The sequence below is a fragment of the Microtus oregoni genome, unplaced genomic scaffold (assembly GCF_018167655.1).
Source record: "Microtus oregoni isolate MIOR12 unplaced genomic scaffold, Mior012 000001F_ref0000356, whole genome shotgun sequence".
NCBI lineage: Eukaryota > Metazoa > Chordata > Mammalia > Rodentia > Cricetidae > Microtus > Microtus oregoni.
In genome coordinates this window covers 78464675-79618107 of record NW_024543060.1, presented here as the reverse complement: position 1 = coordinate 79618107, position 1153433 = coordinate 78464675, and the positions used below count along the sequence as shown (strand labels likewise).

The 1153433-nt window shown below is 35.7% G+C and overlaps 4 protein-coding genes, 1 non-coding gene and 1 pseudogene across 9 annotated transcripts; 3 read left to right on the top strand and 3 right to left on the bottom strand.

Annotated features, from left to right (window-relative positions):
- The first annotated feature begins 440924 nt into the window (after positions 1–440924).
- Positions 440925–938760, top strand: Mgat4c (MGAT4 family member C). 5 transcript variants are annotated; one of them, XM_041674778.1, is made up of 7 exons: positions 440925–441155; positions 557987–558018; positions 671735–671845; positions 904300–904349; positions 927344–927496; positions 933353–933500; positions 935450–938760. In XM_041674778.1, exons 5-7 carry the CDS (start codon positions 927350–927352, stop codon positions 936589–936591), a joined length of 1437 nt encoding a protein of 478 aa, XP_041530712.1. In that variant the 5' UTR covers positions 440925–441155; positions 557987–558018; positions 671735–671845; positions 904300–904349; positions 927344–927349; the 3' UTR covers positions 936592–938760. The 5 variants fall into 5 exon arrangements, with proteins under 5 accessions (XP_041530712.1, XP_041530735.1, XP_041530727.1 ...); XM_041674801.1 differs by lacking the exon at positions 557987–558018; XM_041674793.1 differs by lacking the exons at positions 440925–441155; positions 557987–558018; positions 671735–671845 and adding exons at positions 773956–774167; positions 848883–848990.
- LOC121464826 lies at positions 568660–568785 on the bottom strand. Its single transcript, XR_005976569.1, has one exon. It is a non-coding gene; the product is annotated as a U6atac minor spliceosomal RNA (small nuclear RNA).
- Positions 649442–650443, bottom strand: LOC121462854 (glyceraldehyde-3-phosphate dehydrogenase-like). The gene has a single exon (XM_041674819.1). The coding sequence runs from the start codon at positions 650441–650443 to the stop codon at positions 649442–649444; it is 1002 nt and encodes a 333-aa protein (XP_041530753.1).
- A 34294-nt stretch (positions 938761–973054) lies between the features above and the next one.
- LOC121463718 lies at positions 973055–976620 on the top strand (annotated as a pseudogene).
- Positions 976621–986503: 9883 nt separating this feature from the next.
- Positions 986504–996189, bottom strand: Nts (neurotensin). Its single transcript, XM_041674295.1, has 4 exons — positions 995927–996189; positions 993740–993801; positions 989135–989362; positions 986504–987166 (listed from the first exon to the last, which is right to left on the bottom strand). The coding sequence occupies exons 1-4, from the start codon at positions 995997–995999 to the stop codon at positions 987014–987016; spliced, it is 516 nt and encodes a 171-aa protein (XP_041530229.1). The 5' UTR covers positions 996000–996189; the 3' UTR covers positions 986504–987013.
- A 20160-nt stretch (positions 996190–1016349) lies between these two features.
- On the top strand, positions 1016350–1043832 carry Rassf9 (Ras association domain family member 9). The gene is made up of 3 exons (XM_041673084.1): positions 1016350–1016365; positions 1016686–1016987; positions 1041210–1043832. The coding sequence occupies exons 2-3, from the start codon at positions 1016941–1016943 to the stop codon at positions 1042465–1042467; spliced, it is 1305 nt and encodes a 434-aa protein (XP_041529018.1). The 5' UTR covers positions 1016350–1016365; positions 1016686–1016940; the 3' UTR covers positions 1042468–1043832.
- Positions 1043833–1153433: the final 109601 nt, after the last annotated feature.

Genomic DNA, 1153433 nt, shown 5'->3' with positions numbered 1-1153433 from the left:
ATCACACACGTTCCAGCTCTGTTGAAGTCTCTAAGAATCGTCCATTTTCTTGGCTACTTCGAAAGAGCAACTGTTTTCTATAATTAGCACATGTGCCCAAATGTATCACTTCCCAGAATTCCATATACCTTGGAGCTTTGATTTTTGCTTTGTTTTCTGTTCAGTGAGTGGCAGGCAGTGGAAGTTATCAACTTACCAACTTCCAGGGCTTTAGGCCAGTGTGGCCTAGCTCAGCAGGCTATCCACTATTATTCTTTCTTTTGTATATATTAAATTTCATTTTGCTTTCCAACCTCAGTTATAATGGTATATGGTTTGTATTTTGATAAATAAACCTTGCTCGAAGACCAGAATCAAATCTAAAGCCACGAGAGGTCAAGCAATGGTGACTCACACCTTTAATCCCAGGATTTGGGAGACAGAGTCAGATGGATCTCTGTGAGTTCAAGGCCACCCTGGGCTACACCAGATCAATGCAGAAATAAATCCAGGTGGTTGATGGAGGAAGGTCATTGGCTAATAAAGGCACTGCCCTGGCCCATTTTATTGGTTAGAGGATAGGTGGGAGGAGAAAACAGGACAGAACGCTGGGAGGAAGAGGAAGTGCGGTCAGAGACTCGAAAGCTCTCCTCTCAGCAGCAGACGCCTGAGAGAGACGCCATGCCCGCTCCCGGGATGAAGCTCGACCCAGGATGGACTAGGCAAAAATCTTCCCGGTAAGACCGGTGCTCACCGATTATTAGAGATGGGTTGATCGGGATATCAGAATTAGCCAGTAAGGGCTAGGGCAGATGGGCCAAGCAGTGATTAAAAGAATACAGTTTGTGTGTAATTATTTCGGGGCATAAGCTAGCCGGGCAGGCGGCTGGGGTTCTGGGAATGCAGCCCCGCCGCCCTTATTACTACAGGTGGTGGTGGCTTACACCTTTAACCCCAGTACTAGGGAGTCATACACCCTTAATCCCAGCACTAGAGGGAATATAAAAGGAGAAGAGAGAGAATCTGTCAGTTTAGTCTACAGTTGCACTACCCAGGTAGAGGTAAAACGTCTCTAGTGGCTTGGCTGCTTTGCTTTTGTGGTTTTCAGGTTGAACCCCAAGTTTTGTCTTTGATTTTATTATTTGTGCTAAAAGCAGTTCTCCATCCCACCCCTTCTCCATCCCCTGAACTTGCCTACCCCACACAGCCTACCTCCCATCCACTCCTCCCAAATGATAAAGCCTCCCAGGGGAATCAACAAAGTCTGGCACACTTAGTTGAGGCAGGACCAAGCCCCTCCCTGATGCATTAAGGATGAGAATGGTATCTCACCATAGGGAATGGGCTCCAAAAAGCTAGCTCAAGCATAAAGGAGAGGTCTTGGTCCCACTGCCAGGTATACCAAGCTACACAATTGTCTCCCACATGCAGAGGGCCTAGTTCACTCCCTTAGAGGGTCCACAGCTGTTGGTCTAGAGTTCATGAGTTCCCATGAGCTTGCTTCAGCTGTGTCTGTGGATTTACCCATTGATGATCCTTTCTCACCCTTTCTTCAACTGGATTCCTGGATCACAGCCTGGTGCTTGGTTGTGCATCTCTGCATCCAGTTCCACTAGTTACTGGATGAAGGTTCTATGATAATAGTTGGAAAATTCACCAGTCTGATAACAGAGGAAGGTCAGTTCAGGCACCCTCTGTATTATTGTTAGACTCTTCTCTGGGGTAATTCTTGTGGATTTCTGTAGCAACAGGTTTTCTACCTTAGCCCATAATGGTTTCATCTATCAAGATATCTTTCACTTTTAATCCCAGCACTTGGGAGGCAGAGGCAGGCGGATCTCTGTGAGTTCGAGACCAGCCTGGTCTACAAAGCTAGTTCCAGGACAGGCTCCAAAACCACAGAGAAACCCTGTCTCGAAAAACCAAAAAAAAAAAAAAAAAAAAAAAAAAAAAGATATCTTTCACTACTCTCCAACTCTGTCTCTCCCCCAACTCGACTATTCCTTCATATTCCCATCTCCCATTCCATAACCTACCACTCTTGCCTTACTCCCAGATTGCCCGGGAGATCTCATCTCATTCCCCATACCAGAGCTATCCTTGTGTCCCATTGTAGGGTCCTCTTTGTTGTCTAGCTCTCCATGATCTGTGAATTGTAATCTGATTATTCATCCTGTGCTTGTCTTTCTGAGTCTGGGTTGCCTCACTCAGGATTATTTATTCCAGTTCCAGCCATTAGCCTGCAAATTTTATGATGTTATTGTTTATTTACAGCTGAGTAATAGTCTGTAGTGTTAATGTATTATATTTTCTTTAACTCAGTCTTCTGTTGAGTGCTGTCTAGCTTGTTTCCAGGTTCTGGCTATTACAAATAATGCTGCTATGAATACTGTTGAACATGTGTCATTGTGGTATTATTGAGTATCCTTTGGGTATATGCCTAAGAGTGGTATCACTGGGTCTTGAGATAGATTCCCAATTTATTGAGAAATGGTTCGCTTAACGCACTTTCTTCTAGAACCTTAGACCATCAGCCAAATGATTGGACCATCCAATACTTATTGGCCCTCCATCATTAATCACTAATTAAGGAAATGCACAACCTACCTGCCTACAGACCAGTCTTATGGGAAATAAAGAGTTCATCTTCCCACTGACTCTTGCTTTCATCATGTATACATAAAACCAACCAGTACCACAGCCAACTGGGAACTAAGTATTCAAATACATGAACATATGGGACATATTTCTTATTCAAATCACAACAGCGTCTGACCTCCAAAGCGAGGAGCTGATGAATCTGTGCTGTTTTGCTCACCGAATCTGTGGCAATCTGTTGTTAAAACACTGGAAAACTAAATCAGATTGTCTCTTTGCTTCTCATTAAAAGAGTGGCCCTTTAAGGCAGGGACCTGTGACTTAGAAGGTTCCTTCACACACTAACTCTCCTGTACAGCCTTGTGCAAGGCACATGTCTTTACCTCTGATGCCATCACTCACTGGGTTTTCCTGGCAGGAAAACAATACCATCACCCCATGTTTCCGATGGGAGATATTAGAATGGGAAACTAATTGAACAGGAAAGAGACAGGCCTGTGGCACCTGGATTGTCATTTGCCTGGCAGAACTGGAGGGAATCACCATGTGCACTTGTTGGTAGTGATGTTAACACTGTACTAATTAATTACTAGTTAATTACTGAAGGGGGGTCTACCTGTTGGGTTGACGATATGCCACCCATGCTATCATTGTGCGGGTTCTTTTAAATCTTTATAACAGCCTATAAGGTTTGTGCTTTGCTGATGCCTCATATGGAGCACAGGGAGCTAAAATAATCATTTGAAACACAGAATTAGAACCCACCCTCAGACAAGGCTGACATGTGATTGCACTCTTGAATCGACTGTAAACATTTTAATTTGTGTTATAGATGATAGCAGTGAGATTCTTTACTTTCACTTCTAAGATGAGGAAGATGAAGCCAACCAATCCATGAAAAAGCCAGTGGTACACATTTTAATTTGTGTTATAGATGAAAGCAGTGAGATTCTTTACTTTCACTTCTAAGATGAGGAAGATGAAGCCAACCAATCCATGAAAAAGCCAGTGGTACACATTTTAATTTGTGTTATAGATGATAGCAGTGAGATTCTTTACTTTCACTTCTAAGATGAGGAAGATGAAGCCAACCAATCCATGAAAAAGCCAGTGGTACCTGTTCAATGCCCATGCCTGATCTAACCACAGCCATGGCCCTAGCCTAGCATTATGGTGGCGTTGAATAGAGAGGACAGACATGTACATAGCAGTGACTATGTGCATGGTTATTTGCTTGCTTACTCCCCATAGCGACAACATGAGCTGTCACTGAAGTGTTTACTGGATTAGTCAGGCCCCACAGCTTGTGAGAGGGGGAGCCATGGCAGAGTAAGACTGAATTCAGTGAAAGTAGTTTACACGCCACTGCCTGTAGTTGTTCATGAGGTGGAGCTCTTCTAGGGCCTCTGGCTAGGACAGACCTTCTACTTAGCATCCCAGTATCTGAAGGACACTCGCTCTTCACCAGCTGCTGAATTATCCTGCCAGAACCTTCCTAGTTATTGGAAGTTTGAATTCTCTAAAATAAATAAACTGAATTTTCAAAAAAACTGTTGTTACAAAATAAAAGGGAATAAAGGACGTTGAAGGGTCTTTTTTCACTTAGATGTTACCTTTTGAGAGAATGTACTTCAGCTATGTGTCTGTGGAGAGCCTGGACCAGCTTCTGTTTTTGCTAAGGTCACTTCTTGCTTCTCTTCTTTTCCCTCCTCCTTCTTCTGTTTGTTCTCTGGTTTTGTTCTTGGTCTTCTTTCTCTTCACCTGTCTATCTTGCATTTTGTCCTGACTTAAATGCACAGAAATTCTCATCTCACATTGCTAATTTTGAAGCCACTCTTCATTCTGATTGATCCCTCACTAGAAGGAAGAGATAATGATTTATTGGACCATAGACATTAAATAACTTGCCATATTCACAGAGTTAAAATCTCAATGGACTTCCTACCTCCCTTTCCAGAACCGAATCTTACACGATATTTTATAATGATTGTATCAGTGTATATTATGTGGTAAGATATTTTATTAGTTTGTTTGCTATTGTTAATAACCTGATATTACATACTACATTGTTTATGCAGAAGAGACATTTAATTTCACCTATAGTTCTGGTAAAAAATTTAAGAGGACTGCATTCTGAGAAGCCTTTGTCCTATGTAGAATAGTAATTCTCTGTCCAGAGTAGTACAGAGAATAATTGGAAGAGACAGGGAAAGCCTGTATATATTGTTTTCATTGATTTACTCTCCATGGAATGCCACCTGTATGCATTCATGGGCCTGAACTCTGAAGACAGTATCTAATCTCAATCAACTATCAAAAACTACCTAGACTTAACATAGATCAAGTTTTCACTGACATAATAAAATGGAGACTAAAGTTTACCTGCATTTCCATAGGGAATACAAACTGTTCACAACATAGTAGATACATTTTATAAGAAGATTACTATTTCTATTAAACAATTTAAAAAGTAGCCAGTTTCCAGCCCACAGATGGACAGGAATCTTTACCATCTGTACATCTGACAGAGGGTTGGTGTCTGGAATACCCAAAGACCTCAAAAGACTAAACACCCAATAAATAAACAACAAAGTTAAAAATTCAGACAGGGAACTTAACAGGGAGTCCTACAACACTTTCCACGTGCTCCTGCCACTGTGCAGTGAACCATTTCACCACACTGTTCCTGCCATGAGTTACTGAAAACAGACCCATTCTGTTATCAACCACAGAATCAAGAATGGCAGCAAAAATCGCCTTCCTCTGTTAAATTTTGAAACTAATCCAGAGTTGTTTTAGATAATCCTAAAAGAGCTCCACTTTAAAATTAGAGTATGTTATCAACAGCACCGGATGTTAATATTTAATATGTTAATCAAGAAGTACATGTATTATTTTACTGAGTTGCAATTAGAATATTTTTGGCTTTCAAGATAATTATTTTATGTCATCTCATATGTTTTATTCAGTGAACTTAGATGATCATTCTGAGGAGAGCTAAGACCAAAAGCATTATCAAACTGTCAAAGAGGTCTGTGATAAAGAGAATTATTAAAGACTTCTATTTAATTAGTCAGACTAGGTGTGGATTTGCTTAAGACAAAAATATTGCTCCTTTTAGGCATAACTATTCTTCCTGAATGGTTTCTCTTATTTTGAGGCAGAAAAAAAAAAAACGAGCTAACTTTCAAGGTAATTGTCCATGTGAAGTTCCCAGTAAAGATTTCATATATTTAAAGAACATTTCATTAACACAATCTACAGCTACATGAATTCTGCACATCTGTATTAGACAGAATATCCCAGGAGACTCTTTATCCAGCGATGCCTAATGAAATAAAATGACCAAAAGTAAAGTAAGATTCTATATTGATCATGTTCTGAGATTGGTTGATATTATGATTCTAAGTCACTGATCTAGGGAATATTAAATATTGTATATTCTCCATGTTGTTTCATTATCCTAAGTTTTATTATCCTCAATGTTTATTATGGTAGCCAGTTACCCATACAGGCAGAGTGCCATATGTTTACCTATTCAGCATTTGCTTCGCATCTGCTTTGTGCCAGGTCTTACGATAATATTGACTCCTATAACAAAACAAAACAATTTGCACGTTACTCATGAGCTCCGAATGAAGGCATGGCTGCTCAACATCTCTCTTGATTGCTGCTCTTTTTCTTTTTCTTTTTCTTTTTTTTCCTGTTCGGCATCTTTGTTCACAGCTGTTTGCTGAATAGACTGTCCTTTGATGTCCTGTTCACTGAGTTTATAAAATATTATGTTCACATTCATTTAATGTTTGTAAAACCATAGCTCATCCGACAGAATGGACCTCAACAGTAATTGATTAGTATTATAATATGGTTGGGGCAAAATTTCATTTGTTCGCTGAGAAGATGAAAATTCAGGTGAATGTTTAGGGTTTCTATAAAAGATTATATAACTGAACAGCTTTTGTAAAATTTGCATTATTTTTATACATTTTAACTCAGTAAATGAGAATTCACTGATGAAAACTTAGCTTCCAATTCTTTTTAAATTTTTGCTTATTTTGTTTTTTGTTTTCCCTCTGTATTTTGTTGTTTAAATCAACATGTGAGATGAACCAACACAATTTTAGTGATACTCAACTCAAATATTTTTTGGCATAATTTATTTTTGAAAGTTTTGTGACTAATCTGTTACATTTTTAAACACACTAGCCTCTTTAATTCCCCTTCCAGCCACACTTTAAGCTTCTACTATTCCTAAGTTCCTTTCCCACTTATATGATGCTCGTTTTGTTTTTGACTTTGTTTTGTGAACCATTGAATTTAATCAGACCCCTCTCAATGTGGGTGTGGGTGAAGCTACAGATCAGAGTTCAGACAACTCATCAATGACATCAACACCGAATACATTAATTTTTATCACTCCAGTGAGCCTTCAGTTCCCAACAGATCTTAAGAAAGGGCTTTCGCAGGTCCCGTGACCCCCAAAATCCATTGGTAATTGAAGGAGGAGAAACTCAGTCTTGTTCAGACAGTATTCTGACAGCTACAGCGTCTCTGAGTTTGTGAGCACTATTTCCATGGACATGCTGAATCCAGAAGTCAGCAATTTACTGTACTCCTCCCCATCATCTTACAGTTCTGCAGTTCCATCTCCTCTTGTGAGATGTATCCAGAGTCTACGAAATCATAGCATGGACATCCCACTGAAGGCTAAACACATCTTTGCATTACCTGAGCTAAGCACTATTAACATCAAAATAAATATAAATAATATAAATATATATTCCCATCTTAGACACATTTATTACATTTATTTTGACAAAGATTTACTCCAATTCTGTGAGTGATTCATTTTCACTAGACTGAATACTTTAATAAACAGATTAATTTTTTAAAAAGCAAAGCAAAACAAAAGAGAAATAAAGACACATCCATTAATGTAAAACTTCATGCATAAACTACATAATTCACTTATTGTGGCTAACATAAAAATCTGAATCTATACTTGATGACTTTAAGAAAAATATACAATCTGGTTGATAACATTTGACCTAAATCTACTATATGAGGATACTTGAGAGTTATTTTTCTGTTTTTTTTTTTAAAAAAAGATTTTTAAATGAAATAGAAGCGAAGCATTCTCTCCCTTCCATTTTTTTTCAACCCCTTGCAGCTATCCTCCCTTCAAACCATTCCATGCCTTCCCACTCTCATGTTGATAGCTTCTTTTTTATTATAATCATTACATATACATACTCATGTGTGTGTGTGTCCATAGATGTGTATACATGCACATGTACCATACACACAGTATGCACAGACACACATATAGACAACCTACTCAGTCTTGTTTTGGGTGATGTGCATATAGGTTTAGACCTGATCAGTTTGCATTGAACAACCAATAAGAATGCTCATCCTTGGGAGAGTCTGAGTCTCCGTCTCTCAACAGTCAACAGTTTTCTGACTTTCTTTTGTCTCAGGGTGGGACCCCATGAAATTATCCATCTGTACTTGCATTGATGTTGTGATAGTTTCAATCTTCTTTCTGCAGTTAGTTCTAGGACAGTCTGTTTCATAGCAGACTTCCTGGTCTTCCGACCCTTACAATCTTTCTGCTCCTTCTTCTACAATGTTTCCTGAGGCACAAATGCAAGGCCGCTATGTAGATTTGTCTATTATGGCAAGACTTTGTGACTGTTTTGCTTCAATAAGCAGATGCTGCTCATTGTACAATATTGGTAATACATTTTACATTGGGTTCAAGTAACGAATCTAGTTTTCATCAGACTTATCCAAAGTATGGCCTTTAATGATATTCCAATACATATTGGATTGATGGGTGGGGAAGTAACTTTATTTTTACATACTGAGGAAGAGGCAGAAAAGGGCAGAATATCTCTATGTAGCCCACGGTAGCCTAAGACCCATGGTCTTCCTGTTTCATCTTTCACAGTTCTGGTATCACAGGTGTATGTCATAATTCCTGGCATAGTGAGAGCCACTTGATAGAATGGGAACTATCAGACTTCTTAAAGAGTTGTCCTGCACAGATCCATTCCAGAGTCATTGAGAGAATCCCCAGGACTGCTGTGTGATGTGATATGCTGCCCAAAATTCAATCTAAGGGAACTGAAAAGATCTGGAAACTCTATGAACCGACAGTTTATGAAGACAAATTTTTCTATCTTCTAAGTAATATATAATCATTCAAAATTTCCCAATGAGTTTCTCATTATATAAAGTCCAGAACAGAGGTTTCATGGAGCAACACCTCAGAAAAACCCTCTGGGAATTTTATTAAAGTTATTTCACTCTCAATTGGAGCTCCAAATTCTTATTTCGTAATGTTTCTTATCATTTCACAACCTTGTGCCTGCTCTGTAGTATACTATTATATTTTCAGATAAATAATTGAAATCTGGTTCCCCCTATAACCCAAATGCCTTGGTGTCTATGCATCAAGGAGAAATACAGGAGAAAAACTTAGTGCTACATTTTGCTACATTGAATCCTGTTCCTAGTAAATCATGACACATTTGATGTCTGCATTGTTTTCCCAACAGAAGTAAAATCTACTTAGGGAAAATTAACCACAAAATATCAGCAGTAATAACATAATGCACAAATAAATATAATTCGTTTCCAGCATACCATAACACATGCTTACACGCGTGCACATAACACAAATTAATAAAGAGGTATTTATGACCTACTTTGGGCCTGGAAATAAAGAGCTGTTAAATACATCCTGATATTCTCTTAAATTTTTCTTGTTTATACTAAGCTACATCTTTCTATCTTAGGTGTTTTCAAATCTCTTGGGAAATGCCATGTCTAGAGTTCATAGTAACATAGTAACCTCCTCTCTTTCTCCTTATCCTTTCCTTTGATCTATAATCTGCACTATGATGATTTCATTCATGTAGCACATATTAAAGCACATACAAAAAATTCTATAAAGTGTTTGACCAGTAGATTTCCCCATAGCATAAATGTTGCATGTTACATGGACGTTTTATATTTCATGATGTATATCTGAAGATATGCTGATCCATTCAGAAGGACATTCAGATAAAATGTGGTTTTGCATTTATTGTGCCATCCATTAGGAACTACATAATACCTGTCTGCTTTTATTCTGATGAATAATACAAGTTTGATTCATTAGTTCAATGGAACTTTGAAGTGATGTGGTTTTCCTGCTATGAATTAAATTTAGTAACCTAGGAATATTTTTTTATGATTGGGATCATCCTCTAAATCATTTGGTTTTCCAAAGGTGCAATTCTTATAGGATGTGTAATACTTTCAACCATGATGCTTCTGCTTTTTCAAGTGTCAAGCTTATTAATTATCTCTTTGTTATTCTCTAACATAAAAATTCATCAACTTAAAAGGGTTTGATGAACTTCAAACGATTGCAATTACTTCTGTTATTGAGGATTACATGTCTCCATCATGGAGCAGGTCTTTTTCTTTTGTTGTGCGCCTAAAATTTTAGATACAACTGCAATGTATTTGATAGCTTCTTTGTTACCGGAGAAAATGCTAAGTTATTTTTATATAATCATACATATTTATTGCTGCCTTTCCAAAAGCAGTCATATTTACTCAGGTGTGGGGAATACTTGCAAGTCTAATGTTTGAGATACTCATTGCTGTTGGGCTATTCATTTATCCTCAGACTTTTGGGTAGACATGCCAGCATATTTAGATATTTAGGATGTCTCTCTTTCTCTCTTTCTCACACACACAGACACACACACTCAGACACACACACACACACTCAGACACACACACACACACAGAGAGAGAGAGAGAGAGAGAGAGAGAGAGAGAGAGAGAGAATATCACCAAATATAAACAATTATGACAAGATAAATCAAAGATTTCAAGGTTTAAACTATTTTACATCTGTATCTCTTTTGTGGCTGCCCCCAAAATTGGTTTTGCTGTTAGTGGATGTTGGAAATGATAAAAATCAAAAAATCTCCTGATGAATTATTTATTGTTTCCATCATTCGACATCATGTTCTTTATACTATCAATTGAATAGTGTCTCTGAACATTTTATATAACAAAGGCCCAACTCTTGTTGTATCTATATTTAATTGGTAGGACTGATAGCCATAAAAAATGAAAAATGAAACAAAATTAAAAAAAAACTACACAAAAGCTTTGAGAATGCAGGGGTAAATACCCTTTAGAAAGCTGAAACTTTTCCAGTAAACATCCCTGTAATATCTTAATTTTAAGCATCAGGGAGTAACTAAATATTAAGAAAATAAATGTCCATAATTAGTGTTCTTATGGGTATCTTGTCAAGGCAGCTGCAGCAGATTAACATACGACTATGTCAAACTCGCATTTCTAATAGTGCCTTCAAACTTCAGAGGCCAGCTTGCCACTTTTGTACACCCCCTCCACATTCTCTCATTCTTCATCCTTGTCTATGGATATTCTACCCCAGCACGCAGACAGTCCTTATTTTCTCTGCTGTCATTCTGTCTCCTATTTTACCACCTCAGTTCGCTTTTAGCCCCCATGCAGTCCTTAGATCTGTGTCTCTTCAGTTATCTTGATTTCAGTTTACTCAAGTGGATTCTTGAGTAAAGCCCACACCAACAATAATAGATGACCTTTTACTTGGTGCTAAGTGTGTGGTTGCACCTTTGGGCTTTCAAGTCACTTTCTCAATATGTAACAAATGCTTTGTTTTATGTTTTCCAGTTCAGCATCTTTAATGTGTGACTCTGCTTATTCTATGGCATTATTGCATCTGTACTGTGAAGTTTGATAACAATAACATAGGTTATCCATATCTCTTATGAAGTCTGATAGCAATAACATATCCTTTGTTTTAAACATCACCCATCTTTTCTACTAAATCTCTAAAGACATGGTAATTTTGTTAGAATATAAATATAACTTTTACCAATCCGGGTTAATACTTAGAATGTTTTCACATTATCTATTTATTCTTAATTATAGAAAAGCTTCTTAAATAATAGTTTCCATTATTTATTATGTTCTCATATTTAGTGATGACTGATTGTTTTAAATGTAATGGATCCTATGTACATATATTGGACATTTTAAATTTTCTCTCACATTATCCTTATCTTTAGCCCTTTTCTAGGTTAGTGATTATCTGTTCTTGTACCTATTCATTCTAGTTTTGTCTCATTTGTTTAAAATGTTTTAATTCTATTCCATTTCCAATGTTAATTGAAATAGTCCTTCTATAGGCTGCATGATGCTTTTTTCATATTGTAGTTAAGTGACTTCATTGTTTATGTCAATGGTATGCTATTATGAAGGGTGTTGATGTTGTTGTTGTTTTGAGACAGAGTTTCTCTGTGTAACAGCTCTGACTGTCCTGAAACTAGATCTTATAGATTAGACTGACCTCAATTCACAAAGAACTGCCTGTTTCTGCCTCCCAATTGCTGGTATTAAAAGCATGCGCCACCACCACATGTCTGTTGCATATGTTTTTATTCATTTGATATGTGAATTTAATATTTATTCATGCCCTTTTGAAATGTAAAATTTTAGCATAATATATTAGAATAAATAGCACTACATGATGGTTATCAACCCCAGAGTTTCATTATTTTTCTTTAAGTCTTCAAATGTAGGCTGATTTGCATTCGGAAAGGAGTCATTTTAGTCATCTCTCCTTTTTCTCTGGGTTTCTCTTTATTCTGTTACCATGCTTTCAGCTTATGCTCCTTAGTGAAACTGAGGGATTTTTCATAATAGGGGATCATTGGTTGTTTAACCTGGACCACTTTAGGAACCTGAGACACTATTGAAATGCCTCTATATTTGCCCAGTTTTACATCAGGGAATGTGTCTTTTAGGTCCAGCTATGATGAATTCAACCTACTATACTATTCATAGCTCACTCAGAGTGTCTCCTATTTCCCATCATCTCCACTGCAAGTTTGTCTACCATATAGACTGATAGTTTGACTTCAATTGCATGTCATTTGGCCTTCTGGTTATACCTTGCTATTTAGTTACAAATACTCTTTTTTGATATTTTATCTTTCCTTTGTGCCTTTCTGATTCAATGTGGGTAACAGGAGATATTCAAACATTATGAAAGATTGTACAATAACTAACTCCACTTTAGAATTAGTACAACAGATTCTTGAGATTTTATTAACCGTTCACCTTTTTCTGCATCCTCTCACATATATAGTTTGCTTTTCTTGAATTTCGGTTTGTGTAGGCCTCTCATTTACCTTTATTCCTAACCTGAAATATAACGAATACATTTTGATTGATATAATTCAAGCTTGAGATGGAGGAAGGACAGAGATGAGAGTAAGAAAGGAGTTATTTTGTTTGAAGGAACCCTTATGGGGCAAGCAAGAAACCTGGCACTAGAGAAATTTCCAGGAATCCAAAAAAAAAAATGCCCCCAGCATATTTGTTTATTAACTTGATTCATAAACTATGCTCTGTTGACACTGTAGCTAGAATGTTAAGGTCAGTTGAAGCATTTTAACAATTTCCACATATACTAGCCATGAAAAAGTTTGGTTGGATTTTGTATACAAGAAGCAGGTGGAGGAAAAAATCTAGTTAAAATCATGGGAAAATGGAAACAAAATCTTCTCAATGGCTATCTTGACTCTGGGAAGGGCCAATTAAGACCCAAACACAAAACAAAGGTAATAGTTGTAGTGGTGGTGTAGTTTGTGGTCATGTGTATATGTTTAAAGTGCCAATATCTCAGAGCAGATATGTTATGTTACAAGTCTTTCTCTGTCCCACTAGCCAGATCCCAAATCATGATTTGGAGGCTTATTATTAATTATGAAAGCTTGGCTGATAGCTCAGGCTTGTTTCTAACTAGCTCTTACAATTTAAATTAACCCATTGTTATTAATTTACTTTCAGCCTGGTGACTTTATGTCCTCAGCTCCTGTTGGGAGCAGTGAGACCCTAGATCCTGAATTTCTTGTACTCCCCTGATCTGAGTGCCTACAGCTGCTCTGAGCACGAGACCTTCAGGAGTTCCTGATGGCATGAGAGTGGTTTCTGGTGGATTTGGCTGGGGCGTGGCTATCTCTATATAATCTGCCCCTGAACACAATCAAGGGGGCATTCTTGGGGAATTCAAGGATGATCCGTGTCTCTGCCTCTCTGTCTGTGTGTGTCTGTGTATTTTAACCTCCAGCTCCCTTGCCCGAAGCTCGTGAACTGGGTAATAGCGCACAGAGCGCAGACACGAGGGCACGGTGCGCGGCAAGCTCCGTATTGCTCATCCTGCTCACTCTCTGTCTACTGATATCTCCCCTTCTTCCCAGCTTTCTCTCTGCACCTCAGAATCTTACTTAGAAATTGGCCATTTAGATTTTTATTAATCCAATTAGTGACAAGTCTTTGCAGTATACAAAAAGATTATTCCACAACAATTTTACAAATTTACATGTTACATCGTTGCTTTTGGAACATAGAGTGGATAAATGTGAGTTCCCAAGGAGATCATTCTAAGACATTCACCAGATATCTTATATTTTTAGAATATTCACATTTCTCTTTTTAGGCTATATTTTAATTTTTGAAGGACTCTTTGTTTATGATCACAGAATATTTGTCAACTTGAAAGGAGTAGCTTTTACACATTGCGCTCTTGATGATGCAGGAAAGATAAAGGAAAAATGAGAAAAATGAAAAGTACAGTTGAGTTTTTAGCAAGACTTAGGTAGGGGAATACTAGAAACAAATGCAATTGTTTACTGACTTGAGACTCAAATTATGGGTCTGAGCATTCGAGCTTCTGCCTGAACTCTGTACCATCTTTTGCCCCCACATTGGGAAGGCTAGAAGAGACAATGCCCATTCTTTATTTGTGTGGTACTTGGGCACATCACAAGCATTAAACATTTACTAAGCTTCCCTCCTTTTCAACCGATTTTCTTTTATTTCCCTCCTAAAAGAGACACATTATGTCACCTTGGGGTAGTTATAATGACCACAACTGCTGATGCTGCTGATGGCAGAAGTAGCACCATAACAAGGAAGATGTGACCCCATGAACATGATTTTAGACTCCCCTTGTGCCTGCTAATACAGTCTCTGCCTGAGGAAAATGAGTCCCTTGGTGAAAGACATCCTGGTTCATAATCTGATTAGAAACTGTCTCATGGAGAGGAAATGTGACACCAGGGGATTTGCTTGCTAGCCCGTTGAGTGGGAATTGATAGGCATCTTGAGAAACTGTACTGAGTGTGATTCTACACACAATTTAAAACATATTCTATCTTGGCGTGCTGTTCAAACTTAGGTTTTCATGGGAGAATTGAAAGTCATGCGTGCAGATTGGGCAAAGTCAAATATATGTCATGGCTAAGACTTGCTCTATAGGAAGCACACACATTTTCAGTGAGCACCAGTTTGTTCTCTTTATATAACTTGTCAAGACAGGGTGAGCTTTGAAATTTCCTACAATCAAGGGGCAGGGGCCTTGACAGTTGGACCAGGACTTATCCCATGTGCATGAATTGGTTTTTGCAGCCTATCCCCAATGGTGAGAAACCTTGCTCAGCATTGGTACAGTGGGGAGGGACTTGGTCCAGCTTTAAGTTGTATACCAGACTTTGTTGACTCCCCAAGGGAGGCCTTACCAGCTCCGAGGAATGGATTTTGGGTGCAGGTAGGAAGAGGAGGAGGTGGGGGAGGACAGGAGAAGTGTAGGGACCGGAAACTGGGGTTGGTATGTAAAATAAAAAAAAATCTGGCTTTGTGGGAGCCTAGACTTTTTGGATGCCCACCTTCCTGGACCTGGATGGAGGGGGGAGGACCTTGGACTCCCCTCAGGGCAGGGAACCCTGACTGCTCTTCAGACTGGAGAAGGAGGGGGAAAGGAGTGGGGGGAGGAGGAGAGGAATGGGGGAGTGGGAGGAGGGGGAGGGAAATGGGTGGCAGAAATTTCCTCAATAAAAAATAAATAAATTAGATAAAACAATTTAGAATATAAATACATCCTAAAATAAAAGAAGTCAATTATAAAAAAGTAAAAAGAAACAAAGGATGCTCTCAAATATTGCCCTAAGATCAGTATGCATGGATCTGTGTTTTTTGGGTGTGCTGTCTTATGCTCCACAGAGAGTGGAAGACAGGAAAGGAACAAAATGGCTGTCTGAACTTGCATTTAAAATGCACTTAAAGATGGTGATACTGATCATTCAGCCTTCTGCCAAGAATGACAATTTAGTACAGAGAGTTGATTGGCTCCTTATCATACTGGTGCTTATGAATTCTTCGTGTTATATGCAAATGGTCAGCATTCTGTTTAACTGTGGAAGCTCAACTATTCGCTCTCAGCTATTTATTGTGGAAAGACTCCTATGACTGGAAAGATTTTAATTTATTTTTAGTAGTTATGGATAATAGATGATCATGTACCTATATATAGAAAGCCAATTCAACTTTATTATAAGAGCTGTAATCCTATTCAGAATTAAATTTGTTTTTGAGCAAGGATTAAATCATTGAAAAAGAACAAATGAACTTTGGAGTTGAGTAGTTGAGTTCATTAAACAGATATACATATGGATGTGTGGATATGAGACACTCATACCCCCACACACACATATGGAGAGAGAGAGAGAGAGAGAGAGAGAGAGAGAGAGAGAGAGAGGCTGAACAGGCTTTCTAGAAAACAAAATTGTATAAAACACTATAGACTTCACAAAGCTATTTTCTGAAAATTTTGTTAAAAACTAAAAGATCATTGTTCTTGACTTCTCAGCAGTCCTCATTGTCCGCTATGTTCAGCGAGTCCGGATTTGTCCCATGCTTTTTCAGACCTAGGCCAGCTGGCCTTGGTGAGTTCCCGATAGAACATCCCCATTGTCTCAGTGTGTGGGTGCACCCCTCGAGGTCCTGAGTTGGTTGCTCGTGCTCTCTCTCCTTCTGTTCCTGATTTGGACCTTGGGGTTGTAGTCCGGTGCTCCAATGTGGAACTCTGTCTCTGTCTCCTTTCATCACCTAATGAAGGTTAATATCCAGGAGGATGACTATATATAGAGAGGACAATGAGGACTGCTGAGAAGTCAAGAACAATGGCACTGGGTTTTGATCCTACTGCACATACTGGCTTTGTGGGAGCCTAGGCTGTTTGGATGCTCACCTTACTAGACCTGGAAGGAGGTGGGAGGTCCTTGGACTTCCCACAGGGCAGGGAACCTGGTCTGCTCTTCAGGCTGATGAGAGAGGGGGAGTTGATTGGGGGAGGGGGAGGGATATGGGAGGCGGTGGTGGGGAAGAGACAGAAATCTTAAATAAATGAAGAAAGAAAGAAAGAAAGAAAGAAAGACTAAAAGATCAAATTTGGAATCTACATGGTTGTGAAGAATTGCTTATATACATATATATTTTATTTATTCAGTTCATGGGCATTTTAAATTCATTTTCTGCATCAAATGGTAGGATAGATTGTAGCTGCAAGTTAAACATGCTGCCTGACCTAAGGAATTTTGTGACATACAAAGAGATGCTACCATCACTATGATAGAAGAAGATGTAGAAAACACACTAAGTCTTTATTACATAATTTAAATATTGTTGCAGTATAGGACATAAAATGTGTAAGTTGAACTTAACTTAAAACATGTAAGGAACTATAACACAGTTTTTAAAGCATCCCTTTTATATTTGGAAAGGTTTATTTTTATTTAAACACCTGAACTATCACTTTAAACTTTCAATAAATAATATTCTAGAAGAGAGCCTGTTTGTGATGCTGGAATTGTTTGTCCAGTTTGCACAATAAAACCATAAGATGCTGGTTTAATTTGGAGCCTACTGGGTGCCTATAATTTTATAACATTGCAAATAAATAAGAATTAAAACATACAGCATGGTAAACAGCTCACAGATGTTTGGCAATATAATAGGAGTTTACTTTCCAGGATGAGGTAGACAGTGGAAAATCAAAGTCAGTGCTACCTGGCATGTAGCCCTGGAGGCCAGACCACGGCTGCCAGACAATGAGGATGCATGAAAAGGCCCAAAGCTTTAACACCATGTTTTCAGAAGCCTTTTAATTATTTCCTTAACTCTATAATTTTACAAACTGTTGAACAGATGAGATTTGTAACAAGAAATATATAAATGTTAAAACTATTAAGCCTAAAATAGCACAGTGGACTTTCTTTGCTAGTGCATTCTGAATCATCCCAGGACCTAAAATGATTTAATTATGAGAAAGATGCGGTAATGATTTTCTTCTTTCAAACTTTAAAACCTGTCCAAGTGAAACAACACTTGATAAATCAGGGCTATTGAGACTCTCTTATCAGGTCCTGCCAGGTTCCTTCTGTCTCTTATCTTTGCTGACTCCCAGTGGCTCCTGGGTCCACCTCCAGATTCTTCTTGTCATAGTAACGTTGCAGATCATCCCATCTCAAAATGACCTGGCATATTCCAGTCAAGCACCTCTGATGACTCCTGTGGACAGAATCCTGCAGCTCTGAGCACCATATCAGGCTATAGTTGCATCTCAGGCAGCCGTGCACAGTCAGATGAAACTACATTTATGTTTGGGAAATATTTTTCCAGCTCTTGCTACAGCAATCTTGGCTATAATTATAAAGTGATGGGCACTAAGGTCAATAAGGAAAGTGGTGTTTTTCTGCTACTAAGTATGATGGAATTTCTTGCAATTTATGGTGATTGACTAGGAAATATAATTTGCCCAAAAATGTGCTAGCTGCAAACTCTATGTTCACTTGGTATATTTGGTTATTAAAAAAAATAGTTGGAAGGGCTTTTCTTTTAAAGCAGACAAAGAGTATAGGAAGGAATTAAGTAAATTACCTATTAATGTTTAATTGAATTATTAAATGAAACATCTCAGTGCATATGTAGTTTAATGAGAATATTCATTATGTTCTATTTTCCCCAGTAAAGTCAAAATGCTTCTATAATTAAGGTTAACAAAATATGCTGGCAACATAATCACGTGTCTACATTTATATCTTCTTGTATCTTTTATTGTAAATAGATTTCTCTCCTCATACAATACAATATATTTCCCCTCCCTGTTATCTCCCTGTTTCTCTCCACCTCCCTTCCTCTCCAGGTCCACTCCCTTTATGTCTCTCATTATAAAATTAACAGGCTTCTAAGGACAACAACCAAACCTGACAAAGTATAATAAGAAGAGGCAAAAGCTATCATATTGAAGTTGGACATGGTAATCCAAAGGAAGGGAAAGAGTTTGCAGGAGCAGGCAGAGGAGTTAGAGTTCCCCTCGTTCTCACAGTCAGGAATCCTTTAAAAATACTAAGCTAATAGTTATAATATACATAGAGGACCTGGAGCAAACCCATACAGGCCCTATGCTTTCTGCTTCAGTCTCTGTGAGCTCCTATGTGTCTTGCTTAGTCGTTTCTTAGGGCCTTGTTCTCGGGGTGTCCTCTGACCATGATGATTCTCATACCCTTTGTGTGTCCTCTTCCACCAGATTCCCTGAACCCCCAAAGGGGAAGAATTAGACAGGGAATTTCCACTTAGACTCTCTCTCTGCACAATGTCTGGCTGTGGGTCTCTGCCTCTGTTGCCATCAGCTGCCAGAGGAAGTCTTTCTGATGATGAGTGGATAAGGCACTGATCTAAACATGTAGCAAAATATCATTAGGAGTCATTAGGAGTCACTGTTTTTATTTTTAAGGAAAAAAGAACAGTATTATTTGGTTTTACTCAAAGCTTCTGGGTTATCTAGTCTCTGATTCTTGGTTACAGAAGCAGTATGTATAATGGGTTCCTTCTCATGGAGTGGGCCTTAAGTCAAATATGATATTAGTTGGCTATTCCCACAAGCCTGTTCCACCATAGACCTAGTATGATTTGAAGACATGACAGACTGTAGGTCAAAGGCTTTGTGTCTGGGGTACTGTTCATGTTTTTCTTCCAGTAACCTGCAGAGTACCTTCCTGCAACACAGAGGTTAGAATATAGGGATGAAGGTTCTATATAAACACTAACTTTACTTCTCCAAGTGGAATGAGTGGTGTGGGTGTTGTCATCTGCAGTGGGTACCTACAGTCAGTTTGTAGAGAGAAACTGTCTTGAAAGAGGCTTTCAGTATTTAAGTGAGGATTTAGGGACAGGTTGGAAGTAGGGGACCTGAAAAGGACTGGAGGGAAGAAAGAGAAAGCTGAAAAATATTTAAATATATAAGTATATGTGTATTAAAATTAATATGTATATATTTAAATACTTAAATATTTTAAACATATATATAACTTTTTTATACCTTTGTATGTTTTTTCCAGTGACTTTAATTTTTCTCATTTCATAAAAACATACTTCACTCATTTAAATCACAATTTCCAGAACTCCTTTCTGGAATTAGTTTGAGCATTTTATTTGAAATATTATGGCTCATACATTCATTTTATATGACCTCTAACTTTTTAAAATTTAGTTTTAGGATTAGAAAGTATAGAACCAATTCTATTTGCCCAAGTTTCTCAAGGAAAGCCTGCATTCTACCTGATCACGTCTGTGTAGAAACTGAAGTCAGTTGGCCTTTAAAACCACCTGCTACAACAACTGGACTTTAAGGCGTAGACTGATTAGGCTTCATCTCCGAAGTCACAGTTGCCAAGAGAGAACTCTGTTTCCATGAAAGAAGTGATATCTATTTCAATGGCATTTTCCTCTTTTACCTGTGTCGCCTCCTAACACTGAGTAGCATCTGTTAAAAAGATGTGCCAAAGTATAAATATTTGAACAGACAGAAATAGCTTTTGTTGCCAAAACCTTAAGTTGTATTACAACAGCTGGCAACGTCATTAGTGATGGGGAGTCATTTAGAGTGTTGAAATTTGCTTTAATGTGGAGATTGCCCAAAAGCAAAAACACGGAATGCTCTCTCATAAGGCCAAACATTTTGTTAGTAGAGAATGAGATGGATTTTTTCCACCATTCCAGCAGTACAAAGCAGACAGGAAGTGAGGATGAATTATCCTGATCCTATCCTTATGCCAAAATAGGTTTTACTCTTTTGCATCTTCATTTCTTTCCTTGTATTCCTCCTTTACCATTCAGATATTTGGGAAAGCAAAATGCCCTTGGAAAATAATTTTATTTATCACTAAACACGTAGGACACATTCTGATAAAAACATATGTATTGGTTATGCAGTCATTGTGTGGACATTGTAGAAATACAAACCCAAATAATATAGCCTAAGTCTACATATCAATAATATTGGTCACTGTTCCAAGGTTACAAGTGTATCCAGCATGTTATCGCACTACATACTACAGGGCATACTATTTGCATATGTAAGCATAGATAATGCAATAAAATATGTCTTAACGTATTTGTACCACAAAAATAGCAGCACACATAGGAAACTGACATTGAATGAGAACTTCATGATTGGAGGTTTTTCTGGTGAGTCAGAGAATGGATGGTGAGTGGGTACCTTGGGATATCACTGTCCATTTCTACAGGATTATAAACACTATATGTCTAGGCTGTACTAAACATATTGTAAAAATAAGTTGATAAGAATAAATTAACCTTAACTAATTACGAATTTGCTGTATTTTTTCACATAGTATGTCCTGATTAGAGGTTCCCATCATTTAACTCTTCCCAGTTATTTCCCATCTCTTCTCCCATCCAGATTCACTAAATAGAAAAAAAAAACCAAAGAGGTTTCTGAGCAAAAATAAATACAATATGATACGATAAAACAGAAACAAACACATTGGAATTGGATAAAACAAACCAACACAAGGAAAAGAGTCAGAGAGAGGTCACAAGAGACAGAGAGCCACTTGTTCACAAACTCTGGTACCCCATAAAAACACTAAACTGAAAGCCTGGGTCAGAATTATTTCAGAATGGCATTTGCATTTTTTCACTCCTTTATAAAGTTCCAGCAACCTCCTAAGACATAATATTCCCAGGCAGTAAAGTTTAAAAGTCACCGTAGGTCCTTGATCCTTTGGTTGTATTGAATAAATAGTGTCCAGAATGAGCAGTATTTCTTTGGCATAGGAAATCTGTGTCATTTATGTCACCATTTTTCTCCTAAGACTCAAGGAGTCAGTATGTCCTGAAATGATTAAAGACTGTGGCTTCTCACTATGTTAGATCACCAAAGGTTTTCACTTGTTACCAAGGAAGATTTATCCTGCTCACGGAAGGCTTGAAACAGCATTGTCTTAGCTCACTAAGGATGAAATTCCTTACAAACATCCATTCCAGAAAAAGAAACTTCAACCCCATTGGACACTTGCTCTGTCACGTCATTTTACGATGCCAGCTTACTTGGTTTTCAAAAATTCTTTGGCTGCCTTCAGATCAGCCCTCACAGACTCTTAACATTTACCACAGAGAACAAGATGCTTCCATCCGTCATAACTCACAATAAGTTCAACAATCATTGTCTGTGTCAATCTGTGTTTTAAATATCAGATACCCCCGCCCATGCTTTGGCGATGATTATCGCAGTGATGAAAGCTGTGTGTTTTGCGGCGTGGTCTTCAACATGGTTATTAGAAGTTTCTGTATGTCTGATGTAGACTATTTATTTTGGAGTTTATCCTAGTCTCATTGCCTTCAACAGAGCAGAAACTTTAACAGCTTCTGACAATTTTCTCTTGTACTTTAGGATCATAGCTCCAGTGGAATGGAAAAGGCCTGACCAGAGCCCAGCAACCGTCACTGATGTTCCCCTCTCCTAGTTCTTAATCACTTTTTAATTTAATTTCCAGGAAAATCACTGCTTATGACCTCTTGCTGACAATATGAGCAATGTAGGTTTTATATTAAGGGGCCATGATTAATAAAACGACTGAGATCAAACCAAGTACACAAAGAAATGATGATGCCAGGAGATTCACCAAGTACAAGATAAATGAAGCTACTAGCCATGTAACACGACATACTTTGTTACTTTTTTGGCTAATAAATAGGAAAAATGTATAGTAAAATGACAACAGTAATTTTTGTAAATATATAAACCAGTACCCTAATAATCTATGATCATATGCATGTATTATAGACCATTTATTATAATATTTATATAGTAATAATTTTTCATGGCAGAGAGTAAATACATTTCAACCATATGAGAAATATTTTGTGGTTTATAAGCTTGATTTTAAACTTCATTATAATGTTAAGCCAACTGTCACCAATTGAAAAATTACCGAGTAGGACCTAAGTACAAATGCATACTCTGTGTAGTCCGTTTACTTTGTAAGAGCCTACTGACAAGGTTTTTCTTTGTACTCCCTTTGTCCTGGAATTCCCTTTCTAGACCAGGCTGACTTTGAACTCACAGTGATCATCCTTCTTTGCCTCTCAAGTGTTGCAATTAAAGGCTTCAATTCACCACTAGCTGGCCCACTATATTGTTTACCAAAGGTGCATATTATCCCATGTTGTTAGCTATTACAAGCTAGTGAGTGAGTTTCCTCAAAGCTAGTTCTAAGTTTCTCATTTAAAAATAATGCTTAAAGGGATAAATATGCACAAGATCATATTTTTCATTATTCAGTATTACGTCCTAGTATGGCTTCTAAAGCATCAGACTACTGAGTGAAAAGTTGAATATTTATAGAAATTATGATTTCTAAGTTTTCTCAAGGCAGGTTATGTAAATCTACATTGCTAATTATAGTGAATAAAACAAACCATTATAGCAAATTTGGGGGCTATTTAACTTTATAATTAAGAAATATTTCACCTTATTATAATTGTTTACCACATTTTATTTACTATTGTACTAGATTAAGTATAATATCTTTTCACTGATTTATTAAATAAACTACCATATGTGACGTAGTTACTGTTCTCATGGCTGTAGGAAGCTACTAGAGGAAAGCGGCTTGGGCACAGTAGGATTGGTTCATTTTGGTTCACAGATTGAAGACATCGTTCAGTGTGGTGGGGAAGGTGTGGCCACAGGATCTTAATGCTGCTGCTACTTGCACATCATCACAGGCAATGCATCTACAGCCAGGAAGTGGAGATGGGGAAGAGTTCTGCTAGTCAGCTGGCTTTCTTTTTTCTTTTGCAATATGGGACCCCAGGTCATAGCGCAATCTGTCTACAGAATGGGTCTTCCTCCTCAGTGAAATTCTTTCTCGAAACATTTTCATAGACACTCGTAGAAATTTATTTCCATGGTGTCGGTAGCTTATCAAATTTGCAGCCAACATCATTACCCTTGAAGTAATAAGGGCAGCGGGGCTATGTCCCCAGCACCCCGGCTGCCTGATCGGCTAGTTTATGCCCCGAAATAATTACACAGACACTGTATTCTTTTAATCACTGCTTGGCCCTTTAGCCCTAGCCCTTACAGGCTAATTCTCACATCCCGATCAACCCATCTCTAATAATCTGTGAGCACCGGTCTTACCGGGAAGATTCTAGCCTAGTCCATCCTGGGTCGGAGCTTCATCCCGGGAGCGGGGCATGGCGTCTCTCTCTCAGGCATCTGCTCCCGAGAGAGCTGTGGAGTCTCTGTGCTCACTTCCTCTTCCTCCCAGCGTCCTGTTCTGTTTACTCCTCCCACCTATCCTCTAACCAATAAAATGGGCCAGGGCAGTGCCTTTATTAGCCAATGACCTTCCTCCATCAACCCTTTCTTATTTTTATTTAAAAGAATTTGAGTTATCTTAAAAACTGTTAAAGTGGGGTTGTTGTGGTCTCTCAGACACATTTCTTTCTAGGCTAGAGTTTTGGGTTGATTCTTTTTTCCTCCAATATCCATCTTTTCTAGGTGACTATGTAAAGCTGGGGAGGTACTGACCTTTGCTACCATCAGCACAGATCATGCCTTCTCATAGTTTGTTTTATATTTTCTATGTGCTCCAATTCTATAATTTTGGTAATCTTTGGTTTTAATAGAATATTGTATAATAATATTTATGTCATACTTTTGTATTTGGAAAACATTGCATAGTCTTTTTCATGGCCTCATGATTTCCTGAGGGAGGTTGGAGCAGAAAATGACATTTTGTGCCCAATGCGTTTATCTGTGGAAACATCACTACCAGCTGCAGCAGGGGGAGGAACCTCTGAGCAGGTGATTTCCTGAATGAATGTTTATTGTTAACATGGGCACAGTCACGTCATGGAATCTAAAGCCTCAGCTACACGAGAGAGGCAAAGCCTTCTCTGGGTGAGTCTCAGAGGAATGATAGAACTTTCCTCAAGGCTCTGATATGAGATGATTACCAGAGCGCACCAAAGCAAACAACTGAAGTTTCCTTTCCAAGATATTTACAGTCTAAGGCGGCTAGACTACAGAGACCTCCAACCCAGACTCAGACATGCTGACCCACCCAGGTGCTGTAAATAATATGCCTTCTTATAAATTTCCTTTCTTTCCCAGTGACCTGGAATGCTTCAGCCAGGGTTGTTCTCCGAAAATGAAACAGAACTGCTCCTGTGCAATATAGATTTTAGTTCCATATAATCGTCCTGTGAAGAAAAATAGAAGTCTCCAAACTTATTTCCAGAGTTCTCACTTTCTTCATATCTTTATAAAGCCGCTAACATAAAGTAATAAAAACCACAATGAGTTATTATTTTACCCTAGCAATAATGCTGATTGCAAAAAAAATAAAAAAAAATAAAACAAAACACTAAAAGTAATAAGTATTAGGAAAAGTGTAGGCAAAAGAGTATCTTTACACTCTGATCGTAGGTATGCATATTAGGACACCCATTATGGAAAATAGTATAGAATTTCCTCATAAAATTGGAAATTCAAAGGCCACCAGATTCAGTAATTCTACTGCTGGGTATAAATTCTGAAAGAAATGGACTCAGTGTGTCAACAGATGTCTGTACACATACATTCATTGAAACCCAGTAGCCAAGAAAAGGAAGCAATCTAAATGTCACTCATCCGAGTAACGGATAATGAGAACGTGCTACATGTACACAGTAGAATACTATTTCGCCGCAGGAAGATGGAAATCCTGTCATTTGCAGCAATTGGATGGAAATAAAGAAGCTTAATCTGAGTGAAGGAAGGCAGATAAAGAACAGAACCACAGGTTCTTATCAGTGTGAAAGCTAAAATCAAAATTGATGTCACAGAAGTTCATAGTGGGGCATTGATTAACACATGATGGGGAGGATGGAAAAAGGAAGGGATTAGGAAAAGTTAATCAATGAGTGATAAATTAGAGTTAGAGGCAAGACGTTCTGGTATATTGCTGGTTAATATGATTGCTATAGATAACAGTAATGAACTATGCCCTTCAAAAGCTAGAGAAGTCTTCGGTTTACCGCAAATAAATGTTTGAAGAAGTTGATATATTTAACTTGATACATTTAGCAATGTATACATGTGTCAGAACGTTATGTTACCAAATACACATACTTTTCGGCACATGCATACTATCTCTGTGTTTGGGAGGTAGAGGCAAGCGACTTGAATTTTAAGGTAATCCTGACTTACATATAGAGTTTTTAATGAGTTTATGATGTGATCCCCTCTCAAAATGCCCTTTAATTCCCCCAAAGAGCAATAACACCTGGAAGATTAGTATACATGCTTTATCTCCTTGTTATATGTGCAATACAGGAAAATAAAACACACACACACACACACATAGCCGGGCAGTGGTGGTGCATGCCTTTAATCCTAGCACTTTGGCGGCAGATGCAGGTGGATCTCTGTAAGTTCAAGGCAAGCTTGGTCTACAAGAGTTAATTCCAGGACAGCTAGGGCTGTTACACAGAGAAACCCTTTCTCAAAAATACAAATAAATAAAAAAAAAACATATAATATATATATATATATATATATATGATTTTGCAATCTGTGTATCCAGAGGTTTTCAATAAAGAAAACAGAAGAGAATTATATACACATAAGCACACATGCATAATTCACAAAATAATAGTATAAAAAGTATTGTTGAGTTCATGTTTTAAACATGTGAATGAATTGTGCTGTGATTATAAGTTTGGAGAGTTATAAAGTTTGCATAAAATTGGCTTTATAAGTTTATGATATTTGGATTAAGTATTTGATATAAGGTTATTTGGTAGTTTTTCTGGATGCAATTAGAAACCAAATCCAGGTTAGTATTAAGAAGTATATGCACATAACCATAAATTATTTATTTACCCATAAATAGCTAACTGCTGAATATTAGAGCATTACTTGTATAATTCAGTAGAACTCTTTGGAATAAATGAAATTAAGGAAAAGCCTTCTTAGAAAAAAATCAAATGCCAACAATTTTATAAACACATTTCTAACGTTAGCAGATATTTGGGTAAACATAAATTAAACTATCGAAAAGATTACTGATCTTTTCAAGTTGCTAAAACATTATTTTTTTTTGTGTATGTGAAGGACATGGCATCACACCAGAACGGTTCATGTAACCATAAAAGTTTTTGAAATAAACATAAATATTCTCCCATAACAGAAACACTATGTGTTTCACAAATCTGAAAGGTTTTCCAGAGTCGAGAAGCAAATTGGCTGTGGATCAAATTTGAACTTACAGGTGCTGGGGACTGGATGTATGATTCCCATTGTGTACTGTGGGAAAATGAGGGAAATGCCAGCCGTTCTGTGGCACTCTACTTCTCAAGGCTGTGAGAGGTCCTGTTAGTTTTAACTCGTACTTGTTGCAAAGACATTCATGCCATTTCTTGGCATAGAGGCAACCACGCATTTATTACTACAGGGTGCTCCTAGCTGATATGTCTATGATATGTTATGATGAATCACAGCATTATGAGATTGAGATGGTTGGAAAAAAAAACATGCACTATGTACAAGGGCTTGATGAACAATGAAACATAAATACTAAAACCATGTGTGTGGCTTCCTTTTCTCTAGATTGTGCTACACACATCTTTAGATTTCATCCGTTAGTCCAAATAAAGCTTCTCTCAACTCAGAAAAGGTTTTTACAAAGTCAGTCGATCCTAGCAGTGATTAGTGCTTTGATTTACTCTCTGTGCCTACCAGTCGCTTATATCCTTTCCCGGCCATTGACGAGGTTTCATGGTGGGTAAATCATAATTTATCGGATTTGCTTGTTAATTCAACGTTTATATTTCTGAATATAACCTTTCAGCCTTTGTCACAGAAGAAGAGGTAAGGGTTGTAATTAAGTTTCAAAATGTGTGTGGCTATTTTACTATTTATATGCTGAAAATTCTAAGTACCCTGTTACTGAGATCAGGGGTGATGTGGGAATCTAGAAAAGAGTTATGCTAAAACTCAGCAACTACATAGATTTCTGTAGGGCCATATTATATAGGCCTATATTTCTGCATTATATGGCAGCTAGACTTTCAGGCCATAGTTTGCACCTGCCACACAGGAGGTGGTCACCTAGCCTTTCCAGACAAACTGATGCCATCCTAAGCAAAGGGTCAGGGTATGCTAATGTTGCTCTGCTCCTTCTTTGTAATTTGGGAGGACTGCCTGGCAAAGAAATATTAATTCGATCTATGTGAGAGATCAGTCCTAGATAGGAAGACGGGACAAAATGGTCATAGAAAAGTGTGGATGTGATTGCTGTCATTACCTGGATTCCTAGGAAACAGAATGCTAATGAATTTCCCCCTCAGTTTATGTTTTGATATAAAAGCTGTTTGGAGAATAAACACAGGTAAATTTTCAGGATGTGAACTCAGGATTTCATGAGGAATCCCTGAAAAGGCCCTCCAGATAAAGTCATGTGAGTTGTGTCTTTATTCCCACGCCTCCCCGCTGATCTGAGAAATTATTTATGGTCCGGGTTGGCCCCACACCATGACAGATTTCTTGTTTTCTATCTTCACCACATTAAAATAGACTATAGATGATTACTGAGAGGGTTGAGAGTTTGATAGTTCGTGCATGTGTGTGTTCATGGGTGAGTGTGTGTGTGTGTGTGTGTGTGTGTGTGTGTGTGTGTGAGTAAGTCTGTGTCTCTGCACACATCTGTGTATCTTCTTGCAGGTGTATGTGGTTAACACTTGATTAATGGTGACCCAGATTGTATAAGCTTCCTGTTGGACACCCTCTTCCTCATTGATCCAGAAACTGTAACAGCAGGAGGTTTTAATCTGTTTATTCTGTACCTGAAAAAAGCTCCCATGTTTTCTTATTCTGTATCTTAATAGTATACACAATGTCTATCAAATCTTCAACTTACAATATGAGGGAAATCAATTTTACATTTTACACTTCTTTTGTAGTCATTGTTTATCCCTCGCTCCTGTGAAAGAATTTTGAAGATACTAGAAAGGTATCCTGACAACTAAAGAAGTTTTTCTCGGTCCCACAAGGTCGGACTAAAAATCCATTGATTTAGCTACAGAGCTTTGAATTGAATCAAGAAGATTGATTAACAGGTCAGGGTTTTATGACAGAGAAATGAGCTTTACTTGAACTTACGATGTGCCGCTAGACAGAATAGGTCTTATTTTCTTTCACTGTGGAGTGGGTGACATAGATATTTTAGATGGGCACAGGGAATAGAAGTAGGAGTGAGATATATAAACAAGAGCTTTGGGAGTTTTCATTGCTGAGAGAAAGGAAGGCCTAGATGACAGGGAGTGGAGCTTGAATTAAAAATTTAATTAACAAGCTAAATCAAATAAGTAGCGTACCTATGAGAACAACATAACCATACAGTACCCATTCTCTGTGCAGATTATAATTGGAGCCCTGAGAGAGAAAATGTTGACATTCCACGGGAGATCATAAAACCAGATTTTAATAAGCAGAGAGGTGCTGGAGGGAAGCAGTGTGCAGAACACAATTTAAAATGTAATCTTTTAAATCAGCTTAGATTTAGTTCATTTTTATAATGTAAACATAAAGTAAAAACTGTCAGCATCTTTTAAAGTCACATCATTTTTTATTATAAAATTCTTAGTGAAGGTTAAATGATTTCCTATAGCTTTTGCATACTTAGGTTCAAGGATATATTGTTTCAAACACTTAAAGTTTTCAATAACGGTAAATACAGGATCCGTTCTACATTTATCCAATGTGCTTGTTGATAATATGTAACAGTAGCTCCAGTTTGGAATAGATGAGACTCCAGTAAGGACTGCAACTCCTATTTATTGTGATTGCCCTAATAATTTCCCTTATCTCATGAAATATTTCAATTATTGTAAGGAAGAGCATGGTGGCCTTTCTGAGGCAATACCATGACTATTTTAAATCCGTACTCTGGAAGAGAGTTCTTCTTGAACACATTCCCGAAGACTTGGTATGGTAGAAGGAATGTTGTGAGGCTAAAAAAATGAGGAGTTTTAATGCTAGAAGATTAGTAACTAAGGCAGTTACAAAGTCAATCAACCGCAAGTCATGAATCCCTAGGAAAACAAGCTTAATTAGTTTGGGTGCATGCCTCATGAAGCTACATGTCAAGGAACTTAATTAATCTTATTTAAAAATAGCAAAATAAAGCTTGGATTAGAGGCAATAAAAATTCCTGTACTGTCTGGCCATAATACTGGTTCTGTTGACCTGTATGACACAGGATGTCATATTTCAGGATTATACTTTGCCACCTTCCAGTTAATGATATGGAATCCTATCGTTGACGGTGTCAGCTGCATTTTACTTTACATAATTATAACTCAGAGTGAAATATTCCTTTAAGAAGCAGCTTTCACAAAAAGGTGAATATTTAAGAATACACTACTCCAAATTACACTTGAGGGAGTCAACAATTTTATAAGACATCCTCACAGTGAGTCAAGTCCTCATTCCCGATCTTGTCCCAAGTATTCATTTTGGCTACTGCATCCATGTGAGTCACAATAGTTTTTGACACTGATAAAATAAAAATTGCTCACAGAACTTATAAGTATAGTTGATTTTATACTCAAAAAGTATGTATTTTCTTCTCAAGTCAGTTACATGATTGTAATTTAAATATCTTAGGTTCTTCAGTCATTTATGCTATAATTAAAGTTTGATATAAATATTAATCCAGTTTTTTTAAACTATTGATACATATGTGTGAAGAAAGTGTATTTAACACATTTTACTGAGTTAATGGAGCCAGAAGTCTAACTCTTTAAAACATGCTATGCAGACACTAGAGAGATGTTTCATAAAACAGTTTTAGTCATTTCTTTTTATATTAAGGAAAACTATCAACTTAGTAGAGAATTAAACATATTGTAAATTCTATCGCACGCAACTTTTATATTTCTTTCCAAAATTTATCATCTTAGACACCAAACTTCCAAAGAGGAAGAAAAGTGTAAATAACCAATAAAATTCAGAAAAGATATTGTCTATGTCAAACATGTAACCCAAAAGAGTGATGTAAACACATGATACTTGATAGAAAATGCCACTGAAAAGAATATTGCTCATTATGAGATTCCCAGAATGATTTAACAACATACAACATGCATAATTAAAAAAATCTATTTTTTACTATGTAGAAGATTAAAACATAAATTTTTTCCTTATTGCAAATTAGAGTTATTAAATTTTAAAAATTTTAAGGCATTCAATTTAATAATTAGAAACCATTCACAAGTAATGTATCAGACTAAGCCAGACCAAAATCTCAGCATGGAGAGGGTATGTGGGCACAAAGACCCCTGCAGTTGAGAAACTATTGATAATTGGTAGCTGCCAGAAGAGGAAGGATCATCCGGCATATGGAACCTGGTTGGTAGACCATAGTTTTGTGAATGGCCTTGTATCCAAACATCTACGAACAGCACAAGCACAACTGAACTCAGAATTTTTTGTAAGAAGACTCAAAGAGGAACAGGAGGATTTGGATGAGCTAGGGGAGGCAGGTAAATATTTTCAAAATATATTATGTAACATACTCAGAGATCTAGTAAAGAACTGGAAACCATATTTCATATTTCTAAAAAATGTTACTTTCCTCCCTTTCATTCTACCTAAAGTTGAGATTTGCATAATTTATAGAAAACTCTTTCCTTTATAATTTTTCTTCATAGATATCGGTAACATTTACACTCATTTGAAGAATGACAGACTGCATTTCTCCCTTAGTTAAGCTCTCCCTAAGCTTGGCATTGCACTTCTATTTAAAATACATGCTCTCTTGAGTTCGAGACCAGTCTGGTCTACAAGAGCTAGTTCCAGGACAGGCTCCAAAACCACAGAGAAACCCTGTCTCAAAAAACCAAAAAAAAAATAATAATAAAAATAAAAAAATAAAATACATGCTCTCACAACGGTGTAGATGTTAACCACTCTTCAACTTGCTTTTCTGACTTCTTGTATTTTTTTTTTTGTCGTCTCTTTTAATTACATTGTTATACCCATACTGTTCTTGTTTCTAATTTGATGGGGGAGAGTCTTCTGTTTTGTGTTAATTTCATTGGTTAAATAAAGAGACTGCCTTGGCCCTTTAATAGGACATAAAATTAGGTAGGCAGAGTAAACAGAACAGTATACTGGGAGAAAGAAGCTGAGTCAAGGAGTAGCCATGATTCTCCCACTCCAGGCAGACGCAGGTTAAGATCTTTCCTGGTAAGCCAGTTCGTGGACTACACATATTATTCGAAATGGGTTAGATCAATATGTAAGAGCTAGCCAATAAGAGGCTAGAGCTAATGGGCCAAGCAGTGTTTAAAAGAATACAGTTTCTGTGTAATTATTTCGGGTATAAAGCTAGCCGGTGGTGGGAAGCAGCCCGCCCCTCATATCACTTCAACACTAATTACTCAATAAAATCTTTTTCACATAGAGATTGTATATTAATTAAATATTTTTATTTCTATGTGTGAATGGGTTATACCTTTACTACCTCCAGTTCTCTGTTCACTACAGATGCTTTGCTCTGAAAATCGATATTACATAGCATAAACACAACTCTTTAAATTCATTATCAGTGTTCTCATGGGGAGTATTTTCTCCTTCATTCTACTCACCTCCATTTTATTTATTGAAATCTTTTTATTTTTAATTTGGTGATTATCTGTCATTACTCATTGGATGGGCATATTTCTCCAATGGATGACAGACTTCACTTTGTTTATTTATCTATCCTTCTTTCCATGAAAAAGATTTAGCATATATTTAACACAATAAATAATGGAGGAAATGACTGAATTGAATGATGATGTTGAAACATGAAAAGTATTTTTCTCAACAAGACCCTTGGAATCACAATATTGAACTTTATGGTAATTATAGAAAACAAGAGGTTCAAAAGTTTTTTCATGATATCTTGCAATATTTAATTAAAGTTTCAATAACATAATATGCAAAGCTATAAGAGGCACTAAGGGAAAAATATTATTAAGAATCTACCTATTTAATTTTCAACTCAACTCTTTGAGTAACACTTATATAGGAATTTATCTTTCAGTTATTAACAGGTATCAAATCTTATGGTACATATATAGAAAGGAGAGAGTACAGTGTTGAGTTGGAAGGAACTGCCTTCAAGGCAAGATGAAGAAGGCCTTATAAAGTATATAGAAATTGCTAAAGCACCAAGGAGAATAGCTTAAATAGAGTCGAGCAATATTCAGGCTACTAATTTTTGAATGATGGACACTGATGAGGCATTATTAGAAGTACATGGGGTTTGATTAAATGAGATTCATGTTAAAGTTGAAGAAAGTAAGTGAACTAAAAAGTAGGTGAAGATTAATTTGGGGTAACAATATGAATAAAATGAAATAATGAATGATTCTGATGGAGCAAATGCAATGGTTAGAGGTAAAAAGAAAAACAAACAAACCAACCAAAAGCTTCCTTCCCTAACCCAAATAGTAGAATAACATTAGGAGCAGTATGGAGGAGTGTTTGGGGCAGTGGGACTGAAACAAGTGGAACTATTGGCAATAGAAAAACATTGCTGTGTTCACGAATATGCAGGGTACCAGCAATATGACACAAAGGGCTGTAAGGGGGAGCAAGTTTGTAATGGAGATGAAATTGGATGTGCAACCATGGTCTCTATCACACAGGGGCATCTCCCTCATGAGAAATGTGTAGCACAGACCCCGGGTCATTTGAAGAATTTGTAATGGTTAATGTAATGATAATTTGGCTCTTCATTATGGGGCTCTATTATCTCTTCATCAGATTTATTAAAGTGACTTTTGAAAATTAAAAATTCTCACAGGTGTTAGCCTATTTGGATAATGCTATCAGCACCGAAAAGTAATATTAAACGAATCAAGTTTTGTCTTCAGTGTCACAATTCTTTACATATGGTTTGCATATTTATTGGAATTTTGAATTGACTGGTTTTTAAAAAGTAGTACTAAATGTTATTTATTTTTTAATTTATGTGGATGAATGCTTGATTTCTTGTATATTAATGCACCCAGTGTACACTATGCCTACAGAAGTCAGTGAAAGGCTTGGGTCCCCTATAATTGGTGTTAAAAAAAAGGTTGTGAAGTGCCTTGTTTATACTCAGAATTAAATCCCACTCCTCTGCCAGAGTAGCAAATATTCTAAATCACCAAGCTGTTTCTTCATTGGGAGTATAATTGACTTTTTTACAAAACTCTTCCATACTGCTTACCTTAATGTCTTCATCTTCACTTTCTTTGATTATTTTCAGGTTCATTTCCTCTTTCTTATTCACATTAATTGAGAATAGAATGAAATGGGTAGTCAAAATAAAGTCCTAGTTGTGCTTAAGCTGTGTACATGGTGATAACGTACTTGTGTATGTATAAGAGAGAGATAGTGAGAGAAGTTGTGGTGTATGAAATACAATTTTGAATGAGAAATCATATTGATGAATTTAGCAATTTCCTAGAAACTATTCCAAGCTTTCTCTTTCAGTGGTGATTGGTTTTCTATCCTTTTTACCCATGACACTCCAAGGTGTCACCAGTAGCCTGTAGAACCAGACTTGAAGGTTGGCTCCTGTACTGCTGCTAACAGACCAGACCACAACGTCAAAACTGTAATCCATCAGCTGATGAATGTTCCTTTTATTCGCTGTGTGCCCTCCCTTTCTAGTCTTGTTTCTTCTGGGGCCAGAGTCACTTAGAGTTGGTCATGTATTTACAGTAGTATTCACCTATGAAGTTTCTCTTATTAACTAGATCTTAACCACTCTTTAAAAAAAAGTGAGTCCAGAAGTTAACTTCTTTAAGAATCAAGATTTTATTCATTTTGTAACTTTTTTTCTTGTTGCTAAATTTAAGTCAGTGTTAGTAGCTCAACTTCTTCTATCACTGTCTTATGGTTTTTTTCAAAGACCTAGGAATTTTGTTTTATTACAGAACATGTTTCCTAAAGTGATTGTATCACATCTAGTTTTATAAGAGTGCTAATATGACAGATGGAAAAAGACCTTAGAGATAGAGCTTGAAAACTGAGGAGGGGAAGAAGTGAGTAAAGGCTTCATGAAACTAGTTAAGAGCTATGTCAATGTCAAGGTTTTAAAGAGCAAAAGGGTATGAAAGTGCTCTGTACACTGTAAAAGGTAACATGAATAATATCTTCTGAGCAGAGGTGGTGGTAAGCTGACAGTTGCTGAAACCCATGAAGTAAGTGGAGTTGTTTAAGTCACAATTTTCATCAAATTAGCAATGAAATATGCATTAAATTCTTGATATAATTTGAAAAACTCCTTTTAACCTCATAGATTTACATTAATGTTTCAAGAAACTTGAAAAGCCTCAAAAAATAAGAGAATTAAGATATATTTATAGAGATGACATGATTTATTTTAGTGTTTAGAAGGTGAACTTAATGGCAAAGTGCAAATTGCTTAATATAAGGAAAAGCTATTGCTTAAAGTAGGGAGAGAAGGTAGAATATATAGGAGTTTAGAAGATTTGAATTAAGATGCTTGTAGTTTCCTTAAATATGGAAGTTCATTCTCCAAAGCTACTTTTGGAGATGTCCTTTTAGCTATCTGCGAAAGCATGTTTGCTTACTTAGTAAGAGGGCTTAATAATTGTGTGGTGTAGGAGGTTCCTCTGTCTATGTGTTGCATTCATTGGTCAAATAAAGAAACTGACTTGACCTTTTGATAGGTCAGCACTTATAAGCCACGGCCTCATGGTGACATACAAATTATTATAAATGGGTTGAATCAAGATGTGAGAGTTAGCCAATAAGAGTGTAGAACTAAAGGGCCAGGCAGTGTTTAAATGAATACAGTTTCTGTGTGATTATTTTGGGCGTAAGCTAGCCGGGCAGGACAGAACAAAGGGCCTGTGCTCCTGTTACAACTATACTTCATTTGAATGTTTTTTTATGTGTGTGTATATGTCTGTGTATCACATGTATGCCTGAACAAGGTAGAAAAGAACTTCTCTTTCCATGGAGCTAGAGGTACAGACAGTTCTCCATTCTGAGTTCTTGGGTTCTGGTAACCAAACAGTGCCCTCTAGAAAAGTGTTCAAAGCTTTCATCAGCTGAGCCATCATTTGAGCCCAAAGTGGTTTTTTTCCCATCAGAGTCATCAGAGAAGGCAGCCCACTCAACCATCATATCATGTCTGCAATGATGTAAGAGGTGATCAGTTATCTTAGGACTAAACTTTCTCAAATGCAGAATCTGAGTCAATTCTTGGATCTAATTTTGTGTTTTGACATTCTAACATATAAGAAAAGCCTAATACATGGACATATAAGTACAAATAAGCAAGAAGAAAGATTAATGCACTTCTTCTGTAGAGAATGGAACCCAAGTAGATGGTGTTGGTGAGGATTTAGATTGGCTACTTCAAAGGTCTAAAGTATGATAAAACACACAGATAACAATATGACATGAGAGTCGAGATAACATTCATGAGAAAAAAATGAAGCATTATTTTTAAACTTATTTGAAAATATTTAAAAGTTTTATTGGGCTATAAGCATTTGTGGTTGACTTCAATAAATGTGCTATTTCCCTTTATAGCTGACTTTCATAAAGTCTATTTCTTGTCTTATGGAAAAAGAAATAATACATCAATTACATTGTCAACACATGGAAAATGTTTTGACTGCCTGTTGTCATTTAAGTGGTAGATATCATGACAAATAATATAAAATCCCTAAATAAGACATTGAAGAAATGCAGTTTGAAATCAGCTGGGAACTCATTAAAAACATAAATTTCTAATTTCATATATGCAAATTAGATGAGGATATTTTTGCTAGAAGAGCAAAGAAATGTTTTGGCTTGACTTATTGGAGATATCTTACTCTTTAGTCAAATGAGAACTTTTTCAACAAAAATAATATGCCACTTTCAGTTGGATTTTATGGTATTTATGGCTGTATAATTAAAATTATTATGCCCTGTATAATTTGTTCATTATGATGACTAAAATGTGTCTACTTGACTGAGCTGAAAAGATACTTAGATTCATGATAAAAATATTCCTGATAGTTTACTTTTAATTTTGATGAGTTTAATTTAGATTAAAGAAATGAGGCCACTATCCCTAAACAGGTAGATATCATCAAACTCATTTAGGATCTTAAGAAACAATACTCTCTTTCCTAGAACTGAGTTATACAACTTTTTAATATTTGAATTATTTTTGAGTTTTATTTGAGTATTTGAGTTATATTCCTTTGTTTATGTCAGTAACTCTGACTATGATAAGCTTTATTTATTGAAATATGGTCCTAGGAAAAATATAAAAATCTCTTTTTCCTAGTTTTTAAAAATTTGTTTATATATCTAATCTGATTTTATTTAGAATCTAATAAATCCATTTACTCTGGTACAGACCTAATTATAGAGCTAGGCAATAGACACCATTTTGCTTACCAAAAACAACTTTAAAAAACATGAAAGTAAGCTGGGTGGTGGTAACATACACCTTTAATCCAAGCATAGGATAGGGAGGCAGAAGCAAGCGGATCTCTGTGAGTTCGAGGCTAGCCTGGTCTACAAAAACTAGTTCTATGACAGGATCCAAAGCTACAGAGAAACCTTGTCTTGAAACACCAAAAAAAAAAAAAAAAAAGCAAAACAACAAAAACCATGGAGCTAAATGCTAAATGACTATGCATGTAATACTGTTAGCTAGTGAGCCAAAAGCAAATTTCCATTCTTGAGAGAATGTGGTGATTAATGTTATGACAAAAGGCACTAACTTCTAGTCCATAGCATGAGGCTATTGATCTGGAAATTTACTTATTTCCCAATATAAAAGAGTATCAGAAGAGTTTGCATTTAAAGACAAAGACAGGAACGCACCTTCATTGTCATAGCTTAGTAACATATCAAGGCTCTGTCCTCTGTCTCAATTTAGTTAGCAGTAATCTTATTTGACTTCCATTCTGCAATATGTAACACTGGTTCTTCAAACTGAAGACATTATGCTTATTAGACATAGCAGGATAGAAATGACAACTGCTATGGTGTTTATTGGAAAGATATTTACATGACGGAAGGTTGAAAATAAGACCAGTATGTATTCAGGAGCCTCTGTTAAATGTGGGTGATCCAATCGTGTGGTATTGCAGTGATGACATTTCTGAAACGAACGGTCTGTTGCTGTGTGATTTTATGTCTCCTTTATGAACTGATTATTTGGTTTAAGAAGCCATAACCTGGGTGTATGCAGCAGCACACTCATACTGCCTTGTCTTTCTCATTGTGGATGAGGAGCCTCATAGAGAATTCCCTATTAATACCCAGCACAAGAAAGCCAAATTCTAAGTCTGACACCTTGCCACATGGGCTTCTTGTATCTCTAAGTTAACAGCTAAGGAAAGAATCACTGAGGCCACTAGGGTGGAAGATTCTGACTATGGAAGAACTCATTACAAATCTCAGTAGCCTTAAAAAAAAGTGTATTTTTAATTTTGAGAGTTCTTCCTCCTTCCTTCCTTTCTTCTTTCTTCCACCCCTTCTCTCTCTTTCTTTTATTCCCTCTGGCTGTCTTGGAGCACTTTGTAGACCAGGCTCTTTTTACCTGCCTGCTTTTCTCTCCAAAGTGCTGGGATTAAAGGTGTGTGCCACCACCACCCTAGAATATTTGGGATCACTTACCAAATTTTAGATTTATTCCAATAATAAATAAATAAAAATCTATTCAGAAAAATATATTTTCTAGTGCTTGTAACTGAATCATTAATTTGGTTTTAATATAATACTTTTTAAGGCTCATATAAAACACAATTTCCTACTTAAAATTAATAATTTTGAAATCAGTGGGGACTTTACAAACTAATTAATTCAATCCCCATATGCATACTCAGCTTTTCAGATACATGATTTATTAAACATCATTCAGGGTCATCTGTGATGAAAATTTATTTCTCTATTCCACTGCATATAAGAATATTTTATAACTATTATGTAAATATTTTGAATATATCTTCACATTGAAAATTTAAGTGCACAAAAGCTATCTTCAAATGTTGCCATGTGTGGTACATGAATATTTCAATGGTTCTATTTTATAAAGAAAAAATTCAAGAAAATTAATTTAATTTATGAATATGTTTTTCATAGATAACTGTCATTTGGGTAATTGTTACATTTTCTGTATCAAGCATATTAAACATTAAGACAAAAATAGCTCCATGTGCATCATGGAGAACTCCTGTGATTTCTATGGCTTATCTTGGGGTGAATTAATTACATGTTCTTTCTGAGATATGTTAAACATCTAGTATAATTGTCTCCAGTCTTTTGGTTTGCTTCTTAAATGAAAAATCTTCCTTAGTGGAAATCAAAGTAAATGCTTTCATATCTCTTTAGGCTTGAGAATAATTAAATGTGAAATATTGCTTTTGCACATTAAAAGATATTAGATGCCAAGTGTCACAAGTAATTGTTTCTGTGTCAATTTTGCCATGGGTTTTAATCTACTTTTTTTTTTATCTCTTCTCTCCAATTAAATTTATCCTTCTTTCAATATACATATTTACTCACGTATCCACATATTTTGGGAAACTGAAACTTAGTGTTTAGAATGTCATGTTCAGTCTTTGTGAAAACAAACCCAATGCTGTTCCAAGAGAGAAATCAATTGCAAGCTCCATGCACCAAATCAAGCATGGTATTCCTATTACTACTCTACTATTTCGTGAGAAATAACTCCATGCCAATAGCATGACATTGGTCTTCAAACAAATCACAAGTAGCTTTTGTGCCTCTTTTTAAAAATATTTTTAGGTTTTGTGCATTTATCATGTTAAGTTTGCATCTTCATGTGCATGAGTACTAGTGTGTTACAGTCACATGCCAAAGCCCAATGTGGATGTCAGTAGAGAACCACAGGTTCTGGGGTTCACCTTCTGCATGGTTTGAGACAGGGTCTGTCCATTGTTCACCACTGCATAAACCACGCTGGGTTCCCCACTCTGGGTTTCCCACAAGGTTCCAGAGATTTTCTGTTTGTATTATAGATGTACACTGCTGTGCCTGGTCTTGTTGGGACTAATGAGTCCTGGCCTTCAGCTGCTCTTCCCTCCTAGAACCTTCTAATTGAAGTTACTAGAAGCTGTACCTAGCTTAGAGGATCAGAGGATGGGATTTTTACCTGTTGGCCATTGACTGCAGTGTATTTAAGCCTCCATGGTGCTATTAAAGAGGGGCTTTTGCTATCAGTGTTTAAAGGTCTGCATGTCATTCTGTCTCTGCGTTTGTATTCTCAACCTCCAGCCACTTGCCCCAAGCTCACGAACTGGGGTCTAGCGCATAGAGCGCAGACAAGGGCCACGGTGCGCGGCATGGTCTTAACATGGGTTCTGAGGATCATAACTATCTTTTCCTGCTTGCATAGTAAGTACTTTACTGACCCATCTCTTTGGCTCACATAGTGCTATATTAGCACAATAATACAGAAAGTTCTTACTATTAGAAAAATTGCAAGTGTAGTCTTCGCTCTACTCTGTTTTTTATCTGTTTTCATATAGTAATGCAAATTGTTCTCCTCTGAAGAGAATCTGAGGACACTGCCATGTAGTTAACATGTATGTTTGGTAACTGTGAACATTAACATAATTTAACAAAATTCTTCTAAAAGGTTTATCCTTTTTCCTCTGAAATCCCAAATGCTGGTAGACATTGGTAGGTAATGACAAATAGAAATCATTGCCCCTCTTCTTCTATACTGCTGTGGGATAATTGGATTTAATGCTCTTCTTTATCTTTGGAAAAGTCCTTGGTATCCCAGAACACTTTCCAAATGTGAGAAATCATTCTTATAAGTGACAGACTGCAATTTGTAGTCTGAGTGATTCCAAATCCTACAGAGGGACCTCTCTCCCAATTTCCTCAGCGATCTCAGCTTCCACTGAACACATGTGGTGCCTTCTCCCAGCTTACTCTGATGTGACTCCATCAATCATAACACTGTGAGAGAACACTGAGATTTGGTATGATGGCTAGAGGGATGAGATTCACTATATGTTGTTAGTCCCAAAGAACAGGTAGGACTGTTCCCAATCTTTTAAAGAAGTAGTAAATTATGTGTTGACAACACTATCATAGGTTTCTAAGGCAGCAGAAATTAAGTAAAATGTAAGGTTGTATTTCTACACATTGCAGGCAAGGCAAGAGTCTCTGTCCAAGTTCTTGTTCAACTCCTGGCTGAAGAAAGCTTACTATGTATACAAATCAAATAAGAAACAATAAGGTAAAATCTTTGAATTGGAGTGACAATTTTAGAATGTGTATCATTTCGTTTTCTTTTTACTAATTCTGATTATTTAAAATGATAATTTTATAATTATTCTATAACTATTTTTATAACTATTTTCTAAAGAAACAAGTAATTGTTCAGAAAATAAAGAAAATAAAATGAACATTTTAGGTTAGGTAGCAAAGAACAAGTTCATTCATTATCAAAGTTCCAGTATTACTGAAAACCTGAGAGAGGACAGATAAATTGAGGAAATAGTTATTTCCCATTATTCTCATTTTAGGCTTAAAGGTTAATTTCCACTATTTTCTGATAGTGAAATTGAAGAGGACTCAGGAGAAATTATTGAAGCTTGAAAACCAACACATTTCAAGAAAGCCTTCTTTTCCATTTTAACAGTGGGAAGTATATATAAATTGAATGCCCAGGTTATATGCTTGTAAACCTTTATCCATTTGTGGCTTTTGACTTCTTTCTGCTCCTTTTACACATTTATTCTTCAAATGATATTTTCATCACCATGTCTCCTTCCTCCCTTTCACACTCCTAGAAGATATCGACAGTTTCTATTGCCTGCATCAGACTCAAGGTTCTGCCTTGGACCACATTCTTTCCTTAGGATGGTGCTAGAATTACGTCCTCTCTTACTCTATCATCTGTTCCTTTTTCAAAGGCTTTGATGCTTTCTGCCACCTGTATTATCACAAAGCGATCTTCCAGTTATCTTGGAGCCCTTCTTTTCTTAGCAATGCCTTCTTTCATTTCTTCTCAATATTTGTGCTTTCAACAAAGGATCAGATCCATTCATCCGCATTTTCGAAATCTCAGTGCATGTTCCTGGAGCATTTGCTGCGTGTAAGTGTGCTGAGAGAGGTGGATTGTTTGAACACATCATGCAGAGACTTTGCATTCTTTGTTCTTTCTGCATCTTTCATCTTCCCCAAATAGCCTACTGCCTACTATATCATGTATAACAGGTTTCTCTTTATTGACTGGATATTTGGATTATCAGGATCAACCAGAGGAGCTGAATAAAGCACACATCACTTCACACTAACGGCACAGAATTTTCTTTTGATCTCTAACACCCTTAACATAACCCAGAAAGGTTTGTGTGGTGGTTTGAAATAAATTGACACCCAAAGAAAGTGGCATTATTTGGAGGTGTGGCTTTGTTGGAGGATGTGTGTAACTGTGGGGTGAACTTGGAGGTACCTTTTCAAAAGCTTCACTTAGAGTGACAGTCAGTCCACATCCTCTTGCCTTCTCGTCAAGATGTAGTAGTCTCAGCTTGGTTACCACATTTGCCTGCATACCGCCATGCTCCCTATCATGATGATAAAGGACTAAAGCTCTGAACTGTGAGCTACCCCAATTGATGTTTTTTATAAGAGCTACCATGGTCATGGTGGCTCTTCACAGCAATAAAAACCCAAACGAAGACAGTTTGTAATCATTTTTAATATTGTCTCTTAACTCTTCAAGACATGGTACATCAAGTTGCTTCTTGTTGCAGCAGCATATTATAGAATAGTGTGTAGCAGATAGCAGCCATTCAATAGATATTTATAATTATTATTCTTATAAATAACTAGTATTTAAATCATTACCAAGTATAGTTAGAATCAATGCTCAACATATTTAGTGTGTAAATTTGAGAACATCTAAAGTTCTTACTTTCAGATTAAAATCATCTGACAATTATATATTATTTCTGAAACCCAATTTCTTTTATTTCAGCATATAATTACTTTTTAAAATATAGAGCAATAGAGCACATGTAAATGTTTGAAAGTAGAGTTAAAAATACTTTACATCTAATCATCTCTCTTCCTTTCATTAGAACACAATACCTTCTTGAAATTAAATTCAAAATTAGTCAAGCAAGTTAACTTGAATTCATATCCAGAATGGTCCAGCTGTTTCATATCTAATTCTAAGTTACATTTTGAAAAAATTATTTCAATGCTGCTTCTGAGAGCTTCTTTGCTGAAATTACCATAAAAACCAAGTAGACACTCTTACATCCATCAAAAAGTCTCTGGATTCATAATTAGAGCAATTTATTTTTTATAACATATTTTTCCTTAACTTCATAAAATTATAGGGGTGGAGACCACACAAAACCTGTGCATGGTATTGAACCCCTTCCTCCCAGCACCTGGGCGGCAGAAGGGCATGTGCATCTCTGTGAATTTGAGTTCAGCCAACACATAGGGTGAGTTCCAGGACACCCAGAGTTGTAACAAAACTGCTTATGAGAAAACAAAACATCAATGAAATGCAATTAGACGGAAAGCCCTCAGATTTAGACTGGACAAGGCAACCCTACAGGAGGAAAAAAGCAAGCAAAAGAGTCAGAGAGACAGAGAGATAACCACTGACACTGTTAAGAATACCACAACACCAACAAGCTAAAAGCCATAACATATACTCAGAGGACCTGTGCAGACACAAATAGCCCTGTGCTTTTAGTCTCTGTGATTTTTTGTGAACCCTTCTTATTATTTGGGTTCATTGCTTTTTGTTTTTCGTTTTCCCAGTCGTGTTTGAGTCTATCCTAAGTATCAGAGCTTTCCTGTCCCTGGTCCCTGGCTATCCATGCAGAGTTCAGCTTATGCCTTTAGCTACTCCTTATCTCAAGTTACACCAAACACCGCTTAGCCCCTCCCACAAGCTCTGTGCCACCATTACCTCAGCACATCTTGCAGGTAGGACTACGTTCTAGAGTTTAGCTATTCTAAATGTAATGAATGGTGATTTTTCTTATTTGTGTCTGGTATTTGATGCCCAATAGTGATGATAGATTAAAATGTATGTTGTTGTTTGATTCTTTCTGTGTTTTTACTTCAGGATCCGTCAGGTGCTGAAATCAGTACAGATATTCTATCTTGTCACCGACGAGACTTCATTCTGCTTCAGCGTGCTTTTTTCTACATTTGCATATAAAAAGGAATATCCCATATCTACCTACTTATATATTCATACTTGCATACTTAGAGAGAAATACCTTCCAGATGTCTATGATCAGAAAAAAATAATATAAATTGAGTTAAAGCTCTTATGCCTATTTTTTCTAATATATATTCTCTCTATAAATCCAAATATAAAAATATATACAAATATATACATATATGTATGAGTTTTCATTGGATAAATAAGACATCTTGATGACTAAGCAAACAAGCATCCATTATTGTTTTTATTATATCCTGACTTCATATATGGAATTCAAGTTTCATGTTATATGGGATTGAATCAAATTTAGCCTGTTTTTAAAACCCGTAAATTAAGCATCGGACTGATGTCTCAGTATTTTCAAATTATTACGATCATTTGGCTGTTCACTCACTAGAAAAAGATTTAAATCTTCTTGTTACTTAGGTATTTAGAGGAAACCAAAGAAAACATCTTCAAGGCCATGGATCAAGTAATCAAAGCAATTCTATGAGGCCCTGTGCTACAGAGCAAAGGAACTGGTGTTGAAACGTTCAGAAAATTTGAAATAACATTCAGTCTCACTGCTCTTTCTGGCTGCTGGATTTGATTTCTCTTCTCTATTCCAGCAGAGGACCCTGATTTATGAGTCTATCCCTAACTAAATAGCCATCTATTTCTCAATTCTGATCTAGTGTGGGATTTCTTTAAGTGTCCAGCTTCATCTGGTGCCCATGTGGAATCAGACTCCACAAATAAAGGCCTAGTCAGTCCATGGCCCAGAAATTCTCCCAACCCTGCCTGCTTGGCTTGCTTATACCCAAGTGGTTTTTTGTAGAACCCCTGCCACAGCACAGCTGAGCTTTCTGTCATGTGGCAACTTGGAAATTTCCCAAGGGCATACACTACTGCCGCTTCTGCAGCTTCGGGTTTCTGCCCCCTGGCCGTGAGTTCTGGCTTTCTTGCTCCCTGTATGAACTGATTTAATTGCTTCTAAAAGATTCTTTTTCTTTTTTTTTTGTTTTATTATATTTTGTTTCTACTTTTGTTTAATTTTTGGTTTTTCTTTTAAACTTAGATTTGGTTTGTGGGAAAGGTTACAAGGGCAGAAGGCAGATGTGAGGGTCCAGGGATATAAGTGGAATGGGAATGTATGATATTAAACCCATCAAGAATCAATAAAGGGGAAAAAGGCAAATGTAGAAATGTCAAAATTAAATTAAAATTTAAAAGCAAATGCAAAATCACAGAGCTGTATTAAAATTCAAAACACAATTCTAAAGGAAAAAAAAAGAAGACTGAATTATTTTCTTAGAAATAATTGGTTCTAATGTGAGTGTCAGCTCAATATTATAAGCTGTCTTGAAGTCTTTGGTATCACTGAGCTCAATCGTTTTTGTAGTCGAGGAAATTTAGGATTAAATGGGATAAGATGCTTTCCCAGTTCAACTTGAAAGAGTCAGTCTTGAGCACTGAGAGATAGTTTTCTGATTTTCTTAGTCTCTCATACCTTTGGGTGGGAAGTTGAGACCTTGCATTTAATATACTGCACCATGAATTGTGAGTCAAAGCCTACAAATCATAAGATAAATAAAAAATGGAAATCATATATTTCATCAATTTTCACCTAGAAATAACTTGTACCCTGAATGTATTTGTTACCTCTGAATTCACTTTTTAACCTACATAATTTGGAGAATAGGAAACTGTTTTAATCTAGTGAGTGAAGGTCAGGGATTCTGCCCATCACCAGAATAAGTGCAAGAAAACTCACGCAATCATGAATTAGGTGACTCCAAATTGCAATAGTGTCCCTGTTAATAGAACCAAAGCAAAGACAAACAAGGAAAACTAAACTTCAAATAATTGCTGAGAGAAAAAGAAAGAATGAGTATGAACACATATCTATTTCATAAAAAAAAGGTGAAAATAACATGAAGATAAAGGCAGATCCTTATGAGTTTCAGATTTGTGTAATCAATGCACCAGCAATTCAAAACACTTGAAAAAAAAAGCAGCATCTGGGTTGAACACATAAGACTATTTTCATGCCATTATTTTTTGAAACAATGTACTGTCACAGCTATTCACACAACATTTGCATTTTTATGAAATGTGAGTAACACTGAGATAATATAAGGCCTATGGAGCTATATGTATTGGTTATATGCAAATGCTGCACCATTTTATGCAAGAACTTGAACACACGCAGATTCTGTAACTCTCGGATGCTTCCACCTCCCACAGACATAAAAGATTCCTGAATAAATAACAGGTAGAGGAAAACTGTAAAGAGCATAATAAATAAGAAAGTGTACTCATTCTGCTTGATGACAAAGAATATTGCATCTGTGTAAATTGTGCTTTCTGCACTGCATACTGCGTGTAAAATGCTGCTCAACAGTTTTGCTGGAGAAAAAACTGCTTTAAAAAAAAATCACACTTTCATGACATACTTGCCTTATACAGGATACCTACCCAGAGAGATGGAGTGTTCTTTTAAAACCCAATTATGTAGGAAATGTTACCACCTCTTAACAATCAAATTCCTCTGCTCTTGAGTGATAAAAATGCTTTATCACTTTTCCTTGTGAATGGCTGTGTCTAGGCTTTGAATTTTAGGAAATTCTTTGAGGGAAAGTAAACATTTTTTTTTTTTCCCATCAGATACAGCCACATGCATTACAGAAGGCTTCGGAGATGCCACAAAGAAACAGAAAGTAAAGAGATGAATTCAAACAGCAAACCACGTGACACTTGCTAGGTGAAATTCAGTAGAGTTTAGGAGTCTGAGTATTTTTCCCTCACATTTATGGTAGAGCATATTAGTTTTACATGGATATACAAGGAAAATAACAGACCCTAAAGTTAGAGGATTTGGCTATACTCCTGCTCAGAGTTGCCTAACAGGTTAGAACTTGTATTAAAGGTTGGGTTATCTACTAGTAGAGCTCACTCCTAATAATCATTATCATTTTATTTACATGTTTAATTATTTTCTCGAATCACTTCTGTATCTGTAGAAAATTGTATTCCTTCAAAAAGTCTTAATAAATAATTTCTATGATCTTTCATGTAATGGGATACAGCTGATTTTGAAGTAATGTTTAAAGTTGCAAAAGTTTCTTCAATATTCTTTGCAAAGTATATGTACAGAATTCCCTTAATGGAGAGATCACATAGAGATAACAGATATTTCACTAACAGATACTGACAACTGCTTTATTATTCATTAGAAAAATATAACTCTGGCAACCCTTCAAAGAGAGGCAAATACCATATATCCTTTTAGTGCTTGTAATTTTTGTTTCTGTTTTATTTCTAGAAAGTAGATGCTATGTCTAGAATGATCAAAACTATGTTTGAAGCAGAAACCAGACATATGAAAAATAACAATTCAAAAAATATATCTGGACCCTGACCATCACAGGTTTGTTATGCTAGCCCTGCTTATAAATCTTTGGACATATTTACAATAGACAAAATCAAACCCTCATCTCATTAAAGCTATAATAGTGGCAGCGTTTGCTTCTGACAGGAAATCTACGCCATGGTTTGCTATTTCTTTTACATCTCTATTAGGTAATTTTCTTGTGACAAAATGCTTGGCACAAGCAATTCTAAGAAAAAGTAGTTCATCTTTGCCTAAGAGCTCAGCCAATCAATCACTGTGAGGAAGAAAGGGCAGAGAAGCCACACCTCCATTTCAGCAAAAGAGTGAGGTGGCACCTTGTTCCTGTGGTGCAGAGAGAAATCAGAGAAGCCAGACAAAATCAGAAGGAGGTGCATCCCTGAAAAGGCCTACACCTGATGAGTTGCCTTTGCCAGGACCAGCTCTACAAATGTTCTTCAGAATGCAAAATAGATCCATAAGTTTGGAGTTAAAACCATGAGTATTTGGAGGCAATTTCAGATTCAAACCAAAGCATGTACGTTTTAAACATAGTGAAGAAAATGATATTTACAGTCTTTGGTTTTGACAGATTGTTTCTTTCTTGTTCAAGCAGAATAAATGTGTGCTTGACTGTTCACATGCTTATCTCCCCTGCCTGAAAGTCCTTTTGAAATCTCAGAAAATTAAATTTAAGAAAAGAAATAAACAAAGAATTCCAACACTGTTTATGATTTTGAAGTTATTTGTAAGGAATTTCTGGAAGATGTAAAGGAGATAAATGCAATAGAAAGAAAACATAAAACTACTCTAAACACCCATGAGAAAGCTGTTATTTTTTTTGCAACAATTCATTCATTCATTCATTCATTCATTCATTTGTTTTCTTGAGACAGAGTTTCTTTGGGTAGCTCTAACTGTCCTGGAACTAGCCCTGGACACCAAACTGTCCTTGAACTCAGAGAGAGCTGTCCTGCCTCTGCTCCCTGAGTGCTGGGATGGAAGGCATTTGACACCACTCTCAGTAGTTCTACGCAGAAGACCTTCAGATAAAATCTGTATTTAAGGCTCCAAATTGCAGCGAGGGCAAGGGACACAGACCTTAGGATTGCTTCAGACTTACTAACTAGATGGCCTCATGGAGCACACACCTGATTCTTTAGTAAACTCCAACTACTAGCAGGGCTGTAGTGGCACACACATTTTAACCCAGCACTAGGGAGGCAGAGGCAGGTTTGATCTCTTTGAGTTTGATGCCAGCCTGGTCTTCAGAGCTAGGTCCAGGAAAGGCAGGGCTACACAAAGAAATTCTGCCTTGAAATCAAACAAACAAAAAACAAAAACAAAACACAAAAACAAAATAAAATACCAACTGTAGACAGAGGCTATAAAATAGTCCCACACTAGATCAGAATTGAGTATAAAAAGAGTTCTTTATTTAGGGGTAGACTCAAAAATCACAGTCCTCTGCACTAGTGCCTAACAGGAACCGAATCCAGACATGGAGAGAGAGAGGCCGAGCAAGTTTTATTTCTACATTTATAGTACAAAAGACCATGCTCAAGTGGCTGGTATCTTTAAGACTATTGACTGAAGGAGTTTCCACAGCAAACAACTGCTGTCTCTGTCCAGTATGTCCAGGTTGTACACATTTGTCATATTTTTCAGATCTGTCTTTATTGTTATCCACAGTGCTGTGTGTGTATTGTGTTGCTCCCTGTCCTTCCATGGTTGTGTGCCGGAATCAGAGGGAACTAGAGAATCTCACAGTGCCTCATTTAAGCCTTTCCCCCAACAACCTGGCCCAAGTCACTCCACTCTCTGTCTCCTATTTGTGTTCATTTAGCCACGTTTATTTAAAGGTTATATGCTCATTGTTCTTTAAATCAAACTGTCTCAATCATAGGAAAGAATGTAAAATACAGCAAAGATATAGGGACATTTGATAATAAGAACATTACAAGGAAAAGTGTTGAGGAAATTTGTAAAGCCACCTTGTTCCTTCAAGTTTTCCTTTACAGGTCTTCTGTTGTGCCTTTTAAAACACTTTGTCAGGGGGCTGGAGAGATGGCTCAGTGGTTAAGAGCATTGCCTGCTCTTCCAAAGGTCATGAGTTCAATTCCCAGCAACCACGTGGTGGCTCACAACCATCTGTAATGAGGTCTGCTGCCCTCTTCTGGCCTGCGGACATACATACAGACAGAATATTGTATACATAATGAATAAATAAATATTAAAAAAAGTCCTTGTAAAACACTTTGTCATTGTACAACTTCAGCTCTCTACCTGAACTCTCCCCATCTGCTTGTTCCACATTGTTTTCTTAATATCTAAAGCTGACATTTCAACAGGCAAATAATGTAATGTAGATAATATATGTAGGTTGTAAAGTAGTAATGAAAACTGATTTCAATATAAATAATAAATAACCATGTACTTTTGAGTATGATTGGTGTTGCCAATAAAATTTTTGTACATGGCATTTACATGTGAAAAATATATTTTTCCTCATAAGCAACAAAGATTGGTTGGTTAAATTAAAGCAGCAAACAAAGCATATAAACTATTTTCTGCTAATTTCATTTCATGAATATATGGAATTGATACAGTATTTTTTAAAAGAATGAAATAAGAGGAAGAAAAAAAAGAAGAAGGAGGAGGTAGACGAAAGTTTGAAAGAGATTGGCATCAGGAACAAATATTTGCAGGAAAACTTCAGCGGTGGAAAGATGACTGAGTGGAGAAGATTGTAGAGGGGGGATTGATGCCAAGATTGAGTGTTGTTACGATGAACAAAAAGTCAAAAAAAGAGGAACCAGAAAAAGACAGCACAGTAGCCAGATGGCTGATTGCAAAGTCACCCTGGAAGTGCTTAGCTGGCTGGATCGTTGTTACTTTAAGTTACTTTAAAAATAAAGTGATTAAAAATGGAAGCAATGAATTAAGGGCGTTGTGTAGCTACAATCTACCACCTGGATGCTGAGAAGAAGCCAAGGGTTTCCAAGGTGTTTACAAGTAGTCTAGAAGCAATGAAACAAGAGGAGAAAAAAATGCAACACAGTCTGCACGTAAAACCACAATTCAGGAAAATGTTCTAAAGCAAAGGGGAAGCATAGATTCTTGAGTGGGTTTTGTTGGGGACATCTAGGGGAGGGGAAAATGGGGTTAAATGTTATCATATTTCATTGTATGTGTGAGTATGCATGTGTGAAATGCTCAAAAATTAAAAGAAAATTGCAAGAATTTACAATTCTTTTAAAGATCAAATATATATGTTGAAATTTTTGCTGGAACTGGATTAGAATGGCTAGTTCTGAACTAGTTTAAGCTAATAGACCTTCAAAGCAAGAAAAGTCCTGCAGACTTATGGCATAAAGATCAGAAATATTCATAAGGTTAATAAAAGTACTTCAGGAGTCCATAAAATATTATATAAAGAGTGAAAAAATTATTAAATTTCATTTGGAGTTAAATAATTCAGATTTGACCTTGAGAAATGAATGGGAAGTTTTCCATGTCTTTTATTTGTTTTCAGACATAAAATGTTAGTGAAGCATACCTAAGGGGATTTGGATTTTATAGCTATGAAATACTATGCTACAGAAAACTGCTTTCATCTTCTCAGTAGAAAACATTAATTTCTTGATTTTGGAGAAAGAGGTGTGTCTCAGAAATCATGCTACATGATCCTTGTGATATGACAAGTGAAAAGTGTTTAGATTCCCACATTTAGAACTCTCAAACTTCGTTCCATTTTTGTGCTATTTTGTAGGAAACCAAACACATATTTAAAAAGCTTATAGGTAAATATCTAATGGTTGCTAGAAATCATTTTTTAAACAGTCTTTTCAGAATATCAGTGTTTCTCAATATCAGCTCAGTTTTTCACTAGTAAATCCAATTTTTCCTTCAATACTTTGGTAACATTTATGTAGCCATTAGACTATTCATGGATCACAATTATCCTCAAATATACTGAAATGTTATTAATATAAGCAAATCATCTTTAAGAACTTAAAACTATATTTTATATATCAGTTTATATTCACACACATACACATATACAATATTTTTCTTTCTACAAAGGTGGATTTTAAATTGCATTTATAGAGAGCAGTATATTTAGAATGAACACTAAAAGAAATTAAAAGTACTTGTGAAAATAAAGGATTAGGGCAAAGAAAATGAATTTTTTTTGGTTTGGTTAGACCTATATCATTGAAAGAAGCAAGCAAGATGAGGGGGAGTAAGCACATGAGGACCCCAACCAGATCAGAAACTCTGATGCCATAGGAAGGAGGCTTGGGGTACAAATTATAAGATTACAATTAATAGGCAGCATTTAGTTATAGGTTTGATTTGTTCATAAAATTGTAAGTGGTGCTAACGAAACTCAGCCCAAAGTTGGAATTGTGAGCAAGTTGGGATTAGATGAGAAAAACAATTTTGGAGAAAGATAGTATGGTATAATTTTGTTGGTCCTGATGAAATAACCTCAGGATTTTCTGTACAGAATTGGATTCTAGGAAGAAGAAACAGATTTTTGAAAAAAACTACAGGCTAAAGTGTACTCAGTTGTACAGGTGTCTTGTTATTAGTGCTTCAAGAATTTTATACAATAATTTTGATCACACTCACTTCCTTTCATCTGAACTCTTCCCTGATCTGTATTCCCTTTCTTTCCCACCCAATTTTGTGTCTTTTCCTCCCACCAAAGCCTATTGGTGCTGTCCAAATATTCCAATATGTGTGGTCTTTGATTGGAGTGTGGTCAACTTCTTGTGGCTATACTTTTAGAGAAAACTGAAATTCCCTCTCCCAATAGATAAGCACTTTTAGAGTTTCTTCAGCTTGGGGTAGCATTGTGTGCCCGACTTGCCTCTCTATGTTGGAATTTTGTCCTGTTTAAGTTTGCATAGATCTTGAACATGGTGTCACAAGTGCCTTGGGTTCATATGTGCAGCTTTCCTCCTGTGTCCAGATGACACAATTTATATAATTATTTATATAATGATAACAACGTAGTTATCCACTACTTTTAGCCCTTACATTCTTTCTATTCTTTACTTGACAATGATCCTTGTGCTTGTGGAGAAAAAAGTTCCCTATGTACATTCCATTTAGGACTGGGTACTCTAGTCTTTTATTCTGAACCTTGGCCAGTTATGGATTTCTGTGATGCTCATTATTTACAATAAACAGAAACTTCCATGGTAAATGTTACTAAATGGTTTTATCTATAGTTGCAATGTTAAGTCATTATAGATGGGTTAAAGCTATGTCCATTTAGCGGAATAGTAGTAGTAGATTTTCTCATAGGATCTAGCCATAGGCTTTGACTTCACAATTGTACTGATATAGGTTTTATCCAGTGCAATAAACTGTAAATTCAACCAGAAAGTGGTTGTTTACTTCCATGACATTCATACCATGATTGAACTAGTAGGTATCACTTGTCAGGCCAGGTGCATTGCTGCTATTGAGGTTCACACGTTGCTAAGACTGATAATCATTTATATGCTGTAGTAACACACACATATATATATATATATATATATATATATATATATATATATATATCCTTCTAACAGTATGAAAGCTACCAGAAAGTTGAAACTTCCAAGTCCATACAAGATTGTTTCTCCATTTTCTATTACTCAAATTTGTGTTTTCTGTTTCTATAAGGTTTTACTGCCAAGTTCTTGGGAATAACCAATAGCATTGACTGTCATCTATATAATTTGGGAGATGTTTGGAACCACACTAGCCAGCAAAGCCCAAGGAGGTAAGTCATTTCCTGGACTGGACTTTTTAAATGTTTGTCTCCTGTATATAAGGTACCTTGTCAATCTACCTCAAGATCTACCCATACTACTCCTGGGCATATACCCAAAGGATGTTCAATCATAACAGAAGGAAACTTGCATAATTATGGTCATAGCAGCCTCATTTGTAATAGCTAGATGCTAGAAACAGGTTAAATTTCCCCTCAATGGAAGAATGGATAAAGAAAATGTAGTACATTTACACAATGGAGTATTAATCAGCAGCTAAAAACAACGACATCGGGAAATTTGAAGACAAAAGTATGGAACTATAAAAGTCACCTTGAGTGAGCTAACCCAGACCCAGAATGACAAACATGCTATATACTCACACTAAGTGGATACTATCTGTAAAGAAAAGATAACCTTACTGTACTCCACAACTCTAGAGAGGCTAGGTAACAAAGGGAACTCAAGGGAAAACACCTGGATCTCCCCAGGAAGGGCAAATAGAAGACAGCTCCGGGGTGGATTGGGGCCAGGTGGGGATGGGAACTGACAGATCAGGTTAAAGGAGAATTACTGAAAGAGATTACTGGGAATGTGGGATGCATTTCAGGTAAGGTAGCAACCTGATGCAAGGGAATCTGCCATGAGTCTACAAAGATGATCTTAGCTAAGATTCCCTAGCAATAGTAGATATGTAGCCTGAACTGTCCCTCTCCTGTGTTCAGATTGGTGACTACTTCAGTTGTCACCAGGGAGCCTTCATTCACTAGCTGATGGAAACAGATGCAGAGACCCACAGGCAAATATTAGGCCAAGCTTAGGGAATCCTGCCGAAGGAAGGAAGCAAGGACTGAATGAAGGAGCCAGAGCAGTCAAGGACATCACAAAAGACCCACAGAAATAACTATCCTGTGGCCATAGAAACTCACAGAGTCTGAACCAACATCTAGGGAGCCTGTGTGGAACTGACCTAAGCCCTCTACACATATGTGATAGCTGAGTAACTTGGTCTATTTGTGGGACTCCTGATAACAGGAGTAGGGCTGTCCCTAAAACATTGGCTAGTTCTTGGAAACTTATTTCTCATATTGTACTGCCTTGCCCAGCCTTAATACAAACGGAGGTGATAAATCTTAGAGCAACGTGATATAACATGCTTAGCTGATATCCATGGGAGGCCTGCCCCTTTCTGAAAATAAATGGAGGACGGGTGGATCTGGGGAGACAAAGGGGAGACAGGGGGAGGGAATGGTAGGAAATGAGGGATGGATAACTGCAATCAGGATGCAAAATTAATGTCATAAAGAAGATGCATAACTACCCTGTTATGGCATAATTCAACTTTGACTCTTTTGCTTTGTATGGGATAGATATATTTTAGAAAGATTTCACATTGTTATGGTTCCATATGATGATTTGAAAGGTCTTTAGTGTTACATGTTTTAGAGTTTGAATATCTTAGTAAAATAGGGTCTTAGGAAATGGACAAGATGGAATGGTTGGCTGTGAGTTTTAATTTAAATCATTAAATGTCAACACTAGGGTGCTGACAAATAATCAGACTAAAAATAATGACTTCTCCATAGAAAACCTGAAAATGTACTCTATCTTACTCTCATAACTGAGCTTAGCCTTTGGGAAGTGCTCAGTGGTGGAATCCTCGCCTGATGTGTGTAAGGCACTGGATTCAATCTTTGAAGTTACTTACAAAGCAAATGGAAAGGAAAACACTAGGTGTGAGGAGCTTCAATTTTCCCTCACGTTGTTTCCCCGCCAGCCTCACTAGTAAATGTTGAGTGTTGGGATTGCCCTGGTATGTAGTTCTGCAACGCACTTAATCTTTCCATTTTTTAACAAAGTGTGGGTCTTGAGCAGTCTTTGATAAATGTGCATAGGTAAAAGTAATCTTGATCTTCAGAAAATTTCTTTAAATTCTCTTGTACTCTTCCTAACCTTTAATGCTTCTTGTAGATGTGTCTAGGTGGTGTGTTTGCTTCCCTTACTGTCCAGTATGAAGATTACAATTGTCCCTTTTGGAAGTTCATTCCCAAATAAAGATTTTGATCATTCTAGAGTGTAGTACTCTTCTCGTGAGTCCTAGCCCACTCATATTTAGACAATTTGGGGTACTGGGTGAACTACCATGCTCTATGATTAAGGGCCATTCCCAATATAGTGTCAATAGGAAACACATCATCGTAAGTTGTTTAGAACAGCTGAAAATAATAACTAAATAGCATTGGCTAGCAGAGGTCTGAATTTTTCATCCAGGGAAGTTTTGCTGCTAAACAAAAGTGTTTTTGGTTCAGTTGGTCCCTCTTTTCAGCCACAGGAGTGCACACAGGCAAAAGTCTGCAAAGCACAGGACCATGCTGCTCCCTGGGGTTTCCCTAACTACAGAGCTGACAGAATAAAACTGTGTATTTGAGCTTGAGATGTGGATTACTCTTCACTAGAGGTTGGTGCTTAAAACGTGGAATTGAAAAGGTCAGCACTTTTATCCATTAAGCCATCAAGCTTTTTCCTATAATAAGAGTAGATGAAAGGTTTTAACTTGAATCACAAACGTAAAGTTCAGCAGACTGATCGTATCTCAAATTGAAAGAACAAGACAAAAATACCTTTGTCATTCTGTGGATTGGAATCCAGTGGGCTAAATGTCAGTGCAGAATGGCAGAGTATCAAACCTTGGATCCTATCACAAAAAGTCAGAGATATAGCAATTTTCAGCTTCTTAAGTCCACATTATATTTAAAAATAGGATCACAGTTTGAACTCTACTTATCTAATACTAGTACGAGTTTAGATTTTACAATAACATGCTTCTTTCTAATTGCATGCTAATAAATGTGACACCCTGTTTAGCATCCAACAATGCTATTGCTATTCTATAATATGCCACATACTGAAGACAAGCAAACACTGTGCCCACTTCCTAAGCAGGATTTAATTGCATACTTGATATGATGAAAATAAAGACAGATTTGATTTTATTGTTCATATAAAACAATAGTGTATAGGCACTTAGAGTTTGCACTGATATTTATAGTTCTTTTATTGAATTGTAACATCCAAATATTTTCTAAGACATTACCAAGCTATTGTGGTTATAATTTTCTTCCCGAGTGACAAACACTGGTTCCTCTTTATTGTGTTTTTCCTTTTTTAATACCTCTTTATTAAATTTAGTGTATTTATATAACAAGGCAAAGAAAAATAAAACGAAGAGGTTTATCCTAGGATACCATTTCCTGCATATTGGGAAATTATATTTCTCTCATGAAAAATAGGCTTTCATAACTTGGTCTTGATCAAATAGACAATTCTCTAGAATGGCAGCATATAAACAGGGTGGAAGAAAAACCACAGCAAATACATTAGATAAATAATTACTCTACCCTAATAAGATGATTCAGGAAGCAAGACAGATGAACCCTCTGCCATCTCATGTATCTTATTAGATACTTACACTCTGTGTATGGCTCATTTTGGGTGCTGATTTCTTAATAAAGTTAAAATATAAGACATTTTAGATGTTTATCTTTTATTGGATTCTGAATTATGCCTTTCAGGCTTCTATAGGAAGATTCTATGAACTGAGTTATTTATCTATAACAGAAATTGATACCTCATAATTCCAGAGTCTGGGGAGTCTAAAATTTAAGGTTTTGGCAGAATCCAATAAAGATTGTTTTTTGTTTGGTTGATTGATTTTTGGCTGCATTTCTGCTATTTGTTTTATTAGCAGATGACAGTTTCTCTTTGCTATCTTATACGGTAAAAAGAACAAAGCAACTGCCTTGCTACTCATTAGGGGAGTATTAAGGATCTATTACTGGGAACGTAGAGGTGAGTTAGATGTTATGACCACTTGCTGTTCTCACAGAGGACTGAAGTTTAGTTTCCCAGGATCCACATTGTGTGGGTCTAGAATTGCTGGGAACTGTAATTCCAGGGACTCAACACTCTCTTCTAGCTCCTAAGGCACAGGATAGATAGATAGATAGATAGATAGATAGATAGATAGATAGATACAGTAGGGGTGCTTTGTAGATGTTTGGTTTCTATGTGTTCAGTGAATTATGGAATTATTTTCTTTAGCAATAGGGCCCTACTACCAGTGTTTGGAGTACAACCAATAGTTTTGGCAATAACCTGTGTTTATGGGTTTCTATTGTGCCCCTTTGGCAAACAGATCTTTTAGATATAACCCATTCCTGGCAATGAAGGATTTGTTTGATGGTGAGCATTGTTTAGTTGGGGTTTTTCCACATTTGATTATTCCATTTAGATTGTTTCATGGATGTTTATTTTACAAAGCTTCTACTATATTAGGTTTCCATATGACCCCTCAAGTGGTCCTTAGTTTTCCTTCTCTCTCTTTGTATTCCTCCCATGCTTCACTGTCCCTCTCCATTTAATCCTCCCATTCTAGCCCCTGCCCCACGTCCATCCGTAACTATGTATTCTATTTCCCATTCCTAGGGAGATAATCTCCCCTGCCCCAGTCCCTTTCTCTATACCTGTATTGTTCATGGTACTGCAATGCAGTCTGAATGCAACCAGAGGAACAAAGTAAACACAAATCCAGGTACACATCCTGCAATCTAGGATGGTGACCTCCTTACAAGATACACAGGTACAATAGTTATGCGAATGATTGGCTACCATCTAATTGGAAATAAGGCCTCTTCCATAAGATGGAACCCATCCTGGACACTACCCGGTTATCCAAGAACCTGAGAGTAGATGAGTCATAGACATGCAGAAAAAAACAAATATTATTGTTCTGTGTAAGTAATGTGGTAATAGGATGACTTCTAATGACATTCTGCTATACTCAGAGATCAGTGTCTAAGACATAATCTTCTTCCTGCAATATTTTGGAAGCAACACAGAAACCTAGAATTGCACAGTGTGCAAACAGTGAGAGATCGTGGAATACTCAGCGGTAAATGGGCTCTCTCCATCAAATTCCTCCCATCCAAGCTCAAAAAAAAAAATGAAAGAAAGAAAAGAGGCTCAGACATTAAAGACTAGGCTAACAATCAAATTTATAGTTTCATTTTTCTTATTTTAATATTGGACCATGCAGTATAGGCAGTTTTTTCTTTCTAATAATGTTTAAATTGTTCAATTTATTTCTTTATCTTTTACAGTGTTATTTTTTATTTAATTTTAAAATAACTCACTTTTCGTTTATCTGGAATTTCTTTCCAATGTAGAATATTTTATGAGGAACTGGTGATGAGGAATTCACATCATTACAATGAATTTTCATAAAACAGAACATCTACACACATTAAAAAACACATTATGCAGAGAAAAATCAACAAAATTATGTATGTAGGTTTTATGCTCACTCTATTTCAGGTCACATTGAAGTTTGACAGGAAAATATCAGCAAAACAATGTACAAATATTTTTGCTGTTTGTTTTAAATCAATTTGTTATCACTTCATCGCACAGCTAATTTGATTTTGTTGTCAAGGACAAATGAAGCTTCAGCTTTTCTGGTAGTCATCTGTTTATGTGACTAAGAATAGCACTATGATACAGCTTATGTTATGTAAGACAGTCTTAGTAATTTGAAAACTTAATGAAAGGAAACAACAGTAGGGAAGGAAGTACCTTTGATCTCTGAAAAATATTCATGCTTTGAATGTATGCATCATTTCTTCATTAGTGAACAAACATGTAGCTTATAAGTCTACATGGCTTTATACATAAAACTCCATCATTCAAAGTAGTAAACCATTCCCTTAGCAGAATACATTTCAATAATTTAGATAAAGCCGGGCGGTGTGGCGCACGCCTTTAATCCCAGCACTCGGGAGGCAGAGGCAGGCAGATCTCTGTGAGTTCGAGGCCAGCCTGGTCTACAAGAGCTAGTTCCAGGACAGGAACCAAAAGCTACAGAAAAACCCTGTCTTGAAAATTCAAAAAAAAAAAAGAAAAAAAGAAAAAAATAATAATTTAGATGAAGTCCAAGAGATGGGATTGCAGAATGATATGGAATTTTATTTTTATTTCTTTTAAACTTCTATAAGATCTTCTATAATGAGTAAACCAATTCGTAATTCCATAAACAAGCTAAGGAAGGTTAACTTTCCTTCACATTCTTGCCAGTATTTAATTTTTTATAGTTGTTGATGAATTTCTTTCTTTGACAACTTCATACATATGTGTAATGTACAAAATTTGATCCCTTTAAAATAGGTGTCTCAGCAGATTGAAAATGATATTTCATTAATTTAATATACATTTCTATAATGGTTGGTAAGTTTTCATATACTTTGGCCACTCTTATTTCTACTTTAAAATATCTATTCAGGGATCTTGCTGGCTATAAAATTAGACATTTATTGCCTGTACTATTGAGTTTTAGGTAGTACCCATACATTTTGTAAGTTATCTTTATGCTTTGAACATGTAATTTTCAAATATTTTCTCCAGTTTGGTAAGTTAAAATTTAAATTCTGTTTTGTAAATTGTGCAAACCCCTTTTAGCTTCTTGTATTTTTATTTATTTACTTTGCCCCTGTTTTTCCTGTGATTCTTTCTGAAATTTAGTTTGGTTTAGTTGAGTTAGAGTGGCTGAATTCACTTTTGAACACACGTGCTTTGACAGCAAATATAGTGTATTTTTATGGACTCATTAAATATATTTTAATTCTTTTTCTAAGTGATAAATTTTATTTTAGTGTTATAATATTTATTTGTAAATAAATTTCACTTATTTTTATTTTATTTTAATTTATATAAGAAACTGTCTTTTCTCATTTTACATGCCAAATCCAGTTTACACTCCCTCCCCTCCTCCTGCTTCCTCCATCTCCATCTCCGTGCATCTCAACCCTCATCCCACCCACCATCCACTCCTCAGAGAGGGTAAGGCTTCCCATGGGCAGGCAAGAAAGTCCAACACATTGCTTTGAGACAGGACCAATGTCATCCCTACTATATCTAGGCTGAACACAATAGCCCTCCAAAGAGAATGGATTCCAAAATGCCAGAGGAAGCAGTAAGGATAAACCCTGGTCTCACTGACAGTGGCACCACAGTCTCCCCCAGCCACCCAACTGTCACCCACATTCAGAGGGCATAATTTGATCCTATGCTAATTCCCTCCTGTCTGGTTGCAGTTGGAAGACTTGCATTAGCTCTGGTAAGCTGTTTCAGTGAGTGTCACCACCATGGTTTTGACCTCTTTGCTTGTATTTTCAGTACCCCCTATCATGAACTGGAGTTTGGGAGCCCAGCCCATTGCTTAGCTGCGGATCTCTGCATCAGCCTCTATCAATTGTCCGATGAAGGTTCTATGATGACAGTTAAGGTAGTCATTAATCTGACTGCAGGGCAAAGCCAGTTCAGACACCCTCTCCTCTATTGCTTAGGGTCTTAGCTGGGGTCATCCTTGTGGATTCCTGGGAATTTCTCTAGTCTCAGCTTTCTTGCTAGTCCCATAATGGCTCCCTCAATCAAAATATCTCTTTCTTTGTTCTCTATCTTTGTCTTTCCCCCATCCCAACCATCCCAGTCTCTCAAATTCTCCTCCCTCTTCCTTCCTTCCTCCCTCTCCCCTTCTCCCCTGCCCCCACATGCTCCCAATTTTCTCAGGATATCTTGTCTATTCCCCTTTCCTGGTGTGTTTCTCTTAGGGTTCTCCTTGTTACTTAGCTTCTCTGGGGTCATGGACTATAGGCTCCTTCTCCTTTGGTTTGCAGCTAGCATTCACCTATGAGTGGGATCTCTTTATTTTCTTCTTTTATTTTTCTCTCATGCAATATAAATAAGTATTTTTGTCTTTCTGATGTTCCCATATATTGAGATGAATAGCATCGGAACCCAGTCTCTGAAAAATGGAGGATGGATGCAAAGTTAGGGTTTTCATAGTGAAAAATACACAAAATGTTTGGGACCATGAGAAATGGTCAGGATTAACTTTGTCTCAAAACGATCTCAAAGATTAGGCTTCTTCTCAACTTGCTTGTTTGAAAACAGCTGACTAATAAGTGTATTTTTCTTTTGTAATCTTATTATTAAACATACCTATATTTTCATAAATATTCCTTGAGGCTCATTTGGTTGATCATACCTAACAGCCCTATAAGGTCATTGCTCCCAAGTTTGAACCAAGTATTCAAACGTAGATATCGGGAGCCAAAAACGAGGCTACAAAAGATAACATAGTCTGTTATTTCCCAAAGTATTATATCTAGAAGTGATACTCATTTAAAAGCCTCATTTTATTATAAGTATAAACCATAATTCATAATTAATACTCTAATTAAGTGTAGCATATGAAAAATAATTAACACAGTTATTCATTTTTCTAAATATTTTAGAGAACTGTCAGTTTATATACCTATTATTATTCATTTTATTTTATTCAAATAAACAATTTCAAGATAAATTTTAAACATTTTTTATGAGTTTTGTAATATTTTATTTATGGTCAAGATCATTGTGTGAGATGTCTAAAGAAGCCTCTGTCTCAAAAGCACTAAAACCATTGGTAAAATTTCTTTTCTTAAATTTATAGCTGAGTATAAAGGCACACTCCTGTAAAGCCAGCTGTCAGGACTGTCGTGTGATTTCAAATCTGCTTTGTTTTGTTTTGGGGTTTATTTGGACCCCCAAACCTGATGGAATCAAGCAAACATTAAATCCTACAATTTCCAGTGTTAACTTAACTAATAATATTGATTGTTTCTATTTTTAAAACAGGATTGTGTTGAGTAGCCGTGGCGGACCTGAAACATAATATGTACAGTAGGCTGGTCTTGAAGTGACCATGAGCTGCTTGATGCCTTGCAAGTGCTAGGGTTATCCATGTGCAGCACTGTGTTTAAATGAATTGGGAGCTTACAATGGCAAATATATTCATCTTGAGAGCTATGAATGACTTATTAAGCAATATGAAAAATAGATATTTTTATGGCACTGCAAAAAGTATATAAATATTTTGGAAAATAATGGGAAAGAGTGATACTAGACTCTTAACACTGATGCAAATAAGTTTTTTGCATAACTTCTCTCTCTGGAAAATTCTTTCATAAAATATTTCACTGATGACTTATGAATACTGGTCTGTAACCAACAAATTGCCTTCCTGAATCTCTGTAACTGCCTCGGGCCTCTAGCCATTCCCATTTTAATGTTGTTTTAGCAGTTATTAATTATATTAGATATACCTACATTATTAATAACTTAATAAATTTGTTTACCAATCTTCTAACATCTTTGGAACCATAGGCAAAAAAAGTAAGGCTTGAAGAGATGAAAATTTCACAAAGATAAGAAAAGCATCACCCAAGTAGATAAGGTACCTTTAAAAAAAATAAGTAAAATACTGTAAGATAAAGCTAGACATATGAAGTAGTGTTGAGTGAGATAATACCAGGCAGCCTCAACAGAGAAATGTTTTACTTTAGATTATTTGGATGGTAAATATTTACTTATAGTAATGTCAAATTAAGATTACATCATTCACTCTGACATAGATCTTAAGTCTATTTAAATTTAGAGACTGCATTTATCTCTAAAATCCTCTTACTCTATTGTCTTACTCTATAGGAGGACATTTTCATTTCTCATTTCTTGTGTCCTTTGTCTGGTAGCAAGGAGGTAGAAGAAAAAGAGAAGCTGTTGTTTTCTGTATAATTGAGAAGAACAGACAGACTTTCTTTCTTTTTTTTTAAAATTATTTTATTTTATCAAGTTTCCACCTCCTCCCAGCCTCCCATTTCCCTCCCCCTCCTCCCACCCTATGCCCCCTCCTCCCACCCTATGCCCCCTCCTCCCACTCTTCTCCCCCTCCCCCCACTCCTTTCCCCCTCCCTCTCCAGTCCAAAGAGCAGTCAGGGTTTTCTGCCCTGTGGTAAGACCTAGGACCTCCCCCCTCCGTCCATATCTAGGAAGGTGAACATCCATACTGGCTAGGCTCCCACAAAGCCATCACATTAAGTAGGATCAAAACCCCGTGCCATTGTCCTTTGCGTCTCATCAGCCCTCATTGTTTGCCATGTTCAGAGAGTCCAGTTTTATCCCATGCTTTTTCAGTCACAGTCCAGCTGGCCTTGGTGAGCTCCCAATAGATCGGCTCCACTGTCTCAGTGGGTGGGTGCATCCCTCGTGGTCCCGACTTCTTTGCTTATGTTCTCCCTCCTTCTGCTCCTCATTGGGACCTTGGGAGCTCAGTCCAGTGCTCCAGTATGGGTCTCACAGACAGACTTTCAAAGCTGCATCGCTATGTCTTGGTCAGCACTGCATTGCGGGAGGAAGGAGAAGTAGAGAATCTCATAGAATATTGTGCCTGTCTCTTCAGCATAGCTTCACGATAATCTGCTTTCCTAGGTGCGGTCCCTTGGTGAGGTGATTGATTCTGCTCAGCTGGAATGTTAGGTCTCCACCCAGGCAAGAGATTTTATTCTCTTGACCAGAAGGAATCTTCTATTACTGAGCATTTAAAGCCACTACGACACCAGAACACACGTGATAGCTCACCATGACCATTCCTGGAGGGTCCTACATTATGTGTGGCTGTTTTCTATATTAATTCACTCAGACAGCTGCAAACTCATAAAATGAAAACCATGAAAATATATTCTTTTAAGGAACTACAGATTTCCTCTTTCTCTCCTTGTCTCTCTCTCCTCTCTTCCTTTTCTTTCTTTCTCTTTTTACTGTCTTTCTGCTGATCAAGACAGTCTTAGTATTCCCTAGATTTCTGGCTTTCTGCCTTTAGGCCGTGATCTTTCTTCTTTCAGAACATATTTTTTTTAAGGACACCTGCTGTATTAAATTTTTCCTGTGCTCTTTTGTGATGCAAAGCTTTTTTCCAAAAAACTTTTTTTCACTCCCACTGTCCAATTTTTTTTCTGAACCTAAGAATCTCTCTTACTATGACCTGAAAACCTTGCCTATGAAAGGCAAATATGAATTTCTCCAAAAGACATTATCACTGGTCACACCCCAGTTCTCTATGACTTCATTCTCATTATATTTGTAAAGATAGACTTTTACTAAAAGATTGCAATTTCTGGTACAGGAGTTTAAGGTTTCTTTATATCCTTTAATAACGGTTTTTGATAGTGACCCTGGCATAAATCACTGCTTCAGAATCAGACTGAACTGAACTATTCTATTTCTTCAAGCACAAGTTCTGAGGGGCTGGGAACAACCTATTGCCAAGACTATATATATATATATATATATATATATATATATATATATATATATATAGCGTTAATATGCTATGTGAGCTAGGCCATCACTAGACAATAGAATTCATTATCACCTTTGAGACAAGATGGTGTAGGAGGCATTTTGTCTCTGTGTTGCTTTCATTGGTTAATAAAAAAACTGCTTTGGCCCTGTTGATAGGGCAGAACTAAGGCAGGGAAGACAGAACTGAATGCTGGGAGAAAGAAGGACAGAGTCAGGGAGAGACGTGCTGAGAATATGCTGGTAGGCTACGACCTTGTGGTGATATACAGATTAATAGAAATGGGTTAAATTAATATGTAAGAGTTAGCCAATAAGAAGTTAGAGCTAATGGGCCAAGCAGTGATTTAATGGATACAGTTTCTGAGTGGTAATTTGCGGGCTAAGCTAGCCGGGCAGCTGGGATAAACAAGCCGCCTGACTCTCCCTGCAACAACAAGATCTGTAGGTATGGTCTCTTATTGACTGAAGCTAATATAGGGTTTAACTGTATCTATAGTCACTTTTTTCATTTCCTCTCCTTTTAGTTTCCAGTCTATAATTTACCTTTTCATCACTTGACCGAGTCTAATTAATATGGTTGGTGAACTATAGACTGTCAAGTCTACCAGTTATCTTTATTAGTTTTTCTCAATTCCATTCCTGTCTCTTTAATTCAGTTGTTTAATATGTTTGACTTACTTTAATTTGATGTAGCTTAAATTACTGTATCAGTCTACAAACTTTATTTCTTTCCTAAAATAGTCAGAACTTTTGACAGAGCTACTGTGGACTTTTCTGATTTTTTTTTTCATTCACACTCATTATAAACTGTCACTTAGCTGATGAGCTGACAGAGCTAAAATTGTAACTGGCTGTTAAACTGAAATATCATAAAACATCAAAGGACAATGTATATACTAACCTTAGGTGAAATACTAAGTTTTTAGTAATATTTGAAAATTAGTTACTGTGGAAGATCTATGTCCTTAGACACATGAAATTATAAATATCAGAAGAGGTGAGGGAATGTTTTTATCTAGAGACAATGGATTTGTTTATGTGAACCACTCCTTGTTGTTGTGGGATATTTGTACACTGTGTACAGGTGTATTGCTGTGATTGGTGTAACACAAAGGTGATCAGCCAATAACTAGGCAGGAGGGAAAGGATGGGCATCCAGACAGATAGAGAGGAAGTAGGAGGAGGAATCTAGGCACAAGAGAGACACGAGGAGACACAGAGGACGTTGGATGGGCAGTGTGACCGAATGTAGATCAATAGAAATGATTTGAGTTACGTTATAAAAAATAGTTGAGGTTAAACCTAAGCTAAAGTCAAGCTTTCATAATTAATAATAAGTCTCCATGTCAGTGTGTGTGTGTGTGGTGTGTCAGAGAGAGAGAGAGAGAGAGAGAGAGAGAGAGAGAGAGAGAAAGCTGGCAGCCCAAAGGAAAAAAATCTAACTACACCTAATACTTACCAAATGGGGAAAAAAAGTAAATTCACTATTTCAAATTAAGACAAATAAACTGGGGCTATGATATTAAATGGGCATCCATAGCAGCTGGGATGGGAACAAGTTTGGCATCCAAACTGGTAATCTAAACAGGATGCTAATAGTCATTCCTTGAGAGATCAACTCATTTTCAGATATTGTTTGGGAAAAGGACACATCGTTCTCATGATCCACTGAATGAAATTCAAAATGAACATAAGAACAAGGAGGTAAAACTACTGTGTGCTCAGACCCTATCCAGTTTAATCACCAGAGAACAAAACAGGGAAACTGAAGACATTAAGTTCATAGGAGAAATGGACAATAATAAATAAATAAATAAAGCATTCTTTTGAAAAAAAGATTTGTTTACATATTTAAGTGTTTTATCTGCTTGCATGAATGCATATCACACACATGTCTGTGTCAAGAACATCAAAAGATAGTTGTTGGCTCTGGGAACTGATTCCAGGTCCTCTACAAGAGTAACAAGGGCTGTAAAACACCAACTTAATTTTCCAGTCCCAGAAAACAATTTCTTGATTCTAGAAACATTCCCAGGAATATCAGCTTCATGTTCCTGGTAAATACTGCATAAGATAGTGAAAATTTATTATAAGGGCAGTGACTTGAAAAACGGAGAAGATGGAAGCAAAATTACAATTCTTCCTGGAAATACCCGACAGTAGAGAAGTGATGGATGATTTTTATCAACTACGAGATTCATTTAATAGGCACTCTAAGATGAGTCTCCTTCAGCTACACCACTGTCCACAATCCTTTTGACTCAATCCTCCTTTCTTCATCTGTGTCCAACCTACATCATGCTGTGAAGGCTCCTCCTGGCTGCTATAATATTTTCAAGGAATTTTCTCCAATAAATCTCTTGCTATTCTAATTATATCTTGACATCTGCTTCCTGGGATATTTGAACTGAAACAAAATCTATAAGGTACTTAATAATTTAGATTTTTTTCCTTCATTGCACTGGCCTTGCCCAGTGGAGTTTTCCGTTTTGATCTTGAGGACTGCAGAATCACTTACCATTCTCATGAGGTCATGTGCTAGAGCAACTTATGATTATAACAAATCATTTGTTCTTGTAATTTCTTGTCTTCTCTGCTTCATTTTGATCAGTTCCTGTGACTTTCAGGATAAGTTAGGTAACTTTCAGTGTTCAGTACTGAAAAATGTGTGGAGACGATTTTGTGTGAAATCGTTAAGAATTCATGAGAGAGAAAAGCATTAAATGAAACATATTCCCCGCCAAGCTCAGAGTTCTGTGTGACTGCAGATGTCACACTTACTAAAGGTTGAGCTCAATGTTATTTCACTAAGGAAATTTTGATGACTGCTCTGTTTATCAGGAGTCTGTAAGTTTGTGTTAATGACTCTTTTCTTGTTGAGTGACAATCAGCATTCACAAATCTTCAACTCATTTAGATTTGTCAAATTATATAATCAAGTCTAAGGAGAAAGTTCAGTGTTTAAAGCATTTGTAATGCAAGAGTGGACCGCTATTTGAAACCCTAGAAGCCCACATAAAGGTTAGGTGAGTCGGGACCACGAGGCGTGCACCCACCCACTGAGACAGTGGAGCTGATCTACTGGGAGCTCACCAAGGCCAGCTGGACTGCGACCGAAAAAGCATGGGATAAAACCGGACTCTCTGAACATGGCGAACAATGAGGGCTGATGAGACGCCAAGGACAATGGCACGGGGTTTTGATCCTACTTAATGTGCTGGCTTTGTGGAAGCCTAGCCAGTTTGGATGTTCACCTTCCTAGATATGGACGGAGGGGGGGAGGACCTAGGACTTACCACAGGGCAGGGAACCCGGACTGCTCTGTGGACTGGAGAGGGAGGGGGAGAGGAGTGGGGGGAGGGGGAGAAGGGTGGGAGGAGGGGAAGAAGGGTGGGAGGAGGGGGAGGGAAATGGGAGGCTGGGAGGAGGTGGAAACTTGTTTTTTGTTTATGTTTTTTTTTCTTCTTTTCTTAATAAAAAAAAAAAAAAGGTTAGGTGAGAGAGCAGCTTGTCTGTTATTGAAGCTTTGGATGGCAGAAACAGAAGATCCCCAGAACAAACTCTCTAGCAAGACTAGTTAAGTAAGGAAGTTCTGGTTTGATTAAGCGACCTTTCCTCAATGAATAAAGTCAAAGGGCATTGGGATGATCAATTTACTGCCTCTACATGTACCCACACGCATGTGCACACATACTTATGCATACCAAAACATGCACACACACATACATACACATCACAGCTAGAAACATGAAAATTAAAAAGAAAATCAGAGAGATAGCATAGTAAGTTTTAAAGTTGTTGTGTATTTTGTAGGTCAAAGACTGTGTAGGTAACATTTAAGTAAAATTTTATTTATAATGAACCAATATTTCTATTCAGTTCTTTCTTGTTAGGCTCTGCGTTATAGCTCTCTACTCTCCCTCTGTCTTTTCTACATGTACTACTTCTGGATTACTCTTTTAAAAAAATGCTATCAAAGTGTATGTTGTCCTTGTTTTGTCAATGTGTCCTTTCATTCCAAGGAGATGAGCTACCCTGATTTAAGTAGTCATCTTAATTGTTTCGAAACACACCCCCAATAAATGTCAGCTGAGATTGATTGTACCCTTCACCTTTGGTTTGGCAATTCTATCAATCTGAAAGCACTTATTGTTAATAAAATGCAAAGTAATTAGTGGCATTGTTTTAATGGTGGTACTTTTTTTAGTGTCTAGTGACAAGATAGAAAATAGAATTGCCCTCAGGTTCTTTTGTGTGTTCATCCATATTTAAGATTTTAGAATTAACCCCAAACTCTAAAATGTTAGGATATAACTCAGTATACAATTTCTGTTATTTGTTTGGAATGAATTTCTATAATTAGATATATTTACATAATAAAATCAATAAGGTTATTGTGATAAATATGAGTCATAGAAACAAAAATAAAAAATATAAAAATAAGCTATGGTCACAATTTATAGATATAACCAAAATTGATCATGTTTTACTTTTTCTGTATTTTTAAATGTATAATCAAGTTCAACTATGAATTATTCTGACATTAAGAAACAAAAGATTAAGCAAGATTGATCCAAATCTCTTTATTTTAAACTTCCTTCTTTTTCTCCCTTTCCCTTTCCTCATTCTCCTATTTTGCTATTTCCTTCCTTCCCATGCGATTCTTTAGAATTTCTGGTATTTACTTGTGTTAGAGTGGTAAAGGGAATTTCTGTCTTATTTCTGACCCTAAGAAATGGGTCTTTTGCCATTACTTATGATATGACTATATTCCAGGAGTACCAACATCCTTTGTGTGGAGAAAGTCCCATCACTCTGTTCTTTTTTTACTTAAATAACATTTTTTCGATTTATTTTACATACCAACCAGTTTCCCTTCCCTCCTCCCCTCCTGTACCTTCTCCTTTCCCATCTTCTTATCTCCCCATTCACCCCTCTTCCATTCCTTAATTTGTTGATAGTTTCTCTTTTTTAGAGTAGATGTTAGATTGTATCAAATGCTTTATCTATTGAGATAATAATATTGTTTCTTGCATGTATGTTTGCTAGTATGGTAAATTTTATCAATTTTCAAGTATATATAGCCTTTTGCTTTTCTAGGATAAAACTCAACTCATCTTGATGCTTCATCTTTCTTATATATTGGAGAGTTCTACTAACTATAATTTTGGTTTGGAGTTCTACGTGATTGTTCATAAAAAAATCTGTTATGATTATTTTCTTTTTTTCCATTCTCTCCTCCATTATTCATCTTTTTCCTTTTCTGATAGTTTTGAGTTTGGGAATTTCAAAAATGATGACCTTGTTTAATCAATTAGAAAGGATTCTCCCCTCATTAAATTTAGGTAGATTCTGTGGATAAAAGATAGAATTTCTTCCCTAAACCTATAGGTGGAATCTACCCAGTGATTCTGGTTAGTCCTGGAAGGTCCCAGTGGAAGCAGGTGGGCCATGGAAGGGTTTCATCTTTTTTCTCTGTGTCATTCATTCTTTGCCATCTTTCATTGCACTTTCTGTCATTGACAAGATAATTATTATTTTGCATATAATTTGTACTGCTTCAGTTGTGTCTAATTGAAGGGTGGTTTCAGTTCTCCTTATTTCATTTATTTCAAAAACAAAAGTTCTCTATTATTTAGTAATAAGTGTTTTGCATGGAATAGGTGTATTGGCATACATTAAATTGTACATATACATAAAGGCAAGAGATTGATTTGTGATGGAGGAAGGTCATTGGCTAATAAAGGCACTGCCCTGGCCCATTTTATTGGTTAGAGGATAGGTGGGAGGAGTAAACAGAACAAAATGCTGGGAGGAAGAGGAAGTGAGCTCAGAGACTCGACCGCTTTCCTCTCGGGAGCAGCCGCCTGAGAGAGACGCCATGCTCCTGGCTCCTGGGCAGACGCACGCTAAGAAGCTCCAACCCAGGATGGACATAGGCTAGAATCTTCCCGGTAAGCGCACCTAGGGGCGCAACACAGATGATTAGAAATGGGCTAAATTAATATGTGAGAATTAGTCTAGAAGAGGTTAGCTAGAAATGGGCCAAGCGGTGTTTAAAAGAATACAGTGTCCGTGTAATTATTTCGGGGCATAAGCTAGCCGAGCAGGCGGCTGGGGTGTTGGGGACGCAGCCCCACCGCTGCCCTTATTACTTCAGATTTGTTATCTTCCTTAATTGTTTCCCCTCCCTCACAGTTTTCAAGCAGGCAAGGGCTTTCATTGAATCACAAAGCCAGTGATACACCCTTAATGAAAAAGAGTAACGTTCAGGGATTCTCTTGTTTCAAGGTCCCCATCACCAAGATTAAGATCAGGTTAGACCACCCCTGACTATATGGCTTCCGGGCAAGCACACTCAGCTGTTCAAGCTTCAATGACAAACGTTTATTCCCTAAGCCATCTCTTAAGACTTTGATTCGTTTAAACCTGTTTTAAGTTGTTTCTATAGAAATTTAATTTCTTAATTTGTTCTTGTTAGCACTTACAGAATTACTCCAAACTGAGAAGTGAATTGTTCCTAGCTTTATAATCCCACATTCATAACTATAGCCCCAGTTTCAAAATCCTGACCTGATTTTGTTCTCTGAGGTACTACTGTGTACCAGGTAGTCGTCCCTCTTCAACTTACTTCTATGGTCAACGGATGAGTATGAAAACTCTAATCAACTGGCATAAGCCTCCATTCCTGATGTGATAGAAGAGATGATGTAGAAGAGGGAGAAAAGTGGATCTCTTCTGGCAAGGGCCCTTAGAGAGGCTGCACAAGTCTGTGACAGAGGCATCATGGACCAGTTGCATTGTGTGCATCTTTTGCTAGGTGCTAGAGACGGAAAGAAACATGGAGACACAAGAGTCCCCAAATTAAAAGTGGCAGCATGGGTTAATCTTTGATTCTTTCTAGTGAGAGAAGATATAGGAAATCAATGATGCAACAGCTTCTAAGGGCTGGTGATATAATTAGCACCATGGGGTCTTGGGCCTGAAGGACATGTGCCTCCACAGCCAGTTCTATGTAGTTATTGGTATAGGATTTCCTTCCTGGTGCTCTTTGAATTATGCATTTGTAATTCATTATTTTTTGTGGTATCTATTTGAAGAGAAGTTTAGTTATATAAATATATATTCATTGTTTGACATTAAAAAAGGTAGTTAATGTGTTTAACCTTGAAAAGAATATAATGATATATTTCACCAAGGAAAGATCTAAAAACTTCAAATAATTGTTAAAAACAATTTACATATATATAATTGGCAAAAATTAAAAGTTTAATAGCAATATATTACATTTAACATCTACATGTAAGTATACGGAGGTAGGGATTCTGGCCTCTAGTGCAGATACATTGTCCTGGCTTATATGACTTTATTTTATGTTGATGTTTAGGCATCCAAAATTTTAAAGGCTGTTATTTTAGGTAATTATATCTGGTCTTGCCTTTGTTAGGTGAGTGTTTTGTTTTTGGTGTGTTTCCTTTCCAGTTCTTAGGAGAATGTGTGGGCTGTGTGACCTGATAGGAAATTCCTTTGGAGGGCTGCAAGGTGTGGTCACTAGGATTCTAGGCAAAATGTGTTTCTGAGTATTGGGAGCTAACACTTAGGAATGGGGGGATCAGGAAGTTCACAGGAGGAAGGAAGGCAGATATTCTACAAGTATCTGCTTTGTCAGGTTCTCGGAATGGAGGCAGAGAGTGAGGAGAGGCCACAACCTAAAAGCAGTTTCAGAGTTTCTGATGGCAGTGGGAATTAGACTGAAGAATAAAGAGACAGGTGAAGATCTTCAATTGCCCTATCTTTTCCCTGGCAGGAATGATTAATATGTAATTTATAACCCATGTGATTCATGTTTTTTTAAATATATACTGATTATCAACATATGTTTTTTGTCTTTTTTTAAAGTTAGACAATTACCTTTTATTTTCTTTGGCATAGCAAGATCATCCTTTGTGTATCACAAGTATGACTTTCCTTGTTGTGAAAATTCTTTGTAGAGCAGGAACAGAAGTAAGTACTGAGTATTCTACCAAAGTGCAAATACCAATTTGAATGCAAAATATTTTCTGTGAGTTGGACAATTCCAAGAAATTTAGGCTGCCATCAGAGCTTTAGAACTCGGTGAACATCTTGATGAGTTAAACCTATGTAAGTTAAGTAAAATTTTAAGTTTTATAAATTTTAGCTACAGCTTAACTTTGAGTATAGCAGCATAGCTTTACATAAAAGCAACATTTATAGCATCAAGTAAAGATTAAGCAATGTCCTATTACCTGGAGTTGCCAATGCATTAAATATCACATGAACACAAATTCAGATATTTTAGTTCTAATAACACACTGATTTAACTTCAGGCTAAAGAAGTTGCTACAATAGCATATCATTCTATTGTATCTTGTCATATGGCACGTTTTGTTGAGTCAATTTTCCTCCTTCATTGTCTTTTGTTCCTGGTACTTACTCTCTTCCTTTGCATTCAGTTCCTTAGCTGTGCAGCTTGGTCCCAGTGTTTCTCTGCTTTTCATTCTTACTGAGGTCTCACACAGGATTTATGTAAAGAATCTTCTATTACGAATCTCTGACATCTATCATGGGTCTTTTTGCTATCTCATTTTTTTAGAGTTAAGAAACCTAAATGGGAAGCGTTCACATTCCTATGACAAATGACAGACGATAAACCAGTGTTCTGTCCTTGCTCATTTTTCATAAGTTCTATTCACTGTGAAAAAAAAAACACCAAGAACCAAACAAGACAAAACAAAAAAACAATCAAAAAAAAAACCAAAAATGAATAACACCCACTTTGTCTCATCCTTTTACTTTCTCCACCCAATGATACTACTAAAAATCCCTGTCTTGAATCTGTGAAATTTTCTTTCCAGTCTTCACGTTCTTAATTTCTGTTGCAGTCTTTTGGTCTTTTCGTCACCCATTGATTATCTATGTTCTTCTCTATCTACTCTTTGTTCTCTTTATTCTTTATTAAATGTCTTTGGGATTAGATATCCTCTCATAGGAATTAGAATCAGCAATCAACTCTACGATAATGATATCTATAAAGCTATTTCTCCTACAGTCTGTTTTCTCTATTTCTGCTTCACCTAACTACTAACTACACTTTCTTACCAGATTTTGCAGATTTTGCAGTGCAGTGTAAAACAAAATTGAGACTCCTCTGTCTCAGCTATTGCCTTTTCTTTTTCCTTAGGTTGTTGACTAAGTTACTTGAGAACACAAAGCCCTTATCTTCATGTTTATGCATAGATAACACTGGTCAATCACTATGGGATATTCTAAAGGACTCTAGGATTTGATTAGAGTTTTCAATCAACCTTATCCCTGCCTTTCTATTCCTCCACCACTGACCCTCCCTGTCTATGCCTCCACCACCAACAACCCTGCTTGTCTCTGTTCCTTACTGACCTGTACTGGTGGCTCACACATTATCAAAAGGAAACCTGGATGTCCATGTTAAGTGTTTTACTGCAGTCATATTTCATTTGTATTTCAATAAATAAAGCTTGCCTGAATATCAGGGAGTAAAGCAGCTGTGCTGGTCAGTCTTACAGACCAGGCAGTGATGACAGGCACCTGTAATCCCAGTAGTCACACTGCTTTGTTATAGAAACCAGGCAGAAGTGGTGCATGCTTTTAATCTCATAACTAGAGAGTAATATAAAAGAATTATGTTGCTATTCCTGGAGGCAGGATCACCATTTTTGGACTGAGATAGAGGAAAGAGCCAGTGGCTGGCTGCTTTGCTTTTCTGGTCTTCAGTTTAAACCCCAATATCTGTCTCTGGGATTCTATTAATCAAGCTACACTTTAATTTGATGTTAATTCTGCTTCCATGTCATCTTGTGGAAACTGAAATTTGGCTGAGTGTCACATCTGAATAAGTTAATTTTAGTAACCCATTTTCTTAAGATAAATGGTAAACTCAACCCATAACACAATTAATTAGTTCTTGCTTATAAAGTCTGCAGCCTAATTTTTTACTTCTTCAATCATCAGACATTTTAACTGTTTAAAGAAATGTCCATATTTACTGATTCCTTCAGTAAATAACACCTGAGAATGTAGTACACTTCAGGTATATAATGTTGGGTAACATATACCTGTAAAATACTTAATCATAAGACAATCAGACCGAAGGTGTGTAGATAGAAGCAAGGGCTGATAACTTGGTTAAGTTGAGGATGGAGAGTATTTTGCATAGTCTTGTCAATTTAGGTCACTTCAAAATAGTCAAAATGTAGACAGCACATAGAAGACTTAACAGCTTTTAGCTGTTTTCAGTGAAAGGAGATGCCAGACATAGCAGAAGCATTGCGACGTCTCGGTGTGAAATCTGTCTGATGTGTTCAAGGAAACGGATGGAGAGCAGTGTGTCAGGTGTGTTTAGCTGAGAATTTAAGGAAAGCAGAGGCATAACTTAACTTCTCAGAATTATCACTGGGTATGCCTAGTGATAAATGGGTACTAGGGGGCAATAAATGGATACTAGAGGAGCAATGATGTAGATAAAGACACTATGAAAAAACATAATAAATAATTTTTCTTTCTAGCACTATGTCATAACTTAGATGAAACCACTGCTCATACTATATTTCAAGTTTTGTACAGTTCTTACCTAATCTTAGTTCCTAACCCCGTTGATAATCTATCTGCTAGCTAGCCTATTTAATTTGTAGTTCATTCTACCACTCAAGATTTTTATTTAATGTGATATACTCCTTTATCTTGATAAGTGGGTTATTTTTCAGAATGTTTAGAAGAATATATCTCTGTAGATAAAACCAAAACTAAAAGGTGGGTGGATGACAGCAGAGAATTTGAAGTCAACAGTAGCTTGCTATCTTTTGGGAGAAGTGAACCAAGGTTGTTACCTGGCAGTAGAGCAGGGAAAGGATTAAGATAAGATGTACATGGGCCAGCTCAAAACATATATTTTAAAATGTTATATCCTGAGCACAATTTATTTCTTTGTATATTTAAGCAGTTAGAGATTGCCAACTAAATTTTCAGATGATGTTACTATTATTCTATTAATTAGAAATCTAAGAATTCCAATACAACGTTTTTGTTCCACCACATTTGAAATTTTCCCAATTCTAGGTTCATTCTGCAAACAGCTTGTGTCTAACCATCTTTCTTTTATGAATATGTGTTTCAAAATATATTGCATTATGTTCCAAAAACATATTACATTATTGGGAAATCTGTAATTATTTTATGTATTTCTGCTGAAATTTGAGTTTGCTCTAAAAGTCACTTTCTTGTAAAATATGAAAAACTATCCTTTATTTCATTAGGAAAAAAATCACCATTTATACGATTTCACAAGATTGTTTCTGAACATTCTTTTCCACATCACAATCTTCTATTTTTATGTCTTCCATGTTTTTCTTTATCTAGCTTGTGACACACATTAATACAACTATGGTTTTTTTTGTAATTTTATTTTATTTATTTATTTATTTATTTATTTATTTATTTATTTATTTTGGTTTTTCGAGAGACTGTTTCTCTGTGGCTTTGGAGCCTGTCCTGGAACTAGCTCTGTAGACCAGGCTGGTCTCGAACTCACAGAGATCCGCCTGCCTCTGCCTCCAGAGTGCTAGGATTAAAGGCGTGCGCCACCACCACCCGGCGTGGATTTTTTTATCTTCTTTTTCTTTGCCTAATCTGGGTTAAGGTTTAACTTTAACAACAGTGTGCTCTGAAAGTTTTCTGTTCCGATTTTATTTTGGAAGTACTGAATTCTAAGCACACAACAAACATCTCCTTTCATACAGGCCTATGATGCAGATGTGAACCACACATGGATTGTATTCTCCTGCAGGTTTAGTCCTAAAGGGAGAAGAGAGACAGGAAATGTACATGCCATTCTAGGGCTTACAACAGAAAACAAAACAGGGCCAGGTGATGGAAAAAAAAAGATATGCTCATTTTTAGGGTGGATCAACAATAAAAGGGTACTAAGGCAGTGAAATTGTTTTTTGAGGGAATGTTCTTCTATGCCCATATACAGCACCTGAGATATCTGAGGAAAAAAAATGTACTCATCTTTCATGAGTATATGGACAGATGTTAATGAGATAGGAAGACAAAAAAGCAAAGAGAAAAATGGTTTGAAGAAGTGATATGTTCTCTCTAATGTTATGTTTCTCTGTTTAAATATTCAATAGTTCATCAGTTTCCTCTGTTCTTGGTGTATGGTAGTTAATTCTCATCAGATCCATTCATAAGTGTCACCATGTTATTCAGTGAGTGTCATTAATTATTTTGTCTTATATTGATCATCTGTCATGTGTTCCAAAATTAATGTGCCCATCTTTCTAATTTCTCTATTTAACATATATATATATATATAACTTAATCAAATTAAAATTAAATGTCTAAGACATGTAGAATTGCCTCCGTGTATATCCATGTGTGTCTGCATTTTTAAAACCTCTGCTCTGAAGGACAAAACAACAACTAGTATTTCTATTCAAACTGTTCCCAATCAGGTCCCAGTGAAACTGAAACTTTTATAATACTATTATCTAATAATTACACCTTTGTATAACCACTTAATAAATGTGCCCATCACAAGAAACACTCAATATAATTCCTTTAAAGACTTAGTTTATAAAATAAATTTTAACCCAAGTCCGCACAAATTATGCAAATTCTGGAGCTAGCACACGAAGTTAAATTTAGGATTTAAAATTGAAAACTGACATAGAAACTAAGAAAAGTGTAATTTTCTCTTGGAGAGGACACTTTTCATGAGTGATCGCACATATGTTTTGACCAGATTTGCTTTGCTCTTTGTCCAAGCTAACATCTCAACACTTACAGAACCCAGCATCATGCATTTTGGAATGAATCATGCTCAGTTAACAGTGTGTTAACATTTTGAAACATAATTTCAGTGACTGCTTTCTCTGAGGTTTTCACAATTCACTTATTTCGTTTCTTAATATATTGATTTCTTTGTTTCTTCAGTTGGTTGGAAACAATATTACTGCTAAAACATTCCATGAATTGAAAGCCAACCTGAAAATTCTCTCAAAAATAGTAAGTATTATACAAACAATATATTTTTCTTAATATCATGAAGCTACAAAGTGTTGCACATTCATTACAAACAATATGTGGGAGCTATTTCCAGGATAACATTATCTATACAAACTGTTAATTGTTGTTATAATAAAGTCACTTAAAATAAAATACTTCACTGAAACCCAATTATTATGTTTTCTGATATCATTGTTGTAAAGATACCAGAATTTTAGTTAGAGTATGCTTAAATTTTGCTTTAATAATGGTGATAGTAATTTTATAATCTTCATATAATAACAAGTTGAACAATTACCAACTATTATCACCTAATAAAGAATAAATTTAATATAATATTTTACAAGGGTTCTGGCAACATTAAGAAACATATTCTTTTGTATGACTTCAATACTGTCAAGATAAAAAAAAAACTTACTGGTAAAACTATTCTATTTTATACACTAATGGTGAATCCTAAACTTTAGGTACTTTTAAATTTAATCTTTGATAGTTATACACATGTCTATAGTACATTTCATCATAGACAATCTCATAAGCCTCTTATCACACCCTGATCCTATTGAACCTTTTTTTCTTGATTTCTTCTTTCTTTTTCACATCCTTTTTTTTTGTTTGTTTGTTTTGAGATACCGAGTTTAATTATGGTTTCATGTAGGGACATGAAGACAGTTGTGTATTTATAAAAATTGCAGATTTATATGATTGGATACTACACAATAAGACTTTATTTATGCTTACAATAAAAATGTATAGATAACCATGGTAAGAAAAGAGGGAACTAATTAATGTGGTAATATAATAAATCAGGGTTAAAATATTGATGTCCTTGTACTTTATAGAACTCATATAAAGGTGGTTAAGTGTAGAAATTTCTAAAGATTATAGGACCATTTGTACATGCCTGTATATATCTGAGTTGTAACCACAAATATTTCTTCAGACCATCACGGAGATAGTCTAAAAGAAAACAGATCATCAGTGTCAAATACCACAGCTGTCACAGAGAACTTTATTTCTCTCATTAGAGTTGAACACCAACTTTTCCCCCTTTTTTAAATAGTTGCTCATATAGTGCACAGAATTCCTAGGTGGTTGAGTCATGAATATGAAAGTCCAACTATATAAGTGGTATTGTTTGTTACTTAAAGTAAAAATAAGTATTTATGCGTTTATCTTAACATAAATACATCAAGAAAATTACTAAATATATAAAGAAAAATCTCCCATTATTAAATAATTACAAGTAAATATTGTAGCTATTTCAGTCTGAAAGAGAATGGGCATGCTTCCTGTCCTGCAATGCTGACTGTGCATAGTAAATTTCTCCCACAGAGCAGGGCATGTGAAGCAACAGGCACAAATGAATTTACTGTTGGGCAATCAGCCAAACATGCCTTTAGTCGTGTGATCAACGTCAATATCTAATGTTACAGAGCTATTTGCTAGTATATACATCCTTAACAATATTTTTATAATATTTGCAATTTAGTCAATTTTGTATTTTTTTTTCAGAACAGTGTGTTTCTTCCCTTTGAGGATGACTTAACAAGCTCACATGTAAATTACATCATGTGATTGATTAATATCCATCTTGCACATGGCTATGAAGATATTTTGAAGGCAGGAGTTCTATATTGTTCTTCATATCACATACCCTCTTCTGTCTGAACACTACCTGGCTTCTACCAAATAATTATGAAATGAATAGAAAACAATCTTCATTAGCTTAAACAAATATGAAGTAGGGAAAGTTAAGACTCTGTTGAATAGATATTCTTGCCATTACAGTTTTTCACTATTTACTATTTCTTAGATTTTTCAGAATATATTTTCATTAATGGTTTTCTGAGAAGAAAAAAATGGAAAACATCTCTCACTGACTTGCAAATGTATACAGAAGCTTAACAGCAAACCTTATAACACATTTTCAAAGATAGATATTTACGTTGAATTTCGTAGTCAACACTTAAGATGATTTCTTACTATTTCTTTCCAGAGTAAAGCAATGCAGTCAGTAATGTCTGAACAACTCCCCTTTTCATTTCTAGGCACTGCATATTTTCAGTGAAGGCCACCAAAGCCTAGTCCTTAGGTACCATATGTGAATAAAATTTTAAACTTAACACAGGAGTATGGGAACATAAACCTAGGAAAAAAATCAATTCAAAATATTCTCAAGATTGGCATTGTACTATGGTTTGCATTTCTTCAGTACTACAATGATGATGCGTAAAGATCATCCATATGCATATCAATAAACAGCTTTCAAATCTTTTAATAAAAAAACCTCTCTCATCTCTGTCTGGAATAACATTAGTAGGTTTAGTCTTGGGAGAAGTGTTTGTAATTAAGTTTACTGTGAGTCAAAAGCAGTTCAAAGAGATTAATTTTAAGCATTGAAAACCTCAAGACACTTCATATGATGGCATGCATCCAGAAGTTAATCTAATCATTTGATGACAATTCTAGCATTGAAGATTACTTCACTTAATTGTTTTCACGTTGCCTCTTTGGGAATTCTTTACATGAAACAAAGACAGAAGGTCTTTTTTTTTTTATAGAGTAGGGGGGATATACTTCAGAGAGAGAATGAACTTACCAGCTGTATCTTCTGAGTTAAATAATTGTTGTGAATAATATTTTCAGTTATTTTATTATAAATTTTAGACAATTATTTAAATAAATCTAATATAAGAACTTTCTATTCCAGTTGAGCTTGATAACATTTGTGTTATAGAAATCATAATTATTGAATTAAAAGTATAAAATAAATCAGGGTATTGCCTCATCTTTGATGTTCAGAGTATGATCATCATTATCCCAGCTATGCCTCATCTCATATATCCCCATGAGAACACTTTGCTGGATCACTGATCAGGGATGAGGGTCACAGGAAGTTGAGTTAAAGCAGTTACAGTTTTATTCAGAAGTGTATAACATCAATTCCACTTATATTTGGGTGCTCCTTAATATATTACAAAGCAGCATATTACTTCACAGTTTGAAAGACAATATTTTCTTGCCTGGAAATTATGCTATAACTTCTGAGCAACAAACATAATGAAACTAATTTACTTTCTCTTTTATCTTCCTCCTTTAGGTGCTCAGGAGACAGACTTTTGGAGTAATTGCCTTGATCATCTTTCCACTCACAAGATTGATAAATGAACCTGCAATGAGTATATCATCTGCTACTTATCATCAGCATACTACACAACTAAACAGCCACTAGTTACATATGGTTTATTTCTCTTTTTAATTTCTGGGCAATGGAGACCTAATACCTATTGAAATCCTCTTGGGAGCTATCCCAGTAATCCTTAATATAGAGGTGTGAGTACAGTGTGTGGGCCCTTAAGAGTTCTGATGACAGTCATTCATGAAGGATGCTTTGACGACCCATGCTCTAGAGTCAAGAGGTTTCATATGCTCACTCAGCTGATAAATAAATTCAACTATACTTTTTAATCTAACATGACAGTTGAAGGGTTTAATTAAAAATGGGAATATCTGCTTTGTTAATTACATGCATTGTTTTTTCTGTAATAGACAGCAAAGTAGATGCAAAAAAGCAGAGAATTTTGAGACTGGTATATCCGGCCTCAGATGGTAATTATTCCCCTAATTGGACATGTGACATTGAGAAAGATGTTAACTTCTATAACTCACAGTATATTTCATGTTTAAGTGGAGATTACATTACCTAGACCAAAACGACTTGCGGAGAGGATCTAATGAGAGATAATTGCCAGGCAATTAGCACATAGACATTAGTCATCTCATTCAACATTAACTGTATGCTGCCAAGTATCAGATGTTATTTTAAATACATTTGAAAATAAACAAATTAGAACTCCAGATTTTTTAATCCTATTATTTACCTTTAGACAAATAAAAGTACACAGAACAGTAGGTGGAATTGCATTATGAGATTAAAATGCAATTTAGACAAAGTAATTTACCAGAGACTTCAGAGGAGAAAGTAAATTCAAGCAGAATTTAAGTCTTAACAATTAAATTCTACAACATAAAACAGAATTCTTCTGTTTTCTTTTTTGTCTCTCTCCGTTCTCTGATTAGGCTTATAGTTAGAATTCAAACTTATAAAGAACATAATCAACGAGGGTAATATCAATTTTGTTCCATTTTGTCTTAAGAGAGAAGGCATTCTGCAGTCCTATTAAAATGTAATTTTAGGAATCACACGAGAGAGAGAGAGAGAGAGAGAGAGAGAGAGAGAGAGAGAGAGAAGAAAAATGACAGCTGAAAGAAGCGTTACTTTTAAAGCTTTCTACAACACAGAAAATAACTTATACACCAATTTGAAAGAGAATGAGTAGGCTAACTTGATTCCATGGGGTTGGTTGCATTGCTAGCTTTCATATTCAATAAGGTTGAGAAAATGTCATGGAAAAAAAAACAGAGGTGATGGCTCATGTGTGTTGAGGTATGATAGGGCTGAATATTAGTGTGACAATCATATCATACTCAATTGTGTGGCACCTGTCCTGAAACCAAGAGGGAAGATCAACATAAATACAGAGATGAATGTAATCAGCATTTGATAATGAAATACATATCCCCATGAGCTTAAGCTGGCATATGGCATAGTGATGGAAATGCAAGTTATTATAAACAGGATTTTACCATGCAAACTGTACATCAGAACAGCCTAGGTGGTTAAACATGGATTAAGATTAGGATTAGATAGAATTTATTTTATGATTACAATACTACAGATAGTGTTGCTGAGATATTTCCATGAAATATCTTATTAATGATGTAAGCATATTTTAACCATTTTTGACAATAAAGTTGAGGTTGATTGACATTTAAAACGTTATACATGTAAAGAACGAAGGAGACAGAGTTGGAGAAATAGCTCGTTTGGTAATGAGCTTGGATGGCAAGCAAAGTGAACCCAAGTTTAATACTTAGAAAACCAGACAAAAAAACCCAACACCAGGTGTAGTGATTGACTCATATTTGTAACCCAAGTGCTCTGCAGGTAGAGACAGAGAAACAGCTTGGGATCCCTGGCCAGTCTGCCTTATTTAGTGAGTTCCATGCCAGTTAGAGATTCTTTCAAAAAGAATGATCCACGCCTGATCCCGATGAAAAAACCAGAGTTTGTCTTTTGGATTTCATGTACAGGCACAGACACGCATGCACACACACATGCCACACACACACATATGCATGCATGCACACACCCACTCACACATGGACACACATGCCTGCATACATGCACACACCCACTCACATATGCACACACATGCCTGCATGCATGCACACACCCACTCACACATGCACACATATGCATGCATGCACACACCCACTCACATATGCACACATATGCCTGCATGCACACACCCACTCACACATGCACACACATGCCTGCATGCACACACCCACTCACACATGCACACACATGCCTGCATGCACACACCCACTCACACATGCACACACATGCATGCATGCACACACCCACTCACACATGCACACACATGCATGCACAGAGAAAGCTAGGAAGGCAGGGAGAGACACAGACAGAGAGGCACAGAGAGGAGGAGAAAGACAGAGAGATAGATAGAGAAAGATAGAGATAAAAGAGAGAGACACAGACAGACAGACAGACTGATGAAATGACTACCTAGTGACTACCTAGTTGGAACTCAAATGTTCTTAACTATTGTCTTGGTTTTGTTTTTTGTGTGTTTGTTTTGTTTTATAATATGCATGCAAATCTAGAAGCCTGTTGCTTGTTCCCACAGAAACCACCAGAGACTCTGAAGTTATCTGCCTAGCCTAACGTTAAGACATTTAACCCATGAACTGAAGTTAATATATTCTGACTCAAAACTGGTCTTCATCTGTTTATCACAGATTGGAAACTAACTTCCTAACCTGGCTCACTACACTATGTCAACGTCCTTCTCCTCTGTCTCCTTGGTCTTGATTTTGCATTCTCCTGATGGTTCCTGTAGGGCTGTGGGTAACTAAGTCTGGAGTGAATAAACACTTCATGTTATCTGATCAATGAGATGTTTTATTGAATGTGGGGAAGGAAACCATACAAAATAACAGCTGAAATGCTACAAAACAAATTTATAGTAATGAAGAAGCAACTAAACACAGATGATATATGTAGTATACTCTAAAACAGACTTAAAAACAAAAAATAAACCAGAGATACTGATATACTATAGGGCATATAGGAGCTCTGATTTAACATTGAGGAATATTGTATTTGCAGCTAACTAGGGCTTTGGTTTTTTTTATAAGTATCTTTCATTATGAAATTAATTTTTTAAATAATTACAACGGTGTAAATGAACCATCATCTCAAAATAGAACACAATTTGCTACCTGCTAGTACCCTAAGGGGCCTTTTTGTGTAGTTTAGTGTAACCATGTCGTTGCTCCAATTCAAGAATTTGTGCTTCCTGCTTTATGGATTAAACACTGCAGGGGCTATAATGTTCTAACTACCTTTGTTTCTTCCTTTTCTTTTCTCGTGGCCAGGTTAGTATTTTACCAACAACTGACATGGTTTGAAGGGAGGCTGGAGGTAAGAACAGCATGTCTGCAGGGTAATTCAGGTTAAATATATGTGCATTTAATTATTTACACTCGGATTTCCATACTGCAATTTGGAGTTCTGGGAAAGCAATAGAATCTCAGTTTATTGCTAACAGTGTGACGCTTGAGTTTTCAGAGAAGGGTTGATATGGGGCTAATGAGATTTAATGTGGGATATTTGGCTTTGCTCGAAATTGCCTTCCCCTCTTTCAATACATAGTAAGATTTCGCTAAGTCCCTTATCTTCAGGATATCCTTTAAATTGAAAGCTGAATACTGTAAAAAAATGACTTTACAAGTAATTTTCAAAATGTATGGCAAGATTCTTTACTTGTTTCAACCCTGGAAGAGGCAGAGTTATGAAACTACATGAATTCTTGTTAGAGAAGGAGAAAGGAAAAAAGCAATATCATATATTAGGAACAATCAGATTTCTGAAGGATGTAATACTTTCATGCCTTATAGATGGCTGTGGAGGTTATGGAGTATGTTTCCATGAAAATAGTGATGTGTGGTTTCATATTTGTAGAATCCTGGATGGGAAATACTGATGTATTTCTGAGAATAGAGAGAATGGCCATAGAAGGAGCAGTTATAAGTGGTAAGTTGAGAGGCATGAAGGAAGCATTATTTGTATTTTATTAGTTTTGTTGCATGAAATTATCTCAGGATTATTTGTGTAATACAAATAACTTGTGATTTGGGGTGCTGTGTGACTCTCAGAAATTCAAAGTTTTCTTTCTGTGTATGGAACATTTCTTCCTATTCCTCTCTCCATTTAATTCTGTCCAGTTTCCCTATCAAGTGATTCAGCAGTTGACTTCACTCAGATCTCAGCTTCTTCATTCAAGACTAAAACATTAGTTAGTTTCCTACACAAATTTTGGCAAACTTGAACTACAGGAAAACGGCTTAACATATTTCTTGGGCTTGAGATTGTGGGTCTATGGCATCTTCAAGTTTGGAGCTTTTTCTTTAAGCCATATAGTCTCAAGTCTCCTTCTGTAAATAGGTTCTCATCCTGGTTCATGTCTTCATGTCAAGAACAAAATATACAAGGAAAGTTTTAAAACACTAGATTTTGGAGATATCCACATTCAGTGTTAGAGACTTTAAGAAACAACTTTGTCGTTGAAATGTGGCAAAGCCAAATATCGGTAAGAATTCCAAAGAAAAAATCATGAACACCAAAACCAATGGACTCATCCTACATGAAATAAATGTAACCTTACACAATGACAGAAAATATATTCTGTGCAGATTTCTCTGGGAGATAATCAAGATCTATCAGATGTTAAGTTAATGAAAATGTCTCCATCAATTTCAATAGCTTAATATACTTTGAAATTTATTTACTAAAGACCTTAAAATAAACTAAAATAAAAAACACCAATGATAGCTTTTGCTGGAGAGGCTGTGTAGGAAGGGGTACACTCACCCATTGCTGGTGGGAATGCAAACTTGTGCAACCACTCTGGAAAGCAGTGTGGCGGTTTCTCAGGAAATTCGGGATCAAACTACCCCTGGAGCCAGCAATACCACTCTTGGGAATATACCCAAGAGAAGCCCTATCATACAACAAAAGTATATGTTCAACTATGTTCATAGCAACATTGTTTGTAATAGCCAGAACCTGGAAACAACCTAGATGCCCTTCAACGGAAGAATGGATGAAGAAAGTATGGAATATATACATATTAGAGTATTACTCAGCAGTAAAAAACAAGGACTTCTTGAATTTTGCATACAAATGGATGGAAATAGAAAACACTATCCTGAGTGAGGTAAGCCAGACCCAAAAAGAGGAACATTGGATGTACTCACTCATATTTGGTTTCTAGCCATAAATAAAGGACATTGAGCTTATAATTCATGTTCCTAGAGAAGCTAAATAAGAAGGTGAATCCAAAGACAAACACATAGGCATCCTCCTGAATATTAACCTTCATCAGGTGATGAAAGGAGACAAAGACAGAGACCAACATTGGAGCACTGGACTGAAATCTCAAGGTCCAAATCAGGAGCAGAAGGAGAGGGAGCACGAGCAAGGAACTCAGGACCGCGAGGGGTGCACCCACACAATGAGACAATGGGGATATTCTATCGGGAACTCACCAAGGCCAGCTGGCCTGGGTCTGAAAAAGCATGGGACAAATCCGGACTAGCTGAACATAGTGGACAATGAGGAATACTGAGAACTCAAGAACAATGGCAGTGGGTTTTTGATCCTACTGCACATACTGGCTTTCGGGGAGCCTAGGCAGTTTGGATGCTCACCTTACTAGACCTGGATAGAGGTGGGCGGTCCTTGGGCTTCCCACAAGTCAGGGAACCCTGATTGCTCTTCGAGCAGATGAGGGAGGGGGACTTGATCGGGGGATGGGGAGGGAAATGGGAGGCGGTGGCGGGGAGGAGGCAGAAATCCTTAATAAATAAATAAATTAGAAAAAATAAGTTAGAAAGATGAAGCTTTGAGTCTTCTCCTTTTATCTTAATAAATAATATGTTCAAAGATAAGAAGTCAACAACATTAGGCTTGAGAAAAACCTCCTTAAAGATAAAAATAATGATCTGGAAAACACATTAATAAAATTTGTGACAGGTTGACAACTGAGAATGAGCAGTCATTCTAAAACATACAATTTATAAAGTTTGCATGACCGTGAATAGAAAACACAGCTATCTTTAACTAGACATGAAATTAAATTTTTCCTATGAAGGAAATTCCAGACACAGAGATTCAGTCATAACTGATTTTACTTAGTTGGGAAATAATTCAAACATAGTTGATGAGACCAAAATTAGAATATGTTGAAAACAGACAATGTAGTATTTAGGGCGGCGGGGCTGTGTCCCCAGCACCCCAGCCGCCCGCACGGCTAGCTTATGCCCGAAATAACGACACACAAACTGTATTCATTTAAACACTGCTTGGCCCATTCTCTTCTAGGCTAATTCTCACATATTAATTTAGCCCATTTCTAATCATCTGTGTATGGCACCCCAAGGTGCGCTTACCAGGAAGATTCTAGCCTATGTCCATCCTGGGTCAGAGCTTCATCCCGGGAGCGGGATATGGCGTCTTTCTCAGGCGTCTGCTCCCGAGAGGAGAGCTGTTGAGAGTCTGAGCTCACTTCCTCTTCTTCCCGGCATTCTGTTCTGTTTACTCCACCTACCTACGTCCTAACCAATAAAATGGGCCAAGGCAGTTCCTTTACTAGCCAATGACCTTCCTCCATCAAGACAACGCCAGTCTTCATAGATGGAGAATTTTACATGGGTTCATTAGTTGATGTAAAGTGTAAAGAAACTCAGTAATGACATAGATCACCTGAACAGTGACTGTAATACTGGTCCAAATACATAAATAAATACATAGAATTCTTCTGCTTTCAAAATACTCATTTCTTAAAGTCTAAACAAAAGAAGCAACATAATAGAGAGAGACTTATGTTATCTAATTTATGATTAAGGTTAGAAAGGAAGGAAACAAAATATTAACATGTATTGACTTTTCCCATCACTAATTCAGGGTTGTACAGCAAAATTGTGATGAATAAAAAAATTCTGAACCTTTGAAAATTTCACATATTTTCCATTTAATGTGAAAAACAAAATATGGATATTTTGAAGAGAAAAGATAGAATATTTTTATAACTATGGCCCTTCAAAAACATTTTCTTACATTAATAACAGCCTCTTAACATAAAGAACTATAAAACCATTTGGGAATTACTATGTTATTTGAAGAATTGCTTCAGCAAACATTAGGCTCTTTTCCAAGACATTTGAATCTTTTTTGATTACTATGTGTCATTTTTTATTAGAATATCACTTTGGAAACTATTATTAGTGGATGGGAAATGTTGTATCTGATTTGCATATCCCTGATGATAAATGAAATTGTCTTTCATATACTTAGTTTTGGTACACTTTGCTTAGAAAAATACCTATTTAAATCCTTTAGATATTTAAAAAAAATCATACTAATCCCTGGACACAAATCTTTGATCAGATACAAGAATTAGAAATATTTCTCTAGCAGGTCGCTGGTGGCGCATTCATTTAATTTCAACACTTGGGGAAAAGAGGCATATGAATTTCTGTGATTACAAGGTCTGCCTCATCTATAAAAGTGAATTCCAGGACAGCCAGGATGGTTACAAATAGAAACCTTGACTTGTTTCTGTAAGATTGGCAATCAACTCTGCTCTGTAGGTTTGTTCTGTGAAATTAAACTTTGTCTCTGAAAGGATGAAGGAAGTTTTAAGAATGGAGGTGTGGGGGAAGCTAGAAGGGGCAGGAGCATATGTATACATGTCATGAATACAGTAATCATGTATGGAATTCTCAAAACAAAACAAAAATGAATTAAAGAGATACAAACAATTCACAAAACCTCACATTGGTTAGGAAGTTCACTAAATTCAACCCACGTGATGCCTCCCCAAGGTTAAATGAGTCAAACACAATCCCTAGTGAAAGGACAAGACTCTCCAATGGGATTTGCTGAAAGGCCGGCAGAGCATGACCCAGCAGCTTTCTTGCATTATCAACTGTGCTGGGTGAGAATCTCAGTAATTCACCTTCAGTAACCCCTGCTCCCAGAAACCCTCATTTATGTTACTAAAACTGACATCAGTGAAGTGATTCTTTCTGAAAGCTAGAATTAGGCAGAATTATTTCTTCAGCATTCTATCAGTGACCTACTTGAAAAGATGATTTAAAAAAAATTCTCAACTGGAAATATCATACATTAGTGTCCCATCCACTGCTTTTAATATTGAGTAAGAAAAGATGAGTCTCTTTAGAGAAAAAAAAAAAAACACCATAGGAGGGGGGAAGAGACAAATCAAGAAAACTCACAAAGTATTAAAAACAGGCAGAGAAAAGTATCTTAAGCTAATACCTAAAAGATATAAAATGTGAAACAATTTATTATAAGGTATAATACTTGTGTATTTGAGACTCTTCACTAGATAAATCTAGTAAGATTTGTGACCGTCAAAAAAAACTTTAAAAAAATCATTAGATATTTTGATAAAAGTAGCTAAAAAATACAAATTAAATAAAATTAGCCTGTATTCAGGTTATAATACCAATGTATCATGATAAAATAAAATGGACTAACATGTGTAATATAGTCAATATTAGTCTATAATTTTATAGTCTGAGATTACTTTAAATTATAAAGCTATGCTCTCATTTTAAATCAAGGATTCTGATGCCATGTGACCTTTCTTAGATTTTATTCTAAAATGAGAATTAGAGAACTTCCAAATATCCACAAATACTTTGAATATAAGCACTTCCCTGAGTCTTGATAGTGCTATTGACTGTACTTCTTGTTTGAAGAAGAAAGCAGCATAAATAATAAATAAAGAAGCAAATATGTTAGTTTGAACTTTTAGTTATTTTTAATAATTAAATAATTGGCAGAAGTATTACTGCTTTTATTTTGGGGGGAATATTAGATAATATAAATGATTAATTGAGAGAAATAACAAATTTTTTATCCACTGAGTCTACAATAACAAGGTTTGTTCTGGCTTGAGCTTTTGCCAGTCTTGTGTATGCCGGGGTAACTTTGGAGTTCAGATGTATAGATTTTCAGGAAGATACGCAGGTTGTCAAGATGATATTTTTCTTGCAACCATCCCCCACTGACACTGGACACTGGTGCTTACATTTGCCCTGACCCCTCAAAAATGACGGCTGAGTCTTCAGCGTGTGATTTAGAGTTGAACATTCATTCCACAGTCTCTTATTCTCTGCTATTAGAAAAGTAAACAACATCCTTAGCTATGAGAGAAATGTAAATTAAAAGTAATTCGAGATTTCACCTTTCTCCAGTCAGAATGGCTAAGATCAAATAAGAGAAAAAACCAAACAGCAAACAAAAAATGCAAAACAAAACACCACCGACAAAAACAAAACAAATGATAGACAAATAAATGCTGGTATAAATCTGAAGAGAGGGGAACACTTATTTACTTCTTACAGAAGAACAGGCCAGTGTAGCTAGTATATAAATCAAGGTAGAGATTCCTCAACACTTACTGATTCTTAATGATAACCAGCTGACTTGGGGTATCCTCATGAGTTTATTTATTGATTGAATCGACTTATTCCACACAAAGTATCAGCATTGAGGTATATCGGGGCACATATTATCTTTCACATTATATTTGCAATAGGATTTTTTAAATCTGTTCCTTTCTTCTGTTCGTCCTCCCTTGATCCCTGGAGTGTAAGCTTTCAGATCTCTTTTTATAGATTGAAAGGTCAGAATTTATGGAAAAATAATTGAGGGACAATGACATATTGGATCTGGGCTAGAATTGGGTGAGATTAGGGATTTCTTTAGTAAGAGACAATAGCAAAAACAAACAAACAAATAAAAATTTAAAAGGAAAAAATCATGTTGTAAAGTTCTCTTCACATCATTAAAGCTATGCTAACATTATTTTTCATTTTTTTGTGCATTAAAAAATACATGGGCATGGGTCTAAGAGTAGACACTTGGATGAGAGGTTTATATGCAGAACTGACTTAGTTTAGAAATACCACTGAGAAACAAATCACTCCCAAAGCATAATGATTTTACGGTGGACATAGTGGTGCATGCCCATCACCCTATCACCTGACGGACAAGGTCAGGGATATGTATGTCTGCATATTTTTGGCACTTCTACATTATATAGTGAGGTTCAGGCCATTCAAAGCACAAAAAAACTATACAGTTGTTTGTTTAACCAAAAACCAATCAATTAAAGTGATGGCTTGAAATTTATTATCATTTAGTTGACTAGGCATTTCTCCTGCAATCTTTGCTTATCTTGTCAGGGTTTCTAAAGTTTTTGTGTAGTAGTTTCAGTTTTCCGTCAAGTATGTTTTCACCCGGCTGCAATAAAGTGCGGAGTGTTTCCCAGGCCAAGCATAAAACAGCTGGAAATAATGCCATGCCCTGTCTCTGGGCTACAGCACAGAAATGGAATACCTCCACTCCTTCTTTCTGCTTGCAAATAATCACTAAATTCCAAGAATGATAGTGGAAAAAAGGAGAAAATAAAAGAGAGAGGATGTGTCAGAGGGAGGGAGGAAGAAGAGAGGAAATGGAAAGGAAGATGGAGACTTGGAGACAGAGGGAAGAAGGAAGAGGGGGAAGGGCAAGAGAAAGATGCATCTTGAGGGAAGTATCAACCATAGGGTTCAGAGGTAGAAGCTATGAGGTAAGATCCTAAACTAAGTCATTTCATTACAATACCTAAAATAATTTAATAATTTTCTATGTTTTCTACTAAGGGAAGAATATTGGAATAGAAAGTTCAACTCTTTGTTTTCATATCTCAAGTTTCTATTTCATTTATAAATATCATCATAGTATTATGTTATTATTATTTTAATGGATATAGCAAAGGAAAAAGAAATACACAATTTTAGGATGTAGTTGGGATTCATCAAACTTTGCACTGACTTTGAAAATATTTTAAATGGTTTAATTATGTTTCCCTCTTGTTTAGCCTTCTTTATAATCTAGCTGTTTTTTTGAGGAAAATTAAGTTATGGTTAACATGCTTATGAAACTGAGATTATTATATTTAAAGGCAAAATAAGTTAGTATGAATGAAGTAAATAACTGTTTTTAATGGGAAATCTAGGAGACAATTCTATTGCATTTTCCTAAATTTTCTTTCAGCATTTGAAATGAATAGAAACATTATTTTTGTAAAACTGGTTTCCACCTTATCCTAACAAGGACTGGGAGCGGTGATATTAATCTGTTGACTGTGGCTGAGCCCATCAGATATGCTTCATAAATGCACACCTGCTGTGCTGTTCAGAGAACCCATGCTTTATGACGCTCCATTGAATACAACGGACTGACAGTTTAAAAAGGCAGAAGGAAAGATAGGCAGGTGGGAAGTCCAAGAGCAAATGAGTTAATAATATACCACAATACACTCTTCAAAGAATCTGGTTATTACTTGTAAGTAATAGAGTGACCATGGTCTTGAATGAAGTCTATATAAGACATGCAGTATTACTACTAGATATGATAAAATGGATAGACTCCTAAGACTGAGCAGATACTGAATATAAATGCTGAAATCCACAGAACCGTAGGATATTTTTTGCAAGTCTTTGAGTTATTTAGAGATAAAAGCCTTGACTGTGAACTAGCCAAGTTGTGCACAATACTTACACAGTATTAAAATGTACAGAACTTTTATCAAAAAATTGCCTTATTATAGTCCCTTATGTAATATTACATTTCTGAAGTTTCAACAAAAGGGCTATAAAACCTCTGTGTGGAGAAGCATAATGACTCCCAATTGTTCTAAGAAATAGCTCAGTCCATGGAAAACATTATAAAGAAATTTCACTCAGCCTGAAATATATTGATTCCTTTGATATAGTCATAGTAGTTCAAGCATGAGACTGAATATAAATAGGTCTTACTAAACTGAGCTGGGTTTTTAAATGACACACCCCTTCCAGCAAGTGATAAGTACTGGATATGGTTCAATTTAAGGTTTCTAGAAATGTGGATCTTAAGGTAAAATATTCCAAGGCTTACTCTTTCTTTCTCAATTGAAATTGTGGGAATGTATGGGTTTTTTGTTTTTTTTTTTCTTTTGGAACTTTTAAATTTGCCCCTTTCAAGTGGAAAAGCTGGCATATTTAAAATGATTTAAAAATTTACACTCAGAAAAAAGTGTATTCTGGACTTTCATGTTTCAGTTTATTAGCTTGTTAAACAGGGCCCAGTCACTTGAGCAAGGATCTCTTTTCAGATGTGGTGGTTCATGCCTATGATCCCAGCACAGGGGAGGGAAAGGCAGAAGTATCTGGAGTTAAAATCTTGCCTCATTATATAGTGAACTTGGATCCAGTCTGTGATCAATGAGGAACTGTCTCAAAAGTAAAACAAAATTGACTTTTGAGTCAGTGTTTCTCTTCCGATTCTCTTACCTCCACCTCCCAAATGCTGCCATTATAGACAAGCATTGCCATGCCTGTGTGAGCTATCTTTCTTTATAAGAGCATATTCCACTATTTTTGACAAATAATAGCAAGAATTTTGACTCAGTATTCGAAAAAAATATAAAGATAGTTTTCTAGCCAATTTTGACTACCTTATATAGCTTCAGTTTTGGAAAATGTAGACAATATACAGCCATTTGTACTCTTAGAATTTTCATATTCCAAAATTTTCTATTTTGATAACTTTCTCTAGGATTTTAATAAAAAGCAAACACTGTGATCCTTGTTTTACTGTGATCCAATTTTTAGTCAATTAGTTTCATGCTTATGCACACATTTCCAGTGAACTAGTATCGATTTTCTCAAGTGATGGTTGGCTAGACTGTACATGCAATATTCTTCACTCTTGATCTCTGCTCTTAAGACAATATTTCTGTCTTTGTCAGAATTCTAAAACTTGTGATGTCAGTCTTCTTCCATTTCACCTTTTGGTACAGGTATCTGCCCTTTGGACATGGTGATGGCAGGTTTAGATGTGGTACTTTCTGAGGGTTGCATCTAAATATTTTCACCAGGATTACACAATTGGCCTTTGTGAATTGATATGTCATTCTGTTTTCTACTATTTCATTTTTATGTGGTTAATAACTATAAACTACAGTGTGCCAAGAATGAATTATCATTATTACCTGTGTTACTTCTAATATCATTTCACTTTTATTAACACAATATATGTGTATAACTTTCCATATTAAGATATTATTACAGTGAAAGTAATAAGTTGCTTGTCTCTGAGTAGCAATTATAGTTTTTTAATGCAATGTACAGTTCCTTCAGGAGTGTTTGAATGTTCTGAGTATCAATGTGTATTCATGTGATACTTATTTCATATCTTTCCTAATTCATGCTCTCATTGATTTATTGACTAAATGAGTTTTTTTACACAATCCCTAACTTCTGTTAAGCCCCTCCTTGTATGCTTCTCCTCCTTGCAATCCATGCAAGCAATAAGATTTACTTCAATATATGAAGCAATAGGGAAAAAGATTTTGTCCTTTTTTTTTGAGACAGGATTTCTATGTAGCTTTGGAGCCTATCCTGGAACCAGCTCTTGAAGACCAGGCTGGCCTCACACTCACAGAGATCCACCTGCCTCTGCCTCACAAGTGCTGGGATTAAAGGCATGCGCCACCACTGCCCAGCCCTGATCTTTAAAGGTAGGAAATATGATATAATTGGAAGATTCTATTTGCATGGGTTTAATCCTCACCCCAGGGGTAGCATATTCATAAACTCAGATGATTTTCTTCAAGTATAGTCATTGACCACACTTGGAAAAATATGTCACAAACAGTGTTCTTTAAAGTTCTTTCTCGGGTCCTTTCCTTTAGTGATATTGTCCTCTCTGTTTTGCAATGGATCTAAAAAGGTACAGATGAAACCATATCCAGACATTATGTTAGCATAAAATGAAAAGACTGCATAATTACAATAGATCATCTGTGTTTTTTTTCTCCTAAACTATTGAGATAAACCGCATAAGGACAAAGCTGGAAAATACAATTAAAAAATAAATTCCCAATGGAATTAACTCAAAACTCTTTCATGTTGGCATTAGCTATATATGGATTAGAAATTCAATTTATATGTCTCTTTTTCTCTCTCTCTCTCTCTCTCTCTCTCTCTCTCTCTCTCTCTCTCTCTTTCTGTCTTCCTCCCTCCACCCTCTCCTTCTTCAGTGTGTGTGTTTGGATATCTTGAAAGTAGAAAGGGGACCATAAAAGACGAGGAAGAGATCTAAAAGGAGGAACAAGATACAGATGAGATAATAAAAAAATACATGGCGCACGCCTTTAATCCCAGCACTCGGGAGGCAGAGGCAGGCGGATCTCTGTGAGTTCGAGACCAGCCTGGTCTACAGAGCTAGTTCCAGGACAGGCTCCAAAGCCACAGAGAAACCCTGTCTCGAAAAACCAAAAAAAAAAAAAAAATACAGGTGTCACAAAAGCAGATTGTATGACTATTTGGGGAAAGGAGACTCGCCATGGAAGAGTATAGTAGGGGAAAAGGTAAGCGCAGAGCACAGTGATCATATACGTATGGAAACATATAATGGAACCCATCACTTGATTCGCTAGCTAAATAAATATAATAGAAAGAAAAAAATGGGTTTCCCAGAGAAGAGAAGAATGGGTGTTTGGAAGATATTTAATGTCTAGCTATCTGCTTATACAGAATGAAGCATTTTTTGTTAATAATTGCCAATAAGAAGCACCCCAAAAAGAAAGAGTATGTTAAATTTGAAGATCAGGTATTAGGGCTTCAATAATTCTACCTGATATGACAGGAACATGAATTTACTGTCTGAATTAAGTCTGTTACCTTTTTTTAAAATTAATTCTTTAAAATGACATAAAGTTGTTCATATAATTAGCTTGGAGGTCCCTAAAAAACTGGCAACAAGACATTGGGGAGATCAAAAAGAATGTGCATCAGCCATCTTCCACATCACCCTTACTCAGTTCTTTCTTTTGGGGCCCCACTGTTGTATCTTTTACATTAAGATCTGCTACTACCTTGGAGGGCATTGGCTCCCACATATAGGTCTCATCTTAAACTTAGTCTTCAAAAAATTTAGCGATTGTTTATTTCAAATGCATTCTTTATACCATTTGTGTTTTAAAGGCACTCACGCTGTATTTTAGAATAATAATATTCTTATTCATAAATTAATTTAACACATTTCATATATCATTTTGCATCTGCATATAGTTTGGGGAAAATGATCTTTTTTTCTTAAATAAGCACTAGAATGCCCCATCCCCTTATAAAATAATTTCCTTTCCCCTCAATGAAACTTTGTACTTTATCTATAGGAAGTTAACAGATATACTGGAGGTTGTATTCTGAATTGTCACATCTCCCACTGTTCTCCTTTAGTTCCATCACTAATCTCAGTGGTCCTAAATGACTCATCCAGTAATTGTTGTTAGTATCAGAAAAAGGAAGTATGCACTGGTCAATCTCTACTACAATTTGAGATATTGATTGAAACTTATTAATAAAATAAATTTTTTGATATCTTTCACAAATTACAAAATTACAATTTTACAATAACTTTATTGGTTTTAATTTGTTAAATCAAGAAATTGAATTTTTTTATCTTTCCTTTGTTCAAATATATTATGGTTTCTCTTCTTCCCTTCCTGAGTAGTATATATACATTTTTTACTCTTATTTCTTTCATTTACAGCACATTTTTTTTGTAAATGAAGCAGTATGTGGTAATCTTCAAAATGAAGAATGTGGTAGGTTCAGTTAAGAGGACCTAAAAGGTCTGGAGAGGCTGGGATAATATGGTGGAAATGCTTCAGCCTCCAAGAAGAGTTAGGTTCCTAGACAATAACACAGAATATGGTGAGATGAGTAAAACATCCATGACTATTCTAGACAGATACAACACCAGAAATAAAATAAATAAATAACATTTGAAGTAAGAAACTACTTAACATTAACATATGTAAATAGTGAGACATAAGAATTAGAGGATAAAACAAAAGTTTATCAGAAAGTATGGTTTGAAAAAAAATATCCTTAACTTAGGGTTACATATAGAAAGATTATAAATACATTATAGATCAATATGTTTCATTTCAAAAAGAACATCTGTATCTCCAGCTTTTGGGACTTGCTTCCTGTAGCTCAAGGAAATTCATAATTATGCTTTAATATCCATTCTAATTCTTAACAGAATTATGCATCTACCAAGTTAGAATTAATTTTGTAATCAATAAATATAATCACATTTCCATTCTTATGTAGGCACATCGCTATTCTTGACAAACCGTACATTTACCCTCTAAAATATAGTTTCAAAAAGTTTTTTCTATCTTCTATTCATAAAAGTTTAACACTAGAATTAATGATTTTAATTGTGTATTTGGAAGGTGCCTTTTACATGTAGACAATAACTTTGGAGACAGAGTCTCAAAGCACCAATTTTAGCTTAATTAGTTCATGTATTTGCTCAACTGATAGCTTCAATGTCTGTTCTCCATTGCAGAAATTACATGTCCTTATCTGTAAAAACAGAGAGAGTAACTCACACATATTAAATAGAATTACTCATGGTTGAATGTGATAACATAATATGTGTGTAAGCATATAATTTAAATTTTATTGTGTTTAGTCTTCGTTATTGTTAGCAGCTCCCATTTGGAGAGGGCATCTAAGGAGGTGGAAATTTCCTTTGTTTGGTTAGGTCCTTCATCTCAACTAAAACATTTAACTGCTTCTAGAATTTTGATATTCATATTGTTAGGATTTTTTGGAACATTGGAACTCTGGAATATTGGAAAAGTCTTCCTGTTGGAGGACAGTCCCACTTTGATACAATATTTTTTTCTTTATTTTATTGTATTTTATTTTGTCATGAATGGGAATTATCTCATAGATATGACAACAATCTATTTTAAAAAAGGAATATAAAAAAGTCTGAAAACAAGATTGTTATTTTAAAGTTGTTGGAGAAGTGTTTCTCAGTGAACTCGTGTTTTAAGTAAAATCTTCTTGATGACCAAGTCAACTAAAAAACTTCAAATATACTTGGCCCTTGACCTGTATTATGCTAATTTCTCCTTTATATCAGAAATGTGCAGAAATTATGTTCTATTGTAGCTTATTGATTTTTGTGCTATGCATATCATTCTTAAATGATGTAAGTCAACTGAAGTTGATGGATACAAATTACAAGCTGCCGATCCCTTGCAAACACACAAACACACACACACACACACACACACATGCACACACATCCCTCTTGAATTGAAGAGTGTGTTGGATCAGGAGAGAGGAGACACCAAATAGCGAGGACATGTATTATCCAGAACATTGTGTAAAACCCTGCACTGTTCCTCAAACCCCTCAGGAGGGGCAGCACTGTGAATTGAAGGACAAAGGAGGAATAGCAAATGAAGAAATGATGAAGTTGCAGGATTTTCTTCATTTCTTTGGTTTTTCCTACTTCTTCATTTTAGAAATATTTCTCTGAAATGTAACAGATTTCAGAGAATCAGCCTATAACTTCTGACCCAGCAATTCTGATGAGGCACTGATTATATAAACCCCTTACTCCATACCCCTCCGACCAGATTGGACACCCACATCCCAGTCTTTGTAGTAGGACTTTAGGGTACAATGAACCTAGAAGCAAGAGAAAAAATATTTATTTGTCATTATGCTTTTTAAAATACTTTCATGAGTTTTTTTTATTCTACTACATTGGTTCCAACTCTTCTCCTAATAGATTCTTTTGAAATTCTTTACTGTGGCTGCTATGTTTTATTAGGCAGTAAAGAAAGAGTTTCAAGTACAAATGTATTACTGTCTTGATGTTCTAGGAGAGAACATTCTAGACGCTACACATTGTCATGGGGAAGGCCCAACTAAAACTCAGACAAACTCGCTTAATTCTTCTTTAGAATAACTTTAAAACTAGCTAATAGGAGGTTCTGAGCTAAGATCTCTCACTCACACTTGGTAGTATCATTATGTCTATTTAGTATATTCATATGAAATTTTCTTCAGAGAAAAACAAACATGCCTTGGCATTGCCATACAAATTTTCTAGAGTTGTTATTTGTTACACAATCTCCCCCGAGAGTCTCCAAAAAAAGATAAAATCAGGAAAGTAACTGTAAAAGTGCTATGGGCTTACAAATTCTATCTGATCAAAGTAGGCTCAGGCTCAAATACTGACTGAGGCTGTATTATCCAAAGGAAGAATACAGACTCAGGGTCACATGCTTCATCGTGCTTATTTTATATGTTGTTTGATATATTGTCAGGGAGATAACATATTAGGAAGCTGTAGCATCCTATAGCATGCCTATTGCTTTCAAAATTCAAGGGAAGGTATTTGAAAATATACTCCCTACTTTATTTTTTACATTTATCTTTGTGTGCACATTTATCACAGCATAGAGTAGAAGTAAGGGGAAAACTCATGTGACCTAGGTTTTCACAACCTACCATATAGAACCCAGGAATTGAATTTAAGTCTTCATTCTCTGTGGCAAGTATTTCTACCTTCTAAAACTTGGTCTCACAGGCCCCCTTTGTAATCTAAAGTAAATAAATAACCTTTCCCCCTACAAACTGTCTAACCCTTCCTTTTTATTTCCCAGAGCTGTTTTTGTTCCTTAAAAGGTTTAAGATACGTTATTTTAAATGTCTTAAGGAAATTGTGAAGCAAGGCCAAGGAAAGATGAAATGTAGCTGATATATATATATATATATATATATATATATATATATATGTGTGTGTGTGTGTGTGTGTGTGTGTGTGTGTGTGTAGATTACAGGGACTTTTATAATAAGGGAGTTTTCAGATTTGTATTTATTGAATTCATTTTGTTTCTACTTTGTAATTTTATTTTATGCATTCTAGTAATAATCTTTTTATGACTTCTAGATTTATTAACACGCAAAAGTTATAGTCTTCTCAAGTGACTTGAGATTTATACCTTGCAATTTTAATCTGCTTTTTAGAACGTATTAAATAATAAGATAATAAGACATATATATGTATACACACATATATATATATATATGTATATATACATATATATATGTGTGTGTGTGTGCTTCTTGTCCCTTCCATGAATCTATATTAGAACTATACTATCAGCAGTAATGTAATTAATATGTAATTTTTCTCTTTTTCCATAACTTGGTTTTAACTAATTGGAAAAATTCACTATTCTTAAGCCCAAGATTTCTTACACATCACTAGTTTAACAGAATTCTCATGTTTTGAAGTAGCATTAACAAATATATAGGTCTAAGGAAATTCTACTTGTTGGCACAGCAATGTATATCCATGTAACTCTTCATTGCAGGTATATGATTGGAACTCTAAAAGATGATAATAAATAAGTAAACCCAGGTCCAAATGATGCATATTCTCTCTCTCATCTGGGGTTCCTAGCTCCAACACTTCAGATATGAGTATATAACCTGGAATAACCACAGAGACAAGGAATATATAAAAAGACTATTGTGAGGGTATAATGAATTAACAGAGAAAGCAAATACGATTTCAGAATCAATTAACAAGAGGAAAATCATGCCTGATACTAAAAACTTAGTCAACTACCCAGGACTAGTAAGATTTTAGGTCTTGAAAGAGAACCTATAACCACCACTTTACTAAGTCATCATAATCCTGGCTACATTCTAAATATTTCTATTTCTCCTTATACCCATGGATAGCTAAATATTTTTCCTTGTACCAATGGATATTATAGCCCTCACCCATCACAAATGAATTAGAAACCCTTATGAAAAATCCACAGGCAATCAAATCCAGTGTGGTGGATACTAGCTCCATGAGAGAGCAGGCATTATAAGAGCTAGAACATGGAGTTTGATGTAAGATTGTGTCTCCTAAAAATATGAGAAGCTACAACCATGAAGTTTTAACGATTCAACTGCCTAAGCATGACTCAAACACAGACAAACCATATGTATGCTGATGTGGATGGGGAAAAGCTCCTTTTTAAGCATAGACCAAGAACTACAGGCAACTAAAAAATGTTGGAAGAGGGAGAAACAGTATTCCTCAGGCGAGAGCACACCAGTTACTTTTATAGTACCAAGTGATCTGCCCTGAAGACAGACTGAGCAGGTTGTAATTATGCAGTTAGAGACAAACAAACAAACAAAAACACACATATATAGACACACACATATACATGCTTACACACATATATGCATGAATATACATATTATGTTTACATACATACACACACACGGTTGCAGCAAGTAAAGAAAAGCAGATCATAAATTTGAGAGGGCAAGGAGTTGATACATGAGAGGGAAGAAATGAAAGGGAAAATGAGGTAATTATATTAAACATAAACAAAAGACATAAAGTATGATGGGATACATTTGGAACAAAGAGTTCAGAATAAGCAAGAAGGGGATTGAAGAAGGCAGTGAGGGTAAATATGATCAAAGTACATTATATATGTATGAAATTGTTAAAATTAAGTCTCAAAAATTTTAAAAGACAATAAGAATTAAAGAATGACAGTACCCATTTTCATGACCACATGTTGGGATATTTCTCTGTGTTTTTCAGCACTGTATTTTGAAACTGACGATGCAATATTTATAAAGCTAAATGACACGTCAAATGATTTCTCTGATTAATATTTAATGGTGTAGTTAAATGATTTTGCAACACTAAAATATAAAGTGAAAAGTTGCAAGCAGTAATTCTAATTTCATGTCATATATAGACCAGATAAATAAATATATTTATTAAAAGTATAATTGTAAACAAAATTCTTCTATCAATATGCATGCATTTTTATTTATACACATATGGAGCATCACATATAAAAATGTTAGCAATATTTCATATTTTGTAGTTATTTTCTTCATATTTCTTTATTTAAATTTATTTTACAGTAAATAACTATTGTTATAATAGCAAAAAGATTTTTAAAATTAGAATCCAAGTTTATAAGAGAAAAGAAAAAAATTAGTAGTTTAAATAAGTAATTGAATTTTTATTTAATCATTACAAGGGAGGGATTAAAAGAAGCATTTGTTTGCAATTATACACTATTATTTTAAAAGTTAGTGGCTAAAGTACAGACAGGGAGCTTTTAAAAATTCATCAGAAAAACTGAATATTAACAAGAAAATGCTCAAAATACATAAACATCAAGAATATAAAAAATTTAAGCAGTAATGACACACCAATTTCATCTGACATGTCACAAACACCCAACAAAACAAAGAGCATTTGTTAAAACTTGGAGTCAGCAGAGATATAAGTTCCCAGTTTCTCTCAGGAACACAAGCTGGCCATAACTAACAAGATCATAAATATTCTTTATTTTTCTCTTATCCATTTGTCAAAGTAAAAGACACCAGTATAGAAAAAGTCTGCATTTTTTTTTCATTGTTTCACTTGCTACCGATCAGGACACTGCCTGACTGTCTATACGACATGATTATAGTACAGCGATTGAAAAGCAAATGATGTAAATACAGTGACAGGAAATGGTGCGTTCATGTATGATATTCTCCAACAGTAAATAAACAAAGCAATAATAAAAGCAGAACAAACAAATGAAAAAGGTAATGAGAATTTGGGAGAAAGAATAGTTGTTGGAGGTAAGGGGGGAATTGGCAGTGAGGAGGGAATGAGGGTTGTATTTGGTCCAAACACTTGATATGTATGCATACATATTAAATGAAATAAATATTAAAAGATGAGAACATAGAACTTCAGTACTGAAGGATGTTTATTCTAAGTACTTATAAATAACACATATAAAGATCATAGTTAGGGGAATGAGCTGAGAAAATTTTCAGGAATAGAAAGTTTCCATATGGTAAGGAGTAAAAATGAGTGATAAGGCTGGAGAGATGGCTCCATAGTTAAGAACACTGGCAGCCATATTTGATTATCTGTGTTTGCTCCCAGGAACACATTGCAGGAGCAGAGAAACTACTCCTGCAGGTTGTTCTTGACCACTACATGAATATCCTGGCATATTAAGTCCCCAAAACAAAGTCCAAGTTTTAAATGGATGCTTCCACCACTAAGAGATTGGTATGGACCATGATGGGTACACCCATGAAACAGTGTGCCTGAGCTAATGGGAGCTCACCAACTCCATATGGACTGGGAAAAAACAAACCTAAGGCCAAACTAGTCTCTCTGAATATGGGTGACAGTTGTAAGGCTGGGGCAGACTGAGGGGCCGCTGAGAGTGTCAACAGGATTTATTCCTACTACTTGTACTGGCCTTTTAGGAACCCATTCTCTTTGGACCTTCCCCAAAGCAATGTGCCTGACCCTCTCTAAGGAGGGAATTGGGAGGGATGTAAGTGGAGGAAATGGGAGTAGAGGAGGGAGTGGAAACTTGGATTGTATATGTATAATGAAATTTTAAAATTTAAGTAATTTTTAAAAATAAAAATTAAAAACAAATAAAAATTTTAAAAAAGAGCTTGGTACGGGATTCATACAGTAATGATTTTCTCAAGTTGTTGCTGAAATATATTGTACTTTTGCTTCTAGAAATTATAATACATTACAATAAATTATATCCAATTATATAATTTGTAAATTATATGATAATTATAACTGTAATATAAATTATGAATAGATACTGTATTGTATTTGGTAGTTTAAATATCTATGCTTCCTGATATCATTTGTTCTTTTTTGAATAATGTAATAAAAATTATTATAATTAAAAACACTGCACAATTTAAATGAGGAGAAATTGAGTTGTCAAAATATTATATTGACTTTAATTTTATAAATTAAAGATATTAGAAATTAAATAAATCTTACATGTGTGTTTGCACTTTCATAAGGAGAAAATTGAGTACATAGAGATGTTAATATAGGTGTCCAGAGGTCATGATTCACATTGAAATAGATCTGAATTATATATTATATAATAATCATAATTTATAATAAGAAAATTATTTTATAATGTTAAATTAAATGAATAAAATACAAACATATGGTATAAATCTACATAGAAAATTTGCAATGCAACTTTTTAATAAACATGTGTCCAAAAATTGAAAAATGAGTTGCATGAAAGAGAAATCGATTGATCAAACAGAAGGGATGTGATTTTGATCTTGTTTCTGTTGTGTCTTGCTTCTTATGGACTCCTAATAACAACCCCTAATCACTGGTGTGTGCTTCGTAAAATGTGGAGGAAAGCTTGTCAGCTGCATATATTCCTTTCCCTGGAGAAGACTGCCTGCCAACTCCAGAAACAGACTTGCCAGTCAGCACCCAGTGCCAACTTACACCGTGCCTCTAGAGAAACTTGTTTCATAATGCCACAACTTCATTATGTTGTCCTCATTGGTGCCCCCCTTTCCCTTTCTGCATTTACAGCTAAATCCCAGTCAAACTAGCCTTTGTTCTTTCTTGAATCTGTCAACCACAGTAAATCACAAGGTCAAAAAATACCTTCCCTCAGAGTCCCATCACATTAATTTCCTCATTACTATCCTTGTAATCAATCCTTATATCAATAATCACACTTGTTTCTCTCTACATGATGACAATGACTCCATTCAACATCAAACAGCATACCCACTACTATTACATTTATTAGTATTTCTATTAATTTTTCATATGACTTTTATTATTATTGCTATTAATATATCATTATCTGTTATGTGTATTTATCTATTCATTTAGTTATCACCCAAGATCTCTTTAATAAACTGTAAATAGCATGAGGAACTTTGATTGCAGTTGTAAATTCAGATCCTAGCTCACAGGTGTTGCTATGAAAACAAATTTTGAATGATTTAATTAATATATTTATGGGGCAGGATTAAAAAAATTGCTACAGTTTAAAAGTCATATCTCATGTAAGGAGACAGTTCTGTAATTAATCAGTGTCAAAATCGAGAATAAAGTGTAAGTAAAAGGTTTGGTTATATTTTCAAGTTTTGCTTGTAGAAATTCGGATGGGATAGGTCTTGAAATCTGCCTTGGATATAGGCTATCACTGTTAGACTCTATCAGACTTCTTTGTAGTACCTTGGCCTGACTTAATACATAAAGTTGGGCATTAGAGTTTGAAATTTCAGTCTTGAACAGAAGAAAGAAAGCAAGGAATCCTGAAAGTCTGAGATAAGCCTGGATCACATGGGCACCTGGAAATCTAAGTATACAGAGGCTAAACGCTCTCCAAATTTCCCCTGTGTACCATATCCATCTGTACATTTGCATAACCCATCAAAAATAGGGGACCTTCATATCATTTGAAATTAAGCTTCCAGTCCTCCTGTGGATCAAGATCTTGGAAATCTATGTAATTTGAAATAAGTAAAATATATATTGGAAAGTAATTTATTTGCTCTTCTTCTCTATCTTCTCCCACACAGGTTAAAGTAGGTAGATTGACAAATATTAAACTAAACACAAAAATTTTAAACCAGTCTAGAGTCAAGCAAACTCCATTATCTTTATATAATTGAAATATCTATGTTCTTCCATATTAATTTAACCCATCTCCCTTAATCTGTGTATTGCCACAAGGCTATGGCTTACCAGGTAAAGTTCCATCTGGCTCTGGTGGGGCTGCATGAGTTCTCTCTGACTTTGCCTTCTTTCTCCCAGCATTCAGTTTAGTTTTCCATGCCTAGCTCTGCTATGGCTCTGTTATGGGCCCAAAGGAGTTCCTTTATTAACCAATGACATTCACAGCGTACAGAGGGAAATCCCAATCTCCAGGGCATCCCTAGAAAATTCAAGAATGTAGATCTACCTTTGGGCGCCACATACCCTTGAAACTTGAAGACTCAAGGAAAACCATGATGAGAATGAGAGACCTCTGTTTAATAGCCAAGAAGAAAAAAAACCCCTATCAACACTATAAGGAAACAATGTAGTCTTGTTATCCTTTTGAAAAAAATGGGTATAACATTGTGTATTATATATTTTAACAAAATATAAAATAGACAATGGGGAATATGATCCATTGTCCAAAGGCAAAAGAAAAACAACATTTTCTCCCCAAACTCCCAAGTTAAGTAGACACATACATACATTAGTGTATATATATACATATATACATACATATATTCATACATATGTATCTCATGCAAGCACTAGACCAACTGAGCTACATGTTTTATCCACTGTCATCAATGTGTCAAGAACCAGCAAGGAATAGAAAAAAAAAACCAACCTGAAGAGCATAATGAATCCCTGTTGTGATGAGGAAAGGGACACCAATCAAAACATCCCCTGTACCATATAGAGTCTATCTTCAACTGACCTAGGCGTTTGGTATTTTCACCAGTTTTCAGAATTGGAAAGGCATGCTTAAACATTTGTTGTGGAGGATAAACGATACTACCTGTCAAAGTCAGATCCCAGTTGTAATTATGCTCAAAGCAAAGGAGCTCATCACCAACCTCCAACTCACAGGCCCTATTCAGTTAGATATGCAACTCTTTGACATCAGAGTGAAATAGAAAACTCATATCTAAGCACCCCTCTGGGTGGAGGACAGGGGCTATGTTAGGGTGGAATGTTAATCATTCTTCCACTTTTTACATCTGTATCCATGAGATTTAGGGTAGAGAAAGCCATATAATAACTGATACACCTTTTATAAAAATGTCATGAAGATGAAGAAAGAATAATAATGTGGACCTAATTTCTGTTGCATAAGTAAATGCAATAGGTTTCTTATATCTTTTTCTTCATATCGTGTTTGCATACAGGTGACTCTTTCCATATGTTTACTTCTAGTATCATGAAATTCTATAAGATATTATTTATTATTTTGACCTTGTTTTATATATTTAGGAAGCTTAATTCTTTCACGTCTCAATACATGTGCAACGTGTCTGTATGGTGACATGCCAAGTTTTAAAAGAAGTTGCATGCATTCCATGGTCTGTAATACTCATCCCACTCAACAATGCATTGAGTGTTTTGGTTGTTAAGCCATATCGTTCCAGATGTTCTTTACAAAATTGATTGTGAGTTTTTGGAATAGTTGCAAAGTTCAGAAATACATAGTTCAGCAGCCAAAGAGATTGCAGAGATTTATAGGATGTATAGGAGCTTCTGTCTGCTAATTATTCCACATTCATTATCTGTAGATTGAGCTCTTCTCATGAATCATACCATAAAGGCAGCTTAAGAACATGTTGGACTCTCTTTGCAATTTATTTCCTTAAGTTAAAGTAGCACAGACAACTATGTTTAAATAAAGAGAAAAGCTAAATTCTAAGCCAAAACATATTCCTTGGGTATCTTGAAACATGCCTTCCTATTTTTAAAGTGAAATGTATTAATTGTGATAAACTTCAAAGTTATTTACTGACTCAATATTATTATGTATGCCTGTGTGGTGGAATGGGTAATAAATATAAGCTACTATTATTTTTGTTTGTTCTGTCTAAGAATATCTCAGATTGCTTATTGCAAATATAATTACATATATACATATAACTAATTATACATATATATTGTACATTGGGTAATCTATTCTGAGGTTTTGGTTACATTAAAGTTCTAACACCAATTCAATAGTTCTTAAATTCCTTTGATTTATGATTATTACAATATTTTCTAAGACCAATTAAAATTTGATGTGTCTTTTTCTTCTTAATATTGAAATAACTGGGTTGCATAGTTAGAAACTACCCAGGGTTAATGACCTGCCAGCGTGCCAAGGGGTTCTGAAATCCAGACTTTCAGTTGCATAGATAAAATGTCTTGATATATTCCCAAGCAGCAGCACAAAAGGCAGAAAGATCTGCTATCTCCCCTACCTTGGGAACATTCCTGGGTCTAATGAAGTCTTTAAACGGTTGGGTAAACGTTTACTGATTGCTTACTCTTTCCCTTAATCTTCTTAATGTTCTGTATGCCATCCAGAATAGGTACTTTGTCAACTTCAAGTGCATTTCAGACATCAAATAAAAAGAACTCTTATTTTTCTGTTTCTTAACTTGTCTGTCTCTCCAGAGAAGCAAATCAAATACTTAAATCAATGCAGCATCCTATTACCGTATTTGAGATATAATTCAATTGTCTATTCCAAAATAGATAAATTTGTATTTATTAATGCAATGCCACATGTCTAAATTATAGATCTGAGATCATAAATCTCAAAACGTTGCTTATTAATTTACTGAGAACTCCCATGGAAATATTAAAATGTAGAACTTTTCTCATAAGATTCTAGATACATTACTACACAATTCATTTTGTTATTAAGTGATTAGAATTGCCTTTCTGGTATATATGATACAATTCCTGGTACCATCAGACATGCAGCTATCTAGCAATGCTGCATACCTTTGGAAACATTATAAACATTCTTATGCCACGGTAAGTCATGTAATTAACTTACTCAAAAGTGTGAAATATTTTGCTTTGATGTTTTGATATATTGTACACTTGACACCGTTTCTAAGTGTGTGCTCTAAGTATGCACATAACTGCAAGTGAAGGGACATTCCTAGTGGATTCTGGGTACTTTCCCTGTGTCAGGCACTTTGGTACATTATCACCAAAATCTTCAATCAAAACAACCATCAAAGAGGATATTTTTACTCTGTGTCAGAAAACCAGAGAGAGAGGGAGAGACAGAGAGAGTTTTTAGTCTATAGCTTGACACAGTCACCAGGTTCAAGGAAATGAATTCTTTAAAAACACAGTGAATTCCAAAGAGCTGTGTTCAGGCCTCAAATTGTTCCCATTAGGTCTTGACTGTGGATGCAAAGGAAAATTAAATTCACACATGTTGCCAAATGGCACAATGGTATTTAATTGAAATATCACTTACTTTTAAAAGTTTGGGGTATTTGTGACCTTGTAGCCAGCATTTTTTTCAAAGTAAACCACAGAATCAACTCACCTAGGCTCACAGGTGTTAGGATTTTAGCCAACCAGCCTGGCTACCGCTTCCACGAATCAGTCACGAGAGACTTACGACACTCCATTGCCACCCATTTAAGACCCCCAAACTCCTCAAGTTTTTATCATAAGCAAAAGGGTGGAATGTCATGATTTTAGCCAGCCAGCATGGCTGGCAATTCCGGATTTCAGGGCCACGCATGTGCAGACAAGGCAAAAACACCTAGCCGCCCTGGGGATCTTAAAAAGCCCTTTATGTCCCACATGCAGCATGGTTGCATCACCAATGTGCGACACAGTTATGTAAGCCCTTGCGCGCATGCTTGAGCTCTGCATCTGCATACGATGTAGCTATGCTAGGCAGCCTTTAAAAGCTGGACGTGCCATCTTCAGCCCTCTTTTTTTGTCAGCCAATTTGATAACGCCATTGTTTTATAACAGCTGACGAATATTCCATCGTGTACATGTACCACATTGCTTTATACATTTTATGGTTGTGTGGCATGTAGATTGTTTCTAGTTTCTGGTTTTTATGAATGAAGCTGCTATGAACATAGTTGAACAAATGTCCTCGAGTGTCTTATTAGATCGCTCCAGTTAATATTGTTTATCTGCATTATTGTATGGAAATTCCTTTCAAAGATTTTTCGAAGGAAGCTCATCAAGACACAAGATATTAAAGGAGAGGTAAAGTAGCACTATATTCTAAAGGGAGCTGAAATATTCCATTCTCCTAGCACTAAGCTCCAAGTCTCTGAAGCTGTGCAGATTTACTAGTAATCTCCTTATTCAAGCACATATAAGCACTTAGGATTGCTAAGAGCTGTGCTCTGATGGACTGAACAGCCTAAAATAGGCTCAGACTAACCAAAGTTCCACTCCCTTCCCTATGTCCAATCCCCCTTTCCAAAATCTTCCATCCCCACTCCAACTCTACCCCATTTACCCCTCCCCTAGAAGCCTTCCATGAGTATCACCCAGCTATGGTTTCCCAAGATGCAGTGAGACATGGCAAATGAGTGGAACTTAAAAAGATCATCCTGAGTGAGGTGACCCAGGCCTAGAAAGACAAACATGGTATGTACTCACTCATAAGTGGATATTCATTTTAAAATAAAGGAGAACTATGCTACAATCCACAGATTCAGAGAAAGTAAACAGCCAGTAGGTCTCAAGGAGGGGTGCATGAATCTCAGTGAGAAGGGGAAATAGAATAAACATCACCACTAGACAGGGAGACTGGGCTGAAAACAAAAGAGCATGCATGGGCCTGACGTAGGACCCTGCGTATTATATGACAGTTGTGCTGCTTGGTCTTCTTGTTGGACTTCTAAGGGGGGGGGGCGGGGCGCAGGTGCTCTCTCTGATTTCATTGCCTGCTTTTTGGACTCTTTCATGCTGTGGGATTGCCTAATTCAGTCTTAATACAAAAGGAGGTGTCTAGTCTCATTGCAGCTTAAAATACCATGGCTGGCTCTTATCCAAAAGAAGCCTGCCATTTTCTGAAGAGAGATAGAGGAGTGAAATTGGGGCAGAGGCAGTGGACGTTGGAAGGAGAGACTGGGAGGAGAGAAGGGAGGGAAAACTGTGGTCAGGAAGTAAAGACATAAAACAAACAAAGAATGATCTTCACTGTAAAAGATGACCTGCCTTGATCTGGGGAGTTAATGATGCAAATGAAGTATAGAATCCTCGAGGCAGACAATCAAGAAGGAAGTGGGGAGCTCTGAGGCATGAACCAATACTCCATTCTACAGCATTTCTCTGTTCTTGAGGAGAGCACCAGCTCTTTTCCATGAGTTAAATTTCATTTAGTCCTATGAACTAATATTATCCTCTGAGTGAAAACGACCTGTTTATGGCTTTAACCACCAATCTTCCCAACCTATTTTAGAGTCTACCATGACACAGAAAACTAAATGCCATGCTGCACTTCCTTACAGTATATCTTTGATGAGCCTTTAAATTCTAATAAATTTTAGTTTTTCTTGGTTTGTGTTAGAAGAAAGGTTCTAACATAATAAATCCCATTAGTGTTCCATTCATATTAATCATCACTAGGTAACTTGTTTAAAATGGGTGTTTTTCAATTTGCTTATTTTCAGTGTTTCTTCTCAGATGTTGCAATAGATTCATATCTGTTGATTTTGCCTATAAGAGTGGCTGCCTTTTCTGAATGCTTTAGTGTTATTTGGGGGAAAATTCAAGCTTCTACTCTTTGATATGCTAATATTAGCTTCCCTGAGTTCTGGAAATTTCAATGCCCTCAGAAAATGATGGTTTGAGAAAAATACATATTTACATATTTTGAATATTAACAAAGAAATTTGGTTTCTCACTTTTACATTCATGCATGAGCTTTTCAGTAGTAGCAGAAGTAATGATTACTTTTTCTCACCCCTTAAGTTTACTTAGTTGTAAAAAGACAAAAGAACTACCCTTCCTTTGATTAAATATGTATTTAATGACAAATAATAGATTCATCTAAATTAAGCCCTTTATAATACCATCATTTTAAATATATTTTTTCATATTCCTTTTAGTCTTTTTGGTGAAAATTTAACTATGTTCCATAATTTAAATATAAATGTGAATGAGGAAATAAAAAGGCATCAGGGGAGTTCAGAGAAAGGGCTGGGTGGCTCATAAAGGAGATTTAGAAAACACTTATTGACTAGGATTAACTGTCCACTTGGTCTTGAAATTGATGGGTGTGGGACAGATAGAAAATGAGATAAATTTATTTTCAGAGAATAAAATATACCACAGGCAAAAACATCAATTTGGAAAATGTATATACTCTTAAAATAAGGGAGAATGCTCAGTGTGATGAAGAACAGAGTGCAAGAAGTGGAATGAAGAATGATCAAGTATTGGTGTTTATTACATTTGATATTTGATTCACATCTATCAAGATGAACAGTGAACATATGACAAAAGACCTTGAGTTTCCCTAGGCTTGCTTACACTTTAGCAATGCTAATCTATATATCCATAAGATATCCTACATTATTTTCTTTTTTCCATCTCCAAACATTCAGTAAACACCTTTGGAGACTGACAACATATTATGATGCCTGTAAAGATAAGAATGAAAAAATAGTTTTCTCAGTTATAATAAAGAGTGGCTTTGCAAACTGATAGTGAGAAATTGGTTTGAGAAAGAGCAAATGGGAAGCTATGAAAACTCAGATTGGATTTGAGATCACTTGTTTTTTAAAAGAGATTTTGTGTAAGTATCAAAAGTTTAAACACGTTTTATATAAATAGGCTATTGTATATGATAGTATTAAATCTCATTGAAACCTGTCTGTGCACAATAATGTTTACAAAATCTAAAACTATATCAAGTAAATAACAGCATTATAGCATGCAGCTGAGTTCATATATTCATTTTTATTGCAGGTAATTTTGAAAAAATGCCTTTGAACATTGGATCAATTTTGTGTGCTTCCCAATATATTTTTCTGCGACAGCAAAAATATTCAAGAGATAACTAGAAATTGGATCTGAAATAACAGTTGAGTCCTAGAATTGCCTTTTATTTCTGCTGATGAATAATTGGTTTGTATCTAAAGGTAATACTTTCAGATAGACTGGGTATCCTAAGGCATATCTGAAAATATTTTTTCCTGGGCACACAAATTGAGCTCAAAGATTAAAGAATTCATGACTGTAATTTTAAGTTTGATTTATTGACACCCATTTTTATTGAGTGTGAGAACAGATTGATGAACAATTTGTTTTAATCCTCCTGGGGAAAGGTGGGATTACTCAAGAGGATTTTTAGTAGTTTGATGGTTTTCTTTTTCTAGTACAATCTGCCAACTTTAATAACCAAGAAGAACTGATTTGTTTTTAAATTATAAAGTTTATATTGCAGAGCAGAAATCAGAGAAGAAAGTCCCCTGGAACATATTCTTTGCTTAAAATTGCAAACTTGTTGAAAGAAAGACAGCATTAGACAGCATCAAACAGAGCAAAGCATTGCATTAAAAATGAACAGATGAGTAATTTAACTTTTAAATGAAAATATCCCAAAGAATCAATTGAAAGAAGTTATTTTGAGAGAAAAAGTTTATATATTTTCTGTATTAACATTGATATACATATCTGTCCAGTCACTTTCTGTTGAGAGAATGGAGCTTGATGCAAGTCACCTAGTGTGCTTATCACAATGCCTTCTCAATTATGGTGGATTTACTCTCAAACTGTGAGCTAAGGGATTGTGGTATAAGCATTAGGACACAAGTTTGTAGTTCCAGCATCTATTTAAAAAAAATCCTGGTATGTCAATGTACACATATGATCCAAGTGCTTTGAAGTAGATACAGAAAGGTCCCAGGGGTTCTTGGGCCAGATAGTGTAGACATTTTTTGAGACTTAACTTTAGTGAAAGATACTGGCTTATGAATTATAGTGGAAATGATTAAAGACCTCTACATTGGTCTCTGGCTTCCATACCTCTACCACAAATATGTAAACATGCACAGACACACACACACACACACACACACACACACACACACACACACACACACACCGACATTCACAGACATAGACACGAGAGAAAGAGGGGGGAGACAGAGAGAGAGAATGAGAATGAAGGCCAAAATGAACATAATTTTCTAAGTTTATAACCTTTACTGACATTATAAAGAAAAATGATCATTTGAGCACCAGGAATTATCAATGACTGGAGTTCATAAAAGATAACTTTGGCTGAGCAGGCATAAACAGGCACTGAATAGAAAATGAATTAGTGACTTGTAATATGATATAAACCTGTTTGTGTTGTGAAGAAATAACAAATAATGTAATTAATCAATTCCTTATGATTACAGAACCAATCAAATACCAATCAGAAGCAGAGACATATCTGATTTAGGGTATTTTCTCTTCACCACATCACTAGACACTACAAACTGGCCATACAACTTAGTCCAGATTAGTGTGTCCCAGATATGGGTATGGAAGGATTGACTAATATTGTGAAGAATTGTGTGAACAAAATCAGTTGCTAAAAGTGTGAGCAGCCAGTGTAACATTCTGTTGTCCTCATTTTCACTGCTCCCTAAAAATATCACCTTCTTATCTAGGGATGGAAAAGATGCTGGCATTGAAAACACTTTCTGTTTTCTATGCACTTTGATCGTGAGTGCTTCAATTTCCATTTGTCTTCTTCTAACTCAGATGGGTTTTAACGTGACCTGGGAGTTTATATACAGCAAAAGGGCATCATTTGCTTCTTGTGGAGATGAAAACCCAATCATTTCACCAGCTGACCTGCCTGTGGGCCTTCTGGGCCGAAAGCCAACAGCCACAGAGAAATAAAGCAAGAAAGAATTCTCTTGAGTTCATATCCAGGAAGGTATTTTTCAGTGCCCCCAGGGATCAAAAGCGAGGATAAAGCAGATTCTTTATAACTGGGTAACACAAATTGATAGTAGCACGAATAAATAGCAGTGTTTGAGGGTGAGTTAAAATATGAACAGTCCTTCAAAGTTCACATTTAGCTCTTTTATTGCAAATTCACAATTGAATCAGTTTTGGTACTTAATTATTTCTGATGGAAGATAAAAGCCCACACTTTCTTGAGCTTCCACACATGCTAAAAGTGTTTACAGAATAAAATATGAAGCAGAACACCGACAAATAGTGTTTTTATTTCTCAGTATAAAGCCAGGGAAAGGAAAGTATTCCTCCATAAATGGCATCATTTTATATATCTTTTGTTGGTTATATTTTATTGCACTCAAATAATTTCATCTCAATAATGTACAGAATATATACTCTGTTATATGTGTTTCCTTTCTCTAGAAAATTGCCAAGATAATGAAGAGATGTCATTTCTTCTTGCTTTCTGAGAAATAAAACATGGGACATTTTTTTTCCTGTGAATAATATTCCCCCCACATATTCTGTTACACCAGAAGCTGTCCCAAGAAATTGTAGCTGATAATTCCTTACACATTTACCATCCAGTTTTTCTTTCACCTCAAATGTTTATTTTAATTTAATAATAACCTCCAAAGTTATCCTCTCTCTTTGTTCTTTTGGCTGATGGACACGCTGGAGCAAATCCAGGGTGATTTGCTCTTGGAACCCTGACTAGGACCAGTTAAAGAACGAGGAAATGAGAGACTCTAAGAGGAAACAGACATATGGATACAGAATCTCTGGGTCAGATGTTTTATGTACACTCTGATGAAAGTTGGCCAATGTCTACCATACCCTATAACTTCAGTGTGTGTATTCAATTGCAGCACAGGGGAAGAAGATAACTAGCTAGCTTTTATAGTTTTAGTAAGCAAGTAGTCTCAGACTACAGGCATCTGGGAGAAAGAAGCTGCAGTTGTTAGTTTTTGTATACAATGGCCATTTTTTTCTTTTTGCAATTGAATCCCTGAGGAATAGTTTGCCATCCCTCTGCATCTTACCTTGCACTCCAATGGGACTCAGGCATTGTTGTCCTTGAATGACTGCACCCATGTCAACAATGCACATTCATGCAGGACATCACTTGCTTAGATTTCCTCCAATTTCAGCACCTCCTCTTCTTTTTTTTTCTTAAAAAAAAGGTTCAAAACTGATCTGATTGCCATGGAGGTTTGAAGCAATACTCTATACCAGACTGTAAAGACAAGAAGGCAGAATGTAACAGTTGCTGTGCCCCTCAAAAACAAACAAAAAAATTACCAATAAAGAGATTAAAACCTTTATACAACATCAATTTTATAATTCAAAACACTTTTTTATTTTCTGTTTCTTTATTGAATGTAGATTCTTAGAGAATGCATATCAAATATTGATTCCCCTCTTTCCACTCTACTTCCCCCCACATCACACCCTCAAATCTGTTCCCCTCCATTTCCTCTTCAGAAGAGAGTAGGCATCCAAAAAGGACAGTAAAACAAGACAAACATGATACAAAAGGACAAGACAAAAGCTCTCATAATGAAGCTAGTTAAAGAAACCCATGAAGAGGAAGAGAGTCTCAAGAGCAGGCAAAGATCCTGAGACAGACCTGCTCTACTGTTAGAAGTTTCCCAGAAACACCCAGCTAAACGCAGGCCCTTTACTTGCTCCTTCAGTCTTTGCCAGCCCATGTGAATCCTTCTTAATTGATTAGGTGTGCCATGTTCTCCTGGTGCACTCAATTTCCTCTGACTCCTACATTACTATCTCCCCCTCTTCTGAGGAATTCGCTGATCTCAGAGGGAAAGGATTCTATGAAGAACTCCAATTTGGAGACTGTCTGTATAATGTCTGGCTGTGAGTCTCTGCAGCAGGAGGAAGCCTCTCTGATGATGACTGGGCAAGGCTCCATCTATGAGCATAACAGACTATCATTAAGAATCATCCCATCTAGGTTGTTTCCAGGTTCTGGCTATTACAAATAATACTGCTATGAACATAGTTGAACAAATGCTCTTGTCATGTGATAGGGCATCTCTTGGGTATATTCCCAGGAGTGGTATTGCTGGGTCCAGGGGTAAGTTGATCCCGAATTTCCTGAGAAACCGAAACACCGATTTCCAAAGTGGTTGCACAAGATTGCATTCCCACCAGCAATGGATGAGGGTACCCCTTCCTCCACAGCCTCTCCAGCAAAGGCTATCATTGGAGTTTTTTATTTTAGCCATTCTGACAGGTGTAAGATGATATCTCAAAGTTGTTTTGATTTGCATTTCCCTGATTGCTAAGGAGGTTGAGCATGACCTTAAGTGTCTTTTGGCCATTTGAACTTCCTCTGCTGAGAATTCTCTGTTCAGTTCAGTGCCCCATTTTTTAATTGGGTTAATTAGCATTTTAAAGTCTAGTTTCCTGAGTTCTCTATATATTTTGGAGATCAGACCTTTATCTGTTGCGGGGTTGGTGAAGATCTTCTCCCAGTCAGTAGGTTGCCTATTTGTCTTGGTGACAGTGTCCTTTGCTTTACAGAAGCTTCTCAGTTTTAGTAGGTCCCATTTATTCAATGTTGCCCTTAATGTCTGTGCTGTTGGGGTTACACATAGGAAGCGATCTCCTGTGCCCATCTCCTGTAGGGTACTTCCCACTTTCTCTTCTATCAGGTTCAATTTGTTCTGACTGATAGTAAGGTCTTTAATCCATTTGGACTTGAGTTTTGTGCATGGTGATAGATATGGGTCAATTTTCAGTCTTCTACAGGTTGACATCCAGTTGTGCCAGCACCATTTGTTGAAGATGCTTCCTTGCTTCCATTGTATACTTTTGGCTCCTTTATCAAAAATGAGGTGTCCATAGGTTTGTGGGTTAAAATTCGGGTCTTCTATACGATTCCATTGGTCGACTTCTCTGTTTTTATGCCAGTACCACACTGTTTTCATCACTGTAGCTCTGTAATAGAGTTTGAAGTCAGGGATGGTAATGCCTCCAGACAATCCTTTATTGTATAGGATTGTTTTGGCTATCCTGGGCTTTTTGTTTTTCCATATAAAGTTGATTATTGTCCTCTCAAGATCTGTGAAGAATTTTGATGGGACCTTGATGGGGATTGCATTGAATCTATAAATTGCCTTTGGTAGAATTGCCATTTTTACTATGTTGATCCTCCCAATCCAAGAGCAAGGGAGGTCCTTCCATTTTCTGGTATACTCCTCAGTTTCTTTCTTCAATGCCTTAAAGTTCTTATCAAATAGATCTTTCACTTCCTTGGTTAGAGTTACCCCAAGATATTTTATGCTGTTTGTGGCTATCGTGAATGGTGAAGCTTCTCTGATTTCCCTCTCTGCTTCCATCAATGGAAGAATGGTGAAGAAAGTGTGGAATATCTACACATTAGAGTACTACGCTGCGGTAAAAAACAATGACTTCTCAAATTTTGCATGCAAATGGATGGAAATAGAAAACACTATCCTGAGTGAAGTAACCCAGACCCAAAAAGATGAATATGGGATGTACTCACTCATAATTGGTTTCTAGCCATAAACAAGGGTCACGGAGACTACAATTGGTGATCCCAAAGAAGCTAAGTAAGAAGGTGAACCAAAGGGAAAACATAGAGTTGTCCTCTTGGCTGTGGGAAGTAGACAAAATGGCCGGGGAGAAAATTGAGATCTTGGGGGTGGGGTGGGATGGGGGTAAGGGGTGATGGGGAGAGAAAGGGGAGAAGGGGAGAATGGGGGGAACTTGGGGAAAAAGGAGGATTGGGATAAAGGAAGGTTGGATAGGGGAGCACGGAGGCACAATTTTTAGTTAAGGGAGCCACCTTAGAGTTGGCAAGAGACTTGAACCTAGAGTGGCTCCCAGATGCCCAAGCCAAGGTCCCCAGTTAGTTCATTGGGCAGCTGAGGATAGGGAACCTGAAATGACCCTGTCCTATAGCAATACTGACGAATATCTTGCATATCATCATAGAACCTTCATCTGGTGATGGATGGAGATAGAGACAGAGACCCACACTGGAGCACTGGACTGAGCTCCCAAGGTCCCAATGAGGAGCAGAAGGAGGGAGAACATGAGCAAAGAAGTCGGGACCACGAGGGGTGCACCCACCACTGAGACAGTGGAGCTGATCTATTGGGAGCTCACCAAGGCCAGCTGGACTGTGACTGAAAAAGCATGGGATAAAACTGGACTCTCTGAGCATGGCGAACAATGAGGGCTGATGAGAACCCAAGGACAATGGCACGGGGTTTTGAACCTACGTAATGTGCTGGCTTTGTGGGAGCCTAGCCATTTTGGATGTTCACCTTCCTAGATATGGACGGAGAGGGGAGGACCTAGGACTTACCACAGGTCAGGGAACCCTGACTGCTCTTTGGACTGGAGAGGGAGGGGGAGAGGAGTGGGGGGAGGGGGAGAAGGGTGGGAGGAGGGGGAGAAGGGTGGGAGGAGGGGGAGAAGGGTGGGAGGAGGAGGAGAAGGGTGGGAGGAGGGGGAGGGAAATGGGAGGCTGGGAGGATGTCGAAACTTGTTTTTTTTCTCCTTTTCTCAATAAAAAAATGGAAAAAAAAAGAATCATCCCATCTATCTGTCTGTCTATCTATCTATCTATCTATCAGCTATCTATCTATCATCTATCTATCTGGTTTATTTATTTATTTATTTATTTATCTATCTATCTATCTATGTTTTGGCCATTTATGTTTGGATCTACCATAGGTCTTTGGGCTATCTAGTCTTAGCTTCTGAGTCCATGCATTTGTTTGGTACTCCCACAAGTTCTAAGCCACCAACACCCAGCACATCCCAAAGGTGGAACATAGTTTAAGTGGATTGTTTTGTGGCTAGATTGCTGTCCAAGTTTCTCTTTCTGTAATCTATAGAGTACCTTTTTTTGCAAAAAATTGTAGAACATAGGGATGAAGGGCTTAAACATACAAGAGCTCAACTTTTCTACATTCAATAAATTGTGTACAAGTTATACTAGGCAATGGAGCCCTGAAATCAGTTTCCAGAGAGCAACCCAATTTTTGTTTAAGTCAAATTAAGTTCTGTTCTATTTTCATAACTCCATATTCTGGAGTCTTTGAAAAGTTTGAAGACTGCCTATGCTTTTGAAATACATATATGTCCATCTAGAAAATCTAACTAACATATCGACAAGCTTGACTATTATAGATGATTATCTATTAACCTATATTTCTTAATTGTACATTACATTTGAAGAGAGCTGTACAAACATAATACCTTAATCAAGATCAGATATACATATACATAGTATAACAGAATTGATGTTAAGTTTGTATCAAATAACCAAGATTCTTACCAATGCAAATCTCTATAGCACACTACAAAAAGACAGTTTGCTCATTTTCTTCTGGTAATTCTCTGATTGCTCTTTATCATGAGGCAATGTTGCTAGGTACCACCTGTTCAAGCAGTGGGTTCCAAAACAAAAGAGGGAATTTAAAACTCAGGAAACCCCAAGGCTTCTATGATGCCTTTTGGAGAGAGGCATTACTTTATGACATGAATAGTGAACAGATTTGACTAGTGTTCTAAAGGGAAACACTGTCTCTGTCTTTCTAGTCTGTTTTACAAATGCCCTTAACAGGGGTTTTGAACAAATAGCTCACTATGCCACTTCTACAAAACTACAAGGATGGTAACAACCTCGCAGAAATCTCTAACACAACCACAATTATGAACATAGTGATCTGATTGGCAGATTTGGGTGCATAATACAAGTCTGTGTTATATAGGTTTATTCATTCAATTCAATAAAGTATGAAGGGGATTCAATATGTAAATTAGTGTTTATATCAATTCCTAATCTCACATGAATCCATAAACTATTATACATACATGTGTATTAGCATGCAACTTTATATAGATATACTTTTTAAACATACCTTCTGGTGGTACTCACTGTAATTCCACTATTCAGGAAAACAACAAAATTTCTAGACCAACTTAAGACTTCATTTGTAATCCCTTAGCTTCATCTACTCCATCAAATACAATGTTTATTTATAGGGCTTGGGATATAGATCAGCGACAGTATGCCCTAACCCACCACATGAAAATTCTAGATTTCATTCTCAGGAAAAATAAAATGTGTTTGTGTGTGGCTTAATAGGTAATAATTAAGTACAATATTAAAGGAAGCTGTCTAAAGGGCACGAACTTTGTAATCCCATCACTTGGGGACTGAGGCAGCAAGGTTAAAGCTCAAGGCTAGCCTGGGCTGCGTGGTGAATTTGAAATCAACGTGGGATGTTTGAGATTGTGTCTTTTAAGACCCAATAAAAACATTGAAAGAATTCTGAAGCCACAGATTTTGCTGCTTTTCCCCTACTTCCTGCTGTCACTTGAAATTAACCAACTGACTCAGCTTTGCAGATTTATATTTTTAGATTTTTTTTTCTTTAAATACAGAAAAGTGCAAATCCATTCTTATTTTGCTGTTCCTTTGAGATGTGGTTTACTTTATATCTCCTGTGATGTTTTATTACTATCAGATTCTGTGTTTGCAGTTCATTCATCTGTTTATATTTCCATATAATTTAATTATATGTATATAGTTTTAGTTAATAGACTCTTTAACTGAATAAATGAGACATATCAAATATTTTGCTCCTACAACAATGAAGAGATTTAATTTCTATATCTTTTTTATTGTTGGATAATTTCAAAGCTAACATCAGATGTAGGATTGGTGTGTCAAGGGAAAATTAGAAGCTTTTCTGGTTTATTTTGTTAAAAGTTATTATGATAGGTGGGAACAATTGATCTAAATATATTTAATTAATAATTAGCAAATAGAAAATGCATATATTTTTGGAGTACAATGAAGTGTTTAGGTGTGTTATTCAAAATGAAAAGCTTAATTTTTTAAACTAAAAATTAATCACCTCAATTTAAATTATGATTTTCTCCATGAAGGCATTTAAATTATGATTCTAGAAAATTTGAGTTATACAATGAACTGGCATGCATTATAGTGGTCATGCTGGGCAACAGATCACTCTATCATCCTGCCTGTTTGTTCTATAGACATCCTTGAAAAGAGAGTTAAAATAAATGGTTACCATCACTTCTGCTTCTAAGGTCACTGAGTGGCTATGGGTATGCATAGGTTTATTTCTCACATTTAAAGAAGCTTTATCATTTTTAATGGGCATTAACTCTGTATGTGTTCTAACATTATTCACTTTTGACAGTAATATAAGACAGCTTGTTTTCTTCTGAAAAAAAAATTAATTTGGTCCATAATACATATAATACATTTGTGCAAAATTCAAATGTATCTAATAAAAGAAGAACACAAAGCCATGTATATTAGAAAACTCAGGGAATTGTCTGCAAACCTGCGTGAATAGTGTGAACACAAACTCACACATAAGGAGATCTCTTCTTCATCCTTCTACTATTACACCGGAAGCTGGCAGTCTCACAAAGAAGAGAACTGGAGAAAGGGTGATTGATTTCATATTAAATTTAATATATCACAGGCATGTATATTACTGGATCATGAATACACAAAATGATGGAAGAATGGAAAAGGGAAGGAGGAAGGAAAAGAAGAAGAGATGGAGGAAGGAAGGAGGGAGAGAGGAAGAAAGAAGTGGGGAGTGAAGCAGATTCCTTTAGAGCAGTTAGTAACAGATAATTCAACCTTGTTAGAATTTAGCTTTTGCTCATTCTTCTAAAGATTTATTTCACAACATTCTTTCTTTTATAAGATCTCTTAGCTCTCCTTCCACTGAGATACATAGTCTTCCCCTATACCCTTGTATTATTACTTGATATTTCTCATGTATTCATACTGATCCATTTTTATTAATGTTTTACCTCAATGGTGAATGTTTCTAATGTCTGGTTTAGTGTATGTATATTTTACTTTTGTGTAGGGTTATTTATTTTTTTAAATAGTGCTCTTTACCAGTTTTCTATACTTACTCTGGTGTTTCCCTTTTTAGGTTGCTGGTATTTGGATGGGTAGCATTTGTGACAGATCAGCTTACTGAGAGAGATTCATACCTAACCTGTTAGGGGATGGGGGATACTGATTAATTCTGTCCTCTTGGACAGTAGCCCCTTTCTCAGTTGACACAATGCGCTCTTTCAAATGATTTTGCTGCCTTCATAAACCTCTAATCATGTGCAGATTTGTTCTCCTGGACACTTCCAAGAATTTCCACCAGCTAATGCCTGCCACGGATATCTTCTCTTCCTTTGAAAAGGCAGGCTTTTTTGTTGCTCTCAGCCTTCCTGCTCTGCCCATTTGTCCACCTTTCTGCTTGACCTTTATTCATTCGAATTTCAACAAAATCTGTCTGCTCCTAGTATTTCTTATTAATGGATGGGGCACTCACCTTTGGACAATATATTTTAACAGGAGCGTTCTGATCAGCCTTGCTGTGTTTTTGAAAGCGCTCGTGAGTCTGAACTCATTTTGTGTGTGTGTGTGTGTGTGTGTGTGTGTGTGTGTAAATTCTAAGAAATTCTTAGACAGCTTTATATACTTCATATACTCTATTTTGGCAATGAATCAAAAAAGTCCAATTATAAGTTATTTTGTTTCTTTAAACCCTTAGTTTTCTTTCAGAAGGAGAAAGGGTTGTACTCACATATTAAATTGTCATACAATTTATACCACAAAATACAATTGAGTATAAAGAACTTGATGTCTATTTTAAAATAAAAATATATAACAGGGACTAGAAAAGATGGGTCAGTGTTATGGCCACTGACTACTTATCCAGGAGTCCCCAGTTTCCATTCTCGTCATCCACATGGTGGTTCACAAATTCTGTAATTCTAGTTCTAGGCCATAAGATGTGTTCTTCAGTCTTTGTGGGTATTGTTCATGAGTGTACTACTTAGACATACATGCAGACAAACATCAATATGCATAAAATAAAATATAAATACAAAATTTAATCAGCACTAATTGATAAGCACATTTTGTACGATTTTTACTAGTTGGTATGTAATTTATGAAACTGAAATGTGTAGTTTCATCCTTAGCATGATCTCCAGTGTGAAAAGCTATGCTCTTTATGATTTGTGCCTCTCATCGTTACTACTGCACTCAGAAAGCACAGAGACAACTTTAGGAGCTTTGATATTCTCCGTAGGAAACTCTGGAATTCTATTTAATATGAACTTAAGCATGGCTATGAGTAGATGATATAACTTTGAGAAAATTATATCAAGGAATGACTCCTTGGCTTCTTAGTACCAATGTAAATCCCTTCCTGCAGCTTCAGCATTGCACAAGATTCTTTATGTGCTCTGCTGCTCATTATGTAATTTTACCATTATTTAACTACACCCATTTATAGTATTATTTGTAATTTAATTATGAATATTTTTATAAATGAGAATTTCAGTAGGCGTGCATTAAAATGTGATCACATCCATTCTTCATTTTCCTACTCTAACTTCTCCCATATTCTCCCAAATATTTCTCCCTAATAACTTCATGCCACTGTTTTTTTTTTTGATAACCTACTTAGGCTGATTTTGCTTCTCATATGTAGTAGGAGGCCATTTGTTTGTTACCAGCTGCCCAGACCACAAAATGAATTCTCAGAAATTATCTTATTTGCATTACTGTTTGGCTAATCAGTTAAGCGTATTGCTATCTCGCTCTTATATCTTTGGTTAACCCATTTCTACTAATCTGTGTATCACCATGAGGCTGTGGCTTACCGGGTAAAGTTGCATCTGGCGTCTGGTATCTGTCTTTGGTGGGGCTACATAGCTTCTCTTTGACTCCACCTACTCTCTCTATATATATATTTCTTCCAACTTGCCTATAGTCTCTTAAGCCATTAGCTGACAGCAACTTCTTTAACCAATAAAAGCAACATATATACAAAAGAATTTCCCACACCACTTCTGCTTTTTTTCTGTTTAAATAAAAAGGAAGAGATTAACTTTAACATAGCAAGATTACATATAATAAAACACATATGAATCAAGAATTACAGTTACAATATTTATATATACTTTATATTTTATTATAACTAAGGAAAATTATAACTATCTATTCTTCAGCTCGATCAAAGACTCCAGAGATATAATTTACCTAAGTAAACAGGAAGTACATTGTAAGCAACTTTCAAATCTCTAGAATTAACAGAGACATATTACTGTTTGGACAGTCATGCACTGATGCAGCAGGGAGAACTCTTAGAAAGCTTGGATCCGATGGTGGATAAGACCTTTGATTTCTCCTCTTTCCTGCAAACAACCTCTATAACCCATTATGGCACCATGCAAGCCAGCCAATAGGGTGGAAGTTTCCTGATTTGGTTGCGACTGATTTGTCTGTGTCCTTCAGCTAAAGTATAAGGTGTCCTCAGAAATAGAGCCATCCCATGTAGTATGGTGAGCAATCAAGGTCAAGTATATGGCCAACATCAGTATGCCAGGTTGTTTAGAGACTTCTAAGTCCCTCCTGATCAGCGTCTCTTAGAAAAGCAAACCCTGATTTCTGGCATTGACATTGCCTATACTATCACCAGTCAATGAAGTTTTATTTGATCACTTTTCAGTCTATGCACACCTGTGCCCTATATAATGCATAATTGTTTGATCTTTTAATGTTCCTTTATAGGATTTTTGGCAAGAAGAGTGCTCAATCTTAAAAACACAGTGGAACACTATTTTAATCATACTAATTTTCAAAATTTCATTATAAAGAGTTGTAGAATTATCCTACTGGATACTGAATAATTTCCTTTCACTAATCAATGATTCCATCCAGTAGGTTCACTAAAACTTGGGAAGTAAGGACAACCCACAACACTTGGGTAGCACCTGACATAGATTCACAGTGACCTTCACTAAGGTGATACATGTATTAGATATTGCTGAGAAGAGATTCCTACAGCTGACCTGCTGGGAGCAATGCAGAGAGCTTAAGAGAGTCAAACCCCTTGAGGTTAGTTATCATCCATGCAGGGGTACAGTTTTTGGGTTGTGCCTAATTCCTCTTGCTGAATCGCTTATACAATTTGTAAGTAGTCCCTCACTTATAGAACTGCAAGAAATCCCAAGTAAGAAATGACTCAACATTAGACTTGAGTGGGATTAATTCCTTGGTCTTTGATTTGTGCCCCATACAGAGTGACATTAGGTGACATCGTGGGGAAAGTCACCCAACTCCAATCATTGCAGACAAGATATAATTTCTTCACAGACAATTCTAATTAACAAAATTATATTTTACTCTACAACAACTATTTATTTTGAAGCTGTATCTTCTAGATATTTGACCACTGTGACCTACAATACTCTGTCTTCTCAATTCTTGCCCCATTAGGAAATTGTTTCTTTGATCACTATGGTTTCCATATACTGATGGTTTGTATCCCCATTTAATCCATGCATATATTTATCTCAGAGTATTGCATTCTATCTTGCCTCTGCTTATAATAATTTTTCTGTGACCATCATTGTTCATTTTTTCATATATTTCAGGTCTGTTTGTTGAATCACAACAATTTTTGATGGGTGGGTGAAAAGCCTTTCTCTTTTCAATGTACTCACAGTTTTATAATGGCAGATATATTGCAGTTTCGTTTTTATCTTATTTGTTCGATATCTTGTAAGTCTCATTTCATTGCAATTCAATTTTTATGAAAGTAGTTTCTGGTCTACTGTCCTCAATGTTTTATCTCCAGTGTTAAAATAGTGCCTGGCACTAAGCAAATAATCAATAAATATTTTTTAAAGTTTATTTCTTTTTTCTTCCATATTCATCCCTTAATCGAATCCCCCTTTCTTACTATTTTTACAAACAAACACACACATACACACACACATATTAGCTTAGTGATCTTGAAAAAATTATATAGTACGATATTAAGTGATTTTGTAGATTTCAATGATAGACTTAGAGGTCAGTGACAATCTATTTTTCCAACAGAATTTTATTTGTGAAAGAAACATGTCTCATAGTTTATTGTTTCATCCCTCCCTTGCTTGCTATTGCATACAGGTTTGTGAGTCTGCTCTCTGAAAAGGCTAGATTCATCCGAGTCAGTCACATTTGGTGATTTCAGCTATATTTACTCATGTGTCTGCCTTTAATTGGAGGGTTATCTGGGCTATGACTGGGTTGCATTACCTTGCCTGAAAGTGATGAACATGTTGTTTCTCTTCTTATAGCATCCTGGCTGATGCTTTTGCTATGGTAGTTGCAGGCATAAAGAAAGCAAAAGGACTGAGAGAAAACAACATGACGTCATCTTGGAACAAGAACAAGGAGCCTTGGAATCAAGAGCTACCCAGTCATACTGCAGCATAATGGATGTTGAAGTTGGTAGGGTTAGTGAATCAAAATCCTTAGCGCCACCAAAACAACAGCCTTTCCAATTGGAGTCTCCTCTGTTTCAGTCTTCATATTCCTGCCAATAACAGAGTTTGTCTTATTGCCTCTTCAACTGAAATGTAAATTCTGTTTGGGATAGACAATCAGGGGCCCTAAACCTTTCATTCAATAGTTTCTCAGAACTAAATATATGGCCACACAATCATTATCAAGTCTGGAGGTTAATGTGGAAACAAAAATCTCAGGAAAGTACCTCTTCTATTTACACTGAAAAAGGATACACTAAGAAAAATGAAAATCTGACAAAGGGAAGAAATATGGTCTTGGTTCAGTGCCATGGTCCCCACACTTTGAATCCCTAACATTAGTATAGTCCTAGTGTCCTAAAATTTATATTTATATTGTTTAGAAAATATTTTTGTTTCTTAACATGACTGATTTGAATCATTTGATTCAAATAAAGATGTGCCAACTAATATATCACAGATAAGTCTACAGAGCACAATTGCAAGAAGATTGATTTTCCATTACAAATTGATTTAAATGTTTCTGTCCTATTTTTGGTTCCATTTATTATTAATATGAGTGTAATTGACTCAGTGCCAGAAATAATATTTGTCATGCGTTAATAACATGAAGATTATCTGCCTGGTCATTTCACAATCACGCAAATGCCCATCCACCACACGATTCTGTCACTCATTCATTAGATGGAGCACTCAACCAAAAATATTTATTAATTGAAAAAAGTGAGTATAGGTTGCTATTTTACAATCAAAAGAGACCAAGTCTGTATTCTTATACAGCTTATACTCTACTGTTATTTAAAAAAAAAATCAGTGCAATTAGATCTTTAGAAAAAAGGAGCATTCTTATTACTCAAAGGTTTCGGTGTAGAAATGGCAAGTGGTGAATGATGGATTATTTAAAGTTAAGTTTCAAGAAAACCCATTCAGCTGTGTTTGAGACATGACCAGCAGAGTGAGAAAAATCTATTTTATTCCTTTTTTCAAAAGTTGCCCTTTTCTAATGTCAGGCAAGTACAGAACAGATGAACTTTGGAAGTGTCAGTCATGGAATGTTATGTAATTTGTTCCGAGTATGAATTAGTTGGGCTGCGCCTTTGAATGCATTAAAAACAAGGAAGATGAGCTGAACACATCCTTAAAGGGCAACATCGCTCTTAGTCTGCTCGGTTACTTTTGCACGCCAAGCCATTTCTCTTGGAGTGGAGATTTTGTCTTACTGTACCGTGATCTCATGTGCCAATAGAGGCTTAGGACTACAGGCAGGCCACAGAAGATGGGAGAACTGGAATAAAGTAATCACATGACACTACGTTCTTTTGATTATCCACCAGAAGTGAATAAATCTGCTTCCTGAAAAATTTGAAAATATGCGAACATTTGTTTTTGAAATTTCGGGAGTTGCTGAGGAATCCCATCTGGACAGGTGAGTGTGTGCTATCCAGGGGTGGATTGACCCGGAAGAGAGCACAAACCTCCCTCCCCCAGCTCCTTCTGCAGGGCTGTCTTTCTTCCACACAACCCAGCCCCCCAGCACCCCTCCCCAACCCTGCCCTGCTGTATGTTAGGACCAGTGCTCAAGAACAGTTTTCTGCTCCTACACTAAGGCTACCCACCCAGAGCAGTGAGAGCCTACCTACGGGGCAGGCCTCAAGTGTAGTGAGCCTGACAGGATTGCCATTACAAGATGGCGCCAACATCCTGTCTTGTTGGAAATAAATAACTCCATATTTGGCTATGCCTTTGAGAGCTGCACATCCCCTGCTTCCTGCATGCTTGGTGGATGAGGATCCTGGAGCCTATCCCGATGCGGTCTGATGTCAGCTGTTGGTGGCAGCCAATCACAGGGCGACCCATGTGCCATTTCCCTATTTAAGCAGCTGCCTAAGAGCCCTTCTCCCCTTCGCTTCATGCTCTCCCTGCACTTCCCTTCTCGCCCCTTTTTCTCCTGCCCCCCCTCGTTTCCTGCTCCACATCAATCAAGGGTACTCCAGTAAATCGTGATCTGAGTGGAATCCTGGTGTGGTGGTTGTTCTTTTTCGCCAGTCAAGAGGTCCACCACACTCAAGGACCCCCCGGTAAGGGAGCACATGCACCTTCAGCCTGTGCGGCAGGGTGTCCTGTGTTCTACTCATCCCCACCCTGCCCCCCAAGTTCCCCCTTTTGTCCTCGGGTCATTGGACTACCAGGCTTCCATGTTTTGGTGCTGAGGAGTTCATCTGGACAAGAACAGTTCCTGCTTCTACACTGAAGAGATACACCCAGAGAGTCAATCACAGCAAAGACTGGACCAAGACACCAGGCCTCTCCTGGCTCCATTTGAAGGAAGAGATGGGAAGGCGGCAATGCAAGAATTCCTCCAAGAAGCTGAAAGGCAACATGACATCACCAGAATCCAGGGATCCCGAAATAAGAAGAATTATACACCCTACTCCAGAAGAATTAGAAGAAATCGACTCAAAAGTGAACTATATGAAAATAATAGAAGACCTTAAACAGGAGGTGAAAAACTGCGATAAACAATTAGAGATCACAAACAAAAAGGTAGAGGAAATGAATAAATCACTCAAAGACACGCAAGAAAACCAAGAGAAACAAGAAAAAGCAATCAAACAGGTTAGGGAAGCGATTCAAGACTTGAAGAATGAAATGGAAGCAATGAAGAAAACACAAACCAAGGGAAGGATGGAGATGGAAAATCTGGGTAAACAAACAGGAACTACAGAGACAAGTACTAACAACAGATTAGAGATAGAAGAAAGAATGTCAGACACTGAAGATACCATAGAGAAAATAAACACACTGATCAAAGAAAACAGCAAAACCAACAAATTGTCATCACAAAACATTCAGGAAATCTGGGACACAATAAAAAGACCAAACCTAAAAATAATTGGGAGAGAAGAAGGAGAAGAAGTATAGCTCAACGGTCCAGAAAATATATTTAATAAAATTATAGAAGAAAATTTTCCCAACCTAAAGAAAGATATTCCTTTGAAGGTTCAAGAAACACACAGAACACCGAATAGACTGGACCAAAAAAAAAAAATCTCCTAGCCAATAATAATCAAAACACAAAACATACAGAATAAAGAAAGAATATTAAGAGCTGCAAAGAAAAGGGTCAAGTTACTTATAAGGGTAAACCTATCAGACTTACACCTGACTTCTCTATGGAAACCATGAAAGCCAGAAGGTCCTGGATAGATGTACACCAGAAACTAAGAGACCATGGATGCAAGCCCAGACTACTATACCCAGCCAAGCTTTCATTCACTATAAATGGAGAAAACAAAATTTTCCAGGATAAAAACAAATTTAAACAATACATAGCCACAAATCCAGCCTTACAGAAAATAATAGAAGGAAAATCACAAACCAAGGAGTCCAACAATGACCACAATAACTCAAACATCTAGAGACGCTTCACCAACACAACTCAAAGAAGGGAAACACACAAACTCTACTACTAAAAAAGTGACCGGAGTTAACATCCACTGGTCATTAATATCACTTAATGTCAATGGACTCAACTCACCTATAAAAAGGCACAGGCTAAGAGATTGGATACAAAAACAGGATCCAACATTCTGCTGTTTACAAGAAACACACCTCAACCACAAAGACAGGCGCCTACTCAGAGTAAAGGGCTGGGAAAAGGCTTATAAAGCAAATGGACCCAAGAAACAAGCAGGTGTGGCCATACTAGTTTCTAACAAAGTTGACTTCAAACTTAATCAGAAAAGATAGAGAGGGACATTTTATACTCATAACAAGAACAATTCATCAGGATGAAGTCTCAATCCTGAATATCTATGCCCCTAATATAAAAGCACCCACATACGTAAAAGAAATATTACTAAACTAAAACTCAAGGCTGCCATCAAACGGCACACACTAATAGTAGGGGACTTCAACACTGCTCTCTCACCAATGGACAGGTCACTCAGACAGAAACCTAACAGAGAAATTAGAGAATTAATGGCGGTAATGTATCAAATGGACTTAACAGACATCTATAGAACATTCCACCCAAATAGGAAAGAATATACCTTCTTCTCTGCAGCTCATGGAACTTTCTCAAAAATTGACCACATACTAGGTAACAAAGCAAACTTCCATAGTTACAAAAAAATATTGGTAATCTCCTGTGTCTTATCAGATCACCATGGATTAAAGTTAGAATTCAACAACAATGCTACCCCCAAAAAGCCTACAAACTCATGCAAACTGAACAGTCAACTTCTGAACCACACCTGGATCAAGGAAGAAATAAAGAAAGAAATCAAAGTCTTCCTTGAATTCAATGAAAAAAAAAAAGAAACAACCTACTCAAACTTATGGGACACTATGAAAGCAGTCCTGAGAGGAAAGTTCATAGCACTAAGTGCCCACTTAAAGAAAACAGAGAAAGCACACATTGGAGACTTAACAACCCACCTGAAAGCTCTAGAAAAAAAAAGAAGCAGACTCACCTAGGAGGAGTAGAAGACTGGAAATAATCAAACTGAGGGCTGGAATCAACAAAATAGAAACACAGAAAACAATACAAAGAATCAATGAAACAAAAAGCTGGTCCTGGAGAAAGTCAACAAGATTGATAAACCCCTATCAAAACTAATCAAACGGCAGAGAGTGAATACACAAATTAATAAGATCAGAAATGAAAAGGGGGACATAACCACAGACACAGAGGAAATTCAGAGAGTCATTAGATCTTATTACAAAAGCCTGTATGCCACAAAACTGGAAAATGTAAAAGAAATGGACACATTTTTAGATAAATACCATATACCAAAGTTAAACCAGGACCAGGTGAACAATCTAAATAGACCTTTTAGTCGCGAAGAATTAGAAGCTGTCATCAAAAACCTCCCAACAAAAACAAGCCCAGGACCAGATGGTTTCAATGCGGAATCCTACCAGAATTTCCAAGAAGAGCTTATACCTATACTCCTTTATGTATTTCACAATATAGAAACAGAAGGGTCATTGCCAAATTCCTTTTAAGAAGCTACAGTCACTCTGATACCAAAACCACACAAAGACTCAACCAAGAAAGAGAATTACAGGCCAATCTCACTCATGAACATCGACGCAAAAATCATCAACAAAATACTGGCAAACCATATCCAAGAACACATTAGAAAAATTATCCATATGATCAAGTAGGCTTCATCCCAGAGATGCAGGGCTGGTTCAACATACAAAAATCTATCAATGTAATCCGTCATATAAATAAACTGAAAGAAAAAAATCATATGATCATTTCATTAGATGCTGAAAAAACATTTGACAAAATTCAACATCCCTTTATGATAAAAGTCTTGGAGAGATTAGGGATACAAGGGTCATACCTAAATATAATAAAAGCTATTTACAGTAAACCAACAGCTAACATCAAACTAAACGGAGAGAAACTCAAAGCCATCCCACTAAAATCAGGAACACGGCAAGGCTGTCCACTCTCTCCATACCTCTTCAATATAGTGCTTGAAGTTTTAGCAATAGCAATAAGACAACATAATGGGATCAAGGGGATTCAAATTGGGAAGGAAGAGGTAAAACTTTCATTATTTGCAGATGATATGATAATGTACATAAGCGACCCCAAAAACTCCACCAAAGAACTTTTACAGCTGATAAACACCTTTAGTATTGTGGCAGGATACAAAATCAACTCCAAAAAATCAGTCGCCCTCTTATACACTAAGGATATGGAAGCAGAGAGGGAAATCAGAGAAGCATCACCTTTCGCGATAGCCACAAATATCATAAAATATCTTGGGGTAACTCTAACCAAGGAAGTGAAAGATCTATTTGACAAGAACTTTAAGGACTTTAAAGAAAGATATTGAAGAGGATACCAGAAAGTGGAAGGATCTCCCTTGCTCTTGGATTGGGAGGATCAACATAGTAAAAATGGCAATTCTACCAAAGGCAATTTATAGATTCAATGCAATCCCCATCAAGTTCCAAACAGCTTGGTATTGGTATGAAAACAGAGAAGTCGACCAATGGAATCATATAGAAGACCTAGACTTTAACCCACAAACCTATGAACACCTCACTTTCGATAAAGGAGCTAAAAGTATACAATGGAAGAAAGAAAGCATCTTCAACAAATGATGTTGGCACAACTGGATGTCAACCTGTAGAAGAATGAAAATTGACCCATATCTATCACCATGCACAAAACTCAAGTCCAAATGGATCAAAGACCTCAATATCAGTCTGAACACACTGAACCTGATAGAAGAGAAATTGGGAGGTACCCTACAGCAGATGGGAACAGGTGATCGATTCCTAGGTATAACCCCAGCAGCGCAGACATTAAGGGCAACATTGAATAAATGGGACCTACTAAAACTGAGAAGCTTCTGTAAAGCAAAGAGCACTGTCACCAAGACAAAAAGGCAACCCACTGACTGGGAGAAGATCTTTACCAACCCTGCAACAGACAAAGGTCTGATCTCCAAAATATATAAAGAACTCAAGAAACTCGACTTTAAAATGCTAATTAACCCAATTAAAAAATGGGACACTGAACTGAACAGAGAATTCTCAGCAGAGGAAGTTCAAATGGCCAAAAGACACTTAAGGTCATGCTCAACCTCCTTAGCTATCAGGGAAATGCAAATCAAAACAACTTTGAGATATCATCTTACACCTGTCAGATTGGCTAAAATCAAAAACACCAATGATAGCCTCTGCTGGAGAGGTTGTGGAGGAAGGGGTACCCTCATCCATTGCTGGTGGGAATGCAAACTTGTGCAACCACTTTGGAAAGCAGTGTTTCGGTTTCTCAGGAAATTCGGGATCAACCTACCCCTGGACCCAGCAATACCACTCTTGGGAATATACCCAAGAGATCTCAGATCATCTGACAAGGGCATTTGTTCAACTATGTTCATAGCAGCATTATTTGTAATAGCCAGAACTTGGAAACAACCTAGATGTCCTTCAATGGAAGAATGGATGAAGAAAGTGTGGAATATATACACATTAGAGTACTACTCAGTGGTAAAAAAAAATGACTTCTCAAATTTTGCATGCAAATGGATGGAAATAGAAAATAGTATCCTGAGTGAGGTAACCCAGACCCCAAAGGATGAACAAAGGATATACTCACTCATAATTGGGTTCTAGCCATAAATAAAAGTCGGTGAGTCTTTAATTTGTTATCCTAAAGAAGCTAGATAAGAAGGTGAACCCAAAGAAAAACATATAGCTATCCTCCTGGGTATAGGAAGTAGACATGATTGCCAGGCAAAAATCAGGATCTTAAGGGTGGGGTGGGATGGGGGTAAGGGGAGATGGAGAGAGAAAAGTGAGAAGGGTAAGATGGGGAGAACTTGGGGCAACGGGATGATTGGGATAAAGGAAGGTTGGATAGGGGTGCAGGGAAGCACATATCTTAATTAAGGGAGCCATCTTAGGGTTGACAAGAGACTTGGACCTAGAGGGGCTTCCAGGTGCCCGAGGCGAGGTCCCCAGTTAGTTCCTGGGGCAGCTGAGGATAGGGAACCTGAAATGATCCTATCCTATAGCCATACTGATGAATATTTTGCATATCACCATAGAACCTTCATCTGGCGATGGATGGAGATAGAGACAGAGGCCCACACTGGAGCACTGGACTGAGCTCCCAAAGTCCCAATGAGGAACTGAAGGAGGGAGAACATGAGCAAAGAAGTCAGGACCACAAGGGGTGCACCCACCCATGGAGACAGTGGGGCTGATCTATTGGAGCTCACCAAGGCCAGCTGGACTGTGACTGAAAAAGCATGGGATAAAACCGGACTCTCTGAATATGGCGGACAATGAGGGCTGCCTAGAAGCCAAGGACAATGGCACTGGGTTTTGATCCTACTTCATGTTCTGGCTTTGAGGGAGCCTAGCCAGTTTTGATGTTCTCCTTCCTAGACCAGGACAGAGGGGGGAGGACTTTGGACTTTCCACAGGGCAGGGAACCCTGACAGCTCTTTGGACTGGAGTGGGGGGAGGGGGAGGGGAGTGGGCGGAGGGGGAGAGAAGTGGGCGGAGTGGGAGAGAAGTGGGCAGAGGGGGAGAGAAGTGGGCGGAGGGGGGGAGGAGTGGGAGGCTGGGAGGAGGCGGAAATTTTTTTTTTCTCAATAAAAAAAAAAAAGAAAGAAATTTCGGTAGTTCAGCTTTGACCTGGACCTATCAGTTAAATATTAAACCATTCATTAGCATAAGCCTCAAAAAGACACAAAACCATTAGTATGATTTTACTTATACTGAGTTCATGAATAATCTAGTCAAGGTGGCTCTCTTTAGCACCACAGAAGTAAAAGTCATACTGTAAAAGAATGTGCATCACTGTGAAGTATTGGGTGTGCATAGTAATGCCAAATCACTATATAGCTAGAGTGTGATTCAGAGACGGTGGGGAGCAGACACCATTATTGGAGGTTACTGGAGAAAAGGAATTCAATGACCCCCCAAAGAGAAAGCACCAGAAGCTGTTGGATGCAAGAAACTGTAAGACAGCATCTCCTATTTTATTCATTCTTTTTCCCCTCTTCCCTGACAGCCGCCAGCTGAACACTGAAATAGAAATGGTTTCCCTTTTTTGCCAATCTAAATATTGTTGTCATTTAATTTTTTTAAATTATAAATCTGAGCACTAAGCTCAGATTTTTATAATTCCAGGGGCTTTGATGGAGAAAAAGCCCCACTCTGCCATCTGGACATTAGTCTCCTAGGTAGGTAATCAACATAGCAGAACATGTTGCCCAAACAGAAACAGTTTGATTCCTAATAATTCCAACACAGGGAGAAGCAGATTCCTATTATATTTATTACTTCAACAATATCAATGAATAGTTTCAATATAGCACACTCTAAAGCAGAAGGAATCATTTCATTGTCACCACTGATGATTTTTATTATTATTGTCATTCTTATGGAATGTTCAAACAAACTGAGGACAAATGAGTAAGGTCCTATCTTATTAGCTGTGAGTGACAGAATTAGTAGTCTAAATAATGATGGGACCAATTGCTTCATTATCATATTATTTCTTCTCTGAAATTATAAACAATATATATGATAAGCTTAATCATGCAAGTCCTTAGTTTTAATATATAATCAACATAATAAACTCACAAAAAATAAGAAGAGTAGTAACATACCAAAATGATGGAGAGGGAGAGACAGATTAATGGTAATATTGAACAATGTTGAAATGAATCTTAACGTTTTTGCCTTCTATGCAGTGTGTGTGTGTGTGTGTGTGTGTGTGTGTGTGTGTTAGTTTCTTCCTTAATAAATACAGGCAGAACATTTATTGTTTTCTTCTAAAATCTTGTATCTTAGGGACATATTGCATCAAATAATTTAAAAACAAAAAAAATGAGGATAAATGGTTTCCCTTTGGTGTTTATTCATTTATGTTCCCTGTCTTCATTTTTCAATTCCATGTTGCTATGGACTATAATTTTTTATATGGTTACATTCAGGTGACCATGAGGGATGCAGTCAACCTCTCTATATATATCACAAAATATTACATAGATAAAGGAAGCCATCTACTGAGGCTTTCATGCTCCATGGCCAGTACCACTTTGACCTCCTCCTAACACAAACAGTACTCTCTGTCCTTTCCTTTTTCAGCACACCAAAAGAGTCAGCATGCACACAGTGACAAAAAAAAAAGTTGAGCAGAGCATGCCCCATAGAAAGACATCCCTTGTGCATATTCTGTGTGCTATTTCTCCATGCCAGGTCTGACCCATGTTAAATCTTCATAGCTCTTCACGGCTGTCTCTGCATGGATCAACTACACAAAAGTATTTTTGGAATTTTCAGTAGAGCACTTTCTTAGCAAAATGAAAATATTTCCCCTGTTCTCCATCCCGCCTTTTAATAGCTTATTGGTAGAAGTACCTAAACAGGAAAAAAAAAACTTTGAAATAGAGAAAAATAGCAAGCTGGTTATACCTTGATATCTAGCTTCCAATAACACATAGAACACCTCTCACAAAACCTGAAATGTCTTTTTCAAAGACAAAGCCAGCCTTGAAACATACTTTCTTTGTCAACACCCAGGTTGTTATTCCTCAACAGGTTCTGAAACTTTGACTAAACTATCACTTAAAAAAAATCTTTTCATGTGTCTGCAAATCTTTTCATGTGTGAGTGCAAAAATGTGCATTCTATAGCACATGGAGGTCAGAAGGCAACCAGAAAATCCTTGCATGTTACATTATTTGAAACCTGGTCTATATATACAAAGCTGGACAGTGCAAATTTCCAGGGATTCTCTTGAACCTTTTCCCCACATCTCAGTGTGTAAGATCTGTGACTGCAGGCCCTAAACAATCTCTGATTTTTAATAAGTTCTAGGATTCCAATCCAAGCAATCATGCTTGCATAGAAAGCACTTTACCGACCACGCCATCACTTCACTCCCAAAGATAACTTATTACCAAACAGTTGCTTTCTCTAAACCTATGGCTGAATGCTTAGTTATTAAATAAAATCACGCTTACAATATTATTTTCAAAATTCTTGCATTTTTGTCCCTAAAAGCCATTCCCTATATAAATCTAGAGCCAAAAGATCAATTCTAACTGTTGAAACCTGTGTCCATCTTTCAGCCACTGAGGCAAAATCTTAAAGCATCAGTGCTATACTTTACTAAGAAATATTTTGTTTTCTTTCTGAGGAAACGCTATTTTAGAACTGTTTTAGCTACATTCATTGCAACAAATGCTTTTAGTGTGATTTTTTTCATGTTTTGTAAATAAAGATTTTTTTTAATTTTTTTACTAACAGTAATCTTTTATAACTTATTTCTCCAAACTCCATTAAATCAGCCATCATATTATAAGGCTTAATGTCTATGAAACACCTATGTCTGGGTGATTAAAGCTGAACTTGGCTGGGTGGCTTTCCCTAGTCCCTTGGCAAAGGGAGGTTCCCTACTCTCAGCATCTCTGAGAGTTGGTTGGCATAGCTGTGTCTCTTAACTCTTACATTAGTCATGCTGCTAGCCAGGTAGTTGGGGTGTCTGATGCCACTGAAGGATAAAGACATGAACTGGAACCTCATCTTTGCTGCCCCAATCCATTTGTTAAAGCAAATTCTTACTAGGTGCCAAAGAGATATAGTCTGTCTTATTGAAGTAATTCCAGGTACATGACTTAGCTACTAGAGAGCGTGAACTATTGCAAGAGATAATGCAGTCTTCCATCTAAAACATTTATGTAGAGTGCTAATAATTGTCACACCTGTAGAAGTCAGCTGTATTATTCTGTTAATTTATAAATATTTAAACATTTCAACAATGACTTTAAAAGCCGCAGTATCTGAAATGTTACTGTCTATAATAATCTCAGAATTGCTGGAAATTTACAAAAGAAACTCTGAAATAGAAATGGCAAATGTTATGAATTGAACATTTGCAATATCATTTCTAAGCAACCAATAAATGTTAATGCCATGAGTTGCCTAAGGAATAGAGTATAAAAACTTACACAAAATATATTTAAATGATTTCTAGCAGTAGGAGAGAGTTCCAAGAGAACATATTCTCCTGTATCATAGGTGGTTATATATAGTATTAAAGCTTTTCCTAAGAATTTAATTTAAATTCAGAGTTAGTCCATATATTTATAATAATCTATAACATAAACATAACAATAGTAAATGCTTACTAAAGTACCAAAGTCAAAGAAGAAAGGTTGTCTTTTTTAAGTGATGAATGACTAAATCACTAAAGAAAGCATCTCTGACTTAGTAGTTGATTAGGAAGAAATACAGAAGATACGGAAATGTGTAGATAATATAAACTTATAATAAGTAATATCAACTTTACACATATTTATATAAAATATGTTTGTATATATTGTGATAATATATATTGCAGGATATTTACTCAGCTACTCATTGTTGTATGTAGAAATGTGAGGAGTGCGGAACAAATGAAGAAATTGAGTCTTCATTTAAAAAAAGACACCTCTAATAAAAATGTCATTCTCCAAGTAATATGAAGCATGAAAATTTTTTTCATGTGTAGCTAAAAATGCATAGGAAATCTTCAATGTGGCCTTAGGAATCTGAGCTTCACTTCATAACTAAGGAGATTGAGTACTGAGTTCTACTAATGCTGCAGAGATATAGTCTGTCCTTTGGAAGAAATTCCAGAGGGAAGTGGAACTAGACAAAACTATGGGAGAAAGCACAACTAAACCAATATCATGATGCTGCCTCAGTGCCCTAGCTAAGAGAAGAGTATTTCCAAGGAACAAACGTTTGAGTGAGTCATACTTAATAACAATTTCTTGGAATATGCCTTTCTTTAAGCACACTCAGAAATGTTGGAACAGAGGGGTTATATTATATTGATCTAACTCTGAAGCAAGAGTTGGAGGCATTTGAGGGAGATTCATGGGCATGGAGCCTTACTCTTCCTTAGGGAAGCTTGAAAACAGAACTATCCTGGTAACTGTTGAAATCACACTGTAGTTGAATAAATAGCTCCCCTTACTGCATGCCACATTAAAGCCGACGTATATGAGCTTTTCTTGAAAGGCATGTTAGGTAAAAGAGTCTATAAAGGATTTATTGCTATTTGGGCCTATTCACTGAAGTTAAATCAATTGCATGTCCAGTCAGCTCTGTGGTGGGGTGAACAGTGAATAGGGTAACCTCAGATCTATCTACTGTGGGGAGATATGCAAGAAAACCCAAGTTTAGATATTTAAACCATTAGTTCATTAGAAAATAATGGCATTCCATAATAGCAAATAGACAGTTCCTACTAAATGAAGCCTTTCATATGTTCAATCATTCATCCATTCAAAAGAATAAAATGTAGACTGGGGAATAAATGACCATATTGTTTGCTATTTATTTGAAACGTAGCTCACACAGGCACAGAACTTTCTATGGAGCTAAAGATGACTTTGAACTGTTCATCTTCCTGTCTCTACCTTGTAAATCTTTATTCTTCTTTTATTGCTTTCCCTTGAACTGGGAGAAGAAATGAAATTGTATACTGGATGTAATAAATAGTACAGCAGTTAGTCAGGAGGGAGAGAGATGGCTCAGTGATTAGCAGCACGCACAACTTTTGCAGAAGAGTTGAGTTTGTTTCCTAATACCCATAGGAGATGAGTCAAAAGCATCTGTAACTGTAGCTCTTGATACAATGCATCTGGCCTCCACAGGAACCTGTACTTACATACAGCTTCCCCCACATAAATATAGATAGAAAATAATAATTAATATTTAAAATTACACTTATTGGATTCATGTCAATGTCTTGGTTGTCTAAACATGACTATTAAGCCTGAAATATGATCCCATGGCTACCAACGTGGGGAGAGTGAGAGCTAACTCATCTCTTCATTGTCTTCCTTTATTAGTGAAAGTTGAAAGTCTGCCTCACAGAGTTCTTCATTCTACGGTGAAACCAAGTCACTTGGACCTCTCAATGGACCAGACACACACCCACAGAGATCTTTAAAAGATCTGTCACTCAAATCTGAATATTTTCACAAAGGAAAAGGGTGTCAAACATGAAAAAGTCTGACAAATTCTATTCAAAGGAAATATATGTAAAATCAATAAACTCTCTGTGATTTATCCGTAATGTACACAACCTAGACACCAGCAAAACCCTACTCCCAACCCAGATGCACATGTGCACGTCATGGGGTATTCAGCAACAAAGACTGCTTCGGCGTGGGTTTAACACAATAGAAAGTATTAGTCAGCCTGCAACCATACTGGATGTTTGAGATCCCAGTATATCAAGGTTGGGATCCCAGTGTGTAGCAATGAGCCTTTCTCGGGGAGAGATTAAACACAACAATCAAGTTGTGGGTGAGCGAGCATACTTCTGTTGACAAAACAGTTGGCCACAAGCAGATCTACAGAAACTAAAAAGAGGGTTAGTACATTCTGATACTGTCACAGAACTACGTGAACTATGATGGATTAGACCTTTGCTTTTGCTGTGTCAGGTGATGCTGTCTGTGTGATGGGTATTACAATCTGAATAGTTCTTCCATCATAGAGTCAGTAGTGCTAAGTTCTTGGGGTCTACTAAGTCTGGGATTCTGTTACACTGCAAGCATGGACACAGAGGACGATGCAGACAGAATGTCCTCATAACCTTTCGTTATTAAAGTTCTGATATGCTGTTGACACAGACAGTCTGTGTGCCTCATTACAGTAGGAATCTCAATCAAAAATATATAAAACCTTAAGTATTCAAATATGCAGCCCAATCAACTAAACACACAAGCTGATTGTTAAAATATGCAGCCTATTAGTAAATCTCACTAAATGAAGTCTTGCAGGCTAAAATATATTCAAAACTTAGAAAAAAAGTGATGTCATTTGTCAAGTATATTCAAATATTTTTTTTAAAAAAATACAAGAATATGGTGTCCAAAGTGATACAAATAATAGAAATGAAAAGCAAGTGTTGAATCTATGGGCGTGAGACAATGTTTCAATGTTTGGATGGGCAGGAAGAAATGAGGAGGGTCTCTCCATCACAGATCATCTTTTTTTTTTTTTTTTTTTTTTTTTTTTTGGTTTTTCGAGCCAGGGTTTCTCTGTGGTTTTGGAGCCTGTCCTGGAACTAGCTCTTGTAGACCAGGCTAGTCTCGAACCCACAGAGATCCTCCTGCCTCTGCCTCTAGTGCTGGGATTAAAGGCGTGCGCCACCACCGTCTGGCTCACAGATCATCTTTTAAAGTTATGAAAATATGAGGCATTAACTTGAAAATTTTGTCCTTAATGCTTTAAAAGAAGAGCATCTTATTCTCACGGGGAAGATTTTTTAAGTGCCTAAGAGATCAAAAACAAGCCAGAGAAAAGCAAGCATTTATGTAAAATGGCAGGAATTATTTTATCTTCTAAGAGAAAGTTGTGAGGCAAAAACCATTAATTTAGCACATCTCTGTTTAAGTTTTTTGTCTTGCTTTGTGTGCTAATTTTTGAAACCTTTCTCCCACAATGTCATTTTGAAGCATCATCTCTGATGTTGATATCATATAGTTCAATTGTGTAACATTAGATATTTTATGTATCTTAATATAGGAAAGGCCATTTCAAATATTTATATCTGTCTCTCTTATTGAAATCTGCATGTAATAGAAAGGGATATGGCTGATTTCACAAATGCAGGCTCTGTGTAGCTTTTCATAAATGTGCAGATGGTTAGTTGATAATATCAAGTCATCTTTTGCACAGATGGTTACATAAAAAGGATTAGTGGAAATTACACAAAAAAGATTCATTCAGATCATAGCAGCGTAACAGTGTAGGGATTACAGTATATATTTGTGAGCTAAAATAGCACATGAAGAAATAGGAGTATCAAAATGACCGTAATCAATTCAGCAATCAGTACCCAGTGGGCCCATCCTATATTCAACTCATAGTCATTCTAGAAATACTCAGAAGGCTACAATTCAGATTTCTTCTTTATTCAGGATCTTCTGTACTAGTTTTGAGCACAATTTTGGGTAATCATATTTTCTAATAACAATAGTTTTATTTCAAAACACCTTTGGGGAAACTTGCTTCATTGTTTTAAATTTCTCTCATCTCCCCTCAATTAACAAGTTATGCAACCTTTAATGGCCACTAGAAGGTCAGAGGTTCTGGAAATAAAATGGCTAGTGAATGATAAAGAAGTTTTTAACAGAGAATCACTTCCACCTTCACAAAAGTTAATGTCTGTCATGTTTCCCCAAAATTTGTTAGACAAGGAGCTATCGTACTGACTTTTTTCTATTAAAATGATACTTTACAAATTTGGCTTTAGATGAACAACAACAAAACATTTGGTAAAACAACTTTACGACTCCCACACATCATACTATATAATTCCCCTCCCATAAAGAGTAAAGAAAAATCTTTTTGGTTTAGTTGTAATCTAGAGAGAATTATCTCAATTTTCTCTGCTCAGCTATTTCTTATCCATGCTTGCTCCTTATTCCTGGGTTATATAACTTTCATAGAAATAGACAACATGTATTCTAGGAAGAAAATTTTCTCAAATTTGGAAATATGATTCAACTATAGTTATAAAATATTGCTTAAGTATAGATCACTTAGACATATCTTAAGTATGTGAGCTTAATTTACAGAATTACAAATATGCTATTGTGATTACTGATTAATTAAAAAGAGGGAGGCAGGTTTTATCCTCAAGGTAAATGTAAGTGAATCATTTGGCTTTTGGCAATTAACAAATTTATGTAAACTTTTTTTTTCTAGAGCCTATGTTGTATTAAGTATATTCATCAATTGAACTAATGAAGAGTCAATAAATAGATATAAATGAACCCATTAGTTCAATACCTAATGATGTGTAGAAAAAAAGGATCAACCATGACTGATTGAAAAGAAGAAAAGCACATTCTTTAAGAGTATCCTATTAAACCTTCATTCAGTATTTTATTTCAATAAACATCTCAGTTTGCTATGGCTTTGAAATATACGGTCCTAAGGGCTTTCAACACAATAATGTTTTAAGTGCAGTTTAAAATACAGTTCAATATATAACAAATAGGAGTTGGAGAGGAAGAAAGAATATGATCAAAAGATATATGAAAATTTAAATAATAATATAATACAAAATTATCATTGGCAATGCAGATTTAGGCATAGTGTGTTTAGGTGTAGAATTTTCCCAGATATTCATGAGACAAATGTAATACACTCCTACACAAAGAAACAAATGCTTTTGAAAATATGCATGTATACTATCTTATATATAGTATATATATAATTTCAACTTCCAAGCATTTACATAGAATCAATGCAACTCTCAAATTATAATAGAATTTTCTGAAATTTGACTAAATGATTCATAAGATTAACTGTAAGAACACAAAGCAGAAACTCATTATGAGCATGTTCAGAATAATGTAGGACTGTGGGAGACTGAGAATTTCCAATATATTTAGAATCTATATTAATAATAAATGTGTCATACTGAATAAAATAGACACATTAATCTGTAGATGATCTCAAGTTTAATATCTACATTGCCAATAAAAAATAATGGGAATCAGTATAATAGTTCAGTACCTAATAAAGTTAGGCAATCAAACAAATGTTTGTAAAGGACAAATGAGGCTCCTGGAAGAATTGGACTCTTTCCCAGTTAGTTATCCAATACTAATTATTCCTGCAAATGTATATAGGCAAGTAACACTATATCGATTGAGCAGGATGTATTTACATATTTAGGAAGATATCTGTGCAACAAAAATGACAGCAATTAATGAAAAACTTACAGGCAGTGAATGTGAAAGAGCAAGGAGGGATTTGAGGGAGAGTTTGGAGGGAGTAAAATTAAGGGGGAAATGATACATTATTGTTATCATCTAAAAAGTAAAAGAATTTCAAAATGTAAATCTGTTTAATCTTCGATTGATGTTGTATTTCATGAGTGTCCACAACTTGTCAAAATTTGCTCTAGTTGCTTGAGGTGGAAAAGCTTGAAAAGCAAAGGGCTCACTGTCCTAGAATTTCAGTGCCATTGGGAAAGGGAAAGCTAGTAAAATCAAATGTATGGTGGTGTATGGGACAGTATAACAAATACTATGACAAAAGTTAAAGGAGGCAGAGTGACTGCAGAGGGTTTTGTTCTTGTTCCCCAAAAGAAAGTAAAGGAAGTTCCTCTACCATGTACTTCTGTGAAAATCAATGAGGCATTTTTATCTGAAGGTTTGGAAAGGCTAAGGGACAATATTATCATAAAGTCATGAATAGAAGAGGGAGCTTCATGTGATATTGGCGGAAGGAGAGATTAATGCAGCTCTTTTGCTCTGCTTTATTACTTTCTGGCAATGCACAGAAAGATTACTTTCTTGTTAAGGAGATAAATAAGTGGCAAGGATTCGTATCGAGCATTGTTTATATTCACATAAAAGGAAAATGTCTTCGAATTTATAAAAAGTAGTGGTAAAATGAATTTGTGGCACATACAGAGAAGACGATAACTTGTGCCCCTGGAAAAGCAGATAAAAATATTTGTTTACTAAGAAAAGCCTTGAAATTTGAAGCACAGTGTAAGTCAATGAACTTAATTCATATCAATTAGTATTATTTTCCCCACCAAGCCCGAAAGGTGATTCACTAAATATGAATTACTGAAGGACGATGGGATTCCTACTGCGTTTTATGTTTTATATTTATGGTTAGATTCACTTGGAGTAAGCATATATGCTTTTTACTGCAAACTCATTTTTCTGCTTTAAACCCTTTGTATAAAAATAACTTCTGTCTCAGGGACACAAATTTCAGTTATAGAAGAGAAAAAAGCTCACGGCCTCTCTGATACACCATGGTGACTACAGTTAATAGTAATATATACCATTGACAAACGTTTTAAACGGTACATAGAAGTGTTCTCATCACAAAAAAAAAATGATCAGTCAGTGAAATAAATAGTTTGACTTGTCTACTTGTATCACACATGCAAATAAACCCATAAACACACACTTATGTAAGCAAATTAATGAATTAGAAAAAGTCAGTTCTGCAACAATTACAATAGGTCGTTACTACACCGTTAACACAAGTTAATTCAGATAATGTTAGACACTGTAAAAACACACAAACACACCACATAAATTATAGGCACCAAAGTCATAGTCATGGTGTTGTTGGAATATTTCAAGAATGACTCCTGGTAAGTCAATAAAAGTAAAATACATATCTTTTGAATGTGTAGATTGTATAGGAAGAAATATCTGAAGGACAATGAAGCGGAAGACCTTCTAGTGACAAATGAAATCATTGCTTTAAAAAAGTCAATGATGGAAACAGATTCTGAAGAGTGCAGGTGTTCCATGGAAGATAAAAGAAGAGAATCCTTCTTCTTTGTTAGTTTTCCTACTTCTGAGATAGCTCCAAAGGAATTAGTAGACATTGGTTTAATAAAGTTGCTTTGAAGAAGACTTCATTGATTTGTTCCCCAGATTAAAATATGGTAATAAGGTTCCTATAAATAAAGTCATGAAGGAGAGGTTGTGGGGTAAAGGAAACACTCCTGTATGCTGGTGGGAGTGCAAGCTGGTACAGCCCCTTTGGATATCAATATGATGATTTCTCAGAAAATTAAGAAACAAACATCCTTCATCAAGACCAAGCAGTACCAATTTTGGGTATATACCCAAAGGATGCTCATTCTTACCACAAGGACATGTGCTCAACTATGTTCATAAATTTCTATCATAGCCAGAACCTGGAAACAAACTGAATGCCCCTTGAGCAAAGAATGAATAAGAAAAATGTGGTACATTTACACAATGGAGTAGTACACAGCAGAAAAAAATAATGGCAACTTAAAATTTGTAGGCAAATATATGGGGCTAAAAAGCATCATATTGAGTGAAGTAACCCAGACCAAGAAAGACAATTATCATATGCACTCACACATAAGTAGCTTTAAAATATAAAGTAAAGAAAATTAGCCTATAAATCACAATCCCAGAGACCCTAGACAGCAATAAGGACTCTAGGAGAGACATACAGGGCTATAATCTGCACTTTCCAAAGCAATCCCATTTTCTTAGCATGGCCTCGTCACACAGTGAGCTGGGCAATGCCAGTCTCCTTTTGTTACAGTTCTACTGTGTTTAAGTCAGTTTAATTGACTGTGACCTGTGACCCTTTAATTTTCCTTCCAAATTAACACTGTCGCCTTGATCCAATGCCTAAGGAGGAAAACCTGCACAAACAAGGCAACCAACAGTTTAAAGAATTTTTTTGCTTTGAAAAAAACAATAATATGAGAGGTAATTAGGATCAATATTGGCTAATGTTATAGTTTACAATAATTTTTTCTATTCCAAAAATTACAGTATTTCCCTGCTGCATCTTTTTCCTTTCCTCTGCTGTGATGCTATCTTTTAAAGCTCAGCAGCTGACAACATTTGAGGCACATCTGAGAACTCTGTCTGAACTGAGTCTGTCTATACCCACATTTGTAAAAACTTACTGCACTTGGTCAAAAAATTAATTGCCTATTTATTTACACTTGAAATTAATACAACTCTAGTTTTACTTTCTCAGCCTTCTAGAGATCAATTTAGAGACAGCATTTGGACACCCAACCCACTTATCAAACAACTATTATCTGAAAAGAATGAATATTGTCCAGCCTAATGAAACCCTAGGCCCATGACCCAATCTTCATCTACTACACAAATAACCTAAAAACCTCAAGATGTGAACACTTTATTCTGTTCAAATTCTTGGGTTGTGAACTGATTCTCAAGGTAGTTGTTATCAACCTGTGGGCGATGACCTCCTTCGTAGGGTTTGCCTAAGACCACTGGAAGACACATATTAACATTACAATTCATAACAGTAGAAAGATTGCAGTTATGAACTGGTGATGAAAATTATTTTATTGTTGAGGGTCACCAGAACATGAGGAACCGTATTAAAGGGACACAGCTTTAGGAAGGCTGTATAACCCTTTCGTATGTCCAAAAGAATCTATCAAAATCACTGTAATTCTTGCAACATATTGTCACATTGTGGCCATGCAGAAAACATTACATCAATTAAAGCTTATTTACAGACTTGGTAGAATTAAGCTCTTCTCACTTTAGTTTGCTGAATGTTTGAGTTTGTCAATAAACAGGTTTGGGGTACTTACTTATTCACCGTAAGTATATGTAATGAAATCAGTTACTGCTGAAGTATTTTCTGCAACTATACTAACAGAATAAAATTTCAGCTTTTACTATGTATAAGATATTCTGATAGACTTATGAAATGTATTTTACTGCAGAGTTCGTAAGATCTGGTTATCAATTTTCATTTAGACATACATTACAAGAACCATTACATTATTATCTGAATTGCCAAAGAATGATATTTTAATCTTACTTGGCATTGTTTATCTTGTGTATTAAAATATAGTCTCTAATGTTCAGTTTTTATGGCACCGAGAGGATTAAGGGACATAATAAATGGAAAGCACTTTCTGATACACTCTCCAATTTAGATGGACACATACTAGCTGGTAAGAAAAATGTAGTCATGAGGCATTTAGAATTAATAAAAAATATAACACATTACGGTGAAATACAATAAGTACACTACATTTTTTTTGCAAGCAATGGGACTTGACTTACTAGTTTACAATGATTTCAATGATTCTGAGACCTAAATTACACCAATGTAGTATGAATTTTTATTTTTTGTGTGTGTTTTTTTCAGGTTCTGCCTCACACAATTGTTTATTTTTATACACAAAAGCAAAATCTTATATCACCATCAGTAATACCTTTTTTAGATTTTGGAATTATATTTCTCCCTGTCATAAAGAGTAACATGCCATGGAAGAACATATGTAATTATCACAACTGCCTTCCCTTCACCTGATTCATTGAAGTGTAAATCTTTATGGAATAAAGCCACGAAATAGAAAGCAGCTCCATGGGTTTCTATTTAATAGGAAGGAAAACTTGGCGACATTAAGCACACGGATGTTCTTCAGACTGTAGGATAGATGATCGGCTTTCTGGTTTGTAATGCCCGGAGCAGTCCTGTGATTGAACCAATGAATTTCTCGGCTCTTAGTAGCAGTTTTAATGATGTCCATGTGCTGTTTATTATCCACTTTGTAGTATTTGAATATTTGGAGAATAGTTAAGCGAAAGGGAGAGTGATTTGTCTCTTGTTATTTTCATGGCCTACATAATTTCTGGAGAGAAAATAGGTTATTTTTCAATCATGGAAATAAAACTTTCACAAATGAATCATTATTAACTCAAGGGGGAAATATTCATTCCCGAAAGTACATACACAGATTTATTCCTTTGATTCCTTAGCTAATTAATGGATAATCCTATTATATTGCGAGGCATTATTGCAAAGTTAAATCACCAATTTCACATCAAGCCTTTGCTCCTTTGACTCCATTTCTTTATTCTCTTCCTAATATCTTTTTTGTACAAAATCTATTATCCCTCTTTGGCAAACTTGGTCTCATCACACACCTTCATGTCAAAACTCTTGCTTTTCTTTCTATCCCCATTCCCAGACTCTGCATAGACTCATAATTACCAAATACACTTTGTGAGTCAAATTCAAGCAGTTTGAAAAATTTAACACAAATGCCTATTGTGACTTTTAAAATCTCTAAGTTTATCATAATAATAGACACACAAATATGAAATTTTGAGAATTTCGTGCATTCTGTATTCATCTTTCTCCTGATATTCCTTCTGGATCCTCCTTGGATCCCGTACACACACGATTTGTGTCCTCACTCTTTCTGTTAAATATGCTACATATTTCATTACTTCTGTGTATGTTCTACCAGATGTTTGACATGCCACTAGAGCATGTTAGGTTCCCCAGTGACCGGACCTTTGAAGAAATGAACTCTTCCTCTCCCTAGAGTTCCAATCATCAGTTATGGGTGGGAGTTTTACTTTCCTCTTCTCTTTCCATTCTGAAACTGTGTTTGGCTTGAGCTGCCTTGGTTTTTGTCAGTGCTATCACAACTGCTGTGATTTCAGAAGTACAGGTATTCCACTATATCCAGAAATAATGTATCTTTTTAGTGCAAGCACAAAGTGCCTATAGCTCTTAAAATATTACTGCCTCTTCTCCACCATTATCCTTGAATCTGGGGAGAAGAGGAGGGAGATAAAGATGCTACATTTAGGATTGAACACCACATAGTCTTTATTTCTATGTACACTGACCAGTTGTGGGGGGAGTCTATGTTGATCTTCACACACATCAAAGCAAGTTTCTCTGATGAGATCTGAGAGACGTATTAATCTAGGGAGATAACAAGGAGTCCTCAGGGACCAGTTTAATAAAGTGTCCCATTAACAAATAAAAGTATTACATTTTCACATAAGGTGTATGATATATCTAGGTACAGATTCATAGGCTCTATAACTGTGTTAGGTGTGAGTTACATATGGTGGAGTAGGACTTAAATTCAGATACCACTATTGCCCAGACATGGTAGCTGAGAATTTCACATCAGGATCTGAAGGCAGGAAGACGACAGACACTGGGCTTGCGTTGTGTCTTTGAAACCTCAAATCCAACCCCCTATTTACACACTACCTCCAACAAGGCAACAGCTATGCTGCCAAGGCAACACCTCCAAATCTTTTCAAATTCTGACACTCCCCGTTGACCAAACATTAAAATCTATGAGTCCATGGGGACCATTCTCAAATGATCATATTCCATTCCTGGGCCCCAGAGACTTGTAGCCATATCATAATGCAAAATGCATTTAGTCCAATCTCAAAAGTCCCCATAGTCTATAAGAGTCACAACATGGTTTAAAAGTTCAAAGTCTCTCCTGGGACTAATGACAATATTTTAACTGTACTCCCTGTAAAATAAAAATAAAAAAAGCAGATGGCATACATCCAACATATATTGGCACAGAATATGTATTATTATTCCAAAGGGAATAAAATAGAGCATAGGAAAACCCACACTAGATCACACATGACTGAAAATTATCAGAGCAAACTCCAAACTCTGCATCTTCGTTCTGATGCAAAAGAACTCTTTATGGTTCCAACTCCTTTCAGCTGTGCTGGCTACAACACACTTCTTTCTCTTGGGCTGATTTCATTCCCTGTTAGCAGTTCTGTTTGACTGGTATCCCATAACTCAGGCATCTGCAACATCTTGGAGTCTCCAGTGAAGTACAAGATTCAGTTTTATAGCTTCACTCAATGGCTTCACTGGGCCTCCTTGCAAAGACATCCCTGGCACATGCCAGTCATCAATGGCTTTTCTTGAGCTGTGGATGGAGATTCCACAACTCCTTTCTCGTACCCTTGAATCTAAAGCAAGAACCACAATGTGGGAGCTTCTGAGTTTTGATTGCTGTGACTGGAACTCATTCCCCTTATTCAATTACATTTTCATCAGCTTTCTGTTTTAGATGTTTTTCTTTACTGCTTAAGCTTTTCTGTAATTTCTTTTTACAAGTTAGAGGCTTTAATGTGTGGATTATTGGCCCTGAGGTCACCACTACTTCTATTCCATTTAGCATCAAGTTTCTTTTTAAACATTTTATCACCTTAAACACCAAATTTAACCTCAACATTAAAATTCCAGGAGCTCCTTTTCTTCTTCAACCTGTATATTTTGTATTTTTCCTTGCTCAGATTTTTCCTTTTCATTACAGATATGAAGAAAAGTGGCCACTGATAGTCGTATGATATAGTCAATACTAGATTGTATTGGTTGAAATCTCCTGTGCCAATGTCATTAATCCAAAACTCTTCAATTTTGCGCCTGGCAGATTTTTCAGAGAAGAAAACTCATTTACGTTCTTCACCAAAATATCACATTAATGGTCTCTAGGTCACTTACTAATATTCTTTTCCTCTAACATTTCTTGAACTAGGCCCTTACAGTTCGAACACTTCTCAGTACTGTCTTCCATGTTCCTACTAATATTGCCCATTAAGCCCCACTTAAAGCATTGACTGATTTTCTAATCCAGGATCCCAAAGTCCATATTCTACCAATAAGCTTTACCAATGAGCAGGCTTTTCATGTAATACCCTGTTCTCTGGTACCAACTTTTGTCTTAGTTGGTGTTATAATGCCATGAAGAGACATCTTGTACATAGGAACTCATAAAAGAGAACAATTAATTGATAGTTTTTAGTCCATTATCCTTATAGAGGAGAACATGATAGCATGCAGTCATACCTGGTAGCTGAGAGTTCTATGTCCAGATGTGAAGGTAGGAGGAAAAGAGAAACACCCAACCTGGTTTGGAATTTTGAAACCTCAAAACTCACCCCCAGTGACATAGTTCTTCCAACAAGGCCACACCTATGCCAACAAGGACAAACCTCCTATTCCTTTCAAATACTATCATTTCCTGCTGGTGAAATATTAAAATCTATGAGGCTGGGAGGGCCATTCTCAAACCATCACAATATATAATATAAAGTTTTCTCAAATATTTCATAATGCAAAACTCTTTGCTTGTTTTCATGTTTATTAAAACCAAAGAATCAGCTTGCCATTGTCAATAAGACATAGTTTGTTAGTCTTTGCTCTATATAATTGTTATCAAATCATTTTTTAAATGCCATGTCTCATTATTATCTTTTGAAATGATAAAAAGTCCATAGGGATTAATGCCAAAAGAAAATCGAAGCAATATTTGTAAGATTCAAGAAAGAGCTCATGGTATAGCCATGCTTTGGAATTCCGCCAAGTCTCTTACGCGTGGGGATCAATTAGCTTCATTCTTTTCTGCTATATAATGCTACAATATAGCTTGGGTCAGCCAATTCACAAGGGTTATTATTTTCAGCAAGCCAAAAACAAATGAAAATTTTCCTGATTGTCATGTAGATACTAATTTATTTTCTTCAGTCAATATCACAATCTATCACCCCAGGTCTTTTCCTGAGTGCTCTTCTTGCCTAATTCATGCTGAATTTCTTTCTGGATTTGATGATATTCTCTTTCTTTTTCATGTGTCTTAACATTTTCATTGTAGAAATGATGGAGACTTTCAATGAATCAAGTTTACAGTTCTTTGTTGCACAAGTCATATCCCTTGCTTTTAGCCACTGTGACCCCAATTTGGAAATTTTCTATCCTAAAATCTGACCTTTTTCTGCCTTGCCCTCAAGCCTTGGACACACACAAAAGCATGTGACCCTTTCATCATATCTAAGCTACAGCCTCTTTTCAACAAATACTCTGGCAGTGCCTTTGGAAAAAATAGTTCCTGGGGTCTGTTTATACAAAAATCTAGACATGTAATGCTTCTCTCTAGTAATTGAAGTATGCCTATAGTCAGAACTAATATGTAAAATCTTGAAATATATGACTCTTACTTGTTAACCTGTGATTTTTTTCTCTCAAGAGTTCTATAGTTACTGCCAAATTCACTGCCTAAGTACTATCCTTTTTTCATTAGAATTTCTCACCCTCACTGAGTTTAAAGAAAGATTTATTTTTACTCCCACTGTTAGTCTGGTTTCCCTGGCTTCTTTATTCTTTTGTTGTTTCTTTGAGCTTGTGTCTTTGTGTTATGGATATTTTATATGGGTCATGTACTTTATAGGTATTATCACTGGCTGAGTCTCTTTGTCTCTTTCAAATGTTAAATACAGAGCTTAATTCTTTATTTAAACATTTTGTCGGGTTTTTTGCTGATCTATCTCTGCATATACTTTTGAAATTATTACATTAATTTATGTATGTGTTTATTTACATCAGTGGGCATTTGTATGGATTGGCATGTAGAGGTCAGAGCACAGGTCATAGGGACTGGATTAGTTAGCTCTTTCTACTGTGTGGGTCTTGGGGTTGAACTTAATTTGCTAGGCTTGTTGGTAATCATCTCTACTTGGTGGGTGACTATCATAACAGCTCAAAAGTTTTTTTTTTTTTTTGATTTTTCGAGACAGGGTTTCTCCATAGCTTTTGGTTCCTGTCCTGGAACTAGCTCTTGTAGACCAGGCTGGCCTCGAACTCACAGAGATCCACTTGCCTCTGCCTCCCGAGTGCTGGGATTAAAGGCGTGCACCACCACCGCCCGGCAGCTCAAAAGTTTTTAAATTGATTTGTTTTCAAAACCTTTTCTGTTGTTTATTTTCCCCTAGAATTTTGGTGTCAGAAAAGTTACAAATTTATAAGATGTATTTTTCTGTCCTATACAAAGAGATACATTCCATAATATAGCTATCTATATGAAGGTAGATAGAGGAGATGACAGATGATTTGTGGATGATAGATACAAAAATAAAAGATAAATAGACATAAATAGATGATAGATATATAAAGAAAGAGAAAAATTAAATATAGATAGATGATAGATAGATAAATGATAGATAGATAGATAGATAGATAGATAGATAGATAGATAGATAGATGTAGTAATACTAAAAACAATATCATATCTTGTCCTGGTTGTCAGAATCGATGTCAGATGTGCTATGACAAGACTGGAACTCAACAGTACAATGTTTATTAAGTTTCTATGCTCCTTTATAAAAAGTGAGGGATCTGTATTTACCTCCAGGCTGTTTATCTTAGGTCTTTATAAATGTCACTTCTTAGAACAGTGACTAATGTTAAAAGATTGCTATTCTAACCGAAATCCAGGCCTTGTCACTGTAGCTGTGTATCATATATTAGCTGTCAAACAAGACCAGTGCAGTTTACACATCTGATTTTTGTTGCTGATTTGTTGTGTGAAAGTTTATGCCCTCTGAACTTGCCATCTCATGTCTTCTGCATTACCAAGCCCCTCAGGCCCACTTCATTGTTCCTTGGCTCTCATTTCTGTTTATTAGCTTCTTTCCACATAGGCCACCAGAAGCTGATAATCAGCACACTCTAACTCTAACTCTAATGTTTCACCAACCATTTAATATTTTCCAATGGATACTCTTGAATCTAAGAAAGGTATGAGAGTCCTTAGGTCAAGAAAACTTATCTCCCCTATATAGTAATCATTTGGTTTTGATGTTATGTTGGGGAAAAAAAAAAGATGAATGTAGCTTTCAAACGGGATGCAATTGAACAACTTGTAGTCAGTTTGGACAACATGCATTTGTGCAATTACATTTGTACATAAATCCTGAGCTTAAATTATGTGAAGTGTGGGTAATTTGTTCATGGATAATTTGTCTGTTCTTCTCAGAAGTAAGGCTATTTTTAAGCAAACCATCATTTGGACACCATGATAAGTAAATCCTATGGTAGTCAGTCTGGATTATCTGCCAGGGGTCAGCCGCAGCAATTGACAGGTCATGAGAGGATGCAAGGTGTCAGTTATCGAAGGCAACGAGGCATGGTAGTCAAAAGAATCTTGCAGCCTGACTGACTCTCAATCAGGTTACTTCTTTACTTATACATACTCATAAGACAAACACAGAGTCATGTTTTTTTTCAAAAGATGCAGATTCTATCATTTTGATTTTGAACATATGTTTTATTTTCTATGACTTATCCAGGGTTGAAGGATCAGTTACAATTAATCTATATAGGTAGAACAGATTTTGCTTTTATCGCAGTCCCATAATGCTATTTCAAAGAATCTATAGACTGTTTTTGCTAAGCCAAGCATACTTAATATATAATAGTCTTTGCCAGGCTGTCTGAGCTTGTGGTTTTAAAGAGTTAGGTAAATAGAAAATAACTATCAGTTGAATCATTCAGATCAGTTGAATGGTTCTGCCTTGACGAGTGTACTATCAGTCCTTAGAGTACAAAGTGTTATTCATTAATTAGTATGTCATTGAACCTTTAATTTTCTAGGGTCATACACTACATATCCCCCTATTTAATATGCTACTTATTCAGCAAACTCAGCATAAGGTAAGCAGAGGCCTCTATTCTGTTGCCAAATCTGGTTAGTCAAAGTTCATCAGTCTTCTTTAAGGTTACAGTGTTTTTAATTATCCTACTGGAGTTTGCTTAGGAGCAGATGTATCAAGAAAATCCTGGAGTCATGGCCTCATAAAGAAAGGTACTTGGGTCTTTCTGCTGATCTTTCAAGCATAAGGATAAAGTTCCAAATGGGGTGAGAGGGGTAGAAAGTTCAGGAATTTCCTACAGAGACTCAGATATACTTTCTTGGGGAAAGACATTAAATGACTTATAATGTAGAAAGCCCTCTGCCACCCCTCCCCACAAGAATGCATCAGGTGAATGCAAAAAACAAAACTGGGAGATGTAGGGTGGCAGAGATTGTAGCATTCCGCTCAGCTATGCTCTTACTGTGTCAAACAGCTGTGCTGGCTTCCTGACTCTCGCCATCACTGCTTCCAGTGAATATGCCTGTGTCAGTTATCGACTTGAAAGGATTTAGAAGCACCACGTGAGCATACCTCAGAGTGTATTTATGAGGGTGTTTCCAGAATGCGTAGAGGAGGGAAGCCCCAGCCTGAATATGTACCATCCCCGTGAGCGGAAGACCTGACACTTTCTGCTGTCTCAAACTATCACTGCCATATTTTTTTTCATCAGAATAAATTATTTATTCCTTCAGTTATCTTTTCAGACTCTTTGTCACGGCAACACAGAAATATAGGACATTTGGCATCAGTAGTGAGACGGGTGCTGTAATCAACGTCACCATGTGAGTCATATATCCTTGCCACTGGTTCTATTCTAGAAAGAATGGGGAAGACGGTAAAGCAGTGAGTTCAAGAAGACATAAATGTTTAGGGAGAGGTCAATACCCTGATCTGGTGAGAACTTTGGAAGACCAGTATGCTTAGAGGATCGCAGGCAATGGAGTTATAGTTCCTGATGTTTCAGAGCAGATCAAGGACTCTATCAGGAAATGTGATAGAGATCATTGCAGCTAAATCATGAAAAATGTCTGTCTCCACTTTCCCAGTGGTTTGATGACTTGAATGAGGTGGAATTCAAAAGGGAAACAACCAGCAGGCATATATAGTTATGAACTTGTGAACCGCTACAATGCCTAGCATGGCATAGTAATCCTCAGTGTGAAGTAGTGGCACACATGTATTGGTGGTCACCAAAAGCTTTCTGTTTGAACTTAAGACACATACAACAAGAGGAAATTATTACCAATATTGGAATTTTAGGCAATTACTCAGGTGAAGTCATGGACCTTGGATGAGCAATTATAACCATCAATTTACTGAAGCAGCATAATCTCTGTTTTTTAAATATTTGTCTTTATACCTACTTATAAAGTGTAATCCTCATCTGTCGTGGAGGAAACTCCTCATTGTAACAAAGGAGACCATTACAGAAAAACACAACCAATAAAGAGGCAGAATCACCAAGTCCAACCCCAATAAAGACATCTACAATACAAATCCAGCTCATAAGGATGATGGCTCATTGTGGAAGAGGTGATGGCAAGACTAAAAGACCCAGAGAAACAGGGAGTTTTCTGTGAGATTCTGTGTCCTAGTAACATCAGAAGCTCCACACATAATGTGTCACCAACAGGGCTGTCCAAACATGAGTTAAACAGGCATGACATCAACAGACATGTTACTATGAACAGGAGAAAGCTTGGGAGGTTTCAGCTGCACACACACACACACACACACACACACACACAAAACAAATGCGAAACAATAACAAAACCTACAGTCACTTAAGGAATTTTGATGACAATGGGAGAAATAGTGTTCCTCAGGGAAGAGCATACGAACTGGTCAGTCCTAAAATCATATATATATATATATATATATATATATATATATATATATATGAAACATTACAGAATAAGAAGACTGTATCTATTTAACGTATATATTGTTAAACATAATTAAAATGTTCATAGAAAGCTTTGCAGATGTGAAGTAATAAGAGTGGCGGGGCTGCGTTCCCAGCACCCCGGCCGCCTTCTCGGCTAGCTTATGCCCCGAAATAACAACACACAAACTGCTTGGCCCTTTAGCCCTAGCCCTTACTGGCTAATTCTAACATCCCGATCAACCCATCTCTAATAATCTGTGAGAACCGGTCTTACCGGGAAGATTCTAGCCTAGTCCATCCTGGGTCGGAGCTTCATGCAGGGAGCGGGGCATGGCGTCTCTCTCAGGCGTCTGCTCCTGAGAGGAAAGCTGTCGAGTCTCTGAGCTCACTTCACTTCCTCCCAGCATCCTGTTCTGTTTACTCCTCCCACCTATCCACTAACCAATAAAATGGGCCAGGGCAGTTCCTTTATTAGCCAATGACCTTCCTCCATCATTTCCCCTTTTTCGGTTTAAACCAAAAAAAAAAAAAGGCTTTAACTTTAACATAGCAAAATTACATATAACAAAACAGTTATCAAGTAAAAGTTACAATAATCTTTATCATAACTAAGGAAAACTATTACTATAACTAACTATTCTTAACTCTATCGAAGACACCAGAAAGATATAATATTACCTAAGTAAACAAGAAAAAAGCAACTTTTAAAACTCTAGAAATGACAGAGACATCTTGCTGCCTGGACAGTCACCTAAGGTTCCTCTGTACCGTTGGGGCATCCATCTTCAGCCTTCAGGCCCATGGTATCCAGCAGACATTTCCATAAGCAGGAAAATTCAAGGTCAGTTCAGTCACTATCTGTTGTGTCCTGCAGAATGTCTTGCAGACGCTTTCAAAATGAATCAGGAACCCCGAAAGATCATCTCAACTTAGGCAAGTTCAGTAGTCCTCTCTCTGTGGGTTCTCTGTGTCCAGTTTATGCAATAGTCCAGGCAAGAGCAGTTTCTTGCCCAAATGGCTATCAAACTCCATAAGGATACTCTTCGATGCCCATCTTCCTCTTGAAGTAGATTGGCGCTGCCAGGAGCAGAGTGTCTCATTGTCATGAAAAGTCCTCAGTTATTAAAACATTAAATGTCCTATTCTGTAATCTTTGAAAGACATGAAGAATGTCTATCTAAAATATATCTCTATATATCTAGAAAATCTAATTAACATGACTACAAGCTTTACTATTATCGATGATTATCCATTAACAACCTATATTACTTAATTATACAGTACATATTTAAATGAACTACATAATCACAATACCTTAATCAAAATGAGAAATACTTATATATATAACAAAATTGACCTTAAATCTCTATCAATAAAGCAAAATCTATACTAATGTAAATTATTCATACCTATATCATATCCCCCTTTAAATGTAAAAGAACATTTATAAACATTTTTTGGGAATATGGGCGCAGTTATTTCTCTCCAAACTGCTTCCTGCTGAATGGGGGCGTCGTTAATTAGGTCTTTCATGGTATAACCTGTGTGCTAGTTTCATCTCAGTTGGCAGTTGAGCGAAGCAATTTTTTGAAGGCGTGCACAGGAACCATTCAGGAGGACGTGGTCCATCATACCAAATCGGAATAGAAGAAATGAACAGCGTCTCATCCTCTGTGAAAACAAAATAAGAAACTCCTTTCCAAAGCATCATGTCCTTAGATCCCAATTCAAAATATCTATGTTGGATTAGTTCAGCAGCATTTATAAACAAGTATCTTTTAGCATCTGTTTCTCCTTCCTCAGCATTTAAACAATTCAAAGAGAGCATAATAGCATACAGTATCAAAATTCTCTGTGTATTTTCCATCTTTGTACAGCTTTGTTTTAACCTCTATTTTGTTTATTTTTACTTTTAACTTTTTGCTTTTTGAGACAGGTTCTCTGTATCTTTGACCTGAAGTAACTCTGTAGACCAGGCTGTCTTTGAACTCTCAGAGATCCGCCTGTCTCTGCCTCCCAGGCATTGGGATTAAAGGTGTAAGCTACTACACCTTGAACTCACAGAGATCTGTTTGTCTCTGCCTTCTAGGCACTGGGATTAAAGGCGTGTGCTACCACACACAACAACTCTCTTCCTTTTTTTTTGTTTTTTACTTTAAGAACTTCAACTTTTAGTCTGCATATATTTTTAACACACAGTAAACCATTTAAACATTTTCTTTGTCTTTGAATCTCTCTTTACTGTATATCTCTCTTTTTCTGACCACACGAGTCTTTAATTTACCAAGCAATATGGGTAGGATTAAAGGCATGGCTTTGCCGGCTGGATCCAGCCCATTCCTTAGCTTTCCAGCCTCCTGGCTGAGGTACTGGCTGTAGCCATGTTTACTGTGACAACTCTATGGCATTTCAAGGTCCTTACCAGCAAGCGAGCTTCAGCAGCCTGTGCTTGCAAACCACAGGAACCGCCTGCGTAAAAGAGTCAGAGTTTTCCCTGGCAGGACAGCCCAGAAAGCTGGCATTTTTAAACGGCGCAGCTTTTTTCCTGCTACGGCTGAAAATCGAAAAGCATGCGTTCAGCTTTTCGTCAACACCATTTAAGTGTTTCGTGGCAGGACCTCTTAATGAGCTGCAGGCTTTGCAGCTAAAGCTGAGTCAGGAAGCCTCTCTTAGATGAGGTGCTTGCTTGCCTCTAGCAAGCAGAGTAGAACCTAGAAATTGCTGCTACCAAGAAACCAGGCACAATGCTTTCATTTTGTTCTAGAATTACTTCCCAAGCTGTCTCAGGCTTTATGTGGAAGCAGTTGTCCACGTGGGCGCCATATGAAGTAATAAGAGTGGCCGGGCTGCGTTCCCAGCACCCCGGCCGCCTGCTCGGCTAGCTTATGCCCCGAAATAACAACACACAAACTGTATTCATTTAATCACTGCTTGGCCCTTTAGCCCTAGCCCTTACTGGCTAATTCTAACATCCCGATCAACCCATCTCTAATAATCTGTGAGAACCGGTCTTACCGGGAAGATTCTAGCCTAGTCCATCCTGGGTCGGAGCTTCATGCAGGGAGCGGGGCATGGCGTCTCTCTCAGGCGTCTGCTCCTGAGAGGAAAGCTGTCGAGTCTCTGAGCTCACTTCACTTCCTCCCAGCATCCTGTTCTGTTTACTCCTCCCACCTATCCACTAACCAATAAAATGGGCCAGGGCAGTTCCTTTATTAGCCAATGACCTTCCTCCATCACAGATGTGTTACTTTTCTAATTTTATTGCTTGACTCAGATATTATAATACTATGAAAACTTGTTGATCTGAGGCTTCAATAGTACAAGCCCTGACTCCACGCACAGATTACCTGTTAAATATTAGATTCTTTTCGTTATTCCAATCTAAATTTTAAAATACTTCAGCTACAACATTTGTGCTAGACACTTCAAAATCAACTGATTTCAAAGCAAGCCAAGGACTGTGAGAGAAATAATAAATAATGAAAACAATATCAACTTTAACCCTGGTTCTGGCTAGTTTAAGAACACAGCTCTGAGTCTTTTAGATTCATTAGCTCATTATTTTTTTTTCCAAGTCTATTCATTTGGTATTGTTTCAATTTGCAAAGGAAATAGTGAAGAAGCGATATTAGTCTGGTCAAGCTCACACAAAGGGAAGCAAATGGCAAAGCTGTTGATGTTTTATGTTAATCCTTACTCTCAGACCAGTACAAAGCTCCAGAAAATAATAGAAGAAAACAGTTGGCAGGGCCTTTTAAAGTGGCTCTAGGTGACAAAGTGTAAATGTTTCTATACTGGAAAGGTAGAAAACTTTGAAAGTGAGTCTTTCTGTACATGTACTTTTGATCTAGCTGCCTGTTGAGAGCCGAAAGATTTCTGAAAGATGGAGTTTCACTTCTTTCTGATGATATGTTTACTCTTTACATGTAATCTTTACATTTATTAACCTGTAAGTCACTAGGGAACTGAAATGATAATGGATTCCATTGTTAGTGTTTGATTTTATTAATAATGGACCACCAGAGATTTCCCATATATTGATAAGTTTGAAATTTACTAACGGGTAAATTATACGTTAAACTCTTCAGCCCTGAACAGGTTTGTTACCTGGCCATGGCTGCTGACCCTGAGGCTGCTGTGTCTTATTCTTGCCTGCCACTTTCAGCAGCAGCCCTTGTACCTTGTGCTGGTTCAAAATGAAGCTGTTGACATTTCTGAAAGGAAACTACACAGCAAATAAAATAATAACTGTGACCAAGAGGTTGGAGCGTGGTAGGCTCAGGCACGACATACGATTCTGGTTGATGAGAATCCTGCCAGTCACAGTGACCCCAGGGCAGCTGTGGACATCGAAATCAAGGATGACACAAATGTGAAACCAGCTTCTATTTCAGGGGGAGAGCTGTTGATCTTATTCAATAAACTAAATGACAATGAATATGTAGTTCAGCTGCCAGTCTCAGAGCCCATTGATGAAAGATCTGCAGCACTTCTTCTGAGTACAGGGGTATAAATGGCATTCAAGTCATTAATGTGAAGAAATTGAAGTGATCCTATCAGTATTCTGTTACTAGTTACTCCTGGTATGCATGAGAGAAAATTAAACAAACTGGCATCCCAAGCTTAGGGGCTAATATGGTTGGACATGGACCTGTCAAAACATGTCAGAATTCCTTCTGAGTTATTGTTGCACAAAGAAGGGCACACAAACATCCAGGAGTTGATGTGCTGATTTGATATCACACTCAAGAGTTCCTAAAGAGCAGCTGAGGAGTCACATGACCCTTGAGGTGATTGTAGTGTTTGCCATAAGCATTCCAGATTTGATCACAGAAGACATGGTCAAGGAAGTAGTAGTCACAGTCACCATTTGAGTACAAAAAGAATCAAGATAGTGCCACTGTGAAACCCAAGATGGCTGGTTGGTGATACTGAGTTTGAAGGAGTCAAGAAGAAAAGAAAGCTGACCACATCACTCGAGTCACGGGATGTTGGTTTCAGGTCAATTCCAAGGCAATGAAAATGGCATTATTGCTGCAAAGATAGTAATGATTCCCAAAAAACTGAAAGTGTTGAAGTTCTAGGAATACAGAGTTGCCATTAACAATATAACAAGTCAATAAAGAGGCAACATGAACCAATAGATATGCAATACATTGCTTCATTTATTCTTCTCTCGTGCATTACATCTCATCCACACCACCCAGTTCCTCCCTCCCACCTTCCCTATCATTGACATCCACTTCTCCTATTTACTCTGTTGAAGTGGTTGAAAATGATGTATTGAGCTTACTGAAAGCTTGAATGTGTGGATGTGTGTTTTCATGGTTCTACAAAAAGCCTCCCGGGAGCTAGCTGTAGTCCTGCCACTGACCTGTCTAGTGACATGTAAAGGGATGTGACAGGAAACCACTCAGTCACTTAGTAACTCTAATTTCTCTTCTCATTTTTTAAATTCATGTCAATTATGTTTGAATCATTTCATTATTTTCAAATAGTCATAACATTATAAGCTTATATCAAAACTATCTTCTATGACTTTCTTTATTTTGATTATTTATTTAAAGCAATTTAATAAGATGAATGGAAAACAACAGATATATATTAGTAATCTATTAAAGTATTTTATCTTGAAACAAAGTTTTCAAACAAATAAATTACCATAAATATTTTTTTTTGTTGCTAGATACTGAATCCAGGGCATCATTCATAAAAGGTAAATTTTCTGCTACTTTAAATGCTTAGAAAATGATTAGAGTTCTGAAGAAATGTGTACACAAAATTTCTGAAACCTTTTGAAAATTTAATTGTACATTGGATAGTTCCATATATTAACATATCTGTTGCTGATAAAAGGACTTTTTTGAGAGTGAAGTGGAAAATGTAAATAAAGAGTGAAGTCTGTTGTATAACTCTTTTTAAACTAATTTTAATCCAAAGCATTATGCTATTAATTCCAATATATATATATATACATTTATATGTATATATTTGCTTTATTGTCTTTATTATAATGCAGAATTTTTGAAAAAGATTATTGATAATCCATTTATATTTTTCTTATTTTACAAGCTTAACTATGCCTATGTTTCCATAAAGATTATGAAAAAATTAATGTAATGAAACAAAAATAAGTATCCTACATGGAAAAACTATGGTATACTTTTAAGTAAATTAGTTCTCTTAATGATAATTAAATATGCCTTTCCTAGTTTGTTTTTATTTTTATTGCAGTCAAATATTTCTACTACCAAACTTAATATTATGAAAATTAATTAACACTATAATTTGTAATAACTTTAAAGTAACTTTAAAATTTAGTATGCTTTTTATATATAATTCTAATAGACACCAATAATTTTTTTGTGTGTCTGTAGAATAGATCTTCCTTCTGCACCTGGTTGATGTATCCAAAATACTACCATCATTGAAATGAATATGCTGCACTGGTTGGTTAGCATCTTAAGTAAAATAAGCAGATGCATAAGGCAGAGACTCTATTTCACGGTATAAATTTTATGCGTTTAAATCTATTGACCCTGTTCCCCTATGAAACTCTCTAGACCCCTGCTTCTAAAGAGCACAAACGGTTAAAGGAGAGAATATAGAAGTGTTTGTGCTTAATGGTGTCTGGTAACTACATTTAAAATGCAGTGAACTCCCTGCCTCACTGAGTTAAATGAGAGGAAGAGAAAGGAAAAATGGTTGTGTGGCTTTGTTTGGCCTGTCGTCCATGCCACTGAGCACTGGAAGCTATATTATTGGATTTATAGTAAAACCATCTGGGAAAAAATGTAGTCGTTGATCACAGAGAAACATTTTGAAACTTAGAAGGGAAAATCATTTTATGTCCTTGGGTCCTTTGAATATCTCAAGTCAATATTCTGCCTTATTTGTGATCTTGGTTATATTATTCATGCCTTTTGAGAGCCTCCTCCTTTGTTTGAAAGAAAACTGTATCTCTCTTTTTCTGGCAGGTCTTTAAATGTCATCTTGGTTGAAAATTACCTTTTGGCTAGTAATTCGTGATACTTGTAAGTTTATTCACTAGAGTCAAGTTTCCAAATTTTATAGATTAACATTAACATTGGTACATAAATGAAAATAAAAATCATTTAAATGAATAACCATATTTCCCATGAGCCTCTGGGTAATGTTCATGAATGTTCTTATATAGAGCAACACAGGTGATCATTATTAGATACACCAACGTGAGTGCTCAGTTGGTGTAGGCTGGGGACTGCTTTATTGTGAATAGCTTACACAGGTAGACTAGGGTTCTTCATAAGTAGACTGTACAATCATTTATCCTTTATTGTGAATACCTTACACAGGTAGACTAGGGTTCTTCATAAGTAGATTGTACAATCTATCCTTTTATCTCATCATTTTTGTACTGTATTCCCACATTTTCTCTTCAAGAAAGAGATCCCTGAATCTAATCTTTTATTCGGTATTTTTATCCATGACTAATAACAATTTGTAAGAAATCCCCTTAAATGATGATAAATGCCCATAACCCAATAAATGACCAAAACTATCTATTCTATCTCTTGGGAATATGGATATTGTGTTCTCTAGATTGTTTCTTATTCTCTGCAGGTGCTGACATCTTTGGGGGAACCTAAGACAATTAAGAAAATGGCAAAGTCCTGGAAGAGCTAGTTGTATCATTTGTTTTCAGCCTCTGTGAAATGGGAAAGGGTAGTTCTGCCTGGAGTTGTACTTGAGATTGGACCATCGCAGACCTCTGCACCTCGGACTGGTAAAGAAATCAGGGAAATAACTCCCTTCACAATAGCCTCAAATAACATAAAAAAATCCTTGTCTAAATCTAATCAAGCAAATGAAAGCATTGCATGATAAAATCTTCAAGTCTCTGAAAAAAGAAACTGAAGAAGGCATCAGAAAAGTGAAAGATCTTCCATGATCATGAATAACTAGGCATATCAAAGGAAAAATGGCCATCCTACCAAAAGTAATCCCCAGCTTCAATGCAATTCCCATCAAAATTCCAAGATAAATTTTATAGAACTTGAAAGACAAGTCTCAACCTCATATGGAAAAACAAATCTTAAAAAAAAAAAATCCTGTACAATAAAAGAGCTATTGGAGGTCTCATAATCCTCAATTTCAAGCTGTTCTACAGAGCTATAGTAATAGAACCCACCTGATATTGGTATTAAAAATAGACACATTATTCAGTGGAATAGAATCAAGGACCCTGAAGTAAATCCACAAAGCTATGAACAACTTTTTTGTTTGCTTGTTTTGGCTTTTGTTTTGCTGTTATTTTTTTTTTAATTGGGAAGCAAGCCATACAAATTGGGGAAAATGACAGAGTCTTCAAGAAATAGTGCTGATCAAACACAGTACCTGCATGTAGAAGAATTTAAAAAGATACTTATTTATCACCCTGTACAAACTCAAGTCAAAGCAAATTAAAGACTCAATGTAAGACCAGATATATCGAATCTGACAGAAGAGAAACTGGGGAATAGCTTTGAATGCATTGGCACAGGAGATCACTTTCTAAACTGAGTACTGATAGTAAAGACACTTAGATAAATGATTAATAAATGTAACTTCATGAAACTGAAAAGCTTCTGTAAGGCAAAGAGCACCATCAATAGAACAAAACAGCCTATTGAATGCAAAAAGATTTCTACTAACTCCACATCCAATAGACAACAAATATTCAAAACATATATAAAGAATTTAAGAAACTAGATATCAACCTCAAAGAATTCAATTTAAAATGGAGTACAGATCTAAAAAGAGAATCCTCAACGACTAAGAAATGCTTAAAGAAGTATTCAGCATCCTTAGCTGTTATGGATATACAAATCAAAATTACTTTGAGATTCTATCTTAGACCTGTCAGAATGTCAAAATTAATAACACAAATGCTTAAAGGATGTGGAGCAAGGAGAATGCTCATTTATGGGTGAAGGAGCTGCAAACTTGCTCAAAAAATTGGCATCATGAATTTTGAGGTAAATTGATAGAAATAGAAAAAAACATCTTCCAGAGTGAGATAATACCCAAATCCAGAAAGACAAAAACAGAACGTCTTCACTTATAAGTGAATATTGGCTATTCAATAAATGATAACCAAGCTACAATCCATAAACTCAGAGTGCTTATCTTAGGTAAAGAGATGGGCTCTATGAAAAGCATATGGCTCTCCCTGCAAAGGGGAAATAGTATTGGTTTTGCTAGTGTACTTGGGTAAGGTGGGTTTGGAGCATTAATCATCAGTTTGGAGGGAGGAGAGTAGGCCTTAAGGGCATGGGGCATAGGATAGAAGGGGAGAGTGTGGTGAGAGAAGTCTAGAATTGGAGGCCTCTTGGGTGGTGTGGAAATCTAGTCTGGTGGAAACTTCCTGAAATCTATGAAAGACATACTAATGAGAACTCTTAGTATTGGGGGGGGGGGTATAAAATCTTCAATGGCCATTTATTGTAACCAGGCAAGGCTTGTAAGAGTGGCCAACAAATGTTGGCCACTTAACTTGAGGTCCATGCCATGAGAGAAGCCCATGCCTGTCACTGCTTGCATGACTGGGAACCGGAAACTGAATAGCCCGGAGACCTAGGTAGAACCAAACACAATTGGTCTAAAAAACAATGAAATGATTCATACCGATATTATTTTATATTCATTGATTGGTATCTTATCCAGTCTTCAGCAGAGAGGCTTTCTCTGGTAGCAAATAGGAGTAGAAACAAAGACCCAGAGCCTAATATTGTGGAGAATCTACATAGGGTCAGGGAATCCCACAGAAGATTGTAAGAGTTGGGGGGATGATGGAAGACACCAGAAGATCACAGCCAACTGAATCAACTAAGAGGGGTGACTACGGAACCACAAAAAAATGAAACAGCAAGCATAGGCCCAGGAGGGATCTGCACCAATTTGTTAGCTTTGTGGTTTTGTGTGACTCCTAACTGTGGGAGCAGCTGTATCTTTGACTCTTTTGGATGCTCTTGAGACTCTTTCTCCTGTTGTATTACCTTATACAGCCTATTTTGTGCTATTGTGTTTTGTTGTTGTGTCTGGGAGACATAGGAAGAGTGGGCTGGGGAAGGGAGGAAGTGGGGAAAGAGAAGAAGGAGGAGAAACTGTGGTTGGATTATGTCGTATGAAAGAAAATTTTACCTTCAATAAAGATTAAAATGTTTCCCTATGTCAAGTAAATATGTTATGTGTGATAACTTCTTGAACATAAAGTTAAGGTCATCAATTTGACTTCCATAACTGTATTAAGTTATACAACCAAACCAAGGGAAATGAAGTAGTGATTAAGGTGCCAGATAAATTGACCTTTGCTTTAATCAAAATTAAGATTATCCTGGGTAAATCTGATTAAATAAGATGTGCACTTAAAATGTACTGGAGTTTTCCCAGAAGAAATACAAGAGTGAGATTCCTCTGATGGTCTGAATAATTCATCATAATTTGAAAGCCATCGTTCAGACTTATGGTCATCTTGGAAGAGCAAGGAGAGACCATTGTCACTCTAAACAAGGAAATGAAGACCTTATCTATAAGAATTCAATTACAACAGTCTGGAGACTAACCATGGAGGATTAATAAAGGCACAGGACATTGCTTGAATGTCAGGCGCTTTTTGCAACCCAGACTACTGACCCACAGAAAATATGTTATAATATATATGCCTTATTTAAAATGCTAATATTGTCGAACTGCAATTAATTATGCAGAAACAGAAAATTAATAAAGAACGCCTTAGATGTAATTATTTTTTACTGTCTCATTTCCTGGATTTTCAATGTATTTGTTGCATAGACAAATATATTATTTAATATCTTGCCACCATCATAGGGAGAATTGATTAGTAGAATTACTATGCATAGTCAATCTTACAAGTTTTCAGAATGTGAATGAAGCATCAGCTACAGTTATTTTTCAGACTTTTGATTAGAGGTTTAAACTTGTATTTTAGCAAAGAAAATTAAATACAATAGCACAATCATTGAATTACTGTGTTGTCAACTATTATAGACAAGTGAAGATATTTACTGTATAGATTAATCAATATTCAATTAATTGAGATATCTTGAAGATTATCTTCATTATCTTAATTAGTATCACAAGCAAAGATAAACAACATGTACCTTCTTTATAGAAGTCATGAGCAAACCCTTACATCACTAACATCTCAGCAATTGGCACTATATAAAACTTGTTACCTTTATTTCTTTATTGTCTCTCCACATTGTCATTCCTTTTTAATATTTGTCTAACCTCAAAATGATTTCTAAAACATTGCTCTGTATAGTTATTTTCAATAATCTGACTTTTCAATCACTATGGAAGGAAACCATTACCAAAGACAACTTGGGGAGGAAAGGGTTTGTTATCTTCTAGAAATCTCAGGTCACTTATTACTGAAGAAACTCAGGGCAAAAACTCAACGTCAGGAATCTGGAGGCAGAAACTGATGCAGAGGCCATGGAGGAAGGCTGCTTACTGGTTTGCTCTACATGGCTTGCACTACCTGTTTCCTTAAACAGCCCAGCACCGAGTGCCCAGAGTTGGCATCACCTGCAATGGACTAGGTCCTCCCACATCAATCACTAGTCAAGTTCCTAGAGGACTTGTTTATAGGTCAATTTGAGGGATGCTTTTTTTCAATTGAGTTCTCCCCTAGCTTGTGTCCAGTTGACATAAAAAGTAGACAATTCACAAATCTCCTTTTTACTTTGGGCAATTGTGTTTACTCCATGATTTCAAAAGTTCAATTTTTTCCATGCATTTTAGCAGTTAAAAACATAGTAAAAAGAATCTGTTTATTCTAGTTTTCTTACAATCTTAAAAAAGACTAATTGTATTTCTTAAAGTTTTAAAAGAAGAGTTAACAAATGTTAGAGGAAAATAATGCCAAACATATTTTTATTCTTTTTCTGATGATTTGCATAGTTTTGAAATAGCTATGTTGTTTCAAAACTGATTTCTGTCAGACCTCACTATTTCTCTCTTGTTTTGAAACATTTTTAAATTTACAACTTATACTACTTGAGACAAGTTCCTATCTAAGCCTTAATTGATTCCCCTGTAGGAGAAGTTCATATAGAAACATTGGTTCTAATTGTATTTTAAGATCAGTACTCTCAGTGTAACTGATGGCCTTTGTAAGAATTCGAATTCCAAATTCTCATCAATTCTTAGTTCATAAGAAGTTCAGGAGAAAGGCCTCAATGCATTTTACAACTAACAAGTTCTCCAAGTGTGGATGAAACACTTTTAATTCTTTGAATTATCATAAACCTGATGTGAACCTTCCTTCCACAATACAGCAAAATGTTGTATAAATTCACATGGTAAATAGAGCGACACTGTTTGCCCATGTTGAGAGCTGACACTGTATAAGCAAACATGCTTATTAAATTAACTCTTCTCCAAAGCTCCCTCTTGTCAGACAGGCCTGCCCCAGACCTTGTAGTAGAGAGAATGTAAACTAACAAAGTAAATTTATTATGACCTTAGGAACAGCTAGAGGGGGTAATTCCTTCTTGAAGAGAATGCTATATTTTGTTCCATGGTATAAAACTGCCCACAGTGGTAAAGAGAAGTTGGAAGCTCATCAGTTGAGAAATAACTCTCTCCCACCAGGAAGTGTCTCAATCAGGAAATCACATGTCCTTGTTAGAGAAAACCTTCCCCAATCCTCTTCTGTCAGGTGCTGTAATTTCCCAGTTTGATGATACAAGCTTTTGTTTTCTCACCCAGGCTTCTCCAGGTGCCCATGGTGAATGACATATGTACTCAGTTTGGTAACAGTTTTGTTATCTACCTACTATTTCTATCTTCTACTTTCTACTTTGCTCTCTATCTTTAAAAAAACTTACTCTTTTAAAATGTCATTCAAGGTTCTCTTAGCTAAATTTCCACCCAGAACACCAACCATGATGAGTTCTATTTTGTTCTCTTTCAGGAGAAGTCAGGTCTGGGTATTAAATTTTAAATTCATTAAATGCTTCCATTTTGCCCCTAATGTAATTCCTTTTTTAATCCATTTCCATGAAGATACTTGTCACTCAAATCTTATTGCAGTACACTTGGTTCAAGGAAGGAAAATCACTCAAGGGGTGGGTTTTAAGTTGGCTATGAGAAAGAGGCTTTCAATGTAATTTCAATGTGTTGCAAATAAACACAATTAGCATTTTACATGCTGTTGCAAACCTATTGATATTGCCATCGTAAACAGGACATAAAAAAGAAGAGGGTTTTACTTTTCGAATTAAACAGAACTAGGATGGAATTCTGACTCTAGGGCTTAAAATTGGGCAAAATTCTGTAAGATACTGGCTCATCTTTTTCCTTTATATGCTACGAAGCAGAAACACTGGCAGTCAGGGACTAAGAAAACGTGAGTAAAATTACCTGGCATGTAGCAGGTGCTCAATAAATAGTAGATTTGTTCTGTTTCCCAGACTCTAAAGTCAGGCATTTGGTGCCAGATAACTTCATTTTCCAAAACCATTTTCTGTGTGAGCCAGTTGGGCCATGTTCATAGCCCATATGTTCCAGCCAGATAAACCCTCATCTGCTGGCAGATTTCAGCAATGAGAAGTCATTTTTTTTTTCATTCATCCTATTGCTTTTGAATACTTCTGGCTTTATTTTATTTTTCCTTTTGTCAAGAATGTTCTGTGGTAGGAGGCAAGCAATTTACCTAAGGGTAGCATTCTGCTCATCAATATAACTTAAAACACTAATAAATATCTAATACAGAAATTTTAACATGATTCTGGAGGTCTTACACACAATGACTAATTTATTCTTCAAAGCTAAGTTTTGACATAAGTGATCATAATAATAGTATCCCTCTTTAATGGAAGAAGACATTGAAACCCAAGGGGAGGAGTGCTTGATTCAAAGTTACATAACCTACAAAATGACAGAGCTGGACTAGGAATAAAACAAGCAAATAAAATAGAAATTCCAACTTTATGTGATAAATCAAGCTTATAATCTCAATGTGTAAAATTCTGAGGAAACAGATTAGCAGTTTGAGGCTAGACTGGGATACATAGAAAAATACATTGTAGGATCACGGGGTGGGGAAAGAAAATTGAAGAAAGGAAAAAAATTCTTGCATCCTGAATTCTCATGATATTTACAAATATAATGGAGTAACTTCAAAATATCTAGCTCTTAAAATTTAATGATCAGAGAGACATTGTTGAAGAAAGTGAATTTCAGCTTTAATAATCTTCCTTTTGTCATGTCTCATTCTGAAATTCAAATTGCTTATAAAAGTCCAATATAACAAAATTGGATTATGTTGTGTGCAAGGAGGTTTTTACCTAAGCTCAAAAACAGGTGTGAACACTTCAAGATTTCAGAAATTATAGTGATGTATTTAAATAACCTGGGTTTATTAACAAAATCAAGTTGTCAAGTATTATAATGGTCAAGCACACATGTAGCTATAGTGATTGGCTATTTGGACTATATCTAAGCCAGCATGTCAGGGAAGGAATACATGTACTTATATTTACTTCATTGCCAAAGGTAGGGCCACACTTCTCTTCAGCTACAGTAAACATTTATACCATTTACTTCTTTTCTCCTCCATGAAAGTCCAATGTGAAGAAGTATTAAAAAGTCCTGTTAAAAAGGCATGAGAAAACATTTGAGAAATTTTTACTTCATTTTATTCTGTCGAATTATGCCAGTTGGAAATGATTTTGCTTCTCTTCTACCGTGTTGATATAGCTGTAAAATTCTTCCCATTATTTTTGGCAAAACTGCCACATGATCTCTTGTTTTAACATGCACATGAGTTTTATTCAATTTTTAAAATAAATATTCATGAAATCTCCTACATGGACACTGAAAAGCTTAATATCTGCAACATAGGCAACATGAGGGAGTTTTCTAATGTTACACAGTGATATTTTACAGTATGCTAAGTAGGTCGAGGAAGAGAGGGGCAACACATTTCAAAATAAACTGTGAGTGTAGGACAGAATAAAGCAGGAATGAGTCTATTTTAAATAAGGAAGCCAGGACAAGCACTTAAATGGTAATGCTATTTGTCCTATCTGGTTTATATAGTTTAAAAGACTTTTGAGGTGATGCATTGAGGATATATTGCCTGTAGTCAAGGCCAGAATATTAGTATTAGGAAAATCAAGGAAGGAGCTATTGTGTAGCTAAGACAGTGGCTGAAGTTAACAGTAAAGGGTAGGATAATGTAGGCCATCTGTTTAGATTATTCCTTAAAGATGGACGCATTCTGAGTTTACGGTATCAGAAAATCTGAAATTCCACGTTAATCCCCTTTTCAAAGGTACCACACACAACTCTGATTAGCAGAAAAAAAATCAAAATCACTGGAAAAGAAATGTTGGCTTGAGAGTAGCTAATAAGTCGAAAAACCCTTAATTTTGTCTGTCTTTAGAAACAGGGAATATAGCAGATTTCCAAAATAATTAACAAGAAGGGCCCATTTTCTTTGTAAGCAAAGAGCTTCATAATCTATGATGTGCATCAAGTAAATTTTTCTGGTATTTTTCTTCAAGTGAGCATTGGCGGGCTACAGACACACGTGATTACCTTTCCCGTATTTCCTTCTATTTGCTTCATTTTTTCTCTGACCTCCTGCTTCCAATTCCACTCATGTGTATTGCAGAACAATTTTCCTACTTCGTGGTTTATCCAGTCTCAGGAGTGAAGATAAAAATGCCTAGCATTTCTGCCATCGATAGAATTTTCCAGACAGTACTTGTATAAAGAATAATTCCAGTAGCAGCTATTGGAAAAATACATTTTATTTCCAGTATATTGTAAAGTCTATTTTGACTGGTAAAACTTGAAAAATACATGAAAATCCATGCCCATAATTATTTATATTTTCAAAATAATCAAAAACAATACATGTATTTAAATGTAAGTAACAGTATGCCTTACAAAATTTAGAATTACTGACATGTTAGGCAATTTTATATCATTCACATTTATTTTGGCCTTCAAATGAAGAATATAAATTTAATTTAGGAGATTGCTTGCTCTCCAGGTGATTTTTATAAATATTCTCTCAGGGTTTTACATCACACCAGTAGTGATTGAATTCTCCTTTTCCTTCCAATTGTTTCAAAGTTCAGTGGCAATTTTTACCATTATGCTCTATTACCTGATACAGAATGGACTTACAGCACAAAGTAAGGGGATTTACTCTTCTAAGAGGTTGTTTTCCTAAACCCGATAGATACAGCAGTATTTCACATGTCCTCCAGGCCCTAGTGACATTCTCTTGACACTAGATTTTGAAACACAGAAGGATGTCGTCATCACTTAAAATAGAGTATGAAGCTAAGAACATCTGAAGACTTTTGATCGCGTTTCTGCCTCTGATTTTAAATCTTCTGGAAGTTTGTCCCATAATTAAGTGCTAATGCATGTCTCCTGGATAGAAGTGTGAAATAGTTCTGTATAGCTTGGATTCTGAGAAGAATAGGTCAGGTGGCTAATGTAAATCAGACGAATAAAAAGGATTATCATTCCTGATTTTTTTTTTAATTTTTTTTTATTGAAAGAAAAAAAAAGAAGTTCCCGCCTCCTCCCAGCCTCCCATTTCCCTCCCCCTCCTCCCAATCTTCTCCTTCTCCACCCACTCCTCTCCCTGTCCCTCTCCAGTCCAAAGAGCAGTCAGGGTTCCCTGCCCTGTGGAAAGTCCAAGGTCCTCCCCCCTCCACCCAGGTCTAGGAAGGTGAACATCCATACTGGCTAGGCTCCCATAAAGCCAGAACATGAAGTAGGATCAAAACCCAGTACCATTGTCTTTGGCTCCTCATTGTTCGCCATGTTCAAAGAGTCCTGTTTTATCCCATGCTTTTTCAGTCACAGTCCAGCTGGCCTTGGTGAGCTCCCAATAGATCAGCCCCACTGTCTCAGTGGGTGGGTGCACCCCTCGTGGTCCTGACTTCCTTGCTCATGTTTTCCCTCCTTCTGCTCTTCATTGGGACCTTGGGAGCTCAGTCCGATGCTCCAGTGTGGGCCTCTGTCTCTATCTCCATCCATTGCCAGATGAAGGTTCTATGGTGATATGCAAGATATTCATCAGTATTGCTATAGGATAGGGTCATTTCAGGTTCCCTATCCTCAGCTGCCCCAGGAACTAACTGGGGACATAGCCCTGGGCACCTGGGAGCTCCTCTAGGTTCAAGTCTCTTGCCAACTCTAAGATGGCTCCCTTAATTAAATTATGTGATTCCCTGCTTCTCTATCCAACCTTCCTTTTACCCAATCATCCCGTTTCCCCAAGTTCCCCCCATTCTCCCCTTCTTACTTTTCTCTCCCCATCTCCCCTTACACCCGTCCCACCCCACCCCCATGTTCCCAATTTTTTGCCCGGCAATTTTGTCTACTTCCCATACCCAGGATAACAACTATATGTTTTTCTTTGGGTTCACCTTCTTAATTAGCTTCTTTAGGGTAACAGATTTTTTTTTTTTGTATGAAGTAGGAATAAGTATTGGGCCTTGCAGAATGCTCTTGGAATAAAAGTGAGTGAAATGGAAAAGTACAGCGTATATTTCTATATTTCTATTACAATGCTGATTAAAGATACCATTATGGAAAAATAGAGTCATTGGAACAGAGGCTGTTCATTTGCATCTGATACCTAAAACTTAAATATGAAGGAAGGAGCGATGGCTGGTAGTTTTCCCGTGATTATGAGAGGAGTAAGGAAAAGAAGAGAGGGAGCATGGAGGCAATTCTAGAGGGTCAGGATTCTGTCCTACCAAAAATGTCTTGAATAAATTTGTTTAAAAGTTTGTATCCCAGCATATCAAGATGTTTCCACATCTTTCAGTACATTTTCCTAATCTAGGGCTATTAAAAGTAACTGAAACTCATTCCAAGAAAAATATTCCTTCTTCATTTATAAACTCAAATATTTGAATATATATTCAATTTCTTCTTTATTTATATACTGTGGATATATATTCAAATACACTCATCAATATCAACTATGAATTCAGTCAAGCCAACTTCTACACAACTCCATATTTATCATGCTTGGCTTCAAGTTTTATGTTTCATTAAATAAATATTTTGCTTTTGAGACCCATTAACTACTCATCTTTCCTCACAGCATATAAGGACATGGTCCACTCTAGCTCTGTCTGTTTCTCTCCAGGAATCAGTTGTTCCCTGTAATATGAAGAGGGCCCACATTTTTACACTGCTTTAAGCTACCCCATTCCTGCACAGCTTCACAAGTGATGGGACAAAGGCCCACCAGTTCATTTGCTCAGGGCACAGCAGGCAGAATGGTTGGTGATTTGCATCAATTTCCTTTGCTTCACAAGTTCCATGAAAATAAGTGGAATAACCCAGGATGGTTCTTTGATTACATAACAGCTTTAGGATTTACTCCTTTGCAGTAGTGTTGGAAGCAACCTTGTCCCACCATTTTTACTGCAGAAGTTACACGTGGTCATCAAGCAAAGTGTTCTAGTGACTAGCCTTGGGTGCTATGTCTATTTTGAAGGCTGCTCCTATTCATACCACCTTAAAAACATAGTCCAAAACAAGTCAATATGTCATATTTCTGTGTGCTCCACACACAGGAGAATTGAGTTCCAACAGAGTGATAGACTTGAAGATAGGTAGAGGCTATCTCTTAACTTGATTAAATTTTGTCTCATGTATTCTTATATTTAATGTGTAGGAGTGTGTTTTAGTTTGTTCAAATCAGCATCTGTGAGTTTATAAACCATAAGTTCCCCCAGTTTTGACATCCCCAAATTATGAGGTGGACATGCTGTTGTATTTCAGTTCAGTAGCAGACTTCGGGGCTTTTGCTTTCTGTGGTCATTTTGAACGAGCAAAGGAAGAACGTTTGGGTCTTTTATTATACAATTACTAATATCTGGAGGGTCTACCCTCATAACCAAATTTCCTCCAGAAGGCACCATATTCTACTGGAATCTGATTGAAGTTCAAGATTTCAACATACAAATTTTGCAAGATCACATTCAGTCCAGTACATTGGAATATGCTTCTTCCTAATAGCAATCTTACATTTTGTAGAGCTCATTCCTTCAATATTTTTCATTTAGAAATAATTTGGTTCATGCTGTATAATTAAGTACTATTGAATCTGACACCTTACCCTCCTTTAAAAGCACTGTGCAAATCACATGCTATTAGTCTCCATGGAGATATCCGAACTGCCAACCACCTCTTAACTTCAAACATACATACACACAATCAGCGAACGGCATGGAAGAAACTTCCATATTTTAGAGCATCCAACAGACACATTCAGTTAAATTGTCCTCCCATATTCCTTGTGATACTAGCAGAAACTGGGTCTTGGAATACCAGTGACACATATTTTCATGCAGTCTGCCAATGCCTGTGTCTTTGCAGCAGTATTGATCAGAGAATCAACTACTCCTTTCTCTCCTGTTCATTTTCTTGATTTCTATCGGCGCAGCCCTCTATGGTTTACTTTGAATTATTTAAGCCATGTTTAAGCTTGAATGCCTGATTATTCCTCTTCCATTCCATTCAATAATATTTACAGATTATACATCTACAACAAGTTATTTTGAGGAGACACAGTGATCAAAGTAGCCTACTCAGTGCTTATGTCCATTTACAATTGTTTTCTCACACTAAATTTTGTACCCAAGTTGTTCCAAAGGAGTCAAAAAATCCCAAAGAAGCTAAGTAAGAAGGTGAACCAAAGGAAAAGCATATAGTTGTCCTCTTGGCTATGGGAAGTAGACAAAATTGCCGGGGAGAAAATTGAGATCTTGGGGGTGGGGTGGGATGGGGGTAAGGGGAGATAGGGAGAGAGGGGGGAGAGGGGGAGAATGGGGGGAGCTTGGGGAAGGGGGAGGGTTGGGATGAAGGAAGGTTGGATGGGGGAGCACGGAAGCACGGTTCTTAGTTAAGGGAGCCACCTTAGGGTTGGCAAGAGACTTGAACCTAGAGTGGCTCCCAGATACCCAAGCCGAGGTCCCCAGTTAGTTCCTTGGGCAGCTGAGGATGGGGAACCTGAAATGACCCTATCCTAGAGCAATACTGACGAATATCTTGCATATCATCATAGAACCTTCATCTGGTGATGGATGGAGACAGAGACAGAGACCCACACTGGAGCACTGGACTGAGCTCCCAAGGTCCCGATGAGGAGCAGAAGGAGGGAGAACATGAGCAAAGAAGTCGGGACCACGAGGGGAGCACCCACCCACTGAGACAGTGGAGCTGATCTATTGGGAGCTCACCAAGGCCAGCTGAACTGTGACTGAAAAAGCATGGGATAAAACTGGACTCTCTGAGCATGGCGAACAATGAGGGCTGATGAGAACCCAAGGACAATGGCACGGGGTTTTGAACCTACATAATGTGCTGGCTTTGTGGGAGCCTAGCCAGTTTGGATGTTCACCTTCCTAGAAATGCACGGAGGGGGGAGGACCTAGGACTTACCACAGCCAGGGAAATCTGACTGCTCTTTGGGCTGGAGAGGGAGGGGGAGAGGAGTGGGGGGAGGGGGAGAAGGGTGGGAGGAGGGGGAGGGAAATGGGAGGCTGGGAGGAGGAGGAAATTTGTTTTTTTTTCTTTTCTCAATAAAAAAAAGTTAAAAAAATAAAAAAAAATACAGCTTTTGGTATGGATGATTAGGGTAATAAATGCTTACAGCTATGTGCTTTAAAGATAGCTCTCAGAAATGAGGCAATTCGTTATTAAAATGTGCTTAAAAAGTCAAATCACAGAAAATATCCACATACATGCATATACTGCAATGAATTTACAGCAATCTGACTGGAGATTTCACTTACTTCAAATATTAACTTAAGTAGAATTTTCCCAGTCACTATTTTATGATTTGGAGAAATATATGATGAACAGAGAATGATAAAGGAATAAAAAAACATTATCAGTAGGTAATATATAAATGAAAATCTTCATTTTGTGATGATTAAAATGAGTTCAGAAAGACTTTATATGATGCTTACAATGATTCACTGGTGTTTAAAGGTTAGAATTTTGACTACATATATGCATTCTGTGGTTATATAAAGTAGATATGCATGTATAGCAATAATGATTGTTCACCAACCACTCAGCATGTGTTCAATACTATATATGGGTTTTATTTGGGTCACCTCATTTAATTTTACAGGAGCTCTACTAGTTAATATCAATGACTATAATTTTATATCCAATGTGCAACAGTGTTGTGATTCACAGTGAAAGTAAGAGCAAATCTAAGTGTATCAGGGTTAAGGTTCTTAGCTGAAGTACTGCCCTTGCAATGAAATATTTTGAACACTTTCCTATCACACATATTATCACCCATGGTGGGAGTATAGAGAAGCCCACTCCCCTGCCAAGCAAAACATGCATTTTAAGATTGTATCATTTAAATTTTAATAGAAATTAATTTAAAACGCAAATCTGAACACAGTCTTGTAGGCAAAGATTAAACCTGGAGGAAAAAGTACCAGAAAATCCTGTCAATAAAGAACAGCTTCCTTAGTGTGTAGTGATTAAAGTATAGTCAACCAACGCAAGGCTTCTCTTCTCTGCATGTCATCCTGAAGTGCGCTTACAGGTGAAATATTTTCATTTCCACTCCAGAGTAAACATTGCTTTCACTTTGCCTGGCATCCAGTGCTCATTTGGTTGGCGTTGTGATTCAGAGGCAGGAGCTAAGCCAGGGTTCTGTTTATTATTCTCTTCAAGTTTCCTACTACTCCCTGATAATCTGAAAAGAAAACAATTATTACTCATTTCCCAGAGGGAAGACCAAACTGTGCATAAAACTATAACTGGTCTGCCCCAGTTCTGCAGTAGCACGCTAGAGGAAACAGTGCTCCCTTATGATTTCTTTAAAGAAACAAAAGAAAAACACAATGGATTTGCATTTAAAACTTTTGAAATCCAACCCCTTGTGCCCACATAGGTAATCTAAATGTCACATTTTAAGGCAATGAGAATTCAGAGTGGTTTATTTTTTTATTTATTATTTTGAATTTGACACTTAAAGAAAACTCAAGAGCCTCTTTGTTCTGTCCTTACATTGCCAGAAATAATCAACTGAACAGAAGTAGAGCAATCGCAAATAGGGGCATCACCAAGATGGAGCCATGAGATTTGATTTGCAGTCAGAGAAGCATGGATTTGTCTAACTTATCATGTGAATCTGAAGATTTGTCTTGCGGAAGCAATTTTTACTCCTTTTCTCCATGGAGGAAGCAAGCAAATTTCTGTTTCGATTCAGTACCTGAAGTAGAATCAGTGAACTCTTGAAAACTGTTTTAACTCCTGATGTACATGCATAACAATCTGAAATATATTTAGAATGTTGAATATATATGCTTTTTATGGTAAAAAAAAGAGTAAAAACCTCTAGTTAGACAATTAAAGAAGAGTTGGAAAGGTCCCTTCTTTTATTTTTTTTAATATATTGAACCACTATGGTACCACTTGGGTTTTTTATGTGATATTATAAATGTTCTCATTTTTAAATTTCTACTTGCTCATTTATTTACTTATTTACTTTTTATCTTAAAAAATAAAATATAATAAGATAAAAAAGAAACATCTCATCAAGGTTGAACAAGGAAAACCAACAGAAGGAAAAGAGCCCCCAAAGCAAGAACAAGAATCAGAGATACTTTCAGGAGTCCCCTAACGATACTAAACTGAAAGCTAAAATATAAACGCAGAGGGTCTGATGCACAACCATGTAGACCCTGTGAGTGTTTGCCGCAGTCTTTGTGAGTTTATATTGGCTTCTCTCAGCTGTTTTAGAGGGCATTGTTCTCTTGGTGTCCTCCATTCACTCTGGCTCCTGTACTCTTTCTACCTCCTCTTCTGTGGGTTTCCATGACTTCTGAGGGGAGTGATTTGATGCCAACATCCCATTTAGGGTTGCATGATTCAAAGTCTCTCTGTGTGTACTGTCTGGCTGTGGGTCTCTTTATTTGTTCATATGTGCAACAGGAAGAAGATCTTTTAATGATGACTGAATAAGGCATGACTCTAAGAGTAGAGAAAAATATCATTAGGAGAATATTTATTGTTACTGTTTTCTTTAGACTAGTAGATTTGTCTGTATCCTAGGTGTCTGGGCTAGCTAGTCTCTGGGTTCTTGGTTAACATGCATTGTCACGGATGAGTTCTCTCTTACTGGGTGATCCTAAGGTGAAATCAAACATTGGTTGACTACTTTCATAAGCTTTGTGCCACCATCCCTGGTATATTTTACAATTAGTCCAGACTGTAGATCAAAGGTTTTGTAGCTAAATTGGTGTTTATGTTTCTCTTTTGGTAGCCTTCAGAATACCTTCCCTTAATGAAGACACTGAGGATAGACCTGCTCACCCTCTCCAGCTTAGTTAGTTGTGCGGGTGTTGTGTCTAGCAGTGTGGCCTTACTGTTGGTTACCTGAGTTGTTTGGGAATTTTTGTGGGTCCTCTTTGGTCAGCAGCTCCATTGGATGTAACCTAGTTCCAGAACTGGAAGCTTTGTTTGGTGACAAGAGAGCCAATTAGAATGCTGTCTCCCTCATTATTGGGAGACTTCACTAGAATTACCTTCATATACTTTAGGAAGTTTCCACTGCACTAGGTTTCCATGTCCTACCCCCCAGATGCCCCTCGTTGTATTACAGTTTCAGGATTAACAGATAAAAGCTGATGCACATGTTTTCAAATTACTTACATTTTTTTTGTAATTCATTTCTACATCTGCCTATTTCTTACGCTCAAAAACAAAACATAAAAATCAGAAAGAAAAGAAAGTAAATTGAATCAAATGTGTATCCCACTGCTTTTATATTGGCTATTTTATCTTATTGTGTTTTTTAAGCGTAATGTGTAGCATCACTCCCTTTAGACATAAAACTCTTGATATCACAGTTACTACATAGATATTAACCTATTAGTTCAAAGATATTGTATCATAAGTCACTCTCCAAACTTAATGGCATAGCTTACAAATATTGAAACTATAGTGTTTATTTGAAATGTTTACTTAACAAGACTAGTTAATTGCAGCAGCTTTCTTACTTCAGCCGTGAGCCAGCAGGTAGGGTGAAGGATGAACTGAAATGACATCGACTAATTTGACTCTTGTTTTAGATACTTACTGATGCTGAGATAAACTTTTCCAGCAAGAAGCAAGTCAGGAAGTTTTAGCTTACTCTACCAGAGATATAAAATTCATCGTTTTAGGGAAGCCATGGCAAACATGAGGGAAATCATGGCAGGAGGAGCAGGCAGCTGTTGTATATGTTCTGCCATATACAAGAAGCAGAGAAAGAAGAAGGGGAATTTCTGCGAGGCTGTGCAACCTCAAAACACCCTTACTGATGCTTTCCTCCAGCAATGTTTATGTCGAGAAGGTCCCAGAACCTCCAGTACTCAGTGCTTCTAACCAAAGACCAGGTGTTCCAATGTATCTGTTTATGGGGTCAGTCCTCATTCCACCTATCACAGGTCTGTGTGGTTGTACTTGGGCTGATGTTCTGGTTTGATTTCAACATTTTAGCCCTGGGCCTTTTCTCACGGAAGACTGAGTTGTTAGATAATAAGTGACCATGGGTGATGTGGGATTTCCCTCTTTATGCTGTGCATGCCATTGGTTAATAAAGAATTTGCTTTGGGTCTACTGCAGTGCAGAATAGGGCAAGGTGACTATTCCAAGCAGATAGAGAAGAGAGCTCCACGTGAAGCTTCTAGAGAAGACAGATGCCTGGAGCCTTGCTGGTAAACCATGAGCCTCATGGTAAAATATAAAATAATAGAAATGGGTTTAAGATGTAAGAGCTAGCTAGAAAAACGCCTAAGGTAATAGGCCAAGCAGTGTTGTAATAATGTTGGGGAAATGAACAAGCAGCCTCCACCTACACATTAGAAAATTCTAAACTAGCCCAAGACATCTTTCATACTAACATGGTAGCAATTCTGCTGGTCAAGCCAACCTGCTAAGCAGACAAAAAAAGGTAGAGAAGAATAAACTTTACAGGTCTATGAATGGCCAGTATGATTATGTCATTAATTAAATATTCAAATGTTGACTATACATGTAACAAATATCTGCATAAAATATATTTTATTCTTATTAACTTATTTGACTTATTTTTCTGTTCAGATGAATATGCCTTTTCACAAACAAGTTAACGTTACTTTTTGAAATGTATAAATACTATGATTATTCTTTATTCTGGTCTCTGTACTGAATAATGCAACTGTTGACAAACTGTTTTCAATACAAATTGCTTCTACATTATTCAACTATATATTTCTTTCCTTATAAATTCAAAATTCCTAATATTTAAGAATCAAAAATACAGAGATAACATTAGATTTTGTATCTTTTTTCTTAAATATGATTTCTTTTTCTTTCTTTTGTTAGTAATCCCAGTGGAAAAATATCAAACATAATTATCTAACAAAACTTGCCAGTGAGATAACTTGTATTTTAAAATTGAAATGATTATTATAACTTGGTAAATGTCTTCTGAAACTTACCTGATGCCCTTGATGGCAGAGAACAGTGAAGATATTCAATAGTTTCCTGTAATAATGTGCATATTTTTAATAACAGAAAGTGTCTTGTTATTTGGTTTACATTTTTGTTAATTTCTTCAAGGCTAGTATTTTTTTTATTTGTATTACAAATGCTTGTTGTTTGAAAAAGTAATAACACAAATAGACCTTACACTGTATCAAGTATTTAAATATGTCTACAATGAATAGTTTAATATAATTGTTATTAATCATAGTGCTGCAGTATTACTCTGTCTGAAAACTTATATGTTTGGAATTATTACATATTTGCCAAATTGTTATTTGTATTTAAATACAGATTTCTCTCTCTTTTTCCTTATTTTATACATGTCTATAGAGGCTCAGAAACAAAACAGTTGCTTATGAATTAGTACAAGGAATTCTAAGACAGTTTTATTTTTTCACTATTCAAAACACAATACTAAGCATCAAAGCTTGTCAGTTGTCTTTGGAATACCGTAATGCTAATTTTTTGCCCTATGAAAACATTTTGACATAGTATTATTTGGGAGTAAAAAGGCTGTATGAGCCTGAAGTTTCATATTAAAATTTCCTTAATTTAGGGCACATTTTGTAAAATTTGTTTATGAAATAGAATCCTGTGGACTTTTAAAAAATAAACACATAGAAGAAAATAAATAAAGCACTTTAAAGTTTCTTTTTTATTCATCTTGTTTAACATACACTATCACTTTACCACATTGAACAAAGAATATTATTTAATACAATCTTAATTATTAGTCTTGTTTTCTAAAGAAATTGCTAACTCATTATAACATACTTCTGGGAAACCCATCAAACAATTGAACACACTTAAGTCAGAGTAGTACCCGTGTTTTAAGTGAGTCAGTAATCCTTCAGTATAGTAAATGGAAGGGAATCAGTCTATTTCTATTCTGTGTATAAGAGGTAAGGACACGGAATGTCTACATTATCTGTGATTCTTCTCTAATGAAGCCATCTGTTACAAAAAGGAAATGGAGCTGCAATTGCTGGCTTGCATCTAATGTTGGAGCCATTCAATGTATTTGATGGAGGATCATAACAGTCTTGCTGTAAGGAATTGGATAGTTCCTAGAAATATGATATAATACCTCAGAACACATAATTTGTCTCTCACCAAGAAACAATTTCCTACTCAACACTGTTGAAATTCTGCAGTCATGAAATTCCAGCTACATAATTGCATTTTATCTCCTGCAAACCTAATTAACTAAGCTGCAAAATATTTTGTTAATATAATTGATTTTAGAAACAAATTATTTGGTTGTGATAGTCAAGTGAGAAAAAAAGTTAAGTTTAGAATAGGGAAATAGCTAAGTTAAAAATACAAAGGTTTAAAAGGTGTATAATTGTGTGGATATATCTACGATGATTAGCTAGCCACGATTTTGTATTGTGGTACCTAGTAACCTGAACGTGTAATGCTGCTTTTCATATTCTTTGATGTCTGCAATCTGTAGTAATTTTCACAAGTGTTGCTGGTTATTGATATTTTGTGTATTTTCAGTTTCATAAATCCTATTTCTAATTTTCTTATATCACTTCATGGTAAGTTACTAAGATGTTTGGTGTTGACATTTGGTGTTGCTTTCTTGATTTCTTGAGATTATTAATGTCAGTCATCCTGGGGCTAATAAGGGTCTCAGACAAACAACCCATTTCATTGTTTAATATCTTGGTTTTTCCTTAGTATTCAAAGAAAGGCAGGTTTCATAATGAATTGGTGGAAATTAGAAGATTGCTATCATGCGTGGAATGTAGTTTTAATTTCAGTTTAATATACCAGAATTGTAAAATTGAATGCAGGTCTATTTCAGAAAGAGAAGCATCAATAAAACAACTTTTCACAGAGAATAGTGAAACAGCTGTGTTTGTTGGATTCTTTAGCCATGCTTCCCATTGCTATCATTGAATCTATTCGACCATTCCTCACAGAGTCTACATCTACTGCCACATTGTGAGACTTTCAATTACAGACACATTTCTTCATATCACCATCAAAAACAAGACAGCCTAATCCACAGTAGACATTATGTTAAATTTTGTTGATGTTAATTAACTTCAATTATCATATCCTTATAAAAGCTTTATACTTTTAAAATTTACTATGCTGGGACCGGGACATATCTTAGATGGTAAAGTGCTTGCCTTCTGAAGAAACGGAGCTGAGTTTATTTTCATAATTTATGAAGGCCTGGACAGTGGTATTTGCAATTCCAGTTCAGAGAAGGCAGAGACAGGATATTGTGGCGAGCCTAGTCTACACGAGTCTCTGTCAACTTAGAGACCCTGTCTTGAAGCAAGAAATAAGGAGAGGATGAGGAAGAAGAGGAGGAGGAACATGGGTGAAGAAGAGAAAGAGAATGAAGAAAAAGAGGAATAATCAGATGAAAAAGAGGATGAGGCTCAGGAAAAGAAAAAGGAGGAGGAGGAGGAAGAAAAAGAAGAAAGAAAAGTTGGAATGTACATGAGGAATGAAATCTACAAATGTCACCTGTACAAAAGTGTATAAAAGGAGGCTGTTCATTCTTTTACAGCCACCCAGATCTGAATAATCACACAGAAACCATGTTCATTACAACACTATTTGGCTGATGTCTTGAGTGTATTTCTAGATAGTTCTTACATCTTAAATTAACATATTCCTATTAATCTGTGTTTTACCACAAGGCTGTGACTTACGAGGTAATGTTCTGTTCTGGTGTCTTTCTCCTTCAGCAGATATATGGTGTCTCTCTGACTCTGCCTACTCTCTCTATATATCTTCCAGCCTGCCTATTTTCTGCCCTGCTATAGGCCGAAAAAAACTTATTTATTAACAACGGTAATAAAACATATCCATAGCATACAGAGGGGAATACCACATAATCTACCCTTTTCTGTCTAAATAAAAAGAAAGGTTTTTAATTTAACATAGTAAAATTACATATAAAAATACAGCTCAAGCAAGAATTACAGTTATAATATTTAATCTATTTTATCTGAAAAATAAATAAAATATTCTATCATCTATTTTATCTTTGTGAGTCTAAAGTTATATATCTAATTAATTTATTTTTATAACTAAGAAAATCTATAACTATCTGTCTTCAACTCTTCAAAGACTCCAGAAGGATATAATATTTCCTTAGTAAACAGGAAGTGCATTGTAAGAAAATTCCCAAAACTTTGGAATTGACAGAGACATCTTGCTGTCTGGATAGTCAGCCAAAGTTCTTTTGTAACAGTGGAGCATCCATCTTCAGCCTACAGGCCCATAGTATCTGGAAGACTTTTCCATGAAGTACGAAATTTAAAAGGCTCTTTTACCTATCTTGGAAGTTTGTCAGTCACTTTCTCCTGTATCATAAAGAATGTTTGGTGGTTTCTTCTATGAAACAGAAACTCTGAAGAACCATCCTGTCCTTTGGAATCTTCAACAGTCACTTTCCTTTGGGTCCTGCCTGTGTACACACCTGAACACACAAAACTGTGCCTCCTCACATACACATTAAATTTAACTTATCATTACAATTTGAAAAAATAATCTAAATGCCTTTGAAACTATTTTTATGCCTGAATATTATCTTACCAATATTCTTTATACTTAATAAAATGTGATTTTTATTGTAATAATAGTCAGGAGGAATCTGTGTAGTTCAAATATGAACCAGGAAAGATATCATAATACTGGCATTACTTCCTTGGCAGTTTTAGTATTTGCTCCTGTGTCACTACAGGGTGAACGCCTATTAAGTGCCTTATATATTTAAAATAGAAGTATATACTCAAAGGCAGCTTTTATTTTTATTTTTATGTTTTTTTAAGACATAATTTCTCTGTAGCTTTGATGCCTGTCCTGGAATTAGCTCTTATAGACCAGGCTAGCCTCGAACTCGCAGATATTCGCCTGCCTCTGCTTCCTGAGTGCTCGGATTAGTGTGCCCCACCGCCGCCTGGTTCAAGGGCCACTTTTAGTAGTGGGATTGGGACACCAACCCAATGACAAAACCTTAGACCAACAGTCTATTCTTCCTGCAAGAACTAATGTGGAAATGGAGAATTAGAATTAATGGGAGTGGCTATATAAAGGCAGGTCTAATTTGAAGGTCACTTCAAGAGAGGATGCTTATGCCTCCACTGTCTTTTTGACAAGGAACAAGAGGCTGGATAGCTCAGAGACCTAGAATAGGAAAATAAAGGCAATAAAATGATTTCTAATGATATTCTGCTATACTCATAGATCAATGCCTAGCGCAATCATCATCAAATATGCTTCCTCCTGCAGCTGATGGGAGCAGATGCAAAGACCCACTTCCAAACATTAGGGGGAGAGAGAGAGAGAGAGAGAGAGAGAGAGAGAGAGAGAGAGACAGAGAGAGAAAGAGAGAGAGAGAAAGAGAGAAGAGATAAAGAGAGAGAGGAGCCAAAATTAGAGGTATCCATTGGATTCCTCCCCTTGGAGCTCAGGAAACATCTCAGGAGAGAGAGAGGAAGGAAGGACGCCAGGAGAACACAAGCAACTTGGAGGGGCTCACAGAGACTGGCTTGGCAATCACAGAGCTTGCATGCATCTGTGCTAGGCCCTCTGCTTGTATTTTATTAAATGATGTTAGCTTGGTACTTTAGGGGACTCCTAACAATTGAAGTAGTAGTGTCTCTGGCTCTTCAGCCTGCTTGGAGGACACTTTTTCCTCCTACTTGGTTACCTGGACCAGTCTTGATATAAGGGGTTATGCCTCATCTTATTGCATCTTGTTATGCCATGTCAATTGCTATCCCTGGGAGGCCTGCTCTTTTCTGGTTATAGACGTCAGCTTGCTCAGGCTCCACATCACGCATTACTAGGCATCTTCACTACAGTCACCCTACTAAATTCCTGGGGATTTACATTGCACTAGGTTTCTATCGTGCCCTGAAATGCTCCCACTCCTCATTTCCAGTTGGCTCTCTCAGTGCTCTCTTTCCATCCCCCACCCATCTGATCCATCTGGTAACGATTGCTACCTGCTCCATTCTACCCTCAAAATCTATTCTGTTTCCCCTTCACCGGGAGATTCGTGCAATCCCCTTGACCCCTCCTGAGTCTGGATTACAACATTACTGTCCTTTGCATAACAGCTAATATGTTACCCGTTTATAAGTAAGTACACATAATGTTTGTCTATCTAGGTCCAGGTTATCTCACTCAGAATTTTTTTTTTTAATTTCAACTATTTGCCTGCAAATTTTATGATATATATTTAACAGTTGAGTAATACTTTATTGTGTAAATGAGCCACACTTTATTTATCCAATCTTCATTTGTGGGACATCTAGATTATTTCCAGTTTCTGGCTATTATGACTAAAACTTCTACGAACATAGTTGAGCAAGTGTCCTTGTGGTAGGATGGATTGTCCCTTGGGTATTTGCCCAAGAATGATATAGCTGGGTCTTGAGGTAGATAATTTCCCAATTTTCTGAGAAACCACCATATCAATTAACAAAGTGACTGTTCAAGTTTGCGCTTTATCAACAGCAATGGAGGAGTGCTCCCCTTGCTTCACATCCTTACCAGCAGGAGCTGTCACTTGTGTTTTTGATCTTAGCCATTCTGACACATGTAAAATGGAATCTCAGAGTTGTTTCCATTTTCAGTTCCCGGATGGCTAAAGATGTTGGGTGTATCTTTCAGTGTTATTGACCATTGTGATTCCTTTGTTGAAAAGTCTCTCTTTAGATATGTACTTCATTATATTTTAAATTGGATTATGTCATTCGCTGATGTCAAATTTCCTGTGTTCTTTATATATTTTGGACACTAACTCTCTGTCAAATGTGGCGTGTGTAAAGATCTTTTCCCATTTGGTAGACTGTGCTTTGTCTGATTGATGGTGTCCTTTGCCTTACAGAAGCTTTTCAGTTTCATGAGGTCCCACTTATTAACTGTACTAACCTTAGTGCCTGTACTATTGATGTTCTATTCAGAATTGGATCATCAAAAATGGAAGCTTGAAACCCATACTTAAGAATGGTAAATGGAACACTGAACCTCTAGGCAAGGTTGAAATTAACGTTAAAAAATCGAAGCACCCAGCAAAGTTGATGAGGTCCAAAGACTTGAATTAATAGAAGAAGCAAGTCCCCATGGAGTTGCACAAATACCTGCAATATGCCATTGCAGAAGATTTACAAATATCTGGTCTGGATATTGTGCTCTGGGGTGTAAAAAATGTTATTAAATCTTTTATAAGTCAATAAGCAGGATCTGAGGAAACTGATGGTACAAACTCACTTAAATCCTTGTCAGTTTGATAGTTACCTCATATTTAGTTTTAAAACTGGTTGCCTACAGACAAGCTGGAGATTTAAATAGCACACCTGAGACTCCAGTGTAAGAAGCACTGTGTCACTTCTTGTTCCCTTTGGTGGGAGTTGATTTACTGTCCTCACGGTGCTTCCTGCTTCATCAGAAAAATAGCTTATCGTTGTGCCCACAGTAAATCAAGATGCCCTGCAGCAGTTTAAAATCCAAAGAAAAACAATGTTTTTTTTCTGACTCAAACATATATATTTTTTACATTAAAGTTCTTAAGGAATTAAGTTCCAATAAATTTCATTATTGTATATTGTTATTTTAGGAGAAAATTTTTTTTCTGTTGAATTAGCTCTTCATTTTACTGTTGTTTTTTCCTGCTCTGGTTCCATATACCCTAAATATACGCCCATGTGTGTGTCTGGAAGGGGTAGTATCTTGCTTCCTATATTTAAAAACATTCTTGGTAAATCTTATACCTCCTAATATCTTCAAAGTAATCCTCGACAGGCTGTACCACAAGAATAAACAAAAGCAGATGTTTATGAGCTCTGGCTAGCTTGTGTTTATAGATACAAGCACCATGTCTTTGCTAATCCTTCCTGATAATGACCATAGTAAAATTTACATGGGCTTCAGTTACTGACACAGGCGTCTTCTGTTCCTGGCCTTCTAAATGACCAATTATATGCAGTTGCCTCTAAACCATTCTTCTCAAAAACTGCCTGCAATTAATGCTAAGTACCAAGAAACAACCAGCTTATATTTTCTTAATTGTATAGAAAAATGTTATATGTCTTCAAATGAGTTTTCTATAGATACTCGTTATTTTCAACAAATACATCTTTAAAGATGCTAGTAATTCCCTATAAAATCCATCAAATGTATTTGAAAAATAAGTAGCATGTGAAATAAGGGAAATCCTCAAGGGCAAAATTTAAATAAATGAGAGAAACCAGAAAAGAAACAAATAGAAAAAAAATGTCATTCATCCTTTTTTAATTGAATAGGCCTTTATGCTTAAAGCTGCTAAAAATAATTTTAGAATCAAAAAGTAGGTATTGTTTTCCAGCAGAAAAAGTGGCATTACCTTTCTAGTTTATGGCCAGTGAGAAGAAATTTGGTTCCTTGGGGCCTTAATTTCTTCTCTCTTATACCTCTATCTTTTTAAGTTCTGAATGCCTTTAAGCAGAATAATGTTTATTATCAGTTCTTGATTGCAGTTGTGTGATTATTTTGTGGAATAAGAACTCTCATTTCATTACGAGGCAATCAGAGCTAGACAGAAATACCTGTTCAAATAGGTAAAAACAGGTTCTTACTAGTTTTCCCCCAATGGCTGTAGAACTCTGTGGAAATAAATAACAATAACAGTAAAATTAATTAGGTGCGTATAATGTATGAAGAGTGGAGTTAACAAATGGAGACTTAATTAAACTCTAAAAATATTATCTTTGGCGTATATGTAAAATGGTGATAAACAGTTGACCTTAGAAAATATTTGTTTATTTTAAATTTTGCATATCAAAATACAAAATCGTATGATAGAGGAGTACAGATAACAAAAATATAATATGCTAGTGGTCATTTTAATACTTTTAGTACAAGTCCAGTTATGAGTATTTTTATATTATCCCTTTAAGTTTTTGCAATTAAAATACAGTCATATAATTTTTCCTTTTCCTTCCTTCTTTCAAGCTCTCCCCTCTTAACCTTCATTGCTCTCCTTAAAATTCATGATCATTTTCCATCCATTGTTTTTACACACACCCACATGCATATGTAAGTGCATATATTTCTAATTATATAAATACAAACTACTCAGTCTGTGTCAAATAGTTAAAGTGCTGTGTGTCTGTTAATTTTGTTTGGTAACTTGACATAAACCAGAACAGAAAATGAAGAAAGTCTAAGTTAGGCATGTCCTAGACCTAGCTAGCCCATGGCCATATGTGTGGGCAATTATATTGATCATCATTATAATTAAATAATTAATAACCAATTGTATCAATATGCAAAGGACCAGCTCTGTGTGTGTATGACTAATCCCTGGACAAGAAATTCTTGATGTTAAAAGTGTAAAGAATCAGCTATCAATAACAGTGATGCATGCATTCATTCTTTTTTTGTTGTTGTATGTTGATGTGATATGATGTGTTATTTTAAGTTCCTGCTGCCTTTATTTGTCACCCCAAGGGTCATCATCAACTGCATGTCACTCTATTTAAATGGTAATTAGCCATCCCTTCCTTTCTCAGCTAGATCAAATAACTGCTTTTCTTTAGCCTAAACATCTTCTCCTGCATTCATAGTCCAATTTTTTAAAGTAAGAATATGTTCCTTACTTTAATACCATTTTAAAGTTTGCCTTTTAGTTCTTTGAGAATTTTGTTCAATGTATTTTTAAAATAATCCCCTCCTTTTCCCGCCTCTGCCACCTCCACCCACTTCCTGTTCCCACTCAAACTTTGTGTCTTTTATTCCCTTCACCAATAAAACATGATTTGTCTTTCATTCCCACAAATGGTTGGATGTGTGACTGTCCATTTCCCAGCAGCGGTCAATGGTCAAGATTCCTTGGCTAGAGGATGACTTTTGTGCCCACATAGTCTCTCCGTGATGGGATTTTTATCTGACTTGCATTTGTCCAGGTTTCCTGGCTGCTGTCCTGATTACTCTGAATACTTATTTGTAACAGGTCTGGTGTGTCTAGAACACAATTTTTCTGTAGTCATCTACCCTGTGGTTCTTACTCTTTTGCCCTGACTCTTGCAATAAACCCTGAGCCCTGGCAGGAGGAAGGTGATATTGACAGCCTATTTAGGGATAAGCAGTCCTCAGTCTCTTGTTTATTACTGCGCTTTGACTAATCAGAAGCCTCCATATTAATCACCATCTACGCCAAAAAGAAGCTTCCCTGATGAGGGTTGAAAGATGAACACTAATCAATGTGTTTAATGATGAGCCATTAGGGGATAGTTTAATATTATGCCAATTTAAAGTGTCATTTTAATGAAAAATATGTGCAGAAGACCATGACTAACCCTCAGTCCAAGTCACTCTATTAGTTTATTTGCAAATTATCTGCAGATTGCTTAATATTGTAACAGACCTTGAATATATTCTGTGGCGATAGTTTCAGTTTATTTATGAGTGAGCATACCCCTCGACAGTACTATCAAATTCAAATGAAGTGATTCTGTGTGTATTATATACGCGGAGATGAGAGAGAGTGTGAGAAAGGAAGACAGCAAGAGTGAGAATGAGAGAGAGAGAGAGAGAGAGAGAGAGAGAGAGAGAGAGAGAGACAGGGAGAGGGAGAAAGAGAGAGAGAGAAAAGAGAGAGAACTTTTAGGTATCAGATGAGATACACTGTGAAGTAAGGGTTAGATAATGTCTATGTCTTTTCAGTAATTCAGCATTGCAGGCAGTTGGTGCCACAGAAAAAAAGAGATAAAATATAGTAAAGGATATTTTTCTAATTTCATATTTTATTATCTACCATAAATTGATGAAATAATATAAATTAGTTTGAATTAGTGTATTCTTCTAACAAATATTTGAATGACATTTTATCTGAATTTCTTTTGGGAAATAAGCAGAAGCCCATGCAAGAAGGTGTCCTGCCCTTAAAGACCAAGTTCTTGGGGGAATTACGTGAACTGAGAAACAGTTTCAGTGAGGTACGGTGATAGAAAAGTTCAGAGGAAACAACTAAGACAAATCTGGAATTACTTGAAGAAGAATGAGTAGAACAGAAAAAAAAAACCTAAAGGAGGTACTGAATTATGATTAGAACATTATTAAAGATAGTTTAGGTATCTCCCAAACTAAAGAATTAGTTTGACTTAGTAGAAGAAATAAAAGTTTGTATGTAATTAAGTTTGACAGGGTCAGTGGGTAAATGTCAAAGTGATAACATGAGAAATGGCAGACAGATATTGGATAAATATTCCAAATTATTGTCCTTTACTATAAAATGCAATTAGTGTAAATGTATTATTCTTAATTTGGTTATCCAAACAAGTTGATTTTCAGATAAGTAAATAATATATGTATGTGTGTTGCCTTTCACTGTGAAACCAACTCTCCAACTCAACAGCAAAGAAACAGAATCATTCTTTCCAAAAGAGACCCTTATTTGTCATTGGGATTAATGAAACTTTTCTATCAACAATGGGCATTTAATCAGCAAACTCTAAAACTCACACTGTGTAAGAAAATAGGAGCAATTGAATATTCATGAGAGTACTGAAGGGTAGTCAGTAATTGTGTTTTCAATGATAAAAGCAATAATAACAATGGTCAAGTCTTATGTAGTGTACGTTGCTTATATTCTATCAGGACTCTTAGGGGGAAATCCATTAAGGCAAATCAAGTTAATAAACATGTTTCTCCACATCGCTGGCATTTATCATTTTAAGATTATTATAACATTCGCCATTTATTATTGGAATAGTGTTATTATACAACAGCATTACAAAATCAGCATCTGTAACTTCAAAAATAGCTGTCTCTTTTGGTTTCAATTAATCTGCTTGCAGGAGTCTGATATTACTTCAACATATCAGTATGAAAATATGCCCATGAATATTCATTCATGAGCATGGACTTCTCAATTTAAATAGTTAGCTTTTTAGTGTCGTTTCTTTTATTTTACTTGTCCAACCACGATCCATTATTACTTTGCATTTCCACACCAGTTTTTCTCCAAGGAGTCTAAAGTACTGTAGTTTAATTGCCCAAAAGAAATGGTGTCAGGCTAGAGAGAAGGGAGGTAGAAAAATGTGTTTCCTGATTGTCTTAGGGAATTGGGATATACTTAATTCTAATTCTGGCTTTAAGCCCAGACAGCCAGGCTGTGTCTACACAAGTAAGGTTGTGTGTGAGTTTTCTAAATTTTCCTTCCGTGAGAACATGTAAATGGTGTTCCATCTGAAGAAATTAACTCTATTTCCTCAAAGCCAGTAGATCTCACCCTAGGGCAATTATTTTCTCTTCATCCTGGTCTACTCTAGAGAAGTGTGGTATTGTGCAGCTCTGTGATGGGGCAGAAGCTTTGTAAAACCGGCTTGTTGGGCTGAGGGAAAGGGTACTGCTAAAAGACCTTGTATGCACAGAGCAGTCTCCTAGAAATAGAACTACCAAGCCCTTAAATCTCAAAAGTTCAAAGGTTAGAATTGAAGCGTTAATTCTGGATAACATTGATATTTACAGAAAACACTCAGTTTTTCTGGTATTGACAGAAAGTCTAATTGCTTGATAATAATGGGAGATACTATATATAATTCTGGTTTTAGTGGAACCTCATTTATAACGAGGAGAATTCCCAGACATTGTATATAGTATAATGTCAAGCTTTAATTCTGGAGTCCAATCTACTAAGAAGTTGTTCTCAGAAATGAAATTAATCTGCACCCTAAATCCCTGCAATGGAGCTAAAGTTTAAAAGATTTACTTTTTAAATTCCCATCTTAGTTGAAGAGTCTGAAATCCATTCCATGCTTTTTCTGGAATCATGTTAAGCTTCTAACTGATGTTCCCAGAAAACAACTATGGAAATACCAGGCAGCCTTCTTTTTCAGTGAACAAGACAGACAAATTAATTTTACATACTCAAACCACCTTAATTAAATATATTAATAGGTACACACGGAGAAAAGAATTTTATCTAGAGTCTCCATAAGAAGCATGACCTGCACAGTTAGGCACATAAAATAAAGATGCAATCATAGAATTCCTGTTCAGCTTTATGTCTGTGGTTTTTATCTGAATTTACTGGTCAGGTTATGGACTGGAGAGAACCCTGTTTCTTAATCTTGTAGCTAGAGAAAAACACTTTGTGTTGTAAAAATTTTATAATGTACAACTTTCCATTTAATTTGCCATGTCTTTTCCTAGGGAACTATTAGCATCTCAATTTCCCTATCTATACTGTTGGTTACCGTGTAATTTACAAGCAAACTGGAAAGTACATTGGAGACACATTAAACTGTCCTATATGTCAGTTAGATGTAAATCAGAACTGTCATCCCACAGGCTGTGACATTTGTTTATGCTGAGTACAGATTTCTCAAGTCATTTACCATTGGCATCTGTGTTTTTATTCTTCTTCCTCTGAGATCACTTCTGCCTGTAACAGTCCCTCAACTTTACTGGCCTTTGATTAGACAACAACTTCCACCTCTTCTGGAAATCCCTGGAGAAGACACTAGGCACATTTCCCCAAAAGGTGTTCATGCTTTCATGTGTCCCCTCTGAGTAATCACTAGTCTGTACTATGTATTGGGCACTACCACCCTATCGCAATAATCAAGAGTCTTCATGAGCCTAAGTTTCTGGAGCGATGTGGTAAGTCCAGGAGCAGAGGTGCTCTTCTTGCTCTTATTTGTAACACCAGGATGCACTCAATATGAACAAGATAGAGACTACCTTTGTCTCAGTGCACTCATATCTTAATTGCGATATTATTGTATGTGTGTGAGAGAGATAGAGATAGATATGGATAAATGATAGATAGATGATAGATAGATAGATAATGATAGATAGATAGATAGATAGATAGGTAGGTAGATAGATAGATGGATGATAGGTGGTTTATATGTATGTATACACACACATACACACACACAAAGAGAGACTTAAAGGATGATTTGAGGAAGTCAGTTCTTTCCTACCATGTGACTTCCCAGGTTATCTAACTCAGATCTTTGAATTTGGTGCCAAGTAATCTTGTGCCCCTGTGTTGTTTCTCTTGTGCCATTGTCAAATCTTTTTCATTAAATATCTTCTATGCTCCATACTAAGTTCATGATGATTATTTTGATAGATAATTGGAATTGACAAATGTGCTTCCACATAAACACAGAAAATCTTTTTTCTTTCATGTATTCTAAATAAGTTTGTGACTTAATTGTGAGTTTTCCCTTAAGAGTTCTCAGAGATCCTTCCCGGTAACCTGTAAACATATCCCAGCATGTCAATATCCTAAAGGTTTAAACAATCAATCACTTAAGAACTTATACTTACCTTGTCAAGAAGTATACTGACTGTGAACATAGATATCACAGAGATATGTTTATCCCTTGTACTCCAGATGTGATAACACCTGCAATTTCCACAAACATGAAAAGCTGAACTGCATAATTCATGGCAGTCTAGTGACTGCGTTCCAACTCTGCCCCCACCACCAAAAAAGAATTTATTACTATATCAGTATCATTAAATGTGTATTTAATCGTACATAAGAAACTAAAATATTTGAAGTGTGACTTTTTAAAATTTTCTATGTACTCAAACATTACTAACCTATGTTTCTTTGCTTCTACAGTGATCTTTTTTTGTCAACTTCCTAAGTGAATAAATATAAAAAAGTATTTTAGTTCATTACTTTGTTATATTTCTGTATTATGAATGGAATGGTATATTATGTGTATTCAAATTCATATATTCAGTCCCAACCCTCAACATTACTGCATTTGGAAAAAGAATCATCAAGGAGGTCATTACCATCATAAAGGAATGATAACAAGAACCACTCCAGTTTGTTAAGATTTGTATTTGAGTAAAGGGAGGAAGAAAAGGCAGAGACACAGACACAAGCAGAAAGACAGAGAAGTAGAGATAGAGGAACAAGAGTCTTCTTAGTAGAGAAGTGAGCTAAGAAGAAAGACCAAGTGAGGGCACAGAACTGAAGCTGCCTCTAAAGCAAGAAATGAGCCTTCGGTAGTAACCAAATCTGAACTCAGCAACCTCTACTCCTACAAGCAAAGCAAAGTGCTGTTATTAATCCATTCAGTCTCAAGCATTCCAGTAGATGTTCTGAATAAATTAATATGCCACTACAAACATCTATTTTCTTTTCCCTACACAGAGAGAGAGATAGAGAGAGAGAGAGAGAAAGAGAGAGAGAAAGAAAGAGAGAGAGAGACAGACGACAGACAGACAGAGACATTAGTCAAGGATATATTATTTCCCTGTATCACACTGAATGCCATCATTGTGTTATCATTAATTTCTAACAAGATTGACTTCTGGACTTGAAATCACACTCTGCCACTGCACTTTCATCAAATTCTTTGATCACAGTTTTAAAAAAACAAGTTAACCAGATAACAGGAATGTAGTTTTTTTTTTTTGTCTTCCTAAATACAACATTATTTATCAGATACATTTATCTGAATTGTCCTGCTCAATCGATTTGACGTATGATCTGTCTTGTTTAAAGGTTTGAAAATGGCTTTAGACAATTAACATTTGGGCAGTTCTCTAGCTTCTAATAGAAATGTCTCCAATGGTTTAATGATACCTACCCACCGCTTAAATTTCTAATTACATATTCTTTGGAGTATATAGGTAGATCAGTGCTTAAAATCTAATTTATTCATCTAATTATTTCTTTCAAAAAAGGAATTCTCTATTGGGAAGCTAGCTAGCATATGCATAAGATCTCCATTATCGTTTTCCAGGTACAGCCAGGCTCAGTAATGAGTGAATTAAGCCTAAACATTTGGACTGAAGCTGTAAGATAGGGCCAATTCACTTCCCCATGAGAACAAAGAGGAAGAGACTATTATAAAAATTCCTTAGGAGCACAGCGGCTTTCCTTTTTATGCAGGGTGTAAAAGAGCAAAGAAGAGGTTGAAGTCGGGAGCAAGAATGAAAAATAATCTTGGTGTGACGCCCATAGCAACTGATGAGGCAGTCTTGCTAATGAGCTCCTCAGAGGGGTACAACCGAAACACATTAAAAACCAAGTTAGCAGCATACGGATCCTACGCCTTGGCTTAGAAGTTTATTAAGCCTTTTCAGAGAAGAGTGACAAATATGTGTGGATTTGTGGCTGTCCGGACTGCAGCTTTTGCAAGCTTGGATATCAGCAGGAGTAATAGTGTAGGGGGTTATTGCAGCAGCATTACCACGACTTCCATTAATTAACTTCCTTCCTGGTGTCAGCGACTATGCTGGGCGTTTTATGGCACCATTTCATGAAATATTTTCACAACTTCTACAAAGTGAGAATCGTGATGCCTTCTATAAGGACAAAGGCATGGAGGCAAAGTGGGAAATGGCTGGCACTAAGGTGGATTTGAACGTGCATATATCTCAATTGATTTCCGATTAGATTATTTTAGTGCGATCAGCACACTCAGTGCCCAAACACTCAGATTGAGGCATATTTAGAATTGCAGAGAAAAAAAACACCTTGCTCTCTCAAAGCAGCTTTCTAGAATCAAACTTATTTTACTAGAGCTAGACAAGGTACATTTGCACATGACCTTTCCAAAATTATAAACACACATACACACGCACATACACACAAACACACATTTTTAAATTCATAAATTAGACCTGGTTCATTTGTCTATTGTTACTTGTAAGTATAGGTTTTTAGGACTGTACTTTTGGTACCGGATAACCAATTAATGTGCTGTTCTCTGAGAAAGACTGTTTCTCCTACTCTCAGCATTCCTTTATTGCCTGGACTTCCTTGTCTAGGACTGAGATTTCATGTTACCCGTTCATGTTAATGTGTCTACTGGTGCTATCATTGTAATGGTCTGCTCTCTCCCTTTAGGAGACAAGCCACACCCACTCTCTTCCTGGTCTGCCTAGGCATGCTGATCTTCAGCTTCCAGCCTGAGTCTCTTCCTTTTTCCCTCTCTCACCCTTCTGCTTTGCTCCATTCTCTCCAATTCTTTCCTTTCACCATCTCTCTGTCTCTCTGTCTCTCAATCTCTATCTCTGTTTCTTTTTGTTCTTCCCTCTTCTCCCCTTACTCCTTCTCCCCTTCCATTCCATAAACCACTAAATAAACATATAACATCATTTTGCATGGTGTGCCTGTTCCTCACCTACCATATGGCTCCCTGCTAAGGACCAGCCTCATTTGGAGACCTGCAACATGGTCTTGTGGGTGCCCATCCTTCTGTCTCTCTCTGCCTGAGACTCGCTGCTCCTCATGGCCCACTGCAGCCACTTGGGGAACTGCGCCATCCCTACTGGGACTGGCTGCTCTTGGGAACCGCAGCCCACTACCACCACTGGGAATCTGCAGTGTTTCTGCTGATGCATCCATTTTGGGATCCTCAGCATTTAAATTAATCCACTACAATCGTTGTTTACATAAAATTTCGGCAGCCATGTTGGTGAGACTTCATGGGTGAGGCTTCTGACATTTCTGTAAATCACAGTCTCACAGTAAACTTCTAGTTCCCATACCCTTTTCCAGCCTTAAGTGTAAGAATTGTACTAACATTCCTTGGGAGCAGGCTCCACAACTCTGTACTTTGGTTGGTTCCAGTTTTCTGCAATGATCTTCATCAGTTGCACAGAAAACTTTTCCTTGACAAGGAATGAAGACTTCACTTATTTATGTACAGTATAATGACAAATCTTTATAATGTAGTTAGGGATCATGTTGATTTAGAAAAAATGCCCATTGTATGTTTTCCACAGAGATCCCTGATTTTACTATGCCTGGGTACTTTGACAGATTTCCGGTTGCAAGTAGGGTTATCCATGCTGTGTGGGTATTAAGTCCAATTTGAGAGCAGCATGATACACATGCAACTACTGTAACCTTAAGATCACTGTGCTGTATTTGTTCTTGTTCTGACTCACAGGTGGACTGTTGGCTTTAAGGACTCTACATTTGCTAGTCTTCATTGTTAATGGATTTTACTTTTGGGTATGTTTCAAAAGTTGTTTTAATTCAGTCTGAGGAACTATAATTTCATTGTTTTCAGGGTGGGTTCTATTATGATTACTGAGAATCTTGCTATTAATGCTAACTTATAAGATTTTTCAAGCTTCTTCTCAATACCTTATTGTCAGTTTGTGGAGAGCAACTAATAGCTTTGGGAATAGCCAATGCAGTTTATGAGTTTCCATCGGGCCCTATTGGCTCATAACTTGATTATTTGTAACCCATTCCCTATCCTAGAAGCTTTATTTGGAGACAAGCAAGGTCCAGTTGAGCTTTTGTCTTCTACAGTTATTTGACAATTTTATTTAGGTTCTCTTTATATATGTAAATGTTTTAGGAAGCTTCTACTATACTTAATTTCCATACAATACTTTAAATTGCCTTTAGTTTTAATTCTCTCTCCCTGTATTCCTCCTAATACCTCCCTTTCCCTTCTTCACATTTGATCATCCATTTTACACTCTACACCAATTCATTCATGACTATTTGTTCTATTCTTAATCCCAAACCAAACTGATCATGTTGGAGGAAGCTGCTTGTTGGTTCCCAGCCACTAAGCCCTGAAACGATCACCCAGAAACTGTATTATTTAAATCAGTGCTTGACCGATTATCTCTAGCTTCTTATTGGCTAACTCTTACATATTAATTTAACCCATCTCCATTAATCTGTATATCACCACATGGCAGTGGCTTACCAGCAAAGTTTCAGCATGTCTAACACTGGTGGGGACTCCATGGCTTCTCCCTGACTCTGTATCCTTTCTCCCAGCATTCAGTTTAGTTTTCTCTACCTAATTCTGTTCCCCTATAGCTCTGTTATAGGCCCAAAAAAGTTCCATTATTAACCAATGGTATTCACAGCATATAGAGGGGAATCCCACATCACCTCCTCTTTTCTGTTTAAATAAAAAAGGAAGATATCAAGCAAGAATTACAGTTACAATACTTTATTATCACAACTAAGGAAAACTATAATATAACTATCAATACTTCAACTCCACCAAAGACTCCAGAAGGATAGAATATTACCTAATTTAACAGGAAGCACATTGTAAGCAAATTCCAAAACTCTAGAATTGACAGAGACATCTCATTGCCTGGACACTCACCCGCGTTCTTCTGTACCACTGGGGCATCCATCTTCAGCCTATAGGCCCATAGCATCTGGCAGACTTTTCCATGAAGCAGGAAATTTTTTTTTATTGCGAAAAGAAAAAAAAAACATAAACAAAAAACAAGTTTCCACCTCCTCCCAGCCTCCCATTTCCCTTCCCCTCCTCCCACCCTTCTCCCCCTCCTCCCACCCTTTTCCCCCTCCCCTCACTCCTCTCCCCCTCCCTCTCCAGTCCACAGAGCAGTCCTGGTTCCCTGCCCTGTGTTAAGTCCTAGGTCCTCCCCCCTCCGTCCATATCTAGGAAGGTGAACATACAAACTGGCTAGGCTCCCACAAAGCCAGCACATTAAGTAGGATCAAAACCCTTTGCCATGAAGCAGGAAATTTTAAAGACAGTTCTGCCTATATAAGTACTTTGTCAGTCTCCTTTTTCTGCATCCTGCAGAATGTCTAGCAGATTCAAATCAGCAATTCCAACAAAAATTTTGAAATCAGTCTAACACACTACATGATGATGTTTTTTTTAATTCACATGCTGAGGAAGTATAGTGATAAAGTGTTTTTTTCATTGTCCTTATAATATTAGGATGTTGTAAGACCAGAATATTTTATAGAATCACAGACATTCATAGCCCAGAAAAATACTGAATCTGAACCAAGCTGTTTCAGGCAATTTTCTTGGGACACAAAGATATGTATCATGTACGGTGCAAACGTATGGTACAAATAAGTGTGCATGACCTGTATTCAAAATGAGCGTTATTATGAAGCAACGTGAGGAAACAAGTCAACATTGTCAAAAAATAAATTGCAGTGCCTGAATTTGAATTAAATTTTAGTCACTCTTCTTTCAGAAACCACTTGCTTTTGAAGAGTTTTTAAACCTCATATTAAATTATAGCTCTATTCACGACCCATGATTTAAGAAACTATGTTTTATAAAATAAGAAAGTATATTGGTTAGGGCTTAGTATTTTAAACTGTGGAATCTGACCTTAACTCTGAACACATAGCATACATACATTTCCCCTGAGTTCATACAAACATTGTGGTTTTATTTGCATACTCTTTTATAGTTACTCAGGATCCCTTTAAGTTTTCTCAGTAAAAATGGTCATGAAAGAAAGAAGTTTAAGAAGTCCTAACATTATGTGTATAGCACATCTAATTTAAAGGAAAAGCTTCCTCTTTGGTTTCATGTGGGATATCTCATGTTAATAATATCAGAAATGAGTTTAGTATTCTTATACCTGCTACATATTGCCCTCTTAATTTTTTTCTTGTATTTTCAGTGTCAGTTACAGTAAGCTGGGAATTTTATATAGAAACTTTCATACCTATCAATAAAGCATAAATTTAAAGGAATCTATTCTGGACAGAAACATACCACAGAACACGTATATAACAGTGTTCTTCATGTGTGCGCTTACAGGAATGACTGATTAAAGCTGATCAATAAACTGAAAGTATTTCTACAGATCTTTCAGATACACCGTCCTGCATTCTGCTCCTAGTGCACGTCAGGTTGCTCTGATCGACTATGTTTTCAAAAGAAGACTTGCAGAAATCCCTCCTTTTATCCCAACTGACATTTCTTCCTTTCACTGAGAAATGGAGTTTAGCATTTTTCTCCACCAATTTGAGAGATATTATGAGTGATCTCTGAGATCAGAACTTAAAAAAAAATTGTCTTACTTTGTTTAGATGCATTTAGATTGCTGGATCTCAGTCACTGTTCTATGAGGAATTCAAATAGTGTCATAATAAAAGGTAGATAAGCACTTTAGGTGACAGACTAGTTGATATTCCAGGACACCAGCTACCAGGTACAAGAGGAAGGAAGCCTTCATATGTTTTTAACCCACGTCACTGTTTCACCTTTTGTGGCTGTGTCTGTATAGCAGAGATGAGCTGTTTATATTGAGCTCCGACTAAAAACCAACCTGAATATTTCTGTTTCCAAGTTATTGAGTTTGAGTTACAAAGTTAGCTACATTGCTAGAGACGACCAATCACTTTAAAAAAAAAAAAACAAACTCAACTCAGATGGCCCAACCTTCAGAAACTAAATTAATTATCTTTCAGAAGGTAATACAACAATTAAGTAAAGATATAATAATCAATTAAGATATCTAATTCTATAGATTTTGTTTACGAAAATAATTTATTTTCAAATAAGACTTAGATTTGATGATGCTAATATTATCCTCAACCTGATATTGATGCTGAACAGTTAATAGAAATTATCTAAATTTACACAGATGATAAGTGCTATAGCAATGCTTAAACCTGGTATTTTCATTCTCAAATGGCTTGCATCCATTACACAGAACAGATTTCCAATTTTTGCCCATGCTGCCAATCTTTGTCACCTTCCTGACAGGTCCTGTCATAGTTCAAAAGATAAATTGAGCTATATGCTTCATATCATTTGTGCAGTGGACCAAGATAAAAAGCTAGTAGTTTTAAAGACAGGTACTTATGAAACTGTACCTTTTCTATGCACAATAATGAACTCCTAGATTTTTTAGGAACTATGGCAAACATTAAAATTTCTTTCCTGACCAAAAAAATTAAAGAAGTGTCTGAGTTGTTGCAGGTGAAGTGGGGATCCACATGATATTTTCAAGGCAAAATAAACAGTTTTCTAATTTACATATTTTTTTACTTCTTAGGATCCATTTCTCACTTGGTAAGTTTTTGTTTGTTCGTTTGTTAAGGTATGTCGTTAGTTAATCTTTTGTTACTACAACAAAATGCCACAACTAAGGCCACTTATGTTCAGCTAGTCCGGATTTATCCCATGCTTTTTCAGACCTAGGCCAGCTGGCCTTGGTGAGATCCCAATAGAACATCCCCATTGTCTTAGTGTGTGGGTGCACCCCTCGTGGTCCTGAGTTCCTTGCTCGTGCTCCGTCTCCTTCTGCTCCTGATTTGGACCTTGAGATTTCTGTCCGGTGCTCCCATGTGGGTCTCTGTCTCTGTCTCCTTTCATCGCCTGATGAAGGTTAATATTCATGAGGATGCCTATATGTTTGTCTTTGGATCACCTTCTTATTTAGCTTCTCTAGGAACATGAATTATAAGCTCAATGTCCTTTATTTATGGCTAGAAACCAAATATGAGTGAGTACATCCCATAGCGGACAATGAGGAATACTGAGAATTCAAGAACAATTGCAGTGGGTTTTTGATCCTACTGCACGTACTGGCTTTGGGGGAGCCTAGGCAGTTTGGATGCTCACCTTAGGAGACCTGGATAGAGGTGGGCAGTCCTTGGGCTTCCCACAGGTCAGGGAACCCTGATTGCTCTTCGAGCAGATGAGGGAGGGGGACTTGATCAGGGGAGGGGGAGGGAAATGGGAAGCGGTTGCGGGGACGAGGCAGAAATCCTTAATAAATAAATAAATTTAAAAAATTAAAAAAAAAACACAAAAACCTAAGGCCACTTCTAAAAGAAGGGCAACTAGTTGTGCTTATTGTTTCAGAGGATTCATTTCCATGATGGTTGAGCAAAGGTTTCACGTCAGGGATGACAGAGCTCAGTGCTTGCTCCCAAAATAGGAAACAGAGAAAGGCACACTATGAATATTGTGAGTCTTTTGAAAACTCAAACCCATCCCCAATAACACACACTCTCAAAAGTTCACACCTTCTAATCCTTTCCATGTAGTCCCTACCAGCTGGGGACCAATTATTCAAACCTAAGAGTCAATCCACCCCCTGCCCCTCATAGGCTTCTGAGCATACTGCGATGTAAAATGCATCTATTCCAACTTCAAAAATCCCCATGAGCTTTTGTGGTTTCAATACTGTTTAGAAATCTAAACTCCAAAGTCTCTTTAGAGACTCATAGCCATCTATCTCTCTGTTGCCACATTCTTAAAAAAGAAAAAGAAAAAAAAAAGAAAGAAAAAACTACTTGCTTAAACCATACAAGAATATTCATTAACAACAAAAATTGGTGATTGGTGACATAGAACATACTCGAACAACGCAAGACTGAATTCTAAAACCTGTGCTGCGTGTCTCCCGTCAGTGGACCTAAATGACTCTACCCCATCAACCGTGATGGCTGTAACACACCTTTCTTTCTTGGGCTAATTTTAATATTTTTGGAGGTCTCCTTGCATTAACCTTACAGCTATCACATCTCCAGTGCTTTGGCGTCTCCAAAACAGCCAGTCCTCACCTTTACACCTTCACACAACAGCCTTTTGGGGCTTCCATGCAGTGGCACCCCTGGCATACACCTGACCTCAATGTTCCCCTTAACCACAGAGAAAGAGCGTCCAACTTTTCCTCATGCAAATTTATGACTGGAACGCCAGAGCCAGGAGACTATACATGTTTGTTTGCCAACTGGGGGTGAACCTGGCACCTTGAATCCTATTTGTAGCAGCTTTAATTTTTGCAGCTATGTAGAAAAAGAAAATTACCTACACCTTTTCTCATCACAGGTTAGAAGCTTGGCTGAGAGGAATTTGCCATGCCTTCGTTTACTCCAATGCTATTACGCCTGATTGTTCTCCTCCCTTTATGCCAATGATGGTCAGTCAGGTCTGAGAGGACTCCTGTTTAATCCAATGCCAACCATGCCCTGATTTCTTGCTTTGATCTCTGTTTCTCTTCTCAACTTAGTCTTCAGATCCACGATAAAATTTTCTGGAGTATTTTTCCTCATCACACTGTAGGTTTTGCATTTCATTTTGCCCTACAATCTGTTGTTTCATTGTAGCAATACAAATGAGTGATGAAAAACTGCCATTTAGGAGAATTAGTTTGTTAAGCTGACTTAAAATCTCTTCCACTGATAAGATTAGTCTATTATTTTCTTCTTCCTTTTATTGAAAATAAATCCCTTTACTCATACAATATACCTGATTACCCTTCCCCTGCCTCTATTCATTCCAGTTCATCTCCATCTTCCCCTGGGGTCCACTCCTTTTCTGTCTCTCATTAGAAAAGAACAGGCTTCGAAGAGATAGCAACAAGACAGAGCACAATGAAATGTAATAAGATGATGTAAAAACTATCATATGGAAGTTGGACAGCAATCTAACATGAGGAAGAAAGTCCCAAAATCAGGCACACGATTCAGATACACACTTGTTCACACAATCAGGTGTCCCATAAATATACTAATCTAATAGCTATAATATAAACACAGAGGACCTGGGGCAGACCCTTGTAGGCCCTGTTCTTGCTGTTCAGCATCTGTGAGTACTTTTTTTCACCCCTAGTTGGTTCAGAGGGCATTGTTCTGGTGTAGTTCATCCTCTCTGATTCTTAGATTATTTCTGCCTCCCTCTGTGGCGTTTTCTGAGCTCTGAGGGGAGGGATTTGATGGAGAACTTCTATTTATACTATCTCTGTCTCTCTGTGTCTCTGTCTGTCTCTCTGTCTCTCTGTCTCTCTCTCTGTCTCTCTCTCTCTCTCTCTCTCTCTCTCTGCATAATGCCTGGTTTTGAGCCTCTGTTTTCACACACATGGTTTCTGTTGGAAACCTCTCTGATGATGGCTGGATAAGGCACTGATCTATGAGTCTAGCAGAATGTCATTAGGAATCATTTTATTTTAGACCAATAGTTTGATTTTACCCTTAATGTCTGAAATACATTTCTCATCTTGCCCCATTTTTCAATTGCCTGCAGGAAAGTCTCAGAACAAGGTCAGAAAGCTGCCATTTTCATGGCCAAAACATCATAACAATGGTCGGTAGTCACATTGATACTATTGCTCCCCTCTGAATTTTCTTTGTTTGGTTTTTGTTTTGTTTTGTTTTTGTTTTTTTTTCGAGACAGAGTTTCCCTGTGTAACAGCCTTAGCTGTCCTCGAACTAGCACTTGTAGACCAGGCTGGCCTTGAACTAATAGAATCCACCTGCCTCTGCCTCCTAAGTGCACCACCACCACCCAGCTACCGCTGAAATATTGTGCATTGGTTCTCTACAATCTCTACAGGTCTCAGCATTGTTTTCTTCTAAAACTCTGCTAGTAGGGTCAATTAATACTACCTATAGTCTTAACCTACTTTGGTAGTTCAAATTCCAAAGTCTTCCACATTTCTCAACAAAAAAAATCTAAAAGCAAACAAAGACACCTCATATAACCAAGTCTACCACAGCAATAGCTCACTCCTTACTACTATCTTCTGCCTACTTGCTTTTCTATTGCTGTGAACCAAGTAAACTTATAAATGAAAGCATTGATTTAGGCTTTATGTTTGAGGGGTTAAAGTCGATGATGTTCGAAAAAGACATGCCAGCTGGTATATCTGATTACTCACATCTTGATTTACCAGAAGGACAAAAAGAATGTCTTGTGGGATAATCTTTTCGTACACTGTGAAGATGTGTCTCTACGTAAGGTGCCTTGGTTTAATAAAAATTGCTTTAATAAAGAGATAAATGCCAATAGCTACACAGGAGAAAAGAGGCAAGGCTTCTGTAGAACTAAAGGAAATATAAAAATATCTTGGGATCCACGGACTCTCCAGGCAGACATGGAGAGAGAAAAAAGTACAGGATAGGGGAAAGGTAAAGAGCCATGTGACAGAACGTAGCTTAATAGAAATATGCTAATTAAAGTTATAAGAGCTAGTTGGGAACAAGTCTAAGCAAAGGCCAAACATTCATAATTAATAAGTCCTCATGTCATTATTTTGGAATAGGTGGTCCAAAGAAAGATCAACTCAGAATGGCACACTAAGAATGACATGACTTTTTTGAAATCTCAGTGGCCACCCATAGTAACACACCTACTCCAACAATGATTCACTGTTGATCCTTTCCATGTGATTTCACCAATTGGGGACCAAATATTTAAGCATATGAATCTATGGGACTTACTCTCATTCATTTAACTGGCATAATTATGTTCTTAGTTCATCTTAGTACATCTTAGCTCTTCTGTATTTTAAATGATAAACAACCATTGTTACTCATTTATCTACTAAAGTAGAATTTGGACAAAAATTTGATTTTTATGAGAAATCAAAAAATATGCTACTTCTAAGGTGTTCTAATAGACAGAATTGATACCTGTCCACAAACAGCAACAATATTATTGTTCACTGCCTAGAAATTATATTTGGAAATAAACCATACTGAATGTCTACCAATTACTTCTTCAAAGTTGAAAATTTTGCTCAGATCCTATATACTCTAGATTTATCATCAGTAAATTGGAGAGAATAATATGCATCATTATATTAAACTTTAGAATTACATAAGTTGTATACATAGAGTTTCCAGAAGAACAACTTGCTTTTTGGACTACTATAGCAAAATACCAGAAACTTAATAATTTTCAAACAACAGAAAATAATTCTTACAGTTCTAGCGGATTTTAGGTCTACCACCAAGGTACCAGAGTAGTTTTGTTTTCTGGTCATAACTCCTTCCCTCATTTGTAGGTGGTATCTTCTATTTGTGTTTACTCTCACACACACACAAACACACACACACACACACACACACACACACACACACACACACAAAAACCAAAACAGAACTCTTGTCTTTTAACCACCTTTATGGATATTTATTACTCTTATTAAAAAAATTATATAAATAATTTATTCTTTTACAAAAAGTGTACCTCCCAATACTATTAGATAGAGACTGAGGTACATGCATGTAGTCATGTACATGTAGTACATGACTTTGGAGGGACACATATATTGTATTCACTAGAACCTCTCCTGATATGTAATCAATGTTACATAGGTTTTTGTGATATGTGGGAGCTTGTGGTATGAGCTTAGAGTCAAATATCCTTACAAATGTTGCTTTCATCTATAAAATCAATTCAATTTATTTTAAAGTGCAATCTTTGGATACATTTTTACTATTGACATCAATGCTTTTATTTATGCTGACATTATGCTTGATACTTCTTTTTATTTGATACTTTACATGGGAACAATGACATTAAAGTAAGATAGGAAGATTTTTTTTTCTCTCTCTTAGTGAGGCAGATCAAATTTAATACACAGCAATTAAACCAAAGCAACAATAAAATTGAGTTTGTTAGCTACAGTTACACTATTCAGACTGACAAATTATAAACTACCATGAGAAGGTCAACATGGATATATGCTGATGGCAAAGGTACAAAATGCATTTATAGCATATGCTTGAGTCTTCTGTGGATGAAGAATTATTTAGAAACATAAGCATGTATAGATAAACACACATACATTTAGAAAACATCTCATTTCCATCTGCTACCCAGTCTGTTTTGAATAGCAAATTATTCTAATACCTCACAGTAACATTTCCTTGCATTTCTACTTCTCTGAGACTGGCTAATTCAATCATGACTATTGACTTTTCGCCAGATATTAATTTACTTAATTTTTGCGAGCTGGTGGTTTGGAAAATCTCCCTCTTTTCAGCCCCAAAACTATATAAACAAGGCCATGTTCTATTCTTTCTCTGTGTCATTTTCATTCTAATATAGATTTTATACTTCATTACCTGTCAATCAGCTTTAAATGGCACTATTCATTTTATCATGTTCTGTAAAACCATTTTATGGTTCTTTCAATGCCTTACATTTATTCCAGGCTGAGCCTTATTTATTTCTCTAAGAGCTGTAGCCATCTGTAGCTGTGCACATTTGAACACATATTTATTTTAGCAAATGCAATATTTTGCTTTATGGTAAATTCATTTACTATATTTATTCAAGCAAGTGAATGCTGGGGAAGCCACAGTGTATAAATGATTTTCTGTGAACGCTTGTATCATGGTCCCTATTTTTACTCATCCTGAACTTTGAGGGATACAAATTCAATTTTTTTTCAAGATACCAAAGCTGAGGTGCCTGATTATTACTGATAATCAAATCAGCTATGCAATTAATAGTCAAAGTCCTAGGACAAATAAACATATGTTTTCTGCATGAAATATTTTACCTAAATTAACAATTAAATATGTAATGAAAAAAGTGATTCACTCTTAAAACTTAAAAAAATAAAAGCTGGGAATGTAACTTAGTTGTTTAGCATGTAGCTTATCATGTTTAGAATGTAGCTTAACTTGTTTATCCAGCACATGTAAAGCTACATGCTTGATCCTCTGCACTGTGATAACCATACATGCCAGTTATTTCATTTTCTTGGAGGTAGAAGTAGAAGGATCAGAAGTTCTTTGTCATCCTTGATAACCTATTGATTTCAAGGTCAACCCGGTCTACAAAATACCCTATAAAGAGCACACTGTGCTTCTGTATGTAGCAACAATTAATAGAAAAAGTGGTCATGAATTTGAAAAAGAGAAAGATGGGGTATGGGATAGTTCAGAGGGAGAAAGAGGAATGGGGGCCATGAGTAACAATATTATAATCTCAAAATGTAAAATAAATAATTTAAACTAATTTTGAAAATATTTCTTATTTTCATTGTTAAATGTTTTATTGAAGTTTAGTACATTAAATATTCACCAACCTCTAATTTCATCTTTTAAGAAATATCCAGACTTGGTGAATGTAGTGATGCATCTTTTTAATTGCAGCCCTGCTCCTGAGACAGACTTTACTGTGGCATGTCTGGCTTTGGGACTCACCTGACTGGGGCAATGGGAGATGAAGAAATGACAGACACAAGTAACGTAAAGACAGAATCAGGTTGGCAATGGATGAGATGGGGACACACTGTCCGTAACCTGGAAACTCAGCACAGTGACAGGAAAAAGTGTTAAGTACATGAACTGGGGCATTGGAGTGGGAGCTCCATGCCCAGAATAGGTTGAAAGGCCGAGAAAAGGGCAAACTCTCTGGCATGGGGGACAAAATAACTAGCTATAGTGCCTGTTGATATACCAGAAAAAATAAGCCCAGAGTTGTCAATTAATGGATTCCGTAACTAATACAGATCTAAAGTCCCAATAATACCTTCTTAGAATGGAGGACAAGCAGCAGAACCCACAATTGGGTTCTGTCATCGATGCTTGTGAAGGGGGAAATGTAGTAGCTAGCCATGATAAGCTTAATAGAAACTGAAGACCCAAAGGAAGTTATCACCTGCTAATGTAGGACTCAGCCATCAATAATTTAATGGAGGCCTGAGTCTCAGTATTTTACCCTGAAGCAATACCTGGTTGCAGGAAGGACCATGAACTGAGATTACCTAAGCACCACCCAAGAACAGGCTATGCAAAGGAAATGCCTAAAATTCCAACTGTTGTAGATAGCATCACCTGCCAGCACACACTCACCAGGGCACCCCTAGGCAAATGTCAGCCAATCAGGGGTCTTGAACCTTAGAAATTCCTCACCCCCACCTTTGCTACTATGAAAGCCCAACTCTAACTGAGCTCTGGGCTCTCCGATTATTCTAATGCATTAAACACACAGAGAGACCGAGTTTGCAAACTTGTATAAAATAAAGGCTCTTTGTTTTTACATAGGGACTCGATTTCCTTGTTGGTTTTTTGGGACTTTGCAGATCTGGGCATAACAAGGTGCTAAGTTTTACTGCAGTATGTTATGCCTAGTTTTGTTGATATCCTTAGGAGGTCTGTCCTTTTCTAAGGAGAAAAGGAGTAGTGGAAGAGTCTCATGGGAAGGGGAGGTAGGGTGGAGGGACTAAGAGGAAATGAGAGAGGGAAAACTGCAGTTTGGCTGTAAAAAAAATAATTAATTAAAGAACACTTGGATCCCAATGAATTAATACTTCCCCAGGAACATGCATGCAAAAAAGCTTATGCTGCACAAGCCCGTTTTATTTATGTAATGAAGAACATATATGTGGACAAATGTACATATACTACAACAATAAGTGAAAAAGAGGAAAAGAATTTAAAAAGAAAAAAGGAGGGGTAAATGGGAGGAATTAGAGAGGGAAAAAGGAATGGCATTTTTATCTTATCTCAAAACAGTCAAAAAAAATAATTAAGAAAATAAAAATTAAAGTTAAATAATCAAAAAATTTAAGCCTTGCTTATTAGCTGACTTTCTTTATATTCTTCCTATACAGTTCTAGAAACTACTGAAGAAAGACAGTCACTCATTACCTTTGTCTTCTAGGTTTAGCCAAATAAAAAAATAATTCTATTTTTTTGTACAATTTTTTTCTAAAATTCGCATAAAGTATAGGGAAACTGAGACAATGTGTTTTTGGAATTAGATGTCCACTTTGAGGAAGGAGCAAAATTCTTTTATTTATAAGCTCCTAGTACTGAGACCAGTAACTGAAGCAAATTCAAGACCTAAGCATCATGGCGATTTCTTTCACATACTATTGTACATTTTTGCTTAGCCAAAATACTTCAAAAGTATAAGCAGAATTTATTATTTTATTAGAGAAATAGTTCTGAAATGTTTTGTTCATGATAGGAGATCAAAATTTATTATATGTGTGTGTGTGTATATTTATACGTATTATCTATTATTCTCTCATCTATTACAACGCACTAAAGTTTCCTCTCATTCCTCTTTTCCTTGTATTTCCTCTTTTCACTTCCCTTCTGCCCCAGCTACCCTCCCATTCAAATTAGATTAAAATACAAACCAAAAAAAAAAAAAAAGCAGGCCTTCCTGGGTATCACCAAATATAAGAAGTTACAATAAGACTAGCCACTTAGCCTCATATCAAGTATGGATGAGGCAACCCAGAGAGAGAGAGAGAGAGGTTGGAGAAACTCTCTACTTGCATGGTCAGGAGTCACACAAAACACCAAGCTAAACAACCATAGTATATTGACACAGGACCTATATCAAACCCATACAGGCTTCGTGATTGTCAGGCCAGTTTCTGAGAGCCCTTACGAGCTTTGTTTAGTTGACTCTATGGACCATGTTCCTATAGTGCCCTTAAGGCCTCTGGCTCCTACAATCTTTCCCCCCTTCTTGCACAGGATTCCCTAAGCTCCATTTAACATTTGGCTGTAGGTCTCTGCATCTGTTTCTATTGTGGCTGGATGAAGCCTCTCAGAGGATGTTTATGGTAGGCTCTGGCATCATATGGCAAAAATATGATTAGGAAACATTTACTGACTTTTTGGCAGTCATGTTTGGTTCTGTTCTAGTCTCTGGGCTATCCAGCTTCTGGGTCATGACAGTCCAGGCAGTGTCAGGAGTGGGCTCCCTCTCTTGGCATGGTTCTCAAGTTTGGCCAGTCAGTAGTTGGACACCCCACAAATTCTGCACCATTTTTATCCCCAGTACATCTTGTAGGCAGGACAGATTGTAATACAAAGGCTTTGTGACTGGGTTGGTGTCCCAGTTCTTCCTCTGGAAGCCATCCTTACATAAGATAGCTAGTTCAGGCTCCCTATCTCTCATTATTAGGAGTCTTTGCTAGGGTCACCTTCATAGATTCATTGGAGTTTCCATTGCATTAGGTTTCTTTATTTTTTAAATTTATTCATTTATTTATTTTTTTTAAAAAAACAATTTTTTTGAGACAGAGTTTATCTGTAGCTTTAGAGGCTGTCCTGGAACTAGCTCTTGTAGACCAAGCTGACCTTGAACTCAGAGATCCAGCTACCCCTGCCTCCAGTGTTGGAATTAAAGGCTTGTACCACTGCCCTGCTTAAAAAAAAAAAAAAAATTCTTTTTTCATTTTACATACCAATCCCAATTTCCACTTTCCATGGGGAGTCAACAAAGTCTAGCACATTACGTTGATAAAGGACTAAATCCCTCCCCATTTTATTTAGTCTGAGCAAGGTATCCCTCCAAAGAGAATGGGCTCCAAAAAAAGCCAGTTCAAGCAGTAAGGATGACTCCTGGTCCCCACTGCTAGTGGTCTCAGAGACTGTCTTAGCCATACAACTGTCACCCACATTCAGAGGGCAGATCGTCTGAAATAATCACTCAGAAGCTTAATATTTATGAATGCCTAGCCAATAGCTCAGACTAATTACTTTCTTTTACATTTAAGTTAACCCACATTATTTGTCTACGTTTTGCCCATGTGCTTTGGTACATTTTCCTAGTATGACATGCCCATCCTGCTTCTCCCTGCCTCTGCTGGTGACTCCTGACTCTGCTATTTTCCTTCTCATCATTCTTCTAGTTTGGCTCTCCTGCCCAATATCCTTCTGCCCAGCTATTGACAAGTCAACTTCTTTATCAAACCAATTACAGTGCATATGTTCACACAGTGTAAATGGATATTCCCCAGCACCATTGTGTAAATGTATTACATTTTTATCCATTAGAATGGCAAATGTCATAAAGATGTGATCTATTCTCTGTTTCATTAATTTAATGTCAATATTCTGATTTGCATGGAGATTTTAATTTTTGAAGATTAGTAATTGAAGAATTGGATGCTAAAGAATAGGTAAAATTAAGACTTTTAAAACTTAAAATGAAAAGATCTGACTTTTCACAGATACTTATTTCAAGAGCCAGTGAGTTTTCTTGTGAATGCTATCTTCCCTGTTTGGAGGTGGTGTCATGTTCTCTTGTCTTCACATGGTCAAGAAAATCCTGTCTTCTTTTCCTGCCATTCCTAGTGGCCTGATTCCATCATTTTGTTGACCTAAAACCACATTCCATCATATAATTACCAAGAGGCCACTTTCCCTATTGTTATCACATTGGAGGTTAGAGTTCCACATGATGATTAGTGAAGAATACAAACTCTTGGCATATAAGAGAAAACACTTTAGACAATAACAAAGCATACATAAAATCTCATCCTCCCAAGATTTTAATTTTGACATCATTGTGTCTGCAAAGTCACACAGAAAATTGGGTAAAAAAGTGAATGGGTTATATTTTATCTGTTCCATTTCTACGGCCATTTTGTAGAAAGGAAAACACTTGTTTATGCTTATGAAATATTTGCTGACTAAATGTAAGCATATTACCATGGAAGAGAGAAATGGATGAAAGGTTGGATGAATCTGTCACTAATGCTTAAATTTAAATAGATCAAGAAAAACTAGAATTCTTTTTTCATACATTAAATACAGAAATTTTCTCCTGTTTATCTGTAAATAATTGTGAGCCACACATCCTATTCTATTTATAAATACATATTTGCTTGATCTTTACAAATATTTTCTTCCTGACTTTATGCAGTTTGTTTTTCTTCTTGGGTAAATTAGCTCCCTTTGACCTCGGTACTAAAACTTATCTTGTTGACATCTTCCTACACGTCTCCTTGTCAGGTTATTAAAATTTGATTCCATTCTCCAAGGTGCCAACAATCTCATCCAAATTAATGTTGTCGGTGATTTAATGAATAGGCTTTCTACTCTAGAATCCCCAAACTCTGAATATATTTCTCATGGCAAATGTCTGTCAGCAGTAGAATGACCTCTGAGCATCATTTTAAAATGCCAGTGTGAAATCAGGCTTTGTAATTCATACAGCTAGGTATTTTGCCCAGAAGATGAAATGGATGCAATTTGAATCAAGTGCAGACCCATGAAGACCTCGGAGGCTCTGAGGCTGTTACAACCAATAGGTTTCAGCTTCACACGAAAATGGAGTATTTGAGAATGTGCTTTATACATTTACTTACAGAGAGACATGCAATGTATTCTGGGACTGTAAAAGATAAAATCAGACCTCTGTATACACAAATTAATAAAAGATAATGCTCTAGGGCTGGGGAAAATACTTAGTAGTGTTCCAGTGCAAGTATGAATACCTGGGTTCAATCCTCAGAACTCTTGTAAAATTATTGAGTGATTTTGCAATTCCAACAACAATAGGGATGGACAATCATGCAGATTCCTGAAGTTCCCTAATCAGGGAGCACAAGCTAATGAGAGCCTCATACCCATGCATATGCCTCCTGAGGAACGATAAGAATAGTTAATCTGGCTTCTACACACATGCGAAATCATATGTACCAACTCACATGAAGACACAATACACACACTAACACACACACACACACACACACACACACACACAGTTTCACTTACCAAGAAGTTGTTAATGTGTAATGTATAGAATTTCAAAATTTAATTTTTAAAAATAACATTACTAAACCAGCATAATACTTAGCAGCGACCTGTAAACATTTATCCTTACATCCCCAGAGAAGTGTGTGGTCTTCACCCCTCATCAAACTCTATGTGCAACAGATCGGGACCTCTACAGAATATCAAAATGCAGAGGTTGTGAGGCTCAGCCATCTATGGATTACGTGAGTCCCTAAGACTAGGGAAGGATTGTTGAGACAAGGCTAGAAAGATGGCAAGAGTCAGAGAATGAGGAATTTGTTATAGGACTGTGTCTCCTAGGAATATCAGAAGCAAAGCCCATTAAACTCTCTCCAACCTGATTGCCCCAAATGAACTGAACAAGTAAAACACCAATGACTATACCAAACTGGAATGAGAAAAGTCCACAAGGACTCAGCCCCACATAAAGAACATTAGGAAGCCGATAAATCTGGGAGCAAGACACATGATCTCACCCAGAGAAGATGAGTGTCAAACACTAAACAACAAAAACATGCATTCCAGTAACATTATACACTTGGAGCAGGTTATATTAGGAATATATATGCAATACCAATTAATGAAAGAGGTAATGAATTTAAAGGAGTGAGAAGAGGGCTATATGGGAGGTCTAGGCGGAAGAAAGGGAAAGGAGAAATGTAATTAAATTATAATCTCAAAATTAGCATTGCAAATTAGTTTCACTATATGTGTGTATATAATACTGAACTAAGAAATATTTCAGAATCACATACTAAATTATAAAGAGAGATGACTTGGAGGTTAAGAGTCCTTGTTGCCCTTCAGTTTCTAGCAACCATATTGATACAGACAATTGACAGTAACTCCAATTTCAGGGACTCAGATTCCATACTCTGGCTTCCAGGGCATCTCCATGCACTAGGTTCACATACGTATATAGCTACATACACATAAAAGTATAAATGTGTTTTCTCTTAAGTATTGTTCAAAGTAAAAATTGCATTGCAGATGCACGTACAAATTGGGAAATAACATTCTCTCATCTCTTATGGAGCATGGTATTCTAAAATTGGAGAAAAATTTTGTAAATCTATAGAAAGATAAGCTTTGATACTGCAAGAATGATAAACATAAAAGATTCATAAACTTTTTCTCATTGTTTTCTGTTTTGATGCATGCAAAGCCCAAAAAGGTATAGATGACACTGAAGATAACCTTTGTAGAGGAAATCATACTGAACCAATGTAGATTTTTTTAATTTTCATAAATTACAAAAATATGTAAAATCTACCACAGCATGTTTAAAGGAAGAAAGACTGTAAAATAATTGATGTACCTTCAGAAATATGAGAAATGGTCTCTACTCTTATCAGTAAAGCTAGTATTTTGTGATTAGCAGAGATAATATGAAGCTTTTATCTTTATATATTAAATGTGTAGTTATGGGCATGTTTGTGTTTGGTTATAGGCACGAGAATGCAGAAGAGCTCAGAGGTCAGACTTGTTGGATTCGTTGGAGTTCGAATTATAGATGCTTGTAAGCCACTTAATGAGGGCTCTGGGGATCAGTTTTAGGGCCTCTGGAAGAGAAAAACATACTGTAGACCCTGCTGGGTACTTGAGTTCCGTTCCCAGCACCATGTTGACAGGCTCACAAGCATCTGTAACTACAACTCTATTGAATTCCACATCCTTTTCTGGTCTCCATGGATATCTGTACACATACATGCATCAGCCCCCACACAAACACATACATTACATTCATAAAAAAAAAGTTTTTTATAGTGAAAAATTTTGAAATTGCTATGGCTTTTAAATGTCTATACTTAAAGGCATATCATATTTTAAAGGATAATCTCACTATAATTACTTTCAAAATTCTGCTCTATTGTTGATACTTTAATTTATGTTTATTATTAGATTTATATATAGTTCATAACAGTATTTTCAATTTATAAATAAAATACTTCAAATATTTTGCCTATAAATGTGTCATTAGGATGTTATAAAACATATTAATGCTGCATAATATGGTTTTCTTTGATTTATTTTCAGACATACTTAAAACTGAGGTTTTCAAATAAATAAGGTTCTCTCCTTATTATAAATCAGCTTATTAAAGTTTAATTATAGAACTTCAAAATTAACTCTTATACTCAGTATTCATACACATTTTCAAGGCCTTTAGCTTAATCCTTACCTTTAAAAGAATAAATTTTAACATCCTCCTGCTTGTCACGTTTTTTAATAAGGCAATTCACTAACTATGAATTTTTAGGCCTTTCACAGATTAGCTTGAATATCTATTTCTGACTGATTGTAAATGAGATACAATCAACATGTAGTGGGTGCTTTACACATTTAGTATCTCTGTTCTGACAGTGTTGATTCAATGAGCCATTCTTCAAAGGATGAATTACTTTTAAATTTTGCTTGGTGGTTAAGCAGGCAAGAGCGAATGTATTCACCATGTTGTATTTACTTTCCAACTTAATATCAGGTTTGTCATGGTAATTTTGCCCTTCAATTTGTGATTATTTTTAAAAATAGAAGATTTTCCAATTTTCAGTTTCCATTTATTTTGATAAATCTTCTAACTTAGACTCCTGCTGTTATGGATTGTATCTACGACATAACCAATTCAGGAGTGTATTTTAGACTACTTCTTTGGATTTGCTAAGCAAATGAAAACACGTTGCCACTAAAACATTTATCTGTGACATTAAAGGGAAAATTCGCAAATGCATCCCCAGTTCTGACCTTTTCAATTGAATTCAGATCATTCGTGGAATCTCAAGTACTGAAGAATGGGCTTGCATTGAAAGAAGTCTTTACTGAGTTAATTTCATTGCTTCTCTCTTTAATGTGTCTTATGGCACATTGTAAGATTACTTTTCAAATCAAATTAATTTCTAGATAAATAATTATGTGATTGAAACAAACTTATTCACAGTCTCTCTTTCATTTTTCCTGTTTGCTCTGTTTTAGAACTTACATTAAATATATTTTAACGGATACAATATCATTTACTTAAAGAGTAATTTGCAATGTTAGATACATACATAGGTTGTAAAATGTTTAAATCATATTGTTTACATCTTTATGGTGAAATTTTCTATCTTGTTTTTGGAGTATTTACTCTCTGCCATCACTGTTAGGCACAGTGCTACACCAATCCTTTTGCCCAATTTAAACTGTCTCTTAGTAACTCACCACTGACTGGCCTTTCTCTTTCCATTCCTTCCCCCAACTCTCTCCGGTTTTGGAAGAACCATTTTCTTCTCAGCTCCTAGAGACCGACTTTCTTAGAATGGACACATAATTGAAATCATGCACTATTGCTTTTCTTTTTTCTTCCCTTAAAATGGAGATCTCTGTTTCCATATGGCATGCCAAGAATAGCAGAGTTTTATTTTGTGTCTTATTGGGATTGCATTGTATGCATGCACTGCATTTTCTTGATCCCTTTTGAAAATGATCAACAATCAGATTGTTTCTCCTGCTTGGTTATCTGAGCAATTCTGTTGTATACATGGAAGTGAATATGTTTCTTCCACATACTGGTTCTTTTCATTTGGATGAACACTCAAGAATGTGACTGTATTTTCTAAGTTAATGCAGGAATACCATACTGTCTCACATAGACTCCTTACTAATTTATAATGCTCCCTGTGTTGTGAATAAGTTCCATTCCTTCCACAGCCTTACAGCTTCTCTTATAGCTGTTGTTCCACTTCTCTTATGTGAGCCGGGGATTGCTCATGGACACAGTCACTAACAAAACCAAATGATAATCTCTTCACCACTTCCACTCTCAGATACAAATATGCATTAAAAGGTATTGAAATGCTTACATCATAATTTCTGCATTCAGTATGGTGAATTTTGAGATGTTTTCAGTGTGCCTATAGACGAAAGCCTGCTTCAAATGGCATTAAATAATGCGACTTTTCTTCTTGAGTGTTGATTTGCAAATTTTGTGGAAGAGCTTTCTAGCTTTGAGACCACTGCTCTGCTCATGGAGACCTCTCCTGGGACACTTGCCAAACCTAGTGAAAAGATTTTATTTTATTTTCCTCTTACAGAAAATTGAGGCCAGAAGTTCCGCACTAAAAGAATAATATCCCACCTTTTGACACTATATAGTTATCCTCATATATGCAATCTTCAGCTCATTCTTCATGGAAAACAGCTGCAGAGAAACACTTCCCTATTTAGTTTCACAGACTGTCAGAGACTGTCATGTGCTCATCTCCCTTTCTTCCCTGCAAAAAGGAAAACACATTTTATATCTGAAACAACCCAGGGCATATAATCAATTTCCAATGGTGGGTGATTCACTCCAACTGTAATTTCTGAACAACAGCTTTGCTTTGTCTTTCTGCTCTTCTCTTTCCTGTCAGCTTGTGAATTCATTGTTTCCCTCTTTTTCCTCTGTGCTAATTTTAAGCGAAATGTGCAATCATCTGTGACATATTTTATGTTGAGGTGCTACGAAATGCTTCATTTTGCTGCCGCCTTCCAAAGCCAAGTTACTTGTTTCAGGTAGAAATTAGCATTTGTCTCCTCCTGCTTTGCCAGGCTCAGTATCTCTTGTCCATCTTCCTTGTCTGATATATGTCATGATGTTAAAAGGATGTGATTTTCATACAGCTTCTATTTTCTCAGAGCTGCTGCCTAGGTGTTGGTTTCGCTTACAAAGAGGTTTTCTTTGTTTTGTTATTTCTTCTTTGTATGTTTGGCTTTGTTTCTGCAAATTATTGCTCATTCTACTAGTCTACACTTTCATATTAGGTCACTTAATTTTGAGATTATTTTTCTAGATGACAAGAAAAGGAAGGCGTCCTAGGAAGTGGATCAATGTGTATGAGATCTTGATAGAAAAGTGATGGAGGAAGGTCATTGGTTAAATAAAAAGAAACTGCTTGGCTCTCATTGGTTAGAGATAGGTGGGAGGAGTAAAGAGAACAGAATGCTGGAAGGAAGAGGAAGTGAGCTCAGACTCCACAGCTCTCCTCTCGGAAGCAGACGCCTCAGAGAGATGCCATGCTCCGCTCTCCCGGGCAGACACACGCGATGAAGCAAGCCGCCAGGTTAGACATGCTGAATCTTTCCCGGTAAGACCAGTGCTCACAGATTATTAGAGATGGGTTGACCGGTATATCAGAATTAGCCAGTAAGGGCTAGAGCTAAAGGGCCAAGAAGTGTTTAAATGAATACAGTTTGTGTGTTGTTATTTTGGAGCATAAGCTAGCCATGTGGGCAGCCGGAGTGCTGGGGACACAGCCCTGCCACTCATATTACTACAAATTGGCGCCCAGATGTGTGGACAACTGAATCCACTGAAAGCCTGAGAAAGCTTGGGAAAGAGAAGAGCATGTTTTCTTGGTAGCTGCAATTTAATAGAGGCTGCCTGACTCAGCTTCAGCTGCAAAACCCTGCAGCTCATTAAGAGGTCCTGCCACAAAACACTTAAATGGTGTTGACGAAAAGCTGAATGCATGCTTTTCAGTTTTCAGCTGTAGCAGGAAAAAAGCTGCGCCGTTTAAAAATGCCGGCTTTCTGGGCCATCCTGCCAGGGCAAACTCTGACTGTTTGAGGCAGGAGGGCTGGCTACAGAGAGAGGACTTGAGTGTTGTCTGCTGTAGCTCGCTGGCTGGCAGGGACCTTGAAATGCCATAGAATTGTGGCAGTAAACATGGCTACAGCCAGTACTTCAGCGATGAGGCTGGAAAGCTAAGGAATGGGCTACACCTAGCCGGGAAAACCACGGCTTTAATCCTACTGATATTGCTTGGTAAATTAAACGCTCTTGTGGTCAGAAAAAGAGAGATATACAGTAAAGAGAGATTCAAAGACAAAGAAAATTTCTAAATGGTTCACAGTGTGTTGTAAAGATATGCAGACTAAAAGTTAAAGTTCTTAAAGTAAAAAACAAAAATAAGGAAGAAAGAGAGTAGTTGGGTGTGGTAGTACACACCTTTAATCCCAACACTTGGGAGGCAGAGGGAGATTGACCTCTGTGACTTCAAGGTATGGTAGCACACACCTTTAATCCCAGTGCCTAGAAGGCAGAGACAAACAGATCTCTGTGAGTTCAGGGTGTAGTAGTGTACACCTTTAATCCCGAATGCCTGGGAGGCAGAGACAGGCGGATCTCTGAGGGTTCAAAGACAGTCTAGTCTTCAGAGTTACTTCAGGTCAAAGATACAGAGAACCTGTCTCAAAAAGCAAAGAGTTAAAAGTAAAAATAAACAAAATAGAGGTTAAAACAAAGTTGCACAAAGATGGAAAATACACAGAGAATTTTGATACTGTATGCTATTATACTCTCTTTAAATTATTTAAATGCTGAGGAAGGAGCAACAAATGTTAAAAGATATTTGTTTATAAATGCTGCTGAACTAATCCAACATAGATATTTTGAATTTGGATCTAAGGATATGATACTTTGGAAAAGAGATTCTTCTTTTGTTTTCACAGAGGATCAGACCTTGTGGATTGCATTTATCCCGATATGGTATGATGGACCACGCCCTCCTGAAGGGTTGGTGTGAACACCTTCAGAAAATTGCTTCGCTCAACTGCCAACTGAGATGAAACTAGCACACAGGTTATACCATGAAAGACCTAATTAATGACGCCCCCATTCAGCAGGAAGCAGTTTGGAGAGAAATAACTGAGCCCATATTCCCAAAAAATGTTTATAAATTTTCTTTTACATTTAAAGGGGGATATGATATAGATATGAATAATTTGCATTAGTATAGATTTGCTTTATTGATAGAGATTTAAGGTCAATTTTGTTATATGTATGAGTGTTTCTGATTTTGATTAAGGTATTGTGATTGTGTAGTTCATTTAAATATGTAGTGTATAATTAGAAAATATAAGTTGTCGATGGATAATCATAAATAATAGTCAAGTTTGTAGTCATGTTAGTTAATATTTTCTAGATGTACATAGATATATTTTAGATAGGCATTCTTTATATCTTTCAAAGATTATAGAATATGGCATTTTAAATGTTTTAATAACTTAGGACTTTTCATGACAATGAGACACTCTGCTCCTGGCAGTACCAATCTACTTCAAGAGGAAGATGGGCATCGAAGAGGCTCGTTATGGAGTTTGATAGCCATTTGGGCAAGAAACTGCTCTTGCCTGGACTATTGCATAAACTGGACACAGAGAACCCACAGAGAGAGGACTACTGAACTTGCCTAAGGTGAGATGATCTTTCGGGGTTCCTGATTCATGAAAGAATCTGCGAGACATTCTGCAAGACACATTAGATAGTGACTGAACTGACTTTGAATTTTCCTGGTTTATGGAAATGTCTGCTGGATAGCATGGGCCTGAAGGCTGAAGATGGATGCCCCAACGGTACAGAGGAACTTTGGGTGACTGTCCAGGCAGCGAGATGTCTCTGTCATTTCTAGAGTTTTAAAAGTTGCTTTTTTCTTGTTTGCTTAGTAGTATTGTATCTTTCTGGAGTCTTTGATGGAGTTAAGAATAGTTAGTGATAGTTTTCCTTAGTTATGATAAAGATTATTGTAACTTTTACTTGATAACTTTTGTTATATGTAATTTTGCTATGTTAAAGTTAAAGCCTTTTTTTTTTTTTTTGTTTAAACCGAAAAAGGGGAAATGATGGAGGAAGGTCATTGGTTAAATAAAAAGAAACTGCTTGGCTCTCATTGGTTAGAGATAGGTGGGAGGAGTAAAGAGAACAGAATGCTGGGAGGAAGAGGAAGTGAGCTCAGACTCCACAGCTCTACTCTTGGGAACAGACGCCTCAGAGAGATGTCATGCTCCGCTCTCCTGGGCAGACGCACGCCATGAAGCTCCGACCCAGGATGGACATAGGCTAGAATCTTCCCGGTAAGACCGGTGCCCACAGATTATTAGAGATGGGTTGATCAGGATATCAGAATTAGCCAGTAAGGGCTAGAGCTAAAGGGCCAAGCAGTGTTTAAAAGAATACAGTTTGTGTGTTGTTATTTCAGAGCATAAGCTAGCCAGGCTGCCGGGGTGCTGGGAATGCAGCCCCGCCGCCTCCAATTACTACAGATAAGCATGGAAACCTAGTTTGGATCCATAACATTCATGAAAACTAAGCAAAGAAAGAAAAACTGGTTGAAACTGTAGCCCAAACCACATGGGTAGCAGTGATAGAAGAATGAGGTTTGCTGGATGTTAGCTTAGTTAAAGACTCAGTGAGAGACTGTAGTGAGCCGGACAGGATCGCCTTTACAAGATGGCGCCGACATCCTGTCTTGTTAGTTATAAACAACTCCATATTTGGCTATGGCTTTGAGAGCTGCACGTCCCAGCTTCCCGTGGTGGATGAGGATCCTGGAGCCTATCCCGATGCGGTCTGGTGTCAGCTGTTGGTGGCAGCCAATCACAGGGCGACCCGTGTGCCAATTCCCTATTTAAGCGGCTGCCTAAGCGCCCCCCAGCCCCTTCGCTTCCTGCTGCCTCTCCCCTTCACTCCCTGCTCCTTCGCTCCCTGTCCCTTGTTTCCGCCCTCTTGTTCCATGCTCTCCATCAATCAAGGGCACTCCAGTAAAAGCGTGATCTGAGTGGAATCCTGGTGTGGTGGTCGTTCTTCGTCGCTGGTGGAGAAGTCCGCCACAAGAGACCCTGTCTCAAAGGGGCAGAGTACCCGATAGAACATCCCATTGTCTTAGTGTGTGGGTGTACCCCTCACGGTCCTGAGTTCCTTGCTTGTGCTCCCTCTCCTTCTGCTCCTGATTTGGACCTTGAGATTTCTGTCCAGTGCTCCAATGTGGGTCTCTGGCTCTGTCTCCTTTCATCGGGAACTCACCAAGGCCAGCTGGCCTGGGTCTGAAAATGCATGGGATAAAACCAGACTTGCTGAACATAGCGGACAATGAGGAATACTGAGAACTCAATAACAATGGCAATGGGTTTTTGATCCTACTGCATGTACTGGCTTTGTGGGAGCCTAGGCAGTTTGGATGCTCACCTTACTAGACCTGGATGGAGGTGGGCGGTGCTTGGACTTCCCACAGGTCAGGGAACCCTGATTGCTCTTCGAGCTGATGAGGGAGGGGGAGGTAAATGGGAGCCGGTGGCGGGGACGAGGCAGAAATCCTTAATAAATAAATAAATTTAAAATAAAAAAAATTAAAAAAAATAAAAAATAAACTGAACAGGGGAAAAAAAACCCAAAAACAAAGGGGTAGAGTAGAAAATGAGAGTGCAGGATCCCATTCATCCTCCTCTAGTTTCTGTGTGTCCATGCCTGGGTTTGTGTTCATGCATACATACCTGGACACATAGTATACTCAGACTTTCCATAAATGTTCATGTACTGGTAAGTGAAACCTGTGCCCTCTTTTGCTACTAAGTTGCTTTAGGCTCTTATAAAATATTCCTCCAAAGCAAGCTCATATGTTTGTTAACCTAAAAAAAAAAAAAAAAAAAAAAAAAAAAAGAGGCAGGCCTAGATCTCTTTCACACAGAACCTCAGAGGCCCTGGAGCTGAGCTCTGGTTCTAGAAGCAAGCATAGTGATGATAAATCTGACCAGCTGGATTATGTCTTGAAAATGCCATATGGTGCCGATGACTTGATTTGTTGTCTCTACTTCTCCCTTGACTCAGTGTGAATCAAGATGAGTCTAGTTATTCATATTTTGCCTCCAATTACCAAGGTAACTTGGGTATTTGCCTGAAAGTAAATGGATGTTTCCTACTTAGTACAGCATGCAAGATAACATTCATTTATTCTGTGTGCCCCAAGTCACTGGCATGCAGGATTTTGCCCATCTCTCCAACAGACTTTATATCATGTGGCAGACAGTTTGTAGAGATACAGTTACTCTTTCTATGACTTATTAGATATTTCTTCTAGTTAGATATAAATATGCTAAATAAAGGTAAAGTGTGCCATTTGCAATAGGAAAACTCTCAATTCCACTCATGAGCACTGTTTTTCACTGCTCTTAGCAGGAAAAGTAAATCAGAGATACGGTTACAATTCCAGGCCACATGCTAAGAATATTTAAGTGAAAAGGTATTGTTAGAGTACATATATATATATATATATATATATATATATATATATATATATATGTCCATATTGTATAATGCTCAAATAAAAAAAAGCGTCATAATAAATTGATTTTTCCATCTTTTTCCAGACACATTTATTTAATGGAGCACTGAAAAAGAGCATATTTAGCTAGTGCCTTTGAGCTTCTATGGAATCTATTATTTCTGTCAGCTTATTGGAGTGAATAACTCATAAGAAATAATGTAAATGAGTTACTCACCCATGGTATTGGGGGAATGATGAATCCTAGTGTCCTACGTTGTATCAATACATTCTGATTGTAAGAAGAATGGCATTGTGTGTAATAACACTATTAGCTGTTTTTGCTACTCATAAGTTAAGAAATTAGTTAGAAATGCATCATAGGACCTAGCTGAGTACAACCCCGTGAACAACTGGGATCCCCACTAGAGCCAACCCTAAAATGGATCCCTTAATGTAGATATCTTCTTCCCTGCTCCTATATTTGCCCTTCCTCCATCTCCACTCTCCCACTTCCCCAAGCTCTTGCCAGTCCTTCCCTTTTCCCTTCCTGCTCCCCTTCTCCCCTTCCCCAAACTTCACCTCCACCTCTGCTCCCACCGACATGCTCACAACTTTTGCCCAGAAAACTTGTTTGCTTCCAATTTCCAGAAGGATATATATATATATATATATATATATATATATATATATTTGTGTGGGGGGGTTCACCTTGTTATTTGGCTTCTCTGGGCTTATGAACTATAGGCTTAATGTGGTTTATGACTAGAATCCACAAATGAGTGAGTACATACCATATTCATCTTTTGGGGTCTGGGTTATCTCACTCAGAATAGTGTTTTCTATTTCCATCCATTTGCATGCAAAATTCAAGATGTCATTGTTTTTACGGCTGAGTAGTACTCTAATTTGTATATATTCCACACTTTCTTTGTCCATTCTTCCATTGAAGGGCATCTAGGTTGTTTTTAGGTTCTGGCTATTACAAATAATGCTGCTATAAACATAGTTGAACAAATGCTTTTGTAGTATGATTGGTCCTTGGGCAGCAGAGCAGAGAGTGCCTGAACCCTCTCCTTGCCCCACTATCACACTGGTGATTATCTTGAATATCACCATAGAATCTTTGTCTGGCGACAGATGGAGATAGAGACAGACCCTCATCAGAGCAACAGACTGAGCTCCCAAGGTCCAGTTGAAAGGCAGAAGGAGGGAGAAGACGAGCAAGGAAGTCAGGACAGTGATGGGTTGGTCCACCAACTGAGGCAGTGTGCCTATTCTAATGGGAGCTCACTAAATCCAGCTGGACCGGGTCTGAATGAACATGTGATCAAACCAGACTCTCTGATGGTGGCTGAAAATGTGGGCTGACAGAGAAGCCATTGATAAAGGCACTGGGACTTGTTTTTACGGCATGTTCTGGCTTTTTGGGACCCTAGTCTATATGGATACACAGCTCCCTAGGCCTGGATGTAGTGGGGAGGGCCTTGGACTTCCCACAGGGCAGGATTTCCTGCCCTCTCTCAAGCAGAGAGGGAGAGGGAGGAGGCAGTGTGGGGGAGCTGGAGGGGATTGGGAGAAGGGAAGTGTAAATATTTGAATGGAAAAATAAAAAATAATAAATAAGTAAATTAATAAATAAATAAATTAATCAATTAATAAAAGAAATGCATTGTAGTTTCCACTAAACTAGAAAACAATGATGGTTCTTTCCATACTATAATGTTATTAGTGTTTGGACATTATCAAAAATTTCTATGTGTGTTACACCAGAGCAGTAACATAATTAATTATCTTCTCATAATTCTTTCAATATAAAAACTCCTTATTAAATTATACTGCAAAAAGAACATGAAACATGCAATAGCTTTTAAACTCAAACTGTAAAATCAGTAATAGCCTTATTAAATGATGTTTAACAAGAAGCTTTATCTAAATTTCTAATATCTATTATCTATATACATATATGTCTAATAATTTCTAATATCTATGTCTATATACATATATATGTCTAATATATGTATGTATATATACAGATATTTATATATAGGTAGATATATATTTACAATGTAATCTCTTTGTCCTTAATCATACATTTCTTGCAAGAAGGGAGGTTGACCAGTACGCTAAAATTATACAGAATCATTTTGATTGATCATAGTCCTGGGCCTTTCACAAAATCCTAATTTTATGAAAGTATGAGTCCATATCTTATTATCATATCCCTGCTAAATACCATGCCATTTTAAAATTTACTCTTATTTATAACAGAAAGAAAACTTTGAAACTTCAAAGTTGATTTATTTTGAATTTTCAGGATTTAAACAAGAAAAAATACCTGAAAACTCAGAAAGTGTTCATGGATGACATTATGAAAAGATGATAAAATATGAGCATATATAATGCATAAATTCTGCCTTCAATGTAAGTAAAGGCTATGCTGCTTGGTTATTTGATGAGAATTTTGAAAAGACGTAGTGTATTTCAAGACATATTTTTACTTCCTGGAACAGATACATTTCTACATTCCTAAAGGACAGATGCTTCAGCTTAGGTTATTTGAAATATTTAAGGTTTTTTTTGTGTACTTAATTTCACTACTAATAGATCACTTAGATAACTGTTTAGTAGTTTGATAGTAGCATGATAATAAGAAAGCAATGAGGAAAAGAAAGAATGAGAAATAGAGGAAAATGGAAATTAGAGGTAAAGTGTTGAGATTCTGAATTAGATTACTCTTCCATGATCACATTAACAAAAAAATAAGAGCAATGTTCATGTTTACAAGGAAGAATTACTTCTAATTATTTCAAATGTGGAATTATTCCGAAGATGCATCTATTCTAATTCTATTACTGAGTTGAAAAATCTGAAACAACTTCTTTCGTTACATTAATTTAACAATAAGAAACTGCCTCTATTTTTGTTTCAATGACTCAAATTGCAAATAATTTTCATATGAAAATATGAATCATAGTATACAAATTCATAATTCTGACTTCAGAAAGTCTTCATGTTCTGAAGAGAGAATATGCTTCATTAGTCATTTCCATGTTGATTTCAAAAGTAATGGAAAAAGATTTTTCCTACTACAAAGATAAGACTATGAATAATTAACTCTGAATGAATATGTAGGAATTCTAAAAATACCTTTAAACCTGGGTGAAGGAACGGGTTATATGTATTCAGCCTAAAGTGTTATAGGTTTATGTCATTGATGAAAACTGAGCCTAAGAAAAATCTAAACTTAATTTTGGAGGCTGATCATCAATAATGCATTTTACTTTAGATTTTGGAAAGTTTCTTAACCTTTCTAAACCTAAGTATGCCCATTAAAGAGGTGATGTAAACATTCTGGTATAGATGTGAATAATGGGGAATTCCTCTTCAAAGGACAGTCTATCCTGTGTCATAATTCTTAATTTTTGCCTATCATTTAGCAAGCCCATTCACACTTATTATTTTATGTCAACCAGAATAGCTCATGCTTACCTGTAAAATTTATATGAAATTTATCCTAATTAGTGCAGCTCAAATGAACACTGAGATCTTGCTTGAACATGCCAATGTTTACATAGAGTGAATGATTTACTTCTGAGTATAATTTGTGCAATAATGTTTTTTAATCCATTAATGACTATTAATTTTACTTATGCTCTTTCAAAAGTTAAATCAAGGAAATTCAGAACACTCCAAGAAAAGTTTGAGTGGCAAACACTATATTCTTAGTGTAGTAGTCATAGTATTTTATACTAAATTATATTCAGTACTTTGATTTAGAATGCATTTTTTACTCTAATGTGATACACATTGTAGACAAACTTCCTGGATGTGGAATAAATGAAAATTCTTGGAAGAATAAATGATATTTTTTAAATATTTGATTAAGTCACATATTTCAAAGACAGCCAACCAATTTTGAAAGTATTCATAAAATGTAATGTATTGCTAGCCTGAGCCAAAAGCATTCTTCCTGTTTGGTATGTAAATTCTCAAATTATTGCTATGTAAATGCTCTTTTTTTAAACAATTATTGCTTGTATAGGTGATGGAAATGCCAAAGCATCATTACAATATAAATTATGTAAACAATGCTCAAGATCTTATTCCTAGAAATAATTTAGAGTTGAAGAAAAGTGTCAAAGAAATCATTGGCAGAACATGAAATTTCTTATGGGGAACTTTGCCGTTATGGACACCCTACCCCAAGAAGTGCAAGAGCAGATGGTGAAATGCCGAGTATGAATAAATTCATCTCTCTCTAGTATCCTAAGCCTAAGGACTTGGAGATGGACCAACACATACTACTGTGGGCCCAGTGAGAAGCGAAAATTATTCAGCAATCTTCACAGCGAGGAAGAGAGCCCTGAAGAGTAATAACAACACTTCAGCTAGCTCCATTACAAATCCTTCATAGTCTCTGCAAGGCCGTTTACAAGACTGGAACTTGCCAAGGCACTGACTTACATTCAGCTCCAACTTCGGAGGAAGCCTCTGGTAGAGCCTCACAAACTTTTGCACCTTGTTTCCCTTTTTAAGCCTCCTTCTCCTTCATCACCGCGGGTTATTGTGTGAAGCAATTAGGTGTTGAGATAAGATTACTTTGAGAAATGCCAAATGGTATGCAAGAGTTATTTCCTTGCCATGCTTATCACAAATTCATCAGCCAGGCAATATTTTTTTTCTTTTGAGAAATTGTCCCTAAAATTTGCAAAGTCTTTCAAAATAAAGTCATTTAGAATGCTGACGTTCTCAAGATGTTGTTTTCTCTTTCATTCGAAGAAGAGCAATGAGGCAAATTTTCCAAATGCTTTCCATAGTATCATATATTTATCAATGAACTAGTCTACAAAGCAGCTTAATTCTTTTTTAAATTGACTAAATTTATGAAATGACAACTGTTTTAATTTCTAATTGGTCCCGAGATTTGTTGGCTTTTATAACAGAGAAACACAAAAGAGTCATGTAATTTTCAAAGGGACATAGTAAATTGCCTTAAAATGATCAATGCAGTAAATAATGAATGAGTAATGAGGTTCAGCCTCATGGAAATTAGACTCATCAGTGCAAATTAAATACCCGAAATGATTTTCCAAATTGGAATAATAGTATGAGACTCAAAGTGAGTGCTACCAAGTAAATAGGACAAAAATAACTTATACAGGATGCCTTATCTAAAAAGAGAGAACCTGGTGGTATGGATTCTTCATTAACCAATGGATTTAATGATTTTTCAGTCACATAGCCAAGATCTAGTTGTTACTATTTGTTACGTCCTTTAATAAGGGTGATTTATACAGTGACATGAGAAGTGGCTTCAAATATTTACATCTATCTGGATATCACATGAAGAAATCATATTACATTTTCAAAAAAGAAAATATAGAATAACCTTTATTAGCAAATTGAATAAAACAATCTCTTTCAGTTTACTTGACTCTATTTTTTGCAACATAATAGTTCAATTTAATCTAATAGGAAATAAATAGTTTGTCCCATCCAGGCTATGCATACGAGTGAAATAGCTACCAACATACAAGTATCTCACATCTTACTGAGCACAATTGAAGTAACATTGCATTTATCAAGAAATAAATCCAATGGGTGATGATTTTATATTGAAATCATATTATTCATTATTTATAAACAATTATTAATTATTAAGATAGTGAAGACATATTGACAACTTTTTCAGAGATCAATAGACAATTTGACTATATAGACAGAGCCAATCTATTGTACATCCTCTGGATAAAACTAGCCAAAGGAAAAAAAAGCAAATAAGGGAGAATTTTTTTTTAATTTCAATTGTATTCTACTGTTTATATATATTAAGCTGAAGATGTTATTTTAGAGCATTATTTTTTGCAGATGATCATAGAAGAAAACTTGATCACATTTCCAAAGATATTATTTCAATCCCAAAGGACTGCCTGTGCAAAACTGCAATGGTCATAGGTTTGCAACTTATTTATTGTAGGATATCAAGCACACCAAACTTATGCATTTTTTGAAATTTTAAGTTTAGACTCAATGTTAAAGGCCTTTTGGCATAACTGTTAATAATATGGTTTACTTAATAAATAATCAAACTGTATCCTTTGATAATAAAAAATATGGTTTCATAAATGATTGAACCCATCTTTGCTAAGCTACACTGGAGTCACTCCACTGTGTGATGGCGTGCTGATGGAACACTTATTTGTGAACTATATGGCATAAGCAGAAAATGGTGGCACACACATTTGGGAATCATTCTCAGCATTTGGAAGGCTGGAAAAGGATACTTACACGTTGTAGACAAGCTTCTAATAATACATAGTAAGATTGTGTTCTGTCACAACAAAGAAACTTAACATATCTCTAAGCTGATCTAGGAAACAGAAAAATAAAAAAGTGTCCTTGTGGGCACTATAAGTTAGTAGACAGAGTTTAATAAAGTAACATGAAATTTAATAATGTAGCACACTGACTTCCTATTTCTTGCAATGTTATATTTTTCACTACTTGATTATATTTGTTATTGCTGCTTCTCTTTCAATTAATATCTTATTAATTTATCTGGAATTTCACGCATGCCTTCCGTATACTTTGATAATATTCATTCCCCACTCTTTCACCAACTTCTCCTAGCTTCACTCTCCATACCCTTTCCCTTCATTCTTCTTTAATTTTTTTTATAACCAACTATGTTCACTACGCTGCCCATATACTCACAAATGTGGAAACAATCACTGTTTCTGGAGTCTTGTCAATCTACTAGGAGACTTGCATTAAAGAAAACTAGCTTTCCTTCCCAAATGAGCTAAAATTGACTTTTCCTCCCCACAGTGCCCATTAGCTGTCAATAGCTCCTCATCTAGCATAGAGGACTCTTAAAGTCTTTTCTACTTCATGCTGAAATGTTGGCTTGCTCAGTCTTATGCAGCTCCTGTATACATCGGTATTGTGAGTTCATTAGAGCAACTCCCCGTTTATGTCCAGAATACAATGCTTTGCTCCTGTCCTACCTGCCCCTTTGATCTTACATTCTTTCCTTAAATACTTTCCTTATCAATGGTCTCTGAGTCTTGAGGGAAGAGTTATGGTCATGAGGAAGAAATTAGGAAAATAATACCTATTTATCTTAGATTATGTTTCCATTTTTTAAGAACTGTTTTGACTTGAATTGACATCTCTATACTCGTCAGTCTCTATGGTCCTGAAAACTGTATATTTCCCCCTAAATATTATTTGCACATCATTAGGTTAGGGATAAAAATAAATTACTTTATATCTTTGAATTATATCAATTTATATTTTCTATAATTCTTTTTGCTCTTATGTGAACTGCTCTGATGATTATTTTTGCAAGTTTATATTGAAACACTTTATAGCACAAGACACTTAAGTGGGACATGCTTATCTAGTGATTGTCCCCACCAAGTCATGAGACATAAGAAGCCATGCTCAATTCTGTTACATTACACAGGCCATGTAAATTCACGTTACTCATGAGAGACATGTGTAGGGATAAGAACACGCCTTAGGGGGCGTGTTCGCCTCGGGCTAATGTCTGCCTATAAATTTGGCGAGCAAGCTCCGAGCGCTTGCTTCTGCTTTCCTGGTCTCCGCGGGAACGGTGGTTCTGTAAGTCTATTTCTACATTAAAGCTATATATATATTTTTACACTCTGTCTGCATTCATTTACGCCGTTACATTTTGGCGTCCAACGTCGGGCTATTTTGCCCCCGACTCAAGCGGGTAGCCCGCTAGCTAACACAGCACCCTCCCCGGTGCTGTTTTTCAGTTCGTGACTCCGGCCCCAGTGCGGAGTCCGAGACACACTCGGCTGGCGACACAGGCCCATTCTGCCTGCCTTGGCTAAGTTTTGCAGCGGAACCCCACTGCCTGAATTAGCAGAAGCTCAAGTAATTGTGGTTTTGCAACAAAAGCTGCCACAGCGTCAGATTTGGTCTGTTACAAAGTGACTTGGCCGGTTGTGGTGGCCCACGCCAGTAGGATTTGCTGAAGGAGGCAGCGGCAGGAGGATCACAAGTTTGAGGCCGGCCAGGCAGTGGTAGAGCACGCCTTTAATCCCAGCACTTGGGAAGCAGAGGCAGGCAGATCTCTGTGAGTTTGAGGCCTGCCAGGCCTTGGTAGTGCACGCCTTCAATCCCAGCACTTGGGAGGCAGAGACAGGCGGATCTCTGTGAGTTCAAGGCCAGCCTGGTCTACAAGAGCTAGTTCTAGGACAGGCTCCAAAAACACAGAGACCACCACTGGCAGGAACCGATCATTGCAGGTAAAAAAATTTTCTTTTATAAATAAAATGTCTGAACACATTACTGTTCAAGAATTTAATGATTTTTTTAATTGTACCATGTGGGAGATTTTACAAGAGGTGTCTATCACCCCACATATATGGATCCTTCTGGGATTCGTAGTTTTCATTGGCACCAAATGGTTTGATAATAGAAATATGATAAAGTCTTTACGAGACGAATCCAGGATTCTTAAGGTAGAGATTGAACGCTTAAAAACAATTGAGAATGACAACAATCTTCTCAAGAATCAGTTTGAAGTTCTCCAGGCTGATAACAATCTTCTCAAGAATCAGGTTGAAGTTCTCCAGACTGATAACAATCTTTTCGAGAATCGGTTTGAAGTTCTCCAGGCTGATAACAATCTTCTCAAGAATCAGGTTGAAGTTCTTCAGGCTGATGTTAAGGAGAAATTCATTACCATGGAAGAGGGAACAGCTGATCTGGACCATAAGATTCAGTCCCTTTCTGTAGGAAATGAAACATTAACTGAGAGAATCAAAACTGCTGAATGTGACAATCGGATTTTGTCTAAAGCTTATGACAGATTGACGGAAAGATTGTCAATACAAGAAGGCACGGTTTATGCCATAAAAATTATGTCCAAAGATGAGATGTTATCTCTAACGGACAAACTTCATACATTAGAATCCTCAATGAAGGCTTTGGAACATAATTCTGGACAGGAGATTCAGACATTGCAGAAGGCAATGGTGAATAGAATTGAAAAGATTGAGGAATTTCTAAATTCTGATGAAGAAGAGCAAAGGGTAGAAAGGAAAATTTTAACTACATCTGTGGGTAAGTCTCTCCGGGACAATTTCCACAAAGCTCTACCTACAGCTCTACCTGCCTTTCCCGTAATAACAACAGAGAAGGTGATTGGTTCCAAAAACCCTAGGGTCATCAAGGAGGATACATGGGAGCCTGTGCGTATGAATGATCTCAAGGAAATAAAACAGGCTGTCATGACTTTTGGGATGCAAGCCTCTTTTGTTAAAGAGATGCTAAAATCTTGGGCCACGACAAGCAGAGCAACCCCTTCGGACTGGCTCCAGCTGAGCTCTGCGGTACTCGAGAGTGGACCACAATTGAAATGGAAATGCTTATTCAGGCAAGAGGCTAGACTCTTAGAACAGCAGGAAAAAGCGAAGGGAATTGACATTTCCCTAGATCAAATTCTAGGTGAAGGGCTCTTTTCCGATCCTCAGGAACAAGCTAATTTGGATGAAAACACACTCTCCATGTGTACTACAGCAGCCTTAAGGGCTTGGGACAGGGTACAAGACCCAGGACAGAGAATGGAATCATTTGTCAGAGTTAAACAGGGTCAGAGAGAACCCTTTAGTGACTTTTTACAAAGATTAACTAAGGCTGTACAAATAGGAATATCTGACCCAGAAGCAAGACGTATAATGATTGAGTCTTTGGCTTATGAAAATGCAAATGTGGAATGCAAAAGGATTTTGGGTCCTTTAAAGCTCAGATCAGCACCGTTGGAAGAATGGGTCTTGCATACACTCAATGTTGATACATTTGATTATGGCACTGAAGCATGGGTAGAAGAAGCAATTTCCAATGGTAAAAGGAGACACCAGAATACCAAATGTTTTAATTGTGGAAAAATGGGTCATATTAAAAGGAATTGTAAACAACGGATTTTCAGAAATAATAATAATAATAATAATAATGCATCTTTCAGAAATAATAATAATAATGCATCTTCTAGAAATAACAGAAATAGGAGGACTCAGCCTTCAGGTTTATGTAGAAGATGTGGAAAGGGCAGACATTGGACGAATGAATGCAGGTCTACAAGAGATAGACAAGGCAACCTGATACAGTCGGGAAACGTGAGAGGGGGGGCCTCACAGGCCCCCATGGCAAACATGGTTCAGTCATATCCAGTTTCTGCAGAGAACGTGCCTCATCAGGACAATTAGGAAGCCCCATGCCTACTGTTACAAGCAATAATGATCAGAAAGATAAGTTACGTGTGTTTTGGCAAACTTCTATAAATGATCAAAGACCTAAACTGAGAGTGTGTGTAAATGGCATTTTTATTACTGGCCTGCTGGACACAGGTGCTGATGTAAGTATCATTACCCCAGAATCTTGGCATCCGTATTGGCCTCTTCAGAATGTAAATGTTCAGCTCCTGGGAATTGGAACCCTATCTCGAGTAAGGCAGAGCACGAGATGGGTTGAATGTATAGGGCCAGAGGGACAAATAGGAAAATTAAAGCCATATGTAGCCAATATTGCAATGAATTTATGGGGTCGTGACCTATTACAACAATGGAATACTGAAATTAACATTCCTGCTAAATCTAGAGCCTATATTTCTGAGAATAATATTAAAAGATATTACAAACTGAGAAAACCGGCCATTCGGGCTGTAAAAGAACAAGCAATTGATGTCCCTTCAGAGATACCAACAGCCTTGCCTCTAAAATGGTTGACTGAGAAACCAATATGGACAAAGCAATGGCCTTTAGCTGAGGAAAAGTTACAGGCTTTAGAACAGCTGGTACAAGAACAATTAGATGCTGGACATATAGAAGAATCTACCAGCCCTTGGAATTCTCCTGTATTTGTGGTTAAGAAAAAATCAGGTAAATGGAGAATGGTGACAGATCTCAGGGCCATCAACAAGGTTATTCAACCTATGGGCCCTCTGCAATCTGGAATTCCTTTGCCCTCTTTATTACCAAAAGGATGGCCTCTCATAGTTATTGATTTAAAGGATTGTTTTTTCACTATACCTTTGCAAAAAGAAGATAGAGAAAAATTTGCCTTCACAGTGCCTAGTTATAACAATTCTCAACCTTCGAGGAGGTACCACTGGACCGTTCTCCCCCAGGGTATGTTAAATAGCCCCTCCCTGTGCCAATATTTTGTGAACCAACCATTGCAAATAATACGCAAGAAATTTCCCAAATCTATAGTATACCATTACATGGACGACATCTTGTTATCCGATTCAAACATGGATACCTTGAACAGACTGTTTGAAGAAATAAAGATACTTTTACCTAAATGGGGATTGCAAATAGCTCCTGAAAAGATTCAGAAGGGAGACTCTGTTAATTATTTAGGTTATAAAATAGGTTTGCAAAAAATTAAGACACAAAAAGCACAAATTAGGAGAGATCGCCTACGGACTCTTAATGACTTTCAAAGACTGTTAGGAGACATTTCCAGTCTACGACCAGCTATTGGAATAACACCTGATCTAATAATTCATTTGAACAAAACCTTGGATGGTGATAAGGATTTAAACAGTCCCAGAGAATTAACAGCTGAAGCAGAAAAGGAACTGACAATGATTGAGGAAAAATTACAACAGGCACATGTGGACAGGGTGAATCCAGAGCTCGATTGTATTCTCGTCATACTACCATCAAAAATTTCTCCTACAGGAATTTTAATGCAGAGAGATGATATTATTTTGGAATGGATCTTTTTACCACATAAACCAAGTAAGAAACTGAAAACTTATGTGGAAAAAGTCTCTGAGTTAATTATAAAAGGCAAGCTGAGACTTCGTCAACTAGCAGGCATAGACCCAGCAGAAATTATAGTGCCTTTCACTGCTGATGAACTAAAGAAATTATGGGAAGATAATGAACCATGGCAAAGAGCTTGTGCTAATTTTTTGGGAGACATTAATAACAACTATCCAAAAAGCAAGAGGCTTAACTTCATAAAGAGAACCTCTTGGATTCTTCCTCGAATCGTCCGTGATGCTCCAATAACTGGAGCCCGTACATTCTATACTGATGCCAATAAATCAGGGAAGGCAGGTTACAAATCAGAAGACTTGGATAAGGTGGAACAAAGTCCGTATAATTCTGTCCAGAAGGCGGAATTATATGCCATTCTTATGGTGCTAAGGGATTTTAAAGAACCTATTAATATAGTTACAGATTCACAATACGCAGAAAGAGTTATTTTACATATTGAAACTGCTGAATTTATACCTGATGATACTGAACTAACCTCATTGTTCCTCCAGGTTCAAGATTTGATCAGGAACAGGCTTTGCCCTATGTACATAACACACATCCGTTCCCATACGGGTCTGCCAGGTCCTCTAGCACAAGGTAATGCAGAAATTGATCAATTATTGATTGGTAGTGTGCTACAAGCCTCTGAATTTCATAAAAAACATCATGTTAATAGCAAAGGTTTGAAGAAAGAGTTTTCAATTACATGGCAACAAGCTAAGGAGATTGTAAAGAAATGCCCTACTTGGTCTTTCTATAACCAAACGCCACTGCCTGCAGGGGCTAATCCAAAGGGCACCCAAAGGAATGAAATCTGGCAGATGGATGTGTTCCACTTTGCAGAATTTGGCAAATTAAAATATGTACACCACACCATAGACACGTATTCAGGTTTTCAATGGGCTACTGCCCTGAGCTCAGAAAAGGCTGATTCAGTAATCACACATTTATTGGAAGTTATGGCCATCATGGGTATACCTGTGCAAATAAAGACAGATAATGGTCCAGCATATGTATCTAAGAAAATGAAATGCTTTTTTGAATATTATAATATAAAACACATTACAGGTATACCAAATAATCCTACAGGTCAGGCAGTTATAGAAAGATCAAATCGTACTATAAAGGATATGCTGAACAAACAGAAAGGGACCGAAAATACCCCCAGAAATAGATTACATAATGCTTTATTAACCTTGAATTTTCTTAACGCTAATGAGAAAGGAACGACAGCAGCAGAAAGACATTGGATAATGGAAAAGTCTGCTGAACTAAATCAACCGATTTATTTCAAAGATGTGCTGACCTCTCAGTGGAAGCCAGGAGATGTGCTACGTTGGGGAAGGGGTTTTGCTCTTGTTTCCACAGGAGAAGAAAAATTGTGGATACCATCAAAATTAATAAAGTTTCGATTTGAAGAGGAGAAACCTCTTGGAAAGGAGAAATGACAACTCATCCACAACGATGATATTCATACAGGTGGTAAGAAAAACATATAAAATGGGGGCAGGGTTCTGTTCTTATCTCCACAGGGAAACACTCATCTTTGAGAAATTCAAGGAACCCTGGTTGTTTGGATACTGACAGATGGAAAAATACCTGCCCAATAGGAAATATCAAGACAACTGAATGGGTTGTGTAAGTAATATTAAACCATATTTCTAAATTTATAAAGCTGGTTTTGAAGTTGGACTCTGGCTCAGTCCCTCTCCAATTCCAAGCCTGTTGGTAAGAGAAAAACCCAGAGTTTCTGGAATTTCTGTCTCATGTCAAGAGCCATGATATGGGACAGAAAGAAATATGAGTTTAGAAAACATCTTTGCATTTCTTCATATCTATCATACTTTTCATTGAATATATCTATCATGTCTTTCATTGAATATATATATATATATATATATATATATATATATATATGTCTATATGATTAATGTTTAAGTTTTTTATAATGAACAATGAGTTTTTCCTGAAGTGACATTTGAAGTTTCCAGGAAGAAGATGGGGCCCCATAACAACAACTCCACCTGGTTGATATGACGTCATGATACTGATAGCGCTACTACAAGACCTGCTTTTGATACCAGCTGCACAAGACAGTTCCAACTTGGTTAGCTGAAATGGTGCACATCTTATACAACATTTTGGCCAGACCTGCACGAAAATACTCAGAGACTATTTGCAATTTTAAAAGACATTATCTTGAAATTTAACCATCATTTTACTTTCACAGGATCCCCCAGAAAGAACGTCGCCCCTATGACAGCAGGAAGTAATTCTAGAGAACGACGTCCCCTCTCCCAGTAAAGTTTGCCCTTGGGTTTAGGGACATCATTTAGGGGTTGATTATAATTAGTATATGATTGAGGGTTGGGAGAGGAATTTTATAAGCTCAAGGATCATTTTGAAAAAAAAAAAAGAGGGAATGATGGGATAATAGATTTATAATTGTGAGTTACTGCTTTTAGACAAATATATTGGTATCAATTCTTGTATAATGAAACAAAGTTAAATTATATGGACTATTGTACGCATGCATGTTTCTACCTCTGTTTAAAACATTTTTATGTATTGACATATATTGTATTGATATATATATTGTATATATTTACCATATTGCAGTGTACATTTCTACCTCTGATTAAGATACTTATATAATATTTGTGTATTGATATATATTTACCTACTGCAATGTATATTTGTACATTGTTTATATTTGGAGGTCATTGTCCTCATTTGTTTCACAGTCGTTTATTGTCTTAGTCTTTAAGTTAGATAGATATTGAGAATTATATAGACTAATTGTCATCTAAGTTTGTCATTTATAATTAGACTAATCAGGTTCTTTAGATATATAGAGATTATACTCAGTATAGATAGATAGTCTTCAACCTCTTCAAAGAGCTGTAGAATATGGCCTTTAATCTAACTCAGAGTTTCGTGATAGTGAGACACAATTGCTCCTGGCAACACTGCTCTATTCCCGAGAGAATGTTGAGCACCAAAAACACTCCACCTGGAGCCTTTCTATTTTGGCAGAACTGGCCTTTGGGCAAAGAAATGCCCATACCTCAACCACTGACACAGATACAGAGCGTGCATCAATGGATAAAACAGGACTGTCATATCCTGCCAAGACAGGGTAAGATAGTTTTGAAAAGTTCCTTGCCTTTAATAATGGTATGTCAGTTATGTTAGGCCTTAGCCAAAATTGGTTGACTCAACGTTGCAAACGAGACTTTGGGTGATTGCCCAGGTAGTCAGTTGTCTCTGTCAATTGTTGCACATTTTGGATATATCTCGTTTGTTGAGTAGTGTTTATTCCCTTCTCAGATCTTTGACTGAGTTGAAGATTATATAATTGTAGTTACTCTTTACATTATTTGGATTCCTTGAGATAGAATGTTTAGCAAAGCTTTTGTTCTCAATATTGTTTGTTATATTTATTATTTGTTGTTATTGTATGTAGTTGTATTTGGTTTAGTTCTGTCTTATTTAGACAAAAAGGGGAGATGTAGGGATAAGAACACGCCTTAGGGGGCGTGTTCGCCTCGGGCTAATGTCTGCCTATAAATTTGGCGAGCAAGCTCCGAGCGCTTGCTTCTGCTTTCCTGGTCTCCGCGGGAACGGTGGTTCTGTAAGTCTATTTCTACATTAAAGCTATATATATATTTTTACACTCTGTCTGCATTCATTTACGCCGTTACAGACATGGACCTCTGAAGTTTAGGAAAGAAGTAAGCAGAAAGGCTAAGGCTTGATTTCTGTTTCTTTAGATTAAGGACTCTTCAGAATTACTTTTATCAGAAACTTTGACAGAGACCACAATTTGATTCATAGCTAGAAAAAGCATAAATAGTAGGCAACTTTTCTACAGATGGCTAAACAAAGTTCTATAGGTAATTGTGAGATTAATTTTCTTACATGCAACATTGAAAGGCATGTGTATGTGTGTGCGTATGTGGGTATTTTATGAAGGGATTCAAATTTTTCATCTTATGCTTAATTTTTATGAAGACCAATATGCCTCATGGACTTTTAATATTCCTAGGCAAGAGAGCATGCATCTACATTATTAGAATCTCATGCCGTATTGTTCTTGTTATGAATTATAGTTATTAAAATTTACTGAAGCAAATAGAGAGTATTTACTTTTAAAATGTAATTGTTTTCAACTTTATAACTGTTAAGGTATTCTGAATATCCTTCAAATAGTCTGAGCCCATAAAAATGATATACTTTGGTTCTCTAAAGCAAAAACCATTAGAGCAAACACTTTAAGACTCATTTCTGTATCCTGGGAAAATCCTAACACCAGCATTTTATTGGCTCTAAAATTGTCACAAGTACCCAAGCCAAGTTACCTTAGAAATGGAGGATAGGTTTAATTTGTCAGGAAATTAATGTTTTGTGGGTGTTATGGGATCTTAGAATAAAAAAAAATGTGCTATAGCAGAATATGCATAATATTATCATTCATGTTTGGACTGCCCTTGGCTTTAGATGACAATAGATTCAATTTCTTGAAGCTTAATTTACTTATAGGTAATTGGAAATAAAGTGAAAATGAACATAGAAGTATTAAAATGAAAGGGATGCATTGAAACAACAGCAACGATGACGTCTTCTGGTTCATACAGCTGCCATGTCCTGTTATTACTACCTGTCAATCACAAGTTAGCTTAAGAGAAGACAGGGATGAAACCTCACCAATACCCACAAATTTCTAATGACAACTTATACAATTTTACTAGAGTTTATGCTTGTCTAGTAAATATTACAGTTCCATTTTAACACTATATTTGAGTCTTAGATAAAGTGCAATTAAATATCAAAATGTGAGCTATTCTAAGGAAATTATGCTTCCTTGTGAAGGCAGAAATATCAGAGAATTATTTATGAAGAGAGAGAGAAAAACACTCAGAATTTTCAAACTTATGATATCTTATATAGTGTCCTGTGCAGTTTAAGTTCCTGTCCTACTTCCTTCAATGATAAACTATGATATGGAAGTATAAGCCACATAAGACGTTTCTTCCTTAATTTGTTTTTGGATATTGTGTTTCATTACAGCAATAGCAATCCTAAGAAAGACAGAAACTGGTACTGGGTAATCAGTCATGATGTTCCCTGGAATGAAATAGATCATAAACCTACTGTATTTTGGTTTGATCAATATACATAGAGAAATTCTCAAACAAATGAAATACAAGTTACATTGGATCATGACAACAGAAATTTTTATTCCATCAACTAGTCCAAATAAACCATAATTCCTAGTCCACTCAACCAGCTTTGAGACTCAGAACTCCTTGAATGAAGGGATCGTCAAGTTCTCTAAGGAACAATCTTGATAAAAACTCTCAGAATTTTCCTGAAACCCTTTTTCTCTAGTCCTTCCCCAGAGGGATCTCTGGTTTTTAACAAGGGTAAATGCACTCTGGGGGGAAAGGAAAAAAAAGGCTTTCTGGGATATATTGGATACTGATTCTGAATTGAGGTTAATTCAGTCAGACCTCAAGAAACATTGTGGCCCTCTAGTTAAAGAAGGGTCTTAGAATATCAGGTAACTAATACAGTTTGGTCTGAAGTTTGACACAAAGTGTATCCAGTGACTCTCCAAACTTATTGTGGTTCTTTTCCTAGTCCCACAATATAAAATTTGGATAGATATTGTGCTGGATGGTTTTATATCAACTTGACATAAGCTAAAGTCATCTGAAAGTATAAATTCTCAATTAAAATAATTCCTCCATAAGATCAGGCTGTCGGAAAGTCTATATGGCTTAATTAGTGATTGACAGGGAAGGGCTCGATCCATTACGGGTGGTACCATCCCTGGGCTGGTGGTACTGGGTTCTATAAGAAAGCAGGCTGAACAAGTAATTGATAGCAAGCTAGGAAGCAACAACCCTTCATAGCCTCTGCATCAGCACCTGTCTCCAGGTTCCTATCCTGTTTGAATTTCTGCCCTGTTTGGTTATACTCCTGACTTCCTTTGATGAAGAACAGCTTTAAGGAAGTATAAGCCAAATAAACCCTTTCCTCTTCAACCAAAAAGCATTTTGATCATGATGTTATTTAGAAGCAATGGAAACCCTCACTAAGACATGAATGTTTTATTAAATTTAATAGGCTCTAATTAAAAACTAAATAATAAAAAACCAAAACTAAGAAAAAATGCTAGGTTTTGTGATGCTGATAATATATTAGAAGCATAATGTGGAAGTCAAGAAGTAAAAGATATAAAAGTCTTAATAAAAAGTAGTATTGTATATGGAAAGCCATAACAAGCCCAATTCTTTCTAAAAACTAATAAATTCTTAACTTCAGTACTTTTGGAACCACTTAACATTCAAACAAATATAGAATAAGATGAAAGAATTTCTGGCATACTCCACTCAGTAATGGTCATCCAAAGTACCTGCTTTCTTGTATCTTACTGCTCTGCTACCTGTGGATTCACACATTTATAATGACAAGCACCCACTGTTGTATCAGAAAGATATACCCCTCCTTAAAGTCATTGATACTCTGCCTGTTCATCTTTATTTTTTGTTTTGTATTCAGTTTTACCTTTTCCAGATGTCAAAGAATTGGAACGCAACAGTATATAGTTCTTTTCAGTTTCCTTTCTTCCAGTTAGTAATTTGCCTTTAGGATCCTTTCATGCCTTTTCAAGGCTAGATCTCTTTTTGTTCCACTTCACCAAATAGACTTGTAGTGTTGTCTGAGTTGTTTATTTGCCCGTTCTTTGGCTGAAGGGCCTCTAACTTGCGTCTGAGTTGCAACATTTAAGTCAACCTGCTGTGAACAGCTGTGTGCAGGTTTATGTGTGCCCAAATGTTTTCAATACCTTTGTGTCAAGGAGTATGCTTTGTTTTGTGGAAGTTCCAAATTGTATTCCAAAGTGACGGCAGCAGTCAGTATCTGCAAGTCACTAACGATAAGTCCAGTCCTTCTAGCTCTTAGCCAGGAGTTGGTGCTGTCAGTGTTTCATACTTCAGTTCCTTTAACAAATCACCTCACCAGCCTTGTAATTTACATTTTGCTGATTCTGGATGACACAGGGTGTCGTTGTCTATGATTATTTGTCATTTGTACAATATCACTTGTAAAGTGCCTGTCAGAGTGGTCTCATTTTCAAATCAGGTCATTGGCTTTCTTCTGGTTAAAGTTTTAGTTATTTAACATCACACCAACAAAATTAAGTCTGATTAGACACGGAATGAATTCTTCCGATGCCGGGGGCAAAGGAGCATTTTTATTCTTTTCAAATAATATAATAAATAACAGGCATGCCTTACTTTTAAAATCAGCCACTGAACATCAATATTTTATGGAATTCATCTGCCTTGAGTCATAAAACAAATTAAATTTGTCCAATGAAATTCTAGGTGAATGTCAAAATGATGCAAAATGAATATGCATGCAATGTCAAAGCTGTATTCATTGCATTCAACAGAGACAATATTATTCAAAAGTAACACAAAAAATTATTATTAAAACTCCTAATAGGTTAATTTTAGATTACATGAAGCTTTAAGGAATGAAAAGGATATATTATTTGCATATGTTTTAACATTTCAATTCATGGTTTTATTTTTTGGCAGTGTCATAAAATACATGACAGGATAACCTTCACAAGCATCTTTATCTTTCGCAGTCAGCTGTTATCATTTTAGTTGTGGTTTTGTGTGTATGTTTGTTAAATTCTTTAAGATTTTGTTATGTTTGTTGAAAGATGGATCCACCACTGAGATACAGAACAGTTTTAACACTATGCCTATCCAGTATATTTTTAAGTAAAATTACATGAATTATTTTATACTATTTGTCTAAAGATTACCTTTTTAAGAAATAAATCTTTTTCCAGGGACTTTGCAAAATAAGCTTGTCATATATTGAAGATTTAAAATTTCAAAACGCAAGCACCAGGAACAGCCACAGAGCTGTAATATTTGACATCTTTATTTTCTTTCATTCAGTGAAATGTAGCTGTCAACTAGTTGTCTACAACCCGTTAGTGAGACCAATTTTCTACGAACACCAAGGCAGGTGTCAAAATCAAGTTAAGAGGTTGAGAGAGAGCTCAAAAGATCATGTACTCAGTTGATTTCTGGTTATAAGCATTTCTAGATTTCTCTGTGCTTACCTGGAGAAAAAAATAAAGCAAGCAAAAAACTTTGGCATCAGTTTCTGAGAAAGTGTTTTCCATAGGAAAGACTCTGTCTTTCTGAAACATCCATGTAAAATAACTTTCCACACAGCTAAGTAAGCTACACGTTTTACAATGTCTATTAAATAGGTGCAGTGGTAAGGATGGGAATGTTGTTCAGATGCCTTTGTCTTTGAATACATGACCAGCCTTTGGCGACAATGTTTGGAGAACTTTCAGAAAATGTGTCCTAGCCTGAGGAAGTACATCTCTGAGGTGTGAGTAGACTTTAAGAACTTAACGCCACGCCCTAATTCCAGTTTGATACCTCTACTTGTTGGTGTTTGAAGATGGGAGCTCTCAGATTCCTTTTCTTCTTGTGGCCATGCGTTCATACCAGGATGGACCCTTAACCCTGTGGTTCCAAAAACCCAATAACTCTTGTTTCTATAAGTTGATGATGATGTTTTATCTGAAAAACAGAAAAATCATCAAAACAAAATTCGGTTCCAGAAAATGAACTACTGTTATGAAAAACAGGCCGTGATGTTTCTGTTTGCTGGTGTGGGAGGTCCTTCTTTCTTTGTGTTACTTTTATTAGCTAATGAATAGAGAACTGCTTTGAGGCTATGGCAGGGCAGAACAGAACTAGAGGGGAAAAGCAAGGCTGTTTTCTCGGAGAAAGAAGGATTGAGTCAGAGAGATGCCATGGAGCAGCTGCTAGAGACAGACAAGCTGAAACTTCGCTAGTAAGCCACTACCATGTGGCGATACACAAATTAATGGATATGGGTTAAATTAATATTTAAGAGTTAGTCAATGAGAAGCTAGAGCTAATGGGCCAAGCCGTGCTTTAATTCAGGCAGTTTCTGTATGATTATTTTGGGTCTAAGTTAGCTGGAAACCAACAAACAGCCCTCCTTGAAACAGTTTGCTTGATTGTTTTTGAGAACGTTGGAAGCCTTTGGAGACAGGGACTCAAAACAGTTTAAAGTTGCAATTAGAGATTAGTGGGATGTTCTACTAGGAGGCCATAATACCCCATGTAGTACGGACTATAAATGTTCAACTCAAAAACTCTCTCAGAGAAATAAGGATTTTAATGGCAAGTGGATTAGAGGCTATTTTTGTGATATATTACAAATAATCTGGCTGTCTTCTACTCATGTCCTGAGGATTTTCTTGAGGCTAAATTTAAAAGAAGGGACTGAATTTATTTGACACTATATTTCAAAACAGTTTAAGGTTGATTTGTACTGTTTATTTGGTACTGATGCTTATGCAGGTCCATACTGAAAAGAGCAAATCGAGCATAAAGATATTCAATATGTACATTTTTAAGAGATATTGAGCACTTGGAAGCTTAATGGTACAGCCAAGGACTGTGCTGGAAGAAAGGCTACAATTTTTAAGAAGATTAATGTGCTTTGGAATTAAAGAAAGTGTGTCCTAGGGCAAGAGCCCACCCAGCTAAGCTTCTAACAAAGAGAATCTTGCAGATTATATCTCTTCTAGAAATCAACCAAGAAAAAAAAAAGTTGCTGCAAATGTAATTCAATGGACCAGGGACTTTTCCAAGCTTTTATCCTAACTTTACAGTGTCATTGATGTGCAGCTGGCTTTAGATGAATGGAGATACCATATGAAAAAGGTTATGAATGCTTCCTCTGTGGTTTCAGAGAACTGTCAAGGACAGGCACTTTGGAACAGGAAAGTTCCTGTTTGGAGGCTCTGAGAGACTAAGAGAACATGAAAGGCTATTGTTTGAGGGTTAAAGAAGAAAGTCGGAGTTGCAATGGAGACATCAAGATGCTGAGGATTGCATAGACATGAGACATCTATCAAGGAGAAGTACATACAGGTAATGGAAGCAGCCCAGACCAGAAATTTGTGCTTCAGGCAGCAAAATTGGAAGGACTGAGTCATATAAGCCCTTTGATACTCAAGATGGATCTGCAAGATTTGCTGTTTACACTGATTGGTTTTGTCTTGCTTTGGTCCATTATTTCCATATTATGTTCCTATTCCTCCCTTTTGGAATGGTGAGGTTTATTCTATACTATAATATGTAGAGAGTATGGAGTTTGTTTTTAGATTTTATAAGTGTTCCATTTAAGAAATTATACTGAGTTTTAAAAGGCACTTAATTTTGAAACTGTATTGAGAGTATAAAAGAATATTGGGGCTTGTGAAGTTGAATTAATTGTCTTCCATATTTGAACCCTAGGTCCCCAGTACGTAGTGTTATTTGGGGAAGTTGGAGAAACAGCAGCAATTATAAAGGAAAGTATTTCATAGGAGTGGCTTGCTTACAATTCAGAGCTTCAGTCCATTATCAACATGATGGGACATAGTGGTGTGCAGGCAGACATGGTGCTAGAGGAACAGTGTGCCAAATACATACATATATATGTGTGTGTGTGTGTGTGTGTGTGTGTGTGTGTGTATACATCAATCAAGTTTCATCATTGTGACTAACTCAGTATGAGCTGAGCAAGGACAACAACAGACATGCTAACGTGGGTGATGTAAAGATTTTGTTTTTTTTATTTCATCACGATCCTCTAATATTTGAATGACCTGAGATAAGATTTCTAGAAACCATGTGACTCACTTCTTCCTCCTCCTCTTTTTTTTTTGTGTATGTATGTGTGTGTGTGTCTGAATTCTGAATTCTTCCTCCTCCTCTTTTTTTTGTGTGTGTATGTGTGTGTGTGTCTGAATTCTGAAAATTCAATGCAAGGTCAAACATTCCAACACTGAAATATATCCGAAGTCAGTGGGAACACATTTGAAATTTCAAAAGTTCTAGGTTACGGTGGAAGGTCAAGAAACACATCAACTTGAATTGTATTAGTGAAAGACATGTTTTACTCCTGTGAAATATCTTTTTCAGTCAGTATTTGCTGCAAGAATACATAATTGACTTGAATAGAATCTTCCAGCTCTCATATCCCCCCAGTGCAAAGATGCTGATAGCAGCATCTGGATTCATCTGGAGAGGTGCAACAAAAACCAAATCCTGAGCTGAGTTTCCTTTTATGTTTATGGATTCTGGATATTGAACTTGAGGCTTTGCATATTATACTATTCAATGCTCTACTATGAGTGTTACACCCTTTTAAATTTATTAATCTGAGAAAGAATCTGTCAAAATTTATTGTTGCCCAGGAGAATGCCAATTCATTCTCTACTCTGTGTTAGCTTTGAACCTTGGATCCTTCTACCTCTACCCCTAAGGATATGGTATTACAGACCTGCACCACCAGACATAGGTTTCTAGGATTTAGACACAACATTTAATGTGAACCCTCTTATTTTGATTTCTCAGAAGCCTCATTGAATTGAGCTCACTCAGGCAACTGAACTTAATGAGAATTAAAGGATTTATCTGATTTCTCATTAGTAATAAATTAACAAACAAAAAGGCACAGGGAGGTCATTATGAGAATATTTTTAGCTAGTTTGCTGCTCGTCACTGCCCTTGGACAGATGAGTATGTTTTATAGTGGACTTTAACCCATTTTATTACACAAAATTTGATAGTGATTGAGATGTTTCATCTACAATTAGCGTTTCATTTGCTACTTTACAAAGGTAAATGTGAACTTAGACATCCGATAAAAATTAAATTTAATTTTAATTCCTGAAATATGGTCCATATTTATTAAATATTATTAAACTATTATTCTGGACTTGGGGAACTATACCTCAAAATTCAGCAACGGGTTTTCATCTAAGTATAATTTCCCTGTAGAACAAGAATGGTTTTACCAATTTATAAATTAAAATATTAATCACCTGTATATATGTGCCATGTATAACTTGTGCACTTTTAAGAATGTGCATTGATGAATTGGACAGAAGTATTCCTTTTAATAGACCATTGGGATTTATTTAGTAATATAATCAGAGATTTTTTCCTGCATATACTACCAATTATAATATGCACATCATTATCTTCTAGCTTTCAATGTTTTATTCAAATGGCTAGTGAGGCTCCCTTTCAAATCTTTTACTTCTACCCCTGAGACTCTGTTCTCCTAGGCATTCCCTTTCTATCACTCTATTACGGAGTTCAAAGAGTTCCATAAAAACGCTTCTGATTCTCATTAGTTCCATGCTTACTCGTTCCTTAGCTCCGTTAGAAACCTAAACTGACTTCCAAACTGCCACTGTGCGCTTCATTGCTGCGTGGCTGCTGTGGAGGGCTGCTTAAGAATTATGGTTATGCGCGTGTTAATCACGGTTTTATTGTTTGTAAAGAGCTGATGACTAACGGGTGCTTAATGGTTACCTGTGAGCGTTTTCAAATGGCACAGTGGTAATCAGGCCTCAAAGGACTGGATCTACTGAAGGTTAGCTGAAAAACACGGCAGCCTAATTAGCATCCCAAATCACCACCCAGCCATCTGTTATCTCTAGGCAAAGCAGAAGATGAGGCAAGTGACTAGAAAATAAGGGCTTGTATGAGGAGTCCATATTTTGCTGCCCACCCCCACCAAGCGTTTCTATTGGGACTGAGGCTGTTGACAATGAAACAAGGTTTCTCTCCTGTCATTCCTGTACTGTTGATAAGTGTGTGATGAGGAGCATCAGAAAGAAAGGAGTGACAGAATCACAACACATACACAGCACTTCAGTCTGCTTTCAAAGATCAAAACCAACAATTGAAGAGGGTGGACCAATAGAGCTTCATCTCTGAGAGCGCCCTTCTCTGACAGCTTACACTGATGTGAACGCATTATTAAAATGACACAGTTTTGAACAGGTAGCATATTTTGTTGCTGGATATAAAAATTGCATAACTATAATCTTAGCACTAACACCAAAATTATTTTTCACACAATTCAGCTTATTGTAAAAACAGTCTTTGCTTTGAAATGAAACACGCAAATGGTGTTGTCATGTTCTGGCCTTTTTCAGAAATTAGTTTGGCTTTTATGTTTTTTCAAAACAATATCCTTTCTTCCTTTAGACTTTCTAAAACCACAAAAACAACCAAACTTCAGTATATAAGAATAAGGGAACAGAAATGTGTGGAAGAGATCACATTTTTAATCAAGTTACAATGACTTGATTAAAAATACTTCTAACTTATTTTTCAGGGAAATCACCATCCTGATATCCAAAGCAGCTGTACCAGTTTGCTCCCACCAACAAATTCAAGAGTGCCTCCTTTACCCCACATCTTCTCCAGCATAAGATTTCGTCAGTGTTTTTGATCTTGGCCATTCTTACAGAGTTGTTTTGATTTACATTTCTTCAATGGCTAAGGATGTTGGGCATTTCCTTAAGTGAAACAACTTTCCTCAAGGCCGAGCAATACCACTTTTTGGTATATACCCAAAGGATGCTCAATCATACCATGTAGTAATAGGGACGGCGGGATGCATCCCCAGCACCCTGCCGCCCTTACGGTTAGCTTTACCGAAAATAATTACACAGACACTCTATTCTTTTAATCACTGCTTGGCCCTTTAGCCCTAGCCCTTACTGGCTAATTCTCACATCCCGATCAACCCATCTCTAATAATCTGTGAGAACCGGTCTTACCGGGAAGATTCTAGCCTAGTCCATCCTGGGTCGGAGCTTCATGCCTGGAGCGGGGCATGGTGTCTCTCTCAGGCGTCTGCTCCTGAGAGGAAAGCTGTCGAGACTCTGAGCTCACTTCCTCTTCCTCCCAGCGTTCTGTTCTGTTTACTCCTCCCACCTATCCTCTAACCAATAAAATGGGCCAAGGCAGTTCCTTTATTAGCCAATGACCTTCCTCCATCAATACCACAGGGGCATGTGCTCAATCAACTATGTTCATGGCAGCATTGTTTGTCATAGCCAAAACCTGGAAACAACCTAATGCCCCTCAACCGAAGAATGAATATGAAATATGTGGTACATTTACACAATAGAGTACTACACAGCAGAAAAAAAATAATGACATCTTGAAATTTGCAGGCAAATGGATGGAGCTAGAAAACATCACACTGAATGAGGTAACCCAGACCCATAAAGTATATATATCATATGTACTCACTTATAAGTGGCTCTTAGACATAAAGCAAAGAAAAACAAACTACAATTCACAATCTCAGAGAACCTAGATAACAATGGGGACCCTAAGAGAGACATACATGGATCTAATTCACAAAGGAACTAGAAAAAGACAAGTACATTGGGGGCATGGGGACCTTGGGAGAGGGTTGAAGGAGAGGGAAGAGGATGGGAGGGGAGCAGAGAAAAATGTTTGGAACAATAAAATCAATTAAAAAAAGAAAAAAATACTTCTAACTTGTCTCCTCTTTTGCCCTATCCCACAGAAACAGCTTCTTTGAATACCAAAGATGTTGATAAATAACACAGAGTGTATGTCTACAGATTCCATGTGTGAAATGAATTGTGGTCATCATTAATACAAACCAGTCAATCTCTTCAAAGTTAAAATACTTCAGGTCCCCAAAGCTTATACAGTCTAAAAAGAACATATCCATATGCCTTCAGAAATCACATGGTCATTGTCACATAACAGAAACAGGATAGAGTTCAAATAGACATGATTTTAGAAATAATATAAAACATACATAATTGGTGAGATTGAGATGTTGAATGCTTGAAACTGCCATTTTAATATGTTTTAATAGTAAATTGACATCTTGTTAAGTTAGTCCTTACTCTGTGTCAATGTATGAGTGTCGAGTGTGTAAATGTGTGTGTAGTTTCATACATGTGTGTGTTTATAGAGGACAGAGGTTGACACTGAGTGTCCTCTCTGATGGCTTCCCACCTCCTATTTTAACTCAGGCTTTTTAACTGATAATGAAAGACAGCGATTGGCTAGAAAGTTTGGTCAATGAGATCCAAGGATCCTGATTCCACCTTCCCATCACTGGAGGAGAAATTCTCTATAAGGCTTTTTAATAGGTGCTGGAAATTAAAATCTAGGCAGTCAACCTTGTTCATCAAATACTTCAATGACTGAGACCACTGTGCAGCCCTTGACTACTCCCCCTTTTCTGTACTCTGCTGAGTAGGGTGCTGAGTCACGCAGAACATAAAACTTTTAGAAATGCTGTAGTTTTCTGCCTTATCCAGTCAATAAAGATTATCTAGTACTTTATATCTCCTTAAGTGGCATGGCATGTATGGTATTATGTTTTAATATCTAGAAGGTAAGAAAGCTGTTAAAAAATCAGCAAAAGAAGTGGTGGGGGGCAGTAAGCATATAAGCCTTATATAATTACTCAATTTTTAAAAATGTATGACAGATTATTAAAAGGCTAAATGAATGTAGAGCTCAACTATATAAGATGGAGTTCAACAGCTAAAGAGGAATGAGGATACATATACTAATGGCCATTATCTTCAGCTACAATGTGATTTTAGCTCATATTTTATAGTAATACTTTTATACTTTATAAGATACTATTTGTACTGTGGAGCAAATATACAGTTTTGTTGTGAAACTGGTTTAAAGAAAACTATGCTATGCAAATATTACATGCACATGGAGGGATTGGGCACAGTAGCTAATGAGTCAGATAAGAGGGGTTAAGGTTATTTGGTAATATATAGTAAGTGGAATGAACTCTCATTTTCATCATAATCTTTTTATTTAAGCAATTTTTATTTTCATTATTTGGAGCATGCATGGGTGTATATGTTTGTGAATATAAATCACAATTTATTATGAGTAACAAATTACTCAGTATCTATGTGAGGTTAGAGTACAGTTTTCATGCCTCGGTTTCTCTTTCTGTCCTGTGGATCCGGGGGATTGAACTCAGGCCATCGGACTTTGCAGCAAATACTTTAGCCACCAAGCTATCTTGCCTGCACTTGACTTTTGTAGTATACAAACATTCATATGATTTATTCCTTTTTATATATTTACATCTAAACTCTGTTTATACATTACAATTTAAGTACAAGGAATCAGCAAATTGTAGTAAATGATATATCTTTTTTCCTTCAGACCCAGTGTTAGGTATGGGGTCCTTTCTCTAAGTGTTTGACAGATTGTGCTTTCACAGCTGAGACGTCCTCCAGTGGATGTGAGCTGCATCAACAAACTAACAAGGCTATCAATGAGGCCCAGCAAATTCTTCTTTCAATAGGAATAAAAACTACATAGGAAAAATAGGCAACGGGGTTTGATTAAACCTTTAAAATCTTAAAAAATATCATAAGTATAATGCAAAAATAATTCAAGTTCATTTCAAAACATGAAAAGAAAGCGAGCTTCGATAAAATAAAAGGAATAAAACAACTTAAATATTTGCTACATCTAGGATAAAACAAAAACAAAAATAAAAATTGTACATTAGAAAGCAATGTTTTATATATTTTCAATACTCACTGCAAATTATTAAAAAAAATGTTAACCTGCTAAGTAAATGCTTCTAGGAAAATTCTTAAATTAAATATAATCTGATGTTCTTAAATTAAATGTTCATACAATACACAGTATAAAATAAAGACCACCATCATATTCACTGAGCAGGGGAGGGCATGATATAAATGGTTTGCTAGGATCTCAACACTCAGCTATTTCTAATTCTCATCACCTTGACAGGAATGTACTTCAGGACTGACTTCCATTTATTGTGAAGAGAAACATTTCTGATCTAGCCTGAGTGTATCGTTTGAAAAGCTTATGAGAGAGAAACAAAAGTATTTGTAGACGAAACAGATTTTGAGCTTCTTCTCCAAGTAATGACACTATGCTAGAGTGATCAGCTTCTATGAAGAAGATTTAGTACAATGGCAAGGAATCCTGGTGTGAAACAAATGTTTATGCAAGCATTGAGAAATAGCTACTAAAATCCACTCTTGATATCAAAGACATAAAAGGGGCTGATGGTGGCCTGCAGCAAACAGAGGGCTCTCTTTTACTCAGGAGACTGAGCAGCTATTACTCAGTTCTCTTTAATTATGTTATAAGTATGTTGACCATGTTTCCAGACCCGCAGGCAATTTAAATGATTCTAGACATCTGTTTTTGTTTGTGTTTTAAATTGTCAAATTAGTCTTTGTTAATGTTACTCTAGTGCTTACAATATTATGCCAGCCAGAGAATATAGTACTTCCCTTCATTAGTAGCTTTTAAAACATTTATGCTTTTATTTAACAGTGTTCTGTGAATGTTTACATACCCAATATATAGTTTCTTTGATATTGTTGGTACATGAGTAGTTTAATTGCATCTGTTTCTTTCTGCCATTTTTCTTTTGAGCTACAATCCTTTATTCCACAGTCCCAAAAATCTGTAACAAATAAAACAGTTGCAAAATTTCTTTACATATTCTCATTGCATAGTGAATGTAAATATCCCTACAATTTATTTTATATTCAATTATATATATTTATAATCAAGTATATATAAAATGCACATATGTAATCTTGTTTTTGATATGCACATTATATATTAATATATAATATGTTATATGTATAATATAAATATATAATATAATATATATTACAAAGAGATCCCTGTTTTTGTATTTTAGCACTGGGTGCTGAACTTCAAATATATAATAATTATATACATTTGTTACCTAATAAGTTCTAAATTTCCAGATAATAGATGAATAAGATATTCATTTTTAATTTTAGGTATTGTGTTCACTAAATAAGGCCATCTCATAAACTGATAGTTTTAAAATATTTATTTAATTAAGAGATATTTCAGGAGGCACACACTGATTATCTCAGCACTCTGGAAGCTTAAGCTGTCCATTGAGTCTGACAGCAAAGTGAGAGGCACTTTTAGAAAAGGTCAAATAGACTGATGGTATTATGATTTTGATGTCAAACAGTCTACAAATACTTCTCCTAAAAGGTTGTTGTTTAATGTCCATGTGTCAATTGCTAAAGTCAGTACAAAAGGAGATATTGTTTAGTCACACTCTAGACTTTTTGGATGTGTCACTGGGAAAATGGGGACTCTTTCACTGTCCCTACCTCTCCTAATTGTTTCCAGGCATATAATGTTCATGGCTTCCCTGCCAGCAACACACCCCTCCAGTTGTTAATCTTAAGACTTAGTGATATTCCTCACTGGGGTTGCCTCTCTTCCTTCTTGTCCTTGCTACACTTTAGTTAAGCTAGTTTTCTCTGAGAAGAAGGAACCACGACTGAACAACTGGTTCCCTAAGGTTGGCTGGTAAGCTAACCTGTAGAACATTATCTTAATTAATTACTGACGTGGGCCCAGTACATTATGAATAGATTGGGTAGGTGATTCTGGGATATATAGAAAAGTAAGGCGAACAAACCAGTAAGCAACACTCCCCCATGGCCTCTACATCAGTTCCTGCCTCTGGGTTCCTACCCTTGCTTTCCTGGATGATGGACTAAAAGTATAAAATAAAATATTTTGTTTTGTTTTTTGTCTTTGTATTTTATTACTGTAATAGAAGCCCTAGCTTAGATACTCTAACTCCAGTAAGTTGGAAGCATCACAGTCACGCAACTTTGTATTGGCTAATTTGGTGGCTCTCTCCCCACATACCAGCCAGCTTAAACTAAGGAAAAAATCCAACCCTATGAAGCTGATGAAGATACCAGCTTGGTCCCTATGATGAAAATAAGCATTCTATCATTTCTGAATCAGTTGCCTTCACTTAAGGAAAGAACAGTGTTTATATGCACACATTCAAAGTCCTACTTTTCAGTCTGAAGTGTCCCTAAATACTCCCTGTATAGTCCTCAGCAACATTGCTGGCCCAGATTTTAAATGTTTGTTTTGATGTTGTCATTTGATTTGGGGGTTTTATTATTTTTGCATATATGTATATATGTGTATGAAAACACATTGCTTTATTTTTGAAAATAAATTACTTTCTTGACTTTCCTTCTCCCAACCTTGTCTTTTTCTCTCTCTCAAATTAGTAGCCTCTATTTTTTCATGTTTGTGTGTGATTAATAAAGTATATGGAAGTCTGTTTAACGTATGTATAAATACGGTCTGATGAATCTCTATAATATTGCTTACTAGAAGACTTCTGAAATTATTACTTATTATTTGATAACCATTTTGGGTGCTCTTCCTTGGGAAAGACTATCTCCCCATGTGCTGGTTCAATAATCTGCATTACTCACAGTTCTCTAGAAACACAGAAGTGATAGAATAGATAGATGATGATGATGATGAAGATGATAGATAGATAGATAGATAGATAGATAGATAGATAGATAGATAGATAGATATTGGATATTTAGAGTGGTTTTCAGGATATTTAGAGTGGTACAGATAGTCCAACAATGACTTTCTTCCAGCAGACAGTCCAAGAACTGGTGGAACAGGGGTTGTTCAGTCCATGGGTCTGAGTGTCTCAACATGTCTTCAGTATACATTAGAATCCCTAAGAAGGTTCTAATAGCAGTGAATTGATAGTGATGGCAAACAGGCCAAGAACTGTCTCTCAAAGGGAAAATAATTGTCTGCAGAGGATGACAAGGCCTTGTTCCAAAACCTCAAGGGCCTCTGTGATTCACCTAAAGGGGCCTACCACAGGCTCCAAATAGCATCTCTGCCAGTGACACCTCAACCATCAGATCTGGTGGATCATATGTTCCAAGTGGTAGAGCAGCCTATGTGACAGCCTGGACTTGTTGAAGATTGTTTTCCTGTTCCAGGCCCTGCTCAAACCTAACAGCTTTCTTTTTCAGTTTGGCATATGGACTGTATTAACACAATCAACTATGTGCTATGTCCAGAATACAATAGGCCCACAAAACACTGTGGAAATTATGACATCCAAGAATATCTGCCTTGGATAGTGTTTCTTTCTGTGACAGAATACCATGAACAAAAATCTTGGGGATGAAAGGGTTTATTTGGTGTGTACATCCACAGCACTGTTCAACAGCAAAGGAATCCCAGGATAGGAACACAAAAGGGACAGGATCCTGGAGGCAGGAGTTAATGCAGAGGCCAAGGAGGGGTGTTTCTAACTGGCTTGCATCCCATGACATTCTCAGATTGCGTTCTTAAAGAACCCAAAACCATCTGCTGAGGTATGGAATCACACATGCTGGACTCCCCCCACCCATCTATCACTAATTAAGAGCATGTCTACAGCTGGATCTTATGGAGACATTTTCTCAATTGAGGTTCTCTCCTTTCAGCTGACTCTAGCTTGGGTCATGTTGACAAAAGACTAACCAGAACAATAGAGTTGTCTTATATTCATATACCCTAACATGGTATTTTGATTGGAATGGCACCTCATGAAAGAGCCAATAAATGCATATATAAATGTTCACCACTTTCAGAGAATAACAAATCAAATCATAGAACTAACAGAAGATGATAAAACTGAAACATAATAAGAGACATTAGATAGAAATTTTCAGTGCTCTTTAAAAATTATCCCTGAAGGGCAATGACTAAGAAATGTATAAATTGAAGATGTACTCAATAAAATTCATATTTCAAAAACTTATTCTGGTCTCAGAAAAGTACAGTATGAAAATGAAGACTTATTAGGCTATCTATGTCAGAGTTAGAGATCCTTGAGAAGAAAGCTGATATATTTCACAAGAATTTCAATGGTCAAGCTGGCAGAAGAGCTTCTAATACAAGCAGAGGAGAGAAGCCTCTTTGGAATGACTGACCCGTGGGTTCCTTGAAGTTCTTAAATGCCAAAGACGACATTTAGTGAAGAGTTCCATAAGAAAGTGTTTGAAATTGATGCTTGAAAGTGCTATTCAATAATGAATAAAAGGAAATGGCTAATCATTTATTTCAGATTGAAAACTTGGGAGTTAGACACTGAGTTTATTGAAAACATATTGCATTCAAGGCGTTCATTAAACAATACCAAATAGACACTACAAATTTGCAGAAAATAATTTTGCAAGTAATACTTGCTCAGAAACTTTATTTCAAATCCATTTAGCAATACTTGGTGACATGGTTTACTTAGCATGTTTATTTAGAAAGAAAGAAGTCCTAGATTTCATCTCCTGAATTGTAGGGTGGAAAACAACCACTGCCATCACATACACAGATACACGTACAGACACAAGAACAAACACACACACAAACACAAACATACACACCAATGTAAAGAGGAAGATAGACAGAAAACAGAGGTAGAGAGAGATTACACACCCACGTAGAAACACACACATGAAAGGAAAGGAGAAAACGTAAGAAGGGAAGAGTAGAAACCAAACCTATGCAATTGGCCAGCATTTTAATAGAGTTCATTTCATATTATATTGCGGCACTAAGGTACTCACACACTCCCTGTTTAGAAAAACAAATTGTGTGTATGACTTCTGAGGAATATGTCCTGTTCATCTTCCTTCATTACTCCTTTAACTAAGTTATTCACTGTCAATCTAATTGTCAAGACGAGTAGCTATGTATCATACTTATTTGTTTTCTTATATACTTCCAATTTCAAAAGCAATCAACAAGTTCTCTTTTATACATTGAAGATTATGCTTCAGATTGATTTTCTTATGTCCTTTTGTATTTCCACAACTCTTTGCATTTATTATGATACTATAATATTAGATTTTGCATTTCATCTAGAAGTTGAGTGTGTAACAAAGAGTGATATGTGTGCTTTGTGCTCCTTTAATGTCTGCCATTATTCTTAGTAGTTTTACTATTGTTATTAGGTTGCTATATTTAAATTTAATGAAGCATTTATTCTCAATCAAGGAGACCGTTGAGATAATACAATTCTATAAGTCTGTACTATGAAGTCAGAGTAATAAACTTTATTTGGTGTGAGATGAGAAATGATTGATTATCTTGTCTATCTATTAATATTCTTTTATTCATCTTGGATGCAGTTAACAAGTGAAGCAAATAATAAAAGATATTTCATACTACCCCCTGGTCTTTTCTATCAACTTTAGTGAATAAACATGAAACAACAAATTCCCTGATCATATTCAGCCTGAGACATTTTTTTTTTACAGTAGTTTGGTTCTGAAAGCATATGGTCAAGCATGGTTTATCAAAATATAATTTCTTAAAATATGTAAAAATGTTTAAAACATAAGAACATATATATGCATATATATATATATATATATATATATATATTATATGGCCTCAAATTAGAATATTTAGGTTGTTAATAAGAAGCCCAAATATAGTAACTGTGGAGATATCTCAGTGTGTAAGAGAGATTGCTGCATTTGTATGAACACTGCTTCCGTTCCTGGAACCCACGTAGTTTCTATGGATGGAACATATTACTGTGTTATGTGGAGATGTAATTGCTACCAGCAGAACTGCAGGTTGAATAATAAATTCTGTGTCCTAGGAATAAGGCAGAAAGTACTAGGTCAGGACACTGGACATCCTCCTCATTGTCCCACCCACCCCTAGCATGAATGTGTTCATGCATCACATGCATAAATAAATATACACTCACATACACTGCATTATACTTACTTATACAGCCCATATTAACATGCATACAAATATTTAAACTTAGGTTCTCCATATGAAAGAGAACATGTGAATTTTCTTTCTGAAGCTGGGCCACCTCACTCAATAATACTTTTCAGTTCTATCTACTTTTCTGTAAATTTCATAATTTAATTTTTTGAACCCCCCCTAGAAAAGTCCCATGCCATTTTTTTTTATTATCTATTGTTCTGTTGATGGATAGCCAGGCTGGTTCCATTTTCTTGCAGCTGTGAATAGCATAAAATAAATAAGTACATATAAATATCTCTGTGGTGCAATAAGGGTCCCTGGTGTGTATGTTAGTGGTGGTGCAGCTTGATCATATGTCACTTCTATTTCTAAAGTTTTGAGAACTGACTTTAGCCGACATTATTCTAAATTGTGAAAAACTATAATGGTTCTTCCAAAATTTAGAGCAAGACAAAAATATTGCTATGTACACTTACTTAATATTGTGTTCTATATAATTTTAATTAGAAAAATTTACTTTTCATTTACATATCAACCCCAGTTCTCCCTCCCCTTCTCCCACCCCTCTCAACATTTCCTCTTCCCACCTCGAACTACTTCCCAGTGGAGACAAGGCCTTCCTTGGGGAGTCCACAAAGTCTGGCAAATCAACTTGAGGCAGGATCAACTTCCCCCATTTCATATCAAGGTTTACCAAGGTATCCCTTCATAAGGGGTGGGCTCTAAAAGGCCAGTGCACACATCTGGGGTATGTCCTAGTGCCACTGCCAGCCCCCCTGCAACACGTCAATCCTCATATCTGTCACCCGTATTCAGAGGATCTAGTTCAGTCCCATGCAGGTTCCACAGCTCAGTCCATTGTCCCTGAGCTCGTACTAGCTCAAGTTAGCTTTCTCTGCGGTTTTCTCCAGCATGCTCTTGACTCCATTGTTCGCATGGTCTGTCCTACCTCTCTTCAACTGGACCCAGGAGCTCAGCTCATTGCTTGGCTGTGGGTCACTGCATCTTTTTCCCTCAGTTACCAGATGTAAGTCCTCTGACGGCAATTTGGGTAGTCACTAATCTGATTTAAGGGGAAGTTCCTTTCAGACACCCTCTCCACTATTGGTAGGAGTCTCATCTGGGGTCATCCTTGTGAATCCTTTTAACACCAGGTTTCTCCCTAACCCCATAATTGCTCCCACTATCAAGATATCTCTTTCAGTGCTCTTCAGAAACGACAGGAGGAAAATAGAGAAGTGTTAAAAATAGTAAAGAAAACAATGGAATTATCTATTGTTGCAGGTGACATAATTCTACTCAAAAGACACCATAAACTCTATCATAAAATGATTAGACTTAATAAATATTATCTATAAAGTTGCAGGATAAATCAGTGTACACAAATCAGTTGCTTTCATATTCCTCACTAGTGAGGTTGCGTAGAAATACATTATTAGCATGAAAATCTATGCAGATATGTACTCCGAAAACATAGCTACTTACTTGAAGAAAGAGCTATAGAAGTCTCTAATGCCTCTATCCACCTCCTCCATCCCACTTCTTGATAAATAAGTTATGTTAATAAAACCACTTACAAATGTTTCTTTATGGATGTGACCCTTAATCTTAGAGGCATTTTAAACAAATGCTCATCATAAGCATAAATGGGACTTCCTACCACGTTATGAAGAAAGTGTTATTGGAAACTAGATGTGCCTATTTTTTTTATGTGTTGCTTATGGGTAGTTTTACATTGAGGCGCCAAAACTGAATAGTCGACACAGATAAAGTAAGGTCCGTACACAGTAAAATAGTCATTATCTTTTAAATCAAAGTGATATACACTTGAGAAGAATTATTTCGATCCCTCGAATGGGTTAATTTTTATTTGTTCCGAATTTGACAAACTTGTGTGAGAGACAATTTCAAAATGAACAGATAATCATGGTGAGAGAAGGCTAGAAGCGTGTGGGTAGCTTTTGAGCAACTATTCTCTACCCATATAAATAGAAAATTAGAGTAAAACCTAAAAGTAATAGTATAGTATCAGAAACTACAAGAGTACGCCTTTAATCCTTTTAAATTCAAATTATTTTAAATAAGAAAAGATGTAATTACAATTAACCCGTGACAACCAGTGATAATAATTTTACAATAATTCAAAATTAAGTGCTAATTTCTGTGAAATATTTGTCAAAATGTAATTTAGGTAAATGGCAAGTATATCACTGATGCATGTTAATTAACTCATTTTAACAAACACAATTAAAGAATTAAAAGAGATGATATTTAGGTGTTAAGTATGTTATTGGAGTATCTTTAGCCAGGAAAATCTAATACTCAGAGTTTCTATTCATTGCTTTAAATTTTAAACAGTAAAACCTCCAAGTGGCCTTAGAAAAATGGTGAATTTAGGCACTTTTTTATTTATACAACAACCTTATGATAGCCAGTACATTATTTAAATGCCAGACTAGGAAGTCACACCAGAACAGGAGACACCGTCTGGTGTCTGACACATCTGTAGTAAGCCTGTGCACTGTTCAGGTAGAATGTTTTGGATCTTTGAATAAACATTTATTAATTGGAAGGTTATGCGGGCTGTGAAAGTCAATAATAATAGCAACAATTACACTACAATGATTTTCGTAATCATTTGTTGTCCAGTTTTCCACACACTATAACCTGTTGTGTTAGTTCCATCTCTGCTGAGCTCTTTGCACTCTGATCTCCATCAGAACCTACTCCATGGTTTACTGTTGGCTATCTGTAATGTTGATTCTTTTATTCACATACACAGTAATATATTCGTCACGGTCAAGGCATGTTCTTTTCATTTCACTTAAAAAAATTTCCTTTACAGCTCTCAAGACACAAATGTGCAATTAAACTATTATATTTGTTATTATTGTTGTTGAAAGCAGTCCCATGCAGAATAGGCATCATTCCCTTCATTATGTCAATATTCTACTGTACCACCAGCTAATACTGGTCACATGAGGAAGAAGAGATGGAAAGATTGTAAAAGCTAGAGTTAATGGATGACAAACAGAGTATAGTGTCTTCTAGACACAAGAGGGATGATGCACAGGGAATTTACAGTGTAGTAGCATCCTTAGGAACTGCACAGTTTTCAGCCAGGTGAGATATCAACACTGAGAGGGTGAAGTGGACATGGGGTCTCATTCCTCATCAAGAAGCTACCTGAAACGGATACATCTCTTGGCAAAGGATCATCAGTGTTCTCCAGTGGAATCTCATCAGGTTTATTCAGGGCAAACACAATTCAGGGCAGGAACAGGACTGGTTGGTCAACACCAAACAAACTCAATAGTTGTAATTTGGACATTATGTTTTGTTTTTGTTTTTTTTCTTAATGGACTTTTTACTAGTTTGACTTATTTTTGTGGATTATTTTGTTTGTTGCTTTTTAAAGCTTTTCTTTTGGTTTTATTTTAAGAGAGAGAGAGAGAGAGAGAGAGAGAGAGAGAGAGAGAGAGAGCAAGTAAAGTAGGCATGTATGGATCCAGAAAAGATCTTAGAACAGGGAAAACATGATCAAAATATATTATATGAAAATTTAATAAAACAGTAAATCATTTTGAACATAAAATTGTACAAATCAAATAAAAAGAAATATTTCATTCTGTCTCCCTTTCCAACTCCTCTATCAACTGGATCTGGAGAAAAAAGCTTGTTGTAATCAGTACCACATCCCTGAAAGTGATATACATCATATTGTATTAGATACAAGTCACTTAATGAAGTTTCTAGGGATATAAGAAGCCATTAGCATACAATTACAAGTGGGCCTTATAGTGGCCTTTGCCTTGTTACAATTTATGATATTGAGCTTTTAAGTTTGAAACAACAAAGGTTGTTAGATATTGGAAGAAATAATGTGTGTATTGTATTGATTCTGAACAAACAAAATGCCCTCATTCTCTATTCTCTTTAAGTACTTCAATATCTTCTTTTCAAAACTAATGGTGCAAATTATAAACTATTTTTATGGCCAAGACTTTTAAAGTATCAATTGATAATCTTTAATACTATTTGGTATATTGCATCTTGTTATGTGCACTTGTGACATATACTTACTTTCAAAATAACTTTTATCCAAAAACAACAAAAAAATGTACTTGATGCTACAGAGACAAGTGACAAGCCACATTTTTGCCTCTGTGATTTTTGATAGAAACATTTCTGTTTTCCTTTTTCTAGAAACTTTGAAACAAAAGTTCAATCTCTTCTCCACATGGCATTGATCAGTTACCTGCCACCAAAGTGGCAATTAAATAGATGAGGGGCGGTATAAGCAGAAAGAGGATATTTCTTCAACCTGGAGAAATACAAATCCATCTGCTGCATGCTAACAGGAGATTTAGGTGTAAGAAAAACAAAAATAACATCCAGAGGGTAGTGAGACAACTAAGTGGGTTAATGCACCTGCTGCCAAGCCCTAAAACTTGAGCATCAATCCCTACAAACCAGAATATTGAAGGAGAGAACTTAATCCGGAAAGTTTTTCTGACTTTTATAGGTACACACACACATGCACATACACATGTGCACATACACACATAATAGATAGATAATTTGTTTCATATTCTTAAAGTGATAATATAGATGCATAAATAAGCAGTCATGGTGTGATCCTGCCCATCATTGGCTCACTATTGTGCCACCTCTATTTTGTATAGTATTTGGTAATAGCACTTGTTAGATGGCATGTTAATCTGTTACTCTTGGATATCGCTGAAGGGACCAACTTTGATCTTATAAGATGACTATTTCTGATCCAGGGTTAAGTTTTGTCCTCGGGGTGATGGCCTTCTACTGGATGAACATTATTTCCAATGGTACTTCTCTTCTAGAATTCAAGGGTGACTCAAGAAGATTAAGGACCATAACTTACCATTGCAATGGACACAAAACCAACTCAGAAATGGCAGATTTTCATCTTACTTTTAATCAAACCGGGGCCCAAGAGAAGATTCATTATTTTTTAGTAAAGAAGGATTCTAATAGCCCATCTCAATATTTGTCAATCAAATATAATCATGAATTTTACATACCCATATCAACTCATTTATTTCATACATTGTTGCAACTCATGTTTTTGTAATAGCTGTATGCTTAATTTTCTTACCAATATTAGTATAAATACTTTCCAATCTCATATGAACTCACAAATCACAGAATTATATGCATCATTGCATGATTTAATAATCAGTCCAGAGTTTAGATGCTGGTAAAAGATATTGTGGTTTTCATAACTGTGGCAGAGGTAATTTAATTAAAAATATTTTTGTGTTTGAAAACTTGAGAAAATATATTGAAACTATGATTATGTTAAGTAATTAATACATATTGCTTGATATACACTTATTTATTCCTTAATATTTTTGCTTGAATAACTTAGGAAGAGGGAATTAAAATTTTCTATAGTTTTATCAGTCATTATGAGCACACCTTTCAGGTTACTGATATGGTCCCAGTGTGTTTTATGTTATAATGTTCCTTTTTCCTATGATTTTTATTCCAAGATACTCCGTGAATACCTAATTCTATGATGTGTAATACCAGAACTCAAAAAAATATATATACTTTCCTATTGAAGTCTGCTTTTAGTACATTAAAAATGCACATTAGTCACAGTACGAGATCTAATAACAGCAATATAAAGAAAATATTAAATCCAGTACAAAATATTCGCTGGCATTGTAATTTTTATACTTCAGAGGCACTGCTACATAAGATAAGAATTATTTGAACAGAAACACTAGGATATCATGGCAGCTGATTTGATAACTATGATGGATGTCACAGAGCAGTGATCAACTGCCTGGCTAGGACAAAGCCATTCTGTATGCAACTTCACCTTGTTATTTAGCAAAACTGACTTATAAAAGATTTTTTTTAATCTATGATTTCTGTGAATTTTCCATTATTTTTTCATACAATATAGGATGGGTGATCAAAATAGTGGAAGTTGAAAGTATTGGGAAGAAAGTCCACAAGAAGGAAATATTAAACATTTATAATTAGTTTTCTCATCTGAGGTTGAAGTGCACATATGTCTAATATATTTTAGTAGAATACCAATATGAAAATCACAATTTTAGAATGACTAAGAGGCTATCAATTTTTATATTACCAGTCTCATATAGTTTTATTTTGAAATGTCATGTTTGTTATAGACGATTTAATTTAAAGTGCAACATGAAAACCTTGATATTGCGGCTAGGAAAATAGCTCAGTATTTTAAGGTATTTTGACATGAATCTTGATGACCTGAGTTTAAATTTTAGAATCAACATGGTGGAAGGCAAGAATTCATACATGTAATCTTCTGACCTTCATTCACATGTTGTACTGTGGCAAATATACACACTGACACACAAACGTACACAACAGACACACAAAACACATCAATACACGTGTACACATGTACACATACACACAGATACATAGGCACACAAATATCAAATGTACGGGCTCCAAATAATACATAAATATACACATAATCACACTAAATAATTATTATTTAAATTAAAATATAAAACCTTGTTATCTATCTCAGGTTAATATATTTTTCTTTATTAAATAAAGAAAAATATATTTTCCTCTATTAAAAGCATTTTTCTCACAGGATAAATGTTATCACCTAAAAGAAAATAACAATAATTTTACCTTCAACCCAAACATTCTTTATAATGTATCAATTGTCAACTATGAATAGCTAGAAAATATACAGTAGGAAAAAAAAACCAAGGAAACAACAAAATCTCATATTTTCTTGAATATGTACTTTTTAATAAATAAAATAATAAAAAGAACCATTTTTTAAATAAATGCATGAGCATGCTTGTTTACTTTTTGTGGCTTATATTGGGTGCTATTTTATAGGCCATAAAATGTTTTCACAATAGAATTTTTCATAGACAAACCATTCCTTTGTTCTTAGTTGTATGATTCTGGTCTTCCAGCCTTATGCCTTCTACATTCTTCACACAAATGACAATTAATTTTTTTCACTCAGTTCCATTATTGGCTTGTGAACAATTTGGGTTGCCGTCAGATTCAACACAGATGGTAGCTAATACTGCATTCTGGTTTTGGCTTGAGTCTGTGCTGTTTATTCAGTGGCAAACACAGAGGAAATAACTGCAGAAGAATGATATTCTTAGGACCTAATAGCCAAGGTAGATGGACACCATTATTGTGTTCACCAACCTGTTTTATACCTCAGTGTCTCTGAGTCCAAATTATTTTCAAAAGCAGTCTTAGAAAATGTAGCATAGACTTTGAAACAGAGGTCAAGTGTAAAGTTGAATTTTCTTCTTTAAATGAAATGTGTTTTAAACCTTTTATACTTATATGAGAAGTATTTAAGTAGAAATTAACTGCATATAGTAATGTATTAAATTTCTAACTCTTACTGACTTTTTTCACATGTTTGTAAAACAGAACTATTTTATTATCTCAAACAGGTTAAGAGACTATGTATAAATTAACTTATCATAACAATAATTTATTAGTCCTTTGATGAATTATCACAGTTATGAGTCTTGAGTCTTGATAGATATCAGTTTAGGAACATAGCATGGGGCACCTAGTTCCATAAACCATTCCACCTGTTCTAACACCACTGATGGATCCTCTTTATCCTAGTACTAGGTGCCTTCAATATAACAGTCTTACCAATAAACAGGTCATCTGAGCAAATTCCAACCAGAGAAACACTGCAGTTGAATGATAACATCAGTCAAATGGTTCTGATAGACTTCTACAAACACATTCCATCAAGATTGAGTGATATTAGTTCTACTCTGAACAGTAGACTATTGATATTTCTCCAAAATTTGGTCAAATTTTGGTACACCCAGAATTATCAACAAATGTAGCATAAGTGAAAAACTACTTGTGTTCTCCATACAATGGATTAAATTTAGATACTTTTGAGATTAAACAAGCATATTTCTGAAGGGTAATTAGTTACCGAAGAAATCACAAAAGGAAGGAAAATTTCTGCTATACTTGAATTAAAAAATGTAACATACTGAACCTATGGCATAGAAAAAGTCAGCCTTAAGAGTAAGTTTATAGAGCAGAGAGAATACTAGAAAAGAACCAAGAGATCTAGAACTTAAAATTAAACAAGAAACCGGAGTCAAATTCAACTAAATCTACTAGAAAATTGGACAAATTATTTAGCAGCTGTTGACCATTTGATTTTAAAGCACATTGAAAGGCAAGCAAAACATATATGTGGGATATGTGGATTAGCACAAGGTTGAAGAAGACCCTTAGAAGACTGAAACCACTCAGCTCAAGGCTCACTATAAACATAAATAATACAAAAGCAGCAATTAAGACCTAGCATTGCAAAACAATGCCCAAAAATTCAATGCAAAAGAATAGACTTTTGAAATAGAGTCCATTGATATTTGGCAGACTGTAGACAAAATTGTCTTGAACATTTGGTTCTGGCCACAGTACCATAGGAAGAGGTGCTGATGTGAGTATACACGCAGAGACAGCTTTTATTAAATTTATTTAAATGGGATTACAAACAGAAATGTAAACACATGAATATCAAGCTAAGGTCCCATACAAGGAAACCTGGGCTTTGATTGCTAAGATAGGCACAGATGATGGGTTTGGTCATAATTATATACATTCCCAATGAATATAATGGGTGTGAGTAATATGAAAAGTCAGTTGTGCAAATGCTTCATTAAGAAAATGAAAAGATGAGCCAAAGGTTGGGAAAGAACACTCACATGCAAAAGATAAAGGAATATTAAAATAGCCAGAGAACTTCTAAAACTAGGCATAAAATTTTAATCCAGTAAATTATCATGAGGAAATCATTTATAGCCAAACAGGTGACAAATCAGAATATAAAAATGCATAATACTATCCTTATTTTCAACTTGCAATTACACTAAGGTGTTACTGCATCCTTAAGAAAACGGAAAAATCCAATGTATCTATGAAAGCATATGTTTATGGTGAAATGAATGTTGAAAAACTCAACATTTTATACTAATCTCAAACTGAATTCACACACAAAATCTTTTTCTCTTCATCATAATCATCCATGCATAAATCTGTTCACCCATCATGATTATACCTCACACTGTAAGAAACTAATTCAATGTATTAGTAAATATTATTGCATTTTTCTTCAAAGTACAAATATATTTCATTCATCCCTATTTTTTCCTCCCTACACTAATGAAATATGGCCTAAACAGGTCTTTTCCATCTGCCACCGTCTCATGATAATTATCTCTATGATGACTATCACTTAAAAATAAATGCAACAGAAATTAGAATTTAAACCTTTGAAAAGGAACAGTACCATGAAAACACTAAAAGATCTATCATCTATGTATCTATCTATCTATGTAGCCATCTATGTATCTATGTATCTATCTATGTATCTATCATCTATCTATCTATCTATCTATCTATCTATCTATCTATCTATCTATCTATCTATCATCTATCTCTATCTATCTATCTATCTATCTATCTATCTATCTATCTATCTATCTATCTATCTATTATCTATCTATATCTACCTATCTATCATTTTATACATTCCAGATGTCAAGCTTTTAAAATTGAAAAGTTAAAATATACTTTAACATTTTCTGTATTTCATGGAAAACACTATCAGTTCAACTTACAGCTTCTATAAAAATCATAGAGATATTTAACAATCTTTTTCATACTAATTTTCAAAGCTTGGTGTTTATTAGCATTTACAGAGCATATCACATGAAGTTAACTGAACCCTCATCCTCAGTAGCTTCTGATGCAATTGGCTGAACAACATGTGGTGCCTAGTGCCCACTTTGAACCTTTCTGATCCCTGAACATATAGAATTCTTTGTCTTTTGCATATTCTTTCAGCACATTCCTCCTGGTTCCATGACGCTGTACTCACTATACTCTCTTTCATACTTTCTTTTAGATGTGAAGAATTTTCACTACTGTACCTCTATCTGGTGTCTGTTGAATGAACAGAAATTTTTGTCCTATTGTCTCCATAGCCCTTTAATTATTCTTTTCAGCATTTAAAATAATGTAACTCCTAATATGAAATGACTAACATTAAATAAATAATGAAGACTCTTTGTGGTTCTGATTTTGCATGTATTTATATATGATCTCTGGTTGGCTCTATAACCTAGAATGTAAATGATATGATGTAAAGATTTTGTCTGATTTGCACTCCTATATTGCCAGTACTGGGCAATGATGGATTACTTTATATGCAAAACAATTATATAAATGTTTAAAAATATTTGGTGATGCAATATTCTAATAAAATATCTCTTACAATCTAAGAGACTGAAACCTTTGCTGGACAGCACAGCCAGTTAATAACAAAACCTGAGTTCACTTAAGACTTAAGATTGCTACACTGCTGTGCACTCAGCCTATTAGTTTACCCCGCCTTAAGAGAACAATGTAACAAATAATCTTAATTGCCTCGGATGTCTCCTGTAATCAATGTTTACGACCTAAGCTAATACATAGCTGGAATCTTAAATTATGTACACTTTCATGCATGTGACTTTGCATATGTATCACTTTATGTAAATGGCAGATAGGCTGAAAGGAGTTTTACGACATGACTATCCACTATAAATATTGAACACAGCATTTGAATATTTTTGATAAGCAATGACATTTGTAGAACTTCTGATTGCCTGTGTAAATTGAAGTCAATGACTTAATCCCTTGAAGAACTCTTACATTGTTCTGTAGTGTTCCCCATGTGACACTTTCTGTGATCTGTTATTAAAAAAGCCCTATGTTAGGGACGTCCATTCAGGTACATTCACACACAGAGGCATAAGAGATAGATACACACTTGGAGACACACAGAGGAGGACACACAAGGGCAAATTCAGAAGAGAGCTTTCAGGCAGACACAGATCCAGATTTATTCAACAGAGAGATGGAAATTATAGAAGACATACAGAGAGTGAGGAAATATTTAAAATCTGGACCTTGGTCTTTGTTAATTGACACCAAGAGGTAGCTCTTGGATTTCTTCTTCTTCTTCTTCTTCTTCTTCTTCTTCTTCTTCTTCTTCTTCTTCTTCTTCTGTAATGTAACTCAGATGCCTCATAAATGATTTTGAATTTATTATTAATTCTTTTAGATCAAATATAAAATAACAGCAAATTTTAGAGGATGTAGTAATTATCAATTAGAAATAATAAAATAATGTAATAGTACATTTAATTAAAGCAAACATTATTGGCAATATTTTGCCATGTATGAATACTTACCAGTTCTATGTAGCAACCTACCTGATCTGACCAGAGAGTGGTTTAAAAGGTGATCAGTAAATATTATGTAAATGACTCATTAGGAAATGCTTATTCTTCATAGTAATACAATCTTAACGTCAACTATTTGAGTTTATTATTGTAGTCTGAAAACAACTATGGACAAATAAACAAAATAATATAACTCTATTCTAGCAAAACAGCATTTATTAAACCAGGGGGCAAACTATGGAGCCTACTTATCCAAGGTATAACATAACAATCACTGATATAATTGATGCATCTATAGTGTAGAGGTTTGGGTCTACATACTAGAAAACTCTGGTTGATCTCAGGTAGGTTTTGTGTTTACAGTCTGTTAACAAATTGGGGCTCTGACTCTCTAGTCTAGCTATACTCACAAGTATGTTGTTAGATTGGATATTGCCTAAGGCAATATGAGAAACTTAGCAAAATGTCTTTTATTTTCCACCAGGCTAGTCTGTGGCTAGTTCATGTGGAGACATTTTCCAGGGAAGGGACTAACAGCACATATTGTTGAGGCCACATTCTATCAACAGAAGGTAGATACAATACCTTAGGATATTGCTAATCCTGTGTGTAAGGCTTACAATCATAAGGAGAAACTATGAAGATCTCATTGCCAAGACACATGGATTCAGAGATGTGAAAAAATGCATTGGTTTTACAAATAATATATTAAACTCCAAATTTCATGCATTAAGCAAAATAAAGCAAGATGACAGGTCATTATTTGTGAAAGGTCATTATCAGAATTGCTGTAGATATGTGTCAATAGAATAAATATGAGCCAATGATCTTTTTTCTAGTTAAAGCAGTTAGCAATAACTCTTCTCACATAACATAATGAATTAACTAAAACTGACTCTTTGACAATGTATGTATTCATATTCTCAAAAATCTTATTTGCCCCATTTGGTTATTTTACACGTCGGAACCATCTATTCCTTTACTGTGTCTGGTGTCCTTGTTTTTGTAGTTTCAGATAAAATTCTTATTGCTGTGAATTGCATGTTGATGCTTGACATCCATCTCTTTTTAAAGAAGTATTAGTGCATGGTAGCCTCTTCTTATGATAAAGGATAATGAAACCCCAATCTCTGGAAGTGTATAACTTTATATTTTATTTTATAGTGTTCTATATCAATACAGGGAATTTTAGGGTGGTGACCTAGAGCGAGCGACTCAGTCAAATATTCTGTTGCCTACTTATTTCTGGTTGCCTCGCCAGGATTCCTGGCAAATGAAAGCAGATGCAACTGGCTAGAAATAGTTCTGAGGATAGTTATTGAACCATCAAAGTTGGTATAAACCTAATCAGGAAGAATAGAAGCCAACTGATTTTGATGATAACAATTCGTTTTCATTCTTCATACACTGCTTTATCTGCACAGGCAAAACCCTAGACCTCACAAAACACATCATTTCCCAAATAATGTATTCATAAAATGTGTATAAAACTGATAAAAGGTTTTTATGCCAATACCAAGCTGATTTTAATACTGTAGCTCTGTATTAGAGTTTGAAGTCAGGGATGGTAATGCCTCCAGACCATCCTTTATTATATAAGATTGTTTTGGCTATCCTGGGTTTTTTTGTTTTTCCATATAAAGTTGATTATTGCCTTCTCCAGATCTGTGAAGAATTTTTATGGGATTTTGATGGGTATTGCATTGAATCTATAGATTGCTTTTGGTAGAATTGCCATTTTTACTATGTTGATCCTCCCAATCCAAGAGCAAGGGAGATCCTTCCATTTTCTGGTGTCCTCCTCAATTTCTTTCTTCAAAGGCTTAAAGTTCTTGTCAAATAGATCTTTCACTTCCTTGGTCAGAGTTACCCCAAGATATTTTATGCTATTTGTGGCTATCGTGAAAGGTGATGCTTCTCTAATTTCCCTCTCTGTTTCCTTATTCTTAGTGTATAGGAAGGCAACTGATTTTTGGAGTTGATCTTGTATCCTGCCACATTACTAAAGTTGTTCCTGAGTGAGGTAAGCCAGACCCAAAAAGAGGAACATGGGATGTACTCACTCATATTTGGTTTCTAGCCATAAACAAGGGACATTGAGCATATAATTAGTGATCCTATATAAGCTAAATAAGAAGGAGAACCCAAAGAAAAACATATAGGCATCCTCCTGAATATTAACCTTCATCAGGCGATGAAAGGTGACAGAGACAACTCTGTGCACTTCTCTGTCTCCTTTCATCGCCTGATGAAGGTTAATATTCAGGAGGATGCCTATATGTTTGTCTTTGGATTCACCTTCTTATTTAGCTTCTCTAGGATTGTGAATTATAAGCTCAATGTCCTTTATTTATGGCTAGAAACCAAATATGAATGAGTACATCCCATGTTCCTCTTTATGGGTCTGGCTTACCTCACTCAGGAGACAGAGACAGAGACCTACATTGGAGCACCAGACAGAAATCTCAAGGTCCAAATCAGGAGCAGAAGGAGAGAGAGCACAAGCAAGGAACTCAGGACCTCGAGGGGAACACCCACACACTGAGACAATGGGGATGTTCTATCCGGAACTCACCAAGGCCAGCTGGCCTGATGTGGGAGTGATTTCTTATTAATAAAGAAACTGCCTAGACCCATTTGATAGGCCAACCCTTAGGTAGGCAGAGAAAACAGAACAGAATGCTGGGAGAAAGAAGCTGAATCAGGAGTCGCCATGATTCTTCCACTCCAGGCAGACGCAGGTTAAGATCATTCCTGGTAAGCCAGATCGTGGGCTACACAGATTAATAGAAATGGGCTAGTCCAGGTGCGAAAGTTAGCTGAGAAAAGGCTGGAACTAATGGGCCAAGCGGTGTTGAAAAGAATACAGTTTTCGTGTAATTATTTTGGGACATAAGCTAGAGCTAGCCATGTGGGTGGCCGGGTGCCGGGGACACAGCCCTGCCACTCCTACTACTACACTGGCCTGGGTCTGAAAAAGCCTGTGATAAAACTGGACTCGCTGAACATAGCGGACAATGAGGGCTACTGAGAACCCAAGAACAATGGCAATGGGTTTTTGATCCTACTGCACGTACTGGCTTTGTGGAGCCTAGGCAGTTTGGATGCTCACCTTACTAGACCTGGATGGAGGTGGGTGGTCCTTGGACTTCCAACAGGTCAGGGAACCCTGATTGCTCTTTGGGCTGACGAGGGAGGGGGACTTGATTGGGGGAGAGGGAGGGAAATGGGAGGCGGTGGCGGGGAAGAGACAGAAATCTTTAATAAATAAATAAATAAATACCTGATAAAATGTATAGTAAATTCTAACAAATTTACATGTCATTGAAAAAGTCAGTAACAAAATTAAATAAAGTCATGGAAAGAGTGCTAAGATTCACTTAATGAAGGAAATGTAAAGTTATAAATCAATTACACCAACAATTTTAGCCCATCAATGCAATTTTCCTAATCATTTTTCTCTTTTGAATAATTTATTCAGAGACTGTGACATTTTCCTTGTGATTTTATTTGAGAAAAATTGATGTACTTCACTTGATTAATTCATATGAATATTGAAATGTGCTTCAGTATTACTGTTTTAATATCTTCAAATAGAAAGATGAAAATGACAACAATTCACAAAAACCTGACATTAACACACTCTGCAGATAATTGTGGTTCAAGTGATCCATTATGAAAAAAAAAGATAAGACCTGAAATTCTAAAATTTCATTATTGATCACTATATGAATATAGGGTTGGACTCAAACTCTCTTAGATGTGGAATTCATTACTAGCAATAGGAAAAATTTAGTATGGAGAAACTAGGCAATAATTAAAATGGAATTACCCTTTATCAGGCCAACAATGCCCTTACTAACCACCACAGACTAACAAATAAATCTGCAGAGTCAGATATGTTTTATTTCTTTTGACTAGTGAAGTTCCATAAACTCCTAAAACATTGAAGGTTATTTCTATTGCTCTTGGTATCCTCAAATACATAACTGAACACTATTATGAAGACATCATAAGCCTGAGCCATCGAACATACTGAAACCAAGCTGCTAGGTGTGCTCAAGTAATTGCTATGCAGGTTTTGGAAGGAGAAAAACCGTCTTGAAGGTGCGTACTCAGATCTAAGCTCTGAAAGCTACAATAATTATTGGACAATCAAGATGTGACGTTGGTAAGGAGTGACACAAATGATAGAAAAGTAAGCAAATGTTTGTTGATTGAGTCGGAGGCCGACTCCAAAAGAAGTGACTTCTTTGTCCTGTAAACCTGGTCAAGAGTTGATGGCTGTGTCTCTGTCTCCTTTCATCGCCTGATGAAGGTTAATATTCAGGAGGATGCCTAAATGTTTTTCTTTGGGTTCTCCTTATTTAGCTTCTCTAGGATTACTAATTATAGGCTCAATGCCCTTTGTTTATGCCTAGAAACCAAATATGAGTGAGTACATCCCATGCTCCTCTTTTTGGGTCTGGCTTACCTCACTCAGGATAGTGTTTTCTATTTCCATCCATTTGCATGCAAAATTCAAGAAGCCCTTGTTTTTTACTGCTGGGTAATACTCTAATATATATATATTCCATACTTTCTTCATCCATTCTTCCATTGAAGGGCCGGACATAAATCTCAAGGTCCAAATCAGGAGCAGAAGGAGAGAGAGCACGAGCAAGGAACTCAGGACCTCAAGGGGTGCACCCACACACTGAGACAATGGGGATGTTGTATCGGGAACTCACCAAGGCCAGCTAGCCTGGGTCTGAAAAAGCATGGGATAAAACCGGACTCTCTGAACATAGCGGACAATGAAAACTACTGAGAACTCAAGAACAATGGCAATGGGTTTCTGATCCTACTGCACGTACCGGCTTTGTGGGAGCCTAGGCAGTTTGGATGCTCAACTTACTAGACCTGGATGGAGGTGGGGGTTCCTTGGACTTCCCACAGGGCAGGGAACCCTGATTGCTCTTCGGGCTGAGGAGGGGGGGGAATTAATTGGAGGAGGGGGAGGGAAATGGGAGGCGGTGGCGGGGAAGAGACAAAAATCTTTAATAAATAAATAAATTAAAATAAATAAATAAATAAAAACATATTAAAAAAAAGAGTTGATGGCTGGAGAGATTGCAACTCCCAAGAGGGAACTTACTACTATCTTTCTGCTTGTTGAACATATTGCCAATTTGTCTTCTCAATTCTTGTGTTTACAGCCATAGATGAATCTGGCTCTCATCCTTCATCATAGACACTTTTATTATATTTGGAAATGATTAATGCACAAACTAATAACTGGATCAAATATTAATATAAAGGCATTATAGAGTTATATGGATAAAAGGTCCCATGAATCACCCTCTAGAAATGCTCATATATATGATGGAAAACAGCCTAGAAAGGGGTATCACTTTTTTTTTACTGGGGTGGCAAACATAAAAGTTGCAAATGTAAAATGCTCAGTAAATAAGTCCCCACACATTTTCACACAAACTGCCTGATTATTGCGACTAAGCAGCTCATCAGTTAATTTTGTATTGATGTAATAAATTGATGTAATAAAAATGCCATGACTGACAGTTGTAAAGGGAAGAATGTGTTTGGCTTATAATTCCAGGGACATATGAGTTTATCAGACAGGTAGGCATGGCAACAAACAGCAGACATGATGAAGGGAGAAAGAACCTGAGAGATAACATCTACAAATACAAACAGGAAGCAGAAAGATTGAACGGAAATGGGACAAGATTATAAACAATCAAAAGGCCTTTCCCACTGACAAACTTCTTCAAACAAGTCTCCATCTCCAAAAGGTTCTACTATTTTCCCAAACAATGCCACCAGCTGGGTACTAAGTGTTCAAATATTTGAACACTTTGAGGGAGATAGTCAATAAAATCACCATATTCCATTTTTTGGCCCCCATAGATCTATGACTAAATTATAATAGCAAAGCATTTAATTGTAGTCAATAAATTCCTGTATTTCCTCATAGTCTCAAAACTATGAACGTTTAGTTCAAAATCTTCTTTGAGACTCAAGGTATTCTCTTAAATGTAAACTGCTATGACATCACACACACACGCGCGTGTTCACACACACACATGAATGCATGCATGCACACATACACACACACATATGCACTTTCACAGTAAAATGCCATTAGAGCACACATTAACATTCCAAAATTTCAAAAAGAAAATGGGCATAGTGAGGACACATTGGTCCTAAACCAGGTTGAAATCCCGCTAGGAAAAGGTCAAATTCTGTATTTCCATGTCAGTTGAAAACGGTTTAAATAGTTCTAATACTTCTTCCATTTTGCTGCTGTACTATACAAATCTGGTTTGCGCTGGTTCCTCTATCTGTATGCAATTCTCCGTGGCAGACATCTCAATACCCTGCCGTTTCCAATACTTCTGGGGCTCCACTCATCCTCAGGTCTCACTCTTACCACGTGAGCTTCACACAATGGCCTCTCACAGCCTCTTGAATTCTGAAGCCCTTCTCCCAAGAAGCCTCCTGGCACTTGGCTTTAGCTGCTCTCTGAAACCATGGGGGAAGATTTCACCACACCTCCACATATTCATCCTTCATGTGATGTGTCTAATGCCAGTACCATGCAAATGACACTGCCAAGTTCAGCAACCCCATCAGAGGACCTACCTTCCTGGATCCCATTATCAGCAACCTTTGTTTCCACATGTGTTCTAGGAGTGGAAAACTCCTCTAGCCTTTTGTTTCACGAGTTGGATTTCAGAGGGGTGGTGTCTTTTCCTGTGGGGACCCTTCCTTTATTCCAGCACAAAGTAGGTGGCCTCTCCCTCAAGGTTTTCCAATGCAATTACAGCCTTTCCTCTAATACGTGCCTTAAATATAACACCCAACTTCTAGTGTTCCTTTCCTCTGCAAACTTTACATTGTGCTTTTCAAATGCTCCCCTCTCTCTTTTTCACTGCTAGGCCTGGGATGGCAGAATAAACTCGCGGGTTTGCCCGGTGCTGTTAGGCCTAGGCAGGTAAAGTACACCTGAGATGTCCTCACCTATAGTCATATGGTGTGAGGAACACTGATGGCAGCCGTGAGGAAGCACTTGGCGGAGAGATGGTAGAGATGGAGAGGTGGAATGACTTGTGCACCATATGAGGAGAGGCAGAACTAGAGATTCGAGGATGGTGAGAAAAAAATCTGATGAGATTTTTTTCTGCACGGCAACAGAGATCCTCCATAGTTAGTTCACACTTAAAAACATGAAAGTGGTTATCGACCAATCTTTGTCATTCATTGCTGAGAAAATTGATCTTATCTATCTTCTTCTGGTAATTAGATTTAATACAGTAATAGGCAGAAAAATTTATTTATAGACTTTCAAGTCAAATTTGTAGAGTTGCTTGATGAACACTAAATTAAAACTATGCCATGCTCCAGAAATTAAATTCTGAGTATCCTTCTAAGATGTACATCCACAAAACTTTACCTTTATATATGATTTATTGATTCAAATTTGTGTTGCGCCTAGAGGCAACTTTTACTGATGGAGTACATTGTCCCCAACTATGACTTTTAATAATTTGATAACTGAACATGTTAGCAATAGTTGTTTCTAGCTTACTGTGGACCTCATCTTTCTGGTTTACATTCCAAATTTAAAAACAGCATTTAAAATATAAATCATAAAAATTAAAGCCAAGTGGTCAGATTTCTGAAATATTGTGATTATTTCAATAAGTAGAATAGTATATTAGGTATTAAATATCAAACTCTTTTCACATTAGTTACATCAGAAATGAACATTTAACTTGTCTTTCCCAGATGTGCAAGATCATCCCTACATATTGGAGATAGCAAGATCACAACAGGTTTCTGGTTCTTCAGATAGGCAATACTGTCCCCCCTTGAAGTGCATTCATTATCTCTCTCCAGAGTGTTCTCTCCCAGGTAATTTGATCTTCCTAAAGACTCACCCAATTATCAGCACTTCTATTAGCATTTCTGAGGTTTTATTGCCTGGAGTTAATTGCTTCTGTTACTCAGTGCCTATAAAACCTTGTGTTTAACCTTTATCATCACACATTTCCAAAGGTTTTGTAATTTCTACCTCAATATTTGTATCTCTGTGAGACTTCGAATTTCTCAAATAGAAGGTTGAATGCTGAGAGGTTTGTAGGTTCAGCACAAAGCATATGACTTGACCCATCTCAATTACCTTACACATGAGTCTTTAGCCGCTAGACATGCAATTAGCGAAGACGGTTGTCCAATCTCAGATTCGGGGCTGGAATGTATGAATGTACTTGTGACCTAGAAAGTTTGCTAAGTTACTTACTGACAAGCCTTAGGAGAGTGTTTTGTTAGATAGTACATTTTTTTTCTGTCTTGTTATTTTTGTATTTTAACTCTATGAACGAGATGAGTTAAATCGCAAATAAACTTGGTACTCTTTTTCTCTGGCTTTCTGAAATCCATCACACCAGGCTGCCTAAAAAGCCTGCTGATATATCAGGCCTGACATTTTCTACAAGTTAATGAAGATAATTCAATGTGTAAGAAAATGCATTTTGTGGTTCTAAGGTCACTGATTTAAAGTCCACAATAAAACTGCCAGGAAAACTGTAGCTAGCACAGCACATCGCCATCTGGGTAAGACCCACTGGAATATGTTGATCAGTGGAGGCTGTCAAATGCATGCTATTTTACAAATCCTACTCCGAGGTCTTTCATCTTCTTTGTATCACAAGGAGAGCATATTCCAAATTAATATTTATTTTGTGCTCGTCTGCCTTGTTCACTTTATTGTGAAACTTATTTATGTACGTGGTGCACACAGGACTTTAATATTTTTACTCTGAAAGTTACAATTTGTTTAGGTAGAGCTGAATTTTGTCAGGGGTGTCTTTAAAAGGCTACTGGGATTTAGAACACGTGGGGATTTATATTTCCACATTTGCACACAGTCAGTGAAATCGCCCTGTAGCTCCAACCGAGTCATGAAATTTTTACCCACCGCTTCTTATTGCAAATGAACAATCTAGTGTAAAAACATTTGGGCGTGCTCATTAAAAATGAAAAGCTTTTCTACAGAGGCACACCCTTCTAAATTGCTAATATGCAACAAGAAAGGGGTTTCTAAAAACATTTATCTCCAGCAGCTTCTAATAATAATTATAGAAAACATTATGAATTTTAGATGGAATTAGAGAAGACAGGAGGATTTGTACAGGAAATGGAGGAGTGGAAATATAAAATAGTAATCATATATACTACTTTTGCATAATTTTTAAATTTTAAAAATCCAATATATATAGTTTTTTTATGTTTTTATAATAGCATTGTTCATGGATTCTTTACTCAATATTATATTTCTATTGTATTTTGTACTTCATGTAAATCTTTAGCAAGAACATGAAAATAAGAAAATATGGGACATCTGTTTTTTGATTTTTGATAAATTATGTAATTTATGGCAAAAATTATCTCAGGATCTGTACCTCGAGGTCTGTAGGACAGAGAAAAGCCTGGCTTGTGTTTGAAGGAACCAAGTGAGGATGAGACAGCAAAATCTAGGTAGATGATCCTCCAGCCAGAGGGAGGGCTTGGCTGTCTCTCATTGGCTGGAGGTACCATTACATCATAGGATGTCATTTAACCTACATAAGCTGACACTCAAGTAATAAACTGAGTTCATGCTTTGCCTTGATTCCCTATAGCATCTGATTGTTCTGCTTCATGGGCCTGCAGATCTGATTGTCCCGCATTGTGGGGCTGCAGAAAGGGCGGATAGAACACTCACCTATAAGTGAATAAGGAGGCTAAGGAGGCCTAGCAAATGGCGCCTGAAAATGGGGCGACTGGTTTCAGGGCAAAGAAGTCATCAAGGTGAGTGGGACTCATCAGCAGCAGGTAAGGAGAAGGTTAGAATCCGAAAATAAGCCGGCGGTGGTGATGCATGCCTTAAACCCAGCACTCAGGAGGCAGAGGCAGGTGAATCCCTGTGAGTTCAAGGCCATCCTGATCTACAAGAGCTAGTTCCAGGACAGCAAGAACTGTTACACAAGAATATACTGTCTCAGAAACCAAAGCAAACCAAACCAAAAGAACAACAACAAAAGAATCTGAATATAACCAACTGTCTAGGGGAACCAGGGAGAAGGAGGAGATAGGTGAGGAACAGGAAAAGGTCAAAAATCGGGAGAGGTCTGAAGAATCCAAAGGTAACCAATTAACCAAAAGAACGCGAAAAAAGGAGACAGAAAAGGGGGAAGATCAAAAATGGGTGCAATTTACTGAAGAGTGTTTCAGGGGCAAGGAATATGGCAGGCAGACAAAGACTAAAATGAAAGTAGATACTGCCTATGATGAGTAGTGGCCACCTCTTTATGTCCCCAGCCACCCTGGTAAGGGTAAAATGGGAGAGGGGAATGGGACAAATAAGGGGGCTCCAACCTTGCCAGGAGGAAATGAAGATATACTTGGGTGGGGCTGAATGGAGCAAAAGAAAAGTTCAGGCCTATGATCACCCTGGTTTGTCTGCAAACCCCCTGGGACAAGATTTGTTAGGACAAAAGGATGCCGTTATTACCATTGACCACTTAGCTTTTTATGATGGAAAAACCGAGCAAGGTATCATCAGGCACACCCCTGACACCTGGATTCACTCCCAAAAGTAGAGGCCACTGGCCCCAGAGTTCCCCCCATTAGGTGGGTACCTGGTTAGCCAGTGTGGGTGGAGCAGTGGTCCTTACCTGAACTTAAACTTAACATGCTCAAGGAAATCACCAGAAGACAAATAAGACCCTTGATGAGCCTCTGGAACAGCCCCGTGTTTGTGATACATAAGCCCAATGGGACCTGGAGAATGTTACAGGACCTATGATCAATCAATGCCTGTATCGAGCTAGTAGGGGCTCCTTTAAGGGGCTTACCTTGGGTCCCAACAATCCTTTCTCAGTTTCACCTCACTATAATTGATCTAAAGGACTGTTTCTTACCCTAATGAGCCTTGGTGTTCTCAAGTCCTTAGGAGACATGCCCTCCTGCAGACAATCTTTTATGAATGCCCAGGAAGCAATCTGACTGTCTTCACTATGAGAAACTGCAGTGTGTGTGTGTGGGGGGGGGAGCAAATCCTTATTTTATTGTTCTCTCTGGGGATGCGGTCAATTGAAACAGACCTCTTAAAAAAAGTTCTTTACTTTCAACCATTATCAAGTGCCTAAGTAGGACCCAGCCATCTATGAGTTTAAAGGAGACCTGAGTCTCAGTAGTTTATCCTGAAACAATACCTGGTTGCAGGAAGAACCACAAACTGAGATTACCCAAGCACCACTCAAGAACAGACCATCCAAAGGAAATGCCTAATGTCCCAACCTGTAGACCTATAGATAGGATTGCTTTCCAGCACGCTCACCAGGACACCCCTAGACAAATGTCAATCAATCAGGGATCTTAAACCTCAAAAATTCCTCACCCTCACGTTTACTACTATAAAAACCCAACTCCAACTGAGCTCGGGGCTCTCCATTTATTCCAATACGTTGGACATGCAGAGAGACTGAGTTTGCAAGTATGCATAAAATAAAGGCTCTTCCCCACCGCCACCTGGATTGTTTCTGGAAAAAATAAAGGCTCTTTGCTTTTAAATATGGGACTTGGTCTTCTTGTTGGCTTTTGGGAGACTTCACGGATTTGAGCATAACGGACATAATTAGAAAAAACAGAGATTGCATCACGTTATTTACAAAAGTCTTTGGATTCCTTAACAAGGGCAACCTTACAAAATAGGAGAGGCTTGGACTTGCTGTTTATGGAACAGGGAGGAATTTGCAGGGAACTTGGGGGAAAATGTTGCTTCTATGTGAACCATTCCAGTATAGTTAGAAGAAAACTAGATGAGTTAAGAAAAGATATTGATTCATTAAAGTCAAGCCCCCCCCCCCCCATCTGACCTGGTTTAATTGTCCTCCATGGCTTACCACATTCAACTCTTTCCTAATTGGGCTGATGGCTATTTGTTTATTGATCTCTCTTTTTCTCCCATGCATTCTCAAAAGGCTGAAACAAGCATTTCAAAAACAAATACAACAGGTGCAATTCATGGCCCTTCAAGTACATTATGATAGGCTCAATGTATCTCACCCCACCAATGAATTCTCAATTTAAAGGTATTCAGACCAAAACGCTGTATAGGCCTGGCCCTGACTCGTATTCTCTCCCCAGTGGTATATTCTGGCTTGGTGACTGTATAGAGGGTGTGATATAAAAGAGGAAGATGTTGGGCAAAATTTACCTCGAAGCCTGTAGGACAGAGAAAAGCCTGGCTTGAGATTGAGGGAACCGAGTGAGGATGAGAGAGCAGAATCTAAGTAGAGGGCCCTCTAGCCAGAGGGAGGGCTTGGCTATCTCTCATTGGCTGGAGGTATCCCCACATCACAGGATGTCACTTAACCTATATAATCTGGTGCCCACAGTAATAAACTGAGTTCCTGCTTTGACTTGACTCCTTGATATGATGGTTTATGGCTAGTTTTATTGCATCTTGTTATGACACACTTAGTTGATATTAATAGGAGTGATGCTATTTTCTGAAGGGAAATGGAGGAGCAGAGGATCTGGGAAAGAGGGGAGGTATGAGGATTGGGAGGAAGAGAAGGGAGTCTGTGGTCAGGATATTTTGTATGAGGGAATAATAAAGAAAAAGGGAAAAATATAACAACCCTTTGATCTCATAACCTATTGCAATTATTGTAATATCAATAATAATAATAATGTAAGTATAGTTTGTGTTTTTAGAAACAATAGTTAATATTTTAGCCTTGAGAAATATATTCTCCATGTTCAAATCCTGTCTCCTGTTATCCAGTATATGATTACTCTACAACGTAGGCAGCCTTATCTTTTGCGGTCTTAATTTTATCATTTACAGAACAAGTAAAATAACAATAGCATCCACCTAGAAGGGTAGTTGGATAAATAAAATGAGTTAATATTTTTTATAAAAGGAAAGAGTAAAAGTTCAGTTTCTATACTCTTTTAAAACTACTGTTAGATTTTCAAAGAAAATCTGGAAAACACAGAAATTATCATTGCCCTTCTTCTCCATACCATATTATTCTCATGGAGACTCCTGTATCAAAGAAGTATCCCATTCATATGATACTATGTCTCACTCTTGGGCCAACAATGACACAAGGCTTACACTCTTTTTTGTATTCTAGCTTCTCAGTCTAGTGCCAAGTTTTCCACTTCAGCATAATTCGCTTCTGATGCCTACGCTATTCATTCTGCCTCTTTTCTGTACTTCTAGGAGCCAGTAATAAAATATTCTATTCCATAATATTACCTTTTTCAGAATGGTAAGCTATTGAAGTCATGTAAGGAATGAGCTTTTGAGATTGATATGTTTTGCTGGGTATATTTAAAAAATTTATTCCTTTCTCAACAAGTTTTAGTCAGGCAATATTTTATATTGTTTTTAGTAGTTTTATTGACTGTACCCTGACAGTTTTTAGTCCATTCATTTATTAAAATACAGACTCAATCAATTAGAAAACTGAATTACAACTACAAATCAAGTAAACTTCTTTACGTGGTCTTAAAACACCTATTCATAAAATAATATCAGCAAATTTTGCTTACAAGTATAATATACAATTTTCCTTTAATGCATAAATTTGGTAATTGTTCTGATTAAGTTTGTCTTAAAAACTCAGTACTATTTTATGTGATTACAATTCTTCATTGCAAATGCTGATACCCAATATTAAAAAACCTCACAACTTAATTAGTTACTATCCTTTTTGTTTAACAATTTGTAGTAGCTGTTTATATGAAACTTTAGACAGTTTACCCTACTTCGAATAACTATTAGCTCTAAACAATCAAAGAAACTTGAAAAAAAAACTGTTCATCTATCGTTCAGTTTAGACACAATGATAAAGTAAAAGGCTATAAACATTGCAATTGACCAACTAGAATATATTTTTAACCTCCCTGATAATTTTTTGTCCCCAATCTGAAAAATAGAGGTTATTAAAAGTGTGATCATGCTAAAATGAAAATGAGTTCTATTAAAAATAAACATGCTAACAGATGTTCAATATATCTCAGGACGTCTTAGTTATTACAGAATACAGTGTTCATTAGTCACTACTTGAGCGGGATTTTGAAATCTTTCTATATGCGTGTGTGCATGTCTATGTGTTGGTTTATCCTAGTATGGCCATACACATGCCACAGTGATGTGTTAGAGGACAACGTATATGTGTTACTCTTAGCTTTCAACCTTGCTTCAGACATACTGTATTTGTTGATCCCTACTGTATTTAGCGGGAGAGATAGCCTGAAATCTATTGAAGATTGTCCTCTTGTCATCTGCCATCTTCCCCCCTGGGTGTTAGATTACAGACAGGTTCAATTCCTCCTGTCAGGCGATCAAAACTCACGACTTCACCCTGTGTTGCAAGCACCTTTGCCACTGAGCCATCACTGCGTCTTTTTCCTTCTAGTTTCTGAATCTAGCTAAACAAACTTCTGGTGTTTTTTGTTGTTGTTGTTGTTTGTTTGTTTTAATATCTGGTATATGTCATTTGTTACAGCAACCAGATTCATTAACACAAGAGATTACTACCATTCTTTATCAATGAAGCATTCTACTCAACTTATATGAAGCTGTTTGCCATTGAATTACACACATACACATTTTCATTTGTTTGTTCTCACAAATAACAGGACAGAAATTCAGGTACATAATACAGTTGAACTGTTCCCAAACTATGCTGTCTGCCTGAATAAAACTCCTCCTTGGAAACGTTGGTAATTCACTGTTATAGAAATTCTACACTTATGAAAATAAAAATCTTTGAAAAATATTGACAGAAGAGATATTTCACAAATTCAGAGTAACTTTTACATCCTGTTGGAAAAAAAATAAAGCCCCGTTTCCATATATCACTTAATACCATTAGCGTTTATGGCTCCATTACGTTAGCACGAGAAATTGCACCTCTTATTTGAATGTGTAATAGATGAGACCTCTGTGACGCTGCCTCAGAGTGCATGCGCAATCACAGTTGTGCTCAAGGTGAGCTTTTGTTTCAACAGCATCATTTTATATTCAAGAGTTTTCCCCTTGGCCTTACACAGAGTTTTAAGCAAAGATCACGGAGCCAGTGTTTCAATCTCTTTGGTAAAATTAAAGTGTGAAGCTATAGCTTTAGATGAAGTCTTCTTTATCCTGTTTGTTTGGTCTGGTTTTGTCAGTGTAATACTGCAAATCTACATTGTTTTAAGCGAAGTGCATGAAATTTATGATAATAAAAATAAAAGGAAGCTTTCTTTTCTCTGTTCTTTAGATAGAGTCACAGAAACCATCATATTTTAGACTTTAGATTAGATTTATATTTTGCTTGACTTTGTCTTTCTGAAATAGGTTTATGATTTTTTTTGTTTGTTTGTTTTTCTTCTTTTCAGATTACTCGTGGCTTCTGACTCTTAATTACACTAAGAAATAACAGCCTGTTTCTTGTCACACAATCATGTGTTCATATTTATGTGGTTTGTTTAATGATGTCACTGACTGAGTTTTTAATATAGAATATATTTCTTTTTCTCATGCTAGTAATAGTCTTGTCGAATTACTTAAGAGCTCCATGATATTGAAGTATATGAACAGTTCACAATGTATTTGAATTTCCTTTCACTAGATAGTAACGTTTTATTCCCAAGAATTATTTTTTATTTACTTACTAGAACATGGTTTGAATTTTTTAATTGTTGTGCATATAGCTGAGAAAGTGTAAATAGCCCAGACCTATCTAGCATATATGGACACACATAGAGAAATAGACTGGCATACACCATGAAATCTGTTTGCTCATTTAGCATTTTACAGGATATAACCCAACACAATATCTCTCCGTGAGCTCCATTTGTAGATTTTGTCCCCGCACCAGAAAACACCCTTTTGTGACACTGCCCCATGACAATTGAATCACAGCCAAATTTGCAATGCTTTAGGCTGCACGGTTCACTTCAATGAACGCTCACAAAGGTCCTCTCCCAACAGGCTCATGCACAAATGCAGCTGTCATCTATGCACAAAACAGGATAAGGCAGCTCGTGGCTTAATTGCATCAAGGGCAGAATGCACACTATCTAATTTATTCTAATGATACATCATTTTAATGGGGTTTCAATGAACTCTACACAAAAGGCCCGGCGTTAAAAGCAAAACTGCTGTTTTTTCCTTCTCTCTGAAAAAGTCTAGATATTGATCAGGCCCATGATTAAATGCTCTGTGAAGACTACCTCCTGGAAGCAAAGATCGTATTAATATATCTTAATTGCAAGGTGATCATTCACTAAGTAGACACTTTGGCCAAGGACTATCTACAAAATCTATAAGCCTAAAAAGATAGTCGCTCTTCAGGTGACTACTAAGTATGTATGCCTGTATGTGTATATGTAGGCATTTGTATATATTTTTGTGGTATCATCATTTAATATTTATGAATGACCCCAGAGAATAGGAAAATTTCATTAAGATAAAATGTCAAATAAGTTTAATCGTCCACTGAATTAATTAAGCAGGGCTCACAAGGTCTCACATGGACTGTAGTGACAATCACTAAGCTTTCATGGATATTTATATTATATTGTAAAATCTGCATATATGTTACAATTGTTTGGTTTCAGCCCTAATATGAGTGCGGGTTTGTATTTGAACTTACTGCGTCTTGACATTCTATATCCAGTCGATATCCCTGAGAGTCCTGCTATTTTCTGAAGGGAAATGGAAGAGGAGTGGATCTGGGGGAGAAGGAGGTGTGGGGAAGAATTGGGAGGAGTGGAGAAAGGGGAGGATGTAGTTGGGCTTGGATTGTATAAGATAAATAAAACAGGGAACAGGGGAAAGCAGTAAAAAATAGTTCAAAAATTAACAAGACATTTATCACTCATACATATGTTTTCAAATTTCTTTCTTACTTCTTGTGTAGAGAAATCATTTCAGGGGAAAATGACTATGGTGAACAGGGACTATTTAGTGTGAGGAAGATTTCCCCTAAATTTGCTTTATTTCTCTTTTTCAGATCTTGTCTTCCCTCAGTCAAGTATGCGGTTAGAAAACACACATAAAAAGATATGGAAATAAACTCGGCAAACTCACAGGAAACTGCTGCAATTTAAAACCAGAGGCAACAATATGAAACTTTGAAATGCTTTACAATGAAGACTATGCTTCTCTTTGTGCCTTTGAACTGGGATATAGAAAAGCACATATAAAGAGTCGGTTCTTTCTGAGGAGTAAATGAAAGTGATTTTCTCTACAGATGATAATTAAATGAAACTTCAGGAGAAAATGCCTTCATGTGCAGTTTTCTCAACTAAATTTTCATGAACTGTGTGAGTCTGGAAAGTTAAGAATATCATTTCAATGATCATTATACGCTTGTTCAACTACGCATCCCTCAGAAGTTAGCTTCGCACGGTGTATAGAGCTGGCAGGTAGGAAATTTTACAAACTAAATATAAGCGACCCTGCTGTTTTACACCAAACTATTCTCCTGAATTTAAAGGAGTTTTGAGGTAAAGATGAAGAATAGTTTGTGCTAATGTTACTCTTTTAATTTTAAAAAGATATATTACCCCCTTCATCATGTTGCCCTGTGTTTACTTTTGTGTTAATAAGATTGAAATTATGATCCTTTCTTCTTTGGTCTTCCTAATTTATTCAGTCTTACATTAATGATATCCAAATGAAAACATAAATTAGAAAGATAAATTTAACTGGCTTGGGTTTTACATCCTAGAAAGCCAAGCACAAATTTTGATTGTGGTTTCTTTTATTTTTTGCTTTGGTTTGGTAGTTTGTGGGGACATTTTTAATTTAAGGTTATGTAATTCATATTTCAAACTTACCTACCCACTATTGCTAATTGTTTTATAGATAACATGATCTGTATTATTTGAAAATTTCATCGATACCTATAGCATGCTTTTATCAACCTACTACCATTCTCTCTTCAATTTCTCTCTTTTTTTTTTTTAAGCACTTTTCCCTCCAGACTTCACAGGTTCATTTTCTTAACTTACTGAGTCCACATACTTCTTCCATCATGCACATGAAGCAGGACCCTCTCTCTACTGGCTCATGGGTAAACTCTCAGACATCAATCACATTCCCAAAGAAAACTGACGCTCAGCTCTACAGCATCCACTCACTCCCCAGAGCGGAAAGCTGGGATTTTGCCTGGCTCAGTCTTGCTTAACCACGGTCGAGTTTATGTGAGCAATGACCTGTTGTGTGCAGACTTTGCTTAGCTGCTTTCATCCAATACCACCTGGCTCTACTGTCTTGCACCACCGTACCAGGAAGATCGCTGAGCATCGAGAGGAAGGGTTGAAGGAAACTGCCCATATAGGGCTGAGTTTTTCACAGTCTCTTAAGGAAATCTCTGTTGTCTCTATCTCCATCCATCACCAGATGAAGGTTCTATGATGATATGCAAGATATTCGTCAGTATTGCTATAGGCTAGGGTCATTTCCGGTTCCCTATCCTCAGCTGCCCAAGGAACTAACTGGGGACCTCGGCTTGGGCTCCTGGGAGCCACTCTAGGTTCAAGTCTCTTGCCAACCCTAAGGTGGCTCCCTTAACTAAGAATTGTGCTTCCGTGCTCCCCTATCCTACCTTCCTTTATCCCAATCTTCCTTTTTCCCCAAGTTGCCCCCATCCTCCCCTTCTCCCTTTTCTCTCCCCATCTCCCCTTACCCCATCCCACCCCACCCCCAAGATCCCAATTTTCTCCCCGGCAATTTTGTCTACATCCAATAGCCAAGAGGATAACTATATGTGAGACCCACACTGGAGCACTGGACTGAGCTCCCAAGGTCCCAATGAGGAGCAGAAGGAGGGAGAACATGAGCAAAGAAGTCGGGACCACGAGGGGTGCACCCACTCATTGAGACAGTGGAGCTGATCTACTGGGAGCTCACCAAGGCCAGCTGGACTGTGACTGAAAAAAGCATGGGTTAAAACTGGACTCTCTGAACTTGGCGAACAATGAGGGCTGATGAGAAGCCAAGGACAATGGCATGGGGTTTTGATCCTACGCAATGTGCTGGCTTTGTGGGAGCCTAGCCAGTTTGGATGTTCACCTTCCTAGATATGGAGAGAGGGGGGAGGACCTAGGACTTACCACAGGGCAGGGAACCCTGACTGCTCTTTGGACTGGAGAGGGAGGGGGAGAAGGAAGGGAGGAGGGGGAGAAGGGTGGGAGGAGGGGGAGGGAAATGGGAGGCTGGGAGGAGGTGGAAACTTGTTTTTTTTCTTCCTTTTCTCAATAAAAATAAACAAAATAAAATATATAATCAATAAAAAAAAACAACAAAGTGGGTTCGTGATCACTGTTCAAATGAAAGGTCTAGTCCTACTTCCCCTGCTTGTAACACACACAAACACACACACACACACACACACACACACACACACACTATATTGATGATATATTTCACATTTTCACTTTTGTATTCACTCATTATTGTACACGGAGTTTAATTTATTCTATAGCTGGGATATTATTAAAACAGAAATTCAATAAAATCTGAGCAGTAATTGAGTTACGCAGATCTTAGTCAGGTGCAGTAGCTTATTTCTCTGAAAGTTGATGTGTATGTGATTTAGATCCTAGTCCAAGTCATAGCGTTATCACAGATAGTGAAGGATCTTGTGAAATATGAATGTATTATAAATTATCTGTGCAAATAAAGTGCAGTCAGTCAAAACAAAAAAAAAACAAAAAAAAGGAAATCTCTGTTGATATTTTTGATTTATCACTCAAGTATGAAAGCCTAACTCAGAATTAAGTATATTAAGGGGTTCTTTATTTAAGGGGGACTCACGGGACTCACAAAACACAGTCGTCTGCACTAACAGGGAACAGGAACCAAATCCAGCATTCAGACAAGGGGGTGGTGGCACATGAGCACACAACTTTACAGTACCCAAGGCCATGCCCATCCTGGTCCAGCCTCTCAAAGGTCATTGGCTGAATGAGGTTCAGCGGCAGTTAATTGCCCAATTTAGGATAGAGCTTTTCATAGTCTCTTAAGGAAATCTCTCTTGATATTTTTGATTTATCACTCAAGTAGCCTTTTTAGAATTTGGCTGATGGTATCTGATGTTCATCAATAAAATCCCCAACACTGAGCAAATGTATTGTGTTATGCAATGAGAAACGCATCGTTACTTAGTGGTGTGGAGATACTGAACATACACGTTAGACAAACTGTGCTGTTGGTTTTTCCATAGTTTAAAGAAGTTTAACGAAGTTGCTTTTTATATTGTGTCTCACACACTCACATTCTGTAGAAATTACTGGCCAGAATGGCGTTAGCATAAACAATTTATCTTATTTAAAATCCTTGTCTGACCAGAATTCCCCATCTCTTGGGTGATTCTGCTTTCTGTTCCTTCCTAGGTTCAGAGTGCTTCACTGCCCCCTCATTTCTTGGTAGGAGGCTTTCCAATAGTCTGCATTCTTGCTATTTTGTCTGCATAGTGATAGTGTTCTCATCGAAGGTCATTTGAGGCTTTGTAAGGAATGGACTGAAGGAATTTGATTAGATTTTGGGCAAAGAACCTTTGCCAAGTATTATAAATATCTTATTTTCATAGGGAATTTTGTTTATGTGTTTCCTTTTATTTTTTTCATGCAATAAAATTTTCATCATTTACCATTAATAAAGTTACTTTCTCCATACATCCAGTTAGGCAACTAACCCTGAAAAGGATCCCATTGATATCATCATATGAGCTTAGAGTTGTGAGAAATAAAACCTGAAATGTTCCATCTTTATTGTGTTTTAAAATCTTGTTTTGTAAACATTCTACAGTACAGTGTCTCCTCATCATTAGGCACGCTTTATCTGAAGAAACAATTCAAACCTTGAAACATTCTAGTCTCTCTGTTGCTTACATTGGCATCTAACCTTCTGTGAAAATGAAAAGACATTAAACCACATTCATTATGGAAAATCTTTTCATTAGTCAGGTCGTGGTACCACACGCCTCGGGAGGTACCATACTGGAGGTACCACACGCCTCGGGTGCACTCGGGAGGCAGAGGCAGGCTGACCTCTGTGAGTTTGAGACCAACTTTGTCTACAGGAGCTAGTTCTAAGACAGGTTCAAAAGCTACAGAGAAATCCTGTCTCAGAAAAAAAAATATAATAAAGATAATTTGCTTCCTAATTCAGTTGGGTTTGATACCATTTCGGTTAAATAGAAAACAGAATGTGCATAGGTAGAGACTTCTTAAATAGTTGGAAATTCATATCACACAACGAAAACATGTACGAGGATTCACATTTGTAATCAGATATTTTAAAATCATTTCTAAGTTACATAAAATATGTAAATAATTATTCTAAATATTTAGCTACTGAGAAGAAAATTTATGCAATGGGATGTTCCACAAAAGCCAGGATTCTTACCCATTTAATTTGCTGCTCAACAATTACCACAATAAATAATACTTTGAGTATTGCTTCTGTATTATTTGTCAATAAATGAATGAGTGGATAAGTAACTAATTAGTTAAATTCCAGTAATTATCTTTCCTTTTCATCAGAATTCTATGTAAGTTGTTTAATTTATATTTCTCAAATATTTAAACATAAGCCAAGTATGGGCATTAGTGTTAGAATAAGATCATGTTTTCAAAATACTGAATTTTAATAGTGATTACAAGAGAATGGCTTTGTGCCAGTATTTATTATTTAACTCATTAATTAATTTGTAATTTATTTGCATTGGTGAAATGGAAACCAATTATAATGATTTAAATATCTTCAATTACCTCGTTAACTATTATGGATATCTCATTCTGCAGGAGCAAAATTAGAGTTATATTATCTTTCAGCCAAAATGAAATGCTTACATAGTAAGCAGAACATTTTCAGCTTCTTTTCTTTCGACTCTCAAAACTTTTAGCACACATAATTCGCTTGAAACTGTCTTGCTTTCAACTTGTAATTGTACTAATAAACTGAAGATGATTTAGTTCAGACTGTTAAAAGTACTGATGTGTTCATTAGAAATATAATATTAGATGAATTAGTTCAGATTGTTAAAAGTACTGATGTGTTCATTAGAAATATAATATTAATCAAATTTCTACCACTATAATGAAATACTTGAGAACATTTCTTCATAGAGACATATGGTTAATTTAGCTCACGGTTTCTGAAACCTCCACCTGCAATTGCGACTACCAATTGTTACTGTATCTCTGGTAGCATTGCTAGATGTCAGTAGGGGAGAGTCTTAAAGCCAGGTATCAGAAAAAGCAGAGGAGAATGAAAGGACAATAGCCCAGCAACTATTCCTAGACCTGGGTTCCACTCTGGAATATGCTTGTTATATTCAATTATTCTCTGTTGCAGAAAAATAATTTTCCCAGCAGGTACACATTGCTAATGACTTCCTGGTTAGGGAAGTGACTATGTGTGTACTTAACCTTCTTAGTGCTGGGAATTTGTATAATTTGAACCTGGGTATGTTTTGTGAATGTTATCGTAGTCTCTGTGAATTTAAATGTGTATCTGTCCTGTTGTGTCCAGAAGATGCTGTTTTTTTTTTGCAATCATTTCTCATCTCTGGCTCCTATATTCATCTTGTTACCTTTCTAATCCCAGAGTCCTAGTCCTGAGGATAGTTTGACCAAAGACATCTATCTATCTATCTATCTATCTATCTATCTATCTATCTATCTATCATTCTATCATCTATCTACCTACCTACATACCTATCTACCAACCTATCTATCATCTATCTATCTCTGACTCTTTCTCTATACTGTCCAGTTGTCAATCTCTGTTAATTACCATGTACTGCATGAAGAAATCTTGTACTTCTAGAACTAATTTAACAACAAAGATTGTATTTTTATTATTGTTTTATTACAGTAGATATTATTTTATTCTCACCAAATCAAATAGTAAATGGGATTTTTTTATATTACATTAAAGTGAGTGTTTACCTATTTTTAACAGGTTTAAATTGATATACTAGAGGAAGATGGAGAACAATAATGTTCTACTATAGCACCAACAGAAAATACTGCTAAATAGCATTTGACACATACATAACTCTTCAAGATTTTATTTGGACTTGAATGATGAGTTATACTCCAAATGGCTTTTTTTCTTTTTTCTTATAACTAACCATCTGGAACTGTTCATTATTGCTTAATTTTAACACAGCCATTGAATAACAACATGACAGAGGTCAGATTTTGCAGAGCTGTGTGTTTGGAAAGGTTTTATTAAATGTTCATAAATTTTTGTCAAGCATTTTTTTTTTAATTTTTTGATTCACCTAAGCTTGAATTATATCATTTACTAACTAATGTCAATCAAAAATAGTATTGAGGGGAAAAAACACTTGAAAGGAATAAATATAAAACCAGAAAAGCATATCCAATATGGAAATCTAATCCATATATGAAAAGTAGTAGTTAACTAGGAAACAAAGCAAATATCCTGGCTAGTTATTGTTGTAACTGCTTGAATACTGCAGATGCCCTACATGTGTGCCTTCTGTTGCTTTCCCTATCAATATGTAGTTTGCAGCTCAAGAGGAAACATTGCTGTTTAATCACTGAGACAGCTGTATTTGGGTTTCATCCTTTGTGGTACAGAACTAGCAGTTTGGAAAAATGTGAAATTGGGCGTAAAATAGGAGACTATATAATCAATAATGTATACTGACAATAGAACTATGCAGGACAAGACATATTTGCGAATAAAAGAAATCCACACACACACACACACACACACACACACACACATCTCATGATAATGAAAGCATGACTTCATATCTAAAGGATATTTTAATTTAATAAGCTGCCTCTGGAATCTCTTCATTTAAATGCCTGTCACTCACTTCAAGTTATTAATACTGAAAATCATAAACATATTTAAAAAATCAATTTTATAGAAACACTTCTGTTTCTAGGCTCCCATTTGTTTTGAAAGTATTTAACTCATGTTCTATTGCTTACTTTTTTGATATCTTATAGAATTTATTTAGAAATATTCTATGTGATCTTTTCCTCATAATCTGTTACATTTCATGTATTTCAATTTAAGAATGGCAGTTTTTAATCAATGCAAAAATGTATCCACATTTTAAAGGTACAAAAAGTAGATAAAAATAATGAAATTAAGTTGAAGAATGACAAACACAGCCAGTTATTTGACATTTTATCCTTATAATTTCAGAGAGCACCTGTAGAAGGTGCTGATATGTATCGTGCAGTTCAAACAGCAGATATTTAATTTGTTTGTACAACGCAGTAGTTTTCAGACACCTCATCCTGCTACACTGCGGTATATCACACATACGAATGCGGACAGTAGGAGACTGGCATCTGTGTCTCAGTTTGAGACTCCCAGCACAGTTTTATATATAAAAATAGTCAATAATTGCTTTTCAGGGATGTCAGTTTGATCTTTAATGACTATAGAAAAAAAAGACCACATGAATATCAACTTGATGTAGGAAGGATTATGTTATATATAGTCTCTCTATATATTAGTTATATAATATATAGTCTGTATATGTTAACTATGTATTCACAGGTTCAGAAATTTCATCCATAGTCACTTGGATGTGCTGCTCCTTGCTCCAGCTAGTGAGGCAGAACTTCATGATGAGGCCAATTTTGGCAGATCGAAGTAGCTCACTTCATGATAGACAGAAGCAGGAAGAAAAAGGTAGGGGGTCTAGGGAAATGTTTCCACCTCAAGAACCTGAGATTCAGTCACCTAACTTATTCAACTAGTCTCCAAACTCAAGTTTCTAGCACCTGCCAAAATCACACCCTTAACCAAGGATCAAGTCTTCAACCCAGTCTTTTTGGGGACATTTCAATTGAAACTACAGCACATGGCCAGAGAGAACTAATCCTGTATCTCTGTCCAGTGAAGTAATTTGAGTGATAGGAAATAAAAAGGTTCAAATGATTGCTTGTAAATAAATCAGATTATCAAAGTAAATTTATCATGTACAATCTGAAAATATATTTGTTAGTCTGTCTCCTAAGAGAACTCAGAAAATATTAATTTCTATAAACCTTAAGAAGTACAACTGAGACTGCAGCAAGGTGGCTCAGTGGATAAAAGAGTTTGCTATCTAATATGATAATGACCAGGATTTGTTCCCTGGGACCTACACTGTAGAAGGGGAAGACAATCTCTTACAAAATTACCTTTTGGCCTTCATAACTGATACACACATGCCCACATATATTTACACATATCGCCTTCCACACAAAATAAATAAACACAATTTGGAAGTGAAAATATGAACATGAGCAATCATTAACTCCATAAGCACCTTAATTATACACGAACTATATTATCTGAAGACAATAATAAACTTAATGGCTTTAGTGCACAGAGTAGTATCACAAGGATACAGAAGTTTCATGCTGACCCTGGCAAAAAATAAATAACTATAAAAACAAATTTCTCAAAAGTTTCTCTAGAATTATTCCTAAAAGCATGATATCTGTTGATAATAGTTCATATAACAAAGGCAAAATGTGCTAATATCACCGCTCTCATAGAGGATTAGCCCCTCTCATAGAGGATCAAGGACCTTACTCGTTTGATATAGTACAAGAAAGAGGGTATATAAAAGAAATATGGGGAAATTTCTAATATATAAGTGTATAAGTCTTTCATCTAAGATAAGACCACCAATTTTAAGGAAGCTCATTGAGACACAGACTGCTCTTTTAAAAAAAGGCAAAATATTACATGTTCACAATAAGCTCCTTCAGCTCAGGAATAAGCAACTCAGTAGTATCAGCATTCCCCTGAAACTTATCAGATTCACTAGTGGTTTATCTCTCAAGCATATATAAGCCTTAAAAACTGCCAAGAGACACCTGCAGACAGTTTGAGCTGCTAGAAGGCTGAAACCTGCCAAGCAGACTGGAAGGAGCAGAAATGAACAAAGCTGTCTAGAGAAGGCTCACTTCAACTCCCTTAGCTTCCTGGCGGAGGCAGTTTCCAGCCCCATTGTGCATGTGCTCCAGTTGTCCACGTTTCATGGGCTGTTCGTCTTTGGTAAAGCAGTTGTCTTTGTGTCTTGTCTGCTCTTCTAAGTAAATCTTTGGACACAGTCCTCTAAGTATTCCTAATAAAAAAATAATTCTAATAAAAGTTTACCAAGTTAGACTTCTGTGATATCTATACTTTGATATGTTGTAAGTCCCCTACCTGAGGTGCGTAAAGATTTCCTCATGTCTATTGATGATTAGTGTCATTCAGCATAGCAAAACACATAAGGAATTGGTGAGAGGCACAGGATAGGTGTTAGTTATTTCAGGTGCCTTCCCACACTCAAAAAGGACACAAGCTGAACAAATCAATAGTAACTGAAGTAAAAAATATGGAATATGGCATATGTTTTAAATATTCACAAATTGTAGAGAGCAGCAGATGCTCATGTTTATCAAAATATCAAGTCCAAAACAATGTTAAAACGTGTTTCCAAAAACTGAAGTGTTAGTGAGATAGCATTGCAACATTATTTACTCAGCAATAGGGAGGTGAGGCAGAAGGATTTCAAGTTCAATGCTAAGTTGAGCTACATACAAAGACCTACCTTAGCTCATAAAAAATTATAAATTCTCAGCCCAAGCCAGCGACATCTGTAGGAAAAGGCCAGAGCTAGCAACCTCTGCAACAGCAGGCATGCCTGAGCCAGGGACCTCTCAGAGCAGGTTTGAGGTAGCAACCTCCACAGGAGGAGCCCAAGGCAGCAAACCTCAGTGGGAGCAGCCAAAAGCAAGCAACCTCAAAACTCAAGTCCAAATAGATCAAAGACATCACCATAAAGCCAATCACACTGAACTCATAGAAGAGAAAGTGGGATGTATACTTGAATGCATTGGCACAGGAGACCACTTCCTAAGTATAATCCTAGTACCACAGACCAGAGAGAAATAATTAATAAATAGGACCCCCTGAAACTGAAAAACTTCTGTAAAGCAAAGGACATAGTCAACAAGATAAAATTGCAGCCTATAATATTTTTATACATATTACTATATAAAATATTTCAATACAAATATTTTACACATGAAATATGTGGTGCTTTGACAGATTTAACAGATGAATTAGTTGGATGAAGAAGTTCCAAAAATTATGTCTAAGTTACTCAATGATAAACTTTTTTTTTAATTAGTTATGGACCACTAGTGAAGTTCACCAAAAAGACATTGACACTTGCTTGTCACTATATACTCACTTCAGTACCACAGTAATTTGTAATAACTAATCTTCCTCTCGGGTGCACATGGGATATACACTAAGGTATATTCTGATCCATAAAAGAAACATAAGAAATGATAAATATCAGGAGAAACATTTTCTTAGAACACAATATGATTAAGCTGGATATCAGAGGTAGAAATACATCTACAACTAATTTATAATCAATTAGCACATGATTGGATCAAACATTTACAGAAAATAAAATGTTATAAAGTGATTAAAAATGAAAATTCTGTAAAAGTTTTATAGAATATACCAGGCACCATAGTAAAATCAATACTATTATATCAAAATAAAATGTGTGTTCATGATCCAAATTCTTATTTGTAACTTTATATAATCACTGGAAGATTTAAAAATTATAACAATCTTTGTTTACAAGGACGTAGAAGACAAAAAATTAAATTTATAATATATATTCATTAACAGTAAGGTAGCATCGAAGTAAAAAAGTAAAAATACCACAGAAAAATCAATGATACCTTATTGAATGATATCAGAATGAATTTGAATTTAGTGATTATTTGGTATGTGAAGTTAGGAGTAACCTATGAAAGGCATGCAAAGATAAAAGAGGAAAGGTCTTGGAAATTAGTCCTGAGGCATCCTAACACTTAGAAGTCAGAAAGAAAAGAGGAATAAAACATAAAGAAGTAGAGAGAAAACACTGAGAAAAATATTAAATAGAGAGAAATCGCTGTGCTGTGATTAAAATAAAAAAAACATTGCTGTAATGAATGAGCAACTACGTCCATGTTCATATTCTCTATGATTTACATTTCTGTTTCATCCTTCTAACAAAGATCAATGCATCTGTGCATAGTGTACAGCTGTTCTCGTCCATTGACTTTTGTTCGCTTTTGTGAATGCGTCTCATTGCGAGTGGACAATAATTTTCTTCTCTGCTTTGGTTATCATTTAATTAGATGATTATAATAATGCTTCAGTTGGACCTCCTGCTTGGGAATAGCTAAAAATGGCTTGTTTTAGAAACACACATTTGAAAAATGGCTGTTTATATGCATGGCTGGAGTCCACAAATGCATTTGAGTGTGACAACCGAAGGGAGAGAGACATTGTGTAAAGGTATCATTTAAAATAATGCCACTCAAGCAAAGACAGCCAGCTTAGAGCAAACGGACAAATTAGTGAGGGAAAGCATTGAAATGGGTGGTCATTCATCTTTACATTGTTATTCTGTTCAGGCAAAACAACTGAGGTTTTAATATAATTCTGGGTAGGATAGTAGTTTATAAACAAGGAAATCAATTTTCATCCCTCTTCTCAAATAGCTATAAATGTGTTATTTGGCATACACAAAGAGTTTAAAATGTAACATGATCTGCTTGTAGAATTGATGTTATTATTACTATGTTTTTGTTAATATGAATTTATGAATCTCTGAACCATGCTTGGTATTGAATGAATCAATACAGGAGCACATTTAATACAACATATCCATAGACATTTGATCAACTATTTGCTACCTGAATCACTGAAGATGAGATACAGTTGTGAGACTGTGAAATTGATTTATTATTCTCTTTTTGATTTTATATATTTGAATTAAAATATAATTTTGTCTTTTCTCTTCTTCTTTTCCCCCTGTTAAAAGACTTTCCCCTGGAAAAGGTTTATTCTTCCTCCCTCAGCAGTGATTAATCTACTACAGTTCTTTGTCTAGGAGTGGGACTCTGAAAAGTTCTCCTTTCCACGTTAACATATCTATTGATATTGTCAATGTTCAAATCTTGTTTTGGCAGGAATTTCTAAGATATAGTCTCATAGATTTCTGGTCCTCTGGCCTCCTGTGACTCTTATAAACTTTCCAAACCTTTTTATATCTTTTTCAGCCTTAGTTGTTGAAGTTGTGTTGCAGAAATATCTGTTAAGATTCTCAAAATTCTTCTGTTCTCATTGACCCACATTTACTTCCTGTCTGGTTGTCCTGCCTATACTTCCTGCCTGGCTATTGGCCAATCAGCATTGATTTAAAATATAATTGACAGAATACAGACCATTCACCCACACTTAGAAAAGTCTCCCCTTGTTTTAGTGTTTGGGTCTAATGGTGGGATTATGTATAGAGTTCTTTGTTAAGATACTTTTGAATAAGATCACCCTATTCATGAGGGACATTTCATATAGTCACAAGAATTTTTAGTTTGGTAAAAACCAGCAGAAAAGATGGAGATGATGTTTCTAAGACAGTGAAACTGATTTTTTAGTGTGAGCCTGAATTTGATGTTCATGAATAGTCTTTCATGGTGCCTGATGCTACCTACCAGGGAAATTTGTTTATTAAAGCCATGGATAATAACTCTGTCTCACTATCTTGAGACAGGCCACACCCACTGGATATGTCTAAGATTGAAGTCGTTAATATTGTTGCTTACTAATTGCCGCATGGATATATCAAGAGAATTTACAAGGTGCTTACAGATCAATATGAATGCAGGAAGCAATTCTATGTTCTACAACATTTTTTGCTTATCTTTTAAAATGTGAACATTCTAACTCACCTAGATAAGTTTCTTTATTTAAAAAAAATGATTCTCTGCAGGGTCTATAGGAAGGAACTATATATAATTTTGAAAATGGCTGAAAAGTGCATTCTATTTTAATTACACCGAAGATAGAAATCTAACTGCTCATGTTAGTCGAGTTCACTAACCTCCGGAAGCCTGTGGGGCCTCTTCCACACCGTGCCAGGATTTAACAGTGGAGAACGTTAATGAGATGACTCAGCAGCGATTCCGTTTATATATAGTGTCATTTCCTATACAACTTCAGCACATAGTGCGGGGAACATGTAATAAGGATATTAAAGTGCACATAATGTTGCTAGTAAAGTGAATTTCAGATGTTCCATTTTCGTACACAGCCTGCGGAGTGACCATTGAAACCAAGTGAAACTAATGCACTGTTTGCCTGCTTTGAGGTATAGATATTATTAAAATATGAAGTCTAATATAAAATATGGTGTTTCAAAGTTTGTATTATATAAATTTGCATAAAATTTTATGTGTTACATAGTAATCAAACTAAAAATAATCAAATTACTATAGCAATTATCACTAAAAACTTATAACATTTATTTATTACGAGTATAAATCTTACTGAAAATAACTATAAGCATATATTTTCTTAAAACTATTTAAAGCTGCTATAGCAAATTGGAATATTCTGGAACTATACCAGTGTTTGGATATTTCTTGTTTGTTGAGTCCATTTATTTATGTATTTATTTATTTATTTATTCTGATTTTATTTTACTAATATTTGGTGCCCCAGGTGATAAGTAATAATAATACAATTGAGTTTCTATTCAATGAGGATTCTATGGCTTAATCAAACAACTGTGTTTATGTTTCATGTAACTGTGCCTTTTGAAGCCATTTGGAAATCTGCCTAATTCGATAGCTAGAGTCAGGACTGTAATCTGTAGGCTCTCCAAATAGTATGTCCAAAGGGGATAGTACCTACAACAAATAGGACTTGCCCTCAAGTTCTGGACAGCCAAAGGGTATGACAATAGCCAACATTGCTTGAGGGTTCCCTTGGAACTCCTGACCAATAATTCAGAAGTATCCTATTCATAGCATAAGTTTACCCTAATTGATTTATCTTTTAAAAAGTTTCTGAACTGGTATTCAATTATAATCATATTAGTGACTAACATAATTGTCATAAACAGTACATCTAATAGCTGAGGGAAGAAGGTGCAGTGATCCACAGCCTAGCACTGGGCTAAGGTGAAGAGAGGGAGGAGGGATCATATGAGCATGGGTGGGTGACAAGATCAGAGACAACTGACTTGAGCTAGTGGGAGCTCAGGGACTCTGGACTGACTGCTGGGGATCCTGGATGGGACCAAACTAAGTCCTCTGAATGTGGGTGACTGTTATATGGCTTGATCTGCTGAAGAAAGCTCTGGCAGGTGGACTATCTTGGGGGCATGAACTGACCTTTTGGAGCCCATTGGCTGTGGTGGGAATACCATGCTCAGCCTTGATACAAGGGAGAGGTGCTTGGTTCTGCCTCAACTTGGTAAACCAAATTTTGTTGACTCCTCAAGGGAGGCCTTACCCCCTGTAAAGAGTGGATGTTGGGTAGGATGTGGGGAGGTGAGTGGTAGGAGAAGGGGGGAAGGGAAACTGAGAACAGTATGTAAAATTTAAAACTTGTAAATAAAAGACAGAAAATATTTTCATGAATTGATATTGCTTATTAAGTATTTTTAGAGTTTGCTTATTGTTTTTAAATTCACTTTGACATAAATGTTATAGAACAAGGACCGGCATCTATTTCGTTTTCTTCTTTGATGGTCATGTGAGCATTGCATAAAGGAATTCATCTGAATTCAAAAAGTAAAGATGCATGATACTAAATATATCTGATTTGATCAAAAGCATTTAGCATTTGTTATGACTGAAAGAACAAAGGTGATTTCATAATATCATCTTAGAATCCCTGAAGAAGAAACCACATAAAGCTAATTATATAATAATGGCCCAGCTCCTCTCTCCTTTTTATCCGTTCTCATTGACCATAGAGAATACCGGGATTCATAATGTTCAGAGTGGCACATATTTGCAATGCAAATTTGCATAAAGTATGCTAATATAGTAATTTAGCAAAGTCAAGTCATAATGCCAAATAATATTAGTGAATTTACACAAACGTCTATGATATGGAGATGATTTTATCTGACACATTACACAAGTGAGATGGCTTTTGCAAGTTATTGATAGACTCACATTAAAGATGACATTTGTACCTGCTTGTTAAGTTGCTACGTTTAACATTGATACGATAGCTTTTCCTTCATCATATCATATTGTACTTTTGTCAGGTTGGTTGTTGTCCCTTAGAAGCCTATTCTGTTCTAATGGGAGACAGAGAGGGAATGTTTCTGGATACGAGAGGAGCTGGGGAGGCACCAGAAGGAGTAGAAGAAGGGGAAAATTTAATCAGGATATATTTTATGAGGAATAATCTATCTCACACTTTTTAATAAAGAAAAAAAATGGTATTTATAAGGTGCACAGTCTTAAAGAGAATTTTGATATCGTACTGATTGTTGTAATAGCATTAAATATATATTACTCAGTGAAGCCTACATTTTGCATTTCTCAAGTATTATAAAAGGTCTTTAATTTTCCTTAGAATTTTGGAAAGAGACACTTATCAACCACGGGAAACAAGTTTTACTCTCTATGCATAGAAAGTAAAGACTGTTATTTGACACATACAGAAATCTACTGAAGACACTCTTGCAGATTTGATTAAAACTTTCAAGATATATCTGTCTGCTTATCTTTTGAAAGTGACATTGAAGAAGAACCTGCCTTTCCTAGACTATGATTTTTCCAAAATGTTTTATAATTTAACAGGCTATCCAAATGTTGTTACTCAATAGTGTGTATCAGAAAAAAAACTATATCATTGTGACAAAAATGTGAAAAATATTATCTATGTCTGACCAAGGATCAGAGATCAGAATATAGCCTGGTATTTCAATCCTAAATACTCTATATCAAAGATGGACTGCTCAATATATCTTTCATGTATGATGTTTATGGGGGCCCTTAATAACTTATCTGGAGGTATAAGACATTGATGTTTGAAATATCTGGAACTGTTTCATTTCAGATATATGACAATAGCCCTGTAGCGCAATATGGTTAAAGATAAGATTTGCTAGCTACATTCATGGTTTACCTAGCTGCTTTGTAAATGTGAATAATTAATTCAGTTGTTCATTTGACCTTGTATTCTGCTTAATGTTTTTGATTTCTGGTAAATGACATGGTATATATCTTGAAGCAAGCTATAATGTCTAATATCATAATGCCCTTTTAATTCTTAATATTGTGTTCAGTAATGGGATATTGCCATCAGTTTGTGGAGAGCAAGTTGCTTTACATAATATCAGCTCTTAAAATGGGAGTCTTTACACGTAAAGAAAATAATGAGTAGCGTTTTAATTATGGTTACTGAGAATAAGAACCTAGACACTTAGAATGAGTTCCCAGGGACATCTTTAACACAGAAGAGGTTAATTGGAAAATCATATCCTTTTTAAAAATAGTATTATGAAAAATCTGTAAATCTCATAGATCAGTGCCTCGCTCAGAGAAGCTACCTCCTGCAGCAGATGGGAAGAAATACCTGGACTCAGAGCTGGGCAATATGCAGGGTAAGAAACCTTGAAATACTCAGGTGTAAATAGAGTTTCTCTATCAAATCTATCTTTGGGGGGCTCAGAGAACCCTGTGGAAGAGGGGGCAAAAAGAGTGTAAGAGCCAGAAGGGATGGAGCACACCATGGAAGGAAATCTAGATAAAACAGTGGGATAGATGCACACAAGAGCACAGGGACACTGAGACAGCATGTATATGGCTTGCAGGGTTCTGCACCAGATGGCGTCCTAGAGCTGGAAGGAGACGGATATGTACAAATGTCTTTAACAGTCTTTAACCAAAATGCTATCTCTAACGGATAATAATTCGCAAATAAAACTTATTGTTTTCAATTGTTTGGGGAGTGAATCTGAATGGGAAGTGAGGAAGGGAGAAACTGGCAGGAGTAGAAGAAGGAAAAACAATATTTAAGATACCTTATATGTAAATAAAATTAATAAAAGAAAAAAATAAAGAAGTGGTATTTGGACTAAATAAAAGAGCAATGAAATGCAATGGTCTACTGTATACAAAGTTTTTTTTTTAACCTTGTGGTATAATTGTACACATAAGGTTAATTAGCACCGTCATCAATTCACAACAAACAGGGTTTAATCTTAGAATTTAAGAGTACACGATGGCATTGTTAGCACGATAACTTGTATTATTCCTCTAATTGAAGCTGGGTATTATTTGACCAATCAACACTCTGTTTCTATTAACTGAAATTCTATTTTCTGCTTTTCTCTTGCATCTGTTCTTAGAGTACACATAAATATGATCTGTAGTTTGATGTTTAGTATGTGTGGCATAATGGTCCTCTAGGCTTATTTCTGTTGTTACAAGTGATAAAATGTCTGTTTTATTAAACCCAAGTTGTACTATCTTACACATGTCAATCTAAATAGATAGACAATAGATAGGTGATGATAGACAGACAGACAGATGATAGAAAATCTTTACTTATTTATGTACTCAGCTAACAAGTGCCTTTGAGATATAACATTTCTTTAAGCTCTACTCTTAACATCATATCCAAATGATTTCCAAAATTAAAATAGGTTAAATTTAGTCTGTCTTATTGAACTAGATTTGAATGTTCAGGTATAACATTTTTCTCTAATCCAGGTTGAGTTGATACTTAGAAATTACTAATTTATTCTTTATTATTTTACCTGTAGGTGGCCACTTTTCTAATATTTGAATTTGATCCTTTATACTTCACTTTATTTCTGTTACATTTGTTTATGCCTCCTTAAAATTTTATAATTGCATTCATTATCATTTCTTTGACTATAGGCATTCATTATATTCATTTACATTTTAATATTGATATTTCTAACAGTATAAATTTGAGTGTGCAGCACTTTTGTTTTATTTTCTTGTATTTGTAAATTGGCTTTTGAGTTTGCATTTTGACCAAGTCATGGACAAATATACTATAGCTTGTTTACATTTGTGAATTTGCAAATTGTTATTCATGCTCCTTTTAATTTTCTGCAAAGGTACTTGGAATATCTTTGCTATTACTAAATTCATTAAGATTTGTTCATGACTAATATATACTCTATCCCGAAGAACTTGCCACACATATTTGAGAAGAACATGGATTTTCCGATTTTGGTGAATTTTTAAAGTTAATTTTAGCATTGCTGTGATAACATATTGTACAGAAACATCTAAGGGGGGAAAACAGTTCATTTTGCTTCAGAGTCCAAGTATACAGTCTATCATGGGGGAGGAGTCACCACACAGCAGGAGCCTGAAGAAGCTAGCCACACAGGGTTTTCAGTCAAGCAACAGCAAGTGATGCAAGCTTGTGTTCATTTCTTTTCTTCTTTTCACGCATTTCAGGATATTCAGGGAATGATGTCATCTACAATGAGGGGTTCTACCCACATGCATAGCCAAGACAGCCTTCTAGGGACAGAAGACTGTCATCACCAAGGTAATCACAAAGGGACATGTCCTGAGGACTCTCTCTCAAATGGAGAATAGAAACCAACCGTGATAGTGAAAAGATTATAAATACATGTAATGTCCATTTATTCTACTGTGCTTCTCGAGTCAAATATTTATTGATTTCTGACTGAGTATTCTGCCCATGAAAGACAATGATGAATTGAGATAATATACTATGCTTGCATTCCTGTGAATGTCTTCCTTTAGATTTTTCAATATTTGTTATTTTTTGATTCTTTTTTATCAATATTTTGATTTTCTTGCTCTTAGAAGAGCTTAGACTCTTTTAAAAGTCAATGTTGCCCAATATTTGTACAGTTGCCTTGCTTTCCTTCCATTGTCATTTACATCAGATGTTTTTCCCCTACAATGTCTTAATTATGCAGTGTGTGTCCTACATACATATCTCTTGTGCATATTTTAGTAACTTTTATCTCTTAAATTACCATAATTAAAGCGGCTTTAATAGTTCGGTAAACTTTTGCCAAGATGCTAGAACTTACACTTAGCTTTGCAGTCAGAATGATTTGAATTTGACAATGTAATCAATTTACTAGTGAGTATTTTCCGTTTTCATTTTTTCAAGATCCTTGTCAGTATTTGTTCTTTCTGATTGAATTAGTCATTTCAAATTTCCTATAAGGTAACTCTATAAGCATAAACTAGTGAACTCTGCTTAGAAAATACATGTTTCACATAATAAGAAGACAATGTTGCTTGATTTCTTATCTGTATTGTCAGGAATTGGAAGACATCATCTCATTTCCTTCTGGCCTTTAGTTTGTTCACTGAGAAATGTTATAGTTTTATGCAGCTATCATCTATGTGACAATAAGCTTTTTCTCCTGCTTCTTTCACATTTCTACATTTTTATTAATTGTGAGATGGAGTTGTCTGGTACTCATTGTTTTAGTTAGTGTACCATTGCTGTGAACTGTCAACTTTGTCCTGACTCTTACAAAGGAAATCATTTCTTGGAGACCTGCTTCCTGTTTCATTAGTTTAATCCATTGTCATCATCATCGCAGGGAGGATGGAAGCACGCAGGAAGACATGGAGCTGGATAAAGTACCTGGTTGTTCTACATCTGATCTGCAGGCAGCAGGAAGAGAGAGACTGGGCTTGGAACTGGTGTTTTGAAACTTCAAAGTCCAACCTCCAGAGACACAATTCCTCCAACAAAGCTGCACCTCCTAATCTTTTAAAATAGTACCATACCGTGGAAACCCAATATTCAAATCTTTGAGCCAATGGAAATATCACTAATCAAATTACCACATTTATGATTTTTTTTTTCTTAGCCATCAGAATGCTGAGGTTGTAAATTTGTGCTATCATGCCTGCCTTGTATTTACCTATGGGTAACTTTGTTGTGATGTAATTCTAAAGGCTTCTCTTGAATTTTAGGTTTTCTATATTTGTTTCTTCTGTATGCTTTCTGCCCCATTTATTCTTTTCCTTGACAATAATTTACATCTTCCATATGTGTGTATGCCATAATTCTGTAAGCCACTTTTGAAAGATTTTGTTTTTTAAATTAGTTTTCTGTTTTTGCTTCCTTGATTGGACTTTGAAGGTCAAATTGACATTCAAATGAGAAAATAATAACAGCAGAAGAAGTAAAACAAACAACAATCACACAAGAAAATAGTTAATATTGCCAGATTCTGATTTTAATAATAAAGTAATTAAGAAACGTATGTTTAATCTACGGTATACCTGTCTTCCAATCATGTTTATATAAGAGCTTTGCTTCATTTGTGTATCAGATTAAAAAAATACTTATGAGTCAATAACGTAGGTAATATGATGAGTCTATTTCCCAGCTTCTAAATGTACAGTATACCAGAATATCAACAGAATTTTGTTTAAACTAATGAGTTGTATGCACACATTTTGATAAAGTTTTTTTATGAATTATGGCTTTGATTTTTGATTTTATTAAGGATCTAGAAGACTATTACTTATAAATTGTTTACCTCCTTAACATAGAATATTCTTTCTTCAACCTAGAATGCATGTAATGACTGCATGTACTTTTTGAGTACTTTCCAAGTTAGAGAAATCATTTAGCAATTCCTGAAGTTTCTGTCCTCCTGAACATAAAGCATAAGTATGTGTTAGACATCATTACTTCATTGTAAAAGCAATACAATAATCAGAGACTGGAATGATTGAAACTCTAATTTTATAAGAGAGTGTCTAGATGTTTCATCTATACTCTTCATATGCATATACCCATAGGACTTTCTACAGAATTTTTTGAGAAAGGGTCTCATTAAAATTGTAGCTTGTTGACTTGGCTAAACGGATTGGCTAAACACTCCTAAAACTACTTTTTTCTCTTTTCCAGTCAAAGGGTCAGGGAGTGAAAAAGACATGTACTCCACAAGTTTTTTACATGGGTACAGGTGATCAAGCAAAGCTTATCATAAATTGAGCAAAGCAATCTCCTCATGGCCTGATTATGAGAGTTTACGAAATGGATACTATTTGGGGACATATACACATCATGTAGTTCTTAGCCATAATGTTTATCTAAGAAGAAAATAATATACAATACAGTTAATCTATCAAAGAATTATAATTTAATGATATTTATTTCTCTATAACTATTGTACACAGAAATATGAATTGCTATTATTAAAAAATAAAAAGAGGTACCATGATTGATTTTGTTAACTTTAGTTGATGTTTAGCAAAAAAACTTATCAATATAACACCTTTACTTTGAGCAAGGTCCCAGGTAAATCAGGAAATATCAAAACATCAAATTTACAAATGGAAATGAGAATTCTGACTTTCAGTTATATGATGCCCACAGAGATGTCCCCCCGTCATGCATGTGTGCATACACACACACATCAGTAGGCAAAAATATTTATATAAAGCTTATATAATATAAATTTAAATGTGATATATACATGAAATATAAAATATGTTTAATATTTGGCAACGGATTAATTTAATAAGATATACTTCAAAATACTGCACTCTTTCAAACATCGGATTATTTGTAATATCAAAAGAATCTGTCAAGACACAGTACAAACTATGCAATATTTCAAAGGAAAATTAAGATTTCTCATGTTTGCTTGAGATTTTGAATAACCAAATTAGAAGAAATTGGCACTGATAAAATCAATTCTCATTTCTCTTCTAGGGAATATTTGCAAATGCTGAGATCTCTATGCTTCTCTTGGGACTTTGTGATGAAGGCAATGTTATCTTGGCCCAGAGATTTTTCAAAAAATAAATTATAAGTTAAAGATGCTTAAATATTTCATTAGTGATAGAACTATCTGGACATGCTTACGTCTGCAAGAAAGTGGTACAGATGCTTATGTCCAACTACAGCAAGCTTTATTTTTTGCTAACATTTTTGAAAAAGTAGCTAATGATTCATGCCCATAATATGCAATCAATATAAAGTATAATATCAATAAAGCACGTAGTGAAAAGCCATTAATTTGTGCTATTTTAATCAACCCATCCTTTCATTAGGTGACTGATTGCTAAACTTGACAAACTCTTAATATGAAGATTTTTAAAATGATTAATATATTTGTACTATAAACTCTTGAAAGAGTTTATAACAGTATTTGATTATAAAGTTTAGCTATAACATGGTTTAATCTATTGCCAAATCTTTCTTAAGTAACCCAGTCTGTCAAAACTGTGAGAAATTGACACAAATTTTGTAGCATATATTTCATTTAATGGAACAAACTATGATTATATGCTTAAGGATGAGTGACAGATAATGTATTTCCATGATTCATATGTGATTATTATTTTTAATCTCTGACAAGAACACCCTTCATGCTGTATAATCTTATTTCTAGGAAAATAAAATGCTACTAAGCATTTGTGTCAGTCAAGATTACTTGCTTTGAAAGCAATAGAATATTACTAGGACTTTCAGTGTCCACATAGTTAAAATTTCATTTTCCACAATACAAATTCTGTATTTGATGTCTGACTAATTTGTTTTATGCCATGATCATAGTCACACCAAGACCTATGATCCCCTCTCTCCATTCTGGAATGTTGATTTCTATCTCACAGACAAATAAATATGATTGTTGTTGCACCAGCGGAGCATGAGGGGAATCTCTTCACTAATCGCAAAACTGCCTTCTGAGTTTCCCAGTGCCATGCAGATGCAGTAAGGAGTAGCCAAGCTTCCTAAAAGCATGCCCAGCATTCAGGATTTCCTGGGGAGATTCAGAGATACTGTGCACAGCTGTATTCATGACTGGTTTTTTATCACAGTCAAAAGAAACAAAAAAGAATAAATATAACAGATAAATAGGGCAAACTTTAAAATTTAAACAAAGCAAATCTCAAGTCCTTCTTAGTGGAGAAATACAGCACAAATTTTTTTCCAGCCATGAGTTATAACACTGTGTGCTAAACAATGATGTCTCAGAGAGCAACTCATTAGAGACATTTTAAAAGTATGTTACCCTTCCACACTGGAAGCTTGTGATTAATTAGATATGCTGTGATACTTATGTGATAGAAATAGTATCAATAAAATAAGTTATAATTATATATCTGATGATAGCATTAAATTCTTGTTTTTAGGTTCTTGGATGAAAAAAATAATTAACAAAAATGTAAATTTTAAAAATAAAAAAATATGCTTGAACACCGTTTAATTTTTTTAAAAAAGATAAATATGAAGCAAATAATAAGTTTGGGAAGAAAGAGTCCCTGGACAGAAATTTTGTCTAGTCTTGAGTTCACTATTGCTCTCATATTCCTTATAAATTTCTATTTTAATTTTGAGACAGCATTTCTCTGTACATAATCTGGCTGTCCTGGACTTGATTGTAGACAAGGCTAGTTTCAAACTCACAGAGATCTGCATGACTCTTCCTGCCTAAGGCTGGAATTAAAGGCATGCACCACCACCACCCAGCATCTACACTTCAAAGCCATTACAGTGACAATATATGTGTTCAAGATTACAAAAAGGAAAATAGATGTCATTTAAAAGTACATAGATAATTTGGGCATTGGGAGATGGTGCAGAAATTATGAACACAGTACACAGAGTTCTTGTAGAGGGCTTTGAGTTTGGCTCTCAAAATTCAAGGAAGGATGTTAACAACCATCAATAACTAAAAATCCAGGGAGTACCATGCTCTTATGTTCTTTTCTGGCCTCTGAACATGACTCATATGCACATACCCACCCCTATACAATCACATAATTTAAATTTTAAAAACTCATAAAAGCATACAGATAAAAACACAAAAATAAAACAGATGTGTAAAAAATAAGTAAAAATTTTAAACAGAAAAAGTAATCCAGTAATTGAAAAGAGAGAAAAGTATAATAAGTTATAAATTTAATAATTATGAATATTAAAATATAATTGTGAACTTTACATTATTAGAAAGGCTCCATTCACAGCCTATGATACTTTAAGGACTGAGGAACAAGAGTCCATGGTCTGCCTGGTCTTTATAAGGGAGTGCTACGGCAACATTACTACAGAGAGACACTGCTTCAAAGAAGTATCAGGATATACTTCCTGAAGACAATAATGGGGTAGTGGTAATTGGAAGAGATTTTTCAGATAAAAATGATTAAGGACCTTTCTGCATAGCCTAAAATAGCCTGGAAGTCACTAGGTAGACTAGGCTCACTATGAATCATAGGCATATGCCTGCCTGTGTCTTCCAATTAGAGACTTTCAAGGTGGAAACCACCATGCCAAACAGGACTATCTGTTTCATTAACAGTTTTAAAGTTTTGTATGCCACTGTATATGCAAGCAGATGTTTTATAAATGTTCCTTTTATCCAAATTTCTGATGTCCATTTGAACTCATCTATGAATTATCAAAATAACAATGAACAATAGCATTAATTTACACTGAACATTTGCTAACAAAATTTCTTAGATAATTACAAAGAAAAAATAGTAATGGATAGAAGTTGCTATATCAAATAAATTAGGCTTAACATAATTTATTTATTCTAATTAAAGTGTCATAGCATGTTTAAAAGTTTTATTTTTTTCTCTCTCTTATGTCAACCAATCAAATTTCCATATGAATTATAGCATCCATAACTTAGAATATAAATTAATATAGTGATTATTTTCTTTTTTTCTCTGCATGTGAAAAAGAAAGAGGGAGGGATGGAGAGAAAGAGAGAGAGAGAGAGAGAGAGAGAGAGAGAAGAGAGAGGACTTTCTTAATGTTCAAGAGCAAACAAGTTTCAGATATTACGATTTGGGAAGGGGCAGAGTCCTGCTTTATTGAGGGCAGAGATTCTCAATGTGATAGAAAGGTTAGGAACACAGAATTCAGTTTCTTCCATTAGAGAAAATGATGACAGAGAACCCTGAACCCTGACCTGACATCTTCATAGTTGATTTACAGTAACATTGGTGGAAGGGAAGGTCATTGTGCAGAATAAGCTGCTAGCATAGCTCCGGGAGAAGGTCATTTCTGTGTACTCTAGGTCTCATAAGTTTAGGAATAAAGAGAATTTGGGAACCAGAACTTGACATTTATAGAGAAATATTATAGTGTTCAAGAGTTCAAAGTGTTTATTCTTGATACCTGGGAAATAAAGTGCCATTTGCTCTGAAAATTTCAAACAAGATTGCTGCGCCAAATTGAATCAGCATTAAATCAAAGATACTCACATGAAGATTCAAGTTGGGTATCTGGATTTCAAGTAGTCCCACCTTCAGGATTCTATTGCCAAAAAAAAAAAAAAAAAAAAAAAAAAAAAAAACAAAAAACCAAAAAAACACATACAGTAGTAAGTCAAGAAAGTGCTTGAATGCGTTCTTCTAAAAATTTTTATTTGCATGCTAAAGGAATAGTAGGCTCTACCGAACTGCATTTGTTATATCTGGTATATTTATAACATGTCAAAATAGTCTCAGTTTAGAATTACTTGTAAATGCACAGAAGCATGTGCTCATATAAAGTGCACTTACATAAACATACACAGAGAGAAAAAGAGAGAGAACGTTAAGAAGTTTCATTTTATAATATGAAGCATCACTTAAAATATTATTTGAAGGCCTTGGGATTAAACATAGAATTCAGAATATATGAAAACCAAAAATAATAGTGGGAAAAATTTAAAAATGGAAACAGCTTTAATTTTTATTATTATTTTTATTTTATTGAAAACATAGTCTTTTCTCATACAACACATCTCCACAAAAGTTTCCCCTCCTTCTACACACCTCCCAGGTCCCTTCTTCCTCCCCTCTCCCCCAGATGCATTCTCCTTCGTTTTCCACTTCAGAAAAAAAGCAGGCCTCCAATATAGGACAGCCAAACAGAACAGAACAAGATGCAGTAAGACAAGGCATAAATCCTTACATAGAGGCTGGACAAGTCAACCCAGTAGTAGCAAAAGAGTCCTAAGATCAGACAAAAGAGTCAGAGACATACCCTTTATTGTTCTGTGTTTTCAAAACTAACGGGATTATTGTTAAAATTATTTCAAATTATTTTAAACAGTTTGTCTAAAACAAGTTTTATTAATTTTTTGTTATTTACAGTCCACAAATATACACCTACTATTAGCTGCACTTTGGAGCTTTCCTGTAATACTACTCTATCCAGTGTATTTTTAATGTATCTTATTGATACATAACATTCAACAACCTCACTGGCAGAAATTGTAGAAAAAAATAAAACCTGAATGGTCAGAAAGAGTAGGGAGGGATGAATGTGAGTGAAGCTCTTTGTATGAAATTGCCAGAGAATGATTTTAAAAATTAAAAACCAGAGCTAGGAGGATATGGCGCGCGCCTTTAATCCCAGCACTCGGGAGGCAGAGACAGGTGGATCTCTGTGAGTTCGAGGCCAGCCTGGTCTACAAAAACTAGTTCCAGGACAGGCTCCAAAGCTGCAGAGAAACCCTGTCTCAGAAAACCAAAAATAAGATATAATATAATAAAAACCAAATCAAAACAAAAAATAAAAGAAACTTGGAAGGGTAAAAACTCTCCACAGCTGTTTTTTGCTGCCAAGTGCATTCAAAGTTCTTCTTTTGCTTACATCACTCGGATTTGTGTGGGAGAACCGGATCTCCGTGCAACATATTATTTTATTTCTTAACTCAATGCTTTAACCATTTCACATTCTATCATTTCATTTAATATCAATTACCATAATTTTTGTTTGCCTTTAAATATTTAATTATTTATATACTTTATGCTCAGTCATTCACTGGATAAATTTTGTTTTCTCTAGTTTTCCCTTTCTTTCCCATTTGACAATACAGAATACAAGGCAAATGTTATCTCTAAAGCTATATGTAAAAATTCAGTCCACATATTCTGGGTTTCTTCTAGCAACTTTCTTCATTCAATTAAAATACTGACTATCATGTTGTCTGTAATGTAATATACTTTTCTCTTGCCTAAGCGTATTGCTTGCCTGCATGTCTACTATGAAGTTTTCTGGCATCTTTCTAAGGAGACATTTTTGTATACACCTGTTTATGGTTATCGTTTCTTAGTTTTGAATTTCAGCCTCATGTTTGCTAGATGAATTGTCTTTGTCTGGTTGCTGAATCTTCTTTGACAAAGATTCCTTATAAATGCATTCAAATGACAATATTATTTACTTCATGTTTTTATGGGAACATTAATGACAGCTCTATTGAAAGAGTTTCTCATAATGGAGTTGGAATTCATTAGAAAATAAGTCTTCTGTAAATGTTGACCACATATATCCAGAAAGATCTAAATGTTGACCACATAAATCCAGAAAGATCTAAATGGGGCCAGATATACAAGATGCATATTAAGAGTTTATCAGATCTGAGGCAAGCGAGATGGCTAAGTCAGTTAAGTCATCAGCCTGCGAACATGAGAAACTGAGTTAGGGTCTCAAAACTCAAAAATAAAGGGCAGTAACACAAGCTTAGAAACTCTAAAAGGGATAGCAGAGGTAAGTAGATCTCTCAAGCTTACTGACTAGCCTTCTTGCTGAGGGCAAAGTCAATGAAAAATTCTATTTTAAAAGCAAGGTCTGTGGTGCCTGAGAAATATCATATAAAGTTAACCTCTGACTTTCTTGTATACACAAGTGCACACATCTAGGTACCCATCATATATATCCACAAGTGCACACATGCATGTGCTCACCACGCACACACACACACACACACACACACACACGAGAGAGAGAGAGAGAGAGAGAGAGAGAGAGAGAGAGAGAAAGAGAGAGATTATTAGGTTATTTTATTCATTTTCCTTTCAATTAATTCAATCTTTCTCTTGATTTTCTACGGCAGGCATTTTTTGCTTTTTTGAATTAACAACAGAGCATTATGACCTACTCTGCAGTCCTCTGCACAGCAGTGATGTTGCAGGATATTTGATCAGTCTCCCAAGATTGTGTTGTTAACTGGAGGAATATGCTTCTAGCTGTCTGTCGTGCGGCTTAATCCTAGCACACAACGTTAATCTAAGACCTTTCTGCTTGGATATTACAAACAGGATTAAATAAAATCAACCATAGACTGAGAGGCAGAGCAAACAATCAGTTGACTTAAAAGAGCCATAGGGCGCGGGAGGAAGTCAGGAGGACAGAGAGAGAAGAGACACACACAGAGGTAGTAGAAGTTGGGGATGTCTGCTTGGAGTTTTTGTTTAAGAAGGTAGAGGCGAAAACTCTCCTTCATGGGAAAAAGGTGAAGAAAAAAGCTGCTGCGAGCTTTCTCTGCCTCTCTGAGCTAGCAGGTTTTCATCCCACCATCTAGTTCCTGAGTTTTAATTGATTAAATAGAATGATAGAGACTTAGTTTAAAACAACACCATGACTTGGAGTTAGCTGAACCTTTGTTTTCTTAGCCCAAATCCTATGCACTCAAACAATGTTATTGTTTTTTTTTTGTTGTTGTTGTTGTTGTTTTTGTTTTTTTTCTGGTTTCACAAAAGTGATTGCTTAGTAGTTCCTTGAAAATAAAGTAGAAGTTCAGGTTGAGCCTCAAAATGCAAATACAGGAATTGTTAACTGGCCTTTGTTTTCTTCACTGGTAATTTTTTTTTAAGTACTCTCCTCTTTTTTTTTTTCATTTTCTTAATAAATCTTCTTAGTTCATAAGCCTAATGAGGAAAAAACAGATGCATAATTAGAGTAGCTCAAACCGTTTAATGTTAATAAAGGACAGGTTTTTTTTTTAATTAAATGCAACAATTCATGTAATGGGAAAGCCAAAAAAATCCAATTCATTTTCTGTAAGGATGGGAAATGTTAGGCAATACCTACATCAAGGGCTCCAACAAAAGTGATGGCGTTTCATTGTGTTATTCAGCTCCAACTTAAAGAAATGTTACACTCTCAAATGCAAGAAGAATACCGAGAAGAAAGAAGCCCAATTCTTCATTTGACACTGGATGTGGGACACTCAAAACCACCTACTTTCTCTTCTCGAGTAGAATTACACAAAGGAAATAAATGCTGAAATTTGAAGAGAGTCTGAACTTTGAGCCTCTGCATACAGTTGTTCAAGATTTTCTAATCGTTTTACACTGTTAACAAAAGAAGACTTTCGGATACAAAAAGTGAATAACCTAGTTACGTAAAGCCTTATGGTTAAGTAGTAGGACAAGTGGGCAGGGTAGTCACTGAAAGCCCCTGGTAAGGATCACCTGTTGTGTGGCAAGCCAAAGAGTGAAAAACAAAACCCAGTGACGCAGTTGCCTGAGCCTTATATCCTTCTGTTTGGAGCTGTCCTCATATCTCTTTTGTCAAAACAACACAAAACACTGCAAGGTCTGCTGGACTCTGGACCAGAAATTTATAGTATACGTTCAAATGTTTTTTGTGTTAGTTTGATAATCTCTAGGCTGTATTCCAAGTACAGTCACCTCCTTGAGATGTGTCAATTAAGCTATCAAAGAGCATTTCCACTCTGTGGAAAACATTATCACAAAAGGTGCTAGTTAAGAATGGAAAAAACACAAACTAAAAGGGAGACCAAGAGGGAGGAAACAAAAATGTTGGAAATCTCTTGCTCATTTTCTTTATGAAAATTTCAATTGAAACCTAAAAAAAAGGGATGTTACTACTGGGCTTTACTAGTCTATAAAATACTGCAATATTATGTCTAGGATACACAGGATACATACCAATAAAATAAAAACACACCATTTGGAAAGCTTTCTCTCTCTCTAAACACACACACACTTATATATGTATTAATATACATATATAGTCTCTCTCTCTCTCTCTCTATATATATATATATATATATATATATATTTAACATACCAAATTTAGTTTTTACTATAAGGCTATGAATAATGTTATAAGAAACCTTGGACATTTGAAAATTTCCTACAAATTTAACCTCCTTACCAAGTTTTCAAGGAAATATTTATTATCAGCTAAATTTAATTACTAAAAGATTTTCTATACATTACTAAAACTCCAAAGATAACCTTTATAAAAGTAAACTGAAAAATGAAACAGTATATTCTGCAGCAAGCAGAGAAGCCAAGTACACAAATCTACTTCCAAGATTTGGTACACATCAACTCCAGATGTAGGATGGTAAGGTTGTCCCTAGATAAGGGAAATGATGCCTCTTCTTTTATATAATATGGTAAATTTAAACGTTCATTTTTGTAATATGGTAAAATTAAACTGGTACTGAATGATAGTGGTGTTGATTAAAATCAACTGTTTGCATAGCTATAAAAACTGTAAAGTTTGCGAAATATTTCATGTTCAGCAGTGCAATGTAGTAAAGGAAAAAAATGCAATTCCCAAAAGCACAAGGCAAATATAAGTTAGAGAACTAAATTAAATAAACTAGATGGACCAATACTGCACAAAGTAAGCTTCTCTCTACCTCAGTCCTTTAGTGCTGTGATGCATAAGAAACTTTTGAATCACATTGCGTTTAGTTTTTCTCTATTATATGAGATGGGTAGTTAAATGAACACCATAATGACATTTCAAGGATCAATCCATTTTCTTTATATGAATTTTTAAAAAATATTGCGTAGATTGTAAAAAAAACCATTTCCTTTTGGATCTCACTATTAGATCATCATCATCATATTATTATTATTATTATTTGGATTATTATTAGTAGTAAATATGAGCAGACAACCAAGGAAAGATGTAGAGCCAAATTACAAATATTTGGACTGCTGCAACCATTGCAGACTGCATGACAACTTTCTGTACATACAGAAACAGATACTTAATACTCATTGTTGTATTGATAATGATGAAATCCTTGAACAACTCTTCCACACACTATTAAAAACACTGTATGTGTTGGCGTATTCGGTCGGTACGATAAATAACCAGACCAGCTCAAGAACAACAGAAATAATTTAATAATTGAAAAAGGGGGGAACTCACACTACAAGAGTGGGAGGTCCAAAGTCCAAAATGGTCCAGCGAGCACCGCGTAGAGAGAGCACACTCCTACCTAGCCTGGGTTTTCGACCTGGGCTTCAGGCGGCAACACCCTAACCAGATGTGATTGATTGAGCTTCCCCATCAAAACACGCCTAAAATGTATCCAATAGGAACTGTTAAAATTAAAAAAACTGAAAAGATAATATCCGCCATGCAAATCCAAAATTTTTAGAAAAAAATTGGTATAAAATTCTAAAATACAGAATAATTTTAAATATGCATTGAATTAAGGTTTTTCAAAACTTAAATATTGGAAACATGGAATAAAAAACTCGTTGATCGCATAAGTAAAGATCAGTTTTTCACAGGGCTTGAACTGGTGTGAGAAAAGCAAAGGACAGAGCATAAGCTATATAATTCAGTTATGTATTAGAAGTAATACGTGGGACTCCTGACTCTGAGAACAAGTGGTTTCTGACTCTTTTGCCTGCTCTTGGGGGCTGTTTTCCTCACGTTGGGTTACCATGTCCAAATACAATATATAGTTTTTACTGCCTCTTACTACATTTTATTTTTGTCCAATTTGATTTTCTTTTTTAGATTCCTGTTCTTTTAAAATGAGAAACAAAAAGGGAGTGGATCGGGAGGGGAGTGCAATGGGGAGGAAATGGGTTGAGTAGAGGAAGGGGAAACTATAATAGGGTATATTGTATAAGAAAATAATCTATTCCAATAAAAGGAAAACTGTAAAAAATGTTTAAATCAGAATTATAAATAGGAAAATGAAAATGAGAATTTCACTGACTATAAAAACACTACAAGCTGTAGAAGAAATATATATATAAAATTTGAATAAACATGCAAACTTATATCATCAAAACAAAAGAAAAAATAATTGGTACTTGTTACTTGCTGATATGCCTCACTGAGAAAAAAATAATGATTTTGCTACATGGGTTTGTATTTGTGATTAAACACATCATTCCTGTCAATCTTAACTCTCAGAGTATAAATTGTCTGATGTTTGTAATAAAGTTGGTGATTGCATGAAACTTTAGTCTGCTTCAATGTTCAGCTCTATTTTCCTAAGTCTGATATCTTTTAGAGCAGACTTTTCATTCAAGGAAAATTAATAAAAGAAAATATGAAAAAGGAAATCAATATTCAAGGCTTTAAGGCAAAGATTTTAATTCCAAATTGAGATTCTAAATAACATGTACATAGTTTTGTTTCACTTCCAGACCACATTTTCATAAATAAAATATTTTATGATAATATCTTTCTGTATATAATTCTTAATTTATGTGTGTAAAGTAATGTCCATAAATTTCCAGAACATAAACTTTAAGTTTTTTTAAATAACAAATATTAATTGTACAACAAGAAAAATATTTCTTTTCTGAAAGCAACTATTTTAGTATCTTAAAGTTGGTAGATTCTAGGTCATAGAAACTCATATTTATCATGGACTTTGATATGTGGGAATTTCTATATTCATTTTTACTAATTTATTTAATATTAATTTTTTAAATGCTTTGTAAGAGATATTTTACTGGAGATACTCCCAATGAAAACTTACTTTGGTGATATTTACAGTGAAATGAAATGATTTTCTAATAACCTCATTTCTTTTCTAGCATAATTTACTTGTGCCTCTTCCCACATGCATAAATGTTCTGTTACATAAACTATTTTGACTAAGTATGGATCTGAAAATGCATCTTTATTCCTAATTTTATGCCCTCTATTTGCTACGGTCTGAATGTGAACCTTATATCTCATGCATTTAAATAAGATTCCTATTACCATAGAATTAGAAAGTGTGCTCTATGGGAGATGCTTAGGTCAGGAGGCTTTCTCTCATGAATGTATTAATGCCATTAAAGAGATCTTGGCAGAGAACGTTTGTTCTTTTTTGCCCCTACTTTATTCTATACAAGGACAAAGTTTTCCTTCCTTGATTGACATCTTCAAAGCTCTCTTTTGGAAGCAGAGAGAACTCACCAGACACCAACTGTGTTGACCTGACAGTGGACTTGGCTGCTTTCAGCTCTGTGAGAGAATCAATTTCAGTCCTTATTTTAATAAACCACACATTCTGTACTGTTTTGTTATAAGAGGACAAAATGGAACAAGGTATCACTGCTTTATCCCAATTTCAATAGAGCTGTCGCTTCATAATTTCAATAGGCTATTATCATTATAAAAGAAATACAGCAAAGACAGAAAAAACCCCGAGACAGATGCAAACGAATGGTCTCCAAGCATTCATATGTACTCCCAAGCAGTAGACAAAAATGACACAAAGCCTGGAAACTACAATCAGGTATATATAAAGGAGCAATTGTCTATAATAGTCTTGGTAACAATGAAAAATATAGAGAGATTCAACTATAATTTGAAATTTATAAGCATACTTTCCGTCAAATTTTTCTTTATTCCTTTAGGGATATATATATGAAAATTTTAAGATATATCATTTGTATGCATTTCATTTATTTCATAAATTGTTTTGTTTGAATTGAGGATCCTATATTTAAAGATTTGGTTATTCCATGCATGGGCATATACCCCGTGAAGTCCTGCCATAGACTTATCTTTATATGCATGTTACTTCTGCTACATCTACAATAATAAGGATAGGTAACCAAACTATATGTTCATCATTAGATGAATATATAATTAAAACATGATGAATATATAAAATTGCATCTTTTCAGCTTTATTTAAAGAAGTATAAAATTATGAAATTTGAAGGGAAAGGGATGGGTTTAAAAAGTATAGTAATATACAAAGTTACCAAAATGAAAAATATCTGTATTTTCTCTTTCATATAAGATCCTGGCCTATTTTTATATGTAAAGAATGATAAGATATGGACTCCACACGAAAATGTATGAAGGCAGAGTGAACTTATTTGGATATAAAAGAATCTCATGGTTATAAATTTTAAAGTTGAGAATAGATTTACTATTTAAGCATGAACACTTCTAGCCTAAAAGTAACAAATGATGCTACACAGTTAAATAAATAATATTAATTATAGTTGCACTCCTTGAGAGAAGAGCAAATGATATATAACCTCCATTATGGAAATCACAATGACATAGTTCTTATAAAAATATCTTCTATTTTTTTAAAATTCTTGAAAGTGTAGGGACTTTGTCAAGTCAATGTTTTTCCTGTGTAAGACATAACTGAATCCTTTTCAATACTATTTATAGAAATGAATATATTCAAATTGTTCACTTACTATATTAACTGAAAATTAAATAATAATGAAAACTCAGATTGTGTCAAAAATAATATGTTGTCCGTCAGAGCTGTGAGATGCTTTATTACATAAATGTATTTGCCAAACAAGTTCAGTACTTGAGACCAAGAGTCATTGTCACTCAGGAACACATGTCTGTAGAGACTATTTTTTCAGTATGTATTTCTATGACCGTCTTAGAGGAAAATTAAACAAATCGTGTTAGTATTAATATTTTTAACTAAAGTGATGAAGCATTTGCAAATATACAGTATAAAATCCCTCTCTTTGCAAAAATAAAACTAAGACATTTGTTTAGAATGACCATCACTTATCATGGGTAAGCATAATCCTTCTCTACAGCCATTAGAACCTACTCAGGAAATGCCTGACAAATATTCAAGTTTCCATCTGATAATGCTGATAAAGAGATTTTGATTGGAACAGAGATAAACGTGAAGGAGAATGTGACTATCACACTAGAGATGCTAAAATAAGTTGTGGTACCGAAGATGGTTGAATGATGTTTAGAGAAGAAAAATAAACTCTTCTTGTTGCTATAAGCATTAACATTCTCTTGCTTGAAACATGCCTTTTTATTCATATGGTGAATATTTTATTCATAACTCCCTGATCACATATCAGTTTCTCAGAAAGTCATCACTGACAAAGCTAAGTTAAAATAATCTCTCTTCATAAAAATCTCTGCATGCCTCTTCTTCTTTGCATTTATCACACTTAGCTATAATTTGGTTATCCAAGTGGCTCCCTCGATGGGTATTATGTTCTCTGAGAATGCAGGTTATATCTTCTCTGTATCCTAATGTATACATGCATAGCACCTTCAACTCTGAGTAAATTAAATTGCATCTAAGAACAGTGTATTAATTTTTTGAAGTGTATTTGATAGATAAAAATAAGAGTTTAAATACTGGAAATAAAATAACTTCAGAATATTTATGAAATTTTAAAAATTGAATTGCAAAAGATGTTACTTCATCAAATACATGAAGTTTGCAAGTATAGTCCAATTCATTGTACTTGTAAAAGAGCTCCTGTTTTTCAGGCAAGAACTACCAAAATTAAAATTTAGAAATAAGGCTAGTAATTCATTATAGAAGATTTGTTACCCATAAATATCCTCTCAGGCCAATCTTTAACATTTCCAAATACAGGAAAAAATTCATGTGCTTTATTTTTGATCAATAGGTTAAACAATGATATTTTGTAGACTTCCTCAGATAATATGATCAATACCTCTTACTGGCACTGCAAAATGTGAAAAAATGTCAGTCAACTATCAACTAATTATAATATGCACATAAAAATTTGCTCTTTTATACTGTAGAATAATGAACTTGCCTCTTAAATAATCCTCATTGTTCCCTGTATGCTTGTCTATATTTTGTTTTCATTTTCATTGCTTAAAATGTTTCTAATTATTTCTTATTTCTATCTTAACCCATTATTTATTTTTCTATTTTTCTGTCTGAATGATACTTTTACAGAAAAAACAGTTGCCTTCATTATGTGTAGTGTGACTTTTATGTTTGCTCTAAAGTTTCAAGTTACAGTTTCAGTTCCTGCTGACAGGAGATCAGAATATAGAAACTATGGAACCCATAACTAAGCCTATGTTTTAATTTACTTTATTTTTGTTTAATATATATCTTACGGAATAGCAAGTCCTCTTTTGAACAAGTTCATTTATGTGTCAATGGGTTTTGCTTATTAGTCAAATATTTTGTGCAATCGATACATATATTTTTAGTTTCACTCAATGTAAAGCCAAGCCTCAGTTTTATATTCTTTAATTAATATTTTAGTTTATTTACTTTAAAGAAGTTACATTTGATTAATATTAATAAGATATCTATATATTAAACATGTCAAGTATTAGTTTGCTATATATTAATATACAGTATTAGATGTCATTAAAATTCTAAATGTTGTTAATTTTTAACTAATATATACAAACATTGCTCCCAAGTAAATTATTTATAGAAAAAATGAAGTAAATAAAGAAATGGGACATGATTAATATTAATAAGGTCTCTACATTTAAAATATGTATTCTATATTGATTTAATATATAAATATATTATTATATATTAATACATAGTATGTATATCATTAAATCACTATATGTCATTAATTTTGTTACTAATACATAGAAACATTGCTCCTAAGTAAATTATTTAGAGATAAAAAGGAAGCAAATAAAAAATGGGGCATGATAAACATGTTATTAATATTTTTAACTAATACACAGAAACACTGCTCTAAAGTAAAGTATTATATAAAGGAAGTAAATAAGGAAGTGGGGCTTTACAAAGGAAAAGCAAAATAACAAATTAAAATCTAGGCACAACTATGCAAATTAATGAGTGTATTACAATTATACTAAGGTAGCATTAACATTTTATTATTAGACAATGTAACAACCTCATACCTTACTGCGTTGTGGATTATTATTTGTCTATTTTAGGAACAACATCTAAATTTTAAAATTTCAAATAAAACCTCAATTTTTGAAGTATAAATTGGATTTTTTTAAGTCACCATTTAAAACTGGCTAGGTATATGAGTTTTAAGAAATGAATGAAGCTATTCAACTCTCATCATAATTATGATAGAAACAACTCCAGCTTCATAAAAATATTGTCCATAATTTTGTTTGTCATGGCCCTCAACCCAAGTAATAGTCAACTACCATGACCCATTTGATAGTTACATCCATAATATTTTGTTTTGGCTGATTTTTGTCAACTTGACACAAACCAGGACATATTTAGGGAGAGGGAATCTTAACTGAGAAAATGTATCCATAAGACCGTCATTTAGGTAAGCCTAGGACATTTTCTTGAGCAATGATTGACATGGAAGACCTCTAATCCCTATGCACACTGGTGGATCTGGATTGCCTAAGGAAGCAAACTGAGCAGGTGTCTTATAGATTATCATATCCGTGATGAAACACCATTGACCACAGCAACTTGTGGAGGAAATGATCGATTTCGCTTACACTTCCATGTTACTGTTCATCATTGCAGGAAGTTGGGACAGGAACACGGAAGGAACCTGGAGGCAGGAGAGGATGCAGAGGACATAAAGGAATATTCATTATTGGCTTGCTTTTCCTTGCTTTGTCTGCCAACATTTTATAGTACCCAGGACCACCAGGAAAGACTAAACACACCCACAGCTGACTGGGATGCCTCACATCAAGTACTAATTAATGAAATGTCTACCAGGCTTGCCTATTGCATGATTTTATGGGTATATTTTCTCAACTGAGCTTCCTTCTTTTCAGAGGTCTCTAGCTTCTGTCAAGTTAATACAAACTACCTAACACAAGTCATAAGAAATAAACTCATAAACCACTTGTTCCATTTAGGTTGCTACTCGGCAGTCCTGTCTTTACTTTTCTCAGTGATGAACTGTAATCTATGAGATAAAATAAACTCTGTTTTCCACTGCATGCTTTAGTCATGATTATCACAGAAATAGAAACTATAACTAAGAAATCTTGCTTTTACATATAAAAATAATAATACACTATATGACTTTGGTTTCTCTCCTCTCATTTAGTAACAGGCTTTTGAATCGCATGATTATTTTTTAAGATTAATTGTTGAGTCAATTGACACAGTGGAGCAAATTATTATTGTATTTGAATGTGAGTGTCTTCTAATAAAGAATGTTGCTTTTTGCTCCAATTTAAACCTCTTTTCTCAAATAATGAGCTCTTAGATTTGTTGATACTGTGCCCTGTTTGCTTGATGTCTATTCATTAATTTTGTCTTTCACATTTATCATTTCTTCTGATCTACTAGGTTTGGTTTCTTTTGTTCTGGCTTTTCCAAATTCTTGAGTTGAATCATTAATTTCTCTATTTGCACTTTTATTTTTTTTGCCTCACTTTTGACAAATTATCTTTGGTAGTCATAACATAATTATATCACAAGCCCCATTCCCTTTTAACTTACCAAATCTTAATTATAAATCGATTGTGGTATACAATGTTACTTGTATGTGTGGTTTCAGGGTAGGCTATTTGGTACCAAATTGATAACTTCTTCTATGGGAAAGATTATTTCTCCTACTCTCAGTATTCCTTATTTGTTTGTAGTTTGTGTGTGTGTGTGTGTAGGGTTGACGCCTCATGGTCTTTTATTGTTTACTTTGACAAGTATGTTGTTACCCTTGTTCAGAGCAGGATTGTTTAGTACAGGCATTTAGTGTTATAAATTTCCTTCTTAGAACTGTTTCTAATGTGTCCCAGAGGTCTTGTTGTGAGGTATCTTCATTTTAATTTAGTCCAAGGAATTTGATTTTGATTTCTTTCTTGATTTATTCTTTGATCAAGTCATCATTCAGTAAAGAGTGGGCTAATCTCCATGAGTTTATAAATTTAGAAGAGTTTTGTTTATTGTCCATATTAAGTTTTGTTCCATAATAATCTGATAAAATACATAGGATTATTTAAGTTTTGCTGTATTTGTCATATTTTGTGTCCCACCTTATTCTCTGTTTCAGAGAAGTTTCCATGTGTTACTTAATTTGGTATTATCAATGGATATTTTCAAGAACCATTAATATAAGATGACATATAATTCTGATATTTCTCTCTACTTTTCTTTTTCAGATTATCTAGCTATTCAATAAAGTGACCAGTGTTAATTGGATTTGAGTTAATCTGTGTCTGTATTTCCATTGATAGGGTTCTTCTATTTGATTTGATGTCTTTTCTCTTTCTGAAGGAATTGAATATACCTTACGCTGAGTGGAAATGTACTAAAAGATAATACAATGTTACTCATGCATATAATGTTAATTGTATATGTCATTTCAAGTAATATATATCAGAGAGAAGTATTCTTCCCCAGGCAAGAATAATTCTCCTCTTTCACCATTTTTCTAATTGTGTCTAGTGTAAGTTAATTTTCTCCTGGATTTCTTCCATTAAGTTTAGCATGTCTATTATGATTGTCCCTGCTCTGATTATGTTCAGGCAGTCATGGTGTATTTGGGAATATAAACGAATATACATATATGTATGTAGTAACAATTACTGAAAAAAGAGTTCATGAATATGAATGAGAGCAAGGAGATGTATATGGGAAGACTCCGGGATTGGAAAGGAAATGCAGATTTTATAATTATAATATTTTCTCTAAAATAAAACAAACAGTAAAATGTTTTAAAGGAAAGTATTAAAGCTTCAAACTTTATCTAGTTTATTTCTCTTGTCTAAAAACACCTTAACTTATTCTATTATAGTAGGATTTAATATGTAAATTGTAATGCTTTATATAATAGAAAGGATGCCTTATAAAAAATAAAGCAAACAAGATTCTATCCAGAATTTAAAATGTCTTCATTTGTTTCTATCAAGTAATAATGGCAGTTATATTCATCTAGCATATTTAAAACAATTATTCTTTTTTAACTTTATTTTCTTATCTGTGATTAGAGAATTCTCAACAGAAGAATCTCAAATGACCAAAAGGCATTTAAGAAATTGCTCATCATTCTTAGTAAGCAGGAAAATAAAAATCAAAACAACTCTGAGATACCATCTTACCATGAGCTAAGATCAAAAACATTGATAATAGTTTATATTGAGAAGATTTGAGAAAGGACAACCCTCCTTCACTGCTGGTGGGAGTGAAAACTTGTACAGCTATTTTGGAAATCAGTATGGTGCTTTATCAGAAAACTGGGAATCAATATACCTTAATACCCAGCAATACGACTCTTGGGCATATACGCAAAGAATGTGCAATCATACCACAAGGATACTTGCTCAAATATGTTCATAGCAGCATTATTCATAATAGCCAAAACCTGGAAACATCTAAGATTCCCCTCAACCAAAGAATGAATTATTATTCGGGTAAAAAAATCCAATGACCTCATGAAATTTTCAGGATGAAAGCAGAAAAAAGATCATCCTGAGTTAGCTATCCCAGGCCCAGAAAGACAAACATGGTATGTGTTATGGTAAAACTGTGGAATTAGGGAGAAACCTGGTGCCAGGGAAACTTAATTTCTTTATTGAATGAAATTTTACATTATACACCCCAATTCTGCTCAACTCTCATTCCTCCATACCCTCCCCCTTACCTGCAGTGGCTCCCCAAATGAAAATTAAAAAATAAACAAATAAAATCAAACCAAACAGAAAACAAGCAAACAAGCAAAAACTAGGACAAAAATAAAGAGCAACAACCCAATCCAAAACAAAAGAAAAAAAAAGTAAAGAAAAAGTTATCTCTTAGCTCCTCCAACTTTCCTGCCACTCCAAAACCTCTTCCTTTATTCTGGTGACTTCGGGAACTGCAATATATCACACAATCTTCCCATTGTCCAATCAGTATTATGTGCAATTATTCATTGCAATGAGTCACTGATCTGGTTCATGGCTGCTGGTTTCTTGTACAACATTGTCACTGGATCCTCACCAAAGCTCCTCTAGAATAACGCAAGGTTGCCCATGGAAATCCTGCTGTTATCTTTCCATGGGACCATTCCCTTCATGAAGCCCAGCACATCCTACATGGGGTAGATATTAGAGTGGGCCAACTCTGGACCTGGCAGTGGACCTGGGTGGTAGCTATACTGATCAGTCTAGTCCACAGAGGATATTCCCAGGATTTCTCAACCATTAATATAAACATATATTTATAAAATATAATATGACATAATATAGTATAATATAAAAACAATACATTTTATATGATACAATGTGATCATATTCTCTCTTCCCTTAGAGTCTTGCTATGCATCTCTGTAAGGCCTGGAACTCACTATGTAGGTTCATGTTTGTCATTAACCTCAAGAGATCGTCCTGACTCTGTCTTCTAAGTGCAGAGATGGAAGGTCTATGTGATGACAAGAACTGTCTGGCATAACATTTATCAATAGCAAAGCTACCCATATGATGGCACATAATTTCACTTTTAAATTATGTCGACGGTAAGTTCTTACTGCACTGAGCGTACATTGGTGTCAATATGTCAAAAGACATTCTGTTCTTACATTCTGACCTACAATGTGAATGTTCTCCAGAAAAGAAATGCCTTTTATTTCTCTTAGAAAGGCATGTGAAATACAGTGATAATTTATTCCTTTCCTTCTCAATAATCTCGGCATGGGGATCGAGAATGGTTGGCTTGAATGATTCAAATTAGGCAAGGTAATTCTTATATATGAACCTTGAAAAGGCACAATACCTGTTCCTTTCTGATTGGGAAATATGGGCTATTTTATATCTATGCTTTGTCTTGAACACATTTGCTGAGCTTCTTTCCATAGTTATAAGGATAGAAGGAAAATATCATTCTTGTTTATTTTCATAGATTGAAGTTTAGGTGGAAATGATGTATATAAAATATTCATGACTGAAATTCTCAAAAAATTTAAAAATGATTTTAAAATGAAATAAGTTTAGCACTGATTGACCAATTTTAGTGATCTACCTTCATATCTAATAACAGATAATTACAACTGATCAGTTTTTTGTGTGGGACTAATTGACTACAGTAACATTATTAAGTGTACTAATTTGTAGAATGAGATCTAATTCAGATCACATTAATGAGAATTGCTGTGATTATGACATGTAGTAAGGTATGATATTCAAAATAACAAATGAATATACTGAGAAACCAGAACACTTAAACCTATAAACAGAATGAAATGAATAGTGCTTCTTCTACCCAAGACATATTATTGACATATTATTGACACTTGTCCAGCCAAACCCCATTCAAGTGTTTGTGCAATGCATACATGAATGCATCAAACGTATATAAAAATAAACAAGTCATGCTTTAATATAGTAATGATTGTCTTTGTTGGGGTTACTATTGTTGTGAATGAATACCACCATCCAAAGGAAGGAAAGGGTTTATTTGGGAAGAAAAGGGTTTATTTGGTTTACGCTTTCACATCATTTTCATCATCATTGGAAATCAGGGCATAAACTCAAACAAGGCTAGAGTCTGAAGGCAGGGACTGATACTGAGGCCATGAAAGAATTCTGCTTACTCATCTGCTTGCTCATTGCGACTTACCACACTTTCTTACAGAAACTAGGACTTGATACTAAGGGATGTCCTCATTCATAGTCCACCCACATCAATCATTAATTAAGAAAATGTCACATTTGCTTGACTATAGCCACATCTTATGAATGTCTTTTTCTCAGTTAATACTCCCCTCTCTGACTGTTCTATCTTGTGTCTAACTGACATAAAAATTAGCCAACACAATGATGTTTGGATAACCTGTTTTCCAGTATCTTTAAATGATTATGTTTGCATGTTTAGTTAAACATTTACAACTAATTGGGGGGTGGGTCCCTGAACTAGCAAATTGTGTGTATGTAGCTCTGATTCCCAATACATATTTTTTGTTATGTTTTGTTATTTACTGAAGAGAGGGAAAGTACTTTATTCCTCATTAGATAGATTTCATTTGAAATTTTATCTTTAATGAAAAACTGCTTTTTATCTCTTTGTTTCTATGTTTATTAAAGATGTTTTTATGTTTTGAAATAGTGAACATACTAACTTCTAGAAAATATTGACTCCTCTTTGAAAGTTCAATCTATTAATTTTGAAGAAAAGAAGTAAAGTACATCATTCCTGAGGGAAAATGGAACATGAAGAAATTTTATTTTAGGTAAAAACAAAAATGCCAGATATTTTAAAATAAATAATGGAAAAAAATTAAATCTGGCAATATGACAAATGTGCTTTAAGGACAAGAATACTGGGGAATATTGAGAGATAGTCATTTGTACAGTTTTATATCACTGTGAGAGGGTACTTGTCACATTATTAGAAATACATCACATTTATGTCACTCCTATGTGTCAATCATACCTTTATTTCCATACATAGTAACCATTATCTTCCATCAAAAAACATTGCACGAGTGGCTGATAATATTTTACTAAATATCCTGCTAGTAGAAAGCATTCCTCGATTGTGCAGAGAATATCTTTTGTCGCCAATAAATATTTGTTAAGAAAAGAATATAATCCTTCTCTTGATTCTAAGAGCTCTATTCAGCTTCTCTTTTCACCAGATGCAAATGTCATGTCTCTGAGAGATCAATTTTTGCATAAATATGACTTATTAAAATTCATAGCCTTAATCATTAATTTAATTTAAGATAGTCTATTTTCTAAAATGTTATTATTAGGCTAATGAATATGTATTATACACGGAGCTTCAGGGTTCATATAGGACCTGAAACTGAAATGTAGTACCGGCACCCTTCACAACGCTGGTCTTCTATCAGCAAACAAGCTCTGGCAGTGTCAGAAGTATGTTTAACTGTGGCTTGACAGTTACAACAGAGCATCTAGCCAATAAGAAACATCAAACGCAGGCTTTTGAGATGAAACAATGTTAAACGTGCAAGTTCAAAGGAAATATTTTTCCAAGAGTAGAATAGTAAAACAACAAAAATAGGAATTATAAGTGAGAAGTATACAGACATGAAAACAAAGCTGAGTCTGGCATGTGACTGTGGACACATCTGTGAGACAATACTGAATTCAGACAAACCAACTCTGTACCTTATTCAGCAAGGCAGTCCCATCTTCTTTTTCTATGGCTGGGTCATGACTGCAGTCTAGGTTCCCTGTTCCCAAAATTCTCATTCTCCACCTCTGCTTTCTGCCTGGTCTCCCCGCTTATACTATACTACTGGCCAATTAGCATTTATTTAAAATATAAATAACAGGGTATAGACCATTGTCTCACAGCAGTACCTAATATGTATGTATGTATGCATACATTATTGCACATTAAAAAATTCATACAATTTCTCAATATTGGCTGTCATAGTTCTTCTCCAAAGTCAAAACAGTGATTCATCTTCAAAACAAGGATGCTGTCCATTTTTCTCCTGGATTCAAATAATTACCTCATAGGTGCCTATGCAGCGTGTGATTTTAAGGCAATTCCATCTTTGATTATTGTCTATGAAACTTACTAAGTTTGATTTACAAGAATACAGCAATATCGACAATACAACTCCTCCCAGGAAAGGAAGATATAATAATTTCATAGTAATTCTTATCACAATGTGTTCCCATTGCAGATAACGTGTTTCTCTTGCAGGTAATGTGTTTCCTGTGCAGGAAATGAAATGGCTGTTGCAGATTAGGTTTACTGTCAGCTGGCTCTGGCACCACCTCTTACTGCCTACTTCTATCCCTCATATCTCTTTCTCTCCTTTTATTGTGTCTCCTTCTCAGGTTTTATTCATATTTTTTTATACTTCTTTCACTTAAGAGTTAATAAGTAATATTAAATTTGGAAATGAAATTAGAAGAGCAGTCGAGTCAGTGTTATTGATAATCTTGTTGTGTGGTATTAATAACAAATGATATAAAGGAATTTAATGCCATAAACACTTAATCTGTAAATGCTAATGTAAATTTTCCTCCCCTGCATGTTGCTAAGCAACAGGCTTAAAATGTTTTGTTGACCATGAATATAATGCGGTACATTCCCAGAAAGCATAGGCATCTCCTAATCATTTTTGAGTTATAATATCAAATTATGCAAGACACACTCTTAGAAAACCAGCAAGCTTCTGTGTAAAGGAAAATGCCCTGCATGACAGGCAAGCACTTTTATGTGTGGCTTCAAATTTCTTTCCTATCAATAAATAAATACTCTTGCTGCATGTCTGTAGCTGAAAGAAAAATGCTTCATTTGAAATTAATTTGGATAATGATGCCAAAAAAAATGAAAAATAATTTTAATGTATCCTGATAAAAAACAGAACTGTACAAAATTCAAATAATGAATTTCAAATAATTTTATTCAATTGATGAAAATATGGGGAAGATTCCAGTTTTTATAAAAATATTGGTATGATAATATACATATAAGTCAAAAATTAATGTGGACTATTTTATATTATTATGACTGATATGCTTTTTGAACTTATGTGTATATAAGAATGTATTAATGCCTCCTTCTGCTCATCATTGGGCCCTTGGGAGCTCAGTCCAGTGCTCCAGTGTGGGTCTCTGTCTCTATCTCCATCCATCACCAGATGAAGATTCTATGATGATATGCAAGATATTCGTCAGTATTGATCTAGGATAGGGTCATTTCAGGTTCCCTATCCTCAACTGCCCAAGGAACTAACTGTGGACCTCGGCTTAGGCACCTGGGAGCCCCTCTAGGGTGAGGTCTCTTGCCAACCCTAAAGTGGCTCCCTTAACTAAGAATTGTGGTTCCGTGCTCCCCTGTCCAACCTTCCTTTATCCCAATCCTCCTGTTTTCCCAAGGCCCGACCTCCTTCCCTTCTAACTTTTCTCTCCCCATCTCCCCTTACCCCCATCTCACCCCACCCCCAAGATCCCAATTTTCTCCCCGGCAATTTTGTCTACTTCCCTTAGCCAATGAGGAGCAGAAGGAGGGAGAACATGAGCAAAGAAGTCAGGACCACGAGGGATGCACCCACCTACTGAGACAGTGGAGCTGATCTATGGGGAGCTCACCAAGACCAGCTGGACTGTGACTGAAAAAGCATGGGATAAAACCGGATTCTCTGAACATGGCGAACAATGAGGGCTGATGAGACACAAAGGACAATGGCAGGGGGTTTTGATCCTACGTAATGTGATGGCTTTGTGGGAGCCTAGCCAGTTTGGATGTTCACCTTCCTAGATATGGACGGAGGGGAGAGGTCCTAGGTCTTACCACAGGGCAGAAAACCCTGACTGCTCTTTGGACTGGAGAGGGAGGGGGAAAGGAGTGGGGGGAGGGGGAGGGAAATGGGAGGCTGGGAGGAGGTGGAAACTTGTTTTTTTTTTCTCCTTTTCTCAATAAAAAAAAAAGAATGTATTAATGCTAGTGCAGAATCACCTAGGGGGAGATGGGAAACATACTTGCATAGAAAAAGATTGTATTTCAGTAAGTGTCGAAGTGGGGCTGAAGATTATTTATTATACTATAGTTGTAGGAATTGCAAATCAAAAGTTAAGGAAGTCTTATGTTATAGCAGAGGGATCTGGGGAGAATATCAAACAGGTAGATTTGCACGACTGGACACCTGTACTTGATCATCTAGTGTTTTCTATATAGTTAGAATGGTATGCTTCTTTCTATAACTTCATATGTGAAAACATAAGAATGAATTGTGTGATAAAAAATCAAATGGACTTTTTGACTTTTCCTCAGCCTTCAAAAGTTTGGGAAGAAAATTTGATTTGAGGGTATAGGTGACATATATTTTAACTAATGGTTATTTAATTTTGTTCTTGTTGTTTATTGAGATTGTAATTTAATTACATTTCTCACGTCTCTTTCCTTCCTAAAAATCTTTTCACATACTCCTCTCTGTTCTCCTTCAAATTTTTGTCCTATTTTTAAAAACTAATTGCTATTACATGCATATATGCACTGGCATATGCTTACATGTTCATAAAAGCAGCCTGTTGAGTCTATATAATGTTGCTTGTGTATATGTTTTCAGAGCTGGCCATTATGCATTGGACAACCGATTGGTGTGTTCTTCCCTGAGGAGGACTGCTTCTCCTGTTCCCATCTTAAGCCAATTACCTGGAGTTCTTTGTGTAGGGTTGAGGTCTCTTCAGCTTTCCATCATTTAGTTTGGTGTCTTCTATGACAAGCTTATATTTGGCTGTTATGTTGATGAGACTTTTGCGTATAGCTTCTGATGTTACAGGAAGACACCATTCCATAGTAAACTATCTGATCCTATTCCCCTAAACCCTTCATCAATGTTCCCTGTGCCTTAATTGTGGAATTATTTTGAGATGTATCCTTTGGGACTATCTGCAAAACTCTAAATTTTGATTGATTGAGGTTTCTTGTAGTGATCTTTATGTGTTGCCAAAAGAAGTTTCCCTGATGAGAGGTAGAAGCTACTGTTCTTTGTGGGGATAAGGACACAGGTTTAGAGATCATTGTTAAGGACTGTGATGATAATTCTCCTCCAATGATTTTGACTTCAAAGTTTGAAACTAAATTTTCTTTATTATGATATTTATGTTTTCTTTATTATGATATTTATTTGAAGAACTCTAGCATAGACTTAAGTGGATTCGGAAATTGAAATTCATGGATGTGAATACCATTTGTCATACTTTTTCTAACATCCACTGATATCTTTGGTGAGAAGAATAATGTGTACAAACAGATCATCATTTGTTCAGAGAAACAATCCTGGATATAAAATAAGTGTTGCATGAATCATAGAAAACAAGAGAAACATTTTTATTAAATTAAATAACCATAAAAATCATGCTGACACTGAGGTACAACATCCAGTAAGTTTGATGTAAGAAAAAAAGTAGAAGATATTAAAAAAAAAACCTAAAATTTCAGATCTTTGTATTTATTTTATTTTGTAACTATAAACCTATGTATTTGTATTTTAACACTATCCCCTGATTTCATACAAATTTGTATGATATTATTCAATTTGAAATCTCTAGCCAGGGTGGAAGCTCTATATGCTGTATATATAATGGTAAAATTAAAATTATCACTTAGTCTTTTCTTTTATATATCCATGGGCTCCTACGTTTTCTCCGTTAAAAGCATATAAGTTAAGCTGTCTGCTTTCTTGAAAATGTATTACAAAAATGTCTGTGAAAATTATAGTAGCAATAATACTGTTCAAGGGAACACAGAAATTTAATAAATATGTAAAAATGTGAAGCAGTGTTTTTGTAATCACTCAAAATCGTAGTTATTACTTTGCTCACGTACTCTACAGATTTTGAAATAATGAAAGAAGATACATTAGTTAATATGATGAGCCCTCAGTCCTGGATCAAAGCCTTTTAACAAAAGGTAAATTATCCAATAAATTGTTAGATAAACTCATGGGTATATATTTTATTAATAGATTACATATACATATATATTTAGCATAATTTATCCAATGAAATTGGTTAATATGTTATCAACATTCTTCAGATAATGATGTTAGCTTATGTCATCAGATTGCTACCTAAAGGATGACTGCAAAATCTTCAACTGTCACAGCCTCACAAAATTATATTGAAGGCAAGAAGAGGGAAAATGTATGCTCATTACATTTGTTTTGTTGTGTTACCATTAATGAAATTCCTCTGAAAACTTATTAGTCTGATTCATAGATGAAAATCAGGTCACTTTTCACGTTTAACCACCTCTCATAGAAACTATTTCTTCGCAGGCTAGATTTGTTATTTTATTTTTTTTATTTTCAATTTATTAGATATTTAAGAAATACCAATCCAGTCCCCACTTCCTCCCCTTCTTCCATTCTCTCCACACACCCTTCCACCCCATCCCCCATCCAATCCTCAGAGAGGGTTAAGGCACATTGTTTTGTGGAAGGTCCAAGACACTCATTACTATATCTATGCTGAGCAATGTATCCGCCAAAGAGAATAGGATCCCCAAAAGCCAGTACATGCAGTAGGGATAAATCCTGGTGTCACTGCCAGTGCCCCCCCCCCCCCAGTCTGCCCCAGAAATTTAACTGTCCACCACATTCAGAGGGACTAGTTTGGTCCTTCCACAAAGGAACAGAATCCTTGTTCCTTCCCAGTCTGTCTGGAGTTGGTGAGCTCCTATTAGCTCAGGTAAACTGTTTCAGGTGGTGAAACCATCATGGTCTTGACCTCTTTGCTCATATTCTCATTCCTTCCACTCTACAACTGTACTTTGGGAGCTCAGTCCTGTGCTCTGATATGGGTCTCTGCCTCGATTTCCATCAGTTGCTGGATGAAGGTTCTATGGTGATATTTAAAATATTCATCAGTCTAACTACAGGGCAAGTCAAAATCAGGCGCTGCTCCTTTATTGCTTAGGGTCTTAGGCCAGGGTCATCCTTGTGAATTTTTGGGAATTTCTCTAGAGCCAGGTTTCTGCTAACCCTATAATGACTCCCTCAATCAAGTTATCTTCACCATCCCACATCAGACAAAGCACTTATCTCCAAAATATGTAAAGAACTCAAGAAATTAGACTTTATAATAACCCAATTAAAATGGAGTACTAAACTAAACGGAGAGTTCTCAATAGAAGAATCTCAAATGGCCAAAAGATATTTAAGGAAATATTCAACATACTTAGCCATCAGGGAAAGGAAAATCAAAACAACTCTTAGTGGTAATCTCACATCTGTCAGAATGGCTGAAATCAAAAACACCAATGATAGCTTATATTAGAGAGGATATGGAGTAAGGGAAACATTCATTCATTGCTAGTGGGAATGCAAACTTGTACAACCACTTTTGAAATCAGTATAGTGGTTTCTCAGAAAATTGGGAATCTACCCACCTCAGGAATCAGCAATATCACTCTTTGGCATATATCCAAAAGATACTGAATCGTACTAGAAAAGCATTTGGTCAACTATGTTCATAGCAGCATTATTTGTAATAGCAGAAACCTGGAAACAATCTAGATGCTGCTCAACCGAAGAATGAATGAAGAAAATGTGGCACATTTACACATTAGAATACTACTCAGCAGTAAAAAAAAATGACATATTGAATTTTGCATGCAAATTGATATTATTAGAAAACACTATCCTGAGTGAGGTAACCCAGGTCCAAAATATGAATATGGTATGTACTCATTCATAAGTGGATACTAGCTATAAATAAAAGAACATTGAGACTATAGCTATTATCGTAGAGAAGCTAAGTAACACGGTTTATCCTAAGAAAAACATATATAGATCCTCCTGAAAATTGAAAACAGAAATCACCTGACAAAATAAGAAGGATGGGGTGGTGGTAGAAGGGAAGGTAGAGGAGAAATAGGAGAGGAGAAGGGGAAGGGGGAGGAGAAGTTGAGAGAATGGGATAGTTGAGATGGAGGAAGGACAGAGATGAGAGCACAGGCTAGATTTAATGGAAAAGTTTCACCCCACCCCTTGGAGTTAGTGTTAAGACTTAAGCTAATTTAGCACTCTCAATTAACTTGCACCTGTTGCACCGAAAGGTGACAGAAGTCTTATTACTTTTCATAATAACAAATTTTGGGAATACTTAAATGTTAACTGTTTGCAAATGGATCACAGTAAGTATTCATGTATTATTATAATTTATAAATAGTCATGTTATATGCTTCTAAGACTTAAGGATTTCATATTTATTTTAATTTCAATATAGTAATATTAATTTTAATATCAAAATTTCCACATAAATCAAGATTATGCTATTTTATAAATCAACAACAAATTTTCACAAAAATGTAAAATGTCTAAAAATGTTACATTTATTTAATGAGACAAAATGAAATTCTTCAGGATTTTAAAATATAATGTCTAAGGGAACAGTGTTTTACTTTTTTATTGCCCTTGTGATAATAGATAAAATCATGTAGATATTTCACTAATAGATTATATTTACTACAGGTATGGAAATGTGAATAAGATTCTAGGCTCAAATATCAATGTCTGTGATTGCAATTAAAACCCCTGAAGATATAGGCTAGACTGAATACATTAACTTCTAATAGTGTAAAGACGCACAGAGGACATGCCGGAATGCAAGGCATTCTGTTTACTTAGATAAACTGATTTTTATTGCAGGCAAAGTGCAGATGATAACAAGAGTAGAATTTACATTCATGTTGAGATATTGAAAAGTTTGCATGAAATGAAGTTTCTCTCCTGATCCATATCAATTTGTAAAGGCAGGCAATTCAGTTTGCTATGAAATATATTATTATGAGGCAGAGTAAAATCCAATTTACCAGGGAAATCCATTTAAATTAAAATCAGAGACTAATCTTCATATAATCCCATACTTGTAATGATGAAAAATGAATAGGCTCCTCAAATGAACAATTACTTATCCTGATTATTTTCATTTTATTTGATAGGAATTATCATCTTCAAGAAAGAAAGAATACATAGAAAGGTCAGAAAGCATGTCTTGTGACCAGTAAATTTATTAAAATATAATGGAGAAGTATAAGACTGCATATATTTCCTCTGTAATAAAGGATAAAGCTACATAATGATTTTCTTTAATGTCAAATCGGATACACTAAATAATTCCAGTGTTCATGGGTCTAAACAACTTTCCTAAAGCTATTGGAATGCTGTGAGTTTCAGGTACCAATAATTTTATATAATTTCATAAACAGTACAAAATGACAATATCTTTAGGAAAATTGTGTGCATTGGTAAGTGGTTGAAAATTTGGGACTACTGAAGAATGATAAGAGTAATCAAATGTAAAACTTAATTATAAAGTTATAACATTTGATAGTATGAATATGCAACATTTCTTAACTGACCTGTAATTGGAAGAGGGCAATCTGTCTCCTTATGAAGAAGAAACTGAGTTAGGGCTGCGCCCTCAGACGTGAGCTAGGCCTTTAGGAATAAATTAAGTAAAAGTGACAAGAGGCTAGTAATGTAGAATCTAATAAATTTAGTGAGATTTTTGTTTTATTTTGAAGTTATGTTCAAGAAAATGTACACAAAATACACAGTGGAGTGATAAATACAACACACTGCAAATATTTTAGCTTATGCTACAGGGAACATGGAAGTGCATCATTACATTATGCAGCAAAACACAGCAAACAAAGGACTCATTAGACTGGAGAAGTACATCAGAACTGTGCAAAATAACACCTTGTGAGAAGTCTAATGTCCCAAGGAGAGGCCTAGAAGAAAGACACATATTCTAATTCATGATGACTTCAGATAACTATTTTATAGTGTGATAACTAGTAAGCTGTGTTTTTTATAAGTAATAATTTTTACAGATATTTAAAAACAGTTATTTTTCATAATAATTTATTTTTACTTTCCATTTTATTGTTACTAGATAGAACTTTTATTTATTTCATATCATATACTTAAGATATCAATATTGTAAAAAACACTTATAGTCAGTTAAGGTGGCTACTAACATTATTATGTTTTCCCTGTTTTTAATACTCTGTTTTGTCTTTTTACAAGTTAATAGAATATAAAGAACATTGTTTGATTGAAATATGACCATTTGGAGATTCTAATATAATTTAGACATGGAAAATTAATATCCAGTGTTATAAAATAAGAAGTTATCATCTAATCATTTTCTACTTCCTAATGGACCACTATAAATTTTTTAGTCTAGTATTGTCACAAATACTTTTCATATTCTGAAAAACACTGTAAAATATCAAATATAAGGCAAAATGATTTATAAGTTATGAAAGATACACTAAAATATGAAATTAAATAATTATCCTTATAGAATATTTAGGAAATTACAGGCTAAAGTATAAATAGCATGTTTTAAAAAAATTTTTTCTTAAAATGGATAATGCAAAATTGAGAAGAAACATACTAATTCACAATATAAACACTTTCCTAAAAAGTAAAATAAATTTCTTACAATTTTATAGAAAGAATTGAATGTAGATAGAAGTATATAACATTTTAAGACAAATAAATATAGCGATTAAGATGGATATTGCTTTCATAATTATATTGCATGAAAATTCAAATAAAAATTTAACTTAACTTTTTATATTTTAGGTAAAGCTTTTTAAACTAAAACATTCTCTATTCAAAACTCTAATATCAGATATATTAATATATGTCCATTTCTTTGATATTCTTTATAAACTGTGTATACCTAAATAATTAAATTTTTACCAGGTAGTATTAATAGACAACCATTTAAATACATTAATGGGGACAGGTAGGTTAATAATTTCAACTGAACTCCTCCTAATTCACTCTGATCTAAGAGCTGAATTCTGAAATACTTGAGGGGTGTGCAGTATCCATGCTGTTGAATTTGGGGAAATGGTTTTATTGCCATAAATAGTTCATTTACCTGATCAAGTATACAAGCACGTGATCTTCCTCTACAAAAGAAGCCATGCCTTTTTTTTTTTAAATCCAGGTTTTATAGCTACTTTGACCATCTGTTGGATCAACAATAGTGTACAAAATCCATCCTGAAAAAAAAATCCATCCTGAAATTGACAACTAGCCAGAGGGAAGTGGAGACTGCACATTCATTTCCCAGAACCCAGATGCAAATAGTCACACAGAAACTATACTAATTACAACACTGTTTGACCAACAGTTCAATATCTAAAATTAATTTTTATATTATGTTATATTTAGCTCTTATATCTTAAAGTAATCCATTTTTATTACTGTGTATATTGCCACAGGCTGTGACTTACTGGTAAGGTTCTGGTGTCTTTCTCTTTTGGAAGCTACATGATGTCTTTTTGACCCTGCCTGCTTTCTTCCTCTTTCTCTGCTTGGACTTCCTGCCTTGTTCTATTTTTCTCTGCCATAGGCCAAAGCAGATTCTTTATTAACTAATGGTAATAAAAAGTATTCATAGCAAACAGAGGAAATACCACACTAGACAGAAGTATCTTTCTTGGTGCATAGGACTTTAGTGAACCTGAATAGTGATCCTCTTCTGACTGTGGGCTCTGGTTCTGGACTTTCTCAAATTTAGCTTCAGCCCATACCATTTAGGGTTAGCCAAACAAGAGTCAATGGAACAAGAATTAAAACCACTGACGTCAACATGTTTTTTCCCTTGACTCCAAATACCTTTCCACATGCTTTTGGTCAAACTGAACCACAGGATATAGGGAATTAAAGCAGAACTGGTTCAGAACTGTAGAATATAGTTATACTATAGTATATATGTTATATATATTATATATTATAGTAAGATATTATAGTAGAATATAGTAAGTGCTGTCTTCACTCAGTGGCTGATGAGGCTTCCACATATAAAATTCATTTACTTGCTTCCAAATTATCACCAACTCCTTCCTATATAGAGATACATTAACACAATATTATCCAATATCTATATATCCAATGTTTGACTGTGGAGTGTGCATAGGATAATACCAATTTGTCTTCATATTTGAAAAAGATGACATAGGCAATATTAAAGGGTTAGATCACTAAATGTTCTGAAATCTTTCAGGGCAAATATTCCTTTTCATCTTGTGCAATAAAAGTTTCTTCGCTATACATTGGCTACTCTTCCTTGTAAATGTTCTGCTCTGTGGATCTTTCCATTTACCTCTTTGGCATTTTCTGTTTCTTCACTGCACATACCAAGTAAAGAAGACTAAACACGTCAATCACGTTAGATATATTGTCAACTGTCTTGCAAATATACAAAACTCTTAAAATTTCACTTTTTTATAAAGCCAATTGTGATTTCTTTTTAGCAGTTTTAATACATACCATGATAATTATGTTTCAATAGTTTTATTGATAAAAATAGAGAACTTTATTTAGATATTTTTATACCATATGTATCACCTTTTAGAAGTATTTACTTTTAAAAAGAATATAAAACAATATCATGTTTAAGTCAGAATATGGTGGTATTTAAGCCCTTGGATTACTATTATATAATTTTATTTTATATATCTATGGAGAATATTTTAAATATCATGGAGTTTTATTCCAAAATAAAATGCAACTTTATTAACCCAATCAATGAAAAGACTGAAGATAAGAATAAAACTTTAATTTTAAATCAAGCATACCTCAACATTTCTAAAATCTAAGAGTTCTGCATTGCTGCCTTTTCTGACAAATCATTACAATCGTTTTATGAACTCATAAATGTTGATTCTAAAATCCATTACAAATATGTTACTACATAATAAAAAAACCTGTGCATTTCTTTAAAATAATTTTCTCTTAGTTTTAAAAAGAAAGCTACTTCTTATCTAACAATAGCAACAAAAAATATTCAAACATTATTGATGTAAACCTCAAACACGGAAATCTCTTACACATTTAGGAATCATAACAAACTCAATTATTTACTGAAGAAAATATAATTTTATATTTATGAACATTGCTTAACCTTTGAACTCAAATTCTAACTCAATTGGTTCCTAAAGTAGTTTCACAAACAGAAGAACCCCGGGGCCATTTACATCTACAAAGAGTAAGTACAGCACAGGGTTATAAAGCAGATTCACTCACATTTGGTTCAGACAGTTTCCCCTCTGGCACTCTTTGGAAGAAGGTTGATATGAACAGAAATTCTTAGATATTGGCTGACAGTTTCCTGTCCGTTCACATTTAGTAATTACTTGGCTATAGTTTTTAAGCTTCTCTCTAATATTCTACCATTTGTTTGCAAATATTAATCCAACTATTCTTTATAGGTATAATCATATAAAATAAACTTTATATACCACCTTTATTTAAATTTTCAACAGAGGACTGGTTTCTCCGACAATGAAAACAAATTAAATAGAAAATTCAATTAAGCAAATAATTCTGATCTCTGATTTCTAAATTATCTTGAGGCTCTGCTCTCTTAGCTTTACAAGAGCACAAACCATCACTACTGGGAACAAAACCATCAAAGCTGACTATCTCTTCCACATTCAATTGAACACACTGTGCTCAATCATCTTCCTGTCTGCAAGTTAGGTAAACACAGTTATTTCTCCCCTATACGTGTATGCGTCCTTACAACTTGAACTCCATGTAATACCCCTTTAGTTTGGTGGCTCGTGTTCTTTATATTCAACCAATATGACAAACTGACAGGATGACATTCTAACAAATCTGGCCGTTTGAAAGATTTGGCCAGCACAACTTTTGTCTGTAACTATTAGCTGATTAGGAAGACTCTAGAACTAAAACGGACAGGCTATAATTTACTCATCTTGGAATGACATAACAAAACACGAGAGATGAGTGACTAGAACACAGAAGCATATTTTCCAACATTCTGCGGAATCAAATTTGAGATATAGGAGCCGTAATGACTACCGTCAGATGAGAGTCATTTCTGGATTGTGCCTGATTCCTTCCTCAATGTCCTCAAGTTGCAGATAGAGCATCCTTATTTCTTACTGTGGGTTTAAGTGGTTGCCATCATGGTTTATATTGTATTATCATATTATTTACCCTGGATGCTCCTAAAGGCATCATCAACTAATAAAATTAGAATATAGGGCTTCAGCACAGGATTTTGCAAATGCCACAAACTTTTCCATAGCATAGTTTAGTTCTATAGATTAGTTTCACTTTTTCTTCTTAAAATTTTATATGTGTGAGCATCTTCCTGCCTGCATGTATATGTCCACATGGGTGCCTGTTGAATGATGAGCTGAGAAAACAATGTCAGCTTTTCAGGAAATGGAGTTTCAGATGTTTGCAATGTACCATATGGGTGCTAGAAATCAAACCTGGACTCTGCAAACATAGTGTGCTTGTCTATTTTCCAACATGAAAGAGATTGAAGGTTCCTCCATCAAATTTTACTATCAAAAATTTTGGGGAGCATTATCCCATTATTAACATGGGAGGACCCAATCCACTGCCACCCATGATAAAACCACTTGGTTTTACTAAAATTAAAGTTAAGCAAGCCACTAACCAGTCATTTGTTCTACTCTTTGCTTCTGTTTCATGCTTCTAGGTATTTTCCTTGAGCTCCTTCCCTTACCTACCTTCATAATGGGCAATGCATATGCTGTAAGATGAAATAATGCCTTTCTTTCCAAGTTACTTTTGGTGGTGGTGTTAATGCACCCTAGGACTAGCAAGTGATATCAAATACTGTCTTAAGGTTTTCTACTGCTATGAAAAGACATCATGACCACAGCAATTCTAATAAGGCAAACATTTAATTGAGAGGGCTTACTTTCAGTTTCAGATGTTCAATTCATTATCATTATGGCAAGGAGCATGGCAGAATTCAGAAAGCTTTCTGGCTAAGTTGCGCTATCTAAAATCTAGCGAAGAATCTCTTGTAAAACCAGGAGGAATTATACAGTTTATAAAACTGCAGAATTCCACACCATGAGGTACACATTAAGAGAGATACCTTAGTTATCCAAATACCTAATTTCAGGGATCAGTTTCCCCTAGTCACTGATATGCCACAGTTTTGTCTTTACACTCATGGATATAGTCAATTTTGGTCATTGGTTGTCAATCAGTCAAGCTTGGCTTTAACACACTGCTAATCCTTTTTTTTCTTTTTTTTTTTTTTTTTTTTTTTTTTTTTTCCGCTGAAGGAAGAAAATTGTGAGCTTTCATTTGGCAGGAGATGCTGGAATACGACAGGAGAAACCCTGTAGACTTGGAATGCTTGCTTAGTTCTCCTCCATAGACATATTCTGAGCACTTCGACTTCTCAGAACTCTGGGCAATTAAAAACAAAAATGTTCTCCAGGGCCCTGCAATCATCAGCACTTCAGGAAAATGTCCTGCTGAGGTAAAGTGCTTAATCTCAGGCTGTGGGCAAGTGGCTAAATTCTTTCAGGAATTTGTGAGATTTCACACCGTCATTAGGAGAATATGGTGCTCGGCTGCCAAATGCTGAGGAGAAGAACATGAAATTTTACTTTAAAACCTCTAATGCTGTCATTTTTTTCTCACTGGACAATGTATTAATTTAATAACTCTAATGAAAATGAAAATAAACTTTGGAAGTTGTAAATATACTTGCAAATAATTTTGAATCACTGCTTTGAAGAAAAAAAGAAAATGTGTTTTTCCAACCTGTCACCTTGCATACAGCTTGGAGGTAATTCTAAAAGCAGAGGTCCGGAATCAGACTCACACTCTAAAATATTCACCTCATGAGCAAAGGCTTCATTGTTATGATATTCCCCTCTCTTTAGAACCATAACACCTAGTATATGGCATATAGATAGTAACAACTAAATAGATATGGGCTGAATCAAACCTAATGAATCAAGAAAATAATATGGTAACATTTATATTTCAGTCTTCAGTCAAACTTTTGCTTTTTTTTTTACTATGTACATCTTGAATGATACTCTTTAAATTTTCCACATTATTGTTTTATTTTATCTAGGAGATAAAAATAATATTCCCAAGCATAATTTATTATAAAACAAACACTTGATGTTTTAAACTAGAACTAGGGATATGGTAGATTTGATTATTCTTTTACCATGAATAATCAAAATACATTATTATTAAGCAAGGCAGTATTTTTGCATTCTTATTAGATAAATAAGCTTATATTAGAAATATTAGAAAATATAAATATTTCTTAATTTTCAATTTCTATTCAATAACTGACAATAGTATGTGTAAATCCTGTATATTATTCATGACTGTATGTCTTAAAAAAAATAAATCAAATGTTAAACTTCAGTAGGCTGAGAAATCTAACATGATCTGTTCTCATTACCGTCACAGCTAAGTGTTTTCCTTATAATCAGGCAGATTATTCCAAAGTGATCCTGATGGAACCCAAATATCTTTCACACTGTGATCGTCCTTTACTGCCTCATTAACTGCCTCAGGTCAACTAACAGAATGTTAAAGCAAAAATAGCGCAACAAACGAGGGTTGAGTAGATTAAAAATATGTTTGCCAATACACTGTGCTTCGTGATGGAAACACATAAAGTCATAAAATATTCCAGTGCTCCTATAAAGGTATTATTTTGTTTCTAACAAAAGTCTAATCAGGGAAAAAAAAGTCTAATCAGGGTAAATAATGAGAAAATTAAAGAAAATATAAGCATTAGATAATAATAAAAAGCCAGCTTAAAACTGTGAAAATAACTATTTGTGTAGGTAAATTTCATTCATGTTCTTATTACTGACATGAATGAGCAAGACGAAGTCTAGATCATAACCTTGAGATTCTTGTGAATATTACCTGAGGTAAAACAGTGTCCTGCATAAAAGATAGAATGCGGACATAGAATTGGTGTTTTTTTTTTAACGCACAGTCTTGAGAAGTACTTCAAAAAGACAGATAAAATCAACACCTTGAATTGCTATTTAATGCAACTGTCATTTTACGATAGGCCCATCTTTACATTGTTTGCGTGTTCTAGATAAGAAATCTAAAGAAATGTTTTTATTTCAATATGTCTAGTTATTTCTTCAGAAATTTTCAATGAAATTCTATGTTAAATATGTGGCAACGTGTCTTATATGGAGAAATGTCCATGAAAAGAATTTTATTCTCTATTTCTTCTAGCAGTTACAGAGACAAGTTTTACAAATATTTTCAAAATTAGATACTTTTCTGTAATTGTAGATTAATATGTATGTTTGGAATTATTCTCAATTTTTAACCATCAGTTGCAACTTACATTTGATTTCTCTAATGTTCATTAGCAAAGCAGATGCATAGAGGCATGGAGCTCATGCAGAGGCCGTAGAGGGGCTGCTTATTTGATTTCTTGCGCTCCTGCCCTCATGGCTTTTGATGTTATATATCACTATTATATGTTATATGTGACTGCTATATGTCACTGTGAGTGAATTAAACCTGTTCTTCCCAACCTTGCTTTTCACAGCAATAGTAATTCTAACTAAGACAAGTTGGACCTAGGATACTGGGGTATTGCTGTGACGGACCTGACCAGCTTTGCTTCAGGTTGTGAAAAGAAAGGCATTAGATATTTGTGCTAGAAAAGTCATTGAGTTCACTGGAGTGTTTTGTAAGAGGTTAGAAGATAAAAATATTGAGAACGGTGCAGACCATGGAAGCCGGGCTTCTGAAATTCTGAAGAGAAGATTCAAGACTTAATCAGAGCCATTTGCTATTTTGAGTTGAAAACCTGGGGTTCTGTTTTTTTGTGGCCAAAGAATCAGGTGTGATTGACAAAAGACAAGAGCCAATAAAATAAAACCTTTATATTACTTGCACAATGGATGTAAGGAATCAGGATGCCAAGAAATAAGCAGTGATTAAAAAGAGACATTCGTTACTGAGCTTAAATCTTTATGGAAGATTTTCCTCATAGCTCTGGCAGATGAATTCTATTAAGAATCATCCAGAAGTTACTGGTTTTGAAGGCAAAAGGGGTCAGGGAGCCCCTGAGGTTTGGCACTGCATGAAAGGGCAGCTGGCCCAGAAGAAGGCACAGGAGGGGGTTGTTGTTGAATGTGCAGCCCACTTGGATCACGGGACCCAGCATTTTGGAGATGCCGGTGCCACCTGACGACCACCAGGACCAGCAGTGGTGGATCGAACCCATGAGAAGGAAGATGGAGTGCGTGCACAGGGCAGAATCAGAGAAGTGACCCACAGCCTTTGGAGGGACCAAGAAGACTGAACGGATACCAGGTAATTTGACATCAAGTTGTTAACACTTTTAAAGTTTTGTTGCTTGTTCGGACTGTGACTGTGCTGTGGTTCTTCTCTCTTGAAGTAGGAGAGTATTTAATTTACTTGTGATTGGTCAGGAGCCCAGAGATGAGAGACTTTGAATTTTAAAAAACTTTGGATTTTAAAGAGATTGGATCTTTTAAAAAGACTGAATTTGTTAGCGTTTCAGATTTTAAATACTGAGACTTTTGATATTTGGGATATTTAATATCATGATGTTTCTGTTTGTGTGAGATCTTGAGGATGAGTAGGAAAGAAAAATTTGTGACATAAGAATGAAGAGTCTGAGTCTCAGGGTAACAAGTAGTCATTGTGCTGGCTGCTCTAGCTTTCTGTCATCTTGACATAAAATACTGTCACTCGAGAGAAGGGAGACTAGATTGAGAAAATGCCTCCATAAGTTAGGGCTATAGACTACGCTTTAGGGCATTTTCTTAATTAGTGATGGATGGTGTTGTTTTAGATAGTATGTCTAAAATCTGACTAAGGGCTGACTAAAATATTGATGAAACAATGCATACTAGAGAACATGGCACAGGTCAATACTGACAGTGTCAAGTGAAAATGACACAAAGAAAATATATTTAAATAATCATTGGAGACATTTGCAGAGGAAAAGTATGTTGTAGGAGAGCAGTGTTGGTTTAAAGCAAATTTTTGGTTGTGTATATTTTGGTGAATTGTGAATAACCAAGCCAGGCAGTCTAGAAAATATTCCATGTATATGCATTAGCACACATTTTGCAGGTTTATTTTCTCTTGCTCACATTTTCTCTCAATGCAGTTTCATCCGCTAAGAATCAATATGATAATTTCTCAGAAAATTAGTAAACAATCTATTCCAGGACCCAGCAATATTACTGCTGGGTATGTACCCAAAAGACACTCAATCATACCACAAGGATATGTACTCAACTATATTCATAGCAGCAATTGTTGTAATAGCAAGAACTTGTAAACAACCTAGATGCTCCTCAACCAAATAATGGATAAAGAAAATGTTAACATGTACACAATGGAGACATCCCCATGGATACCTGGGAACCCCTCTAGAGCCAAGTCTCTTGCCTACCCGAAAATGGCTCCCTTAATTAAGGTATCTTCTTCCCTGCTCCCATATCCGCCCTTCCTCCATTTCCACCATCCCACTCCCCCAAGCTCTCCCCAATCCTCCCCTTCTCCCTTCTCTTTCTCTCTCTCCCCTTCTCCCCCTCACCCCCACCCCCCTGTTTCCAACTTTTGCCCAGCGATTTTGTATGCTTCCAATTTCCAGGAGGATCTATATATGTTTTTCTTTGGGTTCACATTATTGTTTAGCTTCTCTAGGATTACAAACTATATGCTCAATGTCCTTGTGTTTATTGGATTATAGAGACACTGTGCAGCCAATGTTGACAGATAATCTAGACCAATGAGAAGGCTGTAGTTGTTTTGGATGTCAAAACTTGGAAGATCATTGCTATGTAAGCAAGACTTTGGTAAAGTGTTGACATATACTACAACCTATATTACACAGAAAACACCCTCACAATCTAAAGGAGTGATTCATAGGCCACATGCTATATGTGGGAGGGGAATAAGTCAGAGTTTGCTCTGTGACAGGGCTTACAAGGAACGTCTAAAATTTAGTAGAGGAGTTGATATTTTGACTCTACGGATTCATTTTTGAAAAACTCTGATCAATTTATTTTAAATAGTGAATACTGTACTATAGGAATTTCATCTCTGTGAGGCTGCTGCTAATGCTTAGAAGACTTTGAGGCATAAAATAATTGCACAAATGATGAAAATTGACTCTTGTTCACTACACATATTAGTTTCTTCTGTTTTAGTTTTTTTGGAGAAAAAATGAATCATAATTCTTTTTAAATGAAAATGATGCTGACTTAGGGAGTTCAGGCACCTTCCATCAAACTCAAAGGATACATATGATCACAGCACCCCACAGATGGAATGAGGCCCCCAGTGCTGAAGGCTGCCCATTGATCTCATGTCATGCCACACACACACACATACAAACAACAAATAAACAAATATGTGATTAAGATTTGAAAAAAAATTAAATTCCATATGTCAACAATTTTATAATAAGTAAAAAACAGATAGTGATTAAATAAATTTGTAATTAAAATGGGAGAAAAACTAAAAATTCAAATGTTCCCTATTCCATGACAATAATTATCAGCTATTTGTTCTATTTATGGGATTTTAATTCATAAAGTAAATAAAATACTTGACAAAACTGTGAATGTGCATTGAAAAAATTTTAAATTTATTGTTCTATTTTTTTTGGAAACGAGAATGTAAAACAATTATATGCTTTACGCACATGATTCTCTATTCTATAGTTTTTCTGATTTTTCTTAGAAAATGCAAAGCAGCAACCTATTATTACTGTTAATGTTTCAAATTAACAGGTAAAGTACATGCATTTCAAATTATAAAGGAAAAGTACTTTTTTAAATATTGAATTAATAAAAAGAAATTCTATTAATACAGGTTGGGTGGTAGTGACAGCCCTAAAATATTTCTTCCATTTAAAGCAAGCTTAGAAAAATATTTCGATTTTCAATAGAGAAATATGAGTGTTCAGATTGCTTATAAAATTGCTATTGGAAAAATGTCACATATTCAGTTTTTTCTATCCTTCCAAATTCTTTTAAAATTATATTATGTAGTCAATACAGAAAAAAGTTAAAATTAGTAAGTTATATGCATTATATCAGCTAAAATAATTATATATATGCATATTTGTTTTTTTTTTTTGAGACAGGGTTTCTCTGTAGTTTTTGGAGCCTGTCCTGGAACTAGCTCTTGTAGACCAGGCTGCCCTCAAACTCACAAAGATCTGCCTGCCTCTGCCTCCCGAGTGCTGGGATTAAAGGTGTGCGCCACCACCGCTCGGCCGTTACTATTTTATATTAATAGGTGATAGTTTTAAAATAGAAGAACAGTTGTAAGAATCTTCTTCTAATGTGTGATTGAACTTGGAATTATTTTCTTTGGCTACGGATAAAAAGAGAATCAAAGAGACAGACAGACAAACATACAGACACATTAATACATATATACTTATGATATTCTATTTTATACAAATTACATTTCCTAGAAATAATTTCAGCATTTAAAAACAAAACCCAGTAAGAGTCCTATTGTTTTTGCTTTACTTTTTATCATCTAAAGTCCTCAATTGGGAAAATGAAAATGGTGATGTAAATTTTTTATAAGGAAATAGAGTTTGATACCTCTACAAATAAGTGGTCAGTTAATGCCTTAAAATCCTGTCCTCACTAAATGAACGTCAATAGATATTTAAACATTAGTGTACATTGTTTTCAAGCTTTATAGCTAATGGACATTATGCTCATTTACAAAAGCATATGCATAAAATACATGACCAGGAAGATCTATTGGGCTATTTGTAAATAATTAAAAATAACTCTTGTGTGTATAATCAGGACTTGGCATCTACAGTTTGTGAGTTGAATTTGTACATAATATATATGTGTTATTATAAAGCATTTAAAACAAACATTATGTATAATAAAAAAGTTATTAAAACATTTCTTAAATACTTAGTCTTTTAGTTAATTGGATATTTAATGAAGAATTAAAAAGCTTATATCACATTTGGAAAAATCATTTGTCTCATTTTAAAGGAATTAGTGAACAAAGCTAGTGATTTCTGCCTAGATATTATGTGGATAATTTTGTTTGTTTTAAAAAAATAAAAACTAACTTTAATTGTCAAATATTGAGCAATACCAGTTACTGAGGGTGTGTTGATGAGTGTGGAACCCATAAGAACTGTGGACATTACATGTTGAAAGTATTTTTCAGAATTTCCTTTTCTATATTTCCCCCTGAGTAATAAATGCTTTCTTTTTATTTAAATCACACACACACACACACACACACAGATACACACACACACACACAACCTTTTAAAATATTTTAGTAGAACTGTATGACTTTTGCTCCTTCTTTTTACCATCAACCTCAAGCTCCTCTCTACCAGATTCCTCCCATGATCTCCATCTCCCAAGTTGTTAGTTTCTGTTTCTTTTATTATTATTGTTACAGAAATGCATATAAATATATACAAGTATATGTAAATATAGCCCATTGATTTAATTTTCTTTGCTTGTATATATATATATATATACAATATATATGTGTATATATGTATATATATACAATATATATACATACACACACATATATATATCACCTAAATGCCTTAATGAGGAAAGGAAACTGTTGATGTATATATATTATTAGGAAATATATTTTGATACCCCTATAAATAAAGAGTCATTTGAAGCTTAAAATCCTGTCCTCACTGCATGAAAAATAAGTAGATATTTAAACATTAGTGTACATGTTTTCAAGTTGTATAGCACTTTATCTGATTAATCATCACTGATGTCATAAAAAGAGTATTTCTTTACTTCAAAATTCAGATAATCTACTAAGTATAAACATAAATATGAAACAATATGCATTTAATTTATTTTCAAATTCACATGTGTGTGCATGTGTGTATGAGTGAGCGTGTGTGTCTCTGTGTGTTTGCCTCTTCATAGAGGTACTCATGAGAAAAAGTTTTAGCTAAGCAGAATAAAATATTTTAGTCGTGAGGAGAAAACCAATCAATAAAGAAAATATGACTACCCTAACCTACTCAAGCATATGTAGTAGATTTGTTATTTTCTAACAAATGGAATTTAAATTAGCCTTTTGACTTTGCATTTATATTGCTTTTTAAAAATGTTTTTTCTCTCTTTCCCTGCATCATAATTATTTATGTTGTGGCCACATTATCAAAGTCAGAAAACAAAGCTTATAAGAAGACACGGGACTATCACTATTCAGTCCGCCATTTCTTTGGTCGAGAGCACTGCTGGAGGGATTACATATTTAACGACCTCATGTGAGGTGGTTGTGTGCAGCACAGCTAAAATTTTCAAGATGCCCATGACTGGGGGCTACCTCATGAGTGCAGTCCCTGAAGTAGTCCACTCAGCAGTTTGTAGAAGAGACTATTGAAAGACTCCAGTATTTGCTGGTTATCACTATTTGACAGTCACTGTTCTAATGCAGAGTGTGACTAGAGAGAACTAACAATCAGACCCCAGGGAGTATGTATTGGATAAGTCAAAGAAAGAAAACCTGGGAAGTACATTAATAAGCAGACATTAGGTGAAAACAGTTCTATGTCAAAAACGTAAGAATCCATACTGAAAATTAAAAGATGGTGATTTTGCTAGTAGAAACTTTACTTTTTAAATACTGACTGGACATTTTAAATGAGTATAAATGATAACTAGAGTCAAATACCAGGAAGCCTGAAAAGATTTGGGATGTTTATTTTTCAAGAAAATCAAGCCAAGTTAACTGTTGGCAAGATCACTAGAGTTCCATAGCAAAGAGCTTAAGCCAAAGAGTGAAAAGAAAGGAGTGATAATTGATATTTATGGGTTACCAAAGCAAGAAAATCATATGCTACGCTGAAGAAAAATAGATTTTTAAAAATTGGTTTCAAGTGCAGGGGGAAAATGGTGTGTGCCATATAGTTCCATAAATCTTAAAAGTTTGTTGGTTTTGGGAAAATGCCCATTGAAAATGGAGAATAAAATGAAGATTAAGTTTGGAGCTTGTGGTAGTTCATGCTAAGCTAGAACAATGAGAATTTGGAAAGAAAGCCAAGGAAGAGTATACCCAAATGTATGGATGCCACTGACATACTAACAGGTTAGGTACATGAACGTACAAGCGATCTAGTGTCTGATGACACAGATGTACAAAGAAAGAGCTACACATTTTGTGCTCAGTATGTGAAAATACAATTTTAAATCGGAAAATTCTCTTTGGTGAAGGGAAAACAGAAGTAGAATCAATTTCGGAAGTTCATTGATTTTCACAGTATCAAAAAATAAACTGCAAAGTAGATAATTCATTGGGATGACGAAATCATAAAAATGTTAAGTTCGTAATGAATATGAAATGATAAAACATATGGCAGAATGAGAAATAGACACCATCCGTTGTCAAAAGAACTAAAAAGGAGTAAGAGTGGAGAAATGATGTGGACTGGAAAGCTAATTCTGGATTAGATTTATGAGTCAACCACACTGCCCATATTCCAATCTGTCATTGTAACTTTATTATTTGTGCTATGTGTGAAACAAATGTCACAAGACAAAGTTGAGGTATCAAGAGCTGCAGCATTGGATAAATGTGCCCTCAAATCTCTGTTCTCCAACTTCAAACATAGACAGAAATATTAAAACTTAATCGTGTACACTATTCTCTCTAAGAAAGCACAAAAAGTCATAAAGGTTCAACATTTTCTGATGTGTATGTGTGTGGTGTGTGAGTCTGTGTATGTGTGTGTATGTAGACCTTAATTAATATGATATCCATAATATTCCTTAATCACTCATGAACCTTTAGTTTGTATAAAGGTCTCTCAATTGAACCAGAACTCTGTAACCTATGGTTTCTAGCAAGTTCCCTATCTGAAAAATCTCCTGTTGCTCTCTTTAGTTGGATGGTTCATCTTCAAGTTATTCTTAAAGAAAAGGAAAACAAAAGGCTATTCCTCAAGCAGATCTACTGTTCCCTCCTCTGTCTTTAAAGCATGGCATTTCAGTTTTGTTCTGAGCCACGACACGGTCTGCAGGCGCCGCGTGTGTGACATAGCCACGTTCTCCGTTCCTCGGATGTTCTGCTGCAGCTTCCTTATCCACAGCATACCTTCATCCGCTTCACCATCTGTTTCTCTGTCTCTGCTCTCAGATCGCTGCATGAGGTGGGTAGTGCTAAAGTACGGCTGTGCAGGTGTGCTTTCCAACTTTAGCTACGTCTTAGCTCTGCTCTTTGATCCTGTTATGTGGCCCCCAGGTGGTGTCTTCATCTGTTTCGACAATTCTTGCAGAACTCTTTCTGCTCCTGAAACTTTTGAAAAGTTAGACTTCCTGTTACCTTAGCCAGTTATGATTAAATGATCTTAATCCTCTTCTTCTTCACGTCTCCTGTTGATTCTTAACAGCCACAGTGAGGGATGGACATATAGATGCACGATCTTGAGTTTGATGGCCTCTATCTATGGCCATGTATTCTGTTTGCTAACTACATCTTTGACTTATAAAACTGCACTTCATAATACAGAAAAATTAGTTACATATCTGCCCATGGGCTTTTGCCAGAAAAACTATCAAGCTTCACCAGGTAGCTTTGCAAAGAAACTGACAATTGATGTTAGCAATTATAATTAATGACCACAAAGAGATCTTTTACCTCTTCAATCTTAGTAGGCCAGATGACAATTTAAAATGGATTATTTGATGCTTTGGTACCTTGTGTTTGTTCAACAAATTATTTTCATACTAATTGCTCAATATAATCCCATTTATTATCATTCATCATTTTGTAGTAGTGTGTGCATGTTCTCTCTGTCTGTATTTCTCTAACTATTTTCGTGTGTGTGTGTGTGTGTGTGTGTGTGTGTGTGTGTGTGTAAGTGTGTGTGTGAGTTAGTGTGTTTGTGTTCAGGAGTGTGTTTTTTTGTATGTGTGCATGATTTCTCAGGTACCATACTCCATGTTTTGAGACAGTCTCAGAGATTAGTCTAGGCTGACTAGTAAGAGACCTGTGTCTTCTTCCCTAGTTCTGGGATTACAAGCACTCACTAGAACACTCAACTTTTTGGTTTTGTTTAATTTTTGGTTGTTTGAGAAAGGGTTTCTCTGTGTAAAAGTTTTGGATGTTCTGGAAATCACATTGTAAAGCAAGCTGGCTTGAAATCCCAAAAAGTGTCCTGCCTCTGACTTCTGGGTGCTGGGATTAAACATGTTCACCACCACTGCCAAGCTCCAACATTCTATTTAGGCTCAGGAAAATTACATGCATGTGCTCAGCTTCCACTGAAAGTACTGGTTATGATACTTCACTATGTTCTATATGCTCAGTTGTTTTTTTTTTCTGGTTAGTAATTTTGTGTGTGTGTGGGGGGGGTATATGAAGAAGACATTTTAAAGGTTTGTTTTATTCGACTGTCAGAAAATTATTGGATCTGTTTCAATTTGTTACATCATTCAGACTGAGGTTTGAAACCATGCTGGCTAGTACACTATTAGAACTGTCAGATTTTATTATAGTTTATCTGATTTTTCTAAAAATATAAAACTTGAAGTTAGTCAGCTAGGAAATTAGACTTCTGTATGTTATTTCATATTATAAAGAAATATGTTGTGTTTCAAAATATTAAGTCATTTTGTAATTGAAATTAAGTCCAAGCAAAACAATAGACGCCATAGGTACTCACATTAAGCAAAAAAAAATTTTATGATTATTCCAATAGAAGATGTTATAGATCACAAAAAGCAACTTAGAGTTTCTAATGATTTAAGAGTCTGCATAGGGGCTGGAGAGATGGCTCAGTGGTTAAGAACATTGCCTGCTCTTCCAAAGGTCCTGAGTTCAATTCCCAGCAACCACATGGTGGCTCACAACCATCTGTAATGAGATCTGGCGCCCTCTTCTGGCATGCGGGCATACATGGAGGCAGAATGTTGCATACATAATAAATAAATAAAATCTTTAAAAAAAGAGTCTGCATAAAGCAGAAGTATCTCTGCTCTAAGTTGGAAAACAACATAAGTGGATGAGCTTATTTAGGATAAAGAAATACAGGTGGATGCAAATTCTTTAGGAAAATGTGCAGGTGTCCTCGGAAATCTTTTCAAAGCCTAACTATGTGTTTTGCTATAAATGCAACATTATGTATCCAATTAATTAAACAACATTAGACTTATAGTTATGCTTCCACATTTGCTTATTTCAATATTAAATGTGTTTATCTTTTGACTGAATGCTTAGAAATTTTGAATAACACATAGTTATGTTGAAAGGCAAAATCAAAATTATATTTGTGGGTTAATGAAATCATTGTGATTTCTCTTTTTAAAAAAGCTCAAGAAATTAAAGGGGCCTCATAGTGCTTTTTCTTCCAGTGACCCATCCTGAAAGCAATTTTAATTTTTTTAATTGCACAAGGAGTAAATAAGAACTTTACATAGTGAAGTTTCGGTTTCAATTTGCAATCAAGTTTCAGCCACTTTTCTCATGTTATCTGATCCATAGTGCTAGCTAGAGCAATAAGACAAAGATATAGTATCTTAAAGTGAAAGAAAATTGAATTGAATTTGACAACTTTTATAAAACCAAACAGTAAGAGGCTGGGAGGTGATGGCTCTGACCTTTAATCCCAGACCTCGGGAGGAAGAGACAAGCAGATCTCTGTGAGTTCTACACCATCCTGGTCTACAGAGTGAATTCCAGGACATCCAGAGCTACACGGAAAAACCCTGTCCAAAAAAAAAAAAAAACCCACAGGAAGAAACAAAGCCATTCTTATATAGTCTCTCCCGTTTTTGTTTTCTTTTGGCGGTTTTGTTCATTATATAGTCTTTATGAAATTCCACTTGTAATTTTATTTTTATAATTCAATTTAGTATCTCCTTCCACTATGGCTATATCCTATTCATTGTTATAGGCTAATCAGAATCTTTGATGACTACACCTTTTGATTGGTATTTTCTAGAAAGTTGAATAGCTAAAACATAGAAGCTGATGCATTTATAGAAGAACAACAGTTTTGAATTGATATAGAGAGAATGACAACTTTGCCTTGCCTCTTATTTTAGTGAAAATGCTGTTAGCTTCTATCCATTTAGTTTGATGGTTATAGTACACATACATTCCCATTATAAACTCATTTCTCTCATATACTAATTTTCGTTTGAATATTTTGTCCAATTTAAAATTTATAATCCTGAATTTATTTGTGCTCATATGTTTGGGTATGGGTCTGCATATCGGTATGTGCACACGCATGTAGAAGCCTGTTGATAGACAGAAGACAGACAGTGTTGGTAGACAGATTTCTTGGAACTGATTATAGGTGGTTTTCAGCCACTAAGTGTGAGCTCTGCCAACTGGACTCAGGTCTTAAAGCAGCACTATCACTAGTAATCACTCAGTCACCTCTCCAGCCCCACGATCTGACACTTACATTGCATTCACAAGTTTTAATACATGTCCATCTATAAAAGCATAAATATATAATGTTTAGTGGCCATTCACTTTAAAGCAACATCTCCAGGGCTCCTGACATGGCTCAGCAGGTATTTCATGATTTGTGATATAAATCTGGCAAGTTGAGCTCAACCCCTCAAAGCCACGTAAAGGTGGAAGGAGATAAGTGACTTGAAAAAGTTGTCCTCTGTCCTCCGGTGGCTCAAATTGGGTCTCTCTCTCTCTCTCTCTCTCTCTCTCTCTCTCTCTCTCTCTGTCTGTCTCTCTCTCTCTCTCTGTCTCTCTCTCTCTCTCCCTTTCACAAACACACACACATACACACACACACACACACAGGGCTGGGAAGAGAGAGAAGGCCCATACAATTACTAAATAAGAAGTCAAGAAAAACAATAGAAATGGTCTTATCCTTGTGTTGTTATTCAGGAACTGAAAGTAAATAATTTATGCTGTTTTCTTTCCATGCCCTAGTTTGCTCTTTTGTCTAATGTACATGTTTGTATTGACCTCATAGGTCTTGTTTTTCTGTGAAGGTGAGTAAAGAAAGACATATATTAAAGCATTTTTGGTGCTGAAGTGCCACATCAGGCACCCTTAATTTGCTGCAAATAAGACCAAATTAGAGTTTACAATGAGAACACTGCTACATGGCGCTTCTGGTAGCCGTGTAGCATCCTAACAGTGTGTAAGCCATTAGAAGATTTAGAACTGAGCTCAATCAGTGGCAACAAAATTAGAAATAGAAGAAGATCAATATGAAGTGCTGTTTGGAATGAGGAAACAGCCCTGGGCTGGAAAAAATCCATTTTATCTTATTTCTTCTAGTTCAGTATTCTGGAAATATCTGACTGGACCAATAGAAACAAAATCCAGTCTGTTTATGAAGGAAAATAACGGTCAACGGCAGCAAGAATGATACATAAAGATCAACACAAAGATCTGTACAGACACATATGCTTAAAAGATGAATTGTCTAAGTAGCATACAATGATTTTAAAGAAAAACCACAAAGAATTAAAATTATACTTAATTCAAATTAGTAGAAAATATTTAAATGGCTCTATAATTTGATCTGTTTTTATTCAGTTGATAAAAGGTATTCTTTTTATTTTATAGTTTTATATTAAAAACGTTCCTCCAATAGACTTGAGGTGCTTCCAAAGTATTTTATGGTCAAGAGAGATTACATGCCTTGGAAAAGAAAAAAAAAAGTCTAAAAATTAACTCTGTAGAGCCTTGAACTTCTTAATTCAGCAGTGATCGTAGAGCTCTGACTAGAGGCTCACTTCCCAGGGAAGCACTAGTGTTTGGAGGAATAACTTCTAAGGTGCCTCTAGGAAGCTGTGTTTGGTCTCTTTACGTGAAAAAACCATTCATTTGGATGTATTCATTCAGCACACCAGTCTGTGCATTGAAAGCCTCTGTTTCTCGTCCTTTTGCTCGATGATAAAACTGGGAATGGAGATTTAGTAACCAAGTGTGCAAAGGGTCAGTCTGTGCGTTCCGAAGCCCAGGTGGAGACCATGGTAGTCTATACTATCTCCAAAGCAGGCTTCTTGATAGACAATGAGTTCTAATGCATCCCCTCTAGCCTACAGTATATCCTTCAAAGAGACTTACAACACAAGCAGCTCTTGAATGTTTATGAAATACAGGGTATATTTGAACTTTTACCTATGAAATAAATCTCTGGAGAGACGAGACACTTTAACATTAAAATATGTGCTTCACAAGCTGGAGATTCTATCGACCCCAAGCAAACATAATATTTATTGAGCGTAAAATATCATTATGGGAATTTTTTTTTCAAAAATGTAAAGAATCTTTACAAGGAAAAGATGAATAGTGTCACTGGGAACTATAAATCTTCCTTGTGTTTGGAAGGATTGAAAATACCAATATTCTACTTCAAGATTTTTTTTTATGCAGAGGTCCATCGGGAAATTATTAATTGTTTTAATCATCAAATTTTATTTTATTCACACTGTCAAGTTGGGAGTATAGTCCCTAGCCCTTCGCATCTATCCCACACCCCAGGCCTGGTCTGGACTCCAAATCCCATCAGGCCAAATCCTGACCCCTCCCTGGGGATGGGGTCAGGACCACTCCCCAGGGTACTTTAGTGAGCTCCCAAAAGAGGAACACATGGTCTCCCTTTCTTTCTCCCAGGTGTCGCCTTCTTGTGGCTTCCCGGTTCCCCCTGGGGCCACCCAAGAGCGCAGAACTCCTATTAAACCTTAGGAATATTAAGAAATATTCCTAAGAAAAACCAGTTTTCATAGGAGAAGCATCACATCTTAACGTTTCAATTGTTTACATTTTGAACAAATTTGAGTTAGTATTTAGACAATCTACAGAATCCAATGTGTGATAAATTATTATGGAAAATAATTTATCTCTTTACAACCTAAAAATAATATAATCCAGGAGATTCAGTGCTTCATTTTCTTAATGAGAATGAATACCCGATGTATCATCCTGTTTTTAATTATCAAAAAGTAGTCACTCTTTGTTATCAGAGTGCTTAAAAGCTGTTCCCAGGAAATTAATAAAGGGATAAGTCACCATGATTTAAGTACTTTTATGGACACTGTAAAATCATCACTTATAATGAAAAATAACAAAGCGGTCTTAGATCTATAATTAGCCTGGGAAGTTAAGGGATTTTTTTTTCTTTGTTTTTTCTTTTTCTAAAAACCATACTCCATTTCCCAGCTCCCACTTCAGAGACTTCATGGCTGTTTGTAATTCCAGTTCCAGGGGATTTTTCTTTTTTTTTTTGCCTCTCCTGGGCTCTGCAGGCACAGTCATATGCAGAAACCCATACAAATAAATAATAAATAAATATTTTAAATGAAAAAATAAGATAAAAATAAATGTGCTTCAATGCTATAATACTGAACTCCTAATGTAGATTACAAATTCTAAATTGGGTACTAGGTTTCAGAAGAGTAAAATCATAGAAGGGGGAAATGTTTGCTTGCTAAATTTTTTAAAATTCTTTTTATAATCGTTTTCATCCTTTTGCCACAAGATCTTTAAGTTAGAAACTTAACTAATGTCATCCGGCTCTATTGAATCACTACTACATCGAAAATGTTAATATCACTTGATCATGCTGAATAATGATTTAACATGGCAGTGGAATTTTGTGGTAGGATCAAGGACAATACTACTAAGAGCTGGGTGGTCTTGTGAGCTGAGACCATTGCAACCAGTCAAAAAATAATGCTGTCTGCAATCGGTGATAGACTATGGGTACATTTCTGCATCTGACACAGGAAGGGTATCTGATCTTTATCTATCACATTTGTCTGGAAACAGAAACCATTAACATCTTCATGGAAGTTTTACCAAGATGTCCTAGTCAAGGTTCTCTGTTTAATAACCTTTCTGTTCTCAGTAAAGGCAATCTTGCTTTATGCTACAGTTCCTAAGGAGGTTGTGGTTGCCTTGGATTCAACTCTTTACTCGAATGTATCCGGATCTGTTGCTTAGAGCCTAAAGAAGGACTCGTACACCAAGTCTGTCTTTCTTTCTTCTTTGATATGTCTTTGATTTATTTTATATCAAGAACAAGCTGCTTTCCCTCACCTATATTAACATTCTTATCTATAATAATAATTATATATAAAAGACACAGCTTTTGCTTATGGTCAGACTGGGTCTTTGGAAAGCTTCAAAGGAGTTGGGTTTTTGGAGGACATGGATTCTTTCTGTCCCTGCAGTTATTAAAAAATAAAGAAGCAAATTCAAAATATACAAGCACATGAAAAAAAACCACGGGGAAAAATATTATTAAAACTATAATCTCTAGTCTTGAAAGGAGTGTTTATCTACTTTAGTCACTCACACAACGGCACTGTAGATCATTAAAATTCTGTAAGAATGGTAATATACTCTCAGGCTCCCTGTGCAAAAACATCTCAAATCGGCCTGGAAATGTATCACCCATGGGAAATAGCCCAACAAGAATATCAGTGTTCTGAATTCTCCTCTGGCATTTGTTTTTATTAACTGTGAAGATTAATAAAATATATAACATAATCTGTGGAATCCCGGGTAAGAATTTAAAACTATTCTATCATCTGCTGTTATTTTATTATCTGTATAATTAAATGCAAATGAAAATAACAGAGAAGAAAGTGTTTATGTTCATTACACCTTGATACAATACATTGTATTTTCTTTGTGAAAAAGAAAAAAAATCCTTTAATTTCTGAAATCTCAAATGAAACAAAAAGATTAGCTCAATTTTAATAAAATGCTTCAACAACCTGGGTTATATTGGGATTATATGCTAAAACTCTTTTTAGTGTACTCCCAAGTTCCTGTTTCTCAGTACTGAATTTTTTTTTCAGACATACCTCATTTTCTGATTTAAAGAAAAATGCTTTCAATTGTGTTTATGACACTTTTTTAAAATTAGTATTCTACATTCAGTATTCAAAATTTTATGTACTGATCTCTGTTTTTAAACGGTGGGAAAGAGTTTAATATAAGTCTTTCCCCCCTTTTAAAATTTCCTTTTAGATTTCATTTTGCATTCCAACCAAATTTTACCCCCTCCTCCTTTCCCCTTCTCTCAGCCTACCTTCCACACCCTCCTCCCAAGAGGTAAGACTCTGATGGGGAGTCAACTAAGCTTGGCATATTAAGCAGAAGCAAGACCAAGTTCCTCCCCTCTGCCTTAATGCTGAGCATGGCATCCTATGGGAGAGAATAGACACCAAGAAGCTAGATCATACAGCAGGGATTCATCCTGGTACCCTCTAGGGTCCCTGCAGATAGTTCAAGTTTTATCACTGTCTTCTACATATGGAGGACCTAGTTTGGTCTCAAGGAGGCTCCACAGCTGTCGGTCTGGAGTTCATGAGTTTAAACAAATTTGGTTCAGCTGACTCCATCACGATCTAGACCGCCCTTGCTCATTTATTCCCTCCTCACTGTCTTCTACTGGATTTCTGGAGCTTTGCCTGGTGCTCGGTTGTGCATATCTGCATCTGGTTTCATCAGTTATTAGATGAAGGTTCCCTGATGCTTAAGGATGTTGAGCAGTTCCTTAAATGTCATTCAGACATTTGGGATTCTTCTGATGAGAGTTCTCTGTTTAGTGCTCTGCTCTATTTTTTAACTGGATTATTTTGTATTTTGATGTCTAGTGTTTTGAGTAATTTATATATTTTGAAGATCAGCCCTCTGTCAGATGTCAATATTTCCCCCAGGCTATATAAAGCACATGGTCACAGAGAAGACATATTTTAAGAATTATTGATAGCATTTTTCAACATTTTACTTGCACTCTGATTTCAAAGTTTATTTTAATTTCATGTGCTGTACTTCCTTCTTGTTTATCCTTCTTTTTTTCCAACTCTGGAATTCATGGGATGATACTATTGTGATAATAAGTGCATGATAAATCTGATATACATATTAACTAATTATATATAAGAGATCCTCTGTAGAGGCTGGAGAGATGGCTCAGTGGTTAAGAGTACTGACTACTCTTCCAAAGGACCCAGGTTCAATTCCCAGCAGCCACACATCCTACAGCTCACAACTGTATGTAACTCCAAGATCAGACACCCTCACACAGATGTTGATGCATGCAAAGTGCCAAGCACATAATTTATAAAAATTATTTATGGTAATAAATAAATAAAAATAGAAATAAATTAAAAATGTCTTCTCTGTATAGGACCAAATTCTGTGTAATGAACAAAATATCTATGATCAGACTGTTGTTAGTGAGAAAACAAGTTTCAATATCTGCTTTTATGTTGTTACTCATGTTCCAAACAAACTTAGGCACTTGATATAATTGGTTCAACTTATGTACCTCCATAAGAAAGTTAGTATTTTTCTTATATTTGGTGTTATTTTGTAATTTCAACTCTTCATTTTTATGATGGAATTTTCAAGGCTAGAATTCCCACAGCCGAATCCAGCTACAGTGAACTGGGTTTCTACCATGCGCTGGCAACTGAAAAGTACCTTCCTATACCCTATCATGTACATTCATACAACACACAAATAGAAACACACACACACTCAGATGAAGAATCAGACATTAAATAGCACATGTATTATATTATTTATTTTAGCCATTTTCAGAGCAGTTTTTAAATGTCATACATCAGAGGTTTCTCTTAAATTCTATTCTTCTTTTAACTCAAACGTTATTATGTATTTGTGTTTTTGTGGTTTTTCATTGTTACTTTCCTATTTTAAAGACTCCAAGTTGTTCTGTGGCTTTATTTCTTTCATTATTGTTTTTAATAAGATCCATATTTCAAAGCTGTGGCCATGATTTTTATCTAGAATGTGGCCAAAATATTCTCAACATAACCATTTTATGTCATAGAGGCTCTCATTCCAGCCTCAAGCCCACTTGTTTAATTTTCAAGTATATCATCTTTTACTTTTCTAAAATTCTGAATTATAGTAAAAACAAGAAGCACATTTTTGGTGTTTAATCAAAGAATAACTACCTGCTTTGACACGTTGTTTGAATAAAACAATGTTTAAGACTTTAGTACATTTAATTCATCACCTTTAAACAATCCTTACCTCTGTGGAAAAGCCTAATTCATTAAGCATTAGAAAATGAAATTTTCCTGTGCTTTTCTGTCTGAGACCTGAGCTTATTGAGTGTGACAATATTCCAGGCAAAGTGTCAATAGAAGGGGATTAGGAAGGACTAAAAGCACCTTTGATCTATTTGGCATCGACAGGGAATAAAACAACTTGGTAGAGAATAAAATACCATCAAAAGCAATGAATTCGCATTCAAGGTGTCTCAATAGACCAGAGGTAGTGAGCTGCAGAGAGATAAAGACTCTGTTTTTCAGCAGCAGCTGAAATTACGTAGTTTTTACCTTGAAGCTAAGGCTTCATTCCCTTGTTCCCTGTCCTCCACATTTACTTTGTCTTTTGATGGGGTGACCTTTTGTCATCTTCATAATTCACCTTCACACACAGGTTATAGAATCCTGTTACCATCTGTGTCTTCTTCATCACTCCTGAATCACATTGCTTTTTATCCTGTTTGCTATTAGTTTAAGCAGATTTATATCTCATCTTTTGTCTGTTGGTTGATAATACTATTATTATTCCAACATTCTGTTTGTTTGTATGCAACATTGCTTATTTTTAGGTTTAATGCTACACTTTTTTTTAAAGGTGAACATTAAATCATTTTAATTAAAACCATGCAAAGATCAATATAAATAGAACAAGGATACGGTTCACATGTTTTTCCTTTCTGAATGTAATTATTACGTAAAAACAGTCTTTAAAACAGATTTCTTAGGATTATAAAGTAGTAAAAATATTTACTCCACGAAAATGAAATACATATTCATTAATTTCAAATAAAATTGGGAATACATTTCTTACATATTTTCGACACAAAAAACACAACACCGTAGATAACAGAAAAAGAATTTCCTGTTGTTTATATATGATAGACATTTTTGGTTAAATATCATATTCACTTTGCTCAGATCACTTATAGATACTGTATTAGTTACTTTTTTTGTTTTTATATAGAGGAAACAATGAACATTGAATGCTAGTTGGTCTGGACCTCCATCCATGGGATAGTGGTGCCACTTTGATTCAGGGTAGAGCTTCCCTACTCAGTTGAACCTTTCTGGACAATCTTCTCACAGACAAGCCAAGAGTCCTGTATCTTAGGTGATTCTAAATCTAATGAATGTGATAGTAAGTTACTTTTACATGAGAAGCCGATGGAGCTAAGGATGTAGGTCCGTGGTAGAGCACTTTCCCGATGCCTGCATAGCCTCAGGTTCAGTCTATAACCCCTGTGAAAACAAAACAAAGCAAAACAAATGCAAACACATAGTAAAATAGCAAATAAATTTATGTATTATTTTTTACATTTCAACTAAGTCCATTACAGAACATTTCGTGTAGTCTTTAAATTCATTCTCTGCCCGTTTTAAGAAGCATATATCTTATGGTTTAGTTTTTGAAAATATGTACTTCCTAATTAATATTCAGTGAGCTTTGCTTTTGAGAGAAATTTCTTAGTGCATATTGAGTTACTGGTATGTGACTGTTGGGTGTCTGTCTTTCTTGCTCATCTATTTATCTGTTTATTTCATTTTGTTATGCTGGAGATAGAACCTGGAGCTTCACACTTGCTAGACAAGTACTTAACCACTATTCCCAGGCCCCGGAGGGCTTTATATTTTCTCTCTGACTTTGATGTGGTGGTTTTTCATTCTTCATTCATAGGCACCTGAACTCTTACCCTACTTTAGTATCTGCCATGTAGTTAATTGATTCCCCATAGCCTTTCCTTTTGCAATGCTATGTGTTGTACCTGGGTCTTATGTGTGGCAGGCCTTTGAGCCAACTTGCAGTCCTAAATGCTCAATTCTTTTTTATGTAGTATATAGTTATTCTTAGGGATTTTTTTTATTATATTTATTTATTTATTTAGGATTTCGTTTTTTTTCAATTTTTTTATTAAGAAAAGAAGAAAAAGAAACATAAACAAAAAACAAGTTTCCATCTCCTCCCAGCCTCCCATTTCCCTCCCCCTCCTCCCACCCTTCTCCCCCTCCTCCCACCCTTTTCCCCCTCCCCCCACTCCTCTCCCCCTCCCTCTCCAGTCCACAGAGCAGTCCGGGTCCCCTGCCCTGTGGTAAGTCCTAGGTCCTCCCAACTCCGTCCATATCTAGGAAGGTGAACATCCAAACTGGCTAGGCTTCCACAAAGCCAGCACATTAAGTAGGATCAAAACCCCGTGCCATTGTCCTTGGCGTCTCATCAGCCCTCATTGTTCGCCATGTTCAGAGAGTCTGGTTTTATCCCATGCTTTTTCAGTCACAGTCCAGCTGGCCTTGGTGAGCTCCCAGTAGATCAGCTCCACTGTCTCAGTGGGTGGGTGCACGCCTCGTGGTCCCGACTTCTTTGCTCATGTTCTCCCTCCTTCTGCTCCTCATTGGGACCTTGGGAGTTCAGTCCAGTGCTCATGTGTGGGTCTCTGTCTCTATCTCTATCCATCACCAGATGAAGGTTCTATGATGATATGCAAGATATTCATCAGTATTGCTCTAGGATAGGGTCATTTCAGGTTCCCAATCCTCAGCTGCCCAAGGAACTAACTGGGAACCTCATCTTGGGCACTTGGGAGCCCCTCTAGGGTCAAATCTCTTGCCCACCCTAAAGTGGCTCCCTTAACTAAGAATTGTGGTTCCGTGCTCCCCTATCCACCTTTCCTTAATCCCAATTCTCCTGATTCCCCAAGTCCCCCCTCCTTCCCTTCTACCTTTTCTCTCCCCATCTCCCCTTACCCCCATCCCACCCCACCCCCAAGATCCTAATTTTCTCCCCGGAAATTTGGTCTACTTTCCTTAGCCAAGAGGATAGCTATATGTTTTTCCTTGGGTTCACCTTCTTACTTAGCTTCTTTAGGTTCACCTATTGTAGACTCCGTGGCCCTTATTTATGGCTAGAAACCAATTATGAGCGAGTACATCCCATGTTCATCTTTTTGGGTCTGGGACACCTCACTCAGGATAGTGTTTTCTACTTCCATCCATTTGCATGCAAAATTCGAGAAGTCATTGTTTTTTACCGCAGCATAGAACTCTAGCGTGTATATATTCCATACTTTCTTCATCCATTCTTCCATTGAAGGGCATCTAGGTTGTTTCCAGGTTCTGGCTATTACAAATAATACTGCTATGAACATAGTTGAACAAATGTTTTTGTCATATGATAGAGCATCTCTTGGGTATATTCCCAGGAGTGGTATTGCTGGGTCCAGGGGTAAGTTGATCCCGAATTTCCTGAGAAACCGAAACACTGACTTCCACAGTGGTTGCACAAGATTGCATTCCCACCAGCAATGGATGAGGGTACCCGTTCCTCCACAGCCTCTCCAGCAAAGGTTATCCTTGGTGTTTTTGACTTTAGCCATTCTGACAGGTGTAAGATGATATCTCAAAGTTGTTTTGATTTGCAATTCCCTGATTGCTAAGGAAGTTGAGCACGACTTTAAGTGTCTTTTGGCCATTTGAATTTCCTCTGCTGAGAATTCTCTGTTCAGTTCAGTGCCCCATTTTTTAATTGGGTTAATTAGCATTTTAAAGTCTAGTTTCTTGAGTTCTCTATATATTTTGGAGATCAGACCTTTGTCTGGTGTGGGGTTGGTGAAGATCTTCTCCCAGTCAGTAGGTTGCCTTTGTGTCTTAGTGACTATGTCCTTTGCTTTACAGAAGCTTCTCAGTTTTAGTAGGTCCCATTTATTCAATGTTGCCCTTAATGTCTGTGCTTCTGGGGTTATACATAGGAAGCGATCTCCTGTGCCCATCTCCTGTAGGGTACTTCCCACTTTCTCTTCTATCAGGTTCAGTGTGTTCGGGGTGATATTGAGGTCTTTAATCCATTTGGACTTGAGTTTTGTGCACGGTGATAGATAAGGGTCTATTTTCATTCTTCTACAGGATGACATCCAGTTGTGCCAGCACCATTTGTTGAAGATGCTTTCTTTCTTCCATTGTATACTTTTAGCTCCTTTATCAAAAATGAGGTGTTCGTAGGTTTGTGGGATAAAATCCGGGTCTTCTATACGATTCCATTGGTCGACTTCTCTGTTTTTATGCCAGTACCACACTGTTTTCATTACTGTAGCTCTGTAATAGTGTTTGAAGTCAGGGATGGTAATGCCTCCAGAAGTTCCTTTATTGTATAGGATTGTTTTGGCTATCCTGGGTTTTTTGTTTTTCCATATAAAGTTGATTATTGTCCTCTTCAGATCTTTGAAGAATTTTGATGGGATCTTAATGGGGATTGCATTGAATCTATAAATTGCCTTTGGTAGAATTGCCATTTTTACTATGTTGATCCTCCCAATCCAAGAGCAAGGGAGGTCCATCCATTTTTTGGTATCCTCTTCAATTTCTTTCTTCAATGCCTTAAAGTTCTTGTCAAATAGAACTTTCACTTCCTTGGTTAGATTTACCCCAAGATATTTTATGCTGTTTTTGGCTATTGTGAATGGTGAAGCTTCTCTGATTTCCCTCTCTGCTTCCATATCCTTTGTGTATAAGAGGGCGACTGATATTTTGGAGTTGATCTTGTATCCTGCCACATTACTAAAGCTGTTTATCAGCTGTAAAAGTTCTTTGGTGGAGTTTTGGGGGTCGCTTATGTACACTATCATATCATCTGCAAATAACGAAAGTTTAACTTCTTCCTTTCCAATTCGAATCCCCTTGATTCCATTATGTTGTCTTATTGCTATTGCTAGAACTTCAAGCACTATATTGAAGAGGTATGGCGAAAGTGGACAGCCTTGTCGTGTTCCTGAGTTAAGTGGGATGGCTTTGAGTTTCTCTCCGTTTAATTTGATGTTAGCTGTCGGCTTGCTGTATATAGCTTTTATTATATTTAGCTATGACCCTTGTATCCCTAATCTCTCCAAGACTTTTAACATAAATGGATGTTGAATTTTGACAAATGCTTTTTCAGCATCTAATGAAATGATCATATGGTTTTTTTCTTTCAGTTTATTTATATGCTGGATTACATTGATAGATTTTCGTATGTTGAACCAGCCCTGCATCTCAGGAATGAAGCCTACTTGATCATAATGGATAATTTTTCGGATGTGTTCTTGGATTCGATTTGCCAGTATTTTGTTGAGGATTTTTGCCTCGGTATTCATGAGTGAGATTGGCCTGTAGTTCTCTTTCCTGGTTGGGTCTTTGAGTGGTTTTGGTATCAGAGTAATTGTGGCTTCATAAAAGGAGTTTGGTAATGACCCTTATGTTTCTATATTGTGGACTACATTAAGGAGTATAGGTATTAGATCTTCTTGGAAGTTCTGGTAGAAATCCGCGTTGAAACCATCTGGCCCTGGGCTTTTTTTGGTAGGGAGGTTTTTGATAACCTCTTCTAATTCTTCGCGACTAACAGGTCTATTTAGATTGTTCACCAGGTCCTGGTTTAACTTTGGTATATGGTATTTATCTAAAAAAGTGTCCATTTCCTTTACATTTTCCAGTTTTGTGGCATATAGGCTTTTGTAGTAAGATCTACCGATTCTCTGAATTTCCTCTGTGTCTGTGGTTATGTCCCCCTTTTCATTTCTGATCTTATTAATTTGCAAATTCTCTCTCTGCCGTTTAATTAGCTTGGATAGTGGTTTGTCAATCTTGTTGATTTTCTCCAGGAACCAGCTTTTTGTTTCATTGATTCTTTGTATTGTTTTATGTGTTTCTATTTTGTTGATTTCAGCCCTCAGTTTGATTATTTCCAGTCTTCTACTCCTCCTAGGTGAGTCTGCTTCTTTTTTTTCTAGAGCTTTTAGGTGGGCTGTTAAGTCTCCAATGTGAGCTTTCTCTGTTTTCTTTAAGTGAGCGCTTAGTGCTATGAACTTTCCTCTTAGGACTGCTTTCATAGTGTCCCATAAGTTTGAGTATGTTGTTTCTTTATTTTCATTGAATTCCAGGAAGACTTTAATTTCTTTCTTTATTTCTTCCTTAATCCAGGTATGGTTCAATAGTTGACTGTTCAGTTTCCTTGACTTTGTATGCTTTCTGGGGGTAGCATTATTGTTGAATTCTAAATTTAATCCATGGTGATCTGATAAGACACAGGTGGTTACTAATATTTTTTTGTAACTGTCGATGTTTGCTTTGTTACCGACTATGTGGTCGATTTTCGAGAAGGTTCCATGAGCTGCAGAGAAGAAGGTATATTCTTTTCTATTTGGATGGAATGTTCTATAGATGTCTGTTAAGTCCATTTGATTCATTACCTCCATTAATTATCTAATTTCTCTGTTAGGTTTCTGTCTGATTGACCTGTCCTTTGGTGAGAGAGGAGTGTTGAAGTCTCCTACTATTAGTGTGTGTGGTTTCATGGCTGCCTTGAATTTTAGCAATGTTTCTTTTATGTACGTGGGTGCTTTTATATTAGGGGCATAGATGTTCAGGATTGAGACTTCATCCTGATGAACTGTTCCTGTTATGAGTATAAAATGCCCCTCTCCATCTCTTCTGATTGATTTAAGTTTGAAGTCAACTTTGTTAGAGATTAGTATGGCCACACCTGCCTGTTTCTTAGGTCCATTTGCTTGATAGGCCTTTTCCCAGCCCTTTACTCTGAGTAGGTGCCTGTCTTTGTGGTTGAGGTGTGTTTCTTGTAAACAGCAGAATGTTGGATCCTGTTTTCTTATCCAATCTCTTAGCCTGTGCCTTTTTATAGGTGAGTTGAGTCCATTGACATTAAGTGATATTAATGACCAGTGGTTGTTAACTCCGGTCATTTTTTTTTAGTCGTAGAGTTTGTGTGTTTCCCTTCTTTGTTTTGTGTTGGTGAAGAGTCTCTAGATGTCTGAGTTATTGTGGTCATTGTTGGACTCCTTGGTTAGTGATTTTCCTTCTATTACTTTCTGTAAGGCTGGATTTGTGTCTACGTATTGTTTAAATTTGTTTTTATCCTGGAAAATTTTATTTTCTCCATTTATAGTGAATGAAAGCTTGGCTGGGTATAGTAATCTGGGCTTGCACCCATGGTCTCTCAGTTTCTGCAGTACATCTATCGAGGACCTTCTGGCTTTCATGGTTTCCATGGAGAAGTCAGGTGTAAGTCTGATAGGTTTACCTTTATAAGTAATTTGGCCTTTTTCCTTTGCAGCTCTTAATATTCTTTCCTTATTCTGTATGTTTTGTGTTTTGATAATTATATGGCGAGGGGATTTTTTTTTTTGATCCAGCCTATTCGGTGTTCTGTATGCTTCTTGCACCTTCATAGGTATATCTTTCTTTAGGTTGGGAAAGTTTTCTTCTATAATTTTATTAAATATATTTTCTGAACCATTGAGCTGCCCTTCTTCTCCTTCTTCTACTCCTATTATTCTTAGGTTTGGTCTTTTTATTGTGTCCCATATTTCCTGAATGTTTTGTGATGAGAGTTTGTTGGACTTGCTGTTTTCTTTGATCATTGTGTTTATTTTCTCTATGGTATCTTCAGAATCCGAGAGTCTTTCTTCTATCTCTTGTATTCTGCTGGTTATGCTTGTTTCTGTAGTCTCTATTCGTTTACCTAGATTTTCCATGTCCAGCCGGCCCTCTGTTTGTGTTTTCTTCTTTGTCTCCATTTCAGTTTTCAGGTCTTGAACTGTTTCCATTATCTGTTTGATTGGTTTTCCTTGGTTTTCTAGAGTATCATTTACTGATTTATTCAATTCTTCAAACTTTCTGTTATATTTCTCATCCATTTCAATAAGGGCGTTTTTTACATGCTGTTTAAGGGTGTCAATCACTTTCATGAAGTCAATCTTTTCTCCTTCTTCTTGATTAAGGGGTTCTTGTCCTCCCGTTGTGAGGTCACTTGTTTCTGGTGGCTTCATGTTGCTTTTCAGCTTGTTGGGCGAATTCTTGCCTTGTTGTCGGCCCATCTCTTCTTCCAAATGCTCCCTATGGATCTTCTTTTACCGGATCAGGTCTCCTTGCCTACCAAACGCTGGCTCTCCCCGATGTTGGCTCTCCTGGCACCGAGAGATCAGGCCTCCGTGCTGGTTGGGCAGCTCGCAAACAAAGCACCTACCCCGCTTGGTGCAGACAGGCCACAGAAACAAAGGAACTGCTGCCCGTCCCGGAGCCCCGAGTACTGGGACCCAGTGCCCAGATAGGCTGGGCTGGGCGATGCCACGCGCCAAAAGAGGGCAGTGGGGCCGAAGTGGGGAGGGCTCTGAACGGAAGCTGGGTGGGCCAGGAAGCAATGCTACACTTTTTAAAGTATTTCTTGACTTAATAACTCCCTATTTCAGGTTGAATTTTGTAGTAACTTGGTACTGTTAGAAAGAAAAGATTTAGCCTTTAGTACCCTTTTTCTCCCAAAGAATTGAGTTTGTTTATTCAACTATTGTTTATTTTTTTCAAAGGTTTGGTTCATATTACATTTTCTGTATTTATAGTAGAGATCTACTGAGCAATGCAGGTAGTCATTATCTTCCTTAGGACAAATTTTCACTTGTACAGAGAAGGGTGGCATTCACAGAGTCAAGGAATCAGTTCTTTTCACTGAATGATGGAGTCTCTGTCCTCTGAGGAAAGAAAGGAAATCTGTTAAAGTCTGAACATTCTTGCACAGAGTAGTGGTCATGACAATAGAAGAACCTAAGGAAGACTAAGGTAGAGAGGATGCTGGAAATAAGAAAAAGATAGTCCTCTGTCAAGAATATCTAGATGTTTCCTGTATTTAAGGAGCTAGCCTCAACTACGAGCATGGAAAATGACCCTGCCAACAGGTGTTTCCAGTTTGAAAAGCTTTCCGTCAGAGGGAAATCTAGATCATAATGTCAGAATGAAGCAGTTGTTCTGGATATAGAAAGAATTATTAATAGACTTAATATGGAGTTATTGCATGTGTAAGCAGATGGGATATTGAAATGATAGAGATTCATTAATAAATATTACTTTTTATTTCCATTTTGGAGATCATTTCTTTATGGCTTTTAAAGGGCTTGACAGCTGCTGTGAATTTATTCATACATATTATTTACCCTGGCACTGCATGTGAAAATTTTTTTAGAAGAGTGCATATATATTATTCTGTTGTTCCTTTAATTATATGCATTATTTAGTCATTATGAAATATCTGATTAAATAAATGGAAAAATAATAGGGAGGAAACTAAGGATTTCTACAATAAAGGATTGAATGCAACTTTTATAAATTCTTTGTATAAACACTGAACATTCCTATGGATGCTCTTACTTAAGAAAAATATTTAAGGAGTAGAATTTGTTGCCTTCAATTAGAATGCCTAATGTTAAAAAAATAAATGAATAGAATAATCCATTAGCTTTTTAAAAATATAATATATAGAATAAAAATTCAAACTGGGTTTGGCATGGGACCTGCTTATCACAGGGCCTAGATCTGATGGGCCATCTGCATTTGGGTGCACATCTTCCATGTCTCATCTTCGTGATTAAGCTCAGTGCTGCACCACCATTTGCCAGCTTCCTGAAGAGAATATGTGAGTCACAGTGGCCTGGTGGCAACTAGGAAGCTTCATTTTTGAATTCCAAGACATAACCAAATGTTCCTATGATTGTAACAATTAGATGCCAGCGTTCTGGCAGTGATATCATTCAATGATGCTTCTATTTCAGCTGAACTGTCAACATTTTCACCGTACTCGTGTGTGTGTGTGTGTGTGTGTGTGTGTGTGTATGCATGTAGCAGAACATAAGCTTTACAAAGAACAAACAACACAGTGATCATGTTGGTATTCCGTCCTGGAAAGGGAATGAGGCCAAGGGATACAATGCTTAATATTATCCAACATGTAATTTCAGAATGATTCTTTATTTGTGTCTATTGTCTTTGCCCTTGAAACTTTTTCCAGTGTATCTCAAGTCAATGGGTTTTTAAAAGAAGATGAAAAGGAGAAGGAAGAAGAGAAGAGAAAGAGCAGGAGCAGAAAGAAAAAGAGGAAGAAGACGAGAAGATGAAATAGGACAATGACTACTCTTGAGGAGAGTTAGGGTTTATATGGAAACTAGACACAGTCTAGATAGTTCAAATATAGTTTTAGAAGGCTGGGTAATGAAAAATAGAATAATCCCAACAAGTGCCCAAAGCTAGTAAAAATCTTCTATATAATTGTGTGCTCTTAGTAATTCTGCGATGGATTAGTTATGTCATCTGGCCTTGGCTGTCTCACAGCATTCAGTCACATCACCCTGGGATGAACACCCATTGATCTAGGTTAATAAAGAAATTTCTTCCAAGTCCACCTACCAGACTGTTATTAACTCCATTCTAATACTGTAATGATGGCTTTAATTCATTGCTGCTCATTGTACAAAAATGTTCTTAACGTGGTAATGACAGAGGAGAGTAGGGAGAGAGGAGAGGAAGTCTCAGGGAGAAAGGGAGATAAAAGAGAAAGCAATGTCTTTTCCTATAATCAAATCTCTGAAGGGGAATTCATCGTTTCAGCTATATTAGTTATTAGCGAAAAGTCATTATCCTAAAATAGGCAGAAAGGAAGAGAAATACACATAGGTGACATACTAAGAGGCTGAATTGCTGAGAGTCATATTAAAATATCCTTATTATTTTTAATGTATTGTGTCCAGTTTCTAATAAGAGGTTAAGAGAAATACAGTTTTAAATAAAATGTATGATTCACTTTTCAACTATATTCCCTATACTAGAACACCTTATTTAAAAAAAAATAATATATATATAAGCATATATATGTATATATGTATGCACATGTGCATGTATATATACACATGCATTATACACACATGCATACATATTATGTTATATATTCTGTATTATTAGGAGACACTATCACTTGGGAGATGTAAGGAAACACTCACCACAGAATAAGAATCAAAGACGTGCCAAAATAAAAATGCCACCTAAGTCCTGTTTGCTCATCCAGGGAATTAATTGTTCTTGTATACAGGGCAATAGATAATTCAAACACAACTGCATCCGTGAACATCTGAGTCACCATGGTGAGCACTTAAAGAAAATTGGACCACTGAAGCTCTCTGCAGAACATTCAGCTTGCTGGACAGACAGAAGAGTCTTTTCCTCATTTATTAGTTACTAATATTCTAACAACCATGGGAGTGAAGTCTTGTGAACACTAAAGACTTCTAAGTCTCAGTGTTTGAAAACAAATGATGTTTGTAGCCGGGTGGTGGTGGCGCACGCCTTTAATCCCAGCACTCGGGAGGCAGAGGCAGGCGGATCTCTGTGAGTTCGAGACCAGCCTGATCTACAAGAGCTAGTTCCAGCCAGGACAGGCTCCAAAACCACAGAGAAACCTTGTCTCGAAAAACCAAAAAAAAAAATAAATAAATAAATAAAATAAAATAAAAAAATAAACAAAGAAAACAAATGATGTTTGTTTATTTGCAGAAACTCATAAGCCTCCTTACCATTTGACATGGTACAAGTTAAAATCTATTATTACTCAATCCCTCTGGTGCTATAGAAATTTCCAGAAATCTACAAGGATGACCACTGCTAAGACTCATATCCATAGTGGAGTGGGTGCCTGAACTAGCCTTCCCATATAATCAGAATAATGATTACTGTAATTGCCTACATAGAACCTTCATCCAGTAACTGATGGAAATAGATGCAGTGATCCACAGCCCACAGCCAAGAACTGGGCTGAGCTCCTGGAGTTTAGTTGAAGAGAGAGAGCAGGGAGGCACCAATCATGGCACAGAGACAACTGACCTGAGCTAGTGGGAGCTCAGGGACTCTGGACTGAAAGCTGGGAAACCTCAATGGGACCAAACTAGACCTGCTGAATGTGGACGATAGCTTGATCTGCTGTGTTGGGAGGGCTGGCAGTGGGACCAGGACTTATCCTGTTTGTATTAACAGGCTTATTTGAGCCCATTCCTTATGGTGGAATACCTTGCTCAGCCTTGATACAATGGGGAGAGGTTTGGTCCTGCGCCCTGCCCAACTTGCTATGCAGCACTTTGTTGACTCCCTAAAGGAAGCCTTACCTCCTCTGAGGGGTAGATGTGGGGTGGAAAGGAGTGATCTGTATAGGCCAGAAGGTGGAAGGGGAGTGAGAACTGGAATTGCTATGTAAAATGAAAAAAAAAAATAAATGAAGAAGCCATTGCTACTACATACTGCTAGGTATTGATAAAATTTTACAACTATAATATGACTTAGTAGTATACATTCAATAATGTTCTATTGAGGTTGTTGAAAAATATATAGATAAGGTTAGGAGGCAGAGCCTACAAAACAATATTTTATATAGTTTCAGCAGGAAAAGAAGAAACTACTTAAATGGAGCCACGTGCTAAAATATTTAGTATAGTGAAGAAAACATTCACATCACAAGTGTTACTTGAACACCTTTGAACTATCAGTTAAGCTCAGTGAGATTCAGCTGTAGGTCCCTAGCAAATTTTATTGTCTTTTGGCATTAAGAATAACTGAAATGAATAAATGCCTCAAAAGAATATTTGGATTAATTGAACGTAAAATCATATTTTCCAGGAGTGAGGAGCAGTGTGGAAGCTGACATAGATTTGACATCAGGAAGTTACAGTGCCATCCCAAAATTCTAATACTCTGGACCTTTTGTAAAATAAAATTGTCACCAGTCTTACTTTTTTATTGTATAATTTAGTATTTACAACAGGGAAATTTAAATAATTATTAAAAGCTATGGTTGTGATATTGTTAATGAATATTTGTTTTTAATATCATAGGCATAGATACATTCAAAATATTTACTTTGGTCTTATTTCTAATACTTAAGAAGGGATCAAAGTAATTAAAATACTTTCTATATGATTAAAAGACAATTTAATGGGAGTGTCATGAAAGCCTTTGGCATTAAAGCAGCATTTGTTTTTAATTTTACTCAGATATTATTGCTCTCTTCACTTGCACAAGGTTTTCATGAAAGCCCAAAGCAAAAACTGCCTTTCATCACTTGTACCTAGGAATAAATAAGGAAAAGACAGGTTTCCCAGGCTGGAGTGATTAGAGGTTAGGGATAATCTAAATTAGGAAATTGACTAGGAAGGATGACATTAAAAGATGTATTGCATAACAGGGTGACTCCATGTCCTGGTTTGTCTCCATTGTCTACTTGGTGGGAATTTGAATTACCTAGAAGACAAACCTCTTGCCTTGATTGCAAGCATCAAGAAAAGGAGGCTAATTTGAGGATAGAAGATGCACCTGGACTGTTGCTATTGCCATCCATGCGCCGCAGTTTCAGACTAAATAAAACCAAGAGTGTAAGAACAACTTTATTTCTCCCTACTTCCTGACTGGAGACAGTGTGGCAAGCTGCCTCAAACTCCTGCCACTATGACCTCTCAGTTATGACTAACTGAAACCCCACTCTGTGAGAACAAAAAGAGCTTCTTTTTTGAGTAACTTTGTCAGAGTATTTTGTTACAGTAACATAGAGAGTAATGAATACACTCTGCTAAATAACAATGCTTTAGAGGCAACATTGCCGAACCCAATTTTTCAAGACGTTTGTCTCAAAAGATAAAAAATATGTGAGTTGACGCATATGCGAGTGAGCTCAAAGAAGATATTATTCAGCAATGCATATTGCAAAACCTGAAAGGCTTTTTTGCCTTGTTTTTACTAAAAGTGTTATATTCTGCTGTATGTCGAAGTGTACGGCGACATGTGAGGAAGGGGTCTTTTCTTACTGTAAACACAAACAAACTGGAGATGGGGGAAAGTGTTTCACCAGGGCTCACATTTCCACAGTACTTAGTTCTGATGGAAGCATGCATATCGTGACAAGCCATGAATAATGGAACACAACCATTTCCCTGAGAGCTAGTGAATAAAAGAGGATGCATGGGAGACAGTTCTCTCAGGATACCATTCAGGACCTTGGCTCAGTGGCCAGAAGACTTCACAGTAAGCCCCACCAACCTTTAACCCATAGTACCTAAACAGACTCTCTTCTCTCTCAAACAATCTCTCTCTCTCTCTCTCTCTCTCTCTCTCTCGCATGTGTGCACATTCATACACACACACACAAATATGGTATTCTCATTCTTGAGCAAACATATCAAATTTTGGTTAGACGCAAGATATCAACATTTAAAATTTTTCACTTCTTTTTTTTTTTTTTTGTTTGTGAGCAAATTCCTATCCATGGGAGATCCAAACAAATATTTATCTGCTTTTCAAAAGGTCCTAATGATTAACCATTGCTCAGCCTGGGTTATCAATCAGTTTGTTAGGTCTTTTTTATATATATATAGCATTGATAAAGATTATGGACAGGAATGAGGTTGACCTTAAGATAGTCATCCCGGGAGGTATGCACTCAGAATGGATGGTGGCTCTCTTATGTCTGTACACAGGGAGCCACCTGCCAATGGCCTTCTCCAGCCAATATGTTCTAGAATCTCCTCAAAACACAGAAGGGATGCCATCTAGTGCAGGTTTGCATACAAAGGCTTTGAAACGTCACTAGAAAACTCAACCGAGGACCCAATGGCACTCCCCTTCCTCTTTCCCTAGGAGCAAATATCAGTCACCAACAACTACAATTATGACTAACTCTTGTAGTACAGCACAGCTGACCTGATGAAGAGTGTGGCTAGGTTCCATATAGGGTTTTGCACAATGACAATATGTATATATTTCTGCGTCTTTGTGAGTCTATGTCCACATGTAAAAGCAATCCTCAAAAAAAAAAAAAAATCCTCATCGACTTTTTTTTTTTTTTTTTTTTGTGTGTGTGGCTTTTGGAGACAGGGTTTCTCTGTGTTGCATTGGAGCCTGTCCTGAAACTAGCTCTTGTAGACCAGGCCAGCCTCAAACTCACAAAGATCCGCCCACCTCTACCTCCTGAGTTCTGGGAGTTCTGCAATTAAAGGCGTGAGTCACCACCACCTGGCATCCCATCGACTATTTTAAGGCAGAATCTTTTGCTGAATCCAACAAGGTTTGTAGTTTCTTGCTACTTTGGAAGTCAGCAAGCCCCAGTGATTCTTCAAACTGGTTACAGGATCTTAGAGGTTCATCCAGCTTGTGATGGTTGTAGGATCTGACCCCTGGGAGTCATTATTACATGCTTCAAACAGCAGGGTAGATATTTTTTCAGTCAAAATGTCAATATTTCTATCTTTCTTTTAGTAATTCTATGTTGAGTTGGGACTAAGAGCATGTTAGTTATAGTAAACATGAACTTCGGAGTTCTATGAAAATATACTGAAATCACCTAATGCAAATATTTTCCCAAAAGAAAAACTTATTTCTGAGGTTCAAACATATTTAAGCTACCCAAGTACAGCATTTTATAGTTAATGTTTTGATGGTTTATAGAGTTAGAAATTAATGATGTGTCATCACCTGAAAACAAACAGAGAGGTGTTGTTTCTAAGAGCAAATGCAAGATTAATGTCATTTCCATCACAAGAAGCTGAACATCAATTTCGATGCTAATCAGTGGTTGAAAGAACAGATTAGTGTTGGAGTGAAGAACATTATCTTTTCAAAAATCTCTTTATATGATGCTCCCTGCTGAGGCTTAAAAAACAATAGAAGGAGGTTATGGCATCTTAAAATGAAGTATCAGTTGGAGAAAAAGGTGATGGAGAGATAAAGAACTTGGGAGAGGAAATATCTAAGTTGAACGTCTCTGTAACAAATTTATTTTTGCCTGTATTGAAGTATCTTGCCAGCAATATAGTTAACAAACTTATATCTAAAATAAACAGTGTAGAGCCCTCTAAAGTGAAAAATACAAGCTATATGATTTTTGAAGGGGTTTGTGTTCAAACATTTTACCATAAAGCTCTTAAGCTCAGAGCTGCCTTTGTCATCTCTACTCTGAGATGCTATTTCTGACTTACATTATATCTGTTCTACTGCATTATTAAATAAACCTAATCAATAGAGTAGAAGCAGCAGCGTGCTAACAGTCCTCAAAGGAAATAAGATGGCGTTACTCAACTTTGAGGGCAATATGTAAGTGATCAAAACCACATGTTCTTATACTAGAAGTCTCTTATTATTTCCAATGAAGTTTTAAATGAACGTATCTCTTGTATCTACAGATATTATCTATGAAAATATATTCAAGTGAATATAATATATTTGGGGTTAAGGAAAATTGCTTAAACGAATAATGATTTTTTTTCATATTTCTATACATGAATTATCAGTTAAGCGGAAAAGGTAAAACAAAACACTTAATTTTCTCTTTTTCAATTTTCCTAGAATTCTTATCTACATAAACAAAGTTCTGTATTTAAAACAGAAATTCAAACTTTGGCAAATAGAAAATCGTTTTGTGTTTATCAAACCTGATGCATGCTCAGGTCAGCTGCGTGGAAATGTGTAACTCCCTTACCTTCCATGATGGATAGGATGAAACTCGTTCTCCAATATCGTCAAGAGAATGTCAGTACTTTAAAGCGCTCATCTAAGCACAATGTTTGTGATCCTAGTTATTCAGAGTGTTGAGGCAGGAGAATCAGACGTAGCCTACCAGGAATGCAGACCCAATTACTATATCTCAAACTATGTGTGAAAGTTCAAAGATCACCCATGCATCTTTGGAAGACCCTATTTTAAAATGAAAATAAAATAAAATTTGTGTTTGTTTGTACTGATTATATTTTATATATTTTTGAATGTAACTTGGTAAAGATGATTCTTACATGGGAAAGAGGACCAAGTAAAAAGGCAATTAAAAGAAATTTTCAAGCATAACTTTACTCCAATTCATATTAAACATTAGGACACATAACACTGCAACCCTGTTCCAATCTGTTACAAAATTAGATTTCTACTCTTGGTAAAAAGCAATTACAGTTTTTGCTGCTTAATTCCGGTCATATATCAGTTGTCTTCTCGAACTGATATTTTACTTTTTTACTTCCTTGTAGCTTTCTTGTAATTCTGTGCTGTAGTAAAGCCAACTTTCTTCTGAGACAACTTTTTAAAATAATGCTTTGCTTCATAATAGAAAAAAATCGCAAACTAAAATTTCTACAATCAAGTTGAGTTGTTTTTTATGCAACAGCAACCCCACTGCTCTTGAATGAGGTGATTTACCAGATTTGTTCTTATTACTAGTATATTAAACTAAAGATTTTTGTACAAATAATATCTTCATCACACTTTCTTTCACTGTCTATCACTAAAACAGTCATACAATTATTAAAAAACTTCTATTAGCTTAGGCAATATCTCATCTGTAGATATTAATGTCTGCTTGAGAGAATAGCCTAAATTGTACTAATTGAGAAAGTAAACTTTTAGTGAGTGAGTGTGTGTGTGTGTGTATGTTTACATGACTATGTAGAGGTTCATGTACCCTTGTGCTGATGCATGTTGAAGTCAGAGGTAGACTACAGGTTGCTTCCTCAATCCCTTTTCACCTTATGTCTTGAGACAGAGTTTCTCTTTAAAGCTGGAGCTTATAACTCTGGTTAGGCTACCCTTGCTGCCAATGAACTCTAGGATCAAGCTGTCTATCCACCAGGCTGTGGCTGCAAATGTCCATTACCACCTGTGGATTTCATAAATGATGCTGGAGACAGTCTCATGTCCTCATGCTCGTGGACAAGCATATAGCCAGCCAAGCAATCTTCCCTGCACCTCGAGAAGTTCTAAATAACAACACTTATTTTCAGGACAGGTTTATGCTTACAGACAGCCGAATAGAACGAGCAGAAAAATTCCCTTGTGTTCTCTTCTTTCCCAGATATGGTTCTGATTATTGTTTTTTAGCATTAGTGTGCATCTCTCATTGCAATAGATTGACAGATAATGCCACATTGCCATTAACACATCCATAGTGTAATTTTGAGTTCTGGTTCATAGAGTTACTTTGGTTGTGAACATTCCTGAATCTTCTGTGCTCTTCCTGCTAGCATCTCCGTTGCTCAAGCCCCTGGCAACAGATGATCTTTCTAGTCTCTGATTTGTTGTGCCCTTTTAAGAATACCATGTAACTGAAATCTCACTAAATATAACATTTTTGTGTTGAGCTCTTGCAAAATATATGCTTAAAATTTCATCTGGAATGTCTTAGATGCCCCATTTTTTTTAACAGAAATTCTTATACTCTGTGTGCATATCATAGTTCATCATTTCTCACGAAAAGGTATTTTAAATACTCCCAAGTTTGAGCAATTTTGAATTACTCCTTAAACTTTTGGGTATAAGTTCTTTTATTGATACAATTTTTAAGTCATTTAGGTAAATATCAAGGAGTGTGATTGCTCTTACATATGCTAAGACTCAAGCAATTTCTGCCAGTGGCATTGAGTGTGACTCAGCCAGTGTGGATTCACACCAGCCTGAGTATGATTTCCTGGACTTGGCTGATGGTTGTATCTATCTTTGGATTAGAGACAACCTACCAGGTGTGCTGTGGTATCTCATTGTAGTCTTGATTTTCAAGTCCCAGATGATATATACATTTTCAGTACGTTTGCAAACACTTGCTCTTCATCTGTATTATGAGCCACTTGATGAAACATTTGTCTCTATGACTCACTTATTTTTAAGGTGAGCTTTATGCCTTATTGTTTAATGTGAGGATTTATTTTTTTTATTTGGAAATGTTTTAATAGACATATACATCGACCAACCCAGAGAGCAGGCCCAGTTCTCAGGAATAGGTGGCCTGCACAAATAAAACTGCATGCTTTATTTTATTTTTTGGAGATATTTTAATTTATTATTATTATCATTACTGTTATTATTATTATTATTTATTGAGCATAGTGTAGCCACAGAAAAGGAACAAAGGTATTTCATTTCAATGCCTAAAGTCGAAAAAAAAAAGGATGTTTTGATTTTTTTCTAAAAGAGAAAGAGCACGCATGTTAGGAGGGATGGATGCCTAAAGGATCTGGGAAGACTTGCAGGATGGGAAAGAATATGATAAAAATGCACTGTTTGGAATTCTCAACGAATAATTGGTTCTAAAATATAGGTTTTAGTATATAATTGATGACAGGGTGTTTTTCAAGGTATTCTAACTTTTTATGTCCTGGGTAGCTTTAACTTGAAACTTAATCACAATTCATTTTACCATCCAACAGTAAGACAATATGTGGGTACTATTTCATTAACCTAATTACATGAAATCTTAAAAATACACATTATTATGTATCCCATTTTCATACAGTGAAACTATTAACTTTTTTATGTGATACCTACATGACAGATAATCTAATTTTCCATAATAAAAATGCAGAGGCCACCTATAAAAACCAAATAGAGGCAGGAAACTATGAAAATTCTTGAGTAGTTAAAAATGAGCTTCCAAGCAGCTGAAACTAAAGAAAAGGTGAAATGAAACATTTATTCAATACAGGTTTCTTCCACATTCAATATTTATTTACCCCAAATGTCAAAGTTTCTGAGTATTTTCCAGATGAGACTGTATTTTGATTGACTTAAATCAGAATATAAAAAGTATATGTATTTTTGAAAAAATAATGCATATCAAGAAATTTTGCTTAGGTATGTAACTCTAAATTTATAGGCTCAAAATTGGAACATTTTAAAAATTATGCTTTTAATAATGTATCAGTACAAGCAAACAAAGTTATGGGAGACCAAGAAAGGTGAAAACTGATCTTGAAGTGCCTGCATTATAGGTAAGGACATTTTTATCCTGAGAAACAATTCTTAACTTGAGAACACACTCTGGGTTTCTTTCCCTAAGCAGTGATTATAAATATTTAAGACATACACAGATTGTCTTAAAGATACCCGTGGGTCATAGGCAACTTCTCATAACACTATATATATTTAACTTATGTTTTTACTGAAATTTAAAGCCAATAACTAATTTTAAAGTTCTCAATGGGTTAAACATGAAACAGATAAATTTTGGTAATATTACCAGGTGTGGTATTATAATTCTATTAAAATATATGCTTCTTCTTTGGAATGTACAATCAAAATAATAATGTGATGTGTTGCCAGAAATCTTAGAAGAATTTTCTGCCTACAGATATTAACAGTATAAACTTCATTATATAAGTCTTATTTACACAGTCCACAGCATTATTACTTAGTTTACTTATTTCTAGCTAGTTTTTCCAACATAAATTATCCTGTTTCTCTTTAGCTACATTTTGCCTCTGGGATTTTTACCTTTCTTTATTCTATATATCTTTCTTTTCTTCTTATTCCATGGCTGTCTGTGTGGCTTTTTGTCTGGCCCTTGGAGCCCTCCTCTCCTTCTCCTTTTCTTGCCACTCCCTCTCTTCCTTAGATTTTCCTCCTATTTATTCTCTCTGTATATCAGCCCTGCCTTTCCTTTTTCCAGCCTAGCTATTGGCCAATCAGTTCTTTCTTTATTAGACCAATCAGGTGTTTTAGACAAGCAATATTACCCAGCTTTTCAGAGTTAAACAAAGGCAACGTAAAAGAATGGAACACAACTTTAATTAATATTCCACAACATTTTAATTAATATTCCAGCAACCATGGATGCATTCACAAGCTATGAAGTCTGCCCAGCAAATGTGTCCACTCATAAAATAATGATATAACAGTTTTTGTAATATCAAATTATTATTTTATTGGATTTGAATCCTTCACTAGAGAACTCGTGTCTGCTTCTTTACACAGTGGTTTAAAACCTGCATAATGATGGGCATCACAGATCCTATTGGAGAACCTAATATTGTTTTGCTCATTTAACCTGATGTCAAACTGCTTTCTAAATACTTGATTTCATATCCCTAGAGAAATGCAACTATCAACCTTAGTTAATCAAGCTTTTCTTTGCAGTGAATGACAGTAAATGCAGACTAATGGCTTCCTGAGGTGCTGAGATGAGAATAAGCGAAAGTTCATATGCAATTGCAAAACAGGACATTAATTAATCCTCCATAAACCTCCCTGACAATATAGAAGAGGATAAATTAAAAATAATGTAGAGCCAGATGATAGTGAGAAGGACAAAATGATATCTTTTTTTTTTCTTTCCAGTAGAGCAATAGCAGTTGTGGTTGCCTATACTGGGATTACACAATACTGTCTACCAGGAGTAGGTCACAGACTATGGGGAGAAGGGCTCATGGTATTTACCCCACCTTGGGGAACTATTGGCTATTGGATCCTAGAGAAGAGAGAATTATTTTCAATTGTTTACCCACTGTAACGGCTTGAGCCTCCAGTGGACATGTCCACATACATAAATGTGCTGACCGCCCTTGGTTAAACTCTGTGGCTTACAAATAAAACAGAGAGACACGAAAGTAGATAGACTCTTAGCATTCTCAGTCAAGGGAGTTGATAAGAACAGGAAAGAAACATAGGAGGAAGTGGGAGTAGTCAGAATGCATTGTATATGTGTATTGAGTGTACATGTTTGATTGTGTATATGACATTTTATGTAATAAAATTTCATTTTTTTGTGTTTTTCAATTCTCATAAAGAAAACATAACACAGTTGTGAATTTATCCCTGATGATGCCAAAGTTGACGATAAATGTGTTGCCATCTACTCACTTGATTATAATGCACCAGCACATAATGTATCATTCAGTGTAAATTATTGCCATAAATGTAGAGACAAAAGCCTGTAAAGACTAGGGAAAGTACATAATGGATACATTTCTTCAGCCAAACGTGATTATTACAAGAAATGAAACTTGAATCGCAAACAGAGAGGAAAAGGCATAGCATGAGCTCTAAGTTGAAACAACACGTTCAGTGGAAAAAGTGCATCTCTCAGAACACATTCAGGCATTTTTCCATGAGTAGGATAGCTCTAGGAATTTGTCCCAGACCTTGGGAAGATAAAAAGTTGCAACTCTAAATATCAGCCAAGAAACGAGTTTTCCTTGCTTGAGTAATACACAGAATAAAATCTCTGTTACATCTGTATGTATCCGAAACAGCACCCTCCGATTTTCTGCGGTTTAGGGGAACTGTGGAACACACACTAGCTTTCACACTTTACTAAGAGCATGAAGCCCAATTATAATATTGTCAGTTGTTCTATTCGAATGTGTCAGTTTTCATATTATGACTTTCACACCTGTACTAGCTAAGATTAAACAGTCATGTCATCCGAGACCACCCAGCATCTAAACTGTGAAAATTAATTTCAGTTTCACCTAAGCACAGCCCCATGCTGGTTTCCTATTATTCACGTAGCAGAGTATCTGTGACTTTTGCCAACTAAATGACTTACTTATTATTATAGAAAACACTGGAAAGAGTTGTGGGGATAGCGTATCATATTTTAGTATAAAGCTAATAAAAGCACTATTTTGGGAAGGAAAGTAGATTATGAAGTGATTCTTCTATTTCCTCCTTGGTGATTATGCAACTGAATATATCTTAGTGATGAATAGCAAGCTCTCAAAAGTCTCTGTATGAAAATATGTGTGGTAATATTAAATAATAAACTATTATATGCCCCAAGTTAGCATTTCTAAGAAGTAGTTTTTCAAGATGAAAACAAAAGTAAGAGGAATAAAGACATCATAATCACAGTTGGAGTTTTAAATGAAATATCACATCATACGATGGCATTAAATGGAAATGGGGCACAGATTTGATTGTGAATATTGAAGTCATATGAATGGGGGTGGATATGATCAAGATACATTTGTTTAGATATGTGATTTTCAAAGTGTGAATAAAAACATTATTAAAAATGTTTTCTCCAGTGCATGAAAATGAGAGCATCTCTTTACCAAATAGTTCAGCTCTCAAGTACAAAACTGTTTTAACTATGAATATAAAATATGTTATGAAAAAAAATCACTTGCTACAGACCTAAAAGTCATCTCTTAGACACTATAATTGCTTTTAGTATCTTGGTAAGAAATTATCCCATTGACATATATTTGTATTAAATGAAACAAAAACAAATTGAGTCAATGATATATTTGTTAATTAAGAAACGCTTACATTGAAACCAAGACAACAAGACTGAGTATTTATTTCTCTTCTTTTTATTTCTTACCTATGTTGCAATTTCCCATACACATAAGATAAAAATATGTAGAACAGTCTAAAATATAAAAAAATGATTACTGGATATAAGAATGTTGTACCTAATTTCAGCTAGTCATAAGTTTCTAGATTGTTGTTTATCAATCAAGTCTTTGGAGGTAGGAGATGGCTCAGTGTTAAGGAGAGCTTGCTAAAGAAACATGAGGATGTGAATTCAAATCTTTAAGCCCTACAATAAAAAGAAATATAGTCATAGCTATGTATGCCTATGACCCAGCTGCTGTGGAGGAGGCAGTATTGTTCTACCATATTCAGATAATCATGATTGTTAGCAATTAATTATGTGTTATTAAAACAGGACAGTAGGAAAACATGATGTTTGAGGTTCTCTGAATGTTGAGCATCATAATCAGATTGCTACATATTATATACAGGTATTGAATTATCTCACTGCACTCTATATTATAAATATAGAAAGCACATATCAATTAAAAATTTTCAAAAGGTACATTTAAGAATGATCTAAGTATAAAACTCTTAGAGAATTTTTTCTAAAGATGAATATGCAAGTCTACCAGTTAGTCTTTTATTGGAATATTTAGTGTGACGTCCTTAGGGTATTTTAAAATCCTGTTAATAATGGAGGACTAGGATGATTTAAAGAACCATTATTATTATTTACTCATGGATTAATATTCTTGACGTTGTCTCAGAATGCATGGGTAGGGGCAGCAGAAATGTTTTGCAGAACTCTTCAGGCTTCTAGTTTCTATGGGATGAGTTTGCTGATTTTACTAATATGTGCAGGAGACATTATTTACTGCTCATTGGTGTGATGTGGCAGGTTTCACAAGTACATTTTCATACAAATATATCATATTTTTGATCATGTTTATTTCATCATACTCTTCTGCTCCATTTCTACCACCATTGTTCCTAGTCCTCTTCTTCTCTCAAGACTTTCTCTTCTTCTATATAATTTCACAGTGTTCCCAAGTGAATCAGCAATTAAATGAGCCATAAATTAATCTTGAATATATTTCATAAAATAGGATACTCATCACAGGAATTTTCTGGTACATGAAATAGGAAGAACATTATTTCTGTTGACTGATATATCAACTCACAAGCTTTCATAATGTACTCAAATGTCTATAAACATTTTCAAATAAAAAAAATGAATTCATCAGTCACTCTTTTCTTTTTTTCTTATTGCATGAATGAGTATTTCTGGGCTTGTTGACTAGGGTTGAAAAGAAGGCATCTTTTATTCTGTGGGAAAGTATTTATCCTTTTCTCAATGGTTATGTGCATGTTGGATTTCAAAGATGCCTTCAGGTGAAAGAAATTTAGAAGAAACACATCACCACATTGTGGGTTGCATTCTGGGTGATTACTTCTGCCACAGTGCACGTGCTGCAGTGTAGAGCATTGTTCAGAAGAATCAGGTGGGCAAACCGAGATCCATGTAAGATAACTTATTACTATCTCAACAATGTTGAGGCTAGGATGAGACATGATTTGATTTTAAAAAAATTGGATAGAAGAAACAAAACACTTAATAGAGGAAATCAGTAGGGTTTGTGAAATCAGAATACAGGAAAAGAGGAGAAGAAACTGCTGGAAGACTGACGTGACAATTCCTATGGCTGGTGAGCTGTGAGTTGCAGGTTAGAGATTTAGTATGTTTGGACAACTTTTGGTGTGTAGCACCATTGCGGTTTTTAACTTAAAGATTAAATTTTTAGGTAGAAATATGTTATTTATTTTATACATAGACCTACATATACATGTATACACACACACGCACATATACATCTTGAGCTCAGATTAGAAGTAATATACTTTAATATTATTAGAAAGTTTGACATAATAAAATATTTTTAAATGTCTCAAATAAATAAATAATTTTATTTTTGAAATCTCTTTTCTCTTAAATATGCTAATATTGAAAACTCACACTCTTTCTGTATGAGACACATTTATAAAACGACTTAAATTTGTGCTAAGTATCATGGGATGCTTTTCCTAAATTAATTCACTAATTTCACTCATTTATTCATTACTTTCTTTCACTCTGTTTTTCTTTCTTACATTCGTTTTATTAATAGATCAGATTCCTCTCTCATACTATACATCCATAATGAGGCTTCCCCTTTATCCACTCCTCTCAGTCCCTTCATCTCTCCTCTTCCCCAGATCTATGTCTCCATTTACCTTCAGAAAAGAGTAGGTCTCCAAGAGACAACAGCCAGTCAGACAAAACAAGATGCAATAAGACAAGTCCAAAGCCTGCATTTCAAGACTGGACAAGGCAACCCAATAGGATGAAAGGAATCCCAAGACTAGGGAGTCCCACTGTTAACAGTCCTACAAAAACACCAAGCTGTTACAGACACAAGCAGGCTTCATGCTTGTTGCTTGAATCTTTATGACTATTATGAGTCCTGCTTAGTTGGTTAGGTGGACCATGTTCTCCTGATGTTCTCCATCCCCTCTGGATCCTACAATCTCTCCCTTGCCTTGTCCAAGAAATTTACAGAGCTTGGAAGGGAGAGACTGGATAGAGACCTCCTATTTAGAATGGTGGCCCAAACCTTGTGTGAGTGGTCAACCAATATCTGGTTTAAGTTTAGGACCACACCACTAGAGGGAGCCCATGCCCTATACTGCCTGGATGGCAAATATTCTGAGACTAGATATCCCAGAGACCTTGTGTAGAAACAAATACAACTGAACAAGAACAACAACAAAATCAATAAAATGACTCCCAATGTTATTCTGCTATACTCATAGATTGGTGCCTTGTCTGGTTGTCATCAGAGAGGCTTCTTCTGGAAGGAGATGGGAGTGTGAGCAGACACAAACAGAGAGATATTATATGAAAAACCTTTTCTTTTGCATTTAGATTATCATTTTTCTGAACCAGTAATTGTATGTTTGTTTTTTAAACAGTGAATCTTGTACATATATATTCCTCACCTCTCTTCTGCAACTCTTCCTAGGCCCCAAACCACAACTTTACTTCAACTTTTTTTTTTCCCCAGAGGAACACGAATCTTTCTTTATTGACGTGACACATTTCTTACAAATGAATTTTGCCCATAAAGTACTTCATAGTTCAATTGCAAGAAAACAAGGGGAAAAATGATGCGCTGAAAAATTACTTCTTGTTTCTATTCTTAGAGGGCGTAAAAGATGACATTCAGTTGTCAGGAGAGCCTGCAAGTGGGGTGAAACAGCGTCCCCTTTTCTGTTTTATTTTACAGTGTATGTGGGGGTGTGTTTGTATGAGAGGAAAGCTGTGGGGACCAATTTCTCTCCTATCCTGTGAGATTCTGGATGAGAACTCAGGTTTTAGAGCTTGGTGGAAAGCACACTTACCCACTGAGCCATTTTGCTGGCCCTCTCTTTTTGAAGGAGCACTTTGTAATCTTTAAGCATTACTTCAACTTTTTATCTGCCTTTTATACTTATTTACTTATTATCTCGATAAGACTCCAAAGACTTAAGACTGTAGTATGTAACTATGCTGATACAGAAAAGTGGCAATATAGATACTTTTCTGTTTAACCACAGATCCCAATTAGTGGGGCCCACGTGTATGTGGGTTCATCTAGTGGAGCAACAGCAACTTTTCAACAGCTGAATTCCTAAACACACCATGCCTACCTTCTCCAAATAGCCAGCAATGACCTACTGTTCAGATAGGGTTTCTGTAGTAGGACAAACATGGCGGGCTGCCTCCCGCCTCCCAGCTAGTTTAACCCCTGAAATAACCACACAAAAACTGTATTCATTTAAACACTGCCTGACCCATTAGCTCTAGCCACTTATTGGCTAACTCTCACATCTTGATTAACTCATTTTTATTAATGTGTATTACCACTTGACTGTGGCTTACTGGCATGAGTCTAACCAGCGTCCGTCTCTGGCAGGAGAATCAAAACATTTGCCACACTTCCCTTCTTCCCAGCGTTCTGTTCTGTCTGTCTACTCCACCCATCTAAGGGCTGCCCAATCAAAAGGCCAAGGCAGTCTCTTTATTCAACCAATGAAAACAACACACAAACAGAAGAACCTCCTACACCAGTTTCACCTACGTAGCTCCTCTTGACTTCCTCTTGAAACTCTTACCTGGCTGTATCTTAAGCAAATCTTGTGTAACTGGTCACTGTTGCACTGTATACAAAACTAGGTCACTTATAGGGATTAGCATTTCATAGTCTCTCCTCCATCCTTAGGGTTTATTTTCTCCCCCAACCATTTTCCAAGCAACATTTCTGACCAAAGTTGAAAACAGTATTGATCTTTTGTTAGGAACACAAATATTGACATGGCTGTTTGATAAATATCTATTTAGAAAAACATCAGCTATATGTTGCTTCATGGCTGATAATTTAACCTGGTCATGTACTTTGCCCATGTCTTTAATACCGGAACCACTTTCCTCCTCTGGTACAGGCCTCCAATACAGTCAAGAGAAGTTGGTTACCCTAACCAGACTCTCTGAATGTGACTGACGGTGGAGGCTGATGGAAGAGCCAAGGACAGTGGCACTGGGTTTTGATTCTGCTGCATGGATGGGCTTTGTAGGAGCCTAGTCTGTGTGGATGCTCACCTTCTTGGACATGGGGGGAGCAGGGAGGACCTTGGACTTCCCACAGGGCAGGGAACCCTGACTGCTCCTTGGACTGAAGAGGTAGGGGGAGGGGGAGTGAAGGGAGGGGAGGGAAGTGGAAGGAGGGAAGGAGGTAGAAATTTTCAATAAAAGATAAATTAATTTAAAAAAAAAATAAAGAGCTTACCAGTATTGTACCAATGAACTGAGCAAGGGAATCCAGCATGGGGAACAGTTACCCAAAAGCCAGCTAAGCACTAGATTCAGGTCGTGATCGCACTGCTAGAATATTTATAGACCAACCTAAACAGTGGTCACACACATGCAGAGGAGCTCGGTAAGTCCCATGCAGATTCCCTAATTTTTGGTCCAGAGTTCATGTGCTTCCATGAGCTCAGGTCACCTGTCTTTATAGGTTCCCCCACCATGATCTTGACTCTCTCCCCTTGGCTCCTACAGTCCCTTGTCCTGTTTTCTTAGGAAAACTCTTTGAGCTTGGCCCAGTGTTTGGCTGGATCTGCTTCCTTTAGTTCCTAAATAGTGTATCTCTGATGGCAATTAGGGTGGTCACCAGTCTGATTACAGTAGATGGTCAATCAGTTTAAGAACCCTTTCAACTATTGGTAGGTGTCCTATCTGGGGTCATCCTTGTGGATTCCTGGTAGTTTCCACTGGCACCAGGTTTCTCCCTAACCCCGGAATGGCATCCTATCAAGATGTCTCTTTTGTTAATTCTCCCCCCTCAGTCCTGCCCCCAACACACTTCCCTCACACAACCTGCCCAGTTCACTCCCATCCTTCATCCCCCACGCCACCTGTTCCCAATTTACCCCGGAGATCTATTCCACCTTCCCTTCGCACGGGAAATCATGCATCCATCTTCAGGCTCTCCTTGTTTCCTAGCCTTCCTGGTCCTGTGGATTGTAGGTTGGTTATAATATACTTTACACCTAGTAATCGCTTATGAGTGAGTATGTACCATGTTTGTCTTTCTCCCTCTAGGTTACCTCACTCAGAATGATTTTTTTTTCTAGTTCCATCAATTATATGAGGTAATTGCATTTTACAGCTGAGTAAAATTCCATTGTGTAAATATAAAATATTTTCCGCCAGGTGGTGGTGGCAGACTCCTTTAATCTCAGTACTCTGTGGATCTCCGATTTCAAGGCCAACCTGGTCTACAGAGCAAGCAGGTTCTAGCACAGCCAGTGCTATACAGAGAAACCCTGTCCCAAGCAAAAATTACCCCTTTTTTCTTTTTTGAGACAGGAGTCTCTGGATGTCCTGAAATGAGCTTTGTAGATGAGGGAGGACACAGACTCAGGAAACTTCCCACCTCCGCCTCTCAAATCCTGAAACTGAAGGCACACACCCCATCATACGGCTTACATCTCCTGTTTTGACACAGGTTCAGATTGGGTTTAGCAGTTCTTTACTCTTTTATTTTGATCAGTTCTGAGTATTTCTCCATTTTAACATCAGTTCCAAACATTCCTCCCATCTGATCATTTACCAATTGTATCTCCCCTCTTCTACCCAAATTTAATTTATCGTCTACAGGTGTCATGCCATATTTTCTTGTCTCCACTCCAAGTTAATTACATTAACTTCATGCATTCACCTTCTCCGAATACTTCTTTAATATATTCATTAAGTTCAGCCTTGGGACATAACTGCAATCTCAGGACTTGAGAGCCTAGATCAGGCTAGGCCACAAGTTCAAGACCAACCTGTGTTTCACAGTTCTAGGCTAGTTTGGATTTCATGAACTCTCTTTTAGAAAATTTTCTCCCCGGCTACAAATTTTGTTTTTATGCTTTTCTATATTTTTTTCTTCTAGGTACATCAATATAATAAAATAAATATAATAAAAAAAAGACAAGGCGAATTGCAAGATGTCTCTCTGTGAACATTTAATTAAAATTATTCATATCTATTTTATCTTCTTATTTGGATATGTAAATAATAAAGCTAATAAATATAATAGATACATTTTGACAAGCTCTATGTATATTATATAACATACTAGGACATATACAACCACATTAAATGAAGCTTTGCCTTTTAGGTTGTACAATTTTGAACTTGGTGTCCTTTTCTATTCTGCAAATATTGAGACTTGTCAACATCCAGGTATGAGGTTGGTCACAAGGATGTTTCTCCTGTTTGTAAAGCATAGTACCCAAAATACATTTGCATTTCAGGTAGAATTTCCAATAGTTTATCTCAAATATATTTTCAAATTAATCCTTAGGTACAACATTTTTATATGAACAAACATCTCATCACATTAATAACCCTAAGTGTGAGACATCCTTTTCAATTTCTTATATTACATGAATGCGACAGCTAAACTTTCCTCCATACTTCATGCAGAATTGATAAGTGCACAATAATATTGTAAAATGAACCATTGCATGCTTTTACTATAGTAGAAATTTTGCTCAAGTAATACTATTAGTTTTAAGAATTAATCAACCAATGCTGGTTTTCAATGTGAACATAACCTCCTTGGGGACAGGGGCTGTAAAGAGGCTTTGGAGGTCCAATATCTGTAATGTTTAATTATGTAAGAATAATCCACAGTTCTCAAGTTATTCAAAGATGTAGTTATCCCAGGAATGAGGTCAGATTTATCTGATAATACAGAATACTCAACAAAAGATTGTTTTGCCTGTTTTAGATATTACAACACCATAAAATTCTTTTTCAAACTCATGCAAATATATTATCACAAAAAATTTAGTAGTTGTTTAACATATCTCATCAAAATATTCATAAATAAATACAAGTTTACTTAGAGAGGATATAATGCTCCAAACCAAAGTTAATATTTAATGCGTTATCAAAAGTGACATCATGAAAAAAGCAATATAATTACTTTTAGGGACATTTGGCAATTTTATTAGAGCAATTAAAGTAAATGATTAGTGAGTTTTACTGATCTGTGCTATAAAAAAATGGGTGATTTAGATTTTATTTACAATATTTAGGAGATAATAAAATTGTTTCTCCATAAACTTTTTTCTCTGTAAATACAGATGAATAATTTCGTAACTGCAAATAAAACTGTTGCATTTTAATGTATACTGAAAAAAAATAAAGAGTAGGAGTAGTCAAATGAGCATAAATATCAAATTTTATTTTAAAGCTGTAATGACTATATGGAGACTTCTGGTAGCAGAGCAAAGGGTATTGACAAAATCCAGAAGTATGGCCTCTTATGTAGGGTTAAGCCCCGCCCTCTTATGTAGGGTTCGCCTGGGGCTAATGTTTACCTATAAATCTGCCGGGCGTGCGCCCAACCTTCCCATCTGCTTCCTGTTCTCCGGGGGAACCATGGTACTGTAAGTCTATTTCTCCATTAAAGCTGTATATATTTTTTACAATCTGTCTGCATTCATTTACGCCGCTACACTCTTAGTCTTAGATGGCCCAACATTTAATAGGTTCTTTTGGCATCACTAGTATTATGGTAGCCATCTAGCTGATGATTTTATTTAGCCTTAAGATGATCATAAGTTCAATATTTTATTTAATTTTCAATGATTCTAAGATTTGGTATAATACAGAAAATGTCAAAAGCTACAAACTCAAGGTGTGAGGGAGGGTTTATTCAAGTATATGTGAATATATATCTCTGCCATTATTGAAATATATTAACTTGATTTCTTCAGCTCTGATATAGAGCCTATATTAATTATATTTAGGAATGAAGTGTGAAGTGAGAGAGTATTATTGTGATAACATAAACGGCCCTGTTTTTTTGCTTTTATTAGCGATATTCACATACACAATTTCACTATCAGATTTACGTTTTCATTATCACCATCACTAGTGTGCTAGCGGAGTGAGCAGAACCAGGGAAGCTTCAGAAAACTACTGGAGAGGTCTGACATGCAAAATAATCTAAGTTAGAAAAGTCTGCTTCCATAGGAGGAACTGTCTTTTATTTAAAAGGTAAATATGATATTAATAAAATGCCCTACCAATCATGAAGGATGCACAATATATTTCTTTTCTGCTATGCAAACACTCCCTTCCATGCCTTGGTCTTTGAGATAAAGTAGCTGTTGTTCTAAGTGATCAGGGCTAGTTACAAAAACAATGTCCCAATGTAAATCCCAAACCCATCAGTGAGACATGATACTCAGGCAATAAAGTACAAACCAGAACTGTTTTTTTTTTTTTTTTTTTAGAAAAATCACAGGGAGGTCCCTGTTTTGTTTTTGAAGAGACCAAACAACAATTTAATGAAACCATGCTTGGTCACAAAAGAGACTCAATGCCACCAAAGTGTAAGAAAATCTTTGATAACCGGGGGAGGTAGAACCAGTTTCTTAATGGGGATTACATTGTGCTTAATATAAATTGTACTCTAGGGGGTTATCTTTTCATTTCTATGGTAATAAATACATTTATTACTTATTATTGTCAAGACCTGCCATGATTAAGCATTTAAAATAGTAATTTTGAAAATGCTGTCTCTTCTTTCTAAATAGGAATTAATTTTTTATTTGAGAATAGACACTATTACTTGTTAATTTTTCAACCACATTAATATTCATAATTATCTGTATGTAATTATGTTTGGAAAAAAGGATTCTAGTGTATGTCATAAGGTTTCACAATAGAAATAAACATAAAATATTTACTAGATGGCTACATATATGCATGTGTCTATAGTAAGTGACTTAGACTAACACAAATTTTCATAAAATATGACAGTGTTTTATGATTCATATGTTTTAAGGAATGCAAATGTGGAAAATTACAGTCTTGTATCACAGTGTACCCATAGATATTTTAGTACAGCTCATAAGTTTAAAATAGCATGGAGTGATTAATATTCATCAAAAGGAAGTGGGAGAAGAGGCATCATTTTATTTTCAATTAATAGAAAATATGGCATTGTGTATTTTTAGTCTCTTAGCTATTTATCCATTCCCCATGGAGGCAAACGGGCTGCCACTCTCTTCATGTCCTCTTTCACTGAAATGCCTGCCGGCACTGCCAAGCTCACCACACAATTTCTATGGGGCACAGAAGCACTATCTTCCTCAGCCATGCAAGTCTGTGTTCTGTGATAAAGTTCAGTTATGGGAGGCCTTGCTGACTCTCTACTCAGGGGTAGAAAGAATTCTGTCTTGCTACAGGATTCCACTAAAAAAACCCTTTAGATGCTCGACTTTCTTCTGCAAATGCACCTGTCATTTTGATGCTTGTTTATATTGTAAATCATTTTTTCCTTACTAAATAGAACTTGTTTAATTCTAAATTAAACAGAATGGACAGTTGCTGACTAGTGTGTAAAGTAAATCTTATAGGGGACAAGCTACAGTTTACGGTTTAATAAAGAAAGTATTATTTAAATATGCATATTAAAAATGTTCAAGGTACTGAGAGGAAAAATTGTCTTGTGACTTCTTGGTATCTTCATTTTGACTAGCTCAGGACCTGCAGTGATTATAATAAGCTACTGTGTTGGCTTTATTATTCATGACTGAAATATTGAAATTCTATTTAGTGTGGAAAACAAATGGATCATTTGTATAGAAACACTATCTTGTGTTATTGATATCTGATATTCTGTCAAAAATGTGTAAACTTTCCTACTTCAAATGCCTAGACTTGAAAAAATAAGGTTCATATATGAAGAGCAAATGACTAAATCATCATGCTATAATAAAGAAAAATCTTAAAACTTTATCAAATTAGCAATTCTACAGGAAATCCAATATGTGCTTATGGGTTCTCTGAGTAATGAGCATGATAGCATTCGTTTTGTCTGTTTTTATAAAGGGGAAAACCTTAATAATGATGATACAAATAGATTGACAATTTGAAAGGGGATGTTCTATAGTTCCAGAGTCCTGGAAATGCTGTAAATTCAAAAGTAAATAGTTTATAAAGGGGGAAAATCCATTGTAAAATCAAAGAGATTGGAAAATAATATCTAAGTTCACTTAGTTGTTCACTAAAAACTTTCAAAGCCAAAAATACAGTTCACACACTACCTTGGCTCACTGTCAAGCAGGCTAAGCTATTTTAATTACATAAACCCCACTGAACACTAGAAGTAGTACTAGGAAGCATTAGCTCTTGGATTCACTTCAGAAACAAAATAAAAATTCGGTTGGATAAACATAGTCCCAACAACACTGCACAGTATTTCAAGAGATTAAATAAAACCAAATCACTAGAACTATGCTCAGAATACAAAATAAAGAATCATCCAATGAAACACTCACCTATTAAAATTTTATAAGAGAAACATAGGAAATTGTATCTGGTCCTTCGAACTTTAAGAAAACTATCAATAAAGACTTTAGCATAAGCTTGACAAATATGCTACATATGGGTAATAATTAAAAATAAATAAATATTTTCAGTTTGGTTAGAAAAAGGATTATTTTCAACCTATACAAACAAGATTAAAAGAAAAAAATGTTTTCTTCAGAAATATTTGAGCTGCCTTGGAAATGAGAACTCGGGTATTGAAAAACCAATGGAACAAAAAACTCAAGATGAGAACAAGTTTTCTAGATCCCTGAAGAAATCATAGAAAAAAATGTTAGGTTTGCTGCATCAGAACATGTATTGATAATATAAATTTCACAGCATTCGGGACAACTAATTTAGGACTCAAATCTTCAAAGGACTCTCTCTCTCTCTCTCTCTCTCTCTCTCTATGTATGTATATATACACACAAAACCACACACACACATACACACACACACACACACACACACACACACACACACACATATGCCACACATATACCAGAATTTAATTGGGTGCTAACCTACACAAGATTAGTCATCCTCTCAGAGCTATGGGGTTGCCAAATGAAATGTCCAAGGCCATGTGTGGACTCTCCACCCTCAAGCTGTTGGTCATGTATGTCACAAACAGCACCTAAACAATCCAGGATACTGCACTGTACTTGAGTGAGCACCAAAACTTTATGCTAGGATGCTATTGCTGAGGATAAACTGAACGTGGGTAAATCAAAATACTGACCAGGGATATTTTTTCCTTGTGGCTATCTTTCACACTACTAGGAGGTGCTATGTATGTGTATTGAAGCTCAGTTTGGGGCAATAAACAATAGTCGTACTCAGACTCAGGCCCCATGGTGAATTGACTATCATCTATTTTGCTAAATAGATATAGTATCAAAGTTTCCACTAATTTCATACTTACCTGACCTTAGATTAGCACATAAAGGGGTCTAGCATATTTACTTATATTTATAGTGACAGGAAAGTGTGTAAAAACAGTAATCACTATGGAAATGAAATGAGTATATAAATAATACCTTTTGGGCTTTACCTTAAAAGTGGTCCAGAGATGCCAAGGATGTTGAGAAAGCAGAACCGTGGTACGGTCGGTCCTTGTAAGTGATATCATCACTGTGTTAAAGGAAAGGCTATTCCTCAGATACTGTAAGTAAGGGTACCATAATGCAACCTGCTTATTCTGTGTCAGATATTTTGAGGTACAAGACTTTAAGAGATAACAAAAGCTACAGTCTATCAAAAAAATAAAAATCTCTAAAAAGACTATTGTTAAAATTATATCCATCCATCAAAATGACAAGTTTTGTATAGCAAAATATTTGAATGCCAAATACGTATCGACTTATTTTTTTTCCGCCATTTCTTAAGAACTCTGATTCCAAAACATTTTATTTTTAATTATATATCAGAAACTACAATACTCTTTTAAATAATTATTCTGAAATGTAAGCATGCAGTCTCGGTTATTATTTTATTCCTTTGACAAACAAATAGACCAAAGCCAAGACAACTTCTACAATGAAGAGTTTATTTGGCTCTAGAATGAAAAAAAAAATCCATCATGATTGGGGGAATGTAGGTGGGTCCTAAGGAACCCTGTGTCCCTTTCACCGGGCTCATAGTGTCTATGTTGTTTGATGTTGTGTCCTGTCACGCCTCTCCACTCTTCCCCAGAGGAAGACATTAAGGCCCAACTAAACGGGAGGGTGGCTACAGGACGGCATGGAAGCTGGAGCAGCACAACGATTTAAAACTCACAGTGAAGCACGGCAAGCACATTGTGACTGACACTTGGCTTTGAAACTTTGGTCATTCCCATGGACGTACTTCCTCCAGCAGGACCACATTTCAAGTTCTAAATCTACTCAATGTTTACCACCAGCTGGGTATCAAACACCTGAGGCTGTGGGAATATTTTCATTGAAATCACAACACAAACTACTTGCACCTTCAAATTTAATTGATAACATTGGTTTCACTACTTTTTGGAGGAATACAAAATAAATACTTATACCAAAGCCTTTGAATAAAATGGTGTTATTGAAACTGAAGAAAATTTCTGAAAATAACTATTATTTATGCAATATTAAGGAAAAACGTCCTTTGAGCAATTTTATTTTCATTACAAAATAGACTTATTTACATGTTTATCTTAACATTTTATTTTCAACTATGTATGCATGTGTTCTCTCTCTCTTTCTCTCTCTGTCTCTCTCTCTCTGTCTCTCTCTGTCTCTGTGTGTGTGTGTGTGTGTGTGTGTGTGTGTGTGTGTGTGTGCATGTTTACATGGAAAAGTCTCTGTGAAGGCCAGGAGAGGGTGGAGTTAAAGGTTCTTTGAGTCATCCATCGTGGAGCCTGGGAACAAAACTCTGATCTTGGAAAAATTAGAAACTATTCTTTCTTTAAAAAAAGGTTCTTTTGATTCATCTATTTGTTTAAAAAATCTTGGCCTAAACCTTCCCCTCCACCCTATCTCCCCAATACCTCACACCCCAATACCTCCCATTATCACCCCTTATTCACTCCTCTTCTATTTTCCCAAGAAAGGGCAGGTCTTCCATGAGTATCAATAAAAATGATGTATCAAGTTGAAGTAAGATAAAGTATGATAGAGGAAGTAGATTCTTCAGTCAAAAAATGTTCTCAAAAATATTTCTAACACAAAACATCCTAGGAATCTGGGACACTATGAAAAGATTAAACATAAGAATAATAGAAAAAAGGAGAAGACGTTCAACTTAAAAGCTCAGAAACTATAGTTAACAAAATCATAGAAGAAAATTTTCCCTACCTAAATGAGGTCACGCCTATAAAAGTACAAGAAACTTACAGAATATCATATAGGTTGGATGAGAAAAGAAAATCCCCTTGCCACATAATAATCAAAGCACAAAGCATACAGAACCAAGGAAGAATATTAAAAGTGGCAAGGGAAAAACACCAAGCAACATATAAAGTCAGACCTATTAGAATCACACCTGATTTCTCAACAGAGATCTTATAATTAGGAAATTTCAGAAATGTTGGCTCTAAGAAAGTGCTCTTAACTATGTTCTCTTCACCTCGTTTTTATCTTAATTCTTTTTTCTTAAGACAGATAATTAATGAAAATTAGAAACCATTGTATTATTTACATTCATGGTTTACTGAATTGTTGGTTGACTCTATATGTTTCTATTTACAAAGTTTAGCGCTGTTGCCAAGTTCTGGGCTGTTAATGGAAATCAGTCTGCAGCATTCCTGAGACTGGCAGATGCATGTTCAAAGGAGCCTCATTGTGTAGGTGGAATTTTTAACTGGTCTGTTTATTTGAATTGCATTTCGCTTTGTTCTATAATTTTCTCTGATAAGAGTCTTTAAAGCCATTTCAGTGATTGCTGATTTTCATTCTTCCATCATTACAAAGATGCTTAAATGTCATTCATAGGATTTTAGAATCACTCATATTGTCAAGTACTTAAGACTTCTGAAGCAATAATAATTCTGATGTCAAGTTAATGGAATTTTAGGAATCATATAAGAATGAATTTTATGAATAGCAAAATGAAAAGAGCAGAGTTTGTTTCCTTTTTTTTTTCTTTTTGTCAGACTATTTCTTTCCCCTCCACTAAAGTTATTAAGTTGTCTTTTAAAACCTCTATTGGATAATAGCAATCTCAACATACTGTTCCTTTGGGAAGAGATAAATGTCAGTTATTCTTTGATACTTTAGGAAGTGTCGGTACCAAATTTCCACTAAGATTCTAAAGTTCTGATGCTGTTCTAAAACAAACTTCTGTCTTAGCAGCAAAATACTCAACATTAATCTGAATTTATAAGTTCCCATGTTTGGCATGGAATATATTATTGAGCTATCAATATCCATATCATATATCTGAGGTAACTATAAATAGTATATTTACTCGTGAAAATAAAAATTACCTCATATCCCTAAAGTACATTTTCAAGAATTTTAATTCTTTGTTAATGGCTGTTAAATAGTGGCTGTAATTAGACAATCTACAAAGATAATCTCTTTTGTGGAAGGATGAACTGGTCCATGACTACTATTGAATACAGCATCTAAAATTGGTTTTATTTTTAGGTTCACTCTTGCAATAAATTTAGATTTAAATCTGTCATCATCCACAAAGAGGTCAACCATTCTGAATAGTCATATTTTTACCTAATATATATGCTACAATGTATCTACCTTTCACAAATTCATGGCTAATAGTCAATCACACACACAAACACACACACACACACACACACACACACACACACACACACGTGTACACACACCAAACGTGTATGCAAACACACTCCTCCTGCCAAAGAGGTAAAGGGTATTCTGTTTCTCAGCGACTATGAGTCAGTTTGTATCAATGGAACCTTTTCTCAATGTCCTGATCCCAGCAACATACTAAAAAGAGAGCCAGATGATACCTGATTGCACACTTGTGTAAGAGAACTAACTTCCGAGTTTAGGGGAAGCCCCATGTCTTTTTATAAGAAGGCCTGCAGTAAACCAACCAACCTTTGCTTCAAATAATGGTATGGCAGTGAAGCAGTATGTCCTGTGTTCTAAAGAAACACATTCTCTCTTTTCAGGGTGTGTGTAAGTATCATTGAAAGATAATACAGAATTAAAATGGTTGCAATGGATCGTCATACCATCCTGTAGTTATAAATGTCCATATAATTATATATGGGATGAATATGCATGTCACATGGATTTGTTAGGAAATAGTAATATCTCATTGCTCATATCTCCAAGTACAGATTATGTTATTTGACTCATTACTGAATTAAATAGGCTCTAGAAGATGTCTCCGAAAATGTGGAAGCAAGTAAGCAACTTGTAGAGAATTCTAGAAAAATTAATATTATAAAGGTTAGATATTATATCATAAAAATCAAATGAAATTTTATTTAGTATAATTTTAATTCATGATGGTTTGAAAGCATTTGAACAGCTATATTCCAATAAATATGTTTGATTGGTAAACAGTCGCAAATCTTACATGGAAATTCTATGGTAATCTAGAGAGGAGGTTGATGGACTTAGGAGGGTTGAGGATAAGGGCAAAGATGTGGTTTTCTGAGCAACTTGATTAAGAATGATGGCAGGGCAAAGTCAAAGTCAAAGATTTTAATACCCTTTCTAATGAGTGTTATCTTTCAGAAGAAAAAGAACCTAATGCTCTTCTAATTGGTTTCATTTCTGGAAGAAAATTGTAATGTGGAATCTTGAACAGGAAACTGGATATCGGATAAGTCAAGTCATGTTGGTATAAAGTATGTAGTTCTGTATAGCTTTGTTTTTAAATATAACAACACCTTCTGCCAAGTCTTATAAACACTTTTTTTAAAACATGAAATCATGAATGAGGATGAATTCATACATTTACTACATATCTTTTATACTAGTGACTTTGTATCACTGGTCCTCAAATATCTAATAGAAGGATTTAAAGGAAGAACATACTTCTGTCTTGATATAAGGGTTCTTACTGTGGCTATTTGGTTAGAACGTTCTGGTGGTAGGAGCTTATTTCAGAGCCTGATCTGTTTGCTGTAGATAAGAAGCAAAGAGAAAGGAAGAAATAAATAAAAGAACCATGCTGAGATATACTGGAAAAGACATATCCCGAGTAATCTACTCAACAAGGTTTCACTTTCTACTTTGGATTTCCAATCAATAATACCACACTATTAGGAATATACCAAGGGATTTACCCAGTCATTAGATCAAAGCATTCAGGATTTAATCATCTTGCTACTTTCACTTCTATAACACAAATATGAGAGACAGTGTAACATAAAATAAACACAAAATAAGAAAGTAAAAACCTGACCTTACTGTTTTGCGGAAATGTTGTTCCTACAAACACTACAACTCCATGAACACATACACACACATGCATTCAAGTATGCACTTATAGTAATAAGAATGAAGTAATGAATATTACTAGAAAATAAACATTAGTTGATCAAAGGAAGTACATTCAAGGATAGAAATGACTTTAATGTAAATAGGATATCTAAAAAATATGAATAAATAATTCTCATCATAATTCTGCCCATCCATGACATATGCTTGTTAAATCTTTTGTACAGAAATACGTGATTTAGCTATATTTTTAAGGTGATTACAATGAATCACAATCTGCTGCCGCTGATTCTTCTTGTCTCTTCTTTAGCAGATTACATCAGTTGGATCTGGATGGTATAAGCAAAGAGTGTCACCTAAATTAGGGAGGGAGGTTTTGAGAAACGGTTCAGGGATTATGAGAACTGTCTACTCTTTCCACAGGTCCAGCTCCCACAAGACTGTTAACAGCACACTGTAGCTCCCATACTAGAAAAATACAGTACTTTCTTTTTCTGGAAATAATTACTCAAATGAGGAAATAAATGGAAATAGTAGACACAGAATTCTAACCTTTATTGTAACAAATTACTTAACAGAATTTTTTTGTACATAAAATTCAGTAAGATTTTTTTAACTTTTAATTTCTTTGTAAAGATTTGCTTAGAGGCAGTACTAGGCAATCTATTATTTCAACACACTGATGTTTTCTTTTAGAATTCACCCATATTCAGCAACTGAGGACAAATTTTATAAATATTATGACAGGTTCATTGAGTTATCACAATATCTAGAAAGATTCAAATTATTATTTAACTTTTAGGGTGACCATGTATTGTAGGTAGATACAATTATTTCCTGTTCGCTCATTTGATGTGTCTATTTTCATGTCTCCTTTTCCCTTGTTGAACTCCACTACTGTGATATTGTTTAATATTGTTTAGTGTATCATGTTTGAGTTACATTTACCTTTGTTTTGATAAAATAGTCTGACAAAAACTATTTCAGCAAGGAAGGTTCTATCTCAGTTTACTGTGTGGGACGATTCAGTCAGTTATGGGACAGAAGTCCTGTGAGAGTTTTGGACACTTTGCATCTATTATCAAACAGACACAGAGAGAGAGAGAGAAATGGTGAATTCATTTTCCATTCTAGATTTTATGTAGTCCAGAACCCAGGTGATTATCAAATGGTACCTCCTACATTTACATTGGTTTGTTCCACCTCAATTATCCAAGTCAAGAAAATCCCTCTCTGATATACCCAGAAGCCAGCTAAACCTAGATGATTCCTCAGAGGCAAGATCAAAGACACTGAGGTCATTTTAATCTGATAATCCATATACACCATCACGTTATTTCACTTCAAAGTTCTTTACAAAGCTTAGATTAAGAGCTAGTTGCTGATTCTACAATGCTGTGATTATAGGCTCATCAAAGACCTCAGGAGAAAGAGAGCCACAATTATTATATTTTATGTTTACTGTAAATCATGAAATTGATCCTTATAATCACATTTACTTGTGTTATTTTTCATGTTAATAGGTATATCTCAGTAAATAAAACAAAGACATAAGATATTTAGCCAGATAACTCTTGAACTAATCCACGGATGAGACATTTAATTTTCATAAAATGCTTGCCGCTTTCAAATAAGAAATAGCAACATAATAGAAAAGCAATTTCTAATTATAAAAATATTACATAAACATTACTTATCCATAAATTAATTTGAATTTATGCTGGTTAGGTTTATCAACATGATACAAAAGAGAAAGACCTGGGGGAAGGGGAGGACTTCTTTTTACCTAATTAGCCCATTAAGAGTGTCTGTGAGCCATTATTGTCTTGACTGACTTACAATGTGGGAGGACCTTATCCACAAGAGCAGACAGGAGACCCTGGCTTGTATCAGAAAACTTCCTAAAATAAATAAATAATAAAAAATGTTTTCAGAATAAGGGGAGGAGAAGAGGGCTGGAAACATTGTTCCCCCATGCGCTCTGCTTCAGTTCCTCCCTCCAGGTTCCTGTCCTCGTTTACCTCAATGATGGAGTCTCACTTTTCTTATTCAAGTAAGTATTATTTTTTAAATTTATTTCATGGTTTTTATTGAGATGTATTGTTTCTCTGCCCTACTCCTTTCCCCTCTCCTCCCCTTGCTCCCACCAAGTTACTTTGATCATAGTTTTAACTAATAGCTAACTATTACAGTTTAATTATTTATCACATGAAATTATATGCTTCAGAATTCAAATAGTATTTCACTACCTGAATTTGTTATTTTAATCTATTTTATGTGCATCTGTGTGTAAGGGTACATGTATGTGTGCCCACAAAGGTCAGAAGATGGCTGTTGATGCCCTGCAGCTGGAATTACAGGCAGCTGTGAGCTTCAAGATATGGTATGGGGATGGGTAACCAAATTTGGGTTTTCTGCAAAAGCAACCTACACTCTTACCCACTGATCTATCTTTTAAGTCTACTCTATTGTTGAAATAAGACAAACCATTCAGATATTGTGTGCAATACATTTAATCTTAATAGCTTTAACTTCTTTTATGTAACTATTTTTTGCTTCTTCCATTCAACAGTGGTAACTTGGACTTACTCTGGCTTGGTTACACACTGTGTCCAAAAGAATTATAATGATTATAGGTCAGTGTGAATTACCTTTAGGAAAAAAAATGACTTATATCCAGAACTTCATGCTCTTACTTGATAGCACAATATCTTCTGAATTGGCCAATTTCTCATACTGGATTGCCATCCCCAGACTTAATCTGTGGGGAGGTGTTTAGTCTTACTGCAACTTCATATTCCATGTTTTGTTGATATACATGGGACGCTTGCCCTTTCATGAACAGAAATGGAGGAGGAGTAGATTGGGTGTCAGAACAGAGGGGATTTTGGGAGGTAGAAAAGGAAAACACAGACTGGATGTAAAAAAAAAAATGAATGAATTCTTTCAAAAACTATTCATAAAAGAATATTTTATTACTTATACAATGTGAAATTGGTTTAATTGTGGTAATAAAAACAAGTGGAATAACTTTTAATTTGTATCATTAGTGTCCAAAATATCTCCAGTCTTTCTCTTCCTCTTTTTTATCCCTGTCACTATTCCTTCCACTGCCTCCCCATAAAATGCTTAAATGGAAGAAACACTGAACAGATTTTTAAAGTAGTTAATGCTTTAGGCAAATCCAGTACACACTTATTTCATGTCTTGTACTATGTGTAGATTGTGAAAGTGAATTTAATAACATTTTCAAAAAATACAAAGAATATTGGAAAATAGAAAGGAAAATTGGTGCCACATAATTATTCCAATTTAACAAGAAATTTGCATAAAGTGATTCAAAAAAAGACATGCTTAAGTGTTGTGTGCAATTGTTTATCTTCTCCCTGATAGCAAATGAAGGAAAATACCACTTGACAATGGATACTTGGTTGCAGTTAAAGAATGTTGAGTTCTTGTACCTCTATGAAGATGCACATGTAGCCAATGTTTAGGAATGGCGTGGCAGACATACCAATGTTAGTGTCAAATAAAATTTCTCTGCTCATTTGTGGGATTCACAGCTTCAATTCCAGAATTTGGGAAGTTGAGACAGAAGGATTTCTATGACATCCATGCCAGTCTGTCTCACAGAGTGAGGGTTTGTGTCAAAAAAGTAAAGAGAAGGAAAAATATAAAATTCTACAATCAAAGATGTAGGGAGCAAGAAGGAAGAGACTGTTTTGTGTCATTAATCCCATGCAAAGACATGATGGTTCTAGATCCTATGGGGGGTGACATTTCTATTTTTCTTGCATCCAATGTGCTTCTAATGATATTTTCCAAGTGCATTGTCTAACTAGTTATTACAAAATTGTTTTAGTAGTATAATTATGATCAGTAGTATCAGTAATTTTAAACAGTATCTATGTATCATCAGGATATGCAACTGATTTATGGTTTAAAAATTAATACCATGACCAGAACATATCTATACAACAAATACTGATAATTGCACTCTAAATATTACACTCCCAGACAGAAAATAAGGAGTCAAAACCACACGATTTATGGAGCATTGGAAGTTTTGATGAGCGAAACAGATTGTTTTAAAAGTATATTGCGATATAAATAAAAGCAGACGGCAAAACAGAAGCACAAAATGAGAGGAAGTATGGTGTGAGCTCGTAAAAACTTTACAAAAGAAATAATGTCAAATGTACTTCCACATAAATGAATGTTGGCTACATCGTGAAGAAAACGGGTCCAGAGAACACAGAGATAAGTGTTGAATTCTAGAAGTCTAAAAGTCCTCTGGACAGTGAAGTGGTTCACAGCTATACTTCAAACAAAAAATATAATAGAATGTAATTAAATATAATATAATGTATATAATTTTAGGTGTGGCTGAATTGAGTTAGATATTACTTGATATCGTTTATATTTCTTTTCCTTTTTTGAATATCCAATACTATTTTTTAATTTATTTATTTATTAAAGATTTCTGTCTCTTCCCCGCCACCACCTCCCATTTCCCTCCCCCTCCCCCAATCAAGTCCCCCTCCCTCGTCAGCCCAAAGAGCAATCAGGGTTCCCTGCCCTGTGGGAAGTCCAAGGACCACCCACCTCCATCCAGGTCTAGTAAGGTGAGCATCCAAACTGCCTAGGCTCCCACAAAGCCAGTACGTGCAGTAGGATCAAAAACCCATTGCCATTGTTCTTGAGTTCTCAGTAGTCCTCATTGTCCGCTATGTTAAGCGAGTCCGGTTTTATCCCAGGCTTTTTCAGACCCAGGCCAGCTACTATGTTCATAGCAGCATTGTTTGTAATAGCCAGAACATGGAAACAACCTAGATGCCCTTCAATGGAAGAATGGATGAAGAAAGTATGGAATATATACTTATTAGAGTACTACTCAGCAGTAAAAAACAAGGACTTCCTGAATTTTGCATACAAATGGATGGAAATAGAAAACACTATCCTGAGTGAGGTAAACCAGACCCAAAAAGAGGAACATGGGATGTACTCACTCATATTTGGTTTCTAGCCATAAATAAAGGACATTGAGCCTATAATTAGCGATCCTAGAGAAGCTAAATAAGAAGGAGAACCCAAAGAAAAACATATAGGCATCCTCCTGAATATTAACCTTCATCAGGTGATGAAAGGAGATAGAGACAGAGACCCACATTGGAGCACCGGACAGAAATCTCAAGGTCCAAATCAGGAGCAGAAGGAGAGAGAGCACGAGCAAGGAACTCAGGACCTCGAGGGGTGCACCCACACACTGAGACAATGGAGATGTTCTATCGGGAACTCCAATACTAATTTTAATCCAATACTAATTTAATACAACATTTTGGGTGCAATCCTATGGCTCATGCTGAAGAATCTTTGCTCATTTTAAATAAATATCCTTGATAATGAGTTACTGACATGGATCTTAACTCCTGACTTAAAAAAAATTTAAGTAAATTTCTAAATTGGTGAGTTTGGGGTTTTTAATGAATAATAGAACAAAATTGAAACACTCATCAGTAGGAGGAAGTGACATGAAAATGATATATCCAATAACTTCCTATAAAATTATGACTTCCAAAAATATTTTATATGAATATAAATAATAATGAATGCCTTTGAATTCAAAATTACTGGCAGTTCTATTGTAATAAGAAGCCAAAAATCATTTGTATGTATTGGATTGTTTTATTTGCTTACCTGTTTATTTTAGGATTGGTTTCTAAATTCTAAGAATGTAAAACCCATTGGAAATCTCTGATATAAGAAATTTCTTCATGTACAGAATGAAATAAGTACATTTACAAATCATATGAACTCAGAACTTTAAGATCTTTATCAGATCCCATAGAAGAAGTGTTGGAACTGATGACTTCCTAGTTTGCTTCCTCTTCTTGAGTTAAGCATGGGCCAAAACCAATTTAGGTAGAAGGGCTTATTTCAGCTTATAGGGAATGAAGAACTCAAACCTGGAAACTTCAGAAGGGAAATGAAGCAGAAATCTTTGCAGAATGCTTCTTTATTGACTTCCTCTTCATGGCATGCCCACCTTGCTTCTTCATAGTCAACTCAGGAAAAATGGTCCAGTACTGAGAAAACAGTCATGGATCAGGCTTCTTTCAGACAGAAAGGTTAAGAGATCCTAGCAACTTAGCCCACGAGTGGATGCAGGTGAGAGGCAATAGAACCAGACAGAAGCAGCTTCGCTTTCCTCATCTACGGCCACACAGTTGGCTACCTACACCCTTCACATCTTCGAATGAGAGCCAACAGAGAGTTTGAAAAGTACTACAGAAGAGAAAATTTAGAATCTGTGTTTCTAATACGGCTTCTGAGTTCATTCTTGCATTTCATTGGAGTTTGCAAGCAAAGGATTGAAAAATTTGTTAATTATGGTTAGGCTTATCTTTCTTAGACACGCATTCATCAGTTGTCTATCTGTTATTCATTGTAGCTCAGCCATTTGTTATCAGATGAAACTTTGAAATACAAAATTACAAACTTATAATTTCATAAAATTTAGACTTAATATTGTTTTGTAGTATATCACCTAAATTACTTTGATATAATTGCATAGAGATGCAAAATGTGAATGTTTGAGGATAGAGACTTGCTCATTTAATATGGGGAAAGATATTAAGTGTGATGATTATGGCAAAATATTAGAGTCTAAGTATGCTATAAATGAAATGAAGCTCAGAAGCTGAATAATAACTATGAATAAAATACTGTTTAGAGCTCTATATTTTATTGAATTATTATACATTATATTGTGTCACTGTTTTAATGAGGAAGAGGGACTTGATCGGGGGAGGGGGAGGGAAATGGGAGGCAATGACGGGGAGGAGGCAGAAATCCTTAATAAATTAATAAATTAAAAAAATAGATTACAACTTGATATAATTAAAAATTAATCTCATATTGCCCATCACAAAAAGAATAGTTTAACTACAACAATGTCAATATATAATGTAGTGGTAATCATTGAAAAATAAATAACATTGAACACAATAACCAAATAGACTATATTTTGTTTGTTTCTTATTTTGGGGTTAACTCTTAGTCTATGACAGCGCATTACTCTTGCTATTTAGATGGTCTTTTGTGTAAAACATAGTCAACTGAGAAAGAAAAGAACTAGAAGTTTAACAGCGTCTATAAATCCAAGTGAAGGGTAAATATCTGTGTTTGTGTTAACTGAACGGTAATGCAGGTACATCAAACTTTCCCCTGAACTGGTTCATTATCCCCATGCACATCTCTAAATCATGGGAAGTTCAGAAATGAGTAATGGAGACAACAGCTGGACTTTTATTGCTCAGCTGAAGCACACAGTACTATAAATAAATCAATTTATTTTTATTTCTCTACAATGTCCAAAATAATTTTCTCTTTGAAATCAAGACTTAATGAATTTTGTAAGCTCTCTGGGAATCCAGTGAAATGTCCATCAATCAACAATAAAGATAAACACTCTGTGCGGACTTAAAGTATTAATCTGCACAGCTAGTAACCTGCTTGGAGAAAAGGAAACCAGCAATTTGTAGAAGAGTTTGGTCACATTCTCTGATTGTGCATTCAGAAAAGTTCTAAGAGAAGGGAATAATTCATTATAGCACAGCTTGTGATTCAGAGTGAGGAGAACATGGGAGACAGGCCAAGTGTGGTGCAGGGGTCTGAGAATCACACATCACTGTTAAGAACACAAACCGTGGGAGGATTTCTCCTACACAATCTTTACACCCATGTATGGTGGGCCTGGTCATCTTTTCAATCACCACTTATGCTAGGCAATGGTTGCGCACACCTTCACTCCCAACACTCCAGAGGCAGAGGCAGGTAGCTCTTTGTGAATTCAAGGACAGCCTTATCTAAAAGAGCTAGTTCTAGGACAGGCTCAAAATCTACAGAGAAGACCTGTCTTGAAAAACCAAAAAGAAAAAAAGAGAAAGAAAGAAAGAAAGAAGAAAAAGAAAAAAAACACCCACTTATACATAGAACATTTAAAAATATAAATATCTCAGATGGAAAAAAGTCACAAAATGTATTATTTTTTACTGTCGACTTCTAACCTTTAAAGGAAATACATGAATCCATTTTACAAGTGCTATAAATTGGAGCAACATTTTATAAAGCTTTCTTTAGTTACTACACCTTTGAGGAGAGTTGGTACAGCAAGTTTCATGCTTATCTTTCCATTTTACTTTCTCACTTGAGTTACTTACAAATCGTTTGTTTACCTAACTAAATTATAATTATTTTTAACCTATAAACTTAATATGTTTGTGAATAGAACATGATTATTTATGATACAATCCCTAGAATATCAAGTGAATGTTATTTTTAAAATCTCTATATATAATCCCTAAAGTTTCAAGTATATAGACAATATAAATTCAATATAAATTCAATATAAATTAATTAAATTTGCAGTATGGGACAGGGTACAGCAATTTAGCCATGACTAGCATGAAACTCTTTGTGACTTGCTGGTTTTGTACTCACAATATTTGCCTACCATTTGATCCTGATTGCTGGGATTAAAGCTTTGTATCATTTCTTAATTGCTATTATTTATTTATTTTGAAAATAAATGATCTCTTTTTATTTTTACAAGTATTAGAACACATATTTATTATATTGTATTGCATATTTTAAAACAATCCAACAGACAAGGACTCCATAAAAAAATATTGTGATCTCAATCATACTAAATTGAGTCAGGAGGAGGAATTTTTGGATTTAAGCAGCAGAAACTTTTTGTAGAATATGGTTAAAGTCATACCAAAATAAAGAAAAACATAAAGTATAGCCTATTAAAATTATACAGTGATGGATCACCTTTCATATAAATTATCTTTTAAGTTTTCTTAGTTTGAAATGTATAAAAGCAGGGAGATTTTTTTAATTATAAAAATTTTTAAATTAATTTACATCCAGATAGCAAGTTATTTTCTCCTTCCTCCCATTCTCTTCCCTGTTTTCTCTCTTTTCCTCTCCTCAATCCATTCCTCTTCCTACTCTGTTAAAAAAGGAGTAGGCCTCTCATGGTGTCAACAAAGGGAGACATAACAAGTTGAGGTAGGACTATGCTCCTCCCCTTGTATCAAGGCCAGGAAAAGCAATTCCACCACTAGCTACAGGCTTCCAAAGTCCATAAAAAGCCTTGTGGACAGGCCTGTTCCCACTGCGAGGAGTCCTAAAAGACTGTCACACTTATGCAGAGGGCTAGGCAGGTCCCATGAAGGCTCCCAAGCCATCCTTTCAAAGTTTGCTAGCTTCCATGAGCAGGCCAGTTGCTTCTGTGGGTTACCTTGTGTGACCCTGAACTTCTTGCCTCGTACAATCATTCTTTCTTTTCCTCTAGAGGATTTTCTGGGCTCAGGCCAGTGCTTGGCATCTGTTTCCATCAAGGACTGGACAAAGACTCTAGGATGACATTGGGGTAGCTACAAATCTAATTATAGGAGTTGGACAGTTCAGGCTACCTATCCACCAATCCTAGGAGTATTAGCTGGGGTCATCCCTGTAGATACATGGGAGTTACCCTTGTTTCAGGGTTTAAAGCAACTATTTTAATAGAATACAATGACTCAGATTATTCAGCTTTTTGTAGGTAATTATTTGTTCATTGCAAGTTACATATACTTTTTTACTTTATACTTTGGAATTTGAATAAACTTGGAGTACAAATAACATCAATGGGTAATTTTTTCTCTTATTACAAATTCATTTGCATTGAGTTTTTATACAAAATGCATATTTAGAAAGTTTATTGTAGTGATATTTCATTTGTATTTTAATAAATAAAGCTTCCCTGGAGTTTAGACAGTAAAAGAGCCCCACTGATCATACAGACTAGACAGTGGACACAAACATATTTAACCCCAGAAACCACAGTAGTTTGCCATAGAAACAGGAAGGAAGGGGGTGGTGCATGCCTTTAATCCCAGCCCTAGAGAAAAATATAAGACAGGAGGAGGCAGTTCTCCCACACAGGCTCATTCTGAGATCCCTGGAGGCAGGGTTGCCATTTCGGACAGAGATAGAGGCAAGAGCCAATAGCTGGCTGTTCTACATTTCTGACCTTCAGGTTGAACCCCAATTGCTGTCTGGGTTTTTATTAATCATGCTACTGCTTAGGTATTTCCTTACTTGTGTTGTTTGTTGGAGACTGTCTCCCTGGTAACTAAGGCTGGCTTTTAACTCCTACTCTACTTGTTCCAGCCTCTTGATTGTAACTTTATGACACTACATATAGCTATCATTTTCTCTCTTAATTAAAACAAAATTACGTATACATGTATAAAATCAGTACCAAGCAATATCATTATTTGTGTATCTGGCATATCAGCCACTATCTATTTGTATTAGAAACAATAAAATACTCTCTACTACATATTTTGAAATATTCACTTATCAGCCCTAGTTAATTTTCCATGTTATAGAAATTAGAAGAGACTCTTTGTACTTAGGATGTTCACCACTCAACTTTAGCCATTATTTTTATGTCCTTTTATCCCCCAGAAATTAATAGTATCTATTTCAGAATATTATTCCCTGTTTCTTTGAGATCAGATTCTATGTTTCTGCACATACATGAGAGCATACAACACTTGCTTTTCTTTATATACTTTGCTTTATTTGGCATAATATCCCCCATTTCCATGCATATTGCTACAAATTTCATAGTTTTCTTCTTTCTAAAAGAATAGTTAATAATCTCTTGTGAGTATATAACTTATACATTCATTGTATTAAAACAGGAAAAGGCGGCCCAGCATGAAGAATAGAATCTCAAAAGCTGCCAAAAGAGTCAGAGGCAAACCCTTCTCCCACTGTTAGGAATCCCACAAGGAAACTTAGTTACATAACGGTTGCATATATGCAGAGGGCTGAGATCAGCTTCATGAAGACTCCTTGACTTTCAGTTCGCTCTCTGTGAGCCCTTATCAGGCTAGGTTGGTTGACTCTGTAGGTTTTCATAGGACGTCCTTGATCCCTCTGGTTCCTACAATCCTTCCTATCCCTCTTTTGCAGAATTCACTGATCTTTGCCTAATATTTGGCTGTGGATCTCTGCATGGTTGGCCAATCCCACAATTTCTGCACCACCTTTAACCCAACACATCGTGTAGACATGACAAATTGTAGGTTGAAGGTTCTGTAGCTGTGTTTGTGTCCCAATCCCACCTCTGAAAGTCTTGCCTAGTTACAGGAGATGGCAGGTTCAGGCTACACATCCAGTATTTCTAGGAGTCTTAGCTGGGAGCATCCTTAATCTCACAAGGTTTCCACCTTACCAAGAAATGCCCCCATTTTCATTAGTCTCTCACCACTCTCATAATTAATTTCTCCTGTTTCCATCTCCACTGGCCCCCAGTCCACTTGTAAATTCTATTCCATTTCCTCTTCCCAGGAAGATCTAAGTGCCCCGCCCCCTTGAGCCTTCTTTCGTACCTAGCTTCTGTGGGTCTGTGGATTTTAGCATCATTATCCTTCACTTGAGATCTAATATTCACTTATAGTGAGTTCATACCATGTTTTTCTGGGTCTGGCCTACCTCATTCAGGATATTTTCTGATTCGAGACATTTGCCTAAAATTTTATGATTTCCTTATTCTTACCAGCTGAGTAATTTTAACAGCTGAGTATTTTTATTTATTCTTCAGTTTAGGGATATCTTGGTTTGTTCCAGGTTCAGGCTCTTATGAATAACGTTGCTATGAACACATGTGATCAAGTGTCCTTGTTGGGTTTACTGAGCATCCTTTTGGGTATATGCACAAGAGTGGTATAGTTGTGTCTTGATGTAAATCGATTGCCAATTTCCTGAGGAAATTAAATCCAACCTTTTGATTTCCAAAGTGACATTACAGGTATCACAGCCACCAGCATTTGAGGAGTGTTCCCCTTGCTCCACATTCTCTCCAGTATGAGCTGTCACTTGTGATTATGAACTTAGACCTCCTAAGAGGAGTAAGAGGGGGAATCTCAGAATTGTTTTTATTTGCATTTACTTGATGGCTTAGATGTTGAACAATTCTTTAAGTGCTTCTCAACCATTTAAGATTCCTTTGTTGAGAATTCTGGTTTGATCTACCCAAGTGTTTAATTGGATTATTTTTTATTAATTTTTGATGTCTAGCTTTTGAGTAGTTTATATATTTTGATAATTAGCCATCTCTCATACGTGGGGTTGGCCAAATTCTTTTCCTGTCCTACTGGCTGCCATTTTGTCCTATTGATAATGTCCTTTGTCTTACAGAAGATTTTCAGATTTATGGGGCATCAGTATATATTTTTACCAATCTATATATTAATTATCCATTAATTATTAATCTCTATTAATTATCAATCTTAGTTTCTGTGCCAAGGGTATTTTGTTCATGAAAGTTGTCTCCTGTGCCAATGAGTTCAAGTCAGTTCAAGTCTATTTCTTGTTTATCAGGTTCAGTGTATCTGTATTTATGGTGAGGTACTTGAACCACTTGGAACTGAGTTTTGTGCATGATGATAGACATTGTTCTCTTTGAATTTTTATATATGCTGACATATAGTTAGATCAGCACCACATATTGAAGATGTTTTCTTTTTTCCATTGTATAATTTTGGTTTTGGGAATAATCAAGTGCCATAGGTTGGTGGATTTATATCTTTGTCTTTAATTCAATTACATTTATCCACCTGTCTGTCTTTATGCCAATACCATATGGGTTTCATTACTATCGCTCTGTTGTAGAACTCAAATCAGGGACAGTCATACCTCTAGCAGTTCTTTTATTGTACAAGATTGTTTTAGCTTTCCTGTGTTTTTTTCCAATATGAATTTATGTATTGTTCTTTCAAGGTCTGTAAAAAGTGTGTTGGGATTTTGATGAGGATTACATTTAATCTGTAGATTACTTTCAGTAAGATTGCCGTTTTTACTATGTTAATTCTATGATCTATGAGCATGGGCGATAATTCCATTTTCTGATATATTCTTCAATTTCTTTCTTCAAGGATTTGAAGTTCCATTCAGTTCCATTCATATGGATCTTTCACATGCTTGGTTAGAGTTTAACCATGGTATTTTATATTATTTGTAGCTATTGCCAATGGTGCTGTTTTCTCGATTTCTTTCTCTGTCTATCATTTATTAGAAGGTATCCTGACATTTTTGGGTTAATATTGTTTCCCACCACATAGCTGAACATATTTGTTAGTTGTAGAGGTTCTCTGATAGAAGTTTGGGGGACTATGTATGCTATCTTATCATTGCAAATAGTGATACTTTGATTTCTTCCTTTGTAATTGAATTGTCTTGATCTTTTTTAGTTGTCTTATTGCTCTGGCCAGAGACTAGAATTAATTGAATTCTGATATCACATTACATATTTTCTTCAAAACATTACAATATTGTTTGGTTTAAATATTCATTTAATGGTGATTAGATTTTTACATTGAATAATTCAGTTTTAAAGACGAGAGGACATAGACTTGATTTTAATAATTAAAGTGACTTAACTGTCTTAACTGATTAAGCTTTAAAGATGGTCTTCCCTAATGTCAACTCAGAACATATATCTGTCATTAAAATTGAGTTTAACCCTTGAAATTTACAGAATATCATGAACTAGGTTTATATATAAACCTTTGATAACTTTTTACAAAAGATGCAAAATATTCAACTTTCCAGACTCACAAAGTAAAATGTTTTATTTCTTCATTAATAATCCCCATTAACATAGGAAGCAGTGTTTACCTAAAATGACAAGTTAATGTATGGTAATCTATCTATGATAACTATGGTATTGTGTAATGTTTTGAACCATTCCCCCTCATAATGAGCTGAGTAATACAAGGATCTGGCCAAGCCTAACCATCTGGTACCTTTTTATTATCTTCTAAAAAGTTTTAAAGGTGAAAATATTAATCTGAAACCGTTCATTCCTTACAAATTATACTTGGGAATACCTACCCCTATTCAGATACATTAAAGTACTTTGGCCTTTTCTAGACTTGAAAGTGTATCTAATAATTACGTTCAATAATTGGAAACTTTAATAAGGCACATTTCATAAAGGATACAAGAGGGAATTAAATTAAGAATAGTAAGGTAATAATCAGAGAAAAATGTGACTTGTTAATTTTCTATACATTTAATAATATGTAATTTAATAGAATACAGAGGAGCTAAAAAGAAAAAGAAAAAAATATTAGTGCAGTAGCCATTATCTGACAGAAAAATATTTAAAACTTTGCTGTTATTCCCTATTTTATATATATATATATATTTTTTTTTTCTTTCAAAAAAATGATATAAATGCAAAATGGCTTTAGATTCAAAGTTAGTTGTCAATTTGGGCCTCTTTTTAGGATATGGGATCTTTTAAAACCTGTGATGATACTCTTCTGAAGACTTAAAGGCAGAATATAAAGTTTTTTCGGTGCTTATAAATTTTTCCAGTCTTGTATAACAAAAGATGCTCACCTATAATAATGTGCCCTTGATTCTGGTCCATAATAGATAGCCCCAGAGAGACTTTGTAAACCTGACAAACTTACATTGAATTAAATTCTAGTTGCTTGAGGACTTTATAATTCAGGTATTTTAAAAACAATCTTTGGTCTCATTTTATAGAGGCTCATAAAGAGTCTTAAATACAGAATCCTTTAAGAACATTTCCTGTTCTTTCAGAAGACCTGGGTTCAATACATACCTGCTAAATCAGGCTTCCAAGTATTCTTATTGAGTCCAGAGGAGATCTGAGGCCTCTTCTGACTTCAGTGGGAAGCATTTGATATACAGACATACAGAGCCGAGTGGTGGTGGCGCACGCCTTTAATCCCAGCACTCAGGAGGCCGAGGCAGGCGGATCTCTGTGAGTTTGAGGCCAGCCTGGTCTACAAAGGGAGTTCCAGGACAGGCTCTAAAGCTACAGAGAAACCCTGTCTCGAAAAACAAAAAAAAACCAAAAAAAAAAAAAAAAAATAAGATACATATTTTAAAAGTAAAACAAAAGTATGCCTAAAATGAAAGTCAATAAAGTTTTTTCTTTAAAAAAAAATAGGAATTCTGATAAGAGCACAACTTTGTCTTTAAAGCAGCATATGCATATTAATTCCAAACATACAAAAAGTTCACATACATTCCAAATTATCACACTGCCAAATTCGCTTTGACCGTTATGTGTGATTATGTCTGAAGTGACAGTCTCATCCTCAGTTTGAATCTTCTCTTCCTCATCATAATAATGTATCTAAATCCCTAAACCTTGAAGATTTTCTAAATTTTTATTTCTTCCCTGTTTTTTTTAAAGTTTAAACATATAATTTGACTTATCACAGGAAAACGTACACTATTTTCTGTGAAGCATGCTCACATTTTTGATGTATGATATTGATGTTTCTGTACTCATATGGGCCATACCCATAACTAGTTTGTATTTCTGAAAGACACAATGTGGCCATATCTAAAGAGAGAAAATTCATAATGAATTCTCTTTTGGTCATCCCCAGTTTTTATACATCAAACTTAGGATTTGGAGCAAGCACAGTATATAATGGTCCCATTATAACTGAAAAGCTTCTAGAAGGCAAGGAAACCATCAATAGGAAAAAAATGACAGCCTATAGAAAGGAAAATGATGTTCCTCAGCTTCATATTCAAAAGATTGTTAATATCCAAAATATATATTAAGAACTCAAGAAACTAGACAACCAACCAAACAATCCAATTAAAAAAACAGTACAGAACTAAACAGAATTCTCAAGAGAGGACTATCAAATGGCTGAGAAGCACTTATAGAAATGTTCAGCTTCATTACCAAGCAAGCAAATGCAAATCAAAACTAATTGGAGATTCCATCTTACACATGTTGGAATGAGTAAATCAATAACACAAGTGTCAGCTCATGATGGCTAGGGTGTGGAACCAGGATTAAGGGTCGGGATTATCTGTGTTTGAAAACCATTTTGCACTAGCAAACTTTGTTGGAGGGAGCCGCTTGTTTGTTTCTGGCTGCTCAGCCCCAAAATATTCACACAGAAACTGTATTAATTAAATCACTGCTTGGCTTATTAGTTCTAACTTCGTATAGGCTAACTCTTACATATTAGGTTACCCCATTGCTAGGAATCTGTGTATCACCATGAAGTTGTGGTTTAGCACCAAAATTTCAGCATGTCTGACTCTGCAGGTGTCTCTTGCAGTTTCTCTGACTTCACCCTTCTTTCTCCCAGCATTTCCCTGCCTACCTAAGTTCTGCCTTGCTATAGGTCCAAAGAAGTTTCTTTATTTATTAACCAATAAAAGCAACACATAGACAGAAAAACCTCCCACATCAAAACTTTAAATTTTTTGCCCATTCTCTTTCTTTCAGATCATCATACTTATAGTTGGGGCTATATTTTGCAGTATATGGAACACTTAAAATATCTTTCATAAGACTTTGTCAATCTTGTTTTTTTCCTCAAAGAACCAGTGCTTTGTTTCATTTATTTTTGTATTGTTTTCTTTGTTTCTATTATGTTGATTTCAGTCCTCAATTTGAGTATTTCCTAACTTCTAATCCTCCTAGGTGAGTCTGCTTCATTTTGTTCCAGAGCTTTCAGGTGTGCTGTTAAGTCCCTAATATGAGCATATTGTATTTTCTTTATGTGGGCGTTTAGTGCTATACACTTTCCTCTTAGCATTGCTTTCATAGTGTCCCATAGGTTTGTATACATTGTGCCTTCACTTTCGTTGAATTCTAGGAAGTCTTTAATTTCTTACTTTATTTCTTTTTTGAACCAGGGCAGGAAAAAAGAAAAGGAGTCAGAGAGTGTGGTGACTCACTAAATGCCGAGTAAGGGCAATTGCCATGAAACTGATGATGGAATCAAGCTTGAGAGAAAAAAATAGCTGACTCTATAATGTTGCCCTATCCCCTATCCCACATACCCTATCCCCAAAAAACTATATCTTTCATACAGCAACATCAGTCTTAGAAGCATGTTTGGCTTTACTGTTATTTTACTAATATTTTAATAAATATTTAAACTTAATGACCTTTGAAAAATAAATATTAGTTCTACAGCTTAATACAGGACAAATAACCCATAATTAAGTTTTCTCAACTTCCACGTACTTATTCCATTCATTTCAAAAATGTGTAACTTATAACATTCTAATAATATACCTGGATTTGAAGTATTTTCCAAGTTTTGAATGGATAGTGGAGGAAGTGAAGGCCTTTAAAGTGTTTTATAGATCCCTTGGTGTTTCATTTGAAGAAATAATTAATTCAATATTCACTTAACTGCCTAGAACTGAAACCACTTTGATCTGTCTTGGATTTAATGAGTGCTCATTTGCCGTGTGTACTATGAACCACTACATCATTCAGTGGGCTATCTTTAAATTGGTAATCAGACAATACTAGAGATAATTACCCTATAAAAGGTAGTATGAGTATACTATATGAATAGTTGAATCTATTTCCTTAAGTACTGAGGTAAATATTTATTGGGTGTGCAATAATTATTTAAAAATAATTTTACATGACATTTTTCACATAAATAACAGCTCAAGTTTTGCATATTGTCTTTGGGATGACTCATAGGACATAAGAATTTTAAGATGATAAGAAAGCAAATCATTTATTTCCATGCCATTTTCCTTACTGTATCAAGTCCTGTGTCTTAATTTTCTATGCTAACAAAAATTATATCACAAGAAGGAATTGAGAACATTGCGCCAGTAAGTGTATTTTTTATTTCATTTTAAATTCTTATATAAGTATAGGAAAAAATAAATAATGATGTTTTAAAAGTAATACGATTTCAGAAAAAAGACTGTATCATACAGACTGTGTTTTTTATAATAGTTTTAAGGATGATATGCAGTAGTGATAGAACTGATGAACTTCAACTCTGAATGTGTTATTAGTTATTATAAGAATGAGTTAGATGCATCACTATCACCTTAAACTTGCACACTCATTTTTTATAGTTGTTAAATAATTGCTTAATGTTCTGGCAGCTAAATTGATCCTATAAGAGAGGGATCAAATAATTTTAACTTGAAATCTACAACAAAAAAATTTTAGGAAATTGGGAACTTGATTTATTAAAGAAGGAAAAAAATGAGGGCAAAATGGGAGTTCACATTTAAAAATGCTTCATACCAGTTTTTAAAGAAATTTGAAAGAATATTAAAAATTTGAGTAAGAGAAGTTGTTTCAGTATTCTCAGAGGAAGGTCAGTAACAAATGGGTAGAATTATGAATTAGGCAACAGGGCTATAAATCATTTTGCAGAAGATTTAGATTACTAATACATAACATCTAGCATGGATAACAGGGAGAAGAGCAGTCGAGAATAAACACTTCAAAGTCCTTTAGTCATAGAGGATAGGCCAATGTATATTAATATAAGCTTCTCGTTGGTTTTTATTAGTTAATCTTTGTATGGATTTCTCTTGAAACACTGTCACTTTGCCTATGGATTTAAATAGCCTAATATTATCTAGGAGGCAGATATCTTCAGTTTCTGCAGTTCTAAATACCTTTTCTTATATCCATTGATAATGAAGCTCTCATTTTTTAAGAAATACGTTAACTATGCTTTTAGCTGATGGAGACCATTGAATTAATTAATTTGCCTACACACATCTATTTTGATGGCTCATGGAACATACAGGGAGAGAGGCAAAAAGATTACAAAAGTCAGCAAAATAAAAGATCATATGTGAGATAATGTTTCCTACATATGGCATGGAAGGTTCACCCAAAAATCTTAACAACATGCCTGTCTAAATATGACCTGAGAAATGGAAAGGAGAAAACATACAAGGCCTCGTCCTTAGATGGCTACTAATAAAAACCATGTTTGATTTATAATTGTAATTAAGTCACACTCATATCTAGGCACATAAAAATTAATTTCAAATAAAAATTTATTCCTTAAAATTTGTAAAGTTAATATAATTAGCTCATTTAATATACATACAGTCATATTAATATTAAATGGAAATAAAGAGATATTGTCTTGGTATTATGTAGAATGATCTATTTTAATCATAACATATTAGATTTTTCTGAAATAAACAGTTGGTAATTTTAGATTTGTGAATGTATGATTTTTTCTTTTCTATTATGGGTATCTAGTATAAAATGCTTACATTTTGTTTTGTGAAATTTAAATATATAGGTTTCACATATAATTGTATACAGAAACAAAAATGTTTCAGTTAGAACTCTAGCATGGTGTGTGTATAGGTTACTAGAAATGGAAGCTGGATAAATCAGATGGACTGAAGCATTGTTGGAGAAAACAGCTACGTGAACACCCACGAAAAATATGTCATAGTAACACTCCTAAAAGAAACAATCTAGGCTTTCTGAGTAAATGCTATAGTGGGTGGCTAGTGGAAGCAATTTCCTTAATATTGCATGTTTTACCAAAGCAATTATATTCTGCAAGTGCTGTGGAGTCCTTCTGGCTGTAGTAATAAGACTTTACAATGAATATTGCCCTGCATATGTAATTTCTTCTGCACATATGCTCACACAGTCTTTGGTGTTCCTTCTCAGAAGGAGGAAGAGTTGAAACATTTAAAAGCACATACATACACTATATACCTTCAGTGTTACGCGAGAGGTTTCCAAGTGCGCAGAGTAAGGGCCCTGCTGTAACTGGGTCTTATCTGTGTGGTGATTCCCTTGAATCTTCACGGCAGGGCTGTCCTTACAGTTAGCATATTTGGTGTATTGGTAGTATTCTGGAAACTAAATTTAACATTTTACAATTGTTGTCATAATCTTTTGCCTGCAAAAATAAGAATATTTTTTGAAACTATTTTTATTAGGTGCAACTTTTAAAATTATTATTTTTTTATTTTTTATTTATTTTTACTTAAAAATTTCCACCTACTCCCCTCCTCCCATTTTCCTCCTGCTCTCCCTTCCTCCTATCTCCCTCCCCCTCCCTCTCCAGTCCAAAGAGCAGTCAGGGTTCCCTGCACTGTGGGAAGTCCAAGGTCCTCCCCACTCCATCCAGGTCTAGGAAGGTGACCATCCAAACAGACTAGGCTCCCACAAAGCCAGAACAAGCAGTAGGATCAAAACCCAGTACCACTGTTATTTAGTTTCACAGCATTTACTTTTTTTTAAAATTGTCATTTAGAGCTTATATGAAATAAATCTGTATTCTTACAGCATTAACCTAAATGCATATATTTAAGCTTTCTATTGTTATTTCCTGCCCCTTCTCCTATCCTTAGCCTTTTATTGCCCCTATAGTCCCTACATTCACATGCTGGACATAGAATCCAATACTCAATCTTGTTCTCCTCCTGCATTTTTGCACATAAAAGATAGTATGCAATATTTATTTTCTGAGTTGGCTTATTTCCTCTTCTATAATGGTCTAAAACTCAGTCTGTTTTCATGTAATTTTGGAATTTTATCCTTAAGATTAAATGAAATTCCATATGTGTTTATGTCACACTCTACCTCTAATAATGGACATCCGGGCTCCTTTTTTAATTTATGTGTGATTCCGTCTCACACCTATAAGAAAAGCCAAGATCAAAAACAGTGATGACAACTTATTACGGAGGGGTTGTACAGTAAAGGGAACACTTCTGCATTGCTGGTATTAATGAAAACTGGTACAGCACCTTTGGATGTAATTGTGACGATTTCTCAGAAAATTAAACAAGGTCTAGTATACCACTTTTGGATATATATCAAAAGATGCTCAATCGTACCAAAAGGACATGTACTAAACTATGTTCATAGCAGCATTGTTTGTCATAGCCAGAACCTGGAAACAACCTAAATGTGCCTCAATTGAAGAATGGATAAGGAAAATGTGGTACATTTACACAATGGAGAACTACACAGCAGAAAAAATAACATCTTGAAATCTGCAGGCAAATGGATGGAGCTAGAAAACATCATTTTGAGTGAAGCAACTCAGACCCAGAGAGACACATGTTCTCACTCATAAGTGTTTTTAAGCATAAAGCAAGAAAAAAAAAAAGCCCACAAATCACAATCCCAAAGAACCCAGACAACAATGAGGACCCTAAGAGAGACATACATAGATCTAATCTACAGGGGTAGTAGAAAAAGACAAGATCTCCTGAGTAAATTTGGAGCATGGGGATCTTGGTAAAGGGTTGAAGGGGAGGAGAGAGCCAGGGAGGGGAACAGAGAAAAATGTGGATCTCAACAAAAATCAATAAAAAAAATTTAGGTGTGATTTTTATAAATTAGCAATTTCATAACCAATTACAAAAACAAGTTCCTTTTAGCCATGATGACTTACATTTTTCTAACAAATTTTAATAATTTCTTGATCTTTTATTTTATGATTGCACGCTTCTAAATCTACACGTATATCTATATCTATATACACTTCCATGTGTTCAGCTTTTGGTTGGTCTTGTATTTCTTTAATCTTAGTGGCTATTGTAGCCACTTGTTTTCATTCCTCTGTTTAATTTTTGTATATTATAGAAATGTATTCATTTCTTATATATCTTCTAATTTGTTGGACATTCGGTTTATACAGAGTTATTTAATGATACCTGAATTTCATTAGCCTCTTTTATAATGTTTTTCTTTTCAGCTCTAATGTTATTGATTTATTTTTTTCCCTTTTGCTTGTTTCTGCTAAATAGGAAGGTTACCAATGTTGACTATATTCTCAAGAAACCAATTATCTGCATGATAAATTTTTGTATTATTCTTCCAATTTCCACATATTTACAGTTTATAAACTTTAATTTAACATACAAGTTCTGCCAGTTATTTTTTAATTCCACTTAATATTAACAGCTTCCAATTTCTCTCCTAAATTTATCAGCAACCTATTGATCTTTCAAAATTACATTGTTTAATTTCCATGTACATACAAGATATTCTCCTGAGTTAGTGATGCCAAGTTTTAGGATATTATATGTTAACTTGCAGGGAAATATTCTGATTATTTTGCATTTTTGAAGTCATTTATGGCATAGATGTGCTCTTATTTTGAGAAACTTCCATGAGCCTCTGGAAAGAATGTGCAATCATCAGTTGCTGTGGAATATTCTGTAGATGCCTAAAGCTTCATTTGATCTTTGATATAGCTTGTGTTGTCAGTTTCTTTTATAAGAAAATAATAATCTATTATCTTTCATCTCTAGATGATCAATTCTTCAGTTTAATGATATGGGATTGCTGATTTTGTCCAAGTCAAAAAAACAAACAAAAACAAAACCATAAATTTCTACCAAGAGATAGATTTCACTGGCAAAGACTAAAACTTGAATAATTAAACACTATACACCAAGCAGATTTTGAGAAAGGTTTGTTCTTAAGAGGTGAAGAGGTCAGGTGATGGTGGCTCATGCCTTTAATCCCAACACTCACAAGTCAGAGGCAGGTGAATCCCTGTGAGTTCAAGGGCATCATGGTCTACAAGAACTAGTTCCAGGACAGCTAGGACACAAGGAAACACTGTCTTGAAAAAAAAAAAAAAAAGTGAAGAAAGTCACTAAATTTCAGTAAAGTTTATAGAGCCCAAATAAAATGTGACCATAATAAAGCAATAGGCACCAAATATTGTTTTTTTAACATGTATGAGATAAATAGTACCAGACAAATAGGATGAATAGGTGTGGGTGAATTTAATATGCCGTTCTCATCAGAAGGTGAGACTTTTTAGGAACACTTTGAATTTTATAAGGGGAGATAATTCCGTGACTCTATGAATTTTGCTACAGAGTGCTGAATATAATTTCTAGGTCCTTTTTTTTTCATTTTTTTTTCATTTTTTTTTATTGCGAAATGAAGAAAAAAAAACATAAACAAAAAACAAGTTTCCACCTCCTCCCAGCCTCCCATTTCCCTTCCCCTCCTCCCACCCTTCTCCCCCTCCTCCCACCCTTCTCCCCCTCCTCCAACTCCTCTCCCCCTCCCTCTCAAGTCCACAGAGCAGTCCGGGTTCCCTGCCCTGTGTTAAGTCCTAGGTCCTCTCCGTCCATATCTAGGAAGGTGAACATCCAAACTGGCTAGGCTCCCACAAAGCCAGCACATTAAGTAGGATCAAAACCCCCTGCCATTGTCCTTGGTGTCTCATCAGCCCTCATTGTTCGCCATGTTCAGAGAGTCCGGTTTTATCCCATGCTTTTTCGGTCACAGTCCAGCTGGCCTTGGTGAGCTCCCCGTAGATCAGCTCCTCTGTCTCAGTGGGTGGATGCACGCCTCGTGGTCCCGAATTCTTTGCTCATGTTCTCCCTCCTTCTGCTCCTCCTTGGGACCTTGGGAGCTCAGTCCAGTGCTCCTGTGTGGGTCTCTGTCTCTATCTCTATCCATCACCAGATGAAGATTCTATGATGATATGCAAGATATTCGTCAGTATTGCTCTAGGATAGGGTCATTTCAGGTTCCCAATCCTCAGCTGCCCAAGGAACTAACTGGGAACCTCATCTTGGGCACTAGGGAGCCCCTCTAGGGTCAAGTCGCTTGCCCACCCTTAACTAAGAATTGTGGTTCCGTGCTCCCCTATCCACCTTTCCTTTATCCCAATTCTCCCGTTTCCCAGGTCCCCCCTCCTTCCCTTCTACCTTTTCTCTCCCCATCTCCCCTTACCCCCATCCCACCCCCCCCCCCAAGATCCCATTTTCTCCCCGGAAATTTGGTCTACTTCCCTTAGCGAAGAGGACAACTATATGTTTTTCCTTCGGTTCACCTTCTTCCTTAGCTTCTTTAGGTTCACCTATTGTAGACTCCGTGGTCCTTATTTATGGCTAGAAACCAATTATGAGTGAGTACATCCCATATTCATCTTTTTGGGTCTGGGACACCTCACTCAGGATAGTGTTTTCTATTTCCATCCATTTGCATGCAAAATTCGAGAAGTCATATTTTTTTACCGCAGCGTAGTACTCTAGCGTGTATATATTCCATACTTTCTTCATCCATTCTTCCATTGAAGGGCATCTAGGTTGTTTCCAGGTTCTGGCTATTACAAATAATACTGCTATGAACATAGTTGAACAAATGCTTTTGTCATTTGATAGAGCATCTCTTGGGTATATTCCCAAGAGTGGTATTGCTGGGTCCAGGGGTAAGTTGATCCCGAATTTCCTGAGAAACCGAAACACTGACTTCCACAGTAGTTGCACAAGATTGCATTCCCACCTGCAATGGATGAGGGTACCCGTTCTTCCACAGCCTCTCCAGCAAAGGTTATCCTTGGTGTTTTTGAGTTTAGCCATTCTGACAGGTGTAAAAAAAAAAAAAAAAAATTTTCTAAGTCCTTATGTTTCCCTAGTGTTTAACAGTCCTATTGGAAAAAACATTGCACTTGATACACAGAGAGTTTTGACGTGTATATTCTAATCACTTCTAAGTAGAAAATAGAATAATACTATAAATCAGGAGACTCAAACATACACACACACACACATATTCACACACAATAATAATTAAGGAAATGTTGTTTATTTAATTAATTATTTTTTTCTATAAATAAATAATATATACACAACAAGATATATATATGTTTGCCTATATTGACCACTTAGGTTTATAAAGAATTACTCATTGATACCAAGCATTATTATTATTAAAATCTTCATTACACAAATTTCCCCCACATTCCCATCTCACCTACATAACACTATCAGTTTTAAATAGTGCAATTCTATGGGATACAGTTTCTAATTTATGAAATATAATAACCTGCAATATTAGTATTGATTCATTTAACCATAGCTTATTTGAATGATTCTAATGGATAACATTCTTATATATTTTTAGGAACGGAGCTATACTGGTATACTTGTAGAATGTGACATCAAGTACATAAGTATAATTCTAGCAAAAAGTTTAAAGGGAAATAATTATTTAGTAAATGAATTCAAAATGCATCATGAAAATTCAACAAAATTATATACAGTTAAAAACATACCCAGACTATGAGTAGTTAAAAAAATAATTCTTGAAATTTATCTGACAAGCAGGCATTGCTTCAGAAGAAAGTACTCATCAATATAAGCAAAATGTCTTTTAAATTACTTAAAAATAGCTAAAGGCGTTCCTTAAAATCCAGGGCAAAATCAGCATGTCTATGTGCGTGTAGGTGTGCATAAATCCCAAATATATACACATAATTTTCCAAAATATTCTCCATCAATATACATATTATAACAATACCAAATATTGGTAAATGAAATTGATTTAATAACAGAAGTGCGATAATTTCTAGCATGAAGTCTTGATTACACAAATCTCAGAATCTTGTGACTTTTAAGATCACTTCATACACATGTCTAGGTAAGATTTATATTGCTGTGAAGAGACACTATGATAAAGGTATCTCTTAAAAAAGAAAATATTTAATTGGGTGGTGGCTTACTGTTCAGATCTTTAGCCCATTTTCATCATGGGGAAAACTTGGTGGTATGGAGCAGACATGGTGCCAATTAAGTAGTTGAGAGTTTTTTTTTTTTTTTTCCTGATCCATAGACAGAAGGAGGAAAAATATGAGCCACCAGGCCTGGCTTGAGCATCTGAAATCTCACCACCCCCCCGGTGACACACTTCCTCCAACAATATCATACCTAATTCACCAGTGCTACAGGGGACATTTTCATTGAAAACCACCACAACACATAAAATTATAGGTATCTGAAAAATTGAAATAGTAGGTTCATATATTTTTTTAAATTTCATATTTTAGGAATTTAGTCACAGTGGAAATTATTTGAACTTAAAATTAATAAAAACAAATCCAAATCAAACATAGGTCCATGTCTTTCATCTCCATCACAAAGGGAATTTTAAGGAAAATAATATTTTTATGAACTAAAGAATAGACTACTTCAAGCAAAAACTTCAGCAGTAACAAACAAATTATCAATAAGATCTTAAAAATAAATGTATAATTTTCCTTCCAGGTATATGTGCAGTAAGATTAATAGATTGTTATAAATTTTTCAGCATTCAGAGATGTGAATTGGAGGACCATAAGAGATAAGAGATGAAAAGCTTCAAGCCTTCGATGATGAGTGTTGTGCTAATTAAACTGCATAATCAAGTAATGTCAAGGATTTAGAGATTATTACGCAGCTGCTTCAGAATGAGTGTGGAAAATGAGTGAGGATTAGTTACTGTTTGTTCCTTTTTAACTCCTTTGAAACTTACATACAACCAAGCTGTCGGTTGCGGGGAAGAGGGGAAACAGGACCAAATGTAGACTACCCTTCTCTCAAAGAAAGGCTCAGCTTTAAAGCTTAAAGACATCTTTCCATTTGGGTGTGTCTGTTTTCTTTTTTTCCTTTAGCCCAAATCTATTTTTTCAAAACCATTTGCAGTCATTTCTTAGTTTTATATTGGAAAACATATTTGATTGCTGTAGTCCCTATGTACACTTCATCCCCTGAGAGGGCCAAACAAACATACAAAATAACTTGACATGTGTAGAATGCAACAAGACCAGGGACAAATGCAAGGAGTATGATTTGAGAGTAACAATTGCTTTCCACTTGCTTTAGATGCCACAGTGATTTTTCCCTTTTACTGACGGAAGGATTAAGAGGGTGAATTCCTATTAGCTAATACATTGCCTTTCAAATATAAAGCAAATTTACTTTCTTTTCATTTACATTCCTGAAAATATTGATTGAAGGTTGATATTACCATTCAAGAATTAAGCTTTTTTGTTTGAAAACTTTTGTGCACGTTCATACCCAGGTGGACCGTAGGCAATGGTGATATATCTCACTCTCTGCATTCTTTCCCAGAAGACTGGATGCCACAATTGCATTGTCAATAAAGGACTTCAGTAAATATGCCAAGGCCAGTAGTGAATGAAAGAATATTTGGCCCACTAGGCTATAAGCACTGTACGAAGAGACACTATATCTGTCTTAGGTAGTGTTGTAGCTCATAGTATTTGGTAAATTGTCTCTAGAAATATACTTCATTATTTTTATAGAATTTTTGCTATCTTTTATTTGATATGGTTATGTGACATAACATTAATTTTCTGACAAAATAATTTATTTATGAGGCATTTTTACTGTTTCATTATTCTTACTGTTAGATATTATGATGAAATTAAGTGGCTGGATTTTAGAGAACCAAGTCCTAAGCTACTTTGTGAGGGCTTTGCAGTGAATGGGTTGATGTATTTTGTGACTGCCTGGGCCTGAGTTTGCTATGTCCAATGTTATAGTTTGGAGTTATAAAATCTTAATTATTTATAAATTCATCTGTACTTTCTTATAACAATTGTATTTTCTGACATAACTGTCACATTTATCAAATATTTGTAGCTTATCCATGATAATTCAATATAAATATAGATTAATTTATATATTAGTATGAAAAACAAGTGAAGATCTTCATATTTGATACTTAAAATATTTCTGCTGTCATTATATATGTTATTATTCATATAAATATAAAAAATAATGACAAAATTGTTATTTGTTATTTATAGCATATATTTAACTGTATAACAAGTCACAAAGGTTTATAAGAATTAAAACTATAATCTATAATTTTTAATGACTGATTTTTAATTATTAATCTTTTTTGTATACTATTTAATTTTATAGTTTCCTATAATTTAATGTCTCAATAAAAAGAGATTTCAATTTCTGATGGTACATTCTTGCTACCCTTCTAAAATCGGAATTGTGGAATTTGTATTTAATGTCTGGCAATTTAAAAATAGGATAACGATAATTTTCTTCTGTACTGAAATGTATTAAAACAATTGTGATTATACCCCTTCAACAATAACAGTAATATATGTATAAAACAAATACTAAGAAATGTATCTATGACTCTTAAGGTAACAGGGACTCAGGAAACCTTCCCTGAACATTCAAAGGGATGGAAAAACACACAGTAACTGACAGGATGTAATATTCTGGGTGTAACTCATGATGTCATAACAGTAAAAAATTTAAAATAGTCTTTTGATTTTGATGACCAGTTTGAGACAGATATGTGAGAAACTCTTATGGCAGTGAAATCCTGAAGATAAACTTGAAAAATTTTTATCCCTATAAAATCTTCCACATTTTCTTTGGGCAGAAAAGAGGAATGCACGTATAGCTGACCTGGTTATGAGGTAAATATATTAATATCTTAATTACATCAATTAAACAATTAAACAAAATAATAAAAGACTTATTAATGAATTAGAAAATAACACTCTAGAGAGACAAAATTATATGTTTCCTTCATGTAATAATAAACTTATAAAAATCTTCAAAATCCCAATTGGAATATGAAAAACTTAAAATAGTTAGCACTGAATAAAATCTAGATAATGATTAGATAAGAAGTGCTTGTGAATGATCCTAACACCAGGTGTTTTCATATAATTGATTTTAAACTGGTTTTCAAGTGTCATTTATTTTGTTTTCATGTTTATGAATGCTTGCATAAGTGTATGCTTTTGCAAAATGAGTGTGGTAGTTGATCACAAGGTCAAAAAAGAATGTTCAATCTCCAGGAACCGAAGTTATGTTGACTTGTGAGCTTTAGTATGAGTGCTAGGAACTGAGTGTTGGTTCTTTAGGAGGATCAGGTACATTTAATGGCTGAGCCAAATCTCCAGGCCTCCAAACAATGCATTTGATCAACATATTATTTTGGTTACCAAAAACTCAACCGTGTTCATCAATTATGTGTTGTAATTGCAGTTTACAAGAAAATGCAAGTTGGTTGGTATCACAAAGAAATAAAATAATCCAGACAAGACAGCAGAACAGCTTAAATTCATATACACCTTGACCATGACATGTATAGTTTTTAATAGATATTTGAGCCTTCGTAGATAGCACATAGTACTATATTTCTTGGGCTTTCAATTGAGAATTCTAAGAAATATGTACACCCCACTATCGGTAAGCACTCCTATGACCCAGGTGTTGGTTTCTCTATTGCTCCCTATAAAAAAAGAAAACAGAACCCTGAGGAGAAACTCCTGACTGAAGTAGGCAGTAGGCAAGATTTTATGAGATATTTTCATGCCCTATAGATGAGGAATTTAAAAGAAACAAAGCAAACCCGAATGATTGGAGCTTGTTTGTAGACATAAGAACCAGCTTCTGAGCAACAAAAGAAGCATGCAGCATTTTGTTTATAACAAAAAGATTAAGTGGAGCTTTCACAAGTCTACACTGACTTAAATGTGGCAAAAATTGAGATAAAGAGAGAGTGTAAAGTTTTTTCAAATAATTGATGTAGATTCAGTACTGTCAATGTGGTAAAAGATTGGAGAGGGTGTCTTAAATACCTTTCCCCTGTTATCATATTGATGACTACCCTAATTGTCATCGTAAAACCTACATCCCGTAACCGATGGAAGAAGATGCAGAAATTCACAGGTCAGCATTGGTCTAAGCTCTTGGAGTCTAGTCTTAGAGAGAGAGGAGTGATAATATGAGAAAAGAGGTCAAGAGCATATGGGGGAAAGCCACAGAAACACCTGACCTGAGCAACTGGGCGCTCACTGAGTCCAGACTCCAGTTGGGGGACCTGAATAAGACCAAACTAGGCCCTCTGAAAGTGGGTGACAGTGGTATGGCATGGGCAGTTTGTGGGGTCACTAGCAGTGGAACCAGTGTTTATTATTTATTCCTAATGTATAAACTGTGTGTGTGTGTGTGTGTGTGTGTGTGTGTGTGTGTGTGTGTGTGTGTTGAGCCTATTCCCTTTGGAGGGATTCCTTGGTCAACCCAGATACAGGAGGAGGGGAAGGGCCTTGGTGCTGCCTCAAGTGATGTGACAGACTTTGTTGCCCATGGGAGGAGAGTGGACAGGGAGTGGGGGGGTAGAGGTTAGACAGGGAGAGATTGGGAGGCGGAAAAGGAGAGAGAACTGCGATTGGTATGTAAAATAATATTGTTTTTTGTTGTTGTTGTTGTTGTTTTCGAGACAGGGTTTCTCTGTGGCTTTGGAGCCTGTCTTGGAACTAGCTCTGTAGACCAGGCTAGTCTCGAACTCACAGAGATCCGCCTGCCTCTGCCTCCTGAGTGCTGGGATTAAAGGCGTGCGCCACCATCGCCCGGCAATAATATTGTTTTAAAAAGAAAAAAAAATCCAACTTTCAATCACTTAATTTTGAGTCATGATAGTAATTTCAACCATAAGTGGCCTTAATAGAATAGGGGGGACAGAAAGAAAACAAACATAGTTTCATGGCAAGAAAACTCATCTGTCAAAAGGTCAAAATTAACAAAAACATTGTTTCTATACACTTTCAAGATGACAGCAAAAACATGCTCTCCCATTCAAAACCCATGCACATAGGCTAATTATAAGGAAAAAAAATAGAAATAATTCCACATTAACTAAATTATCTAACTAGTATTTCTTAAAAATGTAACAGCCTTCCAACGCAAGAAAATCTACAAAACATTACTACCAAGCAGAGATTAAAGCCATGGACAGCTGACCTAATGAGGAATGTCTGTGGTTCTCTTGGAAAATAACAAATATTAAGTGGAAAGTAATAAAATGTAAATCAGTGGTGAGGTTTAATAATTAGATTTACTGCTTCTTTCCTCATACTTGTATTAAGAATTTCTGGGGCAAAATTAGTACTCCCTTAGCCATGAGAATAAAGTTAGAATAACAAATTGGTGCCTTAGCATACAATGAATATGTGTATGTGAGCTTATTTTGCATTTTAGATCTTTGGTGTATTTGTTGGGATCGTCTGAGTTCCTCAAGGTTGTTATTGAACGCACTCCACCTATAGCTTCTTTGGATTATTCTCTAAAGAGCTGATACTCTTAACATGTTGAATTTAGAGAACGTGCTTGAGACCATGATGAATTGTATTTTATTGTTCTGTCTTTTGTGTGGTTTGCATTAGATAGGTCAAGAGATTGATAGCACTTTCATAATGCACAGGCTTGTTCACTGAAGAAGGGCGAGGTATGACCTTGCTCTTCACACCATTATATGGGCATATCTTTATGAAGTAACTTAATTTGTGGTTTCACCAAATGCATTGCTGCACAGTCTGCTTAGCTACTTTCAAATCCCTGCCTCCCTGCTCACAGGCACTCTGTTATGTCTCTGTCATATGTTCTGCCTTCTGTGTGTATTTTCTCATTGGACTCTGAAATTTTCTTACTGAACTCTTGAAGATATAGGAGTAATTAGCATTTAGCTTCATTAATTTCTTACTGGAAATCCCTACGTGTATAAGTAACTGCCAACATTCAGAGGCTGAAGATACAGCTAAGAGGTTAAGAGAACATGAAGCTCTTGCAGGGAACAATGGAGTTCAGTTACCAGCCTCCACATCAGAGAATTAGAATTGCCTGTGATTCCAGCTCCAAGAGATTCAATGTTACCTCCTGTTCTACTTTGGCACCTATGCGCAAACACACACACATACAGACACACACACACACACACACACAGAGAGAGAGAGAGAGAGAGAGAGAGAGAGAGAGAGAGAGAGGGAGAAAGAGAGAGAGAGAGAGAGAGAGAGAGAGAGAGAGAGAGATGCGTACGCATACATACACACATAATTTTAAAAATAATTGAAACTTGCATGTCAGAAATTTCTGACTAGGAGTTTGGACATGACACATAAATAAGGACATGGGTGGATGTTCATCATGATATCTGAGGATATTTGTCTCACAAATTTAAACTTTTATGGTTTCAGATGCTTTGCAATGAATTCTTCATGCCCTGTAGTTTTCTAAAGCCAAAGAGATGAAAACAAAAATGGAGAACTATACAATGGCTGTTCAGAAATGCCCTATAGTGCTGTGACTTTGAAGACTATCTTCTTCTTTGATCCTCACATTCAGCCTTTAAAATAATCCAAGTTTAGCTACAATGTCCCTCCTGGTATATCGTTGCAGTTTCTTTCAACTATAGATAGAGGGCAAACTTTCTGCAGTTTCTAAGAATTCTTGCATTGAACAATGCAAAAAAATATTGTCTCAGTATGTCATTAGTCTAGGATCTTTGTCTTGACAACTTTCTTATTTGAAAGAGTACTATTTTGCTGCATTTGGTATCTCACTCATATATTACTTACACAGGATGAATGTGTAACTTTGGGACAATGTAATAAGAATTAGAATTTAAAAATATATTATTTAAACATATAAAGATTTTTAATTCTTTGATAGCTTTACTTTGACAATTGGGCAGATATATAGGATATCTAGGATATATAGAATAGATATATCCTTCTTTCATAAGTAGATTCTGTAAATATTAATGTGTCCGTTGTGATTTAATGACAAGTTCAGTGTTTGAGGTAGTTGTCACTTTAGCAGTGCTTATGTTTATAATGTCCTAAAACATATTATTATTTTGTTATATAATATTATGAAGAAGAAATATTATAGAGTTACAATATATTTATCAAGGATATTTCATTTTGTGTATGACTGACTGAAAAGTTTTGATATTGCCATTTTAATTGCTGCAATTATTATTAAATCTGAAAGAATTTATAAAGCAGAAACCCACAAGTATGACATCAACTAAGACTTCTAGCAATAGTGGAGAGAGTGTCTAAACTGGCCACTTACTGCAAGCAGATTGGTGACTTCCCTAATTGCCATCAGAGATACACTGTCCAGTAACCAGTGGAAACAGAGGCAGAGATTCACAGACAAGCATTGTGATGAGTTCCAAGAGTTTTGTGGAAGAATGGGAGGAGAGATTGTACCATCCATGGGGTGTCATGATAGGGGAACCCACAGAGACACTGACCTAGGCTTGTGGCGACTCATGGATGCTGGACAACGGTCAGGGAGCCTGCATGGGACAGACCTAGGTTCTTTCCATGTGTGTGACAATCATGTAACTTGGTCTATTTGTAAGGTTATTCTAACATTGAGAGCAGGACCTCTGCCTGGCATTTAGCTGGCTTTTATAAACCTGCTCCCCAAGCTAAATTACCTGGCCCCCTCTAGATAGGAGGGAAAACTCGATTCTGCCCCAACTTTTTGTGTCTTGCTTTGTGTGAGCCTATGGGAGGCCTGTCTCTTTCTGGATGGATATGGAGAAGAAGTGTATTTAGAGGGTAGATGGAAAAGGGGAGAAGGCAGGAAGAAAGGAAAGAGGGAAAACTGGTTGGTATGTAAAATAAATGAACAAAAGTTATTTAAATAACTAAAAAAATAAAAAATAAGACCCTGCGAAATATAAAAATAAAAATTTACTTTTAATGACTAACTTATTTTAATTCTACTTTATGACTACTGTATGCAGTGCTGACATAAATTGAATATATAAAGTAATGATGTATTTCAATCACTTTCAGTTCTTTTGAGTATATCCCCAGATGTGTATGTGAATTCTATTTTGGGGAAGCAACCTTATGACTTTTTCATATTAGGTGCCCCATTTGACATTCCCAACTTTACAGAAGAATGCTATTTTTCAGCGTCCTTGTCAACACTTATTAGAGTCTAGCCTAGAAGCTGTCCATCTGAATAGGGATGAGATAGTATCACACTGTATCTTGATCCAACTTCATCTAATGGCTAATGACTTTGAACATCTGTTAATGGTATTATTTTTCACACATATTCTTTGCAGAAATTTATATCCAGTCTTTTAAATATATTTTGAAAGGAGATTGTTTAGTATTTGCTGTTGAATTGCTGCAGTTCTGTCTATATATGTTATGAGTTAATTTGTGTTTTAGTTTTGTACTTATAAATGTTTTATTATGGTCACAGCCTCACCCTCTTTAATCTCCCTTTCACCCCAGTTTTATGCTCTCTTCTGCTAATAAGTTCCTTTCATACTTTCAGGTCTTTTTGTTTTGTGAATCTTTGTGTTGAATCAGCCCTCTCTTAATGTAGGCATGGACAGAACCAGAGACTGGAACTGAGGACACTCACCCCTGGATTCTCCTCTGAAAATATTGACCCTCTGCTCTCTCAAGAGCCTTCCTCAGCCATGTGATCCCAAGATAGGGTTAAGATAGGTCCCATGATGCCAACACCCCATCTTTGATCATATGTTGAGAGATTTAACTGTACTGGCAACTTCAGCAAATTTAAGTTCATGAGTGCATCAGATATGTAATGTCCATAAGATAGACTTCACCGCACTCTTCATCATCTTACTTCTTCTGACTCCTCCGCTGAGATGTTCCCTGTGCCTTAGACCTGGTTGTATGGATATACCACAAAAAGGTTGAACTCAAACCTTATATGCAGTACCTGAGCTAGCCATTGACTATTCCTCTATTACACTCATTTGTTGCATTTATTTTGGCAAATACTTTTTCCACTTCTGTGAGTTCTTTTTCATTAGTCCTTTGGTTCTGATATGGTTTGATTTGACTGTTATTACATGTTTACTTATGACCTGAGTGTCATGTCAAAGAAAGCATCATCAAAACCCATGTCATAAATGACTTTCCCTGCATTTACTTCTAATAATTTTATTGTTAAGCCTTTTATGATTTAATTTTCTTTCATTTGTTTTCATTTACATGTCTTCTGAGATAATTGTCTAGTTTCAGCCGATTGCATATCAATGACCTATTCTTTCAGCATCATTTCTTGAAGCATGTTCTTTTTTCAGGAAATGCTGTCTGTGCCCTTGATGGAAACCATTTGAGCACACAGTAGGTGTTCATGTATTTATTTAGTGGTGATAGGAATTGAATGAAGGACATTGCTCATGCTAAGCAAGAATTCTAAGTGTGGTCGTACCTGGTGTGTTAAAGTTTTCTTTATTTGCTTACTGTTCAACTCTAGTAGTCTAAATATCTGTCATTTCACCAGAACCTCTGCTTTAGTAGAGAGCTATGGGAAGAAGCCCAGTGAAGAAGAGGCTTAGATAAAATCCATAATGCTTTCTGCTATGCTTTCTGTTTGATGACTTTTGATAAAAATGGGTAATATTTCCTAGGGCAGACAGATCATTGTCAAAATGTGTTGTATCATCCCCAGGCAAAAATGAGTATACAAATTATAATCTATAATATCAATTCCATTTGTATATTTAAGAGTAATAAATGACATGTATTAAAAATTAATCAAGGAAGTGACTCCTAACTGGTCAAGGAGATGATTCTTGCCATTAAATAGGTGAGATATGATGGATTATGGGAAGGATGGTATGAGGTGTGGAAAAGATGAGAGATATTTAAGATATGTAATCAGTGCATGGAGGGTTATATCCAGGAGGAAAACCTGTAATGATTCAATGAAACCTTTACTGTTTCATATTTTAGTAGCCTGGTAGGTAGTGGTGCTTTCTTTGCCTTGAAACTTCTGAGGTGTATGAAACTACGCTTTGTTTCATGTATCCATAACATGCTCCAGAATGTATAATCTCCATCCTCCAGTTATGATTCCGTAGTAGATAAGGTTAAAAGCAGGATTTTGATCTAACATTTTTTTTTCTGATTTCCAGATGATTGCATTCCCTTTGTTTTCCCTTTGTTTGGGAAACTCCATTCTTAGCGTGGAACCAAGAGATAACATAAACATCATACCATAGCATACCCAACATGCCGTTGCCACATACAAACAAACACAGAACATACACAAGATTGATTTTATAGGCATTGGACTCTTTTCAAAAGTGTACATACTCTCAGAAGCTTCTATGCCCTTAATTGCCCTGTCTAAATATTACATTCTTTTTCTTGTGACAAATAAAACACAGAAATCTGTGCATGTTAAAAATCCTTAAGTGCTTTGCTTGATGATAACACACCAGATGAACTCTATTTTATGCCTCCAATCCAGAATATTATTAAATGACTGAATGTTTAAGGCTCAGTACAAAAATTTAAATTTACCTCTTAGGTAATTTATTAGAAATAGATGTTCTTACTTTTTATTTTTTATGCATCTTTTTTTATTTTTATGTCACTTGAAAACTCTGTATTTCTATGCAGAACTGCATACATTTAAGAGATTGTCCCTTAAAAATGCCATTTTTATTATTGTATATAAAATGTTTAACAAGTCTGTATATTAAAAGATAGTAAAGTTCATGAAAATAAAATAATAAATTTATGACAGATAAATGATCATGGAAATAGAACAAAATAGAAATTCCTTTTAACTAAAAACTTTGGTTCCATCACACAGAACTGTATATATCTCGATGGTGTGGATTCTATAGTGTAGTCTGAGGGAAGGCAATAGTGCAAATAAATTCCGTGCCAGTAGACACTTTAAAATACTAGATTTAGCAGCAGTCACATTAGCTTAGATAATGGGAGAATTTTTCTCCATTGAAAATGCTCGCTGTCGCTTGAGAAGAACTTACTGAGGCAGCCTGCCATCTAGCTTTTTCACAGAAAAACAGGCTTGCAGACTGCAGATGAGAGTCTGGAGCACAGACAGTTTTAACTTAGCCATTCCTAATTTATCTCAAGCGTTTTCAATTCATCTTCACTGCTCTGTGCACACAGGGACACCAGATTGCCTTCCCTGGGGAAGAGACTGCAACCGGGGATCTAGAGAGCTGTCACATTCCAAGAAATATTTAAATTGTGCTGATTTTCTTCTGGAGAGCTGAGCCCAGGGAATGAAACTCTCCATCCAGTCATAGCTTTGCGGGCAATAGATCAGAGGATATTGCCAGGTTCCTAATGGATTATTGTTATCGGGCAGGTTTTTTCTGAAGGTACGTAGTTATTTTCTCAATTCATTACCCTCTCCTGTTTGTCAAGTAATAAGCTAATGAGCTGGGAATACAAACCTGTAAATAGAGAAAGCTGTTAAGGAGTCAGTATTGACTGAGTAATGGCACTTTATTGCTGCATGTTTGTTTGTGAAATAATTGGATTTCTTTATTAAGATGAGTATATCTATATATACTTTGAACTGCAGTGTCAGCACAAAACAGGCAAAAACCAAAACAAATCCGTGCTGCAGGCTGCATTATAATAAGTTCATATTAATTCTCTGGAGGGGTTTCCTTTTGTGGCTGCAGCCAATAATGAAGGGAATTGCATACTTTGGAAACTTGCTTCAGCCTGCGTATTTTGGAATAGTCATAACATTTTCTCTCTTTCTTGGCAAATTCTCTCTATCAAATGCTGTCATTAAATGTGCTGTTTGTCATGGATGCTTATGCAGATATAGTAATGATGGAATTGCTTAATTCTTAGAAACTCCAGTATAAGTATTTCTGAGAAATGATAAGGGGGCACGTGGTTTGTGTTGCTGATCTATATTTGTGAGTTCGAATAAAATGTATTAAAATTAATTACTACCCTGCTAGTGAATTACATTGTAAAACTCATTTAAGTTTTCTGGACAAATAATGTTACCATATTCCCTTTGGTGGGAAAGCGTTAAGTAAAGGAAAATGTTCAAAGCTGACAAACTTCTGAACAGTAACTGAGCTAACAAAAATGGATAAAACATCTTTATCCTAAGTAAAATGTGTCTTATTTTACTCTGATCTATTGTCACTGGAAAGGATGACTTCTCTCTGTGTTTTCTAAAAGTTAAAGATGGATGTGAAAATTGGGGCCCTATGTTCTCCATCAGAGAAAAATGAGGGTTCTTGGTAGAATGCAAGCCCAGAACAACCACAGAGTTTATAAAACAAGAGGACATCTTTAAAGCTGCAGTGTTAAGGGCTTTTGATGACTGTGTGAATGGGCTCAGTGAAACCTCCTGCGTTGCTGGTTGCTGGTACTTTTCCATGGTGAGAAATGGCTATTAGACTCAATGGAATTGCAGGTTTCCTTGGCGTGGGGTGCAGTGTACCAGCTGCTGAGCTTGGACTGGAACGCAGGCTTTGTCCACCCATCTGTGGGTTAATCACAGATTTAGAAGAGGAGATGGTGGCTGAGCTTTGCAAGGGCACTTAGTAAATGTTGTACATCCTTTGTAGCTTTGGAGAGAGTGTCAGGAAAAAGAGAAACAAGAGAGAGACTGTGGAGGAGTGAGTCACACAAACAGTCACTCTTAGTGTATTACTCTGAACCTCAGAGGAATTGTAGAGGGCAAAAGAGAAGAAAAATGGAAGAGAGTAAAGAGAATAGAGTCCTCAAACTCTACTTTCAAGTGCTGCCTTCCTTGAATCATACAAGGAATTGAATAACAGGAGCTGAAATTGAGGTTTTCCTAAGGACACTTCCATTTGGCAACCTGTTCTCTTTTGTGAAACCTCTTTCCCCACTTGTTCCCAGTCTGGCGTCTCCACCAATAATCAAACGCTCCAATTCAAATCTACACAGGAACACTCAGAAAGTGCTCACCAGCCTCTTATCTCAGAGCTTTCTGAATCAATAGTGTCTGAATACTACCGGATGGGGTGTGTCCATTTCCTTTTAACCTCTGAAATTTTTAGAAATTTCAGTCTCTGTTATAAACAACACTAGCAATGTTATTTTAGGGAATGGATTTTGGTGTTGCAGAAGGGGACCACTATATTATAAAACGTAGTTGTGTCAGTTTGGGGCAAAGGGAAGATATGATAATAGCCAAACAATAAGTTATAAATTTACATTAGAACATTCTATGAATTGAACAAATTTGAAAATAGCTCCACCTATCAAATTACAATGAAAATTCTCATCACTCTGGCCTCCTATTAACCTTTGTTACTACACTTTTGCCATTACCTAGGCCTTCCCCTAGGACGCATATACTTACCCAGCTCTTTAAATTGGCTCAGCTTCTTGTTCTAGTACTAAAAGTTATTTTATTTCATCTTATGGTGAGTTCATTGCTAAATATATTATTGTAATTTCATTTTATTATTTGCCACTAAATAACATTCACATTTATTGAGTGTTTGTGATGTGCGTACTGCTTCTGAGCAACCTGTAGTAAGAAACCATGTAATGTTATCCCCTCATAAATCAAACTGTTTATTAATACTTCAGGGCCTCTAATTGGTACACAGACAAGGAGAAAATTAAACCTGGCTTTTCTAGTGGCCTCTTATGTACACATGATGTATTAAATGTGTAATATTTAGTCTGTGACTTGAGTTTATCTTTATCAAGGAGTCATGCAGATTATCTGGTTGCTTTCAAATACTCCTTTTACTTCATGCCATGTGTTAAAGTAGCGTAATGAACAGAAGACTGGGTTGAGGGTAAGAGAAATAGCATTAGATACAGTAGGCAAGTATATGTAAGTTCACTGAACTCTATGTACATGTTATTTTGTGACGGAAACAATAATATCTACTTCGAATAAATTGGTTTAGAGAGATCACATACTCAAGCATCAAGCAATTTAAGCACAATGAATACTGAATAAATGATACTCATATCAAAGGCAGTTTTATCATAACCTTTCAAGTAAGAAACATAAGTGTTCCAACTGAAACTACTTTGGCCCTCCAGTTTTTTTAATAATGCATGTCTGTAGGCTTGGTTCATAATATCATAATTATATTTAATAAGAAATCAAACTTTAATAGTGTTTTACCTTTTGGTAATAAATTACTTGTAGATACACCAAAAGATTATGTATTGAGACATAAATTCAGAAAATGATTAGTTTTAGAAACCAGTGGGTATATTTTATATAGATATCAAATAACTTAATTACCAGTCATAACTTAGCAAGAGAAGCAGGCATAAATATATTTCATCTCTTGTAGCTCTTCCCAAAGGACGTAACAATAGAAGCCAATAAATCCTATTGCTCATTAGTCTTTCCCCTTCAACCCTCTTATTTGCATTTTATTTTGTTATTATCCCTACTAGGGAGATGACCTCACATTCCAGCTGCTCAGTGGAGTTCAAGCATATAAAACCTCCCCTCAAGGAGCAAAGTAAACACATGAGAACTTTAGTTAAAATAAACAGCATCTGCACTGAAGGCACCGTAAATACTCATTGTTCCTTTTAATGAAAAGAGATTTCTTCCTTCTGATTATGGTGTCCATTTCCTCTTACTCCTCCCAGTGCCTCCCACCTCTCTTCCCAATAGGATCCACTCCCTTTCTCTCTATTATTTGAAAACAGGCTTCTAAGGGATAACAGCAAAGTAATAGATAAGTAAAATGAAGTAATACATTAGAATGTGGGTGAGTGTAAGAGAGGCAGAAAAACCAGAGACCCGTTTTCACACACTGAGGAATCCCATTAATACACTCTACTGGAAGGCATATACTTATGAAGACAAACACATATGGACCTGTTCAGACCCTATATGTGTTGCCCCAGTCTTGATGAGGTTTTCTCCATTGATTTACTTACAGGGCCTCGCTTTGTTGGTGTTCTCCATCCCTTCTGGCTCTTACATTCTTTCTGCCTCCTCTATCACAGTGATCTCTGAGCCTTGATGGGCTCAGATATAATAGGGACATCTCTTTTATAGCTGAGTGTTTCATAGTCTCTCACTCTTCCTCGGATATCTGGCAGTGGCCCTCTGTGTTTGTTCCCATCTGACGAAGGTGAAAGTATCTCTGTGGACAGGCGAGGAAGGGACTAAGCTATAAGTATAACAGAATGTCATTATCAGTCATTTTATTTCTATCTATGTATCTATTTTTATTCTAGTATTTGGTTTTAGGTTGCTTAGATACCTAGTCTCTGGCTCATGGTCACCTAAACAGTGCTGGGCATAGTAAACATCTACATGGCCCTTAAGTCAAATCAGGTACTTGTCTGTGCCACCATAGCCCTGGCATATCTTTCAGGCATGACACCATTATTAATCAACGGTTTTGTGGCTGACTTGATGTTTATGTTTCTTTATTAGCAGTATATATGGGAACTTCCTACAAAAAACACCATAAAATGTTGGGGCAAAGGCTGTTATTTAGGTACCGGCTGGACTTGCCCATATTCACTTAGTTCTGTAGGCACTGTCTTCAGCAATGTTCCCTGGAGTCAGTTTTTAGAGAGCGATCTATAGTCTTAGTAGCAGCGTGGCTTGTTGGGGGATTCCAAAGGGAGCCCTTTAGCCAACAACTCAATTCAATGTAACCTAGTCCTGTTCCCGGAAATATGATTTGATGATGATAAGAGATGTCAAATTGAGACTTTTCCTACTCTGATGCTTACTGATTACATTTAGATTGATTAATATATGCCCATATCATATTTGTCCATAATATTTTTACAAATTTGCACACCCATCATCACGAATCAGTATCAGAGGGTTTCACTAATCTTAGCCCTTCAGTGGAGTGTAAGATAAATTCTCAAAGCTGTTTTGTTTTGATTTTTCTGATGACCAAGGATGTTGAATATTCCTTTAAGTGTTACATAGGCATTTGAATTTCCTTTTTTAAGAATTCTCTGTTTTGGGGGTCTGGAGAGATGGCTCAAAGAGTAAGAGGATTGCCTGCTCTTCCAAAGGTCCTGAGTTCAATTCCCAGCAACCACATGGTGGCTCACAAACATCTGTAATGAGGTCTGGTGCCCTCTTCTGGCCTGCAGGCATACACGCAGAGAGGATATTGCTTACATAATAAATAAATAAATAAATAAATAAATAAATAAATAAATATTTTTTTTAAAAAAAAAGAATTCTCTGTTTAGATTTGTATGTGGTTTTTAAGTTGGGTTATATTTTGGTGACATATAGTCCTTTAAACTTCTTCATATATTTTATAAACTAGCCCTCTACTGGATGTATATTGTTAAAAATCTTCTCCAATTCTGAAGGCTGCTTCTTTGTCCAAACGATGGTGCCCTTGGTTGTGCAGCAGCTTCTCAGTTTCGTGATTCGTAGTAGTGTTGAAACTGTCACATGCCAAAGATCAGTTTGGCCAAATGTTGATCTTTACAGCGACTTTAAATCCTCAGCACAATATCCAGTGTGGAAACTGTCTTGCCATGGGTCTCAGAATCAAGGAAAACATATGTGCCTGGATTAGCAATGTACTTTAGATACCCAGAATATATGGGAAATTTACTTAACCCTGAATGTGAAGAGGTCAGATAGTAAGCTTTCTGATACTGGAATTTTGTTGATGAAGCAAGAAGAGAATTACTTGGAAGAATAATTGTCAAGAAGTTTATACTATATTATAGCTGTATTGGTATTTAGGCACAAGCAGGACATACTGGTAATATTGTTTTATGTTCGTTCTTATTTGTCACCATTACCACTACTACCTTAAATTGCAAATACCTCCCAATTTAGTAATCACAAAATAATTTATGCATATGACTTGACCTGACTCTTCTAAACTTTCTTGAAACATGTATATTTTCCTGATTCTCAAATTTAGAAATTTTAATACATTATTAAAATATAATCTGAGCAGGAAGGTGAAGCATACATTTAGTCCAAGCATTGAGGAGGCAATGGCAGGCAAATCTTTGACTTCAATGTCAGCTTGAATCTCCCAGATTGGGTTCTAGGAGAGGAAGAGCTAGCTGCACAGAGAAACCCTGTCTCAAAGAACTAAAAAAGAAAGACAAAACATTATGGTCTACATTCTACTTTCAATTTAATTTTCTAAATTCTTTCCTTGTCCAAGCAAGGTGGCTGGTAGATAAATATCCATAGATTAATTTTTAATGAGTAAAAAGAAGCAGAAACATTGTTTTAATGAAACCCCTTTCCTGTAAATATAAAAATAGTTATGGGTATCATATTTAATGCCATCACATTGAAAGTTTGAAATGTACCCAAGTGCTGAGTTGCTTTGACTTATCTTTATTTTTCAACTTCCAATAGAATCTGAAATCTCACATGTTTATTTCCTCTACTACTTCTAACTACAGGAAGATAATTGCAAAAGTTCAACTCACCTTTTTTGATACAAACGAAATTTTAAACTGAGTAACTTAGTCACCAATACCTCAAGGTGAATTTCCTTCAGCGATACCTGTTTAATAGTTGATTCATTTTGCTTTTGAGATGTTTTGCCAGCAAGCTAGGTTTTTGTCAGCTGATGAAAGATCAAAGGAATTGTGGTATAAAGGAAGAAGAATATTATTTATTTTTTTAAGAAGAATTTAAATTATTTGAGACAACTTGGATAGACCCTACTTGATATTATGTGTTTTGAAATAATTCAACCAAAATTTTAGCAAAACAAGTTTTTCAGAGGAGAGACTCTATCAACTTGTGAATGATGAAAAATACTTTTAAGGAGACACAAAATCTTGTTTATCATACACATCTTCCTCAGTTTTTTTCTAATACAAGTTGGTGTTCACTCTCCCTATGTATGAGGATAAACAATAGATGTTATGGGATGAATTATGTTTATCCAGATAAAAACATAGAAACTCGAATTTAAAAGCCCTTGACATGGTCGTATTTGGAGGTAAGGTCTTTAAAGAACCAATTACAAGGTAGGCTCTTCTCAAGCCTTTAAAATGTCCTTGTAATCAGAGGGCGTAATTAGGACAAACACACAGATAAAATTAAATGAAGACTGAGGGAAAAGGGGGGAATCTGTGAGCAAGGAGAGAAGCTTCAGAGGAAAGGCCCTGGAGACTCCTTAAATTTGGCCTGTGTTCCACAACAGTGACAATTCAATGTGTTTCATACTGTTATGAAATCTCAACCACGTAAGTTTAAAAATATGGAACTAACATACTAGACCTCAAAATTTGATCAAAAGATACCCCTCAATTCCATTTAATCGCAAAAGTCAAAACTGTTTTTAATATTGAAAAACCTAATCTCTTTCTCCCCCACCCAAATCCAGTAAATTACATACATATGTGGTGATTATTTAATAGAATAGTCTCGGTCCTTTTCAATAGGACGCTGATGTGCCCCAGGGTTTAAATGATGTTTGAAGCGGTAAATGATTTAAAAACAGCCTTCTCATTTAAAAAACACCCCCAAAAGTAAAATTTATAAGATCTGTTGAGTATTATTTTTATGTGAATCTGACTATCATATTTACATGATTGTTATTACTATCATCAATTTATGGATGTAAGAACTGAGGAATCAAGAGATGAAATAAGGGTCTGTTGTTATTATGCATAAGGTTACCAGGAGTTAGAGCCCGTGTATAATACTTAATCAATATACTATTACAGAACCTAAGCCATGGTAAGATTTTATTTTTAAATTACATTAAGAACTTCAGTGAAAACTGTTAGGAAATGCACTGAGATATAGTTCAGTGGGAAGGAAACAATCACTTGGGTTTTTTATTTAATATTTTATATTAATTTATAATAGTTCATGACAGTACCATACTTAATAATGTCACTTATTGGTATTTTTCTACTAAAGTATGGGATATTTTAGGACTTTTTAAAAAATTTTGATGACTGTGTATAATTATAAAGTTAGTTTGAGTAGATAATACCTGATATAAAATTATAAACATGAATTTTAGATGTGTTATCCTTAGTTTTTATAGAAATATTATTACTTTAATAATTTGTACATAATGAAGAAGTGGTTTACAGACTAGTCTAAAACATAATTTAAAAGGTTGTGTTATCTCTGCTCATTTAAACACAATTAAGATGGAATAGAAGAATAATTTTTGCAAGGGGGAATCTGAGTGGAAACTACTGGGGAGTGATTCTGTTTTATGTTTTATGAGCATATGATATTGAGTGGATTTGTGAGTTGTGCTTTCTAAGCTCTAGCTCTACCTGAGGTGTCTTCAACAGGTTTTATGGAACTGAATTATATTTTCTAGCTGAATGTAAATATGGTAGAGTCTCCATGACAGGAAAGTAGGCCAGCACCTCCCTGTAGTGTAAATGCAACTGACCTACTTCCTGTATTGTTCTTCTATCACCGCAATTACAGAACAGAATACATCTCAGATGTACAAACCTACGGCCAGAAATATGATTGTTCTGGAGAAGGCTGTCATTCATCTGCCAAAACCAAGCAACACAACATCTGCCTTACTTGTTCCATCCAAAATTTACCTATAATGTCTATGTTGTAATTAAAATAGTCGTTACAATCTAAAGCTTACTAGAATGGGGATAATGTTAAGATTATTGTTTGTGAATTTGTTTCAGTAGGCTTTCCTATTTCAGATACTTGCAGATTTCTAAATGGGATTTTGCTTTCCAACATTTAATTCCTTAATGGTTTTTATTTCAACAGGTAATCAACTATATTTCATAAGGTCTAGACCTTATGATCAATGTGATTTAGATTTAGTATTTCTAAAACAGTTTTATGGTGACTATGAGTGGCAAATATGTTTCTTTCAAGGATTATCCACAGGAATTGGCAAAGAAAGTCTGTATGTAGTATATGGGGAAATGATGTGAAGTTGGATAGGCACTCTTATCTCCCTACCAAATGCATCCTGCATTGTACGGGAATTGGATCATTCAATCCCTTGTGAATTGGATGGCTCCTTTCTCTTCAGATCCATCTACACAGTGTTACTCCTCAAAGAATAAACCAAGTTTTATAAATTGTCTCACCAAGACTATTTTCATTTCTCTTTTGAAAGAAAAGAAGATTTCAAGATTTAGTATAGTCTCCAAATAATAGAAATATTTATAAGGATAAATTGATTTTATCTATGGGAATTATAATTATCATTGTGAAATCTGAGAGTATGGCCCAGTCTTATGAACTGTTGTTGAGGATAGAGGGGATAGAGCATGATATGGAAGCTAAAAATTGGAAAATAGCTTCTCTAGATTGTTTAGAAAATTTGTACCACCACACATTCTCCACTCATTGTGAGACTACTGTAGTTGGTATTCTTTCAAGTAATGTTTTTATTTGCTATTTCCATCTAACTGCTGCCAAACATGTGGAGAATGCCCACATAGGCTTGGAATGAAGATACTGTGGACGTAATTTGTCCATCGTTAAAGTAGTGAATTAATAATTCTCCTCCTCATAAAAAATAGTCCTATAATTTGAGTAGCTATAATAACTGATCAAGCAGAGGCCGGAGAGGAAAGCACATGAACCTATCTATCACAAGTCATATCTTAATGAAAGATAATTATAATGACAAGAATGTACCAGAGCATGGAACAGTAATTGGTAATCCACCATCTCCCAATTATAATCAAACTTGACTGTAACTGAAGGTAATGGATCAATTCTGGGAAGTAATTAATTAAAAATAATTTACTATTATGTGGATTGGAGATACATAGGAGGTAGATATTTGATAGGCACATAAATAAAATACATGAACAAAGTACTATACACAACCTTCAAATAAAGCCCAACACATAGATAAATCTGTAAAACCTAATCAATTGTCAAAAGGGGCAGTTAAGGTCAGTTACAGCGCAATTGAATGTAGGCTCACTCATCATCAACAGTTGTACTGTCAATGTATATATGGCCAATTTATTTGTGCATTTCAATGTTACTGTCGCCTTAAAATTTAGGATTAAACTATTTCAATGTTATTAAAAATACTATTAAAGTTTCTTTCTCAATCCTTTTTGTTAAAATTGCAAAACACAGTCCTCAGTATGCATGTGGACATGGCTTGCAATTAACCTCATTTTCTGTTTCTAATAGCACTGTCATTAGGTAAGACAACAAACGATGTCAAGTTATTGTGAGCTGCCGTGGAAATGTAACCTTAAGGTCTTTTCAAACACTATAGTGTATGAGAAAAGTCAGAATCCAGGAAAGAGCACAACCAGGTTCCTTTCTCTACCATAGGCAACATTAATTGCATGCCCAACATAAAGAAGAACAAAACACCACTGTCTATAAAACATTCTGAGTGCTAGAACTCTTGGTAGCCTATTGTCTTTTTGTTGAAGGTCACTGAAATTATTCATAACTTATAAACTTTTTTGCTAGATAAAAGACATAAAAATCAAAAGAAAATATGATCCTATGAATGCATGGAGATTTAAGGCTTGAATGAACATATGTTGGACTTTGAATCTATAAAATATTTCATTATTACATTATATGTTACCATTGGGTTTGTGGAAATAACCATTCATTCTTTCAAGTGTTTTAAAATTATAAGGATACTAATTCTATAGCAGAAAGTGGTATTTACTTAAGAGTTTCTTTACAAGTTTGGAAGGCTTTGTAATCTGTATAATACAATCCATTTGTAAACTACCCTTACTGATATAGCAATGTAGTACTTGTTAGTATCTAACTATACTTTTTTTCCATGGTAAGGAGAAATATGCCATCACCTGGCAGCACTGAGCAATTTCTCATATTTTAAAATCTCCCATGATCAAAACACTTGCTGCTTCAGCAAACTAACGCATACTAATCTTGCATTAGTGTTTGAAATAAGGTTAAGTTAGAGAGACAGAGACTGGTATTTTTCATTTGAATCGCTCAAACAGTCCTCAGAATTCAAAGCATATGGTTCACATGGCCTAGTGGTAATGCTGGCCATGAACATAAACACAGACTCTGGTTGCCATAAGGTCATGGATCCAGATCTGGCTCTTGGCAACAGCTTGGGCTGGACATAACCATGTCCTTGGTTGACAGCACAGGGTAAGGACATCAACCTGCTTCTCACTGCCTTCACCTCACTAGTTCCACCTCTCTCCACAGTACATAGGCCTCTCGACTACACTTTCTCTTCCATATCTCTACCATATATTAGATCAATCGTAATGGCACAAGCCAGACCAGTGCCTCAAGATACCAGGTGTCTGTGGTTGTCTTCCACATGCCTGCCTTTCCACTTACTTTTTATAAATTATTCCTTTAATAATTTTGCATTTATTACAATCAACATTTAGAACGGTTTCCATGTTCCAATAGGCAGCAGCACATATATGTATATAGTTATTATTTCACCCAAGACAAATGATGTAAGAGAACCCAGAAGCTAATCTGCTTTAGGTCTATATACATTTGCCTTTTGTAAACAGTCCATACTATTAGATTCTTGCTTTATGCTGTCTTTTGTTTTTCTTTGTTCATCTTGAATGTAGTATCTCTTGATGGTTCAACAGCATCATACATTTTTGTTGCTGCTTATTCAGTTCATGCCCTTAGCTGACTCTTTTTTGGAGTTTTTAAGGTTGTTCAATCACTAAAATCAAATAGGCTGTTAAATACTTGTTAGTGTTTGTCAACTTGATGGAAGAAACCTAGTCATACCCGGATAATAGAAATCACAATTGAAGAAGTGTCCCCATCGGAATGACTTGCAATCATATCTGAAGTAATTCCCTTGATTGCTCATTGTTGGAGCTTGCTATTAGTCTCTGCATCTGTCAAGCATCAGGTTCCTGACCAGAGTTCCAGGCTTGCCGTCCCTCTAATATGGTTTCCCTCTGTTATGTAATTTATAAAGTCCAATAAACCCTTTCCTATCAAGTTACTCTTGGTCATGGTATCTTATCATAGAAGCAAAGCTGCAAACTAGTATCCCTGTATCTTGAATCTCTGTGTCTGAAGCAGTAATGTAAGCTTGTGAGCAAACTGGAGTTCAACTTAATTCAGCCACAGTTTATAATTACTAGATTCCCCTTTGAAATACTAAGAATAAAACAAAATAAATCAATAAAAATGTTTCAGAACTTTTTCAAGATAGGGAAAGTGAGAGAGAGAGAGAGAGAGAGAGAGAGAGAGAGAGAGAGAGAGAGAATCAAACTGAGAGAGAGATGGAGAGAGACAGAGAGAACCAAAGGAAGAGAAGAATATTGGGAAGTTGTACTGAACCCTAAAGCACTGTTTTATTAAGCTAACCTAAGAAACTTACAATATATTGTTGTAAGTATTGTTTGAATTTAAAATCACAAATTTAAAATAACAATCAGAGTTTAATTATATAAACCTGATGTTATTTGCATATGTTTATGCATGCAAATTTTAAAAGTTTTGCTATGATATAACTGATCATGTAGATCTTTTTGGAGACAAACACTAGAATGTCATTGAGAACAAAGTTCTTTTGTTCAGTCTGTCGTGTGGCCCTCTAAACATTCTGATGTCTAGGCATAAAACAGCATCATAAAACTTCTATCTCCACAATATTAATAATATTAAACTTTTATCCTCACAACTATATTAGTTCTTTTAATAAGTACTATGCTGACATGAATTTAGTCACTTATCAATGTCCATTATTTATAAAATCTGTGAATTGATTCATCTATCTTTTCTCATGGTTTTATTAATTCATTATTAAATTTTTATTTTTATATGTGAAAGCCTAGAAAAGCATTTTGGCCACATTTTCAAGATTTAATAAAATTTAGTATAACTTAATGTGAAAATATAATTAGAAGCAACTATTTGTTGAAAATTGAAGAGGATTCATGGAATTTGTAGTATGTTCAACTTATTAATATTTGATCGACAAATGAAGTGTTTTAAAGTAGTTAATTATGTGAGACTTTTTATATGCTCTACAGAAATAGTAATTCAATATATTTAAAGAAATTAAGAAGAGCGTCAATGTACTATCAAAATGATTGTTGTCCTGGCTAGTGTTATGTCAACTTGATGTAAACTATTGTCATATGAAAGGAATGAAACTCAACTGAGAGATGCCTAATAAGATCCTGCTGTAAGGTAATATCTTAATTAGTAATTGATGGGAGAAGGGCCAGCTTATTGTGGTTGGTACAATCCCAGAGTTCATGGTCCTAGCTTCTATAATAAAACAGGCTGAGCAATCCACATGAAGCAAGCCAGTAAGCAGCACTCCTCCATAGCTTCTGCCCGTAGAATTCTTCCCTTTAATGATGAACAATGATGTGGACGGGTAAGCCAAATAAACCCTTTCCTCCCTAACTTTCTTTGGTGATGGTGTTTAAGCACAGCAATAGTAACTGTGACATATATAGTTATTTACCAGATAAGATTGTTTGGTTAGCCTTGCAAGCATTAAAATCATCGAGATTTCATTGTGGCCCAGTACCTAATTTCAGGAAAACTTTCTTGTTTTCAGTTTGTATATTTTTTTCTTAAAAATAAATGCAACTTCAATCTAAAAAAATACAAATTAAACTGGAACTATTAAAATATTCACTGCACAATAAGGTAATTATTTCACATATTTATAAGAAGAGTAGATCAAGATAGCTAATACTTTATTTCTAAAAAAAAATTGGTAATATTTAGTTGTCCTTGTTCAACAGCCCTTCCTATTGAAAAAGCTCATATTTTCGAAGGATAGTGGGAAATTAAGACTATAAATATTGCCTGCATGTATAAGGCACATAAATCAAGTACTTGAAAGATTATTTACTTAGGTTAATCAATACATTAACTTCTACTTGTTAATGTATGTATAAATTAAAGATTAGGAGTGACTAATAAAACTCAGAGAGAGAAACCTGAAGTTCTAAAAAAAAAAAAAACAGCCAGCCCCAATCTCTTACCCTGACTTCAGTCCAAACTTGCAATCCTGACCCTAGGAATCTCAGGATGAGACTGTGTCTGAGAGCTATCTCCTCCCATTTTATAATCCTCTCTAATTATGAGATTAAAAGAATGAACCACTGGGATTAAAGGCATTCATGCCTGGTTTCTATGGCAACTGGTTGCTTATTGGGATTAAAGGTGTGTGTCACTACTATTTGGAAGTAAGGCTGACCATTGGGGCTGTTTTCCTTTCTGATCTTCAGGCAAGCTTTATTTATCAAAATACAATTGAAAAACCACTACATACAGAAACTATCATAAAATGCCTTATGAAGATGAGATAATATAATTCAGGTAATGTTCATTGGAAGTTGAAAACCTTGAGATAAATACATTTTGGATATTGCAGAAACAAATGCTGATATTTAATGTTAAAAAGATATGTGATGAACTGCTAAAGTGCAAATTCACTGACATTTTTAATTATAAGATATAATTTTATTTTTGATATTCTAAGGCTTTCTTGATTTTATTTAGTTTTAACCTTTTATATATTTACAGGAAATATACTTGAACATAAATTCCTTTCTTATGAGGATCCATTTTCAATATAACTTTTGTAATCTCTCCAAAAATCAGGAGCATTGCTTGCTCAATATTAAATTTTTATTTTTATGGACCTTTAGGAGTTTATTTTTTTTCAGAATGCAATTATTTTTTTCAGAATTACAATTATTTTGTACATTGATTTATGTCAGTTTTCAAAATTTAAACCAACATTTTCTGTACCAGAATGTCTTAGAATAATCACTGCATTTTAATCCTCTTTCCTGAACATGGCTTTTAAATTTCATTTAATAATTAAAAATAACTTGTAAGATAAAGAAAGTTTTATTCATACAATGGTTACCTATATGAAAAATCATGTAATTCTGAGTATTTCTGTTTTAAGTAACATAAGTTAAATCTAGTACACTTAAAGAATTCAGAAATATCTTATTTGAGGAGTAATAGTAAATAATAGAGATAAAAAGACAAACAATGTATTCTTTCAAAGAGCATAAAGAAGGAAAATTTGCCAATATGAGATGGCAATCTATCTATAATAATATTATAAGTGCTGTGTATAGGCTTTTCCAATGACTGTAGTTTAAATGCAGGTGGAAAAAAAGGTAACAATGGCTTGTCATCTAAAGGGATGCTTCAAAAAGGAAATTCTAAGCATTTTGGATACAAAATTATCTACCAAATAATGACAAAATGTAGACAAATGTAGGTAGGAAATAGAGCTGACCAAAACTGGTACCCAACATAATTATAATCTAAGCTCCTTCTCCTGGTATTTAAATCTTCTTCCATCATTATCCTCATATTTCTGTTATATCTCATCATGCGTTATTACCTGTGTATGGCCTGCTCTGTAGTCAGCATTGAGATAAGAAGAAGGTCTGGGAAGAAATAGTGTCAGAGGTGTTTTGATACCAAGAAGGGTTTGAGAAGACAGGCTTATAAAAACATGCTTTCTTCTGAAAAGGAACATTATTAAGGAGTCTGAATCTAATGCTGAACTATGTAATTCTCAAGGTAGCATGTTGTTTCTAGGTACTAAACTTGATTCAACAAGCGCTCATTGAGAATTTCTCTGTGCACCATACTAAAGGTAATAGAAACTTCACAGAGAAAAGGCCCTTTTGAAAATGTTGACTGGAAAATAGGGAACAGGACAATAAAAAGCCCAGGAATGTGTCTATAGGAGTATGACTTAAATAATACTAATAAATATTTATTTAAAATGTAGAGATTAAAAGAGAAGTGGTATTCAAACAACAAGAAAAATGTCATCAGACAGACACTGGTAAAGACCTATTTTCATCCATGTTGGTCTTAATTAAAATAGATGATTTAATAAGAATGTGCAGTATTACAAAAAATATAAATGATTTAAGATAAATTACTGTATTAAAATAATTATTATATGAAACAAAAATAAAACCTTTAAACAGTTTCAACTGATGTTTACAATTATACTCACTAATGTATTTCCTGATTTCTTTCCCTGATGCACAGTGTTTTATAAATGAAAAAAAAATGAGGACATCTGTGATTCATTTCTGTTTATTTTGAAAGATCCAACAGATGTATTTGTCTGAATAATAGCCATTCTTTATCCCTAAGAAATTATTTATTCTGACTGTGCTCTGAAATATTATCATGAATTTTAATACTTATAATTATTACCACATTATTTTACTGTAGTTAGCTCTTCATCTGTCACTTTCTACCATGCCACATTTCTGAATTTTTTTTGAAATCAAGTTTAATCTCTTCTTCATTTTTGTTTCTATAAGATTTAAAATTCAATGACCTTGTTGCTGGTGTCAATGCTAATTACTTATATACCTCAACGGGCATGCACAGAGGAGTTTTTGGTATTGTGGAGACAATACTTCAAAGAAAACACTGTGACCCAAGCTGAGGGACTTTGTTAAGTGTATAAACAGGTTCAAAATTGGAACTCAATTTTTTGTTTTTACTTAGAGGTTTAAGTTAATATCCATCATTTTGTAATAAACTATAAATCTATAAAAACAGAAAGGAAAATATATACTACCTCAAGTATCTATACTTTTAAAATAGAATATGTTGGTGTCTTCTTTTCTTTTCTCATATATACACATATACATATGTACATGTGTATATAATAGATAATATCTAGTAGTTTACTAGAAAACATCAATATTGAAGTACTGGAATAATGGTATATTTTACTTAAAACTGTAATACTGGACCTGTATTTCATTGGAGGTAACCTCTTCTATATTATTTTTAAATTGTGTATTTACAATTCATTGAAACAAAATAAAATGAATCCATTTCATATTTGATATTTATGAGACAATTATGAGATACATGGTGATTCAAAATTCTATTTTTATAATAATTTACCTGCTAACATTAAATATAATTTCCCCCAATACTTGACTTCAACGTTGAAAAGTATTTAATGATTGTCAAATTCAATTATGTTTTTATTTCTTTATGCTATCAATTTTGAATTTGTTTAATGCTAATTAGAAATCAAGTAAAAGCACATAAAACTAAATAGCAAGTATGTAGCATCACTTTAGTGAAATATTGCTCTTAATCATTTTTGAACCAATATGCTACCTTCCTGCTCCCACTGTTAGTAGTACCACAAAACACCCATTTTTAATAAAACACATAAATGTGAAAAAGAAAAAGAAAACATAAAGGATGGGGAAAGGCATTAATGCTCAGTGTCTATAACCCCTTTTCTTATTATTTAATACTATTTCAGTAATCTACTCTGCAGCTTTATGATTCAATATCTGTTGAACTATTGACTGTACTATTTTGCTTCAATACACTATTCATAAGTTTAAAAATAGATTGTTTTATCATATAATCTATCCCTATTATAGTCACCTCCCCACTCCTCCAAATTCCTCCCCACCACTCCACACCTTTGGATTCACTCCCTTTCTCTAGAAAAGACCAGGCTTCTAGGAGATAACAACCAAACAAGGCAAAACAAAATATATTAAGATGAAGCAAAAACTATCATGTTGAAGTTGAAAATGGCAATTCTAAAACAGAAAAGAATTCTACAAACAGACATAAGGTCAGAGACCCACTTGTTCTCATAGACAGGACACCCAGAATAATACTAAGCAATTAGCTATATTATATATATATATATATATATATATATATATATATATATATATATATATATATAGATGTCCTGGTGCAGATTCATGTAGGCCCTGTGCTTGCTGCTCAGTCTCTGTGCTCATATGACCCCTCTTTAGTTAATTCAGTGGGCAGTGTTCTCCTGGTGTTCTCCTTCCCCTCTGACAGTTACAGTCTTCCCTGCTTCCTCTTCTGTGGCTTCCCTAAGCTTGCATGGCAGGGATATGATGTAGACTTCCATTTGAGATTCTCTCTCTGCATATCTTGTGTGTAGGTCACTGTATATGTTCCCATCTGCTGTCAAAGGAAGCCTCTCTGATGATGATTGTATAAGGAACTATTCTATGAGTATAACAAAATATCACTAGAAACCACTTTATACTGGTTTTGTTTGTTTGTTTTTTGTCCAGTAAGTTTTGGTTTTAAGCTAGGTCTTTGGGTTATCTAGTCTTTGGTTTTCAGTTACACAACCAGTGCTGGGGAATGTTTGTTTGTTTGTTTGTTTGTTTTCCATAAAGTGGGCCTTAATTCTAATCAGTGTTCGTTGGCTATTCCCACAAGTTCTGTGCCATCATTGCCCTAGCATATTTTGCAGGCAGGACAGATTGTTGTAAGTAAAAGTTCTGTGAGTGGTTTGGTGTCCACGTCTGTCTTTCAGGAGCCTACAAATTTCCCCCACCAGACAGATAAGAATGTAGGGATGAGAGCCCCATGTAGGCACTAGCTCAGTTTCTCCATGTTCAACAAGTTGTGTGGGTGTTGTGATTACCAAAACCTGGCACTGGGTTTTGATCCTACTGCAAGTACCGGCTTTATGGGAGCCTAGTCTTTGTGGGATGCTCACTTTCCTAGACCTGGATGGAGGGTGGAGGACCTTGGACTTCCCACAGGGTAGGGAACCCTGACTGCTCTTTAGACTGGAGAGGGAGAGGGGCAGAGGAAGGGGGGAGGGGAAGGAAAATGGGAGGAGGGGAGGAGGTCGAAATTTTTAAGTAAAAATAAATTAAAAAAAGATTCAAAACATGAAAATTCTCAAGTACAAAACTGATTGTTATGTTAACTCATTACAAATTTATCGTCAAAGTTCACTTTGAAGACTGACATCAAAAATAACCTATAGACAGGCATGGTAGAATGAATTTGAAATACCCATTCTCAGGAGGATAAAGATGGAGGATTAGAATTTTGAGGGCAAAGGTCCACAGAAAATTACTGTTCTAAAGAGACTATATTTTATAAACATTCATTTCATAGCATTGGGATTTAATAAAACTACGTATTTGCCAACATATGAGACCTGACAGTTTCATTATTTTCATGATTTTTAATTAAACAGTTATGGACAATTTTGGCACAATATCAAAAACAGCTACAAATATTTGTCAAAAGTATATATTTTTTAAATTTGAAGATCTTTAGTTGTAAATAACAAATACTGGCTTTCCCCAAATTCCCATGAAAATGTTGAAAGATCACTCAAACATCTGTGATTTTGTTCTCTGCCTTTTTGTAATTTTGTATTTTTTCTTTATATTTCATAATTAAAAGGCAGAATAATGTAGAATGAAGAGCCCAGATTTTAGAATTAAATATAACTACATTGTAATCCCCAGTAGCTAATCCATTTACCAGCTGTGTGTTCTCTGGCAATTTATATGTCCTTTGTTTTTACTTCCAGGAAAAATAACAGTGGTTTACAGAAAAGTAGTACACATTTGTGCAATTTTATATATAAGGGAGTAAAGATTGTTCCCTTTTTAATATTTTATTATAGTCTTTGTTTGTTTTGAATAGTGCAACAGTTTCAATGTGCTTTATATTGAAGATTTAACTATTCTATTCTTATAAATATAAATTAGTATTTTTTAATAAGAAAACTATAAATACTAATATAGGTTTCCAGATTAATCCAAGTAGTTGTCTATTTCCCAAGGAAATGTAAAGGTTTTGAAACATAAAAACAACAGTTATGTATTTATTACTAGAAAGATCTACGTTCTGGAAATCCTCTTTTGAACACTAAGAAATGAGTAATTTTTTCATAAAAATTAATTTATTCAGAAAACTATCTTTTCTATTTACATAGCAATCCAAGTTTTCATTCCACCCCCTATCCTACACACATCCACTCCTCAGAGAAGGTAAGGCTTCCAATGGGATGTCAACAAAGTCTAGCACATTGCTTTGAGGCAGGACCAAGGCCCTTTTTTTATTATATCTAGGCTGAGGAAGGTATACATCCAAAGAGAATAGGTTCCCCAAAGCCAGTACAAGCAGTAGAGAAAAATTCTGATCTCACTGCCAGTGACACCACAGTCCACCACGACACACAACTGTCATCCACATTCATAGGACCTAGTTTGGTCCTATGCTAGTTTTCCCACTGTCAGGCCCAAGTGGGTGGGCTCCCTTAAGGTAATGTAAGCTGTTTCAGTGGGTATCCCCATCAAAGTCTTGACCCCTTTGCTCATATTATCATTTTTTTTCTCTCTCTCTTTGGTAGAACTTTGGGTGTTTGGCCCAGTGTTTTGCTGTGTATCTCTGCATCTGCTTCCATCAGTTGCTGAGAAGGTTCTAAGGTGACATTTAAAATAGTCATCAATCTGACTACAGGACAATGCCAGTTCAGGTACCCTCTCCACAACAGCTTAGTGTCTTAGCTGGTCTCATCCTTGTCGACTCCTGAAAATTTCTCTAGGGACTCAAAATGGCTCCCTCAATCAAGATACATCTTTCTTTCTTCTCCCTCACTGTCATTCCCCTATCTTGGCCATCCTGTTGCCTCAAGTTCTTCTCCTACTTCCCCTTCTTCCTTCCTCCCCCCTTCTGTCCTCACTTCTCCCCCACTCTTGGGTTACTCCCCCCCCATTTTTCTGTGTCTCTTTTTTTTTTTTAATCTAAGCAGTCTCTGACATATAAGAAGGAAGCCACTTTGCTCAATTGAGTGACTTAGGGTCATCAAATATGCTAAAGATAACTTCTTGGGTTGCTTAGTCTGCCCTTTTACATGGAGGAAGCAAATACTTCCTTTGTTCACTCTAATACCAATTAATTTAGTAGTTGAGCCAGAATTTACACAAAATCTTTTAGTTTTCTTGCTTACCAGCTTCTGATCTTAAAAAATGCTTGATGAAGAAGTTTCTCAAAGTATACTAGCCTTTCAGAATTCATATAAACATGTTATTAGGTAACATCTATACATGAAGATACTTTTGTATTTTCTCTTTCTTTAGCACACACACACAAACATACACACATGTGTGCGTGCACACACACAAAGATGCACTTTAATGAAGACAAAAATCTACAAATACTTTTAAACATTAGGACCTTTGAAATACTGCTGGATCATGTACATGATCTTTGTCTGTTAACTCATATATAAGTACAGTAATACCATCAGTTTTATATGATAGAAATCAACACAGGGGAAAGAATTTTAACATAGGATGTGCTATTAGTAAATGATGGAACCAAGAATTGAATCACAGTCCATTTACATACACAAGCTGCATCCATCTCCCTCTCTCTAGAGAGAAAAATGTTTTGAAACTAATTTAAACTAATGTACTATAATTATAGTGAATAATTAACCAGTACTACAGCAAATACAAAGTTTGAATCTATATAGAAAATTTATTCAAAATAGGAAAGATGGGTATTCTATGCATTGCTAAATTTTATGACTTTTTATTTTATTATTTATCTTCCAAATTGTCATAAAAGAAAACAATTGAAAATCAATCTCAAACTGCCTCTGGAGAAGGCTCGTGCACAGAGTCAACCTGAATTTTTGTGTTTCCTTTAGAAAGAGACTATCAGCATCTGACATCTATTTACATCCTTGTGTTTCCTCATCCTAACTTTTGCATTTTCCAAAACTACTCTCCTTGAATAGTTGAAATCTGTGCCAAGTACTACTGGAAAGGTTTCCAAGTTCTAGTTCACACTCTGTCAGCTTCTAATTTATTTATTTATTAATTTTATTTCCCACATACCACTCCAAGACTCCCAGCCAAACACAGACCAGGCCAAGGACACATTCTGGTCTACCAGAACAACTTTAAGACTGCAGTTCAATTCTGATAAATTATCTGAAAATAAACTAGATATTCTTGTAGTAGTAAACACACAGTCTAAACACAGCAGACATTTCAGAATTTATAGTGCTTCAGCAGCAGAACATATCTGTGAAAAATAGTTTTCTTACATTTTCTCTTACACATCTCTTAATGAGAATGATTTACTACATCTCTAAACATAAAAGAACAGTTTGCAATATCCCTATGATTATATTAATCTATCTTGCTTAAATATGCAAGTGTGTTTTCTAAAATATTTGAATATAGTTCTCAAATAGCTTGATTGCTGATTATTTAACTACATTTGTTAGCCAAATACACAATTTTTTATCAGATGTTATTTTCAGGACAATAACCAGTAAAAGATACTGAGTGCTTACATAAATGACATGGCTGAACGCATCTTAAAACTCTTAACTATGCAGTAGAAACCTATGGTCCAGAATCATGTAAGTACAAAGAATGACCAGAAAGCTAATGATATGACATAAAACACTATAGTAGAGTGTTTCACACATTTCACTTAAGTATTCTTCAGCATAAGTGCAAGAATATCTATATTTATTAAATGACAAATCAGATCTTTTTGATATGGACACAGAAATCTTTAACTGGAATTCTCTAATAGCCTGTTTAAATTTGCCAAAGATTTTGATTTAGATGATTATCTCAAAAGATATTACTTTAAATAAGAAGAAATTTTTCGTCTGTTGTACTATAGATATATTGAGTAGTGATAAATATATCTTAAGAAAAATTTATTATCCATATAAACTAATAAATTATTACATTCTTAGAAAAAAGTCACCACAATGCAATAAAAACTAAAAATGTAATTTGTCCAAATGAAGTTTACACATCTATACTCTTTAGGAACATCACATATGTTGATGCACACATAATGTAATATATCCACAATAGCTAAATAGTTTTTTGTTTGTTTGTTTCTTAAGACAGAATTTCTCTATAGCTTTAGAGCCTGTCCTGGAACTCCCTCTTGTCAACCAGCCTGGCCTCGAACTCACAGAGATCTATCTACCTCTGCCTACTGAGTTCTGGGTTTAAAGGTGTGCGTCACCACTTCCCAGCCACAATATTTTTTTCCCTTTCTTATTTCTCTTGTTAATTTTACCAGTGATTATATTATTTTATTATTATTTTTAAAGCACAATATCCACAAATAAAATAAATGTCAGTGACTGTGTGGCCTTTAGTAAATATCTTCAAATAAATAGCTGCCAGTATCTTCCCTGTAGCTTCTGCAAGTATTGTTCTGCCAAAACTTATCAAACTGGAAATTATTTGTACCAGAGTATGAAACCGGTAGCACCTTTCACCTTTTCCTGCTCTGTCCTTTCCCTTATTATAAAACAGATAGTGAATTGCTTTTAAATTTGTAAAGCCTTTCAATAATAAATACTAAAATGATAAATTTAACTCACACAATATCTATTATATATATATATATATTACATATGCACAAAATAGTACTATGTTAGATATATATGATCAATAATTCATACATATGCTTACTTTTATGGCCTTGGTATTTTAAACTAAGTTACTATTTTTTTGCCATGGTAAATACAGTGATATGATTCTTCTGAAATTTTCAATGAATAAAAAATTTGGTGCCTTACCGGTTTTCAGGTGTAGAGGTATAACAGGATTTGTGACTCTGTAAAAAGTACTTTAGCTGACCTTGTGAAACCCTTTGTGGCTCTTTTCACTACTAGAAACATCTTACTTATTTTAAAACTGTAATATTTTTCTAAAGCACAAGGTTTTGATATGTATACAAAACACTCCACTAAATAATTTCTTCTTCTTAAAATCACTTGAGCAATAGATAATCTCCCAGCCTGATTCTTCTGTCCGTATTTCTCACTAACTTTTCGAGAATCCCTTGTCTTTGGGTGGGGCTTACATTCACAGAAGGAAGTCCTCATCAGAGCTCATTACAGAGCCTTCTCTGCTTTCAGTCATTAAATTAAGGCTGTCATAATGATAAAGCTCGAATCCTTGCTTCTTAAAATGCTTTTTAAAAATATTTAAAATCCTTCGGAAGTGTAAATGAAAATTCTCGGTAGTAATTAAGAATCATATTTCTAGGCTAGAGGAAGGTTATTGGAATTAAATTGGTAAATGTAGTGAATTATTTCACATAAAAACAGATTGAGGGGAACATGATTTGTTTTAACATGAAGGAAAAATGAAAATAACATAATTATTTCTGAATACATCTAACCCTGCAAAAGGTCCTCCCCCCGCCAAATTCTTTGAAATACATCTGGTTTCTCATATGCACATGCCAGGCTGACAATGAAAAGGAAAGGAAGATTATAAGTCCATTTATTTAACTACCTGGTATGTTTTAACCAAAGAAAGCTAAACGTGTATTATACAGTTAATATCTATGTAATTAGATATTTTTCAAGGTCTTTGAAATGCCATCTATGAATTGAATTATATAAGTAATTGAAAAAGTATAAACAATTATTTCACTGAAGTAGCCATATTTACATATATATGCATGCATATATAATATACATAAACATATACGTACATATAAGCACATAACCTTGTATTTTGAGAGTATGGGTACATCATGTGCAGTCTTATGTTTTGACCACACACATATGCACATATTGTTTATTATCTTAGTATATTACCTTATAAGTAAATAGAAATTAATAAAATCATATCCACATACAGTACACTCAAAAGTTCTATAATACTGATGAACATCAAGCAGATTTTCATTCCTTTTTTTTCTCAGAAGTAGGATAATTTTGTATGTTTTATGTCTGTTTCACACATGGTCCCTGTGTATTCCAGGCTACTTGGTATAATCTAGAATACCTGTCACTCTGTGGCTAAAAAATTGAAGGGTTTTTTTTTTTCTACAACCAAGTGAACTATAGGTTATAAGACTGTTGGATGAGTATGCTCTAGGACATGTAGACTATGCTTCTGCATGAATTTACTTGAGCAACCTTAACAATGTGTCACAGAGTAGAAGGCTTTAGAAGAAGATTTATTTTTTTTTACAGGCAAAAACAAAGCAAAAAGCATGTTGTCATCTTGGTTGTTTCTCTGTTGCCTTCAAAAATATAAGTAGGCCTCCCATTGATATCCTGGATAGCCACCGAACACAACAAGATAAACATGATAAATAAGACTGGACACAATCCCTCCTATCACTGGCCTATTGCTGGCCATGGCAACCTAGTAGAAGGAAACTGTTCCAGGTGCAGGCAAAAGAGTCAGAGACCCCCCCACACACACCACACACACACACTCCAATTGTTGGGTGTATCACAAGAACACCAAGAGACACATCCATAAGGTATACGCAGAGCACCTAGCCTTGACACATACAAATTCTGTGAATCCCTATGTATGAGTCCTGCTTAGCTGATTTTGTAGAAAAAAAAAATGTTCTCATGGTGTCCTAAGCAACTCTGGCTCCTACAATACTTCCTGCCTTTCCTTTGTGGGATTTCCCTGGCTCTTCCTAGTGTTTGACTTTGGGTCTCTGTATCTGCTCCCATAGGTTGCCAGATGAATGATGATTGGGTTTTACCCTCTAGTGAAGATTGAGTTAAGGCATCGATCTCAGAGTATAGTAGAATATCATTACGAAACATTTCATCGACTTCTTTTTTTTCTTTTCGTCAGTCGTGTTTGATTCTGTCCTGGGTTTCTGAGCTGTCCTGCCTCTGGTTCCTGTCCCTGAAAGCAGTGGCCCCCATGGATTGCCTCTTCGCATTGGTCTCATGTTTTGGCCACTCACACAAATTTTGAACCATCATTCCACTAGAATGTTTTGCAGAGCAGACTGATTATGGGTTGAAGGGTTTTTTTTTGGGGGGGGGGGGGCGATGACTGGGATGATGTCCCAAGCCGTGCCTGGTTATATAAGATGACTAGTTGAGGCTCTGTATGCAACATTACCAGGAGACTACAATACAGTCACTCAAGATGGATTTCTGGGAGTTTTCTTAGGTCACAATAGATTGAATGCTTCTTTCTGGAGGCTGAGAAGAGGTAGTTGCTTCAGGTTTAACCCCTTCATTTATTTGCAGATGACAGTAACCATCTTACGATCTTGTCTTCATACATGTCTGCTCTCATTTACCCATCTTCTGGGGGACTAGTCATCTCAGGAAAGACTTGTCATCATGTCTTAATTTTATAAAGACCCTATTTCCTCCAAATGCTTTACACTCTGAAACATGAATTGTAAATATAGGGATAGGATAATGCTTAAAACATTACACTTTGTTCATCTCTGTCAAACTTATCACACTGTTTAAATAAAGATTTCTAAGAATTCCAGTAGACTTTGTTTGAAGTAAATACAAAGTTACCTTCCCTTTTCCAATTTAAATCTAAATTTTGAATATTGTATTTTTAATAATATAAAACACTGAAAGCTTCAATGATTAAAATATACAAAATTAATTTAAAATATGATATTTAGCATTAACTTCGGATTTATCAGAAACTGCTCACATAAGAGCCCGAACTATAAAAAAAATTAAAATAATGTTTATTATTCAACTACTTAAAATTTTTTTGCCATCCAATATATACATCATAAGTAATATCAGTACTAACATCTCAAAACCATAAATTATGGATAAAGAAGAAATCATGGGGAATCATTCTTAGAATATATCTTTCAGAATTCAATGATTTATCAAAATAGCAGAATTGCATCATTATGCTTGTTTATGTAGTGTCCATTATTTTCTAGTATTAAATAAATATTGAGGAGTTAATCAAACAATTTGTATATTCTTGAAAAGTTTAGAGTATTCACTAGAGCAGTGTGGAATGCTGGGTACAAAAATGCAGTTTCTGTTCAGAGTGCTCACTCTGAGGTTGCTAGAAATGGGTATTTGAAATAAGAATGTTTTATATTCATTGATTGTTTACAAAATGTATCGGTGTGAATAAATGCAGGCAAATATTAAAGAATATATACAAATTTAATGATTAAATAAGACTTACAGAGCCGAGGTTCCCGCGTAGCACAGGAGGTAGGAAAGAAAAGTGAGGGAGCCGCCTCCCGCATGCCCATTTATCGGTACGCAATCGCCCGAGGCAAACGCGCCCCCTAAAGGGGCTGGCTTAACCCTACATCTCCCCCTTTTGTCTAAATAAGACAGAACTAAACCAAATATAACTATAAACAATAATAACAAATGATAAATATAACAAACAATATTGAGAACAAAAGTTTTGCTAGACATTCTATCTCAAGGAGTCTAAATAATGTAGAGAATAACTACAATTAAATAATCTTCAACTCCATCAAAGATCTGAGAAGGGAATAAATATTACTTAACAAATGAGAGATATCCAAAATGTGCAACAAATGACAGAGACAACTGACTACCTGGACAATCACCCAAAGTCTTGTTTGCAATGTTGAGTCAACCAACTTTGGCTAAGGCCTAACATCAAATGCAAGGAACTTTCTTAGAATTATCCTACCCTATCTTGGCAAGATAAGACAATCCTGTTTCATATCTTAGTCAGTAGTTGAGGTATGGGCTTTTCTTAACCCAAAGGCCAGTTCTGCCAAGAAGACAAGCTCCCAGTGGAGAGTCTTTGGTGCTCAACGTTATCTCAGGAGTAGAGTGGTGTTGCCAGGAGTAAATGTGTCTTGTTGGCACAGAATTCTAGGTTAGATTAAAGGCCATTTTCTACAGCTCTTCAAAGAGGCTGAAGATTATACTATCTATACTAAAAATAATCTCTATGTATCTAAAAGACCTGATTAACCTAAAAATAAATATGACAAACATATAATTCTCAATACCTATCTAATTTGAAAACTAAATTGAAAACTAATTTGAAAACAACTGTGCAAAATATGAAGGCAATGATCTTCACCTGTAAACAATGTCATTACATATCAAATGTAAACAATGTTATTACATAAATAGTACCAGAGGTAGAAATGTACATTGTGATATGATAGATGTACCCATACAATATAAGCATACTCTTATACAAAAATAGAGGTAGGAACACTCACATTCAATATTCAATATATCAATATACAAGAAACAGTACCAATATAATTTTCTAAAAACGGTAAGTCACAAATACCAATCATCCCATCAAACCAGTTAATCCCCCCCTTTTTTTACTATACCCCTAATTCCATACAAAATCTCCCCATCCCCTCAACCCTAAACCAACCACTAAAAAATGTTCCTAACCCTGTGGGAAAACTCTGTTGGGAGAGGTGACGTCGTCCTCTTAGATTGCTTCTAGCTGAAATGGGGGCAATGTACTTCTTAGGGGTCCCTGTGAAAGCAAATGATGGTAAAATTTCCAAATTAACCTTTGAACTAAGAAAATTATAACTAGTCTCTGAGCATTTTAAGAAGGTCCAGCCAGAGTGTTGTCAAAAATGTGCATCATTCAAAATTGTCTCCTGCAGGTGGTACCAAAAAACAGGTCTAATATTAGCGCCTAAAATAAAAAAAAATTCATGACGTCATAAAAACCAGATTGAGTTGATGTTGTGGTGCCCCATCTTCATCCTGGAAACTTCAAAGATTACTGTAGGAAAATATGTTGCTTGTTATGGGAAATTTAAACATTAACAACAAGGACATATACTGACATATAAAGAAAGACACAGATATGAAGAAAGGCAAAGAAAGATTATCAAGTATAAAATTATTCTTATTCTGTCCCATTTCATGGCTCCTGACCTGAGACAGAAACTCTGAAATATCTCTTATCAATAGGCTTGGAATTGAAGAGGGACTGAGCCATAGTCCAACTCCAAAACCAGCTCTACACATTCATAAAGAAGTGTTCAATAAAACATATAAATATATATAAAAAAATCAATACTTACAGTATGTATAGGATTTTATTGTTGATACTTAGTGGGTCATAACTATTTTCCATCCATCAGTAATTAAATATTCAGGGTCCCTTAAATTCTTTGAAGATGAGTATTTTTCTGTGGAGATAAGAAAAGAAGCCTGCCCCCAACCGATCTGTAAAGCTTACCCTCAGTATGCTCGCCATGCATGTGAATGAATTATTATTTATCTTTTCGAAGTGACTTCTCTTCTTCAAACCGAACCTTTATTAATTTTGACGGTATCCATAATTTTTCCTCACCTGTGGAGATAAGAGCAAAACCCCTTCGCCAATGCAGCACATCTCCTGGCTTCCTTTGTGAGGTCAGCACATCCTTGAAATAAACTGGTTGATTTAGTTCAGTAGACTTTTCCATTATCCAATGTCTTTCTGCAGCTGTTGTTCCCTTCTCATTAGCGTTGAGAAAATTCAAGGTTAACAAAGCATTATGTAACCTATTTCTGGGGGTGTTTTCCACCCCTTTCTGTTTGCTCAACATATCCTTTATAGTTGGATTTGATCTTTTTATGACTGCTTGACCTGTAGGATTGTATGGTATACCTGTAACATGCTTGATATTGTAATAATCAAAAAAAAAGTTTCATTTTCCTAGAGACATAAGCAGGACCATTATCTGTCTTTATTTGTGTAGGTATACCCATAATAGCCATGACTTCTAATAAATGAGTGATTACTGAATCAGCTTTTTCTGAACTTAAAGCAGTTGCCCACTGAAAACCTGAATAAGTGTCAATGGTGTGATGAACATACTTCAATTTGCCAAATTCTGCAAAGTGGAACACATCCATCTGCCAGATTTCATTCCTATGGGTGCCCTTCGGATTAGCCCCTGCTGGCAGTGGTGTTTGGTTATAGAAAGAGCAGGTAGGGCAATTTTTAAAATCTCCTTAGCTTGTTGTTATGTAATAGAAAACTCTTTCTTCAAACCTTTGCTATTAACATGATGTTTTTTATGAAATTCAGAGGCTTGTAGCACACTACCAATCAATAATTGATCAATTTCTGCATTACCTTGTGCTAGAGGACCTGGAAGATGCGTATGGGATTGGATGTGTGTTGTGTACATAGGGCAAAGCCTGTTCCTGATCAAATCTTGAACCTGGAGAAACAATGAGGTTAGTTCTGTATCATCAGGTATAAATTCAGCAGTTTCAATATGTAAAATAACTCTTTCTGCATATTGTGAGTCAGTAACTATATTAATAGGTTCTTTAAAATCTCTTAGTACCATAAGAATGGCATATAATTCCTCCTTCTGGACAGAATCATAAGGACTTTGTTCCACCTTACCCAAGTCTTCTGATTTATAACCTGCCTTCCCTGATTTATTGGCATCAGTATAGAATGTACGGGCTCCAGTTATTGGAGCATTACGGACGATTCGAGGAAGAATCCAAGAAGTTCTCTTTATGAAGTTAAGCAGCTTGCTTTTTGGATAGTTGTTATTAATGTCTCCCAAAAAATTAGCACAAGCTCTTTGCCATGGTTCATTATCTTCCCATAATTTCTTTAGTTCATCAGCAGTGAAAGGCACTATAATTTCTGCTGGGTCTATGCCTGCTAGTTGACGAAGTCTCAGCTTGTCTTTTATAATTAACTCAGAGACTTTTTCCACATAAGTTTTCAGTTTCTTACTTGGTTTATGTTGTAAAAAGATCCATTCCAAGATAATATCATCTCTCTGCATTAAAATTCCTATAGGAGAAATTTTTGATGGTAATAAGACGAGAATACAATCGAGCTCTGGATTCACTCTGTCCACATGTGCCTGTTGTAATTTCTCCTCAATCATTGTCAGTTCCTTTTCTGCTTCAGCTGTTAATTCTCTGGGACTGTTTAAATCTTTATCACCATCCAAGTTTTGTTCAAATGAATTATTAGATCAGTTGTTATCCCAATAGCTGGTCGTAGACTGGAAATGTCTCCTAACAGTCTTTGAAAGTCATTAAGAGTCCGTAGGCGATCTCTCCGAATGTGTGCCTTTTGTGTCTTAATTTTTTGCAAACCTATTCTATAACCTAAATAATTATCAGAATCTCCCTTCTGAATCTTTTCAGGAGCAATTTGCAATCCCCATTTGGGTAAAAGTGTCTGTATTTCTTCAAACAGTCTGTTCAAGGTATCTATGTTTGAATCAGATAACAAAATGTTGTCCATGTAATGGTATACTATAGATTTGGTAAATTTCTTGCGTATAATTTGCAATGGTTGGTTCACAAAATATTGGCACAGGGAGGGGCTATTTAACATACCCTTGGGGAGGACATCCCAATGGTACCTACTTGAAGGTTGAGAATTGTTATAAGTAGGCACTGTGAAGGCAAATATTTCTCTATCTTCTTTTTGCAAAGGTATAGTGAAAAAACAATCCTTTAAATCAATAACTATGAGAGGCCATCCTTTTGGTAATAAAGAGGGCAAAGAAATTCCAGATTGCAGAGGGCCCATAGGTTGAATAACCTTGTTGATGGCCCTGAGATCTGTCACCATTCTCCATTTACCTGATTTTTTCTTAACCACAAATACAGGAGATTTCCAAGGGCTGGTAGATTCTTATATATGTCCAGCATCTAGTTGTTCTTGTACCAGCTGCTCTAAAGCCTGTAACTTAACCTCTGCTAAAGGCCATTGCTTTGTCCATATTGGTTTCTCAGTCAACCATTTTAGAGGCAAGGTTGTTGGTATCTCTGAAGGGACATCAATTGCTTGTTCTTGCACTGCCCTAATGGCTGGTTTTCTCTGTTTGTAATATCTTTTAATATTATTCTCAGAAATATAGACTCTAGAAGTAGCAGGATTGTTAATTTGGGTATTCCATTGTTGTAATAGGTCACAACCCCAAAAATTCATTGCAATATTGGCTACATATGGCCTTAATTTTCCTATTTGTCCCTCTGGCCCTATACATTCAACCCATCTCGTGCTCTGCCTTACTTGAGATAGGGTTCCAATTCCCAGGAACTGAACATTTACATTCTGAAGAGGCCAATATGGATGCCAAGATTCTGGAATAATGATACTTACATCAGCACCTTTGTCAGCAGACCAATAATAAAAATGCCATTTACACACACTCTCAGCTTAGGTCTTTGATCATTTATAGAAGTTTGCCAAAACACACATAACTCATCCTTCTGATCACTATTGCTTGTAACAGTAGGCATGTGGCTTCCTAATTGTCCTGACGAGGCATGTTCTCTGCAGAAACTGGAAATGACTGAACCATGTTTGCCATGGGGGCCTGTGAGGCCCCCCCTCTTATGTTTCCCATCTGTATCAGATTGCCTTGTCTATCTCTTGTAGACCTGCATTCATTCGTCCAGTGTCTGCCTTTTCCACATCTTCTACATAAACCTGAAGGCTGAGTCCTTCTATTTCTGTTATTTCTAGAAGATGCATTATTATTATTTCTGAAAATCCGTTGTTTACAATTCCTTTTCATATGACCCATTTTGCCACAATTAAAACATTTGGTATTCTGGTATCTTGTTTTACCATTGGAAATTGCTTCTTCTACCCATGCTTCAGTGCCATAGTCAAATGTGTCAACATTCAGTGTATGCAAGACCCATTCTTCCAAGGGCGCTGATCTGAACTTTAAAGGCCCCAAGATCTTTTTGCATTCCACATTTGCATTTTCTTAAGCCAAAGACTCAATCATTATACATCTTGCTTCTGGGTCAGATATCCCTATTTGTACAGCCTTAGTTAGTCTTTGCAAAAAGTCACTAACGGGTTTTCTCTGACCCTGTTTAACTGTGACAAATGATTCCATTCTCTGTCCTGGGTCTTGTACCCTGTCCCAAGCCCTTAAGGCTGCTGTAGTACACATGGAGAGTGTGTTTTCATGCAAATTAGCTTGTTCATGAGGGTCAGAAAAGAGCCCTTCACCTAGAATTTTATCTAGGGAAATGTGAATTCCCTTCGCCTTTTCCTGCTGTTCTAAAAGTCTTGCCTCTTGCCTGAATAAGCATTTCCATTTCAATTGCGGTCCACTCTCAAGGACTACGGAGCTCAGCTGGATCCAGTTCGAGGGGGTTGCTCTGCTTGTTGTGGCCCAAGATTTTAGCATCTCTTTAAGAAAAGAGGCATGCATCCCAAAAGTCATGACAGCCTGTTTAATTTCTTTGAGAGCATTCATACGGACAGGCTCCCACGTATCTTCCTTAATGACCCTAGGGTTTCTGGAACCAATCACCTTTTCTGTTGTTATTACTGGAAAGGCATGTAGAGCTGTAGGTAGAGCTTTGTGGAAATTGTCCCAGTGGGATTTATCCACATATGTAGTTAAAATTTGCCTTTCTACCCTTTGCTCTTCTTCATCAGAATTTAGAAATTCCTCAATCTTTTCAATTCTATTCACCATTGCTTTTTGCAAAGTCTGAATTTCCTGTCCAGAATTATGTTCCAAAGCCTTCATTGAGGATTCTTAAGTATGAAATTTGTCCATTAGAGATAACTTGTCATCTTTGGACATAATTTTTATGGCATAAACCGTGCCTTCTTGTATTGACAATCTTTCTGCCAATCTGTCATAAGCTTTAGACAAAATTCGATTGTCACATTCAGCAGTTTTGATTCTCTCAGTTAATGTTTCAGTTCCTACAGAAAGGGACTGCTGGAACTTACGATCTAATTCAACTCTTCCTTCTTCCATTGTAATGAATTTCTCCTTAACATCAGCCTGTACCTTTTCTAAATTTTGCTCAGTTAACCGAGTCATGTTAAACAAAGATCTGTTTTCTTCCTGGAGAACTTCAAACTGATTCTTGAGAAGATTGTTGTCATTCTCAATAGTTTTTAAACGTTCAACCTCTGCCTTAAGAGATTTTATCATTTTCCTATTTTGAAACCATATAGTGCTAAGGAAAATTAAGAATTCCAGAAATATCCATAGATGTGGGGTGATAGACACCTCTTGTAAAATCTCCCACATGGTATACTCAAAAAAAGCTGTTGACATCTGAAACAGTCACGTTCTCAGACATTTTATTTATAAAAGAAAAAATTCTTTTACCTGCAATGACGGGTTCCTGCCAGTGGTGGCGAAAGAGTCCACTTGAGTCCACGTGGCCTAAGTCTGAAATAAATGACTCAAAAACAAAATTGGAGCAGACACCAGGCTGATTAATAGCAATTGGGCCGGAAAAAGAACAGAGAGAAAGCCGCCAAAGTGAACAAATCAAAGGGACCAGCGTGTTTGAGCTGGCTCGCAGGGCTGCCATCATGTAACCCGAGCGCAGGCGGATCACAGACTGATCACAGACTGTTACAGAGGCGCTTGTGCCACTGTCAGGCAGGGCGGAGCCGGGGAGTGCTAATACTCCCGTCCTGTTTGACTTTTTAGCAGGCACCAGGAAAGATCGAGTTGCTCAGAATCTGAGCTGTGTCCCCAGCCGTAGTCGGACCGGCTAAAAGGGTACAATCTGTGCGCCCAGGGAGACCGCCACTTGGAGCGGTGGCCCCAAGAGACTCCGATTTGGGGCGGGTCTCCGCAAAGCCCCACGGGGCGGGCACCAAATATATCGGCATGAATAAACGCAGGCAAATATTAAAGAATATATACAAATTTAATGATTAAATAAAACTTACAGAACTGAGGTTCCCGCGTAGCACAGGAGGTAGGAAAGAAAAGGGAGGGAGTCACCTCCCGCGTGCCCATTTATCGGTATGCATTCGCTCGAGGCAAACCCGCCCCCTAAAGAGGCTGGCTTAACCCTACAACAAAATACTTAAAATGGCCTCTGTTTCTGAATTCAGGGAATTCGTTATTATTGGAGGACAAACAGAAACATAAGTGCTCAAGTTGGTCCATACAATTTCTAGTAGAATGGAATCAATGCCATTGTTAAAAGTATTTACACATACAAAGTTCAAGTGAAGGGACTGATGCAGGATGGTTCAATAGGCAAAGTACATACATTGCAATCAGAGCAAGTGAGTTCAAACACCAGAGCCCACATATAAGTTCTACTCACTGAGGCACACACCTGTTATCACAGTTTTGGGGAGATGGAGACAAGAGGATACTTAGGGTTTGCTCCTTGACTGAGTAGCATAAGTGGTGAGATTCATATAATTTAGATGAGATACCTTGTCTCAAATAATAAAGATGCCTTTCCTCATAATAACACCAGGAGTTGTCATCTCTTCCAGATACAGGTGCATGCATGTGCATCTGTACACATGCATTCAGATACTTGCATATAAAATGTTCAAATACAATTATTAATAACATATACCATATGCATTAATATGTGTTTTCATGTTAAGAAGTACAGTTTTGTCTCTTGGAAATTAATGGAAAATTAATTATTATATTATAAAATGCTCAAATAATTTGGTAATTCTTAATAAAATTATCTATACAGTCATTATTAATTATGTTGGTAGTATCTTAAGCATAGATATATACTGATGATATAAAGAAATACAAAAATAATTTCTGTCCTCTAATTCTTCAGAAATTTCTTAAGAATATAATACATATGATGAATATTAATAACAATTAGTATAGCAATTTAATGAGCTAAATTACTGCTAGATTCAATCATAGTCAATTGAAGTATGATTGCAATGAAAGGAAAAAAGGTAATACATATTCAGGTTACTCAGAAGCAAAAGAAGGGGAAACTTTTATCTTCATATATTCATGTAAATATATTCATGTAAAGCCAAACTCTGAAAGTCGACTCACGGTTTTCTTTATCAGCTAGAGGGACATGGCACTTCTCTTTTGCATTTCCCGGTGTCATTTATGCACAGGTTCATGTTGTGGGTCACGTTTAGTACTTTCATTCCATAGTCTCTCCATCATGATTTCAGGAGAGTTCAACATGTACGTTTCCTTATGTGACCTGAAATTTAGTGAGATAGGCTATGCTTATGCTGCTGTATTTTTGTTTTCATTCCCATCCAAGCAACAGTATATTTGATGAGGTGCTTTTTATAATAAAGTATCTTGAGGAAGATTATATTCTACAAAGAGCAAGAACACATGTTCTAATTCAGTATATGATTTATACTGAAGTCTAGAAGATTCTGTATTTGTTTTTCATTTGAAAATGTTAGAAAAGATAACTTCATAACGTACATGTGATTTCTTTATTTATTTGGTTGAACCTGGTGCTACTTCCCAGTGATATATTTTCACACTTTGAGGACTGATTCACTGTCTCTTTTGTTAACACCCAACTAGATGGAGGAAATTACAGAATATTTTTAGATGTCAGAGATACATTTAAAAAAGAATTCATTATTTTATTTTTCTTTAAACATGTACTAACCATTAGTGTTTTTTTTTTCATAAATCACTTAGAAGTTGAGTATTGCTTAGTGACTCAAAACTAAAGTTGAACAAGGTATCGTAATGGTGACAGAAGAGATTTTCTCTAGCCCATTTGAATGACGGTGTTACCACCTTGTCTGCAGAGAGTCTCTAGCAACCAACTGAAATTGTAAGCCAGGAACGGAAGCTCAATTCTACAATTTTAGTTATGCCAATCACCTCAGCTTGACCGGATGACAGAGTTACTCTTAGGAATCTATTTAGGAATAATGAAGATAATTCTTCTTTGGGGGAGAGGAGTAGAGTAGATACAATTACAAAGGTCTTTAAGAGAGAGTGGCAAAAGATAAAGAGAGCACACGGCAATGCTATCATGGAAGCTGACATTGGAGCAGTAGGGTATTGGAAGAATGGGGGATGAGTCCACTGACCAAGGAACACTGATAACCATTAGGCTAATACTTGACAAAATACAGATCTTCTCAGAGAGTCTGTAAAGGAGACAAACCTGCTTGACTCCTAAAACTCTGCATTTAGTTTAATATGTCTACTGCTAGACTTCTGGATATCCAGAAATTGAAGAGAATAAACTATGTTGTTTAAGGAATTGAGTTTATTTAATGTGCCACATTCATACCACTATCCCTGATCTAGTAGAAGTAAGTAATTGCATTCTCATAGTGTTCCAAACCGCTAGCCTTAGGGCATCAAAACACATTTAGAGATAGTTTTTAATAGCCCACAATAATATTTAACTCCTAAAGAGGGACCCCAGTTTTTAATATCCCACAATAATATTTAACTCCTAAAGAAAGACCCCAGTTATCACTAATCAAACCAAGGTGTTTGCCTTAAGAGTTTTCTATAGCCAAGTAGACAGTGGTGGTGCATGCTTTTAATCCCAGAATGCGGGAGGTTGAGGAAGGCTGATCTCTCTGAGTTCAAAGCTAGCCTGGTCCATAGAATGAGGACAGCCAGGGCTATTACCTTGTCTCAAAAAACCAAAATGAGGGAGACAGAGAGAGAGAGAGAGAGAGAGAGAGAGAGAGAGAGAGACTTTGTATCCAAAACATGTTTGTTGTTTCTCACTAAGAATATTGCCGTTTCTGTCTCTTTCTTTCCTAGATGCAATCAATATGCAAAAGCTAGGCATTAAACATAGCTTTCCTAAAACACCCTATCTAAACTACAAGATTTGCACTTTTAATAGAATCACAATGTTGAGTAAATTAATATATTTGAAATCTATTATTTTATAGTTATTCACAAATTCATACACATGAGAAACTGCTACTAAAAGCTATCAACTCTAGAAATCATCTTCTATGCTGACATAGTCATTTCTTGGAAATCTTTTACACATGGCTCTCTGGCACGCACTGCCATGTTCTTCTAAAATCAGAACATCTTTAGGGCTCAAATGTTCATAAAGAAAACAGGAATGGAGTCCAGGCTATTAAAGAGTAAAGCCCCTGCCTAGTGAAATACTTCTTCCTGTAAGACTCCAACACCTATAGGTTTCACCATAATTAAACTGCACCACCAGCTGGAGACTAAATATTCAAACACGTGAACCTATAAAGGACGATTCGTGGCCAAACCACAATATTTCTACCTGGGACTTGTGGGATCATAACTATATCATGATCAAAAATGTACTTGTTCCAACCTTCAAAATCCCAATATTCTCTTATACCTGCAACATGAACAGGATTACACCACAGGGACAGTGAGTGTGGAGGTTCTTTTTCATAGCCCTTACAAGTGCCAGGTTTCCAAATATATAATAGCAAATGCATATGACCAAATGCCATTTAGTTTATTTGTATTTGGCCCTTTGGATTCATTTAATCTTTATCTTTTGACTGATTAGCAAATATTATCATGGGAAGAAACCATAGCAACCAGAATGTCTCTGCTGAATTTATATATAACTATTTTGTTACTCGCCATCAAATAGGTCTAAGAAATTTACACACTGTTTTTTTTCTCCCTCTGTTTTCTTAACTGTAAAGGTAAGATAAGTCTGATAAATGGATCCCTTCCTAAACATGGGACAAGTATTTGATTAACTCATAAAAAGTAAAGAAGTAACTTTTCCAAAGGATGGCGCTAAGAGGTTAAATGTTATTTATTTCTTGCAAGACATTCAGCAATGAAAACATGGACGAGCTTTGTTTTCCAACATTTGGCAACTTACCAAGTTTCTTTTGATTCATCTTTATCCAGATACATGCTTCTCTGATAGCCTGCCAGGTTGGTCCAGAAAAATCTTTAGTGGTATATGCTTGTAAAGTTTTACAGCAATTTACCTTTGTGACATTGGTGGGAGAAGAAAGGACCTTTGGTAATTGAAATGCAGTTTGTCGGCTTTCAGTGGAAGCTCATGATGTTGCTCTGCCACCTATCATAAGAAAAATGTATAGTGTCCCATAAATTGTGCTCAATACAAAATGTTCTTTGGACAATTTCAAAAAGAAGTTATTAGGAGCAGGCATTTTGCCACTCACTTTCCGGCTCACCCTGGGCATCCCAAATGTGATATCCATTGGTTCCATAGTAACTGAGGGCTAGAGGTTTTAACAATGACCAGACATGACCCATAGAGGACATAAGAATTTCAGCCGTTAAAATTGAGGTGAGGCTACGGTTTTTTTGCTAAATAAGAAGTTGAATTACTACTTCCTATTGGGAAGCATGACTATCTTTTACTGCCTTGAGGTTAAAGTCAGTAGAAAGGCAAGAATCACAGAATTTTACTATATTGTACAGAATACTCTCAGAAGTAACAGACATCCTGGGTATCGTTTATGGTTTTAGGAACAAATATACATTTTAAGAAGAAAAGTCTCAATCTAAAGAGTGTTAAACTGTTTACAACCAGCATTTCCAAATCATTCTGGAATTCTGAAGAAGCAAGGGGGTCCATTTGCAAACCTCTGGGACTGGGGGCTGGGAATGGGAGCTTATGTAAATCCAGATGCCTGAATCTATGCAAAGATCTCTCCACTTAAATTAAAGCCCTTCTCCCACACCCATCTGATTATTATGCTGGATTTCATTGCAAACCTCTGTTCATTTTTTCTTTATCTAAAATGAATTTTGAGGTTTGGTTTTGAACCCTTTTCACAGACATGGGGAAACTATATGCTATTTTCTGCAATGTGAAAATTAAGCTTAAGCTAGTTCCACATGGTTTTAAGGAGGTTTGGCGAATTACTTTGTAACAACAGTTAGTATAATCATTCCACAGTATAAACTCTGATTTTCAAATTGAGAACATCCTGCTATGATTATGCCATTATAAATTTGACGATAACACTTTTGTTCAGTAGCAACAATGTCTGTTTAGCTCTTACAACTGCTGAAAGACCAGATTTAGAGTATACATTGGGCTATCCTTCCTCTCTCGAGTCTATGGCAATATGTCACACCTCATTTCATTAGTTTGAGGTTATTGTGAAACCTACGGAATAGCAAAAGCAATTTTGCTATTTTGCTATTCAATGAATAAAGGAAAATATTTGTTTCTGCTCTGACAGGGATACCAAGAAACTCTTTCATCCATTTTAGTTTATTATCTTTTTGAAAAAAAATATTTAATATCTTACTCAGTTTACATATATGCTAACTCTACAGTAAAATGTATTTAAATCTGTTCTGATTTTCTAATAAATGTAGCCCTATTTTTTTTTTTTTTTTTTACAGAAGTAAGTGATTTTTATTATTTGAAGGAGAGCATTTGGGTAATTCTGAGAAATGAATCAGCTTGTCCTAAAATTCATATGTTGAAACTCTTAACCTTTTCCATAATAGTTTTTGGAAATTACTTTGAGAGGTAATTAGGATTAATGAGGTCACGTGGTTGCGGCCCAGTGACTGGATTAGCTTCCTTTCAAGAACAGACAACAGCCATCTTATCTCTGCTCCTGTCACTTCTTTTGCACCTCTCTCTCTCCCCAGCACAAACTTACAGTGCAAAAGTCAAGTGAGCATCAATAACCTGATCATCACTAAGCCTAAAGAGCTTCACTTTCATCTTGGGTTTCCCAGCCATTAAAACTGTGAGCAATAAATTCCAGAGTTTAAAGCATATGTTTTGTTATGCTAGCCCAAAGAAAATGATCTATACTTTTAAGATTTGGTTTGATACCAATTGAGAAAGTTACAGAAACCTATTATAAACCCTTTAAATGTGTGTGATTATGATTACTTAAATAATTAAAAATATTTAAGTAAATATTAAGATGTACATAACTGCATGGGCATGAGAAAGTGAAAGTCCCAGATATGATTTCCTTTCTCCTTATTAATAAAGGTGTATTACATTAGCCATGGCCTCAAACGATTAAAATTCTCCCAGAAAGCAGAATCAGTATGATATAGATAGAAAGAGATGCAGCTGTAACTATAAAGCAGGCTAGAGATTAAGTCTGATTGAATGTATTAAGAAAGTTAAAATGTTTTGTCATTTAATGTCCAGTCTCTCATGGAATTTTAAGTTGTAGCTCCTCAGTGCTGTCTAGGGAACCAGGGACAAAAGTCCACTGAATTTCAAGTCCTTCCTAAAGTTTGCTGTACAGTAAGATGGATTCAAGAGGATCACATTGTCTAATTCCATCCAAGACTCAAGTAATTTACTTGGAACTTACTATTTTATGTCCACATTCACCAGAAGTGACAGTTAGCTGATCTTACAGTGCATATTGAAAAGCAACACCTTCCCTCTTGTCTGTGTCTAGCTCAGGCTGCAGGTTGTTCTCCAGTGATATTTTAAATGGATCTAGTTGTCATGTTAAATATGTCACTTCACATATTTATTATCTACATTTAAGAAAATTTTATCTTATCCACTCTTCCTTAAAACTAACTTCACAGCCAAGATAAGAAAGATAGTTTTTGTTTCTGTTATGAAAGTATGCAATCATACTCATGGCACCTTTCTTTCTCAGAATTATATTTAAATAAACATTCAGTGTGAACTGTATTAATCAGCTTTTATATTTTGGGGATTATATTAGTCTGAGATTCTTTAATATTATTTCATGTAACTCTATGTATTTTCCTCAATAATAAATCGTGTTTCATTGCAAGTTGGTGACACAATATTTTATGAATTTGCCTGTTGAGTGACATTTAGATTGGGCTGTTGGAAAGAAAGCATCTTCCATAATTCATATGCTAGGATTTACATCTAAGTATGTTCTAAATTCTCTTGAATCAAATTGTTTATCCACTGAGCTACCCCTTAAGTCCTCTACTGAATTTACAAAGCATTTTCTCTGTCTTTGTGCTTCATATTACATAAAAACAATTTAAATATTTGTTAAAATTTAAAAAAAAATATTATGTATGTTTTCCAAGAGTCATGTAACAAGCCAAGCCTGGTTTTAATCCTTAAATTTTAAATAAATGTGTGAATCTAATTTGTAATATATTCTCATATATTCTCTTTCTCTCCTCATTGTATTTTTTCTTGTATAGTAAACAACCAATAACAGGATTTTTTAAAAAAATTGATAGGCTTATATTTATGTCTTTTTTCTTACCACTAAAGGCTCTCCTCTGCACATTGATGTCTTTATTTACCTTAACTTAGCATGAAGATAAACAATACATGTTTTTATCTGGCAAAAAAAATCCAGATTTCCATAACAAAACATACATGAAAAATAAATTTTCATTAACTTTGAACCAGTCTCTCAACAGAGCTAATGAAGAGAAAAATAATAAGCTGATTTCTTTCCCCTTGGAATTTGGCTTTTGATATTCACATGAGTCTTTTCTATGCCTAGTCCTAGTTATCAGGGAATTAGGCTTACCTTACTCACGTGAGTCTTTCCCTCTTTAGTTTCTTTCTTACTCCAGAAATTTTCCCTAGAATTCATTCCCAAATTCATTTTGGGCAAATCTGAAATAATACTATATGGTTCTGGTTATTTTTGTTTGTTTTCCTTAAGCAAACTTTTTGGACCCCAATGCCTTGAGAACCCACCAAATTTGTAAAACAAGTCTTCAGTAAATCTTTAAAAAAATTAAGAAGAGTTTAACTCCCACCTACTACTTTTCAAAATTACTTTTGAGCATGTGGTCCAACTAAAAGGCACCACAAGAAAAGCAGGTGGAACTTAGGACTGGGACCTCTGAGATGAATGTAGTTGGTAGTTCCAGCTTTAATGGTGGGGCTCTCACATCCTTGGGAAATGAATCCCTGTATTTGAAGCTCCATATCTGTTGTAGTGAAAGGTTGGCTTCACCTGTGTGTATCTCCCAGTGCCGTTCTTAAACTACATTATTCCACAGAGCTCTCAGTAGGCCCATCTCAAGGGCCAGTTTGTTGAAGTTTTGATGAGATATACTTCATCCCAATTTATTCAGATGTGTAGTAGGGAAATAAAGCTCAAGGCTCTAATGTGTTCATTCTCAATATACTCCAACTTTGTGAAAGGAACCATTTGTGTTTATAGATGACAAAAGTTCTTATGATCGGCCTGATCCCTGATGATTGACACTTAACCCATGTAATTGGGTATTTTCAGTTTCTTGAGACCCATTATTATGCTGGAACTGACTTCAGCCAGAATCTACAGTTTAGCTAACTGAGAATGCTTTTTGTTCTGGATGAAAACTTGACACCAACTTGTTTTTTTTTTCTTCCTTTTCTCAGTAAAAAAAAATGAAAACAAAAAAGTTATATAATGTACAGCAATTAGTGTCAGTTTTTATGATAAAATAAAAATTGTATAATTTTAATAGAAAAAAAGAAAACTTGACACCCAACTGGGAAATGTCTTTAGAGATTGTGTGATGGAAGCTATGACTTTTAAAAATTCTCTTTCTTTTTTAATTATAATATATTATTGCCACCTTCCCTCTCCTCCATTCAAACCCTCCCATGCTTCTTTCCTTACTCTCTATAAACTTGATGACACCTATTTTCCTTGTTCTTACATACATATGTATATGTGTATATATATTAATACACATTCCTAAGTACATAAATGAAACCTGCTCAGTCTCTATAAGGTTAGTTGTGTGTTTGTTTTCAGGGCTGAATATTTCATATTGTATTGAATAATCAAATTATCTTCCTAGGAGAAGACTATGCTTCCTCATCTCAGGATGCCGCAGCTGCCTGTCGTTCCTGTGTCAGGTTGAAGGTTTATGAGCTTTCGCATAATAACACATTTGCTGCTGTTGTTATTGTTCAGGTCATGTTTTGGCAGAAACTTTATAGGTGTAGTTATTGCTTTGTTTTGTTTTGGTTTTTGGTTTTTTTAAGATAGGGCTTTCTCTGTATAACAGTACTAACTGTCCTCAAATTAGCTCTGTAGACCAGACTGGCCTTGAACTCTGGCCAGGCAGAAGATCTGACTGCTTCCGCCTCTCTAGTACTTGGCTTAAAGTTATATGCCACCACTACCTGGCAAGGTGTAGTTTCTGATGTTACTGGGAGACACAATCTCACAGCCATCATATTAACACTATCTAGTTTCACAAACTAATAACATTTTTTTTCGGGATCTACAGTGTTTCTTCCCATAAAACTGAACTATTGTGTTTGACACCAAAGTCAAGTTTGTCATAAATAATTTACTTGAGAAAGAAATATTTAAGGTAGGCACTTCTGAAAGTCAATGAATACTTCCAAAAGATTTTATAAAATACTTTTTTTTCTTTTACCAATTTTACTATATTTGAGGGCAATGCTTTGATTTTGATGAGAAAAAAACACATCAAATAAGAACCTATTATTTTGCATATGGTGATAGGTAACATTTTACTATAAAATAACTGAAAGATAATGCAGTTTTTATACTTGACATCATATTTAAAAATGAATATTTTGTGTATTTTATGCTAAATTACCCAACAAAATTAATCAAAATTGATTACATGTTAAGTATTAAAGGGATTACATGTTGTCTCACTATGCTTGTAACAATTCAGGTACATAAATGTTTTCAAAGGTAGGTCTATTATTTTTAGGAATGCAAAACTTAATGATGAAAATATACATTCATAATCTAACTTCATTACACTGCAGTAAATATATTTCAGATCATTTCACTGACTTCCAGGTCATTGCTGATCTGTGAGAGAACCCAGGCATGGTATATTATCCAAGCCAGAATTAATAGGTAGAGTGGGGTAGCAGAGAAAGAAGTCACGCATTAGCAATCTCTTAAGAAGTGTGTATATTATCAAATGAGAAAAGTTTGAAAGAATTTACTTCGAGAAAATATTTAAGATGGAATATAACACTTCTAACTACTTTAACAATATAAACACATGATGGTTACTTCGGCTGAGTGTTCCACTGACATCTTCAAAAAATTAATTTCCTCTACAACTAGGCCATTTTGTTAACATATGGCTTTGTAAATGCTCACAAAAAAATTTGACCCTAGAAACACATTACAATTCACATCTTTTAGCATGAAAATCTCTGAGGACACCAGTGGTTGATTAGTACGCCCTGCTGATATTCTCCTTTGGTATGCATACTACTGCAGACACCGCTTCTCTGGCCTTGGCTGCATTTTCAACCAACATTAACATCCCCAAACTGGCACTCCCTTTGATTTTATTTCAGGGAATCCTCTACTTTTTATATAATATTTCTTGGTGCTCTCATTAAGTCATGGTCTCATCTCACTTCTTTACTCCTGTGATTGCTAAAGTCAATTTCTCCTTAATTAGATTGCCATGCAAAGAACAGGAGTGAATATCACCAATGATTTATTTTTCACTTAGCAGCAGACCCAGAAATCAAATTTTTCATTGCATTTTGCACATTTTTCAGCTTCTAAAATTGTCGATTTTTTTTCTATTAGTCCCTGGCTGTTTCTGAGATCATGCTACAATTAAAACAAGTTCACAAACATTTTAACATCTGATGTTGTCCCAAATACTTGACAACCTAGATACTGTGTATCTCCCTCACCTGTGCAAAACATCCTTCCTCTTTAGGAGATATAAATAAGACAGTTAATGGAGTTGTGAATGCATTTAGATTTGCTTTACCATGTACCGAGTAAGAAACTGATCAATAAAATAGCCACGTGCAATAGGTGGTTTGGTTCTTGATTGTTCTAAAATGTACATGTAACTTAATGATAAGAAAATTATATTTCCTGCTCTTAGTGGTGATAAAAAACTTGTGAATTGCAGAGCAAAGTACTAAAGACATCAGGGGTTTCATTCATGGCATAGATAGAGAGGTTCTTTGGTATTTGTCTTGGTACATTATGTACATTTTCACCCATGTCTGTGACCCAGGTTTATGATCCTACAAATAAAATACACCATCTATTTATTGCCAACTCCCTTTTAATTTCCTTTCCAGCTACCAGTGGGAAGAAGAGTGCTGACACTTCTTAATTTCGCTCCAGAGAGCAAAAGACACATCTGAATGATGAAAGTGCCAGATAGCTCAATAAATGTTATCAATTATAGTAAGAGTAAACTGTAGTGAAATGTGTTCTTTGAAAAGAAGAAAAATGCCCTATATACGTGTTCGCACACAATTATTTATAAAATAAATAGTTCAGCTATAATGCTTTTATTTTTAAACTAAAATTTTGGTGGTTTTGATGAATTTCACTTTATAGAGAAACACTTGTAAAATTGGTATATGCATTTACATAAGTAGCTACTTTGATTAGAATCAACACATGAGTACAGGTTGATTAAATTTAACTCACTGTTTTTTAAATATACAATGGATCAGAGAGACATTTAGCATTCTCTACTGAACTTCACTGTCCAGAAAGTGTTTAAGTCATTTAGAAAAATTATACTCATAGCTCAGCAGCGTTTCTACCAACACTTAGAAAAATTATCGTTTAAATTGAAGATGATTATGACCATAAATGGGGTTTATAGAGATTTTACAGACATTAGTCCATTTAATCCCCATCAAAACCTTGCTTTGAATTAAAGGCATTCCCAAGATGATGTAAATAGTATTGAGATACAAATTTAAAATCAGTTAGTCCAGTTCTCAGTGCCAACACCAGCATTTCATTTATTTCTAATCACCTGGACTGTGCCAATTCACAGCAAGTCTGCCATATTGCAGAAACTGAGGGCATCACTCCAAAGAGGACAAAATTTTTCATGCAGGTAGCTTAAATATGTCAGGTGACAAAATGAATTATGAAATTGTTTTAATGACAAACACACACACACACACACACACACACACACAGTCTTGAAACAGTCTTAAAGTTATAATCAACACTTTGTAAGGGAACACAGTGCATACCCAGCATGATATTTCTTCATTTTCACATATTTAATTAGGCCTATGTAAATGAAGAATTGTCATAGAGGAAGACTGAGGAACATGTATCAGTAGCAGAGGTAAGAAAAATACGGCTGCTTAAGTAATCAGTGAGTTATTTATTCACGGTGTTCTAAGTGTTGTCTTTAAGAAAAAGTAGTCTAAACTGAGGAGAGTATTCACCGTTCAATGGAACATTGGACATTTTTAAAGGTACATATATCAGAATGACCAGATAGCAAAAGCATTATCAAGATTTAGTATGGGAAGTGTGGCACCCCTATTCAGAGAATATGTGCAGATTTATCTCACACTCAGTTACAATTGAGACCTCCCACGGAAGCGGAGTACAAACTATCAGACATCCTGGAGGATAAACTAAGGCATCCGAACGCACGAGGAGGCACTGTTCCAGGTCACTGGATGGTTTTAAGTGGAGGGTAGATGCTGCAGTAAGATTCTACTTAGAAAGATAAATCCTCTCTCTTGCTCCTTTGCACAGAGCAGGTGAGGAGTCAAGGGAAACAGTACCACAGTTCCATATCCACCTGTACAGGCGGATCTAACCTCAGAGACCTGGCAAGTGCTCAAAGAATTACAACGTGTTGATTATGGCTTCTGGAAAATGAAGTGTCAGATTCTTAGGAGAAGAGAAAATGGATGGCGTGTGCTGGAAATACAAGTCCCACGTTCCTACAAAGGCTAGCAGGAAAGTCAATTCATGGTACAAGGTTCCATGAGTTAAAAGGTCTATAATTATACTACACTGAAAACTATCATTAAATCCTAAGATCAGTTTAAGCTTTGAAGTTTGATTTTTATTCCTAAAGCTGAAGGAAATTCTTATTGATTCAAATGAGAATATTTAATTGATACAATAAGTTTTTACCAAAGCCATTAGCTGAGATGAGTTTTTTTTTTTTATCTATCATTTGTGCAGTTTGATAGAAAATGAATTGTTTTCACGGAGTCAGGTTTATTAATTCATCCAAACAGACTTATTCAACTCTTTAACATGCAAAATTATTTTGAGTGTTAAACAAACCCAGGGTCAATACAAATTGTTGATATATTTGAGCACCTACTAAAAGTTGTTGCTATAATTCATAGATTCTTCATGAATTTACCGGGGATGTATAATTGTCTTGGAATTCAAGTCTACTTATATTATGCCTACTGTATTGCAAAGTTTAGGCTCCACAATCAGAAGGATAAATTCAAACAGTAATTTATATTCATAGAAGCATACAACTGTCTTCTGAAATTGGAACTTCATTTGTATAAAATCTGCCTTTGGTTCTGCAAAATCCTTTGATTACACAGAAATAGGAATTTTTTTCATCTTCCAGATGCCAACTTCTTCATGTAGATTACCACTTAGAATCTGAATCTGCTCTTCTTTTGGTTACTTCAGACTTCTGATAGTATTTTTAAAAAATCTAAATGTACTTCTATTGATAACAAGAGACATTAATTTTCTGTTTTAATTTTGCACAGGTGTAATACAGGTGGTACACCCTTTCCTCTCTGCCCCATAGGGTGTAGCTCTAACTACCCTCTAGGGAAGAGAAGGTTGGGTGAACAGCCTTACTATTTCTCCAGCTCAGTAATTATCTACAAACACATTTCCCTTCATTGTCTAGGTGCTATTAAGTGAAGCGAAGGCTGGGATGTGCAGAGAAGGCTGTATAATGGTCTATCTTCCTTTCCACAGTCCCATTCAAAATTCTAATGCAAGGAGTTAAGCTGATTACATTTCAAATTTCAGGTCTTTATTTTTGTAAAGTTGATGTGGTTGATTAAAAAATATCTTCATGTTTGGTTGGGAGGGTATACAATATGATGTTTTTGATGTGGTGTTATTCCAGTATTTGGTGACTTTCACTGAGAAGATAGGAACAAATGCCTATTCACCCAGATAAGACACTGACAGAAGAGCAAGACGATTCCATTTTTGTTTATCTTAATGAACTGATGAGTTTATTGTATCCAGGGTTTTGTGTTGCAATGAGAGGCGGCTTGTTTTTCCCTGCCTCCCGTTTTAAAATGAGCAGCAGCCCTTTGTCCCGGCAGCCTGGTTAGCTTACACCTGAAATGCATTACTTGGCTGTGATTAATACAATTCTTAAAAATACTGTCATTCATACCATCTCACAGTTAATGTTTGCTTCAGAGTAATATGAATGAGTTCTACACTTATCTGAAGAAAACAAAGTTCAATTGAATTGCACACCTGTAGTTCAGTTAGCTGCTAAAAGTACTTGATGAATATCCTCACAAGCATGGAATAAATAAGAGGTATCTGGAATGGGTATTTGTTTGGAAATATTAAGCTTAAGAATCTTGAAAAATCTAGATATGCTTTAACATCCTTTAAGTCAGAAAATGTGTTTGATATTTTCAATGTAATTCCATCTGTGTGAACTAATTAAGAAAACAGAAATGTAAGAGACCCAGTAGGAAATTTATTATAGCCAGAAAACTTGTATGAAAAATTAAATATGCTGTTTATTTTGATTCTTCCCAAGCATTTACAGTAAAATTTAGAATGGTATCTAATGGAAACTTTCTCTTTGCCTGACATAATTGAGAATACATTTACATGCAGTTTGTATTTCATTTTTTATTTAAAAAATATATTTAAAACGACATCTTTCTTGGCTGTGAAGAAATGCTTGCTTTAAGTTTAGACTACTCACATTTTCCAAATAAGAGCCAGAAAATGATCTGCCTTGCTTATAGATCCCTCCTCTTGTCCTCCTCATAGTTACTCATTTCTGGTTCCTCTCCTCCTCCCCTCTTTTCTTATCCACTCCCTGTCTGTCTTTCATTAGAAAAGAACAAGCTTTCAAGGGTCACTAACTAAACATGGAAAAATAAAATATAGTAAGATGAAGTAAAAAACTATCCTATCAAGGTTGGACACAGCAACCCAAAAGGAGTAAAGCAGTCCCAAGAACAGGCACAAGAGACAGAAACCCATTTGATTTCCCAGTCGAGTCCCACAAAAAATATTAAGATAAATATTATGTAGTAATTATAGCTGTTTTTCAGAAATTTGAGAATCAATATACCTCCAGATCAAGTTGTACCGCTGTTGCGCATATATATCCAAAGGATGCTCTATTCATATCACAAGGACACTGCCTCAACTATGTTTCTTTGTGGATTTATTCATTTTAGGTAGAACCAGGAAACCATCTAGATGTACCTCAATGGAAGAATGTTTGTTCTAAATTTTAAGAGCATATTTATGATGTAATTAAAAATGAGGAAAATATTTTTGTCCCCACTTTCTTATTAAATCTATTTGTGGAAAGTCATCTACCTAGTATTGATTCCCTGTATGAAATATTGTTCAAAGAGTGACTGATTTCAGTTTTTTCTTCATAAAAGCAAATATGGATTATAATGTCAGTGACAAAAATATACAATACTTTCATGGAAACACTATGCTTGCAAGAGGTTCCTAAAATAAGATTTATTGAGTTGCAATATAATGAGACACCTTAAATATTATTTAAATCAAATAGTTTTGGGAGACACTAATATTAACTAATGAATAATTTCCACAAATGTAAAAATTCTCAAACATGTATATCAAAATTACTTGAGTTAAGAGAATTAATAGTATGAATATCCTAAGTTGATATTTTCTGAAGACAAATTATTTATGATCATAATTAAGAAAATCTGGGTGCTTATAAAATTAAAAATATATACTTGCTCATTTTATTCCAATTTACCATTATACTGTACTTATTATTATCTGCCAATATATAATCACTGATTTTAGGTCAAATATGAATTACTTATTATACAAATGTGCTCATTTTAAGTATGTAAAGTACTCACAGTCTTATTCTTGTTAAATTTGAATATCTAATTGCAATATTTTCATGCCTAAAAACATATATCTTAAATAAAAATTAATTAAAATTTGCTTAATGTTGTAATTCCATTTTTCACATATGAATAAATTACTCCATTTAGGGTAACATTACATTTTGGTAGACATAACAATGCATGAAAATCTGCTCTCGATTACCCTTTTTCCTTCATGTTTTCCCCATTTTGTCTAGAACTCATGATCCCAATGCCTTTATACTCTGAGAACAGGGGCTAGAGTTGTGTGTCGCTTTCACCCAACTAAACATTTACATCACATTCTCAGCAGTATTTATAGTAAGAACTCTGATACTGTTGAAAACAGTCTCAATTCTAAAAGTTAATACTTAATAATTTACTTTTGTAGGTCTTAAAGACTGTGAATATTCAATTTTCTATTTGAAAGTGATTATAAAATGTAACAAGTATCACTAATTTTTACTTTTCTATGTAACAAATAACCATTGAGTACCTTCTAATTGCACTGATTGATCTACCTGTACAACAAATCAATTGTAAAAAGGGAAAGAGGCAAAATATCCAGTTAATTGAGCATGAAAATTATGAATATGATAGGATGGAATATCTTCCTAATATCTTGACTTTTTCAGTATAAAAATCTCAAGAAAATGGATGCATATGATTAGACACTCAAACCAAACAAAGCTAAACAAAAACAATTAGAACAAATACTTTAAGATATATGCAGTTTTTAATAAAAAAAAAATAACTGTAGAAGGGTGTTGAGATAGATGTGTTTGCAAAGAGCATCTGTTCAATCTTAGGGTTTCTAACTCAATTCCATCATGTTCAATTTTTTTTTTTTAAATCCAAGTGTCACCTGGAGGCTTTCAAGAAGGGAATCCTGTGGTCCACTTAAGTGTTTCCTTCATCATCTTCACTACTCCTTTAAAGTAGGCTAAAAAATAAAAAGGGGAGAAAGAAAGATGCAGAAAAATGAACAGAAGGTTATTCTAAAATACAGGTAAGAAATGACTTGGGCTTACACTCATAAGCAAGCAAAACTGCAGAAGAGAGAAAGAGAGAGAGGGAGGGAGGGAGGGAAAGAGGAGGAGTGAAGGGCAGGAAAAAACATAAGGGAAGGAGGGAGGAAAAGGGGGAACATGAAAGATTGTAATTTTAGGCATGCATTCACTGTGATGATGTAAGATTCAGTTTTATGTTGCATTTGCTATATGTCTCACGGTTTCTACTGCTGTGACACATAGCATAAAATGTCCCTATGCAAAAGGGAATTTGAAGTATCTCGGATTTTTATTCAGTTAAATCCAAATTGTTTTTCATCCTTGTCCCTTTCGTCCTGCTTGGTTTAATTTCTGGGAAGTTTGTGTATTATAATAGTATCAGATAGTAAGCTTCAGCTTTTCATTGTTGCGTTTTGGCTCAGTGGCAACCTACAATTACATCTCATTGACTCCTTATATCAGCATCTGCTGGTGTTTCTGCATTCCCACCTGGTTTACTGATGCACAGTCTGTACTTCTCTTTGTCATAATTCCCTTGAGTCATGACCAAATGCCCCTCCAATACCTGCAAACTTGAGTAACAAAACTGCAAGTTTTATGACTGAAGAACTCAGTGATCTTATATGTACACTTGAGCATAAGTAAAGTGCCTGCTGCTTCTTGGTCTCCAGCAGCAAACAGGCATCACCGTTCTTTCTCTCCCATGTCACAGAGTTATTTAGAAATCCAAAATGCTATTTCTTTACACTGTTTCAGACAGTAGCAAGTTAAAATGCAGCTATTATTAATAGACCTATGACTATGTCTGTGAGTTCTGTCAACATCCTTTGTATTTACACTGACTTCCCAGAGGACTGCATCATGAGCAGAGCTTCTTTGCAGATTCCAAATGTTTTATGCGCTCTCTCTCTAATGGATTTGATGTATTTTTCTGTACCAAAGAGAGCAATTATCCCTTTACTCTAACAAGAAGAGTGGTTTAATTTAAACCTTTCGCCCATTATATCAGTGGCATAGCTTTCATTAAAAGAAAAGCCAAAGATTTAGCATCTCCTTTCTTAGTTCTTCACTATCACTTCATTACAGTGAGATGGGCTACAAAGAAAAAGGAACTCAATGCTAAAACGTGAACTTATTTGATAATGAGAAGGGGAGATATTTATGTTGCATGACAGAATGATTAATCTGCTCCTCTCTTTGATTAGGGAGTCTAAAAACTATAAATGATGAACATATTAGAGCTTTTAAATGCATCAATGAGCAAAATAGAAAGGAAAGAATACTTGGAGGCAAAACTAAATGAAAGGAAGAGACAAGAAACGATGGGCAGAATACTGATAGCAGCTTTCTCATTGAGGGCAACTGTGGCTTCTTGTGAACTTGCGTTTTGCTTTCACATTTTTGTAACACACAGAGAAAAGTGAGAATATTCTACTGGTGGCTTGAGATGTCTAATTCCATTGCAAAATCGGTAAACATAAAATTTAAGAAAATGCCCAGAGAAGAAAGAAATAGTGATTCAGAACACTTTGAGGATTTTATAGAGATGTTTCTAGTACCAAACAAATGGGAGAAAACAATCCTAGACAAACAAAATGCAAAGTATTGTGCTTGTTAGAGAGAGAGAGAGAGAAAGAAAGAGTAAATGAGTGTGTGTGTGTGTGTGTGTGTGTGTGTGTGTGTGAGAGAGAGAGAGAGAGAGAGAGAGAGATAACCACTTGTGTAAAATGCAGTGCAGCATAGTTTAAAATTTTCCTGGTTCATGGAACTCCATGAACCTGGCAGAAACAACCACAAAATTTCTTCAGAATGTTGTTCTCAGTCCACATAACTGTTTATAAACATTTTCACACATAAATTTATTATAAAAGTAGTTTAAAACATCAAAGAAAAACAGAAACTATTCATTAAATTTTTCAGAAAAACGGGACAGAACATGATAACAAAATAAAATATACTTCCTGGGTTTTACTAAGATGTTCCTCGGAAAATAAGAATAACCCATTGCAATACTAATGAGGGCAGGAAGATTTGTGAAAAGACATGTTTAATATTGAGAAATTCTGCTTGAGCATGCAGTCTCAGAAGGGGACTCTGAGGTTGACAGTTGTAACCAAGAAGTTGATGTGGGTATATACTTAGGGACAATGTCTCCTAGGCAGAATCAAAAGCTGAACTGGACAGAAGGCAATGAAGATACAGATTGAATTGAAGGATCAGCTGATTATATCATAAATGTTGGAACTAATCAGTCCTAAAATTGCAACTTTTAGAGTTTAATTGTATTATCTGAAGAGCTCCACTCTGCAAAATGAATATGATGTTTCTAAGGGGATAATGGATCACACAGATACAGCCATTAATAAACAATTGGAAAATAAATGCTGATGGAGGAAGGTCATTGGCTAATAAAGGCACTGCCCTGGCCCATTTTATTGGTTAGAGGATAGGTGGGAGGAGAAAACAGGACAGAACACTGGGAGGAAGAGGAAGTGAGATGAGAGTCTCGACAGCTTTCCTCTCAGGAGCAGACGCCTGAGAGAGACGCCATGCCCCGCTCCCAGCATGAAGCTCCAACCCAGGATGGACTAGGCTAGAATCTTCCCGGTAAGACCGGTTCTCACAGATTATTAGAGATGGGTTGATCGGGATGTGAGAATTAGCCAGTAAGGGCTAGGGCTAAAGGGCCAAGCAGTGATTAAAAGAATACAGTGTCTGTGTAATTATTTTGGGCATAAGCTAGCCGGGCAGGCGGCCAGGGGGGGGGGTGCTGAGAACGCAGCCCTGCTGCCCTTATTACTTCAAAATGCTACAAGGACATTTTTACTACCTACAGAAGCAAAGAAAACCTAAAAGGGCCTTACAAATCTTAATTCGCCTCTACTCTAAAAGATTGCTAAATAGTTGAACAAAAGTAAATTGTTCTATATTCACTTTTATCTCTCCTAGAGTAGCATTGAAACAACTACTTTATGTAGAATTGTAGAAGATACAATAGGAAAGATTTATCTGGAGTTAAGTATAGCATCTATTATAAAACAAAAGTTTTAACTGATACAATAAAACAGCATCAGAACCATGATCACTGATTCTGCTCCATCACTTTTACTGTAGTTATTTGTCCATTATCTTTAACCTATTTGTCCTAAGACACTATGCATCTGTTCTATAATTCATGTCTTATTCTGCTCCACAGTAAACAAACAAACATACACACAAACAAATGTATAAAGAGTACTTTAGAGGAAGGTTTACTTTCCTTGGAACTTGAAATATACTGTTCTGCAACACAGGAGGGCTCTTGCTTCTTTTTCTAATACTTACTATATGTTTATAGTACAAAAATATCTGATCTTTATTTTCTTTTGTCAATATAACACGCGTGTGTATGATAACACTGATAATTACAGTTACTGTATATTTGTGGTATTTTTAGTAATTACGGGCATCCCACAGTCATGTTAACAGAATAAACTTAAATTCTAGCAATGGAATTTAATTAACCAAGACATTCACTGCTAAGAAATGATGTTGAACTGCTCAATTTTCATCTGCCCCACCAAAGACTACATACAACCTTTCTTGCTATAACTTTAACTGTTTGTTTTCTACATTAAAATAAGCTAGGTGACAATTATTTAATTAAATAAAATCATTTCCCACTCTGGCTCTTTAAAAGTTGTAACATTAATGCTACTATTTGGAAGTGTCTTTTGTTTCATTTCTTTTGTTTCTTTTTAATCGTGACAATTTCATGTATATCCCCTGAGAGTCTCAAACTTCAGCTGTAGCTAGTGATGACAGAGAAGTTCCCTAAACTCCTAATAGATGCCCCACCTTCTGACTACTGTGGGCAAACCAGTTTGTCTTCTTTAATATGTTGCCAAGGTGCTCGGCATAGCCTTCTCCCAAACTGGCCTACATTCCCAACCCTAATTCCTAATAATTATGGCTAAAATGTTTTAAATGAGTGGTAGAAACTGAAATAGATACAATGGATAATAAGATCTACAGTAAGGGGCTGGAGAGATGGCTCAGTGGTTAAGAGCACTGGTTGCTCTTCTAGAGGTCCTGAGTTCAATTCCCAGCACCCACATGGTGGCTCACACCCATCTGTAATGAGATCTGGTGCCCTCTTCTGGCATGTAGGCATACATGCAGAGGAACAGTGTATACATAATAAATAAATAAATCTTAAGATCTACAGTAAGTAAGCATTTTGTTTAATTCATACTGGTTGACCATACTTGTGGCTTTCTTCTTTAATGAAAGTCTGGGTCTACATAGCTCCTGTGGTAAATTGTCAAGATGAAAAATTCATGCTGTAATGTCAGTTTGCAGAACTTGTAGTTTAGAGGATATTTACAGCACATGCCATTTATTTTCCAATCACCTCGGAGTTAAGAAAGAAACTATACAACAATTAATCTCAAAAAATGGAAAGACATTTATTTGTACCATTTTTTTGGTTGAACAGTGTAAAGTATGCCATTTCTGAAGAAGCTGTTAAAACAACAGCATACAATCAGTATATATATATATATATATATATATATATATATATATATATGTAGAATAAATAAATATTGGTTACAAAGGTATAATTTAAAAACAAAACCTAAAACACATACACTATGCTTGTCTTGGGGTATGATTTCACAATTGTTAGATATAAGTAATTCATTATTTTTTCAACATTGTATTTTTGTTTGTTTTACTGTAGATATTTTTATCATAATATAAATACAGTATTTTTCCCTTCTCTTTCTTTCTTCCCAATCATCTGTGTATAAATTATAACATACTCTCTGCTCTCATATCCTTTTTTCATTAATAGTTAATGCACACACACACATATATATTTGATATATATTATCAAATATAGGCTTCTCAGTTTAAATAATGAAGTTTGTTTGTGTTTTTTTATTAAAAAACTATAATACATGTACTTCTGTATATAAATATACTTATATAGTTTTAGTGAACTTTTCTCATCTGGGCTGACAATTCTTATCCAAGAACCAAAGACCACAAAACAAAATCGTAAGTTCTTTCCATACATAAGTAAAAAATACCTAAAGAAAATTATTTTTCCAAACAGTTATAATTTATTAACTAATAATAGTACTTAAACTGCCTTTAAAGATTTACCCTTCTCATGTATGACAATATAATACACCAGTTACCTCTGTTTGAAATACATTAATATTTTCATTTCACTAATTTATTTTCAAATTGAAATTTCCCTTACTGCTCTAGGTTAATTTTCTCACTGTTTTCTCAACACTTCCTTCTGGTACAGTCATATTTTCACTGATGTTCTCTGCCTCTCCAGTTCATTCTCAGCAATCTTTACCATCTCTGGTACCTGCTGGGAAATAAGAAGTTGCTCTCAGGAGCCATGCCATAAGAAATGTCTTTAAATATTCATTTAGCCAGAGTATGCCAGGAACCCCAGGACATTTTATGAAATCACAACACTGTGATCTGAGGTAAAGAAGACAACTCATCGGTTACAAGTGACTGTTTTTCACATAGTTCCTCATAGTCCCATCCTCAGGTAATAACAATATGTTTTACTATTTCTCTGGCATACTTCTCCATAGCTCCTCAGCCACTTTGATGTGCTTCTTAAATGCTAAGTGTTACATACTTGTCTCATTTCTATAAAAAGAATCTTTAAGTACAAATATTGTGCTTACCAAGTAAGAGAAAAAGGACATTTTATTGTCATGAATTTATCTTGTCATGAATTACTGTGAAAAATAGATAATTTGAGGGGGTTTGCCTATATCTTATAAATAATCAAATACTTAGACTTGAGATTTTGATAGCTTCTAGAATTGTATACATTTTTAATGAATACATATGTTTTTCTTATTTTTTATGGTATTAAAAATTACAGCTATGTATAAGTGGTATTTACTGTTCTTTGTAAACATATATTTAATGTAAGATGATATAATTTTGAGATGGCTATACTCAAATTCTAAATGTGAAGGGAATCTATTTGGTGAAGTTTCTGCTATGATTATTTGAATGCTTTATGTGACCATCTTAAGAATATCCTCTGGTTCTGATATAAAATATATTTATATACTATATGTCTAACATTTCAATCATAGGTACGGTAATTGCTTACAGTTACTTAAGATAAGAAAGGGGCAATGGAGATTTTAGTGTTTGCTTCTACCCAGCTTTGTATGGAGTCAGTCACTGTGCTGATCAGGTCTACTTGTTCACAGAATCACCTTGCGAAACTCTTAATGAGGAATTAACAGTATGAGATTGATCTATGAACATGTGGGGGAACTCTCTTAATTATTTATTGATGTGAAAAACATACAATTGTAGACTGCACAATTCCCTGTGCAGGAGATATTGACCAGTCTAAGATAGGTAAAAGTAGCTCAGAACAAGGGAGGGAGCAAGCAGAGATACATTTATTCTCTCAGTTTTGTTTACTGCAAAAATGATGGAACTAGCTGCTTGAAATCCTGATTAATTTCTCCAGAACTGTGAACCTTCATTTCTAATCCACATTGATCCTCTTACTCTTCTATGTTGCTTTGGTTAGAGTTTCTGTCAATGCAAAAGAAACCTAAGTAGGACTGGCACTCTTTTGTGTCAATGATAACAATGCTCCTTAGCTCTAGGATCCTGAAGAATGGGGGTATTTCTTCCTTAATTTAAAACAAAACAAAAAAAAAAACACTGATGCATACCAAAGAGATATCCAATCAAGTAATGATGATATGATTAGCTCTTCATTAATTAATATAATTGGAAATTATGGTCTATTCAAGCAAATAAAGAGGTAAATTAGCCAGTTTAAATTCTATTTTATCATAATGTGGAATAATTTTTAAAATGTTCTAGCCAATGTAATGGCATCCAGCTAGCTATTTTGACTTTAGAGTCATTAGTCTCCATTAATCACTAATAGAGATACTATTAAAGGCAGGTAGTGTCAGTTGTGAAGTTTTCAAAATTTTAATAAATTATTTATGTTAATATCTTTAAAAAGATCTTTCACCAAAAGCAAGCTGTTTTCAGTTTTAGCATATTTTTATTTCAACCTTGAAATGTCAAGGATGAGTAAGCCTTTATGTTATATTTATTACTGTATTGTAGTATGGAGTTCAGGGCATTATTGATTATCAGTTGTCTTTTAAATGAACAGCATTGAAATAGCTCATCTGCACATTAAACTGTTGTTTAAAGCTTTTTGTAAGGTGCATATCAGCAACATAAAGACACTGAAAAACAACACTAAAATTGTAACAATTGTTAAATGAGATCCTCCATGTTCTAAGGTCTTGTTAATAATCAAGGGTGGATTTATGAGTATATAGAAACATACAAGTTTGTCAGAGATCAACTTAAAAAATAGAGCTGAATAATTTGCCTGAGGCTATTGTGATAGTAAATTTGTAATGATGTTTGCACAAAACACCAACATTTATGATTTTAATACTTCATAAAGTCTTACAGAAATCACAGTGTGTGAACCCTAAAAACTTTAATAGTTCCTGAGAGCCACATAGGACAAGAAGATAAAAAAAATCACATAATTTCTACTGACCGCCTTACATATGCCAGGACATGAGTGTGCCTACATATGCGCACACAAGAACACAACACACACTAAATAAATGACAAATAACTGCAAAAGACTGTTGTGGAAATGTCTGTATTACTTTATTTTGAACAATTATATTTATTGGCAATTTTGAATCTTCATAAAAGCCTAGGCATTTTAAAACAGTATATATGTTAAAAACTATGGCAATACTTGTTTTGTGTTTGGGGTGTGTTATATTTGTTAATTCTTTCTCATTATTCAGATTATACTATACCTATTTATTCCTTCCTTTCCCTCCATTCAAATTCTTCCCTATACCCTCCTAGCTCTCTTTCAAAATTATAATGTTTTTATATACTCTTTTTAATCCATGATATGTGTATATATATTTATATATTCAAAAATATAACTGCTCAGTTTGTATATTATTATTTGCATATATATTTTCAGGACTATTTGGCACTGGACCACCAGTCTTCTCTTGGGAAGACCACCTCTCTTTCTCCAAAAATTTCTGTGCTATGCTTATTATTTCTGTAGAGAGAAGGCCTCTTGTGCTCTTCCCCACCCACTTCCTCATACCTATTGGTGTTGTCCTTTTCTGCTCACTTAAGGGGAATCATGTTGGTGAGACTTTTTCAATATAATTATGACTTCCCTAGGAAACACAATCACACAGCTAAGGTATATTAATAGGATGGAGCAGAATGTTTATCATTAAATGCTGGGGTATGAGATGAGTAGCCCAAGAGGCTATAGGTTAAAATATATAACATTTCCGGTGCATTTTAAGGATAACTCAAGATATCTGTGTGATATAGTAACAATAATTATTGTTCTATTGTAGATTTATAAGTAAGAGGATATACATTGTTCTTATTATATAAATGATAACTATAGTGCATAAAACACATTTTATTGTATATCATTTAGTCATTCCATGTTGCATGCACATAAGAATTTATTTTAGCATATACAAACACTTTTATCCATAAACTAAATAATGATTAGTCGAATTTACAATGCATGTATACTGTACAGAACAAATGCGTGTTTAGTCAAAGCAGAAAACTGCATTTTATTCTTTTAATTATTACATAAACAGTCAATTACACACAAAACAATTTGCAAGCATACAAATTCAGATATTCCTTCAAAGAAGAACAATTTAATTACATGCTGTTTGAAGAGTTGCTAGGGACTCTAGTGCAGATGTTACATTTTATTTTTACTACAATCTATTGAATATGAAAAACAAAACGATGCCACTTTGAAAAAATATGCTGAAAAGTTGGGCCTAAAAAAGTGGATCATTGACCAAAAGTTAAATTATAATATTGACTATGACAAAACCCTATTAAGGGTTAACTATGGCCTTCCTAAACTCAAGTAGGATGACTGTACCTTAGAATAAGAACTTATTCGAAAACCATATCTTTAGAAGAACATTCAAGTGAAAATCTTTTTACAGAAGACTGTTATAGAAAGCCACAACTGGTCAAAATGCAGAAAACAATTAATGGTGCAGTGACCAGACCCAGTGTAAACCTCCACAGAACAATCTCTTCACCTAAGGCTCAAGGAGAATCAGGAATTGAGCAAGACTGTAAAAGCCAGAGGATCAGGACTTTGATACAGTGACTTCTATTTAGGGATGCTGTGCCCATGATATATCAATAGGGTGGTCATCTAAACAAGACCTGAACAATGACATCACCAAATGAGATGCAAATATAGATGGGGCATTCTTGCCAGGTCCCACCCACAGATGAAGAACTACAGGTATTTAATGACTACTGAGGCATGGAATATTTCTTGTTTGTACTTTAATACCAAATACAGATGGAATTAAAAGTGATAGAAATAGCCAAGCACGTGTAAAAAAAGGTTGTATTTTCCCACTATTATCTTTTAATTTTTCAGCAGGTAAATTTATTAAAAATAAGAGATTTTTAGGTAGATTTATAACCTTTTAATCCTTTATTAAAATGTAAAAGCCGAATGTCAGATTCTGAGATTAAGATCTCAGTTCCACCGCCTCTAGGATCTTTGGAGAATCAGCATTCATAGAGTCCCATCAAGCCTGCAGCAGGGCTAGATTTCCCTGCCTTCCATTGTTCAGGATGCTTGCTTACTGCTCTGCATACTTAACAGTGCCCTCCCTCCTGCTGTCTCCCTCATTTCCCTCCTCCTTGTGATCACTGATGGGAGAAGAAAACCATTACTAAACAATGACTGCAGAGCACTGCCTTGCTCACCCAGCCAAGCAGCCTTGTATTTACTGTCCTTGTAATTTATGTTGTTATTTCTTTAATCTAGGGTGTAAGTACTTGACATATGGGGTGATTTAGCAACACTATAGAGATGAAAGTTAGTTAAAATTCTAACATTAAATACCATGACATCAATAACTCTCAGACTGACTGTTTTACCCATGGAAAATATAATGATATCTTTAGGTCCATCATATTAAATTATTCATTAGAAATCATTGAGGCACAGCTTGATGCCCATATGATTAGATTGGATATAATCAACTGGCCAACAAGGTTTGACTCTCTGTTGTCTAAAAAGTCTGTTGTTTTTGTTTGTTTGCTTGCTTTGGTTCCTTATTTCCCTTTCTTTGTTTCTTTCTTTGTTTCTTTTTTTGTTTCTTTCTTTCTTTCTTTTTTCTTCCTTCCTTCCTTCTTTCCTTCCTTCCTCCCACTCTCCCTCCCTCCCTTCATCCCTCCAGTCTTTTAAACAATCATTATTGATTATCTTTAAACCAACTACACCAGCACTTTAAGATAAAAATGTCAAATGTGTATGACCCACCCTATAATAACCATGTTTTGCATGTACCATCTCTCAAATCCTCAAGGACTGAGCAATATAAAATAGGGAGGTGTTTCTTCATTTTTAAACCCACTGTTCATTTTTTTCTTTTTTTTTTCATTTTTTATTACTAAAAAAATAACAATCCAAATTCCCACTCCCTCCCCTTCACCCAGTCCCCTCCTTTTCCCTCCACAGACCCTCCTTCCCACCCCTCCAACCCTAAGGGAGTGCCATGCATCCTGTCCTGTGTAAAGTCCGGGCCCTCTCTACTATGTCTAGGTTGAGCAAGGTTTACATCCAAAGAGAATAGGATCCCATGAAGCTGGTATATGCAGTAGAGACACATCCCAGTGTCACTATCAGTGGCCCCTCAGTCTGCGCCAGGTGTCAACCCCCTTCAGGGGGGCTTGGTTGTTCCCATGCTCATTCACTCCATGTCCAGTTAGAGCTGGTTAACATTAGCTCAAACAAGCTGTCTTAGTGGATGACCTCCTCATGGTCTTGAATTCCTTGCTCATACTCTCATCCTTCCACTCTTCAGCTGGATCTTGGGAGCTCAGTCTAGTGCTCTAATGTGGTCATAACCTCTCTTCCCATCTGTTGTTGGACTAGGGTTCTATGGTGATATTTAAGATAATCATTAGTCTGTCTACAGGGTAAGGTCAGTTCAGATACCCTCTTCTCTATTGCTTAGGGTCTCAGCTGTATTCCCAGTATTCTTACAGTCCGTTTTAATTAAAGATTCTGCTAAAATGATGGAAAGCAGGCAATGGCTGAGAGAAAAGCAAAGCATGCTATTATGAATATGAACAAATGTCTTCTGAGCCACAAGGGTTGCTCTATTCAAGGTGATATTCTTTTTTTTTTCTTTCTCTTCTTAAAATTATTTATTTATTTTTGAAAGAGAACAAATTATATTTTTCGATATACATGTCAATCCAAGTTCCCACTCCCTCCTTTCTTTTCATTCTCTCCACTTACCTCCCATCCCACCCCCCATCTACTCCATAGACAGAGAGCAAAGCACATTGTTTGGGGGAAGGTCCAAGCCCCCCCCCCCCTACTACATCTAGGCAGAGCAAGGAATCCATCCTAGGATAATAGGTTCCCAAACCTCAGTACAAGCAGCAAGGATAAATCTTGGTGACACTACCTATGGCCCCTCAGTCTGCCCCAGCCTTGTAACTGTCAACCACATTTCAGAGGGACTAGTTTGAACCTATGCTTGTTCCTTCCCTGTCTGGCTGGAGTTGGTGAGGTCCCATTAGCTCAGGTAGGTTGTTTCAGTGGGTGTATCCATCATGTTCTTGACTTCTTTGCTCATATACTTACTCTTCAGCTGGACTTTGTGAGCTCAGTCCAGTGCTCCAATGCAGGTCTCTGCCTCTGTTTCCATCAGTTGCTGGATGAAGATTCTTTTTTTTTATTCTTTATTATTATTATTATTATTACAAATTTTCAACTCCTCCCCTACTAGCATTTTCCTTTCCATTCCCCTGATTCTCCCTCCCTTTCCCTCTCCAGTATTGATACTTTTGTGTGGATAATGGAGTCAGATTTTAGAATGTGATGCATGTAATGAGTGAACATGAAGTCACAGTAGAACATATATCATTGATATCAATTGATTACCTAATTAGAGTACTATTGTGAATTAAAGGTAGAATATAGAACAAGGCAGCAGTTTTAAAATATACCACTCTTTTTCTGTTAAAGATCTAAGTTTGTGTCTATAGTTCTAGTACTTGTATAGCTTTGTGCCTATTTCAATCTATCTACTGCAAGATACGTGAACCTGAATAATTCTGAAGCTAGATTAAAAAAGACTGGTGAGTTTCTGGAGGTCTATCCTTAAAAACTTGTTTGGGACTTCAAATGTCAAAGAAGCACCTACTTCAAAGAAGTCATGGGGAAAGAGCACAAGGAAAGATATTTGGAGATGAAAGCATTAAATTTTAAATCAAATTTCGAACAAAGGTTAACTAAGTCAGGATTTTCCAGAACTTTCTATCAACACTGGCCCTGCATACTTATATAATTCTCAACATTAGTTTTATGTATTTATTAGAAATTCCTATGTTATATTTTTTTGTTAGAATGTATAGATTACTTTGAGCTAAAATGACAAAGACTATGTAACTATCTCACACACAGAATTCTGAGATTCCTGGAAGCCGGATTGCCATTTTGGACTGAGGTAGAGATAAAAGCCAGTGACTGATTTCTTTTTCTGACCTTCAGGTTAAATCCCAATTTCTGTCTCTGTGTTTTTGTTAGTCGTGCTACATAGGTGTTTGCTTTTCTGAGTCCTCAGGGCAGATATATTTGTTCCACTGTGGCATGAGACACACCGGTCAGGCAAACATGCCATTGCTACTAGGGCCTTTTAACTGTGAGGCAGGCATGATCAAACTCTATTATTGGTGGTGTTATTGGCTAGTATAGAAGAAGGGTTACATAACAAAAGCTGATCATGAAGTACGTGTGGAAATTTGAAGAACACTTTTTCATTATCAAGCTTGAACGGTGAGCTTTTTGTAGACTTTAGTTCACATTCAGATATTCTCCACACTTTCAGTGCCTTCATTTGCTGCTGGTAATTGTGTTAATAGGGTCTGTTTTCTGCATTAGTAACAGAAGCTGGATTATGACTATGAGATGCTGACGGTTCATGCATCCACAGATATGACTATCAAAAACACAAAATGATGACTTGGGGTTAGATTAGTAAGAATTCAGAATAACCCATTTAAAAAGAAAAGAAGGAAAGAAGAAGGACCAGTGGGAAAAGGAACCTTGAAGAGTACAAGGGTTAAGTTCTCTAAGGGTATTGTCAGACTAGTCAGAAAGTCTATCAAATTCACTAATAAACGGCTTCAAAGACAACGTTGGAAACAAACAAACTACCAAAATAGCATCAGAGTCCTATGGTCTAGTCACAAGTTGGCAAAATGTCTATCTTGAGCACTTTTATTTTTACATAACCACATACAATTAGGGTTTTTTTGTTTGTTTGTTTGATTGGGGAGTTTGTGTTATCCTTTGTTGTTTCTTTTTTCTGTTTTTTGTTTCCTTCTTTTAATGCTTTAGCTGATTTCTCGTGGTCTTTTTTATACTTTCAATCATAACAGTCTATATTATAGCTCAATAACTTTTAAAGAGATGAGATCTGTCCATCAGATAACTATAATTTAGCATTCTGAGAATGTTAGAAATACTTATCAGGTAATAATTGCTAATTGAGACTAATGTAATATGCTGAGAATTTCTGACAGCATAATCTTACTCTTCAACTTTTGATTAAAATAATTGCATGTCAACTTGCAATTCTTAATAGAACACTGTCCAAATTGCTAATCACGAAAATGAACAAAATGATGGAATTTACAGTTGAAGGAACACAAAGTTTTATTAGGGTTCCTGTGATTTGTCCCACTATATCACTATTTTAAGAAGTTTCTGGTCTTTTATTTGACTCCAACTGTTATGGCAGATATTTAAAAAGAGATATTGTAATAGTTTCCAGTAGTTTGTTGTTGGCTTCAAAGTTTTGGCTATGAGCAGGTAAAGCCATTGCATTCATTGTCTTAGTCTCTTTCACCGTTGCTTTGATGAGATACTTTGGCAAAAGCAACTTAATAGAAAGACGGTTATTTTTAGCCTACAGATTATGGTACAGATGATCACTACAGTATAGTGAAATATTAGGAACTTGAAGCAGATGGTTATTTGCATTTATAATCAGGAAATGGAGAGCAATGGACATATTCTAAACCTCTGACTATACTCTATATTGTCCAGGATCCCCTGCAAAGGAATGGTCCCATCCACAATTAAGATGAGTCTTCAATTACATAATCAAGAAAATCTTTGTCAGGTATATCTACCTGGTGACCACATGCCTCCATAACCCTGGTGATTTTAAATTCTGCTGATCGTTATACTAATCATGTGGCACACATTTTCTCTTCTTCCCTCTCTCAGACTTGAAGATGTTCATTGATCAGAGAGTATAAAATCCTTCGTATGTTTGATTTTCATATTTGTAGGTGAAGTATTGTCACTATCATTTTAAAACAGCCTGGTCCGGATAGCTGGTTGACACAAAATATGAGAAACCAGAGTACATTAGAGCAAATTCATCTTCAGTACCGGACAGTGCAGATAAATTAGTAGATCAATAAAAGCACATGAGTGTATTATATAATGTCAGAAAGTAAAAACAATCCATTGCATATTTAAAGGGACAAAATCCATCCACAACTGAAATACCTCTTTAATATTGTCTCAACTGGAAGGCTCATTACTTGCATACAGACCTCATCATATCTAAGGCTTACCTATCACCTACAAAAGCCATTTTCTTATCCTCGGTTATTATCATTCAGCAATACAAGGCTTGGATTTGTCTTTGGTTGACAGGTAACACTTACCAGAGAAATAAGATAATTTTTACCTAGAACATTCAATTAGATTAAAACCATCTTTTTCTTTCTAAAAATGTTGCATAGTAAAATGACATGCAAATTAATTTTTTAACGGTTTCTAACTTTGCATTCGTTTATTTCCTCATTGTCCATGAATGTTGTGAAAGGAGAACGAGATAGAAGTAATGTCTATTCCTTCAGTGTTGGCATTCTTTTTTTAAAGGAATAGCATTCAAGGAACTGCTATTCATTCAATGTTGACATTCTTTTTTGAAAGGGCAAGATGTTAAATGAAATGAGATGAATTAAATTTTTAAGCATCCACGTTTCTTTGTCTGTCTGTCTCTCTCTCACTCTCTTTTTCTTTCTCTTTTTAAGCACGGAGAAGATTTTTTAAATTGTATTTATAAGGGAGGAACAGTCAGAGAAAAGAATCCAGGCTGAGCATAGCTGGCAGAAAGGGGGTGAGAGCATGAGTAACTAAAAGGGCAGCCTGGAACAAGAGTGACAATCACTTTCAAAGTCAAGTGGATGCCAACCCAAAGATTTAGGAAAGATAAGAATAAATAGAAGAAAAGGATGGAAGGTGGGCACTTATTATTTCAAAGTAAACTTGAATCTCACAGGGTTTATCCAAGTGGTTTCGTATATAATCTTGCCATTTATTTGACTTAATTTGGTATAAAATATATCATTCGATACTAAATTGATGCTTTATTTTTTTCGTTTCTGCATGTATCTCCAATAAGATATATAAGATATGGCTGGTTAGTGAGTGGGCAGTTTGCTTCACATACTTAGAAAATCAATATATCGTTTTTGTTGAAGTAAGAAACAAAATACAGCATGATGCTATGTCTTGTGTTTATCTACCTCATGTAGTATGTCTCAGGTTTTAAATAGGTGAACTAAATTCAGTTGAATAAACTAAAAAAAAAAAACAAATTATGAGAACATAATAACAAAATCCTATTTGTCTACCAGAAATACTTTGAGAGTGCTTAATTTGAAAATATGAATTTGTGATGTACTAGTCATTTACATTGTAAAATTTTTGTAGTAAGGCTTACTGAACTTTAATTTTACTTGCGGGAAATATCACCATTGACTATGATGAATTTCCAGTCAAATAAGACCAGTTAATGTAATGATAGTTCCAAAATAAGTGGAACAGAATCCTTTGAAATGTTATAAAATGAATATTAATTAAAAATAAAGAATGAATGTGTGTTCATGCTCCAGTTTAAATCTGGTGAGTGACTGAGCTCAGAATTGAAAGTTTATATTTTATTACGTTACCAAGGTCTTGATATTGAAATGTTAATGATTTAGTCATTAGAAAACACACATAGGAAACTATGCTACCTGACAAAAATACAGAAACTATAATTAATATAATAAATATGATATAATTGTTATTCCAACACCTAGTTCAATAAAACAGCAATAAAGCCTTGAGTATCTTCTCTCCTCTCTCTCATTTGACTCTACCATATCCTCATTTTAACAGGCACTTCTACCCCAACTTTTTGTTATGGCAGCTTGCTTTTGTACATACGTAAACAGATATATTTAAAATTGAGATTATCCTTATGAATATTAATAGATGTTACTCTTATATCAATCAGCTTTTGGCTAAACAGATGCAATAACTATGATGTGTTAAACCACGAAGATGGCTGAAGATTTTTCAGAAAAAGATAATACATCCTCAGATGGAAGGGTCAACCTAGTACTTGCTGGTTATGTTCAACAGCTGTTTGAACATATTGTCATTTCAGAGGGAAAAGAACCAATTCATCAAAATCAACAGTATCCACAGAGGGAGTTGCACTGTCTCATAGCTACATTTACATCAAATGTAGTCTAAAAAAAATTCATAGCTCAAGCCATCTGTTGTGGATAAGAAGACACTAAATTACAGCACTACTATTTCAAACATAAGCAGAACTGCCAAGTATAATAGTATAAATGTCATGGGTATGGTGTGTGTGTGTGTGTGTGTGTGTGTGTGTGTGTGTGTGTGTGTGAATTGCAGCCTTCTGTATTTGAGTAGAACAATTTCACAGCAATTAAATAAAATGAAAATGTGTTCTACAGAAGTCTTCAGGATAAATAGTTGCCAATTACATATTCCTAAACTGTTTTACCACTAACCTTTTAACAAAATTTCTTTCCAGGAGATGTTTCTAATGAATGTTCATTATTGCTCTCGTGGGGACTGGGTGCAGAAGGGGCCTGCTTCTTCCTTGATTTAGTGTCATTAGATCAATAGGTGTTAGGTTAGTAAAATATTCCCTCAAGGGAAAAGATTTCAAAGTAGGAAAAACCGTGGGCAGTTTGCCACTGCCTTTCACCTTTGATTCAATCCAGCTTGTGCTTCCTAAAGAGATTAAAAGTATCCTGGCTGTACCTTTCTCACTTCTTTCAGTATTAATCTTTGCTTTAGTCCTCAAGGTCTAGGGGACACAAATTTGAAGAAAATAAAATAAAATATAAATGCTGTTTTAGTGATTAATGATCAAATGACAAGTCAGTTTGGAAAGGTTATTTTCTCATGACTCAAAGTGACATGAGATGACATAAAGGCTTTGTCATCTGTGTATAAGCGAATGAGTAGTGGGGCACAATTCCAGAGATCCCTGTGTCCCTCTGAAGACTCATGGCCCTTGTGTTGATAATATAAAATCCAGGGCATTAATGCCACTCACGTTTGATGAGTCTCTACTTTTGGCTTATACACAGTACCCCAAGAACATCTTCTTTCTTCTAGTCAGGAGTTGACTTTTTTCTTTATACATGCAGAACTGCTGTACATTGTAACTTTCAAAAACACTTTTTGATTCTATTCTATCATTTGTGTTTTTGCTAAATCAAGCTATTTTGTTTCACTTTGGCATGGTAAAGAATATGAAATTCTATGTATAAATGTAAAAAATATTTAATGATTGTAAATTTTTGATACCTGGAATGAGTATAAGGCACTATGTGTCAAATATTTCTTTAATTGGAGTTTTATGCTCATTTTGTTTTTACTGTTAAATGTACAGCGTGGTAAACTGCATGAAGTTGGAATCTTGAAATGTCAGTGATATTAAGAGACATTTATAGAATATGGCAAACAAACTCGGGCTCAGGCATTATGAACACACTGAAAGCCTCTCCTCTTAAAACTTCAGGATACCCTTGAGGCAAGAAGAGACTTTATGTGTAGAAGACAACAGTGTGAATAGGGCTGTAAGAGCCAAAGACCCTCATGCTTGCTTGCTGATGCTTTCATTTATCCTTCAAAGTTCTTGGCAATGTTTCAAGGAAGTTCCGCAGTTTACATGTTGATCAGAGTCTTTTGACATGCGGATTGGGGCTAGAGAAAAGGCTATGCTGTTCTGAGTACATACTAATCTCCCAGGAAACCAGATTTAGATTCCCAGCACCCATGTCAAGTAACTCACAACACCTTGAAACTCTTGGTTCCCTATTTTCATACCTCCACAGGCATCTTCACTAGTCAAAATACCCACACAAACATTTAAAAGAAATGTTTTCTTTGTGTATATGTCCCTAATACAGATTATTAAAAAGTCAAGAAATGACAAACTACATTAACATTGCTCACTATATTAGCAGTTTTATTATAAATATAGCAATTTGAATAACTAAATTTGTAACATGCAAGTCAATCAGGATCCCTTATTGACTGGGTTCTTAGATCCTGTGATGAACCTGACTCAGAAAGACAAGGGAATGAAGAACTGACAGACAAATGGGCACAGAAAAGAAAAAGATGGTATCAGGTAGGATGTGATGGAGAAATCACAGAGCGTGTTTTACTATTTAAAGTTGAACAGAGGGATAGGGTTATTGCATAAAACAAAACAGGAAAGTAAAATTACTGTTTCTAGAGTTAGGAAGGAGGCAAGGAGGCAGGGTTGGTAAATCTCAAAAAGAGTCGTATCTATGGAGAAGTCTTCAGATTTGAAATAACTAAGAGTTTTGAGAAGTCGTGATGGCCATTTTCTACACACACTGTCAGCATACGTACATGGAATTGAGGGTGGGTTTGATATCTCTTGAAATCTTACAGATAGACAGGTTTTAGATTTTCCATTTTCCCACAGGTCTGGGGCTAGGGCCCTTGACATGGCTGTTCCCATGTGAACAGCACACATTCACTTAGAACTTCACAAACTCTGGGTTTCCTCTACTCTCCACACTTATTTTTGTACCAGTTTTTAAACTACTGGTGTAATCTTTTAATTAAAGTAAAAATTGTTAGCTGAAATTGTAATATTAATAATCCATAGCTACTTTTTTATTAGTGTAAGAGTGCAGGAAGACTCTTCACACAAAATCTTGAGTTGACGTTTGTTCATGTTATGGTTACAATGATAGACAAGGTTTTCCTCTGAGAAAGTCATAGGTGACATTTCCTTAGACATATCTTTACTACCCTTTTCTTCTCCTTTCCTTATTCTTCTTCATATTCTGCCTTGAGTTACTATGATACTTAAACTTAACTTGTTGCTGAAACTTACTGTTTTGTGAAAGAAGAGGAAAATGGTTGAATTTCACACTAAAAAGTTACATTATACTACTAATTACTTACTATCGTCTGATGGCTATGATATAAAATAATTTTATTATTTGTCATTTTATTAATCCTTTAAATGTCTAGTTTCACACTATTAGTAATTAATTCAGCTTATAACGATGTCCTTACTAATTTTATTTGAAAGAGAATTTTAACAAGACCAGTCTCTATAACATTGTATCCAGTAGGAAGGTTAGTAAAGCAATTTTACTCAGCCTCTGTACCTAGGTGTTCTGTATACATATAGTACATATTTTATGGCAATTAATAAATAAAAGTAGTTTTTTTCACTAAGTAGGTCTATAGAGAACCTTAATACATTTAGAGATTCAGAACTTCAATCTATAAAGTTTCAAGAAAATAGCATTTTGTGTTAGCATCTATGAGACTTACAATGGAACCATCATTTCTTGGGACAGTAAGTTTGAATTTTTTTTTACATATCTTTGCTTGCAGGTGTCTTCTTTTATAATCAGTTTTTACAAGAGGTAGAAATATGGAACAAAAGATGAAAGAACATTTGTGTCAAATAAAACCCTTCAAAAAAAACAGTATGACCTTGTGTGTCTTTTATTACCTACTGGCAGTTGGAATTTCAGGGAACTTTATGTTTGTGGAATAAAAATGCCAGTGCCTAAAGGAAAGCACTGTCTTGACATCCTTTTCTTGCTTCTTTAACTGCTATAAGTCACAATATGACTGGACCTGTAAGATATTATTTGAAAATTATAACAATAAATAATAAATCTTACTTTATTATTATTTTTTGACATTCATAAATACAGTCCTCTAAAATCCATCTCAATGTTCATATATCAAAATCCACTCCCATCATTCTAATTGCTTCTCTTTTTTTCCTCTCTAGTAAAAACAGCAACACAAAAGAAAACAGTCAAACAAACAAAACCAAAACACTGAATGCTGTACATGACAGTAAGGTACTTTTTGAAATGTCTAGATATTCCTTGTACTGGTGTTTTTGTCCTAGGAATTTAAGATGCTAAGACCTCAACAAATGACAAAATCAACTCAGACAGCTCTTCTTGGCTTCCTTGTCTCAAGCCAATAAGGATTAAAGATATATGACTGGTATCTATTTGAAGAAGAAGTCAATAATTTGAGTGAATCATAGAAGAAGATGGAGGGAGAAAAGAAAGGAATAGGGTGAGAATGCTTTACTCATATATAAAATTCTCAACAAACCTTTTAAAAAACATTCAAGACACATATATACGGGATAGAAAAACAGAAACAAAACTTACTAAGATAAAAAAGAATAAGTAAAAAATTAAAGAAAAAGAAACTCTGAAAATTGCAATAGATTTCCAGTACAGGGAAAAAAAAAAAAGAGAGATTCGATTTTAGAACAAGTAACAGAAACTAGAGAAAGACTGAAGTCATGAACTATATGTGTCCTTCTGGCAAAACCTGGGAGATAATTCTTTTTGGTTATGGTTTGATCACAGAGTTAGGAGTCATTTGGACCACCCCCACTCTACATCCCTTCTTCACTCGTTTCTGAATTAAATTTTAACTTCTCAGCATGACTTGGTAGAGCCATTAGCCTCTACTTTCAACATTGTAGGTGTCTAACTAGAGGTCAATTAAATTCTGTTCTCTTGATTCTCTTATGTACATTATTAGCTTACAGTTTTACAGTAGTGGACAGTTAGCCCTCACTTCCTACGTGATGTAGCTAAAATCACTCTGGGTTATTTTAAAATAAGCTTTTTTCTAGTAGGTGGCCTGAAGTGGCATTTTACTAAAAGAATGTAAGATATTCAGTCACATCATGTCTTCATTTGCATATAAGTATATTGTTTCTCACAAGAGTGACAAAACAGATCTAAAGACCCTGTAAAAATAAATCTGCTCTCTAAAGCCCCTGATTCCACCCCTCCTCCCCACTTTTTGTTACATTTAATCTTCTCTTACATTTTTTAGTTTCTTTAAAGTAAGTCCTTGCTTATTAAAAGCCAGCAAAAATTTCTTTTTGGCAAGTCTCCCATATATTTTTATATTCCATTTGAATCCTATTTCTAGATTATATTTCACTTTGATCTTATGGTTTGATTCAAGTACTCTGATTTTATGATTTGATTCAAGTATACCATCTCATCCTATGAGTAGGTTTCAAAAAGTATACACTTTAGTATTTCATAGTGTACCATTTCGCTAGAATATGGTGCTTCCTCCTAAATTTATCTTAAAGCCTATCTGTACTTCAAAGGTCCTGTAAAATTCTCATTCTGTTTTTGGACCTTGACTTCTCATCAACTTTCAGGCTTGGCCTCTTCTGGTAGCTTATATCGTAAATGCCAGCACAACACCTAACCATGTACCCAACCTTTCTTAAGTATGCTTACTAATGAAATAATAAAGTAAAATCTATCTTTCAAAAAAGTTTTCATGTATATCCAGATACTAATTAGATGCTTGATTAAGAGTTAACAAAGAGTTGAATTGGTAGAAAAAGAGAGAGGAAGGGGGTAGAAGTAGAACGAAACAGGAGGGGAGAGAGAGAGAAAGGGAGAGGAAGTCTATGTTTTGATAAATTGGGAATGGGGATGGATTTTTGGGGGTGGTGGTACAGTCTATTTGGTGTTCTATAACCTTCTTGTACCATCATAGGGATATCCTTCTTTAGGTTACGAAAGTTTTCTTTTATGATTTTGTTAAATGTATTTTCTGAGCCTTTGAGTTGGATTTCTTCTCCTTCTTCTACCTTGTTATTTGCTCTTTTTCATGGTGTCCCAGATTTTATGGATGTTTTGTGTTAACAATGTTTTAGATTTAATGCTTTTTTTTGCTTGATAATTCTATTTTCTTGATAGTATCTTCAACACCTGTTATTCTCTCTTCCATCTCTAGTATTCTGTTGGTTATGTTTGCCTCTGTATTTCTTATTTGTTTACCCGAATAATCCGTTTCCAGAATTCCCTTGGTTTGTGTTTTCTTTATTGCCTCAATTTTAGTGTTGAAGTCTTGAACAGTTTGAATAGTTTTTTTTTTCACCAGTTTGGTTTTCTTGGGTTTCTTTAAGAGATTTATTGATTTCATCCAACTTTTTGTTTTTCTTTTTCTCCATTTGTTTAAAGAAATTTTTTATTTCCTCTTTAAATGTTTCTACAATCCTCATAAAGTTACATTTAAAATTTTTTTTCTGCTTCTTCTGGCTTAGGGTTCTCAAGTGTTCCTGTTTTATGGCCATTAGGTTCTGGTGTTACCATGTTGCTTTTTAGATTGTTGAATGAGTTCTTGCATTAGTACCTACCCATCCCTTCCTCCAATTGGTGCGGGCAGTGTTTTTACCACTTGGTCCAATCCTTGAAGTTGCTGTCTGTGTCTTTGGGAACTGTTCTCAGTCTGCTCTGTACTGTCTTTGTCTTTGGCTCAGGAAGTTACTCTCCCTTAGTCTGCTCTCTTGGTCCATTATTTTGGTCTGTTCTCTTGGTTTGCTGTCTTGGTCCTCTCTCTGTAGTTGAAGCCCGTGTGTCAGAGTTCTTCTGAGGTTTCAGGGGATAGGAGGGCTTGGGGGCAGAATGGTACTTGTAGCTTTCAGAGTCTGATAAATGGCGTAGGAGTGTTGGAGCAGCAAACCTGCAAGCAGCTTACCTGCTGGCTGGTTAGATAAACTGAGGCAGATTGGTGAGGGACCCAGGGTTTTTCCCTTGTAGGAATGGCCTAGAGAGAGGGGTGAACAGCTGGGTGGTTGCTCATTTACCTCTTGGCCTTCTCTGTGTAGCTGCAGCCTGTGTTTGAGAGTTCCTCTGAGGTCATGGGTGTTAGGAATGTTTGAGGGTGGAGTGGGACTTGTAATTTACACAGTCCAATGGATGGGATGGGGGTGTTCCAGCAGCCTACCTGTAGGAATTTTGCCTGATGACTGGCTAGAGAAGCTATCATGTATTTTCTAGGTACCTCTTATGTGCTTTTATACAATAGTCTTAACTTTTATATTTGAGGTTCATCATGTGTAATGTTTACTTTTCCTACAGATTTTGTTCACCTACGATTAAATATTAGGAAGCAAAAAGCACTTTTGATCATATTTAGTACCAAGACATACATAGATTCTCTCTGAACGTAATTTTTCTTCAGTCACCACATTATAGAACTTTAAAGTGATACATGTTTTCTGAATAGCTAAGTTGACGCATAAATTATGAACATGTATCAAATCAAAGTCTAATCAGACATAGAATGAATAAATGAGGAACTCCATTTTTCATCCTTGAAATACATAAAAACAATACTCAATAGTACACTAAGAAAATCTAAGTGATTACATTGCTAGTATATATTGATTTTCAGACAGCAGGATCTATCATAATTGCACAGTAAAATACCCTTTTTAATCCATGGTAGTATTGTCAGAAAGATGTAATTTAGAAATATATACAAAATGAATTTAAATAAGCCCCTTGGATTTATTTATTTATCTACTTCATTTGAATTAAATTTCCCTCTGTGTGGTAATGAGAAGTTATAGAATCCCTGTTTAATGATGAGGGATGATTAGAATTTTCACATTTCTTTTTGAATATAAATTAATCCTCTAGTTAGTAAAAATGGAGAGGAATGCGCCTTGCTGCTCTGAAACACTTAACAGAGAATGCTATCCTGCCCATTAACTCAGAGCTTACTGCCTCTTTTTCCTTGCACGTTTTCTAATCAAGGACATACTTTCTCCCAGAGGCACGTGGGAGTTTAGCAATTACTTGCCGTTCTAACACTAGGCAATTTCTTCTGGGACTGCAATCTGTTAGAGTTCAATTTTCTCAACCACAGACAAAATGATCAGAATGAATTCATTCCTTCAGAATGAAACCAAGTGAATAAACTAAATGTGATCGAAATGAACTTATGTGGCACTCACACATAAATCAGCAGGATATCCGGCACACTTCCCAACTGTAAGCATCATGGCATGTGTTTCGCATTCTTGCAACTTTTTTGAAAGTTGTTTATTTTAAATCTCTAAAGCACATCTTTTAACACCACTGTGATTTCAATATAAACATAATGATAGAAATTATATATAGATATTGCCATAGTGTTTGGTAAAGATGGTGCATATATCATAAGAAATCATAAGAAATGAAAGAACTTCGGCATTGCCCCATGACCTTTTGAAAGCTTTCCAGTAACAGATGCTCTTTCTTTTTCTGTCTGTTACATCTGTTACATTAAACACAAACATACACACACACACACACACACACACACACACACATAACTTCACTTATTTCTTTTCAGAGACGGGGTATTATTCTGTGCAATAGCTCTAACTATCGTGGAAGTCACTTTGTTGACCAAGCTTTCCTCAGACTCACAGAGATCCATCTGCTCCTGTCTCCCAAGTGCTGGGATTAAAGTTGTGGGTCACCACACCCAGCTTTAGGTAGATTTTTTTATTTTTTCTATTGTTGTTGTTAAAGGCTAACCCAGTTTAAAACTGAATAGTTGGTTTGATGTGAGACAGATTTTTCCCATATTTTACTATTACACTGATATGCCATTATTACAAATGCATAAATAAATATATTAGAAACCAATAGATCTATAGTCATTGTTGGATTTTTGGAAAAAGCTAAGGGTCTAAAAATCACATGAACCCATCGGATAAAATAATGATTAGGAAAAGTTGCTATATTTATATTTAATCAAATATGAAGCTGTTGGAAAGAATGAGAATTATGGCATACAGAATTATTTTTTCTAAGAGAAGATAATAAAACTGGGTCTTGGGTTTTCATATCCACATTAGAACAGAAATGTATGCTTTGTAGTGTTTATATTATCTTCATTATTATTATTTTATTTATTAAAACAGGCTTACATTTTCTTTTCACGACCAAAATCTAATAGTTAATGTGAGCATTATGCATGTCTACCTTATACATATTTAAATAGAATTTATCATTAATGAGTCTTAGTTTTCCACTTCCCCAAAGAATAAGTCAGGGATGGTAAAGTCTTCTGAAATGTAAGAATGGGTACTACACACTTTAGATGAAGAAATTTAACTTCCGTGTCACCATAAGCAATGAGATTTGTAGTTAACTTTCATTGGCAACTTTGTTCCATATCATTGAAATGAGAACACTGTTGTGGAGTGTTGTAATCACACTGTATGCAGAAAAGGTTATATTCAGATTTAGTGAGAAGTAAATTACCATTTTCTCAAGTCACCTGTGAGTCTCTACTTTCTCCACTTTAGCTTCATTAAGTAGTAGTAGAGCCTGGAGAACTATTACGCTTACATACAGGTAAGGAACAATGGGAAGATCACAAATACAATTTATGAGATTAAAATAGAGGAAAATTATAAATAAATTCTGCTTTAGACTATAGAATTAGGAAATTCCAATTGCATATCTATGAGTCTATGTGCCCTCACTTTATGGTAATCAAGGAAGGCTAACTTGTCAGTCTAAGGTAAAATATATTTTTTTAGCTTTATTATTATTATTATTAAAAATTTTCACCTCCTCCCTTCCTCCCATTTCCCTCCGCCCTCCCCCTTCTCCTCCTGTTCCCTCTCCAGTACAAAGAGCAGTCAGGGTTCCCTGCCCTGTGGGAAGTCCAAGGTCCTTTCCCCTCCATCCAGGTCCAGGAAGGTGAACATCCAAACAGGCAAGGCTCCCACACAGCCAGTACATGCAGTAGGATCAAAACCCCGTGCCATTGTTCTTGACTTCTCAGTTAGCTCTCCTTGTCAGCCACATTCAGAGAGTCCAGTTTGATCACATGCTCCATCAGACCCAGTCCAGCTGGACTTGGTGAGTTCTCATTAGATCAGCCCCACCATCACAGTGGGTGGGCGCACCCCTCGTGGTCCTGACTTCCTTACTCATGTTCACTCTCCTTCTGCTCCTCATTTGGACCTGGGGAGCTCAGCCCAGCGCTCCAATGTGGGTCTCTGTCTCTATCTCCATCCATCACCAGATGAAGGTTCTATGTTGATATGCAAGATATTCATCAGTGTGGCTACAGTATAGGGCCACTTCAGACACCCTCTCCTCAGCTGCTCAAGGAACAAGCTGGGGACATCTCCTTGGACACCTGGGAACCCCAGATGAGGTATTCTTCAGAAAAAAAGAATAAGAGCGAGAGCCAAGATTAGGAAGTTGGAGGATGGAGGTAAGAATACACTTCCAGTCCTGGTTGAGCCTTTGTTGCCAGTTGCTAACTGCTGGCACATGTGGAGTCCGTTATTTTTTCCTCACTGGTATGGCCTATGCTAGGAAGAGCACCCTCCAGTGAATGCACAAGCCTACCAAAGCAGATGAGCATCAAAAAAAAAAAAAATGATGAAGTAGGTTAAAAAAATGTAGGATGCCATGTAAGAAGGCAGGAAAGAAGACGATAATTGGGGAGGAGTTTAGGGAGGAGGATGAACATCATGAAAAGCACATGAGACAGAATTCTCAAAGAAATTAAAGAAACAGAATCAACAAGCATTTAAGCCAGTTCTTAAAATAGGGAAGGGTTCAATATGTGGTACTTAAAGAGATATGAAATATAATGAATTTTCATTTACTTTAAGGTGGAAACTACTTTATGACTCTCCATTCCAAGCTAAATTAATGAACTGAGAAAAATAAAGAATCACCTGCGTAAGAAATTTTTTACCTAGGTAAAGAATAGGCAATACATTCCAAAAGCAAGGCACAGGGTAGCACTAATAAGGACGTTGCCCTCTCACCAGATGTGACAAGCCCTTTTCTCCTTGGATTTATTACACAGTTAGTGAACCTCTAATCTTTCCTTTAAAATATGTTATTACTTCATTTTATGCCTCTACCAAAATTTTCTTAAGAGTAAGTGAGATAATGTATTTACAGTAAAATCCTATGTCATACAATTTAATAAAAGCTATTTCAAATCTAGTCTCATTTTCCCTACCTATTAAATTTCAAGGTTAATAAAAACCTGTCTACCTGACTTTCTTATAAAATAAAAAAAAAGATTTGTAATAGTTAGAATTGTGCCACTGCTATAGTTTTGCATATGATTTTGGATAAGTAATGTGAACCCACAATTAAAATTGAATTTAAAAATCTAAAATCTCTGGTCTGGATCCATTCCTGCTTCTCTGGTATTCGCTATCTCAGGCATGGCCAGCCTAGGTCTCTGGCTCAGTCCTCTTTCCACAAATGTCCCTGATGTGGATCGGCTCCTGCTTCCTTGAAGCTGGTTGTCCCAGGTGCATTTGGTCTAGGTCGCTGCTTCAGTCCTGCTCCCCTGGAGCTTGCCTCCTCAGGCTTGCTCTGGCCTAGGTCCCCGAGAACCTAGGTGGGTGGGCGCACCCCTCGTGGTCCTGATTTCCTTGCTCACAACAATGAGGACCCTAAGATATATATATATGGATCTAATCTACATGGAAAGTAGAAAAACACAAAATCTCCTGAGTAAATTGGGAGCATGGGGTCGATGGGAGAAGGTAGGAGTGGGGGGGGGAAGGAGGGGAGCACAGAGAAATGTATAGCTCAATAAAAATCAATAAAAAAAATCTAAAATCTCCATTTACCACCCAATAGAAAGTTCTATATGTTCTATCTATATTTTGCTCATTGCTTTGAAGGCTGAATTATATTCATCTGATTAGATTACACCAAGGAAAGGGAAAAAGAATCATAGCATTAGCATGAAAAGTTGCCTGAATTTTAAGTCAAGTATCTTCCTAATATCTTCCCATTCTAAAACTCAGAAACTCTAAAAATTCAAAACTTGATTTTGCCTGAAACCAAACAAAAAACTTTAGCATTACATGATTGACCTACTTTAGCTTATAAGAATTGAATTTTGCAATTCCAATGTATTAATTAATAACTAAAACTTAAAACAGAATATGCCTATATTCTCTGAAGCCATTGCATAGCTGGAAAAACACGATAACAATAGATCTTTTCTTAGCTCACCAGGGTATAGACATGTCTATAGAACATTCTCTACTTTTTTATCCATCTTTTAACTGCAAGCAAGTAACACAGTACTCAATTAGAATAAAGAAACATGATGGTGAGTGAGTGAATTCAGATGGCATAGTCTTAATCCATTATTTAGAATTAAAAGAGAACTGAGCCTATTAGCTGTCAGAGCACAGTGTATGTAAAGCTTTCAGAGTAAATATCCTATGCAGATGGGAGAATCTCATATTCACCAAGATTAAAAATGTCATAGCCAGTAAAGCAATTATCATAAAAGACAGGTCTTTTTTAAATCAAGCTCTGTACTGTGTATCCTTTCTGATATATAGTATGTATTTTTTAATCACATCAATGGTAAGCTAGTTAATCCTGACATGCTTATTATAGAGGCTATTACAGCAGTGCAGAATTCATAATGAAATCTAAATTCTAAAAGATAGGATGATGGGATAGTTTATGGAATATAAATGTAGAGTCTGCCCAAGGAGAATCACAAATTTCACTGGGATTTCTTTCTAGTGTATATTTTCCTCTTCAGGAGTAATAGGTCCTTCCCCATAATTTTTATTTAAATAAGTATGCTAAGGTGATTTTGAAATAAATTACTAACATCTTGAAAACAGAATGCACAAGGAGTCTCATGAGCATGATGTATCACACTCGAGAAAAAGAGTGTGTGCAAATGTGTAACAAATACGCTTGCCGTTTCTCCTAGAGCTGTTGATTTAAAAAGCCCTGGCTTCACAGCTACATAAAGAAGAAAGAAAAAGAACCACAATATAGGAACTTACAATTTATAAGTGATGAACTAGGGATTCTCGATGGTATTCAGTGATATCAATCTCATTCTAGTTGAAGCTTAAGGTTATGACTTTTGCTTCAAAAGACTGTAAAATATGTAATATTTATTTTATAGCAGGGAAATTGGATAAGTTAACTGGTTTTTGTTTGTAAAATATTGTTTACTTGAAGAATAAGTTATTTGGAGTACATCCTTTCTAAAAATGTGGTCTTCTCTGGGAAATCATGTAACCACATTGTCGGGATTTATGCCCTGTATATCTTTTATAATATACAAACACAAAACAACTCCACATCAGTCCTCACACTCAGCCACTCATTCTTTAAGGTACTTAGTCAAATTCCCTGCTCTTTGGAGACAATGTTTTAAGTTGAAAGGTAAATAAAAATAGGAATAATCTTCAGCATGACAAGCTTGGACAAGAAAAGGATAAGGAGTTGTTAGGCAGGTAGGCATGCATCAGGCGTATTGGCCAACCTCTCCTTATATTAGCCTCTCTATTTTGTTTTTCCCATAAGACAGACAGATTTCAAATCACTCTTCTCCATTCAGGAGAATAAATGGTGTCATCTTTCCCAGTGTTATTCCTCATCATCACACTCTCTCCAGTCACAATATTCCTGAGCACAAGCAACTTCCAAAATCCTCATAAGTGATTGAACTACGGCTTTCTAATGAGGTACCTTTTTACTGTTGTGGATGAACACTTTCGTCTGATAATTCGCATATCTGAGAGTACATCTATGCAATACATATGATGACCTCACTTAGAATCACATGACCCTAAACTCACCACATGTGTGTAAATCGTATTAATAGATACTTAAGAGATAACATGATTCAATTATACGCTGGCACTATCCTTGCTCTCCAGATTGGATCTGGAAAAGCCTGTATAAAAATGAAAGCACATAATCTGTGTTTACTGTGAATTCCTTCTCAAGGAATGGGCCTTATGTCAAATCAGTTATTGGCAGGTTACTCTCAAATGATTGATGCTACCATTGCTCTATTTTTTTTCTTCTAGTCAGTGGGTACCTCACCTATGTCACCTGCATAAAGGTCATTAGCTTTAAACAAAAGCATAAATATAGCCAGTGTATTTTTGAGTAGCCATTGTAATTATAATTGAGTTGGACAGTTAATACCAACTCTCAACTTGAGAGTTTGAAATTTTGGGTTATCTGTTTTTTTTTTTCCCCTCTTCTTCTATTGGAGTCAATTCAGGTCATCAAAAACCAGAAACTCTGTGATCTAACATTATAGATCTCTGATTTAACTTCAGTGATGTTTTTAAGTTTGTCATGTGTTTATTAAAGATAATTACTTAAGCATGTATTATTTGAACACAAGTAGATTACAGACGTATAATAAAAATGTGAATTAAAACAAATAAAGAACTGTTTTTTGAAGAATATTATTTTAAGATGTGTTAGATAATTAATGTAGAACATTTGTTTAATGATACAAAGATGTGTTGCATTTGTTTAACTCTGTGAAGCTGTGTTACTTTGCCTGTCTAAAACAAAGAGGTGAATGGCTAACAGCAAAGCAGTGGAAAGGATAGGCAGGGCTGGTAGGCAGAGAGAATAAATAAGAGAAGAAATCTGGGAGAAAATAAAGGAGAAGGAAAGGAAGAGTTTAGGGGCCAGCCATCCAGCAAAACAGAAAGCCACAGAAAATGATGTAAGGAAATATACAGAAGTAGATAAAGATAAAATCCCAGAGGCAAAAATTAGAAGGGATAATTTAAGTTAAGCAAACCTGGCAAGAAATGAATCAAGCTAAGTCTGGATAGTTATAAATAAGAAAACATCTCTGTGTGAAATTACTTGGGAGATGGGTGGCAGCCCCATAAAGAGTATGAGTAGAAAAACAACCAAATTCATTTCCGCCTGTGGGCTCTACCCCCATCCCAACTCTCTGTAATCTGGTGGTCAGTTCCTGGGATTGCAAAGGAAACAGAATTTGACAGGTTAATAGCATTTGACAGTGCCTACTACACCCATTTTAGAAATAGTCTCTGATTTAAAAATACCTGACAACAATTTTCATCTTTCTCATCTTACCAATCTAGAAGTTTATCTTCTGCACCTTTGCAGTTACTTTTCAGTTCTCTACTGAATTTAAAATGTAAGAGGACAAGTTTGTGAGAATACTCATTAGCTAGAGATCTTATTTTCCACACAGGAATGGTCTATATCAAGTTTGCTTGGCATTTCAATCAGGACGGAATTTACATGAGTCATAGCTACTAATAAAGTAAGGTAGCAATATTTCGATGGTGATTCCTTCATATAGGTTTAGAGAAATGCGTTTTTAAACAGGCATGTTCAATTTTTTTTTTCTGAAACAAAATGATCTTACTAGAAGTGTGGTTCTACTGACATTTCTGCAAAAACATTTTACATACAAAAGGTGGACAGGAAACCAACAGTTGGGTGATTTTGTTTGACCTGTGGGATACTGTTCTTAGTTTTCATGCCTAAGAGTTGCATTCACACTTATGTTAAGAACATGTTAAGATCATCTGGTAGGGGCTACAGAGAAATGGGCTGGGTTTTCAACGATTCTATTATGTTACAATTCAAACTCTCCTACCAATAAGTGTCAGTGATTGGCACGACTAAGTGATGTATTCAGTTTTGAATATTTTTTTTATGACAGTCGAGGTGGTCTGTATTTGATTCAATTGGTTCATCTGTAGTATAATGAAATGTTATCAGATGACTTTTTCATTGATACATTTTTAGAAAAAAACAAGTGTGATAATATCGTAATGTCGTTCCCCAAATTCAATCTTAAAATACGGTTTATAAAACCACAGTTCCAATATTTTACACTCTTGTTTATCTCTTATAATATCCTCAGACTCAAAGTTTTCTGGGCTCAGATACTTCTCATGTACAAATGAGATGTGGCCATTTTAACTCTCTCTGGCCACTATCTAAATACCAAACAAGTAGAAATAGAAATTCTTGTCAGCTACCAATACCTAGAGACATATTTTCCCTTGAACCTCAGTAACCACAGTTATCAGGATCTAACAAGAATTTCAAGAGAGGGCAACAGAAATCAAGAAATGAAACACCCACTCACAAAAATGAAGATCAGATATTATCAATTAGAATTATAATTTTCCCTCAAACAAATACAGATATCAGCATAAGAAAATTAATCAAAAACAGCCAGAAAAATATGTCTGCACTAGAGCCTAAAAACACTACCACAGCAGGTCCCAAGTATTGCAACACAGCTGAATCACATGAAAAAAGACCTTAATATACTCTTGATGAATAAGATAGAGGTCCTTTATGAAAAAATGAAAAACCCTTTAAGGAAGTCAATAAAAAATTAGACAGTGGAAGGAAATTAATAAAAGAGTTCAAGATCTAAGAGCAGAAATAGAATCAATTAAGAAATTCCAAATTACAGGAAATATGGAAATTAAATATTTATTAACCCAAACAGCAGCCAAGAGGCAAGCTTCACAAACCAAACACAAGAGATAAAAGAGAAAAATCTCAAGATTTGAGGACATGACAGAAGACATGGATAACTCAGACAAAGTGTTAAATCTAAAAATTAATAAATGAGAAAATAAACAAATAAATTTTAAGAAAATCCTGGTATGAAACATACAGGAAATATGAAGCACTATGGGAAGACAGAAATCTAAGAATAATAGGAATAGAAGAAAGAAAAGAAACCCAGGTAAAGACACAGAAAATATTTTCAACAAAATGATAAGAAAAATTTCTTTTACATAAAAGAAACTCACAGCATACTAAATAGGCAGGCCCAGAAACAAAATTCCCAATGGCATATGATAATTAAAATAACCAATATACATAACAAAGAAAGAATATTAAAATATGTCAGAAAAAGACCAAGTAACATGTAACAGCAGACCTATTAAAATTATACTTGACTAAACAGATGTTCTATAGACTTTATGAGACCACTGATGCCAGTTCAAACAACTACACAGAACAAAATTTTCAGTTACCAAAGATGGAGAAAATAAGATGCTCCAAGATAAAGCCAAATTTAAGCATTATCTGTATGTAAATCCAGCCCCTGCAAAAGGTAGTAGAAAGTAGAAAGAAAATACCAACCTAAAAGATTAGGCACACTCAAAAAAAAAAAAAAAACAAAAAAACAAAAAAACAAAAAACAAAAACACAATTAGCTGTTTTAGTGTCTGCCACAACACACTTGAAGCCAAAACTAATCAAAAGAGATAGGGAAGGACAATACATACTCATTAAAGGAAAAATTCACCAAGAAGGCATTTCAATCTTTTCAATTCTTAACATCTATACCACAAACGCAAAGGCAACCAAACTCATACCACAAACACTACATCATTGTAAATCATGTATTGATACTCATGTACTGATAATGAGAGACTTCAATAATCCACTATCACCAATGCACAGGTCATCTAGAATAAAACATAAACAGATAACTATAAATATTATAAATCATATGAACCCAATAGATACAGAATATTTCAGTCAAACAGAAAAGAATATACCTTCTTCCTCAAATCTCACAACTTTCTCCCAAGCTGAATGAATCTTTGGACACAAAACAAGTCTCAACATATACAAAAAAAATTTGCAAGTTAACTAGGCCATTGCTATATATCATGGCTTCTAGTTCAGTGTTGTTGTGGGATTCCTGAGACTACAAAGGAGTGGGTCTTCGTTTCTTGTGCCATCTATGGGGGTCTTCCCCCTCTTTTTTTCTTCAAATTTCTATGTGTTAATATATGTTTTGTCTTATTTTATTTTCTAATGCGAGACAGAAAGAGAGTTGATCTGCATAGGGATGGAGGAGAGTAGAGACTGTGAGGAGTATTATGTAAGAAAAAAATGTAAATCTATTTTCAATAAAAGGAAAAAGAGAACAAAGAAATCATACTTACCTTGTTCATATTGCTAAGTTCTATGTAGCACAGAGGTTATTTCAGAAACTCAGAGAGTCTTTAGTGTGGAATAAAGCTCTAAAAACAAATTGGTTTGTAGCACAACGTGAGTTTGATTACCAGATCCTACACTTTAAAAATGCTAGCCCTGTTTTCTCACCTGTGATTTCAGCACTGAAGAGGTGAAGTGAGGTGGAACCCGGGTGGGGGGGGTCACTGAGATTGCCTACCTAATGAGATTAAGGTCAATGAAACTGCCTACTGAGAAAGCAAATGCTGAAATAGGAACAACTGTTCTTTCATCTCAAACGGTACAGACAAATGCATATAATCATACACACACACACACACACACACAAATGTCATTAGTTAATTACATCCGATTACAGTGACTTATAATCGTATGGTCTACTTTAATCAGGTCTTACCATTAGAATAAATCCCCCAAAGTCCATAAATTGTATCTATTGAGTGATAATCTGCCATAAATGTGAAATATGGATAATATTTGTAAGGATTGCTTATTGGAATTTTCAATCTTATTCTGTTGAGCAAGAATAAAATTAAACATTTTCCACAGGATATTATGTATGTTCCTCTCCCAACCAGCTTCAAGTTTATATTCTTACATAGATGTTCTACTTCCACAGACTTGAACTGTTTCTTGAGATCTCCCAAGTGCACTACAGTTACATCTCTTAAACCACATATTCTTTCCTCCCGATTTCCCCATTTCAACTTGCCCCTTCATTCTTTGCTTGGATGATGTTTTATTGATGAAAATCCTCAAATTTGCTAGGAGTCTTTAGCCTAATTTAATCATCCGTGCTGTTTTCATTGCTTTATTGGTACTGCAATGGAAAACTTATGTATTGATTGTAATTATCTGTTCTCTTAATACTTTTTTTTCATTTTTACCCATGAATTCTAATACAATATTTTGTAATTTTGGTTTATTCTCCTGTATAAATATCAAATACATAACAATTATGTCAAGAACTGAAGAAAACTAAAAAAAGAGAAATGGAAAGGGGGTGATAATGAGATGTGGATTAGGTGAAGCTGTAATAATTTATATTGAACATATACAATAATATACAAGTACATTCTAAATGTTATATGTCCACACTCGTTATCTAACTTCAGCAGTTTACTTAATCTATGAACTTAACTGAGATGAAATTGAAGGAAAGTGAGAAGCAAGTAGTGAAGAAACTCTAAATACATTCAGTTACATAGAGCAAGTATTTTCCTAAGTATGTAGATCTATGTACCCAGTTCAAAAAATAAAATAAAATGACATATATGTATTTGTGACATATAGATACAGAGGTACAGAAATAGATGATAAATTGATTATAGATACATACATACATACATACATACATACTTTTAGACTCAAGTAGATCTAGATTTAAGTAAGAAATAAGGTTCAAACTATCAGGAATTTTCTTTCTTTTGTGAATTATTTCTCCACTTATTTACTGCTTGTCTGTATGAGGGTGCCAACTCCCCTGGAACCCTCTATTCTTTCATTGGTAGAAAGGAACTGTTGAATAACCCATGCTCATGAACTGAAAAGATTCCTTTTCTTAGCTTCACTTGTGTGAAGAAAGTGATTAGTGAACTCCATGAACTATATTGTATAGGAAGGGCTCATAAATCCTTTTTTGATATATACTCTTTCTATTGGCTATTACTCTAGCAAGATATGACCAATATAGATATTAGACTGCATACAATTCATTTTATCATTGGAACAGATTTCAGATAAAGGCATTTTGGAGCCCCTCTAATACTAACACAATGCTTTTCTTTAAAAAAATTGTATAAATATTAAAAATAAAATGCCTCAGGAAAATTAAAAATCACAAACGTTCAAAGCCTCATTTCAGACCAGTTATCACGTAGAATGGAGTCAGCACCCAGCTCACACCTAAGTTTGAACACCACTAGTTTGGTAGAGCTGCCTAAATTTTACAGTATAGAGGCTCGGGACCTTTGCATGTGATCTTTAAAAGGCTTGGTCATCAGCTTTCCTGACCTAAAGCCACTTGCAGAATCAGATGTGAAGACTGTCAGAGGCAAGCAGCATGATTACAGATGTGACAGCTAACAGCTTGACAGGCGCCTCATCACCTAAGGGTGTGATAATGGATGTTCAGGATGGAGGTGGTTGAGTCATCAAGATAAGAGTAAATCCCCTTAGTGACCACTTCTAACAGATGACAGGGAAGCGCTAATAGTCTTCCAGAAGATTGCCGTCAAATAAAAAAGTGATTAAAATAAATGTTTCCATGGCACTCAGAAGGCACTTTTCACATTTAGCGCGGTGAGCGGGTGCACTTCTCTTCAGCAGAAGGTCAACTTCTGTGGAAAGACTGGAATACCATTCAAGTTCTGATTCTGCTGTGTGTTCACAGTCTTGGAAACCTGGCATAATTCTGACGTGAGTTTCCTCTCTCTAATTTAATGATAGAAAAGTAACCTGTGTTAAATAGATCATAATGGAGATAAATAAAATTAGGTAAGTTTTTCTTACAGATTATTTCTTGCTATCCTAAAATAGATTTAAGGAAGTGGTACAATGGCAGGGCAGGGGGAAAAACACAATTCCATCCACATGAATTCAGCTAACCTAGTAATGTTCAGTGTGTATTATAACCATATTAAATATAAGTTATTGAGGACTGGAAAAATAGTTCAGAGAGCTTGATGTTCCCTGGGCATCCTGAGTCTAGATTCAGCACTTACCACAAGTGACTCATACTTGCCTGTAACTCTGATTCCAAGAGATCTGATATTTTCTTCGGATCTTCATGAGTAACCATTCAAGTATGGCATACACTCGCAAGGATACATACCATACACACGCTCAAACACACACACTCACAGAGAGAGAAACAAAAATAAAAATTCATAAATTTAAAAGTAAATAATTGTGCTTAGTATATATTTGACTGATTTTATGCTTCTATTATAATGTATATATTTGGCAAAAAGTAGCATGTCAGTTGTATAAAATGATTAAAGCAGATTTGCATTTACATATAAAATTATATATGGCTCCTCAAGAAAAATACACATTATACTACAGGGATACCCACGTATGATGAATCTATGCACAAAAAGAAAATGTCCAAAGAAATTTGGGATATTCATCCAATTTTTAGCTAAGAATTTCTGTTAGAAAAGAATCAAAACTTTCTGTCAGACATAGAAATATGTAATCTTAGATATTATAAACTTAGACCTAAACATTGAAAAGGAAAATAGTTTAGCTCTAAACCTAACTTGGACAGTAATCAATGTAATGAGGCAACATTCATTCCAGCATTTAGTATAACATTTATGTCTATTTTTCCAATTATTTTTGTCTCCTATTTAAGTTAACTATATCATTACACTTAAAAACAGTGGTGTCACAATTTAGTTTTAAAGGTTCTAAAGACAAAGAGAAGAGAAAGTGTTGTATTTTGCTAGCAAGGCTGTCATTTACAGTACATAAACATTCTCTGTGAAAATTCAACCAAATGTCGAAGTAGTCCATGCTAAGGAAAAGACTGCTATGTGTTATTCGTGGAGAACGTCACATCTATTTTAAACTTCTGATTGTATTTTCGCAGAGTGGATGCTCAAACACTTTACTGAGATTGGAACTGCACATATAATGCTCATTTAGAGGTACTGAGTGATTTCAGTAAAATGAAACATTGTTTTCCCTTTGAGTCGTGTTTTCCTATTCCATTCAGACAAGATTTCAGTACAAGTGAAGGTAGCTGTTTGATCGTCCTCTACTGGCTTTAATACTTTGATCAAAAATTGTTATTTAAGTAACTATTTAGACCTGTGTTCTTCAGCCTTCCTAATGCTGCAGCCCTTTAATACAGTTCCTCAGGTTGTGGTGGCTCCACATTCCATTGCTATTTCCTAACTTTAATTTTGCTACTGTTACGAATTTTTAAGTATATATGGGATATGCGACCCGTGTCTGGACCACGACCCACAGGTTTGAACCACTGATTTAGAATAAGACAATGTTTTCTTCCCTTTTCATATACTTACTAAAGTAAATATTAGAATATGTTTGAAAATGAGATTTATTTATTTTTCTGATTTAAATGAGATTCATTTTTTTCTCTGATTTCTGAACATATAATCATGAAACTACAATTATCAAGAAGAAGCGATCTTTGTGAATTTAGGCAAACGTGGTCTATAAGAACTAGTTCCAGAACAAAAGAAGAGAGGAAGAAGAAGAAGAAGAAGAAGAAGAAGAAGAAGAAGAAGAGGAAGAGGAAGAGGAAGAGAAAGAAGAAGAAGAAGAAGAAGAAGAAGAAGAAGAAGAAGAAGAAGAAGAAGAAGAAGAAGAAGAAGAAGCAGCTGTAAATTTTACCAAACAGAAGTATATTTGTGCCACATATGCTATGGCAGTTATCAAAATTATACCAGTATATGAAAGCATGTGTGTGCGTGTGTGTGTGTGTTTTGTTGTACTCAGCCAAGGAATTTGGGTAAATGAAGATATTATACGTGCTAAGGTCCTTCCTAATACTGGTAGTAACTCCATGGGTCTCTGTTAGAAATGTTTTACACGGGTCTATTGAAAATTACCCTTGGAATTTTGGAATATGGAATATTCATATGGATATGGAATATCTTCATTAAATGGAAACCTTTTTTCTCGCTACAGTTTGTAATAAGCCTGGGTTGTCCTGTATCATCAGTCTACAAGTGCTGGAATTACTGATGTAGACGATAAAGCAAGACGCAGGTTGCATTTTAACATTTAAGTGAATAAGCTAGAAAAAAAATGTATAATGTGTTTTTTTGTAAATATACTGATTTCTTTTAACTATGCTGTAGTTTTAATATTATTTTGTTTGAAGCACAACTTCTGATACATTCTTTTTAAAAATCAGGTGCACATAAACTCCAAGTTAGACAACATAATTAGTAATTGCCAGCTTTATATGAATAAAATGTTCTCCTTCTCAATTGTTAGTCTTTTTCCTAAATGTTTACACATTTCAGCTTTTCTTTTGTCTTTAGAAAATAAATACAGATGTCATAATCATAAATAAGTTCTTGAAAGCAAAAGAAAGCTTGTGCTCATGAGGAATTATTGAGATATTGTGTTTATTTCTCATGCTGTTTCTATGTGGCAAATTTCCAGTTCTTAGTTCTTTTTGGTTTTTGTTATTTTTTAATGTCTATGTTCCTTTATTGATATTTTGTGAATCTCAAACATAAACACCGTAATTACATCATTTCTACTCTACCTAACCTCTTCTCAAAATACTTCCAATTCCCTCATCCCTTTAATTAGTATCACAGATGCACACATATGTCTGCATACTCCACCTATCTACATATACATTCAGTTTAGGAGACATTTATGGAGGTTAGTATGTGTGTATGTTTAGGGCTGACATATTATTACTGAATAATCTATTAGCATCTCATTCCTTGAGGAAATAATTCTCCCTCTCTTACAAGTAATTAATGACTGAAGTCCTTCATCTACTGCTGTGGTGCTTTGGAATTTCTGACTTTAATGCTTGTATTCCACTGTTGCTGCTATTGTGCATGTACTGCTTAGGTAAACATATTTTTTAAGAATTCACAGGTGCAGCATTCTGTCATGTGTAGAAGATCCTCTCTCCCCAAAGATGCCCTGGTCCTATGGCTCTTACAATCTTTGCACGTCTTCTTCAGAGATGATCCCTGAACTTTAGGTGTCAGGGAAGTGTTGTAGAAGCTTCAGTCTTTGAGATAAACCTTTAACACTTTACAATTATAAAATCCAAACAGAACAAAAATAAGGGTATATAAAGTTTCTACCAAAATCACTTTGTAATTATGAGTTCAAGTAATCTTACAATTGTCCCAAAATAATTTAGAAGAACAGAGGATTTCTTTGAAGTTGTCAGCAAGTTTGGTACCTCACCTAAGAGACCTTGCCCTTACTAATTCAGCCCATAAATTAAAAAGACTTATTATGATATAGTGGACAAATGTAGGATAACTCATTTCCAACTACAATAAAATAAACTAATTCTGTAAGGAAAGTTTATTGAATTAAAATAATTAATATATATTATGTACTATGTAGACCCAAAGACATTAACTGTAACTTATTTTACGTGACTGTACATAATTTATGTTATCTCAATGATTATTAAGTATCAAATGAGGAATTTGTAAATATCCAAATAGTTTTACAATTCTTTTAAATATCAAAACATAGCAAATTAAAAGACCAAACTATTTGTATACCATATATATTACATATGTTTTACATTAATGTGATTTTTTACAATTTATTACAATTACAAAAAGAAGCTATGGATACTTTTCCATGGTAAGATAGCAATATTCTAAACCACATAAGTACAGACTTTTATTTTCTTAAGTAATAATAAAGTTAAGGTTTTATAGGTTAATAACTTATCAAGTTATGGATTAATTTTTGTCTTTTCTTTATGTAGTAATCAATATCTAAATATTCAATTATTTTATGGAGCTAGAAAAATACCAATGCAACATGCTTAACTAAATAAGTCCAAATTATTCAGAAAATTCTTAGAGTCCTTGGATAACTCACTTAAGAAGAAATTATTTGCAGCACATAAATTGTGAATGAAATATATGACTGAATTAGAAGTTGGGAACCATTAACATGCTTACCATATTGCAGAATGTACAGTTTTATTCTATGTTTTGCATTCTTACACTAATGAAATAAACTTTGACAAACCCTTTTTTTTATTTTTTATTTATTTATTTATTTATTTATTTTATTTTTCAAGACAGGGTTTCTCCATAGCTTTTTTGGTTCCTGTCCTGGAACTAGCTCTTCTATTCCAGGCTGGCCTTGAACTCACAGAGATCCACCTGCCTCTGCCTCCTGAGTGCTGGAATTAAAGGCGTGCACCACCACCGCCCAGCTGACAAACCCTTTTGTATAAATATTTGTTGTTCATATCAAATGATTTCAAATTACAATGCAAAGAGAGAGGCAATGCCAAACAGAGGACAGAGGAAAGGAGAGGACCAAGGAAAAGAAAAAAAGAGACAGATGGAAGAAGCAACTGAAGAACAGAGATGGAAAGGGGGAAAGCAGAAGAGATATATGTTAGAAAGAAATGGAAAGCCAGGAAATCTGTTGTCGCCCAATTTTCCCCTCAGAACAAAGAGAAGCAGTTCTCTGGAACACCGTAAACACTTCTGTATCAACGCTAGGTGACAAAGAGTGTGTTTCAGAATTCCAAAAGTCTGCTGTTGTTTGCTTTGTACTCAGATTAAATAAATATATTTCCAAATGGTGGAATGCCAAGCCCCAACATGTAATGAAGCAAAAGGCAACTGGGACAAATAAAGGTTGATTAAAAGACTGACAGAAAGCACAACATTGAGAGAGAGAGAGAGAGAGAGAGAGAGAGAGAGAGAGAGAGAGTTGTGCCTCAAGTGATGTGACAGACTTTACTGACTCCTAATATAGAAGGCCTCACACTCTCTGATGAATGGATGGGGTTATGGGGTTGGGGTAATGTGGTGGGTGGGAGCAGGAGGAGGGAAGAGAGAGGGAACTGGGATTGGTATGTAAAATTAAAAAAGATCGTTTTAAAATTTAAAAAAAATTCTAAGTAATTAGAACTTTAGAACCCTCTTCTGCAAGCAAATGAAGCAATCACATGCATTTAAATTCTCCTCAGACCTTCACTTGAAAATGCAAGAAATGTATGCCTTTATTTCAAAAGAATTTAGGACTATGAAATAAAAGTCAGAAACAGGAATGTTGGGGGACACATCTTTTAGGCACTGTTATTTCCAGTTCCACGTTATATTTTCCAGTATGGGAGCATTCCACTTCTGTAGTTTCCCATTGGCTGTCATTATGGATAAGAATAGCATAGTAAACACCACAGCTAAGGGTCTAGATGGAAAAATCAATAGGACACATTTTCCGAGTGAAAATCAATGGTACTTAAAACAACTTTTCTTTCCTTAGAGGCAAATCTTGTGGTGAATTACTAAGTTATGCATGGCCTACGACCCTTTCATGTCTGAGTTAGCAGGTTCTCTTGCTTTAATACAAATGAAAATTTGATCAGTTCCTTTAGGAGATATTAGTTATTTCTGGATAATAATTCACTCTTGTAAAAGTTTCTTGAATAATATGGGTTAGTCAGTATGGAAATCATTTAAATTATGACTTTCAAATATTTATTTATATATTATTAATGTCTCAAACATAATTTAAAAGGAAGAAAATTCATTAAAGTTTCTCAAAAGAATAGCAGTGTCCTTTTTGTAACATTAATCAATGAAGTTAATTGCTTTGCCTGTAGCCTAACACACCCTGGGAAACTAGTTACACTATTTTATGAGTGAAGATTAAAGATGCTGTTGACTGAGTGAAAGTGTTATGCCCAAATCCACGAAGTCCCCTGGAAGCCAACAAGTAGACCGAGTTCCATATGTAAAAGCAAAGAGCCTTTATTTTAGGCAAGTTTGCAAACTCAGTCTCTTGGCCATGTCTAACGTTTTGGAGTAAATGGAGAGCCCTGAGCTCAGTTAGAGTTGGGTTTTATAGTAGTAAAGGTGGGGGTGAGGGTTTCTGAGGTTCAGGAACCCTGATTGGCTGACATTTGTCTAGGGGTGTCCTGTTAAGGCTGCGTTGGCAGGTGATCCTACCTATAGAGGTTGAAACAGCATTTCCTCCGGGTGGTCTGTTCTTGGGTGGCAGTCAGGTAATCTTAGTTTATGGTTCTTCCTGCAACCAGGTATTGCTTCAGGGTAAACTACAGAGACTCGGGCCTCCATTAAACTTATCGATGGCTAAGTTCTACTCTGGCAGGTGATAATGGTTGGAAGTAAAGAACTTCCTTTGGGTGATCTGTTCATATTTAGCTCATCATGGCTGGCTCCTACAATAGTAACTTGGTAGCTGCAAGAACAATGAATGTAAGAAGCCCCATTACCAGTCTGACAAGCACTATGCCAGATGCTATATAAGAGCTTTTTTTTAATTTTTCTATTGGTTAACCTCTCTGTTTTTATGCCAATACCAAGCTGGCTTCATTACTGTAGTTCTGTAATAGAGCTTGATGTCAGGGATGGTGATGCCTCTGGAAATTCCGTAATTGTACAGGACTGTTTTGGCTACCTTGGATTTTTGTTTTTCTATATTAAGTTGATTATTGTTCTTTTAAGGTCTGTGAAGAATTGTGTTGGAATTTTGATAGGGATTGAATTGAATCTATAAATTGCTTTTGGTAGGATTGTCATTTTTACTATGTTGATCCTACCTACCTAAGAGCACGTAAGATCTTTTAATTTTCTGGTATCCTCTTCATTTTTTTTTTCTTCAAAGACTTAAAGTTTTTTGTTGAAAAGGTCTTTGAATTCTTTGGTTAGTGTAACCCCAAGATATTTTATTTTATTTATAGCTATTGTAAAAGGTGATGTTTCTTTGATTTCCCTCTCAGTTTATCATTTTTGAATAGGAGGGTCACTAATTTTTTTGAGTTGATATTGTATCCTGCCACATCATTGAACGTGGGAGTTCTCTGGTAGAGTTTTTGGGTCACTAATAAATACTAACATATCATCTGCAAATAAGAAAAGTTTGACTTCTTCCTTTCCAATTTGAATACACTTGTTCTTTTCCTGTTGTCTTATTGTTATTGCCAAAATTTCAAGAACTATGTTGAATAGATATGGAGAGAGTAGACACCCTTGTCTTGGTCCTTATTTTAGTGGAATCACTTTTAGTTTCTATCCATTCATTGATGCTAGCTGTCGATTTGCTCTATATTGCTTTTATTATATTTAGATATGTTCCTCGTATCCCTGATCTCTCCAAAACCATTATCATGAAGGGGTGTTGGATTTTGTCAAATGCTATGGGTTTTTCTTTCAGTTTATTTATATTGATATATTTTCGTTTGTTTAATGAGCCCTGCATCTTTGGGAGTAAGTTGAAATGACCATGGTGGATTTTTTTTTGATGTGTTCTTGGATTTGGTTTGCCAGTATTTCATTGAGTATTTTTGCATCCATGTTCATGATTTAGATTGGTCTGTAATTCTCTTTCTTGTTGAGCATTTGTGTGGTTTTGTTATCAGGGTACCTATAGCCTCATAAAAGTGTTCGGCAATGTTCCTTCTGTTTCTTTTCTGTGGAACATTTTAAGGAGTATAGGTATTAGCTGGTTTTGGAAGTTCTGCTGGAATTCTGCACTAAAACCATTCAGTCCTAGGCTGTTTTTGGTTTGGTTTTTGATGAGAGCTTCTACTTCCTTGTCGTTTATAAGTTTATTTAAATTTCTCACTTGGTCTTGATTTGATTTTGGTATACGGTATCTGTCTAAAAAATTGTCCATTTCTTTTACATTTTCCAATTTGTGGAATACGGGTTTTTGTAATATGACCTAATAATTCCCTGAATTTTCTCAGTGTCTATTGTTATGTCTCTCTTTTCATTTCTGATTTTATTAATTTGGATGTTCTCTCTCTATCTTTTGTTTAGTTTGGATAAGGATTTGTCTATATTGATTTTCTCAAAGAACCAGCTCTTTGTTTTACTTATTCTTTGTATTGTTTTCTTTGTTTCTATTTTGTTGATTTCAGCCCTCAATTTGATTATTTCCTTTCTTTTACTACTCCTGGGTGAGTCTGCTTCTTTTTGCTTTAGAGCTTTCAGGTGTGCTGTTAAGTCAATAATGTGAGCTTTCTCCATTTTCTTTATGTGGGACTTAGTGTTATGAACTTTCCTCTTTGCACTGCTTTCATAGAGTCCCATAGGTTTGGATAAGTTGTGCCTTCATTTTAGTTGAATTCAAGGAAGTCTTTAATTTTTTTCTTTATTTCTTCCTTGATCCAGTGGTGGTTAAGTAGTTCACTGTTCAATTTCTATGAGTTTGTAGGCTCTCTGAGAGGAGGATTGTTGTTAAATTGTAACTTTAATCCATAAGTCACAGGGAGTTACTCGAAATTTTGTATATGTGGAGGTTTGCTTTGTTACCCAGTATGTGATCAGTTTAAGAGAAGGTTCCATGAGATGTTGAAAAAAACTTATATTCTTTTGTGTTTGGGTGGAATGTTCTATAAATGATTGTTAAGTCCATTTGATTCATGACATCTGTTACTTCTCTTATTTCTCTGTTATGTTTTTGTCTGGTTGACCTGTCCATTGGTGAGAGTGGAGTGGTGAAGTCTCCTACTATTAGTCCAGTTGTGGGTAGTAGCAGGGAGGGTCCAGTGATGGTGTTGCGAAACTCTCTGCTGGCTGGCTAGAAAAGCTAAGGGAGTTGGGGGAGGTGCCTGGGGTTTTGTCCCACTCTGAAGGTCCTAGAGAGTGGGGTGTCCTGCTGCATGACTGTTTGCTCACCTTTTGAGTCCCTTCAGTATTGGAGCCAGCTGTGTTTCAGAGTTCCATTGAAAATGCAAGAGGATAGGCAGGTTTGTGGGCAGGGTGGGGCTAGTAATTTGGGAGGAGCCTCTGAATGGGGTTGGATTTTGGGGGAGCCTACACACAGGAAACTCCCTGCTTTCTGGCTAGAAAAGGTGAGAGAGTTGGGGAAGAGGACCGGAGTTTTGTCCTCCTGTGGGCATCCTGGACAGTGGTGTGTTCCACCGCATGGGTTGTTGGCTCAGTACTGGAGCAAGCTGTGTTTCAGAGTTCCACCGAGGTTGCGACCTATTTTGTATTCTTCAGGAGTACTTTTATCACTTGTTCTCCAGACTGCTAATAATCTAACTCACTACAATTCCTGTTTCTACACATAAAGTTTACTACACACAAATCCCATAAAGTTTTTTTCTCTTGGTTGAAGCTGGACAATATTTAAAAGGAAGACAACCAAAATTGTCCCTCATATTTCATCTCTATCTATTTAATTTTTTTCTTTTCTTGTTTTTCTTCATGTTGGAAAAACTAAATAAAGTTGGTATGCAACAGTTCATGTCTTTCCTGTAGCATTTTAGAAAGATAACCACAGCCTGAAATGTTCTTTTTCCATAAACCTTGTATATAAACAAAGATTACCTAAACATCAAGCAAGCATTGGAGAGGATAAAGCCTGAAAATTTTGAAAGCATTTTATCTCATGAGGAAAGGCTATCCATGGTATTAAACAGAATAGAGGATGATTTTTAAAGGTGGTTATTTTACTGAAGATTGGCCAAGTTATATACTGAATAAAATCAACTCTAAGCCTCAGAGGTTGGTTACAATAATTGCGCAATTATTGTTGGTACTTTTGGCAGTCACAGATCACAGCATGATCTGGATTACCAGAGACAACCCATACAGACCATTATCTTAAAAGAGATCTAAATAGGAAATATCTGTATTCAGAGGCTATGTGATGTGCTTAAAATGTCTCCCTGCAAATTTGTATCGCTGCTGTTCATATGCCATTGAACAAAGCCGTTCAGACAGAGCAGTAATAAGACCAGTGATTAGGGAATGTCTCATCCTTCTGGCAGAACGCATAGCTGTGGACACAAGTGCACTCTACCATGGTATGTGAAGAAAACTTGAGAAACTGGCATCTGATCCAACACAGCTGAAGACCTGAAAGAAGTGAAGAAGACAGTTGTGGGCTATCTAGGGGCAGATCATTCTTATTAGGTACATAATGACGACTTCTGCTCTTTTATTCTAAGTGGGAACACTGTAAGTGCAGAGAAAATGATTCTTTTAATAGTAATTCTCTTGACAGTAATTGCTGTGATATGTCTTGCCTGGTATAGTTAGCAAGTGAAGAAAATGAATCAGACAAATCTTTTAATAATTATTATTCAGGCAAATGATGAATCAAATAGGCAAGAGGATAAGAATATCCTCAGACACCTTTTCTCTTCCAACTTAATGGTAGTTTGTACTTTAAACAATATTTCCTCAAAGTATGATTTTTGTGAAATACTTCATCAGATCTAAATTTTTCCCATTGAGAAATTATTTTCAAACTACAGTTATTCAGTTAATTGCTTCACAGATTTTTATTTATGAAGAGAATGAATTAGTATATCACATCACTATAAATGGAATGTTATTAATAGTTGATAGGGAACAGCAAAATGTATTCTTGAAAATTATATTTTTCGTTTGAGATAAACATTTTGTTGTGAATATAGGAATAAATTTCATCATTTAATAACTTGGGTTTAATGGCAAACATTTTCAAAGAAATAGAGTTTTTTTGAATACTAAAATAAGCAGTATTATTGAATCTATTGAAAACTTCAAAATATTTTCTCCAACTATTATAATAGTGTGTAATGTCTGCAACTTGTTAAAATACTGTTTGTAGACTAAGGGTTTGTACTAGAAATATCAGCTATATTACTGTCAGGGCTATTAAAAGTCAATCCTTGGATATGGGTGTAAATGGAGAAGAGTGTGGGAGGAGAATCAACAAAATAACAGTATATATGAAATTATTGAAAAGAAACTCGTATTTTCTATGATCATTTTCTTATAATTTTGACCTTTTATGAAATCTTATTTTCCCTCAAAATACAACCTGTTTATGGTTTCCCCTTTCTACTCGTCCAAATTCCACCCCTTATCTCCTCCCATAAAAACCAAACTTTTTCTGTGTGTTATTAGAGAAAAAAAAACAAGTATCTTATCAATAATAATAAAATAAAATGAATAAAATACATAATGAGATAAAATAAAAAAAATCAGAATTACACAAAACAAACCAAAAAGAAAGAAAGAAAAGAAAAAAGAATAAAAGGATCCCAAAAGGAGGCACCAAAAAACAGAGATCCACTTGTTCCTAAGCCTAAGAATTCTATAAAATGATAAAAAACAATAGCCATAATATATACTAAAAAAAACACCTTCAGGTAAAAAGAGAGAATATAAAAAATAGCAATAAAATAACACAAACATAAAACTTAAGACGCGATTTAAAATACGAAAGGAAACAAGGGCCTCTAATGTTGTCTTTGAGTTTGCTTTCTGTTGCCCATCTACTGCTTACCATGCAGCATATTAAGAGTAGTTTGTTTCCCCAGTCAAACTCCCTGGACAAACTGCAATTCTCATTGGCAAGTGGATATTGCTTCAGGGATAATAATGCGGCATGAGTTTATTTTTTCAGCTCCAAGACCCATTTGACGCATACCTGTGCAGGCCCTGTGCACGCTGCCTCAGTTTTAAGAATTTTGATTTTGTTGATTCAGAGAGTGTTGTATGCTTGTTGTCCTCCATCCCCTCTGCCTCTTATACTTTCTGCCTCTTCTTTGCTGCATGCCTTCCCTAGACCTGAGAGGACATATTTGATGGTGACAACCCATTAGGACTGAGTGTTCAAAGTCTCGTCCTTTCTGCACAATGTCTGTCTGTGGGTTTCTGGCTTTGTTTCCCATCTGTTACAGAAAGGTACTTTTCTGATGATCCCTGAGCAAATAAATGGTCTAAATGTATAGAAAAATAACATTAGAAGTCATTTTATTGCTATGTTGGTTTCCATTTTGTTTTGATCTTTTACAAGAGTATTGGTTTTGAACTTTGGTCCCTGGGCTATCTAGTCTCAGATTCTTGGTCACCTAAGCAGTTTCAAATATGAATTCCATCTTGTAGAGTGGTCTTTATATCAAATAAGGTATTGCTTGTTTGCTAACTTAAAATCTATGTCATTATATTTGTGTATCTTCCAGATGGAACATTAATGCAAATAAAGGGTAAATGGATGTGTTCTTGTTTATATTTCTCTGTTGTTAATATGCAGAGTGCCTTCCTGTACAGAAAACTCTAGAATGCAGGGGTAAAACTCTGTGTACACAACAACTTGATACTTCCATTTTCAATAGGTTGTGTAGGTCTGGCCATTAGTTTGTGCAGAGCATCTTTTGGTCTTGTAAATATTTTGGGTTTATTGAGAATACCTCTTGGATCCTTGTGGCCAAATTTTATTAGTTTAACACAGTCTCGGAACCAGAAGCTTAATTTTCTGATCAAGGTTTGCTAGTAGGGGCTCTTTCTATTCCATTATTTCGCAGTTTATTTAAGATGACCTTCATATTTGTGAATATATGAAGCTTCTACTGTATTCAGTTCCCGTAGTACCCTTCAAATGGCACTAAATAATAACTGCATCTCCCCAGAGTGGTTTTTTCATCACCCTCTCTCTCCTCTTCCCCTCAACTTGATCTTCTTGTTCCAGCTCCTCCAACCATCCATAAATATTGATTAATTTTTCTTTCCTACTGATGTCTTTCAGTATACCCTCTGCTTTTCTACAGATTGTAGCTCGCTTATCATTGACTGTTGGGAGCTGTGAACCCCCAGATCCTGAATTTCTTGTAAACAACTTGTTTTCCTCTGCTCTGAGACAGCCTGCAGCTCCTCTGAGCAGGAGACCCTCAGGAGTTCCTGATGGCAGAGTAGTGGTTTCTGGTGTGTTTGGATGGGGAGTGGCTAGCAGTTAGGATCTCTATTTAAGCGGCAATTGGTACACAATAAGGGGGCATTCCTGTTTCAAGGATGACCCGTGTCTCTGTCTGTGTGTAGCTGTGTTTAAATCTTTAGGCCCTTGCCCAGTTCATGAACGGTTTGGTGATGCATAGAGATCAGACAGGCGTGGTGCGCCGCAATTAACTTAACAACTAATGTCCACCTATCAGCAAACACACACCATATTTGTTTTTTCGAGTCTCGGATACTATACTCGTGATGATTTTTTTTTCCCTCCATTTACCTGAAAATTTCATGATTTTATTTTCAACCACTGAATAATGCAAGTGCATAACATTATTTCTATTATTTCTATTGATTGGTATCTAGGGTGTTTCCTGTTTCTGGATATAACAAGTAGAGAAGCAATAAACATGGTCATGCAAATGTCTCTATAGTAGGATAAGGCATTTTTTGGATATATGTTCAAGGGTGGTATAACTGTCTTGAGATATATTATTTTCCATCTTCCTGAGAAACTGGTATTCTTATTTTCATAATGGTTGTACGAGTTTGCACTCCCATCAGCAATGAGTGGTCCACTTACCTTGCATCCTCACCAGCCGGAGCTGCCACTTGTGTTTTTGATCTTAGCCATTCTGAAAGATGTAAAATGAAATATAAAAGTGGATTTGATTTGCATTTCCCTGTGGGTAAGGATGCTGAACATTTCTTTAAGTGTTTCTCAACCATTTGAGATTCATTGATGGAGAATTCTGTTTAGATTTGTATACCCTATTTTTATTGGTTTATTTTTTTCCTGATACCTAATTTTTTGGGTTCTTCATATTTTTTTGAATATTTGCCATTATCAGATGTGTAGCTGATAAAATATTTCTATTCTGTTAGCCTCTGTTTCATCTGAATGACAGTGTCCTTTGTTGTGCAGAAGTTTCTCAGTTTCATTTTCATGAGCTCCAATTTATTAATCATTGATCTTAGTGCTGGTACTAATGGTGTTCTCCGCAGAAGGATTTTTTCCTGGGTCAATGAGTTCACAATTATCCCCCCACTTTTTCTTCTATCAGGTTATATTTATCTAGTTTTTACTGAGATCTTTGATCCATTTGGAGCTGAAATTTGTGCAGGGTAATAAATATAGATCTATTTGCATTTTTCTACATGCAAATATCCAGTTTGACCAGCATCATTTGTTGAAGATGCTGTGGTTATATTTTCAGTGTATATTCTTGGCTACTTTATTTAAATAAAAGAAAAAGTTGTCCATAAGTTTTTCTGTCTTCAGTTAGATACTATTGATTATCATGTCTGTTTTTCTTTCTTTCTTTCTTTCTTTCTTTCTTTCTTTCTTTTTTTCTTTTGAACCAATACCATTCTACTTGTAGCTGTGTAGAACAATCTGGGATAGTGATACTCGAGCAGTTTTTACTGTTTAGGATTGTTTTAGCTACAATGGTTTTGGTTTTTTGTTGTCGTTGTTTCTTTTTTCTATGCTTCCATATGAATCTGAAGTTGCTTTTTAATGGGGACTATATTGAATCTGTACATAACTTTTGGCTGGATTACCATTTCTTCAATATTTGTCCTATTGATTCATAAGCATGTGAATATTTTCCTTCTGAAAGCTTCTTCAATTTCTTTCTTAAAAGTCTTTAAGAGTTATTTTATAAGCCTTTTACTTGCTTGGCTATAGTTATCCAAGATATTTTAAGTTACTTCAGGATATTGTGAAAGGTATTGCTTCTCTGAATTCTTTATCAATCTGGAATTTTAATAAAGGAGGTTTGATGATACTTGTGAATTAAGTTTGCATTCAGGTACTTTGCCAAAGCATATTTTTTTCTATGCTAATTTTATAAAAATCATGAAAATAATCTTGAGTACATTATTCATTTGTTGATATTATTACAAAATATTTAAACAGTTGTTGTTAAAATATTATACAACTTCTTAGTATTTAAATAGTTTTAAGACTATTCTCTGAAATCATTCATTAACTTAGTAATGTATAAATAATCATCATACCAATTGATTTTATTTAACTCATACTTGCTCTCCATAGAAATTGTGTGTTTGTGTGTGGTATATACATACAAGTGTAAATGTTCCTGTGTGGGCACATGCACATGGACATTATATTGTGCCTGTGTGGAGGCCACAGATATAATCCCAGTGTTTTCCTCTGTTGCAGTCCATCTTAAATTTTAAGACACACTCTATCACCGAACCTATAGATGACCATTTCAGTTAGAGTGCCTGCCAAGGTAGATGCTGAGACCTGCTTGTCTCTATTTCCCCAGCCATTTGGTGACAGCTGCACATTGTCAAATATACATGAATGCTGGAGAGCCATACTCAAGTCAATGACAAGTGCCTTCCCCAGCAGCCCATCTTTTCAGTCCCATCAACCTTTCAGTTTTATTCTGTTTGATTAGCTAGGGATGCCCAAAACTTCTGGAACTAACGTTTTGTAGGTTCTTAAGCATGATCTTACTTATAAAAATGATTATCAGGTGGGTTTCTCATAACATAATTCTGGAATTTTCTTCCTCCATCATTTCTTTTTCTTTCTCTTTCAGCTAAGTTCATTTCTCCTTATTATTTCTTCTCCTACTATATAAACGCTTTCAACATATTTAAATCTGGCTCTGGTGATTACATGCTATTAAACATTGTACGAGCAGAACAGTGACATGAGGAAAAGACTGTTGCTTTCTGCACAATGTGCTATTTCTTTTAGTTCTAAGTTTCATCCTTTTGTCTCATACAGATTCCTCCTACTCATTCCCAGCATATTAAAATGCTCAAAATTCATCTTAATTTATTTTTTGCACCCTGTCATACCTATATCCTCATATGTTATAGGATTTTAAATAAACATGCAGCAGAAGATAAAGGACATAAAACAGAAATCATCTTTCCACTGAAAAGGAAATTTGACATTACTTTGAAACATTTCATAGATCAAAATATAGTCAAATCAAGGTTTGTAAAAACAGGAACCTTGTGCATACATTAAATTAGCCTAAAATTAAAACAAACTAAAACTACAAATGGAAATTGTATATAGTTCTAATGTTTTCCTTGAGTTTCCATCTCATGAAAAAGACTAATTTATTAGGAAGGTGTTAATTAAATCTGGAGAATTGAATTTGAAATGCAAAGACACGTTTGGCTCAGAATATATTTATATGAGTATGAAGAGATCTGTGTGTCCATTACTCATCGTAATCACACTGATGCCATGAGTGTTCAAATTGATCATCACCCTTTTTAAAATTTAATTTCATGATGTTACAAAAATTCTTTTTTTTCTTCCTGTAGATCCAAATGTGTTGGAAGTGTGTGCATGTCTGTTTCTGGGCGTTATAAAATCACTTGCCTTTAGCTCAGGTTTTCTAGGAAATTTCACCAAGTTTCTGTATAAAAAATAATTACTAGAAATAACAAGAAGTATCTTACCAATTGACACAAATGAGAATTGGAACAGAATTCAGGTTCCACTCTACTCAATTGAGTTTTTCTGCCATATTTTTTTTCTAAACTTCTCAATTATACTGTCAGTAATACAAGAGTACACCTCCTTCACATCATTATACAAGAGTAACTGACAGTGATGGAATTTCAAGTAAGCAGCGTCACTATCGACCTTGCTCTTTTAACTCTTCTCCTTAATTTTTTTTTTTTTAAAGTTTTTCGAGACAGGGTTTCTCTGTGGTTTTGGAGCCTGTCCTGGAACTAGCTCTTGTAGACCAGGCTGGTCTCGAACTCACAAAGATCCGCCTGCCTCTGCCTCCCAAGTTCTGGGATTAAAGGCGTGCGCCACCACCGCCCGGCAACTCTTCTCCTTAAAAATGTGAAAGGAGAATGTGGAAAGGCAGGACTGAAGTAGATCACGTAATGTTTTACCTATGGAGCTACAACTGTTTCTACTAAAGCATCAGGTTTAAGGTGGAACTGATAAGTTTGACTGGACAATTGAATTCTCTTTCATCGAATTTGACATCTAAGTGATGGGACTGAAGTTAAATTGTGCTGTACCAATTCCGAGAAGATGGACAGGCGGAAGAGGAGGAACCTACTGAAGATGCAAAGATTCCAAAGGCAAAAGGAAGTGTGAAAGGACTTACAGGCAGCCATTCTTTGTGATATCTGCATGGAAGATACAAATTAGTCTATATTATTGAAAAATTGTCAGTTTGGAATGGAGTCTAACAAAAGTGGCATTGAAGAGAAATTAAGAACTGAAGTTTGTATGGCAAGTTAGAGTTTCCAAATTAAGTACACTGACATATTTATTACTTTCCATATTACAAAGATAGATTATTCATCTATTAAATTTTTTGTTTGATATATTAATAATTTTTGTACAACAAAAACTTTCAAAATGCAGAAAGATCTCAGGAACATATGAATGTAACATTATAATGGGAAAATGCATAATGGCTAAGGTCATGCATCAAACCACACACCTTTATAGCATTAGATAACAGTAATGGTCTCTATTCTAAGCTTTGTTCTCATAACTAAAGAGAAAAAAGGAATATTTGAAAAAGCCAGGGTTTATTTGAAGAGGTACCATTTGCTTTGTTTTGACTATGGCCCAAAGTAAAAATATGTCTTTTTCTTTTATGCATCTGAAGCTTAACACTAAAATTATACATTGAAATAAAATGACATATAATTGCAGATACATAGATTATGTATTTTCCCTTGTTTTATCACTTTTGATATTCTCCTGGCTCTCAAGTATTTGAAAAGAAAACTGATTTTCTTTGTTTCGGAAAACAAAACAAAACAAAAGAGAAAGCTCTCAAAGCTATTTCAATTGTTTCTAACTTTTTCATTAGATTTTTTTTCTATCTTTCTCACATTGGCCACAATTTGTAGACTTTGCTCTCCTTGTCTGATGCAATCAGAGTAAATGAAATAGAGAATCGAAAAGTCGATACCTTTCTAATCCAGGAAACACAACCTCATTCTTACTTTCTCCAATTTCTTCTAAACCATAAGATCTTGTTCATCAGTGACTAAAATTGTGTTACAATAGTACTTTAAGTGCATAGACAAACCCCTGTTCATGTTCTTAGTTTTTCTTTTCTCATTATAGAATAAAATACAAGTAATTCTAATTATGTTTAATTGGACTAGTTTTACATTTATCTCATTTTAGTTATATTAATGGAATTGATTTTACTTTTTTATTAAAACTTATATTTTTTTATTAAAATAGAAATCACAATAATGCTATCTATAACAAAAATTTAGCAAAGACAATGATGGTATTTAACATTAATGAGGTATTTCATTTCATAATTAGACACATTAGCATGGTTGCTTTTCTAAGCAATTTTATGCCTATTTACATATGTTCAAGCATGCACACACCTATACTTGTCCTGAATAAAATATTTGAATGACTGAAAAATATTTCAAATCAAGTTGATGAAATCTCTGTTGTGGTTTCTTCTGCCAACTTATATTTTCTAAATTTTTTATCTTAATGAAAAAAGTATAGAAATGGACCAAACCAGAAGGTTCCTGCTTGGTAGTAAGCCTCGCTATTCATCAAGTATTATTACTCTCCTTATGCTTGCACTAGTCTTCCTTATCCAAGTATAGTGGTTAAGATGTTTAAAGCACAATTAAAAAACATGAATTTTGCCTCTAAACTACTTCATTCTTGGATGCAGTTCACAGGAAGTAAGTCTATCAATGACTTGACAATGCATTTTTTGAGTATTTCATATATTGTTCAATGAACTATAATAATGAATTCCACATTTATCTTACTCTAATTCTTTGCATATCTCCCAAAAATGTTCGCTTAAACATTGTACCCATTTCTATTCCTGGATAACCCACTAAGTCTGGCAATTGCAGTCTGTATGTGCATATCTCTGCAATAACTCATTGGACTATTGGAAAACTACTAATGGCCGTATACTCAAAAAATTATGCTTTCCACCCCTGGAATAACTATTAACTCTCAATAGTTCTCAGCAAAATGTGGAGCTTGGGAAATACCTGGCCACCTGTGCCCTAACAGTGGCACCCTTGGTATGGGGAGGTCTTCTGTGCAGGTAACTACAGTTGCTATGAGTTATGAGTTCAATAGTCATACAGTGTCAGAAGACATTATTTCCCAGCACTTCTCCCCATACTTTCCTTTACTTCCTTTCCTCCTCTTCAGTAGCATTCCCATAGCTTTGGTAGTTGTGGGATGAGGGACTATAAAAAAAATGATAACTATAATAAAACTTCAGGGCTAAGGTCTCAGTCTCTTATTCTCAACAGATTGAACAGTTGTGATTATCTGAACTGATGATTGCACACCGAAGAAAGAAGCTTCTGCAACCATGGCTGAAAGAAGCTCTTGTCTATGGACATAAACAAACATGTTTAGGAGACAATTTGAAACATGGTCATGTAGTAAAATAGCAATAGTGCATTCTTTGAAGGAATACAGCCATGGCCTTCTGAGCAGGCTTTTAGACCAGACATGGAATATCACCCTGTGAAAAGGATCTCAAATCCAATAGGAAAGCAGTTACTCAATAATAGTCACAGTGGACTATTGCTGTAAAATTTTTTGGGAAAAATAGTGTATTGATGTTTAAAATTTTAAAGTTTTAAGTGTTGAGGATGTAGTTCAGTTGGTAAATTGATTGCTACTTATGCATAAGGACCTGAGTTCCATTCCCAGGAGGTGGTGAGCAAGCACTTATAAAGCACTTAATGCTCGCTCGGGAGGAATAGACAAAGCACTCCCTAGGGACCACTCGCCTGTACACTCAGGAATCGCCAGGTCTCAGTGTGAAATCCTCTCTCAACGCACAAGCTGAATGGTTCCCAAGGTTGTGTCATGGCCTCCATCAGCGTATGTACATACATTCATAAGTATACACTCATACACACACAAAAAAACAGAATGTAAAAAAGGACAATATTACCATATTAACTTTGTCCTTCCAGAAAATCTTGTTGTAGACATTCAAGGGACAAATGCGTTTTAAATAACTTTGCAATTGCAGGACTGTGTGAAGGATTGTTTTTGCTTGTCAATTATCAGTATGTATTCAGATGAGTTTATGTATGATAAGAATATACTATGATATGTAAAATATGAAGAAATTAAATACAGTAAATACAATGTGACCCAAGGAGAAATATTTTTCAGATAGTTTATAACTACATGTCTATATGAAGTTTTATATTATTCATCTAATATCTACACACATGCTCTCAGTTCTCCTCTCTGGAATTAGGTTTTAGAACCAGGTATTGAATATTTAATATCTAAATATTACCTTTCGCCATTAATTTAGCTGTCACTGATTCCAAAAGAACAATATATATTGGCATTCTTAAGAACATGGAGATCCACTTATTCATTTTCTCTGATCACATTCTAAACTCACAGATGAAAAAAAAACATGATTTTCCATATAGGATGAGGAATTCATTCTCAAGATATGTGGCCCAACAACATCTGAGTAGTTGTGCTGAAGTTTGAGTGTAGCTATTTTATCTAAGAAGGTAATATCTGGTATTTCCAGGAACTAATTAAAAATAAGATCCATATCTATCACCATGCACAAATAACTTTTTAATTGAATAGACATTGTCACATAAGATACTATAAACTACCCTTTTCTATTGACATTAAGTTATCCAAAGTCTAAAACCTTCATGATATAACTGTATACAGGTATGTTAGATTATATTCGCCTACTCTCATTACTTATATTAAAGTTTAGATTTGAATTCAGTCTGTATTTATATCTCTTTTTCTGATTGTGATCAGTTTGAAAAAATGGCTTTTTCTTTGGACGAGGTGATACTGTTGCTATAAAATGAGTGATACTAATCAATAACAATATTATTTATTAAGCCTTCTAAAAATATTTGAAATACATCAGAAGTTATCAAGCATAACATACAGAGTATTATAGCTCATCGGGTGACTTTATTATCTTCAGCCTCTCTCACCTGCTCACTAAAATCCAATACTACAAAGGAAATATTTTTCTTAAGTTTTATTTGATTTATGGTATATATTTTATTTTACTATATGCACTAAACAACCTTTATGACTTTATTAAGTGATAACTGTATCATCATTGTCATCATCAACATTTTCTTTTTTCAATGCCGGGTTTATCTGTGTAATAGCCTTGGCTATCCTCAAACTCACTTTGTAGACCAGGTTGGCTTTGAACTCAGAGATCCACCTTCTTTGCCTCCCAAGTGCTGGGATTTAAAGTGTGTGCTACCACTCTGGACTTGTTTTATTATTATTATTTGTAACTAAATAACAGCACTTACCCATTATTTGGTAGATGATACTGTGTGGCAGTGCTAAAATGGTAGATGTACTTGTAGGAGATGCAACATTTTAGCTTCTTTGACCCTCCACCCATATCCTAGGAATACAAGACTTCTTATTAGGCTAGAAAGATGTATGTGTGAGGCTGTTCTTTAAAAACAACACTGGCCATCTTGTGTACTGAAAGTAATAATCAACTAATATAAAAGATTTCATTTTCATGTATATATGCATGTATTTATATGATGTGTGTGTGAAAGAGAGAGTGAGAGAGAGAAGGAGAGAGAGAGAGAGAGAGAGAGAGAGAGAGAAGATGACATGATCATTATGTGACGGAACAAGGTAATGAGTTTGCTCCCAATTTCCAACATTTGGGTTCTACTGGTGAAATTCAGGCTTAAGGGCAAGGACCTTCATCCACTGAATCATCTCGTAGTCCCAATCCTTAATTCTTCCTAGTAATTATATCTACTTAAAAAGGATAATGTTTGATACGAATGGCAGAATTTTAGTCTTAAAATTACACAAATTATGATAGAATTAAATGTTACATGGATTTTATGAACAAAAGATTTCTTTGAAAGCATTAATGGCAAAACTGACAACTGGGGTTTAAATCATGTGGTGTTGGGCTATTTTTTTTTTTGGCTTTCTGAAATTTGGTTGGGAATATGTCTTACGTGTGATTTTCCTTGCATATATATAAAACAGAAAATAATGGATCCTGGCACCATTTAACCTAACACTTTTTTTTCTCAGTGTTCCACACAGAAGTATATTATGCTTCTATAATAGATCTTAATAGCATAGACAGGCTGAAACTTCTTTCTCAGGTAGACAGCACATGCAATGTATTATCACCTAACACATCTTAATGTTACATATAATTAGAATGTTAAATGCCAGCAAGTCTGCTTTGTAAGTTATAGCTAATGTGCCTCTTACCCGAGCTACGTACCTGCTGAGCAGCCTTCATATTTAAAAACTGCTTTCCAGGCTGCCTATGCCTTCAAGGAGAAGATGGGCTCAAGTAATGACACTATTGGAACTGCACATAATCAGCTCCTATAAAAACATCTAGTCCTGATTCCAATTATGTTAATTCACTGCTGTGGGAACTGTACATTTCAATCACCAGAAGGTTCGGCGCCTTTCAGAAGCCCCTTGGCAGCACACATGCAGTCCCCTTGAAAGTATTTAGCAAATCCCTCTGTGTTGCATGAGGGTTTAAAGCCATAGTAAACCAATCCTTTTACATTGACAAATTCCTCTTAAGTCAATGAGAGCTTTGCACAGGCTGGAGATGGAGGGTTTTGCTTCCTTAGTTCAGTCTCCAAAAGAATGTCAGATAATATATAATAATACAGGCATCTATTCTCCACTTCCACAGCCACGAGAGGGCGAGAGGATTATAACTCAAAGTAAAACAACAGTTTAAATCTGAGCCATCTGACTCCAGTATCGTAGAAATGCTAGTGAGACTTTTATCTTCATGCATTTTGCATTTGAATATGTCATGGTTGCAGTCTCCTGTGGCTGATAGCACTCTCAGGCCACAGTAGATGTGGAAGCGTGGAAAAAAAATGCAATGCAGTTTTCTTTACCGATAAATTTCCTTTGGTGACAAACAGGTTGACTTTTCTTTTTTTTTTTCTCTTCTTTTCTTTTTTTTTATTGAGAAAAAAATAGTTTCTGCTTCCTCCCAGCCTCGGATTTCCCTCCCCCTCCTCCCGTCCTTCTTCCCCTCCTCCCACTCCTCCCCCCCTCCCTCTCCAGTCCAAAGAGCAGTCAGGGTTCCCTGCCCTGTGGAAAGTCCAAGGTCCTCCCCCCTTCGTCCATATCTAGGAAGGTGAACATCCAAACTGGCTAGGCTCCCACAAAGCCAGAACATGAAGTAGGATCAAAACCCTGTGCCATTGTCCTTGGATTCTCATCAGCCCTCATTGTTCGCCATGTTCAGAGAGTTTGTTTTTATCCCATACTTTTTCAGTCATAGTCCAGCTGGCCTTGGTGAGCTCCCAATAGATCAGCCCCACTGTCTCAGTGGGTGGGTGCACCCCCCGTGGTCCTGACTTCCTTGCTCATCTTCTCCCTCCTTCTGCTCCTCATTGGGACCTTGGGAGCTCAGTCTGGTGCTCCAGTGTGGGTCTCTGTCAATATCTCCATCCATCACCAGATGAAGGTTCTATGGTGATATGCAAGATATTCGTCAGTATTGCTATAGGATAGGGTCATTTCAGGTTCCCTATCCTCAGTTGCCCAAGGAACTAACTGGGGCATCCTCTAGTATCAAACTCTATTAATGTACAGCACAATTTCATGTAACCACCCAGAAGGAATATTCACGCTCTCCCTGTGGAGTTATGAGCTTAGCCACAATGTGAATCCACTCTTTGATACATTTCTTTGTTGTAGACCACTGGTTTCTTTCCTAATAGTTACTATTCCCCCTTCCAAACATGAACCCCTCTATTAACAACTAATAGACCATTGCTCTCAGAGAAAATCTACTTAGTAAAGAGCAGTTATTGTAAAACATATTCTGTCACCGAAAACTATATTAAAGTTCATAACTCCAAAATCATAAGTTGATTAGGAATTGTGGTCTGTAGCAGTTAGCAGACCTTGATTTTTTTTCAATTTTCCAGACAGATGGTGCATTTCAGGAGACAGGGTCTGACCAATTTTCTCCTCCTGACTTAGAAGTAACTGTAAGGTTTTAATATCATTAAATATTCCAATTTGTAAAATACTGCATACATTTTCAATTTATAAAATATTGTAGGGTCTTGAAAAACTTGTCCTAAAATATTAGAAGTACAAGTTTTTCTTTGTGAAAACTATTTAGGTCGTACTCTATTTTTTATTGGATTATTTGCTCTTTATGATCAGTTTTTTGAGTTCTTTGCATATTTTGGAGATCAGACTGCTGTTTGATTTGGGGTTGGTGAAGATCTTTTCCCGTTCTGTAGGCTGCCATTTTCTCTTGTTGACCTTGTCCCTTGATTTACAGAGATTTTCAGTTTGAGGAGGTCATAATTATTAATTGTTTTTCTCAGTGTTGTGCCACAGGGCTAACTTGAGGAAGTAGTTCCCTGTGCCAATGCATTCAAGTGTACCTCCCACTTTCTCTTCTATGAGTTTCAGTGTGTTTGGCTTTATATTGAGGTCTTTGATCCATTTGGACTTCAGTTTTCTGCATGGTGATAGATGTGGATCTATTTTCATTCTTCTACATATTGATATCCAGTTATGCCAGCACCATTTCTTTTTTTTTTTTTTTTTTTGGTTTTTTCGAGACAAGGTTTCTCTGTGGTTTTGGAGCCTGTCCTGGAACTAGCTCTGAAGACCAGGCTGGTCTCGAACTCACAGAGATCCGCCTGCCTCTGCCTCCCGAGTGCTGGGATTACAGGCGTGCGCCACCACCGCCCTGCAGCACCATTTCTTAAATATGCTTTCTTTTTTTTTCCATTTGATATTTTTTGCTTCTTTGTCAAAAATTGGTTGTTCATAGGTTTGTGGATTGATAGTTGGGTCTTCTATTTGGTTCCATTGGTCCACCTATTATGCCAATACCAGGCTTTTTTCAGTACTGTAGCTCTGTAGTAGAGTTTGAAGTCAGGGATTGTGATGCTTCCAGAAGTTCTTTTATTGTGCAGGATTGTTTGGGCTATCCTGTTTTTTGTTTTTGTTTTTGATTTGCTTTTCCATATGAAGTTGAGTACTATTTTTAGAGGTCTGTGAATAAATTTGCTGGGATTTTGATGGAAATTGCATTGAATCTGTAGATTGCTTTTGGTAAGATTGCCATTTTTACTATGTTAATTCTACCTACACAAGAGCCTGAGATATGTATCCACTTTCTGGTGTCTTCTTCAATCTCTTTCTTCAAAGATTTAAAGTTCTTGTCATACATGTATTCCACTTGTTTGGTTAGAGTTACTCTAAGATATTTTTTTGCTATTTGTGGCTATTGTGAAGGGTGATGTTTCTCTGATTTCTTTCTCAGACAATTTATCTAATGTGTAAAGGAGGACCACTGATTTTTTTGAGTTAATTTTCTATCCTGCTTCATTACTGAAAGTGGTTATGAGTTGAAGTTCCTTGATAAATTTTTTGGGGTTGCATAGATAAAATATCATAACATCAACAAATAGTGAGAGTTTGACTTCTTTTCTGATTTGTATCTGATTTCTTTATGTTGTCTTATTGCTCTAGTTAGCAACTCAAGAACTATATTGAATAGATATGGAGAGAGTGGACAATCTTGTCTTGTTCCTGATTTCAGTGGGATTGCTGTGAGTTTCTCTCCATTTAGTTTGGTGTTGGCTGTTGACTTGCTGTATATTGCCTTTATTATGTTTAGGTAAGCTCCTTGTATCCCTGCTCTCTCCCAAGGCAACTCTGATACTAAAAAACATCAAATGGGGATGGCTCACTTATAGTTTCAGAAGTTTACTACATTATCATCGCTGGAGGTCCCAGACTTGGGTGCACCTGGACCCACAGAATTTCTGGCTCAGGTGTACTCCCTCAGAGGTCCCAGACTCACACCTCGACCAACAGAGGTCTCTGACTCTGGCCTACTGCCTCAGTGGTTGCTCCCCTTTACCTGCTCCTGTGGAGTTTGATGTCTCAGGCCTGCTTCTGCCTTGGTCACTGCTTCAGTCCTGTTTCTGTAAATGTCCTTGGTCTAGATCCGCTCCTGCTCGTGTGGTGTTCGCTGTTTCATGCATGCTCGCACGTAGCCCATGGTTTTCACAGACTATTAGGACTCCTTTTTCTTGACTTTCATTCTAAGACATAGAGGTCTCTGCTTAAATTAGCCATCTTTACACGGATAATTTCTATTAGATATTTCAGAATTTGTCTTAAGAAGGCTCCATCGAAACTTGCTACAAGAAGAATTCCTTTAAATAAAGCATAAAGCAATGTTGTAACCTTCATAAAGTGCATAGAAAAATTATAAGAAAGAATGGTCTTTAAATACAATAATTTAGCTATTTCTTATCATATAACATTTCTGAGGATAGATGATCATTACTAAAACTAATGCAGAAATGAATGTTTCACATTTGGCATCAAAGTATGTGCTATGATTGAGTTAATGCATTATTTTAATGTTGAATGCTATAACAAATTAGGACAATTTTGGAGGTTTAAAGATATTACATCCTAGAACATGAGACACTTAAATAAATAGAAGTCATGAATTAGAGAGAAAACAAGGGGCACACATTGAAAATAATGGAGGTGGGTATTGGAAGGGGATATAATATAACTGTAATTCAGTGTCAATAGATTATTATTCAAAAGGAATAAAGACAAAATACCGTCTTATTCCTAGTGAAATTTAGTATGTGCACTTCTGGTATGGACTACCTGTGCTGTAAATGAAGACAGGTATTCTGAGACTCATCCCATTAGGGTTTTAACCCGAAATGGAATACTGAGGCCACATGAGTTCATCCAGGCCATGTGTTTTCCCATAGGTCATATATCTAGATAGCATCACATTTTAAAACAGAACTCTCACAAGTGAGTTTGTGGGGTTGCAAACTGTATACAGAAGTGGTTAAAGACCAGCTTAAAGGTAAACAGACGTATTATTACTTTTTTAGCAATTCCTCAAATAAGGTTACCAGAAATTTCTAATTATGAAGTATTTGTCAAATAAATATTGATTTATTTTCATGTGACAGACTTATTTCATAGTTATTTTTCATACAGTCAGTTGCTCAATTTTCATTCCATCTGCCTACCTCTGGTATGGTCTTTTTCATCTTACCATCAGCTATACGTTATTTTGATTCTATTGAAAAAGAAAAGATACATGGATCAAAATCTAGTAATTGTCAAGACAATAGTCTAATAAATTTCAGCAGTCATAATAGAAAAAGATAAGATAAAAATAATTTATGGTAGTGTATTTTTTCCAAAATTATAAAAAATATTGGTAAGCCGGGCGGTGGTGGCGCACGCCTTTAATCCCAGCACTCGGGAGGCAGAGGCAGGTGGATCTGTGTGAGTTCGAGACCAGCCTGGTCTACAAGAGCTAGTTCCAGGACAGGAACCAAAACCACAGAGAAACCCTGTCTCGAAAAACCAAAAAAAAAAAAAAAAAAAAATTGGTAAAAAGGTTATATTATTTAGATGGAAAAAACAAAAAATCAAGAGAAATCAAAAAGGTTCTATTGTAATGATGAGGTTAAATTTTTTTCTTCTCCTCATATTTGGAAACTGGATTAATTATGCACAGTATTAATAATGATATTATATACTCAAACAATTATTTATATTATTAATATCAATATTGCTTAAGGCAATGAGAGATTCCGTGATTTTTTTCTCAGAGAGACACTCACAAAATTGTACTCTGTAAATAATTAAGTTGACAAAAGTCCAGATTTTCTGATTATATTAGTCTGTATCAAAATGATGTGCTTCTACAATGCTAAAATATTAACACTGTTCAGAAAAGTTATGAAATTAGAATGTTCAAATGATCATTTGATTACCACATTAAACTCAATAAAGGTATTGTTTCTCCATGATAGCTTAAGGCTTTTACATTTCCAAACTAAATTCATATACTTGTAAATAAGAAAAACGGAGAAGCTCTTTCTTGACCTTAGTAGCATCTACTTTTGTTCAATAGCACCTGGAATTCTGAGTTTATTCAATTTATATTCATCCACTGAACATAATTTATTGAACAAACAGTAGATTATTAATGTGTACAAGTAGTGTAGAGCAATAATTTATTGCCAGTAGGAATAAGAAGGAATCTACCAGATTTAGATAAACAAAAAGTGAATGTAGTTGTGAGTACATAACCTGAGTTTACAAACTAATACAGAAGACGCTTAGGGGAAGAAATGTAAATTTAGCGTACATGATGTTTATAAAAGTTTGTCACTGAACTACTTAAATTTTATACAGTAAAATTTGATCTCACTCCATAGTATTTACTTTCTAAAGTGAAATTCCCTTCATTATTCTGTATAATTGCATGAGCTATTTGTACACATGTCAATCTCTTTATGGTATAATCACAGAACAAAGAGTGTGAAACAGGCTAAAAACAGCGTATCCCTTGTTAATTGTGCCAAATATGGGTTTTTTTGACTTCTAGGAAGCATACTAATTAAATATAGCTATAGACTTAATTTAAAATTAAATATAGAAGTAACACAACTTAAAAACCAACCTCCACTGATTGGAATCTTTTGCAATAGTGTCCGTGGATTTTAGTAGTATAGATCATAATATGTTTTATTTTCCCTAATGCATTTTTGACTCATTTTAAATTAAAAAAAATGAACTGAGGTTTCCTGAAACAATGAAAAGAGTCATTTCAATGTTTGGGTTACTTCCCTGCTTTATATAAAACCACCAAGTTGTATTGTATTGTGCTGGGAGACCAGCAAAGATGGTACTGGAAGAATATAATTACAATACCAATCTGTATATCTGAGAGGTCTCCAAAAACCAGGAGGAAAAAAAAGGAAAATATAAATATATTAGTCTGTTGAACAAGAGCGATGTTTTATGGTGGAATTGATCCCTAATCAGTAAAACTGGGTAGGATACACTCACTACATTGATTATCAAACATGGATATTTTTTTTTGGGGGGGACCTTTTATAATTTCAAAACATTACTGAGGGACAAGGAACACATAAATTTTTCCCATATTTTCATGAAATGAATTGCTAGAATACCACTAAATAGTGCTCCTTTGAACCTCTTGATATTATTACATTTTATTTTTGAAAACAAGGGTAAACGATGACTGTTGTCAAAAAGAACAAAGTGTAAAAATGTATCTGCCACATAGATTCATCACAGGATTAATAATATTACAAATATTATTATAATTATAAATAATTAATAAAATTCTGCTTTTATCAACAAATTTGTGTGGTAAATATTTTTGTATTTTCTACAGTTACCATATCTGAAATTCTTGTAAGATTTTACAGTGTGATGAAACAAGGTGGTGAAGTGCATAATTCCAAAAGTTATTGGCAATATTTTATTTACTGCATACTGAATACTCTTTACAATCTTTAACTGATCTAAAACAGGAGAGTAACTTTTACCATGACTGTTTCCTTCATAAAGATCCCACATGATATGCAGATGTTTTAAAACATCAGATTATGAGACTATAACAAAATATATTTAATGTTGCCTATAATCTCAGTCTTAAATAAACTAATGCATGAGTGACATTAGTAAAACCCAATTTTAATTTTTCAGAGTTCTGATGTCTCCTGGATTCAAGAGTAGAGGTAAGCATGGCTGAAGATGCTCACTCATTCAATTAGTTGGCTTTATTGGTTTTTATAAACTCTATGTTTGCTATGTCACATATGCTAAATGCATTTATCAGCTGTGAACACAAAAGTATATGAAATGTGTTACATTATACCCGTGTTGTTAATTTTAGAGAAACTGACATAAAGAATTGCATATGAATATTATTGGTTATGTTGGATCTTTGTACTTACATTAAGTTATAATACACAGAAGAATGCAGAATTAATAATAGCTCAGTTTAGTGATAGCAAATGCTTTCTCCTCTAACTACAGAATAATGAGAATGCAAAAGGTCTCTACTGTCCAATGAATCATGTTCTCTTTTTTAAAAATTTGATCATAGTTTTAGTGAAGCATATTGTGTTTTATTTTTGTATTGATTGACATATTTTTTTCAGTCAGGACATTTCTCAGTAGCTCAGGCCAATAACTTACATTCTCTATGACTGAATGTCCTGAGGAGTAGAATTACAGACCTGTGTGATCCTGTGTGTCTTTGCATTTTAATGAAAGTAATAATTTATTTTTGTTTTTGCTAGTAGACATCACATTGGGAGATAACTTTCACTTTATCTACTATTCAATTGTGTCATTATTAATAAAGATGTATCAGTATATTCTGCATCTGCCAAATTTAAGGATACATGAAAAATACAATGAAATTTCCTAGCTCTGTTCTTGGCATATACATGTACATTATTCTGTTGCCTTGTGATCAGAAAACTCAGTAGAGTCACGTGTACACGTGTACATAGGCTAATTTACATGCTTATTGCATTTTTCAAAGTCATAGCATAAAACTAAGTTTCCACCACAAAATAGATGAAGTATCAGTGATCTACATTTTTATACTTTCTATCATTATCCCTTATAATTCGATGCATTTGAATTTTATTAAGTTGTTATTATTAGACACTCAGTTTAATTTTCTTTTTTTTATTTTTTTTCTCAGTTTAATTTTCTAAGAATGAATTGTCAGTTTCCATTGTGATAGACTATTTATAAATACATGCTCGAGTCTCTCTGATATTGTTTAAAGAGATTCTTCTTCACATCTGTTTACTATCGTTACTGATTGGTGACATATTACTGGTTTCTTCCAAATGTGAGATAATACCAGTGCTCACTGATAAAGTGAGAAATGATTAGAGTTCATAATAATCTCTTACCAATCAGTCTTTTGGACCACCAACCAGCTCTTATATCATGACACAGAGACTTATTATTAGTTTTAAATGCACAACCTAGATTAGGCATATTTCTGGCAAGTTATTTTAACCTAAATTAACCTGTTTTTCTTTTTCTAATTTTTGCCTTGGTTCTTATTATCTTTCCTTACTTTCTTTTCACTATATTTGGGTGGGTGATGCCTGCCTTGCTTCTGGTCCAGATATCCCCTCCCCCTTGTTCTTTCCTCCCTTCTCCTCTAGTGCTTTTTTTCTTTTCTTCTGGATCCTAGATTATTCCTCCTATTTATCCACTTCTATTCCTGTCAATACTGCCTATTCTCTATCTGCCTAGCTTTTTGCCATTTAGCATTTTATTGGACCAATCAGATGTCTTAGGTAGGCAAGATGAACCAGATGCAACACATCTTTGCATAATTAAGCACACATTCTCAATTCATTAAACAAATGCAGAATAAACAGAAGTCACAGACTTTTACACAGTTAAAGTAATATTCTGCAGCATAAAGAAATATAACCTATCTTTGCCCAGTTAAAATAATATTCTGCAAAATACCAGAGCCCATGTAATCTTGAGGGGAAAGTAACAGGTCCCCTTCAAGGTATGGTGTTAATAGAGTGTGGTTTTCAAATCAGCTTGTGTATTCACTTCAAAATATTTTTGTTTATTTGCTCTTTGTTGTGTTTTCTTTTGTCCTGTCTCCTATATTGGTCTGAAATATATGTTTTTCATAGCATTAATTCCTCACTATGTGGGTTTTAATTACCAACTATATTTTTTTCCTTTTTAAATGTACTACTACTTTTCTAACAAACATGCATATTTTTTAAATTACGTGTATGCTGCAACTATGTGCTTTCTTTTCTCTTTGTCATTCTTTTTGTGATCTAAATAAAATCTTACTAGTTATCTGCCTTGAATGATCAAAGTTAATTTAAAAAAATGCTTTTTAGCTAAATGCGGGGAAAATATTTCCAAATTACCTGGACCAAATATAGAGGCTCGGTTGTTAAAAGAGCAAATACAGCTCTTGCAGAGGACCCATCTTCAGTCCCCGACATCCACAATGGGTGGCTCACAAGCAATTATAACATAGCCTCAGGAGCATCAAGAGCACTTGGCCACTGTGTGTACCTTCATTCAAATGCATATGTGTGTACACATATACATGTGTGCAGCGATTCAAGTAAAAAAGAAAACATGGGAATGTATAAAACAATCAAGGTATATTGATGGATGTTTTTGTCCCACCAGGTCCTTTAGTTGTTCAGTCCCGTAGAAACACACAGAGGTTTATTTTAATGATAAACTGGCTGGCTTATTAGCTCAGGCTTCTTATCAACTCTTATAACTTATATTAGTCCATAATTCATGTCTATGTTAGCCATGTGGCTTAGTACCTTTTTTTAGCAAGGCAGTAACATCTTTCTTACTCTGTGTCTGGCTTGTTCTGTGTCTGGGTGTTGACTGCAGACTGATTCTATCCTTTTCCCAGGACTTTTCTGTTCTCATTGTTTCATCTTTACTTCCTACCTAGTTTCCCCACCTATACTTCCTGCCTGACTCCAGGTTAATCAGTGTTTTATTAAACAAGTAAATGAAACAAATCTTTACAGTGTGAAATCACTGTCCCACAGCAAAGTTATTTTTATTTTCATACATTATTTACCCTAAAAATTTCTGTTATTTAAATACTAATTAATCTTTGTCTGACATAGTTGCCTCTGAATTTTATATTATTCTACATTCTAAGACAGGTTATATATTTTTTTCTTTCCTTAAACCAAATATTCTATATTGATTTGGTGGTTACTTATGTATCATTCAGATTCTATCATGAATCCAATTCTAGTCGGTATGGTTGCCTAGAGTGCCCTGCGATAATTTGTTGAGTTATCTCAGAAAGTTAGAAAAAAAAAAACAATCAAAATTACTGCTGACAACCTCTTCTCCAACCTCCTTATCAACTATCAGTGTTTTTAGAATCCTTAATTTTCTTGTGTAATTTGAGATGATTTTTCACTTATTTTAGAACTTCTACACTGAGAAAAATTCAACGTTTCTTTTTTAGCTCTAGTCAATCAAAATAATCCCAGTGTTTGCTCTAGCTAATTGCACTGTAGTTACATTTAACAAGAGAAGAGGTGATGAGTACTGGGTGGATAAAAGAGTCAGATGTGAGAATAAAATATCTGTGATTTTTTTTTAAAAAGCTATCCTATGTATGCATAAGCTACCTTAAATTTATTTCAAATGCTTGCTCTTTCTGTATTTTATGGTATAATGATATATTTATACCTTTCATTTGTATAAAATATACTAAATGCTCACCCCCCCCAAAGAAATACAGAGAAGTAACATTATATAGGCTGAAGAGGTTATTCATACATATATCTGTCATCAATGAATAAAAAAGAGGCCATGAATTTTAAGAGCACCAGTTAGGGTATATTTAAACTTTGGAAAGAAGAAAGGGAAGGAGAAAGTTATTTAAGTGAAGTGATTACATTATAATTTCAAAAGAAGAAATATATTAATAGAGACTCTGATATCTCTCCTTAAATAATAAAAATATGTATCAGTTGACTGTGATAATAAAAATATCAAATTAATGAATAAATAGTATACATAGTTTTAGTACTTTGTTCATGAAGCAACATCAAACCAAATAACTGTAAAACAAAGACTGAAAAATAAAATGTTCAAAATTAAAGGATAACTCAATATCTTATTGTCCTACCTACCATGACTTATGTTGCAAAACAGATATTATCTATTTTTGAAATAAATTCTTAATGTTTAAAATAGCAATTGTTTCTTATATTATTTCATTCATGATGAACTAGTTATTAAAATTCGAGACTTAAAACACAATAATTAATTAGTCATTTGGAACAATATGTATGCTATTTAGTTGACCTTACCTTCAGCAAATGAACATCTTGAATACTTGAAAATAAAGAATTACTTTTCTCTACACTTTCCCCATACACTTGATACCTAGAGTTATAAGCATGAACAGCTGCTCTATTGGGTGATAAGATACAATTTCTGGTCATCTTATTTTTAATAGATGTTATTTATTTTTGAGTCATCTTTCCATTCCTAAAATTTTCAGTATTCTATATAAGATGATGTAATGTTGTAGACAGAAATCCAAGAAAATCAAGATATAAATATAAATATAACACACGTATATGGGCTTTTGTATATATTTATATACACACACAAACATATATATATATATATATATATATGTAACTGAGAATACTTAAAAGCACAGAATGTATGCACAGTCTCTAATGTCACTTCTAAGCTGCTTATCACCATGAATAAACATTTATAAATAAGGTATTAGTATTAGAAAAATCCAGATTATGTTTGCTTAGAGGTGAACATCATGGGAGGCTGATGGATTGTAATGAATGAATATGTTTGGAACACATTTCTGTAAATCTCTCCCTTCATAACCAATGAGTAGTCATTACCTGAAATATCATCAATTACAATAACTGGATACCATGCTTAATCTTCTTTATACCTGGCAAGAGGTCAACAATGAAATTATATCTTGGTAGAAATTATCTCTGATAATGGTTAAACAGTAGTTTGAATAAAACTAACTTGTTCTATAAATCGTATCAATTATAGCACTAGTTAGTTTTATATATATAATTTATATTATTTATAGCACAAGTTACTATATGTATAGTTATAATAATGTAGGTATATTATATATTATAATAACTATGTATTCCTTTTAAGTCACAGCAAAAGCATATAAATATATTTATTGTATTGATTATTCAACTAATTACATTTGAAATTAAAATTTCCCTGTATTCTCTAAAATATAAAAAATATCATCATTTTAAACAAGTCTGATGATGAAGTAAAAAACAACAAACCAGTCCACTGCTAAAAGCAAAACAAAGGGTGAAACACAAATTCTTCAGTTAGTTTGGCAATCTGTATTTATTTAACACCATTTTTCCAGTCCAATCACCCTACCAGATAAGTGGAACATATCCCAATATCCTAACACAGTTTGTAAATGTTAGCTGGGATATACTCAATTACTAAAAGTAACATAAGACCAATTTTACAGTAAATGATGTTACTACAGGAAATGATGTTTCAAGAGATGAATTTGTGCAATAGATTTGAGAGAAGAATGGGGCTTCATGCTTCTTATAAAAGGACCTAATTAGAAAGCCTGGGCCACTATCCTGAAGTTCAACTGTCCCACACCAACTACTAGGATTGCATCTAGCACAGATTCAAACGATTTATCAAGCTGAGAAAAGTAATGGATGGGAATATTATTCAAGAAATATACTTTCATATTTTATTACTGTGGCTCATGCATTGAGCAGTGTCTGATTGCACTGACCATAGGAGGTCCTTGGTTGGAATTACTCTATGCCCTCACTTTTGGAAGATGTGACAGGGACTAAAGTCTATTTTTCCAGTAAATCTGAATGATTCTTCATTTTCATAAGATTCTAAAATGATATTTGACTTTCTTTGGCTACAAAAGGAACAGGAAATTTTATTTTAAAAGCGAGCAGTTTCGAAGCATAAGAAAAGAGCAGGTAATCTGTGGTCCAGGCACAAAAACTTTGAAAAAATATCCACAAGGAAACTCTAAATCAACCTAACACTAGAAGTGAACATATTCATCATACAGTTATAAGCATAGAGAATTGACAGTTTTACTAGAGCTACGAAAAGTAGACTCCAATAGCTACAATTACTAAGAACAGATTTCAGTAATATTGACAAACTTCTGCCTGTATTAATTCATCACATTCACTATCAAGATTTGCACACACTCCAAGATAACCATGAAAATTATTTGTTTATATTATAATTTATGTGCCCAGCAACTGGCTTTCTGGTAATCGACAAAACACAGCAAGGGATAAGGCACAAAATGAGTAATATTGTTAATGGAAATCTCATGTTCACCTGAAGGAAAAGGAATTCTTCAACTATCATTTAGCATGATGTTTTTTAGACCGAGGATAATGCTGATTTTATGGATCATTTGCCTAACATGTAGGAGCTCCTGATCCTAAACACTGCATGAATAGTGCTTGGGCGTAAATGTGTATAATCTTGGCATGTTGGAATTGGAAGAAAGAGAATCAGAAGCTCAAGGTCATGCTTAGCTACACAGTGAGATTCAGACAGGTCAAGAGTGCATGACAAACTACCTTAGAATTTTTCGCATTTGATTGATTGTTTCTATTAAGGCAAGTACATTAATCTAAGATTTTTGATGTCTGTATAAACTTAAAAATATAACAACATTGTCTTATTTATTTTAATTCACTAATTAAATATAAGTTTATATTTGATAATACCACTTATTTACAAAGTTTCATAAAACCAACTAGGATATAGTTCAGTTCTGACCAAAATTTGTAATAAGCAGCAGCTTTCGGTACCTCATCTGTCGGGCTTATATTGCTCTATTTTACACTGATTTGTATTACAATATTTTTTATTCTTTTGCTCCTATTTCTCTAAAATAAACCTAACAGTAAAAGCATGTTTCTAAAATTACATGGATGGAGCTTACTGTCCTTGTTAGATCAGCTATCAATTTGACTCAGCCTAGAGTAACGTGAAGTCTCAGTAGAGAGATTTCCCAGATCAAATTGGTATGTGGCCATGTCTATGAGAGATTTTCTTTATTGATATAGGAGGACCCAACCCACTGTGGGGAGCACCATCCTAAGGCAGGTGAGTCTGGGCTGGACAAGAAAGCTAACTAAACACAAGCCAGTGAGCAATCAGTATGCCAAGCTAGTGAGCTGTACAACATTATTCTCCTAAATCACTGCCTCTTGTTTCTATACTGACACCCCTCTACAGTGGGTTATGTCCCGGAAGCTTAAGATAAAATGATCAGTTTCCTGCTATGGTTGCTTTTATTCAGGTAACCAGTGAGCTTGTTTGTTTGTTTTGTTTTTTTGAGATGGGGTTTCTGTGTATAGCTTTGGAGCCTTTCCTGAAACTAGCTCTGTAGATGAAGATGGCCTCAAACTCACAGAGATCCACCTGCATCCTCCTCCAGCGGGCTGAAATTAAAGGTATGTGCCGCCAGTGCCTGGCTAGTCATGGTGTTTTATCAGAGCAAAAGAATGTAAACCAGAACAGCAGTTGCTTTGTATTTACATTAACATACTATTTTTCTTAACTGAGGTATCTAGTTATTTTACATGCAATATCATTAATAAGGGTGTGTACATTGCTGTCAATCCTTGATTCATTTCATACCCTTCTCAAGTTTTCTTCTTTGTAAATTGTATTTGAAACTTAATTCCTAGAATTAATTAGTTGTCTGTATTGATGTGGGAGGTGATCTACGCTGTGAATATGTTTTATGGCCATTGGTTAAAAAAGAAACAGCTTTCGGCCAGTGTCTTAACAGAACTTAGCCAGACTAGAAGAGAGGTATAGAGAGAGTAGGCACAGTCAGAGAGAAGTCATGTGACCACCACAGGAGACAGAGGCCTCCCTTGGAGCCTGCAGAAACTTTACCTGTAGGCTACGACCTTGTGGTGATGCACAGATTAATAGAGATGGGTTAGTTTAGAATATAAGAGCTAGCTAGAAATCTGTTTAAGCTAATGCCCTATGAGTATTGAAAATTATATAGTTTCTGTATGTTTATTGTGGGACTGGGCAGGGCAGAAACCTCCATCAACACTGCATTATGTTTTATATTGAATACTGTATTTTTAAAGAAGATATTATTTATGTGCATTTGTGAATGCCAGTAATGTATTGGATCCTATGGTATCTGGTTAACAATTTGTTTTTGGCTACCTGATGTGGGTACTGGAAACTGAACTCAGGTCCTCAGGATGAGCCCTGATAAATATTAATCACTGATCAATTGCTGTAGACATACCTATATGTTTTTAGGTTCTTTTGGTGTCTTTAATTTGTCTTATAAAACTGTTGAATTGTTTTGAACTCTTCTATCATTGAGAATGTTATGGTCAAAATTTGTTGCTTTATGTGTGCTCAACCAAGTCTGTATTATGTCACTGTGTCCAGAAGAAAAATTCCTCAAATTTAATAATTTTATTATATTATAAAAGCTTTGTTATCTATTATTGAGTGGTTCTAATTGTATATTTCATATGAAAATGACGTTTAATTCTATTTATTTGTCTATGCATATATTTACTTATATTTACGTGTGTGTGTGTGCATGCACGTGCATGTGCTTGCATGTTTCCCACAGCCCATGAATACAGGTCAGAACATAGCTGAGTCAAGATCTCTCTTATTTCTCCTATTGCGTCTAGCTGTTTTCCTGTATCTGGCTCCCTGCACAAGCTCACTGTGGGAGTTCTGGGAGCACAGCTGGGCATGGCCACACTTTTATGTTTAAAATGTGAGTCTTAGGACTGAATTGTATTTTAACAAGTTTGGAGGCACTGTGCTTACTTTCTGAACTTTCCTTCAGGAACAGTATCTCACTTCTAGATATCTGCTACATACCTAATGGTAAATTCCATGCTGAAGACTTGATGGATACCAGAAAAGCATAATCTTATTGCAATTTTCCTATTAAAAATGTGTATTATTTTTCCTAGAGAAAATCTTTATCTTGACAATAGATATTGTTATCTCCTTAATAGTTTCACATTATAATTAAATTTAAGCGTCTTAATTTCACTCTAAGCTTACTTCTTTCTTTACCATTGATTCCTTTAGTAAGAAAATTATTTTCTCTGAACCTGCCAACAGGATGAGGTCCTTAAGTAATCTTATTTTCATTATTTCTCTCTTTGCTTTAGTTATGGGAAATCTAGTTGGAAAGTATAAGAAAATAGTTGAACCCCATTCTAATTCTCATTGACCCAGTTTCCCACTGTTCTGCATCCACAAGTGTAGTTACTCACCTAAAAGTGATAGCTAGGTTTTTAAAACATCTTGCTTCTTTATAAACTATTATGTATATTATATATATATATATATGAATAAATTATTTATATATACATAGTTCTTCACATAGTTCATAGAACAATGCCATAATCATTTTTGTTATGACAGCCATACAATCTTTATCTCCTTGCCACATTCTTTCTTGTTGGTAAGTCTATGACTCCCACATCAAGTTCTTTGTCTTAGTCTCAGAGGGCTCTTCTGTTCCCTGCCTGTATTATGGTGTAGACATATTCTTCAGAGTGAACTTTTCTAGCTCCTTCTAAGTTGCAAGACTTTCCTCTCACAATGTTACTCATATTCAAATTTCAAGACTTTTATTTTCTTAAACAGTTTTATTTTATTTTATTTTATTTTTTTATTTTTGAGACAGGGTTTCTCCGTAGCTTTTGGTCCCTGTCCTGGAACTAGCTCTTGTAGACAAGGCTGGCCTTGAACACACAGAGATCTGCCTGCCTCTGACTCCTGAGTGTGCTGGGATTAAAGGCGTGGGCCACCACCGCCCAGCGACATTTTATTTTTATTTATTTTTTTTTTGAAAAGAAAAATTTCTGCCTCCTTCCAGCCTCCCATTTCCCTCCCCCTCCTCCCACCCTTCTCTCCCTCCCCCCACCCTTCTCCCCCTCCCCCCACTCCTCTCCCAGTCCCTCTCCAGTCTGAAGAGCAGTCAGGGTTCCCTGCCCTGTGGAAAGTCCAAAGTCCCCCCCCCCCCCCTCCATCCTGGTCTAGGAAGGTGAACATCCAAACTGGCTAGGCTCCCACAAAGCCAGAACATGAAGTAGGATCAAAACCCCGTGCCATTGTCCTTGGCTTCTCAGCAGCCCTCATTGTCCACCATATTCAGGGAGTCCGGTTTTATCCCATGCTTTTTCAGTCATAGTCCAGCTGGTCTTGGTAAGCTCCCAATAGATCAGCCCCACTGTCTCAGTGGGTGGGTGCACCCCTTGTGGTCCTTCCTGACTTCTTTGCTCATGTTCTCCCTCCTTCTGCTCCTCATTGGGACCTTGGGAGCTCAGACCAGTGTTCCAGTGTGGGTCTCTGTCTCTATCTCTATCCATCGCCAGATGAAGATTCTATGGTGATATGCAAGATATTCATCAGTATGGCTATAGGACAGGGTCATTTCAGGTTCCCTATCCTCAGCTGCCCCAGGAGCTAACTGGGGACATCGCCCTGGGCACCTGGGAGCCCCTCTAGGTCCAAGTCTCTTGTCAACCCTAAGATTGCTCCCTTAGTTAAGATATGTGCTTCCCTGCAAAAACAGTGGTTAGGGGCTGGAGAGATGGCTCAGCGGTTAAGAGCATTGCCTGCTCTTCCAAAGGTCCTGAGTTCAATTCCCAGCAACCACATGGTGGCTCACAACCATCTGTAATGAGGTCTGGTGCCCTCTTCTGGCCTGCAAGCATACACAGAGAAAGAATATTGTATACATAATAAATAATAAATATTTAAAAAAAAAACAGTGGTTAGATGCCACGAAGTAGGTGGCAATGCCTTAACCATATGCGTGTTGTTAGGCCCCAGGGCCTCTTCTGTCCTTATCAAGAAGAGTGCTAACCTTCTCTCCTTTCATACAACACGACTTTTATTTTCTTAATGGTGGTAAGCAACCTTCATAATTTAACTGCTGCGATTTCAGGTACATAAGAAAGGATTAAATAAAACAATATCTTTATACTAAAGCCCAGTGTCACATGTTTGAATAATACAAATGTGTTTATTGTTTGTTAGCTTTGTTTTGTATATTTTTTTCTGGCTTACCATTAGTCTACAAACCAGTTAATGAGATTTTTGTGTTAAACATTTTGTTATTTTATGGTAGAGGAGAAGAAAAAAATGGTTTGTTTTAGCTCATTTCATTCCAAATATTTAGCCAGTTATGTCAGCCTAGTTCAGTTCATATGTAGAAACAGTTTGCAACATAAGAATGAATACTATATCTTTTAGAATTAATATCCAATACTGTTGTAACCTAATAAGAAAATTTGTGTTGCTGATTGCTTAAATTCTTTAATATGTGATGCTATTTTTCAGTTACCAATTGTTGAGAGCAGAATAGAAGTAAAACATTGTGAAAGAAACTTCAGTGATCTAGAAGTAAAAGACTTCTCTCCCTTGTCTCATGCCCTAACATGGATTTCTCTAGTAATACCAAAAGATTGACAGACATGTGTACACCTATGTTTATTCTCTCTCCATGCACTTTTGTATGTACGAAGCTGTTTTTGATTTTCGAGTACAGTGCTGTTATTGAACATGGAGGAAAGAAAAAGATTGGACCGAGATACTGTCAAGTCCAATAAAATTGAGTTCACTCAAAAAGCAGACAGCTTCAGGACTAAATGGGCACTAGGTTTCTGTGAAGTGAGGATGTTTTCTAAAGGATTACTGCTGTCTAAAATGTTTTCAGAAGATCAAAACTGAAAAGATGTGTCAGTAGTTAGCAATATTTTGTGAAGTTTCTTTACAAATGTCAACGTTGGCTGTTGTCTATAAACTGTGCATACCAGTATATAGATGAAGTATATAAGCAACAAGTATGTATTTGAAGTATTTAAGAAATAAATAATACATTTTACCTTTTTTAAGTTTAGTTTTTTTTCACTTGTTGAAAATAAATTAATTTCATCTGCCATATTCTGATTAAGCTATCTCTCCCTCTACTCTTTCTAGTTTCACACCAACTCCCCTTCTATCTGTACCCAATCCTTTCTGTCTCTCATTAGAAAACCAAGGGGCTTCTAAAATATAATATATTATATTATATTATTATATATTATATAATATATTACAGTATATAATATAAAATAATTATAATATGATATATTATGACCAAATAAAAACAAAAGCATAAGAATAGGACAAAATAAGGAAGTAAACCCAAGAAAACCACAAGGAAAGATAGATGGAGAGACCCATTGATTGACACTTTCAGTAATCACATAAAAACACTAAACTAATCTGCGGTCATAACATACGGCCATTTTCACATCCATCAAGTGTGTCTTGAATCAAATCTGGTGTTGGTTGGTTATATCACCAAGCTTTGTGACACCATTGGACTAGCATATTTTATGTATAGGACACTATTGCAGATCAAAATGTTTGTGGCTGTGTTGGTGGTATATTTCCTCTTTGGTAGTATGCAGAGTACTTTCCAGTACCAAGAAAAATAGCTTGTAGTGTCAAGGTTCTAGTTAGGCAATAGCTCGACCTCTCAGCGTTCAATGAACTACCTAGGTGTTGTCTTCTTCATGAGGCCTCACTGTTAGTTACTGCAATCAAACTCTAACCCTGGCAACAGCTTGGGTTGTTTGGGAATTCTCCCTGGATTATTATATGTGATTGATTTTGAAGAGCTAGAAGATTACAAAATTGTAACGGTTTTTATGGGCCTGGAAACTATATAATTGAAAGGGTATGTTTTATGCATTAAAATGATTAAATTATTAATATTGCAAAAGTTATATAGGTTTTAGGACCAGGAAAATGCCACAAGCAGTTGGCTGTGACAAATCTGCTAAGAGGCAGTCTATGAATCTTACCAGTACTTTTAAAATTATATAAATATATAATTATATTAAAAAATATATATATTTGTCTGTTTGAACAAACATTGGTATTTAACCAGCCCCAACTTTATTCATTATGCTGATATTTATTCTTTCCCGATTAATTTTATAATCTGAATATATAAATAAATTCCAGCTTGTTATTCTTTAATATTGTTTACTCTTGATCAAGTGATACTTAAACCACAGTACCTTTGATATATTTTTCTTTCATTTGTTTTTCCTTTGCCACACTCTGACTATTACATATCTAGAACCAATTCAAATTGCTATACAATTACAAATGAACAAACAATTGTAACACAGAAAATCATTTAAAAATATCAGCCATGGAGATTGTCACAGGCATGTATCACATATTTTTCACTTATCACATTTTTTTCACACAATTGAGCTTAATGAACGTTTCCTGAGTTAATCCATGCTACCGTTAACTTTTTCCTGTTTTAATCAAACCTTTGTTATTTTTTATTAAATTAAATAGCTATAACTTTCTAAATTCCCATATGTATGAAAAGCCACTAGATTCACATGACACATTAATTAAGGAATATTTGAAATGCTACTAAAAGTCACATAGCAGATGTTGATGTCTCTTTTCCTTTTGATTTAGATTTTTCTAAAGATAGTATGCTTGGGTCTTTTGAAACATTCTCTGGCAAAATGTTGAGAAAGGTTTTTGAGTATGTGCCTCAAAAAGTCATATTTCAAGACTATGTCTTTTGACAGCTGTGAAATAAGTGGGTAATTGCAGTGTAACTGTGAAATATGACTTCTTGTTTGTAGAGAGTGGATCTTTCATCGATTCTGACATGTATACAACAGCTTCAGTATATCCTGTTTCCTTCTAATTAGTAAAGTCTCAATATTCACTTTGTTAGATTCATCATCATGTCTTCTCAAACAATGAAATAAGATGATTAAATATACCAAATGAAGTAAAATGGAACAGCATACGTTCTTTTGCTGTTATATACTGTGAGATATTCTTTTTCTCTGCATAATACATGTGGGAGCATCTGCTTTCCAGTCTACTCATTTGTCTGTTTCTCTCTTCTGATAGAAAAACAAAAGAGAAGTGAGTGGTATATAATTTATAACTAGATAGATGAACAGAAACATATATTCAAGAGTTCTTGCTTTATATTAAGATTATTTTGCTTACAGAAATTTTTACTGACTACTGTATGGTATACCATAGCTGGAAAACTTATCTTCATATAGTAACTAAAACACTTTTAATTTTCCCAAAGGAATTGAAATATAGATATGTAAGTTAGAAGATCAGAAAAGATCATACAAATCATTTACTGGAAGAGTATAAAATTTATCCTTTTAGAGAAAAAAGTGAATTTGGATGTAAATCATTCAATAATAAGTTTAATCATTTCATCATGAAGCAATTAAAATGTCATTGACTCACAGTTTCTAATTCACTTAATAAGCACTTTAGAATGTATAACATTAATTTTGGGCAACAAATTTTATAGTTATAGGAGAGTTGTTTATAATTATAACAAAATAAATGATAAGAATTTTATGAGCTGAATTTACAAGTTTTCATCTCTAAATTAAGAAAGACTGGATTTTACTTTGTGGGATATGGGATATTTACCATTTTAATTAAACAATTTTTGTAAATAATAAAATAAGTCTTCATTTTTTTGTTCTTAAAATCTAAGAGATAAGTGTACAGAAATCTCTGGTGAGATCTAAAGAGCAATAGAGACTATGTAGCAGATTGTGTAATAATTGTTTAGCCAATGTTTAAAGCTTGTGCATTGCTTTGCCTAGGAAAGAAAGGTTGAAGCTATGTGCTAATGTATAAGCCACAGAGAATAGCACACATTCAACTGTATTGTGTATTTGCTTCTCAGGGTCACTAAAGGTTACAGTGTGGGGTGTGGTACAGTAAGAGATGGGCTGACAGGAAAAGCAGATAGAAGTCTTAGAACAAGACACTCTGAAGTTTAAATGTATTCTGTCACCAAATATCACTAACACCGAGATACTCAAAGTTGCCAAAGACACTTAAACAAATACAAACTTTTTTTTCTCAAAGGTTTTCCACATAGATACAAATCCAGATCTGCTTGACTGATTGATTTTGAAATCAATATAATGCTAGCATGCAGCCAGTAATTCTTCATTCTCAACTTCACAAGTTAGGGGATTCCAGATTGCCTGACTATGCCAATCTCATAAATTAGATTCTTAAAATTATCAAATAATTTGAAATTTTATATGTACCAAACTATCATAATAAGACAGAAATTTTAAATAGTACCTAAAATATTGACATATTTCACAGCAAACTGTATAACCTAACCAGCTAAATTATATAGAATATTATGTAGCTTTTATTAAAGTAAAATCCAGTGTTTTTAACCTTGGTCATTTTTACAGGTTATAAGATAGAATCTTAGAGTTGGTTTGATTTGCATTTCTCTGAAAACTAAGCATGTTGAACACTTCCTTAAGTGAGACATATATATTACACCCCTGTCAAGGTTTAAGGAATATCATTGAAGAGAAAGGAAGTAGAAAGACCATAAGATTTGGAGCAAGCAGAGGTGGAATGCTATGAAATGTTGTCTCATAAACGACATGTTTATCTCACTCATAAACCTGTAGAAGACCTACACAAGATCAAGTTGTCAAAAATTCTAGTATAGATGGTACAGACGATCCCTATGCTCCATCCCTTTTTGTGGAGCTATTTTCAATAAATAGTTGCTGGAGGAGGGAGAATTCACACTGCAGTGGAAGGCTCCCTACCAAGGAACAAATGGTCAGAATCCATTGAGCTTAGTGGCAATCAAAAAATATTTAAAGAAAAGATATAAAGTTGGGCTGGAAGCATAATGCATGGTAGTGGAAAATGGAGGATGAAGGCTAAATATAAGAATTTTTATTGTATATAAATATGACACTCTTACATTAAAATTTAAGAAAATATTTTGTATAAGAGCATATGTTAATAAAAATAAAGGATCGCAAGCCCCACCCCGAAAGAGCATTATTTTCTGTTAGCAACCATTACTATTCTAGCTAATGGGATGACAGCATTACTGGAGAAAGCTGATGGCCAAGGGAGGAGGAGTACTGAGTAGGAAAGCATCATAAATTGATAGAGTTGGCCCATAAATATTATAAAGGGCAAATTAGTCAAATGACCAGAACACATTAAACTGACATATGTTCCTGAAGGTCTGTCACTCCTGTGATCATCATGTTTCATAAAGAAGCACAATACTTGGGGGGGGGGACTATTGAAATATGAAAATTTGGTTTTATTCATACTATTTACACTTTTAATGTTTTGCTGTGGTTGTCCCATAAGTAAGATGGTGATGAGAACAGGCTCCAATGTTCAAAGTACTTACCCTACCGCCTCTATATGTATATTTTCAAAATCTCCTGCCACGTTCTCTCTAAAATGATGCACTTACAGATTTCGCCTAACTTTTTTATGAATATAGCAAACCAGTGGGCATAGCTTCCATTTCCAACCTATGTATTATGCCTGTGAAGTTCTAGGCAAGTCTCCACTCAGGTGTTCTATGTTTACCATGGAGAAAATTCCCGGTTCTAAGCATTTTTGAACATGATCTTTACCCTTGTTTTTCTATTCTTTATGCATAATAGCAAGCCAGCATTGCAGTCGGAAAGGGAGAGTCACCTACTCCTGCTGGCGCTCTTCCTTTTCCTATCACAGGTGTTTCTGACAATAAATCTGGCAATCTTCTAATTTTTCCCAGATGCATCCTTCTTACTCAGTGGTCACAGTCAAGAAACTGGGCAATATTATTTAATGCCATGTTTGGAACGACAGGATGGCTCCGTGGGAAAAGTAACTTGCTGCCAAGCAAGGTTATTACCGCAAGGTCTTCAACCTGAGCAAACATGCCATGACATGTGCACCTATACATACACCCATGCAAATACAAAGAAGAAATGAAAATACAAAATTGAACTGATGTATCATATAAATACACGCTTAGCATTTTATAGCACAGAACATTCATTCCTTCAAAGTAGAGACCACCTAGCCTTTTACTCAGATCTTTCGAGTTCTCATCTCTATCTTCTTCAAGCCAGGAGACTGTACTTTTTTTTTTTTTTGAAGAAGTACGGAAGTTCATTTCTCACTGTGATATTTCAAGAGCACTTCAACTTCCTTTCATCAAGCTCTTAAAAGTTAACATCCCTCTTCAGCGCAACAATTCTCACTACGCCCTCAACCCTCAATCACCTTCACAAAGCTTTTTAGATTAATCACAAATTGTAGTGTTAGTTTCCTATTACATAATTTTGGGTTCTGATGGGGTAAACATTTCTATGCTTTACTTGGTTGGTAAATTCTAAAGCATTTTATGTCAAAAATAATTGAAAAATGTCCTTCAGATATCTTCTTGTTTGACATCTGTACCCAATAACAGGTTTCAAATAAGTAATTGAGAATAATATATTTTGACAACTGTGGTAACCCCATCACCTATAAATTCTCGATCCATGGGTTACAAAAACAATGTCATATTTGCAGCATGAAAGTGATTTGGATGTTGAGACTACATTCTATTTCAATTGTTTTGTGTGAAGGTCTAATGTTGAAGAACATTCTCCCTCTGACCATTTTTGATACTAAGTTAATTGTAAGAAATGTAGCTCTATATATGTATCCAAAATTTTGTTGTTTAGCAATCTGTGAAACCTCTTTGAGTAAATGGTAATTTTAACAATTATAGAAAGCTTTGTATTTTAACTATGCTCACTTACTTAAAGTGTGGCTTTACTATCTGATGTATCTTTTTGGAAAATAGATCAAGAATTCAATATCAGCTTTCTAAAAACCTTTTTCTCATCTACAAATGAATTTTATCTAACAGCATAGGATTTTAAATATTCCTTTAAATGTGCCAGATAAATAACAATTTATTATACAGTGAATCCAGCTTCTACTATTATTGTGAGGATCCAAGAATAGCTGAAATTTAGAATCTATTGTGTGCCTAAGGAAATGTTACACCACTTACAACTCTTAACTAATATTGTCTTCATCTTCAACTTCAAACCACCAAAATCTTCTCCATCAAAATGGTGGAGAACTTTACTTAATTATTATTTTGTCTTTATATCCATTTTGCCATTTTTCTCATGTTTTCTATCAAGATTTAGCTATGTAACCATTTATCTTTACACAACATATTGGACAATAGAATTTTTAGTGTTTACGCAAGTAATATGCCAGACTTTATTTACATAAATTAACTTTACTGAGAGCAATTTTTTCTTGGCTCTCTTTTCTAATTTTCAATGTAGTAATTTTAGCTAATTCCTCATAGAAGAGTCATAATCAATACCTAACCCTAAGATACCAAAGAAATATATTTAAAACAAGTAAAGATAACTAGACAGGAAACACAATATGATGTAAAAAATTATAATGTGTTCATTAATTCCATTATTATAACTTACACTTAAGGAGCTTTCAAATGATCGTGGAATTCTCAAAGTATTATCATTATTCTGAAGATATAGGACAGTCCAGCCATTCACCTTTACCCTAGGTTTTCATTCTTTCATCATTTATTCATCCATTCATCACAAAATAACATATAACATAAAATAAAAATTATTAAATCAAAGTTGAGCAAGACAAGCCAACAGAAGATTAAGAGTCCAAAAGAAGACCTAGTAGTCAGAGATCCATTCATTCTTATTCTCCAGAATACTGTAAAAATCATTAAATTCAAAGCCATATCATATATGCAGAGGACATTATAAAAAACAGGTGTAGGTCCTGTGACATGGCTTCAGTCTCTGTGAGTTCATAGGAGCTTTGCTAATGTTGATTTAAAGAACCATGTCTTTTGGATTCCTCTATCCTCTCTGACTCTTACATTCTTCCCCAGCATTCTCTAAGCTCTAAGAGAAGGGATTACATATTGATATCCCAATAGGACTAAGTGTTCCAAGGTCCCTCACTCTCTGACTGTGTTTCTCTCTGTTTATTCCCATCTGCTGCAAGAGGAAGCTCCTCTGATGATGGCTCAACAAGGCACTGATCTTTCAATGGAACAGAATATCATTTGAAGTTATTTCACCACTGCATTTTTTCTTTTGTTTCAGACCAGTATTATTTGGCTCTAGTTTAGGGCCCTGAGTTATCTCGTCTCAGGTTCTTGCTCAATAAAACCATCAAGTAAATGTTCAGTCTCATGAAGGGGACTATAAATCAGTTATTTCCACAATCTTTGTCCCACCATTGCATTAGCATATCTGGAAGGCAGGAGACCATGTAGACAAAGACTTTGTGGCGAGCTTGGTGTTTTTATTTCTCTTTTCAAAGTATGAAAGGTCAGTTTCTGTGCCAAAGAAGCTGGATCATAGACGTTAGGCTCTGTGTAAGCATCTATTCGACATCTCTATTTTTAATAATCTTTATAGGTGTGGCTTACAGCAGTGGAGTCTTCTTGTTCATTTTGTGCAGAGCAGCCTATATTTCTTGGTAGCAGCCAAGTTTGTTGGAGGATTTCTGTAGGTCCTCTATGACCAACAACTGATTTGGATGAGACCCAATCCTTGTACTGGAAGCTTTGTTTGGTGATAAGATGTATCCATTTGGTACTTCCACACTGTTTGATATCATTCAGATAGCTCTTGTATATGTATATAGCTTAGTAAGTTTGTACTGTATTGATTTTCCATTTCTACAGTCAAATACCCCCTAATTTTAGCTGTCTCTTCCTGTATTCCCTCCTACTACCCTTCCTTTAGTCCCCCTCCCCAATTGTCCATTCTATCAAGCCCATTTATCCATAGATATCTATTCTATTGCCCTGCCCTAATGACATCTATCTGGTTCCCTATTCTTTACCTACCTTGGTTTTATGGATTGTGGCTTGTTTATTATTAACTTAAACAGCTACTAGTCACATATAACCAAATTCAGAAGATCACTGTTTTCTTTTATTTTATCATGGAATTATATTTCCTAAAGATGTCCCATGCAAATTAGATTAGTGCCTGGTGTTAGTACATGTTGTTTTTATTTTATTTTATGAATACAAAGGGGGGGGGTTAAGGATTTATGAAATGACTTAGTATGTAATGGCAATTACCAGGAAGTCTGGGGACCTGGGTTAATTCCTGGTGGTATAAGGAGGAATCCAATTGTGGCATGCTTTCCTCTGTCCTCCGCATGTGCCGTGTAGCAAACACTCTTGCTACTGTACAATTATTTAACACATAAAGCTAAAGATAAATCTTTCAGCTAATATTTCTTCTTAGTTTTTCATAGTACAAACTTATATGCCATGGGTGGTAGTCACTTTAGTTTAGAAAGTTTTATTTTTAAAGGAGATAATTTATGAAACTGTAGCTCAGTGCTAGTGCTGACCTAGCATGCACAAGGTCATATATTTGACATCAGAACTGAAAATAATAACAACCAAATGAAGAGCTCAATTGCATTTTCCCATGGATAGCAGAATGTTTATGAATTTCTCTTTTCTCCAAGTCTTGCTTTTTACAGCTTCATCATCTTAAAAACTCAACATATTTTAGTTGAAGCATATCATATGCTTACTAAAGTATAGAAGATAAATGTCATCATCTAACAGAAGCACGAAAGCATTGGATAGGCTATTGAAACATGTTTAAATCTGCTAAATATCCAAATACTGATGCTTATGTTTTAATGTGAGAAATAGCCAAAATCTACGGTGTACACCGGGTCCCATTTATTTACAGGGAAATTTGCAAAGACACCCTGTGTTAGAGCAGTCTCCAAGTATGCAGATGTCTGTGCCAAAACATTTGTTTTCTCTATGGTAATGTGGCCTTTTTCTAGCTAGCAATCCTAGGCGTTGTTTGCTTTGATCAAGTAACACTGAATCACTGAATCCCAATGAGGACAATGACTCTTAAAGATACGTCTTGTTAAGATGAACATTCAGAGGTAACAGGAACAGCTGTGTTTTCTGAGTGAGCTAACAGGGACTCGCGCTATGAAACTCTCAATCAGCAGAGCAAGATGTTCATTGTCTTCCAGCTCAGGAGAGGGAACCACACAAGCCAAATGATGTCCCAAATGTCTGCTGCTTTGTGTCGTTCATTTAGATTTACAAAGGAATGGCAAACTAGAATAGAAATCTGTCTTTTTTTCATTATTTTACAAAATATACATGTGGTAGAGCAATTAAATGATACAAAACAAAATCACAAACTTTTAAGAGTAGAAGTGTTCTGATCTTATTAAAATTCTAATAATTTAGAGATTCATGCATTTAGATATATGTGTGTATTCATATTTCACTGATACCAGTATATAGTAGCAGGATCCATTTACTATATAATTGTCACATGTGCTCCTTCTCATAGCCCATAATTTTGATGTCAGGATACCCTGTCTATCCCAAGAACTTCAAAATGTAGTGTGATTAAGTGGATGTAGCTTCTCCAAATTTTTCTATTGTTTGCTGGAGACAGAGTCCTGTAGGTTTTCATTTATAGAGAAGTTTCTGCAGTTATCTAACATATCCAAAAGTTTTTAACATCTTTTATTTTTCTGGATGGATACCTTTAATGAAACATCTATATTACTTTCAACGTAATAAATGCCAGGCAGCAAAACACTGATGGAATGAAATTACAAACAGAAACTTGAGTCAACTAGAGAAACAGGCCTCTCAAAATAGCCAATGACTAGAAACATTTTAATTACTCACCAGATGTATACTATTTACTTTACAATGTGAATATATTTGAACATCACCTAGCAAAGCTATTAGAAGACATTGTTTTAATGACATGTTTGTAGATTAAGCAGGGTGAGGTATTAGCTTTGTTAATGAAATAGTGAAATTGTCCTTTTAGAAAAATCACTACAGAAATACTACTTAGGTCCATTTAGAGAATGTTAAAGAAAATGACTTTCCTTGATATCTTACACGATTGCCATGGTAAAGATGTATAAATAATTACATAAGGTTAGTCCCGTATTTATAAGAAAAGACTCTTCCGGTGAATTTACCTGTATAATTAGGGAGAAAAATGGCTGTCCTTCTGAAATCTTGAAAAATATGTCTTCCCTATGTTTTAGAGAAAAATGAATAATTTTTAATTCATGACGTATATCATTTGTTTATGCTTTGTCATGAATGCGAGGAAGATTATAGTTTGAATTATTTAAAGGGGTATTTATTTCTGTGAATACCTGTATTCATACCTGAAGTTGTTGTATACCTTTTATTTCCTAATGAAACAAATAATCACATATTGAAGATATCATAAATCTAAATAATATATATTTTAATTTTCTGACTAAGGAAAGGATAAGAGACATTTTAAGGCCCATATATACAAATAATTAAGAAATATTAAGGTAAATAATTTCACAGTAACATCTACACAATTGTCATAAGACTTTCATAGGGGCAATTGTTATCTATATTGTGTATCGATAACATTCTTTGCGAATTAATAATATTTACATTATTTATCATTGAAAAGTACAATATAGTATATTTAGTTATGAAAAGATATTTTCTGTCAACAAAAATCTTCACTATTTTACAAATAAGAAATCTTTTATTTTTAAATCATTGTTTCCGTATCCTGTAATGAATAATATAGGTGTAGGGTTTGCTATTACTTTAAATTTCTAAGATGTTTAAAAATCAAGAATGTGCTTATTTCAAATAAAAGGCATTAGTCATAACAGTTTTGGCTTGAAAACATACTGAATTCAGTTATAGCATCTTTATTAGACAAAGATGAAGATGAAGTTGAGGTGAAAATTTATAAATTGATATTTTGTATTAAAAACCTTTGCATAATCAATATAGTTTTGAAGGATTATTTCAATCTTGGTAGCCAGAAAATGAATGTGCACTCTCCATTTACAATAGAATAAACATATATTACAACTGGAGTTTATTAAGTTGGCTTATACTGTACCTGTACTGTATGTAGGCTGTGTCATCTGACAATGCTAAGGAGGAAGCTACATTCCAGAGAGAAATAGAATACAGTAGCCTTTCTGTTCAGTCCCCAGAGCTGGCTAGATGATTCACCAACCCTGTTCTGGCAATAGAGATCTGGTGAGGGAAAATTTCTGGAGACCCATGAGATTTTAGTCCAAGTTGAAAGGCTTTAGAATCTGGTTTCCCATGTTTGAAAGGATTACAGCACCAGAAACAACAAGGGAATTTCAATTTTCATCTGAGTGACAAGACAGGAAGACAAGCAACAAAAACAGACCCCTGCTTTGACTTAATACATCTTTCTATTAGGGTTACGGCTGGTTGTTGAGTATTGGGATGAGTATTCCTCCTTCACTCAATCCTTACACAAATAAAAAATAAAACAACTTCACAGAGCACCCAGAAGACACATCCCTATGATATAAAACAAATATATAACAATTGTCATCACACTGTTCGTTATTGTTAGATGGGTGTGTTCCTATTATTAAGAAGTCATCATTAACCAAGTATGATGCCTTATGAATTTATTTTAAAGATGATTTGTCTTACAAGGATCGTGATGAGATTTAATCCTTGGTACCAAAGAACATTATAGGCAGATATCAGCAAGTAAAATGAAGAGAAATGGAACAACCGGGACCCCAGCACTGCACTGAATAAGAAGTTATTTTTAAATGATCACCAGTTTGTTATTATATTCATAGAATTTTGAGAAACACAGACCAAGAAGGTAGTAACCAAGGGGAAAGAATCTGAGTGAGTGATGACCACATTATATCAGGTACCTGGGGCCATCTGTACGGAGTAGACTCCTGAAAAGCAGCTGAAGAAGGGAAATGCTTTTTCTTGTTGGCAGGTTTTCCCCAGGATTTACTTGATATGAAGACATTCTTTTGCATCAGGTTTTATGATCTCTGAGTATTAAAGAGTCAAGAATAAAGAATCACACACCTGGCTTGACAGAGTGAAAATCTCTAGAAACCCACTCCCAGGGAAATGGATGGGTATTATAAAATAAAACTTGTAAGCACTTAAATCCAACAATGTTAAGCCAGACAGCAAATAAAGTGACATTCATGTTTTAAAGTCTGCTGACACCTGTACTGTTGACACTGTAAATTTGGTTGTGAGTCTAAGTCATTTGAATAGAGACAGACATTATGTCTATTAGACTCAGATTAAAGAGCTGAAAAATTCCATCCTTAGTAATAGAGCCAACATTTTGATATTCCTTGAACCTTCATTTGCTGGACCAATCATGTTTTCCATCACTGCTTCCTATCCTGCCATTGGTTCATCATGCTGTGACTAACTATGATGAAGTCCAATGTGTAGGTGGAGACTTCTTTGTATACACAGTCCCTATGCTGACAAAATCCTAAAGTTGTGTGAACCGCTGCTGGATTCACAGGTTTTGTGCCTGTTGTTCTGTTTGCTTTTCCTGAATAGGTCTCATGATAAGAGAAGCAAATCAGGCACACCGGAAACTGATGCTTCTTTTATTCACAGATCCTCAGCTGATAAAGTGGTTATGACATTGTGAGAGAAGCTTACCTTTGACCCTATCTCTAGCACCAGCGTTATGATTCTGAAGTGATGTCTTATTGAGAATGGGCACACCAAGAAGACACCTGAAGTGCTTACCAACTGCACCTAAGTAGCAACGATGGAACATTTCTTCCAACTGTAGCACATTTTATATTCATTCATAAGGAAAAGTCATGTATTCAATCAAAGAAATATATCTCATTCTACTTAAAAGAAGAAAAATCATTTTAAAATGTGTGCCAATCAGAGTGGAGTGGAACTGGAAATCAGTAACAGAAAGTAATTTGGGAAGCCATGAAAATACTCTAGTATGCAGATACTCTAGAGTACAAAGAACATATCACAAGGCTGTTATAAAATACTTTCATATGAATTAAAGTGAGACTTGCACCCTAAGTTAGATGAGGTTTATAAGAGGACCGTCTTCCAAAGGTCCTGAATTCAGTTCCCAGCAACCACATATAAAGGCAATTAATTCATCAAGCAGAAGGCATAGCTTCAAATGTCTTTATGAAGAAAAAAGAATGTGGCACATCATCAAACAAAATCTCAACTCAGGGAACTTGAAAAACAACAAACTTTTGATAAAACTAGAAAATGAAGGGAAACACAAGAATTAAAGTTAAAGGCATAGAGAAAATAAAAAATACTGAAAAATTACTGAAAGATGACGATTATTAAGATGAGACATAAAAAAATTACCAAATTTTAGCTAAATTGACCCAAATATAAATCAATAAAAGAAAACAAACCAAAAACAAGGAAAAGGTTGAATGAAATTTTAACAACTATTGAAAGTGAGGCCACTTGCTGGATTTGTTGAATTTAATATTTATTATCTTTATGCATGTGTACATGTATGTCATGTATTTGTGTCTTGTATTTGGTTGCCTTGGAGTTCAGAAGCATATCCCAGATCCCCAAGAACTTCTATTACAGGTGCTTATGAAAAGTCAGATGTGGGTGGCAACTGAACTCAGGTGCTCTGGAAGAGCAACATGCGCTCGTAAACAGAACCATGTCCCCAGCCCTCGCTTGCTAAATTTGAAAGAATGAAATTGTAACAACAACAAAAAAATACTGTGAAAGCATGCATTTTAAGTTAGAAGACTTAGATTGGACAGACAACAAGTTCTTAGAGAAATAAGTACAAAAAAGAGAGGAAATTCTTAAACACAGATGTTGCTAATGAAAAGCAGAAAAAGCTGTCAATGACATTTGCAAGTGCTACTTGATTGAGACGTGATATAATTTTTAAAAAGTTTTAAAGAAATTGGGGAGATGGGGAGAGAATAGTGAGAAGGGGAGGATGGGGGGAACTTGAGGAAACGGGATGATTGGGATAAAGGAAGGTTGGATAGGGGAGCAGGGAAGCGCATATCTTAATTAAGGGAGCCATCTTAGGGTTGGCAAGAGACTTGGACCTAGAGGGGCTCCCAGGTGCCCAGGGCGATGTCCCCAATTAGTTCCTGGGGCAGCTGAGGATAGGGAACCTGAAATGACCCTATCCTATAGCCATACTGATGAACATCTTGCATATCACCATAGAACCTTCATCTGGCAATGGATGGAGATAGAGACAGAGACCCACACTGGAGCTTCGGACTGAGCTCCCAATGTCCCAATGAGGAGCAGAAGGAGGGAGAACATGAGCAAAGAAGTCAGGACCACAAGGGGTGCACCCACCCACGGAGACAGTGGAGCTGATCTATTGGAAGCTCACCAAGGCCAGTTGGACTAGGACTGAAAAAGCATGGGATAAAACCGGACTCTCTGAACATGGCAGACAATGAGAGCTGCTGAGAAGCCAAGGACAATGGCACGGGGTTTTGATCCTACTTCATGTACTGGCTTTGTGGGAGCCTAGCCAGTTTGGATGTTCACCTTCCTAGACCTGGATGGAGGGGGGAGGACTTTGGACTTTCCACAGGGCAGGGAACCCTGACTGCTCTTCAGACTGGAGAGGGAGGGGGAGAGGGGTGGGGGGAGGGGTAGAGGAGTGGGAGGAGGGGGAGGGAAATGGGAGGCTGGGAGTAGGCGGAAATTTTTTTTTTTTCAATAAAAAATAAAATTGGGAGGTTAGGTATGTTGGGGCAGTTCTGAAAACATTATGTAGTTCAATGGACAAAAAAAAGCGCATTCTAGTAATGCCACCTCTGTCTAGATCTGGAGGTAACTGTCTCTGTGTTCAGACGTAATAGTAACTCTTTTTTACCAAGCTCCCAGTTCTAGCTATGCTATCCATGTTTACGAACATAATTTGAAACTTGAAGAAAGTATATTCTAAAAAAAATGACTTTAGAATTCCTTTTGAGTAAATTTTTAATGTAAGTTTTAATATTTCTATTTCCATAGTTAAATGTGACTTCTAGAAGTTTGCTCTGGTTTAGATACAGAAAGTTACCCTCATGCCTGTAAGTTAAATGTTTGTTTTTCACCCTGTTAAAGAGAGGCTCTTAGACTTTGAGAGGTTAAGTTTATTTACTATTGGAAATGTTACAAGTTTGGCCCTAGTCAGTAGGTGCCTTTAAGAGGTAAGGTCTAGCAATCTCAGTACCAAGAATGAAAAGTAGACGTGAAGTTTATCTATAACCAGGGACATAAATATTATAAATCATTATATTGTTATAGATTGTTTTGAATTGTTTTCAAAGGAACTTTGGAAAAATACACTATTTAGGATAACGATTTAGGTAATATTTCACTAACTTTGTGAAATTATTATTTTATGTATGCATACAGGTATCTCATGTAATTTGACACCTTGTTGATTTTTTAAAATTTTTAATTCCTTTCCTCTTATCATCCATCTGTAGAGCAGGAGGGAATTTTTCTGCAAGTACCACTGCATCCAATTTAGGTTAAACTTCAGAGAATTAAATATGTCAGTCTAGTCCCCCATTTTTTTATATTGCTTTTGTTGTCATTTGGGGGGAAAGCAGGTATGGCCTTCTATACCACTGCTAACTATTCAACATGACTTTTGTGAATGTTTTTGTGAATATGGAATATACACGTGTGAGTGGTGCGAGGAGAAAAAAAAATATTACCAGGTTAGCTTTTTGTTTCTTTGTTTGTTTGTTTGTTTGTTTTTTAAGCATTGGAATTAAATCAGTTGCCGTAGGCTCACTTTTTCCAATAAGCTGTTTCCCTCATAACATTTTTCCTACAAATAAGAGATGAAAGAAATGAAGCCATCTGTAGTGAACAGAAACCAGTTAAATATTAGACGCTTGCTGAAAGTCATTGCTCTAGGGTTGGAGCAAAAAGACAGGCGCTTTGGAAAAGACAGCATAGCTATGGGAAGGAAGTCTCTTGCCTTGTGTTAGTATCTATCAGGGGGAATTACTGAAATTTCCTGACCCTTTACGTCATCCTCAGCAAATGGTTGTGATTAGTGTAAATCCACAGGGCTTACACAGTGATTACAGCTAGAGATCATTTAGAGGGTGTGTTACTGATGCAATATGCATTTGGTCTTCTTTGAATTGATTGAACCTGTACATTTTTATTCTCTTTATTAGAACAGAACACAGAAAGATCCTTAGACTACTATTAACAAATATTCAATGTAGCCATTTCCATACAGAATTTCCATGGGATAATTATGACTTTTTAAATGTTTTATAATAGGAATCTGAAGGTGCAGAAGTCTAGTCAAATTTTTTTTTTTTATTTTCTGACTTTGGACTTTGGTTTATGCTTTGGAACAATATAACTTCCAAGTAGCAATGTTTTAAACATACAGATTATTTGAATATGGTACCCTAATCTGTTTCATGTTTTGGAAACAAGTAAAAACTAGTTATACCATATACTATGAACTGAGCAAGGCTTCCAGGTGTCCACAAGACAAGGATTGTTTACTCCTCCTACAATCTACTGAAACATAAATTGAGAGAAATAATCAGGCACCAGACATTTTCCTCCTACAACTGATACATTACTCTTAGGCTAAACCTCACATATCATATTTAATTAATGTGTCTTTTGAAACTTTGGGGCATCAATTAAATATGTGATTCTTATTCTATTGGTTGTGACCCCAAAGGTACCATGTTAGATATCCTCCATATCAAATATATACATTGTGATTCATAATGATAACAAAATTACAGTTGTGAAAGAGCAATGAAATAATTTTGTATTGGGGGGTCACCACAACATGAGGAACTATATCCAAGGGCCACAGCATTAGGAAGATTAATAACTATTAATTTAAACTTAATTCATGGTAAGTTACATTTCATAAAATAATGAATGTAAGAATGTTATAGTACTTTGTTTTATACATAATATATATTTATATACCTTTACATTTTTACTATAATTCTAACAATGTACAGGAATGCTACTTTGGAGTAATTATACAATTTTCAAATAAATAGACTAATTAATTATATAGATGTCAAAAGATGTATCCCCATAAAGGAAAAGAGCCCTATATCATATCTTCTATAAAGCAAAGGTAATACATAAGGGATATATAGGTAAGTATAACTTTCCTGAGATCATTCTATTAATTAGGTTAATAAAAGAAAGAAAATGCAATAGCAGAGACTGAAAGGAAACATGATTGGCCTCGACTCAACTGTCATATTTCTGAAACAAAATTTTTACTCACAAAGACATACATATAAATCAACAGATAGGGAGTTATCATCTCTGTTTACAACACAAGTTATACTTGCTAAAACATGAAGAAAAGTGTTATGAGAAAAAGATGCAGATAATATTACCAAGAAATTAACTGAACAGAAACTGAATAGGACCAAGAAGGAAAACAGGCTTCACTACACATGGAAGGTTTGAAGACTGAAAGGAACAGTGAGATATTCTAAGTTACCTGCTAGCAGAAATCTGAAAGATTAATTATTCAGTGAAACTGGACTCCATTCCAGACTTGGCAGAACTTGTCTAACAGCATTTTAAGCATCAAAGTACACATGTCCATCGAACCAGCAAGCACATTCTGGGCCAAGATCCAATACATATTTAAGGGTCATCAGGCAGAGATAATGTGTTAAGTGAATTTTTATCGTACTATATTAGGAGTAAAAAACATAGGAAAAGGAAGATGAACATCCATCAATAGTAAGTTACTTTAAGGCATGAATCTGGGATACTATATTTAATACTAAGTTTGAGAAATCACATTATAAATCAAGAAAACAAAGGGACAGGATGGTACATTGAGGTATGATTCTTTCAGCCCTATTCTCTAGAATTTTTGTCTTGAAGGGATACTAGATTTTCTCAAAACATTGTTTTTGCATCTGTTGAAAGAATCAAATATTTTGTCTTTAGTCCATTTATATAATTTATTGTATTTATTAACTTACACAAATTGAACCATCCCTGTATCTATAAGATAAAGGTAACTATTTGTATAACATTACTACCTAATATGTGACCTGAATATTTAGTTGTTTAAACTAAGTATGAGCGGGAACATAAAACATGTAAATTTTCAGGATGCTAATGAGGCAACACTAAGATGGAAATTTTCAGATTAAACACAAATGAAGAAAAATTGCAAATACGAACCCATACCTCAGAACAAATGTATGACAAAGACCTTGTTATCTACTTAAAGTATTTACTCTGTGTGCTTTAAATCCTAAATAAAATATTAGAGACTACTATTTTTTAAAATTTTTGAATAAAGAAAAAGATGAGCATTAAATACAACTACTGAGTAAAAGTGTTATTTATTATATTTGAATAGGAAACAGTGATAAATTTGAATTTTTATGTGCCTGTAATGCTTAAATATTTAAAACTATACTTTGCACATCACTGAGGGGTACACAAATTTATGTAATGATAGCTCCACATTTTATTCATATTTTGAACTATTCGTGAAATATTTGAGAGCTCATAGTATAAACAGGATATGTTTTCAGAGAACGACTGCATTAAGCAAGTTAAACTCGCAGTGATACATTTTATTTATGATTTCGGAGTGGAACAAAGGAACAGTTAAACTTTTTAGTGCTGTCAAAGAACAGGATTAAGCTTTGAAGTGCACAGCATGGAAGCTGATGTTGGTATTTATTAGCAGATGTGTTGACCCTGATAAATGAGTTCAGCCATTCATTGCCAGATAATGCCCCTGAAATCCAGCGAGAAGAAAAATAAAGAGCTCAGACTAAAGAGAGTTTGCCTTTAAAATGGGCTGCTGTTGCCAATGGTTTTCTTTATTACTTTTGTTATTGAGAGGAAAGTCATTGAATATTTCATTTACTCTCTTTTCGGTAGATGTTTTGATAGCCTGAGTGCCCCTTTATGGGAAACTCATTTCCTCAAAAAAATATTGTAATGTAAATCTAACCGATTTGAAATCCCTGTGGTTTTTTTCTTTGTTCTCTTGTTTGTTTGTATTCTGTGTGCAATATGTAGTCCTAAAGGCATAATGCTCTTAAAAGCACAAACTTTTGGAGAACTTACAGTAGAATTATTCGGATTCTGGCTTTTTAAAATTATATATAAAGGAAACCACTGTATTTTAAAAATCGTTGTTTTTCTGTCCTGTTTTGTTTTGTAAGCCAGAGGAAATATGTCTTAGCTGGGGTTCCTATTGCTGTGATGAAACACTATGACCATAGAGCAAGCTGAGGAGGAAAGCGTGTATTGGCTTACACTTTTTACTTTACTGCTCATCATCGAAGAAAGTCAGGACTGGAACACAAATAGGACAGGAACCTGGATGCAGGAACTGCTGCAGAGGCCATGGAGGGGAGCTACTCACCAGCATACTTTCCTTGGCTTGCTCAAGCTGTTCTCTAAAAGAAACCAGGCCCTCAAGGGGCGGGGCCTCCCTCATTGGTCACTAATTAAGAAAATGTCTCCCAGGTGGATCTCACAAAAGCATTTCCTCATCCTAGGCTCCTTCCTCTTATGACTCTAGATTATCACTCAAGCTGACACACAAAACCATCCAGAACACAATACAATGCCATTTTTGTTGGGGAACAGCCTTGACAAAAGTACCTCTTGATAGGATAAAAGCATGGGGATTTAGAAATATAGTAAAGAATATAAAGACATGAATGAAAGTAATAAAACAGAGAATTATATAGGAATAGTATTGGGAGGGGATTCCAGTGCGTACTAAAATTCACCCGAATTTAATTTCCAACTGCTTAAAATACCGCTTAAAGGACAAAAAGCTACATTAACATGATACAAAGAAATGAACATATCATTTGATGGTCACAGGCTATATTCTGTTGCTAGAATCAAACAAGTCTTACACCTTCCACCAAAACATTCTGTAGGCAAACCATTCCCTGAGTGGAATTGAAAGTTATCTCCTTAAGGTGTTGCTAGAGGGCTAGAGGTCACTTGTTTCTTTCCCAGCTGCCCAGTAGCTCAGACCCAAAATAACCACACAGAAGCTATATTATTTAAATGTTTTTTAAATTAATTCTTATAACATTGCACTCAGGGTATCCTGATCATATTTATCTCCCTAACATCCTCCCTTACATTTTTCCCTAAAATACATATATATTCTTTGTTTGTATTCTGTGAGTGATTTGTAATCCTAAAGACATAATGATGATGATGATGATGATGATTATTATTATTATTATATAACTGAAATTTTACATACCAATCCTGGTTCTTACTCCTTCCACCCTATGCCCCCGAGCTAATTCTTATTCTCAGAGTGGGTAAAGCTTCCCAATGGGAGTCAAGAAAGTCTAGCACATCACTTTGAGGGAGGAACAAGGATCTCTGCATCTGCTTCCATCAGTTGACTGATGAAGGTTCTATAATGAAAATTAAGGTAGTAATCAATGTGATTACAGGGGAAGGCCAATTCAGGAACCCTTTTGCACCATTGCTTATGGTCTTAGCTAGGGTTATCCTTGTGGATATCTGTAAATTTCCCAATTGCCAGGTTTCTTGCTAGCTCCATAATAGGTCCCTAGTTCAAGATATTTCTGTCCCTGTTCTCCTTCACTGTCCTTCCCCGATCTTGACCATTATATTCTCCTTTCCACATCCTTTTCTTCTCTACTTCTCTCTTCTGCCCTCCCTTCTCCCCAGATCCCCAATCCTTTGTGTATTTGCCCAAGAGTAGGTTTACCATTCTTATTATATTGATCCCACCTGTCCAAGAGCATGGGGAATCTTTCCATTTTGTCATAATTTCTTCAGATTCTTTTTTTCAAATACTTAATTTTCTTGTTGTGCAGGTCTTTCATTTTTTGGTTAGAGTTACCTCAATGTATTTTGCTAGTTGTGACTCTAATAAAGGGTGATGTCTTTCTAGACCCCTTTATCATTTGTACATAGGAGGGAAACCATTTTTTTTTGAGTTTATATTATATCCTGCAGCATTATTGAAGGGGCATTTCAGCTGTAGGCATGCACACATAGGGTTTGATGTACGATTTAAACTTTAGTAATGTTTTTTTTTTATGTATGTAGGTGGCATAGATGGTAAGTAAGCATTGAGACTTCATCTTAATGAATTTTTCCTGTGATGAATATAGCTTTATCTGAATTTATTTATAAATGATAATTTATAGCTATTAATGTAAGCAAGTTTGTGATACTAGCTGTGTTTTTGACAAATGATTTTGAATACAGACATGTATTCATTACTCTTTATTTAGTGTATAAAATACATTACCATGGTCCAATTATGAAGTACTCTGAGGCTATAGTAGTAGACTGAAGAGATAGAATTATTAAGCATATTAAGCTAAAATTTTAGAGAGAAAGCATGCATTTATTTAAAATGTATCAAGTGAAGTCAAAAAGAAATACAGAGGAACATATGAAAATTAGGTGTGATTCAGGGAACTGTAGGTGAGATTTGTTATTTAAATGACCATACTCACTAATAAAGTACAAGTTGGTGAAATTAACGTCACAACATCTATATAAAAGCCCTTAACCCTTAAATCAGAAAATAAAAAATGGAAAAAATATAACAACAGATAAATGGAGAGATTACAGAAGCATGGATGACTGTTGTATGAACAGAAAATTTTGCAGAGACTAGACGTGTGTGTGTGTGTGTGTGTGTGTGTGTGTGTGTGTGTGTGTTTGTATGTTGATTGGGGGGGGAGATATGATCACATATGTTTTAGGAAGGATTTCTTTTGCTATTTTGTACACGAATATGTTTGGCCAAGTATAGGTAAACTTTACAACTTAATTTTTTTCAAATTTAACATCTTATTGTTTGTTGCTTTCACATCATGCATCTCAACCCCACTCATCTCCCCTTCCTTTCCTATCTCTCCTCTAACCTCACAACACTCTCCACCCTCCAGGATAAAAAAGGTAAAATTTCCATAAAAAAGAAAAGTAAAATCTTCCTGTGGAAGCTGTAGTGTTACACAATGAGTCAACAGCCCTTTAGTCCATATATTGATAATTGCAAGTGTTTATTGCATTGAGTTACTGGTCTGGTTTGAGGTCTCTGGTTTTTGCTACATCATCCACATTGGGCCCTCACTGGATCTACTCTTGGATATCCTGCTGCTATCCTATGTCATGGAAGGCCTGTAACTTTGAGTCTTACAAATCTAACCATTCACCTGCTGCAGCTAATCGTTGAGAACTGGTGGATGATGGGGTGGGCCAACTTAAACCTCTGGTTCTGGGTTGGTCATCCCTCCAGCCTTCTTTCACTTTTTTCACCAGGGTGAGCTCTGCTACTTCTCAAACCAGCTCATTTTACATGGTGAGCAGCAAGAGGCAGGGCCAATCCCCCTGCTCTCATGTCTTCAAGTACTGCTCTCCTACATCTACCCCACCAGCGCCATCGCTATCATGTTGCCTAATTCAGGTGTAGAAGTCACTCTGTCTAGTGCTGCGGCTGGTGGGAAGCAGGGCCAGGTCTCTCATTCTAATCTCAGGTCAAAAAGAATTCACCCATGAACTTCCTGTCATTTCTAGCCTGGCAGTCTCTGGAGGACCAGCACAGCAGCACTTTATTAGATTTATATAAAAACATTTTAAACCGGGAACTTCAGAGTAAACAAGCATGTTTTAACATAATGTTATAGACATTATTTTTTTATAAATATATAAATCCCTCAGGAAACAATAGGATAATCAATATATTAAAGAAAAAATTGCATCCTTTATGAAAAAGACCAAATAAATAAACCGAATCCTTAATTATGAAAACAGTTAATATAATCTTAAATAAGAAACACTTTGTTAATCAACTAAATAACATATTTTGCTAATTGCATTTCTATGCACTTCATGAACCAAATAAACTGGATTATTAAATCTTAAACAAATTTACTCAAACATTGATTTACGTATATCACAACCCTTAAGCATTAGGCATGCAAAATAGAGAAACGAGGCTGATCTCAAATAGTCTTAAAGATTTATTAGAAGACTGAATAGCTGATTTAATTATAAAATTAATTAGGAGATCCATCGTGAGATTACAAAATTTATTCCAATGTTAATATTAAGAGATAACTATTACGTATGTCTGCTATCAGGGGTTCTGCTGAAGATGCTGTTACAGAAGACAAGATGCTTTGTTTTAACGTGGGAGTGAACTTGAGTTTCTTGCTGGGCAATCTGTAGGCAGAAGGAAATGTGTTTCTTAACTACATCTTGAATTAAATATTCATAAATAAAGTTTTCTGAGGAAGTGGTCTTGGGAAAACTTGTGTGTCAAAAGTAAATATTCTAAAAAAGAAAGATGATCCCAGGTAAATGACGAAATGGGTCTAGGAAAGAGTCTGGAGAAGATTTTATAGCAGTGACCCATTTGAATGACTTGAAGAAGCACAAAACACTGTTAGTCACTGGGAAAGGAAGTATTGATGTTCTGAAACAGCTGCCGGGGAGCTGCCCAGTTCACTGATGAAATATTTTTTGACAGCTATAAGCTAGAGGTGAGCATTATGCATTAAGTAGAAAACAGATGCAAAATGGTGAACTCTGTGAGTGAGTGAGACATATTATTGATAGGCCAGTAGCTTAGTCTACTATCTGTTCAGCTGGAGACACTGCGAGTTTTGGGGATACACAGGTAGACACACTTGAAAGGAAAGTGGGTACTATTCATAATATTTTACAAAAGAATTCAGGAACAGATTACTATAATCAAGGTGATATAATTATAGGAAAAATATAAGGCAAAAAAATCTTGTTGAGGAAAATGTTGATACAAAATGGGAGAATTATGTGCCGTATTCAAAAAATAAGGGGTTGGGGGTGGGAAATTTGGAAGCCAAAGGAGATAAATGTTATTCCTAAAATTTGAGGGAAGAATTTGCACTTAGAGATTATCTGACTGTGTAGAGGCTTCTGTACCGCTTTATTTAAGTGAGGTTTGTCTTTGACAATCTCATAAATATATCCAGCATCCTCCATACCCTCCCTCCTACGCTTATAAAAACTTTACTTAAAAGTCCCTTTGTGTGTGAAAATACTTCATTTTGTCTTGTTCTGATTTAGTTTAGCAAGTGCTATACATGTGAACATAGCTGTAGAGTTATCCACTGTCACGTGGTGGGCTTATTAGTGGGTACATGAATGCAGATAATAACTCCCTTTTGGAATTATCCATCATAACCTGTAGTTTCCCAAGTAAGACTATGGCCCTGTGATGTTCTCTCACATCCTTGACTTGTTCTCCTAATAAGAATAGATATACTATAATATGAACCTCAAACTGTCATGTAATAAAAAGCTAACAATGGAAAAAAATCTTCAACCTAAATAGTTCCCTCTACATTGACATAAGGAATGAGAAGTAGCCATCGTTGTCTTATGCATATGTAAGCTTAAATAAGTAAAGGTTATGTGCAGTTCAAATGTCATCAAAAACTGTCACAAATCGCCAGTGTAGGCTTTGGAAGAGGGTATAATTTTATTGGTAAAAGTAGAAAAAAGTCGAGCGATAAATTCTACTTTGTATGAGTCATTTAAAACAGGATTTATTACCATGAATTCAGGGTGAACCATTCTCTTCAAAGGACCTCTGAAGATTTAGGTAGAAAACTAAGTGCCTAATATATATTTCATCTCTCTGACCTTAAGGAAATTAACATTTCTCAGTGGGTGATCCTTTTGGGTTTTGTTATTCAGATTTAATTAAATCTTTTTGTAGTTAACCATCAAATATCCTTGCTAAGAACTGACTAAAATGAGCTATATATTTATAATAGCACAAATAAACACACACATTTAAATATTTCAAATTAATTCATAATTACATCAGTCCCCTCTTCTCATTCCCCTCTGAATCTGCTCCTATAGGCCTTGCCTTAAAGGGCCTTCATTTCATTAAATTCAGTTTATTACTATGTATAGTGTACTTTGGACAACAATTATCATGTTTCATAGACTTTAAATATGTTTGTAGTCAATTTATTTTTCCTACCAGTTCTAGCTCTGTTATATAATTGAATAAAATAATGGGTAGACAAAATATATCAAAAATTGAATCATTTCTATTTTGCAGGAACAAAAATATAACTAGGATTTAAGACTTAAGATTAAATGAGCTTCCTTGCTAAAATTAAGTGAGCAAAGAGTAAAATATCAAGTGCACAGCATTAGTGTAGTATATGCCTATTATGTATGGATGAAAGTCAGATAATATTTTTAATTAAGTGTATTTAAAGATCTTTGTATTTTCCTTCTAAATCCAGAGCTATAATGGAATATATATAGAATATGAATAAGTAAATTATAGTTTATGTAGCATTTTGATATATGCATCATCTCCAAAAAATGATATTTTGTGGGAAAAATGCCAAATCAACTAATCATAGTTATGGAGTAGTACCTAGCTCAGCCTTCTATCTTTGAGTCTTTGCACCATACAATAAATCAATGGAATATTAAATGAATATGCTCCAATATTCCTACTGTCAGCCTATCAGTATGCCCACTCTACTCTCTGTCCAATGTGTTCATATTTCTTATCAGTTTGACCTACAAGTAAAGCCACACATTTGCTTTTCTGCACTTTAATATATTTTATTCTCTCAAAAAGCAACATTTTCTTTTTCCTCACAACTGAATATTAGTGTATATGAAAGAAATAACTTAATTAATAACCCAAATATTTAATGACTCAAAGCTACCCTCCAAATATGAGTGAGAACATGCGGCATTTGATTGTCCAGTTCTGGATTATTGCACTAGGAATAACTACTTCAAGCTCTATACATTTACCTGAGAATTTAATTTTTCTTTAAAGATGAATGACAAAATATTGCATTAAAGTATTTCTAAAAAACATGTGCATATGTTCTACACTTCCTTTGGATAGTGGAGAAGACTATTTGGTGGACATCTATGCTGGTTTTAACTCCAAACTGTGGTGAATGAGACAGAAAGCATCTGCATGGGAAAATATATCTGCAGCCTGGATGTTCTTTGGGAATATATTCAAAAGCTGGAGCCTTTTGAGGGGTTTGCACCAGTTTTAATTCCTGCATACAATAAACACATGTTCTCATTTTTCCACACAACTACCCAGCACTTGTTACCATTTTTAATTTTTTTTTACCTTTTTTTTTATTGCGAAAAGAAGAAAAAAAACATAAACAAAAAACAAGTTTCCACCTCCTCCCAGCCTCCCATTACCCTTCCCCTCCTCCCACCCTTCTCCCCCTCCTCCCACCCTTCTCCCCCTCCCCCCACTCCTCTCTCCCTCCCTCTCCAGTCCACAGAGCAGTCCGGGTTCCCTGCCCTGTGGTAAGTCCTAGGTCCTCCCCCCTCCGTCCATATCTAAGAAGGTGAACATCCAAACTGGCTAGGCTCCCACAAAGCCAGCACATTACATAGGTTCAAAACCCCCTGCCATTGTCCTTGGTGTCTCATCAGCCCTCATTGTTCGCCATGTTCAGAGAGTCCGGTTTTATCCCATGCTTTTTCGGTCACAGTCCAGCTGGCCTTGGTGAGCTCCCCGTAGATCAGCTCCACTGTCTCAGTGGGTGGATGCACGCCTCGGGGTCCCGACTTCTTTGCTCATGTTCTACCTCCTTCTGCTCCTCCTTGGGACCTTGGGAGCTCAGTCCAGTGCTCCTGTGTGGGTCTCTGTCTCTATCTCTATCCATCACCAGATGAAGATTCTATGATGATATGCAAGATATTCGTCAGTATTGCTCTAGGATAGGGTCATTTCAGGTTCCCAATCTTCAGCTGCACAAGGAACTAACTGGGAACCTCATCTTGGGCACTAGGGAGCCCCTCTAGGGTCAAGTCTCTTGCCCACCCTAAAGTGGCTCCCTTAACTAAGAATTGTGGTCCCATGCTCTCCTATCCACCTTTCCTTTATCCCAATTCTCCTGTTTCCCCAAGTCCCCCCTCCTTCCCTTCTAACTTTTCTCTCCCCATCTCCCCTTACCCCCATCCCACCCCACCCCCAAGATCCCATTTTTTCTTCCCGGAAATTTGGTCTACTTCCCTTAGCCAAGAGGACAACTATATGTTTTTCCTTGGGTTCACCTTCTTACTTAGCTTCTTTAGGTTCACCTATTGTAGCCTCCGTGGTCCTTATTTATGGCTAGAAACCAATTATGAGTGAGTACATCCCATATTCATCTTTTTGGGTCTGGGACACCTCACTCAGGATAGTGTTTTCTATTTCCATCCATTTGCATGCAAAATTCGAGAAGTCATTGTTTTTTACCGCAGCATAGTACTCTAGCGTGTATATTCCATACTTTCTTCATCCATTCTTCCATTGAAGGGCATCTAGGTTGTTTCCAGGTTCTGGCTATTACAAATAATACTGCTATGAACATAGTTGAACAAATGCTTTTGCCATTTGATAGAGCATCTCTTGGGTATATTCCCAAGAGTGGTATTGCTGGGTCCAGGGGTAAGTTGATCCCGAATTTCCTGAGAAACCGAAACACTGACTTCCACAGTGGTTGCACAAGATTGCATTCCCACCAGCAATGGATGAGGGTACCCGTTCCTCCACAGCCTCTCCAGCAAAGGTTATCCTTGGTGTTTTTGACTTTAGCCATTCTGACAGGTGTAAGATGATATCTCAAATTTGTTTTGATTTGCATTTCCCTGATTGCTAAGGAAGTTGAGCATGACTTTAAGTGTCTTTTGGCCATTCTGAGTACTGTAAAATGCAATCTCAAAGTATTTCCATTGGTCTTTCTCGATGCAAGGAAATTGAATTTGTGTGTGTGTGTGTGTGTGTTGTTCAACTATTGATATTAATTCTTTTTAGAATAGAGTAGGGATCTACTCTATAACATACATAAAATTGTATGCTATAGAATAAAAAAGGCTAGATTCAGAGTCCTGTAAATGTTGTTTTTTTAAGTTGTGGGTCATTAATGTCCCATATTAATACACTCCAAAAACATAATAGCCTATTGTCTTTGTCTTGTTTATCCTTCATAACTTTATGGTAAGACTCCATTGCTGAAGATACCACGTATTTGAGTTGTAGTAGGTAGCTGATATTGACTTTGACATTTCCTCACCACTGGCTAGTTTTCATCATGCTAAAAGGCTCTATAATGATACCAGAAAAAAAATACATCACCAATCATTAATAGTTGTAATCCTTTCTATCTATGAAAATAACTGTCTTGCCATGATATGCCATGGTATAATGGGTAAAATGGCATGGGTAAAATAATGGCATGAGAGTTATTAGAGTAACCAGTCATTTTATGATCAGTTAAAGTGTAATCATGCTTGGTACATTTAACTAGGCTAAACTTGAGCACAGAGAAGTTATACACCCTACAGGAGAACCTCACATTGTTACCCCGCTAAATGTCTATAATATTAAACTGACCCCTAAGTTCTTTATGGCAATAGAGTAATTCATCTCTCAGCAATCACTCATCAGAGAAACTTCTTTTGTAGTAGATAGAAATTAATACAGACGCCGGCAACTGATCAGTGGACAAATGACAAAAAAGTGGGCTTTTTAATTAAAACATTTATATTATATTCTGTAGGCTCGCTGTCATTCTCCATAAAGGGCAAAAGACTGAAGGAGCCAGAGATAGTAGATGTTGGTAGTGAAAAAGTGTTTTCTCAACATGGCAGGGTTGTTGTATATCCAGACTTAGAAAATCTAAGACATTATACACTGCTATGCATAAGACAAATCCAGCCAAACTTGTCACACTGATGTAGGAACGGTTCTTGAGGTCTTAAGCTAGCTAAGGAGATATAGACAATTCATGAATGCTGAGGGAAAAGAGAAAGTTTTCTTTATGAAAACAACCCTTGACTCAATCACTACCCATGGTCTATTAGAAGATGGCTGTGCATCACCAAGAAGGATCAGCCATTTAAAATAAACAAAAAAAATTCAAGGAGTTAGGGGGAATAAGATGCAGGAGCAGTTAAGGAATAGGAATGAAGAAAAAGGTGTGGGTTTTTATCAAAACACTATGTGTGTGTGTGTGTGTGTGTGTGTGTGAAATTTTCAAACCACACGAATTTGTTAAAGTATGTGAATATTTCTATGAAAGACATTAAAATAAATGTGTTGAGTTTATTTAATGATGTAAACTCTGCAGAAACTTAATCCTACAGAATACATATAAAATGAAAATGCCAGGAAAGAATGTATACTTTATGGTTGCTGTTTTTTTAAATATTAATATCATTTTAGTGTCATGAAAAAATTAAAGATGTCCTTTATGTATGACACTGGAATACACCGCATCACTAAGAATTTGTGCTTTTTTTTTCCTGCTCTGATATTGTCGTAATATCCATGTCTTTATTTTAGAGGAACTGTGTGAATGCAGAACATCTGGTTGCAGGAAAATTGAATCATAACATATGCAGTTAGTTATTTGTAGGATAAGTTGTGTGTTATGAATAAAGTTTTGAAAATAAGTAAGGTGTTGACTTATATAAGTAATTCACATGAAACAATTTCTGTTTCAAAGGTTTGAAAATGAGGAAGGTGTTGACTTATATAAGTAATTCACAGAAAACGATTTCTGTTTCTTTATTGCCATGTTCCATCTTGCTATCTTTCATAAAGAAATAATTTTGGATCACTTTTTTTTATTGAGAAAAAGAAAAAAAAAGGTTCAGCTTCCTCCCAGCCTCCCATTTCTCTCCCCCTCCTCCCACCCTTCTTCCCCTCCCTCCACTCCTCTCCCCCTCCCTCTCCAATCCAAAGAGCAGTCCGGGTTCCCTGCCCTGTGGAAAGACCAAGGTCCTCCCCCCTCCGTCCAAGTCTAGGAAGGTGAGCATCCAGACTGGCTAGGCTCCCACAAAGCCAGAACATGAAGTAGGAACAAAACCCCGTGGCATTGTCCTTGACTTTTCATCAGCCCTCCTTGCTCGCCATGTTCAGAGAGTCCGGTTTTATCCCATGATTTTTCAGTCACAGTCCTGCTGGCTTTGGTGAGCTCCCAATAGATCAGCCCCACTGTCTCAGTGGGTGGGTGCACCCCTCGTGGTCCCAACTTCCTTGCTCATGTTCTCCCTCCTTCTGCTCCTCATTGGGACCTTGGGAGCTCAGTCCAAAGCTCCAGTGTGGGCCTCTGTCTCTATCTCCATCCATTACCAGATGAAGGTTCTATGGTGATATGCAAGATATTCATCAGTATTGCTATAGGATAGGGTCATTTCAGGTTCACTATCCTCAGTTGCCCAAGGAACTAACTGGGGACATCGCCTTGGGCTCCTGGGAGCCACTCTAGGTTCAAGTCTCTTGTCAGCCCTAAGGTGGCTCCCTTAACTAAGAATTGTGCTTCCGTCCTCCCCTATCCAACCTTCCTATATCCCAATCATCCTGTTTCCCCAAGTTCCCCCCATCCTCCCCTTCTCACTTTTCTCTCCCCATCTACGCTTACCCCCATCCCACCCCACCCCCAAGATCCCAATTTTCTCCCCGGCAATTTTGTCTACTTCCCTTAGCCAAGAGGATAACTATATGTTTTTCCTTGGGTTCACCTTCTTATTTAGCTTCTTTAGGTTCACCAATTGTAGACTCCGTGACCCTTATTTATGGCTAGAAACCAATTATGAGTGAGTACATCCCATGTTCATCTTTTTGGGTCTGGGATACCTCACTCAGGAAAGTATTTTCTATTTCCATCCATTTGCATTGCAAAATTCGAGAAGTCATTGTTTTTACCGCAGCATAGTACTCTAATGTGTATATATTCCACACTTTCTTCATACATTCTTCCATTGAAGGACATCTAGGTTGTTTCCAGGTTCTGTTCATAGAGGTGTTCATATGAGGTGTTCATAGGTTTTTGGGTTAAAAACTGGGTCTTCTATACGATTCCATTGGTCGACTTCTCTGTTTCTATGCCAGTACCACACTGTTTTCATTACTGTAGCTCTGTAATAGAGTTTGAAGTCAGGGATGGTAATGCCTCCAGAAGATCCTTTATTGTATAGGATTGTTTTGCCTATCCTGGGTTTTTTTGTTTTTCCATATAAAGTTGATTATTGTCCTCTCAAGCTCTGTGAAGAATTTTGATGGGATCTTGATGGGGATTGCATTGAATCTATAAATTGCCTTAGGTAGAATTGCCATTTTTACTATGTTGATCCTCCCAATCCAAGAGCAAGGGAGGTCCATCCATTTTTTGGTATCCTCTTCAATTTCTTTCTTCAATGCCTTAAAGTTCTTGTCAAATAGTTCTTTCACTTCCTTGGTTAGAGTTACCCCAAGATATTTTATGCTGTTTGTGGCTATCGTGAAAAATGAAGCTTCTCTGATATCCCTCTCTGCTTCCATATCCTTTGTGTATAAGAGGGCGACTGATTTTTTTCAAGTTGATCTTGTATCCTGCCACATTACTAAAGCTGTTTATCAGCTGTAAAAGTTCTTTGGTGGAGTTTTGTGGTCGCTTATGTACACTATCATATCATCTGCAAATAACGAAAGTTTCACTTCTTCCTTTCCAATTCGAATCCCCTTGATCCCCTTATGTTGTCTTATTGCTATTGCTAGAACTTCAAGCACTATATTGAAGAGGTATGGCGAGAGTGGACAGCCTTGTCGTGTTCCTGAGTTTAGTGGGATGGCTTTGAGTTTCTCTCCGTTTAATTTGATGTTAGCTGTCGGCTTGCTGTATAAAGCTTTTATTATATTTAGGTATGACCCTTGTATCCCTAATCTCTCCAATACTTTTATCATAAAGGGACGTTGAATTTTGTCAAATGCTTTTTCAGCATCTAGTGAAATGGTCATATGTTTTTTTTTCGTTCAGTTTATTTATATGATGGATTACATTGATAGATTTTCGTATGTTGAACCAGCCCTGCATCTCTGGGATGAAGCCTACTTGATCATAATGGATAATTTTTCTAAAGTGTTCTTGGATATGGTTTGCCAGTATTTTGTTGAGGATTTTTGCATCGATATTCATGAGTGAGATTGGTCTGAAATTCTCTTTCTTGGTTGAGTCTTTGTGTGGTTTTGGTATCAGGGTAACTGTAGCTTCATAAAAGGAATTTGGCAATGATTTGTCTGTTTCTATATTGTGAAATACATTAAGGAGTATAGGTATTAGGTCTTCTTGGAAGTTCTGGACGAATTCTGCATTGAAACCATCTGGTTCTGGGCATTTTTTGGTAGGGAGGTTTTTGATAACAGCTTCTAATTCTTCACAACTAACAGGTCTATTTAGATTGTTCACCTGGTCCTGGTTTAACTTTGGTATATGGTATTTATCTAAAAAAGTGTCCATTTCTTTTACATTTTCCAGTTTTGTGGCATACAGGCTTTTGTAGTAAGATCTAACGATTCTCTGAATTTCCTCTGTGTCTGTGGTTATGTCCCCCTTTTCATTTCTGATCTTATTAATTTGTGTGTTCTCTCTCTGCCGTTTGATTAGTTTGGATAGGGGTTTATCAATCTTGTTGATTTTCTGCAGGAACAAGCTTTTTGTTTCATTGATTCTTTGGATTGTTTTCTGTGTTTCTATTTTGTTGATTTCTGCCCTCAGTTTGATTATTTCCAGTTTTCTACTTCTCCTAGGTGAGTCTGATTCTTTGTTTTCTAGAGCTTTCAGGTGGGCTGTTAAGTCTTCAATGTGTGCTTTTTCTGATTTCTTTAAGTGGGCACTTAGTGCTATGAACTTTCCTCTTAGGACTGCTTTCATAGTGTCCCATAAGTTTGAGTAGGTTGTTTCTTTTTTTTAATGAATTCAAGGAAGACTTTAATTTCTTTCTTTTTTCTTCCTTGATCCAAGTGTGGTTCAGTAGTTGACTGTTCAGTTTCCATAAGTTTGTAGGCTTTCTGGGGGTAGCATTGTTGTTGAATTCTAACTTTAATCCATGGTGATTTGATAAGACACAGGAGGTAACTAATATTTTTTTGTAACTGTGGAAGTTTGCTTTGTTACCGAGTATGTGGTCAATTTTCGAGAAGGTTCCATGCGCTGCAGAGAAGAAGGTATATTCTTTCCTATTTGGGTGGAATGTTCTATAGATGTCTGTTAAGTCCATTTGATTCATTACCTACATTTATTCTCTTATTTCTCTGTTAGATTTCTGTATGATTGACCTGTCCATTGGTGAGAGAGGAGTGTTGAAGTCTCCTAATATTAGTGTGTGCGGTTTGATGGCAGCCTGAGTTTTAGTAATGTTTCTTTTACGTACGTGGGTGCTTTTATATTAGGGGCATAGATATTTAGGATTGAGACTTCATCCTGATGAATTGTTCCTGTTATGAGTATAAAATGCCCCTCTCCATCTCTTCTGATTGATTTAAGTTTGAAGTCAACTTTGTTAGACATTAGTATGGCCACATCTGCTTGTTTCTTGGGTCATTTGCTTGATAAGCCTTTTCCCAGCCCTTTACTCTGAGTAGGTGCCTGTCTTTGTGGTTGAGGTGTGTTTCTTGTAAACAGCAGAATGTTGGATCCTGTTTTCGTATCCAATCTCTTAGCCTGTGCCTTTTTATAGGTGAGTTGAGTCCATTGGCATTAAGTGATATTAATGACCAGTGGTTGTTAACTCCGGTCACTTTTTTAGTAGTAAAGTTGGTGTGTTTCCCTTCTTTGAGTTGTGCTGCTGAAGGGTCTCTAGATGTTTGAGTTATTGTGGTCATTGTTGGACTCCTTGGTTTGTGATTTTCCTTCTATTACTTTCTGTAAGGCTGGATTTGTGGCTACATATTGTTTAAATTTGTTTTTATCCTGGAAAATTTTGTTTTCTCCATTTATAGTGAACGAAAGCTTGGTTGGGTATAGTAGTCTGGGCTTGCATCCATGGTCTCTTAGTTTCTGCAGTACATCTATCCAGGACCTTCTGGCTTTCATTGTTTCCATAGAGAAATCAGGTGTAAGTCTGATAGGTTTACCTTTATAAGTAACTTTTTCATTTGCAGCTCTTAATATCCTTTCTTTATTCTGTATGTTTTTTGTTTTGATTATTATATGGCGAGGAGATTTTTTTTTTTTTTGGTCCAGTCTATTTGGTGTTCTGTATGCTTCTTGAACCTTCAAAGGAATATCTTTCTTTAAGTTGGGAAAGTTCTCTTCTACAATTTTATTAAATATATTTTCTGGACCGTTGATCTGTACTTCTTCTCCTTCTTCTATCCCAATTATTCTTGCGTTTGGTCTTTTTATTGTGTCCCAGATTTCCTGAATGTTTTGTGATGAGAATTTGTTGGTTTTGCTATTTTCTTTGATCAGTGTGTTTATTTTCTCTATGGTATCTTCAGTGTCTGAGATTCTTTCTTCTATCTCTTATAATCTGTTGGTAGTACTTGTCTATGTAGTTCCTGTTCATTTACCCAGATTTTCCATCTCCATCCTTCCCTCGGTTTGTGTTTTCTTCATTACTTCCATTTCATTCTTCAAGTCTTGAACCGCTTCCCTTACCTGTTTGATTGCTTTTTCTTGTTTCTCTTGTTTTTCTTGGGTATCTTTGAGTGATTTATTCATTTCCTCTACCTTTTTGTTTGTGATCTCTAATTGTTTATGGCAGTTTTTCACCTCCTGTTTAAGGTCTTCTATTATTTTCATATAATTCACTTTTGAGTCGATTTCATCTAATTCTTCTAGAGTAGGGTGTACAATTCTTCTTATTTCAGGATCCCTGGATTCTGGTGATATCATGTTGCCTTCCAGATTGTTGGAGGAATTCTTGCATTGGCGCCTTTTCATCTCTCCCTTCAAATGGAGCCAGGAGAAGCCTGGTGTCTTGGTTCAGTCTTTGCTGTGACTGACTCTCTGGGTGTATCTCTTCAGTGTAGAAGCAGGAACCGTCCCATCCAGATGGAACTCCTCGGCATCGAAACATAGACGCCTGGTAGTCCAATGACCCGCAGACAAAAGGGAGAACTTGGGGGGCAGGGCGGGAACAAGTAGAACACAGGACAGCCTGCTGCAAAAGCTGAAGGTGCCCAGGCTCCCTTACAGGGGACCTTGAGGCCTGCCAGGTAGGCTGGCACTCACCGCTCTGGGTGGGTAGCCTTAGTGTAGGAGCTTAAAACTGTTCTTGAGCACTGGTCCTAGCATACAGCAGGGCAGGGTTGGGGGGTGGTGCTGGGGGGCTGGGTTGTGCGGAAGAAAGACAGCCCTGCAGAAGCAGCTGGGGGAGGGGGGTTTGTGCTCTCTTCCGGGACAATCCTGCCCCTGGATAGCGCACACTCATCTGTCCAGATGAAATTCCTCAGCAGCTAAACATGGATGCCTGGTAGTCCAATGACCCGCGGACAAAAGGGAGAATTTGGGGGGCAGGGCGGGGACGAGTAGAACACAGGACACCCTGCCGAATAAGCTGAAGGTGTGCATGCTCCCTTTCGGGGGGGAGGGGGGTCCCTGAGGCCCCCCTGGTAGGCAGGCTCTCACCGCTCTAGGTGGGCAGCCCCATTTTAGGAGCAGAAAACTGTTCCCAAGCAAAGGACCCAGCAGAAAATGCAGGCTTGGCCGGGGGAGGGGGGGGGTAGTGTGCAAGAAAGACAGCCCTGCAGAAGGAGCTGGGGGAGGGGGATCTGTGCTCTCTTCCGGGACAATCCGCCCCTGAATAGCACACACTCACCTGTCCAGATGGAACTCCACAGCACCTAAACAGGGCCGCCTGGTAGCCCAATCATCCGAGGACACCTTGGATCACTTTTTATTTATTTATTTATTTATTTATTTATTTTTTTTATAATTTTTTATTAAGAAAAGAAGAAAAAAAACATAAACAAAAAACAAGTTTCCACCTCCTCCCAGCCTCCCATTTCCCTCCCCCTCCTCCCACCCTTCTCCCCCTCCTCCCACCCTTCTACCCCTCCCCCCTCTCCTCTCCCCCTCCCTCTCCAGTCCACAGAGCAGTCCAGGTTCCCTGCCCTGTGGTAAGTCCTAGGTCCTCCCCCCTCCGTCCATATCTAGGAAGGTGAACATCCAAACTGGCTAGGCTTCCACAAAGCCAGCACATTAAGTAGGATCAAAACCCCGTGCCATTGTCCTTGGCGTCTCATCAGCCCTCATTGTTCGCCATGTTCAGAGAGTCCGGTTTTATCCCATGCTTTTTCGGTCACAGTCCAGCTGGCCTTGGTGAGCTCCCAGTAGATCAGCTCCACTGTCTCAGTGGGTGGGTGCGCGCCTCGTGGTCCTGACTTCTTTGCTCATGTTCTCCCTCCTTCTGCTCCTCATTGGGACCTTGGGAGCTCAGTCCAGTGCTCCAGTGTGGGTCTCTGTCTCTGTCTCCATCCATCACCAGATGAAGGTTCTATGATGATATGCAAGATATTCGTCAGTATTGCTCTCGGATAGGGTCATTTCAGGTTCCCAATCCTCAGCTGCCCAAGGAACTAACTGGGAACCTCATGTTGGGCACTTGGGAGCCCCTCTAGGGTCAAATCTCTTGCTCACCCTAAAGTGGTTCCCTTAACTAAGGGTGCTGGCACAACTGGATGTCATCTTGTAGAAGAATGAAAATAGACCCTTATCTATCACCGTGCACAAAACTCAAGTCCAAATGGATTAAAGACCTCAATATCAGCCCGAACACACTGAACCTGATAGAAGAGAAAGTGGGAAGTACCCTACAGGAGCTGGGCACAGGAGATCGCTTCCTATGCATAACCCCAGAAGCACAGACATTAAGGGCAACATTGAATAAATGGGACCTACTTAAACTGAGAAGCTTCTGTAAAGCAAAGGACATAGTCAATAAGACACAAAGGCAACCTACTGATTGGGAGAAGATCTTCACCAACCCCACAACAGACAAAGGTCTGATCTCCAAAATATATAAAGAACTCAAGAAACTAGACTTTAAAATGCTAATTAACCCAATTAAAAAATGGGGCACTGAACTGAACAGAGAATTCTCAGCAGAGGAAGTTCAAATGGCCAAAAGACACTTAAAGTCGTGCTCAACTTCCTTAGCAATCAGGGAAATGCAAATCAAAACAACTTTGAGATATCATCTTACACCTGTCAGAATGGCTAAAGTCAAAAACACCAAGGATAACCTTTGCTGGAGAGGCTGTGGAGGAACGGGTACCCTCATCCATTGCTGGTGGGAATGCCATCTTGTGCAACCACTGTGGAAGTCAGTGTTTCGGTTTCTCAGGAAATTCGGGATCAACTTACCCCTGGACCCAGCAATACCACTCCTGGGAATATACCCGAGAGATGCTCTATCATATGACAAAAGCATTTGTTCAACTATGTTCATAGCAGTATTATTTGTAATAGCCAGAACCTGGAAACAACCTAGATGCCCTTCAATGGAAGAATGGATGAAGAAAGTATGGAATATATACACGCTAGAGTACTACGCTGCGGTAAAAAACAATGACTTCTCGAATTTTGCAGGCAAATGGATGGAAATAGAAAACACTATCCTGAGTGAGGTGTCCCAGACCCAAAAAGATGAACATGGGATGTACTCGCTCATAATTGGTTTCTAGCCATAAATTAGGGCCACGGAGTCTACAATAGGTGAACCTAAAGAAGCTAAGAAGGTGAACCCAAGGAAAAACATATAGTTATCCTCTTGGCTAAGGGAAGTAGACCCAATTGCCGGGGAGAAAATTAGGATCTTGGGGGTGGGGTGGGATGGGGGTAAGGGGAGATGTGGAGAGAAAAGGTAGAAGGGAAGGAGGGGGGACTTGGGGAATCAGGAGAATTGGGATAAAGGAAAGGTGGATAGGGTTGCATGGATCACTTTTTAAAACCTCTACCTCTGAGTAAATATTTTAATGTATGTTTTAAGAATTTAACAATAACCGCAAAGGTTGTGTTTGTGGATATCAGAAAAACACTGGCATAAGCCACGAAATTTCTTCAAGGCTACATCTATATTCTTGAAAAGATCCAAAAATAAGAGATGAAAACATTCAAATTTCATCCCTTGGCAGTAATCAACAAGTCTCTATATGGACTTAAGACACGTTGAAACAGATGCTGACAGCTGTAATCCTGGAAATGTAGCCAACTCCCCAGGTATAGTAAAGTCATGGGGATTGTGGGAGACCTACAAACCACCACTTTATTAAGCCAGCATAATCTCTAACTTCATTTTAAATATTTGTCCTCATACATTGACTCAGAAAATGAAATCGTAACCAGAAGTGAACAAGGGGCCTGGTGACCTGGTTCATTGGTAGAGAGCTTGACTGTCTGAATGAAAACTTAAGTTTGAGCACACAAAAACACACGGCCTGCTGGGTCTGAAGTATAAGGCCAGAAATGGATACATAACAAGTTCAATGTTACCATGGTATATGTAAGAAAAGAGTAAATAAAGTGAGAAAGGAAGGAAGAGAAAAACGAAAGGAGGGAAGAAAAGAAAAAAAGGAAGGTGGAGCAAGGAAAGGAAGTAAAAAAACAAAAAACAAACAAACAAACAAAAAAAAAAACCCATACAGTTGTGGGTATATTTCATTGCTAGAGTGCAGGTTACCAAAACAAATACATGAACATACATTTAAAAAACAATGTGATAGTGACAAAGAAGAAGACAAAACAAACAAACAAATAAAAAAACAGACATCTGAAATGGAGATGATAGAGATGCCTGAACATCTGTTATAAACGTTTGATTGTGAGTTTTAAAGAAAAAGCAGCACAAACAATAGAGCTTAAATAGATCAAAAAAGATAAAAATAAAATAAAATGCTCTGAGATGTGCATTTCATGAAACACCATCAATATCTATTCTTAGCTAGAAAAATATTATAGTTACGCATGTAAATAAAAATAATTTATAAATGGGTCTGCATCTCCGAAGAGAAATTCTACAAATTTCTGACTGTCTCTCCTGTATGTAAATTTGTAGTCTACTGTTCACGGGTAAAATTATGCTTTGGAGATAAGTGGGATTAGAATACATGACATGAAATCCACAAAGAATCAATGAAAGTTAAAAGAATTATGCTTGGCTGAGTAAAGCAGTAAATGTTGATGCAATTGGGCAAAAAGTTTTCAATTAGAATTTTTAAAAATGGTCTGGTTAAGTGGGAGCTTTAGAGGTTTGTAACCAACTTCACCTGACTGCAATCTCAGAGCCCTGGTAGCTCTTAAAGGAGAGAGACCAGCTGTATGTCCACTGGAGAGGTGTGGGTAAGCTGTTTCCAGTCAGATACATAGTTCCTGTTAAAACAAAGAACAGAATACAATGTTAAATATTTTTTTTCTAAATCAGATTAGAGATACTTATTCATTCCAGTAACACATTGCTTTATTTTTGTTCCAGACTAACTTGTTAGTAAAGATTAGAAGGCAAATAGGTACTCGCCAGGTTATCTTTATTCTTAAGATTGTTCTGTAAAATCGTAATTTAAGAAAATCCTAGATATTCAAGATTAACACCTACAAAATGTTTCTCAGCAGTATGAATCTAAGTTTCACAAAATGAAATAACTTATAAGATATACTATGGGAGCATAGGCAGTTTGGATGCTCACCTTACTAGACCTGGATGGAGGTGGGTGGTCCTTGGACTTCCCACAGGGCAGGGAACCCTGATTGCTCTTTGGGCTGATGAGGGAGGGGTACTCGATTGGGGGAGGGGAGGGAAATGGGAGGCGGTGGCGGGGAAGAGACAGAAATCTTTAATAAATAAATAAATTAATTAATTAATTAAAAAAAGAAAAAAGAAAAAAAAAGAAAGAAACTACTATCTCCAGAGATAGAGAGGTGTCATTTCCAAGGGTTTGCAATTGCATCTCTGCAGGTGTTGGTCAGGACACAGCTGATAAGCTTGGGAAGTTCTCCACTTATCCTAGTGGTTATGTCTAACACTGATCTGTGAAAGTGAAAGTCACTGCCATCCTCTGTTGTCTTCCTGATGGCTGACAGGGTATATACTGTATCTGAACCTCAACCCTACCCCAAACAAGCAAAATCCAAGTCCAGAAAAGGGCAACGAAATTCAGGTTGGGAGCAGTGGTTTTGGAAATAGTTTTGCACAGGTCTGTATAGCTGAAGGGGAAACGAAAAACTTGCTTTGCAAGAAAATGTGCATAAGCATATTAAAGGTAGAGCCAGAGTTGAGAAACAAACATTACAGACAATATTTGTTTCAGACACAAAGTTCAACAGTACCTTATCATATGTTAAATTTATTTGATTGATTTTAAGTATGTGCTTGCTCCAGCTAGTCATTTTTGGAACCATGCATATGATAACTGAGATAAACGATCAGAAATGTTTTTAGGAGGATTATAATTTCTTCCATCATTTGTATTAGTTTTAAATGCCTCATAGAAGCTATCCTTGATGCTAATAGTAGAAGCCAAGAAAGGAAGGGGGAAAGATCAGGAAAAAGGAGAGAATTAAGAACACTATTTATTCAGAGTCCAATTGTTAAACTGTGACATATGCAAACAATTAAATGAACAAAGCAAATACTAGTTTGTTATAATATTTAGTCTTAATTTTACAGATGAAACAACCTCAATAAAAGAAGGTATCAGTAAAGGTAAAGACATATGAACAGATAGAAGTAAGTTATTGAAGAGAATGTAGCTTTCATCAAAGTATATACCTGTTTACATTAGAAATATTGATTTTCAAAAAACCCTGTCATCACCCTTGACACAAAAGTAAGAGGTTGTTTTGCTTCTTAAAATGCCTACAGAGTCAACAGTGTTGAAATAGAACCATTGACTCAAAAGTTCCATTTTCCTCTTAGGTTTCCTCCAGCCTTTCCCTCTCTGCCATCTCTTTCCAGCCAAGCATCTGGAAAGCTTTCACAGCCAGTTTGGAAACCTTCCATGACATTTCAGCTTCGTTTGTCAGTACACTTTTCAGATAAATGCACTGTACTTCTGTTCATCTACTCACAGCTTGGGAAAACTACCTTTCAAAGTGTTTAAGTGAATACGTTTTTTTCACAGCAGGTAAAATTTAATCATAAAACTGTTTTAACAAACGCATGGAGAAGCTGTTTCCCAATGTTTCACTTTCTGACCTTTAAGTCAAAGGCTACTATAATTTGAAGCATGCGAAAATAAACCTTTTATGAATTCATAAATATTAGGGATGTAGTTTTCTCTTTGCTCTTTAGCATTCAGTGGAATCATTTTTTTTTTTCCTAATGTGCGATGGTTCAGTGCTGTTGATAGGCAGTGATGGAGACTGCTTGCTCAGTGTCTGCAGGGACAGCCTGGAAGGAGAGGTAAAAAGCACAAAAAGCATCACTTATTTCCGTAGGAATTTAGGTTGTCCAGATACATGTAATTCTAGAACTCTGTACTTTATATCCTATAAAAATAGTAAGGTAACTCATATTCAAAGATGTCAATTCTGTTAGCAGCAAGAAATATTTCTTTAATTAGTTTCATTGTTGAAGATATAGAAGCAAAAAAAAAAAATCCATGCAATTTTATGCTTTGAAGAATAATATGAAAAGAGCATCCAGAATGTTTCTTTATAAAGCAGTTTAATATTTCAGGTACAGTCGTCATTCACTGACACTTTCATAAAAGAAATTTTTCCTCTCTGGCAATATTCTCAGAACCTGTGTTTCTAGGTAAGAATTAATTGGTAGCCCGGGTAGTTGTTCACATTAATATCACTTTTTATTTGGTTCAGAATAGTGTGTATTTCCAGTCTATCAAAGAGTATATTTTTTTTTACTCTCTAAAACTTATGTTTCCAAATATTATCAAGATAAGTATTCAGTTCATTTTACCATTTTAATGGGAGAAACTACTCCTAAAAACCCTAAGCAAACAATTTGAAAACATAGGTAATCAAAAGCTCATAATCGGGTGTTATGATAGCAGTCTGTTATATGAAGGGTTTTGTGATTTGAATGTTGCTTCTCATCTAATCTGGCAAAAAATAAAAATAAAAAAGTACTATCAAGTAAGCACGTTATTTAGAATAGACACAGCCTGTGGTTATTTAAAATTATTCAGCCTATATTGAAACGGAGATACGTTCTAGTTGAAATAAATGTTTCGTGGTGCAGCATCTTCATGAGGTTATCAAAATTACCATTTCATACCATTTCAGAAAAAAAAATTACTGCATTTTAGAGTTGTCACAGCATCTGCTTTAGAAAGCAGATTAATATTTAATGAGTTTCACAATGCACTCCCCTGTCAATGAGCTGCATTACTCTTTAGACGAGAACATAAATCATTATTTTATATCAATTCACATTTTAATGTGCCAAATATTAGATATTGGAAGGAATGTTGTGAAAAATATATTTGTAAAATGAAGGTTTAAAACCTAGAGTAGTCTTTGGCATTCCTTAGAAAAGTGATGTTTTCTTTCTGGGGCCAAGTCATACTATGGATCTAAAATTTTGGAAACTCGAGTGAAGAAAGTTGGCAGATAGAAAATGAGATTAAGCAAGTATAAAGCAATGACTATTCTTAAAAGAGTCAAATGTGAGTATAAAGTCTACAAATATGTCATTGTCATTTCTAATGGTAGTGGATTTACACTAGAATAAGGACTGAGTGTTCTCATGGCACGTTTTTATAGTTTAGAAATTAAACCTTTCTCTTTGTTTCTCTTTAAATATATTTTGAGCTTTGTTGCTCCTTTATCATAACTACCTAAATGTAAGTGGATTGATTGGTACCATTACTGTGTTTCTAATAACTTCATATATACTGTACTTGGTTTTAGTAACTACATTGTGTATAAACACACACACATTTATATGCGTATATACACACACTGAGTATGCCTATAAATGTATGTAGGCATATGCATATGTCGATATTGTGTGTCTATATAGTTTATATGTATTATATTAATTATATTATATATTATATATAAAATTATATAGTGTGAGTGTGTGTATGTGTGTGTGTGGGTGTATGTGTTAGATAAAGTGCCAAAACTTCTAGGTATATAGTACACTAAGAACTACTTGAAAAAATAGTTACTCATGGATGTATTTGTTGATGTATTTTAATCAACAAATTCTTTTGGTGGTAGGAGGATTTCAATCTTTGATGAATTTTCAAGTCAAATGCATCCTCCTCACCCTGATGATATTTGGAGCACTGGTTTTTAGGCCTCATTTGGAGAACTATAATTAGTAAAAATTCCTCTTGGGCACCAACAATAATTTAAATGTCATATATTCATGTATTGCTTCAGTTTTTCAGCAACACAAATTAAAAATGTAGACCTCCTAAATGCAAGTTCTGTGCTCTTCATGCATAGCTTGTTGTAACATCTGAGTACAAATGACAGCCCTTCTTGCAGTCGTGAGAAATCTCTTCTGGGGCTTTTGAACCTGTTCCCCTCTTGAGCATTTACTAGCTCAAGAGGGGAACAGGTTCAAAACAAGTAGCAAAAATTTTAATTTCTTAGTATTTTGAGGAATTAAGATGCCTGTTTTTTTTTTTTTTTTTTTTTTTTTTTTTTTTTTTTTTTTTTTTTTTTTTTTTTTTTTTTACTAAGTCATCAAACTTAAACAACTCAGGCAGTTACAATAACCTCAAAGATAAGTATCTGAAACAATCCTGGATTATTTAAGAAATCCTCATTTATTGGACATGGCATTTCTCTTTGGAGTCAATAGTGGCTACTCAATACAAGAAAAAAAAAAGCCACAAAAAACATATGGATATCATCTGGTTGTCTGGTGATCTTAAATTATAGGTAAGAGTACAGACAACTTTTAATCAATTTTAATTTTTCCTCAAATGTTAATATGTTAACAATTCACATCATCCAATAGTTTTACATATTTTTTGGAATAAAAGTAGAGGTCCCGGGTTCAATTGCCAGCATCCTCATGGCAGCTCACCATTGTCTGTAACTCCAAGATCTGATACCTTCAAACATACATACATGTGGGCAAAAGACAAGTGCACAGTACACATAAAATAAAATAAATAAATTATTAAAAAATTGAACTTTTTATGCTTTAAATTTTTACCATCTCACAGCTCTTATTATTGCTGTTTCTAAAATTTTATTTGTTTCATGTTTTTCTCTTCTTCTTCAAACCTTTGTACTTATAAGGAAATAGTCTATTAAACTATTATATCAATTCATTTTTTATGCTAACAAATTTCTGCACATTTACAGACTTGAAAGAGTCTTCAGAAGACCATATTTTTAGGAAGAGATTATATTAATTCATGAGGGCAAAAGGAAACACTCTTGAGTATCTTAAGTTCAATACCCCATAATTATTTCTGCATATATCTATATATTATACATAGATATATCTAGATAATATATATATATATATATATATATATATATATATATATAGAGAGAGAGAGAGAGAGAGAGAGAGAGAGATACAGAAATACGTGATCAAATTATTTGGGTTCTTATTGGCCACTTAATTCATAAGGAACCCAAGATTTCATTATTCTATATCTACAAATCATTTTATCTTCCTCAAGAATAGTCAATTTTATTGCTTCCCTTAGTCAATTTCTTGTATAACAATGGCTCAAATATGTCCTGTGTTTGTCCTTGACTTGTAATTACTAGCAAAGATCATTTTCTTGCCCAGACTTGTCTCTTGACATTCTGTTTTTCAATTGCCAGTTTGACAGCATGATGTGCAGAAGGAAAAAATGCTTTTTAGTAGACACAGTTGGGTGTTTAAAAGCCAACTAATCAGTGTTGTGGCATTATATATATAGTATAATAAGTCTGTGAATCAGTTTGCCTAAATGTATATAGTAGCAAAGCCATAATTGCTTAGCATAATGTTGAGAAGGTTAAGACTATAATGAATGCTTGTAATGTTGGATCACAAATGATTTCATCACCCAAAAACATATGTCACTACCTTCTTGAAACCTTTTCATGGTGGTCACACTGTGCAAGAGAAACATGCTATTTTATAGGTATTTTTTTTAAGCTAAACAAACATAATAACATACTCAAATACACAAGATCACATCAGACAACAGTGTCAACTCCACTTGTTGACTTGAAGTACCTCCCTAATTCCAGACATCTGGCCAACCTTTATTTTGGGCATTTCTCTGGACAAATTTAATATTTAGATCAGTGGACTGAGAAAAGCAGCTTGGCTTTGTTAATGCGATTAAAACTGATTAAGTCAGCTGGGGTTTGAGTAGGACACAATATCCTGTCTTAGAAAGGGAGATTTTTCTCCAATCTGAATGTCTTTGCTCTAGGGTAGTGATGTTTTTGACTTTAAAGCAGAGCTGACACATTGGCTTCTCTTGGGTCCTCCACCTTCCAGATCTTGCAACATAGGGTTTAATTCAGTGCAGCAAATAGGGTCCCAAATTAGTTTGCTTTTCTGGAAAATCCCAAATTTTATAAATACTGAAACATGTCTTGCCTAATGTTCCTGGCCTAATATAGTGCAACGCTTAACTAGAAAGAAATAGATGCATATACAGTAAAATGAATTCATTGGCACCCATCTGAATGGGTGCTCCAAAATGGTCCTATAATTTAAAATATTAGTCAGAACCTAATATGAATTAGGTAAAACTTATAAATCTATTTCTCAGGTACTATATTAATCATTTTCAATTCTTATTAAGTATATGGCAGATTTTTATGAATTGCCTACTATACAAATTTGTTCAGATATTTTAGTAGTTTTGAATTTCATTTTAAAAATTCTATTAGTTTCTTTAGTGATAGGATTGGACTATGAAAGCCTTGCCCCTTCAATGGCTAAAACTGTTAATGGCTTAAGTTTAGTAACACACTTTTAAGAGGCAGTGAAACTCTTCAAGTGGGATATGGGTGTGATAAATTGATTAAGGGAGACCAGTCTTAAAAGATAAGCATTCTCTTTAGTCGTTTTCTTTCTTTCTGCTTTTTGCCCAACATGAGTTGAGCTGTTCTGTAACAACATGCCTGTATGTCCTGGTTATCTGCTTGACCACAACCCAGACATATAGAGCCGTCCAACCTTGGCTAAGACCACTACAACCATGAGTTAAAACAAAATTTCCACAAAATTTCCACTCACATATACATTGATTTTTTTTCACACATTTTCGTTAGTGATGAAAAGAAGGACACCTTTTAATTTCATTGATGTCATCAAAGTCTTATAGAGTGTTTTAAAGTAGGGATTGTAGCTAAGTTGGTGGAGTGTTTGTCTAACAGGCACTGAAGCCTGGGTTAGTTTTCTGTTTCTATAAAAATTACCAGACATGATGACATATCTATAATTCCAGGGCAAGGGTGGTAGAAACAACAGAATCATCAGTTCAGGGTTTTCTCTTGCTACATTGGGAACTTGCAATCAACCGGGGTAAGAGAGATTATCTTTAAATTACAATTAGGATTGAAATTGTTTTTCAAAGATGGGGCAAGAATGTAGAATTCCAAGGCTGTAAATTTACAAAGGAAGCCATGCATGCATTTGCATCTTTGGGTTCAGTATGGTAATTTTTCTGTAACGTTACACGAGGATTAACTGCCTGGATTTGCAGGAGTTATTTATGACCACCCAAAACCCTGTTGAAGGAGGTTTTTTTATGGCGTATTATGTCACTTTGAAAATTCTCTTTCTGGCAAGCTCACAAGGAAGTAACTTAGATTGTATGATGGCCAATTATATCACTTGTATGCAGCAATTATTTCCAATTTGTTGATCTCAGTATATGAGGATGAAGTAGCTGAATCATATGTTAAACCTTTTGAATTACATCAATGACTGCATTTAGTAAACTAAGGGTTTTAATACCTTAATATGTAATGTTTGTAAATCAGGCAGAAGAATGTGGAATACTGTATTAAAGGAGAAATGCGTATGATTAACTGAAGCACAACTGTAAGTTTACCTAAACTACCAATTCATTGAAAATGACAATAATATTTATGTGTAAAAATTAATACTTATTAAACATATATTTCATGTGTTTTCGTAGAGTTAAAATGAGTCATCTACTTTATGCATAAATACATTTGCTCCTGCTTAATGATACTTGTTTAAATTAATATGGTAAAGATGTTTCCAGATCAAGATGATTGCTATGACATGGACACATAAATCGGAATTTTTTAGACTCATAATTTGCATCATATTTCCTTTTTTAATTTGCTTTATTTTCACAAATGTTACACTAATTGAACACATCTTTGCCAGTCCAGGCGATGCAAAATTGTCTATAAGCTAGTGACGCCTCAAGTGGACAGGAAATTCAAAGAAAGTTGAGTAACAAACTCATTGACATTTTAAAGAAGGGTAAATACAAGTTTGACACTGGAGTCTTCACCTTTCTTGCAGGAATGACATTGCATAATTTTTGTTGATACTAGTTTGATTATTTTACTCTGAAACATTTATTTAACAAAAGTAGGCAGTGGGAAATGTTAGCAGTTGAGATTTATTGAACGAAAATTAGCGTGTTCCCATTTTGTCAGACACTTTCATGATTATAACATCTTGAAAGATTATCTAGCTTTTCTCAAGCATGTTATTCAATACTGTGCATTAATGAGAAAGGATAAATAAGCATATACATTATAAATAATATTATATATAATATTTGGAATTTCTATTTCCACATGGGCAATGTAAAAATAAAATTAAGTAAGATGCACACTGTTAAAAGTGACTGCAATGTAGGAGTCATTCTATAATTGTGACTCGTTTCTCATTAGTCTGTTACTTGCTTGAGCTGATAAGACAAATCTCATTACATGTAAATCTGCATAAGCAGAACCATTGGGAAAGTAAGTATAAAAATATAATGACGAACTGAAAATGAGATAAGAATGCACTATAAATTTCTTATTAAAATTATCTCCTAAAATATGACATGCCAATTAAAGACCAAGTTGTTGTCCAGTAAAGGCAGACCATAATGGCATCTTATCCTGAATATGTTCAAAGTAAAGTCATCAAATCTGTACTGCTGCTTTGTGTAAACAATGAACTTAGCTTCTTAGCTTCTAAAGTATCTTGGTAAACACATTATTCCACCATATAAACTCACTTTCTAATCCTTACAATAACCAAGAGTATCATAATAATGCACAGGACCGTGACGGTTCAGAAAATGTAATGCGATCATCAGGAGTTACTCCCTGAATTACCTTCTGCATTTAATTAACCAGAGAAGTTCCTGTCCTTTCATTCTCTAGAATGGCCAGAGTCTTAGAAAAATTACTAGTAACTTTCAAATTCTCTATGCTTTAATACCTATTGTTGTTCTATTTTGTCATTTGTTAAAATAAAAACAAAAGAAAATGAAAATAATATATTGGCCGGGAAAAATGGCTTTAGCTGGTCAAGTTTAATCCAGCCCTTCCAGAAAACTGAAATTTTGAGTTTTATTCATGGAACCCATGTTGCAGATGATCTTTGCATGCACACATATGCACTTCCCCATGCATGTACAATGTAAACAAACAAATGGAAAAACCTTAAATATTTTATAACAGTTTTTCTTAAATAGAATTCCTATATTTGAGTTATCTCATGAGTTAACACGGATAAGTGCCTATTGAAAATAATGTGTGCATGAATCTTTATGTATTTTGTTGTCAGGACAAAATATATCTCTATTTTAAAGAAAATTTATTTGGAGCCAAATTTGAATGAGCCACAATGGCTAGGAAGATGGATTGAAATTATTCTGAATGGCCTGCTCTTTATAAGAGGTCTTAAGAACATTTATGACCATAGAACTAAGAGAGACATAAATCCATACACTCACCAAATAAACAGGTAGGGGAAAAGAAAAATGGGCAGCAGCAAGGCAAGGGTATCTTTATGTTTCACAATTATAGTATAAAAAGTTAAATTTAATGTCCTTCTAAACTTACTTTGTTGGTTAACTTAGCAGTGATAAAAATGTTACCTGAGATACAGAAATAATAAATGATTGCTTAAGATAATTTAGGCTCCTCTGTTCAACATTTAATTTCTTCTAAATTCTGATGTAAAATCCAGGTGAGGTAACATTCTATAACATCTATACTATATGGTTTATTTTCAAAATATATCCTTTATATTCTGATAACATGTAATTAATTATCTCTGCTACTTATCATTGGCATGTCTCTGTGAATATAATCTGTCATGTTTTTTCTAAGTTACTGTCATTTGTAGTAAGAAACACTTTATATAAGTCAATCAAATATTCTAGTGACTAAATATTACCTTATTCCTAATTCGTAAACATATTAAAGTATCTGTTGGGCCTTAGATGGCATTGTAAGGAACTTGGTTCAAGTCTTTCATTTTCTAATTAGATATTTCCATAGGATTAAATATCTGATTTCTCTACCTGCAAGACATCTTTTAAACTTCATTAACCCTTATTCAAATCCTCTATAAATCCAGTGTTTATCAGAAAACATGTGTTTTTTTTTTAATTTTAAAGTCCAACCTGTTATCATAAGCTAAAGAACAGTATCTGGAACCTGACAACAGTACCTTGTTTTTAAAGACACCACCTACTTTGAGTCATTGAATACCAAGACATGAATACCTGAAAGCTTTAATTGAATTTGCTAGGTTTCATCAAGCTGAAAGGTATTCATTGCATGTTACTGGAGAAGAAAAGGAATCTCATCTAGTGGTAAACCCTGTGAGCTATAATAATGACCAATCCTGGCAAGACATGATCACTGGTGTGATAATGTCACAAATGTCAGAGGAGATGGGTGTGTGTAGTATGAATGGTTGCTTTATGTTGGGAAATTCTGCAGTCAGTCATTTAATCTCTGCACCTTGAGCATTTATGGCTCTCTCTTTTAATCATCATCCATTTCAAAATAAACGTCTCTGATAAGAGTTGGCAAATGAACTAATCTATATTATAAGTTATTGGATATTGCTTTACTACTACCCCTCTTTAGCAGATTGATAAGTTCTTTCAGGCCTGTGACATATGTAGTCACAAGATTGGGACCACAATGTTGATGACAGGTATGGGTTTCAACTTGTTGAGAAGAACTTCAAGCCAATCAGCATTCATACCCCATGTGCATCATCTCCCATGTCTCAGGTATCAATGCAGAGATTTTAAAAGTCGGAGGGAGTAAGAAGCATAAGTGTAATAGTGTTTTCGTGGATAGAACAATCAGTTACATACAAACTCACAATAGTTTCACAGCAAACACGAGACAAGTAAAAGCTAAAATCAGACAAATTCCAAAATGGAGAAGGGAAAAGGGAACATAGCCCTTCCACTTGCAAATAAAATGTTGGCAGTTGGTAGCTGCTGGGAAAGGGAGAGTACGATCTTTAAGGAATTGACCACAATTGGGTTTACCACACACCAGTAGATGGGAATATATTTAAGAGTATATGGAAAACATCAGTTGTATCAATTGTACTTTTTTTGAATCTAAGACACTAAAACCAAAACTAGACACAGAGCTGTGGGAGAAGGCAAAGTGGGGTGGTTCTGGGAGGGAATGCGGAAAGGTGAACATTTTAAAAATGTATAAAATTCTCACAGAAGTAATAAAAGTGTGGGAAAATATCGAATAATATTAACAAACACTTTAACACAAAGTTAAGTAAATATTTAATACACAGAACATTGGTTATTTTCATTTACTATCGGACATACTTCTGAACCTTGTCCGACAAATTACAAGATAAGAATGGCCCACCACTGAAGAGTGGAAAATATAGGGGGAAAAGTCTCTAAGGTAAACATTTAAACTCAAAAGTGTTAAAGTTTAAACATACATTTGGCTCTCTGCAAGGTCCTACCTGTGAGTAAAGGAAAGGGCAATCTCTAAACAAGTGAATCCCTTAACCAAATATGGCTTTAATGACCACAGGCAATGCCTTGCATCACACTGGGAAGCAAATTGGCAGTCATTGGAGACTGCTGCGAATTGGTGTGATATTCCCTGAGGCTAAAACCAATCAGCAGCCAAGCCATTCTGTACCCCACGAAGTCTATAAGTGGTTTCCAAGGGCAACCTCTTTAGAACACATTTGAATAATCTAATTTGGAGTTTCACATGTGGGGCAAATGATGGGTTCATCACAGGCTAACTGGTCCCATTCCTTACAATGGGAAAGGATCACTCTCATATTTTATATAGTTTGTAAGGTATATATATATATATTTTTAAATCAGTGTTGCTCGATGCTGTTTAACATGTCTCATAAACAAACTCTCTTTTATGATTAGTTTTAAGACAGCGTATCCTGTTATCATGAAGTCCAGGCTATTCTTAAATTTGGAATGTAGATGATCTTGAACTTCTGGCCCTTATGTCTCTATCTCCTGTGTGCTAGGGTTAAGTATGTAGCAGCATGTGTTAAGCACTTCTGGAGATCAAACTCATGTCTTCTTGTGTGCTAGACAACCACTGAACTAAACCCCAGCCCACAAAAGCTTTTCAGAATTCTGAGGATGAATTGACTTTTCTGACTAGTTAAAATCTGTTCCCTTCTAAAAACACAAGAGCACACCTTTATCTTGTAGTTCTATGCAATAAAAATTCACAAACTCGTTTATTGTTCATGTTTGCGACATGACTTTTTGCATCTACATTAGAAGCAAGTATAGAAAACATATTGGAATCTCTTCCTGTTGTAGCCAACAGATCTGGTTCTGTCCAAGCAGAGGACCCAGGTTCAGTTCCCAGCACCTAAGCTGTGACGCACAACTGCCTATAAGTCTAGCTCCAGGGAATCCCATGCTCTTTTCTGGCATTTGCTAGTACTGAGTTCACACATGATCCACTTCTATGCATGCAATCAAGTTCTTTGATTGTGTGAACAAGTGCTCTTTACCAACTAGCCGTTTCTCTTACCCATAAGGATGTATGCATTTTGAATTAATGTGTTCTGAAAAGAAGTACTATGTTCTAATTGCAAATACCTCACTTTAAAAAATAAATAGGATAACTGTTAAGAAAAGGGAAAGGAAAAATGTAAGGTCTAATGCCTACAGTGTGTACCTAGAGGGAAAAAAGTAACCAGCCATATTTGTGTTGGTGCTCACTCTTCACATTAGTGATACCCTCATGACTAAGTGCTTACTATTCTTCTAAAGTTATGGTACTATTCATCTATAGAATTGCAATCATTTAATTGCAAAAGGGGAGATGATCTTCTCCAAATACAGAATACAAGATAGAAGTCATTTCATGGAGCCATTTGCAATTTCATCACAGTTCTTGGCCTTTTGGATCATAGTTAAGAAAAGCCTCTAAAATGAGGAGTAGAAGAAAAGGCTTCCCTCTGGATACCTAATTAATAAGTTATGGTCATCATTTATTCACATTATGTGTCAATAATTATTAATGTACATCTTCTGGATTATTGCAATTATTAATGTACATTATCTGGATAAGTGCTGTCCTAGCGTGAATCTTAGCAGAATCTCTCTTTTGCTTGATTTTTATTTCTATAATGATTCAGGGAATCTTATTAAGTATCTATTAGCTACTTGTATTTTCTGCTTGAAGAAGTACCTCCATAAATCCTTTCACCATTTACTTTAAATTTGGCTTACATGCCACAACAGTTGTTTTGCATGATACACAGCCTTTCCTTGCAGTCATGCAGTTTATGAATGTCTTCTAATTTTCTGTTGTATGTCTTTTCATTTTCCTGGTGTGTCATCTAAAGGACAAGACTAGAATTTTGATGAAAAACCATTTCTTATATTTCCTTTCTTTATTTCCTTATGCCTTTTGTTGTTACACTGAAAACGATGCATCATTACCTGCCTAGAAGAATTGATCATTTTTATACTTACTCCCCGATTTTAGTATCTTCATGTCTCAGTCTGTTTTCTATTTTAAATATTTTTTAATGTTTTTTTTTTCAGTACAGTGTGGAGTTGTAAGTACATGTTTTCACACAGATACCTAATCACTTCACCTTTGAAAGAGGATGTCAGAGGAGTATGGCAGCAGGAAAAGAGAGAGTAATGAGGGTATCTGTGAGTAGGAAGCTGTCAAAGGATAAAAACAAACATAAGAAATATGTTTCCTTGTTTAATTATTCCTGAACCTTCAACAGAAATCATTGTTATCATAAATTGAAAGGCTTATATGGAAGTTTCAATTAAATTTACTTTTCTACCACCTATTTAATAAAAATACCATAACCTCTTGATCACAGTACCTCTGACAGATTCCAGAAGATATGCAGAGTATCTTCTTAGTCTTTGTTTTATCTTATTATTTTATATCTTATTTTATTGTTATATTTTAGAAACTTGCTTTTTTTCCCTAATGATAGCTAGAAAGGAGTGGGTCCAGATGGGTGAAGTATGGGGAGAAACTGGGAAAAGCAGGATGAGAGGAAATCATGATAAGTTTATAGTATGTGAGAAAATAATCTATTTTCAATAAGCAGAAGAAATAAATAAATAATGTTTTAGATTAACTTGCTTTATGCCATTTCTATATTAATTTAATAATTTGTCAGCCATTTCCATAAATCAAGTTTCTAAATAATATTTTGAAAATAATTTATTAAAATAATTGCTTATCTTTACCGGTATTTCACAATATTGAGCCCTTATTAGGAACTGTAAACTAAATGGTGTCTCAGCATCTATATTTTAGCCTCTTAAAGCAGCTTTCTTCTCTTAATGGTTTGCTGTATAATTCTTATACTTTTTTCTGAAATGTATTTATTAGTTTTTTATATTTATATGGATATGTTCCTTTAATGTTACCTTTGATTGAACTATGTTCATGTGCAAGGTCATAAATTTTCATGAATACCAGATGATCTTGTATCTTACAACCTCTATTTAAGAGTTACTATATTTTCCTATGTGTTCAGTGGGAGTAATTCTATTTGGCAGATCTTATCCCCTGAGAATATAATTTTATTCTTCTTATCCCTCTGGATCCTCTTAACATTTATTTTCACTAATTTTCTTTTACTGATGTATCTATTTCTTCTATTATGCCTTCAGCACCTGAGATTTTCTCTTCCATCTCTTGTATTCCCTTGGTGATGTTTTTATCCGAGGTGCCTTCTAATGTACCTAGATTTTTCTTTTCCAGAATATCATCAGTTTGTGTTCCCTTTATTGTTTCTACTTCAATGCTCAGATCTTGAATAGTTTTATTCATTGTGGAGACTGACTAGACCCTCTGCATATATGTCACAATTATTTTGCTTGGTCCTTTGTGAGATTCATAACAGTGGGAGCCTGGACTGTCTCTGAATCTCTTGCTTGTTTTTAGAACCCTTATCATACTGGGCTGCCTCATCCAGCCTTCAAATTGATATGCCTTGTTTGATTTATATCCATGGAAGGCCTTCCCTCCTCTGAATAGAAATGGATGAGGAGTGGATGCAGGTGTAGGGAGAGGAGAAATGGAGAGAGAAGTAATAAGAGAGGAGGGAGGAAAATAGTAGTCAGGTTCTTAAATAAATAAATAAAATATTTGAAAATAATAATTTTCATCCTACCAGGAATGAGGTGATTTTTGTTGCTTCATTTAAAACTTCAGCTATATTTAATGGTGTTCAGAATTTAAAAATGAATTTAGATACCTAATGGAAATCCTTAGAGGAAGATTATATAAAACATTGTCTGTTTTTAAGGTTTTTTTTTGTAATTTAGATGTAGATTTCTACTTTTATTTTGAATAGAAACCTCCTGGCAGAAACATGGTTGGCAAATATTTTTGTTCCCATCTCATTGACTGATTTTTGAAACACAAAATATTTCCTTTTATGTATGAAGACTTTATGTTGAATTTTATTTTGATATTACATTTTGTCTTTCTCTGAATTTTACAACTTTACATCTTGAGTTCAAGACTTAATTCGTTTAGGGTAGATTTTTATGTATGCTGTGAAAAAAAGGCTTAGTTCTTTTGATTGTGAATGTCTTGTTACCCAGCACCATTTGTTAGAACATTTCATTTTTAGTGTATACTCTTGATATTCTTAATAAAGATCAGATTATTCTATATGTGTGGCACTCACTGATTCTGATATATTAATCTAATATATAAAAAAAATAATAAAAATAAAAGTAAAGTAAAAGCATTCTATTCCAGAGGGATAGCATTGCATATCCGTTGCTGATAAGGATTTTGTTTTTATCCATTCCTTTATTGAAGGACATTTTATTTGGATTAGCTGTCATTATTTTAATGTTCTTTACAACCAACTTTATTTTACTTACAATCAATTTGTCAGTCTTTCTTCAGTAACAACAGTGTCTTGTGCTTTGTGTATAAAATGCCCCAAAGGGTATTATATTGAATATAACATATTAAGACAGTTGGTTCACATGTGGGATCATTTGCCAGTAATTAGAGCAATGGTGTTCTAACTTCACCTTTACTCTATAGCTGAGCTTCATTGTAGGGCATTGGTCCCTGGAAGCAAGAGTTGGAAGAGCATATTCTGCTCCAGTCACTATCTTACTTCTTAATCTTGTGACCTGCTTTGCTCTGACACAGATCTCTATCAGCAAGTCATTCTGCCTTGCTTCAGGCACAAAGAGATGGTGTCAGCTGACTACTATTTCTGAAAACAAGTGTTCAAGTCTTTAGGCTTATCTTCCCATGTATTTTGAAGAGCAACAGAATTCTGGGTGCTGGTTTGTTTTGGTCTCTAATCATGATTTTGTTTCCCTACCTATTGCGTCTTGTGCTTTCCTATGCCATCTCCTAGATAGAAGCACTCTTGTCTTAAAGTCATTTGCACACCATTTGCACAGGATTTAGTTTTGCAGATAAAATTATCTAAAGACTCATTAAAGTCTATGAAATGCAAGGGGTATGAAATGCAAGGGGCTCTGCTGCTAAGAAAACCTTTCTATCGCTGGTGAGAGCTTCCTGACAAATCTGGTGGGTCTTCTTGCCTTTTTTTGAGCAATCATCAGTGATGTATGCTCTGTAGATATTCTTAAAAGGAGAAGCCAGATTATCAAATAAGACAGAAAATAGATTTGACATGTCTATGCTTGGAATTTTCTGGAAAATACTTTAAAATCCTAATATAAAATCAAATCCATTTTTCTATGCATTGGCACAAATAATCTAAATATTCTATATTTTCCCTTGGGTCAAAAAAATGCTGCATTAATTTGTAAGTGACATGGCTCTCAAGTCCTAAAAGTCTAATTTATCAATGCTTAATGCTTTGGATTCTTTTCTCAGTGTAACTTGGTTTTGCTAATGACATAAATCATGCACAAAGAAATTAAGCAATTTAAAATCAATTACAAGGAAGAACACATTTTGAATTAAAAGTAATTGTAATTAACTAAATCCTTAGCACTTTTAGCCATCTGGATTTTATTGAAAATATTTACATTTCAGCAGTCTCTGAATTTTATAAAGCTGGGCATTGTGTGCTTAAAATTATAAACATTTTATATTTATTACAACACTAAATTCTTGAGATGAGGACTGATTTTTTTCTTCCTTTAAGAAAAATTATTTTTACTGATTCTGTTATGTCTGTTACAGTTATTTCCAAATCTTATACTTTATGCTCTCATGAAAGAACCTTAGGGTTGCTGGTATATTTCTGGGATAATCTATAGTTCTCTCGAAATTACTTAGAGCAATTACAAGATTCATAAAATATTTAAAGGAATACAATGAAAATTTTATAAATGACTGACTGGTGACCGCAATTATGCAAAGCCTAGCTAAGAAGTGTTTTCCATGATGATATTTACGTTTAAATAAATTTAAATGGAACAGTTGTGTATTTGTTTTGTAGTTTTCCATGCATCAACCTGCTTACAAATTTTAAAATCTTGATTATCTACTTGTTGAATAAGACAAATTGTAATGAACAGCCAACAAAGATAAATTTTATCTTTCATAAAAAAAAATTTGCTACTCCTGACAACTTATTAAACTTAAGGGCAAATAGTTTTAGGTATTATACTCCCATACCTCCACTGCACACTGTGCTTTAAAAAGAATGACAAAGATAATCTCAACAGTTCCTCCAGACAGAGCTCAGCTCCTTCTCTCAGCAATGCTGCTAGTAATTAATCTAATTGTTTTATTATATTCATTCATTGAAGGACTAGTACAGTATAATTAGCAAGATTAACCTACTAGTGAAAAAACAGCAGGTTCAAAAATGAGCTTAAATATCCAAGTTGTCAAAACGACCAAAAAATTCTTGACATTTATGTGATAATATTGCAAACAAACATTCAGGTTCCATCTCCCCCTCCCCCATTTTTTTTTTTCTTTTCAATCCACAGTCTTCATCCATTTTACCACCTAGTGAAGTAATAAATGAAAGGAAAGTGAAGTCACTAGTGTGGTAATGGAATGTGTTTTGAAAACTAACATTTTACTAGCTAACATTAAATTCTATAGCCCTGCTTCCAAATAAGCAAGGGTAGAAGGCAGCATATAAGGATGCTCGAGGTGAAGTACCCACTAATGTCGTTGAGGCATCTTTTTACACACTAAGGTAAATAAAATGAAAATCTTCAAGACCTCACAAATATAAAGTTGTTTTCTGGGCACACAAAAAAAGGGCTGTGTGTATTTGCCTTGCATGCATGTAGGTGGGTCTATATAAATGATTTTTAGTAAATAGAATGGGAGTATAAATTATATAAGAGAACTACATAAGAGAAATGCATGCGTGCATGGGTCCATGTGTGTGCATGTATGTATGCCTGTAGCGGCGTAAACGAATGCAGACAGAGTGTAAATATATATATATAGCTTTAATGTAGTAATAGACTTACAGAACCACCTTTCCGGCAGAGACCAGGAAAGCAGAAGCGAGAGCTTGGAGCTTGCTCGCCAAATTTATAGGCAGACATTAGCCCGAGGCGAACACGCCCCTTAAGGGGCGGGACTTATCCCTACATCTCCCCTTTTTGTCTAAATAAGACAGAACTAAACCAAATACAACTACATACAATAACAACAAATAATAAATACAACAAACAATATTGAGAACAAAAGTTTGCTAAACATTCTATCTCAAGAAGTCCAAATAATGTAAAGAGTAACTACAATTATATAATCTTCAACTCAGTCAAAGATCTGAGAAGGGAATAAACACTACTCAACAAACGAGATATATCCAAAATGTGCAACAATTGACAGAGACAACTGACTACCTGGGCAATCACCCAAAGTCTCGTTTGCAACGTTTAGTCAACCAATTTTGGCTAAGGCCTAACATAACTGACATACCATTATTAAAGGCAAGGAACTTTTCAAAACTATCTTACCCTGTCTTGGCAGGATATGACAGTCCTGTTTTATCCATTGATGCACGCTCTGTATCTGTGTCAGTGGTTGAGGTATGGGCATTTCTTTGCCCAAAGGCCAGTTCTGCCAAATAGAAAGGCTCCAGATGGAGTGTTTTTGGTGCTCAACATTCTCTCGGGAATAGAGCGGTGTTGCCAGGAGCAATTGTGTCTCACTATCACAAAACTCTGAGTTAGATTAAAGGCCATTTTCTACAGCTCTTTGAAGAGGTTGAAGATTATCTATCTATACTGAGTATAATCTCTATATATCTAAAGAACCTGATTAGTCTAATTATAAATGACAAACTTAGATGACAATTAGTCTATATAATTCTCAATATCTATCTAACTTAAAGACTAAGACAATAAACGACTGTGAAACAAATGAGGACAATGACATCCAAATATAAACAATGTACAAATATACATTGCAGTAGGTAAATATATATCAATACACAAATATTATATAAGTATCTTAATCAGAGGTAGAAATGTACACTGCAATGTGGTAAATATATACAATATATATCAATACAATATATGTCAATACATAAAAATGTTTTAAACAGAGGTAGAAACATGCATGCGTACAATAGTCAATATAATTTAACTTTGTATCAATATACAAGAATCTATACCAATATATTTGTCTATTATCCCATCATCCCTCTTTTTTTTCTTTTCAAAATGATCCCTGAGCTTATAAAATTCCTCCCCCAACCCTCAATCATATACTAATTATAATCAACCCCTAAATGATGTCCTTAAACCCAAGGGCAAACTTTACTGGGAGAGGGGACGTCGTTCTCTAGAATTACTTCCAGCTGTCATAGGGGCGACGTTCTTTCTGGGGGATCCTGTGAAAGTAAAATGATGGTTAAATTTCAAGATAATGTCTTTTAAAATTGCAAACAGTCTCTGAGTATTTTCGTGCAGGTCTGGCCAAAATGTTGTATAAGATGTGCACCATTTCAGCTAACCAAGTTGGAACTGTCTTGTGCAGCTGGTACCCAAAGCAGGTCTTGTAGTAGCACTATCAGTATCATGACGTCATATCAACCAGGTGGAGTTGTTGTTATGGGGCCCCATCTTCTTCCTGGAAACTTCAAATGTCACTTCAGGAAAAACTCATTGTTCATTATGAAAAACTTAAACATTAATCATATAGACACACACACACACACACACACACACATATATATATATATATATATATATATATATATATATATATTCAATGAAAGACATGATAGATATATTCAATGAAAAGTATGATAGATATGGAAGAAAAGCAAAGATGTTTTCTAAACTCATATTTCTTTCTGTCCCATATCATGGCTCTTGACATGAGACAGAAACTCCAGAAACTCTGGGTTTTTCTCTTACTAACAGGCTTGGAATTGGAGAGGGACTGAGCCAGAGTCCAACTTCAAAACCAGCTTTATAAATTTAGAAATATGGTTTAATATTACTTACACAACCCATTCAGTTTTCTTGATATTTCCTATTGGGCAGGTATTTTTCCATCTGTCAGTATCCAAACATCCAGGGTCCCTTGAATTTCTCAAAGATGAGTGTTTTCCTGTGGAGATAAGAACAGAACCCTGCCCCCATTCTATATGTTTTTCTTACCACCTGTATGAATATCATCGTTGTGGATGAGTTGTCATTTCTCCTTTCCAAGAGGTTTCTCCTCTTCAAATCGAAACTTTATTAATTTTGATGGTATCCACAATTTTTCTTCTCCTGTGGAAACAAGCGCAAAACCCCTTCCCCAACGTAGCACATCTCCTGGCTTCCACTGAGAGGTCAGCACATCTTTGAAATAAATCGGTTGATTTAGTTCAGCAGACTTTTGCATTATCCAATGTCTTTCTGCTGCTGTCGTTCCTTTCTCATTAGCGTTAAGAAAATTCAAGGTTAATAAAGCATTATGTAATCTATTTCTGGGGGTATTTTCAGTCCCTTTCTGTTTGATCAGCATATCCTTTATAGTACGATTTGATCTTTCTATAACTGCCTGACCTGTAGGATTATTTGGTATACCTGTAATGTGTTTTATATTATAATAATCAAAAAAGCGTTTCATTTTCTTAGATACATATGCTGGACCATTATCTGTCTTTATCTGCGCAGGTATACCCATGATGGCCATAACTTCCAATAAATGTGTGATTACTGAATCAGCCTTTTCTGAGCTCAGGGCAGTAGCCCATTGAAAACCTGAATATGTGTCTATGGTGTGGTGTACATATTTTAATTTGCCAAATTCTGCAAAGTGGAACACATCCATCTGCCAGATTTCATTCCTTTGGGTGCCCTTTGGATTAACCCCTGCAGGCAGTGGCGTTTGGTTATAGAAAGAGCAAGTAGGGCATTTCTTTACAATCTCCTTAGCTTGTTGCCATGTAATTGAAAACTCTTTCTTCAAACCTTTGCTATTAACATGATGTTTTTTATGAAATTCAGAGGCTTGTAGCACACTACCAATCAATAATTGATCAATTTCTGCATTACCTTGTGCTAGAGGACCTGGCAGACCCGTATGGGATCGGATATGTGTTATGTACATAGGGCAAAGCCTGTTCCTGATCAAATCTTGAACCTGGAGGAACAATGAGGTTAGTTCAGTATCATCAGGTATAAATTCAGCAGTTTCAATATGTAAAATAACTCTTTCTGCGTATTGTGAATCTGTAACTATATTGATAGGTTCTTTAAAATCCCTTAGCACCATAAGAATGGCATATAATTCCGCCTTCTGGACAAAATTATACGGACTTTGTTCCACCTTATCCAAGTCTTCTGATTTGTAACCTGCCTTCCCTGATTTATTGGCATCAGTATAGAATGTACGAGCTCCAGTTATTGGAGCATCACGGACAATTCGAGGAAGAATCCAAGAGGTTCTCTTTATGAAGTTAAGCCTCTTGCTTTTTGGATAGTTGTTATTAATGTCTCCCAAAAAATTAGCACAAGCTCTTTGCCATGGTTCATTATCTTCCCATAATTTCTTTAGTTCATCAGCAGTGAAAGGCACTATAATTTCTGCTGGGTCTATGCCTGCTAGTTGACGAAGTCTCAGCTTGCCTTTTATAATTAACTCAGAGACTTTTTCCACATAAGTTTTCAGTTTCTTACTTGGTTTATGTGGTAAAAAGATCCATTCCAAAATAATATCATCTCTCTGCATTAAAATTCCTGTAGGAGAAATTTTTGATGGTAGTATGACGAGAATACAATCGAGCTCTGGATTCACCCTGTCCACATGTGCCTGTTGTAATTTTTCCTCAATCATTGTCAGTTCCTTTTCTGCTTCAGCTGTTAATTCTCTGGGACTGTTTAAATCTTTATCACCATCCAAGGTTTTGTTCAAATGAATTATTAAATCAGGTGTTATTCCAATAGCTGGTCGTAGACTGGAAATATCTCCTAACAGTCTTTGAAAGTCATTAAGAGTCCGTAGGCGATCTCTCCTAATTTGTGCTTTTTGTGTCTTAATTTTTTGCAAACCTATTTTGTAACCTAAATAATTAACAGAATCTCCCTTCTGAATCTTTTCAGGAGCTAATTGCAATCCCCATTTAGGTAAAAGTATCTTTATTTCTTCAAACAGTCTATTCAAGGTATCCATGTTTGAATCGGATAACAAGATGTCGTCCATGTAATGGTATACTATAGATTTGGGAAATTTCTTGCGAATTATTTGCAATGGTTGGTTCACAAAATATTGGCACAGGGAGGGGCTATTTAACATACCCTGGGGGAGAACGGTCCAGTGGTACCTCCTCGAAGGTTGAGAATTGTTATAAGTAGGCACTGTGAAGGCAAATTTTTCTCTATCTTCTTTTTGCAAAGGTATAGTGAAAAAAACAATCCTTTAAATCAATAACCATGAGAGGCCATCCTTTTGGTAATAAAGAGGGCAAAGGAATTCCAGATTGCAGAGGGCCCATAGGTTGAATAACCTTGTTGATGGCCCTGAGATCTGTCACCATTCTCCATTTACCTGATTTTTTCTTAACCACAAATACAGGAGAATTCCAAGGGCTGGTAGATTCTTCTATATGTCCAGCGTCTAATTGTTCTTGTACCAGCTGTTCTAAAGCCTGTAACTTTTCCTCAGCTAAAGGCCATTGCTTTGTCCATATTGGTTTCTCAGTCAACCATTTTAGAGGCAAGGCTGTTGGTATCTCTGAAGGGACATCAATTGCTTGTTCTTTTACAGCCCGAATGGCCGGTTTTCTCAGTTTGTAATATCTTTTAATATTATTCTCAGAAATATAGGCTCTAGATTTAGCAGGAATGTTAATTTCAGTATTCCATTGTTGTAATAGGTCACAACCCCATAAATTCATTGCGATATTGGCTACATATGGCTTTAATTTTCCTATTTGTCCCTCTGGCCCTATACATTCAACCCATCTCGTGCTCTGCCTTACTCGAGATAGGGTTCCAATTCCCAGGAGCTGAACATTTACATTCTGAAGAGGCCAATACGGATGCCAAGATTCTGGGGTAATGATACTTACATCAGCACCTGTGTCCAGCATGCCAGTGATAAAAATGCCATTTACACACACTCTCAGTTTAGGTCTTTGATCATTTATAGAAGTTTGCCAAAACACACGTAACTTATCTTTCTGATCATTATTGCTTGTAACAGTAGGCTTGGGGCTTCCTAATTGTCCTGATGAGGCACGTTCTCTGCAGAAACTGGAAATGACTGAACCATGTTTTCCATGGGGGCCTGTGAGGCCCCCGCTCTCACGTTTCCCGGCTGTATCAGGTTGCCTTGTCTATCTCTTGTAGACCTGCATTCATTCGTCCAATGTCTGCCCTTTCCACATCTTCTACATAAACCTGAAGGCTGAGTCCTCCTATTTCTGTTATTTCTAGAAGATGCATTATTATTATTATTTCTGAAAGATGCATTATTATTATTATTATTTCTGAAAATCCGTTGTCTACAATTCCTTTTCATATGACCCATTTTGCCACAATTAAAACATTTGGTATTCTGGTGTCTCCTTTTACCATTGGAAATTGCTTCTTCTACCCATGCTTCAGTGCCATAATCAAATGTATCAACATTGAGTGTATGCAAGACCCATTCTTCCAACGGCGCTGATCTGAGTTTTAAAGGCCCCAAAATCCTTTTGCATTCCACATTTGCATTTTCATAAGCCAAAGACTCAATAATTATACATCTTGCTTCTGGGTCAGATATCCCTATTTGTACAGCCTTAGTTAATCTTTGTAAAAAGTCACTAAAGGGTTCTCTCTGACCCTGTTTAACTCTGACAAATGATTCCATTCTCTGTCCTGGGTCTTGTACCCTGTCCCAAGCCCTTAAGGCTGCTGTAGTACACATGGAGAGTGTGTTTTCATCCAAATTAGCTTGTTCCTGAGGATCGGAAAAGAGCCCTTCACCTAGAATTTGATCTAGGGAAATGTCAATTCCCTTCGCTTTTTCCTGCTGTTCTAAGAGTCTAGCCTCTTGCCTGAATAAGCATTTCCATTTCAATTGCGGTCCACTCTCGAGTACCGCAGAGCTCAGCTGAAGCCAGTCTGAGGGGGTTGCTCTGCTTGTCGTGGCCCAAGATTTTAGCATCTCTTTAACAAAAGAGGCATGCATCCCAAAAGTCATGACAGCCTGTTTAATTTCTTTGAGAGCATTCATACGGACAGGCTCCCACGTATCTTCCTTAATGACCCTAGGGTTTCTGGAACCAATCACCTTCTCTGTTGTTTTTACTGGAAAGGCATGTAGAGCTGTAGGTAGAGCTTTGTGGAAATTGTCCCGGAGAGACTTACCCACAGATGTAGTTAAAATTTGCCTTTCTACCCTTTGCTCTTCCTCATCAGAATTTAGAAATTCCTCAATCTTTTCAATTCTATTCACCATTGCTTTTTGCAATGTCTGAATCTCCTGTCCAGAATTATGTTCCAAAGCCTTCATTGAGGATTCTAAAGTATGAAGTTTGTCCGTTAGAGATAACATCTCATCTTTGGACATAATTTTTATGGCATAAACCGTGCCTTCTTGTATTGACAATCTTTCTGTCAATCTGTCATAAGCTTTAGACAAAATCCGATTGTCACATTCAGCAGTTTTGATTCTCTCAGTTAATGTTTCATTTCCTACAGAAATTCTTGTAGAAGATTGTTATCAGCCTGGAGAACTTCAAACTGATTCTTGAGAAGATTGTTGTCATTCTCAATTGTTTTTAAGCGTTCAATCTCTACCTTAAGAATCCTGGATTCGTCTCGTAAAGACTTTATCATATTTCTATTATCAGACCATTTGGTGCCAATGAAAACTACGAATCCCAGAAGGATCCATATATGTGGGGTGATAGACACCTCTTGTAAAATCTCCCACATGGTACAATTAAAAAAATCATTAAATTCTTGAATAGTAATGTGTTCAGACATTTTATTTATAAAAGAAAATTTTTTTACCTGCAATGATCGGTTCCTGCCAGTGGTGGTCTCTGTGTTTTTGGAGCCTGTCTTAGAACTAGCTCTTGTAGACCAGGCTGGCCTTGAACTCACAGAGATCCGCCTGTCTCTGCCTCCCAAGTGCTGGGATTGAAGGCGTGCACTACCAAGGCCTGGCAGGCCTCAAACTCACAGAGATCTGCCTGCCTCTGCTTCCCAAGTGCTGGGATTAAAGGCGTGCTCTACCACTGCCTGGCCTGCCTTAAATTTGTGATCCTCCTGCCTCTGCCTCCTTCAGCAAATCCTACCTGCGTGGGCCACCACAACCGGCCAAGTCACTTTGTAACAGACCAAATCTGACACTGTGGCAGCTTTTGTTGCAAAACCGCAAGTACTTGAGCTTCTGCTAATTCAGGCAGTGGGGTTCAGCTGCAAAACCTAGCCAAGGCAGGCAGAATGGGCCTGTGTCACCGAGTGTGTCTCTGACTCGCACTGGGGCCGGAGTCACGAACTGAAAAACAGCACCCGGGAGGGTGCTGTGTTAGCTAGCGGGCTACCCGCTTGAGTCTGGGGCAAAATAGTCCTACGTTGGACGCCAAAATGTAGCGGCGTAAACGAATGCAGACAGAGTGTAAAAATATATATATAGCTTTAATGTAGAAATAGACTTACAGAACCACCATTCCTGTGGAGACCAGGAAAGCAGAAGCAAGAGCTTGGAGCTTGCTCGCCAAATTTATAGGCAGACGTTAGCCCGAGGTGAACACGCCCCTTAAGGGGCGGGACTTATCCCTACATATGCCTATACATAATACATATATCTGTACCTTTTGCATGTGAGACCATAGAACTTTATAGCTCTCTCTGAAATTCCTATGATTTATGAATGTTAAATGTGAGAATTCTGTTTATTTGTATCTGTTTATTTTGATTGCAATATACAAATAATTGAGGCATATGATGTTTGCTTGTGGCTTAAATTATAATGTAATTTAATCAAGATAATTAGCATATATTCATCATCATATACACCTACTAGGTTTTGTGTTAATAGCAATTAAAATCTAACTTTTTAGCAAGTTTCAAATGTGAAATATTTGTTAAATATGATAATTCTAAGATATTATTTAGAAAAATATGCTAAGCAAATAAATTAGTGATAGAATGACACAACAAAAACAAAAGAAAAAATGCATAATGCCACTTACTCATGGAATCTATAAACATAATGCCACTTACTCATGGAATCTATAAAGATAGTGCCACTTATTCATGGTATCTATCATGTTCAAAGGCATAGAAACAGATAACAATGTCTACCACAGTCAGGAGGGAATGATGGATGAGCAAAATAAATTAAATAAATACATAAAAGTACATACAAAATAATAATAATAATAATAATAATGATGATGATGATTATGATAACAGGCACTAGTCCAAGAATGCAAGGTTTCTGCTGTTTGGAAAGGCAGTGTTTCCCACAAAAGTTCCTGTTTTCAAAGTCTAGTTCACAGCTGCTGAATACTGCATCTGATTACTGAAAGTGATTGACAGCTGAATACTATGACCTGGTATAGTGAACGTTACCTCCATTCTCCTTTTCTTCTCGCTGTGAGTGTAAATTTCCAGTTCTGCCTGAGCATGCAGATCATGAACACCCTTCTTCCCTCAATGTGGTCATTAAATTAGGAACCTGTCAGGAAAATTACTTTAATCACAGAAAATGTTTCTCCTGGAGGAGGCAAGCAAATGGCATGGAATGTAGTCCTCTTATCTGACCTGCCCTTTGACACAGCCACAGTCCCCTGTTTTCTTCAGGTTGCCTGCTTCTCTTTAAGCCTGAGATGCAGATCAAACAATTCAGTAAAATAGGCAGGCCTACAACTTTAACTGGAAATGCCTGAGCCTCAATCTAGATCCACTCAAAAGCAATCAGTCATCAAGAAGTAAGCCTGTATATGTTCAGAGCCATGGAAAAAGTTATAAATTTCAATATATAGAAAAATATTATTCCCAATCTAATCATACTTTTTCATATGTCTATGTTGCTAAACTATAACATTCCATATGTAGTTAGTTGCTTTTCTTTTTTTTAATTTATTTTTCCATTCAAAAATTTACACTTTCTCCCCTCCTCCCATTCCCCTCGTGCTCCCCAACTCACCCTTTCCCCTCCCCCTCCCTCCTTAAGAGAGGGCAGGGAATCCTACCCTGTGGGAAGTCCAAGCCCCACCCCCCCACACATCCAGGCCAAGGAAGCTTTGCGTCCAAATAGACTAGGGTCCCCAAAAAACTAGTACATGATTATCTCAAATATCACCATAGAATCTTCGTCCGGCTATGGATGGAGATAGAGACAGAGACCCTCATCAGAGCAAAGGACTGAGCCCCAAAAGTCCAGATGAAGAGCAGAAGGAGGGAGAAGATGAGCAAGTTGCTTTTCTTGAGACGAGGTTTCTTTATGTAGACCTTCTTTTATATTTGTCCTGGAACTCTTGAGGTAGACCATGATGGCTTTGAACTCACAGAGATCTACTTGCTTCTGCCTCTCTAGTGAAGGTATTAAAGTTGTGCCCTACCTCACCTGGCCTTGGTCTTAATATTTCTTAATAGTAATACAGCTCATATGCTTTATACATGACTAAAAATAATGCAATTTTCAGATATAAGCATCAGAAAATAAGTAAATGTGGTTCCCAGAGTCATCTGGCAATTCTGATTTGAAGAAAAATCAAAAGACAAGAAACTATCACAATTTTCAATGCTGTTTATTGGAGAACTGATTAAAATGTATATATATGCATATACATATATGTATATTTATATCTATGTATATATATGAAAAAAGTTTGATGTTAAGGTAATCTCTAAGGAGGCATCTCAGCAAACACTAATAAAAACTAGAGTTTGATTTTATTTTTATGTGGTTTTATTTGAACATATATTTGAATTTACAAATACTATAAAAACAAAATCACCTAAAATGATGCATTATGTAAATTTATTGAAAATTAACCTTTGGTAGTTAGAAAGAAGAACTTCAGACAGTTCTTATGTTTAAATTATTGAGCTAGAAGAAAATGAAGAACCCCTTGAAGGGTATCATTAAGGACATCAAAATGCTGAAATCAGGTTTTTTTCTATATTTGATAAGTTCGTGACTGCAAATGTGGATAATTTTAATAATTCAAAACTCAGGAGTATAAAATGATGTGAACCTCCTGAGAGTTCAACCACTGCAAAAGATTATGTCTACACTTCAAAGACACTACTTTGACCAAAATCTTTCCCAGGGGTAGGAAAATTGAAATATAGAAATGTTTTGTCTATAATGCAAGTATGCATTGCTTATAAACAAAGACATTCTGGTCTCTATGATAATTAATTTCTTCTACAAAGAGTAATCCAGTGAATTTTGTAACAAAATTGTATGACTTTGTAAATTCTTATCAGCTGGTCTCATTGGAAGGGAAAGTCAGGTAGAATGCCATAATATTATTCTTTTTGTCAAAGGTTCTCTACCTTATTAAAATTGGATTTTTGGATGTTACATTGCATGTTTGATTTTTGGATGTCACATTGTCTAAAAGTATAATGACTACACCCATTTTAAACACTGAACCAAAACTTCTTGCTTAAATGAATAAAATTGAAGATTTATAGTTTGAATAAAATGTAGTGTAGAAGGAGGGAGCTGCTTGTTCTTCCCAGCTGCCCAGCCAGCTTATCCCTCAAATAATCACACAGAAACTTTATTCATTAAATCACTGCTTTTCCCATTAGTTCTAGCTTCTTATTAGCTAAGACTTATGTCTTAATTTTATCCATTTCTATTAAACTATGTGTCACCACTAGGCTGTGGTTTACTGGGTAAAATTTCCAGTGTCTATCTCAAGCAGCTCCATGGCTTCTCACTCTCCACCTTCCTTCTCCCAGTATTCAGTTCAGTCTTCCCTGCCTACCTAAGTTCTGCACTATCAACATGCCAAAGCAATTTCTTTATTAACCAATAAAGGCAACACATAGACAGAAGGACTTCCTATACCAATGCATCTATCCTGGTCAGAACTATCTGTAGCAGCCTATTCATGTAAGTCTCACATACTAATTTTAATATATTATTTTTTATACTTATGAGACAAATATTAAAATTGACTAACTCTTAGACACATTATAAGATGTCATAAATGAAATGAGATTATAGAACGCAAAATAAGAAATTTATCCGTAACGTTTCCATTATCATTTAAGATTCTCATTTATATCTTACGTAACTAAAAACACCTGTAAAATGTACTATGCTCAATGACTGTTGAAAAATCATAAACATCTAGATCACCCTTGCAACCTGATAATCCTTCCTTGTTTGGATACAAACTGGTCCCCCTATAATGTTAGTCCCTATCTCCGAAGTTGAAGATTCTCCCCACTACTGTTAAACAAACCCCATCAACCACACATCTTAATTTAACCTTCATGAAGAAAGTTAATTCATTTATTTTCAATAGGCTTTAATTACTTCCCTCCACTCTCCCTGCTCCCTCCAACCCTTTCCATAAATGCCTTTACCCTTTGGCTCTCTCAAATTCATAACCTCCTTTTAAAAATGTTTTGTTTTATTTAAATATTAACTATTTTTAAATAAAACAAAACATGCAGAGTACTTTCAGTGTGGCTTTGTATTTATATAATTGCAAAGATAATCACATGGCAATGGATAACCAATTAAGGGACTCACTCCTTGAGAAAACTGTTTTACATCCTCTCATCCTTCCTTAGTTGCCTGTAGTTCTTAGTCTAAGAGCAGAGTTATATGAGATTTTCCTTTTACATTACAGTATTTATCTGGGTCTTGTCCTGTTAATTTTTGTTTAGGGAGTTACTTTTTCAATACAAGATTGATGAAGTATCTCTATTATCTCTAAGAAATACAGTCTACCTCCTATGTCCTGGTTTTCTAGGTCTGACAAATCTTTTCACTCCCTTATATTCGTTTAAAGTGGTACAATGGTATCATATTTTATTTAAATAATGACAATTATCAAAATAAATTCAATCTAAAAATTTGCTAATAAAAACAAACATTTATAAAGTAGTTATTTAAGAAAGCTAGCAGAAATTCTGTACAAACCATGTGTTTTGTATAACTGAACCTTGCCAAGCTTTCATCTTTTCCTCTTAATTTATTTGTTAACCTTTAAAACCAACATCCAAAATCAAAGTTAGAATCAGCAGGCTGTGTGCTACTTTAGCTAGTTCTGGCCTTCTTCAAAATCACATGTGTGATAGTTCCCTGGAGACTCATTTGCAAATTAGTTTTTACTTTCAATATCTCAAAGGGCAACCATGGTTAAAAAAAAAAGAAAAGAAAAAGAAAAAAAGGGGGGAAGCTTTTTTTCCTGGTTATGTTGTTGAACACAATTGATTAAATAATTTATGTATGATATAGATGGAGGACACAAATTGGCGACAATAATCTGAATGATCAAGATGAAACCTGAGAAATAAAATCCTTACAGGTTGTTAAAATTCACATATACTCAGAATATTTTAAAGCCCATGCTCTCATAATCAGAAAACACCTGAGAAGTTCCCTTTTCCTCTCAACGCCAAAATCTTTTTATCTGTGAAAACGGGAAATAATATCTAGGGAACAGTTGTCACTGCCTGGCCAATTAAGTATGCTCCCAAATGAAAATGGATCATCTGCAATTGAGAAGAACAAACAATGATTCTAGTAATACAGAGAAACCTTTTTAAGACCATTTGACCACAACACGCAGTTATGTAAGTAGCATCAAATTTTAGACATAACAGACAAATTAAATTGGGTCTGACATTAAGTAGAGACTACTAAGGGACAGAATGTTAATGGTGTTAACAAGAACACACACACACACACACACACACAAGCAAAGCAAACAAAGAGCAAAAAAAATCCTAAAAATATATAGTAAAATACACTAAAGAAGATTTTAAAAACATGTAGGAGAATAGTTATTTTAAAAATAATAATAGAAAACAGGGTACAAGAGATATTATATGCAAAACAAATATCAAATCAATGCACTATGTCAAAAGCTATACAATATTAGGGTATTGCATTAAGTACTCCATTTCTTCAAAATATCTCAGAATAGCTTATGACAATACTAGACTTCACTAAAAGCAGGCAAGTTTATTCTCTCTCATAAGCCCATGTATATTTATCCTATTCTGTGACACCTTTAGAGATCGTGTGTGTGTGTGTGTGTGTGTGTGTGTGTGAATCTGTCTTTATTGTGCATCTGTAATCATTTTTTTTTTTACCAGAAGCACTTCTTAAAATGCCAAGCAGGCATAGCTAAGACTAATGCTCAGCTTTGCCTGTTGTCTCTGCCCTATCCAACATGGTGGAGATATGTTTGCTGCCTCTGCGAGCCATGCTTACCACCACAGCTCTAGGGACACAGTGGGTCTAAGTTGCCACTAAGTAGCTTGTAGCACTCTTGCTCACAAACCCTATGTGCTCTGTAGCAGAACCTCCCAAAAGAGCCAGAGTTGTTCATGCTGCCACTATGAACCAGGAAATCATTTCTTATAGAAGTCGCGTTTCTGCTTGGATATCACTATATAGTCTATTAAAGAAATCAAGACCAAATATGACCAAGTCTCTCTGAACCCACCTGTCACTAGGATCTCCACCTAAACACACCTCATCTCCACTGAAAGACTTTTCAGGAGACACCATGACAGTAGTACAAAAAGCCAGATTTTATTAGTACACTTTCACAGGGCAAAACAGAAAATAACCAAAGGATTACTGTCATGGTCTACACTATAGGCAGACTTTGCAGTGTTTTTTTTAATGACTCTCTAGAATAAGAGTGTCCTGACATTTGGTGGTGGTGGATGCCTTTATCCCCAGCACTCAGAAAACAGAGGCAGTTGGATGTCTGTGAGGTAGAGGCCAGTCTAGTCTACAAGAATTACTTCCAGGGAAGGCACCAAAACTACAGAGAAACTGTCAAAAAACAAAACAGTAAAAAGCAGAATAAGAGAGTCCTGCCGGGCGGTGGTGATGCACGCCTTTAATCCCAGCACTCGGGAGGCAGAGGCAGGCGGATCTCTGTGAGTTCGAGACCAGCCTGGTCTACAAGAGCTAGTTCCAGGACAGGCTCCAAAACCACAGAGAAACCCTGTCTTGAAAAAACCAAAAAAAAAAAAAAAAAACCCCAAAAAAACAAAAAAAACAAAAAAACAAAAACAAGAGAGTCCTGGGACACTTGTTCTTATCCCAGCAGCAGGAGCTACCTGTTATTAGCTAGCTACCTTGCTGATTAGTTTTAACTGTTAACTTGACACTGCCTAGATCTACCCGAGAAGAGTGCCTTAATTCAAGAATTATCCAGATTATGTTTCCTTGCATGCAGGACTTTGGGAAAGTCTCTTGATTATTATTTCTTCGTTATTATTTATGCAGTTCACTGTGACTTAGTTGACTCCATAGGCTGCATTCTATGCTCTATGAATGAAGAAAGCTATGGAAAGAATAGCAGCAAACAGGCACCATGAGAACATCTGTTTCTCTCTGTTCTTGATTATGGATGTGATTGGCTATTGTATGCATTCTTGTCTTTGTTTCCCACAGTGGTGGGGTGGAACACGGGAATAGAAAATGATAAACCATTTTTGTTCCTAAGCTGATTTTTTCATCATAGTGATTAATTATGACAACATAAAGAAATTATAACATATCGTTGTTCCAAAGATTTTAGGTTCTTCTAGTCAAATTTAGATAACTACTTTGGTGAACCTTTGTGGATGCTTATGATAACACCTATCCTATGAATAAAAAGAGATACAAGTCAGGCAAGTCTGTTCCGCTATAGGCTGTTAATGTTGAAAGGAGCTGCAAGCATTCTAATTATTAACCAATTGCCCAAGACAATTACCAATTTTCATGAAGTTTTTGGAAGAACAACACACATACAAATCTCCTCATCCCAGATAGGGAGTCCACCATGGACAAAAGTAGATAACACCAAATTTGAACATGGTGAACCATGATGTTATTGGGACCTCTTCTGGGAATATAGGTAGTGGTTACTAAAGAAGCAAAAACAAAAATGACTGATAGTGGCATCACCAAAGTTTACCTCAACAGGGTGACATCTCACAAAACCTGGGATCTCAGAGCATATACTCTACAACCCAAAGCAAATCAACAAGCTGGAGAGTATCCTTGCAAAGACATTTAATTATGCTAAACTTTTTCTATGTAGTTTAAATTGTTTCTGCTTCATCCATGCAGCTGCTCTGGTCTTGTATCTTCTTTGCAACTTCTTTTGTCTAAAAATGACTCTTAACAATATGGCTTTTTACTTTTAGGAAGGGGCCTAGTGAATTTGGTCAGTTTTAGAAACTTTGTAAAAATTTTTTAGGTGTTAATCTACCTGTTTGAGGAGCTTCTCTTCAGAATGGAAGGTTTCAATCCCAGAGGAAATAGTTAGTACAGTAGATTTTTAAATTCAAGGAATATGAATTTTTCCATAAATTTATCACCAGAAAAGTCTACACGGAGGGCAATGTAGTAGGGTAAACAGGTTTATTTATTTATTTGAAAATTATGAGAAAAAAACACAGTAATGGTAAGGTGATTTAGTGAAGATAGATATGGAAAAGATGGTCAGTGTAATGATAGCTAGTAAATAAAAATCAAATTGCCTTAATTTGAATGCCCACTACCTTAAAATATGCATGATACATATGTGTTTTAATATCTATATATTCATCTCTAATATGTGCATAATTATTTACATATGTTCATTCTTATATCTATATGAATTAAAAATTAATAACTGATTATAGTTCTGTGAAAATCATGTTGTATTGTTATATTTCTTTCCTCAAATAAATAAATTGCAAGCTCCACATAATTTATTCTTTCATTTTTCTTCAGAAAAGAGAAATCTTTATCTTTTATTGCTTATTTTATTAAATATATAACAGAAAACATTTTCAGAAGGAACTGCAATGACAGGTATGCATTCATAGTGGAATGGCTCATTACAGCATTCTTTCTGAAATATTTTCAACACATAATCTAATAATATTCTCAATGTCAAGCTCTCCAAATTGTGTGAATTTGAATCAGAATAGTGTAGACATTAAGTTTAATCATTAAACCTATGTTTATGTAAATGACAAAGTTATTCATTTAGTATTCTATTTATTATTATATTACTGGCCAAGTTATAATTTAGTTATAATTTTTATCTTTTTCTAGAGGTAATGCTAAAAGTAAATAAATGTTAACAGTCGTCAGGATGTTCAAATTTTAGCCAGAACCATGTCCAATTTATGTTTATATTTCTTTTCCATTCTCTTTTGCAATTTGATGACTTCTTTGCTGTCAATTTTGACAATATCAGTTTGAAGCAGTTTCATCATACCAACAATTGCAGCATGATGAAGGAAACATATAATAAAAAGACCATCTTCCTGTTTTATAATAGAGTCATCTTCCTTACTAGGGCACCATAAACTGAATAGAGATTTCTGTCAACAACAACTAGCAATTTCTCATGTCACCACAATTATCTCTTAGTATTTTTTTTTTGTTATCACATCAAATCTTATAAACACCTGTCTTCTAGTAAGGTATTTCAAGTATAAAATGAATAAATAAAGATAGTGATAATATGACCTAACATTTGACATGTATGTGAGGACCAACTTTTTTTTCTATTACAGAATAACATGTTTTTATTTTAATCTAGTAAAAGTCAAAAAGTACCAAGAAAAAATTATAAGTGTTGACTCACTTTATTAAAATTATACACTATTTATTTTTAATCACAAGGATTATTTTAGTATTTATTAATATGCTATTGGCTAGCTCTTCTACATTAAAGAGAAAATAACAGCCTAGATTTCAAGCATGCATCTATCAAATTACTTAGACTAGATAACATTAGTAGGCTTGCTGATTGGAACTAGCAAGGTATTTGATGTTTAAATTAGTTTCTTATTTGATTGTATTGACATGTATTTACTCATCCTGTCAGGAATATATTTCTAAAACTGGGAGATTATGCTGATTTAGTATTTAATATTCACATGCCTTTCAAATATGTGACATTTCAAAATTTTAAAACTGATATTTAAGGAATATTAAAATATGTTTAGTTTGGAATAAGAAAATACTTTATTTTAAACATTTTTTTTTTTTTACAAAAACTTTATTATAGACATGGCTTTACTTCATTCTCGCTTTGTTTACTAGTTTACTAGTCTGCCTTTAGGAGGCTCCTTAAATCTGTAATTCTCAGCTTTTTTAAAAAGCATGTAAATAAGAGCATAATAGATTTTGACAATTGAATCAACTGATGCATTAACAAATTAAATTCTTGCCGGGCGGTGGTGGCGCATGCCTTTAATCCCAGCACTTGGGAGGCAGAGGCAGGCGGATCTCTGTGAGTTCGAGACCAGCCTGGTCTACAAGAGCTAGTTCCAGGACAGGCTCCAAAACCACAGAGAAACCCTGTCTCGAAAAAACCAAAAAAAAAAAAAAAAATTGAATTCTTTGTATATACAGAGACTGTATAATAACTCTGTGGAGGCCCAAAAATATGAGGCTATTTCCAACTTGTCTGAAGGTCAGACAGTCTGAGGTTGCTTAAAATAGTTAACAGCAACCTTGGCTACATGTTCTGACCCAGGATACTTGATGCTTTTGACCTTAAGATGGCTCAGACACTCCACCCTTAGAAATGGTCAGGCTGTCTAAGCAGACTCTGCTCCTTCTTTTGAAATAGGAAGCTTGACCTTGGCAATAGTTGACTTCAGGATATTTGGTCAAGGGTGGGTTCACTGCTAATGATTTGATACTTAATGTATTGTAGCAATTAACAGTTTAAGCTGTCCTTTGTCGTTTTGTTGATTTCTTCCCCCTTTTGTATTGGGGTATAAAAGTGTATAACAAAATTAAACAATGGGATTTCAGTATTCACTAAAACTGCCTCCCAGTATATCCTGTGTTTTCGCTTTTCTTGTTTTCACTCAAGCCTTTATTCTCTTTACTATTTTTTCTTATCCCCATGCCCCTATCCTCGTAAGTGATATTTTTATCAGAACTGGTCTCCAACATAACTCTTGGAAATGATAATAAGTAATAAATAGGTATGAAATTAAGTCAATTTGTTAAAATTACTTTGTATCAATTTATACTTATAAAATTTTAATTGATGGTTATATATGGTATGGGTTCCTACATCTTTTACATGCTGATTTTTCTTGAACCAGACTATACATAATTTTAAGTTTCAAGAAATATATTACCACCATGAAAGATATAATATATTGTCTATAAAATATGTGGCTCTTGCATTCTAAAATCTTTCTCTTTTCATGACATTACAAAATTAATCATCAATAATTTAAAATATTTTAAATTTTACCAGATTTGCTTCAAGTATCCATCCTAATGTTCATAAAGTTATCAATTTAATAGCAAAATATTTCTCTCAATATCAAATTAAATATGATTTAAGAGAAAATGTAACTTTTGTATAATTTACTATATTAATATTCTATGCAACTATCCTTATAGAACATTTTTGATCAAGGAAAATATAGATTGTACATGATTTATTAAGGGAAAGTAAAAAAAAAAACTCTCAAAAGGGAAGGAAGCCATTTCCAATTCTTTGTTTCCTACAAATTTCATTTTGTAATGATTGATAAAATACATTCTTAGAATTACACTAACCACATTTTATATAGTTAATCACTAAAACAAGCCATTGAGATATTGAAGGATTTCTTTTTATTTCCCACTTGAGAGAGTTAATTTTTACCAAGCTTAAGTTTATTAAAAGTTATACAGTAAATGAGAAACTGAGAGAAAGTATGCTGACCAGGAGGTTATGTCTTTATTTTCAAGTCATATTATTTTAAGTACACAGTCGTACCATTTTACAATAGATATAAAAATAAATGCTGGTTAAGGATAAATGCCTGAGCCAGGAGCATGCATTTATTCCCAGCACACAGGAGGTAGAGACAGTCAGATCTCTATGAGTTCAAGGCCAGATTGGTCTACAGAGATAGTTCCATTATGTCCAGCACTACACAGAGAAACTGTATCTTAAACACCAAAATAAATAAATGTATAGGTCAATAAATAAATACTTAAAAATAATTCATTTGAGGGGTTTATTTTACATATTCTAGGGTGCTTAGTCATTTTATATGTTTTTGAACATAATTTCCATGTATCAATTATCTCAAGAATGGAAATAAAAGACTTCTAGTTTATATTTGCACTATACAGTGAAGACTAAAAGGATAACATTTATATATCTGTGTACATCATATAAAAAGAATGATTTTTATTGAAGTAAACTTTGATCAGACCATAATCTATATTCCAGAGTGTAAAACCTATATTGACTCTTAAACAATAAGCATTTATACAAGAAAGGAAGAAAGCTAAATGGCCAGAATATTAATCTTCAGGAAAACAGACAGCCTTTCTTTCCACTTATACAATTCATAAAATGAGCTTAACCTCCCCAGACGTAAGTGTGTGTATCTATAATTCTGGTACTTAATTACTTCTAGTCAACAGGGAGGCTTCAATATGACTGTCCCTGGCTTTGTGTTTGCTAAAGAAGGAGATCTCATTATCACAGCCTATCCTGAGGAGACTTTGGGAGGATGTTCGAAGGAAGAATGCCATTACACATCCTCAAAAAGAGGTCTACGACACTATTTTGTTTTTCAATTTATTCTCTGCTGGGGATTTCTAGTTTCTGCTGTAGAATAAATGTTTTAAAATGAATGCACCAGAGTCTAAGATAGATAGTATGACCCATGATGCCTGAGCAACACTGGTTACGGAAAGTTCTCATCGTCTCCTCCCAAAGTGATCCACATTCTCTCAAACTTTTAATGCTTTGTTTGAGAAGTCATTGTTTTGTTAAAACTGAAAAATGTAAGTATCACTATATTAGGGAAGGAACTAGAAGTGCTTAACTCAAAATATAATAATAAATGATATGATAATACATATTCTTACAATATTTCAAAGTAATATAATTAATTGATATTTTGGCTATTATAATTTGTCATTCTTAGAGCGCTTTGAAATATTTTCAGCACTCATAGGGATAGTGAATAATTGAATTTGACATTCTAAATTATGTATTATTTTCTTGTGAAATGTATATGTACTTAAATATTTTACTTAGTTGTATCTATTTTGTCTGTAAGATTCTTCCTTTGATTTGTAAACATGAATGATGAAAAAGTCTATATCTAATATCGTATGCACAATTCTACTAAAAATATTGATATAGTCATTTTATCAGTCATCATGACCAGGTTTTTTTTTTTTATTTATTGGTGACTGTCTTTCTAGCTAAGTGAACTACAAATAAACACCTAACTTCCTCCTCCTGCTTTTTCAATTTTTTTCTCACTATTTTCTAAGTATAGCCCCTCTGACATTTAACAGATATTATTCTAATTGTTTTTTCTTGTTCTAATTTAGAATTTAAGTGATTAATTTGTGCTTGTAAAATTATATTTGTTAGTCTTTCTTCGCAGTAATTATTTTAAAATACAACATAAAAATGTTCTTAAGACTAAAAGTATTATTTGTTACACAGTTAATATATCTCCAGCATAAGGTGTATGAAAATTGTTAGGGTATTTCTAAACTGAAGGAAAAACATCCCATTTATTGGCTAAATAAATATTTGCTTTGTATTCACTAGAGAAATTTCTTTTTACATTGTGCATTCCAAAAGTAATTTTGCCGTCTGTGGAATCTGAGAATATTTTTTTCTTCATTTTTTTCCCCGAGATGTTTTTGTACAATCTTTGGTTTGCCATTCCTGTCTGGTGAGATGCTACTGTCAATTAAATCATTGTTCTATCAAGTGAATAAAACTGAAAGTGAATAGGGTGAGAAGCAGATAGGGAAGCGATGAGTTTATATTTTGTGATGGACACGGCTCAGTGCTTCTCATACGATGCTCATATAAGATTAAAGGCTTGACTTTAAAACAGAGAGTCTACAATCACACGTTCTGCAAAGCAACCATTGAAGCAACTCATACTTTAAAACGTGTGTGCTGACTCTGGTACTCAGGTGGATAAGTGGTATCAGGGATGCAAAGCAATGACATCAGTTCAACGCCTCAAGTAAATATCAGGGTGTTTCTGTGGCATTTTGAGCAAAATAAGGGCATGAAAAAATTAGGAACTGATTAACCTCTGGGAAAGTACATTAAGAATATAGCCAAGAGGGTTTCATGATAGAGTGTGTACAACATGTGGTAAGAATACATCAGAGGTTAGGACAGAGGTTTTTGTTTTTTTCTTTAAAACATAAATTTTATTGATTTTTTGGAAATGTCATATTATGCACTCTAATCCTGCTCACCTCCCAGTCCGTCCATAGCTGACCCTCACCCCTGCAATGCACTCCCCAAATAAATAAAATGAAAAACAAAACAAAAACAATAGACCCACCTAGCTCCTCCATCTTTCCAACACTACTTCTTTATCCTACTGTCATCGGGAGCTGTGTCCTCCCAGCCAATTGCAAAATATTGATTCCAATGAATCATTGGTCTGGTTGACAGCCCGTGGTTTCGGCTATGCCATCTTCATTGATCTCAACGCTTATAGACACGCATCTCAGATATCCTGTTGCTGTCCCAGTCATGGAGATTGTACACTTATGTTCTGCAGGATTGGTTTCTTTGTGCACTTCAGCAGGTCAAAGATGGGGCAAAAGGTTTTGACTATAAGATCACAGAGAAGGACAGCATTATCATCAACTATTACAAAATGGTTTTGCTCTGAAAGAGCTTCCTTTTAGGTAGAGAATATTAGGATTTTCATCAGAGTAGTACAATTAGTTAGAAGTATTTAACTTTTAACCAAATGGATTTTTTTTGGGGGGGTGCAATGAACTTTATTGATGGTATTCAAGAGAGTAGGGCTCCCTAAGCCCCCTCCTGCTATTCTGGGGGTCTGGGATGGAAACTGTGAGGGAGATGCTCAGTGTTAAGGGTTAGTTAGGCCAGGGACTGCTCAGCAGCCGAGGACCTCTCTCTTGCTGTGTCCTTGCTGGGATGGGTGGTCCAGGGCGGGCTTCTTACTCCTTGGAGGCCATGTAGGCCATGAGGTCCACCACTCTGTTGCTGTAGCCGAATTCATTGTCGTACCAGGAAATGAGCTTTACAAAGTTGTCATTGAGAGCAATGCCAGCCCCAGCATCGAAGGTGGAAGAGTGGGAGTCACTGTTAAAGTCACAGGAGACGACCTGGTCCTCAGTGTAGCCCAGGATGCCCTTTAGTGGGCCCTCGGATGCCTGCTTCACCACCTTCTTGATGTCATCATACTTGGCAGCTTTCTCCAGGCGGCATGTCAGATCCACGACGGACACATTGGGGGTAGGAACGCGGAAGGCCATGCCCGTGAGCTTCCCGTTCAGCTCTGGGATGACTTTGCCCACAGCCTTGGCAGCGCCAGTGGACGCAGGGATGATGTTCTGGGCAGCACCACGGCCATCTCGCCACAGCTTCCCAGAGGGGCCATCCACAGTCTTCTGGGTGGCCGTGATGGCATGGACTGTTGTCATGAGTCCTTCCACGATGCCAAAGTTGTCATGGATGACCTTGGCCAAGGGGGCTAAGCAGTTGGTGGTGCAGGAAGCGTTGCTGACAATCTTGAGGGAATTGTCATACTTGTCATGGTTCACACCCATCACAAACATGGGGGCATCGGCAGAAGGGGCGGAGATGATGACCCTCTTGGCCCCACGCTTCAAGTGGGCCCCAGCCTTCTCCATGGTGGTGAAGACACCAGTAGACTCCACAACATACTCGGCACCGGCATCCCCCCATTTGATGTTGGCGGGATCTCGCTCTTGGAAGATGGTGATGGCCTTCCCGTTGATGACAAGCTTCCCATTCTCAGCCTTAACTGTGCCTTTGAACTTGCCATGGGTGGAGTCATACTGGAACATGTAGACCATGTAGTTGAGGTCGATGAAAGGGTCATTGATGGCAACAACGTCCACTTTGCCAGAAGTGAAGGCAGCCCTGGTAACCAGGCGTCCAATACGGCCAAATCCGTTCACTCCGACCTTCACCATCGTGTCTCTTGAACGAGGCTGGCACTGCACGAAAAGAAGCGGCTGTCTCTAGAACAGGGAGGAGCAGAGAGACCAAATGGATTTTATTCTGTGAGATTGAACAAGCTATAATAACTTGCACCCACCATTTAGCAAACATGGTTATATTCCGAAAACCTTCTTCATGGCTGCTTTCCTCTGAAAATGTCCACCTCTCAATCCAGTTATTATTTATTTTTACTAGCTCCATAAGTTTTTATTTTCTACAATATTTTCTACTTAAAATAATACAGAATAGAGCCATTCCAATTTGCCTTTTGCATTTAATAATGTGTCTGTTAGCCTAGACGAACTATGCAATTCTGTGGCTTGGTATCTCATTTCTATTTAGTGCTCAATAATATCACATTGTCCATATGCCATATATTTAACTTGTCCAGTCACCCACAAATATAACACTTGATTTATCCTCAGTCTAACAAATCCTAAATGGAGGTACCATATATATCTCCATGAAGGCTCTTTTGTAGTTCTAATTTTCAATATGTCTGAGTAGATATGGTTGAGAATAAATGTTAAATCATGTTATTAAATAGTGAAGGGGTTTTTATAAACTATATAACTGTGTTCCACAGTGGTTATAAGAATTTTCCTTCTCGGTAGTGAAGAATGAGAATTCTTGCTGCCCCCCAAACTAAGTAACATTTGGGCATGATCATTCCTCAGTGTTGTCTCTCAGTGTGATTTGCAATTCTCAGACAATACATACCTTAAATTTTTTTCTCTTTGTCCACCACTTGCATATTTTTGATCTGTAATTATTGATGGCCCCTTTGTGATTGGGCTATTTTCTCTTGCTGAATTCTTATATGATATTTGTACGATATTTATATTACATATTTTAACCTGAAGTCTTTAAGGGTATATTTTAAATATTTTAGAGATGTGGTGTTATTTGAAGAAGAGAAATAATTAAAATTTATTCAAGTTTATTTTATCATTTTATAGGTTTTATTTTTTATTTCTTTTTTAACTTTTTTTTATTGAAAAAAAATTTTCTGCCTCCTCCCAGCCTCCCATTTGCCTCCCCCTCCTCCCGTCCTTCCCCCCCTCCCACCACTCCTCTCCCCCTCCCTCTCCAGTCCAAAGAGCACTCAGGGTTCCCTGCCCTGTGGAAAGTCCAAGGTCCTTCCATCCTTCATCCAGGTCTAGGAAGGTGAACATCCAAACTGGCTAGGCTCCCACAAAGCCAGAACATGAAGTAGGATCAAAACCCCATGCCATTGTCCTTGGCTTCTCATCAGCCCTCATTGTCCGCCATGTTCAGAGTCCGGTTTTATCCCATGTTTTTTCAGCCACTGTCCAGCTGGCCTTAGTGAGCTCCCAATAGATCAGCTCCACTGTCTCAGTGGGTGGGTGCACCCCTCGTGGTCCTGACTTCCATGCTCATGTTCTCCCTCCTTCTGCTCCTCATTGGGACTTTGGGAGCTTAGTCCGATGCTCCAGTGTGGGTCTCTGTCTCTATCTCCATCCATCGCTAGATGAAGGTTCTATGATGATATGCAAGATATTCGCCAGTATGTCTATAGGATAGGGTCATTTCAGGTTCCCTATCTTCAGCTGCCCAAGGAATCAGTCGCCCTTTTATACACAAAGGATATGGAAGCAGAGAGGGAAATCAGAGAATTATCACCTTTCACGATAGCCACAAATGGCATTAAATATCTTGGGGTAACTCTAACCAAGGAAGTGAAAGATCTATTTAACAAGAACTTTAAGGCATTGAAGAAAGAAATTGAAGAGGATACCAGAAAATGGAAGGATCTCCCTTGCTCTTGGATTGGGAGGATCAACATAGTAAAAATGGCAATTCTACCAAAGGCTATTTATAGATTCAATGCAATCCCCATCAAGGTCCCATCAAAATTCTTCACAGATCTTGAGAGAACAATAATCAACTTTATATGGAAAAACATTTTATAGGTTTTAATATTGGTTTTATATCTAAAAGTTATCATAATTCCTAATGTCATCACAAATTATGATGCCTGTGAAATTATGAGTATTTTTTATATTTAGGTCCGTGATCAATTTTAAGTTCTGAAAATGTATAAGATATGTTCCTGAATTTCCTTCTCTATGGGTGAATGTCTCATCGTTCTAGTAGGCATCATTCATTTTGTGGAATGCACCATAAAATCTAGAACATGGGTACAGAATACCGAGGTTGATCTTTGTCTGCCACTTATTGATACCCAAATGTTGGTAAAAATTGCCTAACTATTCTGACCAATTTTTTCACTACAATACCAGGTTAGCACTATTTCTATCACCTATATGAATAAGCAACATAAAAATATCATTACATCATTGTGTTTCATGCAATGTGAAGTATTATGTAAACATAATGTACTTATTTATATTTTGATAATAAGTTCATTCATGAAAGACATACATTTATTTACAAAATTAAAAAAAGATTTTAGTCTTCAAAAATTAGTCTATTACTTTTATTTAGATAATATGATATTCAGATATTTAGCAAACATTATCATAGTATTGTCATGGAGCATGTTCTCTTTACAGAAATATGAATTAGATAAGCAAATATTTATTTGCCAAAATGAACAAATCTGGATAGATGAGGTTGTTAAACTCTGGTAATTTTGATGGATTATGTATGCAAGGCTGCATTTTCATAAACATATTTTCTGAACATCTGCATGAATTTGAATGTGCCATCATCAAGGCAAATTTTAGGTGCAGATGAATTAGACACACATGGAGGATATCGACGGTTATTGGAGACGCGATGTTACAATCAAATACTAGCAGGTGTGCATGTTTCAATGATCATGACTTCCATATTGAGTGACTTCAATAGAAAATCACTTTTAAATGTGCCAAGGCAATTTTCTCTATTTCCAACGCTTGTTCTTTCATACCTAAACACTGCAAAATGGCATTTTAATGTTTTTAAGTAAACAATTTGCCTCTCCCTTTAAAGAGCTTCATTAGATTAGCCGACGCCTCAACAGCAGCCATGTATGATGCACTCGTCACTGAAAATGCCCTATCTTCTCCCAATCATCTGGAAATTTCTGCTTAGAATTTTCAGGGAGTTATCATGGAGAATACGATGTGGAGCTCCTCACAGGCCGTACCATCTTTCAGGCTTACAACACCTGGGAAGAGGCTAGATGATGCAAAAAGAAAACACGCAGAGAGAAGTCGGGCTAAATGAATATCTCATTAACTCTGCATAGCTACGTTCTTAATAAACAAAAAAATATGAAACCACACCCAAAACATATGTAACGAGGGAACCAAAGGAAAGTCGAAGTATTGATTTAAATGGACTATTTTCAGAATGCCATTCTGAACTTAAGTTTTCAAGCTATCTTCAATCATTGCATATTTTCTTAATCCATGCTCCAATAAATGCAAATTTAAAGCTAGTTAGCCAGGGCTGCAGAGATTGTGCAGTGACGGACAGCATTTCCTGTTCTCATACAGGAATGGGGTTCTGTTCAGAGCGCCCATACTGAACAGCTCACAGATGACAGTAATGCTATTTCCAAGAGATTCAATGACCAGTTCTGACCTTGTGGTACAGATGTTCATTGAATAGGCACGATACATATAATTACAAATTGTAAAGAATAAATTAGTTAAGAAATGAAACTTCATATTTAATTAATGAGGAATATTGTTGCACTAATTCTTGTCAGCTTCAATAAAAACTCAGAGTAGGGGTTAATCCAGAAGATCAGAGAAACTGAGAGACACTAGAGAGTTTTTTGTTTTTGTTTTTTAACCTCTACCAATGCTCATACCGAAGGGGCGATCCTGTCCTCAGACTGCATCTTCCGACTCAATCTGACTCCACCAAAGCTCGTACAGCAGCTGTATCCACCAAAGATCAGACTACCAGAGCTCCTGTCTCCTCCCACCTTATATTCCTCTCTCTGCCCAGCCAGATCACTCTTGTCTCCACCTCACTACTGCTGGAATTAAAGGAATGGGATCCCAAGTCCTGAGATCACCTTTGTGTGAGCTCTGTTTCTCTTTTAGACAGGTTCAATCTTTATAGCCCAGGGTGGCCTTGAACTAACAGAAATCCGTGAAAGGTGTGTGCCACCACTCCTGGGCCTCTAGCACCTTAGTTTCACTCTCTGATATTTAGGCAACCTTAATTTGTTAAAAGACAAACAAAATATAACTACAGAATATGCATTCTGTTCTTTTTAAAATTCTTTTTAAAATTTTGTTTTACATTCCAGCCCCAATTCTCCCCACTTCCCGACCCATCTTCCCACCGTCCCTGACTCCCCTTCTTGCCAAATCCATCTGGCATCCACTCTTCCCAGTGGTTAAAGGCTCCTATGGAGAGTCAACAAAGTCTGGCACTTTAATTTGGGACAGATAGAAACCCCCCTCACACTCCACCCTGCATTAAGGCTGAGCATGGCATCCCACCATAAGGAATGGATGTTACAAGCCAGTTCGTGCACCAGCAATAGATCCTGGTCCTACTGCCAGGGGTCCCTTAGATTGTCTAAGCTTCACCACCTAGTTTGGTCCCATAGAGGCTCCATAGATGTCAGTCTAAAGTTTAAGAGTTTCCGTGAGCTTGGTTCAGCTGTCTCTAGATTTCTCCATCATGATCTTGAGCTCTCTTGCTCATATATTCCCTCCTCCTTCTCTTTAATTAGATTCCTGGAGCTTGGTCTAGTACTTGGTTGTGGATCTCTGCATCTGCTCCCATCAGTTACTGGATAAAGGCTCCATGATTATAGGTGGGGTATACACCAATTTGATTACAGGGGAAGGCCAATTCAGGCACCCTCTTCACTATTGCTGGTAGTCTTAGCTGGGGTCATCCTTGTGAATTCTTGGGAATTTCTCTAGCACCAGGTTTTTTTCTAAGGTTGTAGTGAATCTCTCTGTCAAGATCTCTTTTTCACTGCTGAGTAGAACTCTAAAGTGTATATGTGCCACACCTTCTTTATCCATTCTACTATTGAGGGGCACCTAGGTTGTTTCTAGGTTATGGCTATTACAAATAGTGCTGCTATGAACATAGTTAAACAAATGCTTATGTAGTATGATTGGGCATATCTTGGGTATATTCCCAAGAGTGGAATTGCTGGATCCTGGGGTAGATTGACTCCCATTTTCCTGAGAAACCGCCACACTGATTTCCAAAGTAGTTGCACAAGTTTGCATTCCCACCAGCAATGGATGAATGTTCCACAGCCTCTCCAGCAAAGGCTATCATTGGTGTTTTTGATTTTAGTCATTCTGACAGGTGTAAGATGATATCTCAAAGTTGTTTTGATTTGCATTTCCCTGACCGCTAAGGAGGTTGAGCATGACCTTAAGTGTCTTTTGGCCATTTGAACATCTTCTGTGGAGAATTCTCTGTTCAGTTCAGTAACCCATTTTTTAATTGGGTTAATTAGAGAGTTTTAATGTCTAGTTTCTTGAGTTCTTTATATAATTTGGAGATCAGACATTGTTCTTCCATTCCAACCCTCTCCCCCCCTGAACTGTCGTGTCCCTCCATGTTCTCATCTCTCATCCCTTCCCCCTTATTTCTTTCCCCTTCCCCTAGTTTACCTAAAGGATCTCATCTAATTCCTCTTTCATTGGCAATTCCTGTGTCCGTGTTTTTTTTTTTTGTTTTTTTGTTTTGTTTTTTTGTCTTCCTTGTTACCTGGTTTCTCTGGAGCTGAGGACTGTGGTCTAGTTATCCTTGGCTTTACATTTAATATCTACTTATGAGTGAGTACATATCTTGTTTGCCCTTTTTGTGTTTAGGCACCTCACTCAGGATGTCTTTTTTAAAGCTCCATCTATTTGCTTGCACATTTCATGATATCATTGATGTTTTTACAGCTGAGTAATACAACATTGTATAAATGTACCACATTTTCTTTATCCATTCTTCAGTTGAGGGGCATCTCGGTTGTTTTCAGTGTCCTTTGCATTATAGAAGCATTTCAGTTTCAAGAACTTCCATTTATTGATTGTTGCTCTGTCTGTAAAACTAGTGTTAGATTTAGGAAGTGGTCTCCAGAGCCAATGCGTTAAAGGAATTACGCTTTCTTTTATTAAAACATTAATCTCTATGCTTACATTTTTGGTGAATATTCAGCAGCGAATTGAAACATTAATGTTAATGCTATTCAAAGACTCAATCCTTCTAAACAAAGATGATATTTTTTTTTTTTTGGTTTTTTGTTGTTGTGGTTTTGAGCTAGGGTTTCTTTGTAGCTTTGAAGCCTGTCCTGAAACTAGCTCTTGTAGACTAGGCTGGCCTCGAACTCACAGAGATCCACCTGCTTCTACCTCCCGAGTGCTGAGTGAGTGCCACCACTGACCAGCTCAAATATGTATGATTTGAAGTTAATCTTGTTTTTATGACAGGGAGGAAAAGCAAAGGAAAACTTTAAGTGAATTTTTTTTTGGTGGACAGGTGTTTGCAAATAAGTGTTATGAATTGCATTAAGCATGGTTCTATGTAGAGCCATGCCAATGACAACATCTCATTGAAAGAACTATAGGCAACAGGAAATTCCAGATTCAAACTTAGAACAATATATGAGATACTATTGTTTATAGAAAATGTAAATTATTTTTATAAAGACTAGGGATGAATAATCTATTCAGTATTTAAAATTATTCAAGGGTATATCTCAATAAAACCAATACTATACTTTATTTCCTGATAGGAAATGGCCTTTTTGTGTTTCGAATATTGATCATTTTTTTTTGTTGATTTTTCTGAATTCCTTTTTATTTGTTTGAAGGGAAAAAGATAAAGTATATGTCAAGCATATTCCATTTTCTTTGTTGTTGTTGTTGTTGTTGTTCCGAGTACCTACACAAAAGAGCAGATAATCTGGTTCAGGTTTCACCCTAAACCATTAACAGAGCTTGGCAACTATATGTTCAGCCCCACGACAGTACCAGTAGTAAGTCACTACAGATTGAAGCGTTTTAAACTTCCGCATCACTAGAGGATTATTTGGTCTCTCCCACTCCTCTGCCTGAGTAGACTCTTTCCTTCAAGCCAGGTACCATGTCTACGCATCTTCCTGTGCAGTTTAATGTAAAGCAACGACTTAAAATTATGGGTACTCAGTCAATAATATATATTGAATATATGAATGCAATATTTATGTTAAAATTCATTTGAATAATGCTGTGGCAGCAAATTTCTTCATATGAACAAACTGTGTCTAATGAAACAGTGCCTTTAATATATTATAGAAAGCTTATTTTGTACTGAATTCAACTTCCACTACATCAAGCAATGCTTGCAATATCAGTTATTTTAATGCCCATATTAGTTAAAATGAGCTTTTCACCATCTGTTCCATCTACTAACCATGAATGTAAAGGAACACATTTTTCTATTACTTTTGCAAAATGTGATATATAAATGATTTAAATACAGTTATATGCTCATGAAGTTATGCTGCATGCAGCTGGCATGTGACTCCCTTATGTTACAAACAGAAGCAAAGGAGAAAATATACTCTATACGACACAGATAACTTTATGTTGTATGAGTTTTCTTTGTCATGACAGTAGAAGATCAAATTTTTACATCAAAACTGGACTTCTCTCAGTATTGAATTTGCATTATGAACATCAATTCCCCCACCTCTCTTTCAATAAAGTCTTTGTTCATCAATAATTTGATTTTGCTAGAATTTCATTCAATATGGTGAAGGTCTAGTTACTGCACATTTATGTATGTTGAAATGCTTGGTGCTACTGTGAGCTATTGATCCTACTGTTAATTTGCATAGAGATAAAAAATCTACTAAAAGAATTGTTTACTGAGCTCAATTAAAATATAGTCTGCCTTAGAAACATTGAGAAGAAAGGACTCTTAAAATTTAACAAAATGGCTTTAGCTGGACTGTCAATCCTGAGACTTTACTGCAAAAATAATTAAGAAGAAAAAAGATGTGTCCTTTTATCTTGCCTGTCACATCTATATCCATTCCCCATGAAAAACATTGCAATGCTTTTCAGACCAATAACTTTCTAGGGAGTAATATTCATGAAAAAGTCATGAAATCTAATAAAAATTTATATTTAAAGATCATAGGAAATGAGAATTGACAGGAAGAATGTGCTAAGACTTTAAAACTTTTTACATTGTGTTACCATCATGTATCCTTCACCCCCGAATAAAATAAGACATAGTTTTCATTGCCATGCAAATTGAGAAAGTAGGCTATTTCTTCCATGGCCTGGTTTACTGTCGACATTTAGTGGTAACATTAAAAAATGGGAAAGAGTCGAAATTTAACATTTTAACTGCCATGAGTTATATCTGTGGCTTTTACATTCTTTGTTCATATAGCATATTGCTTAAAGGAAAAAAATAAACTAGCAGCTTGCATTTTTGCTCACCACAGTGTTATCGTCATATATAGAAATTGTTTCTAATTGCTTTTGCTAATTATTACAGACAAATTATACAAACACACATAAAAATTAACTTACACTGTGTCAAAACAGCAATGTGGTCAAAAACGTAGATGGTCAGGAAGATAATCAATAAAACATCACCAAGAAGAAATAATATATATTAAAAATAAATGCAATATCATAAGGTGATATGTTCTTTTTTCGAGTTTTGATAAAATATCATTGCATCTTTCTCCATTGCCTTTCGTCTCTCAAAGCTGTCCCCTCCACTAATCCCTTTATTCTACATAAAATCTTTGGCTTCTCTTTTTATTAATTATTGGTACATGTACATATATATTCTTAAATATGACATTCCATCTGTGTGTTTTGCTCCCTTATATAACCTTAAGGCAGATGATTAGCTATAGAATAATGAATCAGTGTGTTCTCAGATAGGCACTATCTTTTCTGCTCTCAGCATCGCTTTGTCCTCTCTAACTCTTGTTGTACGGCTGCATGGGCTTATCCCCTCCACTTTGGCATGCTTGTTGGTGTTGTCTTGTTCACTTCAGGTAGTCCTAAACCTTCATCCATGAAACTTCCCTTGCAACTGACAGTCCATTTAGACAATCATACTATTTAATTTTAAATATGAAAGTTTACGCATTTGCAAAAACATTTTAGTTTTGTCTTTGATAGGTTTCAGAATCATAACATTGAATAATTGACTTATAAGGCCTGGCAGTGGTAGCACGCATCTTTAATGCCAGCACTGAGGAGGCAGAGGCAGGTATATTTCTGAATTAAAGTCAGTAGGTCTACAGAGTAAGTTCCAGAGCTGCACAGACAAAGTCTCTCTTGAAAAAATAATTGATTCCTTGATTTAGACAAAATAACCTCAGTATAGACAGTTTGCCTAATGTTCTGTTGTAAGTCCTGCCAAGAAGGTGGAAGGGATTCACTGCATATAACCTCAGCTCTATTACTCCCAAGAAATGTCTAGGATTGAAGAATTTGCATTCCAGGTTTTCAAAACTACTATAATGTCAATAATTAATGGCTTATAAGTACTCTAAAATATAAAGAAAGAAATTATTAAAAGAACAAAAAATCATTTAAAAAGCTATGTTCTTAATTTTTAGCAATTGATGTTACATAAGTTTTTTTCTTGTGACTCCTTGGTTAACGAAGGATGAAAACTTTTATTTTACTTTAGAGAAATTTTATTGGCTGCCTTAAAATGTTTGTTTTTCATTTGTGTGTTCTTTTGAGAGGAGCATTACAGGAATGAATTCAAGTTGGTGGGGAGGCAGAGAGGAGCTGAAAGGAGGTGAGACTGGCAGTTGGGAAGTGGAAATAATATGCAACCTCAATCATGTGAAAAATACATTTTAAATGTTCCAGTAAAGCTAAAAACTTAGAAAAAAAACTATAACATCTCCTGTAAACTTACCCCATGTCTGCTTTCAGGACAAGCTCTAAAACTGGAGTCAAATGACATGACTTACTTTGCAATTCTTTCAGTCCAAACGTCCCACACCTTGTCAGCCTACAGATAAGCAGGTTTTCCACGAAGAAAAAAAAAGTTTTCATCTCTGCCTTTAACCATACTCTGAGATAATTACAACTTAACTAAAAGCCTTTTGTATTTTATGGGCTCCAAAGGAATCTCTGTCATTCCTTTTATGTGTAGCGATCTTACCTGGAAATGCTTTTCCCATAGAGCCTCACAAAACCACAAGGAGTCCACTTAGTTATATGTAGACACCTGCTGTAGTACAGTGCACAAGGGGAACACTCAGCAAGCCACTGCTTTCTCTCACCCCCATCCATTCCTTTAAACGGAGGTGGTTTTTTTATGTGCATATAAATATTAAGTTCAAAGGCAGCCTCGCCATATGGCCGAGGTGAATTCAAGGGTTCACACTGAGAAGGGGAAACAATCATGTAGCAGAGCAAGGGCTGTTCCACACTTTTGAGAACTGTTGGGAAGACAGGGGTACAGACCAATCCTGGACACTGAAGACTGAGATAAGTGCAAAAGATAAGGATGCTTCAGTTTACAGGTTGTACATACTTTAAGTACTTCTAATGTATTTATTTCCACTATTTTAAAAGCAGTTTTAATGAAATGGTAAAACTCTTGGGGTAGTTAATTCTCAAGATTCTTGATTTTGAAGATAAAAATTAGGAGTTCCATGAATTATAGTATTTTGTGATTGGCTACAGGTTTTCCTTTAATTTTACTTTTGGTTCTGTTCTGAAAAATTTAAATCAGTCCTAATTTGTGGCTATTTGTCTATGAATTTTAAGTTACATTAAAATGACCAGCAATGGACTAGAATGAATGTTCAGAAGTTAAGAGTTTTTGGTTTATAGTCATGAAGATCAGAATTTGAATATCAGCACCCGAAGGGATTCACAAATGCCTGTAACTCCTTCAATAAAGTATCCATTGTCTTTTCTGTCCTGAGCACTTACATGTATGTGTGTGTGTCCTCTCGTATACAAACCGTCACGCATGCCTATGAACACAAGAACACATGAACACTCAAATATAAACAGTATTTTAATCTTAAAATTATCTTTTATTATTTTTATTTGTATGTGTGTGCTTGCACATGGGCACACATATTTGTGTGAGTGAACTGTGCAGGTGATACTGTGTGTCATGAATGCGGGAGCAGGATACTAAGGTCAGATTTTATCACTCTGGTCTTGTCAAGCTTTCTTTTGTTGTAGCTGATGATACAATGTCTATACCTGAAGTGCATTGAGAAAGTCTCATTATCTACCTGCCTCCGCCTCCCAGGTTCTGAGATTACAAGTATATACTTTCTTGCCTGGCTCCAGTCATTGCTTGCTTTCTAACTTAGGTCCTCATGCTGATGTGGCAAGGGCTTTCCCAAATGAGCCTTCACCTCAACCTTAAACATAATCCTTTTTTTTTAAGTTTCTTCTCCCTCCCCTCTTCCTGCTCCTCACCTACCTTCCCCCACCCAAACCCCTTTCCACTCTTCAGAAGGGGTAAGGGCTCCCATGAGGAATTTACAAAATCTGCAATATAAAGTTGAGTTCAATAAATGGAAAAACATTAAATCTACCTGGATTATTTCATTTAACAAAATGCCCTCTAGGTATACCCATTTTCACTCAAATGATACTACTTTGTTCTTTATATTTAGAATAAAATAATATGTATATTTTTATTTAAAAGACAAAATTTAATTTAAAATGCTTCATGATCTTTAAAATGCCCATGTACCCATAGGTGAGATATTCGGGGATTCTTGTAATTAACACTGGACTAGTGACCTGTGCCTCCTGTCAGTATGGCAGAATAGACACACTCTCTATTACTACTCAAATAATGATGTATGTTGCCATTATAATTTGTGCTACTAATATAAATTCAACCTTTATATGAATGTGTGCCTTGGGCACAAATCTACCAAATACTTTCATTTATCTAAGGAAACTGCAGGTCCTTATTCTTTTTTCTTTTTTCTTCCTTTTATTGAAAATGGCTTATTTTTTATATAGTATATCCTGATTACAGTTTCCTGTCTCTCTGCTCCTCTTAGTTCCTTCCTTCTTGCCTCCCCCTTCTAATCCACTGTTTTATCTCTTATGATAAAGTGAAATATAAAATAAAAGAAATCCATCACTTTGAGGATAGACAAGGTAAACCAACAGAAGGAATAGAGTTTTAAGAACTGGCACAATAATCAGAGATCCCCCACTAACACACTCAGGAGTTCCATAAAAAATACGAAGATAAAAGCTATAATATATATGCCGAGAAACTTGTGCAGACCTCTCTTAGCCCTGTGCTTGCTGCTTCACTCTTTCTTATTTGATTCAAAAGCCTTGCTCTCCTGGTGTCTTCCATTCCCTTTGACTTTTACACTCTTTCTGTCTCCCTTTTGCTGGGTTCTCTGAGCTCTGGTGGGTAGGATTTTATGGAGACATCCCAATAAGAGTTGTGTGTCCAAAGATCTCTCTCCATGTAATATCTGGCTGTGTGTCTGCATCTGTACCTATCTGTGGCAGAAGGAAGCTTCTCTGATGATGAGTAGAGCAGAATATCATTAGGAGTTATTTTATTGATACATTTTTTTTAAATCAATTCTGTTTGGTTTAAACCTAGGTCTCTGAGTTATCCAGTTTCTGGCTCTTGGTCAACCAAGTAGTATTGGGCATGGGTCTCATCAGTATCAAATCAGACATTGGTTGTCGATTTCCACAAGTTCTATGCCACCATTGCCCTAGCATATCTTGCAAGTAGAACAGACCTGTAAGTCAAAGGTTTTATAGCCAGGTTTGTGTTTACATTTCATTTTTGGTAGCTTGCAAAGCACCTTCCCACATCAAATGTGCTAAAGTGTAGAGGAGAAAATTCCGTGTAGGTACCAATTCAATTTCTCCATGTTCAGTGAGTTGTGCAAGTGCTTGGTTCTCTTCTGTTTGTGTGCAGAAGCAATCCGCTGCCTTAGCAACAGCCTGGGTTGTTAGGAGATTTCTATGGGAAAATGCTACATTGAATGCAACTCATTCCTGCTAGTGGAAACCTTGTTTGGCGACAAGTTGTTCTGTTCAGTTTCTGTCTCTCCAGTTATTAGGAGACCCCCATTGGCATCCCCTTCATATATTTTAGGGAGTTTCTGCTATACTAGGTTTCCCTATCACAGCCTCCTCATTTCCAGCAGGCATTCCTGTATTCAATCCCTCATCACTATCTCCATTCTTGCTCCCACCTGATCCTCCTGTTCCTGTCCCTTCTCACCCTCAACAATATCTATTCTCTTTTCCTCTTCCAGGGAAATCCATGTGTATGTCTATTTCCTTCATCTATTCTCCAAGTCTACAGACTGTAGCTCTGTTATCATTTATTTAATGGTTAACATCCAAATATAAGTGAATACATCCCATATTTATCTTTCTGGATCTGGGTTATCTCACTCAGGATTATTTTTAGTTTCATTCAGTTCCCTGTGAATTTCATGATTCTTTTTTTTTTTTATCAGCTGAGTAACAATTCCTTTTGTAAATGTTTCGCATTTTCTTTATCCATTCTTCTGTTTGGTACATTTTCTGGCTATTATGAATATAGGAGCATAGAACATGTTTGAACAATGACACGTGTTTGAACAAGTGTCACTGTGGCAGAATGAATCATCCCTTGGGCATCTGACCAAGAGTAGTAAGCTTGATTCAGAGGTATATCGATTCCCAACTTTTTGAGAAACCACCGTAATGATTTCTATTGTGACTGAATGATGTTTTAATCTGACTATCAAAGGATAAGTGTGACCCTTCTTATACATTCTAGTGAGCGCGAGTTATCACTTGTTTTATTAATCTCAGTCATTCTGACAGGTGTAAGATGGAATCTCAGAGTTGTTTTGATTTGCATTTCTCTGGTGGCTACAGATTTTTAGCATTACTGAAGTGTTTCCCAGCATTTTAGTGACTTCTACTGGGAACTTTCTGTTTAGAGCTGTACCCATTATAATTGGGCTACTGGTTTTTTGTGATATCCAGTTCCTTGATATATCGTAGTTTAGAACCAAATGTGGAATTTGTTACATTTCTTTTCATTCTGTAGTCTGTCCCTTTGTCCAAATTATGGTGTCCTTTGCCTTACAGAAAAATTTCAGTTTCATGTGGTTCAATTTACCAGTTTTTGATCTTAGTGCCTATTGGTATGTCTTTTAGGAAGTCTTCTCCTGGGCTAATGAGTTCAAGGTTCTTCCACCATTATTTTTTTTTTTTATCAGTTTCAGTGTATCCAGTTTTATGTTGGGGTCTTTGTTCCATTTTGTCTTGAGTTGTGTGCAGGGTAGTAGGGGTGGGTCTATTAGCATTCTTCTACATACAGGCACACAGTTAGGCCAGCAGCATTTTTAAAGATGCTATTTTTCTAGTGTGCTATTCTGGCTTCTTTATCAAAATCAGGTGGCCATAGTGTATGGCATCAGGGCTTGTTCTTCATTTTGATTCCAATGATCTACCTGACATTTATGCCAATATCATGCAGTTTTACTTTACTATAGTAATACAGCTTGACACAGGGAATGGTAAGATATCCAGCAGTTACTTGTTTGTTTTTATTGTGTACAATATTTTTCTGTTTTTGCAAAATCAAGTTAATAATTTTCTCAACTGAAAAGCATTCAATTTTCCATCTATTACATTTTATATGTCCATTACCTGTTAAAAGAGACTGTGATTGATTCAATATAAGGGTCACTATGAGTAGGCAGAAATAAATATTGGTTCATGTATCTACTTGATATATTGAGGAAGTTTCCTTTGGTTATACATAAACAGTGGAAATTTTGGATCCTGTGTCAAGTGTGACTTTGTTTCTAAAGGAATTGTCATGATGCTATGTTTGGTGGCTATACTTACTTACATTTCCTCCAAGGTATAGAAAGTTTCCGTATGCTCACAGGCGCTTGATTTTTGTTATAAGAGTCACTGGGACTAGAGGGAAGTGACATTATATTGTGGTTTTGATTTTCATTTCCCTGGTAATTTGTGTGAGTGACTACTGTTGTTTAGGTTTGTTGGAATCTGAATATTTTCTTTTGAAAAAAAGTACTCAGGTTATTGATTTATATTTTACCACATTATTGGATATTTCTTTTTGAATTTTTGTTATTTAAGACTTATTTTATTTATTATTTCATGCTGTTTGTCACCTTTGCCCATATAAGAATATGTGTGCATATACCCTGCACAAGCAGAAAACAGAAGAAAGCATCTAACCTGTTGGTACACAGTTTGCAGGTGTTCGTGGTGCCTAGGCCTGAATTTTAAACCTCATGATTGCTCAGCAAGCATTTTAAATACTGAAATGCACAGAAGACTTAATATCTTCTCAGAAATTGAATCTAATTAAATGACAGAAAGCTATATGGACCATGTCCCATGGTATATTGTCTAAAACATCCAGATGGAATAGGCACTTAACTTTTTGTTCTCATCTGTCACTTACTATAAAGTAGGTTTCAGGTGTTTTAAACCTCCTTGTTCCTTGTTTGCAAACCATACAGGCTACGTGGTAAAGGGAAACCACAGAAATCTCTGGTGGTTGGGATAAGAACCATAAAGTATCTGGAGGAAAAGTATGGCTATTAAAGGGAAATGGAGAAGTCAGAGAACAAGATGGAAGACAGATTGCGACATTTCTATTTTCTACAAGCACAAAAAGCAGTAGGTAAAGATACGGCATCTATGGAGAAAATTTACCTTGGCAGGAGACAAGAAGACTTAGGAGAAATAGTCTGAGAAAATAGATGTGTGTATGTGTGTGTGTTTGTGGGTGAATGTGTTTAACTTACCTTTAACACTAGCTCTGGCTATACTATTTATCAACTCTAAACTACACACTGCACAGTTTGTGACTATAAACTACATAGAAAACCATCTTTATATGTCATAAGCTAAACAAATTGAATTAAGAAAAAATACGTTAAAATGTATGACATAAACAATTCAAGATTGGTTTAATATAGACTTTTTAATGTTTCTTATGCACATTATTTCTAAAATATCTGCTATGTTTTTTTATCTACAGCATGTTATGTGAAGGTCCATTAAAAATTATAATGTCAAAATCACTACAACCGTCTTCATGTTATCATGCAGGATTTTTTTAAAAAAAGATCCCAACTTCTTAATAACCAAAATTGCTTTTTCTTAAACAACCTACTTATTAAACAGCTTGTCCCAAGTAGTAATTGCCAAAATCATCCATGATCCAGAATGTTTTTAAGATATCCATGGTAGAATTGAAAACTGGCACACTAGAATTGGAGACTGTGAATTATTTACAGGATGAGACAAAGGGTAGTCATAGTAGCAATGTGAAGTTGAAGAGAATTTAGGTTACATGAATATATTTTGCATGTTTAATAGAAAAGTATGAATGAATATTATATACAAAGCTTAAGGGTCAGAGCTGAAGGCGAAATAAAACCAAAACTTGGCCACAAATATTAAAAATATTAATCAATGGCAAGAAAAATAAAATTTCAAAGTGAATGATATCTTTGCAAGTTTTTATTACAGTTTATACGAATATTAGTCAGTATCTTAATGTACAAATATAAATAAAAGGATTGAGTTCCTTTATGTGATAGAGATGAATGCCCTAGTAAAGCCCTAGAAATACATCAGATAAAAGGGAGAAAGAATCTGATGCAGTATGTGAAACATTCAGACAAACAACAGGACTATAAGATAGGTTCTGTAAATGTACAATTATTATGGAATAAAGAATAAAGTTACAGAAAATGAAGAAAGGATGAAGATAAGAAAAGAGAGGTGTAATAGTCAGAAGCCAAAGAGGATTAAGAAAAGTATCTTAAAAATTCAGTTCTATTACTTTTATTCTCCCTTCAAATTCAAGACATTATTTCACATGGTACTTTAAAATGGTTATTTTGTAGGAACAGTCAATGCTATTATGACCACCTACTCATCTCTTCAGTAACATCAAAACAACATGATTAACATCATATTGGCTTTGGTAACTACTCTGTTGAATGATAATTTCCATAATTTTAAGAACTGACTTTTCCTTGACTGGTTTTGTTAAATTGGGACCTGCACAGGTGAGAAGAGAGGGGGTGAGTTTGTGATGGACTTTTCATGGGAGACCTGTTTCCACAAGCCATGGCTCTAAAGCCCTAAAGTGTTATGGCCCCAGAGGGCACAGGTGAAAATTGTAAATACCAGATTACAGGTACACTGCTGAGGCTTTGCTCAAATCCAAGTCATATTAATCTCTGTGCACATACTCATTACCATTTTTCTTAGGCTTATTATGTTTCAATGAAATTAAATTTACAGCCGAAAATTCTGTTAATGTAGATATTTTGATTATATATATAGAGAGACAGATAGATAGATATAGATAGATAGATAGATAGAAAGATAGATAGATATAGATATAGAAACACAGATTATAAATACATAGACAAACAAAAGCTTTTGGTATGGAATGATGTCCCCAGCTTATTCCAAAGCCTAGCACTGTCCACTTCTCCAAACAATCCTTGATCTGCTTTCTGTTATAATCTATCTGTTAAGATGCAAACATATTTATATTTTGCCATTAGGAACAGAAAAACTTTCTTTAGCCATATTTAAGATTAACATAGACATAAAGCCAAATCTGAAACTACCAAAGTTAGTTAACCTGATGAACTACAGGGTGAGGAAAATGCATCATCCTAAATCAAATTTATATTTGGATTTTAATTCATTTATTTTGCAATTTGTTCATTTGTATGTTCAGAGTCTTGTTTAAAATGGACATTATCTTGCTCCCAGCTCCCTCTCATATTTTGCACTAAACTTTTCTGTGTGGAAACACTCTTTACATTTTTCTCATGGAAAAGTGTTGAGAAAGACACTAAATCAAGTCTGTTTATAACAATGCGATTAGACTCTGGTCAACCCAAGGACTTTCCATGGAAAATAAATCTCTTAATCTTCCTCTTTCTTAGCATAACAGATTTGTATCCAGTATAGGATTTTTCTTTAGTAGTAGATAATGATCTCTGAACTTTTATAATCTTATTGACCCAGTTCTTGTTACTTGCAGATATAATCAAGGTGCTTCAATTATTTCTTTTCTTTCCTCAGCATGAAGTGCTAATTCACAGGTACGAACTAAAGTAGGACTTAAATTTTAAAAATTCACAATTCCAGAGTGTTCTTCAGACTTTAGAGTTTCATTGTTATTAACTTTCTCTTTAGCATTGTTTATTTATTGTACTTTTTATTTCAACACGTTCTAAAGCTATCACTTTTAGAATTCACTTATGTTTCGTGGAGATATGAGCATTTGTATATTAGTTAATGGCTTTGTCCTTCTACGTATATATATATATATGACAACTTTTTATATTAATATATAATGCTTATGTTTTCTCTATATATAAAGGTCTATTTGGTCCCTTTTAAATGGACCTTATTATAAATTTAGAGTTACCATTATTTAGAGTTATCTTAAATAATGCTATCTTAAAAATATAGTTACCTTATTATAAACTCCAAATCAAAGTAGTAGGCCTATTAGCACCCTTTCCCCACAGATGAACAAATGCACGTGCAGCTATTGTTAAATAAAATAAAACAAACTTACTCAATTGCGCACATACTTATCCTCTTTTCTGATAGTTGTAATACCCATGTTTTTTCATCTATGATTCATGACAATTAGATACATCAGAAGAATGAAATAAATAAGTCAGACAGCACTTTCTTCTTACATGAACGGTGGACTATGCAGAAGACAAGATGTACATGGTTTTAATAATGTAATAGAAGATACAGTAAGAAAACATATGTATAGATGTATGGTAAATCCTGCTTATTTATTCATTAAAATATTGACTTAATAAATATGCATCACTGTAAAACAACTGTATCATAGATGGGAAGCATTTTAAAAGTGATATTCGTTCTAATAGGGTGTGTTATTTTGAAGATTAATGCAGTGTTCACTTTCCCAATGTTGTTTGTAGTTGTTTTCCTGAGATGAGTATTTATTCACATTTTTATTCTCTTTTTTAATATATCAACATGATCAATATGATCTTATCATCTGTTCAAAATGAACCATTATCATAGCAGCAGGTATCACAAGCATATCACACTAAACGGAGACTGCTTGTTCCATTTCCTGGCCACTCAGACTGGAATAATCACACAAGCTATATTAATTACAACACTGTTTGGCCCTAGCTCAAACACATTTCTGGCTAACTTTTATATCTTAAATTGTCCTATTTCTATTATTTTGTATTTTACCACGAGGCTTGTGGTTTATTATTTCTTGCTTCGGGCAGCTATATGGCATCTCGCTTCTTCAGTAGATACATGGCGTCACCCTTACTCCACCTACTCTCTCTCTATATCTCTTCCAACTTAGCTATATTCTGCCCTGTCATTGGCCAAAACAGTTTTATTCAGTAACCAATAAAAGCAACACATATACAGAAGGAATACCACCTCTCTCTCTCTCTCTCTCTCTCTCTCTCTCCACACACACACACACACACACACAAAAGCTCGTGAATAGATACTTGATATATAGATTAAGCATAATACCAAAGTAATAGTTCTAAAGTGAATAACAAAATGAATTTTCACAGTGAATTTTTAAAATTTTTATTGGATATATTCTTCTCTTATACATCTTGACCACAGTTTCTCTCCTGTGATCCCCTCACCTTACCACCACTCTTGATGTTAGAGCTCTTACTCTTTTGTATGCTCTAGGAACTCTCTTAATCGTGTTGTATTTCCTAGTCCCAGTGGATTTTATCTGTGTATAACCCTACTAAGAAAAAAAATGTAAGCAATTTTTGAAGCAACAGTTTTATTCTTCTTGTTAAATGGATGACCAACAACTAGGAGAGTGATTTCTTTCACTGTATTTTAGTTCTCTTGAAGCTAGTCAGAAAACACACACACACACACAAACACACACACATTGTCAATAGAGCAATTGCTGAAATTTGCTAAACTACTGAAGAATGAAGAAAGGTCTGGTTTGCAAAGGATATGGTATAATTGACTTAATTATTAGGCCATATTTCAACTAGTGATTTTTTTTTTCTTTTGGAGAGCCAAGAGTTCAAATCAATATACAATACTCATTGTTGTGGATAATCTTCAGTTTGGTGGATGATATAATTATCTTTCAAAAATAAATTTTTGTATTTTTAGACTAATTTTGCTTGCTTGTAAAAACAGGAGTTGAAATAATTCATAACTTTTAGACGTTATGTAACATAAATGTATGAAGTTATGATTATTTTGTATTTTTGTTTAATCTATATAAATCACATAATCAAAATAATGACTCTAAAACTGCAATGATATCTCACCGCTTTCTATGTGTCAGTTCTTGCTATTTAAACTGTGGCAAAGCTCATAACTGTTAACCAGTCTTTAAACACACAAGGGAGAAAACAGAGATAACATACTTGTATAGCTGTAAAGTGAGCTTATGGCTTAGATCACCACAAAGAACTATTCAGCTTGAAGTCTTGTTTTTTTTTTTTAATTGGGGCTTACATTTTGATCTAGCATTAAAATTCTCTTGGTCACAAGAATATGCCACTCATAGTTATAATCAGCTAATATTCCCATACAATTTGAATGTTAAAAATCAGAAAAAGAATCAGGCTTGTGTGACCCCCTTCATTGATCCCATAAAAATTGAAAGATGTGATTGTGTCTGGGCCCCTTTGAAGGTTTGGGCAAAAGAACAGTGGAATATTTAATGAGATTTAGAAGCACAGAACAGCTGGATTTAGACTCCAGGGTATGTCATATGCATCACTGATATGACGTCTGTGAAAAACAAAGATGTAGAATGCTCGCTTGTCTGCTATCAAATAACCAATGAAAGACACTTAATAATGCTGACACCGCGTTAGCATAAGGCACTATGCTATGACAGTAGGCTTAGTCCTTCCACTCATAAAATATAAAGTCCTGTACATGCTCAATCAATTTATGGGATAATACAGTCTTAATTTAAAAGCATGTGTCTTTTTTAAGTCTGAGACTGTACTTTCAGAAACTAAAGGTGACCACACAGTGGATTGGACACAAATCCATTTTTTTTTTCTTCAAAGATATTCATCTCAGCATTGACTGTAGTAATTCTAACATCTGGGATTGAACAGAGAAACACAATTGGCCTGTTTAGAAAAGGTCTACAAGGGAAACAGTCACTAGATTCAACATGCAACTGCCATCGTGATGAATGTTTCCATCACTTTCTTGAGAGCCAATTACACTGTTGTTTGTTTTTTTTTTTTTTGTGTGTGTGTGTGTGTGCAGGAACCTGAGATCAGCCAGATCAGTTGTGTACACAAAACCGCTGTGGATCTGTGTTTTCAAACAAGAACTCCACAAAGTGCTACAGCAAGCTTGAAGCATTATGCCAGTCTGGTAAGAGACATTTTCTATTTCTTTACTATGGTGAGATTACATAAGAAATCATTTCCGACCATGGTGTCGTCTGTCAGACAGGAAGCAGCTGCTCAGAGACACGAGTTATAAAATGTATTGTGCTTTCAGATAACTTTCCACGATGCTTTTTGCCTTATGTACGATAAACTGTAACACAAAGTTCTACTTGCCATGTAAACATGTAACGGAACTTCGGGAGTCTAGAGCTACTTGGTGTTGAATGGATGTGTTCTTGGTTATGTGACGTTTAATATGATAACTCTGGTCAAGAGGAAGGCTGTTGAAACCATAGTGAGTTCATCTGTGTGCTTAAGTTTTCCTCTGTCCAATAGTGTGATGAATGACTGCCCCCTCACCATGACTTGTGGGGCCTCAGGGATTATCGACAGACATTTTGGAGCATTCTAACTTCTTTTCATTTTTAGAATTGAGAAAGCTGTAGATAAGAACTCTGGGCAAATTGTTTTAGAGATGGATTTTTCTCATAGCTCTAAATGATATGAAGGTGCACATGTGTGTAAAGAATATGGTTTTGTTGTTCTTATCTTTAGGCTTGTACTGCCCTCAAGAAGTATAAAAAAAATCCCTGCATGTTATCAACTCCCTATGAATTCATTTGTGTCTAAAACCAAAGGAAAAATATTAATATCTATCTATGTGTACTTGTGTCTATATCTACATCTGAATACATGTTTATATATATATATATATGTTTATGCATATACATGTGTGAGTGTGTACCTGTGCTCATGCAGGCAAATATGTTTATTCAAGTCAAATACATGTAGAATGATATATTCTCTTCTGAACTTAATTATAAAATTGATTGTACATAATAGCCAATTGATGCGCAATAACAGGGTAAATCCACAAATTTTTTGACGTTCAGTTTTAACTTCTACAGCTTCATTACCTTAGTAAGCATTAAGTTCTGAAAATAATGATGTAAATATTGAAAGAATCTTCCCAAGGAATGAGCTGTATTTGAAGATAGATCTAATCTTTCATATGAAAATAAATTTGATTGGTGCAATTTTATTCTGTTTGGCTACTCAATCACATCAATATTTATGTATCCATCAGGTTTGAATATAGCGCTTTTGGGTTTACTCATAGCTTCCAAAAGTTAGTAATTTGCAAAGAGCCTGTATGTCTCTATTATATATTCATACTTTTCTCTTTTTACAAATTTTTAGTGCCTATTTATCTCAATTGTGACTTTAGAAATGAAAATTCTTTAATTTTAATCAAGATGAACATAAACATTTTACACAAATTTGATAAACATTTAGCAAATATGCTTGAATATTATTACTTTGAAGTGAGGATTTGGTACGGACAGACAGCCAAAAATACCTAGAACAAGGGAGACCCAAAGGTGAAATGAGAGGTCGACTTTCTGATTTAACTTACCCTTTCTTTAACTCATTAACTCACATAATTTCATAAAGGTCATCTTACCTTGTTTTACTTTCATTTCAACCATTGTCTATCTGTAACCTTTTACTGTCTTGAAGAGCTTTGAAATAGGCAAGCATCTTGGTTACAGTGGCTCTGGATGCTGGCTCCACATCTCTCCACTTCCAAAATGGTGGAGGTACCATTACTGCCAGCCCTGGGACTGCCAGGTAGGAGCCGTGCTCAGCGCTTTAACTCTGAGAATGAGCAGGAAGTACAAAAATCTTTTTTATCTGAGTAATAACTAAATATGCCATTCAGAGCATTGTGCAGGCTAGAAATATCTCTGTGCATAGTGGCAGGAATCCTCCATGGTCTCCTGCCTGTGCACTCCTATTAATCCTGATCCCACAGCCTGTGCAGGCAGGAGGCACTGAGCTTCAGGCGTGGTCTCAGCCACTTCCCCAAGTAGGCATGCAAACACGTGGCCCCACAAACCTCATGCAAGTGCTCCATAGCCCGACCTCCAGAGAGAGTCAGAGTTCACGCCATGGTCCAGAAAAGCAGCATTTGCGGATCTCTGTGAGTTCGAGACCAGCCTGGTCTACAGAGCTAGTTCCAGGACAGGCTCCAAAGCCACAGAGAAACCCTGTCTCGAAAAACAAAAAACAAAAAACAAAAAACAAAAAACAAAAACAGAAAAGCAGCATTTCAAAACTGCAGGGTTTTTTTTTTTTTTTTTTTTTTTTTTTTTTTTTTTTTTTTTTTTGTTTGTTACTGCTAAATCAGGAAAATCTCTGTTAAAGGAGCTACAACTTGCTGCCAGCAAGCAAAGGCCATTCTGGAAAATAAATGCACCTAAACTTTGTTTTTTAGTGTCTAGAATTCCTTTCCAAGCCTTTCAAGTGTTCCGCGGATTTAGTCCACCTCATTGTTGCCAATTTATTGTAAGAGAGGCTTCCTGACTAAGCTTTAGCTGAGTAATCTTGCAGGTCTTTAAAGAAGACCTGCCACCAAACACTTAAATGGTGTTTATGAATTGCCCACAACGTGCTTCTTGGTGGTGTCAGGGACCTTGAAATGCCACAGAGTTGTTTCAATAAATGTGGCTTCTGTACCCCTGCCTTGGGGCTAGACTCTCAGAAAGCTAAAGAATGGGCTGGATCCAGCCATTAAAGCCAAAACTTTAATCCTAGCCGTATTGATTATCAAGATAAAGATTTGTGTGGTCAGATAAAGAGAGATATTCAGTAAAGATAGATTCAAATGAATAAAACCTCTAAATGTTTTAAAATAAGAAAGAAAGAAAAAGTAGTTGGGTGTGGTGGCACACACCTTTAATTCCAACACTTGGGGGGAAAAACAGGTGGATCGTAGTGAGTTCAAGGACAACCTGGTCTACAGACTGAATTTTAGGAAGCCAAAATACACAGAGAAACCCTGTCTCAAAAAGCCAAAAAATAAAAATAAATGAAATAGAGGTTAAAATAAAGCTACATAGAGATGAAAAATACACAGAGAGTCTGTATACTATATGTTATTGTGTTGTCTTTAAATTGTTTTATGACTGAGGAAGGAACAACAGCTGCTAAAAGACATTTGATTATAAATGCTCCCGGATTAATCCAACATATATATTTTGAAAATGCTTTGTCTTTAAAATTTAAGTCAAAAGATATGTTACTTTGGAGAAGAGGTTTTGCTTTTGTTTCCATTAAAAAATGAGAGACTGTGGATTCATTCTTTGTTAAGAAAAATCAGGTTTGACCGAAAAAGACATCCCAAGGAATCTCCGATAGGTGGAATGGCCCAGATGTCTGAGCACTATATCCAGAACAGTTCAAAGACTGCTGCCTGAGATGATGAAGCCTCATTGGATACTCCAGTCAGGACTTGATTATAATTCTAAATTTTCTTTATCAGATTATCAGAGCCCCCAATCAGCAGGAAGTAGCCTAGAAAAGTACGCCCACATTTCTAAAAACTGGATTATGAATAATTTTCATTGTTTAGAATGTTGGTTATAATTTGTATGGATAATGGTCAGGAAGAACACTAAAGACGGGACATTTGATTTAGAGATTTTGTTTTAAAAAAGAAAAGGGGGAGTGAAGTGTTGTGAGACAATGGTTTTACCTTATAAAGATTTGTTTCTTGTACTTGTTTAATAAAATGCTGATTAGCCAGTAGCCAGGTAGGAAGTATAGGCAGGGTGATGGCAACCAGCCAGAAGTAGAGGCAGGGCAACAACAATTCTGGGAGGAGGAACATTTCAGTCTGCAGTCATCATCCAGACAGAGAGGAAGCCAGACACAGAGGAAGCAAGATGTAACTGCCTCGCCAAAAAAGGTACCAAGCCACGTGGCTAACATAGACAAGAAGAATGGGCTAATATAACCTATAAGAGTTAATAAGAAACCTGAGATACTAGGCCAATCAGTTTATAATTAATGTAGATCTCTGTGGTTTCCTAGGGACTTAATGACCGTGGGAACTGGGCAGGACAGAAACCTCAGACAACATGTTGTACTCATAGATTACGTGTGTGTGTGTGTGTGTGTGTGTGTGTGTGTGTGTGTGTGTGTGTTAGGCTTTGTAGTACGAAATTATCATATGATTTTTTTTCAATTTCTTTATTGTTATTTACCCCTTCCTATATTCCATACTCTTTCCACCCTAAACCTAATTTAACCCTTACAATTCCACTCTTTTCCTTTGCCTCTTTTTAAACATATCGAAAGTTGTAGTTGACAGGAAATTGTTTGAGATATCAAAAGAGACAGAGACAGAGAGACAGAGACAGGGAGAGAACAAGAAAGTCAAGAAGATATTTAGTAGGTAAAGTTCTCGGCAAAGTTAAAAGTAATCAAAGAGTGGAAATGTTCAAATTGCAATGCATAAGCATGAAAAATTTGAAGAAAGGATTAATATTACATTACAAATTAGTGAGATGTTGAGTGACAATATTTGGTAAGTCCTGGATTAAATATTTACTGATATTTAGTATTCTATATAAAGAAAACTATGCCCATTTTTAGGATAATAAATAAATGTGAAAATCTACTTTTTAGTAAATTTGAAAAATACATTTCCAAGAATGAGGCTTTGGTAGATTGGTTCTATCCTAGTCTCAGAGTGTTTGTGTTTATATTTTAGTTTATAGAGACTTAAATGTCTATATCAATATTAACAGTAAAGTAACAGCTTCTTGTTAATTCAAAACATAATTGACCAGAATACTCTAAACAGTAATTACAATCTCATAAATAATATATTATAATATTATGTTTACTCTCTATAACCTAATATTTTTAATGATTAAGTTGTCTGGGTATTTTCTTATACTGCCAAATTCATGTGATAATTTTACTAATTACCATATACTCACAAAAACTTAGCCAACTTTATTGCACTAAAAATGTGATAAACACACATAGTTATAGAACTTATTAAATGACAGCTGAGAAATCCACAAATTGTGAGACAGTAATCAGCACTCCTTCATCAGCTCCTGTTTTCAGGGTCTAGTACTGCCTGAATTCCAGTTCTGACTTCCTTTGATGATGGACAAAGATGTGGGTAATCCAGGAAAACTTTCCCTCAACAGCTAGCTTTTGCTCATGGTGTTTCATTGTAGCAATAACCCTAATTAAGACACAGGCATAATTACCAATTTATAAATACAACTAGTTGTTTTGGATGTTAGGATGGTGATGTATATATCACCATCATATTGCTCAGATGCTGCTGCCCTACCCCCAGTTGTGCAGAGGCAACTATGGCCCAGAACTTTGCTTTTCAAAGCTTTTCTCTCTCTATGCTTCTTCCCTCCTCTCCTTTCATGAAAGTTTAGTTAAGAATATATATAATGGATTCCTAAGTTTTAGCGGTATTCCTCCTTCTGTTCCATTATCTCTTATTGTTAATAATGTGGCTAATCAAATAAAGCTCCACTAGGCGTTCAGTTATTCATGTTTTATATGGAAATAATGACATCAATTTTAGAGGCTGATTTAGACAAAATGCTTTTGGTTAAGGATTATATATAATGTGCACATTTCTTAGTTCTATAACCTAATAGGAAGTAACTTAAAACTGATACCTTTACTAAAAGAGCTTTTAGATCTTTTATGGGATTGAAAAGGTTCCTCACCTTTGTTAACATTTAAGAAAATAGGTGGCAATCAGACAGTTTATCTCTATCACGTAAAAGAGAATGCTATTTTCTATTATTAGACCCGTATGCATGCACACTCTGTGAGAATAGATCTTCCTCTTGCACGTGGGAGAGGTCTGAGGGTGCCTGCTTGCAGGTGTGTGGTTTTGATAATGCTGACATCTAATTCAAAATTGGACTTTTGGAACTCCGCAATCCCATCACTTTTTTTTTTTTTTTTTACACAGAAAAAGAAGGGGTTTTATGGTATGGTAAAAATAGAACTCTGTATACAATTAAGTTAGGACATGTTCTCATTGTCCTGGGGAAGCTTGGTGCATTGCCAGGGTGTGCTGGAGACGTAAGTGGGCAGAATCAAACAGAAAGAGTAACTGTCCTGGCAGTAAACAATATCAAAGCAGTTTCCCTTGCCAATAAGAGAATGAAAGTTTGGCATAGTAGTGTACGGTAAATATGATTCTGGATATTCGGCTATTTAGGCTTTAAAAATCAGTAAGCAGATACTTACCTACTTTCCGCCAATAAATATTTCTAGGCAAAGTGGAAAAATGAATTTCCGGAAAGCACAGGCATCTTTATTTCCTTTTGTTCAACTGAAAGTTGCTTTGGAACAGTCTAGGTAGGCAGCATATGCTCCTAGAAACACAAATACAATGTCTTTCTTGAGGATGAGACTTCTAAACCAAATGTAAAGACAGGAAAACTTTTGTTCACATTACAAGATAAGTCAATGAAAATAGAAAACACCATGCCACTAATATAGTATGCTTATGTATTCATATTTTAAAAGTGTTATTCAGTGTTAACATTGCTCCACACATGCATGCACCGGTAACCATAGTAATATGTATATCAGTAGGGGAAGATAGCGTTTTGTCAGTGACCAAAATTTCAGTTTTTCTTTTCTGGAGAATTTATTAATGTGAATAGAATTGAAAAAATAATGTTTACTATCTGTTTTCTGAGACTTCCTTTATTTAATTTGAAAAAAAATGTGCATAAATTGCTAATAATATTAACACTCCACATTAAAAAAATTTATATCACGTTAACCAATAATGATAAAATTATTGGTTTATGTAATTAAAATCAATATATACTGGATATTGACTTCAATATTTATATACTAAGATTTTTGCTAAGAAACAAAACATGTACTATTTAATACAAACAGAAATGTCTTGTAGTCTAAAGACATTCGTTAAGTACCTAATGTACATAGTTAGAATCAATTTACATTTAATATAATGGCACTGTCAAAGAATCAAAAATTATCTTAGAAGGCAGAGTTGACTTTCTAAATATCCTTGAAACTTTATTAAAAATAATTATTTTATTCTGATTTTATGAGGGTTACTTTTCACATATTGGACATCAGTCATTCTACTCCACACAGCTCAATGAATAGGTGACAACTCCCAGCATTTGATGTTGGCAGAACAGAGTAGCAAGGGTTTTCACTTTGACCAATCAGATATATTAAACCTTTGCTGGAGGGAGGAATGCATTGATGAAAAATTGTTTTGTCATCATAACGAAACTAAACTCATTTTTGCTTCATGAAAACTTGAAATATTATCAAGATATTATAAGGAAATAATACTTAATTGCAGGTCCATCTATACTTTAAAGTATTTTATAACGTCTTGATGTATTATGACGTATTATACAAAAGATTTCTTGAATTATGTTGGTAGATGAAACTATGGGATTTTTTTGGGAACAGATTTCATTCATAAAGTTTGTTCTTTCACAGTTTCACATAAATGCTGTGCATTGTGATCTGTTTCTCCCACACTCTCTCTTCTACTGCCACCTCCTTTATGCACCAAAATAAATTTTCCCCTTAGTTACTAGTTTTTGTGTTGTTAATTTGTGTTGTTAATGCACCAGGGCCATTCAGGTTACTTGTCAAGCTAAAGACTGTCTGGGACATAAGTGTCAAATCTTACAGGTTAAATTTTGGTTCAGTTCACAGCTATTTGTGGGTCTGAAGACTGAAACTTCACAACACTAAGATAACCAGAGGTATTGGTGTGTTTGTTTTATCATATACTACACTAATTTTATGATTGTCAATGATAAAATGTGATTTGATTTCCAATAAATGTATTTATCATTCATTTTAATATTCATTTTCCTAATAAATTTCCTAATAAGTAAATTTGGAAAGAAACTCACTTCTCCTTTTCTGTCTTTAGTGACTAAACCAGCTATACAGAGCCAATCAGCATTCCAAGGTGTTTGACATAAGCATTATACCTGTCAAGTAATAAAAAAAATCTGTGCCTGTATTTTAGCTAAGAAAAGAATAAATAGCTAGGCAGCATAAGAGGCGTGAATTGGAATTGAGGGAATGCTCAATAGAAAATGTTCCCAGATTGCTCAATGTCCTTGATTTTATTCTTAGTCATAATTCATCATTCTATTTCTTTTTTGAATAAAAAGCCTCACAATTCTAATCCTTGCTTTAAAATATCATATTGACATCAAAGTATTAGTGATTCAGTTTAGCTTCTGAAGTTGACTTTCTGCATAGGTTTAAATAATTGAGAGGGACTTTATATTAAACTCACAATATCTGGATACATATTACTCTGTTTTAGTCTATGCTAGATTGCATGTGCTACTTAGCATTTGTGTTAAATTTATGTAGTTGATGCTTGCTCTTTAATCCAAGGTCTTTAAAATATCATAAAGCAGTTTGGAAAATTGCAAAATGTAGCTTTGTGGAAATTTTTTTTTCCTTAAGTGACATTGATGTAATTAATACACAGAGATTATATTCTGAGAATCTTATGTATGGAGTCAACACTCAAGTTAATATATAAAACATAATAGTAATATCTATAGCATGTTAAAATTAGCCTGGCTTCCAGAAACATGTATCATTATTCCTACCCAGGATAGAGCAATTGTTGTCAGCTGAAGTAGAAACTAGAGGTCATATGGAACACATCATCAATACATAAATACCATTTTATAAAAGCATTTAGCCTTATTTCTGTCATAGAGACACTCAGAGGTCAAGTAAAAAGAGACTCAGGTTTAAAGTGTGTGGTTTTTTTCCACAATAGCTATTTGGATACTGACTCATGTAACGTTTCATTTGGTCCGCATGGTCCAAGTTTACATTCTCTGTAGGTAAATAATTTCAGAATGTGTACCAATTTAAAAAACATTCAGGGCATCAAGCTAATTAAGTCAGAAGATTCAGATGTTGCAAGAAAAGTTATATCAGATAAGTATTGACCCACTGGGCTTTTTAAGAGCCAAATAGCTTTTGTGGTAAGCTTTCGATGTCAGATATTATTCTGGGCCAGAGCTGTTGTGAACTGCTGGGTGCGTTAAAATGCAAGTTGACGCAAAGCCAAAGAACAGTGTGGTTCTTAGGGAATGTTTGGTATCTTCATGGCTTATGCTTTATGGAGAAGCCTCGTGATATTTTAAGGTAGCCTGGAAGTGCCTCGGTATTATATGCCTCTGAGATTTGTACTAGCTTTAAAGCTTACTCAAATTCAAATGTTCTATGAATAAACTTAATGTTTATTAATTTGCATACGTAGTAAACTTCCAAACTGCATATTTGTCAACTATATGAATGACCCATGATTTCAGTTTATATTTCAACCTTAACTTTTGTTTCTAAAAGAAGGGTTTTTTGCCATGATTTTGTTGAAAGGAAAAGAAAATCATAATTAAACAAATTCTAAATAGTGTTACTCCTAACATTTTATCCACATTTCTGTCACATACCCTCCACTCAAAATTTACATATAAAGTGATAACTATTCATGACCTTCTTATATACTCAAGACATCTCTTAGTAATGAGAATCAAATATAATCTTCCTTAACCTACATCTACTACATACATCTGTTTTAATAAAATGACGTAATAATTCCATATGCATTTCAAACGTTTTATTTTTATTTCCATGCCATCAAAACAAAATATGATGAAGTAAAACAGAATAAAACAGCAATAGAACAAAAACAACCTGCATCACTCATTCATTTGAAGCCGAGTTCCAAATTTGACTTATCTATCAAACTGTAGGTCTTTAAGTTTCACCACAACTTTAAACATGATATTTATCTGCAACCTTAAAATGTTCTACTCTGTACCTTATCATTTTTCAGGGTAAAAGGGTTTCTTTCCTCCATGCAACATGGAGATGAAGTGAAAATTATTGATGTAAATATTAAAGTTGATCAATGTAATTTAATATGTAGATACAAATTTATACTGCATGATTTATAACGTTATTATTTTACATGAGTTTTTGCAAGTATATACGTGCATGTGTGTGTACACACATACACACATGGTAAAAACCTGAAAAACTTTTATTTATTTTTTTACTTTGAATATAGAGACTCTAACCTGACACTTCTGACTTGCAAATTTAAGGTTTGTTAGTGAAGTTCAACCCACAAATATTTATACATTTATAAATATTACTGGAGTTTAAGACTTAGAAAGTTTTAAGGTGAAGAAATTCTTTAAGTATGAGAACCTATAAAATTTAATAATTTAACTAATTTTTCATACTAGCATATCCACATTTAGAACCTTTCATTAAATAAATTTTAAAAAACAGACAAATACGTTAAACTTGTCCACCAGAATATGTTTTAAAAAGCACACAGTATAGTGAATAAAGTTAGGAAACAGGCTCTGCTCTATTGCTAGCGGAAGCCTTGTCCAATGTCTGTAATAACTCCCCAATTTACAGAGAGGCATGAAAACTGTTCAGCGTGGAAAGAAAAACGCTAGGATTTTTCTAGGAAGTTATTGCAACAGAATGTTTGATCTCAGTTTTCAGCCAACACTATTTTGAAAGTCATAAGCTGTTTCCTGGCAAAACCCTATCCACTCTCTGCATTTTCTCTGCTGGTTACAATAACAATCTCTTTGATTTCTTTTCTCCGTTTGTCTACCTATAACTTTATTAATTATTTGACTCATTTTGTGTCTCTTTTTCCAAACTGTATTTATTTATGGTCTATTATGTGTTATAAACCCAACTCTGTTATAACAGAAACATATGGTTTCAGTTTGATTTATAAATAATTTGTTGTGAGTAGGTTTGAAATGAGAGTATTAAGGTAATAGTATATAAAACCACTTATCATTTGTAATATTTCACTTTTAAAATTTTAAAAATAAAAAAGTGCCCTCTTTGATTATATATTTATAAACTATTTCAAATGTTATACTTATTTTCAAAAAGGCTTTAGAGATAATGGGGTCCAATACAATCTCCATCAATTCTTAGTTGTATTAAATTAGACAAAAAAATTCATTAAGCATTTTCTAACTCTAATACATTTTTTCAAATTAATTTTATAACATTTGTTTATATACTTTCTGTTTCAAACATTGAAATGGAATTGTTCGAGTCTGTAAGACAATAAGAATTACTAAATTCTAGCTCTTATTATTTGAGTTAGACTTATAAAAACAAACCATTTTTGTGCTGGAGACTCTGATTCAATTAATAATTGCTTCCAAGAATGAGTACCTGAGTTTGGATACCCAGTATCCACATGACGTGATAGAAGGGAGAAAATCACTAAAACTTATTGGCTGTAACAGGATGCCTAATCTCCTATTGAGCAGTCAGCCATTAAGGTACACTAGTTAGGAAACCCTAAAAGGACACAGTGATTAGGAATATAGATCTTCAACATGAAGGGGATTTATTACAGCTCGCAAAGGTAACTAATGACTGTTTTAAAATATCCACAGTTAGGAAATCTTGTTACAGTTCTTAAAAATGGGCTTTTCTGACAGCTCATATATTGTCTAAGTCAATAAGAAGTAATTCATATGTGCTCTGCACTTTCAAAAAGAGGCTCTAAGGTTTAAAATTGTTCTTCTGAGACCAGGGTTTCTGTCTGTGTTTTGTTGAGCATGCCTGATATTGTAAATACCAAATCTGTGAGGGGAATAATTAAAAAGCAAGAATCTGTCTGTGTGAAAAACGTATTGATTAATGCAGATGATCTCCTGATTTGAGTGTTTGTTTAATACTAGTTAAAATACATTCTTAGAATCTTCAGGTTTGTATTTGGCTCAAAATTCGTTCCCACAGAAGTGATTTGCCTCAATGATTTACATCTAAAAAATAAATTTGAGGACTAAAAGCTATCAGAATTTAATGTCACCCTTTGTATCCATGCTTTTACTAGTTTATTCAAAAGATTCCTAGAATATTGTGGGGAAAGACAGTATATAATAACCATTTTCTTCAATAAATATTTTTGTGGAGAATTCTTATACTTGGTGTTCAAACTGGCTATTACAGGAGCAAAACGTAAAGACAATTATAGTTATAAACAAAAGCATTTATTTTAAAAACAGCATCTGAAGCCAGGTGGTGGTGGTGCATGTCTTTGATCCTAGCACTTGGGAGACAGAGGCAGGTATATCTCTGTGAGTTCAAGGCCAGCCTGGTCTACAAGAGCTAGTTCCAGGACAGACTCCAAAGCTACAAGAAACCCTGTCTTGAAAAACAAACAAAGCCCCCATCGTTCTGTCTCCCCTCCAATATTCCCCTCCTGGTCTTCCCTTCTCCCTTTTCTCCTGTGACCATATACTCATTCGACTAACAGGGCTAAAGGCCAGCCAGTTAAATCTAACCAGTTCAATCTAACACTTATATTAACACCTAGAAATACAAAGTTAGTAGGAGAAATCACGGTTGTGACTTGAGTACAAAACACCCCCATCATAGATTCATACACTGTTCCTTAGCTGGTGGTACTGTTTCATCAGGTGGTGGAACTTGGTGAGTTGAGGCTTAAACAGTGGAAAATGTCACCCTGGGCATGCCTTTGGAGGTTAAAATAGTTCCCAGAAGCCCTTCCTTATATTCTAGTTCCTATTTATCGTTAGATGATAGGCCCTTTCTTCCAGATTTGCCCACCAAGATGTTCTGTTCCACAATGCCCAGAATCTGTAGAACAAAGGAATGGACCCTTAAGTCTCTGACATGGTGAGCTGGATTAAATCTCATTTCTCATATGTGGTTCTTTAACTGCACATCCCACTGTAGTCGGGCCTTCAAATTTAAACTGCCTCATGGTGTTTACATCTCAGTCCCTCACCAGCACAAAGCCTGTTGCAGCTTTAGTAATTATGTGAGCCAATTCCACTAGTAGATTCCTTTATCTCAATTATTTATATCTACATTTATGCATGTCTATCACCAGAGCCCAAGCATACCTAGAGTTTTGTAAATGACTATTTTTATTACAAAAATATTTATCTATTAGCTTATGATTTTTCATATCTTCACCATAGACTATTTTCTTTTATAAATGGTCAGGCGGTGGTGGCACATGCCTTTTATCCCAGCATTTGGTACATCCACATTTACTTTGAGATCATACGTTTTCAAATACAATAGCTGTGGGTTTTGGTTGTTCTTGAAAGTAACTCTCTCTCTCTCTCTCTCTCTCTCTCTCTCTCTCTCTGTGTGTGTGTGTGTGTGTGTGTGTGTGTGTGTGTGCATGTATATGTGTGTGTGTTCTGATAATATTAAATTACATGATCCCATGAAGAATTTTTAAACTGGCCAAGAATGCTGCCTAACAACAATGTAGGGGACATAAAAGATGACATATGCATACGTGTAGAGTGTGATTTTTCTTTATTTTAGCTAAGTGATTCTAGTTGTCCACTCTGTGACTACTGAATATCTGTTAAGTTTACATTTAGTGCTTGGCTAAGCTGTGCTTTCCAAATAAATGCAGCTGTAAATTTCGATGTTATGTTTAAACATTGTGGCTAGCACAAGACCCTAATATGTCTTTATCTTCCTAGAGAAATATCATCTCTCCATCCAGAATGTACTAAATGGACCTTAGAGAATAGTGAGCTGTGTGATTTATTCACATATTTGAACAGAACAAGCAGTTTTATGGTGCAGAATGAAATTGTACCTGAGGGATTTGTTGAGTCAAATAAACTGAATAAACTTTAAAAAGTAGTATTCACCCTCAGTAGCATCCAATTTAAAATACCATTAGTTTCACACAGTCATACCCACATTTGTAAGCAAATGAAAGTTTCACTCCAACTTACTTTCTTCCCATAAAAGGTGAACTATGCATCGCCAATAGTAAAAGAACTAAGTTTAGCATTGAAATAGATACAGGAGATAGTCATTGTCATTGTCTACCTTTTATGTAGCTACCCATTAGCTTTCATATATCTAATATATTTGTTTTTTCCTTTTAATATTGTACAAAATGACACAATTTATAAAACAAGCAGGGTGCTTGATTATATATTCAATGGGAACAATAAACATATTGCATACTATTATGCATTTTAAATTGTATTCCTTTTATTTAAAGCGTGCGTGTGTCTTTTGTGTGTCTGTATATACAAGCATGTAATTATGCACTGTACAGCCCACATTCGGAGGTCATAGTACAGCTTGCAAGAATTGGTTCTCCCTCTCCCAGCAACTAATTCCAACCAAAGCTATCTAGTAAATAGTAGGTAGAGACGCTACCTATGCTGCAAAGTTATAAAGGTGACTATGGAAGCTGTGAGGTCACTACTACATTGACCATTTTCTGTCTAGAAAACAATAGGAAGTTCTTCAGTTTTCAATAGTCTAATTTGTCAGTTGTTCTTTTTGAACCCTAACTCAGGTGCATAAAATTACTTTTCTGCACTATCCTCTAAACCTATTACAACTATATTTCCAGTTCCAACTTATTTTATCCATTGACTAATTTAGTAACAATTGACTTCTGAAAGTGGAAGTCAATTTCCTTTGAGAGTATAGCCCTTGGTAAGTTATTCAAGCTCCAATAGAAGTCCATACTTCCAAATACATATGGGCAGTAAAAATTGGACTCAACAAATGGAAATTTCTTTTACAAAAAAAGGAGTTGGCTGGATAGGGAAGGTTCTGAGAAAAGATAAAAAAAAACTGGATTAAAATGATGATCAAAGTGCAATACACAAAATTTTTACAGAACCTCAAATGTAGATAAATATCTTGTTTTTGTTTCAGACTATGTTGTTTTTCAGTATGAACTCTCACATGAAATTCATGAACACTGTTTTCTTTTTACTTTGAAATATTTTCACATGGAATAGAAGTAACACAGTAAGACACCAAAAATATTACCCTGTCAAATTATTGGTGCATAATACTTTCTAGTCTTCAGCAGCCCTTCCTATCACCTTCTCCTAGCCACATCTATCTCACCATTCTCTAACTTCTGATAACCTATCAGTTCTCTATGTTAGAGATTTTTTTAAATTAGTTTAGAGATGTTATACAATTTAAATCTTTGAAGATTGCCCTTGTCATTCATAATTATACCCCCTTGAGATCCAATAGAGTAACAACAGTTAGTTCATTCTGACTATACTTTAGTGTAATCGCCAGTTGTTGAATGCATTCAGATGTTGATAGAGCAGTGAAAGACTTCACAATGCGGCCCATCCCAGATTTTGTCCTATAGTACTTTTCATAAGGAGAAGTAAGAACTTATTGGTATGGTTGGCATCTAAAATCGGAGGTATCTAGTGGGACCAAGTTCTCGGACTGCAAAATCTGAGTTACACTACCTTGAATTGTTTAGTAGAGAAAGAGACAACTCAGGAAACTAAAGGTAAACATCTTACGCTGTTTTAATGCGCATCCCCTTCCCTAAACTGCCCATTCATGTGTAATATTTAGATGATGCTTGCATTTTATTTCATCTATCCCACTTCCTAAGTGATGTTGAGTTTCTCAAAATTCTAGATTATTTTACAGCCATTAAAAAGGAGCAAAATTATGAAAATAGGATATCAGAAAGAACATCTTTTGGTGAATGAGATACGTGGTACAGTTTCATCATAAAACATTCTGCCCTCATTGTGCTCAAAACACTATGATGTTGGTGAGAAGTTATTGAAAATGAAGCTTCTAACACGAACATGCATACATACATACATACTTATGTACCCATTCTTCTAGTTCCTGTTCATATGTCCTCTTTAACTAAAAAAATATATGACATATGAGCAAAGACAAATGACTATTGTCAGCAGGTAGAAGTCTATCAATGTATCAGAATGGTAGGCTATATCATGATACCAAATTAAATTAAATCACAACTTTGGCTCCTATAAATGTTATAAGAGACAGTTATTTTTAAATTAATATTTACCTGATCATCATAATGAAAAGGACGATTCTGAGATGGATATTGTCCAGGGTTATCCAAGTGGTCCCCATGTGAAATGGTATACTTTCTTTTGACAGAGGCAGTGGGATGATTAACCTAGCAAGATAAATAATCTAGAGATGTCCACATAAGCCAAAGGGGAATGGAATGACCAAAGCTAAAACAGGGTGGAGGTATAAATTGAGTCTCCAAAAGTATTCCTGATACACTTGTTTTGATCGAGTGCTATTGAGTATTTTAAATACTATCACTATGCATCCTCTAACTATGTAACTACATTGCAATTCATAGCTGTATCAAAATAACTATTATGAAGTAGCAACACAAATATTTTTTATGTTTGGTGACACTAGAACCTGACAATTCTATTCAAGGGTATAAGCATTAGAAAGATTGAGAACCACTGATCTAAAGCGATGTTTGAAATATGTAGATTTTGATAGTTCAAGTCCAATATTGAAACTACAGTTTGAAAAGTTTTGAGACAAAGCTGATGAATTTGGAAATAATACCATTGTATACGTATTAAAATTGAGATAGGCAGAGATTTCTAAACAATCAAGGACTACAGAATGAGATCCTGTCTCAAAAATGGGTATTAGGAAAGTAAATCTGTGTTTGTGACTCAGAGTGTCTACCTCCCATGCACAAGACCTAAGTTTCTACATCTAGTATTCACCCAAATGGAAGGTAATACCAGCACAGTTGCACACACTTATAATCCTTGTACTGCTAAGAAAGCCAATGGGGGTGACTTTGAGAATGTCCTGGGCAGCACAAAGAGACCTTGTATGAAATTAAGGGGAAGAAGTAGAAGTCTAGCCATAAAAGGCAAACAGATTCCAAACAGTATCTGATGATGTGACTGTTTAGGGAAGATATTTTTAATTTAAAGGACTTAATGATTTGAAACGGAAGGAAATCAAGAAATTGCTCTGTTATTATAATTACTGTTCACTGAATTATAAATCCAAAAGGCCACTGCACTTTCAAAATCTAAGAGTTTAGCAATACACACATTAAAAGCCTAGTTTGGTTGATGGTGCATGACAGAGCACTAATTTTACTGGTGCATTTAATCAGGAATATAATTTTGAAACCTGTATCTTTGACTGAATTCAGCTCAATTTTCTCTAATTTTTGGATGATCCCCAAAATTATCTCAGGTGCCAATCATAGCTTCCTTTTCTTTCTAGGCTTATTTGAAATCATGTTTTGAAAATGGAGAGTGAATACACATTGCCTTAAATATTAAAATGTTTTTACTTATGAATGTTTACATAAGTTAGAAAGATAATCAAACTATGATGTATATCACAGTGACAAAATATTTTCAATAAGCCAAATCCTCTCTGTTGAATAATATAATAACGGTTTATTCATTTCTGATTTGTAAAGCTTATAATTATTTTTTAATATACAGAAAGTTAACTGGTTAGAACTAAAATCTTGAATTTTTATCACCAGAATTGGTAAGAACATCTGCATTTTGTGATTCATCTTTTTAATGTTAGGAACTTCACTAAATTGCTTAATGCTTCATCTCTATTTATTGTTCAAAGATAACTCCTTTTGAGTTTTAAAGCTCTTCCAACTAGATTTTTTTTGAAAGAGAACACTGAGAAAAATGAAGAGAAAAGGACTCACAAGCAGTCTTTATTTGACTTCTTGTTAACTAGGTTGGGCTGGGGAGATCTTTCCGTGAGTTAGTACTTCATATGTGAGCATAAGGAGTTGAGTTTGGATCACCAACACCAATGCAAAAGATGTCATATGCACAGTGTAACCTAGAACTTAGGGCAGAGATGTTGAAACCATGGGTTTTCTGGACAGGCATTCTACCAAGTATTTAGTACCATGTTCAGTGTGAGACTAAGTTAATTAAGATGGCAAGTACTCAAGAAGGAATAATTAGTTGATAACAGCAGGCATCAACAGGAACTGTATATTATCATACATCCACAAAAGAATATACACTTACAAAATACCACACACACAAGCACATACACACACAAACACACACACAACCTTTACATTTAGTACACAAAAAGTATTCACCAAAAGTTAACATAACTCATCAATATTTCTAATAATATTCAAGTTCAAATGAGAATAGTCTGCATATTATTTTCTGTATCTCATCTAATTCCTTTAAGAAAATCCAACGTTAAATTGCATAATAGAAGCCAAGATGGTTTGAATGAGAATGTGCTCTATACACCCATATATTTCGAAACAGTTTCCCACTTGGATTAGTAGGTGTAGTCTTTTAAAAGAAGGTGTGTTATTGTAGATAAGGTTTGAGGTTTCAAAAGACTCCATCCCAGCTAGCTTTTGCTCTTTGTCTAGTAATAGTTTGTGTCTCAAGATGTAAACTCTAAGACACTGCTCCTGTCTCAGACCTTACAAGTCTGCTACTGCTCTCCCTTTCATGATGGTCCTGAACTCTAACTTTCTGGAACAATAAAAACCAAATTAAATGCTTTCTTTTATAAGTTTCCTCAGTCAAAGTATTTTTTCATGACTATAGAAAAGTAACTAAGGTAGAGCCAACGTGTGTTCACAATGTGTATTTCCAAATTGATTGAAGATATATAGCATGATTATTAATATGTATCATAAAGCTATTCTCAGATTACCTTAGAAACAGGATTTACTCCTGTTCATATGGCTATTCATTATTTATTAGTTGAGAACTAAAAGGTGTTCCTTCCCCAAACTGGTTCAGTATGGCATCCTTCTTTGTCACGCTGTTGGTTTCCTCATTTTATGCTGAATTCCTCGTTACACTGGTTGTTTCTCTTCACAGTCCACCTCTTCTCTAAGAAAAATGCTTGAAGCAAGGAGAGGATGGGAGTTCACAAGCACTTTCTTCAAGCTACCTTTAGTCTTTCCTTCAATGACACAAGGAAAGTCATTGATGTCCGCCATGGACTATATTTCATGTTTTATTAGAATGAGCACAGTAACATATTTATCCCTACTCGCTAATTCCTAGCAACATGGAACAAACTTGCCAGGATTAGAGAAACCAGTGTGTCCAACTGGCAGTGTTGACATTTTGGATGAGGAAACCCATTATAGACCAGGACTGTCTCTAATCCCTGGAAACTAAATGCCTGTGGTCAATCACCATGACAGCCAGCATCACTCTCCATACATTCTGGAGAATCAGAGCTGCCAACCACTGAGAGCTGGTGATTAAACACTGAGGCTGGGCATGTTGCCCAGAGAATAAAGTCACTTATTTTTCAAATCAAGGGGAAACAAAGACTGGCCTTGAGGAGATGAACAGAGTCAGTAACACTTCTGTAAGGGAATGAGCTAATTACTTTATCTGTTTGTTCATATAACTTGCCACTAACAAGGCTCTAGTCAATACATCAGTTTGCCGAGTTTGTTGTGTTGGACTAAAAGTTCCATGTCATCAAACTTGAAAGTTATGAACTCTGAAATGATAGTTTTTAATTTTAAGATACTGTTTTCTTCAAATGTAAACATCATAAGATCTTTATTTTTTTTTACATCAGGTATTAGTTACAGAAATTATATATTAGAGAAGAACAATTTAGATTTTTACAAGTTCCCATGATTTTCTTAAGGGATCTCTAATAGTAAGTGAAAGCAAACAAAGATTTGATACCGAGCAATTTTATGGAATACTTACTATGTATAAAAATCAAGGTTAAATAAGTGGTTTGAGCAATACTTATTCAAAAATCTATAAAATCTTTTTGCTTTACCTTGAAAATTAACCCACACTTTATATGTGTATTTGTATATATAAATACTTTAACAGTTTTGTAATTGAATTATTTTTCTATTTGTTATAGTTCAATAACCCTTACAATACTGCAGTAACTCTGTAAAAATGCAAATGTTCTATGTGCCTTGTTAGAATTTCTGTAATATTATCACTCAAACTGTTTTTCAGCAATGGATATTTTTCAGCAATTATTTTAAGTATATTTAAGGTTTTTATTTAAAACTTTTGTTTAGCTACATACACATATATAATACTTACATTTTTTTATTTAAATGTTTGCTATATATTTGCTACATAACTGCATGTATTCCATTGGACAACTTTATTCCCTACGTCTACTTTTTATGTCTCACTTCCATTCATCTTTCAGAGGTCATGTAAAATTTACTCTAAAGGCAATCTCCGACTATTCTCTAATGATTAAGAAGCAGCTTTAGATAGTCTTAAGCCTCATGCTGCTTAGGATTCTGGAAAAGGTATACACTCAGAGAAAGTGATTCAGTGGCCTTCTAACATAGTACTATACTTTTTATCATGATTTGCCCACTAATTCATACTCAGGGCTTCATGCTAGTCTCAAAATGCATAATAAATTGCTATTAGAAACATTATTTAGTCATTATCATACTATCATTATCTATAATGACATGAGGATATCAAGATTGTTCCCTTCCCTTCACTATCAGTGCGAAAAGAATGAAAAGAAATGGGTACCTTCTTACATACTGTTAATATGTAATACAATTTAGAATTCAAATGAATTCTTCTCCATAGACTTTTCATGAATGACAGGTATCTATTGCAAAGTTATATTATGAATCACTGAATGAAAGTGGCCACTAGACCTAATCAGATAACTGGGAGCATGCACCCCTCCATTTCTTCCAGCCATCAGTACTCCTTGTCTTCTAATGAGTCTAGCATATATATTTATATACTCATTATTTATTACTCTGTACTCTCACTATCTTCTCACATCCTCATTATCTCCTAACATTCAAAAAACCTTGTGGCACAGAGGTCTGATATTCCATTCATGGGATATACCATGCAAGCAGAAAATGCTTTATTGTGTAATTCGGAATTCCTAAAACTCTCTGAATTGATACATGTGTTAAAGTACAGTTGCCACTTGGTCTCCAATTTTAGGTTTTTTTTTTTTTGTCTTTCAATCACTATTTAAAAACTCAAGACTGTTTTAAAGTAGGTTAATTGACAGGGATATTCAAGAAAAAATAAATTTTGAATACTCCAACAAGCAAAATAAGAAAGAAGCGTTAAGTTATTTAATATCCTAGTATCTTGTCGCATTTCAACTTCTTTAAAAAAAGAGATATGCATTTAAAATTTAAAAAAAATCTTTCTAGAATTGAATGCTGGAGTAGTAAAGTAATCATAGAGTCAGAAGAGATGAGATCAAGTTTTGGGCCTAGCTAATGAAATTGGTTCCTTTTGAATTAATATCTAACTTTCTGAGCTTCAGTTTCTTACGAAAAAATTCTAACTCTGATCTATAACTAAAAATTGAAAGTAATACAGTTGGGCCCATGTATTCTTTAATTCATTAAAATATAACATACATTTTGTAAGCTCTAGTCACTAAATATTTTTCAGGGATCTTTATTACCCAGTGACTCTAGTTTGCAGTTGAAACTGACATTTTAAGTGTTAGTCATTTTTCAGAGAGGTCATTTACATTTCTTTATAGATGTGAACTAGTATTCATTTCATATGTATTATATATTGATATAATCCACAAATTGTATTGTTTAGGAAACAAAGAAAGTTAAAATAGTAAAAATCCATTTATGTTTTAACATACCATATCCATAAAAATTCCCTGTTTGTTTTTAATCATATTTTATACAATGAAAAATTTTTTTCACTTTGGCAATATATAATACACTAATATTATATATTAATTGTATATAACAATATATAGACATGTCTAGAACTGAGTAGATGGCTTGCTAAATAAGTGCTTATTATGCAAGCTTGAAATCTGACTTCACATATCTAACATCAAGGCAAAGGCTGGACACACTGGCACACACTGGTAACCTAGCACCAAGAAGGTTATGAAAGCCCAGTCCTAAGACTAAGTGAACAAGCAGCAAAACCAAGACAGCAAACACTAGTTCGATAAGATTCTTTGTCTCTCAAAACAAGGTGCAGCCTGATGAAGGAAGATACCTAATATTGTCCACTGGTCTCTGCAGACACATACATATATACATAAATACATCCACCACACATACGCATTCTCTCTCTCTCTCTCTCTCTCTCTCTCTCTCTCTCTCTCACACACACACACACACACACACACACACACACACACACTAAAAATGTTTCTTAACAATAGGATTCCAGAGAGACGTATCATAGTTTTCTAACTATAGTATTCTAGTAAGACATGTGTGGGGATTTTTTTGTGTCTTATAGACTAATAATTCTGGACAGAAAACCATTTTTATCTCTTCGGGTTGTGATGGAATTGCCAGTTATTGAGTTAAGCTGAGCTTCACTTATCTCTACTAGTTGATCTTCAGGGTTCATACCACAGCTGTGGGTCACCTGGACTAGGTTCTACTCATTCACAGGGGGTGCGGGTCTGTATTGGGCATTTTACTAAGAGCTTATGTGAACATAACGCCATCAAGAGTGCATGTTCTTTCAGCAGCTATCCTACCTAAAGACAATAACTCACACTTCATATAAGCTACATACTCTCATGAACTTTTATGTGACCAAACCAATTCATATGGGAGCTACCAACCATATTGATATGCTGACATATTCTGCATTCTAAAAGAGAAAAAATCCTAAAGTTTATATGAAGTAGTTTCACTCAATATTCATGTGGAACAGAATTTTGAAGCTATCTGGCTTGAAAATAGCTCAGTATTGTATATTATCAGTTGTTAAATGCTGTAATTTAACAACAGGATACTAGTTTTGATTAATTTTGTAATTTGCAATGATGATATAGTACAGGAAAAAAAATAATTCTGCACTTAGAAATGAAACCAAATGGCTATTAATCATCAGGTTTCATCACAAAATCAGTAGAAATAACTTTTACTTTTGAGACACTTCTTATTTTCTTTCAGTCTTCTCTGATAATTGTGTAAATTAAGTCACACAATTGTTGTATAGTTGTATTATCCATTAAAGTTACATTATTATTATTTTTAAAATATTATTAGTAAAATAATTATTATTGTTTAAAATTTTTTTTTATTTCTTTGTTACCAATACAACATATGAAGAGAAAAATTGAAGAAGTGAACTTCTCAGTCTCAATATTAAAAGTAAACCAAATAAAGTCTTCTCATTTCAGAAAGCATGGTTGATCTTCTAAAATTAAAAAAAATATGTATTAAACATTGATTTTTAAACATATTTTAATTTTCTCCAGAAAATACATATATAGATGTATTTTAAGCAATGTTCATATAATCCCCTGAACAACATTGTAAAAACAAATATTCTGATGTTTCTTGTTTTCCTGAGAAAATGGGAAACCTAAGATACTAATAATATTTCATCATTATAGTCTTTCCGCTGCATTTAGAGGACTGCTTTGCAGGAATCACCTAAGATCGACAGTTTGAATATTTATATATGAAGGAGAATGACATTTCAGCCGCCGTGTCTGGACTATAAACATCAATTCTTCCTTGTGCATAAATGTTTTAGCATTAATATCTGCGTACCACATTGAATTTCACAATAACATCTCCTGTTCCTGCTTTGTGAAACAATAGGGCATTTTGTCACAGAGCCTCTGCTATGTACACATTTATCAAATTATGATTAGCTGAGGTCAGGCTTGCAGCTACAAATAACATCCACGGCATTTGATAAATAATGTAATAAAATATCATTAAGTACTCCAGGAAATGGATGATCTACTTTTCTTCCATTGTGTTGCTCAGCTATGATCTTTAGTGCTTCACAAGTCTCAGTACAGCTCAAGCAATAATGGGCTTGTTATTGAATCCATTAACTTAATATTTTCCCACTTTATTACACATTCTAGATAGAACAACCAACTGACAACATTTACAAACAATGTCAGTGAACACTGGTTGAATAGATCTTTACTGTGCTTTTTCTCTCAGATGTTTTTCAAATGTAGATCATGGAATTGTTTATATATACTAGCACAAAAAATATAAACAATCACAGTTTAAGTTTCTTCATTGTCTCTTGTAGAGGAATATCGGCATGACATTTTTATGTACATATTGCTTTTAATCCTAGATAGCTACAATTAGCACACATATCACATATGCATGAAGTGCACACACTGGGACCTATCTAAATAACTATGTTTAGAAAGAACTAATAAGAAAGAAAGAGGATGCGAAGAGCATTAGGTTCAGAAACATATATTCATTATCTCAAAGAGATAAGGACTAGTTAATGAGAAGGCTATGTTTTGTCATTGCTGTGGGCTGAAGATCACTTGGATATTCAAGACAGAAATTAATTCATTCAGGCAACTATTGTTAATTTGTATTTGAAGGGGTTTAGAGAAGAGGAAGAATTTTTTTTACAGTGCCTGATAAGTTGACATAAAATATGTACTAATCATAACATTATGTATGTACTTAAGCTGATTTGTATAAAATTAGGAGTGATTATTGCAGTTTATACACAGGAAAATTGATCAAAATTGTATTAAGCTAATAACTTTATACTTTTGGGAGTGAACTGCAAGTATGTAATTTGCAGTAGAAAGAACCTATGATGTGGGGAGTGAGAATGAGCTAGTGAAAGAGGAATATTAGGGTATTGATGCTGGGAAGGAGGAAATCCAGTGAGGGTTTAAATGGGAAGAGACAGGGAGGGAAATAAAGAAGAGGGAGGAAGGAAAAATAAGACTAAAGATGCTTGAAAGGGTATAGAGGAATAAGTTGTATTATGCTTATTTAAAATACCTATATTATAAATATGAATATATTTGGAAAATTGGTGTCTGTATATTCACACATGCATACACACACACACACACACACACACACACACACACGGGGGGGGGGTGAGAGAGAAAAGAGACACTGACCTTATATTAGGGTGACAGTGCTTCCCTAAAGACACAGAGTTTATATAAAAGAAACCCCAATGTCATACATGGAAAACGTCTTGAGATATTGAATAGGATAGCCCATGAAATTCTCGAAATAATAAAAGATATTATCATTGCCTTTGGTTGCCTCCCAGAAACTGTAGGTAAGGGCAGACACCAGGATACAGGACTTGAAGGGATCCAGCTGGAATTGACCTGGAAGAAGCCTGATAATTAGCTCTCATTTATCCGAAGGTGCTTTGTAAGCTTCCAAGGCATAAATGCCATGAATAGTACTACTCATCTGTAAAGGCTATTCAAAAGTGAAAAAAAAAATGAAAATGTTGCTTTCAGAGTTATTTTTATGCATATGATCCATGTTCCTATCAGCATTCTTTGCAATGATTTCAAATAATTAGAAACAATTAAATAACTAAAGCAACTGAGTATATGCAAATTACGATATCATTAAGGGAATATTAGTAAATGGTAAAATGAAAACTTATGAAAATTTTCCAACCTGGCTGAACTTTGCACACCCTGTGCAGTGTGAAACTTACTTTTAATCATTGGAAACGCTTACAAGAAGTAAATAAAGCAGAGAAATTCATAGAAACAGAAAACGGAGAGCCACAGTGGGAGGCAAAGTCAAAGGATCATATGTTCATGTGAGGCTATAAAAGTTATCCTGGTTCAAGAATAGCAGAGAAGACAAAAGCAATGCAGAGGGAAAGCAAGAAGAGAACTGGAAGTGGAGAGAGGGGAGGGAAGGAGGAATGATGGGTATGCAGGGTTCGTCATGAATGAATAAAAGGAAGCATTGCTTAATGGATATGACGCTTAAACAAGAAATCAAAAAAAATTAAGTAGATAATAGGGATACTCACATAATACTATGAATGGTTGTCAATTGTCTTGTGACATACTTTGTTTTTATTGATCACACACAATGAGGCCAACCTTACTCTACAAGTATTGTCTTTATGATATTTTGATCAGTGTTGTAGATGCAGGCAAATATGACAATTCACGGGGGCGTCTTTGTACTCTAACTCAAAAATTATATGGCTATACACAAAAATATTTCATGGTTTGTTTGAAGTGTAACTATTCATTTGCATACTTAGAGAGAAATGAGCAGTGTAATACGGACATATAGCTTCATTGTCTCATTTTATATTGTAATCTTCCAAAATGAGACCTAACTATTATTCTTTACACAGAGATTTAAAAGAGGGCTTAATAATGAATGTCTTTCTTGCTTTCAACGTTTTTCACAGATTGGCACTTATTATCACTTTGAAGCACTGGATATTGCATAATTCTAATCATTTCTAGCAATTCAATGTTTACATATGTTTATAGATGCTTACTGCATAAGATATAACTTATCTTATATAATTAAAATTTTCAACATTGAAATTCTAGTAACAGATACACACATATTCTCAGCTGTTAACTTGTCCAGTAAGATGTACTCTAGTTTAACAAAAATCACTAGTTAGCTCTGCCCATACATGCAGTTCTGTCTTCCTTATGGGAAATATTTGAAACATTAGGAAACAGATATTCACCCTGTTAACTCTTAGGAGAGAAAAAAAGGAGGGGGGTTAATGACTGGTGAGGTGGTTTAGAGAGTAAAGACCAATCCAAGCACAGTCTGATGACATGAGTTGTGAAATGGTGGAAAGAGGGAACTTCCTCCTTCCAGATGTCTGCGGATCTCTACACTCAAATTTGGTTATGTGCACAACCTGGTATGTGCTCAAACATCCTCACATACACACAGAGACAAAGTAAATAAATAAACATGAATGTGTGCAAAGACTTTTCAAGAAAAAAAATGGGCTATAAAGACCAACTTATAAATAGTGAACCTGTTATCTACTGGAACTGTGCCTATTCAAAACTTCCTTTCTGTTTACTGTTGCCTATGTTCTAGGCGATCTGAAAGGCATTTCCAGTGCTGTGTCATGACATAGTGCAGACTTTTGTTCATAGATCCCCCATATCTCTCTCTGTTATATGTCGGAATGAATAGTTGAGTGCCCTGTTTTTTTTTTACATGCTGCTTTTCTATGCCTCTTTGCACAAAGCTGTTTGAAATAGAAACATTGAACTTTGTCTTTAAGCAAGCCAGCCTTCATATTCATTTAAAAGAAGTGAAAATTAGAAGAATGTATTTTAAACATAGGCACTTACTAAACGTGGCAGTAGAGTGTCCTAAACATAGGAAAGGATATTCAATGGGAGTGGATTACCATTTCTAGCATTATTTCTAATGAATTTCCCTGAATTGTTATCATATCATAAAAGTTGAGCTATATATGATTGGGCATCTACCATGTGTCAGTCAACATGTTGAGTATACCAAGTTTGGTGGAAAAAAATGATTACTGAACACAGTGTGAAGGGAGAAGCAATACTAAACAAAGTGTAGCAGATGCACAGGAATGAAATGGAATCAAAAGTAGTATGGCATTTATGGTAAAGAACAGGTTGTAAGATAAACTTAATATAAGGTATTCCCCCCCACCATGTCTAATTTCTCTGTTTTGGATTACAATGGAATAGAAATTATCAATTCTAAATATTTAAACCCGTATGTCCTTGGGCTATCTTTCTGTAGAAGCTTTTAAAAAAAGAAATAATTGAAGTTGATGAACAGTATAATTCATCATTCCTGTATGCGTCTCCTACAAGAAAGGGCCACGGTTTTCCTAGATGCCCTGCATAAAATAAGACAGAGAAGACTGAGATGATTCTGAAATATTAACTTTTTTTAGATTAATCACTTTTTCCCTTTTAATAAAAAGCCAGAGGCATATTATAAGATGAAGATACTCCAGGGTATATTTTTATTGATCCATTAATATATGATGTGGGCAGTTAAAGCACTTAGCCTTTGCATTTGAAGCTCATAACATACCCTAGGCATGAATAAATGCAATACTAAAATGTCCCCTTGAGTTTTTAATGTCTTATTGAAAATAATAAAACACATGAACTAATATATTCAGAATTCAAAAGAGCAAAGGGTAACTATGTAAACACGCCTTACTCTGGTGTAAACCCTATTGACACTTTGTATGCGCTTGATATTAAGGTTACTATACATAAAATTTTATTTCTAAACAGTATATTTTTATAAGTATGTGTACTAAAATCTTCTAATGGACTTGAAAAATACCTTAATTAATGTTAAAGGACCCAAAGGAAAACATTGGATATTTAATATAGATGTGTTGTTAAAAATTCTGATTTCCAATGAGTATTTTATGATTTGTTAATACTCCTCTTCTGGGTCTGTTTACAATCGTCAGTTAATTTATTTTCTATTTCATTTTAAAAATGTATTTTCATTGTTGTAAGCAATGAGCCGGGCATTGTTGCAAATATTCAGAAATAAAAGATAAATAAAACACAATGTCTTGATTTAAGATTTTGTACTCAAAAGTGAAAACCGTGCCAAAGTGATTTCATTCAGTGAAAGTAAAAATGAGGACTCAACTACTTCTGCCTATGGGGTAAACAAAGGCTTTGCAAACGAAAACACGTTAATAAATAGTAATAATAATAATATTACTTTGAGGAAGATGGAAAAAGCAGAAAGAGACCTAAGTAGATGTGGGTGTCACCTGGTGAGCAGTGTGCTATGACAGAAGTGATGTCTTAGAATTCTCCCTGAAGGCAATGGAAGATTACTGATTGCTTTTGTTGTTTTATTTTTATTATTTGTTTTTATTTAAGCAAGGGAATAATATGAGCAGATTTGTCTTTTAGAAAGAGCCTTCTGGCAGCAGTGTGGAAGATCAATTGTCCTGGGATAAGGTAATTATAAAAGCCTAAGTGAGAGATGGCAAGACCCTAGAGACAGCAGGATGAGAATGGAAGGCAGCATGTGAGGGATCGGTCTGAGCTAAAGACTTTGCTTCTCCACACACAGAGAGTAAAGCAAGTTTTGGTGAACACAGATAAGACATTAGGCTAGAAGGCAGGAAAGCATAAGGAAGGAAGGAATAATTAGTGTATGTTGGATTTCTTACTCCTAGAAATAATTAACCTGAGACCCAGAGGAGTGAGCACCTAGTGGAGTCTCATTAATCCTACAAGACCTAGGATAAATTTTATTTCCTGTTGGAAATATTTTCTCAGAGGGATGACCTAAAATTCCAGGATCTCCCAACTGTGTTTCTGGTTATATCTATTCAGTACCTATACTTATACCAATGTCAGATAGATAGATCAATAGATCAGATAGATAGAGAGATAGATAGATAATAGTTGATAGGGGAGAGAGAGAGAGAGAGAGAGAGAGAGAGAGAGAGAGAGAGAGAGAGATGGGTAGATAGATAAATAGATAGACAGGATAGAAAGTGATAGAGGTAACTGTCGGTAGCTAGGGTTACAAGGAGGTGGCATTGCAGTCTCTTGGAACTGAGTCAGGTGAGCCTTGTGCCAAAGGTACATAGATCCTGAGTCTACTTACTAAGCTCAGACATAGAAATTATCACTGCACTTCCTGTAGTCCCTAATTTGTCAATTAAATCCTTTATTCAGTGGTTCAGGCATAAGAAATAATATAAGTAATATTGACTTAAAAGTGTATTTCAAATATTTCATGCATAATGAAAAATTCTTATCTTCCACTGAGAGAAAAGAAACTGTTTGAAGTGACAATTTCATCAATTTATGATTCTGTATTAATGTTGTATCCCAAGAGGTTACTTATAAACAAATTGTTGGTTATCAATTTCAGAAGAAGAAATACACAGAACGATAGTCTACCTTTAAATGACAAGTAACAAGTGCATATTTTCCATATCCCAGCATGTACTAAATGCTCTCAGAATTTAAAAAAAAAATGTGTATACTTAGTGAATAGAATTTGAAATTGGGTTAGAAAATGTACAAAAAGACGCCTAGGAAATATCATTATATGAAGGAATAATAAACTATTAGAAATCAAATAACTTTTGTGTAACTTTCAAATCCCCTAAGAAATTTAAGGTTGGGCTGGAGAGATGGCTCAGAGGTTAAGAGCACCGGCTGCTCTTCCAGAGGTCCTGAGTTCAATTTCCAGCAACCACATGGTTGCTCACAACCATCTGTACTGAGATCTGGTGCCCTTCTCTGGCGTGCAAGCATACATTGAGGCAGAATGTTGTATACATAATAAATAAATCTTTAGAAAGAAAAAAGAAATTTAAGGTTGCCAGGCAGTGGTGGTGTACACCTTTAATTCTAGCACTTAACAGGTAGTGGCAGGGTGATCTTTGTGAGTTTGAAGTCAGCCTGGCCTATAAGAGCTAGTTCCAGGACATGCACCAAAGCTATAGAGAAACGTCTCGAAAAACAAAATTTAAGGTCATACTCTGTGTATGGTATTTTAATACTTAAAATAAAAATTTATTTCATTATTATAAAGATGACACATGTAAGTGAAGTTTGTATATCTGAAATAATTTCACCTTAAACTTTTAGAATGAGAATACCATCCTATCATGCATACATAAGAGAGTACCTCTTCAGCGATTCAGTGGGATGCTCTTGTGGGGATTTTAATAGATATATATGACTCAAAATATATATGCACATAAATAGTCACAAGATATATCAAAGTTAGCTTCCAGTGTTAGGGCTCAATATACCAAATAATCATCCCAATGAACAGCGGTCTCCTCTGAGAATGTCTTATTTAATATAATTGCTGAGAGATCGAGAAAGAAGGAGATGGAGAGGAACAGAGAGAAAGGGAATGACAGAAAAAAAGAGACAGGGAGAATTACATGGCTGTTTAATATTTAAAAAGCACTGTTTTCCTTCAAATTAAGTATTTATTTTAAAATCACATTTGTATGGTCACCAGGACAAGGTACAACAAAATATAACTGGTTCATCTCTGTGGTGCATTCAAAATAAACAATTGAGAAAGAGAACATAATATGTAACTGTATTATTCAGCAAGGTTTGCGTGGCTAAAATATTTACAAGGTTGATTGTTAGAAGCCGGGTCGTTTTTCTTTTTGCCCTAGGAACAATTTCATTTTGTGGATTAGCAGAGCTGTCACACAATAAAGTATTCTCTTCTCCAGTGCCTTACTTAATTCAAACACGACTTTCCTCTGACAAAAGAGTCCATGGGGGCAGAGGCGAAAACTAAGCACAGATATAAAAATGATTTCATCTCAAACTATTGTTCACACCTCATTCTTTTGGACGTCACTTTTTCTTTCAAGTTTTTAAAGGGTATCCAAACCCTTCCGACTTGTTTCTTTTGTTTACTTTTCAGCTTGAATTAGTTGACTTTCCTAAAGAAATTCCCACTGAAATTCAAATATAGTGCTATACTTCAGGATGGATTAATGTTAAAATTGAGAATCTGCCATCCTTATTGTGGCAGATTATTATCTTTGCACTTAACTACTATTATTTATTTATTATTATCAAAAACGACTATTAGGAAGATTAACGAGGTAGAGGAAGAAATGATTCAGATCTTCAGATATAGGTCATCCCCATGTGAGCGCATTGTTTGCTGTTGAAAGCCTAGGCAAACAGCAGGCATTCTGTCACCAGAAAGTACACAGGTGTAAACAAACCATTCAGAGCCCAAAGGAAAGAGGTGGGGATAATGAGTATTTCAAAAACAAAAGGGAAGGGTGCCTGAAGAGAAAAACATGTAAAGGTGGTCTCTGTCCCATCATACACAGAGGGACACACACACAAACCGGCACACACACACACACACACAGTTTAGTTTCCAGGGATACCAAAGTTCACTGTAAAATATATCTGAAACATTGCTTATTAAAAGTGCTTTGATTTGATTTTCTTTGTACTTCTGGAAAATGTCTCAACTGCCTATAAGAGGCTTTACAGTCTCTTCAGATTTTAGTATCTCTCTGAGTTCTCAGACAGTGAATATTACTTTATTGTGTTACTTTTCACATAGGAGTTCAGAGCATAAAATAAGACGCAAGACATGTTTTAAATCCGTGTTCTTCTCTGTCACTTAAACAAATCGTTTGACCCTTCATATGCTCCATCTTCTCATCCATAACGTGAGTACAATAGCTACAAAACAGAGCTGTTTCCAAGACAAAAGGACATAAAATAAAAGTTACTTCAATCTGTGTCTCATAAGTATACTCACATACTATTTCACTATCACTCTTCATTATTAGATTATATTTTAAAATTACATTAATTCAGCTGATTTCATAAAGAAGAAAAACATTTATATTAAATAAATTAATCTTTTTTTCGCAGAACCTTCTACAACAAATATTACCATCTAAATCGAGACACTTTTACCAAATAAAGAGCTGCATTCTTTAGAATTATTCTCAGAAAATTGTTAAAATGCCAGTAAAGTCTGCCAGACTTTAACACCAACTATTTAGCAAATTTTAGCTTCTGCTACCTATCACGTAACTTGGAACATTCATATGCCTGGATTCCAACATTAGCATCTTATTTTAATATTTTTGACAAACATCACAATAGTTTTTACATATGTATGTGTGTGTTTGTGTGTACATATATACAATATAAACATAATAATACTAGTTTTAAAATTCTTCAAGTTCTCATTTTACTTATTTTTATTTTGAAATTTTTTTTAGTATGTGAGTGCTATATTTATATCATTCCTGCACTCCTTTCCTCTCCAACTTTTCCCAGGTTCACCAATTTCTTAAATTCACAACTACTTCTTTATTATTGTTTTACACACACACACACACACACACACACACGAACATACACACACAAGTGTATATATAAAAAAAGTTGGCTGAGTCCAGTTTTATTTTTCCTCCATGTATGTGCTTAGGTCTGACAACTTGGGTTTGGATAACATATCAAGTAATTTTTCCTGGAGTAGACAGAATCTCCTGCTCATATCATGCATCTACTAATGGCTCACAGCTCATTATCTTGTGGTGGGGCCTTGGGAGATCTACATTGTCATGAGAGCCCAGATACTGGAGTGGTCATTCTGCAGGTCTAATTGAGGACACTGTGTTTTAGACATATCATGAGGACAGCTCCTCTGCCATGTAAAGAAAAATTCTACTTCATAGAAAATATCCTGATCCTCTTGTGTTTACATTATTTTTGCCCCCCTTCCATGCTGTTCCCTGAGCCTTTGGTATAGGTTTTATGCTGTAGATGTATCCTCCAGTATGTTATGTGTAGGTTTTATGTCAAAGACATTATCATTTAGCATGCATTTAGCATCCAGTCAATTCTCTGCATTTTGACCAATTGTAGAATTCTGTAATTTTATCAGTCTTCTAGAAGGAGATGCTTCTTTGAGTAAGGGTGGGAAACACACTTATCAGTAAATATTTAGATTACAGCCAGAAATTATACTGGTTGAAAAAAAAAATGGCAGGAGTAGGTCCTCCTCTAGGATCCATAGCCGCAAAATCATAGTTTGATTGTTAAGCTAGCAGTACTAGGCATAAAATTCCTTCTATTGAGTGGGACTTAAGTACAACTAGATTCCTGTTGCTTACTTCCAAACTGTAAGTGCCACTATTGCAACCTTGCTGTGCACAGCGCTCCCGTGTCTGCACTCTGTGCACTGGCACCCAGTTCGCGAGCTTTGGGCAAGGGGGGCGGGAGGTTAAAATACACAGACACACACAGACAGAGAGACAGCGACACGGATAATCGTTGAATTCCCCAAGAATGCCCCCTTTATTGTGTTCAGGGGCAGATTATATAGAGATAGCCACGCCTCAGCCAAACCCACCAGAAACCACTCTCCTGCCATCAGGAACTCCTGAAGGTCTCATGCTCAGAGCAGCTGTAGGCACTCAGATCAGGGGATCACAAGAAATTCAGGATCTGGGATCTTACTGCTCCCAACACAACCTTGGAGATATCTTGCCATTTGACTCATCCTTTTGGCCCATGGGCTTTCCATCTGGGTAGGAATGCTGTTTGTCTTTCTCTCTTGGTAATTTGCATACCATCTTCAGAAACTATGAGAACAAGGCCTCAAGGAGAAGTCCCCCACGGTAGTTCATTACCCCTTCCATCACGTTCTGCATTTGAAGTTTGTTCTGTCTTCAGCAACAGAGCATTACCTTCAGATTCTGGGAGGCAATCAAGGGAGCAACGTCAATAATCTATTTCAAAATACTGAACTAAAACCTGCAAATTAGGCATGTAGGCTATGATCTATTATAAATACCACCGAGAATCCTTTGACATTATAATCATGGTATTCTAGGTGTTAAATATTTTATGTGCAATTTTCTGTTTTATCATCATAAAAAGCTCTTGTGGCAGGATTCTGATGATCCTACTCATGAAGTGAATAGAAGTTACACCAATTTAAAAGACAACTCCAACTTGCTAGATGAAGAGAGGGGGTTTGAAATCTGAGAACTTGGTGCTAACACCATTGGTTCTCATCATTAAATTACACTTTTTCTCCAGTGGACATTTTGACCCAAAGACATACGAATGGATATTGTTCAGTGAGTTATCCCTCTGTCTATTGCTATGTGCCCATCTGTTCCCACACCCCCAACCACATCCCTCTGAACAGCTGTTTTGATCATCTTTTCTTCACACTGCAATGTGAAGCTATTCTGGGGCTTTGATATGCACAGTGATTCCCTTCTGTAGCTGTTGGCCACTTCTAATTTATCTGGAAGACAATTAGATAATGCTATAAAATTCGGATATCGTGACTTCAGTGGAAGTCCTTTCATCCTTTTTTGTTCTATAATATGTAAATAAATTTTTATCAGGCTCCATTTCATTTCCTTCAAAACTTTTGAAAGCCCTGTCCCACTGCCTCTCAAATCCATGACTCCATACATAAAACATACTTAAACATATACATACATTCTCATTCTAGAAGCAATCCTTAGTTACTTGAAGCTAATTGTTTAACATGGGGGCCCTTTAATTTTCCTTTTCTACTTTAGCATGATTATTGGAGTTCTTGTTCAAATCTTGTTTACTTAGCTAGAGTATATAGTTTCCCTCTCATTTCTCTGAGCCAGTTTCACAGAAGCCTTCCTGTTTGTGTGGTTCTTCCATTCTTTCTTCCCACCCCTCAGTGATGTTCCCTAAATTTGAGGTGTAGTTTTGCCTCAGATGCATCTACTATGGCTGTCGTCACTCATGATGGCTTTTTTTTTTGTCAGTAGTAATTTTCTGAAATGATCTGCTGCAGAGAGAAGCTTCTTTAGTGCGGCATGAATGCTACAATCTCTGTGGGTCTAAGGATATGTATTTAGAATAAAATTAAAGTTAAACTGGTAGCAAGAGGGTTTCTTCTAATATCCATGATCTTATTGTGCCTAGGTGTTTGTCTAGATTTCAAGTATCAGGCATGATTTCTCTTTTATTGTCGGGTCTTGAATCCTATCAAACAGCCTTTAGATACACCAATATAGGAATGTCACTATTGTGCCTTAGGGGATATCTTGCAATATTGGTCATTGTGGCTGACAGGCATCACAACTGGGGTATATCCTTCCATATGCACCTTGTTAGAACCTTCCAGCATTTTAAACGGTATCAAAATTGCCTATATTGTTTTGGCAATCTCTTGGTCTCTTCTGATCAACAACTTGAAAGTGCGGTTCTCATGTCTTCTACTGAAATTTTGTTACATAGCCTATGGCTCTTGGGAAAAGATAGAGTGGTTCTATCAGTTTGTAATTCCATCAACAAGGAATGAACATTCTCCTCTCCCTACATTTTTTCCAACATTTGTTATTGGTTGTTTGGTTCATCTTAGTCATTATGACTGGGGTAGGCTGAATTCTTGATGTAATTTTGATTTGCATTTTCTTAATTGAAATGATGATAATGATGAGCATTTTTCTTGATATGCATCTTAGCCATTTTTTCTTCTTTTGAAAACTCTCCGATCAGATTCACACACCCTCTTCTGTTTATATTTTTCACTTTTCATTATTTATGTCTTTTTCCCAGCAATGATACTGGTAATACTCTACCAATATCATTCTCCCACTAGATAGAAAATATGGAATCAAATACAATGTCAGTCTTAAAAAAGACTGAATTATTAATGACCTCTGGCATATGCAAGACACCTGCTAATCTGAAACCCATGAAATATCGTATGTGCTCTACTATTTAGTTTGTCAACTTGACATAGTCTAAAGTCACTTGGGAAGAGAAAAACCTCAGTTGAGAAAGTGTCTCCATTAGGTTGTCTTACAGGTGAGTCTATGGGGCATTTTCTTGATTTATGATTGATACTGGAAGCCCAGCCTACTGTGGGCAAGTGCCACAGCTGTGTATGTAGTCTGCAAGTGGTCCAGAGGTGTATGATTTTTTTTGGGGGGTGAGGGCATTGCAGGGGCAGAGGGCAGATACAAGGGGGCAGGGAGATGAGTGGAATCTGAATGCATGGTGTGAAATCCACAAATAATAACACATTTTTAAAAAAAGAAAACAAGGAAGAAGGTCAACTGACCAAGCCTTGGATAAGTGAGCAAGTAAGCAGAGTTCCTACCTAGTCTCTGCTTCCCGTCCAGCCTTTGTTGCTGTGGTCATGGACTTTAACCTGTATGTCAAATAAAATACTTCCTCAATCATGCTGGTTTTGGACATTTTTTTTCTTAACAGTAGCAGAAATACAAAACTAGAACAATAGTTAAATATGCTCTCAAATAACAAAATTTAATTACAAAAAAAAATAAATATACTGAGCTGAATGGCTGAATTATAAGGCAGAAGGATGCTTAAGAGCCCAGTCTAACTAGTACAAAATGGGAGGGAATTTTAGTTTTAAGGTACACAATGACACCAATCATCCATATTTACTAATTTTATTCAGAAAACTGGCCATAGAGACATTATAATTCTTGCTAGGTTTTGAAGTTTCCTAAAGAAAGACATTTCTGGGTTGTAAAACTGGCAGGAGACAAAGAGATTTCCATTTCAAAAGATGGATAAATAATTTACAGTTGCAATTTATCTTAAGTGATTTAAGAATATGGAGGTTAGGATCTTAGAATCAGAAATAAACCTGGTTAAATTTCATTAAATAGGAATAAATAGTAAGTGTGTCTTGGTGAAGATTTAATTGCTAAGTTAGTGGTAAACTTAATAATATAGCAGATGAAATGTACATATAGTAATAAAGGGGCAATTGTATGACTTCGTATTCATAGCATTTAAGTAAGTTATTGGAAAATATGTAAATGACCTTTTGCTTCTTTAGTACTTAAACTAATTGTTCTAATTATATTTTAACTTTTCTCTAGTCTATAAGGAAGCTAAATAGCAATTTCATAATATTACACATAATGGATAGAGCAACACTATAATCTCACACTTTAGCTCCGTATTTGCTAAACCTTCTGAAAGATGAATGATGTCTTTGAAGTACTTGTAAATAAAATATTTCAAGAAAAGCATAAAGTAAAACAGGAATAATAATTTTATCACCTTCAAGTGGAAGTTCTTGCATATTTTAAATGGTGTTTAATGTTGCTTAAATGATTATGGCTATAAAAATATATATCTGATATAATTAAACTTCTGTAATTTCAAAGAAGGTAAATTCAGTAGGAATATGTATATCTCCCAGAATGTCAGTAAATATGGTGATAATATTAGGAAGGTATTTTTGCTATAGTTTATCATATTTAGGAATATATAAATTACCTCACATACAGAACATTTAATTTAGCTAAAATTACGATGTTGTACATTGTTTAAGTTATATGGCTTTTCGTTTTCATTCTTGCATTTCAACATCACCATGACTTCCCAGTGTACATATCTAACCAAGCCATGGTGCATAGTTATATAGCTTTATTTCATACCTGAATTTAATTAAATGACCACGGTGAAATTCTACAAAGTGAGTGAGTGAGAGAGATAAGCCTTGTTACATTTGAAAGTACAAGATTTAGAAATTAGCTCTCTTTAGTGTCATTTATTTGCGAGTGTTTAAGAGTCTATGGTAAAGAAAGTTAAACTTCCCTTTTATTTTTTTACACAAACTCACCTAGAAAGAGCAAGTCTGCTTTGCATGAGAAGAGCCACCTCTAAAAAAAAACAATCTAAACAGTGAGTGTAGTTCCTATGTTTTGAGCTGTAAACACTTTACAACTCATACGGTGAAATTAAATGGTTATTGTGCGCATACACCAAAGGAGGATGTTTGGTGTCCTTCTTCATAGCTCTCTGTACTAATCCTTTGAGACAGGCTATCTCCTTGAACCTCTCAGGCTTACACTGTTCAACTAGGATGACAAGCAGCCAGACGGTCCTGAGTCTGCTTCCCAATGATGAATGTGTATGCACTCTGAGGACCACCCTCAGTTTGCGATTCAGAAGCTGAGATCTGAGTTCAGGCTTTCATCCTTGCACAGAACACTCTCCTGTTGAGTATACTCTCCACTTCCTACTCCAGCCTTTTAATTCCTTATTATTTACTTTTACAGATTATTCTATTCAATGAGCTTTCCAAGTTAAATGTTTTCTATTATTTTGCTTTTTAAAGATGATTATCCACAAATACTTAGAACATACATTTAGCATTTCTGGTTTTCCCTGCTATTTTTTTTTCAACCGGAATAAATTAAAGATGAACTCTTGAAGGCTCCTATTTTTCACTCTGTCATGGATCTGTCTTCACCACTTTACTGATGGCTGACATCTCTCCTCCCTGTTTGGCCTCTGATAAGTTGTTTTTCGATAACCTGCTGTTTTGTTCTTGAATTGGGCCATGGCTTCAACTTGGGGATATCAGAGCTGTCAAAAAGAAAAAAAAGGGCAAGAATCACAGAGCTCATGAAAGTCGGCGAAGACATAAGGCCTGATTATCAACAGATGAGTGTTCAGCTGGCAGACGGTTTTCACTTTGCTCCTTTTGCTGCCACAGGTACCTAAAATAATAAGGGGATTTTTTCCCCCACATAATAGATGATGGCAGTTGTTTCCCTTGTGAGAACCTGCCAAGGCAACCTACCCTGTGGTTTTATCTTTGGAAGTAAGTACAAAACAAGCTTGCCTGGCTGCAGATAAGAGACTCAGAAAGAATCCTATTCAGATGTTCCTGTCACTAATTTATCTACGGGGTTTGTGATTCATACATACTGTTCTGTGCGCAATGGAGCATTAAATTGGTTTCATCTGGGAGCAGGTCACATTCAGGGGTCCTCAAACTCATGCTGTTGGACCAGGAAAGCTAGATTCATATAGCTGTTTGCTCCTGAATTTTCACTAGTACAAGGTGGTACCTATTTATATCTTAAAAATTTTCTATAGTAAAATAATTGACTCAAACTTATCTATCATTTCATAAGCAATTGTAGATAAGGACAACAAAAAAACACTTCTCTTGTTGGCACAGTAATTTTTCCTGATTCCTAGAGTTATAGGTATAGTTTTCTTTAATGACCTCGTTTTTGATGAATGTACTTTTTAGGCTCTTTTATTTATTAAACAAAGAGATTGAGACTTACACTCACTAATTTATATTTAAAAAGTACAGAGCTTCTTTGAAGCAAGAATTCCTGGGTGAAAATTATTACAAAAGGGATGTAGTTCACAGTGTAGTTTCCTATATATAAATTCCACTCTATCACTACAGAATTTGAATGATAATATCCTATCATGCAGAATGGTCTAGCTATTGGTTTGAAGTAGATAGGAGCATGTAGGTATGAGATCCTTGTTTTCTAGGTTACAGTAGTGATAGGGTGTACACTAGGGATTTTTAAATGTAGGATATTCGCAAAACACAGTACTGCCCCACAAAAAAATAAGTTTTTATTATTTCCATGACAGGGTGATGGATTTGCTTTATTTTCCTGGGTTTTAAGTGTTCTTCATTTTGGCAAAATTAGACCAATAAATGGTTAAGTGGCAGTTAAAGAAAGCGATCAGTGAAATCATTCTAAAGTATTTCTAGCATCCATGACAATAGTCTTTAAGTGTGTTAAATGTGCTACACAAGGTGATAGTCTCTCTATTTTTATAAATTTAGCCCTGTTCGTTATATTCTGTGCTGCAATTAAAACTAACCCCGACCACTTCTCGAAGCAGCAAAATGGAATTTTACACAGGGATATAAATGAAAGTTTTATTCTCATTTATTTAGTATAATTTCTTTAATTTTGTCCCAGTTGTGAGCATGTGGTGCAGATAAACCAGAATTCTCATATTGATGAATTAAAGCATAATTAGGGCATTACTGTAGGGAACTTTTTATATTTTTCATGCATAATTCACTGTATGTAAATGAGATATTTTCTTATTGGTCCCAGTTCTTAAATTGGATTGTGACCTGAAAACCTTCTAAGGCCTACTAAGAAACAAGGGTTTCAAATTAGAATATTTAGTAGTATTACTGTGAGATTTTAAAATGTTCTTGTAGGCATTTTTGTGCGAGAAGAAAATACAAAGAAAACAAAACTTCAAAATTAGGAGGAAAAAAGGCATACTATCTGGAGACCACAGATAACTGGTCATATTTCTCCCCTGTTCTTTCTATCCTAAAATGTATTTTTTTTTTGTGAAAAAAGGTCTAAATTCTGAATTTTCCATATTTTTATATAAGATGCATTTTTACATCTTACACATGTGTTTGTCTCCCATTCTCCATTCCAAAGCACTTAAATATACAGAACTATTAATAGTTCTTAAAGAGCAGGTCAACGAGATATTTTGCTTTGTGATACTTATTTAACATTTTGCTGCTCAGACTCCAGGGAAGCTTTCAAATTATTTACATATCTTGAATTTTTCACTGTTCAGTTACTCAAACTCTCACACGTCAGTTCAATTGTGGAAGACTTTTCGAAAGATCCTTCTTAACCCTCTACCTTACCCATATCTCTGGGCATAAACCTTAACCATGTGAAATACATGTTCTCTTTTTTGATCCTTTTTACAAATCTCAGGGTTTCATACTCCATTTCTATAATTACAGCTGGAAATTTTTAAAAACGTATAAATGCGTGAATAGGTAAAATAAAAATAAAAAGCAGGTAATACCACAAATAAATAAAAATCCATGAATTACATAAACACACAAAGTCAAATTTCTATACTCACTAGTATATTTAGCAGACTATGTACAGGTTGACTTTATATTTGGAAAGCGAATATGAATATAAATATAATATATTTATAATAAGTTATAAATATTAGCTTCCTTCTTGCAGAACTAAACTTGCTATGTTCACTTAGCTATTACACATAATATGGAAGGGAAAATAGTGATACATTTTCTTTTCTTTTTTTTTCCTTATTCTTCTCTCATACAATACATCCTGAACACAGTCTCTCCTCCCTCCTCTCCTCCCAGTCCCCACCACCTCCCTTCTCCCCCAGAACCACTGCTTCTTCCTTTCCCGTCAAGAAAGAGCAGGCCTGCCAGTGATATCAAATGAATGCAACATGACAAGATGCAATAAAACTAGGCATAAACACTCATATCAAAGTTGGATTAAGCAACTCAATAGGAAGAAAAGGGTTCCACAAGCAGGCAACAGAGTCAGAGTTCCCCCACTCTCATTGATAGGAGTTCCACAAAACCCCATCTAAACTACCTACCACAGCATTTATGCAGAGGACCTATGTAGACCCATGCAGGCTCTGTGGTTGCTGTTTCAGTCTCTGCCAGACCCTATGAGTCCCACATAGTTGACTCAGTGGACAGTGACCCCTCTGGCTCCCACAATCTTTCCTCTGCCTCTTCTATGGGATTCCTCTGGTTCTGCCTAATGTTTGGCTGTGGGTCTCTGTATCTGTTCTCATTAGCTGCTGAAGAAAGCATTTCTGATGATTAGGCTAGGCAACTTAGTATGGTAGAACATGTCTAGAAAATATTCCGTGGATTCTTTTTGTCAGTCATGTTTATTTCTACCCTAGGTGTTTGGCCCTTCCAACTTCTGGATCCTGGTCATCCAGGCAGTGTTGGACATGGGAAGTCTCTCATTACTTGGGTCTCAGGTTGATCCAATCATTGGTTGGCAATTGCACAAAACACTGATCCACCATTGTCCCAGTACATCTTGTAGACAGGACAGGCTATGGATTTGAAGGTTTTGTGGTTACACTGGTGTCCCACTTCTACTACTGGATGCCTCACCAAGTTATAGAAGATGGCCAGTTCAGGTTCTATAACTTCCATGAATAGGATTCCTAGTTTGTGCTCTTTTTATAGGTTCCAGAGTTTTCACTACAATAGGCTTCCACATACCCTTCTAAATGCCCACCTATTCTATTAGTCTTGCACTGTACTCTCATTCTCACGCCCTTTCTCCACAACCTGATTCCTCTTGTTTCCATCCCAATTCTCCCCAGTCCACCCATGAAACCTACTCTATTGCCCCTTCAGAATGAGATCCATATATTCCCCCCAGAGTTACCAATGTTACATATCCTCTCCCGGTCTCTGGATTGTAGTGTGATTATCCTTTACTTAACACTAAAATCCTATCATAAATGGGTACATATCATCTTTGTCTTTCTGGGTTCCTCTTTCTCCACATTCTTGCCAGCATGAGCCGTAATTTATGTCATTGATCTTGTCATACTGACAAGTGTAATGTGGAATCTCAAAGTAGATTTAATTTGTATTTATTTCCATGGTGGCTAAGGATGTTGGACATTTCTTTAAATGTTTTTCAGCCATTTGAGTTTCTTTTGTTAATAATTCTGTTTTGATCAATACCCTATTTTTTTAATTGGATCAATTAGTTTGGTGAATGTTAGTTTCTTGAGTTCTTTATGTCATTTTTTTATCTGTCTTATGATTCTTGAATAAAAGGAAAATTCCAATAAACTTAAGTTTCATGTGGCACACAAACCTGTAAAAATGATTTAAAAAAATAGGAGAAACACTAAAATTTGGGGTTAATGAAGAGTCAGCATGTGGATTATGATGTTATAAAAAGGGTACTAAGTAATGCTAATACATAAATAATGCTTATACATTTGAAGAGAAGAAAGTTAGGAAGATCAATCATATTTTTTAAAAATGTATCTCTACATGTATTATTCTTTTCCAAGTATAATTCAGGACAATAAAAACTCTCATTTTTTTTATTTTATTTATATTATTTCCTCAAGCTTTAATTAATATTAATAATTTTGAGGTATCAATTAAATTGTTTTATACATCCTGCCTGAAAATATTTACTTATTCCCTTTTAGTTGCATCCTTAACCTCATGTTAAAAAGATTTCTCGATTTCTTTGTAATCGTGAATATTTTCATATTCCTTCTGCTATTGATTTCTAGTTTCATTCTTTTGGTGGTCAGAAAAAAAATCTGGAAATCTTCAGACTTTTTCAACATACATGATTTGTTTTGCAACTTCAGCAGATATTCATCATAGAAAATGTCCTATATGTATTGGACAAAAATGAAAATTCTACTCTATTTCATTAAATGTAAATTAACTCATAAAAAGGTAAATCATTGCCAACCCTAAGATGGCTCCCTTAATTAAGATATGTGCTTCCCTGCACCCCTATCCAACCTTCCTTATCCCAGTCATCCCGTTTCCCCAAGTTCCCCCCATCCTCCCCTTCTCACTTTCTCTCCCCATTTCCCCTTACCCCCTTCCAATCCATCCCCCAAGATCCCAATTTTTTGCCCTGCAATCTTGTCTACTTCCCATAACCAGGAGGATAGCTATATGTTTTTCTTTGGGTTCACCTTCTTATTTAGCTTCTTTAGGATATCATATTATAGACTCACTGACCTTTATTTGTGGCTAGAACCCAATTATGAGTGAGTACATCCTATGTTCCCGACCCACACTGGAGCACCGGACTGAGCTCCCAATGTCCCAATGAGGAACAGAAGGAGGGAAAACATGAGCAAAGAAGTCAGGACCAAAAGGGGTGCACCCACCCACGGAGACAGTGGGGCTGATCTATTGGGAGCTCACCAAGGCCAACTGGACTGTGACTGAAAAAGCATGGGATAAAACCGGACTCTCTGAATACGGCAGACAATGAGGGCTGCTGAGAAGCCAAGGACAATGGCACTGGGTCTTGATCCTACTTCATGTTCTGGCTTTGTGGGAGCATAGCCAGTTTGGATGTTCACCTTCCTAGACCAGGATGGAGGGGGGAGGACTTTGGACTTTCCACAGGGCAGGGAACCCTGACTGCTCTTCAGACTGGAGAGGGAGGGAGAGAGTAGTGGGGGGAGGGGGAGAGGAATGGGAGGAGGGGGAGGGAAATGGGAGGCTGGGAGGAGGCAGAAATATTATTTTTTCTTCAATAAAAAAATAAATTAAAAAGAGGTAAATCATTGAAATGAGGTATCTTAAGATCAGTAATTATTGAATCTCACCTATTAAAAATGTACAGTTAACAAACCCAGTAGCCTGCCTATATTTCATGTAGAAAATGCAATACTATGGAATTCTGAAAATTTTGAAGTAAAACAAATTTTATTTAGACCTACATAATTAATATTTCTTATCTAATAAAGTACCAATATCCAGGGAGAAATATGCTTTAAAAAGAAATAGAAGAATTAAATTTTTATTTTTTACACTTATTTTAAATATATATATATATATATCATACATTATGTGTGCGTGTGTGTGTGTGTGTGTGTGTGTGAGAGAGAGAGAGAGAGAGAGAGAGAGAGAGAGAGAGAGAGAGGGAAGAGGAGGAGGACACACCTATGTCATGAGAATATGTGAACGTCAGAAGACGGCTTTATGAAACTGGTACTGTCCCACCTTCATGTGTGTACCTGGGATGAAGCTCGAGTTGTCATGTTTGAAAGGCAAACAAGGGCTTTTCCTGGATGAGGCTTATCTCTGGCCCCTCTGGAATATTTAATACTGCTCCTCCATAAACTATTGTGTTGAATATTCAGAGCACAAGTAAGTATTCACTTTCAGAGTTTAGGAAATTTTTTTCAGCATAATAGTTTTATCGATTATTTGGAAATTTCCTACAATGCACCAGAACATACTCATTTTCTATTTCTGTCAGGGCCACCCTTCAACCCTTGGGCTGTCTACAGAAAATGAAAAAATAGTTAATTTGTGTAGTGTGAATTCTAACTGTTCTTAATAGTAAAAACCTGGAATCAGAGTTCAGGATCAATGCTGAAAGATCAGAGAAGCAGAGCAGCCAGCCACTCGTTCCTCCCTCTACGATATCCCCAGACCAAATGGGGTTACCTGTCTCTACAAGTTCTCGGACTAAATGCCGTTTCTAAGAAACCTCAGACTGAATGCTGAATTCCTGTCTCATCGTGCCTTATAGTCCTCTTTTTTTTTTTATTTTTTATTGAAAAAAGGAGAAAAAAAAAAACAAGTATCCACCTCCTCCCAGCCTCCCATTTCCCTCCCCCTCCTCCCACCCTTCTCCCCCTCCTCCCACCCTTCTCCCCCTCCCCCCACTCCTCTCCCTCTCCCTCTCCAGTCCAAAGAGCAGTCAGGGTTCCCTGCCCTGTGGTAAGTCCTAGGTCCTCCCCTCTCTGTCCATTTCTAGGAAGGTGAACATCCAAACTGGCTAGGCTCCCACAAAGCCAGCACATTAGGTAGGTTCAAAACCCCGTGCCATTGTCCTTGGCTTCTCATCAGCCCTCATTGTTCGCCATGCTCAGAGAGTCCAGTTTTTTTTTTTTTTTTTGTTTTTTTTTTTTTATTGCGAAAAGAAGAAAAAAAAACATAAACAAAAAAACAAGTTTCCACCTCCTCCCAGCCTCCCATTTCCCTTCCCCTCCTCCCACCCTTCTCCCCCTCCTCCCACCCTTCTCCCCCTCCTCCCACCCTTCTCCCCCGCCCCCCACTCCTCTCCCCCTCCCTCTCCAGTCCACAGAGCAGTCCGGGTTCCCTGCCCTGTGTTAAGTCCTAGGTCCTCTCCGTCCATATCTAGGAAGGTGAACATCCAAACTGGCTAGGCTCCCACAAAGCCAGCACATTAAGTAGGATCAAAACCCCCTGCATGCAAATGGATGGAAATAGAAAACACTATTCTGAGTGAGGTATCCCAGACCCAAAAAGATGAATATGGGATGTACTCACTCATAATTGGTTTCTAGCCATAAATAAGGACCACGGAGTCTACAATAGGTGAACCTAAAGAAGCTAAGGAAGAAGGTGAACCGAAGGAAAAACATATAGTTGTCCTCTTCGCTAAGGGAAGTAGACCAAATTTCCGGGGAGAAAATGGGATCTTGGGGGGGGGTGGGATGGGGGTAAGGGGAGATGGGGAGAGAAAAGGTAGAAGGGAAGGAGGGGGGACCTGGGAAACGAGAGAATTGGGATAAAGGAAAGGTGGATAGGGGAGCACGGAACCACAATTCTTAGTTAAGGGAGCCACTTTAGGGTGGGCAAGCGACTTGACCCTAGAGGGGCTCCCTAGTGCCCAAGATGAGGTTCCCAGTTAGTTCCTTGGGCAGCTGAGGATTGATAACCTGAAATGACCCTATCCTAGAGCAATACTGACGAATATCTTGCATATCATCATAGAATCTTCATCTGGTGATGGATAGAGATCGAGACAGTGACCCACACAGGAGCACTGGACTGAGCTCCCAAGGTCCCAAGGAGGAGCAGAAGGAGGGAGAACATGAGCAAAGAATTCGGGACCACGAGGGGAGCACCCACCCACTGAGACAGAGGAGCTGGTCTACGGGGAGCTCACCAAGGCCAGCTGGACTGTGACCGAAAAAGCATGGGATAAAACCGGACTCTCTGAACATGGCGAGAGTCCAGTTTTATCCCATGCTTTTTCAGTCCTAGTCCAGCTGGCCTTGGTGAGCTCCCAATAGATCAGCTTCACTGTCTCAGTGGGTGGGTGCACCCCTCGTGGTCCCGACTTCTTTGCTCATGTTCTCCCTCCTTCTGCTCCTCATTGGGACCTTGGGAGCTCAGTCCAGTGCTCCAGAGTGGGTCTCTGTCTCTATCTCCATCCATCACCAGATGAAGGTTCTATGATGATATGCAAGATATTCGTCAGTATTGCTCTAGGATAGGGTCATTTCAGGTTCCCTATCCTCAGCTGCCCAAGGAACTAACTGGGGACCTTGGCTTGGGCATCTGGGAGCCACCCTAGGTTCCCTTATAGTCCTCTTTCTGCCCAGCCAAATCACTTCCTGTCTCTACCTACCTTTTGCTGGGATTAAAAGTGTGAGTTACCACTACTTGTCTCTGTTTCTCTTTTAGACTGATTCAATATCCTGTAGCCCAGGGTGACCTGAATTTACAGAGGTCCATCTGCCTCTGCCTCCTGAGTGCTGTGATTAAAGGTGTGTGCCACTACTGCCTGGCCTCAATGGCTAACTAGAGTGGCTAGCTCAGCACTCTGATCTCCAGGCAAGCTTTATTTGTTAAAGTACAAACAAAATCTCACCACGTATTTGTGTTCCTCATATAGTCCATAGAGCTTGGTCAAATTCCCTGTGGCAACTCTCCTAAAGATAATTGAATCCTTCCCCACCCTCCACCCCTGTCAGAAGACATCAACTGTGAAAAGCTACACTTCAGTATCTTTATCACAATTTTTAAGGACTCTCTCCAATTGGGTCTTATCTGGACAGTTTTCGTGGAAGGGAGTGAGTGGGTGGAGAGCAGAAAGTACTGGCTCTTATTCTTAGCCAAGGACATTAATCTTTATCCATCGTTTTGTCAGGTATGAATATAATCTTAATTTGTAAGGGAAAGTAAATCTTTCTTTGTGTTTCTTCCTTTTAGTGAGAAGTAAAAAGTTATATGGTCCAACCTTAGGGTCACAGACAGCAAATACATTATGTTCAAGACTAGTTTTTAAGGTTTGGGGGAGGGGGTTGCACTTAGCGACTTGCACATGGTAGAAACTACTCTGCAACTGAACTACATTCTCAGACTCCATTTTTTAAATTAAATAAATCATTACCTGTAGTGAAATAACTGAAGTAAGTACTATTTATATGAAATAAAGTTAGAATTTTGTTTTGGAAATACATTTACTTGTGATGTTACCTAGGAACAAAGAAATACAATTGTTTGCCCTTTCTAGTCTATGTTATAATGTGACTCTCTTTAAACTAAATACTGTTAAAATGCATCTTTAAATCTTTATTTATACACCCTATTTCTGATTTTAACGAGACCATTAAAGGGCTAGTTAATTGTGATTACATAGACAAAGAAACATACATCACAATTTCCTTGTGGAAAGAAAGCTAGGTAAAGTTCCATTTTTAGCTGAGTAGCAGAAAGGTGGTAATTAATTTACAGTTGGGCTCCCAGAAATAGGAGCTCTTAGTCACTTTGTTTTCAAATACTAAGTGAAATAACCAAAAAACCTTCCACCTGGATCTAAATATAGTTTTAGCTTTCTGAAAATCAGGACATTAAAAACAAACAATACTCATTCTTTTTCTTAACAGTGTTTCCCCCTTGGGAGGGCAAATTTTAGTATATAGAGAGTCTCACTATAGTGGAAGGTCATATCCACTCATTAGGAAGTTTATCACAATCTAACCTAATCTAGTCTAATGAAAGGTCAAAAATTAATTCATGCTTTTGTGTTTTACCTCTTCATAATGTAAGATTGCGTCTTTGGATCAGATTGACAGGAGTTTCTTGAGCCTTAGTTCATCATGTTTTCTACATGGCTTGCATAATTGTAAATGTCTATCATTTAGAATGTGTGCATCAGAAATGCTAATCTCTTCTTCAGTAAGCCTAAAATGACGATACTGGGCTGGTGTTCATCAAATTGTGTAGAAACTTATCAATTTTAGTCTTATTTATATTTCTAACATCAGTAGAAAGTCTACCACTTCAGCATAAACACGATTATTTGTTTGTTTATTTGGTTGGTTTTTCAAGACTGAATTTCTCTGGGTGGCTTTTTTTTTTTAGATCTCCTTTCAGGATACATATCCAATGGAAAAAAAGTCAATGTTGTAGTCAGGTATTTTCAATCTCCTGTTCATGTTGGCATGGTTCATAGGATCAGGCTCTTTCTTACTTTCATATCAATGTAAAGTTTATGTCAGCATTCTGACAGAAACAAGAAATTAGTCACAGAATTTTAACTTCCCTGTAGATATACTTGTACCAAGCCTTGTTTTATCTTCTTTTACTCCAATTACTTTCTAGATGAATAAAATGAGACACTGTGATTGTATTTCCCATATTAAAGGTATGACGTGAAACATGCCCCCAGCAATGCTGGAGCATGTATGGGCAGCCGGTTTATTTTGGGTTTCACGGACTAAGTTGATGAAGATGGCTGAGCAGGTCTCTTCCTCAAGAAATAGATTTCACCAAGATTCAACCTCTGATCGCTAGATTCAGAGTTTAGAGCATGAACCACTACACCACGGGAGCTGGTCATGTCCGATATAGTGAGCTATAATCCTTCCTATTCGAGTGTTCAAACTGAATCATATAAATATCCCACTATCCAAGAGTTTATGGGTTCCAGTGAGGCCTTTGGTCGTTCCACAACGTAAGTTACCAGATCTAATATATATTATACATCACTTGATTAATAGAATTCTACATGGAAAGATGTGAAAAATAATCACTATTTGGCTATAGGAGTGAGATGCCCTTTCATAATTGTCAACATTATGATTTACTGTGAACTAAATTATATTTAGGATAGCCAAATCTTTAAAGAATAAGAAAACAAACGTCTATGTTTATCTGTCTACCTTCTACAAGTAAACAAGTGCAGACTTGATTTGATGGCTTCAAATTGCTGTTCACCTTGCATGAAGCCTAAATAGAATGTCAACATTTCTATTAAAACAATTCATTGCCTTGAAAACCCCACTCTATGACACAAAAATTGGTATTTATTTCATAAGTTGTATGAAAATAGCTGCAATAACTTCATGACAATAACCCACGTCATTTTAATACTTTAAGGCTGAATAATAATCATTTTGGAAGTTGTTCATGGGGAGAACAAACAGCTGCCCTTGGTTTTCCGAGACCGCTGTCCAAGAGGCAATAATAAGCCACCTCTCTTGAGAATGACACAAACCAAGTAAACATTCAGACACAAATCTGAGCAGAGGGAAGCGTTCCTAGAAAACAAATATTGACTGTTTTCCTAATTTTCTTTGCACAGGCAAGAAAAGAAAGAAAAAACAAAGCACCTTGTTTCTCTGAGGGTTCGTTATCACAGTATTTATGTTCCGGCCATTTTAGCTTCTAATACAAAGGTAGAATATTTAAAATGGAATAATGGTTTTATTCATGTAGTTTCCCTTTAGGATTCACAGAGAATAAAGTGACACATTTGAATGATGGCCTAATCATTCCTATGTTTAGATCACATGCTTAGTAATAAAATCTACAGCTAAAAGCAATTAAGACCAAAGCAGCAACATACATCAAGCGGAACCAAATAAAATGAACACAGAATACATTTCCATCTATGAGTTTCAGAGAGGAGCACTAAGAAGGAAGGAAATGTAAGACCATAGGCGCATATGGTAATGGCACCTATTACAGTTGCTTATTCAATTCAATGCATGCCAGCTTTCTATGTGGACATATGACACAGTGTGAATCACCTTTATTGCGGGCCTTTGTAAACTGAATGAATTCATATTTAGATAAGGCAGGGGGAAAGAGATGCCTCAGTAGAGGAACTGTGAGACAAGCTTGAGGACCTGAGTTATTTTTTTTCTTTGTTTGTTTGTTTGTTTGTTTGATTGGTTGGTTTTTGTTTGTTTGTTTTTCTCTACAGCATCCATGTAAAAGCCAGGGATACTACCTATGGATTTCAGTCCCACTGCCTAGGAGACCAGGTCAAGGGAACAATTTTTGCTTGCTGAGAGCAAGCTTGGTCTAAGTGGAATTCCAAAGTCCAATGAGAGATTCTATCTCTAAGGAGGTGTATGGCTTTCCCAAGGATGAACGCCGTAGTTTTCCACAAATGACTGCATCCATGTTTTTCTTTACCTACTGATACGTATGTACCACATGTACCCGTAAAAACATGGAAATCCAACACTTATATCCACACCACCAAAGATTTAGAAAACTTGGATTATTTATTTTGAATATTGATATTTAATTTGTTGTTTTAAAAATATTGATGTTTTGAAAATGTGATTTCTTTTCCATGGCTGTATGTCATTAAAAGCAAAAATAAATAAATAAATCTTCCACTCCTAGGAATAAATCAAATCAAGAATAAAATTAGTTAAAGCTGAATGTCAAGTTCTATTGATTCATAAATAGTTATAAATTTAATATGTGAAGACACTTGGTTTTCACATCTGCTGATTTTATCTTTGTATATGCCAAATGTATATTGGGGACAAAACAATGAGGTATTTTTGAGTACTGAGAAACACTGAACAAGTTTATACAGCCGTTTAAAAAGTATTCAGCTATAGAATAGGAATTGTGTGATTATTAGACATTTTTAATAAGAAACTGAATATAGTAAATCATTTTTTTTAACTGTAATGAGTGAAGATATGCCAAGGGTGTAAGGAATACTTGCAGATCAGGTGACCTGATTTTAGCTTTGAACATGGATGTCAGGCAGTTTAGAATCACCTGCAACTGCAGTTCTAGGAGATCTAATGTCCCCTTCTGTCCTTAGAGATACTTGCATTCACATTGCAGACAAAGAAGCATACACATGTAACTAAAAATACATTTCATCTTAAAAGAATTAAGTGCTGTGAGGTTTATGTTTATACATATGAATTAAATGCACTGTGATTTTATATTTATACATATCATTTTGGTTATATGGTTTCTTTGTTGTGAACCTTGAATGATGTCTTCACACCCAGTATTTATCAAATAACCGTGATAATGTTCTTTTATAAAAGTTGCATTCACTATGTTATCATTGTGTCCCAAACTTAGTTTCCTTCTTTCCCTGTGCATATTTAAGAGAGTGGTGATTATTATGTAATTCTAAATGACTATAAGCTTTTACATTGCTAAACGTTGAACCCAGAGCGTGTGTATGTTAATCAAGAAAACTACCACTGAACTCTAGCCTCGCCCTAACTTGTTGAATGTTAACACTCCGTTGATTTTATTTTAGAAAATATATGTGCAATCCCTGAACATTTTGCCCAATGTAACATTTCCTACAAATAAAAAACAGGTGAAATATTACTATATAGATTTTATTCTTTGATAATGCACCCTGATTACTTTTAAATTCAGAGAGAGATGCACATGACAATATATGCCTTCCATTAACTGATAAGAAAAAAAAAAAAGACTTGACTGAAAGAGATGCCAGTGTGACACCAGTAAGGATACATTCCTGGTCAGTCATGGTAGTGGTGGCTTCTAGTGTTTATAGCTTTGGAGAGCTATTGATGGCTTTTCTTCCTTGGTAACTGGCATAGAATGTTCCTATAGTATGAAGATTAGTCCTTACAGTAAGGATATTTAAAAAGCCATAGAGAAGTATATTTATGTTCACACCACGTAGCAATGCTAATGCTCCATCTAAGAACCAGGCATGAGAAACCTCCCTTTGATTTACATCAGGGTACCTAAGAGACGCCCCTAAACGATACGTGGGATTGCCATCGCCCCAGTTGCATCCTAGAACTTGAAAGTAGCATCTTATTACTGAAGACAACACATATTCTGGATACAAAACATTGGGAAACGAGCATGACAGAACTGCAGGTCTGGGTATCTTTGAAGCAGGATCTTCATATTTGGTACAGGTTGGCCTTCAAACAGCAGTCTTTCAGATTCAGCTCCCCAGGTCCTTCTACAGAGCTATACCATCACACACTGAGGTATGGTGTCTTTGTTGAGGATTAATTAGTAATGTGTCCATTTATTATTTTGCCATAATATATGGGAAAATGAGTGTAAAAAGGAATAAACCCAATATCTGAGAAGGAAGAAGGAATCAATTAAGAACTTAATCTAACAGAACTTGGGAGCCAAATAAAATTCAGTTGGTAATGTGCTTATTGCAAAATTAGTGGAACCGGGCCGGGCAGTGGTGGCACACGCCTTTAATCCCAGCACTTGGGAGGCAGAGGCAGGTGGATCTCTGTGAGTTCGAGGCAAACCTAGTCTACAGGAGCTAGTTACAGGACAGGCTCCAAAACCACAGAGAAACCCTGTCTTGAAAAAAAAAAAAAACAGAATTCAAATACCCCACACCAAGAACACAAACGAGACCTAGCAGTGCTGCATTGGAGTCCCCATGTACTTTAAGAGGACAGAAGACAGGGAATCCTGGAGCTCCCTGGCCTGCCAGGCTGGGCAGTATATCAACTCCCATTTTATGAAATACCACCTCAAAATAGAAAACAGAGAACAACTTAGGAAAACACCTGGTCTCAACTCCATTCTTCCACATTCTCTCTTTCTTTCTCTCTCTCTCTCTCTCTCTCTCTCTCTCTCTCTCTTTCTCTCTCTCTCTCTCTCTCACACACACACACACATTCTCTCTGTCACAGACACACACATACACACAAACACACACATACATACAGGCATACACAAAGACAGTCATTCACACATACACACATGTTCTCTCTCTCTCACACACACAAACACACACACATACTCATATACAGACATTTACTCACACCCATACACAAACACATACATGCTCACAAACACACTCACAAGCATACATATACAAACACATACACATACAAAAGTGATCTTATTCTATGACAGGCATGTGGTGTGTGTGTGTGTGTGTGTGTGTGTGTGTGTGTGTGTGTGTATTAACAGTAGCATTTATATTACCACCATCTTTGCTTAGTTTCACTGTAATTCTAAGAATGTATATTTGAGTATTTATGGAAAAATATCTTACTTTTTTATTTATAAGTAGTTGAAGACGTGTGTGTATTTTATTTAGGTTTTCAAGGAGATAATCAAAGACTTGTGAATTCATCCTCTTTTTTTGTCTCAGGTGTATATGACTCAACAAAATCTAAAGTTAAAATAAAAGACAATTCCAAGAGAACTTTTCTGTGCACTTTATTAAGTTTTCAAATCCCTCTGTAATTATTCTACCCATTGAACCTCATGTATTCCTGAATTTTGCAATGCCTTTCCAAGCTCTGATGCAAAAGCAATAAACATGAGCAATGCTTGTGATGAGTTTGTAATCTGCTTAATAATTCCCAGAGTTATGAACAAATCCAGAATTAACTTTCCTATTTCCTTGCAATACACCTAAAAATACAGACAGAAACCCAAACAAACAGGGTTGCAAATTTCAATGTGCTACTTTCACTATCTGAAACACTTTATCTCTGCTATTATAATTTTGAAATCTTAATAGTGTTTGTCTCGTGATGCATACAGTGTCATTTTATAGAGACTACAAAACGGCAAGAGGTAGCATTTGAAGGATAATCTTTATTTTCTGTTTAAAGCAATTGAATTGCTCCTTGTTGACCATTTCCAGTGGATTTCCATAAAGTAGCTGCAATGCTATCCCTACAATCAGGAGTTTCAAAAAAAAAAAAAAAGGAACAAAAAAGGAACATCTAATTTTTTATAAATAATAAATTCAACATGATACTGATCTTGCTTTTATCTCTTAAAAATAAACAAGGAACAAAGAATCTTATCAGATTATGAATCTAAAAAAGGAATAATAATCATATTAATATGTAAAGTTATGGTTTAGAATACTGACTCAGGGTCACAGTCCTCCAATCTATAAAAGTACAATCAAAGGACATTTTATAAAGCATGGCAGACACGGAGTAAATACAGTATATAATGGTATTTGAACATGACTTTAAAAATTCAGCTAGTATCATTTTCAATTATAACTGCTGATGTTTTTTCTTTGCCTTAATGATAAAGTATAAAAAAGTATATTTCAAGCTTCTAAGATAGCCCATAAAGTATAGTAACCATCCACTCAAAAGTTTCATTTAATCCATAAATTAAGACTTTCCATTCATCTTATGGCAGTATAAACAATCAAACCATACTAATATTTATAATAGATAAATGATGTTCACAAAAATTAAAAATTATCCATTTCATGTTACAGTATACCTTAAAATAGATTAAAACAAGTTCCTGGTAAATTCAATCTCAACCACAGGCAGACTTAAAATGTCTTCAAATATTGAAAATAGAACATACAATTGGGAAATTCATGTCAAATTAAAATGTTCGCTAATCAAAGTGAAATAATCTTGTATTTGAAAAATAAAAGTTGTCATGTTTTTTCTCTTAATTTTCAGAATTTTATATAAATCTCCTTGCCTAAGTTTAAAGAGTGGTAAAAATGAAACAAAAGAATTTATAACTTGAAGCTCTTGTTGTAAAATAGTATCACATTATTTTAGCAGAAATGATTTTGAGGTTTATATGACATTTTATATCTCTTTGATATTTACATAAAATTTAAATGCTTTTAACTCCAAAATTTTGTAAAGAGTCTAGCATATCATCTATAGAATTGTTTCCATTTATATTGTTAAGAAAAAAGAATAGGGTTAAATAGTTAACACAAAACCTCACTCATTCATGAGTAATGAATTTTAAGTCCCACTATTGGTTCCCAAAACTGCAGGAAGGGTACAGCAACCCACATGTACATAGTTTACAGTACTTAACACATATTCATACAGTCATACATACAAATATTCAGGTTAACATACATTGCCAATCCTCATAATATTCAGGTATACATATTTTGCAAAACCCCACAAATATTCAGGAACACATACTTGACAGAACCCCACATGTATAGAGGCATGAATACCTTATAGAATCTCAAATGTGTGCAAGTTTACATACCTTAAAATTTCAATTCTTAAATATTAAGCATGTTATGTATGTGTATGGGTGATTTACCTATATGTATGTCTGGGCAACTTGTACATTTCTGGTGCCTATGGAGACCAGAAGAGGGTGTCCAATTCCCTGGAACTAAAGTTACAGATGTTTGTGAATTGTCATGTGAATAGCGGGAATTGAAGAGCAACATTGTTCTTAATTACTGAGACATCTCTCCAGTAACCATAACTCAAATTTTAAAATAAAGTTAAACACAATAGTATAAGTTTTTTATGAACAACAATAGCTCATATAAATTACAATGGTTCTCCCTCTCTCTATTCCAACATGTACAGTACTCACCTTTGTTGTGATTAAAATGTGATGGCTCACACACTTCTTACAGTATGAACTGAAGAGGTCCTAAGCTTGTTGCTTGCATTGGGATACTACCTAAAGTTTCCTTAAACACAGAAACGATTATACTGATCATCAAGAAAGTTGCTAAGTGGATAAGTAAATAAGGGATGTTCACATGAACAGAGTGGAAACTTCATACATAAGTGATTCAGTCCTCGGTGGTATGAGGTGAGATGGCTTGAGATACTGTACAGAGTAGCATGCTAGTACTTAAGAATTGTACATTTCCAAATTATTACATGTAATTTTTATTAGCTACAACTAGATTAAGGTAATTAACCTTCGAGAAATAAGACCATGCATACCAGTGGACTATCATATAAATGGAGTCTTAGCTTCTGGCTCATTAAGGAAAATGACATGATAAAAATGAATTTTCCATTGCTTACAAAGAAAGGGCTTGACATCATCTGAGGGCTACTTGCAGCACTTCATGAATGGCTGTTCCTGAAAAGCAAGGTGAGCTTTTATTTTATTTTTACCCCTTTTCTGTAAGAAGTTTCAGGAAGTTATATTAAGTAAACAAAAAACTGGTTATTTATGCTCTCGCGTAGACTAACACACACTGATTTACACATAAGGGGTAGGACAGTAGAAAAAATCTTTGTTGTTATTATACACACAGACAGTAAAACATAAAATACAGGAAAATCTTACTATTATTGACAGCAACAATGCTGCCAAAATGAGTAATATTGATAATGTAGGTGGTCTTATTTAGTGCCACAATACAGAGAATACGCATATATATTAAGTATCTGAAAGCATTCACCTTTAAATCCTGGGTGGACTGTAGAAAAAAATCTGATTAAGTGTGAAGGTAGAATTAGGGACAATGTGGTACCTGAACATTATTTAAAAAGTTTATTCACAGAAATGGTTAAAGTGATAGAAGTATTCGTAAGGATTTTCTGGAGTTATCCTGCTGCGAGTGTTACATATTGTATGCTAAATGTACTAAATCCTTTATAGTTTATCTAAAAGTAAAATGAGATGTGTGTGTGCATCTGTGTGTGTGTGTGTGTGTGTGTATGTGTGTGTGTGTGTACATAGAAAGGCCAGACAAGAACCTCTGCTGTTGGTCTTCAAAATCTGTCTTATTTGAAGCAGGGTCTCCTGTGGTTTTACTTCTGTTAACGCAAGAACAGCATCTAAAGATTGTCCGGAAAATGCCTTCTAGCACCCTGTAGGCTCATTCTGGAATTATATACACTGTTCCTATCCATCTGGATTTCATATGGATTCTGAGGATTTGAACTCAAGTTCACAGAATTGCATAGAAAGCATGTTTCCCATTGATCTGTCCTCCTAGCCCGAGGAAGAAGATTTTGACAGGAGAAAGATATTATCAGAATTGCAATATAATAAGTTCTCACAGGCATCAGAATGATTCTGGTTAACAAAGAGTAAGGTGATTTAATAGGAAACTAGGGTAGTTAATTTTCCCTTGATAAATATGTGTGACTTCAATGGTAGCAGAAAAACACAAGAAATTATATTAGAAGAGATTCAGAAAATGCTTCCTCACAGAGAAAATTTAATCTGCATCTTGTAGGAGATGAATATTTGTAACATCTTAAGAAGTGCATAGGATTTGGAGGCTAGAAATTGAAATCTCAGACAACATGGAATGATTGGAGAAATTCACAATCATGGAAACCATGTCCCGATCACTGAAAGTTAATGTTTAAGATAAAAGACCACAGAGGAGCTATCAAAGATAAAACTGATAGGCTCTTTCTAGGAGTGACAATAAAGAACATTGCCAGAAACATCATTGAACGAGAACCTGGGATGAAACTGAATAATGGAACAACAATAAATGTGATCAGTGAGATGTGGGTGAATTCAGAAAAAAAAAACATTGTCTGAATAATATAAAGAAGTACAATATACATAGAAAGAAGTATATATAATTAGTATGGTTAAATAACAATGATGTTATATAAATTGTGTGATTAACACGACAATGTAGTAGAAGAACCATTTTGTTGATGATGGTGGTGGTGGGTTAGATCTGGAAACCATGTGGTCTTCTGATACACTATGTGCCATTTTTCTTAGAAAAGACATGTAGGAATCTATGTTGTCTATAAATTGTACTTAGGAATGAACCATGTTCCACTAATTAGAGGTGTCTAAGTATAAAGGTACCAATCTTTTGTCCACTCTAACAATTCCAGGAAAGCAGTGTATATTTAGATGCTAGAGTCATCCTGGGAGGTTATATGCCACTTTTTTATGTTATAACTTCTTGCTTAGACATAAACCATACGACTCAGGAACATTGCTTCAGTTCTATAAGGTGTGTTGAAAAACTCAGTCTAAATAAGATGATTAAAAATTATTGTGTCTTCTGAGGTGTAGATTAAATTTGACCTTGAACAGTATGATAGCTTTAAAAATTATACATTTCAAAATACTCAAATTTATCCAAAAACATCTATCCTGATGGAGCCATTTCCTCCTTTATAAACCATTTATATTCTTCCAGTTTCTTTATTCCTTTGATATCTCAGAGATATTTTCAACTGAAAATTTTTTCAATGCAAATTTAATGCCCCCGTTTTTGCTTTGATTTAAATTAAATTTGTTAGTTTATTTCTATAAGTAAAAGTTCTTTATTTACATAAAATGAGTATGGATGAGGAAAAATGTGAGATTTCTCATTGCAAACATACAGTTAAGACATTTTACATATGAATAATGTGATTTAGAAAGCCATTATCGGTTCTTTGAAACCACTCAAAGCGTTTCCACCGCAGAATATCATATCAGAATGTGCCTTACATGTAAGGTTCATCCCTCAGGTACCTTCCTGACCATTCTCTCCTTTACAATATATCCCTTCCCGTGTTCTCACAGCAAAGGCATTCTCTTTGCTTAGTCACAGTCATCTCATGCTTAACTCTCCCACTCCTCTTACTAAATATCCTAGCTATTCAAAAGAGAAACCGAGAAGTTTGCCTTGCTATCTGTATGATTTATATCAGCTGTCAAAGCTACAAAGCAGGGTATTATCACTTCCCTTTCCCAAACCCATCTGCAGAAGACAAAATTCCAACCTTAGTCAAAATATTATTGGAAAGTACTTGGATACTTCCATGAAAATTAAGGTGCTAGTAAAAAATAATAATAAAGATGGCTTGACTCCAACCATTAAACCCCATTTAAGCCAGAAAAAATTGTTGGGTTTTCCAATAATATTTTGAAGTACCAGTAGACAATAAAGTGCTTTTATTTTTATTAGACTACTTGAAGTCACCTTAAATCTCAAAATCCATGTTAGAGCTGCTTTGTTCTGATGACTGCGGTCTACAGAAGGCAAATTTCCTCTTTCCTGAGTATTTCCACAGTAACATGTAATCTATGGTTGCAGAATACATCACTCTCTGGTTTACAGCACACACATGTGGTATGGATTGAAATAAGAATAAAGAAGCATTATGCTACAGCATTCTTCAGCTACTTTAAAGGCTAAAGTCCTGAGCAAGAAGAGAAATAGACACCCTATTCCTTAAATTTCTGATGAGACAAACTTTAGAAAATCCTGTAGGTTTTTAAACACAATGACTTTTATTTAACAGGTGTCAATAGTATTTTTTGCCCTACATGTAACCCTTTTATCTTCCCCCACTGTTGTTAAGTCCCTTCTGTGCTTTGTTAGAACATCCTGCAGAGACTCATTCTATTGTGCTGAGGGTTTAATGATGTCCACAAGTTGAACAGTAAATGATCCCAAAAGATAGAAATAGATCTGTGAGGACATTGATGAGTAGCTTATGGTTTGTCTGAAATAATACCTATAGAAAACATTTGCCCCAATAGTGCCTTGCTTATAGAACAAGAGAGCATGGACCTAAATAAGAGGAAATAATGTACAGTTGATTCAATGAAGCAGAGGTGATTCACTTGGTTACCTCAACGGGAATTAATTCTAACTACTCGCTTGGTTCCTACTATTTCTATAGTGATTTAAATTTGTCTCACATTTGTGAATTCCATTTCACGGTACAAGCTCTCTTTCTAAAGACATTGTATATCATTTGGAAAATCTATTTAGGTATTTATAAGCCTTAACTATTTATTTCCAGTATGTTTCACCAAGCAATTGATTATTTCTAATAACCTCTGCAATTAGAAATAAAATATTTTATTACCTTACATTCTTTGTTAAGATATAATGTGGTTAGAGTCCTATGAAAATATTGAATTATACTAAAATAATTGTGCCCATTTTTCAAATAATCTTATTATTCATTGATTACATAATTTTTTGTTTAATTTGATGGGAGAAGTAATTATTTTGTTTAATCTTTGCTTTACACAAATGTACGAATGTAATTACTTTGGCTTTTAAGTAAGTACATTAGAAGTCTTTGGCTGCCTTCTGTTAATTCTAACATAAACATATTTTTACTGAGTATATAACTGTGCTTACTAACTGACTTATGGAGTACCTTTTAATAATAACATGAGACCCTGAATGTTAAACATGCTAATTTTATTATTTTGAAAATATAATCATGTAATTTTAACAAGAGTATAGAATATCTTGGAAAAATTTCCATAACAGAGATCCATATTGAATGTTTTAATCAGAGTGAAAAAATTAATTATTTCATAAATGGATATGCTCAGTCATTTCTTATAGAATGCTTAAGCGGTTGCAATAAAAATTTTATGAACTATTTGGAAGTTAACTTGACGGACTTTAAGCTTTTGCAATTATACAAGAATCATTGGTCCTTATATGGAAATTGATTTTTTTCTCACAAAATATATCCTACTACTATTCTTCCAAGTTCCTTCCCAACACCACTTTCTTCAGGATTTACTCTTTGCTGTCTCTTTACAAAACAAATAGGCCTCTAATGCATAATAAAATTACAATACAATAAAAAGTTAAAATACTTGTACATTGAAGTTGGACAAAACCAACGGAAAAAAAGGAACCCACAAGGAGGTATAGGAAACTGATGCATTTGTTCCTACATTCAGGAATCCCAAAAAATACTAAGCTGGATATTATAATATATATGCAAAGGACCTGGATCAGACCCATGCAGCCCTGCTATCCTGCTCCAGTCTCTATGAGGCAATACAGGTTTTGATTATGATGAGTTAGAGGACCTTTTTTTCTTCGTTTCCTCCATCCCCTCTGGTTCTTATGCTCTTTCCTCCTCTTACTGAGCCCTAAGAGTAAAGTTTATAAGGGGAAATCTAGTTTAGAGCTAATTATCCCAATGTGTTTCATTCTCTGCATAATGTCTGACTGTGCTTCTCTTCCCCTCTCCTTTAAGAAGAGCTGCTCTCCTTTTGGCTTAGCAAGGCACTGATCTGTGAGTATAGCAGAACGTCATTTGAAGTCTTTTTGGTGTTAAAAAGGTCCTAGAGCTATCTAGTCACAGATTCTAGATCACACAAGCAGTGTCAGATATGGGGTTCCTGTCATGGAACCTTAAGTGGTCCTTAAGTCAAATCAGTTACTGGTTGTTTACTCCCACAAACTTTGCATGTTGAGCACCATCGTTGAAGGATTAGTGAGTGGGTTGGGGTTTCTCCTTCTCCTTTGGTACCATGCAGAATACCTTCCTATACCAAAGACACTACATTGTAGAAGTGGAAGCTCTATGTAGGCACCATCCCATTGTCTCCGTGTTCAGTGAGTTGTTTGGTGATGTCTTCAGAAATGGTCCAAGCCATCAGTCTGTGGAGAGAAGAGATGTATAGTCTTAACAACAACCTGGGTTGTTTGCAGTTCCCATGAGACCTCTTTGAACAATTATTGAATGTAACCCATTTCTGGAACCAAAAGTTCCATTTTATGACAAGAGATGGCCATGCAGGACTGTCTCCTTCATTACTGGGCAATGTCAGTTAGATCACCATTCAAATATGCCTATATTTTAGCAGGTTTCTATCATTATATCCACACTACTACTGAAATGGTCCTTAACTGTATCTCTTTATCTATTTCTTTCCCTGTTTCCTCCCTCATTTCCCATTCCTCCTTCCCAATTTACCTTTCCATTCCAGCTACCACCACCATAACTACACTCTATTTTCCTTCCCCAATGAGATGTATCTATCTGTACCTATCCTCTTTATGTCTATGAACTCTAGCATGGTTCATTGACTTAAAAGCTAGTATTCACATATAAACAAACACATGCCATATTGGTTTTTTGCTTGCTCTGGGTTACCTCAGTCAGGATCATTTTTTTCCCCAACTCTATCCATCTGCCTGTGAAATTTATAATTTCATTTTAAAAAAGCTAAGAATTATTCCATTTTGCAAATGCACCATATTTTCTTTTTTCTGTATTCTTTTGTTGATGGGCTTCCTGTTCATTTCCATTGTATGACTATTAGCAGTACAGTAGCAATGAAGAGAGTTGAGCAAAAGTCTTTGTAATAGGATGAAGTTTCCTTTGGGTTTATGTCCAAAAGTGATCGAGCAGATCTTAATTTGATAGACTCCATCTTCCTGAGGAACCATCACAATGATTTTCATAACAGCTGTACAAGTTTGAAGTCCCACCAGCAATGGATGATTCCCCTTATTCCTCATCTTTGTAAACCTGAGCACTGAGTTCTTTTATTGGTATTAACTATTCTGACAGGGGTAAAATGAAATCCCAAGGTAGTTTTGATTTGCATTTCCTTGATGGATAAGGATGTTGAATATTTCTTTAAGTTTTTCTTAGGCTCTTAAGTTTCTTTTTTGATAATTCTCAGTCTATATCTGTACCTCATTTTTAATTTTTTTTTTGATATTTGGGTTTTTGTTTGTTAGTTTTTAGTACTTTGGTTATTATCCCTTGTTCAACCAAGGTGGAATTCTGACTTAGAGGCATTCAGTCATAATCCCAGACATAGTTGCTTCACCCCAAAGTAACAATTGTGAAGAGTGTTTGGACAAGTATATTGCTAATTATCAGTTATTACAACTATTAACCACTAATCTAACTTTACTAAAGCATGTAAATAGACCAATAACTACCTGTCTGTAAATTATCGAAACATATAAAGATACAGAAATTCTAATAGCTAAGCAAACTCAATTAGGCCTACAACAGAACCTAAACAGTGTGCTTGGGTCCAGTACTTCCACAGTTCTGCATCAGCTTTAAGACCATGGAGGCTGTTTCGCATCTACAAATTGTCCCACCATGCAAGGCGGGGTACCATACACGTTCATGTTTATCTGCCTCAGAAATGCTTTTGGATGGTGCCGGATTGTGACAACTAAAATAAGACTGCTGTATTTCACTCAGTTCACCCTACCTGCATGCTAACAAATGGGAACTGAGATTTAAACATCTGTCTACAATGTTATAAGAATCCCTTCATTGTGACATCTTTGTCCAATGAGATGACTTAGGCTTATAAAATAAAAATGTTATGAAAAACGTTTTGTAGAAGAATGAAATTAGCCAAGTAAGGTTAAGCGACTTGCCCCAGGTCCCCCATTTTTAGAAAGTGGCAGAATAGGAGTTTGAATGAGGCTTGTTTGAACATGCCCTTTCAGCCTTACCAATGCTGTATGTGTGCCAAAGGTGAGCGAGAGGGAGCAGGTGCATTACAGGAGAAAGCACCAGCTCTGGGGCATGCACTTGCTCTCACGCTTTCCAGATTTAGGCTACGGAACAATGCCTGCTTCTAAATTAAAACACTCCTCACTTCTCTCAGCTAAAGTCTTTAAAACACTCAGGTGTTATTAGTCCATTTAACTGGATGTCAAATGTTGGAAAGAAAACAAAAATGTGGAGTGCAGGGAAAAGAGGAGGTTAGAAAAATAAAGTACCTTGGAAGGCAGAACCACTTAGATACAGTGTTCAGTAGTCAAAAAAAATTAAAATGAAGACTAAATGTTAAGAAAGCCCTTTCTTTTCCATTCTAAGCTTCTACCCACTAACCCTTTTCTCTTCTTTCTTTCTTTCTTTCTTTCTTTGTTTGTTTCTTTCTTTCTTTCTTTCTATCTTTCTGTCTTTCTTTCTTTCTATCTTTCTTTCTGTCTTTCTTTCTTCTTTTCTATCTTCCTTCCTTTCTTTCTTTTATAATTTATTCTCTGACTCATCAGCCATAGAACTACTCATATGGCAAGAATCCCACACTTCCAGCGACCCAAAAACAAAATAAAGCAAACACACAAACAAAATTCTCCCTGTAGTGCCAGAGACTTGCTTCAAAGTTGTACTGATAACTGCTGACTGTCCTTCCCTTCTTTTCCAAAACCTCCAAAAAAAAAAACAAATAAAAGAACTAAATAAAACTGATAGCGATCTAGCCTCAAAGAATTATTGCACACATTAAATGAGAAAATGACTACAACAGTTAGCACACTTTCTCAGCAGTACTAGTTTCATATAAACCCTAAGCACTAAGAAAACAGAAATCTCATCATCCCCCTAAGGGATCTGCTATTTGATTGAGACAAGAAACAGTGACTTTGTCTACATGTTTCTGTTTACCACGATTTTCTTCTATTTTGCCATTCTTGTTTTAATGGTCTATTTATTAGAATTATCACCCTCCCTGTTAGGCAGTTACATCCCAAGCAAGCAATCAGTTTCCTTTAACAGCAACAAACACACAAATCCTATTTGACTTTACCAAAGCACCAAAGCAAACTTTTCTTTTCTGCTGTCTGAAACCTCTTTTAAGTAAAAAAAAAAAAAAAAAAAAAAAAGTCTGGGTTTGTGTTATTCTTGCTAGCCCTGAGATAGCTTTGTAAATCCACAGATCTCAAAAGTACATAGTTACAAATATCCAATATGAGAAATCTCTGAATTCATCCAGATAAGGTGAGGTTTTATTTATATTTTTCTTTTACCATTTGATTGCCACAAAATAAAGATTTGAAAATTCTTCCTTTTTATAGAATAAATTGAATTATCCAACTATTTTAAATATAGGAAAGCTGACCAGGTGCCACATACATTTATTTATTCATAGTATTCATATCTTTTATATATGTTTACACGCATTAAAAAATAGGATTCTGCTGAGCTTTTGTGGCACATGCCTCTAATCTCAGCACTCTGGAGGCATAGGCAGACAGATCTCTGGAGTTTGACTCTCGCCTAGTCTACAGATTAAGTTCAAGATCAAAGGACAAGGCTATACAGAAAAAAAAAATCTGTCTTGAAAAAAAAAACAAAATAAAAAAAAAACAAACAGAAAAGCGAAAGAACTACTAGGAGTGAGAGCAGGCATATGTCTAATTTTTTTGCTATACTCTTGAGACTCTTTTCCTCCTATTGGGTTACATTTTCAGCCTTGGTATGAGGGCTTTTGCCTTGTTTTATTTCATCATGTTATGTTGTGTTTGGTGGTTTTCTCTGAGGAAAAAAAAAACTCTTTTCTGAAGGGAAACAGAAGGAGGGTGGATCTGGAAAAGAGGGGTGGTGGGAGATGCTGGGCCTTGAGGAGAAAGGGGGTAATTAGCATGTATTATATGAGAGATGAACTTATTTTCAATAAAAAACAAGCATTAACAAGACACAATAATAATAATAATAATAGTACATCTAAGCAAGCAGCTGAAAATATATGCCTTAAAATATCCCAGACAAAGTAATTGAGAACAAGATGTCTGCTCCTACACAGGAAGCTATATGCTCCTTCATTCATTCTCTGTTTCTGCAAAACAGTTGCCGAGTCGTGGTCCTCATTCCCCTTTCTTATTTCCCTCTCAGTGGTATCTTCTGTTCATTTTTTTCCACAGCTGAGCAGTGATGGTTCCCATCACCTTGAATGCAAAGTATATTTTTTACAAGCATTTGTTAAAGAGCTTACTCTGTACGGCTAGCATATTAAATACTGTCGTGATAAGATTGTAAGAGTTTGATGATGTAGAACTGTGTTCTTGTCCGGAAGTTGACGAGTGTTTCTAATTAACACTGTGAATTTAGATAGACTATCATATGTTCTCTCATGATTATTACGTAAGAACTACACATTTAAAGCATGTCATTCATTAGTCTGTAATGTAAGTTTCTGGAACAAATGCAGACATTGGATAGTTTATTAGTAAGAAAAGTATCTCAAGTGTGGTTTTTATTTTGAGTTCAGTGAATGTCTCTATATTAAATAATAGTACATTTATAATATTCACTAATTCTCTATATACTTCCTTTGTTATTTTCCTTTATTGTATTTATTGCACTTCAATTATCAATATTATTTGATATCAGTACCCTTTTTCATAAATTTATATTTTATAATTCACTGTACAATAAAATTTTATACAACCAAATATTCTTACATTTATCATCTCATTAGTTTTAAGATTTTATGAACCTATACAATTCACCACTTATCCCGGTACAGAATATTACTATAACACAATTCCATCACAGCCTCTAAATAACCAATAACTTGATTGTTTTCATCCATTTTAACATTTATATCAAAAAACCATACTACATGCACTCCTTGTTGCAATCTATCATTTAACATCCCTTACATAAACGTTTTACTTATTTTTAGTGTATATGAAATGTGAGTACTTCTTTGGTTGAGTGAAAGCCAGAAGAGGGATCAGATAGATACCTTGGAGCTAGAATTACAAATGTGTTCAGGAAGCCTGTTTTGTTACATGAGAGGCAGGATCTAAACTCAAGGATTCTTAATGTGAAGCAAGTGCTCTCAGAGCCTCCTCTCCAGCCTATATGCCGTAAAATGTTTAAAGCAATGCTTTTATTAACTCATTGAGAGTTCCAAACTACATATTCTCATCATATTCATCATCCTTCCAGAATGTCTCCTCAGAGCTAGCTACCTACTCTGTACCTGCCCAATTTCATGATCCCCCCCACTCTCTCATAGCCATGTTTATTGTTTATGACGGGAGTGAGTGGTCCTACTGTAGTAATAAGGGCAGCGGGGCTGCGTCCCCAGCACCCCGGCTGCCCACATGGCTAGCTTATGCTCTGAAATAACAACACACAAACTGTATTCATTTAAACACTGCTTAGCCCTTTAGCTCTAGCCCTTACAGGCTTATTCTCACATCCCGATCAACCCATCTCTAATAATCTGTGAGCACAGGTCTTACCGGGAAAGATTCAGCATGTCTAACCTGGTGGCTTGCTTCATCGTGTGTGTCTGCCTGGGAGCTGGGAGCATGGCCTCTCTCTGAGGCGTCTGCTCCCGAGAGGAGAGCTGTGGAGTCTGAGCTCACTTCCTCTTCCTCCCAGCGTTCTGTTCTGTATACTCCTCCCACCTAAGGGTGGGCCTATCAAATGGGCCTAGCAGTTTCTTTATTGCTTAACCAATGAAATCAACAGATTGATATATGACACTCCCATATCAGTCCTACTACTATGTCCCTACTGTCATGCACTCTTCCATATCTTTCACATCATGATGGACTGTATGCATTCAAACTGTGAGTCAAAATGAATCCTGTCTATTTAGGAGTGCATTTGGAAGGCATTTGCCCAAGTAACAAGCAAAGCAAGGCAGACACATTTCTGACAATGATGCCCTTTAACTACTTAAGGAAGTGTGCATGTGTCTAAGTTCTTCCTTTTGATTCTAAGTTTATTTAGAAAGTTCAGACTTTGGGAACCAAAGAGAATACAAACATAATAAATAATAATGCCTTAAAATATTTACCTTAAAATAATATGCACATAATCGTAAATCAAACTTTAAGTTCTCTTTCCTAATTTTTAATTAATACAGTATTCATAGACTTATTTTAACAGAAGAATAGGTAGAAAATGTTCACTGACAATGAAAAAGGAAAAGCTATAAGTAAAGTAGGAATAAGGTTCATTAAAAACAAAACAAAGGCCGGGCGGTGGTGGTGCATGCCTTTAATCCCAGCACTTGGGAGGCAGGCGGATCTCTGTGAGTTTGAGACCAGCCTGGTCTACAAGAGCTAGTTCCAGGACAGGCTCCGAAACCACAGAGAAACCCTGTCTCAAAATAACAAACAAACAAACAAAAAAAAAAAAAAAAAAAAAAAAAAAAACAGGATCCTAGCTGATGCAGAGGCCATGTAGGTTGTGCTGCTTACTGGTTTGCTCCTCATGGCTTGCTCAGCCTGCTTTCCTATAGAACCCAGGACCAGCCCAGGTAGGCATTGCCTACCATGGCTGAACCCTCCCCCATTGATCCCTAAATGAGAAAATGCCTTACAGCTGGATCTCATGGAAGGATTTCCTCAGTTGAGGCTCCTTCCTTTCTGACTACTTTAGTTTTGTGTTGACACACAAAACCACCCAGTATAAGCCAAAGAGAACTGGTGGGCAGTTCAGACAACCAGCTGCTTCATCTTGGTAACCATGATCTGGGTTCTAGCAGTGATACAACATAGCTCACCAATGCCTGTAACTATAAGGTACCTCTAATGGGCAAGCAGGAGGCATGGGCTCCCAACTGGTGGCAGACCAAATGGGAGCATTTAGTGAAGGAGACAGGTACAAGAGCAACTGGAGCAGGAGCTGTGACATGGCCACCTGTTACAATCTTCTGGCCTGGTCTGTCACCTGGGTACCCTGTCCCTTTAAGAGACAAGCTCTGCCCACTCCCAACCAAGTTCCCCTTCCTTGTAGGCAAGTGGATCTCCTGCCTCTGGCCTGCACTCCCTCTTTAATTCCTTCTCCTGAAAAAGTAAAGACTGCCTCTCTCATCCATGCCCCCATCCCTCCCTCTCTCTCCTTCTCTCCCTTCTCACCCCCCCTCCCACCAAGGGGACCCATCGAGGTCTTGGATGACCCACTACTGTGCCTTGTGTGACATGCCTCCTGTCCCGCCTGTCTTTATAAATAATAACACTAACCACCAAGCTGGGTGGGCTGGAGACCTAGTAATATATTCTACCCCAGCCATGGCCCCTGTGTGCGCCCTGAACAAGGGAAGACCTTCCGTGCTCTTCAGATTTAATCTTAATTCTGTAGTTGAAATAGCCTAATCTCTCACCTTTATACACCATAAAGGAACATTTTTACACAGAGTTCCTCTATTCTTGCCTCATAAAATCTTGGTCTCCATACTTTCATGATCCACAAAATCATTTCTCATCTAAACCCAGGCAGTAAAGGTATGTTGGCTGTTGAAATCATGGGTGAATTGGCGTGTCATCTCAAATCCTCTAATATTTCTTTCCTTTTCTTTTGAAAGATTTTATTTATTTTTTATTTGATGTATAGGACTTCTTTCCTGTATGTGTATATGTGTGCCAGGTGTATACCTGCTGTTCGTGGAGGGCAGAAAATAGCCTAAAATCTCCTGAAATTAGAGTTATAGACATATGTGAGTCACCATGTAGATGCTGAGAACTGTACATGAGTCTGTCTCTACAAACGATCTTTATCACAAAGTCATTCCTCCAGTTCCATGTGTAATATGTATGACTAAAGACAATATATAGAATTAGAAAACAAATACGTAAATAAACAAAAAGTAACCAAACTGTAGCTGTGGGTTTTCCATGAAAAGTGCTTCTTTATTGCAATAGAAGCAATCAAATTCTTCTAAGATTTATTTATAATTTGAATATTTTTTATTTTCAAACATTTAATTATATATGTCAAAACTTAAACTTTATTTAAATAATTTTTTGAACTTGGAATATGTAACTAATTCTATTACCAGAAATATTACATCCATCTTTAAATGATATATCAAAGCAAAAAATATTAATTCTGATAGAATAATTACACTGACTGTGTATTAATGCTACATTTAGACTGGGCTTGAGGTACTTCGAGTTTTGGATGGATTCATTATAGTATTTCACATGCAAACAAAATAGATTCATGAAATATTTCATTAGTTCAGAGGACACATGCTTTTATTTTTCACATCTATGAAGAAGATGCCAATACTACATCAGTAAGTAAACATTCTTTTGAATACTCTGTTCATAAATTCCAAGATGCTATCATTCCTAAACTATGCTAAAAATGCAGGTTATGTTTTTTCTTCCAGGAATTATATTGATACCCAGCCATTTAGGATGAAAATTTATTAATGAAATCTTAAAATGAAAGCATTTTTTAGTTGTAATGATATATGGTATGGCATTTTAGAATATGCTTCATTGCTATTTGTTGAAACAGAAGCCCTTTGCTATAGAATACCACAAATTCCAGGACCACGATATGTTCTATATGCATATGAAAAGCAGATGAAAATAACATTCATGCCATCTTTCAAAATTAAGGGAAAATGATAGAAGAAACATTCATTCAAATAATATTTCATATAGTTGGAGAGAGAGGTCAGAAATGTAAAAGCACAGTAAAAATCTCCACTAAGAAATATTTTTTTTTTACAAAATAAATGTCTTTGAGAGAGGTACCAATTTTTAGCCAGAATCACAATACTTAGAAGAGGATTTATTCTCTTTGCTAAAAACAAATTAAGAAAAATATCTAAACGAAGCTGTAGTATAAACATGAAGGCATTCATCCTAATGCGAAGTGAAGGTCAGGAAACATCTCAAGGCTTGGAAACTGGGCTTCTAAAAAATAAATGAGTTTGTGATAAGTGTTCCTTATCTTTAAAAGTACTTACAAGACTCCCTGAGATAGAAAGCCCAGCTTAACATTATCTATTTTGTTCAGCCACCCTTTGAGATGGTCTGTGTGTCAGACTTCTCACAGTTGGTGAGCCCCTGCGTGTAGATGAGTTAATGAGGGCCCAACACTGCAACGTGATAAATGTGAAGTGCCGAAGGATAGAATTCTAAGTGCTCTCCTGTTCCCTCACCAAATCTGCCCTGCAGGGCCCAGCAAATACATCAGTAACTCCAAGAGGCCCATTGCCACATCCTGAGCCTTAGGGATTGACCTGACCCTGGCATGAGGCAATGGAAGGACAAACACAGTTACACAGAAAAACTTCCACAGGATGGAATGGGCTCTTTGAGGGAACTTTCAGCCACCCAGAACCTCAAGCTTGGTGTATGTATTACATAAAATTTGACATGGTGATAGGTGTGGAGTGACTTTGTACAGGCAAACAATAAGGTAGGTTTAATCAATCTCTCCTTTAGTCAGTAGCAGTCTCCGTAGAATAGCCTTCAGGTATAAACATCCAAGGAGAGAAATCTAGGGTGAATGTTTACTAAACACACTGTCAGCATGTGCACTCAGACCAAAAGAAAGCTTTGTTACCCCTTTCAGCATCACACTTTGGGGTGGAGGTGAAAGTTTCCCATGGGTCTGAAGCACTGGTCTTTGACATGCTAGTTAATCACACTCACTCAGAGCTAAATTTACTCCCTAAAATCCATTGTTTTGATTAGATTTGCTTCTTCTTCATTCCTTTTTCTTTCTTTCTTTCTTTTTTTTTTTACATGATTCCCCTTAGATTGTAAACATTGAAAATCTGAGATCATGGCTGCATATTGTACCTGTCGGTTTCTAGGGCTCAGTAGAATATTGCAGACACTGAAAAATGTTGCAATGATACAGGCAAACATTACTTATTATTATTCATGAAACAATACAAGACTTGAGAGAATTCTGGATGATTTGGATAAAAAACAGTCACTTTCTGTTGTGTTTAATCCTAGAAGTTATCATTGGCCTACATTTAATGGAAATGATGAAAGAAGTTAACAAAGAATGAATACTAATGTCACTGTCTAGCTTTTCACTTAGCTGTCAAACATACATTGAACTGGATGTGATTAAAACTACGTGTGTATTTTAAAGTAATACATCCAGTTTATTTTTATTTCTGTTCTTTTACTCCACTGATGAAGATGAATGTTCCACTTAATCCTAGACATGGGGAAACAAGATTGTCTGTATCCTGCATATATATTTATTTCTAAAGTTTCCAGATGTTGGCTTGAGAGACCTCAAATGGCATTTTCTGAGAAGTTGGCAGATACCTTGATGCTATGAATGAAGATATCCCACAGCATTGTCTATGGCAGGGTTTGCTAGTTTGAAGCCTTGTAACTATTTTACATACAGGCCATGCAATGCAAGTAAAACTTACTTTCAGAGGAATTCAAAGGAATATGGGAGTAGATTGTTGCACCATCAATTAATATTTTACATTTTAGATGCACAATAGTACTTTCAGTGGCAGAATATTATACTGGCTAGTTTTATGATAACTTGACAGAAATTAGTTATCTGTGAGGAGGAAACATCAGTGGAGAAAATATCCTTCTAAGAATGAATGACAGACAAGCCTGTTGTAGATTTTTGTAATGACAGATGGGAGAGGGCTTGGCCTATTGTGGATTGGGCCAACCCTGGGTTTGTGATCCTGGGTTCTATAAAAAGGCCAGCTGAGCACATCAAAGGAAGCAGGGCAATAAGCAGCACTCCTCAATGGCCTCTGCATCACTTCCTGCCTCCATGTACTTACCTTGCTTGAGTCCCTGCCCTGAATACCTTTAATGATGAACTATGATACAGAAGAGTAAACCAAAAAAAAAAAAAAAATCATCTCCAAATTGCTTTTGGTGATGGTGTTTCATCATAGCAAAAAACCCTGACTAAGACAATGGGTGGGAATATGAAGACACTCAGTTACTAGCTCATAGATAAAATCATCAGTTCCCATTTGTCCTACTCATAAAATAACCATTTGTTTTCTATTTTTACCTATTATTACTCAGGATTTGACAAATTTTAGATAACTTGTTTAATTAATCAATTCAATTTTAATATTCACTTTATAACTTTAATGGAGGATGGGTTCATTGATTATTTTTTAATACTAATTTATTTTTAATTGGTTTCCTAATTTTTATTTTAATAAAATGCTTCTTAACTAATGCATAAAGACATCGATGCTGTCCTTTAATTAATGAGGCAGCACATAATTTTAAAAATAATTGTACTTTTTCTTTTAAAATATTTTACATGTATACAATATAGTTTGATCCCTCCTACCTCATACCACCCCACTCCAGTTCCTCCTGGGAACCACTAGCCTGTCTCCCTCCTGAATTCCTGTCTTTAAAAAATGTTTATGATTATTATTTTAATTGTTTCCTAAGTCCAATCAATGTGAATGAGTGTGGTGGGGATAAGTAAGTACAGGCAAAGGTTAATCAAAACTAAGCATGGGAATCCAACAGTTTGTAGACCACTTACATGGCATAGCATAATAAAAGGAGTTTGAGGAGAAGTAGCATGCTTGAACAGACAACACTTCCTTCGAATGACATGAATGATTTAATGAAAATCTAATTGCTAGGTACAGAATACTTTTTAATGAGTTATTAAAGGTCAGGAAGTACCCTGAGGCAACCAACATCATACAGAGTATTGACATTATTATTGGCTGTCCATTTTAGCTAGATGGCAAGATCCTACCGCTAAAGACTCTACACACTTCGGTTCCTGATTTTTAAAAAAATCATGATCCTATCTTAATAAGAAGACAATCAATTTCTGCTATAATATTCATTTTTAGAACATGCCATAGGTTTTTCTTCAGCAACCGCTCTTCCTGATAACTTTGCAGTGCAGTGTGAAGCTGCTGTCAATTCCTAAGAACAAAAGGAAGGAAAAAAACTGGATGCATAGGGAGCAAAATGGCATTTCACACTGGGTGCTTTGTAAATGTGAGCCAACTCAGACAAATACGTTAGGCATCAGGAGAGATGGAGCTGAGCCAGCAGAGAAGAAAACATGTCCAAATAGAGAAAGTTTGTTCAGCAAATTGAAATTCAAGCCTAAAATTGAAAAGTTTGAGTTAAATCTACTGCAAAGGGCATATGTCATCTTTTATTTATTTTTTTATCTCACAAGGCAAAGTTCATTAAATATTTTCGTAGTTGAAGATTCTTTGCATATATCCAGGTTTTTTTTTTATCTTGATTTTCTGACATAGCTATTATCCATCAGGAAAATAGCAATATAAATAAAATGTTAAATACTCGAACAATATCATGTGTGTACATAGACAATATTAATTCTGTGTAGTTTCTGCACCTTTGGCAATAGACAATCTGGTAATCAATGCTCCAAAGAAAATTTATTTTATTAAAACAATTTAGCTATAATCAGAGTACTTTACATAAAATATATGATTTCAACAATTTCTCTGTCAGCATCCAACATACGACTATAAGTTTTAGAATATTAAAATAAATGTGATATGGGAATAGAGTTTAAATTACTAGGCCAAGCGGTGGTGGCGCACGCCTTTAATCCCAGCACTTGGGAGGCAGAGGCAGGCGGATCTCTGTGAGTTCAAGACCAGCATAGTCTACAAGAGCTAGTTCCAGGATAGGCTCCAAAACCACAGAGAAACCCTGTCTCGAAAAAACAAACAAACAAATAAATAAATAACTGACAAAAGGGCTGGAGATATGGTTCAGGGGTTAAGAGCACTGACTGTTCTTCCACAGGACTTAGATTAGATCCCTAGCACCCACTCAAGGATTAAAGCCTGTAACTTTGTTCAGTGGGTTCTTCTGGCCTCTGCATACAGATGGTATACAGATATACATTCAGGCAAGACACCCATACATATAAAATAAAAATGAATAAATCTAAAAACTAAAACTGACAAAACAAACGAACAGAAAAGTAACCTACAGTATGTTTGAATAAGAACTGCTCAGATAGGATCACATGTTTTGATATTAGGTCCTAATTGGTGGGCCTGCTTGGGAAGAATTTGGGGGTTTGATCTTGTTGGAGAATGAGTGCCACTGGGGGATATCTTAGGCTTCTCTTGTCATCTGCTATCATTTGTCTATCCTCCTTTCTGTCTCTCTCTCTCTCTCTCTCTCTCTCTCTCTCTCTCATTTTTTCTAACCTGCGTTTTTATGTAGCTAGACTATGGACAATCTTCTCTGTGTTTCTCTTGCTTCTCCTTTCTTACAGTTTGTTATCTTTGTATTTCTAGTAGACAGACCTCTGGATGCAAGGTCTGCACATGGATGTAGGTAGGAATGGGCAGGAATAACAATGGGGAGCTGAGAGGAAACGGGTTTGCGAAAGAAGCATGAATTACCTCATCTCTTAATAAAGTAGGAATCTGCTAAAGAATCTTACATTTAGGGGGAAAAATCCTATGAAAAGGAGAACAAAACTCCAAATCAAAATTATAGGAACTAAGGAAATGGCAAAATTTAATTTTACTCACGCATTTACTTTATATGTTGGTTCATTGAGATGACACTGGGTTGTAGGTTATCTGGAAAACCCTATGTAGCCCAAATTAGTCCTAAAACTGACAATGCTGTCATCTAACTTCCTCAGGGATGGAATTGCATACCACATCACCTGATGTGACAACATTTTATTATGTGAATGAAAATAACCTACAATATAAAAATGAAAAACCTGAGGTATGATTTATACATACATCTTTTTGCTCCTTGTTTTGTACTTTTATTTCAAATATAGTATACATTTGAGTTTATTAAAATACTTTCCCTGAGTATAATAAAAGAGTTGGAGGAAACAAGACCCTAGATCATATAATATATGTGGTATGAATGGGTATATACAATTATATCCTCCTATATAAGAAGAAAATACGAGAATAAACACATTGGATCTTGTAACCCGGGAGGCAATCCACAAAAAGTATTCTAATAAATAAGTGTTGTTGGTTTGTAAAATAATAAAAATATCATCTGTTGAGACTAGGGCAAACATTTGAAAGCAAAAATATACGTGAGGACAGTGTTACATTACACACACACACACACACACACACGTATTTACATATTTGTGTATAAGTGTATGTATGTGTCTATAGATCCTAAACTGTTTTGAAGTAAAACGGTTGCTTACATATGAAATAGAAACAAATCCTTCCTAATTATCTCCATTATCCTCTAAAGAGCTATAGATTCAGTTCAATGTGTTTCTCTCCTGTGGTCACCTTGTGTTCAGCAATGTAGCTGTGCTGTTATGAAATACTTGTTGATCTTATTGCTCTGGGGAAGTCACTTCCAAATTCATGTTCAGCCTTAGTCTAGTCCTATTACTCAGCTCACCAGAAATCCAAAAGTAACAAGTTGAGATTTTTGCAAAGTGAACTGATTATGTAATAAGATTGGAATTGTTCTGCAGGCAAACGGGAGGGGGGCAGGATGAATAGAGGTAAGAAATGGAGTATGACCATATTTTGAAAATATTCCATCTATGGAAAGGAAAATTGGATCGGAAGATGGGATCATGAGCCTTGGGGTCATTGGAGGATATGAACCATTATATACATTTTGAGATTCTTTGCTTGAAATCAAATAATCTATTCCTTTATAAATAGTAATTAAAATGGGTGTCATAGCAACATAGTAACAGTAATTTAAATGTAAGATCGAAATAGTGTTTCTTGGCACTAATAGAGGGGGAATAAAAGCAAGAGGGGTAATAGGCTGCGTCAGTTATGGATCCTTGGCAAATGAAAAAATGGAAGAGCAGTGCTTCACTATTGAGATGGAAGGAAAGCCGCCCAATGTTGGATGAAGTTTTAAACAGAAGAACACACACAGAGAGACCACTACATTTGTAATTCAGGAATAATTAGAAATCTTGAGAGGGAAGATTTACTATGGTTAAAGATTTGAGAGTGAAAGGAAAGAGAATGTAGCGCTCATGGAACCAAACATGGTATTCACCAAAAAGGATTGTATTATTTCTGAAGAGAGAAAACCACTTTGTATGGGAGCAAGTGCAGCAGAGAAAAATAGGAATAAGTTTTGCTTGTCTTCCCTCGTTTTTCAAGCTAGCCAAGCCCTGTAAATATTTTCATGCAGAGTGAGTGCAGAAAGTCACGGGCTGATAGTCAAGTGACAATGACTTGGCTTGGTGCAGAGGAGAGAGAGTGGGAAAGGTACTTAGAGCCACACAGAGGACAATGACTTGGAGCAAAGTCCTCGAATAGGCCTGCTTAGACAAACAGTAAGAAGAAAAGGTTACTATACCTTTTCCTTTAACTGAAGATAAGAAAGTGCATATAAAATGTGAGATGAATGAATAGAACAAATTAAAGAACACAAGAAGGTATAGATAAAATACATGGGATAAATTAAGAACAGCTAGAGGAGGGGAGAGAAAGGGAGTTGAAGGGATGAACAACAGGGAAAGTTCTGTAATTAGCATTATATCTTAGATAGGGTGTTATTGCTGTGAAGAGATACCATGACCACCAATGTTTATTACTCTTATAATAAACATTTAACTGGGGTATGCGAACAATTTCAGAGGTATAGTCAATTATCATCCTGGCAGGAAGCATGGCAGCATGCAGGTAGACATGCTGCTGGAGAATAGCCAAGAGCTCTACATCAGATCTGCAGGCACCAGAGAGAGAGAATGTCACTGGTGCTGACTTGAGCTTCTGAAACCTCAAAGCCCACCCCAGGTGAGACGCTTCTTCCAACAAGGCCACATCTATTCCAGCAAGGCCACACTTCCAATAATGTCACTCCCTATGGTCTACGGGGGCCATTTGCATTCAAACCAGCACACAGTACTGACCTCAACCAATAGCTCCCATACAATTCAAAGACAGGTGATCTCGGAAGCTTCCTTTTCCTTGGCTTTCCCTCTATGTTCTGGAGTATGGGCTATGGTTTTCTATCTACCCTTACAGGAGATGACTAGAAAGGGTGGAGTTTTATTTACTATTTGTTTGTTCAACGGGAAGTGGAGTGAAATAATAATAGTCATAGAAATTGAGCAAATATTGGGATATTCATTTGCTTATAATCTTATACACTGAATTGAAAAGTACCCACCAGAAAGGAAAGTAGGCCAATTGTTAAAATTTTGGTTTAGGATGTTTCACAGTATAGACTAGATAAAGATAGATACAGATATAGATGGCATAGATATAGCATACAAATATTGCCATGTTACAATATTTATACATTATATAAAATAAAAAATTCCCTTGAAACTAGAATTCAAATTAACCAGCATGAAGATAAAATGCACATTCTTCAATTACAATGTGGGAACTCTAAATTCCAATTATTAAAACAATTTATTTCTTTTATTTAGGATAAGAGGCAATAAAAATATTCAGTGACTTAGGTGAAAGGTTTTATGTTTTCTTGAACTGGCCTGCTCATCAATTCATAGCCATTGACATTTTGTAGTAAAAGGACTTGGGAGGGAAGCTCATCTTGACTTAGTGCTTTATCACAAAAATAACGTTGAATTAGCCAGGTCTGTATTCTTGAAAGCAGAACCTCTTCGGTATCCCAGGAACAACTGTCGAGAAGGTATTCAATTTAGTGAAAAATGAATGCTCACATCATTTCAAATATTATTCAATAGTAAAAATTAATTATTTAATTTATCAGAGGGCAGTAACATACTTGCTATAAAAACTTGTTTATCAGTTTAGATACTGTTGAAAGAGGTTTCTATCCTGCCTGGTCCTACAGCCATTCAGTGCCTAGAAATACACAGAGGTCTACTACATTGATTATAAACTGTTTGGCCTATAAGCTCAGGCATCCTATTAACTAATTCTGACATCTTATATTAACCCATTGTTCTTGGCTGTGTTAGCCACATGGCTTGGTACCTTTGTCAGCGAGGGATTATCATATTGCCTCCTATGCGCCCTGGTGACAGCAGCAGACAGAGCTTTCCTCTTCAGAATTCTCCCGTTCTTGTTGCCCAACCTCTACTTCCTGCCTGGTCATCCTGTCTATACTTCCTGCCAGGCTACTGGCCAATCAGCCTTTTATTTAAAATAATACATGTGACAGAATAAAAGGCCAATTTCCTAAAGCAAGACACCTTTTCAATGCTTTTTAAAAAATATCTGTGTGAGTGTCTAACTATTTCAACCACTTTTATGATTTTCCTTATGTACAAAGATATATGAACTAGCTTTCATAGGTCCTTATGAATTCAGCACAAACGGCGCATGGAGAAGCTGCTGTTACGATCTACGTGCTTCCAACGTTTAGGCGTGGAAAAAGAAAAGAGTTCTTTCCCCACCTTTCTGGGTTCTCACTAATAGCAGTTAACTTGCAGCAGCTGTTCTCTCTTCTGTCATGAGAGCTGCTCTTTCGTGATTAAAACGAGTCACCAAGCACTCCCTGCTATCAGTTATACCAATTAAGGTAAAAAAAAAAAAAGAAAAAGAAAAAGAAAAAGAACAGCAGTCCTCATGGGAATGACTGTGGGCAACATAACCTATTATTAATTTGAAGGTGTCATATGACAGCCTCTCCAGGAGTTACCATTAATTATATCTAGACAGTCATAGGTAAGCAGGACTCTGAAATCCATATGACTCTGTATTCCTTGAATTACCTGGAAAAAAGGGACCAGGAAAAATATTCATGCTATCTTCATGGTTCTTACATTCTCAGATCCTAATAACTGCATGCAGATGATTCTTTGAAACTCTGATTAATGACAGTCGACTTCAATAGCCCCACCTTCACAACTATACTCACAGTTCAGAAAATTGAGAATGAAAACCCACGCATTGTGCTTTCTGCATTTTCTACACACACAGTAACAGAGGCAAAATAACTGAATTACAGGTTTTATTTAGAAAGCAGAAAACCCACCGAAATCATTGATCCATGACATGGCGGAATCCAGCAAGGCAGACCCCATGCTGTCCAGCTGCCTAGAAAGAAATTAAAAGGCTGTTTAAGCCTGTTTATATTCTCTAGGAGTAACTCTCTGGTCTGGAAAATTGATATAATTGGATGTTGTTTTTCCTATCCTATATAATCATATTTAAAGTAGGGGTTTAAATGTATAATTTTTCTGCTTAACCAACTTGTAGAACCCATCTCTCATTTGTGCTTAACCTTACTCCAAGAGACCTTTCGGTGGATATAGACTCAAGCCCTTTGAATCTGGAGTTGTAGCTATTAGACAATAATTCTTCAGCAACTTGGAAGACAAATTCTTTGCAGGAGATTTTAGCCAGAAGTAGTTAGAAGACTGGACGGTTTTTCTAAATATGTTTCACTCTTTTTCATCCTTGGCATATTGTGTCTCGGTCTCAAGTCACTAGACAAGCCAGAGGATTGATGTGACCTTGGCAATTCCCTAAGGCCCCAAGTACTGTTCTATATGGTATTGTTCTGCTGAAGCATCTCTCTGGGTCCTGACCATCTCAATTTCTCTTAAATTCCAACTCTGTGTGACTTCTGTCCATTACTTTTGTCTATTAATTCTCATTTCTACTTTGAACTTGTCAATAAAGGCTAACTGTCTTAACAACAAGTATCCAGATCACAGGACTCCATATTCAAATGATATAACGGTGCCTCATCCTCTTCTGGGGAGTTTACTTAAGTGCTAAAATCCTTAATTATCTGCAGGGTTCTCAGGAAAGCACCTGCTCTGCATTCATAAGGCCTTTAGTTCAATCCTTAGAACACACATAATGAAAGCCAAGCTTAGAGGTGCAAATGTTTAGTCCTACTTATAGGAGGTATAGACAGACAGATCCCTAGCACTCCCTCAACAACAACAATAATACAGACTCTTGATATCTGCTTTCCAAGGACTTCTAGCGCTAAGATCCCTCACTGCCAAATCACTGCGAATGATGCTATTTAAATCTATTTTCAGTGTTGTTCACAACAGAACAGTCTGCTTTATCTTTGTATTCTTGTCATCTTCTGCCTCATCATTAAATCTTATATTCCTTGTATTTTACTTCTACATTTTGCTTCAAAGAACTAGCTTCTGTGTAAACGTGAATAGCTACTTGCTATTGATATTGCTAACCATTTAAAATTATCCTCTAAATTATCCTTCTTTTATAAATCCAATGTGGGTCTTTCAGATGATCGAGTTCTGGGCAGATCTTGCCCTCAAAGTTAACTATAGACCCCATCTTTTTCTACTTAATATCACAGTTACATTTAGACCATGGATCACTTAACGGTTGTTAAGGGTTGGATGCTTCTTCCAGAATGTTCACTAGTGTTCCTTGAAGCTCACATTTTACTTTCCTGTTTAAGGCTATCGGAGAATGTTCAAAGGAAATACATGACCCAGATTAGTTATATACTAGATGAGATGAAAGTCTTTTTTATTGAATATTATTGAGCTCTACATTTTTCTCTGCTTCCTTCCCTGCCTCTCCCCTCCCCTTAAAAGCTCTTAAAAGGTCCCCATGCTCCCAATTTACTCAGGAGATCTTGTCTTTTTCTACTATTCCTGTAGATTAGATCTATGTATATCTCCTATTGTTGTCTAGGTTCTCTGGGATTGTGATTAGTGGGCTGGTTTTCTTTGCTTTACGTTTAAAAATGACTTATGAGTGAGCACATGTGATAATTTTCTTTCTGATTTTAGGTTACCTCAGTCAAAATGATGTTTTCTAGCTCCATCCATTTGCCTGTAAAATTCAAGACATTATTTTTTTTTCTGCTATGTAGCACCCCATTGTGTAAATGTACCACATTTCCTTATCCATTCTTCAGTCGAGGGACATTTAGGTTGTTTCCAGGTTCTGGCTATGACAAACAATGCTGCTATGAAAATAGTTGAGCTCATGTCCTTGGCATGGTTGAGTATCCTTTGGATACATACCCAAAAGTGATATTCTTGAGGAAGGTTGTTTCCTAATTTTCTGTGAAATCACCACACTGACATCCAGAGGGGCTATACTGGCTTTCATTCCCACCAGCAATGCAGGAGTGTTCCCTTTACCCCCCAACCTTTCCAGCATAAGTTGCCATCAGTGTTTTTGATCTTGGCCATTCTTAAAGGTGTAATATGGAATCTCAGCGCCGTTTTGATTTGCATTTCTTCGATGACTAAGGATGTTCAACATTTCCTTAAGTGTTTTTCAGCCATTTTAGATTCCTCTGCTGAGACTTCTCTATTTAGGTCTCTACTCCATTTTTTTATTAGATTATTTGTTCTTTTTATGACCAATTTATTGAGTTCTTTGTATGTTTTTGAGATCAGACCTCTGTCTGATGTGGGGTTAGTGAAGATCTTTTCCCGTTATGTAGGCTGTCATTTTATCTTGTTGACTGTGTCCTTTGCTTTATGGAAGCTTTTCAGTTTCAGGAGGTCCCATTTATCAGTTCTTTCAGTGTCTGTGTTGCTGGGGTTATATTAGAAAATGGTCTCCTGTGCCAATGCGTTCAAGGGTACTGTTCACTTTCTCTTCTGTAAGGTTCAGTGTGGCTGGCTTTATGTTGTGAAATGAAATTCTTAGTATTAAATGGTTTTTAAGAAAAATACGATAAAGTTGGGGGGAAATGTTCTTAATAGTTTATTTAATTTACTTATAATCCCAATTTTAAACATAAGCCATTCTCTGCATACAAAGTGTAGCTAACCCATCGTGGGCAGTCAATTGTGAAAGTGTCATGCCTATAAATGTTAATGCTAGTACAAAATTCTAAAATGCAAATGACTGTCATGAGTGAAGAACGTTGGCCCATTTGTTGCATTATTTTCTGCAGTCCAATTCCTGCTTCTCAAACAAATACAAGCCATGTGCCAGATTGAAATAGATTTTCATGGGTAGCTAATGTGGAAATATTGTGTAGTCGCTTACTGCTAAGGCTGGAGTTTTAATTAGGGTATCTTTAATGTTCTTTTTATTGCTAACATTTTATCATATATGACACTCTCAAATTGAAGCCAAAGCCATGCTTGGCTACATTTAAATGTGTGTGAAACTTCACGTCTCTCCAACTCACTAAGTATAATGATCATAATTAGTGTTCTGATGATAATGTAAAGAACAAAATTGATTCAGGGGTTAAATATGAAAAGCTCCTTAAGATCACTTTTGTCTGAACTGTAAATAACATGCCTCTTATAGGAAAAAGAGATGAACTAAAATAATAAAAAAAAGTTGTAATACCCCCAAAGTGCTTAGCACTCCCACATGCTCCCCTCCAAAAACACCCTTTCTTCTATATTTATTTCATATAATTATGGATATGTTTTATAACGATGTTAATATACAAAAACTTAGTCCCACTTTTTATTTCATACATGTCATATTGTAGACATCATTTGATTGTCTACAAATCTATAATAGCAATGTGTGTATATACTATGTCATCATGTAGATGCCATCTTTATTAAATATTAAATTGCTCTTCAATTTGATGTTCAGTGACATTATCCTTTTTAGTGGAATAATATATCTTTGTGTGTGTGTGTGAGAGAGAGACAGAGAGACAGAGAGACACAGAGAGAGACAGAGAGAGAGAGAACATCAGTGTATTTTATTTTAATCAATGGCTGGTTAATGTTCAATGTACTTATTCTGTAGTTTAGGGGTGGTCATGACTTCTCTTTTTCAGATCAAGTAATGCGCTCTCCCTTCTTCCCAAACACACACAGCAGACACATAGGCTCTGAGGATAAACCATAAAACATTTTTTCACTTGATGGATATTGTTGGTTTTTTTTTTTTGCTTAAAAATAAGTATATAATTCCAAAGATGGAAAAAATAGTGCAGATGTAAGAGAGTTTATTTTTTAAAAAAATCAAAACAAAACGAACAGAAGAAAAAGCACATATTGTACCAACTAATGGGATTTCCTGTGGTTTTCCACACATGCCCACATCAGACACTGTTTGTCTCTGTCACTCTCCCTGTCTCTAGAATCTGATAGCTTCAATATGAGAGTTTTTGACAAATAGATCTCATCACCAAAATCATTTAACAGTAGAAAACTGCCCCCAAAATGTTTTCAAACAACCACTTATCTATAGCAAACTTTCTGACTGAAAGAGGAAAGAAGGGAGGGAGGAAAGGAGAGAGAGAGCATGCTACTTTCTCATCCATTGGTATCATTCCCTTTATCTTGAAGTGACATAGTAACTGTGTTTCTTTTTATATTTTTTATTAAAAAAACTGACAAAAGCTATTTCTTTTCATTTTACATACCAATCCCTGCTCCCACTCCCTCCCCTCCTCCTGTGTCCTCTATGTTATATCCCCACCCCATTCCAATTGCTTTGTGGAAGGACCAACACCCTTACTACTATATCTAGGCTGAGCAAGGTATCTGTCCAAAAAGAATGGGTTCATTATTTCCTAAATTTTGTCGCTTTGACACAGAAATAAATATTCAAATTTTGAATTTCTCATTAGCTCAATGATTCAAATGTTTTCTCTTTGAAGTATTACTGTAATCTTTAGGAAATACTAAACTTTAGTTGAGAAAATTGACATTTCATGAGGTGAAAATAGAAAAGGTGATATTTAGATGCTATATGCACTGAGGAAGCAACTTATTTTTCTCTCACTTAAAAATGAAAATAATGCACACTCTACGTGATGCATGCATCTGTAATCACTAGATGACCACATTCCAGAGGGGGGAAAATCTTAGCAACAGACTGCAAGCAAATGAAACAGTCATGCAAACATACGTGAGCTATGTCAAGACTTATTTTCAATGCATAGCTACATGTTTTTCCCCCCAGTTTTCTGTTTCATTCTTCATCTCTTTGTAGTTAATTAGAGTATTTGATAGCAAAATTGTTTGTAATGTAACCAAGCCTGAGGGAAACGGAAATTGTGAAACAGTTTCCCTCGGAAGATATGATCTATTTCTGTATGGGATTTTAGCAAGTATTTTCATTTGAGGTCAAGCTAAACCTGTATTATATAAAAAAAAACAAAAAACAAAAAACAAAACAAAAAAAAAAAAAAACAACTTAACTAGATCTTAGAATGAAGTAGAATCTCCTTTGCCAGGAAAGGCTCCATTGGTGGTAGGGGGATGATGTGTCCTTCCAAAGACTTGAATTACAATTTGTTGTCTCAAATATAAAACAAATCTTATTTCACCTATATTTACTCTAGAGTTACAATTTGAACAAACTCTCAAAGAAAGTAGCAAAAAGTATGAAAAATTATGAAAAATTGTACATGTCATCAAAACATAAAATATGTATATTTGATAGTTTTATCGTTTTTACCACATAATATGAATATAAATCTTGCAAAACAGGTTAAATTTATCAAAAATTGCAGAGAAATGCAGAAGAGGCAAAATAGCCTTTGTCATTGAGACTTGAACAGAAATATGTAATATGTAATAACAATAGTGAAAAGTTAATGGTGGTATGCACATTTAATATCTTGATGTGTTTCCTGTCACTCTGGTGAGTTCAAGCATTAGAACTTAGTGCTTAAGTGCCCAGTGCCAGGTCAGCACTATGTCTCTAGTTAAGTCATGTCTCATGGGAAACTGTAAGCTATCATGATTCTCCTTGTAAACTGCATATGATACCCATATGATTTTATGGAAATCAGTATTGATATCATCTTCAAGGCTTCTAGTCAACAGTAATCAGGCTATCCATCAAATTTTTTAGAGAATCAAATGTGTTATGGTTAGGATTTGGGTAATATAGGATGGTAATTTTTTTCTCTTTGATTTTCTTTCCTATATTCCTTCTATTTTTGAAAAAGATTATGTTTGTTATTTTTTGATTGTTTTTAAGCCCAGACTTCCCTAGAGCAAACTCTAACGTAGGTTGGTTTGCACATTTGTGTCTCTGAAAGCTTTACGAACAGCCAATTGTTCTTTACTGGAAGTCTTCATGACAACATAAACATACATTTCCATTAAACATATTTGTGTCATATGAAGTGTATGAAGAGGATAGCTTGCTCTTTACTGTACTATGTTAACTTTTAGCGTCCTGACTGTGTGGATAACAAATGTTTCTCGTCATATCTGGCATAGGGAGGAAAATGTAAGAGGTTAGGTTCGGGGGGGGGGGGGTGAGCCCTCAAATGGATGCTGGAGCTATAGCGCCTCCTGTCTGTCTTTCATTCTGGGTGGGAAGAGAAGGACCATATTCTGCTGCACATCCCCATCATGATTCACTGCCCTGAAGTGGCCTAATTTTGTGCATCAATTGACCATGCATCTAAATGACTGTGAGCCAATACAAACCTTCCACTTTCTTTCCCTTCAAAAGTTGTACTTCAGATTCTTTTTAAACATTTTTATATTTTTGATTATTTTTTACTTTTGAAATTATAATATATTTGGATCATTTCCCCCATTCTCTTTGCTTTCCCCATATTCTAGACATAACCTACCCACACTTTGTTTCAAATTCATGACCTACTTATCTTCTTATTGTTACATACACACACAGACACGTACACAGTCTCTCTCACACAAACACACATTTCTAAATACATAAAAGTATTTTAAAGTTGATTATCAGATGTATTTTGCCACAATAATAGCTGATTAAAATAAAAAAAGTTTTAGATGAGTTTCTGAGAGATTGAGATGTCAGTGTCCATAAAGTTCACATTATTTAAGAGACAAATATATATATATATATATATATATATATATATATATATATATATATATATATTTGACACACACACATATGTGTGTGTACAAGTAAATAACTTTTCTTACTTTTTACTCATATTCACCCAAAGAAAATATTGTTACAAAAATGCATATTTTCTTTACACAGTCTACAATTTAAAAGTGCTTTTATATAAGATAAACTGCAACATATAATGAAAAATTGATTACAAAATTAAATGTGGTGTGTGTGATGTTTCTAATATTGTTTGTATTTTAGAGTTTACTATTTTATTTCATTCACCAAACTATTTTTTTTCTTTTAATCCCTATGTGTACCACACGTGTTGAGCTGTCTAAATTTTATGGAACCTGTTGTCTGTCTTTGATTCAGCAACATAAAGTCCCATGCAACATGGACTATCGGATGGCGAAGATTCAGTGTGAGAGTAAACTGTAAACGCCTTAAAGCCACAGCGCCTCAGCAGAAAGTGCTGAACATGCTTTGTATTCCATAGAGCAAAATACAATATCTCTCCCGAACTGTCAGGGTGGAGAAACGGAGTGTGGCAGCAGTTGTAAACATATCACACACAGACGTTGATTCAGACAGATAGAGATGTAGTTGTGTGTCGTTCTAAAGCTCAGATGCTCATGCTTTTGCCTGAGAACTGACAACAGATGCATCTGTAACATGGAGTTTGAAAATGTGTAACTAATCTACAAACAACATAACATCCTTAATAAGAGTTATTATTATTATCCCTGTTATTAAAATGTATTGATTACTCATATTAATGAAAGCATACTACTTAAAAGAAGAATCTTTCATGGTAGAGGCTTTTAAAACATTCTTTCATACTTTATTTCATATACTTTTTTTTACAGAAGATATACATTCAGATTTTTAAAATAACTTCCAGATTTGTTTAGTATTCCAGAGATAGAAGAATAATTTCACAATGAAGCCATGGGGTTTTTGTATATGTCATAAGTAAATAACCAGTTCGCCCAGCATATTTACCTGCACCATAATATAACAATATCAATACATAATTTCACATCTTTCCATGACAGAGAGCTGTTTAGTTTCTCTCCAACTGTAAGTCTGTATAAAATCAGATAAGTCAGAGGAACGATGGATGTTCATATTATGAATGAAAGAGAGAACCGGCTTACAGCGATACATAAAGTAAATGGAACAATAGCCACAGATTTCTGCCTGCAACAACTTTCCTGACCATAAAGTAGGACAAAATTTGTGTCCCAAGTTAATTACTCTGGCTGCTGTTCCTGGAGGAAGAAGTGTAAGACTTTGCTAGTTGTGAAACATTGGAATAAGCACTGTGTGGTTTTGCCCAAAAGGCTGCACAAGCCCATCACAGAATTATGTTAATATTTGTTTAAATGTAATATTCAGTCTTTGATATAAAGTTTCAGAGTGCTGGAACTCATTCCATGTGTAATAAACTAGAATCCTGGGATGGTTTGAATGATAATGACCATCCATAGGTTTATAATGAGTTACGCAATTCAAAAGATTAGGATGTCTGGCCTTGTTGGAGTAGATAAAGCCTTGTTAAAGAAGTGTGTACCTGGGGGCTGGGCTTTGAGGTCTCAGAAGTTCAATCTAGACCCAGTGACTCACTCTCTCTTCTTGCTGCCTGCCAATTTGACGTAGATCTCTCAGCTACCTCTCCAGGACCATGTCTGCCTGTATGCCACATTGCTTCATGCCATGATGACAATGGGCTAAACTTCTGAACTGTAAGCCAATTACATGTTTTCCTTTCTAAGAGCTGCCATGGCCGTGTTATCTCTATCTAGTAAGAGAAACCCCAAGACTAATGCCAAACAGTTTAATCAAACCTGAAGATAAGACAGACATATAATCAAGAATAGACTTTGTAGTAGGACTATTGTAATCAAGGAGTAAAATTGTTTTAGAACCATCCTTCAGAAAAACTGAAAATCAAGGCTGAGAAAATAAAAAATATTTGACTTTAGATGTGTTATTGCTAGAACCAAACTAAGTATCTTAAAAGAACAACAAAATATGATTTTCAATAACAGAATCCACAATGTGTATTGTAGTACTGCTATTTGCTAGGTTTGATGAAGCATAAAGGTAGTCTAGTTTTAGAAGCAAACAGATGGTGTGTACATCAAAATTTGGTTATAAATATGTCCTTATGTTATTGCAAATGATATACATAAAATACAAATATGAATACTAAATTATATAATAATAAAAATAATCATTAATAAAAACCTAAGTGGAAATTCTAGAACAGAGATAATATTATTCAATATGAGAAAGTAGGTGGTAAGATATTATGAAATTGTAAAAATAAAGAAAAAACAATAGAAACAAAAAAATGATACTTAGAGGAAAAGGTAGATAGCAAAACAAAACAAAACAAAACAAAGGGTCTCAGTCATCTATGGAAAATATTTACAGTTCTGACCACAGTTTTGTTGTCATTCATGAAAGGAAGCAATGCAAAGGATGAGTCAAAACATCCTTAATAGAGTGGTGTTATACCTTTATCATAAATTAAAAACATGATAAGATAGAGTAGAAATAAGTTTGTCGGATCTGGTTTACTAAATATGACAGTTCTTCCTCATGTAAACCATCCCATTTCCTCATGTTAACCTCGCCGCACCCCCTTTCCACTCCTCCTCCCTTTACTCCTTTATTCTCCCCCACCCATCACTCTGTTTTCTCAGGAGATCAAGTCTATCTGTCCTTCCCCAGGGGAATCCATGCATGTCTCTCTTAGGACTCTCCTTGTTATCTAGGATCTCTGTGGTCATGGACTATAGGCTAGTTATCCTTCATTTATGCCTAATATCCACTTATGAGTGAGTACATTCTGTGTTTGTCCTTCTTGATAGGGTTACTTCACTTAGGATAATATTTTTTTTCTAGTTCCATTCATTTGCATGCAAATTTCATAATGTCTGTTTTTTTTTCCACTAAGTAGTACTCCCTTGTATAAATGTTTCACATTTTCTTTATCCATTCTTGGGTTGATGGGCATCTAGCTTGTTTCCAGGTTCTAGATATCACAAATAATAATACACAAATAACACAGCTGAGCAAACGTCCTTATGATATGAATGTACATCCTTTGGGTCTATGCCCAAGAGTGATGTTGCTGGGTCTTTGTAGGCAGAGACTGTTTGTTTGTTCCCGGCTGCCCAGACCCAAAATAATCTCACAGAAACTGTATTAATTAAAACAATGTTTGGCCAGCCACTTGGGTGTATTGCTAGTTTGCTCTTATATCTTAAATTAACCCATCTCTATTAACCTGTGCAACACCATGAGGTCATGGCTTACCAACAAGTTTCCAACAGACTCCCTCAGACTCTTGCAGGTGTCTTTCTCCTTAGGCAGCTACATACCATCTCTCTGAGTCTGCCTTCTTTTCTCCTCTATCTGCTTGGAATTCCCACATTACTCTAGTCTGCCCTGCCATAGGCCGAAACAGATTTATTCATTAACCAACAAAAGCAACACATATACAGAAAAAACGTCCCACACCAGGTCTTAAGGTAGATTGATTTCCAATTTTCTGAGAAACTGCCATGCTGATTTCCAAAGCAGCTGTACAAGTTTGTACTCCCATATTCTCATCATGTAAATTAGGACTTTAAGGAATTTGACCAAGGCCACATGGTTGTTAAATAGCAATGTTTGAATTTGAAGCCAGAAATCTCGCTGAAGAGAGTATCCCTTTTCTACCCTTTACACCATTTCTGTGAGCCAAATTTTAGAACTTTCACTTGAAAATAAAGATGTCTTTACTATGAGCTTTTTAGCTATTCTGTCATTGAGAAAACTTTAAGATTTATATCACACCTCTGTAAGACATCATGACAAAAAGAGATAATGAAGTCAATAATTTTAAGGACACCCAAAACTATGCAATTCCACAAAACTGTAAGATGAAAGAAAGCATTTTCTTCATGACTGGGAGGATTTAAATCAAGTCTGCCTGGCCATCCATCATCCCTAATGAGATCACTTGATGCTTCAGTACCAGGCCCACCATCATAAACAGACAATGCCATCATGGCTTTCAACACATGCCAAAGCCACCATAAAGAGTGTTGCAGCTGTAAGTATGTCCCCTATATTTTGAAGAGAAGATTTACATTAGAATTATTAAAAATGACAGGGATTGTTGCAAGAGAAATGAGTATGCCATTCCATTTGATCTCTCTTAAATGAAAAGACTCTGAACCATTCTCAGACAGGAGCAATGTATCTTCAAGTCATAGAAATGACTAAATTTTTACCTTAAAAATATACTTACCTTCACTCTGTGTTTAATAATATTTTTCCCTTTGTAGACCCACCAAACTGGTACATTTTTTCATATGTCTTTATTGATTTATATTTTATTTTAAAGTTCCTGTATGTCCCCTCTTTTAATTTATAGAAATCTAATGTGTTCCCAAAATGTATTTAAGGATCAGCTTTGAATTAAAGAGAGTTCTCAATTATTTATTAAAAAGATAAAAGTTAATAGAAAATTCAAAATTGTATTATTTTCTAAAAGCACATATCTGTGTATATATAAGTGATATTTGTATTTATATGCCAAATTTTAGTGTTATTTCATATACTCAAAGTAATATTTCATTATATAAATGAAAATTTCACCTCCAGAGTATGTTATCAAACACTCTAGCAGAAAGGTTTATGGAAAGAAAAGGCACTAATAGGCCATTTGTGATGGAGAAGCGAGGAAAAGTTGGATGTGGAGGCTAATTCAAGGTTGAACTAGGGAGATTGGGGTCAGAAGACACAAATCAATCTAAGACATATTAGGACAATTGCTTTCTCTCCTTTAAGAATACATATCCTTAAAAGATTTTATACAAAGCCTTGAGGAAGTGGGGGTAGTGTGATAAGGAATTGCTTCATTTATATGACAAATTCTGTTCACTGAGATTCTAATGTGCTTCCACGCAGAAGAAAACCCTAAAGTACAACACACTTCTGGCATGCTCTCAATTAATCATGAACTCTATTACATTTAATCAATCCAAGATGATTCACAAGGTACTCGAGTGTCTTGATATGCCTCTTGGTCCTGGTTGTGCATATTGAGAATCAATAGAGTACCATAGATACACAGGCTGCAAAATATTGTTCTGAATAAGTCATGGTGTTATTATACATCTTAAAAGTTGCTTTTCTCAGGAAATTGTTTCTAATAGCTTGCTGAAATTTTATTAACTCAAGAGGGAAAGAGAAATATTTGACACTTCAGCCTTATCGGAAAACTTATGCTTGTTTAAACTCACTGATAATAAAATTGGTTCATATTTTGTTTAATGGCACAATTTTCTCCTTGACTGAGAGTCCCTTGAAACAAAGTGTGAGTCTGCTTTATGCCTATATTAGCAATGTCTGGTTATATAAAGTCATTAAGATTTGTCAGTTAAAAGAAAGGAAATTGATAGCATTTATTTACATGATAAGTTGCAAATATTTATCAATTCTTCAAATGATTTCAGCAATTTTAATGATATAATATTCTTCACAAAAAAGAACTAGACATTTTTTCACTACTTATCTCAAACTCTGTCACCATATGTGTGTGTATGTTTGTGTATGTATGTATATATGTATGCATACATATATAAAATCACCATCCATCCTTGTTCTGATTAAGAGTAATGAGTGATCATAAGTACTGTTGAATAACCAAGTATTTTGATATGGTTAAGAAAAAATATAGTCCACATCTTTTGTTTATTCCAAAGGTGGTTAAGGAATTTGGTTAAAATTCATTTTCTCTCTAAGAAATGGGCAAATACGAACAATTACCTAGATAGCTTATATAGTTTATATTCTTTTTAATCATTCTATAAACCCATTGAGAACTAATTCTAATCATGAATCCATCTTAGCCTGAGCTGGGAGTACTGTTTCTCAAAGTTGATCACCATGCTCCTTTTTTGCTGTTAAGGACTGTTGCACCACTGATCAGTGCCAACAACCCTGGTTTACATGGTTACCTATGTTCTAATGCAACCACGCCACTAGAGGGCATGCTGATTAATCTTGATTGTCAACTTGATTGGATTGTAAAATTCAGCTGAGCATCCCTTTACTTGTGTCAGTGAAGTTGTTTCCAGGGAAATATAAAGGGGGAAAGATCCACCCTGAATAAAGACAACACCACACTGTACACTGGGTTAAAGGAAGAAGAAACCCTGCTATACCACACCCTCCTCCCATGATGCATGAAACCATAAGACTGAGATATTCTCTATGCTTATATTACATTACACCCTATACATTTATGTTATTATATACATGTATATATAATATTAAGTACATAAATAATACGTGATGGAGAGGAGGGTTGAATAACACAGTTTAAAAATGGAAAACTTTCTATGTGTCACTACTGGGGAAGAACAATTACTTGAGAATACAAGGAATGTAGGTGGCCTGAAGTAGCCTGTACAAAGGCTTAATTCTAAGACTATACCTCTCCCTATATGATAGAGACTTAAGGGCCACATGCCTGATTCAGAAATGGAAAATACTGTAATTGCTTGAATCTGAAATGCTCCTCATGGCCTCATAGTCTGAGCCTTCTTCCATCTAGTAAGTACATTGAAGAATGCCAGTGCTTGAGGAGGAGGGGCCTTATGGGTGAACACAAACCATTTCATTTGTTTTCTCAGCTTCTGTCTGCCACTCTGAATGCACAGCCATGGTACATTCGCATTACCATAGAATGAGTGATTCCTTAACCATGCCTTTCCCGCTGTGGAAGATTTAATCTTACGAACCCATGAGTCTAAGTAAAATTCCCATTCTTTATGCTGATTCTGTCAGATACTTTGTCTCAGTGATAATGAAGTGTGTACTGATGAAGTGGTTACATTGCCATGATTAATCTAACCATGTGGTTCTTGATCCTATGGAAATGGCTTAAAGAAAGACTGTGAATGAGTTGGGAGATGCATGATAGAAAATCTCTAAAATGTCATAGACAGCATGTAAAAGTCTTTCTTTGTAGAGACTTGAGGGCTAGAAGGCTGATAGAAATGGGATCAGTGAACCTTATTCATGTGGGGTTAGAGATAGAAACATGAATGCTGGGAATTGAGCTAACAGTTATTCATGTAACAAACTTGCAAAGTTGCTATGTATTCCAACAGCATCTTAAAAATATGTGCGAACTAAGTTTAAAAATAATGGCAAACATAACATTTAGGATGATGTCGTATTGTTGTTTGTGGTTATTGCTCACTAAGATCTAAAAGTAAGTTCCCAGAAAAAAAAGAAAGAAAGAAAAACATATAATATAAAAATGTAAAATAGATAAGTTCAGCTTGATAAGGAAAGAAGTTTAAAGACTTAAAAATATAGACAAGTTGAGTGAAGGCACAGCCAGTATAATTGTTAAAATGCCAAACACTATCAAAAAGTTGTTCAGTTTCAACCAAAGACATGAGGAATGGATCCTTCAAATCATAACCCTACCCATTATAGGCTCCAGCTTGAAAAATCTAAACATCTTTGCCAAACATTTATTTTAAAGAAGAGCACCATAAATGAAAGAGATACTGGATTCTCTGCCCCAAAATGAGTTTCTAGGAATGTTTATGTTTATGCCAATTCAATCGCTTAGATACTGAGTGCTGTGCCATAGTCCAAAGAGGTCCAGCTGCATCACAATCAGGTTAGCAGAACTTGGCATCATTTGTGCAGTTGTTTTACAGCAATACAGTCTATAAGAATCACAGGGTTCAGACTCTGCCAAGAAGACTCCACAAAAAAAAAAATATTGAGAAGCAAACAAATACAAAATGACCACAACAAAACCTAGCATTATGGTGAGATAGGTCAGTGTAAATTATGAGTAGATTCTCTGTAAAGAATTCCTGACACGTGGAAGCTTGAGGGTGATTGTTGGGAGTGTCTATGAGGTTCAATGTAGAAAAGTTTAATGGGAGAGAAAAGAACCACCCTGATTGAGGGCAGCGCCATTGATGGGGTGAAGTCTTGAGCAGAATAAAGATTATAAAACAATGTGAGCACCAGGATTTGCCTCTTTTTGTTCTCTGCCTTGGAACAGCAGCCCAGGTTATTAGCTATGCTGCCATGGACTTGCAGCCATGATAGGTGGTGTCTCCTCAAACTGAGATGAACACTTCTTCTCTAGTGTAGCTTTGGTAGGAAACTTGTCACAATAGTCCAAGAAGTCACTAATACCACGGTGAAGCCTTTGGTGCAGTGGAGTCCCCAGGATACTGGAGATACCAAAAATGTTGGTTGCCTGCTGTTCAGAATGGAACTACCCCCAAAGAGAGGACATGGGAGCTGTGAATGGTCTTACATAGAGCTGAAGCAACTGATTCCATGAGCACAGATAATGGCTGCCACCACGTGCCTGGATGTCAGACTTGGGGCCACAGGACTGATGCTTGCTCTGACTGGTTTTGCTTTGATTCAGACTTTCCTTTTATCCCCTTTGTCTTAACCTTAGAATGAGAATATTACTGTCATTATATATATGCACATATGTGTACAGTATGTATATTTGCATATATTTGCATACATACACACACTATATGTGTGTGTGTGTGTGTGTGTGTGTGGTTTCACATCTTGCATTTGTAGTTTTGGGGGTTTTGTTTGTTTTGATTTTGTTTGCTTGCTTTTTACTTTTGAATAGTGATAGGACTGTTACAATGTAAAATAATGACAACATTGGAAATTGGATTAAGTACGTTTTGTGTGACAGTAACTGTGAGCCCTTGTGGCCATGGACTAGAATGTTATCTTTGAAACAACCTTCTTATGCTTTTGCTTTAAGTGATTATTCCTCATTTTGTAACTATTTGTAGTGTGTGTGTGTGTGTGTGTGTGTGTGTTTGTGTGCACGCGTGCTCTCTGTTTGTGAGCATGGGTGCATATATATGGGTATATGCTATTCTGCTGACTCCAGAGCAGCCAGGATGTGAAAGAAAAAAGAGGAACTGACTTCAATAATATCTTCAAGGACACATACTCACAGCCTAACTTCTCCTCACAGGACCCCAATAAAGATTCCTCCACCTCCCAAGAGCACTGTAAGAGATCCAATAAGCTGTAAATGCACGTCCTCTAGGCATCATCCATCCAAAATATACCTGCCACACATAAGCACCCGATGAAATATATATATATTTTACACAGTGTTTACCCTGGATATTCCAGCCAAAGCTGTTGGAAAATAGTTGTCTGTTTTAGCATCTTAATTTATCTTGATTTCAGACTGGTTGTGAGGAAGGAATACTGCCCTTGTGACTTTAAGAATGTTTGATCCACTGTGCCTAACAGAGGCACAGTGCATAACACTTCCAAAAGAGATCATGTCTGGAAGGAAAATACAATATCGAGTTGCTTTCTGTATGCTTGTGTTGCCAACTAGTGATTTTTTTATTTGTTCAGTTTGACTTAAAAAGACCTCAGTACATTTTCCATATACACAACATCATCAATATGGTTCTAAAGAGATGACAAACTATATGGCTGTAATATTATATATCGTTCACAGACAGCACTTTCTATTTCTTCGAGAAATTGTAAAGATCTTATAGTTATCAGAGTGATCACTTGTCTTTCATGAGGTCAAGGATTAATAGGGATCATGAGATGCTACACAATAGTCAATCAAGATCTTATGTAGAGATATGGGTTCAAGTTCATTTCTGCAAAGACACAAAAGGATGCTTTTTACTTAGCTATCAAAGACCAGCCAGACATATTAAGGTTTGGATCTTGAATTCACAGCTTTACACTGTTGCTGAATAATGGCAGGTGAAGTGGTAGATGGTGCATGATGCATTGTCAAATAATAGCAAAGTAGCATTAAGCACACAGATGCAAAGAGGAGTTGTTTAACATAGATGTGTAAAGCATTTTTAAAAAGTAATTCTAGAGTCAGTCTCCTGAAGACATTAAAGAATTAAAAAAAAGGCTGATGTGATGTGAGACTTAAAGGATCAGCTGAAAAAAAAAACCCAACTACTTTGATAGATTATAATGACGTAAAAACTGCAACTATAATACACAGATGTGTATGCATATGGTACACACACACACACACACACACACATCAGTGACTTCTTGGTTAGAGAGAATTAATCTAAGTTAAAGGCATAAAACTGCACTGGACATACAACATAACATATATAATAAAAGCTGTTTAAAAAATCTCACCCTGTCTTGCAAAGATGTTGAAAAATAGGGCAAATGAATCTGGCGATGTAAAATGTTTAGAATAGTTCCTAGTTCAAAATAGTCACCCAGACTGAGTTAGTACTAGTGGTAAATGGGGTAATGGCAGTGTTTCATTTACAATTAAAGTAATGCTAAGCCAACTCGTGGTAACTGGGTTGTTCAGAATACTTTAAATAATCCTCTATCCCAAAGGACTGGTACTGATAAACAAACATTTAAGTTACTATTTCTCAGTGTCTTTCACATAGAAATATCTACGTGTCTGACACTAAGTTTTAAGCACGGTAGATTTTGCATAAATAGGCTATTTCTTTGGTAGAATATAAAGTAATTTTGGGCTGGAGAGATGGCCCAGCAGTTAAGTGCATTGCCTGCTCTTCCAAAGGTCCTGAGTTCAATTCCTGGCAACCACATGGTGGCTCACAGCCATCTGTAATAAGGTCTGGTGCCCTCTTTTGGCCTGCAGGCATACACACAGATAGAATATTGTATACATAATAAATAAATATTAAAAAAGATCACTTAAGAAAACAAAGTAATTTCAACTAGATGGTTTTCACTAAGATATATTTTTTGAATTTTCATGGTATTAATGTCACTGTACTTCATCAAGAAAGAAAAAGAAAGATTATTTGATCAACTTTGACTAGCATGACACAATAAAAAATGCAAAATAGAGGTGAAAAATGACATTTGTATAAGGTTTTACAAAAATAGACATTATAAATCAAATCAAATGGCCTTAATGGAGGAGGAACATGTAAACATAGGAGGCATGGCTGTTCAAAGGACACGATAAGCACAAATGTATAAAACCATCAGATTTTAGTTCTCATCATTTAATATCTTCAAAATATACAAAAAACAGAGTAAGTTGCACTCAAAATCACTGTTCTAAATCATCAAAATAGCACTGGGTCCTTGTCTTCATTATGAGGATCCACATTTCGTTACCTTTTCTCACCCCTTTCAAATTATTTCATGCTTCCCAAAGGTGACAATTACTGACACATACACACAAATAAGTATATCTTTATTATACATTTCCTGAAAAGAAAGAAATGTGAAGTGGCCCAATAATTCCAAGAGTTTTCAAAAAATTTTCTGCACCATAGCAAAGATAACAATAATATAATGAAGTGTAAACAGAAGAGATTTGGGGTAGACTTAAAAGAAAGTGACCGTGAAAATGATTACATACTAAAGGGAGATTCAGGTGCCATTAGTAAATAGATACTCTTATTGAAAATATATCTAGAACTGATTAGATGGATAGTGTGGTTAGCATAGCTCTGTCTCAGTGAGGTAACACTGTTGCAGTCAGTTTTTAGTGCTAACTTTGTATTTTAAAGCAATACACTGTTTTCAAACAAAACAATAACTTATAAAGAGGGTGGCTTCATAAATTATTTATCATGAAATATTTGGGCATTGGCTTAGTTTTCAGATTGAAATGGCGTGTTTTAAGGTGATTTAGATAATTGCTATTTTCTACAGATTTTATTATTCTGAAATAAAGATCACATAATCAGTGATATATATATATATATTTAAAATTTATTCACGTGCTTTACATATTACAAGTAGCTAAAACAAGATCACATTAAATTCCTAAGTGGACAAATAACCAGAGCTGCCATCTTGTGGTTAGCAAGGTAATGGGCAATGCTCTGCTTCAAGATGATGCAGGATGCTGAAATTTACTATTCCAACTGTTCAAAGTAAAACTGGTTAGAACCATTTAAGATTGTTTGAACTGCTATGTTCTGTCTGCAAATAATCACCTGAAGGATATGCTCATCTCTTGCAAAATTAGCATTAACCTAAACCTTATTAATATGTAAGATGAGAGACAGGGTAGGATGGTTTCTCTAGTCTAATTAGCCTCCAGTGCTGATTTGTTTTGATAATATAAATAATTAGTTTAACCACAAAATTGATGTAACAGAAATAATTGTCAGGCAATTAAATACTGCAGTGATTTCAGCTCTCGGGAAATGTATAGCATGTAGGTATGGGTAATAAAACTCAGTGAGATGTCCTTGCTTTAACTACAAAATAACATCAGCTTTTTAAAAAAATAATTTACAGCCTCTATGTTCTTCATAGCATAACATATACACATTATAAATTCACCAAAAGTAAAGACTACATTAATTGCTATAGTGCTTTTCCTTCTTTATATGCTATTATTTTCAAATATTTTATGCTCTTTGGAGTTCAGCAATGCTAGCTGGCCTCCATAGCAGGAATAAATAGTACATAGTTATACAATGTCAATAAGTATATTTTAAAGTGCAAAGTTTATTTTCCTTTGATGAAAACATTTTTCAAAGTATTGAAATAAAATGTTTTTTTACTACAGTGTGTATTAACGCTAAAGTTGTTATTCAAAAAATATCATGTGATTTGTATTTTCCTTGCAGAGAACACACTTATATTACTCCAGATTGCTTGATTAATTTTCACATACGATTAATTATATCCTTGGGTTATCTCAACCCCTCTTTGAGTATAACTATGTAATTATTCAAAAATAAACCATGTTATTTAAGGGCTGGAAGCATGACTTAGCAAATCAGCAGATGTATTGCTCTTGTAGAGGACCCAACTTGATCCCCATCACTCAAGTTAGTCAGCTTACAACTGCCTGTAATTGCAGATCCACTGATAACCATTGCCGTTGCCCTCTTCTGGCTTCTGCGAGCACCATCATATACATTCTCTGACCCACACACAGACATTCAAACAAACACACACACACACACATGCACACAAACAATTTGTTACTCTCTAATAATGAGCTAGAATAAAATTATGCTCTAAATGCTCATTGATTATAGCCTAACATTAAGTATTTCTTCTCTACTTGCTCTTCCCATTACTTCTCCTATTAGTTAAAATACATTCTGCTAATTTTAATTATTCATACAAAACTTAAAATTAAGATACAAAATTATTATTTCACTTAAATGAGTGGTATTTCAAATTTAAATTATTGACTCATTAAGATATTAAACTTTTGAATACATATTCATTAAAAACTACACTTTAAGATTATAAATTTTATGACACAAAACCTGTACCTTGTACTTAGATAATCAATTATAAATGACTCATGTATAGAAAGCAGGTAACTGGCACAAATTGTCAATGGAACACTCATCATATCATATCCTATGTCATATCATATTCATAAGGCTATGGTAAGCTGCACTGGAACACTAGAACAAATGCAAAGCAATGGAAAAATTATCATTTTGCACAATTAATTTTTGTAATATGTATTTATCATAAAAACTAACTGAATGGAATACACACACACATATATATATATATATATATATATCAGAATGTTTTATAAGTGAAGCTGGATATAGTCTAATTTCTTCTAGTTATCTATCTCTGACATTAAATATTTATATCATTAATATTTTATATAAAACATGAAGTATAGGAACATATTTTACTTTATAAGTTATTTTCTCCATGACATATTCTCTTAGCAAATGTAATATTGTAGTCTTATCATTTGTCTACCAGAAATATAGTTGACATTCCCATTGTCCAAATTCATCTTTCTGATTTGTAATTTAATTTTAGTTCACTTTACCCAGCATTCAGATTTTCATCCAAAACCTTGTGATTTTAGGCAGAAGTAAATGAACAGTGTCTTCCTCATTTCTTCAAATATTTCTTGACAAATAGACTTTTTAAAAAAAAATTAAGTTCTTCTCAGGCTTGACTAATATTGAAGTAATAAGGGCCCACCTCTAATCATCTGTATGTAGCACCCCAAGGTGCGCTTACCGGGGAGATTCCAGCCTAGTCCATCCTGGGTCGGAGCTTCATCCCGGGAGCGGGGCATGGCGTCTCTCTCTGAGGCGTCTGCTCCCTAGAGGAGAGCTGTCAAGTCTCTGACCTCACTTCCTCTTCCTCCCAGTATCCTGTTCTGTTTTCTCCTCCCACCTATCTTCTAACCAATAAAATGGGCCAGGGCAGTTCCTTTATTAGCCAATGACCTTCCTCCATCATAATATGATTAAGTCCACAACTATTCTGGAAAGACAACAACTTTGAAGAAAAAAAAAAGATCCCTTATGTGAGTTACTATTATAAATCAAGCTAATTTGACACAGTATGTCTAAGTTGAAATTTAAAGAGTTTAACATCTTTCTTCTCTCATTATTTTTTGAGCACTGAGTTAACTTTCCATTTTAACCTTCATAAACATAACTAAAGTGAATAGTTGATCATTTCCAGGCAATATTATTAATTTTTACCATGTAATACACTTTGGTTTGTATAACAAGTCTACACATTGCCTTATATCATTTTTGCTATGGGTGATAGTCTCACACTAGTTCTTTCTAATAGATGCTAATGGGATCAAATTTTTACAGATTGTAAATTATAGCCTTGGATCTTGAAGTTCATCCAGAACCCAGGCTCTTGAATCACATACAATCTTGAAACACACAATGAGTTAATCCAACAGTCAAAATTGTCAGAATGTAGTAGGAGCGGAGGGCAGTTCTTTCTAGTCGCTGTATACTTTTGGAACTTTTATGGAAGTGATCCAGTAAAATAATTTATTCATTTTGAAAGTGGCCAGTCATTAGAAGTCATATATCCCGGGGCCCATTATTCAGAAAGGAACGAAGCAAGAGGCATGCACAGCACAAGTCAAAGGTAGCATCCTTTTCCTGAAGGTGGATGTGAATGAAGGGAGCCTCCTGGTGTCTGTCCCCAGTGCTGATGATGAGTGTATTTCGCACTGCACAGCTTTTAAAAGGTTAGCCTTGGGATACATCAGTAATGGATTTAGGAGGTGCTTGGTCAATTCTTGCATTTCACAGTGATGCCGCTGACAGCTCCTTTTGGTGAGGAAACCTGGAGTATATTTCAAGGTGATTGTAATTCTGTCCCTCTGGCAGCAATCTACAATAACCAGCTTATGCCATTATCTTCCTCTCCCAATGAGAACTAGCCTGGGGAGAAATAGGGGGCTTTTGTCAAGAAAGTAAAGCATGGATAATTATTCCCCATTTGTGTTGAAAAAATAAGAATACAATATTTTAAAGTAGCTTTCAATTACTTAAGTTGAATTGTCTACAAATCCAGTGACTTGTAAATTACTCATTTGAAAAACCAATATTAATAGCATGCTGTAACGTTATATTTTTCAATATTTCATACTTTAAACTTTGCTGCACAAACCCTGAAGATCTTGTTTAACATTCAGATAGTAAAATAAATGATCATTTTTTCTATTTATATTAGAAAGTTAAAAATACAGTCATATTTCTGGGAAGATTGGCTTTACAGTAATCTACATTATACTTTTTCATAACTTTCATCAATGTAGTTTTGTCATCCTATGAAAGCAATCTAAAGACTCATTTAAAAAATCAAATCCTAAAATGCGATCATTCTAGTCATTCCCTTAGTTCCTCCAGTTAATCATCTTAAAAATTAACATTAAAAAAATAAATGTACTTGAAGAAAAATTGCCTAACATATCCTAAGTAATTAACTAGTTCAATAAGTCTTAGCCTACATGGAGCGCAATATTTTTGTATGCCATCACCCAATAACTTATTCGGACCTCCCATTCTTTTTTGAACAGAAATTGCAGCGAGAGAGAAGCATTTCGATTTTCAGCTGACAGTTTAGGGTTAAGATATGATTCCAGGTAACAGAAGCCAATGAGAGTACACCCAGTTGATGTTTGTGACATCATCTTCCAGTCGGAGTACACAGAACAGCTGAGGCAGCGTTCAGTTTCAGCCCGAGTGCCATTATGATGGATGTTTACATGTCTTCATTGAGAGCCAATTATCTTGCTTTTGTGTGAAGCCCAAGGATCACTCATGCTGCCAGGCTGCACAGAGCGCTGCTGGATCTTGCTGAACGAATTGTTTTCTCTGTCTCGGATAAGACCCTGTTCCGTTTACCTTCTCATTCGAAAGAGAGGTGGATGTGTCTAACGGAGGGAAGAGTGCAAGGGGCTGAGAGCTGAGAGCAGCGTTCCTATCCGGTAAGCTTTTAATCAGAGCAATGTTTAGCGTGGTTAAAAAGGAGGCTCAAATGTAGCTAAAGGGACGGGAAAAAAAAGCTGCTGGTGTGTACCTCGCAAACTAATCCGTAGTAGAAAATGGAAAGCAGGTATTTCAGCTTTGCCCTAGAAAACGGAAAGTAAGTGATACCATTGGACTGCTATCTTTTAAATGTTCTAAATACTTTTGTGTATGGATAACATTCGGCTCATTTCTTCATATTTTGCTATTAATGGTAAAGAGGGACTGAAATGGTCAAAGTAATAGGGCCACGTATGTAAAATGAGCTCAAGTACCTAATTGTTAAATGACAGTTCTTTGGGACAGTTTTTCTAAACTTGTGCCTGGCCAGCAAATACAGAATTTACCAAGTGAGCACAAGGCTTCAGTTTTGTAATGAACTTGGGTCCCTTTCCATGCAAACCTACTCTTTTAACTCAAAGAAATGGTAATAGCAAATAATTTTTTGTTTTGTTTTGTTTTGTTTTTTTTTTTCGAGACAGAGTTTCTCTGTAGCTTTGGAGCCTATCCTGGATCTAACACTTGTAGACCAGGCTAGCCATAACTCACATAATTTAAGGAACAGTGTGGGGTATTTTCCCCTGGTATGAAGTTTATTGTACTAACTGCTTTGGGGTGTATAGGTAATCCCATATTTATGCATCTGAGATTCGTGAAGACCTTCAATGTTGTGATCATTTCTCAGTACTGATATTTTCATCTGAGGATCCTTTTCATGTTGTATCAAGCTAACTATGTTTACAGTCGCTGAACTGCTCTGGATATAGGTGATTGAATCTGATAGGGATCTTAAAAAATATGCTGAAAGCTTTTAATTGATTAAGAATGTCCTTAATGTAGCAAAAGAATTAAAAAATGAATACATTTAACTTTTCGAATGATGTCTGCTTTAATGGTGTAAGGTAGCAGATTATTAATTGATTGAAAGGTGTTCTTTATGAGATAAAGGCTAAAAAAAAACTGTGTGACTGAATTTAACATGCTTTTAATTTGGAAAGCTCTCTGTCACCCTAGAGTAATAAAGTTTTGAATAATGATCACTCCATGTGGCTTTGACGCTCTTTTGCTCTTCAGATTTATTTTTATTCTTTTTTTTTTTTAGCATCAAGTATCTAGCCTGTCTTTTCAAACCAGTGATGTTAATAATTAGAAATCAGGATCAGAGGTATTCAGGTGGTGCTGAAAGACAGCAGGGGGTCGCAGTAATGTCTCACTCTGTCTTCTACTAGCCTGGTCCTGTTTGGCAGTTCTTGCCATCACTGTTGTTCGATTTGTCTCTTTCATTCTATTCATTCCTGAACAAATCCGAGCTTAGAGTGTCCAATACCTATTAATGCTATCTAAAGAATGGGGCTTTTTGTCTCAGTCAAGACAATGTGGAATCAATCAAACTTCAAAAAGTTTTCAAGTGTGCTTTGGGGATTCATCTTTCTCCGAGAAAAATCTATATTTGTATATACTGTGAATTCCAAAATCACTGGATTTGAAAAGACTCAAAATTAGGATTATAAATGTTTTGTACTGTGAATTCAGAGAAAAAGAATACCTTGCTTGGAATTGAGGTTTGCCTTCATTTATTTTGCCTTTAGAACTTTCAAACAGAATCAAATGACCCATGAGTATAGACACGATCCATCTTGACTAAGAGAAAGTATTAGTTTCCTAATAATTAATTCTCTAAAAAAAACTATTTGTATCAGTCTATCCACAATTGATAGGCTCTTACTCAGTGGGCAGTCTAGAAATTGCAGTTGTATTTTGCTGTGTATGACAGTGTATTTATCTCTGTTTCAGCCTCTCTAAAAACACATGCACTTGTACTAGCTGTGATTAATATAAATACCTTATCTCCTGGTTTCTCTTTAGCAAGTCTATGCCACGTGTATACATAGGATGTGATTTTTCCAGTTGACAAACTTCAATAACTGGAACCTTTAGCTTTTATTTTCCTTTTCTCTTAAAAGAACATACCAATACCTTTTGCTTTATACTTCTGAGGAAAGTCTCCCCACGCAATTTACATAGATGAAAAATGCTCTGTATTCTACAGATTTCACTAGTGATATCTAATGTACAAATACTGTTGTGTCTGAGTTTGGTACTTTATCCTTTTGAGTGTGTTTCTCTATTATCTCATAATGTTCTTTGTATTTGGCACACCAAGTTAACAGTCAGAAAGGTCTTTCTTAAGAAGAGCAAGGAGGCATGGTGATGAACAGGTCCTTATAGGATTCTGTGTGGTTCTCTGTGTTTCTCAGAGAAATGGGGAGAGAAGCCATCACACTTGAAAATTGTTTTTCTCATGATGATTTCTCCTCCCTCCCTCCCTCTCTCTCTCTCTCTCTCTCTCTTTCTCTCTCTCTCGCCAGTGTTCAATCTCTCTTACGCTTTCATGCAGGTCTCTTCCTCAGCTGTCTAGAATGTATAAGACCATTTAGTTTTCTAACTTCTCAGTTCACGCACTCAAATTTACCATATGTTTAAAGCTTTCTAGCTAACATTCTACTGAGGCAAAGTGGAGTTACTCTGTTGATATCTTAGTTTGAGATTTATTATTTTTATAATAATTATGTGTATCTTGCAATTTGACTTGTGTTTTGATGGACAAAACCATTCATTTCTAGTAGCTGTTCTGTGATAAAAAATGTGTGTGCTATAATACATTGAAGGAAACAGGGACTTGTAATTTATATTAGGAATTGTAACTTAATCTCAGAGCTCATCCGTTCAGTAAACTAATGGTAGAGGGGGAAGGGCTCAGAAACAGATTTGTAAATGTCAGTACAATCAATCAATCAATCAATCAATCAATTCATCTCTCTTTTCACATATTTAGGCACTTACCTGTTAACTCATCAATTGCCTACTCTATGCCAAGGACATGTCTATGTGCTTAGTACGTACAACTCAGAGTATAGAACATGTCATATTTTTCTTTCCTTTAATCTGGTAAGGTTTTGTATTTAAATTCCAAAACTTGTAGCATTTACATGAATGTATGGTGAAGAAAACTTAGAGCTGTTTAGAAAATGAGACACCAAAGTTGAGGGATGGCTTCACTTATGTTTTTGATCTTTCCATTTAAGTTCTAAGATCATGGAATCCAAATAAATTTTCGCATCTTTTGTATTCGGATTTGGAAAAGAATCCCCCAATGACTTTACAATAGAAACTTGACTCTCAATGTTCTAATTGCATTTTTGCAAAATTAAAATATTTAACCTAAATAATATAATCATCAAGCATATTAGACTTTGTTTTTCTGTATTTTTAATGTAACCACAAGCTAACTATGTTTGTTTTTATTGTATTTTTTAATAAAAGAGTCCTTAGCTATTAAATGCATTGGGTTAATCCTTCTCTTTTAGTACAGTTCAGTCACACAGACGACAATAAATGAGTTGGGGAACTTTTTACTTGCATTAATAAAAAAGTATCTTTCAAGTAATAGTAATATATCTAGACAAGCAAACAAAGCAATATATGACTTAATATCTACTTTTTCAGTAGTGAGAGAGAATTCTATTACTATTAGTTCTTAAGATAATTTAAGTCAACTGTAATATTTAGTAGCTATCAATTTTTTTTCCGAATTTAAAGGAGAATTGTGAAAGGCAACTCCATGAGAAACATCACCCTATACAAACAACTGATCAGTTCAAGAAATGTGTTGGATGGAATCATTCATTTAGCTACTGAAGTTTTTCTAAAGATATACCTATAAATTGTGAAATAATTCAAGCTTATTGATCAACCACAAAACATTTAACATTTGGTAAATAGCTCATTTTTCAAAATAGGAAACCTTAATATACTGTCTTTACTAGAGTCCCTATATGAAATAAAGATAGAATGGAATAACAAGGGAAATCAATCACTAATAGTATCATTTTAATCTGATTCTCCTTCTAGATGGAGAATCATAGAAATCGCACTGCATTTTGAGAATTGAACAATTGATGAAGACTGTCTCTCTTCAGTTTCAAAGAGAGTTACCATGAGACATTTGGAAGGAGAACATACAAGGCAGAGACATTACTCGGTATATGCTTTGCCAAGAAGTTTTAGAAGGCACTAGGCCTTGGAATGAGCTATCTTCACCTAATGGAATTTCCAAATTTATTTTTATAATGTTTGTGATGAAGACAACATAAATTGAGGTCAAAGTGCTTTTAGTGTCAAATTCTCCCGAAAAGAGAGAATTAGCTATTTTATGTGTTATTGATTTCTTTAGCTAGGAGTTGCGCAAGGTGACAAGGTCATCTTGGCCACTGTAGTCATAAAGTCTCGTTCGACTGATGTGCCAGGGCATACAGCAAAAGATGGAATTGTATGCCCACGGTCCTGGGTCAATGTGGAAAATAAGTTGTTCCTCATACTGAGTATAAGTATTCTTATGGCAAGTTAATCATATGAAACACCGAGCCAAACTCTGAGGGCTAGCAGAATAAAATCTGCCCTGGTTGACAGGGGTTTAGTAGAAAATTAGGTGCCACAAACTTTCCTCAGTTTGCAATACAGGAGACAATCTAATCAGGTTAGCAAAGCATTCTCAGCAAGTCAAGAAATCAGCATGTGTGTTCACACCCTCTCCTTTGCATGCACTGGGGGTAAGAATAGTTTCTGCCGCCAGATGATGTGAGTAAAATTTCTTCTCTTGCACATTTATATCCTTTATATCTTCGCATAAAAAGAACAATAAAACTGCCTTCTACTGGGGTTGTTCTGAAAATTGTGTGGTCTTCAAATTGTGTGCACTAATCTTGTAAAAGCTGAGGACCACAGTTGTATGCAGTAAATGATCAATTAGATTTGCCTCTTGATGGTAATTTTTATTGTGAGTGCTTGCTTGGTAGAATATGTGTATGTGTTGTGTGTCTGTATGTTTGTGTGTTTGCCTGTGTGTGTGTATTTGACTCTTTGTGTGTGGGGAGGTGCAGTGTTTACTAGAAGGCCTTTAGCAGTGATATTTGCAATCCTGTAACTCTGCTAAAGTAAAGTGAGCCCTGCTATTTAAACTAATACGAATAAGGGCACTGAAAAGAGTGGTTTTAGTGAACGACAGTAGTAAATGGAAGCTTACTCCTTACTCTGATATGACTCTTAAATTTGCAGCTCAAAATCTAAACTTTCATCATATAGTATGTCATATACACATAAAATTTGAATGTCTGAATCAGTTTCCACCTGAATTTACTCTACTCTGATTATTTTATTTAATTTACACTGTTCTAACTTTCAATAGCATATTAGCTCATGTAGGTGATGAGGTGAATGAAATCAAGCTGAATTCCTTTTTTAACTCAAGCAATTCAATGTGTTGAAAAAGTACTTGGGGAACATAAACAATGAGTATATTAATTTTTATTGAAAAACCGGAAGAGCTTAAAAAAACAAACTAGCACTTTAAAACAAGTACAAAAATTGTTACAGATAATGCACAGAGTTTATGTAGAGGGGCCTCTAATAAATACAAAGTCAAAAGTATAAGGAAAATTCACAGCAAGTTCAAAGAAAGACAGCTAATTTAGCATGAAGCAAGGAAGGCATGAATGAGTATTAAAAATTAATGTTCATCTATGAGAATAGGTGTTGCTTGCAAAACATGGTTCTGTGTAACTGGTTACACCAGGCCACAAGTGATTCCTTGGCTAGAAAGCTGTTAGGCCATTTGAACTCAAAATGCAATAGATGATTTACAATGAGATAACTTTCTGTAGTCTGGAAATAATGGGAAATGTTCCCTAAATGAGCACAGATGAAGTATTGTCTTGGACTATGTAACCTAATCTGACATAGAGGAACAGGAGAGGCCCAGCAACCACTCTTTTGCATTGCAACTAATGTTATTAGAAGTTGCGTCACATAAATTCATGTTAAAAGGTGGGTCATAGCCAGTAAAACAGCTAAACACACAAGCAAAGAGAGGAATGAAGCTTTCTTTCTGTCACTGTGATAAACAACATGATAGAAAGCAACTTGGGAGGAAGGGGTTTATTTGGCCTCTAGATTACAATCCATCAGCAGCAGAGCCAAGGGCAGAAGCTCAGAAGATGGACCTGGACGTAGGTACTAAAGAGATCATTGAGCAGTGATGCTAACTTTCTTGTTTCCAGTGATTGCTTTTTTTGCTTTATTGGATAGCCTAGGGCTCAGGGTAGCCACCTTCCACAGTGGGACAGATCTTTCCACATCAATCATAAGTTAAAACAATGCCTACAGAACAGTCTTGTGGACACAATTCCTCAATTAACATTCTCTTTTCCCACTTGATTCTAGTTTACATCAGATGACAAGAACTAGCTAGCATGCTCACTTTTCTTTTCAGGGTCATATTTTTATTAAGATGCATTAATAAGGAAAACACAAATTAATTCCGGGTGGGGGTGGGGACAGAGATTCTAAACTCTTTTTAGAAAATTCCATTCTGAGTTTTTTCATTTATACACTAAGGTGAGATTCAAATACAGAAAAATATTTGACACCAAGCAGGAGGAAACAATGAGACATGATATATAGCCAACCATGCTCACAGTGTTTTAGTCACTGTAGAGGACAAGTGTAGGCAGAACAACAGGTGGGATGGCGTTGTATTAATAAAATTGATGTACTAGTAGATAGGAGAGGATCTTACAGGTTTGATCATGGAAAATCCAGATCATTGAATCTTTGGGTATTTCTAATTTCATTTGGCTTGTTGTTGTTATAAATGCTTGTATGTGGTGGATATTTATTTTCAGATATGAGCATGTGGAGACCAGAGGTTGACCTCCTGTCAATTTTCTTTCTCTACCGCACTTAACTTTATTAGAATTACTATTTTTATTTTTATAAGCTTTACCATTTAAAACCTTACAACTAAATAAAAAAAATTAGACATCACCCATCAAATTAAACAAATCCACAGTCTATGCAATTCAGTAGAATTCCATAGATTACAAACTAACATTTGGAATGGGAGATGCACCACTTCTACAGTCAACGTTACACATTTATTATCAGTATCTTATGCATTTACTCACCATGAACACCATAAAACTAAAACTAAGAAAATAATTAGCTTGATATCCTCTTTTATGACTCAACTGTAGTGAGCCGGACAAGATCGCCATTACAAGATGGTGCTGACATCCTGTCTTGTTGGAAATAAACAACTCCATATTTGGCTAAGCCTTTGAGAGCTGCCTGTCCCCTGCTTCCTGCATTCGCTGTGGATAAGGGTCCCTGGGCCTACCCTGATGCAGTCTGGTGTCAGCTGTTGTGTGCCATTTCCATATATAAGCAGCTGCCTTAGGGCGCTCAGGCCCCCTTCGCTTCACGTGCTCTCTCTCAACCAAGGTCACTCCAATAAAGCGTGATCTGAGAAGAATCCTCGTGTGGTGGTTGTTCTTTCTCGCTGGTCGAGAAGTCCGCCGCACTCAACCTCTTACCTGACTCACATGCTCTCTTATATGTTCATACCTACCCTTTCTTGTTCTCTTTTCTTTATGTTATACTGTGCTCAACAGAAAATTCCCGTTAATATATTCATATATTATTTGTAAGGGTCTATATATGAGGGAGAATATATGATTTCTTCCATTCAAGAATTGTGTGACCTCACCTCAAGGTATACATTCTGAATCTAGCAATTTTCTGGCAAAATTAAACTTTTTCCCATTTAACTGAGTAGTTCACAGCCACAAACACACACACACAACACACACATGCACACATATATCTGTATGTGAATTTATTTATTTATTAAAAATTTTATGCATTCATCTGTTGTTAACAAACTAGATTGATTTTCACTATTGCTTTAGTGAAAAAAAGTAGCAATAAGCATTGCTGCAAATATCTCTATGATAGTGTGTAGAATTCTGTGTGTATTGCTTTGGGTGAAAGAGCTGGACGATATGGTAGTTCTACTTTTAGGCTTTGAAAATTTTTCAAACTGATTGCCACAATGGTTATAGAGTTTTCAATCCCACTAACAACTAATAAGGGTTCCAGTTAGTCTACATCTTCTCCAACATTTGCTCCCAGATGTGTATTGGAAATACCCATTCAGAGGTGAGGTAGTACCTTAAAGCAGTTTTAATTTACATTTCTTGGATGACTAGGAACATTAAGAATTTTTTAAATGGTTATTGGATACTTGGATTTCTATTTCTGAAAACTGTCTATCAGTTTATTTCCCACTGAATTAATTGACAGTACTGTTTTTCTGCAATTCTTTGTATATTCTGAATATTAAATCCTTATCAAATAAATATTTTTTCCTATCTCTTTGGCTGTTTGTTAACTGCTGATTCATATCCCCCCCCATGTGTGTGTGTGTGTCTGTCTGTCTCTGTCTCTGTTTCTCTCCCCCCTTTCTCCCTCTCCCTTTCCTAGTTTCTACTACAATTTAAGCTGATCTATGATACTACACTTGCATCACCATGATAGACTCAAACTTTTGCAAACAAGTGCAAAGTTATGTCTTTTCCCTCCTTTAGCTGTTTTTCGCAGGCAGTTGTCACAGAATCAGGATGTCTGACTAACACTGTGATAACTCTCATCACACAAAATTGCTTAAGAAACCGCAAGTGTGATGTTTTAAAAAAGGAAGAGGGACTAGACCCGGAGACAGTAAACAGAATGGACTATAAAGCATCAGATTTACTTGAAGCCATCTGCAACATCTGCCCATAGGCTGCTTGAGTCACAGGCAGCACATCTGTATAAGACATTTTTTCGCAATGCTCCTCATCTCTAAATGTCCCCTTCTTATTATATGTGAATGGCACCATAATTATAATACACCAGTGTTTAAACACAACTGTACATCCCATGCTCCTCTTTTTTGGTCTGGCTTACCTCACTCAGGATAGTGTTTTCTATTTCCATCCCTTTGCATGCAAAATTCAAGAAGCCCTTGTTTTTTACTGCTGAGTAGTACTCTAATATGTATATATTCCATACTTTCTTCATCCATTCTTCCATTGAAGGGCATCTAGGTTGTTTCCAGGTTCTGGCTATCACAAACAATGCTGCTATGAACATCGTAGAGCATATACTTTTGTTGTATGATAAGGGATGTACTCACTCATATTTGGTTTCTATCCATAAATAAAGGACATTGAGCCTATAATTAGTGATCCTAGAGAACCCAAAGAAAAACATATAGGCATCCTCCTGAATATTAACCTTCAGCAGGCGATGACAGGAGACAGAGACAGAGACCCACATTGGAGCACCGGACATAATTCTCAAGGTGCAAATCAGGAGCAGGAGAGAGAGCACAAGCAAGGAACTCAGGACCGCAAGGGGTGCACCCACACACTGAGACAATGGGGATGTTCTACTGGGAACTCACCAAGGCCAGCTGGCCTGGGTCTGAAAAAGCTTGGAATAAAACCGGACTCTCTGAACATAGCGGACAATGAGGACTACTGAGAACTCAAGAACAATGGCAATGGGTTTCTGATCCTACTGCAAGTACTGGCTTTGTAGGAGCCTAGGCAGTTTGGATGCTCAACTTACTAGACCTGGATGGAGGTGGGGTTCCTTGGACTTCCCACAGGTCAGGGAACCCTGATTGCTCTTTGGGCTGAGGAGGAAGGGGGACTTGATTGGGGGAGGGGGAGGGAAATGGGAGGCGGTGGCGGGGAAGAGACAGAAATCTTTAATAAATAAATAAATAAACACAACTGTAAGCTTAAAACATAAACTGTAACAAAAATGCTCTTAATACCTATTTGTGAACCTTATTATAAATACAGATAGGAAATGGTATGCAGAAGTGAGGGCTTGGCAATAAAAGTGGAGTGGGGTGTAATAATACTTGAAGCCGGTTGTCCCACTGCCACTGCTGCAATGGAAAATGCAATTGCGTTAGAAGGGTCAGACATAGGAAAGGCCGAAACAGACTCAAAGTATGGGGACAAAGAAAACTGCTCTTTAAATTGAAAAAGGGTCGTTGGTGGCTTTAAAGTAGTCTGTGATGCTGGGCGGCGAGGTTTCGAGAGGAAATTGGTAGTTAGCAATTGCAGTCATGGTCAGGCAATTTGGAATTGGAAAGCAATAAAGACCTGCTAGACGGAGCTGTCATGTAATGACGCCTTCAGAGATGAAAAACTTTATCTGGTGGGCAAATGTGCAAAAAAGTAACATTAAAAATTCAGACGTGACACTCATGTCCATGAGCCCTGCACATGGGAGGTGGAGACTATATATTGCTGTGGATTCAGCAGGTCACATGGTGAAATCAGGATTACCCGAAGTAAAAACCTATACTCTCTTCAAACAACAATAATAAAATAAAACAAAGCATTAATTTAGCAACTTATTCTTCCTAACTTGTATTTAATCCATTTATAATATTTATAATGAACTGTTCATGAAAAATCTTTCTGAATTAAAGACTTTACCATAGGGAAACAATACCATTAAATCTACCAAGAGAGAAAAAGGATGACAATTATTTTCCCCAAAGTGACTTTATTCTTAGGTGAATTACTGTGCGTTAATAAATAAATAAGTATATTAATAAATGAATATCATTTCTTATTTTAAACAGATATATAAATGAGCATTCTGACATAAAGCATGAACTACACAGAAGTCACAAGGTGTTCAAAAGTTTTAAAAAAGCATCAGGTTATATATATATATATATATATATATATATATATATATATATATGTGTGTGTGTGTGTGTGTGTGTGTGTGTGTGTGTGGTATGTGTGTGCAATTATTAAATGTAAGGCTTCCCAGAACTTGAGATTGGACTAATTAAAGAAAAGGAATAGGTAAACATGTGATATGTATATATTTTCTGTTTTTACATATATAAAAATGAGTTGTGATGGAAAGTTTTAGAATAAAATATGACTATATCACAGAGTTTATCCTCATAGGTTTATCGTGATTATAGTTATTCTTAAAATACTTACTGTTAGAGGAAATCACTTTCTTTTATTTATTTCTTCCTATCTTAGAAAAACACATAGCTTCTATGAACAATTTAGACAGAAGAGAAACATTATCTCTGGTATTTCCAAAGTAATCTGAAACCTGAAGAAGGCAGCATATGCTTATCTTAGCATCTAAGAAGAATTGCTGTGAACCTTGGCTACAGAGATAGTGAGGTCACAGGGTGATTCCAATATTAAAAGGTCTTGACATAACACTATGTCTAGGAGTTTCCACGGCATCTCATAAGACAGAGACATTTCAGTGTTTTATAATCACACTGAATTTCACTCCCTAGACCCCATCTAGAAAAAGATGTATAGTTAAAACAAATGTTTGGGTGAGAACATAAACAGGATGAAAACATGATGAAGTTCAAAATTAAGACAGAATGTGACATCTTAGGTATTATCAATGGGAATAGTCAAGAAGCATGAAGTAAAAACAGGAATCTAGCTTCATTCTAGAAAAATGAGATTAAAACCATATTCATATGAAATTTGAGACAACCAGGAGTCAGTTTTTCACAACAACCTAATGACTAAATAAACACTCTGAAGAGAATTTGCAGAGGCTAAAGATGATTGGAAAATGCAGGGTGGGTTAGTAGCTCAACAAGAAAAAGTAGACAACTGGTCGACTACCCACCTTACTCTGGCATATTTTGTTTTAGCTTATCATTGTAGTATTAGTTAAAAGTCCTACCTTTAGAAACAATTGGCTGGTTTTACATCTTAGTCATGCTGTGTCCATGAGGGAGTGGGGGGAGGGGAGAGAAACATCTTTTGGCTTCAGTTGCTTGTTCAAAGGAATGCAATGAGGATTAAAGATGGTTATTACAGACAACCCATAGTGCCCATGATTAGCAGCTACAAATACACAACTTTGGATTTTGGTACATGTTTTCTTCTTAAGAGTGCTACGTATCTGACATAAGTCCCACTTCACAAATTAGTGACCTTTGCAGAACCTAGAACTGTAGTGGCATTTCAATTATATTTTGATAGATAAAGACTGCCTAAAGATCCAAGAGTAAAACAGTCCCACTGGTTAGCCTTATAGACCAGATTATGGTAACACACACCTTTAATCTCAGAAGCCATAACGACACACACCTTTATTCCCAATAGCCACACTAGTTGCCATAGAAACAAGGCAGTGCGTGCTTTAATTATTAGGTGCATGCCTTTAATCCCAGCCCTAGGGAGGATTAAAAAACAGGAGGAAACAGCTCTCAACATACAGTTTTATTCTGAGATTTCAGAAGGCAGGATTGTCATTGAAGACTGGGGTCGAGGTAAGAGCTAGTGGCTGACTGCTTTGCTCTTGGAATCTTTCGGTTGAACCTCAATTTCTTTCCCTGAGCTTTTATTGATCGTGCTTCACTAGAACCTCTTGCATGGGTGCAGAATCTTCATCTGTATTTTGAGAACATCTTAATTTTCCTTATCCTGTATTTTACTCGTCCATTTCCTTCTCTATGTCTCCCATTAGACTCAAAGCCCAATGTGTTTTGGGATTTTATAAGTTGTAGCCACTGCTCTATCAGCAATACTAGCACTGAGTAGAAGCACGTTAAATGGTAATTAGGTGAGTATATGGAAATAAACCACAGCACAGTTCCCTCTGGAAGGATTTCTCAATCACAGTTTAATTTGTGAAATGATAGAGTCAAAAACGAAAGGTCTGTGCTGGGAAATAAAGTCTGTCGCAGAGGTAGCAGTGAAACCCACCCTCTGCTAGTCTCTGGCTAGTTCCTGCCCTAGAGATATTGGTGGAAACTTCCATCTCCAGGACACCATCTTTGCTCACAGTCTGCCACATCAGTCACTATCATTTGCCTTTCAATTTTTGTAAATATTTCTAAAACTGATCTGCAATTGACATTAAGCACTTCATACAAAGCAAACATTGTGGAAAGTGTAGTGCGCCTGTTCTGCTTATTTGATCATGAGCATATGGAACAGTTTGTGTTTCTGATACATTGGAAAAATCCTTGAAGATGGCTTGGTACCTGTTGGCGGCAGTTTTTGAGAGATGATGACATCTTCAGGGAGTGTGATCTGCTTGGAAGGTGTAGATCATTGAGGGCCTATAACGTATATACTGGTCATGGACTCCTTGGTTCTGTCTTTTCTTTCTCGTATTCTGGCCCCTGAATTAAATGGTTTATCTGCATTGATTGCTACATGTAGTAATAAGGGCGGCAGGGCTGCGTCCCCAGCACCCCAGCCGCCCGCACGGCTAGCTTATGCCCGAAATAACAACACAAAAACTGTATTCATTTAAACACTGCTTGGCCCATTCTCTTCTAGGCTAATTCTCACATATTAATTTAGCCCATTTCCAATCATCTGTGTATGGCACCCCAAGGTGCGCTTACCAGGAAGATTCTAGCCTATGTCCATCCTGGGTCGGAGCTTCATCCCGGGAGCGGGGCATGGCGTCTCTCTCAGGCGTCTGCTCCTGAGAGGAGAGCTGTTGAGACTGAGCTCACTTTCTCTTCCTCCCAGCGTTCTGTTCTGTTTACTCCTCCCACCTATCCTCTAACCAATAAAATGGGCCAAGGCAGTTCCTTTATTAGCCAATGACCTTCCTCCATCAGCTACATAGACAATGTGGCTCACTACATGCCTGGAAACGAAACAGCCAATAGAATATCAATGGCAACAGATAGGAATCTCTGAAACCATAAACCAAAATTAAGATGAATGTTTTTTTTTTTCAGATAAGTTATCTTAGAAATGAAAATCTGACTGACCCAAGATGCCTCATGCAGAGTACTACGTATTTGTATTTCTATAAAGATTTCTCTTAGTTTTTATTTTGCTTAATTTACTTATCTTTGGGGAAAAAATTAAAAGTTCAAAACCAGAAATTTTTCTGAAGTCATTTTGGAAACTTAAAGAGAAAACGGACTTAGAAAGTGGGAAGACAGGGTTAAAGATTTTAAATCATGTTTTTTTCTTTGTTTGTTTTATTTTATTTGTGTGTGTGTGTGTGTGTGTGTGTGTGTGTGTGTGTTTTCCTGGACTCTTCTCATTGTATGGGAAAAGTGTTCAGCCAGCAGAAGATTCTGTTGCTCAAGTCTACTGAGCTGGAGACTTGTTTGAGATGATATAATTGTAAACGCATACACCTGACCATTGGCACATTTTACTAGCTTAAAATAAGCCCCAGACCTTGCCAACTCTCAACATGAAGTAATTAGACAAATTATGATCTATTGAGTCATCTGAGATCATGTCTAAATGATGGAACAATCATAGAAGATTCAGAAAACCAGAATATAAGTGATTATCAACTTCCCCTTCAAATTATTTCTTAGAAGTACCCAAAAGACACAGTTTTGATTGAGAAAAATTGGGTTTCAACAGGATAAACAAGAGGTTAGAGGCTGATGGGGTGTCTGCCTGTTGGGTTTTTTTTTCCCTGTGTACTCGACAGTCACAAAAATTAGTCATGCGATGTGATTGTGGATTTGTAGAGCTTGCTCCAGGGCTATAGCACTTTACTGGTGTGAGAGAATGGTTTATATTCTTTCAATTATGTTTTAAATAAATGCTGATTGGCCAGTAGCAGGCAGGAAGTACAGGTGGGACAACCAGACAGGTGGGCCTACTTATGACTAGAGAGACGGCTAGGCTGCTTAAGAGGATTTGCTTTTCTTGCAAGGGACCAGTGTTCGATTTCCTCCCCAGTCCCCACATCTCACAACAGTCTAGAATTGCAGGTCTTGGGGTTCTTATATCCTCCGCAGGCCTCTGTGAACACATCATTCTTGTGCACAAACACACATACACACACACACACACACACACACACACACATGCATACACACACATGCACACACACTCATTCATGCTTATATGATTAGAGTAAAAGTAGAATTACTAAGAACAAATAGAATAAAATGGTCTTCCTTGATGTTAAGATATTATGAAATAATACAAAATAACTCATTAACCCTTAATGATTTTGCAAGATACAACTGTGAAGAGTTCAACCAAAGTGAGGGTTGCACTTGGTAATTCTGTGGAATACTAAGATGAAGGTAAGTAACTGCAAACTGGAAGGATAACTTCTGAAAAACTGAAAAACCCACCCAGGTAAACAGAGGGATTTTTTTTCAAACCTTTCTTCCTTCCAGCCTCCTAATTCATAAAAAAAAAGAGGACAAGTTTTGCAAGGGAACATCTGGAAAAATTAGAAAAATGTCTCACGTGGACCCACTCTGGCTCTTTACAAATTTCAGCAGAAAACTGTCAGCATTGCCAGGCACAATGTACCATCATGTAGCCAAGCTCTTGTGCTGGGAGCTGCAGCAGAGTTAAATGAAATTGAAGTGGCAATGCATGAAATACTTTGCAATACAGAACAGCCACTCCAGTCTGGGGTCTGAGGCCAGCCCTGGTTCCATGGCCATGACACATTTTGCGGTTTGCTTTCCTTTTGGGGAAGTGCAACTCTTTTCCTGGAATATATCCTCCTCACACCTATTTCAAACAAAACAACACAAAAAGTATAATAAAATGAACAGGGCATAACAGTCTCTGGGAAATTGACAAAACTAAATTCTATGAGTAAACTTGTGAAATATCATCAGCTGAACCAATCAACAATACCTAGTGGCACTTTTCCACAATAATGTAGAGAACCCACTGGTAAATGGGGTGAGAAAGAGAATTGGAAAATTCACTGTTTGAGTTATGATAGCATAAATTCCATCAGACAAAAATTGCCAATGCAAAGTGAATCCAGGAAAAGATTTGGACTTTGAGCAGATATTCAATGTTTTTGTATCTTTATCTCAGAAAAGTGCTTGTCAGAGGATAAAGAGCCCATAGTCCATTAACCCAGATAGGTTAAGTAACAAGGAGAACCTTAAAAGAAACATACATGGATCCCTCTGGGAAGGGAAGGTAGACTGAATCTCCTGGGAATGCTGGCTGCATGGGGGTAGGGTTGAAGAAGGTAGGGCTCAAGGGAAGGAGGAGGAGAGAAGGAGAGGGACAACTTGAAGGAACAAGATATTCTAGATGGAGGAAGGACAGAGAGGGAGAGCAATGAAAGAGATATTTTTATTGAGGAAGTCATTACAGGACTAGCAAAAAAAAAAAAAAACCTGGCACTACAGAAATTCCCAGGGATTTATAAGGATGACCCTAGTTAAGACACTAAACAATTGTGGATAGGGTGCAAGACCTGGCTTTGTCCTGCAGTCCAACTGATAACTATCTTAAATATCATCATAGAACTTTATCCAGCATCTGATGGAAGCAGATGCCGGACAGAGATTCGCAGCAGAAAAGAGGAAGGAGCGATAATATGAGCAAAGAGGTCAAGTCCATGACGGTAATCTCCACAGAAATAGGTTACCTGCGCTAATGGGAGCCCACTGACTATGGTCTGACAGCATTGGAACTAGCATAGGACCAAAGTAGGCCCTCTGAATGTGAGTGACAGTTGTATGGCTGGGGCAGTCTGTGGAGCCACTCTCAGTGAGACCAGGATTTATACTTATTGCTTGTACTGGCTTTTTGGAAACCACTCTCTTTGGAGCAATAACTTGCTCAGCCTAGAAATAATGGGGAAGGCCTTAGTCCTGCCTCAAAGCAGCGTGCTAGACTTTGATGACTTCTCACGTGAAGCCTTATCCTCTCTTAGGAGTGAATTGTGTGAGGGCTATGAAGTTGGAGGGAGAAGGAAGAGGGGAGGGAGTAGGAACTGGAATTGATATGTGAAATAAGAAAGATAGATTTTGTTAATAAGTAATGAAAGAAAAGAAAAGTGCTTGTGAGAGAAAATAATATTTGTCATTTTAGTGGAAAATTAGACTATAATTTCATTTTCAAATTTAACATCAAGAGTAAGAAGAAAATAAACATGTGATAATATTCTTTGGGAATTAAATCTGGAGTGTATAATATCTATTATTTTGCCTAGAAAATTTCATCTTAAACTAGTCATAGCAAACCATAAGTAAAAAAAAATAATAAAAAGTTTGCAGAGGAAATTGTTTTGTCCAAAATTATGAAATGACATAAAAATGAGAAAATCATCAATGTCATCAAATAACATTCTGGATACAATTCTGGCTGAAGGAGGTTAAAGAAACTTAAATAAATGTGACAGTTTGTTCCAGATTATATACTTAAGTAGAGTAGGGAGGCCACTAGTTAGTTTCCAGCTGCTCAGACCCAAAATAACCACACAGAAACCATATTAATTAAATCACTGCTTGGCCCATTAGCTCTAACTTCTTAATAGATAACTCTTACATCTTAATTTAATCCATTCCATAATTTTAATTTTACTGCAAGGATGATGCCCTACAATGTTCCAGCATGGCTGTCGCCAGCAGCTCTGTGGCTTTTCTCTCACTCTGCCTCCTTTCTTCCAGCATTCAGTTGAGTTTTCCCTGCCTACCTCTACTCTACCCCATCAGGCCAAACCAGTTTCTTTATTAACCAATGGTATTCACAGTATAGAGAAGGGAAACCCACATCACCTCCCTTTTTCTGTTTAAATAAAAAGGAAGGTTTTAACTTTAACATGGTAAAATTACATATAACAAAATAAGTATCAAGCAATAATTACAGTTACAATATTTCTAACTACTTTATCTTTTATCATAACTAAGGAAAACTAAAGTTATAAATTCTTCAATTCAATCAAAGACTGCAGAAGGATATATTACCTAAGTAAACAGAAAGTACATTTTAATAAACTTCCAAAACTCTAGAAATGGCAGAGATATCTTGCTGTCTCTCACCAAATCTCACCAAAATTTTTCTGTACCATTAAGACATCCATCTTCAGCCTACAGGCCCATAGTATTCAACAGACTTTTCCTTGAAGCAAGAAATTTCAAAGACAGTTCTGCCAATATTGGCAATTTGTCAGTCACTTTCTTTTGTATCCTGCAGAATATCTACCAGAGTCTTTCATGAACCAGGAACCTTGAAGGATCATCTCACCTTTAGGCAAGTTCAACAGTCATTTCTCTGTGATTTCTAAATGTCCAGTTATCCCAAAATACCATCAAGCAGTTCAGACAAGAGCAGTTTCTTGACCAAATGGCTAACAAACTCCATAAGGATCCTCTTTGATGACCATCTTCCTCTTGAAATAGACTGGTGCTGCCAGAAGCAGCTGTGTCTCATTGTCATGAAAAGTCTTAAGATCTTGAAACATTTTAATGCCACATTCTGTCAGTTTCTTTAAGATTTGAAGAATATCTATCTAACTGAAATCCACTATTGTTCCTCACTTTGTAACAGGGGCAACAACTACACTGTTAAAGAATGTTTTAAAAACTAAAAATTAAGTTAACTATCATGGAGAATTTCAAATTTGCTTGAAAGTATAGGAAGTAAATAGAAAACATGATATTTTTTATTGTCAATTGTAAAGCATCCTCCTTTTAAACCTTATTAAGAAGAGAGAGAGAGAAAGAGAGAGAGAGAGAGAGAGAGAGAGAGAGAGAGAGAGGAGAGAGGAGAGGAGTGGAAGAAGCTATGGAGAAGAGTAGAGAGAGGAGAGGAAAGGAGAGGAGAAGAAGGGAGGGTAGGGGAGGAGAGAAAGATGAGAGGAATAGAAAGAGAAGAAGAAGAGAAGTGAAGAAGAGGAGAGGAAAAGGAGAGGAGAAAAAGGAGGAAGAAGAGAGGAAATTACTTCCATTACCTCACATAAGTTAAAGTTTCATTGGCACTTGTAATTTTCCAGTAATTTTGTTTGTTCTTTCCTTCATGGACTTCCATGAAGGGAACTTCTCAGGTTGTATCAGAGTCACATTTATGGAGTCCTCTGAAAGTGATGACATTGAGTCAGCGAATTTCTAGGTACTCCACTGAGAGCATGTCAGTGTCTGCCACGGTATGGATGACTCTGTCGGGACAAGGACAATTTGAAGAAGGCTGTTCTGAACTATTTCCTTCAGGGGAGGATGAGAATGCCACTCTATAAACAAACGAAGTCAAAAATTACCCATGGACAGATGCCAAGTGTCAAAAAAAGCAGAGAACTCCAACTTTGGGATTGAAACATAGGTCTTAGTGTTTCCCGTGATAACATGCACTACTTTTTAATAGATAAATTAATGTTATTCTGAAAGAGTTCCAGAGCTCAAAGTATGCACTAGAAATTAAATGTTTAGATTTTTTTAAGTATTGCTATGAATTTGCAGAATATGCTACCTTTTTCAAAAGTTTTCACATTGATTATCTCATTGGAAAACTTCCCCTTCTTGTCCAATGACCATTTTCTATTAAATTACATTACCTTTAGCCTTAAGTATAATCAAAAATAATTTCATGGTTAATGTTGTTCTGGATGAAGTGTTGCTTGCTGAGGAAAGAGTTGCTTGCTGAGGAAAGAGATTATCAATGGGAAGTGGGCATGCAATGCAAAAGTAAATCTGTATGAAGCCAGATGTTTGCTGTCCATATTTTCCTGCATATTAGTAATGGGGATAAGTTAGCAGTCTGGTAGCTGCTGACTCCACACCTAGGCACACAGAAGTCATGTAAGTTCATTGGTCATAGAGAATATACATACAAGATTTTCAAAGGAATTCATTTTTCCATGTTTTGGTAACATTGGGGGTTGTAGTATAAAATACTAGGTATTATGACATAGGAGATAAGGAAATTGTGGAAACTATGTAATCCTATTAATACTCAAGGTCATGAAATTCCTTCAGATAACTATCATTCTTCACATATAGGTGAAAGCCTCTTTTACATGTGTGGACTTGGATATTATTTTACTATATATTGCATTTTGATAGCTTCAATATTAGAGGTTATCATAAAAACTCCAAGATAATGGAAAAGCCAGTAAAGTATTATGATACTAACTTCTTAATTATATCATGGGTTCAAATATCTTCCAAAAGGTAAACAGAAAAAAATATACTGTAGACCAGTCATTGTATTTATCGGTAAATAAAATCAAATACCTATCTTTAGGGACCTGAGAATTCTGTTAAGCACTTTACACTTCATTGTAACTCCAAAATATTATGAAAGCGTTTGTTACCCAAAACTCTATTGGCATTTTAGGATTAGTTAAGAAGGCCACAGAGCTCGAAAGAAAACTGTCTGTATGCTAATTGTCTCTATAAATTTACCCAAACTGTTCTTTTAAATAGTAAAATGGCCATTATATTCACCTGTGCCTATATATTTGTGTGTCTATTTATAGGGCATGCATTTCTTGCATGGTATTTATTTAATATAAAAACCATTACTTCATGCTAAATACATATTATCAAATGACTTGTTTGATAGTACTTTAGTTCACGTTCTTACAAATAATGGTCTGGTGAGATGACTCTGGGTAGAAGCATATGTATTTCTGATGACCTCAGTTGGAACCCAGGACCCACAGGGTAAAAAAGGAACAACTCCTGTATGCTGTCCATACAAGTCCTCAATGCACTGTGGCTTGTGTGTACCTATGTGTGCACTGCAATAATTAAAGAAGTGTGATTTTTTTACAATAAAGCCTTTTCTAATGCGTCAATATGATTGAAGGCTTTAGAACTGCTTCTAGTAACTGTTTACCAAGATAAGCTTAGTGAATAACTTCCACTCACACCTGCAATAGATTTTGTTGTTATTGAACCATGTGGTACTTTCAGAAACTCTTATTTTTTTAAGCTAATCTTAATTGACCTTTGAATGACATAATCAGGGTCTGTTCTTATAATTACAGCATTTAAAAAGACCATTTAACATTCCCAGCTCCTTGTTCCTGTCTGTATTAGTGAAGGCTCTCTAGAGGAACAGAACAGATATAATGAGGTTATTTTAAATCGTGATTTATTAGATTGACTTACAAGGTATTGTTTAGGCATCTCAAGCATGGTTATCCCACACTGAAAGAAGCTGAGAATCTGATACTTTCTCAGTACAAGAGGCAGGGTAATCAGCAATTCCAGCCTGGTGCTGAAGACCTGGAGGATTCCTGGTTTTCAATCCATATTGGAAACTGTAAGAAGTTGGGTTCTGGTAACAAGGAAAGGATGTGACAGCCATGAGCTAGGTGAATTTGCAGTGGAAATGGAAGGAAGCATGGAAAAAACCAAACCTTCTCCTTTGAAGTTTTGTATAAATAGCTTCTGGAAAATGCCTCTCTTTTTTAGGTATTTCTTCCTCCTTCAAATAATTTAAATTAAAAAGTCCTTCACAGAGGTGACAAATATTTACCTTTTAGTTGATTATAAATCCAATTAAGCTGATAATCCAAATTAAGCACAAGCTACCCAATCTATTCATATGTTGCTTTTTATGTAAAGAACTGAAGTTGTGCTCTAAAGTATGAATATTGGCGACTTCATTGATCTTCGTGCACTGGTTTTGATGTGACTACTTAACATCTTCTGCTGTTTTCCCCGTCATTTATCAGAACCAATGTTCAATTTCATGTTTTTCTCTCATAGACCTAGAAATAGAATTGCAACCTTTGGGGTATAAGATGAAGCATATTAAGATAAAGACAATGAAATTTCCTTTTTCTTAAATCTAAGAGAGAAAAAGGATCATTTTTGTGGATCTGTTGCAGACGTGTTGCCAAAATTCAGTAGTCTAAGGCAAAAAGCGTCGAGGCACTGGATATGGAGAAGAACACATTTCTTCAATAATAGCTTTGAAAGCAACAACATCAACCAAACTTGAAAACACCCTGATTTGTACAATGAGATGAGATTGTGCCTTAACTTATCTCCTCACATTTGATTGAAATCAATTTTTTTCCAAGGACTATAAACTAGGGTAGCCTATGGACTGACAAAGTGGTTAAAAAAAAATTTATACCTTTCAATCTGCTGAAAAGGCAGTTTAAACATTTATTTACTGCTATGGTGTAATACTAAAAAAAAAAAACTGAAAAATTTTTGTTATGGTTACATAAACAGCATTTGGGGGTTTTTGTAGCTATTAGAATTTTTTTAAATATTATGTCAAATATTTATATAATACCTATTTGTTTTAGTCGGTATGCTAACTGATAAAATTCTCAATAAAATACAGAAATCACTTTATGATTACTCTATAGTAAGGAGACAGGTATCTACTTAAAAGAAATACATTGTAAACTTCTGAAAACAGGGCATAACTCTATTATGGGAGTGATGATTTCCAGTGCCAAGTACTTTCAATCTTTAGATCTCAGTGAAGTACTAAAACATCTCAGTCAAAGATATCCAGGCAAACATGAAGTGATACTTAATATATAATACACAAACAGACTGAGGTAAACAACAGAAGTTTGTGTGGACCATCCAACAACAACAACAAAAAAACTGCTCTTGGGAAGAGAATATAAATAACCCAAGGGAAATGGATGACAAAGTCCCACAGGATGGTGTTTTGTTTGTTTGTTTGTTTTGTGTGTTTTAGTTTTGGGGTGTGTGTGTGTGTGTGTGTGTGTGTGTGCAAGTATGTGTTATTGTAGAAAACAGCAATGGCCAAGTCTTTTAAAAACATCATTTGAAAAGATGCAAAAATACTGACAAAGCAATTCCTAAAAGAGAACAATAAAATTAACAGAAAACTATGTTTTCTTCAAGACAGGAGAAGGCAATTGTAATTGTCCATTGTAATGTTAGGTTCATGTTTAGGAGTAAGACACTTGAACAAACGCCCATGGGTTTTAGTAAAAAGGAGGTCACTGGTGATTTGGAGGAAAAGCAGTTTCAGCCAGGTGCTGTGGGAAGAATACCAATTAGAATTGGTTTAGGAATGAATTAGAGGTAAACTAGAAAAGACAAAACTCGAGCAGCTAACGTAAGGGAGCGAGTGTGGCCGTTAAACAGAAGGGACAACTAGTGATGCCCGAGAATGCTATATTGACGCACAAGTTGTCAGGCATTCTGAGGATGGACTCAAAGACTGTCGCTGCAGACTGGGACTTATGCTTGCACACACTGTTTACCCAACACTGATTGGTATCTACTTTGCATTTAGAATGATCCTCGGACCACAGCCGGCTGCTGACTCAGCAGAGTGCCTGAGCTTGACGGAGGGTTTCTCTAAGTGTGCGCGCGCACAGTGCAGTGCGAGATGCACAGCCATCCTCCAGCAGCCGTCCACAGGATACGATTAAAAGCCAGGCATATTCATCTTGGCCAGGCTACAATTGTATGCAGTGTAATTCACATCTTCGGGCTTTTTGTTGCTAATTTCTTTCCCAAAGTGCCGGTCTTATCAATGTAAAATGAAGTTAGATCATTTTGCATTTGCAATACCTCAATTTAAACACACTACTTTCCAATATACTTTATATTTTTTTGTTACAACAGAGCTTCCATGAATTTTTAAATAAAAAGCTGGACAAGGTAGTTTATTAAAATGAATTCATATTATTCATTATATATATATGAATTCATTTTAATACACACACATATATATCTATATACATACTATTTTGGCTCAGACTTTTTCTTTGGTATTATTACTATTGCTACCATAATATCATAATTTATTATGTTTTAAAAATAAATTGATGTTGCTTAGTATAAAAATGATTAATTGTGCAATTTCAGATAAGTGCAATTAACTCATTGTAATATTTGTATAATAAATTGCTGGAGAAATGGCTCAGTGGTTAAGAACATTTGGTTCTCTTACAGATGCCCAGGTTTGTGTTTTATTACTTACATGGTAGCTTAAAACAGTGTCACTTCAGTTCCAGGAGTTCCAAGAACCTCTTCTGCAACCCTTGTTGCAGAACCCATAAATACATTTGGTGTTTATGCATTCATGTAGGCAACATACTAATATATATAAAATAATAATAGTTATATTTTCCTTTAATTGTTTATATATATATATTCAAAATAAATCTCATAATCTTCAAGTAGTAGGCTGAAATTATTGTTTAGCTGTCATTAATTTTGAAATTTAGAATAAATTCATATTCAAATATATATAAACAAACTTTTATTTCAAACAGAAATGTGAAAAATAATTTATCACGTAAACTTAGCTGATCTCTCCAAAATTATATATATATATGTTATACATATATATATATATATATATACATATATATATATATATATATATATAACAAAATAGGGGCTGGGGAGATGGCACAGCACTTGAAGTGCACTACTCCACAAGATGACCCTAGTTTGGTTTGTAGAAGCCACATCACATGAGTCACAATCCCCTGTAAATTCAATTCCAGGAGATGGATATCTCTTAACTGTAGGAGTTTTTGTACATCCATGCATATCCCCCCACATGCATATTATACTATAAATAAGTAAATCCATGATTGACATATTTAGAGATGGAATTCCTAATGCATAAAGATCAAATACAAAATTAGTACGATCATGTATTTTTTAAGTTTCATTCTTAAAGATTCATCCTTCTCTTTAGCTAGAGGGAAAAAAAAGAATTGTGTTGGGAATCATCAAGAACAAGGCAACACAGCTGTGCACCTTCACTCCTCAGAAGACTGAATGTTCCATTCTCGAAACAGAGCAAGATCATCACCGATCAAGCACCACACCTATGGAATCTTGGTAATAAAGTTATTTAGGAATAATTTCATGAGCCACTGACATCACAGTGTCTTTGCAGACAGAGGTTTCACCTTAAACACTTTGAGTACTAACTGCTTGCCCCACTATCCTGCTCTGAGCTGCTTCCTGAATAAAGCAGGGAGACAGTAGAGTAACTCAGTCCTTCAAACACAGACTTGACTCTAAGATGCTTAAGGATTGAGTTTTCATTTCAAAAGCACGGCTACTTCACATTTATCAGTATACACATCAATAATCAAAATTCTTAAATTTGAACTATATGTGATGCGAATAATCCTCTATCCATTCATCAAAAACAGAGTATTATCTTGACTGGGCAGTGATTATTTTGTCATCGCATCCCTACCCACGTTGGCAGAATCTACAACTGATTGAATATTTATTAACCATTTCACATATATTACAGGTGTCCGTGTGTTCATATTGCTACATGGGATCACAGTGTTTTTCTTCCCATACCACATCAAAGAGCATTCCAGCATGACACAGTGGCCACTCGCAAATGTTCTGCACCAACACAAGATGACGTTCCAAGGCAAACCCTCACTTGCTCACTTTAGAAAGTCATTTTCTCCTCTATTGAGCTGTGAATTCTTTCACAATTTCCTCTTTGGTGATCACAAATGTCTACACACATATTCACTGATTCCATAACCTATAAGCGTGGGACCAGACTTTATAAAAGGTTCTTTTTCACTAGATTAAAATGTCAAGTAGAAAATAACATAGACTGAAGAATTAGGTTAAATGTATATAGTTTAAATGAGTTCATCCGCAACACAGCCTTCTGCTCTAGTTTAAAAGTGAACTTCATAGGCTCATGTGTTTGAACACTGGCTGGCTCTGTTTGGAGAAGGTGGTGTTTTGGAAAGTTTATACAGCCTTTGAGATTATAGCTGACATCTTAAAATTAGGAAACTAGGAGTCTTTGACAATATCTACCTCTGACTGTGATCCAAGCTTTCAGCTTCTTATTGGTACAATTTAAGAAGCCCCTGCCAACACAGACTGCGTTAGCCCAGCTTCCACGCCTGCCTTCATCATGGTGGACTGCATCCTATGACCTGAACTAAAATAAAATTTTCCTCAAGTATTTTAACACCGCTTAAAAAACAATCAATACACATTCCATGGTGAGTAAAATTTGCCCTGTTTACATGGAAAAAGAGATAGCCTAAAGTCCAAGAAAAAGAAACAATACATGATATAAGAACAGATGACAAAGACAAGTCATAAATGAAGACAAACTGGTTCTCTCTCACTTTGAGCTCTCCAGCCTACTGCATTTCCTTCCAAAGCCAGAGGCAAGCATGTTAGCATACTTGGAGCACAATTTTTGAGTAATTTTGTGAACCTTTTCTTCATCAATCACTGTTAAAAGACCATTATTTTGTTAGCAAAAATGGTTTTTAATATATACGTTTTTTCCTTAGAGAGAAATCACCAGACAAGCTATACTATTATGTGGAAGCCAGCAGACTTTAAGATGTTACATAACCTCTTTAAAGCTTTACTGCCCTGATTTCTAATAGAGTATACTCTTAATAGTTTTTAAACATAAAGCAAAGAAAACCAGCCTATAAACCACAATCTGAGAGAATTTAGAGAACAATGCGGACACTAAGAGAGACTTACATAGATCTAATCTACATGGGAAGTAGAAAGTAGAAAAAGACAAGATCTCCTGAGTAAATTGGGAGCATGGGGACCTTGGGGGAGGGTTGAAGGGGGGAAGAGGAGAGCCAGAGAGGGGAGCATAGAAAAATGTAGAGCTCAATAAATATCAATAAAAATGTAAAATAAAAAATCACTGGGTAGTTACATGCACACACACACACACACACACATATATATACATGCATGCATATATGTGTGTGTATACATACACACACATATAAACAAGAATTCTGCTAGACTCTGTGTTAGAATTCACAAAAGAATCAAATTATTTTAAGAGATCTTAACTCAGAATACGTTATCTTTTTTAGCTTAAAAATTGCTCTGTCTGAAATTTTCTCTTTTTAATATGGACAAACTATCATCTATGACATTTCTGAAACAAATATTTCATTGAATCTTTTAGAAATCCACAATTAGTGAAAAATAAGCTCTATAATCTCTATAATTTTCTAAAATAATTGATTATCAGATTATTGATTACCCGAAATTTCAATATGCGTTTTATCTTGGAGATGTAATTCTTCTTGACCAAATCTTTTGCCACATGAAGTATAATATGTGTCCAATCTCGCTGATGACCCTAGAAACTTTCAGTAAGAGAAGGTGAATTGGTTACAACGGAATGGAAATAGCTTTGCCCACTTGGCTCATAAATTAGGAAGCAAGTTAGAAAGAGGGAATATTAGAAGCACATAGTCCTCTGTTAAAGGTCAGATTTTCAGACCTGTCTTGACTATCCACCTGAGGAACCATTATTATAAAAATAATCATTTGCTTTCCCTGCAAATGGACAGAAGCGAATGTCTGTTGTGTTGATCAGGAATTTTCCTTGTATAGTATTCACACAAAAGAAATTAAAGCACAATATTTCATGTGTTTCTCTTCCTTTCCTAATCAAAATAACAAGTGACACATTGTCATCATCAGCTTCCCTTTTCTCATTTCATACCACTTAATTAGACAACGTACACTGGGCACATTGTGTTTGCTCCCAAAGACAAAATTGAATTGAACAATTTGAACTAAACTTTACTTATGCAAACATTGCAATGTAAGTGCTAATAATGGCTTTGAGCTAAAGGACGGATGAAATTGAAAAGGTCAAAACCTATTTGGCTTCCTGTAAATGTTTGATAGCTTGTTTACTTCATTTTTTTTATTTCAAATGTCAAGACATTTTACACTTTTTATATAGATTGTAGTGCTCTTCATTATTTTTCCTGTTTTCTGTTCACTCCAAAACATTAAATATTTCCCAGTATATCAACGTGTTTACAGCAGTTAATTAAGAGGTAATACTAAACTTCGGAGCTCACAAAGTTGGTGGGTGGAAACAATCACTTACCAACAGGTAATTTTGATGTTTTTCCATTCATTCAATGCACATATTTAGAATGTCAGTCTTCTAGAATAGAACTAAACTCTGCCAAGTGCGTATCTTCCTTGGTGGATCTCCTTCTAATGCGCTCCAATGCCAATAACTTAGAGAATCATGGTCCTCTTCTCCTCAAATCTGTACGAGACTCAATACAACAGAGCTGGAAGGTGGTAAGTAGTCCTTTCTGCTCGTAAAAATGGCATCATTTTGTCCTTTTTGCATTAAAAGTTGATCTGCAATCAAATTTAATTTTTTATATTATGCTTTTTTAAAAACTTATTTATAAGTATGCCTTGGTTACAGAGCCTAAAGCTTTATTTTAACGCATAAACAATATTCTTCAGTTACTTTCCCGTGCACCTTACTGTGATGCTCCTGATGCCTGTTCCAATCTTCCCTGATAGCCCAATTCTTTAAAACTTCTTGTCCTTTATAATACCCAAAGAATTTTTCAACTTTGTGAACTAGTGTTTCCCTTTGTCATTTCTAAGCAGAAACTTAATTATTGGGGTGAGATCTTACAATGCTCATTACTTCATTGTATTTCCAACATAACACATGTCATGGGCCTTAACAAATAAATTACTGTGTGCTTATTTGAAATATATTCAGAATAAATTTAGACTATAAACTAAGCAAACATTTGAACTCAGTGTTCTCAAATTCTGCTTGAGATTTAGCATAATTTAGTATCACATTTTTTTTATTTATTAAAAATTTCCACCTCCTCTCCTCCTCCCATTTCCCTCCCACTCCCCCCCACTCCCTCTCCCCCTCCCTCTCCAGCTTAAGAGCAGTTGGGGTTTCTTGCCCTGTGGGAAATTCAAGGTCCTTCCCCCTCCATCCAGGTCTAGAAAGGTGAGCTAGTATCACATATTTTGTGCATAAAGATAGTTTAATTCTTTTTACATTATTCCAATGTGTTAAATAGATAGCCACAGGTTCATTTTAGTATAAGTGTAACATTTGATTCCCAATAGCACTGACAAATATTAGATTAAAATGTTGTTACATCAATATAAAGAGTATATTTTAAGTCCAACCCTTGAAATTTATGTCGCTGGAAACATTGATTTCCAAAGTCATATAAATTGCTGTATTTGTGTTATAATGTCTCTGTGGCTTACCAAGAGAAGAAAGAGCTCTAGCAAAATTATTATTTATAATTTTATTAATCATTTGCTTTCCAATTTTTATAGACATTAATATTCAAAATGCTAAAGAGTTTATATGAAATATCGGTTATCGTAGATGAAGGAAAAGCATCAAGCTAATTATCATCTCTTTCCAAATCTGCATGCATTTCATGATCTCCCAGGACACTGGAAACCCCAAGTTCACATTCTCTTGAGAATGACTTTGATAATCCCTGATAACATTTGCTAGCTTGTGGAGAATGGCTCCTGGAGGAGTTCTTCATTTCACAGGCTAGGATTGTTAAATTGGATTTCGCTGATCTTAACAAGAATTAATTTTTCAAGTTGTGTTGAATATGTAAGTATTGGGTTGAAATTATGCCTTGCTGCCAGGATGAGATTTTTCTCTTATCATTGCTGTTGTTTTAAATGTGTATCTCATAAACCTAAAGAGAAATATTAGGATGCATTGACGTAAATGATATATTTTAAACGCATTTTATTTCTATGGTTAACACATAGAGAATCATTTTGTAATAATATGGTGTTCACTTTGTTGTAATACAGATATTCTTGTAAAGGGGAAGCTTCCTTAGCTTCCCTGAGCCTCTAAAAAGACTTCCAAGTATTTCCCTTGAGCAGTTAAAACCTCTGGAAACTCTTCTGTGTTCCAATAGTTTTTCTTCATTAAAAATAGCCCACAATTTAAATATGTATTTACACAAAGAAGTCATTTGTATGTGCATTTAGACTCAATTAAGAAACGGATGAGAACATTGTTCCGTTATTTTCTCTCTTCACTACAAGGTCTGCATGCAGACAAAATTTAAGATGACTGATCTTCTTGTAAATTTTATCATTCTTCCTAGTCACATGATCTTTCCCGAGGAACATTTATTTGATTCTTTTAGAGTAATCCTCCTTTTCTATTAAATTTCTTTTTCATTCTCTGTAGCAAAGTCAATAGGAAGAAGTGATGGATCTGAACATGCAGTTTCTAAAAGAAAGTGAAACACAGTGGCCCAAAGCAAGAATTATACATCATTCATCCTTCTTATGCTAATGTCTAAGACTGTGTTTGATGCAGAGAGAAATTCAATAAATATCTGTGTGATTGAACATGCTGTACACCAAGGCCATGGACAAGCTCTCCTGAAATAAAATATGGCTCTACACACTAAGAGAGGCGTTTTAGGAATATTAAAGAATCACAGCTCAAAATCTTGTCATTTGCAGCTCTACTCTAAATCAAAACAGAAAAAAGATCAAGCCCCATATTTCTAACCACATTGTTATATGACTTCATACCACCAAGAAAGACAACCCAAAACATTTGTTAAACTGCTTCCCTTCCCCCACTAAACAGATAGAATTGTGTTTCCACATCAAGAGAACTAGTCTTTGATATACAACATACTGAATTTCTAAAATAACCTCATAGGAATTGAATTCAAATTTCAAATATAGAGTCAATGAAGGAAGAGTTATATTAAGCAATGAAATTCAAGATAATATACCATGATAGTAACCATATTTAACAAGGAATAAAAGTTGAAAATGTGTTGTAAAGGTCTGTCTTTAGATCATATACATGCAGGTAAAATTGTAAAAAAAAAAATGATCAGGTCTTTTTTCTTCAGGAGAGCGTGTGTGTAGCAACAATTGATAAAAGAATCTGGGAATTTGAGAGAACAAGAGGAAATAATGGGGGATTTGAGTGAGCAAAAATAGGGAAATGGCATTATAATTTCCAAAATATTATAAAAAAGAAAATCTTCTCTTGTGTATGTATGTGTGTGCGTAAGAGTGTGTGTAAAAATACTGAAATCTGAAGCATAATTGCAAAGCTGCCATATTGGATATATAAAGAATCTACACAGTATAAATCACCAGAAATATCAACAATATCCTCTTGGAACTTTTGTTATGAATTTTGTTGAAAGCAAGGGAGTTCTATCTCACTGAAGGACCATTGCTATGTAGAAGGGTGTAGTGGCACTGGTGTTAACTGCACGACATTCTCCACCCACACTCCTAAGTGCTACTTGAATTCGGAGCTTCACGCTGTCTCATCTGTGGAGAGGATCTCAGCCTTGGCAAGGTGTATCAGTCATGGAAGCCCTTCAGCTGTGTCTTCCTGACTCAGGCTTTAAGGCTTGTGGAGTATCAAGAGCTTTGGCATGGGCAGTTTCTGGTGAATATGACCCAAAACTGGAGAGAGAGAATAGATTAAAACATTACACTACTATAGAAATGTTTCCGGGTTTGACAAACCCAATGATTAAATACAAATGCTTTTGAATTTGTGAATTTATATTAGATACTTCATGTACAAAGACATAAACTTAGAATGCACATTGGAGACTGAAAGTCCTGAAATACATGGGTGAGCACAACCAAGAGAAAACTATTTAACATGTCCCCACACTAGCATGATAATAAGGAACTGATGCATACGTACATCTCACATGGAAAAAAAATAAGACAGGCTTCTAAGAGAGGACAATAAAATGAAAAAAAAACACTTATACATTGGAATAGAACAAAACAAACAAACAAATAGATGGAACAAAGATTCAGGGGCCCATTCATTCACACACTCAAGAATCCCATAAAAATACTAATCTGGAAGCCATAATAAATACTCAAAAGACCAATAGGGTAAAACAGAGAGAAAAATAATAAATAATTATAATGTGATATAATGAAATTAGTATAAGAAAATTTTAAAAAAGAAGAAAAAAGTCCTGAAGTAACATTTGAGACATGGCACCTCCAAAGATACCTTTAGTTTGTTTACTATTGGCCAGCTACAGTTGATCATGCAGCCTACGCCAAGAGTACTTTGTCTGTCCAGTGACACTCCCTTGAAGAAAACCAAATTTTTATTTGCAAGTGGTTATCACCTGGAAGAAGCTTCTGAGAAGGGATGGGGGCATGTGCGTACTTCATTTTTAGCTCTAGGTCCCCATGTGGTACAGACTTCTTCAGGCCCTATCCACACTGCCTATGTCTCTGTTGAGTTCACACGTGCATCAGTCTCGTTGATTAGTAGGCCTAGGTTATTGTCTGAAAGAATGATTCCTGAGCTCATGGTGGTTTCAAACAATCTAAGTGTGAACATTTGGAAGACATTGAAAATGGCTTTGGGGGAGCCTAGGCAGTTTGGATGCTCACCTTACTAGGACTGGATGGAGGTGGGTGGTCCTTGGACTTCCCATAGGTCAGGGAACCCTGATTGCTCTTGGAGCTGATGAGGGAGGGGGACTTAATCGGGGGAGGGGGAGGGAAATGGGAGGCGGTGGCGGGGAGGAGGCAGAAATCTTTAATAAAGAAAGAAAGAAAGAAAGAAAAAAAATAATAAAAAAATAATAAAGAAAAAAAGCAAAAAAAATACCAAAAATAATTTAATTTTTTTTATTGATGGCAGATGAGGGCACAATATCCAGAGTTAGACAACCAAACGTTTGCACCACAACCAGCTATGCTTCGGGATTTGGAATGAACACCAACAACACATCTCTTGACTCCCTTTGCCTTCTACTCCCTTTGCATCTTAGTAATGGATGTAGTATTTCAAATATGGATTCAATCTCACTATTTACACTAAGTTTTGATATTGCTATTTAATATTTGAATGAATCTTTGAAATAATCCAATTTGTTTTAAAAGCCCAATGACTTAAGCAGCAGATACTTATAATATAAGGACAGTAGTACCTGTCTGATGAAGTTAATGGTATTGAGGACTTAATTTAAGCACTGAGGCTTGTCAACAAGAGAAGCAACATGTTCTCAGATATATACATCACACCTATGTCGGGAAGTTGTAATAATAGGAGGAGACAATATTAGGAGTAATGGGCATGAAAAAGTCTACTTATTATTTCTCGTATACTTTATACCATGATTTTTTTATCTGCTACAAGCAAAAAGTCCCTTCTGTATGTCCTGCTATATTAGAATAATGAATTTAGTAAAGAAAATGAAAATAAGTACATTAAATATGTCTCTAAGAAAGAGCTGATAAATTTTGATTGCTTTATTAGAATATGGCTGTACTAAAACATCAACTGTATCCCAACATTTATTTTATGCTCATGTTTATTTTTCATTTCAATATCCCATTGAAGTGTCAAACAATCTTTCTGTAAGATTACACTTTATAATACTTGTATTATTCTGATTTAATATATTTTTGCAGTGTTTCTGTGCAAGACACAGTACCAAAAACAAAACTACTGTTCTTGTATTTTATATTCAAGCTATATGAAAAACAATAAAGTAATTTCATCAAATTAAGACATTAGTTATGAAGAAAATAAGAATAAAATAGGATATGTAAAATCAAGGTTCCCTTTGATCAGGAAAAAATGAATGAAATGTATTTAAATTCCTAAGTGAGGTTCATTCAGATAATCCTTGAATTGACCTGTGATGGCTAGGTTTCTGCTACTATACCAAAGTATTTCAGGCAACTTGAAAAGAAAAGAAACATTGATTTTGGCTCACAGTTTGTGAAGTTTCAGTCCATGGTTAATTCATACTATTATCTTCTGGCCTTTACTTACATAGAACTATGTAAAAAAATGTGTATAAAGAAGCTGCTTACCTCTAAGAATCTTAGGCAGCAAACTCTGGAGAGAGGCTGGAGCCTCAATATTCTGTTTTAAAGCATACTCTCTAGACCTAACTCCAACAAAGTTCGACAAACTCAGTTGTACCAAACTTTTGACATGTATATCCAAGCTATAGCCCAGGCACCGTGCTGAAATGGGGGAGGCCTCTGAATTAGAAGGGACCAGAGCAAAAGGAATGGTGATAGGTCAGTGAGAGACTGTGGTGACTGGTTTTGGGCTCTTTTCCTTCTGCTTATGTTAGTTTTTGTTTTATCTCATTTTATTTTGGTTTACTATTTTCCCTCACAAGCAGACTTCTTTTTTTTTTTTTAATGCAAAGCAGAAAGGTATTCGAGGGGAAGTGGAGGAACTGGAAAGAGTAGAGAGGGAAAAAATTAATTGGGATAAATTATGGAAGAAAAATATCCTGCTTTAATAAAAGGGGAAATAGATGAAGAAGAAAGTATCTTTGATGAAAAATATAAAGATGAATGAGAACCTGTTGGTAGCCTGTAGCAACTAGGGAAGAAAGAAACTTCTGTCTTTGAGGGTGTGGTCACTGTGTGGTTTCCTGTTATCTAATGGGTGACTCCACCATGGTGCACATTAGGAGAGGCACCAATTGGAGTTAGTAGGTTATTCTAAACAAAGTCGAGAAGAAAGAGGAGGCAGTGAAAGAGGAGAGGGAAGTAGAGGAAGAGGAGGAAGAGGAGGAGGGGAAAATTAAAAGAAGCTAGGAGGAATTAGAAGGGGAAAAAGTGATGTGTATATGATAATATTTCATTGCATGCATGCATGATGTATGAGAGTCTCAAATTATATACATGTGGGTGTGTGTGTGTGTGTGTTTATGCAAGAACATTGAGGACAGAGATGCGGCCTACTGTTACAGTAAGTTGGAAACTGAATGTCTTGAGGTGGAGCAAGGCAGCAAAATAAAAGCTTTCAATTATTCTCATGCTTACTCAAGAAACCACAAAAAAACATATCATAGGAGAGTGAGAAGAAAGATGAAATGGATGTCTAAGAACATGGAGAAATAACTCACTCGATCAGAAATAGCAAACTGCCTAGGTTGAGCAAAGAAAAAAGGAAAGAGCAAAGAAGTTTGTAGAAATCTCATCAGCAAACACATCTCCCTGGAAACTCTTCTTCAAATGGCCTGTTCAAGCCATACAATTGCTTTTGTTGGCCATGAAATATGGGGTTACATCTGAGGTCCTCCTAAGGCTACTGCTCTGCTAGGAGAAGCATCAGCTTTTAATTTTTCTTTAAATTTCCATTTGCATGGAAGGAAGCTTTCCTTCCAATAAATTCCAAATTACCCAATTGCATCATACAGGGTACTTCGTATATTTCTTTCCTTTCAGCTAACAGGACATACATTTCTTCCATTATGCTTGAAGACCAGCAGTAGTTATGGGCAGAATATTATATGTGTGTGTATAGTGTAAATACATTATCATATTACACATACGTTATATTCTTTCTTGTTTCCCCCACCAAACTCAGTTTGTTTGAAAATTTATTGTGTCCTCAAAACTTGCAGAGTAAGTAAATATTTAGAATTACATTTTGTAAGGCTGAAAAAAAAATATCTCAATGTTTATGATGTTGCACTGGGCAGGTTATTGCTCAGAATAATTTGTATCTTACTCAAGCCAGACATTACCATGTCCATGAGAGAAAGTGTGAGATGAAACAACCAATTCTAGATAACAAAGCACCTCATAAAAATATAGGCTTATAAAGAATAACAACTTTGATGTGAGAAAGGATCAAGTATAATAAAGCTTGAGAAACTTAAAATTTAATATTTAATTTAAAAACTTCTGAAGGAACTAAAAGGAATTATAATTCATCTTTCAGGTTGCTGAGGTGTTCCATAATTACCCCAAAGATGTGATTCAAACTTTAACTTCAGACAAATATAAAGGTATAATTTAGATGAAGAGAAAGTCCTAGCAATACAACAGTGTGACAATAGGAGGCTTGAAAATTTCATTCAGTGTGAGGGAAATATAATAGAGAAATCTGTCACTTTTGATGGAGAACAGAGTATAATTAAATTTAATTTAGCCTTGAGACCTCTGTTTCAATTTGATTTTCGGTTAACTAAAGCTCATTGTTTAGCTTAAAAGCTTGTAAATTTGGTTTTCTTATCTGCACAAAGGGACACATCTAAAGCACTACACCTGGTTTTCAAATGCATTTGGAGTTCTGTGTGATCTGCATTGCAGCCTGATGTAGTGCCCGTGCTCTCTTCAAAGGAATACACACATTTCCACCTCTCTCTCTCTCTCTCTCTCTCTCTCTCTCTCTCTCACACACACACACACACACAAGCATACACACACGCAGGCATGCACATGTGTGCACAGAGATGGGGGTTTGAGAGAGAAGAGAATGAGACAAAAAGAAAATGATTATAATTGTGTTCACAAGTTTTAGACTGTGCTTTTGATTATGTCTATGTAGCAAGTGCCACAGAATTATGTTGAAAATCTTTACTTCTAACCTATGCATCATTTATCACAAAATAAAAAGTAACACTAACATTAGAATCCTAAAGAAATACTTTAATGGTATAATATAATCGCAAGAGTATATGTGTGTATGTTATTAAACAAGATAAAATGTACAGATACCCCATCTATTACTAAAGAATATTGCTTTTCTCTAAATGAATATAACGTGGAAAATTTGTCAGAAAGCTATAATGTTTTGGGAACAAAAAGTGCAATACAGACTACCTGTGGCAGAAGGAATGATAGGTAGGATAATAGAAATTATTCTCACGAATCTATGGGTTGCTTTTAATTTAAAATATATTTACCCTCTGAGAGTTCCAGAGTTTATAGTATGAAGAACTTACGTATCAAATAATCATCATAGAACACATTGTCTACTTCACAACTAATATATAATGTGATTTATTTAAAATAAGACAATCAGTGAGTCATAAACACCTTTTGAACGCTATAAAGACTGAAACAGGAATCTCCAAGTGAAGGATATGTTGCAGTGTGCCTAACATCAGATTCAGGTTCCTGGTTTCAAATAAAAGCAACTTTGCTAAATGTTCATATATTTTATGTTGTTCTAGACAGTAGATATTTGATTAAAATAAGTTCCTACAGTAAACTAAATATTTGTTTGATCATATTTAGAAATTGGCCTTCTGAAGGTAATTAAGCCATAGATGTAGATCCAATATGAGTAGAATAGATGTACTTGAAACAAAACATAGAATCGCATGCTATCATTGGCTTTGAGGTCATAATATAAAAGCAAGTTTCTATCAACCAGGAAAATATTGGTCCCCAGATCGAATCAGTCTGTACCATGATCTTATACTTCCTCCCATTCTAGAAGTATAAGTCATGTTTGGGGCTTCAGTTTCCAGCTTATAATGCTTTGTCATATTGACCCTAACTTGATGAGAGAGAGAGAGAGAGAGAGAGAGAGAGAGAGAGAGAGAGAGAGAGGAGAGAGAGAGAGAGAGGAGAGAGACTGAATTTATACCATCAGAAACATTTCAAAAAATATCTGAGGGAAAAAGTCTAATTAGAAAAATCAGATAATGGGGCAAATATTTAAAACAAAGACAACAATGAGGATCCTAAGAGAGACATACTTAGATCTAATCTACATGGGAAGTAGAACAAGACAAGATCTCCTGAATAAATTGAGAGCATGGGGACCTTGGAAGAGGGTTAAAGGGGATGGGGAGAAGTAAGGAGGGGAGCAGAGAAAAACGTAGAGCTCAATAAAAAAAAATGTCAAATTGGACAAGAGTACCCAGCCAGTACAGATGATCTCCATGAAGGGGAGGCTCTTGGTGATGCAGACAAAGAACAGAGAAGGACAATTAACATCCAAACAAAATGTGATTACACTGAGTTATAAGACAAGTATTGACAAGGATACATGGCTCAGAGCATTACAGACACAGAGCAGCTATGTTTTTATATTGTACAATGCAGTTGGTAGCATATTGGACGTGAGTTCACAGAGTTAAGCTTAAAAAAAAAGCCTGAGGTGGACCTTGTAGTGTCAGAGAGCGGAAGCAGAGTCTTATAAAGAAATAAAACTGGGTTAGAAGATATGCTTGAGTTTACATTGGCCAATCAGAACTTCAGGGATGAGTCAGTTGACAACAGAAAACCAGAAGGACCACTTAAATAAAGCAAATAGGAGATGGAAATGTAATATTAGGCAGGTCCATAGTAGTGAGGAAAGTCAGAACCTTTTCCATTTTTCAATTAAAATTAGATTCTTTTCCTCTCATACAGTGCATTCTGATAATATCCCAACCCCAGTATCCATTTTCTCCACTTCTCCAAGCCCCACTCCACACACACACAGACACACACACACAGACACACACATACACACACACACACACACACACACACACACACACACACACACCTCCCCTCTCTCCCAGATCCACTCTCCCTACATTTGCCTGCAGAAAAGATCAGGCTTCCCAGAAACAACAACCAAGCAAGACACAACAAGATACAATAAAACAAGACAAATGCCCAATAGAAGCAATCCAATAGGAGGGAAAGTGTCCCAAGAGCAGGTAGAAGAGTGAGAGACACATCCCAAAAGCCTGGTTCTTGCAGCTTCCATTTATCTGAGCCCATATAACCCCTGCTTACTTGATTATGTGGGTCAGGTTCCCCTGGTTTCCCCCATCCACTCTCACTCCTACAATCTTTCCTCCCTGTCTTTTGTAGTGTTTCCCAAACTCCAAAGAGAGGGACCTGATTTTTTTTAAAACTACATATAAATCAATGTTTATTTGGATCTACCTTCTTTATTTTTACTTTTCTCCAATACATTTTAGCACACGCCAATCAATGCAATCTGTATATGGTATCTCTAAATTGCTAAACATAATACTTGAATAAAAAAATCAATGTTTTCAATTTTCTACCATGTTCTTTTTTAATTAATTATCGCTAGAAGTTCATTAACCATAAACATTTATGATTATGGTAGTTCTTTAAATTTGGAAAATGATCGAATATTTATATTTAGTACCAGAAAAAAGCATACTGTAATAATATCTACCCTTTCTTCTCACTATGAGGTTAAAGCTCACAGTTTATTAAATGTGAATATATATATATATATATTTTTTTTGTTTTTAGATGATTCCAACCTGTCTTTATCATAATGATGTTGTTTTCCCCCAAGTCTGTGAACCAATCAACACACTGTGGTGACATTTGTGGAGGTGTCTGCCAATAAGCAGAGCTGTATCGGTGACAGTGGCTCTCAGTTAAGGGTATCTTTGGGCAGACAGAGCAGGAGCAATTCTTGGGCAGCAATTTTAGGTCTCAGACTCACTTTTAGAAAGAACTTGATAAGTGCTTGTTTCTGTTCCCAAGTGATTTGTCAATTTAAGTCACTGATACCAAAACCTAGGAAAGTAAAGTTATCAGGATATCAGGTGTAAATGTGAACCATATCTGCCAGCCACAAATTCTGTTATCCCTCAGTGCACAAAGCTAATGTTCCAGGAGTTTAGCTATTGAGCTGGTAAAGGAGATGTCACAACTCAAAACCCATGGGGAAATATGTCAAACTGAATCCTCAGAACACACCACTGAATGTTTGCTTTAAGAGATACAGTCACAATAGTAACTTTTGTGATAATTTACTAAAACAAAAGCTTCACTAAATGGCAATAGCCAATGTTTTTTATTAAACTGATGTTTCCCCATATTTAGCATCTATTCAAAGATCTCACATAATTATTTGCAATATGAAAGGACTGAAAAGATTGTTCAGTGCTTAAGAGCTCTGGCTGCTTTTCCAAAGGACTTACATACAATTTGGAATACCTACCTGGCAGATAAAAATCATCTGTAACTCCAGTTCCAGGGGATACAATGCCTTTGAAACTCAGGAACATGGTTTATACATGGACATGGAAAATCCTTAGACCTAATGGTAGATATTGAAATATCATTTTTAAAATTAAAGTAGTATTTAGTAGGTGTAAAGATGAATTATGAGTTAATGGGTAGTGCTTATATTAGAGAGAAAGAATGCTTTCAAGATGAAGTAAAAAAAAATTGAGCCTCAGCTGTTGGGCTTTGTTCTAGAGAAGTAGTAAAATACCCATATTTGTAAGCATGAAGAACCAAGATATGAAACTAGTGAGCAAAGGAATTAAAATTTTCACATTAGGCATTGATAGAAAACAGACTCCCCTAAAAGGGTCCAAATTACTTTTGTTTACCGAAAGTAACAGTAGAATCCTTTGTTGCCTTCCTTCTGGGAGATGTTTGAAGGAACTGAGAGTCATACAGCATTTGAGGCACTAAAGAAGAAATGCAAGAACTGAGGGTTTTGTAAAATAAAAGACAGTAAGTCAAGGATGACTTTGCTATTCTGAGTTCTCCCAGAGTGGTAATATTAATCACTGGAGTTTGCAGTCAAATTAATTTAGATTACTAGGTGAAATCCTGGTCAGTGAAATGTCCTATCAAAGGAGCAGAGAGAAGAGGGGAGAAGTAGGAAGGAGGAAGAAAAGAAGGAAGAAGAAATAAAAGGCCAGCTTGATGTGGTGGTTCCCATCTGTAATCTTAGCCCTGTTGAGGTTGAAGTGCAAATATCACCCGACTTAGAGGCCACCCTGTGTGTGGCATAGAAAGTTTAATTCCATCTGCCTCAAACTAGATCACTATATTCTGTCATAACTGCCTTCCAGATGGCAAAGCCAGTCTCTCACTCACCTGTCTAGAGATTGATAAAAAGTGCAATTATCTTATTAAAATTACACTGAGAAACTTGGATCAATTTGGCTAAGTCAAATCAATTAAATCTGAGATGAGAAAGAATTTCATTTATGCTAAGGGTCTACAGTAACGCAAAACATTACAAATGCTGGGACCCACTAACATTACTGTAACGTGGTGCAGAGAATGATATCAGAAGCTTAAGCTAATAATTGGACAGCAGGTAGATTTAATATTATTGAACATAATTCTTTATGCCAAAGAATATTGGTAAGAATGTTACTTTGAAGGTATTATTAAATGAGAAACCACAAAGAAGATTTATCTTCATATTACTTTACAGAATGTCCTCAGGAAGGATGGTATCTCATTTTAACACAGCGTAATATTGAAATTACATAATACTTGTACTTTCCATTAACGCCTATCTATATTCAGAGAAAAATTAATGGGAAACTGTAATATATAATATTGGAAAGTATGAAATATGAAATGTTCTAAAACCATTCATAGAAAATACAATGTGTTTATATGTTATTCCACAGTTCCGTTACAGAAAATCTACCAAAGCTGCTCATGAGTGCAGGAACAGTAATACTTTCATTGAGCAATGGAGACAATGTTCTTTTTTTAATGCAAAGAGCAAATTTTAGAATTTTACAAATAAAAGTAGTTTTTACATATAATGTAATGAAAAATAAATTTACAATTCCTAAAGAAGTTTATTTTGCATTCTGACACTTTATTGGTTACTTAGGTAGATCTAATTTGTGAGAGATGGATCTATTTTTCAAGAGCACTAAATTCACAGTTAAATCGGAAAATTAAGATTAAAAGGGAGCCAGATATTATATCCTGCAAAATGTTATTTTCCTCCAAAGTAGTAGAGTTGTAATTACGACAATTTTTTGTAAAGCAAAGCAAATTTTTGTAAAGCAAACTTTAAACAGTAAATAAATTTTATCTTAGTCTATTGTTGTAAGCAAGAGAAATCAACCACCGGTTGAACAGTCTGCCAAGCATTTCCAAGGAATGGCTCCCAGCTCCTTGACAATAACATTCTTATGTTGTAAACTTGACAAGAGGCTTTTTAAAAAGTTTTATATTTTAAACCAGCAAGGGAAGGCTTTACATGCATGCTTTCTAAAATAAATATTCCAGGAGCATGGGAGAACTCACTGAGTAGAACCTGTGGATTCTGAACTCAGGGATGAGGGAGGGGTTACAGATATAAATGAAGTGCATAGCTCAGAAAACTGTTAAATTATCACAAAATTCCTCATAATATAGGGAAAATCTCATCCTTTCCTCTTTATTATATGCCCATGAAGAAGGTTTCTAAATTCTGTATTGCTCTTTCCTCTGATTCAATGTAGATGCCCCATGACAGACAGACAGACAGATGGATAGATCACCAGGGCCCACTGCATAAGCACTGGCCCAAGAAAGGGCCAAAATTGAAAACTTACAATACTTCTTCTGATGACCACATATCTCTCATCATAAACCAATTTGAAAGTCACAGGTCAGGAGCCACTGATTTGCACTATTCAATTTGAAACTTTCTTATTAATAGTTTAAAAAAGTATTATTTTGCCTTGCCTGTTACTAGCTCTCAGAACCACATAAACCTAACTGACACTGGTGGTCATGAGCTGCAGCTTTGCTGAGAGGGAAAGAAACTGAGGCAACATAAAACAGAGAAGAACATGGCTTATCTTTTATAAAAAGTTATGATTCATTTTACTTACCAACCCCAGTTCCCACTCCCTTCACACCTGCTACTATCCACCCAACCTTTGCCACCCCATCCCCCACCCACTCCTCAGAAAGGGTAAAGCATTCTATGAGGACTCAACAAAGACATGAAATAAAGTAGAAAATTATATAATATTCACAATTTACAGTAGAATTAGTTATCATTCTTACTCAAAATTCATATTAAAATATCTCACTTGGAGAAGGCAAATTTAAAAAAGCAGAATTTTCATGATGATAAAATAATTGAAAAAATTATTTTAAAATAATATTAATTGCAAACATAGCAAATGAAACAGAAAAAAGTAAAGATTCAGTACTTACTAGAATATAAATTTTGTATGTATTTTAGATTGGTTGATCGCATTTGCTTTTATGATTTTAACTTCACATAATAAAATATTTCTGTATAATTAAAATGTCATCATGCAGGATACATACTCATTTTTAAAATTTCTACTGTGCACATCAAGTTTGCTTCAAGAAAACTTTATTTTTATTTTAATGTGAGCATTGACCACATAGGAAGAATAAAGTGATTGTTCAAGTGACTCTTAGAAGACAAGTCTTTGTTCTTTCATCAACCATTCCTCCTTCTCTACTTCCCAACTATACCCTGTGTACTCACTTGAACTTAGCTTCTTGAAAAACAACCTTGAAGAATATTTCTCAAAATTCATCCAACATTGTTTATAAATCTATTTTACCAAAAGTTTAATATTTATTATGTGTACTTTTAAGTTTATCATTAATTCACAGATTTATTCAATGAATTAATAGTTATGAGATTTGGGTAATTAATTTTCCCTCTCCATAAACTCAAGTGAATTGGAAATCTTACAATATCCCTTTTTGTTCCTTTCTACTGGATTAATGACTTCTAAATGTATATTAGTCAATACATTCCCCCATAGTCTCATGAATATAAACAGAATTGTGCAAACCAATTGTTTCTGACTACCCAAATGTAAAATTTAAGCTGCTAAGATAATTAATTTTCTTTATTCAGAATAATTCTAAACTATATACTTGGTCCTTTCTCATGAACGTTTAGAATTTTCTTTAGGCATTCCTCTAAGGTTTATTTCTGTGCTTGTTGAATATAATTCCCATCTTTTCTAAAGATGAATTGTCCCCACAAGAATCACAAAGGGAAGAAATATGATCCTCATAAGCGGTACTTTCCCTTTATACTGTTTATGTTCCATTGGGTGTGTGTGGCTGTCCATAGGTAAGGAGTAGTTAATGTTTGCATCCTAGAGAGAATGCTCACTTCCTCTTAAAAGCATTTGTCTTATTTCTGTATTCAGGCATGAAAGCACAACAAGTATTCCCCTGCTCTATGTTACCACTTGAAAATCAACATACTTGAGTAGATAACATAACTCCATTGCCTTAAAAATGGCTGTCACAATCAGTTAGCATCTTCATTCTGTTCAGATGGTTTGTGATTCTTTTGAAAAATCACTCCTATAATAGAACTTGGGCAGAGAAGTTGCCCTGGAAAAAGAGAAACGTCATCTCTGGGGAAAAAAAAAAAACAAACAAAACTTAAGTCAATGGTACAACCATTCCCCCCTGAGCATAGCACAATCTCAGTGGACCTTTGATGTGGATACTTTAGTTATCTTATTTGAGAAACATCAAACAAATTCACTCTCTATTTTTTAAGGTAATTCCCTCCCCAATTCAAGATCACACAATGGACTTTCCCAAGATCATCCATTCTCAAGTTGTGTAAAATCTGTGCAATGTTGTGCCCATTAAATACATAGCCAACTTTTAACATTTTCAAGAGAAGAGTCCTAAGGAGGGAAAGATGGTTACTTTGCTATTGGAAGATAGAAACACATTGGCATGGGTTAAAATAATACAACTCTATCTCATTGCAATACCACTATTGTTTTCCTACTTTTGGCTCTCTATAAGCAAGAGAAAGCAGTTCTGAATGAAAAACATATTAATAATATTACATTTTAGGGAAGGAAAAAACATCTAAAGAAATGGTTTTTCTACCAGTAGTAGCCAGAATCTGGAGACTGAGATGATGGAGAAAGAAAATTATGGCCGATGATTGAGACAGCATTTGGACACTAGAAACACTACTTTTGAGAATGTTGATAGTGGTATTCTTGTGCATCAGATAATGCCTCCCTTGAGCCGTTCTGCAGACATTAAATTTACTTATTTGTGTGTGTGTGTGTGTGTGTGTGTGTATGTGTATGCCTTGAAGTAGCGTATCACTATGTATTCCAACGAACTATTATTGGAAGGGTGGTGATCCTATTGCCTTAGCTTCCTGAGTGATGGAATCCCAAGTGTTAAACCCTACAGATGGCCTAAAATATTGTCTTATTTTTAATTTTATTTTATAGGGACAGGATGTGAGTCTGTAGCCCTAAAATTATCCTGGAACCTACACAGTAGGTTGGTTTGCCAGAAACTTATTATAGAACCCAAACTGACCTTTAACTTCAAGCAATCCTCCTGCCTTGGTCTCTCAACTATTAAGATTATACAATGATTATAGATGTTAATATAGTTAGAATTTTGGAAGTATGCATCATCTGAGTCTATGAATATTAATTTGAGCAACTATGTTTATTTGTCAACAGTGATACATACTTTAATGCACTAGCTTCTTATCAGTTGAAGCCTTACAATTCCTTATCTTATATAAAAAGCACCATAATCCAATGCCTGCACAAGCCTTACATGGATATTAGCATCAAATCTATGGTTGGGTAGGTATTTCTGAGGAGGCAGCAAACATTCTAAAACAACAACCATACACACAAAAAAAATAACACCTAAAATGTGGCTTTTAATCTCAAAACTTATCTGACTATAAGAAGGAAAGAGAACAGAGGGCAAAAAAAAGAAGGAGGAAAAGAAGAAAAGAAATAGAAAAAAGTAAGCACTAAAGAAACAGACTGGATCAAAGATTGAAGGAGAAAATTGGGGAGCTGCATGCAATTAAAGATGGGGTTTTGAAGCCCAAAGCATGATGAAAATCATTATCACCAAGACCAGTTATTTGTTGAGGGTCTGCTTGGTTTATGATAAGAAAAGAAGAAGAAAGAGGGAGCTTAGACTTATTAATATAGCTACCAGTTTGATGTCTGCAAACCCAAGTCTTAAATGTGAATTTCTCAAGGCTCAAATCTAGCTGAATAGCCATTCAGGTACAAATGTCTGCAATAGGATGAGCAGCCATCTCAGATTGAGGGAAAAGAATATGGAAAGAAGATTCAATTTAAATCATTGAAGTATAAACAGACACTCTGACACTATGAATGTAATGAATTAACAAAATGTGGAAGGGCAGGAAATGCCATTTCAATCTTTCAAGAACAGGAATAGAAGCAAGGTAGTTGAGAGGAATCACCATTTGGCTGCTAATTAAAATCTCACCGTATCTGTGAACACACAGGCTTACTGTCTAGGACTATGGGAATTATAAAGCCTCCACCCAGACACTGTGTGCCATGAAAATTGTAAACTGTCTATGAGTCCTCTCAGTCTGCACATGATCTATACTGATGTTGTATAAATATATTCTCAATTATGAGTAAGTAAAAAGAATCTAATTATCAAAAAATGACTTTCCTATTATAGGCTTTTCTGAACACCTTGCTAAGTAACTAAATAATTTTGATAGGTCCTAATTCCTATACAATATGAAATTATCAATCTCAGTCTTGGAAAGCCAATTCTAAGCATCTGTTCTTATAAACATGAACATAGAAGACTGATATAAAATGAGTTATACACATTTATTTATTTTCCTTTTTATTTATTCTTTTTTTGAAAAAATACATCCTTGTCACAGTTTCTCCTATTTTCACTCCTCCCAGACCTTACCTCAACTCCCCTCTTTCCTAGAATCACTACTTATCTGTTTCCCTTCAAAAATAGCAGGCTTCCAAGCGGGGCAGTGGTAGCGCAGGCCTTTAATCCCAGCACTCTGGAGGCAGACGCAGGCGGATCTCTGTGAGTTCGAGGCCAGCCTGGTCTAGAAAAGCTAGTTCCAGGACAGGAACCAAAAGCTACGGAGAAACCCTGTCCCAAAAATCATCATCATCATCATCATCATCATCATAATAATAATAATAATAGCAGGCTTCCAGGGATATCAACTGAACGGGGCATAACATAATGCAATAAGACTAGGCACAAATGTATGAGTATAGCACCAATTTATGAGTATAGCAGAATATCATTAGAAAGTATTCTCTTTTTATTTATTTTTTTAAAAGAAAACAAACCGTCTTTTTCATTATACAAACCACTCCAAGTTCCCTCTCCCTCCCTTCCTCCCATTCTTTCCACATACCCTCCACCTGACCCTCATCCACTCTTCTGAGAAAGCAAGGCAAACTGCTTTGGGGAAGGTCCAAGGCCCTCCCTACTATATCTAGGCTGAGCAAGGTATCCAACCAAAGAAGATAGGTTCCCAAAAAGCCTGTACAAGCAGTAAGGTAAATCCTAGTGCCGCTGAGAGTGGTCCCTCAGTCTGCCCTGCCATGTAACTGTCAACCACATTCAGAGGGACTAGTTTGGTTCTATGCATGTTCTGTTCCTTCCCAGTCTGGCTGCTGTTGGTGAGCTCCCATTAGCTCAGGCAGATGGTTTTAGTGAGTGAACCCATCATGGTCTTGACAACTTTGCTCATATTCTCCTTCCTCCCCTCTTCAGCTGGACTTTAGTATCTCAGTCCAGTGCTCCGATGTGGGTCTCTGCCTCTGTCTCCATCAGTTGCTGGATGAATGTTCTATGGTGATATTTAGGATATTCATCAGTCTGACTACAGGACAAGGCCAGTTCAGGTACCCTCTCTTCTATTGCTTAGGGTTCACCAAGAAACCTGTCACTAGAGAAATTCCCAGGGATCCACAAGGATGACCCCAGCTAGAAATCATTCCTTTTTTTTAAAATTTATTTATTTATTAAAGATTTCTGCCTCCTCCCCGCCACCGCCTCCCATTTCCCTCCCCCTCCCCCGATCAAGTCCCCCTACTCAAGAAACTAGACCATAAAAGGCTAATCAACCCAATCATAAAAATGGGGCACTGAGCTGAACAGAGAATTCTCAACAGAAGAAGTTCAAATGGCCAAAAGACACTTAAGGTCATGCTCAACTTCCTTAGCGATCAGGGAAATGCAAATCAAGACAACTTTAAGATACCATCTTACACCTGTCAGAATGGCTAAAACTAAAAAAACACCAATGATAGCTTTTGCTGGAGCGGTTGTGGAGAAAGGGGTACACTCACCCATTGCTGGTGGGAATGCAAACTTGTGCAACCACTCTGGAAAGCAGTGTGGTGGTTTCTCAGGAAATTCGGGATCAACCTACCCCTGGACCCAGCAATACCACTCTTGGGAATATACCCTAGATATCATTCTTAAATAATCATGTTAGCCAATGTAATCAAGAATTTTCATGATTTCTTTCACAACTTACTATTTTACAAATAATGATTTGTTTTCAAATGCATCTTTTTTTCATATGTACTATTTTATATTTAAGATTTGGGCACAATAGAGAATAAATGATACATTTTATAAAGCATAAATGCATGAGAAGTTTAAGTATAATCTGAGTATTTCTTTATTCATTCATCTGTCTTTTTGCCAAAGAAATGCCTGGTATTGAGAGCCTTAAACGTTCTGGCCTATAAGACTCTGTTTCGTGGTTCAACTAATGATGCCATGAACAGCTAAAGGGTGACTAGAAATCCAAGGGTTAAAATCTAGGGGGTAAGAAATCTACTCACAACAGGAATCATCTTTCCGTGTTTCTTATTCTTCTCTCAATCCTTATTCTTCCTTGTTCTCTCTTGTTCTACATTGTTCTTAGTTCTACATCGTTCTTTCTTGTCCTACCCATTACAAATCTTCCCAGTCCTACAATATCCTTAAAATCAGAAATTCCCCATTCATAGCACATTCCAAGGTAGGAATTCTTTTGCTCCATAGAAAAACAGATGAAGTTTTCACATACACACACAGATCAATGGGAATGGCTAGTCCGTGTCTGTTGAACTCCTTAATGGAGAAAGCTAGTTAAGAAAGTGATTAAATTATCAGGGAATTCCAGAAGGGATGGTTAGTACACGATGCTACATTTTTAGGTGGTTAGTAAGAACTAAAAGGTTTACTTTTAGTAAAATTCTGAAGAGGGTGTGGATTGTTTAAATCAGTGTGCCACTTCTTTTCTCAGTACTACATATCGATGATACCAGGAATCCAGACAACCTATGTAAACAGAAAGAAGCTGATGGCTCTTGATCAGATAGCTCATACACCAGACGCTGCAGGTTCTATGGGCCTACATCTGGAATTAGAGTTACTGCTCTAAGTGAAGAAGAGAACTAGGCCTCTAATAGTTCTGGCCTACGCTGTTATCAGCCATTCTGATCATAGGTCTTTTTCTGGGTTGTAGCTAAATATCCCTTCTGCCGTCCTTGGGAGTCCTAAACTAATATCGCCAGTAAACTGAGGTGAAAGGCAACATAAGGAGTTAAGAATATTTTAATTGAGGTGAAACCAGAGCATCAGCTTGGACAGGTAGTAATTCTATATCCTTGGAGATCTGTGAATATCTCACGTGTGATGCTCTATGCCTGGATACTGATCAAATGTCTGCTGAAGAAGATAATAGCAGGAAGACAGATCTCTCACCTGGAAGTGAGAAACTGTTTTCATGACACAGTTCTTAACTGTAGAAATTAATTCCCAAATACGTAACAGGAAAGGGAAGTCAGCTACAAGTAAAAAATCTAAAGCAAAGTAAAGCCACTTATTCACAAAGCAGAAATGTCAAAAAGCCTTGCCTTTTGGTTAAGCCTTTCCCAGGTCCCCTGGTTCTGATAAGTCACTCATGAAAAGGCGGTTGAAAAATTACTGTATACTGTTGTGGCTTGTAGCATTGAATCACAGGTTGACCTCTTTTAGCTCATCTGACTTTACTACTTGAGAGATCAGTCCAAGCAAATTCTCTATTCCTGGTTTCTATTGAGAGAACCAGGCACATTAAGGTTCATGTCAGTGCTGAACTCGGGAGAATGACAATTATTGCAAAGCAGAGAACATGCCATAAAATAGTTGTGTGTTATTAACCATCTCTTTTAAACAGATTGACTAAGGTGTCAATGAAAGTTAGTACTGCATGGATCTTTCTTTATTTCCTTTCTCAATCTCACTACCTAGCCCTGGTTGGTTTGGTAATCTCTATGTAATCTCAGCTGGCCTAGAACTCATGGTACACCTCCTGCCTCAGCATCTGGAACATCTACTAAATATTACTCTGCTGCTATTCTGAATAAGGATGTTATAAACCCTCTAGAAATACACACAATGAAAGTATTTGTTACTAAAGAAAAGGTAATACAAATTCATACTCAGTGAGAAAGGGAAAGACCCATGCTGTATCACAGAACTAAAAATACAGTTTTCAAAATAATTAATACAGATAAGACACAATAAAATATTAATTGAATTCCCCACATTTTCTCTCCCATTGGCTAAGAATATATTTGACAAAATTTTGTATCAGTATATACATGCACCATACATTATAGATTATATAATATACAAGCTATTATTAAATTATAGACTAAAATTTGTAAATATTAATTTGATGAAAGAGAGTGAGTCTTTGAAAATGTAAATACATAATTGTGTAAACTACTATGACTCAATGGGAATAATTCCCACTGATCTGTTGTGAAGAAACAATGGCATTACGAATAAAATTAATAACTGCAGAATCTTAAACATTTGTTCTGTTATAAGCATTGCTGCTTGAGGTTTACTCAACATTTCTAAAAATACGGCATTCTGATAAACTAAATGGAGACTCATATTGTTTTAGTGATTATCAGAATATATATAAATGTTCACATATAATAAATTTATTTGCCCAACATGCAATTTGCTGATACAGAGTTAAAACTAAATGTTCATAGTAATAAAAATCACTATTAAGTGAGGGGTAAGTGGAAGCTCCTGTACGCAATGTATGAATAGCTGATTAGTCTATTCTCCTCTTTACATAAGGAAGCAATTTAGAATCCTGATCACAATTTATCCCAGGCTGAACGGAAAGGCTCCAGCAGAACATTAGTGCTTCCATTAATGTAGATTTTGCTAGCTAACATTTTTCCTCTGTGACAGTTTCATATTCACAATTGTATAAGCCTGGCCTTCTACATATATAATTTTATGGTTATATTTTAAATGATAATGATGCTATAAATTCTTACCTAAAAGTCATCAATGACCCTAATCATATTAATACATTTGGTCATTAATATTAATTATTAAAAATAGATGTAGACTATAGTAAGTCAAATTTCTTTGGTTTGGAACTCTCAGCATTTGTAAAAGTGATCCAATTTTTGTATGTGTAATCATTGGTACAAAATCAATCAATTATGTCCTAGTGAATAATTGAGGAAAAGCATTATTTTTATTATATACAGGAACAATTGAAAATTTAAGGCATAATTTAACAAATATCTGAAATTTACAGACCATTGGATATACACCTTAAATAAAAAGTAAATGAAACATAAATCCTGATTGATATACCAAACACATAACTGAATATGAATTTACCATACACAATTGTAAAAATAGATTATTAGTATTGTTTCACAAATTGAGATAAAAGAAAGAGGTGGCTTTATCTTTTGGTAACTTTTTCATATTCAATTAACTAGCAAAGAGCTTTGTGTAATGCAGGTAGCCAATATTTGTTAAGTAAAATGAAAATAAAAATAAATTATAATGAGAATTATATTAGGTTAAAGAATGAAAATATGTTCTTCAAAATGTTAATTTTAAAAGAATTTCTAATTTTATGGATATTTATATACAAGATATTATATAAGATATTTATATAAATGAAAACATTATTCTGGAAACTGAGCAGGTTGATGAGAATATATTTTTTTAAGCTTCTGAGTAAAGCATTGTTTTTAGCTCAATAGTCACAATTTAGTGGCTGGCTTTGAAGCATAATGCTTATAAAGCTTCAGGCGCTGTTCTCTGCCTTGTAGTTATTTCAACTCCTATCATGTCTGTAGCTACCTTGAGACATAAGTGGAACATTCCTGTAATTGTATTGGAAAAGAAACTGAAGAACATTCGAGAAGGCAGAAAGTAATATACACAGAGCTATATAGCACAGAAGTAAAGTCTTGGGTTTACAAAGCTGTCTGGTTTGAGGGTCTTTCCTTTTAGCCACTAAGCCTTGCAGCTTTTCAAGACACCTATTTTTATTTATGAAATGATGGTCTAAACTTGCTGGTCTACTACAAATAATCTTATACAAACAGTGATTTTATATCCAGAGGATAACATGGATTTGTTTAACAATTTAAGAAATCTAGTATATTTTAGACAATGTGGCAAATAGTGATAATACAAAATGCTTTAAGAAAGAAAGACAGAGTCTAGTTGTCTAAAAGCTTTGCATCTTAAGGATGATTTATATTAATTTCCAGGCTAGACTATCATAGAAATAATGCTTCATGTAATCTTTCTTATACGAGCTGATGATGATTGAATTGAACAAGCCTCACACAATAAAGATACTCACTCTGAGCTGAAGATGTAGAAACAGGACAAAGAATGATTGGCAGGACTTAGGTACTGCACACAGGGAAAACACCCAGAACTAAAGGCAGTACTGGAATCAAATGTATAAGAAGTCGTATTGAATGATAAATTACTAGGGCTCAATACAACCTTCTGAAGTCAATATCAGAAAGCACATAACAAATCTCAAGTCATTTAAGATAAATATAGTTGTTTGTGAATCCTAAAAATAAAATATATAGTAATGATCCAAAATTGAATGTATGTATTTGTAGAAATACAGCAATATACATCATAAAAATTACCTTGCTTTTTGACTTTTTCATTATATAAAAGAGCACATAGGAAAATTTATTTTTTCAATTTTGAAAATTATTACATTTCCAGTTGGTAACAATACTGAGATTCATTGAACTGAATCAGGTATTTAAGATATAAATATAGTTTTGTGAAGAGCCATGCTAATTTTGTTAGAAGGTCTGTATTTGTACTGTGACAAATTACCTGAGGCTTTCACACTGAAAAGAAATGTAGTTTGATCCATGGATTCAAAAGTTTAGTGCATTTTCACTTGGCTTTGTTGTTCTGTGCTTAAGATCTCTAGGTGAAATGTATAGATAGAGGAGGAGATTGATGTACTACATGTGGCCAGGTATCTAGAGAGAAACAAGTCAGAGTCTCAATCTTTTCTGAAAAGAGCAGGCTTCCAAAAAACTAAACTCTCTCCTTTGGATCCCACCTCTTTTTTGTTTTTGCATCTTGTAAACATCATCATAAACAAGAAAATAAGCCTTCAACTTGTGGGATTCTGAGATATTAAAGACTGAAACCATTGCAGGATTATCTTTAGAAATTTAATATCCTTTAATGTCTGTTGCATGTTATATTTATTTTTTTAATATTTTATATTTTCCCTATTCCTTTTTAGGTGAACATAAGACACCGAGACTAAGATTTTCAGTATATTTTTCATTATATTCTTTATGATTTTAATAAAGTAACAGTTTGAAAGTTGTCTATATTATGGGATACACATGTGTAATGCATGAAAATGATGTAGAAAAATTAATTCAAGCTAATAGACAGAAGTTTCTGCTCTGCCTTGTCCCATAGCTGTTCAATTAGAAAGTGGTCTCCTGTGCCAATGCATTCAAGCATTCTTCCCACTTTATCTTCTATGAGGTACACTGTGGTTGGTTTTATGTTGAGGTCTTTGATCCATTCGGACTTGAGGTTTGTGCATGGATAGATATGGAACTATTTAAATTCTTATACTATATGTTCTTTTTTTTTCTATTACCTTAGATAGAATTATAGGCTGATATCTCAACTGGCACTCTGTAGATAGTACTGTATTGAGCACTGAATACAAACATCTCAGTAGCACATGGATTTCAAATCTGCCAAAATGGACCATTATTAAGGAAATGTATATTACATTTTAAACTTCCAGTAAGACAAATTAATTTGCTCATTATTTCATTCATGTTTAACTATTATTGCTTTCTGAAAAAAAAATTCCAGTTAAAGCTCTTATCACTGATTATCAAAATTATATAAGTGGCTTCATCATTTTCCTAAGATACTTAAAAGTATTTTTATCTATGTGCATAATAAGAATATGAATATATTGAAGTGTAAAGAATATGAAGGCAATAATAGCATTCTACTAAATTTAAATCGCATACGATATTCTTTATGCATGACTTTAATCTCATTGTGAGTTGATGCTTTCACTTGAATAAGTAATACTTTTGAATTATCATATTTTACATTTCATATGGATATACATTTTTATAATTTTCAATACGGGATAATCAATGGGTCATTATGCATTTTCTTATAATAGAATGTCATAAGGTAAAATGGAAAAAAAAATGACATCTTTTACTAGATTCATCAGTTCTCTTTCAGTTAAGGAACATTACAAATGTAAATACTGAGAACATTAGAGTGTATGCAAATTATTCATTCATTGTATACCCCAAAAAGTTTTCCATGCTGTGACAGCATGTGTTTTTCTCAGTGATATGTAGCTATGAGTTTTAAAAAGAGTACTTTATATAAAACAGTTCTATAAATGCCTCTACAGCATCAGGGACTCACCTCACAGTAATCACACACCAGGACATGGATGGCAAGAACAGGGGAATTTACATAATTTTCCATTTGCCCAATATCAAATTAGGCCATGTTTTTGGTTTTGTTTTGTTTTGTTGTTGATGTTGTTTTCTGGCCAATTATCTTGCTCTCGTGGGGAAAAAAGTACTTTTGAGTCAGATTGATCTAGTGATGTGTTTGTTTTATAACATTATTTTACGCCTTGAGATTCTGTGAGAGATATTTGAAGCTTCTGATCTATAATTACACTACAGAAAATTGAAGATATCAAAACACCCTAAATAATGTATTACCTACTCTGAAACCAGAACATCCTCTTATCTGAACCAGAACATTGCTCATATCCTGTACCTACTATCAATTTAAGCAATATTATCCATTTCTTAGCTGTAATTTACAAGTCAGTGTTTTAAAGATTCACATTTTAGTTTTTAAATACATAAAATTAAAATGGCAAAATGATATATTTAATAATTTAATGAACATATAAAACAGAATACCAATGTTTTTAAACTTAGGAGTTAATGTTGCAATGCTAAAATTCCTCCAAAATCTCATGAGAAGTTACCTAAAAGTATTTATATATGTGTGCAAATGTACCTATGCAACATGAAAATTGAAAAAAGAAAGTTAACACTTCTGAATTTAGATCCAAGCTTATTTTCACTTTATACAACAATAAATGTTAAAATTTATATCACTAGGAAGAAATTAAGTAACTAAACAATAATATCTGTACATGGTGGCTCACTTGAAATGTTATCAGAGGTAGATTATAATTTGGTAGTTAATCAGATCTTCTTAGAATTACAATGTATCAAAACAATAACAATAAGAACAAGACTCAGAAAATGATAGTGAAGCTACAAGTCAAAAGTTTTCTACAGATTTGGAAAATGACCTACTTAATAAAAAGTTAAATCCAGTATTGCAGTGAAATAGAAATTATCTTCATTCTCTATTTACAATTTGAGATTTCTGATCTCTCTTTCACTTGTTACATTTAGAATTGTATTTATATGATTTTAAGAATACATGACTATACAGAAAATCCACATATATATATATATATATATATATATATATATATATATGAATCACATGAGCATTGATTTTTTTCTCCTACTTGGTATTCCAATATATTCTCTAGTGGCACCATCAGCATTAACAGACCTGAAATATGCATGTTCTCAACCTGCTTCTTCCTAACTTTTCCATATCTGTGAAAAAAATAGAACTGCTTTTCTATGGATTCAAGTCCTGACTGTAGGGCTTTTAACTGATTAATCATCTCTTCCCTTTGTATTAACATACTATCAAAACCATCCAAAGTCTAGTGACTTAATGCCTCATAAAGTGAATTTTGTTGTAGCATGTTATACACACTATCAACAGTTTGCTCTATACATAGAGAAATTGTCAGTTTAACTATGTCAAAATAAGTAATTTACTCTTGGTGAAGCAAATTCACTGTGTACTGTTTAACTTGTTGACTTAATCTAGTGAGATACATCAAAATTATGATAAACTAATATATTTCATGGACAATAGAGAAATTCTGAAACGTAAGATCACTAGACATTGTCACTCAAAACTTAGAAAATTTCTAATTGATCAGATTCTTTCTGCATATGGTCCATTTACACCATGGCTGAGGAAAGTCAACAAGTGGCTCACATCAATTTGACAACTCTGCCATCAGCACAGCATCCGGGGACTTTGCTCCCATCTCACTACAAGAGATGGGAGCAGAGTTTTGGTGACTTTGCAAATCCCTCAGTCAGGAGATGTCCCAGTCCCAACACATTTTACAATGAGACCTGAAAACAAAAATGAGAAAATAGAATGGCCAGACACTTCTGTGCCACCCAGAGATCTGGCCCACACTTTTGCCATATAGAAGAGCGCTGTTGGGAATATTGCAGGTCAAACATATGCTTTTTAATTGGAAAAGGTATATTTTGTCTAAATATGAATCCTTATGGACTGAATATTTTTATTCACTATGCTTTGCTAAATTATCATTCTGTCTCACCAAATATTATTTTTATCCAACTTGTAGATAATTCTGAATAAACATCCTGTTCAGGAAAGTGAATGATGAGTGTATGAAACTTTTGGGTGCTTTATATATTTGGAGTACAAACATTTTACTGATGCTTTTAGAGCTATCAGCTTTTATGACCTTGCAGCCTAATGTATGTAATGAGCTAGAAATTGAAAATTTAGAAGGTACAGTACTATAAATATGTTATGATTTCAGGGTCATTTTGCACGATTCACCACAGAGACAATTTATTAAAAATGTAAATTTTAAATATTTGTTCATTAGGTCCTGATGCATTCACTTGAGAGTTGATATTTTTCCTAAGTGTTTTGAAAGTATACTGGAGATTTTCTCCAAGAGCAGGAGACCTGGAGGCCATCTGTATGTTGGATTTACAGCTGTTTGTATCAAGAGAGGGCAATTCATTTTGATAATCTTTGCTTTTAATGGTAGGGAGGCTGTCACTCTTTGTCACACTTTGTCACATTAAGAGGCATGTAGAGACAAAAAGCATTACTTTTATAATCAGTGGTGCAGATTGGGATTCATGAAGTGTAAAATTTAACATGGCAAACTTGCAGGATCAGAGCACAGTATTTTCCAGGAGGTTCCAAAGTGAACTGAACCATATTGCTCTCAGAAAAACATTAACACACAAAACTCAAGGAAAGAAAATGGGAAAGCACTTATGTGGTAGCCATTTCTACATGCAGATTTTCTGTCAATTAAGAAAAGTCTAGAATGCAAAAAAAAAAGTATAAGTAAACATTGGTATTCTGGAGCTAGGATCATGCATGTTCCTAATTCCAATTGTTTGCACAGTACCTTTTTTTTAATGGTCATTCCAGAAGCAAAATCCAGGAAATGTTGTAAATTACATGTTAAATGCATGAAAGATTAATTTCTTTCTAAACAGAGTATCTTGTGAGCGATTCTCTATATGGAACGAATACCCACATAAGCAACTAAAAACAATAGAGGCAATAGTTTTTTTCCAGTATGTTACCAATACCCTGATGGCGAATATATAATCACCTGTGTGGCAGTATTAAGAGGAAGAACATATAAAGGGTTTTCCAAGCATGAGGGTGAATTTCTGATGGATCATAACATTAGGATCCTTATAAAAGGATTTCAGACCATGAATGTGCCTCCTCTACTCTTCCATCACAGGAAGACCCAAGCTCCATCTTGGAATCAGGGATTTCTGTAAAATCTTACCAGAAATTTAAAGTCTCGGCTCTTAACTCAAAGAAATCCAACACAATTTCCTACACAATATTGCCCAGGATACATAATTTGTGAACCCCATGTTTTGTTTCTTTGAAGCAGGAGCACTTAATGCAGCTCAAGTTCTAAGTGCACTCTAATCCCTTCCAATCTGTATAGCCTTTGAATTCAAAGAGAACCCTAGCTTGAGAAAAGGTATGTATGATGCTGAGCATAAGTAAAGATAAACATCTAGGTGTGCTAGGTGGAGCAAGAAATATCAATTCTGTAACATTTTCTAGACTTTGCTACATGTCCTTTATATGTCTTACCTCATTTAGATATCAATTATTTCATTCAGGAGACATCTATAGGTATATTGTTAAACAGATCTTTAGAAAAGTTCAGGGAAGGAGTTTGAGTTTTTGACTTAATATATTATCTAGTTTTTTCTAAATATCCTCTTTAATTTTGAAGGCATAAATTACTAATCTATGTTAAAATGTGATCATTATCAATAATTCTATCTTTAGAGATAATATTTGATAGTGATATTGTGAATAAATCCAAAATGTAAAGAGGTGGATAAGGTGTACTTCAAAGACTTTGCTCAAGAATTATTTTCTAAGATATCATCTCAAGGTGTGGGGGGTTCTACTTTAGTTTTCTTCTAGTGTTCTTTCCTGGGTGATATTTTGTGATTCAAAATGAGACATTTAAATAATAATTAAAATGATCTAATGATGTTTATTTATTTCATCTATTTGTGAGTGTGTGTGTTTGTGTCTTGGAATGAGAAACACACATACCAGAAAATGTGTGTGGAAGTTAAAGGGAGACTTATTGGGATTGTTTCTCTCCTTCCAACATATGGTACCCAGAGATGAAAATCAGGGTCTCAGGGACAGCAGCATCCTCTTCTATTCACTCAACCATCTTTCTGGTCCCATACTCTTTTCTTTTCCTTTGGCTGAGTATGGAATTCTAAATGTAGGAGACACTCTATGAAATGACGTGAATTGACCCACACTGAGACTGTTTCTGTAAACTTATAGTGATGAATACAGTTTACATACATGTACATGCATGTTCATATAATACATTTACATGCATGCACATATATGCAATAAGGGAAGAAGAGGCTATCAATTAGAGAATGTATGACATGATTAGTGTTGGAGAGGAAATTGGGTGGGTGTGGAGGGAGGAAGGAAAGGAGAAAAGTGATTTAATTATGTTTTAATTAACATTCATTAAAACATTTAAGAAATAACTAATTTCAGAATTTAAGAGATTGAATTAATACTTTAGTCAATTAAGTTGGAATAACAAGCAATTTCCTTCTGATGTTAATCTAGAAAGGATGTATGTATAGCATGTTTATCTTTCTTATCATCTAAAAAATGAAGACTTGCGTAATCAAATCAAATTTTGGTGAAGATTCAATTAAATACATGAATGTCAAATATTTTAACATAAATACCATCATTTCACTATTACAGAGTATGAAATTATGCTTAATATTAATAATTTATGCTAAAATAAAGGCTAGTTTTTATTTAATTTAGCATCCAGAAACTACTATTTATTTCTTTAACCTATAAGAAATTTTAAATCGAACATTAAAATACCATATTGGAGACCCTCCCACTGATATCACATATCAGAGCCAAACTTTTATTTTTCTTTTCTATAATTGCTCATAAAATGAGAAAGAGGGCTCAGCAGTGCTTGAGGAGAGATATAAAAGTCAAACATTAATTTTATTCAGATGAGATGATTTGCATGCAAGCTATCAGGCTACAAGCTTATCTCATTACAAGCTCACGGCTGTGTTTCATCATTTCTCAGATGCCATTAAGTTTAATAATAAGACTGCCTGTATTATGTATTAAGAATGTGTCAGTTCTCAATTCAGTATAATGGCGAAGTGTTTGTGAATATTTATTACTTCATCTTTAGTGCTCTTAACTTTGTACTAAATAGCAAAGTTAATTGCCTTCATGGGTCTAATTGCACTGTTCAGAGTGTGTTCTGGTCTATCCTCTTCCTCTTCATGTGCAGAGAGAGTTGGAATATGCAGATTTTTTTCTGGAAAGCAATAATTGGCATGTGAAAACTTGCACAGGCATATAATTGCACCCTGAATTAAAACACAGTGGGTTTGCTTGGTCTCTTGCAGGGTCAATTAGCTCCATGCCCTTCTCTGTGGGAATACAAGTAGCCAGGCCTGCTGGCTTTAAACAGTTACAGAGACACAGATTTGCATATGCAATTTGTTCTAAGAAATTATTATGAGGATGATTTTAAGTGACACTAAATGGAATAATTGCAAAAATCTTTTACAATAGTTATTTAATTATTCATTCACTTTGCTTCTTTTCAAGTTAGTAATTCTACAAGAAATAGTTTAAAATAGATTTTACAACCATTGTTTATACTCTTCAATTTGGATTTCATAAATTATTCTTCACTTGCTTTACCCCACTGTATCTGCCCCCCCCCCCAAAAAAATCTTGTAAATTAGACTCTGAAGTAAAGTGAAGAGATTCCAACCATCTCAGGAGAGAATTTTACCTTTCTCCACCTTCCTGTATACCACTCAAGAACAACATCTCCTAGTGATATAATAAAACATGTATAATCTTATCAGAATCATTAATATTTTTACTAGTATAGCTTTAAAGTAGTTATATAAGTGTTTAATCCCTGATAGATGAAATTTCTCAATTAACGTGACCTATATTTGTTCCTCTTCTCTGGAGATATTCTAAATTTGGCATGTTCCTCACATGGAAGACAAGAAGAAACTTAGTCCTACTGCTGGCTGTTCTTTAAACTAAATGATATTCTGTAGCATGGAGGAGGCCCTGTGTTAGTTCCTGACTGCTCAGCCCCCTGAAATAATCACACAGGAACTATATTATTTAAAACACTGCTTGGCCCATTAGCTCTAACTTCTTATTGGCTAACTCTGACATATTCATTTAACCCAATTCTATTAATTTGTGTATCACTAAGAGGCTGTGGCTTACTGGCTAAAGTTCCTATGTCTGTCTCAGGCGGGGCTATATTGCTTCTCCCTGACTCCATCCTTCTTTCTCCCAGCATTCAGGTAAGTATTCCCCACCTAGCTCTGTTCCCCTATAACTCTGCTATAGGCCCAAAGAGGTTCCTTTATTAACCAATGATATTCACAACATACAGAGGGGAAGCTCACATTAATATTCCATAGGAATGATAGATTTTATTGTTTTATACAAGCTATTTATGAATGAAAACCATAGCGATAGCAAAATTACCAGATCACAGGACACACAATGTAATCCTCTTTGAGAGTTTATTAAGAGAATGAAAGAAACATGCTCAGGCATGGGGAGAGCTTGTGTGGGAACGAGAATGTGGGGCAGGCATATCTAGCTTTTAAAGGCTGTCTAGAGCATTGCACAGAGGTTTACACAGCTGCATCACACATGGATCACGTGACCATGCTGCACGTAGATCATGTAGGGCTTCAGGAATCTGGGTGGCTATATCAGTGGCTAAATTAGAACCACTTGAGCTGGCTAGGCATTTTGCCAGAACAGTGGCAACTTTGGGCAATGGAAATGATAACATGTCACCCTTTTGTTTATTGTAAAAATTGCAGGGGGGGGGTAGGTATACTAGATGGGTGGGAATGGGGCATTGGGTTTCTCGAGACTGCTTCCTTCTGATTTGTGAGCATTGGAATGTTTTGGTGGTTGGCCATATCCTGGGGTAGCTGCTTACTTGAGTTTATTACAGGCTTGTGGAATTGGCTGGCTAGCAGCTTGGACCCCACAAGATGCTGGCAAGGCAGAAGATTACATTTAAAAAAGTTTTTATCCTGGTCATAAACTCTTTAATAGTTGGACCCACCTTTGTAAGTCATACTTGAGGGTGAATTATTCTTCTACAGGTAAAAATTATACCTGAAATAATATATACACTTACCTCATAAATTTCCAATATTGTATAGCTGTAGATAGTACAAATACAAGAGAAAATGTAACCAATGATTTTTTTTTTTTTTTTTTTTTTTTTTTTGGTTTTTCGAGACAGGGTTTCTCTGTGGCTTTGGAGCCTATCCTGGAACTAGCTCTGTAGACCAGGCTGGTCTCGAACTCCCAGAGATCCACCTGCCTCTGCCTCCCGAGTGCTGGGATTAAAGGCGTGCGTCACCATCGCCCGGCATAACTAATGATTTTGAGATAGACCATTAGTTTAGTCTATCTGATGAGTACTCTGCTGTGGGAAAGAGATTCAATTTATATAATAGTGCAATTTCAAGGAAGATATTGCCAGCATCAAACCAGGAAATGTCTGAGCATGTAGATATAAAAGTACATATTTTATTAGTTGAAAAAAAAACTAAAATGTATAAGGAAAAATCACATAAGGTTGTTATAAATTTTTGACTCAATCCCAATTATAATATATGTTGTTGAAAGCCATTAGCTATTTTTGTTTACAAAGAAAGATAAAATTCATGTTTACCTGTACCCCAAATGTTACGATAAAGTGGCCGAAAAGATACCTTTGGCGGGCTGGCCAAAGTGAATTGCACACTAAGCAACAGATCTAATGAAAGGGGTTTGTTGGGAGAGGGAGGAGAGTGAAGGCCATCTCGGAGTACAGACATGAGAGAGGGACAGACAGACAGACAGACTGAAATATAGAGACGAGGAACAAGACAAAGAGAGCTATGTGGGATAGCCAGGGTTTTTAAGTGAGCACATAAGAATACAAAACCGGAAGTGGCAACAATGGAATTAGTTGTACCCATGAGCCACTGCCACTGTACCTCCCACAGATTGGCAGTGCGCTAGCTTACCCCCGATTCTTTCTTCCTAGATCCTACCCACTCAACTATCCAACTTCTCTCTCTCTCTCTCTTTCTCTATCTATCTCCCTCCCTCCTTCCTCCCAGCAGAAATCAAAAACCTAAGAGAAAACAAAACAAAAATAACAAATAAAAAACAAACAATAGGACAAAAATGCTGAACACCCCAACCCACACCTCCCTTAAAAAAAATTCCACAACAAATAAACACACGGAGTCTATTTGTTGTGGGTCAACATTCCTAAGCATTGGCTCTGACCTGGGGTATGTTTGCTATCACCAGTGGCACTTCATTGAAGAAGTCCTACTCTGTCTTCCCAGCTGGCATCCATTGCAGATAGCTTCTTGGTCTGGGGAAGGACTTCTGTCCACTCTCCCTTCTCAGCTCTTGAGATTTCATCTGGTTTGAACCCATGCAAGTTTTGTATGTGCCAACACAGTTTCTGTGAGTTCATATTTGTGTCGGTCCTGTCGTGTCTAGAAGGTGTGGTTTCCTTGGATTTTAATCATTGCCTGCAGTGATGTTGTCTAGTTTATAGAACAGCATTATAAGTGGGAACAGAACAATTGCAGTTGTTCCATAAAGAAAAGCGACATAAAAATTCTGTCCAGATATGATGCGTATTAGAGGGAAGGAGCCTCAAGGCCACAAATGGATCTTGAGCATTAGACAGGAATAATACAGTGTATGGAGATATAAACAAGAGGGTCCTTTAACGAAAATGAGTGTCTTTTCTTTCACACAACGATATAAGTTTTCCTAAGAGTGAGAATGATTGAGATGGGGAGAGACAAATATAGAAAGTTGTCATAAGAGAGAGGAGCTATATTAAGGGCAATCTCTCAAAAAGAGAGAGAGTCCTTTTGAGGAGGGGGCAAACCAACTCCACAGAAAAGAGAGAAAGAGGAGAAAGAGGGAGAGAGAGAGAGAGAGAGAGAGAGAGAGAGATCTGATATTTTCTAACCTTTTAGGTGTAGTTGGAAGCTCATATTGTGTGACGTATTTCATCATTGCATAAGTGACAGGGAGTATCAAGGAGCCAGGTATTAAAAGTTGAGTATTGTCAAGTCACTGAACAGACTGATTCTTAACCTAGGCAGAACTGAAGGATCCATATTTGATTCTTATAACTATGACTTCATGGAACTTACACTTGCTTTGACAAAGATTGCTTTCAAAACAGAACAAAATCAAAATGAACATGGAGAAAGAAATGCTGAGAAATAGTCAGTGCCCTGTGTCTAGGATGAAGAACTAGAAAGGGCATCAGATCACATAATGCTCAAGTCTAAAAGAGATTTGAATAGAGTAGAGAAAATGAAACAAAAGTCAACCTGTTTTTCTACTACAATTCCTAATCAATCAAACAACAAAAACTGCTTGTAATTATTTATCATAACAGAGAAGTAAATGGGAAAACACAAAGTAAGGACTAATGTCAAATGAAGCAAAAGAGAGCCCTGGAACTGAAAATGTGTAGAGAAAAAAGAGGAACAAGTTGAAGAATAAGAGAATGAAGATAAAGAGAGGGAGAGGAAAGGAGATGGAAGAAGACAGGATGAGAGGGAAGAAGAGAAAAGGGGAGGGGATGGAAAAGAAGGACAAGCCGATGGAATGGAAGCAAAGAAGAGAGAGAGAGAGAGAGAGAGAGAGAGAGAGATTTTGATACCCATTTTCTTCCAACAAAATATATACCATGTAGCTAATTAAATAAATTATCATTGTTAAAATAAAATAAAAATAAATAAAAACAAATTAGATAGGATTCGATAGGATAGGCCAGTGAATTGTTCCAAGCAAGCATTGAGAGAGTTTCCTGGTGGTTTTCAGCAAAGAAAGTCCTGCTTGCAACAGTTAGGCTATAAACCTACTAAAATTAAAAAAAAAAAAAAGATTGTACTGTGACTCATTGATGAATACTCTTGCAGGCATGCTCAGACCCTTGATAGAGAAATTGAAAGAAGCAATGGTTGTTCAAGTACTGCCCCATCGTTGTTAAAATTTTATGATATCTCCTGTGCTTTCCTTCAGAATGAATATCCCTTATATGCTCAGGCTATGAAGGGATAGTACAAAACATCTTCATCCATCCTTTAATCTGTAGCCTCTTAAAAATGTACTTAATTTCTTTTATGTGAGTAAGTATTTTGCCTGTGTGCATGTATGTGTACCATGCACACGCCTGGTGCCCACATAGATCATACCGGACCTCTGGATGGTTGTGAGCTGGGATGTTGGTCCTGAAAATGGAACCTGGGTCCTCTGCATGACCAGCAAGTTCTAGTAACTGCTGAGGCACTTCTCCAGTTCATGCTCTAAAATTTTTGTGTGGACATATCCTCATGTCGCACCTTTTACAAATAACCTATAACTAAGTGTATATTAGACAGTGTGTTCCTAACCTTCCTGAATCCCGTTTCTGACATATAGGGTTTCTTTGTTATAACTGGAAGTAGTTAGGGAAGCTCTATTTGTGGCAGGAATATTATTCTGTTTCCTTTAATGGCACACACCTCTCTCTGTCTCTGTCTCTGTCTCTCTGTCTCTGTCTCTGTCTCTGTCTCTCTCTGTCTCTCTCTCTCTCTCTCTCTCTCTGTCTGTCTCTCTCTCTGTGTGTGTGTGTGTGTGTGTGTGTGTGTGTTTGTTGGAGAGGAAGGGGAAGGTTTATTTCAGCTTACAGTCAGACTCCATCATGAAGGTAATTCAGGGGAAGATCTTGGGCAGGACCCTGAAAGCATGAACTGAAGCAGAGACAATAGACGAACACTGCTTATGAGCTTGCACCTGTCTTGTTCAGCTTGCTTCTTTATACAACCCAGGACCAGCAGCCCACCCAGGTATAAGCCCACAGTGGGCTGGGCCCTTCCTTAATGAATTTTGTTTTCGATGCTCCTAAAGTAATTATTTTACATTGCAAGAGAGAGAGAGAGAGAGAGAGAGAGAGAGAGAGAGAGAGAGAATAAATGTCCAGCAAATTAACATGAAACACATCTCTTTTCTGTTATTTTCAATCATCTCCGAATATGAACACAATTAATTTCCTGACATAGTAGTCCATAATGAAACACGATTTCTAGAGAAAACACCTTCTGAACACCTGATTATCTCAGGACCATGGATGTTTTCGCAGAATTAGAATGTAATTAGGTCTAGGTTTGGCCAAACTCCGGAGAAGGATTTGAGGATCTGCTAGAACGTAATGAATGTCTAATTGTTGGTAATTATGTTGTTTAGCTTCATGCACAACCCAATTTATTTTATTTTTGCAGGAGAGCCCATGCCAATTATACTCTGGCCACAACTGTCAAAGCTATCAACAAATTAAATACTGATTGTTAGGGCTGCATGATAATGGCCTCTGAACAATTTGCATAAAGTAAGCAGGCTCTTAAACGAGAAAAAAAAAAAAGCAAGTCTGTGCTGAATGTTGTATCTCCCTTGTCACTTCTAATTACCCCCTAATAGCTAGCCTGGCCAGAATTTAATGCACACACTGGAGATGGATAGGCATATGAGTACCACAGACGTATTTCTTACTCTTGTTTAAAATATTTAGGGACTATTTAAAATTCTTACCGCCTGAGAGAAAATTGAACAAGATTTGGCATTTAAACCTCTCTCGGTCTACAGAGTTGCTCATCCTTTGCTTTATTGCAGCTGAACTGAACTTTTCCTGTTTCCCTACTGCTGCTTTGTTTTCCTGTAAATTCCTCAGCTCAGTTGCAGCTGCGGCAATGCAACATGGAAAATGGGCCTATAAAGTTCTGATTGTTTTATTGATTAAATATTTCTTCTCATAAAGTGCTCCTTAAAGTAGAAAATAATTCAACATCTCCAAGGACTGGTTTTCCAGTTTAGCCTATGAATATTTTTTTTTTTTTAGAAAGATCCTCAAAGGCAGGATAGCAAATCTTTTTTTTTAAATTTATTTATTTATTAAGGATTTCTGCCTCGTCCCCACAACCACTTCCCATTTCCCTCCCCCTCCCCCGATCAAGTCCCCCTCCATCATCTGCTCGAAGAGCAATCAGGGTTCCCTGACCTTATGTTCTTGTCGCAGAGACAACTTAAATAACTTTGAATACGTGAAACGAAGCACGCGACGTCTAGTAAACCCTTACCATAATGCTCATTATGCCCCTTTAGCTGAGACCATACAGCAAAGCTATGTCATTGGAAATATGTTCCAGGTTACAGTGGTGATAGAGGATACCGAGTCTCCGATGAAATGATTCCTCAGAGCGAAGGCATTCGGGTGTAATTCATTGGAACAATAGCTCTTAGTGCTATACAGTACATCACCAGGATGACAACTTCGTGATGGAATGTAATTCATAATCCCCTCAGTCAGACACTCCAATTTTTCCCTGACCCAAGGAACATTTCGTCTCTATTTTAATAATAGTACCATTACTCTTCTTTTGGTAGTAAATAGATATAAGAGCTACACTTGAGGGCATAGGCGGCGGCGTGGTTTTGATTAAGGAAATTATCTGCAGCATTGTACAGAGCCTTCCTGGTGAAAGAAATACTTGGCTTGGTCAACCAGCAAAACATTCATTTGCTTATCAGCATTCAGTTCCTAAGAAAAATTAAACAAGACAAATATGAAATACTCATTTTTAGATAGACAACACTTTCATATTGTGTGTTAAAGTAAAAAAGATATGTGGGTTAGAAGGCATGCTTTGGGCTGAGCTATGTCAAACTGTCTTTGCTCACACTCATTTACTCTCGCCTTTGCGGTGTCTTCAGGACAATATAGGCCAGCTTGCTGATCTGCAACCCCAGAATAGAGCTCTATTAAGATCTTCATTTATTCCACTGGAACTTATGGATATAAATTATGCGTGAGATAGAGGTAGGATTCGCAATGGAGTGGTAAGCATGCTTCCTTAGCTAAAAAGAGCATCCTGAAAGTGAACCACATCAATCATGATCACAATGACATCCCAATCCCACTTGGCTTCATCTTCCTTCCACCAGCTCCTGTTGCTATTTATCTTGATCCAGAATATTATCTACCCGTTAACAAGGCATGGTTAGTGTTTAAAGTTCTGCAAACAATAATTTTTATCTTCTTTATTTCTTATCTCTATTTGTTCCTACCATGGTTTTAAAATGTTCTATATACAAAAATGAATATTTCATATTTGTATCCTTGATTTTTCTTAGCAATAGAATTCTGATAAATTAAATTAAACTAAAAACTCTAGAGGATCCTAATAACATATAGCCTTATAACCTCAGCTACTTAGGAGGCTGAGATAAGAAAATCACAGACTCAAGGTTAGCCTTGGATATAGAGTGAGTTCAAGGTAATTTAAGCAATTTAGTATTGTTGGTGGCAGTGAACGCCCAGATCCTGAATTTCTTGTAAACAACTTGTTTTCTCCTGATCTAAGTGCCTACAGCTGCTCTGAGCACGAGATTCTCAGAAGTTTCTAATGGCAGGGGAATGGTTTCTGGTGCTTTTGGCTGGGGCGTTGCTATCTCTATATAAGCTGCCCCTGGACACAATAAAGGGGGCATTCTTGGGCCATTCTGGCATCAAGGAGGACCCGTGTCTCTCTCTGTTTGTGAATCTTTGTGAGTTTCAATCTCCATCCCTTACTTGGTTCACGAACTGTATGGCGGCCCCAAGAGCACAGACAAGCCTCGTGAGTCCCATAGTATGATCATGTCCCAAAGAGGGGACAAGGAGAGTCTCATTATAGAGAAAAACTTCAAATGTGTAAAGTGATAATATTTTTCCTGAGAGAGGAATTTCCTTCTCTTTGCTACCCCCCTAAAAAATCCTAAGTATAAATTTTCTCCCCTTTTCCATCTATTTATTTATATACCTCCCATAGCAACTTATCTGTACCTGTATTAGAATTTTTTGGACTACTCTTTTGAGTTTCCCTCCTGTTTTGGATAGTCATGTCCCATTATAAATTGGTTTTACCTAGGAAATCTTTCCCCTAATGAGGACCTTGATGTATGGTGATTTTTATTAGTGAATGATAGTAGTAGAGATACTTCTTAAGCTACATCACTTGTGAATTATACTATTATCCTGCTTTGCTATGCATAAATATAGGTACTTACATTTGTATGCAAAAAGTGCCTCTCTTTAGAAATGGGGTGATCATTATATTAGATCAAGATGTTTAAGGATATATCACTGACTGGATACTTTAATGAACAGAATATACATTATACAATATAAATATACAATGTATATATGATAATGTAAAATTTATATACATGTGTGAATTCTGTTCATTAAAGCGTCCAGTCAGTGATATATCCTTAAACACATGTATGTAAATTTTACATTATCATATATACATTGTATATTTATATTGTATAATGTATATTCTGTTCATTAAAGTGTCCAGTCAGTGATAAACCCTTAAACATATATTTTTCTGGAGAACAGAGTAGCCAACAAATTTAGTTTCCTGTGAGAACCCTTCTTGGCTATTAGAAAGGATATTTCTTTTGTGTTCTCACAAGAACCTTTGTTCTGTGCATCAGTGGAGAGGAAATATGCACTCTGATGTCTTGCAATCATGGAAAGAACTTGTATATATGTGGGCAAGTCGTCTTAAAGGGATAATGGAGAATCAACCAGCTTTTCACTACTCAGGGAGGAGACCTCATCTCTCAAATATGAATCTTGACTACATTGGCTGGATTTTCTTCATTTACTGTTTTAGTCCTACTCTCTCTCTTCAGAATGTATACCATGGCTTAAGGTTTAATGGTGACATCATCACCTGAATTGCAAACATAAAATATAGCTGTCAGTAGCTGATCTTAAATTCCAATTACCTTTTGAAACAATAGCATCATTCCTCTGGGTGGTGGTGGCATATGCCTTTAAATCCAGCACTTGGGAAGTAAAGGCAGACATATCTCTGAGTTCAAGTACAACATGTTTGATAAGACAACTTCCAGGACAGTCAGGGCTACACAGAAAAACCCTATTTGAAAAACCTTAGGCAAGAAAAAAACAAAACAAACAAACAAAAAAAAAAAAACCCACATACACACACAAAACAAACCAAAACCAGAGAATCCTTCTAGCTTCACATTAAAAGTATGTCATTAAATGAATAGATTGCAGCCATTGAAAAGGTCACAGAATTGGCAACAACTTATGCTTCTACATGTGAGCATTGTTCAGAACCTGTAAACAGAGATTGCTTGTTGTTTTCCTGGTTGCTGACACCTGAATAATCACCCAGAAACCATATTAATTACAATACTCCTTGGACTATTAACTCAGGATTCTTACTAGCTAACTCTTACATCTTACATTAACCTATTTCTTTTAACCTGTGTATCACCGTGAGGCTGTGGCCTACAGGTAAGACTCCAGTGTCTATCTCCTATGGCAGCTACATGGCTTCTTCCTGACTCTGCCTACTCTCGCTATTTATCTCTGTTTGGATTTCCCTGCCTGGCTTTACTCTGCTAAGGTATTGACCAAAGAAGCTTTATTCATTTTTCCAGCAGAAGACATCCCATATCAAAAACCTGATAGGAAACAACCGCCTTGGATCAAGGATTCTTGTAACAGACTTTTATTGGAGAAATTTAAAAGAAATTTAAATTTTTTGAAGGCGCACTCAATTGGCCCAGAGATTAGAGAGACTTCCAGTTTTAGAGTTCCACTAGCAGGTGTGTTTTAGAAACACACACCTTTTTGCCACTTGAATTGTAATATCTTTTTGATTTAAATTACATGCTTTTAGTTATGATCCACTTAACACCTCTCAAACTTAAATAGCTTTTTTTCCTTTATGACTGAAAAGTTGAATTTAAATGATAGGTGTAGGTGGTAATTGGTGAAATGCATTTTATAGTACAACTCAGAGAATTAGGGGGCATCCAAAGAGGCAATCACTAAACCCTTTACCCACAGCTAATGGAAAAATTTTCGGCTTATTGCTGACCCTTAAAATGTTGAGTAAAACTGTCAATTATAACTGTTAACAGCCATCCATAGTATTCACTGTATTTTACACAGAGATATGGAAGAATATATGTGGCATAAAGTTATGATCAGCATTTGAAATTGGGAAATCTTCTGTTAAATATCTCAGTGTTCAGCTTTTAATTATCACTCAATTTAGTTTGAAGAAAATTCATATCAGTAGACATTACTATTTGAGCTTCATTTTCTTTTTCTTAATATTGCTTGATAAAAATCTATCTCAATAAGGTTTGTGTCTATGTAAGAAAGTCATTTCTTTGAAAACTTTATTTGTTGTATTTTATAATCAGATTGTACAAATACCCACTAACTATATGTGATTTACAAAAAGGTGTGCTTAAACTTACCACAGGTATTCATATATGATGCTTATCACAATGGTCGAAGAAGGCACAGCATCAATAATAAAGCAGAGAAACATTTGCTCTTTGGTTGTATGTTTGGAGGATAGGGATTACAAGGACATGGAAATTTGTGATGAAAACTGATCAGAAGTATGTGTGTTTGTACATGAGTAAAAATGGACTTTCCAATTCCGTGTACATAGTATGCACTGACACTGTCATGTACTTTCTGTATGCTATAAATGAATTTGCACAAAGCAATATATAACTGACTTCATCAATTATGAAGGTTGTGAGGGGGGTGTTTTCCACAAATATGACACTTCTTCTGAGGTAAAGGCAAATTTTGTGAAAATTGGGGAAAAATACAGTATAAACAATTGGAGAAGTCAATGAAAGCCCTCCCCCAGCAATATCAACAGCAGAAAGGTCATTGTGATAGTATCATATAAAATGAGTAAAAAGAAAAAAGCATGTACAAAATCCTGGGAGCAAGTTAAGGAATTGAGGTGCAGTGTCATCACAGCTTGGGATGGAGAAATTAGACCATAAAAAATTCAGAGACAATGTTAGATTTCCAGAATTCATATGGCAATCATTAAGAAGCCATTATATAATTGAAAAAACGAATAAGTTACTTAATAGGGTTTGTGTTTGTAAACAGTTACATCACAAAAACAGATAAGAAATATAGCAGACCCAAACTAAAGGTTCTTGATATAAATGAAACCTTAGTAATTCTTATAATCTAGAGATTAGTTATGAATATAAGACTCGTGTAAATATTTGGAATATTATTTCAATCCTCCTGCTAAACCAAAGTTTTATATGTTAGGCATCTAATATTTCTACTCTTGATATTTGAAGAAATCTGAGACTTACTCATCAGAAGATTATATATATATTGAATGTGTTAATTTGTAAAGAATTATGAGTTACCAAATATTTGTCATCATAAGAATATATAAATAAGTTGCAACTTTCCCCAGAATTTGAGAAGATAATAAAGCTGTATTATGTTTACATTATGAAAAAATTCATAACCTTATAATTTTAAACATCGTAACTTTAATTGACCTAAATAAAGACCCAGGACATAATTGTTGTGTCAACAGAAGAAAATCATAGAACATAATGAATACTATTATCTTTTATTTATATTTTAAGTGCAAAACAAGTGAACAAGACAATCTAGACATGCAGAAAAATGATGAATTTTAAGTAGTTTTAGGAAATAAGTGATAAAAGCATAAGCAAAAGAAAATTCTCATTATCTTGCTCAAGACAGAATTGAATAGGGTAATGGTGAAGAGTACAGTACATTTTTATACTAGATGTACATAAATAAATATTTTAGTATTTATGGTTTATATTTCATATAATTTTGTAATGTTTATGATTGGCACATATTTAATTGCAAATAAACTTTGAACATAAAATTATTAAATTCAAGCCTGCCATTTTAAATATTATTAATACAATCTCATAAATGTAGCAGTTAGTTATGCTAAAAGCAAGGCCTGAAGACAAAGGAAGAAAAAGTTGAAAGTGACCCTAAAAGGCTGTGGAATTTTTGAGCAGCCTTGAGAACTTTGTCATAGATTTTTCTTCTGTAATCCATAGACAAATAACATTACTTCTGTCCATGATTCTTGGTACCTTTCTGTGTTGTTCTTTGAGTATTACTCATAAAAATTCAGATGACTGAAGTCAGCCAAATAAACATACTTATAATCTTCTGCCCAGGTTTGAACATCCCTTTGGTATCATTGTGTACATTTTGTTTATAAAAAAGGATATGACTAATAATTCCCTTCCTAATTTTACTCCAGAAAACACTGCTGTGGTATAAATATGTCCCAGAAAGATTGTGGATTGTGAACCTAGTCCCAGTAATTACCTGTTAATGTTTGGAGCTTAGGCATTTGGTGTGTAATTAGTGTTGTATAACGTCATTTATCCAAATGATAGAATACATGATATTATGAGAAAACAAAGAGATACTCAAGATTGTATGTTCATTCTTATTCTTTTGCCACAAGGTATCCCAGGTCATCTAATGTCATCACTGGAGAGCACATACCAGATGTAGCCTTGTAGGTATTGTAATTTTCAGCCATCAGAACTGTAATACATAAGTATTTGTTTTTAATAAGTAGGCCAGGCTCAGGTATCCTGTTACAACAAAAGATTAGTTGGTTTATATTTATTAGGTAATACATAAAATGCAAAATTGAGTTAGATCATTATTTCTTTTTGAGCTGTGTTATCTTTTCCAGACATTCAAATGCTAATTGTGGGTAAGTAGATATTTTCTGTAAATCTCAAAGTAAATTCTAGCCTAGGGAAACTTATGACATTAGATAGAGATAGCTGAAAATGTATATGGATGACATATAGAGTGACTGAGAAAATGATTCGAGGCTGAGTACTTAAGAAGTCAAACACTTTTATATTGGGAGAAGAAGGAAAAGTTGACAGGGATTATGACGAAGAAAAGCCAGAAATTATGTGGAAGATGGAAGAGGGCAGCATCTTGGGTCATACATTGAGAAGCAGAAAATGTCATAAGAATTCATGTTTTGTTTGTTTGAAACATGTTACCTAAGAAATGATTGAAGAAGTAGGTAAGAGGGAGAGATAAAACAAGAGTGTAGCTTTAAGAAAAGACACAGTAACACTCTTGGTTTCTTATGCACAGTCTGAAGTTAAAATCGATCCTGACAGCTCTTTCTGATAAATGAGATTGTATGGATTTTGATAGTTCTCCTAGCAGGACAAGATCGAGCTTTCCTATTTATTGAAGTTGAGACCCTTTTCTTTTCTCTGAAAAGGGAGTGATTGTTGTCTGTAGATAGGCCTGTAAATTACACTACACTTCCAAGAATCCAGAATCACAGGAAGTAACTAGATAGCGCAAAGATGAAATGTTTATTATGTTCAGAGGCTATCTAGCCAAAGAATCAAAAAGTCCCTGCTAAAGATGGCATCATAGTATCCAAAGAGAGTTTTTCAGTGTGCTCAGATATGTCAAGCATTCATAAGAGTTTAAGGTAGGTTGAGAACTGACAATGATGAATTTGAATAAATATACTTCATTAAAGATGGCAATGGTTATATGACAAATGATAATTTATAAGAACTTGAACTTTGTCCTTTATGCTGGAAGAAATCAATGAATAGTTTTAAGAAGGAGCCTGACAAATCATATTGGCATTTATCTCAGTGAAGACAATATAATGACAGATGATGATATTTTATCAAAACCTGTGAAGATAGTGAAGATATAAAAATAACAGGGAGGCGTAGTAAATGCTTTTGGAATTTAGAAAAGGACTAAGGTTTCTTTCTCTTTTATTTAAGAAGTACTTGTACATATATTAAATAAGAAATGTTCAAAAGAAAAAAGAATACATTGTAATAAATGCCAATAGACCTCAATATTTACAAAACTATAAACAAGTTGCTGATTTAATAGAATAATAAAAAAGGCTGATGAATATGCACCAATTCAGCTTTTAAAGGGGAATTCAGTTGTCTAGGTTCTTTCCAAAATACCAGACAGCAAAATTATGAAAGCATATAATATTATCAGTCAGTTATCTTGTGAAACAGCTTAATGAGTCAAATCATTTCCTATGTAAGCATGAAATTCTTCTGAGTTGAAACCTCTGCCCTCCTACTAAACTCTACATATGGCTTCATGCTCCTGTAACCCCTGATGTGGGAGTCAGAGTCAGTTAATAGGAACTTGATGACCCACCAGTGTAGCTAAAATCGCTACCTTCTAGTTCAGTGAGAGACCCTCTCTTCAGATAGCAATGGGAAGGACTATGGAAGGGGACATATGACAAAGGTTCCACATTCTTGTACATCTCTGTGTCTTTATAATATAATATATAATATATATAATATAGAACTTAAGATTGATATATGCCAACATCTGCATGATATTTAAATGTCATTAAATCAAGGAGAATACAAGCATTTTGACGGAGCCAGAATCTGATCAGTTTTATAGTAAAAACATAAATCAAAGCATTATGTTGTTATCTAACAGTCTTTAAACATGTGAAGCAAAGGACACCTTCAGGGGTAAGGAAGTTTCCTTTCCAAAGTTCTGCTGAAATACTCCATTGTAGAGTAGCCTGCTATTAGATCTCTGCCTGTGACAAATGGCTCTCAGCCACTGTCTCGCCACTGTCTATCTCCCCAACCTTGGACATCAGCATTCTTCTATGAATGCATTAGTCATTCATGAATAATGACATAAAAGCTTAGCAATGCTCCAGACAGAGAGCCTTCTATTATACTTTCCCAACAGCCATTAATATCTATAACACTCAGCAGTTTTCTAATTTTCTTTTCTAAAGGACGAGCTATAACTGTGTGTCAGAGTAGCATGAGGTCCAAAACTACTACCGGTTTCATTAGTGAATGTGAGAAAAGAAAATAAGTGGGAAAAAAAGGGCTGTACCACTATTAGGCACAAGAAACTGTGGCTTAAAAATAGAAGACAGGGAAGTGATCGTTGGATCTGAAGTACAAAGTACAACAGAATGCATGTCATTTTATAAAACCATTTGTTTGTTGTTATAAATATCTTAGATAATAAAGAATTTCTATGCTAGGTAATAATACTGGCTTCCTTTGCTTCCAGAAGGGACAGTATCAAGTTGATCTCCTGCTTGCTATGAACTCTCAGTAAATTGACAAGTTCGATCAATGGTTTAGAAGACAAAGCAAGTAGAAACATCTCCATTTACAAGTAAGGAGACTATAAGTATTTTCAAAGATGAAATGGTTTACATGAAGGCTAACTAATTCTCTGGGGAAGGTAATTTCTCCCGCTCTCATCATTCTCTCATTCCCTTTGTTTTTTGTGTAAGCTGTGGGCCCATGAGCTTTCCCTTTTCATGTTAGCTTCTCCATCAGTACATCATTGTTTAAGGCTTATTTAAACAGCCTCGTTGATGCAGTTTCGTGGGCATATCCTCTATGGTATTTCCAGGAGGTACAAACTAACACCATCTTGACTATGCCTCTGGATCCTCGCAGTGTTTCTTTCTTCTTCTGCAGTGATCCCTGAGACTTAGGTGCAGGAATCATGTTATAGGAAACAGAAAGAAGACTGTCATTTGGACTTTGGTCAGAATTTGTTGCTATTTTATTCTTTTTATTAGTTAAAGTACAGCGGCCAAGCCAAAGATTATGGAGTTTTTTAAAGAGAAAAGGAGAAAAAAAAAAACATGCTTGGTATCATGAGCTTCATGGTCAAAGTTACTTTCTAAGTTCATAAAAGGAAAAAGAATATTTCATTTGAGGTTTTGAAAAATGGAACTCACTGATATAAAAGGTTAAAAGTAAATAATGGAACAGGAATGGTTACACTGGGTTAGGAAAACAGAGCATAGATAGAGGAGGAATACAGAAATGCATAATAACACTAAAATCGCCTAAAAAAGATATACAGATACTTACTGCCCTAGAAGCGTAGAACCTTGCTAACAAGAAATAAATAAGAATAAAAGAGATTGATATGTGGTGACCAGTGTGTGTTGTACAGGAAACCAAGAAAAAGTAAGTTTTGCAGAGAATGTTTGAGTGCCTCCCCGAATGAGAACTGGCTTCCAACTTACCCATGCACTGATGATGTGGGATGCAGTTGTTTCCCTAAAGGAACCTTAGCAGTCATATTGTCAACATGCTTTAATATCAAAGATGTGACTACCCAGCAACTTTTCTAACGTGCTCTTATTTCTTTTGAATTTCGGGCTGGCCTGAATTTTCTATGTTGACAAAATTACATTAAAAATAATGTAATATTGTCTTCTTCTTACTTGAGTTTCTTGTTCCGTAGACCATAGAACATATTTTCCATTGTTTTTAAAGAACTATAAAACTTTGCCTGATACATGAAAGCTTTAGCACTTTTGTAATGTTGATGGTCCTGTTATTAAAGCACATACACACACAGTAAGAGAATCATGGTGTCTTCAATAATTCCTACGATGTATTGCTGATTTTACTATTCCACCCAGCGGCAAGCATCCGCTCCAAGATTAATTGGAAGCCTAATGAAACCACTGTGAGCAACTGGATCATCTGCAGTGTTGATATTTCCGTAGCATAATGTTTACTTTCTCCATTTATATAATTAACTTTGATGAAACGCCTTGTGCAGTAATGCGGAGATGTTATAGATTAATTACTCATTTAATAGCCAGGATGAAATGTGTCATGTAAATTTTAAATACACCAATTAGGACTTTTTGCTTTGCTTCACTTACAATAAAATTGTAAGCTAGGAGTGATCACATAAGATAGTACAAACTATTGAATACATAATAGCAAGAACATAATTTCAGTAGGGTTAGTAGATTTTGATTAGCCAGGATTTTGAACAGAAGAAACAAAGAGTGAATATATTTCAACAGTGAAATGTGGTATTATTTTTGCATAAAAGCATTTTTTTATATTTTTAGTAATGATAATATAAATTATGAAAACTTTACATTCTGCAATAATTTCACAACTGTGAGTTCCTAAATTTTCAAAATAAGTGCAAACTATTTTTAAAAAAATTTAAAAAAAAATGTCGCTGATTTTCTGGCAAAGGCATACTACCCCATAATTTTAAAACCAAAGACAGCATTGAGTCTTAAGTGTATTGGTTTTTTTGTACAGGTTCAAAAAATTTAAGTCAGGAAAAACCAAAACTCAGAAAATTACTACATAATTCATATGTGCATTTTCTTTGCTTTTAACAAAATACAATTTAAAAAAATTGAAATGAACAACTTATATAAACTTGGGCAAGGCATCCACTTCAACAACCTAGACAAATCAGTCATGCGTTCATCAGACTTAAATACAGCTTGCTTTTATTCAAAGCTTTTCTCTTATTGTAAGCACAAATTATTGTCTTTTGCCACTTTGTTTTAAAAATTAGCATATGTTTACTTGTAAACTTAAGATTCTTGAAGTTGAGCTCTTTCGCTGCATTTTGCACTATAACATAAATGTATTTCAGTTGAACTCTTCACTGTATGTGAAAAATGTGAAGCAGATAATGGTATTATTGCTATCATGAAATTATTGTAACAGTGCCTGTGACATTTCCCTAAACTCTGGTTTGTGCCTTTCCAACTTTTTATTTAAAACAATTCTTAATATGAATGGAAATTTGCCATATATCTAAGATAATAGCATTTAGAGAAATTCCTAAAAGAGTATAGTAATACATGTCATTAAATAAATTATACCTAAAAATTTATCTTTAATAAGAATACTCTAAGTCTGTGAATAGGTCTTCTCTTTGAGGTTTCTGGGTTCCATCTTTCTTAAGCACTGTGGATACAAAGGAGAGGGAAGAAAAGCTTCAGACCCACTTTATTGAATAGGAGTCCTACTGAAAGTGGAATTTTCCTTTAATATGCTATATCTCCTTTGCCTACCAATTCTGTTCCTGTCTCTTAAACGGTAAAACTGTGTAGCTTCATTGAGTAAATTTGATCTTCTTGAATTCTATTAAAGGAGCTTATTTCATAATCACCTCATTTTGCAGTGAATAGCAGAAAATGAGTTCAGTTTCAACACTAAAAATTGTCTTTTCTATTCATAACAGACAACCGTTTTAGAATGGTATATTAACATTTTATATCTATATAAGTTCTTATGAAAATGTACAAGTGTTCCCAAAGGCATCTAACAGGATTATATTGCTTCCTAGTTATTTACTGTTTTAGTAACTTTGCCAGTATGAAGAGAATATATTTATTTAGTATGCTTTCCTTTTAGTCCATGTACGTTTTCATGCTATTCTTTGCTTTTCCTCAAACTACGTGTAATCTATCCTTTCAATATTGAAGTATAGAGATTTATCTGATTTAAAACTATAAAACTTTGTTTTATAAATATTCATATGGAAAGGTCTGAACTTGGCATTCAACTTTAACAATGGCTCAGCGAGCACACTGATGTTGGCACAGTAACTGTGCACATCACTACAAGGAGACTCCTGTCTTTTATATGTTCCTGTTAGCAAGCTAACCTTAGTATAACCCCATTCCAATAGCACTGTGAAGTCCAAGATAAAGAAAGGCTGGGAATTGGGGGATGCACAGAATCGATGAGTAATTTCTCCTCAATAGATACTTCCCAATAGCCTGTGACATGCAGTCCCCTGTGTCTAGAGTATGCTTTTCTTGCCTGTTATACTTTTCTCATCTTGTTCTTTACAAAGTCTTAAGATTAGTACTAGACATTCCTAATTCCTGGAGCCAAAGATACTGATTTTTTTTTTGTTCATTATCCCAAACACAACTTAATCCAGTTTTAAAAGACTTGCCATGATACAGAACTAAAGTATAGAAATCAGGTGCGTCCTTTTAGGAAATGACTAGTAATACTTAAAAGGGGGGAGGGAGAGGGAAATCGGAGGAGGTGGAAATTTTTAATAAATAAGTAAATTTTAAAAAAAATACTTAAGGAGTCTTTGCCTACATTGTGTCTGTTATGACTGCTTCTTCTTGTTGCTACAGTTTATTCCTTTGCAATCCTTTGTCTTATATTGCAAGATTGCCAGTTTTGCTCCTGTTCAGTTCATTGTTGTTTTTTGATAACACAATATCTTCCCTCATTCTTTTATGGTCCAATGTTTATTATTTCCTTCTTCGTCCAGTTTTTACTTGGGGTTTTTCTTAATTTTTTATTTTTAATAATTATTTATTTATTTTATCTTTTTTTTAAATTATTTGATTTTTTTTAAAAAATACCAATCCAAATTCCCACTCCCTCCCCGCACTGTCTCATCACACCCCCATCTAATCCTAAGAGAGGGTAAGGCACATTGCTTTGAGGAAGGTTCAAGTCTCTCCCTACTACATCTAGGCTGAGCAAGGTATATATCCAAAGAGAATATATGATCCCAAAAGCCAGTACATGCAGTAGAGTATGGTGTAAATGATTGTTGGAATACTTTAGTCTACACTAGATAATCCTGGTGCCACTGTCAGTGGCCCCTCAGTCTGCTGCAGCTATACACCTGTCAACCACACCCAGAGGGACTAGTTTGTTTATCTTAAATCTGTCTTTTTCCAATATAGGTCTGAGGTGGTTTAAATGAAAATGGGCCTCATACATTTACATGTTTGAATCCTTTGTCTCCATTCAGTGGTTTGGGTAGTACTAGGAGGTATAGCCTTTTTGGAAATAGTGTGTCACTGTAGGTGGGCTTTCTGATGTAAAAACTGCACAACATAACCAGTTAGCTCTCTCTTCATCCTACTTGCCCATAAGGATGCTGATTCTAAACTCCTGCTTCACAATCATGCTTGTTTGGCCATGCTTGTCTGGCTACAATGATGCCAATGTGGACAAACACTGGAACTCTGAACACAAAGTTAAATTCTTTGTTATATGCTATATTGTTTATGGTGTTTTGTCACAGCAGTAGAAAAGCAACTAAAACAAAGCCCTTCTAAAGCAGCATCTTAGTTTTGTTGTTGATGTTTTGTTACTTCTGATAAACTTTGCTGTAGTTGCTTTCATTTTCATTGCTGAAATTTTCTAAAATTTGACATTTCATGCATTCATTACTGAGAAGAAAGTTTAGCATTCATTTATTTGTATAATTTCCAATGTTCCCCTTTTATTGAGTTTTAGTTTTATGCTAGTATAGTCAGAGAAATGCCTGATGTAACTCTAGGTTTACAGAATTTCTGGAGATTGTTCTGGTGAATTAACATTATATAACCTATACCTATAAAATGTGCCTATGTCTATAGGTACTGTGCAGTTATTTACTGAAATACTGTGTAACTGATTGTTGGGATCCTTTAATCTCAAACAGAATTTAACAGTGAGGCTTCATTACTAAAGTTATTAATGTTTTATTTGTGTATTAAAAATGACTTGTTGAAATCCTCAAACAGTGTTTTATCACAGTTTACATATTCTTTTACATCTAGCCATGTTTTCTATATATAACTGGGTGCTCCAGAACTGGGTCCATATATATTTCAATTATTTCTTATTGAATTTAACCTTTATGGTTCAATGTCAACTTCTTTATTTCTCCTTTTAAAAATCGATTTTTTCATATCTAATTTATGTAAATATACAGATACCTTTGTTTGATTTTGATTTCTGCTTCTATAGAATATCATTTTTCATCCCTCCAGATCTGCTTGCATCTTTCTTGGGTTTGAGTTTCTGTTAGGTGGTAAATTATATTAGTTACTTTTGTGTTATTTTCAGCAAAGTACAACAGCAAATTAAGAGCAGGAATTATTCTCTCCTATTCCTATTTTGGAGATCTTCCTATAGAATCCTCAGAAGGACTATGAAGAAGAAAAATGTTTTGTCATCATGGCAGTCGGGAACAAAGAAAGAGGGACAGAACAGAGTAAAATACTACTAGGGGAGAGTTCAGTGGTTGAAGCACTTGCTGTACATGTGAACACCCGAGTTCATAACCCCAGTCCAGCATGCAGCAAGAGGATGCTGTCTGTCTAAAATCCAAGCACTATGGAACTAAAGGCAGGTATTCATAAGAAAGCCAGAAACAGTGAGCTCCACAGTTCCACATTCAGCAAGAGATGAAGTAGAACCATTAAGGAACGTACTCCACATAAACCTTAGTGCTCCACATGAACACAAACACGCACATGCACACATACACACACAGAGAAAGTTTATCACGTCACACACATAAAAAAAAGAAGAGAGGAAGACAGAGTAGAGGGGTAGAAAAAGATGGGAGCATGCATGACATGTCTTAAATGACTCGAATCTGCCTCTTACATTTTACAGTTTCCCAATAATAACATCCTTGTGTGCATTCAACCAACAGATTAATCCATGATTACTCAGAGATCTGATGGTCTAGTTGTGTCAGAGAATGCATTCATACACCCACCCACATTAGCTTCTTAATCTATCCCATGTAACAATTATTGTTAACCTTCACAAAAACAACTGGGTATAGGTTCTCCTTCCCCTTATTCAACCATTCTGCATCTTTTACTTTGGGAAACTCATATGTTCCATTCATCGATATTACTGATAAAGATGTACTCTTGTCTTTCTGTCCTTTTTCACCTTTGTATTTGGATGGGTTTCATGTTAGCAGATTTAACTTTCTCTGCTGTATCTGCTTTACTGTTCTTCAGCAATTTTTTCTCCTATTTTTATACTACTTATCCCTTCAGTCCTAGTATAGAAGTCAAAGAAAATTGCTTTTAAAAAACTATTGTACCTGTCTAATCTTACATTCTACATTTGGATATAAATCTCCCAAACATGTTCCTACATATGTTAATTCCAATATATATTAAGAAAATCACACATTTTATTTCAGTACAAAGTTATTTTGTTTTTCTTTAACTAACGCCATGCTTTCTTATACAATGTTAATTCATGAAGTGATCTATTTGCTTGCCTGGAAATTATCAGGTCTGTTGTAGGGTATTTTTGACTAAAATAAAACTGTTATTGTGAGAAACAAAGCCAGAAATGTCACTGTAGAGTACATAGTCACAGGAAAATTAGTTCAAAATAAAGCATGAAGTTATTTCTCTAGAGATGGTTCAGTGGATAAGAGCACTGCCTGCTCTTCCAAAGGTCCTTAGTTCAATTCTCAGCAACCACATGGTGGCTCACAGCCATCTGTAATGTCATCTGGTGCCCTCTTGAGAAAGAGACCAGGTCAGTTGTCCTCATCAGCTTAGATCATTAAACCTAATACGGACAAGTTCAACAGAACCACCATATACAGGCTTTCCAAGCATGCTTCAGCATCGCCAGGGCATAAATTTCATTTCAAATTTTAGAAGGTTTAACCATCCTATTATCTTGTAATTTCTAAACCTGTTCCCCAGTATGCTTGCATGGGCTAAACAAGTCAACACATGAGTTTTATATAGGAAGACTTGGCAATAGTGTGCCCATTCCCTGCACACTTCTGCTCCCATCAATAGACTCCAAAGTCTGACTTTCCATTTAGCTTTTCTAGATTTGGCAAGAGATAAAGATCGTTTAGGTCAGTAGTGACCCTAATACAGTTCTTTAATACAGTTCTACATCTTGCGGTGACACCCAACCATAGAATTATTTCATTTGCCTCTGTTATAAATGATAAAGAAATATTCATGTTTTCTGATAGTTTGGGGTGACCACTATGAAAGGTTGCATCTCACAGGTTGAGAACAACAGTTTTAGGTATTTCTTTTAAGTTCTCCTGAAGTGAAAGGATTTCTATATGTCAGCTTACTTGGATGAATATTATACCATATCTCCTAAAGTCTTGGTGTCAATCTATAAAAATTCACAAACCCCCAAAGCATACAGTTACCATTGTCTCTATGTGCTCCTTTTAACACATCTAACAGAGAATCCAGGGCACCTTTCTTCATGGAAACCTCTTGCCAATCTGTTCATGTGCTTTGATAGAGACCTAAATAAATGGAGACCTTGGACACCATCAGTGGGGTCCATTTAACTGTCTGAATAGTGAAGATTACAGTTCTAGTATCTTAAAATGAGGGCTTGTTTCTATAACTATTTGAGACAGTATATCTCCTTTTCAGGGTTCCATAACATTTACAGCAAAATTCTGCTGGGCAAAGATTCAGAATTAATCTTAAGGAACCTGACAACAGTGTCAGATATTACATTTTAGGGAGGAAACATTACAAAGCTCTATGGCATAAAGGTAAAATAGTCTTTATTCCACAGAGACCTTTAGAGAAGACACGTAAAAAGCAATTTAAAAATTGTCAAAAATTTTATGCCATAGGGAAAAATTAACTATATTAAATATTTATTTATGTTTCTATGAGAGCTCCTATATTTCTAATAAAATTAGTCTAGGGATTCTACTATGTTCGTGATATCTACTTTCATGGATGATTTCTGCAACCAGAACCAACCTGTCTTGAATTTCAAGTATTAATAAAACTGCCATGTTACTCTGGGTATATAATAACTAAAATAAAATTTCATTTATTAAATGAAGCAGGGAAAGGCTATCTCATAACATTTAGCAGGTATTAACTAGAGATAATCTCACATAATAAACCTCTCTTGGCGTTCTTAGTAAATTCTTTATTGCTAATAGCATTCTCAGAAAAGATATTTCTCTAGTGGTAACAGAAAATACAAATTTACATAGTAACCATTTACTAGGATCTATTTTATATTCTGTATGCTAGTCACGTGTATTTACATGATACAGATTACAGCAGAAACAAGAAAGGAAGATTTAGTTTGCTCATGGCTTCACAGAACTTGGTCTCATGTTGCAAATACTGTTTGTCTTGTGATGGTCAAGAAACAGAGAGGAAAAAGAAGCCATACTAGCAGGATGCTTTTTTATTAGCCTTTCCCTTTAGCTGTCTTAGACAACTAGACAGTGCTGACCATAAACTGTAAAGGAAATCCCTCCTCAAGTACTATTCCACATGCCAATTATCTCTGAAGACAACCACACTAACATCCCCAGAAATGTCTTTTCCCCGATGTCCTATGCATTTCTCGAGTCAATTAACCAAGCTTAACTATCACATTGCAATTAGAAATTGAATTTTGAATGATATTGTCTTAGCCAGTATTCTATTGCCGTGAAGAAACACCATGACCATGGCAACTCTTTTAAAAGCAAGCTTTTTTGAATTGGCACTGCTTTACAATGTCAGAGGTTTAATCTCTATTATCATGGGGTCACAGTGGCATGCAGACATACATTGTGTTGGAGAGTAGCTAAGAGTTTTTCTACATCCAGATTCTAAGGGAGCAGGAAAAAAAGAGCCACTGGGCCTGACTTGTTTTTTTTTTTTTTTTTAAACCTCAACGCCCCACCTCCTGTGGCTCATTTCCTCCAAGACCACAAATCTTAATCCTTTAATGCCTCCCTGGTGACCAAACATTCAAATATATAAGCCTATGGGAGCCAATCTCATTCAAAACAACATAATATTGATGATTCTTATGAACTGAAAGCTTTTCTTAAAATACTTGGATCAATATATTCTTAGTATCAAATATTTATAATATATAGACTCATGAGCCTCTAAGTACTGTAAATATTATTTCTGCAAAGATGTCTTTAACTAATACAGTCTTAATACTGTATCATAGATTTCACTGAAATATAGCTTTCATGGAGTCTTTACATTGTCTAACTTGTTTGTTTTACATTTCCCATAAGGGAATGCACTCTAGTGTTCAGACAATTCTCATTGAAGAGAAAGTAGATCTACTTTTACATAACTTCTACACTCTGGCATCTTCTGATGAATCTACCTCCTTAGTCTCTTGTCCTGCACTTCAAAGTGTTTAGAAAAGTCGAAATGATCAAAGATGCACAGTTCATATTATGCTCCATCTCTACAAATCCACTTGATTATTCTACGATTCTACACACAAAAACATGAAGATCAGGTTCCTCCCTGCATGCTCTAAAATTCTATAAAAAAACTGTCTTCCCACTAACAATTCAACTTTGTTATCTTCTCTTGTTGCTAATGTTTCTAACCACAACATATTTACCAATTTTTGGCATACCAAAAATTTTCCTTTTTCTGAGATAAGTCATCATCTTTATTAGCTCAGATAATGATAATTTTAGAGAAAGTGTTTGCAAAGGTGAAATTCAACTGAAGATTATTCCAGGCATTCCCTAAGCCAACACAGCAACTTCAGAAGTGAGTATGACATAGACATGGAAAAGGGAATACCATTGAATGCTGAGAAACACATACCCACTTACAAGACAAGTAAAGAAAGCACAGAAAAACTCAGTCTTGCTCATGTTAATTTTGAGCATTTATCTTCCATGTGTAAGAAAAGATAAAATATTATTTTGCCCCCTATATTACTATACTCTGCTTTCATGTGCTAATTCTTTCCTCATTTTAATGGAATTTAAATGTTGCATCCTCAGAAAGGCCTTCTTTAAGTATAATAATTAAGGGCTCAAATACATTAACTACTCTCTATGTTTCTCTTTTCTTTAATCCCATGTATTAATGCAAAAGCAATGTTTGTCTTGTTAAACTATTCATAGTATGAATGACAATAAGCTTCTTCAGGCTACAATTTTAAATTTTCTGCTCAGCCAACACTATCACAACATTTTCATCCGACTATATCCAAGCAAATGGTATATTAGAAGTCTGTTGGACACTCTGATTTAGTGACACTTGTTTGCATTCCTGGCATTTATGAGGCTGAGCCTGGAGGAGTGTGAGGAGTTCAAGCCCAGACATGACTACATAGTGAGTTGCAACTCACCTGGGGTGGTACATATGCAGACTGCTTGCGAAGCCTACCCTTTAAAAAGCTAAACTCCTATTCTTGATTTCTACCATTCAATTACTTTGATTTCTGCCTCATCTGAGACTTCACTCCCAGGTGTCTCTGCTTCCTGTCTGTGAACGAAAAGTGATTGTCTGCTTCCTAATTGCTAGTCTACTCCTTGTCCTTTGGATGTGAATTTCCACCACAATAGAGTTTATTGTCTTGGGAAACATAAGCCCAAAGCAATCCAATTTTCTCTAAGTCACTATTGTTATGCTCTATGTATGTATATGTATGGATTATGTAATATGTCACAACTCCATAAGAATTTCTGTGGTTTCTTATTGGATCTAAATATATCAGTTATAATTCATCTTTACCATCTTTGTCTCTTTGTGTCCATCTTAGAGTGACCCCAGTCACTCTGCTTAACTTCCAAATGCTGACCTTGTGTCTTCACATAATACAATTTCAGTACTTTTCAAACACTTTTTGAGGGCAAACTTATTCTTTCTAAATCTTTTGGAGAATTCATCTAATTCATGAATTACATCATAACTACTGCAAACCCAATCATCTCCCCAACCCCCAAGTTTTGATTGTATTTGCTATATTTGGATTTACCTATCATTAACTAGTATTGCTTGTTGCTATTCATCTGCAACAAACAAATAGCATATAATGAAATCATGAAACAAAATCTACTTTGATATTAAATATTCACCTTGATAGGAAAGATTTTATAGATATTTTCTAAATAATTTCTGACTGGTAAATCATCCAGGCTTTCCCACAGAAATGTTAATAAGAAAGTAGATAAAGATCTCACTTTATTGCCCTTTCCCGAGACACCTAATTTTCAATCAGTTTCTATAGGGAAAAAAAAGAACTAAACAAGGACATTAGGTGCATCTGTAGCATTAAATGTAGCTACAAATATACTAAAAGTAAAGGAGAGGGAAGAGAAGAGATTACAAAGCACTATTTAGGGAATATTGAAATGTCATCTACCTTCAAGGTGAAAGAAATTTTAGCTACAAAGTGCTAAATGTTGCCATAAACCTGAAGCTCACTTCAGTAACTATTATCTTTGATTATAAGATTTGCCAAGCATGAATAATATGTACATAATTTGATTTTGAGTGTTCATCTCTTCCATAACTTTTATAGGCTATTTACATGTGAAACATACAAAGTATGGATTTTATTTTGAACATGTGTAATGTGTATATGTTTATTTTGAACATGTATGATGATAGCATGTATATATGTCCAGTTTATATAAAAACATACATACATAAGCATTTGATATTTTACGCAAATACTTTTTGCCTGTAGTAGTATTTGGCAAGTAATTACATTACAGAAATGACTGGTAGTACACGGTCAGCCCCAGGTGACTCTTTTTGCTATTCAGAAGTGATTACAGAAAGATTGAAGAGATATTTTGCCTTCCATTTATGGTTATCTTTTATTGAACTTGTTTAATATAACATGCTTCTATGATTTTAGGCTGGAGAGCAGGTGCAATCAACTTGGAAATGTGTTCATAGAAACGTGGGTGTAAAACATGTGGCAACTGTAGTCAAGCTTTCAAATATGCTTTTAGAAGGAATTTAGTTGAAACTCAGGTTTTAGACGTCCCTTAACATGTACACTTAACACTTTCTACCCATGTGTGTGTGTGTGTGTGTATATATATGTGTGTATATATATTCATGTATATATGTGTGTTGTGTGTGAGAGAGAAAACAACCAATAATTACCTCTTTCATTTAATAATTTTTAAAACCTTTGGTCTAAAATAATTAACAAATCATAAATGTATTTGTAATTCCTCAAAAAGATAAAGTTATATCTGAATTTACATAGTTATAAATATGAGCAGCAAATTTATATCCAAAGTCTTCTGTCACATACACACAAATAATATTTTATATATACATACAAAATATTATTTATATTATATGAAGAGAGGAATTTAGTTTTAGTTGCAGGCATATAATTATAAACATTTATTTTCTGCTTACAGAATCTTAAAAAAAGTTTGATAAATTTCATACAAAAAATAATTCCTATGTTATTAACTTTTTCTTACTGAAAAGTTTGAGTTTCATACATGTGTGACAAAGTCTCTTGTGCAATATTAACATGACAGGAAATGCCTAATATTTAAGTACATATATGCTGCATTTAGGGATTAAATTACAATTAGCATTTTTAAATCATTCTACTGTTTATAGCTTTAAAGGGATGAAAATTATTTAGTCTGTACACATAACACCTCACACACTTTACGTGAACTCTAATGCCTTCCAAGAAAGACAGTAATCTCTCTGCGTTCTTCCAACTTTTAGGGGGTTCACGTCACCATGCGTTTTTTTCAGTGCAGTGCTTCAATTGCTGTAAAGGAAGATTCCCCATCAAGGATTCTTTACACCTCTCAATGTTTTCAGGGCCATATATTAGACCATTAGTGTTACACAGATATGGAATATGTATAAGAGATTTAAAATAATAATCATATCATTTCCCCTTCTCTTTCCTCCAACAGTCCTTCTTGTATCTCCTTCCTCAGCCACTCCTCTGACTTCTCTCTCCAACCTGCCTCATGCTCTCCCACTTTCAAATTAGTAGTCTTACAACGACCTTCTCAGAAAGAAGATATGAGTAAAATATTTATAGAATTCATGTTCTCAAAATGTTTGATTCATAATACCACGGTTATATACCAAGTTTTCTGGAAACTCACCAGCTAAGGGTAGAGCTACTTATTTTGTTTTCATTATTCAACAAATTGCTTTTGAATATGAGTCAAAATTCTGAAGAACTTTGTTTGACTGGATAAATGCTAAGTTTGGAGGTCTACACGGGAAGGTCTGGGAGCTTACTCTTCATAGAATCTAGTGAATTGGTGAGCCCTAGGATCAATGTGAGACTCTAGGAAAACAATGTGGAGAACCATTGAATGTCAACATCTGTCCTCCTCATCAATGAACTCAGATAACCACATACACACATGTACACAATCACACAAAGATAAAACATACACAAACACAAACACAGAATATAGAAAATTCTGTTCTGTCTACTTTGACAGTATTAAGGCTGTGAATTTGGTCAAACAGTGACAATCTGAATCATAGTGTGATTTTCTTAACACTGTAGGCTGTTGTCTCTATAGTTCCAGTTTCTGTATCATCTAATAAGATAGCATGGAGGAATCAAATATTTTAAATATTGCAAACAGCAAAAAATAAAGGTCATTATTTTATTACTGCCTTATCCTTATCCAACTGTATAATATCTTGCCCTTAAATAAAATTCTAAATGTATTTATTTAATAGTGGCATATCCTTAATTACCTGTGGGGAATATCAAATGCAAAGGTAATTTGGACAATTTTAAAGAGGCATAAATTATTCAGTTATTTTAAATAAATACCTTCCTATTATGAAATTTATTGAAAATTCTCCAGTATATAATTTACATTAATTATTTAATTAAGAAAATTGTCATTAACTTCTGTGACTCTGGTACAACTCAAGAATAGTGATTCATTTATTGAATATTTTCATTAGCTGTGGAAGGATTTCAATGTGTGTAACAATAACAGATATCAAATAATAGTTCATGAGATGTCAATCAATGCTCTGCTCAGTTGGCATAGAAGAGACTGCTTACAAAAGCTCATGGAAAATATCTTATTACTTTTTTTGTAACTTGTGATACACCTGGAGAAATAAAGTTTATTTAAAGAAGAAATTAGATGCCTAATATCTTGATTCAGATGTTAATGGCCAACAATACATCTTTAACATTACATCTCTAACATATTAAGGAATAATACAGTGTTCTTTAGCATTGAAAATAAAAAGAAATAGCACTACATAATATATCCAGGTATTCTACTTTGAAAGAGAATTTAGGCACTTAGTGCATAAACCCCATCTTACTCTCAGTTACCTTTTATCAATGCAAATCATCTTTAAATATGATTTCAACTAAAATGTTGTTACAACTAAATGTTATTACAACATGCTTTTATATTTTTATTCTGATACCCAATTCTTTGCAGACTCATCCCTTATTCTCTCTCCATGGAGCTTCATGTTCTTTTTTTGTTAACTCCTAAAAATAAATTATTGCTATACAAATTATCTTGGTTGTGCAGTGTTCCACTGGAGCATGAGTGACTTATCAAAGACTCCACTCTCAGAGAAAAGCCATCTCTTCCTCTCCCTGCAACAAAAATGTTATTAGGAATAGAGATGGGATTTTGTACCCAATTCTCATCTGCGTGCTAACATTCTCTGTGGCTTAGCCTTCAGCAGACTTTGTGTAAGCTGTTGTATGCTGTTACAACAAGCTTCAAGTTCAGATATGTCACTCTTGTGCTATTGTTCCCCTATAGCCATATATTGTCTCCGACTCCATACTCCTTCTGCTCACTCTTAAGGATCACCAAGACTTAGGAGGGCAGGTTCAGTTTTATTAGTTGCTTTCCAACGGCTCTACTTTAAAAAAAAATTAACAAGGCATATTTTAAAATAAAGTATTTAATTTGACCAAGAGTTCTAGAAAGTTAGAGCCCATGATGCCAAAACAAAGGCATGCCAGGAGTCACAGTTGAGAGCTCACATATTAAACCACAAGAAGGATGCAGATAATACATGGATAGTGGTCAGAGGTGTTTGAAACCTCAAAGTCTGATATCTAAGTAGTGGGACAAATAATTCATCTTCTTGATTTCTCCATGCTCTTTGACTCGAGTATGTGATATCCTAAGTAATAGGGTTCTGCTATCAAGTTTTAAAATATCAAGTATTTAAAATCTTATCTAATTAGAACTTAAAGTTCCAAATTAGTGTCAATATTCGAGTTGCATTTTAAAACACTGCCAAAGTTGAAATCAAACCCAAGTTGTCAAAAAATTTCAAGTATTTATTTATTTTTGTGATTATATTTATTTCCAACTAAAGAAGACATTTAGGCTTCAGGTCCACAAAAGTGAAGTTTTGAGTGCTCAGTAGACTAAGCAAATGAGAGCTAATCACCATGGATATTTTAACATATTGTGTGTAGGGACCCACGGCTAACAATCTTCATGAAAGTGCTGCTGAGTAGTTATTCTCTTTGTATTTTCTCGGTGAAAACGTTATTGTTCTCAATGGATTTCAAATGTACAATCAGCTGTGATTCAATGGAAAATGCATATTAATTTCCAGGACTAATGGAAAAATTTGACCTTAAATATACATCAAAGTGCCTGTCTCTTCTCCTAAGAAAATTCATTATTCATAGAAAGAAACACATGAATAGTAAGGAAACCTTTAAATTGTGTAGATAAAACAAGTATTACTATTACCTTACTCAAATCAAGAAAATGCTGCACATTAGGGAAAAATAGAAGTTTAAAGAAAAGTAGAAATGAATTATAATGTCTAAAAAAAATCCAGTTGAGTCTTAAACCGAGAAGAAAATGAACCAAAAGAATAAATCTAAAATTATAACCACCCATATAGTATGCATAAAACATACACATATATAATACCTATTGATATAGATATATAAAATCTTTCAGACAATATTATGTACTTAGGAATTTGTATGTGAAATTGGGTTAAGATAATGTTACTTTAAAACTGATAGCATTGGAGATTTTTGCTATCACTTCACTAAGGTTCTACTATCTGGAGAATGTTCTTCACACTCATGCCTTAAATCCATAGCGATTTTTTTCATGTAGGCAAAAATACTTGTAAAATAATATTTATAAACCAGGTACAAAATTGAGTTATTTTATGTATTGTGAAGAATATTTCTGTTGGAGACTAATTTCAGATTTTCCTTACAACCATTCTCACCAAAAGTTTGTGGTGAATAAATCATCATTGATATGGGGAAAAGCCTGAGTTATGTATGGAAAATAATTTTCATTCCTGTATGTTTATATTAATAGGATATACAAACAGAGTCTGCTTTCTTTCCTATGATATTTTTACAGGAGTTTTATATCATTTTCTGCATCTTAACTCTTCTTTATAGCAAATGCCTGACAGGTGCTTCAAAATCAATGTGAATCAATCAATATATGCTAAGATAAACTTACTGTTATCAAATTACCATTTCCAATTTCACATAGGCTAATAAATTGTGAGTGAGAAGCTGAAAATTGGCACCTATAACACCTCTCCCATAATACCACATGTTGAATGCAATTTTGGTCAAATGGAGTTTTTGTTTTGATATCAAAGGTCAAAGTCAGTCTGGGGAAGTTGCTATAGTATGCCACTTGTCCTGAAATATTCAGCACACCATATTTAACTGCATTAAAATAAGTTGTGCTGCTTTTTCTATTTAGGTTCCTCCCTGACCCACTTTTCTTGATAGTGTATTATTAGCAAAAATGAATGATCTGAGGAGGAATGAGGCTTGACTCACTATACCATTCTGATTCCCACTGTGAGCAAGGGAATGTTCAATATGCTCAACTCAAAAGTATTTGTATGCTGTCAAAGAACAAGGTTGTTTATATGTGTTTGATTTACATAAGCATTCTTCTCATCTAGTAGCCAAAAATGTATAGACACAAAATATATGTTAGTGACAAGATTAATCTCAGCATACAAAGTGTGTTTTATTTTTAAATTATCTCTAATTCAGCAATCACTCATGACTCATTTCGTTAATTAAATTGAAATTTTAATTTATAAAACAGGAACATGAATATCTACAGTAAAGATAAGAGGAAACTGAACTTTGGAGCATTAACTTTTTGAATAAAAGTTTTCCTCTAACTGCTATATTTTTCACCATTTTGCTTATTTCCTTCTTTTCAGATATTCATTGGGATTTACTTCTTTTTTCTTTTCAACATCATTATTTTCTTTTTTATGAAGGCATGCATGTACATATGTATGTATGCACATATGAATGTATGTATATTGAAAATATATTCTTCTGTCATAAAATATATCCCAGACACAGTTTACAATCTTTCTATGGCTCCCTGTCACTCCTGTTTCATAGAAACACTTTCCTTCTGTTTCCTCTAAAAAAAAAAAAAAAAAAAAAAAAAAAAAAAAAACACCTTCAAGAGACTATAGCTAAACAGAACAGAACAAGATATAAGAAACAAACAAAAATATCAAGTGACTTTTTTCAAAATGTTTATACTTAATTCTCACCCTTGATTTTTTTTTTACTTTTACTTTGTCTAATAAGATTAAAGGTTATAAAATGCTTAAATGATAGAAATTTAGTGAATTTACTGGAGATTTGCCTAAATATCAATTATTTAGTATATTAAATGTTATTCTAATTATTAGGTAAATCTTATTTAATAGATTATTTAGTTATTTAGATAAATAATTTGATCTCCAAATTGCTTTTAAACCCCTGCTAAATTGTTACTGTAACTAACATCTGGCAGTGGCAACATGGAAAAAGAGTGGGTCATCTAAGATGTTTGAGCCACAGGATCTCGGACATTAGGTCATGACATTGTGCTCTATCTAATTTGTTAGCGGTGTGTACATTAGAGGAGAATAGATCACTGACAGTTCTTGAATGCACACCTTTGCTGTACTTCCCACTTTTGGTCTATAGGAAAATAACAGCTAAAGTTCAAAGGAATAAGGTATAGCAATGACAAGGTTTATTACCTAGATAGAAAAAAGAAAGGAGTTGTCAGGGTTCCCTGCCCTGTGGTAAGTCCTACGTCCTCCCCTCTCCATCCATTTCTAGGAAGGTGAACATCCAAACTGGCTAGGCTCCCACAAAGCCAGCACATTACATAGGTTCAAAACCCCGTGCCATTGTCCTTGGCTTCTCATCAGCCCTCATTGTTTGCCATGCTCAGAGAGTCCAGTTTTATCCCATGCTTTTTCAGTCACAGTCCAGCTGGCCTTGGTGAGCTCCCAATAGATCAGCTCCACTGTCTCAGTGGGTGGGTGCACCCCTCGTGGTCCCGACTTCTTTGCTCATGTTCTCCCTCCTTCTGCTCCTCATTGGGACCTTGGGAGCTCAGTCCAGTGATCCAGTGTGGGTCTCTGTCTCTATCTCCATCCATCACCAGATGAAGGACTGGAGAGGGATGGGGAGAGGAGTGGGGGGAGGGGGAGAAGGGTGGGAGGAGGGGGAGAAGGGTGGGAGAGGGGGAGGGAAATGGGAGGATGGGAGGAGATGGAATCTTGTTTTTTTTTCTCCTTTTCTCAATAAAAAATTGGAAAAAAAAAGTAAAGATGAAAAAAAAAAGAATGAAATACCCAAAACGAAGTTACTAAACAAGAAACATACTGAGAAACAAAAGCCTTTACATTACATCCTTCCATGTAATGACTTTCTTATGTCTTTTGTTGTTTATATTGGTTTATATAAAGGAAAATTTGATATAAAATAAAGAAAAAAGAAAGGAGTCTAAAGTAGATCCCTGGGCCTCTTCTTATAAACACATCAACACGAGTGGCTTAAAAAAAAAAAAAGCAGAAATGTGTTCTTCAGCTGTTGCTATGTCTTAAGTAAAAGTTCCTCAAAGATTCATATGCAAATCTTATCCAAAGAGGTAAGATATTATTGGTAGATGATGTGGCCCTTTAAGCAGGGGAGCCTGTGAAAGCAAACTCATAGAAAAAGCACTTGCTGCCAAAACCTTGAGTATAGTTGGTAGAATTGACATAGCAGAAGGAGAGAGAAGCATTTATTTTTTATTGTTGCTGTTGTTTTGTTTTGTGGATTTTTTTTGCTTTTTTTCCCTCACTCTTTTATTTTTTTTTAAAGATAACAAATTATCTTTTTTTTCCTTTTACATAACAATCCCAGTTTCCACTCCCACCCCTCCTCCCATTTTCTTCACCTTTCCCTCCCATTCCATTCCCCATCCACTCTCCAAGAGGGCAAGACACATTTCTTCAAGGAAGGACCAAGTCCCTACCCACTATATTCAGGCTGAACAAGGTATCCATCCAAAGGGAATAGGTTCCAAAAAGCCAGTACAAGCAGCAGGAACAAATCCTGGTGCCACTGCCTGATGTGGGAGTGATTTCTTATTAATAAAGAAACTGCCTAGACCCATTTGATAGGCCAACCCTTAGGTAGGCGGAGTAAACAGAACGGAATGCTGGGAGAAAGAAGCTGAGTCAGGGAGTCGCCATGATTCTCCCACTCCAGACAGACGCAGGTTAAGATCATTCCTGGTAAGCCAGCTCGTGGGCTACACAGATTAATAGAAATGGGTTAGATCAATATGTAAAAGCTAGCCAATAAGAAACTGAAACTAATGGGTCAGGCAATGTTTAAAAGAATACAGTTTCCGTGTAATTATTTCGGGTAAAGCTAGCCGGGTGGCGGGACACAGCCCCCCGCCGCTCTTATTTCAACAGAGTAGCACCCAACGTGCTAATGAACTCCACGTAAAACCTGAGAGGGCTTAAAAAGGAGAGAGAGAAAATTTAAGACAGCTTTTTGCTGTTTGTGGGTTGCGTGCCGCAAAGAAATTGTCCTGACTCAGCAGCAGGAAAAAACTGGCTGTTTTAAAATGCCACCATTGCGATCTCTGTCTGGCTCCTGTGGGAGACAGAGCTTTTGAATGGAGCATTTGGAGTAAAGCTCTACGGCTTGCTTGATGGCAATGTGGACTGCTGTGTGCCTGGAACTGTGTGTGGCTCAGGGGCACCAAATGGCTCTGAGGCAGGAGCGGCTTGGCTCAGCTCTGCCATGCTGAACTGTGCTGGCCTCAGGCAGGAACTACTGTAATTACCATAAAAACAGCGCAGTTAAGGTTTCAACTGGGCAGGACACAGGTGGTACCGTATTACCTGTACATGGCGCAACTTAAGTTTTTAAGAACTGCCTAACATTTTAAGAAATGCTCCTGGATAGTAAAAAAATGTTACAGATTCACAATAAAACAGATTCAGACATAAAAGACCACACTGTTGGATAAATGTACATAGGCTTGAGAGAGAGAAGAAAAAAAAATATAGAGAATAAAGTTAATGGTTTAAAAAAAAAAAGGTAAAGTCTTTAAAGAGACAGAATACAGATAATTATAAATTTTAAAAAATAAAGTAAAAATAAGCCATATAAAAATGAAAAATTCACAGAGAGTCTGGATTATGTATATTGTGTTTTCTTTAAAATTTTTGACTGTGAAGGAGCTAAGTACAGAGAGACATTTCATTACATGGGCTGCCAAGCTAAACCAGGATGGATATAAGGGTATTACGATTTCAAAATTTGGGTCTAAGGATATGATGCTTTGGAAAGGGTCTTCTTTTGTTTTCACAGAGGACCAGACCCTGTGGATTGCATCTATCCCGATATGGTATGATAGACCACGACCTCCGGAAAAGTTCCTGTGAACACCCTCAAAAAATTACTTCACTCAACTGGCAACTGAGATAAACCTGGCACACAGGTTACACCCTAAATGATCTGATTAACAGCGCCCCCATTCAGCAGGAAGCAGTTTGGAGAGAAAAAACTGCGCCCATGTTCCCAAAATATTGTTTGTAAATGTTCTTTTACATTTAAAGGGGGAAATGATATAGGTATGAGTAATTTGCATTGGTGTGGATTTTACAGTCAATTTTGTTATATGTATATGTATTTCTGATCTTGATTAAGGTATTGTGATTGTGTAGTTCATTTAAAAATGTAATGTATAATTAAGAAATATAGGTTAATGGTTAATCATCAATAATAGTCAAGCTTGTAGTCATGTTATTTAGATTTTCTAGATATATAGAGATACATTTCAGTTAGATAGACATTCTTCATATCTTTCAAAGACTGCAGAATATGGCATTTAATGTTTTAATAACTTAGGACTTTTCATGACAATGAGACATATCTGCTCCTGGTGGCACCAATCTACTTCAAGAGGAAGATGGGCATCAAAGAGGATCCTTATGGAGTTTGATAGCCATTTGGGCAAGAAACTGCTCTTGCCTGGACTGTTGCATAAAATGGACACAGAGACCCGCAGAGAGAGGACTGCTGAACTTGCCTAAAGGTGAGACGGTCTTTTGGGGTTCATGACTCATGAAAGAGTCTGCGAGACATTCTGCAGGACACAGCAGATAGTGACTGAACTGTCTTTGAAATTTCCTGCTTCATGGAAATGTCTGCTGGATACTATGGGCCTGAAGGCTGAAGATGGATGCCCCAACCATACAAAAGAACTTTGGGTGACTGTCCAGGCAGCAAGATGTCTCTGTCATTTCTAGAGTTTTCTTATTTCTTGTTTACTTAGGTAGTATTATATCCTTCTGGAGTCTTTGATGGAATTGAAGAATGAATAGATAGTTATAGTTTCCCTTAGTTATGATAAAAGATAAAATAGATATAAATATTGTAACTGTAATTCTTGCTTGATAACTGTTTTGCTATATGTAATTTTACTATGTTAAAGTTAAAGCCTTTCTTTTTTGTTTAAACAGAAAAAGGGGAAATGATGTGGGAGTGATTTCTTATTAATAAAGAAACTGCCTAGACCCATTTGATAGGCCAACCCTTAGGTAGGCGGAGTAAACAGAACGGAATGCTGGGAGAAAGAAGCTGAGTCAGGGAGTCGCCATGATTCTCCCACTCCAGACAGACGCAGGTTAAGATCATTCCTGGTAAGCCAGCTCGTGGGCTACACAGATTAATAGAAATGGGTTAGATCAATATGTAAAAGCTAGCCAATAAGAAACTGAAACTAATGGGTCAGGCAATGTTTAAAAGAATACAGTTTCCGTGTAATTATTTCGGGTAAAGCTAGCTGGGTGGCGGGACACAGCCCGCCGCTCCGTATTTCAACAACTGCCAGTGGCCCCTTATTCTGCCCTAGAAATACATCTGTCACCCTCATTCAGAGAGTCTAGCTTGGTCCAATGCTGGTTCCTTCCTTGCCGGCTGGAGTTGGTGAACTCCCATTAGCTCAGGTAAACTGTTTCAGTCGGTGGCCCCATGATGGTCTTTACCTCTTTGCTCATATTCTCACTCTTCCCACTCTTCAACTGAATTTTGGAAGCTCAGCCCAGTGCTCCTCTGTGGGTCTTCTGACCTTGTCTCCATCAGTTGGTGGATGAAGGTTCTATGTGGACATTTCAGATAGTTACCAATCTTACTACAGGACAAGGTCAGTTTAGGCACACTCTCCACTCTTGCTTAGAGTCTTAGCTGGGGTCATCCTTGTGGATTCCTGGGGATTTCTCTAGTGACAGGTTACTTCCTAGCCCCATAATCGATCCCTCAATCAAAATATCTCTTTCCTTACTCTCCGTCTCTGAAGTTCCCCCACCTTGACTATTCCTTTCCCTCAAATTCTCTTCTCCCTTCCCCTTCTTTCCTTCTTTTCCCCTTCTGCACTCCCCTTTCCCCCGAACCCTCATTACCCCAATTTTGTCAGGTGATCTTGTCTATTTCCCCTTCCCAGGGAGATCTATATATGTTTCTCTTAGGGTTTTGAACTATAAGACTCGTTATCCTTTGCTTTTCAGCTTGTATCCAATTATGAGTGAGTACAAACCATGTTCATCTATCTAGGTCTGGGTTACCTCACTCAAGATGCTTTTTTTTCCTAGTTCCTTCCATTTGTATGCAAATTTCAAGATGTTATTGTTTTCTACCAGTGAGTAGTTCTTTATTGTGTAGATGCACAACATTTTCTTTATCCATTCTTCAGTTGAGAGGCTTCTAATTTATTTCCAGGTTCTGGCTAATACAAATAATGCTGCTATGAACATAATTGAACAAATGTGCTTGTAGTATGATTGAGCATCCTTTGGGTATATGTCCTAGAGAGGTATTGTTGGGTCCTGAGGTAGGTTGATTCCCAGTTTTCTGAGAAACTGTCATACTGATTTCCAGAGTAGTTGTACAAGTTTGCATTCCAATCGGCAATGCAGAAATAGAGGCAATAAAGAAAACAAAAACTGAGGGAATTCTGAAAATGGAGAAGCATTTTTTAAAAGTAGACCTTTGGCCACCATTTATGCTATGGTCACACAAGCATCGCATACAGGAAGGACATATACATATACTGAAGGCGTAAGTCACAAACAATGCCACACCAATTCGGGGTTATGATTATTAGGGTGGTATTTATTTAAAGGGGAAAAAACTTACAGATCACTGTCCCAGGCAACAGCCCTCTACGCAACCAGGAAAGGAGTCTAGTCGCCAGTGGAGCAGGAAGTGAAGAGAGAGAGGAGAGGGAAGTGGCCGCTTTTTTAAAGGGAGAGAAACCACGCCCCAATGGGCTGGTACCTCAGCGGTGATAGGCTGGAGGAGTGGGAGGACCTCCCGCAACAATATACACACATGTACATGCATGTATACACATATACACACATAAATATAAAACATTTTTAAAAGAAGTGGATTCCATGGATAAATATCCATGGTATTTGGAGTAAAACATCCTCATAGCAATTATATGAACTTGTTCTTTTTTGCCCAATTCAGAGACTAAACTGCTATGCACTGCAGCTCCTGTCTGTGCTCTATGAGCTAGAACCCATTTCGCGAGCTTCTGGCAAGGGGCTGGAGGTTGAGAATACACACGCAGAGACAGACCGACACACAGACCTTCCAACACTGGTACCAAAAAGCCTTCTTTAATAGCATGGAGGCTTAACTACCCTGCAGTCAATGGCCAACAGGTGAAAATCCCAATCTCTGATAATCTCTAGGCAAACACAACTTTTAGTCACTTCCATTAGAAGGCTCTAGACAGGGAAGAGCAGCTGAATTAGAGGACTCAAGTAGTCCCAACACTAAACACTGTCCCATGGTTTAGATAAAGGAATTACAAAGAGTGAAAGGACAATATCCTACAGGAGGCCCCATTCTCCGCTTTCTGGTTCCCAGGCTGCCAAGCAGTAAGAAATAGGTGATGTTCAAAACTGTGAGAAAATAGACTTTTTATAACATTTGTTGCTTTAAACATGTAAAGAGGGTCTTCAAGTTAATTAATCCAGTTCTGTATGGAGACCAGAAATCCATGAGCTCAAGAGTGGACAGCAACTGTTTATTCAGTGTGGCACGGTCTGCCCTGAAAACATATCTACAAGAATAATTGTGAACACTGAGCAGTACTTACTTGTCATTTCTTTATGCTCCTACTCAGCCCACTGCCATGTGAATTCACAAATAAATTTAGGTTAATCATCCTATTCGTCTACTGCATGTTGTAGAAAACATAATACATTTTATTAAATAGAAAGGACTATTCTCAATAAAAAAAACTATTGAATTTATAAACTTTAGTAAGTATTAAAGTGTTAAACAATGGCTAAGGTTCTTAATTGATTTCTCATAGTGAAAAAAAGATGCATGATTCTTAAGGAAGATTAGAGTTGCATAAAACTACCAAAAATATCTATTTTGGATTAAAATAATCCCCCCTTTTAATGAGGCTGTTACTACATTTGTATGTGTAGTATGTAGTATTTATGTGTATGCATGTAGGTATGTGTATGTATGCACGTATGTATATTTGGTCACTATTTATATGATGCTGTATTGGAATATTTTTAAGCTGTTAAAAGTTTATAAAGTTAAAGTATTCAGGAAAATAAAAATAAATTTTAATAGGTATTATTTTGGGTTAATTTAAAAATCATTATAAACGGTAAATATATTTCTTGGCATTGCCTCAGTATGCTTTTGCTAATATTGTAATACACACAAACACACACACACATAATATATTACCTATAATATAAAGATATATATAAACTAAAAGGTGTTTATTTTGCTCTTGATTTTAGAGAGTAGGAGACTTAGGATATCAAGGGCACTGGGGCAAGTTCCCTTTAATTCCCTTTAATCATTCTAATATTGTGATATTTTCATTAATATTTAATTTTTTGAGAATTTCCTGCAAAGTATCACGATCATTTTTCCCTCTCTCATCTCTAATTTCCACAACATTTCACAGTTCTACTACCTTCTAAGTCTTTCACTCCATATCACCTTATTTATTTATTTTTTTTAACAGTCTCATTGTAGGAGTCCTGGTCTTCCAGCTCTTAACAATCTTTCTGTTTCCTCTTCCGTGATGTCCAAGGGCTTGAGTTGTAAATATATTAATGGAGTCAGGCATCCATGGTCAATTTATTTCTGCCGTTCCCTAGTCTAGCTGCAGTTTCTTGTATCTTCCTTATCTACTTCAAAACAAGCTTCTTTGTAGAGGGGTGAGGGGTGCATTTACATGTGTATTTACATGTGTATATAAAAGTAAATAGTGAGAATGAAGTTTAAACCTATTCTGATTTAGGAATACAACAGTAGTAGTTTTTCCTCAATGCCATGGGTAGTTAGTTAATTTCAGTACTAGTAATAAACTCCCTCCTAAGGAAGGGCTGTAAATTGAATCTTCTAGTTGTTGGCTATCTCCAGGGTATAAGTGCCACGATTTCTCCTTTGAGAATATGTTGCCATAATGATCATTACTGTAGCTTATAGACATTAAAACTAGATATAACTGCTTTTTATTTTTATTTTTTTGCCATCTTATATGGCTACTTCAGACACTTTGAGAGCTACTCCTTTGGGAATATGCTTGTGGCTTATATTCAGATCAGGTCATTCCTAGTGCTGTATCTGAGATGTGGGATGTCCCCACCATTAAGGTTTTACTTTCTTACTGAAAATAGAAAGAGTAAGGGCAAATGCTTATATTCTTATGAAGTCTCTTGAAATACCCTGATCAACAATTACAAAGGAGACTATCTATGCCAGGCACTGGGATTTTGATAAATCTTTAAGTAGCACCTGTTATTGGGAACAAAATAATTTCTTATATAAATAGAGATGTATTTAAAATAGCAAAGCTATAACCATTACCCTTGATGCATAATTTTGGCTGTGTCATTTCTCTTAAAAAGTCCAAATATATTGTCATAGCAAACTGGAATGTTTCTTTTCATTCCAACAGCATTATGCATGGGCCTTTTTGATATTCTGTTTCTTAGTTATTCATCTTTTATCAGCATATGGCTCCTTTCTTACTAAATAATTTCTGCTGTGATGAAATGTGCTGATTAAATATTTTAAATGAGATATAAACAGTCACTATTCATAATTATCTTGTATCTCTTTTCTGCCATCCTTGATTAATTATACAAACTGACACCATAGATTTCAAGTAAGAAGTATCATTCCTTTAAAGATAAGTTTTCATTAGGAAAAGGTTTTGGATAAATATTTCTTGACACACGAAATTCAGAAGAAGGTTTTCAATTTATGGATTTAAGACACTAATGCCATTAATTTCAGTCGATAATGATAAATACACAATATGCATTTTTCAAAGGTGCATGCATAGTTGTACTGAATTCCTAGTCACTTTATGGTGTAACAAGGATATATTTATTGTCTTAGGATTTATCTAGATCATTTCTCTGTTATACATTCTTCATGCTGTTGCCAATTTCACCACAGCACAGCATTTACAGAGCTATTATATTTTCTCCATAACTACATGGTTCTGGAGTTCCCACTGTGATTTAAATCAGCTAAAAACAGCCATGTTGACATGAGTGTCTGAACAGAGTTTTATATATAGTCTCTTTCAAATTTAGATGTCTATCGCTTTATAAGGTAATTGTATGCCACAAATAATAGAAGTTTGATTACTCTTTGATTTACTATAAATTTGATACATTTTAAGTCAACTCATAATGTAGGAGAATGGTTTAAGACGGTCAACCTTCCTTTGAGCAGGAAAGAGTCAAGAATCACTGAGTAGATGAGGACCTGTCCCTGAAGATGTTTCCAGAAAGAATTAACTCGGGGAAGACACATCCTCACTGTGTAGGACATTTTATTCTATGCATTCAGTATAACTGAAAATACAGCATACAAAAGGAAAAAATGAAGGAAAACTTGATGAAAAAGAGATTTCCTTGTTTTCTCTTTCTTGCCTAGTGTCTAGAATTTCAACGGAAGCAACACCCACCACCATGAAATCTGCCCTGCCCCACCACAAAATAACTCTATCCTCTCAAACTATGGACTAAATTACATTATTTTCCCTATACTTTTCTTCTTCTTCTTAAATATTTGATTGAAGTAAACAGAGAAATAGAAAATGTGGGGAACATACTAACTTGTGGAAGCAGTGCTATGAACGGCAGACTGTATTTCAGGGCCTTTGATGTTGGGTTATTGAGGAATACAAAATAGTTTGGGGTTCTGTACAAATTCCAGAATACCATTGGCTAAACATAGAGATCTACTCTGATGTGATTGGGACACACTAGATCCTCTTTAAAGGCAGCCAGGAAAGACTATGCTCTGGGAGGGGTGTTGAATGGAGAAGTAGTAAACAAGGTCACAATTGAGAACTGGCCTAGAGTTCACAAAGTATTCAAAGACTCATTCTTAAATACTTTGGAAAAGAACCTGGGTATATTCTGTCTTTATTTGGAACACTCAATTGAAGGAGTGTTTGAAACTAATTTACTAATCTGTTTCAAAGCATTATAAGGCACAAGCACAGTTTCTGCTAACTGCTATTAGTCAGAGATAGAGTTGGTGACAGTACAGAGATCTGAAAAGTATACCCATCAGTAAAGCACAAGAGAGAGCTTAAAGTTAGAGAGGCTTCTCTCTAGGGAGAAAGCATGGTAACTATAAAAGACAATAGTCCATTAAATGATATATCCCACTCAATCAAAACTCCAGCTTCTAAAAGGGCATTTGAAAGGAAAGAGCTTTTAAAGGAATTCACTGCCTAAAAGTTCGTGGGAGTGTTTTTCTAGGTTTAGTCATCAAAGCTTTCAAAAGCCTCTCTAGATCTTTAATTAAGAGCACATATTAATAGCAACATCCATATGGTGCTGAATTCCAGGCACACAAGGTGCAAATGAGACTTACAGTCCCATTGAAGCTCATGCCAAGACTGTAGATAGTCACTGAGGGCCTCACAATGTGTGTTGAAGTTGCCAAGATGTACTGAGGTCTAAAGAGCGTACCAGAATTTTTATTATTGGAGGACTGGCCATGTCTGGCACAGAAAGTAGAAGGTGCATAATATAACCAGAGTAATAGAGACGTTGAATGTACTTGGGGCTACACAAACATGATGAAGACCAATTAATGCCACCAAGACTGCAGTACACAGGACATGGAGAAATATGGGAGGGTGTTTGTCCTGCTATGTTTCTGTTTTTCTTTGGTCCAGTCTTTTTTCTCTGTTGCCTAATTTTCTCTTTTAGAAGAGAAAAAAAAAACTTGCTCTTCACCACTGTATATTAGATGAGCAAGTTTGTTTTATTTTCTAGGGCCTCATAGATAATGGTTGCAGATTTTTAAATTTTGGAATTTTGAACATTGTGGAAAATGTTGAAATGTTGGGGACCCAGGTAGACACATAAAATATGTTTGTCTTTTGAATTGAATGGGAGAATTTAAGAGCCAATAGTGGAATTTAATTGCTTACAGTGATAGTTTTGGATCTCATGTTGTAAGGGGATAGACTAGTGGTTATTTATCTTACTTGTTGATGTTACCAGATATAGAAACACCCACAGCAGTGGTTCTCAAGTGTGGGTCATGACACCTTTGAGAGTCACATAGCAGAGATTTCCATTACTATTCATAACAGTAGAAAAATGACAGTTATGAAGTAGCAATGAGATAATATTATGTTTGGGGGTAACTACAATATGAGGAACTGTGTTCAATGGTCAAAGCATTAGGAAGATTAAGAACCACTGGCATACAAAAAGGCTTAGCTGGGAATGGAAGACACACCCTATCCTGTGTGAGTGGTGCTATCCTAACAGTTAGAGTATTGAAGAGAGTAATTATATAGAAAACAAAGACCAGCATTCATTGTATCTTTTTCCTAGTATGTACGGATGCAATGTGTCCCCGTCTTTTGCACCTCCCATGATAAACCGTTTTTCACCTTCCATGCAATGGTGAATTCTATTACCTCAATTGTGAGCCAAAAAAATCCTTCTCCTAAATTGTTCTATCAGCTCTATGGTCACAATAACACAAGGTAACTATCATATTTCCTGCTTTGCTGTCTTCAAGGGACACAGTAAGTATAATTCCACCCTTCTTAAAGTCTACAGGGGGGAAGGATCTTGACCTCTTTTAACTTCCACTAAAACAATATCCTTTAAGTAATTAAAATGTGACAGGAAATTATAAATGTTCACATGTATTTTTCCTTAGTATAAAATTTCTCCAAGCCAAGTTCATGAACATTTAAAAGTCATTTCCCTGATCTCCCTAACTAAAACCCAAGTATCTTGAAGTAGCGATATAATATCATCATATCGTTCAAAATAACTAATAAATGTTGCATATGCTTTAATGAACTGCAGATAACAATTTTAATGAGTTCTTTATGACGTGAAAAACAGATATATATTTTTTTTGTTTTTACATTTTAGTTAATAGATGAATGCAAACACCAGCACTAACAAAAAAAAATATTTCCAGGTCAGCAGTTTTCATCAAATATAAATGAAAATATCTTAATTTTTACAGTGTATTTTACAACAGGTACAAATATCTTAAAGACAGTCATACAATTGCCTATGTTACAATCGTCTAGAAATAGAGAATCTTTCCTTTTTTTCTCTATTGAAATTCAACTGTGGAATTAGCGCCATTATGAATTTTTAAGTGTAGAAAGAAAAAAAGAAACTTTTGGGGGGCTGAGGGTGAAGACATTCTGTGTCTCCAAATTCATTTTTTTAAATTTTTCATCTGATTATTTTTTCAAATTAACATTAAAATTTATTTTACATCCAACCAGTTTCCCCTCCTTCCTCTCCTCTTGTCCCTTCCCTTTTCCATCTATCCCTTCCCCATCGACTCCTCCTTTATCTCCATGGGCTTGCACAAAGTATGGCACATTAAGTTGAAGCAGGACCAAGGTTCCCACCCACCTCTACCTAGAGGTAGGACCAGGTAAACAACAGGGGAACACGTTACCAAATGTCAGCTAAACACCAGGGAGAGCTTCCGCTCCCACTGTTAGAAGCCTTACTAAGAGACCAAGCTGCAAGATTGTTAAACACATGCAGAGGGCCTAGGTAGGTCCCATGCAGACTCCCTGACTGTGTGTTCAGGGTCCATGAGCCCCTGGATGCTCAGGTCAGCTGTCTCTGTTGGTTCTCCATCTGAACCCCATCCCACCGGCTGCTGGTACAATCCCTCCTTCTTTTCTTCTGGAATACTCTCGGAGCTCAGTGCAGTGTTTGTGAATCTCTGCCTCTGTTACTGGATAGAAAAATGCTAATGGCAATTAGGAAAGAAACCAATCTTTTTATTTTATTTATTTTATTTATTTTTTTTATTGAGAAAAAAAATTTCCACCTCCTCCCAGCCTCCCACTCCTCCCCCCTCCCCCCACTCTTCTCCCCCTCCCCCTACTCCTCTCCCACTCCCTCTCCAGTCTGAAGAGCAGTCAGGGTTCCCTGCCCTGTGGAAAGTCCAAAGTCCTCCCCCCTCCATCCTGGTCTAGGAAGGAGAACATCCAAACTGGCTACGCTCCCACAAAGCCAGAACATGAAGTAGGATCAAAACCCAGTGCCATTGCGCTTGGCTTCTCAGCAGCCCACATTGTCCGCCATATACAGAGAGTCCAGTTTTATCCCATGCTTTTTCAGTCACAGTCCAGCTGGCCTTGGTGTGCTCCAATAGATCAGCCCCACTGTCTCCGTGGGTGGGTGCACCCCTTGTGGTCCTGACTTCTTTGCTCATGTTCTCCCTCCTTCTGTTCCTCATTGGGACTTTGGGAGCTCAGTCCAGTGCTCCAGTGTGGGTCTCTGTCTCTATCTCCATCCATCGCCAGATGAAGGTTCTATGGTGATATGCAAAATATTCATCAGTATGGCTATAGGATAGGATCATTTCACGTTCCCTATCCTCAGCTGCCCCAGGAACTAACTGGGGACCTCGCCTTGGGCACCTGGAAGCCCCTCTAGGTCCAAGTCTCTTGCCAACCCTAAGATGGCTCCGTTAATTAAGATATGTACTTCCCTGCTCCCCTACCCAACCTTCCTTTATCCCAATCATCCCGTTGCCCCAAGTTCTCCCCATCCTACCCTTCTCACTTTTCTCTCCCCATCTCCCCTTACCCTCCTCCCACCCCACCCTTAAGATCCCGATTTTTGCCTGGCAATCTTGTCTACTTCCCATACCCAGGAGGATAGCTATATGTTTTTCTTTGCGTTCACCTTCTTATCTAGCTTCTTTAAGATAACAAATTAAAGACTCACTGACCTTTATTTATGGCTAGAACCCAATTATGAGTGAGAATATCACATGTTCATCTTTTTGGGTCTGGGTTACCTCACTCAGGATACTATTTTCTATTTCCACCCATTTGCATGCAAAATTTGAGAAGTCATTGTTTTTTTTTACCGCTGAGTAGTACTCTAATGTGTATATATTCCACACTTTCTTCATCCATTCTTCCATTGAAGGACATCTAGGTTGTTTCCAGGTCCTGGCTATTACAAATAATGCTGCTATGAACATAGTTGAACAAATGCCCTTGTCATATGATCGGGCATCTCTTGAGTATATTCCCAAGAGTGGTATTGCTGGGTCCAGGGGTAGGTTGATCCCGAATTTCCTGAGAAACCGAAACACTGCTTTCCAAAGTGGTTGCACAAGTTTGCATTCCCACCAGCAATGGATGAGGGTACCCCTTCCTCCACAACCTCTCCAGCAGAGGCTATCATTGGTGTTTTTGATTTTAGCCAATCTGACAGGTGTAAGATGATATCTCAAAGTTGTTTTGATTTGCATTTCCCTGATCGCTAAGGAGGTTGAGCATGACCTTAAGTGTCTTTTGGCTATTTGAACTTCTTCTGTTGAGAATTCTCTGTTCAGATCAGTGCCCCATTTTTTAATTGGGTTAATTAGCATTTTAAATTCTAGTTTCTTGAGTTGTTTATATATTTTGGAGATCAGACCTTTGTCTGTCGTGGGGTTGGCGAAGATCTTCTCCCAGTCAGTGGGTTGCCTTTTTGTCCTAGTGACAGTGTCCTTGGCTTTACAGAAGCTTCTCAGTTCCATTTATTCAATGAGGCCCTTAATGTCTGTGCTGCTGGGGTTATACCTAGGAAGCGATCGCCTGTGCCCATCTGTTGTAGGGTACCTCCCAATTTCTCTTCTGTCAGGTTCAGTGTGTTCAGACTGATATTGACGTCTTTGATCCATTTGGACTTGAGTTTTGTGCATGGTGATAGATATGGGTCAATTTTCATTCTTCTACAGGTTGACATCCAGTTGTGCCAGCACCATTTGTTGAAAATGCTTCCTTTCTTCCATTGTATACTTTTAGCTCCTTTATCGAAAATGAGATGTTCATAGGTTTGTGGGTTAAAGTCTGGGTCTTCTATATGATTCCATTGGTCGACTTCTCTGTATTTATACCAATACCAAGCTGTTTTCAATACTGTAGCTCTGTAGTAGAGTTTGAAGTCAGGGATGGTAATGCCTTCAGAAGTTCCTTTATTATATAAGACTGTTTTGGCTATCCTGGGTTTTTTGTTTTTCCATATAAAGTTGATTATTGTCTTCTCAAGATCTGTGAAGAATTTTGATGGGACCTTGACGGGGATTGCATTGAATCTATAAATTGCCTTTGGCAGAATTGCCATTTTTACTATGTTGATCCTCCCAATCCAAGAGCAAGGGAGATCCTACCACTTTCTGGTATCCTCAACAAAATACTGGCAAACCATATCCAAGAACACATTAGAAAAATTATCCAGTGTGATCAAGTAGGCTTCATCCCAGAGATGCAGGGCTGGTTCAACATACGAAAATCTATCAATGTAATCCATCATATAAATAAATTGAAAGAAAAAAATCATATGATCATTTCATTAGATGCTGAAAAAGCTTTTGACAAAATTCAACATCCCTTTATGATAAAAGTCTTGGAGAGATTAGGGATACAATGGTCATACCTAAATATAATAAAAGCTATTTACAGCAAACTGACAGCTAACGTCAAACTAAATGGAGAGAAACTCAAAGCCATCCCACTAAAATCAGGAACACGGAAAGGCTGTCCACTCTCTCCATACCTCTTCAATATAGTGCTTGAAGTTTTAGCAATAGCAATAAGACAACATAAGGGGATCAAGGGGATTCGAATTGGGAAGGAAGAGGTTAAACGTTCATTATTTGCAGATGATATGTTAGTGTACATAAGCGACCCCAAAAACTCCACCAAAGAACTCCTAAAGCTGGTAAACACCTTTAGTATTGTGGCAGGATACAAGATCAACTCCAAAAAATCAGTTGCCCTCCTATACACAAAGGATATGGAAGCAGAGAGGGAAATCAGAGAAGCATCACCTTTCACAATAGCCACAAATAGCATAAAATATCTTGGGGTAACTCTAACCAAGGAAGTGAAAGATCTATTTGACAAGAACTTTAAGAAATTGAAGAAAGAATTTGAAGAAACCGATCTTCTTATAGTAGATGACCCATTCAGATGCCCTCTCCACCATTGCTAGGTGTCTTAGTTGGGGTCATCCTTGTGAGTTCCTGTGGGTTACGTGGCATCAGGTTTTTTCCTAACCCCATAAACAACTTTTTATCTTATCAGTTTTATGCATTATATCAGGTGAATTGATTCCTTGAGATAAAAAGCACAGTCTAATCTTGATACAATCTATGTTTATCTATCACAAAGCTATTTAGAAATAGAATTTGAGAACAAAAAGAGTGGCATAGTTCGTTATATGTATATATAATTGCTCTCTCTCTCTCTCTCTCTCTCTCTATATATATATATATATATATATATATATATATATATATATATTGCTCATTTCACAGAACCTGAGAGCTGAATGTTATTAGAGATCTGGGAAAACAAAGTAAGGTGAAAGAAGGGGAAGGCAGATCAGTTTGGATTAGGTTACAGAGATCTTAATGTAGGAAGAAGCAATTAGCACTGGGGCACCAACAGGGAAATTCTTACCAGTTTTGGAAATAGTATCTAGGCAATAATTAATGTTGAATATTTTGTGAAACTTAGTTTATATATTTTATGCATAATAATATAATGAATAGCAAATTAGTATATCTTGGCTGACACAAAATAATGATGTTTAAACCTAATGAAACAGGAAATTTAGCCATTCTTTTTATCCACAAGGACATTACAACATATATTGAAGAATAGAAACTCGACCCTTTGAATTCTCTAGAAAAATGACAAAAATAAAATTAATAATTATGAGGAAGGAAATAAAGTCCCCAAAATATAGGCACTATAAGTATTTGAAGGATAAAGACTTATATGAATTCTGAGTTTGGATGTGATACGGACAAATTCATAAGGAATAAATGACAGAGTGTTTTTTTTAAATCAAAATGCGTGATTTATCCAAACTATTGAATAGCTAAGAATAATATCTTTAAAAATAAAGGTGTAGAAGAAAAACAAGATTGAAAACCGAAAAGAGGAGTAAATATTTTATCTTTAGATACGTGAGAAGGTCTTAAAATATCAAGTTAGATATTCATTTATTGTGAACTCTGATAAGTTATATAAGTTTTCACTAAACTACATCAGAAGAGTGGTGACACATAAAATTATGAGTAAATAGACTCTTGGCTGAGGAAAATTATTTCTAAAGAAGTAGATAATTCAAATGAACTTTACTCATGCTGTAAACACTGATTATATTAACAGTGAGTATGAGAAACGAACTATAATAAAACAGTAAGATCCCGTGAAATTTATTCATTTTTCCTTCCAGACTTTTTCAAGTCCCATGACCTAACAAGGCATGTTGAATGATGCTATAATCTGACCTCTGCTTTTTCATCCCAACTGCCAATGGAAAATGTTTTGCTCATGGCCTTACACTGATTCATTTTTATTTGAACATGGCTTGTGTGGTTACCTGACAGACCTATGGTCTGCAAGGAAAGAACCATTAGGCTTTTTGACAGTTTTCCTATGTATTTTCATTCCGTCATATATCAAAGAAGAATGAAGACCCAAGGATTACTCCGGGGTGACAGAAAGTGCTGTACTTACTTTTCACTTCAGAGGGTGGGTTTAAAAAGAAAGACAATTTCTAATCCTACCTGTGATGTTAGAGAGTGTATGGCTTAGTGCCTTTGGGATTCTCTCTGGGGAACTATTATTAGATAAAGGCAGGTTAGTTTCTTTCTTATAATGTCTCTCTGTGTCTGCCAAATGCCAGGGACAGGTGCTTGCAGACTCCACGATGCCTCTGCAACAGCACAGCAACACTGAGATCCATTTCAAGGAGGGAAGAAATAAACAGAACCATACCTTTGTGTCAAGGAATGTTATTTTTCATTTTCCTCTATAATTCTATAGTGTGTCACCTTTCAGGGGAGTAACATAAAGTAGACCTGATGTCATAAAGCTGTGTTTCAATTTCTCAGTATTTCTTTGAGACTGCTATTTCTTGTTTGCCTACAACTTTTAGCCATTTCTGTCCAAGGTCTAATACACTGGAGACACTGTCATTTACAGATGAATTGTTACTGCCTGATTAGTCATTTTATGTTCTGCTTTCTATTTAATTTGCTTCATATAAAGCAAAAACATCAGCAGGATCTCCACAGATATTTTAGCATATGGAGTCAGTGAATTAATGGCAACAACCCATAATAATATTCATGTTTAAAAGTTTAACAATTACACATTAAAGTTTTGTGGATTTGCTTTGCTGACTCGACTCTTGAGAAATATCTTTTATTCAAGATGTATCTGCAATTGTTCTTTTCAATCTCAGTGATTTTTAAAAATAAATATCTGAGACAACATTTTTCTTAGAAAATATTACTGAGTCACCAATATTTATAGTAATTTTGGACTCAGCATATTAAATTATGCTAAGTTATTTACATTATATATACATTTTCTTTATTCTTCATATGACATATGAGTATAGAAATAACGCAAAGAGCATTTACAAAAATATAAGTTAAAAGTCTTTAAAAAAACAGGCATGAGCACCAAGACAATATGTCATTTTATTTGAGGTTTAAGTGTGACCAACATACATGACCAATATTATCACTAGACTGGAGCCAATTTTCAGATAATTACAACATCGGTGGTGGCACACGCCTTTAATCCCAGCACTTAGGAGGCAGAGGCAGCCGGATCTCTGTGAGTTCGAGACCAGCCTGGTCTACAAGAGCTAGTTCCAGGACAGGCTCCAAAACCACAGAGAAACCCTGTCTCGAAAAACCAAAAGAAGAAGAAGAAGAAGAAGAAGAAGAAGAAGAAGAAGAAGAAGAGGAGGAGGAGGAGGAGGAGGAGGAGGAGGAGGAGGAGGAGGAGGAGGAGGAGGAGAAGAACAAGAAGAACAAGAAGAACAAGAAGAAGAACAAGAAGAAGCAGAAAGTGCATCCCTCCTAAGTCTGGAATATGATAGTTATCTGAAGATTTACTCATCACCATCAGGAGCTAAATTAGAAAAAAACCTAAGATGAAAAATACTGTTTAAGAAATGGTGATTAACAATGAAATGACTCCAAATTCGTTTTAATCCTAAACAGAAAAAACACTGCTGCTGTGTAGTCTAAAGTATAGCGAAAAGATCTTAAAACTTGTTAAGAGGAGATACCCTACAATGAATGATGGAAAATAATTCATATTATATTATATATTTTTATTTTTCAAAGTTTAATTTAATTAAAACATTTCTCTCTTTCCTTTCCCATCTCCAAACCCTCCAATATAGCCCTCCCTGCTCTCCTTCAAATTCATGCCTCTTTTTCCCCACTAATTGGTATTTCTATATAATACCTATTCTGTATATATTATGTTATCCATATATATGTTTTTACCTTAAATATGAGATAAAATATATACTGTGAAGTAAATTATATAAGCTATACCACACATGCAAAGGAATCTTTTGAATACTGTGCTATTCAAAGTTAGAGTCTGTTCTGATTGAATAAATGCAGGAAAATGAGATTAGCAAAATAGAAACACCTCTAAAACAAAATTGTGACAGTGTAATTTATGGGTGTATATCGGTAGGCTGTTTTATAATAGATATGATAGCATTTATGTGAAAGAGTTTAAACATTACAAAGATGGGTAAATTTGCAAGTACATTTAAATACAAAGAGATATATTGTATTTGAGTAAGCATATTGTAGTGAGAATAAGCATAGATTTCTGCCCCCCAAAATTAAAATACACAACTATTGGGATAGAAGAAATGAAATATGTGAATATTTTGAAATATACCAACTACATACAATCTATGTACTGAATATTGTATATATCATATAGTATATATTACACTGAATAGTATATAGTATATAAACTATATGCATGATATAATATACACATACACTACATAGTATAAATACTATGATATACTATGTCATATATGTATGTAGTATATTTATGTATACCATATACACAATGTATATTCCAAAGTTAAGGTAAAGATATTTCTTTTACTTACATGACATGTATTTTAATACTATAAATATGTTTATAGTATTATGGTATTTATTAGTATTATGGTATTATACATATGGAACATAAACAAGAACAAATTATATTGCTGCCTATAAAAAACTTTATCATGTTAAAAAAATTAACTAAAACATTCAAAACCTTTTTGCGTGTATGCTCATTATATATTAGGCTTTTATTCAATGATAGTTTACTGAACTTTCAGTATCCCAGTTTTGAATTTGCTGGTTTCCTTTACTTTCTTCTTCAAAGATGCCTAAAATATTGTTCCCTGTATGAATTCTTTCTCTTCTTTAACTAGAACTAGTAGACCGTTCATTAGAAATAACAGAAAGTGCTGCAAAGTGAGTTCAGGACAATCAGAGCTGTTCCAGTGAGAAAGCCTGTCTCAAAAAGCCAAAGGCAAAATCAAAATAAAAACAAACAAAACACCCATCAGGACCAAAAGCAACTCCTGGAGAAAATTGTATATTTCAGCTTACAGTTCCAGATTGTGGTTGAACACTGCTTATTGGCTTGATCTTCGTGGTTTGCTCAGCATATGTATAGTACACAGGGCCACCTTGCCAGAGTGGCATTGCCCACAGTAGGTTAAGCCCTACCACATCACACATCAATTAAGGAAATAAAAACAGGTTTGACAAGTTTTTCCAGAGGCCAATCTGGAGGAGACTTTTTAAATTTTTTAAATTCCCCATTTCCAAATGACTTTAATTTAGGTCAAGTTAACATAAAACTAGCCAGCACAAATGGCATTTACGAGGAAATCATTGTTGAAAAAAACTGAAAAGAATTAGCAGAAAGTATTATCTTAAAATACTAAAACCTTAAATGCCAGAAAAAAAAAACAGTAAAATGTTCAACATTTTAAAAAAATTATAATTTTAATAATTTTAATCTTTGAAATCATAGAATAAATAGAAAACAAGGTAGCTTTGTAAAGAAGAAACTGGGGAACAGCCAATCTTTTGCAGGCCGGGTCAGACAACCACAGTTACTTCTCCACTTTATTTGTGCATCCGCTCCAATGTTAATCACTCGGTGCTGTGTTTCCTAACTACCTCCTGAAGAAGCCAACTTGTCTCCCTTCCCCTTTCTCTTACTCCACAGTATATTTTTACTTAATGCTTCCTGGACAACCAATTTTCTCCATCAATGGTGAGAAAACAGATCACGAACAGGTGATAACACAATGATCTTCTTTGTGAATCTTGACAACCTCACACCGTCAAGAGAATCATATTTCTGCAAACTATCAAAGAACTGGTCTTTGAAGCATTAGAATAATCAACAAATAAAGTAATGAAACAGGGACACTCCTGAGCAGGAAGACTTCAGAAGGAGCCTCATGGTGACAGATTAATGAAACAGGGACACTCCTGAGCAGGAAGACTTCAGAAGGAGCCTCATGGTGACAGATTCAGATCTGCTGACTCAACATGAACCTCAAATGTGCTTATTTTCCTGCCATACACTTCATGAGTACTCATTGCTAACTGGATCAGTTTTTTTTTTTATAAAATATTTATTTATTTATTTATTTAATGTATACAATATTCTGTCTGTGTGTATGTCTGCAGGCCAGAAGAGGGCACCAGACCTCATTACAGATGGTTGTGAGCCACCATATTTTTGCCGTGAATTGAACTCAGAACCTTTGGAAGAGCAGGCAATGCTCTTAACCACTGAGCCATCTCTCCAGCCCCCTCCTGTCTGTTCTTATGCCAATACCTCTTTTCAGTACTGTAGCTCTGTAGTAGAGTTTGAAGTCAGGGATTTTGATGCCTCCAGAAGTCCTTTTATTGTACAGGATTGTACATCTTTTCAACTATTTAGTTCTCGAGTTGGAAACGTAGAGTATTGAGGAGTTGTGACCGTCACTAGGTTTCAATTATTTTATGTGGATGCAAATCCATCTATGCAATTGATGATTGACTGTGAGAATCTCTGTACCATCTCTTCAAAGATTGTAACATGAAGGGCATCTGAGGATCAGAGAGGCATTCAGCTACCCAGTTATGAATATATACTAATGTGATGTTTTTAAGAGATAACGTCTCCTTCTGTTTCCATGTTTCCTTAAAGCAAAGCTCTCAACATTTCTAGAGGGATAGTATATGCATACCTACATACCATCTTTGCATTACTGTCCTTTATTTCATATTAACAAGATGTTGAGGTATATAAGACTTCTAAGTCAGAATTTGTGGGAAGTTGTTATTTGTCGATATATTAGGAACTTAGGAAATAGATTTGGAGGCTGAGAGCCATGCAATCATGAAGACAATTGTACATAGAATCATTAAACTGAGTTGAGAGTGTCATATATATATATATATGTGTGTGTGTGTGTGTGTGTGTGTGTGTACACATTGTATATAAAAGAAGTTATTTTCTGAACAGAAGTCTTAATGAAATTTTATATTGTTTACAGTATAAAGGATTTTAATAGGTAACACGACATTTCACTGGGCAATTTTGTTCTGAAAATAACAATATACATTTCGCCACTTACAACTGTGAAAGCTTTATTTTCTTTTCTCCCAGAAGATGCCAAAACTGTGGTTGATATGTGTTAGTATTAAACTCCTATTAAGAAAATCTCTCACTTGACAAATAGATATACTTCAGATTGTCTCTGAAGAAATACAGTAAGACAAATGAGCTGCTGTCTACCAGTTTCTTTTGCAGTATAAACTTTTACTTTATTTCCTGTTAGTCAAAGAAATCATCCTTCTGAGAAAAGAAACACACATAGCAATGCTGAAAAAATAATGGACTTTTCAAGGTAAAATGGCCTTAGAAATGATTCAACTCATAGCCTTCATTGTCAAAATGAAGAAACATGTTTAATAAGCCATTTGAAGTATTAGGGATCCTGAGTTCTGGTTTGTACTCTAGTGTTTGTTTGTTTGCTTTTTTTCTTGTTTTGTTATTATTTTTTAAATTGTACAGTAGTCCCCATGGTATCCACTTTTAAATAGACTTCTCAGAAAGTGCCAATGTGTGAAACGCAGTGTTGTTTCCAATGGAAACACCTTTCTTGAAGGGAGAATCCCGATTTTCTCGGGTGCTGTAACAGCTCCCACTGCGCGTGGGACCATAGACAGTGTATTTCACAAGCTGTAATGAGCTGGAAACTGTCCCATTTCTCCGGGGACATGGAAGCTTCAAGAATTAAAGTATTTGCTTAAATGAAGATATAAAAGAACAAGTTCAGCTGTCTTCCCTCTGGACCACATCTCAGAAGACATGAACTACAGTCTGTCATGACCAGCAATTGTTTAGCACAATTAGGATGCTTTGGGACATCTCAGGAACGTTCCAGGAGAACTGCCCTGGTTTGTTTAGATCACATGTTTTCCTCGATCCTTGAAAAGTTCCCATGGTCTTCCAGGTTGTCTTTGTGTAACTGAGCAACTGACTAACACATCAGTATGTACATTGTAGTCACAGCAATACTCAAAATATCAGACATGTTATTGCCAGAGTTCAGATATTATTTGGAATATGTAGCTTCCATTGTCCTTGCTCAAAAAGGCTCTTAGTCATAAGTTTTTAGTCTTCATAAATTGTGCTATATAAGCACTTTTTCTTGAATATTTGACAACTAATTCTTACTGAATGTTTGTATCTTTATTTTTTACTTTCCACTATTATTAGTAGTACAATTTTGACAGTTTTAAACATATAATACAGTCCATTTTTCTTCTCAATATTCTGCCTTTCTATTTCCCTTACTACCCATATCAACCACTCCCTTTCTCGCAAGTCACCCTCTTACTATGCCAAGTTGCTTTATATTGTTCTTATCTATTTTTCTTCTATTGAAAATAGCTCTTATTTTTATACCATATATTTTAATTATATTTTCTCCTCTCAACTCCTCCCAGATAGTCTCACCTCTTCTCCCATCCAAATACACACCCTTTCTTTTTCTCTATTTGGAAAGCAAAAGTAATAAAATAAAAGAAAACAAAACAAGTAAACCAGAAAAAGAACAAGACAAACAACCACAAGAAAAGAAAAAAAGACAAAGAAAAAGCACAAGAAATACATGTAAATACATTTGGCACATATGTCCCCATACAGGAATCCTATGAAAACACAAACTTGGAAACCATAATATATACACACAAAACCTGCAAGGATGTTGGAAGAAAAGCTTTGGCAAGTGAAAAAATACCATTGAGTTCACTTTCTGTGGGCCGTCCACGATGATCGTAGGAACTGGCTGCCCTGAAGAGTCGTTTGCATACCCCATAAGATCCCATTGAAGAAAATAATTTTTCACATGCAAGTGACTATCAACAGGATTTAGCCTCTGTTTCAGAGTTGGGGTGGCTTAGCTTACTTCCACTTCTAGAATTGACACCCCACTAAGCCCAGACCTAAGCTAGCACCTGTGCATGCTTTCAGTCTCTCTGAGTTCATATGTCTGTTAGTTCTGCTATAAATCTCTAAACTTTTACAAATAGCTTATTAGTTCTGTAAGAATGTCCTACAATGCCTTTCCATCATGTTCACACACAGAACCTACCAACCATGTGTCCATTTTAACCCATTAAGTTCAGTTGAGCATGCTGGCTTTGAATATGTTTTGTTCCACTGGAGCGTGGTTGACCTATCCGGGGCAATACTCTTACAGAAAACTCTTCCGCCCACTCTGAGAATTTTCTAATTGCAAATAGCTTCCCACCTAGGGTTAGGACTTTGTGTCCACCTCCTCTTTCCCTGCTGAGACTTGGTTAGGTTGTGACTACAGAGGTCTTGTGAAAGATTTCAGAACTACTGTGAGTTCAAAAGCTACTAGAATATAAACTACTGAAAACTAATGGAATCCATATGAGATTAAAATTATCTACCTAATTTTCATCTAATAAATACTTGCTTCTCCTTTGGGTCACAGACTTTCAAATTAAAACTATTTTGATTGCACTCATTTTCATTATCCTCAAAAGTCACCATATTAATAAATAATCACAGTAAAATGAATTCACTACTGGCTCTTTGCATCTATAGGTTCATAGGGCAGGTTACTAGAAAACAATATATTAGGTACATTTTTTTTACTTACACGCCACTATTGTTGCTTTCTTAGAATTACCATACGTGCTTTCTTCAATGTGGACTTGCAAAATTGTTACAGCAAAGCACATGATACCTCTGTCACTACTAACTTTGATCATAGAGAAATTATTTCCAATCACATCCAGTGAATCTCATTCACTTTTAATAACTCTTCTGTAGATTAGTGCATAATTTAAGTGTTTACTGTTATTTAAGTACATTATACATGGCCTTGATTTATTATATAACATCTTTTAAAAGACATTTTCATGCTGATAACATAAGTTCATTATAAAAATTAAATACTTTAATAATCTTGCTAACATTTTTATAATGCTAGAAAATGATAATTGCATTTTTAATCTTACACCAGGAAGCTAGGTTTATGAGGCAGCATATTAATTTGAGTATACCTTAACTCTGTTATTAAAACTAATTTTTTCTCTGTGCCTACTAATATGTCATTTTTAAAACAATGGATGGTTCAACAGACAGGAAAAACTGGTTGCCATGTTTTTTTTTTTTGCTAACCAAAATCATGGTTCTGAAAATGAATGCTAATAACTGTATGTGTTCTACAATGTATCTATGTAACCATATGGAAACACAAAGAAGTGGAATGGTTTTTCAAGCATTTTTCTCCTGTACCTGAAGTAGCAATTTATCTTCCTCCAAAAACTTAAGTACTGCATCTCATTATTTGAATATAAAATATATAATGCATAAGTGACCCTTATGTTGAATAAGGGTTTCCTACAGATGATAAAGACTCAAAGTAATTGGATGCAAAATTAACTCATAAAATTCAGTAGCCCTCCTACATACATAGGAAAAATGTACTGAGAAAGATGTCAGTGTAACAGCATCTTTCAAAATAGCATCAAATGATAGAAAATATCTTGGAGTAACTGTAACCAAGCAAATGAAAGGCTTGTTGATCAAAGTTCAAGTCTTTTAAGAAAGAAATTGAATAAGTAATTGGAAAATGGAAATATCTCCCATGCTCTGGATCAGGAAGGTTAACATAGTAAAAATGGCCATAAAAATCCCCACCAAAATTCCAACACAATTCCTCACAGATCTCGAAAGGACAGTTCTGACTTTCATAGGGGACAAAAAAACACAATAACTAAAACAATCTTTAACAATAAAGGAACTGCTAAAGAGCTCACCATTTCAAACTTCAAATTGTACTACATACCTATAGGAATAAAATCAGCATGGTATTGACATAAAGCAAAATATGTTGATCAATGGAATAAAATTGAACACCCAGAAACAAATCCAAACATCTTTGTGCATCTTATTTTTCTTAAAGAGGCCTGAAGCACACCCTGGAAAATACAAGACAGCATCTTCAACAAATGGTGCTAGAGAAACTGGATGGTTGCTCAGAGAATTATCCAAAGAGATCCATACTTATAACCCAGCACAAAACTTGACTCCAAATAGAAAATAACAGAAAAATAAAACCTCAGCATAAAATGGATACACTGTAACTGATAGGAGAGAAAATAGGGAATAGCCTTGAACTCATTGACAAAGGAAAAACTGTCTGAATAAAACATCAGCAGAGGTATAAGATCAATAATGAATAGACAAGATTTTATGAAACTGAGAAGCTTCTGCAAGGCAAAAGATACTGTCATTTTGACAAAAAGATATCCTCCAGAATGGAAAAATATTTTTATCAACTCTACATCTGATAAAGGGCTAATATCCAAAGTGTATAAAGAACTAATAAATTAAATATAAAGGAAACAGCCTAATTTTAAAACTGGGAAAAATATTTAAATAGAGAATTCTCAATAGAGGAAAGGAAAAATTCTGAGAAGTACTTTCCCCATCAGGGAAATTCTAATAAAAGTGCTTTGAGATTTCCTGTTATACTAAGATTAACAAAATAAGTGACAGCTCATGCTGGCAAGGATGTGGAGTAAGAGGAATACTCATCCATTGTTCCTCACTGAAACTCATGCATCTACTATAGAAATTGGTGTGTCAGGTCCTCGGGAAGATGGGACTCTATGTTCCTCAAGATATAGCTATACCACTCTTGGACATGTACCCAAGAAATATTTCATCACACCACAAGACACATGTTCATTTTTGCTTTATTCATATTAGCCAAAAATCAGAAACAAACTAGATGTCCCTCAACAGATGAATGAATAAAGAAAATGTACTACATGTAACAATTGAATATTACTCAGTCATTAAAAAATAACACCGTGAAATTAATCCTGGATATTAATTTTACATGTTTCTATTCTGTGAACAAAAATGCCAAAAACGACATTGTGTTCCTTATGAACACAGAAGGAATATGTCAAGCAATATAAGTAATTATATAAATCAAAGGAAGATTTTGTGAAAAATGGTTTACTGTGAACATTAGAAACACACTAGCTCTCACAAGGGAAGGAAAAATTGTCATCTAAATCAAACAAAATGATGTCTTTAAGCATTGTATGGTTTACATCTTACTATGTTGTGTTCAACCTACCCAAATGATGTGGACAACCTTGTAAATATTTTCTATAAGCAATGGACCATGCACTAATAAGGTTGAAGATATAAGCAATGGACCATGTACTAATAAGGTTGAAGATGTGAAGAATTTTAAGACAACAGTTGAAATAGCTTATTTTATATTTAAGAAATTAATAAGCTGTCAAAGCAGTTGTTAAACCTATTTCGTTATAACTGAATTAGCCCATTTTGTGTAAAAATAAATCTATGTAAAAAAAATCTAATCTGATATATCTCTACATTCTGCTTCATGAGTTAATTTTAATTCAACCTGAGAAGACTGAAACATTGAATTGAATGTTGCCTTGGGGAAATTATGGAATCTTTTGTATATTCTAATGTAAAGGTAAGAACAAGGTCAAATGTCACTGAGCATGCCTCTAAAGACTGTCCTAAGAATCAATGTCAATATTACTTTAGATCTTTTTCAGATTTAAGTAACCGCAAACTTCAAAGTGCAATTGAATGCAAGTTTTATTGACTACTATGTAAAGTCTGGGACAGTGGCTCTCAACCTTACTAATGGTGTGATACTTTAATACAGTTCCTCGCGTGGTAGTGATCCTCTATCATAAAATTATTGCCATTGCTACTTCATAACTGTAATTTTTCTACTTCTATGAATTGTAATGTACATATATGTGTTTTCCAATGGCCAGTGCGTCATTAGACCCCAAAAGGTATTGCAACCTGTGGGTTGAGAAACACAGGTCTAAGAGTATACAGTCTCTCTCTCTCTCTCTCTCTCTCTCTCTCTCTCTCTCTCTCTCTCTGGTAAGGGAGGTCATGAACATTTTTTTTTTGGTGACACTGTCTGAAATATTTTCATATATATTTGAAGAGGAAAATGCATTTTATACGAACTACTGAAATAGAGAACTGATATCTTTCTCATGAGACTTTGATTTGCATTGTCTTAATAAGTTTTATTGTAGCATTTTTTGTGTATTACAAGTTATTGGGAATATTAGAAATTTCTGGATAACTTGGACTTCAAACTCCTATTAATCGCTAAAATATCACTACACGAGAATTTAATTTCCTAATAAGGGAATACTTTTATTTGCATTTTAATTTTTCTTATAACATTTTTCTAGGGAAAAGGTTAGTTTAATGTCTAAACAAGAAAGAGAAGCAATATAATTTTAACAACTCTAAGATTTTCTCTGGAATTTGTATTATTCGAGAGACCCAGAAAGAACTGTCAAAACAAAAATATTTTCTCAAATAACTATATATAAGATTCAATTTTGTTTTCCCTAAACAGTCAATTAGTGGAAAAGCACATATCACCTAGCAAGCAGTCATTGCATATATACTGTATTCTAAACACACACAGACACAAATAAATGGCTACAGTTTCATTCAATACAAAATTTTTCCCAGTTCGATAAATTTAGATCTCTAAGTTTAACCCTAAAAAGAGATATAAACAATCCTGTAGGAGTCATGGACTTTCTTGAAAAGATGAGAGGAGAATAGGGTTTTACCCAGGAAAACAGAATAGAGGTTAAAGGGTCTTGAGGGCTGAAGTATATTAACTGAATTTGGAAACTAACAGTTGATCACAGTGGCTGCAGTGCAGAATATTCGATTGGAATAGACCACGCATCTAGTAAATTTATTAAATCAAACTGAGAATGGGAGACCTTATATGGTCTGAAACAGTGAAAAACCAATGAGATCAGTGTCAAAAATGATTTCACTCGGAGAGTATTTTAGGATATTATTTGGGCAGCAGAGCTACGGAGTTCACTAACTTAATAGGAAAAGGAGAGCCTTGGAAGAAAAGCAGATAAGTTTTGTGTAAACAGAAACATTGTTTGGTGGTTGGAAGCTTAAAGCAAATAACAGAGCTCCCAAAAGTTGGTGGTGAAAAACAGGTAGTGTTTTTGTTAAAAATTTACCCTTCCCTGGGATCCTCATTAATGCTGCACAAAGGGTAATCCAGATTATTCTTGTTCCAAAGATAGTCCAAGACCAAAGGGAAACAAGGCATTATTCACTGTTCTTTCACACTCTTCCTAGGTTTGCAAAGGGTTGCAAAGTTAGAAGCTTACAATTTTGAGAATCCAGAATGTGAGAAAAGAAATACCTTCACAAGTCTATAATCATGTCACATTAGCATGCACAGTGAATGTTGATCTCACCACTCATGAGAATCCTATGTACTTTTGTTTTTTTTACTACAAATATTAAATAGATACATCTTTGTTAGAGGGAGGTTCAAGTAGTTCTTAGCAGGTGTGTCTCTTCCAAATGGTGCAAAGCTGTATGATTTTCTAAATAATATCTTTTAAGTTTTTTTTAAATTTATTTATTTATTAAGGATTTCTGCCTCGTCCCCGCAACCGCTTCCCATTTCCCTCCCCCTCCCCCGAACAAGTCCCCCTCCCTCATCTGCTCGAAGAGCAATCAGGGTTCCCTGACCTGTGGGAAGCCCAAGGACTGCCCACCTCTATCCAGGTCTCCTAAGGTGAGCTTTTAAGTTTTTTTTATCCCTACATAAGAGTACAAACACAGTGAATCTGTTCTCCTCACACTTAGTAGAGCATGGGTTTGTATTATTTTTTGCACAGATCTTATTCTTCCAACTAGATGGCTACGCAATGCCAGAATATTAATTATAACACAGATATTTCAGTACTACATGATTTCTAAAGCAATATATACTCTGTCAAAACAGTAGCTATACTTCGAATAAAGAGCCACAGCTACCCTAAGCATTAGTAATGATTATCATATCAGAGCATGCTAGTAGGCACAGATATAACTGAAAAATAAATTGCAAATGTTTTAAAGTCACCTAAATGTATGCCTTCTTCTTTCAACAATGTATAAACTCAAGCGATACAATTTTATGCCAAAATAAGCAAAGACTTCTTTAATACATAATAGGTAAGAAAGGTATTAAACAATCACATATACTTAAACATGAGATGAAAATATTGACAAAAACAAAAGAAAAACAAGCAGAAAAACAGATTTTCCGTGTTGTTTCAAATTCTAGTGCCAGTAGTGAAGGACAATACCTTTACAAAAACACGGTTTTCCTCTCTTTGATTGTGTTCTATGTTGTATCCTGCACACCCTTGGGAATAGAAACCCTGGGTAGAGGTAATTAGGGAATGAAGGAGAGAAACACCGCCAACATACATGAAACTCTGATCCAATGGAATTCTCTGACCACTATCATAGCAACCTAGAACAGTATGTTTATTAGGTATAACACAAGGGCGGGGTTAGCTACTCTGGAAAGGAGGTCTCTGTCGGTGAACAGAATGAGTCTTCATATACCCATGGGAAGAAAGATACACTTGATAGTCATTGAAAAACACTGATGGATCGATCATAAACACTCATAGCTGGATTCCCAAGGAAACTTTTGAAGGATCTTTCATTCTTCATTAACCTGGGCAATTCTTGTGAGCCTTGATAGATCATATCCATACCGTATTTATAGCCATGTCAAAATGCATTCATATTGAATTTCAGTCAGGGTTTTTTCCACTTCTATATCCCTTTTCTTATTTCTTCAATGCTCTTGATTAACCTTCACACTTGGTTCAAGAGTAGTTTGCTACAGTACTTGATACTGGACTGTAATGATGATAAGAAAGAAGAATATAGCAAACACTATGTCCCAAAAAACCAGACTAACTCACTCAAGACCTTCTCTCCTTCCTACAGTACCAAACACATTTCTTCACACAAGTATACATTGACATGCAGGAACTACCTGGTTCTTTCTGTGACTGTTTTTTTCTGTGGAAGAAGAATGGTGTAGACAGAGTTTCTGTCTCACCTGGTACCACAGCAAATTCTGTCCCAAAGAAACACAAGATACTTATATTAATTATAAACTGCTTGGCCTATTAGTTCATGCTTATTGTTAACTAGCTCTTAGAACTTAATTTGTCCCATAATTTTGTGTATGTTTAAGTACGTGTCTTGGTACCTTTTATGAGGCAGTCTCATCTTCCTCTGTGTCTCGCTGGCAAGTGACTCTGCCTTTCATCTTCCCAGAATTCTCCTAGTCTGGTTGCCCCACCTATACTTCCTGCCTGGATACTGGCCAATCAGTGTTTTATTAAACCAATATGAGTGATAAGGCTTTACAGTGTATAAAAGCATTAACCCACAGCATAATGGCATCCAATGTAGATGTGGCCACTTTTTGCTGCTGCTGTTAATGTTTGTATGGACTAATTTTAAAAATTCCATGTTTACAATGTCACAATACTTTAGGATTTATACATATTCCATGTGGAATGAATACATGAAACTAAGTCATATATGTATTAACTTACATACCTATGATTTTATTCTCTTACTATTTTGAGAATCTAGGAAGTTGTTGTTAACTGTAGCCATCCTATTATACAATAGATCTCTTGAGATTATTCACATCCAGCTAGTATCGTGTATCATTTTCTGAACATCTCCCTCACCCTTAAATCACATTCCTGTTCCTGACATCTTAGTTCTTTCCAGATATAGCATGCAACTGAAATTATTACTTACCTTTTGAGAAATGACAAGAATTTCCTATTTCTTTCAAAGATGACTGCTATGTCATTGTGTATGGAGAGATAGAGGCATTGCCTTTACCTTTTCTTTACCCATTTGTCGATTGAGGGACCTCTAAAGTGATTCCATCTGGGTTATCGTTATGAGGTACCAATGAAAGTGGGATAGAAGATATCTCCAGTTTATTCATCTTAATCCCTTAACGTTGTATATCTGGTAGCAGAATTATCAGATCATATGTTTGCTATATTTTTAATTTTTTGAGGATCTTCCAAAATTGTTCTCCTTAGTGACTATACTATTGACATTATTATCTGTATTATTCAAGGATTCCCTTTTCTCCATATTCTCTTTAATACATTATTGCATCCTTTGATACAACCTAGCTAGTAGGTGTCAAGTAATATTTTATACTACATTTCATCTGAATTTCTCTGATGATCTGTGATGTTGAGTATTTTTCTGCATAGCAATTCGTCATTTGTGTGTTTCTTTTTAGAAATATCTAGCCAGCTCTTTTTTTCATATTTTAAATAGGTTAATTTCTTTCATGTTTCTGAATTAATTTATCAGAAAAAAAATATTTACAGAGGGTTTCCTCTCATGGCTTTTGTTTTCACTTCACTGGTTCTGACCATTGCTGTGCAGATGTCATCATGTTTGATGTAACTCAGTTTATCAAATTTTGCTTTTGTTCACTATGTTTTTGAGGTCCTATATAAGAAATAATTGTTAGAGTCAACATTATGGATCTTCCCCTGTTTGTGATTTCAAAGAGGCTAAATCTTAGAACATTCTCTCTTGTATAGATCTTTATATATAAATACATGGAGTTCAGCCAAAGTGTCACAAATAAACCTGTTAAGTAAACCTTACTTCATAAGCCAGGAAGCCAAGCCCTGTTTAACCTAGGGGCAAAATGGTATCTTTTCAGTTTAAAGTATTTGGAGATCTTTAATTTACCTTTTAGTCATCTATCTATAGTGAATTGAATGTTCAAGATTGAGACAGAGGGCTTATTTACCAAATGTAGTAAATTAATATTCTTGTTATATCAATCCCTTGTAAATGTTAAAAAGAAAAGGTATTGTTGCTGCTCATCTTATTGAAAAGGTCATTTCAACAACAGTAGACATTCACAAGCAGGGGCTGATGTGAGTTGGGAAGGAACTGTCTTCATCGCTCCCCAAAGATCTTTTACTTTGCTTGGCTGACTTTGCAGCTATAGTCAAGTACAGCCAGACTCCAGTAAAAAGAAATAAAGTGAGCACTTTACTTCCTGGTATCTCTGCTGTGGTTTGCACTTCACCACTGGCTTATAGAGATGAAATCTATCACTCGGCAGGCAATGCTTGCACAAATGAAAGATAAATTTTTCTTTTCGATGAGACAGATCACTGAGACTCATAAAATATTAATGATGAAAGCTCTGGGAATTTGGTATATCCCTGAGCATAGGTTTCTTTTGACAGTGACGCACGGTCAGTTTAACCCATTTTTCTTCCTGTAAGATTCACATCAAGAATGATACGGAAGGGAAAGCAGACAAGATTTAAGAGTCCGATGAGCATAGATTTTTTTTGAGAAAGGTAATCTTTCTGTCTTTCATTTTCTATCATGTTTTGTGTTTCTTATCTACGGTAAACTCTTCTGAGTGATGTAACATAGTAGATGTAACGCGTGTTGCAGTTCAAGTGCTCACGGGGGAAACTGTCTGGGAAGAATGCAGGAAGTTCAGTCTCTTAAAGTAACATATAACAATAACAGAATGTCATAGAAGAAACTTATATACTTCATAATTAGGTTATTATTGAACTTTGTATTAATATATCCATACAAAGTAATGAATTTCAGCTTAGTGTTTTCATACATATTTATTATTCTACTTTGCTCTAATTTAGCCCTCGCACACGGCCTCCTCCTCCTGTCTCCACTACCTTCCACTTGATGGTTTCCTTCTTCAAACAATAAACGTCCCCCTGCATGCTTGAATGTCACACATATCTCTTTACCCAGCTTGCCAGGACTTAATATGCATTTCGATGTGTAAAAATATTAATAAATGATATCAGTTCTACTTGTCTGGTTTTTGTGAGTTGTTAACATTCCCATCATCATCTCAGATTTGTTATGCATGATCTTTTTATTATTTCACTTCTAGAATACATAGGGCAACTATTATTACCATGAATCATTTTAGCATATTTAACCAAATTTTATTCAAAACACCATTTATATTACTAAAAAACTAAAGTTGATAGAACCAAGTTTAATATTTTAAAATTTTATTAAATTATATATCATGAGCAAAAATTTTAGAATTATATATGTGGGTATTTATAATAAATCTAAGTATAGGAAATTTACTGAGAATAGTGAATTATTTTCTTTAGCATTTCATAGAAAATCCATATGAAAAAAATCTTATTATTTTAAATAGTCATTGAAATATTTTACATATAAGTTTATTGATTTTGAGTGATGTCAGGAAATTTCCAAAATCGGGTTGCTTAAAAAAGACTTAACAATGACTACTTAAAGATATATAGACAATGAATATGGAGAGCAGGAGAATAAGTCGACTCCCATGCTAAGCACTTTACTTGGTTATCCAACAGCAAGGGGTCTGCATTAGACATATAGACACATAAATACCAGCAAGTAGACTCAGCGGTTTGTGTGTGTACATGAGAGACAGAGAAGAATTGTGTGTGTATGTAACAAAGAAAGTCCATGAATCGGAAAGGGACAAGGTGATGGACAATATGGAAAGTGTTATAGACTGGAAAAGGAAGGTATAAGTGATGAGGATACAAAACAAACATATGAATTATCAAAAAAAAACAAGAAAATAAACGCACTAAGTAAAAAGCCTTAAAAACTTTAAACAATAATGAATACATAAGAAAATTAACAACATAGAAATTGCCAAAATACAAGTTGGAAGTTTCTGTATGATTATTACTATATAACTAAAGATGTATGATATTGTTGTACAAACTTTGTCATGGAAAATTTAAAGGAAATAATTCCTTGATGATTATTATCACTGAAAAAGTTTAGTAGAAAAAATAAATTAATAAAAATGAAACATATTGATTATAAAATAAAAAATGTATACTAAACAGAAACAGTATCATTAATTAATTAATTCAAACAAGTAACTCCTGAAATAAATGAGAAATCTAAGAGAGGTAGTTATAAAAATAAATAAACAGAAACTTTGCAGATCATTTATTTAATCTTAAGAAATTAAAATTTTTGAGATCTCATTTCACATATATAATTCTCTTTAACAAGAGTATATCTATACTTGGAAACACTTAGTTTTATGCTTTAAAAGAATTTGTAGAGAGGATTATAAATGCCCTCTACACATAAAAAATGAAAATATTTGGCATGCCTGTATTGAGTATCCTAATCTAATCATTACGTATGACATGTATGTATTGAGCTATCACAGTATCCAAATAAATATATATAATAATTGGTTAAAATGATGAAAAAGGTTTTACCTGCTAAATAATGTAAGTTCCCAAACTACTATTTAATAATATCTCAAAACGTATGAGGTAGAATTATTATATAATCACTCAGTATTCAAAGAGATGGCTCAGTGGTTAAGAGTAGTTGCTACTCTTACAGAGGATCCAAGTACAGTTCTCAGAACCTGGTTGGGGGGAGGGGCTCATAGTTGTATGTAAATTTAATTCCATAGATACCCACACTCATTGACACACAACTCTACACACATGTGCACATTTGCACAAATATAAGAAAATATTTCCAAAGTCAATACATTTCCAAACAATAAAGTCAAGATAAGTAATGATGTTATAATTCTTAACATTATTACTAAGTTTTGACAATCTTCACAGTAATGATTTAGCCACTGAATATCTGAGTTAATAGCCTGTGGATTTCTACAAATGAATGTGATCTTATGAAATTAATATTTACTTGGGGCTGAATTCAAGAAAATAGCATCATTACTCCTCCTACGAGATACATTAGTAATTCAGGGTAGCACCATAGTAGTGGTTAATTTTTAATAACATAAAAGGTACTTTGATCTATACAATAAAGCATTAGTGATAATTAATACCATATTTATTTCCTATTTTTCCTTTGGTTAGGTAGATGCAAATGACTTTGGAAGTAAGCAATTCTTATAGAATCTGTTTGACATTTTCATTGTATTATAGCTTCGGTTTTAGTGTGAATACCCTTGTTAACATAGTCTGTCAGACATTCAATAGCAAACTGTGTTCCAGGCAATGAATTTATAATGTTGTAGCAGCAACAATCTCGTGAATGGTGTGAGCCCTTATAGATGATGGAAAAATCAATAATGTGGATAAATTGGTAGCAAACTACCATATGTGTTCTTAGGTGAAGAGAAACTCAATACTGTAGACTAAAATTACTTTCATATAGAGAATAGGCCAGAACATAAGTGAAACATTGTAATGTATAATTCATTGTTAAGTATAAAATCAATTGTGTTAAAAGATAATTGTAGGTGTTACATTTGTAGTATATTATGTTACATACAATTTAAATTTTTATTTGATGACATTAAATGTACAGTTTAATTCAATGAAGAACATTTTATAATATGTATCATAAACTATGCTAAATATATTCTGTATTTTATGTATATTTATAAAATGTAGTAAGTATAAGGATAATTCAGTTTCATGAAAAATAGCCAATTTTTATAAAATCTTGTTCGTCTTTTATTTCTTTATTTTGCATCCTGACTGTGTTTTCCCCTCCCTCCTTTTCTTATAGTCCCTCACCCCAACATCCCTTCTGCTATCCACTCCTTTCTGTTTCTATTTAGAAAAAGGCAGAACTTCCGTGGATATCAACAAAACATGGTACATGAAATTACAGCGAGACTAAGCACCTCGCCTTGTTTTAAAACTGGGCAAGGCAACCCAGAATGAGGAGTAGGGTCTCAAAAGCCAGTAAAACAGTCAGAGACAGCATGGGACTAGCCGAGGCCCGCTGCATATATCTGATAGTTGTGTAGCTTGGTCTTTGGGTGGGGCTCCTAATAATGGAAGAAGAGGCTGTCTCTGGCTCTTGTTCGTTTATTTAAATCAGTGATGAGTTATTGAACTACATTAGTAATATTCGATTTTCTTTATTCCAGGGCAACAATAATTTTTATACAGGACAGATTATGACAACTTCTTTCTTAAGGTAAGATGGTTGAAACAGTTATGTTCTGAGGGACTGTACACTTTATTAACAAGAAATGTCCATAATTAAAATTTGCTGCTAGTAGCTGTATTTTGTTTTGGTCTAGGGATTTTATCATTAGTTCCAAGGTCATAATCCTTTTGTTCATCTGAATCTCTTTTGCAATAACTCTGAAGATGTTTCTAAGTCAGCTACTGAGCAGAATATCTATAGCTTGGTGTTTTAATTAAAACAGAAATATGTTAACCATTAAAATAGAGTAATGGGATAAAAATGAACTATTTTTAAGACAAAAAATAAAGTATGCTAATATAAGTAAGCTGTCTCCTAGTGAGCCATTCACAGATATATTAATATCTTAAATTTTCCTAAACATACAAACATATTGGGCTATTAATTTTCATGAACCTCCAGACTCTTCAGTTAATTTCATGGGTAGTTTTGTTCTGTCTGCTTTGTTAGTCACAAGTTGGCTACACATACCCAATAGCTTGGCCAGATTAGAAAAACAAAGGTTTTTTTTTATTATAAAGATGCTAACACTTGAAGCTTCATATTTTTCAGATAAGTGTAAATAGAAATATTTTTCTTTTTTGACTTAAATTCAATAACTAACCTCTGCTAACCCTTTATTTCATACTAATTTATGACATCTACAAATTTTCAATCTTTTCCTTCCATAATTCTGTTATGCTCCTATGATTTCTTTCCCTTCCCTAAAGCGAGGACTTTTTAGCCCATTAATCTCAGCAAACTATTAAGCCTTGTCAACAGAGAAAATGGGTAAGAACTTTGAGTGAGCAATTTGAAGAAAAAGAAGTAATTGGTTTTTCTCTTCTGGTCTTTTATACGCCTCAAATAATATGACATATAATGCTTTTGAGATTGAGGTAATCATGATTATTACATAGTGCATGTCTAAAAAAACAGTATGTGAAGAGCCTATTTTAAGTATATGAGGTCTTGCTGGAGGAATTACATCATTAGAGATGGTCTGTGAAGGTTCATGAGTTCAAGCCTCTTTCTTTCTCTGTGTTAATGAAATGTGATCTCTCTCCTTTCTGCTCCTGCGACCATGCCTTCTCCACCTGTGATGGAGTCTACCCTTCTGTAACTGTAATCTAATATAAACCTTCTCTTCTTTAAATTGTTGGGTTTTTTTAGACAGGATATTTTATCATAGCAACAAAGAGTAGCCAACACACTCATGTTGATTGGGTATATAGTAAAGTAGCTGTTCTTGTTGCCCCATGGCATGTAGTGTGAACTTTGACTCTTTTGGCTTTTCGAGGGGCCCATCACCCAGCTCACAAATTAATCACACACAGGCTTATTATGACCTATGAATGCTCAGCCTTAGTGTGATTTGTATCTTGCCAGTTTTTCTTATCTTAAATTATCCCAACTACCTTTTGCCTCTGGGTTTTTATCTTTCTCTTCCGCCATGGCTGCTGGATGCTGGATACCTGTTCCCTTGCATCCTCCTCTTCTTGTTGTCTTGTTACCCTTCTTTTGTCCACCCAGATTTCTTCATCTGTTTATACCCTCTGCCTGATAGCCCCACCTATCTTTGCTCCTACCTCACTATTGACCTTTGGGCTCTTTATTATGCCCATCAGGCATTTCTGTCTGGACCTACATTTTAAAATAAACTGCATAGACACAATACCTTAACCAAGAGCAAAAATATACACAATATGGTGTAACAAAAAGAATCTTAAATTGGTATCAATATACAAAATCATTTTAACAAGAGTAGAAACATATATGCAGTGTGTTGTAATACAAATTACCTTAAATTTGTATCAATATACAAAATTCCTTTAAATAAAAGTAAAAACATATATACAGTGTAACAAAATTGACTTTAAATTTGTACCCATAAACCAAAATCCATGTCAATGCAAAAGTATCATCTTAGACTAATAGTTGTCTTTTTATCCTATATTCCCCAAAATATAACAGACATCCATGACCCACAAAATAACCAAAGACCACCCACAGCCCCTTTTCCCTTGAGAATGTGGATGTTTCATTCCCTAGACTGCTTCCTGCTGAATGTGGACGAAGTATTTTTGAGATCCCAAAGAAAAAATTGGAGGTAATGGCCAAATCCTGGGAAGAGCACGTATAACCGTTGTTGATAGATATCACTTGTAAAGTCTCAGGAGGTCTCCCCTGATCAAATCCAATCCAAATCAATATGGAAAAAATCCACAGCCTCTTCTCCAAAGCATTTTCTATTTCCATTTGAGAAATGCATTTTTGAGTATTTTAAAATGTAAGACATTCATAAAATATCTAGGCTGGTTTACAGCCCCTTTTTCATTTTTAGGTCTCAAAGCAGCCGTCCTTTGCTTTTCAGCAATCAAAAAATTCAAAATCAACATGACAGCATATAAGATCCTAACATCCTGTGTGTTTCTCTTCTTTACGTGGCTTTTTTCTTTCATGTTACTATTACCGTTTTTTGAAAACGTCACTTTATTACTTTTAATCTCTTTATTTCTTTCTATGACTGCCTATAACCATTTTATTTCTTAAGCTTATGCACATTGTAAAACACACTGGAACCTGTTTAGAGATTTTTCTGTCTGGATTTTTTTTTTTTTTACTGTGTATCTTTTCGTCTTTTTTGACCCCAGGAGAAAACATTAGACTGTTAAATTACTACAACTGGATATTCCACATGCTCCAGCAGCTGGCTCTGCCCAGTCTGGGGTTGAATCCTGAGATAAATCTAAAGCTTGTGCCCTGTTGAAGGTCCTGACTGAGAACTACATTAAACCTTTCTAGCTATGGAATTTGGTACTTGAATAGCCACAAGTGGTTTTTACTTAGCTTGCCGTTTCTAGTTTCTATTTAGTGCTCCAGCTGAACAACAGTGCCTATTTTAAAGGGGCCGCATACTTTTTTTTTGTTTGTTTCAGCTTTTTCATGCTCTAGATGGATATTCGAGCCCAAAGTTGGTACACCAAAATATTGTGTGATATTTACGTCTTTTGACCCACCATCCAGCTCCCAAATAAATCACAGAGATTTATTATTACTTTTGAATGCCTGGCCTTAGTGTGGCTTGCTTCAATGCCAGCTTTTCCTATCTTAAAAAGTTCCAACTACCTTTCGCCTCTAGGCTTTCATCGTTCTCTTCTGTAAATCTTACTCCAAAGTTACTGGGCTGGCCTTTGCTCTCTCTTCTCTTTGTTCTCTTGTTGCTCTTCTTTTTTCCACCCAGATTTTTTTTTCTATTCATACACGCTGTCCTGCTAACCTTGCCTATCCTTGCTCCTGCCTTGCTATTGGCTATTCAGCTCTTTATTAGGACAGGCAGAGTAACACAGCTTCACAGAGTTAAATGCAATATAAACAAAAGTCCTACACCTGAAAATAATATTCCCCAACAATAGTCTACAAGAGCTAGTGCCAGGACAGGCTCCAAAGCCACAAAGAAACCCTGTCTCGAAAAACCAAAAAAAAAAAAAAAAAAAAAATATTCCCCAACAATAGTACAAATATTTAAAAGATTTTTTTTGTTGAACAAATGTATAAACATGCCAAACGGTTTAAAACAGACATATTCTAGTTAAGAAAATGTCATTATTATGATCCTGTACTCGAACCATGAAGGTTTTTGTCTTTTAATTCTAAGATTACAATTGTATACTATTAATTATGGTGAGCTCAATTGATTAAAATAGCTTTTTAAAGAGCAAACTAATAGCCGGGTGATGGTGGCACACGCCTTTAATCCCAGCACTCGGGAGGCAGAGGCAGGTGGATCTCTGTGAGTTCGAGACCAGCCTGGTCTACAGAGCTAGTTCCAGGACAGGCTCTAAAGCCACAGTGAAACCCTGTCTCGAAAAAAACAAAAAACAAAAAACAAAAAAAAAAAAAGCAAACTAATTTCATGTCTGGGAAGCAGGTTTATTGTGTGTGTGAGGAGAGAGTGAGTGTGTGTGGGTGTTTGTATGTGTGTTAGTTATGTTTTTGCAAGAGCACCTATGCATGAAGGCATACTCACACATTTAGCTCTCTGTATGTTCAGGCCAGAGGTCAACCTCGAGTTCCATTTCTCAGAAAAGCTACCAACTTACTTTGTAGCAGATTTGCTCATCGTCTTGAATCGCACCAATTAGGGTGGACCAGTGGTTCTCAACTTTCCTAATGCTGCAACACTTTAATACAGTTCCTCATGTTGTGGTGACCCCCAAATATATAAACCATCAGACTATTTTATTGCTTCTCCTTAAGTGTAATTATCCTACTGTAATGTAAGCATGAGATAGGCAGGATATCTGATACGCAATCCGCAAAGGGGTCCGTGACTCACAGGTTGAGAACTGTCGGGCTATACTCTCTAGATTGCGCTGTTTCCATGTCTCCAGTACTGCAATTCAGTGTGTGACCACTGGATGCGGCCTTCTTATGTGAGTTCTACAGATCAAACACAACTCTTCACATTTTAAGGCCAACACTTTCCAAACCAACAGTCATTTTACAGGCCCTAGATTTATGCTCTTAATGGGATGAAGTACAAAGAGATATCACAAAAGAAGTGCATGTAATCAAAGGAAGGTAGGCGACTTCACCAGGAGGTCCCCACAAAACTACAATACAGGAACATAAAAAAATGTAAGTTTTTATTTGCATTTTTATTTGTCCATTTACCTTTACTGTATCTGATAGAAATCCATAGGGTCATAAATAGAAACAATAGTGATGACATTCAAAACTTACTACTTTTGACAGAACATGGTATGTGTGTGTCTATATCCAGAGCATCATGTTGAAAAATATACCCTGGATGTACCAAATGAATATAATGATTGAGAGTGTTAAATTGATGGCCAATTTTTTATTACACATACTGCAAACATTAACTGAGCTGAAAATACATGAATAGTTAGATTTGGTAAAATCTCATTATATTCAAGAAAAGATATACATTAATAATTCACATTCAAGCTAGGCTGATGTCTCAGCTTTGCAATTTTGAGAACCTGTGTTACATCCCCATAAAGAACATTTTATCATGAATGGTGTTATACCGTTTTAATTATATAACTGGTGATTGGAGACAGGGTGGTCCTGAGGCTTGCTGGACAGCACTCTAGCTTCCTTGATGATCTTCAGGCTTTTCAGACCTGGTTTCAAAAGTACAGGTGGTCAGAGCCTGGAGAACTCAAGTTGTTCTTTGGACCACTAAGTATGAATTCACAAGTATAAACACAACGTACACTGACATGAACAAACACATTCACATACACATTCCAAAGATTGATTTTCATCTGATAAATATGAAATATATATTTGAGCACATTTTGTCCATTTAACTAGACAAGCACAAAAATCAGGCTGTTGTTTAAATCATAAATATAAACAACTGGATACCAGATTTAAAAAAAAAAAAACATTAAATGAATTCAGTGTCGAAAACAAGCAAGTGTTACAGTTTTGACATTGGTATTTTCCTTCTTCAAGTTTGTAGTGAAAATTCATTTGTATTTTAATAAATAAAGCTTACCTGAAGGTTAGAAAAATGAAACAGCCACACTGGCCAGCCTGATAAACCAGGCAGCGATGACACATGACTTTAGTCCCAGTAGCCACACACGCTAGCTTGCCTTAGAAACCAGGCAATAGTGGTCCATGCTCTCAATCCCAGTCCTAGAGAGGATTATAAAATGGGAGGAGACAGCTCTCAGTCACAGTCTCATTCTGAGGTTTCTGGGAAGCAGGACCACCATTTTTCAAGCTGAGTTGGAGATTTAGAGCCAGTGGCTGATTGTTTTGCTTTTCTGACCTTCAGGCCAGCTTTATTTATTAAAGTAAAGATGAAATGCCACTACACAAATTAGAGAATTTTTATAGTACGGACTACATACCTCTTTACCTCAAAAAGGATCATACAACTACGACGAGAAACACTAAAAATTTTGCAGCTTTCATTCCCTTTAGAGTCTGAAAGAGTGTTGCGTAATTAACTATAGAATTGTAGGCATAATGCCAATGAGTCATTAGTGAAATTAACAAAATGTCAAGAAATTTGAACAGGGAAAATTGTAGGAAATAAGAATCTTCGCCTCCAAGTTGAAGAATTTGTTTTAAATGATTCAACTAATTATTGTATGTGGGAGTGAGCTATGACTTTGTATTCTATTTTCTACTACTAGATATTTATCTTGAAACTCATCTTCCTTTGTGGAACAATCAGATTGAACGTACAGTCTGTGAATGCGATCACTGTGACATGTTCATAATGGACAAGTCAATCCTCTTAATGTGGATATTTTATGAAAATCACAACGTATGAACATAGTGGATGCTATAATAATGGTATGTTGTTGTTAGGGTTTTTAGTCTTATATCTACTATGTACTGATTTTTTATTGATATTAATAAATTTACACATCATCACGAATTATTCTCTCTCCTCTCCCTTTTTTCAGGCATCCTTCTATAAATGTTAAGATTCCTTAGTTATCATGCATTATTGTGTAGGAATAACTTAAACGAATTCAATCAAATAAGGAAATATTGCTACATAATCTCTTCTACACCCAAGTAAAAAGGAAGTGTTAGAAACAACAACGTGTATAGAAGTATATAGGCTATTTTTACACTTTGATTTTTTTTTTACACTTCACTATGATCCTGAGAATGAAACAGATGTGGACCTATTTTCTCAAATATCATTACCCTTGGGGTAAACTTATTACTGCATTGAATGTAATTGTGGTGTTCATAATAAATGAATTTTGTACATGATGCTGAAGCCAAGCTTATTATATCTGGCACTCAATAGCAAAATACACAACCATATATATATATATATATATATATATATATATATATATATATATGGCAGTAATAATTACTGACCACATTAAAGTCAATTTCAGGCACAGTATCAATTTTGATGTTACATAAGAGTATTATCCTCCTGTATTGGAAGAGACATGTTTGATGCTGCTGTTGGTCACTGGATTTAATAGCTACATAAAGAGTATACTCTTAGACAATATGGACAATTTTGCATCCTTTCAAATGTACCACAATGAACGTTGAGAAAGCTTTAGTTAGACTCATTCCCAACTTTATCAAACAGAGGGAGTTATGTGCACCCTTTGTATTGATTTATTTCCTCTTGGCATAAGGGTGAGTAAATGATATTCACCTTTCTTTCCAGTTTGCATATTCTAATTATGTTTGATTTTATGTCATTTTGAACTTTAATAAATGTTAAATCATATTTGAGTGACTTAGTCAAAGATATTGGCCTCTCTATCACAATATAATTAAATTATGCAGAGAAGCAATACGGATGCATTTGTTGCATCTAAATCAAGTTCTTCCATCTTTAGCCTCTTCCAATTAAGTTCTTTTAATTAAAAAAAAACTTTCATGGTACTGGGAGTTTAAGTTGTGCCTTGTGTATGTTGGGCAGACACTCTATCATGTGTGATGTGACCACAGACTCATATCGTTCGTTTAAAGGCATCAGCTTACTGTGTTGACCTAAAAGACCCTCAGCAAGCACTGGAAAACATATTTTTTCCACTGATATTCATTGTTGACTTTGATCCAGTCAATTTGGTCATTTGAAATGTTTTTCTATGTGTTAAGGATGGTATAAGGTATACCAACTCCAGAATTTAGTATTATGAACTTCGTTCCTCACTTGAGTCAAAACGATACTAGCAAAACAGCAATTTTCATTCCACAACCTTCTTTCAAGTTCAGTGTCATAAACATCACACAAATTGTTCACATTCAGCCCTCCTTTTTATCATGACTATGAAATTTTAAGATTCAAAAACCTAAGGGCAAGTTTATATGATGTGTAGCTATTCAGCAATGTGAAGATAGGCAAATAGCTTAAGACTCTGAGCCTCTGAGTGTGCAAAGTCACATGACTTAAACCATTCATTGCCATATGTTTTCTTCCTTTCTGTAAGGTGAGTAGGTCATTCATGGTTTGATATATGCTTCACTTTCAGTGCGCTCTTCTTAATAGGCATAATAAACACATTCACATCTCTGTTGCTCTCTGTACCTAAGAAATTTGTTGGTCATCTTTCAATGATTGCTTTTATACTGTCTCCCAAACTGCACCTGTAGTAAATTTAAATTAAAATCTAGATACCCAACTTTCATTTCTCTTATAATGTCATAATAATTATACACATAGTAAAAATACACATAGTAATTAATAATATAGAGAGATATTAAAAGGAAAATCTGGGCAGGATTCTAATTGCAGTGTGTTGTGTGTTATCCTCTGAGGCCTTCCATTAGTTCTATGGAAAGAACCATCACTGAAGGCATATCAGGCATATTCACTGAAGCAGATACACTGAAGAAAGCAAGAATTCATAGTCATTAATAAATATTTAAGAAGCTTCTATCCTCTGTTTTCTTTAGGGATTTAGACTTCTGACAGATTTAAAACAGGAAATTGAGATTACCCAAAGATAAAGGAGAAATATGGATTCTCAAATATTTTACAGGGTTTTTGTTATTTTGTTTTTGTTTTGCTAGATTTTACCAGACCAGAACTACATGAAAGCATTTTTAATGTATTTAAATAGGCTATTTAAAAAATGTACTAAAATAGACATTGTATCTGCAAACTTTCCTTTGTAACTATGCTAATCACTTACCAATGACAACAGATTCAGGCCTGCCATGGCGTTCGCTGGATCTTGACCTTCATTTTCCTAGGTTCAGCCTTCTTTACAGCTCTTCGTGTCTTGAAATAATGATGCTATATGCTTTTGCCTTAAACAAGGGTGCATTCTAGCGAGACCTGAAACTTTTGCCTTTGAGTGATTCTATTTAGTTGATTGGCTCAAATGCTAAACCAATAAAACTATGTGATACCAGTCAATTGAAAAACTCAATCCTGTTATAAATACAGTATGTTTATACTTTATGACAAGTCATAATTAATAAACAAAATCTACAAAATTTGTATTTATGTCAAGAAAGCATGTTATAATTTTGTCACATATGATAATTTTGATAATGCTAATTTATACAATGCTCATGTATTACACAATCTATTGGGTGGCACATAGCTACATTTTAAAATCGTACAGACAAAATTTCTATACATTCTAAAAATGAAATGTGAACTCTATAATGCCGCATTCAGGGTAGGTCAGAGTTGAGAATTAAACTTCTGTGCATTTGTCCATTTACGAAGCACTAGTTGCTTTAACTCAAAAAAACAATAATAACCCTTGAAGTCAAGTACTGTTATGATGATCAAATTTATGAAACTGGGTGTAAAAGCTGTTTCTAAAATGACACAACCACAATGCTCTTCCAAATCTCCCTAATGTCCATATTCTGTCTCTAAAGCTGATACCAAAATGAGCTGGCATTTGGGATTACCCTAAAACATAAATAAGGGTTAGTTAAGCACTTAAGGATGATGAAATTTGAGATGTAGGAAACAATGGAGCAAATGTACTTGATGTAACAGTTGATATCACTTAGGAAAGAAAGAGGCATTTGTTTTTTTTGCTAGATAGTTATTCCTGATAAAATATAAACAAAGTCAGAGATGCAGTGGCCAACTTCAAACATTTCTACTAGGTAAACATAAAGTATCTACTATTTGCTAAATGTTTTCATATAGGTGACTAGAACTAGAGAAAACAGGAGCTTTATAAAGACGCCACTGTTATCAGCATGAAGGATGCAATAAAAGAATAAGGGATTTTGACATGGCAGTCAATAAATACCTGGTTTAATGATGAAGACACAGTAGTTAATATTTTTGATATAAATATTAATCAAGAACAAGGCTCCTGCTTTTGATCAATGTATTCTCACCAATATCCTCTTTGACCATTTTGAGAACCAAATGTGTAATATTTACTAAACGCTTGACCCTGTGTCTAGTAAGCGTTGTTGCTATAGTTACCAGCAGAAGCAAGGGATGGAGACCTTTCACTTATAGGACTGACTTCAGGAAAGAAAAAGACAGTCTGAAGGAAAAGACAACAAACATTAACAGAACAGTGTCAGAGACTTTTGTGAGATACAGTAGACCGTGAAGGGTGAGGTGCTGGGTGCCTCAAGTCCAAGTGACAGAGTAAAGGAAGTTAGAAGTCATCACAATGTTTATTAAACACAGTGGTACACAGCTGAGACATATTAGTCAGACAAGCAGCACTTCAAAGGGTTGTGCTGTTATAATTAGCCAGAATTTTTTAAAGCAGGTTTAAGAACACACAGAGTGCTCTCTCTCTCTCTCTCTCTCTCTCTCTCTCTCTCTCTCTCTCTCCCTCTCTCTCTCCCTCTCTCTTTCTCATGTGTGTGTATGTGTATGTGTTTGTGTGTCCATGTGTGTGTGTATGAGAGAGAGAGAGAGAGAGAGAGAGAGAACATCAGAAGAGCAGAAGAAACAAACAAAACATCAATTAGGCTGAGAATATGCAGAGTCACTGGTGTCTGCATGTGGGTACCTGTCATGGTGTCCCTTAGTTTGGGAGGAACAAATTTCATCTACATTTGTATATCTCAAGTCCAACTCCAGAAATGTGGCACACATTCAACATGGGCTCAGCAACTTTATTGTAAACGAACAAACAAGCATGTATTGTGCATAATATAAAGTCTGTGATCTATAACTGACTTGTAATAAAATTTGAATAAATGAATTCCTCCCTCCCTTTGCCATTTATATTCTAATTGGACAACATCGACTCTCAGACACAAGAAGTAAATCTTGTGTTGCTTGGTTAATATATTAGGTTACAATTTCCCTTAAGTAATAGCAGTATTAATTGCTTCCAATTTCTAATTGCTTTCCTAAACATCCACTTAGCAGAGTAACACTTGATATTTAATTATACTGAGAAAGGCTCTGCAACCAGATACTTTATAATAGTTTGGAAAAAAAATATTCATATTTGTATGATTATGTATTATTTAGGAACACAGGTGACACAGAAATATGACAAGTATATCAGTTTATTAAGAAAAATAAATGAAAAGACGTAATTTATAAACCAAAGCCAAATGATTTAAATCGTGTATGAGAATCAAACTGAATAAAAATGCTTAATCTATGGTTCTGGAGTCACTTCTAATATTAAAATCTGGATGTTTTCAAAACAAATATATCATTTGAGAGGTCTTACAGTTTAAAATCTCTTATGTATAAAGAAAGCAATATTCTCAAGTCAAATAAAAAGGGCTGAAAACAATGATTTTAAAGTGATTATAACATAATAGAAAAAACATCGGTAAAGATAATTTTAACAATAAATAAAATATTTATTAAAGCTATAAATGTTAAAATTTGATATAACATTGTTTTTAAATCCTACAACATATAGCAAAATTACAAAATATTAGAACATTAATAATATGTATCACATATGTGATTTAAGGCAGATTCTTCTGTAGTAGGTTTTCGTACTATTTTTGAAATGGTCTTTAATTTTAGCTCTCTCTCCTCATATTGTCTTCTGCACCCTCTCTCCCCTTCATTCAGGGACAGTTCCTTTGAATATAGCTCTGGACTTTGTAGGAATTACAGTCAGGGAGATTGGAAAACATAAGAAAATCTATTTAACTCTCTGTCAAGTACAATTAATTAAGATCTTTTTAAATTAAGTGAAGTATCTACGTTGCTCACTATACACCTAAATTTGCAATAATATTCAGTACATGGGATGTTCTACAGGATTACAGAGAACTGAAAGTGTCCCTCATAAATCATTGCACTAAAATGTTTCCATTATAATTTATATCTAAATATTAAGTATAAAGGTATATTATAAATATTGATATCACAGAATTTTCATGTTAGAAAATAATTTGGATTTCTATAAACAGATATTTAAAGGGGGAGACTTACAGAAATATCTTTCATATTATGTGCATATGCAGTATATATGAAGTAATAAAAAGACAAGTATGTCTGTTTAAAATACTTGTAGAAATAATATCTGTGTGCACACATGTGCATACGTGTGTATACATGTATGAAATGCTCTGACAATTACAAGAAAAATGTTATCTATAATTAAGGATAGAATAAGAATAAAAAGAATGTTTGCAATTAATAAAATTATAATGGCTATGTAATTTTTATCACAGCATTTGCTGATTTCTTTCTCTCTCTAACCCAGAACTCATTATATATGCCAAGCTAGTTTCAATATTTGGGGTCTATCTCTGTCTTAGCCTCTTAATACTGGAATTGCAGAGATGAAGTACCATACCCAGCTTATTTTAAATCCTCTATTATGACAGCTATAAGCTTTCATAGCCAGTAACGTAACTATGCCATTGTAACTTCTAAATTTAAATACATTTAAAATACATAGATATAGGTATGTATCTGTGCTAATTCTTCTTTGTTAACATTCATAAAAAAATAATAAGAAAATAGCCAAATTTTATATACTTATTTATACAGATAAATACATTGTAAATGGATTATGATATTTGATGATAAATTAAATTTGGGGTTTTATGGAGAAATGAACACATAATGACAAAAAACACACTAATTAAAGTCATGTAAATCTTTGGTTTGAACCGAAACACTGATAGAAGTTGCTAAATTTCCGTTAAACCCATTGATTTTTTTTCTTAATAGAAAATAACATTTTGTTGTCATTTATTTGAGTTCCTTGAAGATTTAAAAGGCAATGCATTATGAAGTCCTATAATATAGTGGCTTCAGGTTTCTATAAATTTTAAAAAGATGAGTGATTTTATAGCTTTAATAGGTACTTTTGCTTATAATTTACATATAATTCTCCAAACACATATAAATATTGTTCTATGAATTTCTCAAGATACCTTAACAAAGCTATTTATTTCTCCAGTGGCATACCTAACTATTGACTCTAGTAATATTAACATTTTAGTTTGATCCCATGAGAGGTTACCTTTTTACATATTGCATGTAACTCTTTCTATTTAATTGATTATCTACATATAATCATGATTCAGGGATAGTTTGATTTCTCATGGGAAATGCTGCTAGATAGATTAAAATGATGAACAGAAAAATTATCACTGTTGAGAATATGACTTCCTTCTATATTGAGTTTTTCATTACAGGTTTTCATTATGCGCGCAAACCGCAGTGTTCTAATCAATAAAGTAATTCATACCATGATAAATAAGAAAGATGACTGAAAGCTGACATAGATATTATGTTTAAGGGACTAACAATAAATCCATGTTAATATTTCCACTTTACAATTCATTTTTCTATGTTGAAACCCATGTGATAGCCCTCTTAGAAACTTTTGATTAGGAGAAAAAATGAAATCATGGTTCTGCTTCTGTCTGAATAAAAACAAATTGAATTAAAGCTGTCTTATATCCATTACGGTCCATTACTGTAGCTGGACTTGATCTTGATCATGACTTTATGAACTGAAAAGAATATATTTACACAGTTTCCAATTTCAATAGAGATTTTAATCTAAAAATGCTTAAAATGTGAATATTCCATTGCTACTAATATCTCTAGACTAATGATGCTTCTTGCTTCCAGTTAATCAATTAAGTGTGAAAATTACTATTTCATTTCACTAGAAACAAGTTGAAGGCTAATAAAAGCATTTCTTATATCTTTGTTTAGATAGAGTCTGAGACAACTAATTATATATTAAATGTTGAATTACACCTCTAAGCATATGTTCCATAAAATATATACGTGGTAATTTTTCACAACATGAAAGAGAATAGAAGAGGAACACTTTACAGTTACCTTTTGCTATATGAGAAGTCTGCCCTTGAACTTCAGTTACTGGACAATAACATTTGCTTTCAAATAGTCCAAAGTAATCGCTCATGATATTGTCTTCTTTGTGTGAATGTGAGTGTGTATGATATGTTTGTGCATGTGTGTGTTGGTGTGTATATATTTCTGTGCATGTTGAGGTGGCGGGAACCTACAATACGGCACGTATATTTACGCCATAAGAAAACTTTGGGAGTGATCCGGGCATTCCATCTAGTTGTTACTTGGACATCTAGAAAATCTTTTGTCTTAGCATTAGCATTCTAGCTCCTTGCTGGGGTGAGTTGGGATTACTGACTTTTTGTTTGTCAGTTGGGATCTTTCATGGGTCATGCAATTTTATCAAGCTTTTAGCGGGTCCTGATATCAATTTATCAGCACCGACAAAGTGCTTTATGCACTGAGTCATCACTATCATTCTTGCTAATTAAAATGTTGTATAACTTGTCTGGTGAGACGTTTCAGTGGGTAAAATTGCTTGATGCCTATCCAGAGAACCTGTGTTTAATCTCTAGAACAGTCATCACGGAAGGAGAAAGCTGACTCCCACAAGCAGGTTTTTGAACTCCACATGTGAATCACCACCACATGCGCACACACACACAGACACACACAAATAATAAATGTAAAATAAAATAAAATTATTGCATAATAGAACACTCAAGCCAGCTTATGCTTTGTCATGATTACTAGAATATGTTATCTTGTCGTATATCTGTTGGACACTAGTAAGACATTAAGATTATAGGAGGAAGCAACTGTCTCTAACCAAAACAGGTATTTTTATTGTTGCTGTTGCATTTGCTCTACTTTCTGGTTAAAGATTGTAGACATTGTTCCTCTTAGAGATATGTTGTGTCTAGTTAAGCATCAATATTCATTTCAAGGAAAGAAATCCAAATAGATGGTTATGATTTTTTACATGAACTTCTTTGGTTTTAGAATTAAATAACAGATTTGGAATTTAATTTAGAATTTAATAAAGTTTCAGAAAAATCAATGCTTACCTAAAGGAAAGCAGTGTTCTCTCCGTATATTATTTGAACATAGAAATGAATTTAAGTATGTTGTTTCTACACATGTATGCTATTTGGTACTACTGGATACAAGCTCATTTACCTGATCTCTTGCACTGTGGGTATGCACGCTGATCTTTTCAAGGTAGTTCATTTATTTTATTTGTACTATTCTGGAAAGTGTACATACAAGCTTTTAGCCCTTCATGGGAGAAGCATTGTTACTAATAGGATTCAATATTGCGGATTTAATCAAATTTTACCTTGACTTTCAAATATGGATTTTATGTGTCTCTGTTAAGTGACTTTTGTGGATGAGGGTGGATAAAAAATCTATGGTTATAACCAGCGACTTATCATACCCTATAGCATACTCAATGTGTCGCATACTCCTCTTAACACTGGAACTGAAACTTAAGTGTTACAGTCAGTATGAATGTTTCTATTATTCAGATACAGTTTGCTGTTACAGGAGTCTTATGCCAGAAGCCTAGTCTCTAAGGTCATGTAGCCTGAGCACTAGACCCAAATATGATGTACACACATACAGTCAGGTAAAACACCCACAAATGAATAAACAAACAAACAAGCAAGCCTGTCTCGAGTCCTTTTCTGCCTTTCTGTCTTGCTACAGCACCACTCTTGGACTTGTGACGTCATGAACCAGGTGGGTCTCATGACTTGCAAACAGAAATGGATCGGCTTGGTTTCAGTCTCTCAGTCTCCATTGAAATGTCTTTAATTGTTTTATGCAGTAGGGGGCCCACAGTATTTCATTAACTCAACAGGAAATGGAATAACACAAATGTAGTATAATGATATAACACCATATTAGTTTACTAAGGGTTTAACAAGGAGCATGACGCATCCGTTTAAGGTTGCTGTGATTGCCACCAAAATTGTTGCTTTAGTGTCCAGCTCAACTCAGAATAGATTCAAGGTTAGAGTGACCCCTGGTACAAACAAAGGTCTATGCTAAGAAACTTTGACCTTCCCACTGTGGCTTACGATCTACTCAGAAACTTTCTTCCTTTCAAATCCTGATGATAAGTAGAAACCAATGGGGAAAATGCCGTCCGGAAAGTGAAGCACATGAAGTAAGTAGTGCTGTTCCTCATTTAGTTCCCTTCTATACTGAAGAGGATTGCCTCGTCTATCCAATATTACTTTCACATTTGCTGTTTTCATAGTAGGTGACAAGGAAACCCCCAGCCTGTCAGTGTTACTAGTTCTGTCTACATTGTAACTTAACGTGAGCCACAAAAAGTAAATCTTGCAAGGGGTCACTGTGAACCCCCAGGAATGATCTAGGCTGCCATCCTTTTTCACCTCTCGGCCACTTACAGCCAGAAATGAATGGCCTGAAGAGAGATGAGAGAAAAACTCTGAGGGGGAGAAACAATTACATTGGCTGCTATCAATATCTGAGACTTCTGTACCAAATATAATGATAATCATGTTTTTTTTTTGAAAGCCTTCTGAAGCTTTTGCTATGTCAGCAACATTCTTTCTATTCATCAGAAAGTATTGACTGCTGCCCTGAGGGCATGTTCAGCCTTCCACAAAGCAAGGGGGAAAAAAAAAATTGGGCAAGCATTAAAAAAATGCAAGCCAAGCAAATCTGATACACAGGAGGCCGCATGTCAGAGAGATGAACAGTTGAATGTAACACTTTTTTTGTATGTTTTCATTGATGAAAGGTTAAATGTTATATACAAATTCCCATATTTAAAAGATTAATTTACTTTATTATTTTGTTAATTATAACACCTACAAAACAAAGAATATGTTACAAATTGGTGCCTTGGGGTAGATTAATGTAGCAACATTGATTTATACGGATAGGGATTTGTTTCTTTATTTTTTCCTCCAAAATTCTCATATGGCCATAACATAATATTTACTGCGAAGGGGGGAGTGAGAAATATGTTTTCTGTTTACCATGAAGGTCTGGAGAGTGAGGATATGACTCATTAAAACTGGGCAGTTTGTTACAGGTAGCCCAAATTTTAGAAACACGATGGACACACATAAGAATCTGGGTTGAAGCAAACAGCTTTGTCATTATTGGTTTTTAGCTTTTAGTTTTTCAAGACAGGGTTTCTCTGTGTAGTTTTGGTGCCTGTTCTGAAACTAGCTCTGTAGACCAGGCTGCCCTCGAACTCACAGAGATCTGTCTGCCTCTGCCACCTGAGTGCTGGGTTAAAGGCATGCGCCACCACCACCTGGTGAAGCAAGCAGCTTTGCAGTATAACAATTCATCCGTCACTTCTTGAATTTCATCATCAATTCTTTATTAAATGAATGTTTTGATTGCAGTGATAAAAACTAGCAAATAAATTCCTATAGTGGTAGTTTCTCAAGAGAAAAATATTTTGACATTTTTTTAAAGAGAGCTTATTTGCTTCCATGAATAATAATTTGAAACAAACATTATTGATTCATACTATTCTAATAACACAGTGAGCATGTCTATATATATATGTGTGTGAATTCATGAAGGTAAGTAGAATACATTTTAGAGTATCTGTCCTTAGTGTGTACCTTCTAGAACTTCTTGTAGTATTTGGATTTTGATATCGAAAAATCAAATAATATATTAAATTTGCAGGCTCCCAAATACAAAGTAATTATGCTAAGGGTCTACTAAATACCCATGTGTGTATACAATTATATTTATATAGGTGCATACAAACTGTCTTGATTAACGAGATATTCTGCGTTCAGCAAAGTTGGGGATAGAAGCTCATTAAGGATTTTGAACACTGTCCAGAAAGAATAATTACTTTTAGATTGAGATTGTTTCCTCCTCCCACTTCTATAAATACATTTAATAACTTAACTATTTTATTCACTTATCCGGAACATGTCAATCATGTCAAAAGTTTTCAATGTGAGGTTACAGCACTTTAACGGCTGGACATCTGGAAGGGTTTACACTCCATAGCTGTTGAATTTTGGTTTCCTGCCACTTCCAGTGTGCTGTTAGCAAAACATAGAGTCAAGCTTACAGAAGGGCAAAGTGAGTGAGTTTGATAATCATCTTTCCTTGTGATCATTTGATTCCCATTTGCAAAAAGTGCAGAGTTCGGCATGCCAGCCCCTAAGATGAAGCCCTCTCACACCTTGTAGCAATCAGACAGTGGTTATTTGAGCTGATTGCTCAGATATCCTAAGTAACTGTCCAGAAACTAGATGCAACACCTGAGGCTTCCTTATTTCATGATCAGCACTGCAGCAATTGCTGAAGGTTTTCTGTCCACAGTCATGTCTCTCTGCTGGTAACACTAAAATGCGTTTTCTCCATCTGCACTCTGGGTAAAATTATTTGACCTACATAATCCTCAGTGATCTCAAATAATATGTGTCAAACCAGCACATCCATTTCCGTTAACGAGGGAAAGATGTTCTTCTAGCTCGCCATCTTCTCTGCGTGTTCCTGGTAGACGTGACCATTGCAGACACAGCAGGAAGAGAGGCCACCAAATCCTCTGGAAAACACATCAGCCCCCTCCCTTTGAGCCTGGTTTCTGTTACTCCTTGCTATTATTTTAACAAGGGAATGGTGCATAATTGTCATTGCTATTATTAAATGCTCCCCTCTCACTCATCCCTGCTCCACTCCTGAGAAAAGGGAGGGCCTCCTGTGGAGAGTCAACAAAGCATGGCAAATTAAGTTGAAGCAGGACCAAGCCCCTCCCCTCAGCATCAAGACTGAGCAAGGCGACCCACCAAAGGGTGTGGGCTCCAAAAATTAAGCTCATTCACCAGGGATACATCCTGGTCCCACTGCCAAGGACTCCACAAACGGACCAAGCTACATAACTATTAGCCACATGCAGGTGGCCTAGGTAGATCGCATTCAGTCGCACCAGTTGTCAGTCTAGAGTTCCAGAGATCCCAAGACCTCTGATCAGCTGTTTCTGTGGGTTTCCCCATCGTTATATCAACCCTATCAACCCCTACCTAGATCATACCATCTATCCTCCCTCTCTTCAACTGGACTCCTGGAGTTTGGTCTGGTGCTTGGCTGTGGATCTCTGCATCTGCTTCCATCAGTTACTGGATGAAGGTTCTATGATGACAGTTAGGGTAGTCACCAATCTGATTCCAGGGGAAGGCTAGTTCGTGTACCCTCTCCACTACTGCTAGGAGTCTTAGTCGGGATCATCCTTGTGGATTTCTGAGAATTTCCCTAGCACTGAGTTTCTCTATCAAGATGTGGATCAACTTCAACATATGTCCAGGTACATTGAACCTGATAGGAGAGAAAGTAGGAAGTAGCCTTGGGCATATACACTCCTTATACTATGTTCCTTACATCTGTTTAAAAATTAAACCTAAACTTCAATACAAGTGATCAACGGTAGTCAGTTTCTTGATAAATTTTCCAACTCATACCTGGATGTTTGAATAAGAGTAGATAACTTTAAAAGATGTTTGATTCTAATAAAAAAATATTTAAAAAAAATGACAACCATGGCCGGGCAGTGGTGTCACACACCTTTAATCCCAGCACTCGGGAGGCAGAGGCAGGCGGATCTCTGTGAGTTTGAGGCCAGCCTGGTCTACAAGAGCTAGTTCCAGGACAGGAACCAAAAAAGCTATGGAGAAACCCTGTCTCAAAAAAATCTTAAAAAAAAAAAATGACAACCCTGTAAGTCAAACAGTCCATTTGCTTATTTACTTACTATTTAATTTATATAGGAACAAAAACAAGCTGAATATGTAAGCAATAAATCAAGCATGAAAATAAAAAGAAGAACTTCTCAAGAAAACAGAGGAAATTTTACAAGACTGCTTACCAGAAATATACTTGTGACCATGGTTAGAAATAAGTGCTAGAATATATCCCATGTTCATCTTTTTGGGTCTGGGTTACCTCACTCAGGATAGTGTTTTCTATTTCCATCCATTTGCATGCAAAATTCGAGAAGTCATTGTTTTTTACCGCAGCGTAGTACTCTAATGTGTATACTCACTCATAATTGGTTTTTAGCCATAAATAAAGGTCACAGAGTCTATAATTGGTGAACCTAAAGAAGCTGAATAAGAAGGTAAACCCAAGGAAAAACATATAGTTATCCTCTTGGGCTATGCGAAGTAGACAAAATTGCCGGGGAGAAAATTGGGATCTTGGGGGTGGGGTGGGATTGGGGTAAGAGGAGATGGGGAGAGAAATGTGAGAAGGTGAGGATAAGGGTAATTTGGGGAAACAAGATAATTGGGATAAAGGAAGGTTGGATAGGGGAGCACGGAAGCACAATTCTTAGTCAAGGGAGCCACCTTAGGGCTGGCAAGAGACTTGAACCTAGAGTGGCTCCCAGGAGCCCAAGGCGGTGTCCCCAGTTAGTTCCTTGGGCAGCTGAGGATAGGGAACCTGAAATGACCCTATCCTATAGCAATACTGACGAATATCTTGCATATCACCATAGAACCTTCATCTGGTGATGGATGGAGATAGAGACAGAGACCCACACTGGAGCACTGGACTGAGCTCCCAAGGTCCCAATGAGGAGTGGAAGGAGGGAGAACATGAGCAAGGAAGTCAGGACTACGAGGGGTGCACCCACCCATTGAGACAGTGGGGCTGATCTATTGGGAGCTCACCAAGGCCAACTGGACTGTGACCGAAAAAGCATGGGATAAAAACGGACTCTATGAACATGGCAAACAATGAGGGCTGATGAGCAGCCAAGGACAATGGCATGGGATTTTGATCCTACTTCATGTTCTGGCTTTGTGGGAGCCTAGCCAGTTTGGATGTTCACCTTCCTAGACATGGACGGAGGGGGGAGGACCTTGGACTTTTCACAGGGTAGGGAACCCTGACTGCTCTTTGGACTGGAGAGGGAGGGGGAGAGGAGTGGTGGGAGGGGGAGAAGGGTGGGAGGAGGGGGAGGGAAATGGGAGGCTGGGAGGAGGCGGAAATTTTTCTTTTCCTTTTCTCAATAAAAAAAATAAATAAATGTGAGGAATCGCAAAGAAAAAAAAAAAGAAAAGAAATAAGTGCCAGATTTCTAATTTTCTCAAACAACCCAAACTATAGTCTAGCACATGTGAAGGAAGCAATAGCCTCAGACATTGGTAGCAAGGAGAATAGAGTAATGAACTTTGATAAAGAGAATCAATTATGATGGTTATGCTAGCTTCCCCCCAAGAGTTTCTAAGTTATGGCTCAAGGAAAGGACACCCAAGTGAGAATTTCTTGAGCTGACTAGGCAGAGAATTTTACAAACAGACGAAAGAGAAAGGTGAGTGGCTGCTTAATGTTCTTATAGAAAGTTATAGAGAAGGGCTGGAGAGATGGCTCAGTGGTTTAGAGCACTGGCTGACCTTCCAAAGGTCCTGGGTTCAATTCACAGCAACCACATAGTGGCTCACAACCATCAGTAATGAGACCTGATGCCCTCTTCTTGCCTGCAGGCACACGTGCAGGCAGAACACTGTATACCACATAATAAAAAAATAAACCTTAAAAAAAAAAAAGCCTAGAGAAGTTAGTTCAACACTCCCTTTTAGGTATTACGATAAATACATTTTCTCAAACACTGAAACTATATCTTAAACTTTGGTTACTTTTAAGACATTAACCCTAACTGTGTTGGATGGTTGTCATCACTTGAACCCTGAGTTGCAATTGCCCTCATTGCCTTTTAGGGATGGCTAAAGTCACCACTGTAACTTTTGAGTAATAGAAAAGAAATATGGATGTTGCTATCTCCAATCACCCAATCAGTTACAGACAGATTTCTCAAGGCATTAGTGAAAGACACACCTTCTACACTCTGCCAAAGTATGCTTTTCATGCTATAGCTAGCAATCTAGTGTCCCTAAATCTTGTGATCCTTCCTTTTATGTTAACAAATCATTCAGGGTAACCCATTATTGATCTTCCTTTCAGCCAAGCAATCAATTATCAAAACTCTTAGCACCCTTTCTAACTCCTGCAAAATTAAGTATAATATTTAAGCCGAGGTAGGCCATATAAAGAAATTTTGTTTGACCCAACTTTATGTTCTTCATCTATTTCCCTACATCCTTTAAATTTATTCTCACCCAGGTGCTATTAGGTTTCTGCCCCCTAAACTGGAAAACTAATTAGTCCTATAAGATCTTAGTGTTCTTCTTGGGTCACACTTTGAACATTATCTTTAGGGGATTGGCAGACTTTGAGTATAGTTAAAGGTCTCGAAACAATAATGATTGGTAAGGACAGGTTCTGAGGGAGGTTCATTCTCTTCATTCATGCTATTCTATTCAGTAACTGCCTCTCATGAGCCTTTACTAATATTTCCAAGCAATAATTCCCTGTTTTAATGGTGAGAGTGAAAAAGTAGTTCCTGTGGGAGTCAGGGGGATATATCTAAAACTTTTTTTTTTTTTTTTTTTTGGTTTTTCGAAACAGAGTTTCTCTGTGGTTTTGGAGCCTGTCCTGGAACTAGCTCTTGTAGACCAGGCTGGTCTCGAACTCACAGAGATCCGCCTGCCTCTGCCTCCCGAGTGCTGGGATTAAAGGCGTGCGCCACCACCGCCCGGCTATCTAAAACTTTAAGGCATCTTCAACTTGACTTTCAGTGTTTCTTATACTATGAATTAAGGAGGAATGTCTCTATAACTATTTAATTACATGGATCATACTGAATAATTGAGAAATTGGAAGTAGCTAGACTTCAAGTTAGAAGCATAAAAACTGAGAAATATCCTGAGGAACAATTGCCCAGTCTAACAAATCATATCAATTTTATTAGGTATTCTAAAAGTGAGAAGGAAGGTATTTAAACTTTGGCAAGCCTTTATCTTAACTTTGAGTTATAGATTTATCACTTCCATGGCTGTATGTCTCTTTCTTCCTCCATTTTTCAAATTTTTGTTATTTTAATGAGATCTTGTAATTCCCAGTTATGAAATTAAATTAGATGGGTGAACAATTTATATTCAACTATAGGTTATCATTTACTATTTTAAAGAAAGTAATTATTCAAAAAATATATGGTTCCCTTTCTTCGACTTTTAATCCATTTGCTGTCTTTCTAGGCAACAATAGATAGCTATATATGATGATACATTGGTAAATGACAATATAATGTATAAACTTTGAAATGAAATTTTAGCTGAAGTATGTGAATGATAAGATTATACTCTTCATACTCCAAGTTAATTGTAAGTAATTCTTTACCTCTTTTTCACAGGAGAACATGTTTAAATTTTATCAAATGAAATATATTTTTCAAATACTGGATAAAATGAGATGCTTGCGAAAACGTTCTACAGTGTCTTTCCTGGGTGTCCTTGTCGTTTGCCTTCTATTCATGAACTTGTACATTGAAGACAGCTATGTTCTGGTGAGTTCTGGAGACATTATTTTCAATTCAATATTCATCCTCAGTAAACTTAGTATAGGTCTAGTTATCCCCTGACTTTGATGTAAAAGGCAATGTTTGTTTGAGCAGAATTATTTATGCATCTGTCCTTTTATTTTTATTTTATTTATTTATTTTTTGGTTTTTCAAGACAGAGTTTCTTTGCAGCTTTGGAGCCTGTCCTAAAACTAGCTCTTGCACACCAGGCTGGCCTTGGACTCATAGAGATCCACCTGCATCTGCCTCCCAAGTACTGGGATTAAAGGCATGCACCACCACAGCCCAGCTGAAAACCATTTTTCATGTACCTTAAGCCACCTTCTTATACCTTCACAGGTTGTATCTATACACCTCAAAACATTCTCATACTCCCACAGTCTAAGCTTTCCTGTTTTGAGACCCCTGTAATTTGTATCTACACACCTTAAGTCATTTTCTTTGTGTCTTCAAACCTTTATACATACCGTAAAATATCTTCTTAGACCCTAAAACATTTTTCTCAAGATACTCATGACATAATATATACTGTCATATAATACAGACAGTTTACACTGATTTCATACATATTAAAATATTAAGATCATTGGGCTTTACTGTGAACATATAGACAAAATCAATTTTTCTTGATAGTATTACTCCTACCCTCCTTATTTTACACTTTAGTGTTGAAATTTCCTTGAAAGTGTTACCCTTTATTTTGCCAATTATCTATAATAGTATTGAAATTTTCTTATATTTCTTATTATTAAAAATTACATATAAATATATTTTGATCATATTTTCCCCTCCCCCAAGTCCTTCAAAATACTTTCTCCCTCCTTATATACCCAACTTAAAGTTCTTTAAAAAATAACAGATTTTCTTAGTGATAATTCAGAAGATTCAGAATTAAAGGTCCAGCACACACACTGTGGCTCACAAACCTTTGAAACTCCTGTTCCTGGGGAGTTAATGTCCCCTTCCATACTCCAATGTCATTGGCATGCATGCATTGCACATAAATTTATTTAGGCATGCACAAATACAAAAAAAGTCATTTAAATAAATAAATTTAAAAAAAACAAAAAATTATATATTTTATCTTTATGTCATATAATTACATCTTTTCCCCGTCCCTTTCTACCTCCAAACCCTTCCAAATACTTATTCTAGGTCTCTTTCAAATTCTGGTCTTCTCCTTAATTGCTGTTATACACATGAACAAATGCACACACACACACACACACACACACACACACAAACACAAACACACCCCATTTTGTAATGGATAACTAATTAATGTTCTTTTTTCCAAGAGAAAACTATTTCTCCTGTTCTTGGCATTACTTAGTTGTCGGTAGCTGTTTGGGGAAATGCTGCTTGTTGGTTCCCAGCCGCCCAGCTATCTTAGAATCAAAATAATCACACAGATAGTTTATTAATTAAATCACTGATTGGCTGATTAGCTCTAGTTTCTTATTGGCTAACTCTTATATTAATTCAACCCCTTTCTATTATATATCTGTATATCGCCAAGAGGTTGTGGCTTACAATTTAAAATTCCCAGTATCTGTCTCCAGCAGCCCCATGGCTTCCCTCTTAACTCTGCCCTTCTTTCTCCCAGCATACAGCCTAACTTGCCCCACCTGGTTCTGTTCTTCCCTGCCATAGGCTTAAAGCAGTTCTTTATTCATTAGCCAATAAAAACAACACATAGACAGCAGGACCTCCCACACCAGGTTGCTCTTTGCATCAAATTGAGCCTGAGTGGGCTTTTCCCCATCTACACTAACATAGCTATTGTTATTGTGCTTGTTCAGCCCATGTGTTGGCAATCATGGTGAGACTTTATAAATGTAGCTGTGATACGCCTAGAAGACAGAATCTTTTAGTCAACTCCATGTTCTTCTGAATTCTAAAGTCATTCCACCTGCTCTTCCACAACAATCCCTGAGACTTAGGTAGAGTAATTGATTTCCTAACTAGCTGTGATGCCTAGGAACCACAGCAATGACAGGCATGGGGGAGAAACCCAAACTGAGCAATAGCAGCATGCAGCATGCCTAACTTTGTGGCAACCAACCGGTCTATAATTGGACTTTAAAACCCACTTGACAACAGGGAAATCATGCCTGGTACTGGAAACCCAGCCAACTGCCTAGGGCCAGTTAATTCAAGGATCTTGAAGGAGAATCACCAATGTAGTTAACTAGCATATTTCCCAACTATATTCTAAATATTTGCCTTTATACACGGAGCTAAGTATGATTCTTACCCCTCATCAAGAAACCTTCTCTTTGCAACAGAGATCATTACAGAAAACCACAACACATCAAAATTCAGATTTGTGAAACCCAACTGCTATACAAATAAATCTTATTTTTAATGTATATATCTAAAATGTGAATATTTGTTAAAAAAAAAACAACCTAACTCTTGGAATAAATCACAATATTATTTCTGCTTAATACTTTTCCTCTTTCATTTTTTTTTTTTTTTTTGGTTTTCTGAGACAGGTTTTCTCTGTGGCTTTGGAGCCTATCCTGGAACTAGCTCTGTAGACCAGGCTGGTCTCGAACTCCCAGAGATCCGCCTGCCTCTGCCTCCCATGTGCTGGGATTAAAGGCGTACGCCACCATCGCCCGGCTTTCATTTTATTTTTCATAATTTTCTCTCTCTTGGGTATTTTCTTGCCTCCATAATGTGCATATAATTTTCTAAGCATAAACTGCAATGTCTTTCATGTGTTGCTGAAATAATACTTGTAACTCCGAGAAACCAGATGAAAAGAATTAGTAGTCTCTGGAGTTATTTACCACATTCAATTCCCTTTTTGATAGAAAATTTATTTGTGGTTTGAAACTATAGGCATATTAATGCCTTGGTATATTTGCTTTTGTTTTAGAAAGATAAGTGACTTTCAGTTGGAAAGGAAGCAGAACTCAGTGAAAGAGACAAATACTTTACAAGACAAACTAAGTGGCAGAGACGATGCATGCCCAATCAACTTAGCCTTTCAGCTGTGAGCATCTTCAAAGTAGCCACCAGGGTATATATTTAGACTATAGTGAGACCATTGAATTGCATTACCATCCAGAAAATGATTGTCATAAAGCTTTGCCTTATTACTGAGACACACACTTTAGCATAGTTACTGCAGAAAAGAAGGCACCCAGGGAGCCTGGATGTTCAGTCAGTCGCCTCTGAAAGCAGCCAACCAGACAGGCTCGGGTGAACGCTACATTTTTATTGATGCTGAAAGTATTAAGAAGCTTGTTCTTCAGAACTGAATTAAGTACTTTCATATCAGCTCTGTTTCATTTTATATTCTGCTGCTTACTTCTACCAAAATGAATGTATTCCATTTTATCACAGAAAAAGTCTAGACTTTTACATGTCAGGGAAGAATTCTTAAAAAAAAATGCTAACTTACAGTTTCATTAGCATGTAGCCTCATATAATAACAGAATATCAAAATGTATACAACATAGAGACTACTTTGATTTTATAGAAATGTCTTCATGGCTTCTATTGATACTGTACACTATTAGAGTAATGTTGAACAAGCTTATGTGATAATTAGTCTGCATTTACTTTGTAACAATCTTAAATTGTTTGTTTTATACATTAATTGCATTATATACTTTTTGATCTATAGAAATAGATGAACATATATATGCATAAGAGAGCTAGAATGACCAGAATTCAGTGAATATTCAACCTCTATATTTATAAAAGAAAATTTTCTTTAATTTTGAATTGTAGATTTTTCAGATATATATATATATATATATATATATATATATATATGTTTGTAACTTGATGGATATCCTATAAACCTTGTGGAAATGTCCTTTTTCAAATAATTAAAGTGGTTTAAAACATAGAAGTATGTTATCACAGACAGAATAAAGTCATGAGAATACTTGAATATTTGAAAGATTGTAGGATTGAATTTTTTTGAATTCATAGTATAGTTAAAGATTCTTAGTACTCCTGTTAAATTCCAGTATTTCTTTTTTTTAATCCCATGAAAAAATCTGCGCATGATTTTAAAGTTTAATTGTGTTTTTTGCCTTTGAATCAGTAACTATTTATTGTCCTAATCAAGGTAAAACTTATGTCTGAATCTTATACAATGTTTTGGAAGAGAGATTTAATTAAAGTTTTATTGACCACAGATAAGAATCAAAGCAAAATTCATTTAAAGAATTTACTTTTTCTAGTCTGAGTGGCTTGTACTTGATTCGTTTAAGTTCCTACCAGAAATACTAGAGATAAATCTATGTAAGAACACACAGGGAAGTGGACAACTTTCCCCAAAAAACCTAATTAGATTCTACGGACATATATGGTAGTGCATCATAGAATATATGCCCCCAAAATAATCTAATAAGGATATGGCCAATAATAACTTTGTCAAATTATCAAAATCTACCATTAAATTTACATCTAAGCTCAGAGAAAATGAAAGCAAATAATAGTTAACCTGAATTTGGAAAATTTCTTAAATGTAAGTGCTTCTGTTCATATAATGACACGAATTACTACCAGCACAAAAATAATTATAATTATTATAAATGATTTCAGTTATCTTCACCAGAACTTCAAACACAAACAAATTTTCACATATGCATCTATCAACACAAAGAGAAAGACTACAATAAGAAAGATGAGAGCCCAACAGGATCTCAAAACATTTTACTGACTAGGTACCAAAGTATTCTAATTGATGTTACTGAAGAACATTTTCAGATAAGCAAGTTCATGACAAAATGTCGATGGTTAATCGTTCTCAACAATTTGAAATTATGTCTCTCCTCGTCAATGTGCTGTTGCTATGAAAAGACAGCATTACCACAGCAACGCTTATAAAGGAAAGTATTTAGTTAGACCTGGCTTGCAGGCTCAGAGGGTCAGTCCATTGCCAGTATGGCAGGAAGCATGGCTGCATGCAGGCTGACATAGTGCTGGAGAAGTAGCTACGTTCTATGTACTTAGCTGTAGACAACAGAGAGAGTGAAAATGGGCCTGGCTTGAGTATTTGAAACATCAAAGCACACTTCCGGTGACATATTTAGTCCAAAAAGGCCACACCTACTCCTCCAAGGCCATACATCCTATTAAAGCCAATGTCTATGAGCATATGGAGGCAATTTTCATTCAATTCACCATAATGGCCCTACAAGGTCATCTATAAATGAATTGATAAAACTTTGTAACAACTTTCTCTAAATCTAAAGTTTGTTTACACTTAAAACTCCCTACTCATTAAACCAGTTTCAGATCCTCCTCCAGTAACATGTCTGCCTGTACACCACTATGCTTCCTACCATGACAACAATGAACTGAACCTCTCAAGCTGTAAGCCAACCCCAATAAAATGCTTTCGTTATTAATATTAAAAAAAACCTTCCTACTCATTCTTTAAATGTTGTAATTGATACATGGATATTTTTTCCATTTGAAAGCATTTGTAGAAGATTTCATAGATTAATTTGCCTCAAAATTGGGGCATCTGAAAGGAAATAATTTCCAGTGAAAGCTCCAAATTTATCATCATCAAACTATAAAGTCCTTTTGTTTTGAAATTTTAGAATTTCAAGTAAGGATAGATTTGTTGAAAATGGGATAATCGTGCATGGTATGAAAAATCAAATGTGTCACAGAATAAAGATCATAAGTGAAAAAGCTTAAAGCAGAAACTAAAGGTAAGAAATCAGGTCAAAGTTGAGGAGCTTGTGATTGTGGGCTGGTAACTGAGATTCATGTAACTTTCTAAATACATGCACTACCCTCATCTCCATTTGTGGCCAACTATTATTTATTAATTTTGCATGTATTTATTTTTGAATTTAGGAAGGCGACAAACAACTCATAAGGGAAACATCCACACATCAACTTAATTCTGAACGCTATGTTCACACATTCAAGGATTTATCTAACTTCTCAGGAACCATAAATGTCACCTATCGCTACCTAGCTGCCACTCCTTTACAGAGAAAGAGTAAGTATCCATATCCTTTTTATTAAAATTTGCATAAAAACTGAAATTTTTGCAAAAATAATGATAATTTGTTATGTTTGTGTATCAATACAAGATTTAGAGATTATTGGGATCTATAGTTTAAGAAGGATTTGACATCCTTTAACCTTTATATATACTTTCTTATTCCATAATTATTAAGATACCAACTTTTAATAAAAACTCTTTAGAAATTGGTTATGGGGCATTTAGAGAGATAATTATCCCTTGACTGTAAAATTAAAAGTCTAACTTGAAAATATTGTTGTGCTGTTTTACTTCCAATCTGATAGTTTAGTTTTATAGATTCTAACCAGCTTTGAATGTGGTCTTGATAGTGCACTATTTTATAAATGACAATCACAGATTACCATAAACCAGAGGATTTATTATTATTATTATCTCGTGGTTCTAGTAGTCAGAATTTGAGATTTAAGTACCTGTATTCTAATCATCATTACGATTGTTCCAAAGAAAATTTGCCAACTTGAAATTCAAGTTGGGGAGGATTCTGTAGGATGACAAAATTTACTCAAACCAATATGAAGATTTTTTGATTGGGAAAAAAAAAGATAGCCAATCAAAATTTAGAGCTCCCTTAAGTGGTTCCTGTGTGGTCTAGGATTTGAGAGAGTAAAAGATATGCACAAAGAATGACCTTTCAACTAAGTGATGGTTACCACTTGGATGGGTACCACTTGCATTTCCTGACAACAACACCACGTGTTGTTAACTTAAAACGTGTCAGTGACTTAAGTCATGTGACAGTGACTTAAAGAGTTGTACATTCAGGATAGGAAGGGCAGAAGAAAGGAATGACTTTCACTGGGTTTGTTAAACATCCCTATGGTATCATGGAAAGGCCCATATTAGCCCATTGATCCTTACACATATGCACATTATCACTTTTACACATTGGTGATTAAGGAATGTTATTGAATATTCAAGATAGAAAATCAGATTTTAGAAAGATACATAATGCGTATCAGAGGTGAACCGTATGAGGTTATTTCTCACCATAAAAACATCCAGTTCTTATTTTTTAACTTTAATCTAAGAAAAATGTCCCCTGAGGGTAAAGATGCAAAGTGTTTTTCAAAACAAATGAAACAATAAATTCATAGCTTTGAAGCATACATTTGTAAGATTTCTTTCTCCCTACATCCTATCAAACTGTTTATTTTCTATAAGACATATCAGGCAAATTTCAAAATAAGGCTAGGAAGTCTGCCTTGGAATTCATTTAGTAAAGATAGCAATCTGATAACGAACCCTGAAGTACACAATGCTCTCTCTGGAAATTTTATAGATGATTTAAATTAATGTCTAGTCTTCTTTCCTCATCACTTGAGTCTAGCTTGCCAGCCTTAATTAAAAATTTGTTTTACTTTTGTAGATGTATTTATTATTTTACAATGCTCATTTTTTATCTTGTTCTGGGCTTTAAATCTATGTGTATACCAAACTAGCGTTGAACTCAAAACAGTCCTTCTGCCTCAGTCCCCCACATGCTAAGACTACAGGCATGAAGTGCTGTGTTTCATTTCTTTGTAGATACATTATCTCTAAACATCTGTCTCTTTTCTAATGGTAATATATAGGACTATTAGGCTATATAGGATATTTTAGGATAATTTTATTTTTATAATTCATAAGCATTTTTGTAATATAGGATCCATCTTACATTGCTCAAAGAATATAAATTGTTTTCTATATAAAACAACAAAAGTACATGAAACACGGTAGCCCTTGTGTAGCGAGTTTAATACTCTAATATTAAAATGTTAAATATATAATCATCTAATAGATTTATCTGCTATAATTGCAGGCCTAAAGAATTCAAATCTTGTTTATTTGGTTCCTATTTTGTATTATTTGAAGTCTATTAACATTTAATTACTTTTCCACTGATTTTTTTTTTCTTTGCTCAGGGTATCTCACAATTGGTCTTTCATCGGTGAAACGGAGAAAAGGAAACTATTTACTAGAGACAATAAAGTCAATTTTTGAACAGTCCAGCTATGAAGAACTAAAGGAAATTTCAGTAGTGGTGCATCTAGCAGACTTTAATTCCTCCTGGCGCGATGCCATGGTCCAGGACATCATGCAGAAATTTGCCCATCACATCATTGCAGGAAGATTGATGGTTATACATGCTCCTGAAGAATATTATCCAGTTCTAGATGGTCTTAAAAGAAATTACAATGACCCAGAGGATAGAGTCAGATTTCGCTCCAAGCAGAATGTAGACTATGCTTTTCTTCTGAATTTTTGTGCCAATACTTCAGACTATTACGTCATGCTTGAAGATGACGTCCGGTGTTCCAAAAATTTCTTAACCGCCATCAAGAAAGTCATCGCATCCTTAGAAGGGACATACTGGGTAACTCTTGAGTTCTCAAAACTTGGCTACATCGGTAAACTCTATCATTCTCATGATCTCCCACGTCTGGCCCACTTTTTATTAATGTTTTATCAAGAAATGCCTTGCGATTGGCTATTGACTCATTTTCGAGGTCTCTTGGCTCAGAAAAATGTGATCCGATTTAAACCTTCTCTCTTTCAGCACATGGGCTATTATTCATCCTATAAAGGAACTGAGAATAAACTCAAGGACGATGACTTTGAAGAGGAGTCATTCGACATCCCTGATAATCCCCCAGCAAGTCTCTACACCAATATGAATGTCTTTGAAAACTATGAAGCAAGCAAGGCTTACAGCAGTGTTGATGAGTACTTCTGGGGAAAGCCACCGTCCATCGGAGATACATTTGTGATTGTATTTGAAAATCCAATTACGATTAAAAAAATTAAAGTGAATACAGGAACAGAAGATCGACAGAACGACATTTTGCATCATGGAGCTCTAGATGTTGGGAAAAAACTTATATTAAAGAAACAAATAAGACAATGTGATACTTACTTAAGACTGGGGGATTTCAAACACGGAAACTTTGAAATGTCAGAGGTGAATCAAAAAATTCCATTTGACATACATTGCATAAGGATATGCGTTACCAAAACCCAAAAAGAATGGCTCATAATTCGGAGCATCAGCATTTGGACTTCCTAGCCAATGAAATCAGTCTACTGAGTTTCTGAAGCAGGACTTCCTGTTTCAGTATTTCCTCTCTTCCTCTTTTGCTACTTTTGTCTTTTGGAAGGCAACCAATGGATGTGATGTGTCCCGGGAAAAGTTGATCATCTCAGCCGTTCTGATTGTAGTTTAATGAAACACTCCCTTGTATGCTTTCACTTTTGAGGTCAAAGGCCATTCTGTAGTTAAAGTTGCTGCCATCCATATATTTAAGTGTTTAGAGATCCACGATTTCAAACAGTAGTCAAAAGAGTGATGTGAACGATTTAAAACAAGAAAATTCTTTCCGTGGATTATAATTAAAACACAGTTGCCAACGGTACACACTTATTCATGAATTGTTAATTCATTATATGATCAGACAGCTTTCTCATTCAGAATCTCTGAGAATATGCATTTGGTTGCAATCGTAAACTGGGATACTTTTCTTGGAAATTTAGGCTTTCACTGACTGCTATATTTTTACAGTTAATACCTCCTCATAGCAGTGAAGTCTTTGCAACAGACTATTTTGTGTAAGTAGGGCTAAAGAAAAACAGACTTAAAAATAAGCATTCCTCTGGTTGTTTCTATGAAAAGAAACATTGCTCCTTGTTTTAAAACATTTAATTGCTTCAAAAATTTAATTTAAATTTTCTGTGGGAAGAATTCCATTTCTAACTTCCCACTTGAAGTAGATAGGTAAGCTTAGTGTTTTAAGGTTACATAGGACCCCTGTAATTAACAGACAAGAAGAGATGGCCTGTGCTTAGTCTATTTGTTCACAGTTTCAGTATATGTAGACAAAATTGAAATTGATTTTATATATTTTTTATTAAAATTCATGTGATTGAAGTCGTTGCAATTTATCATGTTTGGGGAGATTAAATGGCTGTCTTAAGTGGGAGAAAGGAAAAAAACTGTAGAAACTAATTTTGTCTTATTTTGTTTTGTTTTCTTGTAGTCAATGAGCTATTTCTTCAAAAACCAAACAACAAGGCATTATTCTGCTTTTTTGTCTTAATTAACAGACAACACTCTTTATTATCTATTGAGATCTCTCGTCACAGAACTTAGGGCTTCTGTTTTCTTTATCCCTTCCTTCCTTCCTTGATTTTTCTCATTCTCCTTCCGTGTATGTGTGCATTTATTTATTTAATATTTATTTGTTTGTGCCTACCTGTCTATGTGCGCAGTGCCTGCAGAAGCCAGAGGAGGGTTTTAGATATCGTGAAACGCAAGTTACAGTCCATTACAGACCGCGTTTCAAGGGTGCTGGGAGCCAAACCAGTGTCCTCTGCAAGAGCAGCAAGTGCTCTTAATCACTGAGCCGTCACTCAAGCAGCAACTGTTCTGTGTCTTATTTAGGTTTCAGGTTATTTACTAGACTACCTTGAATTAGGTAACAAAACTGGTCTATAAAGCATTATGACCATGCGGTGTGATGACTGTGACTCGTTTTAATTGACATTTTTGTGCTACCTGCATACAAATAGTAATCAAACTGTTAAAGATTTGGTCAGCTGTCTCTATTTTTCACAAGAGAAATTCAAGACACCACAGTGTGTTTTAAAAACATTTGTGTTTCAGAATGTACTTAGTAGTCACCCTATTCACTATTTGTAAGTGATTCAGTGAAGAGGTTTTTAATGAAGAGAAATACAGGATATGTATGTGCTTATGGGGAAAAATCATATGCTCACACATGTATGCGTGTGTGTTTCTGTGTGTGTATGTGTGTATAATGTGTGTGTGTTGTGTAAAGATATATTTATGATACTAAAAAAAAACAGAAAAGAAACAAGAAGTGTGTCTGCTCTTCTTTCTATCCTAAAATACAGTACTGAAACTTACATAATACAAGAGATTAGGTTGTTTTTGTTATATTTGTTCTGCTAAGATCAATTGAATACAAACATCAGACTTAGTCAGAATTTTTGTAGTTTTTAATATATTCAGTATTGGATACCTTGTTTCCCACATTTCTCCAGTGTTAGAGGAAGATGCTAACCTTTCCTGAACGTGCAAATAACTAATAATTTGGTGATACTAAATAGTAAACTTGTAAGAAAATATAAGCACCTCCATGAAACAATGGAATTTTTGTTTGAATGATAATTGCCATATACTTAAAAATATTCTGCTTTCCTGATATTTTTAAAACCAGCTGGCTGTACAGTGTTCCACATGCACCTCAGAACTCACAGTAATGTTTTTCTGCATTTCTGGTGATTTAGAAGTACACAGCTATATTCCAATTTTATGAAATATTAAAACCAGAAATGATTATTTACTGTGAGCTAAAAGCTTATACAAATTGACCTGCAAGTGAGATTCCAAAGACCATATATGGTTCTATAGAAATTTCAAGAAAATGCTTTAGTAAAGATTGATGAGGATAAGAGGTTGGGGTCGGAGGTTAATATGACCAAAAAAAAAAAAAAAAGTTTTATTTTATCTTAAGTTCCTTTCATTATTGAAACTATCATTGTATAAAGTACAATTACCTAGGGGAGTGTGTATGTTTTCTTTTCAAGTTGTTCCTGGGTTAATCTACCGTCTTTCTTGCTTTTATTCTATTTATTTATTTTACCTATTATTACTTTATGTTTACCAGTGTTTTGTCTACAAAGATGTCTGCTGTGTATCGCGTGCATACATAGTGTCTGTGGAATTCAGAAAAAAGGAACAAAATCTCTGGAACTAAGGTTATAGATGCTAATTTATCACCATATGGGTGCTGGTCACTAAACACAATATTGACAAGAGCATCCAGTGCTCTTAACCACTGAGCCATGTCTCCAGGCTACCGTTTTCTTCCTAGTACATTAATTTTTAACTTTCTTTTTATTATATTAAGTAATACTTTACATTTTGTTACTTTCCAAACATTTTATGTTGCTTTTTCCTTTCCCAGGTGGCATTTATACACAATTTAATTTTAATAAACTATATTAAAATATGTAATTGTGAAATTTGCAGAAAAATGGGTGGTTCTAGAAAATAACACTTGAAGTGACTGAAACAAAAATCACATTTTCTCTCTTACATGCATATGCTAATCTATACTCATGAGTGTAAATAAAGGGGTATGAAATCAGCTAGACTACCACAAGAAGAGGTGAGAAAGTTAACACCCCAGTTGGGGGTCAAAGAATAGCAATGTTAACTTTATAAGTAAAACAACAGCCTTGACAAAGAAAGCTTCAGAAAACAGCAAAGGAGGAGCAAAAAAAAAAAACATTTTACTTCATTTTATTTCTTAATTTTTAAAACTCATTTAAAACTTCTATTTTTCATTGTATGAGACTTTCATCTGAGTTATCACATGCTTTATCAACTTTATCTCCATCTTCCTCTTATCAAATTCTTGTCCCATCAACTAATATTTTTCCGTCCAAACGTTATGGACTCTTTTTCAAGTTTATTTAAATAACTTTTTTCTTATTTATTTTACATACCAACCTGATTCCCCTCCCTCCTTTCCTTCTATTTCCTCCCCTTTCCCATCCACCCTCTTCCCCTTCAGCTTCTCCTCCATCTCCATTCAAAAAGGAACATGACTACCATGGGCTTATACAAGGGTAACACATCAAGTTGAGGCAGGACCGAGCTCCTCCCCTTACATCCAGGCTGGGCTAGGTAATTCAACATGCAGATTACCAAAAGTTACCAAAAGTTTACTTTCTACTGTCTGTTTATGTGTGGTGTGAGACAGTACACAGGAGAATGTGCTTTCCTGGGCTGAATTCCTAAAGAAAACTCTCTCTCTCTCTCTCTCTCTCTCTCTCTCTCTCTCTCTCTCTCTTCCCCATTAAACAACAGATGCCAATAACTCCTCATCTAGGGATTGGGCCTCATGAGCTCCTCCTGTGCTGCTCAGGCTGGAATTTCTGTGGGCCTGATCTAGTGCAGGAGGTGTGCAGGCACTCCGAGATACTGTGAGTCCACACATTTAATGTTTAAAAATACTTGCACTGCAAGGATTTCAGACTGTATATTTCAGACTGTGTTCCAGATAATTACGTTGGAATCTTTCCTGAAAAACATGAATAACTGCAATCAAAATGGCTTGTTTTAGTAAATCAATTTCTCATTTCACTTTCTAGATACTTATTTAGAAAAGTCACCCCTAAGTTAAGTTCATTATAAAAGGAAATGATGGGTAAATTTCAGGCTTGCAAGATAATGTTAATCGCATTAAGGAGACAACACATTTGAAGTTAGCATTAGATGTTGGATTAAATGATGCACCCTAAGCTAAATAGCCATGTCGTCAAAATATACAAGGTGAAGATGTAATGATAGGACCATTTGTATTTTTATTGAGTGAAATGTCCCACTTGTTAAATGCAATGACAACTTTATTTTGTGATATTTGTCTGTAAAAATTACAGTGAACAACTACAATTTAGAAACTTACTCTATCAAACAACAGACTGTGTGCTATTTCTACCTAATTGGCAGGAGTCAACCTGCTTAAGTACCTGTAAACATTTATCTATGCAGACACCTGCACATATGAATATATATGCAGGAATTCTGCGCCCAAGAAGATAACCATGATCCAATTGTGAAAAAGTCACATAGAAAATGAAGCAATGCAGGGTAAACCATAGGAGGAAATTAGAAAATGATTTAAAATCCTTTCATATACACTGGATGAGATATAGTGAGCTTTTCCCTCCCTCTCTTTCTCTTTCACTCACAATTAAGTCAACAATATGCCTTAAGAATTAAACACAAATATACATCAATCTTTTTTTTTTTTTTTTTCGAGACAGGGTTTCTCCGTAGCTTTTGGTTCCTGTCCTGGGACTAGCTCTTGTAGACCAGGCTGGCCTTGAACTCACAGAAATCCGCCTGCCTCTGCCTCCTGAGTGCTGGGGATAAAGGCGTGCACCACCACCACCCGGCACAATCTTGTTTTAAAAAGTAAGTTTCTATGCTCTATGACAAACCATCCAGTTAAATACAATCCCCTAATTTCATTCAATTTTCTCAATATGGCATGACATACTGTTTTCAACAATATGTCTCTAATGTTAAAGATGATAATTATTTACTTACCTTACCTATAAGTCAAATATTCTTCCAAATCTCTGAAATAATTTTCATCGCTCTGGTATCATTACCCATCCTTTAGTCGGGTCTTGCCTGCAAGTCACAGCGATCTCCTTACGATTGAATTCTACCATTCACTACAGAGCCATGTCAAATGCTAATAGGAGATAACAAAGATCGTGCACTAATGTTATTAAATAAATTAAAAAGTGAAAATGAAATTTTACCAAGATTATAGACAGGTCCCGAAGGTTCATGTCTTTCATTATTTTATATTACATGGAAATTTAAATCCATTGTCTAGAATTTGATAAAGAAATAGAGAAGTGATAACCTGTAGAAAAGACTAACATCTCTTCAATGCAATTTCTTTGATTTTTAAATTAGCCCAAACCAGCTATTTTTGAAAGACAAAATGACGGCTGCTAATAGAATGAATATAATATTTTATCCTAAATGAAACATCACTGTCAGCTAAGTAAAGAACTACAATCTTCATTGTCCTTCCCTTGCCTGTCTTCTCATTTCTTACTTTTTCTTTTCCTCCCTCCCCTCCTTTGCCCTTCCCTTTCTTCCTCCTCCTTCCCTGCACAAGGTCTCCTGTGTATCTCTGTATTTGATCCCATCTGCTACATTTTTACCGAGCAAGATACTCATTAACTCTCTTTTTAAATATATTTTTTTCAAAAATTTACACACACACACACACACACACACACACACACACAATGCATCTAATAAGATCCACTTTCCATTTTTCCAACTTCCTCACTTTCCAACCTTCCCTGCTCTGACCAACATATCTTCCTTGTAACTTAATAATGTCCACCTTAAAATATTCATTTTCCACTTAACCATGTTTGCTCTGCCCATATTTTCATAGTATGTGGCTACTCCTAAAAGAAATATGGCTCTCCCTCCTTCAGCAGGCATCAACGGTAAAAGCTTAGGTAGAGGTGAGATCCTCCATGCCCGCTTGTTTTGTTTTTTTTAGTTTTACTTGTTATAGAGTCTCACTATGTAATTCTTGCTAGGATGAAACAGGCAATACTGAGGAGAGAGCCACCTGGCTCTGCCTGTGGGTGCTGGGATTAAAGGTGCGTGCCACTGTGTTGAGCTCCCAGTTCCATCATTTTTAAATGGTTTGATCGTGAGCAGATAAACTCAGCTGCTGTGTGTTCAAGTGTGCAAAAATCATGTCATGTCCAGATATCAATATTTATATTTATTTCATTCATATAACCATAATTAGTAAAACACTATAAATGTGAGTTTTACGCTATAAATATTACGAATGGTATACATATTTTCAAAATACTTCTTGCTTGAAGCAATAAAATTAAGAAAAAGACTGCAATAAAATGGAAGGTTTTACAAGGTGCTGTTTTTACACAAGTCATTATCCTCAAGCCATTCTTTAACGTTAATTTCATTTGAAGTGAACTCTTTATAGGAATATGTGATTTCTTTTCTTTTTTCTTTATTTTTTTTTAGATAATGGCACCCTAAGAATACACACTGAAATACTGTGCAGTTACAAAAACATCTTGTCAGTAGATCAATAAGTCAACTCTACTACTGCGTCAAAATTGTAGATTGATTAATTTTATGCATTGCTGTTCAAGCTTAAGACATCTTACTTGAAGGGCATAAATTGCTCATTTGATTATAAAGCAACATTAGAATTAAATTATTTAAAATAATGAAGATTTAAGAACAGCCTAAGAGCAGTGAAATCACGTAAAACCTCACTGTTCTCAGTATATTCAAAACATAAATAAATTATTACAATTTGTACATACATAAAAAGTAGTTTCTCCAAAATAATTTTAAAACTAAATAACCTATGATAGGAAATCATATAAAAATTATTTTATATAACCATGATTTGAAATAGTAAGGAGGATTTTTAGGTAATAGCTTTAAAAGTTTGTACTAACTATATTTGAAAATGAAGATTTATATCCAAATCACCGAAAATAACTGAAGATTTAGTCAGTTTGTAATGGATTGAATATTATTCAATGTATCAGATGAGTTAAAATTTATTATTCAATTTGTTCCTTAATGAAAATGTCTATCAATCAATGGGACAGATCTAAAGTTATAAAATTAGATATTACTTGTTATGTATATAAAGCTACTTGAATTATTTAATTATGTTTAATCAATTTGAGTGGTCTAGGAGCGATATTCTATTTCATCTGTCACTTAATCTTAATGAATTAATATTTTCCTCAGAAATTGGGAAATTAATGCACGATATTAATAATTCATATTCAATTAAAGTCAAAAAGTCATGGACTGAAACTGAGTTATCTAGTTTCAAAAAAATGATATTTGGGAATGTAACAAAACCAAGAAACAAATATATCAAATAAGTAATTTACAAGCCAAATCATTGTGGGTTCAGTAAGAACAAAAATAAGATGGAAAAAAATGATGCTGTATAAGCAACTTATTGTGAAACAAATTGGGAAACCTCAAATGCATCTTGCTATTTTACTTAAATAGAAGATGCAACCATATAAAGCACAAATTTTGACTAAGCATGAAAAGTATTTGAGAAAGTCCAGGGACATAGCTCAGTTGAGAGTGTAAGCTAGCAGGAAAGAAACACTGGATAGGATATCTAGGATACCCTGAACAGGGCATGCTGGCACACATCTGTACCTTCAGCATGCAGGTGGTGATGGTTGGAGGACCAAGAGTTCAAGGTCATCCAGGATTACCTAGTGTCCCAAAATCAACACTAAAATACAAAGTAAAGAACGAAGAAGGAGCTAGCAACGTGGCTCAGCAGGTGAAGGGAACTGCTTTAAACCTGAAGACATGAGTTCGGTTTTGAACCCCACTGGGTAAAGGAAAAGAATCAATACCTCTGATGCTTCCTCCACATGTGTGCAGTAGCATGCATACCAGCACACAAAAACAGACACAGACACAGACACACACACACACACACACACGTGCACGCACACACACACCACGCGTCACAAAAAAAGGAAAATGTGCTTTAGTGATTTTCCAAAGATCACATGACTAACCATAGATAGAGGGGCGATGCTCTTCCAGGTTTCCAAAATTCAAATGTGTGCTCCTGAGCACTATTATATATACAATACCTCCTGAGAACTGGAATTTATTTAAAGTCTATACGGCCATGATGAAATTTTCTAGGAGACGTAACTATATTAAAGTAACATAGAAAGCTTAAGTGAATTTAAATAATTAATTCCGTCAAGGGAATCATTTTTTCTCATTTTAAAACCTGAACATCTAAATCTGCAATTTCCATAATTTATTTCACTCAGCTGCATACTATTTTCTGTTATTCAACTATTCAAGAAATAAAAGTAAAACAAATCATGGCTATGGGTACTCTGAAGACTCCAAAGGTTGCAAATAATAATTAATTTATTACATAATAGTCATTAAGGTCACCAGTTCCAAATCTGTTAATGTGTTACTTTGGCAATACATAGAACTTTTTTGATTCACTAATGAATATTTTAATTTGAGCTGCTAATTTGAAGATTAGGAAAACATCAATGGACTCTAAAGTGGAATTTATCAGCTAAGTTTACATTAACGAGTTCTTAATACATACTTGATATTCTTCCAATGTGTTACTTTAATTTTTTTTTAAGAAAAAGAAAAAAAAATACGAAAAAACGTTTCCGCCTCCCCCAGCCTCCCATTTCCCTCCCCCTCCTCCCACCCTTCTCCCCCTCCCCCCACTCCTCTCCCCCTCCCTCTCCATTCCAAAGAGCAGTCAGGGTTCCCTGCCCTGTGGAAAGTCCATCCCCCTCCATCCATGTCTAGGAAGGAGAACATCCAAACTGGCTAGGCTCCCACAAAGCCAGAACATGTAGCAGGATCAAAACCCCGAGCCATTGTCCTTGGCTTCTCATCAGCCCTCATTGTTTGCCATGTTCAGAGAGTCCAGTTTTATCCCATGCTTTTTCAGTCACAGTCCAGCTGGCCTTGGTGAGCTCCCAATAGATCAGTCCCACTGTCTCAGTGGGTGGGTGCACCCCTTGTGTTCTTGACTTCCTTTCTCATCTTCTCCCTCCTTCCACTCCTCATTGGGACCTTGGGAGCTCAGTCCAGTGCTCCAGTGTGGGTCTCTGTCTCTATCTCCATCCATCACCAGATGAAGGTTCTATGATGATATGCAAGATAATCGTCAGTATTGCTATAGGATAAGGTCGTTTCAGGTTCCCTATCCTCATCTGCCCAAGGAACTAACTGGGGACACCGCCTTGGGCTCCTGGGAGCCACTCTAGGTTCAAGTCTCTTGCCAACCCTAAGGTGACTCCCTTGACTAAGAATTGTGCTTCCGTGCTCCCCTATCCAACCTTCCTTTATCCCAATCATCCTGTTTCCCCAAGTTCCCCCCATCCTCCCCTTCTCACTTTTCTCTCCCCATCTCCCCTAACCCCCCATCCCACCCCACCCCCAAGATCCCAATTTTCTCCCGGGCAATTTTGTCTACTTCCCATAGCCAAGAGGATAACTATATGTTTTTCCTTGGGTTCACTTTCTTATTTAGCTTCTTTAGGTTCAGCAATTGTAGACTCCGTGACCCTTATTTATGGCTAGAAACCAATTATGAGTGAGCACATCCCATGTTCATCTTTTTGGGTTTGGTTTACCTCACTCAGGATAGTGTTTTCTATTTCCATCCATTTGCATGCAAAATTCGAGAAGTCATTGTTTTTTACTGCCACGTAGTACTCTAATGTGTATTTAACCCTATAACATTTTCAGTTATTTGACCATGAAAATAATGCTTATTGAAACTCATTTTGCAAAAAAGAGCAGTATGTGATCAATTCCTAATGAAGCTGCATATCCATCTACTGGAAAGAGGTAAAATGCACAAATTGCATGTAAAATTTATTGAAAATGCGTATTATAGACTACAAATGTTTCCTGTAGAGCTGGGTCTAAGACATGATATTTTTATTTATTTTAGTATATTCTGTATAGTTGATATATTTTAATGGTGTCTGGAGTCCTTTCAGGACTGTTGTGCAAAATCTTTACAACATCCCCTGGAGGAAGAACGCCTGAAATCAAAAATAATGGATTAGGAAGGTCAGGATTGCAATTAAAATTCGCCCAGGAGAGATGAATCCAAACCTAGTTCTGAGAATGAAATCCTAGCCTGGTTGTTGTGAACGTAATCTTCTCTGACCCCCTTTCCAGTCTATTAGTGCTTTAGTGGGCATGCTCAATAGAAGCATTAAAACCATGTCTGAACCCCATATTCAGGGACTTTATCATAATAAACCTGACGTTTCCATATTTAATCCCTATCAAGAAGTGATGATGTTCACCCAGAATTAGCTAACAAAGTGTTCTTCCGAAAGATCATGTCAAGGTAAAATTGTGTTGTTTTTCTTCGATCCAAGTTGAAAATCTATGGGTTAACAGTATACAACCCTTTCAGATATAGCAATACATTTAGCGATGCCATTATCTTTTAAAATTAATGTGTGTATATGTATATATTCATATACATGTTTATTAGATCTATATAATTGCATCACTTTAACCCTTTCTTTTCCTCCCTCCAGACACTCATGTCCCATCTCCATGGCTTCTTCCACATTATCTCCACATGTATATGAGTCTTCATTCACTTTTCCAACTTTTAAAATTAATGTACTTTAATTACTTAGAAAAGTGCTTTTCATTGTGACACTTTCATGCAGGCATATGAGTCTTATATACATAGTTTATTAATTAAACTCTAAATTTATATTTTATCAGATTGGATCGAAGATTGCAGCATTTGTAGCTTGCAAATGCTAGTTAAAAATACAAGACTATAAATAGCAATGTATTCATTCAGCACAGTATTTCATATACTGCCTACTCCCTTTCACTATAAAGTGAACTACACTCATTAAGAAAGGAGAAAAACAACCACTTTTCCAGAAGGGATTATTATTATTTTTGTTGTTGTTGTTATTTTTGAGACAGAGTTTTTCTATGTAGTTCTGGCTGTCCTGGACCTCATTCTGTAGAACAGGTTGGCCTTGAACTCACAGAGATTCCTCTGTCTCTGCCTCTCTAAGTATTGGGATTAAAGGCATGTGTCACCACTGGGGATTACTTTGTGTATAAAACACACATGAGGAAAACGTCAGGATATATGTCTCCATTCATCATGACCAAGGCTCTGCAAAATCCCAACTTGCTTGTATTTATTTTTGTCCAGGAAATGCAACCTTTACATTTATCAAGGTTTTACTTTTCAGATTCTTGAGACCGAGAACACTCTGATATGTTCTGATTTTGTAGAGAGCTAGAAATTACTTGCTATACCCCTTGATATATACTCTCAGAAATAAAATAATAAAGTACTTGTAAAAAAAACAATGAAATTCTAGAAGTCATAGGCAAGACTGCTTGAATAAAAAGTAGCAGGAAAGAGAAGTGAAAGTAAGTTATGTTCATGTCCACATGTAATCTAAATGTCCGGATCTAATCCACATGTCCACACATGATCTGTATTCACATACAGCTCCAGGAAGCTGCTTCATTAATTCTACTCATATCTTCTCATTATTATATAAAATTTTATTTATAATTTTGGAAAATAAAAGAAAATAGTAGAAGTAATCAAAATAGGTGAAGAAATATGGCCACGTAATTACAGACCAGTCTTCAAATTAACCATACCATGACAGACTGCTCTGTTCTAGGTGTCTATTGATATCTAGACTTTAAATAATACAAAAGTATATATTTTATTAATGAGGCTCCAATCACACATCACAAGAACCATACACACTTTTTTGTAAAGAGAAATTGCACTTTTTTAACTTGAAGCTGTTTAAGAACCAAGCCTAGATTTTTGTCAGCCCGTTATTTGCCAGCTGGTTAGTGTCTTCCATTTTCTAGATGCATCTCGTCCTAGCTGTTGTCCTACAAGTAAGTCTCTTTATTTTTTAGGAATGAAATATATCGTGAAATATCATCTACTTTTTAATTAAGAAATGATATAGGTTGAGAAAATGTTTTAATAATACTGAGGAAAAATAAAAAACCTTGAAATGATTATTTCCTTAATAATTCTACACCTCACATTCATCAAAAGGCATACATATCTGCATGACCTTTAACAATGTGTGAAATGCAGGGTTCTTCGCCTCCAAGTTTGATCAAGAAGAATGCTTTTAAGGTATCATAATAACAAGGGGATAATCAAGGAAAGTTTATTTACATTTCCTGATGAATTTCTAGACCTTCGAAAATAGAGGTAATTGATTCTAACAGCAGGTACTGGGGCCATCCAACTAAAGAATGGAAATTTATTTGGGAATAGAGAATGTACATCAAATTGTATTACACAAATGGCGTTGGCCTTCCAGTCCACATACCCACATGAGGGGGCCTGGTGGGAAAATGAAATGCTTTTCCTCATCCACAAAGCTGTCACAAGAAACAGAAAGTAGAAGCTCAACCCACATTGCAACGTTGAGGGAAAAGAGTTGTTTTCACTAAGCACTATTTTCGTGTGTGTGTGTGTGGCCGTATGTACAATAAAATTCACTTAGCTTCATATTTTGTGTTCTCTTCATTAGTAAAGAGGATGTGTTTGCGATGAAGTTCCCAGTTTTCTTCAGGTGGATTATATTATATGCTGCTTAAAGAGCCTTCAAAACAGCTCTTTTAAGAACGATGTTTAAGGTTCTGATTTACTAGTTCATCCGGTTATAAAAATCTCCAACTTACCTGCAAACCACCACTCTACGTACTCTCTAGCCAAAATGGCCATTGCATCCGTATGAAACCACAAGTAAAAATTATAAGACTAATGAATCCTAATAATTATTATGAATAATTGTATCTATAGAAAAAGAGATTAAAGGGATCTTGCAGTCAAAAGTTCCTAAGTATATAAGTGTAGAATATTGGTAATTATTTCCAATGTAGCAAGTTTTCTACAGTACATTCACTTTTCCCTATAGTTTAGATTTCTCCTTGTCTTGTTGGATGAAGAATCATCTTAATTTTAATTGTATGACAAGATAATGTACATGCTTTGATGCATGTTCTTTGCAATGCTTTCTTGGTTTACCTTTGCAAACCTTGAAAACAAATTCCTTTCCACCATTACACGTTATAGTATTTTATTTATTTCACTGATTGCCGTTTATGTTGTATGAATATTTGTGTATGGTTAAACATATTTTTTCCTATCATTCTTCTTTCTTTCTTTCTTTCTTTCTTTCTTTCGGGGGGGGGTTATCTCAAGACAGGGTTTCTCTGTAGCGTTGGAGCCTGTCCTGGAACTAGCTCTTGTAGACCAGGCTGGTCTCGAACTCAGAGAGATCCACCTGCCTCTGCCTCCCAAGTGCTGGGATTAAAGGCGGGTGCCACCGCCACCTGGCCATTCTTTCTATCTATGTAGGAAATCTGGTTCTTCCATTGCCATCTGATTTATGGCGTCAAAGAGCCGCCCTCCCCAGTTTTATCAGATTTTTGTCAAAGGACACGGTTTAATTGATCACAGCATTCTGAGAGTATGTCAGGAGTGATAGTAACTATATTCTCAGGCACAAAAATTTTACAGAGAACCGAAGAAAAGTTTTGACTTGGTGTTTATGATTTATGATACCCGAAACACACTCCAGCAGATCTTTACACATTCTAAGCTGATGGTGGACTTCTGTGTTGGATACTATAGGTCACACTTAGTAAATCTGAAGCAAAACTAGAATATTCATGAAAGTCAACAACCATTTCCTTATCTCCTCTTAATTTGCAATGCTGGCCCTGGTGACCCATACATTACATCCAGAATATTGTTCACCAGGAAGTCATTGACGGTACTGCTTTTATTCTTTAAATAAATAGTGAATATTATTTTATTCAGCAATTCACAATGCCCAGAAAGAATAGGGATGAAATGTTTTAAGTGTAGTTTTACAAAATGAAGTAGCACATAACACATAACTGAATATTGAAAGGTTCCAAAACAGTCTGAACGATGGTTTATTGCATATTCCAATAATATAAAAGAGTTAATAAAGTGAGATGTAGCTCACAATCTTACTACTCTCATTTGATATTGGATAATGATTTTTGACAATGAAATACAATGAGATGGGGATTTCCTCAATGCATCAGTTGCACTTCATCTCATTATAACGTGTTAGCTCAAACTTACACTGGTTTACTGTGGGGAACAATTTATGTTTCAAGCCACACGCATATGTGATCTACATTGTTATCCTTATTTTACCAATATAAGAGAAAAATAGGCAATTCTGGAATAAGATTCCCATTTAGCATTCCACTTTCTTGGCACTGCTTCCCACTATAAATTGGCACGTCTTTGGGTCATTGTTCTCACCCTGTTGTTCAATGAAGAGTTCCTTTCTTTTTTTCTGGCACTTCCTGCCCTAGTACGACTAATAAAGTATGGAAAGATAGAAAAAGAATGCTTTACAAAATTTATTCCGGAGTTCTCAGTAGTCCTCATTGTCCGCTATGTTCAGAGAGTCCGGTTTTATCCCATGCTTTTTCAGACCCAGGCCAGCTGGCCTTGGTGAGTTCCCGATAGAACATCCCCATTGTCTCAGTGTGTGGGTGTACCCTTCGCGGTCCTGAGTTCCTTGCTCGTGCTCTCTCCTTCTGCTCCTGATTTGGACCTTGAGATTTCAGTCCGGTGCTTCAATGTGGGTCTCTGTCTCTGTCTCCTTTCGATCCTACTGCACGTACTGGCTTTGGAGGAGCCTAGGCAGTTTGGATGCTCACCTTACTAGACCTGGATGGAGGTGGGTGGTCCTTGGACTTCCCACACATCAGGGAACCCTGATTGCTCTTGGAGCTGAAGAGGGAGGGGGACTTGATCGGGGGAGGGGGAGGGAAATGGGAGGCGTTGGCAGGGAGGAGGCAGAAATCTTTAATAAATAAATTAATTAATTAAAAAAATTAAAAAATTAAAAAAAAATTTATTCCGGGATCAAATTGTTTTTCTCTAATTGGGTGTTCCCTTAAAAGTCAGCAAGTCATTAACTAGTAGCAAAGTGTGGGCCACCAGAATGAGCAAAGTACAATTTGGGGAGCTATGAACCCACAGATCCTGAATTTCTTGTAAACAACTTGTTTTCCCCTGATCTGAGTGCCTACAGCTGCTGTGAGCCCTAGACCTTCAGGAGTTCCTGATGGCAGGGGAATGGTTTCTGGTGCGTTTGGCTGGGGCGTGGCTATCTCTATATAATCTGCCCCTGAACACAATAAAGGGGGCATTCTTGGGGCGTTTTGGCATCAAGGATGACTGTGTTTCTGTCTGTGTGTCTTTGTGTGTTTCAGTCTCCACACAACCGTATGGTGGTGCATAGAGCACAGATGGGCATGGTGCGCTGCAGTACAATAAGTGGAAAACATTAACACTCAACACTAAGCAGTATAGTCAATGTAATAATTTTCTTCAATATTAATTTTGGAAAGTATTTGTGCACCAATATCCCATATATATATGAAATATTTTAGAAATGTTGGCATGATCTAAAGGGCCTGTAATGGGAATTTTTAACATTAGGATATGGCAAATATCTGGTTAAACAATAGAGGGAAGCAGTACTTTCTTTAAAAGTTGTTTATGGAACAACTAAATAAAAATTGAATCATTTAATTCTAAGGAAATGTATCCTAGTATAAAATGATAAAGATTGATCTAAAAATCCCAAGAAGAAAATAGGGGGTAAGAGTGGAAAACATGAGAAAACTTAAACCCAGTGAGAAAGAGGTGGACAGGACTACTATAAGACTTTACAATGCAATGCATATAGTTCGTGTACAAGTGCCAATATCCACCTTAGAACCGATCTCAATACTTTTTAAAGATAACTTTCTCCCTTCATCTAAAATAATTAACTATAGAGAAAAACTGTCTTCCTCAAATCTAATTTAATGTCAACTCTTGAAATTTCAGTAGCTCTTTAAAAAAATCAAAACTAATAGGAAGAGAAGTAGAAGAAGAAATGAAAAAAAGAGTGATTTGAAGCTAACAAATAAGTAAGTAAGCAAGCAAATAAATAAATAAAATACAAGGATTCACCCAACTTTAAATGTCATATACTCCATTTTAGAGTAAGCAGGATATTTAAGTGATTTGTTTACATGGAGTTTGGACCTCAGAAGAATTTTCAGATTTTTTTCTCCTTTACTTTGAAATTTCTATTTACTTACAGGGTTTCATTGCTTGGGTTTGAAGCACGAAATTATAACTGAACAAAGTTATAGAGAAACTCCTCCTTGATTCATCATGCACTTAGCTGGAACTTAGAGGGTAGGAAGAAGATTTTTGATTGTGTTGTGTTCTATTGCAAAGGGGTTGATTGAGACCGTGACTGAGAGAAATCACCCCTTCTACCTTGATATGTGTTTTAAACCCCAAACATATATCTACACACCAAAATACAGATTTCATACAATCTAATAATCTAATAATTAAATTATTTAATAGAGCTTTTCTAACTTTAAAATCATTGCATTATATATAACCTTTAGTTATGTAGCTATTTTGTTATATATAATAATTGAATAATATAATCAGCAACATTTCAATGCCCAATTTAATTTTGTGAATCTTCAAAATTTTCTGGCTTTAAATAAATTTTCCCAAGTATCTATTGGTGCTTTCCTACAATATTGTGGTAAATATAAAGGATTACCCTTTTTTATTAATGGGTGTTTTTAATAGAATTTTTAATAGCATTTCTCTTTCCTTTCATATGTTTATGTTCTCCACGATACATGATCAATTGTTTAATCAAATAATAAGTATTATTATAATTTCTATATCTGAGGAGATAAGATTGATCCTATGCTAATTAAAGTATTTTCAAGCATGAATACATGTGAATTTGAGATATGACTGTAAAAACTCACATTGTAGAAAAGATATTTTAGAAAGTAAACAATTAATCATTGTTTTAGAAGAATAGTAATTACAGATTTTGTCATACATTAATGGAAATCTCTTCTTTCAAAATTACACAACCCAAGGGAAAATTTTTGAGTCAAATAACGATGTTTCCAGTTTAAAGGGTGAAAGAAAGGCAGAAGTCCCAATCATTGTTGGCCCCTACCACACTTTTTTTTTTTCCATTGTCACTTAACATCCTCATCAGTCTTGTCTGATGCCACTGACTAAAGCCACAAACCCTGAAGAATTTCACTTGGTGTCTATGCCACGTTTGTTTGGATTCATTCATTTCACACTGTTGCAGGTCTTGCTTTCTTGTTTCAATCCACAATAAAAGAAATATTCATGGTTTTCTTTGATAAACCAGAGCTATTCTTAGTTATATTTAGAATTACTATACTGGAATCAAGGAATATTTTCCACTCACTTCAAAGCCAATTGACATCCAGTTGACACTGTAAAACATCTTCTAAATTTGCTATACAAAGCCCCAAAATATGATTTTCTATCTATATGTTAGGAAAGATTATGGAAATGTTGAGATGAAGACTAGAAGATATGTTGGTGCACAAATCTCATTCCTAAACCCTCAAACAGATCTAAATAAAACTCTGTGGAGATTCCTACAGAGTTTAAAGTGGCATGGTCTCCTTATACAAGAAGGCAAAATATCCTTGATCTCTACCTACCTGAACATTTTTTTCTTCCAAGATACAGATTTTTTCTTGACACACATCCTATTGCCCTTTCATTTGATTTACAAACAAGATGCCTTTATTTATAGACAAAAACTAAAAGTTAACAGGAATATAACTTAGCGACTGACCCTCAATCAAGAAGGTCATTCCAATAGGCAACAGTTTTCTTGGGAAATTGAATTCGGATGAAAGTTATTTACGAGGAGCTGCCAAGCATATTAGTGAATGACTCAATGTACGAGATTGAGGCAGGAGAATCACAGTTTGACGTCAGCTGGGGCTACAGTATGAAATCCCGTCTCAGACAGAAAAACAATTGTATCATTTTAAGCTATGGCCCTGCCAACACTTTCACGTCTTCGTTGTGCCAGGCTCACAAATGATTATGCTTGCATGCTCAGTGTGCAATTGTGGAAACAGTTTTTGTAATGGAGAGATAATCTCTGAGCAGTTTGGGAACTCACTTCACTTATTCACATATTTCTGTGGGTTTTGTGACAACTGACTGTGTCTTCACTAACAAGATTGTTCTAAACATAATTTGGACAATGAGGCAAAACAGGACTCTGGAGATGGGAACAATCTCTGTCTCGTGTCACAAATCATTTGGTCTTTGGCTATCTCTTTATGTGCCTGGTTAGCAGTGTCTGTAGATAGTTATAAATCCATTGCATAGTTTCATGCCTGTGGTTTGGGTTAATATTGCACAAAACGTTAGGAATGGAAGGTCATCAAAACAAGTTTAGATTATCTGCAGCACGGTAACTGTGACTTTTTGCTACATCCACTAATTTCCTATAAGAAATCCAAGTATGTTCTGTGAATCTTCTCAATCCATGGGAAGGGTGTGCTCAAGTCCTATGTTAGTGGGTTTATCAAATTGCTTCAACTGTATATAGTTTATTGCCTTGATGTAACTAAAATGAGAACATACATATGTGATCTGAATATTTCAAAACAAAGAAAACACCAAAGTTGCTGAGAAAATATCCTGTTAGGATAAATGGCTCATCTATTTTATTTTCTGCAAATATATGTTCTGCCAATGTTCCTATACAGACAATTGAATTGCTATAAAATTTGTTGTTTACATGTTCATATAGCAAATGATAGCCAATATTTTTTCTGAGAGAATACTATAATTCTTACCATTTCCCCAGAAAACAAAGGTTTATATTCAAATTTAGGGATGAAAAAAATAAAAAGAACCAATGAATAGCCACTACTTCCCATTTATATCCATCCTTTGTCATTTAAAGAAGTGATTTGAATGGGTATTTTAATTATTCTTCACTTTAATTAAGTTTTGTAAATAGATGATTTCTGATAAGCTGGTTAAAGCGTAGAGGCTTTTGTATCTGCTTGTAGATGGGATTTCATGACAGACAAGAATGTTTACTGTACATTAAGAGTGTAACCAGTCTGATCAGGTGACTGACACTGGCTTATGATTAGGTGTATATATGTAAAACATGTAAGAACGTCTGATTCTTTGTGTGCTTTTAAGTGTGCAACATTGTATAAGTCAAAGCATTCCTGTATCAGAATTAAAGTAATGGAAGTGTTTAACAAGAAATGGTTATCTTGCCAAAATAAAGGTTGTAATAAATTAAAAGTTGCCTCAAAACAGTAAGACTCCACTTCTAAGAATCTGAAGCCCTCTTAAGGATTTATTGCGTTTTAGATTCCTAATATCAGGGTGCCATCTAGTGGTCAAATGCCACAATCACAAGCATGAGCGTCCCAGACACTTCTTTTCCTTGCTATTTCAAATTGCAAGTTTAATTTCGGTTTATCACTTTGATTTTTTAGTATTTCAGTAACAAATGTGATTTTTGGAATTTACATTCCTTAAAAGTAGAATGCACTTAAGTAAGTAATAAAACTATTTGACAAAATATAAATGGTTATTCTTTTCTATTTAATATTCTTGAGTAAACTGTCTAAAGAGTAAGTGTAAAATGGACAGATCACACATTCATATATATTCAAATATTGTTACCATACAACATTTATTACCCTATACGGCAAACACTGTCAAATAAAGATAGTCATGCAAACAAAGTTTTTATGAACTATATTCTTCAATTCTGTAAAACTCTCTAAAACTCAATTATTAGTTTGATTTGAAAATCTATCTTACAAGTAGAGGAAAGTTGCAAAACAGAGTTCTACTCTATAGTGTACTTCTGTTACATCTCCAAGCAAGGGGAACGAGCTTGTGCGTAAATATTAACTCCTAGAACCAAAAAAAAAAAAAAAAAAAAAAAAAAACAGTGATTTCCTATAGACTGGCTAGATTGACAGGTCACTGCTCAGAGCTCTCTTGTTTTGTGTGTAAGGATTTCTTCTTCCAGTCTCAGTTTTTATTTTTAGGTGTTTTTTGTTTTTTGTTTTTTTGTCAATATCTGGAGCACAACTTGACCCCGTTATTTGATAATCAGCCTCCTCTCGTTAAGTCTTTACGACTATTAGGTTAAGTAAAAGCTTCAAAAATTACCTTGTTTGCAGAAAAGTTACTGTTTTCTAGACTTTTGATCCAAACAAGAACATACACTTTGCAATTTAAATGTAAGTGCTGGAACTAGTATCCTGATCGCAGAAAATGTGTATTGTGTTAAAATTATAGAAAATTTTATGTATTACAGCATTTCTTAAAGTAAGAAAACCCATGTCATCCGGAGGAGTTCACTGGATGCCTTGTGTTCCATCCACCACAGGTGCTGGTAACTGAACTCAGGTTTTCTACAGGATCAATACATGGTCTTACCAACTGAATTATTTCTCCAGTCATGAATATTTATTTTAAGTTGCCTTAAATAAGCTCCTTTGAGAAGTAATGGCTAGATCATAAGTATAACACTTCTATAAATTCTACTTAATATGACTACAATTTGCTGACTCCAGAGACACTTGCAAGAATATAAGCATTGCAAGATCAGGCTTGGAGCTCAGGACAGACAATGATTCAAGCAAGTAAACAGTAAGTGTTGAATACTTCAGAATTAGAAGACCGCCTATAAATTTTTGTTTTGTTTTGTTTTTTGTTTTTGTTTTTCGAGACAGGGTTTCTCTATGGCTTTGGAGCCTGTCCTGGAACTAGCTCTGTAGACCAGGCTGGTCTCGAACTCACAGAGATTCACCTGACTCTGCCTCCCGAGTGCTGGGATTAAAGGCTTGCGCCACCATTGCCTGGCTTCCGCCTATAAATTTTAAAGTTCTAAGAGGAAAGGCTTCCCCCAATGGAGGTGCTACAGCTCTGGAAGGAAAGGTATTCTGAAAGGTTGAATCAATGAGGTTTTTTGATGTTTGTTTGTTCGTTTTGAGACACGGTTTGTCTGTGAAACAGTCCTCGCTGTGCTGGAACTAACTCTCGTAGTAGACCAGGTTGGCCTCGAACTCACGTAGATTCTCCTGCCTCTACCTCCCAAGAGCTGGGGTTAAAGGCGTGCACCACCACAGCCCAGCTGGAATCAGTGAGTTTTACTGGAGTTACATACAGGAATACGGGTGAGAAGTTACTTAAGCAAAATTGATGTACATGGGGCTGCATCGCTGAAACCCACACCAACATGGGAATCTGGATTTTTCTGCACAGCGTGCAGACAGTTCAACAGGTTGGCGAGTGCCCAATACAAATGCCTCTGGCCTTTCCCTCTTTCAGGCATCTTGGCTGGTTTCTGCGTCTCCCAGACAGCTGGTGTGATATCAGCATCTCCTCTGCAACTTTTCTCTTCTGAAAGTCTTCTTTACAGCTCACCTTCCCTTGAGCCTTCTTGGCAACTCTGTCAGGGGTGAGTTTCATCTCCAGAAGATGGCCACAAATTCAATCAGATATGAGTTGGCTACTTAAACAAGCCTGTGTCACCATTTCACTAATACATCGTTGATCATTTTGAAGTCAAGTTTTGTACAGAGTGATTATGTATGGATCTACTTGAATCCTTGTGCATCTAGCCACCCAGATTGACAAACATCACTTGTTGAAGATGTTGTCTTTTCCAGCGTGTGTTTCTGGCATTTAAAATAAGAAATGAAGTGTCCACAGGTGTGTGGACCTATGTCTGAATCTTTAATTCAGTTTCATTAATCAACATGTCTGTTTTTGTATCAATATCTTGCTGTTTCTATGATGATAGTTCTGTAGTACATGCAACTTGAAATTAGGGATAGCAATCCTGTCAAGAGTTCTTTGGTACTGAGAATTGCTTTAGTTATCCTGGGCTTTTATGTTTTCATGTGAATCTGTAAGTTTTCTAGTCCAGTTCTGTGAAGAATTGTGTTAGAATTTTGGTGGAGTTTGCATTGAGTTTTTATGTTGTTCTGGTAGGAAAGCCATTTTTACTATGCTATAATATTATGCCATTATACTGTATACATGGGAGAACTTTTCATCTTCTGAAATCTTTAGTTACTTTCTTCAGTACCTTAAAGTTTTTACTATACAAGTAGTTCACTTGTTTTGTTATTTCCATACATATCCAATACATTTATTGGGATATATATATCATATATATATTATATATATATGATTCCTTATATCTCAAGTCTTAATTATATAGATTTCTATTAAAACTAAAGTTGTTTTCAAAAATTTTGATGAAAAACTTAGTTTAATAATTTTTCATATATTTAAGTGTAAGTCCCTTACTGATGTGAAAATGCATCAGAAATGTACATACAAATTAAAATATCTCTCCCATCTATTCAATCCTTGCCTGGATAATGTAATAAATCTGGTAACGCTGTATACAGGTGTGAACTAGAGTATTACTCCTTGCGGAATCACACAAGATAGTGGAAGTGCACATTTTAATTAATGCCACAACTTCCTGGAAACTCGTCACTTTTGACTTAGGATTATATTGGTAGAGGTATTAATAACGGGGTTTGAGAGATGGCTTAGAGGTTAAGAAGACGTTTTCCTCTTGGAGAGGACCTGCATTCAGCTGCCAGCATCTACAAGATGGCTCACAGTTGTAAATTCAGTTGCAGGGTATCTGACTTTTTCTGACCCCCATGTGCTCCAGCATGCATGTGATACATATACAAATACTCAGGCACACACACATGCATATACAATTAACTAAATATATGTATTGTAGCATAAAAATTCCTAATAACAAAACAAAACAAACCTTTTTAAAAAGTAGGACATTAACTTTAATTATTGGTAGGCTAACAAGAAGACAAAACTTAAACAAACTTCTTTCCCTGACCACAACAGAGTCACCCTAGACACTATATTTTTCTTTTATAATTATTACTGCTATTTTTAGTACTCATTGGCAAAAATCCAATGAACAGACAGTTATCAAAGGGAATCTTAGGGCGTGATTTTGATACAGGAAAAGAACGATATGCTAATACACATTTGAGTTTGAATACCATACATTACCTCTGTGCAGCACTCTGTAAATCTTAGTGAGAATATAGTATTCAGTTTTACATGAAATTAAAGGACTCATCCCTTTATATTTCCATGAAAATGTGGATAATTGAATATGAAATACATTTTTATTTGAATGATTGCCACCGTTTCCATTTTACCCTCTTAAAACCTCCTTTGTAATTTTAAACAAAAGAAAAATTCATTACAAGAGGAAATGACATGTAAATTATACACTCATATTCCATTATTTTTGCATCAAGTAGAGAGTATATTCAAATGTTCTTCTCTTGTCCTACAAAGAAAACTTATTAAATTTACTTTCATTATCATCATGTTAAATAACTAAGCCTTTTATTATAGTAATAAGATTTTTAGTATTTTTCTATTAAGTGATAATTTCCATAAAACACACTCATTAATTTAAAAACTGAAACTCATCAAGCTATAATTACTAAAATTAATTAGTGTAATCTAATTGTGAGTAAATAAAGTTCAGAATTCTATTTTATAATTTCAACATACACAATTAGAGAATTTAACTTAGTAACTAACCAAATAAATAGCCATCTAAATTAACCATTTGGATATAAGGCATCAAATTTGGAAAATCAAATTGAGGAGAAAAAAGCAAAGAGTTGTAAGGGGAAACATATGATATATGCAAACTAAGTTAAGAATTAAAGAGAGGCATATGAACAGTCCTCCAGTCAAAGTCCTCCAAAAAAAGTAGAGAATTCAAACCTTTGTCCTTATCTCCACCTGGAGCTTCAACTGGCACATAGAACTCTTACCTATGAGGCATACTGATAGCCCACATTTTAGATTTCATTAAGCCATTCTTTGATTTAAACTCATTCACTGAATGATTTTTATTGGTATGCTACATAACTGAGTAGCAATTTACAGCAGGAAACACATAAGCTATTAGACTGGCCCATTTTCCTTGCTCTCCTCTGAAACCTCACAAGTTGAAACTTTGCCATCCATATTTTTTTCAGAAATCTTATCTTCCAAGCTCCCACCAGAACAACCCATCAAGCTCTGAGAACGCAATTACATTTCCAGCCCCAAATTCCAAACATTTCTATAACTCTCCAATAAAAGAGTTTGAAGATATAAAAGGATACATGCTACGGGTCTACCTGCACAGACTGGTTATTATTAACGCTTATAGAACTCACGGCTCAGAGAGGCTGTTATTGCTTTTGTCCCTCTAGGAAGACACACATTTTCTAGTACAGCGAAAGCAACAGGAAAGAACAAATAACGAAAGTGCAGGGTCAGAAACTGAGGTTCAGCCTGAAGATCCAAAAGGTAAAACAGCCAGCCATTGGCTCTTTCCCAGACCTCAGTCTGAAAATGACGATCTTGCCTCCAGGAACCTCGGAATAAAATGAGACTGTGTCTGATAGCGGTCTCTATCTTGTTTTATATTCTTCTCTAGGAAGTAAAGGCATGCGCTGCTGGGATTAAAGATGTGTGTTATTATGGCTACTGAGGTTAAAGGTGTTTGTTACCATTAGCTGGTCTGTAAACCTGACACGTGGGACGGTTTTACTCTCATATTTTCAGGCAATCTTTATTCATTAAAACACAACTAAATGCCACATTTCCTCTTTTTGCCTAAAAAATAAAAAAGAAGACTATAATTAATATAAGAAAACTATATTCAAAATGTACAATGACTATATACAATATATCCAGAAAACCAAATTTAAGAAATTGGCTAGGTGATGATGGTTTGCCCTTGGGAAGCAGAGGCAGTCAGATCTCTGTGAATTCAGTCTGGTCTATGGAACTAGTTACAGTACAGCCAAAGAAACACAAAGAAACACTGTCTCAAAACAAACAATAGATAAGAGAAGTTAAACATTGTTTCAAGTTAGAGGCTTTGGTCCACGACTTACAGTCCTCTTATTTTTGGTCTGCAGATAGTTAGAACTATACTGCAGCGGAGATCATTCATCCCAAGTTCAAGTGGAATTAGAGAAGACACCAGAATTCCATACTTCCTTTCCAGACCATACCGGCAATGCCCTAGTTTTCCTGGTATTCCCTATCTCTACTATCTATTACTACCTCCCAAACGTTTTTTTTTAAGGACAAACGTTTAACACATGAATTTATGGGGGATGTTTCAGATTCAAACTAACACTGACTATTTAGTAAAATACAAGAGAACAGTTCTAGTAAACTAAATCTAAAACCAAGACCCTACTTTTAACAAACACTCTCCCCATAAATCTTTGTTCCATGTTCTCCAATATTAGCTCATCTGCATATTTGGTTGTTGCTTGAGTGTATACCGGGACATAATCATCTAGCTTGCCTCTTGGGTTGATTAGGAACTTCTTGTTTCAGTTTATAAGTTACAGTCCACTCTCATCAAGAAAAGGTGTGACCAGAGCTCAAGTCGGAAACCTGGAAACAGGAACGGAAGAAGGGATCATGGAGGAAAGCTGCCAGCTGGCGTGTTCTCCAGGTCTTGCCCAGTTACCTTCCTAAACAGGCCAGGCATAGCAGCCTAGGAATGACACCACCCACAGTGAGCTGGACACTCCTCCATCAATTACTGGTTAAGAAAATGCCTCACAAACAGGGCCAGAGGCCAATCTGGTAGAGAGATAATTCAGCCAAGGTGAGCTCCTCCAAGGTACCAAAGTGTCAAGGTTACACCTGAAGCTAGCTCTGACACTTCCGGAAGCTTTTCCTTAAACATTCTAAACATTAAATATAAAGTAGATTTTATTTGTGTGGATTTTCTTCACATGACCAAGAAGATTTCAACACTTGGTTTAGCAGCACACACACCCACACACCCACACACCCACGTGCACACACACACACACACACACACACACACACCATACACACACGACTTAATGGGAAAATCTATTTTAAATATTATCTGCTATTATAACAGATTAGCCTCATTAATTTAATTGGAAACTTTATTCTTGCATTCAACTGCTACAGAACTAGATTTTCAATAAAAAACAATTATAATTCTTATTAAACTCCCTCTCAAAAATTAAAATATTTATCCAGATATTAAAAGAAGAATACTCTTCTTCAGAGTTGCCATTGAAGTTTCTGGATGTCTTTTTTTATCGGGTGGGGAGATGTTTGATTCTCTTTATCTTGATTCAATTTGCTCTTAAATTAAGCAAGGATGGAAAAAAAAGCTTATAACTGTGTCTACTTAAGTGATCACTTCTAATGAGAGTTGTCACTATGACCTAAAGAAAGGGATTTTCCTGACGTTACTAATGAATTTCTGGTTTACAGGCGTATACGCAAACTTGTGCAAGTTAAAGTCACACAGCGACCTTGGATAAGTGGTGCGTGTATACACTATACCACCTGTGTATCGATGTAATGTTTCTGCATTATCATAAAAATGTGTTCTGTGGTTTACAACTTAAAACTGGTACGACAGACAACAAAACAGATAGATATTGTAAAAAGTTATATAGGTCTAGTTGTGTTAACAGCTAAACATGTAAGAATTATTTTCTAAAATTGTTAATGTTTATGTAGCTCTAATTTTAATACTTAGAGGGGTAGCAGACACATGTAGCTCTCAGTTTTCACTAATTGTATGGCTATTTTAAATGGATTTATTTTTACCACTCTTGGGAATATTCCCAAGAGATGCCCTATCATATTACAAAAGCATTTGTTCAACTATGTTCATAGCAGTATTATTTGTAATAGCCATAACCTGGAAACAACCTAGATGCCCTTCAATGGAAGAATGGATGAAGAAAGTATGGAATATATACACATTAGAGTACTACTCAGCGCTAAAAAACAATGACACCTTGAATTTTGTATGCAAATGGATGGAAATAGAAAACATTATCCTGAGTGAGGTGACCCAGACCCAAAAAGATGAACATGGGATGTACTCACTCATAATTGGTTTCTAGCCATAAATAAAGGACATTGAGTCTAAAAATAAATAAATAAATAAACCAGAAATAAGTATTTTATATAATCTCTTATATACACTATTTTAAAATGTGGATAAAATATATTATATCATGGAGAAGTTATGTAGTAATATTTTTAAGCCAGAAACTCATCAGTTTAAATTTTACATTTAAAAAAAATAAAGCCAGAAATAAATGTTTTTATTTGGAAAACAGCAGTTTCTCATTGCATATCTATGTATTAAGACTACCACCTAGTGGCTAAAAATATTTCTGCAGCCTTTCATTTGCTTTCTTTTTTTTTATTTTTTTTTTTAGTTTTTTTTCCCATTTTTTTTATTGAGAAAAGGAGAAAAAAAAAAAACAAGTTTCCACCTCCTCCCAGCCTCCCATTTCCCTCCCCCTCCTCCCACCCTTCTCTCCCTCCCCCCACTCCTCTCCCCATCCCTCTCCAGTCCAAAGAGCAGTCAGGGTTCCCTGCCCTGTGGTAAGTCCTAGGTCCTCCCCTCTCCATCCATTTCTAGGAAGGTGAACATCCAAACTGGCTAGGCTCCCACAAAGCCAGAACATGAAGTAGGATCAAAACCCCGTGCCATTGTCCTTGGCTTCTCATCAGCCCTCATTGTTCGCCATGCTCAGAGAGTCCCGTTTTATCCCATGCTTTTTCAGTCACAGTACAGCTGGCCTTGGTGAGCTCTTCAATGTAGATGATTTAAATTTGCCTGTTCATAGCTAATTTTGTTCCCCATGAAAATCCCCTGACTTTCCTTATTGTTCTACAGTTTCAAATTTCTAAAGTAAAATAAAGTATTCTAAACACATTAAAGAAAATTAGCTGGAATATTCAGAACTGTAGAAAACTATGTGTGAAATGGTTTATGTTTCTTGCCAATTTCATAGAATCTAGAATCATCTTACAGGCAAATCTCTTGGCAAGTGTGTGAGGCCTTTTGTAGACCAACTTAACTGGAATATGGAAACATACATGGAATATGGATGGCACCCGTTCATGCTCATGGGATCCTTGTGTTCCAAAAGAAAAAGCAAGATGGAAATCATCATCCCTTGCCCTCCCAGCTCTCTGGACAGAGATGTAACATGACCAGTGGCTTCCTGCTCCTGCTGCCGTGTCTTCCCCACCATGATAGGCTGAACCAAAATTAAACTCTTCCCTAAGTTACATGTTCCAGGAATTCTGGCACAACTATGAAATAGTAGTTAATGTCAGGTGCAAAGAATATACATTTCAATTTGAGTTTGAGAGGTGCAAGGGAATTTTAATGGGAGAGAAACAAAACACAAGAGAATAAGAATTTAACAAAATTATACTAAAAATATAAGTGATCACAATGCATTGTTCTATACTTTTATTATCACTGATAATAGTCAACATTCAGACATATTAAATGATAGTTTAAGTTGTGAACTAAGGGGTGGAGTCACCACAAGCATCTCAGTGTTAGAGCGCTGATTAGCGTGTTCAAGAATTTTTAATTTTGGAAGATGTAAACAATGAAGGCAAATTGTTAACCTCTTAATAATTGATCTCTAAACAACCAAAACAAAATCATGGCTCTCTGTACTGGCTAGTTTTTATTGTCAACTTGATACATTCTCCAGAGCCCCTGAGACCTGTAGGGAGGACTGTCTAGATGAATTTGACTGTAGGAGATCTGCTGGACACCGGGGTAGGTGTTGTCATGACTTTTCTCGATGATAGGCTGTGACCTGGAAGTAGAAGCCAATTAAAGCCTTTCATGCCAACTGGTGATTTTGTCATGGTGTTTAGCACAGCAACAGAAAAGCCAACTAGGACTGGATCTATGTCAGTCCCGTAGCTATTGTGATAATCAGAACAATAAAATTGGAGAATTTCCACATTCTGTCACAAACTTTCTTTCATTATGTAAATAATTCAAGGTTATCCGGGAGCATCCTGGATTTTCTAAGTAGAACTGAAGCAATCATAGCTGTCTTCATAAAATAAAAGAAGTGGTAATTAATTTCAGAGGCTACGTAACGGGGTGGAATTTGCCGACAGAGGCAGGTGTATCTTCGATTGAACACCAGGAAATACTAGTTGTTGATATAGTCAAGTAACATAGGAAGGCAAAGAGACTGGATTCAGATGACAGCAAAGACAGAAATAATGTGATAGATAATAAGTTACCCAAACGAGGAAATGCTAGCAAACAGGAAGCACTGCACTGCTTTCTTACCACCCCCCTCGCTTGGATCTCCTTTGATCTGACTGATGTGTAAAGTTGTCACTAACTCATGGAGAGGGAATTTTCCTCTCAGGAACTCCTTCCTGGAACTGTCCTCAAACATCTCTCTACCCAGATGTGTGTCTCTTTGTTGTTGTCAAATCTAAACAAGATTAATCAACACAGTTGCTAATACTGACTTTGGAGATATGACAATTGTGTCTAATCAATTATATTTTACATTTAACACATATTATATACATTATATGTATATATATATCATATTTGTACCATTGTTTCTGTACTGCTACAGAACTCTAATATAACAGAAAAAAATAAAGTTATTCAGGAGAGAAATATTGTTTTGGAGGTTCATGATTGTCTTGCTTGAAACCAACAAGTTTGTGATACTATGCTGGGTACAGTATTGCTCAAATACATACACAAATCCTTTGTTGGAAACCATGAGTTCATGACTTACAGAGCAACAATTATTTTCTGTAAGCAATAATAATATTTATGTTTATAATACATTTTGCTTAACGTTACTTCATTTAAAAATCTAGTTCCTATCAGGGTGATTAGAAGAAATATTGACAGAATTTCCGTTAAAGTCTGTTAGTGCTACTCAGTTTAGTTGATCATTGGTTCAGTTTAGTTTCTTAAAAATCTTGAACAAAAATTCTTCTAAATAAATTCCTAGCATATTGTCTAAAGAACAACTAACTGGACCAGACAGTGGTGGCACATGCCTTTAATTCCAACACTCAGGAGGCAGAGGCAGGAGTGAGTTCGAGGCTAGTCTGATCTACAAGAGCTGGTTCCAAAACAGTTAGGACTGTTACACACAAACTCTGTCTTGAAACAAAACAAAACAAAGCAAAAATATCAAAAAGAACAACTAACTGGGTCTTAACCCCATTTATATGACAGGAGTACCAATTTTTAAAAAAAATATTTTATTTTTATTTCATATGTGTAGGTATTTTGCCTAAAAGGATATCTGTGCACCATGCATATGCCTGGTGCCTGTGGAGGCCAGAAGCAGGCACGGGAATCTGTGGTTCAATTCCCAGTATCCACACAGTGTCTCAGAACCCATCTCCCATTTGATTAGTATATTTAGCTTTTAGTTTTTTATTTCGCGTGTGTTATTATGCTCTTTAGAACATCAGACATTCTGGACATTAAGTCCTTAGATGCACAGTCTGTGGTTTTTTGATTGTCTCCATTCCTGTGTAGCAGCTTTAGATGAATGTAATACCATTTTTCTGCATTTCAGTTTTATTTCTATGCTTCACAGTATTGTTCAAAATACCTGCTGTGTGCCATAGACCCCGCCTCTTCAAGAGTTTTCATTGCTTCAGGTCTTACCATTCATCTTTAATCCATGTCATTCACTATGTGCTTTCCTATATCAAAGTACTGTCACTTTGTTTCTCTTTATTTTTTAGTTAATGCATATTTTATTTATTAAAAGACCATTAAATAGTTATCGGATGTCATGAAATATGGTTTGCACATCACAAACCACGGCGGCCAATTGCCACTGACCTCTTTACTCTCCATACCAGCAATTCCTCCAGGTGCCTTTTCCTCAAACACACTCCAAATTCTAATAATGTACTTTCCAAAGACAAGAGGGCACTTTTGTGTTTCTTACCAGTTGTCACCACTAGGTGGAAGCATAATACAAAAAATAGAACTTTCCAAAGCCTCAACATATTGGTAAAAACAGTTTTCTGAATTTTACTCTACTTCCCTTAAATTTAACCTTTAATCCAAGAATGGAATACTGTGCAGGTGAAAAGTCTCCAATCCTCGCATTCTTGAGGATGGCTGCAAGTTCAAGGCATGGCAGTGCTAGAATTTTAGGTCCTAGCCAGCTTTGGATATAGAGGTCTTATTAAAACAGAACAGAACAAAACAAAACCTCCAGATAACAGTGAGACAGCAGATCCTGAATTTCTTGTAAGCAACTTGTTTTCCCCTGATCTGAGTGCCTACAGCTGCTCTGAGCACAAGAACTTCAGGAGTTCCTGATGGCAGGAGAGTGGTTTCTGGTGGGTTTGGCTGGGGCGTGGCTATCTCTATATAATCTGCCCCTGAACACAATAAAGGAGCATTCTTGGGGAATTCAAGGATGACCCGTGGTGTCTCTCTCTCTCTCTCTCTCTCCCTCTCTCCCCCTCTGTATCTTAACCTGCAGCCCCTTGCCCAAAGCTCATGAACTGGATGCCAGCGCACAGAGCGCAGACACGGGGGCGCGGTGTGCACAGCACAAGACAATAACAACCAAAAAAAGGGGGGGGGTGCTGTAATGTTTGAACGTTTCTTTATGTTCTTTGCCTTCAGTTATATCCTCAAGCTTATAAAACAAAAAAGAAAATCCACGTTATTATACAGACGAATAATGAGCTTTATTCATGATGTATAGCTTCCAACCGAAAATGATGCTAATGTCAATTTCAAATGAAATTAAGGTGACATAAGATAACAGGGCTAAAAGGACGAGAAGATGGTTTTACTGCAAAGCGTCTGACATGCCAGTGCGACTATGCATCCTTGGAAGCTATAGAAAAAGCAGGAATGATGGAGGCTTGCTTGTTCCTGTAACTTCAGCCTTGGCAAGAGGAAACACAACTGGACCTGTGAATGAAGTTCACTTACCAACCAATCTAGCCACACCCATTAGCTGAAGATTTGCTGAGACACCCTTCCTCAAACTATAAAGGTGGGGAAGGATAGAGACAACCAGCCTTAGGCACATGGGAAACATCCACAGCACAGACCATCCACACGTGCATATCAAAGAGGGTGTGGGTGGAGTAGAAAAACACCAAAGTGTAAAAGTAGCTGCTGGAGACCTGCCTCAGAGTTCAATTCCACACGGCGACTCACAACCATCTGTATTGAGTCGAGTGCCCTCTTCTAGCATGCAGACATACATGCAGGCAGAACATTATGTACACAATAAACACATCTTTTAGAAAGTATAAAAGTAGCATGATTTTCTTTTCTGTTGGATCAGAATTTGGATTTGTGATTTTTAGTGATCCTTATTATATTTTATTTGTTTTGCTTCGTTTTTCACTTTCTTTTTCACTTGTATTTACTTTTTCAGTTTGTCCCTGACAATTTCATACCTGTGTATGATGGATTCTGATCATTCTCTGCCGTCACCCTTTCAAATAATTCTCCCCTCCCCCATACCTAAATATCCCTGAACTCCTCCAGTCTTTTCATGGATTCATAATTTTGGGTTTTGTTTTGTGAAATATTTTGTTTACCCAAGGCTATTTGTACGGTCACTGGATTGTAATTATCCACTGGAACTTCGTGGGGTCACCAGGGAGTAAACAACTGAAGGTAATGACCCGTCCCTCTCAACCAGAACCTATTAGAAGAAACACTTTGACAGTAGAAAATTGAGATTCCATTAAATTCGGTAACTGAGCTACACGCTCGCGCGCGCGCGCGCGCGCGCGAGAGAGAGAGAGAGAGAGAGAGAGAGAGAGAGAGAGAGAAGGTATGCATTTATAAAACTGTAAAATTACCAAGGATTCACATCTTGACCTTTTGGCTAAGATCAAGAAGAAAAACACAAAGGCTTTCTTCCTTTCTTCCTCCCGTGCATATTATGGCAATCTTTCTGACTCATGCGAAAGGACCCAGTTAAAGGTGTGATGATTCTTTCTCTCTCTTGGCTAATGAATATGACCTTGTGGGACAGGTTGTTCCCAGGAGTTGATTTTTCCCCTGGTTTTAGTCATGAATGATAGAGGTAATCATTTTTGCGTCAGTTCTGGTTATTGCCCTGGGTGGATGCTGCATGCCGATTGTTTCCCTAAAAGCTTCGTCTAGAATAATTCTAAGAAATCACCTATTGCTGAAAGGAGACCAAGGATAGAGTGACCTAGATCGTAGTTTAGTGCATCGCAAATAGATGAAGTGATTCTTTCAAAAAGGGACGCAGTACTGTCCTGAGCATTTTGTCATTCTTTTCTTGCTGAAGGGTACATGTACAGTTCTCATTATTTTAAAGACTTTTTGAGTTCCCTGGAAAGGGACAAAAATATTCTTCATGTGGATTCCTTTTGTCAAATCATAGAATTTGTTTTTAGAATTTATCATATGCCTTTGTAGTGAACATAAATATTCACAAAATTTTGGTTCCTTCTCCATAGAGAGTCGAACTCTGATATCACGATTATATTATTTTCTAAACCAGATTGAGAAAGCAAATGAAAATTAAAAGGAATGACTGATGGGCAGGAAAAAAAATAATTTGTCATAGTTTGGTTTTTTATTCATTTAATTACTTTGTTTTACATACCAACCCCAATTTCCCTCCCTCCCCTTTTCCCATCCACTCACCTCCCCCATTCCACCCCCCATCCACTCCCTAGATGGGGTGAGGCCTCCCTTGTGGAGTGAACAAAGTTTGGCATACCATACTGAGGCAGGACCAAGCCTCTCCCCTTGCATCAAGGCTGAGCAAGGTATGCTACCATAGAGAAAGGGCTTCAAAAAGCCAGTTCGTGCACCCACAAACAGATTATGGCACACAGCTGTCACCGATATTCAGAGTTCCTTGCGGTCAGTCCAGAGTCCATGAGCACCCACTAGCATGGGCGGGCGGTCTCTGGTTTTCACCACATGACCTTGACCCCTAATTAGTTGCCAGTAACTCTACAACAAGGACTGGATCCTGTGAGTATTTTCACAACCCCGTTTTCTTGCCATGTGTTGTCACCATATACATAGGTCTTGTTCAGACAATGAGTTTCTTAAAATTTCATAGCTGGAGCTTCCACTCATATGCAGAGAAAGTACCCTCATGAGAGATGCTCTGGTCCTCTGACTCTTACATTCCTTAAACCCTTTCCTCCACATTGAGCCCTGAACCTTCGATGTTTGGGCTGTGTTGTAAATGAATCAATTGGGGCTGTGTATCCCACACTCGTTTGCTCTCTGTATTTATTTATTATGCACTCTCATATAATTTATTTTTCATGGCAGATTCTACAAATGGATTACTGTGGGTGGGAATATAAAGTGGAGATCAGTGATCTATTAGTGGTCATCATCACCAAAATTTGTGGGGGCAGCTGTCATTTATTCAGTACTTCTTTTTTTTTTTTTCTTCTTCTTCTTCTTCTTCTTCTTCTTCTTCTTCTTCTTCTTCTTCTTTTTTCGATACAGGGTTTTTCTGTAGCCATCAAACCTGTCCTGGAAGTAGCTCTTGTAGACCAGGCTAGCCTCGAACTCACAGGGATCCACCTGCCTCTGCCTTCTGAGTGCTGGGATTAAAGGCGTGGGCCACCACTGCCTGGCTTATTCAGTACTTCTACTTGCCTATTTATGTACTAAGTTAAATACTTGTATAAAGGTTATACTTCACTTATAATAAATGAGAAACTATATTATGTGTCATAGACAAGCAATCCTGCCAAAGTTTATAATAGAATCAAAAAATTTTACTGAAAATTAATATTTGTATAGATACGTGATGAAGACATCTGTGTCACAGGGGTTAACAGTGACATTTAAGTGAGGAAAGGAAGGGTTTGTATGAATAGGGGACCATGTTAGTCAGAAGAATGCCCATCTAAGGGTTCCAGGACAGGAGAGAGAGATGATTGGTGTTCAAAGTGTAGAACCTACGAGAGAGGTATAGATGTGTTCGTGGAGTTACACCCAACATTGCTTTTGGGGTAAGTTTTTTTTTTTCTTTTCTTTTTGTCCTCTCCAAAGATGAGTGCCCTGATTGGTCATGCAATACCAGGTGGCTAACCCTGAAGCCATATACAAACAAGCAACATTAAATGCATTTATCAGGTTGTATTAATTAATATGTATATGAATATATAAAATAATTAAAGAAAAAGATGTTATGTATTTAGGAGGGAGTAGACTGGGAATACATGGTAGATGTTGGAGAGGAAAAAGAAAGAGAACAAATGTTGTGAATACAGTAAATATATAGGAAAAATTTTAAAATATTTTTAATTAAAATCATAAAATGGTGCATTCTCATAAATAGCTCTAATCACCTTGCATCAAACTACAAATACATAGGAAACACCGGGCCTCTGTTAAAGCCTGCTAGTTCCGCTATCCCCACTCAACCAAGAAATTTAAAGTAGAAAATTATTAACAACCAACAATTCCTAATGAACTAGATCATGGGTCCAGAAAGGTTTGAAATAAACTGAATACTAAATGTAAAGATAAAATCATGTTGTTCTTGAGAAATAGACAAAAATAGGTTCCAAATGAAATATAAGATTATACCCTCCAGACTACACAGCTAATGGAGGAAGGAGAGAAGAGATCCAAGGATCTATAAACTTCGAGTTGTATTACTGTGGCACACTCTGCCTTTTTAAATCTCTCTGTCATTAGTGACCAACTTGACACATTAAAATAAACAACCTTTCTTTGGCCACTCAGATTCCCTAGTGATTGCCATTATAAATACCATCTCTAATTTCCTACATGTTAGACAGGAGTCCCACTTTTCTGACCCCATTAAGCATTAGTCTCTTCTTTAAAGGCCTTCAATCCAAACATAGTCACATTCTAAGGCACTGTGGTCTAGAAAGCTGGGGAAATCTAAAAGCAACGTCTGCCTCCAAGGTGATTTTGTGCCCACAGCTCAAAGAGTGACTCATCAGTTCACCTGGACAAATGAATCTGTGCAACAGAGATTGCTTACATAGTCATGGACAACTACAGGGGAATGCAGCCCGCCAAAGTCACTAAGTCACCCTTCCTGTGTCTGTCAAGTCCCTGGTTTATATGGTCCAAATTCTAGAAAAGAATGTCTGCAAACTTGGATTTATAGCAGCATATGTAGCTGCCACCCAGATAACATAAGACGGGAAAAATCTAGGGCAGTGGTCCTCAACCTTCCTCATGCTTCGAGCCCTTGATACAGCTCCTCCTGTGTGCTGAACCCAACCATATAATATTTCATTGTTGATTCATAACTGCAATCTTGCTACTCTTATGAATCATAATGTAAATATCTGATATGCTACCACGAAAGGGTTTAGGACTGCTGATACAGATTCTCTGGGAAAGTTGTATATTTCTACAGGCCCTATCCTTACTTCTAGCGAGGACTGTCAGTTTTCTCAACTACTGTTTGATCATAGAAAGGGTGATTTTGTTTTATGGCAGTATGGTCCACAGAAAGCTAAATGAAGCTTGGCCTTAAGATTGTGGTCCTCTGTGCAATGCGGAGGACTGGTATTACCACTATGCAGATCTACCATGAACTTAGCTGACAATTTTTTCTTATGGTGCAAATCATTTTGATGGGGTTGTTTTCTTTCTGGAATCATTTTTATAGTACTAAACTCTCCAAATACAAGGAATTGTTTTTATTTCATGCTTAACCTTGAAGGGCTAAGCCCTCATAAGGGTCTAAGCCTGAGCACACTGAAGACATTATGACTAATTGTCTAATTACTCTTATTGTCATTACTGAAAATTCATTGTTTTTTTTTATCTGTTTGTAGGTGACCTGATTCTGTGAAGAGAGTTATTTTTTGTTTTTGTTTTTGTTTTTTAAATGCTACCTCTAAGGGATTCTCTTTCTTTTATAAAGTCCTACTGAGAACATTGCACTTTAAATCTCTCTATTTTTTTTTTTACCCTTTGGAGAAATCATTCAACTTTCTCTAAAGTATCTTTTTTTAAAAACTTCCTCATCCAGTTTTCTGTTTATGTTTACACATATGTGAATTATTTCACATTTTAGTTGGTATTTTCAAAGGAAGCATTATGGGAAATGGATAAAATAACTTACATGACATAAAAGATAATTAGAAGTTGATTTTATTACGATTCTGGTAGTGCTGGCATGGCATGGTTAACTTAATCGATCAAAATTATTTTTTTTTAATTTTTCTTTAATGAAAGTCCAGAAATGCATGATGTCTCGCTATTAAGTCTCAGACACTTAAATTTCTCCAGGTCAACAGAGAACTATACAAAGATGCTACATTAGACATTGTGGTACAAGATAGCATCTGTATTTTAGGAGCCAGGATAGAGGAAATATAAAGGCACAAGAATTATTTCCTAAAGCCCGTACATGGAACATATAAGAAATTATCATATGTCCAGGGCATGCATGCGGCAGCGGTACCAGGCCCAGTTATCTAGCCGCAGGTAAGCAGACTTTGCTAAGGGCGGCATGGTGGTGCCTACAATGGATCCTCGGGTCCCCGACGGTGTCCCAAAACGGTCCTGGTTCGATGGTGGCCTGGTGCTCCACGAGCAGTGGCTCATCTCTCTACGTGCTCAGGATACAGGAACTGTTCAGAGGCCACAGCAAGACGCGCGAGTTCCAGGTGTGCATTTAGTGCCAAGGTGCATTTGGTGGCCTGGAGCTGCATTGGCAGTCGTTTGGCCTTGGGGTCCTTCGACAAGACTGCCAGCGTGTTTTTGCTTTAGAAGAACCAACTGGTCAAAGAAAACAACTATGGGGGACATGGAGATAGTGTGGGTTAGCTTTGCTGGCCTCCAAGCAACCCTGACCTCTTTGTCAGTGCGTCTGGAGATAAAACCATTCACATCTGGGATGTGAGGACTAGAAAATGCATTGCCACTGTGAATACCAAAGGGGAGAACATTAATATCTTCTGGAGTCCCGATGGGCAGACCATTGCTGTGGACAACAAGGACGACGTTGTGATTTTTATTGATGCCAAGACGCGCGGTCCCAAAGCAGAAGAGCAGTTCAAGTTTGAGGTCAACAAAATCTCCTGGAATACTTTCTTCATCCATTCTTCCATTGAAGGGCATCTAGGTTGTTTCCAGGTTCTGGCTATTACAAATAATACTGCTATGAACATAGTTGAACAAATGCTTTTGTCATATGATAGGGCATTTTTTGGGTATATTCCCAAGAGTGGTATTGCTGGGTCCAGGGGTAGGTTGATCCCGAATTTCCTAAGAAACCGAAACACTGACTTCCATAGTGGTTGCACAAGATTGCATTCCCACCAGCAATGGATGAGGGTACCCCTTCCTCCACAACCTCTCCAGCAAAGGTTATCGTTGGTGTTTTTGACTTTAGCCATTCTCACAGGTGTAAGATGGAATATCTACACATTAGAGTAATACTCAGCGGTAAAAAACAATGACTTCTCGAATTTTGCATGCAAATGGATGGAAATAGAAAACACTATCCTGAGTGAGGTATCCCAGACCCAAAAAGATGAACATGGGATGTACTCACTCATAATTGGTTTCTAGCCATAAATAAGGGTCACGGAGTCTACAATAGGTGAATCTAAAGAAGCTAAGTAAGAAGGGGAACCCAAGGAAAAACATATAGTTATCCTCTTGGCTAAGGGAAGTAGACAAAATTGCCGGGGAGTAAATTGGGATCTTGGGGTGGGGTGGGGTGGGGATAAGGGGAGATGGGGAGAGAAAAGTTAGAAGGGAAGGAGGTCGGGCCTTGGGAAAGCAGGAGGATTGGGATAAAGGAAGGTTGGACAGGGGAGCACGGAACCACAATTCTTAGTTAAGGGAACCACTTTAGGGTTGGCAAGAGACCTGACCCTAGAGGGGCTCCCAGGTGCCCAAGCTGAGGTCCCCAGTTAGTTCCTTGGGCAGTTGAGAATAGGGAACCTGAAATGACCCTATCCTTGAGCAATACTGACGAATATCTTGCATATCATCATAGAACCTTCATCTGGTGATGGATGGAGATAGAGACAGAGACCCACACTGGAGCACTGGACTGAGCTCCCAAAGTCCCAATGAGGAGCAGAAGGAGGGAGAACATGAGCAAAGAAGTCAGGACCACGATGGGTGCACCCACCCACTGAGACAGTGGAGCTGATCTATTGAGAGCTCACCAAGACCAGCTGGACTGTGACTGAAAAAGCATGGGATAAAACTGGACTCTCTGAACATGGCGAACTATGAGGGCTGATGAGACGCAAAGGACAATGGCACGGGGGTTTGATCCTACGTAATGTGATAGCTTTGTGGGAGCCCAGCCAATTTGGATGTTCACCTTCCTAGATATGGACGGAGGTGGGAGGTCCTAGGTCTTACCACAGGGCAGAAAACCCTGACTGCTCTTTGGACTGGAGAGGGAGGGGGAAAGGAGTGGGGGGAGGGGGAGAAGGGTGGGAGGAGGGGGCGTAGGGGGGGAGGAGGGGGAGGGAAATGGGAGGCTGGGAGGAGGTGGAAACTTGTTTTTTTTTTTTCTCCTTTTCTCAATAAAAAAAAAAAAACTTGAAAAAAAAATCTCCTGGAATAAAGATAATAACATGTTCTTCCTGACCAATGGCAATGGCTGTACCGATATTCTCAGCTACCCTGAACTAAAGCCTGTGCAGTCCATCAATGCCCATCCTTCTAACTGCATCCATATCAAGTTTGACCCCATCGGGGAACTACTTCGCCACAGGAAGTGCAGATGCTTTGGTCAGCCTCTGGGATGGGGATGAGTTATTGTACTTATGGTGCCTCCCTAGATTGGATTGGCCGGTGAGGACCCTCAGTTTTAGCCACGATGGGAAACTGCTGGCGTCGGCTTCATAGGATCTTTTCATAGGACATAGCTGAAGTGGAGACAGGAGAGAAGCTGTGGGAGATGCAGTGTGAGTCCCCGACTTTCACCGTGGCTTGGCACCCCAAGATTCCTATGTTGGAGTTTGCCTTTGATGTCAAAGATGGCAACTATGAAAGCAGTTAGGAAGGTGGTACTGTGAAGCTGTTTGGGCTCCTGAGTGACTCCTGAGTGACTCCTGAGAGCGGTGGAGACCTTCCTTTGTGCAGTCTGCTCTGTCCTCTGGACTTCATGGGCACTCTGAGTGTTTATAAATTGTCATAGACTACAACGCTGTGGTTGGACTGCATCCATGATCGTCTCTGTGGTTCTGAGAATAGAGCTGACCTTACAGGGGCTAAGCAAGTGCTAACTACTTGGCTACATTCCCCACCCTGCCCCGCCCCTTTTCCTGGTTTTTGTTTCTGGTGTTTTGTGTTAGCTGTTTCCATCCCTCCTCGTATTGCCAGTTAACTAATGAGGGCTTTGCAAGTGTGGGTCCTGATCCATTTTATGGTTCTCTAAGGGGACAGAACTGATAGTGTGTGTGTGTGTGTGTGTGTGTGTGTGTGTGTGTGTGTGTGAGAGAGAGAGAGAGAGAGAGAGAGAGAGAGAGAGAGAGAGAGGAGGTGGGGGAGTTATTTATTTATCTGGGCGACTTACAGTCTGATTTCTGAGTAGTCCAACAACAACAACAGCAGTCTCCTGGTAGGAAGGCCAAGACTGGATGGGGTCTAATCTGGTGCTAGAGTCCAGCGGGATCCCTAAAGATCTGCTGGTCTTCGCCCACACTGGAATCCTGAAAAAGTAGGTTCTGATACCAGCAAAGGAATGTCTCAGCAACAGGATAGATGAACTTGGCAACAAGAGCGAGAGCTAGCAGGCGAAAAGCAAACGCTTCCTTTCTCCATGTCCTCTTTTAGGGTGCCACCAGAAGGTGTGGCCCAGATTTAGGGTAGGTGTTCCGACCTCAAATGAACAAGAGTAATCTCTTCAAATGTGCCCTGCTGGGTAGGTTCAGTGATTTCCAGGTGCAGCGGAGCTGATACCCAAGGTTAACCATCATGTGACCAGCACAGCTGTCATCTGTGAGAGCCCTGTTCCAGGTTTTAGATAGATGGAAGAGTTTGTTGAGCATAATGTTCTTAGGCAGTGGTTATTTAGACGGAGGGCAGGGCAGGGATGGGATTTTGAAAAAAATACTTTTAAGAATTGAGCATTTAATGAAACTGGCTTTTATACTTTTATTATGATGCTTCTAAAAAAAGAAATTACCATATGAACTTCGTCTTTTATCCCATTGGCTGATATTCAGACATGTGAATACACTAGGAGGTTTAGAAAGATAATTTTCAGAACATAAAGAAAGCATTTTTTGACTCAGAGACTAAGGGCCCCAGACCTATTTATAAGTTAAAAGAATACAAAAAGTTTGATAACCAGAACTTGCTTCATACTTTGATGATAAATAAATGAAAATTCTCCAAAAAATATAAAAAATAAAAAAGTCTTCAAGGATGTAAATCTTTAAGGGCAGGGTTTTACTAAACTAATCTTGACTTGATACTTTCCAGCTATCTTTATGATCAATTTCTAGAACTTCACAAAATATAATTTGTCACCTTTTCAGTAGCCAAAAAAAAGATGCTATAGAAGAAATAAGCTGAACTTATCTATATTGCTTTGAATGCACTCAGCCTTCCCTTGATTAAATATTGATTAGGAACAGCTAGTAAGTTTGTGACTTCTGAGAATGGAGTTTAACATTGTGATCCTTCCTAACAGAAAAGCAGTAGATGGGAATTGCCCTCACAGGAGGACACTGAGGGTATTTTAGCAGTCACTTATTTCTACCCAAGGACAAGAAGCCTTGTCATGCAAATAGAAGGGGACTTTTCCTCCTGTGGTACTGTGATTATTTCAGCTTCCTATGTTGCTTCACACCTCCATAAAAAGTAACTAATAATTACACTGCGAGGAGTGATGAAATCTCTCTTATCCCAACGCCCTGCTGAAAACACCTGAGATTCTTATTTAAACTCACTCATACATGTTTCCAGCTGCTAGTATTTCGGTACTGCTGTGGATCGCCCTCCTCATGTGAAAATGCAGGTATGGAATGTCTTACAAAAGACTAAAGCGAGCATCTAGTCATTTATGGAAACTTTGGAAGCGCTCCAAGAATCGCTATCACAGAATACTTATAAATCACTTACATTGTTCCTTTAATCAGAAAAAGAATCTAGTTTTGACTGGTTCTGGGCATAATAGCAATGCCTGGTAAAGGAACTCAGTTCACAAAAGTATCTGGAGCTTATAGCAGAGTTTAAAAATATCTACCAGACAGCGAGGGCTGCTCTTTCTCTAGAATTTATTACATATACAGCTAAGCATAAACTGAGCTGAAATAGTGAGCTTCTGAAGTCTGCAGCTTCATAAGACGTTAATGGCACTCCAGATTAAGGGAGAGCCTCACCACTGCTTAGAAAGAACAGCATTAGGAGTGCAATATATATTAACAACTTTAAAAGGGAGCAAATAGGCCAATCTGGGTCTTCCTATAAAACAGTGGCCCTCAATCCTTGAGTTGCAACCCCTTTGTGCGGTCCAAAGACCTCTCACAGGGGTCACTTAAGACCACCAGAAAACACAGATGTTTACATTATGTTTTATAACAGTAGCAAGATTACAGGTATGAAGTAACCACAGAAAAAGTTTATGGTTGGGGGTCACCACAACATGAGGAACGGTATTAAAGGGTCACAGCATTAGGAAGGTTGAGAACCACTGCTATAGAACATCTCTATACACAAGAGCACAGTAAGAACAGAAGTGGATCAGGGTCTGATTTTGATAAACAGTACTTCATTTATCCGGAAAACAGAGTCCACTGGACAAAATGTACTATATTACTATTGTATGCATTAAATCACAGCATGTGTTGCTGCCTGAACAAGGCCTCTTATGAGATAAAGCCAGCCAAAATGCTTGTATGGGTGGGTTAGGGGCCCCAATGGTTCATTCTTCTGGCAGATGGTTGCTGCTGAAGGAGGTGCTCTCATTTAGGGATGTGGTTGCTTATACCGCAGTGAATGGCCACAGACCCATATTCTTAAGTGCTGCAACAATTGAACTCAGGCGGCTATTAAAAGCAAATAAACAAATAAAAAGTAGAAGAAGGCCTGAAGCTGCGCAGGAGATGGAATGGGTACACCAGGATGAATCTGAGAGAGCTATTAGTGGATAGTCACAATGCACATTGTATAATGGTATAGAACTTTCAAATAATAGATATTACCTATGTAAGAGAGAGTCCAGGCTACATGCAAGAGATAATCACAAAAAATACAGCCACGAACAGGGTGTGATACTGCATTTGAAGGTTCTTAGAAAAAAATGTGGTCTATTATTGCATTATGTGCACCGAAAGGGCTAGATAATAGAAACCCAATTTGTTGTACGAATTCAGGAAAAGAAGCCTAAGAAAACATTACGTTATACTTTACACTGAGAAAATGCTATTATATATATATATATATGTATATAGATGATCTTTTTCTCAGAAGGATGGATGATAATGAGTTAGGTAAATTAACAATATTTATGAGAAAATAAATAACTTCTAAATAGAAGAAAAACCAAATCACTCTAAATGTAAAAAATGGGAGCCGGGCGGTGGTGGCGCACGCCTTTAATCCCAGCACTTGGGAGGCAGAGGCAGGCGGATCTCTGTGAGTTCGAGACCAGCCTGGTCTACAAGAGCTAGTTCCAGGTTCCAAAACCACAGAGAAACCCTGTCTCGAAAAAACAAAACAAAACAAAACAAAAAAAAAAAGGGAAAAGCAGGAAGTGATCAGCTGGAGAGATGAATATAGAATGAATGCTTGTATATGCTATTTCCAAACTTAGCTAATTTATTTAAGAGGCGATTTTCACAGAGCATGAGGCAATTCCAGTCTCATTTTTCTTATAATTTTGAGTTTCACTTTCAAACACACCTTGAAAAGGACTTGCACGGTTCTACTTCTAGGAAAGGCAATGATCCACTGTTCAATATATCAGCTCCCAGTAATTACAGCGTACTTCTGTAAAGAAGCCATTGGATGAAACCTGAAGATTCAGTTCCAGACAGAAATTAGGCTTCTGTCTGGATCAGATTTATAGTTCCTAGGACAAGAAATTAGAGGAGATGAATGAAAATGCAATGCTATACAACACATTGCTAGCGTAACATGAGATAGTGGAGATTTTCACTTATTATAGGTGACAGTGTAAACTGACAGCAACTTGCAGAGGTAGAGTGGCAGTTTCTTCAACAGACTCTTAGAGACTGGAGAGTTGGCTCAAATAAGAGCACTGACTGCAGAGTATCCTGAATCTCTGATTTTTCTGATTCATAGCATCCTCACAACCATATGTAACTTCAGTTTTAGAAGAACCAATGTCATTTTACGGCCCCCATGAGCACAAAGAAAATGCAGGGTGGCTTGAAATACAAGCAGAAAAGACATACATGAATATAAAACAAATAAAATAAAGGAAAAATTAACTTTATTCTTAAGCTTTATGTCTTAACAATAGCACTCATTATTTACTCCAAGTAATCAAAAACTCTGATACTTTCAAACAAGCTTTCATTTTAGCTCTGTTCATAATTATCACAACTTGGAAAGAGCAGAGGTGTTTTTCAGCAGGTCATGGGATGAATATGCCTCAGTGTATTTAGATAATTTCTTAATAAAACATCAAATTGTGAAAAAATGATGATAGGTTAGTGAAATAATATAATCTGGAAAGTGTGTATGTGTTCTAATTCATGACACTCTATTTCCAGGCCAAGGGCCAGCAACCAAAATATACTTCTTCTTTTCCTGTTGGAGGTGGGAATTCTGTTTTATATCAACACCAGTGAAGTTCCGTTCTCCAATTAGGTCTTCTATTCTGCACCTAAGTGGGCTTTACTTGGCAGAGTAAAACTTCACGGTGTAAAATATACAACGTTTATTAGCTTCAGGAGCACTCTATCAGAGAGTTAACTAGAAAGTGGGGAGGGTTTTATTCTAAACCTAGCTCTGCATTCAGATATCTATAGCCCCAAATGTACCTCATTACTATTCTGTTGCTCCATATTCCCAACATAAAGCATGAGTGCATGGATCTCTCTCTTCTCCAGCCAACCACTGCAAACTTGAAAACTAAAGAGAAGCTTCTTTGAATTAAATTCTTAATTTGAAGCTCAATGAATCAGGATCAGCAAAGATCAACAGAAGCAGAATCTGAAAGGTAGTGAGGAAGAGACATTGCGTGGAGCCTGTGCATTTCCCCCACGCATATCTGCTCCTCAATCCTGGCTGATCTCTGGGGTCCCAGATGAGCTGTGTGCCCCATTCCCCGGTGGGGAGGAGTAACATGCCTGTTGGATTTGGAGTTACTGAAATCTCTGGGTTTTATAAATGCTTTGAATTGTTCTAAGACCTAGTTACTGGGGAGAATCAAGTTTGTTTACCTACAAGGCACATCTCAGCAGGAAAGCAAAAGCAAATAAGTATATCACATTTAAGAAAATTATCTTAACACATTTTTAAAATCCAAGATTTTGAAAGAAATGTTTGCAATCCTTATTGCTGTATATCACAAATAGCAAAAAATAAAAATAAATAAAAAAGGATGGTTAAGCAGCAGACTGTATAATTTTATGTTACTTTTGGTAATACAAATGTGAAGTGCTGTGGAAAAGAAAATGGTTTTTCTTTAAAAGATCCTTGTATTTTTGCATGAGACAGAAAGCCGTTTGTTTTCATATGCAAATCAAGAGAAATGAGTGGTTACTAACCTTTCCAGTTTTTCAAAAAAAAAAAAGTGAAATGATTTCCATGCTTGTTATTTCATAAGAATAAAATATGAAAGAGAATTAGAATTTTAGTGACATTTCAGTGTGGGAGCCTTGCAGATACAAAGGTACATTGCATGCATAGGACTGCACTGTGTTCTGAAATCTGGGCAGTGTTCAGGAAGGAATTGTTGTCCTTTTACTTACGTATTTAAGGAAGTGAAGGCAGCGGCATGAGTGGTGTATTAGTGACTTTTCATTGTTATAGAAAATACCTGCATGTACTGGCTTTGTGGGAGCCTAGTCTGTTTGGATACTCACCTTCCTAGACCTGGATGGAGCAGGGAGGACCTTGAACTTCCCACAGGGCAGAGAACACTGACTGCTCTTTGGACTGGAGAGGGAGCGAGAGGGCATGGGGGAGGGGGGAGGGAAAAAGAAGGAAGGGAGGAGGTGGAAATTTTTAATTAAAAATAAATAAATAAGCCGGGCGGCGGTGGCGCACGCCTTTAATCCCAGCACTTGGGAGGCAGAGGCAGGCGGATCTCTGTGAGTTCGAGACCAGCCTGGTCAGAGCTAGTTCCAGGACAGGCTCCAAAACCACAGAGAAACCCTGTCTCGAAAAAATAACCAAATAAATAAATAAATAAATAAATGGAAAAAAAAATAAAGAAAAATAGAAAAGTTACAAAAAATAGAAAGAAAAAAGAATGAAAGAAAATACCTGACACAAATAATTTATTGAAGGGGGTTGTTTTGGATCACACTTTCTGGATATGTTAACTCAAGATTTGGGTTTCTAGTTGGAGGGTTTGCGAGATGCCCATTGTAGGAAGCATGTGCCAGAGCAAACTGTTTGTGTTACTCCAAGAAGCAAAGAAAATGAATATAATTTTGTTGCCCAAGTCACCTTCATGTTTATGTCCCCAGTAACCTAAGGACTTACACACCAAAATGTTACATGTTCTCAATGTTGCAATCAACTCGTGGTGGTGAAACGTGATCAATGGGGTATTTTGTATCCAAACCTATGTGATGACGAGTCAAGTTTATCCACGAAGTAAAGAAGATGAAATGGAATAAAAACAAATTGGTCCTTGTGGATAAGCTAGGAGACTAGGTGCTGCTTTAGTGTGAAGAGCCTGGAACCTAGACCTGGCACTAGATCCAACGAGGAACGGACAGAAGGCCTTTAGCATGACAGCACAGTGCTAGATACCAAATTAAACCCCAGGCTCTTCTGGATGAGGAATATGGAAATCTGATATTGAAAAAAAAATCCCACAATTCCTGTTCCACATTGAAAGCAGGGGAGAAAGTAACATTAGGTGACCTCAAAGCCCACCCTAAATTCTCCTGGTAACAAATCCACCTGACACACTCAGAGGGGAATCTGAATGCTTTCTCTCAGTCTCAGACAGATGCTTATGTACAGATTTTAGGCAGGTGCTCATTTAAGAGAAGACGTAATAAGGAATGCGGAAGCAAAATTATCTTCTGGCAGTTCATGCCTTCAGCTAGGACATTCTTTAACTGCTGCTTTGGGGGTCCCTGTTTTACCCAAGCAGTTTCTACCTTCTGTTCTTATCATTATAATTGGGAAGATGAAACTCTGTGACTTCCCCTCCCCTGTGGGGTTATCTTTCTCCCTCAGTCTGTTGGCTACCACATCAAAAGGGCAAAGAGGCATATGGGGTGACAGGAAGCATTGGAGGCCCGGGAGTCTAAATGGAGACAGCTCTCCTGGACACAGATTTCGGTGAATTGGCTAGCTTTTATTCCAGGGTAAAAGGAATATATAAATTGGGGATCCTGGGGGCAAACCCTAATCTGCATTAAGTGGCATTCTCCAATCACAAGGTTTTATATGCGGCAGTAGGGTCCCATAGCAGATCCCTCAACACAAGTCTTCTTATCAGGGATCTTTCCCAAGGTTCAAGCTAAAGATGAATCAGGCATCTTTAGAATCAGTCTTTAGATAAGGTCAGTCCTCCAGGTTCAGAGCAGGTAGAGAGCAGGAAGCTTTGCTGGGGGGGGGGGGTTGGAGCCCCATGTTGCGGAGTTTATTGAGATAAGCTGCTATACCTTGGGGAGGCAGCTATCTCTGACCAGTCAGCAACATCTTCCAACATTCCCCTACTAGCTACTCATGGACCAACAGACCATGTGGAGCCATGAGAGGTACATAGGCAGAAAAGGAAAAATACTACCACTTCTAGATCAGAAGAACAGTTCCAAAATATACAACCCCCCAAGCCACTTTTCTGGTTAAAGATGTTGACTCTGTTTTTTTTTCATGAATTGGTCGTTTGTTCTTTTTTTTTTTTTAAGCTGTTAGTTCTATTTACTCACTTTCCTGTTTCCATGGGGTTTTCAAGATTTTTTAAAATTCTATTTACAAATGCCACTGGAATTTTCATTCCTTTGATAATGTAGCTAAACATTTATTGCCAAACTAAAGAAGTTTACATTCTTCCAGTGCTATAAATGTTAGAGTTTTGTGTGTTATATTTTGGTCTGTGATCCATCTTGAAGTAGTCTTTAAGTGTATAGGGTTTCTGTTTAGATGTAATTGCATGTGCCTGTCTAGTTATTGTGGTCATATTTGTTGGAAAGATATTTTTTCCATTGAATTACCTTTGTTCCTTTCTTTAAGATTTCATGTTTATATGGATCCAAGTTTATATGGATCTACCCCTGCATTCTAAAGGGTTTAATTGATTTATTACTATATTCTTTTTTTTAAAAAAAAAAAACTACACTTCTGTGATTAACATCGCTCTAAGGTAAGCCTTGAAATAGGATGGTGTCAGAACTAGGTCAAGTGGTTTGGTAGTATTTTTAGTCTGAATATTTTGTCTTTATAAAGTTTCTAATTATTTGTTTATAACCACTAAATAAATCACTGAGAGATTTTGGAGATTGCACTGAGTTGGTATATCAGGTTTGTAAAGACTGACATCTTGGTAATGAATCTTCAATTCTTTAAATATGGTATACTCACTTACTTATTTTTCAGTAATTTTTCAACACAATTTTGTACTTTTTCATCCTATATACCTTATGTTTGGAACAACCTGTAGGTTTTAAATGGAAAGAAAATTGTAAAGATGTGATTGGAATATATATCTCTTGTCTTCACTCTATGCTATCGAGTATAAAGAAAATGTTAGTTAGCAGTTGAAATAACGACCTTGATTTTTAGAGAAAATCAGTAAAAATGATTCAGAGAATTCAAAAGGCGATGATATTGACTTTGGTGGCTAATAAAATAAGTGAGAAGATTTGCTAGGAGGAAAATGGGATCTCTACTAATGATAGTATAATAATATATCAAGAAGATACATCAAGAGAAAATTAGTACCACTGCAAGTATTAACTGTTGGATATAGTGTATTCTTAGTGTGTTTTACAACAATTTTATGGTAATATATGTTATACCATGTATTATAGTCAGCATGTTTCACCTTTTCTCTACCTCTCTACCCATCTTCTTAGCCTTTTTTTTTTTTTTTTTTTTTTTTTTTACGGTTGGTCAATGAAACAAAAGGCACCACAATTGCCCACCTTTGCTAGTAAGCAAATTGAGTATAATCTTGATGTTCTGAGTTTGAGAGCACCCTCTTAACCTCCATGACCATGTTTGCTATCTCTGTTGGTTCTGTGAACATTTTAAATGCTATTGTTTACAGACTTCCCAAGGAATGTGATGAAGTAGTAACAAAAGTCAGAATTCATTAAAGAAAGCTCCTCCACCTGTAAAGCTCTCTCCAATCCTGCTCTGAGTAGTATTAAGCTTGGAGAAAGAGAATCTCATTAAAAAACAAAAACAAGAGACTCAGTCTTTTTGAAGATGACTTATCTACATGGGCTCTGAAGACATCTTTCATGGGTAACACTGGAAAGACCACAGTCCTGTAAGAGCATGAATTCCTGGACCCAGTAAGGGGAATAATTTAGAGAGTCACAGATGTCAGCGAAATGAACATTTAGCTTAAATATACCTTCCCAGTGGGAGAACAATATTAATTACAAGATCCTCTAAGTGACATTTAAATATACATGCATGATATTCTAGCTTAAAGGTGTAAAAGAGAGGGGAGAATTCTCATAAAATCTGTGAATCTGAAATAGAGCATTCGATTTTGATAGCTTGTTGAATTTTATTAGCTATTAAAATCATTTGACAGGCAAAATATTTAAAGATACACTCACCAAGATAAGTATAAATAACAATGTTTCATTAACAATTCTATCAGATGGGCCTTTTATGACAATAACATTGTTTTTTACTGAGGGATGAACCAGTGGTTTTTGGAAAGCAGTGTATATTTCTTTCAATCAAAACTGAAAGCAATCAAATGATCCAAATGGTGCCATTGTTCTGCCTTGAATTAACAATGTGTGCTCAACTTTGTTATAATCTCTTATGTGTTCACATAAAATGCCAAATGTGATGACTGTCCGGCTATCCTGTAATATATTTTCCAAAATTGCAAGACGTTCTATATGTGATATGATTATTACCTAGTCCAATTATACAGAACACATCATGCTGGACCTCTACATTTATTTGAAATCATTTAGTTTAATTGACAGGAATGCAGGGAAATAACATCCAACAGACCACAATTGTGGCAGAGATGAAATAATCAAGTTCTGTCACATGGGCACACACATGTAACTATGTATCTAGGTGACCACATGATTAGGTAAAGAGGGATCAATCACAATCACGTGTCAAGAGTCAGCTTCTTAGTAGTAGTAGGTGCCCCTCTTGAGTATGTAGGGCCTTCTCGGTTTACTCTCATACAGCTGCCTTTTCAGAATGTACGGGATTTTTCTCTTGATCACTTCTTCCTTCTCAGTTTTCTCATTGCCATTGTCAAGAATATCTTCCTGAATCATCTAAAATAGAGAAAACACAAAGGGAAGTTACATGCATGAAACATACTGCAGACCATTTCCCTACACTTTCCTCTATTTGTTTTCAGCAAGATGCACCTGTAGGATCAGAGAAACGACTTTGTCAGAGGACAGGTGGCTATCATGACTGAGATGGAATCAGATCATAATCTTTCTGATTATTTACATCCTTTCTCAGTTCACCAGCCTACCTCTCTTTTTAAAAAAATGTATTTACATTTTCTAGCTTAAGGGATATACCAGAGACACCTTCCAATTAATTTTGAGGCTTTGAATATCATGGCAGTCCAAAACGATATAAGATATATCATAATAAATGTGGTATTGAAGCTCAATGCTATTTGAAAGAGAAGGTAACAGGATTTTATGTTGACTTCAGTCAATTACTGCTACAACTTGAAAGTCACTCTAATGACCAGTTTCCTACACAGAAAAAAAGAATTGCCCGTTCCAAATATCTTAGATGTTGTAGAAATCAACAGTTGCAGAAAACTCAGTTTAAACAGCTATGATCTTGTCAGATTACAGCTGTTTCCTAAACTTCGGGGTGACAATAACAAATACTGATATTCTAATTGTACTGCATCCTATTCAATTGTAATGCCGTCCTATCACCAAGTGTTTTATCTCAAGCTGCAGTTATTGAGTTTCAGAGAAGGTAAAGCAGCTACTGTCAGGTAATTGAGGGTTTTAATCTTTGCTTTCTTGAAAGTGCATAGTCTGTAATTACTTGTACTATGCTCAGTCTGATAATACCATTTTATTTTGAAATGACTCAACAGTTAAAATAACAAGAGTTCCAGTCTTATGTTCAGTTGACTTATCTGCTAATTAGTTTATTGAGGGTCTTTCTTCTCTGGATAAATATGGCATAATTGGTATTTCCCTCTGCTAAGATCTGAATGTTCAAGTTTTATTGAGCTAAATAGTGTTCTAAAGACTGTACCATTTAACTGGAATTAAAATTAAAGGATGAATAGTCCAACAAGATAATTTGAACTAGCCTTTTCGGTATTTCATATGGAAAGCATAGTTATGTTTACCAGTTAAGATAAACACCAACAGCTCTGCAGGCATTCCCTTCTTCCACAGGGCATCTCTGCGGTAGCCACGCACAGCCTTGTTATATTAACAGAGGGCACCCAGATCTGCAGTGTTGGTGTAAACCCACAATTTAAAACATGAAGCAACCTCTCAGGGCTTGATCTGAAAAATGTTTCTCCATTTGGAAAAGTGTAATAGTATCGTTTTTTCCCTTTCTTTAGAGCTCTAATTTAGCTTTAGTGACATGTATGTCAAGGAAATACAAAATAAAGTGTTTGCAGAGAAGGCCATTAGTAGATTACCAAAATTTTCAGTATGCCCCCCCGCCATTTAAATATTTATTTAATTTTTATTTAATTGTTTTAAAAATAAGGTGAAATATATATATATATATAATCTTATTTTTAAAATTAAAAAATATTTAACTTGCTCAATAATCAAATACAGAAGCTGAAAAACAATTTCTATGCACATTCTAATTTGAAAGTTGCAACTGGAATCCTGTGATTTTTGTTCTATTTCCTTTGAAACTTTTGTATTTTGTTTGGTTATATATAATTAAACACGATTTTTGATTTTGGTAAAACAGGTGAATTTACTTAAATTTCTTGACATATATCCCTAGTGCCAATTTAATGCAGAACTGCCTCGGTGTTTCAGCCATTTACGTTCATAGTTCTAAGGGTTCTTAATACATATCATATCCCTTTTAAGACTAAAGCAAGAAAAGTTCATTAATCTCCAAATATTTGAATGACACTTTAAAGTTCAGAAGGGTGTTGTCTTCAACACATGGTTTAACTCATTACTTTCTAGGATTTGTAAGTCTCCTGTACTGTGATTTTTATCAGGGTATAGGAATGAATGCTAATGAGATCCCACTAGTGCAACGACGGGTTGTTTTACCTCCCAGTGTTGGAAGGCCCTGCTGTGGCAGATTTTTTGCAACTGGAATATGGTCAGCATTGCTTCCAAACTAAAGCCATCAAGAACAATGGGGAGTTTCCTTTTTCCAACAAGATCATCTTCATGCATTTCTCCTGCTGCTTCTTCAGCTGGGCTGTTCACGTTATTGATAAGGCTGCAAACATTTAGCAAGGTCATTTTCCAAGAGGGAGGACTGGGTTTACTGATCTGAAATAGTGAACAACAACAACAACAAAAAAAAAAGATATCACAATTAAAGTCTGTTAGAGGAGTATAGAATATGTATTGATTGGGTTAAACCATTCTATTTTAAGTTCTACTTGCAATAAGACTGTGAATGTGTGAATCCTGTTTTTAACTCTTAACTCACAGGCATTAAAATTTATGAGTATCAGGATACTCACTCTGTTTTCAAAAAGCTTGCAATTCCTTCTACCACCTGCCTTGAACAAGGCTATTCAGCCATTGCATGTAATGTTCTGAATTAGTATCGTATTCTAGAAGAAACATTCTCCTTTTAATTTCAGAAGTACCTCGTGTCTTACCAGTTAATGCGTTATTTCAGTTTTTTTTTTTTTTTTTTTGGTTTTTCGAGACAGGGTTTCTCTGTGGTTTTGGAGCCTGTCCTGGAACTAGCTCTTGTAGACCAGGCTGGTCTCGAACTCACAGAGATCCGCCTGCCTCTGCCTCCCAAGTGCTGGGATTAAAGGCGTGCGCCACCACCCGTTATTTCAGTTTTACACTTAGAAAGTTCTTTAGAGATTTTCTATTTCAGTGTTTCCTGAGATTAATTCATTAGAATCCTGTTTTGTGCTCAACTCTTTTAAAGATATACTTTAAGCTGAAATATACTTTTTGTGCTCAACTCTTTTAAAGATATACTTTAAACTGAAATAGAATTACTTACTTCTCCCCTCCTTCTTCGCTTCATTGTCTCCCTCAAACACTTCCCATGTCTTCCCCTACTCTTAAGTTTATGACCTATTTGATTTTTCTGTGTTTATTGTTGTAAACATACTCATATACTTTTGTATGCACAAATTCATATAGATTCAACCTGTTAAAACTGTTTTTTTTGGGGGGTGGTGTTTTAGTGAAAACTATATATAGGCCTCCACTGTTTTAAAAAGATATTAGCATTAAAGGAAATGAAAAGGGTTTTAAATTAAATATACTGAGATCTTACATGAGAATGTATAAGTGAGTTAGTAGAAGTTTGAATCGGACAGAATAGAATAAATAGAATATTCTCCCTACACACATTTGAACACAGCATCACCTCTTTATCTGTCTAACAGTAAAAAATGTCACTGTGACCTCTCTCCTACCAGGAAATAAAACGGCAGAAAATGATAACCCAGGAGACACATATATATTTGGAGAAAGTTTTATGTCTAAATGACTAATTATAGTCCTTGTACTGTGTATTTCATTATTAAGTGTGTTCTAAGAGCTATGGTTAACCCTCTGTATCCATGACTGACTGATCGGAGATAAATTTAGCAGGTGGCAAATCTGATGATGTCACCAAAGTGCAAATGAAGTAAAGTCATCAGGTGTCATTTAGCTCTAAAATTTATGTCTGAATAAAAGAATTCAAGAATTTGTAACAGATCCTGCATCCCAGTTGCTTATTCATAAACATGCATTGAACTCTTACTGTATATAAGGATTTGAGTTTGGTTACATTTATCTAGTTAGCTTCCATTACTATTTTTAATATAACTATACTTCAATGCCAGTGATGATAAAAGATATCACATATATGAATATTTATACACATATATATGTATATATATATATAGATACACACACATATAGAAAGAGAGACTGGCAATGGAATATATATGTGTGTATATATATATATATATATATATATATATATATATATAGAGAGAGAGAGAGAGAGAGAGAGAGAGAGAACAACAAATAAATACTCCTGGGTATGCTATTTCTTGTCGCTGCCATTTTTGAATTCGCTGGAGCTCCTGTTACCTAGATAGTTTTAGTAAATAGCTTTTCAGTCTCTAAACAACTTTGTCCTAAAATAGAAATTGTTCACATACTTGACTTAAAAAGTGAAAAGAGGAAAACTCATGATCTCTGAAGCTTTTGATAATGACACTGCAATAACAGAATCAAATAATCTTCTCCTTACAATTTTGAATGCAGTCATTTAGTTAAGGTGGTCATATGTCTAGAGTTTGCATTTACATAGTACTGTAAACAAACATAAAATGGTTGAGTGACAGAAATCAATTATAATGTGTCGGCACAGAAAACATATGCTGTGCTTTTTATTTTTCTCCTAGCAGCAAAATTGGAGTGATTTTATGTCTGGATACCTTCTCATCAAAGATTGTATCTTACTTATCTCAGTTGAAATGAAGCAATGAAACATAAATACTTCATCCTGAATGATTTTAAACTGATTAAATCTACGCCATTGCACCACATTTTCTTTAGCAGAAAAGAGGTCACTATTCCAGATATTGAAATTTATTTCTTGCATGTGATTGTTCAGAGAAAGTAAACCAAAATCACACAGGGTCTCAGAATTTGACCCTTTGTCAAAACACTGTCAAATTCTTGGGGATGTTTTAGGATATGTATGTATAAGTAATGTATACTTAGAATTTCAAAAATAAAATCTATTCTAAACCACTAAGGACTTTGAGTCTAACCTGAAAGATGATTGATTGATTCCACATATTTTCCTACCTTAGAGATGAAAAGCTGTAGTCAATGATATCCAGACTGAGCACTAAACAAAGGATCTGTTATTGTTGGATGAATAAATTTCTCTTTAATACTGACTACATTTATAAAGAAAGTGTATAAAGAGGATATTCTGGTATTCAATTTACATAATAATATTTCGCTTCTATTCAATCGATTTTAGTAAATATTGGTCATTATTGAATTCTATGTGATCTTAGATTTTACCGGGCTATCTCTTAAGGACCATAGCAAAACACACATCTTCATTACTTGTAATTACTTAATTACTTGTAATATTATTATGTGCTGTCAATCACATACTTGCAAAATGAATACCTTTCTTTTCTGCTCAGTGTCAAAGACAATAAAATTGCCTTTGCATACTAGAGACTTCTGTACCTAGGATAAGCTCATTCAATTAAGGAAGACTTCTGCACGGAAGAATTAATTCAAATACTGCTTCAGAACTTTGGTCAGTGTCTGGATCCCTTTCCATCACAAGTGTTAAATCCCAACCTTGCTACTACAGTTTTTAATTCTGGAGGTATTACAAGATGGATTGAACTAAAAATATTCCCCATCTTTTCACTAGAAACCTGTATTCTAACCATCAATTTTGATACTCAGTGATTTTTTTGACTCCGAATCAATTTCATAGGGTAACATGTTAACGTGATATAACAGGTTTGTTCCTAGGCGAAGGTTAACTAGAAAAGGTGCTCTCGAGCTTGCAAAATTTTGCTCAGAATAGAGAACTTCACTAAACTGATTCAAAAGAAAATTAAATATCTATAGCTAATATTTTTGAAAGAGTGAGGATGTATGTAGGATGTAAACTCTGTCATAGATAATAGAGTTTATAATAGCCTATGAGAAAGCCAGAAATTTCTAGGTTCTACACTCCTATACTTGTACTTAAAATGATAAAGAAAGTCAATGTCAATCTTGTTGACTAACCAGTTGCCTAGTATTAAATAGACCACAAGTATTGTTTTCAGGACTATATCTCAAAGTTAATGTTTGCATGTTCGTAGCTTTCCTCTATGCCGTATTTGCTCCCCATGTTGCCTTGATGTCATGTTAGGAAATAACATTTTTCCACAATTAAAAAAATACATGTTAAAAGCCAGGCGGTGGTGGCGCACGCCTTTAATCCCAGCACTCGGGAGGCAGAGGCAGGTGGATCTCTGTGGGTTCGAGACCAGCCTGGTCTACAAGAGCTAGTTCCAGGTCAGGCTCCAAAACCACAGAGAATCCCTGTCTCGAAAAACCAAAAAAAAAAAAAAAAGAAGAAAAAAAAAGTTAAAATTTCAATTAGGCTTCACTTATTTAACTCAAGGACCACCTGCCTTTTATGCTGCCAATCTAAAGATTGTGAAAACAGTTTAAGTATGCTTCCCTGTCTCCATGATGTTATCTGTGGTTGCTTAATTAAAATTAAAACATACCAATTTACAGCCCTATAGAGATTTCCCTTTCACATCAACATCTTTCTTCTCCAGAATAGTGGTTCTCAATCTGTGGGTCACAAACCCTTTGGCAAACGTATATCTCCAAAAATATTTACACTATGATTCATAGCAAGCAAAATTGGAATTATCAAGTACCAATGAAAATAATTTGGTTGTCATTACCACAACAAAAGGACCTTACTAAAGGGTCGCAACATTAGGAAGGTTGAGAACCACTTTCTTAGAAGAAAAAAAATAAAATAAAATAAAGTCTCTCAAATAGGAAATGTCTCCCAAAGATCTTTACAGTTTTGAGGTAGGTAACTATATCTATATTGATTAATATAAGAAAATATTATCAGTGGAAATTCACATGTCCTTCAAGCCTGGATGAAAGAAAAGAAAAAGTTACCTTTGACGCATGCATGTCTGTCAATAAGTCTGCCTCTAAGGCTCTCATGTCCTCTTCGGAGTCTGAAAAAAAGTCAAAACCACATGTTTACGGTGCAATCGCGTATCATATCATTACGTTGAAATCAACGTACTTGAAATTAATTTGAAGAATTAGTCTTTGAACTTTATTGTCTTCTACATGTAATTCCTTCAGAGCAGTACTCGGAAAGAAATGGATCACAGCTTCATTTTTCTGCTGACAGCTACGGTAGCAGAATCGCTTCCAAGAAAATGAGCACACGATAATTTGCTAAGCAAAGTATTCGTGATTTGGAGTTGTTTCATCTCTGAATCGCAGTAAAACACTTAATTATACTGTGTGATAGAGACCTCAGCGAACACACTGCATCCATTCTCATTCCTACCAGCAGTAGTTCCCACAAAATAAAATATGAATATAAGTGTTGTTCTTTATTTCCTGGTAATTACTCCCTGGTAATTTTGGAATAAAAATGATACAGAGATTCACTTCATTGAAAATGTCATTTTATAAAATTGTCTTTTGAAGGAATCTGTTTCTGTTTTAAATAAGAGCTTTGAATTGTGTGCTTCCAATTTTATCCTATGCAGGTGAGGACTTGGTTGAAGCAAAGACAGAAAGCTCTCCGTCAACACAGGTTAAGCAGTATTGGAAACAGATCCCTGATTCATTTTGGAACATATTTCTCATGATTCAGTTTATGAGCATAGTATAGTAAAGCAAAATTTATAAAAGCTACACAGTTGTAAGCATTTTCATATCCACAAGTGTCATACTAAAAAAAAAAAAAAGCAGGGCTTAAAATTGTCCCATAAATCACTCGGCAGTCATTAAAACACAGAATCCCACCTGATGCAACCAACTCATAAAGTGCATGCAAAAATTGAGTTATCCCATAGACACTTCTGCTTGGCTTATTACAAATATATGGTTGTATGTTTTCCAAAATGAATAATAAAATTAATTGTATTAATCACTGATAAAATGTGCACTTGTCACAGAAAATGTTTTCAGTTAATACAGATTTTTAATTACTAAGGTATTTTAATCTCTAATTATAACTAATTTATGCACCATTTGATAAAATCATATTTACAGAAAATTCATAAAATATTTACAGAGTTTTATGTTAATAAAATAATTAAATCATTCTAAATAAACTTTATTCTATGCTGATAGAATTATCTTTGTTCTTGTAAACCTTACCAGGAGTTTGATCTGCCCTAGTTGTTAACTATAATATCTACAAGTATAACTTAAGTGATTTTATTTCATTACCCCATAAGATTTTCCACTGTGATGTGTCTGTTCAACTATTTCTAATCATTAATTTAAATACACTGCAGTCATCAAACTATTTCAGATTGTTCTTTTAAATGTATCTTATTTCTAAGGGAGTTGCTACATATCTGATAATAATACAATGATTCTCCTTTACTGTTATATATACAAAGCACTCTAAAGCTAAATTGTATCAGAAACATAAGTGTACTGATTCAATGGCTACAGTTTGTGCCTAGCTAAATTACCTTAGTAAAGCAATAGCTATATTAATATCACAACTCTGTAACAATGAAAGACTATGAAATGTACTTTCAGAAAAGACTTGGAACATTCCGTATTGTACTAGAAATAATATTCTGTAAATCTTGTTCATTCGTTTATTTACTGACATTTATTTCCCATCTCCTAACACAGATATAAAGTTACAAATAATCTGAAGAAAAACACAAAGGGAAGTGAATGAGAGAATTCACCACCTAATAGAATGAGAAAAATGAGAATATAGATTATGAATGGGGTGTTTTAATATCTGCACACTGACAAATACGACTTCTATTCTTCTCAATAACAACCAGCCCCAGTGCAAATTTTCAGCTTTGTTTTAATACTCTGAGCTATTTTCTCTCTTGTGGTTATATTCCAAAGGAGAATGAATATGTTGCATTTCCTTGGTACCACATTAACTGCTTTTGAGACTCTTAGAAGGGAAATAAACATTTCAGTTCTTACAGTCAGAACAGGAGAGAAACATAACAGACACAGTTTCTGTCACCGAAAGGCAGTTAGAGAGAGGAGAGAGGAACTCCTGGATTCATTAACAGGAGCCCCAGCCGACTGCGAGAGAAATCACTTCAGGGAGTTGGGAGATGTAGTTGGGCTTACCTGAGCACAGACTCCAGGAGCTGAAAGCCAGAAGCATCAGGCACACCAGCTGAATGTTCAGTCCTGCCATCATCTTTCAGCCTCTGAGAAGCAGGTCCAGACAGAGAGACACTGAAGGAGCTCTCTCTCTCTCTCACTCTCCGTGCTTTCTCCTGCCTTCAGCTGGCTTTGAAAGTGAGAGAACTATGCAAGATGCTCTGGCCTTTCCCTATATATATACCAGAGCAGGAGAATGATGTCATGGCTGTACAGGATGTGCCCTGCCTTCATCTCCATCCCTCCCCTTCTCTCCCCACTCCCTCCTCCTTTCCCTTTGTCCCTCATCTCATCCCCCACCCAGGAACCTTGATTGAAAGTGACGATCTTCTCTAATTGCAGCTGTTGCTCAGGATTTCTGACTCACGGAAAGAGTTGCTCAAAGGCACAACCATATACAGCAGAGAAGGCTCCCCTGGTGGCATTTTTTTTCTCGTTTTCTCTCATGCCCCCGCTCCAGAAATTTGTCATTTTGGTATCTGGAAAGATGATTTAAAAAAAATTCTAAAATTTAAGCAAAAGCTTAGGGCAAAATCACTGATTCCCTATGCATGGGAGACTTAAAGACTTGGTTATATTTTCTGGTAACACAAACTTCAGAGGAAACACTTTGTTGTTTGAAAACTTGCAGAGAATTTGCATAGCACATGCTAAAACAGGAATGGAAATAGAAAAGAAATGGATATAGTAATGAGATAAAAAACTCAAAAAAGGGGGAAATCAGTTCAAATAAGGAAGAATATTAGATCCAATGAATAGTATTATTTTCCATTGAGCTGAATGTTTATTGTATGTAACTGAGGAAAGACTAAATTGCTTGCGTTGGCCTTTAATTGAATGTTTTAAAATATTTTTAGAAAATAAAGACACTAAACATGTGATAACATCTAAGGAAGAAATCCAGACTGGTAAAACAGACAATTGGTTTATATTATACGGTATTTGGTATAAAATTAACTTCTCAGTCTTTGCACCAAACTTAAAGGAAGTTATTAATTATAGATATTTAACAACTATTTAAACAATAAAGATACATTAATATAACTCAAGGTTCAAAAGCTAAATGGAAGCCGTCCTTTTTACTACTTTGATTTGGATTTGTAGTTTCTGTGAAACAAATATACCCAATTCACCTCTCCTTGAAATTTTTCTCTTAAGGATGACTGACTAGCAAGCCTGAAGCATGCATAGATTTTTCCTACCGCTAGGGGGAGGAGTGGCAGTTTAGAACGCTTTTCCTTTTCTCTGAGAAGGCTTGTTCAGTGTTCTCATTAGCCCAGCTACTGTGCGACAGAATCATTTCAGACTTAACGAAGAAGTCAATAAATTATGCATTCTTTGCATCATATTTAAATTAATTACTTTCTTTGCTTTAAAATTGTAAAACACAATGAATAATCTCCGAAAAGGTGTTAAAATGTGTGCTAGCAGTCTCATAGGAAAAGGAACATTTGATGTTTATTCCCCCAAGTGGTTTCCTAACAAGTGGAACTTAGGGAAGTGTTTACAAATGTATTCCTGATTAATTAAGGAAAAATAACACTTTAATTCATTTTAAGCATATCACATGAATATCATTAATAAAGTGAGAATTATTTTAGGTATATGATAATCCCAGAGAAAGAACACAAGAGCACATATCAACCAATGTCAAATGATTCAAAAGTCAAATATATTATTAGGTAATTCTCCTTTTTATTAAAAATGCATATATGCCTTTTTCTGTCAGGGTTATAATTTTGGTACATGCTTTTAATTGCTTTGATAAAATACTCTTCCCTTTCCCTTTTAGCCTAGATTATTGAGACTTTAGAAAAAATGTTAAAGAGTGTTTCAGCAGGAAGGTATGGTTGCCCAGTGGTCTAGACTCGGTGCCTGGGAACCATCCCAAATAGAAAGGCCAAGACAGGGCTTCAGAGAGATTCAGTTACTCCCAAACAAAATAACTGAGACATAACAGAGAAAAAAAAAATACCTCAAAAAGTGTTTTTGAGATATACTGTGAGTCAAAATACAGATAAACTGCAAATGTAGCAGAAGAACTCACAGAATAGGTGGTTTGAAAATATTAAAGAATGTAAAAAGAATGAAAAAGTCCACAATGCCTTCCCCTAAAGCTCAGGGATCATTGCAGAAGACAGGACAGGAAGATTGTAAGAGCAGAAAGATCTGGGAGTTTGCTGTGAGAGTTTGTCTCCGAGAAATGTCAGAAGGTACATCCTAATGTCTCACCAGCATGACTTCCTAAACACGACCAGAAACAGCAAGCATCAATAGACATGCCAACCTGGACAGGGCTGGAGGAAGTTTCATCTACATAACTCTACCAGCAACTAAGAAATGCTGAGAGTGGACTTTGAAGCAGTCTTCTCCAGGAAAATGATGCCAAATGGTCAGTTTTAAAAACATATGCATACAAGTAGCATTATACAAACCAATCATGCAAGCATGTTACATTTACGAACACACACACACAAAAAAAATATAAAGAGAGTCCATATATTTGAAAGACAGAAATGGGAGGTGGATACGTGGTAGTATACATACATCACAAATACATATCTACATATTCGTGCACACATACACATATGGACACATTCATGTACATACATACATACACATGCATACATGCACACACATACACACATACGCTCATACACATACACACATATATGCATATACATGCACACATTCACACACCATACACACACATTCATACACCAAGCGTATATAAACACACACACGCACAAACTGACACAAATGATACTTTTCACATAGAGTTCGGGTGTCTTTCTATGGATATAGTTGAGTAATTTTTACTTTAAAACAGTTTTACCTGGAAAACTGCTTCATGCAATAACCAGCAGCTTGTGCTCCTGTATGACACTCTTTGTAACACTCTTCCCTGTGTTGACTTTCCAGTTTGAGGTTACCATGCCCATAGGGTCCCCAGGACATAACTTCTACTTTTGGACAGCTATTTGCTGCAGATTAATTTGTCAATTTCTCAAAATAATCTACAAGGACAGATTAGTAATTAATAATTATAAAGCATTGATGTGTTCTCCTGTCTAATTTGGACAAGAGAGAGCCTGAAACCAGTTGATGGACAGTTGCTCTGCGGGTTCACCCCTGCTCATTCTACACCTCAGAAGACTCCCTCACCTCACAGAAGCCACCCTAGACTTCCTAATGCTTTGGTACTGACATGCATACCTGAATCTGATAGTCTTTTTCTACAAGCGGCATAATGCTGACTTCCTTCAATTGTTCTGCGCCCCCTTGTGATATTAACTCTCATTTTAAGAAGACTTTCTTTTGAAATCTTGTTGGGAGCAGTGAGCCCCCAGATCCTGTATTTCTTGTAATCCCCTGATCTGAGTGCCTACAGCTGCTCTGAGCAGGAGACCTCCAGGAGTTCCTGATGGCAGGAGAGTGGTTTCTGGTGGGTTTGGCTGGGGCGTGGCTATCTCTATGTAATCTGCTCCTGAACAAAATAAAGGGGGCATTCTTGGGGAATTCAAGGATGACCCGTGTCGCTGTCTCTCTATCTGTGTGTCTGTGTATTTTAACCTCCAGCCCCCTTGCCCAAAGCTCGCGAACTGGTTGCCATCATACAGACGGCAGACACGGGGGCGCCGTGCGCGGCAAAATCTGTCTTCATCAAACCTTTCCAAGTTAGAAATCTGTGGTCCTCTTGCTTTCCTTAGGTTCTCCTGAAACTTGTGCTATGTATAAAAAGTTTTATACTTTAGATGAAAAGGATCATAATTCTTCTGTATTTCTTCAGAGGGGTTTACATACCAAAGACTGGCTAAAATACTAACTTATAGATACTTCTAATTTCTCCAGGTCAAAATTGCCATTCCTTTGAGCCATAATCTCTCAAATCTCTCCAATTCTTTTTCATCTTTCTTTTTTATATGCATCTTTAGAGTTACTTTGCTTTTTCAGCCTGTCCCAGGTATCCTTTCCCTCCATGACTAGGGATATCAACTTTGTCAAAAGTCACTGAGGGAGCTCTTCCTGGAGCCATGTGTCTTTATCAGCCAAATGTTCAGATAAATGGTGGCTTTACTTTTATTTCTCTAAATGGATCTCAGGTCTGGAGCCGTGACTGTGATTCATCTGAACAAACAATATGTCAGATTCCTGTAAGCCCAATAGATCTTTTTCTGTACAATTAAAGACCTTTTTCAGGACATAGAAAGATACGTGTGTGCACACACCCACACTTACATACACTATCTTATACACTCAATGTGTATTGCACAGACTTTAGAGATGTAGGTAAATGGCAGCCAAATGGCCAATTTCCCCCTGTAAGCATAATATGCTTTGCCCATAATCTCTACAAATTTTCAGTTCATTTTCTGAAGGTTCTTCCATTTTCTGTTGCTTTATCTTTAGAGATAACAAACAGGGAATAGTTGGTAATGGATTTCTATAGTCAAAGCAAATTTTACAACTGAAACTCTAATTATCATTTGATTATGACTTGCATGTTGTACATTAACATATTGAACGAAGGCTGTTACACATTGAGATAACATAGATTTTATTTACTATCTTCTTTCTCATATTTAAGACCTTTGCAGTGTCATTATTCCCGACTTGTAATGATTAGGTTAAGGGTCCTTATATGCCTTCTCTCTGTAAAACCCCCTTTTAAATAAGAAGGTAAAAAAATCCTCCAGAAAACATTTTTATGCTATTCGTCTTACTTTAACAAATTAGTGCAGTTATCAAGAATGAGAGATAGGTTTTACTTGGAATAAAATTTTCTCCCTTTTTATGTTATGCAGTTTGTGGATAGCCCCACAGCATCTGTAATAGGCCACATTGGGACTCACTTTAGTTACTGTTTATGAATAGCTTATTCAAATTTTGAAAAAGTGTTACTCCCTCCCCCTTCTTTTCCTTAGTTTTCATGTTCCTGAGATCAAAGACAAGGACCCATGCATGTAAGACAGACAAGCAACTCAGTAATGAACTACAACTCCAGGCCTCAATAAAACACCTAGTTTTCCTTCAAGAGACTGCTAGTGTTTTTGATACATGATAGCTTATACTAACTTGATTCTTTTTTGTCATTTGTTTATTACTTTCCCATGAGATCCTGATGTGAGCCCTGCATTTAAAGACTCCCTTGCTCCCTGTGGCCTAAAAATTTGCTTCTCTGATGTAATCAAATATACATCTGTATGTACAGTCATACCCACATTGTCTCTGTCAGCATCCTGTCCACAGTAAGCCTTTAGACTCCAAAGTCCTTACTAGCCATAGGCTCCTCCACTATCATTTTATTAGAAACTATGATTTCAAATAAATCATCGTTCTTCTTAGAATTATGATTTGTTGAGGCGCGTACAATTAAAATCTAGGGACGCTATCATCTGATTTTTGTTTTGTTTTGTCTTCCATTTCCAAATACTTCAGAGCTAGCAAAAGCCCATGGGAGCCCAGCTCTGCCATTAAATTATGTCCCATAGCCAAATGTTTTATTTTCTTTTATTATTGCCACCCAGTTTCAAGTCAATCCTAACTCCTGATTTGCAACCATGACCTCTGAGCATTTATCCCTGAGTCATCCATGATCTCTTCCAATGCAGATATTGCACAGGATATAAGGTTGGTATGTAAAATGTAACTCTATTCTTGTCATTCTCTGAAAGGTTTCTTACTCCAATAATGGCTTTCTCAGCCAACACAGAAAGCCAGAACAAGTTGAATTAAAAATTAGAAGACCAGCTTTTTATTGGCAAAGCACTCTCTGGTGACTCTTCCGGCCCCCAGAGATGAGGCAGGGGAAGGGAGCAGGAGAGAAATCACGTGTCCAGTCTAGAGTCAGTCTAAATACTCTATTTAGGTAGGGTCTGGGCAGCGAGCCGCTTTGGAGGAGGAGGTCTACCACTGCTGTAGAACCTGGCATCTGAAGGTTTTTCTGAGAGGGTGGGGTTTGGAATAGAGCCAAACTGGAGGAGATTCCAGCAGAATATTCTCTACTTAAAAGAATGCAAAGTTTTTTGTTTGTACTTAGAGCAAAGTCTTGACTTCAGTCTGTAATGTGAGAGTGGACTTTTATTTCTTTTCAGTCCGCTTATCATACCCTTCTTCCCTTCTGTGTCTAAACATCAAGCCTATTAGTTTTTTTGCTCTTTTGCACAGATGCCTAACTTTTTTCATAAAAGATTGAAATGAATGTTATAAAACTAGAGTAGTATTTAACAAATTCTCCCAGATGACTCACAGAGTAGAGTAATTATATCAGTCACTGTTTGACATTGGCTTCAGTAATGGGACTTACTTTGACCAACAGGATGTTAGCAAAAAGAAAGAAAACTGACTTGAAATGTCTTTGAAGCATCAGGCCTGATTTCTTATCTTCCTGCCATTGCCTAAAAAATAACTTTGATTCAGTAAACTCAACACCTAAAGAAACAGATGATGAATGTCATCCCACCTCACATAGACATTGCGATATAAATCTGAGGCTTCTGTGCTCAGGCTAGAATTGCCTGGATTATTGTATGGTGGCAGGAACTGGTTTCATTGATTAGTTTTTAAATAATAAGGTTTTGGAGTCAATTGTTACACAGCATTTTTGTAGCAATAGCTGACCAATATGGCATCTATGTGAATCCCTCTCCATTGGTAAGTATTGATAATAAAATGAATTAGTGATATTCCAAGTGGGTCTACCAATTACATAACTGCCATCTTTTCCTTACTTCTCAAAAAGAACATTTTATTCTCTAATCTATAACGGGTGACTCTTACAAAAGCAATCCTTTGAGAAGATGCTTAGCTACAGGGAAAAAAGCACAAAAGAACTTCCTTTCAATGAGTCTTGAGTATTTTTTTTTTTAAGTTGCTGGGGACATTTTGTAACCTGCCATTGAGAACTGAGTGGGAAGAAGATATCCTAACAGCACCTGAAAATCTCCCCAATTTGATGAGTCATTTTGTACAGATCAACTACGCAGCATCGGGTTGTCAGAGGCAAAGACAAGAGTGAGCAGTCTAGCTTAGAAACAGCTGTTACAACCAACCTCAGAGGACTAAGAAGAGCCTAAATCTGAATCTAAAATGCATTCATTAAAAATGTCTATGAGAGATATGCTGCCAGGTTTATTAGATTTCACATAACCCAGAAAAGTTTTCAATAAAATTAATAGGATGATACTGTACACAACATAAAGATTTTTTTTTAAAGTGTTACATGGCTTAAGTGTGGCTAAGTATTCTGGTTAGAGTGTTGATAAAAATGAAAATTATTTCATTGCCACAACCAGTTAATCTTTGCTACATGAATAACACAATCTTCAAGCCAGAAATTTTTGTATGAATATCTTACAGAATATATTGCTCCAATCAAGGATAAGCTAATATTTTTAACTTAAAAATGCATTCAATAAAACAATAAGATGTTTAGGTTTTAGTTCCCTTGCCATTATATTAACCACACCCTTCTCCCTTTGTCCATATTCTGGTTTTAAATGCATAAACCCTTTACGTCAGAATGCAAACTTAAATGGACTCTATAGGGTATGCTTCGCTTTAACTGGGTGGAAAGTTAGCAAGTACAAATTGAGATGGAGAGAGTCTAACCTGAAAGCTAAAGAAAGAGAATGTTTCCCACTCTGTCCTCTAGGTGGAGACACCAGTTTATGGGTGGCAGTGACAGCTGGGATCTCTTGCTAATACCAGACAACATTTGAACATCACCATGAATCATTGGCTCAGTGGATACTAGACCTGGAAAAAGTTAGGTGGACCTGGTCTTGAACTTTTACCTTTCACAGAGAGAAATGCAGGCTAGATATTGTTTAATGTCTTTCGATACTTTAACAATGTTTGTTCCTATGGCGCTTATCCAATCTCACATCATACCCTAAGGGTAGGTTATCATGGAACGTCAGTCTAACTATCTGGAGAAACTGACATACTCTCAGGGGTTCTCGATTGTTAGTCCTGCATCTCATAAGTTGGAGCTCATGCAACAGGTATTGGCCATGTATTTTGTAAAAGCATTTACCTTTTGGACAACTGTGCTATACCCTTGTTGTAATTAGGCTCTTGTGTTGGCTGTATTTTATTCTGTTGCTGTATTTCTGTATACCCAGATCTGTTCATTTCTATATCTCAGACTTTCTACTCAACTCATCTTTTCTTACAATATTTAAGCCTCCTTTTATTCTTTGTCTTGTCTTGCTCTGATCTCAAGTGGAAATGGACATACGTGATACACACTGAAGTGCTTAAGAGACTCAGTTAAGTAAGATGTCCCATTTAGGACTTAAGAGAAGTATTCACATTTGCTTAGTTTCTTTTTCTCCCCGATAGGAAAACATACATGAGTGAATATTAATGTTAACCCGCATTAAGATAACCTTAATGATCATCTTTTAGTGCTGTTATTATGTGAGAAAGCTCCCTAATATTCTGGTAATAGCAGTAGAGATATTGTTTCAATAGGGATTTCCTTAGTTTTAGATACATTACACACGATGGCTGCATTTTCATCTGTGATTTGAGTTTTTCGAGAATGTTCTCTTATAATACAGATTATTAATTAACTATAATTCTCTTCAACAATTGAGGTATATAGGACTTTATAAGTTATTTTCTGTGGGATCTGTATCAATATTCTTTTCAATGGCTATTACTACATTTCCCTTTTTATTCTCACTTAATTTTGCTAATATTTATCAACCTTATTTATCCGTTCACAAAACAGATATCTGTTCAGCATTTATTTTCCCCACTACTTGCTCTCTGTTGCATTAACTGTAGTTCTTAACACTTTTCTTGCTTTATTTCATGTTATTTTACTTTAAACTGCTATTTCCTCTCTATTTTCTGGGAATAGCCATAGAACTTTAATTCTGATAGTTTTCTCTTTTCTAAAATAAGCATTATATCTATGAGTATCTCAAAAGCATGTTTATAACAGTTTTTAAGCATTTTGTTCATTGTCTTAATCACTCATTTATAATTTATTTATTTATTTATTTATTTATTTATTTATATGGATTTTTCAAGACAGGGTTTCTCCGTAGACTTTTGGTTCCTGTCCTGGAACTAGCTCTTGTAGACCAGGCTGGCCTCCAACTCACAGAGATCTGCCTGACTCTGCCTCCTGAGTGCTTTGATTAAAGGCGTGCACAACCACCGCCCGGCCCTATACTTGATTTATATTTGATATTTTTCATCAAATATAATTTTCAATTACTATAATATGAAATTAGAAATCTTTACTAGAAACGATTCTATAAAATTCACAAATATGGGCAAAATAAGCAATATGCCACTGACATCAATGGATGAAAGAAGAAATGAAAAGAAAAACTAGAAACACGGAGTTTAAAATTTTTTAAATAACACACAGAGACTTAACAATATCTAGGAACAAAGAATAGCACACTGTTTCAAAGGATATAAAATCACAACCCAAACATATACCATAAAAAGTTATAAAATAAAATAGAATGAAGTAACACAATACTAACATAGTGAAGATGAAACAGAACAGAACGATGAGAGATTATAAAAAGAATGAGGATAAAAGAAAACAATTCCAACAATAATAAGGAAATAATTTGTAGGTTTATGTACCAACAAATTGGATAACCTAGAAGATAAGCAATTCACTACATATATACTACTTTAGCAAACAGATCATGAAGTGTAGAACAGGTACTTAGACCAATAGTGAGTAGGAACAATGAATCAACAAAAATAATCATAAAAGGTTCCCATTAAAGAAAATCCCAGAGCTTGGTGGCTCTGCTGAAGAATTCTAAAAATCTTTCAAAATATTTCTTTTTTCCCCAATTTCTGCCTTAAACTCAGTTTATGAGATAATCATTACTCTGATAACAAGTCTCCATAAGGACACTTACAGATACTGAGAGTATTAAAGGTATAGGTCAAACCAAACCAAACAAAACAATCCATTATAAAATAGATTTAATACTGAAATGCCTACATGTTATAGATTCTCCCATGTAGAGCAATTTTAGTTAGGGTTACTTACCCACGCATAGCAGCCAAACCACTATCACACCAAAAATAAATAGATAGATAGATAGATAGATAGATAGATAGATAGATAGATGTCTGCCTGGTAGGCTCATACTACAGTTGAAGCTTTCACAGCTGTGGTAGATCTCCAATGTCATTACTCGAGCAGTTTGTATAGAAATGTTTAGCACCATGATACCCACCAACATGGAAAGATACTTTCCTCCATTTTCATCTTAATTTCATTACTTCTTGAATCCAAGATATGTGATGTATGCGAGAGTATGGACGTATTAACTAATCTTGGTAAATCAGTAAGGGGAATGGTAAGAGCCTTTGGTTCTGGGGGTGGGGGTAACCTCTGAGACTTCTATGACCAATGTCTCCTACACAGATGCCTTATATTCAATGCTAGAGTTTTTGATTCATGACTTTGTTTTGAAACTATATTTTAAGCCAGAAATGGATTATTCTGGTAGCAGAGTTTGACACTGAACACAAGACAAATGACAATATTGTAGGCATGAAAAATTCCAAAGTTGATTTTTCTTTGACATTTTGGTGTGCTTTGGAGGAGAGGTTTCAAGGACAGTGAACAAACAGAAGTGAGAGGATGTGGAGATAAGTGGGATTGGGATTCCTGATGTGAAACCCGCAGAGAATCAATAAAAATTGAAAAAGAAATGAAAAATTCAAGTTACTGATTTTTGAAAGCATCCACCAAGATTTCAAAGGAAAGACTGGGAGACAAGACAGTATCAATAGGTTTGTATTTCTTATAAAGAGCCTCTACAGGAACACTAGAGAAGCTGAAAGAATAAACCCTAACTGCAGTGAAGAGTCCAGCATGTGATGAGTTTGAAAAACATGGTATCCCTGCAAAGAGAGCTGGAGCAGTACGATTAGCTGACCGATGAGAATGGTCACATAGGCTATAGCTAATAAGTAAGTCCATAGAGTGATATTGTTCAGATCCTTTCCAGCTCGCTTCAAACTGCCCTGTATCCTAGAAATAGGATGTGAGAATAGAGTACTTAATGTTTGCCCTCTGGCATTTTCAACTTCTATTGACATAATCCTCTTGTACTTTGAGCCCCTTCATACTCAAATTATGCAACCCATTTTCTTCTACCATTTACAGACCAGCTTATATTAAAAGTTTGTTCTGAGTCTCTGAGAAGATTGTAAACGCAAGCTTTTTGTGAATCCTTGAAGTCCAGCTTTAGGACTCCCTGAATAGACAGACTGAATACATGCTATATTCACTGACATAAAGTGGACATGATGCTTTGGAGGCCGGGAACTTAGATGTTTGAATACAGAATGTTCCCCAAGGCCCATACGTGGATGACTTGCTCACAATTCTGCAACACTATTGGAAGGTGGTAGAATATTTACAAAATGAACCTGGTTTATGGACATAAGAACCTGACCAGGTTTCACTGCATCTAATCTCAGAATGTAAGCAGCTCAAAGTTGGTTAGTATTTGGATGGGAACAAGTGGGACTTGAGAGAAAAAGGTTGGGTCATATATGTAATTCCATTATAAAGGACACTTACTGCTCCTTATGTTCTCACTGCTCTCCCTGGAAGCAATGAGGAAAGCAGCTTCCTCTTACACACACACACACACACACACACACACACACACAAACACACACAAACACACACACATGCATGATGCATGCGCGAGCACACACACACACATTCACACACACGACAGCACCTCTCATGATATACTGTGTCCAAAGCAAGAGAGACAAGCAACCGTGGGTTAAACTTCTTAAACCATAAACCGAAATAAAGACTTTCCCTAATGAAGATGACCTACCCTGGTATTTTGTCACATTGGTAGAAGCTAAGATAGTTGCTATGAAGAACTCAGGTAGACTTTGTGGCAATCTCATTTTCACATTATGTGAAACTGAATTGACAATTTGACAGCAGGTCTCCAGAGAGTCACTTACAAGTCCTCAAGCTTCCTAATGCTGTGACCTTTTACTATCGTTTCTCATGCTTTGGTGACCCCAAAGGGTAAAATTATTTTGTTGCTACTTTGTAACTCTAATTTTGCTACTGTTCTGAATTATAATGTAAATACATGATAGGCAGGATCTCTGATATGCAACTCCTATGTAAAAGTCATTCAAACACTCATGGGGGTCACAACCCACACCTTGAGGACTTCTGCAGTAAAACTTCTAGGGCAAGATAGAAACTGCAGTCTCTCTTAACTAACGTTGAAAGTGATACACTATTTTTATCTATCTATCTATCTATCTATCTATCTATCTATCTATCATCTATCTATCTATCATCTATCTATCTATCTTTCCACATATCGATGTATGATCTATCCATCATCTATCTGTCTGTTCGTCCGTTCATACGTCCACCCATCCATCCATTTATCCTATCTATCTATCTATCTATCTATCTATCTATCTATCTATCTATCTGCCACGCACCATGGCCCCCGTCCGCGCTTTATGCACTAGAATCCAGTTAGTGAGCTTCGGGAAAGGGGCTGGAGGTTGAGGAAACACACGCAGAGACAGACCGACACACAGACCTTCCAACACTGGTACCAAAAAGCCCTTCTTTAATAGCAACTTGGAGGCTTAAATATCCTGCAGTCAATGGCCAACAGGTTTAAATCCCATCCTCTGATCCTCTAGGCAAAGAACAGCTTTTAGTCACTTCGATTAGTAGGCTCTAGACAGGGAAGAGCAGACGAAGGCCAGGACTTAATTGGTCCCAACATCCATCTATCTATCTATCTATCTATCTATCTATCTATCTATCTATCTATCATCTATCCTATCTATCTATCTATCTATCTATCTATCTATCTATCTATCTATCATCATCTACCTACTTTGGTCTCTACTCATGAACAAGGCTCCAAGCCTAACTTTGATCCATTACAGGGAAATACACTGTGCTCAAAAACAGGGCAATCAGCTTCACCTATTGTATGTAACAACATGAAAGAATCCACATTTTTTTATTAATGACAAAATATTAAGTACCTTTATATCTTATAGTGACCTTGTTCTTGCATCTGCGACCATTATTTTTTATTCTAATTTTTGCAACTCTTCTATGCAATAAAACTTTATTTTTTTCATTGAAATTTAACCCACTAAGTCCTTTGTGAAATATAATCCCATTGTTTTAAATAGAAATTTATCAATTACATTATTAAATAACTATATTACCAGGAAGCCTAGTATGCCTTTACTGTCTTCATTACCTACACTCTACAGCACCATACCAGATTGTCGATTTTTTAACCTGTCCTAGTTTTATTGCTTTATAGGCTTTGTCTCCAAAAAATAAGCATTTCGATTTCTATCTGTGATCACTGCTATCCCAATCTGAGAACCCTACAACAATGCAAAACTTAATGCTCATGTCATATGATCACACACTATATAATTAATCTGCACTCACAAAGGTGAATTTTCTAATCATGGTTTCTAGATTGTATCCACTGTATCTTTCTCTATAGGCCTGTAAGGGTTTTTTTGTTGCTGTTGTTTGTTTTTCTTTAATAACAGTACAAAGTTTGGTTTGACTTATCATTTGGCTTAAATATCATTAAAATTTCTGGTATCATCTTGATCTGTTAGGGTGGTTTTACTTACAGAAAAATTGATGCTATTGAGGCTTATAGGGAAGGGAAGGACTTGGGATCTTCACTCTTAGGATTCTAGTTTTAGATGTCAAGTCACCTATTTTTAATTTCAGAACACAAAGGAATAAAAGATAACTCACCATCTTTTTCTCAGTGAATAAGGAAATTTAGTGCTTTATTAGAGAATGTAGTTGGTGTCTGATGGGCATATTACTGTGCTTCATCATAAGACACACACGGAGAGGCTAAACAACTTAAATCTACATTCATACCATTTTGGAGGCTACTAATTCATAACCACAGTACCTAAAATTCCAGCTTCTCATTATGACACTCTTTTTAGATTATAGGCATATTACTTTTCTGTATTCATATCACACAAACTTTCATCTGAGTCTTACGTAGTGAGAAAAATTGGAACCTTATCTGTTTGGAAGCCCGTTCTTGTGTTTCCTTTAAACTTAACTATTTCATTCATGACCCTGTCTCCACAAACAACATTGGTGGTTAAATTTTCTCTATATGATTTCAGACTGAGGCACAATCCAGCCCATACTAGTTATTTTTAGACCTTTGATATACACAAGACTAGTATGTTTCCAGAGCAAAAGGAATAAAATTTTTTACAGTATTGAATTCAGACCACATTCACAAAACATAACATGTATTTTATAAAACTTCCCAACCTGCTCTACAGAAGTGAAGTATCAACTAATGAAAAAATTTCAGCCATGGTATAGGTGACTAATTATACAGTTGATAACATGTATATAATAGCACCCCTCAGTTCTATGACTTCCCTCCATCTTGAAAAGGTTTGATTCTTTCCCTTCTCTTTATCACAAATCCACTTATTTATTTATCTATTTATTTATTTTTGCATGCCAGATGACTTCAAAATAGAATATCACCTATATAGTCTGTCTTAGTTCTGTTTTGTGCAGGTCAAACTGTTGAACAAGTGCTCTTATTGCATGGTCCCATAGTCTTTATTTGTACAGTGAAAAACTGTACATAGAATATATATTTTCTTAGAAGAATTCTAAAATCACCTCTACTTTATCATGGTTTTGAATCATTATCCAGTTAACCAATGGCTCACTTTTAATTGAAATGTTATGATAATATATGATAGGATGGTCCTTCTTGGGGACCAACCTTGGACAAAATAAGATGTCAAATACATTGATACCTGTACTGCACAGAATATTACAACATTACTTACTGTGGATAAATGCATTTTGGAGACATTTACATATACATATGCCTTTTAAAGTTTTTGTTAAAGTGCCAGTTTTCCTAACTTTCAGAACTTTCCCTGAGGTTGAGCAATGTCTAATAGTAGCCAGCCTTATATAGACTTGTCACTTTATCTCATTAAAGTTAATAACAGCCGTGACTACTTAGTGAAAACATTTGGCCTTTTATTTAGGTCACAAGTATCTGGCCAACACCCAGCCAGTCAGCTATTCAAGCACCGAGTTTAATTAATTAAAAGCTATTTTTAATGGAAACACCCATTGAAGCAGGATGACTAATTATATACCCTGACTATATAAGCCCTACAAAGCTTAGGAGTGTCTTCATAGGCTTTTATGGGGAAGCAGAAGAGCATGGCCACCATAAGGTCTTTTAGCTGAAATGAACTCTCAGTTTCTGCTCTTGGCCCACAGCATTCCAGATTGTTATTCCTTCCTGGTGAAAACCTCTCAAGGCATTTCACAAGCCTTGACACTTGCATAGGATTTAAACTGTTTTGTGGGCAAAGCTACATCCGTTCCAGGTTTCAGACACACTCTCTGTAACCATGGTCAGGCCACAGGCAGGGAAGAACTACAGATGACAGACATTCACTGGGAAACAGCCTCAGCGATCGTGTATGGACTCTAGACTTCATCTATACTCTGTATTACTCACAAATCTGGGTGAATTTTTGTCCATTCTTCTGTAGGCAGTGCTGTTCTGTCCCATGTCACTTCATCTGCCACATCCTGATTGTCTGAAGACCCACACATGGTTTTCATGTCAAGCATCTGGCAGACTCTAATCATTTCTGCTCTTTTCTCTCTTGTCCAAACAAAAGGTTACATATTTTATTATTTCCCTCTTAGTTTGAGAATAGTGTTTTCAGAAAGCCAGATGGGCTGATTGGTTTTCACAAGTCATCTAGTGTTCTCTTTCTTCGTAGATTATCATGTAAGCGGTGTCAAATTGGCCCACAATCACTTGTGTGTAATCCCCAGACTTAGAACTTCAACTTGACTGTTCTTTTTAACACAGGCCCCAGGGAAAACTGGCTCGTACCAACACAGATGCTTCTGATAAAAAAATGCCAGTATGCCAATTTAATTGTTAAAATGTGAAGAGGAAGTGACTAGTACAAAAAAATTATAAAACATCTACATAAACTACTTTTTAAAGAAAAACTTCCCCTTAAATTTGCATATCATAAGGGAATTAGAATACATTATTATTCCTTTTTTTCATTTTCCAGAGCAGAAAACTGAGGCTCTCACTACTTAACAATTACCTACAGTCTCTTAAAGGAAACTGAAAGAGTTGTGACATAGCGTTCAGTGTAGTTAGAACACAGAGCATGGAAACTTTAATGTCTATATGGCTCAGTGAAGTCATGCATGCTACAGTTAAGGAAACTCAGTAATAACAACTCACAATGCCAGGCTAGACAGCTGATTCTATAAGAGTTTAGAGCAATTTAAATTGATAGTGATCGTGGTATTTATTCTTTTTTATTTTAATTGTTGTGTATCTTTTAGATATATAACAGATGAGGAATATGTACTTAGAGTATTTGCTATAACGAAATGAATTAGCAAATACAGTATTTAGTATGATAAGAAAATCATGACATCATTTGTATTAAAATTAAGATTTTTGGAAACAAATGTATTTTCTTATGGAAAGAGCAATTATTAAGCAAAAGCCTGGAATTTAGTGTTTGGTTCACGTGGTCTCCATGTGGTGCATTAGCTCTTTGGGTTTGCTCACCTTAAATACTTGCTGCTTTGGATTCTTAGTCTTGCGTTTACCCAATCCCTCTCTGTCTCTGACACTGGGTCAGAGAATAGTATTTTCAAAAGATTAGCTTTCTAATGTACTGGAGGAGGAAGGTAACTGAGGTGTTGATATAAATGGTTCAGAGTATGTGCCAAGAATCTACACTACACTGTCTGCATGCAAAGATCAGTTCAAACTGTCTTGGAATTTACTTGTCAGCCATGGAACGAGACTTCACAATATCAATTGAACTTAGTTCTACACTTTAAAAATGAACTGTACCAACAATTGCTCATATTTTTCTTGTTTTTAGCTTACAAAGTAAGTTGTTTTTTTTTTTTTTTTTTTTGTCAAAGTGTTTTATCAGGTTTTGTCTTTTGGTAGCAATTGAAACACAGATAAAATAATATTCATCTATTAGGGTAAATATTCATTTTTCATTATTAATTTCAATGTCATCTATGTTGATATTCAAATTATAATCTAAACATGAAGATAAGGTATTAGTTACTTCTCTGTGATTGGCAACAAGTACCTAACATTACAGCTCCCTAGAGTGAAGATAGATTTGGGCTCACACTTCAGAGAAAGCTTAGTCCATCATCACCGAGTAGAAGGCAAAGCATTCAGAACACAGGTGGTGCTGGTCACACCATGGCCAGGGACCTAGAAGCGGAATACAGATGGAATCTAGGGTGGATATAACCTTTAAAGGCTACCTCTACCGACTTACTTTTACCAGGAAATCCCATGAAAAGATTATAGAGCCAGTTCCAATCACAAAAAGCATGTACTTTCTATTGGGTCAATTTTGTACTCATAGAAAGAATGAACATACTAGCCACATCTACCATCATAATCATTTGTATTGCTCCTGAGCAAAAATCATTTACAGCTTATATATTTTGTCTCGTAATTTAGCATCAGTTTCATTCTACTCAATAAATAGTATAAAAATGATTGTTCAGACACTCAGATAATCTGTATAAATTCAAATAATAAGAATAAGAATAATTACTGATAGACAAGCATTCTATTATACCATGAGAAGGACAAGGAGTTCGCCTTATTTTCAATTTTGGGATAACTCTGGGGGAAAAGGTACTTAGGATAATACTAGCTGTCAAAGTTTATGTATATTATATCATGTACTTAGCAACATAAATATCACTGAGTATTAGCTCTTTTCAGATACATATTTCTTGGGAAAACTTCTGATAATAAATTGGCTTCAATGTTCAATACTTTGAAGATTATTGTGTTACAAAGCCAAATTCTTTCGTAAAATTACATATCCATTTATCCTACTCATATAGATTATGATTGGAATTTTAAAAATCAAACAAATTTATAAAATCAAAGTAAAAGTCACCTTTACTATTATCTATAGAATATCTCATCCATGAATCGAATATTATAAAGCATAGTTTTGTTATTGTCTTTTAGCATTAGGGGTAGAGTTGTTGCTTCCTAATTTTTTTACTTAAGTACTATGGCCCGTGTTTTGTATTTCTTTTTGCTTTTAATAACTAAGGGATGGTACCATTTTGTCCTTTCCCCCAACTTTATTGACATATAATTGACAAAGAAAAACACATTTGTTTAATGTATGCAAACCTCTCTGTGTTTAACTCTTACACATGAAAGAGCTTGTCATGGAGAGTATTCATGGACTATTTTATGTGATAAATAATAACATGTTAAAGGCAACTCATTTGTGACTACTTGAAAGTAGCATAAGGGTTATGCTAGTAAAGATGTAATGTTGCTTCCTCTTCCACCATGAAAAGTCGTTATTAAAACTACCGTGTACATACATTAGTCTACAAATATTGTTAGCACAAGTAGATGACCACAATGACAGATTCTACAGAGACAATGAAAGTGCAAAATTCACTACAAATTGACAAAATTATTACTGAAAAGTTTCTGCACCCCAATAAGCCTCTCCTCCGAGGCAATAGTCCAAATCAGACCAAATCAGCCCGAATTAGACAAAGCCCAGGTTTAATGGATACAAAGGCTCCCAGATGACTTTTCAGCCCCCCAGAGAGGAGACAGGAAAGGAAGAGCAGAAAAGCACATGTTTGTTCTCTGGGGTGAAGTTTAAATGCCTTGTGATGTGGTTTTGAGCATCTCTGGGAAGGGGTCATCATTGGGTGGGCTTTCTTCCTGGCTGAGTCTGAACTGAGTCAACTCCCAGGGGAGGGGGCTTCGGATGGAACTTCCACCCAAACAATTACATTAATATATTAACAGCTAAGCTATAGAAACTCAATTTTGAATGACTTAGAGAAACTATATAAACTTTCCTAATGATTTAAATCACTTTATGTGTTAACAAACAAAGGAAACAGAAGTATATCCCAGATTATGTGGCTTTTATTACATAGAAAGTGCATATATATATATATTCATACACACACACACACATATATATATATATATATATATATATGGTGAAGAGTGCCCATGAATTTGTATGCAGAGAGAAATAAAATATACAATTGGCACCTTTATTATTTTAAAAGTTTTTTTTTCTAGCATTTAAAGATGATTATATATTCTAAAACAGTTCTTCCGGGGATGTACAATGTGATTAAATTATAATACTGTTTAGTATAATTTTTAAATTTATAATGGTTCGGGGCATATGCATAATTTATATAAGTTTAAGAAGAAAAATAGAATTTTAATCAATATAAAACCTTTACATAGTATATAGATAAAGTTATAAAGTAATAAAAAATGGTTCTTTTGAGCACTGCGACATCCCTAACACTGTTTATAAGAAAAAATGACCCCTTGAAAATCATGTCTCCCCTGTTGTTTCTGGCAACCAGGCCAGACTTCAGAGAAACCTGGGCTGTGTGTTTTGCTGGGACTGAAGGCATCCGCAGCCTGAAAAGGGAAGTGGTGAAGTTCCTTGCTTTCTGTTCCCTCTCTATCATCCATTCTCCCCCATCTCCACCCCAACCACCATCTAAACCTGGGATTAGTTGCTGGGCTGGGCTTGGGGGAGTGATTGTTGGCAGAGAGTTGAAACTGAAAACCCAGAAAGCCCCCAGGTAAATCCTCCCCAGTTCCCCCAAACACACACACACACACACACACACACACACACACACACACACACACACTCTTTTTCTCCTGCAGCTCCTGAGCCGCTGCCCACTCTCTCTTAGCCCCCAGGCAGGACAAGGGTTGGAGTTTTTCCACGCACACACATCATTTTGGTCATAATCTCCCGAATTCCTTTCTAGCTTTTTAGTTCCAGAACCCCCCTCAACTGTTGTATAGTTAAAGGCGGTGGCAAACAGCTCACTTTTCGTATGACACTCCCAAGGTCCCGAGGGCACAGTAAATGATCTCACGGGCTGATGGATGTCAGCATTCCTAGGGGTCAGCCAGAGACCCAGGAAGAGTCTTAGGCAAGGCAGGTATTGCTAGTTTTGCAGTCCTTGTAGAAGAAAACTTTGAGAGTGCACAGGGGGAGTCGAGTTGAGAGACGTTCTTAAAATGGAGAACCAGGGAACTTGATTTCCTGGTAGCTGCATTCCTCAACTGGCTTTTAAGCCTACACGCATTCAGGGCAGGGGAGGGTTTTTATTTTGCGTGTAGGGAGTCCGTAGGGAAAGCATTCTTGGCCCTCATTCCTGTTTGCCAGGATCAGATTACTTTTTACTGACTGGAGCTGGCTGGCAGGAGGCGGCTACGGGTGAGGAGGGTAGGGGGTGGGGTAGGGGTGGGGGTTAGTTTAAAATCTTTTATGTGTGTACACCTTGTGTGGTTGGGTGTGGAAAGCAGGAAAAGGGGGGTTTCCAAGTCGAGTGAAATTCCCATCCTATGGCTATTACCACGCCTGTAGGGTTGGCACGTTTTAGAGGTAAGGTAGTCGGCAAAAAAATAGCTCCAAAACACAATAGAGTTCCCCCCTCCCCTCCCTGCCTCCTTCTACTGCTCTCCCTCTCTCTCTCTCCACCTCTCTCATTCTTCTCTCTCTGGTTTTTCTGCTTCCAAACAAACACCTTCTTCCAGGCTGAAGTTGGGCTGGTCTCCCTAGGAGCAGCAGCCACAACAATCCCGCAGTTCAAAGTTAAGAAGCAATTACACAACTTCCAGCAACTCTCTCAGCCGGCTGCTAATGAGCTGAAAGCCAGGAACATCTGAGGAGGTGAAAAGGAAGAGTCCAGCCCTCCGCCTTTCACCGGAGGGACCCAGGCACCCCTCCCCAGGCCCAGATCACTCTTCCACAAGGACTGTGTTTTCTTTGCTGGCCTTACCGGACAGACTATGGCTCCCTTTGGAAGAAACATATTGAAGACGCGACACAAGAACAGGTAAAAAAAAGTTGTGTGTGTGTGTGTGTGTGTGTGTGTGTGTGTGTGTGTATGTTGGGACTAAGTTTCCTAAGTGTGAAAATATGTTTCTTTGCACTTCGATTCAGATGAAAACTGATTTGAAAGCACAAAGCCCGGAGGAGACAGCTCTAGAATGAAGAGCCAGCTCTTCAGAATCTATGTTCTGTATTGATGATGGCAATGATACTCACAAGGATCATGGGAAATCATGACCGATTTTTTTAAACTCTCTTTTCCCTTTATCGCAGTCTGAGTTGACTACAGACACCAACATTTTCTCTTTAATTTGTCCTGAACTTTGCGAGAGAGAAGAATAACAAAATATAATTTGTTTGAACACGGGTTTAGAATTTTCACTTTTCGAAAAAGCTTCAGACTTTGATAAGATGTAAGTAGAATGTCTAGCCACTTGTTAGGGGTAAAAAATACAAGGCCGATATAGTCTGGAAACAATGCTTTGGTTTTCCTGAGAGTAGGTCTTAACTAAGGTCTGGAAAGTTCCCAAATGAAAACATTCCCATAAGGAGATTTTTATGAACTTTAGATGACTTAGGCATTCAAAGAGGAGTCAGGAAGCTGATTGCCTCAGATCTTCGTGATCAAGTCAGCATTAACTGTGGTTTAAATACATATATTCAAACCGTAGATGAGAGGGGATAGGGAGAGCAAGGAATTGAATTTGAGATAATGGGATAAAATCCATATTTATATTTTAGTACTATAAACTATTTTATGTATGTCTCAAATATTACATTTTTATGCAAACAGCACAAGGATAATTTTTGAAGGCTTTATATATCTTAATTTATTTCTTTTGGCGTAGGGGCTTTCCAAACACACTCCTCTCCATTATGCCTGTTTGCGCTTGTCGTAATTTGCTTAGCGTAAATGTAAACGGTTACAATTACAAGGTAGGAAATGAGATAATTATTTTAAAGTGTCTGCACGAAAACATAGTGATACAACTTTAAAGTAATTCTTCATACTTTATTTCGAACGCAAATATCTACTTCACATATACTGTTTTTAACCCTTTCTAAATATATCAATTGCTTAGTTGACTGAATTTCTTTGAGAAATTATTTGGTACTCTGAAGCTTTCCAAAGCACTTTTATTTGCTAATAACTCAATCCTTTATGCTAAATGTGGTATTTGTGAATTAAATATGTTTTATAAAATGTTAAGGTAAGATGATAACAGTATATTTTAAAAGCTAGCGATGCATGTTAAACGAGATTTGTGTATTAATAGTGGCAAGGCATATAAAAATACTCCAGAAAGCCCACCCCAGCGGTCCACCCCCAATTCTGTTGTCTCAAAGCGAATTTTTATAGTGCCACTATTAAAGCATTTTTGCGTTTCTTAGATCACTATGAGATTGTGTTAAAAGTATTCTACAAAGCATTTTATCAAACAAGTTGTGCTTCTGGCAATCAAGTCTTCTCTTCAGAATTGTTGTTTGTGGTGAAGCTTTCCTTGAACCAATTCAAGAAAGCCATCACTGGCATGCCATCTAACAGTGCCCTGAGCTCTGCGGTCCCTTATCTACCGGCATAGTCCTTTTGCACCTTTGTGGCTTTGGTGACTGCATCTTCTGCTCTACCCATAAAACTAGCGGCCATTCAAGGGACCTACAGGAACAACGTTAGCACAATATTTCAAATGCAAAATTGTGATCAAGAGGTAAGAACGACAGAAATATGGGAAGTTTACTAGCATTTCAAGTTTCTCTGAGAGAGAGCAGGTGTTGCTAAGGGTCATGATTTATTATGACCTCCATTTGAGGGTATGAACAGAGGTGATAATGGGGAGGATGTGTGTAAGCTACTCTGGTAGGACTAGGTTGCTTCTTTTTGCAGATTTTTTTTTTTTTTTTGCAGAGAGAGAGAAAGAAAGAAAGAGAGAGAACACAGCTGAGGACAATAACATAAAAGTATGAGTACATATGAGTGTTCACAATTGAGAACTCAATAAGTCATATTGGGCATTGAAATAGAATAATATAATATGGCAATTTATATGAGGTCTTGTTAATGGGATTTGTTCAGCACCTCAAGATCAAACAACAGATGAAAAAGAGTTTCAGGGTTCAGTTCATCTGTTTCATTGACCAGGATCTATGTGGTTTAGACAACCCCAATTCATCAGCAAAACAAGAAGTCTTTTCACTAAATGATGATTCAGTCAGCTGCTTAGTAGAGAATGTGATTAGTAATATTTGTCTTATAAGAACGAACTGATTCGTTGAAATATATTCTATTATATTTGTGGGTACATGAATATGTATATATACAATTTGTCAAGCAGAAGGATGAATTTGAGCAGCACATTCGTGTGTCATATGGTCTCTAACCATTGTTAGAGTTTGCAATTACAGAATTTTGACCAAATTCACATATTAATTTTAATTTTTGCATATCTTGTTGCTTTTCTTCACTGTCGGGTTGGTGTTGTCAACCAAGACTGGCCGGTATAAGCTAGGCCTGGAGCAGCTCAGAATAAATACATATCTGAGAGTTTCAGACATAAACATAATGTAAACGGAGCTGCAAAGGACGAGGCATAATAACATTTAGCTAACGAGCTGTGGAGTGAGGAGGGTGGAGTCATAGCTGTCTAGACACCATTATGTGTTCAGGCCTGGGAGAGTGCCTGGCATGTTGTAGACCTGTAATACAGTTGTTTGTTTAGTTGTGTGTACTAAGTTATAATTTCTCCTCAATCCAGAAAGACTGTCATTACTTTATTCCTTGTTCGTCATATGATGCAAGCCAGAGTTGCACAAAACTCAATACTCAAAAGAAACCACATGACATTGAATTTGATCAAAACCACGACGAGATAGCTAAATTATTTTATAGATTCAGACCCAAAGCTATTCCTCTTCTACCAGATAACTCATCACACGTGGAATGAAACCTTTCATTAAAACGTTTGGCAAGTTTTCTTTAGAAAATTCAAAAATACTACAAGGCAATGGACATTTTGGGCTTTTAACTCTAACCTTTCATGTAAATGGAAGAGAGCCAATCTAAAAGTTTTAATGATTATAATTAGCATTAATCTGCCCCAATGTTCTAATTGTATATTTAATTAGAAGAGTACAATTTTCAAAGGAGCTCGTGTTCTCAGGGAATGGATTGTTTATTGTGGTTCCAAAATAATAAGATAAACTGTGACAGGAAATGACAGGATCCTGGGTATTGTTGCACATTTTGCTAATAAGACTTTTGTTCAATGTAACTAAAAATGATAGAAAATTGATATTGCTTCTTTCTTTCTTCCTTTCTTTCTTTCTTTCTTCCTTTCTTCCTTTTTCTTCTTCTTTTTTTTTTTTACACAATAAACCATTCAGGTTTTTAAGGTATATGCTGATGGTTAGTAGGCAACCATTTTTTTTTTCTCACATAAATGGTAGGGAGTAAATCACAAAACACTGATCCATTTGATATTCTTATGAACTTTCAGCGATTAAACTTAGATTTTTAAAAATGTATTTAGCTATCTATAGAGACTACATTTGTGACTGTGATAGCCTTTGTATTGGTTTACACCCTCAACTCAGTATTTTTTCATAAATTAATATAATTAACTATTAATTTAGAACATTCATAAAAGTTTGAAGAACTACTGACACCTCAAGGTTAGATTGGGATGTTTAATTAGGAAGCATAACTCTTTTGCTTTGTTTAAAACAGCCTCACTGTGCTGAAAGGCCACAATGGCCTTCAACTTATGACCCTCCTGCCTCTGCTTCCTGAGAGCTGAAGTAATAAGCATATGCCATCCAAACTGGTACAAGACATGATTTCTTTATGTCTTAATTAGTAACATTCAGGGAGATGGTATTGGTTGTAACTTTCGCCTATTTTTACCTCCATTTGAGGGTGTCAGTCTGTCATGGGCTAAACAAACAGCTTTTTCTTTTTCTTTTTTTTTTTTTTTGTGGATACTAAATTAAAGGGTCCCAGAAAATGTACCTGTACTGAATATATTTGAAGCAGTAAAGCTCCTCACATTTAAATAATTTTTAAAGCATTGACATTCATGTTAGTGATGAGAGGTTACAATTTACCTGGCTGTATTATATTTTATTTTTTAACAAGCACACGTATCATAAATAAACCCTGTTAATTATTTCATCAAAAAGAAGAATGTGGTATTATGGTTAGAGTCAAAGATTTTGGCAAGAAGACTGTCTCCTTTCTGTAATTAGAAGTGGAAAATATCAGGTACTATTTTCTGTAACTTCAAATGGAGATTCAAACTGGTCACAAACTTGGTTTGAGGAATGCCAGATTTTCTGAGTTTCTGAAAAGACTTCTCTTGACGATACCTGGGACCTTAAGTGGTTGTCAGTTGGCAGCAGACAACCCATTAGGAACAATGGCTGGAATGCTTTCTCCCTGGCAGGAATATCTCCAGAGCATTGGCAGGGGTGAAACTGAGCTCCAGGTTAAAACTTGAATTGATTGGGGGAGGGGGCTAAGAGTCAACTTAGCCAGCTTAGTATTTACTGTGTAATATGTTGCAGTAGGCATCGTACTAACAAGTGGCACGCGCCAGTGAGAGCAGCTCTTGAACAAAAACTGTTTTGAAACAAGTTAAACAATTTATAACTGGATAACAGTTTCATTTAGAAAATGTCTTGATCAGTTTGACTGGTTAAACAGAACCTTTTAAGTGTATTTGATATACAGTCATAGAGGAGCTAACAACAGCTTATGGCCTTGACAAGGCATCTGTCTTTAGCATATTCATCTTCGAAAGTGAGCCCTAATGATAACTGTACTTCAAACATGACAAAGGAAAAAGTCTAGCCCATTTCCGTCTTCCGCCGTTCCTTGGGCATTTTCTACTTAAGGTGGTTTTGGTTTGCTTGTTTTGGTCTTTCATGTTAGCTTTGTCTCATTTTGTTTTGCTTTGAGAAAATCCTTCTGTATGTATAATTAATTCTCTCACGCTCTGAGATTATAATTATGGCATTTCTCCCTTTCCTTTCCTTTCCTCCCCCCAAACCTTTCCATATATCCCTCATCGCACTCTTTCAGTTCCATGGCCTTTTAACAATTAATTGTTTTTTGCATACATATACGTATATGCATATATATCCCTAAATAAATAAATATAACCTATTCAATGTATCTAGTGCTACTTGTATGTATGTTTCACAGCTGACTATTTGGTATTTGAAAACCAACCAGTGTGTTCTCTTCAGAAAACTTTCTGACTTGCAAGTCTTAGCTGCCAGTAACTGTAATGTTGGGGTCTGTGAACTGTACACTGGATCATACCTATTGCCATCTTTATTCAACTCACACCTCAGTACTCATACTAGTGAGACTTTCTGGGTGCAATTTCTGATGTTCCTAGGACACACATCTCACAGCAAACTCCCGGATTTTCTGGCTCTTACAATCTTATCAGCTTTATTCTGCATTGATCCCTGAGCCTTAAGTGTAGGAGTTGTACTGTAGCTATATCCCCTGGGACTGGGCTCCATAACTCTGCATTCGGTTCTATTGTGGCTTTCTGCAAAAGTCTCCATCTTTTGCAAAGAGAAGTTTATTTGATGGGGACTACACTTATCTGTGGGTTTAAAGGCAAATGTTGTTGTACTGAAGTGGCGTGTTTAGGTTCTTCTCCAAGATTCATAATTTCATTAGCCCTAGGTAGTTGGCTAGGTTTCCATTACGTGGCCTGGTACCAAAACCAAACCAAAAGGGGCACTGTCACTAGTGACACTCTGGTGATGTTCATGCCTTCACTTGTGTCTCTTGAATGCAACTGTATGTGTACATAAATAAGGTTCGTTGGCTCGCGGTGAACAGGCCCTGTAGATATTAATGCTTTACTAGATCATTCCTCCTTCTTTTGAGACAAAGGAGAAATATGGCTGGAAACTATGTGTTCTCCCAAATAAAAGGCAAATGTTATGTTAGACTATTGTAGTGTATGAGACAAAGAACAAGTGTTCAAAATACACAGGAAAAGTATTTTGGCTATGAGTGATTCTGTATTCACACAGACTTTAGGATACAGCCCAACTATGTCCATACTAGCCATGTGTGCCAAGGGGTAAACAATCAAAAATTCTTACACAAAGACAACAACAATAATAACATGCAAGAACAAATCTAAAATTTGCAATATCTGCACACATGTGTATGTGAAGTCTTCTTATTTAAAATGATGTGGAGGTATCAAGTAATAAATTACTAAATTCATTCTATGACTGGAAAAGTGATGCTTTTGCTCTATTAGCAGCAAGTTGTTTCACCCTCGCTAGCATTTCTTATTTTTTTTTTTTTTTCGTTTTTCGAGACAGGGTTTCTATGTGGTTTTGGAGCCTGTCCTGGAACTAGCTCTTGTAGACCAGGCTGGTCTCGAACTCACAGAGATCCGCCTGCCTCTGCCTCCCAAGTGCTGGGATTAAAGGCGTGCGCCACCACCGCCCGGCGGCTAGCATTTCTGATAACAACTCATTTTCTGTTGAGGATCTTTCTGAAACAGTGAATAAACAAACTCACATATCACTTCATATTTAATACTGTTGAAAGCAGTAATTATCCAGGCTCTACAGATGAGGCATCTAAAACACTGAACTTTGCAGCATTCAATAAGTGCCAAAATGGTTTCAAATTATTATTATTATTATTATTATTATTATTATTATTATTACCCTACAGGACTGTTGTGTAAGGTCTAGAATCCTTGGGATGTAATTTTCTCATCTTAAAAAAAAAACAACAGAATTAATTCTAAGCCAACAGATTTGTGGATTAGACATTTAGGAAAGACTTGCCACAGCCCTAGAATATAACAAAAGGTCAATAGTCATTCCCTTTTCAGGACTGTTAGGTAGAAAATGTTAATTTTGTGAAAATTTAAAATACATAAATATAGTGGGATATTTGGCACTTTGAAATTCTAACACTCACTTGTTAGAATTTCTGCAACAGAACTGGTCTCCTTATCACTAGTATAAAAACTATTAGAGTGTGGATTATTGAACATAAATAGAAGTGTCTACAAACACTGTCTTTCAGTGATAATGAAAGTACTTGAATTCTAACAGTATTTTAATCCCAAATTAATTTGCCATATATATAACACAGCATGGTTTTTATTTATTATTTAATTATGTGTATGTATCTGTAACTGTGTATGGGTATCTACATTTAAAAATTGGTACCCATGAAGCCAGAACAGGGTGTGGGGTCCACTAGAGTTAGGGATTACAGTTGCTTTTGATCAGTAGAAAATAATGGGTGCTGGGAAACAAACTCAGGAATCATTGGTGATTGACTCTCACTATAAGCATATGGGAGAGGAGTGGATGGAAGTGAAGAAAATAAAGAAACAGCATCGTAATTAAGTATCATTTATTAACCTCCCACTGTGACAGGCCCGTGCAAGAGAAGGGAAGACAGTAAGATGTGCAGAAAGATGTGGGATGGGGCTGAATCACACAGGCATAAGACTGAGTCAGTATCATCAAAACAGAAGAACCTAAGAATTGCACAGCAGGATCGTTTACCAAGAATCCATAACTATGGTAGTTGTGGTGGTTGAAAACTTTTTACAACTGAGTTTACAATGGATATGTTTAAGAAGTAACTGTGAATGTTCCTATGACCTTTCCCCTCTTAATCTACTCTAGTTGACCTCAAATAATTCTAATAATTTTGTTAGATCCATCAGTTTATTGCATTATATGGTTGAGTTGTTTTAGCTCTTAAATTTTAGTCAATATTCTTGTGACTAGCTGCCCAGCTTTTGAAAGCTTTCATGCCCTTATCCATGCTATACAATTAGTACATGCTGCATGTGAACTCTACTTATGGACTTATGATGTATGTTTGCTATTCTCAACCAGTAAGGCAGGTATTTTATAGAGTCTTAAATGCCTTTAAATTATTCTGGTGTGTGTATCTGTTCTGATCTCTTTCAGCCCCACCGGAATTTCCTGCCATTGTGGTTAGCTGAAGGAAGACGGCAATGTCTTTGAGAGATCATAATCTCCCACAGAAGGGCCTGTGGGGTAGCAATTTTTTTTTTTTTAGCTCTGCCAATAAGACCTGGAAGCTAGAGCAGATGCCTTCAAAAAGCTATGGTCATTTCCATGGGGTAAACATATAATAAATCCATTCCTACACGAAGAAAAGAAGCTCAGTTAAGAAATAGCTCTTTGGAAGCTCTAGATTCTTGATATTTCATTGTCACTCAATGTGCAAGAACTTCACTTCCACCCTTTTAGGAGGCTGCAAAGTATTGGCAGTTATTTCTTTACTTCCTAGCCACTGCTGACAGAGAAAAGTCAAAGGAAGTCCTTTCTTGGAACTGTTAAAAATACACACACGATGTAGCAACATGATCATCTTAGTGCTATTGGTTGTATTTTAAAATGGATAAAATCATATTTTAGATGAGTGAAGACATACAATAAATGTTTTACACATTCTCTCCCAGTTGTATTATTATGTAAGGTTTTAATGTATTTTGCCAACTGAAAAGAAAACATTCATGAGTTACCCCTTTCTCTCTCTCTCTCCCCATACACATATTTTATTTACTATATATGTCTACTATTTGAATATATTATACGCTATTCATTTGTTTTATATATGTGTGTATGTATATATATGTATATATATGTATGTATATATAGGTATATATATATATATATATATATATACTTGTTATGATTCAAGGTGCTGATTAGTGATTTAAAAGATCTTGAAATATTATGTAAGCCCAAATTTGGGTTTCTTATAAAGGATTAGTGATAAGTCCTATACAGATGATGGTTTTTAAGGAACTGAATAATTAATAGACATATAAGACCTATCTAAATGCTGAAAGTGTGGGCAATTACGATTGACATTTAAAAAAATCATTCATACAACAATAAATGTGTATCTTATTTTGAAATATATATTATATCATATGTTTTTTAGTTGCTATGAATAAAGTAGTCAAAGTTCCTTTGTTGCATAATATATAAGCATGGTACTAAAACAAGAATATAAAACAGTAAATTAATAAGAAATTTTAGATAGTTGTTATTGCCATGAGGAATGGAAAAGCATGTTATATTGAAGAATGTATATTGATTTGTAGAGAGGCTTTTAAATCATGGGTTAAACTGAAAAAAAAAAGATTACGATATCTAAGGAGCCAGGGGAAGACCATTTCAGGCATATGTAACAGCATATGTCTTGTCTTCATTGTGAAAAGGGGCTTTGTGTTACAGATCACAAGTGACTGGATTAGAAAAGTAAGAGTAAGGGAAATATATAGTCTCCCTTGTGTTTGTGAAAGACCAATGTGTCTATTATATGAAGTGATAATTGTGGTACATGAAGAGAGGATGCAAGTGAAACCGGAGAAAGCCAGCTGTAATAGTCTAATCGAAAGTCATTACCAGTGTAGTGACAGTAGAAGAGCAAGAGCAGCGGGAAGACTGAAGATGTTCGAACGTGTTTAATGTGTGAAGGTATGTTGGAACATGGATAATGAAGATATTTTAAATTATTTAACCGTAAGTGGTTGTGCTGATAGAAAACATGTATGGAAAAACAGATGTTGAGGACATGTGGGGGATTAATGATTCTTGAGTGCCTTGTTAAGTTTCAAATGCAAGCTCAGTATTCAAAGGGTGGTGCTTAAGGTGAGAATGATATCTAATGCTCAGGACAGGAAATGTAGTTAGAAGAGTTTCTTCACTTTATAAAGAGAGGTTTATCTTGGTATTAGAGAGCAAAGGCAACATTAAATTATAAATGAAATGTAATACTTGACTTAACAAAATGGAAAAAAAAGAGCAAAGAGCATCACAGGCTTTAAAAAAAAGACCAAGAGAGAAAAGTGAGGTGCTTGGTATTGTTTCATTTGTTTTCAGAATACTAATGGTTTACTTCATTTCATGGTAGAAATCCCTAACAATCGGTGATTAATCTGGAGACATAAGGTTGAAGGCACTTCAGAAATAAGATGTATAGGCCAATGAGAGGAGAGATAATTAAAGAGACCTCTTCATAGGAGAGTGAAGAGTTCGGTAAGAGTCACCATCGGAGATAGAATTTATAAGAATTCAAGTTCAGTGACCAGGGCAGTATCAGGATGGAAGAGAGAATCCATGAGGACAGCAGTTTTGGTTCTGAGTCACTGAGGACCTAGGCGTGTCATGATGAAGAGCAGGAAGAAAGTAACCAGGACAAATTAAGGGAGGGAAGATCAAGGGGAAGAGTGAAAACACAAGGTGCCATTTAAATGTTTCCAAACATTCTACCTACGGACACCTGGTGTTTGGACATAAGCACCTGGGAAGGGACCGTGATAGCCTCCATTCATCTTGCCTATACCGCCACAGTTCTGCCTTCATGTGGGCATGATTTATATGGGTCATCGTGCTTCTGGAGTAGGGCTTTATAGGCCACATGCACTGGTTTCCAGCCAGGAATTCCAGGTTGACTAATCCAATGATAATCCCACTCAGAGCACATGGGTCAATCATCTTTAAGTGAAAGAGAGAAAAAGATTCACACACACACACACACACACACACACACACACACACACACACAGAGAGAGAGAGAGAGAGAGACAGAGAGAGAGAGACAGAGAGACAGAGAGACAGAGACAGAGATTTAATTCCTACCATACACGATTTCTAGATGTCAAAGATGAAAGATTGAGTACAAGACCATATTGGAAGCAAACCACAGCAGAATATGCTGTTACTGAATATCCACTAGATTCTGCAGAACCATGGGGAATGGGTGTCTATTTCTGTTTGCAATTGTGTGAGTGGGGTTTTTATTAAAACAAAAATTTTCTAGAAGGCAATTTCAGAGAATTTCCCAGAGGGAAACAACAATGGGGGCAGAATGTTATTCAGCTGGGGAAGAAAAAAAAAAAGAGGGTGTTTTGGGACACACACGTGCGCATGCGTGTGTGTGTGTGTGTGTGTGTGTGTGTACATATATGTATCAGGGTCAGTTGATTCTGTTTGAGAAGTCATTATATAACAGTATAATAGAACAGTCAGGTCAGCAAGTAATTAGGAATTAAGGTATTTGTAAGGAATTATTTGGCTATGATGCGGAGACAGATCAGGAAAAATTAGTTAAAAAGGATGAAACATCTGCTCCTATGATTTGCGTGTCCATTTATTAATGTGGAGAATTTAAGCTCTAGATATACTCATAATTTTTTTGTTTCCACATTCCCTAAAGCCTTGCTTGATGATTATCTCTGCTTAAATTCTTCCTGTCTTCTGTCTCTTTTTCTTCAATTCCTATTACCTGATACATTACCACTTCTACCATTTAATGGCATCTTCACCTCAATTATCTTTCTTACACAAATCCAAACTACAAACTATAATTACTTTCTCTGCTTCATCACGTTCCATGATCTCTTTAACTCAACCCAAAGTGTCCCCCCCACCCCAACTCATTTCAGAAGAGACAACTTTCTTCTCCTTATCAGGTAACTTCTAATTGCCAAAGTCAGTAGCCATTCCCAGAACTCACATTCATGACTCCATCTTTCATAATGGGTTGTGACTTCTGCAAGCTGTCCTGAAGACCTCTCCTTCTTGGCTTATAGGACACCACTGTTATGTAGTCTTTCTTCTATTTATTTTCTTTGATTCTAATGTCAAGTTTCCCATAGGCCTTGTGTATTCTACACTTGGAACATGAAATCCACATAGCCACTAACTCCTTATAGTTCATTTCAAAAAGAAAAGGTTTATATTCCTTCATTTCCTCCTTCAGTAGGTCTTGCTGTGGCTCAAAAAGAAAGAGAGAGAGGGAGAGAGAGTGAGAGAGGGAGAGAGAGAGAGAGAGAGAGAGAGAGAGAAAGAAAGAAAGAAAGAAAGGAGAAAGAAAGAAAGAAAAGAAACAATAAAAGAAAAAAAGAACAAAGAAAGAAAGGACCAATGTGATAAAAAGGTATTCTGTGGAGGTACATGGAGGCTTTCAACCTCCACTCTCTTCCTTTGGAATGTTTCCTGAGATTTTTCTTTGATGACAAACCTGCCTTGATGTACCGTGTTGGGCAGAGAGAACCACACAGACATAGGCTGCTTCACGCTACCATTCTTAGGAAGAACCCGCTACTTTGAAAGCATAATCAGTTATTGGTTGGGATTCTCAAAAAGAAAACTAATGAAGAATGTTCAAATACCTACAGCCCTCAGTAAAGACAACATTCAGGTTGGATAGCTTTTCCTACAGACAACATGTTCTATTGGTATGAAATAATTTTCCCTACAATACAAATCAATCAGGAAACTTTACTTTCCAGATAGAGACAGAGTTAACCCTGGGAAGTACACACTGGAATGGACAAAGAGATTTAACATTTTCTCAGGGCTTTGCCTGGTAAATACTAATGTTAAATATTTACATTTTGATTAAAATCAATTTCCGGAATCCAAACACTGAGCTCAGTTTACTTACCCTCCAGTAGTCTTCGATGCACATTCTTCATACACTCCCTTCCCTTTCCCTGTGTATGGGGATCATGTTCCAATCCTACACTGCCACCGCGGAATGCCAAGGGCTCTCTTCTGCATGGCTTGCTTATAGTTTCCCTCAAAACTTAAGTGGACATTACTGGAGCATAAAACTAGTAAGTGTTCGCACAGGCATGTGCCAAATGGACGGTTCAGAGCCATCTTCTTTGCATTTATCTCCATTAATATTTTGCTCTCCTGTCTTGTCATGGAAAACTTAAGTTTTCTACAGAACATTTAATTCTCAAAGCATTTTAATAAAAATACTAATGGTCTATGTGTGGAGGAGGTGTTGTTGGGTTTATGCTTCATTTCAAAAACCACTGATTCATATTTTCTCTGTGATCTAAGGAAGGATATGGGTTCTTAGTGGGGAAGGGTCAGTGTTTGTCTCTTACAATTGGCAGGGCTTTGCTCTGAGTTGCTGTAGCTAGCGTTTCCTTCACACTGAGTCTAATTAGCCCCAAAGAGACTCTGGGTCAGAGTTGACTTGCTTGTTTGTGCTTGATTAATTTTAACTTTGATCAGATTCCATTTTGTGAGTTTGTAGATGGGTAAGTATACTTTTATACAGTCAATAATAATCATCATTTATCATAAATATTTCTAAGGCAGGTATAGCATATTTGCTTAATTTAAAACATTTTTTTGAGGTAGCACAGAAAATCTCAAAACAACTGGCCTTGGAAGTGCATGCTTTGATCCCAACACTCTAAACATAGGTATCATAGAATAATCTCTGTGAGTTTTGAGCTAACCTTGTCTACACAGTGAGCTGACCAGCTGGTACTACACAGTGAACCTCTGTCTCAAAAGAAAAAATAAAATAAAAGCAAGTAAGCAAGAAGAAAAGAAGAGAGGGAGGAAAGAAATAAAATTAACAGCCCAATATAACCCTTAAATACTGGGAAGCATAGGGAATGTATCTGTTTATACACTATATTAAAATTAAATTCAACACTTTCTAAAACATACAGAGGCCCACAATTCACTTCAGGAGTGTTAGTCAACAGGTTAATGTTTTAAAATTAGCAACCCATCAGCATATTCTATAACATCAGACTAAAATCATGTTATTTTCCTACAATAGATCAAGGTTTGTCTTAATTTCTTATTAAATATTCAGTAAGAAGGCAAATGATATGGTTCAATTTTTGGAGTAAAGAAGATAACTGAATTTGTGTGCTGAAAGTGGTTGGTACAGATCATGAATTTTCTGAGTTGTGCCTAGAATACCAACTAGTTTAGAAAGCATTAAAATGTGTGTTTTTCTTTTCGTGGGTTTACAGTGAAACTGTACCGGGTTACTTGCTCTCGGATTTCTAAAGTCAAGAATTTCCTTGTGTTTGTTCATGAGTCGGCAAAAGTTCTGTGGGAAGGGCTGGGTAATAAATGTCTTAGAGTTTGTGAGCCATCAGCTCCCTCTCTCTCTCTGCTAATTAGCTTGGCCCTTGTAGAGGGGAGGAGACCAGAGAAAGGATGTAAATGAGCAATCATGACTGGGTTTCAATAAGCCTTTATGGACACTCATATTCAGTCAGACAATATCCATGGGTTATGAGAGAATTTTTCTCCTTTTAGGAACTTAAAATATTTACAAGTTTAAGAAGCACTCTTAGCTTTTAGAATGATGTCTTTCACTTTTAGATCCCAAGTCTAGCGTAAGTAGTAGTTGTTTAAGACAAAGTACTGATTCATATGCAACAGAAGACTGTGTTGTAAAGAAGAGTTTGTATAAAAAGTCAATATGATGAGAAATATAACTTTGAATAAAATAGTTTGATACGAAATGACTGTTCTTACTCCTCTGTAAAACGGGCACAACGGTAGATAACATTACTTTGCGATGAGGATTAAATGAATAAAAATGTAAAAATTATTTGGAAAGGTGCAGACAGAGCTCACAATAAGCCTCTGTTCAGTGTTATTATTATACTGTTGTTTGAGCAAAGCCATCACGTAAGCGCAGAAAGGCGATGAGGAAATGGATATCTTTCCACAAAGCTTTTACTTCCCTGATCTATGACAATTTCCTGAACAGAAAAGTCAACCCGTCACCTTTGTTTGTTATTGGACCAGTCTCAAGCTTCTGATGTTCCTGCCTCCGCTTCCTGTGAGCACGGTCGTCTCAGCATTCCAGCACATTCCTTACAGTTTACCTAACAAATGAACACAGGTGCAAATTATAACTTATATGATGTGTTTCAAATGCATAGGCTATTTTGAGGTAATTATCAAAACGAAACGGTCTAATAGATTTACAAAGGTTTAACTTTTTAATTTTTTGCACATTTAATATTTGTCCTCATGAAGTTTTACCTATAAGTTTCTAGATATATAACAAATCTAACTGGTCTTATTGTGATCAAGTACACATTTCTCTCATGAAATAATGATAAAGCTGGTGAAATGAGTCAGATAAACTAATCACAGTTGCGGGTTGACAACCCACAATGCTTGGGAAAAGTGCTATTGAGGTAGGAATTATAAACTTTTGGTCTGAAAATAGTGGTGACATTTTAATGCTGTTAAGCATCCAAACTGATTATGCCACTCTCAATCTTTTAAGCTTTTTAAGTGAAATAGATCTGGATTTACTGCCTCAAAACCAGTTTATAACCTTGGGCATATATCTTAATTTAAGGAGCTTCTTTTTTCAAAGGACTTCAGTGTTCTTGGTGTTAATGGGATGGATCAGCAGTTAAGATGGTATGCTGCTCTTGCAGAGGAACTTGAGCTTCATCTCTAGCACCCAAATCAGGTGCTGACAACTGCCTGCAACTCTACCAGGGTTTATTTCTGGATTCCTTAAAGAATTAAAAGTTTTGGTTAGAGCCATATGTTTCTCTATAACTTCTCACCATGTTTGAGTCTGTGCTTAGTAAGTACCTTGTTATTCTTTAGTAGCTTTCATAATATTGTTTTTGAATCTTGTCATATAGGCTCATTCTCTTGTTTATTGACATGTTAAAATATTTAAAAAATTCCAAACCTAGACCTCGTTTCTCGTCAGAGTTAATAGTCGATTTGGGTGGAATAAGGTGAGAAAGGCCTCTTTGAAAAGATTTTGTTACTGTCATGGCCATTTGGCTTTTTTATGCTCAAAGTAACTAAAAAAATTTTGAGTCACTAAAATCTGCAATTTGGGCTGGAAAGATGACTTGGTGGATAAAGTACTTATTGTACAAGTATAGGAACCTGATTCTGGAGTCCCAGAACCCAGCCATTTGTCATCTCAGCAGTCATGAGCTAGAGACTGAGAGTACCACAGTAGGCTAGGCAGGTTGTCCAGATCCTTGGAACCCTGCTTCAATAAATATTGTAGAGAATAATTGGGAAAGGCACCAAGTGATGTCAACTTTTGGCTTCTGCATGCACACATATGCAAATGGGTGCACATACGTCCCCACAAATGTGTGTTCATACACATGCAACATGGAAACATATGTACACATACCCACCAAAGACATGTCAAATTTATTTCCTGCTCTATGATTCCTTAAAGTTATTTTTTCTAAAACATTTATTTTGTGTTTTTAAGAATACTGTTTATGTAACAGTAAATAACATATTCAACTCAGCATATTAGAGGCTTTTGCGTCCATGAATTAAACCATCTACATATCTATGTCTAAAGCATTACAAAAACAATTGCATTAGTATGAACATACACAGACTTCTTCATTCCCATTATCATTATTCTCTACACAAGACAGTTTATCAAAATGCTTGCATGATATCTTTAAGATATAGGTATTTTGGAATCATTCAAAGACTATGGTAGAAAGTGCAAGGGAGATCTGCCAATCATGTACCACTTTACAGAGCAGTGAAAGCATTTTGGGGATTTGTCATCTCTGAGCTACAAAACAAGAACTGTGGATCCTGAGAAGTGACTTTGTGTTGTAATGATTCTGTTTTGTTGTTGTTTTTAAATCGATGAAGGCAATTTTCACTTTTTTATGGGATGGAATTTTGAGTAAAAGCCATTTATATTTGCATTCTGCTTTACATGCTACACTGTGAAATTTTTTTACCCTAACCCAAAAGGCTGACAAGACAATATAGAAATCAGAAACCCTCACTTCACACCCAACAGATAAAGGCAAAAATGAGTAGTCACTGTTGATAGTGCAACTCATGTGAACAATTATGTTAAGACAGTGTTAGGATCCAGGGCCTAGGGAGATGACTCAAAGGTTAAAGGCATCTGCTCCGTGCTTGATATTTGAGTTTGATTTCTGGGACCTACCTACATGTTGGAAGAAGTGAACTAACTCTGGCACATTGTCCTCTGTCCTACAAATATGTAAGATGTTGTAAACACACAGACATATAGAAACATACACAATTAAATGAATAAATAAGTAAGAATACTTTTACGTGATATCTTTTGATTAACAGAAAGGAAACAATGCTACATTCATTATAGCTTTATTGCTGAGATGTTCCATGAAGGCTGTGGCTCATTGATTTATCTGGTCCTGTTTAACATTCTTACAACTCAAATAGTAACAGGTGAGAAAATAAAATCATCATTTCCTGCAGTTGTAGCTGGATATTTCCATTTCATCCTATAAATGCCACAGGAATTTTATCTTGTCTTCCTCTTCGCATAAATTTTGTGAGCTTGGAAATCCCCTTAACCATAATCTTGCTTGTTCACTCTCTCTCGGGCAGGCTAGGGTTTGGGGAAAGTGTGAGAGAGCAGCACAATGCTCGCACATTCCAAGGACTCCTACCAGACAGCCATCACCCAGGTGTCCTTGTTTATTCGCACAACACCGTACCCACACCTCTCCTTTCACCTTACAACCCACGCTCCATATTTACTAGCCCGATGTTCTTTCCTAACGAAGAAGGAAGCTTTGAGAAGGTGTAAAACCAGGGTTTTCCATCAACTAGCATAGTTTTATTTTGAGTGTGTTTTGACAGCATCAAAATGCAAAAGACATATTTCTTCCAGTCAGCTAAGGGTTAACAGAATGTCTACATGGAAAAGGTTAGCATGGAATGGAAAAGGGGACAAAGTTACCTTATGTTAATAGAGGACTAACATTCATCAACATTTGTTTTTACTGTGTGAGACTCATAATGTCACCTCTTTTTTTTTTTGCTTTTATGCATTTTTTTTTCTGCTAGAGTCCATAGGAAAGAAAATAAAAATGGATAGAGGTGTAGCTTAGATAAATCGTGGAAGCAATGAGCCCTTTAAACTAGGATTTCCTAAACACTTTCCACCCCAACTACTTTTTCCCCCACAAATATTATATGGCCAAAATCTGTCAATATTCTATGTATTTGTTAAAGTCAAATGCTTACTGGCTATAAAGCATAAAGACATTTTGTTTAAAAATTATTTTCTATACTTGTCTATATTTAACTATTTATTAAAATATATGGAAATTTTCACACTAATAATATGGATCTGTTTATTTTGCCTTAAAAATTAAAGTTAAGCTAGGCAGTTTTGGCACATGTCTTTAATCCCAGAACTCAGGAGGCTGAAGGAGGATCTGAGTTTGAGGTCAGCCTGGTCTACAAAGGGAGTTGCAGGAAAGCCAGGGCATTTACACGAGAAATCCTGTCTTGAAAAACCAAAGAAAAAATAATTAAAATCAGAATTTTTTGAATATTTATATAGGATGTGAAGTATACCTTTCAGGTTTGTTGGGCATTCAGTGATAAGCATCAATGCTGACAGGGCAGCTTCTCATAAACACATCGTGTGGAATGGAAGAAGTATGTTTATGAAATATTTCAGAAATTGTTAGAAAGTCCTTCTTCACCCCAAGTCAAAATTCATGTAACTTTATATGAAATTGAAGTCAGCAACTAGAAGAGGAAGATTTGAAACCAAACATTTTAATAAAGTACACTGCAGAGACACATACTCAGGAATTTTGGTAGGAGCAAAAGTATGTTTTCATAATCAAATTATTGTATTTCTTAAAAAATAAAAATTTATATCTATCAATTGTTCATGTTTAATATAAGTCATGTGCCTCTCTTAGCAACAGTTACCCTTGTGTAGAGTGACCTCATACAGGGTGCCAAGTAAGCTTGTGTGTTCAGAACCAAGTCTACAGTGAAGCACCTTAGATCCATTTTATGCTTGAGTCTAACTAATTTGATGTTATTGCACATTACAAAAACTTTTATTACTGCCAATTTTTTGACCTTTTGCATTCAGTTTCTTCAAGACTATGAGTTTTGATTCGTAATTGAAAAACCTATGCTTTAAACAGTGTCATTGGCATTTTAGATGGGACAGTTCTTGCTGCAAGGGACCCTTTCATGAATTGTAGGAGGTTGTGTTACTGGTCTCTACAAGGTAGATGTCAATAGTGTGTGGCAACTGATGTGTAAACTAGTAGGACATGTCAACACTGTCAGTATGTTTTGAGATGTAATCTGGTGTGACAGATCATCAGACGTCCGATGAATCTTTAGCTTAAAATCTATTACAGTAATAAGAAAGAAGTAGAGACTGGCCTTTGGGAACCAGTCAGTACTGATTCACCCCCAATGCTCCTCAGCTTACTATCTTTCAATAAGATTATCACAATTTTTAGCACAAAAGTCAGTAATATAAAAGACGTCATAAAGTGTCTGAATTTCAAGCATAAAGGCTTGTTCTACAGAGGTTAAAGTGATAAAAACGTTTCATTTCAAAACAGTCCTGTACATTGTATCCATATCATACTTTCCAGGCAGACATAGAAAATGAAGAATTTTTGTATAGAATCCACAGAAATTTTTTTTGAGAGTTCTAAATGTTGCTATTACGTATAGATTGTATCATAGTGTTTCTACGCAATACTTTAGTGACAAATATACTGTATAATGTAATTATTCTTAGTCATTTCTATTGATTCTTATTGTTTTGAAATTTGGTTCTCTGTGAAGGAAAAAGTTATACTGGTAAGCTGTATATATTCACATTCAAATATACTGTTGTCTGCTATATTCCTTTAAGAAAATATGCTCTTTACTTCTACATACCAATTTCAATGTTTGATCCATTTGGATAACTAAAAACTAAGGTCACTTTATCCATTCACCTTCAGTTCCTTCTGATTTACACGCAGCACCTTGTATAAAGACAAAGTTTAGGGCAATCTATTTGGCGTTGTAATGCCATTTATAAGTATATATAAGTATTTCACTTCATTTTAGTTTGTGACTTCAAGACTTAAGTTTTTAATTTATTTTCTTGTGCTTTATTAGCAAGAGTCTTTCAGTGGAATGTTTGATAGTATAAATTTTAAATTTCTAAGCCAACCCATCCTAACTGAGTGAAATTTGCGGCTCTAAATTTAATTATTAATGAGGGAATATTTTGTGTTCCTAGTTGATGACAGACATCACATAAAATACCTAACACTGAATATTGTACATCCAAATTGAGAGAATTATATAACTATACTGAGAGGGATTCTCTTTACAAATAGTGCTAAGATACAAACACCAACTTGAAGTGAATCATTAGATATAGTAAGGAAGCAATTTGTTTGTCCTGGCTGCCCAGAACTGAAATAATCACACAGAAACAATATTAATTAAATCACTGCTTGGCCCATTAGCTCTAGCTTCTTATTGGATGACTCTTACATATTAATTTAACCCATTTTTATTAATCTGTATATCACCACGTGGCTGTGGCTTACCGGTTAATGTTTCATCCTGCTCAGATGGGGCTACATGGCTTCTCTCTGCCTCTGCCTCCTTTCTCCTAGCATACAGTCCAGCTTTCCCCGCCTAGATCTGTTCTTCCCTGCCATGGTCTCAAAGCAGTTCTTTATTCATTAACCAACAAAAGCAACACATAGATAGATGGACCTCACACACGAATTAGACTCTGAGCTATTCTAAATTAAAAACAATAAAATTGGTTGTGATGTTTTTAGTACCTTTAAGTCTGTATATGATGTGACTTACAAATGTACTTGTGGCTCAAATCATTAAAACTTCATTGAACTGTGAGGGTTCTAATTTCATCTATATTACACTATTTTGTGAGTTCATAGATATGATGCTAAGGACAAATCGAGGTGTTAGAACATTTGGGGTACACACTTGATGTTTACTCCTGGTACCTAGGTCTTCCCTTTTGCTCTCTACTTCCTGGCTTCATGAGATGGGCATCTCTGTTCTACTATGTCCTCTCCACCATGGTGAGTTACCTCACCAATTCTAAGACATAATGGAGCCACCTGATCATGGTTTGTAGTTTCTTAATCCATGAGGCAACATAAATCCTTCCCCTCTTGTGTTCTTTTCTCAGGCATTCTGTCGCAGCAATAGAGTCTGATTAATACTCTCTAAACCAGAAAACAAAACCAACACAAAGTACATCTCAGAAGTGTTATGTATTTACACATTTGTATTTTCATATAGCAATGCCTTGCAAAATCATCTTGTGTCTCAAGTGCTACAACTGCATTCCCTAGATAAGCATTGTTTGTTATGTTACATCACAAACCAGGGTATCACACTAAGTTTGTATTTTCAACCATTTGTTATGTATATATTTGTAGATAACAGGGCTTTCACCAGATAGCACATTTCCAAAAACTGGTATGCTAGACCTGAACTCCAGTGTAAACTAAATTAAGAAACAAGCCCTTCTTTCTAATGTTTCAGAGTTAATTTTTTTATACATATCAGGCGACTAAATTTTGTACTATTCAAAGAACACAGTTATTTATTAAGGAAATATAAAAATTCTAGTGTGGTTTAATGTTTGTGCATGTTCATTTTGACTCTGTTTTAATTTTGATCCTTTTTTTTTAATTTGGGGAAACACTAAGAAACTCAGCAGTGAAGTATTTGAATATACTTGCTGTATTAAGGAACTTAGTAGTAGATCTGTCACTGAGAGTGTGCACATTCCAACCCAAAACCTGTTTCCCATAGTGTGCCAGAGACAGTCTTGTAAGTCATTCTTGTCTTTGTATCTTGTACGGCTCCATAGAAAAGGTGATTAGGAAATATTTGTCAAGTGGGTGAATCGAAACTCAGTCAGAACAGCATCAGAGAATAACTCGTTTTCAAAATCCCAAGCCAGTAACAAAATACCCTTTATACATGACAAAACACAGCCAAGTCATGACAGATTTGTTACCTACTTTTGCAAAATTATTTTAAAAAAATAACTTAAATTTTTTTATTTGTTTAAATATGGTAGTTACTTGTACGATCAATTAATTTTGATAATAAGACAAAAACTAATGTTTATATTTTATACATCTTTATGAAAAATCACATAAATAACTTGTAATTAACAGAAATGCAGAATGAGCGTCTGCTTTTAAAATTATCAAAGCTGATGTAAACAACACTTAACTGCAAAGCATTAAAACATTTGCAGTAATTTTTAGTATTGTATGTGCATGGCTAAGATGCATAAATAAAAGATTATTTACAGCTACTTTATACTGTATTGCCATAACACAGATAGTAATTGGTCAATTACTTCCTTTGAGAACACACTTGTTTTCATTTTGCATATTGCTGTGGACTTTTTCCTCTATGAGTAAGAATGTAATTTTTTTGTCATTATGAATTTTATCACAGTTTGCATGGCACATAATAAGTCAATGAACTATAACCATAGTCAGAATACCACACTTCTTTTAATAAATATATTATTCAACACGAATTACTGAGTGAAAAGATTTTGCAAGAGATTTGCCAAAATCCGATATAGATTTCAGGTGATGATATAAATTCTACTTTCTAAAGTTGAACATTTCATTTTCCTAAGTCCTCTACTAGGGAATGAGTTTGGTCTTTATTTGGCTCTAGTGTCACTGATTTTTCTTCCTCTCCATCTCAGAAGTAAATAGCTAAAGTGACATGTGTATTCCACATGAAAGAAAATCCATAGATGAGCATTAGTGAGTTTTGCTTCTAAAACATAAACATTGTTCATTTTAAGTGCTTGTGGAAGGCTGACAATGTCTTTGGTAACTTCTTCATCGAGGATGTGCTTCAGCATCATTACGTAATATGATGAATAATTCGCCTTAACTCGCACAACAAATCTCTCACGGCATCATAAATCACACCGGAGTATAAATTGTATCACCGATTTGCTAGTGTTCTTTTGAAAGGAATTGCGAAAGACACAGTCCATGTGGCTGACACTCACAATGGAAATGTGGTTTCAACAGTTCTCCAAAGTGACTATTAGCAGTTATACAGTCCCCTTACTTTTTAACTCAAGAAAACTGTTTTTATCTACCTCTTGATAAACACTTCTTTATATTTTAATTTACATTTGAAGGCATGCAACAGTTTATTTCTGCCCTATATTTACAGTAACAAGGGAATGGATAATTTATGTAACTATGGTGTTCAGAAATATAATCTTAAGGACGTGATTAAGGTTGCATATCCTTGCATGTGCAAGGATAGGGAGTGGCTGCATACGGCCATGTGCCCTCTCCATGTCTTGCCACAGGATGCTCTATGATACTTTGGGATTTTTATCAGCAAGAAGTCCTTATTAGGTGACGTCCTTAGGCTGTGCGCATTTAGATCTGTAAGCCACAATAAACCTTTGTTCCCCTTTAGAAAGCAGTCTGTCTCGATTATTTTGTTAGCTAGTAATCAAAACCAAACTAATGCACTAGTTCCCTCAATAGCAAAAAGAGAATATGCTACCAAATCTATGAGCATGCATATTCCAACTCCAATCACTTCCTAATATTTCTACGTCTAAAAAAATAGTTCTTTAAACCATTATCTTTTCATCCTTTCCCCAACACTCTTGTATAGTGTGGTGGGAGGTGGTCCTGGGTGAAGGACGCTGATCATTTAGGGCACGTCTTCAGGACCATGATTCCTTCCTATTAGAAATCTGTTTTGTGTTTGTATCACCTTATAAGCTGTTTTTCTATTCCCTGTCTACCAGGTTCCCCACTCCACATGTCCCATACACAACCATGGTGTTCTTTCCAAGTATATGAAACCAAGCCTTAGAACGCAGCCTCTGAAACTGAGTGACTCCTTCCTTCCTTGAATGGTCTATGCCAGATACTTTGATACAGCAATGCAAAACCTGATACATGATACCACTTTTGTAACAGATTCCTGCATAAACATCGCCTTTGTTTATCACTATTACTCCTGTTACCATTTCTGCAGTGATATCAACCATGCTTGTATAGGGTTGGCATAAGCACTTGCTCGATGAAAGAATGGCTGCATTGAATATAATATAAAATCACAGAGCTAACTATTTTTGGATCTACAAAGTACCTAATCTGATCGTTCCTGCTTATATACTCTAACCTTAAGACTCCTGCATAAAGGGAAATGCCTTATCTTATGTCTTTCTTTGTCATGGTCCCAGCCATTATTATCACTGTATCTGTTCTGTGAACAAGCCAAGAGTAATTTTAAAAAACTAAATGGAAAAGAAAACATTCCACATGTTTTCAGTGACAATTTATCCGTCCCATAACCAGCTAGAAATGCAATTGGATAAAAATCCAAAAGCTTCGCATTCCTATCTTAGAGTACATCTTCCTAGTCTGTAGTCACGATGTCAAATTATGTCCCTAGTTAAAAGTAGAGGCAAGAAAAGGCATTAATGCTAAACCATCATTCTGAGTTTACACAGGTGATGACAGAAATATAATGCTCTTTGTTTTCCTTTTAGATCTCCAACTAAGGACATGGATTCCGAAGAGAAGGAAATTGTGGTTTGGGTTTGCCAGGAGGAAAAGATTGTCTGTGGATTAACTAAACGCACCACCTCCACCGACGTCATCCAGGCTTTGCTGGAGGAGCATGAAGCTACCTTTGGAGAGAAGCGATTTCTTCTGGGCAAGGCCAGCGACTACTGCATCGTGGAGAAGTGGAGGGGCTCAGAGCGGGCCCTTCCTCCCCTGACGAGGATCCTGAAGTTGTGGAAGGCTTGGGGAGATGAGCAAGCCAATATGCAGTTTGTTTTGGTTAAAGCTGACGCTTTTCTCCCTGTTCCACTGTGGAGGACGGCTGAAACTAAACTTGTGCAAAACAGTGAGAAGCCCTGGGAGCTCAGCCCGGCCAATTACATGAAAACTTTACCACCGGATAAACAAAAACGAATCGTCAGGAAAACCTTTCGGAAACTGGCGAAAATCAAGCAGGACACGGTTTCTCACGATCGAGACCACATGGAGACTTTAGTTCATCTAATCATTTCTCAGGATCACACCATTCACCAGCAAGTACAAAGAATGAAAGAGTTAGATATGGAAATTGAAAAATGTGAAGCTAAGATCCACCTGGACCGGGTAGGGCATGATGGGGACAATTACGTTCAGGAGGCGTATTTAATGCCCAGGTTCAGCGAAAATGAGCCAAAGCTAGATTTTCCACCTGAGGACAGCCAGGCTCCGATGGACCTGAACGACAGCGAGGGGATGGCACAGCTGGAGGAACGATTGCAATACTACAGGGTGCTCATCGAAAAGCTCTCCGCGGAAATTGAGAGAGAGGTGAAGAGCTCGGGCATGGACGGAAGTGAAGATCCAGAGGGGGCAGCGGCCTGGGAACTCGAAAACTCTGATTTGGAGAACGTGAAGTGCGATTTGGAGAAGAGCATGAAAGCTGGGCTGAAAATCCACTCTCACTTGAGTGGTATCCAGAAAGAGATTAAATACAGTGACTCACTGCTTCAGATGAAAGCAAGGGAATACGAACTCCTAGCCAAGGAGTTCAGTTCGCTTCACCTTAGCAACAAAGATGGATGCCAGCTAAAAGAAAATAGAGGAAAGGAATCCGGCGCTCCCAGCAGCGGTGAGGAGATCCCTCCATTAACTCCAGGGCTGTTGAACACATACAATGACACAGATTCGGATACTGGCATCAGCTCCAACCACAGCCAGGACTCCGAAACGACTCTGGGCGATGTTCTGCTGTTGTCAACATAACTCAGATGCCTTCTTTCTGACGACTACTCATGTTTTGTGTGATTGAATGAGAAACTCTGTTCCATATACGACTCTGTGAAAGTGTAAACCGTGCTAAAATATCTAGTAGTTAATAAATAAAAAGCTAGTGGACATCGTTGTTCGTTTACATAGAGTGCTTCCAATTTGACTTAATTACAGGTTCAAGCAATGTACTGTGTATTAGGGATGCAGGAGATCTAGTCCGTGGTTACATAACACAGAGACAATGATTGACCGTTCCCCCACATGAGACAGGAAGGACATGAACTTGAAAACAGTTCTCAACTTTGTTCATCAAACTATCCATGCTGCAAGCTGACAACATTGAATCATTAGAATGTTTAAAGTCTATAAAGTACAGGTCAGCTCCTATGTTGCATGTGTCCTAGATGGATTAATTCAAATCTTGCTTTTTCAATTGTCAGGTTGTAAAATGTATTTGGTGTGTGTGTGTGTGTGTGTGTGTGTGTGTGTGTGTATGTGTGTTGCTTTTTGGCTGCTGTCTGTTTAAGTCTAAGGGACAGGAAGCTGTTGGGACATGCATAATTCCTGACAGTGAACCAGTTTGGGCACAGAAGTGGCAAAGTCAAGTGCTACAGACACTCAGCTTTCTTCCCCCTAAGCACATTCAACATGATCACAAACTATACATAAATTCTTCCTATCTACCCATTAGATCGTCTATCAAACAATGCTGTAGGTTCATTATTTTGGAAGTTAGAGTGTAGGTTACTGAAGAACTCAGTCATAATTGTATTTATACCCTCCCAACTGCATACATTGAAGTGGAATTTACTGTCCTTTGTGTATATAGCAGTGTTTTGTTCTCTGCGAACAGAGTAGAATTGAATGTTTATTCTAGTATCCCGTAAGCCAGCTGTCAGGATTTCCAGGGTGGTTAAAAGAGCTCAGAACTTTTAAGCTGCCCTAAGCACACTAAGGGAAATTCAAGAGATTGAATGGATTATCTGGATTCTGTCTTCACTCTCAGTTAGAATGTTTTGCTTGATTTTAAAACAGATATTTACCCCCCTCCTAGCTTATTTTTTCTTCATACCTCTCTTTTTCTTCTCCCTTCTTCAAAGCCAAGGCAGAATGTCATCAGAGCCAAAATAATTAATTCATTATTTTGTCGTGAACTGAATACCGATGTACCTTAGTTTTCTTGAGTTGGCCAATTTCACGCAGGTCAGACTACATAAAGTAGACATGTTAGTTGATGTATTTATAGTATGTGTGCATTAGGTATTATTCCTAGAACATTTCTCTTTTATACAAATTGATTCAACCTTTAAATGTTTTCTCTTTTAAAGTTTGAAAGTTTTAAAGATTTTATCAGTTTTATTGTGGACTCAAAGTCTTTAGTTGGCTCTTTCCAAATGTCGTGCCTCCCCCCACCCCCACCCCATGCTTTACTTGCTTCCTGTATTTTTGGAAAGATGCTTGAATTTCCATAAAGTTTTACATCTGGGAAGCACCTATGCTACCATTTCTTTAAAAAAATATATAATTTCAGGTCATACAATAAGAATTTCTATTCCATGGAAATACTGGAATAAGTAATAAATAATCACATTCACATAAATGATATTTTTAAACAAAGAATGGAGCAGCCATTTGTGAAAGGGAAGTTCACCTGGTTAACAGTCCATTAGGTCAATAAAACATACACTAAAGTGTAGAACATATTTATTGTTACCAATAGAGATCAAATTCAGAAGACTTATAAATGATAAGTCATTTGGCTCCTTGACTCCCTGAAATGAAAGCTTTCTCTTTGGAGTTTGTATTCAGGAGGAATATAAATATTGTACATCATAGCATGCAGCTGGATAGCAGTACCTAAATTCAAAAACAGTCATGCTAAGAATTGTCACAGGATTTCACTGCAGAGGGGTTTCAAGACAGGTTTTCTCTGTCATTTTGGAGCCTATCCTGGTAGTCGCTCTGTAGATCAGGCTGACATCAAATGAGCTCACAGAGATCCACCTGTCTCTTTGCATTTTACTTTTAAGAATGTCTAAAACACCTTGTAGAATGCCGATTTCTTAGACTCCTTGTAGCGTTTACATTTTCTTTCATTATTAAAATATATTTCTATATTTGATTGTTACACTAAGTCACACAGTAATTAGTTTCCACTGTGAAATTCTAATAGAGTTCAATATAACCCTATTTATGCAGATAGAAATCATGAATGATCTCATGGATCCTATGCTATTTATTGTTAAATTGATGGTTAAGCTTATAAATACAGGACTTGAAAGTTTAATGCTTTAATTATCTTGAGAAACTTAGTGAATTACAAACCCTTAAGTAGCCAAGCAGATTAATCACAAATTAGCCATATGCGGCTAGAAGAGGCAAGCCACAGCTGACGATACTTATTTTTCCCAGGTCTAGGTTCTCAGAGCGCACCCTCGGCATGCCTTTCTCTGGTGGCCTCTTCCACTCCACTCCGAAATGCTGCTGACTTTCTTTTCTTTCCTTTTTGTCTTTCTCGGTTTTTCCTTTTTCCTTCTTCTTTTGTTTGTTTGTTTGTTTTCTTTTGATTTTCAAGACAGGGTTTCTCTGTGTAGCCCTGGCTGTTCTGGGACTCCCACTGTAGAATTCAATCTCCCAAGTGCTGTGCGCCACCACACCCAGCAAATACCTACATTCAATGTACTTTAAGTCTTCTTTTCTTTTGAACAATTGTGTTCCATTTTGGCAGTTCTAGTCTATTATGTTAGATGTATTTCTTTTCGGCTTCTCTCATATATTAGGTTGTATATATTTACGTAACCATTTAACTCCACTCACCCAGCAGAGTTTTTATCTTGTTCTTTTATTATTTGCCTTTCTAACTTAATTAGTTATTTCCAACTTCTTAGGTTCTTGTTCCATTAGTGAAGTGAATTGCTACTTCTAAAGGGTTTTAACATGTTTTATGATTTTTTTTACATTATATTTACTTGTGCAATTTGTATATACACATGCATGTAAGCAGGTTTAACAATATTAACTGGCATTCTACCTATAAATTTAGGGAATAAATATTAAATATTTACATGGCATCATTTTTGATTAACATAAAATGTATACATTATTGGGGGCACTATGTGGTATTTCAGTACATATATGCATTGCATAAAATTTAAGTCAGAAAAACATTCAATTATTTTATTAAGAGTTTCTGACTTAAAACAACTCATGTGCCTTTTAATTTAATGGCAATGTTATAACATCTATGTAGGTGAAATTTTATGTCCCACCACCAACTCTCAAATAAATACACTAAAGTTTGTATTACTTGCAAATGCTCAAACAATAGCTCAGGCTCATTGCTAACTAGCTCGTACAAGTTAAATTAATCCATGCACATCTAATCGTTGTGCATATATAAAAAGAAATTTTCATAGCATTGAGTTTGAAGTGGTAGATACTCCAGAACTCTTAAATACTAAATTAAATCTCCGCATCATTTTTGTTCTTAATTGCAAATTATGATGCTGTATTATTATATAAAAACCTTTCTAACCCATTAAATTTTTATTTTTGTATTTATTTAAACCTCCACTGTATATGACAAAATATATTTCTGTGGCTGCATTTTATAAATTTTTAGAGTAGAGTTATTGTTATATTTAAAACATATTTTTCTAGTGACAAAGGAATACAGTTTCAACCTGATATAGCTTTTGAAATAACATTGGACTGCTTCTTTTCATATTGCCTTACTGGTTTGGTGAACTTCATGTGATAAATATAAAATTTCATTTCTTCAAGTTATAACTGATTCAGAAAAATAAAAGGTTATTGTATCCTGTCTGTAGTATTTTCTTTATTTCAAAAGCTATGTTTCAAACAAATTGCATACCATGCAGAATTATATAATTGCTAAGATAAATGAGCACATTCATTTTGGGGGGGTGAGTTAGTATTTCTTGGCAAAACAAATGGGTAGAATATAATATCAAAGTCAACTTTTTAATAGGTTTGTACATTCTTGTTCCAGTTTGTTATGGAAGTATGCCTCAACTTGTGTGCTGATTTTATGCATGGCTTCATTCTTTTTAAAGTGGAGTTATCTCATATGAGATTGTTCAAGACCTTGTTGGTTCTTTCTACTAGAATTTATTTTGTCATTGTCCTCTTCAAAATAAGTATTCTAGATGGACTATTTTAAATAACTGATCACTAAAGTCATAAGGTCTACTACCTCATTTTATAACCATGACCAAAACTTCATTAAAAGATTTTATATAACATCCAACAAAGCATATAGGAATAAGTTTGCACTACCTTCTTTTCTATATGTCACAATGGTTACAGGAGAGGGGTAATATTTTCTCAATCAAGCTGAATTTGTGCCTTTAATAACTGTTGAAATGAAGAACTGGAAATTTTAGTGCTATTATCAATATATGTCTGAAAATCACTGACTATCTTTGCATTTCAAATAAGCAATTTACATGTTGTTTTTCTGAGTCAGACATAGAAGGAGCTATTATATGAGGATAAGTAGACGATACACTTCATACATTTGTGTAATATAATTGGATATTTACTTTTTGGTAAAGTAGATACATTGTATAAAGTTCAATTTTTTTTTTGGAAAATGAACACTATGAAATCTTATTTCTATTACTGTGGGCCTGCTGCCCACATGAATTCATTTTGACATTGAAGATGTAAACTATAATTTATGAATTTCTCTAGAAATAAAATATGAATAAATAAGTGTGTATTTAGTTACATATCCTGACATATAAAGCATAACACATCCAGAACAGTTAAGTGATCTGTTACTTTGCCTTCATACATACACTCTTCTCACTCAGAAATGTTACTATCCTGGAAAGGGTCCCATATTGTTCATATGGAGATCTTTCCTTCTGCCTCACTATATTAGAGTATTCTGATAGCACATCAATTCTGTGATCAGTCACATGGCTTCCTGATGAGCATTTGGATGGCCTCCAATTATTTACTATGTTATTATAATAGCCTTCCAAAAATTTCTGTGAGGCAAGATGTAGAAATATTGGCTCAAATGGTGGTAAATGTGTTTTTAACTTCGAGAATATCTATAATTCACATATGTGGAAATTAATATGTTATGAACTGAATTGAAAACCTGTTCAGCATAGGCGATATTAGTTTTCTATTTGCATGTTTAAAATGGCAAAATAATAAACAGATTAAGCCATGTAATTGATCTTATGGGTTACTATTTAATGATGTGCTTTCTGGTCATTCTTTAAAGGGGTGCGAGTGAGATACTTTTCTATTATTGTATTAACACTCCTTATAGAAGTAATAGTTTATTGGGGCATATAGATCCAGAGGGATATGAGTCAATTATGGCAGGGAATGGTGGCAACATGAGGGAGACATGGCAACAGAAAGAGTTGCGAGCTCCATTTGCATAACACAAACAGGAAGAAAAGATAGCAAACTGAAATTGAAATGGCACTGGGCTTTGTAAACCCCAAAGTCTACTCGCAGTGATGCACTTCCTCCAACCATGCCTCTTAAACCTATTCTACTGGCACCACCAACATCTGGCCCCCATGGGACACATTCCCAACAAACCTCTAAAGATTCTAATGCCATATTAAATAATAAATAGTTTTATAAATTATTATTTCTAAAATTTTTATATACACATTTATATTTCAGTTTTAAACTTTGGAGCAATCTAGCATTGCAGGATTTTTAATTCTTGAAAATACCGAGACAACTGATTTTTATTTAGATGATTAAAAATTATTCCATAACATTTGGCACAAACTTTATCCCAGTCTTAGAGTGGCATCTATTATTGGTTGTGTGTGAACCAAATTATGGTTTATATGTTAGCTGTATTGCTGGCATTTCTATATCATTTTCTTGCTATGACTGAACTGTGTGTTTATATTATGATACTATATTATCTCTTCACACCTTTAGGATGCTTTTAATATTTGGTATATTAAAATGACATATGTACCCACTATATTTTACAAGACATTTCTTTGATCTTTTTTTATTTTCACAATGGGCTCAACCGTGTTTCAAGCCACAAGAGCTTTACATTGGCATTTTAAATTTACTTATGCAAAATTATAAATAAACACAGGGGTGTTGAATTTTTTGACAATAGAACTTATTATCTGAGACCTCTATGGGTTCTTTAGTAGCACTGAAAAGTTTTATTCAGTACTATCACAGGAGGCATTAAACATTTTATTTAATTCTTCTCCTTCTCTGTTACATATTAGATAGTATCTTCCCACTAGATAATTCAACTTCAAGTTGTCCTTGCCTACTTTGTGTAGAAATTCTTTACTGATGTCTTATGTTAAGTTTACATTCAACTATGTTTTATCCATTGATGCTATCGTAAACTTGCCTAGTCTTCCACTCTCTTTTTTACTCATGTTATTTCATATCAGAAAAGTAATCTGGAAAAAAATAAGAAATGCTGTACAATCTCAACCCTTTGAAAAGAAATTCCTGAACAAAACCAACAAAATGAAAAATAAAACAAAGAATGCAAAGAAATCTGGTATTTTCATTCATTCATATAGAATAAAGTCCATGAGTATATATATATCAAGATATACATTCTTCACATGATAAGCTATATTAAATGGTTGACACATCATTTCCTAATTGATCAACTTAAAGCATTAATGGCTGTTAATATGAATGCTTGTATAAGCAACCATGATCAATGTTTGGCCTACTCTACTTTGTAATGGTACTATTGACACTTTTCTAGGGAAGTTTTTGCTATAATAGTCTTAGAACATCTTAAAACCCCAAGCCACTGATGTTTAATATAGATAGTACCCCTTTCCCCACAAATTGAGACAAACAAAAATGCTCTTTCCCAGCCCCATTTATTTGCTCCATTCACTAAAAGTTTCCATTGCCTTCTTTCAAACAAGGAAGGACTATAAGTTAATTTCAGTACACTTCAAATAAGTTGCAAAACTAAAATAATCCATGCTAAGTATAAAATCTATTTGAAAATGGAAATGTATGGATACTGCTGATATTTTCATCTTATCTTGATGACTTGAGAATTAATATTCTGCTTTCTCCATGTATGAACTTCTAAACCAAAATTCATTAAAATAAATATAATTAAGATTGTTTACTATTTGAAACATATTTCTGACCTTTTTCTGTATTTTTTAAGACTGCCAAAATTAGCAAACAAACAGCTAGAGGTAAATGTTAGCTGATAGGAATTAGAAATTGAGTACTTTAGAAATAAACTTGACTTCCAAAAGTCAAATTCTGATCCTTAAATTAATGTAAAACTAAAAAGAAAATATCAAACTGCTGATTTTGGTTATATATGTTATGGAGTCCCCTGGATTGGGTAGAGTTATAAAAATTTAATTACTTTCATATTTTTGAAATCTCTAGCTCCAATATTTTATTTTTGTAGAGACAACAATGTGAAGTAGACTTCTAACTGGTAAACATGGGATTAATATTTAAAAAGTCTGTCTTTCCTAACATTTCCACTTCTGTCTCTTATTTATTCAAGATTTCTTAGGTTTCAGGTGGAAGTATGTTGCCAAAAATTGGACATCATTATGTAAATGCAGACTGCTTGTTTGTTTCCCAGGTGTCAAGACCTGAATTATCATTCAGAAAGTATATTAATTATAACACTGTTTGGTCTATTATCTCTGGCTTCTTATTAACTAACTTTTACATATTAAATTAACCTATTTCTATTAATCTATGTATCACCACAAGTCTGTCGCCTACTGTAAAGGTACCAGCAACCTCTCGCATCTTTCTCATTCGGCAGCTACATGGCGTTTTCCTGACTCCACCTCCTCTCACCATTCATATTTCCCTCTGTTTAGATTTCCCATTTTGCTGTATTCATTGGTTGAAACAGCTTTATTCATCAACCTATAAAGTAACACAAATACAGAAGGACATCCCACATCACCGTGATATCTAAACAAGATATTGCAAAGAAAACTAGTCATAATCCATTTTTCCAGAACATAGAGCAGATCTGAAAATATAGCTGGAGACATAATTCCCGCTTTTTAATCTTTAGAATGTCAATAAGTATTAGTACTTGATATTGGCCAATATATTATTAAAAGTGACACAAAACTAGAGGTCTAGCAAAATTTCTATAACATAAAACACTTTCTAAAACCTTTTTACAGTGAAATAATAGTTGTTTGTTTTTACCCATGGATAAAATATAATTTACCATGATGTACAAAATGAACAACTTTTATTTCTGATTACAGCATGTAAGCAATGATATTTGTGTATATACATTCAAGTGAAAGTTGTTCATTGTAAGAATAATTTTAAAGTTTAATTTTTTTCGTTCTGAGTAGCATTTGATTTATTTCATATAAGAAAGTAAGGGGAATTTTATATTTCCAGAACTGAAAGGTATTTTGAAACAATTATTAATGTCACCTTTTTCATATGTGAGATCGCCATGAGTCATTCTCCTTTAGGATGTAGTACATGATTTGCTGATTGCTGATAATTTTTATTGTGCTGTGAGTACAGATCTTTGACAAAAAATTAAATTTTCATTAGTCAAAGGAACTCAAAGTTGACTAGCAGCTATACAACTCCTCTCTAGAATCTACCTATAATAATTTATCTTTCAAAGGGCTATAAAATACATAAATACTAAATTTCATAAGGAAATTCAATGTGACTTTAGATGAAGCTATCATTCGTTATAACTGTAATTTATAACTCAAAAACAGGGCAGACTATGGAGGACAATACCTTTTGATTAAGTTTCTAGGTCACATTGAGCCATGAATCTTTCTGAGATAATTCCCAAACCTGTTTCCACAACAGATTGACAAAGCGTTTCTGTTTAAAAAACAAACAAAAAATACCCCCAGATTTCTAGATTTCTCCTTGGAGAATTTATATGGAGGGGTCTGGATCACAGTGGTAACCTTCCAAGGTTGAATTTCTGCCCAAATGATTGTAAAACCAAACTATTAAAAGTGTGGCTTAATACTTTTGGCAGACCTGGTAACTAAAGCATTCACCAAGCAGCAATGAAAGAATGTGGGAATCCAGAATTACCAGGGTAACTGAGAACTCATTAACTAGGAAAAACTCATTAACAAGGAAAAAATGTCTCTAAATTCCTAAGACAAAGGTGAAATGGAAATAGAAACTTGGTAGGTCTCCTCCACAGACTGCAACTACCCAAGGTCAAATGCTTTAATGTCAACATTTTAAACAGTACTTAGTCCAAGGTAGAAATAACAGAAAATACGAGGACATTGGAGGAATTCCTGCCATCATATAAGTGCTGGACATGTATTTTATATGCTTTACCTTTTCCATCAAATATGCCATTGGAAATTTTTAACCTTTCCAAAAGTGATGTTTTCCTTGGTCTTGTTCAAGATGGTACACAGAGTCATGTCATGTACATTCTCTAACATTTGTTATTCTGTTGGTCTTTGGAGTTTTTATGTTTAGACGCCAATTGTTGGTACAGTTGGGGCCACTCAATAGGCATGACCTTCCTAGAGGAAGAATGTCATTGTGGCAACGTTATGAGGTTTAAAAGCCACATTCTATTTCCAGTTCAATCTCTTTCTACTTTCTATTGGGATTTCAAGATAGGAATTCCTAACTTGCCATATATCCATTTGCTATATATCCAGTTCTTCAGTTGTCATATCTCCCTGTTGCCACGCTTTGTCATTATAGTGGTCACAGATTCTATTCCCTCTAGAACTATAAGGCCCATATTTCTTCTTTAAGTTGCCTCGTCATGTAGTTTTTGTCCAAATAATAGCAACTAAGACGGAATTTGTTCAAGTCTTTTATGTCTGTGACATGACACATCATCCTGAGTTTTGGAAGAATATGGAAGATTTTGGAAATTGGATGAGAAAGGTGATTTAATGCAGCAAGAGCAGCTTGATGTGTCATTCTAGAAGCTTGGAAGGTAGTAGAGCTTAGAACTAAGAGGGTTCAGAGTGGAACAATATTGATGATGGGTTATAAAGATGCTTCTTGTGACATTTTAGCAAAGAATGTGGCTTTTTCTGACCTTGTCCTAAGTACTTGCCTATAACTAAATTTAATAGTAATGGACTAATATTTTGGGCAGAGTAGATTTCAATACAGCCCAATATTGACTCTTCCCCATAACGAACAGTAATTACTTTTTTTGCAGACCTATAATGGAAAACAGTCAGTGAGATGAAAACATAAAATTCATAGTCTGAAGAGAAAAATAAAATAACAGACCAAAGAGATTAAGGAGTAGCTTGTGTGTACTAAAATACAGGGAAAGGTACCCTCTTGGTAAGTGTTCACCCAGCTAAGTTTTTCTGGTTTTGAAAGGAAAAGCTTCCTGGAAAAGAAAAACCACTGAAAATGTGATTCCCAGGAGCCAGAGTACACTTCATGCTAACACACAAACTCAGGACTGTTGTTTACATACCGTTGCCCTTGGTTTCATGTAGGATACCCAAGGAATAGAGTTGTGGAATCTACATTTATAGCTTTAGGAGCTTCTGAAGCCAAATGTGTGGAAGTAGAATTCCTGGGAGTGGGGTGCGGAGGGGTTAGAGGCTATTCCATGAAACTTTGAAAGTGAACTCGGAATTACCATGAAGACCCAAGATGCTTGAGTGGAGAGAACTGTGGGATGCCTGCCAAGTGAGCTGCACATAGGGAGGTGAGCCATTGTGGGTGAGAGACATATATTGCAGACAGCTAAGGTTGAAGTCTGTAGCGTTTTATACCTTTTGACACTGCACATGGAGCTACAGGATTTTATGTTTGCCCTGATGAGTTTCAGTCTTGCTTTGGTCTAGTGAGTATTTTCTCTCTATGAAACTATTACTACCTTTAGGAATAGTGATATGTATTCTGTGTCGTTGTGTGCTGGAAGTATGCAGTTTATTTTATCCTTTTAGAGGGGTTAAAGTTGAGGTTGCTTAGAGTCTTGGTGGAGACTTTGAACTTTCAAATAGTGTTAAGACTTGGAGGGATTATATAGATTTTTGAAGTTGAACTTAATGTATTATATTTTTAATGGTTATAATGAAAACTCATGCCACAAGAATGGGGGGGGGGAGTCCAAACTTCTTCTGTGTCTGGCGGGAATTGTGCAGAGAGAGTGCAAACCTGGTCAGAGATTCACCAATTTGATGACAGGACAAGGCCAATTCAGGAACCTTATCCACTATTGCTGGAAGTTTTAGCTGAGATCATCCTTGTGGAGTCCTGGAAGATTCCCCGGCACCAGGTTTCTCCCTAACCTCAAAATGTCCCCCATCAAGATAACTCTTTCATTATTCTACTCATTTATCCCACTCCCTACACATCCCACCCAATCCCTCATGTTCCCATACTACCACCCCCTCCCTACATGCTTCCAGTTTACCCAGAAGATCTCTTCTATTTCTCCTTCCCAAGGAAATCTATGTATCCCTCCTTGTTACTTAGCCTCTCTGGGGTTATAGATTTTGTAGTCTGGTTATCCTTTACCGCTAATATCCACTTATGAATGAGTACATGCCATGTATGTCTTTCTGGGTCTGGTTTACCATGGTCAAGATGATTTTTTTTAAGTTTCATCCATTTGCCTGCAAATTTAATGATTTCATTATTTTTAATAGCTGAGTACTACTCCATTGTGTGGATGGACCACATTTTCTTTTTCTATTCTTCAGTTGTGGGCCATCTAGGTTGTCCCCAGGTTCTTCTTCTTATTAATAACGCTGCTATGAACATAGTTCGTGCTGGCTAGTCTTAAGCCAACTTGATACAAGCTAGATTTATCTGCAGGGATGGAAGCTTAACTGAGAAAATGCCTCCATAAGATCCAGCTGTAAGGCATTTTCTCAGTGATTCATGAGGGAGGGCCCAACACATGGTAGGTGGTTCTGTCCATGAGCTGGTAGTCCTGGATTCAACAAAAAAGCAGGCTAATCCAGTCAGGGGAGGAAGCTAGTTAATGGCTCCCTCCATGACCGGTGCATTAGCTCCTGTCTGCAGGATCGTGCTCTGTTTAAAATCCTGACCTGGTTTCTTTCAGTGATGAAACAGTGTTGGGGAAGTGTAAGCCAAATCTACCCTTTCCTCCCCAAGTTTCTTTTGTCGTGGTGTTTTATCGCAGAAAGAGTAACCCTAAGACAGTAGATTAGTATTGTGCACTTTGTTTATTGGCATTTTATTGCTTATTAAACCATAGAAATTCTATACAGAATTTTTTTTTATAGAAACCAGCACTTCGCAATCCACAGTGGAATAGGGAATCAGAACTCTAGCAGAGAGAGAAAGGGAGAAGAAAAAGCCATCAAAATGAAAAACTAATCTTGCAATATGGAGTATTAGCTTCATGAAGAAAGGAATTATCAAGCTTCTCAGGTCTTCTCACTTTTGAATTGAATGTTTCCTTTTCTGAGTTTTGCATATTATGTTTTTATCCCCCGAAATCTCATCTTTATCCCCTGAATGCAGATGTGTTGCACTAATCATATTCTCCGAATGAAGAAGGCGCTGTTTACAACAAAGCAAAGAAAAGTTAAGAGTGAAGCTAAGGACAAAGGTGTGACAATTGGCCAATCTACCGTTCTGCAGCAGAAACCACATGTGGCCTAATGTATGGGATGTTCTATGGTCATATAAAGTACTGTTGATATTCTTTTATTATATGCAGGCTTATAATTGTTTCCAAGAAACACAAAATCTATGAAGATTTAGTCAGAATTTAGCTCCACTATTCAGAATGCTATTTCTGCCCTAAACAAACGAATAAACAAAAACATTAACATAAATTAACTGGTTTCTTTTTTTTATTAAAATGTTAATGAGAGTATAAAGCTTTAGTATTGAATATATTTAAAATTTAGACTCTTGAGTTAAAAATCTGTCTATATATTGCTTTCTAAAATTTATTAGTTTGAAACATGAAATATAAGCAAAATAATCTACCATTCAAAACCTCCATTTTTCTACATGAATTGTTTTTTGCGAACATTGCCTCGATCGCTATAAAGAACTGAAAACTGTAGTTTTCCTGATTATTTGATATTAATTAGCAAAATCTGCACTAAGATCTTGCCAAACTGACGATGTAAGTCAGTCTCCACCTGACTGCACTTAGCACAACCATTAGCGAGGCTCATGGGTGGTCACTGTGTTACGCTTCATCCTGCTCTCCTAAGTTCATAATTAGAGGCTCAGCTTAGAAGTCATCATTCCTTGCAGATACAAATTAAATGAGGCTTGAAGAAGACAGGCTTTTGCCATGCTGAGTAAGGAGTTTTTTAACATAATACCAGGTGATTTTTCCTGATGGTTCACACATGAATATACATGTCTAGGAAGGAAAAAAAGTTACAGTTACCCAGTCAATCACTATGTAGTTGCCAGATGTGCACATTACATTTTGCTTTCTTTTTGTCATTGTTTTGGTTGAATTAAAAGTCAACTTTCCTATAACTTTTGCCAGATGTGAGTCATTTAAAGTTGGCTCCTCAGATTCCTCTAGACATTCTCAATCTATAAAACTTTTTATTTCTTGTTGATATGAACTATTAAACTTTGACATCATAAATTTTTCAAAATAACCCCATCTTTCATCATTTTTTTCTTACCACTTGGGCAAATTTAAGCATCCATATACTGAGCTGGCTTATCAGAGACCATTTCCTATGGAGGGATGCCATGTTCAACCTTACCCATTGGGAAGAGTGGATGGAGGGTTGGCTGGGGACAGGCAGAGGACCGACAATGGGCCGGGAGAAGGGGTCAGGGGTAGGGAAGGAACTGTGCATGGAATGTAAAATGAAATTTAAAAGTAAACTAAAATTAAAAAGAATCCATGCGCCCAAACTTTATCAAGTGATAAAAAAATAAAGATTTCACATAGTTTGAGTTTCAGAAATAGATGCTTGAATTATTATTAAAATTTAGACTTATGTCTACAAATAAAGAACTCAGTTTTCTTTTTCTACATGTCATTTCTAGGAAAGCAGATTCCTTACAGTATTTTGTGTTAATATATCTAGGCTTTACACTGTCTTAAAGTGCTCTATGTAAGTTGTTGGGAGAAATCTCATCACTGGTTCTATCTACGTGTGGATCCCATGAGTTACATCAGTGCCTGCTTGGGAAGATATCCAGCTAGGGCAATAGTGACATGATGATTCTGGATTTAACCAATCACTTTCTGACTGGATTTGAAGCCTGCTCCACTGAAGAGAAATCAAGCATGGTATCATCAATCTGGTCAGGTATTAAGGTGATTATAGGCTCTAGGAGAAATCTACTACAACTGTCTTATTAAATGGACATTGTATCAAACTGCCTTATAAATACTTCTGTTTATTCTCATAGATTTATTCACTACAGATTTGTGGTGGCCTCAGTCTTTCCTGGAGTACTGATAGACTAGGAAACATATGAAGTCATAGAGACTGGACAGAACTTGATTTGATCAAATCTTCTATAATCGACACCATTATCAACAGAAATAATAAATGCACAAGTATAGTATCTTGCTAAACTTTGCCTTTTCATGTTCAGTTAAAAAGAGGCAAGTAACTGCAAAGTATTTAATAAATATTGAGTAGACTCAAATTAGTTTTCTCACTTGACAACCAGCTGCACCATTAAGATGCGTGTATCTTCTCGCTATCTGTATGACTCACTACAGGAACACCATTAGTTATATCTGAATCGTTATAAAAGGAATGGTTTCTGAACATGACACGTATGAGCAAGCTTGCAGAAGCATTGTTTCCTGTATAACATTGAGCTAACATGATTCACTGTCGTCTTTTCAAAGTATATAATCACTTGATAGAAATGTCTCTTTTAAGTGTGTGACTTCTTTATGAACTCTTTGCAAACATTATAACTCTTTATTGCTTTATTGATTCTAGGCATCATGAAGAGAATACCCTAAGATATTTCACTTCTAGAAACAGATCAAGTATATTACCTCTCATTCACTGGCTCAACATCGATTTATAGCCAGAGGCTCTCAGATTTGCCAGTTCCATCATGCTCTAGAGGGTAGTGATACAGGGCATTGCTCAGCCCCTCAGCGGAGCTGTCTCTGGAGTATGCGCCACTGTATAGTGTCATCCTGTCAGTTTTCCTCATTCTATTCCTCAGACCATCTCCAAAGGATAGCTTGAAAGTTCATGCCAGGTAACAAATCTGTGAACAAATTTGTTCTTTTTTTTTTCAAGCTTTTCTAGCAGTCCATTATCATAAATAATTAAGAGTCTGAATGTTAAATGTGCACAACTCTATGGATGGGTGAGGAGAGTGAACTTGGATAAGCCTGAATATCAAGTAACTCATTGCCAGCTGAGCAAGGCAAGGCAGTGAGAGTTCTTAAGTAGCAGGCATATTAAATGATGCAAGAGGAGGAAGCTGTGACTCAGAAATTTGGGATGTTAATGACATGTTGGTTCTGGACCACCACCGCCTGTGTCACGCACTGCTTTTAGTCTCACATGATTACATCCTCCTGGGTATGCACATAACCAACTCTACTTCACAGGATAAAATAGAGAACGCTAACCTGTGCAGCTCCAGCTTCCAACAGACTGTAGACTATAGGAGCAATTTCTCTTATATCTTCGCTGAACCTACTTCTCCACCTGAACATCTCCCCTGTCATTTTGTATTGATAAAAAAGCATTCAAATCTCAGCGAAATCTATAGTCAGAATGACACTCAAACTTTGTTGTAAGATGCTTGAGACACATTATGAGGTTTTTGTATTTCATCAACTAATGGGATTCCCCTCTGTGTACTATGAATATGTTTTATTACGATTGGTTATTAAAGAAGCTGTTTTGGCCAGTGGCTTAGTAGAGAAAAGCCAAGAGGGAAATCTGAACAGAGATAGTGAGGGAAAATAGGTGGAGTCAAGAAGAAGCCATGTAGCTGAAGAAGGAGAAGGACACCAGCCACCAGCCAGAACTTTACCAGTAGGCCACAGCGTCATGATAATAACACAGATTAATAGAAATGGGTTAATTCAAAATGTAAGAGTTAGCTAGAAATACGTAGAAGCTATTGGACAAACGGTCTTGTAATTAATATAGTTTATACGTCCTTATTCAGGTCTGGGTGGCCAGGAAACAAATGAGCAGCCTCTGCCTTCCACCAACAATATTATTTGTGCTGTTCAGTGTTATGCCACCAGCAACATGATGCATAATCTGGAACCACGCTTAATGAATACTTTCCACAAAATAGTCAGCTTCGGGGGAACTGAAGATGGTGGAGGTCCATTTCTCTTTCATGTTAATACATAAGCCCGGGGTTAGGGAGTTGGCTTAAGGGATAACAACACCTGTGGCACAGGTGTGAGTACCTGAGTTAAAATCCCCAAACCCATGGGAAGGGCGAGGGATCTGGGCTCTTACTTAAAATCATCAATGTGGTAGACAGACAAAACAACTTCAGGACCTTGCTGGCTGCCAGCTTAGCTCCAGAATCACCAACAAACTGCCTCTTAGGAGAACAAGGCAAAGAGGGATAGAACAGGACACCCTGCATCCTCCTCTGGATTCAATGTACTCTATGTACTATACTGGCTCACCCATAAACACATTCACGTATACAAATACATAAACTCACACACACACAAATTTCTAAAGAAGAATAAAGCAAAGCATGGCAATTAGTTAATTTAGAGTACATTGGCTCTTTCTGCAAAAGTACTATGGCCTCCAAGGCAAGATGCATGCATTGGTGTACTATGAGGATGCACAGGAAGATTATTTACTCCAAAAGATATGTTCGATAAATACATTATGGTTCCTACAACAAATACCAATTACCGTGATGTATGCAAAGGAGATACGATTCAAGACACGAGTGCGTTGTCTCAGAGCTTATTTAAGCAACAAAACATGTACCCATACTTACAAAATGTAACATGACAGAAATGAGGGTAAGTGCATATGGAAAGAAGAGAAAGTTAAGAAAGTATTCTAATATTATTTGGCTGAGGACTCAGCAACTTCATTTCAAATTAAGTTTACAAGTCTGAGATAAAAAAGACAGCATCATCCACTTGGCAAATGAAAACAAACAAACAAAAAATCTAAGACAAGAGAAGAAGATGAATCCCTTGATATGTCTAATGATTAAACAAAACACCTCATATCAAAGGTTTATTGTGAATCTGGAGGAACTTGGAAAGTTATACTTAGTGGGGGGGAAATGAGTGTGAAAAAAGTAATGGGGAAAAGGACGCATGAGCCAAAGGTCTAAGAAGCTTAATTTGGAATAAGAAAATGTGAGAAAAGTTTCTCCAGTTTAATTTGAGGGGGCATTAGGCTTGGTTTGGGAGGAGTGTAACAAACAGATGACATTGAAGAAACCAAGATGGGAAGAAATGGGATTCTGCTGGGTGGATGCAGGCAGATTAGAGAAGAAAACATATCGAGGATGCTCAACAATGCTGCATGAAGGGAGATATTAGAAGACAGAGGAAGAAGACAAAATGATCATAAAAACTATATAATGATTTGTCCTGAAAGTCAAGAAGGGAATGAAAATAAAAGTTTCTGACTTGCCGATTTCTAGACACTGTCTAAGATGGGATCCACTGCTCTCAGAATATCCAGAGGGTGGGTGACTTCAAACCTTGTTCAATCTAATGACTGTAGGAAGATTAGAGGAATGCTTGGTTCTATGAGCCGGTAATCTCAGCACTCTGAAGGCAGGAGCCGATCAGTCAGCCACACTTGACTATTTAGTGAGGCTTTGCCTTAAAACAACAAGAACCAGAGAATCCCAGCCTTACTTCACCAAATGGACTCAGGGGTAGAACTAATCTATAATTTAAAATCTTTCTATGGAACAGAAATGGCCCTAGAGTGTTAGGTTCTGAGCTATGGGTGTAGATGACATCATCACTTGGCAGAGCAAGAGACGTCCTTCCAGCACAATGTGGAGTCATCAGTCTGGAGTGAATAGCCCCTATATGGGAGGGAAAACTTGACACTGTAAGATCTGAAAGGCCAAGGAGAATAGTATTCACATGGAAAGGACCCTCAATGGGCCATTTGTTCAGACACAATTAGGATGGGGACTGAAAGAAGGTTTCAGGTAGGCTGGTAGGTAAGTTACCTGATGGCTGAAGAATTATGTTCAAGAATGTGGTCAAGATCATGTTACGACTGATTAAGAGAATGGATGCTGAGAAGGGAATGAGTCCATGTGAACAGCCTTTAGAAAGGAAGTTGTCTGGAATTGGAGAAAGAAAGAAGGCAGATTGGAGGAATTTGATCTGTTACGCTACAGCAGACCTGTGAACATTGAAGGCAAAGAAAAGAGGGCAGAGCATTGAGAAAGGTTCGGGATGCACACAAAAAGAAAGGCAGGTGAAGCAGGCAAGTCAAAACAACAAGAATCAAAGTGTGCAAACAGGATTCGATTTGACAGGAGTTTTTTTTTTTTTCTTGGCAAATAAAATCAAGTAGGAATACAAAATTTGAAGTCACTGATAATTAGGAGACATGGTCATATCCTAATGCCTTTAGGTGGCACAAAAATGCCTGGGATATTTTGTTAAAAATTTTGGAAATGTTATTAGGCGCGCGCGCACACACACACACACACACACACACACACACACACACACACAAAACCAAGGCAGAGAAAGAAACACAGAGACAGAGACAGATTTCAGCGTATCTGATGGCACTGAGGAAACAGCTGAAATTCATTTTAAATCTTACACAGCTTTAGAGACATCGTTATGTAAGTTCTAGACACAGAATAAGAGCTATAGTATGAATGTGGAAAAAAGTATATATCTCATGCTGGATTTGGTCAGAAGCAAAGCAGGAGGTTCATCTATCCCAAAGTTACTTTATAGGAGTAATAAGTCATGTTACACAGTAACAACAGACGTGCCTAGAAGTTAATTTAAATTAAACCCAAGTGCTAATATATAGAAAAAAGGACATGAACATCCTGGTTGGGCTGCCTGTAATGGAAAACTTGTTGGATAAGAACAAATCTTAAATGAAGCAGGAGATGATAAAAGAGAAATATGCCAGGTATTATGAATAAAATATGAATATCTCAAGGCCCCAGGGACTAGAATAAGGAGGAAGGACAGTGAATTTCAAGTTTTAAAATACATGTCAAGCCACAAAATGAGAACATTAACAGAGTATTTACAGTCTCATTGGCATGGGTGAGTAAATAGTATACACTGAAGGAAATAATTTACTAAACATTCAAGGAAAATATTGTTAGAATTATTTTCCAGGAAATTTTCAATAAATGACTACTTCATCATTCAAAGAAAACAAATGAAATATTTATCTGGACAAAGCGCCTCAAAATTGTTGCATGCTTTTTAGTATCTGCCTTTTACAATTCTTATTATCAAATAAAAGGTCCTCTAAGGTCTGACTTCGTAACACTGCAGAATTAGGAACCTGAGTATCCTTTAAACCTCCCAGATTTAAATAGAAGACTTATGTGCTATGCTGGGAGACAGAATGATCTTAACATGTAAAATCTAGTGAAAGAAGTCAGACAATTGTGAACAAACCACTGAAGGGAATGTTGGGGCCGCAGCCTTTCTTCTCTTGTATGCTTTCTTGCTGACATGATGCGACCAATTTCCTCTAATGTCTATTTTAGCCAGAGTGCATCCCCTTTCATAAAATCAAGAAGAATGGAATATGCACTAAAAATTTGGAACTTTAGAGCCAAGATGACATTTTAAATATATATTTAGATATCTGTTTCTACAGTGACAGAAAACTGACTAAAAAATACATATTATATCAAAACAATAATACTTTCTTTACTTAAGCTAATGATATCCAAAACTTCTGTAATTAGCAAATCCTTTCTCTTCTGCTCTTCCTAAAAAAAAAACCTACCATAATAGTATTCTGTAAAATGTGTCAGTTCAAATAAAATTACATTACCCATTATTACTTTTCAAATTAATTCAGGAGTGATGAAATTAATGAAGGAAGTTTTACTAACTTTGTCTTATTAAGTAGCCAGCTACTTTCTCTTTTACTCTTTATCAGTAGGTAAAGAGCCTATGCCAACATGGGTGATTCAAGATGAGTTGAATCATATTCATTTCCTGCCATTCAATGAATATTGACCAAGATTTAAAATAATAATTAATCAAAACAGAGATAGTCATTGTCTATAGGATTTATCTTGAGTGTGTATAGACGCAACCTTATTAAAAGTAGAGAAGTAGTAATAATTCATCAAAAGAAAATACTGACAGACATTTCCTCCTATCCAACATTCAATATACATTCATGGGCATGTATGAGTTATATATCCTCTAAGTTAAGCATTAAAATAATAGAAATTAAGTAATATTAGTCAGTTTAAAAGGTAGCAACTTCATTTCAGTAAAGACGGCATCGGAATTTGCCTGAAATCAGCATATGCATCTTTGACAATAGGTGCTTCTGCTTAATTGAAAGCCAATTCCTGAATTGAAAACAGCAAGGAAGGACGTGAAGCAAGAAAGTAAATGTTTATTGTTTAGCATCAGGTAAGTTATTCTGTCATTTCCCTTCCCTACTTCCTTCCATCTTGTATATGGTGAGGAGTTCTACAGGTTAATAACCCATAGCTTGAACTGTAGTGAACTGAAGGAATGCAATTGAGCTGTGGGCTGCATTTATAGATGGAAATTTACATCCCTAAGTGTTGGGTGGTGAGACTTACAGCAGTTTTACTCCCAGAATCTAGCTAAATAAAGGGTTTGGATTCAGTTACGTAAACACTGACTTACCTAGAGATTTTATGCAAGTCCCCAATAGCAAAATAAAAGCTCAATAACCACTTTCCTTCTTCTAAGAAACTCTACTAAAACTGTGGCACAGAGATTTCAATCTTCGGTATAAATATTGAACATGCTTCATGTAATCCAATGGTAGAAATCAAAATATCGTTGTGGGAGAGTCAATAATTGCATGTACAAAAGTCCGTTATACTCTCTAAATGGGTAACAATTGTGGAGCTATCTGAAGCAAATAATAACCAAAAAATAGAACCAACGGAATGTAGTACATTTTAAAAAGAGAAAACGCATGTTTGGAGTTGTACTAAGGGTGGGGTTAGACTGGCTTGGAAATATGGTGGGGTATTTATTAATCAGAATAGACAAACAGAAATTAAGTTCAGGCCATCTGCCGAAGGTGTGTGAAGCAGAAAAGGAGCAGGAATCCCCTGAAGAGGGACCCAAAGTGTCTGACTCATCAGGACTCTATTGCATTGTCTCCCAAAGCCATTCAGAGGCAAGGTAATTAAGATCGGAATGAATAGGACAGCAGTAAAGAACATGAAATCACTCCAATATAATGGTGAATTGCTTTATTTTTTTCTGAAAAAAAAATCGAGATGCTCACTATGAGTTAAATAAAACAGACTTCCACACCACTAAATTAAATAGTTGACATGAATCCTTAGTTTAGATCGGGAAATTTTTCGTCTGAGTAGGTTTATGTTGATATTTCTGAAATAAGTGAATCTCTTGTATAAACAAAAAGAATTTTGAAGAGTAACTTTTAAATCTTATGATTGTTGCACTAGCTGGTAAGCAGACACAAAGTTTATGTCCAGTAATCAAGTCACTATTGCCCACCTGGGAATACCTTGCAATGTTGGTTTTTGCTGTAAGACAGTTGATGACTTCCCTCAGCAGTCTGCATTGTATCTTCCACAACTACAAAAGCTTTCCAGCAGGGAGGAAACTTTCTGTTTGGTACCACATTGATTTCTACATGTCCTTTTCCCCATGTGAGTGCTATCTTCACAAATAAGGTCTTTCTATGAGGTAAGCAATTTTTATTAACCAGGACTCCAAACAAATGAGTAAAATATGATTAATTTCTTTATGCAAATATAAGTAAAGTAAAAAGAAACTATATTGAAAAGACAGAGCGAGAGCAAAAGAGACTCAAAATGGAAGAGGCTCCTGCAACTCTAACATCTCTGAAGCCATTGGTGTTTGTAAAAGACATTTAACTCTTTAAGAATTTTCTTTCTACAATTTCTTCTTCCAGGCTTGGACGTTTTCTTGTTCACACACAGGCTTCTTTTCACCAAATAGAGAATTTATTTACTAGTTCACGCAAGTTTGCATGTGTCCTGTTCTGTATGTAATGAAAAGAAAAGAATTCCTTTATTGTTGCAGTGCAGGGACACTGATTGGACAGCTAAACCTGTGTGGGAGAGTAAGGACAGCACCAGAGATGTAGGGATCCTGGGACCCATCCAGAATAGATTGTTTGTTCTCACACTTCTTGGGAGAAGGAGAAGCCTGAGAGTGATGGTGATGATAACATGACCTCAGTAGCTACGCCAGTATGTGGGAATTTAGAAGGGGAGCTATTTGAGTCTAATCTCAATAAACAAAGATTAGTTTGAAGAGGGCATATTGGGCCACGTCAAGAACATATACAAAGCCAAGAAGTGAGAAATATTAGCAATATTATACCGCAGGGAAAGAATTGTGTAGACTACTGCACTGTGGGTAACATGGGGAATAGTAAGAAAAAATAAACATACAAATGCATTTAGTCACATTGTGCTACAGTTTTGAAAGTCCTTTGTTGGAAGGAAGCCACTTGTTGGTCCCCATCCACCCAGCTGGCTTAGGCCCAAAATTATTGCACAGAAAGGGTATTATTTCAATCACTGCTTGGCCCATTAGTTCTAGCTTCTTATTGGCTAACTCTTCTATTCATTTAACCCATTTCTATTAATCTGTATATCACCATGTGGCTATGGCTTACCAGGTAAAGTTCACAGCATCTATCTCTGGCAGCTCCATGGCTTCTCTCTGACTCTGCCCTTCTTCCTCCAAGCATTCAGCCTAGCTTTCCCCACCTACCTAAGTTCTGCCTTGCTATAGGTCTAGAACAGTTTCTTTATTCATTAATGGTAATCACAGCACACAGAGCAGACAGAGGGGACTCCCGCACCAGTCCTTGAATTTAGTAGGTCATCATTGACAAAGTAGGCCTTGAGTCACTTAAGGCACAGCTGGTGAAAGCTTAAACTGAAAGAGAATCTAGGAAGGGGAGGAGCTAGAAAAAAAAAAAAGAAAAGTGATTCTGAACAAATTGTTTTTCTGCAAAGTGCTTGGGATAAAATAAGTAACACCTCATATGTATTTTCATAAGGACATTACCTTTGAGAGAAATGTACTGTCAGCAGTGAGAGAGAGAACTTGAGGAGGGAATGCAAATTGATTTTAATATCATGTTATGGTCACAGTAAAACATACTTCGCACACTTTAAGCCTTGCAGAATGAACCTGATTTTCACCTACTAGGCTAGATCTCCTTAAGACCAAATTTTCTCCAAGTTCTCATATCCCCAGAACTTAGGAACAACCTTTAAATGGCTTCACCTTCATAAGCAATTTTCAACTTCTGGGTAGAGACTCCTTGGGGGGGGGTATCATATCAGATATCCTGCATATCGGATATTTCTACTACAGTTCATAGCATTAGCAAAATTACAGTTATAATAAATACAGCAACAAAAAAAATTGTGGTTAGGGGTCACCACAAACTGAGGAACTGATTCCAAAAGTTGCAGCATTAGGAAGGTTGAGAATCACTGAAGACATACTTAGCTATTTAATGTATAAGCTGTATCCTGTGACTTGTCCCCAGACAGCATGCTAAGTAAGTAAGGCATGGCTGTCATATCTTCCACTCTTTCGTTTCATAAAAATTTCTTAGTTTTGCATTGCAATAATCTTTGATTGGTTTGATGATCTGGGATGCCAAATTGAAGTATCTCAATGCATGTGTATAGTGGCAGACAGAAATGCCAGTAGGAACTATTATAAAATTACCTGTTAACCAATACTTGGGTGGCCTAAGGAAACGAGGCAATTCCCAAATGAGCTATTTATCTGTAAAGTTACTAAAGTTACCCTTCACAATTCAGAGATTTTCTAAGAAGTTGCTTGAAGATTTGCTGAGAATAATGGCAAGGCAGTCCTAAAGAATACCAAAAAAACCAGCCTGTGACATTGAACAAAGGTCTGGGCTTTATTTGTTGTCTGCTTCCAAGGACTAGACAGCAAATTTTGATGTGTGTTATAGCATATTGATTCCTCTTCTCTGACATTCTCACATTATTCATCTGTTATCCAAATTATTGCTTCCACCCTGAATTTACTCCTTCAAATTTTGAAGATCTTTCTCTTTAGGACCATATATTGGATTCTTAGAACAGAGATCAATGAGTGAGTATCCTCATATCTGCATAGTTCAATCTGTGAGCCAGCCACTATTTTAAGTTTCTGCAGAACCAAATATGGGTCATTCCCAGTAGTTTTATTTGGTAGGATTTTGTTTACATTTCTGTCACTTGAAAGGGAACTGTATTCTGTCAATAATATTTTTAATAATTTGTTCAAAGTCCTATAATGTGTACTACAGAGGTGAGGTTTGTATCCAAGTAGTTATCTCTGGACTATGCATTACACATGTATGTATAACCCCTTAGATTTCTCCCTCCCAACAAATAAGCATGTAATGTTACTGGTTTCTTATAGACACTTAGGAATGCAGACTGACATAGTCAGAGGATTCCATTGCATGGTAATAGGCTCTTAGCTATGCGAGAAGCCACAATTACTTTTATTATTATAAGTAATTACCTATTTGATCACAAACTTCCTACCTCTGAAAATGATTACTGTGTCATTTTGAATTTAAATCAGAGATAGGTCACGGAAACATTTTCTGAAGGAGGAAGTTTGTGATTAAACTTAAAATAATAATAACATTAATAAAGGACATTCATATGCAATCTAGACAATTTTACAAAATATAAGGGAGGAGGATTCTGCACTTCGTACACAATAATGCAATTTTGTGCAATTCTGAAATTCAGGATTTTACACTGTGGTCTTAGCATGTCTTATTTTCCTATGTATTTTAGACCACTTGACTTACAGACATAAACTCTTTTTTTTTCAGTTTGAAGTGACTGAATTTATTAAATATGTATATAAGTACATATATATTCATACTATTTTAAATAGAGATTTCTTATTGTGTGCTAGATAATGTCCAAACAATACACACACACACACACACACACACACACACACACTACTTACACATTGCACCTTTCTATTATATCCACTTTTTAGACAAGAAAATTGAGTCATGTAGATACCTGTCCAAAGCACACAGCTGAAGAGTATGAGATTTGATATTCAAATAGAAGACAGACATGAACTCTTAAAGTCTACTTAGTAACATTTTTTGATCAATACTTTCTTCTCCCTTCCACAATTATATTTTTCATCTATGCCAAAATTAGATGAAATTTTCCTCATGTTAAAGCTTTGTGAATGTCTTCCTTTGTTTGTGAGACAAAATGTTCCTAGTGAGTATTTTGTTCCTATCATTTTCTAATAAAAATGGGTTAATGGAACACTGAGATTATTTTTACCATAAAATGAACAGAAGTATGAGCAACTTGATCATTGGAGGATGTTCTGAGAATTAAGATGACCTATAATGCTTCCATATTCAACTACCATTGAGCATGACCTCTCTCCAAAGGCAGGCATCAGATGGTAAGTAATTTAAAATAATAGCAAAGAAGTAAACTAGACACCATGAAATGACTTAAAGTCCAGACTTGTTTTGTTTTTCTCATTTCCAATAATCACAAATATAATGAACTAAATATGTAAATTTTTCATCAATTCGATCTTTCAACCATATGTGGACCAAATCTTCTTATAGTGTGTAGGCAAGCAGGACCGTGTTTTTCAGGAAGAAGTAAATCATTAGGATGTTACATTGCTATATTCATCAACTTTTCCTATACAAATTGGAGAGTAGCACAAAACTGCATAAGCAATAACAATGACAAAGCATTGTACCTTGTTCTTCTCTGCAAAAGGAAAGAGACCCCGCCACTCATGCTGCTTCATTGTCTTGTCCAACACCTGGGTTTGAACATAAGGAGACAATGTAAATGATGTCGAATCACTGCTTTCTATTATGATTATATGATTCTTAGGGCTGGCAGGTGGTTCAGTTGGTAAATGCCCCTGAGCATACGGATTAGGACTGATGATGTGAGTTTATTCCTGGAACCCACATAGTAGATGTGGAGAAACTGGCTTCTGGAAGTTATTTTCTCCACATACATCATAGCACATGCACACATAAGACAAATAAGTTACAAGTTCTAGATTTTTTTTTTAATTTGACTTTTTGAGACAGAGTTTCATTGTGTAAAAGCCTTAGCTCTCTGGAAATTTGCTTTATACATGAGGCTGGCCTAGAAATCACTGAGCTCCACCTGTTTCTGCCTCCCAAATGCTGGGATGAAAGGCATGTACAACCATGCCTGGCCATAAGTTCTAGATAGTTTAAAGTTATTTTCTTGTTTCTACATGCCCAGTATAAGAAAAAAGGATGTTAACTGAATTCTAAAACTGCCCATTTTCTTCTACAATTATAGAATAATTGTTTTAATAACAGAGAATATAACTAAAACTCACATCAAATAAGAGTTCCAAAGTCTTTGTCTTGTGTCTTTGTCTCCAGCACATCTTCGCTCCATTGCTGTGACAGAAGATTGCATTTTCATTTGTCTTCTGAAAATTGGGTTATTAAAATAGTTATTATTAGGGAATAGAATAGAAGGCATGTGCTCAGTGAATGCAAGATTAGATGGATTTAGGGCTATGTTACATCCCTGTTATAAAATGTATATGCTTTAGATATTGTTGACACTAACATGCAAGTGGACTTATGTGTTGTGAATAAACAAGTTGAATAAGGCTTCACATATACTGAGTAAGGGTTATACAAAACTACAAATGAATTAGGACAGCTAAGTTACTTACCTATGCATCGCTAGTGGATTTTTTTAAGATTGTCCTTGTGGATTTATATGTGTTTCATTTTATATTATTTTTTAATTATCAGTTAATTTATAATCAATCCCCTTGTGAAATCTTGGTAAAACAAACATAAAGAATGTTAGGGTATTTTTCAAGGCAGTTTGACAACATTCTTTAAAACATCTTTTTAAAATGTTTACTTTCCCCAAACAATGCTTTAGTTAAAACCTCTTTTAAAAGTCCTATTATATGTTATTTTGTATGTATTTAAATTGGATTCAAAATGCTTTTTAAGCAAAATCTGTGTGATGTATCTATTGTGGTTGGAATATTAATGCAGTGGTTCATCCAACTTCACTGTATACATTCTGCCTTCAGAACTCTGCCGAACTCTCCTCCACCAAAGAAACTACAAACATGTTTCTTCACTGTTAACCTACCATGTTGACTTAAGGATAACAGACTGCATCAGCCAAGGACACCTTGCAAAACCAGGCTGTGTGGAGGCTGCTTAACAATGAAGCTTGTCTTTGCAGGATTTTATAGGGCATCGGTGGGTAGTGTTTTCTGAGGCTTGACTCAGTTCTGACTTTGTACTTTCTTGTAAGCAAATCAATATTTTCCATTGTGATGATCTCAACAACCCATTATCTACAACCTGCCTAGCACAGTACACCATTTATGTGACTCATTTGTTCTAGGACTTTTCCACACCTTTCTTCTCTGTGAGCATCCTGTCCCTCACAAACACCTGAGTACATCAATTAGAGGGTTTGTAAAACAGTTTGATCCATTGAATACGTTCTTGTTTACTGGAAACTAGGCATAATATTGAAACAAATTTTCAATAGTGTTCTTATTAAGATTCTTATTCAGAACTTCAGAATTCAATGTGTTAATTTTTCTTTGTTTTAAAACTTAAATTAACTACAAATAAAGTATGTCTGTTTCCTAATTTCACAATCTTTCCCTCTTTCTTTCCATTTTCATTTCTTTTCCTTTTTCTATTCATTTGTTGAGTTTGACTTTTGACAATAAATGTAACCCTAAGCAAACATGAATTCTGGAATCAGATAATTAGGTGAACATTTACAAATGTCTTTTTGATTCATGAGAGAAAATTATTAATTCTTCTGTAAAAATCTCATTGCTCTTGATTCAATTCCTAATTGTAATTCTAAAAATGAATAGTCCACCTTGTCCTTTATTTTATCTTTGGGTATAATGCACCCAAGAGTCATCATTATCAAAGCTATACCTTCTAACTTAAATCTGGAAAAACAACCATGAAGTTCCTAAAATGTAGATGAGGAAAGAGTAATAATAACCTACATTGCTTTCTTCTTTCATATCAACATGGTGATGCAGGTCACTATACAAAAGGATGTGGCAATAAAATCAAACTAAAGTGAAAACCTGATTAGCAGCACTTTTTTGTATGTGTTATATTAATGTCAATCACCATGTCCTACTTAAAAGTATCAGTCTGATGCTATTGAACATTGAATTGACAATAGATGCTGTCTGTTATGAATTCATCATAAACTGTGCTGCTGTGATATCTTCCAGCTGATAGTGTGTTGGGAGGCTGTAGGGTATTGTAGGAATGACTTTGAGGACACGACTGCCTAGGCTTTCCATTTAGAGCCTTTTGGCTCCTATCAGCTTTGTTGGCTACAGATTTCTTTTGCTGTGAATTCTACTATACATTTATCTCTATGATAAACCGAAATCATGAGACAAAATATAGATTTCCTCCATAAAGATGCTTCTGGAATTGCTAGTGTAATACACACTCATAATTGGCTGTAACCAGCTAAACTTCCAAAATGTCTGAATATGGGTCAGGGATGGAAGAACTCATGTTTTGCTATAACCAGTTAGTTACTGAATGTTCTATAAACACTTCCTTCTTGAAGATCACTTTTCATGAAGCTATGACCAATGGAAAGTTAGAAAAGACTTTCAATATAACCCATGACATATTAAAAGAAAGAGAGGGAATAAGATTTTCTTATAATAGAAAGTATGGTTTGATACCTGTATATTCTCAAGCTTAAAAAGTATATAACAGATTAAATTTATAAACATAAGTAGAAGTAATTAAAATTTTCTATAGATAATAGACAAAATATTCACCAAAACAATATAGTAGCCTACAGATCAGTACCACTTAATCAATGAAAATATAAATTGGATTAAAGTTGTTTAACTATTGTTACTTTGAAAGTGACAAGATTCATAGTAAGTTAATTTCATGCCATAAAAAGTAAGATGAAAAACAGAAGAAAAATTTGAGAATTGAAGAATCAACCTACAAGAAATTAAAGGAAAATGTTCAAATAAATTGAAATATTAATTTCTTTTAGGTTTAGGTCACTCCCAGTATATTAGAAAAGATCCACAATGGACTTTCCAAGAGTTTTCTAATATTTCTCTGAAAAATAGATCAGCAAACAACCATTTGTAGCAAAATTATTCTTTACAATAAAGTAAAACAAAAACCCTATCCATAAGAGATATTATTTTGATTCTTGAAACATGCCTCTTTGATAAGTATCATATGTGAACCACATGCTCTCTGAATTCTCAAAACAAAGTGTTTTAATTATTTCTATAGGGAAGCAACATGAAAGTAGATGTATAACTTTTGCACAAAAAAAGTTTTTGTTTTATTTGGTTACAATTTATAGTTTGGAATAATTGCACTTGAGGGCTACCATGGTCTAAACAAAGACATTTGAGTGGTTATTGGTAGGATAATCTGACCTTCATGGCATCTGGTCTTTCTTCAAGCTGAAGTTTGGTCATGTTTTCTGAAAGTGGGGTACAGACCATGAACACACAGCACAATGATCAATGTTAGATCTCAACTTCACAGGATCTAGAATCCCGAAGGCGGCAAACCTCTGGGCGTTATTTCTCAGGAATATATATGTTTGGTTAGTTTTCCCAGCATGCCTGTAAGTGATTATCTTTATCTATTAAGTGAGGTAGAAAGTCACACCCCTTATATTACGCGAGTTCACTCCCTTAGTTAGAATCCAGAACTGCATAAATGGAGAAAATAATTCAACACCAATGTGAAGCTCATTCCTCAACTTCTTGATCGTGGGTATAATGGGAATAGTTGAATTGAAGTTCCTGTAACCTTAATTTCCTTGTCACAATGGAGTCTACTCTTGATGTGAAAACCGTAACAAATACACTCTCCCTTTGTTGCATTTTGGGAACCTTTCAAACAGCGACAAGAAAAGTAAGCTATGGTACTTAGTATAGGTAGGGAGCAGAACAGGAACAATGAGATCAGGTAAGTGAGCATTTCTCAAAGCAGCATGAAGATGCCGTTTTCCAAGTTCCTGACTCTTTAACTAAAAAGAAAAATCTGTGGATAGATCATATAAACAAACTGCATAATCCGGACAAGCTATGAAAATGCAAGCAAGTCACGAAATACGACAGCAAGCTTGAAAAAAAAAAAAACCAAATGGACAGTAATTATTCTCAGCATTTGAAAGTGGGATATAAGCTTATGTTTCCCCTTATACTTTGTTTAATTCTTTACAAGTTAGCCTGTGAAATTTGCATTAATTATCTCCTTTGTAAACCTCAGCACATTAGCTCATCAAGATGATAAAGGCCTGATAATTTTCTCATTAGCTATGAACATTTTCAAAAACTTACAATAAAACGTTAAAACGTTTAAAAAGTATCTTTTTGTCTTGATATGATAGCTCTGATCGGTAAGAAGTTATTACAAAGTACAGCTGGTATGTAATATTTTTAAAAGTTATAAGAAAAATGTTCCTCAGAGAAGAAAATAGACTTGATAAAAGGGACTTTTTTTAAAACTGAAAAAAGTTATCAGTTATGAAAATGTTAAAAGACTAAATATAGCTGAAAGAAAGATATTTTCCAGGCTTTGATAAAATCTCTTCAATAATTATTGATTTACACTACTTATCAGGGGCTTTTAACTATATTATTACATTTAAAAATTAAAAGTAGGAGGGCGGTTGTGGCACATGCCTTTAATTCCAGCACTCAGGAGGCAGCGGCCTGTAGATCTTTGGGAGTTTAAAGCCAGCCTAATCTACAGAGTGAGTTCCAGGAGAGCTAAGACACACAGAGAAATCCTGTCTTGAAAGACAAACAATCAAAAAATGTAAAAAAAAAAAAAGATAAAGAAAAAGAAAAAAATTAAAAAGAACTGGTGCAAGGCTGAAGACATAGCTCCACTGGTAAAATGTTTATGTTGCACACTCAAAGATCCTTACATCCTGTGTGAAAAAAGGCAGATATGTTAGAGGATACTTGTAATTCAGCTCTAGTGAAGCAGAGATAGGTGGGTTCTTGAGGTATATTGAATAGCCAGACTACCTTGCATGGTAAATGATGAATTCCAGGTAAGGAAAACTCCAGCATATATACAAATACATGCACACATATACATACATACATACACACACACACATACAGTTTCTCTCTCTCTGATATATATATATATATATATATATATATATATATATATATATATATGGATGGGGATGGTGTCTCATGTAATACACCTAAAGTTACTCCATATAGACACACACATATGTATCAAAAAGCACCTTTATATAAATACACTTAAATAAATTGATAAGTGGCTTGGTGTAGAACACTAGGGTGCAATTCACTAAATTTATTTTTCAAAATACTTCTTAATAAATGTTCCTTTGTCGTCACATATATTCCTGGCACATCTGAGAGGAGTGCTGAAAGAATTCACTGAAATAGAAAAGATAGACAGCCCTAACATGGAGGAATGGGCTCATTCAACAATAACCTTCAAAAACTAATGCGCTGATTTTGCATTTACCCCTTGTAAAGAATTTTTTCAGACGTTACCACAAATATCCCAACCTTACCCTGAAAGTTTGGAAGGAGAGGAAATTTCTCGAGATGATGAGACTCTATCAGTTGACTTCAGACTTATGCTAGCATGGGAATAAGGATGGGCAGAAGACATTTCTCAAAGACATTCACCAAGAATAAAATCATAATTCTCATTATCTTTAGCAGAAACTTCTTCTGTTAAAAGAGCATGTGATCATATTTTCATGTCCCTGGAGTTGTTAACTTTGCCCCTCTCTTCTATCCATGGATGAGAATGTGTGACCAATCTGATTGGAACATCTACAGAAGCTGTGTCTAGCCCCATACAGATCATCTTTGGGGCTTGCTTTGCTGTTGATTTATTGATTGATTGATCTATTGATTTTTAGGTCTGCAGTCCCCACTTTGGGTAGACTGGTTTTCCTGTTCCATTAAACTGGCCACTAAAGGTGTAATTACATCTGAAAATTACACCTGAAAGAAATCAGTTCTTTGCAAACACACACACATACACACATACACACGAAGCACATAACAGCACAAAGGAGGCCCGTCACTAGTTTAATCCAGAAACCCCACAGAGCTTCTCCTTTGCCTTTCTTTGTTTCCCAGGCCTGTATGTGAATCTTGATTTCTATGACAACTGTTTGAACACTTAATTTTCTGAGATTGTTTTTGACTGACTTTCTCATCTTCTCCCAAACTCTGTTTCTTCACTGAAGTCCTTGAAACTTTGTTTTACTTTTTCTCAGCACTAGCGTGTAGGCAATTGCTCTAGGAAGAGTTTGACATTTACACTGAGCCATTACAACTCTGATCCTACTTCTCTGTACTATTGGATAGAAATCCCGAGATACATATTCTGTTGGGAAACTCTTTTTTCACATTACTCTTGATAAGTAGTTAAATTCAGTTCCTTGCTCTGTCTCTTCCTTTGGGCTTCTATGTGTTCATCTGATCATGATGGTATACTTTTATAATCAGTCTCCGAAACTATTTTCCTTCATCCTCTCTCTTTCTTTACTTTTTTTTTTCCTTTGTGATGGTTTTCTTGGACCTAGAATCAACCAAGAGAAACATCTCAGGAGTTGGGGGAAGCTGTATCCTAAAGGATCAATTAAGGAGAGGAAGTCATTCTAGAGCATGTAGCCTCTTCCATCAGGTGGCTGAAATATAAAAATACCTGAGGCAAAAGCAGTGCGCCGTTGGGCAGCCTTTGCTCCCCTTGGTGAGTCTGCTGCTGCCACTGCTTCTCCCATCCCTTGCTGATAGTGGAAGTCAGTCTCTTTAGCCTTCCAACTTATAGGGCCACAGCTCTGTATGAATCTTCAAGACCTTCAGTGTCAGTTTGGGCATGCTGAAACACCCACCTGTATAGACTAAGCAGCTATGAGGTTCTTAACCTCTCCAGCATACAGCCAGCCACTGTGGCATTATCCAACCCACATTGTGGAAGCCGTTCTAATCAATCGCCTTTGTAATATATCCTTAGTCTATCAGTTCCGTTTCCTTCAGAGAACCATGACTAATAAATTTCCATGTCTTTCTTCTTTCTACGCATCCACGAGTGTATTTCTTCTACTTAGCTGCAAACACATGGTCTGAGCAACCATTTTGTCACTCCGGTCCCTGCTGTTACACCGATACTTCTAGGAACTTACTCACTGCCACCTGTCATGAGGCACACACCTGAAGTATAGGAATCACTGTCACCCTCATTTTCCTTACCTACTAGCCTATTGTTTTTCTTTTCTTGCATTTTCAGCAATTCACATATTTTGCTTCCTTCACAGTCTCTAAAAGTAAAGCCTTTTTTTTTCTTTCTGTACCTTTCATTCATTTTTTTTTATTTTTTTTTTATTTTTCTACTCAAAAATTTCCACACAAAGGCAACCCACTGACTGGGAGAAGATCTTCACCAACCCCGCAACTGACAAAGGTCTGATCTCCAAAATATATAAAGAACTCAAGAAACTAGACCGTAAAAGGCTAATCAACCCAATTATAAAATGGGGCATTGAGCTGAACAGAGAATTCTCAACAGAAGAACTTCAAATGGCCAAAAGACACTTAAGGTCATGCTCAACTTCCTTAGAGATCAGGGAAATGCAAATCAAGACAACTTTAAGATACCATCTTACACCTGTCAGAATGGCTAAAATAAAAAAACACCAATGATAGCCTTTGTTGGAGAGGTTGTGGAGAAAGGGGTACACTCACCCATTGCTGGTGGGAATGCAAACTTGTGCAACCACTTTGGAAAGCAGTGTGGCGGTTTCTCAGGAAATTCGGGATCAACTTACCCCTGGACCCAGCAATACCACTCTTGGGAATATACCCAAGAGAGGCCTTATCATACAACAAAAGTATATGCTCTACGATGTTCATAGCAGCATTGTTTGTGATAGCCAGAACCTGGAAACAACCTAGATGCCCTTCAATAGAAGAATGGATGAAGAAAGTATGGAATATGTACATATTAGAGTATTACTCAGCAGTAAAATCAAGGGCTTCTTGAATTTTTCATGCAAATGGATGGAAATATAAAACACTATCCTGAGTGAGGTAAGCCAGACCCAAAAAGAGGAACATGGGATGTACTCACTCATATTTGGTTTCTAGCCATAAACCAAGGACATTGAGCCTATAATTAGGGATCCTAGAGAAGCTAAATAAGGAGAACCCAAAGAAAAACATATAGGTATCCTCCTGAATATTAACCTTCAGCAGGCGACGAAAGGAGACAGAGACAGAGACCCACATTGGAGCACGGGACATAAACCTCAAGGTCCAAATCAGGAGCAGAAGGAGAGAGAGCAAGAGCAAGGAACTCAGGACCGCAAGGGGTGCACCCACACACTGAGACAATGGGGATGTTCTACTGGAAACTCACCAAGGCCAGCTGGCCTGGGTCTGGAAAAGCCTGGGATAAAACCAGACTCTGAACATAGCGGACAATGAGGACTACTGAGAACTCAAGAACAATGGCAATGGGTTTCTGATCCTACTGAACATACTGGCTTTGTGGGAGCCTAGGCAGTTTGGATGCTCACCTTACTAGACCTGGATGGAGGTGGGGGTTCCTTGGACTTCCCACAGGACAGGGAACCCTGATTGCTTTTCGGGCTGAGGGGGGGGGACTTAATTGGGGGAGCGGGAGGGAAATGGGAGGCGGTGGCGGGGAAGAGACAGAAATCTTTAATAAATAAATAAATTTAAAAAATTTCCACTTCCTCCCATTCCCCTTTTGCTCCCCCACTCCCCTTCCTCACTCCCCCTCCAGCCTTAAGAGAGGGCAAGATACCCTGCCCTGTGGTAAGTCCAACCCCCCCCCCCTTACAGGAATGCCTAGGAATGCCTAGGAAGCTGTGCATCCAAATAGACTAGGGTCCCAAAAGCCAGTACATGCAGTAGAAACAAGTCCCAGTGCCTTTATCAATGGCTTCTCAGTCAGCCCCATTGTCAGCCACATTCAGAGATTCTGGTTTGACCACATGCTCATTCAGTCCCAGTCCACCTGGATTTGGTGAGCTCCCATTAGATTAGGCACACTGTCTCAGTGGGCAGCATCATTTGTAATAGCCAGAACCTGGAAACAACCTAGATGCCCCTCAATGAAAGAATGGATAAAGAAAGTGTGGAATATATACACATTAGAGTACTACTCAGAGGTAAAAAAACAATGGCATCTTGAATTTTGCATGCAAATGGATGGAAATAGAAAACACTATCCTGAGTGAGATAACCCAACCTAACAAGATGAATATGGTATGTACTCACTCATTAGTGGACTCTAGCCATAAACAAAGGGCATTGAGCCTATAGTTCACAAGCCTAGAGAAGCCAAATAACAAGGTGACTCCAAAGAAAACCATACATAGATCCTCCCAGAAATTGGAAGCAGACAAGAATGCTGGGCAAAAGTTGGGAGCATGGACGTGGGGGTAGGGGTGGAGGTGGGGCTGAGGGAAGGGGAGAGGGGGAGAGAGAAGAGAGAAGGGAAGGATTGGGGAGAGATTGGGGAAATGGGAGGGCTGAGATGGAGGAAGGGCAGGTACAGGAGCAGGAAAGAAGATATCTACATTAAGGGAGCCATGTTAGGGTTGGCAAGAGACTTGGCTCCAGAGGGAATCCCAGGTGTCCATGGGGATGTCCCCAGCTAGGTGATTGGGCAGCAGAGGAGAGGGTGCCTGAACGGGCCTTGCCCACTATCACACTGATGATTATCTCGAATATCACCATAGAATCTTCAGCCACGCTCTCAAACTATCATCTCAACATTTCTGTTTATACCTGTAGAACATGTCTGCTCTCAAGAGTAAGGAGAGAAGCTTGGTTTAGCAGTGAGCCACAGTTAGCGCGGAGACACATTACTTATCAAAGAGCTAAGAATATGTGACAGTGACACACTCAGGGGACTTCAAAGAAGAGAAAACAGAAAGAACATACTAGCCAGAGATGTGGCATACTGTGAAGTCCTGTCTTCCGTGCCATGATGCAGCTAGTTGTACGCATGCGTGAATGGACCACAGCTGTGATTATCAGCACAAAACCTGCACAAGATTAAGCCAGGCAAGAATCTACCTAGGTTGAGAAAAAAATCGGCAGACTCCTCTCCTAGCTGAGGAGGTATTAGCTGGGGGAAGGAGAATCATTTTTTTTCTTTGTGGGCGTGACCCCTTGTAGATTGCCTATGCTCAAGTGGATGGCCTCACAGTCCTGTGGTTAGGAGCAGCAGGAAATAGACTTAGCAAGGGGCACATACAATAAAAGAAGGAAAAGAAGACATGAAGTTAGAGGTAGCCATGGGGGATGCGAGAGATCTGTGGAAAGATAGGGTGGAAATGATCAAATTTAATTACATATACCTGTGAATTTCCCAAAGAATAAAAAGAAATCACTGTTATAAGGCTATCGATTCCCTTAAATTATCAAACATAAAATCGGTCAACCTCGGTAAAGGTGGGCATTTCGAGTTACCATTTTCGAAGATGCTTAGGAAAGTTTCAGATTTTAATTTTGAAAATAATGAAGGGCCCACTTGAGTCAGTCACAGAGCATCAGTGCCCTGATCATAATGCAGGGAACAATGGGAGCAGGAACTCTTTATCATCTTGGTGATGAGAAACTGATTCACTTTTATTAAGAAAGTACTGTATGCAGTCTAATGATTTAAAATTATAAGTGCTCTTGAAAATAAACAATCTGATAAAATTAATTTCCATTCACTGTGAGATAAATGTAGTATACTAATTTGACGAGGGTAAAATTCTCCAATAAAAGAGTTCATAATACAATTGTCTTTGCTAAATTAGCACTTTATGAACCCTCAAGAAAGAAATCTAATGAATAATGAGTTACCATTTTCTGTTTGGAGAATAAGAATGAAGCTCACAGATAACTACTTCCTTGTCACCATCATAATATCTATGAATATAAAATTGCCCCGGTTAGAAATTATTTTACATAACAGTAAGTTGTTTTTACAGCCATGCTGTTACCACACAAGTTGGAGGCATGAACCTGAGAGAGCAGAGCCTAAAAAATGAGGCGGACTGAAGTCTCATGCAATAGCTGTCTTTATTCTCACGGTTAAGCAAGGTCAAATGTGCAAAGTTCTCATGAGGTTAGGCTATATAAGGTCCCGAGTACAACCTGTGCTTGGAGATATGTTTGAATAACAAGTGTAAGATGATGCTTCTTTTTGAAATAATACTGCCTCGATGAATTAACCATTATAATTGATTTAAATATCATCTGTAAGAAATTTGTGTAATAAATTAAAAGTCACTTAAGTCAATGGAAATAATGAAAGTGTTTTTGAAAGTCATCTAGTGATGTCAGTTTAGATATAAGGAAAGGTGCTTGTAAAACAACAGAAGCATTTAAAAGTAAAACGGGACCCAACTATTTTGAATTTCAAGGTTGATACTTACTTTGTGCCATATTATAGTTTAAATTTATAAGACTGCTTTGTATGATTGTATTTTTAATACATGCTATTATTGTTTTTGGTTTTGAAATAGGATTGTTAAAAAACAATCTATAAAATCACTATTGATATTTTAAGAAGAAAGAAATATTATTTAATGCATATTACTCCATTCACTACTATATGGTAACATGAGTCCTAGCAGCACACTTTATAGAATATCTCTAAATGATATAGTCCATACATCTAAATGTTAGAATGTTTTGAACAGAAATGGCGCACATACATTATTTCATCAAAACTGTTTCACAAAGTCCTTCATGCATTTTGCAATCCAAACAATTCATCACAAACTTCTTTATTCCCCCTCTTTCTAATCAGAAGTGTGCTGTTGCAAACTTCATTTTAATAACCTTGAAGAATGTGCCACTAGCTTGTATTTTTGCCCAAAATGAATGCTAAAAGTACAACCACAGCTACCATGTTGGCTACAATAAACAAAAGGAAAAGGCATGCATAAGGATTCTACTAATTCATTAGCTTAAACTAGTCCAAAATATATATTTATCAGCCCTGGAAAAGTGAAAGGATAGGAAGAACATATAATAAAGTATGAAAATACAGAGGAAAGTGGGAATAAAGTAACTTTATGTAGAGTAACAAGTCCCTGTCTTCAACTTTTCCTCTCAACTTCCTATTATTCAATATCTGTTATCTCATTTTTTTCTTTATCTAACAGTTTCTTTACAGATTTTAGTATGTTATGGAGGAGATTTATAAATACAATGGTCCCAGTCCCACCCCTAGGCTAAAATTTTTATAAGATTTCTGTAAACAACTTGATAGATAGAAATATAAATACAGATAGCTGCATGTATAAAAAAATATGTTGCACGTTTACATGCTTTAAAATGAAACCAATATGCTCTCTTCCTAGAATATTTACATTGAGCACAGTTAGTAAGATGGCTATCCTTTTATCTAAAAACTTGTTTGTTGTCTTTATTTTTCATTTCTTATGTTTTTTTTGTCCTTTATTTCTCTTTATGCCACAGATTTTCAGTCTGATTAGCATTCATCATCCTTGATATTAGCTACATTTTGTTAGAGTTTTTTGTTTGTTGTTCTTTTTATGTTTGCATAAGATTTCATGGTCAATTTAACTGATTGATAGTCTAATTTCTGGTAGAATTATATCTCTTCTTTCAAAGTATATGTACTTCAAAGTAGTGTAAATTCACTTCTCCACTTAATTCTCTTTGAAATGCTGTTTGAAATATGTATTAAGTTCATATGATATTATTGAAAAAAGTTAAGCAATTTTCAATATCTTGCTAAGCAAAAAATAGTTAATTAACCTTTTCATAGATTAAAATAGAATGTTGGCTGAATTTGTTTCTTAGCTTTTACTAAATGTACTATCCAATCTAGAAAAAGGTGGAAAATATATATGAAATATATAATTTGTGGAGGCACCAAAATTCAGTAGAGATAACTGTACCATTTAGATACTTGGCCAGTAATTCACCAACAAAGCCCCCCCCCAAAAAAAACCTGAAATTATTTTTCTTTGTAGTGTTTATTTTTCTAAGATCTAGAATTTAGCATGGTGGGTACATCTCACCCTATATCAGTTTTCATTAGTAATAACTGCAAAAGGAAACAAAATTGATCAGTTCTCATATCCCCATTTACAAAGTTACAACTGAAGACTTTTGATAAACACATATTTATCAATAGTTTTCAAAAAAATTCATCAGAGGGATTAGTATATTTTTTTGTTGCATCCAACCCTGGGTACTTGGGGTTTTAAAAATATGTCCCTTTCATTTAAGTCTTAAAATATACTATCAAAATAAGTACAGTAAGCACCCCTTTTGGTAAATTAGGAGAATGAATTGCTGGGAGAAATATGTAACTTCTATATTTCAAAACTGATTGCACGTAGAAATATAGTTCGTACACAAAATCAAAATTCCCAAAGCTTTCTCCCTCCAGGTTAAGGCTGCAAGTATGAGGGGAGCTCATTTTTTTGCTTTGTTAGAGGAGGTTTTTAAAGGGAGAAAGCAGGAAACAGCTTGGTGCAGATGTTTGTACAGTGTTCTGTGATGGCAGTGAGATCCTTTGTGATCATCTGCTGACTGAGCAGTCCTTCATGTACAGGATATCTCATGGGAAAGAAACAAAACCACTGGACAGTATGGTCCGAAGTTAGAAAAAAAGTTAAAAGGAGGATTGAACCAATGGTCTCACACTAGGAAATGAAGGTAGGATAGATATGACAGAAGAAAAATAAAAGTCGAACTGTAAGTGAAGACAAGCAACAGTTAAAAAATAAATAAATCAGGTCATAGTATCTCCAAACCATCTGTGAGATAAAAGAAAGGGACAATGTGTAATGATTCACTTATCGGAGGGACCACCATAGTGAACAGCATATCCAAGCTGTAGGATACAAGGTGCTAATTATATACCATAGACTTCTACAAGTTACCAAACAAAACTACCCATTTGAAAACCATTAACACACAGATTTTTCTGATTAATGAACAAATACCAGGGGGTATTAATGGAACAGTCATCTAAACCCATTCTGGTCATTTAGAAGTATTAGTTCTTATATCACCAATTTATAAATTGATCTCCTATTCAAGTCAATATTAATCATATTCTTCAAGTGATGTTTTTGAGAGGATTTTTTTTTCTTTTACAGGAGAACAATTTCTGATGTTGGGTAGAACTGTATGACAAAACTGATTTTGCAGTATATCTCTGTGTACCCTGTGATCCAGACACTAAATTCACTGAGGGCGAAAGTACCTACATGGGCAGCACATGAGCACCACAAAGACACATTCTAATATGAATGTGCAAATAAAAACGAGAACAATTTGTATTGTCAGTGTACTCTCTGTGTTCCACTCAGTGTCTCCTTCCTTATGTTTTAGTCATGACAGTTAATACTTAAGCTACTCTATTTGGTAGTGATGCATTGTAAATTAGGTTTAATCAAGTTCAAGTTTCTTGAGCACTCTTGCTGAGGAACTCCCTGTACCACACTGATAGCCTTTGATTAACTTAATTGCACACCATGTAACTTTCATGTAGTTTTTCTTTTATAAAACTATCTTTTAGAATATTCACAATTCAAACTCTGGCAGATGCCCCCTTATATTGCTTTTGTCTGAGTGTTTTTTTTTCTTTTTCTTCTTTTTTTTTGTCATAACAACTGGGATGTTAGTAGACAGGACTTCTATGAAACTTCCTTGGTTGTGTTATGCTTACCTTTTTTTCATTCTCTTTCTGTCTCTCTGTCTCTCTTTCTCTCTCTCTTCCCCCCTCTCTTTCTCTCTCTTCTGTATAAAATCTCTGACAATTCCTGAACTCACTTTGTAGACCAGACTGGCCTTGAACTCACTGAGATCCACCTGCCTCTGCCTTCCAAGTGTTGGAATTAAAGGTGTGCACCACCACCACCCAGCTTGCTTATATCTTCAGCCACATATGCCTATGTACTTGTCCATTTTCTCAGATAAGAGTTCACAATGTCTGTCCTCTCAGCATCTCTCTTCTCAATATTTGTCATTATTAAGGCCATAGATATTGCTGAATGAAACTTTTCTGTCAGGTTTCTGCAAGCTAGCTCACTATTTTAGCTGTTTAATAAATGCATAGTCCATAAGCCTATATATCAGAGTAAACAGAAAAAGGGAAATATATAAAAATAATTTTTATCAAACATCTCTGAAATAAATATTCCATTTCGCCCTGCAGCCTTTTAAAAGGTTTGTTATGAAGCTTATCCTTCAAAAATAATCAGTACCAAGGAGGTTGTCACTAGAGTCAGCTGTCTTTTCTAGGCTTTTACATAAAATAGCCTTCTGTTATCTTAGTGTCAGCTTTACTCTATCTAGAATGAACTAAAAGACAATCCAGTAGGCAAACTTGTAGGAGATTTTTCCTTATCCGATTATTCAAAGTGGTTAGACCCATCATGCATGTTGTCAACAGACATCTGGGAGATCTGAGAGGAAGAATAAATCTTTCTTTTTTATTTGCTTGTGTACACCTTGTTCAGGGAAGTTCATCTACTCTGCTAGCATCTTGATGGAAAGTTTATTAACCCTATTTCCACTAATGGACCTGGTGCTATCATCCTTCACTGGCATCAAATTCATTTTCTTCCTCTTCTAACCTAGACTGAAAATCAGTCTCTCTCCAGGGATTGGTCAGGCCTTCAGTGCCAAACTGAGACTTCTGAGGTACCCATCCTAGTGGAATGAGAACCTGTTGGGTTCTCAGCCTGTCCATTGTGAAGATAGCCATTATTAGATTAACCAGATAGGGTTATATAAGCATTTATAATGAACCTGCTGTGTAAAATATATCCATCCTAGACATTCTGTTCTTCCAGAGAACCCTGACTAATAAATACACACCGACACCTAACACATGCCTCTCTGGGAATCATTAAAAAACTGAAGAAGCCTGAAAATCTCATCATTAAAAAATATGTTACTAAGGTACAGGAATTTTATTTTCCCTAGATAATAATACAGCAGCCCACTGATGTATGCCTAGTCCCCACACCTAGTCCAAAATGCATTCTGAGAAAAGCCCTTTCTGGGAAAATACATTCCTGTAACTCAATGGAAAGATCCTGTCAGTTAAATCTCACTTCCCACATGATGAGATTCTTTGAATAATATTGTGTATCTTGGAAGTTAGCACATGATGAAAGGTTTGATAAGCAAGAGGTAATGAATTGTCTTGCTCAATATGCCAAACTAATATTTTATTAAATCAAAAGAGTTGAACTTTTTCACTGGGCTGTCTTCTATCTTTCTATATGGAATTTTTCATATTCTCAGCAAATGTATGTGGATCATTTTGATTGACTTTCCTACAATAAAGATTCAATTGGTCAGCTAGCATGAGTGAAGACTATGATCATTTCTACTAGCTGCTTTTGAATTGGCTGTGCTCATTCAAAAAATTTCAATCTATTTCTCATTCATTTCAATGTTAATGTGCACCCCTGTGGTTCCCACTTTGAAGTCAATGGGGAAACCCTTGTGTGAAGGGTGCCTTTGAGGAAAAAAGTATAACAGAAATCCTTTTCAAGTGAATCTAAAATAATTCGGACACTTCCATAAATTTCGGTCCTTTCTCTTCTTTTATAAATAAAAATATTCTTTAAATATATTTTAAAGATGTCTAGTCAATGCTTTGAACATGATGAAGCTGTCCAGGTATTACATTTAAAAATAAAATATGACATTATTTTGCTATACAAATGGTAATTTGAAACAATTATCTGTTTCATAGCTAGATGAAAGTACTTACTTTTTTTTTTCATTTCAAGCTTCAATTGTCATCCTGAGTAATTTGGTTAAGTACCCAGACACTTTCAGTGAGAAACATGAATAAGAGAGAGTAGGCATTATTTTGTCCTGTTTCAAGTCTGTCTCACTGCAATTATCAGAAAGCGTAAGGTATCAGTGCATCAAGGCTAAGCGTAGTTTGCTGTTACTAACAAAAATGTATGCAATGATCATGTCTAAAATAAAAATTAAAGCAAATACAAAATATATTGAAAATATGAATGCAATTCACATAGAATCCTAACATTGTCATTACATTTAGATACTGTTGCACAATACCTTTAAGGATGGTTTGGGATAAAGAAGTTATTCGTCTATCTTATTAATATTTGCTAAATTTCTGTTTTCATATTGGCGCAGAATACTCCTTTTCCGGAAAGACATTAAGTGAGAAAGAAGTCTCTGATATTTAAAGCACAAAGAGCCCTAACAGCAAAGGAAATCGGCACTGTGCTGTGCGCTGACTCTCCCGTAGCCCTTTCCATATGTCAAGCACACCATCTGTCTTCAATTGCTTGTTATTTTGTAATGTCAGCATCTGCTTTAAGAAAATACATGCCTGCATATATTAAAGCTTGCTTTCCATACAAGAGACTGTTCTGCATGCCACTCCATACACAGCTCATCCTCCATCTCTTCTTTTTGTTCTCTTCTGAGGTTTGAAACTTAAATTACACAGAACATGAGAGAGCAGACATATAAACCCATGCTCCACAGCACAAAGCAAGGTGTAAGAAATCAAATTTATGAGGTCCTTGTACATTCCATTGTATATACACTTGTATTTTATGTAAATAGTATGAAAATGTCAGTCGTCTTTAACTGGACAATTCTATAGACAACTCAATTATGTCAACAATTTATTTGATTAAGAGAGATCAGCTCATACAATGTTTACTGAAACACTTTTACTTGGGGTTTAATTTAGTTACTAACTTATGTTCATGTGTGTGTGTACATGTGCATGTGTGTGCATATGTGTGTGTATAGAGAGAGTTGCTCATGCCCCGATGCACTTAGAGGTCAGAAGATAACTCATGGCAGTTGGCTCTCTCTATGAAGTCAAACTTCTATCCCGAAGCTATATGGAAAGCACCTTTTCATGTTAAACCATCTCAATGACCCAATGCCTCTTCTTGAATCCAGTAAAATATGAATTTCATTATAGACATTTAACCAAACATCATCTCAACTGGAACCAATTACCCACCTTACCTACATATAGGAACTATGCACCTGATGTATTTGGGTTTATCTTATTTTGCTTAAAATTATTTTTCTTTTTGTCACTACTATAGATACAACAGTTGCCAAATCAAAGTTGACATAAATTAAAACCTAGAAACATACTCATCAGTTTTTACTTACCGTTGACCTTCTCTCAAGAGACAATCATTTTATGTTTCACTTATTTTCTACATATTTAAAAATAAAAATTGAAAATAGAATTAATGTTTCCTTTCTAAACTAATTTAGACACCATCCATTAATTTCTTATCTTATTAGAAAATGTGACCATCTAAGTTTAATAATGTCTTTCCACTATTAACCCTATTTAGTGATATCAAAGTGTATGCTAAATTAATAAATTCATTAATTTATTTGATATATATATAATATAGCTTCTAGTTGAACTATACTGCATTTACTTTTTTACATCTATAAGTGCAGTTTCCTGATATAAGTACTATACAATATATATTTATAGTGTTCTATGTATCTTCTTATATCTTTGTAGATGCAGCAAAATGTCAAAATATGTACATGATTTTCATATGTCCTACTGCATATTTGTTATATATAATTTTTTTTCAAAATGTATATGTTTTTCTTCTGAATGGTTCTTGTGTTTGTCATTACTGATTTTCACCCTAATGAGTTTTAATATCACCATGGAAACATATGTCTCTGCTTGTCTGGGCATGCAGTTGGTTTGAATACATTAGTAATAAATCCCAAGTCGCCAATAATGTCTCAGAGTTGTATTAAGGAAAAGTCAGAAGAATTCCCCTGCGTGTCACTTAATCATAAAAGCAAGTCCAGGTTTGAATTCTCCACTTCATGATCGCTGATTTCTATCCACTGTGTGTCAATTTATGGGTCTGAATCTATGCCTGTATGAGGGATGATTTGCAAATCTGTCCCTATTTCTCTCTGTCTGTCAGTTGTGAAACCATATATGTTTCTATGTATCTGTCAGCTGTGGACTGCCTCTGTGTATCTGTTATAACAAAGAGTTTTCCTCTGTCGTTATTAAAGAGCATAGAAAATATCACATGAGGAAGGAATAAAGAGTATTTTACAGCACCCTTAGCAGAATTTTACAAGGGATTAAATCGCTGATTCCAATAAACCTCAATTGACCTGATTAATAACAGGGCTATAAACATTATTGTTTATCAAGTAATATCCAAATGTTGTATTCAACCTTTATGATGAATATTCTTTTTCTATATGACTTTCAAACTATAATTCCATTGCTTTCAGATAATATTTATTAGAACTCGCATGCATAATCTGGGTCAGGGCCATGGAAGTGTAAAATATTTGAAATGGGAGCCCTGCATTAGTTAAGGTTACAAAACTGATTACATGTGGAATCTAGGCAAGTAAGGTTGACTGTTACATTATTCTCAAGTTAAAGAAAAGACTGAGAACACAGCGGGAGAGCATGTTTAAGTCTTAAGCACCTTCAAGGTATATTACTAACTTTGGCTCTGAGGTCCGTTGAAAGTTTTACTTTCGTAGACTACAATAGATATTTTCATAATATTGCAACGCCACATTAGGGCATTTCTACATTTGAGTAATTGACGTGGGAATACCCATAGAGAATAAGGGGGGGGGGCACTACTCTCTATACTTGTTTCCTGGACTCAACAAAAAGAAGAAGAAAGCTGCACAACTTTGCTCATTGCTCTCTGCTGCCAGGTTGTAGACGCAATGTGACCAGCTGTTTAAACTCATGCTGCCTTTACTTTTCTCCTATGATAAACAGTAATCTCAAACTGTAAGTCAATGGACACCTGTCTTCTTTCCTTACATTGCCATTCGCAGGAATTTTACCATTGCAAGCAGACCTGTAGCTAAAGCTGTTGTCCAATATAGTTGAGACACAGACGCCATTGTGCCTCTTCAAATACTCCTGTAATCCCGAAACAGGGCCTCTGCAGAGATCAGCTGTCCTCTAAAACTTTACTTGTATTTGTTCCGCAAGAACCTCCAGCTCACTCCTGCTTGTTTCAGAAAGACCCATTTCTCTCTTTCCAAGCCCCACCCTTTCATATGTTCCATAACAAAGAGAAGCCACCAAAAAGCACAATTCTGCATTCATGGTAGCTACAACAGCTCTTCCCCTGAAGTTGCCAGGAGCCCAAGATCCAGCCTAAAGCAATCAGTTTTGACCATACTTGGGCACAAACCCAGCTTGATGGAGGACACATCATCACCCCCTCACCTCTAGCGTATATAAACTCCCTGCTTTAGTTCAGGCAGGTGACTTCTCCTGCCCCAATTTCTGGGGCCAGAGGAGTCACCAGGGATTTACTTTGCTTCAAATGAACCTGTTCTTTTCCTTTTTAAAATTCCGCTTAATCTAGCTTACTGCATCTCAGGCTGAGAAAGCTATTATCGTGTTACAGGGAAAACATTCATATTCTTAAGTAACTTCATTTGCGTTGTAGAATATCAACCATTAGTAGCTTCTGAAGTATCTAGAAATATGCAGTGTTGAAGGTATTCTCTTAGGTCAAGGAAGAAAAAAACACAATATTGGAAGTGGAGAAAGTATTTTGGAATGTCCTTTTGGAAGTGGAGAAGGTATTTTGGAATTTCCTTTTTATGGGTTGTTAGAAACTCTTTATTAGTTTCTGAGACAAAGAGTTGTACTCTGCCAAGTTTTCATTTACTAAACCGCCTTATAATTTTGTTGTCGTGGAAATGGAGTTTCTCACCTCACTGTTTCTTGACTAATTCTATAATTTCACAATTGATTGAATACTAGTAAGTACTCCAGCCTGAAAATTTGGATTTTTCTCTTATTATTTTGCTTATTTAATAGTGGTGATACCATAAACATTAATATCATACTGCTTTATTGTTTGAATTTTCTGTGATCATATTCTTTATTTTTGAAGTTGACTTGCCACTAAACATATTTTTTTCTTCATCACATACTCCTGTTTGCACGGGAATGTTATCTATAGTAATGATAGCAATTGGTCAAAAGAGAAAAGCAGAGCTATTCAGTGCTGAGAGAGCTTACAGCTTGGATGATACATAAAAATAAACAATTCCCCATTTTAGGTACAGACTAAGGAAAGAGAGGCAACCGAAAACAAATTTAATAAATAATATGGAAGGTGATGAGGATGTTACTTTCCTCATTATGATTTCTCAGTCAGCATAATCTACCATAGTATTTTTCTTTAACAGAGTTTGTCCTTATTATTCATTTTCAGTTCTCAAAAAAAGTATTTAACATTTATTTTTTCTTCACCAAATTGAGATTTATCCTTGATACCCTTATTCTACATCCAAAAAAATTGCTGTTGTCTAGAAAACTTTTACCCTATTTTTCCACCCGAGTCCCAGCTTTCTAGTCCCCAACATTTATTGAACACTCCCAGCTCTTGCAACAGCTTTCTGTGTCACTAATGACATGATCACAAAACTACTTCAATGTGTTTGCCTCATTTTCAACATTTGTAAATTGTAGAGAGTAATTCTCATCTTACAAGATAGTAGATCTCTTATAGGACATGATGGCATTGCATTAACCCATGGCCAGATTCACTATGAATTCTGTACGCTGGATAGCAAAAGATGACAATAATATTTGTATTTTTCTAAACATCCCATCAGTGAAAATATAGCATCTGGAACAAAAGTAATCACTAAAGCTTAGTTAGATAATTATCTTTACATCGTTACAAACTACTGAGATGGCATAAAGAATTTATGAAAACAGAAATATTTTTATACCAATCGTCAGTGTTTGAAATGTAATGGTTAATAGGTTTAGAAAATATCTTGCCATATATGTAACTTTTTAAGTGAGAATATACTTTTTAAACTTTTTCCAAATATAGTTTTCTACCAACATCATCTTTTTAATCTCTTAAATGATATTAAGTTTTATTTTTCAGTCCTTTAGAATCTTTGTTGAGTACATGTTTTTAAATAATATTATCTGGTATACACACTCTTACCATTCTCTCCCATCCAGCTTCTCTTTCCTATCAATCTCTTCTTATATTTATGTTTTTTCATTTTGTTTCTGTTCCTCTGGTCTTGACCAGGAGTTGCCTGTGAAGTCATGGGGTTCGAACCAACAATTGGAGCCTGGTGAATTCATCCATGTGGACAAAACTAAATACAGTGACTCCCCTTTTCTCAGAGTCTATCAATAGCCCATATTTTGACAATTGGGGTAGATTCATGGGCCCCTCCCCCATGAGTGTTGAGAAAGTCTGTCCTGTGATGGCCCAGCACAGGTAATCATGGCTGTTATGTGTTCATGATTACCTTGTTGGTGTTAGTATAAAGAATGAATTCTTGCTGCTCTACTAAATATCTTCCAGGCTTTACATTATTTCCACCTGTTCTGTAAGCTTCTCTGATCTTCAGAAAGGATGGTATAAATGACTTGTTCAGATCTAAGTCTTTAGCTTTCACTCTAAGTAATTCATACAGCTATTCATCTCTTCATTTATCAGAATTCATTGCAAAAAGATTCTCATCTACTGGGGTTGAGGGTAGTCTTTGTCTAAGGGTGTAGACTTAGAAACTTAGTGGACAAATTGACATTATCTTTATTAAGCTAAATATGAGTAGTAATTTCTCGTATCCAATTACTCATGTTCCCAAACCTGCCTTAATGACCAGGTATAGCACCCAGGCATGCGTTCACTTTTGTAGTGTACTCCTCAGATTCAATCAGAGAGAAATTAGTTAGCCCATAACTGATATGTTACTACTGCACAGGTGGTGTGTGCTACATAGCCAAATGGTGGTATCATTCTAAAATTCACTGACAGAGAAGACTGCTGATGTTTTTTCTTCTCCTGTCTCTCTATAACACTTTCCAAAAGTTTCAAGGTTAGCCTTCAGAAAGGAAATGTCAAGCTTAATACTGGACTACTCTCTCCACCTCGTAAACAATTCATAGTTTGTCATCCTCAAAAGAATCTTATCATCTAATTCTAGTGAACAACTAAGAGAGAAAGCGATAGTGTATATTACTTTGTGGTTCTCTGGGACATCACTACCTCACAGTCTCCTCCATTACCCTAATATTATCATTGTTTAATACGCTGTACCCCAAATCTTTCCCCACTCTACTTCCATTCTAGATGTTCTCTTATCCCATTTCCCTTGGTTCTCCCCACCATCACCACTGACATTTTTTTTCTCATTACATGGATTACATAGGGTTTTCTTTTAAAGACAACTGCACACACTTAGGAAACAAAGTAATTATCCATATACGAGAAAGAATATTTGGTGTTCTTGTCTCTGGGCCATTGCTACCTTATGTAGGGTGATGATTTTTTCCAGTTTTATCCACTTAGCCTTGCCTATTAAGCTAATCATCAGCTAGTAACCAACAGAGTAGAATAAAAGCAAAGTAAAGAGTATTACTCCTAAGAGTTTGGTTTGTTAAATTTAAATTGTGTAGAAGCATCTTCATTTTCAGTTAGCTCCCTCACACATTTGTGTACACACAAACATACACACACACACACACACACACACAGAGAGAGAGAGAGAGAGAGAGAGAGAGAGAGAGAGAGAGAAGAGAAATAGCTTAATAAGTCAAGTACTTACTTTAGAAGCACAACAACATGACTTTGATTCACAGATCTGTATAAAAAAGCTGTTGTGGTGGTGTATTCTTGTAGTTGCCGTGTGGGAGAAGACAGGACAGGCAGATCCCTTGGTCTTGCTATCTAGCCAGGCTCTATACACACACACACAAAAAAAAAACAAATAAGTAAAATTCAGTCGAATTACAAGAACATTTTGGAAAATAGCATCTAAGTTTTGTTACTTGTGTAAGCATAAAGAATTTGAATTTGATATGGAAGAAAATGCGTTTCCTCCTTCCCTTTGCAGAGCAAAACCAGAAGATGTTTTTCTGTAACAGTGTGTTATATAAAATCTTTAAGTGCAAAGACTAATTTGAAGCATTTTTAACATCACAGTGATTTGTTCTTCTTCGTAATTTCTCTAAAATTATATAGCTGTCACAAAGTCTTGGCCTGTGAGCCATAACTGTAACTGTAGTAATGTGTGCTAAGAATACACTGTCATTTCACCGTTAGCGATCAGAGGATAGATGACACTGGTGTCTTATTCATTTTTCAAGACTTTAAAATCCATAGTACTGTCTTAAAGAGGTTATAGATTATTAATTCTACTAAGAGCTAGATTTTATAGGCAATACTGAAGAATCGGTTTCTATCCATATATTCATAACTGTATAAGTGTGAATATCATGACTATAAAATGCACAAATGCATGTTCAGTTGCTCATTAACAAATTGTCGCGTAAGTCTGTTAAATACTACCTATTATTTATACCTCGTTACATGCTAAATATTGTGTTTGAGCTTTCGAATCCACCTTTAAATCTAGCTTATTCAATACTATCATTATTTTTTTTGTGGCCAGGCTTGATTTTGAATACAAGTCACATAAGTCATTATGCTAATTTACAGAATGGGGAAAATATTACAAGCAATGTATCTGACAGAAGGTTCAAGTTTAGAATATATGATAAATTTAAAATTTGATATCAAGGAAATAACCAACACAACAGTGGAGCATAGAACCAGGGCATTCTCAAAAGATAAACACAACAACTGAGAAGCTGTTTTTTTTTAAATATTCAGTACTAGCACTCATCGAGGAAATGCAAAATAAACATATTTGACATCTCATTTCATCACAGTCAGAAGGGCAAATTTTAAAAAAATAACAAAAGATGAGTGATGCTAACAGGGATGTAGGTTAAGGGTCACACATACTGCTATTAGAATTGGAAATTGGTGTTCTCACTATGGAAATCACTGTGGAAAGTGATTGAAATGCTGAATATAGATCTATTGGATGATCTCAGTGTCCCAATAGTGGGTACGCATTCAAAGGACACCATATCCTACTCTAGAGATCCCTGCTAAATCTTGCCCATTGCTTTATTCACAATACCCAGGAAACAGACTTGGTCTAGATGTCCAGCAACTGATGAATAGATAATGAAAGTGTGATATATTTACACAATGGAATATTACAAAACTATTAAGAAGACTGAGTCAGACAATGCCCTATAATTATATTTAATTATGCCTATTATTTTTTTTATTAAACCATTTTAACTACTTGTGTTACCTTCCATCCTGGCATATATCCTCCACACATTAACCACCGAAACTTGTTCTTGTTTCATTAGGGAGCTAGTTAGACTCCGGAAGATGGACTCATTGTACTATATTGTTCATTGTTTAGTATAACTTAAAATTATTCTCAATTCTTATTGTGGCTAATTCTGATATTACCCATTGACAATTAAGCCTTAGATTTTACAGAAATTTTATGAAATATTGGGAGCAGGGAAATCTTCTGAATAGAATCAATTATTAAGAATCATGATTGCAGTTCCCCTCCCTCTGCTCCTCCCCATTCCTATCCACCTCCCTTTCCATGCAGATCGACCCCCTTTCCGTCTCTCATTACAAAACAAAAACAACAACAAAAAGACAAAACAAAACAGGATTCTAAGATATAACAACAAAAGATAACAAAACAAATTATAACCAGATAAAACAAAAAACATCACAAAGAAGATGGACTAAGGAAACAAACAATAGCAAAAAGTCCCATGAGAAACATAAGCCCACTGATTCACACACTCAGGAGTCCCATAAATTACTAAACTGAACGCTATAATATACACGCAGAGAACCTGGTATAGATCCCGGTAGGCTCTGTCCTTGCTGCTTCATTCTCTGTGGGTTCATATGAGCTTCATTCACTTGATTTAGAGGGACTTGTTCTTCTGATGTCCTCCATCCCCAAAACTGTCTGATTTAAGCCACAAGCACATAAAAAGCACAAACATTTAACAACACCTGTAGTGATACCCATGCTAATAATCATGATACAATTAGCACTTCTGTGTGGCTGTTGTAAGCAGTAAACTAGGAGCGTCATACACAAGTATAGCATTTTCTCATAATATTCTATGTTGTGTAAATGGGAAAATTGAGGTTTCCAAAGGCTAAATAATTTCATAACACAGAACTGTTGTGCGAAAGATTGGGACTTAAATCTAGATTTGTTTACCATCTAACATTTGGGCTTTTAGGTACCAGTTGTAAAGTTTTACCTAAGTAAAAATGTTTCCACATAAATAATGCCTACTTGGTTCTTTTTCCTAGTTCATTTTAATTGGATTTAGTTATTGCATGGATAAAATGTTACAAGCAAGAAGGTCTCATGTACTTTGATTCCTTAAATTAATCCTTGCCACTGATCACCTGACATCTGATTGAATATACCTGCTGTTCTTTATATTACTTTCCTTCTAGAAAAAATTACCTATGACTGTACCATATATCTTTCACTAAAGTTAACTCAAAACAGATAAAAAAAAATTATGGAGAGGTTGTGGGGTAAAGCAACACTTCATCATTGCTGGTGGAAATGCACACTGGTACAGCCCCTTTGGATATCAGTGTGGCTATTTCTCAGAAAATTAAGAAACAACCTTCCTTTGTTTATGGCTCTTTGGGCTGATGGGGGGGGGACTTGACTGGGGGAGGGGGAGGGAAATGGGAGGCGGTGGCGGGGAAGAGACAGAAATCTTTAATAAATAAATAAACGGAAAAAATATAAATAAATAAACAAATTAATTAAAAAAAAAGAAACAACCTTCCTCTAGACCCAGCAATACCACTTTTGGGTAAATACCCAAAGAATACTCAATTGTGCCATGAGGACATGTGCTCAACTATGTTCATAGCAGCACTGTTTGCCATAGCCAGAACCTGGAAACAACCTAAATGCCCCTGGACCAAAGAATGAATAAGGGAAATGTGGTACATTTATGCAATGGAGTACTACATAGCAGAAAAAAAATAACGACATCTTGAATTTTGCAGGAAAATGGATGGAGCTAGAAAATATTATATTGAGTGAGTTACTCAGACCCAGAAAGACAATTGTCATATGTACTCACTCATATGTGGTTTTTAAATATAAAACAAAGAAAACCAGCCTAAAAATCACAATCCCAGAGAACCTAGACAACAATAAGGAATCTGAGACATACTTGGATCTAATCTACATGGGAAGTAGAAAAAGAAAAGATCTCCTGAGTAAATTGGGAACATATGGACTTTGGGAGAGTTTTGAAGGAGAGGGGAGAGGAAGAGAGGCAAGCAGAGAAAAATGTAGAGCTCAATAAAAATTAATAAAAAGAGTGAGGCAGTAGTAATATATGGCACAAACTTGTTGATAAGCAAATGAAACAAAAAGAAGCAAATAATTAATTTTCTCTAAGTGACTTTGAAAAGTATAAATATAGCTTAGGAAGTACAGAAGGCACATGCATCTATGAGGAGGTACATATGTTTAGGAAAGGGTTGCTTGTGAAGACATCAATCCTCATCTCTTCATATGGAACAGTGGGCAAATAAGAGGTATCAATTTCTCCCAGCTGCAATCAGGAAGGAAACTCATAAGGCAAATCAGCAGGAACTGCAAAAACAAGAGCGGCAACAGCAGGAACAAACATCAGGACCTGTTGTAACTAACACCTAGAATTACACATCCAGAAATGTTGCATGATAATTTGCTGCTGAATTTTCAAAAAAAAAAAGAAAGAAAAGAAAAGAAAGAGAGCCAAATATAAGGAGAATCACATCTATTGAACTGAACAAAATTTTAGGAATTATATCTTAGAATGACACTAACTTCATGAAAAATGGACTAAGGTCATGACTGGTTTCAAACCGATTGAAGGAAAAGCTCCCGATGCTCAATAATAAGTCAATATAAATTATTCAAACTGAAGAACAGTATAGGCAAAAGTGATATCAATGAATAATTGGAAATCTGAGCTAATAACTATGCATAATGATAGTTCCAGGAAAACAGGAAGGATAACAGATAGAATAAAACTAATCTGACTAAGAACATGAATCTACAGGCCCGTGATCCACCCTCACAAAGTAGAGGAAATTCAAAGAAATCAACAGACAGGTGCATAAACCTTCAAACCCCACAACAAAGACATACAGACTCTTGGAAGCACTAAGACAAAAAAATGAGTATTCTCAAAAAAGAAATGAACATTGTGACTAGCAAATTGCTTCTCATAAGGAACTTGAATCCAGACAGCACTTGAAAGGCATAGACAAAGGAATTAAAGATGAAGATAACTCATTAAGAATTTTATATTGGTTAAATTACCCTTAAAATATATTCTTTCAGCAGCATATACAACTATTCTTTTCATCTGTAAATTTGCACTAAACGAAATAACAGAGTCTTCCAAATTGAAATGCAGCAAGACAGCACCTCAGAATGAAGTGAACAGATTAAAACTAGAAGCTTTCCTCTTTGCATGATAATCAACTCCAAACTGATCAAAGAACTTAATGTGTGGTCTAGGAAAACATTGAAACTCTAGAGAAAAACAGAAAGAAACAGTTGAACAACCAGGCATAGCCAAAGACTTCCTGAAAAGGACTTCAACATTGCAGAACATAAGAGCAAGAATTGACTAATGGTCCTGTTTCAATTTGAAAGCTGGTGGCCCTGCATAAGAAGCAACCAAAAGAATGAAGACACGGTTTGCAGAATGAAAGATAATCTTTTCTAAATATTCCTGTGACAGATGATTAAGTCCTAAAATACATAAATAATGGAACAAAATATTAATAAAAACAACAGTAAAAATTCAGTTAATAAGTACATAAGAGAATCAAAGAGATTTTTTTCTTCACATATTTACATAGTTAGATATTTTTATGTTCGCATGCTTATGTGTGTCGTAGCATATTTATGGGTCAGAGCAAAATAATGAAGGTCAAAGGACAACTGGTTGGGAGTCATTTTCTTCTTCTACCTGTATATTTCTAGAATCTCACTTAAGTCAGCAGGTTTGGTAGCCAAGTCCCTTTTCTTCTGAGCTATCTCACTGGATCTCTGAAGAGACACTTTCCAGATGAACAAGGACAAATGGGTAATAAACACACTGTTGAAGCAGTCAGGATTCTTTATCCTCAGGAGATTCCAAACAACCAAGCTGGATTTCATTGCACACCTCTGGGAAGATACGACAACATGAGGGTGACGTAACTGGTCACACTGTGCCTACATTAAGCAACTGGATCAAAGGCTGTATAGATGTGCAGCTAGCTTGCTTCACTTTACTCAATCCGCAACCTGAGTCCACAGAATGGTGTCACCAAAACCGTGCCGTGCCCCCCCCTCTTCCGTTAAACCTTTATGAAACTCTCACATAAAAATCCCCAGACGTGTTTCCATAGTGACTAAACCCTGACATGCTGACAATGAAGATGAACCATCGTAACTGGTGAAAAATGTGTGAGCATGGTAAAATCAAAAAAGAAAACCCCGTAGTTCTTAAATTCCTTACCAAGAAAATTCTTCTTTAGTACTGATTTGCCTAATAGGGAAGTGGACTTACGTTTCTTCGAGTGCTGAAGTCCTGAGTTAAGGCATCAGGAATTATTCATTTTTGTTTTCTGGTCCAACACAGCAAATGTGTAATATTAAGTCTCAAAATCAGTGATGAATAATTTAAAAAGAACATAAGCGTCTGAATGCACAGATTTTCCTGTGATTGCCAACACAGGAGCCAGCAGTGCATAATTTTCATATAATTTCATATGCAATTCAAGTAGTTGAAATGCTTTCTGATGACCTTTTCATTATATTTTACATTAGACTTTGCTTTAATATGGATTTCTCAAGTCAGAAAGCTGCACTATAAAAGCAGGAGGCTCAAATGACCATCTTCTCTGACCGGCATCATCAAAACTTACCTTTTTCTAATTAGGTGCCATGATCATACCATCATTTTCTGTATGGTATATTTAAAGTATATTGTACACAGAATGCTTACATGTTATTGTTGCTTTTGAGATGTAGAAAGAACAGTGAACTAGTATTTTTTTTTCTGAAATACCACACTAAGAGCGAGAAAGTTCACTTGAGGCCATAGTTTATTTTGAAGCTATAACAATGTTGACTGCTAAAAGAAAAATTCTTCTCACCTTGTACTTGAAGCACTGTTTTGAACTGTCAAGAAGAAACTGAGTCTCCTTTTTCCCAGAATAATCAGACACCACTCATTGTTTGACAAAGAATACTGTTGTAAACAGCTTCAAAATTGAGGGTGAAATAACTTTATTTGTGTTACCATTTTAAGTGCATGCCCAGACAACTGTGTTAACTTATCAGAATAACAAGCTGTGTGTTAGAGCCCATGGGAAAAGAGGAACTCAGAACAGTTGGCTGCTTCTTATCTCACTGCTTCTGTAATACAGAAGAGCGTCCTGATGTGGTCACCTGTTATATCACACCGAGCTGAATATCACATAGTGTATCTGGGTTCACATTTCAACTAGATTCCCACAGACAGGAATAGCTCCTATGTATTACTTCTCATAAGCCCTACATATTCATGGCCTTAATCTATGACCCTTAACTGATAGATCTCACTATCCCCAGTTCACAGCTGTAAACATGAGGCCACAGATGTCAAACACAATGTAAACAGTGGGTTCCCCTAATTTAGGAGTTTTTGTTTGCTTGCTTTGTGTGTGTGTGTGTGTGTGTGTGTGTGTGTGTGTGTGTGTGTGTGATCTGTGGAATAATGAATGCTCTTGTACTCTGAATAGATTTGTCACTTGTATTGATTTAATAAAATGCTAGCTTACTAGCTTGCCAGTAGCCTAGCAGAAAGCATAGGCAGGACAACCATACCATGAGAATTCTAGAAAGAGGAAAGGCTTAGTCTGCAGGCACCATCCAGATGTGAAGAAAACAAGATGAAAATAGTGCTCAAAGAAAAGGTACCAAGTCATGTGACTAAACATAGATAAGAATTATGGGTTAATTTAAGTTGTAAGAGCTAGTTAATAATAAGCCTAAGCCAATAGGCCAAACAGTTTATAATTAATATAAGACTCTATGTTTCTTTGGGACTGAAAGGTGGTAGGATCAGACGGGATGGAAACTTTTGTCTACGTTTCTTTTTCTTTTTGGTGTTTTGTTCTTTTTATTTGTTTGTTTGTTTGTTTTTCCAAGCCAACTGATACAATTTGGGAGCCCTGAACTAATCTGGGAGGAAATCTGGCCACAGTGCTGACAGCGTCATTTATTACTTATAAATGATTAGTGTTTGAAACAAATGATTACTTTTAAAATAAAAACTCTTTTGTATTTTTCTAATCTCTTATTTTTCTCTCTAGAATTTTTTGTCTCTCAGGTCTGAAATCTAAATATTTTTCAACATCTGTCCATAATTTTTCACAACTTAGCATTCACACACTTTCTATTTAGTCAGAATAGATGATCCTTCATATCCACCAGTGCTGAGTCTTTTATCTCCATCTCACTCTGCTGACATGTTAAACTGCTATCGCAGATGCTCCCTCTCTATATCTCATACTTCAAGGCATCCAAAATTCAACTAACAATCTTCTTTATAAAAACTTTTCACTCCATAGAATTACTTCTGGGCTCTATTGTGTTGAATTGTCCTTAATCTTCTTTAACCCTTCTACTCATTCGCGTCAAGACTCAGGCAGCTATCCTGCTCTGTCAGTTTCCTGTCATAACATCTCCTGCCTGCTTTCTTCTTCAATTTCCAGCTAGCAATTTCATTCACATCCACGTTTTCACTGTGCTTGCCTTGTTCTCTTTCAACAACCTGCCGATTCTCATTTCTCCTCTTCATGTCAGGGCCAGTCACATCGATTTCCTAATGACACAATTATCATCATGTCTCTCTTCCACTCAAAAGTCTAAGATGTTCCTTATTTCTTACAGAATACTGCTGTAATTGAAAGGACATGCACTTCAGGTCGAAGAGAGCTGGTCTAAATTTCTATCCCACCTCCAACCACGTGTACATAATTGATAAAATGATGACACTTTGTGAGCTCCAATCTCCTCACCTATGAACTAAGAGTAATCATTCCTAATCTACTGGAAATAAAAGTAGTATCTTACCTGAATTGTAAGCCACACATCTTTGTTGGGCATATCACAGACACAAGGTAAGCATACTCTTTACCTTCATTGTTTTTCAAAACTAATTTGTCTCACATCACATGTTCTCTGGAACCTATAGGTATAATATAGAATGCATTATATAAATAAAGTAAAAATAAAATTTATTATTTTTTTTGTTGTTTTTTTTATTTTTTAAATTTATTTATTTATTAAGGATTTCTGCCTCGTCCCCACAACCGCTTCCCATTTCCCTCCCTCTCCCCCGATCAAGCCCCCCCCCCTCATCTGCTCGAAGAGCAATCAGGGTTCCCTGACCTGTGGGAAGCCCAAGGACTGCCCACCTCTATCCAGGTCTCCTAAGGTGAGCATTCAAACTGCCTAGGCTCCCACAAAGCCAGTACGTGCAGTAGGATCAAAAACCCACTGCAATTGTTCTTGAATTCTCAGTATTCCTCATTGTCCGCAATGTTCAGCTAGTCCGGATTTATCCCATGCTTTTTCAGACCTAGGCCAGCTGGCCTTGGTGAGATCCCAATAGAACATCCCCATTGTGTTAGTGTGTGGTTGCACCCCTCGTGGTCCTGAGTTCCTTGCTCATGCTCCGTCTCCTTCTGCTCCTGATTTGGACCTTGAGATTTCTGTCCGGTGCTCCCATGTGGGTCTCTGTCTCTGTCTCCTTTCATCGCCTGATGAAGGTTAATATTCATGAGGATGCCTATGTGTTTGTCTTTGGATTCACCTTATTTAGCTTCTCTAGGAACATGAATTATAGGCTCAATGTCCTTTATTTATGGCTAGAAACCAAATATGAGTGACAACCCACTGACTGGGAGAAGATCTTCACCAACCCTGCAACTGACAAAGGTTTGATCTCCAAAATATATAAAGAACTCAAGAAACTAGACCGTAAAAGGCTAATCAACCCAATTATAAAATGGGGCACTGATCTGAACAGAGAATTCTCAACAGAAGAACTTCAAATGGCCAAAAGACACTTAAGGTCATGCTCAACTTCCTTAGCGATCAGGGAAATGCAAATCAAGACAACTTTAAGATACCACCTTACACCTGTCAGAATGGCTAAAATAAAAAACACCAATGATAGCCTTTGCTGGAGAGGTTGTGGAGAAAGGGGTACACTCACCCATTGCTGGTGGGAATGCAATCTTGTGCAACCACTCTGGAAAGCAGTGTTTCGGTTTCTCAGGAAATTCGGGATCAACCTACCCCTGGATCCAGCAATACCACTCTTGGGAATATACCCAAGAGAGGCCCTATCATACAACAAAAGTATATGCTCAACTATGTTCATGGCAGCATTGTTTGTAATAGCCAGAACCTGGAAACAACCTAGACGCCCTTCAACGGAAGAATGGATGAAGAAAGTATGGAATATATACATATTAGAGTATTACTCAGCAGTAAAAAACAAGGACTTCTTGAATTTTGCATACAAATGGATGGAAATAGAAAACACTATCCTGAGTGAGGTAAGCCAGACCCAAAAAGAGGAACATGGGATGTACTCACTCATATTTGGTTTCTAGCCAAAAATAAAATTTAAAAACACACAGGCAAACTTTAGTTTAATTGTGAGTCATAACAGATAGGAAAGCAGTACAAATGAAGAAAACGTTGGTTCCACATCAAAACTAAAAAAAAAAAATAAATGAATTTTAGACACACACAATATATGTCCTATACATACTGAACAAGTTAAGAAAATTTACGAATCACAAATATAAAATGTACAATGGATCAGAACTGCTAATTCTCAATAAATGATCAATAGATACAAAAATAGACTAAGTATTTAGTGAAAAAGTAAATATTAAAATGTCATCTCTTAAGACAGTAATGACTTATTTTCATTCTCTGTTTATAATCTGTCTTTTCCATCAGCTACTGTATGAAGGTTCTATTGTTGGGGTATTCACCAATCTGATTACAGAGAAGGCTTGTTTAGGCACCCTATCCACTACTGCTAGGAGTCTTAGCTGGGGTCATCCCTAAGCTCATAGTGACTCTCTCAAGATCTCTCTTTCGTTGCTCTCCCTCCTCGACCATCCCTTTCCCTCATGTTCTCATCTTCATTCCCTCCCCTTTATCACCCTGCGTCGCCACCGTTTACCTAGGAGATCTCAATAATTCCCCTTCCCAAAGCAATCCATGTGTTCCTCTAAGGGTCTTCCTCGTCCTACTTCCAGGGGCCCTCAGACAGTCCAGGCTATACCACTGTCTCCCACGTACGGAGGGCCTGGGTTGGTCCTATGGAGGCTCTACAGCTGTCGTTCTAGAGTTCACAAGTTTCCAAGAGGCTGGTTCGGCTGCCTCTGTAGATTTCTCCATCATGATATTGGCCTCCGTTGTTCATATATTCTCTACTCCCTCTCTTCGATTGGATTCCCAAAACTCGACTTGGTGCTTGGTTGTGGATCTCTGCAACTGGTTCCATCAGTTACCGGATCTACCCTAACGCATGAGTTAACTTGTTGGAGTTAACTTGTTGTAAAATTGAATAAAAAAAATAAATAAAATACGTAAAAATAAATACAATGTATGGTGTCCTGCTCAGCCTTAATGTAGGTGGGAGGGGCCTGGTCCTGCTCCAAATTAATGTGCCAGACTTTGCTGGGTCCCCATAGGAGTCCTTACAGGTTCGGAATGAATGAGAGTTGATTGGGGGTGGAGAAGCACGGGGCAGGGTGTGTGTGTGCGGAAGGGTAGGAGGAAGAACTGTGGTTGGAATGTAAAATTAAATAAAAAATAAATTAAATATGTAAAAATAAATATAATGTATAAAAATTAATAAAATGTCTTTTCACTTATTGTTCCTAACTCATTTCTTTACTCTGTATAGAAAAATCAAACCTTGGGCAGGGGAGTTGGCTAAGCACGCAAAATGCTTGCCACACTCTTATGAGTATCCTAGAAACTACTTAAAATGCCAGGTGGAATGTAAGTCTACCTGGTTCCCTGGTGTAAGGGAACCAAAGACAAGGGGTCCTCGATCAAGCTAACCAGACTGACTTGCATAAATAATGAAATGCAAGATCAACAAAAGACTCTGCTTCACCATATGAATTGGAATACAAGAAAGGAAGGAACCTCAAGTCAACCTTGGACTTCTACATTCATATATGCTCACATATATGCAAACATGCATGTGCATGTCACAAACACACATAGAGACACAGAATTCCTTTGCTAAAGAATCTTCTATCTACTCATTAATTAATTAAGTGCTAGTATTAAGTCCTAACTGAAATAGTAAGAATTAGCACCTCATGCTTAGGGATTCCTCTTGCTAGTGCTGCCCAGTGTCTCAGTGGAGGGTGTCTCCTACAACAGTTCCTTTAGCACACTGTTGGCTGCTGTGTGCAGTGGCTTCTACCATCCACAATTCTGTGAACACTTTCATTCTTTCTTCCACCAGCTAGCATTACAGCTCTGGTAAGGAGACTCCAGGTAAGCCCCTAATTTGTTCTTTATTTCTTGGAAGAGTTCTGTAGGAGTGCAGAGGATGATCCTTGTCACTCCTGTTCCAAGTCTGTGATGAGTAAAGGTCTTACTAATCTTCCTCTCAAACCATGATAGGATCTGTCAGCTCCTTAGATGGCTATCTGTTGGGATTTCACTTTCAAATCCTGCTCCTTTAAAATACAAATTCTGAGTCATCTTTTTCAGTCAATAACACAAGGTAGTTTCCAGGAATCTAAGTTCTAGGACCGGTATGTTGGCTTTTTTCTTTATTTTTTTTCCTTTCCTTTCTTTTGAAAAGGAATTCTCAGAAACATATTATAAATGAATGAAAGAAAGAGAACCTGACCTCTGATGAAGTTATCCCAAAGGAATCTGTCAACTCATCCGATGATCAGCTTTGAACATAGTTACAAATATAGGAGTCTTTAATTAGGGAAAAGGAACCAAGCCTTCTACCTTGACCTCAGTAGGTTACTAAAGCTAGATCTGCCAAGAAAAAGAATAAGCTCAGCTTCTCCATTATCTAAGTATAGTCTGTGAACAAGGACCCAGCTTGAGAGTCATGTGAACACTTGATCATTAAGGATATCTTGCCTTAGAACTGAGTGGCAGTGGAGGCAGCTCATTATAATATCCAGATGATACATAACTAAATTTAAGGTGACATAATCAGTTGTCCTAGAATTTCTAGTTGGCATGAAATAGAACACTGATTTATCTCCTAACTCATTTCATATAATTGTTGCATATCTTGTCTATGTGCTATTTATTAAGTAAGGTACTACTAGCATTTTTGCTTTTATTTTAGAGTTGAGTTTAGTATAATATTTATCTCAAAAGAATGATAATCATTAAGAAAAGAAAGCAGTCTTTTACAAAAGAAAAGGGAGTCTTAATTTCCTCAATTAATTAATTAAATTACTTTTAGAGATGAAAGTTATTAACTATTTAAATTTTGTTGATAATTTTACTATGTAAGATACAAATAGTTTGAATTATCTTTTTATTGGTTATATAACGAGATTCTAACGTTATATACTGCTATGTACCAGCCATCCTCTTACAGTGGATAATATTCTTAGACCAGTGGCTCCTAACCAGAAGAAGTTTTACTTTACTATTCCCGGAGTACATTTCAGTTGTTAAGACAAGAGATGTCTGAACAATGAGGGAAAGAGATTTTTCGAGCAAAGGGGTTTGATTCTTTGATCCTCCTTCTTTGTGCTTCAAGACAAATGTATTACATAAAATTCCATTCAGTCCAAGTGCTGTAATAAGTAAGGATGATAAGCAGCAAAATTGTATGCATGGCGACACATCTTTATATTTATAAGCAATTAGAGAAGTTGGTGATCTGAGAGAACATCTAAGCTTTTCCGAGACTACAAAAAGAAAGGGAATGTTGTCTGGTAGATGAAAAGTAAGTCAAGCAATCACAGACTAAATTGCATGAATTTTATTAGCCCCTTCCCTGACCTAGGCACTCATAAAAACATGATTCCTTCATAGATTAGTTTTGTGTGAGCAACACCTAAGGTATGGATAAATAAACTTTGGTGTGCTTATTTTTTATTATGGACCGCGTAGGAATCCAATTTAAATGCTTGAGATTTTTTATTATTATTCAGAAAAAGTAATCTGATACATAGTAAAAATATCTTCCTTTCCATTTACTTTAACTTAAAATTCAATTGCGGACTCAGTAATGTTGTGCCAATTCCAGGGATGAGGCCACAGTGGGGTTTGCAGAGAAGAAAGAAGTACAAGCATACATAAGAATATCTGCACAGCTTTAATGCCAGTAAAGAATCAAGAGATGGTCATTTATCCCAATATGATTTTGAATTTCATATGTAGAAATAAACTAATATAATTTGTCTGAAAATTTCTTCTGCAAAAGTCAGTATAAAAATTAAATGGACATGACCTTAAAGCTTTTCAAATTGATATTTATTCTTGCATGCTTTAAAGATTACCCAAATTAGCACTAATTTATTCAATTTGTTCTATTTAACTCCACCGTAATATATTCCATTTCACTACAAAATGTGAATGGACATAGCAACATGCATAATGGCAAAACTTACTGAGTATCTAATATCTAGTTTTTGAGAAATCTGGAGAATGTATCTGTCTTATAGATGTTATTACAAGAACAAAATGAAAATGCATGGAAAATGGAGAGAGAAAATATGTAGTGTGTGCTTTCAGGAAGTTTGAGATAGAATATTCACTGTGGCAAGTTCTGCAACAGCGATTTTCTAAAAGTCATGGTAAATATGCACAATTTTAATTTGAAGAAAAATGCCTGCATTAGATACATAGGTTCGAGAAATGTCCAGGCTATCAGAACAATTATAGAGTGAGGTAACACAGAGCTAGAAGGGAAAACTATTGATTCTCTCTATGTAGAAAAATGTCTCATATCTTTAAATTTGTGAGTTTAACTTGGAGTACTTCTAGAAGCCAAGAAACTAGAGAAAGTCCATATTGATTGAATTAGAAGAGCTTAAGGGAGATGATGGCAGAAGACAGGCAATCGGAAAGATGAGAGAGAGGTAACAGGGGAGGAAGGTTCAAGTGGAGAGGAAGATAAAAAGATAAGGGAGAGGGAGGAGTAGGAGGAGGGACCAGTAACATTAAAGAAGTTTGTAGACGTTATCTGGGAACATACCACTTTGTAAGCTTCCTAAAGTTTTAAAAATATTATAATTGGAGTTACCCTACATAGTGGCAAAATACACTTCCCAAATCTTTAGGTTAATAAACAAAAGACAAAAATGTCAAGTTGTGAGATACTTCCCTTTAAAATGTTGTTCAGAGTAATCAAAGGGATCTACAAACAGCAAAGATTAATTACCATAGCTCTTGGTTACCCATTTGGACAGTGGCTATCAACCTTCCTCAGCTGTGACCCTTGAAATAAGAATCTTGTATTGGGTTCTGCTTGCATGTGTGAGGGATTTTAAGCATACTGATAATTGGCTACAATGTCTGAAGGAGCAGAATGATTGGGTTCCAATACAGAGAGGATACTTAAGAATATCTTAAGTTGTTCTCAACCTTCCTAATGCTCAGACTCTTGGATAGAGTTTCTCATTTTGTTGTGATCCCCATCCATAAAGTCATTTTTGTTTATACTTCATAACTCTTATTTTGCTACTTTTATGAATCATAATGCAAATTTCTGTATTTTCTAGTGGTCTTTGATGACGCCTGCGAAAGGATCCCTACAACCTATAGTTTGAAAACAGCTGCACTAGGGCTTGATAAGTCCCTGTTGATGAAGACACCCTATACTTTGATCACAGATATGGCAGAAGTAGGCTGGTCCTTGCCTGCAGTCATTCTCTCCAGGGGTATTCATAGTACTAAAATGTACTATGAATTCTTCTCAAAAGAAATGCCATTAACAGTCTTGCCAAGATATGACTTCTATGAGTCACTAAGTAACCAGCCTAGAAAGATGTGCCCATTTAAGCAACAGAAGCATGAATGTTGTGGGAGGTAATAACAAATTTTTTTGAAAGGAATAACGGCCTACTCCAGAGGGGAGAAAACACATTCCTGGCAGTATAAGCATGACCAAGAACCAACAACTGGAGAGAGGTCTTATGCCCTAAGAAAGAAGCTGGTACCATTACTTCACTAAATGAGCATTGTGACAGACTGCTCTCCTAATACTTATTCTTATTCCCATAGACTTCTGCAGCTCTCCGCCCTCATAAGAGAGGTTGTTTTGTCATCAGTGGCAGTTAACTTAGAGACTCACAATTAACCAAAGCACAGATAATGGGTGATTACTACTATAGTACCAAGGTCTAGGCACAAATATAGAATCAGTTAGTAAAGATACCAGGAGTTGGATCACTCCAATCTACAAGTTGAAGTAAAGAGGATGAGGAACATAAGATCAATATTCTACTCAGAGGCACTCACTTCAGATGCACAGGTCAACGCAGCTAGCACAACCAGAAAGATTTTCAGGTGACATAGGGTTCTGTGTGTTTTGTAGAATAACTTTTCCCTTGGTACGTAGGTCTTTACCTTCGTCACAGGTGGGTACACTTGACTTTTCATGATATATGCTCAGTATCTCCTTTTGCTTTTGAGCTGAAGGTTTGCTAAGTTTCTGGTGACTTCCACTGTTTCTTCAGCCTCCCCATTATCCTTGATGACTCTGAGCTAGAGGAACTAAAGAAAAACACATAATGATTCCAAGGATATGACAGATGCATATCCCTTCCCATCATTTTTTTCTTTTTTCTGGAGATATAAGAATATGGCAATTTAATGCTGCAGCTTGTTTATTTCCTTCTGCAACAAAACCATTGAGGTTAGAGTGTGTACATAGTAATAAAAGCATAACAGAATGGGAAGATGAAATTCAAGTAGTCTCTATGGCTGGAAATAATCCTACAACATAAACAGAATTGGAAACAATATTTAAGGGCTTATGAACTACCCACAGTAGATGAATCAGAGCAGCCAGTTTTACCTGTTGGGTCAAGGAAAAAGAAGCATTCATTAATATAATGGACAAATATCTCGACCATGAATCCCTCCTCTACAATTAGATGAGCCATCAAAACAATAAGTATCTGCCTATGAAATGGGAGAAGCCTGAACAATTTTTTTGTAATAAATGTTGGCATCAGGTTCTCCCCTAATTACTAATTGAGCAAGGAGATTATTTTCTGGGCCTTATGGTGTAAATAGATCAATTACAAAAGTTTATTCTCTTGTGCTATAAAACCTATAGGAGAAAATTTAGTGGGAAAAATATGTTTAAAGCCAGTGAGGGATCCACATGATATACATGTTTATTTTTATTCTGGCTTCAAAAACCGCAGCTCTTTTCTTGCCTCTTGAAACAACATGCAAGGACTGTCCAATGCCATCTTTCCTTCTAGGGTGTTAAATAGATTAGTTAGTGCATTAGAAGTATGGGGAGGAAGTGGCAGATGAATTTTGTTTCCCCAACATGCCCTAATTTGTCTATGTTTGTTATGATTTTCATAGGCTTTCCGAAATCTTCATCAGGGAATTTGGGAGATTTGAGATTATATTGATTATCCGATTTCTCACCCCATGGTTCAAGGTCATTTTCACACAATACAAGATACATATTTAAAAGAGGTCCCATTAAAGGAACTGAGGGAGATGTCACTGACATAGTTATCAGTGGCACTGTTTTATTTTTGATTTTGCATTGAACAAGGAAAATCAATCTTTTTGACTCTTTTATTTTTTTAATAATTTTATTTAGCTATACATTTTTATCTGCTCCCCTACCATCCTCTCCCCTCCCCTTCAACCCACTTGACTCCCCTAATGTTTGATCATCCATTTTATATTCATGAAAGGAATTACTCGTCTCTTCCTTGTGATTAATACCTTCCTTAAGCATTTCGATAACAGTCTGAATTAAATCCCAAGTGACTCAAAATTGAATGGGACTTTCCCCCTCCTTATTTATGTGCCTTTTTAATATTGTTTCCTACCTTGTCACATTACTCCTTTATTCAGATTCCTTCTCCTGGAAACCAAGAATTGTACTTATAAACAATTTGCAAGCAACCTCATATGTGATTTTAATACTTATGCTATTATTTTTTTAAAAAAAATAATCAATGCACAAGTTCAACATAAGGTAAAACCTTCCCTGAATTCTGTCCCATTATTCTCAGCTCCGTTTGTGAGGATCCCTACTCTTTTAGCACAGTAACTTCAAATATCTGTTCAGTCGCGACTTCTGTCCCACTCTGGAGGTGGTGGGACCTGGGAAAATAGAGTAACAAGGTGAACTCATGTAATAGCCAACTGAATTCAGAGCATCAGACAATACATATTCTGGGAATAAGAAGAGTCACAGGAGTCAAGAGTCTAATCACAAGGGCAAACCCCCTGTGGCGGGAAAGCCACAAGTGGTGGATAAACTGCACATAGCAAAAACATGTTTTTCTGTAGAAGCAAATAAACAGATAACCACAGAAACAGTTGTTATGAACAATTTGAAGTAAACTCACTCTTATCTGCTATGTGTGAGATTAGCACAAAAGCATATTATAAGAACAATTGTAGGATTTGAATGAACTAAGGTCACATAATTTAGGTCTTGTGTTCTTGGAGCTTTCTCAAAAGCATTCAGAATTTTTTTCCCAAGATTTTATTGTTGAACCATGCCTTGACTTGTCATAAAGGGGAAAAAACAAGGAAGAGATTATGAATAAAGGAGAGAACACAAGGAGGTCTGGGATTGTTAGAAGATGCTGGCAGAACAGAAGAACTTATGATCAAAATGCATTGTACACATGTACACAATTCTCAAAGAACACACACACACACATTAACACTTAAGCTAGAACTTTTTCTAGAGCAGCAGAGCCTGTAGAGACCGAAAATTTGCTTTCACTCCTTCAACACGTGCTTGGATACAATGTACACATTTTAAATTTTGACTTTAAACTAAAATTACCTACAACCCATGTAACCTTGCTTTCTGCAGTCATTTTTATATAGTTAAAATAGTGCAGTGAAAATGGCCTTCAAAAATATCACTAACTATACTGAGATATGATGGGCTAAAGATTCAAAGGTCAATGTTAGTGGCATTATTACAAAATAAAAATATTTTAAAACTCATGTAGCGAGAAGATAGCAAAGGAGGAAGAAAGTTTAAAAACTCTGAGACAGAACTGTTCAGTGGAAGATCTTCCAGTTATCATATATATAATATATGATAATAAATTCAAGTAGTGTCTTTGGTTTGCTTCAAGACCTCTCTTGTCAGGTATATACTCCCATAAGTGCCAAATACAGTTACAGATGTACCATCTCTTTCCTAAGAGGAACTGTACACAGGGGACTTATCAGAATTGCTGTTTGCTTGTGGAAAAGAATCTTGTGACATCTAACCCTACGCACATCTGTTTTGTGATTTCTCATGTTTTATGCATATGGATCATATGTTGGCATACCTAACACATTTTGCCTTGATGAAGTCTAGCAGTTTAAGATCACATGATGTATAAAATTAACACCAATACAGCAAACAAAATTGAAAGAAACAGTATTCTAGTGATAAAACCCTTGCATGGTGACAATAGTTCAAAATACATAGTATATAAAGCTAGAGCATCTCAATGCAATGAAGAGATGATTCAGACAGACATTTTGGTACTCTTGAGCAGATATTCACTTCATATGCCTTTTGTATATTATTGAGGGGGGATTATTGATTCTCACAAATTTCAAACATGACAGAAAGAAAATACGCTAGAGAAAACCAAACCTGTAAGTTAGACTAACTAAAAAAGATGTCATAAACAATAAGAACAACAAAATTTATGGTGGGTTTTAGTACATTATTTGGAAAATAGAAAATATTTCTAGATTAAAATCACAAAGAAACCCTTGTAAATTCCTATGACCAAAAATTATGCAGTGAGGTAACCTAGAAGGAAGAAAAATTTTTCTTATGCCGATCCCAAAGAAAATACTATTTCAAGGTCAGTGAGTTGTTGCTGCAGGTAAAGGCACCTGTCACCAATCCCGATAACTTGAGTTTTGTCCCTAGAATCCACATGATAAAATGAGGGAAACTGACTTCCGCGAGTTATTTGACCTCTCGACGTATTAACTGACACAGCTGTTCCCACATAGAGACACATGTACACCCACTAAGTAAGTGTAATAAAATATTTTTAAAAGGAGATAGTGTTTTAGCACTGTGGTCTTATAGTAACATGATAAAAATGTTATGCTAAAACATAAAGAAGCAACGAATTACACAGATACACATATAAGTGTGAAAGCAATAAAATCTTATTTTCTGCTTAAAATTTGTAGCACTTTTGACTTTGAAGATTAATATAGTCTTCTGAGAATATAATTGTTGCTACTGGTAAAATTAAAAAATACAGCCTGAGCAGCAAAGGCAAGACACATGCTCTATTTATTAATTTATAAATAATTTCACAATTAAAATAGTGAAAAAGTCAATTGGTGGCAAACTTATTGTCTAAGATCCTACCGCTCTCCATATGTCAACTATATTCTCGGCAGATTCTACATAAAACATATATTTGATGGAATTTAGTGATTCCCAGTATAACTCTAGAACTAATTTGCTGTTATTGAACTAACAATGAGGTGTTTGTAGTAGACTGTATGATGACCCTCAACTTTCAGCAATAAGAGGCTAGAGATTTAATTGATACCATTTCTTTTTTTAAATTTTTATTTATTCATTAAGGATTTCTGCCTCCTCCCCACCACCGCCTCCCATTTCCCTTTCCCTCCCCCGATCAAGTCCCCCTCCCTCATCAGCTCAAAGAGCAATCAGGGTTCCCTGACCTGTGGGAAGTCCAAGGACCGCCCACCTCCATCCAGGTTTAGTAAGGTGAGCATCCAAACTGCCTAGGCTCCCACAAAGCCAGTATGTGCAGTAGGATCAAAAACCCATTGCCATTGTTCTTGAGTTCTCAGTAGTCCTCATTGTCCGCTATGTTCAGCAAGTCCAGTTATTTCTATGTGGTTATTTTAGGGGCTAAGCTAGCTAGGCGGCAGGACGCAGCCCGCTCCTCAATACTACAAGTTAGCTTCTTTCTTTTATTTCTTTTCTTTTCTATTTCATTGTAAGTCTTTCTTAAAATTACATTTTGAGACCTCTGAGTTTACGTGTCTTCTGAATTCTGGAAGATCAAAACTAATGAATTAAGAATAATGAATCTAGGTAAAAATAAATACTTCCATTTATCCATGTGTAGTGTATAGGATTATAACTCTTGGTATCTAACTCTCCAGGAGGCTAAGGCAGGATGATTACAGGTTCAAAGCTAGCTTTTCTACAGTATATGTTCAAGACCAGCCTGGGCCTCATGCCTCATAATAAATACAAAGAAGTCTGTGTATTAGTTCAGAGAAAAATCTTTTGTTCATAGAAAAGGAAGGGGATGTAAGTTTGCATCTACTGGAATGAATGTGTGGTTCATTGAATAAGCTTAGGCAAAAATTTTTCATCAGATAGATATCAGAAATGAAAGACCAAACAAAAGAATTGAACCTGAAATGAGTTTAAAAAGTATAATTCAAGTGTTATAACACATTTTGGCTTGAGACTGTCTAAAGCAAAATAGAGCTATCCTACTCACAACTGAGTGGGGGTTCTTAAGTAATATTAGTAAAGCGAAAAATTAGATGATAATACAAGGGAAGCCTATGCCAGGAATGTCCTCTGGGTCATTTGAGACTTGAAGCATTTGGCACAGTGACATAATATTAAAATATTTATGCAGGTATAGACAGGTCATTCATGTATGTTAATAAATTTTAATTTGAAGAAAGCATTTTTATCTTAGTGTGTCAGCATCTGTCTTTTAAAATACCAGCACCCATTTCGACTTGTGTGGTCCCAACTATTACAGTATGTATACCATTTTCTGTTGCTGAGGAACAGTTCTGAGTAATAACAGGTCCTTGATACTTTTGTAGGACTTGAATCTCCCAATTCTATTTTTTGGCAACAAAATCTAGACTCCTTCTCAAAGAATCATCTCTTCCACACCCTAAATCGGCCATGTCACTTATGCCATTGACTCCATTACATATTTTGAGTATGGTTACTGTCATTAACTTAGAAATGATTGATCATATACCCCAAATTATGGCAATGGCTTTTCATTGTAGAACTTTTAATTATTGAAAAATTAATGTACATGCAATAATTATACTTGCATTAAATATTAACAGACAGAGGTCAATAGAAAAACATAAGAATAGTGTTCTAAAAATCTAATAATAGAACATGAAATCTAATATAATCACTACTAGGTATTTGGTTTGTGTGATTAACACATTGTTTTTTTTTTATCTTTGATTCACTCAAATTTTGTATTGAAATAACCATAGCCATAGCCTTATATTGTTTTATTCTACCAGCCTCGGTGGTTTATTGCTCAGTGATAGTGCATTACCACAAAGTAGGGAACTGACCAACAATAGATTGCCCGTGAATACTCTGTGTCTTCATGTCGTAGTCACAGCTCTGGCGTTAGACCACCCTTACATTATTATATCTTATGTCGGTAGAGAACTATTCTCTTGGGTTGCTTCTTTATACATCTCCCTTGTTCACTGACACCAGTAGCTGCCTGACAACTCTCCTTCTGGATGCTTTTGTCATCCTGAGACTGTTACACAGAAAGCTTTCTTGCCTGCAACCTTCCAGGAGTATTTCTTATTACTAAAGTCACTTTAGGTATTATGGCATCTCCACCTAAGTTCCACATCACGCTCTGTCAAGAAAAGCATTTCCTAACTGGTTGCATTTACTTATTCAGTGTGACTGAGCTTCCCACTGTTTCTTTAATTAGCATTTGTCTCCGCCTAGGGAACGAAGTCCTGCTGGAAACAACTGATGTGTAGAGACTCCCAGGACTTGCTTGGCTTCTGTCTTCTCTTCAGAAGTTACAGCTCCCGAATAAGCAGCTGCCTTACAGGTCTGTTAGCAAAGGGAAGATGCACAAGGAACTTTGGAAAATGGTATCATTTTTCACACATCTGTCTTAGTACCTACCAGGAAAATACATTCCGTTTTTTAAAAAATCTATTCCTTTCATGGGAAGAAAGGGAAAGTCTTAGGAGCCCTGTTCTCTTAAAACAAAATGCACAGGGTCAAGAAGATTGCTCAGTCGATAAATGTTTGCTATGGTTTGTGCTCGTTATCCCAGTGCTGAGAAGGTGCTGATAGGAAGAACATGGAGCTTTCTAGTGAGCTAATGCTGATGAATTGGTGAGTGTAAGAGCCAAATTTAATCTGTAAGCCCCACCCGTCCCCAGACAAGATAACTTTGGGAAATCCTGGGAGTTCTAATACTTGAGAAATAACAAACGGTCATGGTCACATTTTGCAAGGGCTTAAAAGGACAGAATCTATAATTCAATGCATTCCCCATCAGGTATAATCAGGGGCGAACACACATCCTGATGTAGTCCCTGCCTAAGTACCTCTTTCCTACATGTGGTCAAGCACAACTTTATGTAGTTGGTGCAAACAAATATGTTTAGGAGAGTGACAGAATATAGATTAATAGAAATGGGTGAGTTAATTTGTTAATTCTAGTTAGTAATACACCTGAGCTATAGACCTAGGATTAATAATTAATATTACATCTTTGTGTAAGTTATTTGACACAACTAGTAGGACAGGAAAACTCTGCCTACACACACACACACACACACACACACACACACACACACACACACGCATACATGCACACACTGGATTTACAAGTAAAGATTCTGACTTCGCAAAGGAATTTCGAGGATCTTATTCCAATCTGGATAAATAAGTCTTTATACGCCTATCTATTGATTTGTGTTGTTCTTAACTTACAGAAGAGCTTCTTAGTGCAGAGGATAGTAGTTAATGCATAAATGAGAATAAAGGGCTATAAGTTTTCAGCTCTAGATAAAACAAACATCCATTTCAACAGTCATCCCCAGGCCTCAAGAACATCATGAAATAGGGGTGAAAAGAATGGGAACTGGAAGAGGAAATGGAATGCTGTGAAAGGCTAGCCTCTAGAAATGGCATGGTTGCTTCATGCATGGATTCACAGCACCTGTAGTTACCTGCAAAAGATCTGAGCAAGATCAAGTAAATTAAAAATGCCAGCATGGAGTAGGATGGAGCTTCTAATCCTCTAACCTTTTCTGCAGAGCTAGTTCCAGATAATGGCTACTAAGGAGTGTGAGTTCCTCCTTTAAATGAAAATGCACTTTGGAAAACTGCCAATGTCCTAGAGGATGGACGCATACCCATGCACATATGGGTAGCACTAATTGGAAATTGTAGGGTTAATAAATAAAAAGCAAAGAAAGAAACATGAAGCTAGGAAGAAGGTATGAGTTCCCAGCCAACAGAACAGCTAATATCCAAAGTGTTTGTAAGGGTCTGGTATACTTAACACTCAGAAATGCTGGAACATATTGTGACTGAAGTTATGTAAGGCAGGTACTCTTCAAAACACACTCCATATTGATGTAGTTTTAAAGCTTTATTTTCTTTGCCTTTAACTAAAATCTTTTGAGAAAAAAAATGTAATTCTGAACATGTCTAGGAGTATTTTTCTCTGCCATCTTTTAAAGGCAGGTTAAACATGTCTAAAATTATTCATGTTGGCCATTTTTAAGACAGAAGCTAAGCATATACAGAAATACTCTTGCCTGCCATTTCTACCTTCCTAATATGTGTTCCCTGATTTAGGGATAAATGTACCCAGGAAATTGTCCAATATCTTTTTATCGTGAACTAACGACATGTTCAGTATGCTTACAAACAGACTCTCACACAAGGAGACTTTCCATATGAATATGCATAAGACCATTGGACAATTGTGCATGTTTCCTTTTTTAAAGGATGGCACCGGTGTTCCTATTAATTCCAGTGCTTTCTTTCACTGATGTGCATAATAAACCTGTGTCCATTCTTTTGTCTTCTGGTTTGTCCTTATTGGGTTTTTCCTCAATAAGAAAACTGCCCTTTTGTGTTTTCTTTGGAAACTTTGCAAAGGTACTATATAGTTCTTTGAAAATTTAAATTTAATAGAAATTCATATTCTAGGAGTTCCTCCTAGAGACATGAAATTATGGGCTAATAAAAAGACTTTCACAAGATCCTCCTAGCAACTTTATTCAAAATAAATGAAAATTGAAAAAGATTCATCAGCATGGGTGATGGAGGAAGGTCATTGGTTAAATAAAAAGAAACTGTTTGGCCCTCATTGGTTAGAAGATAGGTGGTAGGAGTAAACAGAACAGAACGCTGGGAGGAAGAGGAAGTGAGCTCAGACTCCACAGCTCTCCTCTCAGGAGAAGACGCCTCAGAGAGACGCCATGCTCCCAACTCCCAGGCAGACGCACGCGATGAAGCTCCAACCCAGGATGGACATAGGCTAGAATCTTCCCGGTAAGCGCACCTAGGGGCGCTACACAGATGATTAGAAATGGGCTAAATTAATATGTGAGAATTAGCCTAGAAGAGGCTAGATAGAAATGGGCCAAGCAGTGATTAAATGAATACAGTTTGTGTGTTGTTATTTCGGGCATAAGCTAGCCAGGCAGCTGGGGTGCTGGGGATGCATCCCCACCACCCATTATTACTACACAGGGGAATGGATAAGACATAATATACTGTTACAGTGTAACAATAAAGGTGCCAACATCTGATTCAGACAAATATGAGAATAAAAAGCAATTTATTTTCCACATCAAATATTCTTCAGTAAAACCTCCAGATTAAATGACAGATTGACGTGAGAAAAGAATACTAAGCTATTTAAAATAAGTTTATGTGATAAAAGTGTTTTCAGAAACAAATGCCAAAAGAAAAAAATAAGCACATATTTTAAGCTTAGATTCCATCAGGAATGAACAATTTTGCCTAAGTATGATTACAGACAAAATTATGATTGAACAGTAAAGGACCTGAGAGACAATAACAAGATTGAGAATTAATTTATAGGAACATAGGTAACTCATGGGCAGCTGCATCACTGAAAAGCCACACTCAGTGCCACTGAATAGTCCTCATCTTAAATATCCATCTCATATATGAACGAGAAAGCACCCAGGACTATTTGCATGCAGCTGAGGGTTAGGAGAAAGTGGTGAACAGGAAGACTGAACGAAGAGAATTGTCAAATGATTAAGATAAGCCTTTGCTAAAACAGTGAGTCCTAGCCATTCTGAAAGAGTGGAATGAGAAATCCTGACCAATAAAATAAAATAATATGAAAAGTAAAAATTTTAATGACAGGGTGGAGAAAAAAGATACAGTGCAAGAAAAATCACAAATATTAAAAATAATGTAGATAAACGGGTGTCCAGTTTAGTTGGTTTCTTGTTGTTGTTGTTTTCTTTGATCTTGACACAAACTAGGGTCATTTATGAGAGGTAACCTTAACTGAAAAAATAAAATGTCTGTGGAGGCATTTTCTTGATTGATTATTGATGTGAAAATGCCTTCTCTCTGTGGGCAGTGCCATCCCTTGGCAGGTAGTGTTGGGTTTATGTGAAAGCAATCTGAGCAAGCCTCGGAAAGCAAGCCAGTAAGCTGCTTTTTTTGGTGGCCTCTATTCCTGATCTTGCCTCCAGGTTTCTTCCCCGAGTTCCTGCTGACTTCATGTAGTAATGGACTACAACTATAAACCTAAATAATCCTCTTGCCCAATGTGAATTTTTATGGTGTTATCATGCCAATAGAAAATTAATTAGGACAAAACAGATGCACAGAGATGTTTAAATAGACATAATGACACTAAGGTAATTTTTAATTTATCTGTTAAAGAAATAGAATCTACTTTTTTTTCCTCCTGTAAACCTAATTGTATGTCAGTGTTGCTCTTGCACTGGGATTCAGAAAGATCAAGATAAATTATACAAATAAAAATATTTTCTATATTAAGTTCTAGTAACATCATTTACAAGGTGACTTCACATTTTATTTTGCTTATATATATTGCTCTATCGGAAAGAAAAAAAAATATGCCATGCCTTAAAAAGCACAAGCATCCATTCTAGGATTTTCTGTAAGTGGTTAAGTTAAGTATAATTGTTTCAATTCCTTTAAAATATGTTTTAATCTGTATTATCTCAATAAAAACTTCATTGTTACATGATGTGCTATTTCGAAGGACTTTCAATGTCTCCAAGCTTTTACTTGTTTAAGTATTTCAATTTTGGCAATCACAAGTACTTATTCAGGTTTCTATCTAAATTTATTGGACAAATTTACAGTTATGGTAAATGTGTCAAAGAAGTGATTGAATAAAATCAGTGATTTATTTTATTTGCTGTCTAGTAAACATTAAGCTGGGGAGAAATTTAAATTCAATACAGAAAATTTTTATGGCGTGCATTTCATAGAGTTCCAGTAAAATAAAGACATTTTATGGCAACTTAAGCCCCCTGCTCAAATGTCCCTTCCTCTCTGTCACTAAGAGTAGAAGCAAAATAAATTTTTGGATGTAAAAGAGATATAAACTGGCCATAAATAATACGGACAGCTTTTGCACCCTTTAAATGTCAACAATTGCCAAAGGAGATGTCCTTCACTCTCTCCTTTCCTGGGGATACAAAGTGAGAAGACACAAAACTTTCATATGCTATGCTTACTTTTATTATTATATTTTTTCGTCTCGTGAGAGTTTTACGACTTTCATGTTGCAGCTTGATTCTCTCCCTGCTCTGCCGTGCACTATAACTTACAGAGTGCAATTACGAGAGCATTTCTCTCATGTAAGCCGTCCCTCCTACATGTGAATCTGTTTTAATGGGATTCACCATTGGGATGCAGGAGGCATACAGATACATATAATGCAGAAAGATTTGCTTCTCAAGTTATTTACTTATAACTGTCTTGCTTTTCTATTTGTACACAGAAATGTTAAGTCTCTATTGCTTCATGGCAGATCACACAGCAAAAAACATCAATGAATGCAAACAGCACAGCAATTGCAAAAAGGGGAATATTGTTAATACAAAGTAAAAAGCATACTTTGAGATGCAGTATTCTAGCACAATGACAAAATTGAACGTTTGTACAAAGCTTGTGGGAGTGGCCCATCAATGTTGGTTTATTAACTTGAGGGCTATACAAAGAGAGAGAGAGTTCATGTCCAATATTGCCTAGATGCCCAGGAACTGGAGGCTGAATAGTACTGAGACCTAAGATAGATGCCTTGTCCAGTCATCATCTGAGAGGTTTCCTTCAGCACCATATGCGAGGGGTGCAGAGACCCAGATCCAGACATAATGAAGAGAGTCTAAATTGGAGATCTACACAGAGAACTCCCCACATGAATCAGGAACCCTGATGAGGAAGGAGAGGAAAGATTGTAGGAGTCAGAGTTATGGAGGACACCAGGAGAACATGACCCACTGAATCAACTAAGTAGTCACACATGGGCATACAGACAGTGAAGCAGCAAGCAACCGGCCAGCATGGGTCTGCTCCAGGTTCTCTGCATATGTGAAATGGTGGTTAGCTTAATGGTTTTTGTGGGGTTCTTACAGTGGGAGCAGGTGTGTCTTTGACTCTTTTGCCTACTCTTGGGGCTCTTTTCTTATGAGATTGCCTTGTCCAGACTCCATAAGTGGGCTTTCTCCTTGTCTTGTTGCATCTGGATTAATCCTGTTTGCTTGTTGTCTATTGGAGGCCTGCTATTTTTGAAGAGGAAACAGAGAGGGAATGGATCTGAGGAAAGAGGGAGTTTGATGGTGGTAAGCCAGGAGGAGTGGGGAAAAGGGAAAATGTGGTTAGGATGTATTGTATAAGAGATTCTATTTTCAACAAAAATATACATTTAAAATAAAATACCTAGATTTTCCACAACCTTAGAAATTGTGTGATGTGTACAGTGTTTAGTTCATAATTGGGTAATGGGAGTTGTACACTGATTTGTATGTAACTTTGGTTGTATAACAAATATGACTTTTGTTGGAATGACTTGGAGTTGACTGAATATTTCAATGCTCTGCTGCATATGGAACTCAAGAAAAACTTTCACACTTGGGGAAGTGAATTTCCGAGCAACATCTGCATCAGCATATAGAATAATAACTATGGGCATGGATTAAGAGTGCACGCTCTTTTTATTTTATTTTATTGATGGGTATAATCAATAGAGAATTTTCCAGAGTAATGAAGTTTTATTTGCCTTTTGTTTCACTCACATCCCAGCTTCATATGTGACCGCATTGCCTGCCATTTTCTCTGGTAAGCGAATGGCACCTGATTGCCTTTCCAGGTGGTCACTGGCAGATAGACTGATCTTCCTTTCAGGGGTCTTCCTCACAAAATGTGCTACTCTTCTCTCTTTCTCCGTTTCTTATTTTTGCTTCATTTTTATCATTCTTTTGCCTTCCCTTGGTTCGATATCTACTGAATGAGCACGAGCAATAGATCTTGATAAGAGAATAAGACAATGAGAGAGATACACAGTGGCAATTGAAAGTGAACATACACCGTCAGCCATGCAGGGTGTGCTCTGAGAGCACAGGTAAGTAGAAGAAAACAAAGTTCAGTGGGTGAGAAAATCCCTACAGAAATTTTACAGTTGGGGAAAAGAATGAGAAGTAATGCATAGCTAATATTTTCTTTTTTTTCATTAGTTTTTATTCATGAATCAGATGAAGCTTATATTCTTGCCTGCACTTTCTTTGTTTAATTGCTTTTAATCCCTGGTATTCTTTAGATTGAGACATAGTTGAAAAAAACCTTTATCTATTATAGTACAAAGCAGTACTTTGATATTTGTGTATGTTTGAAATGATGTCTCACCAAGCTAATCATTACAGTCATCTCCTACCATGGTTATGATTGGGTACTAGGAGGCATTTAGTACAAATTTTTCAGAAATTTAAAATGTGCATAAAACATCATTATCTGGAGTCATGATGCTGTACATTATAAACCAGATCTTAGTCTCTCTGCTAACTGAATTTTTGTACTGAATAATTAGTTGGTAACTTTTGTACTGTATTTCCCACCGAATATTGCACTGTGCTTCCAATCTGAATAATTTTCTAGGTTGTACCTTGAGTGAGACCACATAGTATTTATTTCTCTGTGTTTGAGTTATTTCCCTTAGAATAAATCTTCTGTGTTTATCAATATTGTAAGAAATGAACTTCTCCTTTTCTTAAAAGATACATATTTTATTCTTCACTCTGCAGATAGATGACGTATAGATAGCAGATGTAATATAGATATTGCTAACTCATTTCGTATGTGATTAATCACAGGAGAACAATCAGGCTCATTCTTAAGTTGGGTCTTCTGATTTCCTATTTAATGAACATGGGAGTGCAGATATCTTAAGATACAAAGTTCACTTTCTGTGTTTTCATGTTTATTTATGTATATGGGTACTTTGACTGCATGTACATCTGGACACTACAAGATGACATCAGACAGTTGTGACCTGCCATGAGGGTTCTGGGAATTGAACTCAGGACCTTTAGAAGAGCAATGCGTACTCTTAACCACTAAGCCATCTCTCTAGCCCATCACTTCCCTTACATTAAAGCAAAGTGGGGCTACTAAATTCTATGGTAACTCTAAGTTTGTGAACATTTTCCATTAAACTCGTGATAATCTGCTCTGCTATCAGCAGTGTACACAGATTACCTACCCCTTGTCGCATCATTGCCAGCACTTGTGATTGTTCTGTACTGTCTAAAGAATGACCTGGTCTGCCTTACCTGTGCCTTCATTCTCAAATGAGTGAGTTTATCAAGTTTGAAAGAAGCAAAAGTAAGAGATCAGTTAACACAGAGCAGGCTGGAGCTCCAAATTCAGGTAGTCAGACTTGTGTAGCAAGGGTTCTGCTCACTGAGAAATCTCCTTCAATCCCAAGCTACTCTTTCTAATCCTTTCTGTTAACAGGACTATAATTATCATACAAATCCGAGACACACAGTATTAGAGTTAAACAAATTTATATGGAATTTCTTAGAACAAAGACATTTAACTTTAATACATTAATATCTATTTTGGTTCTATGTAAAGATGAGTCTTAAGATATCTCTGAAAGGCACTATAATTTTGTGTGACATCTACTTGGTAGCTGGATGTTCTATAAAAATGAACACCATATCAAATTATTTAAAATGACATATATGCATACTATATATGCACAATCACATTCATTTAATAAATTTAAAATCCTATATATTTTTAAATCAACAAACATTGCTCAAAGTATATAGGAAAATACTACTTCAGAAGTAAATTCATCAAACATTCCCCAAAGCATTTTGCTCTCAAAGCAACGTCTCTCATAATGAATACATACAAGACCATTTCCAAGTTCTTCCTTGGAGAAGTGCGGGCGAACAAATCCATAAAAGTTTGCAGTGCTAACAATATGTGTTATAATATACAGTGAACTACTGTTTGATGATATAGATTCTTTTCTATAAGCCAAGCATAAATGTATCTCCCTGAAATAAAATTATTAGGACTAATTATGGGGGAAGGAAACAAGATAATTAGAGGGGTGTTGGAGGCAAGTTGTGGGAAAGGCAAATAAAAGTTTTATTCATTACTCAGAGAAATTCTGAGTGTGAGAACTCAGCAAGGAGAAAGGGTTTGGCTGGAGGAGCAAAGTGAATATAGTGGCTTTAGTTACCCTGGTTTCTACCAGGAGCGCTCACCTTCAAAGGAATAGGGAGTGCAGTAATGTTACAGCCAGGTCAGTGGACTTCCTGTTACATGAGTAGTTGGTGAGACAACAGCAACCGATGCAATTTCCACAGACCGCATAGCTGACACAAGCCAGGCGCTTGTTTTTAAACGAATCTGTGACACAAAAATGCTTGGGGAATGAGATAAATTTATCTGATAAATTTACCAGATAAATTCCTTAAAGGGTCTAATTCCGGTAATCTTATCCAATCCATTTCAATATCATAAGCAAACTTCAGGTTCCCGTCATTATGTGAAACAGTTCAACAGTCATAACCTTGACTAGTTAAAAAAAAAAAAGAATTGGTCCTGATTACATGTTTGAGTGAATATTTTTGAAAGCATTATCTTATTATGAACTGTAGAAACTCAAGGTCAAAAATTTTATAAGGCATTAAAACGCAGTTTTCTATAAAGCCTAAGCACTGAAGCCAATATATTTTAAGTGCATTTCTTGACCGAAGAGATAAACAGGATGTGCATCATTCTCATGGTGGAGTTTCTTGAAATTCAATCGAAACCAGAAAATCTTAAAAAGTTTTCATGTAGAAACAAATAAAAACTAAAGGCATGAAATAGAAAGACATTTGAAATTGTTACAGGAAAATCATTATATTCTAAGAATATATGAATAAATATTGTTAGAATTTGGTACCCTGGTTAATTTCATCCAACATCTAAATACAAAGTGCTTTCCTACTGCCTATAAATCACAGGCTACACAGGAGCAGTGACTTTCTTTCAAAGAATCAGCAAAAATTATAACTTTGAGGATTTGGGGAGAAAGGATGTTTCTTATCTATTATAGTCAATAATTACATACAAATTAAAAAGTATAATTTTGTTCCATTTTGTTTTATTTCTGTGTGTATGTGATGTGTGTATATTTGTGTGTGTGTTATGCTGCATTTGTAAAAGTTAACTAATAAAATGATTTGGAAATATGATAATTATAAGTAAATCAGACCCATGGGATTGGATGGTCACCCTTTTCCTCCTGTGACACCTGTTCTGCATCTCTTATCTAATTCTTCCATCTGGAAACTGGTATTCAGTAAACAACTAAACAGCTGCAGACAACGTCACCGTTCTTAGTATCTGCTTCCTTTTCTTCTTCTCTTTCTCCCTTTCACTGTCTTCCTTTCCACACATTTCACGAAGCATAGAGATACAAGTGAAGCAATTAGAAATTCATATAATAATGTATTTTCTAGAAGTTATTACTTAAGTCTGTTATAGTTCCTATCTCATTAACTAAATGGTTCTCTGACTAAAGCAATGGTGAGACATGAAGCTGTGGGACTTAAAAATAATAACACAGCAAATACAATGCATTTTGATTTTTTTAGAAAAAATAGCTCACAGAAGCACCTAAAAGAAGAACTATTACAGAATTCCCACAAGAAAACTGGGCTCAAAAATATGTCTGTTTCCTGCTTAAGGTTTCAATTAAAAAGCAGATTAGTATTTCAATTTACCTTAAGCTATGAAATTGTGATTGAATTATTTCTTCATCCAGTGATTTTTTTTTGCTAAGAGAATCTAATAAAAATAGCAGTATTTTTTAAATTAACACCCAGTTACCAAAAATAATTCCATTTTAGTTCTTCATATATACAAATGTTTTTTTATATTATTTTTCTATATTTTTATTTATTAAATTTCATTTTACATTCCAAACCCAGTTCTCCTTCCCAGACCTTCTCCCATTTTCTCCTTGTCTCCCCCCATATGAGTCAGATATATTTATGAAAATAAAAGTCAGTCAATATAAATATGTATTTTTTAATAGTCCACTAATTCTAGAATCCATGTAGTAGAAAAATCTTTCACAATATCATTTTAAATACAAACATGAAACGACTGTCTAGACCGAACTCTAGCTCCTTGGGAACCTGAAATTTCTTCCCAGTAACTTTAAAAGGTTTTGAGTCTGTAATATAACCCTATAATTTCTAGCTTTCCTTTCTTCCTGCCAAACTATAACCCTATCCTCTTCCAAACTCATGGCCTCTTTCACTTCAGTTGCTATCATACATACATAGACAGACAAATACATACATGCATACATATCCTGCTAACTCTGTATGATGTTACTTGCATGTTTAGTAACTTAAAAAAATTACATTTATTCTTATAAGAAGAGGGTTAATCCCAATTGTTGCAAATATGAAGCACCATAAGTAACGTAATTACTGACAGATTAAATTTAAACTTAAAAGTATTTACAAATCTTTCAATGGCCCTGAAGAGATGGCTCAGTGGTTTTGAGCAGTTGCCTCTCTTCCAAAAGACCTGGGTTCAATTCCCAGCATCCTCATGAGAGCTTTCAATTGTCTATGGTTCCCGTTTCAGGCAATCTGACACCCTCTCACAGAGACATGCAGGCAGGGAAAACACCAATGCACATAAAAGAAAAATAAATATTTTAAAAATTGTCACTTTAAAAACATTTCTTTTCAGGAGTAGATCCATACCTATTTCTCCAAATTTTAAAAGAAGAGTCACATTCAAAAACTGAGAAGTCTGTATGAAAGCCAACAGCACAGAGTGAGGCAAAGGTGATAAACCATTAAAGCTCTTATTTAACCCATTTTGATATTATAAGTTATCTCATACAATTTTCAAAGCATGCATGCTGGATTTTTTGACATTAGAATGCCTTCACATAGTGATTCTCAGCCTTCCTAATGCTGTGACCCTTTAACACAGTTCTCCATGTTGTGATGAAACCCAACCATTGCTACTACAAAGTTGTTATTTTGTTACTCATATGAATCTCAGTGTAAATGTCTGATCTGCAGGGTATCTGTTACTGTTAAGTGACCCTGTTAAAAAGGGTCATTCCTTCCCCAAAGGGGACATGACCCACTGGTTGAGAACAGTTACTAGTAGATTTTTACAAGCCTCCTTTAACTAACTTGGAGGAAGGGCTTTGTTTATTTAGTAGACAGAGAGAAAGATGCAACCAAATAGATTGTCAACTCTTTATTTCATAGTCACATCATAGATAATGGGTATGTTTTGGGGGATAGATAGAAATTGTTACCTAATTTCTATTCTCTTGGCTTCTTTCCTGACATACATTCCCAGAGAGAAATGTTTTCCTTTGGAAATCATTTTAATTCTTTGGAGTCATTTCAGTGTCTTGAGAAAAAGAGAGAAGGTTTAAGATATTCCTTGCTCATTTACTGCTGTGAGTCACTCGCTGGATAGTAACTTCCTTCCGGCTCAAAATGAGGGAGAGGTTACACAGAGGTAAACCAGGGAAGGCAGTTTTCCTGGAGAAGAAATTACCTCCCCTGAGTCCTATTCCGTTGTAAGGTCATGGGCAAAAAGAACTTAGCTCATCTGGAAGCTAAATTGCGAGGCAAGAAAGTATGAAGATATCCCAATATAAGTATAGCCTTCAATGGCAAAATATGTCATCATATAGGGAAAAAAAGAGAAGCTTTTGAGAAAGACAGCACCTGTGGTTTTTCAACAATTAATTTATCAGAGTGTTGTGATAAATCACATTAAAATAGGTGACTTAAAGCCAGAAAGTGACAGTTTTCTCATCTTCGGATTCTAGCATTTCAACACCTATATATCCTCAAGGTTTTGATATCGCTACAGGATTTAGGAGAAAGGTATTTTTCCTTAACATCGAGTGTTGCCATCATTCCTCTGCATCTTTGACTATTAGTACTCCAGACTATGCCTCCATCACCACACAGCTCCGTATTGGAAGGAAGTCATCATGTCTCTGTTCCTTTCAGACGAATACCAACTATGCTGGCCATATCTGTGCTGCTGTGACAAACATTGGAGAAAAACTGTTCAAAAGAAAAGATTGTTTGTTTTTGGTTGCCAGTTCTATGAGTTTCAGCCTTAGCTTTGGTGGATACACTCTGCTTGGCCCAAAGAGACACAATGACTTCAAGATGGCAGCAATCAGTATCCACAGTCTTCTCCCCTCTTGGTAGCCAGGAACCAAAGAAGAATAATAAGAATACTAGATGATTTTCTCTTTGCTTTCATTTTTGGTTCTGTCTGGCCATTCATCTATTTATTGGAAGCCACAATAGTTTAATGAAGTGCTTTCCCTGTTATCTATTCCTTTCTGCAAACACCCAACAGTCACACAAGAGTATGCTTTTATATTTTCCAGGAATTTCTCAACCCAATCCAGTTCATAATCCAGATTAAGCATCCTGAGAGTTCTACTAAATGGATGTCCATCCTATTTCATCAACTTCTCATAACTTATTTCTATTTGTAAAAACGTCATTTCCTACTAAAGTCACATTTATGGACACCAACTACCATACCTGTTTGTGTGTGCATGAGAGTGTGTGGGTGTGTGTATGAGTGTGTGGGAGCTCAATTTCATATCATGCTTTTGGTAAAAATTGATTTTAACTTGATTTTGTTGATGATATAACCTTGCTTTACAGATTAAATTTAACATTGCTTAATGTTTACTGCTCTAGTGGTCCTGGGGATTCCTCTAATTCAACAGACTTTGTTTTGGTGGTTGTCATAGCAGCCCTATTCCACTCATTTGCTCTTGTGATCAAATGCCCTGACAGTAAGCATCTTATGGAACATGAGTTTATGTTGGTGTGCAAGTCCAGGTTTCAATCAATCATTTCTGGAAACTCAGCATCAGGAACTTGAGACAGTTGGCCAAATCACATCTGTACTCAAGAGCACAGAGAAATGAATGCATTCCTTATAAGTCATCAGCTGACTTCCTTAAGTCTTATATATGGGCCAGGGCTACCAAACCAAGTATAGGTATTGCCCACTTTCAGGCTGGTTCTTCCCACATCAATTAAAGCAACTTAAACAATCTGTCACAGATATAACCACAAACAAATTGGCCTGGGAAATCTCTAATGGAGATTTCTTTCAAAGGTAGTGCTAGATTTTGTCAAGTTGACAATTAAAACTAATAGTCAAGGAACTCCACCTGCAGAATGCTAGGGTGTCCAACAGCATCCAGGGAAAGGGCATGCTAGACAGTCACTCCATGAAGACATGCTACCTCCTTGATGCTTTTCCTCTTTTAAACTATTTGTCTATTCAGAAAAAAATTTAAAAAATCATGTCTTCAAAATAACTCATGAGAACATATGTGCCCTCATACCAGCACATAAAAAAACCCAAAGGCTTTGCTAGAATTATTTGACTATTGAGATACTGAATAAAAGTGGACATATCTATACACTATACTTGCAATCAGGTAACAACTTGGAATAAGTTTGTGTAAATGTTATTTTTCTACATCAAAAAATTATCTAAAAGAAACTCATTTTGCAGAAAATTTATGACTTAAATTATCAAAGCAAATTATAGAAGAATAGAACATGTTTCCTTTGACTGCTCAAAGATTTATTTGGTGCTCTTTAACTACATGAGAAGAATGGGGGCAGATTCTTTCACAGGGTGTGGATGGTAACTGACCATTTACAAATGAGATTATTGCCAGTAGCATAGTTTTACTATGTGTGTTTGCAAAAATTACATATAGATTCATTATATACTAAGCCTTTCATGTTCCTATAATTTGTTTCATTTTATAACTTTGGGTTCTACATGTTTCATTAAACAAACCAATTTATTAATGAAAATACAATGAGTTATATTGAATGCACTAGAGAAAGTATATTCTCTATGATCTCTTTCTATTTTTTTTTTGTTTTGGAATTATTTTTTTAACTCTGTGATCATAAATGGTATTTTTGCCTGAAGTTTGTCAAGCATATGATTCCATTTTATAAATTTGTGGCAAGATAGATCAAAATAGAAGATATAGCTACTCCATAAACATTCAATTGAGAACTCAAAATTCAGAGAAGGAGTAAAAAAATGGTAAAGAAAATTGAATGATTATCCAACCGAACTTCACACAGCTTAAAACCTTGGAATAGGGTATTTGAGGAAATTTGATTCTGTATTTAAAAATAAAAACTTAAAGATATTTGCATAAAATATGAAGTTCAGCAGCATGAATAGGAACAGTAATAATAGTAATTTCTTACATCTTCCTAGGTATGTGTATATGCATATGTGTGTATTCGTGTGAAGAGCAGAGACACTGTTATGTTAAAATATACAGCTTCTCTTCCTTCTTGGGTTTCTTTAGACTGGCCTGGAAACTCACCAAATAGATGAATTTGGCTAGCCACCAAGCTTTTTTCTCCACTTGCCTCCACTTCATCAATTCTTTTTAACTCCATTCAGCTTTGGATACTTTTATCTTGGGATGGAAAGTTAGAACCTTGAGTGTGGAAGGGAAGCATTTTATCAATAACAGTACTTGCTTAGCTTAGTAATTGCAATTTTTAATGGAATTAATGACTGATATTTGTTTTGAAGAGAAAATGAAGGAGATGGTAGAAGAGAGATGAGACAAATTCAGAAAGACAAATTGGATGGGATATGATGAGATTGCCTGTGAGATCCAACACTTTAAAAGAAGGGAAAATGCAGATGAAAAGAATCACTTGATGGTGCTTTAAACACCCAAAGAATAAGAACGTCTTGTAATATTGTATTCATACATTTTTCTTCTCTATGGTCTAGCTAAAGACTTTTATGACCTTCTGTAGAGAAAACAACATATATTCACAGATTTGATTTCAAGACCAAAGGAATAGTTTAATCACATGTCTTCTAAGAAGTACAGAGGTGGATTTTCATAAACACATTCCCCAAATTTCCAGGTTTCCCTACCTGAAGACGCTATCTGACCCGACAGTATGACTAGTAACTGGAAAAATCCCTAACACAAATGCATCCTTTTCTGCTAAGACAGATTGAAGGGAATGGATATTACAGGAACTATCTTCCTAGAATCAATTTTCCATTGTAGCAGGAAGACTCATTTATATGCATAGAATTTTATCTTTAGTCTACTACAGTTGACTGCTTTAGAGAAAAACATCTATCAAGTGCAAATCATAGTGATGACCAGTTTTAGAATATGATTGGTGGATGGAAATCATTAGAAGACAGTGGCCGTTTGTAATTGTGGACTCTAGGTACAGTCAGTAAAATCCTCTTTTCAAAATGCAGGTGTGAAGTTCCAATAGGACCTATCTTTCGTTTACAATTTCACAGAAATATTTTAAGCTGTGCATTCTAGGTGTTTCAGCTGCCATCAGTGCTTTGTGGTTATGTTACATAGTAGTGATTTGTGTAATGTTATTTAAAAATCAAAATACCATGGCCTTTGTATTGCAATTCTTACGAAAGAAGAGGCCTTTCTATGAATTATACAAATACGCACACACAAAGAAGCATACATACATTCACATTCACACTCCTATGTTTCAGGCTAATGAAATTGAGCAAAGTCTATTTATGCAAACACAGTTATGAATATGATGGCACCTGGAATCAACAAAGGTATAGAGAGTTCCAACTGGCACCCTGGGAAGAGATACTTGCACAAAGCACATACAGAGATAGCTTGCTTGACTTCAGACATACATGCACCTTTCTTGGTCTAAATTTGATTAGTTGATGGCTAATCTTTGGCAAAAGCCTGACTGTTTTGACTCATCAACATATTAGATGTACACTTCATATTTAAGTTTTTAGTGGCATTGTATACTAAGGAAGGTCAAAGTTTGCTGGAACACAAGTCATGGCAGCTTCCTCAGGTCAAATTTAATTTAACGGCCTAGAAGAAAGATATTATGTAAATTGGAATCTAAAAATAAAAATTATTTCTCCAGGAAACAGCTGAGCAACAGAAATATGCAAAAGCAATATAATTCTATTAGGGACCTTAAGGAAGAAGAATGATTTGAACTTGCCTAGATTGGGTGCTATGGAAGATTTTAAATTAGCTATTAAGAAGAATTGTATAGAAACCAAACTATATTAGGTTCCTCTTGGTGCCACACAATACAGTTTCTTCCAAACATCTTATTGGAATTTCCAATACAATCATCATTATTCTAAATGACAGTTCTTATAAAAAGCACTGTAGCAAATTAGAATATCAGAACCCTAAGACTAAATGATATTATGTCATGTTCATTAATAAGTCATGGGTATTTGATAAATAATAATTAATACAGAAACTTTATTTTTTCTGATGTGAAAGTTAGAAGGAAATTGGGTAAACATTAAGGGATGATGTGATTGTGAAGATTATGTGACAACCATAAATGGTGTCAGTGAGAAAGGACTTGCACCCACCCGACAAGTTGGGCTTAATGTGTAAGCAATCCAGTTTTATTTAATGGAGAGAGCTGAAAATAGTATACCTGAACATCATGTTGAAAATTAGAAAAAATATTATCAGTACAATATTGATTTTAAAGAAGTGATATTATTTCTCTGGTGAAAGCTCTTCTTTCTGTCATATTTATTTTAGATATTCTTCTCAGGACCAAGTTATTTAATTCCTGACAAAAATGAAGTCTAAAACTACTTATAGAAATTTTAGTTCTCAGTAGTCCTCATTGACCGTTATGTTCAGAGAGTCCAGTTTTATCCCAGGCTTTTCCAGACCCAGGCCAGCTGGTCTTGGTGAGTTCCCAGTAGAACATCCCCATTGTCTCAGTGTGTGGGTGCACCCCTCATGGTCCTGAGTTCCTTGCTCGTGCTCTCTCTCCTTCTGCTCCTGATTTGGACCTTGAGAATTCAGTCCTGTGCTCCAATGTGGGTCTCTGTCTCTGTCTCCTTTCATCGCTGAAGGTTAATATTCAGGAGGATGCCTATATGTTTTTCTTTGGGTTCTCCTTATTTAGCTTCTCTAGGATCCCTAATTATAGGCTCAATGTCCTTGGTTTATGGCTAGAAACCAAATATGAGTGAGTACATCCCATGTTCCTCTTTTTGTGTCTGGCTTAGAAAACTGAGAACTCAAGAACAATGGCACTGGGTTTCTGATCCTACTGCATGTACTGGCTTTGTGGGAGCCTAGGCAGTTTGGATGCTCAACTTACTAGACCTGGATGGAGGTGGGGGGTTCCTTGGACTTCCCACAGGACAGGGAACCCTGATTGCTTTTCGGGCTGAGGGGGGGGGAACTTAATTAGGGGAGGGGAGGGAAATGGGAGGCGGTGGCTGGGAAGAGACAGAAATCTTTAATAAATAAATTAAAAAAAACCAAAAAAAAGAAATTTTAAAATAAGAAGTCTTAGAGATCCAATAGATTCTCAGTGATAATAGATCTTTCTTTAATGGCCTGCTGTTCTGTTATGTTCCCATTCCTCACTGTCTTATCACCAGGTCTTGCATATGTGCACATGTATGGCTTTGTGTGTGTGTGTGTGTGTGTGTGTGTGTGTGTGTTGTGGTTTATGCATATGCCTGTTTATTGACAAGTAACGTAACAGCTCTTGTTTGAATGCTTGGGCTCCTCTTGTAATTTGTATATTGGAACTTAATTCTCACTTGCACTTGTCTATGGTGGTGGAGACTTTGAAGAAAATTCACAACTGGAATTAATGATCCATAATGAAAATATATTAGTCCCTAATGTCATGAGAAGATAAAGCTAAAGTCATCATTGGGAATCAGGCCTTGACAGACAGAAAGCCTACTGGGTATTGATGTTAGAGCTCACTGACTCTAACCTTTGAGTACCAAATTTGTGTTTTATGAATGAACCATTTTGTGGCATTCTTTTCCCGTATCATGAACTAAGTAAGACAACAATTTAGTTTATTGTGTCTTGCTATAACAGAACATCACAGCACGGGCCATTTCCTGAGAATAAAACTGCACTTTTGCAACTCTCACAGTCCTGAGGGATGGGAATTCCAATAGAAATAGTGAAGACTAGTTTAGAGCCTTGTGAAGGCATCAAGTATTTGCAGGGAGGAGGCAAAGAAAGATCTCGCCCTTAAAAGCTTCATTACTCGTGAGTGGGAGCCCTTATCACACATTGTTACATATTCCAACATGAGATTTTGAGGCACTAAATACACAACCCACAGCAGAAAGTAACAGAGCATAAAGAGGGGATATTTATTTCACAGGGAGACGCACATCCTTTCCCTCTAGTTCCTCTTATATCAGAAGCCGACAGATGGTCTTTTGGTGGCTTGAGGAGACACACATCCTTTCTTTGTAGCTTTTATTGTATCAGCATTGTTCATATGGTCTTTTGGTTGTTTGAGAAAACACACAATCTTTCATTCTTGCTACTCTTGTATCAATATCCTTCATACGGTCTCTAGGTGGCTTGATCATAGTCTATTGATGAGAACTGAACATATAATGTTGCTTCAAATGTTACTTGCCTACATCATAACATTCTCATTTGAGATTTAAAGATCATTGATTAAGAAAAGTCATTTATTGGGTAAGTAAGAAATTTATCAGAATTCTAAAATATTGGGGTTTAGATGAACTTGCTTTTTTTTTAGAAACATATAAAGTTCACTTTTGGCCGGGCAGTGGTGGCGCATGCCTTTAATCCCAGCACTCGGGAGGCAGAGGCAGGTGAATCTCTGGGAGTTCGAGGCCAGCCTGGTCTACAAGAGCTAGTTCCAGGACAGGAACCAAAAGCTACGGAGAAACCCTGTCTCAAAAAAAATAAAGAAAAAAGAAAAATAAAGTTCACCTTTGTTAAAAATAAAAGGAGTTTTTATTATGAACCAAAGGATAATTTAGTTGAAAGAACTATGTAGTCCTACCAAGCAGTACTGAAACATTTCCTAAATTGTTAAATTAATAATAATCAGGTATTGATTAGTGATAGTAGTCAAAATTTTTTGATTTTGTTTGAATTTATTGTCATTCTTGGAAGAAAAAATGGAAATCAATTTTCTAGATGGATGGTCTTACATTTTAATATTAGTGATGATTTTGTTGGCTATCAATAGAATTTATTTACTGCAATAGGGTCTCACTTGGTTGTCCAGGCTTGCCTGGAGCTCGTTGAGTATTAAAGGCAAACCTCTAGATAAATAACATTTTTTATAAACACACTCTAAGATAAGATTTTAATTGCAGAGTTGAAATGTTTAAAGGTAATACATAAATCAATAGATATATGGTTCTTAGCCTCTTTAATAAGCAAAGATGACAAATAAAGGTGAAATTCTATACGTAATATGGAAAATATAATAATACGAATAATAATATAAATATTATATGTGTAATTATGGTCTCTAATATATGTGATTAGTGTCCCTCCTCCCTTCTCTCTGTATGTGTATGTTTGGTGTGTGTGTGTGTGTGTGTGTGTGTGTGTGTGTGCGTTTGTGGAACTTGTTAATATAATGGCATATATGTGAAGATTAGAGGACATCTCTGATGCTGGTTTTCTCTTACCATGTTTTAGCTAGTTTTTATACTTCCTAAATTATCAGTGGGTAAATAAATTTCTGATAATGATCCTGGGTACTCAGGTAGTTGAGCTATTTAATTTGGTTCCCTTCGGATCCGTCTTTCTGCTGTCCTGTGTTTCTCATATGTAACTCTATCCACCAGTTCCTCTTGAGACTCTTTTCTGTATTAATTCACTCCCCTGCCTGTGGTCAGAGAGCATCTTGCCTCTGGCTCTGGAGTCTTCTTAGATTCTTAATCTTTACTTCCACTGTCTGTTCCATATTTCCTCTCTGACGTTCTTCTCTAAGCTGGAAATCTCATTGTTTTCTCCTCATAACCCCTCCTTCAGTCAAAACCTGATTTTGCTTCCTTCTTAGCTTAAACATAAGTTTTTAATTTGGTGTCAGAGATTGATCAGTAGTACTGTGCCTTGCTGTTAAACTTTGGAGGTGTGAAGTAGGCAGACTTAATTTGCATTCTGAGCTTCTAATTTCTGCTTGAGGATTGTATTTTTTTTTAGTAGTAAAAGTATTGACAGATGTACAAACTGAACTAAGTGTTTTTGCAGTTCTTATAGTATAATATAGAGCACAAAACCTTGGCACATTTTCCAAATTGTGGATTTGGAAATATTTGCCATCACAAATTAACTCACTCCAAAAACATGAGTGAGTAATGTGTATTTTAGCAATGATCACATTGGATCAAAGGAAAAGGCAATAAAAGAGGTTTATTTTACACACTTCCCAGTCAATGCCTTAGAGGTTCTGTGTCCCATCTGCTGATAAAGATTGTGTCCTCTGATTCCAGGAGTCCATTACTCTCTTGACAATATTTTTCTCCTTTCTAAACGCAGATGTAATTCTTTGCGTAATAATTCAGATGTTTCCTGTTACTTTACCCAAATATCCTCTCCATGTCTTTGAAGTAATAATCAACAAAACCTTCCTATAAGATAACTCTACTCAAAATTTTTATCAATAACAATAAAAAGTTTTTTGTGGTAGATAATAGTTATTTGCGATGTTAGTGTTAATAAGCTTATTCTACCAAATTGCCACTATTAGCTTGTAAGAAAAGCTAAAAAAGAAAAATCATCAGAACAAAATCTACACATAATAATCTTCATTGGTATGCAGGCACGAAACACTGCCTCAGAGACTAACAAGATGCATGACTTTTTAACTGTGTCAGAAGTTATCTCTATGAAATGTTCACTTGGCCATGTTTCAAGTAAGTCACTTGAAATTATGCCAGAACCTGGAGGCAGACAGATCAGGCGATCAAGCGCATGACTACAGAGTGAGTTTGCAGCCACCTTGAGCCATACAGCACCCTGTCTCAAAGACAACATGAAACAATGAAGAAACAAATAAAGGGAAAAGTTGATAAGACTGTTCCATATGCATATACAAAAGCTCTGTATAGAAACAAATACAAAATTTAAAAATATGCAAAATGAGCTTTTGTACCCATTGTAATGTTCCAACACCTCATTTCCTCCAAGTTCAAACCTACACTAAGATAATATTTAAAATGCAGAAATTAAAATTAGAAATTAAAACTTATTATAAAAAGTGATAATTTTTAGGAACTGTCAATAGATATCTCAGTCTCTTTCACGCAAAATAATGGCAAAGAAGACATGAGATTCTATGTCTTGTCTTCCAGAATGATGGATATGAACGTTTGGGATAACAGACAGCAGCGCTGCCATTCGTAATGGATGCAGATGTAAAGAGACACATAGTTTGGAAGCATTTGGCCATATGTGTCAAAAATGTAAAATGGATTTGTTCTGCTTCAGCAGTTCCCACCTATCTTGTGATCTTGGATTGGCTCACAAGAACATATTGAAACATGTAATTAAAGAATACGCATTTTAGTATCTAAACTTGAAGAAGCTGAAAAGAAATTGAGTAGTGAAAATGATCAGTTAAATGATGAATTTAATTGACATATCAAATATAATATATCAGCATCTCGAAATAAAATGTTCAATGTTTATGTGGACAATGAGATACATTTGTCTTACTAACGTGGAACCGTCTCAGGTGATAGTCTCCAGTGACCAATAAATATATTCATATACATGTAAAATAGCAATAGAATATATATTTAAATTCAAACACAAATGATCAATTTATTATTACATACAACAAAGGAAGAGAAACAATACTGTAGGAGATATGAGTGTGTTAATAGATGAATAAATGATCTGAATTTTATAAAAATGGCATTTTAGAATTTCTGATTATGGAGTACAGAATGTAACCATCATTTCGATGTTAGCGTAGCATACACAGAGCTGTGTGAAAAAAATACGATGGTCTCTTGCTTATGGTGGTTTGACTTATGTTCAACTTTATGATGGTTCAAAAGTGACACACATTTCATAAACACCACACTTAGAATAGTTAATGGCGGAAACAAGAAGCAGCATATTCTGATACTGGGTAGCAGTGAATCCCAGTCCCAGACAGCCAATAACTCCAGATAGTATGCAATTTTGTAGTGTTGATAGCTATGATGTAAAATAAATTATGTGTAGTAAATGCATTTCCACTTAATAGTTCCAAATCTCAATGAACTTATTTAGACATTAATGACACTGTAGTTCAACATCAGCTATAGGAAATGTTACAATTATTTAGAATAAGATAAACAGAAATAAAATGAATTGATGACAAAAATCTAAGCTGAATGCATTTAATAATTGATGAAGAAATAAACACATGATGAAATAGAACTTACTGATCTTGGTATATTCTGCTAATAAACCAAATTGAAGATTCAACTATGGTCACTTTAGATACAAATTTAAAAATAATGGAACTGATATTTTTCCTTTGGTCTGAAAATTCCTCTATTTAATTTTCCACGAATCGCATCAACTCAGTCATTGCTATAGTCCAGTTTATTCTGTATAAAAGTCCACACCTATATATTTCATGCTGTCATATGTATTTGGGCACATTTGAACACAATTAGAAAGACCTAAAAACAAAAATGAACCAAAGTAAATACAATATTATATTTGTAGTTAGAATTTTCATATTATTTTTAATTCTACTTTTTTCTCCTTCTAACGGAATTGAATTATCTTTTTTCCCTTCCTCCCCTCCCCGTTCCCAACTCTTTTCATTTAAAAAAGATTGAGGACTCCTGTGTACTAATGCTCTCCATTTGGCTGAATAAATATTTTCCACAGTAAGTGCTATTTTTACCAATATAAATATACTTTGTAGTCAGAAAAGAAAACAAACGAGAGGAACACCCCACTGCCAGTTTTCCTAGCAGCAGGAACTTCCAACCAAGTTCAATTGGCTACATGGTTACCCTGGAATAAAAGTTCCCATGCAACATCCCTGTAAACTCTCTGTGCGTTAGCTCTACCACAGTGTATTAAAACGCCACCAGCAGATTCAGTGTGTGAAAATAGGAAGACAAAGTGAAAATTTTTTATGAGTGTCATAAAGAAAATCCAGTTGGGGTGTCTCATGCTGAAGTTTTACATGTCTAGTCCACTTCAATAGTGTTTGTGGATCCTAGCAGGGGGAGACACTCTTTTATCTGCAGGCTGTTCACAGCCCATAGAGGGATGTTTTTCTTAACTGAAAAATACATTTCAGGCTCAATTGCTAAGAACTATATTTTGGTCAGGCCTGGAAGCTCACAGTGAGATTTTAAGATTGTTCAGGTTTAACCACATGTTCATGAAACATTATGTACCCATTTCCAGGTCTGTAATGTCTGAAAGATAGTTAAAAGGCAGCAATTGACTGTTTGCTGCAGGTAATGATATCTCAAAATGGGAAATACTTCCTATTTTTATATTAGCTATGACATCATATCTGTTAGGTAATTTAAGTCTTAAACTTTGAAAAGAATGTATATCATGAATACGAGTTTTGGCCATCAAAGCCAGCTGAGCACAGATGAAAAGGGTTGGGCATGTCCTCAAGCCTCCAGAACTGACTGAGGATGAACAGATGGCCACTTTTAATTCAAGTGGAACATGTGTGGTGGTGACCAGCAGAACTAACACGAACGAAGAGCTCTTGTAAAAATTCTACGTAAGTCAAGCTTTAGAGATTTATGTAGACAGTAGAAGGTCTCATGTAAAGGAGAGGCCATGCCCCAGATGGTAGCTACCTGGCTTCTGAAATTAATCTCTATTTTATAGGAAGGAGTCAAGAAGAAATGATTTCCAAGGAAAGTCTTATTGGGCAAGGTGACTTGGATTGGGTGAGCAATAGCCTGAAGTATCTGCATCCCAGGTTCCCACAGTGCCTGTCTTGAATCAGTGAGCCAGTTTAAATTAGATAGAAACCCAAATAAAATGATCTAGTCCCCCGTGTCTAGGCAATCCTATTTGTTTAAAAGCTCTATAATTTCATTCACAATATAAAACAGCAAAGGCTAACTCACTTAGTTCATTTTTAACTTGAAAAGCATCTGGGTGGGGGATAATTTGAGCTCCTTCATCTCAATAAGGAGTTGTAAATCAATCTACTACTTAAAACATGAAAAGATCTTATTTCATGACAGAAGGACTCTTGATTTTGTAAATCTGTGCATGAAAGGCCTGCACAGAACCTGGAGAGAATTATGTTAGATGGTCATATAGCATCTAACATAAAAATATGTACAGTTAATTCTTCCATATGGTTTTAAAATGCACCTATAAAATTGAGTAGTTTTTTATTTTTTATTTTTTTTACTACATTGTAAGCAGCAGAATTGCCCTTATGAGTAATTTAAACATTTTCTTTAAGAAATCTACAGGATACTTAGAAGTAATAAAACAACAGGTTTCTTTCAGTGGCAAATAAAAATCTTAATAGGCAAGAATGAAAATTATAATAAATATGGTGGCTACATTATAGCAAAGGACATTTAGCAAGATGTAACAGGGAAGAATTGTTGTCGTGGTAATTATTTTAGTACTATAGTCATTTTTTCTTGCGTTATTTATGACCTTAATCATTTACAGGCCAATTTAATCATGAGGCATTGCCCTTGATAGTTAGACTTGTAGCACTGGCCACGCTCAGTGGATGAAAGCTTCACACACGGTCTCATACACCACAGATGAAGTTTTCCTAGAGCTTTTGATTTGTTTTTTTTTTCTTTCTTCTTCATGAAAGGATGGAGGTTGGCTTTTGAAAATAGACTTCCCTTTGAAAAGGTGTCATAGAGAGGTGTAAACAGGTCAGAGCCTGCTCTTTCGTCCACAAAGCAGTGGGTTGACTTGCTTTTCTTTTGATCTGAACAATACATATGAAGAAATAGACCCCAGGATCAAGGGAAGGAGAGACTGAACTGGATTGTTGATCAGCATTCTGAGTCATGTATGAAAATGTTCTGAGTATACCGTGCTGAACTCAAGGATGTACATACAAAGTAGAGATGTGAATGAGTTGATGAATGCAGATATGCATGCTGGTCTCACATCATTGGGCTAGGACCACAGTGATAAAATGCTTAACTCAAAACAGTGTTCTTTATAATGTGTAATGAAGAGAGTTGTGCAAAATGCAACACAAATCCTTGCACATATAAGAATAATGTTATAACACCATGACTGTTGGGCTGGGCGGTGGTGATGCACACCTTTAATCCCAGCACTCGGGAGGCACAGGCAGGTGGAACTCTGGGAGTTCGAGGCCAGCCTGGTCTACAAGAGCTAGTTCCAGGATGGGCACCAAAGCTACAGAGAAACCCTGTCTCGAAAAACAAAACAAAACAAAAACAAAAAACAAACAAACATACAAAAAACCAAAAACAACAACAACAAAACCCACCATGACTGTTTTAAGACTAATACCCACAATGGATATATTTTGAGCACCTGTATATCTCTCAAATAAGCAAACACACATATTGAAATCAGAATATAAAAATATTTTTAGGACCAGTGGTAGTTGTGTATGCCTTTAATCCTAGTATTTGGGAGGCAGAGGCAGTAGGGTCTCTGTGAGTTCAAGTTCTGCCTGGTCTACAGGGCGAGATCCATGACAAGCTCCAAAACTATACAGAGAAACCCTGTCTCACAACAACAATGACAAAATTATTTAGAAAGGAGAGTATTATTATCTGTATTTGAGTGGCATGTAATTCTAAGTGGATATGCCAACACTCTCGCCATCTCAAGCCTGCAGAATTATGCTGAGATTTGATAAGGATATATGACACATTGTCAAAAATATTCTAAGCCTCCTCCCAGTCTCGTTCCATTTGACATTAAAATAAAATATTTACCAACCACCAAAAAATGGATCCAGGTCCAAGCCATTGAAGGGAGATATTACAAGTTTCTCTGCTTCAATTATGATGGTAATTTTGAGTTTTATTCAAAATTGCACTTGATTTCTTAATTGGGAAATGTGCCCTTAGTAGTCAGAGATCCAAAAATCATTTGGCTTTAACTTGCACTGAGATCAGAAAAATGGTTGAACTGGGAAGTCCTATGGCCCCTTCCTTAGTGGGATGACTATGACATGCAGCTGCAGTCTGAACCAATATGGGAGAAATCAAAAGTTGAGACTATAAAAACATATTCACACTGCTAAAACTGACCTCATTTTTATAAATTGAGGTTGGTTCCTTAGAAACTTGGAAAATATGAAACAACATGATCTTATTCCCAAAAGAGATACTCCATCTGGAAAAGTTGCCCAAGGTATGCATCTAAGCTTTGCTAATCCTCAGTGATTCTATGACTTTAGCTTTCTTTAGCTTAGGTTGTCTTACATCTTACTAAGAGCAGAAAATAACATAAACGTCCGAGAGTGGTTCAAGTCAAAATACTCAATCAGCATAAATAACATTTATTTCTTGCAAGAGGAAAATGTAAATTCAAGATAAACGAATCTTAACGTTTTTGAAAACATAATTTATTTTATATTTACAAATTAAAATTATTTAGTTTTCTTTTCCTTTGATTAGTGAAATGCAACTTTTGGTACATGTCAATTGTATGAGTGACAACTTTACCGTTTCTTAGAAAAACATCTGAACAGTGTAAGGGGAGACATGGGAAGGAGTCCTCTAGGAGGCAGGATAAGAGATTTTGTCACAGAGCTAATTATTGGTTGGATCATTTTCATGCAGATGTCTGTACATCAAGAATATGAAGTTGGGCAATCTCGCCAAACAAAATGGTTTTATACTTCTATTTTCTAGATATATAGAGTTCCTAATCTCTAGTAAATGCTCACCTAAAGGCAGCTGGTGCTGAGCAGTTCTTATCATTTTCCTGATACCTACACATTTCTTGAAAGCAGTGAGACTTGCCACTCTTGCCCAAATGTGTACAATTTTAACAAAGATGTTTTTGTGGAGATTAAAGTTGACTGGAACGTGTATTTCTAAATTTAAATTGATCAAACCTTTTAATGACTGTTGCAGTGTACAATTATAACGCAATGAAAATAGATCTCCATTCTCCTGAAAATATCCGTCTTGTCACTAGACTTTATCAAGCACAATTTGATGCAACACATTTTATGAAATGTGTTAGCTTCTGTGTGTGTTAAAAGAAGTTCCAAAGGCAGGCATTTTACCTCAGGGAGTTCCAAACCAAGTAGGAAAGAATGCAAATCAAACCCATACACACCGTAAGGTGTAACATTATAATGTTAATAAATTCATCTCCCACTGCTGGATTATTAGTAATTATTCTTAGTGAAAATAAGTTTGCAATAGGATTTATTCATTTCTTTTAAATATGCATTCAAATTACCTGGTGAAACCCCACTACCATCATAAGTTTTCCACTTTTTTCTTAAGTTAATTTAAAAAATTTAAAATAACATTAAACGTTCATTTGATTTCTAAGAAATATTTTCAATGTTACACAGCCATAGCTGCAAACAGAAAGTGGAGTTCATCAGTATCCCAGCAAATGGAACTGGCAGCTCCCCAATGAACAAAGTAAAAGCACAGAGCACAGCAGGAGTAACTGGGTTAAACCTGGAAAATCATTGTACGTAAGAAAGACATGGATGTGTACATGGTTGCCTGAGGAAACGCAAGAGCTGAGCATTGCGGTCATTTGCATCATGGCCAGAGCATTTGCATCCGTGTTTAAGGGTGAATTTCCTCTAGACTGTGAAATCCAAGCTAAGTCTGATGGCTGGAAGAAGTAATCTCTCGTCAAGGAGTTCAACTTCGTTGAGGGTGGAACCTGGATAGCATCCAGAATTTTGTATGAAGTTGTGTTTTAAGGCAGAAGCTCTGAAGACATTCTGGTGAATCTTTTGAGATTACCACAAGGCTTCTACCCAGTGAGGGTCATATAAAATTTTTAAAGAATAATTTTAATCAACTATATTAGTTACCCCAACTAATTCATTAATGAATTAATTGACACTTTAGATACATACACAAACAGATCAAAAAGTGCTAGTTGATTTCACCTTCTGGAGGGACCCAACACATTTAAAACTAATCTTCATCTTTTCCTAAGTAAGCAAAAGAAAACAACCCCATCAGACAGCAGATACACGCGAGAAAAAAGGACTGTTACGAAAACATGTCTACATTACCATTCAAATCAAAATAAAGTGTGAATAGAAATTAAGAAAGTGGTGGTGTTCCCATGAGAAGAAAAAAAGTGTACAGTGAGCTCTCATGGTTTTCTCTTGATGTTTAGCATTAGTTATGTAAACATTCCTCAAAGCTTACTGTGCCATCTTCCAAAAAAATCTTATCAGAGCTAAGGGAGAGTCTGCCAAAATCTATAAAAAGCCAAAGCTGCTTCCCTCTTTTGCTGATTCATGAGAAAATGAGAGATTACTCGAAAAAGAAACCCTAGGCTGGGGTCTGAAGGATCAGGAGCAGAGGAACTGGGGTTGCCCAGGTGCAGTTATCATCTCTTGATGTGATTGAAAATGCATGCAGGAGACAAAGGAGCATGTGGAATTGGGTCTCTGCAGGTGGGGCCAAAATATGCGTTTTCTGGGGTGTAGTTTCAGAACCTACAGAATGATGGGCGCCTAAGAGTAGAAAAAAATCTATCACAAAATTAATGCTTTATAAGTATAAAAATTCAGGTTTCTGAACTGATAGACAAGTTTTCCACTTTCAGATTTTTTTTTCTGTAGTAATGTCAAAAGTTTTAATTAGCTCATGAAGTAGCAGTTTTTATAGCATTTGTACCCAGTTTTGGTTTGCCTACTGCTCTGTTAAAGAATCAAAAACACTCTTTTATATCTGAAAATATCATTAAAAACAATGAAAAGTGTTGGAAGTCTATAGTTTCAATTGTATATGATGTTTTAAGTGATTCTAATTAATGGGATGAAATGCATGCTATATATTAACTTCCTGCACTTAGATTCTGAAATTAATTTGAAAAATATAGGGTGATGGAAAACAAGCTCGACCGCAATTTTTGTTGAAAAAAAAAAAAACATACTGGGTGGTTAAAGTTGGTCTTACAATTCCATACATGCCAACTTTGTGATGTGACTGCCAAAGAAAAATACCTAATGAAGCCTCAAATTGCATAAGCAAAATTATAGTGGGCAAGGAAAGAAAGTAATAATGCCCCGGCACTTTTCCCTCTCCAGGCCACAATCTGGAGCCAGGTGCTAATGCCTGGCCTCCCTTGACTGTTAATTATCGTATCCCCTCAGGAACAGAATCAGTTGCAAAGACTGTAGAAGCTATTCAGAGCATCCTAGGAGACACTAGAAATAGTTGTAAAACATTGTGCTCGACCTAAAAGTAAAAGAGATTCATCCTAGCTATATTAATGTCTTTACATGGCAGATGACAAAGAATTTCAGTCTGCTTTTGAATTATGACTAATAACCATTTGAGAATAAACTGTGGAAACTAAATATTAGGTTGAGTGAAGGGGGATATGTTGTGCAACTGAACTCTTCATAAATGGAAACTTCATGGAACAGCAAGTTCTGAAAGATGTCCAAGACAGAGATTTGCGGATACCTACAACATATGCCTGACTTATATGCCTTATGAAATCTCAGGGCTATAAAATTCAAAATTTTTGAGAGTTGGAGAGATGGCTTGAAATTATCACCCTCCATTTCAGAATTTATTTTTCCTTTTGAGACACATTTCACTAGCATCTCTGGGGATTTCCATAGATTCAGTGGTGACGGCATCTTGTCCTTTTATATCCAGAACCTGATAGATGTGTAACTGAATGCAAAATGGATTTGTAAACAAAGGCCTAAGAAGATAACACATGTCTTGTTAGTGGCTATGAGAAGTTGATTAGAGGTGTCATGGCAAGGACAACATAAGAGCAAGAATGAGCAAAGCCTTTTCCAGTTTTTTATAAAAGGAAAACTGTGCTAAGGATACATGTCTAAACATTTTAATTAATTATGGTACCTGTTATTGCTAAGAAAAAGAAAAGCAGAAGAACAGGGATTGCTTGACCTTTGTTAGCGGGCAAGTGAAGATCAAATCCCTAGCAGCAACATGGGCTGACAGAAGCTGTATCATCTTTCCACTGTGCTTTTCAGAACTGTGCAGATCGCATGGGATCATGACTTATGTAAACTTAACACTCTCTAATCTTTGATGTAGGGGTGGTCTAATGATTCCTAATTTAATCATAAACATAAATTATGTTAATTTCTGGGGTATTTAAGATTCTCTTCAGATGGGTGGCCCTTTTGATATCTATTTAATTAACCTCTAAGTTGAATGTTTCAGCTAAAGTAACCCCACTAAAATATACAAGAAGAGCAGGGCTCTGGCAATCATCTTATGAAATTTTAACCATCCAGCATTTCAAAGTGTAATGGCTCTGAAATTTAAAATACTTCAAAATATCCCTAATTGCTATGAGAATCTTAATGGGCTTTCATATTTATTTCATCTCAGAGAGAGGAATAATAAAGCTTTTCCTGTTGGAAAAGCTCATCGAAACCATTTTGAGTCCCACTTCATTGACTCAAATGAGAATAAACAAGACTCCATATTCATATCCCCTTTGGTACCTGGAACACAGTGCGTGTGCTCTTGATGTGGTAAAGATCACATTTTGATTTGCATGTTATTTTACATTAAATAAAGATTTTCTGTTTAGCAGTTATTTAAGAGACAAGTCCATGTGTCATTCATTCTTGGACAAACATGTATATGAATATAACTTGTGGGCAAATAAACAGAGCACATAATAAACATTTTTGAATGGTTAAACTACTTTAATGACCATTTTCCACTCAATGTTACTAGCAACATATTGCCTCTTTGTAGATTTAATCATAAGTGAAAAACAGTCAATTTTTTATTGATCTTCAAATAGTATGTATGAGTCAGATAGTACTTATCTATAGTCTTTGTTAAAGATATTGACACAAATTTTAAGATAGTTTAGATATTAGCTATAGAATGGAGTTTGCAAAAAAATACATATAGTTATTTACAAAAATAAACTAATATGCAAATAAATTCCATATATGTATCTAATCCACAGACCCAGAGTGGCTGAGTAACAAGAAGGGCTCAAGAGGTGATTTATAGATTTCCCTAGGAAGGGAAAATAGAACAAATTTTACAGGTGGAATGGGGTGTGTGGGAGGGGTGAATCTGTATCAGGCATGAGGGTGGGAGAGACAGAGGGAGAGAGTACTGAGAGAGATGACTAGAATTGGGGGACATTTGAGAGGTGATGTAGAAACCTAGTGCAGTGGAAACTCACTGGGATCCATGAGAGTGACCCTAGTGAATCTAGTGAAATCTAGTAATGTGGGATACAGAGCCTGAACTTGCCATCTTTTATAACTAGGCAAGGGTCCAAGTAGTGGGCCTGGGACATCAGCCCAGGCACAAAAACATCTACCTAAAATCTGCGCAAGATGTGCTGGGGTAACAGTATCTATCATAGAACTTGTGGAAGTGGCCAACTCATAACTGGTTCAACTTGAGACCCATTCCAAAAGAGGGAACCACATGGTGAATCACAATCATCTGTAATGAGATCTGGCGCCCCCTTGAGGAAGAAACCTGGTTAATCATCCTTATAACTCAGGCCATAAAACCCAATAAGGACAAGTTCAACTCAACCGCCATATATGGGCTGCCCGTGCATGCTTCAGCATAGCCAGGCAAAAATTTCATTTTATAACAGGAAAAGTTTCAATTACGTTTAAATTAAATTATTTTATGTTTGAAATTATGTAGATACATGTAACCAGGGACAACTGTAAGAAGTTGTGCATATCTAGGAGAACTTTTGGTCTTCCTTGTATGTTCTGGCAACTGTCTTCAACCTGGGAGGAAAATTTACATCATCATGTTATATAGACATTTGGGAGAATGTTTGAAACCATGACAACAGAATACATCGTAAACAATGAATGCATTCGGAAACAAAATAATTCATTACATGTATCAAATATCAAATACATTGATCATACATTGCTTCTATTCAGTTAGACTAAATTAACTTTAATAATGTTGCTAAATTGAAATATATTTAGAGATAATCATCTTAAAATGATATTAATAGTAAAAGAAATAATGCATTATATGAATTATGTATGAGCTGTGTGCTCTGAATTTTACTCAGAAAAATAATAAAACAAAGAAAAGTCTCATTCTACTCTTGGAGCCTAAGATTAAGTTGAAAGAGAACACAAAAGCTTATTTTAACTATCTTTGGTAATTTTACCATGCTGTTGTGAAATTATTTTTTTCACATAATATAGCAACAATACCTACAAAAAAAAGACAGGGGTTTCAATTTGGCTATGGAGTGTGACAGAAGGAATAAATTTGATGTAACAGAGTTTGGTAAGAATCCCAATTTCTATGTACTAACTGTCAAATTATAGACTAGTCGTTAACCTCTCTGAACTTTCTCTGATAGAAAAAACAATAACCGTATTTAAAACAACTTTAAAGGATTACTTTAAAGATGTGCTCTGATGTTTTCTATAGTTATTTGTTCATGATCAGCTCTCAATACTTTAGAGTTTTTACAAAGTTATTTACCCCATAGCTAGTTCCCCACTATATATTCTAAAATGAGATCATCATGCATTCTGAAAAATAAATAAATAAATAAATGCATTCAGTTTTAAGTTTAGTAGTTTGAGCAAATCACACACACACACACACACACACACACACACACACACACACGCATATATGGCATAGATGTGCCAAAGAGTCTCTAGGGGCACTCCAAATAATACAAGCTATTACCATTGGTTACTCACTGTAACTAGTCAGTAAAACCCTACTAAGCGACCACAGCCTTTGGTTATAGAGCACTGAAATATTAGTCCTGAACTGACCAGGAAATTCTCCCTGTTGATTAACTTTCACAGTGCTGGACAGTGGTGTGTAGGCTTCCCAGGAAAACACAAGCATCAATAGTCATATCTAGTACTGGAACCTATGTGCTACAGTACCTACTTCCAGACAGGATTTGTGGTAGTAGTAAGACTGTTTATTGGAGTAACCAATCAGTCTCCATGGAATCTGGAATCTGTTCCACAAGCAGAAATTTATGCCTGGTACTGTAAATATGAATAAAGCTATAACTCAGTAAGTCATGTCCTAGAACAGAACCTATTGCTGCTGCTTTTCTAAATGGTCATGATGAAAAGCTCACTTCTTAGTATTTATGTTTGTACCCATAAATTTGTGTTGCTCTCAACATTGCTCAAAGAAGATTCTTATTTCACAAGGTAGTGATTAGTGGAACGATGTGCTACTCTTAACAGTACTGAGAGTAAATAAGAACCCTTGGCTACACATGGAATGCCTACCTACATCGATACTGTCACTACACACAAGGTTCAAAGGACGACTTGAGGGAAGACGTGGAGAGAAAGTGAGGGTCAGAGGAAGAGAAGGAGTAGACTTAAATTCCGCCCTCTACATACGATATGGTTGCTGCCCAAATAAATTCATATGATTCATGGCTACCTAACCAAGACCTTCACAAGATTAAAACATATAAGACCTCCAGAATGGAGAGGGAAGGATTTCTTAGGTCCTACACTTGGCTAAGGAACTACTGGTATTTGATGGCTGTTGGGGGAAGAGGAATCACTTTCCTTTAAGAATTTTTTGTATGCTTCAGTAGATGGCCTCATACACATGTGCGGCACCAAGTGAACTTGGTTGGTTAAAGATTAGATGGTTAACCAAAAATTAGAGGATGATATGAAGTTTGGAGAAAGATGAGATGAGAGGTCCTGGAGAGAGTTAGAGGGGGGAGGAAGCAGTAGATATGATGAAGATATGCTTTATATATGCATTAAATTTTCAAAGACTAATTTACAATTTAAAAGATGTGATAGGGAGTTTGATAATAGTAAGCTCCACTACAAGTCAGTCTGTGTAGTTATTACTTTGAGGGAACCAGATGTCAGGGCCAGTATTTCTCTTTCTTAGTGAGAACCTGGGTTCTACTCATTGAGAGTGTGAAGTGGAAGCAACAGCACTTTCAGTAAGATGATTTGTATTTAGTCCTCCTGTTCCCCATCCTTCTCCCATAAACACTTTACCAGGTCGCTTGTCTCAGACGCTGGCACTGCCCTAGTCCTGTTTGACATTTTTGTACAGAATGAGTTCCCTGTGTCTTGCAGCAACAGAGTATTAATGGCCATTGTTTAGTGTGGAAAATGAAAGACCTCAAATTGCAAAACAACTGGTACTCTCTGAACCCTTGTGGTTTGATATCTCTCATTCAGTGATGACGTTTCAATCTTCCATTAATTGAATTTCAAAGTTTTCTCCTATAGAGATCTGGACAGGATGGCAGAAGAAAGGGTTCCCTGCCAAAGGGAGTTTGCAGAGATTCATCCTTAGCATCATTGAATAAAGGAGAATGTGGCTGGTAGGAGCTCAGAAAACAGAAAACAAATGATTTTCACAAGTAACTATACTTTCAATTTCAAAATAATTAGGCTTCCCACCCTCTGTGGTACCACCTCACATTTATTTACCTTATTCTGTACACTTTTTAAAAATGCCTTTAACTTCTATGGGTTTTGAAAAAAGAACATACACTATATTATTAAATAGCCCAGTTAAGCCTATGAATCTCAGTATTGTCGCTTAAAAAATAAAAACAATGCCAGGCAGTAGTGGTGCACACCTTTAATCCCAGCACTCTGGAGGCAGAGGCAGGTGGATCTCTGTGAGTTTGAGGCCAGCCTGATCTACAAGAGCTAGTTCCAGGACAGGCTCCAAAGCTACAAAGAAACCCTGTCTCAAAAAATAGAAATAAAATAAAAGCAATCAAGTCTATTTTTGAGCTATTTTCAGTAATTGAAAGCTAAATATCTGCAGAGAAATTTCTACCATGCCTATAACTACGGTAAGATATGTCTTAAGAAGTATTATACTTTATGAAATTCAGGAGTTTTCATTCTTTTTAGTTATGGCAAATAACACTACAGCAATAAGTAATTATTACTTTTGCTATTACTGTAGGCGTAAATAGCTCTCCTTCGTGCCAGGGCTAATCTAGGTATTTTACTCTCCCTTTACACTTGTCAGACAGGTGTTGTTATCATGTCTCCCATCAGAGTAAGGAAAGCCACACACACAGGGGTAGAGATGTTTCCCTAGCTGGTCAGCGAAGGGGAAAAGCGAGACTCTGAGTCTAAGCCATTTGGCTCCAGTGTCTGGATCACTTAGGTCACAGATAAACTTCACTCAATTGTAACATAGCAACGGCAAGCACATGTACTGAGAGTTTTTTATGAGGGCTGTGTGAGATACTGCATTTTAGGAAACCAGTAATAGCAGCAACATATAACCAGTAGAGGATCAAGTGAGTTTAATTATTATCTTCAAACATTAAATCTGAATTCTTAAAATCCACATATACTGTTCACTTGAAATCTCAAAAGAATTGTTTTTACAATCATCTACTTCACTGCAAAGTTTACAAAAATATTTTCCCACTTTAAGTAATTGAAAATAAGTCAATGGCAGACAAATTTCTTTACATGGAGTCTTGTTATTTTGAATCCACATAGTATAATATGTAGTTACAACTGAGATGCATGATTTCCAGTGGAATGCAAATTAGTATGATGAATCTTATTCTTTGTTATCTCTTACCTATGCAGAATCATCCATAGAATTTCTTCAGGTATTTATGAACACAAATTAATGTCTGAATTTACATATTTATCTTGAATCACAGTGTTCAAATCTCAGTACAAATAAAAATAATGATAATACTCAGAATATGATTTCAGTGTGGTTGAAATTGCATGTATAATAGTCAATCAGGTCCTCCAATAACTTCTGGCATTAATGTTCTTATTCTCTCTGACAATTAAGACTCCTAAATGTGGAAAGATTTGGATAAGGGCTCAGTAGATCCAATACCAGTTCAATATTTGAAATCGCAATGGATAACCTGAAGGTCACAATTAATGATGTCTCATTGTTAGGGATTGATTTGAAGCCATTATCATTTTTACACTACTCCCGTGCATATTGAGTTCTCAATATTTAGCCAATAAAAATATTGAGAAATTTTATAATATGTAAATGTAGAGTTTAAGAAAATAAATAAATAAATATAAACTGTTTTAGATTCATTTCTGTTACAGTAATAAAATACCCCACCCAACAGCAACTTAGGAGAGTAAAGTATTTATTTGGCTTACGATTCCCAATTGCAGTTCTTCACTGAGGGTCAATAAAACAGTTGCTTCCTAAGAGTCATGATTATGAACTGAAGGAAACAAATGCATGCTACTGGTTTTCTGTTTGCTACCTGCTCCATCTAGCTTTCTTCTGTGTGATATTGGTCAAGACACCCTGACAAGAGAATGATGCTGCCCAAAATAATACAAAAAATTGGATCTTCCTACATTAATAAACAAGATGACAGTACCAACATATGCACCCACGAGCCAATCTAAAGAGGCTCCCAGTTGTGGCAAACTGGTATTGAAAACTAAATAGCACATGTAGACACATCCTATATGGAATTATTATTACCTTCCAGGCATTCTGTACCCCTAACATCGTTTATTTACACATTATCATTCAATGTTTAAGAAGTATGCTTACACTGGTAGAATAAAATTGCTTATTTACTTAGTAACTGTTTAAATTATTTTTATATGTGTGCATCTCTTCTCACTCATATACCTCACTCTGAATTAATTTGCGATGATTAATTTTCAATGTCACCTTGACTTTACCAGAGGATATGTAGATATTTGGTCAAATATTTCCCCGAGTGTTTCTCATAGAATCTTCTTGGTTGGAGACTAACATTTACATCATAAATTAAGTAGAAAAGACTTAATTTATCTTGATCACATAGTTGCTTTATCTGAAAAGTTTGAAGAGCTCTGAGAGTTATTCTCAGCTGCTTTGGATGTGGATAAAGGTTTGTCCTGTCATTAGATTCAAGCTGAAACCTTTTCTTTCTCTGAGTTTTGAGGCTGCTGGACATGGAAGTAAAAATACATCATTAGCTCTCCTGTCTCCAGCTTACTAACTTATTCTGGAGATAGTAGAACTTGGCAGCCTCTGTATCCATGAACCAAATGCTTACAATGTGTCTCCCCCAACCCTTTGAAATATAGCTTCCAGAACAATTCGGTTTGAGTCAACATTTAGGTTTTGCATTATGATTATAACGTGATTGCCCCCTGCTAAGTCGGGTTACCATATTTGAACTGTCTCACAGAAGCACAGATTACTCTTCTTTATTTGTTCTCTCTCCTATTTTTAATTCTCTTTGTAGAATTATATACCTTCAATACTATATAGTTCTCAAATGAACACCAGACCCAGACGAAAGAAAAATTATGAATCCCCTCCTAATCTTGTTCTTCCCTGAATGGAATTCACTCAGTCATTGAATAGACAATCCCAATATGATATGATGGACCACGCCCTCCTGAAAGGTTGCTGTGAACACCCTCAAAAAATTACTTCGCTCAACTACCGACTGAGATGAAACTAGCACACAGGTTATACCATGAAAAACCTAATTAATGACGCCCCCATTCAGCAGGAAGCAGTTTGGAGAGAAAAGACTGCTCCCATGTTCCCAAATATGGTTTATAAATGTTCTTTTAGATTTAAAGGGGGATATGATATAGATATGAATAATTTACATTGGTGTGGAGTTTAAAGTAAATTTTGTTATATGTATATGTATTTCTGATCTTGATTAAGGTATTGTGATTGTGTAGTTAATTTAAAATGTAACGTATAATTAGGAAATATAGGTTGTTAATGGATAATCAACAATAATAGTCAAGCTTGTAATCATGTTAGTTAGATTTTTCTAGATGTACATAGATATATTTCAGTTAGATAGGCATTCTTCATATCTTTCAAAGACTGCAGAATATAGCATTTAATGTTTTAATAACTTAGGGCTTTTCATGAAAATGAGACACGTCTGCTCCTGGAAGCACCAATCTACTTCAAGAGGAAGATGGGCATTGAAGAGGCTACTTATAAAGTTTGATAGCCATTTGGGCAAGAAACTGCTCTTGCCTGGAATGATGCATGAACTGGACACAAAGAACCCTCAGAAAGAGGGCTGCTGAACTTGCCTAAAGG

What these genes read in the sequence shown, in the direction of transcription:
- Rassf9 (XM_041673084.1), top strand. Translation starts at nt 1,016,941, where the DNA reads ATGGCTCCCTTTGGAAGAAACATATTGAAGACGCGACACAAGAACAG. An exon ending in AAGACGCGACACAAGAACAG is followed by an intron (nt 1,016,988 to 1,041,209) that starts GTAAAAAAAAGT and finishes TTTTCCTTTTAG; the next exon opens with ATCTCCAACTAAGGACATGG.
- Mgat4c (XM_041674801.1), top strand. Translation starts at nt 927,350, where the DNA reads ATGTTTAAATTTTATCAAATGAAATATATTTTTCAAATACTGGATAAA. An exon ending in TTGAAGACAGCTATGTTCTG is followed by an intron (nt 927,497 to 933,352) that starts GTGAGTTCTGGA and finishes TTTTGAATTTAG; the next exon opens with GAAGGCGACAAACAACTCAT. An exon ending in CACTCCTTTACAGAGAAAGA is followed by an intron (nt 933,501 to 935,449) that starts GTAAGTATCCAT and finishes TTCTTTGCTCAG; the next exon opens with GGTATCTCACAATTGGTCTT.
- Nts (XM_041674295.1), bottom strand. Translation starts at nt 995,999, where the DNA reads ATGATGGCAGGACTGAACATTCAGCTGGTGTGCCTGATGCTTCTGGCT. An exon ending in CTCCTGGAGTCTGTGCTCAG is followed by an intron (nt 993,802 to 995,926) that starts GTAAGCCCAACT and finishes ACTTTTTTTCAG; the next exon opens with ACTCCGAAGAGGACATGAGA. An exon ending in GGGCCTTCCAACACTGGGAG is followed by an intron (nt 987,167 to 989,134) that starts GTAAAACAACCC and finishes TCTCTATTTTAG; the next exon opens with ATGATTCAGGAAGATATTCT.
- LOC121462854 (XM_041674819.1), bottom strand. Translation starts at nt 650,443, where the DNA reads ATGGTGAAGGTCGGAGTGAACGGATTTGGCCGTATTGGACGCCTGGTT.